Source organism: Camelus dromedarius, chromosome 22 (genome assembly GCF_036321535.1).
Source record: "Camelus dromedarius isolate mCamDro1 chromosome 22, mCamDro1.pat, whole genome shotgun sequence".
In the NCBI taxonomy this organism is placed as follows: Eukaryota; Metazoa; Chordata; class Mammalia; order Artiodactyla; family Camelidae; genus Camelus; species Camelus dromedarius.
Window position 1 is genome coordinate 14,831,653 of NC_087457.1, and position 1,002,511 is coordinate 15,834,163.

Below are 1,002,511 nucleotides of genomic sequence, written 5' to 3' on the forward strand. Positions count from 1 at the left end.
AAAGGCTATCCTTCGAGTTACAACTCATTTTAAACATATCCACGCAAGAGGAAATTCCATGAGGGGAGAAACCTGTCCATCTTAGCCTGGCGCCTACCGCAGTAGCTAGCAAATTACAGGCACTTGCTACCTATATTTGTTGAATGAGAGAATCACTAAAATCCAATTTTCACACTCTTCAAGAATGGTGATTTTCCAGGTATGGCTCAGTGGTAGAGTGCATACTTAGCATGCATGAGGTCCTAGGTTCAATCCCCAGTACCTCCATTAAAAAAAAAAAAAAAAAAAAAAGAATGGTGACTTCCCTATAATGTTAAGATAAGAACAGGACAGAATTCATTGATCTCTCTTAAAAGATCAGTTGTGCTTATTGTAACATTTGTATATTTTAAAAACAAAACTCGCCCGAACAGATGGACACTACTGATGCGAAGTAGCAGGAGGCCATCCCATCATACAGCAATACATCCAGAATGTACCTTAGGGGCACATTTCGATGTTAAAACTTAAAGAAATAAATAGTGATTTTTTTTTATTGCAGTGACAAGTACAGTACCATAAGTTGGGAACTGCAAGAAATGACTGCCTATAAATTTACTCTATGTTATGAGCCACTGTTTTAAATGGCCATGAAGTAGGTGTCTGCTGGAGACTTGTACAAAGCTAAAAGGTTCATAAAAATATAAATGAACAGTGCAGCTCCGTCTTAGATCTTATAATTTAAGATCTGACAGGACACAGGGTTTTCCTTTTAATTTGAAGAATATACTAAACCGTACCAACCACTACTATAAAGATAATTACACACACAGCCCACTGATTTGTTATAACAACTAATTAAGGATGACAGTCTATTGTTGTTGTTGTTGTTGTTAAGGCTATTCATAAGAAAAAGGCAAAAATGAACTCAATACAGCCAGAACCAGGATCGGAAAATGGTTTCTCATAAAGTTCATCCCCTGCGAAAAAGGGGAGGGAGTGAGCTCCCTTTAAAGATGCATGGTCACTGGCTGCAGTGATTACATCAATGGTTTGAAAGGAACAAGTGCAGTAGCATCTGGCTCTACAAGCTACAACCACATGCAACCTAAAGCCTGAGAAATGGACTGCTTACCACCTACTGGGCTTACCTGGCCATACTCAACAGCCAGTAGGGGATCGCTTACAGTGAGACGGGAAAATTCCAGGAGGAAAACAAGGAGAATTTCTTCGCAAGGGACACTAGGCTAAAACCCAGCGCTGGTGGAGCAAAAAGTTCCTATCTTGGGTTGCCTCCGTCTCATTTCTTGTCCCCGACCCTTAAGTTTCTTATTTTGTCCAGAAGAGAAAACATTCAGCGTCAAATGGCAGAACAGAATCTATCTTTCCATCCTACCTAGAATGCTACCCTGTACCACTAACGACTTGTCAAACTCTGGTGGTTGGAAGGTTCATGAAAGCTGTACTCAGCAGCGGATTTGATCCAGCAGAGGGGACTCAGGTCTGTGCCTCAGTCACCGACCCAAATCTGAATCTCCCCATGTCTACCCGTGTGACTCATTCTCCCACAAGACCTGCCTCATTGGGTTATTGTTCAATTTCAATGACATAAGCTACTCCAGAGCTTAACACAGTGCCCGATACATAACCCAGCGGCAGGAGTCAGAGGAGCAGCTCAGCAGTGGTAGAAATAGTCAGAGAACGTGCCTGGCATTGTACCAACCCGTGGGGATTAAAAAGATGAATCAGACCTGGTTTGTGGCCTTTGTAAGCTTAGACTCTATCAGGAAAAATCAATGAGAAGATACAGTATCATTGACTTACTACATAGAAGTGGAAAAAGTGAACAGTAAGAGCCATGAATTTTGCAGAGGTAGTCGAGGAGGGCTTCCTGGAGAAGGGGGCATTTGAGCTGGATCTCAAAGAATGAGTGAGTACTTAACAGGCAAGTGAGACTGGAAACGTCAGTGTAGGAAGGGGAGAGAGCATATCCCAGATATGGAGGCATGAAAAAAGACAGGTATTCAGGGCCACCCAGGGCTTGACTAGACCAGAGGAGACTAGGTCACTGTGGACGGGGGCTAAGCTGCAAAGAGGTCCAGGAGTTGTACATCATGCTCTAAATCAGTGGTAGCCAAACTTACATCACTGCATACCTATTCTCAACAACAATTTTTAATGGTGCCCCAATCAATGTACATTTATTTATTCATAAAAGATATACAGTGCTATTTCACTACTATATTATCTGCATAGCTTAGCTGTGGGACCTTGCATAAGATGCTTCTCTATGTCTAATTCTCCTCTTCCATAAAATAGAAGTAATAACATCATCTTTTTCATCAGGGTGTTATAAGGATTAAATAAGTCAATATAAGCAATATATTTAAAACAGTGCCCAAACCCTAGGAAATTCTAAATAAAAGTTAGCTATTATGATTATACTGTAAAATATATCCCAAAAGAGAAAAAAAAATTAGAAAACAGGATGTAAATATTTTAAAGACATGTTATTTTATTAGGAACACACAATTTTTGATACCACAAAATATTAAATTATTAATAATTTTAGCAAGACAATGTGATTGAACATGCTTTTAATAATTTTGCTTATCTTAGTTCATTTAGTGGTAAAGGAATTCATGGCTCTGGGTTTAAATTCTGTATCCTTATGGTAGCAGATAGCCATCAGAATTGCAACAGAATCCCCAGGAAAACGGGAGACCAAAAAGAAGGGTTACATTTGTTTATTTTTTAAATGGAGATACTGGGTAGAACCCAGGACCTTGTGCGTGCTAAGCGTATGCCCTGCCACTGAGCTATTACTCTCCCCCTGAAGAGTTACATTTCTGCATGCACTTACCAGGCAATCACTGTTCAGTCCTATCTTGTTTTCCAGTTATTTCTTTGTTAGTTCCATCCCAAAGTTTTTCATTTTCATTGATGTCATTCAGTTGTTCTTAAAATGAATTGGAAGATACTAAAATTTTATATTTTTAACAGAAGTTGGAAAGCCACTGAAAATGTTATCATTTGGAAGATTTTAATTTTTTCTATTGAAGTATAGTTGATTTACAATGTTGTGTTAGTTTCTGACATACAGCATAGTGATTGAGTCATATATATACATGATCTTTTTCATTATAGGTTATTACAACGTATTGAATATAGTTCTCTGTTATTTGGAAGATCTTAAAGTAGGTTTATAAAATTCTGCTTCTAAGTTTTTTAAATGAACAGACATAGGAATTTACAGGAAATACAAATAGTATTTGGCAACAAAATTATATATTTATACAGTCACTTCCAAAACCTTATTTTTAAATGTTCTGTACATTGTAGAAGTGTATTTTAAAAATCACCTCTGTTTCCACTCCTTTTAATAATGATGAGAAACATCAAATGTAATTTTTTGAAAGCTTGGCTGGAAATCTGGTGACACTCACTTGTCACCACAGAAAAGGTCAGAAAACTTGAAACAATCTTCTCTTCGGAAAAAAATATGTGAAATTCATCCTTAAGTTTGACAACTCTTAAGGCTCCTTTGCCTAAACAACCAGAGAATCTCTACTTGGCTCAAAAAATATTCCCTAACATTTCCGAATTCATCACAAAATATTGTCAAGATTCTACAGTCATTTGAGAGTCTCGTTCTTCTATAAAATAAACTATATCAAGGCAACATACCACTTTGTCTGTCTGGTTTAAGGTTCTTCATTTTTAAAGAGCTCAGTCATGAATGACGGAGAAATACACTTCTCGTGAGATGGTTTCTCGTTAACCTAACCTTGAAAATTTCTTTGTAGCCCCATCAAAATGGCTGTTCCACCACCAGTGATTACACTCACAGATTTATTTATTGTTTACAGTTGAGAATTTACCTTCCCTGGTATAACTTTCCCTTAATGGCTCATCAAAAGAAAAATGTAGTCCTTGTGGTAGTTTTATACGTGGCCTCTAATACTTGGACACTCTTCCATCTTGAGCTGAGGTCTGTGTCCCCTCCTTTTCAATCGAGATGGGCTTTTGATGGCTTCAATCCACGCAGTCTGGCAGAAGTGACTTCTGAGGTTCAGTCATAAAAGTCTGTCTTCTGTCTGGTCCTCCTTGCTTGCCCTCCAAAGGCCCAATTTGGAGATGCTTCCTCTCAGAACCTAGTCACCACGTTGTAAGAAGCTCAACTATTCTGAGGCGCCATGGAGGTGCTGCTGATACACCAGATACGTGAATGAAGAAACGTCCAGATGATTCCAGCCCCAACCATCCTCCTCACTTCCAGGCTTTCGAGTCTCCGCTGCAGAGTCCCCAGTCATGGAGCAGAGGACAAGCCATGCTCATTACACCTACTGAATTCCTGACGCACAGAATCCAAGAGCAGAACAAAATGGTTGCTGTCCTATGCCACTAAATTTGGGAAGGCTCATTTTACAATAGTAATTTGTATTGATCTTTATATATTTCACTACTGGAATATAATCTAACAAACAACGTGAGCTCTGAGATGTGGAAACTTCAGTACTTTTATCTAACTATTTGGCAAACTTCCCACAGGGTAGAGTTTTCGGCGGTATTTACAATCTGTTTTACGACAGTATTTGCAGACAAAGGAATGCATTTCAACTGAATGCCATAATGTGTGGGGCACATTATTTTGGCCATTTTTATCAAGGAAAAAGAAATAAACCTTTCTTCCCATGGTATATAGCAAATTACCTTTTGGTCCACCTCAAATCAGCTTCTAAGCATTTATCACCAAAAAGAGTGAAATTTTATAAGCTACTGGACTGAAGCCTGATTTTACACATTTTGAAAAAAAAAAAATTAAAGGTCTGTCCTAATAGTTTGAAGGTTGATTTTACTATGGAGAGAGAATGTGAAGAATTGAAAAAAATCAACCACCTAATTCTCAGTCCTAACTTGAGTTCACTTATTCAGTTTGTATTCCTACATTTACTCTACTATTATCAAGGCTTAATATTCAAATGCTCTTTTAAAGTCTAAAGGCATAACATTTGGATACAAAGCCACACACATGGAGTTTCATCACCACTAGCATGAACGAAAAAGTCCACTATTCATTCAAAAGAGAAATAACAATTTATTATCTATGATGTGCAAAACACAGATGAATAAAATGCAGTCCCTTAATGATCAGAACAAACTTCAGAAATAGGCAATCTATTAATTGTAGTTTAATACCATGAATGCCCTATTTTAAGTCCTGGCTGCAGAGAGGAGTGATCCATTCTACTCAGCGAAATTATTAGAATTTCCAGTGGTGCTCACCTTTGAAATGGGCTTTGAAGACTAAGTAGGAGTTTATTAGCTTGACAGAGAGGTCAGGAAATCTGTATCTTGGGAAAAATCATACGCAAAGGTTCAGAGCTGTGGAAAGCTCATGATATGTTTTTGTGGCTGGCGTGTAAAGTTCACAGTGGACAGTGGTGAGGAATGAAGCCAGAAGAGCAGATTGTACAGACTGAGGTCAGATAATAGTATCAAGGAGTTTGTACTTTATCCTAAAGGCAACGGAGAACTGCTGTTGATTTGGGGGGAATAATAAAAATGAGTTTTAGAAATAGATTAATAGTACTGAAGATTAATTAGACTGTGGGATATGAGAAGGTAGCCAAATCTTGCTCTGGTACCTAATATTCAGGACTCCATCTTAAATTTATGAAGTAATTGTTTTTCTATGTCTATAAATCACTTTGGCAAACAACACAATTATTTTGAGCGTTTTGCTGAGAAATGAAATTTCCAGATCAAGAAACCTCGGTGTGAGGGGGATGTTTTCATGTGAAGCTAAGATGCAAATCAACTGTTAATTCCTCATCCCAGAAACGAGCTCACACTGGCTTTCCAAGGAAGGCCTTCTTAATTCTTTCCATACATCTTAGCTCCTCAAATCGAATGAAAAATCTATTTCCTACCAAATACAAGCTTTCAATTCATGCTCAGAAAGTTGTTTTTTTTTTAAACTGGTATGATTGTGTTCAATAGTACAAGTTGAACCTACTATAAAAGGCCAAATATTCAAGAAGCCAGGGCTGTCTATTGGACAAATATTTACACAATCTTTAAAACATTCAGTATTTATTCAGCCACCCATCATGGTCATTTCCAAGACATCAGTCAATGGCAATACATGCTACCTGGAATCAGGGTAAGTGACTCTAGAAGAGAAGGAACTCTTATTGCGATAACTGTTCTGGTTTGTAATTCCCTGAAGTTTAACATACTATGACTGAAATATTTATTAATAAGTAAAAGTTTCACTGTAACTTCTTATTTTTTGCACCAAAACCAAAGCCTTCCGATGCCTCTTAAAATTCAGTGTGCACGTATGCAACTTCCACATTATCCACTGGCTTCAATCGCCCCTTTACATCATGAAGGAAATCTGGGCATTTTTCAATACCTTGGAGGTATTATTCGTACAGGTCAATAAAAAGAGATCAAGAGACCCAGGCAGCTCCAATAAACCCACTTTTCCTTCTTTCTTTCTTTCTTTTTTTTTTTGCTAGCACTGGCTTTATTTAGTCACATCAGATATATTCTTGCAAGGGATATATTTGGCTTCAAACACTGAAGTAAAAGCAGCCGAACAGCTTAATTAAAAACAGCCTCCTTCCCAAACCCACCAATACAGTGAAACTTCTAAATGCTCCCTCTTATCAGGCTCTGGAAAACAACAACACAGAACAATTAAAAACTGTCCTCAGCAGTTAACGAAATATGTCTGGAAACCATTTTTCTCTCCATTCTGAGAACAACAGTCCATCAGTCCACGTTCTGAACCAGCAAGGAGCCTTTGTTCAAAACACACACGCACATGCACACGCACGCACATGCACACACGCACGCACACGCGCGCGCACACCCATCATTGTTAAGCCAGGTTGTATTTCCCTTAAAAGGAAGAGCGAAAAGATGAGAAAGCGAGGAGTAGCTCTGGCTGGCTCTCGCATAATAAACTGCTGTTTACCTTTTGGATTCTATTTATGCCACATGTGCATTGTTCATCATTATTAAATGATCCTTTTTTATCTTTCTATGACAGTTACATATTTTAACAGGTGACAGTTTGCCTTTATAAGCAGCAAAACACTGGTTTATTAGTATGCTTGTGTGGCATAAAATAGAGTTCATTTTTTACTGAAATAACTGGAGGAAAGAAACATCAATTGTGCAGAGTTCTGAAGAGCTCAATGGGTATAGAAGGTACTGGCAATAAATTAAGATAGGTTTGCTTTATTTATGAGTCTTAGGTATTCCTTCACAGTTGCTACTGGGCATGAATTTTAAGCAGCCCTCTGATGGGCAAGTTCATCTGATGCGCCATCCTAAACTCTTACATAGTTTCACAATTAATCGCTTCTCTGCAGTAAACCCAAGGGAAGACTGTAAGTCTACCACTCAGAAGATTCTCCTGTCTCCTGACCACAGCAGTGCAAACTGCCTTTTTTTTTAAATTGAAGTATAGTCAGTTATAGTGTGTCAAGTTCTGGTGCATAGCACAGTGTCCCAGTCATGCGTATCCATACATATATATTCGTTTTCATATTCTTTTTCATTAAAGGTTATTACAAGATATTGAGCATAGTTCTCTGTGCTATACAGAAGAAACCTGGTTTTTTTTAAAATCTATTTTTATATATTGTGGCTAACATTTGTAAATCTCAAACTCCCAAATTTATCCCTTCCCACCCCCCTTTCCCCAGTATGTCTGTGGGTCTGTTTCTGTTTTGTGGATGAGTTCATAGTGTCAAGCTGCCTTAAGAAAAGAAAAAGAGAGAGAGAGAGAAAGTCACTATGATACCACTGAGTTGCTGAAATGGCAAAGTCTATTCTTTAACAGCTTTAGACTCCAACAAACCCCAACCCAACTCATTCTGGAAACAGCCAGCAGTGTCCGGGGTGCCTTTGTAGAACAAGGGTCTGGGGCAAGTCCTCAGCCTGCAGATGAATGCTGTAACCCCTGGGATACCCGACAGAAGACACCGTTTCTAGCCAAGTAGCATTTAGGACTCACAACCACCACAAACTCCACACGCCATTGTTCGTGTTTATATTTAATAATAAACGTAAGTAAGTAAAATCCTGCCTGCAGATAATACTCTGTTGTGTGTGCTTGGGGGAGGAGGCGAACAGGCCCATCTGGCACGGAATGCCATCATCCAGCACTGCCAGAGCAACCTGAGTTGGTAGATCATTTCTGGAACTGCTCACAGTAAGCACCTCATTGGATGAAATACGGCCCTTTTGAATGACGGATCGCGTCAGACGCGTCTGCTGTGCACAGGGGTGGTGCAGGGCTGGGAGCCCGCTTATTTGTTTCTTACCTGACAGGTGAACTGTTCTCTCTGCATTTTTGAGGAGATACAACTATACCTGTCACTCTGAAGGCAAAACTCACTCAGGAATAACACGGCCAAGTTCCTGATGGTTATGATTTCATCCTCGGGGGTCAGAGATTTGGCAAATCAATGCCAAAGAAGGATGCCACCGTTTTCTCAGTTAAAGTACTGAGGGACAGAATCAGGCTCACAGACATAGAAAACAAACTTACGGTTATCAAGGGGAGGGCAAGGGGATGGGAATTGGCAGTCTGAAATCTGCAGATACTAACTACTATATATAAAACAACAAATTTCTACTGTACAGCACAGGGAACTATATTCAATATCTTGTAGTAACCTCCATGAAAAAGATTATGAAGAGGAATATATATGTGTATAAGTATGATGGAAACTTTATGCTGGACACCAGAAATGGACGCAACATTGTAAACTGACTATACTTCAACTGAAAAACTAAAACATAAAATTTTAAAAAATATTGAGCAATACCACTTATTTGTATCTTAGCATGCACTTGGCGGGGGAAATGGTAAGGACTGGTTCTTCCCCAGTAAGTTAAAAAGGAAAAAAAAAATTAAATAAAATCTCAGCAACAGAGAAAGCTGGCCCACTTTCCAAACATGCATCCTTCTCTGCCTTCTCTTCCTCCTCACCTGGGCCACCTTTTTTTTTTCACCAGCGTCCACACACCAGGCCTGGAGGATATGTCTTATACATGTTTTCATTATAGCACTTAAAAAAAAAAAAGATCAGTCAGCTTTTTGCACTCTTCTCTCTCGCGAAAGTTGCTTCTGCCCTTTGAAAATATGAAAGCCCTTGAGTGATTTTATATTTTCAAAGGGTAAAAGTGCTAAAGAGCACTTCTCTATTTCAGAGAGGAGGGAAAAAAAAGTAAATCAGGCTGCCTAAAGTGTTCACTTGGAAAAGGTAAAAATGAACTACGAATGTGATGGGGAGTAGTTACAGCATCTTGAGTTGTATTTATAGCGCTCTGGAGTCCAGGGTGGAAAACAGAACACTGCTCACATCTCCGAGGTGTCTGTTTCTAACGGAATCAACTCTTTTCCAAACCATGATGACAACGATGAACATCAAGCCTGCGTTCACGTCCACCCTGGACAATCCTGTCTGTCCTGTGGGTAAAACCGAGGTCCCCTCCCGACCCCTCCCATCCTGACCACCCGCCAGCAGCACCAGACACCCGCTCTCCCTTCCCTGATGGCTTGTCCTTGGAAGAGCCTTCTCCTTCCTTCTGAAGTCTTCTCTTTAATGCATGGCTGCTTCTTTCTCCGCCCTCCCCACCCACTATCAGAAATTACTTTATAGAAAGGATTGGATTTCAGAACTTAACACCACAGCACAAGCCAACCATCACCTCATCCAAGGACATTCCTGTGTTTCTTCTCTCCATGGAATTCAAGCTTTCTGTCTTCTGTTAAATGCACAGCCCCAGGTCAAGTTAGCCAGTGAGGAAGGGGATTTCTTACGGGAGAGAGTCCTGCCTTGATTTATGCTGCCTTGAAAGTCCTGTCTCCCAAACCTTCCTACTCAAAATCCATTCCTTAGATGGCCTCCTGTGGGTCAGTTCTCCCTTCTAAGATTTGGGGGCTTTTGGCTGTGGAACCAGAGCAACCTGTGCTGTTTCACTCCCTAAATTTCCCATGATGCCTTGTAAAGTTCATTCCAGCATCTCCCTCACCCCACTGCAAGATCCCTGATGGCAGCTACAGGACTTTTATTTCTAGATCCCAACTTCTTGCATAGTGATTCAACACAGGAGTACTAGCAATAAACACAGATAAAAGTTACGTATCAGAATAAGTACTTGGCCTATATTAATATACCTAGTCCTCACTATACCCCTCATGTAATAAGTACTATTACTTATCCCCATTTTACAGATGAGGAGACTGCCCACAGAAGGGGTAAGTAATTTTCCTACGGCCACACAGCTACCAAGTGCTAAAAACTGAATTCCAACTCAAACAGTCTGATGCTAGAGACTGTGTGCTTTACCACTGTATTCTTCACTGCCTCTTTCAAAAATAATGTGTGCACATTAAACATAGTCAATAAATGTTTTTTGGAAGAATTTTTTTAAATATTCAGATGCATCACTCAGAATCTGTATGACCCAGGAAAAGCTAGTTAATGCCTTCCAATTTGACTCCTTTCTCTGCAATCTCAGTTTCTTCCCTCTGATGACTAAATTAAACAGGTCCTATAATTTGGCTAGCACAATGCACAGATGTGTTAAGTACATGTTAATTCCCCTGCCTGAGTACCCACCAATGGGATTAATTCTATTAGTGAATCTCAGGCAATAAAAGCCCCGTTAAAAATTCAGGTGACTAATTTTACCTGAGGTGATCATTTAACCTATAATTAATATTGCCAACTATTATTAGTTTGTACATCAACGCACGCACAATCTTTGCCCAAAGCAAGGTCAAACGTAACACCGTATCCATGGCAGGGGGTTTACTGTTGTGATTTTCCTTTGGATGTACAGGAAGCAACGATTAGGCCCTGAGGACAGCAAGGACCACGCAAGTTAGGGTCCAGTCACCAACCAGCATAAGACCAGCACAGTGGGCCTGTCATCCAGCCAGGCCCCAGAGACCCAGACACTGTCATTTCCACGCTCACTGTTTAAACTATCAAAGGAGAAACAAGACTGATAGCCATTTACACGTTAGAAGAGAATGTAACCTATAAACTGCTGATACTAGAGACAACAGCCAAAGACTGAGCCAGAAAGATGGATTTCAACAGACATTTGTTTAGGGAACCCCAATCATACCTGGTGACTCAGGAGTGGCTGGGAAAGCTACTTTGGAAAACCAACCACAGCTGGCTCTAAAAGAGGTATTATGTCCAAAGAATCTTGGACACTCATGCAAACCTCCTTTGTCATAAAGTTGGAAGACACCTTTTTTAATTTAAAATTTATTTTAATACATTAAAATAAGAAAAACCTAGTGCTGGGGACACAAACAGTATTTCTTGTGCTACCCACGTGGTCACTTTTTTATTGATGTAGTTGATTTATAACACTGCGTTAGTTTCAGATGTACGGCAAAGTGATTCCGTTACTTTTCCAGATTATTTTTCACTATAGGTAATTACAAGATATTGAATATAGTTCCCTTTGCTATACAGTAAACCCTTGTTGCTTATCTATTTTATATTTAGTGGTGTGTATCTGTTAATCCCATGATCCTTATTTATCCTTCCTCTCCTTTCCCCTTTGGTAACCATAAGTTTGTTTTCTATGTCTGTGAGTCTGTTTCTGTTTTGTTAAACAGATTCATTTGTATTATTTTTTAGGTTCCACATATTAGTGATATCATTTCTCTGTCTGATTTCCTTCACTTAGTATGGTAATCTCTAGGTCCATCCATGTTGCTGCAAATGTCAATATCTCATTCTTTTTACAGCTGAATAATATTCCATTGTGTGTGTGTGTGTGTGTGTGTGTGTGTGTACATATATATACACATCTTAAAGTTAGGAGGCACTTTGCTATGACAGTAGGAAAGAATCCATGTGTTGGATCTAAACTGACCTGTGTCCAAACCCCTCCTCTCCCTCTTAGCAGAAGCATGGACTTGGATGCGTATACTTGACTTGTAATGTCCTTGTTTCTAAAGCAGGGAGCAATGCCTACCTAGAGCGTTACTGTAGGAATTAAAGCATATCCATGTTAAGCGCGATGAGTGGCACATAACAAACATTCACATCATCAAATATAATTATCAAGCCAGAGCTCAGCTAACACACAGATATTCATTGTAGCTGGTAATGATTCATGCAGTCATCTATTCATGTGTTCCTTGAATGACTAAAATGTGCCAAATAACAAGTATACAAAGATTCAGAAAACAAGCAGCCCCTGTCATCAAGGTATGTTTGGAGGAAACACAGACATTCAACTCACTACCAAGACAACTGCCAGCTACAAAACTCTGATACTGTGACATCTACACACACATAGGGGAAAAGGCTTTTGAAGGTTAGGAACTGGTGATGCTTTCACTTGGAGGTGAATACTTTGGCTAGGAGGGACGGAGGGATGGAGGAATTAAGAATATGTTAAGTCATGGTGTGCCAAAAAAAAACGGCCTTCTGGTTTTCATTTTTTAAATCTTAATTACTTCATATGCATTTTATTAATAAGTTGATGTAAGAAGAAGGCGGGAAGGGGACGTGGTGAAGACTAATTGCTCTAATCTTAATTAATTTTGCCTTGGAAAATTCCATATAATTGTTTGTTTCTATCCAACTCCAAGGAAAAAAATGCAGAATATAATTTGAGCGTATGTAATGATGTCGTTAGTCTTGGTTACCTACAGACAAGTAAGTACCACACCTGAGACAGCCTCCGTACCCAGAAGAACAATAAATACTCTAAATAAAGGTATCCCTATTTATCTCAGTCTACAACAGTCAAAAGAGCCCAGGCTGGCCAAGGTTTGATTCATTCTGACGCTGAGATAAAACCAGCATATGGCAACATACCAGGGAGAGGAAAACCATCCTTCAGAGCTGTCTTGGGAGAGTGAAAAACGACGACAACAAAAACAAAGACAAAAAATTAAAAGACTTTTCCAAATGTCAACATAGTACTCCAATCATTACCATTCTCGTATGGAGAGACAAAAAATAACCGTGTGTCTTATTTAGTTGGCTCAGTTAACAAAGTACCTACTACGTTAAGTCTTCTGAAGAGCTTGCTGCTAACGATCTTGGGCAGGCGAAGGGTGCGTCCCCTAGCTCTGGCCAGTTGTTGAAAAACAAATAGGTGATCATTTCACATCATCCAAAGCCCCTGAAGTTACGTAGCAGAGACACTCAGAAAGACAGGAAGAGCAGAACCATCATGTGTGGTTTAGTACTCGGGTAATCAGTTGTTCCTCTTCCCAAAAGGTGCACAACAGTGGGGACAGCAGAGACCTGCCGACTCACAGAGACACTGTGAGGAACAACACGGCTTCTCCTTGGAGAACCCGCCTGAGGTGGCTGTTTTTGGATTATCTGCTGGGGATTTCTGTTCTCTTTGGTCCTTTCCTAGATTTCCAAACTGCTTACAATGAGCCCATAATATTTTTATAATTCAGAAAAAAATACTTTTATCTAAAAAAACCTATTTGGAACAGCAAATGAAAGCCCTGGGCTGATGAGTTGTGTTGATATAACCCCAGGGTGGAGAAGAGAGCGTCCGCTCCTAGAGGCCCTGCTGGCAGCCCTGCTGGCTCACTGACTTCGCTTCTGGATGTTCTCCTGGCTGGAAGCTCCCAGCAGGAAACAGGTGAAATAAACACTGAGAGTGACTTGCTTTAGAGAGTCCCCCATACTACCACTCCTTTGCAATGCTCACTGCAAAACTGTGATCATCTCAGGATGTGCTTACCTGGGCCAGCCGCTGGACCAAAGGGTTATTTGTAGTTGCTGCCCTCTTTTCTCTTTGCCTATCATTTTTTTTTTTTTGACCCTCAACCCAAATACCTAGGACCCCAAAGTTCTCTTCTAATTACACAAATTTCCAACTGTACAGCCTCATTCAATCAGAAACTAGCATGCTTTTTTTTTTCCTAGCCAAACTTCCCTGATATGCAACCTCTGAAAACTTGTATCAAGTTCTTTAGCTAATTTGGATTGCTGTGATAACAGCTAATATTGTGGAAGTATGTTATCATTCTTGTCTTTTTTGTATTTTATCAGGTGGGGGCAGCACAATGATTTCACCTAAACGAATTACACATCTAAATGGTGGACTAAGAAAACATACTCATAAGCTCATGGGAAGGTTTTGATTTTTGTGCTTGTTTGAGTTTTGCATCTAGAACATCTTAAAAACCTAACTGAGAGGAAACATAGTCCTGTGCTAGCTGTTGAGGAGACACAGTAGAATAGAAAATTGTCTCTGACCTCAGGCAATAAAAAGCAAGAGTGAAGGAGACATAAAAAAAGAATTACAATATGGTCTGATTGGTGCAGTAACAGAAGTGATGTCAAAGTATGGCAGTATAGCCCGCAACAAGAAGAAATTAATCTCTAGGAGTGGAGAAGACTCATGGACATAAAAACAGCTCTGTTGAACCAGGGGCAGGAACAAAGGCACAGAGATGTGAGTCAGCACAGCATGATCAGGAGATGCCCTGTATTTAGATGTGATGTGAACATCATTGTCGGTGATGGACTCAACTAACCAAAAGGTCATGGACTTGCCACATAAGTGTGTCTTCACCTGTTTTCCAGTATCTTCACATTAGTTCATACTTCTGGGCAGTGTCTGATACTTCCATTCTTTGCCCGTAAAATAATGAAAGCATTCTGGAATAAGCTCAAGAGAAAAAGTCAGGGACCCACGAAGCTGTATGACCTTGGGCGTTACATTTCAACTCTGCACATCCCAGTGATCACAGGTAGGCAAATATAATGAGGTCGGTTGGATAATTTGTAAGATCCCTTCACTGCCACACCCCAGTGTTAGCCAATGAGTTACCAAATATCTATTAAGTAAAAGACACCACGGTCTGTTCAAAAGTATCAAAGATGAACAAAACATACAGCCTGCTTGCAAAACACGTATACGCAATATGAAGCAAAAGAGAAATAAATACACCTAAAGCCATAGCATGAGGCAGCTTGTGAGAGGGATAAGCACAAATGCATAAGACAAAGGACATAGTGGGACAATCATGACACACAGCATGGAGTCCAGATGAGCAGAGGGGACCTGGTAGAAAATGCAACCAGAAAAGGTCTGCTGGGACTGTTTGAAGAACTTTTAAGGCCAGACTGAAAACTCCCGATGCATCTGAGAAGCTTTCATACATTACAAAGGTGGCCCTGCAGATCATCAGGGAAAGGAAGGGGCCTCCTCAATCCATGGTTCTGGGCTAACTGGTTATTCACATGAAAGAATGAAATTAAATCCCTAACTCGAACTCTACACAGAAGAAAAAAAAATCTATTCTAGATGGATGAAAAGGCATAAATATGAAAGACCAAAATATAAAATTTTAAAAGAAATACAGGAGAATATGTTTAATGAGATTTAGGAAGGGTTTCCTAAGCATGATGCAACAGAGAATAAAATGATGGATAACATTGATTACATTAAAATTAGAACTTTAGTTCATGAGGAGATACAGAATAAAAGTCAAGTCATCAGAAAATACCATACAGTTAAAAAGAAAATAACCCTGGGAGAAGAAATTCCAATCACACAGAACATATTAAAGATTATAAAAAATTTATATATATATATAGACACATATTTAAAACTCCTGTAATTCAATAAGGCAAATAATAGAAAAAAATGAGCAAAAGACTTGAGTAGGTGTTTTATGAAAGAAATATAAATGGCAATGAAATAAATGAAAAAATGTTTAACCTCATTAGTAATCAGGGATATGGAAATTAAGTCCATGCAAAGATAATCACATTACACCCACTAAATTAGCAGAAATCTCTAGGCCTGGAAATATCAAATGTTGGCTGATCTGAAGTGATGGCAACTCATGTATTGTTGAAAAATGCTTTGGCATTATCTGGAAAATTTAATACGTTTGTGCTCTGGATCTTAGAAATCTACTCTCATATACATGAGAAATACTTGAAAAGTGGGTACCATTAGACATGTACATGAAAGTTCCTAGTATTACTTTTCATAATAGAGAAAAAAAACCATGAAAATCACCTAAATTTCACTGAGAATAAAATAAATAAGTGTGGTTTAGTCACAGCATCAAATACTGTACATAAGGGAAGTGATTCAACAGTGGTACATTCAATGACACAGATGAAATCTAACACTGGGTGAAAAGAAACAATTGATGGGGGCTTTGTAGACGATAACATCTTTTAAATATATCTCCAAAAGCAGCCAAAGTAAAACTATGTTTAGGAGTCCATACCTATTTCTTTAAAATAGCTTGGAAAGTCAGGAAATGATGAGCACAGAATTCAAGCAAGATTACTTCTGAAAGGGAACCAGACAGGTAGGGGTATAGGAGACATACAGAATGAGTAAAGTGTTGACAGTGCTCTACTCCAGTATGGTGGGAGGTGCACAGAGACCCATTTTAATTTGATTTTTTAAACTAAATTTAAGTGCAACAATTAGCATAAAATGTCTTTGATTTTACAGACAAATAAGGAACCATTGTAAGTGGTGAACAGGGTAGAAATATTAAGAAATGCTTGCATTAGGGAGAATTCCTCTGCCACATTTCCTAAAATGGCAAAGGGGCACCAGCTGTCGCCGCCCACTTCTCTTGGTCAACCACGATGGTGCTGGCGGGAGATCTTGCCCTGCACTGTAAGGGGAACCGCACTGCCTGCTCCTTTAGACACCATGACCAGCACAAAGACATCAATTCACTCATAAATGTGATCACCACCATTTACATCCTGGACCAAGGAGACATTAGATGAGGGTTAACAGGAGTCTCCCTTTGTGGGTCCTTGTGCTTTTGTCCAAAAGGGAAACATATGGTACAACCTCCAACCCTGGAGTCTTAAAACTCTCCTCCCTTATTACATAAAGCCTCTCAGTTAATCTCATCCCCCTGATTAATACCTCAGTTCTTCCATCCTAGCAGGAGAAGTCTAGCTCCTAAAGACTGAAATGTTTAGTGCCATTATCCAATTTCACTCATCCAAGTCAGCTGAGACCGGACATAGAAATATAAGGTCTAAGATGGACAGAGAAGAGGAACAGGGGTGATCACCTGCATCTCTGATATTCTGATGGGACAGGGATTTTTAAATATCTTCTCTAAATCTCAGAAAAAGATCAGTGTCTACATTTGTCCATAATCAATGCAGCCGTTAAGTCGGAGGTTCTCAATCCTTGGTTCCCAAACCTAGAATCACCTGAGAACTTTAAAAAAAAAAAAATGCCAGTGGACCGTCTCCTCTGAGATTCTGACTTAGCTGTTCTGTGTTGGAGGCGCTGGCATCGGCTTATGGAGAACATCAGAATTACACAATTTCTCTCTGGAATTTAAATTGCACACATTCGTATTTCTATGAACAGGAGTTACATTAAACATTTGGTGCTCATCTTTCAATTTACTATGTTTCAATAAAACAATTAATTAACATCAATTTTAAACTTAGAAAAAAAAAGAGCCGATGGCCACAGACATTCAAAGCGCCTGTCTATGATTTTTCTCACCTAATCCTGGGTGACAATACTACAGATGTTAGCCTTTCTGGCCTCGGGTGATGACCAAGAATTTGTAGATTTACAACCGAACCATCAGTTCCAGCAGCAAGATCCTTCACTGATAACTGCTAAAAATAACCTAACCCTGAATATTTTGACACTTAATCTCCAAGTATCAGAAGTTTCAACACCCTCTGTGTCTAACACTTTCCCAGCGAGGTGGCTTCGACGTGAATAATCTTCATTATAGAGTCAGTAGTTACTCAACTCCAGCTCAGCTACAGGGATTGCTTTGTGCCAGTTATCATGGCCATTAGCGAGGCTGAATTCACCTTAAAACTAAAGAATGACAGGGAATGCATGAGAAGAAGCAACTGAAGCTTTTAAAATTATGTCCACTCTTCTTTGGATGCAAATTCATAGCCTTTTGAGGGCATCGCTGGCAAACTGCTGTTAACATCAAAAGCTTCCTTCAAAGAAGCACAAGTCAATTGCAGATTTAGACTCTGCTCCCCCTAGTGTCCTCTGACTGCCCATCCACTGTATCCATTTGAGTAAACACCACCTCATCACAACAGACCCAGCTCACCATTCAACTCGCAAAGTGTTACCTTCTCACCACACCTGAAAATCTAGATTTAAACAGGGAAAACTGAAAACTGAAAGTAATTTACTTATCCAGATAAGAATTAGGAGTTATGTGACAAATACCATTCTAAAGTTATTTCCTTGGGTTTCATAAGGTTCCCTATTCTAACATCATATAGTATTCACGGAAGTGAAGTGAATATCTCCTTTCCTAAATACAGATTTTTTTTTAATAATTATATTTAGAAAGTATTTAGAATCTACCAGTAGACTCATACTGAACAAATTTATTACCAAGGAGGCAGAAATTAAGTAACTGGAACAAAAGCTTGACTCATCTTAAATTTCATTAAAAAAAAAAATCTATAATGTAACTTCTTTTACAACGTTCATTAGCTCTGCTACAAGGAACCAACTTGAGCCCCTCAGATCAGAGTCCCAACATTCTGATTCAGAACAGCACCAAAGATGAAAAAAGTCTACCCTATTTCAAAGGTATTTAGGAAAATATAAACATTTTAAATAAAAAAAATATAAAACATTTTAAATAAACATTTTAAATACCCTGGAACAGAAGGGTAAAATGATCAATAGTCTTTAGTCTTCTGGTATCATTCTTTTGAATTCCTTTGTGCCTCTATTGATTGCTTTTGTTATTAGAGGCCTGAAAAGGAAAAGAGGTAAGAACAACATTGAGAAAATGAAGATCTGGGTTCATGAGCAAACGCTGGCAGAAACGAACTGCTCAAAGTCAAGCAAGCTATGCTGCTTCTCTAGACCTTGGCTGCTCATGCAGAGATTTGAGCTTTAGCCTAGAAACTGTAGGGTCTTTTTTCAGCAGTATAATTTTATGATTCTTCTCTACAAATGGGATAGAGAGGTATGTAGAACTCAGTGATCAAATTAGCATTTATCATATGTTAAAGGCCATTCAAATGCTATCTGCTGCTTTTAGACAAGGCACCTCCACAGAGCTAGAAAAAGTTTTATATGCAAGGATCAAAGACAATTATGAAAAATGAGGACCAATGGACTCCTGATTTTTTAAATCTCTTTACAAAATGGGAAAAAGTCATTGACTTGAGACCAACCGGAAGGCTGAGTGCTGTACCTTGTGACTTTTGAGTTAAAGGTGTTTTTATTAAAGTAATTTGAGAAGAGTTCAGATCGAAATTTAACCTGAAACGGTCCATCTAGTAATTGTGAGCCCAGGCACCCAACTGGGCCACCACTGGCTGTAGTGGAGGGTTCCCAACCCCCCTCGGCCCTTTTCCACTCATCCCACTTCTGTTACTGGAGTTGCACGTGTGTGCATCAGCTTACAACCACTGACTGAAGAGTAACTGATATATAAAATCACACATCTTTTATTGTTGATACATTTTTGAAATTTTTATGCCATAGCTTACAAGCATCATTCCGAAGTGGCAGTAACCTGCCCTGATAATTCTACTTTCAGAGTGTTTTTTATTGAAGATTTTGATACATATTTAAAACACTTCCTGAAATGCTAAAAAAAATACCATGAATAAATGGTCCTGCAAACAATGGGTAGCATCATAGAATGTTAGAGCAGGAAGGAGCTTTAAAGATACTTTAGTCATTTCTTCTCATTTGAGAAATGAAAAGAACCAAATGATATGTTGAAGGACATGTGTCTTCAACTTTGCAGCCTGCCGCACTGCATGAACAGGAAGGGAGTTCTGACTCGAGAAAGAGACGGAGCAGGAGAAGACTGAGAGTTGGGGGTTAGGTGGGCGAGATCAGGGAGAGAGAGAGAAACGGGGGGCACTCAAATTAAGAGGCTGACTTTCAAGTCAAAATTGTGTTGACAACTCAAGTTTAAGTGTTATTAATGTGATTTAAATTAACAGCATCGAACTTTAATGATGTAAGTTTACGGTAATGATGATATATGACATCCTACTAATATATAATACAGACACACAGATATCCATGCATTAAGGCACTTATCACCTTGACAATTATTTATAATTGGCTGTACGAGCGATGGTGGTGTCTGCTGCAGGCTGTGATATGGAAGAGCTGCCTTTTCACAATGCTATCTGAGACAGATGTGCATTTCAAGCTGTCTGCTAAACTTGTGAAAGTAGCCAATGGGTTTTAGCTTTTGTTTTTTTTGTACTGGGGGAGTGGGTGGTTTGTTTGTTTGTTTTTTCTCCAGGGTTAAAAAAAAATTAATGACAAATATTTTAAAAAGCTTTATTTCTTTAAAGCCAACCCCAAAACACTTACATCCCACCTACACATCTCACACTGACAAAACCTGTGAACCTCCTGATTACCTTTTTTAAGGGAAACAACTTTGGAAATTTCCGGATGCCAGCTGCCAGCAATCACTGTAGCTGCTGGTCCCAGGGCTGAGGGAGATCCAAGAGTTGCCTATTCAGAAGGACATTTACAATTTTCCCAGCTCCTTTCCAAAGGCTGACAACACACTTATATTTCTCTAGCAAAAACTTTATTTTGCAGTCCATATGTTCTTTTCCTATCTCTTTTAAGAATAGGTTAGATAACTCCTGAAGACACACTGATGAAAATTACTACTGTTAAGTCCAAATGCATCGGGCCACTACATGACTTCCAAAAACAAATTAAAAGCCTTTCATCTTGTTTCACAACAACACACAGAAAGAAAAAATAAGGCCCAGGCCCTCAAAACTAATAATAAAGACAAAGTATCTTGATATCTATGCAGATTAAGAAGCCAGAACATTATTTCTAAAGAGTGTCTGCAATAGCATTTTTAAAAATAAAACCACCAAAGAACTCATTTGTGAGGTTAATTTAATGAACTCAATTTTAATTTCCTTTTTTTAAAGGAAAATATTATTGCTTGGCAAGTTCCTTAGAATATTTTACATATCACGTATGCCACACTACAACATACCATTTTTCATATAGTCACAATTCCACTTGCCTCCGAGCTCTCCTGACCCATTTCCCACTGCTCCTTTTCCCAGATGGTAATCACTTCTGTTCATAACCATGAGAAACATAGCACCATACAGACCAAGAAGCCAACCCGGGTATCATTCAGGTTTTTTATTCCTTTCTTTCTGCTTCTCTGTCACACGTGTTTTTGCATCAACAGCTCTGTCTCAAATGGGATGTGAGCAGAACGTTGTATCGTCCAACTTAAGTGCAACCGATCTCTTTGGTAGTAAAATCAAATTACATGGTAAAGTAGTCAAAAAGGCCCAGAAACCACGTGGACACTCAGCTTCTAATTGTAGTGCAATTTATGACTCCCTGTCTGGTCTTGGGTGAAAAAAAAAATCTCTAAACCTTGATTTCATCATCTGTTCAATATCGGGGTAGATGTAAAAATACAAAACATTGGAAACTCTGAGTGCACCTTAAAAATGTCAGGTTCCATGCAAACGAATGATTATTCAAAACAACGGTCCATGAGAGTATCAGATCTTACGCTTCAGCACCTTTTCAGAATCACGTGTCTAGGAATGCAGGCTTGACAATCGGTTGAGGGGGAAAAAACGGAAAACTCTCTTACAGTTATTTAATGTTTTCTGGCAAACTAAATTTTCCTGAATGTTTTATCATGGTATTGAGTAAATTTCAGAAACTTTATCCTCAATATTACTTATACCTTAATATAATATGGTTAGAGGGAAAGTTCTTAGTTAGCATGTGCTATTTTATTGGACAAGAACTACCAGGTACTGGGTAAGTAGCAGTAAGCACGATGGACATTGCCAAGTAGAGACAAGCATCTTTGAGCAAAAACAGACCCAAACACCCGCTCCCACATCATGTTGTGACCAGGAGAATCCCAGCTGCTTGGGGAGCATCAGTACTGTTCCTCTGTTTTTATTCTTTGTTTGTTGGGTTTTTTTTAACCAACTTTTTTGTTCTACCTCTTACTTAAATATAATCTCACTCTCTCAATATCCTGAACTCAGAATCATTTTTAGGTGTAGCTCTGATCAAGAGACATGATAAAATGAAAAGAGCACTGAAAAAACCCTCTTATTTAACAAACAGCTGACTTTGGGCAAACTGTTCAGCCCCTGGGGGCCTCAGTTTCCTCTTTATTGCAGAACGAAGTCAGTGCAGATTGAAGTTTTCAGGTACTGCAAAACAAAATCCGAGACTTTGAGAATATTGCATCCATCTTTACCAACACTAGAAGCAAGATGCTGTATTACATCAAAATGGTGCTCCCTGAATGTCTATTCGTTTTATGAGTGGCTGTGTGTTTTTGTGTGTTAAAACTGACGTGTCTGTCTTTGCCTACTCTTCTGTTGGCGTGTTTACAATAATCTCTACTGAATTCCACTTCACACTGGCTACCAAGTGAAGGGCAATACTGAAAATCAAAAACAAAACAAAACAAAACTTGAATTACTAACATCATGACCCTGCTACTCAAAGTGTGGTCCTGGACGGTGTCACCTGAAAGTTTGTTAGAAATGAAGGCTCTCAGGCCCCTCCCCAGATTTACTCAATTAGAATGTGCATTTTAACAAGACCTGCAGTGATTCAAAAGCACATTAACATTTGAAAAGCACTGATTTGTGTGTTTCAAATATTACCAGTTTAGCTTCCGTAACCCATGATCATTTGGTTTCCCTTCCTCTTCCAGTAGATTTTATTAAATTATTAAATTCAAATAAAGATGATAACTACTAAATAAGTACTGTTATGAGGCAGACACCACCCATCACCTGCAAACAACCCTAAACAACGTGCCACAAATTTCTTTACAGGCAAATCTTCTCATCCAATATTGAGTAGATACATTTGCTTTTATAGTCAGTCATCGACATCTCCAAATGATATTAAACACAGTTATTCCAGTGTTGGTTGGATCCTTGAAGTAGTAAGGACGATTTCTCCTCTTTAGCCTCTAGCTAGCTCTTGCTTGCTCTGCCTGTCTGCCAATCACTTACCTTCTGGAATGTCTGCAGTGTCATTTTCCCTTGGGCTCACCTGATTGAGAAATTACACCATTCAGTCTAAGTAACAGCACATCCGTAAAGTCCATTCTGATTCAAGGTCCACATTGTTATGGTGAAATTTCCTCATACGAGTCCTCCTATTTTTCCAACACCAGGTTGGACTGGATGGATACACACAATGCCAAGGTCTCTCTCTTGGGAGGAAGGCTCTTTTGCACTTTACGAACCAGAAATGTGGGAGCAGAAAGTCAGTATCTGCCTGAAGCGAGGCTGTCAATGACCTCACTTGGAAGACAGCTGTCGGCTTCCAGCTTCCTTATTTATGAAGGAAACTGTCAGAAGAAACTGATCATACAGGAAAAAGACAGACCTCCCTGTACTCTTGCCCTCTTGAAAACAGTATTAGGAAATATTTTATATCCTGGAGGGGTCTGATGTAAGCTGAGAAGCATACTACATGTTTTGGTTTCTACTTTAGTCCCATAAACACAGCCCTCATATTTCTGCCCTTGATTTCTAGTGCAGGAATGTCCAGAGTGGGTAAGGGGTGTTGAGGACAACACAGGTGGTACACACTGTCCTGCACACAAACCCACTTTCAAAAGAAACACTCCAAAAAGCACGAGAGAGTTTGCAGTGGATTTCTAATGCAGTCCAAACGGAATACATTAACATCCGCCTAATTCTGAAAATTATCTACGCACAGCATGTGTACGCGCACAATGAAGGCCATTACGATGCAATGTGGTAAATAAGGGGGGGGGGGGGGGGGGGGGGGGGGGGGGGGGGGGGGAAATGCAAATAGAATATCTATTTTCTATAAATGAATCTAGCCATCTGCCTCGCAAAAGCAGCAGCAGGGGTACCCAAAACAGCAAAAACAGCAGCCTCTGGTGTTAACAATCTATTCTCAAATCTCATGCTCCACATTTCCCCAGCAAACAAGGCTAAAAATACAAGACAGGCAACAAATAGTCTCTTGGGATCTGCCATTCCATGGATGGCGTACTCAATCAGAGGAATATCTTGTGTTGAAATGCAAAATTGGAAGAAAAAAAAAAAAGCAGGCTATCATATTAGAAACTGGCGTTCAGAATTTTAAGTGTGAATCCGATCCCAAAGTACATGAAGCTGAATGGTGAGAGGGTGGCTGTTTTCATACAACATAAATCTCTGAGATTTATCTGAATACATTTATAGATTTATTTAAGCTCCTCTAAATTCTTCTACAAGCCTCATAGTTATAGAGATATAATTTTAGTACTTATGTCACCAAAATATCAGAGTCATTTTGTTTGCAGCATAGTTTAGAAAAGCGTCGTTATTGTGGGCTCTGGAGTCTGACTACATGGGTTCAAATCCAGGCTCCACCACATACTAACCCTGCCGCCCTGAGCAAGGTACTTAACCTCTCTACGCTGCACTTCTCCTATCTTAAAGATGAGGCTAAGAAGAGTACTTAGTTCTAAGGGTTATTTTAAGGATTATATGAGTTAATGTGTGTAAAACACTTCAGAATAATGAACGGTACCCACTAAAGACAGTCAGTGATATGATTATTCAATATTCAAACAAGACTGCAAAAATGCCTTCTCTTAAGGAACAGGCATAATAGAAAGAGTGGGGGCAACATGATGACAGGTCTCCTGCCAACAGTGGCCATTAAGCAAATGAGAGGGTAGCAGATATGGGTCTTTCCCAAGGGTGCATGAGAATGACCAAGGAAAGTTCCCATTGGCTATTCGGTCATGCTGTCAGTTCATGAAGGCATCAAAATAAGGAGGAAAGGAGAAAAGACAATGACACAGCTGGCCACGTGGCACTACCTGGAGTACAGGACAATCAGAGCTAATGACAAGGGTGCAATCAAGAAAGAGGACACATCCGGGCTCTCTGTGAACATCTATGCCACGTTAAGCAGACACCCTGTATCACCACCACCTCCTTCCTTAAGAGGAGGTTATAAAGCCAGTCATTTTTTGGTACACTTGTCTTCGGGATTAGGTTTTAACACCTGTGGTCTGGATTTCTAGCCTTCATATTTAAAAAAGAAGGCAGAAAGGCACAAGGGAGTGATAACAAACATTCACTATCTCCTGAGCAACCAATTCCTTGATAAGCCATTAAAGTGAGCAGTATTTTAAGTTGGGGACTTATTTGGTAGAAAGAGGATGGTAAAAAGTTTACAAGTCATCGATGCAATAGACAGAAATGGGCTTCCCTATCTCCTAAGACAGCCAGGTCCAGGACTACCAGATGGATTCAGTCACTGAGTTCTGGAAGAGCTCACAGAGGATTCTCAGAGATCCATTGGTCTTCCCACCCTATGCGGTACCACTTAAAGAACCTCGGACCACTGATGGGTCATTCAAAGAGTGAGGAAGCATGGGAAGAGTGGCATTACTATTTTTCCTAGGAAGAATCTGAAAAAGGGTGACAGGTGCTGATATCACAGGGCCAGGTAAGAACAATGAATCTCTTATGAACTGAGACACTTAAGAGATCTCTTGAGCAGAACACTCAGGGAGGGAAAGAAGGTGCCACTGGACTGCTCAAACTAAGACCACCACCCAGGAGTCACAAAAAAGAAAAACCCATCAGGAAATTGGGAGAAAAGCCTCTTTCCTCATAGCCCTGTGGAGGAACAAATGTAGGAGGAAAAAGGAACAGAATGCGGGACGGGAGAGGCAGTGATAATGTTCATCAAGGAGGAAGTGAAAATAGATTTAAAACTGTCCCAACTAGGTGAATAAATGGATTCAAGTATACGTAGACCATATGACCCTATGATGCCTATGAAATGAGTGTGGATTTCTCCTGACCTTAATGCATGACTATCATTACCAGAAGGAAGATTTCATTGTCCAGGAAAATTTTTAAGAGGAGGAGGAACTGTGTGACAGCTTATCCTATCTAAGACCACTTCCCCCCGCCCCCCACCGCCTTTAGACTGGGAGATCTCCTGTACAGTGTCCAACAGAGGACTCACAACCAGATCAACAGCAGTTCTCCTTTTTTCCAAAGAACAAAAACAAATCAGTATGACAATATGATGGGGATTCAATTAGCACCTGGCAGGTCACAAATAACTTTTAAACAACCTTCTTTTAAGTTGGAAAGTGTTAATATATACAGTAATCATGGTACCAAAGTACGCCACCCACCAGGAACAGAAATCTGAAGAAATGAGTCTTGTTTACAAAGAATATTGCTCCTTGGGTCACTACTAGTTTCTGTGGGCAGTCCCATGCCCAAGTATTTTCCTCTTTGAGTACATTTAAACCAATCATCTGAAATCTTATTCTGATTTTCAGACAGTTTTGCCTTAAGTATGGAGAAAAAGAAAAGGAAAAAAAAGGAGTGGGTACAATCTTCTCGGAAACAAATAAATGATAATTGCAAAGAAATGGCTACTGAACTATGAAATATTCTTATATCATCAAAGTGAATGGCATAATTCTGTCTGTCCTGTTCTTTAGGGGAGGCAGAGAGTCTGGGTTCAAATCAACATGAAAAGGCTTGCGGAACAACAACAACAAAAAAACTGTTTATTTCCGTAAGTAAGAACACTGTAGGGCCAACACCGAGACTGTGTAAGACTACTCAGCAAACATGTCCCCAGAGTGTACCTCATCTGGCTTTTAAGGAATGGAAACCTTCCTGGGCTGGGAGAACTTAAGGAACATTGAAACACACCCTTTGTTCTGAAAACTCCAATTGCGTCCAACTGTCCAAAGCCAGATGCCTGGGCTTCTCAGGATTTCCAGGCTGCTTACTGCTCATTTCTTGGGGATTCTCTGACAGATGCTAAGGGTCATGGGCTTCCTGCCCCAGAAAATAAAATATTACATGGGGAATATTAGTCAGACGTACTGCTCCATTCCATGTGTCCTGAACATTACTACGATCTGTGCAAGACATTTGTTGTAAATAAGCCTGCGGAGTGTACAGTATGTTTTCCAGGAGTCCTTTGAAGAACAGCTTGCAGACAAGAGGTGCTAGCCTTAGTTTCACAGCCAGCAAAACTCCATCCAAGAGGCTTTTGGCAGGCCCCCCTCGCTCTGGTTTCAAGCTGGCTTCAAGACAGCCCCATCAACTAAATTCCAAGGGTCAGGACAGGGAGTCAATCACCCTTAGGTATTCAGCAGAGAACAGTAAGTTGGGACTCAGACATTTAGCTCAAATTCAGAAAAGAAAAGGCCCGCTTTCCCCCATAACAGCGTATTAAAAACAACTCAGAGCTGACTTTGCAAGGAGGCGTCCTCCGTAGTAAATTAAATGGCTGAAGCTTGTGCTTCTTCCAGCAAGCAAAAGAACTCTGCTTCACTATAACCTAGCGTGGGCAATCCCTGAAGCTCATTTTTAACCTTCCCTGCTTTTTAAAAAGCCTGCTCCATTTGGGGGTGGTGGGGTGGTGGGGGGGAACTTTGCAGGGAATGAAATGTAAATAGCCACTGAACAAGATTTCAAAAGGGAAAGCCTCTATCCATCTTTTTTTAAATTCTTCATTTCAGACAGCATGACTGCTTTTAACACACTGGTAGCTTTTTATAAAAATGAGATTATATTGATTCTTTTCTGATCGTCCTCACCCCTTTCCACCCTTTTCTATCTCCCAGCTACTCACAATGTGTTCAAGGTAGCCAGCAGAGCAGAGGTGAGGTGGACAGATCAGTGTCACCTCTCGCCAGACAAGCATTAGGTAAATCATTTGATGCAATTACAAATTCTAAGCCTAATGGATGACACCCAGGAAAAGGGAAAGGTAAAGAAGAGCGGGAAGGAGACGCTTCCTGACGATTTCCAAGGTAAAGCTATGTGTCACATTGCCTCTGATCATCTTCAAAACAAGTCCGCGGGTTTTATCTTTAAGTTGATGCGCCTTGTCCTCGCTCAAGGTGGAGCTGAAACCAGTTGCAAAATTTCACACTGCTGGAGTCCAGAGGATCCAGGAAAAATGGGTCTACGTTTCTAAGTCAGAAAGAAGCAGCGGTTTCACTGACGCTCAGCAGACACCGCGCTAGAGAGCTGGATCGGGCACCGGGCAGGGAGAGGAGGCGCCGGATGACCCGGCTGGGCACTGCAGACGCAGTTAAACGCGAATGGTGCACGCAGCTCTCCCGTGCTCCCGTACATACGCGGCCTCCTCCAAAGGAAACCCAGTGCTGCCTAGGACCTCGGGCTGGTGTCGCCCAAGGGGTGTCAAGCTTGGAGGACTTCAGCCTGGGTGCTGCTCCCCGAAGGGAAAAGGCGCCCTCTCTAGTCAAGCCTCCGCTGCAGAGACTCCCATCACCCGACCCCTCTCCCCACGAACTCTCGGACGCCCCTACAGACGCCCACCCAAGAACGATCTCGCCTCGGAAGGAAGTGGAGAGGACTGAGGAGAGCGAAACTGGAGTGAAGAGGTGGGGACTCCAGTCTGCAGCAATTGGGGAGGGCTTGGAAAATTGAGCAAGCGACGAGAGTGAAGGAAGGGCAGGGGCCCCGGTCCCAGCAACCTGTAGGATTGAGGATGATCGCAAACTTGGGGTGGGAGGCAGTGGTCCCCTCGGAGGTCCTCCGCCCGAGTCCCATCCCGTTGGGCTCGGCGCGCGGAAAGGTGCAGGGCGCAACTTGGGGGGTCAACGCCATAGATGCGGGTCCCGCTCGGTCGCCTCGCCCCCGACCCCGCCGCTCGCTCAGCCCGCCGCTTACCTCGGGCAGCCGCAGCCGCAGCCCCCGCCGCCCAGAAGCAGAGCCCCAGCCAAGGGAGCCACCGGAGCGCCCGTCCAGCGCCTTCTCCTGCGGCGGCGGCTGTCCCCATGCTGCTAGCCCCGCTCCGGAGTACGGCTGCTCTTCCGAGCCCCGGGAGCCCGGGGGAGGCACGGCGAGCTACGGGCCAAGACCAGTGGGTCCCGGGGGTCTTCAGCGAGTGACTGCTCCACGGCCTCTCCCTACAGCAGCGGGGCAGGGCGCTCCGAGCCGCCGCACGCTGGGTACCCAGAGGATGCACGCGCTCCCATAGCCTCTCACAGCAGGGCGATCGCTGCCGCCACAGTCACTGCCAGAGTCGACCGCTGTCCCCGCCGCACCTCTCGCTCGCAACGCTCCCGCCGCCGCCGGATTCCGGACTAGGGAGTGGAGAAACGAGCCCGCATCGCTAATGAGACCCCGGCGGCCGCCCCTCCTCCTCCCCTCCGAGCGGCAGCCAATGAGCTGGGCCGGGGCGGGACGCAGGGCGGGGCGGCAGTGGGCGGGACGAGGGGCGGGGAGGTGCAGGTGAGCCCCGCGGCGGCTGCGCGCACCTCCAGGTTCCTCCACGCAGCACAAATAGCCTCGGCTCCAGCAGGACGCACGTCTGACCAGAACCCGGCTCCCGGGGACCGCACGCGCCTCAAGATGTGAGCAAAGCCGGCGGGGACCTCTGGGAGGCGAACCCAGCGCAGAACGATGCGGGCATCTCGGCATCCTACCTCAGAGTCGGCTGCTTCCTGGAAACCTCCGTTTTGCTCAACTTTGAGCCCTTTTACAGTCCTGCCTGTCTTGCTTCCATTTCTTAGAATCAGATCAGACATCACTCCTGGAAAAAAAAAAATTTTTTTTTAAATGCCAAGTGGGGAAAAGTAGCATTAAAATAAACTCATTATTGCTAATATGCCAGAAATGCATGCATGTACTTAAAGAGGTGGGGACGTTACAATCATGTGGTGCATTATGTATGTGATCGATTTTTATTTTTACTTTTCCCCCCAATTTCCTTGTGTATGATCGTAATCACCCCAGAATCCTCCAAATTTTCTGAAAGCTCCCTCGTTTCCGATGGCTCTGGTTTGGTTTGTTTTAATCTGGGCCCTGAGAATTGCCTTTCTCTGAAATGTCAGGGAAAGGAAATCGTGCTGGGCCATTATAACACGAAGGCAAAAAAGCCTTTTATTAAAAGTGTGGTTTGTTTTGAATGGGCAGTCAAATCTTTATTTAACTGCTTTTAAAAGTACATGGAAGTTGTCTCTTCCCTCTGCAGGAGTCATTTAGGAGATTGCCTCAGGCCACACAGTTTTGTTGTTTTAACCATTTTTTTTAAATTGAGGTACAGTCAGTTTACAATGTGTCAATTTCTGGTGTACAGCACAATGTTTCAGTCATACATACACATACATATATTCCTTTTCATATTATTTTTCATTGTAGGTTACTATAAGATATTGAATATAGTTCCCTGTGCTCTACAGTAGAAATTTCTTGTTTATTTATATTTAGTAGTATCTGCAAATCTTGGACTCCCAGTTTGAGAGCAAAGAACACACTTATGGAGTTGGCCCTGAGTTCAAGGCTCTGTACTCAAACTGCTGCCTTCTCTCACAATATTGAGCCCCTAGAATGGTGCCAGAGCTCCACTGGTCAGAACATGCCTCCTTCTGTCTGGGGAACCCCAATAGAGAACAAAGTCTTGGTTTGAGAGAAAGACAACCTTCCAACAGCCCCCACTGCCCACACTCAGTATCGATACAGTACTTTTAAAAAAAAAAAAATCCATCTCTCTGGTCAAAGTGCTACCTGCTCCCAAACACCCTTCTCTGGAGAATAAAGTTTAAGGTGAGGTAATTGTTCTGGATGAGGTAATTGCCTAAGTTGCTTTCTTCCGAGGAAAAAAAGGATGAGAGGCAGAAAGATTGATTCCCTGGTAAGCATATATACCACCCTCTCCTGAGTGCCACCAGACATGTCCCTGTCAGCAACTGCTTCCTCGAGCCTTCTTGCAGCTCAATAAAAGGTTTAGGATCTGGTCAAGAAAACCAAGCTCTGGGGAACGAGGCTTCAAAGCCAAGACTGGTGTGGGGCCGGCAAGGGACTCGCCTGAAAATCTCTTTAGAATCCTGGTAAATGAGGGTTTTGTCCTTTTCCTCGAAGAAGGTGAACTGGGAATTAATCTACCAAATATGCGTTCCCTGTCTTCTGGAAAATAGTCATTCATCCTCTGACTTTCCTTATTTTTCAAGACTATGAGGCAGTTCTAACACAAATGAGTATTTTCTTTAAAAAAAAAAAAAAAGAAAGAGAAAAATTACTATGTTTCTCCAAGATAGCATTTAAGTATTACTTCTGTCTCCAGAGGGGAGCAAAAGTAAAAACAATTTTATTTTGAAAAAATAACTAGGAAATAGATGAGCTAAGAAGGTTAATAAATGAGATTAACAAGTCAAGTAAAATTGCGATGACAGCTAAGAGAGAAGGAGGGAAACTAAGAACTTCTGAGTGCATACTCCGGTCAAGGAATGGGTTTTCTCTCTCTATATATATATATAATTCAAATTTATTCAAATATATATGTTTTCTATATATATACATATATATTTTTTGTTATTTTTGTTTTTTTTAGAGCAGAACCAAACCCTGGAAGTTAAGTACTGTGATCCTAGTTTGGCAGAGAAGGAGAGTCAAGCTGAGTACAGAAATGATTTGCCCAATGTCACGTAACTAAACGGCTGAATGTCAAGAATGAGGCACCAGTTTGTGCAATTCTAAACCCAAGATGCAGTTTAAGTTCATGTCCATTCAGTTGGGTTTTCCAGACATAGACACTCTGCCTCACCCTCCTCAGTACCATTTAGCTATTGGATTGGGAGAGGTTGGGGCTTCAGAATTACTCTGCATCTTACATTCCACGTATTAATTATACGTCCTGTATTAACTGTGTTCCACATATCAGTATATGCTGTGGTAATCTAATTCTGGTGGTTTTAAAACATGTATGACTTGTACTCCATTCTGATACAAGGAAAATGGGGCACAAGAGGATGGCCGAGTCCCAGGTCTCATGCGAGTGCCTGGGGTGCATTCCACCAAGTGAGGGTCCTTGGCTTCATGCAGGAAAGAGCTTAAGAGTGAGCCACAGAGGGGAGGGTATAGCTCAAGTGGTAGAGCATATGCCTAGCATGCACAAGGCCCTGGGTTCAATCCCCAGTACCTGCCCCCAAAATAAATAAACCTAGTTACCTCCCCCCCCGGACCAAAATATAAAAATAAATTGAAAAAACAAAAACAAAAAAAGAGTGAGCCATAGCTGAGATTTATTCAGAGAGATGCACACTCCATAGACAGAGTGCGGGCCATCTCAGAAGGCCAGAGAGTGACCACAAGGTGCAGGGTTGTTAGTTTTTATAGACTTGATTACTTCATATGCTAGCAAGTAGGAGGATTATTCCAACTACTTTGGGGAAGGGGCTGGGAGTCCCAGGAATTGAGCCATCACCCACTTTTTGATCTTTTATGGTCGGTCTCAGAACTGTCATGGTGCCTGTGGGCATGCCATTTACCATGCTAATATATTGTAATGAGCATATAATGAAGCTCAAGATCTAACAGAAGTCAAATTTCCCGCCATCTTGGGCCTCAAGGTCTACTGGGACTTGAATTTTCCACCATCTTGGTGCTCATTGCTGTGTCTTTTTTTTTTTAATGGCTGTGCCCTGCTGCCTTACTCCTGTCTCAATTCCATTTGAAGAAATATTCATGTCCACTTGGAGAAATACTTTGAGTAGTCACTACTCAGGATCACTGTCTCCGGCCAAGGAGCTGCATGGAATAACAGAACCGACCTGAGGGACACAGAGAGGCTGGGCCCTGACACTGACATGGACGGACTGTGTGGCCTGGGGCAAGTCCACATCACTTACTCTCACTTTCTTCATCTGTAAAATGACAGTGTTTCACTAGATGAGCTGAAGATCCGTCCTATTTAAGATCCATCGTTTTCAACTCGAACACATTATGATTTTGAATACCCAATACAACCAAGCTGGAAATGAAGCTACTTCTGAAATTGGGACAATTGTGTAACAAATGCATTGTGTTCTAGAGAAATTATTTGGGACTATAGCCAACCTATAAGTATTAGCTGTAGCCAAGTAATATTAATTCAATGAACAGGCTTCGTAAAGTGTTTTTCTCCATTCTTTGTTGTTTGAATTGACTATGCCTGTTTTCTAACACTTTATACATAAAGGTCAAGAGGTAGAACATATTCTACTTCATTGCCTTTTTTTTCAATTGCGGTGTAATTGACATATAACATTGTATTAGTTTCAGGTGTACAACATAATGATTTGATATTTGTGTGTATTGTGAAATGATCATCACAATAAGTCTAGTTAACATCTGTCACCTTATCTTTTTTCCTTGTGATGAGAACTTTTAAAATCTACTCTCTTAGCAACTTTCACATGTATAATATAGTATTTTTAATTATAGTCACCATGCTGTACATATGTCCCCAGGACTTACTTCATAACCCACTCCCCACCCCCTCCCTTTCTCTGGCAACCACCAATCTGTCCTTGGTATATATGAGTTTGGTTAGTTTTATTCCTTGTTTTTTTTTGTTTTTGTTTCTAGATTTCACATATAAGTGAGAACATACGGTACTTTTTTTCTGTCTGACTTATCTCAGTCAGCATAATGCCCTTAAGGTCCAGCCACTTTGTTGCAAAGGGTAGGGTTCCCTTCTTTGTTCAGAGCCTTTTGATCATCTCTAGCCAAACAAGTCTCAAATAACATAGAAAACGTTTGAGTGGAGTCAAATTTAGAGGAGGAGAGACAGAGATTTTGCATAGAGAATATGCCCTTCCAAATATAATGAATTATTTTTAAGTGGTTTCTTAGACCTCTTTAGGGAAACCTGTGTATTTTGCCTGGAAAAAAAATATTTTAAATGATTTATCCCACCTGTTACACCATAAGTGGTAAAACCCCAAGGGACATTAAAGAAGGTAGAAATATTCTCCAAGAGCAAGAATTTGTTGTTCTAGGCAACGGGGCAGGAGAGAGGAACCAAGGAGTCGGGGGACAGCCACGCCTGCCAACACATGGCCTTTCTCCTCGGAGCTCCAAATCACCCTTGAGGCTATGGAGGCGAGTGAATTCTTTATGAAAAGTAGCAAAAGGCTTGTAGTTTGAATCTAGGTTACTAACACACAAAACAGACACTCAGAACAGAGAGAAAGGACCTTAGGCATGGAAGCTTTCAGAACGTATGGAGACATTTTGGGGCCTCCCCAACAATAGAACTGGATTATTTTAGGAGCAGGAAGCGCCTGTTTAAAATCTGAACAAAAGCAAGGTGTCAGGAGTCAGCGAGATTGAGACCCCTGGGAACAGAACAAGCTGCTGTAGCTGAGGAGGAGAGGAGATGGGTTTAGGAACATTGAGTGAAGACTTCGGGGGAAAAAGAGCGGAAAAGAACTCCACAGTACAGTTGTGCATCTTACTTCTACCTAACCTTCTGGACTGAATAGGCAGTTTTAGTTACAACCACTGTAAGAAGCTTTCGCTTCATGTTTCTAGGCCCTTTTTAGGCTGCACATGGGTCCTTTCTAAGCATGCGCCATGGAGAGGCAGTCTTCTTCCCACATTAGGGATGCTAACATTGCTGCTTTCCTCCTCCAGGAACCTGACTGCTGTTTCTGAAGACCCAACCATTTCTGGCTCTGCCACGGCCAGATGCTTCTGATAAAAGCTCCTGTCTCTATTAATCACGTAGTTATGATAATTAATAGGGGAGGACCCCAAATCAACTGGACGAATGGGCAACAGCTGGCAACTTCAACTGGCGAGGCTGGCAGTACAATTAAATGAGATAGTCTAAAAGTGATAGTTCCACTGGGAATACTCGGCGTCCGTCATTTTCCTGGAAAGGTTTTGTTCCACCAGAACAGCACGTTTCAAAAATGCATGCAGTCGGGGAGGGTATAGCTCAAGTGGTACAGCACATGCCTTAGCATGCACGAGCTCCTGGGTGCAGTCCCAGGACCATTTCTAAATGTAAATAAAGAAATTAACCTAATTACCTCCCCCCACCAAAAAAACAAAACAAAACAACAACAACAAAAAGCAACCCACCACCCACAACAACAAAAATGCAAGCAACTTACAGAGAGCAAGTGGAATTGTATGCACCACTTTGTGCTCATGGCCCTGCTCCTAATTCAGGAAACTGCTTAAAGCAGAGGGAGAAAAAGAGGCTGAGAGCTGGGGAGCCGTGAGGGCTTCCCATGTGATGTTCTATCTGGGTACAATAATCCAGGTTAACAACCTTCCCTGTTAAAGACAATATGGGATCATTTGTTAACTAAAATCTCTCTCCCACACACAAAATTAGAGAAGTCTATTTTGGATATTGGGCTATGAAGCAACAGTAAAGTACAGAAATTCAATACATTTGTTGAAAAAGGGCAGCGGGGCACCAAGATAAGACTAACTAAAAATGTTTTTCCTGACACCGCAAGTGTGCCTTCCTCATTTTCTGCCCCGAGAATTTCTTCCCGGAATCAGGTGTCTTGGAGTTTCAGCTGCAGCTGCTGACACAGATGAATGAAAGAACTTAAAAATTATAAACAAAAAACACAGTTCTTTGGCAGTAAAATTAATGTGTTAGCACTTTAAAAAAAATAATATACTGGGGTGAGGAAAGACGGGAGGTGTTAACTCCTAAGATGTAGCCTTGATGACAGCATAACAGACAACCCCTGAGTTCCCTGACACTTGCATCGGGCATCGGGAACGTGAGGGTTGACTCATCCCAGCACTTTGTGGGCTTTGTGGTAGCTCAGGGATGGCCTGGTATCTTTTTCCATTTTGGGGAGAAAATACCATGATTCTTACTGGTAAGTGGAAGATGCTGCCAAACCCTGTGGGGTAAGTTTTTGCAACAGGTTTTAACCACCCAGTTTGGATCTGTGTGTTCCTTCCGTGCTCTACCAAGGGACGTCATTTATTCAATCACTCATTTGTTCCTCTTGATCTACTCTGGTAGGTACTGTACCTGGTGTTGAACAGAGAAAACAAGGGAGGAATTGTTTAAGTAAATTTATAGTTCAAAATCACATGGCCGCCGTGTTACCTGCACTGCACCACACAGATAAACAACACAGCTATCTCCTGTCAACTGGAAAAAAAAAAAAAAAGCACGACCGAAAAGTTGAGAATGAAAGTTGAGTTTTATTCAGCACATTTTCTGAGGGCTTAAGCCCAAGAGGCAGCCTCTCAGCTCTGAGGGACTGCTCCAAAGAAGTACGGGAGGAGCCAGGATATACAGGAGTTTCTCAACAAAAACCAGGTAGTCAGAGCATCAAATGTTATTGTTAAATTGAAAAAAAAAAAATTAGACATCCTAAGTTAATGAATTTAACCCTTTTCTATGTATGGGAAGATACAAGAGTCTGGGCTCCCTGAAATCACTCCTTTGATGTGCATTTTAACGATCCAGGGCCAACATCCTGCTTTTCTCCATCCTGAGTCCCCTCAGGTGCCCCATCGGGGCAGCTGAGGTGGCTGATGGCTTGATGGCCACAATATCCTTTGTTCACTGAGGTGGCAGGGACATTCCTCCACAGGCCAAATAGAAGAAGGCTAAAGGCCTGAGGAGATGACTGCCCTACAGGTTCTGGTCAGGAATAGAATCCAGTCAAAAATGGGACAAGTGGAACAAACTTGTCTTCCAGCCTCCCCACCTCCTCATTAATATTACAAGATTCAGAGCTGTTTGGTTCTCCCGGAACTGGAACATCTACCCAGAGCAAACTGTTGGGGAAACATTGAGCTAGGCGCCGAGTTTCCAGTATACACACATGAGTTGAGACAGTGGATACCTTTTTGCCCTAAAGCTGCCCGTTTTCCTCCAGAACAAGGGCTAAGAAATAGATGGACGCAGTCAAGAGAGTATCTGTGTGTCACAGCTGGAGACTAGATGGGACTATGTTGCCTGTCTGGAGCACCAGGACCAAGAGAAGGAAGAGGCATCTGGCCTCTGGAACAAAATGTGACAACCAGAGTGGTACTGGGTACATTTAGGGAGTGGATTATGCTATCAGAGGAGTTTACTGAAGAGCCTTTAACCATAAGAAACCACTTGTAAAAATGCCAATCACTAAGAAAAGAATGGCTTCTCAGAGAGATAAAACAGAAGAAGTAAGCAACATTAAGTTTGCTTTTTATTTCTTTGCTTTCTTCTCATTTCCCTTCTTCCTTCACTTCCCTTGACTTCTCTTCTAGAACAAGATATTATAAATGACTCCCTGTCACGAAGAGAAAGATGACAACTCCAGTGGGCTCCTTTAAAGCAGGATTTAAGTGACTGTTGCATGATTCCAATCAAACGTGTGCAAAGAGATAATGCTAGCTTAACAAACAGAATCGTTTCCAGTTTTTGAATAAAGCTTTGACTTTCCGGGCCCAAATCTTACTCTACCTGCCTGCTTCCTTTTCTCCATCTTTACAGGAAAAAAAAAATTGAATTTATAATTTGTTATATCTTAAGGCTCAGGCAGAAAAATTTAAAAGCATTCATTAGTAAATGGCTGTCATGCATTTTGAAGGAGAAAGGATCTGTTTTACATGTTAAGTAGTATTTTACCAAAAATAAAATTTAAGAGAGTACCATTTGTGATTTAATTCAACCACATCTCCCACTCATCTTGTTAGGTAGAAGGATGACTTCACTGCAATTCAAGTACCAGCTTCCCTAGAGACAGACAGTCTAGTTCTAGGGTAGATTTGGGGGCCAGGATCATTATTAGTGATTTTGTAAGAAACTAATCCAAAAAGAAAATAAATGTAGAACTCCTTTGACTCTCTTGCACTTGAGATACTGACAATATAATTCTCCGTTGAGAAGAGAAAGCAAATTACACGTGTATGTAAACACACACCACCTACACGCACACACACAGGGCATCTGGGTACAGGTACCAGTTCATTTATTTATATATATGTGAATGGTCCCCTACTTGCAATGGTTTGACTTGAGATTTCTTGACTTTTTGATAGTGGGAAAGTAAAATGCCCACAGTAAACACTGTACTTCAGATGTTGAATTCTGCTCTTTTCCAGGGTCAGTGGAAGAAAGTCTGATGCCCTCTCGTGATGGTGGGCAGAGCAGCAGCCACAGCTCCCAGTCAGACACGTGATCATGAGGGTGAATGATCATCACACTTACAACCATTCTGGACCCATCGAACATTCTGTTTTTCACTTTCCATACAGTATCTGATCAATGACATGAGATATTCAATACCTTATTATGAAATGGGCTTTGTGTTAAATGATTTTGTGCAACCGTAGGCTAATGTAATCATTCTGAGCATTTTTAAGTTCAGCTGGACTAAGTTGTAATGTTTGGTAGGTGTATTAAATGCATTTTCAACTTAACTGTATTTTCAATTTACAATGGGTTTATTGGGACATAACCCCATTGTAAACTGAGGAAGATCTGTGTGTGTGTGTGTGTGTGTGTGTGTGTGTACAAACTGTGTGTGTGTAGATGAATGAATTAATAAATATATTTCTATATATATGCATATATGCACCATATATGTGATATATACATATATATGTGTGTATGTGTGTATATGAATGCACTGGCACATATATCCAGAGTGTATGTGTATGTGTTTGTATGTGTGTTTGTAAAGCAAGAGAACTGAAATATTAGAACGTATTCTTCAAGACTGAAGAAAAAGAGATGAGTTCCAACCAAGATGACCTAGTCATTTTATAGTTTAACTAATCCTTTTCTGACACATGGGAATGTTAAGCAACACATGGAAAAAAAAAAAAAAAAAAAAACAACCGAAGACACAGCCTGTCTCAAAAGCCAGGTAAGTATCTGCATGGATTATCAACACAACAGAATTGCTACATGGTGGGTGGAGCCAAGTTCATGTACTTTGTGGGCTCATCAGCAGGAAGCGGTATGCGGGAGTCCAAATAGTGCAGTGTGATGGGGAATCAAGGGTTTCCCAGATGGGACATCAGGGCCAGTTGCTCAGCTTAAAGAAGAGATGGGGTTGGAATTCCCAACTCAAGAGGAAAGCCTGAAAAAATTCTCAGGCCATCTAAGCTGAATCTTTGGGGGAGCAGGAATTACAAAGACACAGCTTACTCCCTGGGAACTGAACCTCATCTATTGGCTTATGTTGTCAGAGCAGGCAGATAGCTAGACATGAGCAGAGAAAGGGGGCCGCAGGCCAAATGGCAGGAATTGGGCAGAAAGAAGGGGCACAGGCCAAATATGGGAAACCCTACATCATGTAAGCACCAGGGGTCCTTGGACAGAGAAAGAAAAGCAGGAACCTCTGGGCTGATAAGTGGTCACACCTATTGAGGTGATGAATGGCCCAGGCCTACAAAGAAAGGTGGGAAAAAGCAGTAATCTCCAGTGTCTGAATGTAACCTTTTGCTCATTATGCCCTCATTTCAATAAAATTAGCCTTGCAGATTAGAAGTACCCATCATGTTCCTGCACCATATGTCCGATCCAGACAAAATAAGGACAAAAATCCCTCCTCCCTCCTGGAAGGCAGAATTGCAATAAAAATTACAGAATACGACCCCAAACCCTTCCCTCCCTAATGAATATTCTGCCCATTCATTTTTATATTCTGTGTAACCAACTTGCCAAGGAAACCCAGGGCAGCTGCTCACCTGAGCCTGCCCGCTCTCCCCTTGAGAGTGTACTGTCCATCCTTTAATAAATCCTCACTTTACTTTCCTAACCTCCACATCGTCTCTGAATTCTTTCTGGGACGGGACAAGAACCTGGACACCGGTTACGTATACTGGCAACAATATTGGCTGAATGTGACATCTCCCAATAATTCTACAACTCAGAGGTCCTGAATGACTTTTATAAGACCTAATTTAAACTTAGGGCCTTGGTTTTACATCAAGGTAGCCACAGATCTGCAACCCAAAGGGTGGTAATCACAGAAGAAGAGATGATGGTGGGAGGCGAGCAGAAAAAGGAACTCTCTACACTGAAATGACTACACTAGCCAATATACTAAAATACTTCAAGATACTATAATGTTTAAAAATACAGAAAAATAAAATCAGCTTCGACATTTATTCATTCACTCTTCATGGGAAAAATCATAGAAAGTAAAATATATTAATTTGGAATGCTCTGAGTTATAAATAGAAAAATTATACTTATTACAAAATTATAAAAAGTAAATAAAAATAGGAGTCAAAGTGAAATGAAAAAATATTGGTGGAAAAGAAGAAAATAGAATTCTTGGCATTGGACACGATGGTCTGATAAGTACTAAACATAGGGCTCAAGGCTGGCAAAGATGAAGAAACAGTTAATTTAAAAATAATACTCAAGAGACATCAGATGTAGAAAAAAAATGCAAGTACAATTTCAAAAATGTAAAAGAAATTAAGATACTTTAAGCCTAGGTTGAAAAACTCTGACAAACATGTAATGAGTGGTAAGAAACTTACCATAAAGGAAATAACTTTTATCATAAAGGAGAGATAAATTTTTAGGAGATACAAGATGAAAATTTCCTAGGAGTAAAGACAAAAATTCAGCTCAAAAGTACAGTGAAATTACTAAGTATGGTACATAAAAATAAAGCCACATACCAATACATCATAGTGATATGACAGAATATCAAAAATTAGAAGGCTATATTAAAAATTATGAGGTATTTAAAAACATATCTATTAGCTAGAAAGAAACAGATTTAACATTAGCCACTGTGGATGGCTAAAGACAATGGAATAACATCATCAGAGTACTGCAGTGAAGTATTAAGGTAAGATGTAATTAATTTAATAAATAGTATAGACCATTTAAATGGATTTTTCACACATAAAAGATTAAGAGGCTTTATAAAGCACAGATCAATATGTTAATATGGTTAATACTTTAAGTGAATAACATGAAACTACGGAAATTTCTGCAGTGAACTAGAAAAATCAAAACAACCCATCAGAAATTCCAGATCTAAAGAATAAAACAATTGAAATTAAAAATTTATTAGATGAGTAACACTATTAATAGACACAGGTGAAAAGATAATTGGTGATATGAAAGAGGGATCAAAAGAATATATCCACTGCACAGCACAGGGAACTCTATTCAATATCTTGTAGTAATTTATGGTAAAAAAGAATATGAAAATGAATATACGTATGTTCATGTATGACTGAAGCACTGTGCTGTACACCAGAAATTGACACAACATTGTAAATTGACTAGACTTCAATAAAATATATATATACAAAAAAAGAGAAAATATCCAGAATGAAGCATTGAGAAACAAACCAACAAAAATAAATGGAGAAAAGAGAGTAAGAGACATATTACATTTTGGAAAAGGTCTAATTTGGAATATCAATATCAGAAGAAAAGAAGGGAGAAAGAGCAGATGCAATATTTGAAGAGATAATACTGAAATTCTTATAAAATCAATGGAACTCATTAAGACAAAGATTCAAAAATTGCTAAAAGAGGGGATGGGTATAGCTCAGTGGTAGAGCACATGCCTAGCACACACCAGGTCCTGGGTTCAATCCCCAGTACCTCCATTAAAAAAACAAATAAATAATAATAAATAAATCTCCAAAAATTGCTAAAAAAAAAGAAGCAGGATACAAAAGAAAACCACACCTGGACATATCAAGTGAAATTATTGGGGAGGGGAGGAGAGAAGAACAACAGAATTTTTTTCTTAAAGGAAGCAGTGAAAACAAAGGAATGTCAGAGTAATGACAAAAATCATTGCTCACATAACAAAAATGTGGAAGTTGTAAGGCAATGGAAGAGTATCATCAAAAAATTCAAAGAAATGCCAGCTTAAATTCTATATTCAGTGAAAATACCCCTCAAAATGACAGTAAAGTAAGTAAACATTTCCCCACAGACAAAAGATGAGGGACTTTATCAACAGCAGATACAAATTAATGGATGTACTGAAGGGAGGTTTTCACACAGAAGGAACCTGACAACATGTGAGAGGGAAAACATGAAAACAGAGAAAAAAAGCAATAAAAAGATGACATTTTTAGCAAAATGAAAATTGATTGTATCAAACATTAAAGTCATAATGTGTTTAAAATATGTGTACAAATAGAAATCTTATTAATGGACAAAACTAATGCACAGTGTTGAAAGTGACGGATGAAGGAAGGCATAATGAATAAGGGAAAACAATGGGAGAGTTTTTAGTAGCTGAAGTCCTATTTCTTGGTCTGGGTGATGGCCTCTTGGCTGTGTTCACTGTGATAAGTCATTAAGCTGTACAATTAGGATATGTTCATTTTTATGTATGTAAGTTATACTTCAATAAAATGATTTTTTAAAACCTATGTCAAAATACCATAACTTTATAACATCAAAAAACAGTGGATGGGGAATATTTTTTCTAACTTATATGACAAAAATTAGTTACTATTTCTTTTTTTCCTTTTTTATTGAGGTATAGTTGATTTATAACATTGTGTTAGTTTCAGGTGGACAACAAAGTGATTCAGTTACTTACATAAGTATATATATTTCAGGTTTTCTTCCATTATAAGTTATTACAAGATACTGAATATAGTTCCCTATGGTCTACAGTACATCTTGGTTGCTTATCTATTTTATGTATAATAGTTTGTATCTGCTAATTCCATACTCCTAATTTATCCCCTCTCCTCCCTAGTTATTATTGCTAATAATGATATGCTTCAATTTATTGATACTGAAAAGTAAAGTAATTTAATAATATTATAATTGAAGAAAATGCAGTTATCCAAAAAATGGAAATCTGAGGGAAAATAAACACATAATGCAGTGGTCAATTTCTTTAGCAGTCTGGGAAATGACAACTAAATATACTGTGTTACCTTACCTTTCACCCAAAATAATATAAGATAAAATACAGAAATTATAATAATATGAAGAAGAAATGGTCACTCTCATATTTTACTGGTGAAAGTGTGAATGACCATAACCCTTTAGGAAACTTTTCTGGGAATGTATATTGTACTACAATCGTACTTTGATAAATTTATCTTGTAAACTTGGAAATACTTTTATGTAATTTATATATACAGAACAAAACAAACAAAAACAAAAGCAAAATGTTTGTAAATCCTATGTGAATGTTCATGTACTTGAGAAAATTTTGAACAAATTGCAGCTCATCCACACTGCAGAATGTTATGTGACTCTTAAAAAAACGTAAGATAAATCTATCCATATAGACCTGAAGTGACAGCCAATATACCCAATACCATTAATTCAGGAAAGTAAGTCATGAGAAGTACAGATCCCATTTTAATTCCATTTTAATAAAACCAACAAACCACCCAAACAACAAAAAGGTAAAATACATAAATTATTTGTGTATTTTTTATAAACAGAAAAGTGTGGAAATAAAATGGAAAGAGTTTGAGAGCAGGAGGAGATCACTAACTTCATTTTATGCATCTTCATATTATTCTAAATAGACAAAATGAACATATATTTCTTTTAAAATTTGAACTTCCACAAAGAAAATTTAAGAAAAAAAATCCCTTTCTAATTATAAAACTAGCGTGATTCTTACACTTAAATGTACAATATGTACCAGAGACAGAAAACTGCATACCTAATAAATTCTACATGAATGTACTTACAAAACTCTAAATTAAAACAATTGCATTGTATATGCATATGTGTGAATATGAAATCCATAAAACATATACTTCAAGTATATAAAAATATATATTTACAGAAATTCGTGTAGGTGTAAAATATGACCAAGTTGGGATTTTTCAAAATGCAAAGAGTTTCAACACTAGAAAATTGTTGGGAAAGGCCCTTTCGTTCCTTTGTGCATGCAGTCTTTTTACCCAGGCATGACCCCAAAATAGTCACATTGGGCCTGGGATATTTAAAGAGAGATAAGGCGCCCCCACCCCCTGTGCTGCTCACATTGCCCTGTGTAAGAGCATCTTGACCTGTTCCACATATGTGCTTCTTTGTTCTGTTAAAGATGCGCATCACATGGCCCTCAGGTATGTCCTCAGCTTTCTACATCTCAGACACAGTGGAGACGCCAGGTCCCTTGCTTACAGAGAGGGATGCTTAGAGACCATCATCTGTGTCAGTTTTGGCTGGAGACCTAACACCCACTATTGAAGCTGGTGTTGCTCTGTCTGTTTTGTTTGGGAGTAAACCTTGTTTCATGCAGTATGTGTGACTTTCTTGCAGCCCCAAACCATGGAGTAAGTGGACATCCTGGGACTGCTGCTCCTTATGGGGTAAGATTCCTCTCCTGGAGGTGGTAACAGCTGTCATTTGCATGACAAGAAATATTGCCATACTTGAAAACTTGAAACCTTGCAGTCATCTCAATAGGTGCGAAAAAGACATTTGTGACATTTGCATATACATCCTGGCTAAAAATTATTGAACTATAAAGAGTAAGTCAATCACTTTTGTGACTGACTATTCCAAACCCAGAGCCAAAATTATAAAGCAAAATACATGTCCTTCTCATTAAAACTGTAAATGAACTAGAATGCAATCACTCTGATTATTGAACATTGTTCAGGATGATTCAGCCATGGCAATGCACTATTTTAAAATTATATTTATCAGCAAAGAGACTGGTGAACAAACATTATTTACATGTGCATGATTTTCTACTTAGAAAATCCCAGAACAAAACTCTAAAAATTACTAAAACCCCTATGGAGGTTTCTGCTCTGGCACCTAAAGGACAAACAAACAAACAAACTGAAAATGCTGTATAAAATATCATATACTTCTCAATAGTACATAGTTCCCTTCAAATTAAGGAGAAAATGCACAGGCCAGAAATAAAGACCCGGGGGGGAAAAAAAGCTTACTTTGAGGTTGAGGTTGTCCTGGGGAATTTAACAAAGTCTACAGCCTAATGGATCGCATTTTAATACTAACTCTGGGGACATGAGGCTAATTCTTGGGTCATCAGGAGGGGAGGAATTAGACTTGAAATCCGCACACATAAACTAGGGACCCATAAAGTACTTTCACAAAACTGAAAATATGAACCAGAAATAGCCACTTACCAAAGAGAGGCCACAAGAAGACTCATTTCTCTTGGCCTAAGATCTAGGTTAGAAAAGTTTCTAAGAATTTTAAATGAGGCTTTTCTAAATATAGGTTTCAGGGTCAAAAATACATTACCTGTGTGGTTACAGAAAATGGAAACCGTGAAATTAGCTTGTGCTGGATGGGTAGTGTCCCAGAGTACACAGCAAAGGAAAAGAAGATCCTCTTTGGAGAGCAAACCCTTGAACACTGGGATTTTCCCCCCATAAAATCCATACACTCTGTATGACAAATACCAGGAAATAAGCCTCGGTAAGAGGGCATCACCAGAATCAAGAAGCCAAAGAATCCTATTCCTAAGGGATTCAGATATTGAAATTTTTAAAATGAAATTTAAACAAGCTTTTTATAAAATTTAGTGGAACACTTAAAAACATGGGCAATAAACAAGATGTTATACGAAAAAGACTCAAACAGATATGAAAAAGGACTAAATAGATCATTTCCCACAGGAGGGCTGCAGGATATTCTGTTTCAAGGAGTGTGTCACATTCTTCTCCATGTGACTATAACCCGGCACAAAATTAGTAGACAGGAATTGTTCCATGAGTGTATGGGGTTGATACAGCTGGCCCCCAAAAGCAGCTGAAGACAGAAGTTTGCAGGGCAGAATTGATGAAAGTAAAGTGAAAAAGCGAAACAGAATAAAATCTACAGAGATAATTATTTTTACCTAACTTACTTCAATGGGCTATAGAATACAAGTATTTTCAACTATTCCAAAGTTGATAAAGAAGACAAGCTTCTGCCTGTGGAGGCATTTTGTCAGTGAATCCTGTCTACAAAACAAACAAAAACCCAAAACAACAAAAACAAAAACAAAGTTTTAAAAACACTGGATGAAAAGAGCCATTTCAGGGCTCCGAGATGGGGGACAGTGAGACAAATCAAGAAGATAAAATGAGAAGAGTTTGAGGGTGAATACAGCGGAGGTCTGGGGCCTTCTGTGCTCAGGTTGCTCCTATCCCCTTTCCCCAGCCTGATTGTTGAGAACTGCAGCTTTACCAGCATAGGACTGGCCAAAAAATCCTAGCAGATTTGCTGCGAGTGGGAGACTCAATTTTGGGCAAGGGTGACATCTTGTAGCTTTGTCAGCTTTAAATGGCAAACTCGACAGGAAATGAATGGGAAACACCTGCAACCGTGCTACCCCAAGATTGAGGTCCCAGCGTGGCAAGCAGGCAATCAGGCAGAAATTAATGCGAGATTCTGGGAAGGTGAGAGCCACAGAAGTGCTGAGGTAAGTTCTCTGTATATACCTGGCTGACTGGGAAACTACATACAGGAGCAAAGTGGACCTGGGAGAATCCAGCAAGAAGTAAGAGGCAAAGGAGATGTGAGAACAGGCTCTAAATAGGAACGGGCTCCCCAAACCACAAAGACATCTAACTGCCTAGGATGGCAGCCTTATGGGTTTCAGGTGTTTGAATATAAACTCTTCCTAAATTACTGGCTAACCACTAAGCTATGCAAACATAAGAGCAAACCCTAGGGAGCCAGACTGGAGAATAAAATGGGAAAATAAAAAATTAAGCAGAAACATCACTTGCACTGAGAAGGAGACAGATTCCACAGCTTCAGTCTAGGCAAAAATATTAAAAACAAAACAAAATAAGGAAAAAACCAGAACAGAACCCAGGATATTGCTATAATACATTGTTTTAAATGTCTAATTTTTATGCAAAGATCATGAGCCATGCAAAGAAACAGGAAAGTTTGACTTACACTCAAGAAAAAAGTAGTCAGTAGAAACTGACTGAGTGAGCCAAGAGGTGGGATTTAGCAGAAAAAGCTTTTAAAGCAGTTTATAAATGTATTCAAAGAGGGTAACTATGTTTAAAATATTAAATTACAATACAATAAATTCACTCAGTAAAGAGGCAATAGAGGCAATTCAATGCCAAAGGAGAAACAGAAACTGTGATTAAAAAAACATTGGAAATGTAGTTGGGACAGTAACACTGTAAGACATAGGAAAAGTAAATACAAAATGTCAAAAATAAGTCCTCATCAGTAATTACTTTTAAGGTCAATAAATTAAAAATTTTCAGTCAAAACACACAGATAGATAGAATGGATATAAAGACAGAGTCCAACTATGCGTTGTCTATAATAGACTCATTTTATATCTAAAGACACATGTAAGTTGAAAGTGTAAGGAAATTTCATGCAAATAGTAACCAGGAGAGAGGAGGGGTAGCTATACTAATATCAAACGAAATAGACTTTAAGTCAAAATCTGTTACAGACAGATAATAAGCACATGAAAAGATGTTCAGTATCACTAGGGATTAGGGTAATGCAGATCAAACCACAGTGAGACATTACTTCACACTCATTAGGATGACCATTGTTAAAAAGAAACAAAACGAAAAATAACAAGTGGTAAGGATGTGGAGAAACGGAATCCTTGTGCGTTGCTGGTGGGCATGTAAAATGGTGTGGCTATTATGGAAAACAGTATGATAGTCCTACAAAACATTTAAAATAGAATTACCATATGATCCAGCAATTCCAAATTCTCTCTCTCTGTCTATATATATATGTATATAAATATATACATAGAATTTTAATTATAAATACATAAATAAAATATATAAATTATCTATATATAAATTAAAAATTGACCTTAAAAAGAAATAAAATTCTGACAGATGCTACAACATGGATGAAGCTTGAAACCATTTTGCTGAGTGAAACCAGCCAGACACAAAGGACAAATATTGTACAATTCCACATATATGAGGTACCTATAACAGTAAATAGAATGATGGCTGTCAGGGGCTGAAAGGGAGCAGGGACTGGGAATTATTGTTTAATTGGTACAAAGTTTCAGTTTGGGAAGTGAATATTATCTTATGTAAATTATAAATTAAAAAGGACTAAATTGAATTTCTAGAAATTTAAATTTAGTAATGAAAATTTAAGACTCATTAAATAGCTTAAACCCTAGTGATTTTCTTTTTTAAATATATATACACATATATTTGTGTATAGATATATTCTTTTTTCCTTTTTTAATACTTAAAAATTTTAAAAATTAATTTATTTAAACATTTTAAAAAATTCATTCTTTTTTTGTAGGAGGTAATTAGGTTTACTTATTTCTTTTTAGAGGAGGTACTGGGGATTGAACCCAGGACTTCATGCATGCTAAGCATGTGCTCTACCACTTGAGCTATATCCTCCCCCCATAAGTGATTTTCTTGACTTCTGAGCCCATATATCTAACCATTATCCTGTTTCTATACCCTGAATGTGTTTTAATTTTACACATTTCTGAATTTTCCATATTTTATGCCTTGAATAAAGACTCCCTTTTTAATTTTTAGTAAAAGATGTACAAATAATTATTAGTGTCTTTTTTATTCTTGTGTTTTGTTTTCCCAGACAACCCAACTAGTCTGAATTCTCATGTCTTTTATACATGAATTTGCCCCCAGTCACTTTCTTGCTCTCCTTTATCCTACAAATTATTTGACAGGTAAATCTTCCTAAATCTCAAGTACAATCCTCCTTTATGGTCTCAGAATATACAATCATTTCTTGCTTCTTAGCCTGTGAAAATAATTCAAGTTGGTATTTTAATAATACATGCCATTCTCCAGGTTCAAGATTAATAATAAGATACTATATAAAATAAAATAAAACATATATTAAACTGCAGCTCCCCAAATCTATGCATTCATTAATTTGAATAGTAGATATTTTCCTTTTTTTTTTTTTTTTTTTGGTAAATGATCATCTTCTCTAAATTTCTTTCCTGTGAGTTAATAGATTGAAGTGAAAATTTTTTTTTTAAGTTTTTAAAACAATAACTAGTATATTCTTCCAAGCCCTAAGAAGCAACTACATCTTTCCTGGCAGGGCAAAGAGGTGCTTCATGCTTTGATACAGCCAATTATCCAACTATTTAAAAAATATGAATATTCACAGGACATATTGCAGGACTAAAGTTTGCTGGTAAATTCCACACCGCAAGAATCTTGAACTGTGGAGATCAACCTCTCTAAACAAAATAATAAAGAATATGTCTAATATATAACTAACATTTTTATTAAATGTCACTTGCAAAATGATATTTTATTTCTTTTTTTGTAAATAACATCATTTTAGTGCCAAATTTTTAAATGTTTGAAACTGTATCATTGGGTAAATTACCCCAGTCCTCAGATTTCTGGTTATTCTATTAGAGATAAAACAATGCCTTGATTCCACTGCTGTGAACGGAGTTACTTCTATGCAAGTATTTTTTCTCTTTGCCTGTGTCTTCATGAGTGACCCCCTGCTGTCTGTATAAATGTGACGATGCCGATTTTGATAATGATTATGATCATGAAGGAAGATGTTAGGGTATTAAAGAAATTTCTGAATATTGACACTTTCAGAACACACACATTGAGGACACAAAAACTAACATCTGGCTTGGTTTTGTGAAAAACCATGTTATTCGCAAGTATTCCCATTAACTGCTTACTAACTAGCATGTGACAAAAATAATAATTTTGCTGTATTGGACAGAAAGAAGTTGGCATTCAGTTCAAAGCATGGTTACAAGAATGACCTGCACTTTATTTTTGTCACTGCTGATCAAAGTCTTGTCTCACGGGGGTGGGTTTAAGAACTTGTTCTCAGTGGTTTGACCTGAAATGATCTGGCTGCTTTGTAATTCCAAGGTCATATGAAACTGGCAGACAAGAATCCTCAATTATTACAATTATATATTCCTAGACAGAATATCTAAATAAATAATCCTACCCATTACTGTGGGATTGTGGTGTGCAGGGTGTGTGTGGGAGAGTCCTGATTAGGAAGCCCCATTCTGTAGGCAGTGGCTGTTTTGAAGGCAAGGGATCGAAGACAAGGGAGCACCCTGAGAGGTATCTCTGACCCATCACCACAACACCATAAACTCCCATTCTTCATCCTAGTGCCTTTCCAGTATGTAATCAGGGCTGGTCAATAACATGATCCTCTACACTAGACGCTTTGGAAAATATATAAACACAACGGCAAATCATTTAATTCACAGATTTCCTTTCTTTGCTGTTGTTTGAGTCCTCAAAATATTCTGGTGTTTTGATACTACCAATAACATAGAGAAAATTATTTTGAAGGTATCCCAAATATCAACCACAGTTGAACAGTTTTCTTTTAAAAGATTTCTTTTAATGGCTAATCTAAAATATATCTTGACTCTCTGGTGATAAGAGATTAGGGTAGACTATTTTCGAACTTTATAACCAAATTCCTAGGTGGAGATGGGGATTCCTTTTAGAGTCTTAAGGACACATTACTCTATACAAAAACATTCCTGCATCAATTATATACATTCAAGAAAACACAATTAGGTTTGTGCTCAGGCAATATCTGACACAATTGTATTATAGTTAATTTTATTTTAAAAATGAACTACTTACGCATTCTTGTTTATGTTAGGCTAACATGGATATTACCTTATAACTTAAAGCAATTCTACTGCACATTGCTTGAGTATTCTGTCAAAGAGTGAACACAGTTGTGCATCACAGCATTTAACGTGGCCACGGCCAACATCGCTATTGCTGCATTACAGAAAAACGTGTTTGAAAATTTAACCAACTTTTCTCTCTTTTCTTAACACAAGGCAGGAAGTGTCCCTATCATCGAGGGGTCCTCATGAGAACCATGATACAAATAAAGTACACTCAGGAGAAGAAATATCAACAAGGCAGAATTTCAAATACTGAGAAACAAGTCCAGGCAAAGCCAGCTGGTAGAAATCAATTAAATGAATTGTACTAGGCATGAATATTTGTGTAAGAGGATTCTGTTTCTTGAGACATGTGAACTACAAATCCGAAAACAAAAGGGAAGGATGGCTGGGTGCTGATTGTGAAAGTCACCTGCTTATTCTGAAATGACCATGCTTTACTGATGTGCTTTGGACACGGAGAAACAGACCATTCTTTACTGACAATGTGGAAGAGGCTTTTAGCATTGAAATAAACATTCCTGACATAGAATACGTTACAGTTTGAGGAAAAGCACAAACCCAGCATGGGAAAGGCTGTGCTAGACATACATCTACTTTACACTAATACAGTTGTTTTTACCTGTAGAACAAATTTGACATTTCTTGAGTATACGACATCTGCTTGGTGGTATTTTTTTTCTCCTTGAATGTATTTAATTACCAGCATGTAATTAAATGGTGCAAAGCATTCTAAGGTGCTCAGTTATAGAAACGAACAATTCAATAAAAATGCAAGTTTACTGACTGGAAATCAGAAAGTCACTATATATATATGTACATGCATATATATCATGTGTGCACATGATTGAGATACACATCATATACACATGTATTCAAATATACAAATGTATGTATATAAGAGAGAAGAAATATATCTAACTCTTTCTTCTCCCCTCACCTTTTAGACACAGAGAGAGGGACAAGCTTTGCCTTACTGGAGTAACAGCTTGAGTTGGGACCCCACAGTAATAGGGAGTATGGACATGTCCACGTGATCTACACCATCACTTAGCACTGTCTGCCTTGGTACCAACTGATATTTTGAGTGTATTTCCCTTCACAGTCTCCTTATTATGATCCACATAAGACACAAGAACAAAGCTCTGACAAAACAGCTCATGAGTGTCTGTGACTCTCTGGTGAACAGTCACAATTGCTGGTGCAAAACTTGTCAAAATGACAGAAGATCCGTGTGTGGCGGAGAGCTGAGCTGAGCTGAAGGGTAAGTACTGCTAAAAGGATCTGCCTTTCGGCTCCTGTGGGGGTTTCCTCCAGCCTGTGTTCTAGGGACATGGGAGTGACTGAGCCTTGTTTGAATTTAGTTAAAATCTCCTTGTTAATGCTCCTTTCAGGTTATTCCTATAGAAAAATCTCTCCTCTATGTCTACATGGTGTCTTGTTGAAGAGCCTCAAATATAAGGACAGCTACACTTATTTCCTTTTGTAACGGAGGTGGGTGGAACTCCCCGACAATGGACACTGTCCAACTCTTAATTTTTAAACATCCATCTCACTCTTGGTGCTTCCCGAACAATCAAATAAAAGGCAAGGCGTTAAACCAGATGTAAATGATACCCAACACTCATGAAAGCATGGTTTACTCTTAGCAAGATCTTGAGGAATTGAGAATTTGCTAACTTGAAGGGTTTTCTTTAATTTTAGGAAGCTATTTTAAGCATACACTCAGAGTCCTTATTTGAGTAAAGAAGTAGAAAGAGATGGCCAGAAGAATCCAAATATTAGTGACACCATATGCACAGAGTCTGGGTTAAGTTCTCCAAATAAGCATCATAAGATGAACAAGAACTTCTTGCAGCGATTCTAGACTGACTTTTCTCTTAAAGTTGATTCATCAAGCTGATTTTGTGGCTGAGTCGGGTGTGTGTGTTAGCACCAGAGAAAAAGGAGAGAGAGCGATTCCGTGAGTCATTGCAGCTAGTTGAAAGGGGAATCACCCTATTCAATCTCTTCAGAACTTTTTTTTAATTAACTTAAAATACAGTTTAGTATCTGAGGATAAATTTGCACTTGCTATGGTTTTTTTTTTAAAAAAAAAATCAGATAAGTGTCCATTAAAAGGAAATAGCTTTCATGAGCAAATATTGTATCTTGTACCATCAAGCACTTGCCCCAGAGATTCTGCACAGAAATTGAAAGAGCTTTTTTCTCAGTTATTTTCAACAGAGGCAATGCTTACAATAGTCGTGCTTCTTCTGTGATTTTTGTGGCAGTTTCGCTTCTGTAAAGAGTTAACATTTTTTGCTGAAACTCCTGAGTGGCCAGGTCCTAGGGCAAACCACCCATTTACCTTGCTGATCTTAAACTGCAAGTCCTGACAGCGTCAACTTCCAACTGACAATGAAATAGTTGTACCTGTTTCGCACATCACACGCGTGTTTCCACATCTCCGCTTCACCCGACCAGTCTAACATATAAAACTTCTAACTATCTGAAGGTAAGACGGACCCTCCTGCTGGCAGCAAATAAATGGTTTCTTTTCATTGCTCCACTTCATGACCTTTATTTCATGACCTTCCTTCCTTTCTGAGTGCACTGTTCCTCTTTTCCATATAGAAATGAAGGAGTATTTCACAGTCATATATACACATATTTTGAGGAATGGAGACAAGATGGCCTTGGGTTACATAAGCATGAGAAAAACTAGAGATTTTTAACTTAGCCCTTTAACTGAATCCACAAATAGGAAAGCCTGGGAAGAGTCTGCTTATTGAAATAGATTTTTCAGTCAATGTATATTTTTCAGTTGGTCGGTCTTGCAGGTAGTCCCACTTCTAGTGCTGCATGCTTGAGTGTCCCTGCTAACTCAGAGTGAATCTGAAAAAAATATGTTATTGTTGCTTTGTGTGATGTGTGAATGAAAAATGCTTGCGCCGCTGCAGCCACCCCCAGTGGTGTCCCCTGAGAGGACTCAGAGTGGGAAAGAATAAGATACTGGCCCTAGATCGCTAAGATGCGTATCAAAGAAATGCTTTCAACAAGCCCAGACTCTTGCATCTTCCCATAATAGAAAAGTACTAAGTTCATTAACTTGAGATGTCTTGTTTTCTTTAATTAACAGTAATCTTTTGATGTCCTGACTACCTGATCTTTGTTGCAAAATCTCCTATATATCTTGGCCCCTCCCTTGTATCTTGGGAGCAGTCGCTTAGAGCTATTTGAGAAGCTGTCTCCCAGACTTGAAGTCCTCAGAAAATCTGCCAAATGAAAATAAAATTCTCAACTTTCAGGTTGTGCATTTCTTTTCAGTTGACCGATGCAAGAGGCAAGATTATTTAAAAGTGAGCAAGGGGGCTTCCTCCAGGTGGTCTGGACAAGGCACTAGCTGGGCCAGGTTGGGTGGGGAGGCTCTCTCCAGGCCGGAGGGCTGCACCCACGGTCAGCCTCCTTTGGGATTCATGGGCTCCTTCCTTCATCTGGGTGTGGGGTTGTGGGGCACAGCCACTTCGCAAGAGTCCCAGCTTCCGGGCAGCAGGTATTTCCAAGGCAATCCCTGTAAACTGCTGGCACTCAAATCTATGCTGTCTGAAGTCCAGGATGTTCGTGTGCTGCATCGCTAATAATGTTGCTGGCATGCTTGCCCCATAAAGCGGGAGGCAGTAGAGGTGTAGGCATCCTCAGGAACGCCCACCCACGTGGAGTGTCTATGACCAGAGTGCTTTATGGTGGCTTAATGTGGGTGAGGAGTCTGTGAATTTTACTCTCTTAGTTACCCTTGCCTGGTGAGATGGGCCTGACCCTGCATGACAATGTGAAAAGGAAGTGATGCACATAAGCAATGCAGATGTGTATGAGCATAAAAAATACAGGTCTGAAGACTATCGGTCCCTCTTTTCATTTGTTCTCAAATTGCCTCCCTCCAGGTACAAGCACAGTTTCTGCCTTGTGGGCACATCCATCCCTTCCGAAAACTGGAGTGGTAGAAATAGGCTATCGGATGGTCCAAATTCCTAACAATATGAAATTAGGTTGAATGGGTACCGAATAAAGGCACTGCAAACATGAAGCAGAAGGATGCTTCAGTGGGGATCTCATCCCGAAGTCCAAGAAGGCTACCTTTCCAGTGGACGTACTCATCCTGGAGAGATGAGATGTAGTGAGCTAGAGCCACTAATCTGCCAACTGAATTCCACTGGAAGACCACGGGCAATGTGGACCTCTTCTCCCCTTTCACATCCACTTCATCTCTGCATTTTGCTTGTTGTGACAAATTTTCCTGCCCAAGAATGGCTTTCATTTTTATTTTAACTTTAAGCTCATTCAAAGGACAGGCTAACTTAGATTTTTTAATTCTTGATATTTACAAAGTCCTTTGATGTGTCTTATTACTTACTGGCACTGGCAATAACATTGCAAAGAAGTTTTAATATTCCCATATTATAGTGGAGGAATCAGAGTTCCCTCCATACTGCCTGCTGTGTTAAGGTGTTAAGAGAGAGAGAGTGGTTTTTAATATGATCCATGGAGATGAAGTGGCCTCAGCTTGGAGGTAACTGCTTCAATTAGAGTATTCTTTTTTCTTCTTATTCGTAGCATACAGCCAAGGTTTTCATTGGGTTTCATAAACACTGAAGTACAAAGATCAGCTACATGTTAATTCAAATCTTTGACTGGGCAACAAAACCGATGGCCAGAATTCAAAAGATTCAACTCATGACTGCATCCATTCTCTTTACTTATTTGTTTTTCATCCATCCATCCATTCATCTGTCAGTCTCTGCCCAATAAATATGGAGTGCTACCATGAACTGAAGTTTCCAAAGGGACCGTGAGAGAGTACCTGTTGTCATTAAGACGAAGTTCTAACAGGGGAGAAAGGGACAGGAAAGAAAGATAGATTTCTGAAACTGGATTTGTGGAGTAAACTCATAGCAGCGGTATAATTATATAATATAAAAATAATGAAATCACAGTGGTGACAATTGGCGACATAGGATGCTGTTTATGTAAATGAAATGAGGACTTAGTCTGGGATTAGAGAATGCTTCCCTAAGGAATTGGAAATGGCTTGTGCAAAGGTTTTTGAGGAGAGAAAGAGATTGACAAAAATGAAAAAAAAAAAAAAAGTTTGGAGCATGTTGAAAGTTATAAAGAGCTACAGCTTGAGAGGTGGACGTGGACTAGATCCTGCGGGGACTTACAGGATGTGTTAAAGATTTTGGTCCTTATCTTTAGCTCAGTAGGTTACATTGGAAAGACTTTATGAGAAAACTGCTGTGATCAATCATACTGCTCTTCAAATTTCCTTCTAAATGCTGTAGCTTCATTATTGCATATAACATTTTTTTTCTAGTTCTTGAAAATGTAATACTTTCTCTTAGACCAGCTTTAAAGGATTAAAAAAATTATACATTGAAATATCTTCCTCCTATCATATTCTCCTCCCTCCCTGATGACCCTTAACCAGAGGCAACCGATTTTACTACTTTCTTTGAATCCAAGATACCTTTAGTGTGGACATGATTTCATAAAGCTTTTTATTATGCAAAATATTAAACATCTATAAAAAGTAGTGATAACAGTGGAATAAACCTCCACGTACCCATCACCTAACTCTACTGATTATCAAATCAGAGGTGATCTTGCATGTCTATCACTCCACCCACTTTCCCAGCAAACTTCTCACTCATTATTTTGAAAGAAATCCCAGGCATCATATCATTTTACCTGTAAATGTTTTTAAAAAGCACCTCTAAAACCCCTTTTAAAAGCACAACCTCAACCCTATCATCATGTTCCAGACAAATAAGTTGTTATTTGAAAATTCCAGTGTCTTAGCCTAGGTTCCCCCAAAGAGCAGACCTTAAGGCAAAGATTTTGATGTCAGCTTGGAGGATGACACCAGGAACCATTTTATGAGTGGGAGGAAGTGGGCAAGTGGAGGGGATGGGAGTCAGGGAAGAGTGTGCTAACGGAGAGACACTGTCGTCTGAAAGATGGGTCGATCTCACCGGAGGACGGTGCGGGGCACATGTGAGCATTGACCCAGAGAAGTTCAAGGAAATTAGGCATTTATCCTGCCACATCTCACGGGTTGAGAGTTCCCTCCTGGGACTTCTGGCCTGTTCCCAGATCCAGAACATATCCTCAGAGAGACTAAGGAAGACCCTGGAAAGCCTAAGAACTACTGCCTCTGACCTCTTGGATAGACGTAAGGAAGGTTCCTGGGGCCCAGCAGGTATCTGGTAAGTCAACCGCCATTGGCAAATTCTGTATTTTTACTCTTTGTTTATTGAATTGGGATACAAACAAGGTCCATGCACTGTGATTGGTTAACATATCTTTTTCTCTTTTTAAAACATGTTTCTTAAGGGTCTTCTAGTTTATAGATTCATCGTTTATCTTTGTTTTGCATTTTTTGTTATTGTTGTTGTAGAATCCAGTCATTTTTCCTGTAGAATTTCTTATAGTCCATGTGGGAGAGTTCATCTTCACAATGCTCACGTGCCCTGTTGTTCTCTGTATTTCATGTACACTGGTAATTATCATATTCAAGTCTGACTCTTTTCCCAGACTACTTCATAGGTGGTGTGTTCTTCCCATAGGAAGTACATAATTTCTGGTTTTGCTGCTTGTTACAATGGTAGTAGTGATTAAACATCACTAATTAGATGTGTTAATTCATTAGAGGATACAGAAGGGTAATATTCTAATTCTATCATTCCTTCTTCACTCATTACTGTGAATACTTCTGCAAAAAGAAACTTGTCTTCACCAACTATTTGGTTGCCCTAAAGTTTTATCTCTGGGTTTTCAAAATAATGATTTTGTCTTAATATTTTTTAAAGGTAATGACTGCTTGTTTTTTGGTATCATTGTAAATGCATGGATTTAAATAGTTTAATGTTTTTCAAGTCACTGTAATTATTATTTTTATCGATGCTCAGATTGGCTCATCTTTGACCAGTGAGTACCTATTTGAGTCCTAAGTTCTTTTGACCCAGTGTAGTCCTCTCTGATAGCTTCCTTGCTTTCTGGCCCTTTATACTCCCAACCCCATTCCCAGGTAACCTCTCCTTGCTTATTTTGAAAAGTACCCAAGACATATTTTCCTACCTGGAAACAGCTATTTCCTCAAGGAGTCCTGGTTTTCTTTTCAATTGGCGATGCCATGTCAAGACCACTATTTGGTCATTCATTGTTTTTAGGCCTTTTCCAGTGAACAGAACTAGAAAAAAATACATTAAAAAAAATAAAATGCATCATGAATTTATACAGATATTTCCAATTAAAAATCAAGACTATAGAGATTTTACTTAATATCATTGATCTTACATCAGCATTTCATTTGTCCCATGTGCTACATTTCAGTTCCCAATAACACCAATGTAATTACTCATTTGATTAACTCACAAGTTCTCATAAGAATAATACAACATTACCACCAATGATATGGTTACCAAAAACAGCTACATTTTGTATTTTGCAGTTTGCTTCCGTTGGGATCTGTCCCACTGTGGATGCGCGGCCAAATTACTGTGTTTGAAAGTCCCTTGAAACATTTCCTCTCTGACTGGCTGTGGCCAAAATTGAATCACTCAGTTAATATTTATTTCACTTTACTTATTATTTCTAAGATCATTTTTTAAAAATTTGATTCTATTTTATAATTATATATTACATGTGCATGATTCCAAAATCTAATTTTTGAAACAAGATGTTGTCCCAAAATTTTTAACTTGAATTGTTGCTGCTTTTACCTGATTCCCACTTACACACTACAGGCACCTTAACAAAATAAGGAAGTGTATCTATTTATATATAAGGATATATGTTTATATATATGTATATATGTGTATACCCACACATACACACATATATACATTCACAGACACATACATATTTGTATTCCCTTCCTCCTGACATAAATGATAAATGGTACATACTTTTCTGTACTTTTGAGAATGCTTCTTTAGTGTCATTGAGCCGATACCTAAGAAGCAGATGCGCAGTAAGGGCAGGAAATACATGGATGTGAGATGTCTGGTAAACACAAAGCTGCAGTTCATTGCATAGCATAGTGAACATTCGTATTGTTGTATGGCTTTTCCTGAAGAAATTCTTAATCGCTATTTACTTGCTTTTCTTTGTTTGTGCATGGTTTCACCAAATAAAAATTCTTCTTTGATTTGCCCAAGTTAAAGATTACTCTTTTGAATTCTGATAGAGTTTCCTACAGGTTTCTTTTTTATAAGAACAGGCTGCAAAATTCCCATTGCATACACATCCCTTATTGCTACATGCATACCCCCTGCAAAAAGATCTTGGCTTTCCAATGCCTTAGCAATTTAGAAACACTGTTTGTTCCTTTGTTATTTGCAATGTAATGTACATTGCATTTAACAGAGTTGGTAATAAGTGAAACGGGATTAGTCAATTTCACTATGGATTACTGTTCAATTTAAGTTAGTTTTCTTGCACTGGCCCCCTGGAATTAACATAATGAAATAAGCTCTGGTACTGAGAGGAAAACAAAGGCCATTTTTTTAAGGTTATATGCTGATTTATTTTTACTTTTAAAACACATTTTCTTTCAATTGTGTCATGACAATGAGTGCTCCTTTATTACCTTAGACAAAATACAATTTTAGATTCTTTTACAGCAGCTAAGTCTGGAAAATGGAGTTGGCATTAACCAGAGGAAACAAGTACATGCCAATGAACTTGTTGATTTGATAACAAACGTATTCAAAACTGGTAGGTATGTGGGTAGGGAAATCTAAGAAGAGACCCTGGGGGTGGAGGATTAAGGAGCTTCCATGCATGGACACTACTTGGTGTATAATTGGGGTGGCTTAATTGTAATGCATGAAACACAGCCCTTGAATTGGAGTGTGAACACTTTGTGACGCCCTGTGTGAATACACATCTAATTACATACACAGATCTTTTTAAAATAATACAATCCAAAAGTAACAAGTCTTAACTGAAATTTCATTTCAAAAATCAAAGTCATCCCATCTAACATTATTTTTAACAAAATTAAAACTACCCAAAATTGTAACATAAGAAAAATAAATTAGGAGTCAAACATCACTTACTAAGAAAAAGATTCATTTCTGATTCCCTATAAATAGCAAGCTTCTGTAACATTTTAAATTCACCAACATTTGATTTAACTACAGCATTATGCATAGCTGTTCACTGAAAGATATATTAATGATAATAATTTTTATAGCTTCATCCACATAAGATCATGAATGACCTCGAGAAGTCAACTGCAGATAATTATGTGGCAAGAGGAAGAGGGTGAAGAAGTAGGGAAAGCTTATATAATTTATTCACACTTTTATTAAAATATTTGTTACTCTTATTTTTGCAAATTTTTTTTGCTTTTTTATTGAAGTACAGTCAGTTTACAATGTTGTGCCAATTTCTGGTGTACAGCATAATTGTTCAGTCATACATGTACATATATATATTCATTTTCATATTCTTTTTCACTATAGGTTACTACAAGATATTGAATATAGTTCCCTGTGCTGTACAGTAGAAACTTGTTTATCTATTTTATATATAGTAGTTAGTATCTGCAAATCTCAAACTCTGAATTTATCCCTTCCCACCCTCTTTGCCCCCTGATAACTATAAGTTTGTTTTCTATGTTTGTGGGGCTGTTTCTGTGTTTAATGCTCTTTTAGAAGGTCTGTGTGTATAGGAAAAAGAAGTAGGATGACAATGTAAAGGTAAAACAGGATCAAAGGACAGGTTTCTGATGAAATTTGTGCAGTTAGAATGCAACCAATTTTATTTTTAAATATTTAATATTTAAGCTTTAAACTTTTATTTTAAATAATAAAAATGCATTTTTTTTTGCAGGTAATACATTCATTTTGGTTAAAAAAAAAAAAAAGACAAAATTAAACCAACATAAAAATGTAATGTTTCCCTTTAAGGCAAGCCCTCACTGGTTCTAGTTTTTGCCTGCTGGCATCTAACAAGCAACCACCTGTATCATTTTCTTGAATATATTTCCCGATTTGTCTTTATGCAAATACAAGCAAATTTGAATGTGCGTGTTTACTGCTGTAAATAGACTCAGTCCTAGTGTGCGGTGTGGGGGAAGGGGAAGTATTCTGATGTCCTATGATCTTAGTCTTGAGCCTGTGCCTCTGGACTCTGAAATTCACATGTTGCTCATTTTTTTTTTTTTTTTCGCCCTCGGGTGGAGGAGAATCACCAGAGTTGGCTGGAGTTGGGTATTTCCTTTACCCTAGGTCATTTAGGCTCTGATAATACCCTACCAGGTTAGACTCTGGTTGACTAGTTTCTCCTTAGGGCAGCCTCCACTACATTTACTACTTTCTTTTGCAAAATTGTACATCCTCTAATATTGTAAAAGTTTGCATTTTCAGGTGATCACCACTATAATCATACCTAGAATATATTAGGTATTCTATGAGCATTAGAAAATTTACGTCTTCTGTTCTTCATCTTCTGCTCCTTCCTTTCTGCCTCCTCCTCCCCCAAATTTACTTAACAGTATTTTTCCTCTTTCTGTAATCTTCATTTCTGTGGTCCTCTATTCTTTCTTCTCTTTTTCCCTCTGGGTTCTGTCAGCTCACGTGTCTCTTCTCTCTGTCATGAGGCCATTTCCTGTGGGTTCTTATTTTTCTGCTTGTGTTCTTCCTTCTTGCAGTGATTGCTTCGCAACTCATTTTAATGGTGGGATCTTTGGCTAAATCTTTAGCTGCAACTTGGCAATACTTTTCTGGTGACTGTTCTCTCGTTGGGAAGTTCTACTGCTTTTTTTCACATCCTTTTAATAGTATTTTTGTATAATTTCTGTGCCACTGTTCTTTTATGACTTAAGGTTAAATGAGTTAGATCTTTCTGGACCTGCTATTTGTGGGAGTTTTCCATAGTAGGTGGGACTGGGGGATGTGTGGGGTAAGAAAAAAACCTTTCAGATCAAGGGTCTATCTTTCCTGCTAGAAAAACACACTGTTCACTCCAGCATGACATTTTCTTGTGCTTCCCTATGTGACTTCTCAACAGGACTCCACCCTTTTCCAAAATTAATTAAGTTCAGGAGGGTTTCTGTTACCAGCTCTGGGCTCATGGGTGGCTGTTTCCATAAAATTTTTTTCAGGGATATTTTGTAAAATACTTTCTGACATAAGCCACAGCTTGTCCCAGACTCCCTTGCCACTTTTCTTGCCATCTCTGTTCACTGAGGCTTCTGGGTAATCCTTGGCTCTGTTCTCAGCTGCTGTACCTTAAGATGACACTCTTATCTTCAGAAAGTGTATTTTTACCAGTGCTTTCTGGGGTCTCCCATACTCAGATTCTTTACCATTTCCTTCACAGCTCACTGCTACTAGTGATGTCAAATACCATGCCACTGCCTGACAACCCTGCCCCATCAACTTTCCATCTTCTTGTTTCACTTTAGAGTGCATGAGCCTTTTTGTGTGCACTTATTTTTTTCATTATGTCTTTCTATGGTTTCCAAGAGGTAAAGGGGAGATTCTAATTTAAAATCTTACCAGTACATACTAGTCTGTTTTTCATTTGTTAGTTTTTAGTTATTTTTATAAGCGAGGAGACTTGAACACAGCAAAAAGCAAGAGGGAAAAAAGCCAACAGAAAGCCAGAAACTAAAATTGTTCAAACAAGATCTATAAAGAAGTTCTTGAGAGATGCAAAAGACTCTAGTGTCGGTAATACACAAAGATGTCCTCCAAGACAGGAGGGAAGAGAGATTAGGGCAACATCCAGGGGATGCGGAGATGATGGGAAACCTTTGTTGTCAGCTTAAGTAGAAGTAAGATTAAGAGTTGATACTTGACCCACTGAAATTTCTCAAAAAGGTAAAGGAGAGAATAAACAAAAAGTCACCTCTTGAGAGTTTGGGCACCCATATGGAGAGGACTCTGGGCACCCAAAGACTACCTACAGAAGGGATTTAGAATCTCCTCCTGGAGGATGTTAAAGGTGCTAACCAATGATACGTAAAAATTTTGGGTGGGGGGCAGTCTAAGTGAACTTGAATAAATGAGTTAGGAGGTGACAGAAAAGAAAATGTCATGACTTTTCATTTTCAGCATCTGGGAGTTAAAAGATTGGGAGAAGAAAGAAAGGTCAAAGTCTCAGGGTTAAGAATTGGTACAGGAGTGGCTGAAGTTCATGGTGGGGGTGTGAGAGGCTCTACAGTACTTCAGAAGGCTGTGACCACACGGTCTGCAACTGTCTAGCACTTCAGCCTTCACCTAAAGCTCTCTCCACTCACAGCTCTGTTCAGCCAGACCAGTAATAAAGAAGGTTTGATATAATGTAAGGACAAATTAACTTCTCTGGCTATTTTTCATAGTTATAAGTGTCCATATAAATATTACCTAAAGTCTAACATTCTACATTAGAGATTGTGGTTGGTAATATTCCATTCATTCTTTAGTTAAGTGCTCTGATTTATCTCCATATGAAAATCACTTCGGGTATATTAAAACCAGGAGAAATACTTTGGATCAAAAGAATAACTTTATTTGCAGAACATATTCTAGTCCTTTCTAATTTAATCTGAACAAACCTGAAGTTATATGTGTGTGTGTGTGTGAGAGAGAAAGAGAGAGAAATTTGTTTACATTTCAAGTTTAGGTTGTGTGTGTAATATAAATGCATGTGTGTTTATATCAGAAATTTCTAAGTATGTTACCAAGTCCAAGTTCATACTACTTACCATGGGACAGGCCCCCCAAAAATCGAGAGACATGTTGGGGCAAGGAATAGTGCTTTTACTCTGATAGTCAGCAGGCTGAGAAGATGATGGACTAGTGTCACAAGGAAACAACTTACCCCACCTGAGTTAGAATTTAGGTTTCTTTTATGCTAAAAGGGGAGGGAGTATGGGCCAGTTGCTGCAAACTTCTTGGTGCCAGAATCCTTTATTCTTGCAGCTGTCCACATAGGTCTGGTCACAATGTTCCTATAAACCTCCAACAAGACATTTGTTGTTTTCTATTCTGCAATTTTTTATCTCTATATGGATGAAAAGTGTTACACCTTTAAAGGTCAAGCCTAGGGGGCAGAGTCTGGAGAATGAGCTATCATGTATATTTCAGGCCATAGGCAACATTCTTTTACGAAGGGTGCAGAGCCAGCATGACTAAGCACAGGAAACAGAGCACAGGGTCAGAGCTGAATAACAGGTCCAATATGGAGGCAGATTTGTTCTTCTCTGTTATAAGCAGTCTTTGTTTTTATTCACAGAAGTGCACCAAGTTCTCATCACTAATATGTATCTTATGTATACTGACGAAATCTTTACCTTTGAGATTCTGAAATGTCCCAAATCACACTGCACAGAACAAAGCCAACATATGCCTAAGTCAGAAACAACTCTGAGAGAGAATAAGCAGAATATTCCGAAACAAAGGTGAGTAGACACTCAAAATCTGACCAAATATCATAGAGAAACTTCTGACCAAAAAGCAGAACATATTAGGAGCTGCTGCATTTTCAGTAGAGAAGGTACAAAGCTGGGATTCTGGTCACAAGTATATAATCAAATTCAAGCTCTTGAAACATCAGATTCAGTTATTTAAAGAAGTGGCATAAATCCTTATAATACTTTACTTGTTCTGTAACTAAGAGAAATTATCCCTACTTGATATTCTCTTGACTTAATTGTGTCATGATCCAAATTCAGGGAAGGAACTAGTCATTAACTACTTGCTTACTTCTAATTTTAAGTAACTCTGGTATACGGAGAGCAAGAGTTCAAATTCAACTTTTCCAAAAGGAGTGTCACCTCCAGGATAAATTTCCAAACACAAAGGTCTATATCTTCTCATATTGACTTGTTACTACATAGAGAAATTAAAAAAAAAAAAATCTGCCTTAGGTTCTTAAGGGAGATCTTTAAGGCATCCTTAAAGCTGCGTGACAAACAGTAGATGTAGAAACGTAGAAGGAAGGAAAGGATGCCAATTCCTGGCTGTTGTGATTGCATGTTTGTTGCTGCTCTTTTGTTTTGAACCTGAGCTAGAAAATTCTTAAAAGAGGCTTAAGGATGCTGATTAAATGATTAGAACACATGACTTTTTCCTATTCCTTAAAAGTTAATATTTCTGCAAGCACTTACTGTTGAAAATTGTCCAGAGTTTTAGAAGTAAGGAGGGAGATGTGGCAATAGGGGTAGGATTAAAAAGAAATAGGTAATATCTTATGCTTGCTTAAGAAAACAAAGGAAATCAAATCAACAGAGTAATTTCTGCCTCTCAGAGAGGCAATTTAGCAGCTTGACTATATGGAAAATTGTAGGTTTAGGGGAAAATATTTCAGATTCAAACATTACGGGAAGGTTACCCAAGGTGGTCTTTAAAATATCTTATACACTGTTGTGCACAGCACTGCATAGTTTAAAATAGGAGTTGTTAAGTACAAAAAGCTACTGAGTCTATAGGAGAAAGCAGGATAGAGAAATTGTGCTTAACGCAAAAGATATGGAGAAAGAAACAATCTGGGAGAATTTAGAAGATAATTCTTCATGTATCCACTTTATTTCCTCTCTACCAGTTGAAATTTCCTTTACATACTCATGGGCCATAATAAATATTTGTTCAATAAATGAATGCGTTATGCCACAATTAATCACAACCACCAGCGCTACTACAATGTAGAGAAGGGAAATAAAGTAAGGGGAGAATAAAAGAATAAAATGTTAGATCAGCGTGTCCCCTGAACTTAGTTGTTACAAGTAGAGACAGGAATTTGGACCCAGGTAAGTTCAAATCCTGACTTTACCATGTCTTCTAGTCTACCCTTTGGCAAGCCATTAAACTCTCTTAACCTGAATTTTTTTTTTATGTACACAATGAGGATAACAGTAGCATCGACTTCATTGTGCTGTGATGAAGATTGAAAGTTACAAGCCATGCTAAGGAATTAGCATATTATTACCATGTAGTAAGAACAAATAAATATTATCTATCATCATTATTATTTCACTAATAAAACATTAGGTAGTCCCACATGTTTATTTTGCTTTTGTTGCAAGTGCTTTAGGTGTCATACATATAAAAAAAATTCATTGCCAAGACCAATGTCAAGAAGGTTTTTCCCTATGTTTTCTTCTAGCAGTTTTATAGTTTCAGGTCTTACATTTAAATCTTTACTCTATTTTGAGTTAATTTTTGTGAGTTGTGTAAGATAGGAGGCTAACTTCACCCTTTTGCATGTGAATATCCAATTTTCCCAGCACCATTTATTTAAGAGACTGTCTTTTCTCCACTGAGTATCCTGGCTCCCTTGTCAAGTATTAATTCACCATATACACATGGGTTTGTAGTCGACAATGCTGTATTGTAGTTTTGAAATTTGCGAAGACAGTAAATCTTAAAAGTTCTCACCATAAGAAAAACATTCAAAATATGTGAGATGAGAGATATTAACTAAACTTATTGTGGGGATCCTTTTTTAATATATACATGTAGCAAATCATTATTGCACACTTTAAACTTATGCAATGTTATATATCCATTATATCTTAATAGAACTGGAAAAACAAATTAACAAAAAGCACTTTATGGTGGTATAAGCTGTCCCACATGGAAGGAATCACCTTAAACCTCATTATTTCAAAATCACTTAAGGCTTGGAACATCCATCAATTTGTATCACAGACAAAGAATGTTGACTGAGCAAAATAAATAGTAAAAAAAAAATTACTAAGTGCATTTACATGTTTAATATAAAAAAATTGTGTGAAAGTAGAAGTGATTGGGGGGGGGGGCGGCTGCTGCCCACTTACAGTAAAACAACCTTGGGAAGGAGAATCAGCTGAAGAGCATCTCTGGGGATGGTTGGAAGGGGACTCCAGCGCTCTCATGTAAGGGGCTCAGTGAACTTGCAGAAAGGCTCTCGTGAAGTGTTAATGATCACTAAGAATGTTTGTCAGGAGATGTGAAGTGAAAAGAAAAAAGGACAAATGTCTTCCTTTGTCAACTGGAGCCTAGTTGGGTGGATAAAGATGGAAAGGTGGGTATACAACGCAAGGTCTGGGTCCAGCTCCTTCCATCCATTGTTTGAACCAGCTTGTTTTTATTACAATCAAAAGTTACACTGAAGTTCCACGAGCACAGACTCTCAACCACCAGCCTGTGAAAGCTATAGTCAGTCCAGCAGGAAGAGCAATGCAAGACTTCACTCGCCCCATCAGTCCTAGCTATTGAAACTTACAGTGTATTGATGGTGACATACGATTAGCAGTACATGAGGAGCCCTATCCTATGGAAACCACATGCTGCCTGGGTGCCAGAAAACCACTCCTGCAGGTCCAGAACACACCGCTAACATAGCATGGTGGTTTTTTTTATGGGAAATCAGCCATTTCAGCTTACAAAAGTTACCCAGACAAAATACCTCTCAGAGGTTGAACAACATAAAAAATGTGCAGCCTTTGGCATGTTGGGCCAGAGAGCCAGAAGTTTCTCTCTCAGTACTTATAATCCACATGCAGAATAGTCACATTATAGATTGAATGTTTATGTCCGCCCCCTCCCCCCGCCCCAAATTTGTATATTCAAGCCCTAATCTCAACATGACTGTACCTGGAGATAGGGCCAGCCAGGGGGTAATAATTGTTAATTGAGGCCATAAGGGAAGGGTGGTAACGCAATAGGGCTTATAAAAAGAGGAAGAGAGGCCCAAACCCTCCTTCCCTGTCATGTGAGGACACATTGAGAAGGTGGCAGCCTGCAAGCCAGGAAAAGGGCCCTCACCAGGAAAAGAAGCAGCCAGCACCTCGTTCTTGGGCTTCCCAACCTCCATAACCTTGAGAAATTAATTTCTGTTGTTTAAGCCATCCCCTCTGCAGTATTTTGTTATGACAACCTGAGCTGACACACAGATTTAAAGCTAGACAGGCCTGAGTTCAAATTCTGAGTTTGTAGATTTACAAGCCCTATGGCCTTGGGAAAATACATCACCCTTCTAGATCTGTTTCTTCATCTGTAAAATGGAGAGCATAATCTCTCCTTTATAGGAGGCTGTGGAGGTTAGCTGGGATAATGTTTGTAAAATGTTTGGCTCAGAGTAGACATTCATTCACTGATTTATTTTTCCACTGAAAACCACCTCTTGCATATCTATTCTGGCAGTTGTAATGGAGAAATGAACAAAAAGCAGTAGTCCACACACTCAAGGAGCTCACTCTTTTTGGGGGGTAAGAAGTGTTGCTTCTCTGCATTATTCCACAAAAGAGTTTTATGAATGGGCCTCGGGTGATACGTGGACGACTAGAAATTGTATGTAGAATTTTACACGGATGAAAACTTTCCTAGGAAAAAGACCAGAACTTTCATTAGAGTCTCAAAATTGGATCAAGACAATGTGGTATATGCATATAATAGAATATTACTCATTCTTAAAAAGAGAAGGAAATCCTGCCATATGAAACAACATGGACAAATCTTGAGGACATTAAGGTAAGTGAAGTAAGTCACAGCTGGATGAATACTGTATGCAGTATTAAAGTAGTTGAGAAGCAGAGAATAGAATGATGGTTGCTAAGGGCGGGGCGGAGGAGAGAAGGGGAGTTGCTGTTCATGTGTATACAGCTGGCTTTGTAAGATGATGTTCCAGGGATCCGTCGTACAGCATTTGCTTACACTTAACAATATTATACTGCTCACTAAAAAATTTAAGAGGATGGATCTCTTGTTTTGTGTTTCTTTAAACTACAATTTTAAAAAATGAGTGTAACGTCCGGAAAGGTTACGAACCACTGCCTAAGCTATTAATGTGGATAATAGTGGGTGAAGACGGTGATCAGTTGAAATACCGACGTAAACACCAATGTAACTCGCCATTGTGTCCTTCATGTATGGAAAGTGTTTGGATTCTTCCCTCACCCAAAGTATCTGTTCCTGCTGAAGCGCATTAGGAATGACTGTGCCCAGGCAATGGTGTAAATATCTTCTTTTCTCTTTGGTCTCTGTTTAGTCCATGACAAGTTCACATCCCGAGGGCTCCCAGAAAGGCAGCTCTGTGCACCCCCTGCCCCAGGTGAGACTGTCCCCTTCATTTTCTACTCCTTCCCACCAGACCCTCACTCCTTTTTTGATCTGCTCTGGAAAATCTTCTCTTGCTCTGGACCCTCACCTCCTATAGTGAAGCATTTAGGAGGCAATGAAACCCTACTCTTGCTGACACTGACCCATCATGCCTCACCTACTCCTCTCCCTTTAGGGACAAGGAACAAAAGTACTGAAATAGGGAAGGAAATCCCGCATGCTCACATACTTGGGAATGTTCAGCAAAACGCAAAGTGAAAGAGGACTCACCATCATCATAAGTAATGCTTACTAAGGGCTGAACGTGTTGTAGGCACGAGATTAAGTGTTATTGGTGGATTAGCTCATTTAATCGTTATGACAATCCTATGAGATAAGAATTTTATTATTCTCATTTAGCGGTGAGAAAGGAGGCTTAGAGAGGTTTGGTAATTTGAGGGGTGGATGTCAAGACTCGCCTGAACGACAGGCAACAGAACAGAGTACGGAACTCAACCTCTTCCTAGTCAGCAATAACCACGTGCTCATCTAAGTCTCAGCTGTTACGTCCGGGCCTTGGAACCTTTGTCTTTAGACCTCTTTAGAACATGTGTAATGTATAATATGTTATCTATGCACCAGGTAGTTTTTTTATGGGATTGGGTTCAGGTACGCTAACAGTTTTAAGTGACAATCCGGAAGGTCTAATTTAGATCTTTTCTAGTCGTTTTTGTGATTCAGAACATTTTACTACTAGCCCGGTCTGTTATGCAGAATGATGAGGGTATGAGGCAAAGGTGTGAGTGTCAGACTGGAGACACTGACCGAGTACAATCCAAAGACATCGCTGTCAGAGCAACAAGAGGAGGGGTTCATCAAGCATCTCGTACATCATGGATGGTGCTGGTCCCACTTAAAGACATTTCACTGGACTAGGACTTGCTCATGGCTTTAGAGTAATCAGGCGTGGACATTTTATTTCCTCCTAGCTAACCGGAATATCCAGCCAGACCTGCTAAGAAATCATGAAGAAAAAAGGCTCCATTTTGAGCTGACTTTTGTCAAATTCTGAAGGGTTTGGAAACCTGCTTCCTCCTGTCATTAACCTGCCTCCTTCTGTGAAGAAATAGCACAGACTTAAATCTATAAGGAAACAGAGAGCCAATTCATATTTCTGATTAACCTATGATCTGGAGACACTGTCCCACTAGGGCACCAGGAAGCTGACTTACTCAAGGCTCACGGGACATGTGGAACAGGAGTGGCTTGATCCAGCTGAGAGCAAGGGGAGACAGTCATGGTTCTCCTAGTTGAAAATTCCTCCCAAAGCTTGCGGAGACCTTTCTGAAAGGAGGGGATAACTTTGATACCCAGCCTAGAGGAAAAACAAGGGTGTCCCTGAATCTGGATTATACCAAGGGGTATAGGGGAGATTCTGGCTCAAGAAGTAAAATTAAGCACAAGCCAACTAGCTTGGAGTGGATGTATCAGTCCTTCCTCTGTGTGAGCAACACACACACACAGAGCTGGGCGGGTAGACCTGCTTCACGCTGACTGCGAAGGCAAGACGTTCTCCCATCAGCTGCACGGTGAGTTTCATCACGTTTTCGCAGCGCAAAATCATTATCAGAGTTTGTGTCAGCAGTGGTAATAGTGACAGATGTCCCTAAATGAGTCCCCTGTGTGGGTGAAGAAGGGTTATTACCGTCATTATTTCTTTCTTGTCAAGTGCTTTCTACGAACTAGGTGCCATATGGGATGGGGGGTTCCTTCCCATCCTTCCAGGGCCGAGCGCGGCTCTGCGTGGACAGCGCTGACCGGGGATGCTCCCCGGCGGGCTCCAGCCAGCCAGCCAGCCGCTCTGATGCATTTCGGGCTGACAGTGTGATTTTCAGCTGTTCTCTCTGATGCCTCAGAGCCACTTCAAATCTTCGTCGGATGCCAACCCAGTGGGGACAAGCTGACTTTGGTCTCTTTGTTTGTTCCTTTGGGAAGCTCATGATTCAATCCCCCTGGAATGGTTTCTGAGAATTCAAATCTACATTGGCATGAGGAGAAGGGCAAGGGATAAGGCACAGGCATCTATCTCATCGGGCCTTGAATTAAATCCAACTTCTGGCCCTACAATGTCAGAGACTTAAAAACATAGGGCAGAAGATAACCACAAGGAACAGTTATCAGATGCCTGTGTTACAGGCATTTTTGAGGCACCTTACAGTTGTTATCTCATTTAATCCACAGCCCTGTGTTCCATATAGAAGGTAATACTGTTGCCTCTGTTAGACATGGGAGGTAAGAATGGGGTCTAAGTAACCCACCTGTGGTCACACAGCCAGTGAGCTGCAGAGACACGCTGAGAATCCAAGCCTTCTGGCTGTTTCCAGAGTCCAGCAGATAATTTGTAGTTTCTGTAAGCTTGGAACATTTTGGAGGCTATGTTTCTGTTGCTGAATTAGTAGGATACCTCAATTTCATAAATAGTTTTCAATCAAATAACGAATTTTCATGACGCTCTTTGCAATAAATTTCGTGTCATGATGTAAGACAATTCAGGGGAACACCCCCCCAACTGAAATACTGAATCTGGCCTTATTTCAGGGCCATTGTTCACACTCTTTTTAAAAGCAGTTCTATTTCTCACAGACATCACAGTCTGTATTTGAGAGGCTGTCTGAAAGAGCCTTATTACTGCAACTTATTGCTGACAAGTAATGCACTATTGCCATCTATTGTAATGGAGAGTAAGTTGATTTACTGCAAAGGATGGTGAGCTAATAGGAAACATTCAGTATGCGGTTGGGAACCGCAATTCACCGACCGCTCCTGTTTGTGAGCATCTCTCAATTGCTCAGGGCAACCCACGTGCCTTGATCTCATGGATAGTATTTGACCTCAAGAAACTCCAACCTCACTCAGTCCAGGGTCGTGAATCCTACTCCCGGATGACGAGGCTATGGAAGACGAAGCAGTTGTTGGACTCTTTTTCTTTGAACTCAGTGAGAAACGACACGACCATCTTTTCCAAAAGCAGCATTTTGCAGAAGGTCTAATTTAAACAGCACTGGAGCAAGCGAGGCTGGGACTCAGCTCCTAGAGGCTTCCCAGCGTGACAGTGAAGGAAATGACCTCCTGTCTTTCCATGTGGCACCATCTCCTGTTCCCCAAGGAGGATGCAAATGACAGTTCACTGATTTGAGAGGACTGTCTGCTGTATCCCAGGGTCTTCCTGTCTTCTGAGCTGATCGGAAAGCCTTAGGGGGCCATGATACCCACTTCATTTCCTGCTGGCCTTAAATATATTTGTGATCTGCTGGTCGGTGCTGGGATCATTCAGAGGAGCTGCTAACAACCCAGGGGTCCCCATTTCTGATGCCAGCACAGGCTGTCCATCTCGGGAAAGCACAGCAAGACTGTCAGCATCACTCTCCATTCAGCCTGGGGCAATCGAGAATCTGGCACATCCAAGCAAAGTCTCAAATAGTGTCCATTCTTCCAGGAAATGGACTTGAATTTGTTTCCACTGATGCTTGACCTCTTTGGCTTGCTGGCTTTCCCCCTGTGCCAGGAGAGCACACCACTTGAGTTTGGTCTCGCTCCATTCTGTCTGCTTTCCTGGATTGAGTGCTTCTCTGGGGATAATCAGAAACTCTCACTCTAGCCCTGAGACCAGCTGAACCCCTCTGGTTACAACAGTTTCTATCTCTTTCCTCTTGTCTCTGCCCATGACTCCTAAGAGATGCAGGACAGATTCAATTCCCTGTTAGAACCTCCCAGCTGGGTTTCCCATAGCAATTTTGAACTTCAGAAAGTAAAAAAAAAAAAAAAAAGATGGAGTGATGCTTCTGTGAGGCAACATGGAGTTAATCTGAATGAAATCCCTGTACAAGCAACCCCTTCTAAGGGATGCAGAGACATTGCTGGTGCCTGGGACGTCCAGCTCCCTGGTTTGCCTCATTGAGTTCCCATGCCTTTCATTCTTAGTTCAACCAGTACTACTGAGCTCAAACTACAAGCCAAGCATGGAGCTGGGCACTGAGGTGCTAGGGTAAGTAAGAAATGATCTTTGGTCTCAATGAGTTAATGGAAACAGACATAGTATACAGATACCTCCAGCGGACTATTTCAGGGACATGATAGATGTGTGCATGGCATGGCAGGGGGCTTGGAAACTTTCCTGGAGGAGAAAATATCTGGGCTGCAACTTGAAGCTAAGCAGGAGTAAGACAAGTGAAGAATGACAGAGCAAAGAACTTAACCAAGTCACCAAGCGTGACTTCGGTGGGAAGCCAAAGGCAAGAGTTTGATGTCACGTGAGTGTAAAGGGTGCAGTGGGTACACAATCAAAGAGGAGTTGTTTATGCAGCAAATACCACGTGCACGAGCACTACCTTAGACGCCTAAAGAATTTGGCTATCGTCCCTGCCTCCCTGCTTCCAGTCGCTTAGAATCTAGATGCCTGATAGTTGGATTCCTCTTTTCACCAAACCAAAAGACTCTGGATGGGGGCACAGAAGTCTTAAGACATTTGTAAGCCTAGGACGAGAAAGCATCGTGAGCAAAAAAATGATCTGGACAACCTGCGTGTAGCCTTCACCCAGGCAGCTGGGTTCCTTTCAGCTCTGGCAAATGACGTCAGCTCTCACAAACCCATCAAAGGGCTCCACTGTCTAATTTGCCATGAATCCACTTTATTTGATTTGAGCAATTTAACCAACATGAATATGGATCTGCTGCATGTCCTGTATGAGCCTGCATCATTTCTCTCCCTCTCTTGGGAATCTCTGTTTGCTGGAATAGTCCTCCCCTAAAGCTCTCGCTTGGGTTGGGGGAGTCTAGGAGGACACAAGCGTGAACACAGGTATGAAGCTCTAAACTGGGTGCTAACACACCCAGCAGGCACAAGGCAAAGTTTGAAGTGCATCTGAGGATTTCACAAGGCCAATCTCTCTCTGTCTGCAATCAGCAGAAAAAATATTCCATCAAGTTAGCATCATGATCATCATTCTTCCCATGGAGAAAAGTATGACTGCCTCTTCTAATGAAATAGCCCTTTCTTCCTGCTTTAATCAGGGACTGGATTCTCTTTTAGGCTTAAATAATAATGGTCATATAATCTAATACAGCAAAAAGGAAAGCAGCAAAAATATCTAGATGACCAAGAGTTATTATCCAAGCCACTTAAAGAAAATTGCATCGTCTCTGCCTGTTACAGATCTGGAATTTTTAATATCTCTATAAGGGGAAACAGACCCACAGAATTTAGAGGTAAGCAAAAATTTCTGATAAAAATAAAATGTATACCTTGTGAAATTATCTTTAGTTTGTGAACAAAATTTTGTAGCACTTAGATCACTTAATTCCTTCTAAGAAAGCCCCTCAGAAATAACCAGTTCATAGGGAATTGCGCTTCTGTTGAACTCCTAGAGAACCTGCCCACTGCACTTCAGTTTGGCTATTAATCACACAGGATCCCTGACAGCCTGTGTATTGAACTGATATTTATCTCTTGTATTTCCATTTAACTTTTCATGGTTTTATAAGAGGTGGCTCAGTGTGGGAGGAAGGACATGGGTTTTAGGAAGAGAGCAATCTGGATTTGAAATGGATGAAACCTGGTGGCCCATTTAACAGCAGTGTGGACTGACACAATTAGGTACCAATTTTGAGCCTTGGTTTCTTCATCTTTAATAGAGGAATTGTGATACTCACTTTACTGGATTGTTATGAAAATGAAATAAAATATATTTGTAGGAGGAGGGTAGAGCTCAGTGGTAGAGTACATGCCTAGCAAGCACAAGGTCCTGGGTTCAATTCCACATACCTCTGTTTAAAAAGAAAAACAAATAAACAAACCTAAAATTACTTCTCCCCCTTAAGAAGAAAAAAGAAAAAAAAATTTAAAAATTTGTAATATCTAGCATGGTAATCAGTGTTCATTAAACTGTTACTATTATTTTATTTTATCCCTTGAAAATGATTTCAGGCTCTTGGTCCACTTGTTTGGGAAGCCAGTGGCCATGTGCCAAGTTCAGCTACACCGAGACTGCCACGTGGTGAAGCAACCCATGTGGAAAGGCTGCAGAGGGAGAGAGTGAGGATGAGGAAGACACACCCAGCAGCCCCCAGTACCCCAGCCGTCCCAGCTCAGGCACCACGTGTGAGTCAAAGAGCCCCCAGATGACTCCAGCCTCCTCGCCCTCTGACTGCAGCAGCGTGGGGGACCAAAGGCAAAACCATCCAGGTGGACTCCGTCAAATCTCATCACCAAGAGGGATAATAATGAATATCTGTTTCAAGCCACAAAAGAAGGATTAATGATTTCCTTTAAGCAAGTGTGATTTATTACATGTTTTGTGTTTCCCAAGATCTAGCCACCTACCTTCTGCAAAAATCACTGTTTACAGGTGGACTATTATTTCGCTTTGATATCTTTATTAAACTAAAACACCAATACATCATATCAATGGATCTCTGTAACAATACACAGATTGCAAAACGCTTGATTTTCTCTCCATGCATTTTCACCAAGGGGTTCTCTTTTTTCAAACCCACATAGAGGCATAATCACATATGTTTAAAAGTAGTGATTATTTATTGAGAATGTATGGTATGTTAGTACTATGGCCAATTCATCTATAAATCAAGTATTAAAAAAATCAGAAAAATCTCATAACAAAAAGTATGTATCAGTCTTGGTGATGACTTTTTTTGGATCTGATTCTAAAAGCAAAGGCAACAAAAGCAAAAATAAACAAACGAGAGTACATTGAACTAAAAAGCTGAACAAAGGAAATCAACAAAATGAAAAGATAACCTATGGAATGGGAGAAAATATTTGTGAATCATATATCTGATAAGGGATTAATATTCAAAATATATAAAAAACTCATACAACTCAAAAGCAAAAACCAATCTGATTAAAAAATGGGCAGAGGATCTAAATAAACATTTTTCCCAAGAAGAGATACAGATGGTCAACAGGTACATGAAAAGATTTCAACATCACTAATAATCAGGGAAATGTAAATCAAAACCACAGTGGGATTTCACCTCATATCTGTTAGAATGGTTATTATTGAAAGGATAAGAAATAAGTGATGGTGAGGATGTGGAGAGAAGGGAACCCCTGTGCAGTGCTGGTGGAAATGTAAATTGGTGCAGCCACTATGGAAAACAGCATGAAGTTTCCTCAAAAAATTAAAACTAGAACTACCATATGACCCGGCAATTCCATTTCTGGGTATTTATCCAAAGAAAAAGAAGACAGTAACTTGAAAAGATATATGCACCCCTACGTTCACTGCAGCATTATTTACAATAGCCAAGATATGGAAACAACCTAAGTGTCCACTGATTGGTGAGTGGATAAAGAAGATGTGTGATATAAACACACACAGTGGAATACTATTCAGCCATAAAAAGAATGAAATCTTGCCATTTGCAACAACATGGATGTATCTGAGTGAAATAAGTCAGACAGAGAAAGACAAATACCATATGATCTCACCTATACATGGAAGCTAAAAACAAAAATAAAACCAAGCTCATAGACACAGAGAATAGATTGGTGTTTGCTAGAGGTGGGAGGTCAGGGGTAGGTGACATGGTTGAAAAGGATCAAAAAGAACTGACTTCAGCTATAAAATAAATAAATCATGGGAATTTAATATACAGTGTTAACTGTAGTTAACAATACAGTCAGTGGATGTCTGAAACTGTGGATAGTCCTGAAACCTACACATGTTTTTCTTATATGTACATACTTATGATAAAGTTTAATCTATAAATTAGGCAGAGATTAGCAACAATAACTAACAATAAAATAGAATAATTATAACAATATACTCTAAGAAAAGTTATGTGAATGCTGTCTTTCTCTCTTTCAACATATCTTATTGTATACATATAATATCTTTTCCTTCTTAACCAGGCATTTATCATGCACTGTGGGTAAATTTTGCAGGTTGAGGTACGACACCACAACTGGACTTTCACCTTTTTACTTAAAGGAAGCATTGTATAACTTCTCTTTGGTATATTCGAATTGCCAGCATCACAACTCTTGCACTCTGGGGCCATTATTAAGTAAAATCTGGGTACTTGAACATAAGCACTGTGGAACCATGACAGTCCATCTGATAACCAAGGGGGCTACTAAGTGACTCATAGGGTGGTGTGAGATTTTATCATGCAGCCTGAGAATTGTGTACAATTTAAAAATGTATGAATTGTTTATTTCTGGAATTTTCCATTTAATATTTCTGGATTGCTGTTGACTGTGCATACCAGAAGCAGTGGAAAATAAAACCGTGGATAAGGAGGACATCTGAACTGCATTCCATATTTGAAAGTTGCTAAGAGAGTAGGTCTTAAAAGTCGTTATCACAACAGAAAAACCTGTAACTCAGTACGGTAACGGATGTTAAGGGGACTTTTCCTGATGATCATTTCACAGGATATGCAAATGTTGAAACATTATGTTGTACACCTGCAACTAATATAATGTTATATATCAATTATACCTCAATTAAAAAATATCTGCTCAGGACTGAGAGATTCCATAGCTTCTAGGATACCTGATCACAGCAAAATGAAGCCAACTCACCTTGAAAAACTAATTCAAAGCCACTGTACTTATAATACCCAACCCCATTCTATATATGGTTCTTAGCTTGCACCTAAATGTATTTACCTCCCTCAGGAGACTGTCGAAGTTATCGGACAATTTGTTGAATCAAGATTCCAGGAAAATTCAGGCTGGCTAACAGTCATAGATATACCTTTATCATTTCATTGAAAGTTTAAGTGTAATGATTAATTTTGGATTTTGTTTGGAAATCATGGCATACAAAACTTAAAAAAAATGTATTTTGGGAAAGTGTTTTCATATTTCCCTTAGGTCCCAAAAAGAGATCTGTGACTTCATAGAAATTGGAACAAAAATTCACATAGAAATTTGAATTAAGCAGTAATTACATCTAAATGTTATATTTAGTCTGAGCTTCCAGTTATTAAGCCAACAGATAGACAGATGATAGTTAGATGGATAGATGGATAAATAGAAAAGGTTATGACGCCTTCATAGTCTGGAAAACCATACATTTCAGTCATTTAGAAGAGTCAGTGTCTGGCACTGAATTCCGTACAAAACAGCCTAATGTAAGTTCTCACACTGGAATTCCTTCAAAAGAAAATCTGCTACAAGATGCAAAAACGTACCATGTGTAGACATTTCTTATAGTGACCCTAAACAAAAATAAAGATGTAAGGTTATATTTTAATTCAGAGGAAAGTATTTTACTCTCTCTGGCGTGATACCAGTAAAGGGTGAAGAGTGGTGGCAGTTGGTGGTGATTGCTTTGCAGGAGAAGCAGCAAATTCGTTTCCTGTGCTGAAGGAGAAACAGAGCTGAACACTGAGATCATGAAATATACAGAAGATGACAAAATCCATATAAGAGAGTAACTGGAGATAGAGCCAAGAAATAATCACTGAGCATCAGTAACTCAAAAACCAGATGGAGCTGATGAGAGAAAGAGACATAGGAAAGAGACAGACCCTGAATGTCATTGGATGTACAAAACGCCCAATTAGAGCAATTTCATACAGGCCTAGGCTAGTGTCCGTGATGCCCCAGAGGTGTTCCCTGGCACCTGATAAACTGATGCCAGGTGAAGGAAATACATCCTAGATGAGCTGTTTTCATTACCAGCAAACTTGATGCAAAATAAACTTAAGAAAGGCTGTAAATCCCACTCCTGGGCATATATCTGGAGGAAACTCTAATTTGAAAAGATACGTGCACCCCAGTGTTCATGGCAGCACTATTTACAACAGCCAAGACATGGAAACAACCTAAATGTCCATCGACAGATGACTGGATAAAGAAGCTGTGGTATATTTATACAGTGGAATACTACTCAGCCATAAAGAATGACAAAATAATGCCATTTGCAGCAACATGGATGGACCTGGAGATCATCATTCTAAGTGAAGTAAGTCAGAAAGAGGAAAAAAATACTAGATGATATCACTTATATGTGGAATCTAAAACAAAAAAGTCACAAATGAACTTATTTACAAAACAGACTCACAGACATAGAAAACAAACATGATTACTGGGGGAAAGAGGGTGGGAAAGGATAAAATGGGGGATCAAGATTTGTAGATACAAACTACTATATATAAAATAGATAAACAAGCCGTAGAGCATGGGGAACTATATTCCATATTTTGTAGTAACCTATAGTGAAAAAGGATATGAAAAGGAATATATATGTGTACATGTATGACTGAAACATGATACTGTACACCAGAAATTCACACCACACTGTAAACTGACTATACTTCAATAAAAAAAAAAAAAAAGAAAGGCTGTAAGAATGGATGCTTAGCATGTGCCTTATACTCCCCTTGGTATGTTGCAATCATTCTGAGTTTTCTTTTCACATGAATCAAAGAGGAGCTAATCTAGATTAAGGGAGATCGGATCCCTGTCACACTGACAAGCCACACCCTTGGGTTTTACATCCTGCTTGTCTAGATGGCAAAGCTGACTTTCCAATAATGACTTTTAATCTTCCCTATGTTAAATACCACATACCTTCTCTCAGAGGCAGAGTTGCCTCCTTGTGGGCAAGGATTCTCAATAAAACAACCTAAAATATTAGCAACTTATATTTATTAAGTGCTTACTCTGTGCGGCACTCTGTTCAGCACTCATGTCCTTTCATCTTTTGGCAAAATTATGCCAGTACACAATAACATGACAATGATTATCACCATTTTACCAGTGGGGAAACTGAGCCCTAGAAAGGCCAGGGCAATAAGGAGCAACTTTCAATCTTCTGGAGATTTATATGAACATTTTGCCTCTATGTGTGACTATTTGCTTATATGACACATCTCCATGTGTACTTCTAGGATTTATATGTCTGTATATATTATACATTATATATGTCTGTACACGTACTTAGTTTTATCATGTTGAACAGAAACAGAATCACAGTTTATCCAAGTATATCAATTTACCCATTCATCATCTAACTCTAGAATTTGTCACTGCAATAAATGCAGGAAAGAGCTTTAAGGAGACTCAGCTCCACAAAAGCTGAGAAGTAGTTGTATATCATATATAGATCAGGGATTGGCAAACTTTTGTCTGTAAAGGACCAAATAATAAATATTTTGGGCTTTGCGGGCCAGACTGTCTCTTCTGCAGCTATTCAGTTCTGCCTTTGTGTGTGCAGAAGAGCAGCCAGAGACAATATGCAAACAAATGAGCATGGCTGTGTTCCAATAAAACTTTATTTACAAATCAGGCAGTGAGGCAGGATTTAGTCCTCAAGTGTAGTTTACCAGCTCCTGATATAGAAGCAGTACACACAAGTACATACACACACACATTAAAACCAGATAAATGCAATGTATTACTCCTTCCTTTCTAATTTTTTATATAGTTTATTTCTAATACAGGTATGATATTCAGCTGATCTTTGTAAGAGTATTCTGATATTTACTTTCTATGTAAAGTATTATAATTTAAAAGAATAATAAACAAGTGAGAATCCAGTTAGGTATTACGTACTCACTGCTGTGTAGATTTTATTGTGTACAGCTCCTGAGGTTTCCTCCTCCATAGACAAAGTTTTAATTCATACAGTCAATAAATTAAGTTGAATGAGTTAGACTTTTAAGGGTAAGATGCTGATATTATATTTATATTTGCAGGTAGTTAAGTGATTCTTTGACTTTTGATCTATTTGTAGATGCCTTCCACAAAGAATTTAGATTTAAAACATATTTCTTGCTCTTGTTAATAATATAAAATAGGTTTCTTTTCCCAACAGAAAAAGGAAGATTTTTTATCATTCATGATGTGCTTCTAAATTCCATTCAGCTTGGTAATTAAAGGGTCCTATTCTTCCTATTAAGTTTCGGGCTGTCAGCACTACCATTTTTCTTTCCATGGCATTTTTTTAAAGATCCAGGAGATGCTTAAATGGGTGAGGTTCTCTCTATTTTTCTTGGCATTAAAAATATACATTTATTCATTTCTAATATTTTAGATTATTTTACATTAACTGATTCCTGCTACTGCTCAAAAAGAATTTACAACACTTAAATACTGAAGCTTAAACAATGCAAATGCTGTTTTTTTTTAAATTGAAGTATAGTTGATTTACAATGTTGTATTAGTTTCTGGTGTACAGCATAGTGATTCAGTTGCATATATATGTGTATATATACACATATATACACTCCTTTTGATATTCTTTTTCATTAGAGGCTATTACAACGTTTTGAATATAGTTCTCTGTGCTATACAGTAGGACCTTGTTGTTTATCTATTTTATATATAGTACTTAGTATCTGCTAATCCCAAACTCCCAAATTATCTCTCCACCCCCACCCTGGTACCATGTTTATTTCCTATATCTGTAAGTCTGTTTCTGTTTTGTAAATAAGTTCATTAGTGTCACTTTTTTAGATGCCACATATGAGTGATATTATATGGTATTTTTCTTTCTCTTTCTGACTTCACTTAGTATGACAATCTCTAGGTCCATCCATGTTGCTGCAAATGACATTGTTTTATTCTTTTTTATGGCTGAGTAGTCTTCCATTGCATATATATACCACAACTTTTTTATCCAATCATCTGTCGATGGATATTGAGGACTTAATATTTCATTAAGGACAGGAAGGTAAGTAAAAAATGCCCAGTTGCAGACTGTCTAGGTCTTTCCAAACATTTCATGACCTGGGGAAGCAGTACAGTGCAGGACAGGGAAGTTAGGATCTCAAAAGCTTGGCGTGGAGTCCACCTCTCAGCTGAGTTGTGCATGAATTATATAAACCCTGTGCACCCCGGTGTCCTCATCAGTGACTTGAGATCAATGTTGAGGAAAAAGCAAATTAACATGTGATGGAGTGTGAGGGTGGTACGCATCTCTTATCTTCTTTTTAAAAGGTAGTAAATTCCTAATTCTGGAAGTCACTTTCATCATTTTAAAACAGGTACCATTCTTTGAAAATGAGAGTGTGAGTGAAAAGAAAATTACCCAAGTAAAGAAAACAAAGCAGAAAAGGATGAGAGGGTGCCCACTGAAAGACATATTTCAGAGCAAATTGCTTTATGGAAAGTGAGAACCCTCATTCCTCTGACGTTTTCAATCCTCTAGCTATAGCCCAAGATAGAACCAAAGGTTAAAACAAGGTAATTACTGATTATTTAGAGGGTAGTTTATTGAGCTCACAGAATCATCACATTTCAAAGCTTGCTACTCCTTTTTTTCCTAAGCAAAGAAAATGATTTCATTAAGTGGTATCCAAAATTGTTCAGGTTAGATTTGGTCATGATGCTGAGAGAGAGAGAGAGAGAGAGAGAAGAGATGACAAAATGCACTTGAATGCAGCGTCTTGCTTGTATTTGCTGAAGCAACCAGGAGGAGAAAATGGAAGGGGTATGCACGAGATAGGAAAAGGATCATTTTGGAAAAAAAATGTAAAAATCAGACAGCATATACCCGCAACTTGACAGAGGGAGCTTTCGAGAACACCAGCTGAGCGGCTTCTCAGGTCGGCGGCAAAAATTGAAGTCAAAGAAGGGAATTTTACATCTTGCAGAGTTCCTAATTCACAAGAAAATCAAGAACTTTCTTTGTAAATTGATTTTTGAGTTTCTCATCTGAGGTGTGAAAGAGACCAGGGTATTGTTTTCCGATTAAACATTTTTTGTTTGACTATTGTTTTATTTTCCTTCAGACAGCATCAAACCCCTTAACCTTATCAGACTTCAACTTTGACCTTTTTTTTTTTGGATGCCAGAGAGTGATTTCTTAGTCAAGAAGGCTGGGGATCCAGACCTGTGGCCCCATCCCTCTCTGCCAGGTGCAGAGATTTCTCACCCCACGTATCTATTTATCTAATGTCATGCTAGCACGTCCGGACACCCGGTGACAAGTTGAGCTGGTGATGTGACTGTGTGCACGTGGACTCTCCGCGGTCAGTGCTCTCTCTTTTTCTCTCTTGGGGACTGATACCACCCTTCATGCTGATCACTCTGATGGTTCTTCCAGCCTAAGCTTTTCCAGAGTTTCCGCTGCCTGCTAGATGCAGCTAATGACTGCAACTTTCCTAAGGCGTGCATCCTCCTCTCAATCTTGCGCTGCAAATAAGAACATTTCTGTGCGTGGATGTGTGGGAGAGCATGCGCTAGGGAGGCAGGAGTGAGTGTGCTTTCTTGTTGTAATGAAACAGAATTGATGAGTAGGGGCAGACAGTTTTCACTCCTGTTTGGCACCACGCATCCAAAAGAGGGCTGTGTCTCAGTTTTCTTAGGGATTCATTTCCAGTGGGTTTTGTGTGTGTGTGCGCGCCAAGGAGAGACGATTTGGGTGCATGGGGCAAGCTAACGGAATTGCGCAAATTCATCAGCAGGGCAGAGCCAGGAAAGACGGGGACTGGGGCACAGAGCTTTCTCCCCTTTCAGAATATGGGGAGTCCCTTAGGATGAAAACCACATCTGAAAAGAAGCCTTTGTTTGAATTTCTACAGTGATACCCGAGTCTGGATGAGGCATTGTGCTGTTCTGGAAAGACGATGGAGCACCTCCTGGCAGGGCCAAGGGACCAGGCAGGTAGGGAAGACGTGACAAGAGCTCTTGGTTACAATTACCTGGGCTTTTTCTTGGCCTCTGGGACTCTGGCTGGGATCCATCATTACCAGCAAATTCACATTCTTATGTACAATCATTTTCTGCTTGAATTAAAGTCCCCCTCCTTTTTTTTCTTCCCTTGCTGGATCAAACCACACTGAGTCTAAGGTTTTAACCTTAACGTTCTGTATTTTCAGTTTAATTAAGTCCATATCCTAGGAAATGCTTTCCTGCCAACCTCTACAGTAAGACACTCTTGTCAGGCAGGAGCTAATCCTCAGTGCTCTCTAGACAAGCCCATAATTAATTTTCAGAACAAAAGTAGAATTATTAAGAGTTATCCATGTTTGATCACGTTGTGGAGGGGTGCAAAATATATGCTCATTCTCCTGGGTTACATTTTCACCTGCTGTCCAGATTTTAGCATAGAATTGGATGGAGACACCTCCAGCCATGCAAACTCCCACCCCTCCCCAGTTCACTAATTTGTTACTAGTGATATCTTGGATTGAGGAGCACTGAATTCCTAGGAGACAGCGGTTTCATGGGCACATTTTTACACTTTTCGTTCCCAGCAGGAAAAAAAGAAGTTTCCTCTCTAAAGGCAGACAATTATTTCTTGATTCTCTGCAATGAAAGCAAAGCATGTGTGTGCCTGTGGGGTGTGTGTGTGTGTAAGGGCTGGTTGCAATGAGGAAGTCAATGTGTGTTTGCATTTGCATGGTGGGACTGATGCTTGGAACACACTGCCAGCAGCATCATTTAATGCTTGTCAAGGAAACAAAGACAGTGAAGGGAATTAGCTTCAATGCTTCATCTGCAGTCCCTATGAATAGTCCAGCTTCAACTAAGTAGCATGCTAACCCCCTGGAGGACTTCGCTTTGTATTTCTCCCCTAAAATGTTGAAGCGGAAAAGATGTTCCACACCAAAGAAGACCACAGAGGGCTCTTGAGTGCCCTAGGAAGGTTTCTAGCTGGGGGTTATAGGGATTGTAATAAAACACAATGCCAAAGTCATTCCAGGCAGACTCTTCAACTAAAATAAATGTTCAATCATACAGAAAGGCATCTCCAGTAAAGATGGCTCACATCCCCCAAGCACAACAATAACAGGACTTCTGGGTAAGAACCACCCTGTGAGGGGAAATAGCCAATAACTGAGGATAGTTACTCTGGAGCACTTGGGAAGTTCTTTGACTGACAATTGTGAAAGAAAAACAGTGATCCGGGAAGCCTACATCATTTCTCAGTGTTCTAGCTCATAAATAAGAGTTCATTCAGATGCCATGATCTTAATTTCTCCACCTAAACTCCCTCCAGGACACAGACTTAAATAAATGTTTTATCAACAGTTTGGGCCAGGAATAGAATCAATGATAGCTGCAAAAATGCCCCAAACCAAATCATCACAAACACATTTTTATTCGTTATGCAAGTTGATGAGATAATGTCTGGGTGTGATAGTAAGAAACTCACCCTTTTATCTAGGAATAAAGATGAAGATGTTTTCATTTAGAAAAATAAATGTTAAACGAACATGACATTGTAAATCAACTATACTTCAATTAAAAAGCAAAACCAAAAAGAAGAAAAGAAAAAGAAAAAAATGAATGTTGCTCCTAATTAAATCACATGCCTACATTGCAAAGCCATTATTTATACAATAAGAGAAACCTACTAACTCTGTCTTCCATCATTCTGCAGCCGAAAATTAAGATGGACTGGTTCACTCACGACTTCCTTAACCAGCTGTACCCTTCTGCTGCTGGAACTCTGTTCGTGCCGCACCTTCCTCTCATTTTCTGGATCGCAGAAACCTTAATCACCCTTCCAACACCCAATTTCTGATCTGCTCCCTTGTTGGTAAGGTCCATACTCACAGTATCCTTTATCATTTATCGTCTTTAATACCCATTTGATGTATATTATATCACTAACTTGGTTTCTTGTAAAGGTTTAACTTTGAAATGCTTTCAGATTTCCAGAAGTGTTGTAAAGACAGTATACTCTCAATCCAGTTTCCCCTTACATTAACATCTTATATAATCATGGCATGTTGATCCAAGCTAAGAAGTTCATACTGGTTCAATACTACTATTAGCTAAACTGCACAGTTTATTTGGATTTCTCCAGTTTTCAAACACGAAAATATGACGTTTTCCTGTTCCAGGATCCAACCCAGGATTTCACATTGAATGTAGTCATCACATCACTTTAGCCTCCACTGATCTGTTTCTCTCTCTCTCATTCATGCTTTTTTTTTTTTTTTTGGTGTGTAACCTTGGCTCTTTTGAAGATACTGGACAAGTATTCTGCAGAATGTACCTCCATTTGTGTTTGCCTTGGGTTTTCTCATCATTAGATAGAGGTTAAAAATTTTGAGGAAAAATTCTAAAGAAATGAAGTACCTTTATCATCACATTATACCAGAGGGTACGTGACATCTTTGTGACTTATTACTGGTGATGTTAGCCTCAAACACTTTATTAAGCTACTGTCTGCCAGAGTTTTCTAAGCTTGCTCGCTTGCTTGCTTGCTTGCTTTTCCATATTCTATTCATTACAAATGAGTCATTAAGTCCACTCCACATCACAGGGAAGGAGAATTAAGGTCCACCTCCTGTAGGGAGAAGTACCAAAGACTTTCTGGGAATATATTAAAAACCATGATGGCAATTAATAAGTTATGGAAGAGATGCTTTGAGGCTATCCATTTATCCTATTTCTCCTTCACATTTTGCTCACTAATTTTAGCATCTATCAGTGGATTCTGCAAGAACCGATTACTACTATGGTGGTCCAATGTTGCTCTTCTATTTCCATCATCCTTCTATATTTTTTTTCACAATTCTTCTGTAGGGAATATTTTTCCATTTCTCCATTTACTCAGTCATGTGTTTATATCAGCATGTCATGGACTGTTAAAATCATTATTATGTGTGCTAAAATCAAATATTCTATTTATTTTGTTCCAGTGTTGACCTTTGGAAGCTCTTGTGTCTTTTTGACATGCCTCTGTTTGGGGGAGGGGACACTTCTTTAATTTCTGGCACTTTAAGAAGCCCCAGAATCATTTTCTATCATCTGGACCCCTGAATCAGCTGTTTCTTCAAGGGGTCCTGGTTCCTAGTATCCATGAGTTGCACTTAGAAACCAAGATCTGGGCACTTCTTGTGCTTGCTGCTACTGACCTGTCACTGTCTTAGGCCCTCTCACTGTACAGAACTAGGAAATATATATGTGTGGACATTATCCCATGTATCCTGTGTACATATTCATCCTTTTTTTTAAATTGGAGTACAGTCAGCTACAATGTGTCAACCTCTGGTGTGCAGCACAATGTCCCAGTCATGCATACACATGCATGTGCATATTTATTCTGCATTTCAGTATGTCCCATCTCTTCTCTCTCTCACATACTACAGCTCTTACTCAAATCCACCTTTCATTTGATTTTGTCCCTTCTTTCTTTGGCAGTGAAAAACTTGGCTCCCCTTGTTAACAGTCTACTTACTGATTTGTTAAACTCTAGTGTTGACATAAAGTAGCTTCAGAACTGTTAACCTGCATCCCTGGAAAACAAACTTACCAACTACAGTACAATGTTTAGATAGAGTGGGTTGTTTTTGCTTTTTTTTTTTTTTTTTTTTTTTGTCTTTCATCTTACATTTTCTAGTCAAACCATTGTTTACCACATTGACTTAGGTCAGCTCATTTTTTTTGCCCCACTGTCTTCAGTGAGATTTTCTCCCATATTTGTAGTATAGTTAGATTCATTTGTCAGAGTCTGCACTTTATCTGGGATCCTCCAACATTTTCTGTTTGTTTGTTTGTTTTAATTTGCATGTAATACAGTTCACTCCTTGTGGTGTATAGTTTGTGGGCTCTGACAAAGGTACAGTCATGTGTACACCTCCACAGTGCCATACTGAACCATTCTATCACCGTACAGATTCCCTGGTGTGCCCACCCTGAGCCCATCACTCCCCCTCCTCCAATCCCTCATACAAATACCTCTCTGTTTTCCACCCTTACAGTTTTGTCTTCTCAAGAATGTCACATAAATGAACCACAGCATCTGCATTCCCTGGGTCTGGTTTCCTACACTTAGCAAAAATGAATGTTTCCTCAACAGCTCTTTCCTTTTTTATTGTTGCATAATATTCCATTGTATGGATGTACCACAGTTCACTTATCCATTTTCCTGTTGAAGGACATTTTGTTTGTTTCCAGTTTTTAGCAATTATTGAACAAACTGGCTGTAAACATTTGTAAATCTTTTTTTTTTTGGGTGAATTTAAGTTTTCAATTCACTTAAGTTAAAACTAGAAATGGTGTTGCTGGGTACTGCAGATTCTGGGTCATATAGTAAAGGTATGTTTAATTTCATAAGAAACCAACAAACTGGTTTCAAAAGTGGCTGAACCATTTTGTATTCCTACCAACAATGAATGAAGGTGAATTAACTTCTTATATTATTTCCACCTCTCTCTAACACCAGAATATGTGAGACATTATTCATCACATTGAGTCCATATGTATCAAGCAGTATTCCAGTGTATTTTAAAAAAAGATTTCATTCAATCGGAAGAGAAAAAAATTAATGTGTATATGAAGAAATAGGATATTTTAGAGAGTGATGAATACTATTAAGATTATTGTTCTGTGATTGAGATGAACCACTTTGAAGGATTACAGCCTTAAAATTTCATTTGCTCCACTGACTAAGAACTTAATATAAATTCATTGAGACCAATGAATGTGTCATGGGTGTTCTGACAGGATGCTTTGGAAATGTGCTGTTCAAAGAAAATTCAATAAACTACAGTCTTTCAGTGGATCTCTGGTTCTAAAATCTCTTATTTGCATAGCAAGTGAACAAAGATCTCTTGAAGTGGGCTCGAGCATCTGTTTTTTGTTTATTTGTTTATTTTTTCATGTAGTTCAGAGAATAAAGTGCAGGGGAGCAGAGGGGGAGAGAGGTCAGAAATAGAGGGAATTTCTTAATAGCTATGTAAGATACAACCTGCATTGAGTGATAGGTGACTTAAACAACGTTTGTACTTTTAAGGACAAATCTGGGTTATGAGTGTTTCTGTCTTTAGAAATGGAAGACACAATATTTTTAAAATGAAAACTATGAATTAGTTTAAAAGATGTCTCTCTTCAGAGAGACATACGGTATTGTGCATGCAAATTGGGAAGAACTTAATGTTTAGATGTAGGAGGTTTAGGAATTGATTTTCATAATACCAGATTTATGGTTCGAGAATTTTCCATTTGGATGGAGGGGAAGGTGTCAGAGCAGTTTCCCGATACCACCAAATCTCTCTTTTGTATAAAGGCATTATTTACCTAACATAGGAAGAGACAGACTTCCTGAAACTAGATATTTTAAAATATAAGTCATGGAACTTTGGCCAATAGAATAACTTAAGAATGTCCAGGAACTTATGATGGTGCCCAGCTTAGGTTCGAGATGCAATGACCACTGAACTGAGTGTGATAAATGTGTGTCTGGGGAGTTGGCCCTCCTTAGAAAGGCTGAGCTTGACTGGAATAAATGAGCTTCACTGGTGATAAAACTGGAGTTAAGACCAACTGAGTTCCATCTGAGCTCTGCACCCTGATTGCTATTGTCCTACCCAGTTCTTCCAAGCTTAGGAGATTAACATTTGCCTGTTCTCGGTCATGTGGGAAGCATGGAGCTGGCTTCTGGAGACTGTTCAGTTTAGCAGCTTCTTGGGGAAGGGAATCATTTGGGGGGAAGGGAATCATTTAGGGGGAAGTTGTGTTGGGTGTCACTGGAAGTTGATGTCTTGCCAGAATTATGAACCAACATACTCAGAACCAATTGTGGAAGGCTTACAGTCATTTTCCTACGAAGCAAAAAACTCAGAGATGTCTTGTGAATTTGGAAGAGTTTGTACAGTTCCATACACATTCTCTGTGGGATCATAATTCCAGGGAGCTGAACTCCAAAGTCACTTACTGGCTAGTGATCCCCAGGGTCGTGGAGGGAAGATGAACATGCACAGATTGGGCAGGACTATTTGGCCTCATTTGGCATTTACTTCCTCGCAGCTTCCATCAGCAACTCATTTCAGATGGATGGGAGTGATTTTCAACTTGTTGCTGTTGTTTTAACCTCACTTTATCTTCATGCACATCATTTCAATAAAATAACTACATTTTCTCTGTCAAGCTATAAAAAGGCATTAATGAATAAAACATAAATGAATTCTGTAGGGAAGATAAATACATATATAATACATATATGTGCATGTATTTATATATCTCTCAATGTATGTCTGTATGTATACAGATATATATCTTCTTGATACGGTTTTTATTTTTTTCCTTTTCTCTGATGGACAGATTTCTAAAGTCAGAGCTTCCGTTCTTTTCCGTGGCTCAGGTCATCTTTATATAGTATTTCTCTCAAAGCCAAGAAAGACAGTGCCAGGTTAAGGGGAGGTAAGGGGCAAATGAAGTCTTGGTTCTCATATATTGAAATATTGAAACAGACAACAACAATACTCTCGGGACTTGCAGAGAGAATTGAAAGGTAATGAATATTTTAAAAATATTTTAATGAGGTAAACTAGAGTTAAGCTCCTTTAAGGAAAAGAATCTGAAAATGATTAAAGAAAAGCCTAGATTTATTTAAATATAGGTCAACGTTTGGGTCCTGTGCGAATATGCTGTTTTAATCTGTGGATGAATCACCTGCTGAATGATCAGTAAATACCATTTTTGGTGAGAGCATGAGGACTGGCCCCTCTGCTGTTTTTCAGAGTCCGCCAGGGTGCACATGCGAGGCTGCAAACGCGTCTCCACCGCAATCTGTTGAACACGGTCTGTAGGCGCTCCCTGCATATTGATCTGCTTTGCAGCAGCGCCACCTATCGGTAACGAAGGGCAGGGGACGGACCAATGCAAATCGACTTCAAGGCAGATTTCATTAAACTTGGCCTGCATGGCTCCTCACTGCTACGAAACAGAAAGGCAACAGGACACGGGAACTTCATTTGGAACCTGATGCTGCATGTCCCCCAAACTGAGCTGAGGGAGAAGCTGTCATCGCGTGTTAGTTTAGTGCTGGCTCTGGGAATTAACTCTGTTACACATAAAAGGACAGGGAGGGAGGGAGGGGATTTGCAGACTCAATGAAGAGAAATGCTGTCTGAGGATTTCAAGCTTCGCTTTACTGACAAATATTAACGAAGATTTTCATCCCTTGGAAGCCGCTGCAGTAGCTCTCTCTCCTTTTTCCATCTGTCTGGTGGTGGGGAGGTGGGCAGGAAGTTCGGAGCTCCTTAGAGGCAATGAGCTTTGAACATTAATTCGATTTAGAAATTCCATTCCATAGGCAGACTTTCTGGCTTAGGGGTTTCAGAGGCCGAGGAGAGCAGGTTGTACGCTGACATTTAAGATAGAAGACTGCCCAACCTCTGCATCCTAGGCAGGTGATGCCCAGCGGATACAGTGTTCCTTTGGTGGATGCATGGCACAGCATTATGGCAGCCTTGATGTTGGAAGAGAGCTCCTTTGCAGAAAATTCAGAACAACATTGAATACCAATATTTCCTTAACGTTTCATTCGAAATGTGATTGGAGTCATTTGTAAAAATTTTTGTGTGTGTGTTCTTATGGAGAGACGAGAAAGAAAGATACTTAGAAATGAAAGAACACTGTGTCCTACTTTTCTTATGGATAATTTTAATTATACCCTCTGCTTCTGATTGCCCACTTTCTCTCCTCCCGTCATCTCCAAATTCAAAATGAGAGGTGAAGAGACACAGAGGGGTCATTTTGGTGTTTTAAGCAGGATACAGTCAGGGTTGAAGGTAAGGAGCAGACAGATCATTTCTTCTCTTTTATGTGCTTTCACACCCTAGACTGGAAGAGGTTTATTGCTGCCATACAACCATGACTCCTGTGATCATTTATTTATGTTAACTAAATAGCCTCAAGGATCCAGCTACGGGTCCTCATTTGATTTCAGTTCCTCCTCATTGAAATCATATACGGATCTGAGAATCTGAGGTGAGTACACAGCCATGAAAGAAGCAGATTCCTTCCAGACGGTGTGTGTATAGTAAACACAAACGATGAACTGGGTGAAATGGTAGCTGGCCGTACTAGGGCACAAAAGGGTCAAAACTGTGAGTTAAAATCAGACTTGACACTTAAACTCCATTGTTATGAACACAGAGTAAATCTGGTCCCTGTCTTCTTGTCATTCTGGAGCCATGTATGTCCTGAGCAAAATCGTATGAGTCGCAAGATAATTCCCTTTAATATCACCCCACCAAACAGTTCCTTTCCTGTTCAATTAAAATAGGCCAAGTGAGCCTTGCTGGAATTAAGTGCCTTAATCACCATCACAAAAGTACGGGAGAGCAAAGGTGAACATACAGAGTTAAATTAACCCAACGAAGCCAAAGAAATGCACCCCCTTCCCCAAATGACACACAACAAGCATGACTATTTCACTGTGTGTTCTAAGGATTAAAACAAATAAAAACAAAATTTGAGTTGTTACTAGACTAATCTATGAAACAGACCACTATTTCTAGGGAATATTTTTATGCTTAAAGAGTTTAAAGTCCAGCAAGGAGACAGAGGTGTGTGCATATTAAAATTAAATGAGAGGCGTAAGCAACAACGTGGAACTTTATATGAGGCAGAACACACGTGGGCATGAACAAACAGGTTAGGACACAAGTAAGGTAATTTATTGATTCAACCAACATTCACAAGGGCTTACAACCTATCCAGACTCTGTTCTTGGTGCAGGGAGGAAAAGAGAAGTAGATAAATAGGGGAAAGTCTCCTTTCTCTACTTATCTTGTCTAAATGCCTAACTTGTGTCTAGTTTGTATCCTCAGTGGCCTTAAACCAATGGAGAGTGATCTTGTTCTCTAAAGATTGTGTGAGCATTTAAAGACCAAACTTCACTAAAATACAGAGAGGAAATAAAACGGGGAAAAAGTGTTGTTCCTTTTTTCTGTAACCTCAAATGGGTACCCTGAAAAAGACCAGCAGAAAGCACTTGAAATATCCACTTTTAAGCATCGCTGGTAATTTTTCACACAAAAAAGGCACTCTTGTTTATTTGAGCAGGAGAACTGAAAAAATATATATGCACCGGAAGCAAGATAAATCAACATCCTCACTCTAGTAGAATTAGCTGGCTGCAGACAGTGTTTTATGGGCTGTTTCACTACCACTTTAATTAACTTCAAACAAGGAATACATTCTAGCTTTGCTCTCTTTTTCAAATATGTGAAGCTGTATTCCATGTGTGTGTGATGATTATAACATTGAATTCCACCCTTTGGGAAATCAACCTGACATTGCTCTGAATTGCCCATTGAGTATACGAGACATTCAAATTCTTTAAATTACAAAGGATAATATGAAAAGAGTCTTGCCTTCTGTGTCCTCATTGGCTGCTATCTTGTTCCTCTGAGCCAATAGCATTAACACGTTCAATTAGTAGAGTTAACGTCGGAGTTGGGGATGAGGACTGAGCAGACTGAAGAGATACAAGTAGGACTAGGAATATAGTGTTATAACTGTTTAGCTATAATCAGTATTTCTAAAATCATTAAAGTTTTTCAGAAGGACCTTTAAAAAAGAATTGGAGTTCAGTTGTGACAATCTTTTTTAGAGTTTTTTCCTTTATTTTATTAGGTCTATGAGATATATTATTTAATTTTCTTTGTGGTATACATATAGTCCTATGCTATCTGTATAGTTACTACTTACTAAACACTTAAGTGCTAGGGACCATGATAAATGATGTACATATGTTACTTTTATAATCTTCACAATCACTCTAAAAGTTACTGTGATCCCTGCTAAACATGGAAAACATGAGGCTAAGAGTTGTTAGAGCTGGTATTCAAACACTAACTCACATCCCAAGCCGACACGCTTTATAATCACAGGGTTATGGAGCCTACTAGTGACCACATGTTGGGAGATTTAAAGAAAAGGCCAGAAAAAGGAGACATCTTGAAGGGACTGAGACTAAGAGTAGGCTGAATCGCATGTCAACAATCAGCTGAGCTTCTCAGCTCAGCGTGAAATTGAGCTTGAAATTTCTGTAGGATCCACCCAGAACTGTTCCTTCTTAAGTTTTCAGGGAGTTAGAATAATGGTTTCTTTTTCACATGGCAACTTGGCTAAAGAGTTCTTACCCATGATGGACAGAAGGTAGAAAGATGAAGAGGGGCCGGACTGTGAACTAGAAGCAATTCTTCGCACTACTCAGCTGTTTGATGGGCCAGATGAGGGCATGGAGCTCCTTTCCCCTTTATATCAGCTGAGTCTGTGGTCAGCTTGTGAAAAACAGGAAGAGCAATGCTCCCGGTTGCGTTTGGCTGCAGCTGGAAACTGACTCTGCTGAGAAAGCAAGGGATTTCTCTCCAGGTACTCCACCTGAAAAGCCACCTTTTCCTGGCTCTGGAATATTGTGTCACTCGCATAACGCCCAAGAAGCTCAGAAGCGGTAACAGCCTGCCAACTCCCTGCCGTGAAATCAGAGTCCCTTCGCCCCAACCCCCGCTGTCAGGAAAGCTGTTACTAATTCTCATTGTGATTTTCCTAAGGTGAGACAGAGGTGTACAGCTCAATGCTGTGCGTGGCTTCAGGAACGGTCAGTAATTGTCCCACCTGGCAAGCATCACTCACAAATAGGAATGGTTTTTGGGACGGTTGTTTGTGGCCATAAATTCATCAATGTTCCCTCATTCTCCATGGATACAAGAGACAAACAATCGTCACATGGCCAGGCAGCTGTCTCTGGAGATGTCCTCCCCCCTCCCCTTTGAGATCCAGCATCTTGGATTTGTGAGTATGTTTGAGTGTGTACCTGTGGGTCTGTGTACGTTACCCTGGGAGAATTTGTGATATGGGGGAAGGAGAAATGGCAGTTTATTCAGCCCTGATCCCTCCTGACCTTTCACTGTCATTTTAGTGAGCCACATCCTTTACTCTGGAGACAGAGAAGGAACTCCTGAACTGGAGATTTGAAGACCAGGTTAGAATTCCAGCTCCTCCATGAAATGTGCAAGCACTGGGTCTTCACTGGACTCTTCTGAGCCTTAGTCCCCTGGGCTCTGACATCAATGCTATAGCTCGCCTTACAGGTTTGTTGTGAGGATGAAAATGACATGATTTAATGAAAAAAGTGTTGTGACTGGAAGGGCATCGTGCAGCTCTGGGTGATAATTAACAGCATCTTCTTTGGGTAAGTGCCATCAGTCCTGCTTTTCCCTTGCAATGGCCAGGCTACCTGGCCAGGGATTAGGTGCAGGTAATGGGCAAGGAAGTGGAGGGCAGAGGAGAGAGCCAAGGCTTCTCTATGAACTGCAGCTAAAACAAACCAGGGCTCAAAACTGCAAATATTTCCTTAGCTTTCCCGTAACCTGAAGGCCGAGCTCCGATATTGGTCCTTTGTCCTTTATTTATTGTTAGCCTTTTCCCTTTTGATCTCTAAGGCTAAATGTTCTCCAAGTTATAACTTCTAATGCTCTTTGGGTTTATTTAATGCAGAATTTATATAAATGTTAGGGATGGAATGAAATTTAAGAGAAGATCAAAAAATTAAAATCTTCCTCTGACTTCATACTTCCTAGAGATAACTTTGGGCCCTGCATCAATTTAACACATCTTTAGAGAATAAGATAAATGAAAGATTATAATCTTTCTTTTTCTTCTTTCCCTCTCTCCTTCCTTCCTTTCTCATTTTCTCTTTTTCTTTTCATTTCTAAGTTAAGGCAATAAGGCTAAGTTGATGAAAGCAATTTAAAAAAAATTCTGCGTAGATGTAACTAAACAGACTGATCTGGCATTACTGCTAGTAGGTAAATTCCCATATTGATGTTTTACGTGGACAAGCTAAGGGTTAGTAAGAGATTGAGATATAAAATAGGTAAAAAAAAATCTTTGATTTACAAGTAGCTTATTTTTTTATGGGTTGCAGATGTTTCACTGAAAGGGAGTCAAAATACACTCCCTTAAAATAAGACTAGAATTGATGTCAGAAAGTGAGTCATACTTATTAACCCAAAGAAGATCACAGATTGCGTACAACTCCAGTGTACCAAGTACAAATCAAAAGAGATTCATCATGTATTTTTTGCATTTTTAGAATTTATATTGTTACTCCTTCAGTATGGAGAAGAGTTCCTTGCAAAAAGCACTTCCCCATGAGTCCGTCACCAGCAGGGAAAGAGTCTTCTCCAGTCACTGAGCCCAGAGAGGACATCTGGTTGATTAACAGATGTTAATGCCAGAATAGCTTTGGTTTGATCAGCGATGTAATCAGTCATGAAGGTTATCATTTTAGCAAGGTTTAGACTGTTCCATTAAATCAAGATGGAACATGCCTGGTGTTCCAGATCTTCAGGGGAAAAAAAGGGGGATTTCTCTAAAACCAGTATTTGCGGAACATCTGCATACATACAATTTTAGATGTGATTTTTAACATGTCCTCATGGCAACTACCTTACGTAAAAGTGATATAGCTGGGGCAAAGGTGAAGATTTATTTTTCCTTTGTGGAAGAATTTTTTTCCTCTTGGAGAAGATTTGAATTTAGTTTAATTTTATGAATTAAAAAGACAATGGAGAAAATACAGACTAAAAAAAAATCTGAGATCCAATTAATTTATTTAAGAGCGAATTGTTTAATGGATATTTTGTTTTATATACTCATATTATGGTATCTGAATGTGGTTTTTAGTTCTATCTCCTGTCCCTAGACAAAAGGAACAACAGCAGAACAAAATGAAAAATAAAAGATACGTCAAAGTAAAATGACAGTGAAGCATTAATGCCCATTCTTCTGCACAGTTGGGCATCTGGATGTCATGGAATAAACCAGAAAACCAGATGTAACCTAAATGCAAAGAAAGAATGCAACCCATCAGGAATGTGACAAGGGAGAGGGACTGGAGGTGGAAGATCAAATAAAAATATGCAAGGATTCCCTGGAAAATTGTTCCACAATGAATTTGAAGATAAATTACTTAGACTTAAGCCTGGGAGCATGGTTTTCAGAAAACTTGTCAGAAGGACCTCCTGCATCTAAATGAGCTGAATGTTGCCATCATCATCTGAAATCTGAGGCCACCCATCAAAGGGCTGCATCCACAGGGAAGGTAGTAAGACAGATAAGTCCATTGCATGGGTGCACAGGGCGCATGTTTCCACTAGCCGAAATGCCCAAATATATGCAGTGAACAAAACTTTTGAAACCAAATAATTAGTCGCACTAGTTCCTGCTGTTATACTGAACTCAGATGTGGCTCTTAATCTCAGCTAATTTTATGAGTAGACGCACATCAGAAATAGAAGCTAGAACCTCTCTAATTACATATAAAGACCAAATGGATTGAGAGTTTCTTACATCCTAAGGGCTTTACATGCATTAAATCCATTTAAGTGGCACAGTAACATAAAGAAAGATACAATTATTTTCTTTCTTTGTGGATAAGAAGCAGAGGCCCAGAGAGATGAAAACTGGCCCCACATTACATGGTTATGAAATGGTACAATGAGGCTTTAAACTCAGACACGTTTGCAATCACCATGCAGTACTACTGATGGCTTGTGCCTTGTGTTAAACTGTGACTCAAAAAATTTTAAAACATTCTTATTGTTTTAAAAATTTTTTTTGTTTGGCCAAGGGCAAAGCAGGGGATGGCCAAATTTTTGCCTTATTGTTTTGCCTTATTGTTTGGCCAAGGGCAAAGCAGGGGATGGCTAAATTTGATCCCCTGATGGTAAAAATACTGTGCTTCACCCAAATAAGCAGTTCCCTTCTCCCCATCCCTTGGGTTTAAACATATTAAACATGTGCTGACATAAGATTACCTTTTTTTTTTCACTTAAGTTATTCTGAAAAAAAAAAAAGCCTTTTAAGAAAAAATTTTAAACCCAGCTCTTCAAACATTTTGATTAAGAAAACAGTTTTCCAATGTCAATCAAGGGTTCTATTCTTTATAACCATTCTAAAAAACAGATACTTAATAGCCTACACCAGCAGAGAGAAACTTTTAAATCTATGAAATATAACTTCATGAAAAGTGATATATACTATTCTTTTATAAGTTCAAAATTAGGAGATAGTACTAAAAACTTCTTAGAAGCACCGATACTTAGAAATAACCTAATAGATAAGCTTTTTGTTTTAGTGATACCAAATTTAGTTCATTTTAAGAAAAGAGGGGAATGGAGAACAATAACACATTTTAACTTTACTTCCTATGAATTTGGAACTTTTTTCCTTAGTGGTACTAAACATCGTGTGTACTTGTCAGGGTTCTGCAGAGAAGCAGAATCAATGGGCTCACATGACTGTGTAGGCTGGCAAATCCAAAATCTTCAGAGCAGGCCAGCAGACTAGAGACCCAGCACGGAAGGGTTGACGTGGTTGCTGAAGGCAGGCTGAGGGCAGAATTCCCTCTTCCCTGGGGACAACGGTCTTTTTTTCTTTTAAGGTCCTCAACTAATTAGATGAGGCCCACCCACATACATTATGGAGGGTAGTCTGCTTTACTCAAAATCTCCTGATTTAAGTGTTAATCTCATCTCAGAAGACCTTCACTGCAACAACCGGACTAGTGTTTGTCCAAATATCTGGGTGCCATGACCTAGCCAAATTTCACACATAAAATTAATCATCACACAATCAGAACATTGCCTCTTTCGCCCCTTTGGCATATGGACTCTGACTTCTTGTATCTAAACTGATGAACATTTAAGATACAATATCTGATTTCATACTTTATTTCTGTCGCCAGGTGCATTTGTTAGTTACACATCTCTCCTTTTGGGTGGCTAGAGAGAATGTTGTTACTCCAAGTAGAAGACAGCAAGTGTCTTGTTACACTCGAATGCTACATTCCGTGCCAGCTTTGAGGTTTGCGTGTGGGACGGCACACTACAGGAGATCACTTTATAATTAATATTTTTGCTTACTGTAGAAACAGACATGGAAGAGGTGTGAAATGGGTATCACTGCAGAGTGATGGATGCCACCCTGAGGGATGGGAAGAGAGAAGTTCATGTTGAGGGGATCCTTTTATTACTTGTGGTGTTTTAGAAAGTTAACATCCAACCTGCAATCTTTTATTATTTTTATGTGACTTAAAAAAGCTGCATTTCTGTGGAGCTGCAGGGCTTTTGAAAATGAATTCAGCTGACACATTCAATTGGGATGTCTCAAGATGGATGGCAGATTCATATTCCAGTACATCACGTGACTCTTACCAGTTTACTATGTCAGCTAAAAAGTTTAAGGAGAGGGGAAAAAAAATCAGCTAATTTTTTTTTTAATCTCTGGTAAAACTGATTTAGGAAACCTGTGGTTATGAAAGAAACTATGTTGTGAATTGGCTCAGAGGTTTTAAAGGCTGTAAATATGGTGATGTTTCTGTTTAAATTTGGTTGTCAACACAATTAGTAGCTGAGATTTTGGACAGCATTTTGGAGTCCAAAGGAAAAAGCAGGGAAGCGTGAAGAGAAAGCGGGTGAACCAATGGGATTTTTGGCAGCCTGGATCTGGGGAGCAAAAGAAAGAGAGCAAAGAGCTCAAAGACTTTTGGTTTGGGCACATGAAAGCATGGAATTGCCATCAATTTCGATGGGCTAGGCTGAAGACAGAGAGGTTTGGTGGAAATGAGAAGGAGGTCAGTTCTAGAACAGTCAAGGTTGTTTTATCTATTAGATAACCTCAGGACAGGCTCAGCAGGCACTTGACTCCAATGACTAAGATTTAGAGGATGCATCTGAGCTGAGAGGGGCACCACATAGATGGAATATAGGTTAAACTATACACAACTGACAATGTTTGATGAGTTGTGATGGAAAAGAATAGCAGCTTCATACGCTTCACCCAAATAAAACTCTCTGGAACTGGAAGAGATTACCAAGGTTGAGAGTACAGATGGATAAGACTACCAAGGATGGACACTTAAGATGATCTTACATTAGGATGTTGGGGGGAAGACCAGAAAAAACTAGCAAAGGAGGCTAAAAAGAGCAATGGAGAGGAAAGAAGAAATCATGTTGTCCAGGAAGCCATTCTGAAAAAAAGGAATCAAAGGGGAAGGTGTAGGGGAGGGATAAATTAGGAGTTTAGGATTAACAGACACACATTACTATGTATGAAATAGATAAACGACAAGGACCTACTGTACAGCACAGTAAACTATATTCAATTTCTCATAATAACATATAATGGGAAAGAACCTAAAAATATATATATGCATATATATGTATAGCTGAATTGCTTTGCTGTACACCTGAAACTAACATTGCAAATCAACTACACTTCAGTAAAAATGAAATTATAAATAAATAAATAAGTAAATAAATAAATAAATAGAATTTTTTTAAAGGGGGCGGATGTAATCATTGAGTCAGATGCAGTTGACAATACAGAGGTCATTAGTAACATCAATGAGATCTTCTTGATGGAACATAAGCATAACTGGAGTGGTTCCAAACAGAAGGGGTGGGAGGAGAACTGGAGATGATCCGTACAGACAACTCTTCTGTCACAAAGAGGAGCTGATAAGTGAGGTGTTTGGGGAAAGTGGACTTCACATAGCAGTATCTTATAAAAGAATGTAATTTTTTTTTTATATGAGAGAAGTTTGTATACTGACTGGAATGAGTCTAGAGAGAGGAGAAATTTTGTGATGTGAAGAGATATAGGACATATGCTGGAGCGATGTCTTTCGGTGGGCAGAGGGAAGGGAATTCAGTTTACATTTAGATTGATATTACCATTGTGTGGTCTTAGAAAACCACACAAATAGCTGAACTCTAAAAAGGGAATGGAAAGTGGGTTGTATCGGCACAAAGGCAGATGCGTTGAAAGCTGTACTGATAGGAGCACGGGAAAGTTCTCATTTCTATCTCAACAGACAAGAAAGTAAAATCATTGGTCAAAAATGAGGAGGAAGGGCCAGATGATTAGTGACTGTAACAAATGTATGAAATAGTCACTAGGTGATTTGCTAGAACATAATAGGGAAACCTAGTAGGATTTCCCAGTGGCACTAAAGGCCCTTTGAGGGTGGTGGCCGTGAATTTAAAGGGAGGAAAATCTGCAGGGTTCATGCTTTTCTCCAGCCACATTTCTGCATGTGTGCTGGTGTGATTTGTAAGAGAATTGAATTCACTCAGGGTTAAAGTTTTCCAAGTGAATAGGATCAACGGAGAGAAAAGCAACTGAGTCTGAGCGTATGTATAAAAGAGAATAACCATTAATATAATGAGAACATTGTATCTAAGATGTGCAAGAAATTCAGCAAGGTTGTAAGGAGCCTGAGAAGAAAATGAAAAAACTGTGGGATCTAAGGATTCAAGGACTTTGGAGTTGGGGTTCTAAAGGCAGTGAACTGGGAAGATAGGAGGCGGTACTTGAAATTGAGGATGTAGGAGAGATGTAATCATCGGCATAGGAGGCCTAGGGCTTGACTATAGGAGTGAGTGAATGAGGTCAGGAGGAAGATAAGAGCCTTGGAAGAGAAAAGGGTAAGCAGCTGAGAGTGCTTGTACTGGAAGTGTCATCAGTGCAGATATTGAAATGATCAGAAATTAATCCTGTAGGCTCGTTTCATTCTTGGACAAAACAACTGAATATTTTAAGGATGCCAACTTACTTTACATGTTTAAATGCAAATGCACTGAAAATCACAAAAGGTCTTTTTTGGAACTTGAAAGCATCCATAACGAATTCTGTGAAAATACAATGAGGATACTGCACAATTTTTGGTTCAATATCCAAAAATTAAGATTCAAAAAGTTTGAATATTAAAAGCCATAAGGGAGAGGGACTTATATTACCAGGTGTTGCAATATACTATTATGTAAAATAAAAATAAGAAAATAACGTGGTAATGGCCCATGAATTAACAGAGACCAAGTTAACAGAGTAAATAACTCAGAAAATGGCAAGAGCATATTGGATTTGTTGAATGATAAAACTGGCATCACAAATAAATACGCTGATTCTGCTGTACACCAGAGAGCGACACATTATAACTGACTATATTTCAATAAAAAATAAAATAAGTATGTTGAGAAAGTCTTACTTAGGAACTGAATCTATGACAAATACTTAATTGTTTGGAAGAGAAACAGACTCCACAACATACATAGAAATGAAAAATTTTAAAGTTACTAGGAAAAAGTAAACTGCAGGCAATAGAAGATATCCCCAAAGAATTACACTTTTTGTATTTTAATATAGGAAAGGGACTTTTTCAGCGACCCGATAGGACTGACATTTTAAAAAGGTTCCTCTGGCTATTGTGTGAAGAATGATTGGGAAACGTAAGATGGAATCAGAGGGATGAATTGGAGGCTACTGCAATGTGCAGGTGCAGCGAGAAATGATGGGGTCGTACATAAAAGGGGACGCTCCTGATGGAGGGACAGGGTAGACGTGAGATGTTAATCAGTAAATTACACCCCTGGCTCCAGTGATCAATCTCATTCAAAAGTCACTTCCCTATGATGGAAAAAACTGCTCTCAGAATTTGAGTCTTTCCTGAATCTATGGTTATTTTTAAATTTCTGCTATATCACTTATTTTGTGTATTTTAGTTTACATTTTAGTTTATTTCTTTTTCTTTTCTCTCTCTTTTTTAGATTAGGTAATGCCTTATCTCCCACCCAAGCCCCAAACCTAGTTAACGAGTGACAGACCCACAAGAAGTTGTAAACATAGTACAATCCTATGTATTCTTTATCCAGCTTCCCTAAGTGGTAACATTTATTGTAAACATAGTAAAATGTTAAAACCAGGAAATCTGTATGTGTGCGCGTGTGTGTAGTTCTGTGCAGTTTTATTCCATGTGCAGACGTGTGTAACTAACATCATCATCAAGATGCAGAGCCATTCCATGGCCACAAAGGGACACTTAGTGACATTCCTTTTACAGTCATCCTCCCCTTGTCACTATCCCCTGATAATCGTTAATCTGTTCCCATCTCTATAATTTTGCCATTTTTACTTTTTAACAGCCTTATTGAGATATAATTCACATATGGTACAATTCACCTATCTGAAGTATACAATTCAATGGTATTCGGTATGTCACATCATTATTTTTTAAAACCGTGGTAATATGTATTACAAGTGAAGATGTGTAGCACATAGTTCCTTCTACCCAGACATCAGGCCTGGCTATTGAGAAAAAAAAAATGACGAGACATACTGAAACACAGAAAACAGAGTTTCAAGACACAGAGCAAGCATCAAAACCAGACTCAAATGTGGTAGAGACGCTGGAATCGTCAGACAGGGACTTAAGCAACTACAATTAGTATGCTAATACATAAAACTTGTGTAACCCATAATTATAAAATAAGCCATTTTAATCATTTAAAGTGTACAATTCAGTGGCGTTCACTGCATTCACAATGTTGTGAAACCACCACTCCTATCAATTTCCAAAACGTTTCATCACCCCAGACAAAACCCATACACTTTAAGCAGTAATTCCCCATTTCCCCAACCCCCTTGCCTGCTCTAACCTCTAACCTACTTTCTGTCTCCATGAATTTACCTATTTTAGGTACTTCATATAAGTGGAATCATACAGTATTTGTCCTTTTTAGTCTGGCTTATTTCACTTAGCGTAATATTTTTAAGGTTTGTCCATGTGGTAGCATTAATTGGGACCTTATTACTTTTTATGGCTGAATATGGAAAGGGATAAATTGGGAGTTCGAGATTTGCAGATACTAAGTACTATATATAAAATAGATAAACAACAAGTTTCTTCTGTAGAGCACAGGGAACTAAATTCAGTATCTTTTAGTAACTTATGGTGAAAAAGAATATGAAAATGAACGTATATATGTTCATGTTTAACTGAAGCATTGTGCTGTACACCAGAAATGGACACAACTTTGTAAACTGACTACACTTCAATTAAAAAAAAAAAGACTCTATGTAATGAGCAATTATTTGCATACATTGAACCATCCCTGTGACCTGGAATGAATCCAGCTTCATCATGGTATGTGATATGTATTGTTGGATTCCGTTCACTAATACTTTGTTGAGGATTTTTGCATCAGTGTTCATTAATAATATTGGCATGTAATTTTCTTTTTTTCTGATGTCTTTGCCTGGTTTTTGTATCATGATTATCTCTTGATAATATCTGTTGATAAATATTTTGTATTTTTTCATATAAAAGTTTATATAACTATATATTCAAATATGTATTTCTTAGTAGTTTTGGGTTTTCTGTAGATTTTAGATTTTAAACATGTAATTTCCTACATTTTCTGCTAAGGGTTTGTTGTTTTACTTAAAATAAATAAATTTAAGTGTATAATCCAGTTGTAATTTATTTTGTATAGGGGTGTGAAAGGAATGTTATATTACTTTCTCCTTATGTATAGCTATTGTCCAATGTATCCTTTCTTAGATAAATCATTGTTCCCCACTGAATTTAAATACCCCCTTGTCACATGCTAAGTTAGTATATTTTCTTGGATCTATTTTTGGATTTTCTGTTTGGTTCCAATAATCTATTTGTCCATTCCTGTATAGTATTACATTGATTATATTACAGTGAATATTTAGTATATTCTGATATCTGGCAAGGCAAATTCCTATACAACTTTTACTCTTGTTCTTTTGCTTTGTGATTTTTTTTGGCTATTCTCAAGCATTTATTCCTAAATATAAATTTTAAGATAACTTTATACAACATCAAATGAGATGATTTTAGTGTGCTTACATGCTGGTGAATTCTCCCCCAATGAGCATGAATTTGTCATTTACGACTAGCAAAAGATACATGATATAAAAGAAGAAAGAAAAGCAAGGGGGAGAATATTGAGGATGAGGTCCCCAGTGTCTGCTCTGGGGTACAGGGAAGCAAGATTAGATAATCATGTCATAGAACACGAGCTTTGAGGTAGATGAGGAGGCAAAAAGAATGAGTGTTCCTCGCTTCTGAAAGTCACAAGATCATGAAGATGTGCATCCTAAGTGGCCAATGATATCAGACTCATATCCAATGGAGCATGTTTGCAGTGCGAAAGGATAAATGAAAGTAATATTTTTGTTTGTTTCACATAAGGATTCTATGAATTGTGCTTTGATACTGCAGCTTGAGTAGAGTGCCTAGGATTTTTGTTCCCAAGTTATGTTTCGAGGGACACTGGTATCTCTCCTGATGCATAAAGGTGTTCTTTGCTCAAATGGATGTGGGAAATGCAGCTCATTTTGGCAAAGCCCTGAAGATGTACTTGTAGCTTTGTTTCACTCAACATTTCTCAAATTTAACTTAACATGGAATCTTTTTTTTCTGAGATGTATTTTGAAATTTTAATGGAACTCACAGAAAATACTTTGGAAGACGTTGATCCTGGGAGCAGTAGAATGAGGACTGTCAGATCAAATAAGCTGTGTAGGCAGCGAATAAGGGGGGAGGATATCACTGAAATCAAAATATGTTTATTTAAAATTACTTATGACCAAAGTAGAAAAACTTTTAAATCTCATAAGCATGAAGTCTATCTGAATTCTTGTTGGATTTATATGTTTGTCCATAGATTATGCCTTGATTCTGGGAAGGAGAAAATTTTATATTTGGCATAGTTAAAATTCTCAGTGCCCTTTCTAATCACGTCCTGATTAAGTCATCATTCATTATTCTTTCTGTCTTGCGTATTATTTTCCTTTGAGGCTGACAGTTGGTGTCTTAAAAACTTAAAAACAAATCTCTCCCATGCTTTTCCCTCTTGTCAAGTCTTATTCTTCTCTGGAAAGATGCTCAGCATTATCTGAAAAAGAATATGCTCTATGTGTCTCATTTCCCAACAATTACTAGTTAACCATCTCTGCCATCAGCAGAGGTAGGGATACACATGGAGGCAGAAAAATTGAAAGCACTTGGCTTCATCTTATGTAAGATTAATGTTTCCTTGGATGGTTGTTCTTCTGAGGAAATCAAAGCACTTATGCAACTATTTTATACATATATTAAAATGTATATAGATTATGTTTACAAATACTATATAAATACACATCCACGTAGACTGATGACTTAGCATTTATTCTAGTTGAAATTCCTGGAGCTAAGACACAACAACAGGTCTTATGTGGAACAGCTGGGAGGTATAGTGGATCGCTGGATACGGAGGTGGGAAGTTGGTATATACCTGGTTGTCCTGCTAAGAGAATCTCTAAGGTCTTTTCCACCTCTAAGGTTTTCATCCTTCAAGGGAGAAAAGAATAACTTCTCAAGTAAAGGCAGTAGTCCATAAAAAAGTGAGGCGTGGCAGAATTAGGATTGGAACTGCAGCATTCTATTCCCCACCTGCGAGCGTTTCATCAAAACGCTCCCTCTCATGTAGTTTGTGTTTCCCTTGTGCCTTGTGTTTTGGAGATTGGATGAAGTAGAAAATGTTCTTGTTCTTCGATTTTTCAATTTGGATGGAATGGGGAGTCAGCTAGTGACCAGAGGCTTTGCAGCACCAGGGGAACAGGGCACTGCCAGTGTTGCAGAATCTCGACTTCCTTCTGCCTAAGCAGATGGTAGGCAGAAGCAACATCCTGGAAAGCTGAAGAAAGCCAAATGGACCACGGTCCCGGGCAGGGAGTTTCAGAACGTGGAGGGGCCTGTTGTGTCTGCACCTGTTGTGTCAGTTTGTGATGTAGTCTTCTTTTCCTCTTCCTCTTCATTGCTTAGAGCAGTCTATTTCACTCTTTGTAGAACTGATTTCCTTTTGTTACTTTGAGTCTTAGCTTAAATATTACCTCCTCCATGCAGTCCTCCTTGGTGACCCCCAGGTTGCTCTACCCTCTGATTCTCCACTCCTTTATGTTCACAAGTCATTTACAGCATTCACCACAATAAGCAATTACTAGGGTTTTTCTTTGCTTCCTATATAATTATCTCACTTACTAGATTACGAAATCCATGAAAGCTGGCGTACTTGACTTCTCAGATTCAACAATTAACGTATACCTCTCTTTCTTCCAGAAAGATAACAAAGATCTTAAAGTTCTTTAATTCCAAAAGCCTTCACTCTCACTTACAGTACATCATTTCCTTATATGTTTTATATTTTCGTTCATGAAATGAATTATTAAGATTTGGGGGCAGTGGTTTCTAGATGGCTTCCTTTGACATGTATGAGAGGTATTGCGTTTTATGCTAAGTTCCCCTGAGTTGCCACTGGTCAAGGACTATTTTTTTATTAGCTTGGGGGTAGATGTTGTAGAACTATTCAGTATGATAAATTTAAATCTCAAATGCACATTATACATTCTTAGTGAGGGGGACATTTTCCAAGAATAGAAGCTGGGCCAAAATAAAATAAACAAATAATTGAAGACCCCAGACAAATAAACTTCTGTGATTCTTCCTACTGTGGTGTCTAGATTTGTTCTAGTGTACCCGTTTGCTAAGTCTGCAGTTCTACAGGGTTTTTATTTTATGTGGGAGTCTCATTTTCACCTTTCCACCTTGCAAAGGCCAAACCTTATTTCTAGCCCTTTTGTATATATTAATAGTCTAGCCCCTGTACCGCTTCAGAAACTGGCATCTCCGCAAACTGCGTAAGTTAGTGAGTTACCTGTGGCTGGAGACATTCAAGCATCTGCAAAAGTGGTATGGTGATTCTCTAAGACTCTTTTAACTTTAAGACGGTCAAAAACTGCATAAATATTATCTAACACTGTTTCACTAGTGCTGTTCCTATGAGATAATTATCCAATGAACACTGAGTGTAAAATGTTTACACTTTTGGTGACACGGCATGATAACATGATATGGTTACAGAGCAAATACATGAAAGGCAAAATGAGAAAGTATTGCATGACCAAAATAAGTGTCACACAGGAAACAGTCACACCTTTTCCTTGGAGATTATTATAAGCAAATGCTTTCCAGTCTTGGACAAATGACTGACTGTGTTCTTTTAGAGATGTTGATAAATAGAGGTGTCCTGTTCGTATCATTAATGACTCAGTAAATAAAATCCCCAGACACTTTTCAAAAGTATGGTGTGATATTCCAGAATGTTATAGGCAGTTGTGCCTCCTAGTGATGTGTGGAGAATTTGATAAAATGGCTCAAATGTTCTGAAGATAAAAAGTGTCCTGTACCATAAGTGATGAGTGATGGTCATAACGGTAGAGGATGGCCGCAGGAAGAGCACTGTTGCTACATAGCCAAAGTTGCTTCCTCTTTTCACATACAGTAACATTGCAATTTCTTTATAAAGGACTTCAAGAAACCTCATATAAATCTGATTCTCATAAAGTTGGAAATTGTCTAGACTCAATGCAGTATCCAGAGAGAATTTAGGCCACTCTCTGCCTCTCTGAAATTGACAGCATGATACTCTCTGGGTAAGCCATGCAAGGAGAATGTCCTATATCTTCACATGGGCATCATTTTAGCATATTAGACAACTTAACCTAGTCCTTTCATGTGTACCGGTTAACAACTTCCATGGAAGTACAACATAGACACAAAATATAAGATGGAATAGAAGAGCTGACATTTTAATTCTATATTTGCCTGCCCACTGGTGAAAGGACCATTTATTTTGTCCATGTGAAGTCTGAAGGGTTATAAAAGCAGGAGTTAATATGGTTGATCCAGCAATGAATTATGCCAATGTATGTAAATGCCTTTATGTTCTGTTTAATAATGTAAGCAGTTGGCCATATAGGGTGACTCATCAGGCTTTTAAAATTCAGGCTGGAGTGCATTAGCAAAACGGCTGTGAGCCATGATTCAGCTTGCACAGCTGGATCACCTTCAAAAAGGCTGTTCTTGGGCACATTTTTTTCAGTAGAAGGCTGTTGTGATATGGTGCTTAACCAAACCCCCCTCCTCTTTGGATTCGGAGACACATAACAACATTCATTTCTCTTGGAAGGACCCAGTGTTACCCTAGGTAGAGAGTGGAGCAGAGAAGATGCGGCAGGTATTTACAACTAAATGTATCAATGACTAATTAGCTTTAAAAATCCAGAAAAGAGAAAGAATTCCATTAAAAATAAATTTCACATCAAAAAGTGTGGTCCACAAACTTAGCAAATGTGCAGTGAATATGAAGCTTGTCTATATTCCTAGCACCTTGATCGCAGATCTTCAGCACACAGGAACAGGTGTCCTATAAAAATATCAACTCTAGCTCTTAATTTAAATGAGCTTCTCTCTCCTGATGCTCTCTGAATCACTTAGGTTTACTGCTCCAGTTAGGAATATTCCAAGAAGACAACAAACCACCTACTTTCTTTAAAGTCTAATTTTTTTCTTAAATTTGAATGCATCTCAAGCAGGAAGCAGTGTTAGGTCAAATGGCCACATTTAAGATCCATTCATAGTTTCTAAAATGAAAAAGATGAAATATTTTGGAGTTACATGTTGAAGGCTATGTTATTTTTTTCCTGCTGCCTCATCTCAAAATAGTTCCATGTGTTGGCAAGTCCAGAGTAGAGAAACTGAAGTGTGTTCACGTCAATCTCACTTTGAGAAGGTACTGAATAATGTTTTCAGATTTTAACTTTCTATTTTCTGGGAAACTTACACAGAGAAGCATTTCAATGTTATACTTGATCAGAGCCAAGTAATAACACGGCATCTAATATTTGCTCATGAAAAAAAAACTTTACTGTACATTCTGAATCAAAATTGCACAGGTTTCCCATCCTTTATTTAAGAAAAGAGCCACTCAGAGCTTGATGTGGATGAATAAAATGTTTCCTCACACATTGAACCTTGACCAAATTTCACATTTCTCTTTTTCAATCTTTATTCAGCTCTGAGAAAAGACATAAATATTAAAAAGAAATAAGGGAAAATGAGAAAAAGACTTGGAGAGAAGGAGATGAAAAAGTTAAGAGGAGTGAGAGACTCAATATACAAATGGACAATGGCCAGACCATATATAAAAGTAGTAATCTGACCCACAATCTGCAGCAATTTGCTCAGGAAACCAATCCCTTTATCTACAATGAACAGCCTAGGCACCCAGCCTGCTACAAGTTAGACTTGTAAGAAATCAGATAGCTATCTCTAGTAACAATCCAGAAAGGTGAACAATGACTTCTGTGAAAATTGTCCCTTAGTGGCCAGAAATTGATTAACAACTGACAGCATCCCTAATTTTTGTCTTTGATTCCAACTTAGGACCAACCAGAGTACGTCAAATACACACCCGTAATCAATCACATAGGATGCTCCACTTCCCATACTAACAGCCTGCAATAGGGCACACCTGAGCCTTCCCTCTTTTCCACTATAAAACTTTCCTTTCCTCTGCCTGCCTTCGGTTTCTGCCAGAACACAAGTGACAGTAGCCGAGTCCCTTGCTAGAGCGGGCTCTGAATCTGTAGCTTTTGCCTGTCTTGTTTGATGATCTTTATTTACTTCCAACAGGACAAATAAAGAAAAGGAAGAAGGAAGAGTCAGAGAAAACCAAAAAGGACATGGAAAAGGAAACAGTGGTTTACAAAATAATAAAACAAAAATCAATGACGAAAAGAGGAAAGTCCCTGCTGTACCATTCCCAATCCCACAGTCCCCTCAGGCTCAACCTGTCAGAAATGAGGGCATGGAAACGAGGTTACCAAGTTCAGTTTCCTTTTGCCGTGTCATTTACTTAAGCCTCTTAATAATTTACATAACTCAATCTTAATAGAAAGCAGAATCCACGCAGTCCTGAAGGGAACCGATCATCTCTCTAGAAGTTCATGCTAATGGTGTCCAAATCTTGAACGCAGAATCCCTAATAGTTGAACAGTTTTGAGCATTTTAGATCAGTCATTTTTGGAGGGGTCAAGACTGACAATACTCTCCTGAAGGAATTGTCTGCGTTGCCACTTCAACTCTTAGGCCTTTAAATTACTTCAGATATAAAAAGTTCATGCTGTTGCAAAGAAGGGAAATCTTTGTAGTGAAGACTCTTGCCTCTATGTTTGGCTTCTCGTGGATACAAAGACTCTGCCTTTGAAGTTAGCGGTAAGATTAAAATTATATTTGAGTAGAAAAAAAAAATTTTCCCATTGGAGAAGTGGAAAGGAGACTACTTTTAAACGGGATGATAAATAAAAAGTCCATTCGGCAGCCAAATACCTATTTTCAGAAGATACCCCTGTTTGACATCAGAATGCACAGTAAACCAATGAGTTTTTGAAATGAAGAAACTTTCTCCAATTTGACTACTTAGGATGCCAGTGGATCTGCTGGTCTGTAGAGGAAGCAGTTGATACACAAAGAAAGATCAAATGAAGGTCAACATGGCTTATCTGAATCAACAGTATTTCAGTGCTTTGGAGCAAACAGGTTCAGGAAGGTAAAAGGCTGACAAACTCAAGACAAAACAGTCCATCTTCTTCATTTTAGAGATAAGCAAAATGAGGCCCGGAAAGGAAAGAAAGAGTGTGTGTCCAATGGGGCAAGACCAGATTGAGTCTGGGCCAGGATCGAGCTCCTGGGGTTTGCAGCAGCTACAGCAGACCTGTGAGAGAAGGGACCAAAAAGTGCATGCAGCTCCATGATGGGGCAGACACACTAGGCTTCCCTGGCTCGGGGTCCCAGGGAGCTCATCCAGGTGGGGCATTGTAACGAGGGACAATGAGCACCTAGAACTGGCATGCTGAGATCCAAAACTGTTGCCCGGGAACTGTGGAGTGGTTTGTCTGTGTGGATACAGCCTATATGATAGATGACTGGTCACTATCAAAGGTGTGAAGTGTAGGCATGGAGGCCACAGACTCAGGTCTACTGTTCAAGGGTCTACTGTTCAGCAAGACTTGAACGTGTCGTTTCCAGTCCTAGAGATTTACAGGATTGAAGCAGCCCTGATCCTAAAGTAACTTTAATACTGGATAACGAGTACTCGACAAACAGGGGCCCTGTGTCCAAAGCCAGAGAATAAGATGAGGTTTGGGCTTCAAGAACCAGGCAGAAGTCCGGTGGTTAAAGTCAGGCCTCAAGTGCAGAGAAGTTCCAGTACCCAAGGGGAAGAGTGACTTAACTGACCCATCTGACCCCTGACTCCTTCAGTTCCCTTCAGTGAGGACCACACTCATCTCACCCAGGGCCTCAGATGGGACTGAGACTGAATAAGGATCAAAGAGTTCTAATTATCCCAAACCAAGAAGGCGATGAGGCTGGAATCTAGAGAAACAGGCATGATGTCTCATTTCTAGGCAATTTGCTTTTTGACTAGTCTCCATGTTACACCTCTGAGTCTCTTTATAATAGATAAGTCATTTGATATCAACGTTGATTTTTTTTTTCACTGCTAAAAACCTATGCACTGGAAGACAAATTCCAGCAAACATTAAGAAACCTCTATGTATCATTCCTTTTTTTTTTTTAAACAAATATTTACTTAGTGTCCACTTTGCTCAGTGCTAGGAGCTAGGGCTAAGAAGATACAAACCCTGCCCTCAAGAAGCCTAGATTACAGGGGAAAGAGAGACATTTAAACTTGAAAAAAACACAAAATACAAAAAAAACCACTACTTCATGTTAACCCCATGTGATCTAGTAGGTGAAAAAAAAAAAAACCCACAAAAAACAGAGTTTCCTACATCCTGTTTGCTGTTTCTGCACTTTTACCTCTGGGGTCTCAGAAGGAAAGATCTCATGCTACAAGTGGAATCTGATCTTTGCTGGGCTTCAGCAGCCACTGGTCAGCCACAGGCTCTGTATAGAGCCTGACAAGTGTAAGCTCCTTCTAAGTTCCCACTTCTTTATCTGACCTCCTGCCCTACTCCTAGTACTGACTCTAAATATCACCTATCTATACCTGTCACTCCTATATCTATATCTTTAGTCATACATTATTCCTGGAATAGCCCCACTGCCTCTTAAGGGAATAACAAAGTCAGAGTGAACAAATCAGAGCTCTCGGTGACCCCTCAAGCCTGCCCCATCTGCTTTTCCCATTTTCCTATTTCATGGGTGCTTAAAACTAAGGCAGATATTTCACCCTCAAGGAGAGGAACATAGCTCTCCCTTCCTTAAGTATGGGATAGGGTGACTTGTTTCTAAAGGGCAGAGAATGGAAAGGGTGAAAAAGAGTATTTTACAGCAGAAAACCTGACAAACACTACTTCAGCGAGGTGATCAAGGTCAAAATCAAGAGGGGTAAGTCAGGTTGACGGTATTGCCCTTGATATTAGGTGATGAAAATGTCAACTTACCTCCGTGCTCTTCCCCCAAAGCCCATGAGAAAAACATGAGGCAAACCCCACCTCAGGGGCATTCTACGGATTATCACATGAATACTCCTCAGAACGGTCAAGGTCATCAAAAACAAGGAAAAATCTGAGAAATCGTGCCAGCCAAGAGGAGCCTAAGGAGGCAGGGCTACTAAACGTAATGTGCTATCCCGGATGGGACACTGGCACGGAAGAAATACACTAGGGAGAAAGTGAGGAAATCTGAATAAAGTATGGACTTTAATAATTACATTTATTTAATATTATTAAATGTATGTTAATTTAATATAATTTACAATTTGATTTAGTAATAATGTATCAACAGTGGTATGTTAGTTTTTACAAATACACTATTGCAATGTACCATGTTAATAATAGGGGAAGCTGGGTATGCGGTATAGAACTCACAGAAAACAAAATCAGGCATTTTTTGCACCTATCAATACGGGATCTATCCAGTGCCATGAATCAATGCTAAATCTCCCCATGTGCTAAAGTGTAAGAAAACACAAGCTCTCTCTTTCATGGACACCTGAGCTTCCCTAGCAAATTCCAAGGGAATCCATGATGAACCATATTTTCACAAATTTTTTACAAATCTAAAACTATCACAAAATAAAAAGGTTGTTTAGAAATGCTATGACAAAATCGTGCCTCTAAGCTGGTATATTTTTGTGATTTCTTTCCAAATATCAGGTGTCTAGTTCCCCAAGACCAGAAGCTCCTGGTCACCCACCGCTATCATACCCACCCTCCCTTCTTGACTCCAAACGTCCAAAAGTATCTGGGTACAGGCAACAAATGGAAGCGTGGCAATGAAAGAAAAACGGTAAAGACTTGGTTTCTGTGAAACTTAGCACATTAAGAAGACTTTAGGATTTCCAGGATCCTTTGAAATGTTACATCTTTCCAACTCTACGTCTAAATACATTCTTCAATGTCAATTGTATTTTATTCCAGGACTTGGGAGGAAGAACTGTAGGATGTTGTTCAAAGAAAGGTGAAGTTGAGGAGGAGAGAGGTTAACCAGGGGTTATGAGAAAAGCCATGGTAATGCCTTAAAAGAAAACAGAGCTTTTACCAAACCACGTCTCCAATTGGCAGTGTCCAAAGAAAGTGCAAGAGCACATCTGCAGAGGGAGTGGAGATTCAAGGGCCTCACATGTTATCCTGTGTGATCAACAGAGGGCAACCATTGTGTTCAACTCTAGAATCACCTTCATGTGTTTACTGACCATATCTGGAGGACCTGGGGGATGCCTGGAAGTGAGATGAGCTGCACACAGTCAGTGAGGGTGTCGACAACGGGGTCCACCCATACCCACTAAGCAGAGCCCACTCTCCTGTGTGAGTTCCATATAAATGCATATCAACTGGGTTATGAAACCGCAGCCATTGTCCTGTCCCATCTTTAGCCAAATATATATGTATTCACATCCCCCTTTTCATGACAATTCAGTTAAAGCACTGCAGCCACTTACTAGCTACACATCTGTTCAAAGGGGAATGTAAATTCATCCCCTGGTCTCCGACCCTTGCTTAAGGGAGTCACGGGCAACACGGTATTGCAACAACCTGACTGCTGTCTTCCATATTATCCCAGTGATGGCTAAACCTTCATGGAGCCACCAGCTGTCCACGTGCTTCTGAAGCCTTCAGTAAGACTGAAGCTACAAGGAAGAGACTGACTCACCCAGAGAAAATATTCACCGTATGTGACCTGAAGTGTCTCAGTGGTGGGAAGAAAGACATGTCTGTAGAGTTCATTCACAAATTAATGAACACAGTCACCCCCTTTTTGATTTACATTTTGCAGTTGCATTTCCTTATAATCCTATCATATTGATAGGATATCTGACTTAAACTAGTTCTTGTCAGACTGGATAGTGGATATTTCTGAGACCCCGCCATGGTTCATCATGGTTTGCCTTCGAATTTGTTAGGGAAGCTCAGGTGTCCGTGAAAGGGAGAGCTTGTTTTTATCCTACACTTTAGCACATGGAAAGATTTAGCATTGACTCATGGCACTGGATGGATATTGTGGTGATAGATGCAAAAAATGCCCGATTTTATTTTCTCAGAAACATATCTCAAACATGTCATTTTCTTTGTCCATAATTAGAGAGTAATATCTCTCCTGCTCACCTCACAGAGCTATAATAAAACTCAAATGAGATAATGCATGTTAAAAAAAATCTCTGGAAATTATCAAGTGTCAAATTATAGGGGAAGACAGAAGAGAAGTAACCTCTATAAAATGCCTGCTGTTTTCCCATGCCTTACAAACCGACATGATTTAATAAATCTCATTTAATTTTTACAATTTCTCTTTAAGAAAAGGAGATCCAGGTGGATTAAATAACAACTCAGGTAGACATCTCCTATTAGCTGAATAATTTCACAATTAGTGGGAGAACCAGCATTTTAATCCTGTGCTGTTTAAATTCTAAGGTCCTGTTATATTTGTTTCTTTTTGATAAAGATGAGATCCAATGTCATTTTAAAAAAAAGCACCTGAGTCTTTTCAACACTTTACATCTTTTCCAGATGAATCCTGGTAAAAAGAGAAGCGTAAAATTGTATCTGACTCTTCTACAATCTTTGAGTCAATATAACAGAGTAGAAATAGTACTATCTGAATAGAGTTTAAAAAAAAAATCACAATGAATCAGTGGTTCTTCTTACGCTACTTGTGTGATCTTGAGCAAGTCACTCAGATGGATTTTTTTTCCAGTGACTTCTCTGTACAATGATTGTAGTTGGAACGGAGAATAAAGATAATTAAGGCATTGTCCCTAAAGAAATAAAGGCGCAGCCAATTATGTAATAAAATTTCATTAGACTATGATAGAGGTATATCGTAAGACAAAAACGATATGGTCTTGCAGCACTGAGTTGGTCATTTAGAGTGTGTAGAAGCTGGTCAAATGGAAGAAAGAGAGATGAAAATTCCAGACAGAGGTAGGACATATAGTCACTGGAAAGGGTGATATACTTGGAGAGCAGTGATATTCCTCTCTGAACCTCATTTTCATCTGCAAAATGACGAGATTAGATACCATCATCTCTAAATTCCTATTACACTTTACTATTCCAAGCTTTCTGTTTTTGCCTCTTTGACTTCTGATTCTTATTCCCACATTTGGTGTAAAACAAAGTCCATTGCATGAAATAGCCCACATTCTGTAAAAATAATACAAGAAAACTTTAATATGAGCAATTTACTGACAGATGTACCTACTCTCAGCTGTGAGCTTCTGAAAAACATTAAAAACAGGCTACTTGAAGGCTAAAACTTCCCTTAACATGGACTGGTTACTTTCCTGAGCACATCTGATTCTCCCATTGTCATTAAAACAGTATCTTCATTGAGTTGTAAAAGGGTTAAGTGTCGGACATGATGTATTACCGAGGAATGTCATCTAAAATGCATGAGGCCGCTGCCCTTAGAGCAAGGTTCCTTGTTGGCCATCAAAGAAATGGCCCTGACATTCAGTTCCCTCACTGCACTTGAAGGGAAAGGATCACTTTAGGCAAATAGACGACAACTTGTAAGTAATTATTGCAAGAAATTGCTCATATAGGTCCTGACGGACACCTTCTGTAAATGTTGATCAAGCTGTTAATCAATTCAGGAGCCAAAAAATATTTCCCATTTTGATTTATTTTAGATTTCAAAGGAAAGCAACACATAGGAACTGGTGGTTTATTAACCAGCAGCAGGAAGGGAAACATTTCCCTGCTAATTCACAAGGGCAGTCAGGGGTTGAAAGCTTAACTAATTCCAACATCCACTTCTTAAAAGAGACCTTCCCCACTTCATTGGGGTAGTTTTGAGTTTCATACATGGTTTGGTTGCCCTAAATACTAGTATTTGAGGGCTTTGTTTAGTGGACCAGGTAAACTGGGGAGGTTTATTAAACTGTTTGGCAAAATAGTTGTTTTTTTTTTTTTTAAAGTGGAATGCTCTACATAATGTAATAGTTCCCCTCATCCATTTTACCAGGAAGCCTTCACAAAAGACCAATTCTGAATTTGACTTTTGCAGGTCTCTTTTTTTCATGTGCACTAAGGTGGAATTCTGATCTCAAATAGGGTCTGAGTGGTAGTGAGCAAATTCAGCCACATAATATTGATATATAGCTATTTGGCAACTGACTGAATGATCACAGGTTTCTTCTTGGGCCGTGGGCCATAAACTAATCAAAAGTGGAACTTTAGGGGACTTGAGAGCAGCGACAATGGAGCTGTATATCTCAGTGTGTTGGTGTGCCTTGTAACCTTAAACAAAGAGTGGCATCCAGCTTTCCTGGAATTTCCAGGTTATAAACAGATAGAGAGGAGCAGGTACTGATTTGAGACTGAAGATCACAGTCAGGAGATTGATCATCTTACCTCCTTAAATGATCATTTTTTTCAAATGAAAATACAGCTAAATTACAATTTCATGGTGGTTTCTGGAGAAAACTTTAATTTGAAAAAACACACGCACCCCAAATGTTCACAGAAGCACTATTTACAATAGCCAAGACATGGAAACAATCTAAATGTACATCAACACATGAATGGATAAAGAAGATGTGATATACATACACAATGGAATACCACTCAGCCATAAAAAAGAATGAAATAATGCTATTTGCATCAACATGGACAGACCTGGAGATTATCATACTAAGTGAAGTAACTCAGACAGAGAAAGACAGATATCACATGATATCACTTACATGCAGAATCTAAAAAAATGATTCACATGGTACAAGTGAATTTATTTCCTTAAATGGTCTTGACTGTCTGATTGGAAATGAGTGAGAGTCCGACCGCTGGAATGAATAGATCTAAGATGTTAGGAAACTTCGTTTCCCTGGGAACTTGATGTTAAGTCTCTCTCTACTAATCAAAAATAAGACCTGCTTCCCACTGTAGGGCAGCCAGCCCAGGTACAGAGATGGATGCAGCGTGGGCCTGTGGGAGACTCTCCTGTTCCTCCCTCTTTTGTTCTTCAGTTCTACTCTGAACGTAAGTCCAAACTGGTATTAAGCAGAGCACAGGATCAACTTATCCCTAAGCAATGGGCTCTGCAAACCTGGTGATCCTGGGGGAGCATTTCCCAAAGTGTGGTCCTTGAAGCACCTACATAGGAATCAGCTGAGTCATTGTTAAAAAAAAATTAGATTCCTAGACCTCACCAGAGCCATGGGGGACAATCCCAGGACTTTGTATAAATGTGTTATCTCTCCAAGTAATTTTTATATTCACAAATGTTTGGGACTCTCTAGCCAGACCAATGATACAATAGCCTAATAGAAAAGAAAACTGTAGATTATAAAACCACCTGATATGATACATCTGCTTTTTTCACCATGAAATTGCTGAACAGACCTCTAAAGTTGGCAGAAAAAAAAAAATCCAAGTTGGTGGGGGGAGGGTACAGGTCATTGGTAGAGTGTATGCTTAGCATGCACAAGGTACTTGGTTCAAGCCCCAGTACCTCCACTAAAAAAATACATTATTTTTATTTATTTTTATAAGTTATTTATTATTTTAAAATAAATAAATCTAATGATCACCACCCCCACAAAATCCAAGTTGATGAAAAGGGGCCATTACTACAGTAAAGGCTCACAACAAGGGCTGCAGCACTTGGGAAATTTCTAATTAAGAGTACAAGGTGTGTGGACTCCTGGAACTGGGCCTCTAAGGTAGAGAGAGGGTGACACATTGTTGCACAGGTAGCTTGTTCATAATTTCAGTCTCCCAATTTTCTTCCTCATTCATCCATATATTTTTTTAATTGAAGTAAAGTTGATTTACAATGCTGTGTTAATTTCTGGTGTACAGCACAGTGATTCAGTTATATATAGGTATATATTCCTTTTCTCAGTCTCCAAATTTTTTAAAAGCATGTTGGTTTTATTGGTAAAAGGCAAAGTGAATCACATTTCTTGGCTGCTCCATCTGTGAACATCTTATAGACATATTTGATAGGGACCCAACAGTCAGGGCAAGGCAGGAAGGGGAATGAGGAATTCAAATGAAAGAACTCAAAAAAACCTTGAAGACCTACAAATCAGATGTTCTGGGGCCCTGGATTACACCCTTTTCTCTTTTCCTTCCCATGTACAAGCAAGGGATTTCTAGGTATGAGTGAGCATGCGTGCTTGTAAGCTGGAAAGATTTCATGGGGGTGGTGGCATAAAAAAAGCCCTTACAGTCACCTGCAGGTACAGCTCCCTCACCATCCACAGAGGTCTTGTCCCTTTGTGCTGTTTCTTTAACTAATAAAAACTTGCCATGTGCTGTGACTCCAAAGCCTCCTGTGAATTCTTTCACCAGGGACTGTGGGTCATTGACCCCTGACCCGCAACAATATTCCTCAACGTGATCTCCTTTATCTCAACCTGGAGACTAAACTTTGTGTTCACCTGTTAATAGTAAGGTATTCTCTATATCCTGCAATGATTCTGACTCATCTACTCACCACCTCTAGATCTAAGTACAGAGCATTGCTCCCTACAGGGTCACTGATTTGTTTCCTACTGCCGAGAACTTAGGCAATGTTGTTTTACCTTCAGGTGAGTGGGGGCCTGGAAGCACTGCCGGGGCTCAACGCTTAGCTACAGGGCATTTGCCATGTCCTCATATAACCATTTACTCCAGATGATTTTCTTTCTGCATTCTCTTTACTTCTGGCCCTTTAAATCGGATCATTTTTATTTTATGTCTTACGCAGCCCAAGGTAATAAGCACCGGCAGGTACTATGAGTCAAGTTAAGTGTTTCCCATGAAGCAACAGAGTATGATTGAAGCCAAAAAAAAAAAAAAAGTGCTTTGTTTAACGCAGTGGATAAAAATCAGCTGCATTTCACAATATATCCGATGTCTCTTGTCAAGGGGGAGGAAATTAGAAGCATGACTTGTGGCAGTATCTTTGCAGAAATCTGTTAGGAACTAGAATGTTTAGTCTGTGCCAGCTCTGGTAATAAAGCACTTAGAGGCTAATTCAATTGCTGGAGTTACCTGATTATAAAATTATAAAACCCCATCTATCTGTTATCATTTATTTGTTTGTTTAATCTTTGCCAGTCACTATAGTCCTCAGAGTTTATTAACAAGAGAAATGATAAAGTTCAACACATCTGAATCAATTATGTTCCAGGGAAAGTAAAAACTTGCAGAACCTAGTCACTCAGCACATGGGTCATGTATATAAGCTAGTATCTTTATTTATAAACTCTTAAAAGGCTAAAAGGCAAGACTAAAAGCAAAAGTATTGCTGTTTCCTCCACCAGGCATAGACTTCATACTCCACTCCACACCATTGCTCCAAGCAAGGATTTCAGCGAACTTCTCAGGCATGAAACGGAGTTTTCTGATCACTGTACACTAGTCCCTGGCATCCCCACATTTCCTACTGTCTCATGCTCCCAGTGCTTTCTCAGATGTCTTATTCTGGAGGTTCTCCGCTTTGGAACTTTCCAGACCTACCATTTTCTGCTGTTGGCATTACTAAATACAAACCCAAGCAGAAAGACACCAAGCACAACTGCCTCCAAGGGCATTATGTCACAGTGACTAAAGCACATGCTCTAGAGTCAGACTTCACCGGTTTTGTAACAGAAAATAATGAACTTGACTCTGTGTTGGTTCTCTTCCTTTAGCTCTAACCCTGTGCTCTGTTTCCTGTGCTTAGTCATCCTGGTTCTGCACCTTTTATAAAAAGAATGTTGCCCATAGCCTGAAATACACAGCAGAGCCCATTTTCAAGGTTCTGACCTTTAAAGGTGTAACACTTTTCCATTCATACAGAGATGAAAAGTTGTAGGACAGAGAATAACATTTGCCTTGTTGGAGGTTTACAGGACCATGGTGACCAGACCCACATGGACAGCTGCAAGAACAAAGGATTCTGACACCAAGTTTGCGACAACCAATCACACCCCCTCTCCTTTTAGTACAAAAGGAGCCTGAATTCTGACTTGGATAATGTGGTTCTTTGGGACACTAGTCCACCATCTTCTTGGTCTGCTGGCTTTCTGAATAAAGTCACTGTTCCTTGCCCCAACAACTCATTTCTCGATTTACTGGCCTGTCATGTGGCGAGCAGTACAGGCCTGAACTTGGTAACAGTTTGAATCCTTGGCTTTGTGATTATGGCAGGCAATTTAACATTTTTGTGCCTTGTGTTTTTAATTTGTAAATTTAAGATCATATTAGCAACTCTTAGGCAGTTGTGAGAATTGAAAGAATTAATTTATATAAAGCACTTAGATTAGTGTCTGAAAATTATTACCTACTATTATCAAGCATATGCCTACGGTCTTCATCAGGGATAACTTGGTTATAAAGGGACATAAAGGTATGGAAACTATCTTAAGCAAAACAAGCACCTGAAAAGCTGTATTTTTTTTTTTCAAAGTTAAAGCAGCATCTTAAGGAACATCTTAAGGAGAGGGTAGTTCAGTTGGTTTTCAGGGTATCCTGAGCCAGAACTTGGAAAGCCCTCAGGATCTCAAAGGCAGAGGTGCTATCTCTTATTTTCTTGGGATTCACATGGTTCCCTGTCTCTGGTCTAATCAACCGTGGGTAAAGGTCCTGAATCATGAGTCCCATTGTCCACTTAGAATCATTGTGGGAACATACTGTATAAGAAAGGGCCAGGAAAAGGCATATAAATTGATTATTTAGTCTACTAACTTTAGCATGAAGCATTCTGGGAAAATGCCCATTTTGTCTTGGCAGGTTCCTGGTATATGTCTGCACAGGTACAGTGCAAATCAAGGAAAATAAAGAGGCTAGTGATAAGATGCATCTTCAGGAAAAACTCAAAGCATAGATCCAGACATCCTATCTTGGCCTTACTAATTCTGAGTAAATTTAGGGTAATTTTGTCACATAGATGGTAAGAAATCCAAACTTTGTGCATGTGATCTTTATCGTGCAATTCTTTCCTAATTCCCTTTTTGAATAGTACTGCTAGGGACATTTTCTTTATATAGGACTGGAAAAACAGGCTAAGAATGTTATCCTTATATTGTTGTAATATATAATTTTAATACATCAGATTTCCATATTGGAGAGGGTCTTTATTCTACATGTTTTTACAGAATAAAACCAAACAAAAAGCAAGCAGAAAAACCCAACTCTACAAATTATGAAGTCCTTGGAATTTGAAAATGTACAGAAAGAATTAAATCCATGGGTACTCATGATTTTGAGTTCATGAATCTCAAATGGTCTCTGTTTATAACCATCCTGAAAGCAACCAATTTCCCTTAGCTAAGGTTTAAATGAAGATAAGAGCACCTGCACATCACTATAAATATTTTAATAGCATGTTAATACAGGAAAGCCTAGAATATTGAATTATTACCAGCTATTATGAGCACTTAAAGTGGGGAAAAATGGAATTTAAATGCTACTTTTCTATCCCATGTGGGTATTTCAACCACCCCCCATTAGCTAGTTCTCCCATCAGGAGGCATTAGGAGGATTGCTTTTCCCCACCCCTTGAAATTCTGCAGGGCCATAGGACTTGTTTGTTCTATAAAATGTGAGCAAAAGTACTGCATGTCACTTTCTTGTAGAGCATTTTGTTTTCAATACTTCACTTTCCAGCTTACCCAGAGACGTTGATAGCATGTGCTGCTGTGGAGATGCCATGAGATTAGAGCATCTTCTGAGAATTCACCTGGAATTCATTCAGACTCAGAGTGGACTCTGTATGAGTGAGTGACCTTTCTTTCATCTTTATGGAGGTATAATTGCCAAATAAAAATGGTTATATCTACATTTAAGGTATACAACATGATGTTTTGATACACATATATGTTGTCAAATAATTGCCACAGTCAAACTAATGATCATATCCATTACCTCACTGAGTTACCTTTTTTCTTTTCTTTTGTGGTAAGAACACTTAAGATCTACCCTCTTACTAAATTTCAGGTGTGCAATACAGTCACACTGCTGTACAGTAGATCTCCAGAACTTATTTATCCTGCATAACTCAATAAACTTCGTGCCCCTCTGGATATCAATTGCAATTTGGGGGCTATTTGTTACTGCAGCATGACCTTTGAGTAGATTCTATCTGCTATACATTTCAGAACTAAACAAACTTCTGAACCCCAGGAGGTTAGGGAAAATTCCTTTGAACTTGTGTGGGAAAAAAGGAAGAGAGAATAGGAAAGATGGAGAGTTTCCTAGCAAATTCTTCCCCCTTCCTTTATGACTTGAGGAATAGTGCAATACAACTTCCTCATTTCACATTTCCTCTAAGTGACTTAGAGACCCAGAAAGAGGAACTGACTTGATCAAGTTCAAACATTTGTCAGTGGCAAAGTCTATTAATGTATTACATGCTATTTCACAGGGAAAGAATATGAGAAATAAAAGAAAAAGAGCAGGCCAGAAAGAAAACCCCATAGCTGTTTGCAATTTTAACAAAATAACGTGTTGATCAAAAATTTAGTGGAAATGTGAGAATTCTGAATTCAAAATCAAAGGTTCATCTCACCATTCTACTTGAGAAACGAAAGGAAAGTCCATGCAGTATTGCTAGCATAAGCTCCCAGGTTGAGTTTACCCTACCACCAGGAGACACGGGGAGAGGCAAACACTCTGCCTTTTTGTGTGACTTTTATGTAAAATAATAATAAAAGAAAAAAGGCAGGTAGTGATTAAAAATAAATCAAAGAAAGCTAGCTAAAAGCAGAGATGGGGCAAAATATGAGTCTTTTGATTGACAGTTAATTAGGGACAGTATGGTTAAAAGACATGAGTTATATTCCCAAGCTGAGGAAGTTTAGACAGGTTATTTAACTTCATTAAATTCATTTTCCTTACTCTAAAAATTGATTGAAATCTAAATTTCTTTCTCACTTCAGTTTTTAACCTTTTTTTCTCTAGCAACCCTCAATGATTTATTTTTCCATATTAAAGTATTATCTGTAAGTAGTAATGTGAAACTATAATGAATTTAGCAAAGCATTGAGTAAGATATCCACTTCTTAAAACAACACTTCGATCATTTCTCATACCAATTATCAACACTTACTGTTGGAGCAAATCCCTTCCTTCCTGTTCTCTCCCATTTTTTTTTTAAGATTAGACTTCCTGCCTTTATAGCTTCCTACATTTCCATCCCTCCTCTTAGGTCCTTTTATTTGTGCTATATGGAAATTTTGTGGTAGTTGAAGCAAGGAAATTTCCCTATGATTTGAAACTTTTCCATTAGTGCACTTTCTATCTCTCAGCTTTCATTGCAAATTGGCTTTCCCCAGTGGCTTACGGTTCCTATATTCCTTACCAGATTCTTCTCTGTTTCTTCACTTTGAGAATTCTTGAAACAAATTGATGGAGTCAGATTTTCTTTAATCTCTCTCATGCTATGGCTACTTCCAGACTACCGTTTTACTCAATGACTTGTTCACCTTTGGGATTTATGCTATTTTCTTTAGCATCCTTTGAATGACTACGTTCACCACATTCATCTATCTACATCCAGGGCATTTTCCCATCATTCTTAATGAGTGCAGTAAGATGCTTAGGCATTTCCTCTCTACTCTGTTTTTTGCCATTGTCTTGACCTTTGCCTTGATTCCATTTCAGTTACATAATAGTAAAGATGCCTGTAGACCTCATTACCACGCAGTTTGGGATCTGAGATGCTTCTTTTTGTTGTTGTTGCTATCAACTTCTTATCAGGCATGTATCCTACCCCTTTATTCTTGCTGACATCCTTTTCACCTTCTTCATAAATTTAAATCCCTGAAACTCTCCCAGTTCATGTCATCCACCATCTCTCTCTGAATCTACTTGCCTTCCTACAAAGCCTGGAACCTGTGGTCAGAAAATTCTGTGACATCTCTTTAACATCTTAGAATTCCTCATTGCTACTCCCAACCTTCTGTCAGGTCTACTTTATAGATCCCCAACCCTTGGTAACCTCATCAAGTATCATCTACTCTTCCTACTGGGCTGTCAGCAGTAGCCAAAGAGTCACAAAACTAAAATAATTGGGTCCACTGCAATTTCATGCTAAGTAAACACAGTTGGGTCTTCCCCGCTGTTCAGTGATCCTTAATCTATTTATATGTGGGAGATGCAACATAGCATTCCCCACAGCAACTGCTCCACATTATAACACGTTATTAATTTCCTCAGGATGCCACCCCTACATGTTATCCAAAAGTTCTAATTGCACCTATGATCCTGACAGAATTGAAAACTTTTGACTTAAATTTCTTCACTGCTTTCAACAGCTCAATGTATATCCGTTTTCCTCCTGTCCTCCTCTCTGCCCAGTACAGTTTCACCTAACATTGTATTCCTCCTCTTTGACAAAGTTTTCTCCTGTAATTGGATCATATCCCCTTCTTTTTCTTTAGGACCAACTCGCAGAGATTAACTCTCTCCTTCAGCATTTCCTCCAGCATCTTCCTATCTACAACTTCCTTTCTTTTACTTTATCAAAGAGCAAGGCCAGATTCTACTATTCTTGATTATTTTCTTCTTGCTCACTTTCTTCCTAGAATGACCAAATTCTGTTTTAATATTTGAATAAAATTATAGTCTCTTTTACTCTGCCTGGCATTCAAACTCTTGGCCCTTGATATTTACACTTACTTTGGATGTCTTTCCTGAATTGCTGGTAAGTCAAGGACAATACTTGAGTATTAAAGTGAACATAATCACATTCTGAGCTAATCCTGACTAGATTGCACAGCCTGCAGAATCTTGGGTGTGAAAATGTATGAAGCATCTATGGCAAGCTGGTAGGGAAGATAAAGAAGGCAGGAATAGGCAGTGCTAGCAGTTAACTGAAGGAGTAACCCCAAGATGGGATGCCAATCAAACTGATGGATGGACCATTGTCTTTTATGCCATTGTTCATGTGTTCCCACTGTTCTCTCTAGTGGGGTGTCTTCCTTATCATTTACTGTGTCAAACTCAGACTTTATGTGTCCATGATGCTTTTGCTGGTTTCCCCATGCAGAGTTGGGTATTATGTCTTTAATGCTTCAGGGCACTTAGTGCAGGCTTTGGTTTGTTTATATGAATGTGTCTTAGGAAGACTGAGCCTTTAGGAAAAGGACCAGTTGCTACTTTATGTTTCTATCTCCTTTCCCTAACATGATAAATGGTCCAGAGGGGTTTTTAAGTATGTGTTAATAATTGAAGTGAATAGATAATACAATCAAATACTTAACAAGTTCTAACTCAGAGATGGCGAATTAGAACAGAATGGATGATTGTAGTGGTTACGGTGGGGAAACTCACGTCAGAGGAGCTTCTTCGGAGTAAGAGGCTCTTTAAACCTTGATCTTAATCTGGATATCTATTTTTACCCTACCTACTATAGATCCAACACTTTTGAGTCATCTCTACCCCATTTACCCAAGCACCCACACCAATATTTTCAGGCCACTAAGAGTCTGAGGCAGAGAATTGGGTGGCTGAAAGTCTTAGGGCTAAAATTCCTATTAAAAAGATAAACCAGGACAGAACATTCAAGTGCTTCTTTGTCAAATCATAATTACATAATTTTTGAAGGCTTACCTCTGCTTTAATAGTAATAAACTATTTGGGAAAATGTACTGGAGGCCTTACTTGCCCAAAAAAGAAAGGTGATGGCAGAGATAAGAGACACAATAAACAGCCTGAGGAACTCTATTATTATATTTTGGGAAAAGTAATCGGCCATTGACAGGACTGACATTTTAATCACATTTTCTCTTCCATTCACTTACATTCTTTAAATCCAGCCTCTGCTCATTGAATTGGAACACTGTACTGCCTAATCTTGCTACTTTTCTGAAGTTCACCCGGCGATTAAATATTTTCAATGCCTTTAACATTCTTTAAAAAGTGTAATTACATGATGCTTAGCCTTTGACACAATTAACATTTTCTTCACTTTTTGGAATGGAGAGCTTGTACGGTCCTAAATATAGTTGCTGTCATAGAACAGAATAACAAAAGCCAAGAGGAAAGGTTCAAAAGAGGTGATGTTCGCATTGGAGGGAAGGACATGTTTTTATGCCAACTGCCTTTGGTTTTCTTTTTGATCTTTGCATAAACTAAATTTTACAGACTTGGCATTTTATACCAAAAAGCAACACAAAATTGTCTTCAGAGTGGCTTTTATTTTGGGCCGGGGTTGGGGGCAGGCAAGAAAGCCAATGTAAAGAACAGTGACACATCAACGGCAGCAGTTGGTGATGGCTGATGAGAAATAAATGTCAGACAAGTAAAGCAACAGTAAAGTCATGATTAGCACCACAGGGATACTGGAAATTCCAGCTGTGACAGAGCGCTTTCTTCCTTCCTGGGTTCACCGTCCACTATATAATGTGTTTTCCAAATTAACCAATCCATCAATCATAAATCTACTCACTGTGCTGGAAGTTACAGAGAACCACAAATCAAGCGTAAGATAGTACTTACCTATTAAGGGCTTATGTCTTTTCCAGGAAGGTAAGACACGTTGGCATTTTCTCTAAAGAGGGAGTATAAACACCCAGCTGCTTTTTTATTGTCCATGGAAAATTCTGGAAAAGAAGCAGGGCAGAAGAGTTAACTGAAAGTTAGTAGGAATTTGGGTTCAGAAGTTGGAAGTTAGAAGACTAAGCTTGGTCTTAGTTGGATGCCTAAGATTAAAAAGCTTCAGAGAAGTATTTAGCACTCAAGGAAATCATACAAGAGGGAAACAGTAGACCATTCTGTTTCCCCCTTAGAGTTCCTCTGTGAAGCTGTCACCTAGTATTGATTATAATATTATTAGGAACAATAATGTAATTGTTATGACCTAATTTGCTGCTTAATATCAGATAACATTACACATTTTTGAAATTTTCAAATTAAAACTGACTTCAGTGCCTACTTGACAGCTAGGCAGAATTGTCTGTGAAATGATGAAGGCTTACTCTGCTCAAATGCATCGTGGCAAGAGAACAAAGAATATAATGAGTCCATTAGAGGGCGTGTTCTACTGTTGCTTCTTATATTCTTGCCAGTTGGTAGAGGGCTGGTCCAAGCAGTCTAAAGGTATCTCCTTCACTGATACGGTATTCTGTTTCAGCCTCGCAAAAGCCTTAGTGGCTTTTCAGTGGTAAGGTCCGTTCACCCACTGATGTTCTTCAGTTTGTCTTCTTGTTCAAAGTTCATCCATGGAATATGATTGGCCTTCTACAGCCCACATAAAAGGTTTTGACTACAGTCTTTCCCCCTGGGTCATTGGGTGTCTATGAGTTTCATATTTATATTATACTGGAATTCCATTCAAGTGATTCTTCCTTGAAAAAAATATAGTCCAAGGTAACTTGTGCGCTTTAGTTGGACAAATTTCAAAGTCAACTTGTCTTAAAAATAGGAGTATAGTATGTAAGCACTGGGTTCCCTAGCTACAATTTGTCGAATACCCACTGTATACTAACATTGATCTGGATGACAGTATCTCACTTAACATGTGATTCCAGTCTACAGACATAGGCCATGAGGGTGATAAAACAACATTCCAAATAGGACTATAATTTCCAATTACAGTGGCTCTGATTTCAAACAGAATGGTCTTTCTTTCATGTCAGAATTCTTCATGCTGATAGTAATGCTAGAAACAGTTGGAATATCTGCCCTAGGATACAGATCAGTGAAAAGACAATTTCCAAATCTGAATATTTACAGGGTATGAGCTGTTAAAATATTCCCTAAAAGGCAGCATTTTTTTTTTTAATTTTAGAATTAAGACAAGAGTATTCTGAATGATCACTGGATAATTCGTGCTGGAAAGGGTTCAGGGACTAACATGACACACATAACTTCAACACACATATATGTGAAAAATCAGCAATATATGCAAATGCAATAAGGTCTTAAAATCTTTATTAATTTAGTAAATATTGCTTAAATGTACACTGTGTGCCAGATACTGAAATAGGTGCCAAGGGTACAAATACACATTTGTTGTTCTCCATAAACAGTGCAGTGGCAAAACTGAGTAATCTCAGCAGAGAAAATGACAATTTGAGATAACCAGAAAATCAGTCAGCTTGGCAGATAGTCCCTACACACCAGAAAGCTCATTAAAATGACCAAAATATTAGAAAAAAGTAACACCTTCCTAGAAAATGTTTCATACCTTCTGCTCTCAAATTCTCTTAGTGTATAGCTCATTTTCCAATTATCTGAGAAAATAGAAAAAATTTGCATAAAACTCCCACAATGTCCTGTTACCTAATTTACCATCCAGGGTGCTCTCAGGATTAGAATTTATTCCATTTCCTTATGGACATCACTATAGTAATTCACCTTCATCCAACATCATTTATCATTCTTTTTTTTTTCTTTTATTTTTTAATAGATTTAATTATTTTATAGCCATTTTAGGTTCACAGCAAAACTGAGGGGAAGGTACAGAGGTTCCCCATCCATCCCCTGGCCCCAAACATTCGTATCTTCCCTCCTTATCAGTATCACTTTAATGCAGTTATAATAGCTTCTTTAAAATACTTACATGCTAAATCCAGTATCTGTGTCACCTCAGAATCATTTTCTTTTGATTACTTTTTCTCTTGACTATGATTCAAACACTCCAGTTTCTTTACTATATATAACAATGTTATTGCATACTTAATTTTGTTGGTGATACATTGTAGAGACTCTGAATTTGGTTATTTTCCTCTGAAAAGCAGTAGTTCTTATTCTAGCAGCCTGCTTTTGACAGTGTGGTTACACCTTTTGTGGAGGATCTAATGCTTTGTCTTTCATTTTAGGTCTATCCTTAATCCTGGGATATATAGTGTTTACTCTTAAGATATGACCCAGGTGGGCTTCTATGTAACTGTGAAGTCTTTACCAACCCCCTCTGGGCAGAATTCAAACTCCTAACGCTGTCTCTCATGCAAAGAGCATCAGCTGAAATCTCCTTTCAGATTTTTAGCTGTTATTTATTGCTCGGTTACTTGGAGTCTTACACGTATGCTCATAGTTCCTGAGTCAAGAAATATAAGGAGAGTTTAGATACAAATTTAAGGACTCATCTTTCCATAGATCCACTTTCTTTTCTAGAATCCCATCCCTAATATCCAGTTGCTCTGGCAGCCCTGAACTCAGTCCTCTCACACCTCAAAACAATCATTCTGCACAACAATAATACTCAGTTTGGGTTCCAGTCGTCCTACACCAATCCTGCTGCAGAATGGGCAACACCCTCAGGTTAGAAATAATGTAAAACGTGTTACCCACCGGGATTTTCTTCTTGCAAGGGTTGAATTCTCCAATGATGTTTGTTTTTGATCCCCAGTATGATACAACGAATGTATGTATTTGAATGAGCACACACGCGTGCATGGGGGTGTCTGTACACATGTATAGTTTACATGCCATTTTAGAATTGTTATAAACTGCTCCACTATTTCTGAAACTGGAAGGAGGTGAAAGTTCTCCTCGAAGTTCCTCTCTCTCTCTGTTAGATATCCTATCATTAAGCTTTTCTTCATCTCTTCAGAAAACACTTCAAACTCATCATCATAAGTAATCACCTGCAATCATCTCAGCCATTGTTCACACATCTTTGAAACTAGACCTTTCTTTGTATCGGTGAAGAATAATTGATTGGGATAATAAATTGAGCAAATATCAAGCGTGACTGAATATGACTTTGTATTGTATTACTATTAAAAACTAAGCATAACTATAAAATAGACAGGTTTATAAAGTATAGATGATTGTACCCTCTAATTTTTAGGAATAATGAGTGTTTTTTTGCATCTATCAACAAAATATGATTAAAAAAAGCAAAACATGGTCATAAGATTATCTCCTCTCTCATGTGTACTTTTTGATGTTTTCTTCCATTCTGTAAATTAATTTATTCTGCAAAGTTTTACTGAACATATATATTGAGGTACTGGAGATTAAACAATTGGTTAAAATATTTTGCCAGAGGTCATAAAGTAGTAGAGTAGAAAAGATCAGTCTTTCTCTGCTTGTATTTTGCCTCATGACATCTATCTAACTGTTGTTTTTGTCTAATGCAGTGTTTCAAAATGGTTTGGGGGCCAGCTGGAGCAACTTACAAACGGCCTATTTAGTTCTTTCAAAGCACAAGTAAACGATTCAGCCCAATTAAGAACCCTTAACTCCAGACACTTAAAAAATAAATAAGAGGAAAGAAAAACCCACCTTACTGGGGATATTAAAATAAAGGAACAGTCGAAAGTAGTGTGAATCATTCCCTAATTCCCCACCCTGGATCAGGGGTAGAATTATCTCAGGCCGTGGGCACTCTGCACTAGCGAAGTGTGTGTCTCCCAGCAGATGTGATGCTTGTTAAAAGCTCCTTCCGAATCTCACATGGTTTGGCTCTGTGTAGAGCTGGATCTTTAGGGTAGCTTCTGAACAGGATGGAAATAGTGATAATCACACGAGCTCCAGTGTGTAACTGCGGCTTTGCTGCTGTGTACGTCCCTCGGCAGCCTTCACACACACATACACACACATAAAGCTCCTCTCTGTTACAGCAGGATTAGCTCATTCTCCCACTCTCAGACATCTCAGAAGCAAGAATTTATCTTCTCACTGGCTTACGTCCTCTGTAGTGGAGTCATGATTTCTCTGGGGAATAAAAAAGTTTAACACATCAAATTACTTTTCTGTTAAGTTTAGTTAGCCAGTAGAAATCTACTCAGACAATCCACCCGCCACTTTGACCATTTCTTCCATTTCGATAGCAAAATCCATGTCAGATGTTGGAAAATTGGTATTATAAACTGCCCTGGCTCTATCTTTGGCACCTCAATTCTCAAGGTTGAACATTTCAAGTAATACTGAAAATTTTCACTTGGTATTTCTTTGGTATTACATCACCGTTTAGTCTTCCAGGGAGATACCACTTCTCTCGGAGACAAATCTGAGGAAGAACCGTGTTTAGTTTTGACGTAAGAATAAACCAACCAAATTGAGGCAAGAGAGAAGAGATCAATTATAATTTAGTGTGAGTCCTGGACATGCATATTGAGGAAGAAAAAGGCATTTAAGTAGAGATAGGGCCACTGTCCCTTGAAAGGGGCCCAGATCTCCAGGCATAAATGGATCTTTGAAAATTGGCCCCCTTCATTTACTAAACTTCACTTCAGAAGTGAAAACAGTTTTCATGTCCCTTCTTGATTCAAATTCCTCAACTAGGACTTTGCCTTCCTTGGGTTCTGCCTCAAAACAATGATTTCACTGGTCCACTTTCCCAACAGAATTCAACACTTCTAATCAGCATTTCACTTAATCTAGCTCATTAAGCATTCAACGCAATCAGAAGGTTAAATTACACAAAACAAACACCAGTGACTGGTGTACATGTAATAGGAGGAGGAGGTGTCCCTGGAGGGCAGAGAGTGGCAGGGCTGGTAATTTCGTGAATTGTATCATTAATAAAATATACTTTATTCTATTTGATGCTGACTTTAGGAAGGTTTCTGTATGATGATTACAATTTTAAGCAGGCAATTTTTTTTTATGGCTTTACCCAAGGCTACAGGGAAATTTAATACAAAATTCAAGAAGACTTAGCTGAAATGCCCATTAAATTTTTAGTTGTGTCCTTTTAGGAGTTTTTAAGAGCTATAAATTCAAAGCTGCCCAAGCCAGGAAAAAGGCAACTTTAACAAATATGTAACTGTTAATGGGGAATCTATACCCTCCCCCCAAAAAGTATGATGGTTCTATATTTTTAATTTAAAACATTTTAGAAGCTTTTATTTTTCTCATTAACAATATTTAAAGAAAGGAGCTTGAAAGTTGCCACTTCATTCCAGCAGCAAATAAAAAGCTGAATAGACTAAGAAAATCAACAGCTCCTCTAGGATCCAGAAGAGAAGTGAGAACACAGGGCAAACTCCTGCCCCCACGTGGGTGAGACAGATGGGAAAGTACACAGAATAACAATTTACTGGAGAAGAGACTCACAAGCAGAAGCTGCTGCAGGAACCAGCCCAGGGTAGAGAAACCTGAACTTCAACTGAAGAATTATTGGAGGCTCAGTGCGGACAACTCTGAGTGTTAAAAACTCCAGGGGGACCCAGTCATAGGAGGCCCCCACAATACTGTAAAGTTTACATCCAGGAGCTCAACCAGATTCCAACAGTAAATAATGAAGGAAAAACTCCTCAGTCATCTGGCAGGGGAAAGGGAAGCGGAGCCATTCTGAAATAACCAGAGCTCTCTGTTCTTCCTAACAAGGTCTGCCTTTAGGAGAAACTAGTTAATCAGAACCTAAACTGCTGGTGCTTTATCAGAGCCTCGCTGATCTGGGGAAGGGCACCCAACTCCAGTTCACTCTACCACCCTCTCCCAGCTAAGGGGAGAAAAAAAAAAAGGAAAAAACCCTGAGAAACACTTGTGAAGTTCACAGTCTGGAGCCGTGGGCTCACTGAAAGATGGAGACCTAAATCACAGAACTATAGAAAGCCTCCTCTTCCTCCCCCACTTCACCACCACGTTACTAAAGGCCTGCTTACAGCAGTTTCCTTTACCCCAGTACATCATGACTAGTGATGAAGAAAAAATGTACGAGGCATGCTGAAATGCAAAAGAATAAACCAAAAAGAAATGCCAGAAGTAAAAACCACTCTAACAGAAATGAAGAATGCCTTTGATGGGCATATTAGACTGAACACAGATGAGGAAAGCATCTCTGAGCTTGATATCTCAATACAAACTTTCAAACTCAAAAGCAAAGAGATCAAAACCTCCCACCCAGAACATTCAGGGATTGTGGGACAACTATAAAAGGTGGGACATACATGTAATGTAAATGGCAGAAGGGGAAGGAAGTGAGAAAGAAACAGAAGAAATGTTCAAAACAATAATTACTGAGAATTACCTCCAAATTAATGTCAACCATCAAACCAGAGACCCAAGAAGCTCAGAGAACAAGTAGGATAAATGCCAAACAAACAGATAGATAAACAAAAAACACAAAGAAACCCAACCCTCCACCTAAGCACATCATTTTCAAATTATAAAAAAAAAACAAAAAAAAACCAAAGATTAAAAGCATCCTGAAAGAAACCAGAGGGAAAAAGATAAGAAATATATCTGAATTCTCTTCACAAACCATTCAAGCAAGAAGAGAATGGAATAAACTATTGGAAGTGTTGAAAGAAAAAAAAAACCTAGAATTCTGTATCCTGCAAAATTATCCTTCAAAAGTGAAAGAGAAATAAAAACTTGTCAGACAAAAACTCCCAACAAATGAAGTCCAGGATCAGACAGCTTCACAGGGGAGTTTTATTAAACAGAGACAAGTTAATACCTATCCTTTTCAAACTATTCCAAAAACAGTGAAGAGGATAAAATGCTTCCAAACTCATTCTATGAAGCCAAAAGCAGATAAAAGACACTACTAAAAAGTAAAATTAAAGGTCAATATCCCTGGTGAACATAGATGCAAAAATCCTCAACAAAATGTTAGCAAATTGAATACAATACATTAGAAGAATCATACATTATGATCAAGTGGGATTTATTCCAGGCATATAAGAATGGTTCAATATCCTCAAATCAATAATGTGATACACCACTGTAACCAAATGAAGGATAAAAATTACATGATTGTCTCAACAGATACAGAAAAAGCTTTTGACAAAATTTAACATCTATTCATGATAAAAACTCTCAACAAAGTGGGTATAGAGGGAATATATCTCAACATAGTAAACATGCTCACAGAAAACATATCAAGCAGTGAAAAGCTGAAATATTTCTTCTAAGATCAGGAACAAGACAAAGATTCCCACTCTTACCATTTTTATTCAACATAGTATTGGAAATCCTACCCATAGCAACCAAATTAGAAAAAGAAATAAAGGAACCCAAATTGGAAAGGAAGAAGTAAAACTGTTACTATTTGCAGATGACATGACACTATATATAGAAAACTATTCTAATAAATAAATAAATAAATTTTAATAAATAAATTCAATAAAGTTACAGAACATGAAGTTAATATATAGAAATCTGTTACATTTATATACACTAATAGTAAACCATCAGAAAGAAAAATTGAAAAACCCATCCCATTTACAATTCATCAAAAAGAATAAAATATCTAGGAATAAATTTTTAAAAGGAGGTGAAAGACCTATACTGTGAAAACTATAAGACATTGAGGTAAGAAATTGGAGACAACACAATAAATGTAAAGATATACTGAGCTCATGGATTGAAAGAATATTGTTAAAATGTCCATGCTACCCAAAGCAATCTACAAATTCAATGCAATTCCTATTAAATACCCATGGCATTTTTCACAGAACTAGAACATGTAACCCTAAATTGGTGTGGAAACACAAAAGACCCCAACTATCAAAGCAATCTTAACAAAGAAGAACAAAGCTGGAGGCATCACACACCCTGACTTCAAACTATACTACAAAGCTAAAATAATCAAAAACTATAGTACTGGCACAAAAACGGTCACAAAGATCAATGAAATAGAAAACAGAGCCCAGAAAGAACCACACACACATGTGGTCAATTAATCTACAACAAAGGAGGCAAGGATATACAGTGGGGAAAATACAATCTCTTCAATAAGTGATGTTGGGAAAACTGGACAGCTACATGGAGAAGAATAAAACCAGATCATTTTCTCAAAAAAATGTATAAAAGTAAAGTCAAAATGGATTAAAGACTTAAACATAAAATCTGAAACAATAAAACTTCTAGGAAAAAACATAGTATGCTCTTTAAATATCAGTCTTTGCAATATATGTATTGGACCTGTTTCATCAGCAACAAAAACAAAAGCAAAAACCAACAAATGGGACCACATCAAACTAAAAAACTTTTTCACAACAAAGAAAACCATCAACAGAACTAAAAGGCAAACCACTCACTGGGAGAGATATTTGCAAGTGATATACCCAATAATATTCAAAATACAAAAAGAACTCATATAACTCAATATCAAAACAAACAATCAGATTTTTTAAAAAAAATGAGTAGAAGACCTGAATAGGCATTGTTTAAAGGAAGACATAAAGATGGCCATCAGGCACATCAAAAGTTGCTCAACATCACTAATCATCAGGTAAACGCACATCAAACCCAATGAGATATCACATCTCATATCTGCCAGAATGGCTATTATCAAAAAGACAACAAATAAATATTGGCGAGGATGTGGAGAAAATGGAAACTTTAGCACTGTGGGTAGGAAAGTAAATTGGTGCAGCCACTGTGGGAAACAGTAGGGAGGTTACTCAAAAAAAAGAGCTACCATATGATCCATTAATTCCACTCGTGATCATTTATCCAAGGAAAACAAAAACACTAATTAGAGAAGATACATGCACCCCTATGTTCATTGCTGCGTTATTCACATTAGCCAAGATACCGTTATAACGGACACATATTGTACATTTGTCAGATCTATAGAATGTGCAATACCAAGGGTAAATTTTAATGCAAATTATGGACTGTTGGTGATTATACTGTGTCAATGTAAATTCATCATTTGTAATGAGGGTACCACTCTGGTGATTGATGTTGATAAGGGGGGAGGTTATGCACATGTGTGGACAGTGGCTAAGTTTGTACCTTTCTTTCAATTTTTCTGTGAAACGTAAGCTTCTCTTAAAAAATAGTCTTAAGAAGAGACGTTAAGAAAGAATAGAAAAAAAAGTACAATGTTAGAAATAAGCATAAAGAGAAAAACAGCTGGAGTGGCTATATTAATATCAGGTAAGGCAGACCTCAAGACAAAGCATATTACAGGAGAAAAAGGGCATTTCACAATGATGCATATGTCAGTTTTTCAGGAAGATATACCAATTATGAATATGTACATGACTGATAACAGAGTTTTAAAATACATGATGTGAATACTGACTGAACTAAAAAGAATAATAGAAAACTCCACGCACATAGTTGAAAATGTTAACACCCCTCTCTCAGTGATTGACAGAACAACTGGACAAAGAATTAGGATGGCCATAAATGCTCTGAACAACACTATACATGTCCTTGAACCAATTATAGTTTATAGAACACTATACTGGAATATATTTCTACTCAAATGTATTTTACTTTGTACTTTCACCAACATAGGCCATACTCTGAGCTATAAAACAAGTTTGAATATGGCAAAAATTTCAAATGTTTCAATATGGCTAAACGGTTGAAATTTTACAGACAACGTCCTCTGGCCATGATGGAATTAAGTTACAAATTAATAAAAACAAGGTAACGCCACTGGAGTAAAGAATAAACCATAAGGAATATTAGAAATTAGTTTTACCTAATGATAAGAAGATAAAGCTCAAAATGAATGGGATTTAGTGAAGAGGAAACTTTCTAGCATAATGCTTATTTTTGAAAACAGAAGTCTAATATCAATCAGTGATAAATACACCTTAAGAAACTAGAAGACCAAAGTGAATATAAAGTAATTAGAAATTAAGGATGTAATAAAAATTACAACAGACATTTGTGAAAAAGGAAACAAAACTATGTCACAGAAAATTAGAAGGTCAGAAGTTGTTTCTTTCAAAGTATTAACAAAATCGACTCATCCCTAGGTAGACTTATGAGAGAGAGAGGAATGTAAATTATCAATATTGTATCAGCAATGAAATATGGTATATCAGAGTAGACGTACAGATATTCAGTGAATGCTTAATTAAGGGAATGCTATGAACAATTTTATGCCTCTGAATTTGACAACTCAGAGAAAATGGATAAATTCCTTAAGATTTAAAACCTAACAAAAACGATCCAAGATAAAATCTGAAGTCATATACTCATTAAAGTAATTTAATTATTTATCAAAAGTCCTCCCATGAAGGAAAGTCCGGATTGTTTCAGGGATGAATTTTGCCAAGCATGTAGGAATTTAATACTACTACTCTTACACAAATATTTTGAGAAAGTAGAGGAGGATACACAGTACCAAGTTGTTTTATTAGGGGCAGCAAAATGCTGATATCAAAGCCTGACAAAGATATTCCAAAAATAAACATGTTACAAGTACGCCTCATGAACATAGACATCAAACTTTACAAAATAGGTATTTGCAAATCGAATCCAGAAATATATACAGCAAAAATACATTATGAGCAAGTTGGGCTTATTCCAGAAAAGCAACACTGGCTTTGTAATTTGACATATTAACAGAATAAAGAAAACTCATCTTCCCACCTCACTAAACGTAGAAGAGTATTTGGCACAATCCAACACTTATTCCAGTAAAAACCTTGGGCAAACTGGGAATAGCAGAAAGCTTCTTCCTTCTGACAAAGGGCATCTACCAAAAATGCCCATAACTAACATCATATTGAAGGATGAATCACTGGGGAAATGCCATAAAGGCAGAAGTCATGCCTTTATATGTTTTTTTCACCTTTTTATCAGCTAGTATCTGGCTCACTAACTTCATCGTGGATGCTTAACTCATGTCTTCATTCCTTAATCCATTTATTTCTTGCATATTTAATGAGTGCTCACCACATGTCAGGTGTTGTTTTAGGTCTTGGGGATACAGCAGTAAGCACAACAAAAACCCAGCTTTCAGAGACCTTAAAAATAAAATTTGTCAAATGAAAGAACGAGTGAAAGAGAAAAACACTTCGTAATAGGATGCTAATAAACATTTATATTTGTACATTTCCCATTCATATCTTTTCATGGGAATCTCGTAACACTGATGCAGTGTGGGCAGAGCAAAGCAATATTCCTATTTTGTAGATAAAGGAAACTGAAGATCAGGAAGATAGTGGGTTGCTAAAAGACCCACAAGGATGAATCAAGGACAGGCATCTAGGTCTCCAGAGGAGAAATCTCAATTCTGTTCTTCTTCCTTTAAAATGGACCACAGGAATGATGAACACAGACAAGCCCCACAACTTAGGATATATGAAGGCTGCCACCCTCTTTTTCCAAACATAGGAAAAATGGGTGCTTGAAGCCCTTGCTTATTGTTCCTGCCGAGGCTGCTAAGGAGAGGCTGCCTTGTTAAAAGGAGAAAGAAGCATGGCTGCTTTGACAGAAGTTTCCTCTTGTGGCCTGCAGAGGCTCAGACATTCATCAGGCGCTGTTACTTATTTATCATATCTTAGACATTGCCCTCAATAGCACCGAGGCGGAAAAAAGCGGACTCCGTTCCCCCTGGGAAGGGCAAGGCTGATGAGTCAATAATTAAAAACCACCTCAACAGCTGACACTTGTGCCGCCCTGAAAAGCTGAAAAGGGCAAGAGAAACAAAGAAAAGTTTCTTCTTACGAGGTCAAACCAAACCTTGTCAAAACAGGAAGAGTTGTTGTGTAAAGAAAAGGGAAGAAGGCTGAGGTGACAGGTTGGACCGACATAGGAGCCAGAAATGCATGGGTTCGGTTAATCAGCAAATCAGATGTGAGGGTGTATAACCACAGAAGGGCGGGGAGATATCCCATCGGAGTATTTACCGCTGGAAAAGGACATGAAGTTTTCAACTCTGCAGCTCGAGTTGGAGATAAAATTGTAAGGGAAATTTCTGGTGACTCGCCTACCAAAAATGACAAAGGAGATGAAGGAAAATACCCTATTTAACTGGAAAAACTACAATAACCAACACTGAAATCCAGAAAAGGATGATCAACTTTCATTCCCACTGGACACAAGAGGAAAAAGGGAGGCTGTGTTGAAGCAGAGGAATGTTAAGAACAGCCCAAAAAATAGCTAAAGATTTCATTGCTAGTATTATGCAAAGCGGCAAGTTACCTGGGATTAAAGTATCATCTTACTCCAAAAGAAGATTTGATTGTTGCCAGTGAGAGCTTGTATTGATTCGGCTCTAATTATTGGATTGGGGGTGCGGGGCAGTGCATGGTAGGGTTTGGAAGGCTCTCCTAAAGCCATGGAATCTGTCTTTATTCTTTCAGCTCCCGAGGAGGCCGTTTCTCTTTCAGCTGACGCTCCCTGTTAACTGTCATCCATGTTGATTTCATCCCACAGACCTCCAGACGCTGCTGAGCGGTGCTGAGTTAATTTAAAAAATATCCCTAGATGGCCTTTTGTTCTTTTTCTCTAGTCACTAAGAAACATTCCCAGAAGAATATAGGAAATCTTTTCAAAGCATGTTTTCTCTGTTTGTATTTTTCTTATTTTTTTTCCCCTAAGGCTCCATAAATGTCTTGTCTGAAATTGTGTTTTCAGCATTGTTTTAGATAAAGAGAAGAAAAAAATGCCAAAGTTCATAAAAGGTTTCAATAAAGTAACAGAAATGAAAAAAGAAATGGCTCGAATTATTACTTTCCTCATAACACTGGCCTTAAACGTCTTCCATCTATAGAGGTTTGCAGGGGAGATGGTCATGAGGGAGAGGATAAAAGGAAACTAAACACGAAAAGTGTCATTAAACCCAACCCAGGTTAGGCAAGAAGAACTTCTTGGAGAAATCTCAGCCTTAATGGCCCCAGAATTATAATGCAGAGGGTGGAGGTGTAAACCAGGGGCACTCAAGAGCCAGCCTCAGTGGGAGGTACAGCCAGTTCACTCACATGTGTCCTGATTTGAGGGTACTTGAAAATCTATTTATATTGCCAAGATGCTTCTCCAATCTCTTCTGCTGCCTTAGATTCCACCATTAGAACTTTTGCTCTTTGGTTTTACGTTTTTTTGCCATTGTGATGATGTTTCTGCAGGATGTGATATTTCTTGCAGGGAATCAGTATAAGTAAGGCTTTATACAAGAACATGGGTTTGTTGATCAGATCCACTCATAATAGCTATTTGGCTAAGGGGTGAAAGTGTGAGGAGGGCATAACGTTGGACTTCAGAGATGCAGATAAAAGCAAAGTAGAACTCAAGAGTAAATATTAGAAATAATTTTTTAAATCCATAGTAGTGTATCTAGCTGGGTCTGCAGGAAATGCTTATTGATGCTGCAATTTTTATCTAGTTCATACTTTGAGTTTGAAATCACGGTGAAGAGAAGAGATGCCAAAAGCCTGGAGATGATCAAATGATGCCTCTGGTTTCAGGAAAAAAAAGAGGAATTTCAGCAAATAATAACTATTGAACAGTGAAAATAATAAGCTGATTCTTTTTTTACAGCTTTATTGAGATATAATTCACAAACTGCATAATTCACCCATTTAAACTGTACAACTGAGTGACTTTTGACCTATTTTTAAAGTTGTGCATCCATCACCACAATGCACTTTATAACACTTTTCTTACTCCCAAAAGAAACCCCACACCAAGTCTCTGAGCCTCTCACTGGATCTCCCCAGTCCCACAGCCTCGCAACCACTAACCTATTCTCTGTCTCTATAGGTTTGCCTATTTGGACTTTAAATGGAGTATAAACTGATTCTTTTTTTTTTTTTTCTGAATTTCATTTGGGTCAATTTTTTTTAAAATTTCTTAAATTGAAGTATAGTTGATTTGTTTTCACTTTGTTTGTTTTGGGGAAGGTAATTAGGTTTGTTTAACTATTTCTTTCTTTCTTAATGATTGAACCCGGAGATTGAACCGGGAACCTTGTGCATAAAAGCACTTTTTCTACCATTGAGCTATACTCTCCCCCTAAACTATTCTTTTTATTTTAATTGAAGTAAAGTCAGTTATAATGTATCAATTTCAATTTGGAGATCGTCATTCTAAGTGAAGTAAGCCAGAAAGAGAAAGAAAAATACCAAACAATATCACTTACATGTGGAACCTAAAAAAAAAAAAGAAAAGAAAAGAAAAAGAAAAAAGAAGACACTAATGAACTCATCTACGAAACAAACAGACTCGCAGACACAGTAAACAAACTTACGGTTACCCGGGAGGGAAAGGGGTGGGGAGGGATAAATTGGGAGTTCAAGATTTGCAAATACTAACTACTACATATAACATAGATAAGCTGATTCTTAATGATTATCATTTCATTTTTTAAGAATAAATCTTGCCCAAACATACTGAGTTCTCTCTTGATTAAATTCCTCTAATCTCCCTTTAAAATGTTATACACAAGATATATATCAACAAGGATATTAATTTCCTTGGTGGTGGGGGGGCATTTGAAATATTCCACTCAACCAAAAAACTAGTCAAGATAAGACTCTCAAAAATGGACAAGTTGTAGAACAAAATATCTCAACAATCATTTACCCATAGAGTTAACCATCATTAATATGTGTATAAAATATAGCAAATAGCTAAAATAATTCTTTAAAGAATATACATGATGCAAAACACATTATAATTCGTAAACTCTGAATCAGTTTATAACAGAAACAAAAGTGATAAAGACGGAACAACAGAGAAGGAAACAAGAAAAGTTAGATGCTTCCTCATCTTAACACAAAGAAGAGTTAAGGAGCCATGATTAGAAGGAAAAAATAGGTTCAACAGGTTCTATAAAAACATAAAGTCTTCTAGAACAAAAAAGTATATAGTCTAGTTAGAGAGAGGGAAAGAAGTCAAGGGAAAAAATGTTACCTTTAGAAGTGATAGAAAAATGGAGATGCCACGGAAGTATTACCAAATGGTCCCCATCTCCTGTCCCCAGGCCCACGTCACACTGCTATCCCTAATTTTAAACTTCACTTCTTTCCACAGCGATGCCTAAACTAGACCTAGACTTTATCTCAAGTTTGAGATAAATCCCCTTAAACTCCTCTCTGAACTTCCACATTATTAGCATTAATCACACATATAATTAACTGCCTTCCTAGAGAGGACAGAGAATACTTTTATCATGCCCATAGATGTATTGCATGCAATAGACGGCTTATAAATACATGTCAGATGATTGAATAAATTGATGCATGCTTGAGTATAAATACAGAATAAGCCAGTAATATTTCAGGAGAACGAATATATTAATTCATCCATTACATGAAACATATACGAATCTATTAAAAGTCATCATTTTTGTGAACATCTGTTGGCATGGATAAGGCTCATGATGAAATATCAAGTGAAAATACAACCTGACAGTCCATGTTTGTGCTAATCATACACATGGAGAAAGAAAGAATGGAAGGGACAGAAAGAGAAGGACAGAGAGACAGTGGGGAGCAAGAGATTGGAAAGGATTCCAGTTAACATTGCCTATTTCTGGGAAGTTAAAAAAAAAAGTGGGTTTTTTTTTAAATGTAAATTTCTTTGCTTTTTTAAAAAAGGGGCTTTGCTTTGTTTGTCCTATAAATTATCTTTTTATCTTTATATTTTATAGAACTCTAATCTCCACCTTTTTTGTTCTCTTTTTAAAAACTTTTTAAAAATTGAATTACAGTTGAATTTACAATGTTGTGTTAGTTTCAGTTGTACACCAAAGTGATTCAGTTGTACTTATATATTATTTTTCATATTATTTTCCATTATAGGTTGTTACAAGGTTGTTGAATATAGTTCCCTGTGCTATACAGTAGGACCTTGTGGTTTATCTACTTTATATGGAGTAGTGTGTATCTGTAAATCCTGTACTCCCAATTTATCCCTTCCCACCCCCCTTCCCCTTTACTTTCCCTTTTATTATTTGATTTGTCAGTTTTAAATGATTATCTTCTTTACTCGCTCTTCAACAATAAATGAACTTGTTTTCCCCACTTTCATTCCCTCTTTTTTCCATTTTAAAAGTTGAAATCTTTGTACTTTGTGAGATCACATGTACACACCACTCTTTCACCTTTCCCTCATCCTTGCTGGAGTCTCACATCTATAATTAAATATACTGAATGTTCACCATCAGTCGTTTCATCAAAGACTCCACATTATCTCCTGGTTGGATGAAGATCATCCCCTGGTAGTTTCCTCCAGAAAGACTCCTAAGAACAGCCTGAGTCCTTTCAGGTGTACGCTTATTATCTGTGGTCTTGACAGTTGAACAGTAGCTTGGTTGGATGTAATATCCTCGGATCCTACTTTCTTTTCTTGAGTTTTAACAGTGCTGCTGCATCATTAACTTGCTTTGTATGTTGATTTGAGAGGTCTAATCCCAATATTAGTGTCTTATTTTGGTCTATTAGTGTGTAAATTCTGGGAGTTTTTGTCTTAATTTTGACTTGGACTAGCCTGACTAAGGTTATGTCGTAGAGTTCAGAATTTCAAGTCAATTATCCCAGGGACCCAGTGGTCTTTTTATTAGGTAGATGTAGTTCTTCTTTTATTTCAAGAGAGTTTCCTTTGATTATAGTTTTTTTTTTTCTGATTCAGTTTTACTGATATGTAATTTACATATATTAAGATTCAGCCATTTTAAATGTAGAGTTTGATGACTTTTGATAAATGTATGCTTTATAACCCATGTAACCGCCACCACAGTCAAGATATAGGTCTTTTTCAAAACTCAAGGAAGTTCCCTTGAGTTATTTTATTAAATGCCCTTTTCCCAAAATCCATTTCCTGGCTCCAAATAAGCACTGATTTGATTCCTATAACAACAGGTTAGACTTTTCTAGAATTTGTATTAATAGAATTATACCAGATGAACTACAGTGTTCTGTAGACATAGGTATAGGCTTCTGTTTTCTCTTGCTTTTCTTTCTCAGCATGATTTTGGAATTTATCCATTCTGCTGTATGTGTCAGTAGTTTATTCCTTTTTATTGACGAGTAGTATTATCACTATTTGTTTATGAATTTACCCTTTGACCCACATTGTGATGATAGGAATAAGCCCTCTACTAACGTTTGGATACAAGTCTTTGTGTGAAAATGTCTTTGTGTTAACATGTCTTTGTGTGAATGTGTCTTTGTTTCTCTTGTGTAAACACGGGTGAAATTGCTGAATCATGAAAGTGTATGTCTACAGTTAATTTTTTGAGGGGGGAGGTAATTAAGTATTTATTTCCGTGTAGGTACTGGGGAATGAACCCAGGACCTCCTGAATGCTAAGCATGCACTCTACCACTGAGCAGTACCCTCCCCTCTACATTTAATTTTATAAGAAGCTACTTAACTGCTTTGCAAGTTCTTGAATCATTTCACGTCACCACCAACAGTGTGCAGGGGTTCTGCGTGCTCCACCTCCTTGCTAGTACTTTGTGGTTTCAGGGGAGGGTATGGAACAAGTGGTAGAGCGCATGCTTAGCATGCACAAGGTCCTGGGTTCCATCTTCAGTACCTCCTCTAAAAATTAATAATAATAATAATTAATAAACCTAATTACCACCCCCATGGAAAAAAAGAAAGAGAAATACTTTGTGGTTTCAGTTTCCTATTGTTTTCTATCTTAGCCATTCTAGTGGGTGTGTAGCAATATCTAATTGTTTTAATTTGCATTTCCCTGATGACTAATAATGTTGAACACCTTTTGATGTGGTTATTGGATACTCAAATAACTTCTTTTGCAAAGTTTCTGTTCAAACCTTTTGCCAGATTTTTGGAAGCTGTTTGTCTTCACGTTAATGAATTGTAAAAGTTTTATTTTTTTTCAGTGTTTTCTGCATACCACTCCTTTATCAGATCTATGTATTGTGAATATTTTTCTCCTGGTGTGTGGCAGCCTGTTATTTTCCCTAGAAGTAGTTTTTGAGAGGCGTTTTAAATTTTGATGAAGTTCCCTTTATCTATTTTTAATTTTACTTTGCTTTATGCTTCTTGTTTTCTAGGTCTTGTCTAAGGAGTCTGAATCCTGCCTAACCCAAGATCACGAACATTGTCTTCTATGCTATCTTCTAGAATTTTTATAGTTTTAATTTTTACAGCAGGTCTATGCCTCACTTGTGCATTGCTTTGAATTAATGTTGTATATGATATGAGGTAAAGCTTGAGGTCTATTCTGTTTTTAATTGAAGTACAGTCAGTTATAATGTGTTAATTTCTGGTGTACAGCACAATTTCTCAATCGTGCATATACATACATATATTCATTTGCATATTTGTTTTCATTAAAGGTTATTACAAGATATTGAATATAGTTGTCTGTGCTATACAGAAGAAATTTGGTTTTTAATCTATTTTTATATATAATGGCTAACATTTGGAAATCTCAAACTACTTTTTTATTGATGGATATCAAGTGATCTAAGCACTGTTGGCTGAAAGTTCATTCTTTCCCTCATAGAATTACCTGTGTGCTCTTGTCAAAAATCAGTTGCTCATAAATATGTGGGTTTACTTTGGACTCTCTCTTCTTTTCTGCTGATATAAATAACTTTTCCAAAGTTAAAACTTTACTCCTTTATTGCTTCCATATATGTCTCAAGTTCAAGTAAAGCCCACCAATCAACTGTTATCCTCCATCTAGTGAGTTTTTTAAACCTTCTGTCATTGTAATTTTCCATTATATAATATGCATTTTGTTTAAGCTTTTATTTATTTATAGTCCTTATGTGTTCACTCCTGTTTATAATTTCTCCTCTAACTCTGAACATTTTTAAGTCATTGAACATATTTAAAGTAGATGATCTGAAGTCTTTGTCTACTACATCCAACAACTGCTCTTGCACAGAATATGTTTTAATCTACTTCTTTTTCCTGTGTGTGGGGGAGGGGTCAGACTTTTTTTTTTTTTTTTTTTTAGCTTTTCTGTTTGTTTCTATCTTTTCACTTTCAACTTTTAGTTGTTAAGTGCACGTTGTAGAAAATGTGGATTCTGTTGTGTTCTTCTGAAGAGCATCGGTTAAATTGCCTGGATTCAAACAACAGCAAAAAAAGGACTTCCTCACATTATGAGAAAGTTGCTATCTCAGTTTTGCTTTGAAGACTTCTGTCTGCTGCTTTTCAGCTAGGTTCCGGTGGCAGTCTCATGTGTGTCTCCTGTGTTTGTGGTCAGCCAAGAAATTAGGCAGGTGTTACTCTCTGCCCCCTCAGTGCAGCTGAGGCTAGAACTCTGCCAGAAACATCCCCACACGGGTTGGTCTTAAGCCTCACCTCACTGGCCTTTCTTCTCTTGTGGATTACAGTCCTCCACTACGTGGTCTTGAGTGTTGAAAACTGGACATACAGTTTCTCCATTTTCCTAATTGTTGAGACAGGAATGTAAGTCTGGGCCTTGTTTACTTCTCTGTGGCCAAAAGTAGTAGAACTCTCTGGATTACAGTGTCATATACAAGTTCTATTACACTGTTTGATAATCTTCTTCCAGGATGTTTTTATACTTTTATATTAGATCTTCTTTGCCTATATTCCATTTTTATCACTTTCTTTCTGACTCTTTTTCTTTATTTTTCTCATTGTTTTGTTGGTTAATCTGTCCTTATTCAAGTCTCCTTACGAATTTTTCATTTAATACCATTCTCACTTATCTTTTACCTTAATTCTCATTTATGACTTTTTTCTTTAGTTTCTTTGCAGATTTCAATCAACTCTTACTTCCTTTCTTGCTGCCCTATTTTTATTCTTAAATTTTGCATTTGTTATATAACCCTTATCTTCAAACACTTGTTTTAGGATATTTTATTCAGTTTGATTGTTGTCTTACAGTTTTTCCTGCTTCATGGTTGTTCTTTTAGAGGAATTTTTATAACATATACCATTTATTATCTTACAGTAGCTTTATATGGAAATAGGCTAATTTTATTCTAACCATTTCATAAACAAAGCTTCTATTTTGAAAGCACATTTTTGTTAGTTTAATGAATTTTTTTTTAATGGATAGCTTTAATGGTGGTGGTAATGGTGGAAGGAGATAATTCATATGTCTTGTTTATTTTTGTTTCTTCAAGAGCCCTAGTTTTTCTCTTCATTTTTATTTGCCTTCACAACTACAGTTTAAAAGGATGCTTCTCCCTTTCTAAGTACCTTCTTCTCCCCAGAAATAGTGTCTGTCCAAGACTGAAACCAATATCCTCTCAAATTCTTTACTGGCATCTAATACTTTCAGCTCTTGGGTTTGAGATCTGTGTTCAGTGTTGGATTTCTTGGTGGTGATTTTATGTTGGCTCTGTCTGTGTCTCCTTTTCTTCCTTTCTATTTTCCATGCAGTCTCCTCAGACTTAGTCCTGCTCTGCACACATGATGTCTTGAAGTGAGAGTAAGAAGTCTAATAGTAGCTATGTTGGCCTTTAATGTTGATATCTCTAGGTAGAGATGATTTAAAGCTTGTAGGATTCTCTGTTTTCCAATAATATTAATTTTTTTTTGCAAGCTATGTGCACCAATTCTGATTTTACAGTCACCTTCATAACTAGGGTCAACTGCACTCTCTAAATTTTCTGTGTTATTTTTGACACTTTCTACAATACATATTTACACATTTTATAACAAAAGCTTATTTCTTTTCAAATTTCAGCAAGACACATGAAGTTTTCTCAAGTCATTGTAACTTTGAGCACCATATAAATAAATGCATCCTAGCTGAAAATATAGTAGGGTAACTTTAAATCCATTTAAATAATCACACATTAAAAATATAGATCTTTAGAATCATGTTGATTATGCGAGAAAGCTAAAGTTAAAGATCAAAGGGTTCTGTTAATGGTCCTGTTCTACCTGACGTTTTAATCAATAACTTAAATATAGATGCAAAGGCATTTGCTTCAGATTTTTTAATGACAAATTTTAGAAAAGTTACCAATAGTTTTGATTGCAGAAATAACAATCAAAAAGAATCCCAAGAAGATGGAAATGGATTAAAACTCACTAAAGTAATTTAGCACAGTGCATTTAGATTATTTTAGATAAAAGAAAAAAATCCATTGCCTGAATTTAAGATGTGATGAACCTAGTTTGACAGCAATGCATGTGAAAAAGACCTGACGTCTCTAGTTAACTGTGAACATGTTATAAATCAACAATATGATGCATCTGCATGGAAAAGACTGATACAGTGCTGAGTTTTGCTATCAGGCTGTTGTAGGATATGCACAAATGGAGGGCACATTAGTATGGATTTTGCCAGAATGTCCAAAGACTATGAAGCCATGCCATTGAAAAAATAACTGGTGATTTACCAAGTTTAGTTTGGAGAGGAGACCATTTAGGGTATCTGAGAGAGGATAAATCAGTGGTGGCTCAGGAAATGGGCCCAGGGCTCATGGTTGGAGATGATTAAGATAACTGATTATTGCTTAGTATAAGCAGACATTTCTAAACATTAAATAAGCTCAATCATGATAAGTACTTGACTGTGAATTCCATCCGCTCCCATCATTGTAGGTTATTAAGCAATGTCTGCTTACTATTTGTGTATCTGCTTTATGTGGGAGGTTGCCTAAAGATGACTTCTAAATCTTTTTGAACTTTAAAATTATTTGTCTAGAATACTAGGCTTACATAAAATAAAATAAAATGAAATGAAATAAAATAAAATAAAATAAATCTTTAAGTGTACATATGACTATAGAGATGGAATTGGTAAGGAATCATTACCATTCTCCTTCCTCTCCCATTGCCTAGGCAACCGTGGTCAAGCTTACAAGAGACATTGAGAAAATCAGTCATAGTATCAATGGGAAATATGTTTCCATGAAAGTATGTTCAGATTCAACCTGGAAGTTGCTGCATATGTGGAAGCCATAGTGGGATGAAAATGTCAACCCCTCCCTCCAGAAGAACACATGTCAGAATTCTTAAGTGAGACAATTTAGGACAGTGTAGGCCTGCTTAAAAGAGAGATGCTGTGTCTGAGTCTACAAACAATTTGTAGAAGTGTTTTCAGAATGTTTCTTTGAGACTGAAAAAGTCTCTTGTAATTTTATAAGAGACCAACAGAGATAACTACTAGAACTATACAAATAAAGTTCTCAAGGGCTTGTTGATTAGTTTGAATGTTTAGTAAGTTGAGAGAAATGGAAAACATTTTGCAATTAGCTGTCAAAACTATGAAGCATCTGGGACTGTACCTTACCTTCAAGCTAGTAAATTACCTCGCCACAGATAATGGAAGAGGATGTTGGCAAAAGACACACAACCTCTGGAGTAGAGACAAAGGACCATTAGTTATTTATGGTAGCCAGAGATCAGTCTTTTTTTTTTTTTTTTTAAACACTGGAGCCCCAAGCCCCAATTCCCACAAGGTGATGTGAAGAGGGACAGGTGATACCTGTACAAGTGCTGAGTTGTATTACAGGAGAGAAAACAAGCTTAGAAGATCCAAATCTTGTACACTGGGCAGTAAGCAAACCTTCCCATTGTTATGGAGGAAGACACTATCTCTATCCTCCAAGGCTGTCTGCTATGCAAACATTCTTGATAATATAGCTCAAAACAAAGGCAGTCAATATCTCTGCTTATAAAACATGCAGAAATATGAGAAACCTACAGAGAATTGTTTTTAGCACTGGAATTCACAGCTGCTATAATAAAGCCATTATTCCGTTAAGAATTGGAGATAAAGAAGAGCAACCCAGGATGATAAAGAAGGGAAAGAAAGACTATGACCAAAAAACTTGTATTTTAGACTCATTTGGCTAGGATTATTACGAATTTCTAGAAAGAAGGGATTAGGTATTACAACCAGAACGATGTTAAATATTACTCTAATTATTGCCTATCCCTACCACATTTTCACTTCTATCTCTTTTTTATATTCATAGACACATACTCCAGTAAAGCCATTCTATCACGGTCATTAAGGTATTTTCAATTAATTCTTTTGTTTCTTTTCAATTCCAAAATTCAAAAGGTCCACTTGTGTTGTTATGAATAGCTGCCTCAACTGGTCGGACCCCAGCTGATAACTGCAATTGAGATTCTCATGCCAATAATGAGCATAATTTGTATGAACACTGTAATTCTTAATTAAATAAAAAATACATCTGTCTATAAATAAACAGATATGTAGGTAGATAGATAGGCAGAAGATTCTGGGCACTGTCATACAGATTTCTGTTTGAGTAGTTGTAGTGTAGTTTCCACAAAGCTGCTTTTAAAATAACCCACCTAGGTGATTTTCATGCAGCTCTATTTGAACACCTATTTGAGAATGAGTGCTGCAGACAACATCACATTATTAAGTCTCAGTGGGCTTTAAATTACTAAAAGATATTGAAATGTAAGGCACTATGTGAATGAAAGGGCACTGATGTATTATTATTGGAAAATACTTTTTCAACATCACCAGGCTATGTCTATGTGCATGAGTGTGTGTGTCTCTCACTGAGGACACTGTGGAAGTGGGATAACAGAGAGAAGCCAAAATAGGAAGGGGTTCCAGAAGCCTTCCAGTATAGAAGAGATAATTGGGTCCTTGTTTGATGATAACAGGAAATATCTATGGTCAAGTTCATCATAATTAGTGCCGAGTTACTGACATTTTTTAAGTCATTCTGACATAAGCAATGTTTGTATTTCATATCTGAAATTGCCAATGGGAATTTAGAGGAAATTTTACTATTTATTTTCCCCAAACTTTGGTTTGCAAAAATCACTGACTGGTTTGTATAAGTTGCTATCAAACTTATGGTAGAAGTCAGACCTTCATTTGGCAGAGATCAAATGAAAGTGTTGACAGGTATCACTTTCCTTTTCTCTGAAGAACTCAGAGCCCTTCAGCTGGAGAATTCCAGTGATGCAAAGGATGCTTTGTTATCATTGCTTCAGTATAATGTGCTGTGGCCCGTAGGCCTAGAGTTCTAATAGCAACAGCAACAGTGATATGTTTTAGGCAAGGACATAAAACCCTCTTTTAAAATTCTCCCTTTCAAGCTTGGTTGAAGGGAATAGTCATGTGGACTCCCTTACAAGCAATGCTTTGGTTTTAATTATAGTTTGTGTCTGCTCTACAGTAAGAAGTAGAATTGAAAGAGGTTCATGAAAAATTTATTATAGTTTTTTCTTATATTTCCTATTTAAATATAAATGAATCAAGTGTGTTTTCATTTTTACCAAAATGGGGTCAATTATACTGAACGCATAGAGAGAAACCTTAAAAATAATTATTTTATTTACATTTTCTTTTTTCCCCAACATTTTATTATAAAGAGTTTCAAACAGAAAAACAGAGAAGTGTACAATGAATACCCATATAGGTATCACGTAGCTTCCATGATTAAATTTGCTATATTTGCCTTCTCAATAACTATTTCTTTCTGTTCCATTGTTTACAAATCCATTTAAGTTTCTGATGCATTTTAAAGTAGACTGTAGCCTATAAACAAATATTAAACTCTATTTAATAATATGCATGCTGAATTGTTCAGGTACCTCTAAATACTTGAGCATACATATTATTAACTAGTGTTCAGCATTTGCTCATTGCTTGTACATTAAAAATTTTATGTAAGTATTTGCAAAAATTTTTAGTGTGTAATTCAAGGTTTGGCATCTGCATACATCTATGAAAATCAAATCCCTCTCAAGACACAGAACATTTCTATTACCCTGGAAAGTTTCTTCATGCTTTTTCCTCATCAATACCGGCCTTACACTCACCACCATTCAGATTTTGTCAACCATAGATGGTTCGGCTGTTCTAGAACTTTATATAGATTGAATTATGTCTTATGTACTGTTTTTATGGGAGCCTTTCTTCATTCCGCTTAATGCTTTTGAGATTAACCTACATTGGCATGTATCAGAAAATTATTCCTTTTTATAGATGGGTAGTATTCCACTTTATACGTAGATGACTGTTTATTCATTCTCTTACTGTTTGACTTGTCTATTTTGAATAAAACTTTTTTTTTTGTACAAGATTTTTTGTACAAGATTTTTTTTTGGATGTGTGTTTAATCTGTCTTGGGCACTACCTATTATGATGGTTAATTTTATGTGTAAACGTTGAGAGTACTTTTGGATAAGTTTACATTTAAATTGGTGAACTGTGAATAAGCAGGTGGCCCTCCAAAATGTGGGTGGACCTCATCTAACCTGTTGAAGGCCTGAATAGAACAAAAGACTGGCTGCCCCAAGCAATAAGAAATCCTCCAACAGATGGCCTTCGTATTTCATCTGCATCGGCAGTTCTGGGTTTGCAGCCTGCTGACCTATATCACAGGTTTAGACTTTCCAGCTTTCATAATCATACGAGCCAATTCATTATAGTAACTCTCTCTTCCCTCCCCCGCCCCTCTCACGCATGCATGCGCGCGCACACACACACACATTTTTTTTTCTGTTTCTCTGGAGAATTCGAATTCATTTGTAAGTGTAATTACTGGATTTTATTTACTTTTAATAGATTACACATGCATGTAATTTTTAAAAAATCAACAGGAACAAAGTATATTCAGTGGAAAATAAGTCCTTATATAACTCTGATCCTCACTGGTGCCTATGGGTCCCCTTCATTGACAACTACTTTTACACATAGTCTTGTGTCTTTTAGAGAAATATTCTATTCACACTTTTTTAAAAAACCCACAAAAAATGGTAAAATGCACATTGCTTTCTACAACGCTGACCTTCTTACTTATGAGGATATAGTTTATAAATATGTATTTTCTCATTTTTTTCCACTTAGAATAGGGAATTTAAAATTTAAAACCTTAAAATGCACACTAATTCATTATAGAATGTTTGTAACATGTGACCATCATTGCTTGTACTCATGAAAAGTATTTACTGAGATCCTCTTGCATATAAGGTGTTTTACATATGTTACTTAATTTATTTCATACAATCAACCCTGAAATGACAATTCATCTAAGAAATATTCAACGGTTGTTTACTATTTGCTAGACACTCTTCGAAGCACTAGGGATACAGGGGTGAAAAAGACAAAAATTCTTGTTTTCCATTTTAATGGGAGGAAACAACAATACACATAGTAAATAAGTAAATTATATACTATGGTAGAAGGTGACAATTATATACTATGGGAGAAAGTTCTAAGAAGGAAACTCAAGCAAAGTAAGAAGGATGGAGGGCTTACTGGAAGTATGTGTTTATTATTTTGAAAAGATTACATTTGAGCTAATACTTGAAGGTGAAGGAGTGAGCCCTATAGATATCTGGGAGAACAGAGTTCCAGTCAAAAGGAATATCCAGTGCAAAGGCCCATATCAAGGGCAAATACGCCTGGCATTTTTAAAGAAAAGTGAAGAGTCAAATGTAGCAGAGGTTTAGTTTCTACGCTACTAGACTAGGTTTATTATTCATCTCAGGGAGTGAGGGGGAGAGCAGTAAGAGATAATATTAAAAAACAAAAGTCCAGAGAAACAGCTTTTATTTTGTTGCAATTCCTTTGGTTTTTCCCTCTGACTTAAATAGGGATCATTGGAAGGTGCTGGATAGGAAAGTGGGACATGATCTGACCTATATTTCCAAAATCCACTCAATGCCATGATGACAATGCACTGGGGCAAAACTGGAATGAAGGAGCTTGGTTAAAAATTGATGACAATAAGCCAGGCCACAGATGATAATAATTTGGTTGCAATGATTAAAGTGGTTAGAAGTAATTAAATTTTTTATTTTTTTAATACAAATCATTATGTGGGTAAAAGAATTATTTATTTAAATTTTTTGCCAAGAGAGACAACATAAATTGCTAAAGGGTTAGTTGCATGATGTTAGTGAAAGAGAGAAAGCAAGGGTAACTGGGCTTTTCATTTTGTCCTCAGGGTCTGAAATAATAGATTATTATCTAGAGAGATGGAGAAGCATATGTGTGCTACAGATTTAAATATGAAGATAAGGAATTTATTTTTTGACAAGATAAATTTGAACTGCCTATTAGACATTCTAGGGGAGAAGTCAAGTAATACATTAAATAAGTGAGTGTAGCAGGAAATAGATCTGGGCAAGGTGTAGAAATCTGGGGTTTATTCATGTACAGCTAATACTTAAAGTCACAAGATGGGTGAGATCATTGTGGAACATGCGAAAAGTAGAGAAGGAAAGATGTACATTAATTGAGCTCAGGGGTACTCCAATTTTAAGAGGTTGAAAAGAAGAGGAATCAGCAAAATACACAGAGAAGGAATTTCCAAGGGCGGAAGAGAAAAGTTATGAGTGTGTTGTGTCTTGGAAACCAAGTGAAATGTTGACAGAAAAAGAGAGGAAATCAACCACGTCAAGTGTTGCTAATAGAGAAAGATTAGTACTGAAAACTGTTTAATAGATTCATTAGTGTAGAGCTGCCTGATGATTTTGACTGTTTCAGTGGAGGATTATAGGTGAAACCCTGACTGGCGCAGTATAAAAGAGAATGGATGCGTTCTGCTCAAGATCAGAATGTGCAGAACTGGGAAGTGCCACTTCCAACGAAACAATGAGAAGAAGCAAGATCAATTACAAAATCATAAATTTTTTTGAATCTATTGCAGAGCTGATTTGTACCAAGTAGCTTAACAATCAAGGGCAGGACCTTTCAAGGAGAGAACAATGACAGAGAATGGGAGTGAGAAGAACCAGTGGCCAGACAATGGGTAAGAAAAAAGTTAGCTCATATTGTAACGAACAATAAACAGCTGAGTGTGGGCTAGTATGATAATACAGAGATCTTTTAGGAACCGCAGACACAGTGAGCTCTCATACCCATGTACAGGCTATTTTTTTTATAGATATTATCCAGGTGCTTTTTATAGATATTATCTAGGTGGTAGAAAGACTGGAGGCAAAGGAGACCAGAGACTTTCCACAGTGCTATAGGCATGTAGAAGGGGTTTGACTGCCACTGCCGAGCACGTATAAAGCATTATACACTTCCCCAAACTCCATTGCTCATACAAAGTAAAAATATTAAGGTTCTTAGGAAGGGGAAGTGAATCCTGTTTTTTCTGGAGAATGAATAGAAGAAAACTTTCTTTACTTCTGGAAGAAGAACAGGAAAGAGTTTTAGGTTTAAGATCCTATATTGAAGGTCTCCTCCTACTGAGATAGAGGTAAGGAAGTCTTCTGCACAAGAGCCATCACAGACACAAGGCAAAGTCGGCTGTCACATGGAGGAAGAAGAGAAATGCTGAGAAAGCCCTGTATCTGAGGTCTATTTTTAGAGGGTCTGCTACAACAGGCTGAACCAGGACAGTACAGCATCTTCCCTGTCCCTGTCCCGAGTATAGGAAACATAGAGTGACAATCAAAAAGCACGTGCTCCACTGAGGTGGAAAAAGAGTGTGGAAAGAGTCCCCCTGTTATCCAGTGATGAAGGAAAGGCCAAATGCCTTGGGCTAATCAGGAACACTGAGAAAAACTCTTTAGTATTCTAGGCAAGACTCTAAACAGAAGTCAATGGCAGTCCTTCATTTGAGGGATTTGAGCTGATGGTACACGTAAGGTAACCACAGCAACAACAAAACCCAAACACAGATTAACTCCTGGCTAGACTGAGTCAACCCTTTTCTCTAATGGCCTAATAGAGAAGAAATAATCTTATTTTCAGGTATAAATAGTATTTACCTCAGTATCTAATGTTCTACATAAAATGCCCAAGAGTCAACAAAAATTATGACACACACCAACAAAGCAAGAAAAAAACAACACATTGTTGACAAAAATAAAGGTAAATTTAAAAAATCATTTGTCCCTTATCTTTAATTACTTGAAAATATAATTGACTAAAACAAAAGGTAGTAATGATATATTATGGGGTTTATAACATATGCAAAAGCAAATGTTTTACAACAATAGCAAAACCCCAAAGGAAGAGGAGTTACAATTACACTGATTTAAGACTCTTACACTCTATGTGAAGTGCCATATTACCGAAGGCAAACTGTGATAAACTAAAGCTATATATTGTAAATATAAGGGCAACCAACTACAATATTTTTAGAAAGATGTATAGCTAATATGCTAATAGTGGAGTTAAGGTAGAATCACAAAAATACTCAACAAATGCAAAATCAGATAGAAAAAGAAGATAAAAGCACCAAGGAATTGACAGAACAAATACGGTTGCACTTGAAACCGCACAATTGATTATAATCAATGAAACACAATGATCAGGAATGGTAAAGAGCAATAAAATTTAGAAACCTCTAAAAGAGAGTGGGAGGACATCAACTAGCAATATTGAAACTAAAAGAAAGAGCACGCGAGAGCATCTACACACATTAAAAGGTTAAAGGGAAAATTACAAACATTTTATGCCAATAAATTTAACAATTTAGATAAAATGAACAAATTAGGAAAGATATAAATTGTCCAACTCACCAAGAAGTAATATAGAAAAGAAGAATAGTCATATACCTATTTAGATAAATGAAACAATTTAAACTGCAGATCCCGATAGTCTCATTCATAGATTTTACTAAACATTTAGAAAATAAATAATGTGAATTTTATGTAATTTCTTCCACATAGTGGAAGAAAATGGAACACATTTTATAAGGCCACCATTTCCCTAATGTCAAAACTAGACAAAAACATTACAAGAAATGAAAACTACAAATCAATTTCCCTCAATAACATAAACATAAAAATTCTCAACAAAATATTAGCACATTGAATCCAGCAATATATAGAAAGGATAATAAATTATGAACAATTGGGGTTCATTCTAGGAATGCAAAGATGAATCAACATTTGAAAATCAATGACTATAATTCACTTTATTGACAAGCTGGAGAAGAAAATTAATATGATCATGTCAACAGACACAGAAAAAAAGCATTTAACAAAACAACCGTTACTGAAGATAATAGCTCTCAGAAAACCAGGAATTAAAGATAACTCCCTCATGAAAAATCTATAGGTCAGTTCTTAATAATGTAAAATTAAATGCTTTTCTCTTAACACTGGGTACCAGACAAGGATTCATGCCCTCAGCAATCCTATTCTACATTACATTGGAAGTCATATCTCATGCAGTATTGGTAAGAAATAGAAATAAAGGCCATACAGATTATAAGTAAAAAAAATAAAAAACCATGTCTATTCATGTCAAATATAATTGTCTACATAGAAAATCCCACAAAATGCACCAAAACCTACTAGTCAGTAAGTTTTGCAAAGTTGCAGGATTGTAGGTTAATATATAAAAATCATTTGCATTTTTATGTATTAACAATAAAACCTGGAAATTAAAAAAAGTATTATTACAATACCACTAAAACCCATTAAATGCTGAGATGAATCTAATAAATTATTCACAAGGTTCGTAGCTAAAAATTAAAAAGCATTGCTGAGAGGACTTAAATGAGACCTAAATAAATGGAGAGATATACTACGCAAATGGATTGGAAGGTTCAGTGTTGTTATAATGTCATCTATCCCCAAATTTGTCTATAAATGTTCATAATCTCAGCAGGTTTCTTTTGTAGAAAGTGACAAATTGATTCTAATATTTTTTTTATATGGGAAAGCAAAGGAGCTAGTATAGCTGAAACAATTTAAAAAAAAAGAAGAAGAAAAAAATGGAGGACTTATATACTACTTGATATTAAGGCTCTTCAGAAAGCTACAATCAGCACAGTATTGGTAAAAATATAGACAAGTAGATTAATAAAACACCATGATCTAGAAGTTGATCCAAACCTATATGATCACTATATTTTGGTAAGGGTACTTTTGTAGCCAGAATTTTAAGAGGACCCCCCAGTCATCTACATCTTTGTATAATCTCCACACTTTTAGTGTGGGCAATACCTATAAATATGATAGAATATTATTCCCAAGAATATGTTGTGTTATATGGCAACATTGGTGCTGGAATAACTAAACATCCATACACAAAAGAATGATCCAAATCTCACACCACAAACAAAAATGAACTTTAAATGGATCATAGATCTAAATATAAAACTTAACATGTTGAACTTTCTAGAAGGAAACATAGAGTGAAAAAAAGAATAAAACACAGAAGAAAAATAACATTGGTTTAGGAAAAAATTTTTCAAATAAAATAGAAATATCATTAATCATAAAAGAAAAAAATCAATAAATTGGATTTCATCAAAATTAAAAACTGCTTTTCAAAAGACAGCAAGAAAATGGAAACATAAGTCATAGACTGGGAGAAAATATTTGCAAAATACGTATCTGCTAAAGGGCTGTTGTCTGAAATGTACAAAAAAACTCTCACAACTCATTAATAATAAACTAACAACCAATTAAAATGGGCAAAAATATTTTAATATCCGTTTCACCAAAGAAAATATTCAAAAGGGAAATAAACACATGAAAATGTGTTCAACATCATTTATCAAGGAAATACGTATTTAAACTAGAATGTGGTACCACTTGTTTTAGTCAATTCAGGTTGAGAGAAAAAAAGTACCAAGGACTAGGTGGCTTGAAAAACAGATATTTATTTCTCACAGTTATTGAGGCTGGAAAGTCCAAGATCAAAACACCAGCAGATTTGATGTCTGGTGATAGCCTTCTTTCTCGCTCATTGACAACTATCTTCTTGTTTTGTCTTCACATGGCAGAAGGGAGAGGGAACAATTTGGGGTCTCCTATATAAGGACACTAATCTAGTTTATGAGGGTTCTACCTTCAAGACCTAATTACCTCTCTAATTACTTGTCATCTCCTAATACTCTCAAATTGGGAGTTAGGATTTCAGCATATGAACTTTGGGGGCACAAAAACATTCAGTCTATAGCACTCTGTCCCTGACCCCCAAAATTCATGTCCCGCTCACATGCAAAATACACTAATTCCAACCCTAATGGCCCCAAAAGTCTTAACTCATTCCAGCACTGACTTTAAAGTCTAAGTTCAAAGTCTCATGTAAATATCTAAATTGCAACTTCCAAGGTAAGCCTTTGACAGTAAACTGCAGTTCATTTTGGTCAATTTCATTTTTCAGTTCATTAGTTGCTACCCATTCCCAGCCCCAGCCCCAGCCCCATGGCAGGCAGCTGTGCACATGTTCCTGGAGCAGTTCGCACACATCTTGGGGGAGTCAGGGTGGGCAAAAAGGACCCTGTCCTCCAGTACTAGGGATCCATGTTCTGACTGCTGCTTCTGATCATACAGGTGCAGACAATGAGGGGAGAAGACATTTTTGTCCTTCCTACTTTGTTGCAAGCTTCTCCTCTTCCAGCTAAAGTGACTGCCAGGGGATTTAAAGGGCTAGTGTGCACTTTTGGTTTCTTCTTCATTTCCTCTTTTTCTCCTTTTGGGGACCAGACACTAAAGACTAGGACAGTCAAAAGCAACTACATATACAGGGGAAATTAGGAAGTCACCACACATGCTAATGGGAAGGCACAGACTCAGAAAAGAACTGAGAAGACATTAAGTTTACACCTCAGGCTAATCCTCAGCATGCAGACAACCTAAACTTTAAAACGACCCCCCCCCAAAAAAAACCCCAAAAAACAAAAACTCAGCAAACCCCAGGGAATGGTGAGAATCTGATTTCCAGAGTTATCATATCATTATATTCAAATGTCCAATTTTTGACTAAAAACTCACAAGCCTTACCAAAAGCAAAAAACAAAAACAGGAAAGAATGGCCCATTCAAAGGGGAAAAAAAAATAAACCAACAGAAACTGTCCCAGAGTAAGTCCAGATGGCAGAACTTCTAGACAAATACTTTAAAACAATTTTCTTAAAAGATATTCAAAAAACTGAAGAAGAAATTGTGGAGAAAGTCAAAAAAAATTGTATGAACAAATGCAAACATTGATGATGAATTAGGAAACCTGTAAAGAAACCAAAAAGAGATCCTGGAGCTGAAAATTATAACTAAAAAAAAATTTACTAGAGAAACTCAAATACAGATTTAGAAGGCAGAAGAAAGAATCAATGAACTTGAAGACAGAATAATTTTAATTATGGGATCTGAAGAGCAGAAAAAAAATTTTTTTTAATGCACACAACCTAAAGACCTGTGGTATACCATTGTGAAAACCAGCATATGCATTGTGGGAGTCCCAGAAGGAGAAGGGAGAAGAGGGGTAGAGAGATTATGTGAAGAAATGGTTGAAAACTTCCCAAGTTCTATGAAGTATCTAAAAAAAAAAAAAAAAATCAGTGCATTATATGTGTATTCATGCATGGATACATGAATATACCTTGAAGAAGCTCAATGAATTCCAAGGAGGATGAACTCAAAGAGACCCTTACCAAGACACATTAAAATCAAACTTTCAAGTGAAAAAGAAAACTTACATATTATTAAAACATTCAGTAGAGGAAAAAGATATAATAGTTATAAACATTTATGCACCTAATAGCAGGCCATCAAAATATATGAAGCCGGAAAAATGCTTACAACATGGATAAATCTTGAGAACAATATACTAAGTGAAATAAGCCAGTTACAAAAGGAAAAATATTGTATGATTCTCCTTACATCAGGTGATTAGAGTAGCCAAAATCTTAAAGACAGCAAGCAGAATGGGAGCGGCCAGGGACCAGGGGCAGTGGTAACTAGGGGAGTTATTTTTTAATGGGTATGGAGTTTCAGTTTTGAAAGATGAAGCATTCTGGAGATGGATGGTAATGATGGCTGCACAATGATGTGAATGTAGTTACCACTGAACTGTACAAATACAAATAAGTTGACAAATTTTATGTTATACATACCGCAAAAAATTAAAAATAAAAGTAATGGAAGGAGAAAAATTGGCAACCACAAATATAGACAACTTTTTAAAGAAGTATTGCTATAACAAGGAGCAGAAATAAGGGCCTGAGAGCTGGGATGGGCACAGGATAAAGAGTCATGCCTTTAATATGGGACAAATTATAGCATGTTTAATTCTGGTTGGAATGATCCAGCAGAGAGGATGATATACAACAAAGAGGGAGGAATTCCAGAAATGAACCCTTGACTAAGAGAGAGAGTTTGACTTACTGCAAAGTAGAAGGGCTGGCCTTAGGTAGCAATAAAAATATTTACTCTCCAGATAATAGTAGTGGTATCTAAAGCAGTATAATAATAACTGACATATTAGCATTTACTGGGTGTCAGGGATTATTCAAGGCCTTTCATATTTAGATACATGTTACCCTGATAACAGCAATAGGAGAATATGAGAGGGTTAAAATTCCCATGCCCATTCTAGAAACATGGAAACTGAAGCACAGAGAGGTTAAGGAGCTTGCTCAGTTGTGCAGTTAGACAGTCTAATCCCAGAATCAGTTCACTAGTAAGGTAGGTGCACTTACAATTTTGATCAGGAAACTGAGGCTCAGAGAGGTCCACGAATTTGCCCAAGGTCACAGATCTATTGCGTGGAGCTGGGTATACTGGATCCCAAAGACAAAGCTCTTTCCAGGACCCCATGCTGCCTCACCTCTGCAAACAACCGCAACACATGTCAAATCCTAATTTATCACATCTCTCTAGACTGTGGTTTTGTGGGTGTAAAACTGACACCAGAAAGCCTGAATATGCACCTACCCCTGTCCCTTACCAGCTGTGTGTGCTTGAATGGGGATCCTTGATTTTTATGTGTTTCCAAGTTTTTACCTTGAAAAATGAAAGTAATACTTAGCTCCAATGGTTGTCATGAGGATTAAATTATAATAATGTTCTTCGTACAATAAGCCATTTATGTTAGTTACCATTTAAAATTTGTATGCCATGTATTTTCAATGATCATAATTATCTCATTCGTGCAATGCATAGTCAACAAAAGCTTACTGAATTCTTGGTAGTCATAGTGCCTTGTGCTAGGGATACAAACATGAATTAAACTGCATTGTATATAAACATATACATTTAAATGTTTTATATGTTATATAGAAGAGCTGTTTTATTATAACTGGGCCATATCATTTTTAATTTGGAAAGGACAATTTGAGTCACTAACTCCAATCTCTTTGCTTTCCCCCATCTTAATGAACTCTCAGTGCCTGACTGGACAAGGGACTCAAAATTGTCATAGTCAGAGCTGTACCTCCCACATTGCCTAGTAGAAGCCCAGTCCATGTAGGCATTTAATAAACATTTGTTTAGTGAAGAGATTTGAAAGCAGCAGCCCTGAGAGGCAGAACGATCTGAGAGCCGCGGGAAGAGCTGTCTGGGATGTACTTCACATCCCAGCTGACCATTACAGCATCCCTAACTCAATGCCGAGCGCTAAGCCTATCTGGACATTGGGGATGCTGATGCCAATGAGGAAATGTCAGACAGGGAGGGGATCGTTCATGGCTTCCAGAAAACTGCGTGCATGCCAAGTGTGAAAAGAGGCGTCATGAGCCACTAAAGCGCCTTTTACTACTCACTGTTCACAGGCAACTGCTTGTCATCTGGCTTCTGACAAGAGAATATAGTGCTCCAAAGTGGAGTCGTTTTCCTAGGTAAATGTATCTGTGATCTACTCCACTTAGACGGAACTGACATACTTGCTCTTGGATGCCTTCCACGGGAAGATTTATCATTTAATTATAACTAAGAACACTGACTAAATCCCAGCTGCTTGGGGGAAATTACTTACCTGAAATGCAGAATTCTCAATAAAAGACCAGGAGCTTATTTCTGATCCACAGACTCAAGATTGTGATTCCCTAGCAGTGACAAACATTTCAGGCTCCAAAAAAGAGAGAAGTCCTAATTATGAGGTACTAATATATTCCAAATTAGAGACGCACAGTACATGAGTCACTTTGAGAGGCATTTTAGTGGCTTGAAAAGAGATCAGATGTGTTCATTCCTCCCTCCCTGTGGCTAGCATGAGCCCCTCTGCCTTTATCCGTTGTGACCTATAGCATTCTGGAAAATGCATCTCTCCGGTGCCAAGCGGGTAACCGCAAGGTTTAACTATTCTGTTCCAGTGAAAGGAAACACAGGGAATGTTGCTTCTAGACTTTTCATCTTTTGCTCTCATAACCTCAAAACAGCATAAAAGGGACAGAGCTTTCAGGCAGCCTATTTCATTAAGGAAATTAATTCAACAGAGAGGCTTGGGGCTTTCATCACGTGTTGCTGTGATGGATTCCTCAGGTCTAGATGCAGCACTGGAGGCAGTTTCCTGCAAGGAAGCATTCAGTACTGCAGGACCACGCCTTGGTTCTCAGCTCTAGCTATATATTTAAATCCTTGGGGATCCTTTAAAAAATTGCTAAAGCTTTGCTCCTCACTTTATAGATTCTGATTTCATCAGTTTGAGGAACAGTCTGGGCACTGGTATGTTTTAAAGGCTTCCCGGATGATTCCTAAGCACAGACATTGTTGAGAACTACTGGCCACTGTAAGATTCTCCCAGTCCATGTTCAGCCAGCAGGAAGATGAATCTTGGATGGCGGAATGTCTCTGACTGAAGTGGAGTCTTCTTCATGGCTCCACCTCCAAATGGACATGACTGCTGGGGTTCCACCTTCTGCAGGGGACCCTAAATTTCGGGCTCTAGTAATATCTTTTTTTTCCCCTTGTCCTTCTAGCCAGAAGGAAGTAGCAGTCTGCAGGCTTTAGTTCTGGAGTCCTTCATCTGGCCCCACTGGTGTCTCAGTTCTTGCATGACCTGGTTAAATTATCTTTGTTTTAAATGCTTAGAGAGATTTCTGTTGTACTGGACTCTGATGGCTGTATCTCACATCTTTAGAACATTTTTGCCTGGTACATTATATTCCTCTCAAATTACAGTCATGTTTCCCTGTTCCATTAACATCAACCAATATTTGTTTCTATTTCCTCTTCTCATATTTTGCTTTAATCTCTTCTGATCGACCTTTCATCTCTATGAATCCAACCAAGCTCTTCTCATAGAATCAATAATGAAATGTAATAGATATGCTATCACATCTTACTTGACTTCTCAGCAGCATTTGACAAAAGTGGATTATCTCTTTTTGAAAGGCTTTTATCACTTGGTTTATGGGGTTTCCCTTTTTCTGTTGATCACTCCATCTTAGTCCCTTTTTCTGGATCCCATTGACCTTCCTGAACTCTAAATAGAGTCAGAGTGCCGAAGGGATCAGTCCTTGATTCTACCTGTGATGCCACCTGAGTTAGAGGGCCTGGGAGAAGCATCTTGGTTTTCATTCCTCTTGTCCTCCAATATTCCACCCATTTTTTTCTTATTGACCAAACCTAGCAGAAGCCAACTAACCTGTAAGTGTGGGAAACACAGCCAGTCTGGGCCACATCCTGCACAGACAGGGAGGTCCAAGCTCCCTGCAGATAGGATATGGAAATGTTATTGTAAGTTTGTTTACATCTAGGATGATCAGAGGGACAAACTGATGTTGCAGAAGAAAGGGAACAAGGAGCAAATGTGGTTGGTTAGCTGCTAAAGGTGTCGACATCACTCCCAGATCTACCCTTTTCCATCATGGTAAAGGGCACCAAGATACACCTCACGTCCAGTCCCCAAGTACTTGGGTCTCTTTCCTTCACACCCACATCCATTCAATCCATAAGCAAGTCCCATTAGCTTTGTGTGATAATGTAGCTTAAGTCCAAGCACATCTCACCATCTCTGTCAGGCTTAACGCCATCGTCTGCTGTCAGATTATTCCCATGGCTTCTTATAAGTTTTCTGCTTCCATTGCATTGCCTGCAATCCCTTGCCTATGTAGAAGTCAGGGTCTTAAAAAACAAAAATCTTAACAGATCTTGTTACTCCCTTGTTTCAAATGCTTAGCCTCAGATCTGTAGCCCATCTTCACACCTCTGTCACTAAGCAACGCAGGGGCCCAGCACAGAACACAAACAAACAAATTCATCATTGTGATCTCCAGAGCCCCACCAGATTGATCTGACTGCCTCTTGGTCTCCTGTCCCCTTGATCACCATGCTATAGTCATGCCTGCCTTTCTTTTTCTTGGACATGCCCACCTTACTAAAACCTCAGAGAACTTAACAATGGTTGTTCCTTTAACCAGGCCGTTCTTCAAGACACCTGTGCAAGTCTTGTCGCCACATTTTACTCAGGCCTCTTCTCACGAAGGCTCCCCATGCCCGCATGTATAAAAGACAGCCCTCAGCGTGAAGTTAGTCTCCTTTTAATTTGCTTTCCTTCCCTTGTTCTAGCACGTCCCTACCTTGACAGTATATTGTATATTTAGGGCATGTTGTTTCTTTTTCCCTCTAAGATGTGAGCAAATTTTTCTTACCTTGCTCTCTGCTATTGACCCCAGTAACTTGAGCCATAGCTGGCACGCAGTACAGGCTTAAGACATTTTTGAATAAATAAAAGAAAGAATCAATGAATGAATGGTGGGAATTTGCTCTTGACAGGGCTGAAACTGCCCCTTGTGTAAATGGCTAAGACTCTGCCAATAAAGTTATTTCCAAACATTACATAAACCTCATCCTGTCAGAGTATCCCTAAGTTCCATGCAGAAGTCAGAAAAATGACTTTCTTCCAAGTCCTGTCTCACACATGGGTCCCCAAACCGCGTTTATTTCGATCAGTGTTCCCAAGGTTTCCCAAAACAGCTCCTCCAGGCACTAGCTCTAACCCCACACTCAGACTCTCAGCCTTACATGGAAATGATTTCATCTACTTTCTGCCCTTATGCAAGTCATAGAGATTAAACTCAGCCCAAGGGTTAGGTCTTCTTGTCTAACAGTGTTTCCTGAGCTCCCAAGTCAGACATATTCAGATTTTGCCCTCAATGGAGAAAAGGATTCTGGGCGTAGAGAAGAGGGTGAAGAGGGTGTGCTAAGAATGCAGCCTCTAATCCCCAGCAGGGCCCACCCCTCAGCTTACTCTGCACCAGTTAAATACATCTCAAGAAATACAGATTATACAAAGACAAGGCACATTTATGACAAAATGATATGATGTCTGAGGTTTGGTTTAAAATAACCCAGTAGACATAGAAAGAAAGGTGGGAGAAAAGAGATGAGACAAGATTGGCAAATAATTATCATGTGAATCTCAGTGGTGGGTACCTGAATGTACCCTTGTGTTTTCTTGTCCACATATTGATGTTATTCTTCCACAATTAGAAGCCAAAGAAAGAAACAGGCACAAGGAAGGAAGTATACATGGTTAGCACCAGCACAATACCAAAGACCTTACAGCTCTGTTTGTAATTCAGAGCTGTCTGGCATTACAGTTCTAACAAAAACCCCCAGGAAACACAGACTCCAGAGACGAAATCTTCTTTCCTTGTTGACAAGTGATTCCCCCTTGAGAGACACAAGTTCTCAGTTCTGAATGAAACAGCACCAGAATGTGTCCGATCCATCTTTCTTGTTGTCTTCTTCAAAATGGAGTTTCTAAATGTATCTAGACTCTTTCTGAGGAGGTGTCTTTGGTGCTGCAGCAGGGACTCTGAATGAGACTGGCAGCCCGGGCAAACACAAGATCGATTTGTCAAAGTCCTCACGTGGAAGGTGCCTTTTTGCCACCAGATGCTTTGAGCAGAGGGCCACTGGCAGCTGCCATGCTCATGGGACCTTCCCCAAGCAGAATGAATAGGTCTAATCTCATCATTTGTGGACCTAGCTTTTAGTGGCTGGCATTTATGTGAAACTTGGGGAAAAAATGGCTTCTTTTTTTAGATGCAATGCCTCAGCCTTCCTGCTCCCTTCTCTTTTATATTCTTTTCTAAATAGCATGCACTCTCCCAACTGGCCACCTGCCTGGGCATGGCCTTATTAAGCTTTACTTTTGGGTCATCCAGAATAGTCCTTTTCTACTTTCACCCAGGGTCTACCTAGTGTTCCTAATCAATTTTGGGGTTAAAAATTCAAGCACCCAAGCTAAGCCATTTTTTGGCTGTCTCTTATCAGAAAGCTTGTGCTCTTGCTAGAATTTCTTCTGGTCTTAACCATTTTTTAAAAAAATTTCTTTTCTTAAGTGTCCTTTCTTCCTGCTGATGTTTCTGACCCCAAACAAGGAAGCCTATTGCAATCAGCACTTGAAACTCTTTGTTCTTCGGGCTCCAGGCTGGGCACTCCTGCAGTAACTCTGTTCATCAGCGGCAAACTTTGTGTCATAGCGATTTTTCACGAGGTCTGCCTACTCAGGGGCAGAAGGATAAAGTTTATAAACCACAGGGAATACAACAGAGGAGTCAAGGCTCAGGCTTCAGCTAACTAATTACTCCATTCTGAACCAGGCCGGGCTGGCCCGAGGTAAAGTTGGAAGCTAGTTGGCATTTGTCTGCCTTCAGTGCATCACCTAGATTTTCCCTCCTGCTTCTTATTCTTGCTTTTTATTATCACTTCCCTGCCAGGTGCCCAGAATTTCTATGCTGCTCCAATTTTTTCCACACTTAACAATTATTCTAAAGAAGTACAGATTTTAATATTCATTTCTTACTTCTCACAGGAGGATTTGAAAGAGGAGGGGCCAAAAGGAATGGACGGTGGAATTTTAGGACATAGGACACTGGAAAGGGTAAAGTTTTCCTTTCAGAGAATTTCACCAGACTCTTCACAGCTAGAAAATGCAGTGAAGGGGGAATCTTGGAGACCAACTTCTTATCTTTACTCTGGCAGTAATTAGTTCAGTGACTGGAGAGAACTGACTTAGCCATCTGGACCTCCTTCTTCACTTGCATAAAATGAAAGTGTTGGTTTGGAGCTACAATGTCCCAGAGCCTAGCATCACACCTGCATACAGTAGGTGTGCTCTCCAAATGTGTGCTGAATGAGTGAGAGGAAACGACTTCCAGCTTTATCACTCTGGGATACTAAGTCACATCTTAAAAGCAATGACCTATTTATGTGTCTGGCTTGGCTTGGTATCCACCACTTGACCAGTGTGCTTACAAATTCCATTTGCTTGGTTGGAAACCTACAGAAGACCAGGTCACATTTTCAGGTAGTTTAAATTCTTATAAAAATATAGAGAAATTTCAAAGGGAGCTTGCACCTGAGAGATAGTTGGTTCAAGATTTGTGTAGGGGCTAGGGATGGTTTATAGTAAACAGTATAGGTGAATTATAGAATATGAAAAGTACCCATATAAAGTATAAAATAATAAGGAATACACACTATAAAGTAATAAAAAACTGTCATATCCACAGCTTAGCACACACAGAATATGTGCTTTAAAGCTTCACACCCTTCACTGAGATGGTTAGTGGGTGTTTCTAAAAGGCATTTCTTAGAGTTTACATTTTCTGGGATATTGTAGGAAATACATCAACGATGCCAATTTTCTATAGACATTTAGGCCACTGGGAATCATACCTGCTAGAATTCTTTCCTTTCTTTCACGCTACATTCATATTCATTCATTCATTTACTCAATAAGTTCTCATTTGAGGATGTATTAAATGCCAACTACTCTGTGAGTTGCACTGGCTATAAAGATGAAAAAAATATATAGTCCTTCTTACTCAGAGTTTCACAGTATAGTTGGAAAGATGGATAAGTAAACATAATTACATCAATATAGTAGGTATTATAACAGTTAAATTTAAATAATGTGATTTAATACTTTGAAATAATACAAGAGAACAGCAAAAAAAAAAAAAAAAAAAAAAAGAAGTACCTAAGTCTTACTAGCTAAGGGGTAGGGAGTGACCAGCTGAAGTGGTTTGAGCAGAGTGAAGTTCACTTCTAAATATACAGAGACAGGAAGCAGCACGCAAATCCATACCCTGCCCTTTTCCCTCCAAATAAATTGAATTATTTTTCCTATTTGGAGCACAAGTTAAATGTGGGAGCACATCAGGGAATAAGATTAAGTTGTTGGCAGAATTCTATTTGTGAAGGAACTGAAGAGTTGAGATTTTAGATTTTCATCATTAGGGAGCTGTGGAGTCCTTTGAAAGAAAAGATCAGTTACTCTTTGCTACTCCTATAAATTTCAAATCTGTACCTAGTGATGGACATTACCCTTGGGCCTGAACATACATCTTGGGGGCTCATCACTTATGATTCTTAAAATTAATGAACAAATTTTAACTGCCACATATATTAAGCCTAGAATTATACTCAAAGTTGATTGCAATATAAAGGAAGTTTGCAAAGACATACCTGCTTACCTTCAGATCATTCAAGAAGCCAAGATGTGGATACAAAGATAATAAGGAGGAAAGTTAAAACACATATTTAAGGGGTACGGGGTGTGATATCTACTCTCACACTAAGCCCTTAGTGGGAGAGATCACTGGGTTTACAGTAGAAGGCTCAGGATTGGTGAAAAAGGTAGGTCTCCAGCTGAAATTTGAAGAATGAATTCAAATAACTAAAGGAGGAGGTTATAGCATTTCATCTTGGGAGATTAGCAGGAATAAAGTCTTGAATGTGGAATTTACTATAACATTTGTTGGTTAATAATAATCACTTGCTTATTTTGATTAATTAACCAAAGTCCATGCGTTATTCAAATTTTTTTAGTCTTATCTGAATATCTTTTCTTTGTTCCAGGATTCCACCCAGTATACCACATTCTACTTAGTCATCATGTCTTCTTAGGCTTCTCTGAGTTTCTCAGACTTTCCTTGTTTTTAATGACCTTGATAGTTTTGAGGATTGACCAGGTATTTTGTAGAATGTACCTTGATTAGGATTTGTCTGGTATTTTTCTCATGATTAGACTAGGGTGTAAGAAAGGAAGACCATAGAGAGATAAAGTACCATTTTCATCACATCATACCATGCAAACAACATGACACCATTGTTGATGTGAACCTGGATCACCTGGTTGAGGTTGTGCTGGTCTGGTTTCTTCACTGTAAAGTTAATGTCCTACCTCCACCCCACTTTCCATACAATGCTCTTTGAAAAGATGTCATCATATGCAACCTAAATTTAAGGTTAATTAACTCCACTTCCTTGAGAGCGAGTATCTGCATAAACTATTTGGAATTATTTGCCTATTTATTTATTTGTTCAATCTATCATTTAGTTAAATCTGTATGAATTCATGGGTATTTATTTTATACTTCTCTTTATACAATGCTTCTCAATTATTTTGTTACTCAAATTGTTCCAGCTTTGGCCACTGGGAGCTCTACCAGTTGCCTACTAATTTCCCTTTGACATATCCCTTCATTGTGCTTTTTAGTTTTAGTTTGTTTTTAGCAATTCCTTACTTTTGGGCACTTCAAGGTACTCTGGACTCATCTTGTCTATTTCCTAACCTGGTTCTAGATTTAGTCCTTTTTCAGTGTTGCCCTCATTCTTTTCATGGAGAATGGGATTGGAAACCAAGGTCAAGGCATTAGGTGTGCTTGCTGCTCCTGCTGTGTTCTTGCTTCCAGGTTCTCTTAACTGAGAGAGCAAGGGAACATACATGTGTGCATGCTAAGCCATGCATAGACACATACCTAAAAATATTTCTGTATGTAACAATCTGCTTCTGTATTAAGCTAAACATCCCTGCATATTGATATCTCCAACTCAGATGCATTTCACATGAATCATTCTAGTCTCCTCTCTTTCCTTACCTGTCTGTCACTTCACAACCAGTGAGAAACCTGGCTTTCACTATTTACTACCCATTTACTTATTTGTTCAATTCTAGCATATAAGAAGTATCAGAATTGTTCACCTATATCCCTGTCTATCAGCTAGAATACAATTCTTATGTGCAGTTTCTCTTGCCTTTAGTTTAACAGAGTCCACTCATTCCCAAAGTTGATTAAATCAGCGATTTCCTCCCATCCCCTATAGTGAGGTTGTTTCAGACATTTGTAATAGTGTCCGATTGTTTTGTCATCTTCTGCCTTCCATCCTGAGATTCTCCTGACCTCCTAAATGTTGTTTATGTAATTTGATCCATTAAATCCTGTAAAGTTCTATGGGTTTTGACAGATGTATACGGTCATGTATTCACCATTACAGTATCACATAGGGTAGTTTCACCTCCTTAAAAATTCTCGTGTTTGGCTTATTCATCTTTCTCTCCCCTGTCCCAAAACCCCTGGAACCGCTGATCTTTTTGTTGTTTTTGCCTCTTTTATTGGCTTGCCTTTTTCCAGAATTTCAAATAATTAGAATCACACAGCATATAGCCTTTCGTAGTAGTTTCTGTCACTTAACAGTACATACTTAAGATTCATTCATGTCTTTGTGGCTTGATAGTTCATTTTTTTTTTATTATTGCTGAATAATATTCAATTTTATAGATATACCACAGTTTGCTTATCTATTCACATATGAAAGCATGTGTTGGTTGTTTCCAGTTCTTGGTAATTATAAATAAAGCTGCTATAAACATTCAAGTACAGATTTTAGTGTGGACATGTTTTCATATCAGTTAAATATCTAGGAGCATGACTGCTGGATTGTATAGTAAGATTATGTTTAGCTTTGTAAGAAATTGTCCAGCCATTTTCCAAAGTGACTGTACCATTTTGCATTTCCACCACCAGTGATTGAGTTACTATCAGTGGCTCATCTTTTTATCCTCTTAACAGTGCCTTTCACACAAATTTTTATTTTATTTTAATAAAGCCCCACTTAATTTTTAATTCAGTCTTACTTTTTGGTATTGTACCTAAAAACTCACTGCCAATCCTAAGGTCACTTAAGTTTTCTCCAATATTTTCTTCTAGAGATTACACACTATTGCATTTTACATTTAGGCCTACGATCCATTTTGAGTTAATTTTTGTGAAAAGTATAAGGTATTTCTCTAGTCTATTTTTTCCTTTTCTGTTTGGGCATCCAGTTTTTCCAGCATAATTTGTTAAAAAAAAAATTCTCCTTTTCCCATTGACTCTCCCGTGCTCCTTTGTCAAACATTAGTTTGACTATATTCAGGTGGATCCCTGTTCTGTTCCACTGATCGATATGTCTATTCTTTTACTAATATTACACTATGTTCATTACTAAAACCTTATAGTTAACTCTTGAAATGGGGATAATGTGAGTTCTCTATGTTTTTCTTCTTCAATATTGTGTTGGCTATTCTAGATTATTTGCCTTTGCACAAATGTAAAGTCAGTTTATGTTAATATCTCTATGTTATTATGTTAAAATGCAGGAACTTCATTTGGGATTGAATTAAATCTCTAGATCAGGCTGGGAAAAATCAACCACCTAATAATATTAAGTTGTCCAATCCATGAACACAAAATAGTTCTCCACTTATTCAGATAGTCTTTGATTTTTTTCCCCAACAGAGTTTCATAGTTTTCTACATGTAAATCCTCTAAATACTTCGTTCGATTTACACTTAAGAATTTAATTTTTAGAGTGCTTTGTAAATGGTATTTTTCTTTTATTTAAAACCTGAATTGTTTATTGGTGGTATATAGTAAAGCTTTAGTATATTAACAGTGTACCCTGCAACCTTGCTTTACTTGCTTACTCAGTGTCAAGAGTATTCTTGTTGATTCTTTGGGATTTTCTACACTGACAATCCTGTCATCTGGGAACAAAGACAGTTTTATTTCTTCCTTGTCAATCTGTAAGTCTTTGATTTATTTTTCTCATCTGATTGAAGTAACTAGGGCTTCCAGTAGCAAGTGAAATAGAAATGAGAAGACACCTTTGCCTTGTTACTGATCCTAGGCAGGGAAGCACCCAGGACATCACCATTAAGCATAAGGTTAGCTGCAGGATTTTTGGTGGACGTACTTCATCAAGTTGAGGAACTTTCCTTCTACTGTTAGTTTGCTGAGAGTTTTTATCATGAAAGAGTGTGGTAGTAAGTAGAAGAGAGAAAGTGTCCTGCAATTTTATATTTGAATCTCAGTCTTTTAAGGACCTGGGTCGGTGGCTGTGACCGTCTCAAGTCTTTCTCCATTTTTATAGCTTTGTTCCTTCCTTAGATGAGACGGGAAAGCTAGAGGTCCTGGACTGGCAACAGTCCCTTCCTTCATTTTGGGTAAGGCTTTGGTCAAGTCTTCTTCCCTGGAGCGTAGGCTTCATTATGAAGAACATTCTTAGGTGTATTTCAGTGATTACTCTGCCCCTGGCACTGCAAGAGTATCTTTTTTGTATCTTCGCGTTGAGAACCTAGTAGTAGGCTCCTGGAGGTAAAACCCAAAAAAGTCTGGGGCTGGAGGGTTTCCTTAAGAGTTTCTGGCTTTAAATGTTTCTATGAGTTTCTGACTCCAGTGACCTCTGTTCTAGGTAAGCAGAGACTCTTGCCTGTCTCTCCAGATTTCACACTGGAAATTTGTCCTGCAAGCTCAGTTCTCTGATGGGTCCAAGAAAATTTATTGATTTTTAGTTTGTTCAGTTTTTTCTTGTAAACACATGAGTGCCAACTTTCAAGCTCTTTATATGTTGAAACCAGAGTCAGTGCATCACTTTTTATTTCTTAATTTGGGAGCTCAGAAGCTCTGTAAGCCACTTCTATGTTCCACAGACAACTTCCAACACCACTGGGTCTACTGGATCATAAGAAATGGCAGGGAAATTTACACTGCAGCCTGCTCTGGTGCAAACTCTCCTCTTTCTCCAAATCCCATTCAAAAACAGGTAGACTTTTAGGTCCCCCACAAAACTGGACAGCACAACACATCCAAATGTGGCATATGCCCTCTCCCAGAAATCAAAGAGATCCCCCAAATTTTATGCCTTATTTTATTGGATGGGTAGTACATGGGTAGAGATTTGTCTCCCACATTAAAAGGGGTATATGAACATGCCCCCTGTCAGTGGGTCACTGGAAACTTCAACAATGTGGCAGGTCCTGCACTTTTCATTGGGTTTACTTTTTGTCTTCTGATATGAATGTGTCTTACTTAGGCATATACAACAATGACTAGATCAAAAAACAGGAAAACTTAGGAAAATTATCCTAATGTAATGAACCTGTATAGCCCCCTCTGGGATGTTAAGATCTTCAAGGTCGTCCGGTCAGTTGACTGAAGAGCACTCTATCCCTGAGCATAGGCACAAAATTGAATTGCAGGCTTTGCCTCCTGAAGGCAAGCTGCTTTGGATTATCTCTGTCGATGTGGACTGAAAAGAAAGCATTTGTTCAGTCAATATCCACATAATCAAATACCAGGAGCTGGGCTGATTGGAGCCAGTGGATCCCACCTCTGGAATTACAGCCACAGTAGGTATCAACACCTGATTAAATCAGTAACAATCTACTGTCACTCCCTAAGGTGCATCTGGGTTTTGTGACCTGACGAACAGGGGAGTTAAATGAGGCAGAAACCATGTACTTCTAATCTTTGAAGCCCTAGACGGTGGCACCAGTAATCACTGCAGTTTTCTCACTGAAGGGATGATGCTTTGGGGTTATTATTCTGGAGGATGTGGATGCAGCAGTTTCTAGGTTCCTGGGCAACTGAGTTCTGGCTTTATTCATCCAAAAGTAGTGGATGTCAAGGACTGCATGTAATATGATTCACCAAGCTTGTTAGAGCCTATCTTAATGTTAAGCTTGAACAGACTTCTCCAGTGATATTAGCCTACTTTGAAGTTAAAAAGTTAAAAAAAAATTAAGGAGAAAAAATATTTTTCTAAGGTCCAAGAGAATGTGATATAACCATCGGAGTGTTGGTAGACAAATAGGTCAGATCGTTTGGAGAAATTCTTAGTGTTTCAGTTGGGAAGGAAAAAAATGAAACATGAAACATAAATACAATCCATTTACTAGCAGTGGAGGTTTCCAAGGGTGCATTTTGCTTGTATGGATTTTCAGCATAGCTAGAAGTATTGTTCTTTTCCCAGATACAGCATCTTTCTTGAACTTAGTAATGGAATAGATATTGTATTTTACTTTGTATACAATAAAGTGGTTCATCTCTAAGTCAGTAAGTAGGTAGTGTGGGAGTCTTGTCTTAAAGCATAGGTATATATGCTTGTATTATAAAACATTAAGGAGGCAAGGGTGCGCCTGGAGGGTAATTTGGAGGGGCACGTTTTTTCATCTGATGATCCTATGCTGACACCCCAAGACATATCTGAGTGGTTCTTCGAATATTGCTTCATTAGAAATTAATTACATTAGGTGTTCTCCGGAAGTCTGTAATAGATGCAATCTAGACTACTAAATTTATCTCTATTTTTAAACTTTATTTGCTTTTATGGATGGATATAAAGGATTTCCCCCCAAATAACACTGATTTAAGTTATCTAAGGATATGAATATGCTTGATTTGTCTTATAATTTTGTCACTCTACCTTGTATGATCTGGACTCTTGATAAGCCAAGTAAGTGATTGTGATTTCTAAGAAAATAAAGATGGGATAAGAGTTAACATTCTCTCCAATCCCAACATTCAGTCTTGAAGATGATGAGCTGTCAATAGTTCACTCTTGGTCCCCAACACTAGCCACACTAACAAAAATACAGATTATGGACTTTGCCTGTTGATATGAAGAATATATATTTATTCAAAAATATTTATTAAATGCCTAACATACATGAATATAATGGCAAATACAAGAATATTGGTCTTGTCCCACAAGAACTTTTAAATGGAAAAAGGGAAGGAGATAAAATATCTCAGAAAAATGAACTAATACAATTGCATTAAGTGCTTTACAGGAGAAGCCCTTTTGAGAATGTGTAACACAGGAACTTGACCTAGTCAGGGTGTCAGAGAAGGCTTTTTCTAATAAAGTGGGTTTTAAACTGAAACCTGCAGCATGAGTAAGATTAGTAAGATGAAAGATGTGTGTGCTATGCACACACATGCTGATGAGCGTGTATCAGGAGGAAAGTATTTCAGGGAGAGGGGTGTTATGTAATAAAAGATGTGAAATGGAGAGTAACATGATATAGATATATATAGAGATATAGATAGATGTATTAGAAAAATCGAAAAAGGAAAAAAAGGCCAGAGTAATGGAAGCATAGAGCCAAGGAGAAAGTGTTTTAAATGAGAAGAGAAATATCACACAGCGCCATGAAAGGCAATTCAAGGATTTGCAATCAAATTGAATTGGATTCTAAAAGCAAAGAGGGGAAGACATTTAAGCATGTTAAACATGGGACCTGACATAATCAGATTTGCAATTTGGAAAGATCATACTGGCCTCTGTGTGAGAATGCACTGCATTCTCTATGGAAATAGTAGATCATTAATAGAGAAATCAAAGTGAGCCAATGGGAGGTTGTGGTCCACTCCAGAATGGAAGGGTTCCAGTGAAAGCTAGTGGTTCAAATGTGAGTGAGGGGAGAGGGCAAGAGTGGGACTGAAAACTCAGTGCATAGGGGCAGAGGTGGGAGTACAAATAGGAGTCTATAGAGATGGTGGAACAGGCAAGATAAATCCAAAAGGTCAAGTGTTTATGTATTTTAGTTTTAAAAATTGATAGTTAAGTCTTTTTAAACCATTCTCTTCATCACTTTAATTAATAGTTATTGGGCATGTTTCATATTCAAATACTGGGTGGGGGGCCAGAGGAGATATGCATTTTAAAACATCATAGAGACATAAGCCTCAATTTCTTCTTTTATCAGCCTGAAACACTACAGTGGGTGTTTGTCAAAAGCCCTGTGATAAATAACTGGAAATTTTTAGCTTTTGGGAAAGATATTTTTCCAGCTTACTGTAGTAAAGAGATAGCTCACAGAGAGATCTGAGAAACCACTACATTTGCTCACAATGACCTCCAAAGGATAATGGCCTCTTCTCTATACTACCTACTAAAGTTCACACAAGTTACTTTTATAGGTAAACTCTATCCCAGAGCCACACAGGAAAGAAGCATCTCAGAATGCAGTTCCTGGCTTTCACTCTGCATTATAGAGATCTTAGCACAGGGGTGTGTTAATACAGGTTCTCCATGAAGTTAACTCCAAGATGGAGTTAAATGTGTGGTTTTTATTAGGGGAAATGCCTGTAAGAGGAAAGCAGAGAAGGGTCTAGGGAAAGCTGAGAGAGGCATCAGACCACGATGCTACAATGATGAGTCTATAAAGGAAGAGGGAAGAAAGGCTGAGTGGAAATGACATACACCACTGTGCAGTCTAATGAAGGTTTGCCAAGGTGTCTGGGAGTCTTCAAGCCAAAGCTGGTCACGAGAGGAATCCCAGGTCTCCCAGAAAGACATCTGCCTTATATCCCTGCCACACTCAGTCTACTGACTAGAAGTAGCTCATGGGAAGTGTGGTCTCAATGAAAATGTGATGAATCTCAGAGCACACAGCAGGGGCCCTTCCTCAAGAAGCTCTCTGCAGCTGGAGGTTGGTGAGACCGGGTCTCATGGACATTGCATGGAAGATCCAGTGAAAGGCTGGCATCCAACAATTCAGTACAGTCCACCCTTTTGTCAACTCAGCATCCGTATTACTCCTTTAACCCATGTTTAACTTCTGAAGAAAGACCAGAACAACATCTGGCTAACATGGTGCAGCTCTTCTGACTACAACCCAACACATCCTCATCTTCTCACAAAAACAGAGACATCACACTGTGGACACTACTTTATTTACCCTGGGTTTTATTTATCACTGTAATAAGTTGCAATCTTCTTGATATCTTTTAACTTAAAGACTGAGTTATAGAGTTAACCACTATTAACACATCTAATATCAGATAGAAAGTGAATTAGGGAAAAAAACACAAATAGTAATATATATATACACACACATATATATATATACACAATGAAAATATGCATAACAAATCCCGTTCTCATTTTTGCTATAACTGCTATTTGGAACTGTCTTCTTCCACTGCTCATCTCATTTTTCCTTTGCCCTCAGCCAGAACCCTAGATGGTGTGGTTCTTATCCTCATGGGTCTGTGCTCTTAGTAATTCTGCTTGCATTTTGTTTTTATAGTTTCTCAGTAATGTTTACAGTGGAATATGGGGATACTAAGAAGTTCCCCAGAGAATCCCTTGAGTTCCAGGCATGCTCCTTTACGACCCACTGAATAATAGTAACTCTGTTTCCCCTCGATAATCAGGATTAGTCACTCAGCCAAAATATAAACTCCTTTTTTTTTGAGGAACCCAAGGTGACCACGTGTCAGTCTCAACTTTTAGGTCAATGAAAACCTCATTGTGTCTGTTACCTGGAAGCTTCTCTGTTTTGGAAACGAAGATTTCTAATCAAAAGGAACCAAAAGTTCTGGGGATGAGAAGCCAAGAAACTACTACTGGGTCATTAGATGTCATAGTAAGAGGATCCAGCCTCATCTTCACCCATGGGTCCCCAGACTCACGCATCCTAGCTACATGCTGGCTCAAATCACAAGTCATACTGAAGGACATTATCTAGTCCGGTAAAAGTATTGTAACTCAGGTGGTACCAAAACTGAGTATTCAAAAGTGCACTTCACTCTTCTACCAGACCACCTCTGACAGTGATCTCTGTTAATGGTGACTGAGGATGCCCCAAGTTCAAGACTATCTATTATAGGCTGCTGAAACAATCCATCTTAGACATCACAGAGATGTGTAAGATGTGGTTCCCTTCTCTTAAGACATTTCAGGGATAAAACAGGCACATCAATCATCATTTGCGATCAAAGAAATTAAAAATGCTTTAATGGAGGCTCAAAGAATAGGTTCTACTGATTAAGAAGGAGGGGAAAAAAAAAACACTTCCAGTTTGGAGTCAGATAAGCCTTGATGGAGAAGAAATGTAGAGTGAAGGAGCTGCTCCAGGCAGTGGAAACGAAAGCAAAGGCAAAACAGGTTGTAACTTCAGGAGCTCAGCAAGAGCAGGCTGACTTGGCTGGAGATAAAACAAGCGTAAGAAACAGGTGGGAAAGGAAGTTTGCGAGGCGAAATGGCATAAGATCTTTATGGGGACAGAAACGTCAGTCTAATGACTTCTTACTGCAATGAGAAGCAGTAGGAGGTTTTTCTTTTTGTTTGTTTGTTTTCCTCCAAAAAAATTGTTGCAAAATATTACAGCAAAAGGAAGGTCAGAGCTGAACCCTGTTTCTACTGCTCAGCTGTATGGTCTTGGTACATAGTACAAACACATAGCTCTCTGAGCTTTAGCTTCGTTGTTGGTAAATGTGGATGATAACACGGAAGGTTAAGGGGATGAAGTGCCTGCTGTTGGTATCCAGTCTTTTCTTAAATATGCCTGGAGCTATGCACTGAACAAGGCAATGGATCGGACGGAGATGACAGTGAGGCCTGATGACTGTGCGTCGGAGGTGTCAGGTATGGCTACAGCCTGTGACGCACCTGCACCAGGTCCCACATGTAATTTTGTGATTCTGGGTTTGAGGCCAGGGGTCCCAGAACTCTGAGGGCACCGGGCCTGAGCAGGTTGGTGAGGGGACTCTCCTTCAAGCCACATTTTCCTGGGTCATGACCTATTCCTTTACTTCTTTGTCATCTCCTCATCCTCTAGGGTAAAAATTACTTTCTAAGAGTTTGTGGTAATCACAGGAAAAAGCTCTAGACAAGTACATAATTTCATAACTTTAAATATCAGATAAAAGTGTCCATTGCTTAAACCACTTGGGAATTTTACCAGGATTTTATACCAGATTCCTCACCCTCAACTCCCACTTCCCACCTCAGTTTCCTTTTACAGATGGAGAAACCAAGGCACAGAGAGGTTAAGTGCTTGCTCAAGGACACAGGTAGGGTGTGGCAGAGCTAGAATTTGAACCTGACTCATTTTGGAGGCAATGTTCTTTACCACTATGTTGTACTCCCATGATTTCTGAATTCTTATTTCTGCTATATTACATTTGTTTTTTTTTTTCCCTCTACCTCAAAAACATATTCCCAGACATACTGGAATGACTACTTAGACTTTATTCAATGAGCACTGCCCTTTCTTCCAGCAAGATATGAACCCCTTACATAGCCATCTTCCTACCAGGGGGTTCTGACCTCTTGGACATAGCTGATTTCACTAGGGATTGTAACCAGACCCAGGAAGGGCCAACAAGATGCTCAGAGCTGGGGTCTCAGAGTGAGCAGTGGGAACAGCACAAATTCAGTAAAGGTTCCTGAACTCCTGCTGTTAAGATTCCCAGGCTGCTCTGAGTCCCATCTTCCTGAGTCCTGATGATTAATAATGTCCTCAGACTTTGTGCAGCCTCTGAGAATCATTCTAATAAACTTCCTTTATGAATAAGCCAGTTAGAGATGGCCTCTGGGACTTGAAAGCAAGGGTCTTAGATAAGACACTATGCCTTCTATTAGCACCTTTTGCACACGACCTACCTGTCAAACAATTCTCCAGTAATAAATATTATTTTCCTAAGCCACACACATGCTAGTATTCTCCCCTCAGTAAACGGAAGGCGTACTCAAATCCACATACACAAAAGAAGCATTAGCTCTATCTCACATTTTTCTATCAATTGTTTTCTTATTTTTATAGCTAGACATTTCCTTTAGGGATTTCAATACATTTATTTTTATGAAATATAAATATGCTTTTGGATCTAAATCTTATAATACTAACTTCAGAAGCCACCATTGCTCAATCAAACTGAAATAACACTGACTGCCTTGAGATACTACTGAAGCAAAGCCTTCTAAAGCACGGTTCACCCACTCCATAGCAAAGGGCACTGAGAATGGCAGTTCTGGGGAGAGGCACTTAGCAAGAGGCGTGAAAGTACTAAAATGCAGCTGAGGGGGAAAGATCGTAATTTTACTCTTATACCAATTTGTATTTTAAGAGAAGAAAAACACATGTATTTCATAAAGGGAGATTTTGAAATGCATGTTTTAATTTGATTTCAAGTTCACAACAATCAGCTTATTAACTAATATTTATGTTTAAAAGTTTAATTAGGTGCCTAGTGCATTGCTTGGATGTTTTAGTATTTAGTATTTCTCTTCTATTTTGGTTCTATTAACTTTCCAATTCATCTTTGCTCGTCCCTCATGCTGAAATCAGTGCAGATCAGCACTGTGAGTGCCTTTACTTTGGGTGATATCAAGATTGCTTGAGAGGGGGAAATTCACGACGATGAGGATGGACTGATGGTCACTGGTGCCCATATGTCTGTCTCATGGTTCATTCTTTATATGCCACATTGTGGGTGGTGTCTAAATTTTTTTTGTGTGTATCTAAATCTTTAAGTTCAAGATGTTGCTGCCTTCTTTTCTTTCTCCTAACTAGCTTGGCCAAGAAGGAACAAGCAAACAGCTTTCCCATAGTGAAGCGGTTCTCAACCAAGGGCCACTCTGTCCTTCAGAAAACATTCAACCATGTCTGGAGCTGTTTTTGGTTGCCACATGGGAGGAGGGAGAGCATTACTGGTATCCAGCGGGTAGAGGCCAAGGATACTGCTGAACATCTTACAACACATAGGGTGGCACCTGGACCAGCCAAGGTCAAGAGTGGGGAGGCTGTGAGACTCAGCTGGAGCGTTGCAGTAAAGGCAGTGCAGCGAGATGGTTAAAAGCATGAATTTTTGATCCAGACAGACCTGGCTCTGGTCTGTCGGGAAGATTCAGTGACCTACTCAGTACATGTAAAACACTTCAGCTCAACAGTAAAATAATAGATTTCATGCTCTTCATCTGAGACACAGTTTTCTTTTCCAAAGAATATTTTCCAGGAAACTAAGGCAAAAATAGAACAAACAAGAACTGAACACAAAAGCACAGAAGTAGACACATACAGAGTCAAGATTTCTTATCTTAAGGCCATGAAGCCCCATGACCAAAAATCCTGCAAGACCCAGCTTACCATTTTCCTTGCCTTCCTCAGCTTGTGTAGACACAGGTGTGGCCAACTCAAGTGATTACAGCAGCCAGACAGGCACTGTCTACGGCACAGGTGGCCCAATGCTGGCATCTTAAACATAGAGGGATGTCTTCGCTTCTACAAAGAAATGTACTCTCTGCCATTTTTCTGGAATCATGTGGCTCTTTTGGTCTTTTGTTTCACGGTGTTGACAGAGACATGGGTACAGAGAAATATTCCTCTCCCTTAATCCATCCAACAGTGCAATAAAAATGATAAATGGCAAGTTAACACTTGACCTTGATGTGGGGGAGATAGTTGTAGGGGGTGTGTACCAACTGGAGAAGGCAGACGTGGCCTTGAAAGGGCAGTATCTACTCAAGTTTGGACAATTATTGTCATGTGGGAATACAGGTCCAGTGGATGCCAAATCTTTTTACTTCCTGGCAAGAAACCATAACTCTGGATTTTTATGTGAACTCTCTTGATATTTAAATACTGGTTTATACTGTTGAAAAATTGCTCTGTGGATAAAATGAAACATGGCTGAGAACTGAATTCGGCCTAAGGACAGTCAGTCTACTGCCTCTAGACTAATAAAATACGGCTTTTTTTTTTCTGCCTTTCAATCTCATTATCATTATTCAAAATTCTCAGCACTGTCTATTGCATCTACTCATCAGAATTATCATTGAATGTCTACTGTGGGTCCAGTGCTATATTAAGTGCAAGGGACCCAGCAATGAAGAAAGCAAAGTGTCTGCATTATGAAGCTGGCATTTTTGTGGGAAGAGATAATGAAAATAAACAAATAGATATGTAATATACTAAGTGACTCAATGGTTATGGACAGCATCTAGCAAGCAAAAGAGATAGTGTCTTGGGCAGGAGGCCTCAACATAAAAAACCAGCATGAAGAGAGGAAAGAAGCCTGACTGATGTTTCAGGTGCTAGAATTCCAAGCAATTGGTACAGAAGGTACAAAGGCCCTGAGGCAGATACATCACTTAGCAGAACTGAAGAACTGCAAGGAGGCCTGAGCACAGTGTGAGAACCAGTGCAGAAGGGCCTGTGGGCTATGGTAAACATTTGGATTTTGCTCCCAGTAGAAAGATAGCCATTGGAAGTGTTTGAGCAGAAAAGTCACATGTTTCCATGTATATCTCACTAGGATTACTCTGGTTTTATTGAGACTAACTAGCAGAGAAACAATCTATTTAGACTGCTCTGAGAATAGCTGAGGCTGAATCTTGGTAGCAGTCAATTGTGAAAACAGCTGAAACTGGCTCTTCAACTTAATGACACTTTTTCCCACTCCATCCCAGTTAACATACCCACTCCCCATGAAAAAGGCCCTTCCTCTCCCTTACTGGAATATTTCAAAGATCTCCAGCCATTGTGTTTTTCCTCCCTAGAATCTTCCAGATTCCATAGCTTCGCACCTGCTCTTCCACCCGCTCTGCTGGGCTCTTGATGGATTTGACTCTCAGATGAAATGGACTCTTCTCTTCCTAAGCTTATCTTTACCCCAGGAAGCTATCTTTCTAATTTTTTTAATCGAAGTATAGTTGATTTACAACGTTGTGTTAGTTTCTGGTGTCCAGCATAGTGATTCAGTTATACATACATATATTTCTTTTTCATATTCCTTCTCATTATAGGTTATTACAAGCTATTGAATATAGTTCCCTGTGCTATATGGTAGGACCTAGTTGTTTCTATTTTGTCTATAGTATTTGTATCTGCTAAAGAAACTTGGAGATAGATAGATATATATATATATATATATACACACACACACACATACATAAAATATATCACACACAATGGAATACTAAGCCATAAAAAATGAAATAATGCCACCTGCAACAACATTGATAAAACTAGAGATGATCATACTAAGTGAAGTAAGTCAGGAAACTATTTGATTTACTCTCCATTCTTTTTCTTAGCCTTGGGTTTTGGAACCACTGTCTTAAATGCCTGCACTCTGCACCCCCCATGCCCCACCTGGTCTGGAAGAGATTTGAGGGAGACTCCTGTGTGCTGGATGATATTCATGTCTGGCCATCTCTTCTTCAGTAATCAAAAGATGGGCAAATGTGTATCTCTTATTCCTTCGATCACAGCACCACATCTGGATGTTTTTTGTTTCCTCCATTTCCTTATTTCATTAAGAGCACAGGCTCTGGAGACAGCCTGTCAAGGTTCAAATGCTGGCTTTGCCATTTCCGGTTTGTGGGTCCCTAGGCAAGTAACCCAACCTCTCTGAGTTTCCTCCTGTGTTAAATGGGAATCCCATGACTCATCTCACAGGACTGTTGTGAATATTAATCGAGTTAATACATGTAGAGTACTTAGAACTGACACAGAGATTTATTTTAATAAATGTTAGTTATTGTTATTCTTATTACTGTTCCTTTTCATTATTTAGATGCTTTAAAAAGTATTGAATCTTTCAATGAATATTTAATGTGTGTACCTACTGCTCAATAAATTAGAGTTGAAAAAGAACAGTGTTAGTAGCTTACAAAGGTTTAAATATTCACTGAATGATATGATCACTATTAGAAAAACGTCATTTGAACTGAGTGACTTTTTTTTAACAGAAGGAAAAGAGAAGGATTTTAATTTAAATGAATCGAAGTTATTCTATTTCATAAGACCTGCCAGAATGTGTGTAGCTTCAGAATTTTTAAGTGGAAAGAGGCCTCCTCCTACAAATCTTTCTTTAATATACATGTATCTGACCCACATTAGACAATTAGGTCCCTCTTGGGGTATGAACGAAAAAGAGGTGGGGGACAGGGTGGGAAGGAGGTTGGATGTTGTTTTTTCTTTTGTCTTCAGAAAAAGTAATGGCCCCAAAGAAATCAAGCTTAGTCTCCTTTCAAGGAGAGAAGTACAGAGAGACAGAGGAAAAGAACAAGAGAAAGCAAGCTAGAAGCAAAAGGAATAGCTTGAATCATTTAAAAACCTCATAGTGAGTTTTATAATTGGTATTTATGGATGATTTCCATTCCTTAGGGAATTCAACAGGTGGAAATCCAGCATACAAAATAAATACAAGACAATCTCTGTTTTTTATAGGATTCAACACAGGGTTGCTTTTAAAAGTTCCTTAGGCATATTTAAAAGAGAATTCAAATTGCAGGAAAATCAATCTGCAAACAGCTTTTCCAGAACCGCCCTTTAATTATTTATTTCCTTGTCATTTTATCCAGTGATAACTAGACCTTCTGGAAATCCTGTTCCATACTGAATCTTTATCTTCAAATTTCTGAATGCGCAGTGATGAAGAGATGGAGGGAAACAGATGATACCGGGACTTGAAAAAGAGTAGGAAACTCCACCAAGAGCTTGTTAGTCCCTGATGGAGGGTTCATCCTGTTTGATTTACAGCACAGACCAGACTAGGCAATCAATTCAGGGCTTTTTGCTTGTGGCGAGCTGAGACAGACACAGTCCTCCTAAAGATCACCTTTCTCTGAGCCCTATTACCTGCACCTATAAATTTCCTCCCTTAGTGGTATATATATTTAAGTAAAATATTTATACATGTTTAAATGAAAATACAGTTAAATGAAAACACAAGATTAAATGAAAATACATGGGATACACACTGAAGTGAAAATAATTGAGGCCAGCAGATGGATTAACATCTTCCAGACGCAATGCTTTTTAGAAGGTAGTTCAATTTTTCTGTTGGTCTATTTATAAATCTGCTGCCTCCAGTTGCAAAGGGTAGTAATTTGGTTTAACCACTTGCCTGGTGTGCTACATCTTCCTGAATGGAATACCTTCCATCCCTGCGGGGCTTCCTGTTAAATATTTATTATCAAACAATGTTGGAAGTCAGAGGAGATTTTGCACCCAACTAAAACACGAATGTCCCATGCAGAGCCCCTCCCCTAATTAAACCTCCAAATCCTATCCTTGTAATGAACGCCTGACTGAAGAACATGAAAGAACAACAAGAAGTCTCCTGATTAGGTCTGAATGTATTTCCAATGCCATTACTTTTTTTTTTTAACCAGTAAGAAACAAGCAGTATTATGAAACTTTTCCCTTCCTTTTTATTTCTTAGGTGATTCCTCAGTTACCTTTGCCTCAACACAAGGTACAAAGGTGATACACTTGATACAGTGGGGGAAAAGTGGGGCACAGGAGGATGGCCGTGTCTCAGGTCTCAGGCGGGTCCTTGGGATGCACCTCACCAATTGAGGATCCTTAGCTTTGCACAGGAAAGAATTCAAGAGCGAGCCATAGCTGAGTAAAAGTACATTTATTCAGAGAGATACACACTCCACAGACAGAGTGTGGGCCTTCTCAAAAGGCAAGAGAAAAGGCCACAAGGTGTGGGGTTGTTAGTTTGGATGGGCTCAGTAACTTCATGTGCTGTCAAGTGGGAGGATTATCCCAACTACTTTGGGGAAGGGGCTAGGAATTCCCAGGAATTGGGCCATCACCCACTTTTTGACATTTTATGCTCAGCCTTGAAGCTGTCGTGGCACCTGTGGGAGTACCATTCAGCATGCTATTGTATTTCAATTGTCCTGTACTAAAGCTCAAGGTCTACTGGGAGTTGAATCTTCTGCCATCTTGGTGATAATTTGCTGTGTTACTCTTTTAATGGTTGTGCTCTGCTCCTTTCTCTCCTGTCTCATACTTATTAGAACAAATTTATTTACTTGATTAATTTTTAATTTTATTTTTGGTGTGCTGAGATTGGTAGAAGACAAAAGTGTATTTGGCATATGAAAGTATTTGATCAAATAGTCTTTTATTTCAGTTATAATGGAAAAATTTACTCCCCCTAACACTGGCTTTTATTTCCTTGGGTTCACCAGTGTGAACCCAGGTTCTCACCAAGAAGGCATGGGTTAGAGCACTTTTTGAAGGATAAGGTTAAGTTTATTCTAACGTTGACATTACTCATTGGTCTGTTTTCTTCTCTCGCATTCTGGTACCAGCTCAACTGACACCAAATCTATATTTGTCTCTCTCCTTCCTAAAAAAGGTTTCCAGGTAGGTCAGTGTGTGGATAGCAGAGTATTTGAAACACAATGACCCCGATGTCCAAAACATTGTAACTTTCTCTGTATTTTACATGAATTCATTTCATTCTTGAGAAAAATAGTTAATCTTTTTAAATCATAGTAACTAAGGCCCCCATTAAGAAACTTAGCACATAAATTCTCTACCAAGATTGTTTCTATCCACATCTTCCCATGATGGAGACCGAAGGTAGGGGAAACTATAGGGAGAATGGCCTCTGGTCTTCTCCCACACACATGGTCTTTTCTGAAATCTCTGGAGGTATCTTTCATCTTGTTGTGTCTCTGCATCCCTGGGTGTTCTTTGCTGATGTCTTTTGAGATTTGGTGGCCCTAACTGTTTCCACTGGGTTTGTTAGCACCTGCTGTTTAGTCCAGGCTCAAACATCCACGACACATTTTCTATGGTCAAAGTCTCACCATGCAGTGACTTCTAATCTTCATTCCAAGCCTTTATAATTGGGCCCAATGGCAGGATGTGTTCCATTAAGAACACTGAAGAAGAGCTTTAGAAATTATTTTTGTTTACTGATCTTAGTTATATGTAAATCCTGACCAGCTTCACATGGTCACCTCTTTCTATATATTGTCTTCTGCTTTAAATGGAGGAGTCATTAATATTTTGACATTAGATACAGGATAGATGCCATTTATAACTTTTCTGCCAACAGAGCTGATATTTGGGTGAATAAGAAATTGACACAAAGTGATAAACGAGAACTATTCAGCCACTTTTCCTTCCTGCAAATGAAAAACACAAGTCTAGGAAGGGGGATGATATTTGAAGTGACTCTGTAGCCAACTGAGTGCCCCAGAAGTTAATGTTTTAGTGAAGCAAGTTTAGAACAGCATTTCTTTCAGAAGGCTCTAGGCTACTTTTCTATAATACTTCTCTATATTATTGCACATAGCAGATACTCAATGTAAGTCTTTTTTGTAATCAGAACTCTCAGTGCCTGGTACGGTGCCTGGCACATAACAGGGACTCAATAATATTTGTTAAACAAGAGACAAATGAATGGATGGCCATATCATGCTGCTTCTACCTGGAGGTGAAGATGGAAGAATGAAGCTTTGAGGTCAGCTTTTTAAAAAGTCAGGAAAATGGATGGACCTAGAGATTATCATACTAAGTGAAGTAAGTCAGGCAGAGAAAGACAAATATTATAGGATATCACTTATACATGGATCTAAAAAATAGTACAGATGAGCAATTTACAAAATGGGAACAGACTCAGACACAGAAAACAAATTTATGGTTACCAAAGGGGAAGGAAGGGAAGGAGTAAATTTGGAGTACGGGATTCACAGATACACACTACTCTATATAAAATAGATAAACCACAAGGATTTATTGTATAGCACAGGGAACTATATTCAATATCTTGTAATAAACTATAATGGAAAATAATTGAAAAAAATGTGTATATATATATATATATATATATATATATATATAACCGAATCATTTTGCTGTCCACCTGAAACTAACACAATATTGTAAATCAACTATACTTCAATAAAAAATTTAAAAAGTAAATAAATAAGAAATAAAAAGCCAAGAAAATAAAATAAAATAAAGGAAGAGAGGGAAAGGGATATAAAACTCAGAGCACTGAAGAAACATGAGTCCACAACACAGGAGCTAAAGGAGAAATTTTTCAGATTTTTCTGTGACATTCGTGGTTTACTTATTACTCTGAGAAAGCTTTGACTCTCTCTATAAAAATGTCTTATGAGTCTTCCTCTATTACCCGTAAAGTCTTGCTATCTTTATTTTGTTGCCCTAGTTAACTTTTCCCTTTCATGCCCAGTTGGTTCTATCTTTCAATGGCTTAAGAGCAAGGAAAATCGAGTCAGCATTTTAAGGACATCCAGAATTGCAGGAAGCAGAGGCTGGGAAGAAAAGGATTGTCCTTGCCCACTCCTTTCTGAGACGTTCCAAGGTCAAACATCCTGGTTTATCAACAAACCATGAAGCTTCTTTCAAACCCAAAGAGATTTCCAAATTCATGTTAATCCTTGGTCATAAAGTGCCCCCCTTCACAGGTCAGCAGAAAGTAAAACTCAAAAATAAAAACACCACTCTTTTTTTATAGTGAGGTCTGGAAGAGCACCCCCTCCCTTCAAGAGGACATTCTCTAACGATGACAGGAAACCATAATTCTCCTTCTTCTGGTCTTGGTATTTACAGATGGCCATGGCACCTGAGGCTGGGGTGGCCCCTTGTAGGCTGAAAGGTGGCTTTGAGGCTCACAGCCCTCTGCAACCCCTCCTTACCAGTTCACTGCTCAGAAAGCACCTGCACTAAATATTTTTATGCCCAGGCCATGAAAATCCAGGGAGTGCAGTCGTCCTCAAAATTTCTCATTTCTTGCCTGCCATGGCAGGGTCACCAGGTGGCTGCACAAATGGCTGTGGGATAGATTGCATATGGCAGGGCAGGCAGAAAACAGGAAAGGGATTACACTGAAATGGCATCCAGGCCCTTACAGAGACTTCCATCGTACTAGGGCAATTCACAGAGGTCCTTCAGCTCAGGTCCAGCAAACGGGCTTCACTGCAAACATTCTAAGAGGCTTCCCCTTATCCACCCTTGGTTCTACCTAGTGTTTGATGAGTGTGTAAACATGTGGTTTTTCTCTCTCAGCTTCAGAAGAACTAGGCTGACGTTCAGTGCTCTTTCTGTGTAACAGAATGCTATCTACGCCACACATGCCAGCTCTGTAAGCCTCCAGTCTCTGGGAACCTGTTTCTTCTTGAAGGTGCCAGTTTATTTCTCCCCACCTCATGAAGCTGGTAGGAACATCAACAGGAAATAATAAATGGGGAGATGCTATCCAAACCAACAGAAAAGATAAATGTATGGGATGAGCATACATATCACATTTTCTCTTTTCCCTAGAATTTTTCAGAGGCCAAACTGGATGATACTTGTATCAACTTCGAGCCTGGGACTACTGTTAATTTATACAAGACCCAGGCCCTATTGTAAAAGCTACTATGTAGGGCTCCTGAGGGGGACTGCTCCTTCAAAGGACAAATTTCACTGGAGCAAGAGGAAAGCCGCAATAGCCCTAAGAAACAAGTTACAGCAAATTCTTTCTTCTAGTCAGCCGACGAAGGATTTCCTCACTTTTAAGACTGCTCGTTTCTCTAACAGTCAAGCTCCTTCTCCCCCTTTTCCTTTAAAAACAACTTTCTCCTTTTTTTTTTTTTCCAGTTTCCCATTTTTCAACTTTACATTTTAAGTTCCTCATTCTATTCTCAATCCTGAATCCGTTTTTCTTTTACATATTTAACTTTTTAGCTCTTGAACTTTCAGCCTAATTTTGTATTTTGTCAACTTTCATGTGTTTAACCTTTTATCTCATTGGCTTCTTCCTCTTTATCTTTTATTTTAAATCTCATCTATTTTATCTTCTTATTTTTAGCTTTTAACCTTTTTATCTTGCTGGATTTTGAATTTTTTAATTTTCAACTTTTACTTCATTCTTTTTATTTTCTCTCAGATTTTAGTTTTAATTTACATTTAACCATCTACCATATAGTCACTGTTTTCAAAAAGTAAAAAGTAGAAGTCTTTCTCCTTTAGGGGTTTTCCTTATTTTTAAATTTGTTTTTATAATGACTGGCAGGGGGGCTGCTATAGGTGAGGCGCCTAACGGGAAGTCTCTCAGGGAGAGGACCGCCAAACTGGGCGCCCCTGCCTTAGGGAGGCCCGGAGAGGGCCGGAGGGGCCTCGGTCGTCTCGGGTACTTACCCTCGTCCGGGTTGAGGGGTCGCGACTCCCCTAGCAGCGTTCTTGTCTCTCCCGACTTTTAGAGCAGCTGGAGGTCCAGACCGAGGAAGCAAAAAAGGCTCCGACAGACGCTAGGCTGGTCTTCCTCGGCGCCCTAAATCCCGCCTCAGCATCCCGGCTGCTGGCTACGGCAGCCCGAGTGGTTCAGACGCAGAACCGCTTCCAACTCCGTCACCGGCTCGGCTGCTGTTTCTCCTAAGAGTTGCCCAGCTTCTCCAACCGGCTAAGATGATGCCCAGCACTTCTGCAGAGGCACAGAACGCTGAGAGATCTGGGCCACTGGAACATAGCGCGGCCTGCTGTGCAGCACTATAATGGCCATAGTTTCCTGTCGCCTTGTCAGTAAGTTGTGTTACCTCTGGCCAACCTTTCGTTAGATTCCAGTCTCTCACTGAAGGAGTAGTAAAGGAACTGACTAGCGTCCCTGCCTGATGCTGGAACTGTTTGCTGATTCTTTCTGACGAAGACATCCTGCAGTTGGCTTTCTCCCATTTACCACTTTTGTGCTAAGGAGCCCCCACATTTCTCCCTTGTATTCCTTACAGTAATTTTAACCCAGAAGCTATGCTCCAGGAAGAAGGCAAGGGGCTGATAATCTCAGAAGAATGGACATACCCTCCACAGTTCCCAAATGACACTGAGGTTAAGGGAGGGTAATAGCTCAAGTGGTAGAGCACATGCTTAGCATGCAGGAGTTTCTGGATTCAATCCCCCGCACCTCCTCTAAAAATAAATAAAATAAACCTAATCACCTCCCCCCACCAAAAAAAGAAAGAGAAAGAGCCCTGATTGTTATCACATTTTCTGATCCATCCAGTTTTTCTATAAAACTTCAAGACCCCCAGCCCCAAGATAGACTCTCAGTCTCCAAGGCATGAGCCCGCTCTGACTCCCCTTTGCCTGGCGAAGCTGTTCTTTTTCTTCCAAAACTCGGCCTCCAAGTTTCAATCCGGCTTTTGGGGTGCAGATGCCAGTTTTAGGGCAACAACTTTGGTGACCCAACATGGGCCTCGACCACCCTTACCAATTCCCTACCCCTAGACACCTTGGTTTGATCAGAGACCCTATGGGCAACCCCTGAGCCAGCCTCCCTTGAGACTGCGGAGGGTCAGGCGAGCTGAGGAGAGCAGACGGCGGGGCCTCTGGAACGGGAGAGGAGAGTCTGTGTCTGAACCACTCGGGCTGCCGTAGCCAATGGGCGGGACTCCGAGGCGGAAGTCCGAGGCGGGACTCAAAGCCGGAAGTCCGAGGCGGGATTTAAGGAGCGGAGGACGCCTAGCCCAGCAGCTGCTGAAGCCGTTTTGGCTTCCAGGTTCTTCTTCCTTCCGACCTCTTCGGGACCTCAGGCTGCTCGAAAACTTGGGAGAGACAAGAAGGCTGCTGAGGACGTCGCGACCCCTTGGCCAGGACTACTGTAAGTACCCGGAGACACCGAGGCCCTTCAGACCAGGACTAGGGTGAGTACCGACCCTCTCCGGGCCTCCCTAAGGCAGGGGGGCCCAGTTTGACGGGCCTTTCCCTGAGAGAGTTCTCATTTGTTGGCCGCCAACTGGATAGCTGTTAGTGATAGTAGGAAGCTGTTGTTTTTGACTTTGAATTTTGATTTGTGCCTGCTTTGAATTTCGTGGCTTCCATTAGCCGGCCGAGGTTTGAATTTTGTGTTGTGCGCGCGGGAAAGACCAAAAACGGACGGTAGCGTTTCAGTTCCATCAGACAGTCCCTTAGGAAAAATCTCAACTCCTCAAACTACAATTAGTTACCAACTTCAGTGCTTTTGAGACACAATGTTCTACCTGGTCTTCTCCAGGAACCTGGGTCTAGCCATCTTTTTAAAATGCAAATCTTGAGATGGGGGTAAATAACTTGGAACTTGACTTGTAAGACAAGTAGAAATCTTGTCTCTTCTGTAAGTACTAGTAGAAAGGTTTCTCCATCTCCACAGGTGACTTTGATTTGTTCCATCTGCCAGAAACCCAACTTGAATCCAACCTCTTTTGTAACTGATGGGTTTTACATTGTTGTAGCCAATTCATGGCTAAAATTCTGAAATGGGAACTATGAGGCCTGTGTGTTTTGTGTTTGTGTGTCACAGGTGGATGGTATTGCCAAAATTAATTGATAAAATAGCTCTATTGAATTGGTTTAAAGAAAATTAAATGCTTCTATGAATACTCAGAGAAGAAGAACCTGGGTCTCACCATCTTTTTAAAATACAAATCTTGAGAGAGGGGGTAAATAACTTGGAACTTGTTCAAGACAAATAGAAATCTTGTCTCTTCTGTAATTATTAGTAGAAAGGTTTCGCCATCTCCACAGGTGACTTTGATTTGTTCCATCTGCCAGAAATCCAACTTGAATCCAACCTCTTTTGTAACTGAAGGGTTTTACATTGTTGTAGGCAATTCATGGCTAAAATTCTGAAATGGGAACTATGAAACCTCTGTGTTTTGTGTTTATATGTCACAGGTGTATGGTATTGTCAAAATTAATTCGTAAAATTACTCTATTGAATTGGTTTAAAGAAAATTAAGTGCTTCTATGAATACTCAGAGAAGAAAACTGATGAAAATAAATTTAAGGTTCACAAGACCTGGGAAACATTCAGTACTAAATCAATATCTGGTACTAAAGCCAGCTTAAGCTTGTTGGTTTAATCAATACAGACATGTCTTTAGAATCACCAAAGTTAAGTATAATACTTCTGTTGTACCTAGGCTTACTAAAAGTCAAATAAAACCTATTATATCTGTTGCAAATTTGTCAACAAGGAATGTAACTCAATGTGGAAAAAACTTCCAAGAAAAGTAAAAATAAATAAAATAAGCTTTTTAGGTAAACTTCCTAGGAATAATGTTTTGGAAATGTCTAAAATTGTCTCTCCAGTTTTGGTAACTTAAAACTAAGTTAAAGAGAACTCACCATCTGTGCCATTTATAAAATATTGAAACACTAATTGCTGGGCAGGTCTGTTTCCCTACCTTTGCCTTCTTAGGAGGGAAAAACTGGAGCATAAGTTTCCAATCAGAAAATGCTGGGATGACAGCTAATTCCCAGTTACTTGTTTCTTGGTTTTTGCCAGAGCGTTAAGGTTTTTAAGGATTAGAGTTCTGTAAGTAATTAAAAAACTACTAAAATAATGGACAAACTCATATGGATTCAGAAAGTGATGGAATGTTTATAAAAGAGGAACCCTGGGGAAAGAGTTTTATGTGTAATTAGGATTGGCTAAATTTAAGATAAATTTAGTTAAGTACATGAGTTTTAAAAATAAGCTAGTGCAAAACTGGAATTTGATTCTTTCTCTGCAAAAAGAACAATTTTTTTTCTTAAAATGTTAATCTGCTTTTGGTAACAGACTGTAAAGTTTCTTTTACCTCTTAAGTGATATATTTTGTATTTGCCTTTGAAATATTTTATTATCTTGGGAATAAGTATTGTTTCACAGTGACCTATGATCTTATCTGACCAAGTGTTTTAAAACTTTTTAACAAGCTTGCCAAAATATCAAACTTTGATTATAGTTTTTTTGACCTCCAGCTAACTTTGGGATGCTTCAGAGGGCCCCTGAAACATCCCAAAGAGAGGTGTTAAGCTAATTAAGTTCATTTGGTAGGCTACATTGCATTTGAAGTATTATAAGTATGTAATAAGCCGTCTTAGATTGTATTGTATGGGAAAACATTAATATAGATGTTCTAGAAATTATATGGAATTCCTAAAAATTCGGTATGTCTGAAATGTTACCAGTTATAATTCTGGTTATTGTAACAAGGTTTCTTTATCGATTTCTCATTACAGTGTAACTGGGTGTTTAACCATGATCTTAAGCCTTTGTCATTTATTGACAGTTATTGTTTTATTCTGATGCTTTTGCAAAATGCTTTCTCTTCAGGGAAATTTATAAAAAGAAGTTTTTGACAAGTACAAGTTTCTGATAATTTTTAGATCATGGTGCTGAACTGGGTAAGACATTTCAAAGTTCTAGTGGAAACTGATTTCATAAACTTGTTAACAAAAAAGGATTAGTTACATGGGACTGAGTAAACTGAATATGGTTATAATTTTTGGTTTTGTCTGAAATATTATTGGCTTTCCATCTGTGTTTCCCAAATATTAAAAAAGAAAAAAACTCCTCAAGCTAATTATGACTTATAGCAATTTGGTAAACCTTTGTAAGCAGAAATGAAACATTGCTTTCTCTCTATCTGAACTCCTAACAGGTGCAAAAATCTAAAGGTATTTTGGGGAACTTAAAAAAAAAGGAAGAATCATTGTTTGGCTATATATGATTAAAAATGGGGGTAATTATGAAAAAAGATTGTTTCAGTGGACATTAAATTCTAGTTTTTAAAATTATTGTTTGTATTTACTAAGATTCTCTTCCCAGACCATTCCTTGCTGTTATGTTATATTGTTGCAAAGTTTAACTGAATTGTTAAAAGAACTCTAGGTTTGCTTCTGAAGCTCGGTAATCTATTTTTGGATGAAGATCCAGTGCCCAGTGTCCTACAACCAAGAGATGGTGCATACTGAGTACAACTAACTTGGGGGTCTCAATTGGTGGACTTCCTAGTGGACACTGAAGCCACCTACTCTGTTCTAAATTGTAATTTAACTCTTTAAGCAAGCCCACCATTCCTATGTAGGGGTAACTGGGCAATCACAACATCAAAGTCTTGTTAATGCGGAAGGCAGTATTACAAAATTGAACGGCCTTCAGTGAGTCACTTGCCTCCCAGGGGAAACTTGTGCTGTGATTCACACTGCCTGTTGTACTTTTATACCTGATGAATCTGGAAATGTAACCTCACTTTAAAATGATATGAGATCTCAAATTCAGGAAAAAGGAGACGCAGAGGCCCATCTGTCTTTCACACTGGAAATGAATATTCTGGTTTTCTACTTCTACCTGTCCCAGTAACCTTCTTCACAATTGATGCATACACACACTTGCCCATTTGTGTACCTTTAACAACTCCACACCCATCATCTGGTTTGCCAGAATCCATTGTGGAATTTATCAGTTTTGTTTCTTTTTTAAGAGAGCCAACCTTTATCCCTCCTAATTAGCTGCCATTAGCTCATTGAGTATTCCATACAAAACATTTGCCAATTCTCTTATTGGTCACTGTGCTGCTCATTCTAAGGCCGACATACTGCACAAAAAGGAAACAAGCTTGACGTAATGTTTTATTGCTGTTGACCCCAATTAATGGGCATATTTATCACCGTACGTAGAAGGGAGCTGGAAGAAACAAGTTTATGGCTGTTCCTGACCTTTCCACTTTCTTTGTAGACATGAATTGTTATCAGGTAAACAGCTGGAGCTCTGTATAAACTGTGGTTACTGAATACTTATTGTCTGTATAAAACCTCTATCATAACGCTAGATGAGCTATGTCAGATAACAATTCAATTTTGAGCATTTAAAAAGGAGGTGTGTTTTGCACCTGCATTCTTTAACCCATTCCTTAAAAACTCACTATCCCTTTTGGATAAAATGGGTGTATGCCACTTACCACGGAGCCCGGAAAGGTGTTGCCTTGTCTTCTATGTAGTGACGTAGCTTTCTGTCAGGAGGCCTTAACAAATGGGCCTTCACAGACAACTGGCTTTTTTTGGTTAACTGCCGGACATAAATGGCTACAAAATAAATATTACAAAACCAATTTAATGATGGAAATATGACCCCTGATATTTGAGTGACTTGATATCAATATAGGTATTCCTGGCTTCTCGAAAGTTCACTTTACGCTACTTTGCTTTTACGCCACTTTGCTTTTACGATACTTCACTTTACAACACTTCGCTTTTACGAAAAAACAGGTTCTAACGTTTTACGAAAAAAGGATTTTTGCTTTTATGAAAAAAGGTGAGAATTGGAAATCGAGTTCAGCGTTTGTTTTGCGCTGAGACTTATAGAGGCAGGGGACACCCCGAGCAGTGAGAGTGGCCCCGCCAAGCTCCTTCCCCAGGAACCACACTCAGCATCTCAGTGTCAAGCCGCCTTAGCTTCCAACTGTGTTTTTGAGCATCTGTGCTTTATCTCCATTTATTTTGTGCCTCCTTTAGCAAGATGTGTCCTAAGGCAACTGCTCCTTTGCTTTACACCATCGCGGTTACGAAGGCTTCATAGGAATGCTCTACTTTCAGACAGCAGGAGAAATCTGTAATTGTATTTAGTGAGTGAATTCATTTCATTAGCTAGGCTTATATATGCAACCAATTTAGCTTGGAGAGCACATCAAGGAAGTTATGTGGCCCAAGGTCAAAAAAAAAACCTTGGAGGGGTAGCTCATACTATTTGGGGAGGCCCTGTTTATAAAATAGAATAAAAAAAATCAGGTGTAAGTGTGAATGTTTAGACAAAAAAACCAAAAAACCCACAACAAATTACAACTCAAAAAATAATATATATAAAAGCAACAACAAATAGCAGAGACTTTACATGTTTTCAGGCTCTTGCTAGAGCCATAGAAGGGTCTTGCAAATCAGGACCATTGACGCTTAAACCTCCTTAGCTTCATGGTACAGCCACCTGAGTCCTGGGGAACTTAATTGAAAAAATAATGATGATAATGATGTCGTGTTTGGGTTTGTCTGCTTTAAATATTTCCAGACCTGAATGCTTGTAGTCATAAGATTTGGAGGCAACTATGCAATTTATTTGGTGTTTGTGGCCCTGGAAAGCTGCTTTTTAGAGAGAATGTTGGCCTTTTTGCCAGGTGTATTTAGGAGGTCTCTGTGAAGAGAGAGAGAGACAGTGAGTGAGTTTAAGAGTATGGACGTATTTTTCAGATTCTCAACATTTGTAAGAAGATGTCAGCCCAAAGCTTACCTTAGCAGTTAAGAGATAAGGCTCCATGTTACTGTCCTCCAGGCTCTTCTCAGGAAGGTCGCTGCCTGTAACATTCATCCACAGCTTGCTTGCTGGAAGCAATGTTTATTGTTCACTTTCTGGAGCAGGTTCATTCAATCTGTTCCAAAGCAACTGTTGTCTTTTTAATGCAAAGAATGAAGATGCTAATTGAATTGGTGCTCCCTGGGGTGGTTATTTATTAGCATTTAGGGTCAGACACATGGACTGGTCACCCAGCTACTCTTTTCAAATCTCAGTGCTTTCAGGAAGAAATTTTTTTCCCAGATATTCTTATTATTATTATTTCTATCACACTCTGCCTACTCCCCCCAGAGCCTGAAGATTTTTAAATTGTACCTTCTGCATACTGGGGCCAGGTTATCTTTATAATCTGTAAAATAATCATACCACTTTGTATGCAGAATCAAATATGAATATCCTAATTTTTGAATTAGTATCTTTTCACCCTTATGTATTCTTTAATCCAGCTGAATTATGACACTCCTAGCCTTTGCCCTATTCTTTTGCTCAGAGCTTCTCTTCACCTTTCTGTTTTGGCCATAATGTTCTCATTCGCCATATCTGTGTAGTTATCCTTCAAGGCATAGCTAAATTTAAGCCTTTCTCATGAATGTTCTTAATCATCCAAAGCAGAGTTAATCTCTTTCCTGTCCCTCCACTGACTTTTATTCTCCTATATGTATGTGTATCTACTATATACATATTACAGTTTCCTTGTGCTGTGTCTGTTTTTCTCGTCCATAACAATGTGTTTGCACAGGTGAGCCCATTAACACAGCAGACTTTTCTACATTCAGTCAGCACAAGGTTTTAGGGATGATTTTGGGTGAAAACAGCCCCCTTCTCTCCAGCTTGACCTTGCCTGAAGTAAGAGCAAAATTTGCCATCAGTGAGAACAGTGACCAAATCCTGAGGCTGCTATTATTCTTAAGCTGGGTGACCCTGAGAAAATAAATTAACCTCTCTGAGCCTCAGTTTAGTCATTTGCAAAATGGGCGGAATATTTACCTGCAAAGATTATTGCATGAATTAAAGATAATGCAAGTGAACCAAGCAGAACGAGTTTGATTAATATGATTGTCTTACCACTGTTTCACTCCCTGATTTCTTGCCCCTGTCATGAGGCTTGTGACCCTCCAGAGTTGATGGCATTGTATCTGCATCTACTTCAGTCCTGAGCCCTGTGGAAATGTGTGGAATTTACTCATTCTCTGTGTCTGAATCTTCAATACTGATCCCCTCAAAGGAGCTTCCCCATTTCTCCTGATGACTGAAAGACAATATTATGCTGACAAGCTATGAATTGAATCCTAGGAAGCAAAAAGTGGAAGGAAATTTAGCAAGGACAAGGCTCTGAAGCTATAAAGGCATTTAATTCTGCCACCATGGACAGCTGTGTGTGAAATTCCTTAACTTTGCCTATAGGCACCTGGTATCTTTAATTACTGTCATTCCCTCACCTGATTTTTTAAAATTTCATTTCCTTGTGGCTAGTGTTTTACCAATGGCTGTGGGGTGACTAGCTGAGGGGTGAGTGATTAGAGACTAAGATTCATAATGTTTCCTTATATTATGTAAAGGTCAGTGACTATTTTCTCTTATACACAGATAAATTTCATTCACCTACATAGAAATAAATAAGTGAGCTAACCCTCCGGGGGATGATTTGGCTGCTGAAAAGAAGTACTACAAAACAACAGTATATGTGTGTGGGTGTACTTTTAACAGATATGTCAAAGTAGCTCATAATGAATTTGTTATTGCCAGCCCAGGGATTCTGCATGTGAATGAGGCAAACTATTGGTACCTGGCCCTACATCTTTCTCAGAGATCAAACTTTTTTTTTTTTCCAGATCTTTACAAGGCTAAGAGACTGTGTAAGACCCTAAAATATATCATATGATCCTGCCCTGGTTCTTCTGTTTCTTTAAGTTCTAGTAATCTACTCTTACTAGCCCACCTGGGAATAGGCTTCTGTGAAATGATTTATCAGGAGATAGATGCTCCTGGTGCATATATCAGCAGGTGTCATTCCCGGGAACCAGCTGTGATTCTCTGAGGAGCATTTCTCATCCATCTGTAGACATCCTATGGTCTAGTAACCTGGCCATTTATACCCTTAATATCTAACCATGCCATTGCTCCTCCTCTCATGCTCACACACTCACACAAACACATACTGACGCAGACATTCCCTCTCGCCACGCTGTGGGGTCTCACCATTTCTCCAATTACATATAATGAAGAAAATGACAATGGAAAATAAGGGAAAAAATTCAACATATTATGACATGTCCAGGCATTTTCTTAAACTGAAGGAATTGCCTCATCCTTAGGAACAAATATTCATGTGGGTAATGTTTTGACCTGGAAAGTTGTATTTATTTATGATAAGAAATTCAGTACTTGAAATTTTTTGAAACTTCTGTTTAATTGAACAGGAGTGGCTCTTCTGAATATATCCTTTCACTATCTTGATGTTTATCTCAGGCGACCACAAAGCAAAGTCTATTCCTTACTCAAATGCATGAGTGATACCTCTATATACGTTTAGTGGAACCAGTACATAATTAGCACTTACAAAGCCTACATAAAAATTCTCCAGATTCCACCATCCTCTTCCTTCTAAAACCTAAATGTCAAACTCACACCTTTTCGTACAAAAAAAAAGCTGCCCTCCCCCTTCAGACTGCTGGTACAGTTCCAGAGGGGAGTGACAGTCACACGTTCACATCAATTTGTGTTGACAATCAGGTGAACCCTAAAAAAGGACTTCTTTGTCTTTCCAATCCTAGATTTAAAATAACTTCTCTCTGTAGCTTAGGTCATCCCAACACTGCCTCAACAAAAAGATGTTTTTGTCACTTTCAGGCACAGATAAGACTTGTATCAAGGTTGTTGGGGAAGGCATTGTGCTTTTTCAATGTAAACATCTCATATCAGTGAAGTCTTGGTTAAACAAATTCCCAGTGAAACACAAAGATAAGCAAACCTATTAGTATATTAAATGGAAAAATTTTTGCTGTATTATGTGTACCAGTGGGGGACAAAAAGAGGAAGGAGAGAGCATCTGGGTGTGATCTGATAATTATCCATTAACCAGTGCAATTAATAAGTTCTCTGGACAATTACCTTTACCCAAATATTTGCTCAAGCCCACAGTTATTATGTTGATGGTGGATGAAAAGATCTCAGACATTATCTTGTCCTGCTTTGCCTCTGCCTCTGAGTGTCCAGCAGGGGTCAGGTGGCCCTGCTTATATCCACGTGTCCAGATTGCAAGTGTTTGGTTGAGAGATCAGAATCGGGGAATAAGCAGAGGCAGAGAAGTGAAAGCAATCTATGGAGGGTGAAGTGACTTTTTTCCTCTTCTCCAGCTAGTGATTAAAATAGTATTTGTCTGACTTACTTCAGGCTACTGTAACAAAAATACCATGGACTGGGTGGCTTCGACAACATTTATTTCTCCAAGTCTGGAGGCTGGAAAGTCCAAGATCAAGGAGCCTGCAGATTCAGTGTCTGCTGAGAGCTGACTTCTGGCCTGTAGACAGCAGCCTTCTTGCTCACGTGATGCTCACATGATGGAGGGAGAGAGAGTGCTCTGGTTCCTTCAGCTCCTTATCAGGGCACTAATCCCATCATGGGGGCTTGGTCTTCAGGACTTTGTCCAAACCTAACTATCTCCTAAAGGCTCTACCTACAAACACCATAACGGAGGAGATTAAGCCTTCCATGTATTAATTTTAGAAGAACACATCCATGCAGTCCATAGTAATATTCTGTGAATAATTCTCCAGTCACATTTGAGGTATCAGAGGTAGTGGTTTAATTTAAAAAAATAAACAAAAGAAAACAAGACTGGCTTAAGAATCAGTGAAATTGAATGTGAATCTTGACATTGACAAAATGTGTTCTTCACCCTTGCTCAAGTCTTACAAAATGAGAGTTAGGAGTGGGGAAGGATTGTATGATTTCTAAAATTGCTCCTGCCTTAGCAGCTGCATGTCCAAATAATGGATCTGTCTTTTTCTACGTCTCTGGACATTTGAACGTGTTTAATTAATAATTAATAAAGTAAGATGTGAACCTCTTTGTGAGGTCATTTCACTAACAACACTATCATGACATGCCAAGGACACCATTCCCAGGACAGAAATACTGAGAAGACATGTCCTGGAACTTACAGGCAGCACTGTGGTCTAATAGTTGAAGAACATAGATACATTTTATGCTGTTTAGATCCAAAAGTAAAGAAAACCCTCTCATTTCCAAGCCAATTCTTGGATATCAATCTGAAAAAATTAGATTAAAAAAAATCTCAGACTCACTGCTGGATGCAAAGCAGTGTGCCCTTGTCACAAGGCAGATTTGAACAGGACCCGTTGCAGAAAGCCTCTGTCTTCACAATCTTCTTTGCCCTGAATCTCAGGAGACTTCAGCCCTGTCATCTGCCTTCCCTGGAATCTCTCTAATTTTGTTATTTCTTTCTTGAGGTAGTTTAACCAGTAGTGCATACACTAGTCCAAGTGTGACCTAACCAGTACTTTGTACAAATATTTTTTCCCGTTATTCTTGTCTGGTTTAAAAACTGTGTTGATTTTTGAACACAGAAATATATTTGATAAGACATCCAAAAACAGTCCAAAATGATGGCTAGGTTTCTTTTCTTTATTGAAAAGATAATCAGTTTCAGTTATAAAATGGATTGTTATATCCAGGAAGAAAAGAGGAAGAAAGAAAAGAAAATGGATAGATCATAGAAAGTATCTCACAAGATGGTTAAGTACTGTTTTATAAAACATATGTTTCACTGATATGTACTTACATGCACAAAAATCAATTGTGTACATTTACAGGATTCCAATATATAAAATGTATTTCCTAGTCTAGGTTATCTTTAAAGAGTTTGAATGCTACTGGAAAAGGAGATGAGCAATTTTACTAAAGAAAGAAAATGTTAACTTTGAGGTTAAGTGGGCATACTCTTTAGAAATCAGACGTATGCAGGTAGAGATACATAAGGCAAGGCAATAACTATATTCAACCTCAAACAATACCATCGCCTTCTCACGGTGGGAGCATCCCAGGCTGGAACCCATCAGTGTCTTGTCCACTCTCTTCTGAACACAGGCACCATGCAGCCAGCAGGGTGAGACTGCCAACCGCCCTCTGAGGATGGAAGGCTGAATGCGTATCAAACCCAGAAGAGGGCCAGCCCAGAGCTGTTTCCTGCGATCAGAAATCACACTTAAATGTTACCTTTGGGTTTTTTCCTCCCTTGATATCTCCCTTCTCCTTTTCTTTTTTAAAGAAATAACTGAATAACAAGTAAAAGCACCCCTGAAATGATAACGATACCGTGACTGGGTATTTGTGTGACTCCTGGGAATGGCTTGGCTGTTGGGGACAGAAAGTTCACTGAGCATGTCTTATGAAGCGGGTAGCAGTAGCGGGGAGGGAGGCTGGTTCCAAGGGTGGCTTGGGCTGCCTCTTTTTGTCAATAGTGATTGACAGGTTTCTTCAGCTACAATAATGGGGAAAACATCTTCCCTTTGGCCTCCCTGCAAAGGCCACTGAGACTTGCTGGCATTCATATATTTTAAATTACTCATCCTAAGGGAATTTTAATTTTGCTGGAGAGGCAGGGAAGAGAGAGAAGTTCTGGAAAGGTAGTCCCAGAGAGAATAACTTTGAACCTTTAACCTTCACTGAACTAGAAGGAGGGATCTTGGCTTGAACTTGGGAAAAAATCTCAGGGGCAGAAATGAATAATTTTGCTGTTTTTGCCATGCGGCCTTATATAAATAATGGAATCTCAATGAACTATTTTTGTAACACCAGATAGAAGAGGGATCCTGATCAAATAATTTCAATTTAATACACATGAACTTGGAGTTGCTTCCATGAAAGACACTGAATATCGTACTAGGGGCGTAAAGAAGAAGTTACCAGAAGTCTTCATCTTATGAGCCCAACAGGGAAACAATGAGCCTTAGCAAAAGGCATTGCAGGGTATGTTGCCCACATCAGAGAATGGGAGCCCTAAGTCCCGTTGAACTGGGCTGTGAGGATCCATCAAACTCAGGGGTCATCCTTGACCCCTAAGGGGGGTTCGCCACATGCTAACATTGCCCACCACTGGGCTCTCACTGTTCTACCAAAACCATCCAGGCTGTCATCATCTTGGTACGTAGTAGATTCAGATATGAATGTTTTCTGTTGCTGCTGTGGCAAGAAGGTTGTTCAGTTTCCAGGGATGCCCAGTTCAGAGCTGGGAGTCCCTGATACACTTCCCCCTCCTACTTCTTAATATCTCAGTAAGTGTGGAGGTTCTTTGAGAGTTATGTTTTCAGAAAGAGAGTGGTAACCTGCCAAGCAGGATCTGATATCTACATTGTTGGATTAGCTCAGCTATACCTAAAATGGATTTTTGCCACCCCTTTGAAACATTGTTAGTATAAACCTTTTCTGAGACAGTGAGTTGAGATTAGATGGCATAGTGTTGTAAAATGTGACTGGATTGTGGTATCAGGAGCTTGGGGCAGTGGCATACCAGTCCCCCCCAGTGAGGGGAACTTGGGAGAAGCAGCCCACCCCTGGGGGAGATGTATTTGTACCAAAATTGCCACTTCATGGTAGTAATTAAAAAGTGGACTGATTTTTAATTGGTTTTATAATTGTTTATAATTTCTCTTTGGACCCTACACAATTCCTTGTTGCCTGCATCTGGGGCAGGGGGCAGAGCATCCCAATTGCCCCACCTTCTCTTACATCATTGGCTTGGTTTCCATTTTTTGTGATGCCATAATCTTGGACATGTGAATGCCTGAGTCTTTTTCCTCACTTAAAACATTTAGAAACTTGCAGGTTTAATATTCTTTGGTTTATAATAACTTACATATAAGTTAAGCTGGGAACCTTGACATCATCTGAATTTCTGTAACGAGGGCACCTGTATTCTCTAAGCCCAGATATCATTCTCTCTCACCTTTGAGGTCTGTACATTATAGCATTTCAGTAGTAAACATTTACTGAAAATAGAAACTAGGAAGAAACACACACCATTTTCCTTCTAATCCTCTACCAATTCTTCACATTCCCAAGCTTTTGAAACAGGGTCAACAGGGGGCTATTTTCAGATCACATAATTCTGCTAACCAAGAAAATGCTATCTTGGCTCTTAGTAATCTATGAACTCCTGAAGTTTCCAAGAGTCATTGCATGCTTAAGAGGTGAAAAATATCTTTCCTAAATTGGATTAGATATAGTAATGTGTAGATAAATATGTATATAATATTTTAATAAGGGGAATAGACACTGTTTTTTTTCATTACATCTTCCATTCATGTTGCTCTGAATTTAGAGCACAGAGGAAGTTGTTAAATTACATTTAATAATAGAACAGGGCATTTAATGTATATTAATTAAATGTCAGCAGATGGTAAAGGGAGTCCTTGCTGAGTATGAATAAGGAGAGAGAGAGTTCTAACTGCCATGTAATTAAGCTGAATCTGCGGAAACAATGGAGGTGTGATTACTTTTTTATTAACACATTATACTTATATGTGATGTGGAAGAATTTAATTACTCTGTAACTCCTATTATGGTAAGCCAAGTCACACTCGCAGTGAGTTGGTCTCTGTTCCCAGTAAACACGATGGGGCAGCCTGTGTCACGTTATTTCCAAGCATTCTGATTGTCATGTTGTGCAAGTCGAGAGTTGGTCGCCGTGTGTCTCCATATTTGGGTGTGTTCAGTACCACAAGGCAGCCAACCTGTCACGTCGGTTTCCTGCTACATGTTAGTGGGTGACTAAAACTTCGAAGAAGTGTAGAAACAGAGGTGAGCTTATTTTTCCTGCTGAGGAATGTCTTGGACCTATCACAGTTGATAATCAGATTTTACTCAATTTAGGGAAGACATTAGGAAAGAAGAAAACAAATCAGTTTCTGCCTCGAGGTTGGTAAACAAGTTAGTTGCCTTGAATTGCAGGCAAGCTCACTCTCTTGAGGGTGTATTTGCTTTTTATGATTACTTATTTGTTTGAATGCAGGTATATTTATTAAAGTGCAGTTGTTACTTTCTCATATATATATATACACACACACTTGAATTTCTTAACAATGAGAGACTTTAGCCTTTTCTTTGGTGGTGGTGGTCTCGTTTCCACCAGTGTTTTCATGGAATTCAAAGCAAGTTGAAGATCTTAGTTAAAGGAACAAATGATAGATAGATCTTCATATTGTTACTATGAGTAGGGCCCTTGATTGACCTAGACCTTCCCTAGTCTGATTATGGGCACATGAACATGGGGGGCAATGTAGAAGTAGCCAGTTATTTGGTGGTTCTCAATATGATGAATGCTAATGAGAAAGGATTTGTGAAAAAATGCCAACCTTTGATTATTTGCTTCCAGTGGGGAAAACAGGCAATTCTTTACCTGCCCCAGTTTTCTAACTAGGAAGGTAAAAGGATTAGCAAACAGACCAACAAGCCATAAAAAGAAGTATTGTTGGAATACTACTCAGCCATAAAAAAGAATAAAGTAATGCCATTTGCTGTAACATGGATGGACCCTGAAGATTGTCATTCTAAGTGAAGTAAGCCAGAAAGAGAAAGAAAAATACCATGTGATATCACTTATATGTGTAATTAAAAAGAAAAAGACAAGTGAACTTATTTACAAAACAAACAGCCTCACAGACATAGAAAACAAATTTATGGTTGGTGGGTGGGTGGAGGGATAAATTGGGAGTTTGGGATTAGTATCTACTACTATATATAAAATAGATAAACAATAAGGTCCTACTGTACAGCACAGGGAATGATACTGAATACCTTGCAATAGCCTATAATAAAAAGAATATGAAAAGGAATATATATATATATAAAAATATAACTGAATCACTATACTGAACACCAGAAATAAACAGAACATTATAAACTGACTATACTTAAATAAAAAAAAAATAAAGACAAAAAAAGAAGCATTGTTAATTATCACTCCAGAGCAACTTCAGTGTTTTTCCCCCTTTGTTATGGTGGGACTTGATGTCTAATTTGTTCTCTGTCCCCTTCTCAGTGTCATAGTCATAAACACCAACATCAGGTGTCACTGGCTGTGAGCTCTTAATTCAAATGTGCCCAAAGCCAGGAATGATCTTAGCCCTAGTGAAAAACTGGGGTGACTCAATTCATTCTCAAGTGAAGCTTAGTTCTGATCTCCTCTTTCCTTTTACAGTAACATTTAAATACCAGATCTTCCAATATGGATTTTGGACCGGTTCCTCATCTTACACTCCAATTCCTATAACTGGATCTCCATTTCTCCTGGCTCCTGAATTGCTAATTTCCATCAGACCCTAAAAAGCTCATCAGGTTTAACCAGTTGGATCCCTTGTGAGAACTGCCAGGAATGACGTTTAGGGTTGCTCTCTGCTTTTGGTAACATAGTTCGGGTGTTGTGTTAGATGTGCAAACTTCTTTCCCTTTGAATTTATTGCTTTCCTCCTATGGTTCTGTGGTAAGATTTATAGCTAGAAATGCCTTCTCCAAAAGCAGGATTTGAAATGGCGACTAGTGAATCTAAAAGTGCCCACGATAGTTCTAAAGAAAACCTCTTTCTAAAAATAAAGTTAGGAAATCAGCCCTCAACTATTAAATTATAAGATCCAATTAATAATTCATTTTTATTATACAGATAATTCCTTTGGGTCATTTAAAATGCATATGGCAGTGCAGTAGGGGCCAAGCCAACATAAATTCATTTTATCAACTCAGTCTTGTTCTTTTTCTGAGATAAATGTAGGCAACCTTACACTGGAGAAGAAGAAAAACGCAAGATTTCAGACTAAAAAAAAAAAAATATGTATATATATATATATATATATATATTTAATTCCTAACAATAAAGAAATCTACCATGGGCTTCAAAACTCCAAATAATACAGGAAGCTTTCACATTTAGAAATAAGAAATATCATCTAGGAACACAAATCCCCAAAATGGGAACCCTTTTGATCCTAAGAGATTTCTTCTATCATTTCAATCCTGAGGCCTTGTGGGGTTTGAAATAATTTATTTCATAATCATTTGTGATCCCTCCCCGAACCCTAGTTATAACTGGGCTTCATCTATTGACGTCAGGAAAGTCAAAGGGCTAACTATTATTCAGCACCTAACCGCATAGCAAGCATGTTGTGGCTCTTCTGCATAATCATTCCTGTAACTATTACATGCCAGATACTGCAATAAAGCAGGAAACACGTGTTTCTTTGGATTGATTGATGGACAGGTTGCCTTCTTCCTCTAGAATGTAAGCTCCCTGAGAATGAGGACTTCACTGTGGTAGATCTTACCTCTAGAACATTGCCTCTCACCTCATAGTCACTCAATACATACTTACAGAATAAAGGAGGATTGAAAGGATTATTCTAACGATTATAACTGCTTATATTCATTCTGAATGTCCCCAACTAGTTTTGAATAGTCCAGACAGATTCCGTCAGGATCAGAGAATAGCCAAGATGTGAAGTCCAATTTTCACACTGTCCCACCAACTCAAGTAACTTCTGGAAACTGACTAGACTGTGAAGTCCTTGGAGGAAGGGTTATCTCTTTGTTGTTGTTTTACCTCCAGGACCAAACTGGGGCATGACCCATCTCAGGCACTTAATAAATGTTAATAAACTAAAATTTGAGGAGCACAGGGTGCAATTACTTTGAAATCAACACTGTTGAGTTTGTGCAAGATTCATACACTTTAAATTCTTATTTAAATATGATAATGTATCAGAATTACTCCAACAGCCTACCTACAACAGATTATCAAACTACTTTTCACCATTACCTTTTCTAGTCTAAAAAATTGTATTAGCCATAAAGATCTTATCTTTTACAATTTCAGTTGTCACAGACAACATAGGAATTTGGTGCAAAGAGAGGCTTTGTGACTCTTACAGGATAAAGTGAGAGATTAAGATTAGTACAAACAGAATACATGAACTTTAAAAACAATACTGTAATTTTAGTATGGTAAAGTTGAGGATTTTCTTCTAAATTAATAGTACAGTCATGTCTGTCTTTTACATAATTCTCTGGGGAAAATTTTGTTCATGTGCAAATTTACTGATGGTCTTTAAAGAAATGATGACAGAAAAAGTATCTAGCCATAAGCAATTAGCTAATAACGAAATCAGAGTTACTGTACTAATACACTTAATATTACCGATCCTTCTAGCATTTCCTGAGTACTTCACCAAATGTCAAGTGCTCTGTTACGAGCTTTAGATGTAATGTTCATTTAATCCTTAAGCAGCCTTATGATACGGACATTATCTCTATTATAGTGTAGACAAATTATATATTATTATAGAGAAAGGAATTAAGATTTCGATACATTAGTTTTCTCAAGATCACCGAATTAGTGCTTTGTTCATAGGGTTCAACCTAGGTCCTTCTGATCCCAAAGTCTAGGTTACTAGTCTCCTGTTTCCTAAGCTCCAGTTGGTCACATGGCTGGGGAGTGCATTCTATTTTTTCGTCAAAATACATGCAACTTAATTGCAAAAGATTATTTATAGCATACTCTTCTTTATTTAAGAAAGAAAGATATATAAGCAACTATGCATGTATCTGCTAATTTATATAAATGAAATGAAGGATGAATATACCAGAAACTTATGAGACTAGTTACCTAACAGGAGTTGGGGGGAGGAAAGGAGGATGGGAACAAGATAGAAGGGATGAGAAGAAAATCAAACATGCTTAACTATACTTTATGGTACAGCTCGGGAAAAGTTTTACCTACTTATGATTTATAATAAGACATATATTTGGTCTTCATTCAGTTTCTGGCATAGAGCTGTGGAAAAACCATTGGATTTTCCTAAGTGCTGAGAGCAATTAAATTGTCTTTTGTTATGTTAATGAGGGGACTTGGAAAGTGCCTCAGGCTAGGGGCTGGTTGCCAGGAGAACCAACCCTGTGATTAGAAGGTTGGAACTTTCAGTCCTGTCTCCCACCCCACTCCTGGGGAGGAAAGAGAAACTAGTTGAATTTTTTGACAATGGCCGATGATTTAATCAATCATACTTATGTAATGCGACTTGCACAGAACCCCAAAGGTTTGAAAAGCTTCTGGATTGGTGACCACTCAGAGATTTGGGAAGGGTGGTGCTCTCAGAGAGGGGGAGGAAACTCTGCACTCTTTTCCTTATGCCTTACTTAAGCTGTGTATCCTTCATCTGAATCTTGATTTCCATCCTTTGCAATAAATTGCTAATCTAGGGAGTAAATGGGTTTCCTGAGCTCTGTGAGCCACTCAAACAAAGTAATTGAAACTAAAGAGGAGGTCCTGGTAACCTCTGATTTACAGCCAGTTGGTCAGAAGTACAAACAACCTAGAGTTGACAGTGGCATCTGAACTGTGCTGGTGATAATCTTGTAGGACTACCTGTGGGATCTGATGCTACTTCCAGGTAGATAGTGTCAGAATTGAGTTAAATTGTAGGACACCGAGCTGGTGTCCAAGAATTACTTTTTGGATCTGGGAGGGGGTCCTCCCCCTCACTATTGCCACATGAGGATTTAGTGATTAGAACCCCTTCCTCCATCAATAAATGAATAATTGAAACCAACCAAGATACTGGGGAGATCACACATGGAATTCAAACTGTAACAAGTGACCTTGGCTACATTATGCTTGAATAATTGAATAAAATAATCCCATTGAAGGGCATCAGAAAGTGAAGAACTGACCTAGATAACTCTGGAAAAAAAGACTTTCTTATATGCTGTAAGGATTACAACAAAAAGAACGGTACACTGACATGGCATTCTTGTTAGTAAATTTGATTTTCATGTGGATAAAGCTAGTAACTCTAAAACTAATTTATGTACATATTAGGATTAAGAAGATAAGTGAATATGTAGTAGATAATGAAAGCCACATTTCTCATTGTTGGAAAAAGAAGTTGCAGATAAGAAAGTGGACAAGGCTATATCTATGTGTATATGAAATAGACCTCACTTATTGCATTTTTACTGCATTTTGCAGATACTGCAATTTTTTTTAAACAAATTGAGGGTTACCTACTTATGATTACTTATGTAATCACTTATCAATTACTTACCTACTTATGGCAGTCCTGCATCAAGTATGTGGTGCCATTTTTTCCCCCAGCGGCATTTGCTCACTTTGTGTCTTTGTATCACATTTTGGTAATTTAACAATATTTCAAATATTTTGATTCTGTATTTGTTATGGTGATCTGTGATCAGTGATCTTGGATGTTACTGTTGTAATAGTTTTGGGGTGCCATGAACCACACCCATTTAAGATTATGAACTTAATTGGTAAATGTTGTATGTGTTCTGACTGCTCCATTGGCTGGCCTTTCCCCCATCACTTTCCCTCTCCTTGAGCCTCCGTTTGCCTAAGACACAATATTGAAATTAGGTCAATTAATAACCCTACAGTAGCCTCTAAGTGTTTAGTGAAAGGAAGAATTGCACATCTCTCACTTTAAATCAAAAGCTAGAAATGATTAAGTTTAGTGAGGAAGGCATGTACTAAGCTGAAAGAGGCCAAAAGCTAGGCCTCCTGCACCGAACTGTTAGCCAAGCTGTAAATGCACAGAAAAAGTTATTGAAGGAAATTGAAAGTGCTCCTCCAGTGAACACATGAATGATGAAAAAGCAGAACAGCCTTATTGCTGATGTGGAGAAAGTTGGAGTGGTCTGGTTAATAGATCAAACCAGCCACAACATTTCTTAAAGCCAAAACCTAATCCAGAGCAAGGTCCTAACTTTCTCAATTCTATGAAGTGTGAGACAGGTGAGGAAGCTTCTGAAGAAGTTTGAAGCTAGCAGATACGGGTGTATGAGGTTTAAGGAAAGAAGCTGCCTCCATAACATCAAGATGCAAGATGAGGCAGCAAGTGCTGTTGTGGAAGTTGCAGCAAATTATCCAGAAGATCGAGCTAAGATAATTCACTGGACAACAGCTTTTCAATGTAGACAAAATCGCCCTATATTGGAAGATGCCATCTAGGACTTTTGTAGCTAGAGAGGAGAATTCAATGTCTAGCTTCAAAGCTACAAAAAACAGGCAGAATCAATCTCTTGTTACGAACTACTGCAGCTAGTGGCTTTAATTTGAAGCTAGTACTCATTCACCATTTGGGAAATCCCTAGGGCCTTTAAGAATGATGCTAAGTCTACTCGCCTATTCTCCATAAGTGGAATAACAAAGCTTGGGTGACAGCACATAGTGTACTAAATATTTTAAGCCCATTGTGAAAACCTACTGCTCAGGAAAAAAAATTACTTTCAAAATATTTCTGCTCATTGACAATACACCTGGTCACCCAAGAGCTCTGATGGAGACATATAAGGAGATGAATGTTGTTCTTCATGCCTGCTGGCCCAACATCCATTCTGCAGCCCATTGATCAAGGAGTAATTTTGACTTTCGAGTCTTATTATTTAAGATAAACATTTCATAAGGCTATAGTTGCCGTGGACAGCGACCACTGATGATTCTGGGCAAACTCAATTGAAAACCTTCCGGAAGTGATTCACCATTCTAGATGCCATTAAGAAAATTTGTGTTTCATGGAAATAGGTCAGAATATCAACATTCATAGGAGTTTGGAAGAAGTTTATTCCAAACCTCATGGATGATTTTGAAGAGTTCAAGACTTCAGTGGAAGAAATAACTGCAGGTGTGGTGGAAATAGCACAAGAGCTAGACTTAGAAAGTAGAGCCTGAGGTTGTGACTGAATGGCTGCAATCTCATGGCAAAACTTTAAGGGATGAGGAGTTGCTTCTTATGGAGGAGCAAAGTGGTTGCTTGAGATGAAATCTACTCCTGGTGAAGATGTTGTGACTATTGTTGAAACGACAAAAAAGGATTTAGAATATTCTATCAACTTAGCTGTTTAAACAGCAGCAGGGTTTGAGAGGATAGACTCCAATTTTGAAAGTTTTACTGTGGGTAAAATACTACCAAATAGCAGTGCATACCACAGAGAAATCATTCATGAAAGAAACAGCCAATCGATGGGGCACACTTCATTGTTGTCTTAAATTAAGAAATTGCCACAGCCACCCCAACCTTCAGCAATCACCACCCTGATCAGGCAGCAACCATCAACATCAAGGCAAGACTCTCCACCAACAAAAAGATTACACTCACTGAAAGCTCAGATGATTGTTAGCATTTCCTAGCAATAGAGTATTTTTAAATTAAGGAGCCAGCTGAAGTATTCCTCAATGGCCAAATGTGTGATAACTTCAACAACAACAAAATATGACACTGATATATTATAATGCAAGGAATAAAATGAATATTCATGAGACCATACTGATATAAATAAATAATTGAATAAGAAAATAAATTAGGGAGAAGGGAAAGCTGCTTCTTGTGGAAGAATTCCAGTTAAACAGTGCAGAACAATGATGGAAATAAAAAAAGATTTCTAGGAGAACACTTCAGTAAAAACAGCTGCAGACAAGAATCACTGATGGATGCTACAATTAGTAGACAAAAATATGAGGAAAAAAGACATTTGCATAATCCTAAAGTATCTCCCCATAAGCCACTTAGAACTTACAAAGGGAAAACGGTAACTGTAAAGAGGAGATACCTAGCAGATACTACCTTTACAGGTGATCAAGATTAACGTCACCCATAATAAGACATATCAACTTCATATGTCCCTTATTACAAAGCCCTGAGAAGGACACAACATCATTTCTGTGCTGTTCTTGCCAAACATGTATGACCTTATTAATCAAATCCTTAGAAAACATCAGAGAAATATAAATTTTAAAATATATAAGACAACTAACCCATATTTATTAAATGCATCAGGTACCCAAAAGATAAATGCGTCAAGTACCTCAGACTGTCACAGTTTGGAGAAAAAGGATACACAATAGTTAAATACAATATGGAATCCTGAATAGGACTATAAAATAAACATTAGTTGAAAAATTGGTGAAACTAGAATAGAGTCTGTAGATTATTTACTAGTATCCCATACATCCCAATGGTGATTTTCTGGATTCAATAATTTTTCTATGGTTTTATATGATGTGGACATTAGGAAACCTGGGTGAAGAGCATACAGAAAGTTTGTGTCCTGTTTTTGCAATTTCCACAAGTCTAGTTTTTTGAAAATGGAGTTTAAAAATACAAAAACATTTGAAAGTAATTCCACGAAAACAAGATGAGAGAGGCCAGTTTATATGAAATCCATTCATCCCCAAGAAGAGAAAGGACATGCATTCTGTTGAGCCCTGTATCCATCTGCTTAAACTGTCATAAAGAATGTCACAAACTGGGTGGCTTAAACAACAGAAATTTATTTCACGAAGTTCTGGAGGCTTGAAGTCCAAGATCAGATTGCCACCAGGGCTGATCTCTTGTGGGACCTATCTTCCTGGCTTGCAGATGGCTGCCTTCTGACTGTATCTCACTTGGCCTTTCTTCTGGGCATGCTGGGAGAGTGAGAAATCTCTGGTATCTCTTCCTATTCTTATAAGGACACTACACTTAATGGATTAGGGCCCCACAGTATGATCTCATTTACCTTAATTCCTTAAAGATTCTATCTCCAAAATCATAATGGGGGAGGGTATAGCTTGGGCTTCAACATGTACATTTTGGGGCAACACAATTCAGTTCATAACAAGGACCAACAAGGTTCATTATCTTCATATGTTAAAAATGACAGTGCATATATTGGTGGACATTTTCTATAGATGAAGGGCGACAACAAGGGGGGAAATTAGAAGACAGAGGAGAGACTAATTCAGTGTAAGATGAGGTGGTGGAAAAAAGCTTGTCTTTTAGATGAATACTTAGAGGATAAGCTTGATGGGGTAGTACCCACAATTTGATTCTCACATAAATCATACGGTTAGTGACACAAGAGACTACATGGAGAGTGTGTGTGTGTGTGTGTGTGTGTGTGTGTGTGTGTGTGTGTATGTATGTGTGTATAAGGCATAAAAATACTTTGATGTCTCATCAGACTGCCCAGATTTTTGTATCACCTCTGGAAACAAAAGAAAAAAAAGGTACTTAGTAGCAGAAGTAGCTCCATTAACTCATACTAGCTGAATCTTAGTTATATTCAATCTGACATAAAACGCCATGAAACAGACAAGAATGACATTTAAATGTGAGGAACTGACAGACCTGCCTTCCCCCCTCCACTCTAAATAATAACGTAGAGCCACATTCTTCAGCCAATTCCACTTCTCAAGTACCTTGTTTGACATTTTCCTGCAATGAATGGAACCCCTACCAGCATCATTAGCTTTGCAGGATTTTCTCCTGGGAATGGGCAAAGTAGCTGCCAATTTGAACCAGCCCGGATAGGAGGGAAAAATAAAGAAACAAAAGGCAGGATAACATGAAGTAAATCCTAGCAGTAAATTTGAGAGGTTTTGCTTGCAAAAGTAAAAGGTGAAACAAATATTACAGGGTTTGAATATATCAGTGAAAGTAAACCAGACACTTGTATATGCAAGATAGCAGTGCAGACCCACCAAATCAGAGACCACAGGTAAATCAAAGGGTAAAATTAGGAGAAAAATAGTATGAACTTCCATGACATTTGCATCCGGATATGAAGAGTTTTTGTCTGTGTTATTTTTTTCCTAGTGTCTAGCCTAGCTCTTTTGGGCAAAGATTCTATATTGAAAGAGAGAAATCAATTAAAAGCAAATTAAATCTACATTTACAAGAAGGCCTTAGAATGCCCTTCATTTTGGTTTCTCACCAAGTCCCCTTTGCATTCAGCTCTTACTATGATCCATAAAAGTGAGGCACAAATGCTCAATACGTATTGGCTGAATGAACACATAGTTTGTGATTTGCAGCAGGTGCTTTTAGGGTCCCGAGTTTGGGGTGTAATTTGTTAAAAATATTAAAAATTTATTTCTTTACATATTTCTAGATTATCCACTTTCAAGAACTTAGGAACTACAAATCCACCAAAATTATTGTCATTTCAGAGAAGAATATACACCATTTGAATGTTTTATAAGCTGCTGTCTCCTCCATGTTCCTAGGTCCTCTGGCTTTGGGGTTGTGGAGGCTGGATATGTAGAGTTTTATATGTGTTTGGGTAGCCTCTCCTTATCTGGGGAAGGATTACTGACTGTAAATTTTCCAGGGATTTTGCTCATTAGAGTTATTTTTGTAGCTTCCTTTCCAGTCTTGGTTATAACTGCCAGTACTCTTTTATCAGAAGGTGAAGCAGAGGGTCTCTTCCATGACACTGGATTTATTCTTGCTGTCCTTGTCCCTTGTGGCCAAGCAAAACCAGTAGGTGCCTATAATACTTTGGATTGAGGCAAATACCTAAAGTCATACACAGTTGAAGCCATGGAGCATGCAGGACTCTGCAAGTCCACTGCATCTTTCTGAATCATCTTTGGCATCCTGATGCCAGTGGCACCAAAATGGTAGAAAAGAATTAGGCAAAAACAAGAAAATTGTGGCTCTTTGTAGAATTACCTATGCATTATAAAATGATGAAGGGTTAACAGATAAGTGGTTATAATAAACTGAACAAACTCACTAAGCTTGATGAGAGACCCTTCAGATAGCTGATAGATATTCATAAGGGGAGAGAAGAAGGAGGTATAAAATGGTCCTCTTGTCATGTAATAGGATTTGGTCTCAAGGAGTGTCAGGCGGTATTCTGTCAGCCTGTACTCCAGAAATTTAAACAAGCCCCATAAAAGGTGCTTTAGACTCAGAATTGTCATTGTTTTGCTTGTCAAGTTCTCATAAATTTTTGACTGAGTGTTGGTCTCCAGAAACCATCAAGTAGTAAAGAGAAGAGGTGAGGGTAAGACAGAACGCGTAAGTACAAATGACAAGGAGTGAAGAAACAAGGGAACTTCAAGCTAAGAAACAAAGTGATGATGGGAAGAGGGCTGCATCATGGTGATTTCAGGGTCTTGGACAGTTATCTGGCTGAAGAGATTGTACCAACACTGCACATATAGTGAAATATACAGCAAGCACCCAGAATGTAAGACACTGATCTCTCATCAGTCTTTGACTCATCATACTGCACTTTAATGTTTTCTGCTTCCTCCATTTCCACTTTATCTTATGTTTCTAACCTCCCGTCTATTCAGCTCTCATCTGGATGAACGCTCCAACTTCTCCACTCTTGTTTCTGATCTACTACATGATTCGTCCCTTCTGAAATGGCATGTGCTTTCAGTAACAGACCCATTGGTTTAGCTCTGTTTTCATCTTTCACCTTCCTTCCCAGGAAACCTGGATTAAGGAATCTTGGCATCTGGGTTCTGCCTCATACCTTAGCCAGACCCTAGAGCCTAAATCCAAAAGCTTGTAACAGGAGGGAGAGTAAAGACAGTCTTCAAGCCAAGACATTTTGACTCTGTACTCTAAATATCCATGCAGCCTTAGGCAAAGCCACTTACACTTCAGAATTTCAATTTTCCATCTATAAAACTGATTACCAGTGCTGCCCACATGATAGGAATACTCAACTGATTGATGAAAGAGTGTATTATAAGCTAAAGAGGCTATGAAAATCCAAGGTACTTGAGAAACAGGGTTAAATTCTCAAGGCCACCAGCCATTTCCTCCTCTTCTCCCATGGGAGAACTTACTTTTGGACTTGATAGGTACCCCAGGCACCAAAGTCACTCCATAGCCCCATCCTGAACTACAGACATCTCAGTGCTTCCTGGGAATGTGGGATATGAAGGGACAGTAGCCAATCTCAGAGTAGCTTGAGTGTCAGGGTTGAGGTGTGGTTTCATGAGGCTTGAACAGACATGTTCACCACACTCTCCAAGATGGCAGGTGACAACATAGGACAAGGAAGGAATGAGATCTGTTTCAGTCCAAGTGCCCAGGAGGAAGTCAAAGGTCTGGCACTGGAGAGACCAACCCAAGACATCACATTTAAATAGGGGATGGAAAAGAGCAATGTAAAGTGTGTCAAAGCTACAGAGCCCCCCTCAGTGGGAGGAGACTTTGAAGTGGGCTTTCCAAGATCATTGCTGTGACTCCTAGTAATGTTTTCAATTTGCCTTCATGGGCTGTGGTATGTGGTCTTATATGGTTTGGACTGGTTTAATGACCACAGGACAGACAGCAAGTAGGGAAAATAGAAACATGGCTAAGGGAGGCCTATCTTGAGGGGGGACAGAACCCCCAAAACTTATCAAATGATGATGGCAAGTGTCACAGAACCTTTGATTAATACGAAGATGAAAATCTAGCCAGCACCATTATAATTCTGTACACCTCTCCATAATGTATGCGACAATGTAATAACAGCATTTCCTTGTGCAGTGAAATCTTGTTAAATTGATATAGTTTTATTCAAAACAGCATGAATTTGAAGTAGCTGTTTCTCCCTAGTTGACCTAAATGTTTTACTGCTCTTAAATAAAATATCAGATAATATATACTTAAAGTTCTTTTTTTCATAGATCCTTTAATATAGAATTAACAAGGTGTTACCCAGTTATTTAGAATTTTCTGGTAAAGGGGTCTATAAAGCTTTCACAAAAGCAACTTGAAACATGTTCATAATTCTCATCTGACGTGTGATAAAACTCAAATTCTGGAAGTTGTGCGAACTTCTTCAGCCAACAGGATGTCTTTTATACTATGGCTCTAACTACCGTGGAATGGGGCTGAGATCTGGTGTGAGTTGTGCTGGGTGTGTGAGCCAGACAGTGGGGAAGGGTGGAAGGACAGCCCTGCTGCCAGAATCAGGCATTCAGAGCATGTGGTGTCAAGAAAAACTGACCTGGACAAAATGATCACCTCAGAGAGGAACAGTAAGACATGTCCTAGAAGGGATGAGGAAATGCAGCTGCAGGGAACACAGGAATGCACTGTAGGTAGGGAGATAGTGCAGTCAAACCCTGCAATCATGCTTCTGGAGTTAGGTGTGCATTAGTTTTCAGTGTCTGCCATTTTCCAGCCGTGGGACTTGATGGAAGGCATTTCTGAGCCCTAGTTTCTCTATTTGTAAAATGCAATGCCAATCTAAAATTTAAATCCAGATCTAAATCCAGAGAACTGAAGTGAGAGGACCAGAAAAACCAAGTCCAAAGATTCTAATGCTTTATCTCATAGGATTGTTATGAGGATTGAGTGAGTGAAATTACATGGACGTGCTCAGTAAACTATAAGGTATTACACAAGTATCACTCATAATTTTATGTATGCCAAATGAAATAAGAAGAAAAAATGTGCTCTGGTTGCAAATTATAAAAAAAATAAAAGTTAACTATAGAGACTTTAGAAGTTTGTATCTTGAAAGAGAAAATTTAGAAGTTAGTTAAACTCACTACTCAAAATGTTAAAAAAAAAATAATGTGGGAAATTTTTTCTGCTGTGTAAGTATATATGGATGTATGTCTACATTCCAATTAGAATCATATAATATACACTAGACAGTACTAAAACTACTTTTTTCTTTTTATTTAACAACTTTTTTTTTTAATATTCTTGAATATCTCATTTCTAAACAAGGAAGAAGGAGATAATATTGATTTAATCCCAATAAAATAATCAGAGGCGACTTTTATAAGAAAAATATTTTTCAAGTCCCTTTTGGCAAGCACTTACTACTAGCTGCTGGGATTTTTGTTACTTCAGCCAAGGATTGTGAATAAAAGGTTGAAAAAATACATTCAAAGCAAAAGTCAATATGGGAATGAAAAAAATTCTGTAGGGAGAAAAAATAAAACTCCTTACTATTTAGTTAAGATTACAGGAAAGTATTGAGGATTTAAAATATATTATCAAGCAGTGAGGTCTAGAATATCCACTTATTGTAAAAATGAAATAAAATATAAACGAGGTCTTATTAACAAGCTAACTTTGTAACTCAGTGAGTAGTTGAAGAATGCAGACATTAATCCTTTACTAGCACCTGGAAGACCAGCCTCCCTGTGAACCTTATTAACAGCCCCCGGTAGAATTGCTAACTCCAGCTTACCCTGGAAATACGCATCTAGCATGGAAAAAAAACTATCTGAGCTGTGTGAGAAACTCTTTATTTTGGAGTCTGCTTCAAATAAGGAATTTCGTTACAAATGAGTGTTAGATCTAAGCTGGAATGTCCTTTTCACTTTATTGCTTCAAAAATACTGTCCCTCTAAATCTCATATCCCTGTAGATAAGCAACAAGATCATACTGTACAGCTCAGAGAAATGTAGCCATTATTTTATAATGACTTTAAGTGGAGTATAATCTATAAAAATATTTTATCACTATATTGTACACCTGAAACTAATAGGATATTGTAAATCAAGTATACTTCAATTTAAAAAAATACTGACCCTTTTACTCTTCAGGTCATTGGCGCTAGAGTGCTGCACATGCCCCAGGTATGCCCGTGTTTCTTGTCCAAGGAAGTTTGTTATCCACTCTTTAATTATTCTCATATAACAAACAACTTTGAAACCTAGTGGTTTAAAAGAACAATGGGCCTTAAATTTCTTACACTTCGGACATTTGGGCAGGATGTGGGCTGACTCATCTCTGCTTCATGGTTTCTGAGGCCCCCAGTTGACTGACCCAGTGGCTAGAGGCCAGAAGAGCTGAACTGAGGGGTCTCTCCTATGGAGTGGTTATGACTTTCCACGTGGTATCTTCATCGTGGTAGCCAAGAGTTAGATTTCTTGCATGGAAGCTCAGGGGTTCAAGAGGGAATGTTCCTAGAGACCTGGGCAAAAACTGCAGGGGTTTTTTTTGTCCTAACTTGAGAAGGCTGGGAATTATTACTGGTCAGGCAAGTCACTCAGAGCAGCCCAGACTCAAAGGGAGAGGAATTAGAGTCTACGTCTCAGTGGGAAGAATAGCAAAGTGCAGGAGGCTATCTTTAATCTACCACAAACTCTCCTGCCCAAAAAAAGCTCTTTGAGAGAACTACTGGAGGGGAGTAAGAGACTGAATGTGATTATTCATCCTAATCTTTGACTAATGGAAAGAAAGAGAAAAGGATGATTTATAGGAGCCCTTTCTCCAGCTTGCCTTTTCAATGCTTTGACTCTAGTATAGCCAACTCCTTCTCAGTTCCTAAAAATAGTGGTATCTGGGGTCCACTGATTTACACATTCAGGGACTTTCTCTCCCATTGTACTGCGTTTTTCATCTTAAAAGAAAAAGTAAGTTGCCATATAATTCATAAAAAATGTCAGAATTCCTGGATATTTTAGTTTTTAGAGTCTTCATTTTATCTTTTTTCTCCCAGTAGGCCATAATTAATAGTATCCCTATAGGCTGAAAGTATACGAGAAGAATTTTTGTTATTGCTTTAATATTATCAGGTTAGATGTGCAGAGGAAAATTATTTTACATCTATTCAAATTGCCACTGAATGTCAGTGATATTGTGGCAGATGATGAGCAAAATAAACTGAACGAAAGGATGATGGATTTAATAAAAGCCAGAAATTGAGAAGTGCCTTGGCTTACAGGTTGCAGAACGAGCTGAAGAAGAGCAAAGAATTAGGGGAGGTGTGAATGAGTCTCAGTAATATCTCCAGATTTGAAGAAGAAGTAGTTGAACTGAGGGTAAAACAGAAGTGAGTTACCATTTCACACGATGCTGATTTCACCACTCTGAGTCATAGCTTTATTTATCACCACCTGTTGACACTATAGGTATAATTGGGTTTGTAACTCAAAAGCCTCTTCACTGTTAAGGTCTCTAAAGCCCCAGGATCTCATCCAGTTTCCGGGAGATCAAGCCCATAAGACCCTTCTGTTGGAGAGGTAGTAATAGAGAATATACTCATTTTGTCACAGTTAGAATGAGAGCATAGATCAGGAAAATACCCTCATTGACTATTTTAGACACTCATAATGATTCTCTTTATTCTTCTCTTTCTGGAGATTGCCTTCAACTTCTGTTATCCAAGGTTCCTAACTCCTCCAGTAGCAGCCCATTCCTGTACAGTCTTTTTCTGATAACCTGACATTATTCAGAGCTCTTTCACTCCTCAGTTCCTCTGAACATAATTATTTAAAGCTATGGAGTTGCACTGAAGAACTAGGACTGTGTAATTCTACCTGTAGAAAAGCTACAACTACAGTGGTATTCATTCTAGCCCATGTTCTGTTCTCAGCACTTTACATTAATAATGTCTTTTATCCTTACAGCAATCCTATGAAGTAGTCACCATTAATTATGCCCATGGGAGAAATGGAGACACTGGATGGTTAAATTAATTGCTCAAGATATTACTCAGATGGTGAGTGGCAGAGCTGGGATTCAAACCTAGGCTGTCTGAATCCAAAGTCAAAATTCTTACACTACCTCTTAAAGGGCTCGTAGACTACATTGCTGTAGAAAAAAAAATTCATTGACCACAGAGAAGGGATGATCCTTACCCAAGTTCAAATTTAACAGTAAGAATTATGATTTTCCCGAGATTTCTGAAATCCCATTGCTTTGTCCACTGCAGTAGGAGGGAGTAGCCTGCGAGGACTGGAATCTAGAACTGTCTCTAACCTTTGCAGTGGGAGAGAGGCTGAGAGGTGGTCTTAGCTGGAGCAAGCATTCCAGCAGATGGAACACAGTTTCTAGAAAGTATATATGTCAGCTCTGAGGAAGTGTGATTGTGTGTTGTGGTCAACATTGCGGAGGCGTGTTAGTAATGAGTAGAGGGTCCCAGCATAGCCATTCAGAAGCTGGTGATAAATGGAGATCAAAGGGGAAGGCTGGTTGTCGTTGGAGAGGTGAACTGTTGAGGATCCAAGACATAGCTGAGTTGTGGATACTGGTGAATAGAAACAGAAATGTTAAAGAGACAAGCGTGTTTTTTTGGGTCTTAGGATGTTAGAGTAGAACTTCCCAAATCGTTCCTTTTAAAGAATAGAAAAAGATCATAGATCGGTTTTTCAGAAACAAAGGGTAGGATAGAAAAGATGTGAAAGAGAAACTATAAAGTCAGTTTGAGATCTGAAGTTTGAAAAAGAATAGAATGAAGTAAAAATACGTTGTATTGTGAATTTTTAATATGTATATATACATTGTTAAAATATAGAAAATGTAGAAAATAGGAAGTAATCTCCAATTCAAATAACCTTATTCATAAAAAGCCACAGTTTAACATTTAATGTATTTTTTCTACTAATTTTGAGTCTATCTGTGTTTATATTACAGAATTCGGGTAATATTTACTATTTACACCCAGATTTGTATCCTGCTAAGTATTATATTGTAAACATTATTTCACTAATCATTTTATTGTGAAAAATATAATTTGATAACGTCTTTAATAGCTGCATATTTCATCCTATGTATTTAATTTCTTCATCTCAAAATCTTTCAATGTTTAAATTGTCTTCCATTTATTGCTATTATCAATATTTTCAAACAGTAATTTCATAGACAAACTATTAACAAATGAGTGATTGAACATCTTTAAGTTTTTAGTACATTTTGCCAAACTGTTTTCCAGAAAAGTTTTACCTATCTACCTACTAATCTTCCCACCACTAACTGAAAATATTACCTATGATACCTTATTCTCTCTCTGTCCATTTTATGATTGAAAGTGGAATTATGTCATTCATTCATTCATTCATTCACTGCATAAACTGAATATTCATTACTGAAATGGTTATTGCATAAACATTAAGTACCCAGATCTGCTCTACATTCCAGGGAATCAGAGTCTCATATTTGCTGTATTTTGAATTTTAATAGTAACTAGCCAGGTTTTTCATATATGCATTGATTACTTGCATTTCTTATTTTGTGAACTTTATAATGACATTCTTTGACCATGTTTGTTGAAATGTTAGTCTTCTACCTACTGATTTGTAAGGTCAAATCAAATGCTGATTTGTTCATATTCAAGTATAGGAATATTTTGGGAGCTTCACAAGATTATGCAAGTGTAGGTTCTGGTTTGAACAGATTCACTAATTGTTTTTATTCATCCATCTACCCATCCAACAGTCATTGAGCTTCTATTATGTGCTCAAACTCAAACATTCTTACAGGCACTGGGAGATACAGCAAAGAAGATGCTGTTTCTGTTGTCAAGTTGATCACAGATCAGTAGCAGTAAAAAACGAGGCAATTACAATATAAATCACTTTACCTTTAGCAGATGCTTTTTTTTTTTTTTTTTTTTTCTATTTAGCATTCATTCACCTTTCCTGGTTGGTGAATGCTTCCGTATGTTGTGTCTTGGCTTTTGGTAGTAGGCAATGCTGGTGTCTTAGCATGAAAACTCGAGGGGCAGGGTACTTCTCTCTCTTTATCCCAGCAGCCAAGACTTGACCATTTGATGCCCATAAGATGGTTTCACCTAGGAGTTTGAATCTTAAGCAAGTGATGCAAAATTAATAGCATGGTAATAGTTTTTTTTATTACTTATTATTTAATTACACAATACTTTTGGTAGAGATGTCTTGCAGTGGTATCAACTGTACCCAATGTTAGTGGCAGTATAGTACCGAGGCTGCAGAAGTGTCCTGATAGAATGTACTTGCCTAAAGACTATGTTCCAAGACTTGGAAGCTGTCTTTATTGTTGTTGATTTTCCAACTCTGTCCCTGTGCTTGAGAAGTTCTCTTCAAACCATTTAGATTCTCCTGAAAATTTCCTTTTCTTTCTCTTAAAGGAGTAACAGTTGGTGTCTCCTATGTGAAATCAGAGCATAATAACTGAATTGAAGTTAAGTGCGGGAATAAAAGAGAAACACAATTCTGGCTCAGTTAAAGCAGTGAAAAGTTGAAGTTGGCTTCGTTTATACTTTCTATAAAACACAATTTTCAGATTCATTTTGCTTTTCTTTTATACATTATTGGACTAAGAACCTTACTTTATAATGATTACTAGAATATTATTAACTGAACACATCTAATGATGGACGCTGTACAGAATCTTGAAGAAAAGTTCATCTCATGGAAAGCCTTGGTCTTTTTGCTTTAGCAGTATTTTAGCATCTTAGTGTTGGGCATCCTGTCTTTGGAATTGGTAGTTTTTCCAACTCTACGTAACTCATTCATGTACTGCTTGTGAAATCTTTCTTGATTTTTTTTTTTTTAATGGAAGTACAGTCAATTACAATGAGTCAATTTCTGGTGTACAGCACAGTGTCCCAGTCATGCATATACATACATATATTCATTTTTATATTCTTTTTCATTAAAGGTTATTATAAGATATTGAACATAATTTCCTGTGCTATACAGAAGAAACTTTTTTTCTTGATTTATATTAATGTTTATCACATGTCTGTTTTTTTGCCTAACTCACATAAACACGTTGGGAGAAATTGTTATATACTTCTTTGTGTTATCATAGTGCTAAGAATAAATATTCATTCACAAATTGTTGAATGAATTAATTGTTGGGAAAGAAAAGTTAGAAAGATAGAGACAAACATAATGCCTTGTAATATTGACCAAAATAGATGTCAAATATCATTTTGCTTCATGAAATCAAAACATACAAAGGCTACGTGGTGTACTCAATCACGTATCAAGTGAATGGCAGAAGCAGGCAGTTTGATGCAGGACACAAATATCCAGTGAATAAAGCTCAATGAAGTTCATTATTAAACATACAGGGGAAAAGGTTGAGATGATCGAAACGTCCAGGCAGTCAACAAAAGAGCCAATTTCTATCTTTACAGTTTTTTTTAAACCAAACTCATCGGCTTGAAATATTATTAAAAGTAGTTATTGATATACATCTAATCACAAAGAACAAAACTAAATTTACATTTTTTTTCTTCTTTTTGACTACCCTTTGATATGGACATGAAGTAAATTACCCAAAATCGAAGATTGTGAACCAATGAACAGGATAAAATAAGCACCCTGTATTACTCATTAATTATATTATCACAGAGCCATATTTAAGGAAGCATAGGTGATTTCTCAGTGGTAGTCCATGTACCTTTTGAAGAACAAAATTATACCTTTATGTTTGTTTTATTTTAAATACAGATTCTGGCTACATGGGACTATCTAATTCGTAAACATTAAATTTCATGTTTATGATTTGCTCAATTTTATGTTTTATATTATGAAAACCAACAAAATATTATATAAAACAAGCTTTTATACCATTTGAATGTTAGTAAAACAATGAAAATGAAAAACCAGTTTTTTAAATTTTTTCTTTAGTAAAATGTTAAAGTGTAAAACAAGCTTGTTTAATTTTGATGTGTTTTTACTGAGTATGATATCAGACAGTATAGTGCACAAGTTGTTAAGAATACGTTTCAACAAAATTTTCTAAACTAATAAGCACAGCCGTAGATCAAGAAATAACATATTCCAACTACCTCAGAACTTCAGGCAGCTCCTTATGTCCCCTTGAACTATCCTGACTTTAAGCTCTAAATATTGGCTTTTTTAAAACTATGTATGTATACTCATATATGCATGTAATCATAAATACATATTTTGTATTTGTTCACTTTGTCAACATTATATTAGTGATGCAGTGATATTCATATATTTTTGTGCAGCCATAGCTGTTCTTTTTCACTGCTGCGAACTATTCCATTACATCAATATACCACACAACATACGTATCTATTCTGTTGTTGATAGATATTTGGGCTGTTTCCAAATGGTCCTCATATAAACATTCTTATATATGTCTTTTGGTGAGTACACACACACACGCACACACACACGTATATCTGTTAGGTACATACCTGGGAATGGAATGGCTCAGTCAAAAGATCCAAAATTACACAAATTAAAAAGTAACAGAACTGACAGCATATTTAGGAATGAGGAAGAATTATTAAGCAATTATAAGATTCAAAATGATCTCCCCAGAGAGCGGATTTTCTCAAGTGTGTAGCTCAAACCAGTTGGCAAATACCTATAGCAGCTTATTTGAGCATCACCACCTAGCCTTGGAGGGATATTTACATTTCCACCTGTGCAAGATTGTCTCTATTTAAATAGACTCTGAAGTGGGTCCTATGCTCCCAAGGCAAATTAAAAATGAAATCCAGGAAGAATTGACAGGCTGTTCCCTAGAACTCTGAACAGCTCTAATTATGTTACAGTTCGTTCAGACGGTTTAGCACAGAATAGTCTACCTGCCTTTTGAGAACTGAAACCCGAGTAGAATTTCCCCAAAGTGCTTCTCTTGATGTGCTTAGGGAAGCTTCAAAATTACACATTAACGTAGGGAACAATTGTAGGTTTTTGTGCTACTTAATTCACTGCTGTGTTTGACTTCTGTTTTTCCATTCAGTAATAGGGACCCTTTTCACAATGCCAATTCCATATCTGAATTTCTGAGTCTTACCATTTAAGTTCTCTCCACTGACAGTGCCTTCATCTTGGCGATCACCTCGGGTACAATGTAAGGTTCTGATTCATCAGCTACAAATAGGGCAAAACCCTAGTCCTAGAGGGACACAGAGGTGAGAGAAAGGGTAATTCACTCAGCCTTAACAACTCTTGCTTACAGGGACTTCTCTGAGTGGTGTGACGAACTTTAGTGTTAGCTGTCCCCAGCCTGCTGGCAGGGAACCCACCAGAGTGCCTGTTCTGTGTACAGTGTCGACAGTAGGAGCTGGAAAGCTCTCCAGATCATCTCGTCCTGCATCTTTTTTTTTTTTTTTTTTTTTTTTAATATAAGCATCCTGTGTGACTTATCCTGGAAGGAGAGGCATACAAATAAGATGGTAGTAAATGAGCAGAGCTGTCTCAGGCTGTAATGTATGTCAAAGGTGTCTGTAGGGAGTCAGCGAGGGTGTCATAGTTACTGCCTAATTTGCGTGGCTTTCTGTAATCATTTCCATTTATCTGCGATCTAGTTCAAAGCTACTAGCTAGTTTATCCATTTCTACATGGAGCTCCATTATGAGAAAGCACTTCTTTTTGTAAAAGTTAAGACCCGTTCTTCCCTGTTCCCTAGGGTGAACTATCAAAGGTTAAATTATTTTCTAGACAGGCACTCCGCGCTGCTGAACAACTCAATCTCTGTTCTTTCATCTTCCCATCTCACATTCTGTGTGATTCCTGTGCTAGGTCATTAGCTGTTTACAGTCAGGGCTCCCCCTTTTCAAGCAGGCTCTATAACCCCAGGATGGTCTTGGTTTAAGCTCTGTGTTCCTCTTAACTTGCTTTTCTGTTTGTATTGAAAATAGCTAGTGGGAAAACAAAGATCAGACCTCAGTTTTATTTGCGAACTAAATGCATTTTGCAGTGTTTTTTTTTTTTTTTTTGATGGAGGGGAATTAATAGTAGGTGTTAGGGGCCAGTGTCCTAGAACCATTTAAATTAAAATTAATTAAAATTGAACAAAATTAGAAATTTTATTCCTCAGTCATGCTGGCCACATTTCAAGTTCATTGCCGTGGATTCATTGCTACCTAATTGGACAGTGTAGATTATAGAACATTTCCTTTGTCACAGAAAGTTCTACTGGATGGCACTGCTCTATTGAGGATATGGTAGGAACTTTGTGGGAAAAGTAAACCTACTTTAATAAAAGTTCATCTGATACATACATGGCAGAGGAATGGAATTGACACTCTGGCAATCTGAATTGCAGCTCACTGGGATTGTCTAGTTAGGAGACATTCCTTCCACCTATAGAAGTCTTGAAAAGTTATATGTAACTGGCAAAACAATATAAGGAAGAAAATAATGAAATGCATGACCTGGTTACTGAGAAATGAGAGATTAAAACATTCACAGATCCATGCCAATAACTAAACACTTCAAGCCAGTGAAATAAGAAATGTTATCAGGAAGCAGATGATTAATTGACAAGTGGATTGTAATTGTTAAACAAAAAGTCTGAAGAATGAGAGGCTGAGTGGGTAGGGGGATCGAAAGACTTCACAGAGGAACTGAAGCCCTGTGCATCACAGTGGTGTGAATGATGCCATCAGCACCTTCCGACTGTGGTCAGCAGTGCGGAGGTGATCTGGCTACAACAGCACTGGTATCCCTTTCACTACTAAGCATGATTTCAGAGAGCTTCAGGCTAGACAGGAACCCTTGCCTGCTTCCTGGGTAGTTTCTAGTATTGACCAGTCTTTCAGAAAGGACCCTCTTTCCTGTTAATAAAATCCATCTTCTTCAAAAGATGAGGGTAGCTCTGCAGTCCTGTTGGGATCAGTGAACCAGTCTTCACCACCTTTGCACTGGGCTCTTTGATCATCACCACCAGAGCTCAGCCTGCCTCCCAAGGGTCCCGTCTTGCAGACATTATGGAGACTGCCCACTCCCCTGTAGGATTTAATTAGCTCTGGCAAAGGAAGGAGGGGGGATTAAAGGCTGATTAAAGAGCTTATGGAAAATAGATATGATTAGGAGAATAATCCTCTGGAAACCCAAGGCGATATGAGGCCAGTTCTGCCAGGCAGAGTGTTCTCTGACTGTCATCACCGCTCCTGCGTGACTTACAGCAAGAGGTCATGCTGGAAAGTTGGGGCCAAGAAGAGGTGTTCCACGTGGAAGCAACTTAAGGGATAGACAGAAACACACACCGTCTATCTTTCCCCTCCAAAATGAAACAGAAGTCATTGTTCCCCACCATTTCACGAAGAAACAAAGGAGGAAGTGTTTATGAAACGTGATTTATGTGACACAGTTTTTTCTAGGTACTATTTTATTAATTAACATTTATTTACCTGGAGGACTAACTACTCTGGCAAGCATCCTATTCAAAGTTTAATGTTAGAGTCAGAGTTAGAAACTACACAGAAGGCAAGGTGTGGTCTCAGCCCCATCTTTAATATTTCCATAAATATTTGAGAGGGCGCTAGGGGGCAAGCAAGCATGCACATTCCTAGGAGGGAGAAAACTTGCCACTGGAGAAATTTCTTTTTTCCCCATACTTGATCACAACCACTAAAGCATGAGCAGCCCAGAAACATTTCCTGCCACCTTAAGTTGTCAAAAGTAGAAAGAAGCAGAGGGCAAAGGAGGGCAGACATCCAATCAGCTTTGTGATACCCTAGGCAGCCTGGTTTTTGCTTTAAGGGACCACACTTCAAACCCAACCAGCTTTTATTACACAGAGCAGGGTCTTGATGAGCCTGTAACCTTATCAGCTACAGTTCTCTGGGGAGATGTGGTGAAGTTATTTGAATATAATTCATCCAGGCAACAAATTCACCCATCATTCAGCTCACAAGTCTCTGTTGATCAGGCTGCCAAAACACAAAAGATGTTCCCTTGCTATAGAAATCTTCCTCTAAACCATGCTAACTGCATGGAAAATTCAGACAATAATAATTTTAAAAAATTAAAAAATCATACTAAGTGAAGTAAGTCAGAGAAAGACAAATACTATAAGATAGTACTCATATGTAGATTGTAAAAAATGACACAAATGAACTTATTTACAAAACAGGGACATACACATAGAAAATGAACATGATTACAGAGAGTGGGGGAGGAAGAGGGGAGAGATAAATTAGGAGTTTGGGATTAGCAGATACACACTACTATATGTAAAATAGATAACAAGGTCCTACTGTATAGCACAAGGAACTGTATTCATTATCTTGTGATAACTATAATAAAAAAGAATATCAAAAAGAATATATGTGTGTATAACCGAATAACAGTGTACACCAGAAACTAACACAACATTGTAAATCAACTATACTTCAATGAAAAAAAAAGATTTTTAAGTGTTAGGCATTTTTTAATACATTCTTCCAACAATTCTGCAGATTAGGAGTTATTCACAGGTTATATGTGAAGGAGATTGAAACTGAGACATTAATACAAAATTCTTTTTAATGGAGGTACTGGAGACTGAACCCACAAGCTCATGCATGCTGAACATGCACTCTACCACTGGGCAATACCCCGACCCGTAATTTTTAAGTTACACAATCTATAAATGAAGAAAGACATGCTCAAATTTAGGTCTTTCTTGTTCAACCATGTTGAACATTCCATAACCCACTGAACAAGCAAAGATATGACAGCTGTTAACAGATACCAGGCAGGTTTACACATCACCGTGAGACTTAGCTGACCATCAGCACAGCTTTAATGGGAGACCTGAATTAGAAAACAGAGCCAAGAGGGAAATATTCTCAAAGTGCTTAGGAAATAAAATTTTAATTTAGTCAGTGGGTAAGGAATAAACTGGCTTCTGCATTCTAAACTGCAGTGTGCTTGCTGGAATACAAGACATCAATATGGTCAAAATTCTCAAGAAGAAGAAGGGAGATGATCATGACAATTACTATTCCTTATAAGTATTTTATACCTTCATTCTCTACTCAGGCAATACCTTTATTCTTTCTACTCTTGGCAACCTGAAAACATGGTTTGATCTTTCTGCAAACTAACTTGAATTTATATATTTCAATGTATGTAATCTGGCCACATTCTTGTCTTTAGTTCTATTTATTTTATTGTGGCACCATCATTTCTAGAGTTTAATTTCCAGTAACTTTGATTACTGCTCTTTCATAGCATTTCCATCCCTTTTTTTCTCCCTCTTCTCTTTCTCCCTCACTCTTTCTTTGTTTCTTTTTCTTTCTCTCCTTCCTTCTTTCCTTCCTTCTTTACTCCTTCCTTCCTTCCTATTAAATTGTCTTATGTCTAAGAATTAGAGGTGTACTTAGTTTTATATTTAAGTTTCTTTTTTAACTCTGTTTTCTTAACAACTAATTCTTGTGTGTTGATTTTGAAGCTTTATTTTCATAAGAAATTTTTCTCAAACTTTTTGTGAGTGAGGTTCTATTATTTGACTGATTTTGGTCACTGGAGAGAATTTCCTTAGCTTTGGGAGAAATCTTGAGTTTTTCTGGCAGTCAGCAAGGATTCCAGTTATTTGGCCTTTGCCCTTGGCATAAGGCAGAGTGAGAAGGAGATCTGTGTCAGTCTGATCTCCTCGTAGATTGGGAGAAAGTAAGTTGCCTTTAGAGGCCAGGAGGGTAAAGCAAACATTCTAAGCTGATTTTTAAAAAATTGAAATGTAGTTGACTTACAGTATTATGTTAGTTTCTGGTGAGCAACACAATAATTCAATATTTTTATAGTTATACTTTATATAAAGTTATTATGAAACACAGGCTATATTCCCTGTGCTGCACATTACAGCCTTGTAACTTGCCTATTTTACATGATCTGTGCCTCTTAATCTCTGTCCCCCATTTTGCCCCTCCCTTCACCCCTCTCCCCTTTGGCAGCAACCAGCCTGTTCTCTGAATCTGAGGGTTTGTTTGTTTTTTTTTTTTTTTTACGTTTTGCTATCATTGTTTCTTTGTTTTATTCTTTAGATTTCACATCTAAGTGGAAACATACAGTATTTGTCTTTCTCTCATCGATAATTAGTGATGTTGAGCATCTTACACAGTAAGGATCCTTGGCTACTGTGGAGAACTGCAGGTCATGGCTACATTCTTTAAAAAAAAAGTTTCTCTTTCTCTTTTTTTCCAAATGAAAAAGTCTTCCATCTTGATAAGGACTGACCTGCCTTTAACTTGTCTCATTAGTGAATCCTACTTTGCGGTATGCATGGGTTTCTGAGTGTAGGATTTTTCTGTCCCTACAATTTATGTAGGACCGTGTCCTCCTTCTGTAGCACTAGTACCTGCTTTGAGAGTCTCTTGTCAGAATTCTTAATTATTTTGTGAGAAGTAAACTTAAAGTTTTATCCTAAGGGCAAACACCGGTGCCTACTTATATGAAACTGCATACTTGTCACAATTTTTAGACAATAGCCATTAATTACTGCCAGGCTGTGCCAAATTGAATTATTTTTTTTCTAGTTGAAAACATTTTAATATATAATGCAAAAAAGTTCTTAACAAAAAAATCATATTTTTGGAAAACTGAATTATTATTTGATATCTGTTCATTTCTATAGTACTGCATCTGCAGAAGAATTACATCATCTGTCCCAATAATGCTGAGCTTGGCCATATCTTACCCTGGCCATTGCCAAGACGTGTCACATTGGCACAGAGATCTTTTAAATGTATTTGTGCTGTTTTTATACTCTTTTACTCCTCCATTCAAGCATGAAAGAGACTGCCCTGGGCAACTGCTGCGCCTTTAGCCTGGATCTTGGAAATCAAGCTTATATAACAGACCTGAACCCCCTCCCTGCCCACCCCAAAGCTTAGACCAAAGCCACTGCAGATCTATGAGCGTGAAAGTCATGTTTGTTATCATAAGGCGTTGAGATCTAGGGATTATTTGTACTGTAACGAAGTTAACTAATACGGGATTTGGTACCAGGAACAGGGTGATCTATTAAACCACAACAGCAAGCAACAATAAAACTAAGTGAAACCATAGATCAGTGGCTTTAGGGCAGGACAGTGAATGGGAAGAAAACCATTATAGAAGGTTGGTATGAAAAGCAATCCATGGTATTATAGAGGCAAGCAGTTGACTTAACTGTTTGATGCAATATCTTGAACGTAGTCAAAATATATGGTAAACTCCTATCTTTGGTTGATGCAGTAGAAAGGAAGAATGTTGGCAGTTGAGTTGGTTGTTACTAGAGTGTTTGAGAAGGTTCTACAAGAAAATGACATTAGCTCAAAGAAAAAGGAACAATAACAACAAAAAAAGGTTTAAACTGTTTGAAATTAGGAGTGAGAAGAGAGAGAAATTTCATTAAGTGTTGTCACTTGCAGGGCTGAATAATATAGTTCCCTCCCCTGGTCAACCAAAGATAAAATTGAGAACGTCCTTGAGAGAGAAAGACCAACACTGGTCCTGAAAGCAAAGAACTAATAAGGGCATGACAGTTGCACCTTTTTAAAACTCCACTGATTGGATTAATCTGACCCAAGATTATCCTTTCAGCTGGTCATATAATGACTCTTACAACAGATTTTTAGAGCATGTTCCCACAGACACCTAGAAACTCAAAGTCATATCAGAAACTCAGACTCATATTTGGAAAGAATTGTGGATATGGAGCTAATGGAATAGCACAGAAAACTAAATGAAGCCACAGCAAACAAAACACCAAGGTTTGACAAATGCACTTCCAGTCTGGACTAAAAAGCACTGTGACTCTTACACTGTTCTCTTCCTATCATGTGTGGATTGGAGTAGATTTGCCATCCCACTGATTTTGGGCTTGGTCAGATGACTGACTTTGGTAAATGGCATGTGTCCCAGTCCTTAGCACAAGCTTTGGAGGCATCCCATGTTTCTACTCACCTTATTGTGTTCCAGTCTTTGGCCATGAAAGCAGGACACCCCAGAGAGAATGTGTTTTATATTTGTATGTTATGTGCACCAGCCTGGGTCCTGGAATAAGAAAACATTTGGAGAGAATTTGAACTTAACCTGCCCTACATGAAGCGTCCATGGCCAACCTTCACATACAAGAGAAAGGAATTAATGTTTATTGTTGCAAGCCAGTGAGATTTGGGGCATGTTTACTGCCACAGCAAAAGCTGACTAATACACCAACCTACTAGCCCATGGCCCATTGTTTGAATTGGGTTCCACTGAGTCTTTATTATAAGTTTCTGCCAAGAAGACTCACCTCATTTTGGAGAAGCTTCTGTTCATTTGTATATGTAAGCTTCTCCTTTCTGTTGAATTTTACTCAATAGAATATATTTATATCTTTCAGAAATCACTGTTACAGGCTTGAGATAGCATTCTTTCATTCTTCCAATGTTACCATGGATTTATTCTTACGGTTTCACTTATTCTGCCTTTTCAATGGAACTGTAAGAGCAAAAAATAACTTGCAAATTTAGTCAGTCATCTTGACTGGTTCCATCTGTTAGATTCTCTTTAATCTAATCTAATGCCCATTAGCATTAGAAGTGTGTACCATAAGGAGGTTTGCTAGAGAAGGGGGACAACTCTTGCTTGTCTGAAGGTTTATAAGCCTTGATAAAGTGGTATTTCACCTTGGGGTGGTGTCAAAAATAACTGAGGGAATGTATATATATATTTTGTGGGGGGCTCCATAGACCTGCAACAAAAATCCTCTGATACAGATGCTCTAAAATCCCAGTGGTCTGATACAGCTAATGAGGTATAAGGGATGATAGCCACCTATAGTAGCTATCATTCACTACTTAAGGCGTGCATGTTTTCATTATCAATTGATGAAACAATTTGAGATATAAAAGAAAAATCTTTAGGAAATTTATCTTGAATAAATTGAGGCCAAAATATGCCAGGAGAGGTAAGAGCCAGAGAGAAGTTTTTTGAAGGAGCCTAATGACTTGGAAGATCAGAACTGTTTTCTAGCTTAAAACTTCATGCCGTTAAGAATTCCTGTAAGTACGCTGCTATTTTTAGTAGCTATTGCTCCTGAGACCTTTTATTCTGTCTTAGGTATTCATATTATTCTGAAAGCTTCTTTGCAAATTAGACAACTGCCCACTAGAATTTTTCTCTCGGTATTGTGGAGTTGGGAGCTAATAAAATCACAGGCTAGAAATGAACTTTTCAAATTCGTCTAGCATCCTCCATGCTGGCAGATCTAGTGCTCTTCTATTACCTCCTGCTCCACAAAGCAAGGCTAGGAGCAGTTAGTAAGCAAGCTTTCAGCTTAGAATGTTTTGAGAAGCATTATCTGATCTGCCCCCAGGTTGCATGTACATGGACATCCACATGACTTGGATGATCACATCTTTCAGAAAACTCTTGATGGATATCATCAAGTTGCTCTGTCGCCATCAAGACACAAAGGAAGAAGTAAACTAGATGATTCCAAGTCCTTCAGCCTTCTAGGATGCAGGGCAACTAAATAATAGTTTCTAAGCAGAATTCTCTTCTTAAATCTTAGTGTAGTATCAGCAGCACTGGAACTAGCTTTGTCACCAGTCATGGTTCACTAACTTTGGTGACTATCCAAGATGGCCCCAGTGGTCCCGCCTCTTAGTAGTCAGTCAACCGCTTGTCACAGTCCACTCCTACATTCTGCCAGATTTGCAATAAGGGAAAAGTGATGGTGTGGTTGTTTCTGAGATTATAAAAGACATCACAGCTTCTGTTTTGACTTGTCTCTTTCTGTCTCTCTCACTTGCTCTGGGGGGTGCCATATTGTGTACAGTCTCTTGGAGAAGCCCACGTGGGGAAGAACTTAGTCCTTTGGCTTGTAGTCTTGTGGTCATGTGAGTGAGCCTGAATGTGAATTGTGCAGACCCAGTCAAGCCTTCAGAGACTGCAGCCTTGGCCAACAGCTTTCTATAACTTCATGAGAGACTCTGAACGAGAATCACTCAGCTAAGCTGTGCTCAGATTCCTCGCCCTCAGAAGCTCTGTGAGATAATAAATGTGTGTTGTTTTAATCTGGTACATTCTGGGATAATTAGTTATATAATAACTAATACAAGAATGAAACCATGGAACATCTCTGTGTCTGCTTTTCCTACATATAAAATAATATGACATTTTTACCTACCTCATAGAAGTAGTTTCTACATAAATTATAATAACAAACTGTTGCTAATATGTGACCATTTAGTAAGGAAAATATTATTTAAGTATAAATTTTTTATCATTCCAAATAGAAACCTTTTATTTTTAAATGATCACAGCTGTCAGGATCATAACAATGCTTGTTTTTGGAAGGAAAGAGACTGATTTTTTTTTCTTTAGTCCAGCAACAAAAATAGTATGCATTTATTGATGCAATTATATTTTACTTTCTTCCACAAAGGCACAACAATTTTTTGTCTCAGACCTTTTTATACACAGTTTATTTTTTAATCCCATTTGGTCCTCTGCAAAAAGCATAGTATCAGTAAGGAGCTTTACTTATCACAGGCCTTGCCTTCTAGACAACCTTCAGTCCTGATGGGATTCCTCAAGACTTAGTGTCAAATTGGTTTTGTTTTTGCCTTGGTTGAGTTAAATACCTATAGAATTCAAACAGACACTCTTGAAAGTCAGTTGGAAAGCATTCGAAGATGGATGTTTAGCAGTTGAATGAGAATTTTTCAGGAGTCATGACTTGTTCATATAACCTCTCCTGACTGAATATTCTGTGGTCTCTTCCAAGGTATTTGGTAAAGTCTGCAGCCTTTAATTGCTTTGCCTGACATGGGGCAGGCAATCTTTTGCTATCAATGTCTTGATGACACATAGCTTTGCTTACTTGTGGGTGTCTTCTCTTTGTTTTTCCTGTCATGTACGTTTTATATCATAAATTTATACCATGAAGATTGGTTTCTCTGCTCCTCTGCATACACAATGACTTTTCGTTTTAATGCAACATCTTAGTGCCATTTTTCCGAAAACATTTTAAGCTAAATGTAGAAATCCAAATATAAAACTCAATAATTCCTTGGTACTATTAATGCAAATATTACCATAAGATGATAACTAGGTAAATGGATACAGTCTCGCCTTGTATCAGTTTACAGATACAAACAACGGCACTTTTGTTAAGGTGTCCATCTTCTAAGAATGTTCACATTTGAATGAAATATGTTGTAAATTGAGGGAGTAATACAGTGACTGCCTACCCTAGAGGGTGCACTTTCATACAATTCTTCATTTAAGTTTACCCACAGCCCTTCTGGGTTCCAGATGAGGAGACTAATGCTCACAAAGATTAAGTAACTTGTTCAGGAACACAGGATATGAGAGGTCAAGTCAGAATTTAATTTGCATTTTCCCCCTCCAAATATCATGCTCATTCTAGCATACGCTTGCTGCCTCAAATGATATTATTGATTTTACTGAAGTCTTTAGCAATATTGGTGAGAAAAACTTGTTTACTTTCAGCTTAGGAAATGAAAAAAAAATTGATACTCCTGTTGTCTTGTTGATCACTCTGTAACTGAACTCACACTCTGTGTGCAAGCTTTTCCTGAGAAAACTTCACACCTTTTCATTTCAAAGTTCTAGCTTTGGTTTCAGAGAGCAGTGCAAAAAAGGAATAAGTCAAAGGGATTACCAGCAGGGAAGTCTAAGATTTTTCTAGAAAATAATCAATTTCACCCATTAGGACTCAAAAAAGTTGTGTCTGAAATTGTTGATGCCAGATATTGTCTATGGACATCTTACAGATGAGCTGCTGTTGTGCCTTAAAAATAATCTGCATATGTGAATGAGGGGGTCCTTAGAGGTACATGCATTTGCTCATAGAATTGCACATGTCATGAAGGAAGAATTTTTATTCTATTGTCTTCATTCACAGGATTTCTTTCTGGTTACTCAAATAAGAGTTTTTAATTAAGGGGACTCTACAGAGGGACTATGTGATTCAAATAAGGACAAAATTCCATAGAGACAGCTTAGCAATTCAGGGTGATATGTTGGCTATAGTTATGAAAACCATTTTTCTAAATAGTTAGCTGCTGCTTTATTTAACTTTCTGGTCAACCTGCACCTATTACAAAATCTCACATTACATCTACTTTGTATATCTTAATCTGCCTGTAGAAAATATGATAGAGTTGAAACAGCTCTTTTGGATGGCAGTTAAAGTTATCATTTGCCTTCCAGATGCAATGGGGGCCTTTTGTAATTTGGATATTTAGTTTGAAATTTTATGTTAATACCACCTTTTTTAGATTGAAACTTTATTTTTGTGCCTACATCAAAAATGTTTATTATTGTCTAATTTCTTCCAAAATAAAGAAAATGCCAAAAAAAAAAAACCCTAAAAGAATTGTATATATATAAATTGTTTTGATAGTAAATTATCAATACTGAAAAAAAATGGTCAGATTGTAACATACTAGAATTTGTAGAAGTCATGTTGACCAGCTTCTAGTTGAGGAAATTGAGTTCAGTCAAAGTAATATGCTATTCAACCTCGTATTTTTTAATGTTGAGTTTATTCTCTGTCGACACTATTCCTCTGGTGATTCCATCAAGCTTCATGGCTTTAAATTGATTATATCCAATGTGGAGGCCTTGACCTTCCCACCAAAGACCGTTACTCCCTCGGGCTCCCCCATTTCACTGAATGGCCATTGACTCTTATAGTTCCTTGGGCCAAAACATGTGGAGTCATCCTTGATGACTTTCCTTCTCTCTCTTCTCTCTCATCAGCAAATACTGTTAGCTCTACCTTCAGAATAGACACAAATAGTCATCACCCCTTACTCCCTCCATTGCCCCTATTCCTGTCCATGTCAACATCATCTATCACATACACCATTTCAGGTGCGTCCTAACGCTTCTCCCTACTTCCACCTCTGTCCTTCTAAAGTCTACTTTGACACAACAACCTGAGTGATTGTGTTAAACCCCAAGTTAGCTTATGTTCCACCTCTAATCAAAACAGTCCAAAGACTTCCCTTTACACCCAGAGTAAAAGCGAAAGTCCTGCAGAGGCTGTGGGACCTGCACCCATCCTTTATGGCTTCTCCCCCTCGTATTGCTAACCTCTTCTTCAGACTTCTACTATTTGCACTTGTACTCACTCTGGTCTGGTCTCACTGGTGCCTTGCAGTGAGTCCTTTGAATGTGCCAGGCAGGGCCCCCTATCATATACCTTTGCCTCATCCTGGAACATGGTTCTCTCAAATTCTCATGTGGCTAGCTTCCTGCCTATCTTCAAATTCATGCCTAGATGTCACTTTCTCAGATCTTCTCCAATCACACTCTTTAGAATTATAATCCCAGTTCCAGTGTTCCCTAGCTCCCTCCCCTGCTTTATTTGCTTCTCTAATTACAGTGAAAGCTTCATAAAGGCAAAGATTATAGCTGTTTTGTTCAATAATGTATTCCTAGAGCAAAGCATATTGCATGGCATATAGTCTGTGTTCTATGAATAATTGAATGAGGGAATGGTTTTCATTCATTTCTAGTAATCAGTACATTAGAGCTTTAGGAAGAATACCTGAGCACCATGCCCTCACTTAGCATACATATCTATAAAATCATTACCCAATAAGAAATCTTGTTTGTTGGACATGAATCATTGTTGGCTTATTAATGACTTTTTAGTTATTTAATGATTTGAAGGCTGTGGTACCATGTAAACAGTTTTTCCATTCATAAAGTGCCAAAGTCACCTCAGGAGCAAATGCCACTCTGGGCCACGTGAAGGTATACTTTGTATCTTTGAAAGAAAATGATCAGGAATTACCTTCGTTGATAGTTATGGTTTAAAATGGTGTTGTAGATGGGGGAGGGGAGATGGTAGACATCAGAATGACACTCTCAGTTACAGATTAGAGGAATTATAACATGTAGTTTTAAAATAACATGTTTAAGTCTAATAAAGGACAGTTGCAGAAATCCACTTGACATTTGCTTAAGACTACTCAAACCCTAGCCCCCACTTAAACTGTCTCTTCAGGTGACTCTTAATGCATCATGTCACAGCATTTATGCAAGCAGTTAACTTATTTATAAATACAGGAATCTAAGTAACTATGAATAAGTTATGAGGTCTCTTGTGGAAGGAGTCTGCTCTATATTTCTCTAAACTTGTCAGAGGACTGGAGACTCCATACTCAAATGATAGCTGATTTGATTGAAAGCCAATCCAGATAAAGAATGTGGATATTTACTTAGAAAACTCTGTCAGTGCTCTGTGTATCTGAGCACAATGTAAACATGTTTCCTTCATTTTTATCAGTTTCATGCAATGCTGCATCGGTTGCTGCCCATTTTTTAGCACAAATTCCTAGCAGCCAGGATTTTTGGCTGTTGAACTTTTCTCTGAACAGAAGTATGTGCAAAAGAATGTTTAATAAATGCATTAGACAATGATTGCCTGCGTTTAATATTTATTGAGCACCAATAGGGACCTTGAGACCTCAGCCCAGGATGAAAAGCTTTAAAAAAGCCTATACCTAATTAAGAAAAACACGGTCCCTGCTCCCAAGAAGCTTATCTGCTAAAGCAGACCACACCGGTGTGGGTGCACAGAGAAAATTAATTTTTTTTTTTAGCGAAATGCAGAAAACAACCACCGCCTTTATGAAACTGCAGGATTTATCTTCTTCTCTCTTAAACTTGTTTTCTTTGTGAGGGTCTCATGTTAAATGCCTGGCAAAGAATGAAGGTAGAGGAGCCTGGAAAAAGGACAAGGGGATGAGGCAATGAAATAACAGGATGGTGACAGATGGAGAGGCAGTAGGCTATATGGCCCGAGGGAAGGAGCAGTTGGGGAAGAAATAGAATTCCTGGAGGTGGTTGCTGTGTTTTCTATATTTTTAAATAATTATGACCTACATCATCATCATGATGAATGAATCTTTAAGATCAGGTTGCAAAGGAGACCAAATCAGAACGAATCATAGGTTGATCTCTTTTCGGCATGCTAAAAAGCACAGCTGTGCTGAGGGCAGGATTGGCATGCATCTAAAACATAGCACAGTTTATTAGGAATGGCTTCCTAATGCATCCATATTTATCTTGCCAGAGATTAGAGAACTGAGGATAAACTGGGAAATCATGACAAACTATGGTTCTGTTTATACCTCCAGAGCAAACATCAGTATATGTTTATTTTCATCCCGCGTCTTGACTATAACAGGGTCAATGCAGGAAAGTTTTGGTTATGTGTGGAAAATGCATCTAGTTGCATAATAAACATGCAATTTTTCAATTCAGTGAAAAGAATTTTAGTCCCAAGTTGACATGTTCCAAAAGTTATCTTTTGCCATATTAATTGGTGTTTGATCTTTGTGTGATCATTTCATTCTGGTTTCCCAGATGAGGACGATAGTGAATTAGAGGCATAAGACTAAGTCAAAATCCAAAGGAAAGGCTGGAAGTGCAGTTTGGGAGAAGCCAAACAAATGTTAATCCCCCAAATCACAGAGAAATAAAAGGCAGAGACAATAATGATTATCCAAGGTGAAAGGAAATAACAAGATAGAGGTGGTAAGAACTGGCCAAGGATGCAAATGCCCATGATGTTCTTGAAGCCAGTGATTCCTGGGCAGAGTTGATCTTAGATTAAAACCATAAAAGGCATTGTAGTGCAGCTGGTATATACCTACCCACGTGAGAACGAACACACACACACACACACATACACATATCCCTCACACAGTCTCACTCACTGCATCAATTAAAGAAATTAGTATCTGAATAAGGTTGAGGAAAGACTACAGATTCAAGTATATTCAACAAACTGATATGACTCCTTTGTCACAAAAAGTCTTTGGGAAGCTGAAAGCCCTTTCCCTCTGTGCTTGAATTCACTGTTGCTGGTCCCTCTGTCAGCTGTCTCCTATTTTGCAGTCAAATTCTATTCTATTTCAGGGTCTCTCTCAAAACCCACCTATTACTATCTTTTACCTGATTCTTCCAAATGAACATGATTTCTTGTCTCTGACCCCTCAGTATTTTGTTTTGCTGCTTCATAGGAAATGTATTATACCCACTGTTATTTTTCTATTTGTCCATTTCTCTTAAATAGAATAGAAGCTCTTTAAAGTGAGACTTACTCATCATCACATATCCTGAAATGCTTAGCATTGAATACCTGCATCTCATCAGGAGTCAGTACAGTTTTGTTGTGACATTTGTAAATGTGGAGGCAAAGACCTGGCTTTAAGCATATACCTGGAAGGTCGTGTGACCCCTTATCCTATCTCCCACCTGTGTCTTGCTTCACCCACTTGATAATCTTTAGGTGCCCATTGTAATGAAGACCCTCCTCTCGTACTAATAATCTATAGAATAGGACTCATAGGATATTTTGGATAAATTATGGACAAGGAGATAAAAAGAAACACATCTCTGTGTTAAGCAGATACTTTACTAGAGAAATGTATAACTGTATTCTTTGAGGGGAAAAACTGTATTCACACAGTGAAGATCAAGATATACCATTCCATTTGAATTCCATTTGATGTCATGTGCATCCTAGAACTGTCTTTCAGATTCACCTTTCCTCCTGAGATACAGCTACATCCTGGATCTGACTGTTCACTCTCATTTCTGGCAGTATGGTTGACATGGGCTTGAGTCATCTCAAAATGTTTATTAAGCTTTCAATTTGTGCTAATCCCTGCAAGGTGTACAGAAACGAATCAGTCAAGGATCTGATTCCTGAAAGCTTCCTAATGTGGTAGTGGGCCCAGGTCTACGTGAAGACAGATTAGTGCCATGAAATTTGCAAGAGGGGTGAGGGGAGGAGGTGGAGGAGGCATCCGCTTTGAGGCCTGAAGGATAGGCACAATTTTAATGAGAAGGTAGCAGAAGAAACAGTCCATTGAGGACGTAGCAACTGTTACAGGAAATGAACTATCGTGGCATGTGTCTCCCAGGCAGAAACATACCTGAAAGTGTCCAGGAGGATGTCTGCTCTCCAGAAATGTATCCCATGTCATCTTTCTTCCATGGAAGGGTGGACGATAAACCATTTCTTTATTGTCTTCATTTTCCTGTCAAATGGAACACTTTACACGTGAACTAAATCCGTGACTACAGAGTAACTGGAACTCTTAGAGAAAAAAATGTGCAAGATAAATCCAATAAGGTGAGATGATCTGTCTATCTGGAAAGATAACCTTTCCAGTCTTTTCAGCCTTTGAGTGGTAAAGATGTAGTTTTTTGTTTTTGTTTTTGTTTATTTTTTGTCTTTGGGAAGAGGTGGGAAGTGTGAAGCAATAAAAAGCTATTCTGTGTAGCCCTGGGAGGTCTCTGTTCAGTAGTTAGTAGCACATGGCTGGCACTTGAGATTGAGGGTTTGGGGAGTTAACCAGAGTGCACTAAAGCTTGGAGGAAAGGTTCCCTTGGGGAATTAGACATTTTAGTGGGACAATGAAATTTCATTGACTGAGAAGGGCTAAACAAAAACTTTTACCGAAGGTTCTGAGAAGTGGAAAGAGGTCTGGGAGAACTGTGAGGCAGGGGGAAAGTATTCCTTAATGCACCACACACTCTAGTTTGTTAGAGGAGGCGCTCTCCCTTCTGCCCTGGTCTGCCCAAGCCCAGATCGATTGCCTACACCCAACACCTGGTCTGGAGGCCCCGAATCTTCCTGTCCGGTGCCTCAACTGTTGGTATCTGCTGTTGACAGTCTGGGCTGGGACCTCTGTTGTCGTAGCTACTCAAGGCTTTGAACTGCCAGAGCATCTCCCCTGGTGCAGTGGTCCCCATCTCCTAGAGACAGGCTTTCCCTGTGTTCTCAGCTGAGATTTAGATAAACCTAACAATTCCTGGACTACGGACTAATTGAGGAGGGCTAGATGATACCTATAGGATCTTTTCTTTTCTCAAGGAACAAAGTCTTTTGAAGAGCATCTCTTAATATTGTGTTGTTCATGTCAGGTAATAATGGTGGTAATAACACTGTTGACGGTGATAATAGTAGTAGTAATAACATTAACGATAGAAAACCCTATAGCACTTACTATGTCCCAGGCACCATTTTAAGCGCATTATATAAATTAGGTCAGATGACCCCCCTCCCCCAGAAAGAAATAATGGGTAGGATAAAGCCTTATAGTATTACTTACGTAGATCCTGTAGCAGAGACTGGCTAGATGCTCAAAAACATATTTCCTCTTCCTGGGCACATGGGAAGATTCCATTTCCTGGACTTCTTGCAAATAGGCAGGGACTTTCTGGCTGATAGAAATTAGAGACAAGGGTTTCACGTCACTCCCTGGCTGGGCCGTAACATGTCATGAGCAGTTCTTGACATTCTTCTCTCTTGGATGGTAGGACACGGAGGATTTGGTGGGAGACTCCAAGGAGACCCTCATGCAGTCTTTCAGCTGAGGTTCTGTGAGCAAGTTAAAGCCCACAGAAAATTATTAGTGTGACTATTTCCTCAGTTCTTCCCAGGATGGTCCCTAGTTAGTAGATGGAGAAGAAAGATGTTAACTCATTCCACTCATGGATGCCTTAAGTCATTAGATCTTAATTCTTTCCTGGACTCTGAAAAGGTCTCTCCCGTGGGTGATAATGGTGCCATAAAGTGGACAGGCCCTGGATCCCTGAGTCACTGCTTGGCAGGGAATTGCCAGGGACTTTCACACTTAGCTTCACAGAAGGAAAAATTAAGCAATTTTTTGTGCATGAAATTTGGGAGTTTAAGTCTTATCACAGCCTAGCCTAGCCTACTGGGTAATCCATCTTCCAACCAGCTTTGTCAGGAGGAATGTTCCTCCTCTGTTCTTTAAGGTGTACCCACATTACAGTGTGTCTGCGATGAGAGAAACTTGTGTGTAACTTTCCTGTTCTGTTTGATCATCACTGTACCACGTGCTTCCTTTGTCCCACTCTTCCTCAGGCACTTTATGGTATCAGGAGCAGGATGATTCAGTCTGGCTTGATGTAACAGTCATCTACAAAGATGATAATAGAAAATTTGTACCAAGTGGTGGAAGACATGGTGAAAAGACAAAGCTAAGAAAGACAGAAAAAACCTAGAGAGAAACACTTACAATTCTGAAGAGAAGGGAATATTCAGCAATGTGCCCATTGTTCCAAGAGACTGTAAATTTTTTCCTATTGCTTTAATGTTAATGAGAATCAGTGTTACCAAACCAAACCTGGGTCTGCTCTCCTGCACACAGTAAAGCCAATCTACTGACACCGGGTGGTGGTGAAGGGGAGTGCAGTGTTCATTGCAGGGCACCGAGCAAGGAGTTCAGGACAGCAAGTGCTCACACAGCCTGAACTCCCCGATGGGTTTCAGCAAAGCAGTTTCAAAGGCCAGATGAGGGAGGGGAGTCCCAGAGTGTGTGATCAGCTGGTGCAGGGTTCTCTGATTGGTTGATGGTGAGGTAACAGGGCAGTGTCACAGGGGTTAACATTGTCAGTCCTCAGGATCCAGTAGGTCTGGGGGCTACATGCTCATGATCATCAGGTAGTTCATTTCTTCCATTTTGTGGGGGTTTTAGCATCTGTAAAACAACTTGGGTAATGTGCATCAGATGTCAGTACTCCAGAAAGGAGCTAAAGCAGAGGATTTGGGGTGAGGTCTGTCCTGGGAAGGTCCCATAGGTCCTGCTTGCTTCCAGGAGGGTGAGATTGTTAAGACACTGAAACATAGACTCAGTTAAATCCTTACTCTAAAGGAGGTGAATTTTATGGTTTGAATCTGGTGTGGGTGGGAGAGGGCAATGTAGACGGCAATGTTTTATGGACCCAAAGGTGTCCTAAACCTTGCCGGTCACCTCATATTAGCAGGAAAAGCAAGGAAGCAGGAGAGCATAGGCCAGTGCACCTGACCTTCCAGCAGCTGATTCCAAGTCTTTTCTTCTCTAGGTGGGAAATTGGGCTAAAGGTGAGATTTGACAGTGGTTAGGCAGCATTCACTTGTGCTCCGGTCCTCTCAAGCCTTGTGGAGTGGACGGAATAACACTACATTTAGCGGAAGCCTAGGCATTCTGCTTTCAAGGTGGGTGGGCACGGGGGTTGGAACAGAGCCCTCCTACACAGAGAAGTTGACAGTTGCCTTATTGTTCCACGTGTTCCCAACTAACGTTTACCGTACTTGAGCAGAACTCAATTAATTTTATATTCCTTTTAGACCCCTGCATCCCTCCTCAGTCGTACCTAGGAAAGCTTTCAGCATTTAATAGGTGCTGAGATGGATTTATTGATCTCCACAGGTGACGAATTGCATGCAGTCATTATGTGTGACTCATATTTACTAATGGTTAGAAAAATAATGACTAATTGTATTTTTGAAGACTAACATGGAATTTGGAGCTCTTGATTTAAAGACTTCACTCCAAAATTTTATTATGAAGGCAGTTTTTATTGTGTGAGCAATCATGCACTGCTTAAAGCCTCCAGGTTATAACAATGAGAACGTTAAGTTTATCGCATGAATATTAAAATATTTGAATTTTTTAATAATGCAAAGCAGTAAACACTTTTGAATTTAACTCTTTTCTTCTTACTCCTCCTACTTTATTTGAATAAATTGTCACTTAAAATGTTTTTCATAGCAGTGATCATTTCGTAAGCATATAAATGTTAAATCACTTTGTGCACTTGGAACTAACATAGTGTTGTAGGTCGATTATATATCAATTAAAAAAGTTTATAATATTTTCCTTTTACTACCAAGCCTCCAGATAGGAAGTGTATCCTCACTTCAGAGTCCTCATTTAGTATCCATATGGTGTCATTCATTCCTGGAGTTTTAATATAAATAGTATTTGTTGAAATAAATGTGAATTTTCAATCGCAAAAACTTATTGGGTATCTTTTATCTTTTATTTTTCAGGAAGTGAGTCCAATGCTTTTGGCCACGAGAAAACATAAGGAAAAAGGAAATTCATGTTAAGATACAAGAGTAATTGGGGGAAAGAACATTGCTACTTCTTAAAGAGAAGTTTTGCAAAATTTTTATAAGTTCATGCATGGAACATTCAGCTCCCTTCAGCATGGTGTGGAATTAAGTCCTAATTTCCATTCTGAAGGCCCCCTCCACCTGTCATTTCTCAATAAGGGGAATGACTGGCTAACTTAGTTGATTCGAGAACACAGGCCTAGGGCTTTGTGGCTTCAGAGCTGACCTTGTTGCTAACTTCACTCATTTCGGTGACACAAAGTGTGCCCACCCCCAGTCCCCTAATCCTACAACAGTGCCACTCAAGGTGTGGTTGGGAGTTGGGGGCACTAATGGACCATAAAGAAAGTGAGCATAAACATGGAGAAAGCCTTTAGAGACCTTTATAGCATTTTACAGAGTAACTGTATGCATGTTGAATCTAATGATTATTTAAGAATTGGAGTTCTTTTTGGATAGCTTTTCTTTTTCTACTAACTGATTTTCAGTGTCGTTTATAACAGCATTTGCTCACAATATATTATAAAACAAAATAATTCTCTGACCATAGATGGTTTGAGAACAGTTGGCGTGGATACAAGAATGTGCCTTAGAGGTAGAGTGTGTGAGTTCAAATGTCATCTGCATTGTTTTCTAATTGTGTGATACTAGGCAAATTGCTTAAGTTCTCTGTGCTTTTGTTATTTCACTATGGGGACAATGTTGGTGTTACCTCCTAGGATTGTTTGAGGATGTAAAGCACTTAGAACAGAGTCTGGTACATTGTGAGGGCTCTTAGTATCCCTGGATACTGAGGGGACGAGGCTGTAGCATGGCAGCTTAGTCATGACAAGAATCCAGGAGGGCAGAATCTAGGAGAAAGCCCTGTTAGCCCACTGCATCCTGCAGTGATTCCCTCCAGAAATAGCCTTCTGGATATGTGGAAGGGGTCTGACCCTTCACAAATATATCGTAAGAATTTCATAGTCTTACAACAGCTTGTCAATGGATGGTAACAACTGTACAAAAGCTAACTAAGTCTAGGATACAGATGTGAATAACTATTTCTAACTCTTTTCTAATTCACCTCCTTCCTCCTGATTCAGGTAGATCAACCACAGATTTTGTCCATACCCGCCCTTTAGAGACAGAAGTGTTCAGTCCTTTCTTGTACTTCTTCTCAGTCTAAGAGATCAGTCTCTGTTCCTTTCTCTTAGGTTTGTTTTGTGAAGTAATGTGAGTGCAGGATGTGTTTGATTCCTGTGTCATCCCCCCGCCCCCCTACCAGTTTTCCTCCTACTACTCTTGACCAATTACATCATCATCCTCTCATGTACCTCTTTAATGGTAAGTGCATTCAATCAAGAACTAAAATCTCCTGCCATTCAGAGGAAAAAGCCAAGGTTAATAACTGGAGACTTGAAAAAATTTGTTGGTTATTTGTCTAGTTTCTGAGTTTCTGGAAGGATGGACCTAATTGTTTATATATTTGAGTGGTGTGTTTGGGTCTTGGTTTTGTTGTTGTTGTTGTTGTTATTGTTATTTTTTTTTCTTTTCCAGCTCTGTGATCTTGGGCAAGTCACTGAAATCTGAGTGTCAGTGTTCTCGTTGCAAAATGATAATCATTTTGAATTACATGGCTCTTGTTATAAGTCATAATAGCCACCATTTAATGAGAGAGGCTCTGTATTCTATGAAGTGTGGGATTTATGTAGAATACTTAAATTACATATGGATTTTAATCCAAACAATGACTTAGGAATGTAGGCATGATTACCCTCCGATTTATAGATAGAGAAACTTGAGTTTGAACAGCATTATTATTTTGTGTGTGTGTGTACTTATTTATTTATTTTGGTTTTTTTTTTAAGAATTAACATTTTTTCTTTTTTAAATTGAACTATAGTCAGTTTACAATGTGTCGATTTCTGGTGTACAGCATCCTGTTTCAGTCATGCGTATACATACATACATTCTTTTCCATATTCTTTTTCATTAGGGGTTATTACAAGATATTGAATATAGTTCCCTGTGCAGTACAATAAAACTTTGCTGTTTATTTTATGTATAGTAGTTAGTATCTGCAAATCCCATACTCAGTTTATCTCTCCTCACCCACTTTCCCCCTGGTAACCATGGTTTGCTTTCTATGTAAAGAGCATTAGTAATTAGATCTAGGTAACACAACTCGTAAAGAGCAGAGCTGGGGTTTGAACTGAGATCTCTGAAAAGCCGTATTTTTCCTTTCTATCTTCAAGGGAGATAGGAGTTCACAGAATTGAGTGTGTTTTGTAAAGCGTGTGTTTAATAAATACCTGGCAATCTCATCATGCATTCCCACTTCCAGAAAACTCCAAGCCTACCCATAGCGGGTCAGTAGCATGATCTTCAAAGTCCACGAACAATCAGTTCCAATTACTTTACTAAGCAGGAAGAGACAACTTGAAACTTGTATTCCGAGGCAGCCAGAACCATTTGCCATTTTTAGCCTCTGATATCAATTGCTTCTCCTACAGGCATCTTCACTGGGGCACCAGTTGCCAAAGCAGATCTGTCTTTTTGAGGCTTGCTTTTGCTCAAACTCTATGCGCTCATTTGATAAAGAGGCTGACTCCAAGCCATGCTTAATCTTTTGCTCCATGGGCTGTATTTGGGAGCTGGCTCACAAACTGCCCCTCAAAGGGAGGAGGGAAAGTGACAATAAAGGGAGAGTTATGGACTGTGAAACCTTGCCCGACAGGTTCTCTTTCCTCGAATTAGCTAGGAAAGCAAAAATGGATGTTATTAGAGGGCAAGTGTCTGGCGTTGTGGCTCTCACTTGGGCTCTGTCATTGGGAAGACTCCTTAATGGCTGAGCTTGGAAAGACTACACGACAGCTGTGCCTGGAGATAGCACACATTGAGTGCGATTAGGGTAATGTTTTCTTCATTGCTTAAGCAATAGAAGGAAAGAGCCCAGCCAATGCATCAGGCTTTCATTTCAGGCACAGGGAGACAGGAGGATGCCAGACAGCTACAAAATGGTAGTCCCTGTAATCCAGATAACTGAGTTGTTCAGCCCATGAAAAATAGGAAGGGGGAAATATATAGATCCCCTCGCCTTATAAAACAATATTTTAAAAAAAACACCATGGAATGATCTGTATGGAAATCATGGGAAACCATGGAGTAATTTATGGTATAGTGGTATGAAAGTTAGAAAGTCTAATAATCCCTTTTCAGATCTGCCACTCAATTTTTCTGTAACATTAGGAAATACATTATCGGGAATTGTGTCTCAATTTTTCCATCTGTAAATTGGAGATAAGACATCTGTTCTCTCAACATCAGAGCCACTTTGTAAGAATCAAATACGTTAATGGATCTGAAAGTGTTGGAAATGTACCTGTATATTGTTGTTTTCATATTAGGAATTTGATGGTAAAGTATATTCAGTGTCTGACTGCATAAAATAGAATATATAGTGGAAAATATCAGAAAACTCTTAGACGTAATGTGTCAGGAGTTTAAAAATCAGCTATTGAAAATCACACTTAAGTAACCACTTCTAAAGCCTTCTTACATTTTTGTTTTGATTTTTACCTGCTCGGCTTCTTTTAAAAACTACAAATTACAAATAATGCTTTTCAGTGCTTTTCCCAAGAAAATAGCAATTGTCAGGACTTTTCTAAAGGTAGAGAAAGCCTTGATTCTACTTTACATTTACCTCATGTGCCAGTGGAGGAATAAGAAGAAAAAGCAGGAGTCAGTTCACACACACACACACACACACACACACAATTTCCATGGCAATATAAACACTTCCATACACATACCCCAAGCCTGCATGAGGGTAAAGAGGTTACTCTGTGTTTCTTTCTTACTCTCAGTTCAAGAAACTGAATCACATATCTATTTGGCTTTTCATATAACTTAAACTTAGTTTTGGATTTCTCTTCTTGGATGTCCTTGTCCTTTGCAAAGACACCTGACTTAAGGACATCATATAAATATTTTTGCCACATTATTATAATGAGCATTTTTTTCCAAAAGGAAATAACATTGATGGTCCACATTCCGCTTGGTTTTATAAATCCTATATATTTGTCATCATGTTGACTTCTCTACTTTTAGTCATTGTGATGGTTAATTTTATGTGTCAACTTGACAGGGCCACAGAGTACCCAGATATTTGGTCAAAAATTATTCTGGATGTTTCTAGAGGGTGTTTTTGGATGAGTTAGCGTTTTAGTTGGTAGACTGAGTGAAGCCGATTACTGTCCCTCCTGTGGTGGGCCCTGTCTAATCAGTTGAAAGTGAGACTAGCACTAAACAGTCAACTCTCCTCAGTCTCTATTTTGGCAACTCACATTACAGATTTGGGGATTTGTTAGCTTCCATAATTGCATGAACCAGTAAGCCAATTCCTTATAATAAATTGATCTCACATAAGTCCTGAGAATGCAATGTATAGTGTGGTGACTATAGTTCATAATGCCCCATTGTATATTTGAAGTTACTAAGATAGTAAATCTTAAAAATTATTACAAGAAAAAATTTATAGCTAGGTATGGTGCTAGATGTTATAGATTTATTGTGGTGATCATTTCACAATATATACAAATATTGACTTATTATGTGGCACACCTGAAACTAATATAATGTTATATATCAATTACACCCCAGTAAAAAAATCAATCTCTCTATATGTAATACATATATAAATATATGCAATATTGTTATATCTACATACATTCTATTAATTCTGTTTCTCTGGAGAATGCAGATAATTACAGGCAGTCACATTTTGTACTTTTAAATTCCTTATGAAAAAAGGTTAGGCATTCCTCAGTATTCCATCATTTTTCCTGCACTGGTTTTCCAGGTAAATTTTAGCATATCTTGGCTAGAAAAACAAAAGATATGACTGTGTGTGTGTGTGTGTGTGTGTGTGTGTGTGTGTGTGTGTGTGTGTATACATAAGCAATTCCTATATAGAGAACTTTTGCCAATGTAAAGGATCTTTATTATACTTGAACTCATAGTCCTTTTTTACGTGCATCTAAAACATTTCCACCCGTTATTTGTTTTCCTTCACTTTTGGTCAGTAATCCTTTTCTTGGCTAGTTGGCCGATGTTTTCCATCTAAGGTATGCTGCAAGATTGATGGCCTCAAACCGTCAACTTCAGCTTTCCTTCTTTTGCAAGTTAGGATTGGGTTTGGGTCAACTCTGGGTCAAAAATATATTAGGTTAGTCTTTTCAGATTGTGCTTAGATCCATATATCAAGAACAGAGTAAACTGAGACGGCTTCCTTGGCTGCCCTCTCAAACCACTTGACCTTTTAAGATTCTTTCTCCAGTTATGGTTTCCTCTTTGCACTCTGCCCGTACAGTTTACGTTGAAAGTGCCACAGGAAATCATTTCTTACTCAAAGCCCTACACATATTTCAGTTTTTTAAAAAATTTTATTCCAGAAAACTAAGTTCTCCAAATAATTTGGGGGCAATTTGGTAGTAGTATCTTAGGAAGAACACCATGCTGGGAGTCAAACCACTCTTAAGGTGCTAGGGTCCTAACTTGGAGCTGTGTTACTTTCGGTAAATCACTGCACCTCTCTGATGAAGTTTGAACTGCCCACCTTAGAGGAATTGAAGAACAGATGATATTGGGTTTGGAAAATTAATTTGTAAGTTGTCAATTAGTATCAAAATGTATTACAATTTTCTTCATTTTTCTGAATAAAGGGTACTTGATGTGTGGTCCTATACCTACCACTTCCCATTTTCACATTAAACTAAAATTATAATCTCTTATATACTTGGTGTTAGACAGTGAACAGACATACTAAAACCTCTAAGCATATCTTGTCTAGGTGTTTTCCAGTGTTTTCTTGTATGTGAAAATATATGACGTAATTTCATTAGAATTTGCGATTAAAATGACCTTGCAATTTCATAACAAGGCTGTGCGGTCTCCCATTTCATGTTTCTTCTGTTGGGAGTGGTTTGATCCTGTCATTTCAAGGTCTCTTATGGTGATAAACTGATCACCAGAGAGAGGACCCAAGTTTTCATAGGACATAGAAGGTATATAAAATTTTGAAGGGTAAGACTTACAAAATTGCAAGACTGTAAATAACCTAGAAATTCTAAGCTTGGAAAGCAATTTAATAATAGACAAAAATTATGGAAAGAGAAGAATGACTTAGTTGAGTGCATAATGGAAAATCTGGAGATCTGGGTTCTAACCTCTCTATACTATGAAATAGTAAAATTTTAGGTCCATCTTTTGCTCAGATGTCTGTACTAGAAAAATCTTTAAGAAACTTTCTAGTACTAACTGCTCTGATTCTGCCCCTCTCTCAAGCCTCTAGTTCCTAGGACCGCCACCACACTCTCTATTTGCAGGATGTACCAATAACAGTGTCTTTCTCTTTGTCTCTCATATTCCAACCTCCAGATGAGGTTATGTGGGATCAGAAAGAATTGCCCTCTCCAGCAGTGAAGATATATTATAGCACATTCACTCAGTCATTCATAAGAAAAAATATGGCACCTGCCTTAATAAAGCCTTTTCTATTGCTACCTTTTAGAGGGTTTCTGGATCAGAACCAGCCTTTATTTGGACATCAAATGGTTGGTCACAAAAATACAATAATTAAGATTGATAATAACTTCCACTTATTAAGCACTTATTAAATGACTTGGAGTGGATGCCCAACCATCTTTTAGAGGTTATTTTTAAGATCAAATAACAGAAAAGAAACAAAAATTTGACTACTCTTAGGGTGATCCTTCATGTGCAGAAGGTTCTCAGTGATTTTCAATTCCTATTAATGAGAAAATAAATTAATGTTAAAAAAAAAACTCAAAGTATTAATTTAATCCTACAGAAGGATTACATGATATACTTGTTCGTGGCTTTAGTATTTTCCACCTTATAAATGAGGCATCATCTTAAGAAAGAGACAGATTCTAAATAAATGGTGGAAAAAAAATCATCTTCGAAAAGAGGTTATTTCCAAAAGAAGAGGAAATTGAAGACAGTTAAATATTTTCTTTAGTCATTTCGACCCTCATTATCAGACATCTGTGCCCTGTGTCTGCAATGTTCCCTTTCCTTACTCACAGACTCTCACTTGCCTTTAAAAAAAATCTCTTGAAATCTTCCTTGACCATGATAGTCTTTCAGCTTTGTTGCAGAGAAATAGGAAACTTACTGATCAATTTACTAAGAATGTTTCAAGAATATATATATATATATATACACTCATAATACATTGTTACACATCACATTTATACATTATATAGTACACTATATATAATCATACAGATGTAGGTGAGTAGAGATAGCTCCTAAGACTTGTTTTGGATTATAGGACAAACATGATTTGATTTTAGCCAATATGGTGGCTGGAAACACGTGATGTGTATCTGTTTGATCTTTGATGTGTGACTGACTCACATTTTTGAGGCCCCAGCAGCCTGGAGGAGTGCCCTCAAATGGGTGGGTGTGGATCACCATAGACTTCGTCTAAAGACGAAGGGCCCATTGGCTTAACTATTCAAACCAGCCTGCCCTGTCCCTCCTTTTCTTTATGGTCATGGTTCTTAACTCCTGCTGCAGGTTAGATCTAATCACTGATCACAGGATCTCCCATCAGATTAATTGAATCTGGATCCGTGAGGGCAGGTTTCAGGCATCCGTGCTTTTTTAAAAAGCTCCCTAGATGGTGCTACTGTGTAGCCAGGGTTGAGAAACATTCCTTTGTTGCTGTTGGGAGCAGAGATCTCTCCCTGAAGCACTCCCTTCTCCATGGCGCCCACCTGCCTGGTGCTGACACGCCACCCCAGCTCCCTGCTCTGGGCTCTGTTACTCTCAGCTGATCCTGAGGTTGAGTTGAGGGGTGGCAGGTGTTGTTCCAGGGGTCGTCTCCAGTGCTATTCTAGCTAATGTCTAATCTCACTTCAGCAGTCACCACGCTGGGACAGAGAAGGACATCATGCTGTCCCCTCGGTGTTAGGATGACTTATTAAACCACAAACAGTGGGCTTGGACATGCATTTCTTTTCTTTCTTTTTTTAAATTGTGGTATTACTCCTGTTGTTTAATGCGGCTTCTCTGATTTAGACAGCAGTTGTATACGGCTTCTCTGAAGGATTAGGTCACAAAATGCTTTAATTAATCCCACACAACATCCCTCTCAAATCATTTCTCAACTGATATACAAGGTAAGATCACAAGATCTTAAGATCTTGAGCTATTCAAGATCAGAAGATACACAACAACTTTATTTTCCCTTGAAGTGATTTTCTCACTAATAAACTTCCCAAGAGTTTAAAAGACTGTCACTACCTACAATTATTCCATTATTCCAGTTTTGGCATTGGTTACTCACCACAATATACCCTTAACTGTCTCTCCCATTAGGCTTTTCGGTCTGTGTGCAAGGAGTACCTTCCACAGTTCACCCTGACAATGCCCGATTCCAGCAGAATAACCCTTTTCCCTCACCCCTGGGATCTAGACATACATACTCATATGAATTTGCTCAGTTCAGTTTTCATGTTCATAAGAATCAAGGCCTTAAAGGACAGTTGCTAGAACTTTGTAAACAACCTCAATAAATGTTGGAGGAATGAATGAAGTCAATGAACAGTGCCCAATGAAAAGCAATCAGCACGTGAAAGCCTGAAACATTATTCCTCACAATGCTCTTAGAAGTGGAGTTGGAATTTCTGAAAACCAGGAGCACCATTTCATATCCCCTTTGCTCCCTTTCCAAGTTCACCACATACTCTGTCCCTGTCTACATACACACTCCACCCCATTTGCGTAAATCAAGTAGATCCTGGTCCCGAACCTTTCAGGGAGAAATGGTCCCCACTGGCCAAATCAGGTGGGACAGGATCCCATGTGTGCCCAGAACCCCTGCCTCTTTCACAGACTGGTCACAATAATCAATGCTGCTGTGACGTGCAAGGAACAAGTTAGATATCGATGCCATGGCTCAGTGAACAGAAGCAGGTGTTCACCCTCAAATGTGTAAACCCATTTAGCAGCCATACCTGGCTGCCTCAGCTGGAGTTAAGTCCCTGACAGGTTAAAAGGATGCCTCACGTGTGTGCCTGTTCCTCCTGAGGGAGATAAGGTTAGGGCACTGTAGGAGGGGAAATGGAGTCCTTGGGGGTTTCATTTACAAGCTGTTGTCTAAAAATTTAACATCTGGACATGCTGTGCTGAGTGGCATCCTCATCCCTTTGTGTTCAGACGCTGGTCCTCCTCCCTCCCTTTGCCCGTGAGCCCCCACCTTCATGGCTGTCTGACTTGGGTGGGAAATAACCATCTTCTTTCCCAAAGGCCCGTTAAAAATCAGTAATGTAAGGGATCAGTCAGGCCAGCCTGCCGGCCCCTCATTCTTTATGAATCATCTGGCAATTTTTTAGTTTGACAATTGCACCTCATATATTTTAATATTGGTTTTCAAAGAAGAAAGCGGAGAACTTCCATTTCTTTACAGCTCCCTGTAATTTCAACTTGCTCTTTACTTATGTATGAAGTCGACTTGGGTGGAAAGGTTAGAGGCAGATGAATTTCTAGTTTCAGAGCCTGGGAAAGGCCAATAAAATGTGCAATAATCTTAATGCTGAGGTTTCACGGAGCTGGATGTGTGCTTTATATTCATGGACGACACTCCTTGAAAATGGTGACAAGGACCTCGTATTTCTAAGGGTCTTTTTTTTTTTTTTTTTTTTTTTTTTTGCTTGATTTTTCCTAAATCCTAACTCTTGTTTAAATTATTTTTAGATGACTGTGAAAAACAAAACAAAACAAAACAAAATGAAACAAAACAAACAAGAGCTCATCATGATTAAAAAGATCCCTAATATTTTCAGGTCCAACAAGCAACGAATATAAAAGTTTGTTTGATTTTAATCCTCCCTGGACCAATTGGAAAAAAGCTGACTACTTTTCTAACCCCGCAAATATTTACCAATCTTCCTACCTATAAACTCTGCTTTCCTTAATTTTTATTTATGAATCACTTTTTTATTGATTGCTATGCACAATTAAAGGATTGGAGCAAAAATTCCAGAAGGCATAACAGAGGATTAGATATCTCTGTTTTATAGGTGTAAATAAAACACCATAGGACAATAGTTACTTATTTAAATTCTTACACTTACCACGATAGTGAAATAAAACTTTGTCCCTTCTTTCCTTCTTACTGCCCTTGGAGAAAATAAAGCAGAGAATCAGAAAGAAAGGGAAGGAAAAAATAAATAGGATGTCTTTTCAAACAAGAACTTTGGGATTTGAAGCACTATATCATATGTCTACCCTAAAACCTTCTGTTCCATCCTACTCTAGAAGTTTATGTTCTCTTCAGTACCAGCAACTATACTTAGCATTACACTGCAAAGCTTCAAAACAATAGCATATTTTTATGGAGATTCGTACTTGTCAGAGTACTCTCATTTTCATTATATCAGTTTATCTTAACAACAACCCTTGAATCTTAAGATTCTATAGTTGGAAGGACCCTCCTATAGCATTACCTCTAAAATAGTCCTCCAAATTATGATCTAGTCTCTAATTTTGGAGAACTTACTGTATCATGAGACAAACAATTTTAAAAAAAAAAGCACTTTTTCTTCCTGTGTAATAAAAAAGTACACTTGTTCATTTTTGAAAGTTTAAAAATTGCAGAATAAACAATGAAATCACTTTTATATCTACCACCAAGAATTAATTGCTATTAGTATTTTGGTATACTTCCATGCTGTCTTTCATCTATACAAATATATATGTATATATAATTAGTTGGGAATGAATTATTACTGTAACAGTCAACATACGTAAAACTGTTGAGGGGTTCAGAGTGAGCCTCCCCAAAATGTGGCTCTGTTGCCTGAGGATTTTTTTGAGCTAAAGGTGGTCGAAACCCTGAGCATTCAAAAAAAACTACTGCCCTCCCTTATCTACCTAGAATAATTTAAATTGAGGACTTTTTTCCAGGTAAAAGAGCTATCATCAGAAATAAACTTTATCAAGAAAAAAAAAGAAATAAACTTTATCTAGGTGGCTCCATCTCTAAGGCAGGGCAGACATCTCATTACCACATATCTGCTCCTCCTGTCATCCTGGGAGTGACCCTCCCGTCCTTGGAAGCCCCAGCCCCTCTCCCACTCCTTAGCTCAGGAGGGCATACGGACCTCATTTTACCTTTCTGTCTTTGGACCTCTCGTGGATATGGGGCCTCTAACTCGCTCAAATATGTGGGAGTCTCGTACATAAGTAATAACATTTGATTTTCCCCTGTTAATCTGTTTTATGTCTAGTTTAGAGCAGTCAGAAGAACCAAGGAGGGTAGAGGGAAGATTTTTTCCCTCCCCAGCCTTGTGTTTTTTGATCCTCAAGGCTGAAGTTGATCCCTAGGCAGAACCCCCTTATCCAGTGGTTCCTAGGCACTGAGAGGGAGGTGTGAGGACCCAGGGTGAGAGGAGGGGTCAAGGGTGGGGAGCAGGAAGTGTAACGGTCAAGAGAAGGGGTGGAAACTCAAGGGCCCTGTGGTGTAACTCCTGCCTGTAACCTTCACCCCCCCTTATCTTCAGTGAATTCAGTAAAAACTCATTGATTGCTTGGTAGTTGGTGTGAGTGGGTATTTTATGGACACTTGATAAAAGGATGGAACATTTTATTTGGGGGAATGAAGCCTGTAAATGACATCATCCGTAAATGTAGGCAATGGATCAGGAGTGCTCGGGAAGGAGCAGAAAGTTGAGAGGATGGTTTTGGATTTCCAGAAATCATGTCTGAAGGGTGCAAATGAAGCTTTAGCTAGTTCTCTGAGAACCGGTGTGCTCCTGGACGACCTCTGAGTTGTATATGCCTTTACACTATGACTTTATGAAACGCGGTTCAGATGATCTTGTATTTTGCTCTTTGCCTTTCAATTTTGCACAGTATCATATATCTTGTAATTACATACCATTTATAATATGATTTTTAAAGTGTGTCATATTTGGCATGCATTCTGTATGTGTATGTAGGTATATCACTGATGTGCTCAATTTCCTGTTTTTACTATTTCAAACAATGTAATGAACATTCCTGTACCTAACATATAAAAATTAAACAGCATGTCTGATTTTTTGAAAATATCCCTAGATGTGAAATGTTTGGTTTACAGGTTTTTTTTTTTAAATGTTTTTGATATTTGTTGCCAAGTTTCCAATAAAAACTTATCAATTTACAGTTTCATCAGCTCAGCAGTTTATGAGAGGACCCAGCACCTATTCCACAAGTTAAATTTCATCCACCTAATTTCACCTGCTGGTTGAAACATTTTTTGAATTTTGATCTTGTTTTCCATTGTATTAGCAGTCTTCAGTGAGTTTGGGAATCAAAATACGCATGAGATCTATCTCATTCAAGACAACAACTACAAAAACGTTAAGTTAGGCAAAGTACATTAGAGCCTTTGGGAAAACCATCTGAAAATACCACCCAGAAAAATACTGATTTAACAATACTCTTTGAATATGATCCATCCATCACTGCCTCATCTATATTTGTACTGTATTTTTATAATCATCATAATCTGTTATAATTACTGATCGCCATTTCTGTCTACATTATCATACTGTGATCTACTTACTCACTTGTATATGCCCTCCCCCCACCACCCTGTGAAATAATACCAATTGGTACAACATTCTGAGAGGAAGATGATTTACTTTGCCAATATAAACAGGGACCAGATGCCTTAGGAAATGTCTCAGAGAGTAAGTGACGTCTACTGTTGGCTTTGGCAAATCAGTCCAGGCTCCCTGTGTAGGAAGGGGGCTAAAGGAAATTCCAGGGATAGAGCACATTGTCATTTAACAGCACAGATATAAAGGAGACTGCAGGGAACACACAGAAATGGTTCGGTATAACTAAAGCATAGTGTCGGAGGACAGGGAGGAAGAACCTGGAAAGGTAGAACCAGATGCTCTCCTTGGCATTCTCAGGATTAAAGTTGACTGAAATTTTGTTGGACTAAGCAGAATTCTCTGGTTGATTTTTTTTTTTTTTTTTGATATCTGGTTGATTTTAATTCAGACTGCATCAGGTTCAAAAGCAGGAGATTCATTTCTAACTTCTAATGTACCATCAACTAAATGGTAAGAAATGAGGTGAAAGGAAGAGGGAGCTCTCCATGTCTGTTCTGTGTCCTGTCTAGGCTATGTAATCACTCCGTTGGTTTACTAGTATGATTATCCCACCCTCCCTCCCTCCCTTCCTTCGTTCCTTCCTTCCTTCTTAATAGACCAACATTATTTTGGTCCTTCCAGGTAATGGGACTAGATGAAGAAAGCAGAATTATTTCCCCTATGCCAGCCCCCCATTTGTTTGGGAAATCTTGGACTTTTGTTCCCTATGGCCTCCTTCTCCTCTTGAAAAATGGGTCTACATTCCTCTTCTGGCTGCTTGAACTGCCAGAATATGATGCTCTGGGAATGATATTTGGGGTGTGCTAAGATTGAGGGTACCAGGGTGTCCCATAAGAAAGGTTCAGTAATCCAAGTCAGTAGTCTTAAGGGCAGACTGATGACTGTAATCCTACCTGTGCCAGTCTTGTTAGCCAGAGGGGAGGCTGAAGGGTAGGGGATGGAAATCAGGACTGAGTCAAAGTGGGGTGTAGATACCATCAAGAGTGTCTAGGCAGTCTTAGGAATGGGCATCAGCATTTGAATAAGTTCACGTAGGGCTCTGTTCAGCATCTGAGACTGGAGGCCCAGATACAGAACATGGGGCACTGGGAACTGGCATAAACTAGGTGGAAAGAAATGAGTAGGATGGTCAGTTCCTTAGCCAACTGATCTGCAGTTTCCTGCAAAGTTCTAGTCTTGGTAGGGAACTGAATTTTCCACTGAAACTATGTAAGAGGACATGTTGGTGGATTGGGACCTAACATAGCAGCCTGGTTCTCATATGGGTGCCCAAGGCTTGGAGCTATGGACTCATCCACTCATGAGAAAGGCTCTCTTGATTTCTGTCCAGGCTTAGGCATCATTGGTTTGGGGAACTGAGCAGAATGGAGTTAGTGGTAGGCTAATTTGAGATACCTGAGGGGCTGACATCCATTATACCTGGGGCAAGCGTAGGTTGAATTCCTCAGTGAAGCTTTGCTCCCTATTGTTGTGAATTCTTTTGTGGCAGCATCTGAGGTGAAACACTGCCAAACATTGTGCCAAGAGGCCTTTCAATGGGTCATAAAAATGCTATAAAAACATGAAAATTGCTGCCATAAAAAAAAAGAGTTATAGCAAAACAGGGAACCTACTAAATTCAGAAGCTAAGAAATACTGAGAAATAAAGCCGTTCTACCTATTCCAAGAAGTATGTGGGTACGGCCCCCCCCACAATTTTCACACGTAAGAATTATTTGTGGTTCTCATATACTTTAGAAAATCTCTCAGCATTCTGCCATTAAGTATGTGGTCACCTGGCTCTCCTGGGAATTCATTCTTCACTGGAGTCCCTTCTTCATTTTGTTGGCTAAATTGTGTGAGAATTTCTTCTGCTCTGTTTCTCCTTAGAAAGGACCCATTTCACAGGAAAGGGTGTTTATATTCCTTTGATGCTTGGGAGAAATGATACTACAGAATAAGCATAGTTCATCCTGAAGTCATCAACTGACAATAAATAAAAAGTTTATTTGAGATATCCCTTACTAATAAATCTGAGGATCAAACTTCTTTCCCAAAAACTACACCTTGGCTTTTATTTCCAGTGTTTGTTTTTCCGATAAAATTTCCGGATATACATTAGCACTGGTAATTTGGGGTAAAGCGTGCAGAGGGAATTCATTTTCCATATGCCTTTTATGCAGATGTGGCTATATTGAGATACAGTAAGTACTATTCATATCTCTGTTACAAAATTCTGAACAGGCTTAAGCAATAGTCATAAACACATTAAATAACACCATCCCAAGCACTCAGATCCTCCGTCTGCCAGCTGAGTGAACCCCTTCTATGTGTCATTTTGATGTAATGCACTCCCATTTCTGCTGTTACTAGATGCAAAGTACTTGAAAAGATGCTAGGTTGAATTGAAATCTGATTACATCTGGGTTTGGGTTTTTGAGATATTGCCTGTTTTCCTAAGATACACTGTTCTGTTTTCTTTTTAATTTCACAAATATGTGCTGACATTCCCACCCTTTCTTTTCTATCTTCTCTTCTCTGCATTCATGGATCATATGGGATTTCTGATTCTTATTTTAAAATGTAATCAAGATATAGAAATGATGAAGCAGTATATCAGAGACTCCAACACAGAGAAAGCAAGAAATAAAGGGAAAGATAGGAAAAGAAAGGGGGGGGGGGAATGTTTAGCCTTTGATATGATTATAGATGAATGATCTGCTGCACAGTGGAGTAAAGTCCAGAGTACCTTCATTTGTACTTCATTAAATTATAAATCTGTAGATCATTTAAGAGCATCTCTATAATCATAAATCATTTCTTATAGTGTTTGTTTTTCCTATACAAGCACCTTTCATAGGGGAAACTCAAATCAGTAGGAACACATTTGATTACTTCTCACAACTGCCTTATGGCTTTGAAGACAAGGAAGATGTGGTAGTTCAGTATGGATCGCCTAAGCTGGTGTGCACTGAGGTCATGGGACTCTTTCACAGTTATTCTTAGACCTTCTCTCTGAAAAGTCACATCCACTTATGAATACTGTATCACAACCAAAAGGTGAGCATTTATCAGGATAATTTTCTTTATTGTGTCTTCCAAAATGATCAAATCATACCAATTCATTTATGTGAAATTTCAATTCCTTGAATGAGCCTCCAAGGATAACACAGAGCAGCTGTGTCTTAGCCAGTACAGGGATGGCCCCTTCTCTGTAGAGGATCACAGTTTGAAGGGAACAGCACTATGAAATGTGTGCCACACAAGGAAAGTGCAAAGCTAGTGTAACTTAGCACCAAGACAGACCCTATCAGGAAGCATGACCTTGGTTAATCAGGCGCTGTGGAGAGTTAGTCTCAGAACCTCTGTCTTCTCCAAGTTCCAGAGTTAATTGGACCCAATGAGACACATTCAGCCAAATTTACAGGGAATATATGTGTAAACCATAGTGCCAGGGATTTCTGTAAAATAGGGATGGTACTTTCTAGAGTCTGTAGCATTCATGATTTCTAGCCAATCACTTTCCTGATTTTTTGTATGGGAAACTAAATAGTCAATTAGAAATTAAGTTGGTGAGCCTGGATATAGAGTAAAGAGAGATGGATAATGTTTAAGAGATTTGAGTGTCCTAAAACACAAGGCTACACATTTGCAAACAGTCTCGTTTTACATCCACAGATAGCCAGTCTCGTCCATGAACACTGATGTGCGCTACATTAGGTCTCCTCTCCACCACCCACACTCGATTACTTGAAGGACTCCATATCCTGCCAACATAGCGTCTACCTAGTAAATCCTTCCTCACACAACCAGCTAGGTTGTATAGTCATCAAGTCCTGGCTCATCTTGAAAACACAAGAATTCCAGTACTTTTCACCTTATTTCTGTTTCTGATCATCTCACACTGGAAGATTTTAATGATATCCTAATAGATTGCCCTGCATTCAATCTCTCCTGGGGCTCATGAACTTCCCAGATAACTCGGCATATTGACACCTAATCAGTTTCCCCAAATAATAGACTTCACTCAGTTATTGACCTCCTTTAAATGTTGATAATTCTCCATTTTATGAAGTCCAGATTCCTCAGCTTGGTCTCAAAAATCTACACCCAATCCACCTATCAAACATTGCTTGCCATGGTTCTCCAACTAAAAAAACAACCCTCTGTTCTGTTGGTCTTCCGTCATTCTGTTTTCACTTTATTCCTTTCTTGATAATATTAGTCTCACTTTATTATTATTTTTTTAAACCACTGTATGTCCAGTCCTACTCAGTAGTTAAGACTAGATTAAGTGTCATTGTTAGTTAACTCCCTTTTCTGACTTTCTGTGTCATGTTAGGAGCACTTGTGCTTGTTCAGAATGTTTATTTAGAATACTAGAAACTAGGATACAATTCCTACGTGATTTATAGTCTACTTAATTTATACCAAATTTGTATGACTAGTACTAACTTGGTATAAAACTAGAATACAATTCCTAGGAGATTTACAGTCTACTTGGTTTGTACCAAATTAGTATGGCTGCAGCAATGAATACATTTTATTGATAAATCATGACAAATATACTTTAAAAATCTCTCCCATTTGCCTTAGCTGGTGCTGGCTGTCCTGTGTGATAAAACTCAAGGAAGAAGAATTGACTTTGTCATTTTGTGTCATTCCACAGACACTTAATAGTTTACTAATTGATTTGCAATGACAAGTATGATGAGAAGGACCCCTCTCTGCCTTAAAAACAAAAAGCAAACCAAAGAATCCCCCTCCCCCCCCACAAAACAGAAAGGAATTTAGAAAACAAAGGTGGCAAGAATTTATCTCACTATTTTCTGATTTGCGACACTATACCTGCATTGGGCTGTAACCCGTGCTGACTCCTCTCTTCATCCAGTGCGTGCTTTTCTCTTATGTCTCCTGACAGGTCTAATCTAGCTGACCTTCTCTGTCTTGTCCAAGAGCACTGTCCTACCAGGCACAGGCCAAATGCTTCAGGATTTTCTCCCCAACCTCCTTACCCAGCTGCAGTCTGAGGACTGAGTAGCAGACAAGAAAAGGGCTCATGGTGGTTGAATTTCAGTAAGCTGACACAGGCGTTTTTCCATATTTGGAGATTACCTGGTGAAGAAGACACTATGCAGAGTAACTGGTCTTAATGAGTGACAGTTCGGTGCAGCAGAACATTGTATGGTTTTGAAACCACTCGGAAGAATTTTAAACGTCAGCTCCATCACAGCCTATGTGACCTTGAACATGTTATTTAGATGGACTGATCCTTTATGTCCTTACAGTTTATAGAGGAGCAGAGAAAAAAATTGATTTAATGGATTTACTAATGTCAGTATGAGGCAAGCATACTATAAGGGCTAAAGTTGTAGTTTTGAAAACAAAAATCTTGTGTATGATCATGACTCGACTACTAATTTGAGTTCTGCCAACTTCCCTACTAGTTAAATGGGGACTAATCATAGCAAATCTTCTAGGATTGTTGAAACCACTAAATGAGTTACTGTATATAAAATGCATGGAATAGTTCCTGCCATATGGTAAGTGGATAAATACTCAGTAAGGGTCAGATATTAGTATGGAGAGCGCTAAGTGAATTAGCATACATGAAGTGTCTGCTGTCGTGTCTGGAAAATTGCAAAGCTCTACAAATAGTATCCTTCTTCCCTCTGTGGCCATAAATATACTCTTTCCTCCCACTGCTTTTACAGTCTGAATCTGGGAACTTACAAAATCAGGCTTACATTTCCTGAAGTGAACCACCAGGCTTCCTGCCCCTCATTCCTCTGATTCTCAAATTTGGGGTCCCTGTGCCTAACTGGACACCCAGCCCCCATGCACAGTGGATCTAGGTTTTGTATAACCTGAAACTCATACAATTTTGAGAAAAGACTCCAAAATTACGAATACAAAATTGAGTGCAAAAATGAACATTTATTAAGAGAAAGCTATGGAAATAAATTACATATTTAATGTATGATAAATAGCACAATCATCAGAAAATTCAGAAAAAATGGCATAATTTTTATTAATTAACTGCTTGACACCTCTAAACTCTTTCATCCTACATGTTTTCATGACACATTCTCTGAAAGCCCCTTCTTATATGGATTTTTAAATATAATTTGCTAAAGAAAACCAGATAATTGAATTATGACTGACTAAATGTGTTATGTTCTAATGACTGGTAGTTTAAAAGAGTGTCAGCTTTACAATTCATTGATAAAGTCATACAAAATTTTAGAATGTTGTCAACTTTTAGGACCTTATTCAAGTTTTTTCTTATATAAGCTGTATAGTTTGGAGAATTTTGCCAAAGATTGGCTTCTGGCTTCATGCATTGCACATTTTGTTTTTGCTCCACTGTCTACATCCTTTGGTACCAGACACATGGTTACCTTACATGGCTAAACAACCCATGGTTATGCACTTTAATGTGATGGCTTCTGGTGACTAGCCAAGTGGATGGTTGGGGTATTTCTGAAGGATATTTCTATGCTGGAATGATGGTAAAAAATTTATCTGTCCATGAGAGTTATCTATAAGCCATATGTGTGTGTGTGTGTGTGTATATATCACTAAAAGCAAACTAAATATATTCCTAAATTAAATCCTACTTAGATAAATCCCCAAAATGCTCTGAGCCATTCTTTGGCCACTTGATACAAAGTGAAGTATGATGGAAATGAAATTGAGTAGAAATGTAGAGTAGTCTGTGCCAATTATTTATAAAATATCATGTTTTTGATATTACACAAACACATAGGACCAGGTATAACATTATTAGACTCCTCTGATTTTTAGGAGGAGCCTGTGCATGTCAGAGTTCCTGAGGGTAAGTTACATTAGCTTCACCATAAATCTCTGGAGTCAGCTTCTTTAGTCAAGTGTAATTGAATAAGTCAAAGTCCTGTGTCAGCGTTGTATGAAAACACAATTAGTGATCTTCCCTTCACTTGACTTAATTTCCCCATTTCTCCAGGGCTAGTCAACCCCTCTTCTCTCTTTGTTCTTCAAACTTTCTCTTTCCTGGCTGTTTTCTCTTAAGACTAAAAATAGATTCGAGACTTTCCCATTACAAAAACAGTGTTAAACCCTACCTCTCCACCATTGCCTTATCTCATAATCAAAGTCCAGTCTTATCTTTTTTCCTGCACACTACAGTTCTCGTAAGAGATATTACAGCTACTGTCCATCCTCTTACACGTTTATTCTTACCTCAATCTACTGCACTTTGGCTTCTTCCTCTGTAATTGACTGAAAATATCTGTTTAGTGATAACCCATGACCTACTTGTTAAATTCAAACGCCCTTTCATTTCTCCATCTGTATGACATCAACGTGGCATTTTGATTGTGTGTCTCATTTGGAATTTTGAAACTTCATAATTATACTAATACTATCTGGTTAAATATACACATACATATATTCTATAAGAATATATCTATATATGTCTATATGAAAGTTCATCTCTGAGCATGTGACCCACTGAAATTGCATATATGAAGTTCCTGGATCTGAACTCGTCCCAGCCTGGCTTATTCTGCTGCCTGCTGAGATCTAAGTTCTTGTTGTGACATTTCCCTCATTGAGAGGCTGTAAATAACATTTTCAGACCACATATGGGGCACTGTGAGAACTGATGCTCATTAAGTGTGTTAAGTGAAAGTCATGAGTGGAGTACCAAACATTAGCTATAAATCAAAATTAACAAATGTGACTTGTGTTCTCCGGAGGCAAAACACTTCGAATCTTAAATAATGCTGTCAGGAATCACATTGAAAGATACATTTCTCCCCCAAATACTTGCACAGATGAAATGCAAAGAAGTAAGCTGTCAAGATAGTCTAGAAGGAAATATGTTGCTTGGCCCTTGAAACAAGTTAATTTTGTGTTATAAACCATTGGAGTTTGCTTTTCAAATAGATCCATGTGGAAAATCCAGATGGCCAAACACTCAACTAAATGTGGAAACTACGCTCCAAGGCCTAAATCTAGTCAAAGCATCTTACTTATTGCTGAACACTTTTTATCATTTTTATTTAAGACAGAAACATTTAAATTATTCCTTAAGAAAACAGTATTAGTTCTTACTGACTTTCTCAATGGGAATCAGTTTGCAGGGTGGATGGGATAAGGGGTGGTCCTAGAGGAAGTTGGACAGTTTAGAAATAAATTTTAAATTTACCGAACATCAACTCTTTGCCAAACATTCTGCTGCTAGATGCTGAGGTTAGAAAAACTTAGCTCTTGGAGGGAATTTTCCAATTCAGTGTATTGCTTAAGCCATAAAGGTGGAAATCATCCTAGACTATTTCCTCTTCTTTATCTTCTTTCCTACCATTCACAATATTAGCAAGCAGTGTTGGTTTTACCTTCTGAAAGTCTCTTAAATATGTTCACTCTCCTTGTCCACACTGGCACTGCCTACTTGAGGCTTTCATAATCTCTTAGCTAGACGCTTATAATTGCCTCCTATTTCCCATCAATCCTCTCCCTACCTTCAAAGAGCCCTTTCAAACTAGAAAATCGGTTTATGTTGGTCTCCTGCTTGCAATTTCTTAATGACCGTCTATTGCCCATGTGATAATGTTTTGATTTCTTTGCCTAGCCCAAAGACCCCACTCCTGGATTATCTTGGTTTTCACCTTTATCCTTCACACAGGCCAGTCTTTCTGAGTTCCTGGCTGTTCTCTTGCACAGGCCATGTTCCAGCATGCCTTTACACCTTTGGACTGCTACCCCATCTGCCTGGAAGGACTTCATCTATCTTGTCTGCTAGTCACCCTCAAATTCACCTGCGGTTTTATTTTACCAAGTCTTCATTGACACCAGGCAAATTGATAGCTCTTACTTTCTATTTCCTTTTTCCAATTCCCCTAATTCCCCACTCAATTGTAACTCCTTTAAGAAAGGGGTTGTGTCTGTATGTCTAAATACCTGCTTCATTAGTTGACACCTAATAGGCAGTAAATACACGCTAAAAGGCAGGAACCACCAAGCAAGTACATTCTCTGCCTTGTAGGCTATCTTAGATGGGTCTCCCCAGCCAGCAGAGCTAGAAGCCAAAAATGAAAAAAGAAAACCAGATGCCCTTACTTTATCAGGAATGCAGTATCCCCAAAATGAGAGAAAATCTTGTGGAATAGGTTGGTAAGGAGCCACCATGGGCTACCACAACTGATGGCACGGAATAGCAATCAGTCTGGCTCCGATTCTATGATAGTGGCCTCCATTTTCAAGAGAAAAAGATAATCCTCACTTTTTTCTCAGGAAGGGTGGTATAAGTTTAGGTACTCAGCCATAGAGTCTGAAAGGTCTTAATGCAAGAAGTTTCTTGAAACAAGCTATACTCTCTGCTGTTGCAGTTGGTCCTGAGGACATAGCTGATTTTTCTCTTCTTCCTCCCCTACCCTCCAAACAGTAGGTATCCCACCTGCACCACGACTTTGTGCTTTGGTCTGGTAGCTTGCCTGTAGGACGACCAAAATCACATCCTTAAAAAAGGTCTCAGCCTTTATTGCCTTGTTTTTGTTGGGTCATGGTTCCAGTAATTCTCTATTGTTATTACTGGGTGGGAAAGCTTCGTGAGATGTTTCTCAGTAAATTCCAAGTTCCAAATATACTTCTAATTTCCTACATTGGTTAGCTCCAGTTCCATCAGTTTTTTTTGATTCTTGGTTCATTACATTATAAGTACATTAAACACTTCCCTTGAGGGTTGATCTGCTGGTATGAACAGCCCAAAGTAACCACATGGTAGTAGTAGACTCTAGTTCACTGGAATACTTACCCTACTTTAAAAAGAATTGTTCCTCTTTTGGGAATGAGACACTGTAACCTAGCAGAAGCTGATTTTGTGAGCATAGCAAGCAGAGTTCTAGGCATAGGTCTCTGAGAGGATGGTGAAAGGCTACCGTTACTTCCCGTGGTTCCCAGATCCATGTGTGTTAACATTGGAAGACTCAGCATGAAATCTTGGCTTTTGGTTCAGCACAAGAGATTGTTTGATCTTGTAAGGATGTCCCTATGAGAGATTATACAAATGCGTGAGTCTCAAAACAGTGTGTCTAAATTAAAGGAAGAGAGAAACCCACTCTACTGGTTCACCCACTGGGGTGCACGTGTGTGGGTGTCAAGCAGATGCTCTGGCATCTCATACCTCAGTGTAAACAGGAAAACTGGGGGTGGGGGTCAGACATGCCTGATGGGAGCATAAGGCACAACTGAATTTTTCCCTTTGAAATCAGTCACAGAGCACCTGGGGTAAAGGAAGTTGCCAAAAACATCAGAAGTGGTACGTAAGAGGGGTCTGATACACAGGGATTTACATTATAGAAGGAAAGATAGACTTGCAAATAAATCACACACACACACACAAACACACACACACACACAGAGGCAGTCTTTGCTTTGCACCATTCCAAGTATGTGAATTTTAGTTACCATAATACATGGTTTACTCAAATACCACTAGTTCCTCAACAACGTGGTTTAAGTTGAGTTTCCACAGTATGTTAACTCGTAGTAATTGCAAAAATACCAGCTCCACTGCTGGCTTTTCCGTTGACAGATCATAATGTGCATAACAGAAGTGCATCACGGTCAGTAACTAATACAGCAATTAAAGTCTGCCAGTGATGCCTCACTGTGCACCTTTAAGCACAGACAACAAAGCGTGTATTTGTGCTGGCCTTTTGTCTCCTCATTATACATCCATGTGATATTTTACAAGCATGAATAATTAAAAGAGGAAAGTAGCTAACAAAGATAAAAATCTCAGCAAGGAAATGAAAAGTGATGATTTTGGAAGTGGTATCTGAATCGAACTTAGAGTGATAAAAGAAATGGCCGGCTGTGGGGATGTTGCTGTGGTCGCCTTCTGAGAGACAGACCCTAGATTTGCAGCCAGGAGAACTCAATAAAAGCAAACTTACTGACATAAATGAGGAAAGAGGTTGTAACCAAAAGAATGAAGAGAGACCAGAGGAAGTGACTCTAACAAAAATCAAAAACAAAAACAAAAACTTCTATTAAGGAGAACCTCGGGATCACTGCATGACCTTAAAAGTACAAAGAACAAACTGTTGGAAGGGGATCCAAACTTAGACAGGAACTGACAACATGGACAAGATGCTTGCTTTGCATTGTAAGTTACAGCAGGAGGAGGCGGCAAACACTGATCAAACTACTTGTTACAGTTTAACAAAGAAAATAGTTTTGATTTTAATATTTTAATGTTTTTTAATCACAGGGTAGTAAATACATGTTTCCTTTACTATTTTTCTTCTCCATACATTTGTAACTGACACTAAGAGTGGTTTTCATGTTTTGATCAAAAAATATAACTTTTCTAATAGATGATTAAGAAACCTTGCTTGATTTTAACTTGAATAGTCATTTTATGGTCCTGGACTATTGTGCAAAATGAGAACCACCTCTGTGTGTGTGTGTATATACATATCCACCTTTGTCCGTATATACTTGTAAAATGAAGGTTGCCCACCATCTGCTTCTACAAAGGTTGAGTCATTAGGCACTGCAGTCGCTGACCTCAGTAATGATTCTCCATTTAAGCAGACCAAATTACATATCCTTGTGGACTAAGCTGTAATCACACTGCAGTCAACCAGATACGCCAGGGATACTACACAGATGCAGCCTGGAGGGCCCTTCCTGCAGGCGAGACTGAACACCAGCCACTTTCTCGCTTCCATAATCAGTGGAAGCGAGACATTCTTTCCCTTCTCCTGCACGAGCCCTTTGTGAAGCATGCCTTTGTTTTCCCTAGCCTGATGAGGGAAAACTTGTTCAGATAAGACGCTTCATTAACAAATAGTGTTCTCTGGTTCCTTTCAAGCGGGTCTCCTACATTTTAATTCACTGGGCAATGCTAATGAACTCAACAAGAGACCTAATAGTTTCCCCTGGGGATAGAGAAAATTAGAAAATTGCCAAGTAAACATAAGAAAGTGAGGACAAAGCAACACCAGATTTTAACAATCACACCTGTTTGCACAGGTAGTCAAGGATAAGGATGTCCCCCAAGTTTGTTCTTTCCTAGATTACCATTTTACAGGACTGACAGTGCTTCAGGAACAATAGGGCTGATCCCTTTACATACAGCATGATTGAAGAATGACATAAAAATATTTTCTTCTTTATAAATTCCAGCCTCTTAGCCATCATAATCTTATAATTTTTTATTAAAGTGTAGTTGATTTACAATGTTAGTTTCAGGTGTACAGCAAAGTGATTCAGTTATGCATACACAGACATTTATATATATATATATATATATATAATATATAAAATTTTTTTTCAGAATTCTTTTCATCAGAATTTTGCTTTTTGAATCTAGAAGCCAATACCTTCTCACAGTAGTAAAAATTTTTTGAATTATGTGGTTTAGCCTTGTGGATCTGAGTTTTATCCCATAATAAGGGGAAAAAGCCTCTGATAAGTAGGCATTTTTATTTTATCATCCTAGGCTACATCTTTTTCTCCAAGTATGTTCACCAGCCTTCAACCAATATTTTTGTTTCATTCATATTGACTCTGTACTATTAGTTCTGCCCTTGAATAAGATTCTATTCTTTCCAGAGGACATGTCCCAGTTTTTTTTTTTTTTTTTCCCCGTTGTTAAGACATTTTCTATTGTAGTAGCTGGCGGTCTGTGATCTCTTGGCAGATTTCCTTATTCCTCATAATGATCGTGTCAACATCAGCAATGAGCATCAATGATAATAATGTCCCTCTTCAGGCTCTTTCCTCGACTGATACATCTGGCCTCCTTGAATGGCATTCATCAGAGCTCAGGCACCAAGATAATAATACGCCAGCACCAGTGATGCCAGCTTTTCCTCTTTGACCAGTTACCTCCTGGACCTGGTTCAAACTGAAGCCAAAACACCCTGAGTAAGTTTGCTCATCTTTAGAAGTTATGAAAATACATGTGAAGCTACAAAGAAGACTTCAAAGTGCTTTTTTTTTTGATGTTAGAAAAGAGATACTCATTATATCTGTAATAGACGTGTTTCCATATATTAGTATTTGTCAGGCAATGCGGTACGGACAATGAACATTTTCCCTGAACATTCAAGGTGCTAATATGCACAGAATATTGGAAGCTCAGGGTACTTATTTATATCCACAACTGAAAGATAACCTTACATTAACATCCTAAACTACAGAGGAAATGGATTAAGAAAATTTTCTGAATTTCCATATCAGTTGGAGTTACCATATTTAACGATTAATGGCTGCATTTCTCAGGTGCTTATCACTTTATGACAATGCCAAGAATGAAATGAAAAATAAAGGGGAGTGGTATGAGATTCACGTAGGAAGAGAAGTTCCTCTTTCTTGCGGATTTAAGAAGTACAACATGGTAACTGAGAAACAACCACAGCAAAGGAACAGAGTTGTCAGAAACACTGCAAAACCAGACAGAAGATAAGCCACACTGTCACAGAGACGATAACTTTTTGTGGAAAGCAGCTGTAGTTTCCCATCAAACCATAGGCTACACACTTTGAAAGGACTAATTTCTTGCACTGACATGTATACAAACATCCCATGTGATTGCTGTTTTATAAGTACATGTGCATGTATGTCAGTGCACGTATTTTGATGTAGATACAAGCACAGTTATACATACAAAAGGCTCGTACAAGGCTTAGTACAGCATTATATGATTTTATGCCAAATCCTATAGTCCTGATTATCTGATATTCTGCTAATCATAACTTTCTTTTAATTGGCATTTCAGAAGATGTACAGTACCATTATGTTTAGCAATAACATCAAATAGCTTAATAATTGAGAGACTGGATTTTGGAATTACTACCTGGAAACCAATGGAAGATAACTCTTTGATAAATATAAGCATTTAACCAGAATATTCCATTTTAAACAATACTAGATAGCAAAGAGTTAATATTTTCATATTAGTTGCACATTTGTTCATGTTCACTGACATCTGCATTTCTTCTCAATTAATTTAGAAGTTTCTCAAGAGGCAGGCTTTTAAAAAAACTATTTCTAGATCTGTTATGGTCTTTAAATACAAACGAAGGGCTCATCTCAAATGGTATATTTCATGAGATCTCCTCATAGGTTGTGCTAGTTTAGAACTATTGTGTCTTGTCTATGGCCATACCACCCTGAACACGCCTGATCTCGTCTAATACTATTATGTCTTAGTTGTTATGGCTCAATTAATTTGCACACTCAAGGCCATAGATAACAGATGTATGAGACATAGGTCTGCTCAGAGGCTGAATGATCAGGGGTCTACTCATGAATTGAATAAAGAGAGATCTTATCAACTATGTGCTTGACATATGTGAATGAGTAAGTAATGTAAATCTTTGCTAAAAATAGTTGAACTTTGATCAAATATATTGTTTAGAGAAGAAGAAGAAAAGCTTGGTTCCCAGAGAGAAACCAAACCAAACTAAGACAAAAAAACAAAAAATAGTTACAGAACTTTAAAGTATATTGACAATTCTGTCACATCTCCCTAGTCTAGGGGAAGAAGTGAAGTCTGTTTCCAGAATATCTATTTCCCAACTGGGCAAAGTGTTAAAGAAATGAGAATTAACATTTATATTACTGTTTGGAGGTTTATTTCCATCTAGCCACAAAAATATATAGACTTGGTGATTTAAAAAAAGAGTAAAAACAAAATAAAAAAGTACCCATTTTTTTTTCCTGTTTGAAAAGGAAAATACAGAAAAAGTCATTAGAGAAATAAGTATTTGGAGGCAATTGGAAATAATAATAAGCCCATCATTTTTTTTTTCACAGAAAAAAAGCGATTTGCTTACTTAAAGTCTAGTCCGCTAGAAAAGCCAAAGTAGTTGGAAAGTTGGAAGCAGTCATTTGGAAGCTAAGAATGCACAGTGTCCGAGGCAGACTATAAAGGTGTCCCTCAAATGTGAAAGGAAAACTGCCCCCTGGAAAGCACTTCGCTAAGGTTTACTGCGGCAATGCAGATGAATAAGTAAATCTTGGGCATTTAAAGGGAAAAATATTCAACATCTACTTTCAGAGTCATGTTACTTTTATTCTTGATCTGTGTGTTGGCACTGACAACAAGTTTGATGACTGAGAACTTAGATTCTTTGGCCATATCAGAGTTAAAGCATCTCGCGGCAGTTTCAAATGCTAAGAGCCAGTGTGCATCTGGGATGGACACCTGGGGGCATTTTCTCACTTGTTCTAGGTGCGCTGCGTGTGGAGCAGAGAGCGTCTGTGAGGCGTGATCTGCAGAGTGCAGGGAATGATAACTGAACATCCCTCCTGTATGCCTCAGCTGCCCTGAATTTCACCAGAGTGTCCTTTCTGTTTCTTTCAAAGCAACCCTTTTCAGAGAGTAGACTACAGTTTATGTCACTTTACTCATTGTAATTTTCATCTGGATTTACATTGTTTTATGAGCTTGCTTCTGTTGGGCACGATTAGCTGTGAGTAAGAAGCAGAGGGTACTTGATATTATGAAAGATGGGGAAAGGAGCAGTTTGAATAGAACTGCTTTACACATCTGAGCTAGATTAGGAAACACAGTGGGGTCTCTAGGTAGCTGAAGAAAAATAAACACAAATGCCATTTATATAGATGTTGGTCATTTACAATATATTTTCCTTTATCTCATTTCTGTCTACAGTCTTCTAAGTCAGATAACAGCAATCTGTTGTTTTACTGATGAAGTTGAGATTCAAGGGAAAAATTCAGTGGCTTATTCAAATTTATGCAGCTAAGAAGTGACATAGCTAAGACTCACTCAGTGTCTTCTGATTCCAAATCCTCTGCTCTTTTCACTAGAGGGTGAGAGGCTGAGCATTTAGGGAAGACAGTATAATTTAGAAAAAGGAGTATAAAAGTCCAAGAGTGATGCCAGCTCTCAACTCCACAATGCTGCCAAGGATTGGCTTTCAAATATATGTGAGAAGGTTATACAAGTGATTTGTAAGATTAACTGTATTTCTACATAAAAGGAATTTGTTGGCCATTCAAAGGACTAGACTGAAGTTGCATCATGTATACATTTAATGTATTAAAAATCAAATATATGCACTTGAACAGACAGGGAAAAAAATTATCTAAGATCACCAGTGGTTCATCCCACTGTTCCTCTCAGTGATCATATGTCCGCAGATGACTAAGCGACCAGACACAGGGGTCCATCTGTCAATCTCGGGTCCTTCCTGCTACCGTTAATGCGAGTGTCTCACCACAGTGAGTGTGATTCCATTGTTTGAAATATTTTTGCCTGTGAGATTTTCACCTTAGGCACTGTCTTTAGAACCTAAGCCTTTGTGACTTGGAGCTATAATGTTCTGTTTGATTCTCTATTGTGATGTTTTTGAATATTTCCTGCAAAGTATTAGTTCTGCATGCTGTTAAACACATAAACCAACAAACTCGGAGTTGGATCAAACAAAATTAACAGGTTTGACTGCAGGATTTTTCAGTTCCCTTGATATGTAAAATTGAACATGAATCTCTAAGTTGTAGGAGGGGCAGGGATTCATAGTGCAGAAATTTTCCAGTGATCATCATGAGCCTATTCTGGGAAACATATATATATATCCACACATATGTATATTTAGACTCACAACATACAAATGTGATATTTATATAGAAAATATATATCAACTAGCTTTTTATGGTGAGAATATATAATCTCTGATGTTCAAAAGGGAAAATGGGCAATTTTCACATGGTTAAAGAAAAGTGAGAAAGGCAAGAGGCTTGTCTGGAAGTTTCTGTGGTGCCTACTGGCTCAGGACTGAGCAGCCAAACAGCAAGAGACTTGAAGTAGAAAAGTATCAAATTAAGTCAAAGACACTGCAGAGAAGGGTTTATGAGAGCTGAACACGTGCAGCAGAAGAGAAGTGTGTGCCCCACCAGTCCCATCCTCAATCCAGACCCAACCCAGGGGAGCTGGTGCCTTGATGTGGAGCGGTCACTAAAGCTCGTTCTATCCTGCAACATCACCTAAGGATCTCAGAGTGGCCAGATAGGTGGGGCATGACACCAGTGAAGGGTAATTTCTGGTGGAAAGTGTGTTTATGGTACAGAAAGGGGAAGCCGTATATGTATTGGGATGGGGAAAATAAGCATTCAATTCCAGAGAATTTTCTGGAAGGAAAGGTGAGAGCAGTGTATATGGGCAAGGACAACAGAATTCTCACCTGTCCTCACATACACACACATACGTGTACATGTCCACGACACACCCTGTACACCTCAGTTAACTTCTCATTGGGCTTCATGTGTCTCTTCATCTTGAAGAGAAGCAAACTTTTGGGCTGCCACCAGTGAGCCAGAGTTGATGGCAACTTTTAACTTGGCTCAGGATCATCTGAACTTCAGAGGAACACTGTCTCAACGTACCACCTTTAAATGGTCTCTGGATTTCATGATGCTTGTGTGTCGGGGGTGCTCTCTCCTCCCTCACAGACAAGGTGACTTCTGTGTGTGGGTGACTAGGTGGGAGGGCACCTCCCTGAACCTCTGTCATCTGAGGGCTGCTGACAGAGCCAGTCACTAAAAATAGATTAATCGTACGCCTGTCTCTGCGACCCAAAGGCAAAACAAAGCTCCATAAGGGTCCCTCATTAATAATTACAACATAGAGAATCATAGACCGTGAGAGGAGGAAAGATTTTGAAAGATCATCTGGTCAAACCCCCTCATTAGACAAAGGAGGATGTCAGGCCCTGAGTGATTAGTCCACATTTTTTTTTAGTTACTTCATGATTATCATGTGTCAGCAAGTAAAGAGCTGGAATCTTGGGTGTAGATGTTCCTAAGAGGTATTATTAATGCAAGAAGCTTCACAAAGGCATGGGATCCTGTAACAGCTGAAAGGGTGACCCCAAAGAAGGGAGACCTCTTCTCTTATTCATTAATCTACCATCTAGAGGTAGCATATATGTATGTATTTTTTGTTTTTATATGTGTGTATATATATATATTTAGCATACTGTACTCAGTATTAATAGCTATAAATGTCATAACTATTTTTAATGACCTCATTAGTAAACCATGATTTATTTAGCTAATACTATTAGTTAACACTTAGGTTGTACCCTATTTTTTAAGCTGTACACATGACACTGGTATTTTTTCAAAATTTTAAAGTTTCCAAGATGTAATATCTTTACACACTTCTTATTGAACTGAAGTGTAGTTAGTTTACAATATTATATTAGTTTCAGGTGTACAGCATAGTGACGCAATACTTTGGGGATTATACTCCATTTAAAGTTACTGTAAAGTGTTGGTTATATCCCCTGTGCTATACAGTATTTACACCCATCTTTGGTTCTCTTCTAACGTTAGGGTTTTGAACATGATATCTCTTAAGTCAAAGCCAACTATTATTTTAAAGATCTGATACACTATAACAGCAGTCTTTTCTCAAAATACAAATGTATCTATTACCAGCTCCACTGGTAGGAAAAAACTGTTCTCAGAGATCTATGACTCCTTCCATGCACAGCCCTTTCCCCGTAAGAGGTTGGCCATCTCAGGCTCCCTTCTGTCCCTCTGTGTCCTGCTTGCATCCTTTGTTTTTGAGATTCTTGTTTTGAAAAGCCTGCAAGTCATTTGAAGGGGACAGAAATCAGACAGGAGAGGGGAGAGGAAAAGGACTGAGAATAGAAGACAGAGGCAGTGACCAAGGAAATAACTAGCCATGTTATCAGTTTGCAATCATAGCAACCCCAATTACTAACGGGAAAAGCAGCAGTGTGGTGAGGCATGGAATATTACAGGAAGGCCAGCCAATCAGAGCAATTGCAGTAGTACCTGCCATCACCACCAGAAAGGTGCAATTTTGACTGGGAGGGGAAAATGAGAGGGCAAGAGAGCTGGAATGATTGTTGATTGTTCGAGGGGAAATTTCACCTCACCCTTTGTAGATTTCAGCCCCTTCCCTTTAGGAAAGATACACCCTTGTTAAAGCTCACCTAAGCCGGACTCCAAGGTAACATTTAGACAGCTTATCCCTTGCCTTGAGTCACAAGCAAAGGCGAATTTATCAATTTTCCCAGCCATGTCATTCTCAGGAACTGTTTGCTTTTTTAATTGCTTAGCTAGGGTTCATTGAACATAATTGAACAGCTCCCCGATTAGAGGGTACAGGCTGGGGACAGCAGGAGTCAGCTGTCAGGAGAGTCTCCCACATTTGAGCGGAGTTCCTCTGCCTGCTTTTCCCCTGCTGGAGTGAATAGAACTGATCCGGTGGCTAATGCTACCTTGACTGGGGAGGAGGACACGAAGTCCCTTTGACCCATCCAGCCAGCCAGCAGTAGGAACACAGCCTGCCAAGAGTTTCTCTATCACTACCAGATGTTCACTGAGAGCCTCAAATTTCAGGGATTTCATTAAATGTGAGAATCACACCTTCTTCTCATCACCTACAAAGAGCTGCATCCTCCCTGAGGGAGAAAGGCAGCTCCACTGGCTGAGTGCCTCTTTCCTGACTCCCTGCTGACATCTTTGAATAGGGCTGATTGCCCCGAAAAGGATCTTGTGTCTACTCCTGAGAGGCCTCAGGACAGGAGGCATTCATGTGGAAGGAAAGAGAACATTTTCCTGGAGCATTCATCTTTGCCACTGCCACCGTTACACTTCCAGCGAGGAAGGTTCCTCTGCTTCTGAAATACAATTGTCTTGCAAACAGCTGCTCCAGCTTGATTTTGCAGACAGTGTTCAAAACATTATGGGCAAAAACTTCTTAGCCCACCCACAAATTTCCACATTGACTGAAGCAAAATCTCTCATAATTTTATACATAATTTCTCCCACTCTCTGTATCATCATACGATAGAAATTTTGGAGTTGGTAGGAGTGGAGTTTTTGGAATAGCCTTACTTTTATGGAATTTGTTTATTTATGATAGCCATAATAAAAGTGTTCCCAAACCAGATTCATTTGCCCGATGGGCAGCAATTCAATAGCTGAGACTGAGGTTTGCTGCAGAGAAAGGGTTTATTCATGAAGCAGCCAAGCGAGGAGACAGGAGAATAAGTCTCAGATCTGCCTTCCTGCAGGTAAGGGGTGAAGAGTACAGGGTAGTCGGAGGCACAGGGGAGGGTGACTGGAGGCAGGAAAAAGGTAATTGCTGCCCTGAGTGACATGCTTCTTTATGGGAGGCATGTTCAGAAAGAGGTGGCTTTAGCATCATTTGAAGGTAGACTTTTGGGCTCTCTGACATCTGAAGGTCATCCATCCGACACTTGCCCAGGCCCAGTGGGAGAGTCTGCAGTTCTAAATAGTCTTAACTGGCTCAAACTGAAACTGGGCAGGAGCTGACTCTAACTTCCTGAAAAATAAATTAAGCAACTATTACTACGGCAACCCATATGTCACAGGTGTTAGCAGCAGGGAGGTCGTTAAAGGGGTCTGTGACATTGTCTAAGCTATGTGACACTTGTGTTACTGGACAAAATTTCATGTGTCCCACACACAGTGAGGCCAAACTGAGATGTCAGAGTCTGGAGCGGAGAAATGTTTATTGCAGGGCTGAGCAAGGAGAACAGGTGGCTCCTGCTTGAAAAACCCAAACTCCCCAATGATTTTGGGGGAAAAATTTTTATAGGCAAAAATGGGGTGAGGGCTGCAGGGTGTGTGACTTTCTTCTGATCGATTGGTGGTGAGATAACAGGGTGGTGCTCCAGGACCCTTGTGCTCAGTCTGAAGTTGCCATCCTCCACCTGGGCGGGGGCCTTAGTTCCTGCAGAAGAGTTCAAGGCTATTGTTGTGTCTTCCTTGAGGAGAACCAAGACCCTGCCCTGGCTGCACTGTTGTATGTTGACTTCCTCCCTTGTTTCTACACTCCCTCCTTTCCCCCATTAGCAACTGCTTGAATCTGCCCTTTGGAGCTCAGGGAAGGTCTAGGAGGCTGAATGAAGCCTGTGTCCTATACACTAGAAACAGGGCACAGGGAAAGGATTTGTACCAAGGAGGACCCCACAGGGTCCTGCTCTGTTTCACTTGGAAGGTAAGTGATTTGCAGAAACAATTAAGTCAGGCAAGTTAGAGTTCAAAGGATCTTGACTTTCACACCTCTTTCTGTTAGCAGAGTCCACCTCTAGCCCTAAGTTTTGGAGTTACTGGTTTAACCTGCTGGTCTGCCTTACTTACGTCCCTAAACTGAAAATGCTGTGTTATTCCCAGTTCTTTGAAAAAAAACAAGGTCTTTTCTCTTCTGGCACCAGGTTTATCCTTTCTCAATTTTAACTTGGTTCTTTTCATTTGAACAATCTTTATCTCTTTTTTAGTTTTTCTTTAGCTTTCTATCTAAAGCAGTATTTCTCAATCCTTATTTTTCTTTATTTTCCCTCTTTGAAGCATTTTAGACAATTTTTTCTTAAATGTACCCTCCATGAAATTTTAGTATTACAGATATACTCTGTTTATATAATAATACATATTATTATAAATATGAACAAATTGATTCTTGTATGGTGAAAAGAATATACTCATGTGTAAATATATATGTTTAAGTGTGTGCATATACATATGTATCTGTGTGTATCTATTGTAAAAGGAAAATCAATATGGAGTCCATTTTGCTAAGACAGCCTCCTAAGGTGGAGATGGAAGGCCACTGAGGGAGTGTGACTTATGTATGTCTCAGCCCAAATAGAATCTAAATTAACACAGGCATCCAGAACATCTGCCCAGTGTTCCAGAAACTCAAGATACATATCAGACCTTTAATATGTGTCAGCCTATCCCTTAAGGACAAATACTTTCTTCCTTACAACAAAGTCAGTCATAACTCCTGCTGGGCAACTTTAGCAACCTTGTGCTTTTTGCCTTTCTAAGTGCCTGACTTTTTTCTCTTCTCTGGAACACTCTTTCGGTTTTACTGTGTCTCTCACATTGCGATACCTAAGACCCCAAATAAACGCTTTCCTGATTTGTAGCCTTCTATGTTTTGTTGGTGGACATTACATAGATGTAACTTTTTTTCACCACACAAGAATCGATTTTTGTCCCTCTGGGAGTGATATTACGTCTTTTGACACCATAGGATCTAAAGAAACAGGTCTTAGAATTGTTTTCAACTCTACCTACAGATAGTTTCTCTCTCGAAAAATAACAACAAACAAAAATAGCAACAAAACTCGAACCTCTTGTCTAAGCTCAGAATCTATAGCACCAACTGGGAAATTCGCCTACAAATCTTGTATACTGTGACAAGTGTAGGCTGTGACTCTGTCTGCATTTTAATTACCATTTCATTGTCTTGACTTCTCAGGTGAGTTCTATTCATAGCTACCATTAGAAAGGGATGCTTTTAGGGACAGATATGAACACAAAGATAATGATGTGGTTCAGGACATGTTACTCCAAACTAGGGTACCTTGGCATATTGAATACCTTAAGTTGAAGGAGTTTGAGAAAACAGAAGCAGGAAGGTCACTCTGAAAGAGACCTTACTGTTTCCACTGGTGTATTACACTTCCTACATACCCTTTGACCTATCACATTTTTCCATGACTGTTCATTCTTCATCAAATCTAGCATGAAAATACTAGGGATTAACCATTTCTTCAAGTCTTCATTTTCTTATGAAGGTTCCTGTGTCATGTAAACCTTATATTAAATACATTTTTATGCTTTTCTCCTGTCAACCTGTCTGTCAGTTTAATTTTCATTCCCAGCCAGGGACCCTAAGAGGGTTGAGAAAAATATTTCCTCCTTACAATAAGTTATTCCCTGCAATCATGAGAAGGCCAGGATTTTATGCAAGCCCTAGGAAGATGAGCTTCCTTCTGCTTTGTCAATTTCAAGAGAAATCGATTGATTGACATTCTCTGGACATACATGTACCTATCATAAAGCCACCTTCCAACACAGAATGTCTTTTGTTCAGTGAATATGGCAAAGAGTTTGGCTGGAACAGCTCATGCTGGATACTGGGAACATTGCCACTGGGTTGGAGAAATAATTCAATGGAAAGTTACCTGAAGGGAAGAAAAATTGCAAATAAAAGGCTCCAACACTTCTGGTCAGATCTTAGGCAGGGAAAGAACTGTCTACAAGTAGTAGTGAAACAGTAACACAAAGCATCACTTTTCCTAAAGACAAGATATGACTTCCCTGGATTGTTTTCAGTGATATTCCATGGCTTGGTAAATGATTTCTTCCTCTGCATGAAGATGTGGCAAGAAGATTAAAGTAACTATAAAGTATTTACTTTCATATAGCAACTAGCTAACCATGGAATGAAGTGTAACTCAGCTTGAAACAGATAGCATAATTTAAAGCAATTTTCTCTCTTGGAATTATATTTTTTGAACCACCTCGAAATTATTTTGCTAAAACAGGACAGCTAAAAAAAAAAATAAAGATCAGTGAAATCATCAACCCCCCATTTTATCTTGTTATATTAGTTTCTTTTATGTCTAAACCAATCATAACACCTTTTGAAGTAAAGAAAGATACAAGTTTTCTTTTTCCATTTAGGGAGGAGCTATATAGTTAGCGGTGAAAGACCGAATGAGAAAGGGTATGAGAGAAACTGGAAACAGAGTGTGTTACGAACATATGCTCTGCGGATGGAAAATCAGGAAATGATAATTCCCAGGGTAGAATCCCATGATGTCCATTGCTTTTGCTTGACTTTTATGGCTTCATTCAGCACATGGTCATTGAGCACCTATTATACACAAATGATCATGCTAGATGTTCTATGAGATTGGATTTGTGCTGTAGAAGATTTTCCTTCTAATCCTGGCTTCTGAAATATTTATGTATGTTTAGAAGGTTTGATCTCCATTGCAATTTAAGGCTCCGTCCACTTTCCCACCTCCTACGCACCATAGACACCTCTCAGGCACTTTTATAATTAGCTGCAAATGGCTGTGAATAAGGCACATCCTGGAACATATATAATGACTAACCTTCCCGGGTCTATAAAATATTCAGTGGTTCAGTACTATTTCCCCTAGTTACATTAATCTAAGTTTGGAGTGAGGAAGGAAGCAGGGAAGATGAAACTGGACCTTTTAGCTGAGAAGCTGTGTTTCTCAAAGAGACTTAAGCCCTCCAGCTCATAACTTTTTGTTGGTGTAAGATCTACGATCAGCTTCACCATTTGGGGTAACAAGTAAGGTCCCTTTTTTTTTTTTTCCCAATTAATTACTTAAACACCACTTCCTGTTGTAACTGACAGAATACTCAGCGCTTGCCTCCTGATGACTTCCATCATCCCCAAATAATCCGAGAACCTCAGTGGGTCCCTTCAGAGTATAGTACAATAGTCCTGATTCCCTGTGTCAGAGTGAGAGTCTAAGTCCTAGGAACCCCAAATTTGGTACCTTCCCTGCCTTCCTAATTAAAGTAGCTTTCTTAAGAGGGAGAACTGTCTACCTCCACACAATTTACTGTCTACTTCATGAATTAGCAAACTGGGTTCTTGGCCAAATCCCTTATCTACGCCCTCCCCTCCTTCACTCCCTCCTCCCATTCTTCTTCTAAGACAAAATTACTTAGTGCTTTGTTTCCTTAATGCCTTAGAGATGCTGTTCAGTTGGTTATTTTTGTTTACTTATCTATTTACTCTTTGGTTTTTAAGATGGAGGTTAATTGAGGAGATTTGTGTAGGCTTGTGAGGAGCTCTGGGTGTTAGCAAGCTGTTACCTTCCGAGATCCTTTTGTCCTGACATGGAGTCATTCCACTCCAACGTCACAATACCTGGTGTGCAGTGTCTGCAGAGAGTCCCTCTTAGATCACTTAAATATCTATCTCATATTTTAGCACAGCTTGGGAAAGCCAAACACACCATTTGGCAGGTTCCTCCTCTGCGTTTGCTAAATCTTAATTTTTATCTTAACAGATAAAACTCCTAGGTCCCCATTACTAAAAGCAAAGTTGAAGAGCTGTTGAGCTGCTTTGTAACCTTATGTTTGTTAAGAAACAAAAGCAGCAACAACCGATTGGTTGTGGCTCCCACTGCGCGGAACAAGGACAGTGTGAAAGGCCGAGATGTTGCAGGGCTTTCTGCTGTGGTCCTGCTTGGCGGTTGCAAAGAAGGCTGGCTGTAGTGAACCTGTGGCAAATTTGGAAACCACATTCTCGTCTCATTTTGTAGAAATAGATGTCAGAATAAGTAGAATTAGAGAAAAAAATATATGAAGTCCTTAGCCAGGTATAACACTGAGAATCACTGAATATTTGAACCTAAAATATGGAAAATACTTGGAAAATCATTACATTAATTTCATTTCTTCTTATTTAGCATTTCTGGAAGATTAGACACAAAATGTCGGGAAGTTTCAATTAATTCTTGGTGAAGTGGTTTGTTCCAAAGTCTCTCAGTGCTAGCAGTGGAAATCAAGAATTGAAACTAGAAGGGATATCATGAGGTGAATGTATGTGATGACCTCAGTGTTCTGAATAATCTATTTTTTTCTTGACGACACCAATTTCTCTTTGATATTAACACCTCCTCCTTGGCCCCCGAGCCTGAGATCCTGTAGAGGTCTTTTTGTAATTGTTTCCTAAGCAGGTCTTAAATTTTGAAGTTTCTCGTAAAAAAACAACAATAATAACAACAAAGTTCATACAGGTATGTTCACATTTTATAGAAAAATTAAATATTTATTCCTTAAAGCCAGGAAACTTTCTGTAGTATTTAGACCAAGAATCAATTTTGGAGACAAATTGTTGAGAACCTCTAAGGCAAGTTTCTAAAATGGAAATGTTGAAAACATCCTTGTAATGAAATTACCACCAGAAAAGGGAGCCAGCCTGTGAAAGGACGATCTTCCTTTTCTCACATCTTTGCTCAGAACTGGAACTACTCCTTTGCCAACAGGAAGAGGGTCAGCTTTTGAGCTTTTTGTTGAAGAGAGAGCCCACAGCTGACACTAAAGACTCTGTCTATAGCAAAGACAGGAAAAGTGATTCTTATTTCATTTTTTAAAAAATTTTATTTGTGTGCAATTAAAAAAATTTCCCAACATATTATTAATGAAAAAAACTTAAATACATTGTGAAGTTGAAAGGTTAGTAGAGCGACCCATTATGTACTCTCTACCTAGATTTTACAATCAACCTTTTACTTATTTTATTTTATACTGTCCACCAACCATCCTTGTCCCCATCCATCAGTCCATCTTATTTTGTTGATGCGTTTTATACAAAGTTACAAAGTTAAATATTTTATACCATTACATATGTTAGCATGAGTATCATTAATTTGCTTGTTTTTATTCACTTACAATTCTGATTGCAAGAAAGCTTTGAAAAGAACGTAGATATTTTGTGGTAAAGCCACAGAAATGGTTTCCATCCTCAACTTCTACAATTATTTTTGGTGTAGTATTAAAACGATCTTCAATGATCTAAAATGGCTATTAAAATACTCCTCCCTTCTCCACTCACATATCTGTCTGAGGGCAGTTTCTTCACATACAGCAACCAAACCAAACAAAGCAAAACCAAGTCCTAACAGATTAAATGCAGAAGCAAATATGAGAATCCCACTGACTTCTGTTTAAGCCAGACATAAAAGAGATTTGCAAAAATGTAAAAGTGTCATCCTTTTCATTAATTTTTTTTTGTTTTTCATAGTCACTCTGTATTAGTTTAATGGATTTATTATTGCCATTTTAAAATAAATCAGTCATACTCAATTATTTCCCAGTGTTCATTTCTAATAGGATATATATCAGTAAATATAGCTTTATAAACAAAAACTCATTGGCATACTTAATAATTCCCTACTTGGTCCCATTGGCTTTCTGTCTTATAGAAATGGGTCAAAATCTCCCGTCCAAAGACTCCCATTTTTCTACCACTATCAGTACTTCTGTGGTTTTATTCCCTTTTAGCACTTCTGTGTAATAGGAGTAATACTACTGTATAACAGCTGCATAGTAGCGTTACTATTATTACTATCATTATCGTGATAGTTTTTTCAGTAGAATTTGGGGTGAAACTGGAGTTTAATCACATGGTCACAAAAGCTGCTCTACTCAAAATAAATCATATTTTCTTTAAAAAATTACTTTTTACATCAAATAGATAAACTGGGGTGTGATTTTTCCTCTATTTTATGAAAGAATTAATTGATGTATGTGAGCAATCAGGACACATGTATATCCTTTAATATAATTTATGTACATGTTCAGAGATAAAGTGTGAAGAACATGATGTAGTAGGGGAAAAAAAGCAAAATCCATGAGTCTTAAAAATGTTACTGTGTAGCTGTGTTTTGAGCTATGACTTTACATTTTTGTGATTCAGCCCTCCCATTCGAAATGAAAGTCATGTCAAAGTTCCTGTAAGAGTCTTTTGATCTGCACATTACTGTGGTGTTTTATGTCATTTAGTAATAAATGAAAAAAATCATCATCTTCTACATGAAAAACCTTTAGCTAGGAATGTTCAGGAAAGTGAGATATAATTCTCACCCTCAAGAAATTTATAATTTGGGGGGATATGCAGAAAGTTTAAACAAAAGTTAAAAATAACAGTTAGTAATGGGAATTTTGAATTATCTTTCTTTTCCTTCTTCCTTTCTTTCTCTTTTCTGTGGGAATAAACAAAGACTAACCCAATGAGAAAACAAAGTCTGTTTACTTGGAGCTTGCTCTAACAAGGGAGGCCGCCACGGTCATTTGCATTTTGGCAGAGACTCAAAGGCAGGCAGAGGAGTGGGAAGGCTTCACAGTGGACGAGAGGGAAGGCCTCAGGTAGGCTGTAATGGGAGACTGTGAGCATCAGAAAGCTGTGGGTGGGCGGACTAGAAGTAAGGCATCCTATGCCACCAGTGAGGGGTGCATGTTTGACTTTCTCTGGCTGGTGCTAAGTTGGAAGTGAGGACAAAAATTAGAGAAGCTATCAGTGGTTAATCAAACTCTGGCCATTTGAGGCTGATTGTTAGAGAAATTATTGTTTAGCTTCCTGGATTGTTACTAGAGATAGCAATCTGACTTCCTCTAAGTCTTATTTGCAGCAGGCTGGCTTCCTGGGCTGGTTGTTGCAGATAAGAGTTTGGTTTCTGGGCAAGTTGCTGTAAGTTGTGGGTCAAAATTCTATTTTTATGTAAGATCTAGCCATTGTTATTTGTATGTATAATCCCTTTCTTTTCTTTCCCCTCCTCCACACCATTCCTTCCTTCTTTCCTTCCTGTTTTTTGGCTCCTTGAGGAGAGGAAAAGGAGAAAGGAAAAAGGTCAAAGGAGAGACAGAAAGAGAACAATGGTGGAAAAGAGTGAGTCTGGGACTTATGTGTCATCAAAGTGTCCCCAGAGTGACGTCAATAAAGGACATTTTTGAAAGGAGGAAGCTGAATGTTCAGATTGAAGTTATACACGTGCTGCTTTGTGAATACCACCTCTGTCACTCTTTCCCTTCCTCAAACTGCAATCCCCAACTACTGTGTTCAGAAGACTGCACTAAAAAGCATACCTCTGTGTGTATGTCTGTGTGTGTTGTTCTGTTTTGTCAAAAATGAGCAAGTAGTTAAGAGAGCTCACACAGAATCCTGGAGAGGTCAGGGAGATTAATCTTCAATTAGCATTCTCTGCCATGCCTGATAAGCATCAAAGTTTGTTGTTGACCACAAAGAACTAAAAAGGGAAAGACATGGTTGGTTGATCTGAAAACCTCAGCTGTAGTTGCTGAAATGCAGTAGACGACCTGGGTCTCACCTCCCCATTCTCATTTCCAGCAAGCTATCCTTGAAAGAGCTGTCCCTCTGAGTCACAAAAATGCTTTTTGTGACATGTGTGAGTTTGCTGTTTAATACAGGCCCAACCAAGCTGTTAAAGCTCACACTCTTTTGGCTGTGATTTATTCCACTGTATAGTTCCCAGCCTTGTGTAACTCCACCCACTCAATATGCTTTCCTCTGGCCCCCTTGCAAGATTTCCATGTTAGAGGTACAGCAAAAGGTAATAATAGTTTTTATAAAACAAACCAAACCAAAAAAAAACAAAAACAAAAAAAACAGAGAAGGCCCAGAAAGTCTGACTTCTTTAGTTTTCCACATGAATTCAGTTAGATCTTTGGGGGAAATAAAACATAAGAAAAAGAAAAATTACTAAAACCCACTTGGAGGTTTCCGATCCACTAAGCCATGTGAAACAGAGACTGGCTACTTCGATCTTACCAAGGTGCCCATTCTCTTTTCATTGGGAAAGAGGAAAGCAGTGATTCCTCCAACCTTTCAGAATTTGAAATCTGTTATTTGATTTCTAAGCCACGTGCCTCCCTCCTTCTAAAACCTGTGCTTCATTCATGTATTTGAATTTTAATTCTCTTTGAAGAACATTCCGTTGGAGAAGAATATATCAGTATGGCTCAGGGCACTGGAGCCAGAGAGCATGGTTTTACATCCTGGCTCTATCACTCTCTGGCTCTATCACTGGAGCCAGAGAGCATGGTTTTACATCCTGGCTCTATCACTTAGCTGTATGATCCTAAATGCGTTTTTAAACTTATCTGCACCTCAGTTTTCTTCATTACTGAAATGGGATAATAACTCTTCCTGGCTCATTTGTTTTCAGTAGAGTTAAATGAGGTGATTTATAGAAACTTCTTAGCTTAGTGTCCCCTTAGCATATACCAGAGTCTTGATCTATATTAAAAGTAAAGATGGGTTAAAAACTGGAGAAATGAGAATCACTGCTTTAATATGGTGTTCAAAAATATGGTAAAGTTTAAGGGAAAGAGAGACATTCAATAGGTAATGTATTTCTTTCAAACTTTCTGATACTGATTTTTTAAACTGTGTTCTTTAATTTCTTACTCTTGCCAAATTTAATTTGCTCCAACAAACAGACACTATGTTTCATGCTTAGGGTATTATGGATATTATTTACGTTTTCTGCTCCACACCCCTGCCAGGGTTCTTTATAATAATACAAATTACTATTTTTTGAAAGTTTTGTGGTTGTGATATAGGCTTTAGACTAAAGACTTATCATAAAGAGCACATGACTATTAGAAACATTCATTAATTAAAGTCCTGTGTATCTTCCTCTGGTCCTGTAGAACTATTTTTGTCTGTTTTTGAGGACTCCCAAATTTATTAAAATCATTATTGTGAGTGTTGATTGTCCTATCAAGGGGCCACTCCTGGTCAATATTATTAATTGAGTTAAATGTTTTGAAAGTTCCAGGAAACTCAAGCAACAAAGTAATTAAATGCTACAATAAATGACTATCATGACTCCAAGTATAACTGTCATCTCTGGGCCACCAGCTTGTCTGTTGACAACATCATACTAGCAGGACAAGTCTCTGTCCTGTTCATTTCCATATTCTCACAATCAGGCACTGTGACACATGGTAGGCATGTGAGATTTATTCAAATGAATTAAAATAAATGATCACAATTCCCTTTTTAAGAGCATGACCATTATTGAACATCAAAGATTTGAGTAAAAGGAAACTATTCTCATTAGACTAAATAATAAGGTTTCTTTCCTGCTGTGGGATATTGTGAATTTTGAATTGAAACGTAGGTGGTTTGGGAGATGAAAGGTTATTCCAGAATATTGAATTTATATAAAAAGCCCAATGATTAAGGTAAAAGAAAAAGAAACCAAAGAATCCAGTGTTTTTCTTAACTGGAAAAAAAATTGAGACTAAAAAGTCACTAATATATTTTGCTTGATTCAAATAGAAATGTGAAAAATAAAGAAAATAGAAAAAAATAGTGTTCTGGTTTATGGTTCATATTTTGAATATGATGTTGTGCTCTTTAAATTTTCCTTTCTTCACCCATTTATCTCCTCAACAACAACAAAAATATGTATTGGGTTCTTACTAAAGGAGTCCCCAGTTAGATTCTGTCCAAGTTTCATGGAGCATCTGACCTTGTGTGGCACTGGAGATGAGACAGGGGCATAATAACTAATGCCACTCTGTCCATGTGAAAATGAGGTCGGTGCTTTGAAGAAAAGGGATCTAGTTTAGCTGGTAAAAAGCTTGTCTCAGGAAGTGGTGGCTGAGTAGAGGTGGGGGTTGATTATGAATTCATTCAGTAACAAAGAGAAGAAGGATGTGCAGACGTAGGGAACTGCAAATGTCAAGTTCCTGTTACAGAGGGAATATGGCACATTGGAAGGATTTCAGAAGGGCTAGTGTGGCAAGATTCCAGAGAGGCAAAGAATATGTAGAAAGAGTCTTCAGAGCTGAACCACAGTCTCATAAAGACATTCTGTTTTCCTTATCCTTAGAGTAATAAGAAACACTAAAGCAACAGGAACAGGCAATTTGATATCTATTACTATAAAGATGACCACTTTGACTGGTTGCTTCTGTTGTTCTGGGAAACCTGGAAACAATTGTCAACTCATAATGACATAAGAAGGGGTAGGTTGGAATTTTAAGGACAATGAAGAAAGCGCAAAAGAGTTGTTGCAGAAAGTGGGGAAATGAGTCAAGTGGAGACATACGGTGAGCCCATTTGAAACTGGGGAGTATAAGTGTTGATGGGATCAATTTGCTTTTTGTACCAAGTATTGCTAGGCTACAGGGAGCAGTCATGGAGAAAGAAGACAGGAGAGGTCTTCCAGGTTGACGCTTGGCTGAAGTGGTTAAAAAAAAAAAAAAAAAACAGTGGAACAAAGGATATTGACAGAACAGATCACAGAACTTTGGCTGGATGATGGGGGAGTTTGGAAAAGCAGAGAGCAGGACGTCTGGGACAATGTAAAGGGTTTAATGTACAAGAAAACTAGATGAGCTGAAAGGCTTGTAGCAGGAATAAAAAACAAAAAGCCAGCAAACGAAAGACAGGAGGGAAAATTGTAGTTACGTGTTGACATCTTGGAATTTGTGATTTTTGATAGGGAGCAAGTTCAGGAAGGGTCCAGGTCTGGGCCGTTTCTATGGGAGCAGGTAACCAAAGTGGAGAGGAAGAAAGTCATTGGAGATGAGACAACAAAAGACTAATAGGCCAGGCTGTGGTAGGGTGCTGAACTTGCCCCAGGTGGTTTAGAACCTGGGGTAGTGTGGAGGATTTATAATCAAGTCATAAAATATTGAATAAATGGTAATGAGTGGCTGGTAGGCGGGCACATTGGCAGAGGACAGGGTGGGACGATCTGATAGCACAAACCCTGAACGACCGGAGCATTCACGGTGATGGGAGAGACATGCACATTAAATTCTTACCTGCGATACATGTGACAAATGTTCCAGTAGTGATCAGTTGACCTCATGATAGAATAGAGGGTGCAAACTTGGGATGGGGGTCCAAAGAGGACCCCCCCTGATGATATGCAATTTTAGCTCTTACTACTAATTTGAACCATTGCCATCAACATATTAGGATTCAATTGCCAATTCCTATCCCAAGAAGTATGTTCCTTGTAATGTTCCAAAGTAAGTCCTGTAGCAAGAAGACTTTACCTTCAAACACATTTCCTCCCCTCTTTTGCCCCCAAATTGTGCCTTAAATAAATAATACCCTTAATCTGATGACAACCTTTTCCGTGGTGTCAAAGCCTGAGAATTTTCATGGTCAGTGCATTGTTTCCAACACCACCAAGTAAGATGACAAATTCCCCAGAATATTTGAAGTCCATTGGGGGATTGCTGAGGGATCAGCTGGGGGCATTGTCCTAGGCATGCCTGTCAGAGGAATAACTGTCTTCATAATTACATAGCTTTCACATGCAAGTTGTTTTCAAATCTGTATCTTCACTGGATGCACATGGTAAATGAGAAAATGCTTTTTGCTGCATTATTTCTGCCATCCTTACAGTTTCTGGCAAGTAATTTATTTAGTCGCTGTGTTGTTTCTAAGCATTATAGTCTTCTTTACTCACTCTTAATGTGTAAAGTGCTTTAAAAACCTTGCAACCATCAAAGTAAAAGATGCAGCAGAGTACAGTGCCCCATTCTCCAGCATTGCCACAGGGCTCAATAATCTATCGATCATGTAATAATTTCATTTAGCAGCACAATAAAAGTCAAATTAGTTTCCATGAGACAGTTATGTATGATAATCTGGATTACCCTGGCCTCCTACTGACTTATTAGCATTGTAATGTTATTTCTGCTACTGGGATTCTGCTGGAATTTTTTTTTCAGTTTATATTTATTGAATAATTATGAAAACTGAGTTCGTAAAGTCTTGAAGAAGTGGATTTATACCAAAAAAATGACTGCGCAGTGATAACGATCTTAACTTCCAATGTATCACTCTCTACTTTAAAGAAGTTACTTTAACTGCCAGGGTTTCAAAGCAGTTGAAAATGTGCCTTCCTGAGTTTGCAGCTGAACACTAACAGCTAAAGCCTCTGTCTCTACTTGTTAGGACCAACATTTGCCAGAGGTTTTCAAAGCAGTGTCTTGACATAAGTCAGAATTCATGCAGAACTTAAGTAATAAGAAATTTATTTACCAGTGGGGGATTGATATGACTGCTTAAAAAGCCAGGACTTTTCAATGCAAATCCCAAACAAATCCTAGTGGACACTTCTGTAGAAATTGACAAGCTTAATATTTACAAGAAAATGCAAAAGACCTTGAATAACCAAGGAATGTTTTAAAAGAATAACAAATTTAGAATTCTTATTCTACCTAACTTCAACACTTACCATAAAGCTATAATAAATAATCAAGACTGTTTGTTTTTGGTGAAAAGATAGATCTGTAGATCAGTTGAACAATAGATACCCCCAGAAATACACCCAAACATATATGGTCAACATATTTTTTGACAAATTACGAACGCAATTCAGTGGGAGAGAGGAAAGTGTTTTCAATAAGTTGTGCTGGATCAATTTGATATCCACATGGAAAAAAAAAAAAAAACTAACCCTTTTTCCACCTCAGCAAAGAAGAAGATGAAAGTGTGAGCCAGAGAGACTCGAACTTGGGCACAACTTAAAAATGTCTTTAAAAATTTCATTCAAAGTATCGTAGTAATGAATAGTTACAAATTAGAACACACAAATCAGGGGCATTATTATTATTAATTGTGGGAGATTAGGCAAAGTGCTTTATCTGAGCCACACCTTTCTCAACTAAAAACGGAGAGGAATGATGATTTCCCTCATAGTGTTGTTAGGAGGATACAAAACATGATTTATTTAGTGTGCTGGATGTTCCAATTATTAATGCTTAATTTTAACTCAAGGTTTAGAGCTAATTTCCAAAATATTGGAAGTACAGAAAACAGAAAAGTGAGGGGGGGAAAATGACACTAAGAGGAAATAAATAGCCAAACCTAGAAAGTAATAAAGTATTCTGCAGGATAACAGAGTAGGGCTTTGTTTATGTTTTGTTTTATTTTTTAAATAAATCTCTGCTATTGAAGGAGGAAAGAAAACAAACAAAAAGCTCTCTTCTAAAGCCAGAGAGAATGCCTGGATGTGCAGTCCTGTGTAATGCTTGGTCCTGGATTGATTCTGGTTTGGACATCTGACTGCAAGGACGTTTTGTAAATAACTGAAGGAACTGGAACATGGGCAGAATAGAGATGATGCTAAGAGATTGCTGGTTGTGTCCACTGTGATAGTGCGATTGAGGTGATATGGGAAAGGTTCTTGTTCTTCAAAGTTCTACACTGAAGTTTAAAAGAAAAGAATTCTGGGTATCTACCATCTACTCAAACACATAAGAGAAAGAACAGAATCCTGTCACTCTCAAACTCTCTCATGTGGAAGCAGTAATATTTCACACCTCTTCAGGGATAGAGAAGCTATAAGGAAGTTGTTCAAACTCCTCTAAATTCGCTTCAGAAAGCAAATCAACATACACCCTACACTGTCACGCTCCAGGCTGTCTATCCTGAGACACAGCACAAGTTCAGTGACTGTTCAGCAACTGTCCCTGAGTTCCGTGTACTTTCTTATCCTCTACAAAGCTGTCCCCCAAGTACATTGCAATGGCGAGCCCACCACTCTGCCTGAATTTTCAGAGTAGTTGGCCCCAGTCGTCTACATCTGTTCCTCCCCTACCTCTCTCTCGATCTGTTGATCAGTCATCAATCTATAATTTTTTTAACCAGTCTATCAATAATTTAAGGGTCAGGTACAACCTGGTGTATCCCATGTGACAAATAAAAAAAAATGAAAGCACTCTCCAAGGGACTGAGCAGCTGTTCCTCAGTGTTTCCAAAGTACTGTAGCTCATATTTTTAAGTCGCTTGGGCAATACAGTTATCTATCTTTCAAATCGTCTGACTTTTTTCAAGAGTGGCACTACTTCTGGCCATCCTGATATGGCTAAAGAGATTGACAGTTAAGAAAGCATTCCACCTTTAAAAAAAAACATCAATCCTAGGAAGTTGTGGTATCAGTTACTATAGGCTCACATTCAGCCAAAATTTAGTTTTCAATTTCTAAATACCAGGCCGTTCTCTCTGTCTGGTTCAGCTCTTACCTACGAGCTCCTGCTATGCCAGATCGCTCATCTCCATGCTTCGCTGCATCTTTAGAGTGTTTTTTCACCCTTCTTACTTGCAGCTGCCGCACTTCAGTTCACCAGACAGCATTGTCTGAGTATCCTGTTATTTTAGTGCTGCCGTGTGTGTCCAACTCAGCAAAGCCATGCACCAGCGAACATCATTTGGGGCTGTGAGACCGGTTTCTGTAGCAGGAACCCACTGGATGATCCCCTGGGGGCATATTTTCACCAGGCAGAGGAAAGTAAAGGAAAAAAGTAAAATGTGCACTGCGTTGGCTACTCAAGATACGTTTATGGTAGGAATGGAAGGATGTAGAAAGTGATAAAGGGAGAAAAAGAAGGAAGGAACTAAGGACAAGAGGAAGAAAGGAAGTGAGGGAGTTAGAGGGGGAACAAGGAACAGGAAGTGAGAGAAGCTAGAACAGAATTACAGAAAGAAAATTGACTTGATTCCTCATTTAAGACTTCACCTTCTTGGAGGATTTACCCTCCCTAAAAGGAAGCAAAACAAAACTGAACAGCACTCAATCACCATTCTGTAACTATTAGCACTTTATTATTCTGTGTACTGCTTCATTGCTAACTAAGTCTACCCACTCCAATACAGCTGTCTTTTACATGCTTCTTTCATTCATATTGTGTACAGATAACAACAAAATCGATTAGAAAAAAAATGACTGAAAAACATTCTGGAGTTTAATAATACGGAGTTTAGCAAACAATTAACTTAAAAATGCAGAAAGTGTACCCTCCATGTACAGTGTGCAGTGTTCATGTTGACCCTTTGCCTACTGAGAACATGGTTAATCTACAGTCAGAGGCATCTCTAATGAATTCTCTTTGCTTCAGTACATTCCAGACCTTATTCTGATCCCATCCCATTTGTTAATTGTATGTGCTATTCTTGATCTTGGTCAAAGTGGGCTATTTTCACGATTGTGGCTTTTAAAATACAGAGAATTCTCAGCCTCTATCTGCCATTGCAGAAATATCAGGATTTCAAGATAGATATTCTTCATCAGCTGAAAACTCATAGTCTTATTTATCTCTCTCCTGATTTCCTATTTTATATTAAATCCCTGTTTCTTTCATAGCCTCCGCTATGAGACAACAGGTTACTGGTTACCCTCAAATGACAACTTTCTCTGCTTTGCCTTTGGATGTGGTGGTTGAAGAGATTATATAAACAGCCTATCTTTTTGTAGAAAGAGAAGATTTTTGACTTGGGTATTAAGTGGAAAAAAAAAAAAAAACCCTACACAGTTAAGCAGAAGCCAGTGACTTGATACATTCCCCTGTTATGTTATGAATTAATTCTTTTCCTTCCCTTTAATGATACCTCTTTACCTCCAGCAAGCAGTGGTTTGTTTCTGTTTAGAATTTTCATGCTCCAAAGTACGGACATTATTGTCACGGGACTATAGTTATTACGTGTATAAGGCATGATGTTTAGTGCAATCCCATTGGTCTTTTAGGGGAAAGTCAGTCACTCAGAAGTCCTATTATGTGACATTAATTATCATGAGTGACAATTAACAATGAGTCCTGGAGATTTTCAGAAATCTGTGCAAACAACTACTCAGAATTTAAAAAGTATTATTTGTGGTTACTCTTCAGGTGACTCAAATTCTGTGTATCTTATTTTTCAATGTTTCAATGTTTGATACATTAAAAAAAACTCTTTAAAAAATTAAGGTAAAAAACACAATAGTAGATTTTTGAGGTGTATGTATATTTACATATATTTGTGTCTATGTATTAATATACAGAAGTGTAAATATATTCCCACACCCCTTAGCTCCTTTGTAAGACACATATTGGTACAAATACTGTTTTCCTAACTTAAAAATGCCACTCATGTACATGTGACAGACTTTTTGATGAAGATCAAGAGAATGAATGGAGCTACACAGAATCATGGCAGAGTCTGTACTTGAACTTGAGCGTTAGTATGCCTCTTCTCCCAAAGTGTTCCGGCATCCTCACCATCATCTCCCAGCCGCCTTATCCCTTCAGATCCCAGGTCTCCTGCTGTAGAACCACCCCTGGCTCCCCGGTCCTTGTTTCCCATCTTCTCTTCATTCCTGGGCCCTCCCTATGCTGACTTTCCACCACACCTAGAAACTCCATTTTTTTAAAAATGTTATTATGTGTAGCAATATAGCTTTCTCTGTCTGACTCCTCCTGCCTGTTCTCTGAAATCTAAGATCAGAATAACTCATCAAATCTTTCCGATAAACAAAAGATAACTCTCTTCTCAAGCTAACTTTCCTGCCTTAAAATAGCAAAGACTTTTGGTGGAATCTTAGTTGGGATATAATTCAATAAAATCTCTTCAAAGCCTACTTTTTTGAGGGGAGGGAGTAATAGGTTATATTTAGATCAGTTACCCACAAGCTAAGTTGAGCAAAGTATAGGAATACAGTGTTTGTTTTATTTCATGCTTTTTAAAACAATATGAACCAGAAAGCACGGAAATCTGCCAGGGAAACCTATTTTAAGATGCTTCACTCTTGGTTCAAGAACAAGTTTCAAGGGTGCTTCTGAACTTCACGTGTGTGTTTTCAAAGCTTATGTCAAATGCCTCTTGTCTGATTAAATATTTTCTCAGAGTTTGGATGTGACATTAATAAGATGTGTACTTACATTTATGATAAATATACAAGAAAATCATGAACAAGAAGATAAGCAGGACCAGGTGAATAAGCAGATCTGAGTATGATTCAGTGAGGAGCAACTCCCCTCAGAACGATGCTGATAACCCCGATTCTGACCCAGAAAAAGAAGGTTCTCAACAAGTAATTTGAAAAAGTCCAGCAAATACGAAATAGGGATGTTTCCAAGGATGTTAGTTCTTATAGTCAACTAAGTAGAGAAAGGGCTGACTTTTTTTTAACGTCCTGAAAATATCCCAGAACTCTTCTTTCCCCTCTACTTACCACGCACAGTTTTAGTGATTCCGGGGGTCCTGCTTTGTGGGACACTTTCCTCCTGGAAGACCGTGGAGAGTTAGAAGAGCAATTTGTCTGAAGCACACTCCAAAAAGTCAAGAAATCTTGCTATTCTGAGCATGAAGGCCCCTGTAACCTAACATTTCTATTGAATTTATAGACCGATATTATGAATACACGTTGGGTAGACGGGCACATGGCTGGGTTAAGGGTCTCTCCAACTGTTGATCTCAGCATAATAAAGAGTAGGTGGTGCCACTGGAAATTTGATTTTTATGTGATGGAAATGTGCTGAATCATCAGTTATAGTTCTACCCCCATGTGTTTCAGAGACATTTATAAAGCTGTGGGGTTAAATCAAATCAGATTTGGAGAATGTAAAGAAAATATTTGCAGAAAGAGGGGGGTTGTCAAAACTGTGGCTTGAGAGAATAACGTTTAGGGCCTTTCAGGAAGAATGCAGGCCACAAAGATGTTTAAAACCACTTTGAGTGTGCTCACATTAATTGAATTCCTAGAAATTAAATGCAAAATAAATAACTTTACTAATGTCATATATAAGAAGGACACCACATAGCTTATGTGCTACAATGTCTATGAATAGCTTGAAAAAATCCAAAATATCAGGCAAATAGAATATGCCTCTTACATGCACATCTCGTATTAAGCTTGGGAGGGTACAAGATAACTTGACAGCTTGGGAACAAGTTGATTTTTAAAGATTCTTGATATAATATTATGTTATGCAAGATAGTAGTAGTTGAATGCTGAAGTATGGAAATCTATACCTGCATGAAATTCTTGTGATGCTAAATGTTAAGTGTGTAGAACAGGAAACAGAGAGGCATTTCGTATAGGGATGCAGATACTGATGATACAAACTTAATTGAACCCTCAAATTTTCGTTGGGAAACCCTCAGGAAGAAATCTGGCTTTGTTGTGAACGCCCCGTTACTTATTGTTTCTGACTTGTTGAAGAACACATGATGACAAGCACATGCAAGCTGATGGAAGTGATGTAACACATTTTTGAAGCCTGCCAGCCCTGTGTGTTTTGTAACATATTGTTAGGGAATACTGCTGCTTTCTGGATTATCTCACTTTACAAGTAATGTAAGAAAGCTCTGGAGAGTAGCCATTACCAGAGTATAAGGTATTGGACTTTGAACCAAGAAATCCATAGTTCAGACTTGACTTTTCCATAACTAGATCTATGACCTTGGGCAAGCCATTTAATTTCCCTGGGCATTTAGACTAAATAATATTAATAATTCTAGTTTATTATATGCCAATATTTTGCTAAGTATACTTTCTTATCTCATTAATAACCCTTCTAAGTAAATATACTCTCCATTGACACAGAGAAAAAAATTGAGGTTTAGAGATATAAGAAAATTGCCCAAGGTACAGAGCTAATAAAGAGTAGAAATGGGATTTTAATTGAGACCTGTTTGTTCTGAAACCTATGTCCTTAATCACTATGCCACGCTGCCTTCCCAAGGAACTGTGAAATCTTCCCAGTTAGCTTGGTCACATAATGGTGAAGAGCATAGCCTGGAGCTTAGAAAGCCTGAGCTCACGTCCCGTTCACTGACAGTTAACTAGCTCTGTGACTTTCAGTAAGCTACTTAGCCTCTGTGTGCCTTGATGTTTCCATCTGTAAAATGGGGATGATAATAGGGTCTGCCTGTCAAGGTTGTTATAAAATATAAGTAACACATGTAGAAGAGTGCCTGATACATAGTAAGTCCAATATTAGCACCAACTATAATTTTCCCTGGCACAGAATGTCTAGATATATACCCCAAAATGTGAAAAATACAAGTGAATCAGTGAACAAATATTTGCCAATATCTTAATATATTTTACTAGTATGAAGTTTATATTTCATTAATATACATAAAATATAAAATAAAAATAATACAAATATTAATATTATTTATAAAATAACTTGTCAGGTGTCTTAGGAAACACAGCATTCAAAACACATTGACACAGTCCCTGTTCTAAACCATTTCTCCACCGAGTGAAACCCTACCGTCCTGGAACTTCCCTTCAAAGTGTTAATCGCCATAAGAACATAAAGCCGCCTACAGAGTGTTCCTTACTCAGAGACCCTGATTTCTATCCAGTTGTCCACTCCTGTTCCCTTTATCATGTGTGTTACGATGTGAGACATAGATTTTTTCCCCCATTTTAGGGGGAACATATTAAATGATGTATTGCTAGTGACTTAGTTTTCTGATTATTGCTTTTTAAATGTGTTCTTTCATTGTGGATTTAAACATATTTTGAGCCTCTACTGGTTTTATTCACTATGACTTTTTTTTCCCTTGTGACCTGGAGAGGATGCATTAATACTTCACGAGAGCTTATTTATATTTATAAAGTTTCCAAAAAACGAAGCTTCAAAGCCAAAGATTTTGACTTTGAGATACGTGTGTGACACTAATTGATGCCAGGAAGGCTGGAAAGTTAATTGTACTCCCTGAAGTGGAAAGTAGTTTTTACTTAAAATCCAAAATTAGTCATTTAACAGGTGATATTTTTCACACAATGATTGCCGAGTTCTGATTAGAAGCTAAAACTGAGTATTTGGAACAGCTTACATAATATATATATATATATATCATAGACTCCCAAAATATTCTCTAATAAATACTGTGTCAGCGATCTGTAACTTTACAACAGTAAAATCAACTTGAGCAAGTTATGTTGTTATAATAAGACAAGAATGCCCAGGGAAGCACTTGGCAGGGAGAACAAAGAGGTAAACCATCTTTGAGCAGTTGCGGGGCTTCTCAGAATCCATAAGGCACATCCATAGCTGTTGCAGTCGGGAAACAACCAAGCATGCTATGCATAGAACCTGGTAAGGGACAGGCTCAGTAGCTCAGCAAGACCATGTTGTGGTAGCTGGGTTCAGGAGGGTTGTGCAAAATAACACAGCCCTGCAGGCACTGCTCAGGAAATTCTCAGAAGCCATTTGTGAGCAACTGGAAAAATGTCCTGGCATCTTCAACCTAATTTTCAAGAACTTTTGGTTTCAAAAGAAACTTGGTTCTCCTTTGAGGTGGTCCCATCAAGAATTTAGTTCCTCGTGTAAGTGATATCATATGGTATTTTCCTCTCTCCTTCCAGCTTCACTTCGTATGACGATCTCCAGGTCCATCCATGTTGCTGCAAATGGGATTTGCAGGTACTAACTACTGTATGGAAAATAGATAAACAGCGAAGTTCCACAGGATAGCACAGGGAACTATAAGCAATACCTTGTAATAGCCTATAATGAAAAAGAATATGAAAAGGAATATATATATATTATACACACACACACACACACACACACATATATGTGAATCACTATGTTGTACACCAGAGATTTGCCAAGTTTCACACGTCAGGCTTGCTTCTCCTCTCTCCTGTAGTCTTTCTCTGTTCCTAGTCATCCCCTAGGTTCTTTTCAGAGTGAACCTTTTAACAGCAAGGATGTAATAACTTCACTTTTCATGCTTGAAAGTCTTCTACAGCCTTTCACTGCTCTTGGTGTGTAACTCACAGTTGTTCCTCCATGATTTAGCTTCCAGCTACCTCTAGAATCTCTCATCAAGCTCCATGCACTCTTACGTTCTAGGCTCTACCTGTATTATACTTCTTCTGGGTACTCCAGTGTGCTCTACTTTTTCATCTTAGGCCATTGAATATGTGGTTTTCTCTTCCCCAGGTTCTAATACTCCTTTCTTACCTCAATCCCTTGATCCAGTTTCCAGTTAACATCCCTGCCTGCAGAATGCCTACACTAATCCAGTAGATAAAGGAGATTGCCCTTTTAATTTTCTAATCATTCCTTATACACTCACTATGCAGTATTTTCAGAATTTATTATAATCCCTTATTTAATTGCATCTCATTTCTACTAGACTGAAAGTTCATGCAGTAGTGATCACAGATGTCTTGTTCATTCCTATATCCCCGGTGCTTAGCATAATACTTGGAACATGTTGGAGTCAATAAATATTCATCAAATAAACAATATGCTGGTAGAGCCTTGGTTGGTTGCAGTGAAACAGACCCAGTGGCTCAGTACCATCAGGGTCAGGTTAGGCTGATGTGCTTGGAGACATAGGATCTATGGGAAGTGTCAGTAGTGAGAAAGTTGGGAAGGTAACTTGAGGATAAATAGTTGAGGGGCCCGAGTCCACTAGTGACTGCAGGCGGTAAAAGCGATACCCCTCAGAGTACACCTTCTTTGAAGGACTTTTACCTAAGTGCCCTCTTCTCAATTTATTGTCGACTTTTCTAGCAAGGTAAGTGAGGATACTAGCAATTGCTTCTGTTAAATCATTTCTGATTCTGTGGCATCCAGACACAGGGTATCATCTGCAATTACACTGGCAGCTAAATGGCAACTATTGAGGGAAGATTTGATGTAAATAGAACAAAGAAACTCTGATCTTTACTGAGATGCTTATTCTGTTGCACTTAAAATGAAAGCATTCGTTACTGTCAAACTCCAAAGAGATGGCAGAAATTCATATTGAAAGTGGAAGGTTAGAAATTGATGGGCCACTGCTGTCACCCACAAACACCTTTGTGGTAATAGACAATGCGATCACTAAAGGTATATCAACCTTAAGAAAGAGCCGGAGAACAAAGAATTTCCTGCATTATTCTGGCTTCAAATCAAAGGTATAGTATTTTGACACCCAACCACATAGAGAGATACTCAAAAAAATCTGATCTTTTGTTCTTTTTTTTTTAAATAAAGTCAATCCAGGCAAATGACATGCAACCCTAATGATTCAGTTAATTCTGTCTGTGGATTAAAAAGACACAAATGACCTTGAGGAGAAAATTCACTGATTCACATAACAAAACTCATGGTTTAAACAGTTCTCTAAAAGAAATGTGTTTTATATTAGAAAGTTATTTGGTATATCAGTATGAGCTTTTTTTCCCCATTGTCACTTAATTGGCTTTAGTTATCAAGAGAAGGAACTGGCAAAATATAGATTGCATTGATAGAACAATTAAATAGACATCTTGGACGTTATCAAGATCAATCTGCCACACAGCAAATTCATGATTTGTGTAACCGCGGCTCCTACCAGGACTAAGAACCCTATACAGCAGATTTAGCCTCTGCAGAAGAACTTAGGATCCCTTCAGCTATCTTTCAAAGCTTTATAGGTTTTTCTTTGTGTTTGGTGATGGTGTTACTGATGTAGCTATTTTACATCCATACAGATATGAGTGAAATGATCAGTGAGTGACCAAAAACTGGAAAGGAGGTGGGGAGAGAGAGAGAGAGAGCACTCTGACAAAGCTCTAACGCTCTGATGCTCAGCGACTTTCCCCAGTGGCTTTCCCTAGCTTGTGGCCCTCTAGAACAAATCCTCTTTTAAAACATTTCTTTAAAGTTCCTCTTCCTTCTCTTTCTTCCTGTTTATTTGTTCTAAAAATCTAACCAGCAAAAAAACATTTCTTCTCAACCCTACAGTATTAGCTATCTAGCTATCCACAAGGAGGAAATGGCTCTAGCCCATGCCAGCTCACCCCACATGAGATCCTGGAATCCCCTTCTTCACAGGAAAAAAAAAAAAAATGCTGGAGTGTTTATTATAGGCACGAGTTGTAGGTCTTACCCCAGACTTATTCTGAAAGAACCTCTGAGGGTGCAGCCCAGGCATGTACATGTCACACTGTCTCCCCTCGCGATTCAAATGCACGCTAGAGCTGGTGGGGGCCATGGTTTAATAAAGAGAGCTGAGATAGTTTGGACCTTACCTGAGGCTGGATCTGTCACCTAGGGAAGAGCTAGATTAATTCACAAATGAGGCTTAAGTTACAAATATAGTAACAGTGGCTAACAGTTAACATTCATTGAGTATTTAACTTAGTACTAAGGAAGGTGCTAAATAAATTTATACATATTTTTCCTCTATGATAGCTCCTTTGGACAATTCATTTTTTGAAAAGGTCCATGTACTCACAGTGAATATCTACTATATATCAGGGACTACGATGATGCTAAAGATAGTGACGGGCGACAGTTTTAGTCCATGCACTCAAAAAAACAAGCAAATACGAACATTTCCATATGATGCTAAGTGCTAATAAGGAAACCCATGCAAGGCTAAGATAAAAAAAAAATCTTTGGAGGGACTAGGAAATTTTGATTAAGATGATCAGGAAAGTCTTCTTTGAGGAGGTGGCATTTATGCTGAGATCTGCAGAAAGGAGAACAGAGGGGGATCATCCCATAGAGAAAGAGGAGCAAATTCAGAAGCTCTGAGACGACAAAGACTTTGCATGTTAGGGGAACTTAGATAAAAGCAGTGGGGCCGACATTCAGTGAGAAACAGGGATAGTGGTTCAGTTCTGAGACTGTATCGTGCAGGGATGGATTTTTAAAAAAGTGGGGGGATTCTTCTGTGTTGAAAGAGAAGCCACTGAGGGATTTTGTGCAGGAGAGCAACGTCACTTAATTTATCCCTGGGAGCATCCCCCTGGCTCGTGTGGAGAGCAGATGGAGGGGAATGAGAGCCACTGAGGGGCCAGTCAGCAGTGGTCTGTTGCAGCAGTTCAGATAAGAGATGATGGTCTGGCGAAGGGGATGATTTTGGAAACAGAGGAAATGGATGACTCTGAAATGAAACTTAAACGCATAACTAACAGGAAATGAAAACAGAATAGAGGGCAAAGGGAGAGAAAAAATCAACAGTGACTCCTTAGTTTCTGAATGTAGCACCCTTGAGAATGCTTACATGGAAAATTTAGAGATAGGGGTTATTTCTGGGGACCCTTGGGAAGAGTGGGAAAGCAAGACTGATTATAATAAAATTTTGTTCCAGTAACATTTGAGGCGTCTCTGAGAAAATCAAGTGCAGATGGCCATTGGATATGCCATCTTAAAATGCAAAGAGAATGGTATACTAGAAATATAAATTTGAGAATAATCAGCATCAATTTGCTATTTGAGTCCATGGAAATGAATGAGATCATCTAGACACAAAGAAGGACTTAGCAGGAGGGGCTTCAGTGTTTAGAGGTCAGATGGAAGATGCTAAGACAAAGAAATTTGAGGAAGAATGGCTCTAGAGGTAAGGACAACAAAACAAAACAAATAAAGGATGTTGTCATGGAAGCCAAGATAGGAGTGTGTTAGAAAAAAGAGGATGTGGTCAAGTATACTGAATGCAGGTCAAGTAAAATAAAGACAGATAATTTGTACAGTCAATTTAGCACCATGGTTATCATCTGTGACCTTGACAAAAGCAGTTTCAGTGAAGTAGGAGAGAGTAAAACCAGATTGCAGAGGGTCAAACAGTAATAGAAACAGAGCATGGTTTCAGGAAACTACTGTAATCCAATGCACAAGAGTCCAAAGATTCCAATTGTATCAGATGTGGATTGCTGTTATTTCAAGGTTAATAAAATGACCTGTGTAACGATCATGCTATGTAATGCACATTTGTCCAAGTCCTGGCCGCACGTAGTCATTGTCCAGTCCTGTTCAAATATAGACAGGGATGATTCTGGATCGTATGGCCATGTGGGACTCCCGGGACTTAAATGCTTAAAACAGCAGCAGCGGTAGTCGTACCAACAAAAACACTCGAAAGAAACTATCCGAGACTGAGGGGCTGAGTGTACAATAAAAAAGTAATAATTGACAGTGTGAGTTTTCTTGAGAAGTTAATTGGAGGGATTACTCTTACATAGAAGAATGAGAAATAAGCTAGTTTAACTTGTTGGATATTTTGGAAATGAAAAATTCCTGTCTGATGGATTATATTTTATTGGTAAAACAGGAAGCTATTAACAGTGAACGGGCAGTTTGCAGACAGTAGAAGGTGAGAAATAGCCTTGGAGGCTGGCAGAGTAAGTTGACAGGAGAAACAGGGCACGGCTTTTGAGTCGTATTGAAGGACCACATGAGGTTGTATCATAAATTTACAGTGGAAGTCATCTTGTGTGGTGTTTGCCGGGATGAGTGATCAGCTGTTTAGAGGTATGTCTGGAGAGTGGATAATTGGCATATTCACTATAATTAGGTTCAACTGTGAGTAACCAAAAACAAATCCATAACAAATCCACAATAACAATAACGGTGCCTTAATCAAGAGAGGAATTTTCTCTCTCTCAACACTCAGTAAGTTTAGGGATGGTCCACGTATAACAATTCTTGTGCATCACAGGGTCCTATCTGATTTGTCAGTTATGTGTGGCTTCCCTTCCCAAGCACAAGATGAGAGGATTTCTGCATTTCCAATCATTATGTCTACTTAAAAAAAAAAGCTAGAAAGAGGAAAGATAGCAACACATCTACCTTCCTCTAAAGACATTACCTGGAATTGCACACGGCAGTCACACAGTCACCACTAGCTGAAGGAGAATTTGAGAAATCTGATGTTTACTCCAGATGTCCGTGGACCAAGAGAACATTCAAGTTTTCTGTTACCAAGGAGGAGGGGAAGCCTAGATGGTTGGAGGAAACCAGAAATCTTTCTAAGACTAAACAAGAAAGATGGATTTTCAAAGTGAGTGGTAGTGGGAGTTACAAAAGAAGCAACCTGGATAAAGAAAAAGTCTCTGATTGACATGAGACGTTTAAATTCAAGTTTGGGAGGTGGAGGTGTTACCTGTAATGAAATAGCCAAGGCAGGGGTGAGAATGTCCTTGGAAACGAGGTGAGGGACTGAGACGCGTGTTTGGATGAGTCAGGGAAATGGGTGTTAATGTTGTTACAGCTGAGAGCAGCTCTTGGAGTAGGGAGGAAGCTTGTCCCAGGTACCAAAGTTTTTGATGGATGGGAAGGAGTTATCGGAGGCATGACAAATGATAATGGTGGAGAGCAGAAGAGGATGATATAACTGAATGTCATGAGCCTCAGAGGGACAGGCTTTCAAAATTATATGGGTAGGCTAGTGATCTGAAGGCAGCAATGGGCAGCAAGAGGATGCTAGCTCCATCTCCAGTTTGAAGACAGGAGATTTGGGAAAACACTGCCACCACCTCAGAGAGGAAGTAGTACCCACAGAAGCTTGGCAGGGGTCAGTTAAAGTCATGAGAAGGGAAGTTTAAAAACTGAGTAATATTTGTTGGTCACTGAGATGCAATTTCATGGAGGGAGAGTTCGGGGGTTTTGGGAGGGTGGGAGGACAGGGTCAGGGAGGGCTTCAGAGAAATGTGGGTGTGGACACCGGGAAGAGGACTAACGGGAATATCTTATTAAAACAGGGAGGAGAGGAAGGTGTCTGCTACTTCTGCAGTCACCTGGATGGGAATGGCACCAGGCTTCATGGCCAGTAGGCGTCTTACTCTGGTGGGGTGGTGGAAATTTCTATCTCAAAAACCTTGAAGAACGTTATTACATGTGCAGAAAGAATGGAGGACAGGGATCGAGGTCTCTTGTCTACAAAGACAATGACTTTCTTCCCAATCCTTTGTTTCCAGAGCACCTTTTGTTACTTTCCAAGTGCGTACTGTTCATGGGGTGTGTTCAGGCAGCAACCCCATACTGCGCTGTGACATCTGTTGTGTCTCTGTTTTACCCTCTATGTGTATAAAGTTGTCCTTTCTCTTATGTTTCATTGTCAGTGTGAGTTGTGAGCAGACCTGGTCTGGTCCCCCCATCTCAGACAGAGTGGACTTTCAATAATGTTTGCTGAATGAATACATTACCAAATAAATCTGCCCCCTTTCTTCAGAGCGGGGTTGGGCTCTTTTAAAAAGCGTATTCTTTGACCTGGCAGAGGGGTGAATAAAGAACATGCAAGTGGGGAGCACTGCTGCTTCACCAAGATGCAGAGTGACCACCCTGTGGAAGGCGCTGCCAGGAGGGGAGGCTGCTGAGAGGCTGTGAGGAGGAGGCTGGCGCCACGAGGCTGAGGCTCGCTTAGGCCTCGTGGCGTGGATGCAGGGATGGGGACACTCGGGTTAGTGTGACATATCTTTGAATGTTTTTATTATCTCTATAAACCAAAGTTTCGAAGTGTATCAGGACTAAAAGCCAGCCTTTGGCTGTGAATAATGAACTTAAATGAGGCCTTTTGTGCTGATTATCTGATGATTCATTCTCACAGAGCAGTCACTTGGGGCTGCACTCAGAGGGAAAAAAAATACAGGATGTTTTCAGGTGGCATTTTTGATTCATGGCCTTTCTCTTATGATTTATTATTCTGAGATACTCAATTTGAAAAGCAAATAGTTTGATCCTCAGTGATAGATAATTTTTCTTCTGTGTGAAGAAACCCTTGTTGACAGGCCTGGAAGAAATACCAGTGATGGGGAAAAGCTTTCTTTCTTCACACCCCATCATGAAGTGGGGTGGACCCTAAGAATGAGACCCTCTTTGGATGAAAGAACCATTTGCTGAAGCCTTTTGTTCCTTTATTAAACAATTTTGAAGGCCAACCTAACGAATGTCAAGCCCTTTTCTGAGTCCAGTGAAGGAATGACAAAATAGGTGTCATAGGCTCTTAGAGAAAAAAACAACAACAGAACACACACCGAAAGGTCAGCGAGAAGGCCGGATGGCAGTGGCAGACTGGAGCCCAGCAGCAAGATGCACGCGCGGGACAAAGAGCCAGAAAGTGGTTGCAGTGGGATAAGACTTACCAGGGAAGGTCTCCGAGGAAGATGGTGGAGCACTGAACTTGAACTGGGTTTAAGCATTTTTAGAAACCTGGGCTCTGGGGGACTGGGTTTTTCATGTGATTGTGGAATCTCTGGTGTCTTGAGGTTACTTTTCTTATTCTATAGAGAGGAGAGGGGAAGAGAAGTATAAAATTGTATTAAGATATATTTTAAACGATTTAAGTAAATGGAAGTATGTATTATTTTCCTGGAGAAGCATACTGTGATAGTCTAAATTCCTCACTAAGTGTATCTATGTATTCAGTCCAATTCCAAATAGTTCCCAAAAGTCTTTTATGGACTTGATATGGACAATGTAATATGATCATAAAATTTATTTGGAAGAACAAAAGACCAAGAAGCGCCAAGAACTTTTGAAGAGGCAGGGGGCATTCTGGCCTTCCCAGAGATCGGGACTTTCTTTTATAAAGCAATAGTAACCAAGAAAGGTTGTGAATCCAGGGATAAAAAAAAACTGAGCAGAGGAAAAGAATGGATGGTCAAGATCCAATTCACATCTTTCAGTGTCCATGTGAGAGGCAGAATTTAAAGTTAATTCAGGACAAAACTAAGGTTTCAAATAGTAACTTAAAAAGTGTAAGTCCTTTGCCAGCTAAAATGTCTCTGCTTCATTAGGGGACCCACTCTCCAGTGAATGCCACAGAGGTAGATGGCATTCATTTATCTAACCTTTTAAAAATTTATTTATTTATATGAACACATTTTTATATTGAAGTATATAGTCAGTTTACAATGTGTTAATTTCTGCTGTACATCATAGTGATTCAGTTATACATATATATACTTTTCCATATTCCTTTTCATTATAGGTTATTACAAGATATTTAATATAGTTCCCTGTGCTATACAGTAGGACCTTGTTGTTTATCTGTTTTATATATAGTAGTTAGTATCTGCAAATCCCAGACTCCTAGTTTATCCCTCCACCCCTTCTCCCCCCACCCCCAGTAACCATAAGTTTATTTTCTATGTCTGTGAGTCTGTTTCTGTTTCGTAAATAAGTTCATTTGTGTCTTTTTTTTTTTTTTAAGATTCCACATATAAGTGATAAGATATGGTATTGTTATTTCTCTTACTTCACGTAGTATGATGATCTCCAGGTCCATCCATGTTGCTGCAAATATTATTTTATTCTTTTTTATAGCCAACCTTTTCTTAAAATTTATAATTTTAAAATGTAAAAATAATTGTTTCCTCATTTGATTTTAAATATATCATTTTAAATTAAAAGAGTTGCAAATAGCCTTACGTGGGCATCTTTAATATTAACTCCCTGGTGAAGCTATTTCTCCCTCCCTGAGGCAAAATAAACTACTGTGTCCTCTGAGAGTTTCCCCAGCTATCTACAGAAGTTCTCATTGTAATGTATTTCTTTCCTGTTTTCTTTGTATCTGTCTTCTCTGCAAGACAGCTCATCAAGCAAAGAGGCATTGTCTTTTCATCTTTGTGTTACCTGGGCTGGACGGGGTCTTGGCCCCTGGTAAGCATTCAATAACTATTTACTGAATGAATGAAAGAATGAACAGCTCTCTCCGAGATGGTTTAGATGAAGTGCTTTCTGAATGCAGGGACAGGGTCTGGAACAGTACTTAGGGAATAATTTCCAACACTTTTATAATTCAGTGATGAAATGGGAGTGGAGGATGTTAAAGATAACAGCAGTGAAAACAAATAAGAATTCATTTCATCCAGAAAACATTTCCTTGTTCAATTGCAGGCATTTTGAAGGTACATCATTATTCTCAGTACTAAGTTGGTAATGTCAGAACAGCAAGAAAAAAAAGTTTTATTTTATGTGGCTGCCGTAGCACAAAACACATGAATGTATTTGTGTGAGCAGGAATAAGAGGTATCTTAAAAATTCCAAACAAAGTGATTTCTCAGTGACAAGCGGTGAACCGATGAAAATCAGAGACTGGAAAGTTTGGCAACTGCTTTGTGATACACATTTTTGAGAGGGTGTCAGGGAAAATAATGCCTACACATCATTTATTTCAACCTAAATAAGACTAGGGGAAGACAGACTTGATAAGGGCATTGCATGAACCAAGTCGTGAGCCAGTCCAGTGCGTTGACTTGGGATAGGCTTGTGCATTTCCAGAATGGACTTCTCCATCTTATGTCACATAACTAATCATCAGTTTAGTCATTTGTCCATATATATTCCTCTCCACCCAACTGTATGTTTTTAGTAAGGGACTTTGATAATAAACAACAACAATGAAAAAAAAACTCAACACCTTCTCTATTTTAAGGCTCTATTTTTTCTCCGTAGAAACCTTTATCAGCCAAGACTTCACTCTTTGTCAAGTAAATAGCTGATTTTTTATAACTCAGAGCCGTGAACTCTAGATATACCTTTTACATCATTACTTTAGATAATTGGTATCGTTTGGGGGTTAATTCCACTCTAAAGATGGTTAAGCATGGTAGCTCTCATTGGATATGTTCCACTTTCCATTATCTAAAACACGTCCATCATCAGAACATACTGTTTCATGGCCCTTCTGCTTATTGTAGCCTTCAAAGCTTAAGTGCATTTGAGTGGAGATACGAGCTGAACCTTTGGGGGCAGGCCACCTGGAATTGAATTCCAGCTTGGTCCCTCACCGGCTTCTTGAGCTTGGGGTCATTACTTAAACTTTCTGTTCTATTTCCTCATTGGTAAAATGGTAATGATGATGATAAAAGTAACTCTCATAAAGTTATTTTAAAGTTTAAATAATTTATTTTATGTGAAAGCACACTTAGAATAGAGCCTGGTACCAGGGAAACTCTGTAGGTGTTTCTTTATTATTGTTACTATTTTCATTGTTATTTTCATAGGCTACTGAGAGATGCCATACTGTTTTACAACATCCCTCAACCTACTCATCAGTTAAAAGATGTCCAGAGAAGGAAAGTAGAGAACCGGGGTGGAATCGTATATGATTGACCCATTGTAAAGTCTTTATTTGAATATAAAGCACATCTCTGGGTCACAGAAGCATGTATTAGAAAGGCACACAGGGCAAAGGGATAGAAAACCACGACCTACCTCTTTCTGAGCACCACTACCCTGCACAATATAGGGTGCTTTACATGTTCTGTTTTTGCAAATTAATTTACATCAGGAGTCAGCAAACTTTTTTCCACAAAAAAAAACAAGAGAATACATATATATTCAGTTTTACTGGTCATATGATCTCTGCTGCAACTACCCATCTGGAGAAATATCACAAAAGCAGCCAAAAAGAATAAGTAAACAAAGAGACGTGAATGTGCTCCAGAACACCTCTATTTACAAGTATAAGCCTGGGCTGGGTTTGGCCCATGGCTGTAGTTTGATGAAACCTGATTTACAGCATCAGAGATATTGATTCCAGTTTTCATCTGTGGTGTTGACTGTGCTTGTTATGAGTTGGTGCAGAGTTAATGGACATTAAAATTGACTACTTCTTCCTTTTACCTTTAAGTTTCCTAGCTTCTATTCATGGTCAGTTAACTGATAAATCCCAGCTACAGGTTAGGATTTTTTTTAATTTGCTCCCTCATCATTTTGCTGCTCCAGATTCACTCTCCACACTGCCATGCTTTTTTTGTGTTCACATGGTGACAGCAGTGTGGACAGATGCTGGCTGGTAGGGGTGACGTGAGTGATCGTATTCCAGTGTCCAATAACTAAGATGCAAGAATGTCTGTTTTGCAAATTCTTGTCGTCTACTTGAGATTCATCGTTGCGATGCCCTTTTGTCCAAATTGGACCTCCTGGAATAAACCCATGGTCTCAGGCTTTCCAGCTGTGCTTGCCTAGACCAATTTCTGTAGCCAGGTTAGCTGTGCCGAGCCTACATCTACAACTCAGAGAAGGGGTTCTGACCAGGAATTTTCATCCTGATGCACTGTGTGCTGTCCATCCATCCTAAATGCTTTCCCACTCTGAATGTTTCCTACTTTGAAGTTGATCTATCTGAAAAGGCACTGTGCTTCTTGACCTTGAAAAATCCATACAGTCACACACACACACACACAGAATGCGTTTGGTTGAAAGCAACAAAATGGAGGTGTGAAGTAGTGAGAAATCAGAAAAAGCGTCTACGGAAGGTCAAAATGCAGAACTAGTCATGGTTTCACTCTTTGCAAGGAAAAAAAAAAAAAAAGAAACAGGCCAAAAGTGATATAAGAAGAGAAAAGTGCAAACTAATGGGTGGCTGGTTAAGTTCATCTTCAATAATTCATTTAGAAATGAGCAGAATAAAGCCAGAGAAATTTGAAAATGTCAAGAAGAGAGACCTATTGAAAGGCTTTCCAACTGTTACCCAAGGTCAGGAGAAACATGAGCTTGAAATTATGAAAGTCCTGGCTCCCAGATTCCAGTTTTAACAACTGGATGACATGCCTTGTTCTTCAAGGTATAGTCCCCATTCTTAATGGAACGAAAAGAAAACAAACCCAGAGATAAACAAATTTAATCCAGATTACTCTGGTCTTATCTGTTAAAAGGCATTTGTTTAGTAGAAGAGGAACTGGATGTGAATTATTCAATGCCCATATCCTTTCCCAACTTTAAGGATTTTTTTTTTAAGCTAGGTATCAAGACCATTAATAATTGATACAGCATTTGTAAACCCTTAGCAAATGAACAGTCAGGGGACACATTAATAAAACATCTTTAAAAATCTCCATCTCTGCACTGATTCTCATCACGCTGCCCCACAGCAGAGTAAACCGGCAGCTCAACCTCCAGCTCAAAGCAGGGGCCAGCATGTCTGACAAGGTGGCAAGGAGGGTGGAGGGCAATGCCTTTTAGGAAGCCGGGATCACCTTTCACCATTAACCACACCCCACCAGATGATTCAGAGTTTATGAACCATGGCCCCTATAAATAAATTACTGGCCCAGATTTTTCTGCTGGGTCACTAAATAGAAGTTTATAAATAAACCTTTAGGCGTTTCTATTTGCAGAGCAAACATTTAAGATGCCGGGGGCATGAGGGTTAGTCATTTAGGAAGGGCCAATGAAAATCTTCACCTTGAGGTCACTGCGCATTCAGCTCAGGTGAAAGGAGCAGTCAGGGTCGCTGAGCTGGGCAGCTTCAAGGCAGTTAAATGGTTGGCGCACCTTATTCTCCCTGGATAATGCAAAAGAAGTAAACATGCGTGTTACTGACATGGCATCTTTCTTCCTAGGATTGAAGAGTAGTGCAGGCATAAGAAAGAACCAGCTATTAGCATATCAACCTGCCACTGCCCTTGGGCAGAGAAGGGACTGTCAAAAAATCTCACTTGTAATAAGATCAGTGGGCGAGGGTCAAGATACAGGAGCAGGAGGGCATGTGCCATAATCTCCTCTGGGGAGCTACCCACCTGGGTATGACTTGAGATTACCTGGTAAGAATTTCTTCATCAGGTAAATTCCCCGCATATCGAAGTACAGAGAGCTCATTTTAGGAGTGGTGGATGATTTTATCATCAGTAGCACCCTGAAACACTGATAGGTCCCTCACCGTAAGCATGCCTTCACAGGCACTGAGAGTATAAGGTAAGACCCAATCTATGCTTTTCTGAGTATTTCACTTGATTTGTGGAGGCAAGTTTCATAGGTAAACAGAAATAATCATTCAAGGGGGGATAAAATTTCAAGGAATCACTGTAAAAAGAATCCTATTGGAATAGTCAGGAAGGTATTTCCAGAGTCGACAACTGATGTAATTAGGGCCATTTTAGGATTATGAGATAGTCTCTCAATTCCTATGCTTTTTGGTCTAATTTATTTAGCTCTGCATCTGCCTACAGTCCCATTTGCTGATTCAGCTCTGCTCAGACAAAAAGAGGAAGGAGAGCCTCATTTTTGGAGGAATAGTAGTTTAAAGTAGTTTAAACATAAAGTTTGTACTTTCTGCTCCAAATGAATTCCAAAGTCTTTGGTCCATCTCTAAAAATGTACAATTTTATTAAACCTATATCAAAATTTCCCAAGGGGAATAAGGCTTTTCCCAGTAGAGTCCCTTGCGTTTGTGTTAAAGTTGGGCTTTGGGTTAGGGTTAGGGTTTGGGTTTGGGTTTGGGTTAGGGTTGCCTTGGATTTTCCTGATTTATAAAAGAACGTTTCCAAAGTGGAGAGATTCTCATTTCAGGAAGACCTTCCGCTTCATTTCATTTATTTCATCACCCATTTATTTAGTATTATTTATATTACTGTGCATTCCTATGTTTATTTACTTCTTTATTTTTCTATCCTCCCCACCCCCATCTCCAATGAGAAATAAGTTCTGTGGGATCAGGACCTTGCTGAATGAATGCTGAGTTTATGCATCAGTCCACTTAAGACGTAGTCCCTATGCATAAGAAATATATGTACTCAATAAAATAGGGAACAGAACAAACTGGCTATTGAAGATGATGTATGAAAAGTACTGTAAATGAGGTCAGGCCAGAGTCCGAGAGTTCCAGGAAAGATGACTTGTAGTCAGAATGCATAGGGAAAACTTTGTGATGCTGGTGGTCTTTTAGTTAATTGATGAAATGTCTGAGATCTGGGGGTGGTTTTAGGGAAATACACTCCTTGAGAGGAAGTATAGGGAGATGTTTTTCAAGTCGTGTGGATGTTGAAACCAAAACATCATTGCATGAACGAGGGAAAGGATGCCCGATAGGTAGTTGGAGCCCTTCCAAGGATTTCTTTCTTTCTTTTTTTTTAATGATGAGGAAAAATACCTTCCTCCTTATTCAAATGAAGAAATGTGAGGCACGTTTTCTTGGAGATTTCGAAACAGGAAATAAATAACTTACTTTAAGAAATTTTATCTTTCTGTAAAAAAAAAAAAGTGCACGTAGCTTGTATGTATCTTCTGGCTAGCTGTGATAAACCGTAATTTAACTTCCCAGAAACAAGAGCTTGTCTCTTAAATAGTATTGAGAGAAATTTCAAAGAATCTTATATTTGATATTTTTTCCCTCTTACCCATCCTCTCCGCAAAGACAACATAGGTACACATTTTAAAATAAACCAACTAAAATAAAGAAACAGTATCTGTGACTATAGATGTAAAAAGCCTGGAAATTATTCTTTGTTGCACATAAAGTTAAAAAAAAAAAATGTGTTCTCTCCTCTCAGATGACATTTAAGCCCTGCCGAGCATCCCAGTCACTCACTCCCTGCCCCTCATCCAGATATCTGCTCTTGTAATAATCTTGTTCTTCTTGTAGCAACACGATTCTCTCCAACAGCCTCCTATATTCTTGTAGGCAGTGGGCTGTGTCCATCCCTATCAGCACAAAGGACAGGATGAAATAGATCTGGAGGCAGGGCACCTAGTGCAGAGCCGGGGAGAGAGGGCTGGGGGAAGGCACCGCCCTAATTACTTATGAGCAGTGTCAGATAGGTCACCCAGTCAGACCCTGCTGCCACCTTGCTTCTCTGCTACGTGGTCTGATCTCTTCCAAAGCAAAGTCTACCCAGCCATCAAAATAAAGAAGGAGGCCAATACCTCCTTCCTGTCTCCTCACGGAAAAATGAGTTAAGCACATAAACACACAGCCACACACACACACAGACACCAGAACCAGTGGTGCTGAAGATTCTGTCAGTTGTCTGACAAGAGGGTATTTAATTAACTCTCGTACCTGTCTCTCCCTGCATGAGACAAACAAATCAAGGCGCTTTGGAAGAATAATTAATTCAAGATGTAAAAGCAGCATCAGATTAAAAAATAAATAAATAAATAAATAAAAACCCCCAAAACAAGAGACAGAAGCAGTAGGAGTCTGGAGTGTTTAATTATCATGGATTAGAAGCCTTAGGACCCTTGCTAAGTGCTTTGCCACCAAGCATTTTTCTGAGGTCAGGACCCAGGTGGTCTTGATCCACCAAAATATATATAGTAAAACCCAGAGTCAGAAGGCAAAACTGTGCCTGTGAAAAGTAGCTCCGCCCTCTCACCTTTGAAGTGTGTATACCGGGAGTTGTCTTCCCAGGGGTGTGGACGGGTTTGGAATATGAGAGGCCAACGCTTCCCCACTACTAATGTATGTACGCAGAGGGGCCCCAGCCTCTCCCACCATCTTTTATAAGTTTGCACATGAAAACAGAAGTAACTTATTTGATTGATGAATATGGAACATGTACCTGAGTGTGCTCAGTTCCATCTCTCCTGCTTTCCACTATTAGACTGAACCTGTTGACAGGAAACTTCTATTTTCTGCTAGACAGACCTCCACAAGGGAAGCCTTTGAGTTTCCTGTTTCTCCTGTGATGGAGATGATGCATTAATAAGACCCTTATATCCCAGATACAAGATCACATTCTCCAATCTGATTTTTCGGTTTGCTCTATTTTTTGTTTTGTTTATACTAAAGCTGCTGTTTTGTTTTGTTTGTGTCTCTGATGTCTGTGTCTTTCTTTGAATTATTTTAGAATTTGGACAAAGGATAAATGCATTCATGGGTGCCTCAAACATCTCTTTTACCTAGTGGGAGAAATTCTTGGGTACCATAATGACAACTTCAACAATCTTCTGTTTTCCTTTGTTATATTAATGGACTTGTAATGTTGTTTTGACTTAAGGTGAACCAGGATACAGATAAAAGGAACAGTCACAGAACCAGAAATTATGTTTTTATATGCATCATTTTGAAGTTATAAAAATTGGAAAATTGTCTTGGGGAGAATTCTCAAATGGAGGGATGTGGGTCAGGAAGCCCTAGAAGCATTTATAAGAAATGTCAGAAAGAGAACAAGTCATCATTTTACTTCCTGTAGCCTCCATCTATTACATTTCCATCGATAATAGTTCAGAGATTTTTTTTTTTTCCTCAAAAAAAAGAAGCATGCTTGCCAGGCCTTCTCCAGTGAATCATTTACTTCCTTTGTGACTTTAACAATAATTTGTTCTACATTTCCTGTAAAGAACTCCACTTACTGTGGCCTCAGATTCTTTACTTTTGACTGATTTTCCTCTCCCAAACCACCTTGTTTCAAATGATTTTGCAGATTCTTTTGTCAGGTTAATCCTCCTCTTTCTCCCTAGTGGACTTTGTGCTTTGGACTGTCTCCTGATTTCTGCGCTGTCACAACCTGGGACATATCTTTTCCTTCCTCTTTATACACCTGCCATGCATAGCCAATAATAACTTCCTGCTAAAATGTAACTCAGGTCAGAGTTTAGGTCCCCTTGTGCTTGGAAGGATTGGTAAATAACATTTACTATGTACCAAAAACTATTAAAAAAATTATAATACCTCCAACAATACGAAATGCATCTGCACAAGGTGCATTTATTAACTGCAGCATTCTTTATAAAGGCGAAATATTGGAAATAACCCCCATGCCCACACATAGAAGGGGGATTGAATAAACTGTGGCATCTTCTTGCAAGAGAGAACTATGCAGCTACCAAAATCAGTTTTTTGGTATTCTTGCTGAAAATATATAACCTCAATCTAATCATGAGAAAATATCAGACAAGCCCAAATTGAGGGATAGTCTAAAAAAACAACTGACTAATACTACTCAAAAAGGTCAAAATCACGAAAGACAAAGAAATTCTGAGAAACTCTCAGGTTGGAGGACACTAAACAAACTTACAATACAGAATCCTGAATTGGGTCCTGCACCAGAAAAATGACCTCAGAGGGAAAACTGATGACATTTGAATCATGTGTTGTTTATTAGTTAACAGTCTCTGAATTTGAATTGTATTAATGTTAATTTCCTGATTTTGATCCTTGTACTGTGGTCACGCAATGTGTTATCGTTAGGGGAAGCTGGATAAAGGAACTCTAGTTATTTTTACAACTCTCTAATACATTTATTTTTATTATTGCAAGATAAAAATGGTTTAAGTGCTATACTTAATCCTCTTATTAACAATAGTGTATAGGTATTATTATTACTCTCACTTAACAAATAAAGTAAGATCCAAATAGAAAGTACATACATTAATATTACTAAACAAATAGGAGGTTAGACCCAAATCTATCCGACCACAATGAACAGGCGTCCCTGATAGGCTAAAGCACTAAATCTTTCCATGGTTGATGAATTCTAAAACTGGACGCCATGAGCATCATCTCTGTCCTTTACTCATGTCCAACGTGCACTGGACAATAACAACATATTCCTACTTCAGAGGACAACAGCCAGGAATAGCTCTGTCATATTGCAACCAAACGGAGAGACAGAGGAAAGCAAATGCTTCTCAGTTTACCTGGAATCAAAATTCACTAACCACGTTAACCAACAAAAACATTAATATCTTCCGGAATCCTTCTGCTTACACTAGACGACCAGTGCAGGGGATGTGGCTTATCTATCTCACCTCAAAGAGCTCATGATTTTTTAGGGGTCTACTATGTGCCAGACCCCTCCACTTAGAGCTTTATGTACACTAGTGCATTGCATCTTCACAATCCTTTACGGACTGGGACCTGGTATAATCCCCATTACCACAGGAGGTCTTGGGATCGGGCAGGCAACTTGCAAAATTTGAATCCAGGCTTTCCCCCTGACCTGCTCTTAGGAGCTGCACACAGTCAGTGTAAATGGAGGCAGAGTGCATTTGGCTGTAATCCACTGTCGTCGTCTCCTCCCCCTGTGGTCTCTCTGGGAACTCAGTGTGCTTCTAGTACATAATTATGACTGCTGATTTCTTGAAAAGGTCAGGCGGTGCCCCTCCAGGTGCATTTTTTCCCACCACACACCATGCAAACATAAGTCTTCCAGCTCTGTCATTTGTTGCTATAGATTTCCTATATTTTCAATTATGTTCTTTTTGGGGAAGGTTAAATCAGATTTGAGGGCAACGAAGGGTTAATGAAATGATCTGAGCATAATTACTCATTATAAAATATCTTCCTTTTAGTTGTGGCCTTAGATGATTTTCTTTAGGAAAAAAAAATTTTTTTTTAAAGTCTCCTGGGGCAGTAGTGACAGAGTAAGCTGCTAAAAGGAAGGAGAGCTGCCTATTCTTTAGCAATTTTGATCGCAAGTGGAAAAGCGCAGTTACTTGTCAAAGGCGCTATTAGGAAACTCACCAAACATGCAAAGTGGAACCAAAAAACCACAGCAACAAACAGCAGCCCGCCTTGCTTTCCCCATTGCTCAGGAATATTTGTTATTTCTTCATTTAGAACCACGGTGTAAGTAAGACAGAAAATGCCTGAGTGGCATCAGTCTTTGTTTTCTGCTCTGTGCTTGTTGTATATGGGGGTCCAGACACCCCCACTTGCCAAACCTCCCTTCCTCCATCCCTCCCTCTCCAAAGTGACTTGATAATGATGTGATTTAGAACCCTTGAACTCAAACAAAGCTGTATCTTAATTAAAAGAAGAAAAGTGCAGATGGCAATAATGAATATGCAGGGTTGTCTTTTACATAAAGCAAAAGGGATCTCTTGATACTTAATCTTTATTACAGAACCATGTTGTGGAAGGTGTTTTCTGGTTGATGCTTTGCTTTTCTGAAGCAAAAAGCATTTATATAACTCAGGCTGTTAAAATCATGGATAGGAAACCACCACTTTTTTGTGTGTGATTTGTGTTTTTCCCCCAGTATAGAGGCATGTTTCATCATTGTCCTGAGCCCTAGACCCCCACATCCCTTCTACTGATGAACTGTTGCTAAACAAGGCTGGATAAAAAGCAAAGATCGAGGCAGGCTCTCTCAAGTGATCTGTGTGCAAGGTATTTGAGTCAGCCTTCTGTGTGAAGCCGCCAAGGAGCAGAAGGCAAGGAAACGCTGGGTTCCAGTTATACCCCTAACTAGCTTGGATGCTTACAAATCCTCGTGCTAGTATCTTGGCCACTCATCTTGCAGTGGAGTAGGACCCTATGGGGCCTTCCCAGGACAGACCGCCCACCCACCACCATGTCCTCTGCCTGCCTCTTGTCTGCAGAAAAACTTTAGCCAATGAATAAAGCAGAGAAATTTTAAAAAATGCAGAAGCAAAGAAAAGCAGTAAAACAGAACAAATAATAAAGAGTTGAGTCATTAAACAAACTCAAGGACTTTTAGTTCCCCTTCAATGACTAAAGATAATATTCTGAGCCACGTCCTTTGAGCTGTTTTGCAAGTACTGAAACCTCCCCCGCCCCGCCCCAGGTAGATGTTAACTACATGATGACCAGGCTGGAGCCGTGACCTAAGTTGCTCCATCTTACTCAGTTCTGAGAAGGAAATGGGAAGAAAGCAAACCTGGAACTGAAGATTAACTGCTTTGGATTCCAGAGGATCTCCCACCAGGGAGACCAGCAGGCTCGGGGACCTTAGTCTTCCTCCTCCTCCTGGATGTTAGGCTTTGCCTGGGTTCTCTAGGGCCACAGCCACGTGGCTGAGATCCTTGCTTCCATATTCTCACGTGTAGCCTTAAAATAAACTCGCCAGCACCTAAGGTAACTGTAGTGAGCGTACTGTCGCTCAGACATCACCACCACCGCCAGCTTAATCACCACCCTATTTCTAAACAAGGTCACAGTCTGAGGTCCTAGCGGGTAAGATTTCAACACAACTTTTGGGGACGACACAATTCAGCCCATAACAGGAGCCAGCAATCCACGGGTACAAATTTTGCCCCCTACCACCTTGACCACTATCTAATTGTGTACATTTAGACAAGGTACTTGTACTTGGTCTTCCTTCTTCTCTAAATTAGGAACCATGATGCCCATTTCACTGTTTTTTTGGTAAAGAGTCAATGAAATGCTTTATTTAGAGGTTTCTAGTTTAGGGCAAGTATTCAGAAATTTCAGTGCACACAGAATTAGTACAAGTGATTTTTTTTTTTTTTCAAATCTCTTTCTTAACCAGTATCCAAGGGGGAAAAGAACCAGCATGGATTAAGAACTTGCAATGTACTGGCTGTTTAAGAAACTATTTACATGTCATACCATTTATAATTATGTTGCAAAGAGAGAAAAATATGAATACCAGTTTATACCCCCCAAATTAATCTTCAGATAGCTAATACTCATAAACACTCATGTGTATATCCACACACACACTGCTCACACACAGACATCCACATGCATGTGTTTAGGAGTGTATATCCTGATTATATAGTATATAACTGATACAGTATATAATTGGAAGTACTGAAAATACAACTTAGTCTGGTTTAGAGAATAGTTTTATATTCTGGTTTTATTCAAAATGAATCATTTTAGAAACTATATATATGAGTATACATATATATATATTTTTATTTATTTATTTATTTATTTATTTATTTATTTATTTATTCATTCATTCATTCATTCATTTTGTTCCTTCAAGACATTAAAAACAAAGAAACAAATTTCCAAAACTTTGTTTGGTTCCTGGTTCAGTAGCAGAATAAGCCAAAATAAAGCAAAATAAAAAATTTTATAAGCTCAGTTTAGGATTCAGAATGTTAATGCTCCTTGTTCTGGTTTTTAGTTTACAATCTCTCCCCACTTACATCCCCTGTCATTATTATAGCCCTTGTGGTCAGTGTAAAGGATGGCTGGTTTTTCCTGTTACAGAACGATTATTTATTTGGTCTTTTACTTACAGAGACTTGTGAGTATAGCAGCAAATTGAAATCAAAATGATAATTTAAAATGACCTCTTTGCCGTTGATTCATCTTCAGCTTCCAGTGGACTGTGACAAGTGCTGCAGACCTGTCTGTGCTCCTACACTTGTGTATGTCCTCTTAAGAGATAAATGCCCCCTCCTATCTGATGGCTATAAATGGGATCTTTGTGTCATTGTTAAGGGAGACAGTACAGACACAATATAGCTTAAGATAACAGTAGACCTGCACTGGATGCTTGAATGAAGCTAGAACAGTAAAAGCCCTGTCCTGTTTTCAGTAAGATGTGTGTGCATTGTACATAGAGCTTTTTTTTTTTTTTGGACACTAGATCGTTCATAAAAGGCAGTGCACTGCAGAAAGTAAACAGCACGACTGAAGGAAAACAAATCTACCTGAAGTGCTAATATCTATTTGGCCCCTTCAGGATATAAGGAGAATGTTGATGCAGTTGAGTTTTGGACCAATGACATCTTGGCCTCTATGCTAATTTTATATCTAGTCAACATTTTAAGAATCGTAATTTCTAAAAGATTCAAATTTATTTTTTACTAATTCTGCTATTCTTACGCTATGTAAGTCAAGTCAAAATATTACAAACTGTATTTCTCAATATTCGTTCTGGCTCCATTGTGTACATTTCCAGGCTCTGTGTGACTCTGTCATGTTCTGTAATTCCTGTTTGACTTTTTAGATCCGTTGGTACTCTACTATTATAATTTCATATTCATTACTTCCTTAGATTTCTCTTGCTGTAGACAGCATCCTCTTTCCTTTGCCTGAATCCCTGCAGATTGTCCATACTGATGACTGTACATCTAATGGTTGGTTTTCCGTCTGTCTCCCTTCTTCCCTTCCCCAGTGCATCCTAAAATCCCCCCAATGCTCACTTCTGAGTCCACACCACTAAGAATTACGGTGGAATGCCCATAAATGCCTATTTGAATACAATAAAAGAAATACGGCGGGAGGTCATCAGGGCTTCTGACTAATTCTCTGTCTCTCTCCGTGACAAACATCCATCTGGTAAGAAAAATCAGTCTTACAACCTTAGGCACCAGGAACAGTTCTTAACAAATGGGAGAGAAAGGGAGATAGAGATGTTAGGTTCTCCAGGTGAGGAAGCGCTTGGTATCCTGAGGATCACAAGTTGGCAGGAGCAGCCTGGGATAAAGCTGTAGAGACTGGGGTGGGGATGGGGGCATACCTTACAGGCCCTTTCAGGCCATTAGAAGAAGTTTTGAATGTATTCAGAGCATCACAGGAAGTTATTGAAAGGGTTGAGGTAGGAGAATGATATTATCCAAAAACTCCATTTTCAAGATTCAGAACTGAATGCCTTGAGGACAATGGATGAAGAGGGATGACAAAGATAGAAACCAAGACAGATGGTCAAAGAAAAGAGTCACTTGAGCAAGTCGAAAGGAGATTCTGTTGATGAGGATTTGTAAGCATCTGTACTACAGTTCAATAACTTCTTCAAACCTGAAAGCAAAAATACAAGATTAGTGTTACTAGATTTTTTTTTTTTCCTGGAGGAATTGCTATTTTGAGAGTGAAATCTCCAGAAAAATCAGCAAATTACAATGGTTGTGGTACCAGTATGTCTCTTTTGTATTTCCCAGGGCTCAGTGCTCTGCAGTAACTTGGAGTAAAGGGATCCTGCCTACCAGACTTCACCCAGATTCCTGGTTCCAGGACCTTGCTACATCCTTGTATTTTAGGGGAATAAGGTTTTCCTTCTACCCTCCTAAGTTCTTTGATTAGTTTAACAATTAAATTTACATGAGACAGATTAATGGGAGAAAAACATTTTATATGTTTAGGAGACTCATAAAACTCTGAGATTCAAGGACAAGTCAGGCAATTGGGGTTTATATGCCATCCTGAGCCAAAGAATGAGACGGAGCATTGGGCTTCAAAGGGGAGGAAGGTAATTTACAGGGTAAGAAGAGCAGATATTTGGTAATTAGATGTTTGCCCTGCCATGCAGGTAAGTCTTTCAAATATAAAAACATTACCTCTGGTAATAGCTCTCTTTCTGAGCCAGGCCCCCCATTTAAATTATTTTAGGCAATTAAGGGAGAGGAGAAAGGTCTTCCTGAGCCTGCTGGGTCTTGCTCACACTTAACTCAAGATAATCCACAGGCCCGTGGCGCACGGGGTGGCAAATTCTGCTCCCCTTCAGTATCTTAGATTTGATCACATAGTTTCATTTTAAAATTTACTTTAAATCAAATGTAGTATCTTTTTTTCTTCTAGCTTTATTGAGAGATAACTGACACACAGCACTGATAAGTTTAAGGTGTACAACATAATGATTTAATTTACATAAATCACGAATTGATTATCACAATAAACTTAGGGAACATCCATCATCTCATACAGATGCAAAATTAAAGAAATAATTATTTCTTTAATTTTGCATCTATATTAGGATTTACTCTCTTAACTTTCATATCTAACATATAGCAGTGTTAATTATATAGATCATGTTATTCATTAATCCCTAGTACTTACTTATCCTGTAATGGGAGTTTGTGGTAGCTTTGGACGGCCTTCATCCACTATTGATCTTCTGTTCCTGAAGCCTCTTCCTCAGCTCTCACCTCTGCTGCTACAATTTCTCTGCTTCCAATGCCAGTCCTACCCCAAGTTTGAACTCATCCAGTCTTGATTCAGATCACTCCTAGTGACATTTCCTTCTGTGTCACTGCAGTTTTGTCCTCCTGGAAATGTTAGTCCCAACCATCTAATAAAGGTTTAAAGAAATCAGAGAAAAAAATGTGTAGAATTGGGTTGACATACTCTGGCAGAAGGTAAATACTGTTCTATGTTTACTCAGCTAAAGCATTCAGTTCTTTATGGTGCTCATTCATTTCTCATCATTTCTGTTTAGTGGGCCTCCTGCTCAGATTTCCTTTATCTGTATCATCTTTCCAATGTTCACCAACTATTGTTCTTTATGAACACCAAAGACACCTGCCTATAAATTTCTTCTCCAGTGAAATTATTCTATTTCTTTGAAAATTCCTACAATAGGACAATTTATATATTCCTCTTGCATCCTTTGTGGTTCTTCTGCTTCGGTGGTTTTCCTGTTGTTTATGAGATCTTGGTTAACTTAGGAAGACATCAGAAATAAAGGTTTGGCAAGATTTTTCATCTCGGCTTCTGACTCTTTCCAAAGCCCATTCTAGGTCCTCCCTGCAAGGTTGCAAATTCAATATAATGCAATTAGCTGTCTTCCTGGCTTTTTGAGGGCGGGGGGGGGGGGGGGTGGGGGTGGGGCGGGGAAGAGCAGCAGGTACCAATCTTGAATTTCATCACCCCTGATGCCGCCATTTCTGTCCATCTGTCTAATTGCTATTGACCACAGAAAGTAGTTTTTGATTGAGGCAAAATGTAAAATAATATTGATTCCAGTAAATGAACTTTTCTGCAGTCACTGAGTCAATTAAGGAAAAAAAATACCTAGAGTTGCATCCCATGTAACAAAGTCCAATTTTCATGTCACTGACTTAACAGCCCTGGTTCCTTGGCCTAGGCCTGGATATTTGAAGTAAATCCCTTTTGTTTAATATAAAAATACCATTGCCTTGAGCAGGATAGTAAAAATAAGCCTGTACTCCTGCTGTTCAAATAGAACAGAAGGAAATTAGAACAAAAACCGATTTTACTTTTAATCCTTCAAATAAGAAGCTTTTCCGCATGCATTTTTTATCAAAGCAATATACATTTTATTCTAGGTTAGCAATCAAAAAATCCGTATCACAAGGATATCAGCAGTTTGCAGCTGCTGTCACACGGGAAGGAGGCTCAGCTCTGATTCTGCTGAGATGTCTGATGATAGCATTGTCGGTGGCTGGAGCACCTCTCACCCTGAAGTGCTTTACAGCAGTCACCCCGCCAGCTGTGACCGCTGATGCCGAGGCCTCCAGGGGCTTAGCTGCAGCGACAGAAATGCCCCCTGGGAGGGGGGGAACTGGAGAGAGGGAAAGCCCCAGGCTGCAGGACAGACAGAACCTTTGACTGGGGACCATTCAGGCGCAGGGAGGAAGCCTGAAGCCATTCCGTGCTCCTGAGATTTGCACCTGGGGCTGTGACGTTTACAACCCTGAGACCTGCTGTGTTAACCCATCTACAGAGCTTTGATCCCAGGGCCTCCGTGTCCCTGGTGTGAAAGAAGAAAGCCAGCAGTTCAGCATATTATTACTGTATCTCTTATTCTATTTAATTTTTATTGAATGGTCACAGCAATTTGTGCTGTGAAAACAAACAAAATAAGTGGGTTAGAGCATTGCTGTGTATTTGGGTCTTCAATGCCTAGCAAATCAGTGTATCTTTATTATCTGAAATGCATAGCTCACTTTTAATATTGCCTTGCAGTTTATATTACATCATATAGTTTTTGATTTTGAGCCCCACATTGTCATATGTGATGGGAAGGCATACTGTTGTCACTGCTATTCTGTCTGTTTCAGAAGTAAAAATTAAAGCATGTGGAATTCAATCAACTTGTAAAAACTTATGCACAGCCGTGATTGTTGAATATCAGATCCCAAGATGCCTTCCTCTAGAAAATGTTACTCAGTCGTGATTGAGTTTAGTTATTTAAATGCTGACATATGCCTCCAAAATATTTTCCATAGAAAGTCTTTCACTTCTATGCCAATGAGTCTCAAACTCCTGATCTGTTAAATATCTTCTTTTGAATATGGGAGATACTTGGCAATTGGTGTTCTGTGACTATTAGAATTTCATTTGCATTAGAGTTCATATTGTGTGATTTGAGTAATTCATACAGGTTTTAATAAAGAATTCTATGCCGACAATAACCAGGCAAGGTTTTAGAAAGTATATTCCTTAATAGGTCCAGTTTATAGATTGCTCAGTGAATGTCAGCCTGCTGGTTCCCAGGCCAAAATGCTGAACAGCTTCGTTACAGAACTTGATTCCTACTAACTAATTATAAAACATTAGTGTATTTATATTCTCCTACTGAATAAACCATCCCCTTGGACTGCCTCTCTGCAGATGTAGTACTTGCCACAGGTCTAATATTGGAATGATCAAGGTTTTTGCCAAGGTAATACACCATGTAGCCTTGAGCACTGGGAGAAGTCGGTTTAAATAAATACTTCCCACCTACTATAACTCTCTTACAAAGATTAAATCGTAACATAATGTGTTTTTTGTGCTTTACCCCTCAGTGGCTGCCTCCTATGGATGGTTGAACAGGTTGTGCACTATGCAATCATACTTAATGACCTTGTACCCACACCAATGACAATAATTATTTCATTCAAACATTGAGTGCCCATTGTGTGCCTTTTTCTGAAAAGTCAAGATGCGGTTAAACAAGATGATCTAGGTATCTGTCTCACAGAACCAGTATTTTAGTGGGGGGGGTGTGCAAATGAACCGAGGAAATATACCACTATGTCACCTCACTCCTGTTAGAAGTTGTCAATTCTCCCTTCATTCCTCTAAGACTTTTGCTTCATATATTCTGATGCTTTGTTATTAAGGTGCATACATGTTTACAGTTGTCTTTCTGATAAGTTGATAGTTATGTGGTGTGATAAAAATGGGGTGATGTGAGAGTGACTTGAGGGCTCTTTTAGAAAAAGTGGTCAGGAAGGGCATCTCTGAAGATGTGACATTTAAGAGAATGATAAGAATTATCCAGCCAAGTGATGATTCTGGAAAAGAACCTTAAGGCAGAAAGAAGAGAAAGTCCAAAGGCTGTATAAAGAGAACACATGTGACTGGAGCATAGTAAGGAAGAGAAAAGTGATGCTATAGAAACTCAGGGAGATAAAGATGGGGAGCAGGTTGTGCAGGTAAAAGAATGGCGAGAGTAGAGAGTTCAGATTTCATTTTAAAAAGAGCGTAAAGGTACCAGGGTGCTTTGTGAAACCACATGCAGGTGAGCGAGAGCCCAGCTACTGAAGGAGTACAGATCCACCTGACTTCAGCACAGATGATATATTTAGGTAAGGCTCTGGAAACTGCTAAGTTGAACTTTTCTTCTGAAGTTACTGGGAAGCAAAGGAGAATTACACTCTGATTTCCCTTTTAGAAAGGATTCTCTGGAGAACAGATTAGAGTGGAATAATACAGATACTGGTTAACCATTGCATTCGTTTTCTATTAATGTATGTCAGATTACTGCAATGGAGTGGCTTAAACAAAACTAATTTACTAACTCAGTTTAATAGGTAAGAAGTCTGGGTGAGCTTGGCTGGGTTTGTAGCTTAGGATCTTGCCAAAATGTGCTTTTTCTCTGGAGGTTCTGGTGCGAATCCAAAGCTGAGCTTCCCTGGGGACCACTATCAGACGGCTGAACACTAAGAAAGGGAAATATATGTAGCTAAAGTAATATAACTAGTAACAATAATGAGCCTTAGAAGGGGAAACAGGATCCAGAGTTGCTACGATATCTTATCTAAAATGTCAAATTTCCAACAATGGCAAAATGACATATGCAAAAAAAAAGGAGAAGTATGACCCATTTACAAAGAAAAAAAAAAGGAAAGAAAGAAAAGAAAGAAAGCAAGCAAGAGAAACTGTCTGCAAAAGTGACCAGATGTTGGATTTAAGAGAAAAAGACTTCAAAGCAGCTGTTACAAATATGTTTAAAGAGCTAAGTAAAGAAAACTGTAATTAATGAAGTAAAGGAAGGTATAATGGGTGGGAGCAAGCTGTACTGGGGTAAGGTAGGGACTGCAGATAGTAATTTGAACCCATCAGAAATGTTAAAAAGAATATATCAAAGCCTATAAACATAGAGGTTGATTTCCTTTCTTCTCTCGGCTGCTCTGAAAGACAAAGTTATGTAAAATGGTAATTACAACAATGTATTGTTGGATTTGTAATGCTAGTAGATGTCATATCTATAAAATCAGACCATAAAGAGAGGGGATATATTGGATAATGTCCCTGGCTACCCAGAACCCCATGAATTCAACACCAAAGATGTCAAGGTGATGTTCTTACCCCAAACACATTGTTTTAAATTCAGCCTCTAGACCAGGGTGTCATAAGGACTTCTAAGGCTCATTATGCATCATACTCTATGGAAAGGATCATCAACACTATGGAAGAGAATGCTGACAGAGAAAATCATGAAAGTCTGGGAAGATTACAGCACGAAAGATACCATCATTGTTAGAGAAAAAGCCATGAATGCCTTCAAGCTTGAAATAATAAATTCCTGCTGAAGAAAACTGTCCAGATGTTGTGTGTGACTGCACAGGATTTATGACAGAATCAATCAAAGAAATCATGAAAGAGATTGTGGATATGGCAAAAAAAAAAAAAAGATGGGTGGAGAAGAGTTTAGAGGTATGAATCTTGGAGAGAGTCAAGAACTAATAGACGCCACACTCAAAGAATGAACAGAGATGACTTGATGGGAACGAGTCCTTCCAAACCAGTGCCAACTATATTCCAGTGTACGGCCGTCAGACTTAGAGCACTCAGAAGTATGGTGGGCTCAGAAATAACTGGGTAAACCAAAGACCTTGAATGAGCACGTCCGTCATGTCAGAACACCTCATTCATCACTACATCTCTTGTCTATCACTGTTCCCCTGGCTTATCTTCTCGCAGACGAAAACCTCTGCTATCTGTGTATTTCTTTAAACACTGTAAAAATAATAAGAAGAAAGTAAGTTCAAGCAGAATGTTCCTCAAACCATAATAGGAAATCAGGCACCTACAATTTGTGATTATACTTAATTTGTGATTAGGTCTACCTCTAACTATGGTTTTAGTGGAATGAGGGAGCTGGAAACGTCTGACAGCTAGACAGACGTAAAATGGGACTATTCGTGATGGAAGGGGAGAACAGGAGGGATGCCTCCCATTATGGGATGACAAGTAAAAGGGAAGGGACGCTGAAAAGGTACATCAAAAACGTGCAACATACAGACGTAAAGAAATGCTGTTCTGCTGCAACAAGCTCTTCGGCAGACTCAGTTCCCGATGCAACAGCTGGCTGATGACCGTATTCACAATGCCTTATGGAGTATTTGGCATACCATAGGCTCTCATTGAGTATCTTCCCAACAAATAAATTAATGATGGTTTTGGCTTGCTAAGAAACATGTCATTTTGAAGGTGGAGGGCATCTTAAAGACTCTCTAGCACAACTCCTTTGTTTTACAGTCACAGAAGAATTGGCCTCATAGAAAATTAAATGACATACTTTTGCCAATACTATCTAGTTATGGATATTTTAATTGAAATATAGTTTATTGAAATATATTGAACCATACTAGAATATTATGTTAGTTTTAGGTGTAGTACATTTGGTGATACTGAAAAGCAAACAAACTTTATAAAAACTTTGGCTCCAGAGGTGGAGTAAGATATTCATCCACAAGTATTGGAAGAATTTAAATGTAATATGTGACACTTGAAAAAGGTGTCTCTTTAAATTCTGAGTTGGTAAAAAATTCAAAATGAACAAATCAGGATGTGTAACTTGACTTTCAGATCAAAGACTAGAGCAGTTTGAATTAAAAGAGGCCCAAGGGGAATTAGTTTGCTGATTAAAAAATAAGGATGGGAAAGGAGATAAGTTATTTGTAACCATTCTGCACAAGAAGAGCAATTAACACAATTAATTTGTTAAAGTTTAGAGTATTAAAAATTAGTAATGCAATACCAAATTATTAGAGATGGAAGGAGAGTTTTTGGCAGTCGTGACTCAGTGTGGTACTGAGCTAGAGCTTTGCTGTGGAATTCCAAAACACACTTTCCTTGTGTGTGGATACCTGCTTTATGTTTCCCTGATACATACCAGCCATGAGCTGTTAGACAACTAAATATTTAAACTTCAGGATCATCATCTGGAAACTGGGGAAAATAAAGATACCTACTATGAGGGCTAAATGTGATAATCCATGTGAAGTACTTTTTTTTTTTTTTTCAGAATTCACTTTAGGTAACACTGAAAAATTAGCCACAAAGCAAAAATTAACACACAGCGGTGGGGAGAATGTGGGCGTGAACTCTGTGACCTATAACCTTGGTTCCCAAGTTTTTCTTCTTCTCCATGTGACTGTAGGTACATTTTTGTCCTATCTTTGAACTTCAGTTTTTTTTTAATAAAAATGGGTTTGGTAGTGACTACATCCCAGGTTCTCTGTAAGAACTGAGCAAGATACGTAAAATAAACTAGTATTTAGCTAGTCTTCTTTTTCTCCATTTTTTAAAATGGAAGTTTAGTCAGTTTACAATGTTGTGTCCATTTCTGGTGTACAGCGTAATGTTTCAGTCATACATGTACATACATATATTCCTTTTCATATTCTTTTTCATTATAGGTTACCCCATGGTATTGAATATAGTTCCCTGTGCTCTACAGTGGGACCTTGTTGTTTTTCTGTTTTATAGATAGTAGTTAGTATCTGCAAATCTTGAACTCCCAGTTTACCCCCTCCCACCCCCTCTCCCCTGGTAATTATGTTTTCAACGTCTGTGAGTCTGTTTCTGTTTTGTAAATAAGTTTACTTGTGTCTTTTTCTTAGATTCCACAATCGTCATTCTAAGTGAAGTAAGCCAGAAAGAGAAAGGAAAATACTCTATGATGTCATTTATATGTAGTTATTCTTTTAGTGTGACATTGGCTCTGTCACCCCATTGGTGCCTCCCCCTGATCCTAGTTGCCCCCGTTCTTTCTAGTTGATCGATGCATGGCTTGTTCCCAAATGACCTTCCTCTTATGATCTGAGTCAAACCACCTCAAATATATGCGCTAAAAACACTCTAAAGTGTTATTCCTCCCTCAAGGTATGCATTTTAATGGCAATCCTTGAAAACCTAAAAGCCTTAAAAACCAAAAGAAATCAATGATTAATGGTGGAATCTGAAACATTATGACAGGGGAGAAGAGCTAAAAGGGATTTTAGATTTCACTGAGTGCAACCAATTCATCTTATGGATGAGAAAACTTGAGAGAGAGAAATGACAGGTGTCGCCCAACAGCCCCCGGTTGGTAACTCAGGTGGAAACCAGGGTTACCAGACTCTTCCCGGCTGCTGTGTTTGAAGCGGCAAGTGCCCTGAGGGGAAGCTTAGCAGTAGCTTCCTTCCCACCAGCAGTGAAGCTCTCCCTTCCTTTCTACTCAGTACTCACAGCCAGTTGCAGCTGAATCAGCTTCCTGGCCCCCAGGACCCAAGGACGGTGCCCTTTTCTGGGCATTTCCTGCTAAAGTACATGGGTACTTTGCACCTCAAAGTGGGGAGGAAAATGGTAAGCACCTTACTTGGAGGGTACTTATCACTCAGGTACTGTTGAACAATGATGCATTATTCAGGGGCCATTCTCTTACAGGAGGGGGTGAGTTGTCTGTATATTTACTTTACCCTACACAGAAGCAGCAGCCAAGCCTTAAAAGCACAGAGGAAAAAGCCAGAATGTAACAACTTGTCCATTCCTGTACCATTTTTCCCATCCCAAGTTAGCTCATATAGAGGTCAGAGAAAGGACTGTCTTCACTTGAAGTACAGGACTTTTGTCTGAGTCGGAAACTTGGGCTTCAGTTTCTAGTAAAGAGAGAAAGTAAAAGACGCCAGGAACCCATCAAGCAGCTGTACTGTCTCGGGCCGAGACGGGAAACCACTGAATGTATGTGGTGCATGTGACCTGAGAATGTACATACCTTAACTTCACCTGAACTTCCTTCAGCCCAGAGGTGGCCTCCAGCGCCGCGCCTCAGTTTGTCATCTCTTAGGTCTTGCTTGTTTTTGTTGTGTGTGTGTGTGTGTATTTTTAAATTGAAGTACAGTTAGTTTACAACGTTGTGCTAATTTCCAGTGCACAGCATAATGCTTCAGTCATACATGAACATACATATGTTCATTTTCGTATTCTTTTTCACCCCATCTTAGGCTTTAGGTGCTGAGGGATATGTTTTCTCCTCCTTTAAATAACTAGAACAGCCATTCTGGGGAACCAGTTCTTTTGGAGGGATCGATTCCTGTCCCCCCCCCCAAAAGGTGGAAGAGATAGGTATTAGCTAAGAGAATTATTCAAAGCTGTAAGGCGGAGAATGGGGGAATGGGACACAGGGGTAGAACCATGGAAACAGTAAAAAGAAAGTGGGGAGATCACATTTCACAGACATCAAGGGGGAAAAAAAGTAAAAATGAAGAGAGGAAACTGTAATAAAGCTGTCAAAGGAAGATCAGAGACTGGCAAACTAAGAGCGTTAAATAAAAAAAAGAATTTGCATAAAAAGTGATTTAAAAGAATTGAAAAAATTACAAAGTAAAAGATCTAATAAAGATTATTGGAAAATAAATGAACAGGGCAACAAGGATTCTGCAAGGAACAATAAATACATTACAGTACCGTGAGAGGAAAACATCAGAGAGACACGGCAGAGTGCTGAAAATAAAAGAGGAAAAAGAATTTAAAGTTCAGCCCACAGAGGAACCAAGAAGATGGAGATAAAAAGGATAAAAGAGGCGAGTAAGTGACAGATACTAATACAATACACAGAAGGCACGAGAGAACTATTCAAAGCATAGACAAGCGAAGGTAGGTGACAGGCACAGGCCCTGAAAAGAAACGCAGGCCCCACACATCTGCAGAGCTTAAAAAAATTAAAAAATTACCGAGAAAGCATTCAATGCCTTAAATAGCATTGAAAGGATGATAAGAAGTATTTTCAAAATTGTAATCAAGAGTTTATATTCATGCATAAAGGCAGCAACTGCAATGTTAGAAAAGGCAAGTCACGGACTCTTACGTCTCCGTAAATATCTGGAGAGCCAGCTCTGTTTTCCGTCGCCCTGAAGGACGTATCATGGGGCTCTGCATTTAAGCATCAAAGGCAAATGATACGGAACTTTTTCTTTATACATATGACGTGAATTTAAGGACATTTGGTAGAACGGCACTGGGTTCTGAGTATATGGCTCTCAAACGTGTGGGGACTTCCTTCCTCTGTACCCTTCCTCCGACTCTAAGACCCAAGCAAAGTTGTGAAATAGAATCCTTGCTCCACAGCATCTGTGTGACCTGGGTACCTACGTGTCAACACCTGCTGATCCAGGGCCTCCCACAACCAGTCCTCTATTTTGTACATACCTGCATCAGTGCAAGCTTCACGCACATATGGGAACTGTACGTCACTGTTTCTAGACAGAAGACATATTCTCTGCCACCTACACTGTGGGTGGGGGGCTCTCTTCATTCTCTCTCCTGGATGACCTTACCATTATATTTTAAGAATCTTTCAAGTTTATAGCATCGCATAATGCTAGGTTAGACAGGACTAAGGATGTCGTACAATCCATGCTTATTCCTCAGATGGGGAGATTGATGTCAGCAGTGATGGTGTGACTGTCTTAATCCCAGAGTGACACTCATATATCAGAACCCCCTCCACAGGTCATCTACGAGGAGAATCACATTTAAATGATTTTACTATATTTAGATTAGGTAAAAACTAATCTCTTAAAACCTTCATAAAAGAAAAAAGGAATTTTAACATAAATATGAATCAACTGTGGAGTACTTAGCAACATGGGAAAGTCAAACATTATGTTACTGCAGTAGGCCAGAGTCTCCCAATTTTCTTGGTTTTCTGTGCCCTTAATATCAGTAATTTTCCACAGCCTGCAGGCAAAATAAAATGCCTAACGGTTGTTTGTTAAGAAGATAGATCCAAACAACTTAGTGTTTATGTCTTAACTTACTAGTTGTCTGAAAAAATACACATAAAATGAATGATAAAAATATGCTTATTTCATTCTTTAATTTCAATACCGACTCACAGGATGTGTGCACGTGTTGCACAGTGCACAAATTCCCAAACCTTGGAATTAGATTGCATATGGCAATCTTCATTTCCTGTTCCATGTCAACTTTCACACCACATTTGCTTTTTATCACAACTACCAAGACAAAAGATATATGATACATGTCACTGAAAGGAGGGCAACATGATTTAGTGTTGAAACTATAACCCATATCTAGCTGGAAGTTCACATAGGGTCCAAATAAACGTCAACTATTGCCATGTTTACCTTGAAAATTTTAAAAATCCCACTGCAGTTATCTGTAGGGCAGCTTTGGACAAGGTTTGGGGTCTACAGCTCAAAGGTTTTGTTTTGCCCTTAGAGAACTGTCTTTATTCATGGTGGGAAAGGGGAAAAGTTTAAGCCTTTAAAAACAAAATCAAAACTAGTTCCCTTCGATACTAGAATATATTATGCAAAGAACTCTTTTCTTGTTTCTGTTTTTTAAGTTGTGTAACAATTCTGTAACTAGCCTGCAGGGTTATCTTCAGGACTGGAGTGAGCCCAGATCTTGAACAAAACTCCAAAGTCATCGACTTAGGTACAAACCATTCAGTCATAATCAGAATTTGTTTTCTTTGTTTTGATGATATTTCAAAGCAGGAGGCAAGAAAGCATAGCCTGTAAAGTAAAGAACAATTTCAACTGAATTCTTTGTAATAATCTATCTTGGGGTAATTTCACTCCTAATACCTGATTTGATCCTCACAACACCATACGAGGCAGGCAAAGGCATCATCAGTATTTCCATGTGACCTGCCATGTTCTTATAATAATGATAGTAAGGAATCAAAGCATCAGCTGATAAATCAAAAGGCTTTACTGAGTGCTTGTATCAGCTTTATGCCCCAAACCATGGATTTCAAGGGAACTATATAAAACATGCTTCCTCCCCCAAAGAAGACTTCGTTAACTGTTGTCAAAGAAGGTACACACACATAAAACAACGAGTTATTAAGGAAAGCACTATTAGACCATAGCATCACTGAACAATTAAAGAACAGAACAACATATAATAACCTGGCAGGTGTGCAGTGCTGCCAGTAAATACAAAGTGAGTTAAACCTCAGAGATCATGTGGCTGCAGTCATCCGGGAAGCTTTATGCTCCGTAGTAAGGTCATCAGATGAGAATCTCAAAGGCACTCCAAGTTCAGTTACCTGATTTATATCTGGAATAACTGGAAGGTCTGAAAAGATTAAAAGAATCTGTTTTTAGTTTCAGTTTTGATAGTGTTGTCATTAACAGTCAGCCTACAGACAAAGTTGACTGTTGTATACCAGTCTCCACATGGCGATCAAGAGATTCTAACTCTAAGAAAATAAAATCCAACAGAAGACTCCTTCTCTATAATTTACTAAAAAATGTGCTCAAAGTTTAACACAGCTAGTAATGGGGGCATGGTTTCTACTATGGAAGATGGACAAATATGAGAGAAAGGTGGGTAAAGGTAAAAGAGAAATTCTGGAATCAGAATCTACCCCAGCCAAACTTAGGAGGAGTATCACATCTCAGAGTTCAGAGATGAGTGATGTAGAGCCAGAACTAATTCAGGGACCCTTGCAGACACAACTTGTGTCAACCTGCAGAGGCTGTTTGGGTTAGGGTGGGATGTAAGGTCTCCAGTCCTACCACCAGGTAAACAATGCAGTCAACACACACACACATCAATTTGCCCATTTAAAATTTGTATGTTTAATATTACTTGAGAATAAATTTTCAACAAGATCTAGGTATTGAAATGTATAGCTAGTTTGACCTGTTAAGACTTACCTATCAGGTAAGATTCTGAGGCTCGGATGAGCTAGACCAAGTTGCCCCCTCCAGCCATCACTTTAGCATTACAGGGGTCTTGCTGTAGAAGCGTGTGTGTGCGTGCGTGCGTGCGTGCATGCGTGCATGTGTGTGTAAACCATATCACTCCATACATATGCGGAAAAGCCACAATACAGCCTTGAAAGTCCCTCCTTTCAGATCTGCCTGTGCCCAGGCTGTCAGCACTGACTGAGAGCTGGAAGTAGTCTTTTTCAGCATCTCACAAAGCTCCCGCCTTTACCACTGGCCAACTTTCTACCCGTCTGTTGCTCCTGGGCCCTGTGAGAGCACGCACACTTGTGTTTGTGGTCAAGCCGCTGCTGCCCGTGCCTCCAAGTACCAGAAAGTGCAGGCAGCCTCCAGGGCCCTTGAGTCTTGGCGCGAAGCCCTTCACACTCCGTGATAGGTCTCCCGTTTTTCCTGGAAATTGTTTTTCTCTTTCTTTGGCTCTGCTGAGGCCAGCTCAAGGGCCGGAGCGTGGAGTGTGCTAATGACAGATTGGATGAGGGAGAAGATGAGGAGGAGGAATGGCAAAGAGGATGAGCTAAGTTCCAAAACAGTGAGTTTAATTGCTTTTGCCTGTTAAATAGAGCTGTGTGCAAGAAGCGCTAGGGCGAAGACGAACGGAGTGCCATGTGTTACGGAAGCCAGCCCGGCCGCCTCTGACGGACTCTTCCATGATTTCACTTACTGCAGATTCTTCCATAAACTCCCCAAATTATAACGTTACATTGCTTAAGTGTTTATTGAGGTTTTATCATGATAACGACTAACTTTTATATTGTACCTACAACACCAACCATTCTCCAGGCAGTTCCATAAACTCTAATATATAAACTAATTAGAGAAAACCCCTCTGTCCCTACCAGATCTGGAAAAGGAATAAAAATGGACAGTAATTGCATTAAATTCAATATAGTCAGCAAGGAAGGCATAAATGCAAAAGAACACTGATACTCATTAAAAACAACTTTTATCATTAAATCTGTACTCTATCCAAAGGTATGTGGGTAATGAGTTAGAGAAAGTATGTAAAATTTTAAAGAACAAAGGATGGATAAAGGAAAAAGTAGTGTAGGATAAGAGGGATCAGACATTCTGGAGAAGGTCATGGGTTGAATTTTTGATATTAAGGCCATTGGAAAAAAAATGTTAGCAAAGGAAAGGTCCTAAGGCAGGAGGAAAAAAATCCAGCTTGCTGGACGAAAAGCATAGAAGCCAGAGTGGCAGGAACTGAGTGATGGGTGAGAGAAATAAGAAAAAAAAGCCTTTGTGACAAGCCCCGCACTTCCCACCGCAGCACAAATCATTCCATTTTTTTTTATCTCATGGCATTCATTTTACCTTTTATTCAGAGTGAGGTAAGTCTTCACCTCTGGAGAGTTTTGACTGAAGGGATGGTGCAATTCAACGAATGTTTTACTCATATATGTCTTCTGCTGTGGGAAAAATGGACTGTGTCAGCTTCAAGGGAGAAAGCAGGGAAGGACGTCATTTCTGAGATCCAGACGAGAGACTGAGGGGGCAGCCTCCAGGGAGATGATGGGAAGGGGTATGATTCTGGACGTATCTGGAAAATACAGACAAGAAGATATCCTGGAAAACCCAATGTGGGTTGTGAGAACCAGAGGGATCAGGATGACTTCTCAGGTTTTTAGTCCGAGTGACTAGACATAGGGAGCTTCCATCACCTGGGATGCAGAAGGCTGTGGGTGCAGGGGGAAGGCTGGAGTTCAGTTTTGGACTTTGTAATTCATTAGACATCAATGTAGAGAGGTCAACACAGAGGGTTTGGTTTAGGTTTGTTTAACTATGAAAGAGAAATGGGTGGGGTTAAAGTGAGAGGACAAGTAGGGGAAATAGAGGATAAATGCTTTCTCTGTGCAGCCTCACCTCCCTTTCCTGTGGCTCTAGATGTGACTCTGCACCAACTCAGCACCTCTGTAACAGATCTGGAAAACACATCCTCTCCAGCATCCTGTTCGTCAAATACAAACATGGGTGCCCCATTGTTACGTGAAGCAATTAGCAGATGATTACATATTCAGTTAGTGACAGAATCTGGACTTGAACTCTGGCCTGTTGCCTCGCAGTCCATTGTTCTCCCAATAGCTATCAACGGTTGCACACTGTGTTCTTGAGAACTCTCTTGTTCCCAGACTTTGGCTTTTGCGGATCCGTCAAATCTCAAAAATCCTTTTAAATTCCATGAGGTATGAATACATTCTAATTTGTCCAAGTTAACAATCTTTTAAAAAGAAAAAAAAAGAAACAATAAAAGCCAAAGAACAAGCAGGCCACCACTGTCACCATCCTTTCTTATAAACCAGGAAATACTGACAGGAAGAAAGCTGAAAGGATTTAATCTTGGAATGAAGGAGAGTCCTTAAGAAAGGACAGTTGGCAATTCAGCACTGCTTCTCTTACATATGTATCAATATTCATGTTTGTCTTGCTCTACTCAGGGATGCTTTCCTAGTCATCTTACTCACCCACTTTCTTTTGGTAGATCCAGATCATTTTCTCTTGGAAGGAGCAGCTGTGCCCCTCTTGATAGCCAAGTTGGCTGCAGAGGACAGAATGTTTGCCCTGGAGGAGACAACAAAGGATGCCCCATGCCCCTGTCAACTCAAAAGGGCACATTACCATCATTCTCCAGACATTAAAAGGTCTCCTAGTCTCTTACACTCAATAGTCATGACTATCTGTTATTATTTAGTTCAGTTTAATTCAGTTGGGTTCAGAAGGATTCAATCACCATTTGTTGCATGTCTGTTATATGTCAGACACGATACAAAACACCAGAGGTCCAAACATATAGGCCTTCTAGAAATACCTTCTATTATAGTAAATTATGCAGTGTGCTGAAAGAGTTCAGAGGAGTATGAATGAAGTGTTTTAGGAGCCTAAAAAGAAGACAGCAAATGCTGGTGTGGGGCTATGAGAATAATATCAGAGAAGGCTGTCAGGACAAAGGAAAAGTACAAGCAAACATGAAGAGACGTGAACTGGCACGTGTAGGAGAAAAGAATCCTCTGGTTTGTTGGAAAGGAGACTGGCCCCCGACTGTGAAGGCATGTCCATGTCATGCAGAAAATTGGAGCCTCATCCTTCAGAATTTTTAAGCAGGAGAGTGATACAACCTGATGCTTTCAGAAAATTCATTCTGGTGGCAAAAAGCATGCTGGATTTGGGGGGAGGGAGGGCAGGAAGAACAGCTAGAATGCTGTTAAAATAATCCGAGCAAGAGATGGGAGGGTTCGGAAGTAGGCAGCGTGGACAGAGAGGAGGATAAAGATTCAAGAGATGTGATCTTCTAACCAGCACAGAGTTGCTGTGAAGGTCCAATAATCCTGCCCTTTTGGTACAACCGCCATTAATTTGAAAATAGCAGTGTTAATTTTGGTAAAGCAAAAGCAAAGCACCCTAGTAAAAAGAAAAAGATTGGTAACCACCTCAGGCTGCATCCCAGAATCACTGTCATGAGCAGTAAAAACCATCCTTAGCCAGGCGCTAAGTCAGACTCCATAGAAGCTCTTAACAGCAATAATAAAAATAATACAGCCCTCTAGAAAGCTAGAAATGTATTTGAACACGCAGATTTGTATTTGTCCTACAGGCTTTCTATCAGGCTTCCCACACCTGATTGAGCAGTGATATGACATGTCAATAAATAGAGAACGTCGTCAAGGTGAGGAAGTGGGTCTTGGATTTTGTGTTTCACCCTGAGGTTTACTGGCTGAGACCCTCCCTTCACATTTATCCAGAACACCCTGGCTTTTGTCTTGAAATAGGATTTGACTTCCCTGATTTTCTTCTTCTGGAAGTGCCAGAAATGCTGTCTAAATCCTAGCCTCATTTCCATGCCCTCAATGTGTCTATGAACATGAGATGCCACCATCTACCAGAGTCACACACCAGATCAGAGGCAGATCCAGGGGTGGCGGCAGCTGTCCTGACTCTGGATCTAGTCCTTTTCCACTGCACCGTTGTCTTTTCAAGGATTTCTCCAGACTCCAACTCTTATGTCTGTATCACTCAGTGATTCAGTTCCTCTTTTGTGCTGTTTCCATTGTCCGTTTCCTCATTCTTCATCTAGTACAGGCTCCTGCAAATCCTTGCTTTAATTTAGTTGTGCTCCCTTAGGTTAGCATTGTTCTTCCTTGACCATTTCCTCCCTCATCTTTAGTTTTTCTGTTTTGTTTGATATTTTTGGTTCAGGGGACCTGCTTTCTTCTCTAACCCAGAAGCACTTTTATTATAGTGTTGATTATTTCACACGCATATGATCAGAGAAAGCCCTTCAGTATTCTGCTAAACTAACACGTCAGTCTCTTCTGAGGCAACCTATCTCCAGCCCTGTTAATACCCAAAGGTTTTATGTCACACCTGCCACTCCTTGTTCTCCTTTTCTGTAGATTTTCATTATCAGAGGTCTTAGTCCCAATAATACAACCTGGGCAGTTCAATATTTCACTTTTTCTGTAACTTGAGAATAGGTCTCATTCAGTCATTCAACAAATAATTAGAGTGCCAACTATGTGTTTAGGTGTTGTTCTGTGTTAATGAGATACACAGCTGGTCAAAGTAAGTATTAAGTTTTTTGCTAGTGGAAGAGATAAAAATTAAACAAGTAATGCCACAATTACATAACTGCAAATTGAGGAAAAGTTTTATGAAATATAACCAACATGTATAATAGCGTGATTAGTTTGCCATATGGGATGTAGGACAAAGAGGAAAGGTCAAGAGGAAGGTTTGTGGGAAAGTAATAGTCAAGCAGAAATCAAAGGGATCATCAGGTGGAGAACGGGAAGGAAAGCAGGAACACTGCAGGCCAAGGGACTAGACTGAGTGAAGACTTGTCCGGGGCATCAGCTGGTTGCATCTGAAGGACTTTAAGGCCAGCACTGCTGGAACTGGGCACAAGATGGGCTTTGGTCAACATAGTGAGGCTTTGTGATTTTATTCCAAGTTCAATGGAAAGTCTACTAAGGGTTTTAAGCAGGAAAACAACTGAATCAATCTTTCATTACAGAAAAATTACTTCCAATGTCCTCGTGGAGAATGAATAGGGGAGTGAGAGGTTTAAATGGAGTAAGTGAGGAGAAAAGGTAGACAGCTGTTGTCCGTGGAAAGTGGTGGCTCTGCCGAAGAAGAGCCTCCTCACTGCACAATGGGAGAGACACGCTCCTTAGGGTTGTCTGTACACGTGGTATCCACTGGAGTTTTGCCCCAGTTCTTTCCCCCTTCTTCCTTTTCCTCCCCCTCCCCTCCTCCTCTTCCTTCTCGTCCTCCTCCTTTTCCTCCCCATCCTCCTACGTCTTCTTCTTTTAACCCTGTGAACTGATTCCTCTTAGACTCTGAGCCTGTTCTACCTTTACAACCCAAGACAACACACATGATATTTAACTAATGCTCTGAATGCAATATGGCTTTCAACAATTGTGTGCAAGTGGCCACATCCTTTGGCATAAGTGTTTATTCAGTGTCTTGTGTTGCTTTAATTCACCTTATTCCATCCACAATTTCAGAGAAGGGGAGAGAACTGCCCCAAATCCTACAACCAGAAATAGTAAAATCTAGGGTAAACACAGATGTCTTGACTCCTGGACTGGTATCTGTGTAACTGTAATCCTTGGATTTTTTAAAATTTGCTTTTTTTAAAAAAAAAATTTCAAATCTCTACCTTCTTCACAAACTGTCACTGTTTTTCAACCAATGTGATTTCACCTGCAAAAATCCAAATCCAGTAAGGTAAGCAAAACAATCTTGTTGGCTGACGTTCCAGACAGATAGCTGTCCCCATTATCAACTGAACTGAAACCATAATTTTCCTACTCCAAGCCCAGCACTGTATTTGTACAACCATATTTGACCATAAAGAAGGTTCATTCAGCCGACTGAGATCGGCTTATAAATTCTCCTGCTACTATTATTTACACCAAAGGAAATCATCCCTCATTTCCTGTTCACTCTTCTTACTGCACAAGCTGATAGAAATATCATTCTTGTAGTCAATGAGAATTCAATTACACCAATTTAAAGACTGGTATTAAGAACTTAATGGACTGTTTTCTCTTTCTTATTCTGGAAACTTAGCTCATTTCCCACAGAATAATTGAGCGTGCTTTGTTGGTATTTGACAAATGGCCTCTGTTCTAACCTTTAAACTTTACCCTTTCACCATGCATAACCAATCTGCACTTTGCTATTTCATCATAGACATGTGTCAAGGCAAATGTTTTCCTTATTTTTAGTCCATAATTGCTAATTTTCTTTTTTTGCTAGCAGTGTACCCAAAAACGTCAACTATAAAGACTCATGTATTGTTGATCTGGGGGTTCGTGTTGCTTAGAAACAGAGGACCTCAATTACCAGACATCAGTTAGGACCACAGGCATACTGCTGTCATATAAGCCAACTGACAGCTTCAGATAGAGGTTACAACACACGTTGGCCCTGCACAGAAGCCGGAAAGAGGAAGCTAAGAATCTTGCCCGCTGTTCAGCCTTAGCGGTATTTTGAGTCTGCTGTGACAGCCACAGAGTGGGAAACATTCATACAGGTAACTTTTTGTTGGGGATTCCAGGCAGCCTAGGCTGCAGCTGAACTACTGAGTCTCCAGCAAACCGATCATAACTATATATTCATTCCATTGTTGGCTCAGGTTTTGATTAGAAAGCATTCAATATATTTGTCCTAAGGCTTCAGAATTCTTTGCCTGAGAAAACAAACACAATTGTTAGGCAGGCAAACATCCATCCAAAATTTGAGGTTTAGTTGGGCTTTAGGATTGTAGGTGTTAGGTAGGGTGTTACACGAAAATAATGGAATTGATCACAGAGAGCCCTCACCTCTCACATCCAGTCTCGGTTCCCAGTTCTACGTGCCGCTGGGTTAGAGAGCAATTCCAAATGCACGTCATACTGACTCACTGCTCTGATTCTCAGTCTGCCTGACTTGGTCACCAGTGCCAGTTCCCTGCAGACAGCTGTGGAGGAGAGAAGGCAAGCGTTCGTAGGGCAAAAAAGAAAGAGTGTGTGTATGTGTGTGTGTGCGCGTGTGTGTAGTGGTGCACATGTGGGAATATATTAAAATGAGGGAGACTAATTGCTTTCTTGTCAATAGGTATATGCATTGACTATGATTATTCTTTACAAACGTAATTAAGTAACTGATTTCCTCACAGTTATTCTTCAAGCCCTTTTAAGCTCACAACATCTCCACTCTGCAGAATTACTGTAACGCTGACAGAGTTACATCCTGGGGATATCTATGCTAGTGGTGTGGATTTTTACCTTCTTTTATAATTACTATTTTTGGCTTTTATGCTTTCTTAGATTCAAGGGCTGCACATACAGCATTCTATCTAGTTGCATTTTTTTAAGAAACAAGATGTCCAAATCTAGAATATTAATGTTAATACCCATTCCTCCCATTTTCTTTTAAAATCTGAATTACCCGAATTTAAAAAATAAAATGCTATGACTTACAGAAGTGGAATCCAAATAGGAAATCAAAATTGCTTTTTTCTTTCAACTTTGGAAAGAAAAAAGTTAAGTGTTAAGACACCGTGATGGAGAAAGACTTATAAACTGGGTGTGAGTCCTCAGACCCAAATACAGTAATAGCCTTTACTCAAATTAATACAGATTATTTACAGTTTGTCCAAGTCTTAAGAGGTACCTAAAATCTGAAACCAATCGGGCTACCTTCCCTAAGGGTCAAATCTTTACCTAATGTGATCTCAGTCTCGATTACAGTTGACTTCTGTGTTTCTGAGATGGGTATCAATCTGAAGCATCTGAAAATAGAAAGGCAGAATATTATTTCTATCCTTGTCTTATCACAAAATACACCTGCTGAGTAGATAAATGGATGAACCAGATGTAGAAATCACAGGTTGGGATAAGCAGCAGGGTTTGGGGAGCTGCTCATCACATTTCACCGTGTGTAATTCCTCAGGTACCCTGCATCCAGGACTGAAGGACTGGGGGGAGGGGAAACCCTGTGTACCACAGCAACACTTTAAGTTCCCCATCTATAAATGTTGCTGACTTTCCATGAGTAACTGGTCCCTGAAGCAATTCTATTCAGCAACACAGTATCACTTTGAAAGCTGAAAAAAATTAAATGGGATTGATCACCAAGAAGCCCATACCTTTCACATTCATTCTTAGTGTCTGTTTTCACTGAAACCCAGAAGATTTTCACACAAACCACTTAGTTCAACTGTGTTTCACTCTATGTCCATCTGTCCTTCCTTCCTTCTCTCCTTCCCTTTCTCCCTCCCTCTCTTCCTCTCTTCATTTCTTTTCATGGCTCTCAATATCTCATGCCGAGATTCAAGCTGATTCAGATTAGGTGATTCCAGTATGAGAATAATAGATGGTAATGTCTGACTTATTTTGCTGAGAATTTCCAAAAAGCTCTCAACTCAGAATATTATTATAATAATGTATGTAAATAAGAACACAAATCACATTAACTGGCCTGTGTATGTACACCATTTAGAATGGAAGGGCAGTGGTGTTTGCCATGCAACGCTTTTGAAATGGAATGCTTAATTACCCATAGGTCAGGATTAGAGAACATTATTGAAATAAACAATTTGGTATCATTGTTTAAATATTTTATTAACTATTTAATATGGTTTGGAGAGTAAGGATAGACAATTTTACTGTGTAATTACCAAATAATACTGAAGATTAAATGTAAGAAAAAAGCTTGCAAAACTCTCAGAGGGGTTCATATTTGCATGGGGGAAATAACTTGATTCTTTATCCTGTGATTTGCTTTCTTTTTACAAATTTACTTTTTCTAAGGATGATACTGCCTAAAAGGGCTTAAAAGAAATAATTCAGAGGCATAAACCTTTCAGCTTAGATTGTTAACATAACTTTAACCACAGTTAATGTGAATCCAAAGATCTTGTTCTTCAGTAACATGTTTTATACTGTAAAAGACACTTAAAATTCCCAATCAGTTAAGCATCCAATTGTCTTTAATTAATGGAGTATTGGAATCATTGCATTAAATTTGGTCTTTATTTTTTACAAATTGAATCTTTCAATACTGGATGTATTTCCCTAGGGTCATTGGGAAACCATCATCCAAATTCATGATTCATATTGTGTACCCCTTTCTGTTATTTAGGAAAATGAGGATTTCTAAGGTACCTGGCAAGTTTCTCTGCCCAAGAGAAGCTCATTGAAAGATAAAAATAAGACTTTATGCTAATCTGTCACTTCACTTTTAAGAAACATCTTGCCTTCATTAACGCTTTCAAACACTAATCACAGTACTGTATCAGAAAGTTTGAACACTTGGGTCTAGAAAAGAACTTCCGTGGAACTGTAAAATGAAACTGAATGATACCTGGACAATGAAATGTAGTCCAATTATTTCATTCTACAGGTAGGCAGGCAGAGTCTTGACATGATCTCCCAGCTGTCATGGTCTTAATTAGACACAGAGCTGAGCCTAGAACATCTCCTCTCCTAAGCTCTTTGTCGTCTTTCCCTTTTTGTTCCATTTTCCATTCACCAGCAGTCACTTCCTTCTTTTATCCTTTATGAGATCCTGTTTTGTTCCATGTCTACCAGCTTTAGCTATTAAATATTTAAGGAGGAACCCAGCCCTCAAGCTTGCTTGTCTTTGTCATAGGCACTTGTGGGTTTTTTCCATCAGGGGCTGAGGGCAGTCAGAACCTTAATATAGTCCCCAGTGAGTCGCTGTAGGCATATGGCAAGGTATAGTAACATAGTTGGCACAATTTCTTCTGTGGTCACCGAGAAGGAAGGGTTCATTGTACAGCACAGGTGGAGGCTGTACATTCATGTCCTCTTGCCAGTGCTGGCTTAGCTCTTGCTATAGCTGAGTTCCTAATGTGCCACCTGCAGTAAACAACCTTTAGCCAACCTTGGTGTGGTCCCATTACTTGCAAGGAACAGTTGGGCCCCCAGTGGCAGGGCACTCGAATTGACCCCTTCCATCATGAAGAGGGAACCATTCATCCACATAGAGTAGACATTAATTTTACATTTCAGTGTTTTCTGACTATCACTCATCTTCCAGCACTAAAAGATGCTTTCTGAGTGCTGATGGAATCTCAAATTGCGCTGAATCCTACCAAGTGGCTTCTTTTGCAGTGAAAGAAGCTAGGCAATGAATGGATGCATATGGGCTGCACAGATCTTACTTGATACCATCACCCAGAAGTAGCTGGTCCTACAGATGACAGAATAGCCTATTAAAGACATCAATCATCAAGGTACCAGCTAGAAGACAGGACCCGTGTTTGTGGTGTTATCTTTGGTGCATGGCACAAAATCAGAAATTGCCACCAACATTCACTGCTTTTTTTTCCCACACACAGAGTCAGGGATAAAGGCACAGAAATGGGGTGGAATCGCTCACAATTACACTGCCAATAGCAGACAGTTTGCTTTCCATCTCAGTGAACTAGGACTAGTGATTAGGATTTTTAGAACCCAGTGGAGGAATGTTATCCCGAGGGAAGACATCAGTGATTCCAATGAAATAGGAGACTGCTCTGAAATGGAAGGCCCCTCCTGCCACTGGCAGAGAGGAAAATGGAAGTTACATTGCGGGTTGCGCAGATTCAACCTGACTATCAAGAGGAGACAGTGCGGTGCCACTCGAGGAAGGCAGAAAAGAGCATGAGCTGAACCCAGGGGACCACTAGCAATGCTTCCTATTGTTTCATGTGAGGTCAGAGGTGCATGAAACTAGACTGCAACCTCACAAAAAGCAGAATGGCAAGGCTGATTCCTTTGGGAGTAAAAGGTTGGGTCACTCCACTGGGGAAAGGACTCAGATCTGAGACACCACATGAAGGTAAACAGGTAATGAAGGATGTCACAGCTGCCATCAACCGCTTGGGTCCAGCTGTAGGACTGCCATCACTCTTTGGGCTGCATCAGAACGAGAGAGGAAGCAGCATCATGAGGCAGGTCCAGGAGGACTCCGGGAGGCAGGCTGCCGGGCCTGCACACTGGTTTACTAACTCGCTGACCTCCTAATCCTGCTGGGCCTCAGTTTTAGTCCCTTTAAATTGAGGACAGAAATAACGCCTCCCTCCTAAAACTGCCGTTAGCATTACGCTGGATGGTGTAGAAACAAGCACAAAATTAGGTGCTTAGAAACTGTTATTTATTAACTGAGAATAGGTATCATTATAACTGTTTATGGCTATTGTTCTGCTCTTCTTTCTGCAGTAGCATATATCTATTTATATGGTTTAACAAAGCTCTTTTTAAATCTTGTTCCTTTCCCTACCATTGAAAAGGTGTTTTTTTGGTACTGTTTAGTCAAGAAGGCCAGATATCAATGACACAATAGCAGAATTAGTAGAGAAATGGACACCCAGAGATCCCACGCGTGAAGTTTCCACAGTAAATGGTGAGATTTTGGATCATCTCTCTTTAGGGAGAGGGAATTCCCAGTAACAGGAGAAGAGCCACATTTGAAGATTGTGTATTTTTATAGACTTGAACCTTTTTAGAAATGTTAAGCTTAGAAGGGGGGTGTGGGGGGACGCGGCAGCCCAAGTACTGGATTGCAGTGCATGCTTGCCTTTCAACTTGATCCCTGGTATTCCATCCTCATTTCTTTTGGAAGAGTTGCCTCTGTGAATGGCTTGGTGGGGCACGTGGAAACCTACATGGTCGCAGTCCCTCTTAGTGTCCTCAGGGAGGCAGGCACCTGTGACCTAGGCTTGGATAACTGGTTACTCTGACCTTGAATTTCAACGCTTTCAAAAGCAATGCAGAAAGAAGTACTGGAGTTGATGGTAGCAACTGCCCTCCCACCGTATGGCCGGCTTCTTCTCACCACTTTCCCCTCAGGCAGCTGGGGGAAGGATGAGAGGGCAAACATGGGAATACGGAAACCAGTGAAAGGTATCAGCCTCCGGTGACTAAACGATCAGAGAGTGAGTGTGCCCAGAGACCCCATAAATCAGTGGATGAATCCCTCTCCTGGCTGGAGGAACACATGACTGATAATGAGCGGGAGAGGGTGTGAGGGAAGGAGCAGAGAAAGTAGTATTTTCCCTCATTAAAAAAAAAAAACACCTGTCAACCTTTTATAGTATCTCCAAAAATTGACTAAGATGTAAGGAAAGAAGAAAATGAAAATATATGGTTTTTTTGAAAGAAATATTTCAAGGCCACTAGGGGAAGAAGTTAACTTCAAGAACGCTGCCAGGAAAAGAAGAGATGAAAGCCTCGTGCATGAAAAGCACTTCACCTCCCCTGGAGGGACCTCAGAAAATACACTGGTCCATCCAGAAGCTAGGTGGTTAAAAATATTTGACTCTCTTGGAAAGGATGGCCTCTAGAGAAGATATTCTGGAGGCAGAGAAGAGCAGAAGGGAATGTGAGAAAATGAGAAGAGGTCAAGTATAATTTGTTGAAATTAACCCAACAGGTGGATGTCTCCATGTTTAACAGTTAATTCAGGGTTTTGCTTTTGAGAAAACTGCAGATACTAGAAACAGATACTGCCTTGGGGGTTAGAAGGCATTGAGCAATTGGATTCTCTCCTGCTGGGTTACTTGTTCATTTTCTCTAGTCCTCAATTTTCTAATATGTAAAGTAAGTGGAAAAACCTGTGTCCTACCTCCACTGCAAGATTGCCTTTTGTATTAAATGGGATAATGTAAATGATGGAAACGGATGTACTTTAAAGCTGTATAGAACAAAATAGCAATGGCACTTATAAACTTTAAGTATGAAATTTCTCAAACACGACGTAAGTAGAAGAACTTACATACCTGTCATGCTCACTGCACAGTCGATGAGACGTGTCCCCACATCGTTTTGCTGGAGTGATCACGACCTACTCCCATGGGCAGGGGCCAAAGCTGCTAAAAATGATGGAAAAATGATCTCCCTTATCTACATTCGCACTCACTCGCATGGACTTGGAGGCAACTTTCCTAATCTGAATTGTTACAGCCGTTTCTCCTGCCTCAGGGCTAGGCACAGGCTGTTCTATAGCTTGGAAATGGAAAATAAAGGTCAGGCATTGCCATGGCGCTGCTTCTGGTTCTAGCCTGTATCTACTTGGGCCCAGAGCTCAGTCCTTCACAACTTTGCCACAACCCACAGAGCATCATAACACAAACCTAGTCTAAGAACGTCTTTGGGAGGAAAAAGAAAACAGCAAGCAACTGAAATGCTCCTTAAACATTCCTCTCCTTTTCCAAAGACCCCTTCAGCCACTGTCCTTAGATTTCCCCTGTGCATTATTTCCCTCTTAGAGTTATTTCAGTGTCTTTGTGGTTACACAACTCTTCCACCCCTGCCTGTGGGCACAGCGTTGCCAAACTGTCTTTGATGCACTCTGAACATGTGTGGGCATCAGGCACCTGGAAGGGTTAACTAACTGGCTCCTTTGTTGGTTGGGTACAGCCATATGTCTAGTTCTAGCCAATGAGCTCTGAGCAGAAGTGGTGTACCTGTTGGTTGAGCATTTGTTTGCTGGTGTTGCTATTCTCCGGAATACTTTTCCCGCTCGCACAGCACAGCAGTGGCCCAGCTACAGAATAAGATATAGGTGGGCTGTCAGTCTAGATCCCAGGGTTACAAGACGTGGAGCACAGCTCCCAGCTGACAGTTGATGGACATGTAACGTAAGAGATGAAACAGTAAAATGAAACAATTTTAAAACGTTTGGATTTATAAACCACTATTAATCTGGGAGTTGTTTGGTATAAAGCATAGCCTCTTCTATCCTGACTGCACTGCTACACTCATCATCCCCAAAACAGCTTTCTTAGTTCTTAATTTCCCACTGACTCTGAAGGCAGTTTCCCTCCTGGACCCCAAGTTTCTCCCTCAAATCATTTAACTGTTTGAGAACAGATCCTGGGGTCAGAATAAACCACTCTCCTCACCACTGTGCCTGCCATCTTTGCCTTGGGACATGGACCATGGACAGTAGTTCTCATTTAAGACAGACAGTGGTAGGGTTTGGCAGACTTTTGTGTTGTCATGGAGGTACCCATCATTAGATTTTCCACGACAAGCAAGGCATCTTTGGCTTTAACATAAAAAGGTGTATTTCTATACCCTGTATTTATCAAAAGTAGGTATATGCTTTGCTTTCTCACGTAACTACGTCATTGCTAACTGGATATCTAGTCTGCAATCTGATGAGCTAACCCTTTCTATACCTCCTCTAAAACAAATTCATCTTGCTATACATACAAATATATTTTCAAAGGTCTAGTCCCCCCTTTAACCATCAAAGCTAAAAGATCATGGTTTTTCTCTTATCTGGCACCAAATTAATTATAAAAGCTGTATGTTAATATTAATATGGCTTCACTATAGATCAATAGCTTTTATTATCTTTGACTCAAACATATCCATTTTATGATAAAACTTCACAGTAAAATTCAGAAAAATCCAAGCTGATAAATTTAGGTAAAGATTTAAATGGAAGTGTTTTATCTTTTAATCATTCAACCAAGCTCCAGATCAGTAGCATAATCTGCTTAAACTGCACGAGTCCTCACATCCACAGGAATCAAATGAAAGCAAGGTTTATGACATTTTTCTGTCATTTTCACCAGTAATTCCCCTTGATGGATTGCTGGGATTCACAGGGCCAGGAGGAATTACTGCCTACCAGCCATTCAGTCAAATCCAAAATGCTTTAGTACAATTCCAATATTACCCCATTCCTTCATGGCTCCGTGACAGCAAGTTGGGAGGTATCCGTGAATCCATCAAATTGCTCTCCCTGAGAAGTATAAGAAAAAGAAAAAAAAGTATCACATTAGTTAAACACAATCTGATGTACCACCTTACCCAGTGTCAGGAGGAGAATTATTCGATTTAGTAGTTCAAGGTGGATTTCCTTACACAGTTCTGGGCTTAAGGGTTGAGAAGGAAGGCATGGCTGGGCTTCTTCACTGGCACCAAACCCTCAGAACAACAGGGGTGGACTCAGACCTTGGATGTCTAGACTTTCTCCCCGATGGATGCTGCTTCAGAGGAGAGTAGCTGGAGAGGTAGGAAGGCTGTCCCCTTGTTGGAACCTCTCTCTCTACTTACTATATGCAGGTCTGCATTCAGTGGGCAAAAGATCACTTAAGAAGGTCCTTATTTTAAACCCTGCATGGTGTTAACAGCTTCACCAGCAAATCAAGTTGTGAAGAATTACCTCTTGGGAATCAGGCAGTTTGGGGTGTAGACATGGCTTGGGGCTTTAGATGAGCCAACACCAAGAGGGATTCCAGGTCTGAGTCAACGGCCAGCAGGTATGGGTCATGAAAACATGAAAAGATTAAGGAGGTACAAATCTTCTGTCTATTCTTACTTTTATTTATTTATTTATTTTTGGCTTTTCTCTCTTTGCATTTATCCCATTTCTGTTTGTCTTGTACTTGGTTTAGTTCCCCTTTTATTTATTCTTCTTAGCCATCCCAAGGATGTCTTATTAAAAATTATTTTCCATTAAAATGCTACTCATATGCTTTTGTTTCTATTGACAGTGACAAAGAATGCAGGTGATACACAGAGCTTTTGGCTCACTGAAAATCACATGGCTAGAAAGTAATTAAAAATAAAAAAAGCAAATGTGAGCACTGCTACTCCCAGTATTTGAAAACCCATTCTTTTGACTTGTTCCTAAAAGCTTATAGTTTTGGAAACTGGGCAAATTAGTTACCTGTTTAAATTGTGAATCTGTCATTTTAAAACAACAAGAGGAGCAGCAATGTATGCAGAGATGACAATATGTAAAGATCGCTTTGGCTGCCAAGGGTTCTCTGATGCTTTGTTTAACCCCTTAAGAAAGAGTGAAGGTAGATTTCACATGCAAACAGTGCTTCATGCATGTTTCCCTACTGGACAGTGTCCCACCATTCCTAAGTTTCAATTACTTTTCATGAAACTGATATTTGTGAGCTATTTGGTGAAATATTTAAAAAAGAACATATTCTCTGGGACACAGACATTCCACTATTCTTGGAAAAGAATATTACACAAGAAATATATTCTTAATGTGCTAGATTGAGCATCCAACTGCCATTTTATTTATTTATGTTTTTGTTGGTTTAAGAAACAGATTTGCCACTAACTAATTTGGGGAAAGACAATTCATATTTTGGGGCCTTGATTCTCTCAGTCATGTAAGGTAGAGGTGAGACTAAACCATCATTTAAATTCCTTGTGGCTCTAACATTCTGACTCTAAGGACAAACTGGTGTGTATCCCAAAGACGGTATACTGTCATTACTGTCTTACGGAGCTGCGTGGCACAGACTGTGAATAGTCAAGCTGTTTTTTGCTAATACTTTGACTATTCAACACCATTGTTAACGATAGTTTTTACTCAGTTACCTTTCATCTTTAGCTGAGTCGTGTTCTTGATCTGGGCTTAGAGATAAAAGGGAGTTCCCAAAGAAGAAGAAAAATAAGAATTTTGGGGTGTTTACCCTGAGCCACACTTTGGGTAGACAGATATATAAATCTCAGAACAAGGTGGGAAGGGCATTATTAAACGCCCCGTTGCCAGTCCACTGCTGGGCTGACTGCCTGACTGCCGCCTGCTGGGCTCAGTTCCAAACTAAGGATTGTTCTACATGTCTTTAAAGACAAAGAATAAAGATTATTATTTTTCCTGGGGTATGTCTATAACTCCCACTCAATCTATTCATTTATACCATGGACTGCGACTATTTCTGAAATAACCACAGTATTTTAATAGCCACATCTTGGATTTGGTGTTATATACAGTCTGTTCTCATAGAAGGCAAAACACCATTGATGTTAGAGAAAACCAAATCCTAAGTGCTTATAATTCTTCACCATGAGAAAATTTTGTTTTCAAACGAGACATTCTAAATCCAAACTAATCATACCCTGACCTCTCATACACTCTTCCAAAGTATTATTTTGTGGGTTTTTTTTTTTTTGTATGCACACATGCGTATGTATATGCGTGTGTGAAGGAAATATGGTGGAATCTTGACTGTGGACTTCTGGCAAGAGCTAACTTCTAATGAGCTAACTTTGCATGGCGAGGTAACAACACAGTCAGACTCTAAGCTTTCCCACTCTTGTTTCACTGCAGGTTCTTCTGCCTTTCATCTAACTGCAAAGACACCAAAGACGGCTCCAGGCTTCCAGGGAGATAGTTCACATGAAGGGTTTGCAGAGCTGAGCTTGTTGACCTGCCACACAAAAGTACTGTCTCTCAGCAGCAAAGGAAAGCCACCATACTGAGGTCACTCTAATTACTCATCTGCATGCAAGAAACAGTCTTCTAAATGAACACTTTCCACCCCCTCTTTTAATTATGATTTGTTCTCTAACATAACAGATTAAATTGAAGGTGTCAAATCAAGGTGGAGAAATGACAGCCTTTAAAGTGCACTGAGCCAGTGCTTAAGCAAAATATAGTGATAGCTATTTTTTAATCTTTTACCATGACTCAAAAGGAGCTAAGAATTTACAGTTACTGTTTCCACTTTTTTAAAGGGTGATCTAAAATCATAGTTTTTTCTTATGCCACCAAGTATACCAAAGAGTGAGAAAACAGACCTGTTTCATGAATTATGAAAGGCGACTTAAGCAACAGAGGAGTTGCCATAAATTTGTAATGGTATATAGTGAGTTTCAGGGAGACTGGTGTCCAGAAAACAAACCACCACTGTGAAATACTAATAATTATTATTGATAGTAAAAGCTAAATACATACAAAGTTTTATGGTTTTAAAGCTTCTTCAATTACATGATTTCATATGATCCATTTTGCAATTCTAAAAGTCATTATACTTTATATATATATATACACACACACACACACATATATATTATCCAAAAAAAGGCGTTAGTAGCCTTCTCTCACTTCCAATGTCTAGTATCTGTCAGATACTTTTAACAATTTCATATGTAAGTCAGAGTTTGTGACAATTTGAGCTACTTTGTTTAAAGTTTGCTTTCTCTTTTTATGGATAAAAATATTTCCCTCCTAAGAAAATGAGTTGTATTATTAAGAAGAATAGAAAGTTTAATTACCTAATGGAAAGAACACTAATCACTTTAAAAATACTTGAAAACACTCATTGGCTATATACCAAACTTGGTGAACCAATTAAAAATCATACTAATTAATAAATCAAAGTAGTTTTTTTTTAATATTTCCATTAAGCTATAATATACTCAGACATTTTAGGCATTCTATTCATATGTAGCATTATTTGCTTGAGTATCAGTTAGGGGTAGCTCTGCATTCAAGAGGCCTAAGAATTATCTCCTTGAGTACCAGCAGCCCACCCAAAAAAAAAAAAAAAATTTGAGCAAACTATTCCTGCACTCTCAGTCCCTTGTATAAGACACCATTAACTCTAACCATCAGATTGTCTTTTTGTTTGATTGACTGAATGATATGGCATTTTTACTATGTCTTTATAATAAAAAACAAAGCAAAATTCCATGTTGTCTAAAATCCCGTCTTTTTCTTTATTTTTACTGGTACAGAGATTTCCTATATACCCCTAACCTCACACGTGCATAGCCTCCCCCATTATCAACATCCCCATCCAGAGTGGCACATTGGTTACGACTGCGAATCTACACTGACACATCATTATTACCCAAAGTCCACAGTTGGCACCAGCCTCCTCCTTTCCCCTAAAGTACTACTCCCTTCATGCAAGTTTCTTCATTTCAACACTGAGCAGAATTATGTTTCCTGCTGGGTTACTGATAAATATTAAACTTTCTCAATTATATTCGGAGAAAATGGTCACTGAAAAGGAAATTTTTTAACCTTTCCTGCAGGAGAAAAGGAATCTGACCAAAGAGTCAGCGACCACATAATAATAAAACAAATATTCCTTGAATGTTTGCTATATACCAGAAATCTCTTCCATACTCCCCATGAATCCAGTATTTTTTTGTCAAATAGCCAAAGATGGCACCTAGTAATAGTTGGAATAGCATAGATGTATTTAAGATTTTCTTAGAAAAGAATTATTTGGGGGAAAAACTTTTCAGTGGTAACAGCTACATTGCCCCAACTCTGTACTTGTTAACATTTCCTTTGTTAGTTTTTTCCAGTGTAGCAATGGCTTAAAAAATGAGCAACTAGGTGTGGATGCATCTTGGTTATCCATAACAGTATCACATTACCTCAGCAGAGATTCAAGAAAAAGTACAACACAGGGACAGCAAATACATGCCACACTACTCTCCATGCTTAATGAAAGATATTTTTTGTTCATCAAAGCAGTCTCCAACATCACACCCTCATAAGCCTTCTCATCACGGTGCTCCCGGAAGACAAAGTCTATTAACTGACGTTGCCACTTGGTATAAACCCTTTGCTGTTGCTTAAAAAAAATGTATGAATTGAAAATTACGGTTTTATAGTTTTGACATAGATCTCTAGCAGAACTGGGACTAAAACCTCAGGAATAGAATCAAGCAGCTCACAGAAAAATCATTGTGAAGGATGAGCCTCAAACATGGTTCTGAGTTGGTTCAGGAGAAGCTAGGACTTGGTATAATGTGAGCAAAGATCAATTTAGGAATGATAAAATACAAATACTGGAACAAAGACCTGAGATGACATGAAAGTTGACACAATGTTTATGTTTTGCAGAAGCCATCAATAAATTTCAAGACCCTGGGTTTTAGAAGGCATTCTTATTTGCCGATCAGTGGCATCATTCTCTAACACCCAAGAGCTCAGAGAGATTTTCTGGTAGAACAGCAACATTTCTGTGACCCAACAGATTGGTGGCTCACCTGGGGCTACAGAACATTCTTTGGGACATGTGGAGGGCAGCCTCCCAGAGCCAATGGTTCCATTTGGCAGGACCCTTTACTGGACCAGATACCTCTTTAATTCCCTCTAGTAATCCTCACGTGACTAAAAAGCCTGGGTTCAGAAGAGATACCACCTTTTTTTTTTTTTTTTTTTTTTTGATGCTTAGTGCCATGTGGCTGCTTTGATTAAACTCTAAGTAGTTTGAACAAAACATAATTCCTACCCTGTGGAAGGTTATAACACCAGAGCCATGCACACAGTCTACAGCTGTGTACAAATATGCTTGATGGTAGGTAAGTGCTCTTTCATTACTGCTATTTTTAATGAAACTAGTCATTTTCCACTTGGCTAGTTTCACAAGTGATACCTCTCTAGACAAATTCTGGCTGTGACCTGCAGTCAGAAACACAGAAGCACTATAATTTTATATAATCCTTTCCTGCCCTCTCCATCCCCACCCCATATCTCCTCCTCATTTTTTCTTTTAGGCATAAAGCAATTACTTCAACTTCACCCATCTACCTAATTAGATAAACATAGGAAAGGGGGGGAAATAATATTTAAATCTGGCTAGGAGATAAATAGCTTTCCCACCCCTACATTAGCAGAGAATAAAAAGGGGAATATTGCCATCAAGGTTTAAATTAACTGCTGTGTGCCGTTGTGTGTGTTGTATGTAATTTTATAAATTTGAGTTACTTTAAACACGGTCTAAATTTATTTCAAAGAGTTACGTATGATTGGTAACAGGTGGAAATTCTTTTCCATAAGCTTTGGTTGTTGGAAACAAGTTTATATTTTACTTGGGATCACTGTCATAAGTCAAATATAATTTGAAAAAAATTAAAAACATTTCTGGTGGAAACAGGGGGGTTAATTCTGATGCTTATGCTGATTCCTCAGTTGCAGTCAACATAGTCTTCTCACTTACTCAACAGCAAGCCTACAACCACTGACATTTTGTAGTTCCAATTAATTCAAATGTGTCTTTTCTAAAATAAAAATATTTCTTTGCAATCACTGCCTTTCAAATATTGGATAAAATTCCTGTGAATAAGCAGAATTTAAATGAAGTAAGAGAGAGTGAAGACTGCCTGAGAAAAACAAGTAGTCACAAAACATCATGAGTTGAAATTAGGCCTCTAACAAATCACACCTATTATGTTGAGGTGGCTAATACCTCACACAATACTTCCTATGACATGAAATTGCCTAACTGTAGACATTTATGTTTACAAAAATTGAGGTGGAGGTGTTACAAAATTAGCAGGTTACAATTTAATTTCTAGACAATTTTTGAAAAACAGTTTTAATACTTTTGCTTCTAATTGCTTAATATGCATATCTTCTCAACCCTCATTCCCTCCTCATGAGTTATACGAAGAATGACAGTGTGGAGGAAATGAAATATCACTGGGCTAAGCATTGAGAATTGTGAGTTCCAGTGCTGACTATGGCATCAGCAGCCTATCACTTAAGAAATTTGAATCTTAGATTTATAATCTGGACAACATGAAAGTTGAATTTGATGTCCTTTAAAATCATTGAAGATTTTGATTCACTGGCTATAAGAGTGAGACCAAGAATTTGTGTTTTGTGTGTGTCTGTGTGTGTTTTTTTTTAAACTTTCCCCAAGTGCTTCTTATCCATAGCCAAGTCTGGAACCACTGATGCAAAATTCTTTCTACTACTTGTATTTGACGGTTTATGATTCAAGCTTTTGGAAAGTAAATGCTCAGTGCTATATACTGAATTGTGGGCCCTGGAATTCACATGTTGAAAATCTAACCTCCCATGTGACTCTTTGGAAATAGGGCCAACAAGGTCATTAAGATTAAATGAGGTCATAAAGGTGGGACCCTAATCTAATAAGCCTAGTACCCTTATAAGAAGAAGAGACACCAAGATTCTCTTTTTCCACCATGTGAGGACACGGCAAGAAAGCTGCTCCTGGAGAGCTCTTATCAAGAAATGAATTGGCTGGCACCTTGATCTTGGACTTTCCCAGCCTCCAGAACAAATTTCTGATGTTTAAGCCTATGGTATTTTATTGTGGCAGTCCTAACCGACTAATACACTCAACGAGGATTTGACAGATGATATTATGAGAGTTGGCTAAGAGCTGTAACAAAAAAATCTCCAAATAGCAGAGGCTTAACACGATAAAGTGTACTGCTTGCTCACATGATACCCTAAAGGATGGGAGAGTGATACGTTCCATTCAGTACTCAGGGACCCAAGTCAGCATCATTGACACACTTCCTCCCTGATCACAGCAAGAGAGAACGATTACTCACTGAGGTTTACTTTCTTAATTTTCCGAGTCTGGAAGTGCATACATTATATTCATCAATATACTACTGGGTTAACAATAGTCATATGGCCCAGCCATATGAGGAACATAAAATGATTTGTAAATATTTAGCATTTTGTCTGCCTTGCAGATGGACAAGTAAATATACCCAATGTTTCTTTTTACCCTGAATAAAACAAACAAAAATACAGACCACTGAGGTAGCAGTAATGAACACACAGCCCTGCTGACACTTGATTCCAGCCCAGTAAGACACACATCAGACTTCTGACCTACAGAATGAAAAATAAATCTGTGTTGTTTTAAACTGCCTCTAAGTTTGCAGTGATTTGTTATGGCTGTAATAGAAAACTAATTCTCTATCAGCACACTTTCTCTCTCCTTGCCAACCAACAAATGTCAAGGTTCCTGTGGTTCCAGATTTAAAAAAAAAAAAAAAGTGAAAATCTTTTCCACAGTAAATTATTAAAATCCTCACGCTATGCCTGCCTTGATAATATATGTATTTTAAAACTAAACTGCCTGGAAATAACGAAGCACATCCAAAGGGAAAAAAAATCAAAATTTTGATCAAACTTTGTTTATGATAACTTTCTAGGGAAGTTAGATGGGGCTACCTTCTCAGTAGTGCTCCAAATGTATTTTATAGGAATGTCTATATTTTTGTTGAGCATAGGATCAATGGAAGCATAGGATCTAAAAAGATACATGTAACACAACTGAATTAGAACTAGAAGACTGAACTTCAATTAAAAAAAAAAAAAAGAACTAAAAGGAAGAAATTTAAAAGGTAGCAGAGAATGTGGAAATGCTCACCTATCAGGAATAACTGAAAGGCTGAATGGTACAGAAGGAAGATGCCTTCGTTGGGATAGGTTTGCTGTGTTCAATGATCAGAAAAAATGACAATGGAAGAAAATGAGCGATTTTTTTCTGTTACCTCTGAAGTCACTGAAGTCACGTATAAAGGTTATTTAAAAAGACATGTATAAAAATGATATTTTGACATATTCCTCATGATAGTTTTCTCAGACATACCTTCTTGTTAACATATGACCCTTCTTCCTACTCAGACAGCATTTAGGGTATTTGATGTTACATCCCAGAAAAGGGATAATAGAGGGTGAGCTAAAAACAGAGTAGCAAATGCTTAGTTTGGGGGCTTCAAATAAGGTTTTGGAAAATATGGAAAAGGGCAGTTTTGAGTAAGAGCTTCTGAACTTCAAAAGCTTAGGTTTGGAATATCAAAATCTAAAGCTCCAAGCAGCTCATACGTAGCCTTAAAAGACTAAGTGACTGGAATAAAATGCATCACTTTTAAGAGTACTAATAAGATTCGAGAAGAAAACAAACTATGAGACGAGATGAAAAGAAGAAACTACTGGATGTGGGATGAAGAAACAAAGCAGACAGTAAGAATTAGCAAACAGAGATATCCCAGCCCTCAGTCAAATGAGGATTATCACCTCTCCTGGAAGTTGTGTGTGTTAGCATACACAATTTTCCAGGCTTCTGTCACTGAGCACAATAAGCCACCTTTTAGGAATTTTGATAATTTGCCTCCACTTTGGTGTCCATTCTGTCATCAAAAATAGCCAACATGTTTCTCACTGACCACTTAGGAGGAATTATGCCAATGTGAGAATCCTTATGCTTTGCCAACACCATTGAACTTGTGTTTCCTGTATTTTATAGCCCATCATAAAGACACCGCCAACAGTCAGGATAATCCAGTAATGGGTAGTGGAAGCCCACAGAGTGACTCGCCATCAGACATCTCTCCCTCGGCCCTAGGCAAGATACAAAAGATGCTACGTGGAGTAACACACAGATTGTATTTGTGTTTCACAGTGTTTGGTGGAATATCAGAACTTCTCAAGTCATTGAACGGTGTCTCATTTAAAACAGTACAATGATCATGTATTACTTGAGAAATACTTAGTTGCTGTACAATTTTACAAAGTTTGATACCCTAATATATTCAGTAAATCTTTGTGAGGGAATGGCACCCCATAGAATTTCCCAAACTTAATTAATCATGGAACATCTCTGATTTACTCTTCATTTTTAGAAAAATCTATTCGTAATTTTTGGACATAATTTTTTTTATAACAGCTGAGAAAGTTTAGACCAAATGGCTAAGTTCCACTAAACTCTAAGCCTCTCTCTTTGATCACATATTTCTCTTGTGCTTAAGAAAAAAATTAAAGGAAATAGGACAGATTAGAGTAGCATAGAGGACTCAGAAAAAGACATTAGAATATATAACATTTTAATGTAGTAAAGCTAGGACCTCAAAAGAAGGAAACTCAGTTTATACAGCTGAGCAATTTTCTGGCTATGCAGAAGAAAAATCAGTAAGCTTTATATGTAACATCAAAGTTGGAGTAAAGAACAAACTACTGTAACAGTCCCTCTACTCCAGAAAAGAGGAGGAGGGGGAAACAAAACTGAAAGTCTGTGGTTTAAGAATCAGGGATTCAGTCTTTTCACTGCCTATCCCCTGGAACTTTCCTCTCACCTGACTGGCCAAAACTTGGGATGCAAATATGCCCAGGGCCAGCTCACAGAAAGGGAGAAGATGATGCAAGAGGAAAAATACATATGCAAAGCTACAGAAAATTAGGGCACGGCGCCCATCACTTCCTCCCTCTTTCCGTTGGTGATGGCTTAGTCATATGGACAAACCTAGATGCAAAGTAGGCTTGGAAATGGATTCTCTAGTTGAATAGCTATTTGTCAGCTACAATTCCATTACAAGAGAATGAATTTGGGTATACAAATAGCAGTTTCCACTACATACAAATCAAAACATCTTTCAAGTAGAACAGAGTTAATAAATCTCACACACACATACACACAATTTTTAAAATTAGAAGAAATACATGGTGATGAACCTGATCTTTAAATGAAAAAAAAAAAATCAGAATTCAGTATAGAAAAAGCCTTTAATGCTCTAATATATATTTGGTTATTTTCCATTCTTGTTCTTAAAGTTCTCTTTTGTTTCTCTCTTTAACTCTGTATCACAAAAATCTATTTTATTTAAATCTTTTGTTTTGGGAAGAAAAACCTTTGAAGTTACTTATTACTTCTACTTTTTAAAATTTTGTTTTCTTTCACTAACTATAGGTTTTATATATATACACAGTGTGTGTATATGTATATATATCTATATAACCATAGTTACATATATTTAACTATGGTTAAATGCCACAGTATTATTATTATTTTACTAGTTTATCTTGTTTGGTCCCCAGTTTTCTATGCTGAGTACTGATTTCCTTTTTTCTTAAAAGTGTTTCAAGCTTTAATTTATTTTCTGAGTATAACTTTTCTGAGTCCTTTAGATCTATATGAATTTATCTTTCAAGTGCTTTTTAAGATATGATTTATACTTTCAGTCGAGTTATCATGGTGAAAGTATCTTATTTTCTTACTAGTTAATATGCTGGAGGATTATATTTTCTCATTTATATTTAACATTATTTTATAATGATCAAATAACATGGTTTATAAAATCACTGCTTACACTTTTCTTCAATCATGTGATTAAATTTTTATGTGTTTCCAGAAATATATGAAAAAGTATGTATTTTCTATTCAAGATATACAAATTCTCAAGTGTACCCATTAAACTGAATTTGCTACTGTTTTTATTCAGTTTATCTATTTTCTTTCTTGGTTTTGTTCGTTTAGTTTCTTGTTAGACCTGACGATTCTGAAAGAGATGCTTTAAAAACTACCAATGTTAATGTATTTTTTTGAAGATTTCTGTTCTGCACTGTGAAGTTACTTTTTTCCCCATTCCATATTGTTTGTTAAAAATCCGTAATTAAACCCAATACTTATTCAAGGGGAGGGAAATTAAGCTCCCCCTTCAGGAGGAAGGAATAGCAAAGAATTTGTGGATATATGATAAAACTGTCACAATAATTAGTAAATAATCTGGGGCAGTTACTCTGGGGCTGGGCAAATACTGTTTCTCTGTTACTTTTGCCCAGTGATGTTAGCATTCATTGGTGGATGTTGCCTCGAGTCCTTGTAACTGATTCTAATTGTAATTTTCTATTTCTCTCATTGTTTCTATACTTACTATTTGGAAATAATCTGTAAAGAAGATTTGTTCCTTCTCCCCCATTTGTTTGTACAATTATTTGTATCAGTAATGCATTCGTGAACATTTCATTTATTCTTTGGGTTTTAATCCAATACCACCTTTACTAGTCAACAGAGATTAGGACGGAAGCATGGACTAGATTTTCCCTCAGAGCCTCCAAAGGAAACAACCTTGCTGACAACTTGATTTAGGATTTCTGGACCTAGAACTATAAGATAATAAATTTCTCGTTTTAAACCACGAAGTTTGTGGTAATTTGTTATGGCAGCCCTATGAAATTGATTCAGTAAGTAGAAAATACAAAGGAATAAGATGAATTAGATAAAATAATATTAAATCTTATGCAAGAATAAATTCTCAAGAACAAATGATATTATGGAAAAGTATTATAATAAAGCACCACATGCCTTATCAGATGGTAGAAAATGTTATAAAGCACTTGTCATTAAATAATTACAAAATAATTATGACTATGACATAGGTATTTTTCATAGTACATAAATTTGAAGTGGACCCAGAATACATGAAAAATTAATATACAACCCAGGTCCTAACTGGCTTCAGAGACAAGATAAATCAATTCACAAATAATACTGGCACAGCAGACTTTTACCAGGAGAAAATGAAATTTGGATTCCTATCAAATCTATTCCAAAAATTAAATCCAGATGTAGTAAAGATTAAAATAATCTTTTAAATTCTTGAAATAAAAGACTCTGATACTTCATTTAGTATCTGTCACCTGGGGAGAAATAAGGCAAGAATTCCAGCAGCTATTTTTTTTAAAATGTTGACATATTTGAGGATATAAAAAAATAAAAAACTATTACTCAGCAGTAGACCCTTGAAAAAAAATCAACAAATAAATATTTAGGAAGGTGATATTTGTAAAGCTTGTTGTTCATAAAATGTTAATATATGTAATATACATAAAATGCAACATATATATAAGAGCTCTTCATTTTAACAAGGAACAAAATAGTCAAATAGAAGATGGGAAATTCATGAAAAAGTATATTTAAAAAGCTGACAAATTTATGAAAAGTGCTGTACATTTTAAAAGAATATAGTAGAAAACTGACTGGACTTTAGTGACTTGCCATGATATAACGCCAACATCTTTTTTAGAACTACAGTGACACATGTTTATGAGTGAGAAGAAAATAAGAAAGATGTGTTTTTTAGGAGAAATCATCTGAGATAGTTTTTTGGGTGATGCTGAAAAAGAAGAAAAGGAGAACAGAAGGAATAAAAGCAAACATGAAAATAGAGAAACAAAAACTATGTTAAAAAGAAATGCAGGATTCTTTTATTTAATAATTAAATGTGGCTATATTTGCAAAAGAAAATAAAAATAAATCATCTGTAAACCTGTAAGGGTCATCAATGAAACAGCCTTAAGAGGAAAAACAGAGGCAAAATGCAGTTACATGAACAATATATTTAATTTTGTTTAAATTACACAAGCAGACACTGCCTGTATGTTTATAGGTGTGTATGTATTTGCATCAGCAAAAAGAAATTCATGGAAAGAGTAAAAGGCTGTTTATACGGGGGGAGAGTTAGCAGAAAATAATCTGTTTTGTCTTCATACATTTCGTATTGTTTGTTATATGATGGGGTTCAGAACACACTAACACAAAATATGGCACCTTGGCAAATTAACTATTCTAAGCTGATGAAGTCTGAGAAAACAGTAGAAGCAGGAAGGTCACTCTGACCTCCCCTACTTCCTCACCCTTTTCCCTGAAATGGGCCATGTATCTCCCATGTAGAATTTACCCCTCCTGTACCAGAAGGAAAGAAGGCATTCTTATTACCAGAAACAGGTAATTTGGGGCCAAGAAACCTTGTTAAACTAACCCATATCTTCCTAGTTACTTACTACCCCTAGCTCAAACTCCTTTGTCGTGTCAATTCTTCACAAATGTATTGTTTCTTTGTCTAAATAGTAGAAAAGTTGCCTGTTTTGGTCACATTTTCAGTTCTTCATTCTCTTGTGAAGGTCCCCATATACATGTAAAAATTCAACAAAATTTGTATGCTTTTCTTAGTCTGTCTCTGTTAATTTAATTTTCAGACCCAGCCAAAGACCCTAAGGGGTTGAGAAAACCTTTTTCCTCTCCTACATCATGCGCATATTACAATTAAAATGAGGAGAAAAAAATCTCAATAAGAATTAATTTGACTGCATAAAAATGTTGAAATTACTTACACAAAATACCAACAACCCATGAACAAAATACAAGGAAATACTTACTTCAAGTAAAACAAAATTTTAAAATTCTGAATATTTAAGGAGTCAACTCAATAAGCTAAACAGAGTCAGAAATAGATAAACCAGGTGGGGGAAAAGCCATTTTTCTTACTAGTCGGAAAAGAAGAAATACCTAAATAAATGTTCAAATTTACCATAAATCAGAGTAATAAATATTGTAACTACAAAGTTATTACTTGTCACGCTTCTAATTAGCAAAGTTAAAAAAATATATTGGTGAGCACAGCATAAAAAACACTATATTATTCTGCTGATAGAAGTGTAACTTAGTAGATTATTTTTGGAAAGGCATTTGATAATCCCTATTAAGTAATGTAAAATATTAACATGCTGTGACCAAATGAGTCAAACTTTAGAAATACATCTTAAGAAAAAAATGCAAGAAAAAGCATGAATAAAGTTACTGAAGGATTATATAAGCACTTTGTATAATTATAAACAAAAATTTAATATTAAGTTACTGGTAAGGAAACAATCTGTATCCAACAATAGAAAATTATGCAACATGAAAAGTGATAATTTATCCTTTTTAATTACATGAAAATGTGCTTATGATAAATTCATAAGCATGTAAACAGGTAAAGTTTTGTGTACTACTTTGATTTTGGTTATAAACTATTAACAATTGCTGAAAATAGTATCATTAGAGCTAAAGATGGAATGTTCTGTTTTATAAACTTGTATATATTCTGTTGCTTAAGAAGGAACATTTATTGATTTTATATTCCAAAATAAAATAATTTATAAAAGTAAAGAAAAATAATTGCTTGAATATATTTGCTTTTTGTGGTTTTTACTTATATTAATGTCATCTTTGAAATCACCTGAGTGGACTGATGCAATTATTGTTGTTTTCTGAGTTCAGTAATTTAGTATATATTGGATACAGCTGCACCCAGCTCTCCCAGGTCAAATCAGAATGTGAGTATGTACAGAAACATCCGGCACACAACTCAGCCAGATTAACATAACTCATCATAATAAAGGCCTACTACTTTGATATAGCATGACCAGTTTTTCAACGTAAATTTACAAAGCTTGGAGAAAATGCAAGAAAAAAATGTATGAAGACACAGCAAACATCAGAATCAGACTTTGATACGACACACATGTTGGAATTATCCTTTAGGAAACTTAACTATGATTAATATGTCAAAGGATAGTTTACTACATTTGTGTACATCTGGGTTCTCCATTATGTTCCATTTGATTTATGTTTCTATTTTTGCACCAATACTGAACTATTTTGATTACTGTAGTCATACAGTTAGGCCATAAAAAAGGAATACCACTCAACCATAAAAACGAATTAAAATTTTGCCGCTTGGAACAACATGGATATACTTGGACGGTATTATGCTAAGTGAAATAAGTTAGAGAAAGAGAGATACTACATGATATTACTTTTATGTGGTATCTAAAAAATACAATAAACTAGTGAATATAACAGAAGCAGACTCACAGATAAAGAGAACAAACTAGTGGTTACCAGCGGGGACAGGGAAGAGGCAAAATAGGAGTAGAGGATGAAGAGGTACAAACTATTATGTTTAAGTAAGCTATAAGGATATATTGTACAACAGAAAATACAGTCAATATTTTATACTAATTATAAATGAAGTATAACCTTTAAATTTGTGAATTGTTGTATTATACAACTGTAACATAATATTGTACATCAACTATACTTCAACAAAAAATTAATGCAGAATTAACCCTATACTAAGTGTAAAGTGCAAAACTATAACTCTTCTAGAAGAAAACAGGAGAAAATGTAGGTGCCCTTAGATTTCGTGATAAATTTTTAGATATAACATCAAAAGTATGATGCATGAAAGCAAAAGTTGGTAAGACGGACTTACTAAAAGTAAAAAAAAATCTACTGTGTAAAATATTTGCAAAGCATACGTGACACAGGACTTGTATCTAAAATATGCAAAGAACTCTTAAAACTAAAGAAAGTAAGAAAATAACCCAATTCAAAAATGGGCAAAAGATCTGAACAGACAACTCACCCAAGAAGATAAACAAATGACAAATACGCACATGAACAGATGTTCAACAGTAACAAATAAATGGGTCATCCATACAAGTGTTCAGGAATAAAAAGAAGTCAGTCATCCCACCACCAAAACTATTAATGAATATTAGATACATATTGCATCTCTTAAAAAATGAAGCTTCAATAAAGTTAGTGGACCGATGACATTGTATATTATTTATAATGAATATTCTGCAAATCAACATGAAGGCACCTCAAAAGAATAATTAGGCAAAATGTAAAAATATATGAAGAGGCAATTTATGCGAGTAAACCCAAATGGCTAACATGTTTATAAAATATCCAATGTCATTAACAATAAGGAAAATGTAAGTGAAACAAACAATGAAACGTCACCTTATATTAGAAAGCTTCATACTCTCTAGTGCTGGCAATGATGTGTGACTACTGGGGCTTTTCTACACTGCCAGTGGGAATGTAGATTGATAACGTCCATCAAACAATCTGGTAATATTCATTGAACTAAAGATACACAGAACGGGCAATCTAGCAATTCTACTCCTGTAGAATTCTACTCTATAAACCTTATGGAGATTTTTCATAGATATACGAAGGGGAAGTGTGAGGATGTGTTATTCGTGGTGGCAAGTATTTGGAAGAGGACACAGGCATCCAGCACTAGGAGAGTGTATGTGTAAAATGTGAATGCAAATAAGAGTACTATGCACCAGCTGGAAGCAATGAAAAGCATGTAGATACATACAGCAACATGGATGGATCTTAGAAAATCAAGTGTTAAGTGAGAGAAAGTAAGAAACAGAATACCATTATGTAAATACAATTTCATGCACACAAACAAACAATTCATAGTTTGCAAGAATGCATAATTCATACTATCTCAGTTTGAGAAGCTTGCAAAACAGAGCCAGAAGCAAGCTGTAAGTGCTCATTATCTATTGGAAGGTACACGCCCAGAGAAAACAGCAGAGAGGTGGAGAAGGGTAAGATGCTCAAGCAGAGTGCTGCATTACTGTTCTGGCTACTGCTTCGTGGTGAGCTCCAAAAAGACACAGCTTGTCTCTCCTGTGTCTTGTGCATATATTTGGCCATGTCAGACATTTCTGGAAAAGACTATGGGAAAAAAAAAATTGTGCTTTAGAAGAGTCAATGGATGGTTGGAATAAAGAGATGTTTTATTTCTCTCATTTCCTGTCTCCACTGGTCAAAATCCTCCCCACAGGGAAATAACTCCACTTTAAGGTTGAGGAAGAAAGTCAACCCTTAGGGAAGTCAGACCCTGATGGCACTCATGAGCTCAGTGGGCTGCAGTAATGACTGAGCTTGAACAAGTGGCAAGATTCAAGAAAGAAGTGATCATGAAGATTATGTGCCATATCTGATACATATACAAACAAAAAGGTACATACTAAACACATTAAAATAGTTGTCCATGCTGGGAGAAGAGGAAAGAGTGGGCAATGTGGATCAAAGGGAATAAATAAAACAAGAGACTGCTTGCTGGGAGCAAGGATGACAACGGGTCATAAGCCAGAGTATAATTAACTTTACTTCTTGACCTGAATTCAAAAAGAAAGGGAAATGAAAATCCAGTGGATTGTGTCATAATCACTGGCAAATCAGTGGGGCATGAAATCCTAAATCTTTACAACTATTTAATTAGTGAACAAGCACAAGACTGTGTATTGTGAAAAGAAGTAAGCCAGTTTTTTTCCCTTTTTAATGGAGAAAACTAAATCAATATTGGTTTTGTTTTAATTTAAAAAATGAGTAATATTATGTGATAAAAGTAACATTTCCTATATTGCCAATATTACCAAGAGTACTATGAAAGGCCAAGAGAATTAGTAAGAGTTCATGAATCCAAATGGAAAGAAATTATTTACTAATGCCTTGCCAAAGGTGTTTAATTTAGAAAGGTATTGCTTATTAAGTATAAATCCCTGAGGTCTTGAGAATGCAAAAAGCTATCTCTGTAAAAGAGAAAAGCTTAATATTTGAGAAAACTGAGTATTTGTATCCTCTGAAAGTTCATATGCTGAAGCCCTAACTCCTGAGGTGATGGTATTAGGAGATGGGGCCTTTTAGACACCTGAGATTCATGTCTCCTCCAGGTGAGGATGCAGTGGGAAGGTTGTCCTCAAGCTAGGAAGAAAGCCTCATCACCAACTGACTCTTCCAGTGCCTTGATTTGGACTCCTCAACCTCCAGGACTGTGAAAGATAAATTCCCATTGTGTAAGATAACCAGTATGGTAACCAGAGGAGCAGACTAAGGCAATCTGTTAGGTCCCTTTTGCCTGAAAATTACAGAAACTCAAACAAGCTTGAATTCTACAACATAAGAATAGACAAGAAGCATTTACTTCATACCCTGCAAATTAAAGCGTTCAGTTACTCTCATGCCCAACTGAATCCATCATATTAAGTAGTATTAGGAATCTGGGGTCTGTCTTCATGTTCTTTCCTTTTTCATTTTCTTGTCACAGCTTCTGTCACTGTGTTGACTTCTGTTTCCAGCTTCTCTTAATGGCCTGTGGCCATGGTTGCCAGCACTCTTGAGTTTTTGACCACACAATAACACAACATAAAAGTTGAAAGAGAAAATGATAGCTCTGTCTTAAGTTCAGGAAATTACAGAGAAGAAGTCTTAGTGACCAAGCCAGGATCTCAGCTTTGTAACCACAGAGTGGGATTTTAGGCTTACTGAAACAAAATGAAATGAGTGAGGAGTGAAAGTAAGTCTTCAAATACAGATTAGGACACTATTGCTAAAAGGCAAAACAGAAAGTTTAAAAAGTAATCATTTTAATTAAATTTTCTTAGTGTTCACAAATAGTTAACAAAATTAATTGGGTGAATTTTAGAAAAGTTAAAATTCTAGGGATTTCTTGAGAAGTCTCCAAAATCATGTTACTCTATAATTTTTATAACATTTATCTTTAAAAAAAAAATAAATGATCATAATAATACAGAATGAATCATTTTTCTGTGATAGAAAATTTCAGTGTTTTTCTATTAAATATATAGTATTAATAAATGCATGATTTGGCTTTTGTTATCAACCAGAGTATTTTGATAAGATTATGAATTTCAATATCATGTACAAGGGATCAGTACCTGAAATATTTTAGAGTAGAAGGGAACATGACTATAAAATGCCAACTAAAAATCATTTTGCAAGTTGAAATATTACACCACAAAAACTTATCATTCTCAGAATGTAATTTTAAAACATCCAATACATTAATTGCCCTATCCTATAGTTTTATCTTGACAAAAATTCTAGACATAGAAAAATGCTTTCCAATTTGCAATAAAATTGATAAAATTATTGAGTGTCTAAAACACCTTTATTCTGGGCATTAAGACAAAGTTGTTTCATATAAGCTCCTTTTAGTTTGGTTTTCCTTAATGATTAAGGTATTTTGTCTGCTTGCCCTGATTTTGACTTTGGTTTTGATATTGATATTGTTTTTGCTATTTCATATTTTAGATCAAATATTCATTTCATGTGCACATCTTCTCTTTGCATTTCTTCTGCTAATGGACTTGAAGAGTCGTATATAGCCAACATGCAAAACTGGAGAATGTCAGTGAACATTTCTGCCTGGTATTTAAACAACACAAACAGGAATATTTTTAAGAAGAATAACATCACTTCACATAATCATTATGTCAGAATGGTCAATTTAAGGCTTCTTTTGCTTCCAAATTTAGGAATAATAATTTCCTGGAACCCCATTTTTCGGATAAGTATAAAGTATACTCTGAGTATAAACTTGCTAATATGCATTTTATTTGCAAGAATGAGTGCATCACTTTTAGCAGCAGACAAGGTCACAACACACACTTATAACAGGCCAAGGATTACAAGTGAGAGGCATTGACTGCATCATTAACATTTCTCTCCTATCAGCCTGTCCTGGTTTCCAGAAATGTTGGCCATAACCTTCTACTTCTGCCAGCCTTTTTTTTCCCTCTGCTCCAGCTTGATATGAGTGGATTCTTTCAAAGCATTAATATTTCTATGTTGCTAGTTTAGTTTTAATTCTCAGAAGAGAATTATAATTTCATGTTTTCTGATTTCTCAATTGATTTTTTTTTGGGGGGCTTAGAATTCAGGATTAGGAAAAACATACACATTTTCTAAGAAATGCTGCTAAGGAGTCCCCAGGTGAATACATCAAATTCTCCTGAATCCCTTAAGTACCTCATCTCAAAAACAAAGCAAAAAAAAAAAAAAAAGAGAGAGAGAGAGAGAGGTTTGACTCTGAAAGACAGAATGGCTTTTGACACTACAAAATGTGACTGGGTTCAAAAATCAACCTCTTCACTGGTTGTTCTTCCTTCTTCTTCCCCTAGTCCTACATCCCAACTGCTATCACTGAGGGGAAGTGCTGCTATTTACGGAAACTTAGGCTCAACAGGAAAACGTACTACTTACATGAAAATCTTCATCCTAGAGATAAAATAATGCATACATTTGATATTCTCTATTTAAAACTACTTTTGATAAAACAGTATACATCTGATCATTGACTCCTGTAAGATATGAAAATACAAGAAAAATAGATCAAAGAGCAAGTATAAAAGTTTAAAAGAAATAAAGTATCTATGTGTCTCCTTATCTTTTCCTTTTTTCCCTTTTTTATATTAGATGATGCCAGATGCTAAATGTTTGACTGAAACAGTTTTTCTAACTTGCTATATTACTTCATTTTTTTTTTTTTTTTTTTTAGTTATTTCAATCAGTCTTTCCTCCAAGCAATAATTAAATTTTTAGGAAAACTTTTGTTCAGCTGTTCAGCTATTCTGAGTTTTGTGCTTGATTTTTGTCTGGCCTTTTAAATGATACATGTTCTGTGATAATTTCCTCAGAGGTAAAAACAAATAGGTATTTTTAAAAAGGAACTCTTTCTCCTTTCCAAATTCAGGTCTAGAGCTCTATAAACCAAAGCCAGGATATGGTTACCTGGGCAACTAAGAATCCGCAGAGAAAGTTCTCTTGCCTCTATGTTCTTGATTTTTTCCCTTGATCAATAGTTAATTAGCTTTAAAAAATCTTTTTAGGGGGATGGGCATTCCCAATAGCCCAAATGCTTTACAATTCTTATTCCATAGGTTGACCCGTTTGTTTCCTCCCCTGGAGTTAAACTGGTGTTCAGGATACAGGCTGAAGACACACAATGCTACAGCAGAGTGAAAGGTTATATAATCAATCAACAAGCTGTTGGGAAAGGTCAGTGATATTACAATTATTAAAAGTATATTTTGTTTTGGGATCAGAAATAAAGATCCTCAATGAAGGACTAATGAAGCTGAAGTTTGCACTTCTCTGTTTACACATTCCAGGTGGTGCCTGACCTTCGGAAACTGTACATTGTCTCGGATCCTGCACGGAAATTTTAATTTCCTTGAATTATAGTGGATCTGTGCTGCTGTTCTGTTCATCTGTGTACTTAGATTTATTAAAGTCCAGTATCTCAAGCATGTCTTTCCCATCTTCTGGTTCTACAAATTTCAGGTAGTTGCAAACAATTTTTAAAAATAAACAAAATCAAGTAAAATGCTGAATTTGGTTCCCAATCTCCTTTTTCTAGAATTGTTATCTGAAATCAACTACAAACAGCTGGAAAGGTGCACCGTAATATGGGCCCAAAGTCAACCAATGACTTATCTCTACCTGCCTGAGAAACAGAAATTTTAGAGACTGAGCAGAAGGGACTGGAGAAGTGACTGGCATGTTTTTGCATTATTTTCCTTTGGGTTTTTTTTTGATCATGTATTATAAGATTTTGTATCAGGCTTTAGAGGAGTGTAATATATTGTTTCAACTGTTACAGCAAACCTTAATTCAAAATAAATAAAAATACTATGGATTGAGAGTTTGGAAACCTGTGTTCGTGTTCAATATAACTATACTGATTAGCACTGCGTACACAAGACCAGAGGAAGATATCTTTTTATCTCAGCAACTCAGAGAGGAAATTTTTTAATAAACAGTTCCTGAGGTAGGAGAGAACAGTTAGAGAAATTCTAGTACACGTGTTCTGTAAAAGACAAGGTAACATAGTGAAAAGTGCTTTTGGAGTCACACTAGCAGTAATAAGAGAAATAATTTTCAGCCCAGTTCTTTCCTACATAAAACAATATAACAATATATGTTTTCCCCCCAAATCATAGGATTTTATGAGAACAACTGAAAGGGACTGATTCCAGAGAGATGGAAAAAAAGTTAAGTGAACCCTATCATTGCCCCAGTTTACTGACTTGAGAGTTGCTCGGCTACAGCACAGAGAAGGGGAACTTAGACTCCAAAAGATTCCTAAAATTGGAAATGCAGAGTTGAAAATCCAGTAAGACAAAAACACAGTCCACAGGACAAAGTACCAGAGAAGGGAGAAAGAAAGCTACACAGGGTCCCACTCAGGTATGCAGCTAAATGCCAGTCAGCTCTCTGAGGTACATATGCCACACATGTGAGGAAAGAACTCCTGGTCAGGGAAAGAACCATCCTAAAGTCTTCAAGGAGACCAGTACTTGGTGCTCACAATGTTCCCCTAATCAGACTGAAAAACACCAGAATTTATGGGGCACTGGGTAAAACACTCAGAAGCATTTTGTTTTAGTAATAGGGTAAAACTTAAACATGGTAATTAATGCCTGGTAAATCAAGACAGGAAAGAAAAGATTACTCGTTCCAAGTAATTTAAGAACAAAGCTTAAAAATAGTTAAGGAATGTAAACAGATCCAGCACCCAAAAAGAGAAAATCCATACAGTACAGCATCAATTAAAAATTACCAGGCATGAAAAACAAAAAAAAGCCAAATAAAATAAAAGGGGGGGAGAGCATAGCTCAAACAGCAGAGTGCATGCTTAGCACGCACGAGGTCCTGGGTTCAATCCCCAGTACTTCCTCTAAAAATACATAAACCTAATTACCCCTACACACACCAAAAATAAACAGAAAAAAACAAACAAATAAAAATTACCAGGCATGTGTAGAAACAGGAAAATACAACCTACTGATTATTCAATAATTCTACTGAAGAGAAAAATCAGACATCAAAACTAACCTAGAATTCATTCATATGGTAGAAATAGTAGAAAAATATATTAAAACAATTATTGTAACTCTACCCTATACAGAAAGTTAGGTTCAAAAAAATTAAGTTTAAAAAATTAAGTAGAAACAGAAAATATCTGAGAGAGACCTGAATTGAACTTGAAAGGTGAAACTAAAATGTGTGAGATGAAAATATACTGAATGGAATTAATGGGCAATTTGGTTGTGCAGAATGAAAAATAATGGACCTGAAGACACAGCAGTATAAGCTGTTCAAAATGAAATGGAGAAAGAAAAGAAATTTTAAAAATGAAAAGAATACCAGTGATATCTGGGACAACTTCAAGTCCCCTAATTCACATGTAACTGGAATAGCTATGAAGAGGGACAGTAACAGAAAAACCTCTGTAAATTCCCCTAATGTCTGAAAACTAAATAACATACCGCTAAGTACCCCATGGGTCAAAGAAGAAATCAAATAGAAGTTAGAACATATTTTCTACTGAATGAAAATGAAAACAAAACATATACCAGAGTTTGTGGAATGCCACTAAAGCTGTAGTTGGGTGAAATTTCTAGTATTAAATGACTATGTTAGAAAAAAGAAAGATCTTTTTTTCCACTTTAAAACATTAGAAAAAGAAGAAATTAAATGTGAAGTCAACAAAAACAAAAATGAAATACCAAAAATCAGAGTGGAAATCAATGAAATAGGAAAACAATAGAAAAATACCAATAAAACTGAAAGTTGGATTTTTGAGATCTACAAAACTGGTAGTTTCTAGGCTGTCTGATTAGGGAAAAAGGAGATAAGCCACAGATAACGAGTATCGGTAATGAAAGAACAGGTAACACTGCAGATTCTACAGTAATTAAAAGGAGGATAAGAGAATAATACGAATAACTTTATACCAATAAATTCCACAATTTAGATGAAATGGGTAAATTCCTTGACAAATACCATCAAAGCTAATTTAAGTATAAGTAAATAATCTGAATAGCTGTATTTGCTAAAGAAATTGAATTTATAGTTGGAAATCTTCCTACAAAAGAAATTCCAAGCATAGATGACCTCACTACTGAATTCTGCCAAACATTAAAGGAAGAAATAATACGAACTCTATGTAAACTCTTACTGAAAATCGAAGAGAAAGGAATACATTGCTACTCATTCTGTGTGGCCAGCATTACCCTCATTCCGAAATCACACAGACTCTATAAGGGGCAAAACTGAGTATGAATATTTCTTATAAATATAGATTAAACAGTCACAACAAAATTTATAAAATCAAACCTATCAGAGGTTTAATTATATAAAAGAGATAATTCAGGATGACAGTGGTTAGCAGAATTTTTTCTCCTCTGGAATTCTCAGAAGGAATTCAGCCCTGCCAAGAGATCTGAGAGATGAGAGAGAGGGAGAGAGAGAGTTGAAGAGACTATGTTTCGGGTTTTGAAGCCAGAAGAAAGGGCATGAGTCAAGGAATGCAGGCAGTCTATAAACTTTAACTGAAAAAGGCAAGAAAACTTTTTCTTTTCAAAATAACACTTGCAGACAAGTCAACTTCCTTTAAGAATACACAGAAGCTTCACACAACATTTCTACTTGCATCTCATTGCCCAGAACCTAACAAGATGGTCACCCAGTTTGCAAGAGAGGCAAGAAAGGGTAATACTTTATTCTGGGTGAGTAGCAAAATGTGTAGCTGACAACTGGGGAAACTGAAGTGAGCTTTATGGGCTTCAGAAAAAATCAGAATTAGTTGCTTGTATAAAACTGATCTCTCAATTGAAATTCTTAGTGTTTCTTCTTGGGGTACATAGATCCTTAGAATGAGTCAAAGTTGAAAGGTCATATATGAGAAAGAAATAGAAGGATTTTTTCCTTTTTAGATTAGAGGGAAATGTCTTAAATTATCTGATTCAGTGATTCATGAGTAGTAGACATTCAGTTAATATTTGATGAATGAATGAATAATTTCCTATAAAACATATTCTTACTAAGCATTGAGAATTTCATTAGTGTCAATCATAATAGACTCATGTTATTGTGCAAACCCCTTCACTTGGGATTCTTCTAATAAAGTTGCAAAAGATCTGTATGAAAAACATTTTCCTGTTAATAAAGTTTTTGTATTTGAAATAATTTAAAGGAAACTAGTATATTTGGTTTAATGAAAAATATCATATTTATGTCATTCTCTTCCTCTCCATCTCTTCTTGAAAGCAAAATGATATGCAAATTCAGTTTGAACAGTATTAATTCAGCCACAACATGGCATTTCCCCAATGAACTTGAACTGGGGCAGAGAACATAAAAGCCTCAAGATACATTTTTATCTAATAGAATCCTTTGTTCCTTGGTTTGCAAATCTTCCTGATTTAGTAGTGGCACCTCTAACAATTCCCCAGACCATACAGACAAGTCTTAGGAATTCAGTTCAGAGAAATAACAGTCTTATGTGTATATTTTCCTTTTGACCAGAGGATTTCCTAGCAAGTCTCAGAGGGATTTGTTGTAATACACTTGTTCCTCCTGGGTAGATCAGTTGTGTAAGAAATATCCCAAAGGGTAGATGCGGGACATAGTTGAGAATATTCTAGTAACAAAGACTTTAGTGATAAAACTTACCAAATAAATATTACTCAAATGCAAAAAAATTAACAGAAAAATATTACAAAACCCACTGAATTGACCCACTGGCAATCCAAAGATTACCCAAGGAGAAACAACTAAAAATGATCATTTCTCATTAAACTTGTTTTTCATTTCGAAAAGCTTTCTAAGAAAATCAGTGGTTTTTTTCTCATCTGTCCTTTCTAACACATGCATCTTGGTATTTCGAAACAACAGGGGTATTTCTGAAACATCACTAAATCTTACAAGACATCCACATCTTTTAAGTGATTTTCTTTTGCTCATTTTACATTCCTAACAGTGTAGTTTATAAGAGAAGGCAGCATTTGGACTTAAAAGAGGTGTGAGACTGTGTCTGTATTTAAGCTATTATTTCTCAGTTTCAAGCTCACCTTTTGTGATGCTGGGGCTAGGACTCCACCAACCACATTCAGTCCCTCCAGCTGCTCTCTTTTAGCCCCTGATCATCAGGAGCACTGGAAACAGACCCAAAAGCAGGAGGAGGGAGGACATATTTCTTCCCATTCACAACCTTTTCCTGTGTTTTTGGCTACTAGTTTTTACACTGTCATTCCAGCAATGTGTCCCTCCAACAAAGGCAATGTGTTTATAGCAGCAATTAACTAGTTTGCAGGGTTTTCTGGTTTTTGTTTTTAACAATATTTGTAGAATCAGACTCATGACCCCTCAAGCAAATCAGCACCTGCCACCTTTCACAAAGATCTGTCCCCAGCCCCTGTGACTTCTTTCCAAACCAAGAGACACCAACCTCCATTAAGTAGAACCTTCTCTTTAAAGGAGTTTCCATCCCAGGAATCCTCCACCAAGCTTCTAAATTTTAATAATTCCAACCACTTCCCTTTTCCTCCAATGCTAAGAACTATAGCTGTTTCCTGTAGTTGTTAATTGTGTGAAACCTGAGTGCTCCCTGTCAAATTTTCAGTTTTTCAAAACTTAGTCTATAATTCTTTATAACATGAATAGAGCAGAATACCAGGAGAGTTCAAAGCACGAATGCATCATTTGGTAGAAATAAGTGGTTTGTAAAATATTGTAGGGTGAGATAAAAGTCACAGGGAAGTTTAGGGTGAGATGGTAGATCTTCAAAGACTATTTAAGGATTTGAGGTTTTCTCTTACAGGTAACATAAAACAGTGACTGGAAGGGAGAAATAGAAAATACAATACTGTAAAGTCCTCATACCATAGATGTAATAGTGTAACAATATTTGAAGGTAGACTGCAATAAATTAAAGCTGTATCCTGTAACCAATCAAGCAATCACTGAAAAACAAAACCCCCAAAATAGAGAGAAAAAAAAAAAAAAAAAACCTCCCACAAATAGAGCTAATTAACCTACAGTAGAGGTAAAAAAAATTTTTAAAAATGTATTGGTCCAAAAAAAAGACAGAATAAAACAAAAAGAAAATATGGAATATTTAAATACAACTATGCTAATAAATACATTAAAATAAATTGAATACACCTATCAACTAAAATACAATCATACTGCCTGTTAAACATCCAATTATTCACTGTCAATAAGAAGTCAAATTACTTACAAAATTACAGATAGACTTAAAGGAAAAGCATAGGTAAGAAGACGGATATACCATGCTTATGATTATCAAAGAAAACTGGAGTGGCATTATCAATACCAGAAAAAGCACATTTTAGAACAAAGAATTTTACAAAGAATAGAGTCATTTTCTAACAATAAAGAGAATATAATGATCTAAAATACTCAGCTAATAATGTCATTTCAATATATAATCTAAAAACTGATACCACATGAAGGAGAAACAGATGAAGATTCAACACCTTTCTCAATAATTAATAAACACTATCAACCAACTTGAATTAATCAACATTTATGGACAGTTTCACCCCCAAACAGCAGAATATAATTTTTTTCAAGTATACATGGAAATTTTACCAAAACATACCATATATTTGAAGATATGAAACATGTTCTTACACATTTAAAAGGGTTGAAATCATATAAATTTCCCAAGTAAAAAACGTTAATTTACAAGTGAAGAGGAAAGGGCCAAGATGCCCCAGAGGACGCTCGCTGGTAGCTCACCCTCTCCCACAAATACACCAAGACTTACATCCACGGACCCACCCATCCACTCAGAACACCTGCGGAACTCTGACAGAACACTGCCTTCTTCAAAAGACAAAGACGTCACGAATCCGGTAGGAGAAAAGAAAAAAAGAAATAAGAAAAAGCATAACAGTGCCGTCAGTCCTGCGGGGAGGGAGCGGCAAAAGAGGAATAGCACTCATTCGCTGGGTCTCCCCCTCTCCAACGGAGAGGCCAGCGGGACGGAGGGGGAGCCTCCAAGGCTCGCGTCTGTAAGAAGCACCTCTTGACCGACAGAATTAAGTTAAACGGGCACAAAGGGTCCCTGAGACCCCCCAGCCCAAGACGCGAACCAGCAGGGGTGAAGGACAGGACAGGACAGGCTGCCTGAGCCAGGTGGAGGACTCCGGCAGGCCGAACAGAGGCAACCTCGGGGGACTGCAGGCTGCTGTGCGCCGTGGCTAGGACGGTATACAGATCAGAACAGCCTGGATCCCCCATAAAATTCGAAAATAAAAGCAAAGCAACACTCCTGGTGCGCCCTGGGGGAAAGGGCACTATAGCCTTGTCTCGGCAGACCCGCGGAACCATTACCCTCGCTGGGAGAAGAGAGGCGGGGCTCAACCACAGCCACCATACTGTCCGAGGCGCCCAGGCGGAGACGGGGGCGAAACCTGAGTCCAGACCTAGGAGTTCCACAACCTCATAGGTGGGACTGAGATTTGTTTACAGCCCCAGGAAGATAGGAACTTTCTGCCCTGGTGCCTCTGTGAACTCCCACCTCGAAGACAAACGAACAAGGAACGGAGTTCTGGCACAGAGCTGGGGCGAGGTCTCCTGCGGCCGTCTTCTCCGAGCCCGCCTACGGAGCGCGGACCCAAAGCGGCGCAGGGAGCGGCACTGAACGAGAGAGGAACCCGCCCAACTACCGTGCAGGAGCAAGGAGCCAAAACGCGCGCTGGGAGGGGGTGCGACCCATTCGCCTACCTTGCAGGAGCTCAGCTCCGGGACCGCGGAGTCGGCTCTGGACCACAGCAAGGGGAAGGAGTGCGACGCCTCTGCCTGCTTTGCATGACTACAGCGCCGGAAGTGGCGTGACCTGCGCGCTTCAGCAAGAGCTAGTCACCGGAAGCGGCGTTGGGAGGGGGTGCGACCGGCCTGCCTACTGTGCGGGAGCTTGGAGTCAGAACGTGACCTTGGGAGGGGGCGCAACCCGCCTTCCCATCAGCACTGGGAGCAGCACAGACCAGACGCTTGACCAGGAGGCCTCTGGAACTAGCGAGTGTAGTTCACGCAGGAGGGCGAGGGCAGGAGTTGCGATAACCACAAAACAGAAAGGAGGCCCTGCTCAATAGCCAGTTTGACTCTGGCCACCACAACACCATCCACACCCGCAACCAAAGGGATAACAGGCAAAAGGTATGGAAGGAAGACTCGGCAACCACCCATACTTAAGAAGAACGTCTCCACAAAATTACTGAGAGAGCAAAGTCTCCATAGGAACGCATCCATTTTTTCTTTCTTTTCTGTTTCTTTTTCTTTTTTAATTTATGTTTCTATGTTTTTAATCCCTTTTAAAATATTTTTATTAATTTTTAAAAGTTTGTCTCAGTTTCATTGTTATTTGTTCTATCGATTATACTGCTTTGAAATCTTCTCATAAATTTTTAAAATTTCTCTTAATTTGATTTTTATTTCTCTTCATTTTGTGCTTCTGTTATTGATTATACTGTTTTCAAACTTTTTTTTTCTTTTAAATTTTTTTTTTGAGTTTTATTTCTGCATCTGCTTTAGATAAATAAATAAACCCCTTCAGGACCACAGCAGATAACTGATATTCCAAATCCACAGTACCAGAGAGATGTAAGTAAAATGAAGAAGCAGAGGAACCACTCCGAATTAAAAGAACAAAAAGTTCCCTGAAAGAATGATCAATGAAATAGACCTTGATAGACAACTAGATTATGATTTCAAAAAAGGAGTGATCAAAGTACTGAAGGAACTAAAAGAGAATGTGAACAGAGAGCCATGCAAATGGAAATGACAAGAAAGCAGAAGTAGCAATACTGATTTCAGACAAAATAGACTTTAAAACAAAGGCCATAAAGAAACCTAAAGAAGGACATTATATAATGATTAAAGAAGCAATACATGATGAGGGTATTACACTCATTAACATATATGCACTCAATATAGGAGCACCTAAATACCTAAAGCAAATATTAACAGATATAAAGGGAGAAATTGATGGGAATAGAATCATAGTAGATTTTAACACCCCATTGACATCACTGGACAGATCTTCCAAACAGAAAATTAATAAGGCAACAGAGAAATTAAATGATACAGTAAAACAATCAGACTTGGTTGGTATTTTCAAAACATTACAACCCCCCTAAATAGAATACACATTCTTTCAAGTGAACATGGAACATTTTCTAGGATAGATCATGTACTCGGGCACAAAAGAAGCCTCAACAAGTTTAAGAAGATAGATATTATTTCAAGCATCTCTTCTGACCACAATGCCATGAAACTAGAAATCAACAACAGAAAAACAAAGGAGAAAAAACTGACAGCCTGGAGATTAAACAGCATTCTATTAAAAAACCAATGGGTCAAAGATGAAATCAAAGGGGAAATTAAAAAAGACTTTGAGACAAATGACAATGAAAACACAACCACAAAGAATCTATGGGATGCAACAAAGGCAGTTCTAAGAGGGAAGTTTGTAGTGATACAGGCCTTCCTCAAAAAAAGAACAATCTCAAATAAACAAGCTAACCTACCAGCTGAAAGAATTAGAAAAAGAAAAGCAAACAAAATCAAAAGTCAGCAGAAGGAAGGAAATAATAAAGATATGGGTGGAAATAAATAAAATAGAGATTAAAAAAATAGAAAAAATCAATCAAAACAAGAGCTGGTTTTTTGAAAGAGTAAACATAATCGACAAACCTCTGGCCAAGCTCACCAAGAAGAGAAAAGAGAGAGCACAAATAAACAAAATAAGAAAGGAAAATGGAGAAATTACAACCAATATCACAAAAATACAAAATATCATACAAGAATATTATGAACAGCTATATGGAAATGAAATGGATAATCTAGAAAAATGGACAAGTTTCTGGAAACATACAATCCACCAAGACTGAATCAAGAAGAAACTGACCACTTGAACAAATCAATCACTAGAAATGAAATCGAATTAGCAACAAAAAACCTACCTACAAACAAAAGTCCAGGTCCAGATGGCTTCACTGGGGAATTCTACCAAACTACAAAGAAGAACTCATACCGGTCCTACTCAAACTCTTCCAGAAGATTGAAAAGGAGGAAGTACTCCCAAACTCATTCTATGAAGCCACCATCACCCTGATACCCAAACCAGACAAAGACACTACCAAAAAAGAAAATTACAAACCAATATCACTCATGAACATAGACACAAAAATCCTCAATAAAATATTAGCAAACAGAATCCAACAGTACGTAAAAAAGATCATGCACCATGATCAAATTGTGTTCATCCCAGGATCACAAGAATGGTTCAACACACACAAACCAATCAATGTGGTACACCACATCAACAAGAGAAAGGACAAAAACCACAAGATCATCTCAGTAGATGCAGAAAAAGCATTTGATAAAATTCAACACCCACATATGAAAAAATCCTTACCAAAGGGGGTATAGAGGGAACATATCTCAACATAAAATAAAAGCTATGTATGACAAATCTACAGCCAGCATAGTACTCAACAGTGAAAAACGGAAAACCTTCCCACTGAAATCTGGGACAAGACAAGGTTGTCCACTCTCACCACTTCTATTCAACATAGTCTTGGAAGTCCTAGCTACAGCAATCAGGCCAAAAAAAAAAAAAGGAAGGAAGGAAGGAGGAAGGGAGGAAGGAAGGAAGGAAGGAAGGAAGGAAGGAAGGAAGGAAGGAAAGAAAGAAAGAAAGAAAGAAAGGAAGGAAGGAAGGAAGGAAGAAAGAAAAGGGATCCAAATTGGAAAAGAAGAGGTAAAATTGTTACTATATGCAGATGACATGATATTATATATAGATAACTCTAAAAGCTCCACACAAAAACTACTAGAACTAATAAAAGAATGCAGCAAGGTAGCAGATACAAGATTAGTGTGCAAAAATCAGTTGCATTTCTTTACACAGCATGGTATTGTTACAAAAACAGACTTATGGATCAATGGAACAAAATAGGGAGCCCAGAAATGAATCCACAAACTTTCGGTCAATTAATCTTTGACAAAGGAGGCAAGAATATACAATGGAATAAAGAAAGTCTCTTCAGCAAATGGTGTTGGGAAAACTGGACAGCAGCATGTAAATCAGTGAAGCTAGAACACTCCCATACACCATACACAGAAATCAACTCAAAATGGATCAAAGACTTAAACATAAGACAAGATACAATAAACCTCCTAGAAGAAAACACAGGCAAAACATTATCTCACATACATCTCATCAGTGTTCTCCTAGGGCAGTCTAACTAAGCAATAGAAATAAAAGCAAAAATAAACAAATGGAATCTAATTAAACTTACAAGCTCTTGCACAGCAAAGGAAACCAAAAGCAAAGCACAACAACCTACAGAATGGGAGAAAATATTTGCAAAAGATAAAACTGACAAGGGCTTGATTTCCAGAATACATGAAAAGTTCATATGACTTAATAAGAAAAAGATAAACAACCCAATCCAAAAAAAAGGCAGAAGACCTAAACAAGCAATTCTCCAATGAAGACATACAAATGACCAACAGACACATGAAAAAATGCTCAATATCACTAATTATCAGAGAAATACAAATCAAAACTACAATGAGGTATCACCTCACACCAGTCAGAATGGCCATCATTCAAAAGTCCACAAATGACAAATGCTGGAGAGGCTGTGGAGAAAAGGGAACCCTCCTACCCTGTTGGTGGGAATGCAGTTTGGTGCAGCTATTGTGGAAAACAGTATGGAGATTCCTCAAAAGACTAAAAAGAGATTTACCATATTACCCAGCAGTCCCACTCCTGGGCATATATCTAGAGGGAGCCCTACTTCAAAAAGACACATGCACCCCAATGTTCATAGCAGCACTATTTACAATAGCCAAGACACGGAAACAACCTAAATGTCCATTGACAGATGACTGGATAAAGAAGATGTGGTATACAATGGAATACTACTCAGCTATAAAAATGACAAAATAATGCCATTTGCAGCAACATGGATGGCCCTGGGGAATGTCATTCTAAGTGTAATAAGCCAGAAAGAGAAAGAAATATACCAAGTGACATCACTCATATGCAGAATCTAAAAAAAAGACAAATGAACTTATATATAAAACAGAAACTGACTCACAGACATAGAATACAGACTTGTGGTTGCCGGGGTGGGGAGGGTGGGAAGGGATAAACTGGGAGTTTGCGATTTGCAGATATTCACTGGTATATATAAAACAGATAAACAAGATTATACTGTATAGCACAGGCAAATATCTTCAATATCTTATAGTAGCTTACAGTGAAAAAGAGTAAGAAAATGAATATATGTATATTCATGTATGACTGAAGAATTGTGCTGTACACCAAAAACTGACACAACATTTTAACCTGGCTATAACTCAATTAAAAAAACAAGTGAAGAACACAAAGACGTCTGGAAAATCTTTTGATTTTTGGAAATTATAAATACATCTTGAAATAATTTATGCATCAAAGATAAATCGTAAAGAAAACTGCAAAGTGTTTTGAATTGATGGAAGATTAAAACATTACATACCACATATATATGTATCAGTTACAAAGTGTCAAGATCATTCAATGGAGAAGTGGGAATCTTTTTAAACAAGAACCAGATCATTTTGATATGCAGTGAAAACAAAAAGAAACTTTGACCCTGACCTCTTACCACATACAAAAAGTAATTTAAAATAGATCATAGACCAGATACATGAGTCAAAACAAAAACGTCAAGAATTTTTTTAAAAGAGAGAAAATCTTAATCATAATGACTTTGAGTCAGGCAAAGATTTCTTAAGCAGGAACCAAAACCCATGAGCTATAGAAGGCAAATTTATAAACTGAACTTCAACAAAACTGAAAACTTGCTATTCCAAAGACAATGTGAAAAAACTGAAAAGGCAGGCCACAGATGCAGAGAAAATATTTGCAAGAACACTGAAGTTGGACTTAAGATTGAATGTAAACTCTATCAACTCAATTTTTTTAAATGGACAATAGATTTTAGATGACTCTTAACCAAGAAGATAAGACAGCAGGTCACAAATAGCGCATAAGAAGGTATTCAAAATTATTAGCCATAAGGGATGCAAATGAAACCCACAGTGATACTATTACGCATTTTTAATTGGCTAAAATGAAAAAGATTAGCCATACATTATTATTGTTGAGGAAATAGAGATGGTGGACCTCTTATGCACTGCTGGTGGGAATTTAAATTTATGTACAACCATTTTGGAAAATGGTCTGGCAAATTCTTAATAAATTAATAACTATATTGTGACCCAACCATTCCATGCCTATGTATTTATCCAAGATAAATAGAAATATATTTCCACACAAAGATGTGTGCAACAATGTTCATAGTAGCTTTATTTGTAATAGTCCCAAACTGGAAATAATACAAATATTAAGCCCTGACAGATAAATTGTTACTTTCTTGCAGTAGAATACTACTCAGAAGTAAAATAATAAACTATTGACATAGACAACAACCATGAATGATTCAAAATCACTATGTTGAGTAATAGAAGCTAGACAAAGAAAAAAGAATAAAACATAGTGTAGAATTAATTTTAGAAAATGCAAACTATGGTGGTTCCCTAGAAATAAAGGTGGAGGGAAGGACAGATTACAAAGGGCACGAGCAACTCTAAGTGGGGATGGAAACATCTATTACCTTGATTATGGTGGCTGTTTTTATAAATAGGTGTATTTCAAATCTCATCAAGCTATTAAATATATGCAGTTAGTTTATTGTATTTTAAGTGGATCTGCATAAAGAGTTAAAAATAAAACAAAAATCCAAGTCTATGTTGCTTTAGCCTCCGCATGGCAAGGAAGAATAGTTGAGATACACAAAAACTCTTAGGGCAATGACAGCGCCAGATATTTGGAGACAGTATTGCAAATATTTTCTGAGTATTCAGAAACATGAGAAGAGATTCCTCAGTCCACGGTCATGGTCCATATGCAATACAGCAACATGACACTTAACAAACACACTACTCCTGATCACACTTGGAGCCAAAAAGGGGAAATATCTTTTGGTATATTTTATTAAAAGATAAATGTTAATATTCTTAAAGAAGCTGTTATATTAAGTCAGCATCAAGACAGATGAAGATTTGTTCATACAAAGTGGATTTAATCAAAGGCCTCAGAGCACTTCTGTTTCCACTGAAGATAACACAGGGAGAAATCAAATTCAGGTGAGAGCAAAGGCGTTATAAATGTCAGTAGGGAAAAAAGAGTTTTTGAAGGTGGGCATCGTAAAATGCTATTATTAAAGACAATTGTGAATCATATCTGGATTTTATATTTTTATAATGGACCTTCATTTCTTACTTCTGTCTTGAAGTAAATAAATGACACACTACTTCCTCATTTCAAGCTAGAAATACTAAGATTGCTAAAAAGTTATATCTTGCATTGTTCTTGAACACTTGTAGGTTCAGAGTTCTCAGAAAGGCAAATGTTTAATTAGTATTTCTTTTTTTTTAGTTGAATTAGCTAGTATTTCTTAAACTTCCTTGATCCTGAAAGCCATCTGGAAGTGTTTATTTAATATCTAGCTTCCAAAATCCCTTACATGGGAATTATGCTTAATAGTTCTGGGACTGAAAATTTATAATCAGCTTCACAGGTGATCTAGTGACTGCAAACTTCAGAAACAGTGGACTAAAGCAAAGAGTGCTTACATCGTTCCCAGGTTACTTCTGAAGATGAATATGCCTAGGTGTTTATAATAGTGAGGTGTGCATTCTTCAACTTAGGTCCTACAATTATTTTTCTAACAGAAAATTAATGAACAAAGTAGTTTTAATAACTACTAAATAACTGAAAGAAAACATTGATAACTCTCTTGTTAGAATGCCATACTGGAGGAGTATCAAATCTAGAGTTAGATACCTAAGTTTGAATGAAAATTCCATAGGTTACTGTGTGAACTTGGCAAAGCACTAAACTCTGAACCAAGTCCTCATCTGTGTTATATATATTATATAAGTTCTATGTATTTACATATACCTGTGATATGTTATATATAGTATAAACATCATATATATTTTATAAATACAATATATAGTATATCTTATAGACTTATACTTACATATATACTATATACCCATAGTAAGTTTTATATAATATATACACAATATATGTGTTATACATTCTATAATATATAAAATATATACAATGTATATATTATATAATATATTAATATATACTATAAATGCATTATGGATATGATATTAAATATATCATAGGCATATTATAGTATAGGTATTATATATTACACAAATATAAAATTATTATATATGATGTATTACATACATATATTATCTTTTTAGTCCATCATGAAGACAGTCACTAGATTGCATTAGATGACCTTGTGAAAGTTTTTTTATTTATTTTTTGTATATATATATATATTTCTTTATTGAAGTATAGTCAATTTACAATGTGTCAATTTCTGGTGCACAGCACAATGCTTCAGTCATACATGAACATACTTATACTCATTTTCATATTCTTTTTCACCATAAGTTACTACAAGATATTGAATATAGTTCCCTGCGCTGTACAGTATGAAGTTGTTGTTTATCTATTTTATGTATATTAGTTACTATCTGCAAATCTTGAATTCCTGATTTATCCCTTCCCACCTCTTTCCTCCTATGAAAGTTCTTTTAAACCATAAGTTTCCATATAAATTTAAAGTGGTATTAGTCTGATCCTTCTTTTTATGTCTTTTAAATCTATGTTAATTAACAATATTTTCTAAGAGGAATGTAGCTGAATATTTGGATGTAGTTGTCAAATTTCATTATTTTTGATTGTCTTTTTTATGGTCTTGCTCCTGAGTCTTATTCATTCTGTCCAACTGTGATGAGAAAACCCTTGCCCTTTAGCTGATAGAGCTGAAGCAATTCATATTTCTGTTACATTTCAATTGACTTTCCTCCCTGATGAACCATTCTGATAGTCTGTTTCCATCTGTTTTATCTGCCCTCTTTATTACTTTGCTTGACTACAGCTCTACTCTTCCTGCCAGGGATTTTGAACACTTTCTCCTAAGAGCTTTTCTTCCCTCCCTGTCACCAGTCCCCCATCTGTCCTCTATTCCTGGCCATGTTTCTTATCTTTCGCTCTACTAAAATCCTTTATTTCTCTATCATAGTTAAAGAAGAGCCATGTAATCTTTAGTGTTCAATTAGACATATTTACTTTTAATTAAGATATTAAATACTCATTTTTATGATCACAAGACCACAAAGCAATTTCCATGGCTCCTGGGATGATCAGATTTATGCCAGTTATTGTCAGCATACCCTCCAAGAAAAGAGAAGTGACAAAATCCTGCATTTGATGACACATTGCCACTATCTTTAGTCCACAAGACCTGCTGTCCCCACTTAAATCTCTTGCTGTCCTCAGCATCAAAGAGCTTCTTTTTTTTTTCTTTCCCCAATTTGGAGGCTTTACATTTGTCAGTTGTGGGAGTTCATGACCTGCCTCCACTCTCCTCTGATTATTATTGGCAGGCCACTCATCTCTAGTGGTTGCCCTGACAAAGCATGAAAAACAATGGATTAACAGCTTTCTAGGAATATTTCTCAGACATAATTAATGCCTGCCTTTGGTTTTTACACCTCATATATCAGTGCCATCCATTCCTGCTAAATTTCTATTCTAACAGGCTTGGAAAGAACCCTTGATTCACCTCCCTGTGTCAGTACAACTGAATTATGTACTTTCCCCTGCAACCAGAAAAGTGGTTTCCTGTTACTCTTTTCCTCAAAATGGTTTTTAAAACCAAACCACAAGCACTATTTGGTCTCAATGTATTATCATTCAGAGTTCATTAACTCATTGTCTATCACAGGAAAGGCATTTAAATAAACCAAGAAATAACAATTTGAATAAGGAAGAAAACTAGAATTCTCTCCTGTGAAAGTAATTCATAGATGTAATTACTTTTGGCTCGATACCTGTATTAGTCAGGAGTTTGCTAACTTCTGTAATAAACAACCCTAAAATGTCAGCGGTTTAATAAAAAGAAAAATTGACTCAAAGGATAGTGCTTGTGTTTGAGGGGGTCTCCTGGGAGGCTCTGTTGTAAATGTGGAGGGAATCTAGAATCCAGGCTGCCTTCCATCTTACGCAGTCCTAACCCTTCAAGGTCTTGAGAACCTCTTCTGTATTCTCTGTATTTGACTGGCTGATGAGCGAAAAAGAAAGGTGGAGAAGCTCAAGGGTGAATTTAGTGTAGCCCTCAAGTGGCTTTCAAACCTTTCCCCACATCTCACTGGTACTACTTTCTAGTTCCAAATGATGCTAGGAATCTGTCTTCCTGCATGCCCATGGCATTCATAGACACTGTGTGCCACAGCTGCATTTAATTTTCCATGACTGTGCACATGCCATTATGGCTTCATGGGCCAAGACCTGGCCTCCAGTTTTCCTGCTCCATTGACTAGCTAGGAGAACTTTAAGAGTCCCAATTTCCTTTAAGGAAGTGGAGATAGAAATAACAATCCTAAAAAGGAGTTGTGAAGATCAAATAGAGCAATGAGTAGTGAGTGCTTCAGATGCAAAAGCTATGGATATAATGAATTGCCATTAATATATATTGCCAGTTCATCACTTTTTGTGGGGGAAGGAAAGCTGAGATCAAAAAATGTCTCAATTCTTATAAAGAAGCCAATTGCCTTTTGATGAAAATATTATAGAGAGGATTCCCCAACTCTTTTCTATACAATGATTCTAAATGCCATTATTATAAAAATCTAATTTATACCCAAAATTAAGAAGCTAGCAGGAAGTTATTAGGTTAATTTGGGACAAGGAAATTATCTTCCATATATTCCTTTCATAATTCTATTATACATTTGACTGAATACCTTTAGCAAAACAATGTACAAACATGAGATATTTCTAATATTTTAAAATAACTGTCATCATCTTAGCTTTGCCAGTTCCCCAAACTGCCATGCTCTAGGGCAAAAGATATGGAGTAGGGGGAGGAAATAATAGAAAATAGAAAAAAGTATTAGAGCTGCCTATGATTAGTGTTTGCTCCTGCTAAGATTTTTAGTCCAGTCCAGTGATTTGTGATCCAGTCCATTTTAATGCTACATTATTTGAGGGTAAACATTCAGTCCCATTTATGTCTCATTAGTCTTCAGCATCGTCAGTTCTGGGAACTCAGAATGAACCTCCACATGCCAGCAGTGAGGCCCCAGTTGGCACATCCTACCTACATCCTATAGAAGCTAAAACCCAAGTGGGAGGCAGGATCACTGTCTTACAAGACTGATCATCCTTGGAGATAGTGAATTAGTTAGCCCACTGTCTCCTGGTTATCACATCCCTCCTGATCTAGCCCTTCAGATTCTGCATGAGCAGTGACATCACCTGAAGCAGATGCCCCTGTGCATCCCCCTAGGCCCTCAGAATCCCCATGAAAATTTTGAGCAGACACTGAGCTGGAAGCATCATGCGTACTTTTCTCAGATACATTTATCTCTTTGTCTCAGAAGGCAGCAATCCCTGATCAGTATGCATACCCTACTGTCATCTACTCTCTGGAAGTCAAATTCAGGGCTTGTGGAAACTTATTTATACACTTAGCCACGCTGGTACTCAGGGGAAGTCAAGGGGTAGATTTTGCTCATTTCCTTCTACCAGCACAGCTTTCCTTCCCCTACATTCCAGTGTTGCTAATGGGACTATGATGCTCAAATATTGAACCAGGGGGGACAATACCTATTTCCCTGCAAACTTCATGAATGGAACTAAAGACTAGATTAAGGCCAAAAGAGACTAAAAGCAGAAATCCTTGATAAGAGGGCATTAAAACTGCCAGTGGTGGGGGTGTTAATTCGGATTAGGATTCTTATCGGCAAGAATAGAGAAGAGAAATCTGGTGTAGGACTCACTTGGCTGACATTTAATGAGCATTTATTATTTACCAGACACTAGGTTCTAGAAAAATGGCAGTTAAGAGATGAATACTGACTTTGCAGACCATATACCCTTAAAGGTAAAAAGAGATTTTAAATAAACATTCCCCATAAAATATCGTGCATATAATAAAACTGGAAGTACAGGGCTGATAAAAGTACATAATAGGAAACATAGGACAGGTTAGGGGCTGGGAATAAAAACAATGATGATAATGATGGCCATTATGGGTTACATTAAATTACACCAGGCTTTGCTCTCAGTCCCTCACATTCACTAATTTAGTATGTATATATAATGTGCACATGAATCACCTGGGAATCATATTAAAATACAAACTGTAACGAAGTGAGTATGGGGGTGGATTCATCATTTGGCATTTCTACAGGCTGCCAGCTGATGCTACTGGTATCAGTCCAGGATCACTTATTAAAGAGGAAGAGACTAGCTCTCTTACCGCTCATAGCAATTCACTGATGTTGGTATTATTATCGTCATCTTAAAGACAGAGAAATTAAGACAAAGAGAGGTCAAAGCTATGCCAGGGGACACACAGCTGGTAAAACGGGGTGCAGACTGTGAAGCCAGTTAATCTGACTCTGGAGTTAACCTCTGCACTTCTTTTTTGAGTGAGTGTCATTGCTTTCAGAGTAGAAAGATGATTATGGATATGTTAGTCAAGCTTATTAAATCTAGGACTAAGAAGGATTCCCTGGAACCTGCTGCCCGCCCACTCCCAATTAGTAAAAAATAATAATAATATTTTAAGAAAATGCCCATGCTAGTAAATATCAGGAGTAACTGACACACCTCTTCATTTTGGGAGCAGAGCGTAACTGTGGGAGTTACTCAGACCCAGCTCTGCTTTTAAAACTAATGCTTTCCTGGAATTTGTTTGTCAGAACACTGAACTAAGCACCTGTTGCCAACCTAGGGTTCTCAAAGACATGTTATTTATTCAAACAGCCTGAGTTTTGTCCTCTAGTAGGTATTGTTTGGTTAAAATATATGCCCCTGCAGTAATGATTAAAATGTGAGCAATTCCATGGACAAACATGCTTAAAGGAAAGCGGAAAAAGCTGACCACTGCTGACAGTAAATGCAATACATCTGTAAATTTATTGCATAGTTGTGCCCTGGGCACAACAGTGCACAAAGATGAGGAGCAAGGCTGCTTTTCACAAACAAATTTATTACTTCTGGTTGCTCTTCTATTGCTTTCCGTAAGAAATGCCAGAATAATGGTGATTTTAAAATGCTATCAGCTGATATGAATGCTCAACAGATTCAGTGCATTATAATAAACCTCGCCTCTAAGTGCTGTACTTCAGCGTAAACACTGTGTGGACTTAAAGCCTCTGCTTTGGCTGCACGTCTCTACCATGGACCACTGGTAGTCGGTTCTGGTTTCTCATATGCATGTTTATAAAGCTGTCAAACAGCTCAGAAAGAGTCTTTACTTCGTTATCCCATTTTAAATTTTAGGACTTGGGAAATGTTCAATTTATGCAAATCTTAACTTGGGCTCGTATCATTCCTCCGACGTTGTGGGTCATAATTCTTCTGCAGGACAGCCCAGGGATGACACAGCAGCTGGACCATGGGCCTTTGTACCTACGTCTCAGGATTCCTCTAGCCATTTAGAAGTTGGGGAGATCTCCCTTTTCCAAGGAAGAGAGGTCAAGTGACCCCATTTCACTGAGGGGTGAGGAAGTATAGGAAGCAGCCCCAGCTGTCAGGGCAGTTAGTGTGGCCAGCTCCCTTCCCAGGTGCCCTTCAGACTGAACATCTGTAGCCCCACTGTTTAACTGTGAAGAGCTCACGTGTGTGTGTGAGTGTGTGCCCACGTGTATAAGAGCTTCTCAATTATCATGAAATTGTCATTTTCTATTTTTGAGAGTCATACTCTGTCTTTCCAATTTGAATTCATTGCTGATTTTATAACTTGTCCTATGGTGGGAACTGCAGTATTTGATACACTTCTATTTGGGCAAAATAATCATCAGCTCTGGTAACTTTTGGTTTGCCCCCAAATTCCAGAGTCAAAGGATAATAATTCAAGGTTTGGAATTGATAGGCCAATTTGGACCACAATTAGGGTTAATGGCTAAAATATTGATTACTCATATGAACCAGTATTTTAAGCTCGGCAGTTTGGTTTGTGTGTGTGTTTACCGGCCAAGACTATTGGTTTTCAATGACAAATGCTATCTGATCCGAGTTAAGCTTTCATGTCAGGACTTCTGAAATCTTTCCCCTTCTCCCAATGGTGCCTCATTGTGCAAAGAAAATAATGTGTTAGTTAAGTGAGAATTATGTGTGATCAACACCACCACTTCCCTAGCCATCATTCTTTTAAATTAATATCTTTATAAAGATGATTATAATTTTCCTGAGTGCAAAATTGGCTCTTTAGAGATAGAAGCTAAATGAGAAATGCTCAGGAAAAAAAAATCTATTTATTGGGGATTTTGAGGTGGAACTTTATGCACAAGCAAAGACTTTGACAAGATGATGTCTGATGACCCTACAAATTTTGCAGTTCTACTGGAATTACAACCAGTTCAAGGAGTGGGTGAAAGAAGTTTAGGAGCCAAATTTAATAAACAAGATTTTACTTCATTCTATGGGCTTCACGTAATAACCTTCTTTCTTACTTATGAATGGGCTAAATGTCCAACTGAGTATACAATTTATGTGGTAAAAATGCTCTTATCTACAGAAACAAAATGTACCTTTATTTGAAATTTCCTTCTAGATAACCCTTGGTGTTACTAGGGAGAACTGAGTGGGTTACAGGCCATAGAGACTTGCAAAAAAGTTTAATGTTTCTGGGGGCCAAGCCAGATCCACATATCCAAGGGGTGGGAAGAAGGCAGTATAGACAGAGGCAGCATTCAAAGAAGAGTTGAACAGGGAGATAAATGCATAAAGCTGAAGAAATAGTGCATTATGTAAAATACCATTTAGCAATGATAGGTGATTGAAAGAAGAATTCAAGGTCAGAAGTAAGGAAGAAGAGAAAAACAGTAGGAAATTTGTTACAAGATGGGCTAGTCGGTGTGGTTCAGTATTAGGAGCATACAAAGTTTGCTGGAGACAAATACTCAGTGGATGACAAGAGAACTCAGAAACACAGAACTCTGTAACACTGGGGTCAAAAAACATTTATTTTTCCAATGATCTAAAGTGCCGCTATCTGACTTAATTTCTACAGAGACCTCAATACACTAAACATTTACCATGAAAATAGTTCCAATGATGAGACTGTGTGTTGTCTCTCAGCATCAGCCTTATTATAGCTAACTGGTGTGATATCCCTTTTCGACAAAAGTAAGTTGGTACATGAGGAGATTGGACCTGGCAGCTAACTGAAAGGAAAGGTTACAGTCCTTTCAAGATTTTAGACAGCTGCAAATTAAAGTTACTCTCTTTGCTGCTTTAATGGATATGAAACAGAAGTCAAACCTGAGGGGGATGAGTTCATGAGTGCTGTGAAAATATTAACTGACCCTTTAGATAATATAGAGTCCAAAGGTCCAGGGGCTGCAGTGAGGTGTCACTCAAGAACCTGAATATAAGGAAAACAATGGGTTTAAAAAAAAAAGATACTTGGATTGTTATCTACTAATAATGCATCAGAGCAGAGATAAACACGGTCACCTTTAAGCGACCCTGACTCAGTTACCTTATTGAATGTGATACTCTACGTAGATAGAAGAAAATGAATTTTATTTACCCAGCTCATCCTTGAGAATTCTGTATTAGAGTTCCTCCCGAGAAAATCAGGCTGAGTGTGAGAAGAAATCCGTTGCTAAGGCGCTCTGTGAACTTTGCTTGTTGCAGGTTGAGGGAGACAGGCATGGAAGCTGCTGGTGTCTCTAACCCTCTAGAAGCAAGCTGGCACAGCTGGTGGGTAGGACTATAAATGTGAGCAGTTGCTCTCAGGGGGCGGGTGATGCAGGAGGCTAGGAAAGAAGGCAAGCAAAGACCCCACGTGGGCAGCATGTCCTGGGGTAGTTCATGGAGAGAGCTGAAAGTGATGAGCTAGTGGGAGGTTCAAGGCACCTGCAGTTTGCGAGAGACTTGAAGAGGAGAAGAAAGGGAATTCTTTTCGTAGACTCCTGCTGTGGGTTAAGAATTGGCTCCTCATTAATGTTCACTGGGAGCTGCAAGTAAAGGCTAGAATTGTTTTTTAATGACTCTTGCTAGACTGTAGTATCTTTAAAGTGTTGCCATGTAAGAAACGGGCCATATGGGATCCCTGTACTGTTGTGCTACATTAAGAAAAAATGAGTTCAACCATAAAAACGAGGGAAAATAGAGAAACACTAGGGCACGTATTGGCAGTGCTCATTTGAGCTCTTCCTGGAAGACAGGTAGGTCTAAGGACTCAAGCTACCTGTATTATTCATATCAAGAATCTTTGCTTGCTATCAGTACAAATTTAAATTCTCTAACTTTTTGTTCTGATCCCATGCAATCTTCTAATTATATTCTGGCTTCTCATGTTGCATGTTGTGTGTCACAGAAATAATGCGTTGGAACAAGAACTCATGTTTCCACTCCTCTTAGCATTCTCAATTCTCAATGCACCTTAATGAATGGATTTCCTCAGTATCTGTGACCTGGATCAATGTGAGTTTGCTCCCGATGAAACAATACATGTCCTGAGATATCTGAACTTATAAGACTAAGCAATTTACACTTGAACTGGGAAAATTTTAAATTGGCCCCGTGATGCTAAGATGCCTCTGCGCTGGTATCCTCAACTTCATTGTGACCCATTTGCCTTTCAAACTACCCTAATGACCCTGTCAGTCTATTTAGGGACGAAACCACACACACACATACACACACACACACACGGAAAAAATACCAAATAAGGGGGAAAAAAAGGAGGAGGGTAGTGGGGAAGAGGGACAAGAGGAGAAAAAAGGGAGAGGAACAAGGGAAGGCTTAATGCCCTGCATCACAAAGCATGTTCTCGTTTCCACCTTGTCCTGACGTGGTGAGTTCCTCTCCTCAGCGTTATTCAAGCAGAGCTGGATGGTCCCCTGACAGGGATGCCACTTCTGTGAGATTTGTTTTTACCATTTCTTTCTGAGACTGAAGTGAAAACACTGTATATAAAGTCTTTTGCACAATGATTAACATGTAAACACTCACTAAGTCCTTAAGTTGTAACTGTTGCTACTGGCTTTTTTTTTTTTTTCTGACATTGTGTGAAAGAATCAAGTATAAGATTTGACTATAATGAATAAAGTGAATATCCATCCTTTCCATCTTTAATATTCTATGATTCTATAAGAACAAATGAGATTTTGAAAACATGCAAATAAGCTAGCTGATGGACTTCAATAAATAACGTCAGTAAGTCAACAACTTGTGCTATATTCTTACTGCAGCCTCACCCAGGTTCTCACCTGACCTAGAAATTCCTACAGAAGCCAGGCCTCTGCCACCTTTCTAACTTCATCCTTCATCACTCTCCCACCAACTCACTTTCTTCAGATATATTCACTTCCTTGTTGCATGTCTCTGTCTACACGATGTGTGTTAATTACTCTTCCGATTCCCACAATGACGGCCACAATGACAGCTATCTGCATGGCCTATGCTATCTCTTTTTAGTTTGGTTCAAGTGTATCTTGTCACAGAGGACTTCCTGACCTTCTTCTATTTAAAAAAAAATCACCCTTTCATTATTATCTTTGTCTTTACATTCTTTGTTTTGTTGTAACACTTCAAACTTTAGCACAGTGAATTGTCATGTTATATGATCCATACTTGTCCCTGTCTTCCCTACTAGAGTGTAAGTTCCATAGGAGCAGGGACTTTGCTTTGGTCCTTACTGTATTCTCCTCACCAAGAACAATGCCTAGCACACAGTAGGCACTCAGTAAATATTTGTTGATCTCTCTGGTAGTTCTTTTTATTTTATTGAAGTATAGTCAGTTACAATGTGTTGATTTCTGGCGTACAGCATCATGTCCCAGTCATGCATATATATACACATATTTGTTTTCATATTCTTTTCCCCTGTTGTTTCTTGTGGTATTCATTTTGCCTGGATTTCCCTCTCTGACCCGTTACAAAGTGCACTGCTGGCAAATAATAGTTGATGAATAGCTAAATGGGTGAATGTGTAAACCAATCATCAAAATAATGTTTCTTTTCTCACTTGTGAAGTTGCTGGGCAGAATTTTATCCTTCTGATTGGGAAAAGCCAGGATCTGGAAAATAGAATGTTCTTAGGAGGTAGGGATTTGGCCTAGGGAGTAATGCAGAAATCCAATTGTCAGATTTAGGTTCTAAGGTTACAGCTTGCCAAGCAACAAATAAATTCATTGAAGCCACTGATGGGTTAGCTTAGAATTTCTTAAACCCCTGTTGAGGTCAGAATTGGCTCCTGAGCTTCAGCAAAACAAAATCTAGAGTCAAACTGCATGGACCTAAATCCTAGCTTAATGGCCTTGTGACATTTCTTAAAGGTACTTAATCTCTGCATTTCAGTTTCCTCACTTGTGCAATGAAAGAATAGTACCCATCTTTTATGATCCTTGTGATGATTAAATGAATCATTCTATGTGAAGAGCTTAACATTTTTTCTGCTCATGTCAGTGTTGTAAAGTTGTTAGCTACAAGTATACTGAGCACACAGTTGAGGGGCAAGTCACCCCAGGCGTGGAAAGAGGCATGTTTCTAATTCCTACAATCCACTACTGTCTCTGAGCCACAACCTAAAAATTAGTACTCTAGTTCAGCCCTGGAAAAGAAGTGGGTTCTTTATACTTACTAAATAATCACGATTTTGCTGATGATAAAATGCATCATAATCAGAGGGTTTCTATTTTAAAAATTTAACAATTTGGGGTAATCAGAGCCATCAGATCATTTTATGAATTTTCTGGAAAATTTATCCCCACCTTCCACTTTGCTTTGACTAGGGATACCAGATCATGATGTTCTGAGGTGAGTTCCCAAAATACCCATGGACCTTCATTGGAAAAGTACCTCCAGTGCAGTTAAAGCTGGGGTTCTGAGGTTGCCAGGCAACAAGTCATGTACCTGCCGTGGTAGTCAGCTTCCAGGAAACATTAGCAGAAGCAGCTCAGACATGCTTAACTCTGCAGGTGTGTACAAGTCAACCTCCTAAGTTATTTCCTGATATTAGAGACAATTCTAGTAAGAATCCTCAGAACACACAGCCTATCAGTCATCATATGGGTTTAATCTCATTCCATGCAAAAGCAACCATGGGTTGGGTGAAAAAACCAAAATCCTTTAAAATAAGAAAATAAACAATGATTATTGCTAAGAAACCAACTGCCCTTTTAAAATGCTGCTTCTGACCACTGTGTGCCAGCTTCTTTTTTCTTCCTCCCAAAGTCAATCAATCAACTCATCCATCGTCAAGTCTTGTAACTCACTATAACAGGAATATATTTATCAGGCACTTAAAGGTTTAAAGGCTTATCTGCAATGTAGTTCCTATACTCTAAAGATGTTACCATTCTTTGAGGAAGTCAAATAAGGATTCTGGAAACTTGTTTTTACTCCTTTTATGGGCGAAAGATCAGTGGTTGCCAGGGCTTAAGGGGAGGAGAGAGATGAGTAGGCAGAGCACAGGTGGCTGTTTAGGGCAGCAGGACGCTCCGTGTGATGCTGCAGTAGTGGGTTCATGTCATCATACACGTCACAATCCACAGAAGGTACACGACGAAGAGTGCACTGTAATGTAAACTGTGAACTTTGGGTAATGATGACATGCCAGTGGAGATTCATGGATTTTAATAATTGGACCACTCTGGTGTGGGATGTTGGTGGTGGGAAAGGGGATAAGGTGTGGGGCTGGAGGTTTATGGGAACTCTCTGTACTTTATATTCAATTTTGCTGTGGACCTAAAATACTCTAAAAAATAGAGTTTATTTTAATTAGGAGTTTGGGACTAACAGATACACATGACTATACATAAAAATAGGTAAACAACAAGGACCTACTGTATAGCACAGGGAACTATATTCAATTTCTTGTAATAAGCTATAGCAGAAGAAATCCAAAAATATATGTACATATAATATGTATATGTATAACTGAATCGCTTTGCTGTACACCTGAAACTAGCATTGTAAATCAACTACACTTCAATAAAAAAATAAGAACTGAAAAAATTAAGTTTACTTTAAAAATAACTAAATATTGATGTTATATATCTGCAGTTATGAAGAAAAGCCAATCAGCATAAGAGGTACTGAGAGTAGGATGGCTGTTCCGGAGGTGGTCAGGGAAAGCACGTCAGAGGAGATGCCGCAGGGGCAGACACCTGCCGGGAGTGAGTGAGCCGTGAGACTGCCTGAGGGAAGGCTGTTTCGGGCAGAGGGACAAGCAAGCACAATCCCCAAAGTCAAATGGCCAAGAAAATACACGTGCATTTCTATTTGAGGCCATTAACCAAGTGGTAGATGTAGCAACAATAGATAACAAAACAGGCAAGAAAAAATGGCCTCTGTTTTGTAAATAAGTTGATTTGTGTCCTAGTTTAGATTCCACACTACATGATACCATATGGTCTTTGTCTTTCTCTTTCTGACTTATTTCACTGAGTGTGATGATCTCTAGGTCCACCAGAAACAGACTCACAGACACAGAAAATAAACTTGTGGTTACCAAAAGGGAAAGGGGGTTGGGAGAGGATAAATTAGGAGTTTGGGATTAGGAGATACACATTACTGTATATATAAAACAGACAAACAGCAAGACCCTACTGTACAGGGAATACATACATATTTCCTTTCTTCATGGTCTCAGGGACTTTGGTCTCACCTGTACTAATACAGCCTCTCTAGATCTACAATGACTTTTCCTGTGGAAAACGGCTACCCTATACTGGGTAAACTCAACCCTGAAAATAACTGCTATCCACCAAAATAAGCCACATTTCTGAATGCATGATGAAATGAACAAATATGTAATCAAGTATTCCTAAATTTGGGAATAAAACGAAACATTGATTGTGTAAAAGTTTAATATTCTGGAGCATTGTCCAGTATTTTACTTAAGGGCCAATTGATTCTTTTGGGATTCTACGTTTAACACAATATTTACTATCAATTATGGATAAAATATTGTATAACTTTATAAAGCTAGAGGTTAACTTTTAGAAAGGTGATAAGACAAGGTGATTTTGTTTTTTTGTAATTAGGAATGATAACTTTTATTTTAAATCTATTTAAGTTTATGTTAAATCTAATGCAAAAATCTTAGGTCAGTATTTTTTTTTTTACTTCATTGATTATATAAGATTCTATTTCTTTATTTTTTGAATCAGTTTTTTTTCCAAATCACTGGTTTCCTCATTAATGAATTAAATTAAAAATTTGACAAATGATCACTATTTACATAAGAATTATGTTTTTAATATTTTGAGAATTAAGCTTTGACACATGAATGATTTTATGCTATCAGATTCAACTAGCTAAGACCAGAACTAAATGTAGCTTTCCTATATAAATTCTGAATATTATTTATGTGTGAAACTGTTTCACAGATGTATTCAAATACATCTACAATCACATTTGCAAAATATCCTTTTGGGAATTATAAATGCTTTGAAAATCAATTTTGCTTAATTTGATTTAGGATTTCCCAGCAAATATGAATTGTAAGTAGGATTTCAAAGATGGAAAAGTTTGATTTAATACATTTTTATACAGATAACATTCCTCTGCAATATTCTGACTGCTTTGTATGAAAGCTTAGTAAAGAGATTTTGAGTAATGACGACCTTTAGATACCATGAAACTAGGGGATAAAGTATTTTTAATTATTGACACTTAAAAGTATAATCCGAAGCACTGAGAAGTTGGTAGCAAATTTAAAGTGAACAAAGCTATGGTCAAAACTACTTTTAGAAAATTGTTTTAGACAGACCAGAAATAAGAAAACCTGGAAGTTTATCAAAAAGATTACATAATTCCTTGAAAGCAGAAACCTTTATTATTACATGCTGTAGCATGATACTACCCAACATTTTAAGATGCTCAGTGAATCCTTAAAGTTATTTATGGTGAATTGGCATCAACATAAATTACAAATTTGCTAGTAGGAGTTAAAAGATAAGAATAAATCAAGAGAGCACCATAAATTATGGAAATAGCAGAACTGCACCAATAAACTAAGTCCAGCACAGTTTAGTGGTGCATATAAACATCGGAGCTACAATTCCTGGGTTCAAAGTCTAGCTTAGTCTATACGGTATTTAGCAGCAGGACCTCGAATAAGTCACTTAAGCCCTCTGTTCCTCATTTTCCACATCTGTAAAATACGGTTAATAATTATACCAATTGTATAGCGTTGTTGTAAAGATTAAACTAGTTGACAGATATGAAGGACTTAGAAGAATTCCTAGCACAAAATATGTGCTATGTGAGTCTTAGTTTCCGTTAATATTACAAGTATTAATTGCACATGGGAGACAAAAGAGGAGTTAAAGTAGCTTCAGGAACCTGAGTGGTCAAATGATGCTGTTGCTTCTAGTAGTTAGTACATTAAGTAAAACGAAGCTTATGAAACATACAAAGCTTTCCTGTTTCAGTGACAATAGAATTTTCCTAAGAAATTGTTTACTAGATTTTTGTCTCATGAGCAATTTTGAACACATTGAATCTAGACTTAGAAAGTCAGGAGAGAAAGGGTTCTTAGAAATGATTTAGTCAAACTGATCCAGTCTTCAGTTTGTATCAAAATCACTAGTAGATTGCTTCATAATACAGACACCCTGTTAATCTCCAAAATCCATTGACTTGGAGATTGCATATAAATACATTCTTCAGATTATGCAGATGTGATAAAATTCAACAAACACTGATATATAGTCAAATTACCTTCTTTTACATGTTAAGAGACTAGGTCTAGAGACATGAAATGGCTAAGACAGGTTCCCAGTCTTAATGACACCTCTGGTTTCAGAACCTTTGCCTCCGGTATCCAGATTGGCGCCCTTCCCACATCTCAATGAAGAGCACAGGGAAAGAGTCATCTCCACTTCACACCTTGAGGAGCAAAGGGCTGATGCATCCATGTGGGTTCTGACTGAGCAGGCATTATACCTTCCTATTCACCTGCATCTTGAAAGGAAATGCCTCATCCGTTGCTTAGCAATGGCATTGTTCTGGAGTTTAAGGATTTCAGCAGAGAAAAGAAAGGGGGGCAGTTGATTGCTGAATAAGCTCCCCACATCTCATTTTCCTACTTCTTCCAACAGAGCATCACATTTCTAACCTCTCTACCAACGAGGAGAATGCATGAACTTGGCAAAGGTGACAATGACACAATACCGTCTTTCATTTGCTAAAGATGATTCCTTTTGTGAGGCTAGGGGTAGGAGAGATGACTGAGGTGTCAGACTACACACTGATCTTTTCTTTTTCATCTTTTCATCAAAAGAATAAGACATAGCTTAGAAAATTGCTGCATTTAAGAGCTATTCCTTACCATTGCTTTAAATGTCCCCTCACCCTTTATTTTCACTGCACTTGAAATTTCCTCTGCAGGAAATTCCACTCTAAGCTCAAGAAGACATCTGGCAGCAGTGAAGAGTGAGATCTGCCTCGTGGACAGTTGCTGGAAAGATGTGATAATTCCATTTTCTGTCGAACAGCCGAGTGCATATTGGTAAATGTCAAGTATCTCCACAAACAGCTGGAAGAGTGAAGCCACAGAAAGTCTTGTTTATTACCCTACAGCTTCTTATCCTATACAGGAAACATAACTTTGACCATGTGGTTCAGAATATTAATAGCGTCTCTATCTGGGATAGATTTATTCTCTCTTTTAACAATAAACATGTCTCTTTTTCTTCCTCTCATTTTTCTTTCCACCCGTTCAACTCAAAAGTCATCGGAGGAGGAGATTTGCCAAATCAACTCTGAAACTGAGGAAAAAGGGAGCCTTTCTACAGTTAATTCAAGCACACAATACATTGTATGTTGTGTATCGATCGAATTATAGAGGAAGATCATGAAATGTGAATAGAGTCATCATGAAAACAAGAATTTAATCACTGTTATGATAATAATGTTATGATAATCTCTTATCAGGAGTCAAAGTTGTATGATCATTTTATACATTATATATCAACATATAAACTCTGTCTTTTCTGTGTTAATGCTATGCCCAATCTGACAATCAGCCTATAATTTCTGGATTTTATTATTGAGAAAATACCTGAATTCTCTTCTATGGACACTATTTCATTCGGGGGAAAACTATTTCTAGAAACCAAAGCATCATACTAATAGACCTTTAAATCAAATTTCTCTCCTATATATTGTGATAATGAGGCTAAAAACGTTAGATAACCCAAGTTATAATATCAAGTTGACGCACGCACTACAGTCTGCCGGTTCTCTGTCAATTCAGTTAAATCAATACAGTAAGTGAGTGAGGCAGGCACTGTGCCGGGCACTGGGGCAGCGTGAGCAAGGGAGCAAGGGACAAGGTGATTAAGTTCAATGAGCCTGAGAGGAGGGCTAAGGGGAGCGTCGTTGGAGGGGCAGGGATCAGATATGACTTCCTGGAATGGGTGTAAGCCAAAGTGGGACCTGAATGAGAGTCAGCATTTCTTTATTCCTGCTCTGTCTTTTCCTGTCTGAGACAATGAAAGAATGAAGTCATGGAGTTGAAAGAGAGACAGGGAGAGAGAGAGAGGGAGAGCAGTTCAAGGAAATTAATTTCATTACGCCTGGAAAGGCTGGAACGTGGAGAGGGAGGCTGGGGAATGTAAACCGGTCACGTTATGCTAAGGATTCGGCTGTTACTTTACTAACAATTGGGAGGTGTTGAGAAGTTTTAGCGGAGTAGTTACAGCACCCGTTTCATCGTACCACATGACAATCTGGGGCTGAAGCAAGGCAAAACGTGGCATACGAGACGCATGGAGAATAACTGCAATGATTTGGGGGATCTTAAAATCAGGTCCTTCTTTCCCCAAGTATATCCCTGTCCACCTGTCACTGTTCTCAACACCCCAGACTTTACCCTTTCCATTCAGTATCATCAGTGTGATGTCTAGGTCCTGATATGGGGAAAGGTGTGAAGAAACACTTGAGCAGCCAACAAGGGGTCACGGGACAAGTACCCACAAACATGAAGTGAGAAAGGATCTTCTAAATGGGGACTAAGGAAGAAATGACATATTTATAGTTCTTATTTAGTGTTATTTAGTTTAACTTTTTCTCATTCATAATGAAATCCTGCTGACTAAAGGAACTTTTAAAACATTATTAACCCCACCACTCTACGACCCAGAGAAGGTAAGTGACATGAAGGCGTCATAGAGCCAGAAAGTAGCAACAATTACACTTGACCTAAGCTTCCTTGCTTCTGGTCCAATATCCTTTCCACTACACTGTAGCTGTTCTTGAGAATGAAGTTCTACTCCCAATCTTCTTACCAAGCACTGACCCAACAACCATGGCTCCCATTTATCATGAATTCATCAAGTATTTGTGCTCAGCAAGACCCTGAAACCATTGCCTGCCCTTCCTCTATAATTTTTAATAATCCAGATAAAGAAGCCAAGTCCATCCCTTTGGGAAGATGTAGAAAAGTCATATATAAAGAGATAAAAGGGCGGGGAAAGTCTGTGATTAGAGACTGCTTGTAGCCTCTGGGAACATCCTTCTACTCATTTAAGATGGCTGCTTTGGAATCCCTTTATTTAAATATTGTTAGCCAAGCCTAATTACACTGCTGGTGTAGTGTAGAACCCCCTGGCCCCCAACACATATTTTCTTCCTTTCTGGCCCAGTCACCACTTAATCCAGTAAAAATGAAGCCAGTGTTACAATCCTCACTTGCCAGATGCTCTACGTGGTCCTGCCACTGCTACTAATTGGAAAAAAAAAAAATTCACATACTTAGATGCCAAAGAAAACAATCAACTTCAACTAGCATTTTAGCTTAATCAGACAGATGAAATGGATTTTATTAAGCTTTATTTTTTTCCCCTCTTCCATTAGAGCAAATGTTCATGCTGGCTCTTTGAATATTTTGTCAGCATACATAAGTGTAATATTTTAAAGCCTTTGATTTCTAATTCTATTTTTCTCTGGGGAAGATTCATTCTGCTCTGAGTCTGAATCTGGCAGTACCCTGGACAGCTCTTGTCTCTGCTCCCAGGTTTCAACATTTGGCCCCAAAAGCATCTAGCATGGAATTTGGCACCGAATGAGGACCCAGTAAACGGTAGCTATAACTGAATGTTTTCCTGTTCTATTTCCAGGGGGAAAAAATTGTGTATATATATGTATATATATATATATATGTAGTTGATGAAAATTGCTAAGCAAGTATCCAGGGTGACTGATTGTAAGTTAGGACAAGGCAGTCTGTCAGCGTTAAAAGTTCTCACCATTCATATGATGGGAAGGATGTCAGGGGGTGCTGCGTGGTAATGAGGTGACACGGGCTTCATGATGATCAAATTTGCTTTACTTTTCTTGAGATACTGCACAAAGAGACAGCTTCCCGCTGTCCATTACAGACTTGAATTTCCTATGAGCCAGCCTTGGGCTCTGGCCAATGGGATGATGATTGGTTTGGGAAGAAAAGTCTTTATTATAAGTACAAAAAGAGAGAATAAACTTGAAATCTCTCCTCTGGGTGCTTTGCGTTTTCTTTCTCCCAGAAGTAATCAGGGGTAGAGCCTAGTCAGGATTTAAAGTCTGTGTTTTACTTGGAGATGCTAATCAATGCAATGGCTTTTGAGACTTTCTCTGATGATCAGTTATTCATGAGGGAGAAATCATCATGCTTTTTATTAAAGGCACTTTAAAAAAATAAGGAAAAATAAATAAATTCTAACATCTAGCAGAGATTCTCACCCTTTGAGAAAGCAGTGATAATTGGAATGAAAATTCAAGGGCAGAACAACATCTTTCTTATTTTCTTCAAATCTAAAGGTTTATGAGCTTTGAAGTTTACAATTTAAAAACTTAAGTTTCAAGATTTTACTGTAAATTACTCAGCCATCATGTATTTGACTGGTGTTCAGGTTGGGAGAAGAGAGGACAAAAATAATTCATGAGAAATTTTAGAAAATCAAGTATCTTCTAGGATCAGTTCTTTTAAACCAGTTCCTGGAGGAAAAACCCATGAGTTTTCCTAGAGAATGTCTACCACTGAGGGTTAACATCCACCCAAGAAGAAGACAGGGTCTGGACAGAGCACTGGGGGAAGGGGCTCCAAATTCTAATCTGTACTCAGCTATCTACTCTTACCTCTTATGCTCTGGCCTTGATATGACAAAGAACAGATTCTCCACTTTACTGAGACTTCACTATAAAAATCAACAGCTGTAAAAATGAGGTTTCCACTTAGAAGTAAATAAAATTGCTATATGACACGATTGATTTCCTGACCCAAACTAGTTAAAGGGCAGAAGCAAAAGCAAAGGATGAGAGACTAAGATAAAATATGGACACAGGATTATAGCATGAATTTGTGCCTACAGAGATCTTCGCCTCTTTCGCTGCATCTCCCAAATCTCCTCTCTTTAAATTCAACCCCTCACTCATGCCCTCCCAGTACATCAGTCTCGCTGTTCCTCCAATATTCAGTCACACCTTTGCACTGGCTATTTCTTCTTGTGGCAGTGCACTTCCACCAAGCCTAGTATTTAAATTTGCAAATTATATGCTCCCCTATCCCACGATTCTTACCTACTTTTCTAATTTTTAAGACTTATTCGCAACTTTTATCACCTTCTAATGTATTATATCATAATTCATTCATTATGATTACTGTTTACTTTCTGTCTCACCTTTGCTAAAACGTAAGCTCTAAGAGGGAAGAGGTCTTTCTTGTCCTGTTCATAAATGTATCCCAAGAGTGTCTAGAACAGTCATGGGCTCACAACTGAGACTCAGTACAATTTTGTTGAGTGAATGAATGGATAAATGGGTAATAAAACAGACTGAAGTCTTGGTTGGATAAAATGGGTGAGAGTTAAGCAAAAGTCATTTTCCTAAGTTTAATCTAAAAACTTTTTCACCCACTGCTGATGAAATTCTCTAGAGCCAATTTGAAAATTAATACCATTTTATTCTCATCACATACATAACACAGCCAAGAGTCAACTAATATAACAACCTAAAATTGTTACGAGCATGGACTTTGAAGCCAGACAGATGTAGCTCTGCCATTTGAAACCAGTGGTTGCAAGTAAGTTACTTCATTCTATTAAGAAAAAAATTCTCATTAAAATGGGAATAAGAATGCCCACTTCACAAGGTCATTGCAAGTATTAATCATAATGTTTGCAAAGTGCCAAGCACAGTGCCAGGTGGAAACTTCATAAATGTGGCTATTATTATTAGATTATCCTTATGCACCTCCCTGCTCTGACATTCTTAAAAGCCACAAATGTATAACTCTGCATAACTGAATCAAATCAGAGATGGTATTGAGTGATTTGGAAAATTTCCAGAGTATACAGCTGGAATATGTATCATCAGGAGTGAATTATTACATCTCACTGGGCCTCAGTTTCTCTTTAGTAGGAGGAAAATTTCAGCTAGCATCTGTGCTCTTCATAACAAGTATCAAATGTTACATTTAACAACTGGAAAATGAAACCCCCTAGATTCTGATAAGATGAATTACTTATAAATTGTAGGTACTTTTGAGGGAAAATCAGCAAGGTGTTATTGATCTTTAAATTTTTGAAACATGCACAGATGTGCATGCATGTGCACACACACACAAAACACCTATAGAAAATTCCTTATAATTTGGTCCAAACTAATTCAGAATTCAAGAAGCAACTATTTAAATAAATAGATGGCAAGGATGCAAAATTTGGAAGGTTAGGAGTAGAAAATACTAGGATAAAAAAGGGGTCACCAATGTGAAGGAGTATGTGCCTGAAACTCTGTACTGGAGAAAACAGAATAAAATATATTTGAAAGTAGATACATAAAATGTCCACATTGCAAGAAAAGAAAGTATGTATAAATAGTGGGCTCAGAAATGGCTTTACAGGGAGTTACCATTTGAGTTAATTCTTGGATGAGAAGATTTTTGGTATACGTGGGGGTGCATCTCAATAATTCTAGGTTGAGAGTAAAGTCTAGAATATGTGCAAAGGCAGAGAGGGTTGAAAGTCCCCGCCCACCCCAGGAATGTTAGTGATTAGCTGTGAATGGAGTAAAAGAATGAAAGAAGATACTAGAGGATGATGAAGTCAGCCGACTTGGGTGGGACCATCACATGGAGGACTTTGAACATGAGGTAAAAAGCTTGGATTTGATTTCCAACTTCTGAGGTTTTAGGTATTGGGGTAGGAAAAATAATATAAGGTGATTTGTTCAGATAATAACTTTGACAACCATGAAGGATGAATTGAAGAACCACTTATAGTTTGGGAGACAAATACTAGCAATTGAATAACCCCATTAATATGGGCAGAAGCAATAGGAATAGAAAAGAGAAAAATGATACAAGAGGCATTGCTGTATGGAATAAAAACTGCCCTAGCTAAATTTTATAACACTTTACCTATTCAAAAACTTTTTATGCAAAAAATATCATAACAACTCTGATCTTATAAAAAATAACCATCCTTGACCTTACATCTTCTTTTTTCTGCCACTCTTTATAGCAAAACTTCCCCAAAGAACTATCAGATCACTAGAGGTGGTCAATACTACTGTAATGTCGTTGTATTGTGACAGATGGTAAGCAGACTTATTGTGCTGGTCATTTTGTAATGTATAAAAATGTTGAATCACTATGTTGTATACGTGAAATTAATACAATATTGTAAGTCAATAATACCTCAGTTAAAATATAATAAACATGTAAATAATGTACATAATTTGACACCTTTTAACATATACGTGCATATGTATGTACCTGTGACACAATCATCATAATCAAAATATTAAACATATTCACTCCCTCTGAAGTATCTTTATGCCTTTTGTATTTTTACTCGTCAGACCCTCTCTGTGCCCTCTTCTTCCAGGCAACAACTTACTGATTTCTAATTAGACTAGTTAGAATTTTCTAGACTAGTTAGAACTTCTGGGATTTTAAACAAATTAAATCACACAGAATAATTTTTCTGTGTATTCTCCTACTCCACATAATTATTTTGAGATCCACTCATGATGTTGCAGATACAGAGAGTTTATTCCCTTTTATTGATGAGTAATATTTGTCATATAAATATGACACAATTGTTTTATCTACTCCAATATTGCTGGATATTTTGGTTGTTTCTAGTTTTGGATTATTACAAATGACACTGCTATAAACATTTGTGAACAGTTCTTTGGATGAACATGTGCTTTACTTTCTCCTGGGTGAACATCCAGGAAAGTAATAGTTGAAAATTTTGGTAGATATGTGTTTAACTTTTTAAGACAGTGTCAGAGTTTCCAAAGTGGCTGTCATTCAACATTGACCAAGAAATCATGTGGATCCAGGATGAAAATGATGCAAAAATGTTGCCAAGTAATTATTTTGTGACTTTGATTAAAGTTAATGTATTATAATGTAGGAACACAGGTGTTACTAAGTCCAAAATCATTCTGCTCGCCACATGACAGGCCAATAAATTGGGCAAGGAATAATGATTTTATTCGGAAAGATGGGAAGATGGAGAACTAATGTCCTGGGGGACCATCTTCCACAAATCAGAATTCAGGCTCCTTTTATACTAAAAAGGGGAGGGGGTGTGGTTGGTTGTTGCAAACTTCTTGGTGTCAGAATCATTTGTACTTACAGCTGTCCAAGTGGGTCAGGTCATGATGTTTCTGTAAACCTCCAACATGGTAAATGTTATTCTCTGTCCTGCAACGTTTTATCTCTATATGAATGGAAAGTGTTATACCCTTAAAGGTCAGAGCCTTGAGAATAGGCTCTCCTGTGTATTTCAGGCTGTAGGCAACACTCTTTTACAAAAGGTGCAGAACCAGCATGACTGAGCACAGGAAACAGAGCACAGGGTTAGAGATAAAGGAACAGAGCTAATATGGAGTCAGATTTATTCTTCCCTATTACACAGGTGACATGTTAAGAAGTAAAATATCTTAATAAAATGAAATACAAGATACTAAAGTGCTTCAGAAAGGACAGAGCAGTCAACAATGTTAAATATTGAGAACAAGTGGAATAAAGCAATGGCACAGAACCAAACACTGAAATATTAAAATAAAAATTGTGGGTGATAGTTAGAAGAACGATTTCAGTGAAATAGTGTTATGGGCAGAATTTTGTTCCCTTAAAAATTCATATATTGAAACCCCAACCCCCAATGTGCCTATATTTGGAGATTGGATTTTTATGGTAGAAATTGTAGTAAAATGAGGTATAAGGATGGGACCCTAATCTAGTAGAACTGATGTCCGTGTAAGAAGAGGAAAGGACCTAAGAGCTTGCTCACTCTCTCTCTCTCTCATTTTTTTCTCTTCTCAAACACAGAGGAAAGGCCATATAAGGACACAGCCAGAAGATGGCTGGTTACAAGCCAGGAAATGAGCTCTCACCAGAAACCAAATTTTCCAGCAACTTGATCATGGACTCCTAGCCTCCAGAACTGTGGGAAAAGAAATTGTTGTTTAAGCCACCCAGTCTGTGGCATTTTCTAATGGCAGCTCCAGCAGACAATTATAAGCAGTAAGGACAGACGCCTGATTCGAATAAGTGGAAGAGACAGTGGGTGGTAAGCAAGTGATGACACCAAGTTAGACAATTTTGTTAAGTAAAGGAGCCAAGAAACTGAGCAGTAGCTCAGCAGGTGTATGAGACAAGGGAAGACATTGTTTTCTCAATATGGACTTTATGTCCATAATTGTATGCTCTGAAGAATGATCTAACAGACAGGAAACATGTCATGGCAGCAAAAGGGGAGATAATTCTTGTTCTGACTGCCTTATGCAGATGGGTATGGGCTCCAGAGCAAAAGTGGAGGGGCCACACGATGTAGAAGGCAGAATGAATGGATAAACAAGCACGTCAACCAATGGTGTGAGAACGATGCAGCATTTCTCGGAAGTAGTCTATCTAGAGGTTTAGAAGTAAAGGGGATATAAGATGAAAAGACAGCTTGATAAAGTTGGAGAATCAGGAAAGGTATTTATTTAAACAAAATATTCTTGAGTCTATTTATAGATAAGACAATGAGGGGTAGCCATGCTTACAGTTTTATGACTGAAGATTTAATTGAGAAAGGGGATAATTGACAAGAGTACCAACAAACATTTAGCTAAGGAAGGGGTATGCAACTTTTTTCCTCAAGGAAAAATAAACAGGAAAGGATGAGTCAAGATGCAGAAAGGGAAATGTGATGAAGAAGAAAACTGAGAGAGATCAAGGTGAAGTCAACTGCTAACAGTAAAGACAAGGGTCAGGGGATGAGGTTTCAAAAAAGCAAAATAGAACTAAATGGCCACTTGGTATAATGAATGTATTAAACAGAGAAGAATAAAACTGTCTGCGAGATTGATTACCCGCACCACTGGTCCTGGGTGACTTAAGTATTTAATTGAAGTTATACCTTAAAACACACATTTTAATGTTTGTATAAAGTAACAGAATAAGAAAAAATGGGACACTGATTTTTTTTTTTTTTTTTTTTTTGGTAGGAGGGGACTAGGTGGGATGAGAGCAGAGAGAGACCAACTGGGCACCAGAGAAACTTACCAAGCTGAATTGGTAGACCAGGCACACACAGCCTCATTTGACTAGTAGCCCAAGTTAATTGGCTAATTACATGCCAATTGATTCGTATTAACCCTCTTAATAAGGATGGTATTAGAAATATGTTACTAGGTAACGATATGTTTCATGTCTTTAAGTCTATTCGCATAAATAATGTGCAAGAAGATCTAAGGAAAAGCATGAATGCAGGTATCATATTCATTAAGGAGGAGTAGGGAGAATCATCAAATTAGGAGGTCTAAAGACACCTATGTTTTTCCTGTATTATCATTTTTATACTCATTCTCACTACAAATTAACTACTCTTTTAATATCCCTGGGAGACTTTCTGAGTAGCTTTGAGGATATTTATAAGCTTGAGTTTGATTGTTTTTTATATTTAAAAGAAAATAAAATGTTTTTACCATGAAATTGAGCAAGAACATTTGGTTAATACAGTTGGGTTCCATAAACGCAATATGAAAAGTGCATGTGTACTAGGAATTCATTTCACAGGTTCCATCCACCTCCTCTTATTAGAGAGAGCTGGCTGTACAACAGCTCTTGTACAGCTCATCTAAGCTATGTCCATGGCAGTAATGAACCTGTTATTTTAACCTTCAAATGGCTAGATTTTGCACCATCAAGGACCTTGCTGGGCTAGGTGATGAGTAAAAAGTGTGGGTAGTGAGTGCTTCACCATCAGGCTGGCTACACCTTCCTATGATACTGGCGTGACCAGGGAAAGGAGATTTGAATTTTTATGAAGTTACTCCCTTTGATCCTGTAGTTTAGAGCCTGAGAGATAAAAATGACCTCAGCACTCCCCAAGTTTCACCTCTGCTCCTTGCATACTTTTACTGCCTCAAAAAACTTCAATAAAGCCCTATTATTTAAAAAAGATCTCTTACTCTCTCACATGGTGTTTACAGTCTTTGATCACTTGGGATGGAAGAGCTGGCATACTGCCAGAAGCAGAGAGCTGGCAGGTTTTTGTCCTCTTCGAGCTATTAAAATATTCTTATGCATAAAAGGGAAAAAAAAAGAGAACAATGCCCCAAACAAGGTACTCCTGTACCATGTAAACAACGTTGTGATTTAATTTGCTAATTTTCAACTTTGCTTTGGAAAATAAAAGACTACCTGTAAGCTGCTAGCCGGGAGATAAATTTTACTGTTAGTATGCAAGCCTGTTAGCGCACTTTTTAAGATGAGATCTGCTCATTACATGTGAGTATGTCCTCTGCATATTCCATGAGCGAAAGAAAGCAAGAATGGGGCTTTGAGGAGCAACGGTCCGGCAAGACTCCCACATGCCGAACCATCCAACAGGGTGAGACCCTTACAACTAGTAAGGGTCTCTTACGTCGGCTTCATGAGGTTGACTCTTTCATGACGGGCACTCTCTAAGTAAGGTCGGGAATACCGGGGGAGACTTGCTGAAAACGGACAGAATGGGGGAGGCCTCCCATCTTCGTGAAATAAGCACTTTGTGTTTGGGGGCTGAACAGCCGGTATCAGCAAATGTTGCCTTTGAGTAGAGAAACATCAGCAAGTTTGTTTTTCGGTTTGGGCTTCTAGCTCCGAGGCTAATATCTGGATCCACTTTAACAAGGCCAGAGACAAATAATGGAATAAATTATGAGAGTCCCCGTTAAAATGCATTTTGGAGGGAAGTGGGTTATAAATATTGTTTAAAGTGCATTTTAAATGTATTTTATCTTTCTCATTAGGTTTGCAAGTTTGAGTACGATGATACTGACTGGCACTGCTCCCTGTGGATTTTACCATCTATTCTGCTGTACAAACTAACGTGAACTATATCCAAACCCACAGGCATTTGCCCTTCCATCATGTCTATTTGCCAACAAGATCTCATCATCACTTAATTCAGCCCAGTGATGTCACCATCGTCATCGCCAGCATCATCAACATTTCTTGAGTGCTCTCAGCTTTCCTGGCACTCTGCTGTTTATTCACTGTCATCATTTTACTAATACTTATTTACAGCCATCATTTTACTAACTCACTTTACAGTTTCTAAGGATAAAGGGTACAAATATGAATGTGTGTGTGTGTAACAACACAGTTTGGCTGACTTAGTTAAGGCTGAAACACCCTCCCCTCTACCATAAATATCTATTTATAGCTTCCATCATGTATGGAAACTGGGAGAAGAGGGTTCACTTCTGGAACTGTAAGGAAATAGGTGTCCACAAAGAATTTCTTAGGAGTAAACATAGAAAAGTCTGGATAAATATAGACAGCATATTTTATGATACACGAACGGTTAGCTAAGTAAAATAAAAACATCCAGAGGAAAAAAAAAACCATGAAATAGTAGAAATGCAGGTATTCATATGAATGCATTATGAAGCCACTGTTACTCTGAGACATTTGCTGATCATAGAGGCTAGAGCTTAATCTTAATTAACCGCATGAAGAAAATGCTGGTGACAAAAAAATGTGATCTAGAGTTTTTTTTCTGTACAAATTTGTTTTTAAAAAAAGCAACACACTAAATTGAAAAAAAAGCAAGAGGGGAGGTTAGATTAGAGACTCCTACATAAAGCTAAAATCTCCCCCATCCCCCCACCAAGAAAAGTAAGAAACTCTTTAACATCGTGGTAAGTAACAAAAACTACCCCTGCAGAGGGAGACAAAAATGAGGATTGGCTGCCAGTCTTGATTTTGCGGGAAGGAAGTGATAAGAAGGGAGAGGAAAAGAGTGTCTTATAAGGATTCTATGACGAACTCACTCATACTTATTTTTGGTGATAAAATTCATACTATCCATTTATTTCTACCAACATCAAAATAAAGTGACCTTAAATTGAACACTTAGCCCAAAGTGGCCCTGGGTTGCTGGTGTCCTCAGGCACCAGACAGAAGCAAATTCAATTCATCTTTCAAAGAACACATTTTGGATATAGAAACTCAGGCAACAGAGAAAAAGTTACAGGGAAAACAGATCCATGAAACACTAATAATCACAATACATACAAGTAAACAAGCCACTGCTATTTGAGAGCAGGAAAAAAAAGATTGCAGAATTATAGACTTTCAAAAAATTGTCAGAATTTGATTATAAAATATGAAGACCTAATACATTTAAAAAGTTTAAAGATATATGGAAATATGGACAGGAAATAAAAAATGACCAAGAAAAAAATTTTAATATGATAAAGCTTTTAGGAATAAATAATACGATAATTTATATTAATAGAATAGACATATGTAAACAGATATTTAGTGAAATGACAGATAAATGGAAACAAATTATCCAGGATTCAGTGCAGCCAAGAAGGTAAATATGAAAAAGAGATTAAGAGAAATGTAGGTTAATGTCATAAAGTCTAGCTTGTCTTCTAAATTTCTAAGTTGCAGATGTAGACAAGGAAAAACTGGAGTAATGCTAGTTGTTCTTACAGATATACCCTGTTGTCTCAGTAGATTATTAAAAAGCAAGTTTATTATTCTATCATGTGAGGTGGCTAAGCAAGTGTTCACAATCCGCAGGTCACCTACCAGAGACTGGGACACATTCTAGCACCTTCTAACAGTCCCTGCAAACGTGGTTGTCTTTTCCAGTATCATGTCAAAGGGAAAAGGGCATGGAGGGTCACCCACAGAAAGACCTTCCGGTACAGGTCTGGAAACGATGTTTACCACCTTCTGTTCAACATCCTCAGCTAGAGCTTCCGTGCGCGGTCACACCTAATTGCTAGGGAGGTCAGAAAATGTAGCCTAGCTGAGTGCTGGGAAGAACAGGAAACGGATCTGATGATCAGTCAGGAGGTTTTGTCACAGTCAATACATTTGATCATTAAATGTACATTTCACCCTTCTCCAAACGTATCAGGCACATTCATGCCCTCCCCAATGGAAACAACTCAAAGTTCAAACCTTGCACAGCTCACAACTGGAAATCCAGGATTCTGTGGATGTCCATTACTCTCCATTAATATATATATATTATATATGGATTCTCATTTTCCAAAACAAAGACAGTACAAAACGTGAAAACTGGAGGCCAGGCTCACTCATGACTATAGATAACTATATCTAGAACCAAATGTTGGCAAATCAAATTCATTAATCAAAAAAAGATGATACATAATGACAAAAATGTCTTTTCCAGTTATATAAGGTTGATTTATCATTTGATACTCAATTAATATAATTCACCATATTGAAACTGAGAAGTGGATTTCAAAACAAAATGACGTGTAAATTAAGCAAGTTACAGGAGAGCACTTGTCATATGATTCATTGATAAATGACCGAAAATGTGCCAAACTAAAAAGGGTAGCTTTTAGATCCCTAAAGCTATTAAGATAAAAGCAAGGAAATGATAAAAATAAAATTCAGAGAAATGACTATCTCTGAAATGAGGGACTCCAAGGTTATTTGTGATATTCCCTTTCTTAAATGAGGCAGAAGTATACTCTGCATTTGAAAAAATTATAGTTGTCCTTTGTAATTTACATAGCGACATAAAAGACCTTTTGCATGTATTTGATATTTAAACTGGTATTTTTTTAAATTAAAATACACGTAAGAGTGAAGGAAGTTTAACTGGATAACTGGAGGGAGTTTAGTCAGGGAACAGACCAGTGGGAGAGAAAGCATGTGGGAGTGAAGGGGTATTCCCTAACCATCTTAGACATCTGAGTTTAGCTACTGAAACCAGAGATTTGAAGACCAAAAGCTGCTTTCATAAAGATTTGGGGGGACTCTAGGCACAAGTAAAACTGATTCAGGGTCCAGGTGGCATAATATGCTACAGAATGAAGAGAGGACAGTCTCCCAGATTGATTCTGTTTTGAGCCAGGTCTTGTTTTGACATCTTGAGAGCTGGCAGCCGGGAGCAGTGGGAGCACTGGGCCAGCAATGCCCTTTCCCAGTGGGCACTGTCAACAGGACCAGTGTGGACCTCTGGCCATGGGCCCCAAGAGTAACAAAGCGAAACTCAGGCAGTCAAGGCACAAGAACCATAAAGGGGTAGATGCTAGGCGGTGGCTGAATCTGACACTGGGTCTTGTGTGACCATGTAAGGAACTAACTTGGGAAATGCCAAAAATAATAGGAAAAGGTACTTAGAGGAGGGTAAGATCCTGCTCTGAAACATTGTAATGAGTCGATTTTTATCCACAGTCACTTAAACTGGTTGACACTTAAGACGTATATACATTTGCTACCCACGACACACAGAGACACATCTAAAACGTGTGTATATAATATGTTTTGTGAGTTTCTAATTTAGCTAGAGTTAACTGTTGAGTTCTCTGAGAATATGCCATATTGTTAACAAAAAAAGCAGTTGAAATACAACACCAATTATCCTGGATATTATTCAGAACACCTGTGGAGGGCCATGGTGCATACTGTTTCACGATCATGCTTGTACAGGTTCCATTCTTGGATTAAATTCATACAGTGCTCCAAACCCCTTGACCTGTACGGCAAGCTTATCACACTCTCAGCCTGTGGCCTTCTGGTCTGGCACCTTAGACTGAGGAAGAGACTTGCATAGAAGCCACTTGATTCCCTTAGATCACAACACATTTCATTGTCTATAGGTTGACACATCTCTCAGATGCTATGCTGGGTCTTCAAAGCTCCTGTGGCTGAGACATTACAGTCGAGTTTAATTCTGTAAAATAACTACAACTAGGAACTCACTGGAGCACTCAAAAACACAAAGACTAGCGGTGGGAAAATGCTTCTGCAATGATGATTTCAACAAAATGCCTTGACATTTGTTCCTGTCCTTTCCATTAAGCCATTCTAAGTTGGTTCTCTTATTTAGCTTCCCTAAAAATGACGCCTTTCTCTACAGTTCAACCTGCTTACCAGGCTCATTCCACAGACTTGTTATTATATTTTAAAATTAGTTTCTCCTCACTCTCTTTCAAATGGATCGAAAAGCAGAAAGCAACATCCATCAGATGAGGTCATCTCAACGGGAAGCCCAATTAACTCAAAATAAAGTCTCAAATGGTAGACGAACCAGAACTTGGAATACGCCTCCCCTAGGGTACCATGACCAATTTGTGCATTAAAATGTTTTAATGTGATCTTTCCCCATCCTCTCCAAGCCTGTCGTCACCTTTTCTACCAATATATTATTGTCTTTAATGTATAAACCATTAGGTAAATGCATACATGTGAAACTGGCTGTGCTCTTCTGTTTTTAGTTCTTTACCTGGACAGAAACATATGCTTTCATCCTTTTGCAAAGAGTAAAGATTAGTGGGCTTTTAAAAAATTTTGTCATTTTACAGTGATTTCCTGGGATGTTGGCAAAGTGAGTTGAGGAGAACAGAAGAGAGACAGAATCAGAGAGAGAAAGAGAAGGAATCTAATTATATAGCAGATGTTGGGAGTGGTATTTATTCACCAAAACCACATGGGTCATTCATTAAAATCTCAGTTTTAATTAGCAAACACCTGTTTTCTGTTTGATTTTACACTAATATCTACTGTCTGCAATTTGCTTTCTTCAGTACAAGCAATTAGATAGCCCTGACAGTAACAGTTAATCCAATTAGTTCAGAGGTACTCTGGGAGGCAACGATCGACTTGAAGGAATTACAGATACAAGCGATCACAGCTTCATTCACCTGATTGGATAAGATTTGTGTACAATTATTGTTGGGCAGCACCCTTCCCCCTGGCCCTTCCTTTTAAACTTGGATTTAAGAGTAAGAGTGGACTAAAGGAAAAAATTTGAGTGTTTACTGTGTACCAGTCACCATACTAGGTTCAGAAAGTTGAAAGATGAAACCGTTCCCACTCATAGCCTACAGGAGGTCATAGTCTGATGCAAGAGATACGTAGACAGATTATTGTATACGTGAGGGTCTTGGGAGCCCAGAAAAGTTGACATGAAGTTATAAGCAAGTGTTGAGACTTCTCTAATAAACTCTGGTTGCTGCTGAAAGAACAGGATAATGACATTTTTTTTCTTCAAACTGAGAAACTTGTGCTTGTTTTCAAACTGGTAGAAGTTTATTTATAAGCATGTAATCTGAATGACTGTACCAGAAGTTATCACGAAATTTAACAATGCCACCTGATGTCTCTCTTTTTATATATTATGGCACATAAGAGGTTCTCTTTCCTAATTCTGAAGTGTGGAGAAAACAACTCATCCCTGGTCCTGAGGAACTGTGCATCAAAGAGGAGCCAGTCATCAGCCCTAATTCCACTCACACATTTCAAAAATGGTGTAAGGAGATGTAGAGTGAATATGTCTACAAGCTAAAAAAAGTGTTGCTGATAAAGATGTCTAGCAAAGCTTCTCTTCCTCTGCTCCAGCTTTGGTTTAATATACTTGTTTGAAAAGTTGAGAGTCCTGGGTTTCACTTGACTCAATTCATAAACTGGGCCCAGAAGGAGAAAACCAACCTCTCTGTCAAGCACACACAAGTTGATGTCCTGGCCGGTTTAAAGAGGCATCTGCTATGCATTACACAAACCTAATGCAAGCAGTCTCTGACGGTTGAGCCCCACATTATGCTAAATGTTGTGGAAGAGGGATGGCATATAGACTTAACAGTCCTACAAAAATTAAGTGATGCTCTGCTTAAACCTTCCCAAAGGCTTTTCCTGGAAGCCATTCATCTGCTGGGGTGTTGATAGCGGTAATTAATTGACTGGAATTTTGTTTCTTCTTTGTAGAACAGAAATACACCTAAAGTGGGCTGGATGTGGTCTTTCTCAAAGACATTCATTACCAATGTATTAAAAGATCACCACTTTGAACAGCTTCTTGTCCACAGAAATCTCATTTGCGATGATCCGGATGATCCAGTTATGCTTGAGATGATGGAGATTTACACCATTAGGCAGTTTGGTGTATGCAAAGGTTTCATTATGTAGGAAAGGGAATTAATACTTGTCAAGCAACTACCATATGCCAACAACAGTGCTGGTTAGAATCCTCATATATAATATCTCATTCCAATTCTCATGTTAACTCTGTGAGCTAGATTTTACATATTTATGAATTAATATGGAAACAGGCTCCACATGGTTATGTGATTTTCTTAAAGGTTATAGAGTTGAGAAGTGTCAAATCATTGTTTTGACCACGGTCCCTCTGTTTCTTTACACTATCTAACTATCTCCAATATATCTAATAAATATGAATATTCATATCATGCACTGCATTTTATAGAATGCTTTTAAAAATTATACGTGACGCCCCTTCCTACAAGAGTAACAGGCATTTTCATTCTGTCATGTGTTTCTCACAATAATCGCAAGAGACTGTTGGGACACGTAATATTTCCATTCTATTAGAGGAGAAGGAATCAGAAGGTAGCAAGTCTAGAAACCATCGGGACTCTGTTAGACATGACCAAACACTGGATAAATAAAAATAAGTCAGACACTGTTCTACCTGTGAGGAACTCACCAGGTCCTGGATAAAATGGACACAGACAGGTAAATAGATCAGTATCTACAATAGGAGATTCAATACAGGTAAGCACAGGGATTTGGGGGGGAATATAAAACAGTATTTTGCCCTTCAAAGCAATAGCACATATTGTCATTTCTAAATAACCTACAGGCCATTCAATATTTATCTTCCTCTGTTACATTCCCTCTGAAAAACTAACCCAGGTAAATAAGAGTGTTCAGGGTAGCTTACAGGCAGGTTACTTATGATCGATCAGCCATAGTCAATGGTATGCTGGTAAATGTTTAGCAACTGGCACTCCAGGCAAAAGAAAATAAAAAGACCTTATTTGTAGCATTTGCCAATTTCCATGGTGTAGATGCCCACACAATTTCAAACTACCACCATGTTGCAACTGAATGTGGAGATGGAGAGAGATGTCTACAGTCAACTTGCAAGAGCTGCCTGGAGCGGACCTCGTCACACCAAAGGCATAGTTGATGCTGCAGTGTGGAATGTGTTTCCTTGGCACCCCCGCTCTGCGGTGGTAATCATTTGTCCCTCCGAGATACCTCATCCTCATCCACCTATGTACCCTGGTGCTCTTCTGTCTTCTCCTTCTCAGGGACAACATTTCCACCAGGAGATTAAAAATTGAAGCAATTAGAGACTTATAAATGGAGAACTATAAAACACTGATTAAGGAAATTAAAGATTTTAAAAAGTGGAAAGATATCCCATGCTCCTGGATTGGAAGAATCAATATTGTTAAAATGGTCATATTGCCCAAGGCAATTTACAGATTTAATGCAATCCCTATCAAATTACCCAGGACATATTTCACAGAACTAAAACAAATTATAATAAAATTTATATGGAACCACCACAAAAGATCTAGAATTGCCAAAGCATTACTGAAAAAAAAGAAAGAGGCTGGAGGAATAAATCTCCCAGACTTCAGACAATACTATAGAGTTACAGTCATCAAAATAGCATGGTATTGGTACAAAAACAGACATATGGACCAATGGAACAGAATAGAGAGCCCAGAAATGAACCCACAGACTTTTGGTCAACTAATCTTTGATAAAGGAGGCAAGAATATACAATGGAATAAAGACAGTCTCTTCAGCAAATGGTGCTGGGAAAACTGGACAGGAGCATGTAAATCAATGAAGCTAGAACACTCCCTTATGCCATACACAAAAATAAACTCAAAATGGATCAAAGACTTATACATAAGACAAGATACACTAAACCTCCTAGAAGAAAACATAGGCAAAACATTATCTGACATACATCTCAAAAATGTTCTCCTAGAACAGTCTACCCAAGCAATAGAAATAAAAGCAAGAATAAACAAATGGGATCTAATGAAACTTACAAGCTTCTGCACAGCAAAGGAAACCGTAAGTAAAACAAAAAGACAACCTATGGAATGGGAGAAAATTTTTGCAAATGAAACCGACAAAGGCTTGATCTCCAGAATATATAAGCAGCTCATATGACTTAATAAGAAAAAAACAAACAACCCAATCCGAAAATGCGCAGAAGACCTAAACAAGCAATTCTCCAAGGAAGACATACAAATGATCAATAGGCACATGAAAAAAATGCTCAGTATCACTAATCATCAGAGAAATGCAAATCAAAACTACAATGAGGTATCACCTCACGCCAGCCAGAATGGCCATCATTCAGAAGTCCACAAATGACAAATGCTGGAGAGGCTGTGGAGAAAAGGGAACCCTCCTACACTACTGGTGGGAATGTAGTTTGGTGCAGCCACTGTGGAAAACAGTATGGAGATTCCTCAAAATACTAGGAATAGACTTAACAATATGACCCAGGAATCCCGCTCCTGGGCATATATCCAGAAGGAACCCTACTTCAGGATGACACCTGCACCGCAATGTTCATAGCAGCACTATTTACAATAGCCAAGACACGGAAACAACCTAAATGTCCATAAACAGATGACTGGATAAAGAAGAAGTGGTGTATTTATACAATGGAATACTACTCAGCCATAAAAATTGACACATAACGCCATTTGCAGCAACATGGATGCTCCTGGAGAATGTCATTCTAAGTGAAGTAAGCCAGAAAGAGAAAGAAAAATACCATGAGATCGCTCATATGTAGAATCTAAAAAAAAAAAAAAAAAAAAAACAGAAACAGACTCATAGACACAGAATATAAACTTGTGGTTGCCAAGGCAGGTGGGTGGGAAGGGACAGACTGGGATTTCAAACTGTAGAATAGATAAACAAGATTATACTGTGTAGCACAGGGAAATACATACAAGATCTCGTGGTAGCTCACAGCGAAAAAAAAATGTGACAATGAATATATGTATGTTCATGTATAACTGAAAAATTGTGCTCTACACTAGAATTTGACACAACATTGTAAAATGACTGTAACTCAATAAAAAATGTAAAAAAAAATTAAAGCAATTAGTCACCTCACCTAGAGTCTTCTGTGCTTCACTAATTAGGGGGAGATGATGGCGAGAAGGAGCAGGCAGGGAATGCACCGTAAAGGCAGAGTCCCATCTCAGGGTTCACGTGAGCACAGCACCATTAAGCATCAGCCAGCATCAGCCAGGCTAGGAGGGAAACCTCACAGTACTAGCTCTTGTCTCTCACAAGGCAGGCATGTTTCTTGTGGCAATATTTTAGCAAAATCAATGCACTAACTCAAAGAGCAAGTATAATGCAGGAAACCAGGCAAGCGAGATAATAGAGACAAATAAATCCTGGTATTGTCATTTTCATCAAAGGCTATCGATGCTTCCAGGACACGGGAGGAGTTTCACAAGAAGTAAGTCGGCTGTTTTCATAATTGTGTCCCCTTTGTTATTTTACTGTTTAATCTCTACCTCCACAAGATTTTCATTTCTCTCTTTCCCTTCAGCCCAGACCACTTTGTTTATTTCTAGACGTTGTCAGGATGCAGAACTTAAATACTCAGAGTGTTGTTATTCTGCTGAGGGATATTGGGGAGGGCACACAACTGCCTCAAAGTTACTTCTCAGTACGTAGAGCTGTGATAAATTCTGTTATTTTTTTCTTTCCTTCTAGTCTTGTTTGTGGGTAAGACAGAAGAACAACCCTGGCTACCTTCTCATTCATATTCAATGACTTGATTTGAGTATTGTTTTAATACTTCATCAGAAAAATCATCATTCTCTTTTCCCTTTACGCATATAATTTTACAAGGTTTTGCTGAATTTTAAAGAGTCTTTCTGTCCTATCTTCAGGCTTATCTTTTTTTTTCATGAAAAAACACGCCTCCAATTTGATAACAGAGGTCACCAAGGGATACTTTTTGAAATGCAGTCTTCAGCAGGATGTTTATTTAATAATCACAGCAAACACATACACACTTGCTATGTCACTGTACAAAACCCTTTACATACGCTAACTCATCCATGCCCCATAACAACCTACTAGTCCATACTACAATTTCACCAATTTTATAAATACAGAGGTTGAGGCACAGAAAGTCAGACAAATAGTAAATGATGGAGCTGACATTTGAGCCAAGCCCAGCTGGCTCTAGAATCTATGATTTTTAACTTCTCCCCTGTATTGTGACTAAAAACAAAAATCATGATCTATGACTTGGCCTATCAAACTGAGAGCACTAAAGATATCAGAGGGTTTTCGATATTTAGGATCAGCTACTGTAGTTTTCCTAATGAAGGAAGCACAAGATATCTAGCTAGCAGTACAAAATCTATCCTAGTCTCAGAAAAAAAAAAAAAAAAATTCCTGGCACAAGAAAATCGCAGAAGGCACAGTGATATTTGCAGGGAGTAGGTGATTCAAATAATGGAAAAAATGAGAATCTTTGTGAAGTGCTTATTATATTGTTTCTTGGCTTCTTTTACAGCAAGACATCAAGCTCCCCTAACACCAGGAGGGGAGCTGCTCATTGCACGGGCACATCTCAAAAGTACAGCTGTCGACCTTGGCCACGTGACATAACATTTTAGACATCAATCACTCACAAAACAAGAATAATACTCTGTCTCATAGAATCAGTGTAATTAACTTCACAGAGATCCTGGCACATGTGTAAATGCTCTATAAATGTTAATACATATGCTTAGTTACATACACTTAACTCTCCTTTATGTCCAGTTCTCTCCGGACCCATTAGGCTACCACATCTGGTGCACAGAACCAGCTGCATGTATAAATTAAATGTCAGCCCTGAATCTGGTGCTTTTAGCCACATTTAGCATTTAGCATTGAGCATTGTGTCACACCTTTAAACATCTCCTAATTTCCTGGGTTTCTGAACATGTTCCTAATTTTCCTATTTTTCATGTTGAATTCACACTGGCTGCTTGGAGTCCTTTCACAGCTACGATGATAACAGTGACTTGATCAAAGCCAAGTGGTGGCTAAATGGCAGAGCCAGGATTCTGACACACAGGCAGAACCAGGACTGCTGTGTTGACTGTGTATCCTTAATAGCACTATGTTGACTCCCTACTTAAATGCTATTTCTGTCATCCCATATTATCTACGTTTACTCAGTGAGTGAGCATTCCCCTATGTTCTGCCTCGGCTTCTGGGCCACATTTTTACCAAACTCAAAGACCCCTGAGTGTCAAGTCCACCTAACTATCAAAGAAGGAGCTTGAAGCCACTAACAAGGTTCTGGCAAAAGGTATGCTTTGGCAAACTGGAAGCACAGATCACACAATCAGTGCTCGGGCACAGGGGGAGAATTTAATCCTGCAGCTCTAGTCACTGACTTAAACTCCACTGCCACCGCTAATGTTTTTGACAGAATGGTTTGGCTTCGTTGTGCAAAATACTTTTGCCGATCAAATCTCCCAGTTTTTAAGAGGTAGAGTTGGGGGAATTTTTGGCAACCTGACTGACGGAGAAGACAAAACATGGCTTCTCTCACAAGCAGTCGTTCAGCCTCCCCTGCAAGGCTTTCTACCAGTGTTACAGGGCACTTGCCCTCTCCGTGTACACTGGGGGTCTACCACTGTGCTGCTGGATTTCAGTTGTTGGCATGAGGCTTTTTCAGGAATACTGTCACTCTTCCCCCCTAATTCTAAAGAAAGGAGTGCGGAGCTCTCTGATTATTAAGGGGCAGATGAGCTGCCCTAACAACGGTTTTCATAAGAGCAGCTCATCATACTTGCTCATCATTCCTGTTCCAGGCGGGATTTGCCTGCCATGACTTCTTTGTCTCATTACCCATCGGTCCTCTCTCTCCTTGTCTTCCCATTTATCCCTTCACTCCAAAGACTTGAAACTTGTCACGTTTCCCGGCTACAATCACAGCTGTTCTCCGTGATCACAATCCAGAGTTTACTCCCTGGCCGTGGGATCTCAGTTCACTCTGGATGAACATTCAGTCTCGTATGATTCAGTCTCAGCACCTTAGTTGAGCAGAGCTCCCTTCGCCCTTTCACATCCTGCCCGGTCTTCACAAAGCGAGACCGCTCCATGGCATGCGTGCTCCCCTTGCTCGGTCTTCCTGTTTCTTCTAACACGCAGTTGTGGTCCCAGCATACTCCAAACACAGGCACAGGGAGCTCTTCACAGACAGAGCTGGCTCGCCTGACAACTTCTGTGTTAAACATGCAGTAGTTGAGGGAGAAGAGGGAGTAGACGAACGCTTTTGGCTACATCAGTCAGTTTTATAACCCAAAGGCATAATTTCTCCCTGGACAGAAGAAGGAGAAGGTTTGGAATTGAAGGCATTTGCTAACTAAGTTGTGTAACCTGGGAAAATTGAGCAGTGCAATTCATCAAGCCCACCCTCTTACAGGGGCGGGGGGACGTTCTTTCCTGACACCTCGGCTGGAGATTTTTGGGGGAAGGAGATAGAATTTCATGAGAGAGACTCAAGGGATTCCAATTTCCCTGACTCTAAGCGGAAGAAATAGAATGTGACTGAGCAGGGCAATGAGCCCCATAAAGGACCCAGACCCCAGTATGATTACGATAGTTGTCTCTGCCTGGCAGAAGCCCTGAATGAATGCACATTGAAGTCTGGAGCACAGATAAGGCAGATTAGACGTTATAAAATGACTTTTTAAAGTTGTCTCCAAATGCTGTACTCTGCTCTGCGTATCAACTCAACAAACTTTGAAATTAAGGCTACTAAAGAAAACCCTTGCAAACATATTCATTTATGTAACAATTACCTAGATAGGATCTACTGCATGACACAGTTCTAGGTGATGGGGATACAACAGTGGATAAAAGAGACAAAATTTCCTGCCTTCATGGGGCTTATAGTCCCATGTGGGAAAACAGCAGTAAACAAGAAAACAGCGGTAAACAAGATAAATTGGTAAAACCTATACTCATTAGAAAGTGATAAACACATAGAAGAGGGTGTAAAATTCCATGAGTGGGATTGTGTGGGGTGGAGGGGGTAAAATTTTACATAGGGTGGAATTATGAGTTAAGGAAGGAAGGAAGGGGAGGGACTAGGGACAAGGCAGTACCTGAGAGTCCATCATACCAGGCAGAGGGAAGAGCACGTTTAAAGGCCCTGAGGCAGGACCTCCTCTGGAAAGTTTGAGAAACATCAAGAAGATGATGGAACTGGAGTAGAGTGAGCTAAGACTACTCGATGAGGTATGTGAGGCTCTGGGGGTGGGGTTTACAGGTATAGTGAGAACTCTTACTTTTACTCTTGAGATGGAAGTCATCTGTGAGTTTTGAGCAGAGGAGTGATATAATCTGATATAGTTTAACAGATTGGCTGCTCTGTTGAAAACAGATTTTAGGGAGCAAAGTTAGAAGCAAGGAGGGCAGGTGGGAGACTAACGCAACAATCTAGGTTGATGGTGGTTTGGTAGGAGTGGCAGTTGGGGTATTAACAAATGCTAAATTTGGGATCTCTTTTGTAGGTAAAATCTATGAATTTTTAAGTAAATTCATTAAAGAATGGGAAAGAAAAACCAAGGCTAAAAGCAGGGACTTTGGTCTGATCAGCTAGAAGAATAGAGCCATCACTGGCAGTGGAAGATGGCAAAAAGAATACGTTTAGGAGGGAAAAGGCGCTCAGTTCTGAGTATGTTAACTGAGATGCTCTTTACATATCCCAATGGAGATGTCAAGCAGGCGGTCCGACATCACAGTCTTCCAGTTTTCACATTTTTATTCCTAGTCCTTTTCAAAAGGAAAGGAAAACATGAGGTGGGATCAGAAGTCTGGGGTTCCTCCAACTTTTGGCTATTCTGAGTGGCTCGTGGCTCATGCAAGGAGAGCAATGACCATTGTGGCAGGACGTGATGAAGGTCTTAAAGCACAGAAATGCCTACAATTTCTTGGAAAGGCAGCTTTACTACAATGGATTTTTAAAGCTGTTATTAGTCTGTGTTGTACTGGCTTCTAAAACTTCAGTTTTATATCACAGTCCGCACATTTGTATCATGATTTCCTCTTTCAAACCAGCTCATCAATAAGCTTCACTTACAAAAGCTGAGACTCACCAAGACCCATGCTGTGACTTGCTGAGTAGGACTCTCAGACCAAGTAGGTTTCAGCACGTAGCTCTCCATTCAGTGTCTACAAACCAATAGCAAGTTGGAAAGAGGCCACGGGACATCCTGGTGGAATGCCATGACCTTCTCTCTAAAAAGAACTGAGTACAAACTTAGATCCGGTGACTCAAAGACACACGTCGGCCTCTTGCACAGGCCGGCCCCAGTCAACACTGACCAGGGATGTCCGTGGCTCTGGTTTCCTCTCTCCAGATTCAGCCGCTGAGAGTCAAATGCCAGATTGTTCACTGACCACATTATACACGAAGCCATTTGCTATCAGTATTCTGGGGAGAAGCTCCTGTAGCCCTCTACATACTCCAATTCTGAAAATATTCCATTTTTTACAATATGCGGGCTTCTGTGAATAGGCAGCTTTTCATCACTGTTAACAAATGGCAATTATTTTCCCTCCAGCACTTAATTTTTTCCCCATTTATTGCCTACCTAAGTGACCTTCAGACTGCATTCACCATTTATAGTTTTAAATTGCATTTTATTTAATTTTAAAACTTGAACAAGATGAATAAATGTTTGGTCATTTTCTTCCCTGTTACACTCCAGCAGTGTTTCTCAACCTTTTACTTATTATTGGAGGAAATATAAAAGCTTTTAGACATTTTTCCCCCTTATTATTCCCCAACTATACCATTTTAATACACAGGTGTACTGTCTATCTGTTTATGTACTGTGGGTCCTTGGAGTAATTTTTAAGATCCTTCCTCTCTAAAGAACTAATTTTTGCCCCTTTGTGGGCAATGCTGCCCCTGCTGAAAATGCATGTTCTGCAGTGTTTCAGCGTCAGGACTGAAGACAAAGGTCCAAGGGAAGGAAACGAAGCGTGTAGCTACTGCTGTTGACACAATTACCATTTTCTCCATCCTCAGGGATGGGATGAGACATCCTCTTAAAAGTTAACATTGATAAGACGCACGCATTTTCATGTGCCGAGTGGTTCATTTACATCAGTCTAATGTCACCTGAGACAAATACACCTGCTACTCTGAATCAGACAGCTGCAGCCTGTGCTTTCTGTGTTCATAGATGATTTTCTAGTTTTGCCAGCCAATAAAACTTCCTCACAGAATTAGTTCTACTTAAAGGATCAAAAACTAATGGGGAACTCTGCAGAAGTAGCAGTATTTCAATCCAGTCTTTGTAGTCTTCCCAGGAATACATTATAATTCAGGTCAAGAGAGATGAAAGGTCAGTAATTAGGGTGACAAGAAACAGAATTGGAGCCAAATGGCTGATTTTGTTATACCAACGAAAGATGGCCTTACTAAGGATTTTCTACTTAAAAGCTGTACAGGTGAACCCAAATTTTAAAGATACATGGGTAGGAGCCGTGTTTTGATACGTGCCAGCAAGTTGGCCTTTATGACATCCGCTGTGTTTTCTTTTTTACAAATTCTTTTATAGGCTCCATGTTTACTATTTGAATAACACTTTCTTGGTAGAAAGTGTACGACCGTGACTGTACTACAAAAACGTTTACACATCCAATGTGAACAATACAGTCTGAGAGAACACATCTCATGCCTGCTGTTTTATAGTTCTGTGTAAAAATAGCTCCGTATTGAAGTTCAAGGTAACAACTGAATTTATTAGGAGCATTTCAGGTGATTTTAAACCTGGAAAATACATTCAAGATGCGAAATAAAGGCAACTGCGTGTAACATGTTCCTCCCTCACTAATTTTCAACTTTCATGATTACTTACTATATTATTTTTAAGATAGAAGAAATTGATTTTTATTATTTTTTTTTAATTTCCATAAGACTCCATTCTAGCTTTGATATCAAGGTTGTCTGGCATGAAAAGCCCTTTTGGAAAAAAAATAAAAGCTCTTTCGATGGTTTTTAGTGGCCCACATATTAATAACTCACAATAAAAAAGATTTTAAGCTTTTTTAAAAAATCATTTTTGGCTTTTCTAATTAGCCTCCTTGCTCATATTGATCTCTGATTTCTCCACTCTTAGGGTATAAGGAAAGCACTTTATTAATTTTAATTTTAGTTTTTTTAAAGCTAAAAGAAGGATTTTTTTCTTTTCCACATTGATGTGAAGGCCTACTGGTTTCCAGCACTGATGTTCTATAATTAGAAAGGTCATTTATACAGTGACCCCTTCCGTTATTTAACTAAATCACAAGTAACTGCCTTCCTTGATATTTACTTTCATCTTTGTTGGACACTAATAAATATCTTTGGCACTGAAAGAACAAACGTCCATAAACTTTACAGTTTTGACTATTTGGCAACATAACTTTCAGAATACATCAGATCAGACCACAGAAAGCATGAAATTTCATACTGAAATATGGTTATTCAAATAGGTGTCATGCCATAATTATTAATAAAGAAATTTTATATCCAAATTTCTCTTTCACTACTTTACAGAACTACAGTTCTGTACAGGCAGAGAGTATTCTCCCTATTTGACAGATTGAAAAGAAAAAAAAAAACTTCAGAGATTTTTTTTTTTTTTTTACTTGTATAATGTCAATGGAATCTGTGTCAGAGATGAGAATAAAATCCTAACTCTTAGTTCTTTCCACAGAATATATTTTTGGGGGGAAATAATCATAGGTAATTAAAAAGCATCTTCATGGGGAAAAAAGTGACGTATGTGAACTTCAAAGCACCTGGTTCAGTCCAGTGAGCATTAGCAGAGAGCTCCGCAGTTCTCAAACACTAAACCAGGAAGCACAGTGGAGACACCACTGCTGTCTTCCAGGCACTCACCCTGGGATTCTGTAACCCCTTAAACAGCAGGAAATGGTCTTTTCTCCCTTTCCAGACTGTAAAATACAGGCTGCTTGTACACCTTTACTGCCAATCTAATGCAGGTACCACGCGCACATAGAAGAGGGGCAATTTGTAAGGTGGTATTTTACATTCACCTCATTTGTTAGCCTAATGGGCCAGGAAGGAGCACTATTTCACGCCTGGTTGATTTTCTCCTTCCAGGCTCTGCCTAGGGGATTAGGGACTTCCTAGGCTTGATACAAAGAAACAATATAAAGACCTGAGACCACCTAACCCTTAGGAAGACTTGCATTATCCTTTCTACTGGTAGAGCTCTACTTATTAAATGGATGTATTTTTGAAAGATTGCTTGAAAATTTAAGAATATTTTAAACAGCTGTTCCACCACGTTAAAAGAAACACTATAATGTAACGTTAGCAGGACTCATAATTTAAAAAAAAAACCAAACTCAGCTCTAGTTGTAACTTTCCTCCTTTTTTTTGAGATCTTTGGCACAATATTTCCAAAGACTCACTTTCCACTTGTCTATCATTACAAAAGTCCTGGGAGATACTGAGAAAAACAGAAAAGGTAGAATTTGAGCTAATAAATAGACCATGTTCTTTATGTTTAACCTCCAAATGTTCCATAAAAATATTCAAGAATGTGCATGAAAAGGAAATTAAATAGAATTATAAACTAATAATGGGGAGAATCCATAGAGTAAGGTGCAGAGAAATTTCCAACAACTGCTAAGATGTACTCTTGTTTTATACTACAGTTAATCCAGCTTCTACACTAGGACAGTGCATTGCAATGAAAACAGGGGAGACAGGATTTTACTCTCCTTACAGTTTGCCCTGAAATCTCGAATGCAAGTGCCGCACAGACCAAAAAAATAGACAGTTGACCTCACAGCTGTTCGGAAGCAATTTCTGAGCAAGCCAAAGTTGTTGCCTCTTACTTTTCATGATCGCCATGATCATTAACATCAGACTGCTATTTACAATGAGATTCCACAGATCACAAGATTCAACAAAGCCACAAGTAGAGTTAGCTTGGTAAGAAGTTCACTGAGTCCACCAAATTCTGAAATTCCTGTCAAAGAATATATTTACATACAAGAAAACTGATCGGAAAAAAGAAATCACTGGAAGCAGGGCATGCTGGGGTATTGTGGGACACCCTGCAAATGTCAGTACAGACAGACGTTAGAGAGAAAATATAAACAATCATGAAATATCTTTGCCACCATTTGGACCAGACCATTGACACAGGGAATGATCCTCCTAGACTCTTTTTGAAGTTGTCTAAACCAGAAAACAGATATACACTGCTAATCATCTAAAATGTAAGTACCAAAGCGTACAACTTATACAACTTACCATTCCAAAAATGCTATGCTTCGTAACAGAAAGATATAAATCATCTTGCAATCCCCAGTGTTCTGCTACAGTAACTCAGTCCAGTTGAACTCAAAGTTCAACTTTTTTTCAGTAAATCCATATTTTATCCCTTGTATTTCTGACCCCCCTCATAGCTGTCCTAATATTTAAGTCGTTAAACAGTCCAATGAAGGAGAATGGAGGACAAATTGGATCTTGTTTCTCATGAGTCAAAAATTTGTTCCATGGGATAGTAATTCCCCCACACTTCCTGGTGGCACATGCAAGGATGCAGAGCATCCTTGTGACATCACATGCTTTGGCACCAAAAGAGAGACCCCTGGGCTGGAAGTGAGAAGTATATAACAGGTATGCAGCAAAATGCTTTCAGATTGTGCCTACATGATATTGTTTGGAGTCCACATTAGTGCTGACCATCACAGTGGTGTCTGAAGCTAGAAAAAAACGTCCAAAGGACTCAGAAATATGTGAGATACATAAGAGGATATGGAGTGTCTGCTATGACAAGAGGGTTTTCATCATGTGAAATGCCCACACTTGCTCTGATTCACTCAGTTACTTCTGAAGAACAAGATCAACCCAGACACTTGTTAATCAGTATCCGAGGCTCCAGGAACTGAGACACTCTGTGCCTGTGTAACTCTCCCTGCAGGGTAGCTCTGAGGCTGTTACTGTGTTATCTCACAGAGGGAGGGGACAGGGTATACAAGGAAAAGTGTATCATCAAAGATCACAACTGTCTAAAGCACTCCCAGCTGAGAGCCAAATGCAAGCTGTGGATCAAATAAAAATGCACCGGCAATCACACAGTGGCTATTCTGCAGAATTAATCTGGATCAAGCCCCGGTAAATTGTTTCCAATGCCTAGTTCCCCCCCCCTGTTCTCAGTCCTTGTTCTCTCCCTTCAGCTTTGGGAGCTGGTTACCCTCTCAAAGATTCTCCCTCCTGCTCACCTTGCTAACACTGTTACTCAGCTATTCCACCAAATTTTTTAGGATGTCTATGGATTGACTTCACATCCCTGAGCTCACTTTTGCAATGTCCCCTCCCCACTCTCCAACCCCAGTCTGCACTGTATTGTTACTGTCAACCAGCTGAAGGCAGAGTGTGGAAAAAACGAGCGAGCGTACTGTCTTCCTGACTGGAGGCTTCTGCCGTTTCATCTGCCACTACAGATAAAGGCAAGAATGCTACAGCAGCCATATGTGGCTATTTGTGATCAAATGTGAGCCGTATAATGTGCTGTGGGGTCTTTCTAGGACCTCTCTCTTAGGAATCTGAGATCGTTAGCATCACCTCTGCATATTGTTTGAATGGAATGTTGACCTAGTGTAAATATGGCCATTCTTTTCCTCACTTAGCCCTGGCAGAACAAATAAGACCCTCCAAATTTACATGCCCAATTACTTTTAGGTTAACCTGCTCTGATGTGCCGTGGAAATACTCCCCTAGAGTTTCATTGTGGGTTAATGGAGAATCATCCAGACTTTCTTCAGGATGATGAGAATAATAAACACCAGGCAGTTTAATCAATTAGACACTTCACCAGGACCATCACTCAAGTGGACAAGTAATTCAGACTATTCCTTAAGGAAGTCTGGACTCAATGATCTCTGCTCTTTGCCAAAACCCAGGTGAGAGACAGCTAAGAATTATTCTTCCAAGGATATAAGGCAGGGCCTGTGGGAGAGGCTCTGATGGTGCTTATCTTGGGGGAAGCCGTGTAGGAAGGACTGGGAGCAGGGTCCTGCTGCAGTGCGGATCCTTACCCTCTAGTCTCGTGGACAAAGAAGCCATGATCAACATCTAGTGTCCTCCTCTGAATGGGAGGAGAATGTAACAAAAGCCTCACTGTTTCAGAGTGTGCGAGGGTAGATGTGTAGGAGAAGATTCCGCTTTGAATATGCAGAACATTTTTTTAAAACTGCATTTTAGAATACTTTCAAGGCATTTTGTAGTTATCAAATATATACAGTAGATGGACACAGATTGGCAAATTATTTTCTAATAGAGGTCTTTAGGCATCTTGTTTTTCTAACACACCCATAAGGATGATTTATAAGTAATATGTCAATTGATTGTTTATATATGGTACTTCTCAAGCGCTAGAGGGCTCTTGAAAACAATTGTTTCTCTTAAGTATTTTGAATATCTTTTCAGCACACTTACTTATACCATGAATTATTTAGGAAACTCTTTCTCTACTGCCAGTATAAAGATAAAATTTAGTCCATTTCTAATCAAAATTATCATTTGATGCTTGTCTGGTAGACTTTGTTCCTGGATAACCAGTACTCTGCAAGATTAGTGGCCATTACAAAGAAACAGCTTCTCCCACAGCAATGGATTTTTATTCCTAAAAGACAGTAAGAAATTGGAAAACCATCTAAAAATATGATGGAGTGGTTTGACATTTCCAACCTTAAAACTAAGATTTTTTTCCTAACGGTTATTATACGGTCACATTTTAAAATAAAGATCAGAACTGGTGTGTGTGTGTGCGTGTGTGTGGACAGGCCAACTGTTTCCCTCGTTCCTCTCATCAGTAACAAGGCCATTGTCAATTGTGCATTTTGTTAGTGGCAAAACTTCACAAACAAGGGTAGTGTTGGTATAGCAGATTCAGATTTTGAATTTTTAATAACATTTCTATTGGTCTAGCTTGATGTCTTGATGTGTATATGAAAACACACACACACACTCTTTTTGCAACATTTCATCCCTGAAAGAGATCACATAAGACAGTGTCTTTTCTCCCTCAGGGATGGAAAATAAGATAATATTCTCATTTTACTGAAGGAAAAAGAGACTTGGAAATGGTTGTCCATTGCTCGCAAAGGCACTGTGCTTGTAGGCAAGAACTTAATAAATAAAAGGAGAATGTTTCTAGCCCTTCCAGGAAGAAGTGGGACCACCCAACAGTTACTTACTGAGCACTTACCACATGCCTGATCATTTTCTAGATCCTGAGGTTGTATCAAAGAACAAAATAAGGTTCTTGACATGGAAGCTTACAGTCAAGTACTTGCTTATTCTTTCACAACCTTTGAACTTCCTAACTGCCACAGTACACTGACATCCTTCTTTACAGTCTGCAATACATCATCACATGCATGATTCCTTCCTGATCATTGTAAGAACCTTATAAATTAGACAATACCTCACTAGCTCCAGTACATAGGAAAGAAAACTGAGGCTCAGTGAGCTTAACTGATAAGGGCAATGTTACCCAGCAAGTTAAGAGGACTTCTGAATCCAATTTGAGAACCTCCAAATACATCACATAGAATTGCTATTTCTTCCCAGAAGAGGACCTCACTGGATGGTTGTCTTTTAATCTCACCTCCAGCCTGTACTGAATTTTGCACTTGAACGTGCCAGTTTTTGATTCTACACCCAACACTATACCTGTCTTCCTCAAACTACCACCCCCTCAGCCTTCTATCCCACAATTTCAAAAATAGGACACGGGACAGATCTCCAAGTCCCCTTTCTATCTGGGTCCAACTTTCCACCATAATTCACTCCTCTTGGAATGAGGACTTGCCCATGTGGAAATGCTCTTAGTTTCAAATAATTCAAGAGAAACCTCTCCAACACTAGGAAATGTTGGCAGAGATTCCTCCTATCAAAACTCGAGGGTCCCCAATTGGTGACATTATATTTCCATGTTAAAATGGACTTAAAACAATGTCTGAAGAGATTCTTTTGAGAACACAATCTCGGGTGCTTGTCTTTTAAAGCTAGATTTCCGCAGCATCACTGACATTATGAATACAGGATGGAAGTTTCTCTTTATTGCTTAAGGCTGTTCTTTGAAGCTATTCCAGATTTAATATAGCCAGAATCCACTTCATCTCCCTGGCTTTATTATTTCCACACACTAAACCTTAGCATTTATTTAGGTGGCAGGTAACATTATTCTTGCTAAGAACTAGATGCCATTCCCAAGGGTTGGGGCTACCAAGACGGCTTAAATATTGCATTTGAGGGGCTTCTGACTCCCTGGCAGCTGATACGAGTATGAAAAACTAGGAATCTGATAGTAACATATATTAAAAGCCATCAGTACAACTTTCTCAAAATGAGAGCATGTTGATAATTAGAAACTGAAAAAAAACCCTTAGGAAAAAATTTTGTAGAGAAAACTTAACCTTGCCCCATTTGAAACATTTTCTGTGTTTTCTTTCCTTCTTCCTTTAAAAATCAGTGGCAGGTTTCCTAGGCTCCCCAAAATGGGACCCAAGAGTGACACAGTTGAACAGTCCCCACTTGATTACAGTGTGTTCTTTTTATGCTAAAAGGCTGACAGTGCCACTAAACATTGTGCCTTGTGTTATGAGCACAGCTGGATCCAAAGCTAAAATCCTGGGTCCCTGGGTAGCCCAGTAATTTCATCCTAAACCCAGGCAGCTAAACAATAACTAATAATGTGGCCATGGTTTGATCTGCCTTGAATAAAAGACCGGGGCTATTTACTCTACAATGGAACACGCAGCAAGATTCTAACACTCTTTTCTTAACCAAATCCTCCCCTCCAGCTTTCACAACTGTCGAAGAAAAAACAAGGGCAAACCTTCCCCCCCCCTCTCCATCCCCAGGAGAGAGGTCTGGAAAGAATTCTGAAACTTGTTTTCAAATGTGGTGTGATTAGGAAAGGGAGAAACTGGATGGAAGGCGACATGAATTATCTGTCTATCAATGTGCATTTGTATACTTTATATTTTAATGGGATCTACCATTGTCACACTTATTTATATGTTGTTTTCTTGTAGTATCCAATTAGAAATGTCCTTTAACATGATTTTATTTTCATGTCATGTTGAGTCTCAACTTTTGGCAGGGACCTAAATCTGGATTTTGACACTGTCATCATGGGGACGATTCTGGGCAAGTATGTATAAATCTGAAATTCACAGAATTGGGTAGCAAAGGCAATCATATTTACTTTATATATAAAGCGGTTGTATAGACTTTAGGGGCAAAGACTAAGGCTCAGTCACGTTGCACTCTGTCACTTACATCTGCGTCACTACAAGCAAGTTACATTAACCCCACTGTGCTCCAGTCTCCCATGAGTAAAGTGACCGAGTTACAAGGCTGTTGTGAATATTAAATGTATCAATCTACATATAAAGGACTCAGAGCAGTGGCTGGCATGTGACAAAACATCGTATCAGTGTTTGCTCTTGTGGTCCTGGCTGTGGTTATAGTTATATTTATTATGATTATTTTGTGATCCTTTCTAGCAAAGTTTTCTTTTCAAACTTCAAATCTTCTGTTTTGCATTTTTAAGAATAATCCTAATTTAGTGTCTCTCTTCTGGTATTTTTTTCTCTAGCTCTCTTCTCTTTGATGGCTTAAAGGGGGAAGTGGTAAGACTTAAGAAACCGCTGGAGCTGTGTATTGGGGGAAGTAGCCAATGACTACATTAAAAAATTCTCTGCTGCTTATTTCCAAGATTTCCACTCAACATAAACCTCATCGTATCTGGTAGTTGGTCCAGTAATGTATAAGCAGCCTTGAATGGTAACTGGACAGCTCCCTGACGCTGGCAGTCTTCTGAGATGGAGCCAGGGAGACAGGATTCCTATAATCCCCAGGGAGGAATGTGTATGCCACATGGTCCAGAAGCATGTCCCCATACCCCTCTAGTAAAACTAAAACTCTCCATGCTTGTCTCCTTTCTATCTCTTTCTCTCTTCCCTTCCCCTTCCTTCCTCCCAGCAATCATCTGCACTCCCCTCTGAGCTCATAGGAAATTTTAAATGCTACCCCATGACACTTGGGTGCTGCAGGAAACTCAGGACACTGAGTGGGAATCCTCTGCTTCTAATATCTCTCATAGCTACTTATTAGAGCTCTAGAAATGACCTGTATTGCCAAGTTTTCCTCTTTCCTCATATCCTCTAACTTCAAAGGAAAGTTAAAAAAAATTTTTTTTATTAAAGTAGAGTTAATTTACAATATTATGTTAGTTTTTGGTGCACAGCATGGTGATTCAACTATACATATGTATGTATACATATATTCTTTTTCATATTCTTTTCCATTATTGTAAGATGTTGAATATAATGCCCTGTGTTATATGGTAGGTCCTTGTTGTTTATTTCATATATAGTAGTTTATATCTGCTAAATGTCCATCAAGAGATAATTGGATAAAGATGTGGTATACATATACACAATGAAATACTACTCAGCTATAAAAAGAATGAAATAATGCAGTTCGCAGCATTATGGATAGACCTAGAGATTATCATACTAAGTGAAGTAAATCAAACAGAGAAAGACAAATACATGATATCACTTATATATGAAATCTAAAAAAATGGCGCAAGTGAACTTACAAAATAGAGACTCACAGACATAGAAACAAAACTTACGGTTACCAAAGGGGAAAGGTGGGGAGGAGGGGTAAATTAGGAGCAAAGAAAAGGTTTTATTAACACTCCATCCTCATCTTCCAGCTTAGTCCTAGTTGGGAAAGTTAGGAGAAGAACACAGAGACAGATCTTTTGCTAAAGTTTCAAATCCCTCCAGTTTAACTCTTTGTCTATCCCTTGCTTGAAGAATTCTTCTAATATCTAGGAAGTTGGTGGAAGGGTTGGAGAAAGAAGTGATTTGCTGTAACATCCAAATCTTTTCTTTCTCTCGCTTGCCTTCATGTGTAGCTCTTACATTTTGAAACCCCGAGCTTAGTATCTTTATTGCTCAGCACTGATCTGACAATTTTTTCTAAGGTTGACATTAGCTCATGTTGTGCAGCTAGAATATGGGCAGTTGGAGGGGAAAAAATAACATGTCGGTTAGGGAACCTAATTTTATTCTGCCAGAAAAGAACTGATACAATTAACACAGCAGAGTAAGAAAAAGAGATTGGCACACTTTCTTAGCTGTCGCTCAAACATTTCTAACAAATGCCCTACATCCCCAGAAATAACTGCTTTAAACATAATCTAAAGATCTTTATAAGTTATGCCCAACTTCAAAATCTTTGTATAGATCATGATTTAGCTAGAACATGATTTTAAAATAATAATAATATGAACAAAAGGGATACTTGTGGTAAACCTTTGAGCCTTCTTTCTACAGCCCTGTGTGTGGGCACTAATGTTTCCATTTTATTGACGGAGAAAGAGCAATGGAGTTGTACAATTTGCACAAGTTTACACAGCTAATGTGCAGAAGAGACAGAATTTGAACAAAGGTCTATTTGATTCCAAGGCTCTTTCCAAAAGCACACAACCACGTCTCATGAGAAAAGCCAGACTCTTCCCGCTCCGTTAGCTGATGGAAGAAATGATTTACTCTGACTCTGCTCTACCTAGGTCAAAAATATTTCCTGTGGACAATTCCACACTAGGAATAAATAATAAATTGACTTGTTCTTTCATTCAGAAATCCTGTTGATAAAACATCAGAAGGTACAAGTTATTGGAAGGGTAGAAACCAGAAAGGTGTCTAAGGAGTCAACAATTATTTTGACTCTCTTTCTGTAAATCTTTCTCACATCTTGAGTACCTTGAGCAGGTCTGCGAGGGAAGTGAGTTTTAAATTAATTTTCTCCTGGCAGGTTGTATCTGTGATAAATTGAAGAACTCCACAAAAATCATCCCCATAGCTAGGTGTTTGAGAGCTCAGTCACTCCAACGCCCCGTTGGGGTCACTTTCAGTTTTTTTCCTCCCTTTCTATCCAGAATAACATGGAGTCTTAACAAGACTTGGAAGCAATTTTGATATCAAAAACAAAGAGACAGCTCTACTTTTAATAAGCTTTAATATCAGGGTATGAGCAGCACCCTTGGTGCTATGGCCGGAAATGACAGTTTTATTATCCTTTCCTTTGAAACTGATAAATTGGTTCAGGTGAAGGGCAGCCTTTTTAGCTGCCACCAAAAAAAGCAAGAAAAAAGAAACTGACTATCACCAGAGTTATTTAAAGCTCTATAGAAAATTCTAATAGACAGGAGATTTCATATGGTTGTTGTCACTGCGAGCTGAGTCCTGGATGTTTTCCAATCGTGAAGGGACATGTGTGTGTGTGTGTGTGTGTTTCAGAGAAGAAGAGAGAGAAAGGTGGGAGGCATACTAAAAAAGAATATTTAGGCTTGGTCTCACTTTTGATTTTGTGTTTGTATGTTGCTGACTATGAATAGCATTTTAACAAAGTCACATTATTGACAATACAGATCCAAATTCAGTATTATCTCTTCTAAGGGAATCAATTGATGGGTTACCATTCACATTTGCCCAAACTGGGTAGGGCCTCTTAAGTACAGGCTTCAGAAATGTATCTCAGATGTGCTTTGATGGTGAGTGGAAATACTGTAATTTCATAAGGAAAGCCTGCAGTGTCATGAATATTCAGTGCGGCATCTCTGAAGATACAGAAGCGTGACTATCACAATTACAGATCTTGTGGGCACTAGCACTTAGCACTCTCTGATTTCAGAAGTGGAGAATCACTTGTGAAAGATCTGTCTGTTCCCTAGACAGAAAGCTATGTCATTTCTGAGGCTCAGATTCCTAGGCAGAGTCTCTGTGTCAGACCATACGACCTGAGCAGGGGACCAGGCAAAGGGCGTGCTGGTTTTTTCCTTCTATAAAATGGTTCACTCAATTCCAACTCTTGTCATTATTACATATTGTAGATTTTTTTCCCCAGGTGTCATAATTTAATTTTTTAATTGAAGACTTTGGAACCGAAAAGACCTTAAAATGATCTAGTTTATTGCATCATTACAGGACAAAGATAAAATTGCAAAGATGGGAAGAAATCAGTTTAAGACCCAGGATTAGGTTTTCATTCTCTTAGACCACTTAATGGTTTTTTTCGCTCTACCATAGTGCATTCCCTAGCCAGTTAGGGAGATTTTGTTTTTAAGATAGAAGAGAACAGCTTCAATACAACAGAGTAGCCTGTATGCTGGCAAGGAGTCCTTTGCGTTCCCCGTATCACCAGTCTCTGCACAATTAATCATTTCCGGGGGAGGTGTGGCTTAGTGGTAGCATGCACAAGGTCCTGGGTTCAATCCCCAGTACTTCCACTAAATAAATAAATAAACCTAATTACTCCCTGATTTTACTTTTAAAAAATTAATCATTTCCTCACCTGCAATACGAGCATGTAGCAACTTGACAATCTTAGTAGATACTTATTAAATTTGAGTTGCTTGGTACTCAGAGCACCATGGTTAATGACCTACACGATCAAGAATTCTAGTGGAATTGTGGCTCCAGGCAGGAACTTCGGTACTTCCAACAATATCATGGTCCCTTTAGTCTCTTCATCTACCCCTAGAAGCCTTGTTCCATCAGGTGAACCACTACCCACATTACTAGGGCTCCCTCACAGCACCATGAGAATCAGAGTTGGCAAGACCCTGATCTTCAAAGACGAAATTCTATCCTGAAATGACAACAGCAGAATACTTTTCTCCTTTAACTTTCACAGAGTGAAGATGGGGAAGGCTGTACAGAATAGTGGCTGAGACGACACACAGGCTTCGGAGTAAGTTAGCTGCTACCTTGAGTCCAGTCTCCACTACTTTTAATGAAACTTTGAACTTGTTTCCATATCTGTACAACAAAACATAATAATACTGTGCTAACAAGAGTAAAATAGTTTATTAAAGTTCTGTGGGGTTTTTTTTTGGGGGGGGAGAGTAATTAGGTTTATTTATGCATGTTTTAGTTAATTACTGTTTTTTTTTTACTGGAGGTACTGGGGATTGAACCCAGGACGTCTACCACTGAGCTATACCTTTCCTTTGAACTCTTAACACAGAATCTAGCACGTATAATGAAGTTTAAAAGGCTTTTGATATTATCATCACATTATTAACTTCACACAGTTCTTTGATCAGTCAAGAAAGAAGTGTTTATGAAGCCCCACCCACGCTCCCATGTTGAACAGGTGCATGACTTCTGGCTACAGTAAGTCCAGACAAATTCTTTCTCGCCGCCAAGCTTACAGCACATTCCTTGGTATTGGCTAGTTTCACAAAGCAAATGAAATTATGCCAAGGGAAGAAGTTCTGCATCAACTGTACAAAATCCCCAGTTGTCCTTCTTAGTAGGTATCTCTTATTAAAATATTATTTCTCTGCAGGTGGAATTTTTTGGCATGAAAATATGGAAAATCATGAACTTTGAAGTCTGACATAGCTGGGGTTTCACAACTCTCAGTGGTTTGGGGGGAAATTAATTCACTTACTTGAACATATTTCCTCAACTAGCATAAGGCTGCTGCAAAATTCTGTCCTTCTGCCCTGCACGTCCTAAAGGTTCAATACCAAAGTTTTCTCAGCCATTTTCTTTCCTGCAACTCAAGTCTTATTCCATCTTACCCTGTAGGGGAAGGCCCATTGTGTATTTTGGGCTCTGTGTTAACAGTGAGAGGAGCAGGGGAGACCAGGAGAGCACACAGCCGTGTGCAGGACCAGTGTGCCCTGCCAGCCAGCTGTACGCTGGGCTGTCTGCTCGCTCCCATGGACGTCCTGGTCTGGCCAGGCTTCCTTTATCAGGTGGCCCTCTGACTTCTCCCACCCCAAGACTTTTAATGGAAACACTGAGACGGTGTTGTCATTGTTCAAGTCAATGTGAAAACTGTTAAGCATGTGGACTCATGTGATGTTCTCAGGCAAAAGCTGCAAAATCAATAACATATTTACAGCAATTTTCCATTTCATATTTTTGGTTCAAATGGAGCAAAATCCATTACATATGACTATTTAGAGGGGCAAAAAGATGCTAAGAAGAGATTTTCAAATCCAGAGAACCAACATTTGTCTCTTCTAAGTATCTTCCTTTCATTGACTCAACTCTGAGAGTAATTAATCAAAAAACAACTACTCGGTAATATAACTGAGTTGGAAGCTCTAGTGTTTTTGTTTGTTTTCCTTGAAATCACAATTGTCAGTAATGTTGATGGACCTGAGGCAGTCTATGGACACACTTCTGTTTAATTTAGTAAATTCGGGTTTCTGTTTGGCTGCGCAGAATATGTAAACAGCAGCATCTGTAGCAGCGTCGAGGGGAGGACCAAGTGGTGCCAAATGCGACGTGTTCCAGTCTGCAAATATTTGACACTTCGGTCGTAAAAGGTTGACATAGCATTGCAATCAATTAAACAAACAAGCTACAAGAGTTCTATTGACTGGGAGCACAGGGCTTCAGCAAATCTGTGCACTGGAGTGCATGCATAAGAAAAAAATCCATCATTCTCTCTCTCAGCCATTTACGTATTCAAAGCCAGAACTCAACATAGTGTTTAATACACTGGAATGTTCTACAGGCCAAACAGACCCTTGCTTTAAACGACTTCTTTTAACACTGCATTGCAACTTAACCTCACGTTGTGTACTAGTTATTTTGTTCATTTTAATATTAGGCTCTCCCTCCTTGAAATTGACAAGATTGTCTCATTCCTTTGATCACTTATCTTTTTCCATATGTACATGTTGGTTGTTCTCTAACCAAGGGCACTGAATTCAACACTTTTTCATTTTATGGCTCTTGATAGCCTCCTTGCATGTGACCATGTCACCAGTGATGTCAGTCTGGCTTCGGAATAGAACTTAAGTGGATAAATAGGAGAAGGTTCCAGCTTCTCATATCCTACCCCTTCTTCTCTACAGAATATAATGCAGACCTCTAAACAGCAACTGGACTGTGTACATCAGAAAAATTTTAAGAATTCTTATTAAATCATACATTTTGTTTATAACCTAATGCCTCGGGTCCTTCAAAACAATATTATCTGAAAACCAACTTGGAAGCAGAGGAAAGCTGCTGATGATAGAGTTTACATTCAAAGTCTACCCAGTGTTTTCATGTTCTAAAAATGTAGCTGATCCTGTCTCACTTTGACCAAGAGAATGTGGCAAAAGTGACATCACATGGCTTTTGAGAATATACCACAAAAAATGTTGGAACTCGGTCTGGATATTTTAGGACACTCACTCTTGGGAGGCTCCTGTAGAAATCCACCATACTGTGAGATAGCTACACAGAGATGCTCTGAATGGGGTTCTGGTCCACAGTACCAGTCAAGTCTGTAGCCAGCCATCATCACCAACTGTCATCACTGAGAATGAGCCATCTTGGATGTCCAGCAATGTCAACGTCATTCTTCAAATGAATGCAGCCCAGCTGATATCTGACTGCTAGCCATGAGGGATCTTAATAGAGAACTACTGAATAACAAACTCGACTGCAGAAGATAATAGTAAGGTTTTAAACCACTAAGTTCTACATAAGAATGGATAACTGAAATGGGTATTCTAATTCATAGGGGTTTGATCACACAGTCTCTACAAAGAAAGTTATATTTGATCTAACTTTCCCTAAAAATAAAGAGCAAATCTATCATCATTCTCTTTCATTTTATTCACACCACTGCAATTAGACTTATGACAGCCGGTGGGGTGTCATAGGTCACTTGTGACCTCCTAATTACCAGTCACATACTTGTAGAGAAATCCTATCATCCCACTCTATCCTCAACCTTTGAAACTTCCCTGTAGCACGTGCCATGCCTTCAGTCTTAAACTCTGTTATTCTTTGATTACACGGCCTACAGTTTTCTCATACTTCTCTTCCTCAGACTAGGAGAAGAATGAGGAATGACACCTCTTCCCAAGTGCAAAAACAGCTGTGTGCCTGGATTACCAAAGCAGAAGGGCAAGAGAAGTTTAGACAAAGAAACTCAGAAAGGGAAGAAATCTCCAAAAGATAAGGAAGGACAGGGAGAGTTTGATCTTTTTTTTTTTTTAATTGATTCATGCCTTTGGCCCAAGTCCGTGTCCTTGACCATTATACAGAGGTCAAAAGAAGGGCATCAGAAGAAAGAAAAAAAAGCCCTGTTATTTTTCTAGAACTTAGAATGTGAAGTGCATATTTTCTTAAAACACTATTTCATCTCACAAGTGTTTGACTGTCTTCACTTCAGTTACAGTATGAGCCCCTATCATACCGGTAATAAAAGTTTGAATAAGAATTCTCAGCAATGCAAAACATTTTTTAAAAATTTTTCGGTCAATGTGAATAAAGGACACTGTCATCATCTCTATTAGAAAACATAGTGTGTCTTCACCCACTGGTGGCCTGCGACGGGAAGAAGACAATGGACTTGGGTCAGGATGGGAGGTGGACTCCAAGTTTCTGCTTCCAGGTGTGACTCCATTAATTAGGATTTTTCTTTTTATTGTTTTGCTTTCTCTGCCCTTCTTTTTCTTTCCTTTCTTCTTCTCTTCTCTCTTTCTCTTTTCATTGCTTTATACATTTTCTGTGTTCCATAAACATGTGAAAAATGTTAAAAAAAAAAACACCAATCAGGCAATTTTGTTTTGATATTGAGAACTTTTCATAAGCAGAAACCACTGCAGCACAAATTTGTGGGTGAGCAGTGTGAAAACTGAGATGTCAATTTGTGTCCATCCGTGTTATGACACAGAACTCTGGGAAGATGAACAACTCTTGTATTTGAACCTCTATCAGCTTCATGATGCCTGAAATCAAATGGCTTCCTAAGGAGAGGTTCTGTCATTGTGCAGCTGCTGTCCCTGTGGTCTCTTTGGTCCCCACGCCACTTCAATTCCAGCTGTTGTCATGGCTACTTCAGAGACCTCAAATGCACAGTTCTGTTCCCTGGACTCTTAAGGTCAAGAAAGATAACTTATTTTCAGCAGAAGAAGGAGTATGAACATTAGAATGAGAGGGTTTCAGTTCTGATTCTGACATTTGCTAGCTGTGAGATCTTGATAAAATGAATTTTCCATGCTGAGTTTTGATCAATTTATTCATAAAATAGAGAAATTAGCATAGAGAAGAAATATGTGTTAGGAATTAACCAACAACAGGAAACGCTAAGGATTTGCAATGGGTATATACTTTTTGATGAGTCTTACTTCCCCCAAAGTAAAATGCTTGGTCTTAGGTGATGTGGAAGAGCTGACCTTGTGACACTGAATTTTTTGCACTGAGTTACATATTTTTGAAGAAAATGCACCTTGGCACCTCAACCTTTTTAATTATCCAATCTCTGTACACTCAAATCACTTTCCTCATTTCTACTTAGTATAAGAGAAAACCTGAAGTTTTCCAAAGAACTTTTCAAAATATCAAGGGAGAATAAAGATGATGATGGAAACAAAAGATACTAACATTATAAAAAACATACAGGATATATACACATATGTTTCTGATACTGTCTTCAGTGAATTGCCCCCAGGGATGGAGGAACTTATTTTTAAAGTGGCTGGTGGACAGTGAGTACACACACACACACACATCTCAAAGAAGAGATATAGGTTATGTTTTTCTTACTTGTTAGCTCCTAGGCTGTCTGTGTATTTCAGGAGCTATTATTGAGTTCACAACACAAAAATGATTTCTTAGATATTTTGACTCTTGTTCAACCAGAAGAATGAGTCCTTAATCTTCCCCCTGCCTAGGACTTTATTGAGTTCTGGGATCACAACTGAGAGTGTACTGCTTCCCTATTCATACACACACACACACACACACACACACACACACACACACACACACACACACAGATGTCTTTCTTTAAATATGGTCCACCACCTATGCACAGACAGCACCTTTTCCCAGCATAGGTCCAATATATAAAAAGTATGAAAATCCAAAGAGTAAGTATTTCACCACTACTTTAGCAAGGGACAATGTCTCCTTCACAGTTCACGAGGTGGCCGTGAAAGCTGAATAAAATAGCATATAGGAAGATGCTTCGGACACTATAAAGCAATATTAAGAAGTCAGTTTAAATTTGAAAGAAGGTAGTTTTATTTTATGGAGAAAAAATTTCATTCAGGAGCCGGATGACATCTGTTAATCCTCAGGCACCTCTTAATATTCAGATGCTGACTGTTCACTTTGCTCTCTGATTTGTTTCTTTTCTGCATGACTATTTATATTCTTTACTAGTATCTACCCCTGAGGGGTATTCAAAATATTTAACGATACACAGGGCAAAAAGCACTGATCAATGGGAACGGATGCTAGCGGTAAACATCTCGTTACTGGTCCACACGGGTTGAACATCGGGCCAGCTACATCAGAGAGTGGAGACAGAAAGAAAGGCAAACGATTCCATTTGGGTTCTGATTCATTCCTTATCTGACTTAATCTCTAATAAAGGGATGTATTGTGAATAACAAATATACTATTTAGAGGTGATTATATGCTGAGTTTCCTGCTTGGTGGCTTGGAGGAGTGGGAGGAGAGGAACACACAAGTGGCTCCTGGATGGGGAGGAATCACGCCTCAGCTCTCCTGTGGCAATCTGATTCGTATCACTCATTTTATCTCAAGCACAGCATCCAGCATAGTCTCACTGACTGATCCCAGTGTTCTTCTGAGCTACGTAATTTCACCTTATTTTACATAAAGGATATGTGAGGCATGGAGAGATTAGGGGCTTTCCTACATCTGTGATCCTTGATGTCAGGAAAACCTATAAGTTGTTTCCAATGATGACCGCCTGCTCTTCGTTACTTGAAGTGGTGAATATGGTGAATTAGGGCACAATTCTGTGTGTTTGTGTGCTTTCTTTAACTTTAAAGAAAGAAAGCAAAAACTTCATTTCCCAAGTTTCCATGAATTTGGTTTGCAAAGTGTGATTTATGTTTGACCAATCTGATGATTTTTATGACTTTTGGAGGGTGGAAGCGGAGGCTTCATTTTCACTGCTTCTGAGTTTCTGCCAGTACGGCTATCAATAGGCTATTACGTTTACCTGTCAGTGTTAGCAGAGATGCTGGTATCCACCAAGTCTCTAGCTTGATAGGTGTCTAAGGGAGGGTGAAGTGTCATTTCTGTGAGTGTGACTCATAGAAAGTGCAGCATCGTTCATGAGTTTTCCAATAAGTTTTGTGTTTGTGGTTACTTCCTGATCAGAGCATTTTCTAGACGTTAATAGCTTCCTCATAGGGGCAACAGTAGTGTGAATTGTTGGTCAGGTTCTGCAGTATGTCTTTTGGGGTCAGCCCTGAATGTTCAATTAGAATCTGTTTCTGCAACCCTACCAACAATTCTGGAAACCATTTCCTAAAATGTAAGGAAACATGCATTGCTCAGACTAGTCATAGTGGATTCTATGTTCTAAAACTAAACCCTGATTGACATTATAATTGGAACCAGCAGGGGCTGCGGGTAGGATATTAAAGAGCATGCGACTTGATTTTGGTTGTCCAAACCAGTTAGGTACCAATGCAAAGATAATCCTGTTACCATAGCAATAGCAGACATCAGGCTTAATTATACAAAGGGTGACTGAAGGCAAAAATTTAGTGAACAAGTGCTGTCTGCCCCTGAGGATCATTTTTGCACAAATAAAGAAAATAAGAAATGTGAATGTGATGGAGAGTTTAAAGGAAGCAAATGGTAAGTTCGTGGTTTCAAATTCTCAACTGAAGCCATGGACAGGCGATCAGGGAAGCTTCAGCTACCACCCCCAAATAATTTCTTATCTCCCCTCCTTCAGGGCAGACATATATTTAAATCAGAAGCTGAACCTGTTTCTGTGTGCTCTTGAATGACAACAAATTTGAATTCATAGACGGAGCAGTTCTTCAAAGTGAAATTTGAGGAATATTTGAGAAAGAGGTAGTCCCTAAGAATTTAACTAGGAACTTTCCAAATAGATTTGCATGGTTTGGAACACCCTGATCCTGAAATCCTGCTGACATGTCACTGCCAACAAAAACAGCTCTGCTTCCCTTCAGGTGAGACTAGGTCAAGTTATTTGGGCTTGAACCCTAAAATGACTTCATCTGAAGATTTAACATGTAAAAGGAAGCCATTTATCCTCACCTTCCTCACCTCCCTTCAGACCCATAACTTAGCACACCCCAGGAGAACAAGAATAAAGTTTGATTTTCAAGAACAATTATATACCAAAAAATTGCAAGACTTTGATAATTTCTATCAGCAGAAACCTGGGGGATATGTGTGGAAATTGATTTCTTGTTGGCCTATAGCAGGGTGGAAGGAACATAATTTTATATTGAGCCAAGTTCAGGAAAACTTTATCAGAGATTCTATATTCAAAGGATTAATGCATGTAGCTGAGAGTGGTTATACTCGCTGCTCAGCTGGTGCACTGAACTCCAGACTCAGGGGCAGACTACGCTAAGTGAGGTCAAGCCGTCAGAAACTTCTGCGGACACCATGAAGAAAAGAATCCAGATACTCAGGAGAAAGCAAGGCATCCGTATCCTGTGTGATCTGCATATTCAATACGTAGACACACCCTTGCGGAGGATCCAGGGGGCACTCCTTCACTGAGGCTTAAGAAATGACATGTGCAAAGAGAGAATCGGCATGCAGTAAATCAATAAACAAACACATACACCTACAGTGAGTGCCTTCCAGGAAAAAGGATAAAGTCAGGAGATGCCCCACTTAGTGGTGCTTCCTGGTTACAGCGGAGATGGTCGGACCCCAGAGTGCCAGAAGCTGTGTGGCAGCACATCTTAGCCACCAGAGTTCACGAAAACACGGACTTAACGTTGAGCTACCTGGGCCCCAGGCTTGACTTAGTTCACAGACTCAGAGCCTTGTGCGTAAAGGAGACCCTGTGAAACATTCAGAAACTCTCCTGTCCTCACAGCCACCTCCAAAGAGATCTGTAAATATTTACCAAGGAGTCTATGCACAGAGTGAAAGTAGGTCTTCAACCTTAGAAGCTCTTAGCAAGTGCTGCTCTTTATAGACCAAGAACATCACTTTGGTGCACCTGTCAGAGTCAAGGGTGTGAGGTTTAGGTGATAAATACCTTAGTATCCCAAGTCAAATCAACTGTAGGTCCAAGGAGTCTGCAAAACCAAGCTCTTATTATTTCTTCGACTGCTGAATGCATAGTTGAAATAAGTTAACCGGCAGACTTCCCACACTGGCTTCTAAACCATGGTATGAGTGATAATATGGCAACAAGAAGCAAGCAGAAGTAGATGCAATCCTGCCTACCAAAATAGCACACAAAAATCAAGACCATGTTCCTCGTGAAATAACAAAGATTAGGGCCATCGTTCAATAATTGAAGGATTCAGGTTAGTGATTCTTATCACAATTCCATTTAATTTTCCCTTTTGGGTTGTGTATAAGATAGATAGAATGAAAAATGACAAGCTTCACAAATTTTTGCCAGGTGGTGGACAAATTGCAATTGCTGTTCCATTTGTCATCTCTTTATTGGAGTTAACAGCACAGGCCTACCTCTGCGATGCAGGTATCAAGCTGACCTCCCCTCTCATCTGTGCAATTATGAAAGAAGAGTAGAATGAGTTTCAGTTCACCAGAGGCAGAACACTGCCACTGTCTTATCTCAGGACTATGCCAACTTCCTGTCTCTCTTTCCTGACTTAATCTCCAAGAATTTAGATTATCTCAGCCTATCACAGGACATCTCTCTGGTCTACCATTTTGATGATATCATGCCAATGATACAGAAGAAGCAGATACCTCTGAACTTGACAGAAGGTGGGAGAAAAACTCCCAAAGTATCCAAGATTCTGCCATGCCTGTGGTATATTCTTGAGGATGGAGGAAACCAGTGGTTTATGACATTTTGGGTATACCACCACAAATGTGATAAGCTATACCTTGCTACACTTACCACCGTGAAACAAGGCACAAACTTCAGTGGGGGTCTGTGGACCTTGAAGGCAAATATATCACACTGATCCATTAGCCAAGGAAATTTTAACGCACCAGCTTTAGGTAGGATCCCTATTCCAACTTGGGGTGGTGCTCTTGATTCAGCTGCAGAGCGTGCAGCCCTACCATTTGACCAACGCATTAAATGGCGCTTGAATTAACTGTGGTGTATCAGCTGGGGCACTAAATGAAGCCTGTGGCAGTCACTCATGGGAGAATCACAGCCCAAGCTAGAAGGATATTAGAACAATGCACTTCTTGGCAGGTAATTCTTCACTTTTTGAGATACTCTGCTGGTTACAGGATGGGCAAGGCAAAAGGAGAGAATAGGAGCATTTCATACAGTGGGAATATTTTGAGCAAAGAAAAAGCAAAGTGCTGAGTGCTCTGGAAGCCATAAACCTTGTTAGGCTGGAGTATAGTTTCTGCATGTGGGCAGATTTATTAACTGAGGGAAAAGTTCTTTCTATTATATCATAGAAAATGCATCCAAATGAATTTGAGCCAGTCTGATTTGTTCCTGGATTTAAAATCCTACAGGCAAGAATACTTGGTGGAAGATATTTTTCACTTTGGTCAGGACTGAGTTTTCTACAGTGAGCTGTGTTCGGGTACTAGAAGATTCAGTGCACAGCTTGACACAGCTGGAAATGACTCTGCTGAAATCAACTCAGTGTCCTGCAGTGGCTTAGAGAACAATATATAGCACAAAGCATTTAAGCTCATCATAAAAAACTGGCAGTTCTCCTAAAACAGGCTTCATACAAAGAAGGTGCCTTTGAATTTGGAATATATTACATCATATATATATATATATGATGAATTTGAACACTAACAATTGAACATTTTTAATAAATGCTACATTGCTACAGCCCAAACACTATATGGCCATAATAACTGTATTTAAGTATGCTATGTCATTTGGGATTTGAGTTCTTGGCAGGTGAGATATAAAATATTCATTTCTTATTCACTGTTTTCCTGGTCCCAGAAAGAAAACTTTCAATAACAGATTTTTTTTTTTTTTATTCACCAACCTAACTTCTTGGTAGGAAAAGAAAGTCAGTTTCTCTAGTCTCTCTCTCTCTCTCTTTCTGGCTTTTGGAGGCAAAATGTTATAGCGGATGAGCTGACTGTAAAATCAGTTCACATCAGTGAATGATGGATGAGTATGGTGATCAACTTCATGGGTACTTTTTCATATATATGTATATATATATAATCTCTATCTGTTAAGTGTTACAAATGGATCAATGGATCCTTTAAAGATTTAAGTTTTGTTCCATTTTAAAATTTTTTTAATTAATTAATTAATTAATTAATTAATTATTTTTTAATTGAAGTACAGTTAGTTACCATGTGTCAATTTCTGGTGTACAATGCAACATACCAGTCATGAATATATATACATATATTCATTTACATGTTCTTTTTCATTAAAGGTTATTACAAGCTGTTAAAAACAGTTCCCTGTGCTGTACAGAAGAAATTTATTTTTTATCTATTTTTATATGTAGTGGTTAAAATTTGCAAATCTCAAACTCCCAAATTTGTCTCTTCCCACCTCCCTTTCCCACGGTAACCATAAGATTGTTTACCATCTCTGTGAGTCTGTTTCTGTTTTGTAGTTCATTAGTGTCCTCTTTTTGTTTTTCTTTCTTTTTTTTTTAAGATTCCACATATAAGTGATATCATATGATATTTTTCTTTCTCTGGCTTACTTCACTTAAAGGACAATCTCCAGGTCCATCCATGTTGCTGCAAATGGCATTATTTTATTCTTTTTATCGCTGAGTAGTATTCCATTGTATAAATATACCACAACTTCCTTATAATCTTACCCCCTTATCAAACCAATTTCTGGATAGGCTTCAGTATTTCACTAGTCCCTTTAATAAACTCAATGCTCAAATGCATTCTATTTTTTCACTACTTTCTAATTCATAATTTGATTTTGTTTGGCTATTGTGGGTTTTTTAAAAAAAATAATGATAGATGCACTTGGAGGTACCCCAGCAGTAATAGTCTACATAATTACACTACAATGTCAAAATCAGGAAATAAACACTGGTACAATCTACAGACCTCATTCAGATTTCACATGTTCTCATTTGTGTATGTGCCCTTCTACATGAACTCATTTGAGTGGTTGTGCATATGTGTGTAATTCTTTGCAGTTTTACCACAGCTGTGGATTTATGAACCCACCATGACAATCAAGATACAAAACCCTTCCTTCATCACAAAGGAACTCCCTTCAGCTGCTACCTGTTCATTTCACCCTGCCGCACCCCTGCCATCCCTAACTCCTGGGAACCACTGACCTGATCTTCATCTCTATTATTTTTTGAGATTATTATAGCAATGGAATCATATAGTATGTAACCTTTTGAGACTGGCTTTTTTCACTCAGCAAGATACACTCATACAGTGTATGTTTAGCCTCAGAGTGAGCACCCAAACTGTTTTGTTTTTTTTTTTAATGGAGGTACTGGGGATTGAACACAGGCCCTCATGCATGCTAAGCATGTGCTCTACCACTAAGCTGTACTCTCCTCTCCACCCAAACTCTTTTTCAGAGTGATTGTAACCTTTATCCATTCCTACCAGCAACATATGAAAGATCAGTTTTTTCTGCATCCTTGTCAGCATTTAGTATTGCTATTTTTAATTTTAGCTGTTCTTATAAACATGTAATGATCTCATGGTGTTTTTAATTTTTATTTTCCCTAATGGCCAATAATGTTGAACATATTTTCATGTGCTTATTTGCTTTTTACATTTTCTCTTTGGTGAAATGTCTGTTTTTATTCCCTCAATGTCGTAATTGTCTTGTTTTATTTGTTTTTGTGTTTGTTTTATTTTGAGACTTTTAAATATATTCTAGACATAAGTTCTTTGTTCGATATATTTACAAATATTTCACCCAGTCCATAACTTGACTGTGTTTATATTTGTTCTGGGAATATTTGTCAAGACTCTATAAAATCCTTAATTTAATATTCTGCAATGCTAGTACTGTGCTTTACTAATTTTAATTTGGATTTTAATTATGATATTGCATTAAAGTTCTTACATTTTTCTGCAAGGAATACATTTCAACATGTATTCTATCATTTTATTTTTTTAATCCAAGTTTTCTTAGATTTCACTGAGGATTCAGAGGCAGTATCATTATATTATTGTCTTTTTCCTGAAACGATCTCCAGTAAAATATACAATCCTGTAACTTCCTGGTTCTCATTGGATAATTGTATCTATATAAATTATAATCCCCTTAAACATCCTCTATAAACCATACATATTAATAAAGAAAGCAAAGAAAACTTGCAATTTCAAATTTACAGGATGGTTTGGAAATAAACATATGAGATCAATGGAATAATCTCTGGATCTTTTAAAGTAGTAGGGAGTGTGTCAGTGTTGTAATGTTGAGAGAAAACATTACAGAACATCATCTCAGTTTTAGTCCCCAAAAGTAGAAGGAACACCCCAGTAAGAAAATCATGCAAACAAGTGTAATACTTGCATACAAAGTATTGTGTCTATAAATGACTATAGTATTTGTCTTAACTAGAAAAAAATAACTGCATTTTAAATGTTAGAAAATAGAAGAAGAAAATGATGACAAATAATTCTAAAACACTAGTTAATTTTCTAAGTGGGAAAAGAGAGGACAAAAATTATGCAAAATAGAAATGGCTGGGAAGATACAAAATAATTCATAAGAGACTACTGGCATACCTCTATGCAAAGAAATTAAAAAATCCACATAAAAGAATTAATTTTCTAAGGAAATATAATTTACCAAAACATCCCTAGCAGACTTAGATTGTTTAAAACAACCAAACACCAGAGGAAAAACATTTTAAAAAATTTAAAGAACTGTTTACAAGAATCACCAGGCCTTGATTCTTTCACTAGGTAATTCTGTCAGCGCTTCAGAAACTGTACAATCCCAATACTGTTATACCATTCCATAAAATAGGAAAAAAAATCTATAAAAAAAAACTAATAAAAATTGCATCAAGAATCTTACTATCATCTTTATTACAAGTATGGGTAGAAATATTCTAAATAAAGTATTATTAAGTAAAATTCTACAACATATTAAAGAATAATACAACACAACCAAATGGGACTTATTTCACAAATACAAGGATGGTTCAGTTTTAGGAAACTCATTAAATATAACCGTATACATTAATAAACATACAGAGAAAAAAGAAAACATTTGATTACTGCATATTATGCTGAAGAAGCCATTAAGAGTCAACACCTATTTCTGATTCAAAGGAAATGATTAAATAAATAATCAACTGATGCCCTATTCCAAATGCAAGTGTCCTACTTAATGGAGAAATACTAGAAGGCTGCTCGCTAGAATCAGGAACAAGAGAAGAATGCTCCTATCTCTACTCCTTTTTAATGCTGAATTTAAGATACTAGACTTAGCGATCAGAAATAAGAAAACAACTAGAAGCATTAAGATTAAAAAGGAAAAGTTCTTAAAATATCTCACTGAAAGTGATAATAATTTTATGTCTGAAAAGCTCAGGAGGTTTAACGCTGAAACTAATATCAGTGGTAAGAAAATATAGTCATGTCATAGGACATAAAGTTAATATACAAAAATCAATAATCTTTGTCTACACAAACACTAGCAGTTGAGAAGTATAATGAAAGAGGTGACATCTTCATTTACAATGACAAGAAAAAATGAAATACTTAGAAATAAACCAAATGAGCAATGCAGGTGAAGGACTTTAAAAAGCTCCTGGAAGTCACACAGGTAGTTTTGAGCAAACAGAAAGATACCTTCATTTTGGATGAGGAAACTCAACATCATCAAAATGCCACTTGGCCGAAAGTTCATATATAAATTTGTTACAATCACAATAAAAATCTCTACAAGTACTTTTTATTCTGAAGCTAGCAACCTGATTCTAAAATTCATATGGAAAAATAAATAAGCAGTAATGGTTAGGAAAGCCCTGCTGGAAAAAAAGGGGCAAAGAAGACGCAACTGCACCAAGTATAAAATATCCTGTACAGGACCCTGCTATACCACATTACACTATCTTATACTATTGTTAAGAACAAGTGATACCCACGTATGAATAAACAGACAAATGCAAGAAAATAGAAAATGCAGTCGGCTGAAGTACAAAAAAAGCATTTAGTGTACTATCAAAGTGACATTACAAACCACTGAGGAAAATATGGAATTGTTACCAGTGAAATGTGGACAATTGGATATTCATTTGGAAAAAGATCAGCTGCAAACACACTTCGGACTCTTCTTCTTCCAGGCTAATATAGGTTTCTCAGTCTTTGGAGGAGGTGTGGGAGCCTTGCTGCAGGCCAGGGTTCACATTGCGTGTACCTGTGCCCTGAAACGGAATGCCAGTTTGGGTACACTTTCTGTACTGGCAAATGTTCTCATTGACTTAGTCTCCAGGTTGCAGGAAGTAGAGAGCATAGAAAATAAGTTAAACTAGTCTTTGAGGAAACAGTCAGACTGATCCAGAATGTGGAGTACTGTGAAAGACAGTTGTCCTAGACTCTGCCAAACGTCCATGTCAAGGGAAAAACAAGGAGGAGGGATGGTTTTGGATGGAAAAAAAAAAAAAAAAAAGGAGACCTAAAAACTAATGCAATATGTTAGCCATGATTAGATCTTTGTGTAAGGATAGAAAAAAAAAATCTATAAAAAATATTCTTGGGATCAATTCAAATTTCCCAGGTGAAATAACGGTCTTGTGTGTACATAGGAAATGTCTGATTCTTAGGAGATGATTATAGATATGGTGTCTATAATCTGCTTTCAGATGATTTAGTTGTATGTGTAAACAAATTCAGCAAAAAGCCAACAATTGTAGAATTGTGGACCTGTATCATTTCTTCTGTATACCGCTTTTATGTACAGGGCGTCCTAGTGAGAATCTGAGACTCTCATAATTTTATCCAAAAAACCTTCAGATCTATAATTAATTAATCAATTACCAAATACTCACTGTGAACCTAATTTACTGGGTTTTATGTGGTGTTTACAAAGACACAGAGATGCCTGCAGCCCTCAAGTAGAACATAGCATACTTAGAGAAACACGACATAGACACATCTTCGAAGGTAATGAGGACTGAGAGTATATATGGCCTTGTGTCACACACATTTAAATTTGAAAACAGACAGATCTTTCCAAAATTTTTAAAGAAGCAGTTTCATCATAAAAATAAATATTCTCCCTGCCTGAAAGCACCTGGCTGGGAGAAAACTTTCTGTTCACAATTATTCAAGTGTTCTCTTTATTCAAACATTCCCTGGGAAATTATATTAAAATGGAATTAATGAATGAAATCTAAGTACCTTAAGATCCCCCCAAATTTACTGAATCCTCTTCCTGTCACTGCTTTAATTCTGTATGTAACATTCTGCTATGAAGGTATTCAGTCTGGTTTGTAAATATATCCAGTGAGATCCAGCGATCTCAATCTCGTGTAAAGAAACCCAGTCTTGATTTGCTGGTGGCTCTACTTATTTACGATGGTTTAAGCCAAATACTGTTTCTCTCTCTTTTCTAATTATTGTCATTAACTTTTACTCTTGCAGTCACATGAAATACATTGAATGCATCTTTCATATGACAACTTCTCAAATATTTCAAATCATCTATAATTAAGCCTTCTTTACTCCAGGCAGCATTTTCACTTTCTAATTATTCTTTATATATATATATATAGATAGATAGATAGATAGATAGATAGATAGATAGATAGATAGATATGATCATATAAAATACATATATATAATATATATCATCTATTTTTGTCACCCTTCAGGGATATGTTCTAATCCTCTGAAAGACCTTTTAAAATACGTGCCCAACAAATGATGAGGACAAACAAATAACAAGTAGAGAAAATTACCCTTTCTTATTCAGGACACCAGATGCCTATTAATCCATCAAAACCCAGATTTAGCTTTTGGGGAAACAATGTCACAATTTGACTAAAATTTATTTTAATGTCAATTTAAATTCAAAGCCTCATATCACCCCTTTTCTATAATTTTGTGACTGGTTTATGGGTGCCCAAATGAGCAAAAATAGTTAAAGGCAGACAGGTAATTCTGAGGACATTTAGCACAATTTCCTCAATTTAAAAAGTAAATTTCCATAATCAGAGGTTATATGACTTCCCAAGATTTTATAACGAGTATGATGAAGTTGAATTTCCCTTCTCAGGTTATTTATTTTCTGTTTAATCTTCTATTTGTTTTTTTTTTTTCTTTTTTGAAAGATCATCATCTAGTTATTTGAGTATTGATAATCTTCCTGGGTGATTCTGCTTTATATTTTAGCGATAGAGTCAAGACAAGAAGCTTGCTAATGGGAATAAGAGAAAATGCCTATGTCTTAAACTGTATCTGATAAGAATCCTATAGAAGCAAGACCCTGCGGATATTTAATATCAGCTTTAAATGTTATTATTGTTCATATTTTCTTTAGTTATACTGGATAATTTGAGTATCTCTTAAAAAATCGTTAAAGCAGCATTACCCCTCAAGTCATAACACACAAATGGGCTCCAGCCCTGAACAAAAATAAACCAAATTGGTTCCACAGTAGATAAAATTTTCGTGCTAGTAAATTCACCCTACACAGCCCATATTAGTTTTGGAAATGCTTTGTGTAGTAATGAAAGCCAGTCTGCTATGCTCTCTACAGCTAAAGCAGAGAACAAGAACATATTTTGACAGGTGACTGTCAAAACCTACGTGCTACCTAGAGGAGAAGTGGACGGAGAGAGACCGATTGGGATTACTTAAGGAAATGTTGTGTGATGCCAAGCGTATCACAGACACAAGCGAGAATAAGTAAATGGTTCATAGCTTTTCTATTTTAGACAAGTAGGTGGTATCACTTTTCATCAGCAGAGTGAATGCTTGAGCCATGACAGCAGGCTGTACTGAATCCTACAGTCTCAACTGAACTCACCAGCACTACTTTAGGAATGCATGAAATTTCTTCTTTCCAAGTCTAAAAATGGTGCTTGCAGGGACAGAAGAACTAGAGACGCAGAGGAGGCAAATCACTGTGCACGGCCAACATTTCTTTACTGGAGTTGACTGTTCTCAAGTCAGTGAGACAAACCCGAGGACTACAGTACTCCAACATTCTCAGTTCTGCCAGCTGAATTTTTATAGGACACCCATACATGCCTCTCTTCCTTCCTGGGTTCCTTCTTCTAACTTCACCTTGGTTTTCTACCCAGTACCTCACATCAGGACTTGTCTAGCAATCTCTGGGTAATCCTACATTGCTCCCTCACGCCTATACCAAGGTCAGCTATGTAAACCCACCACTTTGATTTACCAAAGTATTATAATACGGATAGTGGTTCAATGCCTCTGTCTCAGAACAGTCGTTTCTTCATGGTAAACCTAGTGTTAGTCGATTTTGCCCCAAGCATACACAAACCTTACAATGATTTGTCATCTAAATTTTGCAAAACACAGATACCATTTAGTTTGTTATATTTCATACACATTACATTTTAAAACTTTCTCCCTTGTGCAAATCTGGTTTTTTCCCCTTATATTTTATGGTCAATCCCATACTCAAGTAACTTATTCCTAACACTGATTGACATCTAAGTATTTATCATGTAACTATGGATTGCAAAGAAGAGACTGTATCTTGCTTCATCTCCTCTCTTCACGCACCTCTCCTTCCACTGCTTCTTCCCTTCTAAGTGATCTTACATCAAATCACCACTACAAATCCTCACTGCCATTTAGAACCCTGTGCACTACATGGGCTGGAAAGGTGACTGAGTGGAGTCTGCTTTCAGGTGATGTAGCGTCTACAGAAGACACAAATCCCATTTAGTCATCTTCCCCCAAATTTGTTATCTTTATTTTGCTTAAATTTAAGCCTGGGAAATCAATGCTACACTCAGAATCATGTAAGTTTGACACAGGAAAAGATGCAGAAATGATTTATTCCAATACCTGATGAACAGAAGTCATACGAGCTACCACTTACTAAGTGGTTACCAGATTCTGTGAGATTCACTTGCCGTGGCAAGCAGTACATTTTACAACATTGATGGTAGCATCAATTACAAGAAAATTCTTCCTTCTCTTGAGCTCATAACTTCATTACTGTAGTTTTCACCTATTGGGGGGTTTTTTTGTCCTCCCCTCTGGAATACCACAGAAGATGTCCTTCTCCTTTACCAAAGGATGGACTCTACAAGAATATGCCCAGTGAGTTCTCTGACATTTGATGCCTAGCAGTGTATTATAATACCCTGTGTAAGAAAAAAAAATCTCTAACACCGCATGAGGGTAATACTGCTGAGAATCATGGTTTTCTAAACCTAATTTGTGAAAAGAGGCATGAGCTGTCTGCTTCAGTTTTTTTTTTCTTAAGAAAAAGCAAATTCCCATATTGAAAATACATGCATTTATCTGTGCACACCATGCTTTAAAATTCTTTCAGTGCTCTCTGCATTTTGTGATTTGCACAACCAGCTCTGTTTATATTTGTATTTACATGAATCTTATTACAGAAATAACTTCTAGTTTGAAATTGCATCTACTATAGCAGGGCTTTTAGATTTTCTTATTCAAATTTTATCTCTCTTTCTCTTTTATTTTCATTTTCTTTTCATCTTAACCCAGAAAGTGGAGTGGCCTACTTTCTTGCTCAATAGATAAGGATTTACATACTGCATGCTTAATAGGAAAGTTTTTAAGCCATTTTATTATGATTATCATGTTTTGGTTGGTTGACATAGGCTTTGAGTAAAATATATTCACCATTAGTTTCCTGCCCTTAGGGAGCTATAGTTAAATAATTTGATTTGAGGATAAGATTAAAAGATGATACAGTTTATGGGTAAAATGACCGTTTATTGAATGTGACATTTTTTACCTGCTGTGTAGAATTTCCTAACATATTTGTCAGTGGTGAGTATAGTATTAGAGGATGTGCAAAAATATGGACTTACACAGAACTGGGAAAGTGCAATTGAAGATAAACTAAGGAAAAATATACTTGGAACAAGGGCAAAGACCTTCATTATGAGCCAATTTAGTTGGTCAGAGAAGAGCATGTGTCCTGAAGACACAGGTACTTAAACCTTCGAGGTATCAGGAAATTTGGGTCATGAAACTACGATCTCAAAGTTCTTAACCCAATTGTAGCCTCTGTCATTCTGGGTTTTCTAACTGACAATCAAAAGTATTTTGGTTTCCCTAAGTCTTTAAAGAAAAAGCAAGTGTCTTATTCTTTACATTTAATGCGTGTTCTTTCCAACTAATATTTCAAATAAGGAGGAACCTGGCAGCTAAATAAACAGCTAACATTGAAACAAAAGAATAAGCAAGACACAGATATAAATCCTGCCTGTAACTGACTATGGAAAAAGTTGGTTCATGAAGGTAAGTAATGTGAGTGAGACATGATTAAATTCAAAGGTTGGTGAAGTCGTCACAATACTTTGCAAAGAAACCCACAGATAATGAGCATCTACATTTTCCCAGACATGTGTTAGTCATTTTATATTCATACATTTATCTCCTATGCACAAAAATATTACAAAGGAGCTTTCAGTCTTATTTTTTGTGAATGTATAAACTGAGGCTAGGTCAAGTTAATTGACTTGTCCCAGCTCATATAGGAAAAAATTGGCAGATACAACATCATATCATAAGACCAGGACATGGTCTTATATTTAATGTAGACTCCATTACTTATTCAAATGTAAGTATTATCAATAGAACTTCTAGCTGAGATGGAGGTAAAAATTCACTAGAAAATATCTAGGCTCATTGGAATTAAGATCAGCTTAAGAAAAAAAATACATGAAAGCTGGTTGCTGAGATGATGAGAACAGGCCAAGGTGGCCGAATCACCAGCAAGAATGGCATGGGGGCACTAGCAGGTAGGGGGCAGCATCATGACCCAAGGTGAGAGGTCTCAAAGAAACGATGCATAACTTCATAAATTGGGGGTGCTATCCAACCACGAAAATGTGAGGAATACACTTTTTAAGCCTGTAAGATTATTTTATTATTTTTAATACATGTTGCATGTTCAATAGGCAAAAGACAACAATTTAATAATTTCTTGCCAAAAATAATTCTGCTATTTTATGTCAACGTAAGGAATAGTATACAAGTCAGATACCGATTGCTTAGAGGGCAAGCTTTATCATCAAGTGTATAACAATTGTTTTCCTCTTTGTTAGATTCAAAGGAGAATGATGGATGATTGAAAGCTGTCATCCAGCCAACGTACTGTGTGTGGAGAATTAAGTCATGAGATTGTAAATAAACATACGCATACTGGGATGGGATGAGGAGATTCAGAAAAAGAAAATTCTATCCAACGTTCTGTTTCTAACTTCAAAGAGTATTCTCCTGTGAAGGAACATTTTGAAAACTCAGTCTGTGAGCAGAAAGCCAGCCAAAAGTTTTAACTTCATAGCTACTGACTTAATAATTAGACCTAATACTAAAATGCAATTAATGATCCTTTTTAAATGAAATATGAAGGAGTGAAGTAAAACACGTGTAAAGTACACCAGGCAACAGCTAAGTTTCTAAAAGCAACTGGAACGGACTTTAGTTGTCAAAGGGGTTAAGAAGTGTCCCTATCTAATCCAAATAACATTTAAATGGTAAAACAGGGCTGTCCCTACCTAATTTAAATGGTGAAAAAAGAACAAAATGAAAAACAAAAACAAAAAACTCAACAGAAATAAAAACTACTTAGCAATGAATTAAGCACTAATCGAAAACAGTTGAAATCTATGCCACTAAGATGAACTCCAGAAAAAAAAAAAAAAAAGGAGTAAGACATATTGGAATCTTGGCAGTAGAGGTAAATGGGTCATGGAAGAATCGTCTTGGACTGAGAAGGTTCAAGGATAAGGAAGTAGCACCATGCAGTAAAGGTCAACAATATAAGTGCATCTAAGGTTCTTGTTTTTAATTTGGACATAAATACAACCACAGCAAGGCTCCAAGAATTCTAAACATTAGGCAATTCTTTTTTTTTTAAATCATTCGGGGAATATGTCCATATCAGGAAAAATCCTATCAAGCATGGGCCCTGGGAAGGGTAAGAAATGTGCTCTTTCTTTGACGTCAAATTGGGACCCAACCCAAGAGGAAGGGACCAACTTTCTAGGGAGGGCAATTGATTAGACACAAGGGGCAAGAAGTACAGGCTCCCTGGCTTCTCAGGCAGTTTGACTGTCACATTCGACGGCTGATAGGCAGCCAAGAAACAGTGCTAGAGTGCGACATTTGTAACAGGTCAGCTTAATTTCAGGACCAGGTTAATTACTTCCTTCCAAGTTATCCCACAACCCAATGGCAGGGATGGAGGTTATAACAAACGGTGACCAGCTAGTTAAGAGCAAAACTAAAACAGATAAATCTTACAGATGAAGAATATCAGGGGATCCACCTGGGGATGATAGAAAAAAAAAAAAAGAGCTGAAAAAAATAGAGAAAGATATGGACAGATATTTTGCTTTTTTAATGCTTAAAATAAAGAATGAGATTTAATCCAAACAGGAGGTCCTATTTGAATGCATCTGTTTCAATGGAAAAGGCATCATTGACTAGGAGACATGAGCTGTCCAAACCTACTGTACCCAGAGTGGTCTACCCAACAGACATCACACTCTACCTGGTGACACTTACAAAATTATGGTCGTATTCCTTTCCTCCTTTAAGATACACTTACTGAATACTCACTATGTACTTGGCAATGGGATTACAACTGTAAACAAAACAAATAAACAAAAAACACCATTTATGCCCTCTTGGAACTTATTTCTAGGGACAAAAACAAATAAGCATGTAGATAATATAATACCAGGTAGTAAAATAAAAATAGTTATATAAAAATATGAAAAATGAAAAAAAGGTAGATGGAGAGTGACAGAAGTTCTTACATAGGTAAGAGGTGGGGGAGCTGGGGTTGGAATGCCTCTGTGAAGAAGTGACAATTAGGAAGAAACATGAATGCAGCATAAGCCATTAGGACACTGATAATGTCACTGAAATGACATTATGACTGTGAAAATAATGCTCCATGCAGAGGGAACAGGAAAAAAAAAAAAAAACGGTGGTCATAGGAAGCATGACTTTTTAAGAAATAGCAAAGAGATCACTGTGACTATGGTGACATGAGTAAGAGGGAAAGTGGTTAGAGATCTTGAAAATTATGCAAGGTACCAGAGATTTTAGGGTTTTGCAGGACTTTTAATGTTCTTCAAAGTGTTCGTGGAAACCACTGAATGTTTCAACAACTGAGTAGCTTTATCTGTCATATGTTAAAGGGATAATTCTAAATACTCTATACAGAATAAATTTGGGAGACAAGTTAAAAGACTATTTCAGAATTCCGTGTCGATAATGATGTGACTGGGGCTAGGGTTGCAATAGTAAAAGTGGTGAGAAATGGTGAGATCCAGGATATATTCAAAAAGTGGAATACCCAAGAGTGTCTTGAGGACATGGATGTGCGGTATAAAACCAAGAGAGCCGAGGGTGATTCCAACTAGAGAATGGTGGTGTCACTTGCTGTAAAAGGACACACTGGGCTAGAGCAGGTTTGGTGGCATACCATGGATTCAGGTTTTGACAGGTTAAGATAGAATGTCTCACTAGACACCAAAATGGAAATTTGTGCTTAAAGCCACAGGATTACGTGAGACAAACCAGAGAGAGAAAAAAGAGATGAGAAAAAATAAATAAGAGGTCTAATCCAAGATTTAGGAGTTTGGAGTGAGAAGTAGATACAGCAAGGCGATGGAGAAAGGGCAGTCAATATGGTGATAGGTTAAACAAAAAGGGTACAATGTTTCAAAAAAAAGTTTCAAAAAAGTAGTGAGCTTCCACTTCCATTGGTGAAGTATTGACTACAATGGAACCCTCTCTCCTTTCATAAACAAATGAATGGCTATCATCAAAATGTCTACAAATAACAAGTGTTGGTGAGGATATGGAGAAAAGGATATGAAAACGAATATACATATGTATATGCATGGCTGGGACACTGTGCTGTACACCAGAAACTGACACACTGTAACTTCAATCAAAAATAAAAAGAGAGAAAGAGAAAAGGACATGCTTATACTCTTGGTGGGAATGTAAATTGGTGCAGCCACTATGGAAAACAGTATGGAGGTTCCTCAAAAAACTAAAAATAGAAGTACCCATATGACCCAGCAATTCCACTCTGGGGCATATCAAAGAAAATGAAAACACTAATTCAAAAGATACATGCACCCCAATGTTCAGAGCAAAATTATTTACAATAATTTACAAAAGTGCAAGGGAAATTCAACGGGGGCAAGAATAGTCTAAAACAAATTTTGCTAGATTGAGCAAGAGAATGAAGAGATTGTAGAAAGATTCTGAACAGATAGAGGTAGACAGTTTAGACTTAAATCAGGTCATCGTAAAAGGAGAGAAATCTGAGTTTTAGGAAAAAACGCAAAACATGGCGGCAGGTAGAAATGTTGATGAGCAGAGTGGAGAAGGTATGTAATAAATAATCTCTGAGAGTCGTACATAAAGTAGGTGTGCTGGGCAGCATTAAAAATAATTTATATTTATAGGTCAAAAAATTCATTCTACACATTCCTCAAGCATTGAATACATTCTAGGTATTGCATTGGAAACGGAGGATGCAGTGGGACACAGAATAGAGATGCATGTTTTTTGTTCTCAGAGACGTTGTACCAGAGGTTAGGACAAATTAATATATCACTAAGCAATCACTAAACAAATAAACAATATTTTATAAACTGATAAATGTTACGAAGAAAATAAAGCAGGCTCTAGAGTCCCTGGGAGATCTGAGAATGATTTTAGATAAGGTATTTAGAGAAGACATCTCAAACATGCTTTCCTTTGAGAGCGACCCAAAGCAGAAGCCTAAGGTAAGGTAACCAGCCACAGAGGAATAAAAACTGAGTTCAGCAGAAATGATAAAGCAAATGGTAAGAACAGTTGTAAAGCCTTGCAAGGTACACCATTTTCCTGGCGCTGTACGATCTTATTCCCAACCTGACCTCCAAATCTGCAATGTCCAGACCAGGTCCAATGCTACTTTTCTAAAAGAGCCCCCGCCCACTGGGCAAGGCACAATTTTAAATCCAGAAAAGAAAAGCACAGTGGTAGGGACAACATAACGAGACACAGAGGCTGTGTTAATTTTCCACCTTCCCCTAGGGCCCTGAACCTCATTGTGTTCTATTTCCTAACAGCTGGCAGGCTTTTGTTCTTTTCTCTGTAACTGTTTCTCCAGCAGGTACAGCTCCATTTGGTATCCAGGGCATATGATTGTTATAAGCAGTGTCCCCATGACATTTCATTAAGCTAGTCTTTTTACACTTACCATCAGACTACTGGAGCCTTGTTAGAAACACTTAATTGCATCTTATTTTTAAGGCTGATGTAGCTGTACATCAAGACTTGGCTCTCATGTTAATTTCTGTTTAGCTTCTCCCAAGGTCTTCTTGCTGATTAGAATTTTTTTTTTATAACAAATACTTTATCTTCTACCTTCCCTTCTTTATCTTTGTCTCCTTCCCCGCCTCTATAATTTGGGAGGATGCTGCTGGCTGTAACAGGCATTGCTTTTTTGCTGATCTGATATGTGTTTGCCTGGGTGTCAAGAATCTCGAAGTCCTCATGGGAGTTTTGAGGTCGGGAAATCAAGATGATGCTCACTGCACAACTTTCTCAGGCATTGATCTCTTTGTCTTTCATTGATTGAATAAACTTTTTGAATATAACAACAACAACAACAAAAGACTCTCTTTAGAATTGGGCTGCTTCCACGTTTAACTGATCCTCTTGGGATTCCATGTCCATTAAAAAAAAAAAGCAAAACAGATAATCTGAATGTTTTAGGGTAAAGAGGATGAACTGGCTATCAATGCATCTTTTGAGGTTGATAATGTCTACTGCTGCTTCTAACAGCAAATTCTTTTTGAGCCTTTAAGATGTACCAGGCACTCTTATCAGCGTTTTGCATGCATTATCTCATTTAATCCTCACAACAGTCTCACTTTTTATGAGAGGTATTATGGTGATACTCACTTTACAGATTAAAGCATAGAAATATTGAGTAATTTGCCCAAGGTGCCCCGTTATTAAGTGATGGTAATGGATTTAATCCATGTATTCTGACTCAAGAGTCCAGGGGCTTAAAAGCTGCATGTTCTCAAGAAAGAGAGCCATCATTGCGCAAGATGAGACTTTTTTTTTTTTTACCTGAAGGAGACATATGTTTCTCTTCTCTTTTGGAAGACACTCCCTTGTTTCTTCACCTTGACTTAGAGTATTGTAACAGAAGTGGAAACTTCTAAATTGAATTAGACACAATTTTCAAATCTTCTCACAGCCTCTTTTCTGGGGTATCACAACTGCCTAAGTTGTTCTCCCTGCTGCCAGTGAATTCTCCAAAACACAGTTCTGCCCGTGGTCCCCCTGCTCCCACCCCTTCATGGATGGTCCACTGCTAAAGGATAGAGTTCACATTACTTAGCCGTGGGTTTATGGGTTTATTTACAATCCTGGCTCACTCTGTCATTCAAGCATTTCCTGACAACTCTCACCTCTTCTTATCATATCCTATGCTTAGTCATGCCAGCCCACTTGTTTCTTTCCAAAACACCCATGTCATTGTTCATGCCCCTTCTGTTCTCTGGAATGCCTTTTTTTTTCCTACCTAGCAAAATCATTTGTGTCTTTTGAAACCCAGCTCGTGAGTCACCTCTTCTGAGATGGATTTTGTAAACTTCTCCCTGCTTTTAGGCAGAACTAATGGATATGGTCCCTCCTGTCTGTCCATAACCCTTTGTGCTTAGAGTCAGTGTGGCAATTGCCATCTTTGTTATTGTACTTAATCACATTTTCTACGTCTCACAACAAACTTTGAGTTTCTTAAAGGCAGGAATTATGTCTTACACTCACAGTAGATGCTCATAAATTTCTCTCCCGTGAGTGATGCTTAAGTAAACATTATACATTGCTGTATCGTGAACCTGGTAGAGTAATCCAGCGGGCAGTGTGCATAGAACACAATGATTTGCAATTACTGAGATTCTGGTTTCATTAGACTGGGTTTATGCCTTTCTTTTAAAAAAACACCCTCTAGCACGAATCTGAGAGTGATTACTAATGTCTCTTTTCTTGGAACAAGGAAAATCACACATAGTAAGTTACGGTGGAGTTCTCAGAGAAAAAAGAACACATGCCTTGAATCAGAGGTACAACGCCAGTTGGGAAACCTTCTGTACCAAGTGCTGATAATGCTTCTTCCCCACTTCCTTGCATCCTCTTTGCTCCCCTTACAGCCTAGAGATTTTCCTGCCCCATTCCATCTTCTAAACGAGCCAGTTTATTTGTCTTTCACTGCCTCGTTTCGTTCCCCGGACACACTGCTGTTTCAGCCTTGGCCTCATCTCACTCTTTTCCTCCACTGCAATTAAATAACTTCCTGAGGTTTTATTAGGTTATTCTTCCAGAAGGTGGACTAGTGCCTAGGGGTACTGTGAAATATCAACACTAAAAAGGACAGCACGGAAAGCAGTCACTGCACAACACATGGAATGCAGTGGGGGGTGGGGGGAGAAACAGAAGGATTATGAAGCTTGCATATTTTATTTAACTGCTCTTTCCACCTGTATAAATACAATATGTCAAGCAGCTTTGAAGAGAGTTGTTGTCCTTTCCTGCACATTAAGGACAGTGTCTGAAAGCATCAGGTGGAGCATCACAAGTGCAGCGTGGGAGCTGAGTGGCCAGTGGGCCACGCGCGACTCCCCAGACACAAACTCTTCAGATGCCTCCTTACAAAATCTCTGATCAAAATAGCCACTGCCTGAAACCCAGAGGCGAGGGGAAGGGGAGATCTTCACCGCACTTTCTGTACTCAAAGTAAAAAAGCAGAAGTAGTTAAAATGGGTTTTCTATGCCTTCCCATCACCTTTCTCCTGTCTCTCCTTCTGTACCTGGACCTCTCATCTTCCCTCCCTCACCCTAGGTATATTCTAGACTAGCATACTCATGGTGCCTCTGGTTCCTTAAAATCTCACCCTAATTTAGCGAATCGTGCTCTGAATACCAGATCCTGGAAGTCCTTGGGTTCTAAAATTATTCAGACTGTTTGTATATATTCCACCTTTATGCGCACATTTGGACTCACAGAATCTATTGGTTTAGGGCTTTTAAATTAACACACACACAATTTGCAGAACTGAACGCTGACTCAATGCTTACAGTCTTCCGTGTTCATTTCAATTTTTACCCAAGATTTTATTACTGAAAGCAGACATGTATCTGGAAGATACTGAAGAGTTTCCTGGTGCCTTATCAAACTGTTTGTGATCTGATAGATTAGTGATCCCTGATACACATCTGAGTCATGTTAGTCCTTCTAGTTTCTTTTCAAATAACAGTCGGTAAAATCCTCCATCTTCCATTTTCCTTGTGTTGTCCATCTACCCAGGACTCAAAGATACAAATAAACAAACCAAATAGTGCCTCCTTGTCATAATACCAGCTTTCATATATCAGGAAGCCAACCTGATATAAATTCTCCAAAGAAATATCAGTGATATGGTTAGGCTTCCACTTTCTCCAAGGAAACACGCCTAAGTCCCTGCACATTTGAATTTATATTCTTTTAGCCTTCTCTAAATGGATTACATTTTAATACTTTTGGCAACACAATGTGTCCTCTTATCTCAAAAATGTCTATATTAAAAAATGGATGTCTAGATATTAATTTCTCTCCTTATCAATTACTATATTTGAATTTAACTAGGGTCTCCTAGAGATAAGTCACAGTAATCCAAATGGAAGATTCACGTGATACAAATTTCTGGCTCCAAGTTTTGTCCTTTCATATTTCTTCAGATTTCCACATAGGGTGACACTTACTCTGCTTAAGGGACCAAGGCAGCCCCTTGGGTTTTTGTAAGGTAATCAGAAGCCATAAGGGATCCTTCGCTACTTGGTGGAAGCCTTGACACTGGAGTTTTTGCTGACTTGACCTCTTTCCACTATAGCTAACTTAGACACCTGGTAACAGCCATTCACAGTCAACTTGTGCTAAATCCTCCACTCTCTGCCTCGTACACAAAACACTCCAAATTATCAAAGAGAATGCCTTCTGGTTCTTCAGTGCCACAGAATACGCTTCTACAGACTGCTAAACTCAAGTGGCCAATGCACCAATTCCAGGTCACAAGAAACTTTAAAAGTCTACGTTTTAGACCATGTTCCATCTACAGACACACCATTTTTTCCCAAACATTCCCCAAGAGCCCATTTGGCTCCTACTTAAGCACCACTGGGGAGGCAAGCATACATCCACAGCTTCTGGAGACAGTCATTCAAATCTCCACAGGGTAGAACCAAGCCTGTTGCTAATCTACCATCCACTGAGAAATTAATAATTAGTGATTACCGATCAATTCACTGTCCTCTTCAGTCTGTGTCCCTTACCCTTGTCATTCTCCTAGTACAGTAGTAACAACAAGAAGAAGCTGCAAAAATCCATCCGTTGAGCTCATGGAGGGCAACTGGGGATATACTAAGAAAGAGGATTTGCATTATGTTTTGACTTCAGTTATAGACACATAATCATCACGTTTGACACCCTGCACCAAAAACTGAGGCGGATGGGAAACTGACATTTACTGAGCTTGCATTAGCTACTAGGCCAAGCGTTAAGCGTTTCCGTGTTGAATATTTCAGATCATGTTGTTCTCTTTATTACTTGTGGCAACGCTGCACAGCAGGTGATCTTAGCCTCATTTTAACAGGAGATAAATCATCAATAATATATGCTGGTAAGTGGTGGCATTTGAATGTGAATCCAGGGCTCTCTAACTCCAGGTCCACACTCTTTCTATTTTTGCCATGCCTAAGGCCAAATGAGATGCTTGTAAACAAAGGCTGTGTTTTCCTCTGTAAGGTGCAAAACACCGTACAAATTGTCAACTCGCTTTTGTGGGTGGGCAAATGGAAAACTCCACTATTTCAGGAGGTGGAACCAACTCAGGAAATGAAGCAGCAGGAAGTGGGGGAGAGAAAAAGCTCATCTTAGAAGTGAGCATTGAAGAGAGAAAGAACTGTTTGGCAACCTCCTTCTGCAGGAGCTCAGAGTGTTCAGGATGTGAAGCTATACCCCTTCAAGACAGAGGCCGAGTGGAAGACCAGGGCAGAGCCAAGAGAGCTCACTACAGTCCTCCTCCCAGCTCTTCCAGTTTGGAGTGCAGCAAGCCCTGAGCCACAGTGCTCTGAATGCTGTTCAGTACGGTTCCACGTGGCTTTATGCTTACCTTGGGCATCTTTTTATTCTTATACAATTTTAATTAATCCATTATGAACTACAGAGAGAGAAATGCCAAGCAGCTAAATTCCCAACTCCCTATTCCTGGCCATAGCCGTTGGCCATTAAAGAGCCTGTCTTCCCATTATGTGGGACCTACATCTGGCCTCATACTATGCTTTCTTCAATTAAGAGCACCACAGCAGCACGCACTTACTCTTTTAACAGCACAGCTGTTTCCCTGAACCAAGCCCGATGATGTGTGTGCTGAAGAGTCTGGGGGAGGCTTAAATCCCCAGGTCACAGCAGCAGTTCTCAATACTTCTTACTTCCCCTTTAAGCCTGGACAACAGTGGGTCCTGGCTCTAGCGTGGGGTTACTTCCTTTCAGCCCATACAAACACCTCAGCTGTAAAACAGTCTCGAAGGGATGCCCTCTGAGCATTCTGAAAAACAGGCAGCTGGGGTCATGAGAAGCCTGTTTTTATGCCATAGACACTTGTAAAATGCTTTTGTATGTCCTCGAAGAGCATACCGAGACTGGCTATGTGGCACAGCACCCCTGTCTCTCCTTCTCCCCTTTTTAATGGTAATCTCTACAGTTTGCTTTAATCTTGATTTAAATGATTTAAGTTTTATTTTAAGCAAACTTTCTCTAAGGAAATATATTCAACAGAAAGAGTGCAAAACCAATGAGGTAATATTGAACAAAATTAAGAGTCAAGACTTCCTTCCCAAAGCCAAAATCTACAGTAGACCCACCCATCTATCCGATCATTGGTGGAAATGAAAATAATTTGAATTTACAAAAAATTAGTCTTTAACATCATGAACAGATATGCAGTTGTGTCTGTGGTTTTTAATGTGACTTCAGATGGACAGATATGGAAATGGATGTAAGAGTGTGTAAGTTCACATGCATTATTTTGTGGATCTGTCTGCTGAGAGGTCCAACGAGCAGTGACACCCAGTACTAATGATGGACTCAATTTATAGGTGGGAGGGGAGGGGAGGTGTTATATTCTTCAACTATTCCAGTTTTCTTTAGTCTCATAGGATCCTAAATTTTCCCCTCTTGCTGATTTCCCCCCTGTATCTCCTATGCTCCAAAGAAAGACTCAATTTTCTTTTACCCCTCTCTCCAAGTAACATTGCTTTGCCAATACTGCTACTTCTCAGTTCTGTGAACTTATATTTCTCTTTCCTATAGTCACTATTCTAATTAACCAGTGTCTTTTTAAAGATTTCCTCTTTTCCATGCCTTTTTTCTGTGCCCACATTTCTCAACAAAAGCTTGCAATGGGAGCTACTGGAAATTTTTTTAAAATTTATTTTTATTTATAGGTAATTTTAAGTTGAAGTGTTCCAATTTATGCTTATGGTGTGGATTCGTGTGTTATTTTGATGTTCTTGTTAACTTACTTAGTTTTTCGGAGAAGGAGTGGAGAAATTTGGAATTAGGTTGACCACGATTACCTCAACTATGAGATGGTTAGTGTTAAACCTTACTTCTTTTTTAATACAATATCCAAGTTATGATTTCTCCACAAGAAAAAGAGCTAGAAGTTTCCCTCTAAACATTGCTTTAGCTGAATTCCATAATTTTTATATGTCATATTTTCATTATTATTTAGCTTAAAATATTTTCTAGTTTCCCTCATTATAGTTGTCAGTAATCCATAGGCTACACAGAAGTGTATCATTTACCTTCAAAATATGTGGGGGATTTTATAAATGTCTTAGGGCTACTGATTTCTAAATTAATGTCACTCTAATCTATAAACACATTCTGCAAGATTTTAATACTTTTGAAATTTACTGAGATTTACTTTGTGAGCCGGCATATGGTATATATCTCACTTCCACTTGCAATGGAATAGAATGTGACTTCTTTAGTTGTTAAATGTAGTGTTTATAAATGCCAGAGTGGATTATTGCCATTGATCTGTTTTTAAGTTTATTGTCTTCACTCTGCAGTTAAGATTATCCACGAAATTTTCATTTCACTTATTTTAATATCAGACATAGAAATTCCATTTTTTATGCTTCCTTTTTTTGTACTAAAATTCTCCATTTATTTTTATCATTATGATTACATTTTCCTTTGTGTTCTTGAAAATATTTATAACATCTGCTTTATGGTCCTTGGTTGTTAATTTCAACATCTGGCTAATTTTATATTTTACTCCTAATAATGGCTTTAAGGCCATGCAATTTCCCTGTTTCTTCACATGTGCATATTAATTTTGAATTGTATGTAGACATTGTGAATGATATGCTATAAGAATTTGTGATTTTTCTGTCTTCTATAAGAAGTTTGTAAGTGCTGTTTTAACAGGCAGTTAAATAACTAGTAGTTCTTTCTCACTTAGTTTAATTCTTTGTTAGGGAGGATCTACTTAATATTTATACTTAGCCCTAGGTCATGGCTCTTACTTCAGGATGTTTCTTATTCCCTAGGCATGGCAATTCTGGTGTCTACTACATATCCGAGATGCTCAGCAATACATCTTCACTCTCACTGGGACAAAACAATAATATTGTGAAGCTCTATATTATCTCTGGTATGTCATTTTACCTCTAAACCCTACAACAGCTGATTTCCAGTAAGCCTCACAGAATCCCTTTCTACTTAAGAACAGCCAGCAATTGGAGCAAGATTCATGGTAAACCTTCATGCAGAGTCCTTGGCCAGTCCTCTCTAACTAGTGTAACTTCCTTCTTTCTGACACTCTGCCCTTCACTTGAAGCTCAGATCTTCAAAATCTGTTTCCTCTACTCAGTGAGACTTCAGCCCTTGTTTGACGCCACCATTTCTGTCCCACGATAGGAAATGTTCCCCAGGGAAGAAAACCTTGGTAACTATGGGGCTCAGAAAGTATGTGTCCCTTCTCTTAAGGACAGCAGTTCTACACTGCTCTCATCTAATGCATGAAAACAGTTGTCCCATCCACTTTTCCCAGTTTTGTATTTATGGAGGAAGGCATTTCTGCTGCCTATGACTAGAATTTCCTAAAATAAATTTTGGTGAGTTATGCTTTCCCCACATAATTACATACATAATAAGTAGAAGACAAAGAGTGAAATATTTTTCAATGTGGTGATAAGAACAATGACTCGGTGCTGAGTGCCACTCTGCCTTATTAAGAAATGTCTCATGATAAGATGCATAATGATAAAATATTGCCAAAATGTTTGCTGTGCTCTGGTGGAATAGTGATTATCCTCATTTTTGAAGGTGAAAAATAGAATAATTCTACATTATATCGTAATATATGTCAACTAACAAATATCAAGGCTGAGCAGTGAATCCATTCACTTTTCTGATCCTAACACACTAGATCCTCAGCCACTTATGTCCTCAATAGCTATTCATTGTATTACAGGTTTGTTTAAAAATAGTTAAACATTTTTAATATTTAAATTTAAAACACATTAATATATCTGTAAATACAGGGAAATGGCAGTAGAATGTATGGTTCTGAAGAGTTTTCTAAGCACAACATCAAAGGTGAGGCTATGAAGACAAAGGTCAATATATTGCACCATCTAATTTTCTAATTTAAAAGGGTCTGTTGTTAAGTATACAAAAATGTTGAATGACAAATGGCAAGCTGGAAAAATTATTTGTAGCATATGCAAAAGGAAAACATAAATCTTAATATATTTTAAGTTCTTAGACATAGTTTTAAAAAGATAAAACCAGAAATAGAGAAATGGGCTACAAACAAAAAGGGACTCATAAACACCGAAGTACATGTATGAAGAATATGAAAAAAAAAAAAAAAAAAAAACCTGTGGAGGAGACGGAGAAGATGGCGGAGTAGAAGGACGCTCGCAGGTCACCCTCTCCCACAAATACACCAAGACCCACATCTACAGACCCACTCAGCCAACCAGAGCACCTGTGGAACTCCGACAGAACATCGCCCTCTTCAAAAGATAAAGACGCCAAAAATCTGGTAGGAGAAAAGGAAAAAAGAAAGAACAAAAGGCAAAGCAGCGCGTGACGGTCCCGCGGGGAGGGAGCGGCAAAGGAGGACTGGCGCTCTCTCACTGGGTCTCCCCTCTCCAACTGAGAGGCCAGCGGGACGGAGGGGGAGCCTCCGAGGCTCGGATCTGTACAGAGCAGCCCTTGACTAACAGAACTAAGTTAAACGGGCACAGAGCGTCCCCCCGACACCCAGCCTGAGACGCTGGCTAGCAGCCGCGGGCAGGGCCAGGCTGCACAAGCTGGGCGGAGGACGGAAGTGGCTGCACGGAGGCAGCCCCGGGGGAACGCAAGGGGCTGCGCGCCGCGGCTGTGGGTGCACAGGGCAGAACAACCTGGGCCCTCCATAAAACAGCAAGGTTGATGTGCTCTCGGGGGAAGGGTGCACACCCCCATCTCTGAAAACCCGCGGAAAGTTTTCGGGGGAAGAGAGGCAGGGCTCAGGCACAGCCGCCACATCCTCCGCGCTGAGCACCCAGGCGGAGGCGGGGGCGGGGGCGGGGGCGAAACCTGCATCCGCACTGAAGGGCTTAGCAGCCTCAAAGGCCAGACTGAGACTGGCCTGCAGCCCGGGGCAGATAGGCTCCTTCCATCCTGGTCCCTCAGAAAACTTGCTCCACAAAGACAAACAAGGAGCTGGGTTTTGGCTCGGAGCAGGGACAAGGCTGTCCCTCGGTCTTCCCCGAGCCCACCTGCGGAGCGCCGACCAGGGCGGAGCGCGCAGCCGCACAGAGAGCGGAACTACCTGCGGCGCAGGTAGAGGGAGAGCGCCCCCCACCCCCGGTCTTTCGGGCAGGAACACAGCCCCTGACCGAGGTGCTGGGAGGGGGCACGACCCGCCCTCCTACCCGGCCAGTCTGCAACATCTGACTGCGGCATGCATAGGGGCAGCGACCGGACCGCCCACAGCAGAGAGCTGCACCTGACCCAGTGTTAGGAGGAGGTGCGATCTGCTTGCCGACAGGTGCTGGGAGCAGCACAGAAGAGGGCGCCAACGGAGGGCCTCTGAAAACAGCAAGCTGAGCTTCCAAAACAGGAGGAAGCCAGAAAGACTTCACATTAAAAGCACACAGACTCCAGGAGAACACCGACAACCCCCCCCTTTTTTTTTAAATCTGTTTTTACCTGTTCTATTTTCTATTACTCTCTTAATCTTTACTTCTTAATTCATTTCTATTTCTCTTGGGTTTTGATGTCCTCCTATTGATTAGACACAGGTTTCAAATACATCTATTCATCTCCCCCCCCTTTTTTTTGTAAAGGTTTCAAAAGGACGTCTCAACCCGATTAATACTCTGCTTCAACTCACTCTTCTATTATTCATTATACACTGTTTTCAAACCCTCTTTCTCCCTTCTTTTAAAATTCTTTCTCTCTCTCTCATTTTTTTTTCTTTTTTTCCTAAGTTCTATTCCTAAATAGGCATCAGATAGATAAAATCCTTAAGGACCAAAATAAACAACTGATACACCATAAACCACAGTGCCAAAGAGGTAGGAGCAAGATGAAGAAGCAGAAAAACCTTTCCCAATTAAAAGAACAAGAGAAATCCCCTGAAAGAAAGATCAACGAAATAGACATCGATAGCCTACTAGATCAAGATTTCAAAAAAGGAGTGATCGAATTGCTGAAGGAATTAAAAGAGATAGTGTTTAGAGATATAAAATAGGTCAAAAATGAAATTGAAGCTATAAAGAAGAGCCAAGTAGAATGGGTAAACTCATTGACAGAGATGAGGAATGATCTAATAGCTGTGCAAAGCCGACTAGATAATGCAGAGGAACGAATTAGTGATCTAGAAGACAGGGCAATAGAAAGCACCCATTCAGAAGAACTACAAGAGAAGCAAATAAAAAATAATGAAAATAGCATAAGGGACCTATGGGATAATATAAAGCGTCCCAATCTTCGCATAATAAGGGTCCCAGAAGGAGAAGAAAGATCAAAGGGGATTGAAAAGGTTTTTGAAGAAATCATGACTGAAAACTTCCCAAACTTAAAGAAGGAATCAGATATCCAAGTACAGGAAGCTCAGAGGGTCCCAAACAGGAAGAACCCAAATAGACCCACACCAAGACATATCATAATCAAGATGGCCAGAGTCAAGGATAAAGAAATGATTCTAAAGGCAGCAAGAGAAAAGCAAAGAGTAAGTTACAAGGGAACCCCCATAAGGCTCTCAGCTGATTTCTCTACACAAACACTACAGGCCAGAAGGGAGTGGCAAGATATATTCAAAGCCCTGAATGAAAAAAAGATGCAGCCTAGGATCCTTTATCCAGCAAGGCTATCCTTGAGGATAGAAGGAGAAATAAAGAGTTCCACAGACAAAAAAAAGCTGCAGGAGTTTAGCAACACTAAACCCATGCTAAAAGAAATATTGAAAGGGCTATTCTAAATAGAAAAGCAGCAGGATGCTACAGAAATGAGAAACACACAACTGGAAAGGTGATAACTCATGAATTACAAATAAAGTAAACATGAAATTATAAAAGAAGACATACAAATCACTGAGAGTGGGAGAGGGAGGCAGGGAAATATAGAATATTTTTTTCTTTCTTTTTAAAATTTTTTTAACAGTAGGATGGGTTTGAGATCATGTTACTATCAGTTTAATAAAAACAGTTATAGTAATGGGTTGACAGATCTACAAAAAAGGGTAACCACAAGCCAAAAATTTACAAAGGAGTCACAAAAAGTAAATAAAATCCATGATAATACAAAGGAAAATTACCAAACCACAAAAGGAAGAAGAAAGGAACAAAGAGGATATACCAATTCAACTGCAAAGATAAGTTCAAAATGGCAATAAACACACATCTATCATTAATTACTGTAAATGTTAATGGACTAAATGCTCCAGTCAAAAGACACAGAGTGGCAGACTGGATAATAAAGCAAGAACCTTCAATATGCTGCATACAAGAGACCCACTTTAGGGAGAAGGACACATATAGATTGAGAGTGAAAGGATGGAAAAGGATATTCCATGCAAATGGAAAAGCCAAAAAAGCAGGTGTTGCAGTATTGATTTCAGACAAAATAGACTTTAAAACAAAGGCAATAAAGAAAGATAAAGAAGGACATTTTATAATGATTAAAGGAGTGATACAAGATGAGGATATTACACTCGTTAATATATATGCACCCAATATAGGAGCACCTAAGTACATACAAGAATTACTAACAGAGATAAAGGGGGATATTGATGGGAATACAATCATAGTTGGAGATTTTAACACTGCATTAACATCACTAGACAGATCTTCCAGACAGAAAATAAACAAGGCAACAGAGAAATTAAATACTACAATAGAAAAACTAGATTTGGTGGATATTTTCAGAGCATTACACCCCCCAAAAATAGGATATACATTCTTTTCAAGTGCACATGGAACATTTTCCAGGATCGATCATGTACTTGGGCACGAAAGAAACCTCAACAATTTTAAGAAGATAGAAATTATCTCAAGCATCTTTACTGACCACAATGCCATGAAACTGGAAATCAACAACAGAGAAACAAAGGAGAAAAAAAGGAAAGCATGGATATTAAACAATATGTTATTGAAAAAACAATGGATCAATGAGGAAATCAAAGCTGAAATTAAAAAATACCTTGAGACAAATGATAATGAAAGCACAACCACTCAAAACCTATGGGACACAGCAAAGGCAGTGCTAAGAGGGAAGTTTATAGCGATACAGGCCTTCCTCAAAAAAGAACAATCTCAAATAAACAATTTAACCCACCACCTGAATGAATTAGAAAAAGAAGAACAAAAAGCCCCAAAAAGCAGCAGAAGGAAGGAAATAATAAAGATCAGAGAGGAATTAAATACAATAGAGATTAACAAGACCACAGAAAAAATCAACCAAACCAAAAGCTGGTTTTTTGAAAAAGTAAATAAAATCGACAAACCTCTGGCCAAACTCACAAAGAAGAAAAAAGAGAGAGCACAAATTAGCAAAATAAGAAAGGAAAATGGAGAAATTACAACAAACAAAATAGAAATACAGAATATCATACGAGAATATTATGAAAAACTATATGGAACCAAACTGGATAACCTAGAGGAGATGGACAAGTTTCTGGAAACATACGGTCCACCAAAACTGAATCAAGAAGAATCTGAACACTTGAACAATCCGATCACTAGAAAGGAAATAGAAATAGCAATTAAAAACCTCCCTACAAATAAAAGTCCAGGACCGGACGGCTTCACCGGGGAATTCTACCAAACATACAAAGAAGAACTCATACCAGTCCTTCTCAAACTCTTCCAGACGATTGAAAAGGAGGGAATACTCCCAAACTCATTCTATGAAGCCACCATCACCCTGATACCAAAACCAGGCAAAGACACTACAAAAAAAGAGAATTATAGGCCAATATCACTGATGAACATAGACGCCAAAATCCTCACCAAAATTTTAGCAAATAGAATCCAACAACACATAAAAAAGATTATACATCATGACCAAGTGGGGTTCATCCCAGGGACACAAGGCTGGTTCAACAATCGCAAATCAATCAGTGTAATACATCACATCAACAAGAGAAAGGACAAAAACCACATGATCATCTCAATCGATGCAGAAAAAGCATTTGATAAAATTCAACACCCATTTATGATAAAAACTCTCGCCAAAGTGGGTATAGAGGGAACATATCTCAACTTAATAAAAGCTATATATGACAAACCTACAGCCAGCATAGTACTCAACGGTGAAACAACTCAAAAGCTTCCCACTAAAATCTGGGACAAGACAAGGATGCCCACTATCACCACTCCTATTCAACATAGTCCTAGAAGTCCTAGCCACAGCAGTCAGGCAAGAGAAAGAAATAAAAGGGATCCAAATTGGAAAAGAAGAGGTAAAAGTGTCATTATATGCTGATGACATGTTACTATATATAGAAAACCCTAAAAGGTCCACACAAAAGCTACTAGAGCTGATTGAAGAATTCAGCAAGGTAGCAGGTTACAAAATTAACGTTCAAAAATCAGTTGCATTTCTTTACACTAACGATAAATCAACAGAAGAAGAAAGTAAAGAAACAATCCCCTTTAAAATAGCACCCAAAGTAATAAAATATCTGGGAATAAATCTAACCAAGGAGGTGAAAGAATTATACACAGAAAACTATAAACCATTGATGAAGGAAATTAAAGAAGACTTTAAAAAATGGAAAGATATTCCATGCTCTTGGATTGGAAGAATCAATATTGTTAAAATGGTCACACTGCCCAAGGCAATCTACAGATTTAATGCAATCCCTATCCAATTACCCAGGACATATTTCACAGAACTAGAAAAAATCATAATAAAATTCATATGGAACCATCAAAGACCTAGAATTGCTAAAGCATTACTGAAGAGAAAGAAAGAGGCTGGAGGAATAACTCTCCCAGACTTCAGACAATACTATAGAACTACAGTCATCAAGACAGCATGGTATTGGTACCAAAACAGACATATAGACCAATGGAACAGAATAGAGAGCCCAGAAATGAACCCACAAACTTTTGGTCAACTCATCTTTGACAAAGGAGGCAAGAATATACATTGGAATAAAGACAGTCTCTTCAGCAAATGGTGTTGGGAAAACTGGACAGCAGCATGTAAAACAATGAAGCTAGAACACTCCCTTACACCATATACAAAAATCAACTCAAAATGGATTAAAGACTTAAACATAAGAAAAGATACAATAAACCTCCTAGAGGAAAACATAGGCAAAACATTATCTGACATACATTTCAAAAATTTTCTCCTAGAAGAAATAAAAGCAAGAATAAACAAATGGGACCTAATGAAACTTACAAGCTTCTGCACAGCAAAGGAAACCAGAAATAAAACAAGGAGGAAACCTACGGAATGGGAGAAAATTTTTGCAAGTGAAACCGACAAAGGCTTGATCTCCAGAATATATAAGCAGCTCATACGACTCAATAAGAAAAAAATAAACAACCCAATCCAAAAATGGGCAGAAGACCTAAACAAGCAATTCTCCAAGGAAGACATACAAATGATCAAAAGGCACATGAAAAAATGCTCAATATCACTAATTATCAGAGAAATGCAAATCAAAACTACAATGAGGTATCACCTCACACCAGTCAGAATGGCCGTCATTCAAAAATCCACAAATGACAAATGCTGGAGAGGCTGTGGAGAAAGGGGAACCCTCCTACACTGCTGGTGGGAATGCAGTTTGGTGCAGCCACTATGGAAAACAGTGTGGAGATTCCTCAAAAGACTAGGAATAGACTTACCATATGACCCAGGAATCCCACTCCTGGGCTTGTATCCAGAAGGAACCCTACTTCAGGATGACACCTGCACCCCAATGTTCATAGCAGCACTATTTACAGTAGCCAAAACATGGAAACAGCCTAAATGTCCATCAACAGGTGACTGGATAAAGAAGACGTGGTATATTTATACAATGGAATACTACTCAGCCATAAAAACCGACAACATAATGCCATTTGCAGCAACATGGATGCTCCTGGAGAATGTCATTCTAAGTGAAGTAAGCCAGAAAGAGAAAGAAAAATACCATATGAGATCGCTCATATGTGGAATCTAAAAAACAAAAACAAACAAACAAACAAAACCAAAGCGTAAATAAAGGACAGAAATAGACTCACAGACAGAGAATACAGACTTGTGGTTACCAGGGGGGTGGAGGGTGGGAAGGGATAGACTGGGATTTCAAAATTGTAGAATAGACTACACTGTATAGCACAGGGAAATATACACAAAATGTTATGATAACTCACAGAGAAAAAAATGTGACAATGAGTGTGTATATGTCCATGAATAACTGAAAAATTGGGCTGAACACTGGAATTTGACACAACATTGTAAAATGATTATAAATCAATAAAAAATGTTAAATAGACAAAAAAAAGAATATGAAAAAAAATACAATCTCACTTGTAGTAAAAAAATGCACATTGACACAAAAAATTAACTTATATTTTTCACTTATGAGCTTGACAAAGATGATATACCATAGTATTCTGTGTTTCCAAGAGTGCTGAGAAATGAGTATTCTTATATACTGCAGTTAAGGTTGTGAACTAATGATTGGTCAATGTAACAAAAGCTGTAAAAATGCGCAAGCTCTTGTTACTTAGCAATTCTGCTTCCAGGAATTAGTTCTGTGTAAATTATCACATATATATGATATCTTAGTACAAATTATGATGGTGAAAGTTTGGAATTTACTAAATATTGAACAGTAAATGTGAATTCAATGGTTTATGATATATTATCAAACTGCAGCAATTACAAATACTATACAAGACTTGAATATGATAGGGAAAAATGTTGTGATGTATTTTAATTGGAAAAAGAAGCTAAAACAAAATTATATAGACTAAACACTGTGAATAGTTTGGTCTCATTTGTGTCATATTCACACATACATGTCTAGTACTTATTTCTAGATAGGAATTTTTTCTTCATTTTGAGTGTCTTAATTTCTACAGTACTGAATATATATTACTACTATAAAATGTAATTTAAAAACTATATATATATATCATAGTACAAATTCAGATGTTGCAAACTTGGAAGTTACTGAATATATATATATTTATATATATAATTAATATATATTAATTACTAAATATATATATTCAGTAACATATATATATATACACACACACACAAACATAATTTGATAAAATTGAGACCTGGAGTGATAATAAATCGTTTGGAAATATTTTTTAATCCTTTTAATACCCATATTTTACCTTCTAGGCTAATCTTCTCTAGGATGGAATCTTTTTCAAAATCTCTTTTCCCTGTAGCTTCATACTGGTATCTGAACTAGTATCTCTAAGCAAAGCTCAATGATTATGACTGTCTATGAAAGAGAACATCGTAACTGTTCCTGAGGGAGCGTGTGTGTGTGTGTGTGTGTGTGTGTGTGTGTGTGTGTTAAGGAGGGTGGGGTTTATCAATGATGGATTGATCAGTGATCAATGCCTTGGGGGAAAAAAGGGCCATTAATGACTCCTAAAATTCTACCAAATATGATGCATTTGGTTGAAATATGTCTAGGAATTTTCACTGTAGATAGCTCCATGAAGAGATATCCCAGAGCAAGGACCCAAAAGGGAAAAAGCAGAGAGTCCTAAAATCAGCTCTCTTCCAAGAACCAAAGACACATGGGGGCTACTCGACAAGCTTCATTTTAAAGAGACTCCACATGCTTCAGCTTTGCCTGCTGTGCACTGAATAAAGTGGTGGCTGGTGCTCTGAAATCCATCCCAGCACCTTGTGTTGGCAGCCACTTGCCAACTGAATTCAAGAGGTGGCAGCTGCCTTGGAGCAACAGTGTGGCTGCTACCTCCCTGGACCAAAAAGCAAGTACTGGAACCCATCGTGATTCTGTTTCCGTGAACAGAAGGGTCTGAGTGTGAGGAGGGCTGTCCAAGAGTCAGAAAATATTTGCCAGCTGAGAAACTGGATTATTACTCTTAGAGCTTCTTTTCTAACCCATGAAACTCTTTGGGGGTTGCCTCCCTGGGATCTGCAAATTGCCAAACAAAATTTGAATTAGGCACACAGTGAGGGAAAACTCAGATGCTTTATTTTGCTTCTAGGCAAACATATGCCTATTTAAAACTTAGTTTCTTCAGTGAATTTATTTTAAAGACTGTTGTGAATTCAGTTGCTTTTCAAAGGAGCATGAATTCCAGTTCTTGCTCTACACCAGAATCTGGCCACATTTTGGACAAGGAGAACACTGCATGTGCAGATTAACAGTCCTCCAGCGTGAAGGTCATTGGGATAAACACTATAATGCACAGCCCTTTTCTCCATGAGTAATAAGGTGTTCAATTTTTGTGTGTGTTGCAAATTTACACTTAGGCTACCTAGGTAAGAGGCCCATCTTTTCAACCCTGGTCCCAAAAGGGACCCATGTCCCTTTACCCAGAAACAATTCCCAACCCCAGGGTGAATTTTGAGAATGAGTTTGCTATTCAGTGAATTACTTCCCTTTTCTTTGGTACTTGGGGTGAGCTCTAGAAGGTTCATAAATTTTACCTCTGCTGATGGGTTACTTAATTCTCTAGCTACTGTGTGAGGAGTTAAAGATTTATGGGAAAGGAACTTTACCAGATGCTTTTCTGCAGACTGGTCAGGGGCATCATTTAAATCATTAAAGGTTTAGAGAATTGGGGTGGGGGGAGGGTATAAATGAAATCTCAACATTCTGTCTTCAAAAAGAAATTCTTAAGGAAACAGTCTTTGCTTCTCAAGATTCTAAATCATTATAGTATTTATGGGTTGCATGTCAATCTGGGGAGCATTTGGGGACCTGGGGTTGGCTATGCAGTTTCCAGAGCTTCCTTAGCTCTGATAAATTGAGAGAGAGAAAGGTAGGAGGGGGAGGGGGTGGAGAGAGAAAGAAAGAAAGAAAGGAAGGAAGGAAGACACGAAGGAAGGAAGGGAAACTAGATCCCCACAGGCTTGAGAAGATTCTGCAATCAGGTACATAGCCAGAAATTTGATTTTATCCTTTTTCCAGCCTAATCGCAAAAGGTACACAAGTTGAGCCCTCCCGTCTTTGCATAAACACACAGGAAGATAAACAACTACTCCAGGAAAGACTTTGACCCAAGGGTCCTCTCTGGGCACAAACTCCAAAATGGGAAGGGCTCAACAGCTTCCAGACCTGGGGCTTGTGAGGAAGACGGCCCCTGCTGCCTAGTAACTGACATGTATTGACTTTTCCTGTCAGGTTGGCAGGATCATGGTAGCTTTGTTGCAGTTTGTTCTCTGAGTTTCTATGAGAACAGCAGAGAGCTAGAAGCAACAAAGAAACAGCTATGTCTGATTAATGCATAAGATACTGCACCACGGTTCTACCAAAACCTCATTTCAAGACTCAGCATTGTACGTTTGCAGGGAGCAAACATTCAGTACAGCTGTCCTCTTTGTAACTTGTCATACAAAAGAATCAACAAAGTCCATGACTGTCGGGAAGGCTGTAAGCTGAGATAATTGCTCTCCTTTGCACCCGCCTCAACCCCTGCCATCACTGTGCAGCGGGAAGGGCTAAATATTGTGATTTACTTCCATGACAGTGTGTCTTTTCAAAATGATTCCCTTTTATGCTCACCTGAAGGGCCTGAACATTTCAGCAGAGGCTGAGGAGTGGTGGAGGCATCTAAGGAGAAGTCCTTCATGCCACTGAAGTCCTAGGATCAGCAATGCACACCTGACACTATGGAAGGTCCTTCATGGAGAGCTGCAGTTTAATACTCTAACACGGAGACAAGCGTTTTCATTCCTCTCTCTTTTCCTGAATGAAGGAGAGGCGATAGGTGACTGCTGGGGTACGTAGAGGCAGAGGGGAAATGACCGCACCACTTACAATAAGAAGAAGTGTGGAGGACGGGCAGCATGGTTCAAAGTGACTCATTCAGTTTGGACATAAGGTATTTAAGGACAAAAAAAAGTACATGAAAAGTTGGGTTTAGCTAGGTTTGGAGAGTTCAGAGTTAGTGTGTGCCCCAAAAGACAAAGGGGTATTCTATGTAACCAAGTGTGTACTAGAAATGACTGATGTAGCAATTAGACAAGAAATTAAAAATTACTGGGTCTGATTCCTTATCTATAAACCACTTGAGGACCATGGGGTTCCTCTTTTCTGTCATTTCTAGGCTGAATTCAGAGACCCTTTCCAGAGTTGTTGACAGGACATATACCAAGTTCCATCTCTGATGTCCAACTTATGTTTCTAATATATACAGAATATTTGTTCAAGGGACCTGAAAGTCCTGGAGTTCTCTTCCAAGCCCATACTTCTCAGACAGGAAATAAAAGGAAAAGGCTTTTTTCAGAAGCTGCCCAGATAGATATTAAGTTCTTGCATTTATGTTGCTGACCTACATTCCTGAAATACATGGACACCCAAGAAACAGAGGCTTTTCCTCTTAGTCTCTGTTTTTCAAATTGGGGTTCAGAGGGTTCTCAATCTAAATATGACCAGTAAAGAATAAATCTCAATAATCTCTAGTGTACTACAGTGGCAGCCAAACTGCAAAGCAGATAGCCATGCAATCTTCTAAGTCTAAAAGGAAAAAGGTGAATCAAGTTAAACAACGAGAATGTAGTATATATGTTAACTACTGTGTGAGGATGACTCTGTTTCAGCAGTTATCTTGGTTCTCTTTGGACAACAGCCTGGTCTCATCCCTGGTCCCTGCTGGCTTCTGGGGGTGCAGCTGGCTAAGTACAAGCCAATACTTGATTATGAAGCAGTGCCTGGCAGTTGATTAACTCCAGGGAGTGTTTGTGGCTTCTCTGGCCCTCTAGGATGCAAAACTTTCCGTCCACAAGTTTACTGGGTTTTGTTTCTTGATTCACCTCTAGGCAGTGCTTTCACTGAGGAGTCTCGGTTGGCGGAGGTAGGGATGAGCTAGCAAAACTCCAGCAGCTGAAATTACATCCCACACAAGCACATGTGACACTGTCGCATAGCATATACATACAGGGCAAGGGTTCTCAGCATCAAATATTGCACACGACCAGTGGCCTGAGACTTGGAGGACCTATGGACAGATCTCAAGTTTACATCACTAAAGAAATCCCTACTCAATGTAGTTTGTTAAATAGTCGTTTCCTCATGTTGTAAATTAATCTGTATCAATGCAAATGATTTCTAAAATACAACAACAGATAATAATATTAACCTATAACCCCACCATGGAACACTGATGATTATTACTGCATTCTTCATTCTAGGTCAGAATTTCCAAAAGTGAGTTGTATGAATCTAGTATCCTGATGGATGTAAGTAGTCATTATGGATTAATAAGCGCTATAGAAAGAAATTAAGTGGGTAAGTACGCTTAGAAAATGTCAAGTTACACAAAAAGTAAACTGATCCTTAATAGATTAATACATTTTATAATTTCCCAAAGGTAAATCAAATAGGCTTGGGAGAATATATACATATTCTTTTTCCCAAACCTGTCTGATCATATATATCTGACTGGACTAGTGTTTCACAGAGATAGGCCTTTGTGGGGGATGGGGGTGGTGAATAGAAAAAAAATATGCTATGGTTCTCTGTTGGTATGTAGGGGTTTTGTGTGTGCACGTATGTGTGTGTGTGGGGGTGGTGTTCTTGAAATTATTCTGAATATAAGTGGATCTTCTTCAAATGCAAAGTGACACACTTGTTTTCATAAATGAGGACAAAAATGTATTCCATAAATGTATTTGCAAATTGCTGTAACTTTTTTTCCTTATCGCCCTCTGACCGAAACCTCAAGGAGAGTGGGAAGCAAGTTGATGTCTCAAGACAGTTGTCTCAGGATTGCACAAGTTTCAGTTCCAAACCATAAAATAAAATCTGAGAACTCCTAGCTATAGGCAATGATTCAGTTTTGCAGGTAAAGTATATAGTATGGAAATCAAAGTTCAAAACTTTACTAGAGTCAGTAAAAATCAGAGTTAGAAGCAAGGATGATATGAAGTAAGATTATTTTTAAACTTCTCTTTAGTCAAATAAATCCCTATCTGTACTTACATTTTTATATATAGATCTATAATTTTAAAAACAATCTGCTTAATATATAAATGAAAGGATATATATAATATATATATAAATTTACCAAAAGAGCACCACATAATTCCACAGGAACTGCAAAAATTCCTAAAGTTAAAATAAGGGGGGTAAAAAGGAAGAAGAGAGGAAGGGAAAGAGAGAGAAAGAAGGAAAGGGTAAGAGAAAAACACACTACAGTTGGTGAAACAGAAAACAGAAGAGAATTCTTGATGACGTATAAATTGGCAGGCTTCTAGTGAACATTGCAAACCAAATAGCCCTTTACATGCTCCTCAAGATTCCTTTAGCTTCAGATTCTAAATCAGCCTGAACAGGGTGTTCTGGAAACAAGCCTGCTCCTGCTGATGTGTTCTCTTGCATCTGGTTTTACCTCCTTATCTGGAGCAAGAACAAACAAACCAACCACTTAATCTCCATCCCCTGAGTATCATTATTCAGCTTTCTGTAGAATGGATCAAAAAGTGTTGCCAATTCCATCTTTCTTTCCACTGTTCCTTAACTGCAGATGCTTCAGTCTCATCATGAGGCGCTCCCTTATGGCTCCAAACCAGTCTTTCATCAAGTACCAACCAAAGCAATACAGAAAATGGGTAGAAACACCTGTTTTGCGGGTCTATTTTGATTTGCAGAAATATCTTACAGAAGGAAGTAACTAGCATACTGTGATGTCAGAGCAAGAGGATAATTCATTCAATTCCCAAATGTAGCCCGTGAAGGCTTGCTGAAGACCTAAATTACATTGTTGAAAATTTATTCCTTCAGTTTGATTTTTTTTAAATCCCTGATGCACCACGATTACCTTAAAAGCTAGTGTAGTTAAAAGGACACACTGCGTAGTGAATGGGGGACATGTGTCACATCTTCAGTTGGACCAGCATGTAACTATGTAATCTTAACTTTTTTCTCACTGAATCTCACTAATTTCTTTTCACTGAATCTCACTAATTTCTTCTCTGTGTATTATAAGGATTAGATTTCATGATTTCAAACTTTGACATTCTGAGAAGATATTAAATCTCAAATTATTTTTAGTCAGTTATGCTTTGGTGTATGGATGAGTATCAGGTTCATTGTTGAAAAAAAAAGATTTATCAAGGCAGGAAGAACAAGAATTTTGTATGTTTCGTGTGAGGACTGGGGACAAAGGTACAAGTGACATAACTGAGGGCACTGAGGCAAGTTTTACAGCATTGTTTTGTTTTTACTGATGATACAACTTAGAGAAAAAAATATTTTTAAGTTCAATTAAGTCTTTCATTGCAAACTCTTAGTTCTTTACCAAATTGGCCAATCTCATTACATTCTGTGACATGCTTTGAGATGGGAGTGGGAGGAATTTATTGCCAAGATTCAAATTTATAAAACTGTATCATTGCTTTGTTGTGTGCTTTGCCTTGTTTTACTAATGTTTCCTATCTAAAGGAACAGGCCCCAAAAAGGCCACCTCTTTCTTCCATAGAATTTCTTGACTATAAGTTTGCCTATTTAAGTTCTTTGTTGCTATGCCTCTGAAAGTTATGGAACCTTAAGCTGATCTAATTCAAACCCCACCTAAATTAAAAAAAAAATCTCTTCTGTTACCTTCATGACAGGTCCATGCTGGGTAAAAAGTCTAACTGCATCCATTTAGTCCTGGAAACTAAGGGCTTATTATATTGCAAAGTGGTCTATTCTCATTTTGCGTATTTTTACAGTGTTAATTCTTCCTCTCACTAAGTTGAAGAGGGAGGTTCAACCTTTAGGTTTGTGGATCCCATCCCCTACAACAACATGATTATAAAGCTAGTCTCTGTTCCCATCATTATTATTTCAATATGTGAAGTCATCTATCATACTTAACCTAATTTTTTTCCCCAAACCTGCACTGTCCAATACAGTAGCCACCAGTCCATGTGGCTATGATGGCTAGTTTTATGTGTCAACTTACTTAGGCTTTTGTCCCCATTTATATAATCAAATACTAATGTAGGTGTTGCTGGGAAGGTATTTTGCAGATGTGGTTAACCGCTACAATCAGCTGAATTTAGTAAAGGCGGTTATCCTTGTTAATATCGGTGGATCTTATCCAGTCAGTCAAAAGATTTTTAACCCTGAACCCTGAACAAGAAGAGATTCTGCCTGTGGAACTTTATCTCCTGCTCAAGGTTTGCCCAGGAATTTCTAGGCAGCCCTCCCCAACGGGTTTCGGACTTGCCTAGCAAGACCCCATCATCACATAAGCCAATTCATTGCAGTAAATTAGTTTTTCTCTATATATACATATACATGTAACCAGTTCTGTTTCTCTGGTGGAATCCTGATTAATACAGTAGCTATTTACATTTTAATTTAAATGAATTAAAATTAAATAAGATTTAAAGGTCAAAGTGGCCACATTTCACATTTCAGGTGTTCCACACCCATTTGAGACTAAGGTCTACTGTACTGGACAGCACAGAACATTTCCATCATGGCAGAAGGCTCTAATACACTGCACTTGCCTAAACCAAGATTTTTTCAGTTCCTTCAATCGTTTCTATTTAACATGCTGACTTAATATCACACTACATTATCTTATCATAGTTTTAATATCACTGTTAAAATATTATACTGGCAATTGAACATTATATCCTCCAAATGAAATCTGATCAGCTCAGCATATAGGGGAATCACCATCCCTTAAACTGGATATTATGGAAATGGTTCCCAAAGCCATCTACATCTAGACAGTCATGCGTGCTTTCCCATCCATTACAGAAACATTTGTTCCACATGTCCCTCTACCTTACCCATATACAATTTTATTGTGTAAATAAAACTGATCAATATAGAGGAGGCAGAGGAGAGAACACTTAACTTCAACAGCTGCAGTGCTGAGATATTTGCATTGGAAGATTAAGACTGACTCATAAACACAAAATGATAATAATAATAATAATAATAATAATAATAATAATAATAATAATAATAATAATAATAATAATGTAAGAGTAAGAAAGAAGAGAAAGAATTAAGGGAAACATTGAAGACTACAGAGTAAAAAACAGAGAAGAGAATGAGGGTGAGAGATGGAAGGAAGAGAATCTTCTAAGCAAGTGAAGACTCTAAGAAGGCTGGAGAGAGAGGGGAATTGAGGGGAAGAAGACTATAGGAGGGTGGTGGTTGCTTTTTGACATAAATCCTCTTTAATGTTGACCTAGAAATGTATGTAAGGACTGGGCTTATTTTAAATCACTTCTAATTGTTTAAGTATTTTTATTTTTTAAATTTGCTTTTTAATGAAATATTGCCCTCTCCCTGAATTATGGACACCAAGAATTTATTCTGTATATATTATATTCCCATTAATCTGGTCTTAGATTATAGTTGAATTTACTGCAGTTGCATCTCTTTGCTCATTTATATTGAGTCTTTAGTCAATAAAAATGCTTTTACCATGAAATGCTATTAAGTCTGGTCACTCCCTCCTTTACTTAGGTAACTGATTGCCAGTGTATATATAGAAATTTACATTTTCTGTTAAATTTGCTACTATGAATTTTGTCCCATAATACCAGTGTGTCAAGAAATTTTCAGTAGTTTCTCTGATAGCTCATATTTCATTTCTCTCTCACAATTAGAATGCCTTTAGCTTCAAGTAACAGCTACCCATCTGAAATTTACTTGAACAAGGAAAATTACTCATTCGTGTATCATTAAAGTAGAGATAGAGTTGACTTCAAAGATCATTGACCCAGGGGTTGTACAATGTCATCAGTGTTTCAGGTCTGTCCTTTCTTTCCCATGTGCTTTCTATAGCTTCATCATGAAACAATGCACCTTCATGGTCACATAGTGGCTTCCAGGCACGTTCAGAGCTACTGTTTCCTTGATCACATTAAACAGGGTAAGCGTAGCTCTCATGGAGCTTCTATTTTAATAGAGGAAGCACTGATTCAATAAATGAGTTCAGGTTGTAGCATATTCAATTGTGATACATATGGGGGAAATAAAGCAAGGAAGAAGAAGAGAAAGTGTCAGGATGTAGTGGGGTGATTATGACTTAAACAGGATGGTAAGAAAAAAACTTCAGTGAGTAGGAAGCAACCATCTGAAGGGGATAAGATAGAAAGGTATGGGAGGAAATCTCATTCCACACCTAGGGAACAACACAGCAGAGGGAAGAGTTCAGAAAGCAGAAAGGAGGCTTGTGTGGGTGGAGCTAAGTTAGAATGATGAGGGAGGGAGGTCAGAGACAGTGCCAAGGGAGAAGGGAGCAATCACGGTGAGCTAAGATAATGGACCATTTTAATGGTCTTGAATTGTATTCTGATAGACATGAGAAGCACTGGAGAATCCAAGGCTGTGAAGTGAAATAGTTTAAATCATGTCTTCAAAAACATTTTTCTGGCTACTGTGTTTGACAGTAACTTTTAGAAGGATGAAGGAATAAGTTGGAAACCACTCTGAAGACCATTGTTGAAGACCACTGTTAGAACTCAGGCGAGAAACAGTGGTAGAAACAGAATGGTGATGGTGTGTGTGTTGTGAAGAGGCCAGATTCTGGATACATTTTGGAGGCAGCAATCACAAGATCTGCTGGCTGATTCGATGTGGATGTTAGGAGAAAAGGAAGCCTGCACACCTAGAATGACTGAGATGCTACTTGCCAGAAAGAGAAGGAACACAGGAAATTTAGGTTTAGGGGAAAAAGCAAAAGTGTGGTTTTGGGCACACTGAGTTTGAGATATCTATTAGACACTAAAACAGAGGTATCTATAAGTAACATAACATGCAAGCCTGCAATTCAGAGGAGCAATCCATAGAGATAAAAATTGGGGAAGTCATCAGAGCATAGATTGGATAAGATCACCAAGTGCAGACAGAAAGGAAAAGCAACTCAAGGTCTGAGACCTGCAAGCACACTTAATTTTAGAGGTTAGGGACCTGAAGAGGAGCTAGTGAAGGAGACTGAGAAGAGGCGGTGGTAGAGGAGGAAACTGGGGGACAGTTGTGCACCAGAAGGCAAAGAGAAAGGTTTCCTGGGGGAAAGGAGGAATTAGGTTTGCCAAATACTGCTGATAGGTCAGGTTGATGAACAGATCGAGTCAGCTCGTCAGAAAGGATGATGATCCAATGAAAGTCTGCCTGGAGTGTGTTCCAGAGGAGAACAGATGAGAAAGAACCGAAGGTAATGAGTTTAGACAACTCTTGTCAACAGTTCTGCTGAAAGGGAAGAAGAGAAAGGGGGCAGCAGCTGAAGGGAGCAGAGTCAAGAATGCATTGTGGTTGCTCTCACTTCCTCTCTTACTCTCCAAGTCCTCTGTTGCCCCTCCCACCTCCCTCTCCCCACTGGGAACCACTAGTTTGTTCTCCGTATCTGTGAGTCTGCTTCTTTTCTGTTGTATTCACTAGTTTGTTGTATTTTTTTAGATTCCACATATAAGTGATATAATTCAGTTTTTGCTTTTCTCTGACTTAATTATTTTTAAATTGTCTGCTATACATCCTTTATATTACTATAACCTATATTAGTAAATTTGATTATATATAGATATATATATCTCCCCAGAAATCAGACTGTTAAGCATTCACCAGGGTACCACTGACTCTAGGCCCAAGATGTAATTCTGGATGAGAAGACCTGGGAGTGGGTCCTGACTCAGCCACTGGTTTATGGAATTTGGAAAAATCACTGAACTTGTTGGTTTCAGCTGTCCCTTCCATTAAACGAAGGTATCAGTCTGATATTCCTGCTTGCTAGGGTTGCTGTGGGGAACAAGTGAAGAAATGGAGGTAAATGTTCTTTCAAAATTAGAGTGGACAGGGAATCCCCAGTCCTTGGCTTGGTGGAGCTTCCATTTCTGTGCATTCAGTGAAGATTCTTGGAGTGTGTCAGCAGGAGGCCATCCAGAGGGTCCTAATCCAAGCCCTTCACTTTACAAATAATGAGAGAAAACCACCGCAGCAGTCGTCTGGGTCTGTGCGTGAGTGTGGGCCTGGGGTGGGTATATACCCATTTTTGCATTTTCAGCCTCACTAACTTCTAGAGCTCATTCAATAATATAAAATAATTGATAAAATAGCATATCCCAACTGTTCAACATATAAACCAAGAAACAGCAGCCTGGCACATCACAGGCTGGGTGCTCTATTTAGCTAAGAGTATTTAAGAGATAACTTCACTAACAGAACTTTTTAGAAGTTAAGACAGGAGGGTTGCTCTTTCAGGATCTTGGACACCAGAAAAACTTAATATTTCAGTGATAAGAAACAAAGTGCACATAAGAGTTATTTGATTCAAGGTAGATATCTCTTCCCAACTCCAGTCTGAATATTAAAATCTCTTTCAATTTCAGGATTCAACACTCATAGTGATTTAGCTTGTCTGATTCAAAAGATTTTTCTTTGTCTTTGCCTTGTAAAAGTCTTTTACCCTCTACAATTTTCCAAGTAGACATTAATTCTTAGGTGCACAATAATTCAGTGCCTGCTTGAAAGGGAAAAAAGTCTGCATCGACCAGCCGATGTACATTGCACCTGATGCGTCCTGAATTTTGCTGCAATCTTTTTAAACACCTCGACTATGAGGCTACTCGATCTCACTGAAATATAGGCACATCCATACCTCACAGAGACTACATTATCTCCTGGTCAGCACGGATTGATGAATGAATTAAATGTGTGTGAATATGAATGAGCTAACTGATGATGTTAAAAAAAAAAGCTTCCTGCTGCTTTTGCAAGGTTCATTTCAATAGCCACACATACACACACACACATACACACACACACATACACACACACACAAACTGGGATAAATTCCTGAGTTGCTACTTTGTCCCAAGTAACAAACTCCTCAGATTTTTATTCTAGTAGATGAAACTCTGTTTATAGTCATAAATTCTCTTGTTATTAGTAAGTGATTTTCATTAGCCATCTATCCAATTCTTTAAAGAAGGATTGCCCCACAAACCCCTCCCCGCCCGCCGCCAAATAAAAACCACATCTAGTGTCGTTTCCTGCTTATTTAATTTCTTTTGCCTATTTGGAGCTAAGAGTCTAGTCATTGCATGAACATGCTGGGAGCTGATTACACTACAGGCTTTCTTCTCCTCTAATGATTTCAGGTAATACAGAGGTAGGAGAGAGTATGATTAATGACAGAGAATCATTTCAACACTTCAGAGTTTATTAATCAAGTGCTTGATGCACTGGGGCCGTAACCGGAATGCCAAATTGCAGGTGCTCCTGTGCCATTTCTTAATGAATCTTAACACACGTAAATCCGCCGTACGTGAAGATGTAATTATAAAATGATGATAGAATGACTCAGGGCCAATTTGAGGTCTGCTCATTGGCTGTCAGAGTTTATTCCTGATTCGCTCAGGCTTCACTCACCGCTGGGGCCCTGGGAAAAGAGCCAGTCCGTGTTCAAGCTCCTGGGAAGCTTCCCATCTTGTTTGTGTTTTCCCCCTTTAACCTAAGTCATGGAGGAATAATGGCACTCAAACCAAACTCAGTGCAGAGCAAGCAGTAAGGGTAGTGGAAAATAAGCCACAAGGAGGAGATTATGATTAAATAATTTGCCTTCTTGTTCACGGACTTGCTCTTGTCAGTAAGAAATATTTATAAATCTGTGGCAGTTCCATCATGTATGCTAAAGTACTCCCATGGAAAAAGGTCTCCCCAGGGGATCTCCCCATCTGTCTCCAACCAAACTATTTTCAGTTTATTCGATTTTGTGGTGATCAGGGTAGATATGCTCAAATTGTTATTTCACAGCACAGAAAAGCAATTTTGAATTTCCATTGATTTTCCCAATTGTGGGGAGTAAAAATATCATAAAGCCCCAGTCTTCACAAGTCTTGCCTCATCTAACCCTAGAGACGATGCCAGCTTCACTGTAGGGGAATCCAGGTTAAAGATGCTCAAATCTCAAAGCAAAAATCAAGTTTCACTCTAAGACTGTCTTAACCTAATATATTTGCTGGATTTCCAATATTATCATAATTTTCTTTTCCTTCGTTAGTCTGCAGGGGTGGGTGGAAGGGATGGGAGCAGCAAATTTCTACCCAAATATTTTTGTTTGAAAAAAGTAAAACTAAAGTTCTGACCTAAGACTACACCTGAAGCTCATAATAAAATGTCCCATTACTTTACGTCCTTTGCAGGAATACCTGATCAATGACAACAGACTTTGATGCTTCAACTATGAATAGTCTCAAAATTAAAAATCAGATGTCACTACAGCATGCTATACCTGCAGATATATTTAGCTTCTCTGGTGAACTGGTTACTAAGAAAATGCCTGCCTCTGTAGCAGACCATGATGTGTCTGGAGTTCCATCCTGTACAGGGATAGAAAGAGATCCTACAGAGTCTTGGAATACAGGGTTATTGATTTTCAGGGTTTCAGTTCCATACGTAGGTTGAGGATGTCCAAATAGCTGACAACATAATAAGGTAGGGGGAAAAAATTAATGAAATCAGATGTTTATTTATTATAATTTGAAAAGAAGAGCTTGCCTTGCTCTTAGAATTATGTCTCTACACCATCCCTATTTCCTCGATAGCCCTATTCTTCTCAAGCTGTTACAAAAGGATCTTTCCTTGGCAGGTGTCTGCAAAGACAACTTCTATCTGTACCAGTCCTTAAGAAAAACTCAGGCCAGGTTCCCAGCATCCAGTATTTGCCATTGAGTTTCCATTGTGTCCGTCAGACACAAAGTGAGATTGAGCTTACTCCCAAAAGCTGTCTGAATTCCTCTTGTAAACAGATCCCTGATGGGTCTATAAATCCTTTAGAAGAGTGGTATCCGAATTTTTTAATTATAAATTCCTAATTGCAAAAAGTTTTAAGTGTTCAGTGTATGTGTGTATTTATTTGCTTATTCATAAATGATATAAATACATCGTTGAAAATGTACATTAAAATACACTGTAAGGTAGAAATTTAATGGAATGAGATTGAAGGTACCTGCAAATAGCAGGTGTAGTGTCTTGCTCCTGTTTCCCTCCCTCACAGTGGACCATCGGGGTGGCCCCAGGGTGATAATCCTGCATGTGGAGACCCTCAACACAACGCACAATTTGAAGCAGAGAGCCCTGTGAAAACAGGACTGAGCCAAGAGCACTGCAAGGGAGACACTCCTTTCAGTTAATGTTGGGTTTGTTGCTTTAGGAATATGACTGTTGCTCTCTGTATGCGCTTCATTTCCTGAGTGTACTTTTCTTCCCACACGGTCTGTTTGTCTCATCTTTACCCCTTCCCACCTAAACATCCAGTGCAAATACACAGAGTCCCTTCCCTCGGAAAGCCAAGGTACGCTCAGCCCCTGCACCTCTGCGTCAGGAGCCCTGAGGACCGCACTTCCTTTTTGGCCAACTTAACAACATAAACACCCCTTTAATTCACACCGAGCTCCTGTAGGAGGTGATAAAAAGGAAGATGTGCGACATCTGCCTGGGCTTCCCAGCTGAACCTCACGAGCAGCTGTTGCAGCAGGGCTGGAAGGACCGCTTCTGAACAAAAGTGCTGTGAACAGCATTTCTACAGCCCCTTGGAGACCATGGAGGTGGTGTGCCAGCACCGGCTATTTCATGGCTGCATTATCCAGTGAGAGAATTATTCAGTCTCATGATTCCTTTTCTCTCCTGTTGCCTCCCTCATGTCACTTACATTTAATCCCCTTACCAACGGGTGGCTGGAGGATGGGAAATAAAATCCTAATCAGACAATGTGACTGCTTTGCATTACCTGAGCAAGTCTAATCTTAAGCCGATCATTCGCAGTGTGTGCAAAACTCTGTGCTAAATTATATGCTTAATTTGTCTAATAAAAATTAAGTAGAATAATCACAAAAATGTGTGATGCACACCTAGGATACATTAAGAAAGATGTACCTGAAAAAAAAATGAGTTTCTCCCATAGATAAGAACTAGGAACACCACTTTAACAGAAACCTAACTTTGTTAACCATTTCACTGGATGCAGAGATTTACTTCAAACAATGCAAATTTCTTAAACTATTTTTTGGTCAACAAGTAGGTTCCTTGATGGTTTGCAGGAGACCTGCGGCCTCTGGTCTTCTTGCTCAGGTATCTTTCCTTTCTCTCCTCTTTATCCTCATCTTTTCAGCAGCAAAAACAAAAACCTCTCTCTTCTTTCTTGAGAGTAGTTTTGTTCGTTTTACCACTTAGCCCCACACTTGGGTAGCTGATGACTCTGTTAAAGCTCTGCTATTTCAATTTGGAAAAACCCACCAAGTCGAAGCCGGAGAGACCCCAGAGCTTCACGGTTTATCCTCCAGATCTCCCTCCTCCCCATCTCGCCTGTGGCCATCACCATGGTGGCTTCTCAGAGGCTGTGCCGAGGACAAGCCCGGGGCCACTGGAGTAGCTTTTGATTGTCTTCTTTTTTATGGATCAACAAGTGACAACGTTCTCTTCCTCATCATCTTAACCTTCTGTATCATGGCCCACGTGCTGAAACTTTGCTGCGTCCTGTAGTAGACATGTGTGTGATCTATTCGGTGAGAATCCACTTATTTTGTTCTACTTCATTCACATACTCTGGCCACTTCTTCAGTTTGAGGTGAGACAAAAGGGTGTGTGGACAATTCAACTTAAACCTCTGGTGCTTTGCTGAAAGGTATTCCAGGATGACACCACCACACGTTTAAGTGTGTTCAAAATTGTGTCTAGACTTTTCCAAATGTCTTTTTCACATTTCCAATTTTCCATAAAACTTAATCATATAATCTATACAATAATCCTGTCAGGGAAGGGTTATTTCTTTCCCCAGTCCACTGATTAAAAATCATGTTATCAGGCAACATAAGCTACATAATACATCATGGAATTCGTAAGTCATTATACCAGGGCCCGAGTCCAGATTTCCTCCCTTTATATGTTAATACTATACCATTCTGCAAAGGTAACCACAATCTCTAACTCATACCTTTTTTCTTGAGGTACCTCACTCTGCCATCCCCAACTTCGGGAAGAAAGAAGAATGAATTCCCAAGTCAGACATAAGCTGAACGCAGGAAAAAAACAAGTCAAAGCTGCCTAAGTGATGAAGCCCCGCCTTCGGGGCTGATCAGATCAACAATGGCACGAGAAAGGCTCAGGCTATGAGGACTCGCCCAGGGCTGGGCTCTTCCTCAAGCGATCTTTCTGTTTTAAAATAGGACATTCATGGAACAGGTTTTAGCGAGTCAGCTCAACCACAGTGCCCGGGACAGAATCTGTGTCCGTGTGATGAAGCATCAGCTTGAGTGGGGCACTGCAGGTGGGCGCCCGCAGCCCCTGCGGGAGCGTGAAGCTATGCTGTCTCCTGATGGCCTCTCTCCAGTCTCAAAGCAACCCCCAGAGAAGAGACTCGTGTATGTGGTGGTGTTCTGCCAAGCACCAAGGCTTGGTAGCAATCACACAGGCATCTTTTTAGAGGGGTGTGAATTCTCAGGGGGAAATCAGAGCAGTTGGTTACTGCACAGAAGGAACTGGGGGGAAATGGAAAGGATAACATTTGTCAGAGCTCAGAGAATCCTCGGATTCTCCTTTTTATGAGCCAGAGTGAGGAATCTGCACAGAATGAAGCACAAATCAATGCTGTGCTGTTAACTCACAGCCAGACTTGAGCTATGTAGAGTCAGGAAGCAGGGGAATCTGAATTCATTTCTGCTCTTTTTGATATCCTCAGCTGCCAAAGCGGATCACTACTGATCGCATCCTCACTTCCATTTGAGGTACTCTGAAGATTAATGTTCATCAAAACATGAGTGAGCTCATGCTGGGAAGACGACCTTTTTAAAAGAATGCATCGTATTAGCACTTGGCTGAAATTACTGCACGTTTTTCAAAATTTATGAAATTACTTTTTAAAAATGCATTTGCATTATTCTCAGATTCTGAAGCCTCTTAGATCCTCGTCACTGGGAGTGACTCCTTCTCTAGTGGGTCTCTCAGTTACCTCGATAGCAGTGAGCTTCATTACCTGACCTCGAATATTAAAATGGTTGGTGTACAGAGCTCTGTGTGCTAATAATATGTCGGTGTTTTAACGGAATACCTTCTAAGTAAGAGAAAGAAAAGTTGATGCAATATTTTACCAAGTGAAAAGTTAATCTCTCCTGAGAGTTGACATAGCCAGAAAATGAAAATAGATTCAAGATGCTTTGGCTCAATGGTGTTCACATTGTGTTTCTCGTGGTCCTAGGTTTTCTTGAAAATGCCTTTGGGATTTCCTTAGATGTGAAGAATGAGGTTAAGAAGTCAGGAATGCTAATTTCATTTCAAAACAAATATATTCTTATTTTTACCAGTCCATAGAAATGGGTCCTTTGAAATGTTTCAATTGGTAAAATGAGTTCCAACGCTTAACAAAGTTGAAAACACCAATATGGCTAAACCCCTCCATGACAGCTACACAAACCAAAAGGAAGCTAATTCATTGTCTTTGTCATCGTCGGTTTCTGATGCAAAACCTTCAATAGCTCTATATTGCCTAATTAATTAGGTTCAAGTTTCTAATGAAAGCTTTCAAAGATATTCACTGCCTCTTCAACTCTATCTATCATGTTCCCTTACCCTTATCTTCCCACCAGCCTGGGCTTCTCACCACTGGGCTTCTCATTGACCCACTTCCCTCTTCCTGTCTTTACACATAATCCTATATTTCCTCAGCTTGCAAAGCACCGCCAGGGAGGTGCCTCTACTGGTCAGCCTCTAGCTCGTCCTTCATTCCCAGTTTCCACGTTACTTCTGCATCATACTTGTCTGAACCTTTCCAGGAAGCTGCATTCCTTCCTCCCACTGAACCTCTGCAGCATTCTTCACATCTTCAAATGGCATCTCATAATCTGTTGTATTAATCTTTTTTTTTAATTTGTCTTATTTTTAACTCATTCGTTTTTCATTCATTTATTTTATTTCAATTCATTTCATCACTTCAAAATTAGTCTCTGCTTCACTATATGTCTCCCAGAACCTTGCACACAAATGGTGCTCAGCCAATTTAGGTTGAAATTAAGGCATAATACCGGCCTGGGTGGATCATTTTTTTGCAGGATTGAATTTGGCTTTCCTTCTATCATTGAGAAAATTTAATATTTCCTGATTATGCAGCCACTTATCAGTCTTCTTGATACAACGAATGTTCTCTTTCTACTTTCGCTGGAATTGCAATGCCACTCACATAGGAACTAGAAATAATCATTATCTACAAATATATACTCATCTCCTACTATTCTCAGCCACCCTCACTGTTCTGGACACCCTGGCCTCATTGCTATTCTGTGAAAGGAAACACAAAACATTTATTTTTGCCTCAGGGCCTTTGCAATTTTCCTGTCTGTGTGGTTGTTTCTCACCCCCAGTTCAGCCAAATCACCGCTCTTGCAACACAGCCTCCAAGAGGCTTTTGCTAACACCTTATTTCAAAAGACACCCTGTTATTCTCCATCCCCATTGTGCTGGCTTCTTTTACTTAACCTTATATGATATCATATGTTTACACTGATTTATTGTCCAACCTAGCTAGAACTTAAGCTCCATGAAGGCAAGGACTCAGCCTTGTTTACTTACAGAACTTCAGCACCTGACATAAAAGGAGAACTCCATGAATATTTATTAAGTAAACGGAAAACTAAAGAAATGAACAGACGCAGACCACCAGAGGGGTGGTGTGCTTTTGCAGAACCCTAGACTGGAAGAGAGAAGATCTGAATTCCAGTCCCTGTCCTGTTGTTAACTAAAAAGTGAACTAAGTTCGTGCTCTCATTTTAATCTTTTAAAAATTGTATTTCCTTTTTTAAACACTGAGACAATTAGACCAAAATAGATAAAAAAAAATTTTCAAATCTAATTTTCTATTCGTTTGCTATCAACTGCTGCTTCTTCAGCTAGGTTCACAATGAAAACTTGGAGGCTGGTGGCGGACACTGGGGGAAGTCATCTTTCAGAAAGAATTGTGACATAGACAAGAAGTGACCAGAATTCGCCCAGAGGCTGTTGATATGTGTGGAGCAGCTTAATGAAATGACAGCTCTTGTTTTCTAAAGCAGCTAATGGACTTGACAAGAATCACAGTTTCCATGCAAGGACACTAGCAGTCCAAATAATGAGTCTTTAACTCACTGGCCAGGACTGTCATATCCTTCAAACGCATTTGTTAGGAGCTACATTGGGTCAAATGTTGAATAAATTCAATAATCTTTTCACTAAGTGCATTAGTAGTGCCCGGCTATGATCCTGCTGGATTGTATTAGTTGTGCTTAAGCAATTAGAAATAGGGCAATTGTTCCAAGAAAGTGGGAGGGAATGGGAAACTAGAACTAACTGGTTGCTTTTCTGGACTGGGATGGGGTAACTGAACTAACCGGGATGCAAAGCCAATTACAAAATCCATTTAAGTGTAACAAATGAAGGTCTGAGAGACTACACTACTAATTAAGGTCAGGGACATTAAATTTTAAACGGCGACCATTTAGCCTTAGCCCAGCGATGCATATCTGTTGCCAAGTAAATTGGCAATAGAATTTTGGGAAGAAGACCTTGCTAGAGCTCTGAAGCACTAACACGAGGCTAGAGCAGGAAGCGTGAAACCAAGGAGTCTAACTTTCCATGGCTTCTTGACTTCCTGGCTGATTCTCAGCATCAGGGATTTCTGACCACGCACATTACTACTGGCTATAGGTCAAGGACTTGAAGGAAAGCAGACACCAAGCAAAGCAGAATTAAATAAGAACTGGAATCCAGACTCAGGGCTGGCTCTGTGTTTTCAGGATCCTGGGGTATTGCTACCAGGCTTCAAGGTACAAGGTTTCTAAATATGGCTAACTTGATTTCCAAATCTCTTTCCTGTGAGCATCCAATCTTACTCAGCACACACTGTTCTGCTGCTCTGAATTTCGTCTTCTTGGCACTCCGAGACATCACACATTCTCTAGAGACCACAGAGTCACATGCTATAACAGCTTCCTACCCTCCAAACAACTGACACTTCTCCAACCTTTCCCTACTGTATCCTCACCCATTCTATTTACTTATAGATTACTATGAGTGAATAGGCATGTTACCGTAGGTAATAGATTACTTCCCCATTCTATTCCATTTGCTCAAGAGGCAAACGGAGGCTCCTTCTTCTGCGATGGCACGAGACTAATATGCAGATATAAGTCCTGATAATTTGTGAGACGTTAATACGTTTTTTAGGGAGACAAACACAAAGCCTTAATACAAATAACATCAAACACACACCGAACTTCATGGCAAGAGGCAAATGAGAAGGCCATTTATTCTAGAACCTTCTTTGTTACCCATCATAAGTCTGAAGCCCAAAAATATAGTTATTCTTACCATTGTGAGACAGTGCTCTTTCCTGTAACTCATACTGACACTTGACCAACACAGAATAGCAGACGTTTAGAATATTAGATTTTTAGACTTCCTGGCAGGGTTGAGGGAAGAGCAAACGTTTCAGTGCCCCTCAGATCACCTTCATTGCCTGTGTTAATCTATGGTTAAGAACAACACTATCACTGGCACCCAGAAGCATGAGATATGGGAAACAGTTACACATCATTACAAGCATAGTCTTCTTAAAGACTTCACATGCCTCAAGTCACACCAGACATCTAGCAGGAAAGCAACCTGCTAGAAGGAAGTATAGCTTTGGGGATCAGCTGGCCCCTTACACGCTGGCCTCATCCTTCTCTTGAACAGCTGTTTATTCTTAGTTTCTTTATATGTGGTGATAATAATACCCGAATTTCAGCAATGTTGTGAGAATTAAAGATTTTATATATATACAGGCATACTTACAAACACAGGTATTTGATAATGATTCTGGCATGTAAGTAGGTAGTTAGGGAAGTAGTTACTGCTTTTTATTTTTCTTAAAGTACAAGGAGAGTGCTTTCTTATTTATCATGAAGGGTAAATTATCTGAGTAGCCACCAAACTAAAAATGCAGCCTTTTCCAGGTCACATACTTGCACCATATCACAATAACTTAGTGAAAAGTTAAGTCTGTGAGAATTTGGACCTGCCAGAAAAGATACTAACACTTCGAATGGCACTTGGTGCCAAATCAGGTGCTCCTTCCACCATGCATGTATGTGCGCATGCATACACACACACACACGCACACACACAGAAATTTTAAGTCCTAAGATTTTGCAAATTGGAGAGTAACGCAACATGCCCCTCCTCAACCACGTGTAGGATTAACTTCACTCCACGACTCCAGTGGACCCTCCAGGATGGTTCTCCCACCTGCACAGCCCTTGCTGCCAGTTAGTATCTGAAGTTTTTTATTTCACGAGCACCAGACTACAGGTTGATGGGGGAGAGGCAGGGTTTCCATTTCTGTTTCCATAATTTTATTCCCCACTACACGACCATGCAAGGCTGTGTGGGTACCAATGACTATACTGAAGGATTGGGGTGATTTGGGTGAACTGTGACAAAGAAGGAAAATTCAAACTGTTTGCCATGCTTTTCTCTTGGTTCAAAGAAAGCACCTGAGAAGCTGATGCCTTGCTGGGGTATTCTCCTGAGTACAGCCATCCCATAGTGTTCTCAGGGAATTTGTCCCAGGACCCCCTGAGGATACCAAACACCACAAGTCCCACATATAAGATGGTGTGGTACAGTTGGGCCTCTGTATCTGCAGGTTCCACATCCACGGGTCAACCCTGCACTCAAAACTCGAGAATCCAGAGGGTGGATTGTACACTCATCTCCCTAACCTGGCTCCCTGGCTCTAAGGAGTCCCTGCTCTCTGAGAGCGGTTCCTCCTTTTAATCTGCATCATGCAAATTAATACTCATCTTCTGGGAATTCTATCCCTTATCCTGAGGGTACTGATGGATCCCCCAGGTTCGGGTTAGTAAGTCAAGGTAATTAACTGGGGGAAGTCAGGCTTCATGTTTTGTCACAGCTGGCGTATCTCAAGCCTCCAGAACGGCTCAGAGGAGAGCCTTGCCCTGTTCAGTGGCCCCAGCACACTCCAGGCCCGACACAGAAACACTGAGTCTGATCCTCCACTGACATCTCTTCACCTGTCTGAGTTGTGGGCACACCTGTTCATCTTCCTAACTGTCCAGTGAGTAACTAAGTCAAGTGCAAAGGCATGCCAACAAAGACACACGCGGTTCCCAGAATACATAGTAGTTATCAGTGAAATAGTAATTATCAGTAATAAATATATGTCTTTGTAACTGTCATACGTTTCCAGGTGCCTCTCTACACAATGGTGTGAATATTTCACGTATTTGTGCACAAATAATTTCACCCTTTAAGACTTCTGTGCCTTACTTCTCCCAATAGCCACTCCTTTGGGTACAAAAGACCTAGTCAAAGATTTGAAATTATTCCCTGATAGGTTTATATTAAGCTCTTTGCCATGGACATGCATGAACTTCAATTCCCGTTTTGCATAAGGGTGAAGAGATTTTTTTTTCAGTTGGAGGAGTACCTAAAGAAGTGAATTTCCTTCCAAAAGTATGCTTACATGACCTTTTCTCTCTAGGTTGACTTCTTCTTATAGACTCTTCTCTAGAAAATTGCCTTTTCCAGATCTAGGATCTAGCTCAAAGCCAACCTGTTGCCTACACTGAAATCTTCTCCCTTTAAATGTTATTGGTATGCACATTGGAATAAGCTAGAGCAGAAAATAAAGCAAATAGTCTTTGTCCTATAATGGACCAAGCTTTTAGTCAAAGACTGAAAGAAATAAAGGGGTTTCCTGGCTTCTTTAAAATGGGCCCCACAGTATCTAGCTCAAATGCCTTCCAAATCCCCTTTGAGTGCTTTTTAATCCCCACTAATGTGCAGCACCAAATCAAAGATTATGCATCTTCTTCCATCTATGTATTTGCCTGGCCCGTCGCCCTGGACGCCCTAGGTACTATTCCAGTCGGAGCTATTAGACGGGGACAGCCATCTGAGCGGCAGTTAGGAGGGTGGGGGAGACACTCAGCCTAATGCTTATCCTCTAGACATGAAGCCCTGACGTCTGCAGTTAACAAGACAGACGGTTGTATTGAGCAAGGAGGAGAACGCTTTCCAATTCAGTTAAAGGTCTATTTCCACAACATATATAATTGAATTACATATCTGATTAAATCAGAAAATGGGAAAATCTTTGAATATACAGCACCCTGTGCTGACTACCTTCATGTGAGCTCACTTGCTACCTCACTGCCAGCTTTAATATGGCAATTAGTGCTGGCAAAACTCTATTTGCTTATAGACCTAATTAGAGATCAAGAGAGTGGCTCACTTCTGATAATTGCATGGCTGTGGCCCATCTATCAGCCATTGTTAAATTGTTGTTATATTAATGTAAAGCTTATAATCACTGCTGTTCCAAATTGAATAAAATGTTCTTGCCAATTCTCCAATGCAATTAATTTACATAAAAGCCTCTGGAACCAAAATTAAAATGATATACATCTTTGCAAAGCCTTCCCTTAAAACAAAGCTAAGTAATAAGGAACTCATACATCTTGTTCCCCTGCATTTTTATGTTTACTGGAGTTAATGGCCAAACAATCATTAAAATGTGTCTCAAACTAATTAAAATTGTTATGCTCATACCTCATTTACTATGTACTCTAATTTATTACTCAGAGCATTAATATTTTAAATTCCCTGTGCCAGAGTCCAAGGAGATTCCAGGCAGCAGAACAGGAGGTCAGCAGTCCCCCTTCCTTCCAGGAATCTGCATAGAAATCACATTAATCTCATGCAGAACTGATGATATAGGTAAACTTGCCTGTTTTGTTCCTTCTGCTTAGACTAAATAAATAAAATAAAACACAGCCATGCATCATCAGAAGATCTGTACAAGGACTGCAAGCAAGAAATAGTCCATGATAGATGCTACACTTATATCAACTCCAAAATAGGGAAAAACAAAATTTGTTACATGCTGTGTGCTAGGCACCTCCCCACGAAGATGAGCAGAGGCAGACAGACTGGAGTGATATTAGGGGTCTTCAGAGCTTCGTCATAAATACACAGCTGGAGTGATCATTTACAGCAGAGTCAGGTAAGAGAGTTAAGTCTGTGTGTCTGACAGCAAGAAGTCATATTAATAATGCAATGCACTCTGATAATTTTTCATTATTAGTCGAGTTACGTTGTTACTCAGTTACTAATACCTGCCATTTATTTAGAGACTACTCTGAGGCAGTGTCTCTTACATAATTTATTTACTTTATACAACAATACTGTTATTGCTGCCATTTTAATGTTTGATGAACCAAAGCTCTGACATATTAAGTAGCTGGCCCAAGGTCACAACCGTAGGTGACAAAACAAGAAATTAAACATGTGTGTGTTATGTTTCTAACGTCCACGTTCTTTCCATTAGACCCCGAGGGTCATTCTAAATAACTTCGTTTCTTCTGGCGCTGATGGGTAAGTATTTCTTCCTCACATATCTCCTGCATGATTCACCTCCACAGTTTGTGTTCTTTAGTATTTTTCTCGTTATCTCTTTACCATCACATCACCGTAATGCAGATCTGAAACTGGCCCCTTGAACAGATCGAACACGAGCAGAAATCTTCCACTGTGAAAATAGCTGCTAGGAACCTGAGCCTGTTAAAAGCAGACTATTTAGTAAATTCCTCACTTACCTTGCAGTCAAGTTTCACTGCTCAGTGGACTGAGTAGTATTTCAGACTAACTTAAGGGAAAATAAAATACTGGTTATTTTGGCAAGATGGGGGATAAAAGGCACATTCTTCTTGAAACTCACTTCTGATTTTTGACCTTTCGACTTTTGTACTAAGTAGCAGTCTGAATGGGAACAAATCAATCCCTATTAGGGCCTATTTTCATCATCTGTGAAAAAACAGGATGCTGCACAGGAAATTCAATAAGCATCCTTGCGGCTCTATTATCTGTGATTTTATTTAGAAGAACCTGAATCTAGACAATGACCATAACTTGGAGCTCACAAGCTGAAAAAGGCATCATAAATGTGCTCTGGAGTGTAGTTCAAAGGATATTGGAAACTGAAAATTCCTGTGCTAATGGGCAGCCATATATTGTTTTTTTTTTAATATCTTTAAGAACAGAATCATTTGGTCAAAGAAAAGGTGTCCCTGTTGTGTGTGCACATGCCCGGGTCTGCACACACGTGTGGGTGTGTAATCCCAGCACATCGGACAGGTCTAACACCAATAGGTGTGGGGGCTAGGCTGTCCAAGTGGAGAGGATCTGGGAGTTCCATTCCCTTGACTCCCTCCTTATCTCTACAACATGAAACTCTGCAAAAGCCCACGTCTCTGAAGACCACAGCTTAAAAAAACACTTCAGTGGCAAATTATTCCAATGGGAGGGGGGAAAAGGGAGGCATCTAAAGAAATAGAAATGTCTGAAGCTCCATCAGGAGCTCTCTGTAAGTTCAGGTTACCAAAAAAATGAAAGAAATGAAAAGAGTAATTTAAATGAAACCAAGGAGAAATAGAGACAAGTGGTATAGTGCTGTAACAAGGGAGTCAAACATGAAGTGCATCAGGACCAAAGACAACATAACTGACTTTCTATACAGTGTTCAGAGAGGGAATGAAAGCGAGAACTCACCGCTGGTGGGGGATGGACACTTTGGAGGGATGCTATGGTTGTTCAGAAAAAGAGAGGATATTTCCAAGTGTGGCAAATCTGTGACGGGAATCAGAATAAAGCCAAGCATTGGTTGCTTGAAAAGGCACTGAAAAGTAGCCGTGGACAAAAGAACCTTTATGAAGAGATACAAAGAATTTATGAGATTTGGCCTTGCAGAGACTTAGGGAAGTGATGAAAGGTGTTCCAGGCAACAGAAAAGGCTGCCAAAGAAAAGAAAGAAAAAGAAGATAATGTGCATCTGGGAACAGCACAGCTCTGTTTTTTTGAAGCAAAAGCTGAAAAGCAGTGGCAGGTATATTTACTCATTCAACAATTTAGTCCTGTAACACCTACTATGTGTTCTAGATATTGGGGGTACACTAGTGGACTAACAGACAAAGGCCATTGCCATTATTATTCTGTGAGGTGACAGGTATTAAGCAAGATGCTACACAAGATAAAAATACAGATTATAGTAAAATAAAGAAAGAGAACTAAAAAATAGAAACATGAAAAGTTGGGGTGAGAGTTGAATGGGAGCCTCATTGAGAAGGTGAATTTTGAATCAAAATCTGAACTGTACACATATTGGATGTGTAAGTTAAAAGCATCTTCATCAGAGGGAGGGAAAAAAAACACCTGTGCCAAGGTCCTAAAATGAGAGCAAGCCAGGAGTAGGAGGATAATTTGATTGGACAGTGAGTGAAGGGGAGCTTAGTTATGAGATGAGAGGAACAAAGTGACCAGAGACCAACTCATGTAGGGCCTGTGGAAGGCAGCAGGTGCACTAATTTTTACTTTGAGACAAGTAAGAAGCCATTGGATGGTTTTAACCAGAAGAGTTTGAATCAGTCTGTGTTTTCAAATGATAGATCTACTGTGTTGAGAAAAGATAGCAGGAGACAAGAACTGAAACAGGGAGATCAGGTAGGAAGCTAGACCAATAATCCAAAAGAGAAACGATGGTGAATGAGCAAGATGATGGTGGGGAAGGAAGTGATCAGATTTCAGATGTATGCTGGAGGTGAAATGTGCAAAAGAAGAAAGGTATCAAATTGGACTCCTATGTTTTTAGCGTTGGCAACAAAAAGAAAGATGAACAAGTGACACGGGAACACGGAGAGAGGAACCACTTTTTGTTTCATGTTGCTATGCTTTTTGACGGGAAATACTGGGAACTCAACTTTGGATGTATTAATTTTTATGTGAGTATGAGACATCAAGCAGAGGTGTTAACCAGCCAGTTAGCTATATCAGACTGAAGTTTAGGGAGAGGTCTAGACTAGAGATGTAAATGCAATATAAGTGGTTTGTAAAACCATGAAATTGTAGGTGTAAGTGGAGAAGAAAAGTGGAGAAGAAAAGAGAGCAAAGACTCAGGCCTGGAGCTCTCCACCATCTGGAAGCTGGAGACAAAGAAACACCAGTGAAAATAATCTAAGAAAGAGAGACCAGAGACATGGAAGAAAAATCAGTAGATGCAGAAGCCAACAGAAGAATGTGTTTCAAGAAGGAGGAAGTAGTCAACTATTTCCAATACTTTTGACAGATCAAGTTAAATGAATACCGAAAAGTGACCACAGTATCTAACAATGCAAGTGTGGTGACATGGTTGGGCAAAAACCTGACTGGGGTGTGTTCAAGAGAACGTGTGAAGAGAAAAATAGGGACAATGGGGGTAGACCCTTTTAAGAGGGTCCAGAAGGAAGAGAAGTAATGGGGCAGTTGCTGGAAGAGGAAATGGGATCCAAATATGATTTTCCTTTTTTTTTTTTTTTTTACATTTCCTAAGGTGAAAAAAATATAAGCATCTTCATGTGCGGATGAGAATCACTCAAAGCATGATTAGAAGGAGAAGATAAAACCAAGTTGAGAAGATATTAAGTATTAGGCTGATACTTTCGAGTCTTGTATCATATAGGCAGTGAGGATACACTGAAGTCAGTAGGCATAGTATGTTCAAAACTGATGCAAAATCAGAAATGTTAGAAGTCAAGTCAGTGGGTATCATGGCCTAAATTAGATTCAAAGTAAAGAAAACGCAGAGATGGAAGGTGATTTAAATGATGTTACAAAACCAGAATCCAGCAGAGACAACAATAATGCGAGCTGGGAGTGAAAAAGAGTGAAAAGTTCAAGTGAAGTGAAAATTTTCATTTCAAAGTGATTAAGAGAAGAATGGAAGTATTCATTCAAACAGGGAAATTGGGGGAAAGTGGGGCAAGGACTAGGTTACCTGGCTAAGCTAGGCAAGTATTGCTTTGCTCAAAGGACACAGTGGAAAATAATGACTGTGTTGAAGAGAATTAACTTAAGAAAACTCTTGGGCTGTTCTGAATGTTGAAAAATCATAAAAGGTTAATAAACCAAATTAAAATAAAAATATAGCCAATATTTTGGCTCATTTCCTTTTAATATGATTTTGAAGGCAATGAGTGACGAGCAGGAGCTCAAGAATCCTTGAATAGTTCTTAACAAGCTAAGTCATTACATAGAAAACAACGTAATACTTTCTTAACATCCTACAGTATCATTTAAGAAGTAAAAATATATATATTTATACCTTGACATTTTTATTCCAGTAGATACAACCAGTTTTATGGTGTCTGAGATATGAAGAAGCCATTATCAGAAATGAGAGAGTAATCAAGATGACCCGAAACCTTGAGAAGTCTCAGACAACAGGTGTAAATTATCACTACCCAAGACTTGCTCCTGCATGCCTTCGCCTCAGGCCTGTGTCCACCCCTGACCCATGGTTCCTGTCTACCATTAATACCTCTTTGCCAGGCGCTGAGCACCTCCTTCTCTCTACCCCAACTACTTTCATTTAGTCTTTCCCAGCCCACTGAGTCTGGGTACCAGCCTGGCTGGTCATCTTTAACCCCATGGAGGGATGGTTTCACATGAGTTTAGGCAGTTCCCTATATTTTTCTTTTCTTATTTGTATGAATATTCCTGTTCAGATTTGGAAGTGCCTTCATTTTGTTTGGGCTGAACTTAAATGTTTCCTAGGGCTGAAACAGTTATTGCTTGATTATCTCTTGTGTATAATTCCCCCCACCACCACCTTTTTCTCTTTTCTCTACTTGCCTTTCTAAGCAGGGACTTCTAGGGAGCTAAACTGTGTTTGCCTGAAGTGTGACTGACTCCAGTTAAGGTTCCACAGGACCCCCTAATGTTCACTCACTTTTATCTGGTGCCTCCAAATCATTATTCTGAGTGACCTTTGGTACAACTTCCCTCCCCTGCTCTAGTCTCATCCAAGAAGACAGCAGTGGCAGCTCTCCAGGTGTCAGCCCGCAGTTCAATAACACAGATCAACTTCTACTGCAGCTCAATCGTCTCCATGTGTATAAACACAAACGGAAAAGAACTGCGGCCACCTCTCCTTCATATGCTCACTCCTGACCTTTCACGTTTTCACAAATCAACATTTGCAAAGGCAACAGTACAAAAGGAAAAAAAAAATAGGAGGGAAGAAAGTATAACCTAGCATTTTTCCTTCACCAGATAAGTATATTTACTTACAGGAACAGCTGACCTTTCTCAAGAAGGACATCTTCAGACAGGTGGTATTCCTGTTAATCATGAATTACCATTCTGCTCCTAGCTTCCAGCCTTCCCTCCTCACAAGTATGAAGATAACGCAGAAACACAGGGACATGCCAAATTCTCTTAGAATTGTTGGATGCTAGCGCTGAACAAGCATTTAGAGGTCATCCCGTGCACAGAGTTACTCATTTCAATAACAAACACGACTTGAGAACCTTTATGTGTGTGTGTTTGTGGGCGAGGGAGGGGATCTGCCTGGCAATGTGCTAGAGGATGTGAACATACAGATGAAAAAAAAATGTTCTGTCCTCTTGAATACATACTATCTGGAGAGGTTAAGTGACTCAGTGGAGGTTGTATGTTTAGTGGCTGTCCTATGAGATACCCTGATCCCTAGTGTTTCACACTCCACATCCTTCTTCCTTCAAGACGTATCTATTACCCTTCCAACTCCAAGGGGACCAATAACATCTTGCCCGACGCTCCTACTGAATTACCATTACATCATCCTTACTCATCCTTGTGCCTGCCACTGGCCGCAGTGTCATGAGCATGGCACATGTTTATACTTCTTGTTAAATGTGTGTATGTCTCCCCTGGGTGTAGACACAACGTAACCTATGCTGATGGACTTGTGTATATGGCGACAGTGGGGATGGAGGAAATACGTAATTATGGAGGATTGGTGTACTGTTCCCAGATTCCAGGGTTCAGTGATTCAGAGGTCAGAAAAGGTTAAAACTGAGTCATTGACACACCAACAAAGGATAGCCTTTTCAAACTTGCTTGGTCCTGGTCTGCTTTGTGGCTTTTAACCAACTAATAATTTGCATCGCTTCTCAAACCATATAGGAAAGTAAATAACGTTAGAGAAGCACTGTTTTCTTGGCTCACAGATCGAATACATCTTCCCATACCATTTATGATACTGACAGATAAAAAAGATAGTTTTAGCCTCCTTATTATAAACGTATATAAGGTTTCCTACACATGTATTTATGGAACGTTAAAGTGTAGCAAAAATAAGTGACCAAATATAATCAGAAACTGTCGAGAACACAAACATGGATAGTTCTGATTGATAACAATTTCACTTAACTTTTAAGTTTTGCATCAAGAAAGTTTGGTGAAAACATAAATGATTTTATTTTCTGTAAGTGAGACTATTATAGCTTAAAGAATCTGTCAGGATATTCACCACAAATCAAACTAGTTTTCAAACAGTTGCTAATAAAAGTAGAAGAGTATAACTTACTAAAAACACACAGAAATACAAAATTCTAAAGACTTTTTTAATAGAAAAAATCAGATTAAAAATGAAACCCTCAGAAAGATATATTAAGCAAATTCTATATGCTTATTGTGGTAGTTAAAATAAATAGAAACTAGGTCTAACAGAATGTTGCTGTTTTGAGCCATCTGAGATTCATTTGTCCTTTTTTTAAATGTAGAGTATCTTACTTTTAATCTAAATCCCCATCCTTCCCACATGAAGCCTATGTACCTCAAGACCAAGTAATTTTGAGATTTCCACTTCTTGGTTCAGACACATTCATACAACCTAAACTGGTTCAATGGGATGGAAACGACCTTCCGTGGAAATTTTCTCTCTTCCCTGCAGGAGACAGTGAGGGAGCAGCTTCCTATGTAGCTATTTTAAGAAAACCACAGGGAAAGGCTGAGGAGAATGGTATCAACTTCTGGGAGCAGAACTAATACTAGAGAACAGACCAGCCAAGTCTTGGTAAGTTTGTGGAGAAGCCACATTAAGATTCCCCTGAAGTCAGACCTATCCCCTTAGTTATTAGGTGTATTTGAGTCCCAAACTATTGATTGATTGATTAAGTCAAACTGAGATGTACTTTCTGATGCTTGCCAAAGTATTATTACTAATGCTTAGGGTCACCACAGCCTAAAAGCTGGCCCTTGGCATGTCTAAAACTCAGTTTTATCTTAGTACCTAGAGATAATAAATTCTTAGAGAATTTTAAATTAGAATTACAATGAATTGTTTCTCAATAATAAATTATCAAAAGCAGCAGATGTCTGTTCCTTAGGGAATGACATTTCCTCCCTGTCCAGTCCCTGTGCTGTCGGCATGTGCCCGGGGGCCTCTGGCGGGAGGGCTGGACCTGAAGTGAGCAGGGGCTGCGCTGGCAGCTGCTGCCTGGGTGGGAGGTGGGGCTGGACCCAGAGAGACTAGAACCAGAGCCCAGGGTGAGCCGGGGCTGCTGCTTTGCTCAGTGGCTGTCACGACCCTATCTGGGGTTGGGGTGAGGCCGGAGGGGTGGGGCAGAAGCCCTGAGAGTGCTGGGTTTCTCCCAGGGTGTGTTGGCGATTTCCGCTGTGGTTGGGGGTGGGTATGGTGAGGCCCAGTAGCCTGGGGCTGCACTCAGCGTGGGTTTCACGTTTTCCCCAGGTTTGCACCTTGGTTAGAGGCTGACTTAGTGCTCGCTAGACCTTAGAAGGAAGCAGTGCCAGAGCAAGAGAGGCTGGGGCAGGAGCCCGGTGCAGGCTGGGGGGCATGCTGGCGTGATTCTGGCCCTCCTGCCAAACCACCAGGCAGTGTTCAACCTGTTGCCTCTGCGCCATGGCTGGGAGAAAGCAAGTCTGTGCACAAGCCCTTCAAGAGTGGAGTCTTGGTTTCCTACAGCCTCTGGTAAGCCCTGCTGGTTCTTCCTCTTCCAGTGTTGGACCCCAGAGCGGGGGTACCTATTATGTGACCCAAATCCCTTGCTCCCCAGGGAGGACCCCCGATCCTGTGATAGCCCCTCCTCTTCTGGGCTCCCCACTAGGGACGTGGGTCCTGACTCGATCACTTCTCCTCCCTTCCTACCAGACTCAGGGATCTTTCTTTACCGCCTTGGTTGTAGAAGAGCTGCCCTGCTAGTCTTCAGCTCACTGTCAGAGCGCTGTTCTATATGCAGTTGTGGTTTGATGTGTTCCTGGAGGTAGGAGAGCGCAGCCTCCTCCTCCTCTGCCATCTTGATCCTGTCCCTCAATCCTCTTTGTCTTGATTAATCATTTTTCCCCCTAAAGCATCTTTACAGGTTAATTTTAAAATGGGTTATTTTTCCAGAGACACAAGCTCACTCATGACATGACTTTTTAAAAAATAATTTAATTTTCTGAATATATTTTTAATTAATGCTCAGGCTACTTTGCTGATATAATAGTTCCACATACAGACCATGCTTTTTCACTGACTACATTTACAAAATTTTTATATACTCTCACTTCACAGGCAGTAGACATCTTGTCTGACATACAGCTTTGTAATTAGAACCTGGCATTTTTGTGAGCAGAACTGGAGTCAAGCCCTGTCTTGCATGTGTTATTTCAACTGCTTATGTCTTAAGTTTTTTCACTGGGAAATAATCAATAATAAAAAAATTACCTTACAGTCCTTTTAGGAAGACTAAATGCAGTAAGGCATTCAAAGTGCTTAGCTTAGTTTTCAACATACGGTAAACATTCACATGGGAAATTTTCACTCTTAGTGTCACAGTCGGGACTGATTATTATGCATCGATACTTAATCAGAGATTCTTGATGAAAAAAGTATGCTGGTTCAATATGATTGTTTATATTCTATGGAGCAAAGCAATTATTCTAATATAAATGAACTTAACATACAGCCACAGCAACAACCCACAGAAGAAAACGGAGCGTAGCAATTGCGCTCCTACAGATTCTGTAACCGGAAATACTTCTCAAAGCCAAACCCTGAAACTGGACTGATAATCATTCTTAGAGGCACTAGGAATAGCGCCTTATTTTCTGTTTCTGGTTGTAAAAAGCAACCAAAAGAAATGATGAAAAAACAATACTGGAAACAACAGTGTTTTTCACGCATGCAGGATGTGGTAGCTCAGTGGCTAAAAGTGAGGACTCTAGACACCGAGTGCCTGGATCCAAATCCAAGTCCTGTAGCTTTTCACGTGTGTGGTATTAGACACTTTCTTCCCTTCTTTGTACCCCACTTCCTTCAGCTATAAAACAGAGAAATATCAGTATCTATATCATCAGAATGTTATGAAACTTAGATGAGTTATTCCTAACAAAGCATCCTCAATGAGCCCAGAGAGTATTAAATGTCACTAGTTACTATTAACTTTCACAACAATTGTTTTAAATACTGAAAGCAAGCATTATAATTGTCACTTTATAGAAAAAGAAACTGACTTTAGAGTAACTTCTTTACCAAAATTGCAGTACTTATTTTGTGATGGTGCTAGGATTCGAATACAAACCTTCAAACTCCTAAACCAGTAATGTTAATGCAGTAATATATTGTCTATCCATTGGTGTAAAAAAAAAAAAAAAAAAAAGCACTGAGAACAGAGCTAATGGGCAGAGAACTTATTCAGGGTTTACCACCATGTACCAGAGTGCCACAGCCATTGTTAAAAATAATGAAATACTTCCATACTGGTTGATAAATAGCCACTGCCCTGAGCTCCTCCAGTGGCCTCTCCCAGCCCTGCCTCTCAGAGCCCCTGAGCCTTTCACAGTCAGAACCAAAGGATGAATGTCTACTATGGGAGCCTTTACATGCTGTTTGCTGCCTCCTCCTTTGTTCTGATTATTTGGTGCAGGCTCCTGTTTTTAATATTTTTAAAATCATCACTGGATGTCAGAGTCCTCGCAGAAATATTATGAGGACCAAAGGCAGTTACATTTACGATGGTGACGACAAACTAGAAAGATGCAGGATATAAAGATGAGCTCCCTTGATCTAGTCTAGACACAGAGCCACAGTCCCATCACACAAGCCTGAGCATCCCTGAAGGGTATGCTAGTGTTAACTTCTACTCTTTATATTACAATACCACTTGGGTTATCTTTAGAGATCATCGAAAGTTTTCATGAACTTGAAGTCAACTGAGAATAAAATTATCACTCTACAATTCTTGTCAACATTCCATCTATCTATCTACCTACCTACCTACCTACCTACCTACTTACCTATCTAACCATCAAGTCAGTTTCTCTCCATCCCAGTGTCCAGAAATGAGCAGCCTGGTGATAGTGCAGCAAATAAATGCCTGCCTGATAGAGAAGGTGAGGACAGGGTGGCTTCAAGTTAGAAATAAGTTGTTAATGTCAAGGTGCTTAAAAGAGGTGCTATGGGGTAGGGAGATGCCAGAGAACACATTACTCTCCTTTTCAGAGACCAAGACAGAGTTCGAGGCTTTATAGTTGAATTCAATGAATTTGGTTTTGAAGACATCACCTCTCCTCAAGAATCATAATGCAGAATTATCTGAGTTACATTTCTAGGCAATTTCCGTGATAGAGAGAAATACTTTTTTTTGTTGACAGATTTAAAAAAAAAAACTACACAGCATTCTATCTATAGTAAAATGCTTTTTTCCAAAGCTCCAAATTTTGTTCTGTTATTTATGTTTCTAATTTCATTTTTCCATTTTAACATGTTTAACCATATGACATCTTTGCCTCACTAAAGAATGGAGTAAAATACAGAAAAATACAGCATAGTAATGCAGGAAAACGCATATTTCTCGTAACTAAGAAAACAGGTCACTTAAAACGTAATTCAGTGCGCAGTATACCAGAGACACGCTGGGTGTCGGCTGCAACGTGCGCACTGCAGTTCACCCATACCCGTTAAAGTTCATTCAAATCTAACTATCTTTCCCTTAAATATAATTATTGTTCTACTTTAGAAAGAAAACAACATAAACATTTTGGAAACTGTGTCCTTTGTCAAACTTTTAAAGGTTTTAATGTGAAAGGCTGTGCTTCAGGAAATGATAAGAAAACAGAAAAGAGATTAAAATCCTTGAGGAATGGAGAAGAGAAACTGAATGTGCATAAAACTACACACTTGAAAGTCTGTATTGACCACCTTCTGTATTATATTTCATTATATACAATAGAATAAATTTGTCTTAGGCTATGCTGACATAGCACAAACACCACTAGCTCAACAGCAAATATTATTGAGATTTTTTCCACGTACACATAACTGTTTGATAACATTTATTGAATTAACTAGTTACTTTAGTATTGTGTAGACAAAAGCTTCATGGCACAGACATGGAGACATGATTTTCAACTTGTGTTAGTGGTGTTTGATGACAAGAAGCAGAGGCAAATTTAAAAAAAAACAAACTTGCCATCATATACACATCCAATTATCAGCCCTTCATGGTGGAATCTGTTTTCCTCAAAGCTAATAGGACATGAGGATCCTATAAACAGGAACTGGCAGACATCTATTTCTAGTATCTAAAGGGCTACGCCGAAGTCCACGGAAGCTGTTTACAGTCTTGGGGAAATGATAAGTAGGGCAAACAGGCAGTCTGCTGCTGAAGGCACAACCCATTACCACCAAGGCCACCTTACAATGACACGGTTCAAAAGCAGCAGACCAACCTCTTCCGAAAGAAAACAGGTGTGGCTACATAATGTGGTCAACAGGTAAACTGAGCACAATAGACTTTAATCATATCGTTTCATCTCTACCTCTGTAGAGTCATTTGAAATAGAAGCAAGAGCAAAACCACTCCTGGCTTTTGTAGACGACACCCCAATATGCACACATATCATGCTGCTAAATGCATGCCATGTTCTTTAGAGGCCAGTGTATTTGCAAACTCATTTTCTTCCCGACTCTGACTTCACAGTAGGAAGTGCAATTTTCGTGTACAATGCAGGAGACATTGGAACTATAATTTAGAAGATTTTCAAAATGGGGCACAATGTCACCTGTCTCAGATAATTTCCTTTTAAGAAGCAAATCCCATTTTTTTTTTGAGTAATTCATCCCTGTTTCCTTTTCTTCTTGAGTAAATGAAAAAGGTGGAAATAAAGCACATTATCTCCCCATCTGCCTCAACCCTATCAACCTTGCCACCCGCCACAATTACTTTTCACACCACCCTACATGCACTAGAGGGACAGCCATTAAAACACGGCCACACGTTGGAAGCCAAGGCTGCTCCAGCCCACAGCTGAACTGAATAAAACTGTTAACGTCAGAGCCTGCCGGCCAGCTTCCCAGGAATACCACTTGTTCAAAATCCTTCCATTCCAGCCGTGCGTGTGGCATTTCATCCTTCTCCCCATGCAGAACCATGCCATCTGCTATGAGACACAGATACACCACATGCCAGGCGACATTTTCCTTTAAATTTCTTCCCTCTTCTTTTTTTTTTTTTAATTTACAGAGAGCAAGGCAGAGAGCAAGAAGAGATCTGAGTACTACCTAGGCTTCCCCCCAACCCCCCAATCTCTTGATATTTATTATATTCTGGCTCTGCTTTTGAACGGTTGGTGAGTAATTTATGGGCAGGCTTCCTTAGAAATAAGTCTGTAAGATACGTAATAAAAAGCTCTGAGCACTGGCACTCTAATAAACCAAGGGGTAACTGTGGAGTTGAATTTAAAAAAAAAAAGGAAGAGGAAAGAGTCATTAAATCAATAATACTGAGGTCTGATAGAGCTGTATGCAGTCAATAACATCATAAACTTTTATACTGACTTCAGCATGGGAACATGCTATTATTATCTGTGGCAAGTGATGGCAGAAGAATTTAGATCTGATACATTTGATCTAACAGAAAAAGAGATGGGAGGTTTTGGAGATGCATCATACTTTTTGTCCATTTTAGATAAGGACTGGATTTTACGTGCTTAGAGGGCAATGCATTTAAAGTCACTCACAGACTGTGGTGGGAGTCAAAGGAAAATACGGAAGAGTTTACTTGTTTAAAAACTAGAGATTAATCCTTTTCTCCATGTTCAAATCACGGCTATAATACGTTGTTCCTTTTAGGGGCTTCTATAAAAAACCTTAAACTATAGATTTGGAGTGTTTGTATATACCAGAGAAGTAAACTACAAGATTCATACATAGGATGCCAGTAGCTTCCCTTGTGGAAGGAAGCATGTTCAGTGAGGTACCTGGACCCGTCTTAAAAGTCAGATCAGCTACACTGTGACCCATGTTATTTGGTGCCTACCATAAGACTAGCTTATTATTATTTGGTCTAACTAGGAATGCTGGCAGTAGGACACCCAGACTACTTCAGACTGAAGTACATGCAGTGAGCATGGCATTCAAGCCTCAATACAATCAGAATTAGTTTTCTCCATACACAGTTATCTGGTCAATTGTTTAAACATACACAAACTATTTCACAGTTTACTACTCCTGAAATTGACCAATAAATAATAGAGCTATACTTAATAGGTTCTTAATTATGTCATATGTCCTTTTATTAACTATTAATTCCCTCCTTGACTTCATACATTCAGTCACTCATTCACCTCACTTACTAAAATTCACCCTAAAGCTACTGACGACCTCCTGTAACTAAATTCCATAAAGTTGACTTTGGCAAACAGATGGAGTCCTTGAAGACATCAAGCTGATCAAGTCAGTGCTAACTGACTCCTGCCTTCTCCTGTCCTCCACCTTCCATCCTGGGCTAAATACTCACACACTGATGTCTTATGATTCTTGCCTCTGGTCTACACACAACCCTCCAGCCCACCTCCCATCAGAGGACCTCTTGCTCCTCCTGCTCAACACTCTAGTCTCACCAGCCTCCCCTCATTTTCTTGTGTTTGTCATGGTCCCTCCACCTTTGCACATGTGTCTCCTTTTCTGACTTCACTTCCTTTTCTCCTTCTGACAAGGTGCCCTCATGGCTTCTGTTACTTCTTAGCTGTAGCATTTATCGCATCTTTAGATTTGTACTAATTCTTTGGTAATTGAAGAAACTTGTTCTTTTGAACTAGTCTACACTTCCTGAGGACCTGAAAGACATCTATTTCTCTGACCTTTGAGTCTCTAGCATCTATCACAACATTTGGTACACACTAAGTACGCAACAAAAATCTGCTTCATGAATGAGTGGAGATAAATCTGCTTTGCTCCTTCTGGGCTCTTATTCCACTACTGTTCATTAAGTGCTGCAAGGAAGTTTAGAGAATGGACTTGAGATCAGGATGTAGAAAAAAATAGCTTTTGACTCTCTCATAAAAATGTATATTTTGTCTTTTCCAAAAAGAGGTTAACAAGACAGTTATGGTCACTATACTCAAAGAATGTAGGTTCTAACATGACAATAGACAATATTTGAACAAGTAAAGGCAAAATAAGGTAAACAAAATTAGAGATGGTGATAGGTGCCAAAGAGGAAAAATCATAAGAGAATGAGATAAAGAAGACCAGAAGTGTCCTTGGGGTGGTCAGGGAAAGCATCTTTGAGAGATCTCTGAGAAGAGCAAGCTGAGACACTCAGGAGGAAAAGAAATGATCTGCACAGAGAACGAAGGGGGAGAACATCCCAGGCAGAAAGAACAGCATATGTATAGGCCCTAAAATAACAACTGACCCGCCATCTTCCAGAAATAGAAAGAGGTTTAATAAACTAAGCATAGCGTGGCAAAATGAGATTGAAGATGGTCAGGGCTCTGCAGACCACCAGAAGGAGTTTAGATTTTGTTTTAAATACAATGATGGCTATTGTAGGGTTTTAAACAGGCAGTGCCATCCTCTGGTTTATATATTGCTTTGGCATGAAGAATGGATTGGAGTGGGCAAAAGCAGATAAAACAGGCCAACTAGAAGGTCGAGGAGTTGCTGAAATGACATAGTGTGGAGGAGGAGATGGCAACAGAGATGGTGTGATGTGGACAAATTTGAAATATATATTAAAGGTAGAAATAAGAGGACTTGCTAATGGCTATGGGTGTTGGGAGGCACAAAGCACGCAATTAAGGATGACACAAGGTTTCCAGCTTCAACACCTGGCTATTTGCTGAGATGGGAAGCTTGCAGGAGAGAAGGAGGGGAGGAAGACCAAGTAAGACAGATGAGAGTAGGAATTAGGGGGGTCAGTCTTTTCTGAAAAAGATACTTTGCCTTTCTGCTCATAAACGTCTCTACAAAGCTGTCACTATGCATTTGTATCATCCAGTTAAAATTACAGATCTTTATCCTATCTTAGTTACTGGAAAATGGGATTTTACCTTTCTCAAGGTTGACTATGTCATCAGTAGTCTAAACCTCATACGAACACTGGATTCAGTGAAGTTCTCTCAACATAAAAGGTCAGTGTCTGCCCCAAGTCTGAGAACACCCGCAGGAAACATCACTGTAACAGGCCCACTGGAGGGAGGAGTGGAAAGCTAGCAGGTAAAGGACGGGAGTGTCCTCCACTAATTAAAAAAGAGAGTCCATTTAGTGATGGAGCAGAGAAGCGAGCTCCAGCTGACCAAAGCTTGTAGAATCGAAAGAGCGTCCCAAGTTTTCTGTAAGATGAACATGGGCTGTAATAGCATCTAGTCAATATAATTCAATTACAGAAAAAGGGCTCCAACAGGGTAGCAGTGCATGAAGAGCACTGGTGCAAATGTTTGAAAGACAAAAGCAATGGCAAAACTAGAAGTCTAGAAATGCAATGCCCCTTGTATAAAAAACAAACAAAAAAACAAAAACAAACAAACAAAAAACCAGAATCAGAAAAAGCCCCTTTGAAAAGCACAAACTAAAGACATCACCATTTCCCACAGCTGTTGTTTGCAACCCAATGGGGAGGACACAGGAGACAGCGGGTGAGTATTCCGCCTTCCTTTTGACTAATGCCTTCTCACTTTCTCCTGTCAAAACAGAGGCCCTCGAGTAATTAACTGAATCCACAATATAATAAATTTTAGACAGCAGTTACTCTTTTAAGACCAATTGCTTTTGATTTTTGATAAGACACAGAGCCCTTTTAAAAGGCAATGAAACCAGGGACTCTCTCCTCAGGAAAAATGCATTTAGAATTACACACATTTACTTACGTGCAATTTCTGGGTCCTCACAGCACTCCTCTTCCTTCCTCCAGACTGATCTTGCAGGAATATAAGGATATCAGGTCAAGAGCTCCTCTGGTTTCAACTTAAATGAAAATGATTTGATAATAAAAATTGGGGTCCGGGGTCAGTCTGGTAACAATTTGTAGGTTTCCTCTGTTGAGTTAGCAGCTAGGGCAGACCCTCCTCAGCTCTTCTGTGGCTGTAAAAGGCAAAGTGTTTCCTCAGGTCTCTTTCAGTCTCTGGGCTTCCCAATATTTCAAGAGTTTTCTGATGCTGCTGCAAATGAAGTTTGGTCTCAAAAGCCATCATACTACCTTTCCAAGTATAATCACAACGAGCATTTATCACACGCGTCCTGTGGTTGGGCAAACTCACACCAACCTATGAAGTAAGTAGTGCTTTTCGCTCCAACTTACAGCTGAAGAAACCTCAATAAAAGAACTTTCCCCAGTGTTAACCATCTAATATTCTCTTCAGAACACAGAAGACTATAATTTCCAGTATCCTGGCATGTTGCTTGGGTCATTGTTCTGGTTCTGTTGAATGGAATGTGAATGGAATCATGTTCTTCCCTTGTCCCTAAAATGTTCTATGTGATGTTTTACGTTTTGCTACACAACTCATCAGCCAGATGAATGCAGATATTCAGCAGAGCACCTATGTGATGCCAGAAGTCATTACATGGAAGAGGCACGGATCCCTTAGTCACACCTGGGGTAAAGACACCCTGGAAAGCCACCCAATCAGGAACATCTGAGCTGGATTTTATACGAGGTAGGAAAAAAAATACACTTTTATTGTGTTAAGCTACTAAAACTGTAAAGGGATTGGTTACAGCAGTGTATATTAATAGCCCTGATTAAAATAATTATACAAAATCATTTGACAGAATGAGATTAAAATCCAAGTGATCTTACTTCAAAACACTCAAGTTTAATGGCAACATGATGCAGAACCCTAAGTGTTAAGCACTTAGGCGTTTGGTAAAGACACAGTAATTGACTAGCTGCTTAAGAACCACAAATTTTTAAGGAGAGCTAAGAAGCACCTGTCCTGGAAATTTGTGAGTAGAATAAAACAGCAGAATATTTGGGCAATGTGGGCTTAGAAGTGAAAGGACAAAGAATGCTTTGAGAGTGTTTGTCCAGCCCCTGTCTTAATCATATAACGTGCTGGCTGTAAAATCCCCTCTTATACTTAGCTGGAAAACTGCGAACAAAACAAATTGAAAGCTTGAAAAGAAATCGTGATCATTTCCACAGAACGGGTCTCTGAACCTTTAGGATAAAAAGAGCTCTCTGTGAGAATTAAGATAATTACCGAAGGAAGATTGACAGAAATTGTTACACCAGCATGAGTGAAATCTGGAGCTGTGTTAATGAGAACTGGGACCTGGAAAGATAGGGAAGAAAATCTTGATGGTATGTAAGAGAAATAAGTGGCTATCACTTCATATGGAATGCTATTAGGTCCTGGACTCTTCAAGGAGGTTTAAAAAAAGTATGAAAAAAAAAAAAAAGAAGTTGTCTGAATAAAAGGAAAGAGGAAAAAAAATAAAGGATCTGGGGTTGAACTCTACTCTGTATCCTGGGAAACGGAACATGAACAGATGGCCATAAAAATTGCAGAGATTTACAAATATGAGAAAAACAAAGAATTTTATGACTATAAAATGGATCAAGTTGGCTCTTCATACTGAGAGATGTTAAAACAGAATGATTCAAGAGAATAGTTGGCAGTGAAAGGAATAGTAGGTAACCTCTGTGTTAATAGCTTAAATCTAGTTCCAGATGACAAAATGATTCTGGTTTTCTACATTAGATCAGTGAAACATACTGTTAGAATGCTTTCTTTGTACATTGGTGAAAAAGAGAATGGAGCGATGACATTATAGCCTCCTCTTTGCTGAGAAGGTAAAGCAATTTCTACTGAAAATGGGCTCTATTCTTACCTTAGAGACTGGTCAACACATGGGAAGGAGAGACCAAAGGCCTCCCTCCAGTACCCTTCTGCTGTTACCCTCTGCTCCAAGTTAGTCTTGGAGAGGGAGGCAGTGTTATCATGTATTACTTGTTAGCTCTTTCTTCAGAGATGAATCTCTTGAGAAATTATGTATTTCCTCTTGTTTTTAAGATTCTCTCCTTGTTTTAACGTTTGACAATTTACTTATTACGTCACATTGTGGGTCCCTTTGGCTTCATCTTTCATGATACTTTCTAGGTTTCCTGGATCTGAGTGTCTATTTCTTTCCTCAGGTTAGGTTAGTGAAGTTTTCAGACATTATTTCTTCGAAGAAGCTTTCTGCCTTTTTCTCTTTCTCTTCTCCTCTTGGGACCTCTATACTGTGAATTCTGGTACACTTGAGGGTGTCCCATAATTCCCTTAAGAAATCTTCACTGTTTTTCACTCTGTTTTCTTTTTGCTCCTCTGACTAGATGGAATTCCACTGTGTCGTCTTCAAGTTCACTGATCCTTTCTCCCACTTGATCTAGTCTATAAAAATTCTATTGAATCTTTCAGTTTAGTTGTATTTTTCAGATCTGTGATTTCTGCTTGACATTTCAACTGCATGGACAGTTGATGCTTCTAACCCCTGTGTTGTTTAAGGGTCAACTTATACACACATACATGTATGTAAGATGTAGTTACTGATTGTCTCTACTGCTTAGACTCCAAGGAAATGAGATTTAGATGTTATTAAGAAATAGAACACTAATGACAAAGGGACACAGCATCGACACAGTTATTGTTTCCTGAGGTTCTATCATCTGCGAGGAAGTACCTATTAAAGTAAGCTTTAGCAGCAGACTGCTATTGAGAATTCAAAATAAAGTGCTTTTATCTGTGTTTAAAAGAAAAGATTATAATAAGCTAAAATTTTAGAATTCTTATGTTAAGCCCACCAGCTGTTCAAACACCAGCAAACTATAAAATATTTTCTTCTCTTTAATAGCCAAAGGCTAATGCAGTAAAAAACAAAAAACAAAAAACAAAAAAAACCCCACAGATTCAAAATATGATCATTGGGTTGCTGAATTATACGGTGAGTTGAATTCACAGTCTCACTAGCCCTCTTATCTAAATATGAGAGAGCATTAATTGCCAAAGAATGCAATCCTAAAACTTGGTTTGGGGGTATGTGGTTAGATTCAGATGACTCTGGATTACTCAAATTCTGTGAAATTATAATATTCAAGGACCATTCCTTGACAGAGGAACTAGCCTGCATCTATTCTTCTGACTTAGTGAGAGACCATGAAATACGGCCACAAGAGGCAAGAGCATACTGACAGTTCCAAAGCCCCATCTTTATCAACTCTCTTTGCTCCCAGATGTATCTATAACTCAAGACAGGTCTCCAACTGGAAAATATCTAATAGGTCTTCATAATCATAATGGGAAGATATAGGGAGTTAATATCAAGAAGAAACTGTTTTAGGCATTTTCCACTTTTTTAAATAGAAGTATAGTTGATTTACAATATTGTGTTAATTTTTCATTTTTTAAGTCACCTATTCATTTGAGATGTATTGCTGAGTGCCTACTCTGTGTTAGGTAGTGTTCTAAACACTTGGCATAGAGAAGCAAATGAGATGAACACAATCCTTGTTCTCTACTTGAAGAGAGCAGCCCATAAAAAGATCTGGAGGAAGAGCATCTTGGCAGAGGGAGAATTTACGAAGGTCCTGAAATGGAAATTAACTTTGCTTTATTAGGAAGGCCAATGTGTCTAGGACAGAATGGACCCAGCTGAGAGTAATAATAGAAAACAGAATCAGAATCAGTCCAGTCAATACAAGACTTTGTGGATCATCATAAAGACTTTGGATTTTGTGCAATCATAATATGATAACGATGGCTATTGATTATGTGAGAGTATGCTTTAGAATCTCATAATTAACATAACTATACAGGGCTTTTTATGTGTAAATAAATAAAAGAAACAGCCCTGATTACAAATACAAGAATGTCTCAGCCCACCCCAGAATCTCTAGGAGTGAGGTTTGCCATTATTATCTTTCATCAGCTCTGCAGGTAATTCTAACATGTAGCCATGGTTGAGAAACATTCCCACAGAGAAAATATGATAAAGTATCTGAAGAATATCTTTTTCATAGACTGGAGAAGAAGGAATAGCTCCTGATTTCCATTCCCAGCCTCGACACTAACAACTTGGTTCGGTTTATCTCTGAGACCAAGTGTTTCAGTCATCTTACAAATGGGCACTACTGCCACAGTGGCCTGTTGATACTGAAATGACAACTAATAAACCCCTTGCTCTTGGCAATTAGTTCCTGGGGTTTCTAAAATATTTATAAAGCATGTATCATTTCTTGATGTTAACATAATATAGTATTTGCCCCAAAGGAACTTACATTCCAAAATGGATAAATTTAATAAGAAGCTCAAAAACTCCAGGGAAGTATTTTCATTATTTATTAGAATCGCAGTTTTCTTTTCCTCCAAAGAGCTTAAGGTGCATTACCTATTCGCTTACTTGGTGAGAGGATGGACAAACCATTCTTGATGACTAATTTTAAGTAACTTGTTTATATTTACATTTAGGATTACCTGCTTTTCTTCTTTCTTTTTCCTTCTTCATTTTTTTTTTTTGGCCTGGAGTGCCTAAAAATTCTCACTTAACTATTATTTCAATTAAGTTGAAGAAGCAGAACTTTGACAATGGCTTAACTTTCATGGCCGTCAAATCCTCAGGCATTAGAAATGAGATTTTGCAACTCTAGGATATAGACTTGAAGCTGACTTCTGGTTGGAAGATTACAATATGTCTGCATGTAATGCTCAGCATTTATACTAATATTACCTAGAAGACAATGCTGCTTTTTGTGTCTCCCTAAGAGTCACTGAGAGAGAAAATGTCTTTTTTTCTAACTTATAATCTCGGAACACAATAAAAATCCTCACTATTCTGTTTCACTACGAGAGAGAAGTTAAAAACATCTAGAAGATCTTTCTTTGCCCTGATTTAAGTAGAATCAACCAAATGTAACTGCATTGAGAAGGAGATGAGGTGTGTCTTGCTCACTATTGTAGCCCTCAGCACCAGCAATTTATGAGCCGAAAATAAGGCTCCCCATAGGTTTCAGTTGAAAAAATAGAAGCAGTTTAACAGACATTTTAATGTATGCCTTGAGGAAATTAATGCCGTCTCAACAACAGATTCATATACCCTGGTAAAAAAAAAAAAATCAGTTATACAAAGGCATGAATCCAAGAAAACAATGTGGAATATGGACAAGATCATGGCTGGAGCACAGTGTGTAGCAGGGAAAAGCCTGAAGATATGACTGCAAGGAAAGGCAACGACTTAAGCATTTGGGCCATTCTAGATAATCTGCATTCTATTCCACAGATCAAAGACGATCGTTAGAGCATTTTAAGGATGGAGCGACCAAGATTACACTTACATTTTAGAAGGATCACTCCTGCTAACTCTCAGATTGGAAGGATAAACTGAACCGGGACATAGGGAGACTACCAGGAGATAAAAGATGAGCCTGACAAAAGACAGCATGCGTGGGATATTAGACATATTCAAGAGATATGAAGGTGTTAGCACAAAATGGTTTAGTTACTGTTTGCATGTAAACATTTGGGGGACAAGAGGAAGTCTCGGATGACCATTAGACTTACAGCATATAAGGGAAGGGGCCGGAGTTGCCATAATTCTAAAAAGAAAAATGATGAGAAGCAGCAGACACAGGTGGGGGAAGCATATGGTAAATTAAACCTCAACTATATGCCCACGTGGTGTCTACATGGCACACTTCAGTAAGCAAATGGAAGTGACTACCATTATGGAAAGCCTATCAGACACCAAGCATTACTCTATTGTGAATCCTACCTAATTTATACCTTATAATTAATCATGATAAAATTATTCCCTCAGGGCCAGTGCTCTCAGTTTTTAAATATTTAATTAAGGCCAGTGCAAAAATAATGTTGAATGTCAAAGTCACAATAAGAATTCACATCTATCTGAATCAAAATCCCGTATTTCTACTCCTTTCCAATGCTTCCATGAAATTTAGGAGATAGGTCAACATTGGAAATATTTATTTGGGAATAACCCAGCTATATGCAGTAGTTACAGCCATAGAATAAATATTTTATGCAGGAGAATCAGTATAGTGACACTCATAATGGTTAATTATTGGTGAGACCAAAATGTCTGTGACATTGTCATCCCCACCTTTTCCTGATACCCTGTATTTCAGTACTATTCCTTCTCTCCTGATCCATTCTCACTGCTTGCTAGATTAATTTTTCTAAAGTACGAACCAAATCACACCACACACTGGCTTAAGTATCCATTTATTCAACAGATATTTGATGATCCACAGTAGACCTTCTAGATAAAAAGTCAAAATTTCTGCCCTCAAGGAGGTCACAGTCTACTGGGGAAAGCATCCAAGCAAGAGGGCAATTTAAACATAGTGTAACTGTCAAAACAGGTTAAGTCCATGGTTCTACAGCAGCACATAAAAAAGTATCTAAACCACACTGTCATTGTAAGGGTGGACGTCTGGGGGGGAAAGGTGCTCTATGAGCTCTGTTTAGAAAGACAGGGAGGACACAGGCAGAGAGGACTTAACTGCAAAGCAAGGAAGTACGACGCCTTTAATAAACTTAAGAAATTGACAGACTAGGTAGAGATAAAGGAAATAAGCTGTGGATGAAATCAACTGACAGATCATAAATGGTCTTATGAGGTTAGCTCAGGGGTTTGCATTTTATCCTGAAAGAAATGAGAAACCATAGGAAGTTGTGTAACAGAGTGTTTTGAACAGATCTATATTTCAGAAAACTAAACTCACTCTGATGAGTAGGAAAGCGTTAGATGAGCCTAGGTACAAGGGTGTCAGTCACGGGGCTACAGAAATAGCCCCGGTAGAAACTGATGACATTGATGATTGCTCCAAATGAATTCCTTAGCCTAGCATTCAAAGTACACGACATTCTGGCTCTAATCCACCTTCCCAACCTTCTGTCCTCTTTTCAATAGACTATGCTTCCATTAAAAACCATCTGGGTATCATGTTCTGTATTCTTAACCCTAGACCCCAGTTCACACTATCTTTATGGCCTAGCATGCTGTACAGAAGGTTGCTGATGATCAACACACATTGAGAGGATTAACTTTTTTTTTTAAGTAGATACTTCTAAAAATTAGGTTCAGATATTTTGGCTATATTTTATAGCCAAAGTAACATCTGAACTTGAAATCTTACCCAAATGTTTTCAGAATTCTTTCCCTAAAAGCTAAAATAGTTTGAGAATTTAATCGCTGTGTTTAACCTTTTTAAAAGTGACATCAATGAACTGATGGTACTCTAGTCACCATTGGACAAATAAATTTCTTTGCTTCCTACTAACTGGTGGAAGTGTCAAAAATGACGCCAATTCTGGTTAAATGCCGTGAACAAATTCATGAAGTGTGACTGTCTTTCTGATTCCCGCACATCAAATTCCCACTAATTGAAGTCAGACTACTCTCTCAGCTCTTGCGGCTACAGGATTATTATTTTCCAATTTCTTGTCAGATATCAGTATGACTTGGCAAACTCCAGCAATCGGTGCACTGTTTGGCCCTTTTAAATGATCTTTGAGATTCAAGGTGGTTAAGAGGAACTTCAAAACGAGGGTACAAATTGAAAGTGTTTTGAGGATATGGTTCAGAGATATGTTTTATGCCGAAAAGTAATAAATACATGGATAAACAAACAAACAAATAAATCTTTCCAAGACCAAACTTCATTTTCATATGGCTACAGAAATTATAGCATAGCTAATAAAATGAGGGTGCCATACACCTACTACAGTATAGTACAAATCATGAATTATACAGCAGCCAAAAATGAGAAACTGCAATGTAATCACACCTATACAGAAATAAATAAAACATTCAAGCATAGTAGCAATCACGTTGTTTCTATTAATAAAATGGGCATGCACAGGGGGCTCCTCAGAAAATGAATGTAATATATGAACAGTAATTATTATTTTAGAACTTCACTGCAACTATGAAATAACTGCTAATTAACAAGTAATTAGAGCTGCAAGTTCTTTGCAAGGTAAAGCAGTGTTTGTAAAATACTCATATACACTGAATGAGTCTCTTAGAATGAATGGGTAAATTGGATCTAATAGACTTTTTTTTTTTTGGATTGAATATAGTAGCACTTTTTAGAGTTTCTCTTTATCAGAATTCTTGATAATGGAAGAAAGTCTGATGTTTTGTTAGGGTTTTGTATGTCTGCGCATCTGTTTATATTATTGAGGGTGAAGGATAAGGGTGTGTGATTTTTGTGATTTTTATATAATAAATATACACTTGATCTTAGTCTCGATTCTGGCACAGTGCCCCTAAAACCCTTGAAATTTCCTAAGTGATAAAAGCTATAAAAGTGGTTTGCAATTCATCACAACCCGCTTTCAACCATTCCTGTGTTTATGTTAATGAGGTGACTTTCAGAAAGCCCCTAAGTATGGGTGCTGAACGCCAGGGGAACCACGTGATTAGAAGGTTGAAACTTTCATCAGAGCTGGAGATTGAATTTAATCACCAATGGTCAATGATGTGATCAATTGTGCCTATGTAATGAAGCCCCCATAAAACCCAAAAGGATGAGTTTTAGAGAGCTTCTGGGTTGCTGCACATGCGGAGGTGCTGGGACAGTGGTGCACTCAGAAAGGACATGGAAGTTCAGCGTCCTTTTCCCCACACCTTGCCCCATGCGTCTCCTTCATCTGGCTGTTTCTGAGCTATATCCTTTTACAGTCAGTCAGTAATATAGTAAGTAAACTGTTTTCCTGAGTTCTGTGAGCCATTCTAGCAAATCAAACCCAAGAAGGGGGTGGATTTTTATAGCCCACTGGCTATAAGCACAGGTGACCCCCTGGATTGGGATCGGCACCTGAAGTGGAAAGGGGAGGATTAGCCTTGTAGGAACTGATGCTACCTCCAGGTAGATGGTGTCAGAACTGAGCTAAACTGCAGGACACCCAGCTGGTGACACGGAATTTCTTGATATGGGGAAACCTACACGCACACATATTTGGTGATGAAAAGTGTCAGAAGTATTGAGTGTGAGCAATAAAGGAAACACAGGAGGATGTGAGGTTTCCTTTACCAGGTGTGAACTGGAAATGTTAAAAACATTTTTTTTCTCAAGAAATGAGGCAAAGTTCACTTGGTCTTATCTTCCATCCTTTTGGGCATCCATTTGTTAAGGAAGATGGTTTTATGTGATGAATAATAATTGTCTTACATTTATGGCTCACCTCTTGCCTTTAGGGTCCTTAAAAACAATGCAAAGAGCCTGCTGCTGTTTGATGTGATGAACGATATGCCCTACATTTCTCTTTATGCCCAACCACCCTACCCAACCAAAAAATCAACTTTGGAATTGTATATTTAAAATACTTCAGTCAAAAACGTTTTAGAAATGTAGGCCTTCAACTGGAAGCTGGAAAAGACAAGAGTTATCAACCCTCCAGCACTACATCCAAAAGTCTATCCCTGATGGGCTGTATACTGCAGCCAAATCTTGTCTCTGTGATTTCCCTAGTGTTCAGAATATTTCAATGGCTTCTGAAAGAATCAATGCACCACTTATGTGACTCACTTTTCACCTTTACTAATCTGTCCCACAAGTAAGGGCAGGGTTGGGCTAAAGGAACTTATTACATTTATTGGCCAGAATTAAATTAGTCACTGAGACTTTTAAAGAGGCCACAATATTTTGTGATCCGTGATGACCAGAGTAGCTGTCCCTAAGCTAAGAGGAGTCAGATTCAGTTCTTAAAAAGTATGGTTGTCTGGGAGAAAAAGCAGTGAAGGCACTTTATCCCAAAGGCTTTCTGGAAACATGGAGTTTGTTCCTTCAGATCTCAGCATTTAGACTTAAAGTCCTTTTGCCTACGACCCAACTGATAATGTGGCAACTGTCATGCAGTAACTTGCATAGAAGTTCCATCAGTTTAATTAGATACAAACCAGGAAGCAGTGTCAGTACTGTCTCACTGTCTGATAAATAGACTATTATTTTTTTATATGTCTCACATTTTCTTCTCACAGAATTTTGCAAACAATATAAAGAATTGCTTGCAAATTCCCTAAAAGGATCTACTCAAAATGTCCAACTCAATGGCTAATTAGCAGCTAGAGATCTATGTCTTCAATCCACATAAATTCTAAACAATGTGCTCTAAAAATCTGGTATTTTCAGCAGATCTGCTGGAATTAAGATCATCTTAAACATTAACATTGTTTTTATGCCTTGATCTACCTACCCTAGGCTCTAAAGTCACCCAGAAATTAATAGACAATTAGGCTTTATTAAGCAAGGTTTGACATTTGTTAAGAAAATATTTTACTGAAATTAAACATCCTGCATCATAAGTGTACAATTTGGTATATTTTCCAAAATTAATTACAATGATGTATTCAGAGCAAAGATTCAAAGAGAGAAGTCTATGACCGTTTCCCAGTCATTAAACTCCTTAAGATGACTGATACCATGACTTTCATCATCATGGATTAGTTTTGCCTGTTTTTGAATGTTGTATCCATATTGTATATTCTCTTTTGTGCCTGAAGTTTTCCACTCTATGTGATGCTTGTAAGATTCGTCTGTGTTGATGTATACAGCAGTTCATTCATTCTCATTGCTGAATTCTTAACTATCCTATTGGAGGAATGGGCAATAATATTGTCTATTTTGCTGATGATGAAAATTCACCAGTTTAGTGGGCGGGAGGTGTTACTGCATGGTAATCAACGCTCAAGCTTGTCTTTTTGTTCATGTATGTATGTGTTTCTAAAAGTATACACTTGGGATTGGAATTGCCAGGTGATAGTGTTTGCGTATGTTTAGTGTTAGCACACACTGATAGTTTTCCAAAGTGATTGCACCAATTTACACTCTAGATAGAGTGTTCTTTCGTAGTGTGACAACTTTGTTACCTAACTGTAGTGTTTAGTTCATTTGCACTTACTGTAATTAGTGATACATGAGAGTGTATATCTACTATCTGCTTCCCTTTGCTCTTCTTTCTTGCCTCCTTTTGGGTTAATTGTTTTTGTTAATTACTCAACTTTTCATCTGTACCAGCTTATTAATTATATAACAGCTTAAAATATGTATACTTTATTGCAAGCTAATATAAATTTAAGATTTTTATCAGTTTAGTTATTTAGAGCACATTGTAAGAGAGCAAGTTTTCCTGTTTGAGCCTTACTTTTGTCAATTAGCTTTCCCCAACTCTTACTTCGGTTTCACAGGTAGCACCATTTAATCTTATTTAGTTGTCTCACAAAACCATGGCCATGAAAACCAATTAAAGAAAAGTATATTCATTGATAAGCAAAGTGCAGTCAGCCCTCGGTATCTGCGGGTTCCACACCTGCGGATCCAGCCAACCCCAGATTACAGACATGGAGTGCCACCTGTAAAGGACTTGAGCACCCACAGATTTTGGTATCCAAGGGGAGTCCTGGAACTAACCCCTGCACATACCAAAGAATGACAGGGGTCTCTAGGACAAAAAAGAATAACCTCAAAATGTGAAGCCAGTAGATGTGTCTGTGAATTAATATATTTTTAAGATTCAAGCATGAAAACCTGTGAAAAGCATATTTCAATTCTCTTTATTTTCTTTATGGGCACAGGGCTTCAATCAAAAGGAAGATTAGGATATAAGTAAAAAGATCTTCTTTATTGTCATTAAAATTATCTATTTCCTCACCCAATGTTTCCTTCTTTACTATTATTTCCTTGACACCTCTCCTCTTTTTCCCTTAAAGATACATTTTTATGTTTATCTCTCACATAACTTGAATTTGTTTCTCCTTAATGTGTATTAGAATTACACTCATCTTTCAAAATCTGGCTCGAATTCTTAATCATTCCAACTTAAAGATATTATTCTCACATCTGAATTTTGAACCTATTTACTATCTGCAACACACTTGTTAATAATCACATACTGCCTTTACATCTGACTCTCTTCTTCCCCAGATGTAGTCTGACTGATGGGAAAACAGCTAATATTTAATGTTTCATTTGTTCATCCTCACACATCTCACAGAATGCAGGGAACACCAACAGGGACTTACTAAACATTAGAAGTGTTTAAATGACTTTGTATCTATCAAAAAGAATCAGCAAAAGTTCAGAACTTCAGAACTACAAAGCACCTGAAGGTGCACATTTCATCTGAAGGGTCTATTAATAACATCAGTCTTACCAATATTTACCAACACTATTTCCCTCCTTCTAAGAGTTTGATTAGTATTCTCTGTTAATTATAATGTTTGTGTTGTTTTCTGAACAACTTTTATATCCTATGTTAATTTTTATATCCCTTATTTATTATTTTTTATGGTCATTTTAAAAAAATTAAGTTATTTATCCAGCTTTGTTCTCAAGTGGAAACAGAAATTCTTTGGGTAACTTTTAACTGAAATCAACATGACTCTCTGCATGCTGCTTTCACTTTGTTTACCTTTGTCTTTTTTGTTTTTCTCTCCTAAGAATCATTTAGCTCAAACACAATTTTTAATTTCCCAGGAGCTTGTGCTTGTTTTCATTTCCTGTTTTTCTCTTTTTGCATCTCTGTGAATGGAAAGAGAAATGACCTGACAAAGACTGTTCAGTGCAGAAGAGTGAAACAGCCCTAAAATGTCAGAGGTGGGGGAAGGTGATGCAGAACTCAACATCTGTCAAGGACATTTGTTTCAGGAAATAGTAGCAACTTAGCTATAAGGCTTTAAGAAGAATTTCCCAAGGAACCAGAAGGTAAGACACAGAGGATCTCGACCAGCCCCAACATCACGGCAATACCTTTACCTGCAGCCGTCATGGTTCATTAGAATGCACTTTAACAGGCACATTCTCTCTGTTTATTTGGGGATGGAGGTAAGTGAACCTGTGTAAAATATGGCCTTTATTTTCTAAAACACATACAGTATGAGTTACTCACTAGGGTTTTTCTAAGAAGAAAATACATCAGTGTGGAGTGAACTAAAAATTGCTACATAGTCAGTAGAAAAAAAGACGTTCATTTGTGTAGAATCTGCCTCTCACTGCTTATTTCAAGGGTCTCGGAGAGTAAGCCACCAATATTAATAGCTTTAAAGAGCAGAAAGAAGAAACAGAAAATATCTCTCATTTGATTCCATAAACATTGCTATGGAAGCTGTTCCTCTGTCTTTAGTCTCATAAGGTATTTTCTTTTGCAACTTTTTTTTTCTATATTCTGTTGCATCCTATCCAACCTTCCTCTTTGTATTCAGAAAAAAAAATATTTCAGAACTAGTTTTCTTTGAGAAGAAATAGGGAAGGAATATGATTGAGGTTGGAAGAAAGCAGTAGTCAGGAAAAAGAGAAGGAGAGGAATGAAAGAGAAAGCAAGTAAGAGTGAGGAGAGGTGGGAGGATTCCAGGAATGATGGATGCCTCTCAGAAGTCCAGGAAAGAAAGCAGGATGAGAGGCACCAGAACACCTGGTCACAGACTCCAGCAAAGCCTCTCTCCACGCTCCCCTTAAGGAATTAGGAATCAGGCATCCTGGGTTCTCCAGCAATCACAGGTGTTGAAATCCGAATGCAAGTTATTTCTACTGCAGATACAGTGCATTTATCCTACACAAGTCTACCTCCTATAATGTAGTATTGGTCCAAAGGAATAAAGGGTACAAGTGTGGTTTCAAAAACAAGAAGTGGATGCCTTTGGAAATATGTCAAAGGAAACTCTAATGCAGTAAAAAGTCAAATAAATAGCAAATTCAAAGAATTCATGACTAACAGGATTTCAGAGCCTGTACATAGTCGGAAAAACGTCAAATTATTTCAAGAAGAAACTTTTGTTGCAGCTAAAATTTCTAACCGATACTGTAAAATAACTTTAAAATAAAATAGAACATATAACTTTTTATATTCCTTCATAATTTCATTGAATTACTTTTCGACCTCCAATGTGGAGGTTTCCCCTTAGTTGTGAACATTTCCCCAGCATGTTTTCTACTTCAGCAATTATGGTGAAGGGGAGGGGCCTACGGACCCAAGTATCTGATACTAATATAGAAATGGGATGTTGTAACTTTAACTTGATGTTAGGGTCTTAGGAGATTCCATTACAGATTCCTGTGAAGAAATGACTTTAGCAAAACTGTCTATGAAATTAACAAATCAGGACATTCTTTTCTTCTTAATAAATGATCAAGGACATTACACAAAGAGTTAATGATCTCCATCCACACTTGACAAGCACACAAGTGCTTTCCAGAACTTGATCAGGTTCTCAGAGAAAGAAAAAAAACAGCCAAAGTTAAGTCCTAATATTTAATTCCTCTTAACAAATTTCTTTTCATACTTGTTAAAAGGTCCGGTAATAGAATCTTTCTAAAACTTCATGAATAAAAAAAAGTACCCCAAGAAACTGAGGAATGAAATGTTTGAGGGTGACACGCTCTGGAATAAGCAACATTCTTGGGTGCATGAAGATAAGTGTGGTCATACAATCCCCTGGACCTTTACAGAAAATGGAATCCCTTTAACTCTGGAACCCAGATGTCCTGGCAACTGCCCCAAGAGCTCCAGAAAATTCAGCCAAGCATGACAGAAGAGGTAGTCTCCTAGCAATGTCTTGACAAACAGCTAAATAAAGCAACAGTCTGAGCTCACTGGCAACAGGATGGTCAACCCATTGCTCAGGTTTCTTCTACCCTGGTTTTAGCACTGAACTTTAGCAAGAAATCCTGGTATTCAGAGATAGGTTCAAACATTTGTGGGGTGGGAAATACAAACAAAAGTGGACATTTCAAAAAGGAGGGGCTGAAAGCAATACTGTTTTTAGTGCCAAATGAATAAAGTATAGACTACCTTCTGCAGTTGCTGTCACTCATTTTTCCTCTGACTGGTGATGTTGGCACTCATGCTGTGTCATTCCGAGTGATACGACTTAAGTGTGCAGCTTAAGTATGTTGTAATCGTGAAAATTAACAGTCCATCTTTGACTTCGCCTGAGTACAAACTGTTCTGCTTTTTATCCAGATGGTGCTAGTTTAATTTTTAACACTGTAAAAATTGTGACCACATTTTCCAAGAGGTCAGATAATGACAATGAAAATAATGACAATATCAATGCTAGCATGACCTAGACGTCACCAGAAAAGAGGGTTAAATAGCTGTGTTAACTTAACGACAGGTTAAAGGATTAGGAAGGGAAATAATCAAAAACAAAGCATTCTGTCAGTATGCCAAAAAGAATTTTGGATTGGGCATGGTGGGGAAAGCCATATGAAAGCAAATATGGAGACTGAATCTCTTAGGTTAAGCATAACATAGGCAGGGATTTCTGAATCAATACATTTTAAAATCACCCCAAATAAAACCAATGCTGTCTTGAAAGTAGCAGACCTTTGATGATCTTGGGCGCACCACAGGGATACATGCACAATATCTTGTCATTCCCTTAATCTCTCCATGAAACTGAGTAAAGTTACAGTTCCTGATTCAGATATTGCAACTAATATGTGCACAAACAACAGCCAAAATTTTGATACAGAAGTGTTAGCCCCTTACAGTGTGGAGGTGGTTCTGTCAGATCTTACCAACCATCACATTTTATGCCATATATCAAGGAAAAACTGAATCACAGCAATGACAAAAACAAAATGTTCTCTCTACCTCTTGAGCAACATGTTTTGAAAAACCGAGTCTCAAATACACTTGATTTCTCTGAAGAAACATTAAAATATCCTATAATATGGCAGAGAGAAATATGTATCTTTTAAAAAATTAAATATTGATAACATGTGTAATTAGTCTTACTGTCCTATTTTTAAAATACATGAAAAATAAGCCATGAAACAAGAGGATAAAAAGAAATGTTATAAAATAGTTATGATCTTTCACACACATGATTTAATCAATCCTACCATTAATTGCTGTTAATTATCACTGTTAAATACTCCCTTTTTTGTTTAAATAAAAGCATTGATATAACAGAAAAGCAAATAATACAGTATAATATAAATTTCATATGAACACCTATTTTACATCAATTTACAATGGAGTCATAACTTACACGTGTGTAATTATTTATTACATATTTTATCACTTGTTTGTTTGGTATGGCTATCTCCCAGGTTGGCTTTCTGAAAAGCTGGTCACCTTATTGGTAGAGAAATGGAATCCAGGTTTGAAGGAAAAGAAGATGCATCAGTCAGCTTTTGCAATGTGAACAAACAATCCCAAAATATCAATGGCTTAGAATAACAAAGGTTTACCCCCTGCAGGCCTTAACCAATGTGCTTTGGCTGAATCTCTGCTGTCCCTTCCTCTTCATTCTGGAGACAAGGCTGATGGAACAGCTCCCACCAGACATGCTGCTCTGGTTACGACAGAAAGACAGTAAGATGTGACATGCACCCCCTTGTGCTGACATTTTATTGGCTAAGCTGGTCATGTTGCACTAGCAAATCACATGACTAAGCTAGATAACAGTGGACTGGGAGTGTATAATCCTCCCATAGGGTGAAGCAGAGTACTTGAGAAAATTAACACGATTTCCTAAGCATTCTCACTTGGTCACAAGTATTTGCTTCCCTCCTTCTCCTTCCAAAAGACACTAACCCCTTCCCAAGGTAAACAACATCTAGCACCAACTAGATAGCTCTGCTCTTTGCCTTCTTTATTTTGAGACTGAGGCTGAAAGAGAAGCCCGTATATGGGGCCAGCTGCTCTTCTGATAAGAGTATTGGTAGAATGATGCTATGGCTTTCAAACCTTCTGCTTATACATGGCATGTGTCACCCTGCTTGCATTTTACTGACCAGTCCATGTCCCATCACTGCACCTGACATGAGTCGGGGGATGGTACCATCCCCTTGGTTGCCAAGTAGGGCAACAGATACATGGAAATGATAGATAACCTTCCCAGTAGGAGAAAGGGAGACAACAAGGCAGAAGGAAAGAATCTGCAATAGAGTAGAAGACAGAATATAGTGTGATCCTACAAGCCACTGGAGCAACAGCCCTTTTACCAGGTGCTTGAAGTTTTGGTTTCAGGTGGAGAAAGGATTGATCAAGACAGCCGTGAGTTTAAAACAGAGTTTTCATCAAAACATCCTAGACATTAGAGCAACAGGCACACTTCAAATCAATATTGTCTGTACGGTGCCTGTAATTCACAAACTGCTTTTCTTCCTAAGACTGAACAGAGTTTTGCGAGTATTATCTCATTTATTTTTTCAAGGTTATTTAAAATAATATGTGAAGATAATTGATAAATTTAAACATCCTTGATGAGAGCAGCACAGAACTCTACGAATAAGAGGATACCTTTAAGCATTACAAAGAATGTGTCTTTTAGGTCCACAGTGAGTGTGACAATAAATAACAAGCATTAAAAGCTTGCCCACAAATGCCATAAACTATCTGAATCAATCAGGGATGCTTTGTTACCTCCATTACTGAATGTTTTCTGAAGTTTCTCCTCCATACATGAAAATCTGACACAGGATTTTAAAATAAGTGTTTGAAATGAGGTTTGAAATAAATGTTAAAAGGACAAAGCTCATGACAGGCTATACCAGATAAATATTTAAAAATCAATAATTTCTTATATACCTATAGCTAGAAGATGGAATTGGAAAAATAATATTCCATTTGCAAAACCATTATAAACTCTAAGGAGAGACTGAATATTAAATGTATTGTCAAATGGAACTGACTTTGTATCCCAATTCTGCCACTTACAGTGTGTCTCTTATCAAATTGTTAAGCTTTCTATGTTTCAATTTCCCTCACTTGTAAAATGTAGATAACACTAGTACTTATTTTAAAAGATTGCTGCAGGGAATAAGTACCAAAACTTCCGGAGAGCTCGCTGTCTGTACAGTACAATTCAAAGGAACTGGTATGTGTCATCGCAATAAATCCTAACGATGGCTCTAGAAGGTAGATAATATCATCAATGCTTTTTTCTTCACATAAGTAATATGAGACCACAGAATGCCAAGTAGCTTGCAAAGGGTCACTTGCGGTAGGATGTTAACCTGGGCTATCTGACTCTAGAACACTGATAACTGCATACCATTCACTGATACTTATTGAGGGGTTACTGCATTCTTGGGCTACATCACTGAACAAAATAAAGACCTATGATCTCAAGGAGGTTACATTCTAGCCAGCAGAAGGAGATACAAAACATAAACAATACGTGGGTGATACAGCATACTGGAAGTCAAAAGTGCTACGGAGAAAACTGAAAAGATAGACTCAGAGGAAAGAGAGAATGGCAGGAGGTGTGGAATAAGCCTCACTGAGAAGCTGAGATTTGAGAAAAGACTTGAAAAATATGAGGACTTAGCAAAGCAGGCACTGGAGGAAGAGCATTCTAGGCAAAGGGGACTAGAGCAGAGGGCCTGTGGAAGGGTCACACTGATGGCAGGGACAAGGACAGACGTGGAAAAAGTGGGCTGAGCAAGCAGGACGGTAGTGGGAGACGGACATGCAAGCCTAGAAGAGCCAGTTCTTGATGAGCTTTTACATGTATTTTGACTTTTACTCTAAAATGGAGAGGCATGGCAGTATGTTAAACAAGAATGACAAAGATCTAACTTCTATTTTAAAATTTCACGCCAGTTGCTGTGTTGAGAAGGGATTGTAGGGGAGCAGCCCCAAAGAGTTCTGGGGAAACAGTATCCAAAACAAGGGGAAAAACAAGTCAAATGCTCTGAATCAGAAAGGAGTGGGTTGTGTTGGGGGCCAAAGAAAGGCTGGTGTGTCCGGGTTCAGTGAGGTGAAGCCTGAGAGACCCTGTTAGCCCTGGGCAGGGAGTCTGGATGTTTCTCAGAGGGTTGGCTACAAGCTCTGGTGACTCTCACCCGTTTGGGGTGAACAGTTGGGGTGCAAAATGGGTTGCAAGGAGGCCAGTTAGGAAGCTGCTGCAATGATCTGGGTAAGAAGCAGTGTTGGCTAGGACCACACTTATAGCAAGGATGACAAAAAAAAAGTGGCCAGGATCTCAGGCGTATTTTAGAGGACTTGTTAGAGGAGTGGATGAATGAAGAGAATGCCTGTGAAAGATGTAGAACACTTAGAATGTCTGACCTCAGAAAGGGTGCTGAGAGAAGAAGGGAAATAAGAGACTTGGGGAAGGTCAGAAGACAACTGAAACTAATACGTTTTATGAGCGTGCCAATTTTTAGATGCATAACAGACTTTGTGCAGAAATGTTGGGGAGGCAGTTGGATATTCAACCTGGAAGCCAGAAGAAAAATTACAGCTACAGCTTAAGATTTGTGAGTAGGGTTTCCAGGTTTAGTAACCCAGAAACTAAAACAGAACAGAATGTCCAGTTAGTTTTGAATTTCAGATTTATTTCACAATCAATCAATATTTTCTTATTAGAATCAATATTTTCACAATCAGTATTTTCTTAGTAGAAGTGTCTCATGTAATATTTGGGACATACTCATAATAAAAATTATTTGTGGCTTTTCTGAAATTCAAATTTAACTGAATGTCCTGTACTTAGTCTCACAATCCCTCTGTGAGTCATTAGTATATATTTATTTGCTTAATAGTATTATACTTATTTTTGTCTTAAAACACCTTCAAGAGAAATTATGGTACTGATACGGACAGAAAGTTGAAAAAAAAAGATGCTGATAATTGAAAATCTTAAAACTTAAGAGGATTCAAAGACATTGAATTTTTTAAAGATATATTTTTGCCCATTAAAAAGTTAAAAATCATTTACTGTCATCAGGGGCCTGGGAGATGGAAACCTATATATCTGGTTAATATGACCATATTAAATATTCCTGAGTAATTTGGAAATATGTATCAAAATCAGTTGAAAGCTGTCAGGAATTCCAGAAGAGTCTACCTCAAATGAAAATTTTATCTGATATAAAAGGACTTGACTTGCCACCGGCATTCAATAAGGTGCAAATATCACTGGGGAAAGCAATACAAAAGTGGTGTTGTCCTGTGATAACCATTTTCCAGAATGGCCAGTTAATAACAGCATCCCATAGGTTAATGACATGATACATATGTTTTAATAAAGAAAGCAGCCCTGAGAAGTTTGGAGAACAAATCCCGCCAGGGTCAAGAGGATGCTTTGTAACCAAGGAAGTGTGAGGAGGACCAGCACACCCAGATGCATGGGCTAGCAACGAACAGGACAACAAAACAGAATGGGCTGAACATTTTGAAATGTAGATGCCACCACAACCTTGGCTTCTGATCATCCCACTTTGAAGAAAAATAAGAAAGAAAACTGTACCTCAAAGGAAGAGGGCATGACTGAGAAAAGGCATCCAGTTCAATCCAGGCAGGTCACCAAGGTGACGTGGGAAGGGCTTCCATCTCTGCCCGCTCTGGAATTTGCGCTCCAGCTCTCAGTACCAACCGCACAATAATGAAAACATTGGTTGAGCTGATGTTCAGCAGAACTCACTAGCAGATGCAGTCAAGGAAGGGGCCCAGGGGAGAACCCACCTAGGACCTCCTGTTCTCACATTTGTTAATATGATAAATGAGTTTTTGGCATCAGTTCCTTCTTTTTCCCTTCACACTCCACAATACATCCAGAAGAATTTCCTAATTGCCTCTGTACATTAGATCTTTCTAATGATAACAGCATTAACTCAGGCTCACTTTTATTTGGGGCCAAATTATCATCATTGTACCATACGGAATTAATTAAAATGTGGCCAGAAAGACTGCTGTGAACGACAGAGGCAGAGTTTTGATTCTTAAAACCTGTGGGATTCATCAGCAAGATGGGAACAGCAGCCTTCAGTCGCGCACCGGAGCCCTGGCTGATATTTCAAGTGCTGTTTGTACAGGAGGGCACAGTGGGCTAGGGGAAGGGGACAGTGAAGACAGAGGAAACGTGGGTAAGAAATTGAGATAACAGTTTTAGAAACAAGCTTGGGCTGTTCAAGTTGGGAGCATCATTTGCCATAATTGCATATGTTCGGCATTTAATATCTCTAGAGAGGTTTAGCTTCAGTTGCGACTTCTCACATTTAATGAAGCGAAACTCTCTCAGGCCACTGCAAGACATATCGAAGGATGAAAACCAGTAATTTACGGCTTTAGTGACCTTATTACGGTGTACTTCGTGCTTGGCTGCTCTTCACTCTTCTCTGGGCCGTTATCAAAGGCTCGGTGGAATACTGGCCATTAGCTACATGCAGACCAAGGGGCTTTGCCTTCAAGGGCTGGGAGCGGTGGGTGAGGGAGAGATTGAATATTTTATCCTAACTCCTAAGGGAAAATCAAAATAGCAGCATGCTCTTTGAAACACTAATATGCATGTGAATGGTGGTGATGAGGCAAAGTCTCCAATAACAAACAAGTCTTGGTGCAAAGGCTTCTCAAAGATGAGCTAATTACACTGACAGCCCAAATAACAATGAATATTCTCCACTAGCTGATGAATAGCTCCTGATTTTGAGATGCCTAACCTACATCTGTGCTATGGAGATGGAAATAACAACAGGACAGAAAACACCGTCATGTTTGCCAGATGCCAGTGGCTCACAGTTGGAGGATGGAGGCGGTCAGGTTCTCTCAGATGGGTGGGTCTTATTGCCAGAAATTAGCTCTATGGAAGAAGACGCACTTCAACACAGGTGCAAGCAGGCACACATTCACTCACCAGATACACAGAGTCCCTGCCGCGTGCTGGGCAAATTTCTAGATCAGGAGTTGGCAAATTTTTTCTGTAAAGGGCCAGATAGTAAATATTTTAGGTTTTGTGGATCACCTATGGTGTCTGTCACATATTCTTTAGTTTTTTATTTTTTAACACTTTAAAAATATAAAAACAATTCTTAATTTCGGAGATCAAGCAAAAATGATAAGATACAGTCTGCTGATTCTTGTTCTGGGTGCTTGACCAAAACTCCATAACCAAAATAAAACAGCCATAGAAAAATAACCCTGTCCTCTAGAGGCATGGAGGAAGGAATGCAACAGAAACACATAGTTAATATCATAAAACATAGACTAAAAGGTGATCAGTGCTAGAGCACAAAGGAAAAAGTAGATCTGGGGGTGGTGCGAGGATGATATTAGAGAAAAAGAAATACTTGGAAGAAAAAGACTTCCTTTGATTTGAGGTTTCATGATTTGAGTTCTTGATGAGGAGAGTACCCGGATCTGAATTTTCGTGCTTCAGAAGAGGTGATATGGTTCATGGAAATCTCAGGTATTTTAGAGCCAACGAGCTTGAACTTAATGTCTCTGTCACTTAGGAGTGCTATGACCATGAGAAAGTGGTTTAGCACTGTTGGACTTTTGTCTCCACATTTGGAAAGTGGGAGCCTTCGTGTACGACTGCCATCTTGCAAGTTTGCTGTGATGCTCGACTGAGCTAAGCGTGACAGTGCTTTGTCAGTGGTCAAGCAAAAGACAGATTCTCGTGACATCCTTGTTAGAGCTGCAGCTACTACAAAGGTAGGGTTTTTGTTGTTCTTTATTTTTTTTTTTTTTTTGCTTATGAATTTCATGGAAATAGATAGTTTGGAACAAATGATAAGAATATAGTTTTATGTTTCTATGATAAAGACAAGGCTATAAGAAAAGAGTAGCTCATGAGTCAACAGAAAAGGTGTTCTAAGTGAACTGATTTGAGTGACACCATCTAATAGTCCCATTTAACATAAAATATTCTTTTACAAGGACTATTAAAGTGCCCACAATCCGAAGTGTTAATCACATTCTCTCGACTGAGTGGAGTCATGCAAAATCATGAAGGCTCCCATAAATATGAAGAATTTGGCTTGTGATGGTTAATGCTGCGTATTGCGATCTGTTGTTAGAGAACAATCAACTTCTTAACTAAAGCAGGGCTGGCCTCCTGGAAAGAAGATTCATCCAAGCATTGCACATTGGGTTGGAAGACAGAAGCTCAGGGACATCCGACAGAGTGTTTGTACAATTGGGTGTAAGAATTAGCAGGGCAGCAATGTAAGCACTGTGGGCAAGACCGGAAGTTCACTGGGCACCCTTGACTAGTGACTGAGGCTGGAAGGTGGATACCAAAAGGAATGCATATAGACTCCAGACATGGCTGTGACCTTTTATCTATTTTTCATATAATACCAGTCTTGGGAACCTAGCAAAAATAAGGTATGAGTTAAATAAAAACCTGCTGTAGGCTTCACGGAATTTTGTTAACTCTTAATCACCCATATAACCCTTGAAACTGAAAAATAAACAGATGTTGTATCTTCTTCCTTCCATTTAGCAGGTAATATAGAGTTTCCCTGTGTAGACTCTGCTAGCTTTATCTTAAAAGATTAACAAAGACAGACTCTAAAAGATAAAATGCTTTAAAGTCATTTTCCTTGAGGGGGTCCCTATGATGAACTCCACAGTCCATTTGAAGGGGAGAAAAATCTACCACCAAATTCATAAACGGCAAGCACACCCTATAAATGCCACGGCACCCATGACCTGAGGGCATGTTAAAAGGAACAGCTTCCTGAAAGGACACTGAACGAGCATACCTGAGACTCAGCCTATAATGAAGCCATTAAATAAATAAAGATCTCTTCTTTGCAGTTAATCAAAAGAGACCTCTCTCCTCTACATCACACACACACACACACACACACACACACACAGAGAGAGAGAGAGAGAGAGAAAAAAAACTTACTTAAAAGCTATTCTTTTAAGAAGCAATGAAAGATAGGTTTACTTTCAGAGACTTCCTCTGACAACCTGTTACAAAACTATTCCCTTTAACTCTGCCTGAGGCAATTTCATTTCTAAAGATTTCTTCCTATATAATTAAAGAACCACTGCCACTCTCTGGCAAGCTCTACCAAATGTACTGAAAAAAAAAAACCCAATAAAAAAAACCCCCAAAACTTCTAACTCCATTTTAACTGGCATTTGGCTATGTTTCCTCTCTTGTCATCACTGACTAGCAGGATATTTCCATGTAAACAGAAGCTGTCTAGGTTCTAATCAGCCTGCCCCCTCCCTGTGGTGACTCACTAAGATACACCAGCACCATGATGAATCCTCTCTGCTCTGCTGTGTCCCAGGCTCTCCTGTGGCCACAGCTGTGAAGCTGGGTTGTCTAAAGAGAGGGCTGGTGAAGGGCAGGTCCTTGGCCTCATCTTTGAATCCACTGGCCAACAAACTACGGCAGGGTCACAGACTTTGAACATATTTTTGAAATTACAATATCCAGGGGGAGGGTATAACTCTAGTGGAAGAGCATACCTAGCATGCATGAGGTCCTGGGTTCAATCCCCAGTACTTCCATTAAAATAAATAAGTAAATAAATAAACCTAATTACTTTCCCCCAAAAAAAAAATTTTTAATGAAATTACAATATCCATTGTGAAACAGCTCCTCTTATCCACTTTCTAGTGTTCATACAGTCTTTGGCACATTGAAAGAAACCAACAAGCATGTATTGAATAAATATTAAGTGATTTGTTTCTTTTTGATTTGGGAACTCAAGTTCAGCAAGGTTAACCAACTTAATATCAGATGAAAACAGATCTGGGCATTTATGTTCAACCCAACCTGTATCATAGACTACATCTGGTGAAAGGTTTTAGTTAACAAAGAAAATGGATTTATTATATACACTCACTTGCCAATGGATTTGTCAAATACATACTTTAGATATCAGAGATATAAAACTGCCAAAGGAATCTGCATAAAATAATCAGCTTTACCAGATAGAATTGATATACTTTCAGTCAAAACAAGAAATCTGAGATTTAGTTGGCCTGTACAGCTAATTACGGCAGGAGAATATCTCAAATAATAAGAGCCCACGAGCCCAACTTGTTATGAGGATCCAGAGAACTTGGATGGGGACTCAACAGCTAAATAAAATTCTTATGAATCTGTCAGTTGTCATTGGGAATAAAGACTTGTAAGTGATCGCGCAGCTTCCTGGTGAGGCAGCAGCATCATTTGTGGATATGAGGGGAAACAGAGTGAAAAGTCAATGAGTCAGTAGATCTAGATTTCTAATTATAACTTGACTGCTAACTAACCAGTGAACTCAGGTCACTTCGCAGCTGTGATTGCTTTTCTTCAGTTTTCTCGGGCAAGTAGGTATGTTTGTTCTGGGGATGACATAAAAGCAAGTCTATGAAATCATTTTTAAGCTTTTAAAAGTATTGTATTAGCTTAGGTGCTGTAAAAGAGTGTGATTATTTAGTAAAGGTCTGGGAGGAAAGGCTGAATTTTATTACAGACTTCATCTATCATGCCTCCCAGCTTTGCCTGCTACAAGTAGGGGCAGCCAAGGGGAGACGGTCAGTGGCGCTGCACTCTTCCTTGACGCAACTGAGTCATCTGCACAAAGATCTGATGAACCATGGGTACCGTGGCAATGGGGAAAATGGGTTATATTGACTGATTCCTGATTTTAAAAAGAACAAAAATATTTGACTGCCATTACATGTGATAGCTTCTAGTCAAAGGTACTATGGAACACTGATTATTCTTTCCATAATGAGGCTTCCTCTCAGCACTGGCAGCTGAAAGGTGAAGAAGGGAAGAATCTGATTAACAGTCTTGAGTGACCATTGTGTGTATGATTTCAGGCAGTGGCTGGCGGGGGGCGGGGCGGAAGAAATGCACACATCAGAAACAAAAATGACCCATTTTTCCAAATAGTCTAGAAAAATTTTTTTTCTCAATGAGAAAATGCATCAGCTTTGATTTTTAAGTAATTTCTTAGCTGACCAGGTACATTTAAAAAAAACACAACATTCTGCTTCCTCTTTCTCCTAAAGTCAACTTCTCATTTAAAATACCAGTACTCCATCCAGATGCCCAGAATGGGATTCACCACAATTTCTCCCTCTCCTTCAGCCCTTTCTTCAGCTGTATCATACAATCTAGCTGAATATACCTCCAGATTACGCCTTAATCTAGACCTGCTTTTTGTCTACAGAGCCTTAGGTAAGGTCTTCATTACGGACAATAGCCTGCAGGTTGTCCTGCCTTTTATTCATCCTCTATGTAGGAAATTTTCTTCATCGACTTGTCATAGAATTCAGTTTTCTCATACATAATTTTTATCAATCAATTCCCTGCTTATAACTATATAAGCAGAGTTTTTCTATTTAAAATACAGAAAGCTGAAATCAGACTTCAAAGAAAGCCAGATACAAAATCCCAGCTTTTCTAGAGTGAATCAGAAACTGCATCACAGAATCACCAAGTAACCTAACAAAGTGCTTAGTGCAGAAACACCTAGGACTTCATTAGACGTTTGTTGATCACATTCTTTGAAAATGAGGGTTGTGCCCACGTTGTCAGTGAAGGCTCTACTCTACCTCTTTGTTAACTCACAGCCAGAACTTTGGTTCTGTGGTTAAAGCAATGTGTCCTTATGTTTAAAGGATTGAAAACTCAGTGCATTCAAGGACAAAGCAAGTAAAGCAAAAGAAGAAAGCCGCTGGGAACAGGGAGGAGGACTGTGGAGCACTGGTTAATCCACGCCCTCTGTAAAGGCTTTCGCTGCTACGTGCTATGTGAGAGTGCACACAGCAACCGCTGTCCGTTCTTCTGCTTTTTCCATAGGAACCGGAAATTCCTCATTTTGGGTGAAATCTCCAAATCTGAAATGTTGACAATTACCTTTATTTTTTTTTAAACTCCTGTGGAAACAAAACCCTGATCCCTGTTCCAAAGTTTACGTATCTTACTTAAAATAAGAACTGAAACCAGGGATGACAATTTAAGGTATAGCTGCACATTGCACAATGCATGTTTCCTCAAAAAAATAAAAAAGCATGTAGATCAAATACATATAATCAAATCAAACTCTAAGTGCATCAGAGACACTTGTGATTTAAAGGAATCCTGTGATTAATCTTTTTTGTCTTGTAAAGCATTATTCCCAATTTTGTTCTGATAAATTATTATTGAAAGAATAGAAACAGACAAAGAAAAAAGGCAATGGAGTCATAAAAATATGTATCATATAGTAGTTTTGCTATACATGAATTTTTTGGACAAAATCATCTATATCTGTTTCTACTTTATATCATTTTTGTAAAAATTAAATCAGGTAATGTATTTAATGCAGTTTAAGTGAAAAATTAAAGAATATAAACATTTAGAGAAATGCTTGATTAAAGGTAGATATTATTCTCATAAAATAGGGCAATTCTGTGGTTTGTACAAGGAATATTTTATATAAACTTAAATGAATTTCAATTTTAGGGAGATTTGAGCACAAGACAAAAGATAGCTTAGGTATATTATTACTGTTTTTAGATACTGAACTATGCACAAAGCTGACAATTTCTTTCAACTTAATTCTGTTCCCCAGTCTTGATCTTGAGGCTATGAGAAGATTGTCAGAGTTTAGTCAAACATAACTAATGTCCTTGATCTAAAGGTTATTAAATACCATAGCAGGTCATCACTGTCTCGAGAGACCTTTAAAAACTGGATGGACAATTTTGTCTTGTAGGAATTAGGTGTTGACTGACCAGGACAGGACAAAGACAAGCCAGCTGCCCTCCTATGATTCCTTCCTTCTGATGATTTTGATTGACAACTATAAGATCTTGAACAAAAAAATCTGGCACTTCTGTGACTTCACCTGACTTCTCAGCAGCAAAGAGGGACTGATAATGCACTCTTACTTGTAACCTCATAGGAATTAGAAGACAGAGAAAAGACATGGAATGACTTCATAAGAGGCCCTAGAGCACTTTGGAGATGGGTACCTTGACAACACATTGTCATGCCATCCAAATTGAATGTTGGTATTGAATCACAGAATTCTGGCTACTGTTATTTGAAACATAGTCTGTGGCACTAAAACAGCTCCTTAGCTCACAGACATGTAAAAACTCTTCTCGTAACTTTTAAAGATATTCACAACAGTTTTTTGTTCTAATTTACATGTTTATGTATTGTCTTGACTACTTGACTGTGTTTATTAAGGAGAGTGTGTACATTCGGGGACATAAAATACATTCACAGTTTTGTAAAATATCTTTACAAGACAAATGTGCTTATATCCATATGTATATAGCTAAAATCAGGTGATAAGAGGAAAAGAACTGGCTTAGGATGTCCTAAATAAGAACTACACATCAAACTTCTGCTTTTCTATACGATAAAAATATCACAAGAGAATGTACTATAAGCCAAATAAGCTACAAAAACATAAACCATTGATGTTTGAACCCCACTAGAAAGTTGAGATGCTATCATCAGAGAATGCAAATCAAAACCACAATGAGATACCATCTCACCACTGTTGGAATGGCTATTCTCAAAAAGAGAAAAGATAAGTCTTGATGAGACTGTGAAGGAAAGGAACACTTGGGCACTGTTGGTGCCAATGTAAATTGATGCCCCCATTATGGAAAACAGTATGAAGGTTTCTCAAAAGATTAAAAGTAGAGCTACCATGTGATCCACTTTTAGGTTTATATCTAAAGGAAATGAAACCAAGATCTCAAAGAGGTATTTTCACCTCCATATTTATCACAATAGCCAAGACAGGGAAACAACCTAAATGTCCACTGATAGATGGAAACTTAAAGAAAATGTGATATACATGCATACGATGGACTATTATCCAGCCATGAGAAAGGATGAAATCTTGCCGTCTGTGACAACATGGATGGACCTTAAGGGTGTTATGCTAAGTGAAATAAGTCAAACAGAAAAAGACAAGCACTGTATGATCTCACTTACATGTGAAATATAACAAAGCCAAACTCATGGAAACAGAGTAGAATGATGGTTGTCAGGGGCTGGGGGTGGGGAAACTGGGCAGATGTTGATCAAAGACACCAACTTTCAGTTTTAAGATGAAGAAGTCTCGGGGCTCCTACATAAAGCATAGTGAGTATAGTTAACAATACTGCATTATACATTATATACTTGAAAGTTGCTAAGAGAGTAAAACTTAAATGTTCTCACCAATGGGGGGGTACTATAACATGTGAGGCAATGCATGAGTTAACTAACCTTACTGTGGTAATCATTTCACATGTATATATGTATGTATACATATATGTGTGTGTGTATCAAATCATGTTGTACACTTTAAACTTACACAATGTTATATGTCTATTATATATCAATAAAGCTGGGGGAAAATAAAAATGCTAAAAAACACATCAGAAACTTAAAATTCCTTCAAAGTGTTTAAAGCACACTCAACACAGCAGAAGAAAGAATGAACTTAAAGAAAGGGCAATAGAAATTAGCCAAACTAACAAATAAAAAGAAAGAATAAAACAATCAGAAGAAAGCATCAGAAATCAGTGGGACAATATCAAATAGTCCAATCCATCAAATGCATATATATGTGTGTGTGTGTGTGTGTGTGTGTGTGTGTGTGTGTGTGTGTGTGTGTATGCATACACACACACATATACATATACATATATATATATATATATATATTTGATGTATTAGAAAGAGAGAAAAGAAAGAATGTTGCACTAGTGATAACTGAAGAGATAATGACTGAGAATTTTCAAAAATTGTCAAAAGGTATCAATACACAAAGATAAGTAAATGAAGCAGGACAAATACAAAGAAAAAGACATTTTTTAAAAAAAGAACATAAATACAAAACAGAAACAGACTCACAGACATAGAATACAAACTTGTGGTTGCCAAGGGGGCAGGGGGTGGGAAGGGACAGACTGGGATTTCAAAATTTGACAGGCATATGTAGAATAGATAAACAAGATTATACTGTATAGCACAGGAAAATATATACAAGATCTTGTGGTAGCTCACAGCAGGAAAAAAATGTGACAATGTATAACTGAAAAACTGTGCTCTACACTGGAATTTGACACAATATTGTAAAATGACTATAATTCAATAAAAAAAAGTTGTAAAATAAAATAAATTTTCCAGAAAAAAAATTGAATAAATAAATAAATAAAAGTATTTACAATCCTTAAAAAAAAAGACACTTAGGCACATCAGAGTCAAACTGCAGAAAACCAAAGAAAAAAGAAAATCTGGAGAAAAAGGCAGTAAGACAAACAGGTGAACAAATACATACAGTTAACATACAGTGAACCAAGATAAGAATAATTGTTGACTCCTTTTCAGAAGCAGTGGAGGACAGAAGAAAAATATGACATCTCTAAGATATTGGAGAATTCTTCTAACTCAAAATTCTGTATGCAAAAAAAGGGCCCTCAAAAATCAAAGCTGAATGAAAATGTATTCAGAAAGTCAATGGCTGACAGATTTGTCTCCTGTAGACCTGCACTACAAGAAATGCTAGCAGAAGATCTCCAGGCCCAAGGGAAGTAACAACAGATGGAAGTCTGAATCTGTAGGAAGTAATGAAGAGACCTAGTATGTACAGTAAATATAAAACACATTTCTCATTCTCTGCACAGATACATACATACATAAGTTGATACACAGATACTTTGACACATTGATAAGTACATAGCTGCATAGATTAATACTTGTATCTACATTCTTAAATTTATTTAAAAAGCCACTAACCATTTAAAGCAAAAATGAAAACAACATGTAATGGTGTTTGTAGTAGGTATGTAGAAGTAACATATAGGGCAACAAAAGTATAAATGGCTAAAAAGTTTATACTATTGAAGTGGTAAATGGTATAAGAAAATTTATTTGATCAAAAAAGGTAAAAGGAAAGGTGTCACAGAGGAACAAAGAACAGATAAGACAAACATAAAGCAAATATCCAGATGGTGGACTTAAATTTAACTGTGTCAAAAACTGCATTAAATATCAAGGTACTAACTGCTCCTATTGAAAGTCAAAGATTGACAGACTGAATAAAAAAAAAGAGCAATAACCAATCATATGCTATTTACAGTAAGCACAACTTAAATATGAGACAGATTGAATTACAGGGTGGAAAAATATGTACAATGCTAGTTCTAAGCCTATTACCAAGACAGAAGAAGCTACCAGACAGAAGGAAGGACTTTCTATAACGGTAAAGGGGAATATTCATCAAAAATACGTGACAATTATAATTGTTGATGCACCAAATAATGGAGCTTTAAAATCAATAAAGCAGAACTGACAAATCTAAAGAGAGAAGTAGGTGAATCCACAACTTTACTCGAAGATTTTAACATTACTGAGTAACTGATAAAACAAGTAGAAACACAAAACAGTAAAAATATGGAGAATTTGAACAACATAGTCAACCAATTAGATCTAGTTGATATTTATAGAAGATCACACCCACTAACTTCAAAATAATCGTATATTGCAAGTGGAACATTAACCATAATATGCTGGACCATTAAGAAGCCTCAATATTTTTCAAAGAATCAGTTATTTGAAAAGTTCCCAAATATTTGGAAATTGATCAAAAACACTTTTGAATAATCTATAGATCAAAAAATCCCAACAAAAATATTAAAATATTTTGAACTGAATGAAAATGAAAGTACAACATACTGAAGTTTATAGACAGCTAAAGCAGCTCCTAGAAGAAAAATTTTACCTTTAGGAGCATATATTATTAAAGAAGATAGGTAGAAAAATCATTGAAATGTGACTTAAAAAAAAACACCTAGAACTAAAAACAAATCAAAACCACAGTAGGAAATGAAAAGAATACAAGTGTAAATAATTGAAATAGAAAATCTGCAAACAAAAGAGAAAATTGGCAAAGTAAAAACTAGCCTAACAAGATTGATCAATAAAAAAGAAAATAAAAATTAAGAACCAGGAATAAAAAAGGGTCTATCACACAAAGTACCACAGATATTATACATAAGATATGAGCATTTATAAAGAACTTTTTGCAAGTAAATTTGAAAACTTAAATAAAATGAACATTTAACTAACCAAAACTAAAATAAAAGTAAAAATCTTAACACTCTATCAAAGAAATTATATTTATAATAAAGAAAACTCTAGATGTCTTTACATATTGAATTCTAAAAAAATATATAAATGAGAAATAATACACAAACGTAAAAGAAAGAATGATGATACAGTTCCTGACTCACTTAATAAGCCAAGCATAAATCGAATGCCATTAGAAGGAAAGAAAATTGCAGATAAATTCTTCTCATTAAATAATAGAAAATAAGTCCAGCAGTTACTGAAAAACTAATACATCATGATCAATGAGATGTATCGCAGGAATGCTTATTTGGTTTAACATCTGCAAATTAGTCAATGTAAATTACTGCGCTAAAAGAATAAAAGAGATTGTGATCTTCAGAAGTGATAGGGAAAAAATCATTTGGCCAAATTCAATTACCGTTCATGATAAAAACTCTCAGCCAACTAAAAATAGAAGAGGATTTCTTTAATCTTATAAGATGTACCTACGAGAAACTTAATAGTTAATATCAAAATTAATGGTGAAACAATCAACAATTCTTCTCTAAGACTGAGAATAAGACAAGGATGTCTACTCTGACTGCTTCTATTTAACCCTGTGGGGCAGGCCCTAGCCAGTGCAATAAGACAAGTTAAGAAATAAATGTCATAAAGATTGAAAAGAAGTGGAATTGTCTTTATTCTCAGACGAAATTTTTGCATACATGCAAAACAATGGAATTTAATTACACAATCATTTCCAACACTAATACGGAAACTTAGCAAGTAAACAGGATACGAAGGCAATATTAAATAAAATTATATTCCTACATATTGGCAACACAGAACTGAAAGTGAAATTTAAAAAGTAATGCTATTTGTAATATAGTCAAAGAACATTAAACACTTTGGAATAAATATAATGAAATATTTATGACCTCCACACTGACAATGATAAAAGCTGCTAGAAGAAAATAAAGAAACCTGACATAAATAAAAAGGATGTATCATTTCATATGTTAGAAGACTCAGTGATGGCAAAATATTCATTCTCCTCAAAATGATCTTTCGATTCAGTGCAATTCCAATCAAAATTCTGTACTAGAATTCTTTTGGAAAAGAACACAAAGTCTGAACAGAACAGAGTTGGAGGATTTTCAATATCCAATTTCATGACTAACTATAAAGTTACAGTAATCAAAACAGTGTTGTATCAGCATAAATTATTCCGATTAATCAAAGGAAGACAATAGAGTCCAGATAGGCTCACTAATATTAATTGATTCCAACCAAAGTACTGGGTCATTTCAGTAGGACAAGACCATTTTTTCAGCAAATAGTGCTAGAGCAATGGAATATTTTTAAGGGAAAAAAATGGACTTTAAATATATTTCAACTGTTAAAGGATAATTAATTTTTTTATGGACAATAGAGCTAAATATAAAAGCTAGAACCACAAACCTTCCAGAAGAAAATACAGAATACCCTTGTGACCTTAGGCTGGGAAAATATCCTGTAGGTAAATCACAAAATACTAACCACAAAAGAAAAAAATGGTAATTTGGACTTCTCCAAAATTAAAAATTTCTTCTCATCAAAGACATTGTTAGGAAATGAATAAGCAACCCGGGGTCCAGCTCATGTGGGTCAACGGCAGTCACATCCTCTCAATTACCTCCTCCAACAGTGAAAAAACCAGGAAATCTCAACTAGGTTACCTGGGGTGCAGAATCATTCAAATCACTTGAAAATTGTTCAGCAGTTTCTCATAAACAAACAGCTACCATGTGACCTAACAATTCAACTCCTAGGTAAACATAAAAGAAATTACAACATAAGTTTTCTATACAAACATCTTGTAAATAGACTTTATACACAATAGTTCCAAACTGTAAACAACTCCAATATCCACCAATAAAGAAAAGGACTGACAAATTGCTGTATAATCATAGAATAAAATACTATGAAGCAAAAAAAAAAAAAAAAAGAACATTACTTATACACACAACATGGATGAATCTGAAAATGTTCAGCAACCAAACCCAAGCACAATAGAAGACATACTGTTACGTATTTGTTTAAATTACAACCATGATAAGGCAAAACAATTCACAGAGACATCAGAAAGTGGTTGCCTCTGGGTTGGGAGGAGGGGAAACAGAGAGACAATGTTACGCAAATTAACTAAAAACAGGCACAAAGGGCCTTCTGGGGATGATGGGAACTGGTGCAGTAATTTCATGGGTGTATACTTTACGGTACATACAGTTGTCAAAATCATCAAACTGAACACTGATTATCTGGGCACTTTTCATATGGAACTTGTATCTCAATAAATACACAGAAATAAACCTGAAGGAAAGAAAGAATTCGTGATGAAATTGAAGAAATTCAGGAGTAGCGATACCCTCAGATAATATTATTCATACCACCCTGTGGAAAAGTGAACTCTCACACATAAACACTCATCTGCTCTGTGGGAGGCTTGCAGTGGGAGAACATATTGTACAGACAGGCTTGCAAGCGGCTGTGTTTATTTTCGGTTTAAGACAATGAGACAATAACAGGCTGTGAATCTGAGATGAGGAAAATTATTGTGGGAAGAGCTGTTAGGTATGTGAGAAATGGTAAGTGGGACGGGCTTCCAGAAATGAACAGTCTGAGTGTCTCTGCAACATAAGGGGACAGGGGTCCAATGGTCTTTTGAGCACATGTCGATCTGCACGATCCACAGATTCAAGCTCCATACTCTGAATAAGCTTAAACAGTACTTGGGCCAAACTTCCTGTGCAAGGGGAAGAGAAACCTCCCTGGAACATGCATTCACCCCACTTGACGGAGCTGTAAACTCCAGGATGGCCAGTTGTAACATGAAGAAAAATGACATTTACAGTCATCAGCATTTGCATTCATTACCAGTAGAAGTATAGTTCTGGTGTTACGAGCTAGACCAACCAGCAATTTGGGGGAACCACTGAGATTTAAGCATTTTTTAAATATAAAGAGATCAAGCCATCAGTGAACTGTGGCCAACTTGCTGTGATGATGTCCTGTGTCAAATAAAAGAACCGATCAATGGTTTAGAAAACTAACACTGAACCCTTCTGCTACTTTTTATGGAAAGAGAGGAAATCATATACTTTAGCCAATAATCAATTATACTATTTAAAAAATTTTTAAGTGCATTTATATTTTTCCAGTTTTACTGAGGTATAATTAACATACAGCACTGTGTAAGTTTAGGGTGTACAAGATAATGATTTGACTTACATCATCAAGACCACCACAGTAAGTGAACATCCATTCTCTCATACAGACACAAAACAGAAGAAAAAGAAAATGATTCCTTGTAATGAGAACTCAGTATTTACTCTCTTATCAACTTTTATATGTACCATAAGCCATATTAGTTATATGTATTATGTTGTACATTACATCCCTGGTACTAATTTATCTTATAACTGGGAGTTATACCTTTTGATCGCCTTTTGTCTAATTCCCTCACCCCCAACCCCACCTCTGGTAACCAAAAATGTGATATTTTTTCTCTCTGAGCTTGTTCGTGTGTTTGTTTTTGAATTATAATTGACCTACAACACTGTATTAGTTTCTGTTATACAACATAGTGATTCGATATTTCTCTACATTTCAAATTGAAAACCACTATAAGTCTAGTTATGATCTGTCACCCTACAAAGACAGTACATAGTTATGGACTATGTTCCCCACACTGTACTTTTCATATCCATGACTCATTTACTTTGCAGAAGTGCTCATATATTATTATCTCAGTTTTTCTTATTCCAAATCTCTGAGGAGTACAGAGTTTGAACAGGCCTGAGCTTTGGTCTTCTCACTCATGAATGGAGATGAAAGGTTTGTCCAGCTCACACAGTAGCCTATGGAGCCCTAAACCCTACTGCCTCCCAATACTATAACTCAACTGATGTCATTCCATTCTTATCTATAGATTTTTTTTAATAGAAATCCAGCCCCAAGGGTGGGGTGAAGTACAAACTCTTAGCATCAAAGCTAGTGGAGACAAGTGCTTAGAAGACCCTTCTATAATCTCACCAAAAAACTGTATGTAGCCAGAGATGTAAAGAAAGCAGCAGCCTGCAATTTCAGACCATCCATCAAAAAGAAAAAAAATATCATGTTTGTGGGAAAAGTAGATGACTGAAAGAATCATAACTCACTGAATGAGCTTCAGGACTTGATTCCAGGAAGAAATACTCCTGGCACACTGTGGGTGGTATTGACAGCCATTTGCGGCATCATTAGGCTCAGTTTGACCCTAACGTTTTTGTCTCATTCTCTCTGGGCGAAACATAAAATCATAACTTTTATTGTTAGTTATTTATTTTGAATTTATTTTGGATTTTCCTTCCTGGAAAAAATCCTTCCAAGTTTACACCCATGAAAGGTCATAAAGAATTCAAGAGAATAGATCTTTGTAACCACGGCAGACGCTTGCTAGGACACGGGGCAAGACTTTGTGGGCAGGAAAAGTGCGTGACAAGCAGTAGGGAGCCCAAGGTCGTTCTGATGGGGTATGTCCAGGTGGGGCATCCAGTGCGGGGGCTGTGGGCAGCCTAGACAAAGGTGTGCATATTTGCAGTGGTAGAAGCCTAGATGGAAAGTCTATGGAAAGGGTACAGCTAGGCAGCCCAGGAGGATAATTTCAGGTGAGGAACTAACATATGAATTCTACAAATCTTTATGGAAAATACAGCGTGTGCCAGACATAGAGCTTGGTGCTAGGAAAGCAGTTGTGAAGAAGACCAACACAAAGTATGAATGATCACACTTGACTTCATAATTTGAGAGATAAATGGACACGCTGGGAGTGTGGACATGTATAAACACGGAGACAGGAGCTTATATACTTTTTTTTTCCTTTTTAAAATTTTCTCTGTTCTGGGTTTTTCTGTTTGGCTTGGTTTTAATTTCAGAAACTCTGAATGACTCTATTGAAATTCTATTTTGAAAATCCGTATCACCTGTCCCTAATTTCAGAATACCATCCATCTGTTTCTTTAAGAAACATGAAAAAACATTAGTTTAATTACATGCTGCTTCCTTCAGCAATTTTCCTTAGCGGTACATGGGATTAGAACTATTTTTCCCTGCTGCTCTGTAGCATTCTTCATACTATTGTACCCGCCTCACGTCCAGAGGTCCCATCTCATTAGATGCTACAGCTCTGTGTGCAGAGTTGGCATTATTATGATTGGAACATTATTTATTCCTATTAAACAAAAGGTGGTTTTTATGTAAGTGTTAAAACATTATTGCTTTTTGACTCCCTGGATCCATCAAACACCAGCTTGCACTATATGGCCTGGCAGGAAGGAATCATACGTAACCATTCAGCCCTGATGTACATGGAAAATGAAACTGGTACTGGTTGTCTTTAAATACAGAAACGTGCTCCTTTCTCATGGCTGTTTTGTTTTTTACCCCCCAGAACACCAGCTAGAAGGAAGTAAACAGAGAGATTTCCTAAATCCCGTGCATGGAAGGACAGTGGACAAAAAGCTCTCAGAAACCTAAGCCTCACTCTACAGCCCTGAGACAGCAGGTCAGGAGACAGAACTTGTGGGCTTTGCAAAGGCTTTGGAAAAATCTAAGAAAGAAAAAAAAAAAAGATGTTGAATTAATATCAATAGGACATGGCCAGAGAGGAGCAGAAGAGGTCTGTCTCTAATCCTCAGTCCAAGCAAACTGGTTGTCTTCCCCTGACCCCAAAGATGACTTCAAAGGAGCGAGGGCATCATTTTGCCTCGGGTTTTCCTTGGGGTTTTTTTTTCCCTTAAATGTAATTCTAAAAACAAACAACCAGTTTTCATGGTCTTTTTGTTATTTATATATGTTTATCTCATTGTCAGCAATAACTAATCCTGTCATAAATAACTACAGAAAGCAGCCTTAGTGTGGTGCCATCAGGAGATGGATCAGTCTTCCTGTGCCACTGAATGACATCCAGTGTGACATTATGTGGTCCCCAATCGCAGCATCAGCTCAGCTGGGACAATGCAAATTCTCAGGCCCTAGAACTACTGCATCAGAACCTCTAGAAGTGGGTCCAACTTTTAACACTTTGTCCTGTAGGTATTCTGCTAAAAGTTCAAGTATGAGGACCACCGACGTAAGCAACAGACGTTTTCTGTCACTCAGTTTCCTTATCTACAAAATAATGGAATTCATCTAGATGACATTTTAGATGAATCTTACTCTAATACAAGTTGATTTTATAATATTTTTAACTGGATAAAGATCTTTATTTTTCTGTGTGCCTAGGCAGCCTGCTACCTAAAAAGTTCTGTTTTTGTTGTTGTTTTTGTTTTTAATCTGTATCTCTGCATTCTACTCCCACACACCCCAAGAAATCAGTCCTGGAGGGAGACCTGACGATTCAGGAAAAGGAGCAGCGCATTCCATTACTGCTTCCCTGAAGAACCACTGTAATTTAGATCTCCCTTTCTGATTTCTTATCACCATTTGAATAAATTTATCCTGGCTTCTTTTTAAAGGAAAAAAAAGTGGTATTTTCTTCAGTTTTTAGAGAAGTACCTATTGATTATAAAGTGCTGAGAAAATTCAGAGGAGCAGGCACACACACATATGCATACAAAACTCATCCATAATTACAATTTTATCTCTCAGAATTAACCACTGCTAACATTTTGGTGTTTATGCTACCAGACGTCTTACATAGACACACACGCACACAAAATCACCCCTATGCCATCATGTAATCACTTAGACTTAATCACTGTTATAATTAAAAATAGAATTTGTACAACTCCACATGCATACACACACACTTTATGAAACTTGAAAGCATACTCAAAATATTAAGTTGCTACTTACTTTTTTCCACTTACAACATATTATGAACATGTTCTAAAGCCTTTATGAGTTTCCTTAAGTAAAATGATGTAAACAGAATGCAATTTTAATTTCCTGTTGTCTTCAGTTTTTCACTATATTACTATCACTGTGATTAACATTCTTAACAAGTTATTTGCACACTCAAATTTATTTCTTAGCATGAAATCCAGATATTGGATTACTGATTAAAGTTATGCACATTTTAAATGCATTTGAACAAAAGTGCATTCTGAATAAAATTTATCAATATATATTCCTAACAAAAATTAGAATTTCATTTTCCCCACTCTCACTAACACCAGGTATTTTCTTTTTTCTTCTACTTTTGAATAACTGATAGTTGAAAACACACAAAATTGTAGTTCAAATTGCATTTAAAGAATTACTACTGAGATTATGCTTTTTGCCCAAATTTTTCATTGTTGCTTTGTATTTCTTCTTTGATAAATTGCCTTTTCATGTCCCTGCAGTATGACCCAGTTTTACTTTATTTTTCATGGTTAATTTTATTACATCAACTAACAAAATATTGGTAGCAATAAACAAAGCTCTATGAGACAGAAAGACTTAGCAGTTAATGGACCACCTAGGAGCCTACTTTCTACCTTTGAATGAGGGACTTGGGGCTCCTCTGCCTACTTGGTATCATAGATGGGTGAAAAGAAACATGTTTTAAAGTTTCTACTAGAGAAAATGGCATTTAGGGATTTCTAGTCTAATACTTTAAACTGAGTATATTTTCTTATTTTCTATTAGAGGGTAGCTCTCTAATCTCTCCTCCAGCAAACAAGCAAACATGACCTAGAACCTCTTGGGAAATACTCCAGAAATCTCAATTCCTGAGTTCTGTTTGTTTCAAGCTGTTCCCTTAACATTTTCAGATTGCCTCTCTAGCTCCTTTCCTTTTGAGAATATGTGTTCATGGACATATTGTACCCAAAAGGGAGAGATGAGAAGAAGTGAAGATGATTTTTCCCTCTCCTTGTACTATGCTTCTGGTATTTCTCATTCTTGAATTATGTTGCAGTTGTGCCATGAGAAGTGATTCCTGGTTCCATTTTTTCCTTGGATTTCCTTATCACAAGACTACGGGATCAAATATTTAAGGCCCTGTATATTGCATGAATAATAGCACAGTCGATGAGATACAATGACCTTTTCAGTATTCTGTATTGTGACTAGCTATAGTCAATCCATTCATTTCACTCTTTTACGGCCTCCCTGGGCTTGAGAGCCAAGAGTGAATGGCCATCCGAATCAAAATATGATGTGCCAAAAGGTCAAAATAGTAAAGTACACTAGTATATTTCATAGAATATATTAAGGCATTAAAATCCTAATATCTTGCCTTAGTGCCAGAATCTATAATGGGAAAAGAAAATGACAGTTTAGGAATTTGCCCTTGTGAGAACTGGCACAAATACAAATGTGTAATGACTATTTCTCATCTTAATTACAGGGAAATTTTATTTCCTATATTCAAAAGCCTATATATGCTATTACATTTTTAAAAGCATATGTGTTAGGGGTTTGTTGACACATATAATCTCACCACAGAAGGTGACAGAGCTTGTCTCCTCTGTAGCTCCTGCCATCTGGTACATTATTTTCTATAGTTGCCCACATCTTTCTAATTTTATCTCACTCTTTAAAAAAAAAAAAGCATGTATATGTGTATCTGAAGATAGATATACAAAGATAGGTAGATAGAAAGATAGATGACACCATTGCATTTTGCCTTTCTTATTTCTTTCCTTTGCTTTTTATATACGGTAAAAAGGTTTAAACTTAAGTTCACAAATGATACTTGTATACTATGCCCTAAGGTCAGAATACTAGCTTAAGGATATTGTTTTTATTTCTTTTTTCTAATCAGGTTAAAATTGAAATCTCAGCATGGGTTTTATTTTTTCACTTTTTTTGGGGGGGAGGGGTTAGGTTTATTTATTTTATTATTTAGAGGAGGTACTGGGGAATGAACCCAGGACCTCCTGCATGCTAAGCATGCGCTCTACCACTTGAGCTATACCCTCCCCACTTCAACATGTTTTTCTCTAGAATTATTTCAACCAAAAATGTTGTCAAGTTTTGAGCCAATTCTACAATAGTTTCAGAAAAAAATTATCTTTCAAGTTGATTTATAAAATTAACTCAGAACAAAAAATTTGCTACCAGATTCATGCTGAAACTTATACTGGATCAGGAAAGTATGGTTGCTAGCTGTGTGTGTGTGTGTGTGTGTGTGTGTGTGTGTGTGTGTGTGTGTGTGTGTGTGTGTGTGTGTGTGTGTGTGTGTGTGTGTGTGTGTGTGTGTGTGTGTGTGTGTGTGTGTGTGTGTGTGTTCTTCCCCTTAACACAATGGGAAAAATTTTTTATTAATGAGAAGAAATATACTTGCTTTATTTTTTTCTTTAGAGTCAAATGTTCATATATTGAATTCCATTTGAAATAGCAAGAGAGGGCAGAGGAAAGAGATTCAAAATTATAATTAAAAAAGGAAAATACTATTCAGCTTTTCCTACCCAGACTCAAGGTCAGTATTCTGCTTAAATAATCTATAATTAAAGGATTATGCCTAGTTTCAAATTTTAATTTTTAAGTTCCATCAACTTTGAAGCTACTTCGGGAAATACTAGTCTGAACCAAGATTATGTCAAGGACTAGATAAACTATGTTTTTTCTAACACATTTAATAAAGAACTTGTTTATTGATAATAAATTTTAAAACTCAGAGTAGCTTTTACTATGTACATACGTAAGGACAGAAGAAAAATAAACATCTTTAGGTTGTTAAGATAAGATCATGAGCTTTTTTCTTGATGCCATTTAGAGTGTTTTGAAGAACAGCAAGCATTTATTATCACTAAGGACAATATCAAATTATCCAGCTGCCCTGAGCTTTCCCAACTTCTCTTTGCAGTCCCTTCTCACTCTCAACTGTATAGTTAATTAGCTCATTTTCTGCTGTCATCCTTGTTGCCGACCACTTGCTTGCTCCCTTGGAAACTGAGCAAAGAAAAAGGTAGTGGAAAAAGTACTTCAGTTTTGTTACTTTCCCTAGCATATACAGATGAAGCTGCACAGAAACGCCATACGTTTCCACAGTTGGACTTTTCTTAGAATGTGTATGCTAACTTACCTAACAGTGAAGTGACAGTGACCGCAGCAGGAGAAAAGAAAAAAAAAAAAGAGGAGGAGTAAAAGAAGAAGAGAAATAAATATGAAATCCTCAAGGATAAGCCTAAACTCCACACTTCTGAAAAGGAATATAGGAATTTAAAATAGTTGCCAACTCTTCAACAATGCTCCCAAAGTGGGTCCTTGTGGTTTACCATGTGACCTCATATAATTTATTTTGTACTGTTAGGAAATAGAATAATAAAATTTTTCAGATAACTGATGAATACTCCTTGATTACCACACATAAAAAATCATCTTGCATGAAATCTTTAGATAAACGCACTTCAGTTTCCAATCCTTTAAACAAATTATTCTTTGAACAATGACTTTTTTTTTAAACTTAAAATGGTCCCTGTGAACATGTAGTGAGGCAATAATACCTTTGGGGAGCATTTTTAAATGATCCCAGACTTCTGGATTTTGAAGTTCTCATACTTGAGATTTATAGAGATACTATCTTCCTACTTAAACTCACTAAAGGGGATGTTTTCTTCCACCATATGGTTGACGTCCTCTTGTTTTCTTTACCTCTTTGGTCTTGGTTCTCTGCCAGTGATTGAGTCTCTGACATACAGACTTGTGAAGAATTACCATACAGTCCAAACTTCCAGGTAGACATATAATTTAATATCTCTTAAAGTGTGTTCCTTAAGTATTTGTTCAACATTTGTCTAGACAGCTGCCAGATGATGCCTTCGGGGAGGACAGAAAAAGTAAAATGCTGACAGCAGAGCTCATCTCTTTCTTCCAGTATCCTTACCTGTTCAGTTTGCCCCCACTCCCAATTTTTGTACCTCATTCAGCAAATATGTTTCTTTTGCTTTTTATAATAGAAAAATGGGGCAAATTACATGTCCAGATATCCATTCTTTACATTTAACAATTGTTAACATTTTGCCATATCTGCATCCTCTCTTTTATTTGCTGATGATTCTTTAAAGCAAATCACAGACAGTCGGCCATTTTAGTTCTGTATATTTTGACATGAACTTCATAAAATAAGGACATTTCCCTGTGCAAACACAAAGCCAATATTACACCTAAGATGATTAAAAATATTTTTAAATGTCATATGACAGCTTGTACTTAATCAGACCCATGTTCCTTAGATGGTAGCTTGGAGGTGGATCATCTGTTTTCACTTGAGCTCACAGTTTAGAATGTTCCTCTAATGCCAGTTCAAGCCTCTCAGATTTGTCCTCTCAACCACATGGAGTGCTTCTTCTGAGAATGATTCTGATGAATGAGACTCTCTATTACATTAGATCCCCAATAATATTTCAGTGTAGCAGTCACCCTTGACCTTTCTCTTTGTTATCCCAGACTCTGGAGGTTTTAAAGGAGATGCCCTAATTGTGCCTTGGGGTGAGAAATCATCAGAACTCAGCACCACAGCTGGAGTTCAGGAGACTAAGAAACAAAGCAAGGGTGAAGACAAACATTGTGCTCAAGCTTGTAAAGTTGGAAGAAAGCTAAGCCATTTAATATCAGTGAAAATGACTCTTGCACATGAAATTCAAGGCTTTGTAATTCCACTGCTTAAATAAACTACAATATGGATCTTAGATTTTCGGTAAAAATGACTTTAGCATCCTCTGTTTTTTTGAGCAGTTTGCTCTTCCATTCTTTCTCTTTGGCAGTAGTTTCAGTCTTTTTACTGGAGTTGAATCCTTGTGCACCAAATGCTAACTGTAGGCATTAAAAGCAGCCATGAATCAAGGCTGAGACGGAACATATCTTCAGGGCTCTGCGCCCTAAGATGTGCGGTGGGAATGAAAATTGCAGTTATTACACACACTTATTCCCGAAGGGAACATGAATCTGGAGGAGCAGAAATTGCCACCAAGACTCACAAGTAGAAGATAAAATGTCTTTTTCATCTACAGGACAAAAGCTGATGTTCAGACTAAAGATTTCCAAGAAGTCTGCTAATCAAAATAACTATAGAACTATAAGCATTTGTGCTGATGATATTAAAGCCTATGTTTTACTGATGACAAATAGGAGATATTTTTCCTTTGAGAATTAAATACTCCACTGTGGTGATTCTCAACCACGGGGTTACCTTATTTACCAAAGATCAGTAGAAAAGGAATTGTGGGAGGAAGGGGTAATACATCTAGATGTCAGAATATTGAACATAATTTGCAGCCTGACTTAACAGTGCAGAAGCCAAAATAAATGAATGACCACTATGATGAGGATGCATGCCCTCATGAACGTTGCCCCATCAGAAAAGTTAAGATGAAAAATCCACTGTGTATTATTCTACAGAAATTCAAACGGGATCAGCATTGCCCTGACTGTGTTCAAAACACAGCCTTGCAGTTTACTAGTTGTGTAAAATTGAAAAAGTTACTAAAACTTTCTAAAATTTCAGCTTTGTCATTTATAAAATGTGAATACTCCCAAAAAAGTGGTTGTGAGGATTAAGTAAATGTAAGCGAAGGTCTTTAACAATACATTAGCTGCTATTCACATGGTTTCTTTTTGGGGGGCAGGAGTGGGGGTAAATTTGATATTGTATCACTGAAACAAACATATCTTAATGCCTCACTGTGGCAGCCAGCCTCCAAGATGATGCCAATGACTCCTACCTTCTGGTGACCACGGCCTTGTGTAGCCACTTCCACAATGAGTGAAGTCACTGTATAACCACTAGGACATTGTGGAAATGGTAGTGTATGACTTCCAAGGCTAGATCATAAAAGACATCATGGCTTCTACCTTATTTTCTCTTGAATCACTCTGGGAAGGTCAAGTACCATATTGTGAGGATGCTCAAGCAGCCCTATGGAGAGACCCAGGTGGCAAGGAACTGAGACCTCTTCCTGACACCATGTGAGCAAGTCATCTTGGAAGTGAATCTCTCACACCCTAGTCACACCTTCAGATGACTGCACCCTGGGTCAAATTTCTGAGTAAAATTCCATTAAAGACTCTGATCCAAATTCACACAACTAAGCCACTCCTAAGTTTCTGACTCACAGAAATTGCAAGATAATAAATGTTTGTTGTTTTAAATCACTATGTTGGAGTGATTTGTTCAATAGGAATAAGTAACTAACATATTGCCAACCTTATGCTAGACTGGAAATGAATACGATCCATGTGATCTTGTTATAATACAGTCAAAATTGTGTATCAAGATGTGTTCAGGTTCATCGAGTCCCAATTTCATTAAAGGAGATTCTGATTAATACATGGTAGGACCCTTTTAGGAATAAACTATCAAATTTAAGTAGAGGAAGTAGGAGGACTGAGATCTAGGAATGTACAGGGATTGGAAGCAAGTAAAGCTGAAAGATAATGCAGGAAAGAATCTGGAAAATAACTGATCAGTAAAAATTTTAATGACAAGATTCCTTCCTATTAGAGCCTATGATGTCATATGTAGGCTAGCCAACCAAATTCATCCATTTAAGAGGATTCTGTGACAAAGGATAAGGCAAAGTTTACACATGGCTTAGTGAAGTGACAAGTCCTCATTGACTCTGCTCCCTTTGGGATATGTTCCATGTTTCTGCAACTCTGCCTGGGCCCCAGACATACCAGTGGGCTCCACACACTACTGATACTGAACGAAGGCAGCCTGTGCATCCTCTGCAGAGTCCCTCCCTTATCCCAATACTCTGTCAAGTGAAAGACCAGAATGATACTCTCTCTTTACCCATGAGCTAAGACACCTGGAGGCTCATAGGAGTTTAAGTGCATTGGACACCAGTTAGTTGACTAAAAGAGATTTTTTTTTTAAAGACTTTACATTTTAAAGCAGTTTTAAGTTCACAGGAAAATCGAGAGGAAGGTACGGAGCTTTCCCATTTATCCCCTACCCTGACACATGCATAGCTTCCCCCATTATCAACAGTCCCCACCAGAGTGATACAGTATTTGATGGTATCATTGTTCCTTTTTTGGCAATTCTAATAGGAGTATAGTGGTATCTCGCTGTTGTTTTAATTTGCATTTCCCTGAATGACAGACGATAGGAAGCATCTTTTCATATGCTTATTTGCCATCTGTGTATCTCCTTCGGTGAGGTGTCTGGTAAGGTCTTTGGATCATTTTTTAATTGGATTGTTGGCTTTCTTATTGTTGAGTTTTAAGAGTTCATTGTCTATTTTCAGTAACAGTCCTTTATCAGATGTGTTTTTTGCAAATACTTTCTCCCAGTCCACAGTTTGTCTTCTCATTCTCTTGACACTCTGTTTTGCAGATCAAAAGTTTTTCATTTTAATAAAGTCCAGCTTATCAATTGTTTCTTCCACTGATTCTGTCTTTGGTGTTATAACTAAAAACCATCACCATATCCACGGTTATCTAGATTTTCTCACATGTTATCTTCCAGGAGATTAACAGTTTTGCACGTTACATTTAGATCAAGATCCACTTGAGTGAATTCTGGTGAAGCATGTAAGGTCTGTGTCTAAATTAGTTTTCTTTTCTTTTTTTTTTTTTTGAATGTTGATGTCCAGTTGTTCCAACACCACTTGTTGAGGACACTGTCTTTGCTCCTTTGTCAAGTATCAGTTTACCACACTTATGGATATGGAGGGCCAACTATAGACTTGAGGCCCATACATGTATCATTATATTAGGAAATTGCCCTTGGAAGTTCTTTTAGTGCCGTTTAGGTACTTACTCAAAGGCAAGTTCGGTGCTACAGGGAAACAGTAAAAGATTCTTGATACTTCAGTGCAGTTTACTAAATTTCACCAGGGCTCTTGCTGGTAATGAATCACATAGGTATTACTTAGCAACTGGAATCAATCAAATTAGAGAATGGACGAGCAAAGATACTCAGTGGCTCTTGGAACTTCGCGTGAAAGTCAAAGCAATTTGCCTGCTAACTTATTGCTGATTTATAAGGAGAATGGCTTCTCAATATTCTTTATCAACTCAGTTTTAACCAAACACACACCAGTAAATTTAATAGTCCCCAGGGTTTAAATATCTGTCTGATAAGCCAATAGTAAAGTAGCACCTTTGCAGCTTTAAGTCTGTAAACACAGTTATATGAGAAAATATTGCCTTTAATTTTTAAAAATTATGATATTGAAACAGCTGTCATTTTAACACCATAATACTGTATGACTTGTTCCTTGCCTCTTTTTCCTGTCCCTCCCTCTCTCTCTTTTTCCACTATTTAAATATGGTGTTTAATATATTTAAATATGATGGTTCGATCAGCCTATCATAAGCAGAATTATGATTTCAGACTAATTTTGCATTAACCCCCAAAGTCCAGTAAAGTAAGTAAGTAGACATTAGGTAGACAGATACATAGGTAAGTAGGTAGGTAGATAGACAAAAGCAAGCAAAATGCTTCCCTCCTTCTCTACCCCACAGTAGCAGTGCCTGTGGACAACTAGACCCTGCTATCTGTCTTACACAGATGAGAATCAAGCGGACATAGTGAACATCTTGCAGCTCCCTCCCTTGCACTGGCTTGTTTTACCCAGGACTCCCTAGGTATCACAGTCCTGACTAACATTACCACAACATAGCACCATCACTTCAGTGTCTTTCAAATTTGTCAGAAGGAAAAAAAAAAAAAATCTTGGTTATTTGTTAAAAATTATACATTCTGGTCCCCAAACAGAATCTACTACATAAGATTTTTTTTTTAGGGTAAATTTTTATAATCTGTATGTGTGACAGAAATTCCAGATAATTCTAATTTTTCAGGAAAGATTGGGAAATGTTGATTAATTGTTTCATTTTATTTAAAATATACCTAAACATCTATCTGAACTAGGAATTATGAGCTAGAAAACATCTCAATTATTACAAATGAGAAAACTGAGACTTAAGAGACATTAAATGACTTGGTGAAGGTCACGCAGCTTGAACCCATGTATTCTGGTTCCATTTCTGTCGTACTTCTCCACCAAATACTTCTCTCCTCCACTACTGGCCACATGACTGGTAGTCAAGAAAAAGACTCTGGATAAAACCAAAACTAAAAAATAACCTTTTCTTATAACCCACTGAGTCTCTCTGCTACCTCCTAGGACCTCCATTTCTTGCACAGATTTCTTGAGACTTCTAAGTCGCTGAAGCCTTCCTCTGCAATCTCCTACTATAACTACCTTGCCTTCCTCTTGAAGGGTCCAGGCTCAATATTGTCCCTTCTTGCCAGGCTTCTCCATCCCTTAAAACCATTTTTTAGCAACTATGGTCAATGATTTCAGATGGTCAACAAGCCAGTATTTCAAGGCTGAGATAAAGGATCTGAAACTCTCTGAGCATGTAATGAAACCAGAGCTAGAAAACTGGACTCTCATGGTCTGAGAAAAAAACATTTCAGTTTCCCACGTGAATTACTTTAATCTGATCAGAGATTCTAGAGATAGAAGAACTTAGACAATCTGATCAAGCCCTCAAGGAGGAAGGGAAATAAAATACTAAAAGGTAATTTAGTAATTCAAGTGAAATTGTACAAGTGAAAAACATAAAGAAATATGTTTAAGGGTATGATGCCTTTTTTGTCCCTTGCCGAAGCTGGACTCTCCCTTTCCTAGCCCATGCAGACCAGGAAGTAGCTAACTTTCTTTTTTGTACAAATTCTGTGACAAACTTTGACTGAGTGCTTTATATAAATTATATTTTATTGAACCTCAAAACAACCTTTCAAACTAAATATGGCAATCTCCAAATGCTTCATGAGGAAACTGACTCACAGGTTAAAAGCCTGTTACCTTTTTGCAAAAAAAAAAAAAAGAAAAAAAAAAAAGAAAAAGAAAAAGAATAGAAAAGAAAATTCACATTTAGAGTTTTTTTTTTAAATTACAAAATATACCCTTGGCCCCTTCTCAAGAAGTTGTCACTTTACAGCTCCACTTTTCAAAATGTACAAATGCCTCTAAAAAACACTTGGAAAAAACAGATGCTAGAAAACAGAGTGCATTTGTATACAAAGCTAAGAAGAGCTAATAAGAAAGGTAATAACAGATAAAGGGTGAGAGATTCATATACAAAGACAGTTCAAGAGGCCAGAACAATGACCAGAATCCCAGAATGAAATGCTGACCTATCTTAAAAATACACTTAGGAAGTAGCACAGCAGATACACAAATGCTAGATAAGGAAATGCTTGTCTGTCAAAATGTACAGAGTGTTTATTACTTGCCAGGTGCATGTATAGGCCCTGGGAATACAGCACCTAACATTTGCAGGACCTTATATTTTAGTGGGGAGTGTGGGGGTAAAAAATGCAATAAACACATAGAATAAAAAAAAAAAAAAGCTAATTTCAGGAACTGATGAGGACAATAAAAAAACATAAAATAGGGTCATGTGATAACAAGTGCCTGAGAGAGCCCCTAGAGTGATGAGGGAAGACATCTGATGAGGAGGTAATATTTGCATTGAGTCTTGAATAAGAAGCAGGCAGATGTGCAAAAATACAGGAAGAAGAAACAGTAAGTGCACAGGCTGAGACAGAAAAGATCTTGGAAGCACAAGGAACAGAAAGTGTGTCACTGTGGATGCTGTATCATACACAACGGAGAGAATGAATACAGGTACAGTTGAAGATGTATTCAGAGGCCAGATCATGTAGGGCCTTGTAGCTCACAGCAAAATTTTATTCTAGATATAGTGAAATGCCCTTGCAAGGTTTTATATTCAGTAAGAACATGCATTGATTTACTTTTGAAAATACCAACAAGGCTGTTTTGTGGAGAGGATCTATAGGGAGATGAGAGTAGCCCTGGGAGAGATGTAAGACAGCTCCTGCTAGATTTCCGTAGGGACAACACTTCCTATCTTGCAGTAGAAATGAGAAGTGGCAAAATTTCAGTTATGTTTTGGCAGGAGAGCTAGCAGGACTTAACCCACAGACTTGGTCTAGAATAATTAAAGAAGAGAAGAATCAAGAATTACTAACTCCTAGACTTACAGGGGTTGGGTGTATCGTCTAATTGCATAAGGAAATCTCAAAAAGTCCTAGCTGTGGAAAGGGAGGCAACAGCTAGATGTCCTATGAAGGGGCCGGGGGTAAACAGATGTCAATATATGACAGCAATGGAAGTAAGAGCTAAAAAAGTCTGATGAGTTGAATCTGAAAAAAGGCTATTGCTTTTATGGCAGAAGGAGAAGAAATGGTTTCCAAGTAACAACAAGGAATAGGAAAAACACTTGAGTTGTGTGGAGCATAAAAGAAAAAGGTCTCCATTCAAGGGGTGCCAGAGATGCAGTATCTTCAGTGCAGTCATGTTTCAGTTTAGCAAGAGGATAAAAGGACCCTTCAAAGAAGGAGTTGAGAATAGAATGGAGTGTGCTTGTGATTGAGACTCCAAAAGATGCTGAAGGATTTGAGCAGGATGAGAAGTTAGGATCAGATGAGCGAAGGTAAAAAAAATGCAGGGGCATAACCACTTGTATCATGGTGCTTGGTACTGAAACCTGGATTTCTGTGGACTCCCAAGCAATGTAGGTATAGTGGATTGATTCTGGAAATCAGAAAACGGATCAAAGACTTTGAAGCAGGTGCTCATGGCCCTTGGGGGAAGGTCAGCTCAGCAAAACATGGAATAACTTCAGACTGAGAATCTGGTTTTGCCCCTGAGTAGATGGGCTGACTCACCGATGAATAGAGGCAATTGGATGATACAATTTAATTTGAGAAATATGTGAAAGTATGAAGGTTTTGACTAACTGCTGTACCAATAAAAGCTGAAAAATGACTTCACAAAAGAGGAAAAAATGCATTCTTTGCATCAATAAAAATTTACTGTCCAGAAAAATTCTAATACCCACTAGTAGTAGAATGTAACTGGAGCATCACAGCTAATTCTGGGCCCATCCTTAAAGAGTAGCATTAGTGAGTGGATGTCTATCCCCAGATCCCTAAGGTCTGGTGGAAAGTAGGAAGCAGTTGTGAACATGATGAATGATAAAGAGATTGTCACAGCCCTGAACAAGCCATGTATCAATCAATAAAAATTACAACTTCAGTGGATACAGGCATCCAGGCTCCTCTGGACATAACAGTACCCTTTAAGAAAGTAAAGGACAGATTGCTTGGGAAATATGATCTCTCCTTCTAAGATTATCTTTCTAAAAATACAACCTATGGGTCTTGTGTTTCAGAATAACCTAGGAAGGTTATTAAAAGTGTATGTGCCCAAGTCTCATGCCAGACCCATTTAATCAAAATCACTGAGACTGGATCCAGAAATCTGTACATTTTAACATGCTATTGTCTCCTCTCCCTCAATTTAATCCTAGGAAGGTTCAAAAAGATCATTAATATGCTAGCAGGAGATGCCTGACAGGTGGTAGACTTGGTTCACTGTGATACACTGGATAAAAGTTAAGCTTATCTTGACTCACTGATAGATCCAGTACCCAAACAGCACTTGCACAGAATGGGTGCTCAGTAACTCTCTGGTGAATTAATGACTGAAGGAATGAATGGTCTCCCTAGTCTACATTTAAGCCCTCTGTCCCCTCAACTCCAAATTGGGATATTACTATTGATTAAACACCTGTTTCTCAGCCTCTACCCAGAGATTTCCCAGCCAAACCGACCTGTTCTAGAAAGGAGCTTCCCTGTGACTGAGCTCCTGCCCACTTAACCTTCCCTTAATCTACTTTTATCTTTGATGTCTGACCTTCTTATTCTAAGCTGACTGACTAAGAAAGGGTCAGCCCTTTTAACTGATTGTCCAAACTCAATGCCTATCCAAATCGCTGGTCTGGGATTTAGCCAGTCATAAATTGGTCAGGACAGTGTCACCTGGCCTGAGAAATCCTCAGGGCTTCAATAAAACCATGGTTAAACATGGCCAAGTCATGCCCACTTACAGCAAAAGCATAAGCACAATTTGCCAAGGCTTAATGCGGTCATTCATTTCAAATAGCTGAAAAACCACCCCATGAGAAAGAAAACAGTTATTCTGAGTTTTCCTAAGGACAGATTTAGGACTAGTGGGAATAGGTTACAGAAAGAAGATTTTGATTCTAAATAAAGGAGAGCAATCTAAAATTAATCTCCTTATTACAGCATCAGTATTTAACTGTCTTAAAGTAGCCAGCTTCCTTTTACTGAGAGAATTCACAGAGAAGCAAAATAATTTATCTAGAACAGAATTATAAGGCTTGAAAAGACTATAGAGATCAATTTAATATACTATTCCAACCTCATCCTTTTATAAGTGTGGAACCTACGGTCTAGAAAAATTGAGATCTGTCTAAATCTTTATAGCTTATTAAACTTAGCAGTACGAACATAACCTAACCTTAGAGCTTTGTCCACATATCTCTTCAAATTGTAGAAGCAGTACCTGATTTGATTTATATGATTCCAAATGTCTTAGCTAAATTCTAACACTAATAACCCTATATTTTGAACTCATCCTTTTTCTTTTTGTTTATATCCAGAATTTTATAGTTAATTAATTTTACATGGAAATGAAGTGAATCATGACTCGATTTGCATATTTACAAATTGAAAAAAAAAATCGAAAACAAGTCTGCCTGAAAACAGCTCATGACAACCTGTTATTTACTGACAAAGAAGTAGCTCTCTCTTTTTGGCAGGTGAAACAAATTAAATGGCATCCACCTTCTTGTTGTGTTGAATAGGATCCTCCCCTTGGGCCTGAGAATATGATTTTGCCAACAACAGAAAAAGGAAATAACATTTACGGAATGTCTGCTTCTAGGTGCTTTGTATGTGTAATCGCATCTAATTTCATTTAATCCACACAATATCTCTATGAAATGGATATAACAGCCATTTTACAGATGAGGAAATTGTATCTCAAAATGGTTTAATGCTGTATTCAAAGTCCTATTGCTGATATATGGTAGAAGAAAATTTGAAATGAGGCCTTAGTTAAGGACACCAACTGTTCCAATCTGCTCAGGACTGGGGACTTTCCCAGGATGTGGGACTTACATCGTTAAAGCTAGGAAAGTCCCAGGCAAACAGAGACAGTTGCTCACCCCAGTTAGTCCAAAACCCAGTGAAAGGAGAAGGAAGTTCCTAACCAAGCTCATCAAACGCCCATGACTCAACTGAGGGTCAGGGAGGGATGGAGTTATGATAGAGCATGTTAACACATACAGATTTCTGGATCCAGTCTCTGATTTTGATTGAGTGGGTCTGGAATCCTAAATTATCCTGATACACATGGTTCGTAAATTACGTTTTGGGAAACATCATCCTAGAAGGAAGGATGAGACTTCCTAAGCAATCTGTCCTTCATCCACTTGAAGGGTCCTATTATATACGAGCCTGGACACCTATATTTTCTGGCATCGTGAGTAATGTTTGATTTAAAGATCATCATCACCCAGAAAGTCTCTGCTCCAGTTGTATTTGGCAGTAAGTGGATAAATACGGCCTTCTCCTGAGGAAAAGATGGAAAAAAGATGGAAAGTCACTCTGTGGTCTTCGCAGCCAAAGACCAAGGTTGAGAGACACCAGATACTCACAAAAGCCATTAATGAAACATCACAGTGATCCCTTCAGGCTTAATGTGTATAAGCAGCACGGTGGGGATCAAACACAACACGCACATTCTCATGTCCTACAGCCTGAGAGTCTGGTTTAACTGGTCTGAGGTAAGGCCCAGTGTGATGGTTAATTTTGTGTGTCACCTTGACTGGGCCTCAGGGTTCCCAGAATAAACATTATTTCTGGTGTGTCTGTGAGAGTATTTCTGCACGAGATTAGTGTCTGAATCAGTCAACTGAGAAGACTGTCCTCCCTGATGTCGGTGGGCATCACCCAATCCACTGAGGACCTGAACAGGAAGGAAAGGGAACACTGACTCTCTCTTCATGAACACACGGGTTGAGAGATCAGTCTTCTGCCCTTGGACTGGGGCTTACAACATCAGTGCTCCTGGCTCTCAGACCTTGGGACTCATACGGGAATTTTTCATCACTGGCTTTCCTCGGTCTCCATCTCACAGACAGTAAATCATGGGTTGTCTCAGCCTCCACAACAAAATAAGCCAACTCCTTATAATAAATCTCATATGTTACATAATTTATATAGAATAATGTAAATGTATACATGTATTTTATATGTGTGTGTGTATACAAACACACACGTATATATTCTTATTGGTTCTATTCCTCTGAAGAACCTTGATTAATACATTTAATATACCCCAAAACATTTGTTTTATATGCCCCTTCGTCCCCCAACTAGTTGATTCTGATGCTTTCTTGATTTCCTGAGCTAAACCATAACCTTCATTCTTTGCTTTTTCTGTACCTAACATTATACTAGACACTGGCTGGGTGAGGGGAGTTTGGATAATACCAGATTTTATAAAAACAGATTGTAAACAAGTTAAAGACATTTTAACCTAGATGACAAAAGATTCAATCCTGTGCCTATTTTGTTGGTGGTGGTGGTGGTGGTGAAAAACTTCATTTTGAAATTGTGTCAAAAGAAAAGTATCTGGATGGGAAAGAAAAATTTAGATTAGGCATTCTACTGATTTCTTCTCCTTGTCATCTGTATTTTAGTGCTAACTTTCTAAAGTCTTTTACACAAAACAGTTTTAAATTCCATACAAGGCCAATTGAGCAAATTCCATTTCAGAATTGCAGTTATGTTGACACACCGTAATCTTATTAGCAATAAAAGGATATTACCTATAATTGAATAGCTCTGCAATTAGCAAATTTCAGAGCCAGGGAACACTGTCATTCTTCAGTTTCACATTTGTTTTTACCCACAGCAGGAAATGTTTGAATCAGCAACAAAACTATTAGCATGTTCTTGCTCCACTAAGTGAAAAAATAACTTAATAAAAACTTGCTTCACCCAGAATAAATATTAACCACAGTTCATGCAGATAAGCTTAATTTTAGCAATTAGGACTGTGTTATACTCATCCTTTGATAAATAATGTATGCATTTATTTCAAGCAACATAACATGTGTCACCCCAAAATCTGATTGGGTAAAATCCTGTGTTGCCAATAAAGGTAGAGCTTCCGTTTATTTAAACAAATATATCTATGGGAAAAATAATCAAAGTATTCATCCAGAGAAGTTATATTTGATGTCTCCATGACAGCTGTATAATTGGGTCATTCTAATATTGTAACACAGACACACACAACTGTTTCTTTTAAAGTGGATTTAGTTATGTTCCAGGGCTCAACATCACCCATGGAACAAATTACATTAAAATTACAATTAACTTCTGCTCAACTGTCAGCAGAAATCGATGTTGCTGTGTACATACTGCCTTTTCCTCACTTTTATTAAGCCCCTTTCAATTATGAGGAAACATAAATTGGAAGGATGTCGCTATGTCATCTACAGTATTAAAATGTACGAGGAACATTGACCCTGGCCTCCAGAGATTATGAGAAAAGCCATTTATATGCACAGCTGTACAAATTGCCTGAGTTTAATGCTAAATTCCGTGGAAAATGATCTTTGCTGCTGTGCATCTGAGGAAGGACAAAGTTTAAATATTTAATGTGTTCCCTTACCAGACAAGCCCAGTCAGCAGTGAATTAGTGAACCGGCCAGGACAGGGAGCTCCTTTTGGGAGTGACAGGGTTTGCCTTTAAATGCAAGGAGTGACCCGAGTTCACACTTGGCTGGAAACAGCAGCCAGGGGAGAGCCAGCAGAGTTAGTCACCTTGCCCTCACCCACGCTGTCTCCTCTAACATGACTCCCATGACTCTGAGTTGATTCCGCAGATCCTATCGCCAATCGCTTCCTGAAAGTTGGCTACAGCAGCATCGCTTCATCTCCACCAAACCTGTCTTCATAGACGTGATCTGGTCTTGAAAACCTATTTTGGGCATATCACTGAAAGAGTACTACTTCATATTAAAACCAAAACCAAAACCAAAACCAAAACCAAAACCAAAACCAAAACCAAAACCAAAACAAATGAACCTGGCCATGCATGGAAATCTTATGTCAGAATGCGGCTGTGGGGGTGCCTGATATGGCTTGAGTTCCGCTGGACCATTTACTGGCTGATTCTGTCAGTTTACTTACCTTCCACGTGCCTCATCTTCCTCACATCTAAATTAGGGAAATAGCCTTTTTATTTAACGAGAGGAGATGATCATCATCTCTCCACAGGCTTGTTTTGAGGTAAAAGGCTTAGTAAATCAAATATAGTAAGTATGAAAAAAAATTTAGCTATTTTCAAGAGACATTATAACTTAAAGTTGGGATCTCTTGTTTAATTACCACACACTATCCTCTTTGTATTGAGCTGAAATCTGTCTCCTTGTCAACTTTACCTCTTACCCTATTGAAGATTCTCCAAAGACAAAATTAGATGCCAAGGAGTTAGTGAGTTTCCTGTCATAAAATGTGTTCAAGCAGAAGCTGGTATTAATGTTGCAGGGAGTATTTAAGCTTTGAAGGTACAGTTGCACCAGGTCAGCTCCTAAATGGAAGGGCAAAAGGACATAAGAAAAATGGAGGTGGGGTGGAGTATGTGCAAGTACCACACAGGTATCAGAATCACTAGGCAACATTTTCAAAACGTTCCCCCAAGGTCTCATCTTGGGAGACAGGGAGAGGGGTGGAAAAGTGAGAAGACAAACTGGCCCTCTTCTCCAACCCTGTTTTGAAAATTACAAGACCAACGGTAATTTTGAATTACTCAGGCTGAGTGACATCCTGAGTCAGGACTGGAGACGTTTTATCTAGATTGGTGAGTCTCAACCCTGTACACATTAAAGCCACCTGGGGAGCTTTTTAAAAGTACTAATGATCAGGCCTCACCCCAGATCAGTTCAATCAAAATATCTGGGAGATGGGCCAAGGCACTGAAGCTTTTAAAAAGCTCCCCAGGTAATTCTAATGTGCAGCCAAAGTTGAGAACCAATGTTGTATAGAAACTACCCAGATAACCTTAAATGTTCTGTTTTAATCTGCAAACCTATGACTTGTAGCATTTCAAAACTGAACAAATGCAAATCTCCAAAATAGTAATTATTATATAGATTGGGATATGTATTGAGATGCTGCATCATCATCATCATCATCATCATCATCAAATGTCAGTTTTCACTTGAATAGTGAATAAGCTCATTTAACTCTAAACAGCCCTAACGGGAAGGTTAGCTGACTTGAGCAAGATTCCACAGTTAATGAGAGGCCATGCTGGAACTCAAGTCCAGTTCTTCACATTCTTGAATTAGTTCTGTTTTCATTTTTCACCATCAGCTAGTTTCCCAGGTCCTCTAGTGCCTAATTCTGTTTACATAAACAGATCATACTCCTCCACAGAAGTGTTACTATCAGTTATGACTCTAAATCCATCTCTAGTTTCTAATATATACTTTCAAACCAAACACCCTTTATGTTTACTTTTGTTGACAAATTGTGGTCTCACAGGATGGCGACTAGTTAAGAGTTCAGTAATTTCGTATGCAATAATTTTTAATGCAATGCAGTAATCAACCTACCTGTTTTTTTTCAGCAAGAAGCAACACTCTCTTATTCCAACACACATAGATCAGATTTTTTTTTAATATAGCGGATAATGAGAATTTCAATAGCCAAGTCATGGTGCTAAAATTGAGTTTTACATTTCTCAATTGCTTGTATCAGTAATTAAAGTGGTTACAACCCTTAAAAACATACAGAACATCCACGTCCAGGATGATGGAGTAGATGAACTTTCCCTTATTCCTCCCACTAAGTACAACTAAAATCCTGGATTATAAGTACAACAAACAGAGAAGATTCTGAAAAGTAAAGAGCAGGATGAAGACTGGCTAGGGGACTTGGGACCTGATGAGTGAGTAACACAGTGGTGAACTCCTGGGTTTTCTTTTTGCCTCATATATCCCAGCTTGAAGCTAAAGAAGCCAGTGGCTGGAAACACCTACAGGCACAGACCAAAAAAGACAAAGCCAAGGCTAATCTCCCCAGCCAGAAGACCAGGAAATGGGCAGTGCACAGGACAAGAAGTGGGCACAATAACTGCCCTGCTCTCCCAATACCCTGGAAAACAAAGCCGTGCCCTCCTCCCACCCGTACCAGGAAAGGCCACCCACACCAAACTGTAATCACACATTCCACTCCCCACCCCCAGGATGACATCAGCAAGGCCAAAGAGGGAAGAAGGGACGTTGGTCCCCACTAGATGACAACAAGGGCCCCACCACTGCAGTGTCAGCAGAGACCACATGGGGAGCCTAGACATCCACCCTCATGTGGCAGTGACAAGATGACCCTCACCTCTTTGCTCAGGTGTTATCAGAGGAGACCTAGTAGAGACAGGACATCCCTATAACCCAGTAGCAACAAGGCCACACCTCCCCACGATCTCTGGGGTCTCTTACTACATAGCTGCAGTCATCAAAATTGTGTTATTGGTCAAGACATACATATATAGAGACTAATGGAACAGAAAGGAGAACATAGAAATGAACCCACACAAATATACGCTACTGATTTCAACAAGGATGCAAAGAAATTCAATGGAGAAAAGACAACCTTTTCAAAAAATGGTGGTGGAGCTACTAAACATTCACAGGGAAAATATACTCAGTCTAAGACTTATATCTTATACAAAGATTAACTCAAAATGGATGATGAATTCGAATGTAAAATGTTATACTATAAAACTTTCAGGGAAACAACATTGGAGAAAATCTTTGGAATCCATGACAAGCAAAGAGTTCTTAGACTTGGCAGCAAAAGCATGATTCATAAAAAGAAAAACCAGTATGTTTGACCTCATGCAAATTAGAAATTTTGCTCTGCAAAAGATCTTGTTAAAAGAATGAAAAGACAAGGTACACTCTGGAAAAAAAATTTGAAAACTATATCCAACAAAGACCAGCATCTACAATATATAAAGAGCTGTCAAAACTGAACATTAAAAACAAACGTTCCAATTAGACTGTGTTGGAAAGATACAAACAGACACGTCTCTAAAGAAGATACACAGATACTCATGTCAAACAAGCACTTGAAAAGATATTCATCATTATCCATGAGGGAAATGCAAATTAAAACCATAATGAGATATCCACTACACACATACCAAAATAGCTAAAACAAAATATGCTGATAATTTGAAAAACTGGATCCCTCATACATTGCTAATGGGAATGTAATACAGTAGAACCAGTTTGGGAGACAGTTTGAAGGTTTCTTAAAAAACTAAATATACAACTATAAAACGATCCAGCAATTGCACCCTGGAGTATTTGTACCCCTGGGTATTTTTCCCAAATAAAAAACAATGTTCACACAAAAATCTGTATGCGAATGTTCACAGTAGTTGTAATCCCCCTAAACTGGAAACAATCCAGATATTCCTTAAAGGAGGGATGGTTAAACAGACTGTAATACACTCAACAAAAAGGAACAAACTATTGATCCACGTCACCTGGATGAAACTCCAGAGAATTGGGCTAAGTTAACAACAGTCTCGAAACTTTACATATTGTATGAGTCCATTATTTAACATTCCCCAAAGAACGTAAGTGTAAAAATGGAGAACAGATATAGAAATGGCTGTCATGGGTTATAAAGATGGCTAAGGTTGGGGGGGAGAGGGAGTGTGGCTTTAAAAAGCAACAGGAGGGACACCTGTGGTGACAGAAACATTCTGAATCTTGGCAATATCAGTATCAATATGCTGCTTATGTTATACCACAGTTTTGTTAGCATTGGGGAAACTTCTTAAAGGATACACGATGTTTCTCTATATTGTTTCTTAGAGCTGCATATGAATGTATAATGATCTCAAAATAAATAGTTCAATTGAGTAATATAAATTTTTCCTCAATTTGAGCTTCATATTGAATTAATCAACCTTGAATTTATAGTTCATGTGTATAATGTTTCAGAACTGATAAAGATATGAAAACTTCTACAGTGTTTACTTTATCTGTCCCACTATTTGGCAGCCTGGGATGAAACATCTTCATGTTCAGTGGGTCTTGGGGATTACAAGAAATATTTAACACTGCTCAAACCAAGAAAGCAAAACAAAACAAAATAGCTACTCATGTCACTGCCATTTTTTTTCTCTAGTGGCAATTCTCACCCTTTTCCTTCAAGTGCTGAGTCTTACAATCATACTAACAGATTGCAAAAGGGACAAATATTTACATTGATATTTACTGAGTTTATACTATAGTTAAGGAACTGAACTTGGTTCTGTGTCCGTAAAAAGAAGGATCACATAAGGATCCATTCAGAACCTACAAGGAATCAATGAAATTTTCTAGGCTGGCATAATGTTCAGAATTCTATTTTCATATTTTCTATTTTTGTAAAAATATAGCGGTATTGAGTTAATGTTTATTGAGCTATTTCTGTATGTCAAGTATCACTTTAATTGCTTTACAAGTATTAATCATTCAACCCTATAAGCAACTCTATAGATGAAACTATTTTTATAAACATTTTACAGCTAATGAAAGTGAGACATAGAGGGATTATTAACCTGCCTAAGATCATACAGCTAATAAATTTAAAAGCATAATTACAATCCAAAACTATCTGGTCCCAAAGACTACACTATTAACCACTAATAATGTATAATATTTGTCAAATCACAGCATAATATAAGATTTTTGCCGTATCTGTAAGAAGCAAAAAACAATCTTAAAAGATAATTATAAGCTGTTGTAGTGATATTACCCATCAGTCTGTTGCATACAGGTTAACCATCTTAAATCAGAGTCACTAGGGAGGGATATGAAAACCTTAGGAAAAAATAAGTAAAATGAACCATAGTTTTTTCACTGGTAATATGAGCTAACAGAAACATATAATCTAAGCTCCAAATGGTTAATAGCTTGGGAAACTGGAGGCCAAACTGGAACTCAACTTGGGTCTTTTCTGTTCCTAATCTGTTTCTGTTAAGCCAATATTCCTCTCCTAGCAAAGGAAATGTGATACAGTGGAATGACTACTGTTAGGGCATCTGGCACTGGACACTCCACCTTGTCCCTTAAAGCCGTAAGGTATCAAAGCTGAAAGATGAACCACGATATACCTTTTTGTGATACTATGTGCGAGGGTCTAGGAAAAGTACACTTGTGCCCCAAAGTAATACAAAGATTAGGAAAACGTCATTTGATTCCTCTTTAAGACTATGTCTATCCCTAATCTTGCTTCCCCCAGGTGAGTTTGTCCAAGAGGTTTTTAGGGCCTCATGCAAATGAGCTTCTGCCCTGGCTGCTCCTTCAGTGCACCTGACATGTGAAGTCAGTGCTGATTACCAGACTTAAGCTGCACACTGTCAATGTCATGTTCCAAAACTGTAAGACGAACATGTTCAGTGCATCATGCAAAGTCTGCCTATCTATTTTGCCATCCATCTACAAAACTAAAAGTTCTAACATCTTGACTTACAGCCTTCTGAATTACTATGAATCCTAAAGAAAATCTACAGAAAAAAAACACAAGGCAAACTTGTTATATTCAATTCAATGTATATGAATATACATATATATGTCTGAGATTTCGTTTTCTCTCACATTTCATTTATTGTCTAAAATATTAGTATGTTGAACTTAATTTTTTGTAAAAAAAAGAGAAAAAGGTCAAGAATTCAGTAATCCAAGCAAAATTCATAATGAGACTTTTGCATAATGATATCTGCAATTCCAGGAGACAGTGATTTGCAGAGATAGGGAGCTATGCATCTTATGCTGTGGGTGTTTTTCTTTCATGTATTGGGCTATGTACAGGCAGATACAAATTCATTGTTCTGCAGGTCAGAGATGAGATTCTTGCAGAATGCATCCTGATTAAAAATGAAGTGTTGAACTGACAATCATTGAGCTGCCCAGATGGTCTTCACCAGTTTCTCTTGGAACGCAGAGGTCCTGTTTAGTCAGTACCTAAACTTACTGACTTCATAATCGAGATCCATTTCAATTTGTCAAAGCCTTTCTGAGAAGGAGGCCCACTCACCACCTTTATCTCTGTAATGACATGTTGCTCAGTGCTAACAGAGAGCCATGGAAGACTGGACCTTGGTTAAGATCAGTCCTGGATCAGCATGATTATACTGGTCAGTATCAAGCCTTAATGAGAGGTGCAAAGATCAGACTGTCCATGCAACAGCCCTGGTCACTAGTTGAACATAAACAAAGCACCACAGCTCAATCTGAACTATAAAACTTACTGTGCCATGTTTGGCTCTGATCCTGGCTCTCTACTAAGGCTGGAATAGCTCGTGAAAGCTAGTGACCATTGAATGCTAAGCCCTCACTGTCCAGGGCAACATTAGACTATTTCAACATGAGAGTCACGAGGTAGTTTCCCTTGACAATGAAAATGAATGCCTTATTCCAAATTTCTAGAGCAGTTATTTAATTAAATGCAGCTCCAACAAAGAACCAGGGAACCCATAGAGAGGAACACTTCTCAGAGGTATATTGTCAGCACACACCTCCCTTCAATCGTGATTTAATCACATTCCAAAGCATTTCTTTTTAATTTGTATACCGAGACATACGATATATGAAACAAATAACTCAAGGCTGAGTACAATATTCCAAGACCCAATGTAATTTATACAGAAAGCTGGATATTTATTACTGATGCTAGAGGTTATTAAGTTATCTGAAAAGTGTAGACTTTATTTCTGTTTTCAAGAAATAGAGATTTATATTGCTTATTTATTCCCAGCTGTTGAATATCTGAGTTGTGCTCAGAAAAGAGATTAAAAATATTTGATGATACCAGTGGCCGACACAGCAGCAACCTGGGGAATTTCACCCAATTTTTATCCAGAAAATGTTTCTGAGTGAGTGTGTACATGTACATATTTGTATTTATACGTCTGATTGTGAGTGTCAGACCCAATAAAAGACATGTCTTGACAGCCTATCATGAAATATTCCATGGTTTCATTTTCTTTGTGAACTATGAAAAACTCAGGTTTTCAAGATATTTTCCTGACTTTAGCTGTTTTTCCACTGGAACAGCACAAATGCTCATAGAAGCCCCGACCGCTGGACTGTCCCCGGGCACAGGCTGCATTAGAGCCTTGCTATGAACTATTTGTGTGCTCTTTAACACTGGTATCTCTGTTTGCTCATTTGTAAAAATGAGAAGTTGGACTTTCAGAATCTCATCATCTCATGTTTATAAATTGAGCTATAACAGATTGGGAGTCATTCCTGGATAGCCTTCCTTTTAGACATGGAGAAGGTGTATTTGAAAGATTGGTACCCACTCCATGTATCAGGTTTCTCATTAACACACACAATTACTCATTTCACAGAATTCTAAATACAAGACCTACTAAGGGTGCTTGTTGGTGTGCCTATGCAATCTCAGGAATCACAGACCTGACAATGACTAAAACCAAAAGACAGTTTTACAACATGTATTTATTCTTGAAATGGAAAGAGCTCCAGGTTATACATCAATCTTTTCAATCTCTTGGGTAGTAACACTGCCAGCACAGGATTATGGAAATAATGATATATACTATAAGGATAGATCACTGTCTGTAGACAGAGACAGGCATCAGTATTTCTGTCCAAAACTTGACTTGAGCGTGCTTAAAGATGTTTGGAAACACCTGAGAGGATGAGCATGTGTTCAGAAGTCTGGGCAGAGATTTAATCTTGCCTCTGGTTTGTGCTGCGACTGCAGGCAGGCTATGTCCTCACTTAGAGTGTCCATAACCAGAAAAGTAAAGGGGTCCTGAGGGTGTGGAAAGGGCCCAGGGTCAAGAGCCAGAGGTCTTGGGATCTAGTCCCAAATCTAACACGAACAAGTTCTATGCTGAAGAGCAAGTCATTATACATTCTTTAACCAGAATTAGGAGAAAATGTGGTATATTTATTTTCAAACTAAAATTAGATTATCTGAAATACTGCCTGACATATCCTCTTTTGTACCATCATTGTCTCTTATGTGTGAGGTCTTGCAAAGATTAATGGGTCCTATAAAAAATGTCTCTAAAGTGGATTCTAAACCAAAGTACAAAGAACAACTATTGCTTCCAGATCCTCCCTTCTCCTTCCAGGGCCCATTTTGCTTGATGTCTTCCTTACTTTTTGGGCCACTTCACCACTCTAGGCCTGCTCAGGCCAGTGGTGCACAAATGCTTCAGGACTTCCCAACCCCTTCCTCTAAAAAAGCTTACTTTTCCACTTTTCATTACCTAGGTTCAATGTTTAGTGAACAAAGCCAGTTACATAAACTAATTCCTCACACATTTCAGGAGGGGCCCTCTGAAGTCAGTATCTTAAACAAAGAGAAAGGGTCAAAGAAGGGGACTTTCAGACAATATTAAGAACTAGCAAAGTATATGTGCTGATGCTTTCTCATGTCCCTTAATTTAACTGTAACTTCATATTATGTACAGCATTTTACTATTTAAAAGTGTTTTTACATATATTACCCATTAGTTAAACAAGTTATTTCCTAATATGTACTTATTACTAGAAATGACTGAGGCTGGGGAAGATTATGACTTACCCATTTTCCTACAACCACTGAGAATAAAAAGTTACATTCCGGTTGGTTCTGTTTTATCTTGATCTCATGTGTTTTCCATGAAATATTGCTGCTTCGGTGATAAGAAGGTGCTGGGAACATCCAGGTCAAGGACACAGAGGATATTTTTTAAAAACCTCACTCCTCTTCAGGATCAAGATGGCAGAATTGATGGATGTGGAGCTCATCTCCCCTTACAAATACATCAAAAATACATCTACATGTGGACCAGTTCTCACAGAATACCTGCTGAACTCTGGCAGAAGATCTCATACAATCAAAACTACAAGAAGGATCACCACATAACTGGGTAGGACAGGAGGGAAAAAAAAGAGAATCGGGACTGGACCTGCACCCTGGGAGGAAGCTGTCAAAGAGGAAAGGTTCCCTCACCCTGGGAAGTCCCTTCACCAGTGGGGAGATCAGCTGGGACAGAAAGGAGCTTCAGAGACTCAGAGGAGAGCACAGAAGCCAGGTTTTGGTAGGCAGAACAAAGAGAGACTGGCACAGAGGATCCACGCCACCTTGTTGCACTCCCCAGCCCAAGGCGCGTGCCTGCTGGTGTGAGAAGCGGCTGAGTACTGAAACTTGGGCTTCAGAGGACAGAAACAGGAAGAGGACTGGGGTTGGCTACATGGAGACAGCCTGAAGAGGCTGGAGTGTGGTACAGATCGCAACTGGGAGTATGTGCAAAAAAGCCCCATTGTTAATGCAGTGAAGGGAGGGGTGGGACCCCTGGCATAGCAGACCCCTTCTCAGGGTGCTCACAGCCGGCGCAGCTCCCCCTCTAAGAGCTCTGGGAGTGCTCAAGTGCTGGCAGGCTGCCCCCGAGTGGAGGCAGGGCTAAAATGTGAGCCCATTTCCAGGCTCACATTGACTGGCAGGTTGACACTGCCTGTGCTTTTGTAAGCCCAGTGCCTGCAGGACATCCAAGCAGATTACTGGTGTGCAACTGGGGCAGGTGTGGCATTAGCAGTGAGCATGTGCATGCAGCAGTAGTGCTGCAGTCTGGGATGACTCCAGAGCTCCCATGGAGGCACAGAGGATCCCAAACAAGATGAACCTAAACAGACCTACACCAAGACAGATTATAATTAAAATGGCCAAAGTTGAAGATAAAGAGAAGATTCTAAGAGCAGCAAGAGAAAAACAAAGTTTTTCTTAGTTACAAGGGAACCCCCATAAGGCTATCAGCTGATTTCTCTACAGAAACATTGCTGGCCAGAAGGAAGTGGCAAAATACATTCAAAGTCCTGAAATAGAAAAACTTACAGCCTAGGATACTCCACCCAGCAAGATTATCATTTAGAATAGGAGAGATAAAGAATTTCTCAGACAAGCAGAGACTAAAATAATATAGCTATGCTAAACCTCTCCTAAAATAAATATTGAAAGACCTTCTTCAAATAGAAAAGAATCTATAGAAAAGAGAAAATCACAGTTGGAAATGTGATGATAACTACAATGAACAGCAAAAGAATAAACATGAAGATATAAAAGAGGACAACAAAATCATAAAATGTGAGGGAAGGGAGTAGGAAAATGTAGTTTGTTTTTGTTTTTGTTTTTGTTTTGACAGAATGTGTTGGAGCCTATACAACTGCCAGTCTAAAGCAAGTAGATACAGTCATGGGTTAACATACCTGGAAAACAGTAAAACCACAAATCAGAGACATACAATAGAGTCACAAAGACTAAAACGAAAAGAACTCAAGCATTATACAAAAGGAAATCATCAAGCCACAAGAGGAAAAGCAAACAAACAAAAGGAATAGAGCAATCCACAATTAAAAAAAAAAAAAAAAAGACCCTGGAAACAGAGCCATTTTCCCCTTTCCTAGTAGCCATGGAGGCTACATGGATGGACATAATTCATGAGGGTATGGAAATACTAAAATACGATCATGTAATGAACATTCAAACTTTTTTCAGTAGGCTATCATGGGCTTTACCCTTCAGTCATTCATAACCTCCTAGCCCCCTGTAACTTGTGCCTTCTTCATAAAATAATCAGAACTTTTTATTTTCAGAATATTCTTATTGATCAAAGTGTTAGCTTCTGCAACACTCAGTAATCTTAGGTGAAGGCCAGAATGGTGCATTGGATGCCCTAATATGAGACGCAGTATTTTCAGATAACATCTGGCTCTTTAACCAACTCTTAACCATTCTCTGTCTTTGGTGACAGTGGAAGAGAGTAGTAGTGTGAACTTTGGGCTCTAGAAAAGAAAAAAACTAGTTTTCAAATATCTTTTTTGCCACTTATTTACAAACTCGGCTACCATGGACAAGTTATATAATATCTTTATATACAAATACTTTAGACAATAACCTTTGTCCTCATCACACAGATGTTACAAGATTCTAAAGAGTTTGTAAACAATGAAATGTTTATAATCATCTACAAAATATACAAAAATATAAAGTTTTGATAGACCTGGAGCACAAATATCATGATGATGACAGTAACACCCCATGACGGGGCCATTTGCCATTTGACAGATAGTAAATTTTCAACCCTCCCTATTATTTAGAATAAATCTGAACCTGACCCATTTAGAAAGCATATTTTCTAAGACACGGTATTCCCTCATGCTGTGTGTCTCACTCCTGCTGAAATAAAAATAAATGGTAGGAAACAGGAAGCTATGGGAGGGATTTTCCCCCTAAATTTCTTATTTTTCTTTATTTTCTTCTGAATTGTTTCTCACTCATACTAAGACCTAATTTCCCTATCAGTGCTGATGGCTTAAGTATATTGATTCTGACTCTCCTCTGGTGTCTACTGAGATACAACTCAAACAGATCAAGAGGAATGCGAAAATGATTCCCCAAACTGAAATCAGCAAAACATTCATAGCAGTAAAAAGAAAGCTGGTGGGAGGAAAAAAGAAAACAAATATAATTGAGGCAGGGAAATAAGGAATTGTCCCTTTCAGTCCTGCCTTCATAATTCTGTTCAATGGATGGATAAACATACACTTAATGCATATACAAATAAACTTGAAACTTACTTTATGCAAAATGGCTGTTTGTATATCTAATCTTTCTGATACTGAAAATTGGAGGAGTAAAGGATTATTTTTTTGCAGCATGATTCAAAACAAAAATAAATTAGGGCTAGATAGTTAGCTCAGGGATTTGAAGAAAGTCTGTTTGTATGGTTATTAATGCTGTGGTTGGTTTCTACCATACTATTGCTTATAATTATTTTATTTTAATTATTCAGCTTCCCAGATATTTTGGAAAGGCTTCATAAATAAGTGAATATATTTTCCATTTTAGCCTTTGATTACTGTCCTCGGAAATAGGGAAAGTCTTGATTCACAAAGTCACCTAACAATCTCCCACCATTCTTTGTACCTTAAGATATCCCATAAGTTTAATGGCTTTTATTCCATCTCATCAAAGGTGTAAGTGATATTTTGCTGGTTCACAGAGACGCTGTCCCTATTATGTTCTCTCATTAGATCACTGACACCAGAAACTATAATGGCTTCTTCAGATCTATTAATGGATCTGGCATCAGTGTATATTGGGGAAGTCCTTAATCCTGTAAATGGTTGCTAATAACTTACATTTACACAGATCATTTTCATCTCAATCTTACTGTGATATATACACAGAAAGTGTGGATCCATCTACTGCTGCAACGACAGTCGGTTCTAAAATGGAATGTGACAGCTGGATAGCTACTGCTCTGTCAAAGGGCCAGAGGTGAGCACTGTATTTAATATGAGCTGAATTAGGTGTCGGAAATCCGCTCTCACTTTTAAGCGAGAATTAAAACAGGTCAGTGTGACCAATATTTCTTATTTTCATAAGGCAACCGAGTTTGCCATTCTCCATTTTTCTGGTGCCTTTCTTGGGCCTGGGGTGACGCTTGAAAAAAATGCTGTATCAGACAGCAAGAACTTTTATCTACAGCATCTAGAAGCAATGTCATCAAAGAGTTAAGAGAGAGTGAAAGTTGAGAAACAAAGCCAGAATTCTAAACCATAGAACAGAACCAACCATCAGGAGGACAGAGCAGGCAAGAGTCAATCCAGGAAAAGAAAACAGCTCAGAAAGTTTTAATTTGCAGGAGGTCAAGGTGAAGAGTTTAGGATGCCAGTCATGAACAAGAGAGCATGAGACTTTGCTGGCTGCTCGTTCTATGGTGCCTGCATACAACAGTGCTCCTTCTGTGTCCTGCAGCCATAAATAACAGAGACATTCACCTGAATGGATAAATCAGATGGTCAATGATTAGTTTCTAATTTTAGCATGGCTACTCCTCTGTTTGATGTGACGAAAATACACTGACATCAATGTATCCTAGCAATCAATTTATATGAACTACGCATAGTTAAAATTTTCACTTACAAATAAATATGCAGTGGTTATTCTAATCTCCTCTATGAGCACAGAGAAAACGTCAGACCTCTGGTTAAAATCAAATATAAACATACCTTGAGTTTTCTAAACATGTTACAGCTAACCCACAACAATGCTTCTCTGTAAAGAACATTGGACTTGAAAGAAGAAGACTGGATTTTGAGCCTCAGCCCTCTCATTTCATAGCTATGTGATTTGCACTGTGATTTTAGGACTCAACATTCTCATATGCAAAGTGAAGACATCAATATCTAACAGATTATTAAATCAGCAATCAAATGAATTAATGTGCATAAAAGATCTCTGGAAAAATTAAGACACCATGTAAGTATGAGAGATTACCAATGGCTTGACAAGGGACATATTCCTTTACCTCACCTCAGAGAATTGACGTATATGACCTTAAATACTAGAAAGAACCTGAAGTAGAATAAGTAGATAAGCCGCTTCTGAATTATCAAAAGAAAAATACTTTCTTGAATATGCTCTTTACTGGTGGGATCCTTTCATATTTATACTACCATTCTTGAAAGATTAAATTACTGATATATACCACATAACGTTTTAGACGTTATACATGTGAGACCTCTTGACCTTTAAAAATTTATATGAATGCTAGTGAGAATATTTAAAATACATAATGGTCTATTATAAAACTACTTGGTCTATCGTCCTGTCTAATTCATTAAGCAGATGTTGACTGAAGAGAGGTCAAGCTCAAGGGATATTATTCTGACTAACAATATTAACAATAAGAAAGGTTCTCAAGGATTGATTACTTAGAAAGTTCTAGGACAAAACTGTATAAACAATGGAAATTTCCAACATTGAGAACTCTTACAATATAGTGAGCTTCTATCCACCTACTTAATTGCATTTCCTTTCATAATCCTTTTATGTTGAAGACTCTCCCTCCATCCAGCGTAACTTAACGGGGTTATGTCCTGAGGAGCAAGTGCAGCTGAAGCACTAACTTCATTAGTTGCCCGACTCTACCTGTCAGGAGTTCTGGCTCCAGACCAATTCAAGGTAAATTTATACTGGGAAATAAGGCTACAAATAAAGTTACAAGTAAACATATTTGGAGAAGAGACTGGTGTCTGAAGCTCTTTTATATGAAAATGTGATCATACTTGATTGTTTTGAGGGTTCTTAAGTGTCCATAAAATTCTTAATCAAGTATATATCCAAACTAGCTTGGCAACTGCTTTGGGAGATGAGATAAATAAGCTTTCTTCTTCCTTACCAAAAACACAGAGGTGAGCAGGCATAAAGAACTCCTTACCCACCCCACAACACAATACCCTCTGTCAAAGTTCATCTAGTCACGGTCATCATAACATCAGCCTTGGGAACTACACAAGAGCCAGTTCTAATACAGTCTATAATTTTGTTCCTAAGAACCACATCTATATTGCACATTTAAATTTTATACTGATGGATAACTGATTGTGAACTGTTTTTTTCTTAGCTGATCATTATTATCTCTCATTTTTCATAGTGAATTATTTTGAATACAAGAAGATACACACAAAAATCAGGGATGACATATGTTAGGATGGCACTCAATTATTGCTCATACAGCACACCTTCGAGAATGTAAGGGCAACAGTCATGAACCGAGATTGTGCGGACACCTAGGGAAGTCGGTGTAGGTGTCCATGGTGCTAAAATGTTCAGCTCCAAAGACTTAATGTGCACCTAAAAACTATTTCATTGCACAACCATATAGTGTCCATATCTATATCATCTATATCAACAAGGCAATTTAAAGGCTTTTTTTAAAAATACAACCTGTCTAATGACTCAATATCTTATATATACTGTGAAATCAAATTTTCACCATGTACTGCCCATAATAGACAATATGAAGTGCTGTAGAGTTTTCCATTTTTCTGTTCTGATGAGCTTTTAATGAGTATATTTGTAAAATTAATTCTCAGATTCATTTACTTGCTTGGAATTATTTTTTTGGTAAATTATTCATTTGAGGAACAATGATGACTTACTCCTAAAGAGCCTAAATCCTTCTCTCCTGAAAGCATAATGCTGCATTTTAAAAACCAATCTCAGAAGGTTGTACAAATAAGAAGAATAATGTTTCTTCCACTTTTGATGGCATCCCCTCCTACTGAGTAAAACAGGCAATCATAAGCTAAAAGAAATGAAGCAAATCTATTGGACAAGGTAATTATCATCTCTGTATCCACATTTCTGTTTCTGTAAGGGTTAATATTAAGAACATCTGTAAGGATTATAAGGGTATGTGAGTTATAAAAACACCTTCCACACAAGGTACTTGTGAAGACTGAGGCTCGTGTCTTTTTTTTTTTTTAACTGAAGTATAGTTGATTTACAACGTTGTGTTAATTTCTGTCACGTCTTTTTTATTTTATTGCAATAAAATATACATAACGTTTACCACTTCAACCATTTTTAAGTGGATAACTCAGTGGCATTCAGTACATTCACCATGTTGGGTAACCATCATCCTATCCATTTTCAGAACTCATGTCTCTTTTGATGCTTAACTATCCTTATGCATTGAACTGAGCAAAGCCCATGATTTTCAGGTTCCCCATGTTCAAACCCAACCTTCTTAGATTTGGGACAGAAAATGATCAGCATCATGATCATCATCACAATGACTGTCATCCGAAGTCATCCCATAAATGACAGAAGTGGGTACAGAATGTAGATCTTACAATATCCAGTCCTCTTGTTTCTCTACAGCTCCTTACTTTACTATAGCTATCCTTGCTATAACAACTTGTCACAGAGGCTTTAAATTCAGCTGGGAGAGAAGAAATCTGAAGGTCTGACCAATTGCTTTAATGCCCAAAGCACTTTTTAAGTAAATATTCTTTCCTGGGAAGAGTGTTGAGAAAGGAGAAACAAAAGGGACCTCAATCACTGAGACTTCTGGTTTTCATCTAAGAGATAAATACATTTAAATAGTGAATGCTCTGTAAAATTTAATTCCATGAAGAAATATTAGGCTACTTTCCTAAAAGACATGTGTATAATAAAAGCACAGTTTATTCATGGCTTCTGGGTCTCTGTCAGTGTGGTACCGCTTAAAGCCAGATGTGATACCTTTACACGGATGCACGGGAGCTGAGAAGAACCTCGCTGTACTTAACATTAGCAGCACAGACCTGTCTTCCAAATAATCCCTGTGTTTTATGACTCCACTTCTGTGTTTTTCTCTCCTCTGATATCTTTTCTTATTCTCTTTGACCTAACTCTAGTACTTTATTATAGTCTGACTAAAGAAACATTGATTCATTTTTTAATCAATTGTAAAAATATAAAAAGCGTTTCTCAGTGTTTCAGACAAGTTACAGTATACTGCAAATATGAGCGTTTAATCCTATATCATTTTAAAATAGACTTATTTTATTATTTTCTTAAATTTACAAATAGTGAAATTCATCCTTTTTTGGCATATAGTTCCATGAGTTTTCATGCATGCGTAGATTTTTTATAACCGCCACTACAGACAGGAGAGAGAGCATTTCCAACACCCCAAAGAATTCCACATACTCCCCTTTATATTCAGAGCCTCTCCCAACTCTTCATCCTTGACAGCCACTGATTTGCTTTCTCTCCCTACATTTTGCCTTTTCCCGAATATAAGTGGATTCATTTTTAATAAAAAGAATACAATATTTTATTTACTAAAATATTTCACTAAAAGGGTGACACCGCTTAAAAATTTCCTATAATCTATAATACATCTTGCTCAATAATGGATAATGAATGGGTGACATTTTGGTCAGATATTAAATCTATTTTGCTTATTTATACTAAATTTTTTAAAAATAATAATTATAGGACATTAGAATGGAAACAAGCTTTTGGTGTCTCTGGCACTAATTCTGAGTATTCGTTTTTAAATCAGCCTGGAATTTCAAAGTAATTTTTGTATGAAGTTTATTTTCAATGCCTATCAGATGCAAAAATAATCCTGGCGGTACAATGGCAACTTTTCATAGTGACAATTATTACGAGCACAGACTTGTGATTATTAAACCTCAAAATGAAAAAAAAAAATGGGATGCTCTACATGTACCAGTCTCTTTGTGTTACTCTGTCATGAATTCATGGGAGGAAATTTAGATATGGGAACCATCTGATCTCCACCAATAAATAAGTTCTTCACAGCTACCTATTTCCAGAAATACCTTACCTATCACATGTAAATTCAGAATTTTAATTAGACAATCCAATCCAAAATAATGTCTAGTTGAAATACTATGTCCTAATTCCCTGGTCAGAATGTTTTTTTGTGAATCCTTGTGCTACTTTGCTAATGACCACCTCACGAATTTCCTTTAAAATGATTTCATTAAAATCATTTATTAAATTTTTGCCTGGTAGTGTATATACACACTGAGGTCAGGGAGTATCTTGTCTTCAAATTGTAAATGTGGATAAATTACTGAATGAAAGAATACGAAAACTAAATGAGGTTCTCATAGAGCACTGCAGTTGATGTGGAGTTGCCAAAATTATATAATACAACTCAGGCCAACAGGAGTTAAAAATGATCCAAGAACCCACAGGAATGCCTTTAAGGCCAGGAAGAGAATGAAACAAAGGTCAATACCCTAGAAAAGCTCACTACAATCCAAGCTGAGCAAAGCACAAAACACAGTCCTAAATTCCACAGACTGAATGTTTGTGAATTTGGATCAACTGAGATTCTAAGAAAGATGTGTTATTCTCTTAAGTCTTAAAGAACAAGATAGCAAAGCAAAGCAGGAACTCTTCCTCCTAGGGGAGAATCTGAAATGAGCATGCCTGTACTTTGAAGGATGTCCTCCCCAACTCTATGGAAATATTAAAATACACCAAAATGTTTCAAAACCTTTTTTCAAATTAGAAAATTTCATTAGTGGTCACTTTTAAAGAAATTATTTTCTTTTCTGTGATAACATAAATAATTTTTTTTAAGTTTTTAAGTTTCTCTCCTTTTATATAAAAAGAAAATTTGAAATAGAAACTTTATTATATGGTAGCTCACTCTTCCAATGCCAAGTATTTGACTTAAAATCTGGGAAACTGCCTAATAAGTATGTTGGAGGAATATATATTGTCACTCTCCTGAATTCAAATAGTTTCCAACATCACTGAAGGGCTGGCAGTGTTCACTGTCCCTTTCTGTTTTTTGTTTGTTTGTTTGTTTCCTATTTCTCTGGGGAACATCTCCACTCATAACTTAAAGAAAGTTTGAGAATGTTCAAGAAGGAGTGAATAAATAAATAAATAAATAAATCTGCAATATTATTTCAGAGAAGAGTGACTGGTAGAACTGGCATTGAAGCATTCCATATTTATTTCATAGCAAATTTGCAAGTCAAACATAGTTGACATTTTTTTTTCACCCTTGCCATTTCTGTTGCTGAAAAACCACTTGGAATTCAGAACTCCATCTGTGTTCTTCCAGTTTCCTTCATTGTCATTGGTAATGAAGAGTTTGCAGTAGTTTTTCAAGAGGACTACTTTGTTCACTGATTTGTGAAATAGAATGGAATCTAGATCCATTTACGCCGGCTACCTGGATCTTCAGGGGCTATAATGTAACAAACATATTAAAACCTGCTTATGATAGTAAAAAAAAAAAAAAAGAATGATATGCAGACAAAAGCTACTTCTGAGTGAGATGGAATCACTCTGACAACTTTCTTCTCTTTGACAATGGAAGGGAGAAATTTTTCTTAGTATTAATACACACTAATAAAAAAGTGTTCAGGTTCACATCCATGATTCTGAAATATATCCATCTTAGACACAAATGCCAAAAGAACTGATGACACTGTTTTGTTCTTGCCTTAGTTTGCCTTTCAAAATGAAAGACAGGTTTTATTACTAAGCACGAAAAAGAGATCCCATCTTTAAACATGATTAAAAATGAGAGCTGAGCTTAATACATTCACGGGGGTCAGCCGAGCCCTCATAACTTTATTTCCCAGCAATGTTTTCATAGGTTCACTATATCCTAGGGTTTACAGTGGAGATCTAAGCAGGAAAGCCTTTGAATTCAGAATGAGCACTCTCTGTGGCGTTCAGAGGTGAGGCTGCTCACAGGGGTTCGGTGACCCTGCAAACTAATTCCTCAGCAGCAAACCTTTCTAAAGGAAGCCTGTGATTAAATTGATGGAATGGCAACCGGTGGTTTGATTAAAGTGGGAGGGCAGGGAGGAAAGAGGAGACTCTATCTTTTGAAACAGAGAAAAATTCTCTAATTCTAATTGACCCAGTCTTTGCTCAAAAGCTGGGCACTTTATTCTTTATGTGAAGAGACTGAGATTCAGTGACAGAGAACCAATTACCTGTCTCTCCCATCCATATAGAAGGACAGAGAGAACAGAGAGCATGTAAATGGTTTTTTCATATGGCTTTCTTGGAAATCATAAAATGAGACATCAATACAAAAAAATCTAACTACCTCCCCTCTCATCTGTACCTACATGTATCTATGTATTCCACCAAAGTTACCTGTAATCTTGGCTCAGTGAATCTCAGCTCCAGCTACACCTTAGAACTATCTGAGAAGCATTTTAAAATTCCACAACACAATCGCCATACCCAGAGGTTCTGATCTAATTGCTCTCGGGTGACGTGAGATATCAGTGTGTGTGCATTTGCACATATGCACATACACACAGGTTTTTAAGGCTCCTTGCGTGTTTAAAAAACAAGCAGCCAAATCTGATATCCAGCAGGCTTCATTCAAGCCCTTACTACAATTTTATCCACCTCTACACTAAAAATAAGAGACATCTTCTGTCCTGGTGAATAGTATCATCTGTGAGTTCCTTGAAGTCTGTGGTGTCTTTTTCATCTAAATGCCTCCCGCAGTACCTTAGCCAGAAGCTGAAACAATTTTTTCAATAAATAAAAATGTATCATCAAGTAGGGAGGGGCAACATGGGGGTAGGGGATTAAGAGGTACAAACTATTAGGTATAAAATAAGCTACAAGGATATACTGTACAACATGGGAAACACAGCCCATATTTTACAATAACAATAAATGGGAGTACAACCTTTAAAATTTTTTTGAAATAAAGATGTATCATTTTTCAATAGGACAAGTAACTCTCTAATAATGGATTTATATTAGACAAAAATGCCTAGCCCAGTTTGGATTTTTTTAATGGGAAGTCTTCCCCAAATGGACCATATTATTTATATTTTTCAATACAAATCATCAATTCTTGTGTTTACCACTTAAATTTTTTTAAGTGGCTTCGGAGAATATAAGGCTGCTGGCAAATGCGCTGCTGATACAAATTATCTGCAGGCAGAACCCCAACTCATCTTCAGTCCATCAATACCAAGAGCCTTCAGCAACTTAGCAAGGTGGTCTCCAATACTCAATGCAGAGAGCAGGTGGACTATTAAATCAACACGAGTAATCCATGCACATCCTCAGTGTGGCTTGTGTTCGTGAGGTACACTGCTGCTATATCTAGTATTCCTTCAGAGACAACGCACTTAAGCCATCTTTCCATAAAAAGAACCCAAACTCCCTAAGCAAATACCATGCCCTATAAACTTCATTATAAAATAATGACAGTAATTATCATTATCCTAACAGTGACCTTTGATTTTTCATGGTAGAATAAAGTCATGCGTGTCCCCTGTCCCCTGTGAGAATCATTCATCTTCAAACAACAATCATAACAGACACAGAAGTGAAAACTTTCTATTCAGTGAATTTATTCAATGAACTAACGGACAGATATCTGTAACACGGAAGCACAATAAATGAGAGTGGGATGCTGTTAGAAAGAGACAATAAACGAATCATCGGGGGCTGATAACTATAGAACATACAAATATGGAGAAAGCAGGTTGTTAGCTTTTGGCCGTTTTTCCTCATAGAAATCCCCAAAGGCTGAGAAGCTACAATCACTGAGAGCACTGAAGAGGGCAGGCAAGGCTGGGCGTTAAAGAGGTGGGTCTGGTTTAACAGACTACAAGAGAGCTGCTGAATATCCAGCCTTTCAACTCCACTTGGAGCAGACAGGAAATCATGCCTGCATTATCTTCCTAGGAAACAGGGGGAGTTATTTCCTGGAAAAAATTAGACTAGAGAGATTCCAGACTTGGAGTTACAGGCAGAAAATGGTACAGAAGAGATGCTGGCCTGAAGACAGAATGATTAAGGGAAAGTCTGTATGTTTAACGGTGAGGTCCTCAGCTTTCTTTCCCCACCAAGTTCCAGGAAAGACACAGCCTGGTTTAAACTTTCCCTCCTCCCACAGTGCCCCCAGGCAGAGCTTGGAGAATTCATATGAAGAAACTAAATAATTAAGTTTTATCCAGCTCAAGAAAGCTGAATCTAAGCCAATAGCTGGGAAAGCCAGTCAACAAGTCATTTTATGCTAATAAACCCCAAAAAGGCTGCAAAATTGAGGCCTGGTTGTTTCAGATAGTGAGGGTACAGTATGAAGGAATAAGAAGATTCATGGAAGGTGTATGTGAAGCAGTTGGATACACCAAAATCCCCCTCCACAACTGTGGTTGGCAGAATCCTAAAATGGCCCCCCAGAGCCTCATTCTGTGGGATACATGCCCTATATAATCCTTTCCTCTTGAGTTTGGGAAAGAGCCGAGAGTAACCCCCTTCCCAGGTAACAGCCAACAAGGAAACAGGACACACCCAAACTAGGTAATTACAGAGATTTCAATACAATGGCCAGTTAAAAACATGTGGATATTAGAGAAATGAACAAAGGACAGGGCAGTGTTCCAGGGCTGGCAACAGTCGTGAAGCATGGCCACTCATAGCACTAAGGGGTGGGAGCGGACATCGGATCTCTGAGGGTAGATGTATAAAAAAGGTCTGGGAGGAGCCTTGGCCTTCAGTGGAAGGATGCAGTCAACCTGAGACAAGCCAGCATGGAAAGATCCTGGAGAACATAAACTCAGACCTCATTCTTCTCTCTCCTCCTAATCTCCTGATAGTATCTGCCACAGAGTGACACAGAGAGCCAGAGGTGAAACATGTTTACTGGTGTAAACATACAGGTCAGCTTTCTAGGAAAGCTGTCAGGAAGGAAAAGGTAGAATGGGATATGGAGGGACAGACAGAACACATCCAGCAAAGTCTACAGCATGTCCCTAAGCATTTCTGCCCCCTGCCCAGGTGACAAATGTGTCCTCCTTATGCAGGGGATAGGCAAAGTCCTGATAGCTTCTGTGTCATCATAGCATGATACAACTTTGGGCACATTCCTACGATTGTATTCTTAAATAAGTCAACAGGTGAAAAGGGAAGAAAGAGAATTAATAAGCATAGCCGTCCCTATTTCTAGAACAAATCACAAGGTCTAAATTGATTATCACAGATAATTTTTTTCACCACCCTTTTCACCATCTATGGGCAAGATTTTCAAAGGGTAATGGGAACATTACCGTAACTTAAGCACACAGTCCACTCATTTACAACAACTATTAAGTAAAGATGTTATTCCGGGTAACCACGTATCCAGCTAAAATTTAAGTGTTGTGCTGCTGAGAAAGGGAGGGAAAATAAATATCTTTCCTAGTATCATTATATTTGGACTCTCAACAGGATTGTGTTACAGTATTTATCTGATTAAAAAAAAAAAAACAAAAACAATATCCTGAAGCACCTGGCCCACAGGCAAGGACCATGCCACCACGACGCGCCAGCCCAGCGGCCGGAGTAAACTCACCGCCACCATCCCCTGCCGGGCTGACCCTTGACTCTGCGACGCCGGGCCCAGCAACAGGGGAAGCGCGCGCCGCCGCCGCCGCCATCTTGCTGGCTGACCCTTGACCCTGAGCGATCACCGGCGCTCCGAGCGCCGACGCATGCGCAAGGCTCCGTATATACGTGATTAAGATCTTGTTGTTTTGAACTGGGTAAAAACTGATCCTAAAGATTTAATGAAAGGATGGATGCCCAAGATAAACTAGGTAAACTATTGAAAAGGAAGGAGAATGAAGGGGAAGTCATCTTATCAGATAGCAGAACTTAGTATAAAGCCATTAAAATAACACAGTTATGGTATTGGTGGAGGCATAGGGAAGCTGTCAGTAGAACAGAACAGAAAATCCAGAAGTAGCTCCTAGTATTTTTTTTTTAATTAAAGTATAGTTGATTTATAATATTGTGTTAGTTTCAGGTATAGTACAAAGTGATTCAGTTATATATATTTTTTCATATTATTTTCCATTATAGGTTATTGCAAGATATTGAATATAGTTCCCTGTGTTATACAGTAAATCCTCGTTGCTTGTCTATTTTGTATATGATAGTGAGTAGTGTGTATCTGTCAATCTTTCATTCCTGCTTTATCTCTTCCCTCCTCCCTTTTCCCTTTGGTAACCATAAGTTGTTTATTTTCTTTCCCCATGTCTGTGAATCTGTTTCTGTTTTGTATATAGATTAATTTGTATTATTTTTTAGATTCCACATATAAGTGATATCATAATATTTCCCTTTCTCTGTCTGACTTGCTTTTTAAAATTCAATATATGACAAAGTTTATAGTTTATCTTAGAGGTTTTAGGGTATATTATTTAATAAATGGTACTTCTACATATGTCTACACAAGCATAAAAAATATATTTGGATTTCATTTTACATTATAGGTAAAAATAAACTCCAGAAAGGATTATGAAATAATGCACAAACTAAAATGTTATGAGCAATTAGAAAGCTACATGAGCCACCTAAGGGCGTAAGAGGCCTCCTTAACGAAGACCAGACACTCAGAAGCTCTATAAAAAAGAAAAGATATATTCAACTGCATAGAAGTGGAATAATAATGTTGCAAGATATATCGGAAACTAGATCAATAGAAAATTGATCGATTGGAAAAAATATATTTGTAACCTTAGATGACAGAGGATTGTCTCTATTTACTTAAATATACACATATATGAATGCCTATTTGTATGTTTGAAAATGAGCTATAAAAACTGCTAGGATACATGCTGAACTCTCAACAGTAGTAGTAACCTCTGTGGGGAGTAAAATTTTGTGCTATACATACACACACGCTAAATATATATCAGTGTGTAAATCTGAGTTGAGTTTTTCATAAGGAGAATAGATGCATACTTTAACTTACCTGCATATTAAAATAATAATAATAATAATAACAATAACATAAGAAATTACATACTGAGTTCTTTAAAAGAACAAGATATTTTGTATTGGTGTCAGCAGAATAATGCCCTGCCCTCTGTTCCCTGAAAGATGTTCACATACTAAAGACTGGAATCTGTGAATATATTGTTACATGAAAAAGGGAAATTAGGTTGCTAATCTTTTGACTTTAAACTAAGGAGAGTTCTGTGGTTATCTTGGTGAGGCATGGGGGCGGGGCAATATAATCAGGATGGTCCTTAAAATCAGGAGGCAGAAGACTTAATGTCAGAACCATGCCATGTGAAAAGACTCAATTGGCCATTTCTGGCTCTGAAGATGGTGAGAGGGGCCATGAGCCAGGGAATGTGGATGTCCTCCAGAAGCTGGAAAAGGCAAGGAAGCAGATTCTCTGATAGATGTTCTAGAAGAAATGTAGCCCTGCTGACATCTTGATTTTAGCCAGCAGGATCCATTTCAGACTTCTGAACTAGAAGATAATCAATGTGGGTTGTTTTAAGCCACTAAGTTTGTGGTAATTTGTTCCAGCAATAGGGAAGTTGCGCAATATGCATTGCCTCATTTAAAATTTACAGGAACCCTAGAAGATATATACAACCGTAGGTCTTAGTTTACATAGGAGGAAACCACGGCTCAGAAGACCTGTTTAAGGTAACACAGCAGGTAAGAGCTGTGGACAAGACTTGAATTAGTCCCATAGGAATCTAGAGTTTGTGCTTCTCTCTGCCATTTTGTGTTCTCTGTCCTTTAATCTCTCTCTCTCTCTCTCTCTCTCTCCATCTCTCTCTCCATCTCTCTCTCCATCTCTCTCTCTCTCTCTCTCTCTCTCTCTCTCTCTCTCTCTCTCTCTCTCTCTCTCTCTCTCTCTCTCTCTCTCTCTCTCTCTCTCTCTCTCTCTCTCTCTCTCTTCATCTCTCTCCCCGTCTCTCTAACCTATCACCCAATGCACTGGCCGGGGACTTGGCCACCACAGATATTTAGTACATCAGTAAAAGTACAGGTTTGGGGTCAGACAAATCTTCACTTGAATCCAATTACTAGCTGTGTGGATGAAAACAAATTATTCAATTTGAGCCTGTTTCCTTATCTATAAAAGAGGAGAAATAATTTCTGCCTTGTAGAGTAAGTATTCAGTGAAATAATGTATAAAAAATGTCCAGCAAAGAGCCTTGTATAGATTTTGTTTTTAATAAATATTATTTATAGTTGGTAAGGACTATTACTTTGTTCTAATGACTCTGGGAAGCCTGTTTTTTTCCTCTAGATAAGGTTTTAAGTTTTGTTTATACCTTTTTCATATCTGTCAGCTCCTGATGCAGAGATGGTGGTTAGTGCCTGTGGCACAGAATTATAACTACAAACTAGGGAACTATTAACTGAGTACAAGTGTAGGAGAAGTGACTTTTAGTGGGGTGGGCACCAGTGATCCATAATATGAACTCAGTCAGTAGCAGAGATGAACTGTTAGTAATATATATGCATCCCCGGGATCATATCACAGAGGAACAAAAGAACAAACAAAACCTCCTTCTATTTAAATCTGGTCACTATGCTGTGGGAACTTAGAAAAAGGGGCATCTCTATCAGAATCCAGATTATGTTGGCCTTCTGTTTTCTGATTATGGGCCCTTAGACTGAGTTTTCCCATACTATCATTTATCTTTCATTCAATCAACATATTCTATTGGTCTAGATCCCTTCATAAGCTTCAGAGTCTCTTGAAAAATTCCCTTAAGTTTTTAAAAATAGAATTTTTTTCAAAAATTTCCAAAATGTTTCTAATCTTTTTCTTTTCAAATAGCTGTTTTCAAATATAATTCTTGATGATTCTCAGCAAAAGATCATTTATATTTCTTTTAGGGGGTCCCTCCAGTTCTGGGTTATCCAGTACCATATCTGATGCCAAGATATAGTCAATCTGGATTCACTGAATGAATGAACTGTCAAGTAAGGGTGGGGCAACAGTTGTTGTCATCAACAGCTCTTTCATGGAAATAGACTCCTCCCATAGTTGAAAGGGAGGTAAGTCAGTTGAGTACCTGTCCCCAAGGGACCTCATCCTAAGTGGTCCAACAGTCTTAGACCGTCTTAGCCATTTGCATAGATGCCCACAAAGCCTTATAAGAGAAAACTGAGACAGGAAATAAAAAACCTCCCTGGGAATTTTGATCCGTTCTAAAAAACTCAGAGGTACTAAAATGTTGGCATTGCTAATGGCTTTTTCAAAATGTGTTGACACCCGAGTAGGTTTAGGAGAACAGCGTTTACATGTGGGAAATACCATTATTACTTAGCTACTGTGATTCTGGGTTTTATTCCTGTAGTATTTGTACTTGTACCACCCTTCATTCAAACAGCCTTTGTCCTGGTTCTTGTTTCAGATTTTCTGAACCAGCTGCAGAGACAGCAAAAGATGCAGGATAACTGAGTAGAACAGAATATTTATAGTGATAACGATTTGTTAAGATCATCATTATTAACCATAACATGGGGCTTTCTTAATCACACCAATGATTGCTGTAACTCCTAATGATACGGTATCATTTGTAGTCTAACACTCTAGAGTGCTTCCTACATGTCTCAAAGCTAAGAAAACACAAATCTACAGAGCCGTTGATGACATGTTTCTCATCTTTGTGTAGTTCAAGCTGCATTTACCCACATTTTAAAATCTGCTATACAAAATGTATGACTGAACACAGAATCATAGCTTTGAAGAAGACTTCCAGAAAAAAATTTTATCCAGTCCACGACTTTAAATAGTTAAACACCCAAACCATCAAAGACCTATGACCGTAATTTCCATTTAAAAAGTCACCAGGGTTGGAGTCTCCACAACACCTTAAATAGACTGTTTTGGTACTTGATCACCATTTGGCCATCGAGTTTTGCTATAAGTTGAGTGAGTTAGAAGAAATGACACACGCACATATATTCAGTAGTATATCCATTCCTTTGTGAGGATTAAAAAAAATATTTCATATCCCCTTCATCCCACTGAAACCACATAACAGAATTCACTTTTTGAGACTGAACACAGAACTTTCTCAACTGCCTTAACTCTCTCTCACAATATGATCACTGACTTTAAATCCTTTGGAGATTCTTTGGTCCCTAAGTGCAAATTCCATTATTTGCATTTAAGGGCAAAGGCAACAAATCAGATATCGGGAAAGGAGAAATACAAATGAGGAATTCTGCCCACAACTGTAGTTTAGTTCTACTGATTCTTAAACATTAAGCAGGTACTACTGCTTAAATTCAAAATCATTTCATACACCAAATCTTGAACAGGAAGGTGAGCTTGTAATTAACCTGAAGGTTATTAACCTTTCATTTTTTTTCTTTAACTGAAAGTTCATCAACAGAATAATGTTTCACCAAAGAAATCTGAAAGAGCCTGAGGCATTTAGGTAACCTCATGAAAAATAAACACATGAACTACAGAAATAGGAAAAAGACAGAGTAAAAACTAAACTGGTCCAACCTCATGGAGCACTGGGATTGTCATTACTCTCTGGTAGCTCTACTTGAGTATCTTGTCCATACAAAGACTGGCCCATAAGAATGATTTCTTACTCAAGAGGCTTCTCGTTATGTGTGACTCAGTGTCTCTGTATTTCTTCTTCTGTCCTTATCTCAATTTTCTCTCCACTTCTCCAGTGTTTCTATGACCACTTTCTACAATCTCTACTGCTTTTCTCCTCTATTCAAAATTCCACCAGAAAGAATACCCAACTGAATCAGTAGACACCATCCAGTAAGGAGGAGTACTATTGGTCAGGATTCCAGTGTCGCACACCTCACAGACCCAGCCTTTCCATACGTCCCAGGCTCCTCATCCAAAACTGTGGTTAGAATAGCAGAATCACATGACAGACAGGACACCCTAGGTGTCAGGACTGACCATGACCTCTTATCTCAAATGAGGTTGTAAGTGTGACAAGCACTTGGTGCCATCAAGTGCCCAGTAAAAAAGAAAAATCTTCTTACCAACTTAAATAAAATCTTTCTAAGCATAGTGACTTCTGTAGTCCTGTGTGATATACCATGGAGAATGCAACACATTAATGTACTTGCAATGCACCAGTATGTTCTACTGCATTTTGTATAGAGCTTTACCAGAGCATAGTCATTTTATTTAATAACCTCAGAGATGACCTATAAAGAACACTTTGCTGAGTCCTGTGTGAAGGTGATCGTGAGAAAGGGTGATGTAAAAAAATAAGGAATATTGGTATCTGTCCTTACCCCAAAAGCAGCTCATTACACAGTCAGTTAGACACAAATATCATGCAAATATAAATAATGTAAGGGAGTTAAGAGCATTGGGAAAGAAAAGAAGTGCAGACTCTCTGGCAGCTTCCAAAGCTTCTACTGTGCTGACGTTCCAACTGGAGCTGCTGTCGGGAGCAGGGGTGGTGGCAGTGAGTGCCGCTCTACAATTGAAAGCCATTTCCAGCTTCAAGCAGCAAAACCTTCCAATGCTAAGGTCTGAAAGGTGGAGGAATTAACCTGCTGTAGAGTAGACCAGGTAAGAGCACTGGGGCTGATTTTCAATCACCTCCTGGATCTCTACCTGTTGGTAAAGTGTCTCTTGGGTCTGGAAAAGTCTCTCCAGGTGGAGAGAACATTTTTAAACCACATGAAACCATTCATGCTTTCAAGATGTGGAAATTTTCAGTGGTTGCCATTCATTTATGTATTTACTTGTTCAACTAACTTTTATTGCAGATCTAATACATGTTGAATTATATAAAAGGTGAATCATATGTAATCTTTGCCCTACAAGATGTATAAAAAGATAATTGCAGCACATTTTATTATATTTTTATATATAGCAATATAATGAAATTTTTATTCAAAATGCTACAGACACTCAGAGGAGGAGGCTGCGTTGCTGGGTAAGAATATTAGGAAAAGTGGGAAAGTCAGACCTTCACAGATGAGTAAGAGTGCTATAGATAAGAGTCAGTGAAGAGCTTATTGTGGGAAGAGGCAACAGACTGCAAAAAATGTACACTCATGAAAAAATGATGGTTTTAAGATTATTGAGCTTTTCTCTGAGATCAGAGGGTCAGAAGACACAGCTAGACTGAAGAAATGAATCAGTAATCACCACAGAATTCTCTAAATAATGCTCCCATAGGCAAATTAATTGATTGTATTTGTCTTGTGTGTATCTTGATCATTGTATTTTAATGTGAATTTTATTTTCCAAAAATACATTTTTACTGCACTCCAACTAACATAGTGTGTAGAACTACTTGATAGTAAGACTTTTGAAGGAAGTTAGAGCTCACTGAAATTTCAGCCTTTTCATTTACTAGCTGAGTGATATTAGCAAGTTACTTAACGTTTCTAAGGCGGTTTCATAGAGAGAGAGGATAATAAGACTACATAAGGCTGTTTTAAAGATTAAATTGATAATACGCATGATTATTGGTTACGTGGTAAGTACTCAGTGAATGTGGCTATAATGAAGTTTCTAGGGTAGTGGCTTTCCAGGTTAGCCATGAAAGTTTCCTCAAATGTTAGAAGCCCGTTATGTAAGATGGATGAACTCAGCTGCTCTGTTTGAAGCACAAGTGGAGCACTGAAGCCTGCCTGGTCCCACGCTCTCCCAACCTCACTTCCACCCAGGTAACCCCTAAAGGGCTCTTCAGATCACAGCGTGAAACGTACTGTACCGTCATACAGCTGCCTTTCTTCAAACCAGATTATTGAGTAAACAGATGAATTGATCTCTATCCAGAGTTCTCTTTTCTAAGATTTATTTTCCTTTATCAGTGCTTTTGAGCATCAGCATCCAAAACATCAAAACATTCTTTTCTCTTTAATGTAGGCACAGTGTGTCACTGAAATCCTACGGTGAGTCTCAGGCTTTCCTACTTTATGTTCCTTAAATCAGTCATTGTGATAAAGTATCATTCAAGTATTTTAATTGAATATACATGCATGATACTTTCAAGCAAGTCAGAAAAGCCTTCCCCTTGTGTGGACCTCCTTTGGGTGGAAACGTTCCCATGACACTGCGGCTTGGCAAGCCAATGGCACCTATAAGCAGATTAGAAAAGGCAGTTCTTTGCCTGACAAACCCAGACCTGAGCTGTGCATGGCTTGGTGGACTGAGCAGTGGGGTTCAGTCCTCATCTGGCCTCTTGGCTGGGGTCTTGGTTTAGTGAACTCCTCACATGATGACCCATGAAAGCCCTATATACATGTTGCTATTTCTAGTTTCAACTCTAATTTATCCAAAGATATTTTGCAAATAAGAGTTCAAATTTATTCTCAAGCCTCACTTTTTAGATTCCAAGCATAGGCAATGTTTTAAAGCTATTTTTGTGCCATTGATGATTATATTAGGGGCTTCCTCATGTACCCATTTTTCCCTTGAAACCACCTCAGTAGTATCATTTCAAATTCCAAACAACGGCTTGATCCAGAGGCTAAGCAATGAAGTACTATTGGTAGGCAGAGGGAGAGAAATACACTTCTTAGTGCTAACTCTGCTTTATAAGACTAAGCTTTGCAATTGTTGAGCATTGGCTATTTTCAGGCATACCTTTAGGAAAGATGTCCCATTACTGTAGGTACAAACATATGAGAAAATAGTCAGAAAATAGTCTCTGCATAACAAATGAATATGAGAACTTTGATAGTGGAAACCTTTAAAATTCTATTTTCCAGAGGTTTGTGAGCCTGAAGCATTAGAATAGGAACGCCAGCTTATAGTAGTTAAGGCTCTTGCTAGGCACGATCGAGATCCGGGTTTGAAAACACAGGTTAGACCAAAGTTCGCCATCTGAATTCAAACTGCCTGGGCCCTGGTATCCTCATTTGTAAAATAAAGATGTTATGTATGACAGTGCCTACAGCTGAAGAAATACAGCTTCTTTCTAAATAATTTATTATTTAGAATAATTTAATCTAAATTTCATCTTTATTCACTTTGTAGCCTGGAGCGCCTGATCTGGAACCTTGCTGCCCAACACAATTTTCTGCAGTGTTGGAAATATTCTGTGTCCGCACTATCCAATATGGCAGGCACACTGCCTGGGGCTACTGGACGTGTGAAACGTGGTCCGTATGACTAGGAACTGAATTTTTTAACTGCTTAATTTTAATTAATTGAAATTTAAATTTCAATAGACACAAGTGGTTACGAGCTACTGTTTGGGACAGAGCAACCCCAGAACAGAATTTGACCCCAACAGAGTGGCCTCATTATAGCTTAGTAATTTTTTTAGCAGTAAGTTTCTAAAAAAGATAATATTTATTTCTGCAAACACTTTTAGGGCAGGAGGTTCTTAAACTGGAATCAAAGGGCAACACGAACACCTAAAATTACATGATCATCATGTTAAGTGCAAAGTGCATTTTTCTGGGAAGAGGATTCATACCTACCATTGGATCTAGACAGAGGATGTCTCGTGGAAAATGTAATAATAATACTAGTAATTTGGTAACATATATCAACAGTCATGAAAATGTTAATAAATTGCAAATAACTCGTGCACATACTACAGGACTTTTTTTCTTCATTTAAACAATTTCTTTTAGCTAAATTCCTAGAGGTAGGATTTTTGAATTTAGATTGATCATAGGAGCACTACCTGAGATAATGAAAGCATAAAAGTAACTAAGACATAGACATTATTATACTTATAATTAGACAATTAGGTTTGATAAAATCTGACATGTCAATTGACTGAAATATAATGAAGCTCTGAAAAATTAATCAGTATAGTGATGTGGAATCCTGAGCCAATCTGAATTTATTTTTTTAATATAAAGCCTTTTCTGTTCTCTTCTATGTTTTTATGGAACTCTGTCCCTCTATTCTAACATTTATCAAGAAGCAGCTTGTTTATTATTTTCCTCTCTAGACATCAAGGTCTCCAGAGCTAGATGATGTCTTTTTTTTTTTTGATATAAAATTCATGTTTTCTTACTTAAAATGTATTTATCCATTTCTTCAAGAAAAAATAGAAAATAAAATGGCATGCAGACCCCAAATATAATTATATAAAATTATATAAGTATGTTGATCCAGGTTAGATGGGAACAAAGAAATAAAAATAATTCTTACAGCACAATCAGAGCCTTATGGATGCTGTTTCAAATGATTTTCTTATAAGAAAGTGTTTTTTAAAGCAAAATGGTATAAATGAGATTTAGATGATCCATATTTCTTCCATATAAAGATAAGCATTGTTAATGTGGTCTATTTTCAAACTTTTCTTTGCCTTTTTAAAAAACATTTTTGAGATTATTACACCTATAATAATTGTTTATTTTCCCCACATTTTTCACTTTAATGTTACCTTTTAACAGTTTATTACTAGATCCACATAAACAGTCTCACCTAAGTGATTTGTCACATTCAAGGGAGGAGAGCAGAGCAAATCAAACTCCTAGAAGAGATAAGGGACCAAGAACAAGGATCTTGTTCATGGAAACAACAAAGAGGTGATAGCCTCTTTCAAGCAGCTGAATTTGTTTTGTTCTTTTTTGTTTTGTTTTGTTTTCAAGCAAAATGGCCAGTCCCTAAGCCAGACACACACATGTAGGTAGAAGGACAGAAAACAAATAGCTGGGTTGGAAATCAGAAGTTTTAGAAAGAACTCCTGAAAGACAACTCTTGGGAAAAGAGGAGGCGGAACAACCTAGAGGGTGTGTAGTGTTGTCTAAGCTAACCTGACCGTGTTAAGGAAAAAGGTGAAGAACCATGATTTCATCTATGTCCGTAAATCGCAAGTACAAAATACACTTATGGCAGGGGTGGGGTGTCTCACTAAACTACAGAGTAAGATCATTTCTAACAAATGGAGAAAAAGACATCAAGAGGTTTTGGCCTTTCCAGGAGAGAAAAATAAATCCCCTAATTAAGAGATAGATTCTTGTACCAGAAAACTCCTTTGTGATCTGGTCCTTCCATATTTGGGAAAAAAGGTTTCCTACTCTCATCCCCGCCCACAAAGACCTCAATTCAAATGAAGACATGGAGCTCCTTTACATGGTACCAAGGGAAATTCCCATTTAGATGAAGTCAGCTATTTCCTCTGATATGGTTGCTTCAAGGACATAAAAACTAGAATACTCTGTCTGGGGACAGAGCTGCCTTAAGTGCTCTGAACAACCATAGAACAATGGCATTCCGTTGGTGCTATTCAGTGGATTTTCTGTGATGAGAGGTTTAATCTACACCTGTCCTGACCATACAGTAGCCCCCTAACCACTTATGGCTCCTGAACACTTTATATGAGGCTCATGTGTTCAGGAATGGAATTTTTAAAGTTTAAGTTGAATTTAAATTAAATTTAAATAGTCACATGTGACTAGTGGCCACCATATTGGACAGCACAACTGTAACCAGTGCCTTTGCGCTTATTACTGAAGCTGCGGCTTTCTCTGATCTAAGTCAGAACAGACCCAGGTATACTGATCCAGTCAAATCCGAGCCCATGATAAATAACGGCCTTTATCTAGTCTTACCCACGGCTGAGGCTCGCATGTGTGAACAGCATAATGACTGTGCCTGATGTAAACAGACATCATACTGCTAAAATCCAGGCATGCATCAGCTCTGTGCATAGAGCTTTCATGTTTGAAAACAGAAATTCTCGGAACCATAGGACCTTTCCCCAACTTCCCTTGCCTAGGTTGGGCATATAGTCACTAATACTGAGGACAAATTATTTGGTATTTCACTCCTATTGTTCAATATAGCTAATGAGAAATATATATTATGAGACATAAGTATGAATTTTGTATCTGAAAAGAGAAACTGAAGTCCTAAATCACATCTGAGTTTTCAACTGCAAATAGTTTGGTAACCTGGGAACAAGTATTTTAAGTATACTCATAAACCCAAGACCACTCTTTTTTTTCATTTCTCAGCTCTAGCTGATCAGCCCTGTTAAGCAGTCTCTCATGATAAGCCACATTATTTGCTTTCTGCTTGTCTTTCTTCCTTGGCTTAACCATCAGAATAAATGGAATAAAAGATTCAGGGTGATGAAATCAGTGAGATGAAACTAAAATGTACTGTGAGTTACTAAGTAGAAGGGATGAACTTCAGGAAAACACTTGAATGGATGAGAAATTAAGGTCAAATTAAGCTTATTGAAAGATGTATCTACAGAGTCATTGCTTCCTCGTCTCTTAACGACTGGCTCTAAGGAAAATTCAGCCCAGGGATCTTTTTCTTCCTTTGGCTTCTTGCTATCTGCCTTCCAACAGGACTAGCTCAGCTCTGAATGACGCCAGGGCTTTTGTGGATGAAGGAGAGCTTTTGGAAGGCTGCATTTTTTTAAATGTGGTTTTCCTAGAACCTGAACCGATTAGGGAAGTATATGAGAGACAAACTGCTGCAGGGCTCTGAATAGGAAATGATCTGTGAGTAAACTGAACAAGCCGGGAGACAGTAAATAGGCAATTAACATTCATTTTGGCAAATCTGCACCTGTTGGAGATGAAACTACAAAGGGAAACATGAAGGAGAATGACAGAGAAGACCTGTCAAACATCATGGTATCGAAAGATGCTAAATCCTGAGCTTCATGAAATCATGAGTGTAAATTATATGAAGCTGCAAATTTGGCCAGGAATCAAGAAAGATTTAATCCACAGTGAAATCTCAGCTTAGCCAACTTTTCTCTGCCTAAATGCACCTGATAAGTTGTAGTGGATTCAGTGCAGCTGATGGTATTGTTTTAGATGACTGCTATCCTTGGGGGTTCAGGAAGTCTTGACAGATCTTGTTAGGGGCAGGATTGTTCACAGAGGAAGTTATTTAAGGACTCCCTTCATTCTCTTTCCCATCTACTGTCTCCTTTCCATTTTGGAAGACCTCTGCCATCATCCTGCAAAGACTCACTGCCCGACAGGAGCCTGTATGGCCAGGCCATACAAGATGGCTTTTCTCTTGTTCTCTGTATATCCCCTGCTCAGCCAGTCTCTGCTTGACTCATGTAACTACCCAATTCTCTTTATCACAGAGCTTAATCAGTAACTACCTACAAGCTTGCTCCATGCCCCAGCCGCTGGTGTCCCTGGTAACTGATGAGGCAACCTGACATCAATTCCGCCTATAAACGGTAGCCTGCTTCTCCCTGAGCAGTGAAGGCTACTGTCATGCCATGCTCGTCATATGCTGCACACGGTGGGGTCCTGCTCCAGGACCTTTTGCTTCAGACGTGAAAGATCCCTTGTCCAAAAAACCACTGATGTCTTTCTCAGTGTCTCCAAGCTCCTTCTTTGGTCTTGAGGCTGGGCAGGTGCAGGGCTTGCAGGCCTGCATAACGCAGCCCAGCAGAGCCCTCTGGAAATGTTAGGGTCATGCTTTGGAGTCCACTAACTCTGCTTCCCTGGGAAGTGTGCCGTGTCCCACATCTTTATGTCCTTTCTCTTAGGATTCTTTGTTTACTACCTAAATTTTAAATGTCTCTAATAAATCCAACCCTGGGATCTGTAAGTCTTGGCTCCATTTTAACTGGGCCTTCTGGAAATGATCCCCTAAGACAAACATAAGATAAATTTTTGGAAGTCTATTCCCCATGGCTGGCCTTTGAAAAAGATATTCTTATGCAGGTGCATGTTTGGCTTTTGTTAATTACATGGATTAGGGAAGCAACTGCCTTTGCATGAGGAAGTCATGTGATGGAGGCATCCTAACTGTGAAGAACCCAAGATAATAAGATGGTTTGTTAGGAATTGTCTCATGTAGGGACAATTTACACAACTGAACATCTTTCTAATTCTGAAATTATTCAAGATGCAGAGGAGAAAAAAAAGAAAGACAAAAAAGAGGCAGAGGAATGAGCTGGAATTACTTTCGATGACTTTGTTTTAATATCAAATATCCCAAGCTATTTTCAATAGAATATTGACATCCTGGAAGATGCTAGCAGGTATTCTCCACAATCAACTAACTTTCAGGAAGTTGTCTATGCTATCCTTGAGAATTCATAGTGCATAGCCCAGTGAAATTCACAAAAACTACACCATATCTCAACACTATTAGCTTCACAAAAGACTTCATTGTTCCACAGAGCACAGTTTGGATAATTCTGATTTAATTCATAGTTTGGGGCACAGTTTTATCCACTCTCTTGCTGGGGCATCAAATTGAGTGTCTCCAAAAAAAAAAAGCAACTAAACACTTTAGCCCAAATCTTGGCTACTTTAAATACTAAATGCCTGCTCTCTTTTACCCCAATAAGCAACTCCATTTCTAGCCTGAGCAGTGTTTCTGTATCTTTGTGTCATTGTGTAGCTGTCTTCTTGTAAAGACACAGAAAGGGACCAGCCCTACCCCAGTATGACATCATCAAAAGAATTACATCTGCAACAACTCAACCCTATGTCTAGATAAGGTCACATTCTGAGTTACTGTGAGTCGGGACTTCAGCATATTGCTTTACGGCGGACACAAGCCAACACCTCCCTCCAGTCAAGATTCTTCAATGACTCCCACCGCACTTAGGATAAAATCCAAATCCTTTTGCCCCTTTCTGTCCCTCCAGCCTCATCTCCCACCCACACTCTGAACTTCAGTTGTAAAGAACTGCCTATTCTTTCTCTGCATATGTTGTATTCTCTCTTGCTTTGCCACATGCTGTAGTAACGACAAGTCCCGTTTATATTCCACCGCTGCGTGTCAGGTACATGTTAGTATAACAATTTTTTACAATAAAACTGTAAAGTAGGTAATTCCATTTGCTCCCATTTTTCAGAGGGGGAAATTACACTCAGAGAAATTAAGTAAATTACCCAAGGCCATAGGGATGAGAATCCAGGTAACCTGAAACCAGACGCCTAGTTATTAATACTGCACTATATGATCTTTCCGGTAGAAGGCAGAGGGAGAGCCCACCAAAGGAAGCACCCTGCTCATGCTTCAGTATTCAGCTCAGTAGTTCCTTCTTTCAGTTGCTTCTTCTCCCTCCAAAATCCCTGTCTGCCCTTCACCTACTTCCCGTCTGATTTGGCACCTCTGATGTCTGACCCCCAATCGCACTCGGTATCCGTCTACCCTCAACAGTTCCCGGGCCCCACGTTATTCAGTCTCTGTATGGAGTACCGTTTTTAAAAAACACAGCCCAGCAACCCAAAGTAATTAAAAACAAACTCCATTTTTTACTTGTGACTTGTGAAGAACACAAAAGCAGATCCAATTAATAACCCACAATTCTGCAATGCCTCCATCCTGCACAACCTCCGTCTCTCGTTTCCCAGAGCAATGGCAGGGCCACTCATTCAATTCCCCAATTAAAAAGAAAGAAAAAAAAAAAAGGAAAACCCAGGACCCAGAGCATATGACTTATTTTCTCTTTGTTCACCACATTTTATCTTTATCCATATTTTATCTTGCAGGTTTTCTGGTGTTTGTTTATGTTTCTACTGCAGACAGGAATTCTTCAAGGGATCAGTGTCATGTTAATAAATCCTATTCCACCACACCTCTCCTAAAGCACTTGGCATTTATATATTATCCGCCACAACCCAAGCATCCTTTATTCCAATACTTTCCCTCATGTGGGAAAACTCAAATGACCATTAACTTTCTTCATAATTAATTTTAAAACTGCAGTGTTTCAGTCAATGCAAATCTAAGCCCAAGTATCAAGCTGGTAATATTGATAATAACGCACTTATAATTACTTATTTCAGTTGGCTATAAAATCTATTATCACACTAATAAAATGTATAAAACTCCTTAACCAACCAGGAATGTGGAGCAGCTGCAACCTCTGCACCTGCCATTTCACAGTTGTTCAGAGACTCTGTAAATTAAACGTGTAAAAGGAGTTACACCAAGGGCTGGGGAGCTATATTTGCATAAAATCATGGGGTATTTTTAGATTAAGCACTAAGTTTTCATGCAAGGCCTTGGGATACAAGGACAGAAGTAGAGATCTATTCCTCCAAACCAGTGTTTAGCACAAACACATAGCAGGAGGACTGAATCACTGCCTGATAGTGACCTGCTCATCAGCTCTTAATTCACAGGTATTACTCCCCACCTCTACCCCGATCATGTGCACCTCACAGAACTGGATGTCCACATTCTATGTCATATAAATAGTGATATTTATAAGGATAGTCCTCCTTTGGGGGAGGGGATAAGTATCTCGTATCACCGGATAAAGCACATGAGGCAAAGCCTGATACAAAGTCATCACTATATTATTAGAATGAATAAACCCACATGTCTATCCAAGACAGAAGGAAAGAGATCCCAAGAACAACAAAGGAGGAAGGAGACGCCAAGCCCAGAGTCGGGGAAGGGCCTCAGTGAATCTGGGAGGAAGATTCAAGTGTGGACAGGAGCCAGCTGAGCATCCTGGTCCCCAGGTTGTGCTGATGGGTGATAAGGGGGCAGCCTCTGAGCTGAAGCTCTGAGCAGAATCTCTGTTCTTGCCCTTTCTAGTCCTCCCTGGCTCCCTTTGGGGGCCAAATGGACCAAATGGGGTGGTTTAAAGGCCAGTATTGCCTGAATCTTAGTCCCGCTTGGGCCACCCAAACCCCCTCACCTACCCCCCTGTGCTCCTGCATCCTTCCCTCTGCACACATCATTGCTCTGCATCAATTATCTACTCCTTGCTCACTCTGTTCTGAATGCCTTCACTCTGGCTTCTTTCATTCCCCACTACCACCAACTATTCCTGGATTCTGACTTTTCTTCCACCCTTTTTCCTTATCCATCCATATAAATTTCTTGTTTATTACAGATTACCGATTAAGCAGAACTTCTGTGTAGCAATTTTTATCATTTGCATGCGAAATGGTCACATTTTATTTGAGAGATGAAATCCTGAAGGCCACACTTAATTTGAAATACGCATTTGTGAAACTAATCCTGTCAAGTGATGGCAAATAGCTCTGTTTACCAGCAAAAGTGGCACTGCCATGTGGCAGTCACAATGTCAAGACAGCTCGTTCTGCCTGCCAACTTTGGAATTTTGTGATTCTGGAAAAAAAATTTCAATTCAAGGCATTTGCATAATTTGGTATTATGTTCACAAAAGTCAGACTTCATTCATATTTTAATTGCACAACTTCGGATTTGCATTTTTCACAATTACATTTATCTGACTATACATTGCATGGTGAAAGGGTTATTCATTTCAGAGGTAAATTAAAGGGGTAAAATGGAGCCTTCCACAAATATCCAGAAAGTCTAAGGAAGATGAGAGCTCACGGCTGTCTGTCCAGTTATCTGAGACGGGCAAGCTGTTGTTTTATGCAGAGACCAATTACATGGCTCTGGGAGTGACTCAGCAAACAAGTGAGAAACAAGTACTTACCAACCTGCAGGATGACACACAGAAGCAGCAGGCAGTGTGACTCCTGAGAGAAACAGTCCCTATTTTTATGTAAAAAAAAAAAACAAAAACAATAGAAATTTTCTGCAATTTCAAAATTTCTATGGGGTCAAATGAATAAAAACTTCCTTTCAAAAAAAACAAGAATTAAGCTTTTGAAATAAGCAAACCACTCCTATCCTGGTCTAAAAAAAAAAAAAAAAGGAAGGAGAGAAACAAACAAAACAGTGGTTTGTGATCTCAGCAGAATAATCATTCAGCTTTTGCATAAGGAGCAAAGGACTCTTCTATTACTTTTTAAATTATTCTTCCAAAGTTATCAACAATCGTCACAATTAAATTTGAGACTTATGAAACCAAAGGAGTCTTTTCCTCCCTTCTTTCCTGCTCAGAAGTAGCACAGTCAATTCTAAAGTTAGAACCACACAAGCAATAATGACCCTGTCTTCTTACCCCTCCAATCATCGCTAATTTTTATCCAACAATTTTTATAGGTTCTGTGATATTCAAAGATGAGCAGGGCATTCTCCTGGTTATAAATAATCTATGTAAACATACATAACTATAGTATACAACTAAGTTCCTATATTTTAAGATACTACTTTGTACCTCTCACCTCATTCAGTACAGAAAAAGTTAAGAGGGACAGAGGGAATAGAAGAAACCCAAGAAGGAATTTAGAAACATTAGAAGAAAAATTTAGAAAGCTGAGCCAGAAATTTTAGCATACAATTTATAAAACAGTTTCACATCATTACATCAAATTTATTTTCACTATAAATCTTGAGAGAAATAGAACGGTAGGATTTTACATTTTAACTGTAAAATTGGGAGCGACTTTACCAAACTCACGGGACAAGAAGAACAGAGGTCAGATTCAAATCCAAAGCTGAACTTCAAAATTCATTCTCCTTTGTTACTTTGTACAGGTCTTTTAGGACAACGGCAATGTGGGGCAAGGAAGCAGAAAGGACTTGGGCCATTTATGATGGAAGAAACCGAATTTCCAAAGGCGTAGGGATTTCTAACATGTGGGCAATTTGGCGAGGTGAAGGAACTGAAGATGAGCCTGGAAAGGTAAGTCAGGACCAAATCACAGTTATCCATTTAACTTCACTTGGTAAGCAAGAGCAGGTGTTCCATCCACAAACATACAACACCAGTGTTTGTTGGGTAACCTATTACATGTCAGAAATCATATTAGGCATGAGAGACATGGAGGAAAAATACTTGATCCTTGTCATCAAGATGCTAATAGAATAGTGGAGAGATATATCTAGAAATATTTACAATACACTGAGTAAATTTCCATAATGAGCACAACTATAAGGTGTGAAAAGAGCCCAGGTAAATGATCTGCTAAATCTATCTTAAAATGTTGAAATTTTTTGAACAGAAGATATTAACCTGGTCATAATGTGTGAAAAACAAAACACAGATGGCACACTAGTGACCTATATACTGGTGTTTAATTTAGTCCAGGGAAGGTTTACGGAGGACCTGGGAAGAGTTAGGGTGGGGGAAGTAGAGAATTGAAAAGAAGAAATAGATCTGAGACTGTCAAGAAAAAACCTAAAGCATTTGGAGCCATCTGTGAGTGGAGCGACAGGGAAAAAAACTGGAAGGTCCCAGGGAAAAATAGAACCTCAGAAAAGAGCAGAATCAATGGAAGAAATAAAGAGTTTGCTTCTGAATATTGTTGAGCTTGAGGCAGGAATCCCTTGCAGGGATTTCCACGGGACATTTGGAAATGCTGATGCAGAGTGCAGGAGGGAAGTTCAAAGTGCAGGTGTCCATGTGAGTGTCCCCCTTAAACTGTAAAATGGAATGTTACCATCAAGGGAGACCTTGCAGAGAAAATACGCTGAGAACAGAAACCGAAGTAAGAATGGACGTCAGCGACAGAAATGAAAACCACGTTCAGTATTTTCTGAGACAGTAGGTGTATTTCAAACCAGAGGTGACCAACTTTTTCAAATATTATGGAGATGCCAGACATGTAAGACAAGTTTCAAAAGAAATGTAATTTAGTGACTACAGGGCTATAAATGACCTATTTATAGAAAGGCAGTTTCAGCTGAACCATGGGAGCCAGATACCAAGGGATGAAAGATGCAAGGGTAGGGGAAAAAACCAGCTGCTCTTAAGTGAAATAAAAGACTGACAGAAAAATAGCCCTAAACCATGCATACTGACTATACGTTTCTCAAGACATGCAGGAAAAAACAACAATAAAAGAGTTGCTTCCACACCACTGGATATCACGGGAGAGAAGGACCTAAAGCAAGAAGGCCACCTGTCTATGGCCAGGTCTTCATTCCACCAGAGTCCATGGACAAGGGGCTGAGCCCAGGGGCAGACGGAAGCTAAAAAATGGCTAGAGAAGTAGTGAGGGAATTTTGCTAGAGAAGAATTTTATATTTGCATTTTAAAAAAAATATATATATTCCTAAAATGTTGTGCCCTCCAAATTTTAGTTTCCTGGTGAATAGCTCTGGTAGCTTGACCTTATTTTTTTTTTTATGGGTAGTTTGGGTAGTAAATTAAAGAATAGTCTTGTTCTGTTGTTGTTTTTCATTTGTTTTGTTGTTGTTTGAGGGGAGAATTGTCTCTTTGTTTTTGGAGACTAAGAGGAAGTGACCTTTGTTGGTAGGAGGGGAGGGTCTTTGAAGAATGAACTGTTCAAGATTAAAGAGAGGGGAAAAGTGGTGCGTTGAGGCCAGCAAGAGAGCAAGCTGGAGGGAATGGAATTAAATGCATGAAGGAAGGTGTCCAACTCTGAAGAGAGGAAGCAAGAGGAAAACAAGAAAAATGATGTGAAGATACTGGGAGATTTGATACAGAGAACAAAGTTGCAGGGATGTGTATCAAGAAACCTTAATGTTGGTCCTGTAAGAGTCAAGACTGACTGCAAAGAGATCGAGTAACAGTGAAAAGTCAGGGCTTGAGGTCTTCAAAGAGGTTTAACACCGTCACTGAAGTGAGGCCAGAGCAGCATCGAGGGCCCTTAGAAGAGGCTCAGTTGAGTCTCTGATTGCACTCTTCAGCTGAAGGGGAAGAGATAAAGAATCAATGTACCACGTTCTGAATCCCAGGAGTTTTGTGATTTGTTTATTCTGTCCTCTTTTTTTTCTCCCCCCAGAATCTTCAGGGACCTAATATTTTAAAGCCCATATCAGACTTCCAATACAAAGTAATCCAACAAAACACTCTTGCATCTGTGTCGCAAATTTTTGTTTCCCTACAGAAGTCATTCAGAAAGGCAGTGGTAACTAATGATAGACTTGCTCGACACAAGGTTCCCATAAATCTTCAGTTTTTCAAAAACACAGTATCTGCAAAGCATAACATCGAGACATAGTAAAACGAGGTCTGCCTGTACAGGCATTTGAATTGTGAAGTCATACATTTCACATCCATGGTAAAGAAAGCGAGTGAAAAGTGCAGGTGAGGAAGGCATCTGATTTTATTTCAAACATCTGTATACTGACAGAAATTTAATCGATAATGTTTATTCAGGAACTGGATATCAGGTTGGAAGAGCAGTTTAAATTTAAGAAATTGTACATTTTACCATTTATACCTATCTGTTCTTGATGAGAAATAGAGATCTGTTATGTAAGCAAGAGAAATGTGATGATGGGTAACTACGTTAAGGACCAAATTTTAAAATGTATACCTTGTCACTTGTCCAGCATAAAAGCTATCCATTGGATTCATTAGAAATTTGCACTTAGATGCTGGATGAAAAAAATAAACTAAAATATAGAGGTGAGTGGGAAACATACTAAAAGTCAGTGGTTTTACATACATACTTGTTTAATCCTTAAAATTTATGTTTCATAATCTTTCTCAGATCTTACAAAGTGCCATCTATTTTTCTAAACTACAAGAATAGCTACCTCTGTAGGACAACACTGTAAGACAACGGTATGATTTATGTTTCTCTCCTCAATCCTTACTCCTACCTCCTTCTTCCTAGTATATCACAGTCAACAAAAAATCTTAAGTAAATACTTTCGGCTAGAAAGAAAAAACACATACACACACACACACATACACACACACATATATAAATATATGAAAAAAATTAGAAAGAAAAAGAACCATGAGGAAAAAAACTAGAAAAAATATGATTAGGAAATTTACAAAAAAAGAAATACAATTTAGGCACGAAACACTTAAAAAATTCAATTTCACTAGTAATTAGGGATATAACATAAATGACAAGAGGCAACATTTTTCCATTCTAATTTAGCAAATATATTTATAATATCCAGTATTGGCAAGTATGTGGGAAAAATGGTATTCTAAACTGTGGAAGAACAATTACACATAGATGCATACAGTATACTATAATGTGTATAATAACATACCGTTTACTTTAAAAAACTGAACTGTGTATGCATGTTTGTATATAATACATAGATGTGAATTTATCTAAATGTATATGAAAAGTATGGAGTGAGAGACACTGTATGCTTATATGGCTAAATATATTAATGAAGTGAGTCCTGAGACGGTTGAGGTGACGGGAGGGGAGGCGAGCTAAAATGACAATTTATTGTTCTCTACATATCAGAGTGCTGGAATTTTTAACAGGCAGATACCCATGTACTACATGTAATATCTGAGAAAATTGTATCTTAAAAAATAATTTGATAGGGACACACAGAGAGAACTGAAACCCAGAGACTGTTCAAATGAATAGCCAGTTCTGCCCTCGCTGCCTTGAGTAAGGCAAGCCTTCTCTCTCCTTGCTGATCTGCTTAATTACAATGGGAGGTAACAGCAAGAGGAAGGGAGGTTTGCTCTCTACATGGGTCACACAGTAGGAATTACTGTTTGGAGGCACCAACAAACAGAATGGTCCTGAATCCTAAGAGGTCCATGGTGCTGGAACCGTGTGATTTATTATTCAGTTAAAACCTCTAAAGAGGGAAATAAGACCTCGTTGTCAACTCTGATTTATATTCTCTCATTTTGCAATTCAATGAGCGAGTCAGGTGGGTTGCCAAAAACCGGTTATGGATTTCACCCAAAGATGTGTAATTGTATTTGTATTCAGAGTTTCAGCTTCATGTGCTTTGTATGATTTTATTTTTAGCCCTTTTCTTTTATTTAATTTTTATGTATGCATTTTCTTCACCCACTCAGACCAGAATGACAGGAGGTAGCTGCTTAATATTTAAGCCATTTTTCATGCATCCCTTTGGTTCAGCTCTGGGGCTGCCCCGGCACTGCTCTAGAAACAGGGGAGCTGCTTGCAATTCCCACGCTCTCCTTAACACCAAATCCGTGCTGAGCTACTCAGCCACTGCCAGTCTCATCCATAGAAGGTACATTTTTACTCCCTACATCTGGTAACAAGGGAAGTAAAGATCAGAACATATTTGACTTTAGATGTAATTTAGATCTTACTTTTTTCTTTTTTTAACAAACAGAATGATTCAGTCTTCTGCTGGAATTACACTGCCTGCAGGGATGATTTCCTCAAGTTCTGCATCAGCGCTGATGTTCTGTATCTTTCGGAAGGAGTGTTGGTGAAGGGACCTGGGGACTAGAAAGTGGGAATTTAGAAGGATGGACTGGTAAAACCAAAACATCTACATCTTCTTGAGAAATAGGTCCCCACGAAATGTATTTAACAATGCAAATCTTCATACCCTTTTACCAGTAAATCTATTCTGTAAATTCTTTACAAAAGGGGAAAAAAATTTGGGAAATAAATCATGCACTAAGATGACCATCAGGCAGTATTTATAACAAAGAACTGGAAACCATAAAGCTCCCCAATAGTAGGATGATGATTTCATAAAATGTTTATGTTTAGTCTTACAGTGCTACATAGAGATTAAAATGAATGGTAATGAAAAAGATTTAGCAACATGAAAAACACTTATATTAATGGTGAGAAAGGAAGATACACTGTGATTAAAGCACCCCCCCCCCCCGCCAAATGCATGGGAAATAGACCAAGAGGAAATGGAATAATAACAATAAGAGGAAAAAGAAAAAACACCATAATCTTATTTTTCAGATTTTTATTGTATGCCTATACTTTTTGATTAAAAACATTTATAAACTAAGAAGACATATGTATTTTAAAATGTTTAGTTTCTTTTAAGCAAGCAGGAAGCTGGAGTAAGGTCCAAATATCCTTATAGCAAATCTATAAAAATTCTATATAACTCCATATCCCCATTCTCCCTGCTCCTGTCTCCAACACACACACACACACACACACCCTCCTGAACAGGAAGATAGGAACTGCAGGCATCTGGGTGTCTTTCTAGTCGGTGGGTGCATTTCTGGCGAGGGGACATCCGTTAAAAGATCTCACACTTCCATACCCCTTTTTTCAGAAATAATCACCTCTCACAGCCTTACTCTTACTGGCAAAATCCAGCATTATAACCATGTGAAATGGTGACGCCAATGTATATATTTTCACTCCAAAAAAACAAACAAACAAACAAAAAACCCACAAACAAACAGTAAACCAGGACCAGCCAAGGTATTTTCTTATCAGCAGACCTTGAATCATCTATCAAAAAGCACTAAAATGTTTATAAGATTATAGAGACTAATCCATGGATTTCAAAGTTGCTCAAATGTCCACCAAAGGTAATCTTTTGCCCTGTTGAATCTTTACTGAGAAAGATGCTATATCAGCCTCTCCATCACCACACACACACACATGCATGCATGCACACTCCCCATTCAAAGTTTCCTGAGTAACCTGAATAACGGGGTGGCTAAGAGACTCTCCCCAGCTCTTAATTAAAAATAAAAGTGATATCAACAACTGGAAACTAAAATGTACTACCGTGAGCAATAGTGCACTGAATACATAACTGTCCTCATCTTCTTGGATCCCCACATCAATTATGTGAGTGAGGAACTATTTTATAAACCTGATTTTACTGGTGAAGAAACTGAGATTTAGAAAAGATAATTAAGTATAAGGCCCCATGGCTGTGAAATGTCATAGGTGTGATTCACAGGAACCCACAGCTCAGACACCATCCCTGCCCTAACTGCCCCCTCACTCCCACTAAGTTACGCTCTTTATCAGAGCTGTCATGTTTCGTTGGGCAGGTTGTACGCTGAACAACTCTAAGAAACGTAATTTGCTTTATGGTCTGTGTGAATGATACTCCCTAGAGCTGGGCAGTGCACGGCCTGCACAATTTTATGTGCTCCTATATGATCCATCCCTCTGTATGCTTCTCTTTCATTGCCTATCAGCTCAGCCCATCACTTTCAAAGAGTTTTCTCCAACTACTCCAATGCATGCCATGCTTTTCTTCTAAGAGGTCAGTTGACATGGACACAATAAAATGAATTTTGAGCTCTTGGTCAGCAGAGGTTTTCTTCTATTTCTTTAGTAGCATCTTCAATAGCAAACCCAGTACTGGACACAGAACAGGGACTTAATAAATGCATGTTAAATGATTATATGGTCTTCTAGGAAAACTGTAAATCACAGAAAGGAATCTTCAGGAGGAGATTAGGAAATGTTTTGTAATAGGTGTTAAACATATTTTAGACCATAAATTGGAATGTAGTATAGTAGGTGGCTGTTCTGCAAATGAGCAAGGGCACCTACTTAGTATCTCTGCTGATGAAAATTTAAACTAAAGTTCATTTGTTCCAGGTCTATAGAGAAGCAGAAATGAAATGATTTGCACTTATATGAATATTCAATTTTGCGATCTCCTGGCCCAACCATGATGCAAATTACTGACAGTTTTAGAAATGATTTAAGAGTATGATTATCAAAATTCCTAGAATAAATCAAACACAGTGAGAAGAATAAAAATAAGATTGTAAATTCTGCTTGCTGCTTTCATATCGTTGCTTTTTTCTTTGCAGATCTCTGCCCAATTCGATGTACCTGTAAATGTGATTCCCCATATACAGGTGGCAAAACTAAGATTCAGAGAGAGGTGATTTGTTCAAGATGAGTGGTGAAATAGCGGGGAGAACACTGTAATTCAGCCTTTTGTAACTCTGAAGCAGACGTTTTGAAAAGAAATGAAATGAGGGGTGTGATACACCTAGGTTCTCCAGTTTTCTCTTAGCCCAGTGGCCTAGGCTGAGCCCGTTGCAAGAGGAACAGAATATACAGAATAAAATCACTACTGCTGAGAAGTGAAAAATACATCCTTTGTTGCATGCATCACTGTACACGCATCCACATACATACACACACTAACACAAGCACGCATTCACCCAAACTCATTAAAACAAGAAGTAGTTAAAATGTACCAGCCAATACATACAGCCTTCCAACTAACTACTGGCTTCACTTAAGAAAATTAATGGATGTAAAGCCCCGCATTTATCTCCAGGACACGAGCTCGCAGTCCAGACATTGCACGCCACTACACTTGACGCCAAGAAGGAGAGGAAGGGTGAAAGCAGAAGACCTGGCCGCAGCTCTACACTTCCCTGTGGCAAACTACAGCTTTTAAAGATCTGTGTGGCAGGTGTGCCCTTCCCAGGAGCAGGTAAGTCTGAGCCCTGCAAGCCTGCTTCTTCGGTTTCCATAACTTTCCCACCGCTCAGAGCATTACGGCTGTTAATGAAGGAAAGAGACTTCTCCTGGAACCAGCGCGAATCATTTCGTTGGAGATAGTTTAACTACCAGTAATTTTCAGATCAATTTACATGATATTCCACTTATTTTATGCAGCTCCTCATGGCTCATCCACTCGACTGCACTCATAACATGGGCCCTTACAAGTAAAAGTTTCCATGTTCTCGGAGCTCATATTTCCAATGGAGATACATGGAAACATCCTATGGGGTCAAATGCTTAACCGTCCTTTTGCTGCAACCGAGTGTCCCACTGAGAGTCTTCACCTCGGATGGGGCATAAGACAGGGATGGACGCAGACCCAGTCTTTTCTTGCCACCTCAGTTTTACCTCCATATTCTCCATATAATTAACATTTCTTCCGTAAACCTCGGCCACAGCCCTGTGATCTAGGCAGGAAATGGAATCACGAGTACCGCTGGATTCTAAATAAGGAAGCCTTTTTCAAGCTTTGCCTTTTGAAACACCAATGGAAACCCAGGAGCCAATGCATTTGTGGCAAACAACTGTTTTGCTACTTACAGTTGAGATTTGTTTTATTGATTCATTTATTCATTTAATAGATATTAAGAATACCTTACTGGGTTCTAGGCTAACTCTTGCGGGTAGGAAGATAAAAGGTACTGTGTTCTACTTCATGAAGTGACCATGCAAAGGAGATGTGATCTGTGATCAAGATTAAGACACGAAGCACTCAAGAACAGGCAATGCCTCCTGGCCATGAGCAAAGAAAGCCATAATTTATGCAATTTCCACTATTCTGTTCCAATTGTCTTTCCTATATTATTCTTCAAAAAATATGTATATAAAGTAGATATCTCCATATTATACATGAGAACAAAAGCAAATTTTCTAACATCACACATACAATACCAGACATGGGGCACAAATATGAAAATATATTACTCTAACACCATTGCCATTTCCAGAATTTTTCCTCCAGTTTAAGTGTCATATGATCACTTTTCTCCATCCTTTATTTCCTGATACATTATCATATCCTTTCTGATTACTTGCTGAAGATTTTCCAGTTAAGCTGAGTCTGATTAGGGCTGGGGGGCAGGGTCATAGTGAGAAGAGGCAGAGGAGAATGAAGCTCGAGGAATGAGGTGTAGATCTAAAAACTAACCCAGGTTTCCAGGGCTTATTTCTAATCAGTCCAGGATCATTCGTCTCACAATGAAAAAACACCTGTCTTTCCATTTCTTCTTTAGCACTGGATTCCTTGTCCATTTCACACTCGTGCTCTTGTGGGCATATATCAATTCTCTGTTGCCACAAACCTCTCCAGACCTTAGAGGCTTAAAGCTCATGGGTCATAACTTAGGCTGGGCTCCACAGGCACCCCCAGTGTTTGGTAATTGGCTGACCTAGGATGACCTCATCTGAGATGCGGGGATGACTTGGCTTGACTCCTTGTGACTCATCCTCCGACACGCTGACTTGAAGGTCCCCCCAGCTAAGGGAGAGAAGCAGGAGCAGAAGGGGAAAAGGGCAAGCCTTTCTTCAAGCCCCTGCTTTCACTGCAGCTGTTAACGTCCTGTTGGTCAAAGCAAGTCACGTGGCCAAACTCAGAATAAAGAGGAGGCGAAAACTCTGCCTCTTAATAGAAGGAAATACAAAGTCATGTTGCAAAGGGCATGGATGCAGAGAGGGAAGATTTGGGGCCACCTACCCCTAGGGATAAACAAATGACCTTCTGACCAGGAAGGTACACATTTTCTAGATTTCGTGAATTTGTTAAACTGAGCAAATATTCTTTTTCTGTGCTCAAGGAAAGCAGAATAAAAGGAAACTTGAAGAGAATATAGTGTACTCTGTCATTCTACTGATTTAACCTCTCCTTGAAATTCCACACCAATGTTTTGATTTATTATCATGGAACCGTCATTCTCTATTTTACCCAAAGGTTCAGTTACCAAACTTTCACGATTCTTTAAACACAATATATCTTAAAGAATAACATAATTATAAGTAAATAATCATGTAAGTATAATTGATAGTGTAAATAAATATTATTAATATAATTACTAAGCAATTCATTATAATTAGGTATTAAATAATTTATTGCAATTTATTAAGTCCTTACTATATGCCAAACCCTGTAAGTGACATTTTCTTATGTAGTGAAGTACACATTACTTTCCCAATTTTATAGATGAAGAAACCAAAACATAAAGCTAAGTTTAAACTCAAGTCTGTGTAATTCCAAAGCACCTTCTCCAGTTGATGTATTTTCTTTTTACCCTTGACTCCACCAAATTCCTCACATTAAACTTCGGGCAGTGTCATCCTGTTGTTATTCATTTAGTCTTTCCTTTTTCTAAACCAACTCACGTAATAGCCCCTAGATTGATGGGAGACAAGTGATATGTCTGATGACCAGTCTCCTGTACTTGATCCAAGAATGGCTCCCTACCCCTGTGGCTTAGTTCCAGATTTTACAAGTGATGGTTTGCAGTCTCAGGAACTTCCCAGGTGAAATTTGAAACTGGCCCTCATACAAGGAGGGCACAGAGAGAGACCAGAGAAAGAGGCAGACCACTCAGGATTGATGGGTGGCAGATTTAATAAACTAGGGAACTTACAGATGAGGCTTGTTTTGGGTGGCCACAAGACAAGTCAACCTCTGCACCTGCTAGAATCTTCAGAGTCTATATAGAAGACATAATGGGGTTAAGTCACACGTCCCATCCAGATGGTCTCAGTAACACATTGCTCTCAAGGCTGAGTCCCTGAAACAGCTGCTAATGCAGGAACAGTCGGCAGAAGGTACTTTCCAAGGACCAGGGAGTGGGTGAGGAGTCTCTGACTGCCTGTGTCCACATCTCAGGTCAAAGAGCAATCACATTCTTTCAATGACCTCTTCCAACAAGGCATTTTATTCCTTCCCCAAAATCAACATCTTAACTATAAGTTTCCCCTATCCCTAAGCTCCAAACTGAAAAATATCCATTCAGATATTATTTCACTCCATACCACTCACCATCCTATCAGGGTTTTTCTTGAATTTCTCTTTGCCCATCTTCTTTTTCCCATAAGGATATTGTCCTCTGAAAAGCCCTACCTATCTTTCAGGGCATATTTTATGAAGAGCATTCTGATCTATTTTTATGGCTTAGACTCACAGAAAATCAGTTTGAACCGTATCAGGAAGCACTGAGTACTGATAAATAGCCCAGGTCAAGAATGTTTCAGTCCACTTACGGAACACCGCAGCTCCTCTACAAGGGGTAAAAAAAAAAAAAAAAAACGGAAGAGGAAAGGACACAAGAAAAAAGTTTCATGAATCATCTCTGCATAAGTGGTTGGATATGGCAAAACAGAGTTTTATTTTTCCTTAGAAATGTCTCTTTATTCAAAGATATAGGGCCCAGCAGTCTGTCACCCTTTTCCAAAATGAGTCGACAGGAAAGAGAAGAGTCAGGGGAAGTCTCTAATGGGGTCCCAAATTAGCACCAGGGAAAAACAAACATGTCCTCTTGTTATGAATTGTTAATGGCCTGTTTACTGCTGAAGCTGTCACAGAAAACAAGAAAGTCTGGTAAGTCAATAATTTATTTCAGACTGTGGAATTAATTAGGAGGACAATTAAATAATTGTGGGAAAGCAAAAAATATGTTGGGACATTCTGTTTCCAGAACTCGGGAGGTTTATGTGGGCTTGGATACGGCATGAGGGAAAAAAGAAGTTAAAGGCGGAAAGGGAGTAAACTTTCTAGGTGTTTCTTTATTATAAGATGTTGATAAAGTTCACTTTCCATCAATTTCTTCAAGGAAATATCAATCAAACAGGAGGCAGCAGTAAGCTGCCTTAATCCCTAAGAATAGTTGAATGCTTTTACATTTCATGTACGATTAGGTGGGCAAATATGCAGTGGCTGCAATTTGTTTTTGCTCCATTTTGAAATTACACAATGAATAAGTGATCCTTCATTTTCCCATCTGCCACATGAATCTAGCAACAGTAGATTGAAATGAAAAGTAAAACTATTTTAAGTATGTTTTAAAGCAACTGTCTAAATTTAGAGACTTCAAGTCAGTTCACAGACTTTTTTATTTTCAGGAATAATAAGATTTAAATGGAAATATTGCTCTGTTACTGCCTGCTCTTGTGGAGAAGAATCCAGAAAAAGAAGTCAGCCCTAGAAAGTCCTTTATGCTGAGACACGATTTGGATACTTTTAAAGACAAAAAAAGCAAAATCACCACCATCATCATCATCATCATCAGGAAAGGAAATCTTCGACTTTCCTATTGCTGCCTGTCTACAACTCCGGATTTTTTTCACTGGTCACCACTCAAGCACAAGAGCAGAAGAGGTCTTCAGCTGCTGGTATGGGCATGCACAAGAGGACCTCAGGACTAGAGGAAGCTGAGGAAACAGTCAAAAGAGAAACTCAGTTCTTCAAACTGATGTGATGTTTGTTTCCCATTTCCTAAGCACATGGTGGGCATGAGGCTGGCAGGGAAGGAAACTGGAGTTCAAATGCCAGGCAGGTGCCATGACAGGCTCAGACTCCCTCCTGAGCAGGATGGTCTTGGCAACTGGAAAGCTGAGAAGTAAGGCTACTACTGCTCATAGGATCCAGAAACCCCAGCTGTGAGAAGAGGAAGGATACAGAGACTAGGAGCCTACAAGCTTGGAGAGGGTCCCTGGCCCATCCTGAACATACACTTTAACATACACTTCTGGACCAGTTCCTCTTCTCTTCTTTAGATGATTGATAGATAGATAGACAGACAGACAGATGAATTTATATCTTTATATACACATATATAAAGATACACACACGCATAATGTATTTACAGATGCAAATCCTCTTCGTTAGGCTGACAGAGTGTTTTTTCCTCATAAATTACTACTGGATTATTTCCATTATTTACACAAGTTGAAGAAACAAATATTTGCTGAAAGTCAGTCAACAATGAGAGAGAGAGAGAGAGAGAGTCAGGAGCTGTTTTCTGAGTTCGGTTCTTTCTTTGTCAGGCTCCGGTGGGGAAATGGGATGGAGACGGGAACTTTCCACGAGGCCAGCTGTCTGCTGAGCCCTCCCCCTGAGCACTGGAAGCATCAGGGCACTTAAGAGGGATCAAATCAGCTGGAAGCCACCCAGCAAAACTGCATGATTTAGAGTTTCACTTGCCTGAAGTGACTGGACCGGATGATCTTTCTCACTCCCTTTAAGGCTCTGCTTCTGTAGTCACTGATGTTGTCTACTTTGGAATCCAGCACGTCCTTAGGCCTGGCCCATTTTGGTAGGAGCCTGTCAATTCAGCAGAGCTCACAGCTGTAGTTTTATGAGCTGGTAGCTCTTGAAAGTTTGCCGGCAGGTGCGTGCTGGTCTGTGATGTAAGTTACCATCAGTCTTTTCTGAGAAGACTAACAATTATTTTAGATTATTTCCTTCTTTCTTATTTTTGCATTGAGAAGCCCTTTCTTGTATTAAGAACACATTTTGATAGACTACTTTAGGCTATTCATTGTTATTTTTCAAAAATCCATATTTAACAATTATAGAATGGCACCACTGGTTCTAGCACTCCTATCTTTCTTTTTTCTTTCTTTTTTTTTTTTAATGCATTTGGTCTGTGATGTTATAAAGACTCAGAACCACTTTGCAGGGAGATTTCTGTGGTTACTCAGATAAAAAACAAGAACAGAGACTGTTGTTGATACGTTCATTCAAAAGCACTCACTGATCATCTGCTACACATCAGTCACTGTTCTGGGCATTTGAGATCCATCAGTTATCAGAATGTCAGATAAAAAGACCTGTGGACTTAGAGTGTATCTTCTTATTGGGAAGAGATAGATAATAAACAGCAAATATGATTTTTAAATAATCAGGCTGTACATTACAGGAACCAGAGGTTGTTCTACCTGGATCCAATCCATTTTGGACTCAGCCCCTCCCTCTGCCAGACTCTGGCTCCCTAGGCTCAATTAATTTGGGGTGAATAAGGCAAAGCTCAATTCTTTCATATGTTCTTTTATAATACAGAAGATAAAACAGGATGTTATTTCCTTCTCTAGGTTACGAGTTCTTGGCTTATAAGAACTAACAAACAGGGTTTTTTTTTTAACTCTTTTAAGTTTTCATAACAGAGGTGTTGAAATGCACTTGTTTTGCAGCCTCTGTACTTAGGGCATCTGTGTTTCCCTTTTTTCCTTTTCCCTGACTATGGTAAACTTAGCCCCACACCTAGAGCTTGGTCCTCTCATTCCACAGTCCAGTCCAAGCAGCTGACTTACCATGAACTGGGGAGCAGCACTGAGACCGTTTGGACCTGACAACACACAGACCAGCAAGCTGCAGCATGGGCACCACCAAACTGCTCGGCTTAGTCCAAGAGTATGAGCATTTTAAAGCTTCCCTTGGTTTTCAGAGACCACGAAGGGGGCTCTGGACGTGAATATTAAGAACCCAGTTCAAAGTCCAAGTGGAAGAATGTTTAGGAAATAGATGAGCTCTCCTTGGATCCGGTTCTGTTCCTGAGTCAAGTTTTAGGAGGTGCATAAATGGTTATGCTTTCCTCTCAGATTGCTGCACAGGTGGGAGATGACAGAGAGAGGATGCAAATGAGCTGGCAGTTTAGAGCAAATTAAAAACCAGTGTCAGATATTAACATGCAAAATGCCAATACTGCATATGTACAACGATGAACGGAATACTGAACGGGGTTGTTATTTGTATTTGACTGTCAGCTCATGTCAGTGGGCATCTCACAAGCTGGGACAGGAGAGGAAACAATAAGGGATGCTATTCCCATTGTTGGGCCCATGAAACCCATCAGGTTCCTGCTTCCGGTGCAGACAGATTATAGGTTAGAAAGAGAAGCAGCACCACTGAAGGAGACCTTAACAAATGGAACTGGGGGAGAGCCAGGTTTCACATGCAAGGGGCGCTTGGGGGAAATAAAACCTTCTGGCAGTTTGGTTGTGTTTATTCCAAAATGTTTGCAGGGAAAACAGAGTGTATTTGCATTTTGTAAGCGAATGATGATAATAATAGGTTTCTGAAATATATAAATCAGGGAAGATTCAATAAAAACAGAAAAATTTGAATATGCATGTTCTGACCCTCTCCCACGCTCAGAAGCAGCAGCTCCCAGATGACCCGGGTGAGTGGGGTGGGGAAGAGTGTGTAGTATTTTCAAGTTCTGTGCAGGGAATGACCAGGGCCCCCGCCTGTTGCCAGGTTGGGTTTCTGGCTGGGGAGAGCAGAGATCTCTGATGCTGTCCGTGAGGCCGCCCTCCCCCTCCCCCCTCCCCCTCCGCCCTCCTTGGCTTCCCAGTCTCTCCAGCCGCCTGACCACCGCTTGGACACGTGATGACGGGGCTCTTGCACACCCTCCTCCCCGGCTCCCACCACCCAGGGAAAGAACAGAGCTTACCAGTCAGTAAACCTCACCTAGCTCTCAAACATGATGTGGATATAGTAACTACTCTGTATCGACTTGAGTCAATAAACCTCCCATTATTCCAGTCAATCTGTTGATCCAGTTTGATCAAAACGACGTATAGGCACTTCTAGAAAATTCTTTGACATAGATTGAGATTTCTCTGACCTCTCAAAAGGAAAATGTTTACAAAAGCTGGTTTGGTTCACTGATTCTTTAAGTCCACAAATATTTATTAAATGTGCAGGCACTACCCCAGGTGAACAATCTCTCTTTTTCTCACCTAAGTTAGCTGTAATGACTCACAGTTGCTTGAAAATAGTCCATTTCCCCCAATAAACTGACCGGGACCATGTATTGCTCTTTGATCTTCGGTAGTTTTACACACTGATAATCTCCCCACCCCCTCATGGGTGGTCACCAGACAATGAGATTCTGTCCGATAGTAAGTATACATGGGCCTCGGGACTTGCCACTGGCATGGGTACAGACAGTAAGTCCAGCAGCTTCATTTGGAAGGAGATCAAGGATGTGTCATTGTTCAAATGCCTCTTAAAAATTTGCTTTAAATAAGTTTTTGTGTTTTTGTTCAAAGTAATACATAAACACAGTTTGAAAAATAAAATCATAATGAAGGTTCACCTAATGAAAATCAACCATCCATTGCCACTGCCTTTCCCATTCTGAGTCCTGCTCCCCAGAGAACCGTTTTTATCTGTCTCCGCATTTCCTTTATGCGCTGGTGCTCCCTGACACGAATCTAAATAGCATGTCTGGACGGCTCTTTTCACTCACTCACTCATTCATTCTAGAAGCACGTGTTCATCGTGTGCCAGTGCTTTTCTAGGACTAGACATTAAGAAGTGTTTAAAATATCACACTCATTTGGCCCATTTTTGAAAATACATTACATCCTCTTATCTACTGATGAAATTCTGCTCATTCTCTTTGTTATAAAGGATTTGTCCCTTTTTGTAGAAAAATACAACTTTAAGGGGCTCTGAAGAAAGAGAACAGATGAGCATTGCGCTCAGTTTACTTCCTCCAACAGAGATGTCCTAACCGTCTCTTTACGGAAACTCCTTGGACACCTACGAACGTGGACAGAGATGAGCTCACTTTATGCTCCAGGAACCAGGGCGAGGTTGCCTCAGCTGTGCTGGAGAAAACACAGCATGGTGGGAAAGCACTGGGCGGGGAGCCAGGAACCCGGGCTCCAACCCCTCATCTCACGTCGACGACCACGACATTCACAGTCCTCGACAAACAGAGCGCGCTAACGTGGCTGTTTGTTTGTTTGTTTATTGAAGTGTAGTTGATTTACAATACTGTGTTAGTTTCAGGGGTACTGCAATGTGATTCAGATATACATATATTCACTTTCAGATTCTTTTCCATTACAGGTTACTACAAGATTTTGAATATAGTTCCCTGTGCTACATTGTTTATCTATTTTATATACAGTAGTGTGTATCTGTTAACCCCAAACTCCTAATGTATCCCTCCCCTGCCCTTTCCCCTTTGGTAACCATAAGTTTGTTTTCTATGTCTGTGGGTCTGCATCTGTTTTGTAAACAAGTTCATTTGCATTCTATTTAGACTCCACATGTAAGTGATGCACGACGTAGCTCACTTAGTAGAACATGGTTATTTATCACTGTCTTCAATGCAGTTAACACGTATTTAGCTCATTCTCTTTGCCAAACACTGTGGATGCTGGACAGATTTTCTCATTTAAAGTGGGCACTAATTAACATCACCCCATTTTTCAGATGAAAGGAGTGAGGCCTAGAGATGCAATATAACTCTTCCAAGGTTTCAGAAGAGAACTGGTACTTAAACCCAAGCCTGTTTCTAGAACCCGTGTTTCTCTTATACTCCTCTTAGTTAAGTCAGTTCGATAAACATTACTTAAATGTCGCTGTTTGCCAGGCCCTGTGCTCTGCTACCAGGTCCTCGACTCGGAGATGAATGAGGCACATCAGATGTTCACATCCTCAGGGCCTCACGTCTGATTCAAGCCCCATCTGCTGGAGACTTCCAGGTGGGCTCCAACTCCTGACTCACTACTTGCAGACAGCTTCTCCCCTCAGGCACATGCCCTGTCCTCTGACACTGAGTGTTGTCCTTGCTTGTAGGAGGCTGGGTCATGTGGGAGTTCCCATCCAGGACACCCTTCAACTGCTGGAGGGCAGAAGCTGACAATTCTGGGAGGATTCCTGTAGGCTTCTCAGAAGGTCCCCGGGGAGTCGGACCCCCATTGTTCACAGCAGCAACCTCTAAATCACATTCTTTGACTGTCTTTTTCTTCTTCTCTGTTTCACTCTCCTCTGCCCCTTATTCCTGTTCCCTGGGATCACCTTTGTCTAAGGATCACTTTCAAGGAAATCCGAGTGAAGCTGTATGCCTGGGGTAACCCAGTATATTGCAGTAGGTGCTAAGATCAGAGTGAGGTGGAAACATAAAGTGAGGGGCACTCGGCCAAGCGAAGACGGACGGCAGTCAGAGGAGCCTACTGGGGGAGGTGGCGCTGGGGGAGAAATGCAGTTACCTGTTCTCCTCCAAGTAGAACAAAATGGGCAGAACAGAACAGAGCGTGACACGCGGGCATTCACGTATGTTTTCACGACGATTTACTGGATAACATACATGCTAGGGACACAGCGTTAAAAAAAACAATGGCCCTGTCCTGGCGGGGCCCATAGGAAGACACACAGACAGATGAGCACGGAAAGTGTGGACAAGTTCTGTAAAGAAAATGAAAGTAGTGTAAGGGGACCATCATTCTGACACCAAGTCCAAGGTATAGGTTTCCCCTCAACACACACACACATCACTAAGAAATTATCCAACACCAGCTGGATGTCCTACCATCCAGCTCAATTCTGACACATCTACCTGGAGACACAGTCAGATTTCACAGGTCAAGGGCTCAGTCCCACAAGCCCATCCCCACTGCAGATGCCAAGTAAAAGCCCAGATGGTTACCTGGGCTTCTGAGTAACTGTCTAAATTAGAAGTTCCCATGACCCACTCCTTGGGTTCAATTAATTTGCTAGAGCAGCTCACAGAACTCATGAAACTAGGTAACTTACTAGATTACTGGCTGATTACAAAGAACATCAAAAATAATGAGACCTATAGGACAAGGTCCCCAAACAAAGGGGCTTCTGCCCTTGTAGAGTTTGGGGACCAGCAGCACACGGAGGCATCCTGCTTCACCAAACTCAAAGCTCTCTGAACCCTGGTCCTGCTGGGTTTTCATGGAGGCTTCATTACATAGGCACAACTGGTTAAGTCATTGGCCAGTGCTGGTTGATCGGCCTCCTCCTCTCCCTGAAAATCAGGGACTGAAAGTTTCAGCCATCTATTCATGGTTGGTTCCCCTGGTGACCAGTCCCCCATTTTTAGGGGATTTCTGAAAGTTACTTCATTAACAGAAACCCAATTGTGGTGGAAAGGGACTTGTAAAGAATAACAAAGCATCCATTTCACCTTTATGGCTCTGAAACAATTTCAGGAACTGAGGACAAGGAGACCAAATATTATCACAAAAGGGGCTCCCATGGCTCTAATAACTCAGGACAGGCCACAGGTCTGGGGAGCTGTGAGCCAGGAGGCATGGATGAAGATGAAATATGTATTTCTTTAAGTCACAAAATGACAAGGGCAGAGAAGGCTGAGGATGCTGTTTTGGAGAAGCTGGTCCAAGATGGCATCTCCAAGGAAGAGTATTTGATTTAAGAGCCAGATGAAGCGAGGGCACCAGCGTATCCCTGGGGGAAGGGTGTGGTGGGCGGCCAGGACCATGGGAGGCGTGTGCAGGAAATGCAGTCAGCTTGGAACACTGCCAGCGAGGAGAGAGAAGGACAGTCAGCCAAGACTTGGTAGGGCCTTCAAGTTCACCTAAGGTCACTGTCCATGCTAAGGGCTTTAACATAATATTTTGTCACTTGTTCTGAGATTGAGTTCCCTCATAAATCAAGGACGTTGTAAGTTTACAAGGTCCTTTACAATTTTGACATCCCACGCACCTACATTTAAGCCCCAGGTAGGCAAAATGGAAATAAGTTTTTCATGACATTCAGGCCTGACTCCTGGCCCTGCCACTCCCTGGCCCTCCCTGGAGGGACCATAACATCAGCATATCAGGTCTGCCGTCTGTTACACCGGAGATAGTAACAGTCATCTTATGTGACTGTTCTAAGTATCACAACAATTGCATGTAAAAATGTCTGGGCCTGTTTTTAAAAAAGGCAGATTCTGCTATTATTATCATCAATGATGAAAATATTCAGTACTGTGTTTTCATTTGGATAAAGAAAAAAATTTTAGACCCTGAGAAAAACCTCCTCTTTGAGATCTGCCTGCCTATGGGACCACAGCGCCTGAGAATCTAGGGTCTCTCCCATGGATGTATATTCTTCTTCTTTTGGCTTGAAGTTTTAAACTGCTTACAACATGTGGAATTCAAAGCTGCAGGCACACGACTGTCAGAACTGTCAGGAAGATTAACAACAGGTATTTGAAAAGAAAACAATAGGCATTTAAGGAGCTGTTCTTGGAGTATGATTTATGAAGGTTTTCGTGACAGGACCATGGTTTTGATGAGAAAACAGTACGCATTCCATGAAACTCCACTACATGGGTGTTTTGATAAACAAGTTGCTTTGGACCAGTAAATGCTATTCGTACACCTGAAGCATCCTTGAGCATCAACAGTCAAAGGAAACACCAACGATGTGGAGGCAGCCCCGAGGTCCACTTTAACAGAATAAACTTTTTGTGTCCCCCATTTTATATGTCATTTAATCCCCAGGTGACCCTTCATCTATGTTTTACAGAGGTTATCAATTTATCAGCCTCAAGCCATGCCTTGTAGAAAGTACCCACTTATTTTATTAAGTGTGGCTGTAAAATAATTGATATATTAAAGATAAAAAAGCCTCATAAAACCGCATTTAATATATGAAGGCACAAGAAAAAGAAACGCTTTAGAATTACAGTTCACCACGATGATCCTAAGAGTTATTCAGTCATTAGAAAGGCTTAGGTCCCACCAGATTCTCTCCAGGATATATTTCATATGACAATGACTTGGTACCATTAGGAGGAATTACACGCACAAATCTATAATTTGCACAGTATTTGATGCTGGTGGTAACTGTTGACAGCTACCTTACTCTTTCATTTTTACTTCTTCTTTGAGCTCTGTTTTATTTTGTTTTCCTTTTTTTCTGAGAGCCTTATGGGTAATCAGCCAACTTGAACCAATCTGGAGATGGTGTGCTGTGGCAAGAGGTTTATCCATAATCTTTTCCACCACATGGCACTGTATTTCCATCAAGAGCTTACCTTACCCGAGCCTAAGGCTTCAGCTGTCCTACCTTCCGCTCCAGAGAAGCAGTTACAACATAAACCAGGTGCGCCCGCTGGAATAACTTGATTGAGAAGATTATATCTAAACAAGGATCAGCTATTATGTTTCATCAAGCCACATTTTTGCTCTATTTCATAGAAAAAGCAGGTGAGTTAGACTGGTTGCTCGCTAAAGAAAAACACATTAAGAAGGCTTAAACCTCAAGCAAGCTTGGCTAGGCAAGTGTCGTGGTGATAAAAATCTAACCCGTAGGACATTTCCACAGCTATAATCTAGATGATTGAAATGAACATTACTATTTTAGGTTTAACACAGAGGATTTCGAGCCTCGAGGGATGCTTTTGAATCCCCCAGACAGTACCCAGAACCACTGAAAAATGTCTCTACACGTTGTGTAGCTACATGGAATCTGATGAAAATATTTAGAACATACGTCTTCTGCAGTGGGTTTTTGGCTGCTGCAGATAGATCAAAATGACTGTGCTTGGGCAAAATGGGAGAAAGGAAGGGAAGTGACAGTTTAAAGAAGATTAAAAAACCTACCAACTTTTAGGAAGATTAAAAAAGAGAGAGCCAGGAGGATCATTTATAAAAGGAAGGATGTAAATTCTTTACAACCTGATTAGTTTTCCCTGGAATTTGCTTGCTTTAATGAAACTGTTATTCCTGAAGGACTGAAAGCCCTTTTTTCAAATGTGAATAAAGTAGTACTGGGGGCTGACATATTGTTAGTCTTTGGCCTCAGGAGACTATCTCTGAAGACCTAATTAGGTTACAAACATGTGAAATGAGTTTAGTAATCCCTGCGAGGGAGGTTTCAGGGTGGCTGATTTCTGAGTGCTGGGATGGTGAACACTTCCCAGAGCGTTCTTTGTGAACTCTATAAATCACGGCTTCTCTGCCTTTCATACAACAACTAAGTTATCATCAAAGACTCGTTTTAATCAGATGACCTTTTCTACAGTGAAAAAATTAAAGACGTCTTGGGGTTTTCATTGACTTACTTTATGATAGAGTTAACTGACAAAGTCTGCACATTTCCTAAGTTTTTTTTTTTTAAATAACTTTTCTGTCAAATGGAATAACGAGCCTGATTTATGTTTTTTTAAATCAATCAGCCCAAGGAATTAAAGAGCAAACTCTTTAATTTAATGAAATGCTGTTTGAGCTTTCTGAACCAAAGCTTTGCTTGCTAGCAGTCTATAGTGGTGAACTGAGGATCGCCTGTTATCAGCTCAATAAAGTCAGAGGTAGCATGAGAGACAGAAAACAGAAAGGCCTTGGGGGATCACAGGGGAGCAAGCCACAAACTTTTTGAGCTTGTCTTAACTGTGCAGTGGAAATTATAATATGTAGCTCATTTTGTGGTTTCTCAAATTAAATGAGATAGCATTTTGTCAAAGAGAAAGCATTACACAAGTAGAAGGTACTGTCATATGTACAGAGCCATACAAATTCCTCAATGGCCAGTACATATATTATTAGTAGTTAAATAATTCACTGAAGTATTGACTGATAAGATCACAGATTTTATTACAATTGGATCAATTATAGGCAGAAAGAGAGCATTTGATACTGGCCACCCAGGTTCAAATGCATGTCCTCATTCACCAGGAAATGAGAGTATAGCCACCACTGGAAACCCCTGTAGTGAAAGGGGTGTGGTCTGCTCATAACAGGTACAGCGCAGAAGCCCAGCTGGTCACATGACTCAGTATTAAAAATAAGAGAAATGTTCTTACAGAGTTGGTGTTCACATGGACACTCAAAAAAACTAGACTATAAGTTTCAGAAGGACAGGCATCTTTGTCTATTTTATTTACTATTTAACCCCAAAAGCCTGGACAATTTCATATATATACTATATATATATATACATATGTGTTGTATACATATGTGTTGATTGTGAATACATATGTGTTGATTGTGAGAATGAAATAAAGAAAAAAATGGACTGAAATCATCTCATAATTTCAAACTAAATTTCACTTGTCTAGATCTTTGGAAGCAAAGAGACTTCAAAAAGCCAGCTCAGTGGTGTTCCAGGTAGGAAGCAGAGCTGGGTAATCCACACTGAATTCATCCTTCCTTTGACTGGATTGAGTTGGGGCCACTGTAAAGCGAGTTCCTGTTCTGTGCAGGGTTCCAGTTGGTCCCCTCAGAGGCAGCTCTGCCAGCACAGATATATTTGCATTCCTGCTCAAGAAATCCCCGGTATATTCTGCTATAGCACAGCTGACTGTGGACTCTACTTCCCAGGCCAAGCTCATTTCTGAACAAGAACAGAAGTAGTTCTTTGGAGCAGGGAAACGTGGTTAAGGAAACTTCCTTTAAAAGGCAGCTGGTACCTATTATGCAGAGGTTTCAAATCCACCTAATAGATTGTGTCGATAAGAAAGTCAATCAAAAAAATGTATGATGCACCAATTGGGTGCAAGACACACCACTGGACCCCGTGTATTCAAATAGAAGACAGAGCCCCTGCATTTGAAGGAGCTTAAAACTTTCACTGGATAGATACTCTCTGTACAGCCGGCACCTCCTGATAATAGATGTATAAGAGAAGGCAGTGGGGGTTACGTGGGGCTCAGTTTGTCAGGTAAGACTTCAAGACAGACATGGAATTTCAGCTGTCTCTGAAAGATGGGGAAGAGGAATGGAAAGTACATTCTACTAAAGGAGAATATAATAAACAGAGACAAAAAAGGTGTAAAAGTACGAGATGCATTTGGTAAAGTACAAGAACAATCCATGGAATCAGGGACTATAAGAAAACACAGCCAGAGACAAGGCTGGGAAAAACAGCGCCATCTGAATTAACATCCTTTTGACTTGAAGCATTATAGCAAAATGCATGTAGGTACCAGGCAGGGACACAAATCTCTGAATAAGGCAAAAAACAGGACGTGGCAACCTCCAAGGAACTGGACAGGGCATTTCCAAATTAATACAATGAATGAAAGTTTTAAAATCTATTTTTAAAGTGCTGAATTGCCCCCCCCCCAAATTAGGTCTTCCTAACAGCCACCATTTTGCAACCAGTAAGTAAAGAACAAGAACTATACATAAAAAGAAGCAGGTTGAAATAAATCAAATAGAAATGTTTAGTATAATAAGAGTTAACGTGTATATTTGCACAAATCAAAGCAAGTCCCCTCTGTTACCAGAAAAAGGAAGTACAAATCCATTTTCCAGCAATAAAGTTATTAGTTTAGGTAGACATACCCAGGTCCCCAGACTTTCAGTAAGCTGGAGAGCTGTGGTCTGCAGTTCAGCATGCAAGGGAGTCACCAGGAGAGCCTAGTAAAACACAGAGGGCTCAGCACTGTCGCCAGAGTTTCTGACTTAGTAGCTCTAAGGTGGGGCGTGAGAACTTGGATTTGAAGCCAGTTTCCAGGGGTACTGATGCTCTGGGATGGAGATTACACTTTGAGAACCGGTGGTCTAGAACAAGCCACAGCATCCAGGCACTACTGCTACTGTAATTTGCCTTGTAAGGGGCACCAGCAAATAACATTTCTCAAACCTGAGTGTTCCTTGGATGACTTCCAGATATTGTTCTTTTGTGGTGGAATTCATAACTTCGGTTAGACCTCCTTTGTGTATGAGGACTGGAGACACATTCTAAGGAGAATACTGGACTTGGCAAGTGGAAGCAGAAAGCCCTCTCTCCCAGGGCACATCCCATCAAGTGGATTTTCACAACATAAAAATCTTACCCCCAGCTCGGCTGCTCTTAAAACACATTGTTTAGATTTATTTGGCAACATAGAACAGCTACACTCGAGGTATCTGCCAGATAGTTCAGTCTTAACCTCACTCAATATCTGTTTTTAGAAAGCGGAAAGAAATGATTATCTTCCAGCGTTGTCTGACGGAGATGCAGTCCACACATTCCTCTCTAGCTAATGTGTACGTTGGTGGCAATAGTGGAATGTTAATGCCAAGTGTGGAATATACTGGAAATTATTTATTAGTAATGAGAGTTAAGAGTGAAATTTGCAAATGATTTATTTAAAACAAATAATTAGAGCAGATGCAGGGTTATTCCTCCAACATCATTCTCACTAATTTGTATTCTGAAATGTTCTTCCAAGTGAGAGATGAAGCCTGGGGATTTCTGAAACTTAACTTACATGTATCTTCAGCAGTGGATCCGTCATGAACGTATCATCTGCCCAGTATCAAAAGAAAAAGTTGAAACTATCACCTAGGTGCTCTTAAATATGTCCCTCACTGGAATCACTTGGAATGCTTGTTAAGATGTATGGGTTCCATTCGAGACTTCTTGAATAAGAATCTCTTGGGAAGGTGGGGTCTGGGTATCTGCACATTATGAGCTATTCAGTTGCTCCTAAAGTCCATTAAAGTATGAGAACACTCCTACCTGGAACCCCCAAGTCTGGGCCCCGACCGAGCTGCACAAGAGACTTCCTCGTCCTACTTTGCAGGCCTTTCCGAGAAACAGCTGGTTGATCTACCTTTGCGTCTACTCTAAAGCAGCTGAGAAGGACTCCTGTGTGATAGTAAATATTGTATCACTCACTTGTGATGATCCTCAGGAAAAAAAAAAGTTCTATTTTAAGTATTAATGATTGTTATTCTCTTGCTTTGCATTTGCTTAACGACAATAAATCATAGTACAAAAGAAGGGTTCTCCCTATATCCTGTATTTTACTTTGGAAATTTAAAAAAAGAGAGAGAGAGAGAAAGATTTAACTGTTGAGAAACTCTATAGCCAGAAAAGTAAAACAATTCTAAAAACGTTAAAAGAAAAATAAATGTTTCTGGAAATATATGCGTCTATACATAACCAGTACAGAATTTCTGAAACTGACCTCCCCTTTCTTAATACCCACCCTCCTAAATATGTACACATGATATTGCAAGAAAAATTTAGCTGTTGTGGCCAAACTTCCAGCTGCCTTAGACAAAAAGAACTGATTTGAGAACTGGTCTTTTCAGGAATTAGGAAAAGGCCAATACTGCAGGAATGGGCTGCAGTACTAAATTTGCCTCGAGGCATGGACCAGAGAAAAGACAAAATTTCAAGACTAAAACTCTTTTTTTTCTGGCGAATGTTTGAATAAAGAAGCTGAAGTAGCCAAGAGGACTTAGGAGTGAAGCTTTCATAGGGGAGGTAGGACAATCATGGCGCATGTTCCTGGAGTGGGTTATCGCATGAGGACAGAATCAATTGACAAATGAAGTGATTTTTAAAAATCTGCTGTCCACTACTGTAATCTCACCTGTGAGTAGTTCAGAAGCAGCTTTGCTGAAGGCTCTTAGTTTGTAAGAGATAACAGTAAACAGTGATCTCTTGTTCAGACTCAGTGGTCTGATTCTAATATACCCTTCCACATCAAACGAGGGTATTATTAGAAGTCATTGTACCCCAAATCTATTCCTAACCTGAGGAACTTCCACATTTCTCTCACTTTTTTGTCTGTAAAAGAGAGTAAAGTTGTCACCGGGATTTAGATTTGACCTATGTGCAATCAATATATAATTAAAAAGTGGAACAAAAGAGTAAAATCTTTAAAAACATTAAGGTAGGGGTATGGTAATCAAAGGATTACCAACAATTAGGCTAAAAGGAAATAATGTTGATATATATATATATATGATTAGGGTTTTTACATCGTTTAGGAAGTTGGGTAATTGAAAGGGTTTGCCCACGTTTTTGACTGTTAGGATTAAAATACCCTTTAAATTGAAATTAAATATTGATTTGGCTTAATAGTAATTGCTAAATTCCCTACTTCAGTTTGACTTTATACAATTTATGATCACCATCTCTGCCTCAAATTTCCTTCTAATGAAGTGAGAGCAATAATTCACAACACGAGTCTTTAAGGTCCCTCCTAGCTGTGTGATCACATACATTTCAAGCACAGGTACATGATTCTGTGTGATTCATAAATAGAAATATTAAAATCTGGATTTCCCTGTTGTTAATATGCCAAGTCTGCACATTATATGCTTACATATTTATTATTTCTACTCCCTTCCTGTCAACACACACTAGAATGGATGCAGCTATAAGATCAGGGACTTTAACCATCCTGTTTAACTGCTAAATCACCAGTGCCCAGAATAGTACCTGGGCATGAAAGATACTCCATAAATATTTCTTGAATAAATTAGTAAGAAGCAGGCAGAGCACGTATAAATCAGACTGTAGTGCTGTTGGCAGTGAGTGAAATCCAGGAAATAAAGAACAAGGAACTAGAAGAAGCTGAGGAAGGGAGCCAAGGAGACAAGTGCCAATCATAGCTTATTACCCTATCAGAATAGAATTCCTCAATAATTGAGAATTAGTAATATGTCTAAGAATATTGGTTATCGGACTCTAAACTTTGCTGAATTTCACACGGAAGGAACAGAACAACAAAACCGATTTCTGACAGGCATCCCTAATACATTTTCTCAAATTATTTTCCCCACCTCTCTTCTTGATGCTGACACAATCCATTAGTGACATTTAGTGAGCGTCACCCCCCTCTTGCTTTGCCAGGCTCTTCTACCACATCTCTGGCTGTCGCTCCTACTGAATGAGAAGCACAGGGGAGAGGACTCTCTGAAGAGCCGCCTGTCAGAACTGTCCATTTGGGCATCAGTTCTGAAGACTGAAAGCAAAGGCTGAAGGAAAATGCTAACAGAAGGTGTGAGATAAGGCTGAGTTTTCTTAATCTCAAATCAATGCTGTAGAATATGAACTATCTTTAAAATCAAACACTGGACTCCAACTGGTTAAGACCTTAAGAAATATTGTCAGAAGTTTCTGGAACTCATTCTCTAGATCATTCCTCCTTTGCACCCCTTCTTTGGAACTTTCTTTGTCTTGGGAGAAAAACATACATTTTCCTTTATCAGTCCCTACATTAATCAGGTAATGGTAACCAGAATAAATAACAAAATAAATAAAAAGTATCCCTTCCCCATATTTCACAGCACTAAAAACACAGGCTAAGTCTGTGTCACATGTTAAACTTTATCTAATCACTCTGCATTATTTACTAGAGTTACAAAGCAGAGAGAGATTATATGGCTATGATTATTAAACCCACCAAAAGACCAAAATGATAACTTTGAACAAAAGTCAAAATATCTGCTGTTGCTAGCACATGAACTCTAAAAATAGCTAACTGTCACTCAACGTAACATTAAAAAAAATCATAAGCTGGGGTATATTCTGCATGAGAAAGGGAATTCAAGGGAAACTCCTACCCCCCAGGAGCAAGGGTCATCAAGAAGTCCTGAGCTTAAAGTGGGACTTGCCCATGGTCCTCTTAGCCTACTTTAGGAAGACAGAGTAGGAGCCACTTATCTGCCCCTTCCATCCCCCAAAACTCAGAATCTCTGTTTACCTACCCGCCTAGAACCACTAGGATTAATCTCACTGTGCCCTTTATTGTGGCTTAGGCCAGAGATCACACAGAGTATAATAAATTTTAGGTCTCTGTTTGTTCCTACTCTAATCCTCCTATGACTCCACGCTCCTACATTCTGGCCCCATCTTCAGTGCCTCACCATGTCTGAAATTCTTCCACCTTTGCCGTCTAGAACTCACGATTTCTCAAAAGGAAGAACTGCATTCTCAAATTCTTCTATGAAAATTCCTTTCATCTTCTTGCTCAAAAAGAAGACTGATTCTCTCCTGCAAATATTGCTTCTCCAAAGCCCTCTGAACTAGTAAAACCCCAGCCCCAAAGCTTTACCATCAGTCATACTATTCATACTTTTCCTTGTTTCAACCACCTTTGGGTCACCCATCCTCACTGTGTTGGTCCAGCCTGGGTATAATACTCTCCAACATCATTCCTATCTTCTATCAAGGGGATTTTGATGTCTACTTAGATGATTCCTCCCCAGTTCTAGCCTCTTGCAATTTCTTCAGGAAACTTCTTTCAGGCACCAAATTACATCCTATCTCTTTTGCATAAAGACACGGCTCCAGAAAAAAAAAATAAAGAAAAAAAATCCCTTCTGTCTTGCCTGGATCAATACATCTATCTTTACTAGCTGATCACCAACAACCTACAAACATCAAGCTTTCTAAAAATCCGCTATTGACTTCAATTCCCTTTCCATCTGCTACCCCATCCCTCTACTCTAATTTAGAGCAAAACTTGTCTTGAGTGGTCTATACCTGAAATTTGTAATTTTTCCCATTTTCCCTTTTATTTAATCCAAGTAGGTTTTTATCCCTTCACTGAAAGTGCTCATGTCATGGTCACCAGTGACCTCAATATTGTTAAATTCAAAGATCAAAATTCACTTTTGAGCTTATTATACCTACTAGAACATTTGGTCCAAGTCATTATCCCCTCATCCTTGAACACTTCTCGTTGGCTTCCTGGACTACATCACTCTTGTTTTTTCCTCTCATCTCATCAGTCACTCCTACAGTAGATCTGCTGGTTCCTCCTCACAGTTCTGGCCTTTTGTGTGACTTTGGCTTAATCCCTAACCCCCTTCTCTTATCTGCTTACATTCCCTCCCTCGGTGATCCAACTCTCTCGTGTATACTCTGAAAACTCTCTAATTAATGTCTTGAGGCTAGACCTCTCCACTAAGCTTCTGAACTCCGGATTCATGTTTCTCACAGCCTACTCAACACCTCCAACAGGATATCTATTAAGTAAATTAACTTCAACATGTGCGCAAATGAAAAATGAACCCCTGGCCTTGTTCACTTGCTTTCTGGATCCCCTGACACTCTACTCCTCCCCCACGCCTGTGAATTGTTATTCTTCCAGTTGCTTGAACCAAAAAATGTATCATTTTCCTGACCTTCTCTCTTTCTCTCAACCCCACATCAAATCTGTTAGCAAATTCTCTTGCTTCTGTGGAGCAAATTAACGATACATTGCGCTACATTAAAATAAAGAAATTCTCTTTACAGAAGGCATCACTAAGAGAGTGAAAAGGCAAATCACATAGGGGGAGAAGACATCTGTAATATTTATCTGACAAAAGATTCATAGTTAGAATATATAAAGAACTCCTACAAATCAATACAAGAAAGATACATAACAAAATAGAAAAAAAAGGGACAGACTTGACTTGATCAAGCCCTTCAGAAAAGGATATCAAAATGGCCAATCACTGTTGAAAGATGTTGTATTGTTGATGATCAAGGAAATGTAAGTTAAAACCAAATGAAATCCCACTAAGTACTCAGTGGAAAAGCTTAAAAACAAACAAACAAATTACCATTAAAAAGTGTGGGAAGGATATAAATCACTGGGAACCTTAATGCTAGTAAGAGTGTGATTTAGTAAACACTTTAGAAATTGTTTGAAAGTGTTCCCTGAAGTATGACAAATGTATTGTGTTAGAAATCAGGATTATATTTTCCAGTGGGGAGAGGAGGTGGGTAGTGATGGGTAGGGCGCATACCTGAATGCTGGCAATGTTCAATCTCTTTTGACTGAAAGTTACAGAAATGTGTCCACTTGCGCGAAATTGCATCAGCTATATACCTACAATTTCTGGGATTTCTGTGTTTATACTGGAATAAAGTTATTTAATTTAGAATATTTATATTATCAAAAAGCAGAAACCCAAACAGTAAGTGTAACAGACGAGAGAAGACGGAACATATGACTGTGGCCATACTAAAAACTCCAACGTGGCTGGCTTATTTCTTTATGTTTCGTTTTGTTTTTTGTTGTTTTTTAATCAGAAGAAAGATCCATGGAACTTTCCCTCCATGTTTAATGTTCTATCAGTTTATCTTCCTACAGAGATTTTCATAAAAATATGATTTGACCTGATATTATCTACAACTATCTGGAACATATTTTTTTTTTTACAGTACTTGAATTTTAGCTTACCATAGATGTGAGACATAATCTTAGATTCCATGATTTGTAACTGATACCCAGCCAATAAGAGAAAAACATCTATGTTACGAGTCATGTTTATCTGAATGTAAAGCATGCCAAGTTTTCTTAGGATCCAATTAAACTAGAAGTGCTGTCAGGGATTGTTTTAGAAATTACTTACCCTATATCACTTAATTTTTTAAAGTTATTTAAGTTATACAAAAGAATTTCAAACAATTTATGAGTTTATAAAGCAAAAAAAGTCCATTTCTAAATGTATTTATTCAAAATGTATCTTTATTTTTACATTTATTTTTTAAATTTGCCTTTATTTATTATTTACATAACAAGATTCTACTGGAGTCAAGGCATTGTTCCAAAACTTGTTTTTTGTCACTTAACAATATGGCTTAATGATTTTGTCAGTATGTAACTCGATCTCATTCTTTCTAACTGTTGCACACTGGTTCAGGGTTTGTGCCTTTTAAGCTTCAGTAGGTAACACCAAACTGTTCTCTGAAATTTATTCCACTAGCCCATTTTCCAACTAAGATTGTGAGAGCCTCTGAGATGGCTCTCCGCGATCCTCTCTGTGTCCTGGTAGTCACTCACGTGTGTAATCTTCTCCCCGTGGGCTGGACTTACTGACTCCCTTTCAACAAATGGAACATTTCAGTAATGGGGTGTTATAAATGACTGTGATTTCCACATTGCCCTCTCACTCTCTCGCCTTCTCTCTGTCTTTTCTGCTGGGGGAATCAAGACACCATTTTCCCCTTTGGGGAGAACCATGTACCGAGGCAAGGAACTGAGACCCTCAGTCCAATAATTCACAGGGAACTGAAGGGCCTTAACCATGTGAGTGAGAACTGGATCCTTCAGTCCACTTGAGACTTGTTGAGTTTTGAGATGACGGTAGCCCCAGCCAACAGTCGAGAAACTCATGAGAGACCTTGAGCCACAAACAACCATCAAGCACCTCCCAGATTCCTAACCACAGAAACTATGCAGTGATAAATGTCTGTTGTTTAAAATGGCTGTTTTAGGACAATTTGTTACATACTAAGCTTTAATTATAACACCTTGCTGGCCCTTGATTTTCATTTAGTTTTCTGATAATGTAATGTGACTGCTAGTGATACTGGCGTCTATATTCGTGTGTACGAGCATGTGTATGTGCAAATTGCTTCTTCGAGTCCTTTGCTCATTTTTCGATTGACCTGTTTGTCTTTCCTTGTTGATTTGTAAGATTCCTAATGTTTTTAATCATTAATACTTTGTTTTTCTTAGATGGCACGTGTATTTTTTTCTATCCTTGTAACAATATATAATTTATAATTCATGTGCAGTCAATGATACAGATTATTTCCCTTGTCACTTCTGCATTTGTATTATAATTAGAAAATCATTGCAGTTCCAATATTTTTTTAACATTTCCTGCATTTTCTTCTAAAAGCTTTAGGATCTGTTCTTTATTTAGCTCTTGAACCCATCTGCAGAAAGCTGTGTTTTAATGAGGTTATGGAGAGAGCTAAATGAAATTTTCCAAATGGATAACCAGTTGTCAAAGTATCAGTGTGAAGTATTTCATTGTTTACCTCCTAGTTCATATGTCAAATTTTGGATAAGTTGAATCCTCATAAAAACATAAACATTTCTGAACTTAATATTCTGTACCATCATTTATATTACTGCTTCCTATAATAACAAATCTGTTTAAATTGCTGTAATTCTATAATATGTTTTGATATTCGGTAGGATTAGTCTCTAGTTGGTCTTCTCTTCAAATACTATCTTAACTTTTTGTGCACAGCTTTTCCATAATACATTTACAAATCATCATAGATTTTAATTTTTTCAGATTAATCTTAATATGAAGAATAATTTGGGGAGAGTTTAACTATTTCAAATACTAACTCCTTCACCAGGGACATAATGTAACTTTCTCCTTTTCTGAGGGGATGCTTTATGACCTTTGGTAAATTTCTAGTTTTTTGTAATAGGTTTTATGAGTTTCTTGCCACACCTAATCATAAGTATTTAATGAGTTCTATGGCTATTCTAAATGGGATCCATTTTTCTGTTACATTTTAAATTGGTCATTGCTAGTGTATAAGAAAGCTATTGATTTTTCAATATTGATTTTTTTTATCTGGCTAGTTTTCTGGACTCTTACTGGTTCTGATAGTTTTTCCATCGATTCCTGTTGATTTTTTGGGGGGTAGACAATCAATTTGTCTTTTGTTTTATATATACATGTGTGTGTGTGTGTGTGTGTGTGTGTGTGTGTGTGTATACACACATACACACACACACACACAGACATAATATTCTTTTACTTTTGTTTCATTGCATGGTCCATTATCTCCAAAAATATCAATATTAGTTTAATTCCTGGGACTCTTTTCTTATTTTTGAATCACTGCAGATTCATTTTTGCATTAGTTTTCTTGGTGTGACTGTGACAAATGACCACACACTTTGTGACGTAAAACACGAACGCATTATTGTACAGTTCTGGAGGTCAGGTACCGAATGAGTCTTGCAAGGTACTGGTAGGGCTGGTTCCTTCTGGAGGCTCCAAGGGAAAATCTGCTCGTTGCCTCCACTGGCCTCTGCAGGCTGCCTGCATCCCTCGGCTCAAGGCTCCTTCGTGTTGCTCAAACCTCTTGCTTCCATCATCGCACTGTCTTCTCTCTCTAACCTCCTATCACCCAGATCACTCAGGATAATCTTCCCATCTCAAGATCCTTAACTTAATTACATCTGCAGAGTCACTTTTCCATGTAAGGTAACATATTCACAGGTTGCAGAGGTTATTTTCTTGTTTTGGAGGGAGGTATATTATTCAATCTATCGCACTTAAAATATTTCACTATTATCTATGATGTTTTCTTAAGGCTTCTGGTAGATTTTTAAAGCCAAGTTTTAAAAGTTTATTTCTATAATTAGCTTACTAAGAAGTTTTTTTTTCTGAGTCAATATCTACTATTATAATGAATCAAATGATTTATCCATTCATAGTGAGATGTTTATTCACTTTTCTCCTTTAATTTGTTAATGTTCTAATTACATTAATGCACAAGCCTCATAATTTGAAATATTTCTGCATTCTCAGCATACACCTTTTGAGCATAATGTATTAGTAGTCTGCTAATACATTCCTGAAATTAATTTGGTAATTATTTATGACTTTGTGTATCTGTTTTCATCAATTTCTTTCTATGCACTATTTTTGTTTAATTTTGTTATCAGAGTTGTATTACATCTATAGAACACTTTGAAAAAGATTCTATTACTTTCTGTTAATCAAAAAAACATATATTACAAGGAAATTATATCTTCCTTATGGGTGTAGTTAGTCTCACCTAGACTCTGACCCTTTTTCACTTTGTCATGACGTAAGCTTTCCATACTTTTCCCACGTACTAGCAACATTTTCTTCCATTCCTTAGATGAACTTTGATAATTTCTTTCACTACAAAATGACTTTTATTAAGGTGCTTAATTTTTAACATAAACCATATTTAAGTCGGCACTATATTTAGAATGCCACTTATTTTCTCATCCCTACTGTTAGTTTGTATTTTTATTGGTGAAAGTTACCCATTTGTCCATTTTATGATAATTTTAAAGTTTATTTTTAGTTTTATTGATCACATCTCCTTTCTTTCTGGTTTCCAATATATTAGTTTCTAATTCTCCTTAACTTTGTTTTGTTCCAACCACTCCTTCCCCTAGCTTCTTACTTTTGTATACATAATTTATTAGTTTCAAATATTTATTTTAAAATATATGCATTGTGTTCTTATTTTTCAGCTCAGTACAATTTGGACGGATACTGCAGCTCTTGATTTGTGTTTCTCTTACTGTCTTTAAGCATCAAAATAGTTGTTAATTTCTGTTTAGATTTGTCTTTATTTCACAATTTATTTATAAGAAATTTTTTTTCAGTTTCACCTGCATAGACCTTTTAAGCTTCTAATTTTATTGCATTAAATTTACAGAATACGGACTGTATTATTTCTGCTTCAGGAATTAATTGGAATTTCTCTTATGATTCTTGGCCTATTTTTATATGCCCTATTTGTTCTTGAAAAGGCTACGTGTTCCCTATTTTTTCAATGCCAAGTTCCTTTCTTTCTTTCATTGTATCTATTATAGCATGCATATTAATTGTATGCATAAATTCTAACATTAAACCTAAAATGTCTATTAAAAGAAAAAAGTTCTCATATCAAATAAAAATGCATAGTCTATAAGAAATGTTGAATTAAAAAGAAGTGGGAAAGATACGCCAGAGAGAGTAAGAAAAAGACAGGGCAAAATGTACAGTATTGATAAAAATAAATAGGATTAAAAAGATTTTATTGAGAAAACATGTATTTCACAAATAAAGATATAAATTTTAGAAATATCTATGCACCTGATAGTACATCATTTAAACACATGTCAAACTGTTGTCAATATAAGGGAATTAGACCTTAACACATTTTTCTTACTTCCTGAAAAAAACAGGAAGTCAATAAACTATAAAAAGATATATTTGGCAAGCTTCAGCACTTTTTCAAAACAAACACACACAAGGAAGAGCAGAAAACTTCCTCAACATGTTAAGTACAGTGTTAAGAAAAAAAAAAAGCAACAACAAAAAACTACACCTAACATCATGCGTAATGTTGAAAACCAATGAATCCCTAAATTGAAAGCAAGAAAAGGGTATTTACTCTTACTACTTCTATTCAGTAGTGTTTTAAAAGCCCTATTCAGTTCAATAAGGCAAGCCTAACAAATAAAATCACATAGTTGGAAGGAAGGAAGGAAAGAAGGAAGGGAATGAAGGAATGAAGGAGAGAGGGAGTAAGTGTGGAGGAAAGAAGGAAAGAAAAAAGGAATAGAAGAAAGAAGGAAATAAAGAGAGAAAAGAAAACATTTTTACTTGCACTTGACATAATTGCCTATGTGGAAAATCTACAGATTTACAATTAAAATTCTATTGAAAGTAATACATGAATTTAGCAACTTTACCAGAACAGTACAGAAAAATCAATGGATTTCTATATTAGCAACAAATAACTGAAAATGCAACTTCTAAATGGCATTCATGAGCACTCAAAAAGCAAAAAAATTAAAATGTTTATGAATAAGTTTGACAAAATTGGGGAATATCTCTACACTGAAAACTACAAATTACCACTGAGAAGTTAAAGAATATCTAAATAAATAGAGGAAAATGCCATTTTCATAACTGTAAAACAATATTGTTAAGATGTTCATTCTCCCAAAACTGATCTACAGATTAACCATAATAACAATCCAATACCAGGAAGATTTTTGCTAGATATTGAAAAGCTGACAAGATCACAGAACAGCCAAAGCAATTTGAAAGCGAAGAATAAAGACAGAGGGTTTTTATTAGTTATCTGACGAAAGGACTTACAATAAAACTCTTGCAATCAACAATATGGTATTGATGTAAAGATAGACTTCTAAATCAATGGAAAAGGAGAGAGGTTCAGAATACACTCGCACATAATGGTGATTGATGTCACCAAAGACATCACCATAACTGAATAATTTTTTGAATAATCTTCAAATGATCTTTTTAATAAATGATGTTGGGAAGAAGGGATAAACACATGAAAGAAAATGAACCTTGATGCCAACTTTACATCATACATAAAAATTATTCAGAAGGAAGAAGAAAATCTTTTCTAACCTTTGTGTCGTACTTCAGTAAGCGTAGGTCTAAATGTTAAGGGTCACAACTTCAGGGAGTAATAGAACTTATTTTTTATATCAGTCTTTTCCCCCTTGGTTCATTTCTAGCTTAAGAAACCCTAAGTCATTTTGCAGTTCCAGACCAAGATTGAACAGATGCATTTGTCCCTCTAAGGACAACTAAAAACCCTGAACAGTATATAGTAACAATCAGAAGACTACTCTGAAAGGTGGAGAGAGGACGCATACCATTTGCTATCTTAAGACCCAAGGAATGACACAGTGTGAGTTTCCCGATTTTTCTTTTGGCCTCATATATCCCAGATTGTGTGTTGTAGAGGCTAGCAATCTGGAAACAGTAACAAAAGCAGAAAACAAGAGCCTGATAAAAAAGCCAGCATTTTAGCCAAAGTATAGGAAAGAGGAAACCTAACGAGACAGAGAAATTTTAGACAATAAGCCACACTACATCTGACACCACATAAGAAAAGCTGCCCCATCCCCACCCCACCAGCAAAGGCCATGTGGTGATCCTAGACTCCCACCCTCTTCAAACTGTAACAAGGTGCTCTAACCCCGCACCGAGATGGTATCAGGCAGAAAAGGCTGACAGGAGCCAAGACATTCATCCTCACCCAGGGAATTACGACTTCCATTCTCACCCAGCAGTAACAAGTCCTCATTGTGGTGGTGTCACTGAGGAGGCCAAGAGGGAAGCTGGAAGTTTCAACATTATCCAGAAGAAGTAAAACTTCCCCTCAACTTACAGTGTCAATAGAGCTTACAGAAGGAACAGCAATGAGGCACCTTTCCTCATCCTCACCAGGGATGTGTCAGGCTAGTGGGGAGCATGAAATCCCACCTCTGGCCAGCAGAAGGCACTCCTCTGTCTCTGGAGATGTCAAAGGAGGTCTAGTAGGGAACCTGGATTTCCACGCCACCTGGAAGTAATAAGGTGGCACCTCCCCTTTCTCCACCATCATGGTGTCAGAAGAAGCTTCCTAAAATGGAAGGTGTAAATGATATCCAGGATCTTACCACAACTCAGATGTCAGGATATCACCCAAAATCACCTCTGCTTTCTAAAACCAGGATAATCGCAAATGAGAAAAGACAAAGATGCCAACACCAGATGATACAGATTTTTTAATTACCTAGCATGGATTTTAAAGCATCCATCATAAAAATGCTTCCACAAGCAATTAACTACAAACATGAAACATGAAAAGACACATCCCATGTCCTGTATCATTGCTGCATCACTAAGATCAAATCGAAGCATGGCAGAGATGGGGGGGTAGGAAGGAGAAGTAACTTCAGAAAAATCATCATTGTTTAACTGCTAATGAAGATACATCAGTATTTGTGGCTAAATGAAATGTCTATTGCCTGTTCTCTTTAAGTCTTGCTAAATAAACAAAATGGAATAAGAGAGGAAAAGAAAACTTGGGAATGATGAAATAATATAAAGAAAGCAGAAAATATGAACAGCACAACTTAACACTGGAAGAACAAAGTAAGGATTAGTAAATCATGTTTTTACTGTTACATTAGTTTTATTTAGTTACAAATTTCATGAATCTTCAAGAGTGTGTTACACTAAAGAGCAGTGTGAAATAGCATCTAAAAATTCTACACCCTTTGAATATTGCAAATCCTGGCACTATATACTGACAGACTTTCCTGTCATTGAAAACTGTAACCACATTATGAAACACAGCTAATTTATCTATCTGTGCACTGTCTATCTGTGCAGCTTGGATCTGTGTCTGTTTGATTCATCTTTACCTATTTTAAATTTTTAATTTTTTCCTCACTCTCTGCTCCTTCCCTACCAAACAAACACAGCCTTCAGCTCCTTACTCCTTTTTCAGTCAATGGGGTCAGAACTAAGAGTAATTAAGAGGTTAAAAAATAAGTATTTCTAGACACTATTTGTGAAACCACAGAAATCTCCAAAAGAGAGGAAATTACCAATCAAGGATTTCTTCCAATCTCAGGCTGACTCCATTCAGCTTTGAAGTGGTCTAAATTCTGTGACCTCTTTCTTAGGCAGAGTTGGTCCCTTGAAACAGAAATACTTTTTAGGAAAAATCTAAAATTTTATTAAAAGGGCCTGAGGACATGTTTTGATATTCACAAAGAAAGTCGCTATTTAATTTCTTATTTAAAAGTCTCTCACTTGATTTCTTTTTTCACTTGTAAGAAAGATGGGACGGGGGATGTAAGTTCTGGTCAGCTGATCCAGAGATGCAGCCGGTCCCTTAGAAGCGTGACCGTACAAGTGCTTACTCCAGGCACCTCATCTTGGGGGCTATATTCTAAAAAGATTCTCATAACGATTAAAGAATGACATGAAAGGCAGTTAAGCTCCTTCTCCTGCCTTTTGTCCCTCTTGCAGTGATGACACCACCCCCAACCTAGTTGTCCTAGACAAAAACCTGGTTTTTCAATCACCAAGTTGTTGGATCCACTTCTGATACATCCTTCAATGTTTCTTCTCCCAACACTGTTTCCCCTGTCAATAATCTCTTACTTAAAATACATCCTCACTGTGATCTCCGCACCCTCGGTTCACTAGCTCACCCCAGTTCAGTCTTCACTGCAGCCAGAGTAACCCTTCTGAAATGTGTGCATTATGTCTCCACTGAAAATGACCCAAGGCTCCCCTTTGCCAAAAATACAAAGTCCAAATTCTTATGTATGCCTTTTGCAATTTATATTCCTGAAGACAGAAAGAAGTTAAACTTCCCTCTGACATTTTACATAAGTAGGAAAAAACAAGGACTCTATAATTTCCTATCATTTTAACCTTCATTAAAGCCACTGACATCATGAGATGGTACATTCACAACTACATGGATAAACACACTCCAGGAACTCCAGAAGACAAAGGATTTGAAAATATAAACTAAATCCTCTTCCAAACATCTTTAAAAGTCAGGTCCTCCACACTCTATATACACATTTCTTTCATCTCAATGACTACTCTACCAAAACCTCAGAAGAGTAACATCTCTGAGTTGTATGCTGACAGAAACCATTTCACTAGATGAGAAGAAGTCCTCCCAAACTCTCAAGCTTCATACAGTGTTTAGTTTTGCAAATTGTATGTTTATTACAGTCAGAAATTACACATATAAAGTTATGCAGTCGTGAATAAGTTTATGCCACACCATCGATATGCTGCCCTGTTCCTCTTTAAGTAACTGCAATTCAACAAGTAGAATATTTATTTCTACCTATGCAATCACCAGAAAGAAAAAAAAAACTATGTTTAAATTTCCACAGCATAGAACTGTTGCTATTATGTGCGACTCTAAACATGCTCCCAGGACTCAAGTATAAAGGACATTGCTTTCCGAGTTTCTACAGAGGTGGAAGAATTTGTATAGGATACTTGTCACTAATATCTATGCGGGAACTCCCCACCCAATAATTTAATTCTTCCCTTTCAAAGACCACAATGTCCACCAACACATACCTTACTTCCAAAGCACATGGCATCCCATTTACAAGGACTAAGATGAGAAACGTCTTGCAAATATTTGATGAGTAGACAGAAGGAAACCTCCCTTTTTCCTCTTGGTCAGTAAACAAACCCAGAGAGAATGGCTTTCCAGCAGGTTGAAGATTCTCTGGCAGATCATTAATCCCAGAAAAATCTCTCCAAACTTACTGATGCGTGGATTCCATTTTCAAATTTCTCATTAGTTCCTCTTTATGGATTAAATGCTGATGTTCACGAATGAATGCACACAGCTTCAGCTGATGGATGTAATTGGGTTGTAATGGATTTTAGCTGCTGTTCCTTCTGATCTAGCCAATTTGAAATGCAGTACCAATGTATTCTCCCCACCTCTCGGTAGGGAATGAGAAATTGAAACCTACAAGATGAAATTTATCAACTTTCATAAAGTCAGCTTCAACCATCATAAAACTGTTAAACTTCTCATTATCATTCTACCGCCGTTACTTCTCGAACTCTGGTCTGGCAGTCAAAATATTAAAGTGTATTTGGAATAAGTAGAGTTGATCCTCCAATGTTCTGTGTGTCCTCAACGTTGATTTAGGTGTTGTAAACATTACCAAGTGAAGATGACATTAACACAGCAAAATTTAACACCAGACACGTAAAATGACAAGAAAAGATTTAAAGGTTGCAAAACCTTCTGCGATTTTATATTTAAAAACATGATTTGCAGCTACACTAGGTTCAATAACAGAGATTACATGTTTCAAAGTCTCAAAAATTGCTACTGAGCTCTGCTTCTGGTGTTGCATTCCTGCGTGTCTTAGTGCTGGGACATCTAGTGATGAATGAAAGACCCAGACTGGGGAGAACCCAAGTTGTTAGCGGTCACAGTCACCTTCATTTTCTACACTGTTTGTTATGTGTGTGTGTTTTTCAAGTCCCAATCAGCATTTTCCCGTGGTTACGTACGCATGAGCACTACAGAATTTAACTGAGCCCAAAGAGAGTGAACTTTCCTCCTATCATTTATAGTGTAAAATGGAAGATAGAGTGAAACAGCTATTCTATTAAGAATTTTCAGTGAAGAGTATTACGGAAAAACAATCCTCTCTTCCTGTCTTTCTCAAATCCTCCTTTTAAATTAATGCAGAAATTCAAGGTTCTCATACAATTCTAAAGTTTACTTAAATAATGCAAAGAACACTGTAAGACACGGCCAGACATTTACACACCACTTCTATTTTATTCTACAGAGACAACTTATCACTGATAAAACAAGAGGACATAGGCTAGAGAGAGAAAAATATATTATCTGCTTCTTATGAGCTGTGTCTCTGAACATTTTCTTTGTACTGTGCATCTTATGAAGCCATAAAAATACAACTATTCTTTGGGTTCATGAAAGTTAGCCAGCTGAAGTGGCATACCTGGGAGCAAACAGCAATCATTAATGTCTTATTTGCTTCTCATAAATAATACTAATTAGCATATACATGTCACTTAGCACCTTCAAAACACTTGACAAACATTAAGTAATTAATTAATTAAAGAGAGAAATCATGATCAGCTTAATTGGAATCTCCCCAAGGACACTCAATACTTCTTGTTTCAAACAGGTTTTGAAATAACAAGAATAACCTTTCTTGTGATATTTGACTGCCAGTTCCAGCCCGGAAAGTACCAGGGTGCATGACAATTAGATGTTTTTAAAAAGGTCAATTGGATTTTGTGTAACCTCCAAAATGAGAGGTAAATTTTTTTCTGATATTTCTCTCTTTCTCTCTCTCTTTCTCAATTCCTTTCCCTCCTTATACACACACACACACACACACACACAACTAGTTAATCTGCCAAACAAAAATCCTGTCTCCCTCTCAAAAGACCATATCCAGAACCAACTTTATGACTAATGATGTTATATTAATAGCCAACCAAACCTACATAGGAAGGCATCATTTTGAAGAAAAAATAATTGTATTCCCTCCTGTAAATTAATACTAAAACCAGTAATTACCTTTGAACATAACCTCTTCCTTTTCTCCCCAGAGAAGAAGAATGAACTCAGACCAATAATTTGCTTTTCTGCAAAGGGGAGGCCTTCCTACTGACAAAAAGTAGAATTCAATTTCTTGATCATTCATTGTTTTTATTTGTACATGAGCTAAAGATTTAAAAGGGAATAATCTTTCTTACTGGTAAGAATCTCATTTTGAACATGATAAAATCTCAAAGAAAAAATGATATATGAATTTTTATAGCCATTCTATAAACCTTATGTTGGTGAACTGCCCTAGTGTCGTCTCAGCTCCACCAGGCAACTCACTGAAGCAGTGCACAAGAAAGGTAAACCCAAATAGCCAAAACATGGAAACAGCCTAAATGTCCATCAACAGGTGACTGGATAAAGAAGATGTGGTATATTTATACAATGGAATACTACTCAGCCATAAAAACTGACAACATAATGCCATTTGCAGCAACATGGATGCTCCTGGAGAATGTCATTCTAAGTGAAGTAAGCCAGAAAGAGAAAGAAAAATACCATATGAGATCGCTCATATGTGGAATCTAAAAAACAAAAACAAAAACAAACAAACAAACAAAAACAAAGCATAAATACAGGACAGAAATAGACTCACAGGCAGAGAATACAGACTTGTGGTTACCAGGGGGGTGGAGGGTGGGAAGGGATAGACTGGGATTTCAAAATTGTAGAATAGATAAACAAGATTACACTGTATAGCACAGGGAAATATACACAATATGTTATGATAACTCACAGAGAAAAAAATGTGACAATGAGTGTGTATATGTCCATGAATGACTGAAAAATTGTGCTGAACACTGGAATTTGACACAACATTGTAAAATGATTATAAATCAATAAAAAATGTTTAAAAAAAAAAAAAAAGAAAGGTAAACCCATCAGCACCATCTTCCCTTCATTCTAGACTCTTTCCTCTCATCAACAAAAGACTTCAAAGAGAAGAGAGTACAGTAGGTCTGTGATGCATGCATTCTTTAATCCAATCATCATTCAAACAAGGTTTGGAATTGCCTTTGTAGGCAGTATTTTCACTACTGAGAAAAAAAAAACCAATTCAATACTAAATATTCACCAATTATTTTTTATTAAAAAACTAGTATTAGCTAGCTTGACCACCCATCCCATTATTGACACTTGGTGAAACTGGTCTTGCCTACTTCTGAAAGCCAACTCCCTTGCTCAGAAGGTGAATGTGCATTATAATTAGGTTAAAATGATTAGAAGAAAAATGTGCCCAGCGCTCTGAGAACAATTCCAAAAGAGGATTTCAAAAACAAACTGATAATATATATGTATTTTGACATGCTTATATTTTGGTAGTTTTATTAAAAAAGGAACTAAGTCATTTAGAGAGGTTGCATATATACTTCAGTAATAATGCTTTCTTTCAAAAAGTCATATAATTGTACTTCTCAAGCTGATAATCTACAATTTGCACGTCATTTCTGTCATACATGATTCCCTGTTTCACCTCGGAGATGACGAGGTTTGTTTTACACAAACCAGTTCCACATGCAAGGCTTCAGGCCACATAAAGAATCACTTACCCCGAATCTCATCACCCAGTTGCCTGGGCCAGGAGAGGTGAGGAGAGACTCCACACCTTTTATCTGGAGCTTTAGAAACAAAGCTAGTTTACTAAGTTCATTACATGGAAAATGCAGCTCAATTCTATTTGATTTTTCTAAATTTAAAAATAGATCTGGAGTGGTCTGTTTAGGTTTCCAGGGTGCTTTCTGCATCCTTTAAAAGTAGCAATTCAAAAAGAAAGAAAGAAAGAAAAGAAAGAAAAGAAAGAAAAGAAAGAAAAGAAAGAAAGAAAGAAAGAAAGAAAGAAAGAAAGAAAGAAAGAAAGAAAGAAAGAAAGAGAGAAAGAGAGAAAGAAAGAAAGAAGGAAGACTTATCTCCACTCCATTACAGATGTACCTTAACAAAGAATATAAAGCTGAGGTGAATAAAGGTAGAGATAAAAGTGATGGTGAGTCTACAGGGGTCAACGTATCAAACAGAGATGTTCCTAATTTTTTTCATCAATGATTTGAACTTGAAATGGAAATGTTATTAAGATAAATTATTAGGAAAATGGTACAGGAGCACTAAGAGCAAAGGGAAAGAACAGAAAAGGAAGATCTGACATAACTAGCATGGTTTTTCGTTGTTGTTTTGTCTTTGTTTTCAATCTGTCAAACCTCTTTTGAGCATAACCATAAAATTGTTCAAAGAATGAAATAAGAGGAAAGATGGATGAGTACATTCAAAAAGTTAACAACGGTAAGTGAGAATAACATATTATATGTTTTTTTTCCTGACTTTTTATTGTTCTTCTATTTTCTAAAGGCAGATTGTTTTATGTTGGATAGGTTTCTCTACTTTATAACTAATCTGTTAATCCAGACTTGACCAATCTCTGCACAACAGTGTTTAGTATTTCCTGAGTATCCAGTGAATACTCATCCATCTGTATAGATTAAATTATTAGCTTGTGTTGCTGGGAATCAGGTCTTCATTTTTTTTTTCTGCTCCCAAATATGTAATGTAAGAAATCCTAAAACTAATTATCTCATTTCATCCAATACAGTGTCTAACTTTCATAGCTTTATTATCTTTATTGTAAGGCTCTTCAATTCCACTTCAAAGGCTGTTAAAAGATTGGCATCAATACTTAACTGCACAGCAAGGACACTGGACTAAACTATTTTCATGCTCCTCAGCACTGAACCAGATTTTATCTGTCCAGATTATGCAAAATTAATCAAGTCTTTGAGATAGCAGTGAGATGCTGTTTCCTCCAGTGGAGAAGAACGATTCAAAGGAACAGCACTGATCTTTTACTGTATTTATAGAGTGAAAATGTAAGGAGAATCCAGAGGGGTAGCAGAATCCCTCACTCTCCTTCCTCCTGCCTTTCTATTGATTTGTGGACAATCTCTAAGAAAAACCTTTTATAGGAAGGAACAAGCAGAATCTCATTCAGGTTTCAAGAAAGTTCTCAAAGTAATACAGCACCAATAGTGAGAACACTGGTGACTGCACTGGACAATTCAGTTGCTCACATCATGTTTGCCACCACGTACGTCGCTGTGCCTGATAAACATATTATACATCTAGTAGCACCTGGCCAAATGCAACCTCTCACACCTTTTCCAATGAATGCCATCCCCTCAACCTCTTTCCCTTTCTCTCTCTTACACACACACTCACATACACATTCACACAGTAAACAAAGAATGCTGAAGCCATCAAGTCATCAGCGGCTGCCGCCAACCCCCAGTGAAGACAAGCCTGCAGCCCGGCCTCTGCAGCCACTCACAATGGTGCACTCTGAGGGGACTCAGAATAAGAAAGGACAGGATACTGGCCCTAGAGAGCTAGGTGCTCGTCAAAGGAGTGAATTCAATGAGCCCAAATGTTTGCTTCCTCCCATACATAGAAAAGCGCTAAATTCTTTAACTTGAGATGCGTGGTTTTCTTTAGTTAACAAGTAACCTTTTAATGTTCCAACTACCTAGTCTTTGTTGTAAAGCTCCTATATATCCTGGCTCCTCCCCTACCTCTTCGGAGGAGTCCCTCAGAGCGATCTGAGAGGCTGTCATCCTGGGCTCGAAGGGGTTCGAGTCCTCAGGAATGTCCGCCAAATAAAACATAACTCTCAACTTTTAAGCTGTGCATTTATTTCAGTTGACAACACACACTCACACAACACAATTCCACTCTTCATATTGAGCTGCAACTCTCATTTCCTGAACTACTAAGATACTGATTGATAGACAGACAGACAGACAGATAGACTGATTATGATCAGAGAAGAAAGGAAAACTCAACAAGAGACAAAAGCAAAAGTGCTTGGCATTATTATTTTCATTGTATATTATTAATTTAATTGTCTGCTTTATTCTTGACCCCTTAACATATGGCTGCCTTTAGCCCAGAATGCCAGTCAGTACAGAAACTTAGAGGAAGGGATTGGAGCATTTTGGTCCAAATCCTGTCTTCAGAATCAGAGAATGCCAATGTACAGCAAAATGATCTGTTCTCATGAAGATTATTTTCTAGTGAGGGAAGACAGAGAACAATCACTAAAGAAAATAAATAAAGTGAAAAATCTAAATGTGCAGGAAAACAGAACAAGAAAAGGGGATTGGGAGTGCCAAGTGCTGCCTCATGAGAAAATGCCAGTGTGTGGTCCTACAAAAAAAGTCAGAGGGAGCCATTGGATATTTGAGGGGAGCGAACTGTGGGCAGCAGGCCTGCCACGGAGAGTTGTGCATGTTTGGTGCACGACCTGAACAACCCGACACAGGATTTCTGAGGCTGAGAAGGCAGCAAGTGCACACTGGGTGGGAGGTGGGGTGTGGAAAAGCACGCCTCACAGGTTCATGAGAAGAGACATCACTGTGGCTGGAAGAGAGAGGGCAAAATGGATAATAGAGAGGCACAAGATGAGAGAAGGAATAGGAGTACAAGTGAATCTGGGTTTCCCTTTTATAATCCATCCTGATTGGTTTTACATGAGGACCTCGTCCGTAGAAGGCATGCTTAGAAATAAAGCTTATCTAGAGGGGATCTCGCTGACAGCCCATCACGGGGCTCACAGTTGTCATCAGTTTTTTACAGGTAGATGTACTTGACTCCAGAAGATCAAAAGACAACGGAATGGTGTGAAATGAGCACATAGTTTTATATCAGACTGTTTTGAATTTGACTCCATCATTTACTAGATGCAGAACTACAGGTTAATTTCTTAATTTGCTGTCAACTCAATTCAGTAAACACATCAGTTCTTACTGATTAATCTAATCTAACAGGACTCCCTCCCCCCAAAAAGTGTTTAAGCTCAAGCAAGCAGCTTACTGTCTAAATCAGGAGTCAGCAGACTTTTTCTATAAAGGATCAGACAGTACATATTTTAGACTCAGTGGGCCATTTGGTCTTTGTTGGAACGACCTAACTCTGCCACTGTAGCACAAAAGCGGACAGAGACAATATGAAATGAACAGGCATTGCTGTCTTCCAACAAAACTTAATCTACAGAAACAGGCAAAGGGTGGATTCTGCCCATGTTGTGTAGTTTTCAACCCCTGATCTGGAGCGTCATTATCCTTACAATTTTCTGTGATGATGGAAGTGTTCTACACCTGCATTGTCTGACCCAGCAGCCAACAGCCTTATGTGGCTCTTTAACTCATGACATGTGACGAGCTGACTGAGGAACTACATTTAGGTATTATTTAATTTTAATTAATTGTAATTAAAATAGCCACATGACACTAATGGCTACTGTATTGAACAGCGCTGGTCTAAAAGAAAAGATAGGCATAGGAAAATACAAAGACTACGTTAAAAATGACAGAAGTCCTACTGCTTGCAAGGAAGAAGTAAATAGCGCTGACTGGGAGTTTAATTGAAGGCTTCGTACGTACACTAAGTGGCATTTCAAATGAGTCTTGAGAAATGAGACTTCTTTGGTAGACTTTCTTTTCTAATCTTGCTTACGAAACCAAAATAGAAATAACAAAAGCAGCCATGGGGACTCTTTCCAACATAATTCTGCTTCTAGCAAAGAAACTTCCTAATTGAGAAGTCTCTTCTACTTACAGACAGTTGTTAGGCACTCTTCTGTTTTCCAAGATTACCATGGTACAACGGGAAGAGTGCAGGCTTTGGGACTGGGCAGAACTGATTTGTTCTGAATCTAACTATCATATGAGTTTAGATCACCCCTTTCTCATTTTAAGCAGCAGTCTTCTCATCTTCAAGATGGAGAAGATACTATTGACTCTTATGTCATTTGCAAAATTAAAGATGATTCAATTATAGTGCTTAAGATCATGCTAAGAACTTGGGATCTGGTTACTGAGTTATTATTTAATTATTGTTACATCATAAATATCATTTCAATCAATTCTCACAACTCTGTATGAGTAAGGAAGTGTAGGCATTATCTCCATTTGTTTTTTCGGTAGGAGAGTTATTTCTGTATAACATGGATCTTGCCCAAGACCACATAGCTCATAAATGGTAAAACCAAGTTCAGAAGTCCCAGCATTTCTCATACCTATTCCAGTATTTTTTCCACTACCTGTTCTTAACCCCATTTTCAAGACAAATCAATGAAATATTCAGAATATTCAGAACACCAGTTTTGGACAATCTGCTATCTCCATGGGTTATAAGAGATTCAGGCTGATGGGGTTTCATCCAACTGGTCACTTACGTTTACTCCTCAGATTTCCTGTGTTGACATGAACTCTGTGCAGACTCCATTTTATTATTTAAATAATATTACAACATATCGCCATCTGTATAGTCGTTCATTAGTGCCATTGTCTAGAGCAATGAATCTTGATATTCAGAAGCATCATGTAAAACCAACCAAATGTGCTAACACCTAGGGTTTTATATCTTAAGCCTTCTTGACATGGGTTCGTGCTATGTCCCGTCCGTTCTAACAGCTTATGTTTAATTTTTGTTTTCAAAGTGAAGCCACAAATCGCTGAAAATATAAAGAATTTCATTTCATGCCATCTCTAACCCCACCTTGCATCTTAACATTCATAACCACGGACACTGAGCAACACAATAGTCTTTCATATTTCCAAACAAAAAAGTAATAAAATGACATAGGTAAGAGTGAGCATGTTTTTTCTTTCCTAACATCAAAGCAGAACTTAGATTAATAATGATAAGCACTGTAGAAAGTACCTATGCTGAAAAGCAGGAAATCTTTGTGTTTGATTTACTCTGTCCCTTCATTGTACCCATTTTAAAAGTCTTTGTCAAACAGGATTTTCCAGCTCCAACTCATCCTTGTGCATCCCTCTGAGTGTGTATGAAACGAAACTATCAGGTAATCTCTGAAGTATTTACCTACATCTTACTGAAACGATGATGTTGCAAGAAGAAGGAAATGATGCCTAGCTCAGGGATCAAACCAGTTGTATGACCCTTCTCTTTCCAAACCTGACCCCTGAACTCCTCCATCATTTTCCTTCTTGTAACCAGATAAGGTATAGCTACATGTTCCTGCATCTGTCTGATGTTAGCTTGATGACTTTTCATGGGATGTGAGGTTGGGACCCAACTCACCAAGCCGGAAGAGTCCAACCCGCACTGATTTCCCCTTGTACTCAATCCTACATGCGTTAGCCCAAGATGAAGCACTCAGACAGCACATATCAATGCTGGGCTCCCAACCAGACTGCGTTTAACATTCACCCAGAAGGGACATGAGTCCATGACACATAGCTTCTTCTGGTGCCAAGTTCGGCATACCTTCTCAATTACACATGAATCTGAAGGACTGAATTCGTACTTTGATGACTTTGAAGAGTGGCTGCGCCTTTCCAAATTTCTCTGGAATGCTCCATGTACCTGGATGATTAATCAGGTGGACGAACCTCAAAGTCTACTCTCTGCGTGAACGCTATTACCTCATTAGTATTCTTACCCTTAAAAGACCTTGCTACATTGAGCTGAGCCAACAGTCTTCACAGACACTGATGTTACATTCACACCATAGTTTAGGAAGCTTTGTTTCTCTGTTCATGGCTGAGAATAAAACTTTAAAGGAAAACATCTCCACAGGAAGTCTAGCATTGCTTAGAAATGGATAATCTGTGGCTGCCAGAAAACATTGCTTGATTATCAGTTTGAATTTTCTTTTGCTCCTTAGTTTCATCCCATTAAGTATTTATTTTATTCCTGTGGACCACCCCAGCCTGTTGTTCTCCCTCCTGGCTGCCTCTATCTCTTTCAAATACTGGGCAAGCTTCAGATTTGCATTGATCCCCCTTTTTTTTTTCTCCTCCTCAAGCGCTAACTTCTATCTTCAATGGACTCCTGTCTGTTGTTCTTTGAGATTAAATCAATGAATATATTACAAAAGCTAAAGAACTTTAACAAGCTACTCTGCCCCTCCCATCACCTTCTTACAAAGGATTTTTTTCCATTTCATCACTTTCTTTCCAAAAGTACCATATACCTTAATTAAATTATTATAATTCTTTTGAGATTATGAATAAATCTTCATTTGTTTTCTTTATTAGCATTCAATCTGCTTCTGTTAATTGTGTAAATGTTCCCCGTAGGCAGAAAAGCAATATAACTCAAATGAAGCAGTGCTTTTTGTTAAGGATAGTCAATTTGATTAACATCACCGTCAATATGACGAATGGAAGCATTTTGGAACAAGTTGCCCAGTCACTTGAAATTGACAATATAATGTGTGTGTCATTAGGACTAGAACAATAAATTCAACAATGCATCACAGCATTGATCAGGAATGCTCCTTGGTTTGGGATAAAATAATGATTCCGTGCATTTACATAATATCATTCATTCTTGGATTCAATGCTTATAAATAGGCTTTATCATCTTGATGCTTAAATGACGTGGAAACAAGTGAACTTCATCAGTGCTGAAGGAGTAAAATGGCAATTCTGGGATCTAGATTCAGTGCTTGGAGGGATAGAAATTGATTTCCCCTCTATGGCTAACATGATAAAGTTAATAAGGAAGGATTTATAACAAATATAAGTAAATGTTCACAGGAACCACTTAAAATGCAAACCAAGAAACTACAGACTTTCAGCTATAGACTTTCTCTGTGTCAACCAAACGCTTGCCAAGACTCAACAGTGGATAAATGTCTGATTAATAAATTCTCTTGTGAAAAAGGAGAAGTGGATAGAGGAAAATGTACCTAAGGATTGGATTAGGAGTGCTACAAAAATAAACTTTCTTCTGGATCCTACTTTTTATTAATGGATCCCTTATGTCTTCCATAAACTAAGGTACCAGAGCTTAGGAATGCAGAAATAAAGAATAATTTCTGGTTTTCTTCAGTGTTTTTGTGTGTGTGTGGCTGTTGTTGTTTTGTGTAACTTTTTTTTTTTAAATTTTTTAAGCAAGCTTGGGACACAATTTTGTTTCCAGGGAAAGATAAGGTAATTTATAAGGATAAAATGCCATCAAATGAAGCATCAATAAAAGGGAGAGAGACAAAAAGACAAGACTTTTTGTGAATCATTTATTTACCTGACACAAAGATGAAATTACTGTAACTATGGAACAGAGAAACAGTAACTAAATTAATCTGTTCTTGGTGAAAGAAAAATATTAATATAATAAATATATTCAGACTTTATGTGTGAAATCTAACTACATCTTTCCCAGTTTTCCTACAAATGAGCAAACTGAATCCTTAAAATTAATGAGTTCATATAAATCAGTATCACATTATTATCAAACAACAGCTGTTCTTCATCCAAACTCTCTTGGTTTTATCAGTAATTATTATGACATTCAGATTTCTCCGTTATCATTTTATTTTCACTATATTCTATTCATCACCTCTAGGACTTACTGTTAGACTCTCTGAAGAAACTATCATGTATTTCTGTTTTGATAAACTGCCATATGCAAACCAAATATAGACAACTTACTTTTTAAGAGATCCAGAATTAATGTAAGTTGTAAAAGAAGAAATTCTGTTGTAGACTAAGAAATTGGTTCCAGGCTATAAATTCTAGGAGGTAAATGCAGCTTTTAGTGCGAAGATAAATTATATACAAATGCAGAACAAGCATCTTCTGGGGAAAGAGAAGTTTTAAAGTACTTTGGGGGAAAAAAAAAGTAAAACAACCTAAGTCAAAATCTCATAATAGTCTTTCTTCTAATCACAAGTTTCTTCAACAGCTACTTTATTTTCCCCCTATTTCTTCAATGGAGTAAAAAAATGCTAAAGATTAAGTAAAATAAATGAACGAATATAACAGAACAGAAACAGATTCATAGATACAGAGAACAAACCAGTGGTTACCAGAGGGGAGAGGGGTGGGGGTGGGGCAAGATAACGAAAGGGATTAAGAGGTACAAACTACTAGGTATAAAATGAAGACACAAGACATAATGTATATGTATACAGTGCACAGGAAATACAAGCAGTATTTTATAATAACTTTAAAGGGAGTATAAGCTATAAAAATATTGACTCACCATGCCGCACACCTGAAACTAATATAATATTAAAAATCAACTCTACTTCAATTTTTTAAAATTGGGGAATATTGTTAAAAAAAAAAAAGAGACAAGCCTATCAAGAAAGAAAACAATGTATGTTGAATAGTAGACAAAAGAAGCCAAACTTGAAATGCTCCAAGCAAATTTGAAATGATCCCCAAGAATCACTATGCTGTACACCAGAAATTAACACAACATCGTGAACCAACTAACTTCAATTTAAAAAAAGAAGAAAACAATAAAACTGTGATTCAAAACAGTTCAACACTGAGATGCCTATATTCTAAGGTAACCATATTTCTTTATATCTTGTTCTAAATTATATCGTCTAAATTATAGACAATAATAGCCAATATACTTTATGCTATTTTTAAATGCTGTCTTTAAAAAAAATCTACTTACTTGTTTTACACATTATTCCGGAGTATGAGACACCTGTGTGATTTTCTTGTTTAATTTTAAAACACACGAAAATACCAAAGTGCATGTCCTCTTTTGATTTACTTAACACTATATATGGAATGAATGAATTGCTTATCTATCTATATGGAAGGCATGAATCGTCTGATGATGTAAACCAAGACATTGTTTACCTGGTAGCATTGCATCTTTATTTCACACAGAGTAACTGGGAGAAGAATAAAGGCTATGATTTAACTGGTTTGGGATTGAAAGAGTATCTTTGTAGATGTTAATGCCACAGACTGCATCACTTGATCTGTACTGTTACAATGTTTTCATGTTCCTTGAATGAACTTGGGGCATTATCACTTTTTGCCCCATGCACATATTTGATATCACCCTTGTATGGAACATTTAGAGTTCCTAAGAACAAACACCCCCAAAATGAGCTATCCCTGAAAAGGGAGGGAGAAGAGATAATTTGCCCTGCTTTCTGCATTTCTTTTCACCAAAAACCCCTCTCCCTTGGTGACAGCCTTTACTCTCCACACTCACATAAGTGATGGGACCCAATGCCAAATCCAGGTGTTTTGTTACCCCATCCTCCTTCTGGGTTCTTGACCCTTTGCCCTGAACCTCCACCCGGAGGAAGGATAGCAGGCCAGTGACCTTTCCTTTCTATCTTTTTCAGAAGCTCCTTGCTGTCAGCACACTTGCTCATCTCTTTAGTCCAAATGTGCCCCTTACAAAAATATCCACTGACCCTGACCTTTGAAAAGGGCAAAAAGGGTTTTTAACTAGAGCTAAAGGGAGGAGATGAAAGGCTTGGCAGTCTCCATGGAACCCAAGGATACTCAGATTTCTCAAGGTGCAGCCCCCCCCCCTTCTTTTGCCAAATCATCGTGCTTTTTAAAAAACCAGAGCAAGGAAATCTGAAGTGAAGATAAGGAAAATAGTTCTCAAAGGGTAAATTATAGCCCATAAAGGGGGAAGTAAAACTTGTCACCTTTCAACCTAGCTCTCCTTGGCAGAAGTAGCCTTTAAGAATTCCCTTTAAATGAGTTCTGGACTTCTGGTGGGCTCTCCGCAATACAGTTTCCTTTGTTCAGGAATGATTAAGTTTCCCAGTTTAGCAAAGGAAAGGTTTTTTCTTAATATTATTTTTCATGTTTTTCTCTTCTTATCCCTAAAACAAATTCTTTCTTCAAAACCTCACTCTCCAAAGAACTGAACTACTTCCAATAGTGTATTTATGACTACCATGATGCTTACCTAAACTATTTCTCTCTCTCTCTCTCCCTCCCACACACACACACAAAGAAGCACATTATCAATTAAAGAGCATGTTTAACTGCACCTTTCCTTTCAAGATCAGTGCATGACTTTTGATGCAATATTTAATTAGCAGCAATATGGCAAAAGATGGCTGACTTTTAGAAACTGGAAACCCACACACAGGCAGAGTCTCCTTCCCCTCTCATTATCTTTTGCCCGCACGCGTGTGTGTGTGTTTAATTAAATACTCGGGGTTTGGGTGATCTGCAGATGTTTGACACAATACCCGTTGGTCAGAAACGCCTTACACTTATCACATCTTGAAGATGGACTTATCAGCTCTTTCTTTCCACCGCATGTCTCAGATTAATACGCATTGTGAGAGGACTTATTTGACAGGTTCAGAAGGGTTGAGCGGCAAGGAGATAACATTACGAATCCCACTAGAATTAGTAAAAAGAGGCAGCGTGGCTGCACTAAGTCATAGTCAATAGTTAGTTTGAATGAGTACATGTGCCATTATCTCACAAGCACATAAAAGGAGAGGGGAAAAGATAAGGGAGCTGTATTTCCCACCTGTTGGCACATCTGTGGGCTTATTCTAATCCCCATATCTCTCCATGCCCTTCATGAGAGCTTATTCATTTGGCTCCAGTGGGCCTGCTGAGCGTGGCTATTTTATATGACTGCTAATGAGACGGCAATCCTCTCCTTTTCAGGTTCACAACAACCCCAGTCCACAAAATATCACAGATGCCCCATGCCATTCGTACTGGGCAGGTAGCAAACCATTTCCCCTCTGGGTCTGTGTTGTCTTTCTCACTGGATAGCTCCATCTGCTCCTGCCGTGGACCTGCCAGGACCACCATGTAGAGCGATGAGATGGAGAGGCCTCCACCCAATCATTGCCACTCCCGTGCGTGCTGTCCCCACCCTCTTCCTACTACAGACGCCGGGCAGGAGAAATCTCCTGAGTCCACCTCCGATCCACACCACCTTCCCACCACCCTTTCTCCAGGCGTCCACACTGTGCCCAGCTGTGTTCAGAGACATCAGAGGAAAGGTTGAGGCAACATCCTAAAACTAATGCAGACAGTAGTGACAGCCTTGGTCAGGGTCATCTAGAGCCACCCTCCATCACTTGCAAAATTTCATTTTCCTCCAAAATGCTTTGCCATTGGTGCTTGCTGAAGAGAGATGCCTTTTTTTTTTTCGTTTGTTTTTATGAAAAGTGCAGAGTTAACAGAAATGTTTTTTGGAATAGGAAATATGGTACATTTGGCCCTAGAGGAAGTGGAACATAGGCCACCTGCTACATACACTAGAACTATGCCTTTATGATGAATTGGTTTTGGTTTTAAAGGATTGATGGGCTGAGGGCAGGCCACCCCAAATTGTGCCCTATCAATGTATTGATTATTTTAAGTTAAAGTTACTTAAGAAACTGCTTGTGCCGGAAGGACACCCTGACCCTCCTTTGTCCCCCTGAAGGCTGGAAATAAATCTCTCATGTGAAAGGTCCCTTCTCTGCTCCAGGAGGTAGCAAGACATCCTTATCACCAGAGATGGGATTCAGGACCTAGAAGGTTGTACAAACAAATCTTGTTACTGCTTTACTAATTCACTACCCCAAGCTCAAACTTCTTTGTCTTGTCAGTTTTTCACAAATTTATTGTTTCTTTGTCTAAAATGTATAAAAGCTGATTGCTTTGGTCACTTCTTTGGGCCTCATATCTTTGTATGTGTGAAATTGTATTAAATTTGTTTTTCTCCTGTTAATTTGTTTTTTTTTTTGATACAGGGACTGTCTCAACCAAGAACTGGAAGGATAGAGGGGAAATTATTTTTCTTGCCCTACAGGGTCAGTGTTTTGTTTTGATTTTCACATAGTTCTGTTTCTAGATTGTGGCCTCTACTATTAGTTTCCTTTATGTTCTGTTCTTTTCTCATTGGAAGAAAGCTATTTTTTATATAAATCAGGGAACTCTAGAATCTACTTTTGTCAGCATGCTAAAATGAAGAACATGAGGAGGTAGAAAAAAGGGAGGCAGAAGCTTCCTATGAAACACTTCAAATGAGAAGTATTCCCTTTGCTCCCTCTAACTTTTGGTTTCAGCTAGACTTTTGACCTGACATGTACACTGTCTATCATGACACAGATGCACCATGGATACAAAGGTTGTCATTGACTTACAAGATCCTTGTCCTTGACCTATAAGGTCCTACAAGATATGTTGGGGTCTGGTCTCAATGCTCCTCAGGGTTCATGTTGCATAATTTTTATTTTATCCAAAGAACACAAGAAGATCTTTGGAGGTGAAGGAGTTGTGTGTGTCCTGGGAGATGTCAAGTCATAAGCATGATGTGTCTGAACCCTTAATGGAAACACTTGGATTCCAGTTGGGAGAACACAGGCAAAGTCATTCTTCACTTCCCTGAAGGTCACACAAACCCAGAGGACGTATGAACAAGATTCGTTATCAGAAAACTGTCTGTAAAGGGGAAAGAGAGGAGTCACAGAAGGTGAGCGAGTACCAGGTATCAAAAGGACAAATGATCTCGTTTTGGAGACTCGGAGTGGTCTGGCAGGGGAGCATGGTACCTGTGACCAGCCCTTACATGCTGATATTCTCCTTACTTTCTTGTCATTTGGCTCTCTTTTGGGGACAATGCCATCCATTCTTATGACTCCTCTGTAATCACTATCACAGGGCGACTCTCTGTGCCCTGGAGCAATGGGCAAGTGTTGCATACAGGGGTCAGCAGATATGTGGTCTTGTCCAACATGTGCATAAGACATTTGATCTATGCCAAAAAGTCTTTGATATTTGGTCCAAAACCATTGGGCATGGACCAGATATGCTCATGGATGTTTTGGATAGGACTAAATTTCAAGGACATCTCAACATGGACCAAACGTCTTAGGGACAGGAGACGGAAGCTGAGTCAGCATTTGAAGGATGGGTAAGAGGTAAAGTGTCAAGAAGAACCGCCAATCAGCAATGGAAGCCATGGGCAGCTTTCCTTAAACTAGAATTTACAAGTTTCAGTGGGATCTCTTGCTATGTCAGTGATGACTTATCTTCAGAGTTGGAAGAGAAATAATGCCGACTTTGCCATTTTACTTTTACTTTGAAAGTGAATAGGACACCCCTAGTGACTGCAAAATATCTAGATGGTTTCCCTAGCTCAGTTAAGAGCCTCCCCATCCTGGGAAAAAGAAAAGCTAACTGGAGACTTGAGGAGACTGTTACAAAAAAAGATCCACCCGGGGAGAATTTATCCAGCAATGACAGGTTGTGTGAAGATGATGTGAGACTGTCAGACACTTTTATGATCCTTTCCTTCGGTCTGGCTTTTGTACCTTTTGAAGGAGCACACGGTTTGATAGGGAGGCAGCCTTGAAATCAACTGGCAGAGCAGAGAAAACATTAATAGGATCTGCAGCCACAGGACACTCTGCTACAGTGAGATTTGTTGTAGGACAGAAGTGACAGCTCTATAACAACATCTTATTGATATGGGCTTCCAGAGCATGGATAGAAAAAAAGAAAAAAAAAGAAAAAAGAATAGATACTCTGGCAGAAAGTGTTTGCAGCATGACTTAGGGGCTTTGATGGAACAAACTGGGCTCCCAATAAAGTAGTATAAGAGGGAAAATAAAGATGCTGCGGCAGTGAAGAAAAATCATGGGGCAGACAGCATACCTTGGAGCGTTGCACCTCAACTCCATTTTTAGCAACAGAATAGCTATCACACGCCCAGCACAGCTGAGACTCCTGGTTTTCCCGTCTGAAGCATCAATAGGTGTCTTACGCTAGGGTGACTTTACAGAGATGGTCTGATGCTAACAGATTCATGTGAGATGAAGTCTATCTGACTGCACAGGTGGAATTCACAGAAACAAACACGACACTTAGTCATCCTGCTTATAAGAAGTTTCATAATAATATTAAGTAAAAAATCAATTTCAAAATTACCGTCAAAATTCATTGATTTGTTATTCTTGAGTGTACAGACTGGTTTTCAGTTGAATTGCTTAATTTCTTTTAAGCCTCAAGTTCACAGATCTTGAAATATTGATTTGATTGTTTCAAAAATGGGGAAACTTTACACAGCACCATCAGGTCAAACTGCGTAAATCAATGCAGGATATTTTTCCTAATGAGTTACAATCACTGTTCAGAATAGCCTTGATTTGGTGCGTTACTATATGTATTTTTTCACCTCTAGGGACAGTTTGGATGCTAATCTAAATTTTTCAAGGCAGGAAATGAGGTGTCTGGTCTGGTAAAGAGAGTCGTTCATCAGAGTTACAGTTCTTCCTGGTTGAGGATGTAAACGGAAACATCTAAATAGTTTAAGAAAGCTGATCTTCCGATAAACCTGGAAAAGATGTCATAACACTAACATAAACCATCATTGACTCTCCATTCCCAGGACTTAAGTACTTCAGGGTTAGTGATCTCTAGATAGGTTCTAGTTTTATGAAAAGATGTAAAACATTAACGTCTCTTTTGTTCTGATCCCTGATGGTGCCTGTGTGTTTGCAGAGAGGGAGTGAGTCCCATTATGAAAAAAGGCAGCGTCTGGTTCCATTTCTTTCTTGGCTACTCTTTTTCTCATTTGAAGGTGTTTTTTTTTTCCCCCTTTTCTTAACACAGTTATACCCTACTTATTTAGCTTTGAAGGGCATTGCTAGGTTAATTTGTGACATCACACTTATTGCTAAATCTTGTGCGCTTCAAACAAGGTAATTCTAGACACTATAGGAGACAAAAAGAATTACGAGTCTCAGTTGTTATCGTCAAGAAACTTGCCCTAAACTTGAAGAGAAAGCGTATGTCATTATTTTACCTCTTACTTGGGGGTTTTGGCATAGAAAGATAACTAAAAATAAATGTAGCTTATGTACTCTGGAGCCAGACACCCCACTCTGTTCTTACTGTCTGAGTGACCTCGGTCCTGTGCCTTAGCAGCCACAACTATGCATGGTGTTAGTAGTACAATATACATCACAGGGTTTTTGTAAGTATTAAATTAGTAAATATACATAAAGTGATAAGAATGGCACTTACAGACATACACCCAGTAACTGTTATTATTCATGTATTTATTCAGCAAATGTGTGTAAGTACCAATTTGTGCTGGGCAGACAGAAGTGACACATGATTCCCCTCCCTCATGGAATGTGCAATCTTGAGAAGACAGACTCAGTAAAAAATATATGAATAAGGAAGTGTCGCAGTGGCGAGTGCTATGATACAAGCAGGATAATCAGATAGCAAATACCCTAGGAGAGGGCTGCCTTAGGTCAGTCAGCGGAGGATTCCCTGAAGAATTATTTGGACTGAATGACTCAGAGATGCCAGCCAAATGATGCACAAGTAAGAGAGGTAACTCAAAAGGAAGGGAGACCTTTGAGACTCGGCATGATCAGATGATGGTTTCCTCCATGTTTAGAGGAATGTTTAGAGTATCTGAGAGAAGAATGGTTTCTGCAGGTAAAGGAGTGGCGACAAATGTGAAGGTTCAGAGGTGGGCAACTCTAGGCACACAGTGTGCTAAATGGGCTTTACTGTGTCTGTCTGTCTGTCTGTGTCTGTCTGTAATGGATGGTGTGCAGAAGAGGAGGAGATGAGGGGAACAGGTAAACTGAACCAGACTATAGAGGGCACTGGACCTCAGAATCGTCTTCAAATGTCACTCTGCAGAAAAGTGGGGCTATTCATGGTTTATGAGATGGAGAAATAAATCACTGGACTCTGGTTCAATTGGTCCGCATCTCAGTGACTACCTCCTGGGGTTGGAGGGGTGGTGCTCTTGTGAAATATTCATTAACCAAGTGACTGATGGATTGGTTGACTGGTTATTTCATTTATTGCACAAGACCTGGAAAACTAAATGCTGAATAAATTTTTAGGGAATAAAAGAACGAAGGGATGATGGCACATAGTAGTGATAACAACAATGTACAAATCCGGAGGCAAGAAAACAGCAGTACTCTGCTAATGTGGAAGGCACCCAAGATGACAAGTGGAAGATGAACGAGGTGTCAAGCCTGAGTGACGAGTTCATAATAACAGGAAAACACCAAGGGAGACTTGGTTTGAAGGAGAAAAGATAAGGATACCCGTTTTAGATTTACCCACATACATTTTATGCATACATATTGTGATGTTCAATGTGTTGGAACACAGAACTAAGGTGAGCAGTAGAGCCGAAGTATACAGTATTTGTTTAATCAAAGTAACTATTCATCTCTCTTGATTTCTCTCATTATTATGGATGTGTTACCCATTATTGGATATCCATATCCATTATGATTTTTAAAATTATTGAATTTAACAAATATTTGGTTGAACCACCACTAAACACCATGCTAAGATGAATAAAATATAGTTTCGGCACCTCTCCTAGAAGGGATAGTAGAAAAGGGAACCAACAAAGCACACACGCACATGCACACACGCACATGCACACGCACACACACACACACATGTGCACACGCATGCACACATGTACACACACACACGCACGCACACACATACACATGCAGTTGGTTAAAGGATCCAGGAAAATCTAATACAATGAAAGTAAAATTTTTCAAGAAAAGCTCTCCCAATCATTTAGCAAAATATTCCATGGAGAATAAAAGTTTAAAAACTCCCTTCAGACTTGTCAATGGGAGATCATCATTGACTGACGGGGTGAATTCAGTGGAATACTGGGGATAGAAGGCAAGGTGCATCTATTGTTGCCTCAGCCTTCATTCTCTTGGGTTTTCAAGAAAATCTATCAGTTGGCAAAAAAATCACGTTAGTTCTTTCTATAAGTGCTGACAATAAACGACTAAACCATATTCATAACCATTAAATTGCCATATTCTACTTTTAAAAAATAAGACAACTAAAAGCATTTAGAAGACAATCAGACAGCTACAGTGGCACCTCCCCCACAAATAATGTCAAATAAAACTTCTAAATTCATATAATAATGTGTAATTAACGATATACGACAACTGCATTCTCTGATACCTCACGCCAGTGGAGTTGCTCCAGAAAGACGGAATGAGTAAATAAACTATAGGAGAGTTTTTTAAGGGTAATTTTTATTTACTTTATCTTAAGAGGCAAATTTAATAATAAATAAGAAAGAAAAGGACAAGGGTTATCAGGGTCAAGTTAAACATTTTCCTTTGACAAGATTATTTTGACATGGCTGAATGGATTGGCCACCGGACTCTGAGCAGCCCTGTTAGATGAATGACAGTATCACTGGCAAGAACAAGCCCTATTTGTTATGCTCCTTTCCTCCTCAAGACTTTAATTCTGCTTGGGATTGAGAAAACGGAGATGGAAAGAAAGCCTAACCTAACCCTGATCACTATATATTTTCCTTTCCTCTTTTAAAATTTTTTTTTCAATTCAATGAGAAAGTATCCACAGCAAAAATACAAAACAATAAAAAAAACCCAAAAACCTTTCCTCACAGTACCAAAAAAATCAATAATCAATCTTGCTAGAAGAAATCCAACAACATTTTTAGTTCTCTTACAGATTAAAAAGACTGTATGGATAATAAAAAGCCATGTGCCCAATCGTTTATGTACTCTGGAGGAAAGTATCTTCATTATTGCATAAAGCCTCTTGACCTACTCATGCCCCTTAGCCAAAAAGAATCTCTTCCTCCTCTGACTTCTTTCAAATTTTACATTTCAAATAGAAAGCGAGAACTTCTGGTTAAAAACATGGAGGACTGAATACATGAGAGGTTTTTCTCTGCTCCTTTCAGAAATCCCACTTACAGGAGAGTAAAGATAAACCCACAACACAAAGAGAAAGGGGAGGGAACCATCAGGGGATAAAGACATGTGGACAAATGAACTACGCAGCAGGAGTTTCTAAAGGCTTATATAATGGAGTTCCAGATATCAAGGAAGGAAGGCAATTCTTTCAAAACTCTGATGGTAAACAGTTTTCAAACTGTAATTGCAAATGCTGCCAAATTGTCAATTAAACACAAGAGGAGCAGAATAAAACACTTTCATATACCCAAGTTTGAAAAAAAAAACAAAACAAAAAACTCCCTTCCTACTTTTTTTCAAGGAAGTACTGGTGGGTGTCAAAACAAGAGAGTAAAGAATGAAAAAGGAAGACACTCAACTCAGGAAATAGGGGCTCCAACAAAGAATAAAGGCAAGGGCTTGAAGTCCCAGGGCAAAGGCTGTGTCAGGCTCCAGCATGAGTCCGCCAGGGCGCGGGGGAGGAGAGCTATCTGAGAGGTTTCCTGGAAAGTTGCAGAATTGTCACGACTTGAAGTATTTTAGCATTTGGGGAGGGTGTATTAATTTGCTGGGGCTGGCATAACAAAGGACCAAAGGCTACATGGCTGAAACAAAAAGAGAAAATAATTTTCTTAAAATTGTAGAAGCTAGAAGTCCAAGATCAAGTTGTCGGCAGTGCTGGTTTCTTCTGAGGCCTCCGTCTTTGGTCTGCAGACAGCGGCCGGCCGTCTTGCTGCCTCTTCACATGGCCACATCCCTCTGAGCACGTGTGCCCTGATGTCTCTCTTCTTATAAAAACACCAGCTGTATTAACATTAGGGCCCCATTTTAAGGGCTTCATTTTAACTCATTCACCTCTTTAAAGACGTTATCTCCAAATATGGTTACATTCTGAGGTTCTGGAGGTTGGGATTTCAACACATAAACTTTAGAAGGGCACAACTCAGCCCATAATAGAAGGGTTATAATTCCACTGGGAAATATGGAAAGGGAATGTAATGGAGGTATAATACATCAAACAGCTACAATAAGATAAAAGCTGAGTGTCAATCAAAACAACACTGTCATATAACCACTATGGGGAAGCAGATGAGGAGAATTAGGGAAGAACTAGTTTGTAAAAGAACATCCCAAGTAAGGAGGGACAGGTCAGGAGAATGATGTTGTTCTGTATTCAGCCTTGTAGTACTATTCAATGACTAAATTCTGCAAATATATTTTCTTGACAAACACTTTGCAATATTCTTTAAGCAGAATGGTAAGTATTATTTAAAAGGGGGGAAGATAGTGATTTGTGTAAACACGTCAGCTTTACTCTTAGATCATCAGTTCTGGAGGGCAGGTTCCAGTCTTCTTCATCAGCATCTCACTTGTGTTTTTCACACACTACATAGCAAACCCATGACTAGAGCATACTATCACTCAAGAAAAGGTTCTGGAAGCAAAGGATGTAATGGTTTATTTCTCATAAGTCTTAGACCCCATTACCCAGTTAGTAGCTAATTATTGTAAACTGAGTATATTCAGTAAATACTGGCTAAATGAACAAATTAATCAGAAGGAGAATGCTAGGAGATACTGATAACCATGTAGTAAACACTGTTGCAGCTCTAGTCAATCTCAAGTAGAAAATAATCCAGTGAATGAAAGAGTGAGTGGGAGAGAGGGGGGGGGAGAGAGAGAGAGAGGAGAGATACATCTATCAGCTTATTTAACAACTACACAACTAACCCAATGGAACAGACTGAACGTTTGTGTCCCTCCAAAATGGTATGTTGAAACCGAATCCCCCAAGAGTGATGGTATTTGGAGATGTGACTTTGGAAAGATGATTAAGTCCATGAGAGTGTAGCCCTCATGAATGGGATTAGCACCCTCCTAAAAGAGACCCCAGAGAGCTCCCTTGCCCCTCTCAACATATTAAGGACACAGCAAGAAGACGGACATCTGTAAACCAACGAGCAGATTTTCACCAGACACAGACTCAACCAGCATCTCGAACTTGGACTTCCCAGCTTCCAGAACTTTGAGAAACAATCATTTGTTTTTATAATACCCCCCTCAATGGCATTTTATTACAGCAGCCCAAACGAACTAAAACAGCTGGACAATTCGACCTTTACCAAACTAAATCGATTCTCCATCCTTTGCTGTTTTGGTGTTCCTTTTCAGATCGCTTCTCTAGAAAATCAGAGGTCCCTTTGGCTAATAACACCAAAGTGGTACTAAGAATATTTTTACTCATTTAATATTGAAATGAATAGAAGTATCAATTCACTATGTTGTGTAACAGGAACTAACACAGTGTGGTTAGGTCAATTATACTTCAAAAACAACGCAAACAAACAAACTCATAGAAAAAGAGATCAGATGTGTAGTGGGAGGGGGCATTGAATGAAGGCAGTCGAGGGTACAAACTCCCAGTTATAAGATAAATAAGTACTAGGGATGTAATAGACAACACGATAAATATAATCGACACTGCTGTAAGTTATATATGATCGTTGTTAAGAGTAAATTCTAAGAGTTCTTATCACAAGGAAATTTTTTTCTATTTCTTTAATTTTGTATCTATATGAGGTGATGAATGTTTACTAAACTTAACTGTGATAATCAATTCATGATATATGTAAGTCAAATCATTCCTCTGCACACCTTAAACTTACATAGTGCTGTATGTCAATAAAACTGGAAGGAAAACCAAATACTTAAAATCAATTTTCAACTAGATAGATCCATTTCTGGTTGCTCCTTAACCATATTCCTGCCTCAGAGAAACAAACAATTGTACCCACGTCAATCTGAGAACGCTTCCTGCTGTTTAGACTGCTCCCTTAGTGAACTGAAAAGTCCACGTAAACAGGCTGCTCATCACGGAGAAGACAGGGGATGTGGGCATGAACTTGGAAAGCACTTGTCAGCTGGAGACGCTTACTTTGCGGCTGCAGAATAAAGGCAACTGGGTGGATGGTAAAAGAGCCAAATGTGGACTGAAGACACCTGTCTTAATACTTGGAGGAAGGAAGGAAGAAGGAAAGGAGGGATGGCGGAATAAGAAAAGACAGAATCTTGGCAGTGAAGGAAATACCGAACAAACCGAAACGGAGCACGAGTCAGAGCAGACGAGCAGCGCGCGGGCGGCCTGGCGCTGAGCACGGAAGGTTTTCCTACAGCCCAGGGAGGAGCTGGCTCTAGCAGTGAAGCAGGGCAGATGGCGGACGCCAGTAAACAGGCAGGGTTTCTCATCACTAAGATGAATTGCAAACTTCCCTCCTGTTTTTAGAAACTAGCCTCTAAGTTCATTGTTATTTTGAAGGAAAAAAATTAAAAACCCTCCTTTTATAGAGAAATGGCTGACAAGTGGAAAGACCACGGTATCCACCAAATTGAGCAACACATTTACCCATCAAATACACTTAGAAATAAAAACAATGTATTAGAGCAAATTCAAGTTTTTCATATACATAAAACTCGGGCGTTTCAAAGTTTTAGAACTACAGTCATAATCTAATACTTGGTGTCAAATTAGTTTTTGCCATTATGTTACTAGCCTAAGTGTTCCAATTCATCTACAAAATGAAAGGATGTTTCCCCAAGTAACCTCAAGTCAATCTTCTTTCCGTAAGTTGATTATACAACTGGATATGATTTAGCAGTGATCTTACCGTAGCTTAAATCTATCCCAAAATATGGCATGCATGAACATTAGAAGATTGATATATTCATTAAAATCAGGAGCATTAATTCCTTAATATTTCTTTAAATAGGAAAAAACTTAGTGGCACACATGCAGATTAGCGGAAATAGGAAATTATGTCTAAAAAGGCAATCCACATTCTTTCCAGGGATATCAGACCAAGGATTCAGACAAAAACATGATTTATTTTCTTTGTCAGAAATTACAAAATGTGCATTCGTTAGCAGATACTAATTGTACCAATGGGATTTGTCCAAACTGCTCTCATCTGGGATGCGGTTCATTCTTACTACATCAGCACATCTATTCTTTCTCTGAGGCCTAACTAGAAAAGCATATAATAAACTTTATTTCCACCCTTACGTGAAGGGAAGATAATGATACATGGGACTGGTAACATCGTGAGGATCTGTCAAGGAGAGATTATGTTACACTGCGCTATGTAGACAGTGGAGGCAGATGCCCTGTGCTTGGGAAAATAATTCAAACACTCACGGAACAATTTAAGGGTAAGACAACAGATGATGATCGTATGCCATTTGGGGTAGTAGATGTTGACAATTAGGGAATGAGAAAGCACTCGGGAAGTTAGCAACTATACAATAAATACAAAGCATTTAAAATGAGTTAGAGAATGGAGAGACAAAGGAAAGTAAGGTTTCAAGTTCAAGGTTTAATGAACATTGTTAAGAAAACCCAAGGATGCTCCCTGCTCACCAACTTATCTGTCTATTTATCTGGGACCATGCAGCCTTCAAAGATACTAATGACCCCAGAGATTTCCATTCCACTGTACACCTTTTAAAGAACTCTCATGTATGAGTGATAAGTCAGGGTGCGTATTACTGTCACTACTGTCCATCCATGGGAACAAGACACAGTCGCATAAGGTGACTTTTTTTAATGGAGGGACTGGGGATTGAGCCAGAACCTCATGCGTGCTAACCATGCACTCTACCACTGAGCTAGAGCCTCCCCCATAAGGTGACTTTTTTTTTTAACAGCACACAAAAGCGAAGTGTAAGGCCTTCTAGGTTCTAGCCGTGCCTTGACATCAGCAAATCAAGACAGGGGGCCTAATGAGAGGGCATGAAGCTGACAGGGAAGACGATGTTACAGCACCCGATTGTCAGATGGGCTCCTGGGATGACAGTTAAAATCATCTTAAAGAGATTATTTAGCATTTGTTCCTCTGAGTGACGAGGAAGGGAGGAGGGGAAAGGGCTAGGCGGCCAGTTATTACGAGGGAGCTTCCCTTCTGGTTCAGTGAACGTGGCCTGTCCTAAATGCCATGCGCCTTCTTAGGCAGCTACCCTTCCGTGCAGAGTGAATAGGGAGCCCTCCCACCCCTGCCCCACGTGCAAAACGAAAGGAAAAGCTGCAAACAAAAACGGTCAATTGAGGTGTAAACAACTTGCTTGCATTTATAGTGAGAATATGAAAAGCCAGCTGCCACTTGTGGAATGGTCTAACTGTACAGAGAAAACTGCATTGTGGACGCACTTCACAGAGCAGTCACACGCAAGTAGATTGCTCCCCCTGGACCAGATTTTGTCTTAAGTAAAACTGCAAAATAATTTGCATTCATCGTCTTTGTCAGAGGAAACCAGCCAAACTCATAGTGGGAAAGAGTTCCTTTGTAAATGAATAAAATCCCCATTTCAAGAGAGACACGCATTTTTAAAATTTAGTCAACCTGGTGGGCCTCTGGGCATCTCCTCTGCCTAAAATTGTCTGGTGTACTCTTCCTTCTGCATTCCATTTGCTGCCAAACAGGGTAAATCCACAAAGAATGCAGATCTGCTGGGAAGAATGGACTACAATTCTCTCCCATGTGGCTTTACTGGATCTGTGGACCCTAATGAGAGATGAAATGTATTTTTCCGTGAGTGAAAGTCACCAAAAATGACTTGAAGATGCACAGGGAACAAATATCCATGGTAAGAAGATAACATGTTTATCAGGTCACTTTCTGACCATAACTAAGCTTTTTAGAAGAAGGGAAAGCCTGGAAAAACTCAAGGAAACAACTAGGGGTTACAGAATCCACTCATTAGAATACACAGCGTGTCATTTCAGGACCGTTTGCTGCACTCCACACTGGTAACGCTTTTCCTTCCACCGAACAGATCCATCTCCGGAGCCCTCTTGGAACTGCCAATGTGGTCATTATCAATTATGTAATGCAGGGGGGAGCAAAGATTAATAATTCAGAGCTAAGACATCACCATGATTTATAATCTGGCATGTAACTGTCTACAGCTAGCATTGGGAACCTGTCATTAAAAGGCATTAACTTGAGAAAATTAGAGTTCTGTATCGATCACCAAACACATATAGTTTATTGTGAAGTGATGCTTTAATTTATATTCCAAGCAAGGCTCTCGGCGAATATCATTTGTGTAGAGAAGACTGCATCCTGAAGCCACCTGGTACATGACAGTAGCTCCAGGCAAGCATCCTCTCTAAGTAAGTGTGTTTCAGCAGCACGAGGCAGAGATTGAACCCAACCCGCATATGCAGGGCGGCATATGGTTAAGGCACAATTATTAACCAAGAAGATAAAAAGTCAATTTGTCTTGAGTACGCAGAACTTGGATGAGTCAATGACTTGACGGGTGATCTGAGGGATTATTACTTCTCCGCATTTCCTATCCTGGGGTAGACACACTGCCTCCCTGCTCTTTTGCTGCCCCTACCTCTCTGAAACTTGCCTCCCTTAATAAAATTAGAAGGAAGTTATTAAGTTACTCGGCCCAGTCTCTGAGCTTCTGCCAGTGCATACTAAAAATGGATTGCAGCGGTGTGGTATGATTCCCTGGGGGAACTGGACGTGAGGGCACATTAACTCAGATAATCAGACTGTCAGCACCAACCTTTAGAGAAAGCATCTGAGAGACCTAAGCTGAACTTCAGAGAAAATAAAAGGGCTTTTACAACCACTGCCTAATAGTAAGTTAGGCAGAAATCTCACAGCATGGAGGTAACAATGGGTTAACAATTGTTTTCAAAACTTAGCTGCATATTATAATTACCTGGGGAGATTTTATATAAAATACTGATGTCTGAGTCTCATCTGGAGATTCCAATTTAATTGGTCTGGGATGAGGAACCAGGCAGTGGAAATGTTTTTAAGTTCCCTAAGTGACTCCAATGTGCAACCAATTTTAAGAAACACTGGTTGTGGAGTGTTCAAGTATAAATGAGTAAATTTAAGATAGAAAGAATGAAACACACTGAAATGGCTAAGATTTGGTGTAAACATAAACGTATGGAGAAAAAAACTGACCAGCAACTAGAAAATCAGTATATAACACAGACACATGGGTGCAAAATGTTGGGATTGGTATTTATGTCCATCTTGGCTGGTTGGCAGGAGAGTCCCAGAGGGGATGTGGTGGGAGGAGGAAGCCCCCGCATGCCTCCTCTACATATTCCATACTGTGACACCAAACAGCTGAGGTGAGTGGTGGACATGGGCTGAATTTGGTGGATATTAGACATGCCCTTCCTGGTTGTGAAATATTGGGAGAGGGTATAGAATAAATGCGAGATCAGAAAATCGGATTTTGCCACTCCAGGATTAGAACTGGAAAACCATTCCTCTATAACATCTTTGAGAAGCCAGGGGATGTCTGATTCATGTTTCACAGGGGCTGCTGAGGAAATGTTCACTGTGTCCCATTCACCTTTTATCTGTGCACTCAGACCTAGAGGTAAACAAAGAGGAGGTGGTGATATGAGGGGAGCCTGTAGCCAGATACAGTGCAATTCGATAAAGGGACATTAAAAGTGTTTTTAAAGGCTTAAAACCTCAAAGATAAGCATCTGACAAAGAGCATTCAAGGCAAAGAACAATAGATTAGAGAGGTAGCTTTGATAAGTTTTCATGCTGAGAAAACAAGAATAAAGAAATAAACCATCTAGAAGGAGCCCAAAGACCTCTCAGCTTATGCATTATTAATAAAAGAGGAATAAAAAATAACTCATCTTGACAAATAGAATGATGGCAGCTTTGATGTTTCTTGTGCTAGTCAAGATGAATGAAGAATATGTATCTTCTATATACATAAAAATGCATACGTTGGGATAAAATTTTATTAGGCAAGGCATTATTGCTATCTCTAGATCTAAATGGAGTCTAGTTTAAATGTTAGTAAACAATTCTAGGTGGATTTCAGGAAGCCTCTGAGCACTGTTTGTGGTTTAGGGGTTAGTATCACATAGACTTGTTCCCGAATAATATCTTGGAGATGGCCGGTCTGATGGAACCTACCAGAAGGTTGAATTTTTCACCTTCCAACCCCATGTTCGGCCAACAGAGAACTTTCAGCACTTGCTAAACCACTGGAAATAAACAGATAGCAAACTTTTCTTCACCTTCTCCTTTGGTGATAGTAGTAATGTGTTTGTTTCTTTTTTAATCCAGAGTCTGTGGAGCCTTATTATCTGGGGGAAAATGTAATGGAAGAAGAGAAAAGTCATGTCAACATGACCCCATCAAATAAGTACTGGCCATCATTTCTTGTGATTAGATTAAGGAAATCTCAGGGCACCTCAAAGCAATTTATAGAAAAGCACATTCCTATTTACCTGGGGAAAAGTGACTCAGGTTACAACTCCCAGATTCTGGTTTTACTGCCTTAAATTTGATTAATGGGGCATATTGCTTGGTATTAAGCTGCATCAAGGCAGATGTAATGAGATGTGATACTGACAGGGACTTTGCTATTTCGGCAAGCCCATTCAGAGGAGAGCACTTGTCTGCAAGAAAATGTATTTGGCTTAAATTCCCTTCTAATCCCTTTCTCTTGGAATCGCATAGTTATATTCTCAAGACCCATTTCCATTTTGCGTGTACCTTCCTTTGTCTTCATTGTCAAATAACGTTCTAAATGGGCACCGATCCACTAGCCCAAGAAGAGAGGAAGATCCCAATCTGGATTCTGTTATCATTCTGAAGAGCTTCCTTTGAGATCTGAAACTATTTAAAAGATATCTTCCAAACTTTAGCATTCCCACAGCCAACAGCGTCATGGCTAGTATTTATTTATTGGACATATTATATATCAGAAAAAAATTAAGCTCTTTATGTTCATCATCTTCTTTTATGCTCATGAGACCCCTGTGATAAAGTCTGGTAAGTATTTCTCGAACACAAATGATAAAACGGAGCTCGGAGAGGTTACACTATCTTGCCCACGGTCCCACAGCTGTTTAACAGTAGAGAGTAGCTTTCAATTTTTTCGTTCAGCACATTGTTCAGGATCTACTACGTGCTGGGAAATGCTCTGATTAGGAGTAAGAAGTACAGCAGTGAGAAAGATACGGAGACATCCTCATGGAGATTTTGGCACAGCGGGAAAGGAGGACATAGCGGAAAAGGTGAACACAAACAAAATATTGATAAATGGTGATGCCACGATGTCGTGGGGTAAGTAAGGAATGAGAGGAAGTCCTTCTCCAGAGAAGATGGTCAGGAAAGGCTTTTCTATAGAGATGGCATATGACCTGAGTCCTGAAGACAGTCAGCCGGCTCTGGAATGAATGGGGAGGGGGCAGAACTGGAACTCACGGAGGGCGATCGCTGCACTGCTCCATCTCTGCTTCGACCCCCTTCAGAACAATCCCAGGCATTCACTTTTCTCACCTCACTCTAACCAATCTCCCACCCCCACCCCATATTTAAACGTTGCTCTATCTTCTCCTGCCCACATTCACTTCTCTTCAGTCTAGGAAGGGGTGTCCTCGTCACTCTTCAGTTTGTCTTCCCAGGGGTTCCACTTCAGCTCACATCCCGTGACTCCCCCGGGACCGAGCTCCTTGGCCCACTTTTTATCATCTGCATCTTCATCCTCTCCTCCTGTCTTGATTCCTTTCTTGCAACATACAAACATGCACAAGTTTCTCATACCTCAAAACAGCTCTCAGACTCCTCTTGCACATTTGTATTGTTTATTTTTGCACAGATGGATGTCTTGTATGCAGTCAGTAACCTACTCTATTCAGATAAATGGTGTCAGGAGTTTCTTCAGTCTCGAGAAGAAAAATCACCTTTCCTCTTTTCTCTCTTCCACTCACTTCTTTTCTTCATCAGCCTCCCACTTCACTAGCCCCACCACCCTCCTATCCAGCTCATAAACAGTGTCAGCCATCTCACTCACCCTAGTGGTTGGCAAGGATTTACAATCCGAGTATTTGGAGCTTATTAAACAGGAAAATAAATTCAATTACTATCTTGAGATCCAGGTGGTAGGAAAACTTAAAAACTAATAAATCACAGTATTGTGTCTTTTTTTTCCCTCTCATACTTCTACTTGATTATTATGTCCTAAATTGATTAATTTGCCATCTATCATTGTTCTCAAGTTATAAATTGAGGGTTGCAAAAGCTTTGCACGTCGCCAGCAATCCAGCTTCTCAGAAACAAAGGACAAAAATCTGATTTGGAGAGAAATCTCTAAGGGATTAATTAACTCAGCAAAGACATTTACAGCACTGGGTAATAGCTGGATGATAGACGGAAGGTTGAGTTCATTCCCTATGTGCCACTGGCGGAAAAAAAAAAAAAGCAGTTAATCTAGTATATTAAGCAAATATTTAGGATGTAAGGAGAAGACAAGTGTTTTGTTTGTTCATTTCTTTTTCACTTTTCAACCAAAAGTTCAGCTTCTGTTTCTCCTTCCATCTGAAAAAAGGTAATATCTACGAAGAGCCTTAAAAGGAGTGGGTTAGTGTTCATGTTGAGTTTGGTGCCTTAAGCTGATGTTCAGTGATTCTGCTCACACTTGCTGAACTGTAAAAACTTTCAATAAACACATGTGCTTTGGACTTCTGAGGATGATGGTATTTTCCTAGGTTACTCAGCCTTCTCAAGGCTGCAAGTAACTGATCTCAGGAGTTGTAAATACTTCCCCATGTTTCACGCCATTCTCCTCTGAGTGTCTAGATTGTGGAAATTCATATTCAGAGGGGAGCAGAAGAAATTTTTCACATAAAGGAGGTAAATAATATGATGGCACCCATACATCTAGGGAGAGGAATATAAATTTGGTCTCAGAGAACCCATCTCTCCTTTCCTGCTTTTCTATTCATGTGTTATTTTTAAAAAGAAGATATCTTTACTTCCTCATCATTTGATAGTGATAAATATTTTATTTTACCCCCCTACTTTTTTCCTTCTTTCAATATTTTCATTTTGACAATCTACAAGCTATCAACATGAAAATACAAGAATAAAATGAAACCTTAACATTTCTGAAAAACCCAATGATTGGCTGTGATGTCCATTTCTTATCATGTACACATGGGCGTGGAGATCTGTTTTAGACAAAAGGTTCATTCATTTTTGCTGCAGGACTATCACTCTAACCCCAAAATATATAATGTACACTATATCTTCGGAAATAATATGCATCATTAAAGAAAACACAAAACAAGTAGGTGCACAGGGCTCCTTTAGAAATCCAGTTGGGATGATTTAGAAGTGGTTTAGTCTAAAGTCAGAGGAATGAATGAAATAACCTGTTAATCCACCGTCCTTGTTATTGAATTGTAAGACAGAAGAAAATATATTCGGATCACAGAAATGGCATTTTCTTGAGTAGACTACTCGCCAAAGGGAAGAAAGGCATGTTCTGATATTGTTGCAGTAAAATTAACATGTTTTGCTCTAACTTTAAAATCCTAAAGGATATTTTATTTAAATTACGCTTTGATTATTCATTAGATGTAATACACTTAACAACTGAATGAACTGCTCTAGCAACAGGAGAAAGAAATCCAATCTGTTTGTTTATCTCCACCCTTTAAAACGTCCAATTGTTACTGGCATCTTCTACATCTATTTCATAATGTCCCAGTGACTAGAAAACATCAGAAAATATTTAAGAACTGAGTTTCAAGATGAAGATTTCTTTTTTCTTTAAATTGCCCCTTGAAGACCAGCAAGAATGTGTTTCTATTCATGCTCTCTGTCTCTGTTTCTCTCCCTTTGTATTTCTCTATCTCTATTTCTGTCTCTGTCTGTCTCTCTCTCCTTTCCTCTTCCAGCCCCTCTGTTCCTATCCCTCACTCTCTCTTTGTCTCCACAAAGTATAAAGACTTTGGAGGACTCAAGACAGATTAAATAGTATAATACAAAGCACTAGAAATAAACATGTGCATGTTTTCCTAATAGTTTTGATATACATAAAACCTTGGAAAATTCAGACACACACACACACACACACACACACACACACACACACACACACACACACACACACACACACGGTTTATGTTATCAAGTAATGGTAACTCAACCACTGAAAAAGTCCCCAGAGCCAATGAAGAGCTGTTTTTAATAATATAAGAAGCTTCCTGTGTATTTCTGTGGCTCAGTGGCCTTCAAGTGGAGCTCTCCACAGTAAATACAATTCAAAAGCTCAATCATTAATTCTATTTAGGCTTAATGTGTCATAAAGCTAAGAAAAGCAGGGCCATTTTCCTCTCTGCTGGGGCACAAAAAGTGTATTAACTATTCCAGCCAGTACTGTGAATGATTTATTAATTCAGTTTTGGAAAGTGAGACTGTCAGCTCACACAAGCACATATTATAAACAGACGATCTCTCCGCACATTCTTATTCCTTCTCTTAGCTAAATGATTGACAATGTACTCTGCTGGTGAGATCTACTTCCCTTTCTCTCTCTCCTCTCTCCCTCCAGGTTCGCAAGCACATGCACACTTGCAAGCGCGCGCGCGCACACACACACACACTCAAATAATCTAGCAATGGCCTATAATCCCCTCTCATACTTGAGATAGTAGAACTATCTGTAAATACAAATTTAAAGCACCTGGAATGAAATGAAGGAATTTTTTCCTAACACAGACCTAAAAATTACTAAGCCAACTGAGATGTGTTGAAAAGAACATTCCTGTGGGACTCCAGTGAGCTGGATTCTAGGCCAGGATCTTCCAGCAAGCACAAATGGCCTTGGGTGAGTCACTTCACCTTGCCCTTATCTTCAAAGGGGAGGACTAAACGACCGCCACCATCTCTAACTCCCTGGGAACCTCTGTGGTGACAAGAGTGGAACCTGATGACATGGTGAGAGGCGAGCCTCAAGCCAGCAGGACGATTCTCCGTGATTCTCCTCCATAGAAGGTGACGTAGTCCCTGACAGGGCTCAGTGCTCAACCCACTCCTCTGCGTAACACCATGGGGCAAACGCGTATTATCTAACCTTAGAATCCTGATGCTGGGCCGACATCAGAAAGATGGTGTGTGTGTGCGTGTGTGTCCTTGAGGTTAACCCCACAAACCTCTCAGCATCAGTTTTTAACCAAGGCTCTTCAGTCACAGAACACTGCTAGTGTTCTAGGGTTCGGAAACTGCTTCATTATCTCTTTCTGTAAGCCCTTCAACCCCGTCTTCAACTCCTTTTTACATACAGAGAAGCTTGGCTTTATTCTCACGGGAGCTCCGAGAATCAAAATACAGAGGTTATTCTAATCATGTGATGGTGATTCATCTCCTAAGATAGTCAATACGTAAGAAATAACACATAATAAATCAGTGAAATCAAGGGATAATTTTCAAAATCAGAGAGCTGTTTGTAATTTTGCATCTTGTGGAAAGTACACTCACCTGTTTCCTAACCAAATTATGCTCAATAGGAAATGTTTATCCTTGCTCCTAACTAAACCTTTTTATAGGAAATATGCCCATTTCCAGCTCAGACAAAAACCTCAGGTGTCAAGCAGTTAAAGATAAGATCAGGAAGGAATGGTGAGGGAAGGGGCAAAATTAAACTGGATTTTATAAAAGCAGAAAAAGAACACAAATGGTTTAATATGTATTCCTAGCAAAAGCTGTACTATGATGTTTTCTGTGCAAAAGATATTTTATAAAATTATGTCCCACAATATCTATTAACACTTTCCTGCCTGGGGCACTCTTTATAGGTCTCGTCCTCAAAACTACTCACATATTTACTTCCCAAATATTGCAAATGCAAATAATATAGTCAGTTTCAATATGACTATGACCTCTTTTAATAACATAGGAGCTGTGTTAGAATTTAGTTTCCTAAAGTTAAATGCAAGATTTTTTACTTTGTTCTTTAAATAGGCTATATTTTTAAATTAAGGTTATATTTGAATTAATTATTATATCCATGCCTGTTATAGGTAAAAGTACATCTCCCAAAAAATCCATGTGTTGAAGTTTTGCCAGCATCTGTGAATGTGACCTTATCTGGAAATTGGGTCTTTGCAGATGATCAAGTTAAGATGATGTCATTAGGGTGGGCTCTCATCCAATAGGACTGTGTTCTTATAAAGAGGAAATTTAGACATAAAGATGGACGAGCACGTGGAGAATGCCGCATGCAGATGAAGGCAGAGATGAAGTGATGTATCTACAAGCCAAGGAATACTGAAGATTGCCAGCCAACCACCCAAAGCTAGGAGAGAAACCTGGGACAGATTCTCCTTCACAGCCTTCGGACAGAACCAACCCAGCTGATACCTTGATCTTGGACTTCCAGCCTCCAGAACCGTGAGATGACAAATATCTGTTGTTTAAGCCACCCAGTTTGCAGTATTTTGTTTACAGCAGCCCTAGGAAACTAATTCAATGCCTGTATTTATTATTTGCATGTGTTTTTTTTTTTTATTCCAACATGAGAAAGCTTCAGATGCTCAAAATGAGAAACACAGCTTGCAGAGATGGGCTTTGATAATTGGCTGAACTTGAGCTGAAATGAAGGGATGTCCCCTTTGTGGGCCACATCTTTTGCTGTTATCTCTGTTGCTTTAGGTTCAGCCGATCAAATGGCAGTGATAGCATTGTGCCCAAGGACTCTAACCAAAAAAAATTTAAATGAACTCCCAACTAGAGAATGAACAGATCCCTCCCAATCCATTTTCTTTCCCTCTTTGTTCTCTCCTCCGTGCTCTTTCCCTTTTTCAGTTGATCCTTCAAATTCTTTTCTGCTCTAACCAGATTTTGGCAATTTGCTTCAGGAGGAATTAGCCCCAGTGTCTCCCAGGCAGCTGGTCAGTGTCTCAGACGCACTGCCACTTTCTCCCAGGCCTAGTGCACAGAATGCAGAATGAGGGAGCGGACGGGCAGAAGGAGGCCTGGGTCTTAGCCCAGCTCTCGATTTGAGCCTTTTCAAATAGGGCGGATGGTCTTCCTGAATCCCTTGAACCCTCCTCCAGAGTGCTTCCTGTTTCAGAGGCTAAGAGAACAGGCCCGCAGGTCACCTGTGTTCTGTTCTTTGTCACTTCCTCAGACACCTGATGGGTGACTCCGTAATAATACCACTGCAGACCCTTCTCTATTCCTCAGACAGAAAATAGATAATTAAACGCATGTTTCTACCTTTATTCTCTATGTACACAGGGTTGTGAGTAGTGAATTAACAACCCAAAGATCCCGCTCATAATAAAGAAAAACTGCATAAGAATGGACTTCTATCTCCTGCTATTGTGCTTAAACTGCTACGTTTTTCTATTTGCTTTTTAGTCTCAGGCAGGAGCAGCCCAGGAAGAGCAAATAAAAAGTCTGAAGATGAGAAGATTGTTTTATCCTCCAAAGTCTCTGCGTCCAGGACTCTGACACACCAAGGTGGACAGATCTGTATGGGTTTTCAGAGCCTCCTTCATAATCTGTCTACTCCCTGAAAAGAAAGAAAAATCCCACAAGCCAATAATACATTTTGATTCTCATCTAAACCTACTGGGTCAGCAAAACTGAGCCGTAAATTTCCCTACAACTGCGTCTCAGGAGATTTCCAGTATTTCTGAATGGGCCAGAAATCAGTGCAAATGGCCTCTCTCTTGCCATATTTTGGCATTTGGGCTAAAAGAAAGGGGGGAAAAAAAGCATAGATTTATTTGGAGCTTTTACCACTGTTTTTCATTAAGCTGCACTGGCCTGAGGACCTGATGACACGGGGTTCCTGGGGCTTGGCTTTATGGCCTGTGAACCGTCAGGGAGCTGCAGGAGCTGGGCTCCACCTCCCAGGTCCCCATAACAACCCTGGGCGTGGAGATGGCATCAACTCACCTCCCAGGAAAGCGGGGCCCATCTAACTCCTCTAGAAACAGCTGTAAACGTGACTTCCTAGGGAGAAGATGGGAACGCAAAGTTACTGTGCCCCCTCTAAGACTTTTGTACCCTTAGGAAACTTGCTGGAGTCACTTTCCTAGAAAGAATAAGTGACAAGGCTAAAGCTGTTACTGGTATTTACTCTCAAAGAAACAGACCACGGAGGTGGGATAGGCGGGGAGATGCTTTCGCAACGCATCTTTGGGGCAGAGTCCCCTTAGCATACACGGGCAAATATTTTTTGAGTCACCTCAAATCACTGTGTCAGCATCTTTCTGATGGCCCAATTTTCCAAGAAATTAGGTAAATGAAGCGAGAATGATGGGCCATTCAGACCATCTACCAGGAAGTGATATGTGAGTGGTTGCATGAGTCCCAGGGCTCCTCTGGGCATCTGGTTGACTGTTGTCCCCACAGAAGGCTGGAGGATTGAGTGACCCACCTAGAAGGAGTCTGGGCTCATGGTACCTTGCCTGGAAGATACTGCCACCCTGACAGTTGGAGGCTTGGCAGAGGCACTTAGAAAAAGTCATGACAAGAGCTCCAAAGATCTGGAGGGATGAGGGGGGCGGTTCCCAAGCACAGACCAGAATCAGGCTCACTTGCCCACGTCTAACAGGGGTACTGCTTTGGGTTAACCTATTAAAGTGATGTGATTCAAACTTGTGCTGCCCGAAAGAGAATTTTCCAAATAGTGTTTGATTATACAAATCAGCATGATATAATAGTGAAAAAGGGAAAATCACTTTTATTTGATCAAAATATATTATCTGAGTGTTATTCAAATATTTAAACAGCCATGTTTTTGTACACACCCATATACTGTCTTATTGTCTGAGACAATATCTACTTGCACAAATGACTATACATGATTAGACTCTTTGCAATATGTGCTTCACAAAGTAAAAATGAAATGGCTGAATCATATCGAATATTTGAACAACATATGTTGATGTGTAAAGTGTTGCTGGAAAATGGGTCATTTCTACAGAAGTTCGAAAATGCTGCAATGGTTCTTTCTGTTGCTACAGTTTCAAAATTGTTTTATAATATTACATGGTCAGTTTTGGTGTTCACATAAACATTTTTGCTTTTAGCACAATGGCCAACTAATATAAAGCAGTGTAAAAGGCTGGAAAATAAATGATAGACATCTTTGTAAACACATATTTGAGGAATCAGGACATAAAGGAAATAAAAGACATCTCAGAGGACAAATAAAGAAGAGACTGGAAACTGTAAACAGGAGCCTGATAACTGCTGGAGTGGAGGAGGGGGCAATAACAGATTCAGGAACAAGGGGGCTTAAGTTTTAGTGCCCAAGGGGGTCAAGAGGCAGTTTTCTTGAGATTGGGCAAGGCAAAGTGAGAACTGAAACTCTCCTACGGAAAAACCAGGACTGAAGAACTATGTTCTCAATGAAAAGGTGAACAGTGAAAAAAACAAACAAACAAAAAAAACATGTACTCACCAGCACAGGAAACTGTAAACAAGATTTCCTGCCTTGTCCTGGACACTCAGGGTGAAAACAAACCAAACCAGAAATTCTTCCAAATGTCTATAACCACAGATTTAACCTTATGTGAGTACAAGGTTTGAATGATCTTCATTCTTCCTTCCAAACCATCACCCCTGTTTCCTCCCTCGAAGCTTCTCGACTTGGAGTCTCATCAGTACCACATTCACTCATCTCTTCTTTGAGTCATATCCACACTCCGGATTGTCCCGTGATGTCTTAAATATTCTAGCCACTGGCTCACTCTCATGTTCTCCAACAGTGTCAACGCCGACCCTAGCTCTCAATGACTACAAACAAAGCACAGCTAATCTTTCCAATATAATGCCAGTGCAGCAGTACAATTCTTTCATTTTCTGTCCTTTAATAATCTTTTCCCTCTACCCTGCCTCAGCCACCAACTCCCATATTCTTACTATATACCACCTTGTTGGTGAATGAGGAAATGACACAGACTTCAGAACGAACACAAAGGACTGTAAACGTAACCACTGTAGATTGAAAGGTTTGTGTCCTCCCAGAATTCAAATATTGAAACCTAATCCATGATGCGATGGTATTTGGATGGAGGTCCTTTGGGAGGTAATTCAGTCATGATGGCAGAGCCCTCATGAATGGGATCAATGCCCTCATAAGAGACTCCAAAGTGTCCCCTCACCCCTTTCACCAAATGAGGATGAAGCGAAAGATGGCTGTTTATGAAAATCAGGAAAGGTGCCTCACCAGATACCAAATCTGCTGGCTCCTTGATCTTGAACTTCCCAGTCTCCAGAACTGGGGGAATAAATTTTTGTTGTTTATAAGCCACCCAATCGATGGTATTTTTATTGTAGTAATCCAAGTGGACTAAGACAGTAACTTAATTCATAGATGCACTGACTCAATGTTATTTAGGTTACTCTGTAAATTCAATGCCATTCACAATTACAATAGGATTTTTCATGGAAGTTGAGCAACTATGTGGCAAGAAAAATCATGACATAGTAATCCTGCAATTTGGTGAAAAAGCAGCCAGAATAATTTATCTAATGACATATTAAATTATCGTAAAGCTATAATTACTAAGACAATGTAGAATCAGCACAAGAGTATAGAAATAGACTAATGGACTAGAGAATTCAGAATCAAGACCTATACAAACAAAGAAGTGCATGAAAGAGGCAACAATACAGATCAGTAGAGAAAGGATAGGCTATTCAACAAAAATGTGCCGAGATATTTGGTTAACCACACGGGAGAAAAAATGATTATTTTATCATACCATAAATACATGTAAAATGAAACCTTAATTGTGAAATGCAAAATTTTAGAAGAAAATGTTGGAGCATATCTTTATATGCTCAGGCTATGGAAGGGAACTGCTTCATTTCGCCTCTCCTTTAAAAGCCTCTGTCTATTGCCAGCAAGTAGGTCATCTTCTACCTCCATTGTTCTTACCAAGTAAACTTTCTAGACTCTTGGCTCTAAACTCATCTGCCTTCTCCCTTCACTCCTTGCTTATAAAGAACAGGTTATTTATATGTTTTTTTCATGTTCTGTTTTGCATCCATGAAATACTCATATTCTATTTTCCATCCACACACCCATAAAACAGATTGGATGATAAAGAAACCTCCTTAATTTCCTTGCAATATAAACAGCATAAAGCTTAAAATAAAATTCCACAACTGGAATTTGAAAAAAAAAGTCCCTGACCAAAAAAATCCAAAAAACAGAATAGCAAACCTCTGTAAAGAAACAAACTCATAGCAATAAGACACAAACAATTGTACATAAGCACCATACTTTAGTTTATAAATTGTTTCCCGTGGAGACATAGGCTAAAGATTCTGGAATCACTATACATGTACACCATAATTGAACAGCTAAGTCAATGAATGGTGGATGGTGGAGTCCAGATTTCTCACTGTTGGAGGTGAAGTTTTCAGATAAATAAGGGAACAGAGCTTGAACGAACAACGTGATAATGGATTACAGTTAGAGACATCAGTATGAACTCATGTTTAGCTTAATATAGAGAGAGATAATTACATATAGAAATATTTACAGATATGTGTGTATATGTGTATATATATATATATATATATATATATATATAATTATTTGTGTTAGTAAACACACCTGTATTTCCTTGCACAGTCAGCTAAAGGGACCAGAAGCAACAACACCCCAGTAACAGTGAGCACACCTACCACCCAGATCTTGGTTTCCAGTTCAGTTCTCCAATAACAGTAACCAGGTCTCCTTAGAGAAATTGCTAACTTTAAGACTGCAGCGGAAAATCTACAAGATGAGCCTGGAGCATCTTATAGTGCCAGAAAGTAAGGAGGTGCTCAAAAAATCTATCTACAATGATAGTAGTATGTCAAAGGGACACAAAGAACCAAATGAAAGATCTCCCAACAGCCAGAGCGGAAACAATTTAAGTGACAAAATAAATAAAGCAATAACGTATTATAACTCAAATATGAAATAAGTACCCTTGAGTTCATGCCAATATAAACAATTGAATAAATCCATAAATGAGAGAGAACAGACAAACATCCCATGTAGAATTCCAAGTAATTTATGTACACACTCCACCCTCAAGGAGACAAAGCATAAATCCTTAGGTGAGGGCTGCACATAGTGACTTCCCTCCAAACAATACACTAAAATCAGCGGCGTGGAGGAGAGCAATTTTACAGTGGGTAAAGCCGGTAAGTACTAACCCAGTCAGGTGACCAATGCTAGCTACATCAACAGTGATAATTCATTGATAACTCAGGATGCTTGCAAGTACCCTTGATGTGATATAATGAGAATGACACTTTTTACCTCTGTACTCTACCTCTGAAAGTACCTCTGTACTTTCCAAAAACCCATAACTCCACCCCAATTGTGAGAAAAATCACCAAATATTAATCTGAGGGCCACATACATGATCAAAATACATGACCAGTATTCTTCATTAGGTACTAATTGGATAAATGATCTTTAACATCACTTGGAATCATGAAATCACATGACCACAAAAGATGAAATCAAACTACTCACCATCTCACCACAGGAGTGTGGTCCTCCAGCAATCTCTTACTCACCTAGGAATACTCAGTCCCAGCCAGCCACACGTCTGCAGTCGTGGGATGTCACAGCTGTACGCGTCCTGGAAGATTATGCAGTGTGCGATCCACATTTCCTAAATAGGATGCATAAATAAGAAATCGTGGACTTTAATGCCTTGGAGTGATTTTAGGTAAAGAAATACTCATTGTATCAATAATAAGAACCATGCAATTCAGGGGGAGGATACAGCTCAGTGGTAGAATGTGTGCCTAGAATGTTCAAACCCCAGCATCTCCATTAAAAATAAATGAATAAATAAGCCTGATTACCTCCACCCACCAAAAAAAAGAAAAGAAAAAGAAAAGAACCATGCATTTCAAAGTGTATTCCTAACCATGAATTCAAGGGGAAAGAAGAGCAAATATTTGCTCTTTATATTTCAGTGTCCATGGCAATGCCCAGTACCATATAAACAACAACAACAACAACAAAAACCAAGGAGGGACAAATCTTACAGAATTAAACCACATCAACTTTCTAAGCTCAGTTACGAGATTCTTTCCCTCTGTTTCCTGAGAGAAGAAGTAAGATTTACAAAGAAAATAATTTGACCACTTAAATTTGTCAACTATTGTTGTTATTAGAAATTGTGTTTGTTCACTTAGGTTACAAAATATGTTTTAAAAGAATTAAATTTTCTCACTTAAGCTGTGAAATGAATTCCCCAGCCTTGTATAAATGTGCCGCCTTCTCTGTATATTATGTGGCTTCTCTTGCTAGCCGAAACAAACCAGCAGACAATCAAATGAACAAGCCGTTGTGTTCTTTCCTTGGAGAATTGCAAACTACAACCAGTTCAAATCCAGACATAATATCAAGTCTTGTGTTTTTTCACCAAAGAGGAAAAAACAGTATTTTCAACATTCATCGAAGGCTTACTATGAGCCAATCACTGTTCTAAGCATTTTATTGCTACTTTTTAAATTTAATCATCATAGCAACTCTATAGAGCAGGTTTGATAATGATTCCTGCATAAAAGTAAATAAACTTGGGAACGGAAAATATAAGTAACTTGTTCTAAGTCATATATCTAGTAAGTGATAGTCAGAACCAGACATTCTAATTCTAAAGATTAAGTCTTGAGCCTGTATGTGAATAACTTCTTTGGGCCAATCCAACTGTAAGGATGAGAAAGCTACATGGGACAAAAACAGTCTTGCTGAAGATCCTCCTTGCTTTCTCTTCCCCAAGCAAACATGTCAAACATTGGTGCAACTCTGAATGCACACTCACTTGATGAAATAATATAGTAATGAGCATTATAAACATGGAAAGGAATGGGTAATTTGCTATTGACAAGTTTCTGATGATTAATTGAGACATTTGAAAATAAATGTCTTCTTCCTCCAGTCATCCTATGAGATATTACCAGATTGATTTTCTTATGGCACAAATTAATCTCAACAGTACCCTAGTCAAATGCCACAGCCTTCCCAGCTTGTTGAAAGGCTACTGAACAAGTGCATGCTTCTTTGTTAAGGATTCAAAATCTCCACATACTGACCCAAATCTCCCTCTCCACTGATCACTCATTTATTAGTCGCCCTATTGACAATCCAAACTGGGAGTCACTCTCCAAACAAGATTTTCAGTCTCCCATTTCTACTCCATCACTTGTGGCAGACCCTCTATCCGAAATATCTCCTCTTAATTTCCATTTGGAGAAATAGCTTGAGCCCTTTGATGTCCAGTCAGACTTCATGGAGCCTGATTAGATGTCTGAAAACAGAAGTGGTTCCTCCCTCTTCCAAAGTCTCACAGAACTGTGTTCATACTTACTTTATGTCACTTGTGTATTACCCAGATTAAGATATGTGAATATCACCCACCTAGAGACAGGCTCTTTGAAGTAATGAACTGTGGCTTTATATACCGGGTAGCCCTAAGTTCACTACCTAATTCATTGTAATTGTTCTATAAATATCCATGAGGAAATGAATGAAATACGAGTAACTGGATGCACTATCATTGTCATCTCAATTTATCTGATGAATAATTCTACATTAGGGGCTAGGGAGAGAGACTGAAAAATACGGAATAAAAAACTGCTGACTGTCTTCATATGCCTTGTAAAATAGTGATAATCTTTCTTTTTTTAAAAAATCAACTTTAAATTAACTATTAATATTGCTCATACTTGTCAATGTCATTCATTCCCAATGTGAAAATAAGAAAACATGTGAATATAAATTGAAGACAAGTGAGGCTTTCTATAAATAAATGGTAAAATGCAATTGAAGCCTAACATATTAGCAGGGGAAAAATAATGCAATTTAAAGTTTTTAGTGGGTCTTACCTTAGGCAGTCTTTCTGCCTTATATTAATATGAAAAGTGTTCAGCCGGTATTTGTAAGTAAACTAGTTTTATTTAGTTAGAGCATATAATACCATCTACTTCTATTGTCATTTTGATTTAAAATTCAGATGGAGTGCTTTGAGAGCAGATTTTTTTTTCATCTTACAAGTTCATGTTTATAGAGAAAAAAATCAGAAATTGTGAACAAAGAAGTTCAAGAAAAGAAAGGCATCATTGGGCCTATTACACAAAGAGAATTTCTGGACACATTTTATTGTGTATTCATACATTGTATATGTATTATGTGTATCATATACGTAAAGACTAGGATCACACTACAAATATGGTTTTGTAAATTGTTTTTCTCACATAACACATGAACATTGTCCCATATTGCTAACATATAGATTGGTATTATAACTTCAATGGCTGAATGTTTACTAATCACTTTTTGTACACTTAAAAGACTCACAGTTTTTATATATTATAAACAACACAGCAATGAACATCCTATCTATACATCTTTGCATATTTTTCTAAATATATCCTTAAGAAAAATAACTTGATGTGGAATTGTTGACTGAGTATATATGAACATCTTAATGACATATATGAAAGACTGCTAGAGCCCCCTGGAAAGACTGCACTAACTTAACACCCACGAACATATATAAACTAACACGGCATAGTAACTCTAAATGCAATATGTGTTTATTGAAAGAAGAAAATAATCTCTCACAGCTACTTTAATTTGGGCACAGTCGTCTAGTCAAGTTAATAGCGTGAGTGCCTCTAATTATGAAGGACAAGGCTTGATTCAGACCCTTCAGCTTCCAAGTCACAGGAACTGTTGCCAAGTGGCATTTTCATACTTCAACCCAGACTTTAATTAACCCTACCACAAAAGATGCCCTGTTTTTTTTTTAAATCAAATAACAGCAACAAAGCAAGCCACGAATTGGAAGCTTGCCTCACAGCCAATCTCATTTCCATGAGACCAGCGTGAACTCTTTCCCAGTCTTTGTCTGTGTTCTTACACCTTTGTGCTTCTGAGACTTCTTGTTTTACATGAGTCTCATCCTTGGAACTTGCTCTGTCGGAGAGAGGGATATGATTAAAAGAAAAGTTGGCCCCTCCGTCTTGTTGGCTGTGTACCTTTCCTGGTGATGTCTCTCTACCTCCCTTAATGATCTGCTCCTAGCAGGTGGGAGAGGGCATGGATGAGCCATGCCACCGTGGGATTCAAGGAACAGAACCTGTCAATATAATTGGCACCCTATCTGTCAGAGGATCTCTCAGGAACTGACAAGTAAGAGACACATAATCACCGAGCACGATTTTCTCCTTGAAAGTAAAATAGAACTTAATAAACATAATGTCCACAGAGTGCAGAGACAAAAGCAGCTCTCCTGGTGCCCTTCTGAGCATTACGCAGCCGCCTGCCGCCCCATGCATCCTGTAATAAAGTGACCTCTCAAACAAGGGTGCATGATTCATTACATTTTTCAAGTTGCCATAAAGCAGACTTGCCAGTTGTACCTACTGCTGAGTGGCTAACTGAAGTCTAAATTTGGGGAAGCTAACTATGCATTCAGATTTTATTTCTTTTCCTTAAGCTGCAGGCTTTTTTTGGACTCAAACTTACCCCTACACTTCCTAAAATTGTAAGAAGGGGAAAAAAAAAACCAGTGGAAATGCTCTATGCAAGGCAGAAGTGGGCATCGACGTATCTTAGCAATGTCCATCATGGGTAAAAAAAAAAAAAAACTGTATTGAAATAAGCAAGAATTGGTCATTAAAATGTAAACAGGACCAAATTAATGATACATGAAGTCAGATCTAAGTTCCACTTCTTAGCTGTGTGATTTTGGGAAAGTTACTCATCTTTACAATTCAATTTCCTCCTTTGTGAAAAGGAATGATAACAGGTAAAGATTAAGTAAGAAACTAGATGGGGAAAAACATCTGAGTAATTTATGCCAGTCTATATTCACTTATTGTGAACTTCTCTTTGGCTTCTGATGATTGATTCTGTTTTTCTCTTTAATATTAATTTTCCATAGGTTATATATTCACACAGTACAACATGAGAACACAAAGAGCACACAGTGAAAATTATCTCTCCAGTCCTAAACTCCAGACACCCACTCTTCTTCCTCTGGGTCAACAAAATTTTATCACTTTCTTTTTATATCGTTCCAAAGGCATTTCACGCATATACAAGGAATTAACTCTCTGAATACCCATGCATACATACATTTAATCTTATCCCATATTACATAACTGTTAAGATACCAATGCAATCGTTTGCACCTTGATTTTTTTCAATTATTATGGAGGTCTTTCTGTATCAGGACATAAAAAAATTCTTGTTCCTTGACATCACTGCATAGTATTCCATTGTACCACCATTGATGGGTATTTAGTTTGTTTCTAATATTTTGCTACTTCAGAAAATATTATTTTGTATATAGTTAAATATGTCATTTCATAAATGCAAATTATATTATCTTTATATACATACATTCTTATAGATAGAGCTGTTGGTTCAAAGGGCATTTAGTTATTTTGCATTTGTTACTTTGATAGCTTTTTTTCAGATTGCTCCCCTCTGGAAATTATAATTTATACTCCTATCCAAAGTATCTGAGAGTGCCTGTTCCCCCAACCTCTTTTCAACAGTGATATATATGCCAAACTGGTGGTGAAACTGGTATCGCAGTGTAGTTCTGATTTGTATTTATCATATTATGGGTAAGGTTGGGCATCTCTTCACATATTTGAGTCACTCATATTTCCTTTCTGTGAACTGTCTTTTGCTTATTTTTTTTCTTTTGGGTTACTGGAGTTTGTTATTAGAAAATCAGTATTAGAAAAATTAGTCCTTGCAAGTGTGTTTTCATGATTTGTCACATCTTTTGACTTTTGCATATTGTGGGTTTTGCATCTAGAGGATGGCAGGGATGGTGGTAATGTTGATTATCTACTGAGTTTATCAGTCTTTTTCCATATGGTTTGTTTTATTTTTCATATATAAATGTTCACATATATAATACTTACATATACATAATTCTTCTATGGTATCTTCTAAAAAATCAAGCTTCAGTTTTTCACATTAAATCTATGATCCATTTGTGAATTTTTGGTGTACGTTGTGAGGTTGAGATCCAGATTCATTTTATTTTTTCCAAATGGCCAAATAACCTCATACCATTAACTGAATCCTAGTTGATTCTAAGGGTTATTTCCTATTTAATACCAATCTGGAAGCGTCTATCAAATAGAAGAAAAACATACAAAGGTGGACAAAGCAATTGGCTGAGAGCCCCAGACCCCAGAAAACAGGCTTGGTCTTAACTCTGACTTCATTGATTCATCAAGTAGTCTTGTCTCTGCTTTCAGGGTCATACACATATGAATGTTTTAAACACTGCGGCCAGACTGGTATTTCTAGAAGACAAAGATGATTATTTTCCTGCTGAAAATCTGCCAATCGTTCCACAACACGTATAGGGTGAAGTCTGGACTTTTAATAGGTAGTCCCCTTCCTGTGCAACCGTTCCAGCCACCTGTTACATTACCTCGCTGATACTGCATTTTCAGTTTACATTTTAGCAAACTGAATTATGTACCACATGCCTCCAAGTAGAATACATACTCTCTCAGGGAAAGGGCCAAGGCCTCATCTGCCACAGCTGAATATGTGGTAGGTATTAAAAGATACATTATTGAACTAAAGTTGGTTCTCTTGTTAACAACACATGATAACATTCTGTCCAGCTCTCCTAGCCAACCTCTCTAAGCATCACATTCTATACCTGCAGAAAGGGGTTGGGTAATTCTGCCTGCCTCCTACCTGTCTTACAAGGGAAAATACTGGCTAAAATATTTATTTATAGCCTTGCAGTGTTAAGACAACTACAGGAAATTCCAGAATCATACCTAGAGATTAACAAGGAAAGACTGGTCCCTTAGATTTAGACTTTTAATATCTCATACATATAGTGAGATGATTATTTCTCAGTCTCCTAGTGCTGCATAATACGGACAGAAAGAATCACTTTTCAGATCAGATGAATATGCAGATACCCTCAAATAGACATTATCAGTAGCCTAATGGGTTGCAGAACCACCACAGAAATGTAGCAACTACAACTCAGACATTCTGAACTAAAAATTTGCATGAACTTTCTGGATTGCTGCTTCCAGGCAGCCTCAGAAGGATGGGACCTCGTATCCTATCTGCAGGTCATCAGATACCATTCCTTCTTTAGATGACGAGGCAGGGATGCTGAAGATTTTACCCTCCTGCTGATCTGTGGGCACTTTTAACTGAACGACGGGACAGTGTGCAGAAACCCGCTTCTGTAGGACAGATGGCCATGTGGTCCCCGCCGGCAGGGCTGAGAGCACACGTTACTGCCAGCTAACACGGGCTGCAGGGGAAGTTCATGAGCTGTTATTCCAGGGACTCCTGCTCAAAGGGCTGTCACCTTTTCAGTCTATGTCTGGGTTTCCATTCTAGTTACAGCTGCCCGTTAGTGAACTTCTCCACAATTCATCAATTTCGCTTGATATCCACCACCTCCAGTCAGAGAGAAAAACGCTCCAATGATTGAGCTAATACACTGTGTTTACGTCTATCGCCAACTGGCATCAGACTCAACTGACATATGCAGGAAAACCACCAGGCCAGAGGGGCTCCACGCGAGCTTGATTCTTGCCGTAACAAAACCATTAAGCCAAATCATGGGCTTTCTAGAGGGAAAAGAGGAAGGGAGAGAAAAGGCACAAAAAATTGTTGTGCCATCTTATTCATAATTATTGCTGATCCTTAATTTAAAAGAGTAGTAAAATCCAAAGTTTAAACCTTTTTAGTTCTTAGATTTCAACTTTTCATCTGGATCAGATTACATCAGTCTCTTAGTGAAGCCTCCTCAATGAGCTCCCATTGCAATTAGATGAAAATGCAAAATCTTCATCATGACTAATTCCCCTAAATGGCCTGCGTCATTTTGAACTCTTCTTCCCGTTTCCTGCACTCCAGCACCACTGGAGTATTCCAAGAGTAGGTACTGCTTCCTTCCTCTGTTCCCAGCACCTGTTCCTTGTACTTCCTGTAACTTTTTCTAATAATTCAGGACTCAACTCACATTTCGTTTGAGCTTTCTCTGAGCCTCTGTCTAAAAACTGCCCTCTTCCTTGTGTCCCCAGTTGTTCTCTCTCTATCACTTTCTGTATTTCATGTCCCTAATGCCATTTGTCTCTGTCTCTGTCTCACACACACACACACCACCAGCAGACCCAGAGTGGACACTCACTGATACGAAATCGATGAAATCAATGTATCACTAACAAAAATTTTTGATAATCTTAGACAAACATGGATTTTCAAGATATAAAATGAGTATGCACAGAGTCATGATATATTTGAAAAGGAGAGGAGGGCTCTTTGAAAGAGCACAGAGCCTACTGGTTAGAGCTGAAGTGACCACTGCACCCTGCGCCAAGCATCTCACTCCCCTTTTCATCTTTTTAGCTTTCCCTTTTGGAAAGCCCATAACCAAAAAGAAGTTGGTAAGAAACAAAATGCAGTAATTAGAGTATTAAATGTATTCTTAAAATATTCAACTTTTTCACAAAGGTCATTGCTCTGAAAAAATAAAAGCTGTATGTAAAAACAAACTGTAGTTTCAAAAATCCAAACGTTTTTCTATTCTAACAGTGATATGTATTCTAATAATGTCTCCTCATTGTAAAGCATGTCAAACCCTAGCCACTCTTTTTAGTTCCAAGGGTGAAAACAGAGTTCTGCTCTTTCCAATGATGTGTTTGATCACCGTGATTTTGAAAGAGGATTTGTTTTTCCAATTAAATGTAGCAGGTCAGTGAGCCTATAATGTGGTCCTTTAGACGCCAGCAAGAAAATAGAAATGGACATGTTATTAATGGCTGAAAATTAGACCATTCTGTCTGTCTGGGGAAATTCCTCTAATTCAAACACTCAAACCCATACTCGTATCAGGGTGATAAATCACAGACGGGTCCTGAGAACATGAGGAAGCATCATATCAACAAGCAGTCCATGGAGGAAGGAGGAGCCACGATGACCTGAGCAGGCACCTGGTTGACTTCTGTCCAGAGTGCTGACGGTTACACTTTACCATAACATTCTATCTTCCTTCCTCTCACCAAGGTGTGTAAGTGAGGACAATGACCTCTTGCTACACACATGAGCAGGGACTCTTAAAGAGAAGGCAGAGTAAATCATCAAAACACTGCCAGATGTGAAAGCAGGAGACACGGGTTCAAATCCCGGCTCTAGTCACTAGTAGATGAGCGGCCCAGGGCAAGTGATTTAACTTCAGTCTGTCTCTGCAGATACATATCATGCAGGGTTCTGAAGAGAACGAAATATGAGAATAAAAAATACTTAACACACAGTCTAACAGATAGGTTGTCAATAAAAGTGTAATAGGGAAGAACAAATCTGACTCCATACTGGATCTGCTTCTTTAACTTTAACCTTCGTGTTCTACTGCTTTTGTTACAAGATAACCACTAAAGGGAGGTTGCCTATAGCTTAAAGTTACATGATGGCCCATCTCCAGGAAGCCTGCCTCCCACGCCTGAGCAGTAAGCTAAAATATCTTTGTTTAAGCTCACAGGAAACATCCTGATCAGGCCGACCTATGAATAGTGGCAGGAAAGAAATGAACACAGCCCCTCCAGGGTCTGGCCACAATCAGGGAATATTTGCAACAACTTTCTGCCCTTTGAAAAGTGTCTCCAAATTGACAACAGGTTTAATGCAATTTTACCAAAATCTCAACAAGATTTTTTGTCTCTATAGACAAGATTACTACAAAATATAAATACATGGAAAGACAAAGAAACTAAAATAGCTACAGTAATTTTGAAAAATGAGACTAAGTTCTAGGCAATGAGTCTACCTAATTTAAAGACATTATATTATACAGCCACAGTGATCAAGACTGTGTTTATATTGGCAGAAGGATAGAAATACAGACTAACTGAAGACAGACATAGACTCATTCAAATATACCAAACTGAGTTTTTGACAAAGGTGCAAAAGCAGTTTAATGGATGAAAGATAGCGTCAAATGGTGCTGGAGTAACTGGACAGTCTGCTGTTGAGAACATCCACTGAGGGGTTTTTTTTTTTTTCAAGTTAATGTGTTTTCAGTTCCAAAATTTCCATTTTTAAAAAAACATATTTTCTATTTCTTTGCTGAAAATTTCTATTTCTTTGCTGAGATCTATTTTTCATTTGTTTCAAGTGTGTTTCTAATTGTTCACTGACGCATTTTTTATGATGTCGACTTTAAAATCTGTCCGAGAACTCTATCATCTCTATGATCTTGGCGTTGGCATCTGTTGGTGATGGTGGTCATGGCGTTTTCATTTAGTTTGACATTTTTCTGCTTCTTGGTACAACAAACGATTTTTCATTGAAACCAGGAGATTTTGAGTATTATGTTATGAGACTCTGGATCTTATTTAAACCTTCCTTCTATTTTATCTGGCTTCCTCAGACATGGCCTCACCAAGGGAACTGGCAGGCCCTGCTTCATTCCTGCCAGGTGGTCGTAGAAGTCCAGGTTCCCCACACCGTTCTCACTGACATCTGTGCTGCGCACTCGCCATTACTGCTCGATAGGGTAGGAGTTCTGGTTCCCCAGGGAACCTCCACTGACCCCATGGCTGGGCGCAGGGTGGCCTTACTACCCCTTGGTGGTGGTAAAAGGCCTGAGTCTCCACTAGGTATCCTCTGACATACTCCCAGCACATGGGGGCAGAGACACCTCATCACTGCTGGGAGTGAGGGCAATCCAGGCTCCCCACGTGGTCTCTGCTGACATCCGGGGGGAGGGGAGGGCTCATTATTACCTTGTGGGGATGAGTCTCAGCTCAGTCTTCCCAGACACTGCCATGGAGAGTGATTGCAGTTCCTCATTATAGCCAGATGAGGGTGGAAGTCTAGGATCCCCACTCGGCCTTTGCAAATGGGGGAAGATGTGGACATGCCTTTAGTGTGGTGTTTGGCTGGGGCAGAGTTGTTTTACCTAAAAGTGTTCTCTTTTGCTAGACTGCCCGTTTGTTGGCCCTTTGGCTAGAGAGAGCGGCTTTGCTTGGAGCTTTTTTTTCTGTTACCATTGACATTTCCAGCTTGCTGACTTCTTCAATCCCAAATCCGAATACAGAAGGCAAAAAGAATCCAAGGGAATTCACTAATATGTCAGTCCTTGGGCCCCTAGGACCCTAGCCTATCTGCCTTCTTCTTTCCATCTTTCAGAGTTGCCTTATGATATAATATCATATGTATCATATACAATATATCACATATAATAATATGTTATATATGCAATATATTCTCAATATAATATACTATCGTAATACATATCACCGCATATATAATATTATCACAGTACATGATATTATAATATATAATCATATAGTATAATGTGTTAAAATAAAATTATATTACATTATCTGTATTATATATTTGGGGGGGGGTTTAGTTATCCTTGAAAGGATAAGGAACGTACATGTGCTCCATCTTTCCAGAAGTGTAAATCTTCATTGAATTTTTAATTTTTATTTTTATATCCTCTGCAAACATTTTATTGTCTTTATTTTCTCTAATTGTTAATGACTATTCTTTTCTTGTATTTTTAATCTATTTAAATTTTTTGATCATTTTTTAATTTTTATCTTTTCAGATTATTTTACTCTCTCGAGTCCTTAGAATACTAATCCTGCAGTTCATTGTGTCTGCTGAATCCCTGCATTCTAGTCCATTTCCTCTTCTAGTTTGTAATTTTTGAATGAGTGGTTGTCTTAAGCCTGAGTATTTCTTTCCTGAGTGAATCCCTCTCCTCCCATATGGTAAAAGTCGAAAAGAGCAATTTTGTTTTGCTTCTATTGGGCACCTCTGAGGATTCACCTGTCCAGCATCGGTATTTACATTTTTAATTCACCAGCTTAGAATTCCTGTCTGTCCGTGGAGCGTGAATTGGTATTCCATACCCAGGGATGGTGTGAGCTCTGAGCTTTAGTTCTTAATTGGAGATTTCATGCTGTTGTTCTTACCCAAAACATAAAGGAGGTAGGCGTCTGTGCCGTTTCTTGGGACTTAGGATGTTTTCTTTTTCAGCTAACAAACTCAGAAGCTCTTAGGGGAGCCCAGCTTTTTCGCTGGTGCCTGTTTCCAGCAACAAGTCTCATATGGACCTACAGCTACATCTCTTACTCTATATGCACATTAAAATCTCACCACTAGCCACCAAGTCCTACATCTATTCATACACCTTTGGACCAGCTTGACATTCCTTATGTGTCTGGGTGTAAATATTTCCATCACCTTGGGATTGGGTTAATGTGTGCTGAAACCAGCTCATACAGGCTGGCGAGAGTTGATGGATACATTTTCTGAAATTTGTAAGGTGATCATGATAAACATGCTGGTTAAAACAAGCATTTCTAAGTGTTTCTAATGTTAGAGGTTCTCCATTAGTTCAGAACGCCATGATGCGGAGATGAGAATTTTGTCACTGATTTAACAGTCAGAAATGACGTAGAAAATAATTTCACTTTTCATCCAGGGAAATAGCCTTCCCCCCACACCCACCCCACTCCCACGTCCCACTGACAGAGATGAGAAAACGAAGACGCCAAGAGATTAACCAGCAAGAGTCGGTGCCAGCGTTTTCCTCCCTCTCTCTGACACCACTGCTCTTTCTCCTACTTCATCCTGTAGGTAAGAGATCATTTCTGCACTTTTCTTTTAAAATAAGCTCCAAAAAAAAAAAATGATGGAGATGCTGCACCTCTTGCTTCCAGGTGGCAAGGAAACAGAAAGAAAGCACTGCCAAGTGCTGCCCAGGCTCTGGTGTCTCCCTTGAGCTGCCTCTGGCTGGACCAGTCAGAAAGACATCTTCCCAAACTCCACCAGAAGACACTAACACTTGGCAAGCAGCCCCCATGCCAACGACAGTTTCTAGAAGTCACCTTCACCAAAGCCAAATAGATGTCGTTTTGAGCCACTTTTGTTTTTTCTCATTTTCTATCTTACCCTCCCCTCTCTCTTCATCTCTTCTTAATTGCACTGTCCCATTATTCTTTATTGTTGTTGTTACTATCATTATCATTATTATTTTACTAAAGCAGTAATCATTGAAATGCCAATCCAAACATCCATTACCATGCCACACGAATCCACTGTTTTCCAAGGGCTATATTTTGTAAAGAAATCAGATTTCTAATTGTTAGCAGGACATGTATCTTACCAAGGAATTAGAAAAGTTAGTGGTAAGACATATTTGAAGAGTGTACAGTCATCCCTCTTTATCTACAGGACGATAGGTTCTAAGACTCCCAGTGGATGCCTGAAACCACAGATAGTACCAGTCTATTATTAACTTTTTTTCCTATACATACATATCCCTGATAAAGTTTAACTTGTAAATTAGGCACAGTAAGAGATTAAAAACAGTAACAATAAAATAGTAAAAGTATAATCATATACTGTAATAAAAGTGATGCAAATATGGTCTTTCTCTCCTCAAAATATCTTATAGAAATTTATTGCCTTTTCCATCTTAACTAAGCCCTTATCACTCACTGTGGCCATAACTTTTGCAGTTGAGGTGCTATCTCAAAACTAGCACATATTTCTTTCTCTTCTTCACAATTTCACAGATGGAAGATTATTTCCTACCATGGGTCTTAGCAACCTTAACATTTGATTTTTTTAAAAAATTTTCTTAGTAAGTAAAGAACTTTCACCTTTTCACATAAAGGAAGCATTTTATGGCTTCTCTTTGTCACAATGAAATTGCCATCATCACGACTCCTGCTCTTCAGGGCTTTTATTAATTAAAATTAGGGTCACTTGAACAGAAACACTGCAGGAGCAACAGTGGATCTGATACCTGATACGGGCTGCAAAGTGACTAATGCGAGGGATCTGCTGGACAAAGGGATGATTCACAGCCGGGAGGGACAGAGCTGGTGGTGTGAGATTTCATCACACCACTCGGAACAACCCACATTTTAAAATTTCTAAGTTGCTTATTCCTGGGATTTTCCATTAAATATTTTCAGACCACGGTTGACCGTGGATAATTGAAACCATGGATAAGAGGAGACTCCTGTACAGAAAATCAAAAACCAGAGAAACCGTACCATTGTTAGTGGTACATGGGTATCCTTATTATAGATAAGCCTTAAATAGCTATAGATTTGTGGCTGCTTTGACTCACAGAATGAAGGGATCCTACATGACTTGTGGAGCCAGGTGACAAGAGGCAACACAATAACCACCTGGTTCTCCTGGAACGTGGAGAGAAGCCAAGGATCAAGTGAGACGCCTGTCTACCCTGAGAATGTCATGCCGCAGAGGCTACCTGTAAGCTCTCTGGTCCACAGCCCCTAGCCAGCAGCCAGGGTCCACGGCTAGTTCACGCGTGAGCCATGCTGTAGGTCTAAACTGGCCAAGGCTTCCAGTGACACTGGCCCCAAATGACACCTAACTGCGACTGCATGGGAGACCCCAAGTGAAAATTACCCAGTTGAGCCCTCCTCAGATTCCCAACCCACAAAACTGTGAGCAAAATTAAATGATTATTTTTAGCTGCTAAGTTTGGGAATAAATAGTTACACAGCAACAGTACACAGAACTCCATTATATGGGACTGATGCACGGCAAAAAAATCAAGTGGTATGGGTGAGGGGATCTGTTATCCTACTGGGAGATTCTGACATCAAAATGACCCCTTAAAATACATTGGCACAGGGACAGGGTTATCACAGTCCCGAAGGTGGGAAGTTGCCTGGCCCCTTACCCACAAGCCCACCGTTCCCCAGTGGGATTCTCCCCCACTTCTAAGAAAGCTCCTTTGAATAGCATATTGTACCTTCTCCTTCTGGAGCAAGGCCAAGATTTAGAATTGTGCAGACTCTTCTCCAAAGTAACTTGGAGCTGAAGACCCTACAGTAGTATAGAATCTGGTCTCCTCTGATTTGCGCTTGTCTTGAAAGTTCTATCTGTTACAGCACCCAAAACAGTTGGATCTCCTAAGATAGACTGAAAGGGATTTTTTGATTCACATCCTCAAAGTATCTGGTTATATTTCCATAAAAATCTATTTGAAGAGTTCTCTTGGGATACAAGGACCCATGGAGTAAAAAAGAAAAGACTAAATGTCATGCAGAGATGCACTGATGTTTGCATTTTAAACGTCACCCAATGGAATGAAACTTTGAGACTTCATATTTTTAGGTCACTTTCCCATGACCCAGAGCTACTGGCGACGAAATGACAGAGGTTGAGGACGAAGAACTGAGGCTATTTTGTGTTTCCCCTGCTGCTTTTTCTTGTGTGCTAAGTTCCCCGATCCCTCACTTGGGGATTTCTAAAGGCACTTCGCTAAAGTAACAGATCCATGCTAAACATTCTAATGGTGGGTGCTATTTTTGCACATTTTTCCACTAATGGAAGTAACCTTACAAAAGGACATGTCATCATGGTTTGGATGTATTAGTCCTGAAGTGGATGGTGCAGATCATCTATGAGGTCAGGGAGAGCTGGGCTCTAACAGTAACTCAATAATAGGATTTTGGACAAATTACCAAATTATTTTATGTTCCAGTTTCCTCATCTACAGAATATGAGCAATACTATTTATCTTGAGGGACCGAAATAAGAAAGAGTAGGTAACAGCATCTCATACAGTGTTGGACATAGAGTAACTGTTCACTAAATGCTTGCATCAGAGCTGACATGTAAAACCAATGCCAAGTTTCACATCAGTCTAGTTACGCATGCAGTCGTGGAACAATCATACCTCCCCTCCATGCCTTCGTGTAGCCAATGATAAATCAAGATTTTAAAGGGTACTATAATTCAAACGCAAAATTATGTGAAAGCATTTTTTAAATGTAAGGTGCCCTACAAATGGAAAGGGGGCTAATGGTGATCATGATCTGTGATCATGATCATAACTGTGAAAATTGATGATAATAATGATATTTATTTGGGAATCTTCTACAGGAGTCTCAGCAAGTTTCTTAAATGCCCATGTGAAGGAAGCCTTTAGGTGTTAACTAAATAAAAGCATGAAAGCCAGGATCCACTTTGAACAAAAATAAAGAGGTAAAGTTTGTCATTACATCTGCAGGTACCCACACTTCACAAACACACCACCTGCTTTGCTCTATTCCCCTTTTCTCAACCCGACCGCTCTGCACCCACACAAGCTCCAAGATACGCACATTTCTCACCACGTTCTAAGGCTCTTCTGCCTGTGTTACACTGGAGTGGAACTTAATTTGTGAATTTCTAGGTGTGATGTAACATGAGACATTGTGGTGCTTTGGTGGGGTGTGAAATTTGTGAGCTGAAGATCCCGAAAGGCACTTTGTTAGCTGGGGATTGAAGTGGAGGGAAGGTGGCAGAAAGTGGAGATGACATTTTGAGACGTTTAGACGAGGAGGAAAAGGGAGAGAGTGGAGAGTAACGGAAGGGAGTCCTTTTCCCGGCGAACACTGAACAGTCAGTGAAGTAACCCAAGTGGTCCTCCTGTGTCCAATGATGGCAAGACCTTGAACTGCCTGCAAGACTATTTCATCTCTGAGCCTGCTTCCTCATCTATGAAACAGGAATAATTATACACAGTGGTGTGTGGATACATGTTAAACAATCAACTCTCTCCAGAAAAAAGCTTTGATTTGTAATTTGTAATTTTGGCAACATCAGTAGGTTTACAATGGCCGATTTCAAGCTGCCTATGTGACTTTACTGAATGCAGAATTGGGAGGAGATGTGCCATCGATAATGTTACATGGTATTTCCACTGTGTGGAAATAGATTTAAACAACCTGGAAAGCATAGATTATAGTAAAGTGTAGTAAAATAACTAGGAAGAGTTTGAGTTTTCATGACCATTGTTTTTAATATAATTTATTTCAAGTGAAGTTTCTATCATTTTTAAGAATGTCTGTATTTCACAACCTGCTCTCAAAATTCTTGAAAATGTAATGACCTGCTCTTGCTAGCTGGTATGGGCCCGCACCAGCATGTCACTGATTATATCTGCTTAAAGGGCCTTTTTGAGAATTATCATGCCACATTTTAATTTAAACATTAAACAAATCACATTTAAAGTTATTACTTTGTATCTTTCAAATTTAGCAAACTCCGATAACCTTATCAGTGATTCTGGATGTTAAAGCAATCGATGCTACTCAGATGCTAATTGTACTGTTAAGTCCCAATGCCTGCCCTGTTATCAGAGATCATGGCAGGAGCTTTAGCAGCTGCAGAGGCCATTGGAAAGTGTGACAGTGGTGGCATCAACAGCAACCAAGGGGTGTCGGGGAGGAATAAATCACGGTGGTCCATATCCAAATTCCATCTGTTGACATATTATATGCTTTGGGTCCTCGTGGGAATCTAAACAAGAAGAGAAAAGAGCTGGCAGTTCTGGTGATCTGGCTGGTGAAATAGAGCCATGAGGTCACTGTGAATGAATTTTTTCCATTGTGTCTAGAAAGGATTCTAGAGTTCTCTCTCTCAGGCAGGTGGATTGAAGACACCTGTTGTCAAATGTAAGGCGGAAGATAAGGAATAAATCACAGAAATAATGATAAGGAGAAAGAACACGTAAGAAGGGAAGAGAGGACAGACAGAAAGTTGGAGAAAGAGAGAAAGAGACAGAGAGATTGATTTATTTAGTTTCAATCCTGAGCCTAAAATCTGGCTAAGTGTATTAAATGGAAGGAATCTTTTATAGAAATCGTGTTTCCAGGAACATTTTTATGAGTTAAATTATATCTTACACAAAAATAAAATATGAAATATGAAAAAAAAGCAATAACAAAGATCCAAAAGATAAGGAACAGTGAAAGATACTGAGTAAATTCAGAAGATGCCTCTCATCCTTTGCGATTGATTCTAACAGAGAAAGTCTTTCCTTGGGCAGGAAGAGATAATATTCCAATTTTTGTATTTCAAGAAACGGACTAAGACTTTTAAGACAAAAGGCAAAAGCTACGACAAATGTTATAAGCAAGTGTTGAGCAAAAAGTACACATCGAGTGTTAATGTCAACGTACTTCTTGTCTTACCATCCAGACACTTCCCTGAGTCTTGAAGAACCATAACCTGTATGTTGACGGGTAGGAATATCTCAGGCTAAGTTAACACGGCAGAGCTGTGTCACCCAGGCAGCTGGAGGTAGATGGAGTGGATTCTAAAGCTCAGTCCATGCCCACTTTTATTCCCCACAGAAAATGTGTGCACTTAAATTGAAAGGTCTAGATGGATCTGGAAGACAGGTAAGGCTGGGAAAGAGCAAGAAATGGGAAGACTTAAACATAGAGGGAAATTATGTTCTAGAAATAGGTCTAGGTGACTACTCTTAACGTAGTGTGCATATTCCCACATGCTCACTTGTACACATGCTCTCAGGATGCAGTGGTTCAAGTCATCAGTTGGGAGTGGACACACGATGCCTTCCTTTTGGATAATAAAAAGAGAAGATTTCCCTCATTTCTCTGAGTAATGAAAAGCGAGAACATCCCAAGTTGCTCCTGTGTCATGAGGATTGAAGCAGAAGAACTCAAAGCGACTAAAAAATATGGGGGGGAATGTGGTAGAAGCACAGTGTGCTGTTACCATGAATTATTCTGAGCTATTGCTCTAAGAACATCCCTCTGCTTTTTAAAATCAGTTTTCTTTCGAAATATTAAAAAAAAATTCATTCAATAACTAACTCCATATACGTGCTGAGAATGATGGCAAAATCTATAACTACAAAAAAGAACTATGTAGGAAGACATACAAAATGATCAATAGGCACATGAAAAAATGCTCAATATAACTAATTATCAGAGAAATGCAAATCAAAACTACAATGAGGTTATCACCTCACACCAGTCAGAATGGCCATCATTCAAAAATCCACAAATGACAAATACTGGAGAGGCTGTGGAGAAAGGGAACCCTCCTTCACTGCTGGTGGGAATGCAGTTTGGTGCAGCCACTGTGGAAAACAGTATGGAGATTCCTCAAAAGACTAGGAATAGACTTACCGTATGACCCAGGAATCCCACTCCTGGGCATAATTTCAGAAAGAACCCTACTTCAAGATGACACCTGCACCCCAATGTTCATAGCAGCACTATTTACAATAGCCAAGACATGGAGACAGCCTAAATGTCCATCAACAGATGACTGGATAAAGAAGAAGTAGTATATTTATACAATGGAATACTATTCAGCCATAAAAACTGACAACATAACACCATTTGCAGCAACATGGATGCTCCTGGAGAATGTCATTCTAAGTGTAATAAGCCAGAAAGAGAAAGAAAAATACGATATGAGATCACTCACATGTGGAATCTAAAAACAAACAAACAAAACATAAATACAAAACAGAAACAGACTCATAGACATACAATACAAACTTGTGGTTGCCAAGGGGGCAGGGGGTGGGAAGGGATAGACTGGGATTTCAAAATGTAGAATAGATAAGCACGATTCTACTGTATAGCACAGGGAGATATACACAAAGTCTTATGGTAGCTCACAGAGAAAAAAATGTGACAATGAATGTATATATGTTCATGTATAACTGAAAAATTGTGCTCTACACTGGAATTTGACACAACATTATAAAATTATTATAAATCAATAAAAAATGTTAAAAAAAAATCCACAAACTTGCAAATAGGAAAGAAAAATGTTGACATACAATCCAGAAAAGTTGACTCAAAATAATTAATTAATTAATTAATTAATTAATTAAAAAATAAAAAAGAACTATGTTATGAGGGAGAAATGCATAAGATAATGAAAAAGAAATGAAGCAATTACTTGTCAAGGGTATTAAAGGTACAGAGTCTCCACCTACTGTGGAGCAGGAGGATCCAAACCTCCAGTGTCTTGGTGTTTGTCCTTTTACTCTGATCTTAATTTCTCTCCTCTCTCCAAGCTTATACTTCAGAGGCGCCAAGGAGACCACATGCTTTTCTTTCACTTGTGAACAGACATCACCAATGAAGCAAGAATGAGATTATTGTTTCCACACCCCACCCCACACAACAGCTAGCTTATTTCTAAGCAATAATACCCTCCTGTTTTCTTCTACATTTTTTTTCCTCTTCTGCTTTCACTTTTCAGAAACTTGTAATTTGGTCCCAGTTTTACAACTCTGGCAAACATCAGAACCTAGTGAGTAAAAAGAATCCTTGCTTTGGTGTCTGACTCTGGGTTTAATGTATCATTTCTTCAAAGAAGGGATGGTGGAAGAAACGTGAAGTTTCCTTTAGATCACGAGCAAACCAAACCTAGCAAATAATATCTCCAAGAAAGAAAATATCTGGTCAGCTCTGAGTCGGACTCACTAATTACTGTAGCACTGTCCTATAATGATCTAGCTTGTTAAGGCTTACAGTTGGATAAATACTGCAGGGCAAGTCATGTCTCCCAAAATAGAGCTGATTTATACACTAACCAAAGTCTAGCACACTTTTTCCCTTGACTCTGTCTCTTGCTGAATACACACAGTGCATTTGCTGCTGTCCAGGCAAGAATAGAGGGTGGTTCCAGCTCTGTGGGACTTTCCAAGGCTCTCAAGGGTCAGGCTCACCAAACTTGGAAGTTGAACGCAGAAAAGTACCGAGAGAACAGGTTCTTATCAGAGTCTTCGTCCTGAGTCTGACATGCCATCTTCCCTACGGTGATCCTACTCTCCGGTACGGCCAGAGGAAAGAAATTTTTGCAAATATTCCAATATTCTGAATATAATAAAACTGAAGTCTCCAGGTGATGCAGGGGATTCCTGGACCATTCCTGTCTCAATGGGCCACACTTTGGAGGAGTCGTGTCTGAGAGCTTTCTAGTTTGAGCTGGGTCTCTGTGGGGATTAGTGCTCTCAGAGTATACGATTTTAAAGAAGTCTGAGATTTTAAGAGCCAGGAATGTGGAGTTGGCTGACCCTGGTTTGAGCCTCAATTCTAACACCTGGATACTAACTGTATGACCCTGAGCAAATCACTTATTCTTTTGGAACCTCCGTTTTCTCATCCATAGAACAGGAATGATGTTTCCTACCTTATAAGGCTATTTTAAGGGCTGGATGAATCTATGAGATAATTCGTAATTTGCAAAACATTTTCCTTATTGTTATCAGCAAGAACAACAACACTGGAGAAAACCTGCTATACAGCCGTTGTCAAATGTATTTCTTATTTAAAGCTTTGAGGAGTGGTAACAAATTCCCAGATGGCATGGTATCTGCCTCCAAAAAAAAAAAAAAGGTCAGTTAATCAGAATATGATGGCTGGTTTTCATACCAGCAGAAAGAATGGCTGTTTTTGCCTCCCTGGCTGCCTGATACCGATAATGTCACCATTACAGCTAGCAAAGATCAAAGCCTTAAGCTAGCAGTGCTGCCCAGGGTGCCTGCAGATTATTACTCAGTCACACTTTAAGTCGAGCTGGTTTCAGATCCTGTACCAGAGGAAGTGCTGCCTACAGACCTGCAGCAGGGTACGAGGGCCAGGGCCCCCGCCAAGGTGCGGTGAGGACAAAGGATCCGCCAGGCCCCACGGAGTGCTGTCCTGAGACACCCAAACTCTTGTCCCAGAGGAGGACGTGAACAGTGACAACCTGGAGGCCATGGAGCCTCGTTCCTGGCCACCCCCACATCCCACAAAGGAGCTGGCCCTGCCCCTGGGACAGCTGAGAAGGCTCCTCAAATGATGACCTCAGCACTCATGCCCTGAGAGGTTCGTAACAGTCCTGACTGGTTAGGACCCCGGCATGTGTGAGGTAGAGGAGAGAACGCTCAATGAATTAAAAGGTTTTCTCAGCAACCGATCTTTGCGGGCATAAGCTCTTGCTCTGACCTTGGCCCGGCGGCTGCATTATCAGGCCCTCTTCTTCCCCTGGTGAGGAAGCTACACAGGAGGAGGACCGTCTCTGTGGTCAGAATGGTGCTGTCAGAGCCAGTGCCCAGCCGAGCTGCACTGAAGCCAGAGGCAAAAGAAAAATCAGCAACACTGAGCATGTCTATATTAAAAATTCTGCTAATCGGTTCACCTTGGATCTTTTTATGCATTAATTTTGCTTTCTAAAACGACTGCATTAAAATATTATTTGACATAAAAACTGGATATTTTTGGCAGCCCCTTGTGAATGCCTCACTCACCTATCCTGGTCACAGCCCTGACTCAGGCTCTGTCCTCAGGGGAGAAAGCAGGTGATGACACTCAGGCACGGGGTCCTCCCACTGCAACTCACTGCGATGGCTAATTTCGTGTGTCACCTTGACTGCACCCTGGGGAGCGCAGATGCAGCGTCATTTCTGGGTGTGTCTGTGAGGGTCTTTTTGGATGACATTAGATTTGAGCAGTGGACTCAGTGAAGCAGACTGCCCTCCCCAGTACGATCACCCTCCTAATCCCCATTGAGGGTCTGAGTAGAACAAAAAGCAGAGGAAGGAAGAGTTTGCCCTTTCTCTTCCTGCCTGCCTGCTGGTGCTGAGGCAACGCTCCATACTGCCTTTGAACTGGGTTTACACCACTGGTTCCCCTGCTTCTTGGGCCTTCGGACTTGGACTGGAATTATACCGCCAGCTTGTAGACGGCAGACCATGGGACGTCTCAGCCTCCACAAGTGTGGGAGCCAATTTCTCATAGTAAATCTCCTTTTATATATGTATATATAATATTATATTACTTCATATGTTATTTTGTATATATAGCTATATATATGTATAATTACACATACTATATACATAGTAGTATACATGTATATGTGAGTATTTATGTCTATATTTCCTATTGGTTCTTTTTCTCTGGAGAAGCCTGGCTAATATAACCACCTTCCAGATTCCAGGGGACAAAGAGCACTTCCTCAAAGGGCCAAACCAGGTTGGAATGGGAGGTCGTCCCCCTGACAAGGATGGTGCCCCATCTTGGGGAGAGCAAGGGATTAAACTCAGTCAGTGTTCCAGCCAGACACATGGCCAAGCAAGAAGCCTGAATTCCTCTCACTCCAGCTGGTCCTTGTCCCAGCCATGCCCGAGAGCGGCAGCCTGGTCCTAGGGCTCACTTCATGACAGGAATTAACACACCATATTGCTGTCCCCTTCTAACCACACAGAGGCAGCAAACTGCGAATGAAAAGTATCACTTGAAAGATACACCTTATTTCAAAAACTGCACATGTTGACAAACTCTAATCTCTTCTAGCCCCTGCCAGGAGAAGGGGCTCGGATAATACATGCACAGCCACATCTCTTGCTCTGTTAATTTTCTCGTTTCAGAAGCAAAGAAGCAGGCTGAAACAATTCTGGTTTCCTCTAAAGGAGACTCCAAGCCCAGTTCAGCTGTGGAGACAAAACTATTAATGAATCTAAACTATTTAATTCCTTGTACAGACATCCAAGGAGCAGGGGGTGGGGGAAGAAGGAGACTTAGATTCCATCTGGTCCCTTATCCCAAACCTCTCTTCATTGACTTTCTCCTTTTTTTTCACCATGTTCCGTCTTTTATTCCTCTCTCTGCAGCTCCAAGAGTCTAACTCGTGGAAAAGCAGAAAGTACACGTTGTACCAGGCTCAGGCACTTGAGCTGCCAGATCTGATTTCCCTGGTAGATGTGGTAGATTGAGGAAAGAACAACTGTGGCTGAAGATTAGATTTATTTTTCTCCATGTGTTCCAACCCCTGGCACGGTACACAGCAGTCCACGGCTAAGCGACCATCTCCAGCAGGACAGAGACAATTTTATTGGCTCCCTGATTGGGGAGACAGAATTTCTCAGAGTCAGGTCAGATCCTCCCTGCTGGCTTGTCAGCTCCTCCAGCACCTCTCACAACAAGTCCTGTACGTCCTTGAAGAAAACACTGGGAAGAAGGCAGTGGGATATCTCTGGGAGGCAGAACATGCTGGACAGAGCACAGAAGGACTTCGCCTGAATGTTACCTTGGTTTTCTGTAACTCCTGACTCCATCATCATAGATTCCACTGGCCAAAGGGTTTCGCAAGTTAATACAATAGTTACTCTACTCAAGAGCCGCTTTCTAGAAGTAGCCTTCCCGTTCTCCATTCCCATCATTTTGCTCTAAGAATAATTGGTTTTGGCAGTCAGTAACATGTTAGTGTGTGATGCCACACCAACGTCTTCCGGGTTGGAAGGAAAGCAGAATGTGGAATGGAGGAAACAAGGGTGCATTTGGTGCCAAATCAAGTGGAAAGGAGGAGAGAGAATCAGCTTTGTTACTGTTCACCATCAGGCACTGTGCCGGGGGGGGGGGAAAGGGGTAGGGGGCGGCACGTGGCAAAATAAATTAAAAATTAAAAAAAAAAAAACAGGGTCCCTCCTCCAGGAGAGACTGAACATCAAACAGAATTTTTAAAAGAAGAGGAAAAAATTTTTAAAGCAAAATCCACTGGAGAGTAAATAAACCTGAGATGGTGTCTGCTCTATGGATCTAGTGTAAGGTCTCCTTTTATTTGCATCTGCTCCTTGATACAAGTTTTCTTGCTAAAATCATCCCCTATTTTGGCTTGTTTATACTCAAATCTTAATAATATCTTAGACTTTTCAAAAATCTGAACTCAGCCCAGGAGCTTTGGGCCCTCTTTCCCTTCCTGCACCCCCCCTGCTCCTACCAGCAGGAGGGAGGAGCTGCAGCCTGGCTCACAGGAGAATCCCTGCAATGCCCACTCCTGTCTCTGAATCTGGAGTAGCTTTGCCTCCTGCCAAAGTTAAACTGATTTTGGATCCAGATACTATATCCAAGAATTATACCTGAACACCAACTCCATGGCCCACATTTATCTGATTTGGTACATATTCAAAGGCTGAAGACTAAAGAAAAGGACACAGTGCAGAGCCTTAAATACCAAATGCTGTAGCCTATAAATAAATGGACACAATTATATTGGTTTCAGTATCTCATTTTATAAGGCGAGCACGCTTTCCCAGAAGACACAGGGCTTTTTATATACTTTTCCACTATTATTTTATGCAACAGATTTAAACCCAATTTGCGATGCCCAGATTCCTATTCAGTTTCCATCTTTAGAAATCAAATACCCATTAGAGAATTCTCCCATCCCTCCCAAGGGGTTGGAGTGGAAATGGATAAATGAACTTTAAAGATAATTGGCTTCCAAATTGACCTTCTGTCCCTCCTTCTCTATTTCCTGACAAGCCCTCTGGGGACTGAATGGTAAACAACTTGGGGTTCTTTGCGTACACGATGCGGGTCAGAGAGCCAGCCCGTGGAAACCCATTTCTTGCAAATGAGGTGCATAGCCACTTGGCTGCTACACGGTGGTAGAAGTTTACTAGCTCTACTCCGATGCCTGCTTCTGACCTTATTCTGCTGAGTTCCTTTCAATCACGTTCCAGTGCACCCCGCTGGAGCTGCTCACTCCTGCACAGTTTAAACCATGTATGTGGATGCTCAAGACAAAAGATCTCGCCATCGTTTATTTATCAGGATACATGTTCCCACCTGTTGCTGTTTAAGGTGGTGGCGTCCGTCGTTCGCAATCTGTTTTCAGGAAACCCCCGGGGCACCCAGCTTATTCACTTAACAAGTATGTGTTGATCACTAGTAATTGAGGCATCAGTCCAGTGGCTGAGGACACCGCAGAGTAAAAGCAAATAATACCTGTGCCATTAAAGAGCTTGTATTCTCGCAGAGGGTGTCAGAAAATAATCAAGCAAACAAGGAAATACACAGTAATTTCGGGTTATGCGAAGTGCTGGAACTAAAATGAACAGGGTTCTGTGCTAGAGAAGTGTTCTCTGTGAGAGAGAGTAACAGAGGGTCCCATTTCAGATCTGGTCGTGAACGGAGCCCCCTCTGGAAAGGTAAACCTTCAACTGAGATGTAAAACACTTCAAATATACATATAAATCAATGCGTCATGCAACAGCCAGGGGAAGGCAACTTCAGACAAACAAGTGCAAAGGAAAAGTGGGTTAAGCTAAGAAAAACTGAGAGTGCCAGGGCAGGACACGTTGGCTTCTCTGGCTGGGACACTACGAGCTGTAAGAACGCACAGGTAGACAGCGGCTAGGTCCTACAGGGCTTTGCCATAACGAGCAGTTTGGAAATTATTCTAAATATAATGAGAAAATATTATACCAGCTGGGTGACTACCAGCACATTCCCACAGTTGGCTGAAAACAGTAATACAACTCTATGTGTTTATAGCCAGGCTCAGGGGAGCGCCATCGCAGAATTCTGGCTTCCTCTCCACCTGCAGGGCTCCCACTGAAATCAGTAAAAGAGGCACAAAAGGGAGAGAAGTTGTGACATATGTGTGTCATTTTCCCTTTCGCCTGTTCAGCCAGCTTGTCCAATGTGGCCAAACGTCTCTAAAACAGCATCATTTTTCAGTGCTGAATATTATAGAGTATCTCCTTAACCTTGACCAATTCTGACTGCTTTAGGGTATGTGTTATTGAATAATACTGTCACTGCTAATAAAAAAAAGTTGCTGTTTAATTGGCAGGGAAGAAGCCAGCATTTGCAGTGAGATAATAAAGGAATCGAATAAAAGTTCACAATGACCATAACAGGAGATGGCTGTCCCCAGGTGCTTCCAATTCTAAATACTGCTATCGGCAGGCTGCCAGGTCACCGCCAAGTAAGAGGAAACACACCTCTGCTGGACACCTGGAGGAAAGGCCAGCTACAAACGGAGAGGAGCAGACCTGCAGTAGGAATACTTTAAACTTTTTTTATTGTAATTTCTACCAGCAGATACTTCCCAGATGAGAAGGAAAAACAGAAACTGAGTAGCACAGGAGTTGAGTTTGGGCTTTGGACTAAGACAGAACCAGGTATATGCCCTCACTTCCCCTGCACTTGCTAGCAATGCGACCTTCTCACTTTACATTGCTCATCTTCTCAGCAAAGGGCACCTCCATACTTCCAGGTGGTTGGAGTTACCCTTACTTCCTCCCTTTACATCCCACGAGCAGTCTGTCAATAAATCCTATTAGGTTGTACCTTTAAAACACACAGAACCAAGCTATGCACCACCACCTCCACTGCTGCTACCCTCGTCCAAGCCACCAGCATCTCCTGCCAGATTTGTGCAATAGTTTCCTAACTGAGCTCCCTTCCAGGCCTTTCTGAGCACCACCGCCAGGACAACCTGGTAAAAGAGTTCAGGGAGGTGTAAATTAATTCACCCTACTTGGCATGTGGGCTGGACTTACTGACTCACTTCCAAAGAGCAGAGTGGGAAAGTGGACAAATCATAACTTTGCAGTGGAGAAACCTGGCAGACACTGCCTTAACTGAGGGATCAAGGCTCACATCACCAAGTGATGACTCATGTGGATGTCACCTACCCTCTGATACGTCATCACGTGAAGAGGAATTCACCTCTGTGGCATCTGTCCCCCAAAGTCACAAGTGCAGTCAAATCATTAGAAAACACTGGATAATCCCAAATTGAAGGACACTCTACAAAAAAAACATGACCAGTACTCTCCAAAACTCTCAAGGTCAGGAGAAATGAGATAAGACTGAGAAACCATCACAGACTGGGGAGGACTAAAGAGACATGATGACCATGATGACCAAACGCAACATGGTATCCTGGAAGGAATCCTGCAGCAGAAAAGGAACATTAGTGGCGAAATCGGGGAAGTCTAGTTCAAGTCTAATTTAGACAATAGTAACGTACCAGTGTTAATGTCCTAGCCAGTGTCCCATTGTGATGTAAGATGTTAACAACAGGGGAAACAAGGAGAATGGTATGTAGGAACACCGTGCCATCTCTGCAACTTTTCCGTAAATTTTAAATTATTTCAAAATTTAAAAAAAAAATTTTTTAAAACAAAGAAAAGTCAGATCATCATTCCTTTACTCAAAACTCTCAAAAGGCTTCCCCTTTTACTTACTGAATCAGCTGGTCCTCAGTCACCTCTCTGACCTCATGAGTTCATTCTCATCACACTGGTCCCTGCATGGTTCTCAGACTCTTCTGACATACTCCCAACTTCAGGACTTGACATTTGCTTTTTCCACTTCCTGAAATGCTCTTCCTCCAGATGTCTGCATGATTGGCTGCCTGTTTCTTTAGGTCTCCATTCTAATGTCACTTTCTTGGTGGGACCTTTCCTGACCACCCACCTAAAATTGCAGTCTCCCTCTGATACTTTCTAACACGCATTCCTGAATTATTTTTCTCCTTAACCCTTACTACATTTACCATACTATACGTTTTATTTATTTTGTTTGCCCTTTGCCTCTCTTACTAAAATGTACGCTCCAAGAGACAGAGACTTCTAACTGCTATGTTCAAAGCTATCTACCCAATCCCTGGCCAGTAACTTCCTACATATCATATTATGATCTTCCATATATATTTTTCTCAGAATTAAAATGACCTTAGGTATTTACTTAACTCAGAGTCTGTTTTCACATATGTAAAATTAGGATAACAGCATAATAATTCCTGCACAATAGGTTTCTTGTGAGGTGTAAGTGTGATAAAGAATCTAGTGTTTTGTAAAATGCTTAACATGGAAAATATCCAAGAAATTATACATTATCATTGGTTACATTTCCATTACTGTTATTACTTCTGTCCTTAATTACTATTTTCATTTTGATCGTTTCCAAGTACATTGAATTAGGAGTGTCCTGAAGACTGTAACCTGTGTTTACACTTGATGCACACAAGTCCTCTCCTTTGGGAAAAATCCATAGCTCTTTCTTCCCATTAAAATAAATGATTTTCTGTCTATTTCTCTAACAAAAGGTCTACTTTTTGTTTGTTTGCTTGCTTGCCTGTTTCATTTATTTTTTTATGTTGGTGAAAAGGACTGAGAAACACAAGTTTTAGGTTGAAACCCTAGGTTTTATTTCTAGATCTGAAAAGAATCTGAGTCATTCTTCACAGGGTCTCCTCCCCTAGGAAATCTCTGAGCTCCTTTTCAGAATGGCAATAATAATACCCACTCTGATTTCTGAAAATGAGCTCAAACTAGTTTGTGTCTTTCCACATCTATTTCACACATAACTGCATATTGGGCACTCTCTAGCGTGGAGTGGCTTATAATCCAGTTTAGAGCCATATATGGGTGAAAAAGAGAATAAATTTCATGTTATCATACAAACAACATGTGACACAGGCTATAGGCATCTGCCCTGAGAAAAGACAAAAGAAGAAAAATATCACCATGACAGTCAGAAAGACTGTGTCTGTGAATCGCTTTTAGGTCCTTGGAAAACAGTCATGTGTGACAGGATGCTTGTGATCTCTCTTCTTAGCCCTTGATAATTATGATAATGATAAACATGTTCATTATTAGTATTCTTATTATTAAAGGGCAGGGGTAGAGAAAAATATATCATTATATGATATCTGTTATTAGTCACAAAATGATTATAGTATTTTTATTATTATCATCATCATCATCATCATCATCATCATCATTATTATTATATTAAAAATACACATCAGACCCAGGGCTAACCGCAATGTACGCCATGCTCTCCTGTAACACTCAACAAGGTTATAAGACAGGCACTATTGTGACCCTCGTTTTTAAGATAAAGAAACTGGCGTTCAGCAGGGTGAAGTAACATGATGCCCGAGAGAACTGCTAAAAGATGGACAGGTAGCACTAGCACTGGACCCACTCAGGCTCCCAAGCCTGCTCTCCACCCCTTCCCCTGTGCTGGAGGGTCCGAAGCTGAGACCGAGTGCTTGGAGCACAGCTGCTTACACATGCTGACTGGGATTAGGCTTACATTTATTCTGCTGAGGTCACAAATCTTATTGTTCAGGTACACACGTCAAGTCTGATCAGGAACAACTGGAGCTTGGAATTGAATTCCCTGTGCTCTTTTGCCCTGAACAGCTTGCAGGTTAAAGCTAAACGTATGTGTTATCCATCTCTGCAGCTGGCCTCCAGGAACATTTATTGGCCGAAAAGTTAAATAGCAGGGGAGACATTCTTGTTCAAATCAGACTCTTTTGTCTTCTTTTGTCAGACTCATGGTGACATTCAGGGAAGTGTGCACCAAGCAAGGTGAAGGTCTCTTTCCAGAGATCTTCTCTGGGAAGGAAGAAAGAGATCTCTAGATAGAAGCATGACCTTATGGCTTTGGTAGTCCTCTTCCTTTTCTGGGAGAAGAAACTGAGAAACAGGGTGAGACTAATCTGTGGATGGACAGCAGACACAACCAGATTTATGTTGCATGAATGATGAATATGGGTCTGGAGTTTCCAGCTCCCTCCTGCAGAATGAAAATGCTGGTCCACAGCTCCAAGTGCTAGGTGACTGATGGATGAGCCGAGAGAGGCCTCGGGCAGGGTCAAGAGTTAGTTACGGCAGCAGAGTTCTCTGTGTGTGCTCAGGACCAATGATGGTCAGCCCAGAAACCTACACTTTCTGACCCACATTGGCCCCCACTTTTTGAATACTGATTTCACGCTGGTTGATTTTATCCTTGCGGGTCTAAAGAGAGCACAAGAATGAAGAAGAAATCCTAACAACGAGAGCAACAGAAACCACAGTTACCAGGGCATTCAACACACCATTACATGTCATAAGGATGGCAGAGAGAAGACAGAACGACCTAACTGGCTTCTACCTTTTCTGTCAAGGTTAATTATTTAAAACCTATAGAAGGTAGGGAAAGAAAACAAGATTGAGAAGGAATTATACCCCAAACTAGGATAATACCTTGTAACAGGATGTAAGTTGGTCTCATTTCTTGGAGGAACCTCCCAGGGTTTAGATGAGGTCCTGGATATGACGCTGATGACCTCTGTTTACGGTGAACTTCGGCATCAATCCCACATGGCATGACTTTTCCCATAAGTTTTGCACCAATTCTCAGTATGAGAAATAAAGACCTAGAAATGTTACATTATTACTCTATTTCCAGAATAAATATGGCGTTTATTAATGAAGAAGTAAAGTGTGACAGCAGAGGGTGCCTAGGCTGCTTTCTGGGAATCGTCACCCTTTTCCATAAACACAACCTGTCCAAGTCAAGCCATTCCCTTCTGCTTGGTGGTGGTGGAGTTATTACTACAAAACGGTGGCAGGACTTCTGTGTACAGGCAAACCTCTTGCTGAGATGAAGAGGAACAGAGTCTCTCAAAATGTTTTTGTGGAAAAGAGAAAGGCACTTGTGAATGATAAATCACTAAGTTAAATTTATTAGCAGATAAATGTCAGCCTGGAATGCCTGATCCTGACCTATGTCTTATTGGGCTCGACGTGGTTTTTTGTGTGTGTATGCTTTTTGTTTTCCCCCCAAATCAATGGCTTTGAAAAAGGCATCTTTTGTCTAATTTTCAGCGGAAACAAAATTGAAAGTTAAATGAATATAAAGTATCGAGAAAAAGTTTCCAGAAGGTCTGACATGCTTGTAAAAAGTAAAATCGTGAGTTAAAAAGCAATCAAGCTAAGAAAAACACTTATGAGAACTGTAACAGGAAAAAGGGTGATATTCTTCCTAACGTGTAAAGGTTTCCTACACGTTAATAAGAAAAATACGAAAACGCCAATAAGCACAAATGTATAATTCACGAAGAAAAAAGGTAACAAAAAATTTTAAGAAATATGTTCAACCACACCAACAAAATAGTGAAAACAGCAAAATACTCCATTTACCTACTAAAACAGCAAATCCTGATAAACTAGTGGTTCCTAGAAAGGAGGAGTGAGAGGAGGGGGAAAATAGGTGAAGGGGATTAAGAGGTACAGACTACTAGGTAGAAAATAAGTCAGTTACAAGGACGCGGTGCACACCACAGGGACTACGGTCGATTGGCCAAACTTTGTCCCATGGGATGTTAATGCCTCATGTATCTGTGGCTGCTGGCCCTTTGAGCAGCCACTGGAGAAGTCAGACCTCATGCCCCATGGCACATCATCTGAGTGGAACCAGAGTCTCTGTTGCCCCGGTTGGGTTGAGTCTGAGTACTGGAGGGGCTGAGTCTTTCGCCATAGTGGGAACAATGGAGGCAGTGCTGGAGACCAGCCTGGACTGGGACAGGCAGAGACAGCTAGACACATCATGAGATGAGTCAACTGCATCAAGACTTGGTAGAATAAGTGGCAGAGGGACCAGGGAGCAGGTGGAGCCAAGCAAAAACGGAAAGCCAAACAACTTGGGTATGAAACAACTTGTGTCATGATTTTGATATCACAAATCTATTTAACTGCACCAGCTAGAAAGTCTGTGTCCTGGACAAATCACATACTCATCCCTCTGTGACTCACTGAAGTCAAACTGTAGATGGAGCAACGTGTTCAGTGCCAGTCAACCTAATATCAGGGGAGAGATGAGCACAAGACAAGACCATAAAAGGACAAATAGAGCCATAAGGAGGAAGAGTCTGGGAAACATGCTCTTTGAGGAACTGTTGAAGGCACTGTGATTACGTGCCAAGGAGAGGAAGGAGGGGTGGGAGGACAATTACTGATCTCTAAATTCTTATCAGCTGCTCTATTACACGGTCACTCAGATATTCAACTGAGAAGTCTGGAACTATGAATCTAAAGACTGGCTACTTAAATACAAATAAGATCATAACTGAAACTTTGTACCCTTTGACAAACACCTTTCCATTTCCCACCAACTCCCAGGCCCTGGCGACCACCATTCTACTCTCTGCTTTTATGAGTTCAACTTTTGAGATAAGGCTTAATCAGCTTAATTGTGTGGTAATCATTTCACAATATATACCCATATCAAAACATCACATTGTACACCTTACTTTTTTATTTGTCAATTATACCTCAATAAAGCTGGAAAAATACAAATAGTATCAACAAAATGTGTTTCTTATTCAGAGATGCTCATAATATTTCTACTATTGCTGTCTGGTTTTTCGTTTTGTTCTGTGTTGTTTTTTAGCAACAGTTACCTCTGCCAACGTATATTGCCCTTTCCAGAAAAAAAGACAAAAATACTAAAATGGTAAAAATAAAAACACTCATAAATAAGAATAACAACAATAAACAATATGATTGTTTTGCACACATACAGTGTGCTAGAGGTGCAAAGAATATTCACAGCCTGTGTTTTCTGGTTTTCACAACAGTCCTGTCTGAAGCAAAAGAGCTGAAACTTGCAGTGACATAAAAAGAATGATTCTGGATTATGAGGATAGCAAAAAAGACCACAGGTCAAGAATGAGAAAAGTACAGTCATTACTTGCTTTGTGCTGGGCTTAGAGGCAGCAATTTCTTTCTTCTTGGGTTAAGGGTCAGCTGCAATGCCCATACTGAACTACAATTAGGTATTTCTCACATTTCTAAGTGACATCAGTCATGTCTGATAGGACGGTTTCTACAGTTTCATTCAGGTACTGGTCATCCATCCCTCCATCTCAGCCATTTTTCTGGCCCCGTCAAGACTTGAATTGCTCCTCTTGACAGATCTCCAGAGCTTAGCATCTTATCCACCTCTTGTCTGACACTTCACGGGAAATTTTTCCAAATCTGCTTTACCCCAAATTCAGGAGGTGTGGTGTTGGCCAGCCTGGCCTCAAACTTGAATTATTCAAATTAAGCCAATTACCTTTGCTTTCTTTTTTAAGTGATACATGATTATAATGACTGGAGATCATTTAACTCGCCATGATTAAAATTTTACAAGACATCATCTCCAAGATACGATGTGCTCTGACTAACCTAGGAATAATTGCCTTTAAATACTCGACTCATAGGCCACTACTCAGACACTACCTCTTATTAGGACCCCATTTCTGGAAGGATAACACCCCAAATCCTTCGGCCTGGCACCCCAAGTCTTCCACCGTTTGATCCCAGAACTCCTCACTGCTGCTCCTTTATCTGCAGCTTCCACATCACCCAGACTGAAATCTGTCCCTCATCACTAGATTAGCCCTTCCATCCCTGTGCCTGTGTTTGTGCCCTTCCTCTTCCCCACGATGCTGTCTTCTTCCCATGCTTTCTAAATTCTACCAATCCTGCAAACATCAGAACTGAAATCTCCTTCAGTTATCCACACTTGATTCCTTTACCCCACAATGATTTCTCCCTCTTCAGAGATTTTACAACATTTATTCTGGGAGCCATCCATATAATACAATGGTAAAGTTTTGTTTTGTTTTGCAAAGTAATTTTTTTATGTATGCATGTTTCATTTTTGTCCACTAGATTAACACGTGTTTCCTTACAATCTTTAGAAACCCTAGCACATATTTGTTATTTGTTATATAGTGTTAAATTTAGAATTATTCAGGTGTTTGCTTATAATTTATGATGCCAAAATTTCATATATATTATATATGTATATTATACACACACACACACACACACATATATATATATATATATATATATATATATATATATATATATATATATATATAAAAAATTATATTTAAATATGGAGTAATGAAGGTCTTTGGGAATGGGAGAGAGAGGAAAAATTCCTGGATTGAAATATTATTTACCAAATAAGCTAGGTCTCATTTATTTCATCTATACCATATCATTTAATTTAATTCCCACTGTAAATCATAGATTTAAATACTAACCTGTTCACACCTCAGTTCCCCCATCTGTAAAACAAAGATAAGCAATCTGTCTCTCATTACATGACCAGTACATGATGGGGCAAAGATCTGAACCAACTGTCCCCACTCTCTCCATTATGTCATTCTGCCTCCCAGGGGACTTAGGAGACCCAAAGTCTAAACCTACCTTTGGCCGCCAACCTTCTGTGTGACGTGGGTCAAGCCACTTCACATCCTTGACCCTCAGTTTTCTGAGTTCTAAAATAAAGAATTCTAGACAACAACAATGGCTTTAAAAATTTTTGGAACGTGGCCAACAGTAAGAAGTAATACTTTAAACTACAACACTATATATACACCTATACATATACAAGCACGTGTACAAATACATATTTATATGTACATAATAATTTTGTTAACATTTTACTCTGTGAATGGAATCTATGCTCTATTTTTTCACTCTATTTTACTTCACTTTTTTTAAATGCTTATCTACAATCCACTAGACTGATTTCACAATTGGATCAGAACCCAACCATAAAATAAAAGACTCTGAAATCCCTTCTTGCTGAATAGTCTAGACTCTGACCTGCAGCTGAGTGAGAACTGCAGGCTAGAATTCTGGTCCAAGGACTCACCTACCTATAAAAGCACAGGTCAGCTAACTGATGGAGCCTCGGGCCATGAGCTTTTATGCAAGTTCAACCGTCAACATCTCCTATGAACTAGGGCATACCGCCTGCATCTAAACCTTAATCTATAAACTGAGAAGAGTGAAAACTCTCACTGACCTCACAGAATAGCCACAGGGAAAACTCAGAATGTCCACACAGCCCTTTGGAAATGCCAGATGACCCCTTTGGAAGTACCGCTTTCAAAGCAGCAAGAAATCTTCTATAGCAGAAACCATCATAAAAGCAATATAGAAAAAACACCGTCTGGAGCTCATCAATTTTTGACCTCTGGATCTTTGACAAAATCTGGGAAGATGTTTCTGTAGTACACCTGTCCTCAAAAATACATGATTCCTTTATATTAAATGGAGGGGAGAGGTGGAGAAATGGGGAGAGGTGGTTCTTATTTCAGAAAACATATACAGAATCTCATTAAAAAAATACTATTAAATCTATTATCAATTTTGAAGATCATTCTAATATTTCACAGAAAAGCAGGTAATTTCTTCAGTTTAATTCAGTTTATTGGCTCCAGAGGAAGTGGGCTACAACTGAAGGTAGAGTTTCCTATTATACATGGTGCTCAAGCAAAGGATGGGTAACCATCTGGTTAAGATGTAGTAAAGCGCACTGATGCATGCAGTGGTGAGGGACTAGGTGTCCATTAAGGCCACTGATCCATTTGGCAAAGATGTATTTAGCATCGTCTGTCTTATGCCAATCGCAAAGACAGCCCCAATTATTCCCCTTCCTACATTCGTTTCTTTTGCCATGTGACTTTGCATCTATTTCCATCAAAGAGTAAAGTCTTCCTTCTTCCCACCTCCTTGAATCTGGGCTGGTTTTGTGACTTATTTTTGGCTAATAGGATATGGTAGATACAACCTTGTACCACTTCTGAGCCCAGGTTTCAAGAAATCTTGTTCTCTTGCAACCCCGATCAGCTACCATGAGAAAAACCTGGACCAGCCTGGGTGATGAGTAATACTCACCCATCACACTTGCCAGTCATCATCCAGCCACATGACAGGAAACTGAAACCATTCTAGACCAGCCAACCAGTCCCCTCTGGGCAGCCAGCTGACCACAGACACATGAATAAGACTCACGGAGATCAGCAGAACTTTACCTGCACCAGAAGAACTAACAGACTTAGGTACGACTACAAATACAGTTTACCCTTGAACAACAAGGGTTTGAACTGCTTAGGTCCACTTACACACAAATTGTTTTCAATTAATATATTGAGACATTTCTTAGAGATTTGTGACAATTTGAAAAACTCACAGATGAACCACATAGCCTAGAAACGTGGAAAAATAAAGAAACAGTTATGTATATAGATAGTCATATAACATACAGACTATGTGTTAGTCAACTGTTTGTGTTATGAAGGCTTCCAGTCAATGGTAGGCTATTAGTAATTAAGTCTGGGGAGAGTCGAAAGTTATACACAGACTTGCAACCATGCAGGGTATCGGACCACCTAACCTCCACACTTCAAGGGCCAATTGTACTTACTGTTTTAAGCCACTGAGTTTTGGGGATTTTGATAGACAGCAATAGCTACCAAATCAGACACTGGGCTAGACAACATGGGACCCTAAAGTGCCTTCCTATCCTGAGAGTAAATGATTTTTGTAAATTCCCAGGGCATATCACCTTTTCTGAGAAGGTACCACCAATGTGTGTATATTCATATCTTCACAATTTTTAAATGGATTGAACGTGAACTATAGACAGAATATTCATGCATTCTTTCCGCAGACCAGTGAGCATGAGCACCTGCTGTAGAGACCCCAGCTCTGGACGGCTTCAGGCCTTCTGTGTTTCTCCTGTGGTCCCAGCCCCCAGGAAGAGCAGGCTGCCATTTCCTCTCACTCCTCCACCCAGCCCTGCAGGCTGCTTTACCATCCTGGAGGTTCCTAATCCTCCCTGCCGTGCTGGATTCTGCCAGCTTTGCCTCCACTTAAGAATCATCAGTGCATGTCCACGCTGCCCTGGAAGGAGCCTGGGGCCGGGAGAGGCAGGTCAGCTGTGGTCAGACTAGTACACTTGAGCCCCGGATGCTGTGTGCTTGGCTCTGAAGGGCTTAAGAAGCTATGCCTTTTAAATCAAACTAGAAATTCACTCTCTTTTGTTCTCCCTATTTTCTGCCCAGCCAGCAACATCAAAATATTCCCCTAAATGGGCTCTGTGCTATGGCAGCAGAGACAGAGCCGTCAATGGGAGACAGAAACGAACCTGATGCCCTCTTGAGCTCTCCCACTCAGGCACCGTGAGACAGCCCCGGGGCTCTCAGGCCTCCCTCCTCCTCCTCGTTTCCCGGTTCCTGGCCTCCTAGCATAACCTTATCATCCAGACGCTCTCCAACACTGACTTTTCATGAAATTATGAGGAATTAGATCAATTCTCACTCGGACGTAGAAATAGTATCCTTCAGTGAGTCTCCTTGCTATGTCTAAATATGAAAAAATACTTAATATTTTCAGGCAGGGAGAAAGGAGGAAGAAATGGACAGGATGGACAAATAAACTTTGCACTTTAAGTGAATTCAGATCCACTTGATATGTCTCATATGCTCTGTAAAGGACAGAGCTTGTATGATAAACTTGTTACCAGCCACCTTCCTGCCACTGCCTTTCATGAGTTTGGAAATCAGTCTCAGTGGTATTCTCTGTGTTGAAAGCAGAGTTTCATGCAGTATTTTATGAGCTGAATAGTTCTAAGCTCCTGAATAAAGGCAGGAGAAGTCAAGAACAATGGGACAGACTATCTGTTCATTCATGCAACAAATAATTGTTACGCATCAATCACATACAAACACACTGTAAGGGCTATTCACCTCAGAGAACCAAGCTCCAGAAACTGGGAAAAGAAGACCCACTCACTCTCCTTTCTCCACGAAGCGAGCTCTTGGTAAGGAATACTTACGATACAGACCAGGAAAGGAGCATATTTCCTCGGCTTAATAGAACCAGTCTTAGTTTACAAGTAAAAATATTAATAATAACCAGAGTAAATATCTATACTGTGCAGTTTGTATGACAGGCACTGCTCTAAGAAGTCACATTATGTTTACTAACTAAACATCAGACCTTGTTCTAAATGCTTTTGGTGGATCACTCATGTGACCATGACAACGACTGTATGTAATCTTCACATCACACACATATTATACACAGGCAACTAAGGTGTGGAGAGGCTAGTAAATTCCCCATGCCCACTTTCTTGGTGAATTTATGAATGGAGCCAGGCATCTTGCACTCTGCAGCACGCTATGTCCCACAGCCCCCATTCTAGGTCTACTTAACCTGGAGAGAGTCAAAGATGTGGGAATAGGAAAAATAGTATTTTTCCTATAGATCATAAAGAGGGGGTTTCAGGAGGAAATTAATACTCCTCATCCTACCAGTAGAGACATGACTGACTCTAAAGAATCTAGTCAAAAACCCACAACAGCTTATAGAAACAGACACTTTCGATTCTCCACCCACTACGACATTCGCAAAACCAGAACTAAGTCCCCATCTTCACCTTCCTCCTCGCTTACCTCAGGGGAGTGGCTGACAGGAAGAATGAGTAGAAGCAGTCACTGTGAGGAGGAAAAAAAAAATCGCTGGTATCTGTAATGGACGTAATATTTAGAAAAATTCTTTTCTTCTGTCCAAGATCCAGTTAGTGTGTGACAGAGCTAGAAATTCTCAGGAGCTCATAACACTGCACTATGCTGCCTCCCAAACATGAAAATTAAATAAACACCCTTTCCAGCCCAAGAGTTGAGGAGGAGCAAGACACAAGCAGACCAGAGCTGAGAGATTTTCCTGTCTGTGTCCTGGAACAGGAGCGGGGCAGCTACTAAGCAAGGGTCATGCCAGCGTGGAGGAGGAAGGGTCCTCCCCCAGTCCCTGTTGAAGTTTCTTGTCAGTCATCACCTCAAAGGCCTCCCCACACACCAAGCTAGGAGTGACTTCATCAGGTAAAAAACATTGTGTAAAACAGAGTTGAGAAAAGAGAAGGGATCTGAATCTACGTCCACAGAATCTCCTTCAGCCCGCATTTGGTATGGCATCCATGGAATTCAGAAATCCCTGTGTGTTCTTGTCCTCTGGAATGATTCTGAAGGCAGTAAGAGAAAGAAAACACAGCTGCTGAGGTCCAGAACTGAACTGGCGTTCACAACCAGACCTCAGTGTGATCACAAGCTGGTCCGAGTCACAGTCAAGCCAGTTTCTTCTACTTCTGGATACAGATGATCTCCCAGGATACCATATCAAGCGAGATGTCTCTGAGACCATGATAAAGCAAGACAAAACAAAGGTCACTGTACAGCACAAAACACCCAACACCCCCCTGTCGCTAAATGAGCGACTGCCACTCCTTTACCATTGTAGTCTAATGCTTGCTGGTCGTCTCTTTCCTATAGACAAGATTTCCTGCAATACTCAGTCACCGGCTTGTCTTTGCTCTCTGACAACACCCAACAATAAGAAGCCTCTGCTTCCTTAGATTCTCCTCCAAATTACCCAATAAAAAGCCCAATTCCTGTAACAAATTCTTTCAAGCACCCTTTTACTGAGACACTTCATGGTTTCCTCACCACAATGAGAAATATATCCAACTTTTTCATCTACAAGTGCATTCCTGCTTGTGTCTAGCTGACAGACACTGACGGTAGGCAAGGATGGTTGGCAAGATCTCCAGAGAGTTGCCATATTTAGGGATGAAGTGGTTTATCAGTTACCTTTTGTTATATAACAACATCAAAAAAACCCCACAAAAAACCCTCAATGGCACAAAACAGTAAGTGTTTATTGCTCATGAATATGGTGATCAGATAGACTGCTGAGTTGGGCTGCACTGGCTCAGATTTCTGGGCTAGCCTGACTCTGGCTGACCCAGGCTGGGCTGGGCTGGGTTTATTAGTCACTTCAGCTTTGTCCCAAGTGTGTCTCATCTCCCAGCAGGCTAGCCTTTCCATCATCTCACGGGGATGACAGGGGCACACTGGAGCAGTAGGAAACACCCACGGTCCCTTGAGGGTCTAGGCTCAGCAGAACTGACACGTCACTCTGCCACAATGAAGAAGAGAACCTGCCTTTACAAGTCTCTAAGACAAGCCACAAAACTATCAGATTTAGGGAAGAGGTGGGGAGCTGTGGGGAACAGACCCCACCTCCTTAGTGAATCCCAGCGGGCAAGTAACACAAAGCCGTAATTCACTAAAGCCAGAAGATGCTTCTCCAAGGATCCAAGCCTTCTATTCTACCCCAAGTTTGTGTATGTCTCTGCCCTGTATTCTTAGGTACTTTCTCACAGTGAGGAGTCCAAGCAACTGAGAGACAAAATATTTATTTTCTAAACAGAATTGGCATTACCTAAGGGCAAGATTTAAATGATTAGTATGGACCAAGTATTATATAGGATTGGACCAAAATTAACTTTTGTCCACCTTAACCAGCAGTGTGGAATCAAGATAAGGCCTGAATAGGCAACATATGGAAGGCACATTTTCTCTGCACATCAGAGTTATACTGTGTGTAAATTTGTGACTGTTGATACAGTTGACATTAAAAATGGGACTTTTTCATGAAGTCTAAAATGTCTGAGGATGTCATCCACAGGACTCTCTACCGTATTCACCCCCATCTCTGGCCTAGAAGACGATACTGGAGAATGAAGAACATTTTCTCCATCTGTCTGATGGGACACATTTTCTTTAAACTCTGGGATCTGTCCTAATTTGTGGTGTTATCTCTTTTATTTTTCAAATGAAATTAGTTTATAAATACTTCATAGGCTATTGTGTGAATCAAATTAGATAGCAGATGTGGAAGTATTTTGAAAGTTCAAAATGTTAATAAAACGCAAAGCTATTGGACATGCCGTTTCTATAATAACAATCTGTGTGCTAATAGGCATTGCCTTCTCATTACCGAGGTGACTGGTGAGGTGGAAACAGCATTAGACCGAGTGAGGAGTCTCGTGTTCAAATTCCATCTCTGACGCCACCTAACTGCTATGACTGCAAGACCCTCGCCCACTCCAGACCTCGGTACTCTCATTAGTAAAGCAAGGAGGTAGGACTGGATGATTTCTAGGTCCTTTTGAGCTCTAAATAACTTTTCTGGTTAACATATTTTCCAACACAATTTTTAATTATTTGAAGAAGAAAAATGATTAACTTTATATATATGGAAGCTCCCCTAGAAGCCTGCTTTTCAAGCAATTACAAAATAACCCTTATTTTAAAGGATCTGTGAGCTCTTCAAGAGACTTAATATATGGATAAGTGATGCCTTAAACTTCACCTATTTAAACTGAACTACTAATATTTCTTCTCCTCAAATATGTTCCACTCATAGTTATCTCATTTTGATGACTGACAACTTCAGTCTTCAAATTGTTGGTCAAACCATCAATATATCTTGTCATTTCCTCACAGAAAACCCATATCTAATCCATCAGCAAATCTGTCTACTCCACCTTCAAAAGACACCCCAAGTCTGCCCACTTCTCACCATCCTGATCAAAGTTGCCATCATGTCTGCCATTCCTACCTCACTGGTTTCCTTGCCCCTGCCCTTGCCCTCCTACACTTTCTTCTCATCACTGAAGTGACCTCTTTATAATATGTCAGATTTTTCCATTCCTCTTCTCCAAATACCCTCAGTAAATTTCTGTCTTACCAAGATGAGAAAATCAAAGCCCTTCCAATGTCCTTCAAGTGCCCGCATGATGTGCCCATCTACATTCCTCTCTGGATTCAGCTCTTTTTTACTTTTCCCCAACTCACTGAACTCCAGCCACATTGGCCTTCTTGCTATTTATCAAATAAGCCAGGCATGCTTCCACCTGAAGGTCTGTGCACTGGCAATTTCCCCTACCTGGAATGCTTTTTCCTTCAATAGCCACACGGTACCAAGTGGTTAAGAAATGGCTAGCGGCAGGAGAGATGGTCAGTAAGGAAACGAGCCCAGAGGGGTTTAGACAATCTATTACCCATAGCACGGCAGGCAGCGCACACGTGATGCTTACGTCAGTTCCCTTGCTCATACAAGTCCCAGGAAGGCAGTCAGTACAGCATCTGGTTGATGAGTACACACCTGTCTGTGTCACAGATAAGGAACACTCAGCTTAGGAGATGCCTAGCGTTACATGGGGACTGCTGTAAAATCCGGCTGCTCTCCCCTCCAGGGAGCGATGTAACCTCAGTACTGTGCGATGTAAACAAATCTTCTCTGGAGAGAGGAGGAAGACTTTGTTATCCTAGAAATTCTCCATGGAGGGAGACAGTATCCAGATTTACTATGCAGATAAGGAAGTGAATCTGCCCAACTCAGGGGGACAGGCTATCTCTAGCTTCCAAGCCTGTTTGCTATTCTAACGTCCTTGAAAAGATAGTCCAAGGTGTGTGGAAACACCATGCAGAATTTTCTCCCAGCACATGGCTCTCTTCTCCTTTGAGTCTATTTCCAAGTATCAACTTCTCAGAGAGATCTACCTCAAACATTCTATTTGCTGCTGCAATACCCACTTGGCACTCTCTATCCCCCTGTGTTATTTTACCCCAGAGCACTTAGCTGCTTCCTAACATGGGGTTGACCCTTGAACAACATGGGTTTGAAATATACACGTCCACCTGAATGTAGATTATTTCCGTAAATATATCGGAAAAAAATTCGGAGACTTGGAATAATTTGAAAAACCTCACAGATGAACCACATGGCCTGGAAATATGGGGAAAAAATTAGAAAAAGGTGTGTCATGAATGCATAAAATATATATAGATTTACACATGACATACAAAATATGTGTTAATTGACTTTATGTTATCAGGCTTCTGGTCAACAGTAGGCTATCAGTGAAGTTTTGGGGAAGTCAAAAGTTACATACAGATTTTCAGCTGCACAAGGAGGCAATTCCCCTAATCTTCATGTTTTTCAAGGGTCAATTATATACAGATTTATGACCTGCCTCCTCCCACTTGGAGAATGCACATTCCACGAGGGCAGAAATTTTATGTTTTATTCACTATTATACCCAGCATCTACAACTGCTGACTCCTAATAAGCACTTAATAAATTATTTTCAAATCTGACTCAGACTATAAAGTATTAAGCACATTAGATTAGTCTTCCTTGCAATACTTGGCACGAAATTCCAGGCTTCTGAAGAACTGGAGCCCCAAATTAAAAAATAGGTTTTAAGGGGAAAAAAAAATCATAAGTTTACCAATGTCTGGAGGCCCAACCTGCCTTCCAAAGAGCCTACTGCAGGGAAAAGAGACGACTGACAGTAGCCGGCCACCACATCATTAACTTCACTGTGGTGCTCACATTGGGCCATGTTTCCCCTGGGTTGTTCCTCGCCAACCACCGAGAATAATGGTAGACTAGAAGCAGGCAATTCCTGCCCAATGTGGGGTTCCTCTGATGGGCAAATTTGGCTCAGAGACTCCCCATCAGTCTGGGCAAGGTTTTCATAGATCCGCACTGCAATTTGTGGCTTTTTACCCCCTCCCCTCTCCTCTCCCCTTTTCACAGGTGTCACCCCTCCCTGTATTGTGCTTGGGGCACTCCTTAATTCCTCTTGTTCCCTCATCCTTTACCCTTCACAGACCTTCGCCAGAAGAAAGCTCTTGCACCTCTAATCCTTTTTTCATGCCTGCTTCTTGAAAGACCCCAACTAGCTCACAAAGACACAACAGGTCTGTCCTTGGTGGGAAAACACCACTCAGGGACAGAGTTGTTTTCGTTAGGAAGTGCAACTAACTAGAGCTCAAGCCTTCATTTATTTGGGGGACTAATTCCAAGCACGGCATTCTTGCTTCCTGACTTTATCGCAGGATGCCAAGTGGTTTTTCTTTCTGTCTGTAGTATGTGATGTGATTATTCCTTATCTAATGGGGCAAGGTATAAGTTCTGCTTTCTCAGAAGCAAAAAAATACAGATAAAAAGTTCACTGCCCTGGGAACCTGCACACTGGTCCCAACTTACTGTTTAATCAAGACTACAGTCTCTGGTAAATCCACTGAATATATCTAGCCCCCAAATATCACATGCAAAATCCCCACTGTTAGAGATGGCGCATCAAAGGAGCCGTTCCCAGTCGATTCTGCAACCTACTAGGAGGCAATGGTAAATTAATCATTTGATGATATCAAGACCGTATCATTTTGTTCAGCATCCCAAAGGGAAAAAAGAAAAAATGTTTTAAAGCAAATTGTCGCAGTGGTCATTTCTACATTGTAGTTCCCTGAAATGCACACACATGAGTCGGGGGGTTGGGGAGGGGGAGGCGGGTATTTCTCAACGCAGTTTCCTCTCTGACTCCTAGTGATGCTCATGTGCACAGAAAACCAAGCAGGAAACCCCTGAATTCAGTCATCAAGTGTTCTGACCCCACACCAGCAGATCCTGTCATCACATTAGGTCTAAACCAGCATTCAAACTGCATTTTCTCTTGAACACCCTCCCAAGCCTCAGTATGAGGCCTTCAGAACCGGTGTACTCAAGCCTTTGTGTGAGTGGGGTTGTCTTTCCTTCCTCATCCAGTCTGCAGTGCACTGTCGGAGTGCATCCTGCTGGCAGCAAGACAGGGGTCCCGAGAGAGGACATGCTGGGCTCTGCATGTTTACCTTCTTATCCTTTGTGTCAACCAGTTATGTTTCTAAAACATTTCCAATCCCCTAGCTTCGCAGAAAACAAATAACTCCGCACAGCCCCCCTCTTCCTTCATTCCCCATAAATAATCACCCAGACGGATGAGGATGGTCGCAAAGACAGAGGCTGAATGCTGATGAGGGCGGTGCGGCCAACTTCAGCTCCACCTGGGATAAGCATTTTGCAGCTTAGCCAGGAGACTTCTCCCGAGTGATGGGAACAACGGCGAGGCAGCAACACCCCTTCAGGTCAAAGTCCTGACTGGGTCAGGAAGAGCTCAGGGAAGAGCTCAGGGCTTGCTTAGTGTCCAAGCTCAGTGAAATATTTCATGTCTGACTTACAAGAGCTAAGACACTACCTCCCGGGCCTCAGCGTCTTCGTCTGTTATGAAGCATGCTGGCGTGGTGATTACACGCATGGCTTTTCAAGCCAACTTGCTTAGTTTTGAATCTGAGTTTTGCTACTCAGTAACCATAACCTTGGATAAATTACTTCATTTCTCTATTAGGCAGCTTATACTTGTTTATGCTGCACAAGGAAGGACCTTCCGAAGTCTCAGTTGCTTGTCAACATGAAGACCTGTTTCTCACTCATGTCACATTGTGGCTGTGGCTCAGCCATGGTCCTGAGGCTCTGTGGCTCCACTCCACGTGGCTTCCTAATCGAGGGATCCAGGCTGAGATCCAGCCTGTGTCTTGGCCTCACAGCAGATTATAACAAAGCAATGACCAGCCATAGGATGGCTCTTAGAGCAAATAATTGAATAGAGCCTATGGTCCCTTCCACTGATATTTCGTTGGCCTAAGTGATAATATATCGATGTGCAAAGAAGTCTGTTCCTAACATAGGAAGAACAAGCTAGTCAGGTAGCCAAGAGCAGGGGTCCACGATCCTCTTACATGAAGGGGATAAACAACTGTGTACAGAATATAATCCACCTTCTGCATATCACTTTCTTCACCTGTAAAATAAAACTGATAATAATCATGCTCATTTCATAAGGCTGTTAGAAAGATTAAACGAGTTTTCCTCTGAGAAAACATGTAAAATGGTACCTGGAATAGGGGAAACCCTCATTAAATGTTAGTTATTATGATCTTTCCAAGAGGAATAATATAAATTTTTTCCTCGCTCATAGAGATGTTTGAGGATCCTGTTATTAACGGGGTTTTTTAAATAGGTACTATGCCAGATAAGATAAGTCACATTAAATATCACACAAAAGTCAGAAATTTTATTACATCAATTGCAGGCAACAATGTAGATGTGTACCCTCCACTCATCTCCATGGAGACATTCAGTGAGAGGAGTTCAAAGAGGATTATTCACAGCAGCCAGCATATCTCCTGGAGACATTGTCATCATCAGTAGCAGAATGTATCATCCGTGGAGCCCCTATTCTGCATGAAGGATGATACTCAGCACAGGAGGAGCAACGAGGAATAAGAGCCAGCCCTCCACATGCCTACAGCCCAGCAGGGGAGATCTTCTTTATTTATGCACCTTAACTAAGTGCACCAGGTGGGGGCTCCCTGGATGGTGATGCAAGTCCCAGATGCCACAGGTGGTTTCGGGGGGAAATGACCCTGAGGCCTGCAGGTTGGGACAGACTTCTCAGAAAAAAATTAAAAAGATACTTGATCTAGGCCTTTAAGAAGAGTAGGATTTGGGTAACCAGACCTGAGAAGGAAAGGAAAAGGAGAAATGGAAAACAGATGGAAGAGAGAACTTCCCCATCTTCAGGAAAATCGAAAACCCTGAGACTGTGCAAAAGTTGACAGCTGAAACAGTGGGGGGAAAAGATGAATGAAACAAAAGCAGGCGCCCTGGCTGCCAGCAGCGAGTGGGGTTTTCTCCTGGACCCGTGATTCCTTTGGGAATGTTTCACCTTCTGTCCGTGTACCTCATCTCTCTCTCAAGACCTCATCTTTCTCCCTATGTCTGTCTTTATATAAGCTTATGTAACACGAAATACATTTTAATGCAGTTGCTTTAATAATACTTATCACATCAACATCGATAATATGTCTTTTATAGACACATGATAATCCTTATGACACCCAGTGAATTATTTAACATGATCCCCAAAGTCACCTCTAAAGGGGCCAAGCCAGGACTCAGACCCAGGCATCTTTGCCCCAGAGCTTGTGCTCTTTTCCATAACACTACACGCTTTCCCTTTAAAAGTGTGTGTGTGTGTGTGTCCACGTGTGTGTGTCCGTGTGTGTAGACACATGCATGTGCTGGCATGTGTGTACATGGGTCTTCGTATCCACCTGCTTCGGTGTGTGCCTGGTGCCACAGGGAACTGCTTTCAATTGATCATGTGATTCTTCCCACTTGGCAAATGTTTGTGCATCAAATCCTGGTTCCCAGCTCTGTTGACTGATTACAAGTCAGTTCCTGACCCTGAGGAACACGGGGAACTGTGAGAGCAATTTCCCTCTTAGTTTATTTTAAAGCAGCTGATGATTGCGCATCACGGTCACATCTTGGAGCATAATGAGCCTATGGGATGCAGGCAAGGGCAGCAGAGTGCAGGCAGCCTGCGTGGAAGGCAGAGAGAACTGTCAGGCCTCAGGTGTCTCATCAGAGACACCAGTGAATACCCCAATGATACGTGTGTCAGTGGCTCAATCTCTCCAGTGAGAGCACTTTAGTAACAGCCAAGTCATTCTTGCTGTCACACAGCTGCCCTGGGCTCATACCTGGCCCTTTAATATGAACCCAAGATCAGATGGGAGAAGCCCTGAAAGTCATTTTTAATATGATTCCTTTATTCCCCATCTCCCTCACCAAGTTCTCGGTGCACATAGGTGCACGCACGCACACACACACACACGCAGACACAGTATTCCGTAGATTTCTTCACCTCATGAAGCCAGTAAGGTCATGACTCTGTATGCCCCAGATCTTGTCATACAGCACCTAACTTCTAATTGGAATGCAATGGAAATTTGGGAAGGGGAGAAAGCAAAGAGGGGAAAACTACCCAGGCTACAGAATTTGAGAAAAAAATTTAAAATCCAGTGCCTGAGCCACAGTGAGATTTTTAATGTAATTTCAAACTCCTCTGCTCACACAATTTTCTCTCCCTCTCCCTAGACCACTGCAAACCTGCCCGTTTGTTTTAATTTGGATTAGCACGAAAGCAGAGCCCAGCGCAAGGAGGCCTGAAAGGCAGTGTGTCTGGTAGGTGAACCAACAGAGGCAGAGTGAGAATCTGGAGAGAGTGAACAACACAAAAGGGGGTGAGGCTAATATAAGGATGATATATCAAGGTCACTCCTGTGGGCAACGGGAACTTGATGTTGCTGGGACTTTCTGAGAAGTGTGCTTGTATCAAAAGTGTCAACCAGAAAGACAATGGAGCTCCATTGTCCCACTGGGTAACAATCGTCCCAAGCGATGTTAACCCAGAAAGCAAGTCCAGGTTTTCAGACAAACCAGAAAGGCTGAGTGGGCTCCTTCCAGCATCCCACATGACAACAGCAGAAAAGTCCTGGGGCAGAAAGCAAGAACTCCACAGTGCAGTTGAAGCTCAGTTAGGTCATATGAGACATAAATTTAGCAAGGAAGTCTATCAAAGACGTCTAACCACAGTCTACCCCTTGAATGACTGGGTTCCACTCATCCCTACATAAGTTACTGCCATTGAAGACCTTCAGGATGGTAGGCAGCAAACTCAATCTTCACAAAAGACTCAAGGTCGGAGGGTATAGCTCAGTGGTAGAGTGTGTGCTTAAAATGCCCAAGGTCCTGGGTTCAATCCCCAGTACCACTTACTAAAAAAAAAAAAAAAAAAAAAAAAGACTCAACATGAAATGGTTAGCAAAACAAGCTACAGTCTTTGCTGCTGCAACTGGTCCCAAATCCATAACACATTCATTGTCTATTTCCACCATCCATTCCAAATATTCCTCACACTCAGCCAGAACATCAAGGGACTTAAGAGTGTTCCTTGTTAGCGTAACACAAACCTTTATTCCTGAGGAATGTCAGCCCTTGATTGCCTTAGATGTACCGGGTCATGATTGCTGCAATTGCTCATTCATCATTCTCATCAAGCATGGAAACACCAAAGGACACCCCAATGAGCCATGGAGTTTCAGAGTATCCTCTCTGCCACTATATATAGTAACAAGGCTAGGTTCTCTCAATAACCAGGGTCAGTTACATCCCAGTGGAAACCTTCCTCATCTCCTTGTGTAAATGTTTTCTTCATTGGGAACCAGGACCTCCAAACCAAGAATAGTCTAAGAATGCATGGATGGAAAAGACAAATCCCACAAGCGGGTCACTGCAGACGATTGTGAGAGGGACCAGTTCAACTTCCACCTCTTGATTCCATGACCTATGTTTCTAACTACTGGGGACACAGTATCAGGTGCCAGTTGTTTGTTCAGTGCAGATACCGAATCCTGGAGGAGAGCACTCCAACCCCACAGGGTCTGTCCCCAAGCTGTCACCTGAACTGACATTTTAATAGGTCATTTCATTATTCCATGAGGCCAGTTGATTCTGTTTGATACGGAATACAGTGAGACCAGTGATTTTCATGGTCATGTACACCTGTCACATTCCTGGAACAGGAGAAATGGTTTAAAAAGCCTACCCCTAGGAAAATTAAATGTGGTCAGGTTGAGTATAAGAGAAAGTATGAGTGATCCTAAGAGTATATAATAATCAGATGAAACAGAAACTGGGACCCTAAATGTATGAATGACACGATAGACTCAGTTAAGTCAAACAACAAAAGCACTTCTGGTATTGGAATGAAGTAAGAGAATAAAAAAGAAATGTTAAAAAAGGCTTTTCAGAGCACACCTAACACCCACATCTTGGTTTCTAGCCCTACTTTCCAATAAAAAGAACCAGGGCACTTCAGAGAAATGGCGAAGTTTAGGGTTGCAGCAGAAAATTCACAAGATGATCCGGGAGCATCTTGTAATGTAACACACAAATGTAATGTAACACACAGCAATGGAGCTATGTCAGAAGAGTCCAGAAAGCAACTGTGAGAGCTCCCAATGGCCAAAGAAGAAACTGTGCAAGAAAAATAAAGTAGCATTGGATTGTAACTCAAAGGACAATTAATATTCCTGAGTCCTTGGTGACATAAATAAATGGTTGAACAAAGAAACAAGTGGGACAGAACAGACAAATCTCCCATGCAGAAGAATCCCAAATAACTCATCTAGACACTCTGCCCTCAAGCAGAAAGAGCATAACTCCCCCTTCCTCCCATGAGCCTGCCCATAAGGACTTCCTTCCAAGGAGTAAAGTATGGAAAGTAGGAAAAAGAGGAACTTCATAGTGGAGAAACCTGATAAAGGAGCCTAAGGCAGTACTGATCGCTAAACATATGTGGTGCCCTGGGTGGTATCCTGAAACACAGGCAGACACTGAGGACATCTGAATAAAGGGTGGACTTTAGTTAATAATAATGGACCATGATTGGTTCATTAATGGTAACAAATGCCCCAGACGAGTGTGAGCTGTTAGTAACAGGGGAATCTGGCTGTGGGGTATATGAGAAGTCTCCATACTATACTCAAAAATTTTCTGTAAATCCAAAATTGTTAATAAAATAGTTTCCTTAGTGGGGCGATACAGCTCAGTGGTAGAGAGCGTGCTTAGCATGAGGTCCTGGGTTCATTCCCCAGTACCTCCACTAAAAAATAAAAAAGTTTGTTTACAGAAAATATATTTTTAAGAAGTTTTTCACCAGGGAGGACAGAAATGGGAGGAAAAGCACTTGCATTTGGCAAAGGAGAGTAAGTGAGGACAAAGTCACCTTTGCTGGGTTTCCCCCTAAAAGCAGAGTGTGAGACCAAGACTTACATGATAGCAGTTTATTTGGGAGGTGGTCCTGTGGTGCAGGAGCTAGGCACCGGAGAGAGCGAGGCAGATACGTAGGAAAAGAAAAAGAAATGTCATAGTGATTGCTGAGAGAATTGCTTTGGGCAATGGAGTCTTCATTCCCAACAAGGACTTCCTGAAAATCATAAGCTCTCACCAAAGTATCTACCTGAGACAGAGACCAAGGGAGTATTTCCCTCCGGTCCCCATCTCCTCTTTGTCAAATGTTACCAGAGGTGGGATTAATGTTCTCATGCTTCTAGTTCTGCACGTGCACCAGACTGGTCCAGGGGAGCCCCTGCAGGCATAAAACATGGTGGTGGTAAAGAATCCCCAGGGGAAAAAGGAGAAGGTTGGCAGCGCAGCGGAAGTGAAATCCTGAAAGTTTACAATGGCAGCAGCTGGTTCCTGCAGCAACGACCAGAGAAAAGACGTGGGCCAGGAAGATACAGACAGAGGATTAAAAAAATTCCAATACACCGGCATTAAAGTTCCAGCTAGAATATCTCTCTTGGTCTCCTGGGCTGTTCAGGGTGTTCAGGGAGCTCGGACATTCTGCCAAGCAGTTCATGAGGGACATTTTCAAGCAGGAGGTGATGGTACCTTTTTTCTCTTGGAGATTTGTTGCTGTTCTGAAGACCAGAGGAAAACTCACTCTCCCTTCTTGTTTCAAAGTATCCCATCTTCTTTACTTGCCCCCTGAATTCCTAGTCCCCATGTGGGGATGCCCTTCATGGAACAGAGATAACCAGTAATCAAAGATCCTAATGAAAAACTGAAGGTTTCACCCCAGCTCTGCTTACCACTCTCCTCCCAGGCTCTTTGTGAAAACTCGCCGCTCACAGGCACCTCTCTCCTTCCCTCTTAACTGTTGCACTTCAGCAGTGTGCTTCCTTCAAGAATCCTTCAGGTTTCCCCGTTGCACAATTAATGACCTCTTCAAAATAAAGCCTCAGTCCAGGAATCACAAACATAATTGGTGTACCTTATTACTCGGCTTTTCCAGGCTTCCCAGCTCTGAGAACTTCTGTCTTCACTTAGATCACAGACCTCGGGCACCCTGCGAGATCATATGACTCCTTCCAGTGCCAGGCCTTCAGCCTGCCACAGTAACTGCCTTTTGATATCAACAAGGATGATTTTTGGAGGCTCTCACAAGCTTAACTTGGAAAGTTCACTCTTCTTGTGGTTTCTGTAATCATTATACCAAAAAGACAAGCTGCTCTTTAGTTTTCAGTCCCCACACCGTGAAAGCCAAGACTTCCCAAGTTTGAGGTATGTCAGTCTGGGGTCACTTAGAAACCCAACTTAACAAGATTGCTTCCCTCACTGTGTGAGCTATTGAGTTCTTTTTAGCTCTGTTCTGCGGCTGACTGATTGGTAGACAGAACTGTTTCAAGGTTATCTCTGAAGGACTGTATATACCCACGTGCAGCATGCTCGCTGGAAGTCACATGCGGCAGAATTATGGTTTAGTTTTTCACCCAAGCAGATATGAAAAATGTACGTACCTCTATGTTCTTTTTTTTTTTTTTTTTTACTTTGGCATCATATGTTTTATATTTTCCACATTGCTATTAATTATGTACCCTGATCTTTTTCGGATTTTTTTCTTTAGCTGTTTGCACCTTAAATGCTGGTGTTTTGCAGAGTCATAATTCCTGTTCTGTTTTCTTTCTCCCTTGACTTACCCCCTTTCTCCCTGTATGTGCCCAGATACTTCCATGACTTTAAGTCCCACAATATCTGATGACTCGAAATCATGATCTCCCACCAGACCTCTCTCCTGAGCTATACAGTGGTACCCACCTTCCTAGCTGGATGCTGTATACTCACTGTGCCTCACGTGAAGCCCAGTTTACGATGGACAGATCACCTTTACACGCTGAGCCAACACTCTGTACACCAGCCTCGAACACCTCTCCCACCACTGCTGTCACCATCACATCTGTCGGCGTCCCCTGCTCCTCTTATGGTAGTGGGCACACTCGTATTCACCAGTATCTGGTTCTCCTGTGGGTCCATGTACGTGGAAGGTCACAGGTCCCCACCCATAAGTGACAAGTATGGCCATGCTATGGAAATGGGAGCAGATTAACGTGTGTCTGTCCCTTCTATGAAAACAGATTCAAGAGCCAGTGTGTGATTCTCCATGTTCTGTAGATGCAGGGTTATGTGGAAATGGTGGCATCATAGTAAACTCACTCAGTCTGGGTTTAAGTGACTAACGTGCACAAATCCCCCTGCCAAACTGCCTAGGCAAGAAACAGGCATTTGCTCTTTGAAGCCTCTGTGACTTGGAGGGTTTTGTTAGCACATTACAACCCACCTTTCCCGATTGATGCACCTTTTCTGGTTAATGGGACCCACTTAGCTAAGCAATCAAGCATCGTTAACTCTTTCCCTTCCTTGATTTTTCTATATCCCAATTGTTGATAAGCCCAAATAGTTCTCCTCTTAAACAGCCCTTAAATCAGTTTTCTCCTTTTTATTCTATCTGCTACTATCCCTTTACTCACATGTTTACAGAACTTCCTAAATGGGTTTACTGTGTCCCCCAGTTCCCTCCTACACGGAATAATATGTGTCTGCTGGGGTATTTCAAAATAAAAATCTGATTTGCCTACCCATATTTTTTTAATTCCTGGAAAATCTTTGTTTAGGCTTCCTTTGAATATAGTAATCCATTTTAAGGAGTAAGTTTTGGAGAATATCAGCTTCATTTTGTGAACAGCCATGGCGATCTTAGACGCATCTGAAAGCTTATGCAAAAGACAAGAAACCCAATCCAAGAAGCAGAGCAGCTCCTCCCAGACCAACACTCCGTGAGATAGACCTGCTCACTCCGGGTATCACTTCCATCAAGAGGTGGGGAGGACAAGCCAAAGGGAACACAGGGCAAGAAGATGACAGAACAGAAACCCTTCCCAGATCTTTCAGTATCTAGAATTTACAACAATCTTTCCCAGAGTAAGTCTAAAAACCAGTCCCTAGGTCCAACCCTGAAGCTCACTCTGTTTTCCTCATCATTCTTCTGTCTCTGTAGTTAACCACTCACTGTGAAAGCAACAAGCCAGTGCTATTAACCCTGATTTTTTAAAAGTCTTTAAAAAAAAAAAATGAGACAGAGAATGACCATTTAACTAGACCAATTCTGCACATCTATAGCCCGGCAAGATTGCTGCCCAGGGATTCTGGTTAGCGGCTCATTTCTCCTCCCACGGGGACGGACTCTTGCTGCTCACCATTCATTTTTGGTGTAGACCTGTGAGTTTAGAGAAAAGCACTGCCCAAAAATAATCTTACTAAGCATAATTTTTATTAGTTCTTTTATCCCGATGAGAGCTTCCCTAGGGAAACCAGGCTACATTTCTAAGGCAGTAATGTGGAATATGCAAAAACAGAACACGTGGAGGGGCTGCACCCTCCCCTATCTGCACAGCGCCCCGGGGCCTCCCCTGGAGCTGTGTTTAGGCTCACATTTACCTCCAGGGGAAACGTCTAATGTTTGGTGCCCTGTGGGATCCACCCACTATTACTCTCACCTCAGACAGAAATAGCCAAGTGACAAGCAAAAGAAAGGAAACTAGTGCTGATGCAGTCTCTGTGTAAACCACAAACTGCTGAGATTGTATTTCTCTAAGAAAAACTCTGATAATAATAAAGTAATATTAATAATTAGTTTATTGTTGTTTTAAGGTAAATTCTCCCAAAGTCGAAATGCGCTTAGGCACCTAAAGATGGCTTTTCTGTCCCTTTAATCTAATGATTGAGTAAGTTTTCCAAAGTTGGCAGCCATTGGAATCATATAGATACTTTTTTTTTTCCCAAATGAGTATTTTTGAAGGCACAGATCTTAAAGATAGGGGTCCCCCACTGAAAATTTCCCTAAGGAGGAAGGGTTTTTTTCTTCCCTAGCTCCCCTCCCTCAACACCTCAACACTTCCCAACCTGTCCTCCCACAGGAACCCCCCAAACACCTGTTTTGGGGGGAGAGAGAGAATTTAAAAGATTAAATCTACCAGGAAAAAAAAAAATGCTCTGGGAAGGGCCCTTCAGATGTGACTGGTTCCTCTGGGACACGCAGAGCTAATGGAGGTCACACCTGGATTGCTGCTGCAATCCCAGGAGATGCTCCGGCTCAGCTCCCAGACTCGGGTGCATGGAATCAAAGAGCTCTGGCCAGGGGAGCACAAGCCTCCACAGCCCTGAGCACCACCAGTGACACCCTGTGCTTTAGAAGCCTTTGTCACTGGCTTGTATGACAGACTACCGTCTGAGTGATGAACTGGGGACAAGCTTCTATTACTGGTAGGAGAAGGAAATTAACACTCATGTGCCTGTGACGTGCCTCCCTCTAGTCTGCCTTGCCTTTGAGCACTTGGAAAGTGACCACGGCAGCACTGAGGGAGACCTCCCCATGCTACAGGAAACACTGCACACGCGTCCGGCACATGGGGTCCCCCAGCCGCCCCTCAGAGCTCTCTTCTGATCACCAAGTGCCATCTTACGTGCAGTGTCGGCAAGGGTTGTTGCCTCTAGTTGCCACTTTGGTCTCATTCCTTTTCTCATGTGTATCTTTGGATGGAACACTAAGGCGGAACAGTGGAAGCTGGCAGCCCACAAGAGATAGAGCCATTTGGAAAATCTGGGCATGAGGAATTTGGAGATAATTACAGAGGAGACGGAGTAGAGGTAAGAGATGAGATGGAGACCTGAGTGATGACAGGTAACTTGGGCAACCCACAGGAGATAAACCCAAGGGCTGCACACCATCCTGCTGCAACATGGGCAGCCCCAGCCTCTCCTCTGCTCGTCCCCCTCCTCCTCTTGTTTACTGCATTGGGCCCCCCTGGCTTTCTCTCGATTTCTTCAATATATACCAAGTCAGTCTCACCTCGGTGTCTCTGCACGTCTGGTTCTCTGTGCTTGAAATGCCCTTGTCCCCACACCTGTGTCATCTCATTTCCACCCATCTTTCGGGTCTCAGATTAAAAGCCACTTCCTCCAAGAGGCCTTCCCTGAACCCCTAATCAAAACAAAACCCCCTCAAGGGCCCTGTGCGTTTTCACACTCATCACAGCTTAAATGATGTGTGTATCCTCCACCCACAGCCACGCCATCGCACATGTGACGTCCGCCTCCTCACCACCCTACTAGCTGCATGAGGGGAAGGGGATCTGTCTGCTTTGCTAACGACCAGGGCGCTGTAAAAGCACAGTGCTGGGCACGTGTTAGGGGGAGTCGGGGTCGCTGCTTCAGGAAGGAGGATAAACACTCAAAGGAGGAACTAACAACCCAGAAAAGCGTCAAAGGGGGCGCTCCTGGCCAGGAAGAGTCGGCAGGCACGGCTTACTTAGGATGGTCGCTGTAAGAATACCCCAAGTTATGGGTTTACCCCTTCACTCTTCTCCACTAGGTTAGCGCCTCTGTGTCCTGAGGGCCCCAGGAGGAGGGGGCAGCATGGAGGGCGGGTGCAGGAGAGGGAACTGGCGGCTCATTGACTCAGCTCTTGAGATGCTTGTTGTGTTCATGCTAAGGAGTTATTTTTAGGAACAAAACCCTGCATTTTTGTCACATCTTAGGCTTCCTGACAGGCTTTTCTATGCCCTTTTCTGGCACGCTCACACCTGAGACACATTCCTGTTCTGGCTGTAGCTGGATTTTCTTTTTTTCAATGTTTCAGCAATAGGTTTTATAGACTCATTCAAGGTTCACATCCATTCAGCACCACAATGTTGTCTGCATGTTAGCTGGACTGACTCAGAATTAGTCATTTCTGTTCTATCAATACTCAAGTTTTTCAAAACTGTGAAATATCAGAAAATGATTTAATTAAAATAAGTAAAAGGCAGGCACATGTGTACCTTATTTCATAAACATAAAACCTGGTTTTGGTTCTTGTAGATTTCCCAATCTGCTAAATCTTAGTCTCAATCATAGACTATGCATTGCATTTTCAACGAGATTGACATTTGATATTTACAACCATTCTATGTATTACGCAGGGCCAGTGCTACTATGCCTCTTTCAGATCAGCATATACTGAACTCAGGATATTTAAAATGTCAGTGGTCACACAGCTAGTCAACAGAACTGAGGAAATACAACTTAGTCCTTCCGATTCTGAACTCAGTGCCTTTTAGACAGCAGTATGTAATCACTGGTGCTAGAATTAAATGATTTCCTTTATCAACGCTCTCCTACGCATTTCTTCACGCACCATGTACGTCTTAGGCTTTGGCAATACGGCTGGGTGTGCACGGGTGGGAAGAGGCTGTGAGGAGTGAAGGAAGAAATAGCAATAAAAAGGTAAAAGAAGTGGCGATCGTTCTGTAATGTGTAGGAACATGGAATCACCCCACGGTGCACTTGGACCAAACGTCGCGTTGTAGGTCAACTATACTTCAGTAAATTAATAATAAATTTTTTTTTTAAATTTTAAAAGGTAAGAGAAGTGAATGGAAGGATGGTGGTTCAGAGACTTAGAATTGGAGAGGAGAATTTAGAGCTCCCAATAGAAAAAGAGTATGATTGCTGTTCCCCTCAAGTACAGGCAGTACACACGCTAGTTCCAGCAGTATGAGTATTTTACAGGTAGTGGCTTCTTGATATCTTCAGAACTGTTGAAGCTAGAATGTTCCGATGAGCCAAGAATAGCGTACAGCATTTCTGGATCCCGGTTCTTACTCTGTCACTAGACATGTGTCTTCCCCTTCTAAGATTTTCTATTTCTAACAGAAAGGAAAGATCCTTTTTTTTCCCTCCTCAGGTAATGTAGACATTAACAAAATGTTTTGAGCAAAGCTAGCAAGTCTTTAACATCACTATTGTATCAGTGACTTACTACTAAGCCCAACAGCCATGAAACCATCAAATTATTCAACCTGTCTTGTGTTCATCTCAAGAGAACTTATCACAAAGTCTGTGCCCTTGAAGAGCTTTTCTGTTGAAGTGGGTTGTGCCAATTATCTACTTTTGTCTTTCGAGGCAACTGCTCAGTGAGAGAAAGGGAATGGTGGTGGGAAAAGGTTCCATTTGTCTGTTTTACTGTTTTTGAATTATGAAAACGATAGTTGCCACTGAAAAGGTGTGAGAGGGACACACTGGGGAGAAAATAAAACAAATAAAAAACTAACATCAGACTGTACGAAACTGCGGCCATCTTAGTTCATACGCTTCTCAAGAACACTCAGGAGGAGGACTGGTCAAGCGTTAGCGAAGTTCAGAGGTCACCATCACCTTTCCTCTTGGGAAACGCTTTAGAAATAGTCCTGAGGGTGGGTCACAAAGGTTTGTAAGCAAGGATTTACAGATAGGAAGGGTACCGTCTGTGTTTCTGATCTTTCTGATTTGGGATGAAGGACAAGCCAGAAGGTCCCTCTGGGGAGGTGATCGGACACATCCCTGGAAGTAACCACCCTGGACACACAACTTCTTTTGATAAGCTTTACTTTATGGTATCTGTTGTCCTGTATTGGCCACAGATTTGGTGATGCTATTAAAGAAACTTGTCAACCCAGTGTGTGACTCTAAGCAAAATAAGGACCACTTGGGATTTATTAATGCTGATTTCACACTGGGCGAGCGAGCCAGCAGGAGGTGTCAACCTGCGTTTGTCTCTGTTCTATGACTGGATAAATGTATGTTACTTCCTATTTACAGAAAATGGCACTTGGCCTGCTCGTGTGCTGCTAAAATGGATAAGGATGAGTGGTGCAGACAGCTCTGTCAACGGCACTGGGAGCCGTCTAAATGGTTTCTACAAATGCCCACCTACACTGGACAAGGTCAAAAGCATCAAGGAGGTGCCATCTCATTAGGACTGAAATGCACCTGGCTCCAAGCCCCACACAACAGTCCCTGATGCTAAAATTAGTCCTAGAGACGCCTGAATACTTCCTCTTTCCATCTCACATTTGGTCCCATTAAGCCCAGAGGACAGTTAATAAAGGAAGAAAAATTAGTCTAACTGAATTAATTGAGCTCAAGTAGAAGGGAGGATGAACACTGCCATTCATTCCATTTCCGAAAGAACAATGGGGCTTTTTTTTGCCCGTAATGCTGAGTGCCTGTACTCTTGTTTAATTCTTTCTTAGCCTTCTGGTGCCCTGCCCGCCCCACCACCAGAGGAGGAAGTGCAGAAGTAGGTTTCTGCTTCCGTTCCTTCAAGAGAAACAGGTGCTATGTAGACCTAGCAAATGAAGACAAGCGCGCGCACGCGCACACACACACACGCGCACACACACACACACACACACACACACCCGTCACGTGAACAGAACCAGCATGGCTAATGGTTCATGAAATGCTATCAATGAAACCTGCATGGTGATTTTCTCCGTAGTGATCGGTTACCAGGCAGTTTTGAGTTAATGTTTATGAGCCCCTCCCCATGCCCCTGCCGCAAAATAGCATTCTCTGAACATACCTTTATCAGGAGAACAAGTTTACCCTCAAGCTTACTTAGGATAAGAAAAAAACCAAAGTTTAGGACTGGAAGAGAATTAGAGACCATTTAGTTCAACTCTTTTTCTGAAAAACCCAGGACCAGTGAGGTTCAGAGACTTGTCCAGGCGACCTGCCAATTCTTGACCGAGCACTGGTCAGATTCTAGGTCTTCTGAAAGTTGTAACGTTGCTCTTTTTACTGGACTTCACTGGCTGTATTCGTTGGAGCTCCTCATCGTTCCCCTTGAATACAAAAATACTTCTATAACCCTAGTGTCCATAGTGGGCATAAGAATTATCTAAGGTCATTAATAAAAACTCAGATTCTAGAGATTTGCCCCCCAGATATTCTGATGGAGTAGGTGATACCCCCCTAAAAAAACTAGTTTAAAAATCTATTTTTAATAAGCCCATGGACGATTCTAATGCAGTCTGACCATGAAACCCATGTTGAGAAACACAATTCTACATGACTGATTACAACACTGATCAATGGATTGAGAAACAACAAGATTCTTTTTCTATTTTATGAAAGGCAGTTAAATAACTTCTCCCTGCATTGACCTCACTACCTGAATAGAAGCATTTTTTTATCTTCTCAATGAAACTATAATTAGAAAGATTTCAAAGGACTTATAGTCCTATCTTGTCTGCTTCTTTCCAGATTCTATGCCATCAACTCATGCCTATTTTTTTAAAGTCATCTTCTGGTGCTAAAATGAGATTTCAATCTTTATAATCAAATCAAGCTTCCTAAGACACGTATATCTCCTATGACACTTAATACTCTTAACTTTGTGATGGGGCAGCAACAGCACAGATATGTGGCTGCTCAGAGACGGAAGAATGCTCTCAGTCAGGGGAAGACTGCAAGGTGCATCGCAGACACACTGAGCTGAGAACACATCAGGAAGGGCAAAGGGGAAGTCACGTTTATTGACCATGTATAATGGATCAGGTAGTATTTTATTTACATAGTAGAAAAAGGGAAACAAAGATGGTAGCACCATTCCTCTGGGAAGAAAGAACAGATCTTTGTTTAGCTCCACTGTGTAATGATGAACAATTTAGACAGTGTGAAAATGGTCCACTTGTGCACACGCAAGATAAGCTAGGAGTGAGCTGTCAAGGAAAACTGTGAATGACTTTGAAATAGGAAAAAAAAAAAAATCAGGGAGAGGAGACCTGTCTGGCATACTCTTCCAGGTTATCTCCTCCTTTCATTATCTTTGAGGGTTTTTTTTAAACTCTGTAATTTGCAGAATATTGACAGTGATGCAAATAATCCTTGCCATAGACATGTAAATTCTATGGAGAAGACAGTTTCTTACTGCGCCGTGAATGTTGACCAATTTCACCATTATATACGTGTGATTCTTTGAATTTTCCTTTGAACCAGCTGTACCATGCCTTTCGTGTTACTTGTCTTCCATTAAATCATGAGATAAATAAACCATTTGTTATGTTTTTTAACTTATTAAAATTGTGATTTTTTGCCATTAAATATACATATATTCTTTCACAAAACCAAGGAAAGAAAACTGATCTGCATAGGAAAGTAAGAATTTTTAGTGTCTCCAGGTAGATGGCAGGGGGGAGGAGAGGGAGAAAGAGTGGTAGGTGTCAGAGTTAGTAAATCATGACAAGAAGATAAAGCTTTACATGAAGAGACCAGCAAACTGTCCCCATGGCAGGGATAACCTAGAGACTTAGAGAGTCTGGAAGAGCTAATACTTTTGATTGGCTGTGCTTTTTTTTTCCCCTCTCCCACTCATTACTCCCAATCCTTTAATACATTCTCCTGCTCACACAGCATGTGTACTGGTCAGGGCCATTTAACAGGAAACAGGGCAGGCAGAGAAGGCAGAGCTGAGGTTGGCAATGCAGCAGAACCAGAGGTTAAAGCCAGAAGAGCCCAGGCAAGACAAGAAAATTCTCCAAAACCTGCAAGATACCTGGAGGGATGCTGGGCTAGCCAACATATGATGGATGGGTGATCCAGTAACATTTATTTGTGTTATTTTTTAAATTAATAAGCTTTGTTTTTTAAAAGCAGTCTTTGGCTCACAGCGAAATTAAGCAGAGAGCACAGGGTCCCCATGCACCTCTGTCTCCCGCACACACAACCTCCCTCACTATGGACACCCTGCACCACACTGGTATATTTGTTACAACTGATGAACCTACAATGCACATCGTTATCACCCAAGGTCCATAGCTTACCTTAGGGTTCAGTCTTGCTCTTGTACATTCTACAGGTTTTGACAAGTGTATGATGACACATTTTCACCACTGCAGTATTTAATGATGAATTTTAAAGGACGAGTTAATACCAACTAAATGACTTGGCCGTATCCCATTGCCTGACATCCAGGTACCACAGTCCACATCTTCCTTTAAGCAACCAGACAAGGTAGGTCTTATCAGCTCTACTTCATACAAGAGGAAGCTGAGGCTCAGGGAGGTCAACTGACTTGCTCAAGCTCCACAGCTAGTAAGTGATGGAGCTGTTTACGTTGGTCTGACTCCAGCATCCCCACTCTTGCCATTATTTTGTGCCACCTCCTAAAGTATCTGAAGTGCTTGTGGAAATGGTACCAGGGGAACTACTTTGTTTTGCTTTACTGAGGTACTAAGCAAGTGAAGCTCCAGCCAAAACACCCAGCAACATCCAGAGGACCAGAGAGAAAGTGCACCTAACAAGTGGGTGAGTCCTCAGTCAGCAGACTTCAGTCTACAGTGTCGCCAAGGGAAGGGATATGGGCACATTTTAAGCACTTTTTGGAGCCTTTCAAGGAAAAGAAATGGGTTTATAATTGCAGTGCTCAGGCTCTGAGCTCCTTACATGCAAAGGATTAAGTCCTCACACCTTTCAGGATGAATGACAATTTACCAGTAAAGAGAGACATATTAGACTTGTCATAGGCAGATTTTGTAATAATCAGGGTTGCATTTGCAAGAGAATCAAGGTTCCACATTGTCAGCTTCAGCTTTTCTAGTTAAATTAACTTCTCCGCCAATACATCCTTCTGGGAGGAAGTGAAGGAAGGGTGGGGGAAAGGATATATTCAGATGAAAGAAACATGCTACTAAATTGATCTGGCTTTATTTGTTATAAGTTAGAATAAAAACACAGATCAAAACACATCTGCATGTATCTGAGAATCCAAGCTCTTCTCTGTTTCTCTTGTAAATCGCTGCCACTGCTCTCTCTCTCCCTCTCTCACACAATGTCACCCTCCTCTGGTCCAGAAGGATTCTCACTCTTCCCTTTCTGCTTTTTCATCCTTACCCTTCCAGAGGATCTGTCCAAACAGCAGCGGCCACCTCCTCAAGGAAATCTGCCCTAACCACCTCGCTTAACCTAGACCCGCATTTTTCCCCACAGCTCCTTCTCTTCCATCGCTCGTTGACTCTTCCTTACTTATCTTTATTTTTCTTATCACAGACTAAACTTATATTACATCTGGCTGTGTCTTTTAATGGTCTGTCCCCTGCCCACCCAGCCACAGACACATAAGCACATAAGAGGGGCATCTTCTGAGCTGTTGATTGCTATCTGCCCACCATCCAGCACGGCTGCTCGGGCACAGGTAGTGCTCCCTGAGTACTTGTTGAGACAATGAATGACTACAGTACAAAAGGACAGAGCCTGGGGAGGCAGGGGCCACAGGTAGAGCTGTCTCTGGGTTTTCCGTTTCCCCAATGCAGTCATCTCCCTGGACAAAGCAGCCAGTCTCAAGTCTGCCGTAATCACCTGCCCCTAGAAGGACCTGTGAGGTCGTGCGTTTGTGATGTCTCATTACACCAACTGAGGTTTGACAAGACTGTTTTTTACCCTTTGACAGACCCACAAGCTACTTTACCCCTGACCAGTTAAGTTTGCTTAGAAACCCCTGGCAAACAAAGAAAACACAAGGGTGCCTCCAAAGCCTGTGAGAAATGGATGGGTTTACAAGCAAGGGAAAGCTTTCTTAGTTACAAGTTTTGTAGACTGGAATTCAGAATTACAAAACAGAATTCAGACTACTCAGAACTGTTCTGGCCACAGTCTGTCTTGTCTAAGTTATATCTGTGTTTCCAATCCTCCGAGATTCAGAGGACATGCTCTCCCTCCCCAAACCTGTTTCCAGCCTTCAGTCAGCACGTAGCACCCGGATGAGTCCTGCTTCAGCTCTGGGCAGTGTTGTTGCACTTCTGTGGGTTATTGCTGTGGACTCACAGATGTACGGTGTCTCAGCACCTTAGAAAGGGGGGTTGAGATGGGGTCTCTTTAGAGACATTGGTGAAACTACCTTGATCCTTCCAGTAGGGTTCTCTTGGCCGAAGCATCCATCATATTACCATATTACCTTCCTTAACCCATTTCTCTCAGTCCCGTGTCCAGTGCATGCAAGCAGGTGAGGGAAGCAGGGTTACAAACAATGGAGAGTTCATGAACTCTACCATCACAGCTCAGAAATTAAACCATGACTTTGGAAGTTTCTAGATGTGTAATCTTGAGAAAATTAAATTATCCAAGCTTTAGGAAATTAATCTCCCATGTTGAAGAAGTGACAATTATATTACAGGATTACAAAAACACATTGATACATACAATAAATTGCACATAGTAGTAACTGAAAAACAAATTTTTTACAACGTCTTTTCCCCGGTGGCTGAAGTTGAATGTGCCCATTTATGAAACTCACCCCCACCCTCAAAACAGCTTTGAAGTGAGCATCTTGGCTTCCTCTCCCCACATGCTCTCTCTGGGGTAAGTACCATCTTTCCTGAAGCTAGTGGCTATTCAGAAGCCAAAAAGCTATTCAGAAAAGTCAAAAAGATGGTATTTACAAGGTACTTGTCACACGATATGAATTTTTTGGATATTCTCTTGGCTGACCCCAATTTCAGAAGCTAACTTCCAGGAAAGCTGTAATCTACGGGACTCCTATAAACTAATGGAAAAAATTTCCTATTCCTAAACTTCAAAAACTAAAATCTACAAGTCAGACTGCAAACAACTTTCAAGAACTATAACTTTTGCTACAAAATCATGTAGGTCCATTTAAACTCTATCAGAAAAGATTTTAAACAATTATAATAATTATACTTTAAGCATTATAGCATACTGACTAAAATAATACTCCCAGTGTTTCTAAAATAATGTGATAATAATGCCATACGTGTGACATACAAGATAATCTTCATAATGAGAGCTGCAAGAATAGCTTTCTTTTAATTTTGGAGAGGAAAAACATTTCTTAATTGGGATGCACACTGTTTCTACTTATAAATTTCTTGAGAGGTTGTAGAAAGGAAAACATCAAGATTTCAAAAAGGCTTTCAAGACAGAGCATGAAACACTGTGTTTGGCAAAGTCGGTCCTCAACTAAATACTGAAGGAATGATAAGAGTCAGCAAAAATTTTAGGGCATGACTGCTGAGCTATGGAAATGCCTGTGGCATCCTATACCAGGGCCTGATTCCAGTCTGAATACAGAGTAAAACCAGCATCACCTGGACCCACAGGACTCTCATTCTCCTACCCTGCATGCTGCCGCATGTTCATTAAGGCTCCTCAGGGGCTGACAATCTCTAACTCCATGAAATTTCCAAAGGAACTTTCACAATATTGGTAAATATGAATTATTTCTTTTCTCCTCCTTGGACAGAAGGCATATTATGGCGGCAGGCTCCACCTTTCCCCATTAAATGTTGGTGGAGATTAACTTTTTTTTTAACATAGATGCTATACACTCATAGGGAAGTGAATGTTCCTGTTTCTCCCTCAAGTTTCCTATAGATAAAATGGAAATATCTTAAAAATCACTCAATGAGCTTTTTAAATGCTCCCTTCCATATCACAAATTCTAATCTCTCTCGTCCTCCAAAACGAGTTTTCTGTTTCTAAAACTCTGCTGTTGTAAAGTTGAACTCGTCATCATCCCCTTCCTGTAAACTGCATCTCTGCTGAATTCTCTGCCTTGTTTAATAACACCTTTATATCCTAAACACATGTGCAAATCTGGCAGAGATCTTCAACAGCTTTCTCTTCTTCATCCATTGCATACAGGGAACTCAACAAGCCCTGATGATTCTATTCTCTGTAACACTTCTGCTCTGGACTGTACTCTTGGGGGTTTTCTGTTTGCTTGTTTGTTTATTTTTGTTTCAGCTTAGGCTACTTCAATAGCTTCCTAATTAGTCTCACAAACTCTCCATAATTGCCTGTCTTGCCCATCGTATTGTAACTGAGCAGGACCCTGTGGGGCTTTCCCAGGACAGACTCCCTATGCCCTCTGCCTGTCTATTGTTTGTAGAAACGCTATAGTCTCCCAGGCCTCCCCTGAGTCACAAAATCCTGTCTCAAGAATTAAATGATTGAAAGGATGTGAACATGTAATGATAAAAATAGCAGTTGGACTAGGAGAACTGGTAAGAATTTAAACAGTAAATCAGCCATTGGCAGTCACAGAATCTTTAGTTCCTCCTTGAAGTACCTAGATAATAGCATCCCATTCACATTTCCTGAGTTGTTTTACAGATGCAAAACCCCCCACCAAACGGAAGAAGTTAACTACTTGAAGACTGTGAGCACACTGCCTCCAGACCTACTGGAGCTTGGATTGAAATTGTTAACCCCTGCGACACCTCCCGGTTAACTCATCATTAACCAATCAGAGAACTGTTCATGAGCTGATCACACACCCTGCAACTCCCCTCTCTCATCTGGCCTTTAAAAATGCTTCTCTGAAACCCATTGGGGAACTTAAGTCTTTTAAGCACAAGCTGCACCTTGCGTGGCCCTTGCAAAAAAAAAAAAACACTTTATATGCTCCAAACTCTGACATTTTTGTCTGTTTGGCCTCATTGTGTGTCAGGCACACAAACTTGGGTTTGACAACTATTTCCCATCCTTTATCAACCAACCATATAAATCAAGATAGTTCATTTCCCTCTTCAAAAACTGCACAGCTTCCTCATTGCCTCTAGAATAAAACCCAAGTTCTTATCATGGGTGTTAAAATATCTAATTGCAAATTATCATTCTAGTCTTGGCCCTCTCTACATAATGCTCTGTGCCCTATGCTCTAATCAGTTTCAAAACGGACCCTTAACTTGTGTGTCTTGATATTTTTCCTCCTGCTGCATTCTCAATTCTCAAGTCTTTTTTAAAATCCTTCTTATTCTTCAAGACCCAATTCAGTTACCACTATGCCTTTGGATTAGCTAACCCCATGTCAGAAAAAAACTGCCTCTTCATTTGGATGCCTTTAGCTTATTTGTACATTTACTTAGCACTTACTTCTTTCCCCTCCCATGCTATCTACAAAGGCAACAGAAGAGCTTTCAAGAGGCAGATAATGACATTAGAAAGGCATGGGTTACAACAGCAGCTTCACCCTTTTCTAGCTGGGTGACCTTGGGCAACATATTCCATTTAAACTGTCTCAACCTCTTTTCATCATCTCTAAAATGTGGCTAATGGTAGCTACTCCACATAACTGTTCTGAGGATTAGAGAAATCTGTATGCTTATAAACATCTGCTACAGTGTAAAGAAGAGGTGTCAGAAAGAAATACTTTCTCCAGATAATTTTCACTAAATAAACTCCTCTAATATTTTCCTTCTGGAGAAATAAAAAGCAGCAACTTCAAAAATCTGAGACAACAACTCAACGACAACACAATTGTCTGAATTTCGTAGATGCGTTGGGTTAGTTCCGCGGATTGTTTCCTCCGTCATTCACGCGGAAGGACACAGGAAACACACTTCAGGGCGCCCAGGAGGGCGTGAGTTTATCTCCTAGCAGAGACTGGTATAAACCTCACACTAGGTGTTTATATATTTATTTACTCTTCCTCACCCTTGCCCTCTGGATTCTAAACTCCTTCAGGATATGAATATTACCTTACTCATTCCTGGATAAGCTCAGCGCCTAAATGAAGTTTTGAAGTTAATAATGTTGAATTGAGTTGAATTCAATTTAATGGAATTGAAGCTAATCAAATATCTGCTAACTAAATGTGTGCATCAGAAGGAGAAAAATATGCTATTTGAGATTCATTTCCTTCCGGCTCTGTTCTATCTCCTTGACCTCCTGCTCTGCGTGTCTATTAGCACAACGTGCACCTCACAGCCTCCCTTTGCCTTTTCTTCCACTAGCGTCCATCTGTGCTTCCACTATATCACATCCTTCCTGAGAGGAGCTGCTTTCCCTAGTGATTTCACTTTGGTATACTCTCCTCCTTCATGATGGACACATTTGTACAACCTGTAGAGCGTTTCATTAGTGAAGATGCGTATCCTAGCAATGGGGCGTGTTTATTACTCATATTTGTCATCAGGCTGGAACTGCAATCGTTTTTCTCATTTGGACTCTTCTGTGCCTCCTCAATTTGTCTTCCGTTTACTCATCTCCCTTCAAAAACAGCCTGACTGCAGTAACAATTGTTTGGATTTGTAACAGATGAGTTGGGCCTTTGATGTCTGTATCATTTCACGAGGAAGGGGAAACATGCACCAGTGCCTCCCAGCCAGTGGACTTCCAATTGTTTCCTCTCCTCTCATCACCAGACAACACCAGGCGCTTCCCAAAATGAGTCCACAGCAGGTTTGCTGAACTATTAAACCATCTCCTGAAAGCAATCATTGAACTCATCCATCTGCTCTGTCAGTATGCATTCCTCTGCCTCCCCCGGTGAAATTAAGAAGATTGAAACGGAGGGTAATTGTAATCCTATTATCAATAACAGCTCTTTCATTACACATTATCGTCAAAGTATTACTTCTGTGATCAGCTTGAAAGTTAGTGGATAGTAGCAGGATTTTTAAAATCATTTTTTCTTAAATCGGTGTCTAAGAACCACCTGAAAAGTCTAACTAGCACACGAAATTCTGATCCTCACCCACCCCAGAATAGAATGGGGCTGGGAATCTGCATCTTAACATATTGTCCAGATGACCCTAAGGTAGGGAGTCTGCATACACTATATATTAACACTGCTAGGAAGTATAAGTATCCACCAGGTGTCAAAACAACTATAAAATTTAGGGGGAAAAAAATCGTAAGACATTGGATAAAATGACTGGGTTTTCAGCCAGTTATATGTTAGATTATGAAGACTAGAGTCAGTGTCTGAATTTCAAGACTGTGTAAAGGAGTAGCTGAGACAAATTTTCATTTCTGCATTTTGGTGCTTCAACCACCACCAGTATTAAACAGTGGCTCTGGTATGAGTATCTATTGCTGCATAACAAACTAACCTAAAATGTAGCGGCTTAACATTTGCAGCAACCATGGGTGGACCCAGAGATTATTATACTAAGAAAAGTAAGTCAGACAGGGAAGGGCAAATACCATAAGGTATCACTTACACGTGAAATCTGAAAAATGATACAAAGGAATTTATCTACAAAACAAAAATAGACTCACAGACATAGAAAACAAATTTACAGTTACCAAAGGGGAAGAGGGGTAGGTATAAATTGAGAATTTGGGATCAGAAGATACACATTACTACTATGTATAAAACAGATAGACAAGAACCTACTGTATAGCACAGGGAACAATATTCAATATTCAATATTCAATATAGTAATAACCTATAATGAGAAAGAATTTGAAATATATATATATTTAAAACTGAATCACTTTGCTGTATACTTGAAACATTATAAATCAATTATATATCAATTTTTTAAAAAGGAAGGAAAAAAATTCTAAAAAAACGTAGTTGCTTAAAACAACAACGATTATTTCACAGTTTCTGTGGGTTAGGAATTGAGGAAAGATTACAGTGACACAACATCCTAGTTTGCCTAGGACTCAGGGGGTTCCTGGGACATGGGATTTTCAGTGCTAAAACCAAAAAAGTTCTAGGCAAGCCAGGATGAGCTAATCACCTTGGGCTTAGCTAAGCGGTTCAGGCACAGTGTGTCTCAGGTAGATGTAGCCAGATTTCAGTAGGGTCTACTGACTGGGGCTAAACGATCTGCTTCCAAGATGGTGCACTTACATGGCTATGGGACAGATGCCTCCAGCTACTGGCAGAAGACCAGTTTCTCACTTACATGGTCCTCTCCGTGAGTGGGCACATGATTAGCCTCACAATACGGAAGCTAACATAACCCAGACCCAGCAATAGAAGAAAGGGATCAGGGAGGAAGCTGCAAGCCTTTTTATGACCTCGCCTTCAAAGCCACACATCAGTACTTGTGCTTTATTCGATTTGTTAGAGGACAGTCACTAAGTCCAGCCCACAGTAGAGGGAGATTAAGGGAGGAATGTCAAAGAGTCTTTGACATTTAAATTTTAAACTATATTTAAACTATCACAGCTCCCAATGTTTTCTTCAAATTCAGAACCTTCCTAGGAGCTGATTTAGTAGCTACTCCTGCCATCTAACACCGAAAGACCTTCAAGTTAGAATAAAATAAACTCCTCTTGACTTTTCTTTTGGTAGCTGTACTACAGCTGACCTTTCTGGCATTAAAAATTATGTTCTTGTAGCTTTAATAAAAAAGAATAAACTTTAATGCTATTTTACTCAAAGAAAGCTCATATTTCTAAGGTAAATGCCAGTAGGTTTCCTTCATAGCACAGGTTAAGGTGGAAACTTGGCAAGTTTATAATTAATCCAAACAATGTGTTCAATCAAACCAGAAAATTGCTGTCCCAAATTTACTGTGTCTTATTTTTATTTTCATTTTATTTTTTGTCGAATTAGTAGCTAAGTAGAAAATGGATGCCAGACTTTAACAAATTAGCTATGTGATCATATACAAATAAGATGAAGAAATTTGTCTAAAAGTTCTTTAAGATCATTTCTGTTTGTAATATTGAAAAACTGTCTGAATCACTAGGAAGTTTGCTAGACATTAAGACAGAATGGACTGAGCCTTTTTCCCTTTCACTTGAACCTGGAAGAGTGGAGCATCTGTTGGTGTGCTAGTCAGTTCCATTCATGAGCTGCTATAACAGTCCATTCGCTCCTTTGGGAAAAACAGTATCTAAGGGATAATTCAATGTCTGATGACTGAATAAGTAATGCATCATCAAAACATATGACTCCAGAGACGTAACATTCAAAAAAGCAGACCATCTTTGAAAACAAAAGATCCTGAGAAGTGTGACACATTCACATATACTAGAAATCTTCCAAGTTATCCAAATCCTGGAGGCTACAGAAAAGCATGCAAAGTACCATCTCTTTTGTCCATTACCTATTTTCCATGTGCAATGTTACCAACTGATCTGTCATACGTATCAACTCAATTCATGAATAAACTTCTCTCCGCATGTTCCAAGACAGTCATAATCTTTAACTAACAGTGAAACTAATAGCCTTAAACATAACTTACATTTCTTCTTCCATTCTTATTTTCCTTCTCCTTCATGTTTATAAAATTTAACTAATTTAGTACAGTCTAATACAATTAGTTGGGTTTCTTTTTTCCTTTCAATAATTCCTCTAAAAATGCAGTGACTTCTTTTCTCTAACATAAAAGAGCTTTTAATACATAGAGATATCAACAAATAGTTCCAAATCATATCCTAAGATTATAAAATAAACATTCTGATATTTATAATAGGAAATCACTACATTTTGGCAACTGCACTCATTTCATAAAACGCTTTCCCACATGTTGCTTTATTTAAATCCTTACAACAGATCTGAAGCTGATGAGTCAAGTATGTTTATCCCCATTTTACAAATGAAGAAATCGAGGCTCAAGGAATTTCTGATGTCTACCAGGTCACACCATCTTGAGTTTAGAAACTACGGGTACATACTCTAGACTCACTTGAATATGCAACCTTTCTATATCTTGAGCTCCTTTTCAAAATGCTACATATACCTACAGTATTTATATCTCATACACAAACACAATTCTTCATAAAAGCAGGGGAACATAAATCCTCTCAACTGCAGATAAAGAACAAATAACTTTGAGAGGGCTGTTACTAAGCAGAGTAACACGAATCAACAGTCAATGACAGAACACAACATATTCTTTTAGCTACTATACAAAAAGGAAGTTCAGAGAAGTCTAATGCAAACATGAACAGTCCAAGCTGCAAAATATTCCTGGACTCTAATCCCCTAATCCTCCCTACTGTGTTACATCCTTGGCAGTGCATGGCGGTCTAACTCTTCTGCCTTAATCACGGCGTAACTCAACGTGCTGTATCAGTTATCTTCAACATATGCCACACGTACAGGTGCCTCAAGCCCAGGTACATACAACATGATGACATTTACTCATGCAAATTCAAATATGCAAGGTCAGATAAAAATAACATTTTTAACAATAAGCATGTTTAAACCACACCGTTCAAAACACAAGTGAACCACTTCATCTAGTACAGAAGCTAAAGAAACAGAAATTCATTTCAACACTAGAGGGAAACCCTGGCTGTGCATTGGATTTATTAGGACAGTGTAATCTGCATAGACTCATAGAGTGTGTTCTTCATGGGGAATCTGAGGGATTCTTCTAGGGTAGTTGTAACTACATATATACATAAACCATGACTTTGGAGCCTAACTACAAAGGGAGAGAACAGGTGACAGGGCAAGGGGATGGGCAGAAAGTAGTTAAAGACAGTGTCTGCCCTCCTACTAGCTAAGCTTGCCTCTAAGAAACAAATCTAACCTGGCCCCATAAGCAACACAGAAGGAACCCGGGTAGCTCAGATGGGTAATGGCGCCCATCGTCCCAGTTGGATGGACTCTCATAAAGAAGGCTCGACCCTGGTGTATCAACACACACACTTGACTTTGTCTTTTGACTCAGAAGCCGATACAGAACTATCGTCAGCTAGCTTTCTCTTTATTGGATAGCGGATAAGAAAGGAGCATATGGAGTTACACAGGAGGACTCCAAAAAAACTGCAAAGATCAAGGAGTCATGTTTTCAAAGAGTTTCCTATAAGATATCTTACACACTCTTCTCTTCTCTGCACCCCACCTCCATCCTATTCCCTTTTGCTTACTTGAAAAGACAATCATTGCATTAAGTGATCAAGTGTTTCTTTTCTTCTGACTCATAGTTCATATGACCATGGCATGCATTTCAATTGGCTTTTCTTCCTGTGTGAAAGGAAAAAAAGAAAAAAGAAAAAGCAGACCTTGGAGAACAGGATTTAGGGGAAAACTTTTCAATGTCAGCATGCAGTTTTTCTCCCCCCACAAGGCCAGGGGGTGGGGGTGGGGGGCAAAACTGCAGTAAAATGATGAATGGGTCCAAGATTCAAATACTCCTTAAATGAGCAGTTTCTATACTAATACCCTCTTTGACATCTTCTGTCAAACTAGATAAACATTCTACATAGAAAGATTATTTGTAGTTAGAAACCTTAGTTCCACGTTCCAGCTACTAGCTGTGATATTTTGAGCCAATCGCAAAAGACTTTCTAAAGCCCTGTTTCCTCATCTATAAAATGAGGAAATATTAACACCTGCCTCGTAAGCTGGCTATGAGGATTAAATGAATTCTGTATATGAAATTGCTTTATAAACTGTAAAATGCTACTTATGAAAGACAATCAAACAGCAGTAAAGACAGGGGATTCCACAGCTGGGCTGCCTGGATGGGAGATATCACTCCACCACTTCCTAGCTGTGTGATTGGGGAATCCTTGACCCCTTAGTGTCTCAATTTCCCTTCTGTAAAATGTAGGCATCATGATGCTGTAACGGTTCACTCACTGTTTAGACTAGTGCCTGGCGCACTGCAAGCACTACTTACATGACAGCTACTGTTGTTATGTAACTGTTTTTGTTGAGTAATAATAGTGACAGCAATGTGAGTAAAGAGAAGAGACAAGTGATAGAAAGGAAATGATGGTGCCACCCAAAGTCAAGTCTCTCTTAAAAAAGGAAATAAACAGTGTGTGTAAATAATCCCACAGACTTGGAATTTAAAAGTAAGGTCCAATTATGTATAAGGACTGCTTTGCAGGAAGGAAGGAATGTTCTCCAGCTAGAGCACAGCCTAGTTGTTTAACACCAATTGTTCAGCATCATTTTCTCTGAAGTACATCTCAATACCCACTTTGAGAACTGCCTTGTCTCACCACGGGTGGAAGGACCACAGGACTCTCAGGTTGTGCTGATGAGACCAGTGAATGATCGAGTCAATGCACCTCCTGCTACTCAGCACGGGATGGGAGGACAGCCCCATTTTCATGAGCTGGCAATCTCTAAGAAGCACACGATTTAAAAGGGTGAAGACAACATATATGTAAAGGCTCCCAGAGTGTGTGTTTGGCAAATGCTTCGATGTAGATGTTTGTCTTAGGGAGTAAAGAGTTCAACTTTTCCCGCTGCTGAAAATAGGTGATTTCCCCAGCAATTCCTCTCCTGTGCTTTGGGATAACCCTAACCCCAGAGGAAGAAAACGGGTGCCGGGGAGTCAGGACACCAGCAGGGGCAGCAGTTGTAGTATTTTCATTTATTGTGCTCCTGCGATGTTCCCGCATTATGGTAAGTGATTTTTCATGCCTTATCTCATTTAATTCTCCTGAATAGCCCATGGAAACAGGAGTTTAGAAGAGAACTAAGGTTTGCAGAAGTAAGCAACTTGTCCAAGGTCACAGTAGTAGAAAGTATTGGATCCAAGATCCAAGGCCACTTCTACTTGACTCCAGAAAAAAGTCTCTTAAACCCATATTTTACATCAAAGTTAGAACGTCCCTGTTTCTCACATAGAAGAGGCTAATGCAGGTGCCATTCTGGTTAGGGAATCAACAACATGAAATTCATACCCACTGTTGCAAAAATCGGTGGAATGAGTGAGTCCCTATGGGAATCTGTTTTGGTTTTGTGGTTGGTGTTGTTTTTAATGGATAACATGGGGGAGGGGATCATAAATAAATAAATGTTATCTCCCCTTTGCTGAGAGCTGGAAATCCAAAGATACAAAATGAACATTCAAGTAAGAGAAGACAAGAGAAAGGAAAGCTAAGGCCCTACTTGCTGCAGGCAGGAACAATCCAAACCGGGTAGGCTGATCCCAGCAGCACCAGAGTAAGCCCGGGTCCCTTCAGCAGCGGCCGAGGCACAAGCTGTGTGGAGGGGCCAGGGTTGCTGCCTCCCCGGCAACTGCCTCTAATGCAGGAAGAGAGTGTCATTAATAATCATTAGCGTGAAGCGTACAGGTGCTACAGCAGATGTTGCCTGGCAGGAAAATTGGCGGCATCTGAGAACACAAACCAGGAGGTAATTTTCATCATGGGAAAATTCTCAGAAGATGTCCAGCCTAATTCAAAATGTGTTCACTCTCCCAGCTTTCACATGTGCTGGGATCTTTACCTTCTCTGACTCTCTCAGGAGTTAGATGCTCCCAGTACCCTCCAACTTACCCCATCAAACCCTTTATCCCACCACGTTACATTTGTCTGTTTACATGCAATCCTCTCTTACTAGATTGGCACTCCTTTGAGGACAGGAGGCATGTTTCTTTCATCTTTGAATCTCTAGGACCAAGCACATGACAGTTGCTCCGTTATTGTTGCAGGAGTGAGTGAGCAAATGCATGAATAAACCAACAAATGGATGAATGGGTGGATGGGTGGGTGGTGAGTGAGTAGGTGAAAAGAGTAGCATACAAGTATAGTTTTTCAATCAACTTTCACCCTTAGAACCAACACCCTCAAAAATGGCCTTGGGTACCATCTACTTTCACAAGCATATCACCTTACCTTTAGAAAACACTTCATTACTTTGCAATGTGTTTGCATACCCATAACCCAGTTTAATCCTCAAAACAGTCTTTTAGGACATAGTGAGAAAATGTGATTTATCCATTTCAAAAACCAGGGAAGCAGCTCACAAAGGGTAAGTGACTTTCCCAACGCCAAGCAGTAAGTTACGTGGCAGAGTTGGATTTCAGTCCAAGTTTCCTGATGATGACCGTGTGGGCTCTTCCCACCACCACACCCCTCCCCTCCCAGGCATCACTGTCCTGCTACTGGAGAAACAGCCATCACTCAGGATGGGGCTCTATTCTCTGTGACCACCAGCCAAGATGTCAAACTGAACAGACTTCTGTGTATTTACAGCACAGAACACAGACTCCTTAAGCTCTCCTGCCTATTTGTTCTCTATTACTGTTAGTGGCATTTCTGTTCTCCTAGAATTGGTGACTAGAGACTAAAGCTGAAGACAAAGAAGCAATCGGTGTCCCATATGGTACTGAGATTCCTCAGTGGTGGGACCAGGCTGTTCCCTGTAGGGGAAAGTAAAGAGGTGTTCTACACTCTTCGGAGCCAAGTGCCCTAGTAAAGATGAGAGGTGACTGCAAGAAGAAGAAAATGGCATGATACCCATTTGCTCATCTCATATAAACAGAGAACTGGTCCTATTGTTCTACACCTAGTTAAACATGGGAAGCTTCATGGATGGAGATGTCAAGACATCAAGAAGGAACAGGTGTATTGCAGTTATATTCCCACATTTGATACAGTAGGAATGAGAGGGTTCCCTACAGGTCAAGTGGAAAACTAACAAGATAGCCTGGTTTGAGCTATGTAGCTGGACAGGGTAAAAGGACTGACAGCTAGCACCCACTTGGCAGTTCCTCAAAATGTTAAATGTAGATTTACCCTATGAACTGCCAATTCCATACTTAGGTACATACCCCCAAAACTCAGAACAGAGGCTTAGGCAGATACTTGTGCACCAATGTTCATAGCAGAACTATTCACAAAAATCAAAGATGAAAACAATCCAAGTATCCATCAAGAGACGAGTGGATTAACAAAATACAGTATATAAATGCAGTGTAATATTATTCAGCCATAAAAAGGAATGGCATTCTGATAGATGCCATGGCATGGATGAGCCCTTTAAACACTGTGCCAGATGAAATAAGTCTGAAACAAAAGGACAAATATTTTATGATTCCACTGACATGAGATATCCAGAATTAGCAAATTAATGGAGACATAAAGTACAGTAGAGGTACCAGGGGAGAGTTATTGCTTAATGAATGCAGAGCTTCCATATGGAAATGTTTTGAAAATAGTGGTAATGGTTATGAATATAATTAACACCACATTTTTAACGGTGTATTTTGTGTTACATATATTTTATATATAATATATATATATTTTAGCCAGCCTTTGTCAGCTGCCTGGAAAAGAGGCTCATGAGCAAAGTGGCAGAGAGAGAGAGCTATGCGTGGGACCAACAGCAGAGACTCCCACTTACCAAGGCTGATCTAGCTGCTGTCGCCTCTGAATGTCTAACGTGGAAGCAACAGAGACACAAACTGGGATTGGCATGATTCCTTGAGATCAACTGGCCACACGGTGGCAAGTCGGCTACAATGGGTCCCCTTCAATCTCAAAGAGTCTGTGATACATTCTCACAAAAACAGATACTTTCTCTGGATATGGGTTTGCCTTTCCTGCTGGCAGAGCCTCAGCCAGCACCACCATCCAGAGGCCAACAGAATCGCAGCATCACAGAACCACACACAATGTAGCATTTAACCAAGGGACCCATGAAGGAGGATCTGGGGAGTGCCATGACCACAGGAGTCCCTGGTCGTATCAGACCATCAGGAAGCAGCTGGCTCGACATAGTATTGGAATGTTGTGCCTCCCCACTTCCTACCAACCTGCTTATAAGCCTGACATATAATGATAACAGGGAAATCTTTGAATGAGATATGACAGTCCAGTTCAAAATGGACAGTCTTTTAGTAACTGAAAGTATCTGAAAGTTATGGAATCTGACCAAAATGAATTGGATCTGCTCCCCAAAGGGAAGGGAGATTTGGCACAGAACGGTTGGGACCGGTCATCATAGAAAAATAAAATCATTTCATGTTTGTCCCTTTCTTAATTGAGAGTGCTTAATAAGCAGGATGCATTTGTCATTTTCTACCCATTATCAGCGAGGCTCATTCTGGTGAGGGCACAGATGTTGAGCCCACACTGTACAACTTGGTGTCCACAGATTGACAGTCACCAAAGGTTTCCTTTTTCCTAATGGCTGCTGAATTATTCACATCCCCAAGTGCTTTCTAAGCCTGGATTGTAATTATTAAGAGTCCTTTCAGCAACACCCATCCTCTCTCCCTCCATAAAGGAACCTTCTTCCCTATTGTCTTCCTCATTTACAATTCATCCTCCTAATCATCACAGCTTTGTCAGGACTCAAGTGCCCTGGACTCTTTCTATATAATTCTCTCTCTTCAATTATGGGAGAGAGAAGCAGCAGCTGACTCACTTCAAAGATTCACTCTTAAAAAAAAAAAAATTATTGTTTCCTGATTGAAAAGCACTTTAAATAAAGTGTCCCAAATATACTTAACTGCTCTTTTGTTTTAATTTAATACTAGGAGGTCCACGGGAAAAAAAAAAAACCATAATTGAGCTTTAACAATATGCCTTTGAAAGGTTAGAAATTTTTAAGTAGCTTTATATTGCTAAAGAGTTTGGAAATCTCACTGAATGAGAATTCATTTGTTTTGTTATTGTTTTCCACCTTACAGAGAGTATCACTATATACGTATGTATATGTGTGTATATATATATTATATGGACAATCTCTGCATTGTATTATGTATACATGTATGTCTATTTGTAATACACACTCAAAGAGACATACCTCACAGAAAAAAAAAATAAATTTTGAACAAATAATATGAATAAACAGTCTTTGAGCAATCTTCAACCAAAGAAGCCTAGAAGAATCAGTACACATAAATTCTGTCTTCCCTCCTGTTACTGTGATCAGGCAGTTCCTGCTTCTCCTTCCACATCTGCACAAGATCCCATCTGCCCCCTCCTACAAGGACATGTAACCCGTCTCTTACATCATCCATTTTCACCTCTATTGTATTTTTCCAATTAGCATAAAGTACCTTATTGCTTCTCCAATAAGAGATAATGATCATAATAAATCTTTTCTTAGTCCCTTCTCCCCTTCCAGCTGCTGTCCCATTTCTCAGCTCCCCTTTACATTAAAAGTCCTTGGAAGAGTTATTTCTATGTTTAATTTGTCTTACTCCACTCTTTCTTAAACTCATTCCACTTAGGCTTTTGACACCAAAACTCCACAGTCAAGGTCACCAGTGACCTCCATATTGTCAGATCCTGGGTCAATGATTAGTTCTCATCTTAATTGACTCACCAGCAGCATTTAACACAGTTGTTCATTACTTCCTCTTAGATACACTTTTTATTTTTAATTTTCTTCCAGGACACCATATAGTTCTGATTCTTCTCCAGACTCCGACCACACTTTCTTAATACTCTTTGTAAACTCTTGTTTTCTTCCTAACTCTTGGCTTTAAGTTTCATCCAGATGCTGGTCACTCCCAATTATTTTTAAAAGTCTCCAACCTAGTCATCTCTAAACTTTGTATCCTTCACTGACTAGACAGATGCCCACTAGACAGCTCAAACTTAACGTGTCAAGATTTGGAATCCTGATCTTCCCCCAACACCTGCTCCATCAGCAGTCTTCCCTAGCTCAGATTATGGCAATCCCACCTTCCACTGCTTGGAATCACCTTTGACTCCTCTCGTTCACATTCCATTGACTATTTCTACCTCCCTGGTCCCAGCCGCCATCATTACTCCCTAGATAATTACCACGGCCTCCTGATTGGTCTTCCTGCTTCCAACCTTTTCCTCTTTGGAGTCTGCACTCAACACAGCAGCCAGAGTGATCCTTTTAAGATGTAAGTCAGATCGTTGATGATCAGCTCCAAACCCTCCAGTGGCTTTTCATCGCATCATAGTAAAAGCCAGTCTTCACAGACCTTACAAGATGCACAACTCCCATCTCTCTCTGACTCACCTCCTCCTACCCTCCCACCTGTCTGTCCTGCTCCAGGCACAGAGGCCTCCTTGCTCTTCCCAGTCAAGGCCTTCTCACTGCCTAGAACACCCTCCCTTGCGTGTCCACGCAGCTCACTCCTTTACTCTTTCAAGTCTTTACCCAAATACCAGACTTTTATTGAAACTCCCCACTCCAATTTCCTTCTTTATTCTACCTTATTTTCTTATATCAATTATCATCTTCTGATATGTGAAATAATTTACTTATTAATTACATTGTCTCTTTTTAAATAGAATATAAGCTCTAAGAGAACAAAGAAATTTTTGTTTTGTTTTGTTTTTCTACTATCCTACCTTCAGTGCCTAGAAATGTACCTATCACTTAATAAGTGTTTTAAGAAAATACGCTGAATAAATTAAAGATTCAGCTCAACAGTCCCTCACTGAGCACCTACTTTGTGGAAAGCACATGCCAGGCACTGATGAGAAGATATTGGGATGAACAGAACCTGGCCCCAAAGAGTTTCTTATAGTCAAGTATTAATAGAATTAACCATGCAAAGATTGCCCAGGAGGCATGACTGTTAGAGCCCTAAAGAGATTTCTTTTTACCCATTTTACCTCATGTACAAATTTGCTGATGCTTGAAATTTCATAACTAAGGCTCAATCACTCCCCAGCCCTGTGACCTTGAGCAAATTGAGATTTCCAAGTCTCAGATTCTTCATTTGTAAACTGGGGTAGCAGTGCCCATCTCATAGGGTTGTTGTGAGGACTAAATGAGACAGTTCTCGTAAAAAGGCTCAATACAGTCCCAGACATGCAGTAAGCATGAGTGGATTTTAGTTATGATATCTGTTCACTTGACTCAAAATCCTTATCCTGCCTAAAAAGCAAAATCTTCTCACAGATGTACTGAAAAGTTCTGAATACCAAATAGAGCAACTGCTAAAACCATGATACAGAGCTGTCTTTTAGGCAAGAAGAGAGAGAAATGATCATACGTATCATATATATCACCATCCAGAAAAGGGAGGATGTTTGTCCATGACTAAGCTCCACATCAAAGGATTCACCCAGGACCAGAGCAGGTGCAAGAAAAGGAAAATCAGAGAAGGAAAGGATCCAGCCTCCCTACGCAGAAGCATGGCGACTTTCAGATACGTCCTCAGTGACTGCTGTCTCCTACTTCTTTCTCTAAAATTAGGATTAAATGGAAGTAAATAAATATGATAGGCATTACATTACTTTAAAAAAAAAAAAGGCAGATTCTGCAAACATTTTTGAGCCACTAACACGTGCTGGCTTCTTTCACATATTTTATATGATTTCATTCTCAGAATACCTCTGAACGTTCTATATTATCTTTATTTCTGTAGTCGGGGAAACAAAGGCTCAGTGATATTAAATTGTCCAGAACCATAAAGTTTGAAGTAATGGAGAGATCCAAGATTCAAAGCTAAGGTTCTCAGTCTAAACCTTAATACTACTCTATCTTACTTCCAGCAGAGTCAGAGAGCTATAAAGAAAAATGCAAAATCCACTCTGGACAAATCCCTTACAAAGGGCCTGGAAAAGATTCACAGTGACTCACAGGAGCCGATCACATGCATCTCTTTCCAACTCCTAGTTCAGCGCCTTTACGTGGGTGGCTTGAACTCAGCCATCATGGGAATAGTTATACTACTGAACTCAGCAAAAGCTACAAATCAGGGCTTTCTTTTCCCAGTGAGCCAACTTAGCAGCACACACGGCAGAAAGAACCCGTGGGCACTCATCCCTGGAATCCAAGAATGCCTGATACCAATGTCTGAGAGCCAGTCACAGATTTTAAACGACCAGACATCCACCCAGTCCACACTCAAAGTGTGCCAGGCTCCTCCTGCCCAGTGAAGATTCCTGCCATCCACATCACGCTGAGAGCAAATACATCAGGTCCCTTCCTGAGATCTGGTCCCAACAGGGACAGGGGATAGAACTGAGGATCCTGGCTTGCTGAGACTCATTTGTGTGGCAAACAGCCTCAAAAGGGGACCCTGGGGCCACAGCTTATCCTGCCTCCATGCTGCCCGTGGCTGGCTCTGGCTGCACAAATGGCAGTATAGGTAGTCACAGCCTGGTGTGACCTGAGAGGAAGGACCCAGACTCATGCCTCCTACGCCTTCATCCAACTGTCCTTTCATTACACCTTTTTTTCCCCTATTTTATCAGTGGAAAACCCAAAGCATGACTAAGCGTATTCACTGAGGCCAATTAAAACACATACAGATTGAGGTTTAGTCCAAAAAATGGGACATGGTGGTCCCAAAACTTGGAAGTTTCTGGCAAAATGAACCCACTTCACTTTCTCTTCTGGGTAATAGAGGAAATGCTCCTCCCCAACCTAGCAGAAACTTTCTGGCTTTTGCTGGATAAATGAACAGAGAATCTTTTCCAGAGACACTATCCAACCCAGCCTGGAGATATAAACAGAATGTGCTTTGTTGGGTGGGGCAGGGAAAGGAGAGGGTTGCAGTTTTCCAAGTTGCTGCTTCTTACGACACTGAGGGGGAAATGAGTGTCACAAGAGTTTGGTTGGTTAAAACTGGCTGGGGACGTATTTCTTCCTGACACTGAGTATTATTCAAATGACAGCAGATATGACTGAAGGCATTTATCACACTCCCAGACTTGCTTTAATCTCCCGCAAAGGGAAGCTGTGGCTCAGGGAGCGGGGCAGGGGGGATAACGAGGCAGCAGCCTGGGCTGCTGGAGTGGGGCATTGATTTTAGATGCCAAAAATAGAACGTGCTACAGTTTCCAGCCGGCTGCCCCGTGTCTAGAAGTGGATTATCGGCCGAACAGCAAGAGCACGGGAGATGTTTCCAGGCAATCAGACTGGCTTATACATGGGGCATCAATCTCCAGAAATATGCCGTGTTGACTAATCAAAATGGCTTCATCTTTGAATAAAGCCTGTGGTCTCTAAGGCAGCATTCACACTTTCAAAGAGCAATAATGACCTCTGTTTGCAGAACATGTTCCAGGAATTAGCACCTGGCTCGGGTTAATGGTATAAAGCACAGCGTCTCCTAACTGGTCATTAATCCCAAGTAAATACCCAGCAACTCGATTTCTGTGGCTTTAGGATAAACCTGAAATCAAATGAACTAGTCAGACCAAGCAGATTTAAAGCCGGCAAAACTAATGACCACAATGGCCTTCCCCTCTGGGTACAGCGGGGGAGAAGCTAATCTAAAAAGCCTTTTTCCTTTCACGGTGTTCAAAATGCTGATTTCCAAGTGAGCGCTTGCCTCCCTTACTGAATGGAAGTCACCCACCCACAGTAAGGGAGGAGTGAGCTGTGAGCTGTTTCTCAAGTTAGTGATGATGGATTTCAAACTGATTCACTCACCTTCTCAGATGACGTGTGTCTCGAGGGCAGCTAGTTCTGCTCAGACTGCTGTCTGTGACCAGGCGCTCAGCCAGGTTACCCAGGGGTGGGGGGCTGGCTGGGCTCTCGCACTGTGTCCACAAGGTCCACATGGCTACCCAGTGAAGCTCAGACAGACACGCTTGATCTTTAAGGAATGCATCCCTTTTAGCTCTGTAACTCTGCAGTCACCATGCCTGATAATTTTCAGACTGCATTCTGTGACTTTAGGGTTTTCGAGTGGTGCATTTTGGACTTCGGGAGGGTGTGGAGACACAGCACCCAGGGATCTGACTCTGATTTTATGCTTCAAGGAATCTATGCTTTTGCCTGGTTTACAGACTGAAAGTCTTTGTAGAAGTTCTTTAATAAAAATAGTTCTGCTATAAAACTGCAGTTCAAAAACATTTGATTCTAGTCAACTTTCTCATCTTATGCATGAGGAAATGGCTTCCCCACACGTCATAGTTTTGAAGTCCTCCACGTATGTAAAGTTCAGTCGTGCCCCTCTCTCTCAGTTCCAATCCCTTTTATTACCTGTTCCACTTTCTTGGAAATTTATAGCACTGCCTAATGTTGCTAATTGCTATTTTCTCCAAAAAGCTGTATCCTCCTCAAGGGCAGGATAACAATGAACATTTCTTATCCTATTCACACCTAGCTCAATATTTTACGCAGATTAAAAATCAATTTCTCAGGGAAATGATCGATGACAACAGTATTGAAGGTGCTGGTGAAAGAAATACAAGCTCTAACAGTAGCTAGTTTTGTTTTGGTTTTTGTTGGCGTGAGGGGTTGTTTTCATGCATTGTCTTTTTTTCTTAATGTTATCACAAAGTACTGAGAAGCTGCTGACATTTGGTAAATGACTTAGGGACCTCAGAATCCATCTCTACTTAATGATCTCAAGGTAGATGCCATTGCTCCAGACTTCACATCCAGGCTTACAATTGGCAGGAGGCAGGCAGAAAAGAGAAAAGTTGTGCCAAAACCTGTTCCTTTTTTAAAGTTACCCCGTCTACCAAAAAAAAAAAAAAACAAAAACTTCTTAGCATAACTTCTTGTAGATCTCTGTCAAGAACTGGAAAGGTCTGAAAACTAACCCTACTTACAAGCTAACACCTTAACCTGTTAAGGTTCATGGATGTTGGAAGAAAAACATGAGACTCTTGATAAAGAACTTCATCAGCCAAAGCAGCATGAGTATCAGTATATTTGTGCAAGACCCTTTTGTCCCTGTACCACAGCGGGTGCCAGCAATGGGCCCAGACAGATGCCTGCACAAGGCATTGGTTGTTTTACAAGAAAAAAACCCTGAGCTTAAGGGACCCCACTCTTTTGCAATGGGCAGTAGACATGCCTGCATTTGCTCCAGAAAGAAACACCATCTGTATCTTCCAAGAGGAATCACTTTATATTCTTGAAAAAGTGATCTAGGGAAAAAAAGGGGGGGCCACCAGTGTGTCTCTTTCTAAGACATGCAGAACCTTGAGAAACCCCAACTATCTCTCAGCAAAGTCTCTTAAGCCAAGATCACAACCTATGGCTATAATCTGTCTGTATTTAAATTTGATATAAAATAAAATAACTAACCTTTGATGGCACAAGGGGAATGATATTACATTTAAAAAAGAAATAAATCTGATCTGAGCTCACTGGATGGCTTTGAAGTAAATAACAGTTTGCATAGTTATAATAATGTAAATTCTGTTCATTTGTTTTCAACTTTTATGATTAAGCCATAGCAAAATCATGGAAGACTTCACTGTGATTACTGGAAAGATAGAAAATGCCACCAGCAAGGATCCTTCTGGAATGGTTTACAAAGCTGATGTAGAGATTTACATATACCATCAGCTCAAACCACTTGAGAAAGTTGAATAAAACATTACAATTACAGTTTTAGAAAATATAACAAAACTTGTCACCAAGAAAGGAAAATCCTCAGGTGCTGGAAACAAAAGGAGCTGGAAGTCACAACAGTGAGTATGAACTGAAAACAAAACGTCTCGCAGTATTTTGAAAACTAGAACAGGCCTTCAGAACAAGGGCATGGGATGCTGTCTGACTTACAGAGAGGGGAGTCCAGGCTATAACCTTTAAGAGCAGAGGGACTCAGAGCTGCACTACATACATAAAGCTAAGAGTCACAAAGACGTATCCTATCTGTAAAACAGGGACCGCAAGAACCCCACTCGACATTGAGGGACGTGACAAGGAAGACTTCCACACATTCAGGTCCGTATTCAGGAAAAGAATCTGAATCCAGGCCAGTCCATTTGCAGGAGTGGGATTTGAATTCACACACTCAAAGGATACACAGATTCCAAGAGAAGGAATTCAAATTAAAACCTGATCCAGATCTTATCAGAGACCAGTACAAAACCACACTGTGAAGGTGCATCTAGAGATAAGATTTAGAGCTATCACTTCCATGGAAAACGGCCATCACTGAATCTGGGTTCATAACCAAATATTGTAAGTAACATCAGGAAATGAAGTATAATCAGAAAAAATCAGGAATGCAAGCAGATGGAAGAACGTGCAGCCTAAAATTTAAGAACAATGAACCATTATGAAAGAAGCTTTGAAAGTATTATGTTTAAAATGTTTACAGAGAGAATAGAAACCTAAGGCAAGTACAGGACGGTATGAAAAAAGTGGCAGACTTCTAAGAACCAAAGGAAATTCCATAAACAAACAGTACAGTCAGTGAACTTACAATAACATAGAAGGATTTAACAGCACAGACAAATGTAAAATTAATGAACTAGAAGAAAAATCTGAGAAAATCATCCATAATTCAGCACAGAGAAAAAGAGGTGGAAAATAATAATGATAATTAAGACTTGTTGGCTAGAAAGGTGTAACACACATCAAATAAGCATTCCTAGTAGGATAAAAAATAGAGATAAAGGGAGAACTTGTATTCAAAGAGCTAATTTAAAAGAATTTTCCAGGATTTAAAAAAGATACATTAGAAGAAGCACACCAAATCCTCTGCAGAATAAATAAAAATACATCTACACCCAGCCAAATTACAGTGAAACTTTGAAGAATATCAAACACAAAGAAAAATATTGCAAAAACACTGTATTTGTTTTGAAACAGGGCTAGTTGCAAAATAAAGAAAGATACAATGGCTTTAAAAAGATTGGAATTCATTTTTTTTCTTATGTAATGGTCTCAATTACCTCTGTCCAAAAGAAGTAAAGTGGAAGCCACATATATAATTTTAAATGTTCTAATCATCACATTTTAAAAAGTGTAAAAAAGGTAATAAGAATGTGTCCTTGAACCAAATCTGGACTATTCACAAGAGAGAGGGGTCATAGCTCTTTAAAATCCTGCCCAAAATGTTTCAGTGGGAACACAGGAGAAAAGCAATCTGGTTAAAACACAAGAGAATCAGGTACTGAGGGGTGTGTGGCAGCCTGAGAAACAGAACACTCCACCTGTGTTTGAGGAGCTGCCAGAACTGTAAGCTCTGCAGAACCAAGAGAGGCAGCTCTAAACACTGGTCGCGCCCTGAGAGCTTGACCGAGCCCAGCCACGTAAGGCTTACCTTATCCCTTCATCTCTTAGTCCCCTAGGTCCCCAACCAGGGGCCCAAAATAGAATATGTTGCTAGATTGTGAAGGAGGTGAGTGAGAGATAAAGGAAACCAACCTGAAGATGGGCTGCAACCAACTACACACCCAGGGAAAGGAAAGGAGGGCTCTGAATGGAAGACTGAAGAAGACTGGTTGACGTCTTGGGTCAGATGCGTTCCAGTTACCAAGGAAAAGCAGTGTTTGTGCTTTCTGACTCATGACCATGACTGTCAGTTACCTAAGAATGAGCAGAAAAATTATGGGATGTGCCAAACTGTCCCTCTAGGGACAAAGAAAAATAACTCACCCATGGGGGGAAAAATGTTAACGCATCAGTGTTGATTTAAAAAATAGAACTGTGTTTTGATTACATCCCGAGTGCTCTGCATTCACCAGGTACGTTTGCAAAGCCCTCGATCATCTCTTTGAAGTCCCTAGAATGTTAGAACCCAGAATATCAGCATTACAATTGAGACCATTCAATAGTCATCAGTTTTTCCATAACTGCTGCCTACTTTGAGCTGAGTGCTGTATTAGAAGCTTCTACCTATGTTGTGTCTTTTGTCATCCTGGCAATACGCATTCTCCAGTGATGCGAGAGGCCAGGACCCTTTGGCACACTCAGTTTCACTTAATCCCCTCAAATGCACTGAGATGTAGATAGGGCAGGGTTGTTGTGCCCATATTTATCCAAAGAAAATAAAGCTAGAGGAGTTAGACAAACTTCCCCAAACCACTGCGCTAGTGAACGTCGGAGCCGCCCTTCCCCGTCAGGGCACCTGACCCCCTCTCCTGGGTTCTGTCCAAAACACTCAGCTTCGTTATCGCCCGCTTCACGTGCTTTCTGCCAATGTTCTGTGTGACAAGAGCTGACTGTACTCGTTTCATCTACCTTATGAGCTTTCAGTTCTACCTTTCATCCCTCCTTCTCTGCCTCCTTGTGGCCTGTTTGATCAGCATCAGTGCAGAGGTTCCAGCCCTCATCTGAGAAGTGATTGTGATGAAAAAGTTTGTGGAGACTATATTTTCCTCTTCATTTGGTTATAGAAGTGTTTTCTTTGTTTTTTTTCCCCCTAACCCATATTTGGATAATAATTATTTCAAAGGACTCCTTTCAAAGAAGGCAAGCATCTAACACAGTGAAAGTTCTTAGAAAGTAATCATTTCAATTCTAGGATATGTCAGTCACCTCTGAGCTAGTAAACTCCTCAGCTCTGCATTTTTCCAGTGCATTGTCTGAAATGGATAACGCATTTGTTTGCCTGGGTTGCCTTAACAGAGGATCAAAGGCTCGGTGGCTTAAATAGTAGAAACGCGTTTTCGCACAGCGCTGAAGGCGGGACGTCCGAGAGTGAGGTGCGCTGTCAGAGATCGCTTTTTGTGAGGCCTCTCATCCTGCCATGTAGACGGCCACCTTCTTGCTGTGTCCTACACAGCCTTTCGTCTGTGCGAGCAGAGACAGAGACAGAGACGGAGGGAGACCTCTTTCATGTCTCTTCCTCTTCTAAAAAGGACACGAGCCCTACTGATTAAGGCCCCAGCCTTACAACCTCATTTAACCTTTACTACCTCCTCATGGGCTTGATCTCCAAACATAGTCACATTGGGAGTTACAACTTCAATATATTAATTTAATGGGGAAACAATTCAGTCCATAATAGGTAGCAGCTGACCCCCAGTCCCTAATGCATAGTAAAGCCAAGCAAATACGCCAAACCCAGAAGCTGATACTCAGAAAAGGGGCTCATCAAGGAGGAAAAGGGGTCTCTCTTACATCTGTTTTCAGATACAAGAGAGAGAAAGAGGAGGCCTAAGTGCTTTGGGTACAATCTCACCGTAACTCTGTAATACTTCAAACCTCCTTTACCGTCTGGGAAGAGCCTTTCTTCCCTCCAAACCTCTCCAACCCAAATGTCTTCCATTAAAAGACAGAACGACCTCAGAGATAAACAGGTAAACTCTGGACACAAATTTATTACCCACGTTGCAGTCTACTAGGTGCTGCTGCGTAACTGGGACTAGTCACACGATGTCTCTCAGCCTCATTTTTTTCTTCTTTAAGAGGGATGCTGAGGGTATCTATTTGACAGTGCTGGCCGTGAAGACTGAGTCAGTGTGGTTTTCTCTAATCACCTTTCCCACCGTTTCCCCCAGAAACAGTCCTAGAACTGAGTGCCTCTAGCATCACTCTACACTAGTACTTAATTGATCTGCATGGTGATTCTTCTGAAACAATACTTCACACCTCTTGAGATTCGTAAAATGTTGACTCTGGAAACAGTAAGAAGAGGGAGGAGTGATTCATCATGTGTACCACTCACCACTAACAGAGGGGCACTTTGCAGAAAATAAACAGAAGCCCCTCTCCAACTAGGATTATTTTATTCCATTAAAAAAAAAAGTTTCACAAGGGGCAAGAGCTTTTCATATCTTGTTATCATTGTCTCCAGTGCCTAACACAGATTGGAAATATGTTAAAGAAAAAATTCTTGAAGGAAGGAAGGAGGGAAGAAGGGAGAAAAGAAGGAAGACAGAGATCTTTTTATTTCAGACAGTTAATATCTAACGTAAAATCAAATGAGACACAAAACAGCCAGCCCCGAGTCCCTCATCTAGCTCCCTGTAGATGACGTTCTTTTACCAAATAAATTACTAATTATGTTTAAGTAAGATATTTTTTTCACCAAGGTGGAGCCATTTTACAAAGTAAGAGTTCCAATTTCTGGTCCAACCTGTAAAGTGCTTGGAAATCATTACTCACATTTTCACAACAAGGAAAATTTTAAACAAACTGAAAATCAACAACTCTTCTTAGATCCATCAGAAAATTGAAGTCACAGGGGAAGATGCTGCCCCCGCGAACTGGAGATAGGCAGGCAGATCCAGAGAATCACAGCTCTGCAGAGCAGAAGTCTAGGAGCAGAAGCCACAGCAGAAGCCAGTATTGGTAGGAAACTTTTAAAAAGTGTAATTGAACAATTACTGGAGGCTCAGTACAGACTAATTTGAGAGTCCAGTCAAAGGTAGGCCTCAACACTTTAGTGAGTTTTACCTCCAGGATAGGAGCTATGCTATGTATTCAGTGATTACAGCCTACGGATCAGTGAAATGAAGGACAGGAATGTTATAAATGACAAGAAGGATATGCTAAGAAAAGAGAGAAAATGGAATCATATAAAATGCTTGATCAAAATCAAGGCAGAGAAAGTGTGGAAGGAAAAAAACGAAGATCAAGGGCAACAAACAGAATATAGTACAAATATTGTAGGTGTCAAGCCAACTATCTCAATAGACACTTTAAACATGAATGGTCAAAATACTTCAATTAAAAGACAGAGACTGTCAGAGTAGATTAAAAAAAAAAACACAAGACTCAGCTATATATTGTCTATAGGAAACCCCTTTAAAGATGTAGATAGATTAAAAGTAAATGGGAAATTTAAAAAAAAGTAAATGGATGGAGTAGGGGAGGATATAGCTCAGCGGCAGGTTGCGTGCTCGTGCATGAGGCCCTGGGTTCAATCACTAGTACCTCCACTAAAATAAATAAATAAACCTAATTACCCACAGAAAAAAAATTTTTTTTGAAGTAAAGTGTTGGCAAAAGATATACCATGCTGATACTAATCAAATGAAAACTGAAGTATATTAATTCCACACAAAGCAAGATAGTACGAGAAAAGAATTTCACCAGCTTCTATCAGATCATGGTCTAGACCTACTTAAACATCAGACCATTTCAAATTCTAATCCTTAGAAAGAAATTCTAGTGAATTTCATATTAAGATTGTTTTCTTAACCCTACCATGTCCTGATGGTTTTTTTTTTCCTGCTCATCTAGAAGTGCTTTTTAGACTCAAAGTGCCAAGACAGACATCCTGGATGGTCTGTACTGATTCCCCATGACATAGATCATCGTTCAATTTCCAAACCAATCAGGATTACAACTTCCAGAAATTTTGTAAAACGTTCCATTTTTCTACCTGGTAAGTAGCTAATCCAGGATTAACCAGGAGAAACGTGGCTCATATTGCCACCAGGTTGTAACCAACACACAGGCTAGAGTCTCTTTCCCCAGAATCTGAAGCCTGCTCAAAACTTTTAACCTCATGCAACTACTGTGCATCTCAGTCAGCCACATTCAGCTGATGTTCAGAACCTGTCAAGCTGACTACAGAGAAATCAGATCAAGGCTGGGTCCTGGTTTTGTGGGGCTGAAGCTTTTACAACTTTGAAGACCCCTTTCAAGAAAAAAGAACAAAAAATTAGGGTACACAAATATATGGAAAAATAAATCATAACAAATTACAAATTTTTAAAAACTGGCCAGTGCCACAAACATGATAAAAATCCAGAAAATAACATATTTTCATGAACTCGTCTTGTGACACACAACTATATTTTCCCCACAATTTTGACTGCTTACTCTTTGATCACCTCTTCATATGATAATAATGTTAGAAAAATTATTTTCTGCAAAGAGAATAGAAAACATAATTGACTCTTTCATTTAGCTTTGCTTGCTCAAAATTTCCTTTGATTACCAATAGCTTAGAAAGATTTCAGCGTCACAACTCAGTATTAGTGATGCCATGCATATTTTAGGATTGCCAAGTATGGAAAGACCTCTTTAGAGATTCTTTCATATTGAATTTGTGAGATCTCAGGACATTTTAAATTTTCCTGTGTAGTGACTAACTTAAATTCTCTTTTAAGTGACAACCCGTCTAATTAACCAGTTTGCCCTGGAGGCAGCACAGAAGGTGGAAGTATTCCTGGAAGCCAGGCTGGCAGTAACTTAACTATGTGTGGAAGGGACAGATAATCACAGAAATGTAGCTTATTAAGCCCAAACTAAATATATCCTCAACTCAACTTCCCTTAAGGGAGATCCTTAAAATGCCCGAGGGTCACTGGGGAGAGCGGGTCATTGGGAAAGTCAGACTGGAAAAAGGCCAACTGCAGTTTAAAATAGCTTCCTTTTGCAAATCTTACAGAGCCTATAACCATGTGAACACATAGCTGGGACCCCTCTCAGGGCCTTGGCTTTATTAGCTCAACGGTTATCCTCCTCAAGGTCAGAATTCAGGGAAATGTTGTTTTCGTGAAGACGGAATAATGTGGGTGTGTACTTCTGTGTGGTTAAGAGGCTGAGGGTGGGAGTCAGGGACCCGCCTGCAGGGGAGTATCTTTATTTTCTTTAAAACATCCAGGTCTACAGTTTTTTCTTCCTATTCATAACCTTCCCAAACTCTCCCCTTTGGAGTCTTTTGAAATCCTCCCTTCTTGTTTCGCCTTTATTAGAGGAGAGCAATGAGTTTTGTTTTAAAATGTAGACTGTTGATTTCCAACTGATGGGGGTTGGTGGAGGGAGTGCAAACAATGGAAAGAAAAGGTCAAAGAGTCCCTCAGGTGAGCCACAAAGCTATTTACGTGTTTTTTAAACTCCATGTTTAAGAACTGGCTGAAAAGCGACAGTTCAGAATGGTTGAGTGGGAGGGAATGAAAAATTGCAATTCTGTAACAGGGCTCAGGCTTCACACCCTGCCTGTCAGTGATTTACAGAATTAGACTGCAACTCAGAGCGGGAGAAATTAGCAAATAATCCTGGCACTGAAAAAAGGCAAGATCGCAGTCGTGATGGGAAATGACAAACAGGACCCGTGAGATGGAAGGATTCACAGGGACAGTTATAGATCACAAGTGTGGCCACTGGATGAATTGCAGGAGGAAAGGGAGCAGAAAAAGACCAAGTTGGAACCCTCCATGGTGGGAGCCAACCAACAGCAAAGAATAAGCAAGAGCCGTGCCCTAACTTCTATGTGAGAGCGATGCTTGGTGGGGAAAAGAGAGGCAGCAAAGCAAAAGACAACATCTCTTCATGAGTGACTACGTTAGCATCCCAGCACAGGAGCGAGGACCCTTGCTGCAAAAAACAAAATAACTAAAATCAAACCCCCAAAATGCCCATCCTTCCACTGTCACATTCTTCTCAGATTCGCTAAATAAATTCACCTTCCCTAACTTCTGTTTTAATAAATGCTTAATAGCTTTACTGAGATCTGAACTTCACAACAGGTAGACCTCAGAGATACCATGGGTTCAGTTCCACAATAAAGCGAGTATCGCAATAAAGCCAGTCACCCGGATTTTTTGGTTTCCCAGTGCATAGAAAAGTAGTGCTTACACTATACTGCAGCCTATTACGTGTGCAATAGCATTAGGTCTAAAAAAATGTATACTCCCTAGTTAAAAAATACTCAAACTCCTGTGTACAAAAAACATAAACAACAAGGTTCTACTATAGAGCACAGGGAACTATATTCAATAGCTTGTAATAACCTATAATGAAAAAGAAAAAAAAAATATATATATATGACTAAATCACTATGCTGTGCATCGAAAACTAACACAACATTGTAAATCGACTATACTTCAATTAAAAAAAAAAAACACTTTACTGCTAAAAAAAAAATGCTATCATCTGAGCTTTCAGTAAGTTGTAATTTTTTTTGGTGAGGAAGGTTTGAAATGTAAGAATAACCAATATGTGACACAGAGACATGAAGTGACCAAACACTGTTGGGAAAATGGTGCTGATAGACTTGCCCAATGCAGGGTTGCCACAGACCTTCAATTTGTGAAAAAAAATGCAGTCAATATCTGCAAAGCTCAATAAAATGAAGTAGGCTTGTATTCAGTAGACTCCCCAAAGTTACACAATCTATAATTTAGGAAAGATATTTTAATAGTTAGAAAGGCAAGATTTAATGAGGTGGTGATAAGTGGTTTTTTTTTTTTTCTTTCTCCTCCTTTCCTCCAAGCTTTGTTAGAAGTATGGAGATTCACACTCCAAAGAGAGAATTGTTTCATGGGATGACAATTTTCAGGGTTCTAAAATGAAAAATAAAATTACTTAAGGAGCCTGATTTCAGCATCGTTAAAACCTGCTAGGGAAGGCAATTTAGAAGTTTCCCAGTCACCAAATGCCACACTGACCCAGATTCAGAGTGGAGTAGGGGCCTGTGTGTCACCAGGCAGTTTGAGTGCTGATTGAACAGAGACTCTATTGTCATTTTTTTAAACTGTCATTTCTTTAAAAAAAAAAAAAAAGCCCCAGGGCATGCAAAGAGTAAAATATACCCATCATTAAAATATTTAAATTCACCAGCAGCAGTGATTAATAAAACATCCCAATGAAACAGTTTACAAAAAGTGGTCTCAACTTGTCTTGCCTAAAATAGCACTCTCAACCCAGCCAGCTCATTTTCCCCAGTCTTCACCCTCCAAAAGTTACCTGCAATTCAACAGAAACATACAAAGCACCTATTCCAGAAAAGGCACCATATAGTTGGAAAGATGATCACATGTAGTTCTCACACTCAGTGTATTTATAATTAATATTAGAGATGTTATATCCTGATCTATATCATTTATTTGTCCCCAAAGTCTATGAGAGTAAAATCATAAGCCAGGACCATTAGCCAAACAGGCAGATTTTTGTTTAACCCACTCAGTTTTTCAAAAATATTTGAGCTATTTATTTGCCAATATTGTTAAAACCAAGTAATTTCACACACAAGTGCACAAACACACACACGATTGGGCTCATTTCATGCCCAGAACTAAGCAGTAGCTACCTATTAGATGAAGAACTCAGGGGCTTGCCATGGTCTTCTTCGTTCCTGTTTTTTTAATACTCAACAGCCTCCTTTATTTAGAGTACCAGGTTGGTTCATGCACATATTTAAATTTGCAAACTGAGCTACAAAGATGCCAACAAAATGCAGCGGGAATCCACAGAATGGACAGGCAGTTGGTGGGCAGGAGGAAATGGGGGCCATATGGGAAAAGCATCATATGAATCAGAAATTGGCGGCCAGCAGGATTGTACAGGTGGAAATAGAGGAAAAGGGCATTCCTAAAAGAATGAACCACATCAGTAACATGATGGAGATAAGGAAAGGCAAAGACTGACCAGGAGTCTGGCATGGTTGTGTGACCCGGAGATACGATAAGAAAAGAAACGGCTGGAATGGTGGGCATCAGCCAGAGAGGAGAAAGCCTCAGCCACAGCTTGGTAAGTTTTCAGAGCAGAGAAGCTCTGAAATCAGAACTGTGCTTTACGATAACTTTCCTATTAAACTCTCATAACCTACAAGAATCCCTTGAGTTACAGAGACTACTATCCCCAAATAACAGAATCCTTGTCCTTAATTGTATTCTGTGTCCCTTCTGCAGTATGAACTCATCAATAACATCACACTCAACAGACAGTTCAGGACGCAAGGAATCACTTTCCTCCAGGGTACGGGTGGAATATAGGGGAGGATATTGAACTTCCTGTCAGAAGACCAGGGCTCTCTTATCAAAGCTCTGCCACTTACTATGTGCTCTTGGGCAAATGGCCAACCTTCTGTGACATTTCCTGTAAAATGCTGATAATGGTAACCTTCCTCATAAGGCCACTGTCAGAATTAAATGAAACGAAGAATATAGTACTTGAAAGTACTTGGCAAAGAACACAATGTAATGCAAATAAAAGTTGTGTTATTATTGTAGACATTGGGTTGTCTGGAATCTAATCTTTTCCTAGAGGAATTATTTGCCTTTAGTGCTCCCCAATAAGACTGTCTGTCTCTTATGCTTTCTGTCCAAGCCTTGGCCGCTTTATTTTATTAGTATGGCCTTTGATGGGTCCTACCGAGCTGGTACTCTTGATGACATCCCAGGATTTGGAACAACCGCTGGTCTCAGTTGATTTCCAATAACTTAAGCCCATTTTCCTTCCTCCCAATGACGTACCTTTACACTCAAATTCATTCTTTATAAGCCTCTAGTATAATTTAAAATGCAAAGCTCCTCTTTTCTTTATTCCTCTGGCTTTATCAACATAATTCTTGCTATTGTTAGTAGTACTCAAATTTCTCTAACTTATTTTCAGATACCTAAGATAAAGTGCTGGATAAAAGCTATTCCAATAAATGAATACACAAAACCACCAAAGATCTGAAAAACAGTTTTTGGAAGACAGAAGGTAAGCAGAGAGATAAGGTGAAGGTCAGGATGCCAGAGCTATATTTGCCCAGAGGGGAGTTCCTGGTGCCACAAACTTTGTGCGTCAGTGGGTAGTGTTGGCCACAGGAAGTGGAGGGTGGCGGAGTAGAGGTGTAGAGCTCAGGGAGGCTTTGGGGTGACCCTCCTCATATACAGCTGGGGCCCCAGATGGTGCTCTGTCAAGTTAAGGGTGAACTAGACCTAAACAGTTCCTCTTCTTCCCCTAACCAATGGAGATTCAGAGAGGACTGTCCTGGGGGCAGGCCTGAAGGGGAGAGGAAAAGCAGAAGGCAAAGGAAAGGAAGACCTCTCCAGTGGCTGCCCAGTGGCCCTGGGGAAGCACACAACGATGCTGGGGATGCTGGGTGTCAAACCTGCAGGATGCGGATGCAGAGCCGCCCCACCCCTGAGCCTGGTCCACAGCAGTTGAATCTGGAGGCTCCTACGAGTACCTGGCAGGAACAAAACAAAGCCTCTCTCCTCTCACAAATAACTGTTCAAGAATAAGAAGCAGCAAGCAGTTATATAATTACCATTCATACAGGAAAACAAGACTGCACAAGCATGAACAAAACCACAGACAGAAGAAACAGCCCTAGCAACAATTCTGTATATTTGAACTATCAGTCTAGTAGGGGGTGACATGCACAGACATAACCACACTTCAAAACAGAGCAACTTTCAAACTGAGAGAGGTACAGAATGTCACTTAGGATGGGAGAACACTGCCTTCTATGCAGGGAGACTCTGCACCAAAATCACAGATCCACCATCTGTGTTGTCCCAGGACAGAGGGTGCTAAGAGGTCAAGTGGCAATAAAAGGAAAGAGAACATTGAGCCAGGTGGAGCTAAGAGGAAGGGTTATGCTCAACCACTTACTAGTGCCATTAATGTTTCTGAGTCTCAGTTTCCTCATCTATAAAAGGACAATGACTATTTGGTGGGGAGGGCTGAAAATTAAATGAGCTGCCTTAAATAACAGTGACATAATTATACTGAAATATAGGTGCTGAATAATGTCACTTGCTTTATTAGAATTTTTCAGGCAAGAGTAAAAGCCCATCTCTTAGTGCTATTACATAGGGTGCTGTTTTAAAAAGTGAGGTGAAATAAACCTTCCTGCACCAACTATAAAATCCCACCCAGTTTCTGGAAACCAAAAAGAGGACAAACTCAAGATGGCACCCAAGTTATGCAGGAAACACCAAAGAGCACATTGAAGCTCATAAATTCTAATCTTAGAAACTATGAACAAACCAATTTCCTGGTGGATAGCTGTATACCTTTAAAAAAAAAAAAAAAAAGCTTGTGGTAAGAAAAAACAGAAGCAATCTCAGAAAGGCTCAAGTCTCTGGCAAGTTTAGGTGGCCAGGAAACTTGCAGAGCACTGAGAGAAGAGTACTCCAAACTGATCAGCCCAACGAAAGTCCAAGCCTTCATCCCAACTGTAGTAACCAATCGGGGGAGGACAGAGCCACGTGATGGCAGAGCCTCCTCCACTCATGATCGCCATCACTGTCTGTCAGAGGACAAAGAGTGAGCAGCAATCAAGATAAGGCAGCCTGAGTCACTTCTAGACGGTGCCCTTATAAATATGCTTCAGTTGTCCAGAATAATTGCTTCCAATAAATGCCAAGCATGCAGTTCTGACAGGGATGTCCTTATGAGTTGTAAACCTGCCAGAATAGATGCCTCCTTGTATTTCCATCTTTAAATCAAGCCAACAAGTCAGGTTATTTTTCAGGAAATCATTCCATGTGTTCCACTCAAAGCCAAGTTTGAAAGCCCTAGGGACCAATGGTTTTAATTAAGCTGGCTTCATATTTTCCACCAACAAGGTAGGAATTCTGTCTCCTCCCCTACCCTCTTTCACCCAAAGCCACTCTTCTTTTGCATTCCTTACCTTGGGAAAAGCCACCACTATTTCTCTGGTAGAGCAGGAACCTGAGAGTCATCCTCTAATATACTTTGTTCTAAAACATCCACAGGTAACTGGCTACCTCTCCTGACAACCTGGATTCTGAAGATCTTGAATCTGTGACTGTGTCTCCATTTACATGGTCACTGCCCACTCAGGCCCTCAGAGCTTCACACCTGGGCTACATGCAAAAGTCCCACCACCCTTTAGTCCCACCTTCCCCCAGAGACTGAGTATTAGAAGACAGAGATTTGATCAAATCACTTACTTAAAATCATCTTACTTAAAATATTCTTGGGGCCCAACACCTGCAAGAGGAAATCTAACCTTTTCAGCAATTTATCCAAGAACTTTCACTCATCACTTTGCCCTTTTACCGTCTCTGCCCATATAGATCCTCCAGGTGCTCTGGGCCGATCAAAACACCTGCCGGTCAGTCATGATGCCAGGATCTGTCACCCTCCAAGTCTGCGTGGTTCCTCTCCCTGGAAAGCTTTTCTATGTGTTCCGTTCTCACCAGCCCAGCTGGTCAACGTCTACTCATCTTTCATGACTCAACTGAAACATCAAATCATTGGGAGGCCTTTTGCCACCTTCCCTCTATCCTCACATAGAATTACGTTGAAACCTCGATGATCCCCCAGGGACCTGTGGTTTTATTTAGGCTGGCTTCGTCTTTTCTTTGTTCCTCAATCTCAGTACTACTGACATTCTGGGCTGGATAATCTAGCCGTGGGGCTGTCCCACACATTGTACAATGTTCAGCAGCATCCATGGCCTCTACCCACTAGAAACCAGTAGCGCCCCCCAACCCACCAAGTTTTAACAACCAAAAATGTCTCCAGATATTGCCAAATATTCCTTAGGGAGCAAAGTCATTTCCACTGAGAACCACTGCTACAGTGTCATATAGACATCGCTCCTCAGCTCTGCTGGAATTGCAGCTTGTTTGACCGTGCTTCCCTAAAACCTCCTCCTTGATGACAGAAAGTATCTTTTTCTCATCAAGTGTAACACCAGTGGCTACAACAGTGTCCATTACATTACAGGTGCTGGATAACTATCTGCAGTGAATGAAAATAAATGAATAAGCACATGTCAAACAGTCCTCAGGTGGTACTGCTCTAAATTCTCAGATATACCTCCAAGAAATCCAAGATGAGAGCACGCAGTCGTGGGTCAAGAAAACAGTGCTGTAACTGAGAATTCCGAGCTCTCAGAACCACAGACTGAATGAAAAGGGACTTTAGGGATCAATTAGCTCCATCACCAATTTTCTGGATTTGAGAAAATAGAGGCACAGACAGACATAGTGGCTCTGTGTCTGCCACAGAGTATATGCAACAGAAACACATGAGTTTCCCATTGACCTTGCAAAGCTCTTTGCTCCTCTGTTCCTACAAACGATCTAACTTGTCATATGAACTTCATCTTGCTAATGTACACAATCTTTCAGCAGGTCTCTGAATCCATCCTGACAGCACAGCTGAGATTTCTCTTTCTGCAGTCATTCTGAGATGTATCTGAAACCTCGGATAAAACTTTAGCTGCCTTGGGGAGATCACTTCGCACTGGTAAACTATTTGATGGCACTCCCATTTCAAATCAGCACATCCTAGTTTAAACGCGATACTTCAGGATACTGAAGATGAGGCAAGCACTGATCATAACCCCATAATCCTTCTCAAGACACTGATGCTCAGCTGGAAGAACATAAACCAATCTAAACAAAGCTGTAAAATGTCCATTCAACTGGAGATTCCCACCCCCACATCTATAACAATGATCTTCTGCCTTGAGCAGTTCACTTCTCACCACAAGCTGTGAGAACAGCTCAGTTTCTGCCCTTCCGGTACCCAACACTGCAGACCAAAGCTAGATTGTAAGAGTGATATAGTTTCAAACTTAAAATGGACAGTTAGCACCATTAGGCATGTTCAAGGCCATACAACCCATATTCTGGTAGCCGTGGGGGTGAGGTGACCCTAGCATTCACAAAGTGCTGAGAACAGAGCCGCTTAACCGAGACATTGGTCCACGGAATGGTGACCTCTTTTCTTTCATCTCCTCTGGTATAAAAACTTCCCCTCCTGTGTGCAACCAAAACAGACAGAGATTGTCTTTCATTTCTGCTCATACAGGCTCCTTGAAATGGGAGGAGAGGGCTTGTTACCTAGAGGGCTTGACTGAGAGGAGATAACATATGTCCTCTTCTTGATTTTTGGGAGGGAGTGAGGAAAAAAAGGGTGGACAAGTATGGCTGTAGAAACACAAGTGCCTTCTGAAAAAAGAATACGAAAAGAAATGTGGAACTAAAGGAGAGTCCCAGACTCTGCATGGCTCCACGATGTTGAAGACAAAGGCAGGTGATGCGGAACATTTCAAATCACTGGGGTTTTGCCCAAGTCCTGAAGTGAGCTCCATGGCCCTGCTGAGACAAAGCCACCTCAGTCAGCACTCCAGAAAATGTCTGAGAAGGATTGACTAATAGTCATGGTACACAATAAAGCGTACTACTGATCTTGGAGAAGTCCGTGGTGTTGATATTTCTGAAATAGCTCCATTTTTCCAAACATTTGCCATCTTTCTAATATTAATCCTTGTGGTTCTAAAGTTGCCTTTAATTCAAAGGAGATCTCCACCTGTGATGATTTAGTACATGATGCATTTTTATATTCTCATATTTGAAAATCCTTGGAACCACCTGGCATTAGAGCCAATCCTACTGAGGCAGGAAATTAACACCTTAATTAATACCTTAGCAAGACAGAAAGTGAAATACTGCCCATCTCCCAATAGAATGATAGAATTCTGTTAGATATTTGTTTCCCTTCTTTGAATTAGTCATGCATGTATCATTATATCTTCAGTGTGTTTTTGGTTTACTGATTGACTTTCCCTGATGCTCAGTTATTCTTGCTCAAATGAGGACAAATAGATTGAGACGTGTGTTTGTTGTGTGATAGATTATATAAGATCCTTCTGTAGCATGGCTGATTTAAGCTCAGACTTACAAAGCTCAAGTAATTACATTTAATAATTACAAAGCTCAAGTAATTACATTTAATAATACCTGGGAGAGAGGAGTTACTAACCTAGTTCTAGGGTTTGAAATCTGAAGAGTAGTGATTATTTATTTGCATGCTTTTATTATTATTTTACATCCTAATATTGTGTATATAGTTGTAACTCTAATTTTCTTGCTACATTCAGCAAGATTATTTTATTTTGTCCAAGGTGATCCTAAGCATTATTTTAGTAGGTTGGAGTTCATATCATCATTTCTAAATATCTATGATATTACCTTATCGTGCCTTAAAAATTAATCTGTATCCACAGTAATGGGCTCCTCGCATTTCAGAAGTCTCTATTTTAAGACACGGCTATCTTTGCTTTATTAAAGAATTTAAAATCTTAACTATAGATGTAGGCAGAAGGAGCAAAGTTTTAGACAGGGTAAGATCAGGAGTTCCGTTTCACACATTAAGTGCCTCCTTCCCCAACTTTGCTTTCTTATTCAGCCCTCTTCTCTTTCAACTCCACATGTTCTCCAGGACCTCAGTTATTATCTGTCTACTGATAAATGCTGAATGTATATTTAAGCTCCGATCTCTTGCTTTTATGTACACACTTCTGCATCCCATTTGGAAAACCAATGGGCACTTCGTAGTCAACATATGTAAAACTAAACACATCTCCTCTTTGGCTTCCAAACTCCCTGTGCTCTGTATCTCAGCGAACAACATATTAATACACTCACTTGTCCAAAGCAGAAAACTAGGAGTCACCTTTGAGTCATCTTCCCCTTACCCCACACCCAAGAAATCCCAGGTCTTGTCAATTCTCCCTCTTTGATATTTCTCTAATTTATCCTATTTCTATTGCCACTGAGTTCAAACCACCATCATCTCTTGCCCTATCTGCTAATTGGTTTCCCTTCCTTCACTCTGACAACCTCCAATTCAGCCTTCACAGAATAACCAGTCAAATCCCCTTAAAAGCAAATCGAATCTGCCCACTCTACTTCAAATTCCTTCTTTTGTTCTCTGGATAAAGTCCCTTAACAATTCAGACTCTGATTTCCCTCCCTGCCTCAAACATCACTGCTCTCCACCTTTTACTCTATGCCTTAAACATATTGTACCATGCGTAGTTCCCCAAAAGCCATGACTCTTCTTTCTTCAGGGTTTATGGGCAACTGTTCCCTTCACTTAGAAAACATGCAAACAAAAAGGCAGTTTTCAAATAGGCGCAAGAGAACCCCCTCGCCCACAGCTCTACACGTGAGCTCAGCACAGAGGAAGCAAGCAACCTGGGAAGGGGTTTGACTGCATACTTTCCCACCTGCTGTCTGAAGGTTCAGCTCCTTATGAGCCTCTAATCTAGGTTATGACTATGATCCTCCCTAAAGCCCAAAAGAGCCTGTGGGCACTTCTCCGACATCCTCCCACAAGCTCATTCCAACAACAAACCAAGTCACCAGCATCTCCCTGGAAGAGGCTTGTCCACACGACTAGTGCCCCAACTTTTACCGCTGCTACCTGAGTAATGGTCCCTTGCTTATCTTTGAGAGCCAACAGAGCTTAGCATTCATGAGTCCCAAAGACCATAGTAAATGAAACAAACAAACAAAAAGCAGTTTTCAAATAGGTGTACTTTCTGTAGCTATCCTCCCCAGGTTCAACACACACAGAGCAAGTGAAAACACCCATCCCCAGTTTCTCCCCAGAAGGGAACTGACTGCACGATTTCCCAGCTGCAGCCTGAGGCTGCATTTCCTAATAAGCCTACAGGTAGAAGTTATTAGGACCCTCCAGGAGCCTGATAAAACTGGTAGTCATGTCCCCTGCTGTCTCTGCTCGGCTCCAACAGTAAAACAAAGCCTCTAGCTTCTTCCTGGAAGGAACCTGTCAACATATCTAGCACCCCAACTGTTACAGCTGCCACCCAAGGGACAGGTTCCCAAATCATCTAGCTCTGGGAGCTGACAGGCCTTGGCAATCATGAGTCCCCCAGGACCACATAAAACAAAGAAACAGTTCTAGCTGGGTGCACAAGCACTCCCAATGACTCTTCAGTCTAGCTCAGCGCAGAATGAGTAAGCAGAAAAACCCAACTCCTGCTTTGTTCCTGATACAGACTAGACTACAAATCTAACATTCTGACTTTCCCAGCTGCAGCCCGAAACCTGGGCCTCCAATTAGGGAGGTGAAGGGGCAGACAATTAGTAGTCCTCCAGGAGCCTAAACAGACATTTGAGCATTTCCCGTGCCTTTGGGATACTGATGGGTCTAGGCACACCCTCAACTACTGGGATACACTAAGAACAAAGACAGCAGCTTGGACAACCACAAAGGTGCTTCAGTCAGGCTGAGTGAGGAGGTTCATCTCCCACACGAGACCAGTCTCTCAATACTGGGATAGGTGACTATTTTTATCAAATGTGCAGAAATTGACACAGAGAGTCAAGCGAAATGAAGAAAGAGAGAATATGTTCCAAATAATAGAATAAGCTAAATCTTTAAAAGCAACCTTAATGAAACGCTGTTAAGTGATTTACCCAACAGAGAGTTCAAAATAATGGTCATAAAAATGCTCACCAGTTTAGGCCAGCAATGTAGCAAGGCACGAACAAAGTGAGAACTTAAACAAAGAGATAGGAAATATTTTACAGAAATAAGAAAGTCAAAAAATACAATAATTGAGCCAAAAAATTTTTTCCATAGAAGGCTTCAACAACAGACTAGATCAAGCAGAAGAAATGATCAGCAAACTTGAAAACAGACAAGTGGAATACATCCAATCAGAGGAACAAAAGGGGAAAAAAATGAAAAAGATGGAAGACAATTTAAGGAACTTATGGGACATCAAAAAGAGGATCAAAACATGCATTATAGGGATCCCAGAAGGAAAAGACAGAGGAGCAGAAAGCCTATTCAAAGAAATAATGGCAGAAAATGACTCCAACTTGGGAGAAGAAACAGACATCCAGAAGCAGGAAGCCCAAAGAAGATCAAATAAGATGAATCTATCAGCGCCATTAACCATAAAGAGACACATTATAGTCAAACTGTCAAGTTAAAGACAATAAGAGAATATTAAAAGCAGCAAGAGAAAAATAATTTGTTAAGGACAAGGATACCAATATAAACTAGCAATGAAATTTTCAGTAGAAACTTTGCGGTACAGAAGTGGATGGGATGTTATATTCAAGGTGCTGAAAGGAAAACGAAAAAAAAAAAAAAAATCAACCAAAAAAAAAAAAAATCTACCTTTCAGAATTGAAGGAAAGATAAAGAGTTTCCCAGATAAACAAAAGCAGAAAGAGTCATCACCATTTTCTGCTTTTATTTATCTCGGAAACTCTATCTCTGCAAGAAATGTTAAAAGAAGTCTTTCAAGCTGAAATGAAAGGCTGCTATTTAGTAACATGAAAACGTATGATTGTATAAAACTCACTGGCAAAGGTAAATATATAGTTAAATTTAGAATTTTCTAATAAGTTCATGGTGGTTGGTAGATCACCTAAAACTCCAGTATAAGGATTAACAGACAAAGCATTAAAAGTAACATAACCACAGTAACTTGTTAATAGACACACAGCATAAAAGATATAAATTGTGACATCAGAAACATAAAATGGGAGGCTGTAAAAATGTAGAGTTTTGTATTGTTCAAAGTTAAGCTGTTATCAGTAAAATACACTATTATAACTATAAGATGTTCTATGTAAGCTCCACTGTAACTACAAAGCAAAAGTGTATCATAGATACATAAAAAATACGGAGAAATGTTGATCTAGTAAGATCCTGTGGTAACCCACAGCGAAAAAAAAATGTGACAATGAATATATGTATGTTCATGTATAACTGAAAAATTTTGCTCTACCCTGGAGTTTGACACAACATTCTAAAATGATTGTAACTCAATAGAAAAATGTTAAAAAATTAAGTAAAATAAAGTAAAATCTTTCCCAAAAAACAAAAAAAAACAAAAACAGAGAAATGAATCAAGCACACCACCAGGGGGAGCCATCAAATGACAAATGAAGAGAGGAAGAAAGGAACAGAGGGACTACTAAACAGCCAGAAAACAGCAAACAAAATGGCAGTAGGACATCTATACTCATCAATAATTACTTTAATGTAAATGGATTCATTTCTGCAATCAAATACAGAGTGGCTGAATGGATGAAAAAGGAAGACCTAGCTACGTGCTGCCTGTAAGAGATCACTTCAGCAGTAAGGACACACATAGACTGAAAATGAAAGAATGGAAAAAGACATTCCACACAAATGGAAACCAAAAGAAAGCTAGGGTAGCTATATTTATATCGGACAAAATAGAATTTAAGCCAAAAACTGTAACAAGAGACAAAGCAGGTCATTATATAATGATGAAGGGACCAATTCGAGAGTTAACAATTATAAATATTCATACACCCACTGTCAGAGTACCTAACTATATAAAGCAAATAGTAGAAGATCTGAAGGGAGAAAGAGACAGGAATAAAGTATCATAGGATATCGTGATTTAAACAATGGATAGATCATTCAGGCAGGAAACCAGTAAGAAAACATTGGACTTAAACTATACATGAGACCAGGCAGAACTAACAGACATATTTAGAACATTCCATCCAACAGCAGCAGAGTACACATTCTTCTCAAATACACATGGGGGAGGGTATAGCTCAGTGGTAGAGTGCATGCTTAGCATGCACGAGGTCCTGGGTTCAATCCCCAGTATCTCCATTAAAAAAAAAAGTGAACAAATACACATGGAACATTCTCTGGGAGAGAGCGTGTGTTAGAACACAGCATGATGCAGCAGTCAATATATTTAAAGGAAACTAAGTCATTATCTCAAAGAGATACACGTACCGCCATGTTCACTGAACCGTTACTAACAATAGCCAAGACATGGAAACACCCTGAGAGTCCATCGAAGGATGAATCAATACAGAAAATGTGGTATATAATGGAGTATTAGTCTTCAAAAAAGAAGGAAATCCTACCATTTGAGATAATGTGGATGAACGTGGAGAGTGCTGAGTGAAATAAGCCAGACAGGAAAGACAAAGTGGTCTCACTCATACGTGGAATCCAAGTCTTAGAAAGTCAGGCTCAGAGTAACACAGAGTAGCATGGAGGTTGTCAGGGACTGAGGGGGGGGGGGGGGGGGAATAGAGACAGTTTAGTAAAACAGTACAAACTTTCAATCAGAAGATGAATAAGGTCTGAGTATAACAAGGTGACTATAGTTCATAATAGTTATAATGTAACTTAAATTTGCTAAGAGAGTAGAACTTGTGTTCTCACCAAAAACAAAACAAAACAAGTAAACAACATGCGAATATGTGAAGCAGATGGACGTGTTAACTCAATGGTGGGAATCCTCTCACAATGAACACATATATCAAATCACGTACACTTTAAATACATGACAACTTTGTCAATTAACACTTCAGTGAAGAGGAAAAAGAAAAACAAAAAGTAGGCAAACTCTCTCTCCAAACCCCTCACTAAGAAATTCTATTACTTTTGAATGATTTCTTCATTCGAGTTGTGAAATAAATAGTATTTTGATGTCAACTGTCTCCTCTCTGGTCTCTTTCTAAACAGGGATTGTCAATTCTCTTTCACATAAATAACTGGCCTTTTGTCCACGTAATTGATTTTTATTGATATATCAGGAGAGGCAAAACAAAAGGCTGTGTCCAAAACAAAAGCTGTAAGAATCTCCCCTCATTCACTTTGCGTAATCCCTAATCAGAAGGTTACATCCTGGTTTTTGCTACAAGCTAGTACTAGCTGCTCGGGACTCCACCTCCCAACTCTGAACTGTGACTTTAGTTGACAGGCGGATTCTCATCCGGGCCACGTGTTCATTGGTTAGAAAGTACTGATGACAAAGCCAAAGGCCAATTCCTGCAGGAAGCAGAGTTTCACCCAGAGAAATCCCTTTACACAGTCACAGATGGCAACCTCTCCCTAGCCACTGCTCTCCGAAGTGCCTGTCTCTGCCATCACGAAGGAGATCAGGGGGAGGGTACAGCTCAGGGGCAGAGTGTGTGCTTAGCAATGTACCAGGTCCTGGGGTTCAATCCCCAGTACCTCCATTTAAAAAAAAAAAAAAAAGTAAATTAATAAACAAAACTAATTACCTCCCAACCAAAAAAAAAAAAAAGGAAGAAAAGGGAAATCAGCGTCAGAGTGAAGCACAGCTCCCCATACAAAGCAGAAAGTGCTAGTCATGTCTTCTCAGTCAACAGTGATTGTAACAGTCTTCAGTCACTGCAAACTCGCTTTGTGCTAGACGCTGTATTAAACGCTTTTCATATATTACTTTATTTTATCTCCACAACCCTGTGAGGTATTATCCCAACTTAACCTTAAGAAAACCAAGACGAGTTAAGTTGCCAAGGTCAGAATGACAGAGCTGCAAGCTGACCCCATGCCTCCCTTGGGCCTCCCGGAACCTCCCGGTGTTAACCCGCAACACACCCTTTGCGGTATTAGGACCCCAGGGCAGTGGGAAACAAGGAAACTTAGGACTTTATCTCGGTTCTGCTCAGACTTTCTGCACGACCCGTTGAATGAAGCCTTGTCCATTCAGTTCCGGAGGGGAATGGATCCCACGCTGGGAGCACACGAGGATACCACTGCTTTGGGCATTCACTCAGATCACTGTTTCAGTCCTGATGTCTCTGGTCTCATCTTCTCTCGCTCCTGAATATTCTCTTAGGCTTCCTCTGCGTGAAAAACCAACGGGACACGCTTCTCTCTCAACCTGACACTCACCGTTTATCTCCACTTCCACCCAGTCCTGCCTTCCTGCACATCTCATCCTGAGAACAGACTGGGCAAGACAGTTTGTCCAAGTATCAGTTCGCTCATCTACCGAGTAAGAGATTTGGACGAGATTACCCCTAATGCACTTTTGAGCTCCTATGCATTATCATTAAGAAAATGATTACGAGAATTCTTACCAGGGAAGTCTTCCCTTCCCGGGAGAGAATTACACATTTCAGTCCTAACTCTCAGGTTTTACTTGATGCCAGCAGTTGAATATTTGTCTGCCCATCTGTGAAGTACATAGTGAAAATGAAGTTCCAAAAAAGGGACCGATATTCCAACCCACCCAAATCATGTTTTCTTTTTTATACAAATTTTTTAAACAACCCCTATTATTATACTTTAAGGGAATGTCTTCTGCCCTCAGTGAATGCTCCCCAGGAACATAAAATGGAATTAAAAAAAAATGAAGCAAAGGGAATCAATTTGGAGCAATTCTGATTTTATACGATTGTACTTAATCAATTTTTTTCTACTCATTATTGCACATTCAAGTCAAAGTTTTGGCCAAAAGGGGGAAAAATGCTAGAAGGGATTAATTTCCCCTTGCTCTGCTAATGGAACAATTTTCCACTTGTCATTCTGAATGTCTCAAGGGAGGCAGCATATTCCAATCATAATCAAGCAGAAGCAGAACTGATTGGGGTACAGGGGAAGGGGTACAGGACACCCACTGTCTCTTCAGAGCTCCCCCTTCCACATCACTCTAACCTTCAAGTGCATCTGAGAGACTTGGAGTCCCCTTGGGAACTTCCTCACAGCCGACTGGAGACAGGATCTGGACCTCCTCTTTCAACGTGAGAAGCAGTGACTTTGAAGACACTGACTCCATCAAGCTGCTGGCTGTGTGGGCTTTGTCCAAATGATGTGCTATCACTGAACCTAAGTGTGTGTCTTTAGAACGAGAGTGATGCCGATATGGCAATTAAATGAGATGATGGTCATGGACGTACTTTGCAGGCAGTAAGGCAGAATGGTCAAGAGCCTGGCCGCTGGACTAGCTTCCTAAATTCGACTCCCACCCTTTATAAATTACATATATAAGCTTCAGTGATTTGCCTGAATGCTCTAAGCCACAGGCTCCTTGTCTGTCGGATGGGAGTAACGGCTGCACCTCCCACTTAGGTAGTTGAGAAGATGGCATGATGCCGTCAGTGCCCGGCATACAGGCAAAGGTCAGTGAGCGTCAGCTATTATTAACGCCAGCACAGAACTGGGAAATGAGCTCTTAGGACTAGATGAGCCAGCAGGACTTCTGCGGGTGTTTGTGCATCCTTAGCGTGCATATTAAGCAGCAAGGAGGAGAGGAAAAGGGAGAGGGAAGAGAAAATAAGCATATCGTTGGACAGAGCAAAGCGGGGGAAATCCGAAGAGTAAATCGCTCTTAATTGATGTGCTTGGCCAAGGATCAAGAAAATAAATCACTTCTTGCATCTAACGAGGCTCACAGTATCAACTTTTTCATTTCCCACTCCCTGGCCTCGACCTTCTCCCTCTTAGCTCAGTGGATTTTATTCATAGTTCATTCTTGAAAACAATCAACTGAGGAAATTTAGATGGCGTCTCTGTGAGTTTTTAACAGTGCATCAGGGTCATAAAAACAGAGTGGTTCTATCTATATGGAAATGCAGATTTCAAATATATCCATTCTAATAATCAAATTATAAGGGAAATGGTCCTCTAATAGGGAGCTAATAAAAGTTGATTCTTAAGGCTGCCTGGAGCTGTAAGCAATAAGGAACAGATTTATAACATGAAGCTTCTCTGTTTTCTTCTTCCTTTCGACAGTGCCCACCCCACCCTCACCCCGACAACCCACCCCATACTATAAGATCCAGGCCAGTAACCAGAGGGACCAAGCTTGGATGAGAAGGAAATTGATTAAGCAGAGTTCTCATTTGACCAAATCTTTCCCCACCATCCACCCATACACACACACACACACACACACACACACACACACTCTCACTGTTTAAAAAAAAAATTCATGTAAAGGGTTTGCCTAAAGATGCCAAATTGACTTCCCTGTTTGACTGGAATTTTTCCCTTCCTTACATTGCACAAATGTTCCCTGGGGGACTACAGATTAGCCATTGAGACTGTGCCTGGATAACGAGGAGACTGCTAACAGGGTACAGGAAAGCAAATTTGGCATAACCAACTTTTATGTAATACATGGGAAGGGAGAGGCAGATTTTTTTTAACCTCTTCATTATCTAGACGCATTCCCTGAGAATGTGGCATTTTAGACCTAAACTAGCTTAAGAAGCTGTGCATTTGTTGCTGCAGAGAAAGCAAGCATGAGAGGAGAGAGATGAAAATAGATCCCTGTCTCCAGGGTTCTACAGAATTGTTTCCCAGATGGGGAAAAATAATAACCAGCCACACACCTCTGGCTGTGACCAAACATAGATTTTTCTCACTACTTTATTGTCATGCTGATAGTAAGTCACAACAGCCTGAGTGGCAGTGCATAGCTGGGGCAGGCAAATAGGGACACCAATCAGCCCTGCCACCCAGCTGAGTTTCCTAAATGACCAGGAAAGGATTCTTCCACAAGGCCACCTGGAAAAAACCTCATCAGCCAGGGAAACAGACCTTCCCCGACTCCCACTTGTCACCATGTTCAAACCCCTCATCACAACCAAGGAGGAAAATACTATAGGGGGAAATCCCACAGGATCCTCTGGGACTGTGTGTTGTAACACATGGCGTAGAGTTAATACACTAATCATGGACTCAAGCAATAATGCTGTGAGCTATTGTTACCAGGAGGCAGGGATGGCATTCACCATGTAGGGTAAGAACGTTAAGACACTATTATCAATGTACTTAGGCGCCAAAGAGAACACAGGCATATGCATTGGGTTATTTCGAGGATAATACCGTCCTGATAAATATTTTAGACTGGTACAAAATTTTCTTGTTTTTGATTTTACTTTGAACTTGGGCTGGGCCCACATTTTCCAAATCCCCTGCAGACTCAACCACTTCTTTTATCTCACACCTGGCCAGGTCCACACACCAATGTTAAGAATTTAGGTTTGAGACCCTGGGAGAGACAGGCTACAAGTAGGCATCTTTCCGAGAACAGCTGGTCCTCCATGTCTGTGGGTTCTGCATCTGCGGATTCAACCAGCTGCAGACAGAAAATATTCCGGGAAAAAAAAATTCCAGAAAGTTCCAAAAAGCAAAACTTGAATTTGCTGCCCTAAGTAACTATATACATAGTATTGACACTGTATTTACAACTATTTATAAAGCACTTACGTAGTATTGGGCATTGTAAGGAATCTAGAGATGATTAAAAGTATGCGGGAGGATGTGTGTAGGTTACATGCAAAGGTTACACTAGTTTATATAACGGACTTGAGCATCTGTGGATTCTGGTATCTCCAGGGGGTCCTGGAAGAACCAACCCCCATAGATACAGAGGGATAACCAGGGGACTGTACATTTAAGACCTGCTCCATCTTCCATTGAAAGCCACTGGTAAAAGATTTAAGATTAGAGATTGCTTTCAACAAGTACAAGAGTAAAGATTAAGGCTGAGTCATCAAAGCCTGAAGCAAGAAGTCATGTGATAGCTACAGGTGGTCATCCAGGCCTGCACAACAGTAGCCCCTCAGCCCAAGTGGCTTTGGAGCACTTGAAATGTGGCTAGTCCAAATAAAGATGTGCTATAGCACAAAATAAACACACACCAGATTTTAAAGATTTAGTATCTAAAAAATGTAAAACAGCTCATGAATAATCTTTATACAGATTACATGCTGAAATGAAAATATTTGGGGCACACTGGGCTAGCCATAATATATTATTCAAATTAATTTTACCTGTGAATTTTTTTTTTACTGTGGCTACCAGCAAATTTAAAGCTACATTTGTGGTTCACATCATGTTTCCATGGACAGCACTGGTCTAGAGGGAACTTTAACTGCTCCCTTAGGTGCACAGATTTGTTAATACTTTTTGGAATTTCCTTAGCAAAAAGGAACCAGGGACTCATAACAGTGTATAACTTATAGCTTATAATATATGTGTGTGTGGTTAGCCACATATAGTAATCAGCATACAGAATGGATTCAGGCATTCTTAAAGAGTTTTTTTTTTAATATTCTGCAATTAGTATATGTAGATCCTCCCATTGGATGGACTCTACTAGACTAATTAATTAGTAATCATTACAGAATCCTAACTAATGAAGCTCACTTAATCATCACAGAGGACATGCCATCTTTATTTTTGTGGGTTCTCTGGACACTGACCTCAGAACAGACCTCTGCTCTGGAAACAACCTCCCCCATGACCACTTTGCAGAAGCAACCTTGATGGAAAGGAAGAAGCACTAAACTCCAGTCTGAAGATGGAGGCTGGCATCCCAGCTCTGCACTCTAACCGTGTGGCCCAAGACACCTCAACCGACAGCTCTGAGGCTCAGTGCCTCAAATAAAATAAAAGCTGGGGTGGCAATGTCTACCCCATAAGGATTCTATGAGAGTGACGGAGGACAAAGTGTGAGAAGGCGCTTTGTAGACTGCACGTTTTTACTTAAGAGCTTGATGTTATTAACGTGAGTTGGACGTTTTAGTCACACCTTCCTCTAGAAGCAGAGCCCAGAGCATGCCTGTGATCACAGCCCCCAGATGATAGCACTTCTCTTGCAAGCTGTATGCGCTCTGGCAGCCAGTCTGCAAGACTGTGTCTGCACACCACCTGACAAAAGCTGCTAAAGAGTTTGAAGCCACTGTAAGGTAACCAGTTGTTCTGTCTTCGGTGTCAGACAACTGAAGAGATTCAATTTTTATTGAGTTGGACAATTTTGGAGGCGTTCTCCAGGTTCTGTGGGTTGTTTTGACATCGCTCAGCAAGCCTGCTTGTCCCCATTCAGTGAACCAGAGGATCTGTCTCAAAGTAAAGCACCGCACAGCGCACACCGCATGCCCTCCTATCCTGCCTGCTTTCAGTCTTTCCAGCTTTGGCTCTTCTGCTCTCTCCCTGTTCTCCAGGCTCCTTCCATTATAAAAAGAAAATCATCAACAGATAATGAGAGGTTGCTCCTTCCCAGCTTCTTTACTGCAAACAGTTGTCTCCTGAGACAGTAAACATCTCTCAATGGAGATGCAAGGGATTTTATAATTCAAGTTTTTAAAACATAAAGTTTACGTGGGTGCTTCTTGCTGTTTCCTATGTGTCTACTAGTTATAACAAGTTATCCTTTACTGATTACTTTTCTAGATTAATGAATTTATTGTTAACTACTTTATTCAAAGCATTCTGACAGCCCCCACAAGTCATAAGAAAGAAGCATGAAGCAGGTCCCTGATCTCTCCCCTGCAGACCCGTGTAGACTCCTCTTTCCCTTCTCTGCTGTCATGGCCCTCAACACCTTAAGGACATCACTTTGATTGCTTGACAGGTGATCACTTGCCTCATACCCATAAACTTATCCAATTACTAATTTTCATGTGTACAAGGATCTTCTGGTGTGGCCACAGGTGTTCCTCTTTTTGGAAGTCTTTCCTGAGCCCTGCAAGAAGCTGGGTAATCTTACACAAGTTACTTAACCTCTCTGTGCCTTCAGATGCTTCGTGAAACAGAGATAGCAGCAGCATCTACCCCCAAAAATTGCTGTGAGAATTAAACATTTCCTAGCCCATTATAAGCATTCAATAAACATCAGACACACCTACAGTATCAGTGGAATCTACCCCAAAACTCTACTAGACGCCCCTTCTCTACAGCTACCATACTCCGTGTTTATCTCTAACGTAGCAAGGCTTACTCTGTTATAATAGCCTGTATACTTGTCTACCAAATTAAAAATAACATGATTTATTCAGAGCCTGTTATATAGCCTAGGGACTTTGCTCATATTAGCTCATTTCATCCACCCCGGGCCCTATGTGGTATAGACAGTCATTGTCATTTATTGAGCTGAAGAAGGTATGACTTAGGCAGAGTCAGATACCCACGGGCAGTCACTGAGTAAACAAGAGAAGCAGGACTTGAGTCCAAAGACCCTGCTCTCAACCACTGACCACAGTCAACCACCTCCCTTAAGAGCCCAGTCCACCACGTCTGTGGGCCACGGTGGCTCGCACAAGCCTGACACATAAGTTTGCACTGCTCTCTGAATTCATTAATCTAACACCTTTCCAGGGAAAGGCATAAACATTTTTGTGTTGCAACCAAATGTATTAAGGCACACAAAAATGATGTGACTGCCCCATGGATCTGTGGGTGGCTTTTCAAAGGGTTAAGCAGACCTAGCTCTCTCATTTTAGAAGTGTTGTCATTTCCTCTTCAGGAAGGAAAAGACATAACAAGAATAAATTGTAGGCAGATGTCTCATTTCTCCAATTTATTATTCTGGGGTGAAAATACTGAGTGACATAATGCATCACAGGACTGTCATGACTCAGTAGAGGACAATACATCAAGCACGCATGGCTCTTAGAAAAACTACCACACAGGCCTTAGCTAATGATGGATTAAGTTATTGGGATGTTTTAAAGTTATTAACATTATGGGGGATGGGAGAAATGTTTTAGGGGAGAACATATATTCCTTAGCAGAAAGTAATATGCGTTTCAGATCAGGTTGAGTGTAAGATCCCTGAAAAATCACAGAATAAAGATAACCTGCAACAATAAATGTAATCTATGGCGGGGGGGGGTCTTTCCCAACAAAGAGTCTCTAAAGTGAAGACTTCAGGGTTTACAGAAGGAAGGGAGCAGCAGACAAACGGGTCCGTGGGCTAGGCGAAGAAAACTGTGTGAAGGGCCTTGAACAGTGTGACAAGGAGTTTGACCTTCATCCAACAGACAGCAGAGTCACATCAGCTTTTGGGGGGAGGAACATTACATCAAGGTGACACATAATTCTAGATCAAGTAACGGGAGCTGGAAAAAGAAATTTAGAGGCACCAGGAATATAAAGGAGGGAACAGATGTATAGGAGGAAGAAGCAACAGGACGTAAGGGCTGCTTGGATGAAAGAAAAAAGGACGAGACAGCAGATGGAAGACAGGAAGAGAAAAAGAAACAGGCTTGAGAGAGAAGGGGAGCTGGTGACGTGCTGGTGTGGGTCGGGGTGGGGGGTGGGCAGTAGGACCACAGACAGAGGGAGCAAAGCACTCAGTTACTAGTCCCTAAGTGTGGTAGAGTCTCCAGTCTTAGACTCAGGAAGAAAGATAATCCCTTCAGTCTTTGACCTCGTAAGTTACTTGTGCCACATTCATGGCCAGATCAATGAGCATTTGTTGCTGGTGTTGGAGACATTAGATGAGGATTTGGGCACTAATCCGATACGACCTGTTGGTACCATTTGCACCTTTGTGTTCTGTGGTTATTTATTTACTTTTTATTTGTCTAGGGCTTGCTCCCACAAATGAAGTAATCTATAGGCATGGTTGATATTTGTATCCCTCAGAGAAAAGGGCATGGCTCCTAGTTTCTGCCAGGTGCTCTGAAAATAACCATTATTTAATTGATTATTTGGTTGACTTACCTTCCTTCTGAGACTCCCCCTCCTCCCACCTCCACCAACTCTCTATCATATCAGCCTCCCCTTGGTCCCTAGATGTCTTTCCTGGAGCCAAGCATAATTAGCAGATGTGTCAAACTAAATTGCTTTTCTTTCTTTCTTTCTTTTTGTTTAATTGAGGTAGCTGTTCTTATTGTTACCAATTTAAAATACTGTTCTATTGTCACACTTTCTGTAACACTAAACACTTTTGGCATTCCAAATTGACCCACCAATTTTCTTCTGCAAACCAACAAACAGGCTCTGTGACCTCAGCAGAACATGACTTTAGCATCAAGCTCTGCTGTCCTCAAAAGAAAAATGAACTCAAAGTTTGGGAACAAGTACCTAACAATCGTCTGCCCTGCTTCAAGTGGAGTAGTGGGCAGGGGGGCAAGAGTGGGGTGAAGAAAACCACGGTGGAAGGCAGCCCAGGAATAGACTGTGCGGGATGATCTGAAGGCTTTCTAAATGCTAATTCCCCAGGTTACATCAGACTTGGGGCAATCTGATGCCTTACTCAATCCTCACTGAAATAAAATATCATCTTCCTCTTAAGGCTTCCCTCTGAACTTACATTATACATGTTCTTCAAGGAGAAAAAGAGGCCCTGACAGCAACCCTCTTAAATTCCCCCATTGATGGGAGGCAGCGATAAACAGTATAAAACTTCAAAAAGACTCAGATTCAAATCTCAGTTCTACCAGTGAGGTTTGTGTGAACCAAAACCTCACTTCTCTAATAGTCAACATGGAGACAAGATCCTTTACCTTCAGAGTTGAGTACGTAATGGATATCAGATACCCACATGCTGTCTGACATGGAGCAGGAACCTAAGAATTTAATTTGAATTTTTTTTTAATTGAAGTACAGTCAGTTACAATGTGTCGATTTCTGGTGTACAGCACAGTGTCCCAGTCATGCATATATATATACACATATATTCATTTTCATATTCTTTTTCATTGAAGGTTATTATAAGATGTTGAATATAGTTCCCTGTGTTATACAACAGAAACTTGTTTTTTTAACCTATTTGTATATATAGTGGCTAACATTCGCAAATCTCAAACTCCCAAATTTATCCCTTCCCACCCACTTTCCCTCAATAATTATGATTGTTTACTATGTCTGCAAGTCTATTTCTGTTTTGTAGATGAGTTCACTAGTGTTCTCTTTTTACTGTTTTTAGATTCCACATATGAGGGATTTCATATGGTATTTTTCTTTCTCTTTCTGGCTTACTTCACTTAGAATGATGATCTATAGGTCCATCCATGTTGCTGCAAATGGCATCATTTATTCTTTTTTATGGCTGAGTAGTATTCCGTTCTATAAATATACTACAACTTCTTTATCCAGTCATCTATCGATGGACATTTAGGTTGCTTCCATGTCTTGGCTATTGTATATAGTGCTGCTATGAACACTGGGATGCATGTGTCTTTTGAAATTAGAGAGGAACCTAAGAATGTAAAACTAAAATCATTATTATCCAGAAGATACTATTATTATCTGAGCATTGAGCAACCAATATCCCCTCTGTGCTATAGGGCTGGAAAAGAAATACAGACCTGGAGTCAAGGAAGCAGGGTCTCTCTCTCTCCCTCTCTCTCTGACTCTGTCCTGGATAAATAGCCCACTAGAGATGTGTGTTGGGCAATCTGACTAAAGGCATTAAGGCATGGAATCTGCCTGGCACAGGAGGGAAAGCTACTTCCTCCTTCTCTACTTGGGTTTTTCTTGTTGAAATCCAAATTATTAAGGTCACATGGCTCTACTCGAAGGAACACGACTCCTCCCAAGTTATCTTTTCTTGTTTTCTCCTTGTTCTTCCATTAGCTATGGAATCCAATGTTCCACTCAGGGCCAACCTGCTACACTGCTGCTTTCTACAGCTTCTTAGGACTTCTGGTCACCTGCTCCGCCTCGGATGGATACACCTAAGCGGCCTCAGATATCAAGGTCTTATCTTAAAATAATAAAATAGATAAGCTACTTGATACATATTACTGGTAATCATTACAACACTCTGTGACTAAATTATCAGTGTCTCCCTCTTGCCCATGAGGAAGCTGAGACAGAAAGGGCAGGTAACACAGGCTCAAAGAGCTGGACAGCCAGGCAGTGGGGAGCACAGAAGCAAATGCTGTCCACCTGCAGGGATCCCACTCCTTCTACTTGGAGAAGCGGCACATGGCAGCCCGCAGATTGCTTCGTTGAGCTGTACAAACCTGGCCTTAAGCTGTTTTTCAACAAATATGAATTCGTTTCCAAGATTTTTTTAAAAGGTAGATTTGTTTTAAAAATCTAATTTTTCATTTTCTCTTAAAAAAAAAAAATCATAGGAACTGACAATCCCAGGCTTGTTTACCTCTGGGTAATGAGTTATCTGTTGGAGCTGAGGAGCAGCTACTCCCTTCAGACAGACAGGATGTGCGACTTCCAGCTGGCCACAGTCCCTGCCACTCCCTTATGCCTTCCCACACCTCACTCTCCTCACTCTTTAGGTACCTGCCTGGCCCTGTAGGCAGCTGACTTAGTCCCCTGTGTTGCCAAGTCCTGTTCCTAGGAGAGAGCACATCTTCCTCTCTGTTGTGGGTCTCAGGAGGCAGCTGGTTTCAATCTCTACACCTGAATCTTGTGTCTCCCCCATCCTTCTTCCTCCTGCTGCAATGTCCTCCTGGTTTTGTCTGTTGATCTGACTTCTGACCCATCCCTGGCCCTAACTCACCATCACAGACATGTGCTAAGCCTCTTGTTTGCCCGCAGTCAGGTTCTAACTCTCTAACTTATGTTGATCATCCAGGTGAGACTGAGGTCTGATCTGAATTACTCAGTAGGTCCGCTCTCTCATTCAATTTGGACTACTCCCATCCCACCAACCCAGTCCAAGACTTCTCTGCCATTCCACTCTGTTCTGTCCTACCTGCCCCACACTGTCAGCGAGCCAGTGGCTGGCTGACACAGAAGTACTTTCTATTTGCCATCCATCCATCCATCCCTCCTGCTCCCCTCCCAACATCCTGGCTCTCCTAGCACTGTCCTCACCACAGAGCTGAGAGAGGGGGACATAAAGACAAGAAAGGATTGATCAATGTTCCCTGAATAGTACAAGATGAGGAAATTTTTAAAAAGCCCTCTAGACCTCATGCATCAAGGATATTTCATAGGGAACTTGACAGAGACTTGTAAAATACATTTCATATAAGAAAGAAGTTGAAAAGGGCGGGGAAAAAGAAAAAAACCCACGCTACAAGCCTGACAAGGAGAAAAAGAAAAAGGTGTACATACACCGAAATATTGGGACTGAAAACCCTACTGAGAGCAACGCTGGCTCTGACCTTTATGCCTCCCTAAATGAAAAGCAAACTCCTCCTCCTCCTCCCTTGTCCCCGACTTTGTCAAGCGTGATGGATGACACGACTTTTGCTAAGGACACTGCTGAAATGTTCCCACATATAAAGCGAGAGCTCACCAAGCGCTTATCTGCAGAAGAAAAGACACGCTATTGTAAAAGACAGACATCTGGCAATTAAAGAGAGAAAAGTGGAAGGGAACACAGCGGCTGGCAGCATGACCTGCCACCTACCTGATGTCCCCATCATGCTTTACCTGCATTACCGTGACAGTCCCTGTCTTTAAACTTTCTAGGGCAACAGTCAAAGACACCAGGACACTTTCCCCACCACTCTCCAAACAAACTCCCATCTTTAAAAAAGAAGCCAGTCAACTCCTTTTCTAACCTATCCCATCCTGTGTATTCATTTTCCAGTCCTGCATTCCCCCTCCTACCTTACAGCCAACTCCTCATCTTCACCCACCTAAATCCTACCCATCCACAACTCCGATTCCATGTCATTTCTCAGCTATCCCAACCTAATATGCCTTCTTCCCTCTATAAATTCTATAACACATACAACCTGCGCCCACATCAGTCACCACTGGAATGTAAGCATCTCAGAATCAAAGGCCTGCCATTTTATCCCTACTACCATGGCTAACACTTAATAGGTGTTCAATCAATATTGAAAAGAATAGGACACTCTGCTGTATTTTCCCTTACTTATTTCATTTCATATATACTTCTTTTAACTCCAGTAAGATTTTAATTTCCTTGAGGTCAGGGATCATGACTTACTGTATTTCTTTGGCAGTCTAGATGGTACCCATTCCACCATAGGGAATAAATATTTACCTGACAGAGTTGGTGGATTGATTTAAAGGAACCGAAAGCTTTCAAAACAAGTTACCAGTTGCAGTACCAGACATCCCTTACTTGACTAGGAAATATCACTTTATGGCTAAAACAAAACTGTGCAGGCTATGGACAGTCCCAAAGTTCTCCAGTGTCGTAATTTCACTAAGCTCCAGGGTAAAGCCCCAAGTTTCCCTCTGGGATGTTCAAATACCACGTCAAAATAAGCGACTGGCATCTGAGCAGCCATCCGGTGGCTCTTCAGAGTTCTCCAAGCTTATCCTCAAAGGGAAGGCCTCATCACACTTAATCAGTTCACACGTCAAAAGACAGTTTTGTTTTTTAAATGCTTTTGCTATGAGTTCCACCTGGGACTTGCAAATCCATACGAGATCTTGATTTGCACATCATTGTTGGTTGCAAGAGTCGGATGAGGGCACAGCTGTCAGTGGGAAGTGAAGCAGGATGTCAGCCTGCTCCTCCTCCCTCCCCCCACCTCCTGGAACCTCCTGGGCAGATTCAAGGGGAAAGCAGTGGAGACAAGCAGATAGGATTTGAAGGCCTGAGATAAAAACACACATGGAAAAAGAAAGACTGTCATTAGGTTGTTTTCCTGTCTGTAATAAGTGCTCTAAGACCATCAGCTTTAAGTAATAAGTTTTTGAAAACCAAAAATTTTGGAGACAGTTATGTATAAGCAAATCATTTGTGTGTACAAAACTCTGTATTTTCTCATGCAAACAGCATTTTCACATGCAAATGGGGCTGTGAGAGCGTTAGCTAATTGAGCAGGCCGTGGAATTCAATGTGTTTTGCAAGCACAAGGGGGAAGTGATAGTGGTATAGCTACAGAGAACTGGAAGAGAGTGGCTGGCAGTCAGCAGCACCGTTTGCCCACAACTGGATGGCTCTAGCTCCCTGGATGGCCGTACCTCTCTTGAGAGGTGGGGTAGAAAACTGTCTGCGGTGAATACACAGTACTTTCAAGCAAGTTACTGGTCAGCTGACCACTGCCAACTGTCCTCACATCCACTAGGTTTACTCCAGGCTCACTCCCACCTGCCATCCAGGTTAGCACTTCGGCATGACTTGGAAGAAATGGACCAATGGGCTACACTGCTGGGTGCACGTAACTATTGAAAGCCCCTGTGTCATCTTAGAATCTGCATTAAACCGGAAGTCGGTGTCATCCTAGAATCTGCATTAAACTGGAAGTCGGTGCCATCCTAGAATCTGCATTAAACCGGAAGTTGGCAGCACACTGTAGCTGGGCACTTGAGGAGAGTGTAATGACGGTGCGATTTACAAAGAAGTGGGCAGGGATCAGGAAGTCAACAAGGGTATGTGTAGTCCCTTAGGACTAGTGAGTGCCGCAATCTCCAGACCTGAAGGGACAGGACAATGCGTCAGTTCACAGAACCTGGAGAGACAGCCATACAAAGAGGACCACCTAACAGGAGCTGTGACCTTTCAGCTGATGAAGGCAGCCAGCCCATCATGACCCCCAAGGAGAAAGCCAGATGGATCAATACTCTGATTTCATTCCTCCCTCTCCCTCTGATGTCCTGCCAGCATCCCCCATCGACCAAACCAGCTGGAAGGCAGAAGGCCCAGGCATCTCTCCAGTCTGGCTGTACTCATCAACCTCCCAGGCACAGGGCAGGGCTTAGGATAGTGGTGGAGGACCAACCAAAGACATCCCATACAGGTTCCCTGGAGCCAAAGAATCTGCAGGCATCTTCCTTTATCTCAGATTTCAGTACTTCTAGGCCTTGGGCTCCTGGATGTCTCTGAGAGCTACATCACAATTATACCCTGCCTAGCCCTGTTCCCCAGCCTCCATGGAAACGTTCATGATTAACATAGTTGTCTTAAACCTGTAAGAATTATCCTTAAGACATCCATAAATTTATGGTTAAGGGACGCATCAGCGGTTGTGGATTTGATCTTCTTAGTTTATTCCCTAATCACAGACCAAAGCCATTGCCTGTGTACAGAAGCCAAATACGAACAGAGACCTCTTCTATCTCCTCCCCTCTACACGGTAGGCTTTCCAACTACTCCTTTTCTCATTTCACTCCTTTTAAATGTCTGTGTTGAGAATAATCATCATCACACAGCTCAGATTTCAGTGTTCAGCAGTTATTTACTGTGTGCTCCTGTTTCTCCCTCCCTGCCTAAACTACAAGCTCCCTGAAGGCAGAGGATGTATATGATATTTATTCAAACTAACTGCTATATAAAAAATAAACAACAAAGCCCCACTGCACAGCACAGGGAACTGTATTCAATATCTTGTAATAACCTATAATGAAAAAGAATAAATATATACACATATATATATATGTATCACTGAATCACTATGCTGTACACCAGAAACTAACACAACACTGTAAATCAACTATATTTCAACTTTAAAAACCCCTCTATTAGGGCTTCAATAAGTACTTCTCTAATTTATTAACTCCCCAGGAATTTGCAATTCTGGTAACCAGGATTTACAGCACAGTTTCTTTGCACCTGGAACTCTGACAAATTCTAGGCTACCTGAGAGCAAAAACCAAACGTGCTTCATCTCGGGCCCTTTGGCGAGGCAGAGCACAGGGCTTTTCCACACAGTGGTAATTACTCTTCAAGGTTACTGGGAGGAAGACAGCAGAAAGGAGAGAGGAGGGTTAGCTAAACGTGTTCCTTGTTTGTAAAGACACTCCCTGCATTAGGCACATGGGCGGCTGTTAGATAAAAAGTAAGCAGAGTTGCTGGAAAGCACCTTGATCCATAGCTGAACCTACATAGATGCTATGAAGATAACTGGCCCCTGGGTATTCAGAATACTGTCTTCGTCCTTCGTTTTATAGACGGTTCTGCACATCTTTATGCCAACTGGATTTGGGTGACGCTGTGATTCAGATATGCATGTCCTAGGAGCCGTAAAGAGATCTCAAATACATCTATAAACCTCTTCGAGAGACTGTGCAATAAAGAAAACTCCCTGACAAATTAGCCACAACCTCAGAATACAAAGCTAACAACACATCAGCTCACCGCTCCGCCCAGCAAACACGGGGAGAACAGTGTTAGGCTGAAACTAATCAATCTAACACTTAGGATCTGGAAATTTTAAGGAAAAAAATGACTTCCTAAGGAAGATAATTTTTTAAAGATTTTCATTAAGACATAGCTTCATCTCTTCATTCCATTTTGGCCCCAGCAACGTAGTCTCTGAACTAAACAGCAGCCCTGAGATCTGGCTTCTCCTGAGGCACAAGACTCGTCAACACAGCCAGTACACCTTCAAGCAAACTATACTTGAAGGCAAAGTTTTTGAGGAGGGAGGCAAAGAACTATTAATACGGCGATCGTTCACCCAGAGACAATCAGCATTTCATGCAACTGTATTCATTTCAATATACTCAATAAATTAACCATACAGCCAAGGGGGCTTTTGTTTGTCTACCTTGGCAAGACTTCATGGAAACAAACTATAAATCAGAAAGTAGACATTTTGGTCAAGCCCATAAGTCATAAGTGAGTATTACTCTAACAGAAGGTCCGTGCAACCTGAATGGGACACAGACACCATCACTTCCCACAATTTAACAATGCAAACCGGATGGGCCCCACTCTGTAGGAAGAAACGTTTTCAGTGTTGGGAATGCAAGAGTTAACAAAACGGACAAGGAGCCCCAGAGTTCTCCCTCCAGTCTGTGCAGGTGGCTCTGTGTTTCCACATGGCAACGTTCACAGACCCAAGTGTGCTCATCCTACCTCTGCTCCGTCCACCAGAACCACGGCGCCCGCAGCTCTAATCCTCCGAGACAAGCTCCGAGGTGGACCCTCTCTTGCTGCCCACCTTGACAATTCAGTACCAAATCCCCAGTCCTGCTCCATCGCACCCAGGACCTGCAGGGCCCCTGACACAGGCACCAGATCTTGCTGCCCCTTCTGGGCAAGTGTGCAGGTTTATTACGTGAACTGGAAGGCTTTTATTGCTATTGTTTTTGCTGTTGTTGTCTGGAGAAGAGCGACGCAAGGATCAAGGTAATGGGTGAGGCCACGTGAGCAAACTAAAGCATTAGTCCTGCACTGTCCAGTATGGTAGCCCCTAGCCACATGCGACTATTTAATTTCAACGTAAATTAAAATGAGATAAAATGTAACATTTAGTTCTTCAGTCGCACTAGCCATGCTTCTGGTCCTCAACAGCCACATGTGGCTAGTGGCTGTCCAATGGGACAGCATAAATATACAACATTTCTATCACCATAGAAAGTTCTTTTAGACAGGGCTACACTCTAGTATGCTGCTAACCCTTCTAACAACATATCCTCCTGGCTCAAATTCCATTGCAATTTATACAGATAACAGTTTATGTTCTGCCTGTCATCTTTTTCCTTCACTGTGTCTCAAAAGACCATCCTGTTTATGAGCAGCTAATGCTTTTACACATTCCTCTGTATGAAGTTTGTTCTTAACATTACCTTGGATACTAATTAAATGGGATTTGAAAGTGAGAACACACTGGCACTGTTAAGGTTAATGGCTTAATCCTTTAGCCCAGGAGACAACTTCAAGAGCTTGTTTGAACGATTTTTATTGAAGCACAGGGAATGCCCTGTTTCATTATCCATGAGCATTGTCTATGCTGCTCCCCTTGGGAAATGTGCCATCTATATACCCTTTGAGTAACTGATACTCAGAAAATATTCCAGATCTTTGCACTTCTTATTGCAAGAGTCAACTGCTAATAAAAGAAAGCCCGTTATTCTTCCAGATAATTCTAGAATCATCAAGATCCAGACTTGAGTTTTAATCTTTTTCTTAGAAATTCACTTAAACAGTTAATTATTGTTTATTTAGGAAGAATATAGGTAAAAGATAAAAACAGTTCATACAGCACCAAAAAAATAACTTCACTGGTTGCCAGGGGATAGGGGGTGGGGGAAATAGGGACAGCTGGTAAACGGATACAAACTTTCAGTTATAAGATGAATAAGGTTTGCAGATCTAACATATAAGATGGTGACTATAGTTAATAACACTGGAGCACACAGCTGAAATTTGCTAAGAGAGTAGAACTTCAATACTCACTCACACACACACACACACACACACACACACACACACACACACAGATTGTAAACCACCTCAATAATTGCATGGTGAAATGATTCTATTTAACACATTGGTTAAATGAAATGCTATTAAAATAGTTTAAAAGTAAATTTATAAATTGATTGTTATAGTAATTCCAACTCTTGCATTTACATGATTTGAAAATTTCCAAACAAAGATTGAAGGGCTCAAGGTAGGCAAGGAGTGTTGGATCAATAATTCGGCACTAAAAAAGATCTGTTTTTGAGTGTCTTACAATGCCTTCTCTTATTGTTCTTTTCTTTTCAAAACTTTGCTTACACACGGAATACACATGGATATGTTAATCATGCTGAAAACCTCAGATACTTTCTAAGGTATGACTTGTAATATGGACAAGTGCAATGGTCCAGATATCAGACAATAGGAAAAACTGAGAATTGTGGTGGATTAGAAGGTGCATGTCTGAACCAAACATATGAATAACCCAAGCTTGCTGCACTGGCTGCCAATTTGTGACCTCTACATCTCAAAGTATCCATTCATTGTCCTGTATGTGTCAGTCTTGTTCTGCAATTAATTAGTATCTATGTTTCTTGAAAACAGGCATCACAACTTATCCATCTCTTATAGCCTTCATAGTGTCTAGCAGAGAGATAGGTACATTAAATGCTCACCAAGAATTACTAATTGTTGGTTAATGTCACAGGCAGAATAATGTCCCTCCCAAAGATGTCCATATTCTAAACCCCAGAACCTGTGAACATGTTATGCTACATGGCAAAGGCAAATTAAAGTTGACATTAAAATAGGCAGATTATCCTGGATTATCCATGTGCCCAATGTAATCACAGAGGTCTTTAAAAGGGGAAGACAGAGGAAGAAGAGGGGTCATAGTCAGAGAAGGAGGTTATAGACATAGAAACAGAGGTACCAGTGATGTCATGTGAGAAATTCTTGACCAGCTGTTACTGACTTGGAATATAGAGGAAGAGGACCACAAAACAAGGAATGCAGATGTCCTCTGGAAACTGGAAAAGGCAAGGAAGTGAGTTCTCCTGTGGAGCCTCTGGGAAGGAACAGAGCTCCAATGACATCTAATTTTGGCCCAGTTAAAACTCATGTTGGACTTCAAACCTATAGAATTGTAAGACAGTAAATTTGTGTTGTGTTAAGCCACTGCAACTGTGAGAATTTATTACAGCAGCCATGAAAAACTAATACAGATGAGATGATTTTTTTCTCTTTGATTTTTTTAAAGGGGTGAATGTCAATTCATTATACTTACTGCTCCTTACCACCACCAATATTCAATTGTTTATGATGAGCACAAGGTTGACAGAGATAAACGCCAAAAGAAAATCTGGAATTTTACCCAAAGTAAGAGCCACTTCACCATTTTTAAACGATGTCTTGTGTCCTACCTCCAGTGATTTACTTATTTAAGAGAATTAATTGCCCGTTTAAAGTTCCCTTGTGGTAGAAACGTGATACCACGTAAACATTTGTTTGTGACCATCTCTCTGCCCAGGCCAAGCACCAGCTTTACACATCAGATTACATCACTGATAATTTTTAGATAAAATTGGAAAAGCCGTAATTAGCAGACTAATTATTGACCAACAGTTCTACTGGATTTGTTCCCAAAGCAAATTTCTCCTCTGCTCTGGGTTCAAGATAATTAGCCTTTTTTTTTTTCTTCAATTGATCAGAAATCCTTGAAGTGTTTCTGCAGACTCCAAATAGTCACTCACCGGTATGACGATTTTCCCTGGAAAGCTGAAATCTCAGAGCAGGGAAGGGAGCTTGGCAGACCTGGTCGTACTGTATTATCTTCTTAGCTTTCCTGAAGAGAAGAGGGAACAGATAAACTAAAAGGGAACTGGTTTCCCCCCAAGACAGCTATTTCAGAGAAAGAAAAACCTGATCATCAAAACAGGTGGTTAAATTCAATACTGAGGGAGAAATGTCCTCACGGGTGGCAGGCATATGGTCCTAGCTGATGTCTAAGATCTCTTGTAGCAGAAAAATTCTTAGGAGACAACCTCTGATCATCAGAAAATCATTCATTTCGTGACATCATTCTAGCAGCCCATACCATCCCTCCACCTCACTCTCCCACAGCCCTAGCTCTCACCCCATACCTCACCCCATCAGGGCTGGAACCACTTCACATTTCTACTAGTCCAGGAGTCTTATCTTAGTTCCTTTATCCCTGCTCACACTTCTAAATATCACCCCTTCTTTGGATAAAATCTACCAGGCACCTGGCTGATAAAAATCTGTAACCTAAACTCATAGGATTATAATAACTAGCCGGTCCTCTATTACCTGCGTAGATTCCCTCTGGATAACTTCCTCTGGTCTAACCCAATCAGCAGCCAGAAGGCAAGAGAGCTGGGTGACTCAGGCCACAGAAATCAGCCTCCCATAGCAAAGAGCAGGGCAGGAAAGTAATGAATGGATTCAAGAAGGTAGAAATTAAACAAAGAATAACTAGCACAGAATTCCTTTGTCAAGGCAACCAAGAGTCACAAATTTCTACTCTGGATCTCTCCTCAAACCCTAACTGATCTTGGTTAAATTTCTACTGCGTTTGAGGCACATCTTTCTTTGAAATAACAAGAATATAAAGATTCTGCAATTGCCTCCTTTTTTTTTTTTCCTGTTTTTCTTCAAGGTCTTACTGAATGGCTATCTTCTCCTGGATTTCTTAAGTCCTTTTATTTCTACTACATACATAAGCCTGACGCCTCCCTTCATCTATGTAATAGATTCCCCTGCGCATCCTGACTGTCTAGTCAACACTGACAGCTACATTTGGCAAATGGTGAGCATGCAATAAATATTAACCTTTCTTATTTTCATTCATTTTCTAAGAAATCCATGTCTGATTAAATAAGAAAAGGCTTTGGGGATAACAAGGACATTTACAGACTTGAGGAAAACATATATCTGGTTAACATAATTAAGATTTTAAGCCTAACTCCAGTTTATGGAGAAACAGAGGAGATAGAGAAAAAAGTTAGACAACATTGTGAAAAAGCAATCAGACAAATTAAGAATGTGGATCACTTTACAGGAAAACTACTTAGTTTCTGTAACAAGTGGGGGGGGGGGGTGGCAGGGGGGCCAAAAGGAAATGCAGGAGACTTTCCACAACAGCATTGAGTTAACTTTTTCTATAAAACATCAGATAGTAAGATATTAAGCTTTGGGGGCCATGTTATGTCTGTTGCAACTACTCAACTCCAAAAAACACAGATAATACTAAATGAATGGCAGGACCATGTTCTGATAAAATTTATTTACAAAATGGGCTGCAGATCAGACTTGGCCTGCTACTGACCCTTGTTCAAAGAGTATACAGTGGGGAGGATAAAGCTCAGTGATAAAGCGCATGCTTAGCAATGCATGAGGTCCTGAGTTCAATCCCCAGTACCTCCTCTAAAAATAAATAATAAAACCTAATTAAGTCCCCCCGCCAAAAAAATATATATATAATAAAGTAATAATGAATAAAATTTTAAAATAAATAAATAGAGTATAAGAAATATAACGATTTAACAAGCAAATATAAAATGGGCACTTATAACTCAAAAGTTTTTAACAAGGTATGGGAATGGGGAAGGAAAATGAGGGAAGTCAGAGGAGTCAGGGGGACTGGGAAGCCGGCAGAGAAATGAGACCTTGTCGGAGGAAGGGCACACATGCACGGTAACACCACCCATTGACTGAATTTTTTTTTTTTTAATTTCTTTGTCTAGTGGTCTTGCTTTTCCACTGCTTTCAAAACAATGATGCCTGCAAGGAAGCAAAGACTGCATTTGAGGGTCTGAAGAGTCACAACTTGGGAGACACAGATTCAGGTAAAACCAAGAGTGTTCCAGGGAAGAGGAAGTCAGGGGCTTGTACTTTGTACGATACTAGGTTTTGGTCCAAACAAAATTGGATCAGAAAAGCCAATAAATTCACTTAAAGAATCCTCCTTTTTTTTTTTTTTTTAAGATTTCTAAATCGACTTAGGCAACTTTGAATGATGGTATTTACATAATAAAATCAGAGACAAGACTGAACAAACCACAAAAAAATTCTAACACAAAATTAAAATTTCAAGTTCACAGATTTACGTTATGCCCAAAAAAGTACAGAAGCAAAATTGTATTGATACAAGTTTCATAATAAAATAATGAAAAAGACCATTGGGGGATGTCCCAAAGCCAAAGTCCTCCACTGGAAGAGTCCTGTGATGTTGCCAAAATAAACGTGCCTTCACACCATTGCTGTCCTCCCTGCATACGAACACGGAGCAGCCCACAGAAATGTGGGTTTGACATACATGCGACAGCGGAACAAGAGGGGCGACATCTGGGGTCACCATTATGCTGCCCAACAAAAGATCTCAGTGGCATGTTTTGACCTTGTTTTCCTCCCTCTTCCCCCAAGACCATCAGCACCACCAAAACACACCACAGATTTTCGAGATAAGGCAGATGAAGGAAGTATCAGTGAGGTGGCGTTCGAGAGGTGCCTGAAAAGACCTTCTTGCACTCATCCAAATGTCTCTAATCATCGACTCGCCTCATGAAACCCCATTAACCCAAGGTGAAAACAGACCTACTTCCACATGAGTAATGGGGATGTGCCGGCCTTCTCTCAGGGCTATTTACTTTTTATGGCCGATCTCTCAGTGAACTAAGGAATAGTCAATGGGGAAGAAAGATCTTTCAAAAAGCAATGGCTACAGCACTGGGCTCAGGTCTGCATTGCCACAAACTCACCACCCGACCTTGGGGGCATTGAGTAACACCTGCGGGACTCATCAGGGGCTCAGCGCTGAGTTAACAAACTAAGTTCCCAGCATTCTGTTCACCTGGGGGGTTAGAGTCACTGCCCTTTGGGAGCTCGGTTGTGATAGAGCTTTGCATCAAGTGTTCTACATGCTATTCTCAGCTTTAAAATGATATTATTTCATAGCTTTTCTTAAAAATGAATTTTAACTCATTGCTGGGAAAGCTGTATAGAGCATGTCGCCTTAAATCATCCAGGGATTAGATAATTCTGTAGGTTTCAGGTAATTAAGATTTGTTATCATTAAATCAAGGTTCTCCAGAAATTAGCCATAAGTTCTTAAGGAGTAATTAGGTCTTTGTTCATTTCTTACTACTATATACTGAATTGGTTGAAATTTCTAGAACCAGGCCTGTATCACTAAGGCTGGAGGGTTCTACCCATCATGGAATGGTTTTCAGCTGGGCCTGAATTCAAGATCTTTCATTTTTCCCCTCTCAAACTTCCCTAACATCTAAGATACTGCCTCTGGCAAGACTTTCCTATCCATATCCAACTGCAGTTCAGCGTGGTGAACGTTCTCACAACCAAGTTACTGCAGCGTGTGGGAAGGTATCCACGCCCCTTCTTCTAACAGTGATTGGGTCTCACTGCCAGCTCCAAAAGCCCATCTTAGGATCTGCATCCTCATGTAACTCTTGGCATCAACAGTTCAGAAACAGACTCTGACATAAAGATTTGCCTGCAGGAAGCCGACTGGGGAGTGTCCTAAAGGACCAGCACGGGTGGGAGGGAAAGGAGGAAAGAGTGAGGGGCCGCACCCCAGCACAGTCACAGCAAATCTCACTAATCCAACGGTGAGCTCTAGAGCTGGAATGGCCCTTCCAAAATGCCTTGTGCTGAGACAAGAGGCCAACAGTGGTACATCCCTGCACCACCCAGTCACTGGCTGCGGGCTGCCTCTGGGAAGGGGCCTTGAGCTTGGGAGTAACGATCCTCTTTGGCTGAGCACAACTCTCAGGGAGGAACTCAGAGGAGAGCTATCAGCTGTCCACACTCCCTGAAGCTGGGGGAATGAATGTCTCATTTCTGTGGGGGATCTAGAAGGTGCCACAGTATCTAATCCACAGAACCCTGCTGTAGTGTGCAAAACAGTGGTCCCCCAAGATGACCCCAACCCTGGATGTGTGAACATGTGACCATTCACGGCATAAGGTTCTCTACACGTGTGATTAAGGCTAAGAACTTGAGATGGAAAGATTCTCCTGGATTATCCATCTGGGCCCAACCTAACCATGAGAGCCTTTAAAAGAGCCTTCCCTGGTGAAGGTCAAGGTCAGACCAGTTTTGAAAATGGAGGCAGAGGCGACAAGCAAAAGAATATGAGCAGACTCTAGAAGCTGGCGAAGTCAAGCACGTAGATTCTTCCCCAGAGCCTCCAGAAGGAATCACAGCCCTGCCCTGGACTGCAGTCCAGTGATACCTGTGTTGGATAAATAAACTTTTGTGGTTTTAGGCCACTGACTTTGTTGCAGCTTTGACTGTAGAGGGTGCCTGACTGTCAGTCTTTGCATAAATACCTCAAGTGTAGAAGGACCTGCTTTGCCAGCAGATTGGAGAACTAGTTTTTATTTCATCTTTTACCCCTGTCATCTGGACAAACGGCCCCGTATACAAGATGACTGAAAACACCTTTATCTAATCCAACCTTAAGCTATTCAGGGCTCTTGCACAGCCTCTTCCCTAGACCTGGGCACCATGTTTCCATCATAAGGGACTGCCTTCCTGCCCCCACCCTGCCATGTATCTTTGGACCTAATTTTAGCCTCTGAAAACCACTGTATAAAATACTGGGTGGTAATCATCAAGAAATTGAATCATATTTAATTTTCCAAGGAAATCTACAACAGTAGTGGGATCAAGGATCTAAGTTCACCGTTTATATCCTAGAGCAGAGTTTATCAATGGCACTAGTGGCATGTTGGGCCAGACAGCTACTGGTTGGGGATGGGGGCACTCCATGCATTGTAGAGTGTCTAGCAGCACCCCTAGCCTCCACCCACAAGATGCCAGCACCAACTTCACAGTCCAGCTCCCCTGCCCCTAGTCACGACAATCAAAGATGTCTCCAGGCATTGCCAAATGTCCCCTGGGGGGGCAAATTACTCCCCTCCCTTCCTTGTGAACCACTGTCCTACAGAGAGAGAATTATACAACATGGAACTGACAAGGGCTTTAGATATTTTTCACTCATGCAACCTAACTTTTAAAAATAGAAAGCACTTCTCAAAGAGGTCATGTGACTTGCCCAAGTTAGTGGCATAGTCGGTGGCTACATAGAAATCCATCATCTCCCTGGAGCACTAGAATAGACCATTTGAAAACTAAACATTTTTTATACAAATGTTAATTAGTTTCCAGAGCTTCATTCACATATGCAGACAATTCAAATAAAGCCCCACAAGTTGACCCAGTTTTCTTATCCTTCCGTGTTTTTAAGGGTTTCATTCTTCAGAACTTTTGTGGCTAAAATTGCCTCTAATAATGGTTGTCAAGAAAGTATTTCTGCTAATTAGCAGGGGTGACATGACAGAGACACATGGAGCCAAGTAGCTAACTCCCACTACACCAATCTCCCTCCCTTCCCTTGGGCTGAAAGCCTTTCTTAGTCTTTGCACACGGGGGATGGAGGATGGGGACTGAGAAGTCTTTCCTTTCTGGGCAAGGAGGTCATTCCTCCAGCTTCCTCAGAGACTGGATCATTCGTAAGCCGTCAGTTGCCAGGTTTTGGTTGGTTTTGTTAATGTGTAGTTCCGTTTTTACTAAATAGACAAGTAACATCAATAGCAGGCAGAGAGATTTCTAGGTGGCTCCGATCTTAATTCTTACTTGTATTTAAAGGCATAACAATGTCAGTAGAATTAATTAAATTGCTTTCACTGTTTCTCCTCCATCACTCACTCATACACTCCTGTGTTAACACACACTGAGATCAGCAGAGTACACGTTTACATGTGCACCCACCTACACAGGAAGAAAAATATGCTAATTTTTTTTCATTCCTATCTTTTATCTGTGGTTTTTGGATCACTCTGAAAGCATATTTAAAGAATACACGGATTGTGAGACAAACCAGGCTTTCTCAAAATGATGAACATTAACAACCCCGAGGGGTCTGCTTCAGTCCTCTAAAAACATGGGAATTTACTAACTGATTAACCAACAACCTAATAATGTTTTGATTTATAATGCAAGAACACTAGAATGCCACATCCTACTCTATGTATCTGGCATAACTAGCCTCTCACTGGGAGGGGCGTCTGATCCCGGGGAGGGACAGCATCATGCAGTGGTACGGCTGGGCTCCTGTTTGAATCAACTTCCCAGGCTCAACGACTATGTGGCATTAGGCAAGCCTCTACTTATTGAACTGGGCTGAGGAGCTGCTGGGAGACATGTCATTTCGCGTAGCAGGTGTCAGGCACCCAGGAGACGCCAAGTAACAAGGCAACCCCGCGCCGCGTTTTCACATTCAGACCCCACTGAAAAGGAAATGCTTGTGTGTGTGTGTGCATGTCTCTTCACAGAACTGTCCACGCCCCTTCGACTGTAGCCCTGTCCTAACACCTCGCACCAGGGTTTCTATTTAAAACTTCCTCAAACTGGGTTCCCTGCAGGGCTCGCCCAGCTCTGTAGACAAACGTGGAAACCGACAAGGGAGACTGAGACGTTCTCTTCCCACCACTGCTGGGTTTCACAGATGGAGCCTGGGCTGTGCTTTAAGAGCTCTAATACACCACATCAAACAGCACAGCCTCTACCCGACAGGTGCAGCACCGGCCACCTCGCAGTGGCAAAGAGTCACCTGGGGTATTCTGTGGCCTCAGAGGGCAAGGCATCCCTTTCTTTTACATGACTTAACTTCTGTCCTGAGAGCCAGGACAGCCAACAGCACAGACTCTATTTATAAAAAATAAGACAGATCCCCTTCCTCAAAGCTACCATTTGCCTCCTACATCCATGAGGCAGAGTGATCATATCTAATATATATTGATCATTGACAACATGGCTGCCGTGATGTTAAGTGTCTTTCAACTTTTTCATCATTTGATGCTCACAGCGGTGCTATGAGGCAAGGATGGTTATATGTCCTGAGAGAAAGAACACTATTTCTAAAAAGAGGAAACAGGCTATATCGGTCTGAAGGTTGACAACTTATTCTACAGTTTATTTTAATCACTCTACTCATTAGAAGTACCAGAATCCGCAAAGTTTTTAGACCTGTATTCATGGAGCAGAAAGGAACCACAGAAGGTCCCCTTCTTACCATGGCTCAGCTTTCGATTTTTCAATTTTATGGTGCTGGGAAAAGCTATGCACATTCAGTAGAGACCCTGCTTCGAATTTTGATCTTTTCCCAGACTAGCAGCACTCCCGCTTATGGTGCTGGCCAGCTCCCCATCCCGAGAGTGAACACTCACAACCATTCTGTATCCCACTTTGGTACAGCATGCAGTCAATGGCATGAGATGTCCAACACTGTATTAGAATACAGGCCTGAGGTCAGGTCATTCCGCCTAGCTGCAGGCTAACCAAGTGTTCTGAGCAGGTCTAAGGGAGGCCAGGCTAAGCTATGACGTTCGGTACCTTAGGTGTATCAAATGCATTTTCCACTTACGATATTTTCAACTTAACAATGGTTTGTCTGGACATAACCCATCATAAGGAAGATCTGTTAGAGAGGTTAAGTAACCAGTACCACTCCAGCCACATTTTACAGTGTAGGAATGAGATCCAAATTGCTGGAAAGATTTCTATACGACCGGAGAGCTGGAAGGACACAGGGCAGGACCCATGCTCAGACTTCCAGTCATCACCTGACCCAGTGCTGTTTCTACGACACCACGCCATCAATCTATAGCCAATACTGGCTTATCCTTCCATCTCTGGTCCCCGTCCCATTCCCACATGGGTGACTGTGATCCCAGAATCACTGGAATGAGTGTTGGGTGGTGGTGGCATGGGCAGGGCGTTCCCTTTGACATTTCCAATGGTTGGTAAAAAGGATTAGGCAGGTTTGAACTCAGAGAAGTGAAAAGGAGCTTTGAAAAAAATAAAATACCTATATCAATAATGTTGTTTTCCACCTATGGGAACTTCCAGCATCCAACAGAACCTTCCAGGACACAAAGCCTCGCGAACTCAAATTTGGAACATTCCCACGTGCACTGCACAACCATACCTGGTCCCCAGGTCCTCTTTCAACCTGAAAACCAGGGATGAGGACTAGAAAAGCCTTTCCTCCTTATGTCCTTTCCTGCCTTTTATGGTTGGGCTACTGGGCTTTTGTCTCTAGCAAATTGGGGAGAGACCCAGATACTCTCTCGGTGGGAACAAAGGCAGCTAAAGGACAACTAATGAGGCTGCCTTTCACACGACAAGCTTCACATTTCACTTTTCTTTCCCCTTTCTCCAAGCTTTGCTTCATCTGGGAAGAAAACCTATTTTTAAAAGCACCAAACCCCCTTTCCGTCAGGGAGCTTAGCTGGATTGATAAATAAGAGGAGTCATCTTAATGGGGGTGCTGTCAGCAAACTCCTTCTTTCAAACAAATACATGTGAGAAAGGGGAGCGTGCGAGAGGCCCCTGGGTTCTGCAAGAGGAAAGAGACAGAAGATCCGTCTCCACAGCAGTGTTGGGCTGGACTTGGCCCAAAGGAACCACCCTCATTACTGGAAAGGCTTGTTAATTAGCGTATCAGAGCTAATCTGATCACGTCCCCTTAAAATGCAGAGGGAATGGTTTTCACACGCCTCTGGACTGTGCCTGGCTGCACCCCGTTCCCAGGCCTTCCTGTTTCCTATCTGTTTTCTGCTGGGCTCCAGGTGTTGCCGTCTGCTGCAACACGTCTGGTGACCAACATTTGCTGGGTTTAAATAAGAATCAGACTGCTCGTGTTCATCTTCATGCAGACAGCGCAATTCGTCAAACTCAAAAATGCCCATCGGGTGTAAAGGATTTAGGGAGCGCAGAGGGTTTGAGGGAGGGGAACAAGAGGCTGGCGTGGCAGAGGAGCCTTGGAGCGAAACCACTCTGATCAATCAACAGCAAGACAGAACGGGTGCCCACCTCCCCCTCCAACAAAGTGGTGCCCGGCTCACCTGCTTCCACGGAGGGTGGCCAGGCCACTGAGTCCCACCCAGATAAAAGCAGAAGCCTGGTCCATTCCATCACAAGCAGGAGCACTACCATTCACTTCCAAACCGGACGCCCTGTGAGCCTGCCTGTAAAGGCCGGATCCCTGGCTCCAGTCTGGTGAGAGACAAAGGCAGCAAGAGTTAAGCCACAAAGACCCTCAGGATGGACTCCTGGGCCAAAGATTATTCCATTGAACCATCCTTCCTTTTTGAGGTAGTCCTATTACCTCTATTTTACCTGAACCATTTGATAATACATTAGAAAGAGAGCAGGTTCTGGAATCTGAGTTCAAATTCCAGCTCAGTTGCTTCCTGGAAGCTGAGATTTCCTTCTCAAATGGCGATAGTAAGACCTACTTCATAAGGGTTAAATGTAATTTGTTTCAGCCCTTGGTACAAAGTAGGGAGTCAGTGAAAATCAGGTCCCTCCTTAGCAATGAAGTTTTTTTTTTTTTTTTAAGAAGTTGAATGATCTTTACCAGAGTTTTAGAAAATCAACTCTGGCAATAATATGAAAAATCGATCTGAGAAGCAGAAATTGGCATCAGAGACCAGTTAAGAGACTATGGCATTAAGGAACAGTGAAGGGTCCTCCCAGACACACTGGGAAATCTAAATGAACTTAGTGGTAGGAAATTAGGTGGATGAGGACATTTGGATTAGCCAACGAATCACCAGAGGGCTAGGCAAAGTCGTACCATGCAAATGTAGATAAAGCTTAATTGTGGTTGGGGAAATTTCTAAATTGAATCACGACTACATATTTCAATTCAGCATGAAAGATTTTCATGGTGGCCACTGCACTTTGCAGTACCAGAGAATCTTAGACTTCCTGTGCTCATTAATATCACTCTCCTGTGGGTACCAGCTGACAGTGACCGATGAGGAGAAAGTCTACAAGACCAGGTTGTATACCATAGCATCGGTAAAGCTGAGAATACAGCAAGTAATTGGAAGAATTCAGCTAGATCTGGGTCGTGCAATCCTGTAAGAGACTCCCTAGCTTCAAACCTTCCCAAAGTTTCCAATTACCTACAGAAATGCTTCTCACATGGTGGTTCTTGGACCTCTTGCATCTAAAGCACCTGAAATATTAAAAAGGCATATTCTCATTCAGGCCTCACTCATGGCCCCCTGAATTGTCATCTCAGTGAATAAGACATAGGAATTAGTGCTGTAAACCCTGCCTCCCTCTCCCCCACCCTGTGATCCTGAACCACACTCAAGTTTGAGAACCACTAGCATGAAAAACAAACTCCTGCTTCTCAGCACAGTGCTCACAAACTCCGTCGTAAACTTGCCCCAGCTACCTTTTTTCCCTCATTAGTCTTCCCCACCGGGCCTATGTTCTAGCATACGGAATGAATAACCATTTCTGAACCTACCAAACTTCTCCCCAGCCTCACAACTCCACGTTTATGGCTGCCTTTGTCTAGACAGCTTCCTCCCTGACTATCTTGTAACATTCCATTCCTCTCCATAAATGGCAGATCCTACATTAACCTTTGAAAACCATTGAGAAATCAGTACCCAAAGCTTTCGCTGGATCTTTGAAGTGGATCTTCTGGGGATACCTCAGTAAATGCCACACCTGAGAGACGAAGAGGGAAAGTGGCTGAGTCTGGCCTGGGCTTCGCGCTGTCAGACAGACCCAGCTGTGAGCTAGCAGTCCTGAATCCCCCGAGCAGAATGTGATGGGCTCAACGGCATATGATAGGCTTTCATTAGACGTCTGAATGAATGATTAGACGAGATGAATTGTCTTGATTCCCTCATTTCATTTTGGCTGATCCGAACAGTTTTTGTGCCCGTTCAAATTACGGCCAATTCAGTTAAAAGCCCAAGTCAAACAGTCTAAATGTTTTGAATACTAAACAATGGGTTGATTGAATAGATTTTTTCACTCTTCAACTGAGTAGTTTTGCTGGGAAGAGCCATGGCCTAACACAGAATACAAGACTGGCCTTCTGTCTTGGCCGAACAGCCAAAGCAGGTGCAGTCCAGATCGATGGACAGTTCCAAATGGGCCTGGATTATTGATACAGGTGGACTGGCCTACCATGCCCCCAGCCCAGGCAAGCAGGTGAGACCACAAGAAAAACACTGCCTGCACCTGTCCCCATGGTTATGCCACAGTTTTGTGCCCGCCAAATGTGACGAGGCCAAGAGGTAAGGAATTCTGCTCTTTCTCAGAGGATGCTGTCCGAGGGCAAATTTTCTACAGCACACAGGCTGCTGCTGGCATCCCAGGTTTTTAGACACAATGGCAAAACAGAACAATGGGCCTTCAGCACACTTCCTTTATTCTTCCCTCCGGCCATGGCTTTTACAATGACCATGGGCTGCCCTTCAAGCTCTGCTTTTCCCTGACACTATCTTAGATCCAAAGTTACTTTTGACTTTTACCCATCAGTGAAAACATATCCCTTCAAAGACATAGCTCTCAGGAGACAATCTGATTAGGCTGTTGGTAATGTAAGGCTCTCCCGTATGTGGTCTCTACCCACACTGTCTTAGCGTGAACGTCATCCTCTCATTGAACCTTCCCTGACCACCCCACCTAAGGGTGCTGCACCCTCCTCGCATCCTCCATCACGTGCCCTATTATTTCACGGCCCTTCTACCTTTGTTCAATTGTTTATTCACTTCTTTATTGCTTACCTCTTTCAGCATATTATAAGCTCTGTGAGGAGAGGCACTATGAGCTACTTACTGCTCTGTTCACAGCTGCTAATATAAATGCCAGGCACACAGAAGGGACTTAGTAAATATTTGCTGAGTGACTAGGTGATTGGCATAACTATCTCAAGAAGGACTTATATTTTGGAAAAGTAGCTTCATAACAACCCAGACCAAGTAATGGTTAATGAGCAAAGGAAATGACCCTCTTTACATCTCTTCCTTTTGCTGTTGTACCTACACCACACATTTGTATAATTTTTTGAGTTTGCACTGTTCACAACCATGGACTTATGCACACACGTGCACACAAACACACAGTCAATGTGAACTGAGTCGCGTCTAGAACAAAGTTCATAGAGCAGGCAGAGGCGAGGTCTATCCAGTGGGCTGCTGGACTGGGCCACAGCTGATATGTTATTTCCTTTGTCTTCCACCCCACTGCTGTTGTCTGAGCCAGATTAATCACGGAGTGGTCCAAATGGGTTGTAGAGACGGCTGGAACTACTACAAAACCCCTGGTTTGGCCCTTGTACATATCACGTAAGTGGACACAGAAGCGAAAGCGTAATGGGAAAAAACTCCTTTAAGTTCTTACTCTGCCTATTAGTGTTTACTATCATTCAACCCTGATAATACATAAGTAAAATATTAATGCACCCACTTAACACTAATGTCCATAATGATAATGTACGCCTTTGTAGCCAATTTAGCGCCTGGAGAACTGAAAGTTATAAACATCATTTCTTAGTTTTGTTTTATGATAATTGGTAGCGGCTGGCATTAAATCATAACAACCCAGCTTCAAGACAGCATCGAGAAGCACCAGGCCTCAACGAGAGATGTCCTAAGGGTACAAATATGCTGGCGTTACATGATGAAAAACTCACTAAATAAGACAAACCTGCGTCTGCCTCCTCCCCCCGTGTACACACACACACACAGAGCTCAGGAAACAGACAACTAAGCGTGTTAAGGAAATCTAAAACCATGGCTAACAATGACAAATCCCAGAGCTATCGTCTTCTGCACGGCTGGAAACCACCACGCTGTGCGGGGAATAAACAGCCCCATCACACAGACAGATGAAGAGCCTATCTGGAGCGAACAGCTCAGAAAAACAGAGAAAGGGGGGAACACCGGCAATCTTTATCTCCAGTGAACAAAATGAGCTTCTTAAAGATGGCAGGCATAAAAAAGAAGCTTCTACGACCAGACCAGCCGGGGAAAGAGAAAGCGCACCGCGTTTCTCCAGGCCAATCCCTGCCAAGCCCTGGCAGAGCCTCGCTCGGCGCCCTCTAGCGGTCAGCCCGGGTATTGGCGCTGGGCTAGGGGCGGTACCCGGAGCTGTGACTCTGGAAGGGTGGTCTCCAGACCAGCAGCAAACAGCATCTCCAGGGAACTTCTTTGAAATGCAGTTTCTCAGACCCCACCCTGGACTTACCACATCAGAAATGCTGCTCAGCAATCTGTTTTAACAAGGCCTCTGAGTGATTTTATGCATGCATGCTAGAATGGGAGAAGCACTGCTCTGAGCAATGGTGGGTGGGTCAGAAGCCTGCTTCTCCACCCCCCACCCCCCGACTCCCCACTCCCCATAACTCCAAGAGGCATGTCAGCCCCTCAGCACTTCAGATAGCCCCTTACTATAGACAGAATTGTGTCCCCCAAAATTCATATGTTGAAGCCCTAAATTCTGGTACCTCAGAATATGACTGTATTTGGAGATAGGTCTTTAAAGAGGTAATTAAGTTAAAATGAGATCATTAGGTGGGCCTTAATCCAATCTGTCTGGTATCCTTATAAAAAGAGGAGATCAAGACAAAGGAGAGACACCGGGCAGGCACGCACGCAGAGGAAGGACCACATGAGGACACAGCGAGAAGGCAGCCATCTACAAGCCCAGGAGAGAGACCTCAGGAGACACCAGGCCTGCCAAACCCTTGGTCTTGGACTTCCAGCTCCAGGACAGTGAGAAAATAAATGTCTGTTGTTTAAACCACCCAGTCTGGGGTGTTTTGTTACAGCAGCCCTAACACATTGATGCAGCCCTCTTCCCTCATGCTCGCCCAGCTCGGCAGGGAGCCCATCACGGTGCTGCCATAGGTTTTGCTAAGGGCTTCTGTCACTGTGCCATGTGACAATAGCTTCGATTCTTCCTTCTCTTGCCAACAAGAAATGTCTTATCCATCTTTGAGTCCCCAGTGCATCGTGCATGCCTCGCTCTGAGTAACCACCCAATTAATATAAGGAAGAATAATCATGGCTTGGATAATTACTAAGTTTGGCTTCATGATCTATCCACGTCTCCTTTTATGCGATAGAGTTATCTGTGAGAGTAAAATTTACAGAGATGCAAAGTAGCTTTGAGACTGAAAGGTCAATGTACTCTTTGCCTGTCTGTGATGGCTTTAAGAGTTACTATGTAAGGTTCCACAGTCTACTCATATACCCTCATCTACAGCTAGTGCTCACCTCTGCAGGTTTAAAATCATGCAACAGGGATATACATTCAAGGAAGACAGGTCACTGCAATTCAGTTTTCCAGAAAAAAGGATCTGGAGGGAAATTTAACTGAATCAGGATACTCAACTCCCTCTACACTATCAGATGCATTTATTCTAAGTATATCCGTACAATCATCAACTTCACATTTTTAGGCTTTTACAATCATTGGGTCTTATTCATAATGATTGCCATCTTTGTACTTTACTCTAGTAAGTGAAATTAGCATTCTCTCATGAACTGTAAATGCTAAATTGCTAATAACTTCCCTGGGGTTTTCTTCACATGATGATGCCTTCAATGATTTCATCATAGTTCAGCGTATTAAAATACCACAATTTATACTCTTACGCATAATAATTTCCCTAAGGCTTGATCTAAAAATGGTAGGTATATTTTTAAATAACTCAGTAAAAGCTTCGATGAAACTTGAATCAAGTGACAAGTTCTAAAGAAATAGCCTCTTTTTTTTTAAGGAATTGATATCACGAGCAGAAACTTACCATTCTTAGAGAATTCAAAATTTTGTAACAAAGAAATGAATGTCTAAAGTCTCAGACCAAAAAAAAGTGCAATTACAAAATCATTCTGAAAGAACTTGCACGTGTTAATTACCATCAGCAAGGGCCATAAAGCATGAAATGTCACACTTTGACAGACCAGTTCCAGGTAGAAAGCACCATATAATCTAATATTTTTTCCATTGGAAAAGTAAGTAAACAATTTTCAATAAACCAAAGGAAATGACTTCTCTTTTTCTCAACCATTTTATGGACTCAAGGGAACTAAGATGCACTAAAAGAGGTAGCAGCAAACAAAAAAATCCCACAAATTACAGCACATGATCAGGGAACACAGGGACGCTTATTTGCCTACAGTTTCAAAAACACAGCTCTGCTATATTTAAAATCCCTGTGAGACCAAACTTCTACATACATTCTAGTTTAGGGGAAAACAAAATTTTGGAAAAATCAAGAGTCAAAATTGCCAGAATAGTTCATATAAAGCTAAGATCCCAAGAAGGACCATTTAGACAATTCCATCTTTTTCCACATTTTCCACTAAGGGGGAAAAATGTGTGTATCTTCTTTTCTGGAAACAGGAGAATCGTAGAAAAATAAAATTTTGCCTTTCATTCAGTCATTCTTCCATTCATTTATTCAGTATTTATTCGTTTAGAACCCGTTCGGTGTCAGGTACTGCGCTAGGTGTCAGAGATTCAACGGTGAACAAAATAGAAGCAAACCCTGCCCCAAGGGCATTTAAAGTCTAGATGGAGGATTAAAGGATCGCCTCCTCTTTATACCTGCAAAGAAGGGGGTGTTCTCGGGGCTCTGAGGGCACCCTGGTAGTGCAGCCTAACTAGGAGGAGAGGGAAGATGTTCCTGAGGAAGAAACACAGAAGTTGCCATCTCAGGGGATGGGGATGGGGTGGGAGCCAAGGCCTGGGTGAGCCATCCCCTAAGGACCAGTGCTCTTCACTCGGAGACCCGACGACGAATGGGAAGAGGGAGCATGGAGGAGCGCTCAGGAGGCTGTCACAGTCCACGCCTGGGAACGGTGCTACATCATCTTAGTCCACGTGCCATGGAACAGCGCGTAGGCATCAGGCCTATCTGACTACGAAGGTGTGATACTGAGATTTATAGCAGAAGTAGTGTATGTTTGGTCTTCATCCTGTTCCTGGAACAGGGCTCCTAAAACCCTCGGGATTTCCTGTGATATGAGAGATAAAGGTCTCTGTTGTTACTTCCTGAAAGCACCGAGGTATGGAGGCTGGTTGCCAGTGGAGCTGACCACTTGACTAGAGAGTGTTAGGACTTCAAGTCCTGCCTCCGACCTCTGGGGAGGGGAGAGAGGCTGGAAATTGATGAGTTCAATCACCAATGGCCAATGATTTTACTAAACTGTATCTACATAATAAGGCCTTCATAAAAACCCAAAAGGACAGGGTTTGGAGAGCTCCCAGGTTGATGAATGCATGGAGATTCAGGGAGATTCTTAAGTTTTGGTTTTCTCACTAAATACTGGAATAAGAGACAATCGTTAAGATAAAGTACACTAATAGTGAACATGACCCACCACTGAACTTTCAATATGTAAACACATACACAAAAGGTGATTAAAGCAATGCAGCTTTTTTTAAAAGAAGCATCAAAACATCACCATCTAATGAATATTCTTCCCTTTAAACTGATGAGTAGGAGTGCACCTATTCTAGTAATGCTATCACTGCTCAAAACATTCTTAAAATCTTGCTTTAAAATTGGCTTTAGAGCATCAGACCCATTCTTCCATTCTTTCAAAAATCTTCAATGGTTGAAAATGCCATACAATAGTGATTGTTTTTTTTGGAAGCTACCATAAGGCATGAAGTCGAATAACTTTTATCCAAGAGGAATAATCAGAATCAGGGTGTGGCTGTAACAGGAAAAGATTAATTTTTTGTAGCTCATGAAATGATAAGTGATAGGGAAAAAAGTGGTGCCTTTATAAGCTGAGAAACATTAGACATAGAACTCTCCACAAGGGAAAATAAGCCACCATGGGCCCCCCTAGAACTTAGCATTAAGAAGCTACAGGATATTGAGTTTTTGGAGAAGCAAGCAAAATCTTTCATTTTTGAATGCCTAGTGCCCAGCACAGTGAATAGTATATAGTAATTACCCAATAAATGTTTAAAGGACAAAGCCATAACAAATTGGTTCCATTATCTTGCAGGAAGACAATAATTATGCCTGCAAATATATAAAAGCAATGCAGATAGCATTCTGAATATTACTATACCATGATATCATTTGTTTGTCATTCCTGGAGTCCCTTTTAGGAACTCAAATTCCCAACATTATCTTTTAATTTAGAAATGATCATAATTTTAAAATATTAAAAGTACAAAGAATAACATAACGATCACCAATTTTTTAGACTCAAAAAAGTATAGTTGATAGTCACTAATGGTATATATATTAGGCAAGAGAAAAAAAAAAAAAGACCCTAAATGCACTTAGAAAAATGGTGTCCTTTCCTATCTGGCTTTCTCTGTAACTTTCCTTTTTTTTTTTGATTTGTATATTCTCCTGACTCTTCAAATTACATCTTTAAAACTTTGCTTTTACTCTGGGCCTCTACCTGGCTCTTGGAAAGACTTCTGTAATTTGGTGTTAATGGCATATTTGGGGCTGTAATCTCCATCTCACTTATTTGGAGTACATTTTTCTCCCAAAGTTCTCTTTCTTCCCATTCGGCCCAAGCTGTAAATAATAATAATTTCCTCCAAATTCCCACCTTGACGGCTCTTTTATGCACTCCATCTTACTCCCAGCTAAGTCTCCCAACCAGACCCTTCAGAACAAAAACAACAAAAAGCCTCTCGTTTTAAGAGAGAATCAAGCCTTTTTGCTATGTTATTTTACTGTATTCAGGTACTATGTTTATCATGTTCTAATGTTCTATGCTTCTTGGCATCAAAGAACATTGCTTTATTGTGACATTTTCAAATGAAAACTACATGACAGTAACAGTTTCCAAAGAACTCTCATTTACCTTGGCAACATTTACGAGTAGTTGGGGGAAAATACATAAAACCACCGCTTTGAGCAAAACGCTACGATGATTATTTAGCAAACAAGCTCGCATATCAGAACGGCAGAGGGAAGACTGCTTCTGCAGGCTAAATTACACTTTACACAGAGGCGCTGCTGAATGGCTTTCTGCAGAGGTTACATTTAAATTACAGCTCTTGCTAAGCAAACCTCTCACGGTTTGTGTGTGAATTTGAATTTTGCATCTAACAGGCAGCATGTTTATGGGAAAAAAAGTCAAATCGATAGATTGCTAAATTGCTACAACATTTGTAAGGGACAAAAACGGCTGTAGTGTCGGATAATGAAGAAGCTTTGAGAGAGGTCCCACTTACTGTCCAGTAAGAAAGTGGTTTGGCAATTCTGGACCACAGTGAGTGATCTACCTTTGGCTTCATTCAGAAGCATCCGAAACTTGTTTCAGTGTTTTCTCTTTAGAAATACAATCTGATATCTTGTGCTTGGAGATTCTGAAACTGGAAAAGCACACCGTATGACTTCCGGTTTTATTCTAATTTCTGGAAATGAGGCAAATCTATATGAGCTAATTCAGGGAAATAGGCTATTAGGCAGTAGAAAGAGGCAAATCAGATAAGAGGACGACATTGGGGGGGAAATGATCTAAGGGAAGGGCATTCGATGTCTTCAGAACCTGCCAAGCTTCCAAGCAGTTCTGGAGAACAAGGGAGTTTACTGCAGCAGAATGCATCTTACCTGCATTAGCATGGATGCAGCCTTTATAAAGAGAAGGGGCAAATGGCCTTCACCTTCCCGTGTAACTCCAAGGCTGTGTGCTGCTCCTGCTGATACGTTATGCATTTTGCTATCAATAGTCTTTGGGAATGTTATGATCTTTGATTTCCACTCTTCTGCACATTGGAAATCCAAGTCGAGTTTCTGCTGCAGTAAGCACAGGTGTACCATGGGGCAGTGTGGTGGCAGTGAAGTTTCAGTCTCCTCACCAGAGAACCAAACGTTTCTCCTGGTCCCCAGTCCTCCCTGCGTGAGCACGATGAGGAAGCAGCAATTGCTGGCTGGCGCTCTATACAGGGCAGGAAACAGCCCGGAAGCAAATCACTGGGGAAGACCAAGCTGTAAAACTCCTGCCACTTGACAGTCTAGAAGATCCCCAGGTGCAGCCAACTACCCTTCTATACCTGTGCGTGTGAGCTTTCAATTTTAAAAGTGGTCTGCAGGATTGCATTTCTATAACATTCTTCAAATGACAAAATTACAGAGATGGAGAAGAGCTGAGCTGTATTCCCAGGGTGTAGGGGGTAAAAGGAAGGAGGGGGAAGGAAGCGTCTGTGGCTATAAAAGGACCCTTGTGGTGATGGAACTGTTCTGTCCTGAGTGTAGTGGTGGTCACACGAATCTACATGTGTGATAAAACTGCACAGAACTTCTTATGGGTTGAATTGTGTTCCCTTACTTCCAAAGGTATGCTGAAGTCCTAACCCTCAGGACCTCAGAATGTGACCATATTTGGAAATAGAGACACTGTAGTTGTAATGAAGAGGAGGTCATTCTGGAGCAGGGTGGGTCCCTAACTCAGTATGACTGGTGTCCTCGTAAGAAGAGGGAAATCTGAACACATACACACAGAAGGAAGGTGAGGTGAATTGAAAATGCACAGGGAGAAGAGGGGTACGTGATGACAGAGGCTGCACTGATGCTGCCACAAACCAAGAAATGCCCGGGGTACCAGAAGCTGGAAGAGGCAAGGAAGGACCCTCCCCTAGAGGCACTGGAGGGAGCATGCACCACCTCCCCAAAACCTTGATTTTGGATGTCTAGCCTCCAGAACTATGAGAGAATAAATTTCTATTATTTTAAGACACCAAGTTTGTGATACTTTGTTATGGCTGCCCTGGGGCATTAAAACAACTAAATCCACACAGGTACACACACGAGTACATTTAAAACTGGTGAAATCTGATAAGGTCAGTGGATTGTATCAGGGCCAACTTCCTGGTTGTGAAATTGTACCATAATTGTGCAAGAGTTACGATGGGGGAAAAGTGAAGATATCTCTACATTATTTCTTACAACTGTCTCAAAACAACAGTATAAACATATACTCTCACTTCAAGCACACTGGCTCCTCAGCACAGCCTCAGGAAGTAGGCCAGAGAGCTAAATCAAGCCCAGCTTGAAAATGAGAAAATTAGGGCTCAGACAAATTAAGCAAATTTCCAAAATTCATAAGGATGCTGAGAATTTCAGTGCTTGAATCATAGCAGTCCGTCTCGCTTTGCTATGCTAGGATTTCCACGTGCATCATTCAATTTCTTAAATTCACTCAGCTTGACAAAGATTTCAAGTTGAGCAGGGGAAACTTCACAAGGTCACAGAACCAATTTTGACAGTGGAGGAAGTGGGGGGGAAACTTGGGAGAAGAGGTGTAACGCACGCTGCCTTTTTTCCCAGGGAAGGGAGATCTGACACCTTCTGTGCATATTATAAAGGAGGGATGCTGAGGAGAAAGCTGGTTCCAAGGCTGGTCAGAGAGAGGACGCGTCATATCCTGCAAGACCAATTTCCTTTTACAATAGAAATGAGGGGAAAGCTGACAGCCATGGGCACAGGTCATGAAAAAACGCCTCAGAAAACGCTGGCCAGATTAAGACAGGAAGCTGTGAAAAAATTTTAAAAAAGAAGGAGAAGAAGGAAAAGGAGGAGGAGGAGGAGAAAGATGAATCGAAGCATCTAGAGTTTATCCACCACCAAACCCCAGAGCACTCGCTATCACTTCTTAATTTCATTCAAAAGTGTCAGAAACCTGGAGCAACTTGTCAACCTCGCTACCTGCGCTAGGCAGCTTTCAGGCAAGGCTCTCAGTGCAGAGGATACAGAAAACAGCAGCTGCTGGACCACAGTTCTGGAGAAAAGTAACTCAAGGGATGAAGACTCTCCCGGTTCTTGCCTGGGTTTCACAGGAAAATGGGAGAAAACGTACCAAACTATGTTTAGAATCATGTGTGGATTGTAAGTGGTAGAAAAAAGACTACAACAGTGCTGGGTATGTAGAGTTTTCTCTTGTTTTGTTTTTTAATTCCCAAGAAGTTTGATGGATTTGAAAAGCCCAGATCAGATGTTTTAGAGCAAATAGATCACGAAGAGGATTGTGGTTAAACACTTCTCCCAAGGTAGAAAAGATTACCAGTCTTCATAAACTTGGGTTTGAGAAAGTCTTTTTGGTCCCATGGGTTTCTGTAGCCCCATCCAACCACTCTTCTGGAAGTGGGGGTTCTTCTGGCTGACAAGTCGGTTCTGCTGGCCAGCTCTCGACTCCAGGCAGAGCAGAGAAACTGTTTAAGTGCACCTGGCAAGTACTGAGCTGGCCGTGGACATCCAGAATGGATTCCTGGAGACATCTGTTTTCTCCCTTTGAGGAAGCCCCTTTATTTTCTTGTAATTGTATCTGATGAGAGGAAATGAGGAAGTAAATGGAGCAGAAGCCAATCGGAGTCTTTGCTTGCTGGCTTATTGTCCACTGACTCATAGGCTACCTGCCCTGAGACCAATATAATTACGAAGCAATTATCCTATGTTCCTCCAGCCAGGGAGAGTTGCGGTGGGGTGGGGAGGTGCACACAGAGATCCAAGGACATATTATGTCCTGCTGTTTAAGTTTACAAAGACTGTGTAAATTCAGATAGTCATAGTTGCAGCATTAAGAAAGAAGCTGGACAATGACACGTTTCACTGAGAACTCAGCTGTCATTGTGTTTGCTACACAAGTATTTCTCAAAATTTAATGGGCAAGTGGATCCCCTGCAGAGTTTGCTGGGTAAATTTTGATTCAGAAGGTATGGGGTAGGGTCTAAAATTCTGTGTTTCTTCTTTTTTGACTGTAAGTTTTTTTTTTTAATTTTAATACCTTTATTGAGATATAATTGACATACATTGTATGTATTTAATGTGTACAACTTGATGTTTTGAAACATACATGTTGTGAAATAATCACACTTGAGCTAGTTAATGTGGCTGTTGCTTCCACACAGTTGTCATTTTCTTTTGTCTTTTTTTTTGTGATGAGAAGGTTTCATTTAAGATCTACCCTCAGCAAATTTCAAGCACTGCATAATATGTTATTGTTAACTATAGTCATCATGCTGCCACATCAGATCTCAAAAACTTACTCGTCTTATCGACAATGTAACGCCATTTGCAGCAACATGGATGTTCCTGGAGAAAGTCATTCTAAGTGAAGTAAGCCAGAAAGAGAAAGAAAAATACCATATGAGATCACTCATATGTGGAATCTAAAAAAAAAAGAACATAAATAAAAAAACAGAAGCAAACTTACAGACATAGAATACAAACTTGTGGTTGCCAAGGGGGAAGGGAGTGGGAAGGGACAGACTGGGAGTTCAAAATTTATAGATACTGACAGGCATATGCAGAATAGATAAACAAGATCATACTGTATAGCACAGAGAAATACATACAAGCTCTTGTGGTAGCTCACAGCAAAAAAAAATGTGATAATGAATATATGTATGTTCATATATAACTGAAAACTTGTGCTGTACACTGGAATTTGACACAATACTGTAAAATGACTATAACTCAATAAAATAATGTTTAAAAAAAAACAACTTAGTCTTACATAACTGAAATTTTGTACCTTTGACCAACATCTCCCCCATTTCCCTCTCCTCTACCCCTAGTTCCTGGCAATCACCATTCTGTTCTGTTTCTCTGAGTTAGATTCCACATATAAACGAGGTCACGCAGTATTTGTCTTTCTGGGTCCAACTTTTTTTTTTTTTAGCATAAGGTTCATCCATGTTGCTTTAATGGCAGGATTTCCTTCTTCAGAAAGGCTGAATAATATTCCATTTTGTGTGTGTGTGTGTGTGTGTGTGTGTCTGTGTGTGTGTGTGTAGACAGAGAGGGGAGGTGGGAAAGAGAGAGAGGCGAACGGAGAAAGAGAAAGAGGGGAGCAAAGATGGCAAGATGTGAGCAGTTCTTGACTCCAGTGGCCCACGCACACCACACTGACTCCATCCATCCCTCTATCAGAAGAAGTCTAAGCTGCTCCCAGAGCTTGGCCGTGGTCCACAGGGCTGCAACGGCTGGTGCTGCTGACTCTCAAACGACACTGCGCACCGAGCCAAGCACACAGCCACTGGTTACAGAGGGCTGTGTGAGTCTTCTCATTCTCAGCCAGGTTTTGTTTGTTTCCACAATTTTAACATAAACATGAAACAATGTCCTCAACTATTCCCAACATGACTTTTATAACTATTTTATTTTAAAAAAGATCCAAACAAGGTTTAGGCATTGCGTTCGTTGTTATTAGAACAGTCCCTCAACGTTGTGTTTTGTTTTTTTTTTAATTTTCCATGATACTGACTTTTTGAAAAGTTCAGACCGATTGTCTTTGAGGATTCCTCATAGGCTACATTTGCCTAATCGTTTCCTCATGGTGTTCCTGAATTTTGACTTTAATTGAAAATTATGCCTAGATGCTTAAAGGATTCATTCAGGTTAAATATTTTTAACAAGTTAAATGTTTTTGGCAAGTAGCCCTCATAGGTGTTGCATTCTTCACACTGCATCACATCGAGAAGTTCACAAAGTCAGGTCATCCCACTATTAACGACATGAACTTCGTTCACTTGGTAGCAGTAATAGCCTGGATTTCTCTAATATAAAAGTGTATTTCTTCCTTTGCAATTTGGCAGTCAGTAATTAATCTGTAAGGTGATGCTTCCACCATTTATGACTATCCTGCTTTGAAAAAACATTTCATCTAATGGCTTTAGCATTGACTGCAGACACTTATCTGGGTCAGTGGATCATGTATTTCATTAGGGATTGAAAATGGTGATTTACTAAATAGACACAGTGAACAGAGTAGTGATTACTAAAAGGGAATGGGGATAAGGGGAGGGTGAAATGGGTAGGGGGGGTCAACTGTATGGTGATGGATAGAAACTAAACTTTCAATGGTGAGCACCTTGTGCTGTACACAGAAGTTGAAACACAATGTTACACACACATATAATGTTATTATTTAATGTTATAAACCAATTTTACCTCAATAAATAAATTCATTAGGAAAATAAACACAAAATACATAAATAATTGTTAAAAAACATCAAACAAAAGAAAAAGCAAATAGTGATTTTCTAATTGTATCATTCCTTCTGCATTTATGAACCGTTATTCTCCTACAGTAGTCAGTCTCTCCCCGTCCCACACAGTACGGCCCCATCACAATGGACTCATGACACTGTGTTCATGCAATACATTGAAACTGATCATAGTCATTATTCTTTTCAATGTTCAAATTGTCCTAAGTTTGCCCAGTGAAAGCCCCTTCAAGCTGACTTTCATGTCTCTTAGACATCATCTCATTTGTTTTTGAGTGTTTCCTTATTTTCTGGCACAAGAGGTCCTAAGCTCACCTTGTTTTTCGAAGCCCAGACCTGGAACCAGCCACGTCTCATGTAAGTCACATCATGTTTTTTAGTACTAATAAACTGACATGCATAAAACACTGCACCCAGACAATCAGAGAATGCCCATTTATATTAAGTGGTGGGGGAGTCCCAAAAGATTACATACAACATGATTCTCTTCTCCTAAGATATAAAACAACTAAGACAAAGATACATGGTTTAGGTATACGTACAGATGCACAGATGTAATAAAACTATACAAAAAGGGAAAAAAGACATGGGATTCAGAGTGATGGTTCCCTAAAGTGCAGGGAGAAAGGAAGACAGAGGATGGAGAGGCTGTGTCATTAAGTAAAGACAGGCAAGGTCCCAGTCTTCATTTGGAATGGTAGTTTAACGAGAGCCTTTTATACTAAATAAGTAATCTAACGAAAAATTGTGAGCTGATGGTATGTCATGAACCAAAAACTATGATCAATCCACTTTTACGCATTTGAGATCTAGAGAAGACAAACAGAGAATACATAAAAGAGGCTTCCACTCCCTGAAAGCAAGTAAAAGCACAATACCCAAAGAAAGGAGAAGAAGAGAGATTAATAAAGATAAAGACAGACATTAATGAAATAAAATAACAACAAAATGAAAACAGTAGGAAAGATCAATGGGGAAGAAAAGCTTGTTCTTTGAAAAGATCAATAGCAGAGACAATCCTCTGGAGAAAACGATCAAGAAAACAAGAAAGGCCAGAATCTGCCAGGACACGTACTAAATATGCAATAAGTCAGAATCTGTCTCACAAAAAAATGCTATTCAGATTTTCTGTTCTATAGAGCCCTAGGGTAGAGAAAGGAAAAAAATAAAAGGAGACATTTTTCTGGAGTCAATAATCATAATTCTCACTCCACTGTTCGACAGCCATTTTTTAAGTGGTTTGCAAACACTTTGCATATCTTTATATGCATATCATTCTTTAAGCCCAGGATTTTAAATCAGACTTTATGGCACCATGATCATCTGAGAGACCACACGTGCCAGCTCTGAGTCCCCGAGCATCTGGTTTGCACTCAGAAGAAATGAAGGGAAGAAGTTCTAGGGACCTATTGGAGGAGTTCCAAGCATCCCTTGTCATTACATTTCCTTTTCCTTGTTTGTAATGCAAGCAGGAAGTTGAAATCATAATTGTTTTACCTCTGCCCATTAAAATATGCTATTAAAAATCATCTTAATGAATAGATATGACTATCTGGTGACGACTGTTCTGACCTCCTGTCTAACAGCTCCGTTTATGTCTTGTTTGATGAAAGTTCTCTGCATCTGCAAAGCAAAAGGGCAAACTGATTTATGAACAAGACTTATTGTCACAGCGGCAGATTTGTATAATGAGAAATATATTAAATCTAATGAAGGGAGAGCGTGCCTACCAAGGCAGCAAGTCTGCGTTGTGATTAAGTGATTCAATATCCCGCAGTGGATTAATTTAGACAATGCACTACGGTATGTAGCCACTGCCAGACCCTTTTGCTCTAATGACAAATGCTAAGCAATGCTGCCTATTTGTGCATATGTATTGCATTTTTAAGGTGGGATGATAAAGCAAGGTGTCACCCTCAGGCCTCTACATTAACAAGATGAATCCCAAAGATGCAAACATCGTACTGATAGAGAACCAGGAAGATCTATGAACGATGTCATCTTTTAATATCTGCTTACAGTAAAGCATTTCCTATAAAAGAGACACATCCTTTTACCTTTTCGACAAAGACCAGTTTACAGGATCTGACAAACACTAAATGCGACCCACGTTAATTCCCTCTCTGGGCCTCAGCAGGGCCCAAGTCAGACACAGGACGATCAATCACGGGCTCCAGCTTTCAAACAGGAGGATGCCAGCTATTATTTCATTGTCTACAGTTACACACCCAATACAATAAGCGATGTCACTGAAGAGATTTGAAAGCAGCGGTGATTCTGTCAGGGCTCAGCCGTCACTTCTGCAGTTTGGAGCAAGTCCGGTTTCCAGTCATTTCTCACCATTGCGACTATATGAAGCAAAACCCTGGACCCTTCCTTTAGAAAGAGTTGAATTCTGCATGAAAAATAGCAATAATTCCAACACAATGCCCTTGGGATACAAACGGATGCTCAAAAGCCACACCACAGAGAGGAAAATGGGCTGTCTTAGGCCCTCAGTGCCACCGTGGAAAAAAATATTCAGCAGCCTAAGAGTCTGCAAGTAACAGATTCAAACACTCTAACTTTTTTTTTTTCCCACCCCTTGATTTTCCTCTAGGAGAAAAATATCTCAGGAGTACTAGCACCAGAATTCAAACACTAGAAGAAAACCAAAATTACCTTGGTGTCCAGCAGGCTTAATAAGAGAAGCAGAATTTCCATTGCCTTGGGTATCCATTCTGATGACTCAAGAACAGGGAGAATTACAATTCTGGGTTCCTCTCTTTATTATAAAGAACTAAAGGAAAGAAAGAAAATGCAACTTTTACATGAGGCAGATGGTAAAAAAAAAAAAACAAACCAAAAAAGCTGTTGCACACAGCAAAAAAAAGGCTCAGGGTAGGTCCCAGTTTCCACTTTGGATTCCTCTAGACTCTGGGATTCCTCCAAGCTTAATGAAACCATAGGAACTGTCTGATGTGGGCAACACAGACAACTTAGATCCGGGGACAGGTGAGCTGACATTGGGTCCTATTCCGCAACATACTACCTACGTGACCCTGACTGTGCTAGTCCTTAAGGAATTATGACTCCTAATAATTTCATCATTCTGAGATACTTATGCTAATGTAATAAGTCAAGAGAACACATTTGTTTATTAACAATTTCTCACTGAGCTGTAAGGAAGGTGGGTCCTTGCACTCAAGCAGCCTTTCCCATGAGGAATGTGGTAGAGGAGGACATGCAAATGAGGAAATGGAAGCAGGAAAAGAGACAAATCGCTCTGCACAAGCAAGCTGTGAGAGATGGAGAGGCCTTGGGGAAGATCGCGGTAGGCACTCGCGGAAATACAGCGGCTCAGTGTCATGTCTGGTGTGGAAAAGAGAAAAGAGACTTTACGAAGAGGCAGCTGATACAGATGACAAGAGTTGCCATGGGTGGACCTCCAGGATGAGAAATGTGAAAGACAGATCTGCATGCTGAAGGGTAATGACACTACGTGGAAACTTGGGATCTACACAGAGGAGTGAAAAGCACGAGAAACGGTCGAAGTGTGGTCTTCCCTCATTTTTAAAAGACCTTTAAAACATAGCTGAAAAGCAAAAATTATCACATTATGTGGTGGGGTATGCACTATCTGTAGAAGAAACACGTGTGACAACCATAGCACAAAAGCCATGTCAATGGAAATCCCACACCAACCCATACAAGAGAATGCTAAAAATAAAACAAGGTACCTACTGTTACATGCAACAAACGTAAATTTTCAAACACAGTATGCTGAGCTAAAGAAGCCAACACAAAGAGTACACACTGCACAGAATTCTAAAATAGGCTACCACTGATTTATAGTGATAGAAAACCAATCAGGATTGTCGAGGGTCGGGACTAGCACAGGGATTAACTGCAAAGGAGCCCGAGGTTGTAACATTTTGAGGTAATGGATGCTCTCTGTTGATCTGAGCGGTAGTTTCATGGATGTATGCCTTTGTCAAAATTCATTGAACTGCATACTAAAAACGGGTTCATGTTGTTGTATGTAAATAATTCAATAAATTTGATTTTTTTTAGAGTTCCTAGAAGACCCAGAATCCCCCATCCCATTTTTCAGTAGGGGAAGTTGAAGACCAGAGAGATTAAATGGCTTCACCAATGTCTCATTACCCCTTCAAGCATCACTGAGACTGGTCCCTGAAACATTAATATAGAGCACATTGCTTTTTACAACCAGGCATGGAACAAGAGAAAAAGGATAAATGGATCAGTTACCCTGGTCTTTTTTTTTTTTTTTTTTTTTTTTTTTGGTATAGGGATGGAGAGGATTAATTTGGTACAAACTGTCTTCGGCAGATAATTCCCCACGTTACCTCTTCCTCCCTGAGTCCCTAAAAGACCCCATTCAAGGAGATCTTCCAGGAAAGACAGAAGAACCTCACATTTCACGTTCAGAGTCATTTATTTCCTGTTTTGAAATTTATTTCAAACAAGCCTTCTCACGAGCTAAAATATTGGAGTACAGTATATTGATGGCTTCAACTTGTTTCAAAATGATTCAGCAAAAACAAACAACATACCTATCTATACATACGTGGAAGGGGGAGGGTAAACATGGCAAGACAGTAACAATCTATAGACTTGAATATTGTTTTAAACAAAATGTTGGAAGTGGCCAGGACCAGCAGAAGGGAGTTTATTCATGAGAGACCTAAGCTCATTGCAAAAGAAGGAAGAAGGGGTAGAAAGAGTATAAGGTGAAAGAGGAGGAGGAAATGACGGGGGTGGGTGGGGTGGATGTGGAGGCAGAAGAAGAGGAAGGAAAACACGGAGGGAGGGAGGGAGGCATCCTCCCTGCAGAGCCGAAATGCCCTCATTCTCCTACTAAGCCTTTGCATTGCGCTCACACTTCTTCCTATAAATCGTGGCTGCAGACACCACGTGATTAGATAAGATCGTCTGTTTTCCTGGAGGAGACATGCTTGTCAAATCTTAAATTGCAGAATCACCCAGGGTCATCTCTGCGCTCTTTTCGGAGGTAACTAAAGAAACGCTTTGGTGCTTTGCCAAGTAGATTGAGAAGATGCTCAGCTCCTTGACTTGGACAGGTGCACCCTTTTTGGATGTCTGTGGGCAGCCTGCCGTGCTGCCTGTGGGAGCCAGGCCCTCACACCTCACCACGGCTGTGTGACAGCCCATCTCGGAGCCGGTAACAGCCAGGCTTACTGAGAAAGGCCGGCCCTGCCAATCATCACCTTTGCCCTTTAGGCCCCAGCCCAGCCCCCTTTCTGGGAAACAAAAGAAAACAAAAGAAAACTCCTCTTAAACAATAGGGCTGCCCAGGGAGATTCTGGAATAGGAAGGCTGGAGAAGCCAAACACTGATAAACTTAATTAAATTTCTAATGAAAACAGAGGCAGCCTGTAGTGATTACTCTCTGTAACTGAGACTAATATTCCAATTAGGCTAATTCATCCCCTGATGCTCTAAACATAGTTATAGGCTTAATCCATATTTCTTCCCTCTCGTCAACAATAGATTTCCATCATTTTTGGAAGCTCTGGTTTCAGGATAAAAAGCGAGGGCTCTCTGCCTCCTCTGAGCGATGCGTGCAGGGCAGAAGTCAGCCTGGTGCCCTCACTGCTGCACGGCTGGTTTTCTCTCTCCTCCCTTCTCTGAGATTCCAGATTTTTCTGCACCTCTCAAAAGCCCCATTTGAAATATCCTTAATCTGGTTTTTCTTCTCATTGCCTAGTTCATCCTCCTACAAAATTTAAAAATAAAATCAATGAGACAGAGAAAGGGTTTCATTCTTTCTCCCACCCTAAAGTGAGGACAAACAGCTCTCAACCATGGCTGAGTATTAATACAGTAGAGCCATGTGTCCTCACGGGATGCCTAAGGTTCAGGGTACCCCAATGGCCGCCACCGAACAGATCTCCACGGTGAGCCGAGGCGGGAAGGGTAGGCACGGACCGAGGCAGCCCAAGTTTGCATCCCTGCACCTCCGCTTACTACCAGGAGAAGCTACTCAATTTTTCCAAGCCCACATTTCCACATGTGTAAAATGAGAATAAAAAGAATTTTCTCAGGTTCTGTGGTATAGGTTAAATGAGACAGTAGGGCTACTTTTTGTTGCTTTATTACTATCAGTCTAGGACAGTGAAAAGCACTTTACATATATTATTTCATTTAATCTTCTCAAAATCCCTTTGAGAAAAAGAAATCTCAGCTTACTGAAAGGAAGTAACTTGCCCACATGGATGAAGAAAATCACCTGCCATATCAGTAAACAAAGGATGTTGCTGCCATCAAGCCATTGGAAACCGCAGCTGACCCCAACTGTGCACCCTGAGGGGACTCGGTGGAGAATAGCAGGATGCTGAACTTAGACAGCTAAGATGCACATCAAAGGAATGGTTTCACAGAGCCCAGACTCTTGCATCTTCCCATGCATAGAAAAGAGCTAAACTCATTAACTTCAGATGTCTGGTTTTCTCAAATTAACAGTAATCTTGATGTTCCGGCTACCTAGTTTTTGTTACAAACCTTCCTATAGATCCTGGCTCCTCCCGCACCTCTTGGGAGCAGCCCTTCAAAGCTCTCTGAGAGGCTGCCTTCTGGGCTTAAGTCCTCAGCAAGTCCACCAAACAAAACATCATTCTCAGCTTTTAGGTTGTGCATTTTTTTCAGTTCAAAGGCAGAGCCAAGATGAAAACCCGAGTCTGTCTGATTCCCAGATCTGCCTCCCCAGATCAACACCTCACTTTATGCCAAAACTGCAGAGTATTTTTAAAAGCAGTTTCATTATCTTCAATTAAATACATTTACTTGAACTAATCATTTTTTTAAGTTGTCAAACAGGAATCTCCCTCAATATACTTTAATAAACACATAAAAGTCATTTGTAATGAGCACATTGTTTATATGTCAATGGTATTACAAAGTGCTTGGGAAAGGTTTGTTTTCTTAATTAGATTAAGCAGGCTTTCTGCAATCTTCTTTACTTTATTGATTTACTTAATGAACCTTTTTTTTTTTTTTGCATAGATAGTACAAATGTAAATTTCAGCTTGGCCTGTGAACAAATTATCTTAAATTCTGAATCAGTAGGGCCTTAATTAATGAGGCTTTACTCTATATCACCAGTGAGGCACAAAGATTTATTACATTAAAATAGTCACAATGAGGACAATTCTCCGCATGTGGCTGAGGAAGATGGCCTTGCTCAGGTCACTGGAGAAGGAACTGCTTCTCTCCCACGTTCGATCAGGTTACCTGAGGTGGCCACAGCATTGTCACAAAATGGCTCAGCTGGAAGCAAAAGGGAGGCAATAAGAAATGAGGGAAACAAGGAATGAGCGAGGCCCTTGGAGAAGGAAGGGTTAAAGGCAGAGCTGAAACCTGGCAAGTGCCCAGTCTAGGTCCTTCTGGGCAGGGAGAGGAAGACTATGGAGATGGTGGTTCTGGCCACAGTGTTAAGCCCTACAGTTAAAGCAAAGCTCTGAAAGATCAGATCAGCAGGTGGTCAGAAGCCAAGTAGCAAGGCAAGAAAGAAAGTCACTGAGATTGCAGCTGGCGTAACTGAGGCCACAGCAAAGGTGTGGAGGTGTGAAGACGGCAGTGCTGGGGTGGCCCGGCTGCAGCAACTCCCAGGAGTGGCCAGCTGCAGCTTCTGTGATTCCAAACTAGCATCTCACTTGGGCAGACCCACCTTCTGGGAAACCTTAGCGGCACCTGGTGCAGATCCAAAGTGGGTGACCTCAGCCACCTGCCTCTTCTCACCTCTAGGACATTGTCTTAAGGCTAAGCCAGACCACTGCCTTGGGACACTGGTAGTAAACGGGCAGGAGTCCAGTTACACAGAGACAGAAAAAGCTACGTTAAAAGATACACATTATTTTTTTAAATTGAAGTATAGTTGATTCACAATGGTGTGTTAGTTTCAGGTGTACAGCAAAGTGATTCATTTACACATATACACATATATTCTTTTGAAAATTTTTTAAAAACAAAAAATAAAAAGATAGGCATTAATACCAGTCAACTGTTTGTTGGTTGTTTCCTTTGTGCCTAGTGGTATGCTAAGCATTTCATAAGCATTATTTAATCTTTGCCACCACCCACATGTATAAGTACGACTGAATTATTTTAGATATGAGGAAGCTAAAGCTTGGAAATTTCACACAATTTTTTTTTTCACAGGGCGAGGTAATTAGGTTCATTTGTTTAATTATTTATTTAATGGAGGCATAGGGATTGAACCGAGGACCTCATACATACCAAGCATGTGCTCTACCACTTGAGCTATACCCTCCCTAAGCTTGGAAATTTCGAATAACTTCCCTAAGGCTATACCACCAGTAAGCAGCAGAACGAGAGTGGGTCTGCCTTGGAGACTGACACCAGAGCCCAAGGTGAACCACACAGTGATGTGACATTGAGGAGAAAGAAGGAATCTAGAAGTCAGAGACCCTCAGCCACAGTTGTGGAGCCAGTGAATAACCATGAGCAGCCACAGCCGACTTCAGGAATCCAGAACATTAAGGGAAGACTTGCGTTGTCCTCGGACAATTGTGGTCAGGGAATCATGAACGGGAAGCAACCGGTATGATCCAGAGTGAAAAGTGTGACCTAATCTGACAAAGCTCTGTTTGTCTCAAGGCAGGACCCTGTGTCCAAATGAGGACCGACCTAGACTGAAGCAGGAAAGTGCTACCTGTGCCCAAATCATCCAGCTGAAGCCAACGGGGACAAAACGGGATTACGGGGAGTCCCTACAGGTGGCGCCAGAGAGCCTCTTTCTACAGCTGGAAAAGGAGTGGCCACCGCCACTGTCTGCGTAAACACCGCCATCCCTTGATGAAATAAAATGCTTTCGAAGGAGTTCTTGAAAGTAGTGGCAGAGAACATGAGTACCAGTGTTACCCTGCTCTGGGCTCAAATCCCTGTTCTGCCAGTAGTCATTAGCTATGTGACTCTCGGACAAGCAACCTGACCTCTTAAAGCTCTGTACTCCCACCTGTAAAATAGTGGTACTAAAAATAGTAGGTGACCTCCTAAAGTTGTCATAAGGCTTCAAATAAATCATATATACAAAATGCTTAGCCAAGTGCCTGGTCCACAGTGCTCATAAATGCTAGCGATCACTATTGTTTATGCTCTTAAAAACTCTCTCACAGTCACAGTTTCATCTGAATTGGGGAAATCTGGTACCAGGCTCAGCATACAAATGCGAAGAGCATGTACAAGACATCAAAATTTTCTTGGCTCTGGCTCTATTCTGTTTCTCCAGTAAGTGTTATTTCCACGCAGAGGAAATAGCATGCCAGTGACCATTCACTGTTTCATCCACCCACATGGGAAAGGGCAACAGTAGGGATATCCTTCACTGAATTTTGAAACTTTTTCCACAACTAAGCACAATGACCTTATGTTCCACGTGGTCTCTCGGCAGAGATGCTGAGGAGACACAAGAGAGCAACCCAAGTTACCCTTCAGGAATTCTGAGCTCTTACCTCCTTAGTACTTACAACCTAGCAGAATTTTGAACAAGTCCCTAAGGTGTGTCAGTTGACACTTAAATAACTGGCTTATGTGTAGCTATTTTAAGGTTGAACATGCACTCTCTAACATTATATAAACTCCTTGAGGACTAAAACTTTGATGGATACTCTCTTCGCTTTCCCTAGAGCATCTAGAATGGTGGTGCGTGCATTAAAATGTGCCCAATAAATAATTATAAATTCATTACTAGAGGGGCTCAGTACTCAGAAAACAAATGCAGTTTCAGCCAGATGGAGGGGACCTGTGAATCCTTTGTTTGTCCATCCCTAATCTCTAGGTAAGGTGTGTGGGCAATTAGGAACTTTTTTACGGGAATAAGCGGGAATGACTGGGGTGCTTTTCCAATGCCTGTCCACCTGCTCCAGAGAATAATGCACCGCCAAAGGATGCCTAGCCAGCACGAAGCTAGAGCCCTCCAGGCCTGGAGCACGCAGGTGCTGATTCAAGGGCAACTTCTCTGCACCTCCTCTGCACCTCAGAGCAACCACCCTTGTGGCTCAGAAAAGAGAGAACTGTATCTCTGAGTGCTGACCGAAAAACCAGCTCCAGGAATCTCTGAGTATGAGATATGACCATGACAGCCAGCAATTCAAAAGGCAACAGAATCTCTGCCTGGATGTGGGTTTAGAACTGCTGGCTGCAATGAGGAAGGATAGATGGGCGCTGGGGACCCCTTCCAAGCCCAACGTGCTGACTGTAGTATCCTCCCACTTACCGTAGACTACAGAGGACAGTCTGGCACCAAAAGCAAAGTATCACATAAAATTAAGCACCTGAGAGTTGAAATGTTTAAAAGAGCCATTTGGCAACTTCTACTCTTTGCTCGTTGACAGTGTAAACGTTGCTTGGCAAGTTGAAAAGCTATACCAAATAAACTCCATCTCTGGCAATTAGAAGCACTTAAATAAGCTAATATAATCAATTATGTCTTTTAATTTGCCAGGCAGCATTTACAGGGTTTAATTTTCTGCTGCTACACCTTCCAAATTATCTTCAGGTGGTGTTCGGAATCTGATGGAAAGATGTATTGCAGTTGTACTGATATTATCTCTGCTGAATTCCCCATACACACTTCCCCTAGACCAACACCCCCTGTACCCCATACCTAGAGGTGAAACAATTGTACAGTGGAGAAAAGTCATAAGCTGTTTACCTAATTCTTTTCTTTTGCAACGTTCATATCCTCCTGCCAGTCTTCCCACAAAGTCATATAAAAATCAGTTGCAATAATACTAGAATCCAAAGACAGAAAAATACTATTTAAAGGAAACATATAAGGCAAAATGAGGTCTAAATAGAGAAATAAATTAAAAGACTAAGTCTCTTATTATGGCCTGATATCATTTGAAAAGAAATTCCCTGGTCGAAAAAAAAAAATTAGATGTAGGATTTCGGTCAGCTTAAAACAGATACGCTGACCTATTTGATGTCTTTGAGCAAAACGTCAAAGTGCAGATACTAATTTTTATTATCATATTTAAAGTGTCATCATGGTTTAGGGGAGAATGTATAGGATGTGGAGAAAGGAAAACTGTCCCCCACTAAAGAGGAACTACTCCTTAACAAAAGGACAAGGTCCACAAATAGCTCTTCCTGTAAGTGGAAAGCACTGGAATCACATGTAATAACCAGCGCTACTTCCCTCTGTGTCACCAGCGAGGAGCACGGAAGTGTAAAGAGCAGCCATCCTCCTAGGAAACGACAGCCAGACAGCGGCAGAATGGCAGACGCCCCTGGTAACACTAAAACTATTGAACGCAGGACAGCCAGACAGCGGCAGAATGGCAGACGCCCCTGGTAACACTGAAACTATTGAACACAGGAAAAGGAGTTAAGAATTCATGGGTGTTTTTCCAGTTCTCTCCACAGACCGGAAAGGACCCCTATATTTAGTATATGTAAGTATTGCATTCAGTCCACCCAACAGATAATTTATTGAGTAAGAAAGAGGTCCAACCCTCTGGAGCCCATACAGTCAGTCTGCATCATCCTCAAAAGATTTCCCAACTGTCCTCACTCAGATGGGATTAGTTATGAAAAGGTAGCTTGCTCAGCTTTATTTACAACTGACAAAACTTGGACGCAACCAAAATGTCCTTCAGGGAGTGAATGGATAACCTGGGGCACATCCAGACAGTGGAATACTATTCAGCACTAACAAGATGAGCTACTCAGCCAAGACAAGACATGGAGGAACCTCAAATGCATATTAGAAAGCTAAAGAAGCCGATCTGAAAAGGCTACATCCTGCACGATTCTAACTATATGACATTCTGGAAAAGGCAAAACTAGGTAGACAGTAAGAAGATCGGTGGCTGCCAGGGGTGGAGGAAGGAGGCAGGGATGAACAGGCAGAGCTCAGAGGATTCTCAGGGCAGTAAACTACTCTGTATGGGAGTGGAATGATGAATACACGTCACTATACATTTGTCCAAACCCGTGGAATGTATGACACCATGAGTGAACCCTAAGGTAAACCATGGACTTTGAGTGATTGTGATGTGTCAATGTAGATTCATCAGTTATAATAAATGTTCTGCTCTGGTGGGGAATGTCGATAATGGGGGAGGCTGTGCATATGTGGGGACAGGAGATATATGAGAAATCTCTGTACCTTCCTCTTAATTTTGCTGTGAACCTAAAACTGCTCTTTGAAAAGATGAAGTCTTTACGTTGAAAACAAACTTATGGTTACCAGAGGGGAAGGGAGGTGGGGGAGGGATAAATTAGGAGTTTGGGATTAGTAGATACTAACTACTATACGTAAAGTACATAAACAACAAAGTCCTACTGTTTAGCACAGGGGACCTTATTCAATATCTTGCAATAACCTATAATGAAAAGGAAAATGAAAAAGAATATATATGTATAACTGAATCACTATACTGTACCTCAGAAACTAACACAACATTATAAGTCAGCTATACTTCAATTTAAAAAAAGTTAAAATCTTTTAAAAAAAAAAAAACCGGTAGCTTGTTAAATTGTTCAGCACCTTGACAGGAAGAAGGAAGTGTTCTACAAATCAAACCTCAGAGCTCGGTTAAAAGCAGCTTCAGGGGTCGGGGTGGGATGGGTCTGAAGGTCCAAAACCTGTGTTCTAGTGTGAGCTTGCTGCTCCTGAACATGTGACCTTGCAAAGTTACTCCAACCATTCTCGAGTTTGTCATTGTTAGAGCTCTTCCGACTCATAGTATTCGATGAATCAGTGGGATTCGGATCACTGGAAAGCTATAGTCCATTTTCCAATTTACTTAGCTGTTGCTTTTATTTTCACTGAAATCAGTCTTTTTTTTTTCAGTTGGAATAGCCCATCTCCCAGAGTCACATGACATTTTGAATATACTGAGGAAATCAAGTTTCTGAACCTAACGGTGGAACACTGGGCAGCAATCAGAGTCAGGATGGAGGAGTTCACAAGAAATCCCAGCAGGAAGGAAAACAAAGAAGAGCCGAAAGCTCGAGAACGTCCCGAATTAGGCAAGGAAATTTAGGAGCCTTTAACCTAAGTCATACACTGTATGACATGCATTTACAGGCACGCCTCGGAGTTGTCGCAGGTTCAGTTCCAGACCACCATAATAAAGAGAACATGGCACTAAAGGGAGTCACGTGAATATATGGGCTTCCCAGGGGATAGAAAAGTTATATTTACACTGTACGTGCAATAAAGCAAAACACAGTAAAATGAGGTCTGCCTGTAATGTGATGGTCCGAATGTCTGTGGCTCCTCCAAACTCCGATGTTGAAATGCTAACCCTCCAAAATGATAGTATTAGGAGATGAACTTTTGGGAAGGTGCTTAGGTCATGAGGGTGGAGCGCTCATGAAGGGGTGTAGCCTTTTAAAAGAGGCTCCAGAGAACTCCCTGGCCCCTTCCACCTTCTGAGGACACAGCTAGAAGCACCCCCTATGAACCAGGAATAGGCGTCACCACAACACGACCGTTCTGGCACCTTGATCTTGGACTTCCCAGCCCCCCGGAACTGTGAGAAATAAATTTCTGTTGTTTATAAGTTACCCAGTCTGTGGTATTTTGTTACAGCAGCCCGAAAGAACTAAAACACATAATAAATACATAATCTTTTCTGAAGATAATAATACATATATGAGAAACCTAAAAATTGAGAAAAATATAGAAAAGAAAAAAATAATCATTTGTTCCACCCATAGATAATCACTATTAACATTTTCCTATACACCCATAATCTTTTTTAAATTTTTCTTAATCTCTCTTTGATGGGAGGAGGTAATCAGGTTTACTTATTTTAATGGAGGGACTGGAGATTGCACCCAGGACCTCATGCATGCTAGGCACACACTCTACCACTGAGCCATACCCTCCCCTCACGTTACATCCAGAATCTTTTAGCTATCTAGAGGTATATTTGCTTTAAAAAAAAATTTGGGATCTGCTCTATTGACTCTTTTCTTTTTCATTTAATAAAATATCAGGAGCATTTTCCCACAGCCTTAAAAAATTCTTCGAGATCATTATTTTTAATGATCACACAGTATTCTGGATAGAAATGTACTGTAATTTATTTAACCAACCCCCTATTGTTTGACATTTAGGTTGTTTTCACCGTTGGCTATTTAAAAAAAAAAAAATACTGTGATAAATATCATCATACATAAATCTTTGGGCACATCTCTGATTATTGCCTTAAGATAAATTCCCAGGCATAAAATTACTGGGTCAAAGGGTATGAGTATGTTTAAGGCCTTTGATACTTATTGCCAAATTGCTCTCCAAGAAGCTGTTCAAGTTTACAGGCCCATCAGCCATGTAGAGAAGTGCTCAAAATTTTTAATAAATGCTTGGAATGGCTAAAAAGCCCCAGACACTTATGACAGAGGAAATGCATTATTTTAAATGGCAGGCAACCCACACCACCTACCTTATTCTCATGTGGGATTAATTCCAGGGGAACTTGGTTCCAAGTACATTATTTTATTGGGTGCTTACTTTAAACAATGACACAAGTGGATTACCAAAAAAGATGATCTAAGGTATGTGAGATTTTGAAAATGCACTGGCCATTCTTACAATTTTGTGCCTTGAGTTTTTCCATCCCTGAACATATTTTGCTTCTATAAAGAAAACTGAACAGAAACAGACTCACAGACATAGTAAACACACTTATGGTTACTGGGGAGAAAGAGGGTGGGAAGGGATAAGTTGGGAGTTCAAGACTTGCAAATACTAACTATATATATAAAATAGATTTAAAAAACAAATTTCTTCTGTATAGCACAGGAACTACATTCGCTATATTATAGTAACCTATAATGAAAAAGAATATGAAAATGAATATATGTATGTCTATGTATGACTGGGACATTATGCTGTACACCAGAAATTGACACATTGTCACTGCCTACACTTCAATTTTAAAAAAAAGAAAATTTATAGGAAAAAAATATTTTAATTGGCTGGAAATATTCCATAGCTAAATGTACAGAACTAAATCTTGTCCAGAGAAGGATATACATCTGTTTTCATGTAAAACACTGAGGTCAAAGCAATACCTTGCAACTCGTTCATTTTCTCACCATTCTGGCTAGTTGAAACAAATCCAATGGGAAGATCCCCACTTTCCAAGTAAAGAAACTGAAACCCAGAAATGCCCAACTGACTTTGCTAAAATAGTGACACTGACATAAAACGCCAACTTCTTTATTGTGGTATTATATTGTAGCAGATCCTACTACAATTTAAAAAAAAAATGGGAACCCAACACATAGCAATACCTGTGTTACACATATCTCAACAAAGGAAGGTCTTTTCCAAGGTGATGGACAGCAGGCAGGAGCAGATGGCCAGGAGGAGAATGTGCCAGCCGAGGGCTTGGAAGGACAGATGGGTCGCAATGCCCTGAGTCTCCTGACCACATGCTCAGTGATCCATGGGCTGTAAGAGCCTTGAAGAGGTGGCTACTGTCACCTGGCCTGGGGTTTGCAACTATAGAGCCACACACACCCCAAATGCACAGATCGGAGGTATTACTGGCCAGAAATTGGGTGTCTAATTGGAAATGGGCCTGGTTCTTTGCAAGAGCCTAAGAAAAACAATTCAATTAAAAGCCGATAGAACTTTGATCACAGCGCTGCCTTTGCTTGTGGATTGCTGCCTGTCTCGGCATACAAAACCCTAGCTATTTCTCCATGTCCATCTCAAACATGGTCTCCTCCCAGAGTCCCCAGCCAGAAATGATCTCAGCCACCCCTGGGGTCTCAGAGTCCTTCACCTCCATACCTCAAAATACTTAATTCTCCCTACCTCGTATTAACATGACTATATGCACACCATATCCTGGCCTCAAAGAGCTGGCAGTCTAGCGAAGGAGATGGTTGCTTCATTTTTCTCGCACGCCCAGTAGCATTTTGCACAGAAGGTTAGAGGAGAAGTACTTTAATAAATGCTTACAGAATAACTGAATGAATGAAAATGTGTATGTAGTCATTTCCTGACAATTCTATTACATAGTTCAGATAATAATCAACAACTCTCTTCAAGTTTTCAAAGTTGCCTCACTGAGTCAGCAATAAATTATTATCTCCACATAGATTTCCTCTAAAACACAAAGCTGAGTTAGTCCAGCTTTAAATGTTCTGTTTTTACACATTTATGAAAGGGACACCAAAGGGAAAGATAAAAAAATGATTGCTAGCATATTGCCCTAACAAAGTCACCATTCTGGGACGTCTTCTTCATTAAGGTCCTAAAACAGCCAGGTTTCCAGCTTTTTAAATATTAATTAAGTTTCCCATACTTGTCCAGGAGGGCCCAAGTGTGATAGCTCAGTTGAGAGACAGTCTTGAAGGTAAAAAATAAAGATAATGTCCATGCTAAAATTCTTCTAGAAACAGCCACTAACATCCATCCTTTCTCCTTGGTAGGAGAGCTTCCCTGTGGCTTAGGAGAGATTTATCCCTTCAGTGGGAGCCAAAAAGCTCAGAGTAGATATCTACAGAGACAGTAAACAAAACAATATTTCATTTTCAAACCACAGGACCTTTTTGAATAATCTTTAAGTAAGAACTCTATAGTTTATTATTACAAATGAAATATGTTTCTAAAGGGAAACAATTCAGAGCCTGTTAAACACCTGGCCAAGCGTTCAGCCGACAGGAGTATACAGACAAGAGGTCTGGCCAAAAAGAAACCCACAAGCAGTCGTCATAATGCATGCAACCCCGTGCACAGTGTGTTAGAAGAAATGTGCGTGTAGCTCAGTATCCAGGGCCATGGGACCAGAGCTGCTGGATTAGTTCCCAGGAGATGCCAGTGCAGAGCTAGGACAGATGAGCTGAGTATAAGCAAAAGGCTGAGCACAGATTTTTGTAGCAGGAAAGTTGTGTTTGCAGCTCTCCCCTGTAACAATAATCTGGTGTGAGCAAGGTATACGATACAGAATAGACCAATAGAATATGTTTTACACGATGGGCACTCAGGCTGAGCATGAAGATTTTGGAAAGCTGCTGAAGCCACAGGAGCCCTAGTCAGAAAACCAGCTAAATCCAACATCTCCTGTAACATTAAGCCAAAGGAAAAGCTACTCTATAACCACAATCCTTGTGTGTGCTGAGGAAAAGCCATATGGCTTACAGAAACGAAGGATGAGTCTTCAGGAGATAGGGGTTCAATTCCCAGTTCTGTTACTAACAGGGATACCTTCTCATCTATTAAAGTGAATCTGGGTGAGTTATGAGTGTGTTACGGCGGGAAACCTTGCTGAGTGCACCAGCTAGTCCCTTACGCACTCAAGATCACTGCAACCGAAAATATTATTGCTGAAATCATCTTTGGGAGATGATGTATGATTCGAGGTTTTCTTTAGTTCCTTTGCTAGAAAATGGTGGAATGGCTTATAACTAACAGCTGCCCAGACAACTGAAATCAGAACAGTTTTCTCTGAAATAATAATGGAAAAAGTAGTTTGATATTGAAAGGAAACCTAATTATGCTGCCAGTCTAATGATACAGCTCTAGTTTCTTTATCCAGAGGTGTCCAAACTCTAATTCAGGGAACTCTATTGTTTCAGGGAAACTTGCCAAAATTACAGGGTAGAAGCTTCTAGAAATTACTGATTTTTCCCATACAATAAATTTAAGTGAAGGTATATGATCAATTTTTTAATACTCTATGGATTTGAATAGATGTTTGTGTGTATATGCAAATATGATCATTATTGATATTGTAAAAACATAATTTTCGTAATTTTTTATTTATGTCACCTGTCATGGTTTAAGAGCAGTTACATTTGAATATCTGTCAATTTCTCATTTATTTACCACTACTTTAGAATATCTGAGAATTTCTCATTTATTTACTGCAATCTTAGCCTTAAATATTTGGATGCTGTGTTAGTTGTTGCAAAAAGATTAGTAAGTTTTATTACCAATGTAAGGGTGGTAAACACCATTATTAATATGAACAATTTATTTTGGTTTCATGTAATGCTCTTTGTTTCGAATTCACTCCATTCAAATATTAATAGTTACGAGCCCTGGGATTTGTGACTGTTACTTGTTTTTGGTTTGGAGGTTTGTCTCGTTGCTATTGCCCACTTTTACATGTGTGTATTCCTCTGCTAGATATGGCTTAGCCTATTGATTCATATTTGATGTTCTGGAATTATTTTATTTAAATCTGCCTCCCTCATATGATCTGACACATTTTGTTTTATTAAGTAAATGTATTCCTCTTATACTCATCTTTATAAGAAACATGTTGTTGAGTATTTTTCATCTTATTTTTTTGTGACTGGTTCTGTTTTCATACTTTGACTATTTGCTATGTTTTTCTCATAGTCTCTGTTTTCTCAGTTAATTTTTGGCTCCATTCCAATAATTCAAAAGATTTGTTGTCTGTCTCTGTTTCAAGTTCTTTATAAGTTTAAATTATATGCCTCAACCTCAATGTATTGAATTATCAACTCTGTACAGTGTCTTTCGGCTTCCGAGCACGACAGATGAGGAAATGAGAGCCCTCTCCTGTACTCCTCACTCCCCTCTTCCCTGACTCCCTGCAGATTTCCTGGTTATGTTATTATCATCTTATATTGTCCAGGTTTGTATCAGTTTCATCCTCTTCTGTAACCAAAACCTCCATCGTTTTTTTTTTAAACTTCCTCATGTATTTACACAGATGCACTGCTTACCCACAGATCTTCCATTCGGCTGCTTCCCCATCCCTGAATCCCTTATTTAATTTCCTTTACTGGCTGCTGGGTTCCTTCATGAAGTAATTGTTTCAAGAGGATTTATGAGCATTACATTCCTCAATTACTTGCATGTTGAAGAATTATTTCTTTTCCCTTGAAAGACAAGTGGGTACAGGATAAAATTCTCCTTTTTAGTCCTATAGAAATCCGTAGGTATTTATCCACTCTGTTTTAAAATAAAGTGATGGAGTGGAGTAAGCTGAATTCAGCCTCACATCCCGTCCCTTGTTTTGTCTACCTGGATTTCTACAGGGTTTCTCTTCCCTTGAAGTTAACTAAGTTAATCAATCAGGTTACATCTCAACACCTATTATCCTATAGTATTTTTCTTTTCTTGAAGCAGTGTGCTTTTTAGGACAATGGATTCTTGAAAGTTTTATTAGATTGGTATATTTTTCTGTTGTTAAAATAATTATTAATATATTGAATTCTACTTTGTTTTACGTATCTGTTTCCTCTTTGGAATCATCTTCATCTCTTGGTTCTTCTCCAATGGCTTTACGTGATCTTCTCAAACGTCATTTCCATACCTCAGACCCCATCTGTCCTACTCACTACTTTTAACACAGCCCTCAATTCTGGTAAAATGTATACAGCTGTTTTCAATTCCTCTCCTGAACTCTACCATCCACTTTTTGATTTGTTTGGGGTTTTTTTGTTTTTGTTTTGCTTTGTTTTACTTTATCATTGAATTCCTACATCTTTTTATTTCAGTTGTTTTTTTTTTTTTTTCAAAATTCAGAGTCTTATTTTTATTTTCTCTCTCACATAAATACTAGTTCTATAATCTTATGCAAACCAATTGCATAAGAATAGTTTTCTCATCTCTGTAACAAATAACAGTAATATCTCCCTATTATTTCTACTTGACCAAGTTGTTGTGAATATCAAAAAAGGATGCTCTTAACCTATAAAGTACTTTACAAACAATCTTTATCCACAAATGGCACACGATTATCACATCGTAGTACATCTATTCCTGACCACTGTAAAGGTTACAGAACAACAACAGACATTACTGGCCACCATTTACTACGAACTTATCATGTGTAACACACCGTATGTATCACACGGGTTAGGTCATTTAATCTTGCCAACAATGCAAAGAAATCAGTATTGAGATGGATACAGAACACATTTTTTTAATGGAAGTACTGGGAATTGAACCCAGGACCTCGCATATACTAGGCAAGCACTCTACCACTGAGCTATACCCTCTCCACCAATATACATTTTTATAGACAGGATTACTGAGATTTAGAGAGTTTAAGTAATTTGCCCAAGGTCACAGAGTTTGTAAATAACAGAGCTGGGATTCAAATGATTGCATCCAATACCAAGGGCATGTTCTTCCCGCACTGTAAGCCTAGATAAGGAAAAGCAAACAGACAAACAAAAAATTAATTTCAAATTCCATATTCATTATAACCTCCCTCTGGTACCCTCAAATTTGTTAACTGGCATTTATCCATGTATCTGAGGTCTTTTTTTTTTTTTCCAATAGACTTTACTTTTTGGAGCAGTTTTAGGTTCACAGAAAAACTGAGTGGAAGGTTCAGAGATTTCGCACACTCCCTCTGGCCCCCTCCCCCCTACACCATCAACACCTCCCACCAGAGGGGTCGGGTTGTTACAGCTGCTGAACCTACCCTGGCACATCCTGATCACTCCAAGTCCACAGTTTACATTAGCTTTTCTAAGTCTCTTTTCTTCCACTTCCTGATTCATTCTTATCCCTTTCATCTATCTTCCCATGGAATATCAGGATTGAGAGATAGTGGCAGTAAAAGGAAGAGTAAAAAAGTTCTCTTTCTACCCTCCTGTCCTTCTGCTGCTTACATCCATGCCGTCCAACTGTTACATTTGGAGTGTGTTATTCCTATTTGAATGGTCTCTTGCCTACACGTATGTCACCATCTTCAAAGGCCCTCACACCCATTACATCACTGAGGTCTCATCACATCTCATTGCTAAGTTCAAGGAAGCCTTCTTCCCCATGTCTTGTGCTCAGTAGGGAAGGAGATGAGTTGTGGACGCTATCCTCTGTAGACCAGCATTTCCTCTTCTTCCAGAGTTAAGAATTCACCCCTCAGCCTTAATTTAAAAGCTTCTAATTCATTAACAGTGAGATTTTCAAAATGAGGTTTGGTATGAGATGCTTAATAACTAAAATGTCCTAACGATCTTTCCTCCGTAGGACCTAGCTTCTCCGCTGGGATTTCAGGGAGCCACACTCAGACCCCACGGGGCAGAAATTTGAACTCTGATGTCAGAATAACACTGACAACACTGCAGTCCTGAGCAGCACTGTACAGTTTACAAAACACAACCACACACACCATTTCACCTCCCCCAGCAATGCCTTCGCAGGGGCCCTGGGCCTGCCTGTAATTAACGAGAACCGCGGGCTGCGGTTCCCCTGTCTCACCTTGGAGGGGGCAGCGTTAGTCTAACCCAGACTGGGGCCTCTGGCCACAGGCTGTACATTATGCGGGACTAATGATGCAATTAATTCCTACATTAGCTGACACATCATTCCTTAGAGTAAAAATTTCCAAGTTGAAACCTTAAAAAAAAAAGTTGAAAAGGCAAAGCTGAGGGCCAGCTGAAAAGACTGTACAAGGGGTCTTAATTCATTCCTAGCTTCTGCCTATTATATTGACAAACACACGACTTTAATCTCTCCCTACCAGACCTCATACACGGTGGTCAAGAGGCCACGTTCAGAGTTTCTTTTTTTCATCCGCTGGTTGTGAGAAACGTTATGGGTATGAATACCTCACAGCCAGTATTATAAGGACATACTGGCAGGAAAAAAAAAATTATATAGTCAGTCTTGCTAAATTAGTTTACCTAAAATTGTATGTGTGAGTGATTTTAATCAAAATCTAATTTCCCCTCTTTTTAGAGTAACTGAAATGAGATTTTTCTAATTTACTTTTTGCGGTTCAAGTTTCTCATAATTCTTCTATGGTCGTGACAGCACGGTGAACACGTCTGCTGCTACAAAGCATTAAAAAAAATTAGATTTTCAAATTGATGTACTAAATTAAAAATGTTTAATGTTTCCCATCAAAAGGCACAGGCGTATGCACAGGGCCTCCAGTGCAGTGAAAGGCGCGGTATTTTTTTCATCTGTTTCTTTAATTCACAACCCAGGGCAACTGCACTGTGAAAATTAACAAGCTATAAGTAAAGGAACCCTTGTAAGCAGTGTTCTCTCAGAAGCCTCCTTTTAATTTCCTTTCACCCCTCGACATGATGACCTTAAGGATGTCATAATAAAAATGATGATGGTGCCTTGGGTTTGTTTTTTGGTTTATCTGCTTGTTGTGTGAGGCAGGGGGTTTGTTTTTGTTTTTGTTTTTGTTTTTTTTCCTTCCGCCCCAGTTGGAGTTTGCCAGATGTTATTAGGGCTTGTGAGCCTCTGAATAATTGTAACTCTCAGGCTTGACTAGCTAATTCCAATGATTTAGAAAATCATATTACTTCTGTAAATTGGCTCCAGTTGTTATATTAAAATCCAAGCATCTGTCCCTAGTAGAGGTTTGCTGCCTAGATGGGAATGAGGCTGGGCACATCTCAGGAAGCACACAGCCAGACTTCCCAGACTCAGAAGATGGCTCCAAAGGTGAAGAAGGCGTGGGAAGGGTTTATGATTTGGTTCTCAACCTCAGTATGAATAAAATTTTCCCCAAGTAGTATGTGAGAGTTCAGGTCCGCATCTTTCTGTGAAATTGAAGCTCATTCATTTCTGAGACACTGATGGGTAAGACCCAGTTCTCAAGTACTACCGACTTATCTGCTTTTGTAAAACACAGGCACGAGTTCCAACTAAGGACAAGGCAGCTACTCCTATTTGCCCCTCTCTCCAACAGCCCTGGCATGGAGAGTTAGTGAAGCTGGGCCTCCAGGAGAGGAGTGGATGGGCTTAAGGCCACCCAGTAAATCCCGACAAAGCCAAGTTGAGGACTTAGATAACCTGGTGCCCCGTCCGGTGCTACCTCACCCCCATGGAAATACTCTCCTACCCAGTGAAGGAGTCTCTTGGTGTCTGGGTTGGTTCATAGCAAAATCATCAGCCCTGACCCCACAACCAAGCATCACACACATGTTAGCATTTGATGCTGAGTGACCTCAGCCATCCCCTCTGAGTCAGGAAAGGGGAAAGAAGGGAGAAGGCAGAAACTATGGTTCCTCAAACTGCTGGATGACCAGAGCCTTCAACGCACTTTTCTAAAACCAATCAGTAGCCCTAATTTGTTTCTTCTCTCCTCTCTCTCCCATCCACACTTCATTAAACCTATCAATTCCCCATTCTTTTTCCCCAGCTCACTTCTCTCCCTTAGGTGAAACTCAACTTTAATGGGCTGTCTGGGTAAGCAAAGGCCTGCTACATAGAAGCTACCCGAGACATTAACCTTCTAGGAAATACGGTCTTAACCCATCTCTGGACTAAATGTCTTCAGAAAGCACCTACCTACAAACACTAATGGTGGGGGTTTTGATTGCTGCCGACCAGGGGAAGAACCACTGAAGTCATCTTGGCCTCGAGGTACACTGGGTTTGCTTCGCTGTCAGCAGGTCAAGCAACGGGTCATAAACGTGCGTGCCACCTCTTTATAACAATACTGAAAGCAATGCATCATCCAGAGAGGCGAGCATAGCTTCCATCTTCACGGAAGGTAGGCGAGACATCTTAGCTTATTAGATTTTCTCCCTTCATGTGGTCTATCAATTGATGCTGCCTTGAGCCAAAATCTTCCTTATTCTTTTCCCCCAACCCACTACCAACAACTAAGTTTAATTTTTTGTTTTTAAAAAAAAAACCATTATTCTTTCTCCCTATTCACTCATTCTGGGGTTCAATTTATCATTAGACTATTTTTCGGTTTCTAATAATTTTGTAAATTATCTGTTTTATGGAAGCTGCAATTAAGCCAGGTGATATTGTCTTGAGGTCACTTCTCCCTTGGCATAGTTTCAGCCTAGTGAAAAGTGTGCCTTTTGCTGTCACCAGTGCTGAGAAGGTGACACCTTCTACAGAGTGCGGTAGATATTGAAGCCTGAGGACAAAGGAAAAATTCAGTTCCCCTAGGAAACAGAAATAGAATTATAAAGGAATTAGCCTCCTCTATTAGGTTGTGAGCAAGCTCCTAAGAGTAGGCCTGTGTCTTATGCATCTGTGTTTAATCCTCTACAGATTATTCACAGTAGGTAGTCAATAGATAGATACTGACTTAAGAATTCAAAGACCTGGTTGTCGGCGACCATCAGTTATCATGTCTGAAACTGTGAGGCTTTGCCCCATAGAGGCTGGTGTTTCCTCAAGTGTACTGAGGAGTTCTAGAATTAAGAAGTCCCATGGGACAAGAAGACAGGAAGCCTACTAAGGTTCTAACAGGCACAAGACAGACAGATCTAGAGGATAAGGGCACAGGAGCAGAAGGCATGGCCAGTGACTCACTGAGTAAAAGGGATTCAACTGCAAGGAACCTCTTGGAGTTTTCAACATAAGCTTGCACTTCAAGCGGCACTAGACAAGGAAGCAAAACTTCTGAATCAATAGTATAAATACGGAGACAACTCCTGCAGAGATGTCGGTATCCCAGAGCTTAGTAATGATGTTTACATGGATGGAATATGTAACCAGGAAAATCTTATAAATACCAACTCATCATCATTCAACATACCATAAACACTTGTCTTTAAGGGCCTGATAGTAGAGAAAACTGAGTTCAGTTCTGCCTTTGTACCAACAGATTTTACAGAGGGCATCACGCGAGTAAGAGTGTGGTGACAAAGGTACTTGTGAAACCACTTAAGGGAACAAACTGTTTTTAAGCACTTTAGGGGCTCACACTGATGTATGAACAATAAAAGTTAATTACATATCATTCCGATGCATTCACACAAAGATCTATATTTGGCAAAACATCCTGGCAGCATTTTGTTAGCCTAGCATATTTACTGTGCCCATTTGAAAGTAATAAAAATGGCATTTCTGAAAAAGCATCCCATATTTCAAACTATTCACTGCCCCCTCTGAGTGCAAACCGGAGAGATTTCACTGTAAATCCTGAGAAAACTCCCTCCCTTATAAAATGCTACTGACTGGTGCTTTAAGTAATCAAGTGCAGGAGTTGCGAAGCACTAACTAATCGTAGTCTTAGGCTGTGAGAACTGGTCAGGCAAACTCTAACCCCTACATGACACTGAAGAAGTAGTAGTTTCAAACAAGTTAAGTATCTTGCCCAAAGTCAAACAAACAATAAGTTGGAGAATTGGGACTTGAACCCTTGTACCTCCTCCTTCCCAAACTCTACTGATCAGAAGACTGCGGATCTGACACTTTGTGCTGCCATCTCTTAACAAACAGTTCTGGAACAACAGAGACTCCCGCTGATGGCAGTGTTCTAACTGCACAATGACATTGGCGGTCTCTGTTCTATTCTCCCACTGAACAGCTAGACATAGTGTATTTCTCCTTTTCTAAAGCAGAGCTGGTGCCTCTAAACCCTCCATGAGCCTGTTTTGTGGACGAGTCCAACCATACAGAGGAAACTTCCTCCCTTACTTGATAGTTACATGGGGAGATAATGTGTGTTTTTTCCAACTGAGCCCCAAAGCAATCAGGTGACAAGTCCAGAGTAGACTCCTGCGGTAAACTGAAACATAAAGGCTCTCTGGGTAGCAGGTGTTTCCCTTTCAATGACAGCTTAACAGGTGAAGTGTTGAGTGGAGCACCGTCGTTTCTCCCTGCTGTTTGCATTGGGCTGAGAGCCAGCACAAACCTGACTCGGTGACATTTCAGGTCAGACCATTATGTCAGGAATTTCCCACACAGCCAGCGGAGGGAGGGAGGGAGAGCTGTGCCCTGCACTCATGTAACTAGACTCAGAAAAGGAGGAGCCAGGGCAAAGGAGGGCATTCTTGGGGCTGTGGTCCATGATGAAGACTTTAAGGCGCAGAAGAGAATGAAGGGTGGGCTTTGCCTGAAAATGTTGGCCCATCTACATGTTTGGAATTTAAAAAAAAAGTTATATGGTGGCCTGAAGGGATGAATGCCCCATCATTCCTTCATTCACTAGACTGATGTCATTAAGCTCCTTCAAGTGGTAAAGAACCTGCCGGGAAGCAAGTGGGAAGCTCACGTGCCTTAGCTTCTATCTTCGGCACACTTGTAATCTGGAAGAGTGGGGAAAATACACACTAATAACTTTTAAGCACAGTAAAATATAACCTAAAAAGGAAGCACTTTCCTAATTTAAAGGCAGCAGAGGATAGTTTTCCAATGGGGGCTGGGAGTTATAGGAAAGAATTAAAGAAAAAATTGATTTGCTTAAGGAGTAGAATTTAATAGATTAGGGGAAATAAAAGAACTTTCCAAGTTAGCAACCAGGATAAACCAAAGATTAGCACAGGTCGTGAAATACACAGGGAGAAAGGGGAACCTGTTCTAACTGGAAGAAGGCTCTTCATAGGAGAGTCATGAATGTTAAGTCTGAAACTAGAGGCTTGGGGAAAATGGTGAGGTGCCTCATACATCTGATGAAAAGTGCTTGCTTTCCTTGCGAGATACTGAACATTTTGATTGAAAGACTGATGAATTTCTGTCATGTTCACTTTGAGAGGCTGTCAAAATGTTCAGATGCTAACTTCCAGCCAGTTAAAATTCATGAACTTAGCTGAATTCCTACCCAAGACAAGCAGAGAAGAAAGGAAGAAACAAGAGAGGATGGAAAGGAATAGTAACAGAGAAGGGCAGGAGGGGGAAAGGAGAGGGAGTCAGTTAAATTCATAATGAATCAGAAGGGGGAAAATACAGGAGACAAGTGGTGGGAAAGGTAAGAATGATGCAGGGCTAACTTTGGGTAACAGGAAGACGCTTAAATGAATGGCATTTCAGGGAAAAGGTCAGCTCAAGAATCCAGGCTCCAAAACACTGAAGCCCAAAAGAAACAGCCAAAGACAGATACAGCGAATGATACCCAAACTCTAGAGTAGCAAGCAGGCAGGATGGGGACTCAGAATGGCAAGAGAAAGAATGGCCAGAAGTTCTCTGAGACAACAGTAAGAGAAGGTCTGATGCCTACGAGTCTATGCTTCAGCCACAGTATAACAGAGCCCAGTTTAGATGCCTGATAACATGTCAACAGTTGGTTGGACAGATTGGAAAGAAGACAAAAAAACAGAGGAGTAAAATAAATTTAGTGAGCTCAATTCATCAACTCCCTTAGTATCCAGAAGAGATGAGATGAAAATGTAAAACAGGCAACAGCAACCTTAATGGAAAATAAGCAGCCAAGTGCAAGGAAGAACCATGTCTGTGAGGTATTCTTCACACACCTGGTCAACTCACTGGATGTAGGAAAAATGGGAGCAGGGTGGGGGACTACAGCCTGGAATGGGTGAGATGATGCTGATTGGCATTGATTTAAAAAAAAAATTAGCAGATCAAAAATAAGAACTAGTTTTTAAAAAAAGTAAGAGCTAGCTTGTAAGGGGAAAATGACAAATTTGGTGTGAGTCATAGTCAGTTTGAGAGGCTGGCAAAATGTTCAGATGCTAACTTCAACCAATTGAAATTCATGAATTTAGCTCAGGAAAGAAAATTTGTTATTTGAAATATATAGACTTAAAAAGCATTCATACATTGGTCATGGTTGAAACCAGGGGTTATGGAGAGAGACAAAAGAAAATAAATAATCACACAAATTCAGAGAATATAGGTTCTAAGTCAGCACATGGGAACCACAGTGAGGTGACCATCAAGACTGGATAAATAAGGCTGTTAATATAATACCATATATTGACATGACATAGATCCAAGAAGAGAGATCTCCAAATCTTAAAAGGATAGGATGATTCCTAAAATAATCTACATCCCCAACTTGTACAACAATCTTGGCAATAAATAGATGATCAACTAATATTAGGCTGTTGAGGATGAGTAAGAATTGATTTTAATTAGACTGAAAATCCATGTCTAAGGAATGAAGATATCGATGAGAAGTTGGACAGGTGGGACGAGGAGCAATGAAAAGGCAGGTGTTGGATGTGCACATTCAGGACTTTTGATCCTTCTCTGTGCCCTGGGCAGATTGATGCAGGCTGCAGAAATGAACAAATATGGATATTTCAGGTACAAACTACCAGGACTGATCCACACAACTTGAATCTCAAATGCATTATTCTAAGTAGAAGAAGCCAGACCCTAAAGGTTACATACTGCTTGATTGCGATTATATGACATTATGGAAAAGGCAAAACTAAGTAGACGGACAGAAAACAGATCAGTGGTTTCCAGGAGCTAGAGGTTGAGGGTGCAGGGACTTAACCACACAGGAGCACAAGGAAATCTGCAGTGACGAACTGTCCTGTCGCTCGATGATGGTGGTGGGTACACTACTGTATGCATCACAGACCCGTACGCCAAACTTAGTCAGTGTACCTCAACAACCACGTATGTAAAAGACAGGGAGACAGATAAGGAGACAGATAAGGAGGCAAAACTGTGTCTGGCACATAGTAATACAGCAAGTGCTTTAGAAATATTTGTTAAATAAAAAATTAAACTTTCTTTTTTTGACATGTCCCATATAATACAACCCTATTGTCTAAAACAAATGGTAGAATTGTTATTTCCTAAGTTCTAAAAGGATAATTACTGGGGGAGATTATTACAAAGGTAATTCATATTCTTTATGAGAAAAACAGAAGAGATAAATTAGAAGAAAAAACAATCACCCATAATTCTATCATCTAAATATAAACAAAGCTGAAAACTAATTCATAGCCTGCCAGACTTTTTCCTATACATGAAAAAATATGTTTTTAGTTATACAGTGGCTTCATATCACACATTTTGTTTTGAAACTACTTTTTCACTTAGCAATATATTCTGAAAAAAATATAGATCTGCATGACCAATGTACAAGATTGCTAATTTACACAACCAAGTCTCTGTGAAAGAACATTACTCCAATTTTGGTAGGGTGAGCCAAATGGTGTGGAATAGTCCTGGTATATTCAACACATCTGTATACACATATTATTTCTTCTTGGTAAACTCCTAGAATGGGAATTATTGTACTGAAAAAAATGTATATTATACAGTTTTTCATTCATACTGCCCAACTGCCCTCCAGAAGATTCTACAGTTTATTTACAGCAGCCGTGAATGAGAGATAGTTGGGGCTGTGTTTCAGTGGTCCTTTGCTTTGAAGACCTGGCCCATCTTTTTCTCCCAACTACTCTGGAGATCATAAATGTTCACTTTTTTATTAAAAGATTATTAAATCAATCTTAAGCACTATGAAAAGATGCTGAATTTGGGGGGTTATCAAGTGATGTAAAACATAATCAGGAAGGTAAATCAACCTGAGTATCTAAAGCTACTTCTGGATATTGGGAGGGTATCAGCTACACTACTGCTGGCTACCTTTACTGGGAAGTCTGGGGAGAAGTGACTTCTTTTAGCGAGGGAGGATGTTCCCTAGGAAAATGGTAGTGTTCTAGTATGAATGTCTCCAGGACAATCAGTCATGACGCTTTCCAGTCTTGTTTCACTATTTAGCATATTTATAACTAGTCTTGAGTTATACTGATCCCAGTGGCCTTTCCCTTGGGGGCAGGGCCCTAAATCAATGACTGACTATGTCCTCTATGGTAGACAAACGAATATTGTCCGCATTTCCTTGGTCTATTTAAATCAAATATTTTAGAAGCCAATGAAGAAGCACCACCCACTACAATCTCCCTGAAGCTACAAACAAGTAAACAAAAATCTGAATTTCATTCTCCACAAAGGATCTGTTCTTTACTTTGTAAATCACAGGTTTTATCACTGTACTCCATTCCCTCACTAAATCCTAAAATGTTTTTGCAAAACACCTCTAGGCTCATTTCAGGTAAGTCTTGATCAAGAAGTGAAAGGCAACTGAGTTTTCAACAGCTCTGAAGACCAGAAAGAGTAAGTAAAAATGAATGTATACTTTCCTCAGACAGAAAAATTGGGCCACTTCAGGGAAGTGACCTACACAACTGCTAGCCTGCAATTTTCTAAAAGAAGGCTCACAAGACCTTAAATTACTTTCCTTGAAATCTGAACTTCCCAAATAATTAGATCCTAATTCATCCTACATTAATATAATTCAGAAGATTTATTTGTTAATTACCCCACAGAAATGGAAATAGTAACCTGATAAGAGTGTTTGTGAAATACATTCATTAATTACACAATGCAATGAGGATTGTTTTTCAGTTAATATATATTGGCATCCAGCTCCGTGCCAGGCATTGTTTTAGGTGGTGAGGACACCTACGTGCCCCTGCAAGAACTCTCCGTTGTCATGGAAGGCTGAGGAGCAGTCCCTCTGAGACGGTGACCAGACAGAAAGCAAAATGAGTACCTCTCTTCCCTGGCTGGTCACTCACCCCGCAGCAGTGCCTTGATAACTGAAACATTCTAACTCTACACGCTCTGGGAAAATGAAATAAAATATCTAAAACACTTCAGCTGTTTTGACAGTGATGGTGCCAGAATGATTGAAATCGTAGTAGACATCTCTTAAGTGATTAGAACCAGTGATTTATCCTAGTTGCTCAATGGTCTCCTGAGATGGGGATGAACGGGATGACGTTTGAGGGGCCAATCCCATATAAGGGTACCTAAAAACCTGCTTCCGAGGGCCTTGGAAAACTGCCAAGCCTCTTGTGCCTCCTACAAAGAGTCCTGCAGGAGAAGCAATGCCTTAACCTGCCTTCGCTCCACCTTCAGTGAGACCGGTTGAGAAATCTGAGCTCAGTGCCCTTGGGATTATCACAAGGATAAATGACCATGGGGTGGGGGAAAGGAGAGAGGGATGCCTCACAGTGACTTTCCAGGGGGCAAGTCTGAGGGGAAAATTATCATTGTTTTGTACTTCTTTTTCCAACAGTTCAAGGTTTCATCACTGCCTTCTGTTTTCTTTTCATGACAGTATTTCCCTCCAAGAAACTTATTCACAGCATGTTTGTCTTAAGACTTAGGAAGTCTTAGAGCTAAAAGATGTCTAGAAGCTCACCTTAGCTAAATCCCTTATTTTACAGAGGTGTTTCCTGGCCTGCCCCAATAGTGACTGAGGGAAGCAACATGGCTAGTCACGGAGAGAAATGGGCAGCCCTCCATCTCCTGAACTTCTATCCGGGCTCTTCCAACAGCACACATGACCTCTGCTTCACTGTTCCCACTTTCAGATCTGATGGTACCCACACAAAACCTTAAGGGAACTATACCTTAACTTCTTCAAAGAGTGCTACTTATATAATTGTAGATCTGTTACCATTACTCAAAAAGGTCACCTTCAAATTCCTACACCGAATCTTCAGTGTCAATCAAAAAGCAAGTTGTTAATAACAAGTTTAGGATAAAATTGACCTTTTGTGGGGGTCAAAATCTCACACTTTAAGAATGCTAACACCTTGGATCAGCACTTCTGGGATCCAATAATTTACATAGCTTAAAAATGCTTAAACTTTAAAAAAAGTAAATACCAAAAGTACCTTCACTCCAGTTTTCATTGTATTGTGAAATTTAACACATATCTTGGAATGATCTGAAGACGTGTGAATCATGCTACTTGCTCCCAGGAACTCAGGAGCCAATAGAGAAGCTGTGTATAAAAACAGAGAGAGAATACATCCAGGATTTCCAAGAAAGAAGAGGGGTCTTTTTACTGGGGTGATAAGAAAATGCTTCCTGGCAGAGGTACCATTTACACAGGGCCTTAAAGAATAAGATTTGGGCAGCAGATACACTGATGAATGGGTCATTTTAGATAAGGAGAAGGGCCTGGTAATTGGAAATTGCAGGGTTGGCTAACAAGAGAGAAGTATTCTAGAAGACTGTTACTGGACATACTCAAGTGCACTGTGGGAAAAAAGACTCCAATTCATAATAAGACACTTTGTGGAGGGCATCAAAGGCCAAGCTTTGGAGTTCTTTTGGTGTTTTTGTTTTTGTTTTTCTAATTCGGTGGGCATTTCTGGAAGGTGAGGATATATTTACAGAACTATTTGTTCCATTTACAAAGTCTTGCCCCAGTGGAGTTTGCATCCTGCTTGTGGTTTCATTGCTTTATTGACCAGCTAGCAATTACCTCATTATGTTTGCGTGGACAGGAATCAGAGAGTCTGCATTCTACTCTGGTGGAGTTGGAAGCTGATCCAAACGTGGTGCCCTATTATAAACACTCCTTCGGTTCCAGGAGCTGAACTTTGGCCATCCTGACCTGGCAGGAAAGCTTTGGGAGTTAACAGGTTGGGTTTCATCATTTAATTGAATTTCATTTTTATAACCTTCCCAATACGGTTGTGGTTGTGACTGTCATCACTTTAAACAATTAGAATAAAATATTCCAAATCTGTGATATCCAGAACCTCAGCCTAGAGTTTCAGAAGGCTCACCCTCTCAACTTTATGTCTGAGGACTTCTAGGACCCTAATGAAGAGACAGGCTTATCTGAACATTCTCTGGGCACCCATCCTGTTCCCCAGGGAGCTGACAGTCAAAGGGTAACCCTTTGTGTGGGTGGCAGAGGTCCAGAATATACATCCATGTCTTATCACTGTTTCTTCACCATTCTAATGAAATCGCTGAAATGACTCACCCTAGTTATTGGCACATGCATTATCTTTATACGAACCATAAGAAATGCACCCACACGCCAGTCTTCCAGATTCAGTCTCCCTCCAGTCTCAGCTCTGCTTGGACGTGGGCAGAAACCTCTTTGTCCTTCTTCAGACTTGGTCTCAGACTGTAAGTCCCCTTGCTGGGCAGGGGGTGATACTAGGTTTTCCCCCATTTTGCAACAATTCTATTGGCTCCTCCTCCTCTTAGACCTCTTTTCCTTAGCTGCCCAGCACAGTGTGAGACCACTGGAGCTGAAACATCTGAAAAAAAAAAACCCCTACAGAGAGCTAAGCAAGTCATAGTCTATCTACTTGCTGAAGAAGGTTTCGGCCAACTCAAGTTCAGCAAGAATAAAACTATTCAGGCTACATCTTCAAAGGAAGAGCAGAATATTTTACCATGTTCTAATTGCTCTTAATCAGAGCACATTCGTCCCACACAGATATCCACTTTCATCTGCTTAGTTACGATTTAACTTAAATTTTGGAATGTTACAGAGTAACAGAATGTTTAAATCCTGTTTACTTCCATTTGGTACATATTAAGTTTCTCTAGTATCAGTTACTGCAATGCCAAATTCTGAGCAGGTTACAAACTAAATCTGAGATGACTTCTATATCCTGAACCAGAGTGAAGAGCATATATTGTTTCCTCCCTAAACCGGTGCTAGAATAATCTAGCCAGTTATTTTCAACTCCAGGGTGCAAAGTAATAGCAGTTCTTTTTACAGATATGTGATGTGAACTATTGACAAAATTACCCTATAATTACTATGTGGAGTCAAGGTAATTACAGAGCAATTGTCCTATAATTATTGGATTTTGTATCTGATTTATAAACTGCAGTATGAATTACATGGTAATTAATACTGGGTCTTCCTGGCATAATTTAGTTATTATTCATTAGTTCATTAGTAAATCCTGTATTCACACAAATCAGTGTGTTTCAACAATAGCAATCACTATTTAAACCTCTAAGACTTGGGAATCTGACTCATGTATTAAATAACTCAAAAAAACAACCACAAAAAAACACACCAGTGTATAGCTGTAAATGCTTTCACAAAATTAACCAAAGAAGTGCTCAAACGTGATCTTAATCCAAATGACAATGTTTAGGAAATACACACCCATACCCACCCACACACATATATATTTATACTTATATTTATTTATTTCTGTAACCTACCACCAATACATCTGTTCCTACCAAGCTGATGAATGTGGGGTGTCGCTTACTACAAAGCCAATGAGTTTTAAAAAAAATTCTATCAAACATCACTCAAAATGCTTTCATACAGTTGTCTTCAACCTTGGCAGCACGTTATAATCACCTGGGGAGCTTTAAAATATTGGTATTTGGATCCACCCCCAAAGATTCTGACTTCATTGGTCTGGGGTAGAGCTGCGGCATTAGAAGTTTTAAAAGTTCCTCCAGTGACTATAAATGTACAACCCATGTGGTTTTTATTTGCAGCCCATGTTGGGCGCCACTGGCTTTGAGATGTCCCTAGAGACAAGACCTACAGGTTGCTTAATGTTTGAAATTTCTAAAACATTGAAGTTAATTTTTGCTCTACAGCCCACATTTTTGGACAATAGAGTCAAAGAATTTTAAACACATCACTACTGGTAATAAAGCTTATGTGGTTTGCCTACCTTGCTGAACGTGTTCTATAGCATATGTTGATTATTTATTTTAAAAAATTATCAAAGTATCCACGTACATATTTTAAAAAGTCAAGTAGTGCCATGGGGCTTATAATGGAAATCAACTGTTCCCCACTCCAATACCTAATCCCTAGAGACAATCAATGTTAACTCTTTTACCTGTATCTAAATAATACACTGCTATACTTGATTTTACAGTTTGATACTTTATCATTTGATGTCCTGTTCCACCAACTCATTTCCCCCACCACACACACCGCACCCTCTACCAACCTCCTGAAACACTTAAACCACAGTGTCGGTTAAATCAATAGTAAATGCATACATAATTATGACAGTAAATAGCTTTGACATCTGTAACTCGCACTACAATACTGTTGGTAATTGTCTCATGGAGAGGTGTATTTGTTCGCTATTCCATGTGCCTATCAGTAATTCCTCCCCTCAAATAGGCAACAGAACTCTCAAACATTTTTAACAATGAAAAGGTAACAATTCAGTCCTGGGTATCAGAAACTATTTTAAGCACTCCACATGTGTTAATTTAATCCTCACCTCAACCCTATGTGGTAGCACTATTATTTTTTCATTTTGCAAAACAGAGAACTGAATTAAATAATTTGGCTACATGGATAATAAGTGATGAAACCGAGTTGAAACCCAGGCATTCTGGATTTTGAAGGCTGAGCTCTCAACACAATGCAGGCAAATGAAGAACCATCAAGCCTCATCCAGCCCCGCCTGGAGCTGCTCCAATCTGGAAGAGCTGCTTTTCGAAATTCTGCCCTGTTGTGTACCTGGGACTTTCTTATACCCTTATCACGGGAATACCCCTCGCCCCTTGCCTATGGGCGTCTTGTTTCCCGGACCTCATGTCATATTCTTTCTCATGCTGAACCCTGTTTTACTAGAACACAATCTCTAATAAATCCCTGATAAAAAGAAAAGGGAGGTAAAAGTTTTCAGACATGAGTATCTAAAATATCTTTATTTTGCCTGCACACTTTGCTAACAATTTGGCCAGTAGATTGGTTTCCTCTTGCTGATGTAACATATTACCGCAAATGGAGTGGCTTAAAACACAAATGTACTATTACAGTTCCGGAGGTCAGAAGTCTAAAATAAATCCTCAGTTCTGTTTCCCTCTGAAGATCCTTTTCCTTGTCCATTCCAGCTTCCAGAAGCTTCCTACATCCTTTGGGTTCCTTGCCCATCCCAGCTTCCAGAAGCTTCCTACATCACTGTCTTCAAAGCCAGCAGCTAGATCTTCAAACTCCTTTCTCTCTGTCCATGTGCCTCCTCTCCACACCATCCTCCCACCTTCCCTTGATGCTCTGGAGAGGCCCAAGACCCATCCGACTCCTGATCTCATGTCTGTGACCTGGTTTTTTAGCTCTTCAAAAACTTTCAGGAACTTCTCTTTATGACTCTTCAGCCCACAGCGAATGCTGTGGTGCAAGATTTCTTCATTAATTATAATCAGTACTTAGTAGACCCTTCGTTTATGAAAACTCGTGCTTTTCAGTTCAGAGAAATTTTGTTAAATGGTTTCCTTAATATTCCCTCTACATTTTCTCTTTTCTGTTTCATTCCAGTATTCTTACATTTAAAGTCAGGGCTTTTAAACTGAGCCCCTAATTTTTATCATTTGGTCATTTCATACATGCTGGGAGTTTTCTTCAACTTTATCTTCCAACTCTTCAACTGATTTTTTTTTTCATTTCTGCTATTATATTGTTACATTGCAAGAGTTCTGCCTGGTTCTCTTATGTTGTTTTTCTGGTTTGTTATTGTTGTAATGTTGTTGCTTTTGGTGAGGCTATCCTATTTTTGTTTTATGGATAGGATATCTGCTTTTACAGATCTGAGAATATGGGTCATATCTATGCTGGTTGCTGTGTGTGTGTGTGTGTGTGTGTGTATGTAATGCAGGTACTGGGGATAGAACCCATTTGTGTATGCTAAGCTCTACTGCTAAGCTATTACCCTCCTTCTTGTTTTATTTTTAAATTTTCTTTTGTTCTCTGCATTGTTTCTGTACTCTCAAATTTACTTTTACTTACATTGGTTGATTTTTGACACTGTCATGTTTGGGGCTTTTCTTGATTATGCAGTGATCCTTGGCTTAATGGAATCCTTAGGATTGAGGCACTGAGCAGCTAAATGGAACTTCTTTGTGTGTGAAGATGGAGAGTCAGTAAGTGAACCCCACTACCATCCGTCAGCGTCTGACCTTCTCACTGGGGGACATCCAGCAACAAGGGATGAGGACAGGTACATTCCTCCTCTTTCAGTGGCACTCCACGGCCAGTGGAGGGTGGCGGGCATCGGGAGTGGGTAGAGAAAGAGACAGAATACAGATTCACCAACCGTTGATAACTGTTGGATAAGAAGTACCTAGAGATTTATTATATTATTCTCTCTACTTTTGTAAAAGTTTGAAAGTTTCCACAATAAGAAAAAGATAAAAGTTAACAAAATAAAATGAAAAATATCAAAAGGACACCCCTGGAAGCAGCACATAACCAAGGGCCTTTATCACAGGCCCACATCTAGCCGCAAGGAAGTCCAGATAATGCACTCGTTAATTAGTCCTGAGTCCACGTGTCCAGTTACAAAGAGCTTTATTTTATCACATAGGAAGAAAAGGCGATTCAACACTGGGAGACCACTGACAGCCTCTGCTATCATCACATATGGAAGATTTGTGGCCCAAAGTTAGTAACTAAGATCTGTCTTCTAACACCCTCCATATAATGAAGATGGCGATACTGTTAGGCATGTATATAATATAATGTAACAACAGAAAAGCTGGAGCCAGAGTACCTGACTGGTAGTAGACACCTGATAGTTAATTTCCTTTCCCAACTGATTCTGGTTTGTTTTTTTTTTCCCTACTGACTCTGAAGACCAAATGTCATATACATATATACACATGAACAGAATTTTGATGATACAAATTACGTCACAAGTATAAGACAGTACTTATCCTCAGTGAACTAGAAACCTTGATCCAAGAGCAATTCTGTGTATCAAGGTGAATGCTATGTGAGCTTTCACTCCTTACCTTTAACAGGGGTTCTCAGCCATTGGCATGCATAAGGATCTTCAAGGTGCTTGTAACACATAGATTCTCAGCTCCCAGGCTAGACCTACAAAACCAGAATTTTGCCGGGTTCCAGGAATCTGTATTTTCACAACTAACTTTAACAAGTAACCAAGGCAGTTAGTCTCCAGCAGAGAGGGGACAGGAAAAGATGGGCAGCACCTGCTCTGAGACACTTTGAAGATGCCAGTAGGAGAATGCAGTTCATTGGTCTTCAGATTTCTTCTCCTGGGAATTTTTTTTTCTGTGTGTTTCTTTCCCAGGAAAACCCTAGCACAGCCTTGGGAGAGCGAGTGCAAACACATTACATGGCCCCTGGAGTGCCATTTACCCTCTGCAAAAGCACTGGTCTCCAGACCACACTTAAAGCAACAAGGGTTTAAAATCAAAATGCAGTCGTTTAACCCGACTGCATCCAAAACTCGCTGGGAATGACCTCACCATTGACCCTGGTTCACCACTTCCTTAATTTTCACAGAGAAGGTGTTGTATGGGGTGGAGCCCTGTGAGGCAGCTAGAGGGTGTGAAGTGACAAGAAGGGAAGAGAGGTAAGATTGTAATTTAGAAATTGTTTATAAGCACAAAGAAGAGTCCTTAAGCTAATTGTTTAGCAAAAGAGACCATGGAAATTCTCCTTCATACTCCTCAGCAGTGCCAGGAATCATTCCACCCCAAGGAGCATCTGACACAGCAGATCCACCTGTCACACCTGCTTCCTTTCCCTTCGTGTTCTCATCACTTTGCAGAGAGGAAGAAAGCCGTCTAACCTGGTGACTCGGGATGGGGCGCTCGGCAAACAGCATCTTGCTTCACATCAAGTGATTTCTCCCTAAGAAATCCTCATGGTTATAACAGCAAGACGATTAGGGGAGCAGTGATAAGGAGGTGATTAATACTGCTTCCAACTCTTCCCATCTAACAAGAATGGGAGTTTCTATGCTGGAACAGTCAAAAGAGCTTTAGATCCCAGTGGGTATGGCAGTGATGGTGTCTTTCACGGTATGTGTGATGTATCCGTGTGGGTGCTGGTGTGGGTGTGTACATTTTAATTGCTTATTATAAATCAAAAGTAATTGGGTGCTTAGTCTCCTCACCACTTTGCAGACCTGTGGGAAGTGTTTATTGCATGAGGATTCATTTCGTTTCGCTGCAAATGAGCATTAACATGCAGAAAGAAGCTGATCAGACAAAAGGTGGTAAGCCCCACAGGCCACGGCAGTACCAAAGCATCAGTGCCCCCAGGGATAGTACAAGGGCTGTGAAACCTCGACTCAGAGGACACCTGAGCTACCAAAAATGTGCTTTGCCAAGCACACATCCATACAAGCGTACACTAACACACACACACACACACACACACACACACACACACATATTAGAAAGAATGTTTTAAATAAGGCATTGCTTTATGGGCATAATTCTAATTGTGAATATCCTTTACTATATTGTCTTTTCCTATTTATTGGGAAAAGTCTATTTCTTTCTCTCTATCCTGAGTAGTGTTAAAAAATCCAGAATATCATAGGACAGCCCTATAGGCAATTTGGTGTAAAATAAGATCATTTGCTTTTTTGATGCCCCATTTTCCCTTGTGGCGCCAACATTAGACATTTAATTGGCAAAGAATTTCAAACAATACAAAGAAAAAAATAAAAAGAACCCTAGGATTGAATCCCCTGGAATACCAATGTTTTCATTCATCTGACTTTTAATTATAAGCCAGGGCTTTGATGCCACAGGTAGACTGTTTTCATCATTAGGTCCTGAACTCAGAAGTGAGCACGTTCCTACCACCGGTGCTGTTCAGGACATCACCACCCACCAAGAATCATATCTATTTAACTAGCTTCCTCTAATCATTTCCCTGATATCAACTTTCTCTCTCTCTCTCTCCCTCTCCCTCTCTCTCCCTCTCTCTCTCTCTCTGGATGTGCATGTATATAACACACCCCCACCCATGTCTTCTCTAGTTCCCCAATTTCACATACTCTTCCATCCAACCTTTATAATCTGTTACCACCCTTAAACATACAATATATACTCAGAGAGTCCTGAGCAATGGAACAGATTCCGGGTGTACCTTATGGAAAGCAGTCTCATTTCTATATAGTCATATTTTCAAAAATTTTTCCCAGCTTTGTTAATATATAATTAACATACAACATTGTGTAAGTTTAAGATGTACAACATGGTAATTTGATATACATAGATATGAAATGATGACCATAATAAGGTTAGTTAACACCTCTATCATTTCATGTAATTACCTCTGTGGGTGTGTTTGTGGGGGAACATTTATGATCTACTCTCCTAGCAACTTGCAAGTATCTATCAGTCACATTTGTGATGTCTCATTGGCCAAAGCAAGCCAGTAGCCAAGCTCAGAGTCCACGTGCGAGAGAAATACATAAGCGCTTGGACATTAGAAGGCGTGACTCACCAGAAGTCATTACTTAACAATCTACGACATGGCCCAATATCATATAGTTGCCCAAAGATACTGGATATCGTCCCTCCTTATAAAGGACGAGGTGTCTGAATACAGACAGTCTAAAACCCCTTGCACTGTGTGTCCTGTAGGGCATACTTTACCCTGAAGACAGGTTTAACAAATGAAATATACTCCTGAGTTACTAAAAATGATCGACTACTTCCTTAACACAAGACATACGTACTTCCTGCAGCAAACAAAAATGAGAGAGAACGAACAAGAGAAATCTGGAGAAGACATTTCAGGGAGGATTCCTTCTCCTTGTCAGCGAATGTTTCCTGTTCATGTGTTCTCCCTGGGACCCTGACTGACTCCTGTGACTCTGTGTGGACTGGTCTGAGATTTGCAGAGGTCCTGCTCCAGCTTTTCCTCTCTATCCAGGGTCCTTACTCTAGAATGTAGGAATAAGTCATAATCAAGGGGAAAAAAACCTCTGAGGGTAATGAAAACAGGCGAATGAGGCTCCAATTTCCAAGGAAAGAGGAAACAAAGAAATCTGGGAGAATAAAGCCATTGAGTGGTACCCGGGGGAGGTTCTGCAGGAGCAGGGAGGCATCCTATTGGATGGCTCTTGGCCTGAGTTCTGCCTCAAGGGATGCGCGTGAATTGCTTTGCTCCTCTCTCCCCTTCTTGGTTGTTCCCTAAGAACCAAGGGACATTCCATGGCCTAATAAATTATTTGAAATTTATCCAAAAAGGAAACTTCATAAACTGAACCAAACTGTTCCATTTTTAATGAGCATAAACAATAATGTGGACATCATTTATAAATATTTTAATGTTAACCCCAGGAAGGGAAGTTTTCCTTGGCTAAATTCTTGAGGCTGCCGCGTCAACAGACTCCCTGCCATGACCTTCTTTGCAAGTCCATCCAAAACACAGCGGTAGCTGTTTTGTAAAACCAGCATCTTCCAATGCAACACAAGACGGAGCACCAAGGAGAACCGCCATGAATGTGGTTCAGATGGAAGTCGCTCCCCAGAAGTAGCCCACAGGAGCAAAACTTTCCTTCCTGCCAAATCTCAGGACCCAAACACAAGTAAGTAGAGCCAGGAACTTGGGCTCAAAGCCTGTTTTAATGGACTGGGCCATCAATTCCTATAATCAGATCCTAGTCACTATTAAGTAAGTGTTAAACCAAGGTTAGACTCCCTTAGAGGTATTAATATGTGCTACAGAGTAAGACTAAATCTCTGTGTTAATAGAAAATAAGAATCGAATGGAAAATTCCCAGGTGGTCTGGACCATCGAGAGTGACTATATTGTATGATGAGGTCTGACATTAAAGGAACTAGGGTGAATCAATCAAGCCAAATATTTTAGCTCTGCAATACCAATGTATGGTTGACAGAGTCGACTCTGGATAAAGCCCTGAATTAATATTTAATCTACATTTAAGCCTCACAATATTTAGAGCTTGGGGTCCATACTTGTTCCAGCCACACCAAAATACAGCCGCTAAAGACCTGAAACCTACTTTTGCGGCACCATCTGGGCCCAGGAACAGTGAGCACCAGCCCACGCCACAGGTCTCCAGCCTCACTTTCCACGCACCTATGAACCTGCTCTGCTTAGTCCCGAAGGATGAGATATTGGCATTCAGCGCCACACAACGGCAAAAGCGATCACTTACATACTACCCGCCCTCACCTGAATGAAGCGTCTAGTGGAGCCAAGACCTTACAGGACTGAGGAGAAGCTCCCGTAAGACTATGATGAATAGCACAGGAAATGCAGGGACTGAGCAGGGAGAAGAAGGAAGGAAGGAGCAAGGAAATGAACGTACGAGCAAAAGAAAGAAATGATACAATCAAAATTTTAAATTCTCAGTTCACAGCGGAGTCAGAAAACCTATAGCTTCTGTGCTCTAAATCGTCACGTTTTCTGGCCACAGGGCTGGCATCAGCACAAATGTTCGCGTCTTTCCCTTCACGTACCAGTTTTCTAAATGGTAAGTGGATTCACTGGCATCCTTCCATGATGACCAGTTATGTTTGCTTTCTCAGGATTATGATGACCTCGTGGTTAAACCCCTGGATTTAACTATATGAGTATTTAAATTCACCATAGTTACCCTTACTAATGTCCACATATTCCAGTTTTGGCCAAACTCAAGTTGTTTCCTGAAACCTTTTGGCAAAATCCTAGTGGTTTATCATAGCTGCCTTGCTATCTGCCCAGACAAGATTTTCCCAACTTAATTTCATGTAATTTCCTTTCCCAGACATCTTCCCAAGGATCATGGATCCCTTTTAGTGGAAGTGATACTTAAAGACATCCGTCTGCACCCTGCTATGGAACTGATCAATCCCTCTAAATCACTTCCATGGACAGAACTAAGAAAAGAAATTTAAGACAAAATACATCATGGGTTTATACTCATTTCAATACCACTTCGAATTCAGACCTCAGAGTTCTTACTTAATATTTTTAAGTGTACATCTCTATTTTCTTTCTCTCACACAAAGAATTAACAGTTTTCAAGAACATCAGGAATGATAGAATTAAATTATCCACATAATCACTTTTTAAATGTATTCTACAATTTACACAGTACTCACAAGAGTAACAGTACCAAAACTATTGCCAATAATATAAAAAGTATGATCAGTTTTTTTTTTACAGTTGTTTTTGTTTGTATGGTATATGCCACTAGAAATGCAGAGTCAAATCGCCGTGTTTTAAAGTCCCTTGGAAGAGCTAGAAATTTATCAGGCACTGTGACTCAAAACCTGACCCCTAACTTACCCCCAAATCTGTATCCCATCAGTCAGGACCTGCAATTCTTCACCCACTTCAGACAGGTGATCAGAGCTTTTAAACAGGACAACCTCTGAGATTTCCCCCCACTTTTAACTTTATACAACCCTAAAACCACAAGTACAGGTCCCACAAAAGGTGTGTGGATGGCAAATCTATGTTGTGATCACTGCAGTTACACAAGCCAATTCTTAGCTCCAACGGTTTCCAAGACTGATGAAATTTCACTTGTTTTCCTAAGAAACAAACTGACTCATCCAAAAATGCCAAGCTTCAGAAAAAGCCATTGAAGTTCCCCCAACAACAAACCCCTTTCTTCCTTTCTTCCTTCTCAGTAGTTTGACTTCTAAGAGCATCTAGTGATGATTTCAAGAATGTGCCGCCTTCCCTGTCATCTCTTTTTCTATTAATAAGATAATACGATACGGTGTTTTTAAATTTATTGAGTGATGTCACACAGTTTTGAACCAGTTTACACTCCACCAGAAATGGATGAGAAATCCTGTCTCATTTCTCCACATCCTCACAAATGTTTGGTAGAGAAAGACCTTTCATTAACTTTTTGCCAATCTGGTAGATACGACATGGAGTTCCATTGCGTTTTCAATCTGCATTTTACGGAATACTAATGAGATTTAGCATCTTTTCATATGTTTATGGGCTATGGGTTACCTCTTCTCTGAAATTTATATTCATGTCTTTAGCCCATTTTAAATTTTAGTTGTTTTCCTATTGCTTAATGAATCATAGGAGGGTTTTATATGTTCAGGATACTAAATCTTTGTCAGTTACATTTGTTTCAAATATCTTTTCTCAGTTTATGGTTTGTCTCTCTACGGTGTTCTTTTGATGAACAGAAGTTCCTATTTTTAATGTAGTTGAATTTATCAACCTTTTCTTTTATGTTTCTGCTTTTTCTTAAATAGTCATCTAGTGAAAGAAGTCATTCACAGCCAGAGCTCATAAAGATATTCTCCTCTATTTTCTTCTCAAATGTTCATAGTTTTGACTTTCTTAACATTCATATTCATCTTTAATTCAAAAGGCAAGTATTACTGTGCACGGCCTGAAGTAGAGATCTAATTTTATTTTGTCCATATGGATAATGGTTTGCTAGACCATTTTTCTTCCTTGTGGTCTGCAGGGCAGCTTCTGTTGTATGTCAAGTTCCAGTATAATCATGGGCCTGCTTCTGGTCTAATTACCCCATTCCACGGGTCTACTTGTCAATCTCTACACTCAGTGCCACACTGTCTAAAGAGCTCTAGCTTTACAAGAAATTTTATCTGTTAGGTAAAGGCTCTCATCCCCCACACACATATCTTTTGCCACTTTTTCAGGAGTGTCTTAGCTATTTTCGACCCTTGGCTAATCTGTATAAATTTTAGAATCATATTTTCAAACTCCATGGAAACATAGAGATTTTTATTGAAATTTACTGAATCTATGTAAATTCAATCTGGGAATCAAATTTAATCCAATCTGGGAATAACTGACATCTTTATGATATTAAATCTTTCCATCCAAGAACATTGTTATTATATAACTTAGAAAACACTAAACAACACCTTGTTTACTACCTATTCATAGGTATAGACTAATTAAAAGTATAAAGGAAAGAACTTTAAAGCATAAAGAATAGCCAGGAAATGATTCAGTCAACATCCAGTGGTGGTCCGGGAGGGTAAGAGAGGGATGTGTGATGAGGCTTTCCCAGAAGAGAAAGCACGAAGGCGTTTCTAAAGGAATAGTTTATTTCTTAACCTAAGTGATGGGTAGAGGGATGTTTATTCTAATACCATTCCTTAAGCTGGACATATACATTTCACAAACCTTTTTCTATACATGCCATGTTTCAAAGATAAGACATCTAATAAAGGATATATTTGCCAAACGAACTGACTTAGGAAAAAAGTGTTAAAATTTTTAATTTTTCCTTCACATTATACAAACCTGCAGGAATCGTTAGTCCAACATTTTCAAAAATAGCGAAGTCCCTCTACGTACCATGGGGAAAAGGGTTTCTTTGTTAAAAAAGAAAAAAATAGATTTTGACATTCAAATTTGACTGCCAGCATTTCAGAGTGTACTACCTCTTTGTGAACTTGACTCACTCCTCTTGTTCTACGTGCAACCTAGTAAAAGTTCAAACTGACTTGGGTACACATTCGTTCATTCACATATTTGTGAAACATGCATACTTCATTGTGCTAGGGGGCTGGAAAATACAAGAAGAGAAATACGAACATTCCTGAAAACAAGAAGGATTTATGAAGTAAAATGAAATAAGACCAATGTTCAAAAAACTATAGTGTCTGATTGAAGAAGTAGAAGTAATAACAATAGCAATAACAAACACAAAACTGTAAGGGGATCCAAAGGAGGGCGAGCTGCTCTCTGGTTGAAAGAGAGGGGGCTGGGAGATAGTCACAAATTGTTATTTCTTGGTTTAAAAAAACATGCAAGAAAATGTGTATCGGTTTCAGCCCTTTTTCTCATCCTCCAAGTTCCTGTCTGGTTGAAAGAGGCCAACAGCTGATCCACGATCCCTGGGCCCATTCTCTTCTGGCTCCAAACTGTGTTGGCTTGGAGTTTTCAAACTAGAATTCCATCTCCAGTCCAACCCTACCGTGACAGAAAACCACACTGCCTTAGGAACTGCAAATGTAGCACATTTTGAGAGGGCAAAGAGACTGCTTTCCAACAAAGGGCTTTTACCTGCCCAAAAGCCTGGAGCCAACCCTGCATAATTTATATACACCTCTGAGAACAAGCCTGAAAAGAAGCCAGTGCTAACTGACTGAACTGACCATTCAGCTGGTTGCTTTGGTTTCATGGAAACCTGTTCACGCATTCAACAAATTCATTGAGGAGGGTCGGTGGGGGGATGTATTTTAAAAATGAGTATCTGACATTATTTTGCCTATTCCATGCTGTCCACTGCCTCCCCAATCCTCTCCCCAGACTCTAACTAGCTGTCTGACTAAATTTTTCTGTTTTCAGTTAGTTTCACTGGTTCTTTGTTTACACAACTCATTAATATTCCAGAGTCAGTAGAAAGTGTGTTCAGTTGCCAAAGGGGCTTAAAATATTCCTAAGAGATAGGAACGTGACGGCAGAAAGAGTATGCATGCTACACAAGGGGGCCTACAAAGCTAAGGTCATTTTGCTCACTTCGTATCCCGGAGCCAAAGCCTTCCATGGAACACACGCGGCCATCATTGACATTTCCAAAATGGCGACACTACTGATATGAAGGGCCCTTCTGTTCTGAAGGTGCTGGTGATTTTTAAGCCTGGGCACAGACTGAAGGCTGCATTCTTGGCCCGGCAGAGCTGCATTTGCACTTATTAATGCAAGGGTTTGTAATAATTAAATTCAGGACCAGCAGCAACGGCTGCCATGAGAAACTTATGTCCCAAATGTATACCCTGAAGGAGAGTCCAATTGCCTACTGAAAGGATTAGTAGATCCATATACTATCCTGAATCCTGGGCACTGTTTCAACCTTCCCCAAATTGTGTGAATCTATAATAAAGGATGGTCTGAGTTGCTGGCAGAGTAGGCATGAGTTAGGAAAGTAAGAGCAGATGAAAATGTATCTTGTCTCTTTGAAGCAGTTCTTTCTTTAGGATGTTTTTTATACAACCATTTATGGGATCACATCGCCCCACTGTGCTGGGCATGGCTTTAAGAAGTTGTTTTCCAGGGATTTTAACACACACTGTGGAGCTGACACATGGGGTTGGGCCTCCACCATAACCTGTGATGGTTAATTGTATGTGTCATCTTGACGGGGCCACAGGGTGCTCAGATATTTGATTAAACATTACTCTGGGTGTCCATGAGGGTGTTTCTGGATGAGATTAATATCTGAATCCATAGACTGCATAAAGCAGACTACCCTCCCTGTGTGGGTGGGCTTCGTTCAATCTATTGAAGGGTCAAACAGAACAAAAAGGCAGAGTACGAGAGAATGCTCTCTCCTTATCTGACTGTCTTCTAGCTGGGACCAGGGTTTTCTCCTGTCTGAGGACCCAGACACAGAATGGAACACATGCCACCAGCTCTCCTGGTTCTCAGGCTTTATGACTCAGACTGGACCTATTCCATAAGCTCTCTTAAGTCTCCAGCTTGCCAACTGAAGATCTTGGGACTTCTCTGCCTTCATAATTGCATGGACCATTTCTTTATAATACATATCACTCCTCTCTCCCTCCTCCCTTCTTCCCTCTTCTATTTATTCTGTTTCTTGGTAGAGCCCAGACTAATACAGCCCGCCAGCATGCAGTCTCTGAACAAGGACTCCATTTCCAATAGGGCAGACTTCCACATGCTCATTCAGCAACCAGAGGTCAGAACCATCCAACTCTCAACAAGCACCGATGTCTTTTTTATTCAGAAGACTTTCTTTTGAAAATTGTTACTCAACAGCGTATATGTCACTCAAGTACAAAGGACCTAGGATAGCCTCACTCAACTGCCCTGCCTCACAGCATCACTGACAGAAGCAAAGTATGTAACCCCCAAACGTATGAAATCAAATCCCTCAAGTGTTTGTCTGATTCTCTTTTAAAGTTTAATTCTCCTCCTTAAGTTGCTGAAGTCTTTACCTTGCTGGTTCAACCCACTTCTACAAATCATGAAGCAACTGAAACTTACAGTCACCAAGAAACAGGGTCTAAGCCTTATCACTGAGCCTGCACCAAGGATATGATCCAGCAATTCTGCCCCTTTCATGCCAAAAGGCATGAAGAAGTATGTCCACACAAATACTTGTATACAGATGTTCATAGCAGCATTATTCATAAGAGCCAAAAACTGGAAACAACCCAAATGTCTACCAACTGATGAATGGATAAGTAAGTGTGATATATCCATAAAATGCAGTATCATTTGGCAACAAAAAGCATGAAGTACTGATGTGTGCTACAACAAAGATAAACCTTGGAAACATTATGCTAAGTGAAAAAAGCCAGGGACAAAAGACGGTATATTATAGGATCCTATCTATATGAAATGTCCAGACTAGGCAAATTTGGAGACAGAAATTAAACTAAGAATTGCCAGGGACTGAGGAGTAACTTCTCATAGATACAGGGTTCTTTTTGGAGTGATGACAATGTTCCAAAACTGACGTGGCGATAGCTGCCCAATTCTGTGAATAGGAGTGGATTGTGTGGTATGGGAATTCTATCTCTATAAACCTGTATTTTTCAAAAAGTCATCTCAGGAGCATCAACTTCATTACACTTTGGATATTCTTCCGAATTATGAGTTGGGGAAACACTGCAGGAGAGGGCTGGAGAATGTCAAATCGGCATTGATTTAATTGGAAGTGCAAGTTTGAAGCAATACACTTCTGAAGTGTCCTGACATCTCCAAAACCTTTCTTCCTTAACTATTCACTCAGAAAAGTTCACAATCACTTATACAGCACCAGATATAGAAAGCTGTCCAGAAATACATGAAAGCCCCTTAATTTAAGACATTTCCAGACCTAGAAGGAAGACCTTTGTGCTATATGGCTGTGAATTCTCTGAGTGCCCTCTCGGCTACAACCACAGCTGGGGAGCAGTTTCGGTCGCCCTGGCATCCCATTATTTTGACAGACACACCCTCTTAGCACGATGTCTCCCCGCCAGTGTCCGACATTCAACTGTTGATATCCTCTCGTCCTCAAACCAGAACTGGCTACGTCTCCCAAGAAAATATTATAAGAATGCCTTTTCCATTGATTGACTACTTTCAATTCTCACCCAAAAGTCAGAATCAAAATTTGTCGCATAACTTGTAGCCACCCTAAGTAGTCAGGTGAGTATTTAAGAAGGTATATTGATCCCACTGACCTTCGAATGTCAGTGCACTTGCCCTGAGAGTCAAGAATCCCAAGATCTTTTTGCCATTGCCCCGAAGACTCAATTTAATTTTCAGTAGTCAATGCCCCACCCCGCCTTGTACCTTACAAGGATTCCTACTGAGAGAATAAATTGAATTACCATTTTCACTTAGCATACTGAACACTTTTGCAAAGCAAGTGAAATTATTGCAAGACTAGGTCCTTTTAAAAATGTTTAAATGGAGGAAAGGATGTAATGTTCCTGTCTAGCCAGCAACATTTGATTTTACCAAAATTCAGGAAATATTGTCGTATTGACTATCTGCGGTAATAGTCACACATAAAATAGGTAACAGGTGCAAGAGAGGTCTTTCTCTCCATCCTCCTACCCTGCTAAATCTAGGTAGTGGCTGAAGTTAATTGTCCCAGAAAGACTTTGCCATCTGAAGTGTGGGTGCACCCATCACCCCAAGAGCCAGAGGAAGAGGGCACAGTGGCCTCCACAGAAATAGACCTCAGAAGAAAGCAGCTTTCAGAAATGAGACGGGGCAAGCCAAGAAAACCAAGTACCAAGGGTCTTGCTGATGAATCCTGGCAAGGAAGAGTAGTCCTCGCTGGCAACAACAGGCTCAAATGAGAGTTAATAAAACTCAGAATATATATTGCCCATTTGCATTTAGTGCACGTTAAACTTCCTTGCATACAAAAGATAATGACAGATGGAAAACGAGTGCTGAAAGCTGCAGGTCTGTTAGTGGGGAACAGGCGAGATGCCAGCTCCCCAGTTAAATGAAAGAGGCAACTCCATGCAGGGTCAGAGGGACAGGGGACGCAGTGGATCCAGGACCTCTGGGACTTTAGTGAAATTGACATTTTCTAAAACCAGGAAGGTAAACCCACTACCAAGAATCTACGATGGCAGTGGAGACTGAGGAGGCCCACAGAAATTGGATGCAAGTCCCTTGATCCTCAAATAGACTTGAGATGGTCCGTGTAGCTTGACTTGGCATCTCATGGACCACCTTCTGCACAATTTTCAATCTGGGCCAGGTTGTCTACTAGATGCAAAGTTTCTTGAAACCCAAAAAGGGTCGCAGCAGGGCTGGTACTTAGGGGTAAGAAAAAGGCAAGAGTCCATCAAAGGGGGTCACATTCCCAAGAAACCCATGCTGCTCCACGGAGAGCCTGCTATTATGACCTTTATCATGTGGGTCCTTTGTGACACCTCTCGGTTCCCTCCTAAAATGTGCTGTTGACTGAGTCACCGACTTCTTGACAGCCCAGAAGCCCTTTCTTAGGCAAACCTCCTCACACTCTCTCACCAAAGTCCCACATCACCTGTTCTGAAGAAACACTGATTTTTGCAAGTGCACAAATACATCCAGCTGCATTAGCGATGCTGAGCTGATAGAGGAGTGGAGGCTGTTGACCCACTGAGTTCTTCCCTGTTTTCTCTAACGTGAAGCCCATGTCACTCTCCAAAGTACCCTTTCTCTGAAGCAGCTGCCCCAGACATGGTGAGGCCAGGACAGTGGGGAAGAATTTCTTTAAGCCCTCAGGCAAACCTCTCAGCACGCTCTCTCTCCTTCTGCAGCTGCACTGGAAAGGAGCACCTATGCAGGGATTAGCATGGGGAGCCCTGTGACCTCAGCCCTGCTCCATCACTTTCCTGCCCAGCTGTCCCCTCCCAGAGCAGCGCCTGCTGGAGACACATCACCCTCTTCTTAGACTGCTTGCAAGCTTCTGCACAGCTGGGACCAGAGCCGCAGCCTCCTTGCCGCAGCTGAAGAGAACAAAAGCTTCCAGAGACTGGAAATAATGAGTTCCCCATCCTTCCCACCACCCCCCAACCCGTCCTTACTGGTCCCACCCCCTTTCCTCCTCCAAGAGGAAAATCACTGAGAAGTTTCTCTCACCGCCAGGCCTTTATTTATTTATTTCCTTACAGGGGTGATGGCGTGGTTTCCCTTGCTTTTCAGGAGCTAAAACGCTTTGGCAGCCAAGAATGAAAGTGTTTGTCTCAATTCTGCCCTCTCGGCATCAGCCGATGCAGAAAATGGCTTGCCGTTTCCTCTGCCGCCGCCGCCACGGCTGTTGTGGTGGCAAAGATAAACAGCCCATCAGTGCGGAGCTGAAAAGAAATATAGAAAAGGGGATGGGAGTAGTTTAATTACTTTGAATGGTTTTTTGTGTTCTGTGTGATTGCTTCCTATGATACAGTAGTTTCTCATTCTCCACGCAAGCTCTGTGTTTCTATTCATAAGAATAAGATTGAAGCAGGAAATTGGCTTTCAAGAGTGGAGGGGGTGCTGAGAGGTCGGCTGTTTCCATCAGAGGGAAGCTGATGCAGGGGTGTTCCCACCGAGGCTGAGCTGAGCTGGGAGCTGGGCCGGCTGGGGAACCTTTGTGTCCCCTTCCTTGCCCGGTCCTGTGAATGGGGATGACCTGGTCACTGGGAAAGTAATCCACTGGGGCAAAGACAGCACCTCACAGGGCTTAGGACAGGTCAGAGCAGGGCTGAGGACAGGCCATGAGCAAAGCCAGGGTCATTCTGGGGCTGTGCCCTGTCTACCTGGGAAGGGGGGGAAATTGCACGTGTGTGTCTGTGTGTGTGCGCGTGTGTCTCTTCAATTCCAAGTCACCTCCCATAGGATAGCTTTTAGTCTCAGGGCTGAAACCCAGGAGATTGGTCTTCTTTTCCCTCTAGGCCACCTTTCCTTACTTACTTTCCATCCCCAAGAGTTGAGAACTTGTGGTTCATAATAATAACAAATAAAGTCACCTCTATACATGACATAACTATATGATCAAAATCAAGAGATGCCTAACCCTTGGTCACAAAGAATCAAGGGTTCTTATTTTATGCAACCAATATGACCCTTAGTCAAATTCATCTACTTTTTCCAAATAAATTGAATCGCCTTCTAAGATAAAAAATAACATGAGTCCACTAAAGGAGATTAACGAATACAGGAAGTCCTATGATAAATCCATTTGTAATACAAATAATATATACTTCTGTAAATTCTACTCTTTATGTATTGGATTTTCTTAAATTGCAGTAAATCTGTACTGGGGATCTCTGAGTTATGGACTGAGATTTACAAGCCCATCCAGAAAACTGAGTGCCCATTATGTGCAGAGCATTCTCCAACAAGGGGGCGAAGTTTGGAAAGGAGGAATTACTGGCATCTCTCCTCATGAGTTTACATGAGTTACAATGATGAGGAGGGTAGAACCAGCAGGTACCTGGAACCTTCATACAAGCAGGCAGATGGGTCAGTGCCATGCGGTGAGCCCTGAAGACAAACTTTGCAGTCTTCAAGGTAATAGACAGACGATAACTCCTACCATTGTTATTACAAGATGCTCATAAATGTGGAGATCAAAAGTTTGGGGAATAAATTCTTTTATGCTCAAATGCTTCAGAGCAAAAGAGCCAAGACACTAAGCTCTGAAATACCATCTTTCTAGACTCTGAAATGCAAAGGAGTAAAGGATCACTTCAAATCCAGAATCCCAAACAGCACAGGCAAATGTGCCAATCACCTAAAGCCAGCTAAGACAGGAGGAGAGCTGGAGAGAATTCACCAGGGGAAACTTCTCCAGGACAATATAACACAGTAAAACTGCTCACCGGTTCCAGAAGAAATGTGCCCACAGGGGTATTGCAGGAAGGAGAACGCAAGAAACTCAGGAAAGAGGTTAAAAACTATAAAACAAAACGAAATGAGAAAGAAGTGAACCAAAACTGTGGGAGGAGAGACAATAAAAAACGAACAGGCTACAGGTGGGAACAGGAGGACTTGCTCTCCATGGTCCTTTACTCCCCGCTCTTCTCCAAATAACCCTCCCTTGAGCTTCCTCGCCTGCAAGCGCGTTTCTGGGTACCCTCGTGCTGCTCCCGGCTGAGTTCAATATCTATTCACATCCATGGTTAATTTTCAACCCCATTCCTTCCTCTGGGAAGAAAAGACCCAAAGAGGGAGGAGGATCAAAATGACAGAGCTGTAGACTTTACGCAAAAGGTGGGTTCAGAATCACAAGGAACAGCTGCAGCCCAAGCAGACACCTAAAAGCAGTCAACCGTGGAAAAGGCCCTTTGCAAAATCGTCTTCCCCGTGGGGCAGTCATGATTTCCAGGGCTCCACAATATTTACTCTTTGTGTCACTGTAATAAGAGGAAGAAGTGCAAGGGAAACATGACTTTGGGGCTCTGAGTATCTCAGCTGGAAATTTATATATATGATTAGAGTGTTAGCCTCAGGGTCCCGGGCCACAGGATGGTAACAGACTAGGAAGTCTTGATGTAGGGGCCACATAGCAGGTTGATGGAAGTGAGAAAAGGAGCAAGCAGCAGGAAAGGTCAGGAGGGGGCAGCAAGAAATTCAGCCCATCAAGGTGACACTGATGGATGTGGGAGACAGGAAGTGACACCACACAATGCACAACCAGGAACACCTTCATCAGCATGGCAGGCATGCAGGGAACGGAGAAGCACTGAAACCAGGAATTGTCTACTTTACAATTTCACCCTTGATCCTTTCTGACCATGAACTTTTGACCACATGTGGATAACAAAAACAAAAAAACAAAACAAAAGCCATAGTTGTCCATTTGATCTTATGCAAGACGAGAACTTGGAAAGAATTCTTTCAGTCTCAGAGTCCAATTCTAATCCAGGTCTCTGTTTAACTAATAATATGACCTTGGGCAAGTCACCTTATTTCTTTAAGCCTAACTTTCTTCATCCTTCAATAAAGGTGGCCTCTAACCTTCTCTGATTCCATAATTACTTTCATCCTTTAATTTAGATCTTTCTAGAGGAGTGTCATATAGTCTAGGTGAAGAAAACAAACGTGTAGAGCAAAGTCCTGAATAAGTAAATAAACACCCCCAAGGGCTGTTCTCCTTGTTAAATAGCCTGAAGGGAAGGTTTCGTAAACCAACTGGAGATCCAAGGTCCTGGGGGTATCAGTTGCCTGGAAATGTGAAAAGCAGAACAGGAGCATTGTCTGAAGCTATAAAATCTTCAACAACATGAATAAGGTGAAAACAGATTTATTTGCCAAATCTCAAAATACTAAGATGAGGGAACACCCTCTGAAACTTCACCCAAAGAGAAATAAACTCACCAAATGCATTATACCAGCAGGTGGTACAGGGAGGAAACAAATGCATAAATGGTTTCAAACACAGTTTGGGTTGTTTTATGAACGGCCAAGTCATGACAGACTAGAACATTACAGACAGCCGGAAACATTTAAGGTTGACGTCTGGGAAAAGAATAAAGCTGTCTTCATCCCTAAGGACCTTCGAAGTCAGGTTAGAAAAAAAAAAAAATCAGTTCGATGTTCTGCTGAGAGTGTGGCAAGTCTTTGTTTTAGTAAAATGAAAGTAACATCATCACAAGGAAGAAAAGAAGATGCTCTGGATGAAAGACAACTAAAGATTAGGCAGAGCCATGATGCAGCAATGATGGTGGGCGCCTGGTCCAGCCCGGCCATCATGTGCTTTGTTTATGTCTTTGAGGGAGGTTGACATGTGATAAATTCTAACCGGGGTAACGCCAGTCCAGGTTGTATTAGACGTTGGCTCTACTCAAGAGATTCTAAGAGGAAAATACCCATGTTGGTCTAAATCATTATTTATTTCAGTTGTTGAATTTAAGCCTGTGAATGACATCCTATGGTTACTCTTCAAAAAGTGGGGGGTCATCCAATCTTTGGAGCCACCACAGTCACCATTCCACACAACCACTTGTGTATTGTACGACATCCCAGTCCCACTGCTGGAAAACAAAGAATTCAACCCTCATTTTCTGAGACACATGTTACAGTCTCATCCCAGGTCTCTGTACAAGTAGATGTTCTTAGGTTGAAAACATGTTAATGGGTGTTCTGCCTAGGTAAGGATTTTTGAAATGGGCCCTGAGTGCATTTACTTTTCTCCTTGCATTTTAATCAGCCTGTCATTTCATTATCTGCATTCTGTGTTGGCTGTTTGGGATCATTAGGCAAAACCTAGCTATCGCTGCATATTACTCAGTACGTTTGCTCTAATAAGCTTTCGTAAATAAAACCCGAAGAGATGAAAAAGGCCAGTGGCTGATTACATGCAACCAATTTGGTCTCATTAGGTTCTTATAAGGAGAAAAAGTAAATATAATCGTTATAAATCATACAGCTATAACAGAGATGCCTGGCAAAATTCATTAGTTAAGATAATAAGAGTGAAGACCATTTAAACGTGCGTAACAGTTTGGTTTATGAAGCCATTAAGTACTAGTTCATCCATTATAAACTTTTACAAAACTCAAAAATGTAATCAGACTGAGGAAATCATATATTCTTCCAGGATTCCCTAAGGTTTAGGCTTAATAAATTGCTATTAAGACAATGATAAAAACTAATGCTTGTCTTGAATCTTTCATTCAAAGACCCCTGAGTGACTCATAAAACATTAATTTATTTTCCCTTGATGACCAAGGCCTAAAGTTTATTCAACCTATTTTACAGAGGGTACCATTAAGGCTCAAACAGATAAAATGATAAACTAAAAACAAAAATAAATTTTAAAAAACAACTACAACAAAATTGAAAGTAAGCAAAGATATGCCCTAAGGTTATTGCTTCTCAAGTCAAAGTCAAGCCAGAGTTTTCATTAAAAAAAAAAAAAAAAAGACTGGTGCCTCTTTTATTACTTTGCCCTAAGCATATCTTGATTTGATTCTTGGGTGGCAAGTGAGGCAAATGTTGATAGCTAGACTTGAAAATTGCTTCCCAACTGAAGAATCTGTTCAGGATAAAAATAACACGACTGTGTAGGGAGAGCAGAACTTGGAGGCAGACAGCCTGGCTTTAAGACCTGGCTCTGCTCCTTAACTGTGAACTTGAGCAAGTCACTGAATGGACCTGGGATCCTCCCAGGTGAAGTGGGGATAGCAACGCTGTGAGCAGGGAAGGAGATGACTAACATCAAAGACGAAAAGACTGCAAACTTTATAGTGCTGCCCAAATGTTCCCTATTTTCCCTGTATCTTTCCCTCATGTTCCTTACAATAGCCCCTCCGTATCGCAGGGGATCGGCTCCAGGGGCCCCCAAGGATACCAAAATCCTCAGATGCTCAAGTCCTTTACATAAAATAGCGAAGTACAGTGAGTATGATCAGCCCTCGCATCCACGATGTGACATCCCTGGACGTGAAATCCGCGGGTTCCAAGGGTGGGCTGTACACACTATGACGTTGTCAGAGTTAGTCCGCGTACTGCATATGCTATGATGTTGTGAGGATAAGACCCCATCTCCAGAAATGCCTATCATATTTTTTGCAAACACCTTTACGGTTGCCCTCAAGTCTTCGCCTAATGGGTCAGTAGGGTGTCCCGTCTCAGCACTGGGCAAACTGAGGCGATCTCGGTGAAGGAGCTCTCCCTCCTCCACCTCAACTTCACTACCTCTCATTAGGTATCCGAATGTAATTCTCATACTTGGCCCACGCCTGTCAGCCTGGGAGGAAATGGGTTTTCTAGACTTCCAGAAAGAATGGAAGGGGAGAGGCATTCAGCTTTCCTCCCATCCACCCTTCCGCCTTTCTGCCCCGTCACATCACTGCCGACCTGCTCCTTTCCGCCCCGACTTCCACTACTGACCAGCGTCTCCGGGTCCGAGGAGCGAATCTACCGCCGCCCTTTTACAATAGCACCCCCATCACCGTGTGAATATTAGCAGCAACAAGGAAGGGAGGAATTGGGAGGGTTGGGATAGGGGTAGGGGGGTTAAAATGGAGAGAGGCATGTACTATCTTGGGCAGTTAAGCTCTCAAATGAATTATCCCTGAGCTTAATATGTGCACACATAGCAAAGGAACGAAAAGAACCACTGATTTTAAATAAATCATATGAGGTTAAACAACACGTAAAGTCCTTTGGCCTGCACGGAGCAGCTTTGCCTAGGTGAAGAGGACTGTGATGTTGGGAGGTGGGGAGTTGTGGAGGGGAGCGGTAGGAAGAAGGAGTTGTATTTTATGCTTTTCTTTTTCTCTTTTCCTTCCCCCTCCATCTTAAATAGCTGGGGTGTAGCGACAAAGTGAAGTGCTTCTTACAATAGGTACAACAGTGCCACCTAGAGGCCAGGAGGCAACAGCCCTTCCAGCCCGCGAGAGGCCAGGGCCGAGAGGGATTATCCCCGTCGCCTGGCACTGCCCTAACGAGGCTTCCTCCGGCTGGGCTAGATGGCTGCTTCACCGGCAGTCCGCAGACAAGACTTGGGCGAACTGCTTGCAAAGCCAAGGATACAAGGGCCGTCTTTGCTGACAAGAGGCAGAACCCTGCAGCTCCTCCTGAGTAAAGTTCCAAAACACACAAGCAGAAAGGACCTTCCGGATTGTAGCCCCCCAAGACTCCCCCACCCCCATCAAAATGCAAATTACCTGGAGTTCTTCCTTCCTGTGTCCTATTCTTCGCGTGTTAAGATAATTCATGCAAATTTTATGCATCTTGCTCAGAGGCATCTGATTAGACAGATTAGCTCATCGACTCAGTAACCCTCTATTTTATTCTTCTAAAAAAAAGGTTTTGTCAGTTAGAAACCTCTCACTCTTAATAGGCGTCAGGCTCAGCGTGTCTGTGTATGAGCAAGAGCTCACAGATGCGCCTGCGTGCAGACTACATAAACACCTGCATTTTGTGTCCGTATCACCGTGTGCTTGCATTTGGGGGTGTTCATGTGCCTTGGTGTCCAAAGTCCAGCATAAATACATGGCACCACTGTACCCAACGTGCACTTTTCCATGAGCAAAAGGGAAAGGAAAAGTTAGCTCACAAACGTCCAAGAAGTATGAACATCTGATTGGCATAAGGGCTGAACAAAGGAAACCAAAGAGAAAAACAGAGATATGTTTCCTCCTTTGTTCTGAAAATGGATTCCAATTCTTGTTGGCTCACTGCCAGCCTAAATTCCAGAAGAAAAGAAAATTCACTTATCAGGGAAAGATAAACCAGAGACGGGAGGCTAACAAGCTCTCAGATTGACAAAAGCATCGTGGGTTGCCATGGAAAGAGATCTTTTAAACCGTGAGGGTCATTATCCCCTGCCTCTAAAAATCCACCAGGTGTGCCAGCCTAGGATCTCATTAGACAAACAAGATTCCTTGGAGCAGCATCTGCAATGACCCCCCGACACTCTTCCTGCCTTGAAGAGTCTGCCAATTCCCAAAAGCCATCCAGATGTGTATGAGTCACCCAGTGTACGAAGCTCCCTGAAACAGACACAGCTCTGCCAGCATGCAGCAGTGAGGAAGAACGCTTTCAGGTCAGAGGGTACAAACTCAGATACCTGCCTGTGCCATTTGACAGCGGCCAGTTAGCCGGGGGATGGTAGCAAGTTGAAGAACTCCACTTGCCTCTCTAAAAAGAACAGCCATCACTCAAGTTCTGCCACTTGTCGCCTTGAGGAAATGCCGGAACAGCACTGCTAGACTGTTTTAAGAGAAGCCTGAGATCGGAACGTGTATGTGAAATCTCCCGATTTTTCAATGTTTGACAGCAAGTCAAAAAAATTTAAATTCTTTTACTGAGCCAAACAAAACTTTGCCAAGGGCCTAGTTTGACCTCGAAAATGCCAGGGCCACCCTTGCCTGGGGGCATTCGCAGCCCTGGAGAATCTATATTCCAACCACACCCAACTACTGTGCCTCCCCCAGACGGAGGCAGAAACTTTCACACTTGCCTGCCTTTGCTTACGCTGCTTCACCTGTCTGAGTTGGGCTTTCCTCCAGTCTCTGCTTGTCAAAATCCCGTATCAAGGTTCAACTCAAATGTCAATTTGTTTGTGAAGCCTGCCAGAATCGGTGCAATCAAAATTAATCATTCCAGGAACACTTGGTTTTTATCTCTGTTCTTGCACTTTCCAGATCAGCCTCTCAGAAGGGGTGAAGCAGTGTTGGTGTGAGTCCCAGTTGTGAGTCCCCAAGACCTCGTACTGTCTCCAGCACGTCCGCTCTCTCTGCCCAATGCCCAGGAGGGAGCCTGTACTGATGGTTGGTTTGAATTTATATTGGGGAAATTATTAAATGAGAAGCAATACATGCAGTTCATTGACAAACAAACAAACAAAAAAAACTGAAAAACTCGGGGCACTCCAAAGATAATTAACTCAATCCCTGTCTTGCCTTAATCCTGTCTTGTGATCGGCTAACAAAACCCAGGTACTTCTGAAATCGGGTCAGCATCGTGGTGATTAAATCAACAGCTGTTTGAATTGGGTGCATCTCTCTGCCAGACCCTAGGGATATGTTATTATTACCATGTATATTATGACCTCCTAGAGGACAGTGCCTTTTTTTTTTTTTTTTCACGTTTGCATCCTATGCATCCACAACATTTTCTGGCACAGAGAAAGGATTCAGTAAAATATTGGTAGTTTACCATCAAAACAGGTCTGTGATGAGCACCTCCTTCATGCAAAGAGCAGCACACTCTGTGGTGGGATGTGTGCAATGCCCTCCAACAGGTACAATCCAGGTGGGAAGTAAAGCATATTCAAACAGGGGGGAAAAGCACCATCAACCTATAGTAAGTGCTGGGAAGTATTTCTTGAGCTCCAACAGCGTGGTTTTGCCTCTTGCTAAGTGCTGGAAATTCAAAGAGAGCAAGCAGCAGTGTTCACCCTCGGTGTGGGCTGAGCAGTCAGAAAAAGTGCAATATATGATCACAGGAAGCAAGAAGCTGGTGAGTTTTGGATGGAAATTGATGCCCTATTGTTTTAACATTAGAAATGTTAATGGGGGGAGGGTATCAAATAAATTGAAATATTGCTAAAGGGAAAATATTCTAAAATGATGCTACGCGAAGATCCTGGTGGCCTTTCTGGGATCTAGGGGTGTAAAAATCACTAGCTCTCAACCTTGGGATCATGCCCAGTTGAGACCGACACTGAAGCTTCAAGGCAGCAGTGAGTCAGAGGGTCGTGAGGTCTGAGAGGAAGGACAGCTCTGCCTGGTGTCTGCTGTTGCCTCTGACTTTGTCCACTCCAGGCACAGAGATGCTGAAGGAAGGATGAGTGAGCAAAGCCCCTGCTAGCCTAGCATCATCCTGCTCCTGCCCTTCCTGCCTCCCAAACACTGCTGTCCATCTGTCTTAGTCCGTTCAGGCCACTATTACAAAAATACCCTAACCTGGTAGCTTATAAACAACAGCAGTTTCTTCCTCACAGTCTGGAGGCCGGGGAGTCCATGGTCAAAGCACCGGCACATTTGGTGTCTGGTGAGAACATTCTTCGTCACTGACAGCCATGCTCTCCCTGCACCCTCACATGGCTCGGCGGGGACATGCTAGCTCTCTGGGGCCTTTTCTTATAAAGGCAGTAATCCCAACCATGAGGGCTCCACCCTCATGACTTGATCACCTCCCAAAGGCCCCACCTCCTAACTCTCACCTTGGAAGTTAGGATTTCAACACATGACTTTGGGGAGGACACAAATATTCAGACCACAGCAGTACAGGAACGCCCTTCACTCTCAGGGATCACCTCTGTCCACCCCCAAACTTCACAATCCCTGTGTACAGCTTCCCTGCTGTGAGGAGGGAGAGGATACCAAACATGGCCGTTGTTCACCCTTCCTGTTGCCCAGCCTGATATGGTCAGTTGGTCAGGGAAAGCAATGAAAAGGGGGAGGAACAGTCCCGGTTTTGGTGTAAGCCTTTCTCCTCCAAGAGGGGAAACTGATGGCATGACACCTAGCCGTGACCCCTAGCCCAGAACAATCCATCTGTGACCCCTCGGAGTGTATAGCTTATAACCACCCTATAAAGCAGAGAAAATCCAGTGAAGGAAATAAGAAAGAAAGGGGGGAGAAAAAAAGGAGGGAGGAAGAGGGATCCCGTACAACAGGTAAAAATTAAAGTAAGAAGGATTTATTGAGAGAATCTGAGGTGGACCTGAAATTTAAGACCAAGAGTTGCTGGAAATAAATGTAGAAAAATGAGAAAAATGTGGGGAGGGAAGAATTAAATAGAATCAAATCCCCCAAGCCCATGCTCTGCCAATAATTTATTTTTTAAAAAAAGACAAAGCAGAAGGAGATCAGAAGATGGGAGAAAAATAATCAACACAGAAGTGGAGGTGTCAACCTGAACAGCTTTCAAACTGAAACAAAGAATTTATATGATTAGCTGCAATTACATGGAGATGTAAAAACATCTTGGGCAAATGGTACCCAGCAAACTCCAGGGCTTCGGGGTGCCTCATGTGTTGTTTAGTCTTTTGATATTTATTATACTTTCTGCCAGCAAAATGTTTGTCATATCTGATGTGTTTTGCCAAGTCCTTTATTTGGGATGCTTCTTGATTTAAACATTTTTAGCTGCAGCGGGTTTTTTTTTAATCATGAGTGTATTGTTTCGAAAGCAACTATTTTATGTGCAACCAAAGCAAAATTAAAGCCCAATCCAGATTCATCTGAGATCATCCTATGAACGAGGGGCACAGCGGAAAAGGGCAGAAAACTGCCCCTGAGGACTGAAATATGAACAGATCTCAGATTTGTCTTAAGAAATGCAGTGAGTGGGTGACCTTTGCTGATGTCGGCGGATGCTGTTGATTGGAAACAGCAAATTGCAACTTCATCCGCGTTCATCAGAAAACGAGGCCTGGTTACTCCTCCCACCCTGAGATGGAGCCTCTGCAATCAGCCAGCCTCCTGAGTGTCCTACAGTTCGGATAAGCGGCGCGTGAATGACTTTCAAGGAAGAAATATAATGTCTGGCCACCTGACTGTTTTCCTGAGGAAGCAGCACCATCCCTGGCTTGGAGTTTCAGAAGAACCAGAACTCAGACTGACCTAATCTGGAGCCATTTCTAGGACGACATCTCCCTCCAAAGCCCACTCTTCAGGGACAGGAGCAAATCCACCTGTTCCCTGAGGTCACTGTTGCTGGTTTCCAGTTATCACTTAACCCCTGCAGGCCTTCGCCACCCAAAAATGATAGGAAAAGACAGGGTCAAGTTCCTTGTGGCAACGCAGACATACAACAGTCAGAGAGTAGAGAACCAGCCCCTAAAGACTGGGTGCTGGGCCACCTCAATTTTTCAAACCCACAAAGAGGCACTGGGTTGTTTCCTTCTCAAAGTGCTCCATTCCTCACATATTTAAGTTGATCCGGTACAGGCATTGTTCAGAGAGGAAACATGTAGTACAACCAACACAGTCATTTTTACAGCAAACAAACTATAGGCTCAAAGAACGATGTGGTCTCTTTTGCAGTTGTTGGTGGAGAGCGCTCATTCCGAGTCATTACGGCGGCTGTCCGTCAGAGGGGATCTCCCCGCAGACTGTCCCTGGGCACCAGCGCTGGGCGGCCTGGCTCTATAGCAGCTGCGAGACTGTGGTTCGGGGAGCCACTTCAGATCCAGCTTGCCTGCCTTCTAGAAAGTTCATAGCCTACCAGGCTGCAGTTATCAGGACAGGTCTTAAAACCGCAGGCAAGGAAGGAGAGAGAGAAGCCATCCAGGAAAAGAATTTCCTCGGGTAGTCCTCTGCCCAAAGTGAAAGCAGGAGCTGCTGCCTGTAGGTTTGGGAGGGCGGGTCCTGCCAGCTGCCGCAGTTGGCTCAAGGAGACTGGTAACACCAGGAAGGGGGTGAAGCGAGGAAGCCTGAGGTCCGGCCCAGCACGTCTCCTCCCAGCATCGATTTATCCTCCTTCTGCCTGACCGTCCACCTCAGACACTGATGTTAATTTACTCCCTCGTTCTGTCATCCTCCTGCGCAAAACCTCTCCGTCATCCCACTGCCTTCAGCACCAAGACCAAATCCCTAATTGTAGTTCTAAAGAACTGGCAGGATGGCTCCAGCCAGACTTTCCTTGCCTTCGCACTCTGGTGTTCCCACTCTGTGCCAGACACCTCCTGTCCGCCCTGCACACCCACCGTCTGCCCCATCTCCCCGGCTCTTGTGCTGGGTGGGAGCTGGCCCTGAGGGAGTTCAGCCATTTCCCAAGGATGGTGGCACCTGCAGTGTACCCAGTTGTGTACTAAGAGTGATGGAGGATGCAAACCCACAGGACATCACTTGTCCCAGGTGACCCAGCACAGCAAGGTGGAAAAGGGCTCTGGCATACCATCTAGCGCTCTCAAACATCAAGCAGCAACTCCACTTTTTAAGGAGGTAGATGGATGGATTTCTATCCAACAAAAAACTATGGCAACACCGAGGACACTGCAGATTCACTTAATAATCCATCCGACTCTCCTTTGCTCCGCCATTCAGTCAGTCACCCCTTCAGTGTTGACATGCCAGTGGATGGAGAGAGTACCATGACAGGAGAGCAAATAAAGAGGCTCCCGTCGCTGACGGGTCTCTTTCTTTTTTATAATCTTCCCTTTGTATTACCTTTTTTAAGCATGGCATGCACACAGGGCCAAAAAAAAAAAAAGGAAGAAACAATCTGCGTGTGGATCTGGCAGTGGTTCTCCCTCCCTTGAGAACTGAGCTTATACACCTAGTTTATTACCTTCTCATGCTCCTCAACACTGCTTAAAGCCATATAATATCTTTCTGGTGGGTAGATGAGTAGCAGCTCTCTCTCATCTGTCAATCAACTCCATTTCCCCCTTGAATCAAGGCAGTTAACTTTGTACCCTTCTGACAGCTGAGACAAGGGAGTTTCTTCTTGCTCCCTGCCCGGACTGCATGGAGGGAGGGAAGAGGAGAAAGAGGCTGTGCCCCGGGCAGTACCCCCCTCCCCCTGGCCATCCGGGTGAGCCACTGGAACAGGGATGGTCAGCACACACGCCCGCAGCAGCACTAGCTAGGATCTGGCTACTGCAGAGAAAAACCACAGCAGCTCTAGGATTTCACCCACAGCTAGAGACTGACCAAGGCAAAAATGACATTGCATTGGGGTGATCTAGACAGACCCCAGATTGCAATGGGTTGAAGAACAAGACGGCAGTGAAGGAGTAAAGGAGAAACAGAGACATATCAAGGATAAAACTATCTTCCTTTCTGGGAAAAGGCACCCACCCTGTGCTGGAGAAATGTCTGATCATCTTTAATTTTTTTACAGGGGTTATAAAAAATTGGCTATATTCCCTGTTGTACAATATATCCTTGTAGCTCACTGTATACATAGTTGTTCCTACCTCTTAGTCCCCTTCCCCTATCGTGCCCCTCCCCCTTCCTTCTCCCCACTGGTAACCACTAGTTTGTTCTCCATATCTATGGGTCTGTTTCTTTGTTCATTATACACACTAGTCTGTTCTGTTTTTTAGATTCCATATAGAAGTGATAACATACAGTATGTGTTGTTCTCTGTTTGACACCCTGGCACCCCAGACCCTTCCCATAAAACATCCCCATACCTTCTCCCTGGTGGACACACAGTTCTAAAGGCGTTAGCCTACTGTGGTCCTCTTTGTCTGACAAAGCAATCAAAGCTGTTTCTTTTCTACTTCACCCAAAACTCTGTCTCCAAGACTCAATTCAACATCGGTGCACAGGGGCCAACATTTCAAAAACACACTTACTATGTGCCAAGCAATGCTGATAGAAACAGACAATGTCCCTGGTTACAGTCTAGTTGGGGACAATCAATAAACAAATGTGTAATAAACCTGACTGTACATGCTATAGAGAAAGTGAATAATAGTTAAACGTGCAAAGAGTGACAGGACTGGGTGATGTTATATTTAGGGTAATTATAGATGGTCTTACTGATAATATCTTGAAGGAATACTTGAAGAAAGTGAGACAGCAAACCATATGGATGGCTGGAGAGGAGATCCAGGCAGAGAAAAGAGCAAATGTGAAGACTTGAGGCAGGATTCTGCCTCTTTGAGTCACAGCAAAGAGACTAATGTGGCTGGTGGGGAGGGAGGGAGGGGGGAGTGTGTCAGGTGGGGAGGGAGGGAGTGTGGCTGGTGGGGAGGGAGGGAGGGAGGGGGGAGTGTGTCAGGAGGGGAGGGAGGGAGGGAGTGTGGCTGGTGGGGAGGGAGGGAGGAAGGGAGTGTGGCTGGTGGGGAGGGAGGGAGGGGGGAGTGTGTCAGGAGGGGAGGGAGGGAGGGAGTGTGGCTGGTGGGGAGGGAGGGAGGGGGGAGTGTGTCAGGAGGGGAGGGAGGGAGGGAGTGTGGCTGGTGGGGAGGGAGGGAGAGAGGGAGTGTGGCTGGTGGGGAGGGAGGGGGGAGTGTGTCAGGTGGGGAGGGAGGGAGGGAGTGTGGCTGGTGGGGAAGGAGTGAGGAAAGAGAGAGGATATTTGAGGAGTGTTAGTGGGCCAAATTGCCTTGGGAGGTTTCGATTTTATTCTGAGTGAGAGGGAAACCCTGGCTGGTTTAGAACAGACAGGGGTGTGACCTGACTGAAGGTTTAAAAGGATCACTCTGCTTTGTGCGAAACCCACAGTGGAAGGCAAGAGCAGAAGCAGGAAACCAGCTGCGAGGCTGCTGTTCTGGTCCCACTGGGTTTCCAGGCTTCACGGATCGGAGCTAATAAGTACATTTCTGAGTTCTGTTAGGATCTCCCATGCTGGAGTGATGGCTGAATGTGGCAAGAGGATGGCCGGGGGAGAAATCCTTCAAGTCCTCGCTCACCAGGGGATTATGAGCCGCTTCACACCCAGCTGGAGACTCGGGGCATGAGGAACAGAAGGGGAAGGAGGAGCAAATCCATCTGGCAGTTTTGCTGTCCAGCCCCTTGAGAATCCATCTCTGACTCCTCCCCTCCCCAGGCAGACCCTGGGAAGGGTGGTGGCTGGTGAACTGGTGCTGGTGAGATGAAAAGGATACGGTGGGAAAGGAGTCACCACCAAATACCAAAGCAAGACAGATGGCTCAACATCATCGATGTTTATCGCAGGGCAGAGCCAGATCCAGTCTTTTAAGGAGCAGGGGCTCTGCTCTCGTGGGTGAAACAGATCAAAATAAACCTCAGGAGGAGTGACCCCCAGGATCAGAGGAGGGAGTTAGTATCTGCAGCCTGCTATCTACTTGGGAGCCGGATTTCACCAAAAAGGCACGTGGAAACACCAAAAAATGCCTAGTTCTGCAAAGTTCAAATTTTCCATCTTTCCATTTCCATCTTCCCTCACATTTCAGTGCTCCCAGAGCCCCTTCACCTAATGGCTAACATCAGGTGAAACTTGGTGGGAAACAGGAATGGCCATTCTCTTGGCAACTGGGTCCAAGCCTGTGGCTTTCTCTCCACCTTTCCAGATCCCTCACTCTGTACAAATACGAGTCTGCTTCTTTCTCTCCTCTCTTGTCTCCATTTCTAGCCCTGAAGGCCAGCTGCAGTTTCCAAATATGGAAGAAATGTCACTGACAAGAGGAACAGTGATGGGCCACAAGCACCAAACCCATCTTTTCCACCCCCACCCCATGAGGGCAGGAGTGGGCAGTTCAGGTTGCAAAGGGAAGACTGAGCTTTTGCAAGATGCAGTAGAACGTGCTGGCCAAGAATACGGGCCCAGGAGTCCGGGGCGGGGGGGGGGGGGTCTTCCCTTGGGCCCAGCCTGAACCACTTACTAGCAGTGTAACCTTGGACTAATGACTTAACCTCACGAAGCCTCAGTGTTGCATTCATAAGATGGTAATACTGCCACTCTTCCCATAGGCTTTTGTGTGGATTAAATGAGAAATTACATAGAGACTGCTTTTGGCATAGTATCTGACACACTGTAAGAAGTGGGAGATATCATTATCATTCACATTATTTAATATAATAAGGAGGGAGGCTGGTATCCAGCTGCCTCTGCACAGAACTCCCATAAATGAGTGATTGCACAGCCTGGGAATATTGATTGGCAGGTGCAGGCAGTGTTCAGAGTGGGTTTGCTGGCAGGGGGTTAGGGAGTGAAATTTATCTTCTCACTGTGAAGTTCGTTTAAAAATAATATAAAAGCACATTTGGTGATGTGGTGGCACGTACACATAGGATCCCAGTACCCAGCATTTTCCTCCGGTTTCCTGCCACACACCCAGTGTGGGTGGGGGTGGCAGGTGGCAGAGGGAAGGGTCCACGCACGCCCCCACAGCAGCATCGCACAGGGACCAGGGCCTTCCCCTCACCTCGCCCTCCATCCTTCTCTGATTCTCGCCAGGTGGGCAGAAACGCCACTACTCATTAGAGCAAATGTCTCAAGATCCTTTTAAGAAATGGTTCACAGAATGATCCTCCAGGATTTACTTCTGATGGTCAAATTAGAGAGTTGGAAGCTTAAATGAAAAGGCTGAAAGGCCTTGAGGGCAGAGTACTGGAGAAATAAAGAAGTTCGGACATTGACTCGCGGGACTGTGGCCTTCCTGAGGCCTCCCTTTCATAATCCAGGTCGTTATCAGGCCATCAGGCCGCCCAGCTCCTAGCCTCACCACCCCCCACCATGTTCTCTCATGTTTAAAAATGAAAACACTTTCTGGGTCAATGTTTCTCAAGTGAGACACCGACTTCAGAATCACCGGGGGAGTGTGTTTGAAAATGTGGAATGCCGTGTCCCCTTGGAATCACTGGAGGCCAAGAAGATGGATCCCCAGAATCTGCATTTGTAACAGCCCCTTCCCGTCAAGTTTGAGAACCACCAGCCTACGAGAGATCTCTGAGACACACAACCTCTGGTTCCGACCAGCTCTGCCACCCAGGAGGAGGAGGGCTCTGCCAGGATTTGTCTTTCCACCTGAGGCATCTGCAATCTGCAAGAGGTGGGAATGATGGTGAGCAGAGGAAGACGCAGACCTAACATCTCAGGCATCCTTGGCAAAGTGCACCTCCGTCTCCCCTGCTGGGCTCTCCCAGCCAGGACCTCCCCATGGGTCACAGAAGCTGGCTGACTCTGGCAGCCACAGTGACTACGGAACTCGAGTCCAGCTCTTAATATAAGCAGACCACAGAGAGATTTACAGAGCCCTCGTCTTGTGTCAGTCTCTCACACGTATACCCTCTTCATCATCCACACAATCCTGTGAGGAAGGGACCACTTTATCCTGGTTTAACCATAACAACACTGCAGCACAGTAAGGCTCAGTAACGTGTCCACAGTCGCCCAGCTAAGAAGCAGAGAAGGCGGGATCTGAACCCAGGTAATAAGACATAGCAATCCCAGCGCTGGGGTTGTAAGCATCAGTTTTAAGGGAGAGTCTTAAAGGGTCACAAACTCTTACACTTCATCTGTGAAATAAGGAGAACTGAATTCACAGACCTCAACTATTCTTTCCAACCTTAAAAGTCAGTTAAATTGAACAAACTTTGATGACCTCCTCCCTGCACTGCCCAGGTCAGTGGATCTCTACGCAGGGAGGGCAATCTGGAAATGTGTGGGAACATTTTAGGTTGTCACAATGGTTGCCAGTGATTGGGTTCTTGTCACAGAAAGAATTCAGAGATAAAACATGGAGGTTAAGAAAGTAAAGTGGGGATCTATTAAAGGATGGAGAGTACACTCTCAAGGGGAGAGCGGGTAGGCTCAGGGGAGCAGCTGCCCTGAGTTTCTCTGGCAAGTTGGTTACATAGAGTGTAAAATGAATGGGCGGAATCGTCATCGGGGAGGGGAAGATTTGGGGTCGTATTCCCTGATTTTCATCCCAGTTCCACCTTCCCAAAGGGAGGAGAAATTTTTGTCTGCACTGGAAGTGTCATGGCATTGGTGCATGATGGGGACTTCTAATCTGCAAGGCTAATTTTATTGTAATGAGGACATAATGAGCAAAAGGTTACATTTGGACATGAGATTTCCACCTTTCCCCGCCCTTCTGTTAGCCTCCAGGCCACTTGTCACCCCAAAATGTGCTCTCTGATGAGTCCAGAGGTTCCTGCCTTTCTCTGTCTGCCTAAGGACCCCCATTGTTCACATGATGTATGGTGTCCTGCCTCTTGGCCCGTGAATCCTTTTCTCTGCTCATATCTAGCAATCTGCCTGTTCTAACACAATGACTGGGGTCTAAGGGTATGTAGAACCTGCAACTGCTACGTGGTCCGCAGCTCTCAAAACAGGTCCACGTGAAAGAGAAGTGCCCTCTCGGTACAAAGAGCAGCCACAAGAGACTCCTGCAGGCAATGGAGATGCCGTGTCCAGTTAAAGAGTTCTAACAGGGCCCCCTCAAGACAGGGAGGAACACTGAGTAATCAGAGCCTTGCCCAGCCCTCTCTAACACAATTCCAACAGTCTGACCACTCTTGTTAAGAGAGTCTATTTATGAGAACTTCGGTAACTTCAAATAAGGTTATCCCTAGCAGGGAAAAAAAAAAAACCACACTGGCATTTGGGTGTCATCTCATCATCTCCCCAAATTATACTGAATGTTTTTGTCAATTACATAAGCAACTTCAGACCAAAGCAAAGTTTATCTGCAGTGTGCGTGATCTATGTGGTGTAACCAGCCCATGAGAGATTGCAATAGCATAAACAAAGCCAGAATTAAAATATGTTCCTTCCATGAGTCTGTACCCAGTAATGGTGATATTAATCACCATTATCATTATAGTCACCCTCCTCGGCATCGTCAGAATCAATTCAGCAACTGTTTCTCTTGGTGACGACTCCTTATTACAACACGGTATTAATTGTATCCGAGTTGATTTTCTGCTCCTACTGCTGAACAGCTGTGTGGGAGTAAATATCCCTCAGTGACACACCCGCTCAGACTTCCAGGACTCAAGAAATTGATCCAGATGTGAGCAGCAGGATGAGGGGCAGCTGCAGAACAAAATACACCGGTGTCCGTGCTCAACTTAGGGATCAGGGTTCAGGTTTATGAATTCTGAGATTTGCTCGCAAATACATTGAGCCATCCAAGAGTTAAAGGCTTGAGTTTTGCTTTTTGTTAGCTTAATATAGGTCAGAAACATTTCATCCTAAAGAACTTTTGTCTGGCTCCTTCTTAAAAAAGAAAAAAAAAAATGCAACCACCATCAAGAGAATAACCACATGGATTCCCTAAACATCTGATTAAAAACTGTAACTATCTCAAATTTCTATTGTGGTTATTGGGGAACAAAGCTGTCTCAGCACTTTGATTTTTGTTTTTAAGTACATTTCAAAGCACTTTAGTTTGTGACTTCCACAAATTAGAGCTCTCACGCTTTTTTCCCTAGACAGACCAAGGCAATTACACTTCAAAGCAACAGCTATTTCTGTCCTTCCCTGTAGAGTCTCCAACTGGCTGGTAAAAGTGCCAGAAGACCTGTTGATTTATCTCTTTCGTTGCTTTGTATCAGTTCCTTGCCTCTGGGCATCACACACTCGTTTATTCTACACTGTTTCGTCTTAAAGATCCAGCGTGGAGTTAAGATTCAGGTTGCTCAGCTACTCCTCTTAACTGCTCGTTTGTTCACATGACTCTGGTGAGGTTACCTGGGACACCATTTCTTCATCTATTGAAAATGGGAAGAATAGCCAGTCTTTCCACTGCTCGTCAGATGAGCAACAGTGAGGAGAGACCACAGGGCTGAGAGCGACAAGCGCTATCAAGTCCTCTAGGACAGTCATATGTGGTACACAGCAGGAGCTTCACAGTGCCTCCTTTGGATCTACTTTACCCCTTCTAAACAATTCTCCTAGGTAAGACCCTAATGATGGGCTCACATGTTTTTCTGTAAGAATGCAGTCTGCTTCAATACTTACAGTAACGAAAAGTTGTAACCAATCGAAGTATCAATAGAAGAGTAGTAAGTGAATTATGGTACACGCATACAATGAAATATTCTGCAGCCATTAGATTAAAGTTTTCAAAGATTCTGTAATGCCCTGGAAAACTTTCAAACTAGTTTTAAATAAAAGGTTAAAAATGACTCTTTTCAAAATTTAGCGCACACACATACTGGTAATCAGTGTGTGTGTGTATGTGTGTGTGTAACATGTATGTGTAGAGAGGGAGGGGAGAGAAACAGAGAGAGGGAAAAAATACAGTTAAAATATTAGTAATTGTTTATCACTTGATGGGCTCTTTTACGATTTATATTCTTTCAAGTTTCTAATTTTCCAAATTTTCTAGTAAGAATGTGTTTTTACTTTTACAATCAAGAAAAATTCCTATTATTTTAAAAGTTTCATCGGTGAGTGAAACTATTAAAATTATACTTGAAAAGAGTTTTAAGATGTGGGAAAATGCCTATTTTAAAAGTCAGGGTAAATTCTTACCGTTTTTGTTCCCAGAGGATAAATTCTTTTGACTGCAACTCTATCCAAAGCTATGGATGAGAAAAAGTAAACACATTAATATATTAACTTTGGTTATTTCTGAGTGACAGGATTGGGGTGATTTTAACGTTTTCCTTAAATTTCTCTGAATTAGAACATAGCAAAAAACAAAGATGCTTTTTCAAGAATTAAAAATACAGGATACTGGCAAAAAAGGACATTTAAAAAATATTTAAAATATTAAAAATACTTTAAAAAAACTTTTCTATACCCAGTTACATGAATTCCCTCCTTGTAGATATAATACATTTATTTTTAATTAAAATTTTTATGGAAGTATACTTGATTTACAATATTGTGTTAGTTTCAGGTGTGCAGCAAAGTTATTTGGATATACATGTATATATATATATATTCTTTTTTTAAATTATTTTCCATTATAGGTTATTACAAGATATTGAATATAGTTCCCTGTGCTCTACAGGAAATCCTTATTGTTTATTTACATATGGTAGTGTGTATCTCTTCATCCCAAGCTCCTAATTTATCCCTCCCCATATAATACACATATTTTAACACATGGAGTAGGGAGGGACTTTCCTTATCCTAAAACAAGTAAAACAGGGCCAAGCAAAATCTCTCCATAGCCCAGGAGAGTACGTAGAACCAGCTGTTGCCCAAACAGCCGTCCAGTGTCCAGCCTAGACTCAGAGCCCTGTAACCGTGGACGCCAGGGAAGCCGTGGGCTGCTGCTCCTCACTCCGTCAGGACAGGGAGAGACTGGTGAGGCTGCCGAGTGAGAAGGGGAGTGTTCAAAAGTTTCATCTCGAGATCCAGCATCAGCTATTTCAAAGCCTGTTTATAACAGCCTCTTAATATTCCCTCATGCCAATGGTGTGGAAAATCAAGCTGTGATTAATTAAACGTATGATTCTGAATGAAATACACATCACTTCTTGGCTTTGAGAAATGTTGCAGAATGGAACAGTCATTTCAAGAAACACATTTTAAAAAAAATAATAATTGCATCCTGGGGACATGTGAGTCATTTCCCACACACTGTAAAATGGACTAGTTCCTCCAACCCATAATCCACAACATACATACATACCTTTGTACCTAAACTGCACATTTTAGGTAAATGAGTATAACCTATTCGTCTTTTGTCAAATACATGCATTTTGAAAGGAGAAGGGAAAATGCAAATTCTATTAAAATAATTAAAATTGAATTTTAAATTTAATAAGCATTTTGGAACTTTTCTTTTTTCTGTAGGGAGAGTGGGGAATTAAACAAAAAAAAAAAGATCTTTGGGGTTTTGCCCCTATCTGGACTATAGAAAAGGGCTTGGACTCATCGTTTATTATCTCCTGAGGCCTGTTCAGTCTTTGTCTGGCTCTTGAGGTCTCAGTGTCTCCTTCCTGAGCACAGAGAAGACTGGTGGTTCCATACGTGACTGGAGGTGCTGTCTACCCAAAGCATATGTGTTTAATCAACTCTAATACCCCTACAGTCCAGAGGAAGTGAAATGCTAGGCACTGGGAATAATTATCATTTCCATTACATTAGCAAGGTTTGCCGGTGTGCCAGAGGGGTGGGGCTCTCTCCATCACTCTGCTAAGGCTGGCTGGAAGCTTCTGGAGGAGCTGTGGGTGACTGTCCAATCTGGAACTGAAATGCACACACCGACCGTCTTCCTCCTGGGCCTCCTGTTCTTCCTCCCTCCATTTCCCCCCTTACCTTGGGGGTCACTGAGTCTGCTGTGATCAATGAAGAAAGTGACTGCATTTTCTCATTTTGATCAGCGCATCCTTAATAAGACTCTTGGTTAAGAGAAGGAAATCAAAATCAGTGGCCTTTACCACTCAGTGAATTATTGGCGGGCTTGTAGGCAGTTCAAATAAGGAAGCTGCAGAGAGAGCACTGGGACCCCCAGCCAAGGGACCAGCTGCTTCTGAGCCAGGCTGGGATCCCCAACTCTGCACCACCTCTCGGAACCCACATGCGTGGACCCAGCTCCCACAGTCTCTCCAAGAGCCACATTTGGAGGGGGTGTCTGAGAGCCCTGGAGAAGGCACAGAGGACTGAGTTCTTTTCTGTCCCTTGCTACCCATGCAAACCGTGTGAGCTATTTGACTTCTCTGAGTGTTGATCTCCTCTTGTGTTAAGTGGGAATGAAGGTATGTGCCCTTTCTGCTTGTGGCACTACTGAGAAGGTCAAAGGAGGTGATATTTGTGAAGGCTCTTTGCACGCAAAAGCACTAGGATAATAAGACGTGATGTAAAGGAGTACTGAAATTTTAGATTAGTTGACCTTTGAACTGTGTGGGTCCACTTATACATGGATTTTTTTCAACAATAAATACTACAACACTACACAATCTGCACTTGGTTGAACCTGCAAATGCCCAACTGCGGATAAGGAGGGCCAACTATAAAGTTAAACTTGGATCCCCCCTTGTGTGGAGGGTCTGCACCCCAACCCCAAGCTGTTCAAAGATCAACCATATATTTACTTATTTGTTTCTTTGTTTGTTTATATCTCCAATCTTGGCAGGGTGGAGGAATATGCACCTCTCAGTTACACTGCAGGAATGAGGACAAACAGGTTTAAATTTTGCTATTTACCAGCATGTATCAAAAAGCATTCAATACTCACATACCTCTTGACCCCAAAAATCTACTGCACTGCTCTCATTCAAGTGTCAATCACAGCATGTCAGAGGGCGTGTGGACTTGAAGCATGTGCAGGAATTACTTTGGTTGAAGCCTTTCCCTGTTCTTCAAACTCAGTATTATTACCCAACTCGATACTTGTTAGAGTAATTTTAGTGCTGAGAATGTTGTCAATGACATCTGTATTCCAGTAATTTCACATAAAAATAAAATGCATAATTTTTAAAGCTACTTATGACTTTTCACTCACTTCTATATAGAAAATAATCAATAAAATGGTCACATGTAAATGTTTGCATATGTGTGCACATGTATGTACAAAAAGTTCAGAAAATACAATAGCAGATTGCAAGGTTGTCCGTGGAAGACAGCATGAAGTCTTTTTCTTTAATCTGAACAGCTGTAGTTTTGAATGTGTTTTACAATGAACACATTTGCTTTTGTATATAAAATGTCACTTTTTAGAATACAGCGTAAATCCATATGTGATTAGTAACCTGTGTAACACTAATAACGAGAATGCAGAATAGGGAAATCAACAAGAGCACAACAAAATCAGTGCGAGAACTGGAAGAGTGGGATGATTTGGTGGTGGCAGGGGGCGGGCACTGCCGTCTGAAGGAACAGTAGGGGTTCAAGTTCAGAGTCAAAGAGGAGAGTGACATGTTCAGGATGCAAGAGAAGAAAAACTCCTGGCAGGGAATCTATGGGTAATAACACCTGATAAGGAGGACAGAAGCAGAACAGAGAACCTTAAATGTCATCCCATCAGCAGTGGGGGCCACCGGCCACGGTGGAGCCTGAATGTTTAATTTTGAAATGTATATATTCCTAAGACATAGGCACATCTCTTTTGGCGTTAAAGTAAGATTCCAGAGATGTAGGATTTATGAGTGATGAACAGAAAGGACTCGGACTATGGGAACCACTTGGGCTCCTCTCTGAAGGAGAAGAGGACTGCTATGCTCCCTATTTCAGTGACCTATTGCTATGTATCAAACCACCCCAAAACTTAGCTTAAAACAACAATTTATCATCTTCCATGATTCTGCACCCGGGGCTGGGCTCAGCAGGAGTTCTTCTGCTCCATGTGGTGTCTGCTAGGGCTGAAATGCCCAAGAGGGCTTCATCACCCCCGTATCAGTGGCCTCAATTCAGCCAGAGACAGCATCTGAGCCTTGTCCAGAGCTAGGGACTGGCCAGGCGTGAAGAGACTGTCCCTGCTTGCAAGCTAACAGATTAGTCTGTCCCAGCCCCAGAGATGCTGGCAGAAGTCCCAAGTGAGCAGCAGAGGACTCATTCCTCACGGCACAGGAAGCAGCATGAGCTTCGTGTTTGCATGGGCACCCCACGTTCCCCTCAGTGGCCATGCGGAGTGACTGGGGCTGCTCATCTGGGTTTGTGCCACAGCCGAGGGACCCTGAGCTTAGGAAACTCCCAATCTCATAAGGGGGCTGCCCAAAAACATGCCCAACTTTGTCTTGGAAGGCAATATTATCTTTATCATCCTGGTCAGGAAACAAATCTGCCCTGTGCCCAAGAAGGGGACCCCATCTCTATCCTCCGAGCAGCTTTGTTATACAAACATCCTTGAAAAGATAGTTCAAAACCAAAGCAACTACAGACATGGATTTGCTGGCACTCCCAACACCAGATACTTTCTTTCTCTACGTGTCCTCTCCACAGTGTGGCTTCCTTGCAGCCTGGTGGTCTCAAGAGAGGCAGGTCTCTCACAACGAGGCTGGTTTCCAAAAGGGTGGAGTCGGAGGCTGCCTACAGGTATGACGTCCCTTGTAGAGCATGCTGCTGGCCCAGGTCCATCCCGAAGCCAGCCCAGATGTAAGGGGCGGGGAAACCGACCCCACCTCTACACGCATGTGCTACAGGGAGGCAAAGAACTGACAGTGGTCATGGATCATGCCTGTTTGCCAAACTCCCTCCCAAGTGAGAGCAGTGATTTCAACGTTACGGGAAGGAAGCACTTCATGTGTGTATGAACATTTTATAAAATAATTCTCCAGGAGACCGTTATTCTAAGTGAAGTAAGCCAGAAAGAGAAAGACAAATACCATATGATATCATTCATGTGTGGAATCTAAAAAAAAAAAAAAAAAAAAAAGACACAAATGAACTTATTCACAAAACAGAAACAGACTCAGACGCAGAAAACAAACTTATGGTTACGAGCAGGGAAAGTGGGTGGGAAGAGATAAACTGGGAGCTTGAGATTTACAGATACTGACTACTATATATAAAACAGATACACAACAAGTTTCTTCTGTAGGGCACAAGGAACTATATTCAGTATCTTGTAGTAAACTATAATAAAAAAGAACATGAAAATATGTATGTGTAATATATGCATGACTGAAACATCATGCTGTATACCAGAAATTGACAGAAATTGACACATTATAAACTGACTATAATTCAATTAAAAATAATAATAGTAATTCTGAAGGAAAGTAAGAAATGAAGAACAGGAAAGCTGGGTGAGAAATGAAATATTGCTCAAAGTATACCCTGAACAGAAAAATTTTTAGAGGTTGCGTGTAACTGTGCCAAGGTTAATCCAGTGCCTGCTCACCACCAAGAGTCCTACGGCTTTGATTCCTTCTTTTGGGGGGGGGGGGGGGGTAATTAGGTTTACTTATTTATTTACTTTTTCTAAGAGGAGGTACTGGGGATTGAACCCACGACCCTATGCATGCTAAACATGCACTTTACCACTTTGAGCTATACCACCCCTTTCTGATTTCGTCTTCGATAGAGACTTTGCTCCATCTACAGAAAGTCTGCTTGGCCTGTATTTATATTTTAAGTTTTTGCCATTTCCATTGGTTCTGTGCCAATATAGTGCACCCCTCCTAGTGTTCCCCAGCCGGGAGTCAATGCTCCCCAAAGGGGGTTTCTCTGGGAATTCTAAGAGAGCCTCCTGGATACGAGAACCTCCAGGCTAGGACCAGTGTGGACTAGTGGATGCCAAAGCTGGCTAAGCATCGGAAGCATCCGTGAGGACTTTCAAAATGCACTTCCCCAAATGCAACCCCAGATCCGCTGAGTCAGAGTCTCTGAAGATGAAGCCCAGAAACCGACAAGCCCCCACGTGATGATCATGCAGCCAGTCTGGCTTCTTCTGAGCACCCAAACCCGGGAAGTTCTAATTTGGCTGATTTCTGCCCAACCACTTTGTCACCATCACAAGATCCCTCCTCCCTTCCCTGTCATCACCCATCACAGTTGCAGTTTCCTCCTCTCAGATCTAAACTTCCACGGCGGGGCAGCACCTCAGGAGAGAGCCGTCCGACTCTAGGTCTCCGTGAAATGAGGGGAAAAGCCATCACAAGAATCTCAGTTCTTCAATAAACGAACCCACTGCCACGATTGTTGGCTCTTTGTTGGTGGAGAATGACAAGCAGTATTAGATTCCAGGAAGCTCAAGGATATCACAAGTTTAAAACGTGAGGTGCTCGGCAATCTCTGTTCAGTCCCCCTCCAAGATCTCATAGGTGGGTTTTCAAGTACAATAATATTACAGGTAAAAAGGCAAGTAAAGGCTAACTACTTGTCCTCAACCAGTTCACTACTGTCATTTTTCAAGAAAATATTTTTACTCATCTTCTGAACAAATGTATCTTAAACACTGTATTTCTAAACGAAACAAGAAAGCTTTATATTGTACATTTCTGTCATGCCCTGAAGAAATTACAGTCTGAGATAAAAATCATAAACTCATCTCCTGAAGGCTGGCTGTAGTCCTTAGACATGCTTTGTTGGGTTACCAAACGCTTCTTTAAATTATGCTACTTTTTTGAATTCAAAAAAAAAAATCCAGATTTCTGGCAAGTCCTGAGAAGCAGGGGACTTGGGGTTCCTGGCTCACTCCCGAAGGCCACAGTCATCTGAGCTGAATAGAAATTTCCGCCATCAGTGTGACATGTGCTCTCCAATCTGCCACACCTCCCACCCCTCCATATGGTCCTGTAAGAGGTTAGTTAATTTCTTGGTCCCTGAGGCATCTGGCTTTGCCTCCTGTGTTAAACAATGGGATCTCAGCAGAAATCAATACACAAAATGACTGGGAAGGTATTTTGAAAGGACCAAACAACAGAAGAGTGTCAGGACTAAGGGAAATTAAAGGCAAAAAAAAACCTCAAAAATAAAAAAACTAAAGTCAGCAAGACAGCAGAGAGTAACAGTCACGGACCAATAGTCAAAAGATCTGGGTTCTAATCCCAGCTCTGCTTCTCAGCTAAGAGAGACTCCGGCCACATGAGGAGTGTCTCTGTGCTTCTGAGTCCTCCCCTGCGACCCGAAGAAAGGAAGCAAACTAATGTCTTAGCGTCCTGTAGATCCAAGACTGGGGTTAGCGAAATACAGCCCTAGGGCCAGATTGGGCCAGCTGCCTGTTTTCACACAGCCCACTAGCCAAGAATGGTTTTTACATCTTTTAATGATTGGGGGAAAAAACCAAATGAAAAATGTTTCATGGTACAGGAAAATATATGAAATCCTAATTTCAGCAGCCATAAACAAAGCTGTATTGGAACACGGCCACGTTCACTCATTTCCATAGTGTCTGTGACGGCTCTCACCTGCCACAGCAGAGCTGAAGAGTCACCGCAGAGACTATGGCTCCACAAAGCCTAAAGGATTTACTAGCTGGCTCTTTACAGGAAAAGTTTGCTAACCCTGGTCTAAGACATCATTCCAAGCTGCTCCATTAATATATCAGACACCACCAGAGTAGTCCTCGTTTGTATTTATAGAAAGCATTCTTTGTAAAAGAAGTTGAAGGGTCCAGGTGACTATTTCAGGGGCAGGATGCTTTAAGCATGATCAAAGCATTTACACAGGCCTTTTTTCCCTGGAAGTAGTAATAGTAGTAGCTGTCACTTACTGAACACACACGCTGTTCCAGGCACGCCACAGGTTATTATGTTGTTAGAGCTCTCTGCAAATCACTGAAGCAGGTTTCATCACCTCTCTTTCTAAGGTAAGTAAACCAAAGCTTAGGAAATGTAAATAATATTTCCAAGGTCAAGCAGCCAAGAATTCGCCAAGGGAAAATTCAAACCTCTGTCTGTCTGACTCCAATGCCCAATTCATGATAAACGTCATCATGTACGAATCCAGTGTCCATCCCCAGAAAGACAGGCTTAAAGATAAATCGGGATTAACACCATACTCTGCTCCGTCCAAATTTTCTTTTCTCATCAACCCCATCCCACAGCCCTAATTCTAAAAACCCTACACATAATAGACCCTCCTGATTTATTTTCCCCTTAAACCTCATCTGTCTCCTTCAGAAATCCTAGCACAGAAGCCGAGGATACCCAGCGTTGCTCAATTGGATGGTGGGATGCCTAGTGCTAATGAAAGTACAATCTCATCAGCCACTGATGTGCTCAGCCAGTACCTTAATATGGCCCTAGAAGTCCTCCGTTTACTGCATTCTTGCCATTCTTTTCTTTGTTCATTTTTGCTTTTTTTTTTAAAGTAGTTTCTTTTTTTTTTTTTTTAAGTCTTTTTTAAATGGAGGTGCGGAGGACTGAACCCAGGGCCTCGTGCATGCTAAGCCTGTGCTCTACCCCTGAGCTATACCCTCCCCCCATTCTTGATGGCTGTTCATTTTCATCCTTAATACTCCCACTTTCATACTGGCAATATTTTTTCCACTTTTGTAGTTAAATCAGGCTTTCTGGGATGAAGGGAAACTCATCAAACAGTACGTTTGTGAGTTTAAGCAAAAATAAAGCACAAATAAAAGAAAGGAGAAAGAAAAAGAGTGGAGACAGAGCAAGGTGACAGGAGTGAGAAGAGATGAGAAACAGACATGCCGTGGAGCAGACAGACAGAGAGATGGATGGAGGGAAGGAAGAAAAGAAGGATGGTCCATGGAGGAGACAGAAGGAAGAGAGAAAGAGAAAACAAAGAGAAGAAATGAGAGAGCAAGTCGTTTTTCCCCGAGGAGAAAGAAAATATCCAACCACCCTATTTCCCTAATCCTCTTCCCAGCTGGGTCCATCTGCAACAGTACCAATTTGAATCCAAATAATGTCTGAGATTTGGGATTCACTGGTAAACTAGCTCCGATTCCCTAATCCCAGCACCGGATGTTCGGGGGTGTTGGGATTTGGAGGTAATTAATTCAGCCACCTGTAACATTCATTCAGCTGTTGTTACGTTTTCATCTTAGTGCAAAGTTACTTGTAGCTGCTGAGAATGGCTTTCCCCAGCTCTGAAAAGCTGTGTCTTAGTCTTCAGAGCCAATCCCTTTAGCCAAGTGCAGATCTTGAACTCTGTGTAGGGTTCCTATAGAACTAATAGTTTCCTATACTCTCTAAACTTGCGTATTTGTGACTTCTTTACTGTGCTGGCCACATGCCCATCTGGCTACGGAAAATAGAAAGAAAAACCTGAATTAGATAAAGACGGTGTGATTTTAGTTTCTCAAACATAAGCGCTCATTACGTCGTGAGAGAGGAGATTCAAAATAATTCCACAAAGGGAATCTGGGGCTGACCTGCTGGCACCCCATCAGCTTGCCTTCACACGGACAGAGAAGCCTGCTCGTCAAGAAAGTGACCTCCTCACTAGGTGTCTCCTCAGACTTCCACTGTCATGTCCAAGTGCAGGGTTCAGAGGCACCAAACTGCAAACAGTGAGGACAGTCATTAGGGAGTTTAAAAATACTAAACCTCTTCCCTTCTAGTATTACCTGAAAGCTTTAACAGGGACAGTATACGGGGAGCTTTGTTTAAAGAACAGCAACTAAAATCACTCAGAGTATCTGCTCAGCGCGGGCTAGGACCTGCTAATACATGGGGGTCTTTGTGAACCAGAAAAGACATCAAGTGCTCTACCATTTTGATCCTGCTTTGTCGTCCCCCCGAAAAAACCCTTTCATAGCAGATGTTTTCTACTTATTTTATAGTTAAGAGAATTGAAACTAAAATTAAACTTGTGGAAGAGCTGGAGTTAAAACCCCACGTCCCTGACTTCAAGCCCATCGCTCTTTCCACCATATCACCGTCCTCCTAATTTTAGAAATAATTTGTTCCAAGCATACAGATTCCCTCTGGTTTGTAAAGTGTGTGTCTGACCAACAAGCAGTTTAGGAAATCTCAATCCATCTCCTCCCACCTTTGAAAAATAAGGCCATAATGTAAACAATCTGATTAAGCAGAATCTATAACATCCCATTAGAAGTTGAAGAACATTAAAAATGGTGGCCACTAGTAAGCATGTTGGCATTGCTACCTGCATTTCAAAGGATCTCTTGAGAGAAAGAAAAAGGTGGGTCCAGCACAATTATCTTGAACAGCAGTTAAAATTTTTAACTACTCCAGTATGTTGGTGGTGAGATTTAATCTTGGTGTAAGGATACCGTTATCAACCACTGGGATTTATCATGCACACAAAGCAATTTAGACCCACATGGTTCTTGCCTTTAAGAGTATTTCTCAAATGGAATTCCCCTCCATGGGTCCTCATTTGTATGGGTGGAATTTCTTGCTAAGAAAACAAAATGTCTCAAAATCCCAGGTTGTTACCAACTTGTCATATTGGAAAGATAATACAATTTCAGCTGCATATTCCCTCTCCAGTCAAAAGCTAATGAGATAATGAGTTCCGTTTAATTTCCTGGTGAGGACACCGTTTTCAAATCGCAAAGGCCCCTGACAATCCTGCCGTTTCTCACTGCCTCCATTCCCGGTGCCTTCATTTTCAAAGGAAAAATAAAAGATGCAAGTTCCAATTTTAGCATAATCTTTCCCCAATTTGTATGTCATCTTAGCTTATATTTTATTCACGTATCTTGTCCCACTGTCCACCTTTTCATTTAAAATATATATATTTAAGGATATATATATAGAGAGAGAGAGAGAGAGATGGGGGGAGAGAAACAGAGAGGCAGAGAGACAGAAACTTTCAAAGGACAAGATACTGTGCAAGGAACTAAGATTACAAAGCTGGAGGGTATAGCTCAGTGGTAGTGTGTGCTTAGCATGCAGGAGGTAGTGGGTTCAATCCTAGTACCTCCACTAAAACAAACAAACAAATAAACAAACAAATAAACCTAACCCCCCCCACCGGCTGCCAAAAAAACCCAAAGCTGAATAAAGAGCCTGTTCTCAGGGTGTTTAGCCTAGTGCAGAAAATTAACTGAACCACCGTAAGCATCCTGTACTGGGGAATGGGGTGCGGCCATGGAGGCTGAAAACGTTTAATCCTGCTAGGAGGAATCAGAAAAGGCTTCTTAGTGAAGGTATGTTTGAGCTGAGCCTTCAAGGATAAATGAGAATATTCAAGGTAAATGAAGGAAGATACAGATGCTCCCTGGTGAAGGTACCAGGGACTTAGGATGCATGGCTGGAAAGCAAAAGTGGATGAGTATCTTGCAGCCTGATAAGGAATTTGAAACCTATGTAAAGATTTTGTACTTTATGGTCCAAAACAGTAATCAGGGATTTTTCAGCAAGGGAGCAAAAGCGTCGAAGGTGTACACAGGGAAGAAAACTGGCAGTAGTGATTCAAGTAGAGTAACAAAGAGTGAAGTCAGGGAAACTCGGCAAGGGAAATGTCAAAGACAAAACAGAAGGTGGGAGAACCCCAATCAGGACACAGGGAACGGAGATGAGAGACAGGGGTGTGTAGGCGACACCCTCCCTCTTCCTAAGAGATCTCCTGTGAGCGCCTCTCTTCTCTAATCCTCTGCCCTTTCAACAGTTCCCCAACCCTTGTGCACACTTCGGCTCAGAGCTAAAAACAAGGATCCCTGCATTCATTTGAATCTCTTATTTTTGAAAATGAAGACTGGCAGATAATAGTATCTCATCTGCTCAATCCCCAGAGCACCAGCTGGTGGACTCTACAGGGCGACCTGGAACAAGCAAGAGAGTGCGGATGACTGTGTCTGCCGCTGATTGAGTCTAACTCCAGGTTCCAGAAGCTGCACCAGCCAGCTGGAGTGCTGTCACCTTCCGGCAGACACTCCAAGTCCACCTTCATCTGCACTGAAAGGCAGAGGCTCACACCTTTCCTCAGAATGATGAGCAAAGACGCCTGCGATAACCGAATTGGATGCTTTTGGGGGGTGGCATGTCTCCTTAATCATTCCATCTGTATCAGTTCTTCATTCTCTCTCTTGATCGTGGCAGAAGGGGCTCCGTGACATGCATACCTTCCAGTCCTGAGAATTTCTCCCAATTCCCGTTTTGAATTAATTTTCTGAATTGGTAACGCCAAGTCTTCAGGATAATTTAGGGCAAGGGTCTCCAGGCAACAGAGTGGAATTCAGTGACACAGCTCCGTGTTTCCAGGTTACCCCTCTTCCCTGTGGTTTCTGGGGGGATTTCTCGGGAGAGGCGAGCACAGCCTGATAAGGGAACTCTTCCTGCACTTTTACACCCCAAGATCTTAACTATTTTTGTCACAGCTTTATTGAGCAATAATTCAGGTACCATGAAATTCATCTTGTAAAAGCATACAACTCAGCAGTCTTTAGTGTATTCACAAAGTGTCGACTTTCTGTTACATCTGCTGGAAGAACAAAAAACCCCAAAGCTGTCCAGAAGCTCCAAGGCCCCTGAAAAAGCTGGAGGGAATGTTTATAAGCCATTCCCAGGGATTGATGGGTTTATTACTCTGTTGCTTCCCCAAGACTCTCCTAGGTTGATGCAGCTCAAAGAAATACCTGTTAATACCTGCTAAATATAATACAGGGGCCCAGAGGAGAGAGACCTGACTCACTGAGAGTGGTGTGAAACAGTAATCTTATGTCAGAGGCCATGACTTACTCGCTGTATAATCCGCTCCAATCTCTACTTCCACTTTGCAAAATGGGGGAAATCATGCCTGCATCACCCGCCTCACAGGAACGTGAGGACCCAAGTGACAAGGTGTGTGACAGCACTTTGTAAGCTGTGAACCGCTCCACTAATGATAGGCACGGTGGTTATTGTTAAAAACTACCCCTAACAGCGAAACTTTACAAGGCTCATAATTTCTTGGAAAAACCAAAGGCAGTATCATCTCCTTTGCCCTTTTCCTCACTGTCATCCAGAAAGCGTTGATTTGGAAAAAGAAAGACAGTCATAGTATTGGCTGTGTGACATTTGTCATGACTTTTTACATCCTTACTTCCAAGGCTGGTAATTTAGAGGCCATTGTGGTGAGTTGAATTGTGTTCCACAAAGAAGAGATGTGGAGGTCCGACCCCCTCGCCCCAGGACCTCAGAACGTGACTTACTTGGAAATAGGGCCTTTGTAGATATAATTAGTTAAGATGAGGTTACGCTGGAATAGTGTGGGCTGTTACTACCAGTATGACTGGTGTCCTTATAAGAAGATGGTGTGAAGATACAAAAAAAGGATACCATGTGAAGACGGAGGTAGGGACTGAAGCTACGTCTCTCTGCCCATCTCAGCTCTTGTGTTCAGAATTAAAAAGAAACACTGAACAGGTTACTGATGTCTTTTCCCTACTCCATGCTTTTGAGAGCATGTACATGCGTATGTGTATGTGTGTGTTTAGTAAACTCAATGATATAGGTAAAGTTCTTAGACCTATTTAAAATAAAAATACTGTATTTCTTGATGGCAATGTTATTTCAGACCATCCTGATTCTGACATTTTCTGAATTGGTTTTAAAAGGCTATTCTTATTCAAACAATAAATGAAAATGCAATTAAGATTATTTCCCAATAACACTGAGGTTTTTAAGGTTACAAACAATATTATAATATAGTCATATCTCTATTTTTAAAGATAAATGGGTTTTTCTCTGTGAATAGAAAAGGAGATTGTGAGAATACAAAATAACCTAATTACTAAGATTTTTTTAACAATTCTTATCGCTGGGTGGTTGAATTGTGGGAGAGCGGAATTGTTTGCTTTTTGTTGTCTTTATTACCTAAATTATACATAAAGAACATGTTTTATTTTAAAGAAAATATTTTTTTCAATAGGACAATGTCTCCTCAAACAATCTTGCTAGGGGTTTTTAAATCTTGTACCTATATTTGTTGTCAGCCTTCAGCTTTTACCAAATGCAGCAATCCACAGATATTTTTAAAGAGTCCATTCTTGTAAAATAAGGTGTTCTCAGGAGTCAGTTGAGTAAATATTCCCCAAAATACATGGGATAAACCAAGAAAGAAGATGTATCTTGATCCAGGAAACACTACATCCCACCCAGGAGAGAAATGGCAGAAAGGCCACAGAGAGACCCAAGTGGAGCTGGATAGGACTTGTCCCCAGGAGAGGGCACACTGACATAGGGTGGGAGAAGGAATGTCATGGACAAACGTGTTACCACCTTTGGAATTTGAAAGTTCTCAAAAATAGAACTGAAACTCAGTAAGAGCTAAAATTGTGGTTATAGTATAGACTGTAAATGTTATAAACACTGACATAGTAAAGATGGTAGTTGGGAAGTTCGAGGAGAGGGGAGGTGCTGAAAACTGTTCAGAGTGTTAATTTCTTTATCTTTGTAGCAAGGAGCCATTCAATCCCGTCAGAAACGGAAGCACGGAGGTATAAAACACACACACGAGTTTCCACTTCTTAATTTTGTCCTAGTCTTTCCTCATAACCTCAGAAAGACCCTTTAAAAACCTAAAAACTGTTCAGGTGAAGAAACATAGATGTAAGTTCAGCGATGCCTGTGAGCTCACTTGCTTCATTTTCCTTCTGTGGACTTCATATAAAACCAAAGGTAACCCATTGCTCAAAAAGCCGCATGACGGTCTGATCTTAGCTTATGACATTATTCCTTTTCTCTCTGTCTACGTGGGCAGTGTCTATGAATAGAAGGGTGAACACTTAATGTGACTGTGGGGAAAGTCTGGGTGCCAGAATTTGGGTGCCAGAATTTTTGCTCTTTTTCTATGCTTCTCTAATTTGGCAAAAAGGGGGGAAAAATAAAGAATTCATCAAAAATAAGAGGTATGCCTATACCGAGTCAATTTGATTCTTTCATCACCAAGGGTTGACTTAATCTGGAGCATTTGCTCACAATGTCCACAGAGCGAGAAGTGAAGGTTTGAGTAGTGAAACCCACTACATAGAAAAATCATTCTTTTCACTGCAGTGAATTTGAGATGTTGGGCCTTCTCCCTAGTCTGCTGCCTGTTGGCCACTGGCACATAGTAATCAGTCTCCGTAAAGATCTGGAGAAGACGAGGGAAAGTCCTTAGTCGTACCTAGTTTCAAATTTTAAAACAGCCTCTTGGTATTGATAGCCTCATGGAATTTGATGGATGATTATATTATGAATCAGAAATTGGCTTAAAAGATGAACAATCAGGAAGAAGAAAAAAATGTGCACTCCTAGAAAGGCAAGGAGTAAGGCTTATTGAGGAAACAGGACAGGAAGTTCAGTTCTCAAGGTAACAACCAAGATGTTTACCCTCTTTCCAGCACCTCTAGAAGAGGGGCTCTTTTCATAAATCTCTTGATAAATTGTGCCTGCATTTCTGAATTCTGATGCTCAGAGATTTGGGCTAGACAATTAAAATCTGGGTCTTTAGCTTCAAGGAAGCCATTTCTGTCTTCCTTCACACACTCAGAACATTATCAAAGGCGTTCTTAGAATTTTCTCCTCTGCACCAGCTATGTTCCTTTAATCATTTTTGCAAAAGCTTTATTTTCCGTGCAGCCAAATACCTAACACAGGTGATGCTGGCCAGTAAATAAAAATTCGACAAGTTCACTTTCTATCTTATCAACTGAATGAAACCTTGCAGGTGCTGGCAAGAGCAAATGTGGTCTGTGACTGTTATCCCCAAATTTACCCCAGTGCACATCAGGTGTTGGGATTCCAAAATAGGGACCAACACAGGGACATTTCCTCAAAGTGTTTATTTGAAACCCACCCCTCCAAGCCACTGAGTTCAGTATTGCTACCTAAACTTCTTAAATGTTTACTATTCCTACATGAAATTGAGAGTATCTGTCCCTTGTCTCCTGGACTAGAATAGGGAAAGATACTAAGTATGAGTTGGAAAAATCTGTGAATGGCCTATAGGTGTTTAGTAAATACAAACATTCGAACAAGTAAGCATTAAACATGACAGAATCACTGGGTAAAAGAGCCCTGGATTTGGAGTCGCGTAGCCCTGGGTTCTAATTTCCCCTCTGCCAGGATCTGTGCTCTGCTGGCCAAACTGTTTCACCTTTCTGTGTCTGCGTTCTCGTATTTGTAAAAAGGAGCCTTCAACGTGCCTTCCAATTCTAGCTTATAAATTCTGATCCAACTAAACCAGGCCAGGAATGAAGAAGACATTTCTGGTAGGGAGGTAGCCCATCCTGAGGAGGACACTGGGATAGCTGGTGACAGAGGGACCAAGTCAGTGCCACCACTGCTGAGGGGCTGGTCAGGCAGGACTCAGGGCACTCACCAGTCCCAAACGCCCCAGCAGTAAACCACACAGAATGAGAAGCATCCTAATGAAATGGGGAGCCCAGATTAATACTTTCGGTTCACAGTGGCACCCAAAACAAATATTTTCTTGTAGGCTTTACTACAAAAGCTGTCACCTCAGGGCTGGAGGACTGCTCTTTATTTATTCATCTGAAAAGGACCCTGGCTTCTTCAGAATAAGAAATAGAATCCTTTTCCAGCTACAGTCCTGCCCCCTGTGCCCTCTGTTAGAGGTGAGGAGCATCGGCTGAATCTGAGTTTCAGTGAAATCTAGGATCACAGAAGTTATGCTTTTAATTGTTCTTGTTTATTTGAAAAGAATGAAATCATTAAATATGCCTATTTTATAAGGAAATCTAGCCAGAGTCATATCATGGGGAAAAAAATGAACAGACAAAAAAAGAATGAAATCATTTAATACCAAAGGCATTTTATATTATGCCACTCTATGTCCACCACACCCACGTATTCCTCATCTCAATCCACAGCACACTCACAGGCACACACGTCACCACCTCTCTCTCTCGTATTTCTTAAAGATGCTTATTTACATTCTCAAAAAATTGTGCATCAGATTCTATCCTAGACCTCGGAAAAATCCATTTGACTTTCATATGACCACTGCTCCCTCATTTGCTGTTGTTATCAGGTCAACCTGAAGAATAAAGGCTGGACATGGAAACTGTAGACTAAAACGGTCCAGCCTAGCCGGTGAACCGTGGTTACTCTGCTCAGCAGAATCTCCCACAGGGAGACACACGCAGTAACCTGTTAGGCAATGACAAAGAGTACCCGTTGTAATACGATCAGTGGAAGGGCTGGTGTTTAATTCCCAAAGGCACATCTGGAATAGGTATGGATTGAGATAACTAGAGGGAAATTTTCAGAAAGAAACCTGCAATTCTGTGCCAGTCTTAACACTTACAATGTAGAGTTCGAAGTATTCATGGTTTATATTAGATCTGTTCTCAAGACTCCAAAGGTAAAATAGCTCAAAGTCTAAGAGCTGGGGCTGATTATATTAAACTTCACATCAGCCAGAGGCACTCTTTTTTTCCTTATTTGTTTGTTATTTATTTATACGTGGCCTCGTCCTGAAAAAGAATTTGCCACTGACTGGGACAATTTGCACAAGACCAGCCAATCTCGGCCACAAGATGCTCCTGGACAAATAGTCTCCCAGCCTCTGGTTCTTCAAGCTCATCTTCATGGTCACTGCAGACCCCACAGCAGACAGGAAGCCACACAGACCCAGAAATCTCTTCCATTTCTGCTCCAATCTCTTCTTTAGACTCTTGCATGTACGAGATCCAAAGGACTCCCTCCAGTCCCAGGATCTGGTGTTTGTGCCTGATCTTTACAAGATTCGGATCCTGACTTTTCTCCTTCCTTCTGGTTCTCAGCATCTTGTGATCCTTCAGCTGGAAAGATCCACCCAACTCTAATTCACAGAACCCAGCACTCAACAGTCTTTTGGCTTCTGTCTTTTGAGCCAACTCCACTCACCCAGAGAAGGGAACGTGAGGCCAAGACTGGATGTGCTGGCATCAGAGAGACACGTCTAGGCTCAGTTGGACCCAGCTCCAAACTTCAGTCTCTCTCCCTCTATCTTGGACGTGGGCCCTGGCCCAGGCCTCGAGGTGGAGATAACACCTGCTCTGCCTACACCCAAGTGTGTTGTATTGATCCAATCTAACCAAATGAGGAATGGGAATGTACGTTAAAACCTTAAAAGATAAAACAAATGTAAATGACTATGATGATCCCAAGCCTTGGATTTTTCATTTTGATTCATTTTAAATTTGTCACATTGAATATCAGAAAAAAAGTTCTTCTGTTGGAAAAAAAGAAAATACTGAGTTTGAGTCATTATTCTGTCACTAAAGTGCTGTGATTTCGAGTTAAGTTCCTTGACCTCTCTGAACCTCAGTGTCATCATCTGTGGTCCCAGTCAATGCTTTTTTTTTTTCTTTTAAACAAGGAACAGAAGCCCTCTTTGACTTGAGGAGGAGAAGGGAAGTAAGAGAACACCAGGCTGTTTCACAGAACTCAGGGACAGGAAGTTCAGTCAGGCCTCACGAGCAAAGAGGACCAGGAAACACAAAGTCCTCGGGAACCCAGACAGTCTAAATCGCTTCACCTCCTTTTGACGTCAGGAGTTATCACATCTGTGTGTCTTTACAGACTGGCTTTCTCAGCATCTCTCTGCATATGGCATACATGACGGCCACCACTCCAGCCAACTCGTATCCAGTGTGTCTGTGCCCACAGTTAAAGAACTCCCTTTATGGTGGGAACCAGGCACGTAATTATTTAAGCCAATCAATTCCTTCTGGGAGCACCCCAACTCTTTATACTACAAAGTCAGCCTCCCACAGCGCCTGGGTGTTCACTCTGCTCCCAAGTACAACCTCCATATGGCCCTGCGTGCTGCAGTGTTCCCCTCCCCAGGGCGGTGAGTGTTCGTGACTATTCAGCTGCTGTCCCTCTCATCTGCCCAGTGTCCCGTGTCATGTCTTTGGCCATCCCCAAAATTTTAGGACGGGAATCCCTCCATCAGCAATAAGGTCAAGAGAAGGCAATTAAAGCAAGCCATGCCAGAAATGAGAGGCAACACCAACTGAGCAGAGGCCGGTGAAATACGGTAATGAAATCTGGGACAAGAACAAAGCTGAGAACAGGGAAAACTAATGACCCATGATTTATAAGTGTGTGTGTACATGAGTGTGTGAATGTGCATGCGTGTGTGTGTGTGTGTGTGTGTGTGTGTAAGCAGGCACATTACCTCCATCAACCTAGGGAAGCTGGGATAAAGAAAAACATTCAAATGAGGCAGGAATGAGTAATTGACGATCATAACTATGATTATAAGGCGTAATTACAATTAGCAGCACAAGAGTGCTAATCATGAAAATAATTACACGTCAGCTTTCCTCCTAAAGAAGAGAGAATGTAATTAAGTGGCCCAAAGGCGGCGAAGCAAACACGTCTCCGGGTGATAGAGGTATGGGGTGAAGGGCTCATGTTCTAAGAGGTAAAGCTTTCTCAGTGTTTGAAAGGAATCCACCAATTTCTTGCACCACAATATGGGAAAGTAGGTAAGAACAAAGCACGGCGTGAGATTTCTTTTCAAACAAAGCAAACCCAAACTTAAGGTCTGAGGCAGAAGAATGCAGTGATTAAAAGCCAGACAGGCTTAGGCAGGAAGGTATAGCTCATGCTTAGCATGCATGAAGTCCTGGGTTCAAGCCCCAGTACCTCCATTAAAAAAATAAAATTAAATAAGTAAATAAACCTAATTACCTCCCGCCTCCGAAAAAAAAAGCCAGACAGACTCGAACACAGTTTACTGTTTAATCTCATCAGTCACCTACTCTGTGACTACAGACAAGGTCTGTCTCCGCCCTCCATGCCTGTTTCCTCTGCAGTGAAATCATCACGCACGCCCCACCCCCCGAGCTACTGTAAGGAAACAGAGCTTGTAAAACCCTTACGTCAGTGCCTTACCCGTAGTAAGCTCTCAGTAAAGGCCAGCTTTTGTTACGTAACAGAGAAAGGAGAAAAAGAGAAAAAAGACAGGTCTGAGAAAAGTCTAACCCTGTCTTGCTGAGTTTTTCCACTTTAATGCCTTTCTGAATTCAAAGAGAACCTGGCTCCTAACGTTTCTTTCTTATACCTCAGAGTGTCTTGTCTTTTTACCAAAGAGTTCCTACTGTTGATTTCCCTTAAGTCACCCGATGTTAAGGGGTGAGATCAGGTATGTTTCTTGGGGATGTGGTAACAAGTGGCTTAGAGAGAACAGGTCAGCCTAGAGCTGGTAGGTTTTTGCCTCCTCAGATGCTGGCTGTCAAGCTACCCCCATTTCATTCATCTCCTCACCCATTCATTCATTTATTGTCTTTATGTTTTGCAGTAGAGACAATGTCGTAAGAGGCATGCCAACCATGTGTACAGCAGGGTGTCAGAGACACATACTATGAGTTTACTGTGTGTTAAACAGGAAGTCTTCCTCTTTGTTTCAGCTGAGCCTTGAAGCTCAGAGATACCACATTCTTAAGTGAATACCTTGCATAAATTTCAAAGAAAGCAGGATAGAGTTCTTGCATCGATGACTTCAATCATTCATCCCTTCTCATATCCACACTCTGGCATCCAGGGCTCTGCCACTCTGACTCAGGGCTTTGGGACCTGACTAGCCTTGGTACCTGGGATATTAGCAAACATGACACAAGCATGACATAAGCAGAGGCTTAAAAAGCACTTCTGTCATTGCCATGAGAACCTGTCCCAGTAAAGCTGCTTTCTGGAGGATGAAAGAGACAGAGAGCAGTCCCCCCAGCCAAGCTCAGCCCAGATACGGAAATGGCCAGTCAACCCCCGATATGTGAGCAAGCTCAGATCAACAGAACCCTAGCCCACCACCCCAAGTACATACGCAACAAATACGCACCCCATTGTACATCATGGAGGGTTTGCAGCTGTTACACAGAATTACTGTGACAATAAATAGCTGATCAATTTTATAACACTGAGAGAGCTCCTAAGCCCATCACCCACACCAAGGAAGTAAAAGTGGAAGAGGAGAGACTTATAAGGAAAATTCCTGTTAAGAAAATCCTACTGTGTGCCCCACCCCCAGGCCAAGGAAGAAGGATTTCAACAGGACCACTCAGAGAACTGCAGTTTGGGGATACGGGCAAGAGATGTGCTGGCTGGCTGTTGACAGGTAAGGTGAAGGAGGCGAGCTCCAACCACAATCACCCCCATTCAGAATCACTGCACCAGAGAGGTGCTAGCTAGGGTATTGCTGAATACCCGTGGGCTTTTGGAGGAGTAAGTCACCAGCCAGAATACAGGTATCTCCAGCTTCAGTAAGGGAACAGCTGGTGAGAGACCGCCAGCTACTGGGAGGTGAAGCACCTCCAAAGAACCAAACAGAGCCGCCTAAGATAGGAAGATTCCATCTTAAATACCTGCCAAGCTATTTGAAGCCAGCTTCCAACAGTATCCATTAAATAAATTTCTGCTTCCCTGGTCCCTCCATCTGCCTTCTCATCTCTAACCTGGAGTGGTCAGAAATAACAGGGAGTCAGACAGAAGCGGGAAACGGAGGAGAAGCTGACCACACCCTTCTTCTTCTGCCGCAGTTTCCCTCTGGGATTTGGCTGGGGCTAGTGGCGGGAGAGAAGTCTCAAATGTGAGTTAGAATTGACTTACTGGTTACTATAAGGCCACAGACATTCTACTTTCTGAAAGTAGACTGTTCGTTATTGAAGGGAATTGTTGGATGTTATACTACCTTGACAGTGACCAGAAAAGCCATGGGAATGCCCGAGCTGTTATCTACTGACAGGAGAACCAGCTGCTGTGAATAGGTTTAAAGGGGCAGCCACGGGGGATGCTGCTTTATGGTTAATTTCCATTAATCTCCATTGTTCAAAGGACCAGACACACATGCCATCTGGTGGAATCCCTTGTTCCAACAGGATCATGATCCATTCCATTTCTGCCAAGCCCCATCATTTCTAGCACACTCCTAGCATTCTCTTCTTGCAAAACACCCCCCACACACACATGTCCCCGTGCATGTACAACAGCACCAACCAACACAACCACCCACAAAAACAACAGCTGAACACCACAATGCTAAACGCTGGCTGCTTGGGGCATTTGCTTGAGTCATGCCAGGCCCCTCAGTACGCTGAAAAGTGATGCTGGGTTTAACCAGGCAGTGCTTGCAAAGACTGCCCCTCTTGGGTGGCCGGCTCCTGGCCTATGCTACGGGCAGCGGCTTCATTTGTATTCCTCCCCCACCCCTGCTCCTTGTGGGGAGGTCATAGGGCCACAAGTCATCAGTCAGCAAGGCAGGCCCTCTCCCGCCTCGTGCTCCCAGGGGGCAAGTGCCATGAATCACAGACATGTCCTCCCCTGGGAGCTAGGGTGACAAGGTCCTGTAATTTATCTCACATGAAATGAGCTGGATTATTGGATGAGGCTGGAGGAAGGCAGTCCATTAATTTTCAGAGATAGCTCTTGGCTCTTGAGGGTTTTATTCTGAGCTCACATCAGAGACACCCTGCCTCTGCCTCCTTTGTTGAACCCTCATGGCTTGACTTGCACTCCCTGGTGGCTTGAAGCTAAAACAAGACATAAGACCACTCTTTATGCAGGGAGAATGAAGGGATCACTCAGCCTTTCGTGCCTGATCATTAACCCCCTTGTTCTTGCCATCCCACTGCTCCAAGCCAAGTCCCACTCTCCTATAAAAGATCATTTCATTTGACATCAAAAGCCCCATCCATAAAAGGAAAAACTGATAAACTGAACCTCATTAAAACAAAAACCCTTTACTCTGGGGGAAAAAAACCCACCTGTAAAGATGACCAGACAAGCTACAGACTGGGAGGAAATGTCTGCACCACATATTCAACAATGGACTCATCTAGAATACATAAAGGACTCTCCAAACTCAACAATAAAAAATAAACAATCCAGTTAGGAAACAGGCATCACACATAAACAGACATTTCACTGAAAGTGATCTACAGACGGCCAATAAGCACATGGAAACATGATCAACATCATTAGCCATCAGGGAAATGCAAATTAAAACCATAATATCATTACACACCTCCCAGAATGGTTAAAATGAAAAATAATGATAATACCAAATGCTGGTGAAGATGCAGAGAAATGGGATCACTCATACATTTCTGGTGGGGCTGTAACATGGTTCAGCAACTCTGGAAAACAGCTTGTCAGCTTCTTAGAAACAAGCATGTACTTACTGTATGACCCAACACTGTTCTCCTGTGCATTTATCTCAGAGAAATGAAAACTCACATTCAAAAAAGAAAAAAAAATCTGTCCCTGAATGTTCATAGAAGCTTTATTTATAATAGTCAAAGACTAAAAACAACTAAACTGTCCTTCAACAAGTGAATGGTTAAACAGTGGTCCATCCTCATCACAGAATACTACAAAGCAGTAAAGACGAATGAACTATTTTATTGATTTGTGTAACAGCTTAGATGGATCTCAAGGGCATTCTGTTGAGTAAAATAAAAGTCAGTCTCAAAAGGCTGTATGACTGCTTTTCCTTGACAGTCTTGAAGTGACAATATTATAGAGACAGATAACAAAGGAATGGTTGCCAGGGGTTAGAGCTGAGAGAGGCCTGGCTGTGGCTATAAAGCAACAGTGGTGATGAACAATCCCATATCTTGATTGTGGTCATGGTTACACAGATGTGCACATGTGATAAAATCACGCAGAACCATATGCATACGTGTATGCACACAAATGAGTGTATGTAAAACTACTGAAATAAGCTTTGTGGATTGGCATTTGTACCAATGTCAGTTTCCTGATTTTGATATTATGCTCCAGCTTTGCAAGATGTTACCATCAGGAGGAAAAAAATAGGACTTATCTGTAATATATTTTTTTTTTTGTAAATTTCCAGTGATTTACAAAATAAAAAAGTTTGGTAGGGGAGAGTATACCCAGTGGTAGAGTGTGTGCTTAGCATGCACAAGGTTCTGGGTTCAATCCCCAGGACCTCCATTAAAAAACAAACAAACAAACCTAATTACCTTCCCCCCCAAAAATTTTGATTCTTATTTTTATAAAGATAATTTCTTTTCCAATCACACTAAAGACAGGTTCAGAGATAATTCCACTGGATTTGTTCATTATTCACGTTATAATTTGGATTCAGCCACAGAACTTCCTTCCCTAGAAACTCATCTTTCTCTTTCTCTGTCTAAGCATTCTGGTCTCCCGTGGTAAATTACAAGGAGAAGGGTCTTGTAAACCAGGAGGTAAGCATTATTAATATTAGTAGTTGCTTCTTCCTTCTGCAGTCTCTGAAGGACGAAGTTTCATCCTGTAAGAGGACAGGATGTCTGTGAGAAAGATCCTCTGTGCTGAGTCACAGAGAAGGAAATTAGAGTTAATATAAATGTAAATTCTGCTTGCTTTCCAAAAGAAGAAATAAGTGCTTCTCCACCATGACGGGCCCAGCATTAGAAAAGCAGCAAGAATATCATATAAAAAGGGCTACTGAGATGAGGCTAGCTAGCCCTGGAGTTTATCTTCCCAGGTCCAAACCCCAGCCCTACCTGTTCCAATTCTGTGACAGCAGCCACGTTACTTCACATCTCTGTGCCTCTGTCTTATCCTCCGTGAAATAGGAATAAAAATGCCCCCTCCCCCATATGTTTGTCACATAGATTGATGACATACAAAGACATAGCCAGGGCCTGGTACAGTACATGCCCTGTAAATGCTGGGGCTGAAGCTTCCCACAGCAAAAAAATAAAAATGTCAGGAGGAAGAAGTTGGCCACAACGAACTATGAATCCCCTCACACAGGGGACCCTGCCCAGATTCTCCCCCTGTGACCCCCCCTTCACCCCAGGAGTCACCATGTTCCAGACCTTTCCCTCCCTTCCCCTTTTCAAAAGCTTACTCTAGGTAGGACCCATTTCCTCCCAATATAAATGGATGGTAACTGGAGAAATAGGACCTTGAGCAGGTGTGGGTGGTACCCTGTGATGTAGGCCCCGCAGTGCACAGAGGGAAACTGGAGGGATGGTCTCAGTTCTGACCCTTCCAGATGCGGCCGTAGGACACAGGCTGGTCACTCTAGCTCCCAGGCTAGTGTCCTCACAGGAAATGGGAAATGAGAGGGCAGACCAGATCAGACGTCTGCAAGCGCCTTCTGTAGCGGACCAGAAGGTAAACATATCAGGCTTTGGGGCTATGTGGCGTCTTGTAACGTCTCAACTCAGTCACTGTAGCAAGAAAGTAGCCATAGGCAGCCTGATGGGCCTGAGTTCTAATAAATGTTTATTCACAAACACAAGTTTGTCCCGCCAGCTACAGTCTGTTAACCGTGGCCTAGATCAGGGGTTCCAAATCATTCCCCTACCAGGAATCCACATCATCAGGCATCTCCTTGTGGGTGCCGTAATGAGAAACACTGTACTGTTTCTAATCCACTAATTCACTGCGTGGAGTCTGGGTAGAATCAGGTCTGCAGTTTAATTATAAGTATGCTATGTATGTATTTATACAATAATAACACACACACACACACACACACACACACACACAACACCAGAGTTTTCTAGTTCCGTACAAGAACCAGTGTTAACACACTAGGTTCACATATTTCTAACCAAAATGATAAAACCCGAGATTCTAGTTACCCTCTTTGACCTTAACATGGATAAATACAGGTACAGGAAACCACGTACAAATCTCTAACAAAAACTTCAAGGCAGCCTAGAGGTCCGAAGGCTCCCCTGAGGCAGACCCTTTGTCGCACCTTCTCTAAAGCTGAAACGTTGGTTTGCGGCTGACGGCGGCTCTGAGTTGGTCTCATCCCATTTCTGGGCCTCCACTGCTGTCTTGCGAAGAGAAAGAGGTAGGTGGTCTCTACAGCCTTACTGGCCTTGTGGTTCTGTGCTTCGAAGACCCTAACCCTTCAAATGTGTTTGCTGATGTGGGAGACAGCTCCCCCAGGTAACAGGATTATAAATACCACCAGAACACAGATCTCCTTCCTAAAGACCCTTCAGGATGATTCCTGAAGCCTGTTACGTATCAAGCCTCAGGCTTCAACCCCTGAGAAGGAACAGGAACATTTCAGAGGAAGCTGGTTTATATGAATTCCTCCAATTATACCACAAGGCCTTATCCGGCCCCTCAAGCCTTCAGAGTCAAAGCATTTCCCTGAATGAGCCCAAATCTCTGATCCCTTGGAAAGTCCACTGATTTTTTTATGAGACTGCAGACTCCCTCCTGCCTGAAAGGGAGTTCATGGAAACACATTACCTCAAATACAATAAACAAAAATGCAGTCCTGTGTCTCCCCGTCTGTCATCTCCTTCTTAGCATCCTGGTTGGGAAAATCTGGGTTGGAAGCCTGAAGGCCCAAAGGGAGGCCTGGAGCAATGGACATACCTGTCGGGGGTGGGGGGTGAACCCTGGTGCACTGGTAGCCTGACAGCACAGCCCTGCGCACAAGATGCAGTGGGAAAATACCGCAGGACTGCCTTCTTAATACGCCTGACACGCGCACATTCAGGAAAAATTGGAGTCTGAGTCAAATCCCACCTCCCCATGTGTACCGCCCCCCACAGTCTTCTTTTCCGCCAGTCCTAAGACACTTTGCAAATTCTCTTTCCTATTTGTTTAGTGGCCTTGTTCCTCCTGATTTTTATGCCTCTCACAGAGGTCGGGAAACTTTTACCGTAAAGGGCCAGAGAATAAATATGTTAGGCTTTGTGGGATAAATGGTGTCTGTCACAACTATTCAGCTCTGCCGTTGTGGCATGAAACCAGCCACAGACAACAGGGGACAAATGGGTGACACTGAGTTCCAATCAACTTTATTTACAGAAACAGGTGGCCGGCTGGATTTAGCCCACCGGCTATAGTCTGTGAACACCTGCTCTATAATAATACTTAATGGGTTTTTCCCCCTAGAAAAAGCCTATGTGGGAGGCACCTTTATTATCTCCACTTGACAGGTGAGGAATCCAAGGCACAAAGACATGAAATACTTGCCCAGGTCACACAGGTAGTGAGCGCCAGTGCAGGACACACACTGAGGAGTCCACCGCCTAGACCCCTGAACACGGTCTCATGACCAACCATCTCCCTGGGCAGTGCATCACGGCCACCTGTCGGTCCGCCCCGAGGGCCCTCCGACCTCTCCCAGGGAGCTGCAGCCACCGGTGGTCTGGCCATTCTGCCGATTGTGCAGGGCTGCCCCTGAGCGACCCCCACAAGGAAGAGCTATCTATGTATGTTTCACAGAGCTCTGTGTCATCTCTGGGGGTGGGTCCACTGACAAGAAGAATAAATGGATGGTTTCCACCTCTGTAGTAGGAGCTTCATGGCTAACGCCCCTTTGGTGACCCGGGCTAGCAAATAACCCAGAAACCGAGAAATCACAACCCAGCATGGCTTGTGGGTGTGGAACCTGTTCATCCCAGACTGAAGTCTTCTCTCTCCCATCTCCAGAATCAGTTTGCTTCATTTGCCCGTAAGCATTTTCTCCATCCCTGATAGGACCACTTATGTAAAAGTCTTTTATACTGATTTATCTTGAGAGGATGAGAAACGTGTTAATTCTTTTCCTTTCTCTAACAGAGGTACTAGAGAGACGAGGGCACTATTACTAGGGATTGCACCCAGGACCTTGGGCACGCAAAGCATGCACACTACCACTGAGCTATTTCCCTCCTCCAGAAACGTGTTAATTCTTACAAGAACCACTCTGTGCAGTACTCTTCTCTGTGGCTAGTTATGTAGAGTGCCATGGCTTCCTCTGGAAATCAGTAACTGTAAGCCACCCAATGGACTGCTGTTTGAAAATCTCCCTCCCAAGCTATCACTTGAAAATGCCTGGCTTGGGGCTGGCTCACAGGGGTTGCTTTTAACTGCTGCGGCCACCTTTCTGCATCTTTTTAGTGCAGCGTCTTTCTCCCGGCATCACTCTGATGCATTTCCCAGAGGCCCAGCTCTCTCTTCCGGGGGCTCCATCCATACTTCAACACTATGATTTTTTAATTAGCCCTGTGAAACACAGACTGAAAATCAAACGCCAAAAAGAAACTGGGACTCATGGAGTGAAATAGCCTGGATGTCTACCTGGATGTAGGGGCTGAATCCTGATTTCCAGCATGACCAGTCAGGCAGCCAAGAACACGTTTTGCCACCAGCATCTGCCTGTGTTTCACAAGCTGCTGTTTGGAAGTTGACTATACAAGGCCTAAGTCTAGATGATCAGGCCTTTGGGGATAAATGTGCCAGTGATGGTAACTCCAGCGGTCCTATCAGGGATTTCCACGCCCCTCAAAATTCAGAACCAATATCTCCTGTGGTTCTGGGTGCCCATACCAGGGTTAAATACATTTGTACAACTCGGGTTCAGCCTGAGACCACAGACAGCCTTTGCAGTTACCCATTCTTCAAGGAAGAACCACTTTAAGCTCTGATTCTGCTCTTTACCTCAAACATAGTGCCCCCCTAGGAAACCGTCACAGAAGTCATCCTTGACAAAGACTTAGAAAATTACTAAATACCTGCAAAATAATGCAAAAGTCTCAAAAAGACACCAAGGGAAGTCTTTCAAGGGCAATCTTTATTCCATAAATACTGCCCAGTTTCTGAAGAGCTAACAGTTGTGAGAGAGACAGCTATATTGTTTAGACTCATAGACAGATGGATAGAGAGATAATAGACAGATACATACCACATACATATATACACAGATGATAGATACATATATACTTATATATAGATGATTGCTGCATAGATAATAGATACATACACACGTATGTGACAGATGAAAGATACATACATGCATACATAAATACAGATAACAGACAACAGACACATACACACATACTCACGTACATAGATAAATGGTTGATAGATCCACACACAGATATATATAATTTGTATGAATTATCTGAAGGCAATATACAAATGTTTTCAGCTCTAACAGGAAGAGGAAAAAACATGGCATGAACTCCCAGTTCTCCTGGGGACTAAGAAAAAGCTAAATAGTCCCTTCTCTGGGTCCTAATACCCAATTACAACAAATTCAATATAACCTGCATCAATTAAGCTCCTTCCATGTACCCGGCTCCATGCTAAGAGATGAATGAGCATAGTGCCTGACTGAAACATTTCCAGTCTAGCAGAGAAGAAAGACACAGCAACGAATAGCCATAATATAAGGCAGACTATAATAAGCACTATAATAAAGATACAAAAGTGAAGAAAAATAACACGGTTGTTTGCTTTGTTTTTCCAAGGACCATGAATTTTAACAATTTACCGAGGCATTCAGTGAGGGCAAGGGCTAATTGGCAATCTTCAGAGCTTAGAAACAACAAATGAAATGAAAACAGGATTTCTCTTTCCCCAAAATAAAACATACTGAATTATGACTGCAGATACCTTCTCAGCACTCCTAGAAATGATCTAAACATCTCTTCTTCATTTACTGTCTGAAAAATTCTGTCATCATAGGTCACAGTCTGGAGAAGACACTAAAATAAAAGATCACCATCGCTTCACCCATCATTCTTCTGTCTCTGCCTCAGCCTCCCAGGTCATTAAAGTCTGCATTTCTGGATTTCTGCAGCAAGAAAAGCTTTTGCCTATAGACCAACCTGAAATGCGTCAGCATACCAGCCTTCCGCTAACTCCGGAAGGCGTTTACTCCTCACACCCATCCACTCCACAAACATGTGCTAAGCGCTCGCCATGCACCTTATGCTGTGTCAGACTCTGGGATCACGAGAAAAATGAGACATGGTCCACGGCCTCGATGAGCTCACAGCCACGCGAGGGAGGAGGGAACAAACGGGTACAAAGAAGGACATCGGAAAGTGATACATGCACTACTGGGCTTATGCCCATGGGACTACATGAGACCCAGGTGCCACTTACTCTGCACACAGGCTAAAGAAAGAAGGAGAAAACTGTCAGATGTTCTAGAAACAGTCAAGCAGTCCAGCCTTTGAGGTCTGGTTTCCTAACTCGCCTCTTACCTCTAGTCTCCTTTCTAATTCTTCTCTCATCCTGCCACCAGTTAATGCTCCTAAAGTTTAAGTCCAATTGTTTTAAGCCCTGCTCAAAGACGTGCAATGCCTCAATTATCAAGGAGAATCCAGACTCCTTAGCATGGCACCCAAGTGCTCCAAACCCCAGCCTCCTCCTGCTGTTCCAGCCTTGTTTCTCTAGTCAATAAATATCTAGTGTCAGGCACTGTTCTGGGCATGAGAGATACTGGGGAAAACAAGACCATTAAGATTCCTAGTTCCATTAGGTATAAAATAAGCTACAAAGATATACTGTACAACAGAGGGGAATATAGCAAATGTTTCATAATAGCTATAAATACAGTATAACCTTTAAAAGTTATGAATCACTATACTGTACACCTATAATGTATAAAATATTATGCATCAACTATACTTCAATTTTTTTAAATGTCAACAAAAAAATTTTTTTAAAGAAAGATTCCTAAGCTCACACTAGAATAGTAGAAGGGAGATAAATGAAGCAAGTAAGCAACAATTTTAAATGGTGATAAGTGCTATGAAGAACAAGGAAGCCAAGTGACTCAAGACAGCAGGGGAGCTACATTAGAATGGGTGATTAGGTGCCATTTAAGCTGAGAGGTGAATAACAAGGGGCAAGCCACGTTACCCTCTAGAGGGTGAAGGTGTCAAACAGAGGAACCAGCCAAGACAAAGGCCTGGCAGAACCATAAAGAGGGCTAGGGAGGTTAGATCACCCAGTACATAGGGAAGGGTGGTGTGAGATGAGGGTGGGGAGAGGACACACCTGGACCACTCAGGCCTTGCAGGCAAGGTGAGGAATTAGGAATTACTCCCTGTCTGATGAGAAGCCATTAGTACATTTTAAGCAAGGAAGCAAACTAATGTGATATTCCACTTAAATGGGTCAGTTTGGCTACTCTAAATACAAGGGATTGAACTGGGGCAAGAGATGAGGCCAAGAGCCCAGTTGGAAGCTCTCGCCCAGTTCAAATAAGAGATGATGGTGGCTTGGACCAAAGTGGGAGCAAGACAGATGGAGAGAGATGAGCTGAGTCTTGGTGCACAGGGGATGTAGATCGACAAAATGTACTCTTGGATCACACGTGGGAGATGGGACAAAGATGAAAGACATCAGAGATGACTTCAATGTGCTTGGCTTGAGCAAGGAGGCTGCCAGTGGTGCCTTTTAGCGAGTTCCTTCTGTATCCTTTTATTTGTCCCTCAAGTCCCCAAACACGCTAGAGTCAAACTAGACCACATGTCACCTCTTGAGCACAACCTACTCTTTTCCAGTATGTTTCATTGTCCATTTCCTTCATCTCCACATTTTGAGACCCTAGACAAAGTTCAAGACTCAAAGCCAATGATCTACTTCCTGAATTCGTCTCCTGAAATTCCCTCTTCTCCTAGTCACAGTGCTTTTTGTACTTCAGTTACCCTACGTGTTCCATTCCACCTCGTATTAGTATACTTAATAGTAATATAATATTAACATTACACATTAAACTAATATTACTGTGTCCGCAAATGCCACCTCCACCTGCTAACCACAAACCCCATCTGTGGCCTGCTTTTCTTCATCTCTGTACCCTCCATAAATCTCTGCATCCACAAACATTTGCTCAAAGAGGTAAAGATGGTGCAGGTAACATTGCCATCTAATCCTTGTTCAGTTCCTCAGTCCTAAACTGCCTTGTGATCATTCTTAAGGAGATCTGGGAGATTATTCTATTTTCCGGATGAGAGAGTCAAGTTTGAATAACTTACCTAAGAGACACAAGGGTGCCAGGATTAGAATTCATTTCCTCGGAGTCTTACAACATCACAGAGAGCCACGTGGATTACATCTACTTCCTCTTTAGACCCCTTCAACAAGTCTGCACAGTGCCTGATTGCATCAGCCTAAAATGCCAATTCCAAGACCCCATACTATTTTATGAAACACTAAAAAAGAAAAAATGAGGGCAATTGAACTGTGACACCTGCCCAAATACCATCCATTACAAGGGCATCCTGATTCCAGAGATGTTACAATGTAAGGGGGTAAAGTGTGTCTTAAAACTCTCCATTTTATAAGTGAGGAAACTAAAGCTCAGGGAGGGTGAGCACCAGCCCAACATCAGACACAGGCAGGTGGCAGAGTTAGGGGACAAACTCAGGTCACTTGGCTGCAAGAACTGTAGTCTTTGCATATTAGCAGTGCGTCCTCCTCTGTGTCTCTTGGGTTTTTCTAAAGAGGCACAATCACAGCAAGTGAATCTAAAGAAACAGAGATCAAACGTGGAGCCCAGGCTGCATCCGTGCTCTACACTCCTGCCCTCACCCAAAGCCCACAACTTACTGGCCTTTATCGAAATTAGGAGGGGAGATGTCTGGATGAGCGCCTTCGCGGTGGGGGGCACTACCCAGAATTGTCAGGGATAATGGCAATTTATGTTTTCTTCCACACCTGCTCTCTTCCCTGCTTTAGTCAACTGCTAACACAGCCTCTCTCCAGGGGAAGACGAGGGAGGGGCCGAAAGGAGGGAAAGGAAACAGCTCTTCTTCACCACAGCTCAGCAAAATTGCATCTGCCCTCTTTTGCATAGAGCAATAAAGTGCTACAGAAAATGCAGCATGGATTTTTAATTTTCTCCTTGTCACTGGGTGCCGTAATCACATAATTAACCAAGTGGTAGAGATAGTCATTTATAGCAAATGGGCAAAACCACCACAGAGGTGAGCTACCCAGGGACCAAAGAGGTGACATCTGCCTCTCAAAAAGGCATCTGTGGACTGAGCGTCACCATCCCTTGGCTATTTGGGAGCCAACACCCAAAGAATGCAGCATTACTCTAAAGGCAGGGCAGGGAGTTGGTCCTTCAAGACAAATGAACTGCTGTCGGCTCAGTGGTTTGAAAGACCCTGAAATGATGGGGCGGGGCCAGGAACCCAGGGTCAGGGGCCCCTCCCTCGGCCCAGGATGCCCCTCCTGCCTGCTGGACTTCTGCTCTTCCTTCAAGCACAGCCCAGGTGTTTTCTCTGGAGGAGCCTTTCCTTCCTTCCACTGCCAACCACCTCACCTGGGGCCCAAAGCCCCTCATTTCTACCACTAGTATAGCATTTCTCACAGCCCATCTTGGAAACAAATAACAACAAAAACAAATTATATACATAGTGCTAATATATATATACTGCTGCCATATATATGTATATGACTACTATAGGTATATATATGAATAATATATAACGTATGTAATTTTACACACACACACACAACCACCTCCAGATTGTGGGCAGAAACTAACAGAACACTGTTAAGGCCTGAAAGGGTCTTGCTTACCTGCTTTCTCTCCAATAGAGGCCCCTCCCCCCATGAGCATGGCGACTGCAAAGATGGTACAAATATCCACTTGCTAAGATCCAGGGATGAGACCCAGACATGGGGTTCAGAGGGTTGGTTTTGACCGACACCAGCAAGCTCCCCTGTCCGCCACCACCCCAACACCCCAACTTGGCTTTGCCGTGGAAGCCTGAAGTCCCAGCCTCGCCTTCTCCACAGAACGCACCCCTTTAAAAGGCAACTCCCCTGGCAAAGGTAGCGTTTGACTTACTGTGCCGCAAACCTCGACGTAAATCGATGTATCATGTTTTCTTCCCTCGAATGAGCAGCCTAAAGAGCAGCAAACACTTCCCCCCTGGCGGGAGGGAGCGGGGCCACAGAGAGGGAAACGGGGAGGCGGCGGCACTGAGTCACCTGAGAGGTAGTAAGTCCTCATGGAGCCTGTCCTTCAGACCAGAAGTCCCTTTCTTCTTTCATTCTTCCACTCTAGCCTCGGAAAACAGGTGTCATCATCGTCATCACCAGCACCAAGACCAGCAGCAGCACCACCCCCATCATCACCAGCAGCAGCACCACCCCCATCATCACCAGCACCAGCACCGCCCCCATCACCAGCACCAGCACCACCCCCATCATCACCATCATCATTATTTTCACTTCACGAATGACAATAAAAGCTTCAGTAATTGGCCCAAAGTCTAAGTGGAGTTGCTGGAATTCAACCCTGGGCCTTTCTGAAGCGAAACTCAGCCTTTCCCTGCACCAAGGATGGATGCAAAGAGTGGAACTGTTTTCCCTTTTCACCACCCCCATCTCACTCCAGGGCCTCAAATGGACCTTATGCTTTTGCCTCTTCCTCTCTGTCTCTAAGGAGTGAGTCTAACGAATCGTCCACTACACCTTAGAGATGAGACACAGCTCGGGGAGGAAAGACAAATCTATTCACTCAAAATCACACAAATCATGGTGAAATAGCCTTAAGTCTCCTTCAAGAGTGTCTGACACTGGGAAGGGACAGGAGTGTAACTTCCCATGTGTGCCTGCAGCACGTGGGGGCAGGGCGGGGAGCAGAGGGGGCACAGAGGGGGCTCCCAGGGTGCCTGAAATCACCCCTGCCTCTGAGGCCAATCTCGACGACAGAGACAATATGGATCCTCAGAACCAAAGATAAAAATGTCTGAGGCATCTAGTAATCTTTCTCAACTTTCTTAACCCTGTATAAGGGAGAAAAAATAAATTTTTTTTTACCCTTCTAAGTTCTCAGCAGGGGCTCCTAGAACAGAAGACAGATTAGCAAGAGAAAATCATACAAGTGTATTTAATACAAATTTTTTTTTTACCCTTCTAAGTTCTCAGCGGGGGCTCCTAGAACAGAAGACAGATTAGCAAGAGAAAATCATACAAGTGTATTTAATACAAGCTTCTTGTGACACAGGAGCCTTCAGAAGGAAATGGAGACCCCAGGCACGGTTAAGCCTGACTGCTTCTGTGCTAGATTTGATGAGGAGAGTCGTGGGGAAACGGCAGGAGAGAAAGGGGTGTGAGCTAAGTGGAGGAAAGTTAGCAAGGCCTGCTGCTCCCATCCCTGTCAGCATCCCTCCATCTTCAGAGGTAAGCAGTCCCTTTCCTCTGGGTGGACGGAGGGCACCTGTTATGTGAGGCCCTGATGACCTGCTTCAAGGGAAGGTGAGAAGTGCCTTCCTGCGCCTGCTGTTTCTCAAATTCCTTCAGCTTAAAATATTCAGTAAGCCAAGGTGTGACATCTGGGGGTATGTTTCCTGAGCCCAGTCACTGGCCACCTGATCTGATAAGCGTACAATCTCACAGACCCTCAGAGGAGGAAATACAGGGCTTCCCTGCTGAGTAGTCCCATCAGCCAAGAAGTTTTAGTGGAGCCAGAACAACAGGTAGAGCGTATGTCTTTCAAATAGAAACTGCAGTCCAATATTACACCTGCCTCCCCACCCCTGCCCTCTATTGACAGAACCATCACTGCCGGCTGACGCCGGGACCAGGGTGGCTCAGAATACCCCGACCTGAAGACATCACCTCTCATGTTGGCACACCTCAGCTCCATATATTGTGGGGACTATGCAAATCAGAACATTTCAAGAATGCGTGACTTGGAGGGTCTGTCTTGATGGGAGAAAGTCTCGGAGTACCTGATGGAAAGCAGCGGTTCTCAAAGGGTGGTCCGCGGAACAGCAGCAGCAGCACCTGGGAACTCGTCAGACATGCATATTCTTGGATCCCACCCGGTTCTACTGAATCAGAAATTCCGGGATGGGGCCCAGCTCTCTGTATTTTAAGGAGCCCTCTAGGTAATTCTAATGTTCACCAAAATTTGAGGACCACTTGCACAGTAGGCTGAAGGATGGAGTGAAACGACAAATGCCATCATTTTCTTAATAGCTATTTCCTTCAGTTGAGACTCCAGCAATAATTCAGATGAGAGAGCCATGCAGCGTGGGGCCACCAGCCTGACAAAGGCCAACCTGCCCTCGTGTGAGGCTCCCTGCCTTACGACACACGGAGCCCTGGTCCAGAGGCCCTGGCGAAATGGAACAAATGCAGCAAATTTACACAGTGCCTTTGACTGCCCTGGATTTTAATTTCCCAGGCATGTCCTTGAGGCCAGCTTCACGGAGAACAAACTCTCCCTAAAACGAGAGAAAAGAAAGCGATTCCTTCCTCCCTACCCCATCCCTTTGCCTTGAAATTGTTTTCTCCCATCCTAGCCTGCTGGCTTTAATTAGGAGAAGCGAAGGCAGCAAGCAGGCTGGAGACAGCAGGCGATCTGAGCACAAAAATGTGTTCAATAAACAGCTTTGGATAATCAGAGGTCACCGTGTCTCTGTGTCTGCGTCTGCATCCTCCTCCGCCTTCCTTCTGGCGTCTCCTTCCCCATCTTGTTTGTCTTACCATTTACACCTCATTAGTTATAAGGAAGCCACCAGCTCAGAGTCCTGTTGCTATGGGCTTAGGAGGGGGTCCGTCTTCACGAGAGGTTGAGAAGCGGGAGGAGGGAAGTCGGAATAAATGAAATTATATTGCATGTTCACAATCAGCTATAATTAGGCATCTTACAAACACCTACTATACAAATGCATCACAATGACAAAATAGGGCCTGTCTGAATGCATTTATACTCTGGGCAACAGAGGGTAATTTTTTGAACTCAAGAGGAATCTGCTATGTTAAAAGGAAAAAAAAGTGATAAGTGCCTATTACTACATGAAAGAAGCCATCCGAAGGGGCCACATGCCTTAGAAGTCCAACCCTATGAGATGTGGAAAAGGTAAAACTGTGGAGACAGTCAAAAGATCAGTAGCTTTTAAGAGGGAGGGGGAAGAGAGGAATGAACAGGTAGAGCAGAGGATTTGCAGGGCAGTGGAACTATCCTGTATGATATCATAATGATGGACACATGTCATTCATACATATGTCCAAACCCATGAAACGTACACCACCAAGAGTGAACCCTAGTGTCAACTAAGACCTCAGGTGATGATGACGTGCCAATGTAGGTTCACTGACTGTAACAAACATTCCACTGAGGTCGGGGCTACTGGACGTGTGTGCGGACAGGGAGTACAAGGAAACTGTATTTTCTGCTCAATTTTGCTGTGAACATAAACCTGCTCTTAAAAAATAAAGTTTATTAATAAAACATAAAAGTATTCAACTTGGACTCAAAAAGATATGGACTCTAACTCTATCAAGGTCTTGGTTGCAGGCTGGCTGTGCCAAGTTAGACAAGTTACTTGGCTCCTCTGGGCCTCAGTGACACTATCTACAAAATGAGAGTGGTCATTTCTTCCAGACAGAAATGTTGCAACGGTTAAAATGAAGTAATAAGCATAGGAACACAGCCAATGTTTCTTTAGCTAATAATAATGGGAGAATAATATGCAGAATGTGGGGCAGAGATGGGAGACTAGGATTCTAGACTGCTGTTCTGAAGGAGGCACCACCTGTGTTATCACCTGCTTTGAGATGTAAGTTTCTTCCTCCACCATTGAAAAACATTTGCCCCACTGGCCTGCTAGGAACTTGAGACTCAAACAATAGCAACTTCTCAGAGCAGCATATTTGGTTTTTAGGACACTTCGAAGGGCAAAAAAAAAAAAAAAATGATAGCATCACAGCAGAAATGAATGAGTTACATTATCTACTTAAAAAGCAAAGTCCCAAGAGAACAGAATACAGAATATGTAAGTTGTGATAAAGGGGGTTGGCAGAAAAATCTAAAAATACCTAGAAGCTCGAGGCATTGCCTGGGAAGGCAGATACACTTACAAGGTCAGAATGAGTAGTCAGAGGAGAGTTTTTAAGGTGAGGGCACAAAACTAAGAGAAGAAATCAATCAAAAAGCAACCAGCCAATATCCTGAGCATCTATACTGTGCCAGCCTTTGTTCTGAGTATTTGGAATACATCACTGAGCCACACAGGGATTCGTGGAATTTACATTCTGGTGAATCTAAGGGACAGACAAAAAAAAAAAAAGGTAAATAAATAAACATAATAAGTAAGTAATACAACAAGGTCCTACTGTATAGCACAGGGAACTATATTCAGCATCCTGTAATAAACCATAAGAGAAAAGAATATGAAAAAGAATTTGTATATGTATAACTGAATCAGTCTGCTGTACAGCAGAAACTAACACAACGTTGTAAATCAACTATACTTCAATTTTAAAAAAAAGAAATAACTTTATATAGTGTATCGAAAGGTAATATATTCCATAGAAAAAAAGAGGTAAAGCATGGTTGGGGGAAAAAAGGGGGAGCGGTTGCATTTTAAATAGGATGATCAGGGACATGCTAATTGGAAAGGTGACATTTGAGTAAAGCGTGGAGGGAGGTGAGGGAGTGAGCCACCCAGCTCTCAATGGAGGGGAACTTTCCGGGCGAAAGGGATGACTAGAGCGAAGGTCCAGATGGGAGAATTCTGGGCAGTTTCAGGAATAATAAGACCAGTACAGCTGGAGCAGAATCAGTAAGGAGGAGACTGGAGGAGACTGGAGGAGAGGAGATGAGAGACCTGAAGGAGCCAAATCACATAGGGCCTTCCGGGTCACTTAAGGATCTTGGTTTCACTTTTTTTTTTTTTCAATTGAAGTATAGTCACTTTACAGTGTTGTGTCAATTTCTAGCATACAGCACAATAGTTCAGTCATACATATGCATACATATATTCATTTTCATATTCTTTTTCATTATAGGTTACTACAAGATATTGAATATAGTTCCCTGTGCTCTACAGAAGAAACTTGTTGTTTATCTATTTTATATACTGTAATTAGTGGTTTCACTCTTGAAATAGAGAGCTATTGGCAGGTTGTGAGCCAAAGACATGGCACGATCTGGATTATGATCAAATGGACCACTTCGGCTACTATGCGAAGAACAGACTTGAGCCTACAAGGACCAAGGTAGAAGCAGGTGAGCTTCTGGGAGAACCTTGCATTGAACTTGTCAGGCAAGTGCTGACTGTAGCTGAACCAGGGTGAACAGCAGTGGAGGCGTGAGGGGCTTAGATCCTGTTTAGATGCTGAGGGTGGAACCACCAGGATCACCGGATGGAGAGAAGGTACCAGGCTTTGTCCCTGAGCTACCAGAAGGATGAAGCGGCTGTCAACTGAGACGGGGAGGCTGCCACTGAGCAGGTTTGGGGGAAGATCCGGAGTTTGGGGCAAAGTGGTTAAGTGGAGGAGTGGGCAGAGAGGGGATGCCGCAAGCATGGACCTCGCACCTCTCACGTCTCCCTGTAGCTTAACCTAGGTGTAAGACAGAACACATGGTTTACCAGTGCCATCGGCCTTCAGGCCACATCCAGCAGGAATCGCTCTGAAGCATTCCCTAAGCCCTCAGTGTCCCCCACGCAGTGGAACAGAGATCTAAAGACACAGACATGGAAGGAAGCTTGAATGTATTTGGTTCCCCTCCATACAAGTGTTTCCCCCATGCTCACCCCCACCACCTCTGCCTCCGCTCCAACAGTGCTGCTGAACCCAAGTTCATGTGTCTCACATGCAGTGAGGCCCAACAAACTGAAATGTCAGAGTCTGGAGCAGAGAAAGGTGTATTGCAGGGCCGGGCAAGGGAAACGGGCGGTTCGTGCTCAAAAAGCCCAAACTCCCCAATGGTTTGGTGGGAGGAACTTTTATAGGCAAAATTTGTGGGCAGGGGTGACCTCCGCTGATTGGTTGGTGGGGCGGTAACAGGGTGGTGGTCCAGGAACCTCAATCATCTGATTCCAACCAGTCTGGGTCCACATCCTTGTGCTCAGCCTGAAGTGACCATCCTCCGCCTGTGTGGGGGCCTGACTTCCTGTAGTACTCAGAGATCTGTACCAGATTGTGATGCACATCCCCACAGCCCCCAAGGAGGGACCTGGACCAGGCCCCATCACTGCACTATTGTTTCTTTCTGCATTCCCTCACTCTCCTAATTAGTAACTGTTTGAATCTGTCCTTTGGAACTCCAGGACACTGAAAGCCTTTTTTCCTACAAACAAGAAACAGGGGATGCAAAAAGGCTTTTGTACTTGGCAGGCCACATAGGGTCCTGCTTGGTTTCAACAGGACGGCCAAGAGTTCCCTGGAGTCACATTCAATTAGGTTGTGAGTCATCTGGTCCACCCTCTAGACAGCAGGGCTAGTTATCATCTCCTTAAAGAATCCTCCTGTGTTCACCATGCCCACTCACTCACCCCCACAAAATGTGTTCACGGGAGGAGATCTAATAAATCAATTCCCAGGAAAGTGTAAATGAATCAAAGAAGAAACAAGTGAAAACACTCCCCTCTTAGGGATACTAGAACTTGAAAGTAGCCAGCACCCTAAACCAAGAGAGAAAGTAATGAAGTGTCAGTCAGCAGACCAAGGGAATGTAAGGCAACGGCCTTGGACTCAGATTACTCAGCAGCCACCTCCTGAGAAACTCGTAGGGCTGCCTGCACAACTCAGAGTCATTTCCCTGAAAGTTCCAGTCTCACCCACCCCAAAAGGAGGAAATGGGGTCCCCTGGGGGTAAGCATGCTTCCTCCCTGCCTGCGCGTGATTCTTTTTGTGGGGAGCACCCTTCCCCTTCCCCTGTCTGCTAGGCAGGGACTCTTCTGTGACTCTGCTCCAATAAACAGTTGGCTGGAGACAGCCTCATTCTTTTGCCCCTTGACTATGAGGCCCCAGTAGACACGATGTGTGTGCACGTGCATGCATGCATGTGTGTCGCCTGCACACTGACTTTCTTAAACTCTAGTTGCTCAGGGTTGGCTAGGCAACAGCAGGGCCAGTGAAGCAAGAGGGGAGCCCTCTTGCCCTGAACCAGCTGGAGCCCTGCCCAGGGTCTCTCAGGCACCAGCCACTCACTCAGCGGAGGCTGACAGCCACCTCCAGCAACAATCACAGCTCCTCCACATTTTTTCTGAGGCTATAATGTTAAATCAATCAATCGGGTGTCCCACTCGCAGAAGCTGGGGATGCTGCCTCACTTAAGAGGTGTGAGGGAAGCGATCACCACGTAAGCTCCTTCTCCATGCAGTTTTATTTGAGTCCAGTTCACTCTGTGAAGCCATTACAAATCAGCTCTTAGGAAAGTCTTTCCTCCCTCTGTGGCTCTGCACTGCACTTGGCTACTCCATAACTCCCAGACAAGCCACATACAACCTGAAATGCACCCACACAGAAGTAGGCTGCCCAGGGAGGAGGAAGCATTCTCCCACAGATACACAGGAAGATGCACACCCCCAGGGCGCAGGACCACCAGCATCACCACAGTCCCTCTGACCAGGTCACGTGCCTCAGACCCCACCCTGAGGAAATGACATGCCAGGAGAGACGATCAATCAACAATGTAGCCTCCTGATTAACAGATACGCATTACTGTTGCAGCAAAGTGTGTTATAGCTCAGTTGTAACAGCAACCTGGATCGGGGCGAGAGACCAAGCAGCACTTGGAGAACTGGAGAACTGAGGTTTATTATGCCATTGGGCCCAGAGAAGTTAACACTCCAAAGCTCTGGACCCCCTCTGCAGGTTTACACAGACTTTTATAGGCTACCAGTCTAGACTTTGTAACATTTTGTAACATCATATGCAAATAAGGTATAACAAAGGTGACTAATTAGGAACAAGCTTTGTAGAAATGGACCAATCAGGAGTGAGGGAAATGGACCAATCAGGAGTCAGCTCCAAGCAAATGAAGCACTACAAATGGACCAATCAGGAGTTAGCTCAGGGAACCAATAAAATCTTAGGGGTACATTCCGCTTTCCTAGAAATAAGCCATTTCAGAGTTTAAAAAGTGAGATAATGCCGCAGGGCCAGGGAACTGAATGGTGCTGGCAGGAGGGTAGTGGCCCTGCCTGGGGGTCCTGCGGGTTTTTTTCATGGGGCTTTCCACCTCACTACTAAATGCAAAATAGGGAAACAAGTATAGCACATGGAACTGCATTCAGTATCTTGTAATAAGCTATAATGGAAAAAAATCTGAAAGTGTGTGTGTGTGTGTGAGAGAGAGAGAGAAAGAGACAGAGAGAGAATGTATATGGATAACTCAATCACTTTGCTATCCACCTGAAATTGATATGGTGAATGAACTACACTTCAATAAAAAGTAAAATGATAAAAAAAAAGTCCCCTCTTGCAAGCAGGCTGGCCACAGTAGATGAAAGGACAGTGGTTTTGTTTGTCTGCATTTTGTTTTTAATAAAAAAGAAACAATAGGTAAACCACAATAGTCCAGTGTCCTGAACTATTTCAGGCTGCACTTTCTTTATTTTAGCCCCATCTTCTTTCTCTACAACTTTTTAGAGGTAACTAATCTTGAACCTTATGTTTTCTCCTCCCAAGCCCACTTTAATTTCTTACTCGCATTCTCCTGCCAGTCCATTCCACACACCCAGTACACCCACTGCACTTAAGACAAGCTCAGCATCCTGCTAGAAGAGGCCAGAGACTGCCAGACCCTGTAAAATCCTCTTGATTAACTTCACTGAGGCACTAGGGGGTGCCTCACTAAAACTAAGTGATAAGTAAAAAGAAAAAATGTATAGGCAGAAGGAAGTCAGACTCAAAGACATGCCTAAGGAAACGCCACACAAATAAGCCACAGGCACACATCTCTGCCCCAAAATTAAAACTCCAGCACTTCACTCCATGCAGTGAGCCCCATCCATGCCTGAAAGTAGGTAAATGGCATGTTCAGTATTCTAGCGTCCATATTTAATTTGTTGACACGCAAGACATCAGCCACATCTCTTTGAACCGGAGACATCAATATGATTTAAACGGCTGCCACTTAACGTGGTGAAGAGGAATCAATTGTGCCCTGAAAACAGAAGACAAGGAGGAACTCCATCCCGCGGGTTTCCTGGTAAATAATGAGCCCTATTAATAGCTGTTAACACGAATCAACGGATCATTCCTCTGCCAGCGGCTGTCGGGCTGGGCCCTGCAGTCAACCAGCAAAGAGAAAGAAAACTGACGGTTCAGGGAAAGTCTCAGCAGGGGAAGGGGGCGGGGCCCGGGGCCCTGTCCTAACCTGAGCCAGCTACCGCCTCTGAGGAGGGAGAGGAGGATTCAGCACAGCAACGAGGTCCTGGAAGGGATGGGCACCAGTTAGAGCCATAAATGTCAACCAGAAAGCCTCCTATAAGGGCTTCCAGCCAAGAAAGGGGCCGCAAAGGGCAGGGCTCCTGCCCCCTCAAGATGGAGAATTAAAAGATCTGCTAGTATCATGCTAATTAAAGGGTTTGTGAGGCTGGGTCTAACCTGTCAGAAGACTACCAGGTTATGTTTAGGGTACAGCTTAAGTTTTGAGAGTATACCCCGCCCCCCCCCCGCCCCCCGCCCAGGTACATGACTGCACAGGTGTATTTCTCCTCTCCATTTCTACCAGTTTAAAATATACTCACGAGGCTGGGAAGGGAGGAGGGTCTAGCTCGGTGGTAGAGTGCCATGCTTATTAGCATGCATTAGGTCCTGCATTCAATCCCCAAAACTTCTATTTAAATAAATAAATAAACCTAATTACCCCCTAAAAAATTTTTTTTAAAACACAGCATCACAAAGCAACCATACTTCAATAAACAAACTAAAAATTAAAAAAAATAGAATATACTCACACAAAACATTTTGCAACATCCATGCCAAAGGATAAACAGCCTTAATAATTAAAGAGCTTCTAAGCTCCTGCAAATCACAAAGAATAAACACAAGATCTCATTAATAATAACTAACACTTACAAAAGCCTAAGAGCTTTAAATTATCTCCCTTAATTCTCTCAGATACTTTTGGAGGTACATTATTTGACATACATCCACTTGACAGGTGGAAAAAACCGAGCCTCAGATAGTTTAAGTAACTTGCTCAAGATCTCACAACTAGCATGTGATGAAACAGTGATTCAGAGCCAAGTCTCTCTGTTGCAAGTCTGTACTTTTACACTATGTCATCTCAATTTTTCAGAGGCAGCCCACAACGGAAGAAATACAAGTGACCAAAAAACATTAAAAAAAAAAAAAAGTCAGTATAAGTAACCAAACAGTCAAGTCCAAAAGAATAATGATCTATGTATTTATTTTTTTGCTCATCAGGTAGACAAAGATTAAGATCAACAAAGCCTAGAGATAATGAGTTTATGGAAACACTGACTCACTTATGCTGTGCTGTTGAGAATGTAAGTTATGGAAGTTACCTTCCATCCTGGAAGGTAGTTTTTTTAAAATATATAAAAATGTAATTTATGCATGCTCCTTGAAAATCTCCCCTCTCAGGAATTACCTTTATGGGATGTTTAAATGAGTAAGATAAGACAAAAAGACATTAATCACAGTATTGGTTTTAAGAGCTAAATACTGTAAACAACATAAATGTCCATTTATAAGAATTGCTTAAGTAAATTATGAAACATCCACACAATAGAATATTACTCACCTAAAATAATGGTGTTGATATATATTTACTGACACAAAGATATCTATGAAAAATTGTCCAGTCAAAAAAGCAATTACAGAAACATATATAAAAATATAAATATTTATCATGCATACCCACAAAGCAAATTTTCTGGAAGGATGTTTGTGAAAATGGTGTTAGTGCTGATTTTTAGGTTATGAGATTTCCAGAAGCTTTTACTTTCTTTTGTGTATTTTTATGTATTGTTTGACTCTCTTTGAATAAGATCTATTGTCTTTGTAACAATAAGGTTATCCCCCCCCCCAAATAAACCACACATACATCTTTTGGATCGTCAGCTCCAGCCCCCTGTCTATCACACAACAGGTGCTCTTGAGCGTTTCATTAAATAAAAATTAGGGGAGGTGCAGGTAAGGTGTGAGGCTCTTAGTATCTGTGAGGAAATGGAAAGGCCTAATTATGTCCAGCATGGTTCTTTATTCCATACAGACTCCTCGGGGGACCAAAACCCTTTTTACCGTCATCACTCCCTCATATGCCAAAACAACAAAAGGGCACTTCTGAAAAAGAAATGGCAGTGGGTAAACCAGAAGGAGGAGACAATGAGCAGTCAGAATTCAACCCAGCAAGCATTTCCTGGGCACCTGTGCCTGCCAGGCTCTGTACTAGGGACAAGGGACAATGCTGTCCCCACCTTCAAACGCCTCAGTCTGTCACAGGATTCAGGCACATAAACCACGCAGGATGGTGTAGGGCAGGGAGCAGGCAACTGACACGTGTTTAACAAATGTTTCAAAGGCAGTGAAAGTACCACTTCACACCCATTAGGATGGCTATTATCAAAAACGACTGTTGGTGAGGAGAAACTGGAACTCCTGGGCATCGCTAATGGGGAAGTAAGACGGTGCAGCCACTATGGAAAGCTGTTCGGTGGTTCCTCAAAAACTAAACATAGATTTACCATATGATCCAGCAATCTCACTTGTAGGATCTAGCAAATCCACTCTCAAAAAACTGAAAGTCAGGACTCAAACACGCAGACACCGATGACCACAGCAGTGTTATTTGTCATAGCCAAAAAGATGGAAACAACCCAAGTCCCCATCAACAGGAAAATAGATAAACAAAATGTGATACATACACACACACACACGCACGTACACACGGATATTCCACAGCCTTAAAAAGACAGGAAATTCTGATACATGCTATAACATGAATGAACCTGGACGACATTATGCTAAGTAAATAAGCCAGGCACAAAAGGACAAATACTGTATGATTCCACTTCTATGAGGTACTTAGGATAGGCAAATTCATAAAGACAGAAAGACTAATAGAGGCTACCAGGGGCTGAAGGGAATGGGGAATGGGGAATTTAGAACTTAATGGGTACAGAATTTCTGTTTGGGATGATGAAAATTTTCTGGAGAGGGATGGCGGTGACAGTTATACAACAGTGTGATTGTACTTAACGCCACTCAACTGTAGATTTTAAAATGGTTAAGATGGTCGATTTTATGTCGTTTATATTTTGCCACAATTTTTTGTAAAAAAGCAATCATGTGTAACTGTGTGACTGCACAGATACGAGAACGAAAGTCAACGTGCAAAAGTGAAAAGAGTCGATGTGTAGAGATGGGGGCTATGGTCCACATTTTTCCTTTTTTATTTCATTTTATGACCTTTTTATTGTTTTGCCATAACAAATGAGGACTAAAGAAAAAGGATTCCTTTCCCTTTGTCAACACTTATCCAAGTTTCCCTGCTAACTACTTACCTGTAATCCCTGCCCCCACCAGCTTCCAAGATGCTGGGAAGCCCTGTACCGTTAAGCCCTGGGGGCCTGGAGGGTAGCACTTGCTTCTAGCAATGACAGAAGCTTGCACAGAACTGGAGGCTGCTCCAAGGCCCCTTCAGGGTAAAGAACTGCCGTCTTCTATAGATTTGTGACTCAATGCTCCAGAGGACACTGAGGGCAGGGAAGGGTCATCAAATTGTGTTTGGCCTTGGGCTCTGATTCAAAGGCTGCAGCTCCCAAGGTCCTCACCTTTCCCATTCTGAAAGAAAAGGCATTGACTCCAGATGCTTGCAGCCCTGGTTTTGATTTGCTCTTAAGTAGGCTGAATTAGTGCAAGGACATTGTTCCTCTGAGCAGGGTCCCCCAACAGCCTCTCCAGACAGGAGAGGGCCATAAACTTTCAGCTGCTAAGCTCATAACTAGACCAAGGAGAGAAACTGGGAATGGCAGGTTGGTTTTATGCCCTCGCACAATCTCTCCCAGTCTATCAACCTGTAGACCCAAACGGTATTAGCTCCCCTGACATACATCAGAAGCCACAACCTATAAACAGGAGGAAAAGAATCAGGGAGACATCTCAATTTCATTCTGCAGACAGAAGGCCACTCTCACAGACAGAGAACATTTAACCCCGTAGTGACATGGGCTAAGCCTGATTCTTCTAGCATCAGGACCCCTGTTTCCCAGGTGGAGGCGCTCATGTGGGTGTGCAGGTGGAGTACACACAAGGGTGCCTGGCCAAGCAGGGGGAGGAGGTGACCTCCAGCACCAGGCCCACTCACCCGGTCCCGTCCTTGGCGTGCGGACAGCTGCCTGGGGGAAGGAACACCTGTCTCACGAACACACGGTGATCTGCTTCCAAGCCACATTCCTGTGCCAGCCCTGGGGGCCTTTCCAAATGCACTACCTGTGAAGAACAAGAAAGCCATCCTGCACGTGTCTATGTTCCGGGGTGAACAGCACAGAAATCTGCCTAGAAATTTCTGGTCAGGATGGCGGAGTGGTAGGACCACGAGCTCGCCTCTCCTCATGACTACAACAAAACCACAACTGACAGCTAAAAACCATGGGGTAAAAAGCCTGGAACCTAGCAGAAAAGATCTTCTGCAACTGAAACATAAAAAGGGAACCACAGCGGGACAGTGGGAGGGGGGTGCTTGCGATATAATTGGGCCCCATACCCCAGGGTGGGTGACCCACAAGCCGAAGAATAGTTAAGCTGCAGAGGCCCTCGCACAGGAGTGAGAGTTCTGAGCCCCACGTCAGGCTCCCCAGCCTGGGGTTCCAGCATTGGGAGGAGGAGGAGGAGACCCCAGGACATCTGGTTTTGAAGGGCAGAGGTGCTTAGCTCCAGGAGCCCTAAGGGACGGGGGAAATAGAGACTTCACTCTCTTGGGAAGCACACACAGAATCTCGCCTGCACCTGGTCTGAGGGCAGAGGCAGTGATTTCATAGAACCTGGGCCAGACCTGCCTGCTGGTTTTGGAAGGTCTCCTGGAGAGTTAGGGGGTGTCTGTGGCTCCCCTGGGGACATAAAAGCTGGTGGCGGACATTTGAGGAATGTTCATCTATATGAGCTTTCCTAGAAGCTGACATCTTGCCTGGGTCATTAGCACCAAGACCTGGCCCCACCCAACAGCCTGTAGGCTTAAGGGCTGGGAAGCCTTTCCAGTATGGAATCATACTGGGTAGGAACGCAGCATCCCCCTACCCCATCAGCAGACTTCCTGAGCCCAGGGCCACCTCTAGACACACTCAAAGGTATGGCCCTACCCACCAGAGGGCCAGGACCAAGCTTCACCCAGCAGTGGGCAGGCACCAATTCCTCCTGCCAGGAAACCTGCACAAGTCTCTAGTCCGTCCTCACCCACCAGGGGGCAGATACTAGAAATAAGAGACTAACAATCCCAAAGCCTGTGCTAGGAATCCACAAACACAGGTCAGACTCTATACTGGGACCAGCTGGACCCTGGCCCTTGGGTGACAAGAGAGGAGTGTACTGCTGGAACGCCCAGGACACCTCCCACAGAGGGTCACCTCTCCAAGGTCGAGAAACGTAACTAACCTACATAAAAATACAAAAAGAAATTTAGACAATATGAGGCAGCAGAGATAAAATTCAGGCCAAGGCACAAGATAAAATCCCAAAAGAAGAAATAAGTGATGAAGAGACAGGCAATCTATCCGAGAGTTTAGAGTTATGATTGTGAAGATGTTCAGAGAACTCAGGAGGAGAATAGACGCACAGACACAGCTTTTTAGCAAAGACTTGTTAAATATAAAGAATACACAAACAGAGTTGAAGAATAAAATCACTGAAATGAATAACACACTAGAAGGAACCAAGAATAGACTAAATGAGGCAGAAGAATGGATCAATGAGCTAGAAGATTAGTGGAAATCACTAGCGCAGAACAGGAAAAAGAATGAAAAGAAATGAGGATAGTTTAAGAGAACTCTGGGACAACATGAAGTGTACTAATATTCATATTATACGGGTCCCAGAAAGAGAAGAGAGAGAGAGAAAAGACCTGAAAAAATATTTGAAGGGTAATAGCTGAAAACTTCCCTAACTTGGGAAAGGAAACAATCACCCAAGTCCAGAATGCGCAGAGTCCCACACAGGATTAACCCAGAGAGGAACACACCGAGGCACATAGTCATCAAATTGTCAAAAATTAAGGATAAGAAGAAAGTATTAAAATCAGCAAGAGAAAAGCAACAAATAGCATACAAGGGAACTCCAATAAGGTTATCAGTTGATTTTTCAGCAGAAACTCTACAGGCCAGTAGGAGTGGCACGATACATTTAAAGTGATTAAAGAGAAAAACCTTCCAACCAGGAATACTCTGTCCAGCAAGGCTCTCGTTCAGATTTGATGAAGAAAGCAAAAGCTTCACAGATAAACAAAAGCTAAAAGAATTCAGCACCACCAAACCAGCTTTACAACAAATGTTAAGGGAACTTCTCTAGTTGATGGGTCCAGTCACGCTTGCTATGGACTCCATACCAGCCTCTGGGAAGCCAGCTGAACGAGATACACTAACCTGATTAGCACCTGGAGACTGCCCAGTAGGAATGGAGGGGGGAAGGCAGAAGCGGGCCTAGAACCCAGCCGTCCAGTTTCCCACCCTTAACGCTTTTTCTCTCTCCTCTCCCCCTCACTCACTTCCTCGCATAGCCCAGGCCTCCAGGCCTCCAGCCCTCCGTCAGCTCGCGCCCTGCTCCGGCTTCTGCAGATACCGCGGAGCGCAGAGAACCCGCGGCCGAGAACTGCGCGTCCAGCCTGGACGCCCCAGTGTCTGACTCCCAGTTCGCGCACCTGCGCCCTGGCCGCCCGCGGACCCGCGTCATACCTACAAGCGCGGCTCCCGGCCAGGGCCTCGCTCGGTCACACGCAGGAGCCAGCTCCGTGGAGTCACAGAAGTCCCTGTCCCAGCTGAGGAAGGGAGCTCGTGTTAGGAATCACGCCAGCACAAAAAATCCTTCGTCACACTCGACCCTCACACACCAGGGCTGGCTGGCTGTTCCTTAAATGCCAAGACGCACGCTGAGGCACGGTGACGCACGGTGACGCACGGTGACGCACTCCCCGTGCACACACACCAGCCCTGGGTGGAGCCCCCAGAAGCCCCGGAGGTCCAAGGCTGCAAAGTAGACAGAGGGGCCTGTCCCAGGCCCGCCCCTTTCCCAGGCCCCGCCCACTCCACAGACTTGCGTCCCGCCCGAGGGTCCTGAAGGGCTGGCCTTGCTTAGGGTGGGTAGGCGCAGGGCGTGCCAGACATCCGTGCTTCCTCCATCCCCATCCAGGAAAACTGGCGGAAATCTTCCTAATCTTCTCCCTGCCACCCACTCCCCTTCACCATTTCCCTGGAATCAAAAAACAGTGAAATAATTTCGAAAATATGTCGTCTTGTATACAACATGGTTAACTTGGTTTTCTCTGGGAAGAAAAAAAAAGTATCCTTACAATTTTAAAAATAAAATGATGCCAAAGCCTCTACATGTGATGTGATCGTCCATTGAAGTCAAAAAATGAATTAACTGACTACTGAAATGAATTAAATTTTAAATAAGAGAAATAACTTTTTGACTAAGGGAGTAAAACTTGGAAGTCTGTTACTTAGCCAAAAAAATTAAAAAAAAAAAAAAAGGAATCTGCCTAAAAACAGCATCGATTGTCCAGGTAGATAAGCCTAGCGTTTATTTTACCTTTATTCTACTCTATTCTAGTCCATTCTATTCCAAAAATTCTTTAGACACCGACAAACTTCCCTAGGCTTCATTTAATTTTAGGTCCCACCATCAATGGTTCTTCCCTTTGCAAGATGTTCAGTAGTTTTCCCTTGCAAATGCGAGCCCTTCTCCTTTCTCTTTGACTGTCCCCATCGGATCCTCCTGCACTGGCCACCTTCTTTCAGATCCTCATCGTCTTTGCCTCACACCTTTCTCCCTCTGGCCTGAGTGACACCTTTGAGGATAATGTTATCATGGTCCTAACCAGGCCCTCTGTCTGAATTCACAATATTAGAACTCTATAACAGAGCCCTGAAACTATATAATTCAGGAAAGTGTCTCAAACGATTAATTCCAATTTCTGAAATTAAAAATCCAGTTTCTGTAAGGGGTCATGGGCTCCATCTGATGTAATTCTATCTATTAAAAAGAAAATGAAGCATGACCTAGCATCCCCACTCCTGAGTGTACATGTGAAAAAACCCAAAAACACTAATTTGAGGAGATACATGCACCCAAATGGTAATAGCAATATTGCTTACAATTGCCAAGATATGAAAGCAAACTAAGTGTCCATCAATAGATGAATGGGTAAAGAAGATGGGATACACACACACACACACACACACACACACACACACACACACACACAATGGAATACTACTCTGTCATGAAAATGAACAAAATTTTGCCATTTGCAGCAACATGGATGGACTTGGAGGGCATTATGCCAAGTGAAATAAGTCAGACAGAGAAAAGACACATACTGTGTGATATCACTTATATGTGGAATCTAAAAAATACAACAAACTAGTGAATATAACAAAAAAAGAAGCAAAACCAGATATAGAGAACAAACCCATGGTTACCAGTGGGGAGGAGGGTAGGGACAACATAGGAGTAAGAGAGCAGGAAGGAGAATCTACTGGGCATAAGAGACTCAAGGATGCATTGTACAACATGGGAATATAGCCAATATTTTGTAGTAACTGTAAATAGAAAGTAATCTTTAAAATTTTTATATTAAAAAAAAAAGAAAATGAAGCACCTGAGGCTGGAAATATTAAGTGACTTACCCCACATCAGTCAAGTGTTTGTGCAAATCTAGGAATAGAGTGCAGCCTTTGCAATCTGTCCCTCTCCAAAATATGCATTTATCCATCTACCAAAGAGAGACCAAACTCCTGTATAGAGAAATAGTCTCTGATATTCTCAAGAAAGGCAAATAAACAACAGACTGTGATAATGATGGTATTTTGCTTTCAGGCACTACTGTTGGTGCATAGCCCTCAGGGGCCCTTGCTAGAGACCATAGTAAGGAAAGAGCTATTAAATATGGACTTAAGAGTCCACTGGCTGTGTTCAAATCCCTCCTCTACCATTTCCTAGCCTTGTGACCTTGGGCAAGTGCTTCAGTTCCCTGATCTGTAAAATGTAACAGTAATGGTCTGATCCTATAGTGTTGAAGCAAGGACTGAATGAGATAATTTAGGGAAGAAGTGTTTAACACAGTACTGACACAAAACTTAAAAGAGGTCCTTCTGCCTTCTAATAGCCTCCCAATCCCAACATGTATGATAACAAATCTATTTTATACACATGCCAAGCCCAGGTGGGTCATGCTAATGTGAGAGCCGAAGATTTTTGTCTGATTTTCATGACCACTGGCATCATGCAGTGCATTCACAAATGTTCCAGGAAGAAAACACGCACTGGGCACAGCCAATAAATATAAAAATTGCTATGTCAAGTTCATTTAAAAACCACATGGTAATTTCCTAGTAATTCTGGGGTAATTGCATATTAATTACCATCTTGTTATAGCATCAATGAGCCATACATTTGATGTGGGAACCTGAGCAGAGATTAAATGCTAAAATGGACTTTCTCCGACTGCTGCAGGAAATGATCCCTGATCACTCCATATCACCAAGGCTTTTTGGAAGAGCCTCCTATGTTAGTGCTTTTTTTTTTTTTTAAGAGCTCAGTAATTACCCAAAGCATCCTCCAACCAAAGTTTCTTCTAGTGTAGTTATGTGAAGAGTAGCCAGGAACATCTACCACCTGTAACCAACTGTTCTCCCCGAAACCACTGGATCAAAGTCTTTCGTGATGACAAGCTCCAGCCTACTGGTCTCTTCATCTGGGGTGATGGTTTAAGTAGCTGCAAGTGTCTTGGTCCTTGCCTCCACCTCTTTCCGGGGCCTTTAGAAACTGATTTGTCCACATTTCCTGCATTGAATTATGAATCCAAAAAGTAAGTCATGTGATCCCAGCTGAATTTCTTGGGAGAGGAATTATGTATAACAAGACGGTTGGCAAGGTTATATCACTCCGTGAAAGCTGTAATTTCCCTGCAATTGATTTCCTAAAGATAACTCACTGTTTGCGTGTGGTGAAAGCTAATTTAACAAGAAAGATGAGTCTCTTCAGAGCACCTTGATTGGCAATTGTGATAAATTCCTATAATTACTATTGACTCAGAGGAGGATTTTCATTTGTTAAGATGTTGCTGAAACGACAGCTCGGTGGTGGTTTTAAAAAGAGGAAATGGGAATACCAGATGCTGTTCCCATCTTTACAAAAGAAAAGGTCAGGGGACCAACACAGTTACAGATTTCAGAAAATTCGTGAAGACCCCAGTGAATCTCAGAGATCCCACATCCTCCTTGTCATTTCTGAGTTGACAGCAAATCCTTACAAAGACCATAGTTTTTAGGCCGAGAGAGTCTGGCTTACTCTCCTAAGAAAGAAACAAAGTCAGGGGTGAGGGTGTAGCTCAGTGGTGGAGCATGTGCTTAGCATGCACAAGGTCCTGGATTCAATCTCCAGTATCTCCATTAAAAAATAAATAAATAAAAGTTTTATAGAAGAATTATTTTTTTAAAAGGCAACCTAAAGAATGGAAGAAAATATTTGCAAAACATACATCTGATGGAGTTAATATCCAAAAGATATAAGGAACTTCGACAGCTCAACAACAAAAAAACAAACAAGCCAACTTAAAAATGGGCAAAGGACTTGAATAGACAATTCTCCACAGAAGATATATTAATGGCCAACCAGCATATAAAAGATGTTCAACATCACTAATCATAAGAGAAATACAAATCAAAACCACAATGAGATTACCACCTCATACTCATTAGGATGGTCATTTTTAAAACAACAGAAAATTGTAAGTGTTGACAAAGATGTGAAAAAATTGGATATCTTATTGGTGGGAATATAAAATGGTGCAGCCATTATGGAAAACAGTATGGAGGTCTCTAAAAAATTAAAAATTGAATTATCATATGATCCTGCAATCCCATTTCTGGGTATATATCTAAGAGAAATCAAAGCAAGATATTGAAGAGATACCTACACACCCATATTTATCTCAGCATCATTCACAATAGCCAAGAGGTGGAAACAACCCAAATGTCGATCAACAGATGAATGGATAAATAAGATGTGGTGTATACATACAATGGACTATTACTCAGCCTTAAAAAAGAAGAAAATCCTGTTACATGCATTGGCATGGGTGAACTTCAAGGACATTGAAAAATAAGCCAGTCACAAAAGGACAAATACCATACAATTTCACTAATATGAAGTATCTCAAGTAGCCAAAATCATAGACAAAGTAGAAAAGGCTGGAGTTGGGGGTAGCAAATTAGTGTTTAGTGAGTTTTGAGTTTCAGTGTTGCAAGATGGAAAAGTTGCAGATACCTGTTGTGTTACACTGTGAATATACTTAACAGTACTGAATATAAACTTAAAAATGGTTAAAACGGTAAAGTTAATGTGCTCTGTTTTTACCCTCCCCCCAAAAAAAGTTTGCATACCATTAATGCCCCTTATCAAAGGCTTTTGACATTTCAGATGGGTTTTTTTAAGAGTTCATTGTTAGGAATATTAACAGAATACAAGCAAACATGATACTTTGCTTCCTAGTCCCACAAATACAACCTTAACGTGTTAAGAGCCTCAAATGAAATTTTAATTAACTACAAACTGAACCCACTACAAAATGACAAAATACGATTTTTTGCTTGTTTCTCTTGGACACGTTTTTTTTTTTTAATTTTTAATTGTGGTAAAAACATAATACAAAATTTACCATCTTAACAATTTCTGAGTGTAAGGTTCAGTAGTGTTAAGTATACTCACATTGATGTGTGGCAGACCTCCAGATATTTTTCATCTTGCAAAACAAATTCTACATCTGTTAACTCCCCATTTCTCCCTTTCCCTCCGCCCTGGCAACCACCACTTTACTTCCTATTTCTTTGAATTTGACTAACTCTAGATACCTCATAGAAGTGGAATCACACAATATCTGCATAGATAACAAAATACAATTTTTAAAGTATGAGAAACATTGCGTCGCATCAGTCTTTAAGGAATTCACACTTTAAGTATTCCGAGGGATACCAAACCAAAAAACTATTCAGAAACCAGAAAATAACCAAGATTATCAAATCCTGAAAAATTTCTAGAGGTTGCTTAATCTCTCTGTGCCTCAATTTCCTCATCTATAAAACAGAGATAATAATAGTACATTCCTCAGAGCATTATGATGAGAATTAAATGTATTAATACACGTAAAGCATTTGGACCAGTGGCTGGCACAGAGTAGGCACTCGATAAATATTAAATATCATTATTTTGACATGTATTCTACTACAATTGATAATACATCGCAATTAAGACACAATGTAGGGGAGGGTATAGCTCAGTGGTAGAGTGTGTGCCTAGTACGCATGGGGTCCTGGGTTCAATCCCCAGTATGTCCAGTAAAAGTACGTAAATAAATACCTAATGATCCCCTTCCCTCAAAGAAACAACAACAACAAAAGAATTAAATAAAAATGTGCAAAATCAATGACAGCTCAAAAAAATTAAAATTATTTTTAAAAAGACACAATAGTTACTCTCAAGGAGCTCATAATCTAAGAATTTAAATGTCCTGCACAAAACTCAGAACATGGTAGAAACTTACCAGTTGTTATTGTTTAATATTAATATTTAATAATCAAAACATGAGCAGAATCAAGCAAATAAAATATATAAAAGAATAACTTCTCCGGCTGAAAACTAAGAGTGTGGCTTTAGCCAACACAGTGACTATTCTCAGACTGTAATCTCACCAAGACATCGCCACTAACATTATTTTGTAAATATAATTAAAAGCAGCTCTATTTTCGCTGAGGGCAAGAATTTAACAAATTCTTATCTCTGATTTTGAAATAGCCACCCAGGAGCTTATAACACAGCTACCTTATTTGCCTGCTCTAGAGACAGATTGAAACTTTAAAATGATTGTAAAGCAGTAAGAGTGGTCTTTCTCCTCCTAATGAAATTCTAAAAAGCTATGGTCTCTTGAACTGCAAACAAGCATTTCTGCCTTGGCAGATTGTTCACACACAGTCAGCCAACCATAGCTGAGCAGGGGTTGTGGCCAGCAATGCTGCCACCTGCTGTACGGAAGTGAAATTGCTCTCCTTAGAGAGAAAATTAAAGCATTAATAGGTGCTGTGGCAAATTGGTGCTCCTCGGTTTAGGTAAATAGCTCTATTATCCTTGAAGTAGGTTACCCTTCCACTTACCTAAACTCACCTGGCTGGTTTGATAACGTATCCCTTTACTGACACTGTTTTACTAACTTCGCTCCTTATACAGCAAATTGGCTTTCTGCTTTCTTCCATTTCGTTTTCTCAAGATGAACTACTTAATACTGAAACACTGTTTGCAGTGTCAGAATTTACAGTGATGAACCCCGTTGCCTCGTGTCTCAACACAGCCTGTGTACAAGGGAGCAAGACAACTAGCAAATCTCTTCTTCCCAGAACATAAACATGCACTAATCACGTATCTCCTCTCACGTTGGTATACGTGTACCCAGGCATACTGACGAGGAGACTGTTTTTTAATATGTCAGCATAAAAAATTCTTAGTTAAATACAGGATGTCCAGACCCTCTGTTGCCCTGAAATGTACACATACTGATCTAATTACAATTAAGGGAAACAGAAGCAGTCAGATTTCAGAAAAGTTCTGACATAAGCCAAGGTGATCTTCAGCACTCTGTTCACCTTTTGGGGGGCAGGGTGTACTTTACCTTTTCTCCTGCTTTCCATACCCACAATTTTTTTTAAATTTTTTGATGGAGTTACTGGGGATTGAACCCAGGACCTCATGCATGCTAGGCATGCACTCCACCACTGAACTATACCCTCCTCCTGTGCCCACAACCTTTTGATGAGCCTTAGTTGTCCAAGTTATCCTCTTGAGATGTTCAATGAAGCATAGTGTAAAACCTGGGAACTCCCAGACTCAGGACCTTTCCTGAGTCCTCCTCAAGCACCACCCACCATCACCCCATCAAAACTTACAATCCCGGTTTTCTATTCCTGAGTGATCTGGTTAGTTCTGGCAAATCACATTAACTGAAAGCCAAGTGACTGTGGCTAACTGCTTAATGTATTAACTACCCCCAAATATTTACATGTTGACAGAGGCTGCTGTCAGCCCATCACTTAATTAAAAGCATGAATAATTGGCAGGATTTTAGGCACCATGAATATTGACAGAGCCAGTAAGAGAGACTATAAAGATGGGTCAGAAGAGGAAAACCTTTCAGGGACAACCTTTAAGTCATAGTATGCAGACAGCAGCCAACTGCTCCACCTATGTCTAGAGGTTCTTATACACATACACACACACACACACACACACACACACGCACACACTCACACACCCCTCTTTATGCTGTATACTCATATACATATACATACCCACACTTCCACACATGCAAAGACTCCCTCAAGGAAAGGACGTGCCATCCACCTGTAAACACAAACACCGTAAGTGTCTCTAGGCACCATTCACACAAGAGAAGAGGAGCAGGACCCAGTCCAGGGCTCACATGCTCTTTCCACGACCCCAGAGCCGCCTTCCACCCACACCGTGGCCCAGGTAGCAAAGTGGGCAGACTTTAGGGGAAAACAGACATCATTCTTGGCATGAACCATCAGTTGCGTGCCTTCATCATTTGGGGTTAATGTTCCAAAACTTTTTCTCCGACTTTCCTTGCTGAAAGCAGGAACTTGTCCCTACATGTCAGTGGTCCCTTTTAAAAGACTTGGTTGAAGCTACCCCTGTTAAAGAAAACAAAAAAAGAAAAAAGAAAAGAAACAAAAAAGAAATCCAAACTTTCCTAGGAAAACAATGTAGAAGGATCCTTTGCGAGATGAGTTTTCCTTACAGCTCCAGCAGAGGTCAAATTAAATGAATGGCATCTCTTATCAAATTAATAGTGCAGTGAGTCATTTCCGAGTTTGCTTTCTTAAGCTCAGAGATTGATGTTATTGGCATATTATCACTTAATATTTGTCCCTGGTAAGTAACCACTTGCTCACCAACCTGGAATAGATGAGGATAAGATTCTCATAAAGTCGATTATGCAGTTATAATAAAATCGTGTGCTCTGAGCTTTAACCAAGGGGTCCCTAAGGACCCAGAAGAAAGCATCAGTCTGTGGGCAGAAATATTTCAGACGGCAACAGCATGAACCAGAAAAAAACGTAAAGTCCAAGGTGTGGATCTGGGCCGTAATCTCTAACATTATTTACTTACTGTTTCCATTGCTGCTGATTTCAGTAAGAGCAGGAGAATCAATTTCCATTTATTATACAGCAGCGTTTTTCGTGTGGGGAACACAAAGAAAAAGGAACAAAATGCTTGACTTCAAGACACTTGGCCTTGGTGTGGTAACCTATTTCTCCAGTCCCCATCAGGCTAAATGTAAAATTCCAGACTCGTACCCCACGGTCATGGTAAATAATGGGCTCATAGCGCCCACCAGAGAAATCACAGCCCGCTGATAACATTTCTCCTTCAGGGGTGCCCCACATTTTAAAATTCAGCCTTGGCTGGAAAATGTAGCTGAAGCCAAAGGCTACGAAACCTAATTAGCAGGATAATGAGAACCCTTGAAAAGAATTGGAAGACTGTTGAATGGGAGCTTTGAAAAGACAAAGTATTCAAGGAGATATTCCATCTTGTCAGACTCGAGGAAAAGCTCAGCGAACCTTCACGTACAACATAGAAAATTTAAGCATAAAGTTGAGTTTCTGTCTGATGTTTGCTAAGAATGGCAAAGAACTTTTCTGTATTGTTGAAAGATTTGTTTCAATAGTTCCAGAGGCTGTTGACTTACAATTCTGACCCTATGAATATCCATTATAGGAGACTACATGTGTTTAGTTATTTGCTACAGTCAACGGTTAGGTCATTAAGGTTGTAAACTGTTTTTGTCACAGAAGGCTTATTTTAACATCTACTTCGTGACAACTTACTCAGTTCCTATGACCTCACTCTGGCTACTTCATTTGTATATAAGTGAATCAGCATGTCTTGTGACTCAAAAAAAAATCATCTCTTTTTAGGCTTTTTCCCCCTCCAGTTTTTTTTTAAAACAAATCTTTTGTATTCTGAAAGTTTTATCTCTAAAAGAGATTTTGAATTATTTATATTTAAAATTTTCTATTATTTTTGTTTTTCATCATAGCCTGTCTCACTGTTTTGGTAATGTTCCCTTTAGTCCTCAAACTAACTAAAAGGAATCACTCATCCCAAAAGACTAGGTAAATCAAATACTTGTTGAACACTAGGAAGATAGTGTCTGAACATTTGTCATGATAAAAATTAATGTTTTGGGGGTTTTTTGGTTTTTCGTTTGTTTGTTTGTTCTGTCAGCTGACATAATGTTAAGCTTTGTCAGTAGAGAGAGGAAGATGGAGAAACACTTCAGGAGGAAGGGGTTTCATCAGGCATCTGAGCCCAGGAAGTATCTCTGGGGCATGGCTCCTGCAGTGCACGCCGGTCAGCAGCACCCCGAGGCCAAGAGCATCCCCAGGACTGGTCCCCGCTGCAGTCACGCAGTTTTGCAGCAGATTGCCTCCAGCCCCTGCAGTGCTTGCCACACAGTAGCCAGGAACACCCACCCGATTTCTCCTCTGTGCAGTTTTATAGCAGAGTGTCTGTAGTGAGACACCTCCCTGTGAACAGCTTTGCCCAGCATCCCCGAGGGTGAATTTCTGGCAAACTCTAGAGGATAGATTTCCAGCAAGTTACACTGTCAAGGGACCACACTGACTTCTCTGCCAGCCAGTGAGCCCCAGCGCTGCCCTCTCCACCAAGGTCTGAATCCAAACCCTTGAGGAGGGCAAGACCGCTCCTTGGGCATCCTCTCTCAGGGCTAGGGGCGTGGCCACTCCTTACATCTGCCACTCCTATATTCTTTAGAGTTCTCTTTCCTTCTCACTAACCAATAAACCATGTTACTCCAATATCCTATCAAAAGCCATCATTCTCTATATTCAATTTTCCAGCTCAAATTAGTGTGTGATTTCTCTCTCCTGATTAGACCCTGATTGTTAGATCACCTTCTCAAACATCAGTGCAAAAAAACCCTCATACATGTCCCCCTATGGACTTGAAATTTTATTTCAGCATTGTAGAGCCGGCTGGCGCTCTCAGAAACCACTCTAAATTTCATAAAAACCCCCACCCCTAGGCTCTCTGTGTGCCTGAAGCCGATTGACAGCTTAACCTCCATTCCCCACTGCAGGACCCTTGCATACCTGCATTTCTGCAAGATAAAAACATCTCCTGAGGTGTGTTTACCCTAACAAAACTAATTGCCCCAGGAAATAGCCTAGGCAGACAGGTCTCACCTGCTGCCCTTTTCGGAGTCATAAAATCCTATTGTTCAGAGGAGTCCCTGACAGATCTCACAACCAATCAGGTACCTGTGCACGAATTGATCACGCAGCCCCTGCTCCTTGTGTGCACGGCCGCCTCCCCCAGTAAAAGACCCTGCATGTTCACCCTCGGTGCTCACGCAGTCACCTCTCACCTGTGTGACCCACAGTGCTCTGTAGCAGCGAATCTATTAAACTTTCCCTTTATTCTTAAATCCTCATGGTCTTTGGTAGATTCTTTTATATGCCCACACAAGCACCAGCCTTGGGTCCCACAACAGGCATATTTAACTCCACACAGATTTCCAGATCATGGGTAAAAATTTAACTAGGGACTTCCTGGCTGCTCTTTTGAGTAGCTACACCTGTCTCTGCCTGCAGCAGCAGGGCACGCTGGTAGCTGTGCCCCACCCGACCACGAACATCTGACAACTCAGCTTTCCAGTTTGTCTTTGTGAAATGATGGGAAGTTGGTACATTATTTTTCTAAACTGCATGTCTCTGCTTATTGTCTCTTCATACATTTGTTGGCCATTCAGCGTTTCCTCTTCTGCAAATTGCCTTTTCATATCTTTTGCCCATTTCTTTTATTGGTGTCTATGATGCTTCACTATCGAATTGTAGAAGTGCTTTATATATCCTAGAAAACATGCCCCTGTCAGTTTTAGATATTGTAAATATCTTCTCTCCGTCTTTCCTTTCTCTGCAAACTTTGCCTAGATGTACTTTATTGAAAAATAAATCTTTTTGATGTAACAGAGTTTTGTTTACACGTCCTCCTCACCCCCAAGTATTCCGCCACGTAGCTGCCTCTGACATACAGTTTTACTTTCGTAGTTAGGTTTTGAATACCCTGAAACTCACTTTCTATTATGGTATGAGAAGTGATCCAGATTGTTTCGTTCTAGTTAGTGAGCCAAAAAATAAATATTCTAAAGGAAAGAATATGATTGTCAGCCTTTGTGGGGAACCAAAACGTAAATTCCTTACAGTAAAAAGGAATTGTCAGGACTAACATACATAAAATGAGACAGTGTATCACAAAATAATCTATTCCATATCATTATGATAATTGCTACAATGCTGATTATGACTACGATAATTATTGGAATATCAGAATAAAGCACTAAGCCTGTAATCCTCACGGCGATCGTCTGACTGTGACTTTGAATAGCATTATTCTGCTCAAGAGAAATTTCATCTTTCTAGCCATCACCCAGTTGTTGCGGATAATTGTTCGGTTTAGTTGGGTTGCCTTGAATTCATTTTTCTTTCTTTCTTTCTTTCTTTTTTTTTTTTTTTTTTTAAGCAATAGTATCTGAGAATAGTCTCTATTCTCAGGAATACAAACCTATTCTATTCAGGCTACATGGTATGGATGGGATCCACCCCCAAACAAGAGTAAAATATGTAAGAAAGGCTGGACAGTCACGGCTCCCAAATTCTCTAGTCCAGGGATTGGTCAGTAAGAACATATGACCCGGGTCTGGCCTATTGGCCAGCTTCATTCTCCTGCCACGGTGATTGGTTCAGTCATCTCACATTGGTCCAATCACAGTTAATCCTGATTTATGCAGGCATTACCGGAGACTCTCCCCCCCACCCCACCCTTTCTCTGTTGAACTTAACCTTGGGTAGATACTGACCTGCAGTTGCCAGAAACTACTGCGTGAAGCCTGCCGATAAAGCAGGTTATAAAGCCAAGAAATGGAGAAGGAACTAACTTCTGATGACATTACCTTAAGCCAGCTTTCCCCTGGGAGTTTTCAGCTAGATGAGCCAATAAAGTCTCCCTTTGGCTGAAGTCAGTTTGAGATGGGTTTTGTGTTAGCTACGGTCTAATTTACCACTTAGATGTAAATTGGGGGCCTAACTTCCCAATCTTGCCGGCTGAGAAATAGCACGTTGAGAAGCGGTTCAGCAGAGGGAGGCACTCAGCGCTCTCTGGGAGTGAATTCTAGTCAACGGCATAACGGGACCCACCTTCACCTCCCCGGACTCTCCGTCTGGGGCAGAGTGGTCCCAGGCTTGGACTGCGGAGAAGTTCCCCTTGGTGTTCAAACTTCTCTTCCTCTTCTCCATCTCCCCTCCCTTGTTTGAAAATAAAAGAGTGAAACAGCCACTGCCAAGAAAGACATTAAATAAAGCGAAATAGAAAGAAAGCAAAGAGAGGGAAATCAAAGGGAGAAATGTGGTGCAGCCAGCAAAGGCTTCATCAGGCTCACAACAAAGACAAGCTCAATTTCTTTCTTACTGACATGAACGAGCTTGATGTGCATCCAGCAGAAAAGCCAGGCAAATCTGCTTGCTTTTACTGGGGTGGGGGGGGGGGGGGGTGTCCCAGGATCTCTGCAGCTGCTTGCAAATTGTTTAATTCCACAAAAGGTCGTCTTTCTTGATTGGTTTTCATTCCTTTCAATGCCCCACCAATCAAGTGCTGGCCAAGCACGTGGCTGCCTGCCCGTCCTGATCCCCCAGGTCAGCAGCTGTAGCCTCAGCCCGGAACTGGTCTGCCCTCCCTCGCAGTGAAAACCCTTCCTCCAGGAGCCGCTCTGTAATTAGAAACCCTAGGGCCCCAGTGGATATTTCCTGAATGAGTAAGTGTTACTGAATAAACTCTGTGCACAGCACTAGAGTAGGGGCTGGGCATGAAACAAAGAAACGTAACTCAAGGGAACAGCTAATTCAATGTAAAAACGTAAATACAGTCAGGAGCTGAGATTCAAACTCCCATCTTTATATCCAGAGTTCTTTATTCCATCAACAGGATGTCTGTCTGGGACAGAAAGTGGGGAAAGAAAAGAGGGATGGAGCAAAGAGATAAAAAGAGAGATTTGGGAGGAAGAATTAAGCATGGGATTATTTGTTGGTTTTCTCCCATATGGCAAGCATTAAACCAGACAGCTCACGTTATATGTTACCCAATTTACTCCTTACAACCATCAGCAAGGTAGCCATTACTAAGTCTATTTTTACTGATAAGGATTTCAAGAGGTTAAAGAATTTCCCCAAGGTTATAAGACTTCTAAGTGTCAGAGCCAGAGTTAAAACACGGTTCCACTCAGTTTTAAAATCTGTACCCCTCCAATGCCAGGTAAGACCATCTCTTCACACTCCAGTGCACCAGAAACCTAAATTTTATATTTGTTTTATGACATTGTGTCCATTTTTTAAGTTTTAGAAATGTTGATATAAATATGATTTAATCATAGAGAAATAGAAATGTGCTTTCCCTTTCCCTGCCTAAAAGCAGGGCGTGCATTTCCCTTGTGAAGGTGCCCCCCCCTGCATCACTGGAGGTGGCAGTGGAGATGAATCTGTGTAAACAAACCTCTGAAATAATCCTTATCTCCCATTAGTTCCCCCACAGATTTCCTAGCCACTTCCCGTTAATTTACCTATCATCCTCCAAAGTCTAAACCTTTTCTTTGTTAAAAAATGTTATGTAAGCCTCCAGGTCTGACCACTTCTTTGCGTTTCACATCTTTGCTGCAAACCCCTGGACAAAAAAAATAAAATAAAATAAACATTTTATTAAATTTTATGTAATTTTTTAAATGTTAATTAATTTATGTTTATTTTTATTTAGTTATTTTATATCTGGCTTTTTTATATCTAGTAATAGCCCCCAGAAATACGTGAACACCATCCTTAACACGATTAAGGATGAGCTAAGAATTCTTTTTTCTTGTGTTGAGAACTTTCAAGATCTACTCTTTTAGTAACTTTCAAGTATACAATACAGTATGAACCAGGGAAAGGCCATGAAATGAGAATTAAAAGTAGAACCCTGGGGAATTCAAATATTTCAGTGGCAGCATAGGAAAAGAGGCCACTGGAGAAAAATGAGAAGTGACAGAGGGAAGACAGGCCCTCACCAAGGTGGTGAAGGGTTTCTAAGTTCCTGGAAACTGAATTCCTTCTGCAATGTCTACACGTTTGTTATTTCTGATTGGTTACCACCAATGGTCAGTGTATTCATTTGTTAAGGTTCCTGTGACAAAGTCCCGCAGACCAGGGGCTTAGACAGAAATGTAGTGTCTCACAGCTCTGGAGGCGGGAAGAGCAAAATAAGGGTGCCAGCAGGGCTGGCTCCTTCTGAGGACTGAGGGAGGGTCTGTCACAGGCCTCTCCTTGGCTGGTGGACGGCCACCTTCATGGGCACATGACATTTTCCCCGTATGCGTTTCTGTATCCAAATGTCCTTTTTCCTAAGGACTTAATAAAAGGTCGCCTTTTGTTAAAGGGCCACCCCACACCAGTAGGACTGCATCTTAACTAATTACATCTGCAAGGACCCCATTTCCAAGAAAGGTCATATTCGAAGCTACTAGAGTTTGGGGGGAACATAATTCAATCTGTAAGAGGCAACGATAAAACCCTTAAAAGACCTGTCTTGCTTTCAAGAAACAACTAGAAACTGGAGAGTTGCTCTTTCCCTCGACAGCCTTCCTTGTCCAGAAAAAAACTCCAAGTAGTGAATTTTAGCCGTAACCAAGGAGAGCGGTGACCTCAGTCCTCCTTGCACACCAAACTGGGAACTGATGTCCCTGGTCCACCAGTACCACAAGCGCACAGAACACGATTCGAATGAACAGGTTCTGTAGAGACACAAACAGCTACGAGGGTTCTTGGCCAGGTGAAATTCACCGTCTGAGCTGAAGACGTGTCACGTCCCTAAGCTCCTTCTCCCAGAGACCAAACAGAACGTGTGCTGCTTATTTCTGGCAAAGCCTGTCCTCGGCTGCTTATCCATCACGAGGAGGCTGGGTGGAAAGGGCAGCTGGGTGACGACGCTGTCCCCGCTTGAGGTGGCCCCAGGAGTCAGCAGCCAACAGGGAAGACTGCTGCTTCGGGGCACCTTGGATGACTTGGCTAGAACTCTGCCCGCGCTCAACACCTGTCTTCCTTCGACCTTTCCTATTTTAATAAAAGCCACGCTCCCTCCCCTACCGCCAGGAACAGTGCCTCTTCCTCCTCCTCCTGGGGGACTCCTTGCTCTCCAGAAAGGTCACCCGTTTCACAGTCAGACAGCGTTAGCGATCAGCTGGTGCCTTCTGCCCTTTGCTAAAGTAAATGATCATTGTTCACTGGGGTAGGATTTACTGTCTCCCCAGCTCGCTCTTTGTCTCCCATCCTTGGGGGTCTTTTTATTTTCTTTATGAACTGGTGCCCTTCTCCTGCGCCCACCCCCACTCCCACCCCGCCTCCTTCCTACACACACACACACACACACACACACACACACACACATGTTCACACGTTCTTGCCTATAAAGGCTCACTATGGCAGCTCAGGAAGGAGGGGCCGCAGCTGCAGACAAATTTTGTGTTCCCGCTGAAAGTCATCAATTGAATAAGAATATGACAATGAATATATGTATGTTCATGTGTGACTGAAGCATGATGCTGCACACTAGAAACTGACATAACATCATAAACTGACGATACTTCAATAAAATATATGTATATATATACAAAAAAAAAAGAATACAGTCCAGAGGTGGAGACAGACAGCCATCAAATGATAAATTAGGATAAATTGGGAGTTTGGGATTAACAGATATAAACTGCTGCATATAAAATAGATAAACAGCAAGGTCTTACTGTTTAGCACAGGGAATTATATTCAACACCTTGTAATAACCTATAATGGAAAAATATGAAAAAGAACATATATATAAATATACAACTGAATCACTATGCTATACGCCAGGAAATAACACAACATTGTAAATCAACTATATTTCAATTAAAAAAATTTTTGTTTAAGTCATCAGTTGATTGTGATAGACACGGTGCAACATTCCAGGCCCTGCCTTCTCCCATCAAAGCTACTCTCAGCATCTCAGGCCCTGTGATTTGGCCATAGGCCACCGGGCCTGCAGGGAATGCTCACGGGTTCTATTCAGGTTTCTGGCAGCAGAGTGAAGCTCCCAGATCAGTGATGTTCGCAGGCACCCACGACCAAGCACAGCACTGGGTTGCACAGGATACGAAGTCTGGACAGCGCCTCCCGCACCCAGAGCTGAGGGCCTGGCCTAAAATCCACAGTGAAGACAACACAGAGGGGCGGGGAGGGAGGTGAGATTATGAAGGGCCCACCTGCACTCCTAGGGCCTCCAGCTGAGCCCACTTCCAGGTGAAACCTGAGTCCAGGCTCCTGTCCAGCGCTGTCCCCTGACAAAATCTCGAAGGAGGTCAACACAGTCTTTCCCAGACACCTTTTGCTCAAAAGCACCTTAGGGGCATAGACAACACTTCTGAGCTCCAGAAAGATGTGGACAACTGCCAGCCCAGCCTGTGTTTCAGTGTCCTAGGGACTCACAAACACCAGGGGTCCAAACCTGAACCCCTATCCCCCCACACCATCCCACCTGCTTCCTCCCACCCGGCAGCACACTCCCTCACACCCCACAGCCGTGGACCCTCCCCTAAACCCTCTCCCTCCCACCGCCTTATCAGGTCTTCCCTGTTGCCCATTCAGATGTTGGTAATAACCCCCCAAGACAGGATCCAAGGCAGTGGGGCTGGCGTTCTGACTAATGAGACCTGTGCTCAGGACTGAATCCTCCCGCTAACCTGCCACGCCGTTTGAAACAAGGCAGTGAACTTGTTAGCCTCAGCTTCCCAACGTTTGAAATAGGATTCAACACCACCTTTGCAAGATGGCGGGAGGATTTAACGAGGCCATCTATTAAGAGATGTTTGCCAATCTCCTTGACTTCTTAATTCCACCCCAGTGCCCTTCACATTTCCACCCATGGGAATAGTGACCCCTGGGGGCAGACACCCCTTAAACAATAATACAGAACCTCAAACTTCTTTGAGATTTTAAAAAATTATTTCTCCATTTTACTTCATCTATGATATCTAAGTGATTTTATGTAGAAAAAATATTATGTTAGATCTTTGTGTCTTGAAAGGTCATATTATAAATTTTACTTTAATATAATTCTAACAATATATGTTCATTTATTTAATAAATATGGATCAAGGTCCTGATGTGTGCCAGGTACTGGCTAACTTATAAAGACACATCTTAACTGGCTCTCATTCAGTAAGTGATATGTTGTTTAGTCTACCTTAAATTTTTTTATGTGGAAAAAATATCTTTATCATCAAAAATTTTGAACAGGTATCATATCACATTGATGACTGAATTTATACCAAAATATGTATTCAAAGCAACCTTATGTTAAGCCATCAATCCAGGCAAAAACTACCTGCACTCCCTAAACCTTTGAAGTCATTTATTTTACACTAAAATATGAGGGGAGGGGGTTAATATTTGTAGGTTTTATTTCCAGTGGACAAGATGAGAGAAGGTGATATTTGCAAGTGTAGTTAACCCTCAAACAGTGTCGGGGGTTCGGGGTACCAACTCGCTCACAGTATAAAATCCATGTATAATTTATAGTCAGCAGTCTCTCTGGATCTGTGGTTCCTCCGTATTCACGGTTCCACCATATCCGAGGTTTCACATCCGTAGATTTAATCAACGGATCGTGCAGTAGTTTCTATCGAAAAAAAATTGTCATGTAAATGGATCCACACAGTTCAAACCCATGTTGTTCAAGGGTCAACTGTCCTTCTGTGCAAATAACACATGTTGGGTGTGGCTAGCATGTCCTCCCACTTAATGAAGAGAAAATCTAGTGTGTCTCCACCACTCCATTTTCTCTTTTTAACCCAAATTTTACGGCAGAGACATTGAATGTGCCACTAAAACATTTGATCGGCAGAAGATAACTCAAGCTGATGCTAAAGATCTCCTTGAAGGGGATTTGCAGAAATATTTTCCACTTCTACACCTAACTTGTTATAGTTTAAAATCTACATTCCTTACACATCCTTTCTTCACCCAATGGCACATTGTAAGAATATAGTGCACAACGACAGAGGGTAAAAACCAAAAGTATATAAAGATGACCATGGTAGCTACTGGTATGTACCTCAGTGGAAACCCATCTGCCAAGTGGGGGAATCACATGACACTCATTTAAAACACACTCAGAAGTTCTCACGTTATTCTCTTTGTAAAGGGCAAAGAATGTTCAAATATTATTAGGTGGATTTGTTCGTAGAAAGCGAAACCCACTACTGCTGCCGTTAGCGAGGTGGTGGCTACAGAAGACCTGTGCAAACCAAGTACCCGGAGCACTTATAGCAGGTGGCGGAGCTCACGTTTCTTTCCAGCCCTTCAGTAAATGTCTTGAGCACATCCTGTGGCCAAAGAGATCATCCATTCCATCCATTACAAAATCCAAATGTGACACTGTTGCTCCTGCTTGAAACCTTCTGTTCTCTCTCCAGAGACTTGAAAATGAGATTCAAATCCCTCTGCAAGAAATTCCCAGAACCCCAGCCAACCTAAGTGCAGCCAACACACCCGCACTTTTTGTGGACATTATCTTCTTCTGCAATTCTCTACCTTTGCTGGGGTGTGTCCCCGACTCCCTGGGGTGTTTCCCCTACTTTTCCACTCAGTTAACGCCTTCATATCCTTCTTAAAGTTCAAAGTTCTCTCTTACCAGGAACCTCCCTGATCAAAATGTCTCCTTCCTCCACCCATTACATGCTTCCTTTTCTGAAAATGCATTCACAGCCTGACTAGAATGCTTGCCTTTGCAATTAAGGTAACAGAGATGTGGTGAGGGATGCCTCCTTCCTCAGCTTCCCCTCACCCCCATTTAATTAGGGAACTCTGTGCAAAAACCTACCCCACAATCTCAAAGGCTGAGAGCCACAGAGATTGTTCTTGTCACTACTTGTCAGTGGACAGTCAGCCGTGAATTTCCTCCTTGTCTTTGCGGGTCTAGGTCAAAGGAACAGTCCTCGCCTGGGACGTCTTTATTTCTTGGAAAGGGCGAGAATCATTCTGATGGTTCCTAAAGCTTCTCCCAGGACCTGGAACACTCCCTTTCCAGCCATATTGGCCAAAACAAACTATACACCTAAGCCTGATAACGGGGGAGGTGGGAAAGTGGCCTCCTCCCAAGTTGCCACGGTGAATCTCAGGACGACAGGCAGAGATGGAGACCCCTCTTGCAAGGATGGAGAGAGGAAGTGATCAGGAGCTGGCCGGCAGCTCCTCCGTCCGCACTAGCAGGAATGAATCCCTGTGCTGGTGCTGAATCGTGTGGTGCTGAAAAGGCAGAGCCCACGGATGCCCACCTCTGGGTGAGCAGTAGCCCCACCCCCCCAACTTCTCGTGCTGAGCCCCACAGACTTACATATGTTTTCCAATCCCTTTTCAAAACGGCTGCCTTGATATTATTTCATAAGATTCTATTCCCTACTTCTAAGACTTGCTGTGTGAAAGAATTCGTTGTTCCCATCCAGCACCTCCTTGACAGTCTCTACCAAAACAAACCCACGAGCCCTTCTCTTCTTGCTAAGCGTGAAAGTAAGCAGAGCAGGGACAAAAATGGCCAAGAGCAGGGGGCTGGGAAGACTCAGAGAGCCCCCCGGAGGCCCCAGACACAACCTGACCGCCTTTCTTAGCAGATACGAGGAAATCTCCAAAATACCTCTCTGAACATGGATTCTCCTACCTTCTTCCATCTTTTGTCCTAAGGCCTAAAACATCAAAACAGTTGGGTTTGGTGTGAAGCTAATAAAGCTTCAGTGTCAGAATCGTATTATTTTCCTAGGCTCCTATAACAAATTACCACGAACTTGGAAACTCAACATTGCACTTATTTATTTTTCTTACCATCCTAGAGGTCATGAGTCTGAAATCAGTGTCACTGGGCCCAAATCAAGGTGTGGGCAGGACCACACTCCCTCCAGAGGCTCTAGGGGACATAGGTGACATTCACAGGTTTCGTGGAACAGGAGGTGACTGTCTCCGGGGGGACCATTTTCAGCCCTCCACAAGGCCCGCACATACACGGGTTCCACTCCATAACTGGGAGAGAGGTTGCCAGAGGCTCCCACGACAGGTGGGCCTGCTGGGCCTGAAACGGTGGAGGAACCCAAGAGGGGCACTGCCAGCGGGGGCTTGCAAAAGCAGAAGGGGCTTTTCTAAGTGATCAGCCATCGAGAATCCCTGGGATCTCCGGTGCTGGAGGAAATGCTGGCTTCATTTTCTATCCACGCTATAGAAATTATGGCATCATAACAAGAGCCAAGCCTGCAAAAACATTTCCAGTCGGCCATTGAGTTAAATTCATAAACATATGATTTATACTCCGGATTTGTGGAATTGTTTCAATCACTGCTTTGTGATGATTCTTCTTGGGATGGTCCAGAGCACACTGCCTCCCAGTTGGTCAACCAAACCCTCGTTGAGATGCAGCTGTGCCGGGCTGGGCAGATGCAAACTGAGTCCCAGATCCTTGAGTTAATCAAGAGGGAGAGGGTGCTGGTGTGTGTGACCCAGCCAAGTGGGAGCCCTTTAAACAGCCCATGGACATTCCCCGAGGTCGGGGACTGCAGGCAGACCAGGGGAAAGATCAGGGAAAATGAGTTCTACATTCCTCTTCACGCTTGGCTCAATTCAAGCAGCCTACAACGTGGGGAATGAAAAGAAGCCAGAACGGTCCCCTGATGGGGAGCTGACTGAGCCGACACAGGTGAGTTGGATTAGAAGATGAAGGATGCTGAGGGAGAACCTTAGAAAGGAAAAGGGAAATGGGATCTCCCAGGCCCATCTTCACCATCAGAAACCCCGCTACACCTTCAAGCTGTTCCCTAAGCACAAAGCCATCTGCCGAGAACTATGTGAATACGGCCCAAAAGAAGGCTATGCAGATCCAAACCTGACTGCCAAGGAGAAAACACATAGTCATGAGAATGTGTGTTGCCTGTGGTGTATTCGGATTCTGGGATGCCAACTTTGGAAGCAGCTGCATCTCCGAGGTTCCCCAAAGCCAGCGGGAGGCAAGCAGGATGATGGAGTGTGTGTCCAGTGGCCACAGGGGCTGTTCTGGTGGATGTCACTGTGGCCAGCCTCTTGCATCACCCTGGTCTTTGAACTGTGACAAGGATGGGGACTACACAATGGCTCTGCTCCTCTGAGAGTGATCTGCTCGGGTGCTCTGAACCCTGGGCCCGCCTCGGTCACCTCCACATCCATTTCCTGCATTTCTCCCAACACACATCCCTGCCCCACCCCACCTCCAGCAGTGGTCGGACCACTGATGCCTCAGAGCCGGATCCAGGACTTCAGGACAATTGGAACCCTGATCTCAATTCCATGTGTAAGACAAAAAGGATATCACAATTCCATACACTCATGACTCCTTCCTTTCCCCAAATCCAATGTCACAAACATAATATTGAAAAACTAAACAAAGGAAGAAACAGTGACCAGAAATAAAGAAAACTCCTGCCACCTCAGAGTACTTCACATGCAGGAAGACAGCAATCAAGGGACTTGGAGCAAAAAATGCAGCCTTGTGCTTTTAGATTCTTTCCACCAGGTGGCGTGTGCTGGGAAAAAACCAAAATCAAAGATTTTCATAAGCGATTTGTACTTCCTTCCAAGGACAGGTAGGAGCTTTGCTTTCCAGGACTGTGAGACTAAGCCCGGGAACAAAGGGTTTGAATTCAGGTCCAAGATTACGGAAGAATTTTTTTCTTTTTTTGGCCAGACTTCAGCTTTCTCTTTTCTCTCTGAAATTGTCAGTACTGAGTGAAGCTGAGATTCTCCCTCATCCTTCCTGATCAATAAATGGTTACGTTTTTCAGTGATAAGTCACCCGTGTTCTTCGTGACCTTAAGTTTGGTTGGCAGAACTATTGTCCACTCTTTTTTTTTTTTTTTTTGGTCCTTTTTCTTTGTCCATTCTTAAGATGTAAAAGGGTACTGCTTTTCAAGCACCCAAAACATTCATGCTTGAAACACAAAGTTGTGCCCAGAACATTGGCTTACACCTTGCCATAGGAAAAGAGCTCAAGATTGCCTTGTATTGTACAGTGTTTAAAAATTTACAGAACAAGAAGGGACGTTGGAGTCAGAAGTCCTGAGTATTCATCCTGGCTCCAACTCTTAATACTGTGTTTACTCAGCCATAAAAAAGAATGAAATACTGCCATTTGCAGCAACATGGAAGAACCTAGAGATCAGCATACTAAGTGAAGTCAGTCAGACAGAAAGACAAATATTACATGATATCACTTATATGTGGAGTCTAAAAAATAATACAAATGAACTTATTGACAAAACAGAAACAGAGTCACAGTCATAGAAAACAAACTTATGGTTACCAGGGGGGAGTTGGGGAGAGGGATAAATTGGGAATTTGGGATTAACAGATACATACTACTATACATAAAATAGATAAACAACAAGGGTTTACTGTATAGCACAGGGCACTATATTCAATATCTTGTAATAACCTATAGTGGAAAAGAATCTGAAAAAGAATTTATATATATATATATATATATATATGTAGTCCCACAATCCAAGCTCACTCAAATCTGACAGCGGAGTGGTTTGCCAAGTATTTCTCTCTACAAACAATTGCTTTTCACCTGTTTTATCTACTCTAATCCAAGCCGTGTCCAACTCCTCCCCGTGCCCCTAAGATATCCACACATCACCACCAGAAAACCCCAAACAGAAGTGCACGCTGACAAGTCCCAAAAAGGATTAAGAAGTAAATGGCACCAAAGGGGAGGCTCTCTGAACAAAGGCTCTCTCAACACAGCCTGGATTGAGGGTTCAATTCCACAGAGCATAGACTTTGTTCCACATATAAAAAAGATTCATAACACTCAGTCCCTGTTCCTCAAGAAGTTAGCAACCGTCTTTGGACAAGAATCCTTCACTAAAAAGATCTCCCAGCTACGGGATACTTTCCCCCATTGAACAAGATAAAATCAGGAACAAACTGTTATTGACATACTTTTCACATATTATCTCATTTACATTTTATATCAACCTGGTTAAGTCCTTCTCAGTCTGACTTCAGCTTTCCCTCCTACCCTCTCTCACCAGTCTCTACCCAGCACTCCCTCCTCCAGCCAGGGGGAGCTGCCCGCAGTCACCTGGACCTACCAGTTATCTTTGGTATCCAATGGTCTATAAATGGCGTTTTCTCTGCCTAGACCTTCTGCCCCTGTCACTACCACCACCCTCAACATCCTTCGCACTGACATCCACTCATTGTTCACGTCCCGTCTCAGGCAGCTCTTCCTCCTGATAACTTCCCATGCCACCCCCACACTCCCAAACTAAGTCAGCCACCTGTCCTTCCAGGTCCCGTGGGATCCAATTACTATCTCAAAGGTGGCACTAACCAGACTCTTAAAATGATAGTCTGTGTCGACTTGCCTGTTCTCTCGACTAAGCTGAGAGGTCTGTACAGACAGGGACCATTTGTACACCGAGCTCTTCACTCACTTAACGCACAAGATAATCATTATACACGATAATCACTCAACAAACATCCGTTGAGTGTCTACGACAGGTCTCATTTCCCCATATTTTAGAGGTGACAAAGCTGGAGCTAGTAAGATTTAGGACTGTGTTCAGAGACACACAGCTTGCAAGCAAAACACCCAGATTTAAGCCCCAGTCCTTCCAGCTCCCTAGTCCCCACTATAAGCAAATCCCTCTATCAAAGAGTATGAGAATTTGAATGAATCAAGAACTATCCAAAATGTCCCATTGGAGTCCTCAGTTCTTCTTTTATTTTACCATAATTCTCCATCAGAACTCCCCCTCACTGTCTAGTGAAAATCCTTACAGCTCCTGTTTGCAGGCATAAATCAAAGACGAGGGCTGTATTTATAAGGTAAGGAGAAGGGAAGTTGAAAAAGAAAAAAAAGATGACAACTGCTTTTCCTAACGGTTTTCTTCCCTCTTTCAATTATATATGTTTTGAGAGCCCTGATGTCAGGTAAGGACTGAGAACTTTGCTGGAAACTTTCCCTGTTTGCTGGTATAGAAAAACAGCCAATGCAATGGACTGGTTGAGCTGCCCACCATAGTCCTCCATGCTTGGAGCTCCTTAGGACTGTTAGGGTACCTACGTAAGCCACAGTCACATTTCAGGATAAGAGCATTTCCTGAGAACTGGGAGAATCCTCAGGCCTTGTCAGCCGTGCTTCATTGTAAGGAGCCCACTGTGTAATGATGGCTTGCTGCATGACAAACTACTCCAAAATTGAAAGCTTACAACAGGAAGTTTTTATCAGCCCACAGCTTCTGTGCATTAGGAATTCAAATGTGACTCAGCAGATGCCTCCAGCACAGGGTCCCATGAGGTTGTGGTCAGGATGTTGGCTGGGGTGGCAGTCATTGGAAGGTGTGACTGGAGCTGGAGGACCCACTCCTTAGATGGTTCACTCACCTGGCTGTTATCTGGAGGCCTCAGCTCCTTGCCCTTTGGGTATCTCCCTAGGGTTGCTGGAGTACCCTCCCTAAGGTTCTGGCACACCTAGCAATTCTCTGGCCCCAGCCGGGTGTTCTACCGTTCAACTCAATTCTGACTCTGTCTATCTATCTACCTGGAGATAACGTCAGATTCCACAGGTGAAGGGCTCAGTCCCATCGACGGTCCCCATGTCAGATGCCAGTCTCAAGTCCCATTTGTTACCTGTGCTTCTGGTCAGCTGGCTAGAAATCAGAGGTTCCCTTGACCTCCTCTTTGAGTTCGACTAATTTGTTAGAACAACCTATGGAACTCAAGAAAACAGTTTACTCACTACTACAGGTTTATTACAGAGGATGTGACAGGACAGGAGTCAGCAGTCAGCTGAAGGGACGCCCACGGCCAAGTACGTGGGAAGGGGCAGAGAGCTGCCACACTCCCAGGGCCCCACTGCCCCAGCACTCAGAGACACACCATCCTGAAGTTCTCTGAACCCTGATGTTTTGGGGGGTTATGGAGGCTTCATCACATGGTTGATTAAATCATTGGCCACCGGTGATTGAACTCGATCCCTCCGGCCCCTCTCCCCTCCCTGGAGATCTAGGGCAGAACTGAGAGTTTCAGCCCTCTCTAATCATATGGTTGGTGTCTGGGCTACCAGCCCCCATCCTTAAGTGACCTAGGGGATTTCCAGAAGTCATCTCATTAACAGAACAAGACACTTTTTATCACTCTCATCACGTAGGACATTCCAAGGGTTTTAGGAGCTCTGTGCCAGGAACTGGGATGAAGACCAAATATATATTTCTTATTATAAATCACAATATCGCACCCACATGACAGCTGGTTTCCCTCAAGCAAGTTATCTGAGAGAGAGCAAAGAGGAACCTCAACTCCTTTTAGGACCTAGACTCAGAAGTCATGGGCCATCACTTCCACCACATCGTAATTATTAAAAATTAGTAAGGACAGCCCACATTCAAGGGGAGGAGAATTAGGGTTCACTTCTTAAAGGGAATAGTATCAAAAATATGGATGGACAGCTTGAAAAACATTATGCATCTGTTTTAATACCACCACACCTATCAACTTAAGAAAGAATTAATTTAAAAACACAAACCTCTAAAAAAAATGTTAAACACACACACACACACACACACACACACACACACACACACACACACACACACAAGCATCTTTCTTCCTCTTGGGGAGATCTTAGCTCTCTCAGTTAAGTGCCCCAACTGGTCCCAGGTCCTGAGACGTTCCCACATATCCATTATTCTTGACCTTAACGGCGTTTATGAATGGTGTGAGCCCCCTTCCCAGTCCTAAGTCACTCATTCACTGAAGAGTAGAATGCTTACTGAGTACCCGCTCCGTCCCAAGTCCATGCAGCTGGAGGGGAGTGCAGAGGCAAAGGCAGTGAGGGCGCGGGCCATTCTGATGACTTACTGTTTCCCTGGGTCTCTCCCCCATAAACATGTCATTAAACTTTTCTTTGGTTTTCTCCTGCTTATGTGTGTCCTGTCCATTCAATTCTTAGACCAGCCCGAAGAGCCTAAAAGGTAGAGGGAAATGTCTTCCTCCCCAGCAGGGTGAAGCAGAGAGTGTGAGAGCAGTCTGGAGGCTGTGAGGGAGGACCAAGTAAGAAATGAGGAGGAGCCACCCACCGAGTGACAGTGGCGGTGAGGAGAGGTGATTTGAAAGATGGACAATAGAGAATTGGCAAAATTTAGTGACCTGTTGAGTCAGGTGAGGAGGGAGAAGGAACGAAGGAAGCCTGAGATGTTTGGGTTTCGAGAATGAGGAAATGGAAAATGAGGGAGCTGCCTCCTGATGAGACAGGAAATAGAGCAGGAGCCGGGGGAGGGGGGGGGCAGGAAGAAATCAGTTCAGCTCGGAGTGCATGGGGTTTGAGTGCTTGGGAGAGAAACACTAATATGAAAAAGGCCCTCATTAGTTCGGGCTCACTGGGCTGAGGCTAATTTGGGTTAACAGAAAACTAAATTATAGACTTTCTGTGAAAAGTTAAGATTGTGTTTTCATTTTGTTTTGCTTTATTTTCTTTTCATTATGATGACTTTTTAAAAAATTTTTTTGCTTTATTTTGTTTTTATGTTTACTATCTCTTCATTGACCTGCCTTCTTGAATCTTCTTTTGCAAACGTATAAAACTTTAGAATTGTTTGGATTGAAATAGTTATTTCCAAAATGCTTAAAGGGACCAGAAAGCTTTTCCTGCATTTTTTTTTGGAGTGTCCCTTTCTAATTGGTTATGATGCAGTCACACAGTAAAATACTGTGCAATCATTTAAAATGGTTTGTATTAAAAAATATTTAATAAATGGGGAAATGATCATGAAATATTCCCAAGTGAAAAAAAGAGCAGGTTACAAAATAGTATTTACAACAGAATTCTAATTTTAATTAAAAATATCTGTGTATCTATACATGGGGGAAAAAATGGGAGGCAAAACAGCAAGATATCAGTCTGTGTCTGAGTGTTGGGATTTTGGAGTGATTTTTTTTTACTTTCTTATGGTCCCTTTATGCATTTGCCAAATTCAAAATGATGAATACAAGAGTTTAAACATTAATATTGTTTTCCAAACATTTTGTCTTATTAATGTATTCTATACTTACAGAGGCAAATCTTAAACCTGAAAATAAATTCACCAAATCAGCAGAAGTTATCTTTGGATCATTGGGATAAGAGTAATATCCTTGTAGTTTTTGGCACCCCCCACACACACACACAGACTCATAAAGGACGTGTTTATAATTAGAAGCACATTTTGAAGTGGAAATAGATCTGTTTCCTTTTCCCTATCTCATCAAAGTTTGCTGTCAGGAAAGAACTTGATGTTGGTCAGTGAGAATTTGACATGTCTCACCCCAGAGGTATTTATATCCCCATTATGTTCTCTGATTAGGAGGAAACCTGAGTTCTATAAAGTTCAGATGTCACGGGCTCATGTCCCCACCAGACTTTCATAAATAACACCGTTTTGTCTTCAAAGGAGGTTCCCTCTTGGTGATTCCTCCCTCTCCTGCCAGGGAGTTCTGTGTCCAAGGTTTCCTCCTTTGATCAGATTTCCTTCCTATTTTGGCCCTTCCGTGTTCCATGTGAGATTCCTCCACTAGTAAATCCTGTTGGCGGCAGGGAGCTACTTATAAGAAAAACCAGAGCAGCCTCCAGTGGCTGGAGAGGTGAACTCCTCCCAGGTCTCTTTTCTTTCTCCCAACCCCAAACCCCTGCTTTTTGCTTTTTGTTTCCATCCCAGTTCATTTACCCCATACAACAAATCCCAGATTTTCTGAGGCTACCCAGTTTCAAGGATGCTGTCCCCTGATGTCCTATGCACACCCTGCTGTGTCTCACCACGCATTCTCTGATTCTCGGTTCAGAAGACCTGGTCCCCATGGATGACCCCCTTACATGATCCCTAATCCTCTTCTTGCTTCTTTGTGTCCACTTCAGTGAGAGAGGACACACACACACATACACGCGAAAAATAAATAAAGGATTGAGTGAACCAATCAAGTCTCTCTGGGGGAGGGGTTAGTATGTTCTTTACACACACCGGAATAATAATAAAGGCTATCTGCTGAGTGAGGACCGTGAACCGGTGTTGACGCCTGCTGCATCTCATTCGATCCTCACAACCTATCAAGTCACAGGATAGGTGAGCAAATTGAGATTTAGAAACTTTAAGTAGCTTGTTCACATCACTTGTGCAGGTAGTCAGGATTCACAGCCAGTGTCTGAGGCCAAAGCCCTTGCTCTCCTTAAGGAAATATGCTCTTGGCCCTTGTGGGGTGATTATGGAGGAGAACGGGAAAGGTTCCTGAGCCCCATCCTTTCACTTGAAAGTAACTCTTTCAATATGCATCGCATTCTGTAGGTGTGTGTGTGTGTTATGAGCCCCACAACTGCTCTATGGGGTCAACAGGTGGAGATATTTATCCAGGTGAGGAGCTCAAGCTCAATAGAATTAAGCGATTTGTGACAGGCAGCGGACAAAGGCCTAGAACTAATATTCCGACACTGCGTCCCTTTAGTTACTCCTGCACCCTGAGCTCTGAAATTCCCTCACTCAATACAAGACGTTCTGTTCCATCGCTGGAAGTCCTGGATGCCAACGGAACTTGAAGGAAATGACTCACTGGGAACATCTGAGAGCGAAGGGCTTGCCTGCTTCGCTATCACCCATTTCCACTCCTTCCTCTTCCCTTTATCCCCTTCCTCTCCTCTGTCCCCCTCAATTGCCTTCAAGCCATTTGGGATTATCTGTATATGACTGCCTCCCACTGTGATCTACAGCCCCCGCCCCATCCACACAGCTGCGATAGCCCCGGGGGCAAGTTCCCCAGCAGAACATTCCATGGACATAAATGATACCAACTTGGTTGCAGGGAAGAGGACAGCATTAGGTCAACATTTCTCAAGGGCACAAGGGAGGCACTGAGGCTTCATTACCTCCTTTGACAGTTCACCCAGCACGATAGATTGCGAAGTTTCTTGCCTTCCTGGAAATAATAGAGCTGAATCGACCCTCTGTGTGCCAACACAAGAATATTGTGATAAACCTAATAACAGCCAATATTTATTTACTGCTCTCCACATGCCAGACACTGTTCTGATTGCTTTACACAGATGAATTCACTCATCAGTATCAACTCCTTCATTCAATGTCTTTGCAAGGCTGTAAAACAGTGACACCCCTGGCGGTATTGAGGGACAGGCGACTATTTGCCTGTTTTTCACTTCTTGGATTTTTTCCTTTTTCTGTTCCTTCATTGCTATTAGGTTGTTAAATAACACTGACCCCAAATTTCTGATTTGTTTCCTTTAATTTCCTACAGATTTAGAAGGATAAGCCAACTGTGTTGGAATTATATCCAGGTAAATAGGCTCTGATAAGGGCATGTATGTTAACAATAATACACGTGTCATACATACCTAGATAGAAATACACCCAGTCTGTTGGTTTCATTCATTTTAGGCACCAGAGCCCTTATTTTTAAATTTTTGTGAAAGTAATTTCAAATTTATAGAAAAGCTGCAAGAATAATACAAGGAATTTTCATATACACTTCACCAACCTTTCGCTGACTCTAGCTGGAGGTATCCCAATGAATTCATGGGATGTAATTTCTCAGGATCACTGGTAAAAAATGTGGCCATCACAAGTGCTTAGTCTGTCACACGTTTAAGCTCCCCCCATGGATAATTAAGATTCAGCTAAATTAATGTTTTTTACCTATTTTGAAACTGTAATCAGAAGTATGGAAAAGCCCTAAAAATAGCAATGAAATCATCAACATGGCATACTATAGAAGTTAACTTAAACCATTTCAGATTGAAGAAAATTAATTCTGGCTTAAAGCTATACTATTTATTTATTCATTACAAGTATGTACTGCTGGGAACATTGCGTAACAGACGTGCACTGTTAGAAGTCCTTTTTAATCTACTCTTACGCTCTAATATGGAACCATATCTGACCTCATCGAGGATGAAGGGTATTCTGATACACTGGGAAAAAAAAAAAAAAACAACAACCCTCTGAATTTCTCTCCAATCTTCCCCTCTGTAGCCAAATTACAGACCATTTACGCTTTTTCTCAGATCGTACTTCCTAAACTCTGGAATCTGCGTTGTGAAAATGAATACAGAAGATTGACAGGTAAGCACTGTGCCCTACACACAATAGACTTTCAGTGGTTAAGCTCATGCTGAATTAAACACTTGGCTGATTTAAATTAAATGCTGAATTAAACACCAGGCGGGGGTTGAGTGTTGGTGAGAAAAATGTGAAGTTGGTCTTCCTCATGTTTTGTCTCAATCACTCTCCTTCATGCAACCCAGCACCAGACATAGCTTTTAAATTTTTATTCATTCATTCATTCTTTCTTTCTTTCTTTCAATATTTGGATTGCCAGTCTATCTTAGGAGAATGAGATTAACAGATACAAACTAGGGTACATAACATATAAGCAACAAGGATTTACTGCATAGCACAGGAAATTATATCCAATATCTTGTAATAACCTAGAATGGAATATAACCTGCAAAAAGTTTTAAAAATTTTAAAACTGGGAGGAAAAAAACACTGTATTGCGACAATAAATGATGATTTAAGTAATAACAATAAATAAATAATAAATGATGATTTGAGTCTTATCATTCCTACCCAGTTGAAAATGTTTACTAAATATAAAATTATACTTTAAAAGTACAGTGCCATTTCTAATGTGTTATAATACTGAAGAACCCAGCGCCATTTATGAGTGTTCGTGTCACAATGCTTAAAGACTGCTCACAGTTTTTGACATAATTCTAAGTTTACAGAAAATGCAGGGATAAAGGGAAAAAAAGTGATACTATGATAGAAACACATCCAGTATGTGGGACATCCTTGAAGGCAACTGGCTTGGTGTGCCTTTTAAGCCAACGTAATGGGGAGGTGGGGGGTGGGACAGGGTGTTGAAAAGGCAGAACCACCAAATGTAATCCGTGAGCCTTGGCTGGGTCACTGGTTAAAACATAAGCCATAAAAACTTCTCCTCAACTGGAGAAAATTGAATATGGGCTGCATATTAAAATGTTAAAGAATTACTGTCCGTCTACCCAGATGTCACAAAGGCCGTGTGGTTCTATACAAGAATGTGCTTATTTTTAGGAGAGACATGAAGTATTTAGGTTTAAAGTATTTTGAGGTCTGCAAATTAGTTACGTAAATGTAAATATATAATTATACATAACTTTATATATTATCTGTATAATAACTATATATATACAAAATAAGAGCAGGATATAAGAATTGAAACACACATATATTTATATAAATACATGTTCATAATATCTACATCCATACACAAATAGAAAAGGTAGACGTGGCGAAATGTTCACAATTGTTAAATCTAGATGGCGGAGAGATAGTATTTATCCCACTGTATTTTCAAATTTCCTGTAAGTTTGAAATCTTTTGGCATAAAACATTGATAAGAAAAATATGACAGGAAGCCTCTACATACCAGAAACTGGGAAGAGTGTCAAGACGGAGCTGAAGCCAAGAGTTCCACAGGGGGACCAAGACCACAGTGGAGCCAAGAGCAGATTCCGACTTCCATGAGCTGGGTTTTCAGTACCTAAGCAGAGACAGGAGCTGAGACCCAGACACATCCGCTCCTGCAGAGAAATGGTTTAGGGCCAGGAGGTGGGAGGAAACTTTTGGCCGGTGAACAGAAACTGCCACCTCACATTTGAAGCCAGAGTGAATTGTAACCGACCAGGACCCCGTGGGGCCTTCCAGGGTCAGACCCCTCCCCCAAGTCCTCTGCTGCCGCTCTTCTCTGATGACAGTATTTTATGTATATTTCCTGAGGTTTTCAGATGCTAAAAATCACCATCAAAGGGAAGTTAACTACTTGAAGATCCAGAGCACGTGGCCCCCAGGCTTTCTGGCACCTAGGGGTCAAGTGTTGACCACCCTGTTACCCCATCATCAACCAGAGGACTGTGCAAGAACTGATCACGCACCCTGTGACCCCCTCTCCCTCACCTGGCCTTTAAATATGCTTTGCTGAGACCCTTCAGGGAGTTCGGGGTTTTCTTGGGCATGAGACACCCCGTCTTTGAGATGGAACCTGAATTTCTAAAGTCAGGCAAAAAATCATTTCCAAGTCAAGGCAAATTTTACATTTTTTGACATCCAGGCACTTAGACATTTACTACTAATAGTCCCTTACAGAAAGAACTACTCAATAAGAAAAATTAATAAATAAATAAACTTAGAGGGGATGAACAGGATAAAGAAGCAAGAGTAGGCAAAAGAATTGTTAAAATAAGCTTGTAAGTCTAAATAAATATTGCATGTGGGAAAAACTTAGACTATCAATCATTTTTTGTGTTTTCAAAAGCCAGCTGGCATTCCCAGTTAAACATAGCATATTAAAAACAAGCATTTAATTCTGCTTCCTCCTGAAACCCCACAAAAATGACAGTCGAAAGATTAAAAACACACATGCACACACACACACAAAATCCACCAGAATGAAAAGAATAGTAACTATTTCAATAGCAACATACTATTGGATGCTGAAGAGCAGAAGGCAAGTCAGTCGAGGAATACTGCTGATCGATCTGATTTGCACATCCGAGCACACAGAAGGCTAAGAAACTAGCAACTCTAGGTCTCTCTGGAAGTGGGAAGAGGAACTGAAAACATAGCCTGGTTTGGAAGTTTGTTTAAATTAAACTCCGAAGACCTCCTATCACTGCAGTCGGGCAGCTGCTCCTTCCCTCCCCAGCATAGGACTGAAGGCTTATTCTCAGAAGAAGTGAAAGAGAGGGTCTCTCCTTTGGGGGAATAGCAGGCATATTTGAGCATGGTGGTACCATATTAAGGAGAGAGGATGTCCAGGGAACAGGGCTTCCAGAGACAAAAGGAATTCACAGCCTAGGAGCAAAAGTACATGGATCCCAGGGTAATAGCTCTGCATGACTGTAGAGCAGCCTATCCAGGGACGAGGCAGAAGGCTCCAGAAGACTTAAGGAAAAAAATGACACTGAGAAAAACAACTGATATGTTTACTGACAGGAAATTTAAGCAATCGGGGGAAAAGCGTGGGGTTGAGTTAATGAGGGACCCACTAAAAATTAAGCAACAAAACAAAAATTAATTATGAACTGAAGGGAAAACAGAAAGTCATGCAAGAAAAAAAAGTAATCATAGCAAACAACACGGTACAATGGTGAACAATGACTGTACAGCTGTAATATCTTAAATGCTGAATACTTACACAACAGAATTATGATATCACTGTACGTATAAGAAAAATGCATGGAGAGGGAATGTTTATGTATATCTTGGGGGTATGAGATAAAAGAGAAATAAACCCTCAGCATTCATAGTGAGAAATTAATAGGGAATGCCCAAAACTGAAAAAAATCAAGAAATAGCAATATGAACATATTGAGAGATGCAAAAATTTTAATACCTGAAATGTTTGCTTGGGATGGATATGAATGGAGGAAAACAGAGGGTTGCTATTTTTTTATAAGTATTGCAGAATGCATTGATTCTTTAAACTGTGTACATTATGTGACTGATGACTATTAAAACAAAAAAAATTTTAAGCTGGATTCAAAGTAGTGGATAATAATAATAAAGAAGATGGAAGAGAAAGTATTTCTGAGGGAAATTACAGTCAAAATACTTGTCTTATTCAGGGAGAGCATAAAAGTACCGATTAAATTTAGACTTTA

General features: G+C 39.7%; 1 protein-coding gene, 1 long non-coding RNA gene and 1 other non-coding gene across 10 annotated transcripts in view; 1 reads left to right on the forward strand and 2 right to left on the reverse strand.

Annotated features, from left to right (window-relative positions):
- UNC5D (unc-5 netrin receptor D) overlaps positions 1 to 29,139 on the reverse strand; it is a 494,738-nt gene extending 465,599 nt beyond the window's left edge. For all 7 annotated transcript variants that reach the window (XM_031440128.2, XM_031440127.2, XM_031440126.2 and 4 more), the window contains exon 1: positions 28,749 to 29,139. In XM_031440128.2, coding sequence (XP_031295988.1) covers positions 28,749 to 28,857 — 109 coding nt within the window. In that variant the 5' untranslated portion in view covers positions 28,858 to 29,139. The remainder of the gene's footprint in view (positions 1 to 28,748) is intronic.
- A 305,236-nt stretch (positions 29,140 to 334,375) lies between these two features.
- Positions 334,376 to 834,031, reverse strand: LOC116149135 (uncharacterized). 2 transcript variants are annotated; one of them, XR_004132750.2, is made up of 13 exons: positions 833,820 to 834,031; positions 824,622 to 824,713; positions 699,864 to 699,961; positions 350,956 to 351,021; positions 349,733 to 349,883; positions 349,046 to 349,135; positions 343,983 to 344,050; positions 343,101 to 343,237; positions 338,736 to 338,832; positions 338,137 to 338,491; positions 337,588 to 337,682; positions 335,449 to 335,617; positions 334,376 to 335,049 (listed from the first exon to the last, which is right to left on the reverse strand). It is a non-coding gene; the product is annotated as an uncharacterized LOC116149135 (long non-coding RNA). The 2 variants fall into 2 exon arrangements; XR_010377326.1 differs by lacking the exons at positions 699,864 to 699,961; positions 824,622 to 824,713; positions 833,820 to 834,031 and adding an exon at positions 379,577 to 379,665.
- On the forward strand, positions 747,823 to 747,893 carry TRNAF-AAA (transfer RNA phenylalanine (anticodon AAA)). The gene has a single exon. It is a non-coding gene; the product is annotated as a tRNA-Phe (tRNA).
- Positions 834,032 to 1,002,511: the final 168,480 nt, after the last annotated feature.